Source organism: Myotis myotis, unplaced genomic scaffold (assembly GCF_014108235.1).
Source record: "Myotis myotis isolate mMyoMyo1 unplaced genomic scaffold, mMyoMyo1.p scaffold_m19_p_1, whole genome shotgun sequence".
Taxonomy (NCBI): Eukaryota; Metazoa; Chordata; class Mammalia; order Chiroptera; family Vespertilionidae; genus Myotis; species Myotis myotis.
In genome coordinates, this window is record NW_023416313.1 from 44804481 (window position 1) to 45957913 (window position 1153433).

A 1153433-nucleotide genomic window follows, 5' to 3' on the forward strand; every position below is an offset into this window, starting at 1 on the left:
GAAAATTGGACAGATATATGCAATAAAATGAAACTAGACCACCAACTTACACCATACACAAAAATAAACTCAAAATGGATAAAGGACTTAAATGTACGACAGGAAACCATAAAAATTCTAGAAGAATCCAAAGGCAACAAAATCTCAGACATATGCCGAAGCAATTTCTTCACTGATACAGCTCCTAGGGCACTTGAAACGAAAGAGAAAATAAACAAATGGGACTACATCAAAATAAAAAGCTTCTGCACAGCAAAAGAAACCATCAACAAAACAACGAGAAAACCCACTGTGTGGGAAAACATATTTGCCAATGTCATATCCGATAAGGGCCTAATCTCCAAAATTTATAGGGAACTCATACAACTTAACAAAAGGAAGATAAACAATCCAATCAAAAAATGGGCAAAGGACCTAAATAGACACCTTTCAAAAGAGGACATTCAGAAAGCCAAGAGACATATGAAAACATGCTCAAAGTCACTAATCATCCGAGAGATGCAAATCAAAACAACAATGAGGTACCATCTCACACCTGTCAGACTGGCTATCATCAACAAATCAACAAACGACAAGTGCTGGAGAGGATGTGGACAAAAGGAACACTTGTGCACTGCTGGTGGGAATGCAGACTGGTGCAGCCACTATGGAAGACACTATGGAGTTTCCTTAAAAAACTGAAAATGGAACTCCCATTTGACCCTGTGATCCCACTTCTAGGAATATATCCCAAGAAACCAGAAACACCAATCAGAAAGGATATATGCACCCCTATGTTCATAGCAGCACAATTCACCATAGCTAAGATCTGGAAACAGCCTAAGTGCCCATCAGTAGATGAATGGATTAGAAAGCTGTGGTACATCTACACGATGGAATACTATGCTGCTCTAAAAAGGAAGGAACTCTTACCATTTGCAACGTCATGGATGGAACTGGAGAGCATTATGCTAAGTGAAATAAGCCAGTCAATGAAGGAAAAATACCACATGATCTCACTCATTCATGGATAATAGAGACCATTATAAACTTTTGAAGAATAATAGATACAGAGGCAGAGCTGCCTCAAACAGATTGTCAAACTGCAGCAGGAAGGCCGGGGAGGGTTGCGGGGCAGGAGGTAGGGGGGTAAGAGATCAACTAAAGGACTTGTATGCATGCATAGAAGCATAACCAGTGGACATAAGACATTGTGGGATAGGGGAGGCTAGGGGACTGTCTAGGGCGGGGGGGATAAAATGGACACATATGTAATACCCTTTGTAATACTTTAAGCAATAAAAAAAATAAAAATAAAAAAATAAAATAAAATAAATAAATAAAATAAATAAAAAAATAAATAAAAATAAAAATAGACAATACCAAATGGTAAAATGGATTTTTTTTTTTAAGGTCCTCTAGTTAAAACCGGAAGCAGCAAACTTTTTCTGTAAAGGGCCAGATAGTAAATATTTTAGGCCTTTGTGGGTCCTTTCTGTTGTTTGTTTGTTTTTACAGTCTCTTAAAAATGTAAACACCATTATTCATTTACTTGGCACAAAGCCAAGCAACACGCCAAATTAGGTCCATATGCTATGGTTTATCACACTGTACTCTAGTAATAAATTGGTTACCATTTTCACTAAACCCAAATTATAATACACATTCCATTTTGTAATTTTTTCATAGTCTTAAATAGACCTCTCTTTATTATTTGGTTTCTTCACTCAGAGAACAAGTTTCTTCCTGAGACATATCAGAGTCCATTTTTCTATGTCTAGGGAGAAACAGCATTAAAATCATTGCAAGATGATTTTACCTTTGCGAGTATCTTTCCTTCTCTTTTTTAACTGTGCTCAGCTAATCAGAGAAAAGATTTCTGTGCATTCAGAACTCTTTTCTTGCTTCCTTTCCTATATGTGGCACAAAATAAATTTTAAAAATTATGGATTTCCAGTATTTCCATGCAACTGTATCTCTTTAATAAGATGTCTCCATTTTGTTTTGTTTTATTGAAAATAAATTCTGAATCTCTCCTTCTTTGTCATGTTCACCTAATCTGTATCTTAGATCAGATGGAATTTAAACACAATCTTTTTCTCAGCAATTGCTTAGACAAAGGATCATATTTTTTTAAAAATTTTATTACATAGAATTTGGAATTACAAACATCTTACTATATTCCATAACATTTCTTTTAGTATTTTTATCTCTTCCTGGGAAAAAAATAATTAAAATCTAAAGAGAAAAAATATTTTCATGTCAGTCTTTAGAAGACTATCCCACATTTTAAAACCTATTCTTTCTTTCTTTTTATTGTCATTTTTTATTTATTTTATTTTATTTTTTCCCCCGGTATTTTATTTTTTTAATTTTATTTTATTGTTTAAAGTATTACAAATAGTAGTACATATGTCTCCTTTTTTCCCCAATGACCTTTCCCCAGCCTCCCCTACCCGCCCTCACCCCCCTCCCCTCACCCCCAACGGCACATTTTCATCACAGACATGAATCAACCCTTCTCCTGTCTTTGGGAAGTAAGATTCTATCTTTTACAAAACTTTACTGGATTCCAGAATATGCCAGAAAAATCATTTCCTTTTCATCTACTGTCCTGTTTATTAAAATCTTCATTAAAATAATAAGTTAATGAATACAAATGCTGTTAATCCACTCCATAACTCAACCCTAGCAATTCTTTTATGGCGAGGACTAGCTATGGACAGAGAATGAATGCCCACTGGTACTTCTATATCCCCTGTAGAATGATATGTTTCTTTCTTTGCCCTTTTAGTCCAAGACCTTTTCATTCCATGTCTTTGTCTTCTATTTCAATACAAAATGCCATCTTTCCAGTAGGCCTAAAACTCCAGAGCTAGACATGGCAATTACAAAAATAATTGTAATTTCTTTCAATGAAGAAGAGCCTTACTCAAAGGAATGATTTAGCTGAGGTTTTGCTGAACCCAAACCAGAAAGAAATAATCAAAATAAAACCTCAAAATAATAAAAAGAAGAAGCAGAAGAAAGTGATCTCCAGGCTAACAAGGGTTAGTTTTATGAACCTGAAGCCAGAGGTACATAGCTGACACAAAAGGTCTAGTCATGACAAAGGAAGATTGATGAGCTAACTTATGTGGGGGAAATGGAAAATGCCAAATGAGGCATTTTACTGGGAAGTACAAACTATTTATCTAACCTTCCCCTAATAAACATACTTAGAGAAAGCAGTATTGAGAACATTTCAATGTCACCATTATCTATTGTTAGTCCACTGGCTTTGTTACATTAAGAAAAATGAGTGTCACCAACAGATTCCCAGAACACTATATTTGCTTCTAATGATTGTTCTAGATCATTGATAATTATGAACTATATGGAAGTACTTTGGAAAAAAAAGACTTGAGGCACATTTAAATATTAGGATTGATAGTAGCAGAAAATCAAAACGGAAGATGGTGCATATAATTCTCTCTCCTTTTTCTTGAATATACAGATATAAGTTAGATTATATGGTCCCTAACAAAGCTAGCCAAGGCTGAGACAGGGCTTTCCACCAGGTCAATTTTCCACTGTGCCATTGCCAAATTCTCATACTCTTAAATTCAGATTATTCATCTAAACTTGAAAGTGAATTCCATAGACTCTCCCATCCTGCAAAGGTCTTCTAAAAACTAAGTCAACTATCAAATTTAGTAAAAAAAAAAAAAAAAAAAAAGATTTTAAATTATAAAAACAAATTCTGAAATTTGTATTGATACAGATGTCTTAATGCATTGAGTGAAATCATTGATGTTCTCCATATTCTAATTAGTTTTTATAAAGGATTAAAAAGCATAAAATAATCTCAAAAATCTGTGGGGCTGGGGAACAGAGTAGAAAGAAGGTTGATAAAAACCTTCTACTATTAATTTTGCTTTAATGGACTTTTCAATTAACCAACATCTGGTCCTGATTGAATTAGATAAACTTTTTTCCCATCTATAAAGCATTTTGATGTGAAGGTAAGAGGGTAGTGAAGAGCAGAAAATCAGCTGTATCTTTTTTACTGCAGGAAAGCAGAATTCAGTGAGCAGTAGGTACACTTTGAGGTTATCATGTTATGCCCCGTGTCCCAACACCCAATGCTAAATTAAAATACTATAACATAATGGTGATTTATAGTCTGTATGTTAGTAATTTCCATAGGTTAGGGCTAAAATGTGTATAACTTACGTATGCTGCAGCATGCTCATGAGTTCCTAAAATGCCAACTGCAAGAACATTAAAAGGATAAGTGATACTCATTATTTATTGGAAAATAAGACCTTAAAGGCACTGGATCAAATTATAATATGTTCAGTTATTCTTATGCTTTCCCAATATTTAAAGAAAATTGAACCTGTTGCTTTCAGGAGTGAATCAAGACTGGAAATAATTAGAAATTTCTGAAAATCCTATTAATGTATTAGGTTATTATAATCAACTAAGTGAGCACTAACTTAAGGTGATTTGAGAATTGTTCTAATAAAGCCATGAACTCAGAAAAATTTGTTTTAAATCAATAAAAATTCTACTACACAATTTGACCATAACAAGCATATTGTAAATATATATCACAGGTTAGTAGCAAAAAAGAAAAAAGAGGGAAAGAAATTGATATTATGACCCATAGCTACTAAGTGCTATATCAAAACTACTTCCCACTGATAGCAAGTCAATAGCTGAGAGCCTATAATTTAGAAGCACAATATAAGACCCTTTAAATTATCTAATGTCATTATCACAGCAACTTTGTAAGGTAGATGCCAGCCCTATTTTTCAGATAGGAAAAGTGAGACATAGAGAAATTAGGTAACTTACCAAATATTACATTGCTACTAAGTGGAGAATCCAGGAATCAAACCCAAACAATATAATTGAACCTGCCCTCAGACACCATATGTGAAAAAGAACAAATTGACTGCCTAGAAGTGGAATCACATCTTTAACATTGTATTCCAGTTCAACAATTTTACACAGTAGAAATATTTAATTTTTGAAACCTTTAGAAAAATGTTTTAAAATTTATTTCTAAGGATAAGTATTTATAAGACAACTGCTCTGCACATTCAAGAGATCAATATCATTGGGGAAAAGAGAGAAGAATGTTCTAGAATAAAATAGAGACATAACAAGTAAATGTAATGTATGGTCTTTATTTGAGTCCTAGTTAAAACAAAACAAGTAAAAATACTTTTGGCAAAATTCAGGAAATTTTACTATAAACTGAGTTTTAGATTTATATGTGAATTATTAATGTTATTAGATGTTGCTTGTGTTATGTTATAAAAAAAGAAGTTTTAGAGGTAAATACTGAAATATTTACACATTAACTTTCATGATTTCTATAATTTACCTTAAAATATTTCAGCAAAACAATCATTATTAAGCATCTAAAGCAAAATTTTAACAACTGTGAAATCTAGGGAATGAGTGCATGGTTGTGCTCTGTACTACTCTCTTCACTTTTCTGTATGTTTGGATATTTTTCAAAATAAAAAATCAAATTTTTAAAAATTTTGCATATTAAAAAATTAAATGTTTATCTTTCAGCTCTAAAGCAATTGTTCTTCACCAGTATTTAGTATTTTGTTATTTTTTTAACCTGCCCTTTGCTACATCGTATTTCTTGGTGCTCTATCACAAGAACTGCCAGAGGGCACTCCCTGTACTGACTCCGAGAGGCCACCCGGAAAGGGTGGAAGATCTGTTCCTGCTTGGAAGACCTGGGCCACAGTCGTTCGAGTCTACTTAAGTGTCATTAATCACTATCACACTACTATCAATCAAGTAAATTATTCATTGAGAACCTCTTAATGACACTATGTTCATTAGGAAGAAACTGATGCACAAAGGGCTACTGTCATCCTCAACAAATTACAACTATCCTTTCTTTGTCTTTGAAATCAAATTCTTTGACAGAAGTAACCTTATCCTAAATCTAATAAATTTCCCATTTCCCAAAAAGAACTCAACTGGAAAACTATAAAACCTGAAAATCCTCCTGTGCTTTCTCCTCTTTTGCTTCCAGTTGCTACCCCAAAAGGATCAGCTGAAGGTAATCAATTGGACAGAACAACCTAAGAAGAAAGAGTCAAACCAGGCCAGGTATATGAATATTTTAGAGGTACTGGGGACTAATATATTTTAATGTAAACTAAGCAGCTTTCAAGTTATATATATATACATTAAGTAATAGCATTTGTTATGCTAATATTCTTTTCTCTTCTTGTGAGCTGTTAAACTACATCATAGCAGGCTCAACTCCTGTGTTTATTTGAAGAAAATGTTATCTGTGAGGAATACTGTTTAATCTTGACAACAAAAGAAGACAATCTGATAGTATGTTAGTAACCTGATAAAATAATAAGAATTTCTTTCTCCAATTGGACAAGACATTTTTCTTCTTGATATACTAGTACTATTCTCGTAACCACTACTGAGACTTTACCATGGACTGCACATTGTCCTCAGTACAATTTGGAATTTATATTATTCCAGTGGATCCTCATGGCAATCTTAACATGTAAAACTGCAACTCACTCAAAGTCACACCGTAAATAGCAGGGCTGGGATTTAAAACAAGTGTGATTGACTCTAATACCAGTTTGATAAACCACAAGGCTATATTATAAAGTGTATCTAATTTACTTGCCCTTATATATACTCTTTCTAGATAATAACCTTTATTTTGTTTTCTGAAATCAAACTGACATGTATATATTGTATACATGATTAAATAAGAAAAATAAAAGGCTATGTCTCTCTTTTATTCTCCCCTCCTACAATACATAGCCAAAAAGTAAAATTATATTTTGGAAGTAGTTATTTTTAAAAAATTTTATTAAATCTGTACTATATGCTAAGAATACTTATATAAAAATGAATAAAACATGATTCCTGTTCTTTAGAAATTTAGAAAAAAGGCATCAAATGGCGAGATCTTCAGTAGAATGAAGTTTCAGAACAAGTCAGTTTGACAGGTTTTTTGTCCTAAGTAACAGCCTCAGAACATAGAAACAAGAAGCATCTGTCTTATTTAAAAGAACATCATGAAAAAATAATAATAAAAGAATATTGTAAAACATTTACAAAACCATTGATGTTTAGTAAATATCAGGTAGTTTGTATAGTGGTTCACCTAACAAGAAACTTCTACAATTAAAATAGAAATAAGAATAAAATAATTTCCTTTCTTATTGCTAAACTTCCTAAGATGTTGCCCTTTCTAGACAATCTTTAGTATCAGTAGAAAATGTTCATTCAAGTTAATTACAATAAGACTTTCTTGACTTTGTTATACTGCTTTCTCCAAAAAAAAATGTATGTTAGCTTGAATTATGCCTCACTGCTATGGAGTAGACATATATAAACCATTTTCAGAAACAATTTCTCTCTTTTAAACTGTACTTTCTAACAAAAATTAGTCATTTACCAAAATGTGCCCCGGAGCCACAATAATATAACTAACAGTGATCCATTCTTCTGCTTTTCCTAGGAGCCAATAGGAAAAGATGAAAACTCTACCACTGCTAGTGTGCATCTGTGCACTCAGTGCTTGCTTCAAAGTAAGTGTCCACCCAAACAACTTTTATTCTTGTGTATCAATAACAAGCATCCAGTGTCTATACTTGAGACTTCAAAAGTACAACGTGCAATTTTCTATTTCCAAGAAGCTTGATATCTTTTGTTTTCTGTAGCACATGAGACAATGGATAATTAAACCAAAAGGAAATTATTTGTTTCACTTCATTGATATTGATGTAGCACCAACTTTATCATGGGTGTGATGAGATCAGATGGAGATGCAGAAAACAGATCTTGTAGGGCCTCATTAGTGTAAAACATGGAGTCTCAGTATATGAGACACCCTCAGGATGATGAGAGTGACATGACGCTGGGTCTGAAGAGAAAATGAATTGTAGGAGACAAAAGTTGAGGTAAAGCCCAGTCAAGAAACTATAGCAGTGGCCCACATAAGAGAAAATGGTGACTTGCACTAAATGTCAGCAATTAAAACAAACCATGAGGTTATATTTTGGTAATTACATCTACCATAACTCCTGCTGCAGTTGGTGTATAGTAAAAGAAAGAAATGAACAAAAGAGCTACGTTTCAGACATGTCACATGTGAAATGACTATTAGACTTCTACAAGGAGACGTTAAGAGGTAATCAGAAATACACTGTCTGGAGTTCAGAAAGAAGTCAAGGGGTAACGCCTGTATTTAGAACATATATGAAAACATGGGACCTTATGAGATCACCCAAAGAGATTGGGTATGGATAGAGAAAATGGAGGAACTACAAAAGGGAACAGGAAAGCATGGTTTCAAAAACAAAGAGATTACAAAATGGACTCTATCTTTAAGATATTTAGGGTTGGTTTAGAAAAGAAGATTAAAATTAATAATGATTCAAGGTGATACATAGTAGAATAAGTAACCATATTTGCCTCTAAGGCTATATACCTATATGAATTTGTTCACTTTTATTTTGACAAATTTGAAAGAAGGGTCAAGAAGTAGAATGCAGACTTGTTGCATGAAGCTGAATAGCCTCAGAATATTATGACTAAAAAAGTAGATACCTTATCGGTAGATAAAACTTATTCTTAGATACTCTCATATTTCCCCACTTACCACATAATATCCCCTCACAGAAAAAAAATCTTGGGTTTTTCCCTGGACCCTAGTGCTAATTTCTGTGATTCTAGGAAAGAGTGCACTGAAATTGGGCTCAGAAGATGTGAGTTTAAGTTTATCATCTGAACATCCAGATGAACCTGAATTACAACCTATCTATAGGGCCCCAATTGCCCAATGTGAAAATAGAATAACAGTATATGCTTCACTAGGCAGTTGAAAAGTAAGTGAGAACACATGCATTTATAAAATGTACAGCACTGCATAGATGTAAAAATTTTGACTATAAGATTGTTATAATTTCTATTTATATGCTAGTTGTTAAGAATTTCAAGTCGAATATGCCTGGTGGTATTAGCTTTTTAATAAGTCAAAATTTTACTTACTACTTTGGTTACTAAAAACCTCTAGGTGGAAAGAAATATTATTCCAATCAACACAAATCATTGTGCAGCTGTGGAATGACTAAAGCCCGGTCTTTATTTTAAGGAGGCCCTTCAAGGTACTTCCTATAAATCCATGCACTTAATGAACCACCCCTTCCACAGTTCAGGATAAATAAAACCGCCCAATTCGCCAATGCTTCCAGTGAGAGAAAGAATTTCCAAAGACCTTCAATATGGGGAGGTGGCTCAGGAATACCTTGACTTGGTCCTTAGAAAATGGATGTACCAGAGTGTGGACCAGCTCACAATCAGAGATCAGCCTGGAGTTCTAACAATAACATACTGTGCTATTATGGAATGAGTTTAGGGAGCAGATAGTCTGGTTGCTTTCTTTCAGATGCTGCCAAAAAGATTGAGGGGATGTATTCTGGAATCAGATAGGAGCTCTGTTAAACATTACTTAAATATACTGCTTCCTTCCTCTTTGGAAAAGGATTACAGGTTTTCAAATGATCATAAAAATAGGCTAGTAACCAAAAATGAAGACATTTAGTGTGCTTTCTAATTTCAAGTAAAAGCCATTTTGACCTTGTACTCTTCCAGTTCTCTTCCTTTCTATTTCTCTATTTCTTTTATGGCCTGATTTTTCCTCCTCCTTCAACTCCCAATTTTTTTTAAAATATATTTTATTGATTTTTTACAGAGAGGAAGAGAGAGAGATAGAGAGTTAGAAACATCAATGATTGAGAAACATCCATCAGCTGCCTCCTGCACATCTCCCACCGGGGATGTGCCCCGCAACCCAAGCATATGCCCTTGACCGGAATCGAACCTGGGACCCTTCAGTCCACAGGCCGACGCTCTATCCACTGAGCCAAACCGGTTTCGGCCCAAATTTTAGCATTCCTATAGTTATTTGGGGAATTTTCAGCTTCCTCCTACCCTTCCTTTCTTGTTCCAGGTGTCATGTGCCTCTCTACACCTCTCCTTCTCTACACCAGCCCACTCTCCCCTCACTCCTCACCTCTTCTTTCTCTCTTCCACCACTCTCCTGAAAAGTGTGGTTTACCTATGGACACACATTCTCCTAAAACTTACTTAATCTCTCTGGGATTCAGTTTTCTCATTTGTATATGAGGATAATAATAGTACTCACCTTCTGGTGTTGCTAAGGAATTAAATAAAGTCATATTTGTAGGGGAAAAAAAGGTTTTTACAAATATAAATAGCATGTGATCAGGCAAATGAGGATATCTTTAACACACTCTCCCTGGCTTATCCATATTTATTATCAGCACCTCCATACTTCAGTTATTAAGTTCAAACGTTTTGAAGGCATTTTCTACTCCTCCCCCTCTCAAGTTTGCCCAAACCGAATTCTAATCTAATCAACGATTATTCTAATCGTAATAATTAGTCAAACTGGCTATTTGAAACAAGTTCTATGCACCCTAGCTGGTTTTGCTCAGTGGATAGAGCGATGGCCTGTGGACAGAAGGATCCCGGGTTTGATTCTGGTCAAAGGCGTATATCAGGTACTGGTTCGGGCATGTGCAATGTATTTCTCTCACATCGATATTTCTCTCTGTCTTTCCTTCTCTTTTCCACTCTCTCTAGAAATCAATGGAAAAAATATCCTCAGATGAGAATTGAAAAAAAAATAAGTTCTACGCTAAGCTAGCATTAAAATAGAATTTTAATTATTTGCTTCACATTAAAACATCATAGATACTGTTAATAGCTGAAACTTTTTCACATCCTAATAAATACCTTTAAATATTAAGATTTTATTCAATAAAAAATTTCTTTATTATCAATTCATGCATTTATTCATTCCATAAATATCTAATGGTGCCTGTTATGTGTCAGGTATAAATTCTACATATTGGGCATACAGGGGTTAACGAAACAAAATCCCTGCCCCCTCATGAAGTTCATCATCTCATTAAGGGAATGAACAGCATGCCTATTTCAACGCACATTAGTCATGCAATAATAATTTTGGATCTCGAATTTAACCTAATCTGAATTATTTTCTAAATGAGTAAACTGAGATCCAGTGAAATTAGTGACTTGCCCAATGTCACTCAGTTATTTAATGGCAAATGCAGAACAGACCCAAACCCCCATTGGCTGCAGTGTGTTTCACACATGCTCCTGTAAGAGCTGGAAGCCCTTCTTAAATGAACTAAAAAAAACAGAAATAGGCTCATAGACTCATTGCCAGAGGGAGTTTAGGAGACTGTGCAAAAAGGTGAAGGGATTCAGAAGTACAAATCAGTAGTTATAAAATAGCCATGGGGGTGTCAGGTACAGCATAGAAAATAATATTATAATAACTAAGTATGGTGCCCGGTGGGTACTGGAAATATTGGGGGGTCACTTTTAAAGTATATGATTTTCTAACTGCTATGCTATACACCTGAAACTAATAAAAATAATAATAATAAATGTAAACTGAAATTTCAAAATAAAATATTTTTTAAAGATTTGGAATTTCTTCATACCATCCTCAGAGACCACCTCGGAAGGGAGGACTGAGCTGGTGGGATGCAAGGCACCCCATGCCACTTTAATCAGAGAGGTTTTGTGTTTATCTGGGTTGTATACTGAATCTCAGGAAAAGATTCACTTGATCAATTTGACCTGCAAATTTTATGTTCAGAAACCTACTGCCCTCTAATGGACGGAATCTCCTGAGAGGTTCAATAATCAGAGGAACATCCCAGATTCAGTTACAGATTCCGGAATTCTATGTTCTTCTATGAGAGATCTATGCAAAACCATCAAAATTATGTGGATAAGAACTCATTATTTTTTTAAATATATTTTTTTATTTTTTACAGAGAGGAAGGGAGAGGGATAGAGAGTTAGAAACATCGATGAGAGAGAAACATTGATCAGCTGCCTCCTGCACACCCTTCACTGGGGATGTGCCCACAACCAAGGTACATGCCCTTGACCAGAATCAAACCTGGGAACCTTCAGTCCGCAGGCCGATGCTCTATCCACTGAGCCAAACCAGTTAGGGCAAGAACTCATTATTTTAACTGTGGATGTTCTTGAATAGGAATTGAAATGTCTTGGATAATTTAAGTTTCTAAACAATGCTTTCTGAAGTCATTTTTTAGTCTGGGTGTGTTAGTCTCTGAGGAAGCTAACTTAGCTGAATGACTGCTAAGTCTCTCAGGGGTTGTCTTGTTGCTTGTGCTAAATTCTGTCTCTGGAGACAGCTTTACAGTGTGGGCCTGGAATGATTTATGTATTTGGTGGCCTAAAAAAAGGGTTCTTGTGGAAATCATCGAGAGGAAAAATGTGACCTCTTCTTGCTTAAAACTTTGGGAGGTGCCCCTTTATCTTTATGTTAAATTTCTTTTCCTGCTTTAAAGTAATATAATTGATCATTTAAAATTCTAATATGAATGGAATACAGAAAAAAAAATAGACAAATTGCAATATGTTTAGAGATAAGAAACTAAAACAGCCCAGCTGGTGTGGCTCAGTGGTTGAGTATCGACCTATGAAGCAGGAGGTCACGGTTAGATTCCTGGTCAGGGCACATGCCTGGGTTGTAGGCTCAATCCCCAGTGCAGGGTAAGCAGGAGGCAGCCAATTAATGATTCTCTGTCATCATTGATGCTTCTATCTCTCTCTCTCCCTCTCCCTCCCTCTCTGAAATCAATAAAAAAATTTTTTTTAAAGAAACTAAAACAGTGATGTACTCTAACTCGAATAATTTCAGCCATGGTTAACAGAGCTAAGAATGTTTATCTTGCAGAATATAGACCCAGATGGCATGGTAGGTATTTTTAAATTTTGGAGGGCTCCAGAATCTTCCATGTACTGCCAAAGCATAGAATTAGAACCAAGAATGGAAACCCGAAGAAATAAGTCTCTATTCAGTTAAAAATGGAAATCTCAAGAAACGACTTTTATTCCGGAGCAAGAACTCTCTAGCTGCTAGAGTAGGGGTCCTCAAACTTTTTAAACAGGGGGCCAGTTCACTGTCTCTCAGACCGTTGGAGGGCCGGATTATAGTTTAAAAAGAAACTATGAACAAATTCCTATGCACACTGCACATATCTTATTTTGAAGTAAAAAAAAACAAATGTTTTCGGCAGGCGGCATGTGGCCCACGGGCCGTAGTTTGAGGACCCCTGTGCTAGAGTCTAGCACGCCACCTTGGGAAATATAGTAGTGAGTTTCCAATCAGAAGAAGTTGTCAAGCATGGCCTAGAAAACCACTAAGGAGGTGTATTAGAAAAAGATCAAGTATCATATGTACAGTTGGGCAAGATCAGTATCCTTTTCAGATGTGAGACCTTTGAGAAATCATAAAAGCTGTAGGCCCTCTAGTTAGACAAAATGAATAAACAATAAAAATTTCTACAGTATCATAGGATTCATGGATCCCTGACTTTCTGTAATTCTAATTTTATAATGATAAAGTTAAAAGGTGATAGCTAAAGTTCTTTCTCCAATTTGAAAATGCTAAACACTAAGTTTCCTACACTATGGAGGCTATGAAGCTGAGTTGGGATATTTGTTAAGTTGATTGTTTGGGTTTTTGTCATTTTTTTGTTTTTTGATGACCATAGATATGAGGGTGTGATTAAGAAAGGACTCCTGGATCTCAGTTTAACGTCTTTGGCTGAAATTTCATGGACAAAGGATGGCAGCAGGAGAGCCCTTTTGCTCAGGCAGTAACTTGATCATTTTCTATCAGAAAGATGAGAAATACAAGCAAAAAAGGGAAGATATAGCTAGTTCTCTAGGTTGGAACCCACAGGAATACATCCATCTTAGTGAAGTAGGAATAAAACAACTGACAAAAAGCAACTCTCTAATAGCAAGGCATTATTGAGATTTGGTGAAATTAGAAGGATAATCACTCAACTCACTGCAAACTCACTTCTACTCCCAATACAACACAAATACTGCTCATCACACTTCATTAGTATCCCCTCGTTGATAAATCAATGCATTTTCTTTCTTTTCTTTAGGTCAGTGAAGGTCAGAGAAGGGAATGGAACATATATCACCAAAGGAATCATGGCCATCGCGGATATATATTAGACCACCAATCACCGTTTCATTCTCAGTTTCGACCTGACAGGGCACAAATCTTTCGCTTTATTCATCACCGCAGATACTACGGACCTTTACATTCAAAGTGGGAAAAATACAGAGGCCAAAAACATTACTGGCCACCTAAGTGTTTAGATAAAAATAACACCGTCATTGAGAATAATACTTCAGAGGCTACCACCCAAGTTCCACTTATAAGTCTCACATCTAATTCTGTCAAAACTACTCCCTCTCCAGATGTGAAACCTACTCAGATTTTTGTCACCATATCTGCAACAGAAAATACTGGCACCCCAGACTTGTTTGCTGTGAAATCAACACAACAACCCCCAAATACACAAACACCCCAACCTTCTTCTGTCTCACTAGAGAATACAATTTCCCCTGCTGCTGAAAAAGCAACTTTATCTCCTACTCAAAATACATATCTTCAATTCTTGCAATATATAGACAGCATAGTAAAGTACCTTTCTGGTCTTATACAGAGTTCATAGTACATCATACATTATGAAGTGCTCTGTCATTAGATAGGATTGATGAGTGCAGAACTACTACCTTTACTTTCATCACTCTTCTCAAAGTAAAATTATAATATTCCTTAAATTTACAGCACTATCACTAACCTTTGAATATATATACCTCACATGACCTATTAGCAAGAAAAACAAACTCTAGCTCACAAAATCATGTGCATGACCATGATTTAGCATCACTTTGTGAAAACTATAGAGATAGCACACTGAGGGAGGGAACGGCCATCAGATAAAAAGAGAAAATTGTATAAATCACCAACCATTATTATTCCCTAAATGTTGGAAATGATAAATTCACTACATTGTTCCCCTAAACCAAAACTCACCTAAGTTATCTAATCCACAAATAGAAAGAATAAAATGAAGTCTCTCTAAATGAAGAAAAATATTTCATTATCTATAGATAGACCTGTCATTGTATTACTGATTAGTGGCAAAAATCCTCTAAACAATTGTGTTAAACCTTAAAGCCATTGCACAAAATATGAACCAAGGACAGGGAAAGTTGATTCGAAGTGCAAGGGAAATCTGGCATCAAGCACAAATGAGGACTCCAACACTTGATTTCTGAGAGCATGTAATTATTTAGGCTTCACGATTGACATTGATTGTATTATATCTACGTTAATTTCAATCTAATGTGCTTGATTCTAGACTGTGTGAACCACTAAGAAGACTTTCTATGTTATGTTCACATGATGCTCATAATATTTTAAAATTAATTCAAGTAATTCAATTTACTACTAATGCAATTAATTTATATTAATTCACTGTGAAATGTATTCAACAGTGAAATATTCTCTAAACCTCTTAGCCATATGTTTAAATGTGTTTTAAGGCAAACCATGTCAAAGTACTGCCCCGGTGTCAATTTTGCAAAATTGTCTTTGAAAATAAACCCTAACTCTAGTCAGTAGAAGAATAAACACTATCCACTTGATATATAGAGATAATGTTCATCTGTGATGTGGAGGTATTTTCATTTTCTGTCACTACTTCTAAGAACTCTAATGATTATACTTAAATTTTTTGCCAACTAATAAAGACTTTATGCAGCAATCTATTTTCATTTTGTGTATTCGGAAGCTTCTTGTCTCACTTAGATTCTGAGATGGGTGAAAAGAGATCTAAATGAAGATTTGCATTTCATTAAAACTGCCACTAATTAGTCAGTGACCTGGTTAGGGCAATCAATATCTCTGAACATCAGTTACTTTCATTTTTCAAATAAAGTGGTTAATTTACTTAAATTAACTTAATATTTACTTAGTCTTACTTATTAATATGTTTCCAACCCAGATATTGTGTTTGCCCTATGCTTTTCACTTAACTCTCTTCCTTCTAGTCTCATCTTAGTGTCGATCTGTATTTATTTTAAAGGAAGAATAGTAATTTTCTCTAGGAATACTCCCCAGTTTTAGAATAGTCAAACTATAATACCCTAAGGCTGAAGACTTCACAAGTATCAGCATGTACTTCACTTATATGAACTGAAATTCTAGGTCAATATATAGGATGGAATGGAATGGAAGGAATGGAATGGAACAGAATGGAATAGAATAAAGAATCACATTATCCTCAGCAAGAACTGTGTACATTATAACAAACACTATACCAAATTTCCTTGAGCACTGTGAGAGACAAAGAAGAGGAAGTGATTAATATACAGATTAATCAGAGATGGGTTATGTAGTTTATGGCCTTTTAGTATTAGATTTCTGGTATCTGATTATGTGTTTTATCATTATAGAAAAAAGTTAATATTATACACTTTCTTTTTGTTAACATAATGTGATTAGTTAGGTAGCAAAATGAGGAAGAATTCAATCTCTTATTGGAAAAAATATCTAAAAACTTTGTAAAAGAAAATATACAGATCAACAATTTTAAAGTTTGTGACAATTGCACATTTTAATTGAATCTTTATAAATTGCCTTTAAAATAGCTCACCAATGTCCCATATACCAAGAGGTCACTGGTTCGATTCCTGGTCAGGGCACAAGCTGGGGTTGTGGGCTCAATCACCAGTAGGGAATGTGAAGGAGGAAGCCAATAGATGGTTCTCTCTCATCGATGTTTCTGTCTCTCTTCCCCACTCCCTTTCTCTCTTGTTCTAGAAATCAATAAAAACTGATGCTCTAATGCATTACTCATAATGATATTCTTGAAAATGAAAGCTTATAACCTCCAAATTTAAAAGACACTGAAACCAAGCAGCTTTACTTCTTAAAATCACCAAATATCCTCAAAGAATGAAAATTGTTAAGTTTAGGCAAAACTATTAATAATAAGTATATGGAAGAAAAAAATGGATTATTAAAATATTGAGAAATTTTTCCTTTTAGTGTGTGTAAATATAGTGGGGGTTTTTTAAAATAAATCAGCAAAATTAATTAAAAACTACTTCTCTTTATGATAATTCATGATTCCTTTCCTGTTGGTGCTATAGGAAAGAAAAACACAGTGGCTTAAAACAATATTTATTGTTCTATAATCTGAAAGCCGGAAGTCCTAAAATCAAGGTGTTTGCAAGACTGCATTCCTTTTGGAAGGCCTAGGGGACAAACTGTGTCCTTGTCAGCTTCTCAAGGACACCTTCATTCCTTGGCTTATGGCCCCATTCTTTCAAAGCCAGCTGGAAAGCATCTCCAAATCTCTCTCTCTCTCTCTCTCTCTCTCTCTCTCTCTCTCTCTCTCTCTCTCTCTCTCTCCCCCCCCCCCTTTTGTTTTAGCCTTCCTCTCTTCCTTATAAGAACATTTTTTATTATAGTTGGCCCATTTGGATGGTTCAGGATAATCTTCCCACCTCAAGGTTCTTAACTTAATAACATCTTCAAAGTCCCTTTTTCCATGTAAGACAACAGATTCACAAGTCTGGAGATTTGGACATGACAGCTTCAGGGGGCAATTATTCTGTCCCCCACAATATATCAGCTCATCAAACATGTTCTAAGAAGAGTATTTAGGAGCATTGTTTATTCTGCTGGCACAGCCTGGTATGTATTTTTGCCATGTAACTTAATGATAGCCTTGATAGAGGAAATTATATGACTCTTTTAATATATACCAGATAAGTAGTACATGGCAAGATGGCTTTATAAAGAAGTTGTTATGAGCCATGCTGTTTATCAGATCCATACACTGTCTGGTATATTAGTGCTGGTGTTCAAGATACCCTGATTTTACTTCGTAATGACCTCCAAGTGGGAGGAAAGTGCTGCCTGAGATTCGGAGGCGCCACGGAGTCGCCCTCAAGTGCTTCGTGTAAGTGAAAAGGTGAAAGTTCTCAACTTATTAAGGAAAGGAAAAGCTAGCATTCTGAGCTTGCTCAGATCTACAGTGAGAGCGGATCTTCTCTCCATGAAAGGGGAAAGCCAGGCTTGACCTTGGGCGGGGATGTGTTGGTCACACTGAAAGGTGGACCAGCACATGGCTGGGTCCTTCTACAGAGAGCCCCTGGGTTCTGGGGTGTCGGCAGGATGTAACTCGTGGCCTCACCATAGACAGTGTTTTGGGATTTGGCTGCTCTTAGGATCTTGTGCCTGGAAATAGCCTGAGGTGGCCCAGGAAGCAGAGCATTGGTGCCAGTAGTTCTCTAGCAGGGACCAGGGCCCAAGGCCCCAGGGTTGGAAGGAGACCAAAGAGGTAGCTTCCCTGGAGGAATACTAGAGCTTCCTCTGACCCAGCTCTTCCCCTGTGCTGTCCCTAAAGTGGCTGCCCCAGCTATGGATACCTGCTTCTTCCAGAGAAATAAAACTAGTTTCTATTTTATGTTAAAAAAAAAAAAAAAAAGATAAATTGGTGCTGTTTTGCAGTCACACCTCAGACTGCCAAAGTTCTGGCCAGATTGAGTTATAGGTGCTTAACGATGGAAAAGGCGTTAGAACCCTGGCTGGTTTGGCTCACTGAATAGAGCGTCCACCTGCTGACTGAAGGGTCCCGGGTTCAATCCCGGTCAAGGGCACGTACCTCGGTAGCAGATACCCCAGCCCTGGTCGGGTGAGTGCAAGAGGCAACAAATCGATGTTTCTGTTCCTCCCTCTCCTTTCCACTCTCTCTCTCTCTAAAAAAAAAATAGGGCTGGGGGGGGGGGGGGGAATATCCTCGGGTGAGGAATAACCAAAAAAAAAGAGGAAGGAAGGAAGAAAGAAAAATGGCATTAGATTTGTGGGTGGAAGACATGAACTGAAACTGTGTCCTGATGGAGGGCAGACATTGAGCCTTCAGCAAGGGCCCCCAGACATGAGGGACACCAAGCCATTGACTGCAAGTGAGGAACAGTATGACTATGTTTATGTCTCATTGATCAAGGCTAACCACATGGCCAAGGCCAGAGTCAATGAGGAAGGGAGCCTCACAAGGATGTGGACAGAGAGAGTATAATCCATCAGTGGCCATTACTCTAATATACACCAAGAAGTATTTCTGGACAGCCTGAGACTATGCTATAGTGCCTCAATTTCTCCTCTTTGAACCCAGAACTTCTCCTTTAAAACAATTAATTGATTGTATAATTTGATATTTAACTTCTGACTCCCTAGCAAAACATGCTCCTGGAGACAGAGATTATATCTTGTTCACTACTCTGTCTTTAGCACAAAGTGAATGTTTGTGCATGGTAAGCAAATAATAATAATAATAATAATAATAATAATTTATTGCATTGCTTAAATTTAACCTTACAAGTACATTAAATATATTTACAAAACTGACAAAAATGGTTAATATAATTAAATTGGGAGATGTATTTATATACCTAGAAATATAAGATGAACTTTGTATGTGATCTTGGATCAACAGACTTCACAAAATCCCAGGATGAAAGAATATTAAACACATATTTAAGATTATTAACATTTACTAGAGGCCTGATGCACAAAATTCGTGCACAGGATGGGGGAAGGGGGGGCAGGGACCTCAGCCCGGCCTGCAATGACACCAGCGTCCCTCACCCCAGTCTCCGGCCCGAGGCCCCTCCCCTTCCTTTGCACGTCCAGGGCCCCTCCCTTCCCCTCCCTCTGCGCAGCCAGGGTGTGGACGCTAGGCTCACATCGCCAGGAGCTCAGCATCCCTCACCCCAGCCTCCAGCCCAAGGTCCCTCCCCTCCCCTCCCTCCAGGCGGCTGGGGTTCGGACACTGGGCTTAAGTTGCCAAGGCGACACCACCAGCATCCCACCCTGGTCACTATGGGCCATCTTTGTCATGGAGTGACGGTTAATTTACATATTACTCTTTTATTAGATAGGATTATTGAATCTAGTTATCACATAAGTCATTGAGAGTATATGACCACCAGTTGACCCTCAAGCTGGATCTGGGCAATCAGAGGCTCCTGACCTTCACCCCTGTTCTACGTGCCTTCTCTGCACTAGAAGCTGCCTCAAGGATGCAGTCTAGAGAGTGTAATGTGTTTTTGACACCATGCATGACTGACCCCAGTTGAGGCCTCTATATTAATTTTTAAGATTTTGCACCCTAGTCAAGCCTCATATGAATGTTCCCTGGCTTATTAAATCTGCCACCTTCCAAACTGGAGTGGTCTGCCTCTTTCTTCTGTCTCTCCTTGCCCTCTGTGTAAGGGAATCAGTTTCAGCTTTCACCTGGAAGCTCTCAAAGCTCAATAGTGCATGTGGTATTTAAATTCACTTTACAATTAAGAATACTGTTGTAAAAGCAAGAAGAAATAATGCATTTAAAGATTTAATTAACAAACACTGTCTTTGACCTTCACCACATTATCCCAAGGAACCTACCATGAACAAATAAAACTCAGATCTTCTTTCCTGACACAAAAGAATATCATAAATGAGTCATTTACTATAAAGTACAGGGTGATTATTTAACCTTCTTATTAACATAGCCACAGAAAATGATTGAAATGCCAGCATTGTTTATTGTCAGTCCATTAGCTCTGCTTTGTTGGAAATTGGAGTTGATCTTGCTTTACACATAATGGAAATCAATATCCATATATATATATATATATATATATATATATATATATATATATACACACACTAATAAAAGAGAAACATGCAAATTGACCATCCCTCTGCTATGCCCACCAGCCAATCAGAGTGATATGCAAATTAATCCAACAAAGATGGCGGTTAATTTGCATACACAGGTGCGGAGCAAAGACTGAAGACAGTGTAGAAGGAAGCCAAACGCTGCAGAAGGGAGCAAAGCAGTGGAGAAGGGAACGAAGCTGATACAGCGGAGACAGGAGGGAGTGAGGCAGCAGAGAAGGGAGGGAGCGAGGCAGTGGAAAAGGGAGGGAGCAAGGCAGCAGAGACGGGAGAGAGCGAGGCAGCAGAGAAGGGAGCTTCGCTCCTGTCTCAGGAGGCCCTATTCTTGCAGGAATAGGCCCGAGGAAGCCCTATTCTTGCAAGAATCTTCCTGCAATGGGTCTCTAATATATATATATATAACATTTATATATATCTATCTATCTATATATATATATATATATCTATATATATATATATATATATATATATATATATATATATCTTTTCAGTTTTCAATTTCCATTATAATTTGGGAGATCTCTTCTATCCTTTTATTAAAAACTCTAAGAAGACATCAGATTACTGTGTTACATCAAATTATTAACTATAAATATAATTGACACAGGAATTACCAGCACACCATCTTAAACTTCTTAAATAAGCTATTTGTAATATGCATTGAAACAGAAAAGTCTAAAATTTTCAAAGACATTATTAAATCAGGATTTCATATTTTTAGTGAGGATGGGTTCTCTTCAATCCCAAAAGCTTTAACTGAGTGGAAGCAGTGTTACTAATAAAATCCATTCATATCTTATATTGTGGACCCTATTATCAACTGTGTTTTCCTCCCCACTGAAAGTCCAGGCAAAACATGGGAAATAACATGAGATTTTGCTGAGGGGAGAGGGAGGAAGAAGTGGAGGAGGATATGAGGGAATAAATGGAAATGGACAGAGCCTTGACTTGGGGTGGTGAAAAGACAATACAATGTACAGATGGTGTGTTGTGTTACCAGGAAACCCCCAGATGGGCTTGGGCTCCCTGTCGCTATGTCTAATAATGAAGGCAAGGTTGAATTATATTAGGCGTTTATTGAGAAGGCTAGCCAACCATGAAGACAGGGCACTTACAAGCATCAAATCCTGCCTTCCAGGTGCAGGGGACAGGATTATATAGGGGAAGGGGCTAGTGTGAGGCTAGAAAGGAATGCAGCTATGTGCAGGCCTGGGGTCCGCATACATCAGCTATTGTAATTAGTCATCAGGGGATGAGATGATGTTGATGAAATGCTGTTTTAACTCCTGGTAGGTCATTCTGATCATGCTTATCAGTTCGGCTTGCTGGATTCACAGCTGAGTCACCTCCTCAATCACTTCACACAGGCCTTGGAAAGGAAACTTAAGAAAAATGTAATCCCCTAATTCACATATATAAGAAACTTAAATACCTATTCATGTAAGTATATGTGTTCTAAGATTTAAAATAATATGATTACTTTTAGATTAATTCAGGTGCTCTATCTATCAGGTTATAGGTCCTCCTGGTCTCCCTATGCTCCTGAAACCTGTATAATTTTGTTAACCAGTGTCACCCCCATAAAAATAAAATAAAATAATTTTAAAGAGTCAGGCTTTATGTACTCAAATAAAAGTTGTCCAAGACCTTGTTAAGTGAAAAAACACAAGTTTAAAAATATGTGTACTATAATCTTATATTTTGTTAAAATGTTAACATTAATAATAAATACTATCAAAGAATTTTAAATGCATACAAATATCAAATCTTTAAAATATTACCCTAAAAAGTGGAGATGTTTATGAAGGACCTTAACTTTCTACAACATTATATACTTCTTCAATATCTAGGTTGTTTTAAAAATATTTACTATGAACAAATGCTATTTCTGTGATTGAAAAAATTAATAATAAAATGGATTTTTAAATAAAATCATCTCATGAGCACACAATGAAATACACAGATGATCTGTAACATAATTATACATTTAAAAAATTACATGTTATTAACCAATGTCACCCCAATAAATTTAATGTAAAATATAAAAATTGAATCATCTGAGATTTCATTTTTGCTCATTCATCTATTGTCAAAAGAAATCATACATAGACTCACAAAAGCCAAGTCTCAAGTTAAGCTTTATTTTTCCCAGAAAATCTATTCAAACTTGTACTTTCAATTTTATCCTTCCCACATGATTTTCTAAAAGATAGTAAGTTCACAGTTGAAGTTCAGTAAAATGCATTTGCTTTGGTTCAATAGCAAGTAACTTGAAAAATGTACTTGGACCAGCCCAGCTAGTATAGCTCAGTGATTGAGTGTTGACCTATAAACCAGGAGGTCATGGTTCAGTTCCTGGTCTGGGCATATGCCGGGTTACAAGCTTGATCCAGTCCTGCAGGAGACAGCTGATCAATGATTCTCTCTCATCATTGATGGTTTTTTTTTCCTCTCTCTACCTCTCCCTTCCTCTCTCTGAAATCAACAAAAAATATATTTTTTTAAAAATGAACTTAGACCAGCCTGTGGTAGTCTAAGGAGAATGAGGTAAATCTGAGTTTACTTACAACTGATGGTCTATGCATTGTATTTCAGCATTATATTATAGTCATGTTGAGTAGTATATAATTTAGAGTATGATGGAATGTACTGGGTCCAGGTAAGGCAGTCCCAACATATGTTCATGCTAGCTTCGTGGAGGAATAGTTTAACATTATGAATATGTGTTTAAATCTAGACCTAGAGAGATATGATTAAGCTTCCACAAGGTTTATATGATTCCACTCACCAATATACTGTATTTATTATCATCTGCACATTCTGCTCCTGCTATGAGATTCTGGGTGGCCTTAACGTTCCACTCAGTTTGACTTATTTTAGGCACTTTTTTCCTGACTATTGGCCCTTGACCTCACTTTCCTTGGAGCATTTTCTTTAAAAAACTTTAAATTGTGCCCTAGTCGGTTGGCTCAGTGGATAGAGCATCCGCCTTGGCCAATTCTGGTCAAGTGCCGGAGTCCAACCCCAGCAGGTCCAGGGGTTCCCAAAGGTGTGGATGGAGTCGGCGAAGAAGGAAGGACACGGAGACAGTGTTCAGTTGATCAGCAGCCTAGCCAGGATCTCCAGCCAGGATCTCCAGCCAAGTTCTGGTCTGGATCTCCAGCAAGGTTCTGCTCTTTATTGTCTTGTTACATCCGTATTTATCCCAGTTGATTTTAATCCTGTCAATTTCTATTACAAAGGTTAGGGCGTTTCTTATCTCCATTCCAGGGAGTAAAGATTATGTAGCTTAAGCATGATTGTTTGTAGTGATTAACTACCCGCCTGGCACTTAGTTAAGGAGTTTCATCCCCTCCCTAACTTCAGGGAAAAATCCCTATCTGGGGAAACAACCTTTCTCGGAGAGGTGACCTTGGTTAAAACACACAGCGCTAAGGGGAGCAAACATATTAAGAACAGTATGCTATATACACCAGGTCCCTTGAAACATATGCTGTGCAGATGTTTCTTTCCTGCAGCGACTGTGTCAAGCAGCAAGGATGGACCGGCTTCCGGCAGTCAAGGGCACATGCCCAGGTTGCAGACTCAATCCCCAGTAGCGGGTGTGCAGGAGGCAGCTGGACAATGATTCTCTCTCATCATTGATGTTTCTTCTCTTCCTCTCCCTTCCTCTCTGAAATCAATAAAAATGTATTTTTAAAAAACACAAAACTTTAAATTGCCAAGTCTTTTGCTGCCACTTTGAAAGTAGATAAAATATCTTGCATTTTCTTGCCAGTTTTACAACCCAGGGAATGCCTTTCTCTATGACTGGGGAACCTTCGCTTTGAAACATAATCAGAAGATGGCGGCATAGGTAAACACCGGACTTAGCTGCCTCAAACAAACACTTCACAAATACAACTAAAAGATGGAACGGACATCGCCCAGAACCACAGGAAGACTGGCTGAGGGGAAATTCTTCAACTAGAAGGAAAGAGAACAGCATACGAGACTCAGAGGAGGCGCAGTGCGGAAAATACAAAGGTGCGGAGGTACGCGCGGAGCGGGCTGGTAGCTGAGGGCGCAGTTGTCGTTTTCAATCAGGAGGGAGTCTCAGATTCTGAGCTCCAGTTCTGGGCGAGTCTCTAGGGACCCAAACTCAAACGGGAGAAGCGGGACTGTCTGGCATCGGTCGGAACGCAAGGGCAGCTTTCTCTCCGAGGTTTGCAGCGGTTGCTGGGACTCTGAGAGGCAGAGCCTCTGGGGACGGGACTGAGAGCAGCCATAACTGCTACCTCCACCTGCTCTGTTGATCCCTTGCAACCCACCCCGCCCAAGCCTTGCGCAGAGCCATTTGCCAGATAGCACCTCCCTAGAGGACAGAAGTTCTCCCACTGCAGACACAGATGATTCTCACAGCCAGTTGGCCTGGAGGTCAAATCCCCCCAGTATTAACTACAACATCAAGGCTTAACTACAAGAAGTCTGCGCACAAAGACCACTAGGGGGTGCACCAAGAAAGCATAAAAAATGCGGAGACAAAGAAACAGGACAAAACTGTCAATGGAGGATATTGAGTTCAGAACCACACTTTTAAGGTCTCTCAAGAACTGTCTAGAAGCCGCCGATAAAGTTATTGAGATCCTCAAGAAATCTAATGAGACCCTCGATGTTGTGATAAAGAACCAACTAGAAATTAAGCATACATGGACTGAAATAACGAATATTATACAGACTCCCAACAGCAGACCAGAGGAGCGCAAGAATCAAGGCAAAGATTTGAAATGCAAAGAAGCAAAAAACACCCAACCAGAAAAGCAAAATGAAAAAAGAATCCAAAAATATGAAGATAGTGTAAGGAGCCTCTGGGACAGCTTCAAGCGTACCAACATCAGAATTATAGGGGTGCCAGAAGACGAGAGAGACCAAGATATTGAATACCTATTTGAAGAAATAATGACAGAAAACTTCCCCTACCTGGTGAAAGAAATAGACTTACAAGTCCAGGAAGCGCAGAGAACCTCAAACAAAAGGAATCCAAAGAGGACCACACCAAGACACATCATAATTAAAATGCCAAGAGCAAAAGACAAAGAGAGAATCTTAAAAGCAGCAAGAGAAAGAAACTCAGTTACCTACAAGGGAATACCCATACGACTGTCAGCTGATTTCTCAACAGAAACTTTGCAGGCCAGAAGGGAGTGGCAAGAAATATTCAAAGTGATGAATGCCAAGAACCTACAACCAAGATTACTTTATCCAGCAAAGCTATCATTCAGAATTGAAGGTCAAATAAAGAGCTTCACAGATAAGGAAAAGCTAAAGGAGTTCATCACCACCAAACCAGTATTATATGAAATGCTGAAAGGTATCCTTTAAGAAGAGGAAGAAGAAGAAAAAGGTAAAGATATGCCGGAAGCCGGTCCATCTTTGCTGCTTGACACAGTCGCTGCAGGAAAGAAACATCTGCACAGCATATGTTTCAAGGGACCTGGTGTATATAGCATACTGTTCTTAATATGTTTGCTCCCCTTAGCGCTGTGTGTTTTAACCAAGGTCACCTCTCCAAGAAAGGTTGTTTCCCCAGGTAGGAATTTTTCCCTGAAGTCAGGGAGGGGATGCCTCTCCTAGAAAGGTTGTTTCCCCAGGTAGGAATTTTTCCCTGAAGTCAGGGAGGGGATGAAACTCCTTAACTAAGTGCCAGGCGGGTAGTTAATCACTACAAACAGTCATGCTTAAGCTACATAATCTTTACTCCCTGGAATGGAGATAAGAAACGCCCTAACCTTTGTAATAGAAATTGACAGGATTAAAATCAACTGGTAAAAATACGGATGTAACAAGACAATAAAGAGCAGAACCTCTCTGGAGATCCAGACCAGAACTTGGCTGGAGATCCTGGCTAGAGATCCTGGCTAGGCTGCTGATCAACTGAACACTGTCTCCGTGTCCTTCCTTCTTCGCCGACTCCGTCTACACCTTTGGGGACCCCTGGACCTGCTGGGGTTGGACTCCGGCATCTGGCGCCCGAACAGGGTTCCCTTAGGTAAGTCCCCCCGTATTTGGGACGGATAGGACTGCACCGTAGGGTGCTTCAGACCCCCCCTATAGAGGATAAGTAGGGTAAGTGGGTAGTTAGTACAGAACTTAGATTGACAAGATGGGTCATACTGAGTCTAAAGAAAAAAGACTCTGTATTAATCTTTTAACGCATATGCTTACTAGCAGAATTGGAGTTGAGGTTTTTCCCAGTGAGACAGAAAGTTTTATAGAAGAAGTATGTCAATGGCTTCCAGAGGATGGAATTGTTAATTTAAAAACTTGGGTTGAAGTAGGAAAGCAATTAAAGAAACACCATGAATCTGACAAGGTCCTGCCATGTTTCTTTTCCCTCTGGGATTCAATCTGTGACACCTTGGCACCAGAGGCAAAAACGGTTGAACTTTCTCAAAATTTAAATAGTCCCTCGGCTCCACCCAGAGAGGACACATCATCATTGTCTTCAGCTCAATCTAAAAGCAATTTAGCTATGCCTACTGATCGGGAGGAGAATAAATATCATAAACATGACCATTGTTCCTTTCCAGTCAGTAGAGAGGAGAATGGCCCTCCCATTCAAAACAGGCTCCCCAAATTAGAAAGGAAGCCTAAACCAGGTCCTGTGGCTCCTATGAGCTCCATGTCTAAATTTCAAAGGGCAATAAGAGAAGCTGAAGCTAATGGAGATCTTGAATTCTCACTCTGCTTCCCAGTTACATATGAGAATGAGTCTGGTGGGAATAGAAACCCCACCTTGGAGCCTATACCTTACAAAGTACTTAAAGAATTAAAATTGGCCTGCTCTGAATATGGACCTCTAGCTCCTTACACACAAACCTTGGTAGAAACCCTAGCCAGTAAATGGATGACTCCTTATGATTGGTCACAGGTTTGTAAATCCTGTCTCTCAGGAGGCGATTACTTATTATGGAAAACTGAATATGAAGATCTTGCTAAGAAAGCTGTAGCCACTAGCGAAAAAACCAGAAAAGGAATAACCCTAGACATGATATTAGGAGAAGGTGATTTTAACACGGCTGAGGAGCAAATGAATATGCCCACAGAGGCACTTACCAAAGTAACCAGTTGTGCAGTAAGTGCCTGGAAATCCCTACCTTATACAGCAGGAGAAACAACCACCCTTACAGAGGTTAAACAGAAGGTCGAGGAACCATATCAGGATTTCCTTTCTCGCCTCATACAGGCAGTCAAGAGAGTAATCAATAACAAAGAGGCAGCCGATATCCTAATCAAACAACTGGCTTTTGAAAATGCTAATAATACCTGTCAGGCTTTATTAAGGCCGATTCGCAGAACAGGAACTATAAATGATTTTATAAAACAGTGTGCTGATGTAAGTCCAGCATTTATACAGGGTGTAGCTATAGCTGCAGCTCTCAAAGGGGAGACATACCCTCAATATGTACAGGCTATAGGACAAGCCAGCAATACTACAGGTAATAAAAGAAATATGAACTGCTACTCTTGTGGCTTATCTGGGCACTTTAGCAGAGAATGCCCAAATAAAAATAATAATACTCAGGCCAGATGGCAAGCTCCTCGACAGCCTGGAAATACATTACGGAATAATATTAATCCTCCAAAAACCGTTTGTCCCCGATGTCAGAAAGGATTCCATTGGGCAAAGGAATGTAGATCAAAATACCATAAAAATGGTCGGCCTTTAAACTCTACAAATAGCTCCCAAGGAGGTTATATCCCATCACCTCAATCGGGAAACTTGAGAAGGGGCCAGCCCCAGGCCCCTGCAATAATAGGGGCATCAACCTTCAACCCCTTTGCAAATTTCGATCAGTCAGTGACCTCTTCAGGGCAACCCCAGGCAGTGCAGGATTGGACTTCCATTCAACCACCCACGCAATACTAACCCCAGACTCGCCAGTAGCAGCCATTCCTACAGGAGTGTCTGGGCCGCTGCCTGAGGGAACCGTAGGTTTAATATTAGGACGGAGCTCCACCTCATTACAGGGGATCTTAGTCATCCCAGGAGTTGTTGATGCAGACTACACAGGAGAAATACAGATTTTACTTTCCCCACCCACCACAACTATACAGATTCAGCCCAACCAGAGAATTGCCCAATTAATCCTGTTACCAATACATAAAATAGGGACAGCTGTTACCCAGGAAGCTAGAGGGGCCGGAGGCTTTGGATCTAGTGATGCAGCATTTTGGATACAAGAAATCCATGCTACTAGACCTACAAAAATTTTACAAATTCAGGGAAAACCAATTGAAGGTCTATTGGATACAGGAGCAGATGTTTCCTGCATAGCAGGGAAGGATTGGCCCTCTTCGTGGCCCACGCACACCACCTCCACTTCCCTAGTAGGACTAGGCAAGGCATCTAATGTAAAAAAGAGTTCTCAGATTCTAACTTGGGCTGATGAAGATCAACATTCAGGAACATTCTGTCCCTATGTAATTACGACTATCCCCTTTACATTATGGGGAAGAGATATCTTGTCTCAAATGGGAGTTGTATTATATAGCCCCAGTGATAGAGTAACATCACAGATGCTAGACACGAGATTTAATCCAGGAAAGGGATTAGGAAAGGAAAGTAATACCTCACACTCCTCGACAGGATCTGTAATTGGGGCCATTGCCCTTAGGACTACTGATCCCATAGTCTGGAAATCGTCACAACCAGTATGGGTTGAGCAATGGCCCTTAACATCTGAGAAAATATCAGCAGCCCGACAATTAATTGATCAGCAATTAGCAGAGGGACATATAGAGCCATCAAATAGTCCCTGGAACACACCCATATTTGTAATAAGAAAGAAATCAGGCAAGTGGAGACTTTTGCAAGATCTAAGAGCCATAAATGCCACCATGGAAGATATGGGCTCCTTACAACCTGGATTGCCCTCCCCTGTGGCAATTCCACAGGAGTATTGTGTTGTTGTTATTGACTTACAGGATTGTTTTTTCACTATACCTCTTCACCCAGCTGATTGTCAAAGATTCGCATTCAGCATACCATCAGAAAACTTTAAACAGCCTTATCAGAGATACCAATGGAAGGTTCTCCCACAAGGGATGAAAAATAGTCCTACATTATGTCAAAAGTTTGTAGATCAGGCATTGCAAGTTATTAGAAAGAAATTTTCAGATCTATATCTTATTCATTATATGGATGATATTTTACTAGCTCATAAAGATCGGGCTACTTTACAGGAAATTCTTACTCAGACCATCCTTGCTTTAGAAGAACATGGTCTAAAAATAGCCCCAGAAAAGATTCAGACTGAACCTTCTTTTTCATACTTAGGCAGAATATTACATACCTCTACTATCACCCATCAGCCTCTACAATTAAGAAAAGATCATTTAAACACATTGAATGATTATCAGAAACTATTAGGTGATATCAACTGGGTCAGGCCATATCTAAAAATAACCACTCTTGACTTAAAACCTCTATTTGACATTTTAAAGGGAGATTCTAACCCTAAGTCTCCCCGACAATTAACTGTAGAAGGAGAAAAGGCTATAGCAAAAATAGAACAGGCCATCAATAAACAGCAACTACAGTATCTAGATTATTCCAAATCTTGGGCCTTAATTATTCTAGCCACTAAATATACTCCTACAGGATGCTTGTGGCAGGAAGGACCATTAGAATGGATACATTTACCTGTCACTCCTAGGAAGATTGTACCACCCTATCCCTCCCTAGTGGCCACCCTCATTATCAAAGGTAGACGACGCAGTATCGAACTCTTTGGAAGAGAAGTTACTGAGATAATAATACCTTATAAAAGAGAACAATTAGACACACTATTACAATTTGAAGAAGAGTGGCAAATAGCTATAGGTAACTTCCCAGGACAAATTTTACATCATTTGCCAAGATCACCTATATTGCAATTTCTCTCCCTACATCCGTTTATATTTCCTATTAAATGTTCAAAAGAACCATTATCACCTCCTGCCTCCTTAGTATTCACAGATGGTTCCTCTAATGGTAGGGCAGTGACAATCATTGACTCAATAACCCATGTTCAACAAACTCTAGAGACGTCAGCTCAGAGAACAGAGCTTTTGGCAGTCATTTATGCTTTTGAACAATTGCAACAGGTTCCCTTTAACTTGTACACTGACTCTCAATATATAGTTAAATTATTTCCTCATATTGAGACCGCCTCTCTCCCACAAGGAAGAACAGCCATTTTCTCTTTGTTAACTCAGCTACAAACTTGCATTCACAAACGAGAAAAGGCTTTCTATATTGGACATATTAGAGCTCATTCCTGCCTACCAGGACCCTTAAGCGAAGGAAATTATCAGGCTGATTTACTAACTCGCCCAGTAGTTTGTACAGCTCTAGAAGAAGCCCGGCGGTCTCATGCCATTCACCATCAAAATGCTTCTGCTCTCCGTCTATATTATCGCATATCTAGAGAAGCTGCTCGAAGTATTGTGCGTGACTGCGGCCATTGTCCTACTCATTTTCCTAGCCCTGCTACTGGAGTTAATCCAAGAGGACTTAGACCCTGTGACTTATGGCAGATGGATATTACTCATGTCCCATCTTTTGGCAAACTTTGCTATGTGCATGTTTGTATTGATACCTTTTCTCATGTTATCCTTGCTTCTGCACGTACAGGAGAAGCCTTTAAAGATGTAAGTCAACATCTATTCCAATGCTTTTCCTACCTAGGAATACCAAGGGCACTTAAAACTGACAATGGGCCTGCCTATACCTCTAGAGCTTTTAAAAAGTTATGCTCTACATTCGGCATCGCACATACTACAGGAATACCCTACAATCCTCAAGGCCAAGCAATGGTAGAAAGGGCTCACCAAACTTTAAAAACACAAATTAAAAAATTACAAGAAAATGAGTTTAAATATTCCTCTCCTCATCATGTTCTACAACATGCTCAATTTGTAATTAATATACTAAATGTAGATTCTGAGGGAAATTCCCCGATGTACAGGCATTGGAACCCTGATCTAACTAAACCTAAAGCCCTCGTCAAATGGAGAGACTTGCTTACAGGAGCCTGGAAGGGACCTGATGTACTTTTAACCCAGGGGAGAGGATATGCTTGTATATTTCCACAGGACGCAGACTCACCTGTGTGGATTCCAGATCGTCTAGTCCGACCTTATGTCTCACCGCCCGCCATCTCTGCCTCATCATAGCACACCTGACCAGTGCTCGTCTGCAGCAGATGTGCAGCCCTGAGCTGGAACAATCTGTCCATTGGGAGGATCACATGTGCCTCCTTTTTGTCTTTCCACATATCCCAGCTTTGCCCCACATCTCCTTTCCTTTTTCCTTTTTTTTTAAAAAAAAAAAAATCTAACTACTTGTTTGCTGGTTCTTTGGCCTTTCTCCTTCTTTCCTGAACACAGTGTTTTCTAGAATCTCCCTACCCTACTGTTCCAGGAAGGGCATCTCCCTTTTATGCCGTGACTAGGGGTGTTTGGTATATGCCCCATACATGGAGTTGTCTTGGGCCACATTCTGGGCTGAGAAAGCCCTGTTCCAGGACTCTCCTTTGCCCTGTATTGGCGCCTCTTACCCTTGTGCCAAGAGGGACCCTCTTCTTATAATCCAATTGCCCATAGCTGTTGCCTGAACTCTCTGTTCATGCTGAGGTTGAATCCTCCTGGTGGCTGGTACCATGGATCTGTCTCTGGCCCAATGGCGTAAGCTGGGCCCTCTCTAGAGAAGAAACCTGAGTTACCTATGATCAATGCCAGAGCCCCGCCAGCAGGCGAGGGAATCCAAAGGCAGTTGCTGGGCATGGAGGCCAGAGGGACATAGGCTATCAAGGAGACAAAACTGAACCTCACATCACCCTACTTGGCCCAGAGATGGCTGGTAGTCAACGACGGGTAAGACTCCACAGGGTGGGGCAACCTAAGACAGGCACAGTCGGGGGCCGGTAGGAGAAAACTTGGGGTGCAACAAAGGTGGGGCACAGACCCCCCTCCCCAATGGTGCAGGGGCTTGAACACTCGCCCCTTCTGAGGAAGGTCTCCTGTCCCCATGGCTGCTTCCTGCTTCCCATGCCCAGCTCAGATCGGGACCCAGGTAAAGACAGAGACTGGCTGATAGCAGCTGCCCTCTCACTGCAACAGGACTTGTTTCCCATTTCTACCTGGGACCACAGGGAAAGGGGAAGCTGAAGGAAAGGGCTGTGTCAGGATGCTGCCTTCTTCCCTTTCTTCTCCCTCTTTTTTCTAAAACACTTCCATGCCTTGTAGTTCTTTTGCTTTCTCTTCTTTTTCTACTACCCTCCATTTTCCATATCAGCTGGATCCAGAGGGCACAGCTTACTCCTCCTCGGACATCGACACCACCATCAACCACGGCCCTGATGGACCCTTTGATGCAGCCCTTCAACTTGCTGACGCTTTGGGAAGCCTGTCGCCAGTGACGCCGCCTGCTAGCCAGACCAACAAAGACAACCAAACCAACAACTTGAGGACAGCTGAAATCCCTTGACTGAAGAGGCTGGCAACCTTCTACAGGAATGGGGCTCCTTCTGCGCTCCATCCACTATGTTTATAGCTATGCTCACTATCATTGCTTGCCACTCTTCTTCCGAGACTTAAATGGCCCAATCTGAGAGGTGGCCACTGATTTGCATGCGCTATCATTTAAAAAATAAAAAAGGGGGAATTTGCCGGAAGCCGGTCCATCTTTGCTGCTTGACACAGTCGCTGCAGGAAAGAAACATCTGCACAGCATATGTTTCAAGGGACCTGGCGTATATAGCATACTGTTCTTAATATGTTTGCTCCCCTTAGCGCTGTGTGTTTTAACCAAGGTCACCTCTCCAAGAAAGGTTGTTTCCCCAGGTAGGAATTTTTCCCTGAAGTCAGGGAGGGGATGCCTCTCCTAGAAAGGTTGTTTCCCCAGGTAGGAATTTTTCCCTGAAGTCAGGGAGGGGATGAAACTCCTTAACTAAGTGCCAGGCGGGTAGTTAATCACTACAAACAGTCATGCTTAAGCTACATAATCTTTACTCCCTGGAATGGAGATAAGAAACGCCCTAACCTTTGTAATAGAAATTGACAGGATTAAAATCAACTGGTAAAAATACGGATGTAACAAGACAATAAAGAGCAGAACCTCTCTGGAGATCCAGACCAGAACTTGGCTGGAGATCCTGGCTAGAGATCCTGGCTAGGCTGCTGATCAACTGAACACTGTCTCCGTGTCCTTCCTTCTTCGCCGACTCCGTCTACACCTTTGGGGACCCCTGGACCTGCTGGGGTTGGACTCCGGCAAAGATACAAATTATGAACAACAAATATGCATCTATCAACAAGTGAATCTAAGAATCAAGTGAATAAATAATCTGATGAACTGGTGATTATAATAGAATCAGGGACATAGAAAGGGAATGGACTCACTATTCTTGGTGGGGAAAGGTGTGTGGGAGATGCGGGAAGAGACTGGACAAAAATTGTGCACCTAGGGATGAGGACAGTGCGGGGGTAAGGGCAGAGGGTGGGGTGGGAACTGGGTGGAGGGGAGCTATGGGGGGAAAAAAGAGGAACAAATGTAATAATCTGAACAATAAAGATTTATAAAAAAAAAAAAAAAGAAAAAGAAAAAGAAATGGAAAAAAAATAAAGGGAGATTACTGTGGGGAAAAAAATAAAATAAAATAAAAACATAATCCTGCCCCTAAAAAAAAAAAAAAAAAAAAAAAAAAAAAAGACTCCTGATTCCCTAACACTTCCTGCACTTTTTGAGGTTATGGGTGTTAGGGATGTTCATGGAGTCCTTTACTCAGGGCTCCCCATCCAGCTTATCCCTGGCAGCCACAGCACATTTGACAAGACAGTGGGGAAAATTAGCACAGGCCATGTTCCCACTGTGGGAGAGAGAAAGCTACAGCTGAGGAATAAAAGAAGAGAGGTCATCACCTCAGGACACTGGGAGAACGTGGAGGTCTTACCTAGAGATGATACAAGTGCAAAAACTTCCAGCATCACATCGTAGTACAGAAGTCTCTGAGCCTCATCAAGGAGCCCCCACAAAAAAAAAGAAAAAAGAAAAAAAGAAACATAATCATCAAGAGAGTGCCCCTGCCTCCCAGGCTCTGTGGGTGGGTAGGAGCCAACTACCACTACCTAACAAGATTAACTAGCTAATGCCAATTAACAAATACAGATGGCCTAATCATATTGGCCACGCCTCCCCCGGTGTCATCCAATCCTTTCCCACCAGCTCAACCCAGGGCTTAAAAACCCTCCCACCTTTGTCTCAGTGGGTCTGAGTCCAATCTCTCTCCCTGTTGCAATGTCTTTAATGAAGTATTCCCTGCCTGCTTACTAGTAACTTCTCCGTGCAATCTTTCTTTGACAGTAGTCAGGAAGTTCACATCTCGCTTAGAGAATGCCATTGCTCTCTCTGCTGACTATCCTGATTGTGCTGACTTCCTCCTGTGAGAAAACACTGTTCGATTTACACAATGCCATGTTCTTCTGTCAACCCATCCTATGTGACATTTGTCAGTATTATTTTTAGGAAAATGTAACAGGGACAGCAATATTCAGGATAATTCCAGAATGTTTAAGTTACTTTCTATATTCTATATAATACATATAAAAGAGCTATAAATTTCATGATACTTAAAATGTGATTTATTAAAAATATGAAACTGATGTTTCAGTCATTTCTAAAACCTTGTAAAAACTCAATTTAAGACAAAAATGGGTCATATCTAGACACACCCACAAAGTAAGTTTCAAGTGATAATGTGCTTTGTGCTTCTCAACAAAAGAGTAGTTGCATGCAAATAAATTTTCCAAGGAAGTACGTTTGAGCTATGTGAGAGGAAGCACATTCATTTATTCTAGGGCTTCTGGGAGCTTTGAGGACACTCAGAAGATTATGAACCTCTGAGAAGCCTTACACTATGTAACTTCTCCCAGACTTACTTAATTATGGATCCCTTTTTTATGGAGCATCCTATGGAATGAGTAATTGACAGCTGAAAAGGAAAGATATTACAACTAGTTCATTGTACATTTTTCATGAAACTATCACAGTGATGGGTACCTACCCACAGGAGATTTGACTCCTTACTGAGGCATTTAAAAGTAAAATTAAGCAGCCTTCTTAATTTACTTCTTGTGGCTTTTGAGTTTTCAAAGCAAATCTCTAGTTGAATGTCACTAAACAAATCAAGAACCCCAGAATATGTGTGAGTAATCTATCCTTGCATTTTTTAAGTAAATAGTCCGATTGGGGCTTTAAGGGTCAATTCTATTCACTATTAGAATTAAAAATAATAGGGTAAGAGGCCAAAAATAATAGAGTAAATTTTTAATCAAGGAGTTCCAGAGAATTTGATTTGGAGTCAGAAACCATTACAGAATATCGGTTTAAAAAAAGGACCTAATTACATCTTAAAACACTATTGCTCTTCAGCATCCTTTTTATTTACAAACTAGTGACCCGGTGTATGGATTTGTGCACATTGAAAGGAAATTAATTAGAAGGTGGCTGCAGGGCGGGACTGGGCAAGATGAGCCGGACATGTCCTGGAGCCAACCTCCCACAGTCCCTCCCCTGCGTCTGTGGAGTGAATGGCGTCCCTCTGGCAGGTGGGGTCCCTCGGCCTGGCCTGCGGGGATCAGGCTGAAACCAGATCGCCGACATCCCCCAAGGGGTCCTGGAGTGCGAGAGGGCACTCTGCAAAGTTGTCATACAGCATATGAAACACAAATTCAAGTGTGCAGTAAACCAGATTCGGGGCCAACAGGGCCCCAGCAGCAACATAACCCACAGCAAAAGGTGGAATCATGAGGAAATGGTCTCCCTCCTCTCTGGTTTTAGGGTGCGTCACCCGAGAACAGCCACTGCCAAATCACTGCAGCTTGCCAGCTTCTGCGCTGACCATCTGCACCCTGGTGGTCAGTGCATGTCATAGTGATCAGTCGGACATTAGGAGGGACACTTCGCATATTAGACTTTTATATATACACTAGAGGCCCGCTGCACAAAAATTTGTGCACTCCAGAGTAGGGGGGTCCCTAAGCCCGGCCTGTACCCTCTCGCAGTCTGGGACCCCTCGGGAGATAACGACCTGCTGGCTTAGGCCTGCTTCCAGGTGGCAGAGGGCAGGCCCAATCCCTAGGTGCAGCCCCTGGTCAGGCTCAGAGCAGGGCCGATTGGGGAGTTGGGGCGCCGCCCCCTGTCATACACAGTGCCGGGAGCCGGTCCATCCTTGCTGTTTCAAAGGACCTGGCATATATGGCATACTGTTCTTAAAATGTTTGCTCACCTTCTTGGTACTATGTGTTTTAACCAAGGTCTCCTCTCTGAGAAAGGTTGTTTCCCCAGGTAGGGATTTTCCCCTGAAGTTAGGGAGGGAATAAAACCCCTCAACTAAGTTCCAGGCGGGTAATTAATCACTTGAACTACGAACAATCATGCTTAAGCTACATAATCTTTACTCCCTGGAATGGAGATAAGAAACGCCCTAATCTTTGGAATAGAGATTGATAGGATTGAATCAACTGGTATAAATACAGATGTAACAAGACAGAAACTGAAGACAGAACCAAGAGAGACAGAACCTAGGCACAGAACCTACACAGAACGTTCTCTAGAGACAAAAGAACTTCGCTGGAGAGAACATGGCAAAAGATCCTGGACAGAAACTGGCCTCAGAACCTAGAGACAGAACCTAGCAAGAGAACTTGGCAAAAGATCCTGGACTGAACCTGACTACAGAAATTGGCAAGAGAACCTGACTAGAACCTGGTGACTGAACCTGGCTGGAGAACCTGGACAGAACCTGGCTGGAGAACCTGGAGAACCTAGCAAGAGACAATAAACAGCAGAACCTCTCTGGAGATCCAGACCAGAACTTGGCTGGAGATCCTGGCTGGAGATCCTGGCTAGGCTGCTGATCAACTGAACACTGTCTCCGTGTCTTTCCTTCTTCACCGACTCCGTCTACGCCTTTGGGAACCCCTGGACCTGCTGGGGTTGGACCCCGGCAACACAGAGCAGGGCGATTGGGAGGTTGTGATTCCACCCTCAGTCACCCTCAGGGTAGGGCCGATTGGGGGGTTGGGGCACCATCCCCTGTCACACTCAAGGCAGGGTTGATGGGGAGGTTGCAGTGCCAACCCCTGTCACGCACAGAGCAGGGCCAATCAGGGGGTTGGGGCATTTCCCCCTGTCACGCATAGAGCAGGGCCCATCAGGGGGTTGGGGCGCCGCCACTCTCACACTCAGGGCACGGTCGATGGGGAGGTTATGGCTCTACCCCGTCACACACAGAGCAGGGCCCTTGGGGGGTGGGGGAGGGAGGGTTGGGGCACCGCACCCTGTCACACACAGAGCCACAGGGCGATCAGGGGGTTTGGGCGCTGCCCCCTGTCACACTGATCCCAGTGCTGGGAGGCAAATTACCCTTTTACTATATAGGGTAGAGGCCTGGTGCATGCGTGGGTGCCAGCTGGTTTGCCCTGAAGGGTGTCCTGGATCAGGGTGGGGGACCCCACTGGGGTGCCTGGCCAGCCTGGGTGAGGCGATGATGGCTGTTTGCAGATGGTCACACACCCTTCAGGGTGGGGGTCCCCACTGGGGTGCCTGGCCAGTCTGGGTGAGGAGCTGAGGGCTGTTTTCAGGCTGGGGTTGACTGGAGCTCCCAACCGCTCCTTTTTTTCTTTTTTCTTTTTTATTCTGGGCCAGCTTTAGCTTTGAGGGTTGGCTCCAGCTCTTAGGCCTCTGCTGCTGAAAGTAGGTTTCTGGCCTTTGCTTACAATGTTGCGATCCTGCTGGCTGAAGCCCGGCAGGTTTCTGGGGTTTTGTTTAGCTTCTATGTTTATTACATAGTTGCTTGCAGCTCAGAGGCCTGCAGGGGCAGGCGGGGAATGTTGGAGTCCTCTGTCACTGAAGCAAGCAAGCCTCATGTTAGTTTCAAGCTGCCTGGCTGCCGGCCGCCATCTTGGCTGACAGTTAATTTGCATATTGCCCTGATTAGCCAATGGGAAGGGTAGCGGTCGTATGCCAATTACCATGTTTCTCTTTTATTAGATAGGATATAAATATATATGTGTATATCTCCTATCTAATAATAGAGAAACCTGGTAATTAACCTTAACTTTGCTACCCTTCCCATTGGCTAATCAGTGAGATATGCAAATAACTGCCAACCAAGATGGCAGCCGGCAGCCAGGCAGCTGAAGCGAACAGGAGGCTTGCTTGCTCTAGTGATGAAGGAAGCTAAGGTTCCCCGCCTGTTGCCACCCAGCTCTGAGCTGCACTCTAAGCAACTATGTCGCAATTATAGAAGCTAAACAATCCCCAGAAACCTGCTTTCAGCCGGCTGGCCTCGGAGCTGGAGCTGAAACAGTGTTTCATTATAGAAGCCAAACAAACCCAGATAAGCAGCTGAGGTCTCAGAGCTGGAGCCGAGCCTCAGAGCCAAAGCCGGCTCTCAGCTCCAGTGACAGCCATAGAAGGTAAATAAATCCCAGAATAAAAAAAAAAAGAAAAAAAGGAGAGGTTGGGAGCTTCAGTCACCCGCCAGCCTGAAAACGGCCCTCAGCCCCTCTCCCAGACTAGCCAGGCACCCCAATGGGGACCCCCACCCTGAAGGGGGTGTGACCAGCTGCAAACAGCCATCATCCCCTCACCCAGGCTGGCCAGGCACCCAAGCGGGACCCCCACCCTGATCCGGGACACCTTTCAGGGCAAACCAGCCGGCCCACACCAGTGCACCAGGCCTCTATCCTATATAGTAAAAGGATAATATGCCTCCCAGCACCGGGATCAGCGGAGCCGTGAGGCCTCCTGAATCCAGGATCAGCGGAGCAGCAAGGTCTCCTAGCACCGGGATCAGCTGAGCAGCGAGGCCTCACTGCCCCAGTGTCAAGCGGAGCCGCGAGGCCTCCCAGCACTGGGATCAGCGGAGCCATGAGGCCTCCTGGCCCCTGCAGCAGCATGATGGGGGCAGCGCCCAAACCCCCGATCGCCCTGCCGCTCTGTGTGTGACAGGGGGTGGGGCCACAACCTCCCTATCTGCCCTGCTCTGTTCGTGACAGGGGAAGGCGCCCCAATCCCCTGATCGGCCCTGCTCTGTGCGTGACAGGGTATGGTGCCCCAACCTCCTGATCAGCCCTGCTCTGTGCGTGACATGGAGCAGCTCCCCAACCCCCTGATCGGCCCTGCTATGTGCGTGACAGGGTATGGAGCCCCAACCCCCCTGATGGGCCCTGCTCTGTGCATGACATGGGGTGGCGCCGCAACCTCCCCATCGACCCTGCCTTGAGTGTGACAGGGGGCGGTGTCCCAACCCCCCAATCGGCCCTACCCTGAGTGTGACTGGGGGTGGCATCACATCCTCCCGATCCGCCCTGCTCTGTGCGTGACAGGGGGTGGCGCCCCAACTCCCCAATCGGCCCTGCTCTGAGCCCAACCAGGGGCTGCACCTAGGGATTGGGCCTGCCCTCTGCCACCCGGGTCATTATCTCCTGAGGGGTCCCAGATTGTGAGAGGGCACAAGTGGGGCTGAGGGACACCCCCCTGCCAGTGCACAAATTTTTGTGCACCAGGCCTCTAGTCTATATATATATAGACTAGAGGCTTGGTGTACAAAATTCATGCACAGGTGCAGTCCTTAGGCCTGGCTGGCGATCAAAGCATGAGCATCTGGAGTGGAAGGTCAAGTCCCAGCTGACCTCTGGGCCCTGGAAAGCACCTGGGCCCCCAGTCCCCAGAGCACCCCTCAGCACCTGGGAGCTGGGTGGTGGCCCCACCCCCTGCCGGTGGTGGTTGCCCTCTGCGGGGTGATCAGCAGGGTGATCAGGCCCCACGTGCACTTGCCTTGGCCTGGCATCCGCCCGCTTATCTGCTCCACCATCCCTCCACAGTCCGACTCTCGTCAGGGCCCATCAGGGCTGGCAGCGCCTCCACTGCCGCCCGTTGCCAGCACCACATCAATAATGCCCATCATGTTCCGTGCTGCCCCCTGGTGGTCAGCACACGTCATAGCAAGTGTTTGCACTTCTGGTCGAAATCCTGGTCGAGAGGGCAATTTGCATATTGGGCTTTTATTATATAGGATAGGCTGGCCAATATTGTTTTTGTTTTTAGAAAAATTTACTTCTGACCATGGACAAGAAGGGAACAGATGTTCATGGCTTTAGAAAAACTATTCATTGCTTCTCAACCTTCTGGCTAAGATCCAGTGTAGAAAAATTCCTCACCCTAATTCTTACAGCATGGCTTTGAGAGATATGCCCTCTGGTGGCTGAGGTGCAGGTTCTGATCTTGGTGTTTGATTTCTTTGCTTGTTTCCTTGCTTGCTCACTTACTCGGTTATTTATTTATTTGTTTTATTCATTTGTTTGTTTATAGTAATGACTGAGTCTCTTTAAAAGGCACAATCTAAAAAAATCTAAAAATTCGGAGTTTATTAAAAGTGACAGCAAACAGCATACTGCATCATGTTTTAAGTTACTGTGGTGCAGGATGTACTTTATCTCATTCTATAACTTGTTAAGCATATTAGTAATTTACAGTAGCACATACAAAGATTATAGGAGAGTTTGGGTATGCTAAAGGGTGTGGATATCATAGCAAAAGGCTTAAACAAATTAAAAAGAAACTAAAGGATCAGGACATAACCAAAACTTCAACACCACAACCTTTTCAGAAGCCAAAGTTCAGTTGTCCAGGAAGATCCAAAGTTGATGCTTTTTTGCCTTAAATGGCCAAGTGCCAAAGCCCTTCAATTGAAATTTGTCCATGAGCTCTTCTGCATACATGCTCCCCCTAACCCGTTAAACACCCTTAACCTAGTCCAGCAAGTAAGATGGATTTAAGGCACCACTAGATCTCCCATCTTCTTGGTTGGTGCCTTCTCAATCAATAATCTTTCCTTACTCCAGACTCTGTCATTTTGAGTTTTGGCCTTTCAAAGTGTCAAGCATACAAACTTTGATTCGGTAACAACAGGACATGCCCAAAAGGTTAGAGTGTAAATCCTAGTTGTTTGACCTGGATAATTGGGTGGATGATGGTGCTATTTACCTAAATGGTGAAATTTTGAGGAAAAATTATTTGGGAAGGAAAATGAAGTGCATTCTGTGTAAATGTGTATATTTTCCCCCCACGTCCTGTGTGGTTCAGGGTTCAGGATCTGGAAGAGGGGCCGTGTGCTAGGGGCAGGGGCCTGACAAAGAAGAATTACAGAGTAGGCTGAGGGGCAGGGACCATGGGAGAGAAAAATTGCTAATTATCTCACTAGAAAAGCAATGTGTTATGATTAAACCCAGCCAGGTATGACCCTGCTCATAAATTTTCTGTAAACTTTTTACCCTGCCAGTACCAGGAATGGCTAATGAACCGCTTTGCAGTTTGTTTTTTCTTTTAAAAAAAAAAAATACTTTGTAGTGTTGCAGATAAAAGGCTTTGCTGTACTCTCGGTCGGGACTGCAAGCTGTGAGGCTCCTATGGGAGGGACGCAGCTGTTGTCAGCTGGCCAGCTTAATAAAGGCTCTTAAATTTAAATTTTGAGTCGGTGGTCTATCTCGCTGATTGAACCCATAATAGCCGCACACAAATGAAAGAGACGAGACAAGAGATAATTTGGAAATTGGGAGGCCAGGCAAGAGCCCATCCCAAGAGGATGGACTCCGCTTGTGCTCAGGCCTCGCCATCTTTTTATTCGGTTTGGGATCCACCCATGGCCCTTAAGCGGGCAAGTTCCAGTAACAAGCAGACTATCTTATCAGCAAGGATTTACATGATACTAGATGGGGAAGTTGCTTCAGCTACTATTGTCTGGGCTAAACAGTAGGTTCATAGCCCTGACCTTTGCCAGGGCTTCAAGGGTCACAAGCATTCCGGACTCCTTGTCCTTCTCTGCTAGAGAAGACAATAGGCGGTTTCCCACACATTCAAGTATTCAGCTTGAAATATGTTTAAGATGGTTATCAGGTGTTCAGATAGAGATCTTAAGTAGGTATAGAAGCTTGAATTCATAAAGAAAGCCTAGGCCCGTGGTCGGCAAACTGCGGCTCTCGAGCCACCTGCGGCTCTTTGGCCCCTTGAGTGTGGCTCTTCCTAAGCCTTAGGAGTACCCTAATTAAGTTAATAACAATGTACCTACCTATATAGTTTACGTTTAAAAAATTTGGCTCTCAAAAGAAATTTCAATCGTCGTACTGTTGATATTTGGCTCTGTTGACTAATGAGTTTGCCGACCACTGGCCTAGGCAAAGGTATAAAATTGAGAGTTAACAGCATTTGAATTCTATTTAAAGACATGGAATTGAGTGAGATCACATAGGGAGAGAGGTGGGAGGAGAGATTAAAAGGAAAGGGAAAGGAAGAGAATAAAAAAGAAGGCAAAAAAAGAAAGCTTAGAACTAATTCTAACTTTTCTAAAGATATAGAAAATTAGAAGGAAAAATTAGGGAGGGAAAAGAAAAACTGGGAGGGTGGTATCATGGAAGGCAAGAGAAGGAAGTATTTCAAGAAAGAGTCAGTGGTTAATGGTACAAATGCTACCCAAATGCTGAATGAGATGAAGACCAAATAGTGTCCCTTAGCGCTGACAACCGGGAGGTCCTTAGTAACCTTAAGCAAGAGCAGTTTGGTAGAGTGGCAGGAATGGAAACAATTGTGAAATGAGTACATGGGGGGGTGAAGCAAAAGAGAGAGAGAATGCAAACAATTCCTCTGAAAAGGAATTAAGAAATGGGCAGCTGTTGGATAAAGATGTAGAGTCAAAAGAGTTTTGTTTTGTTGTGGAGGATGTTGGGATGCCGATGGAAATGATCCAAGAAAAATAGGTGGGGAAATGCCTACTGGAAAAGTGAAGTCTTTTCGAAAGTGAGAAAGAATGGGATTCAGAACAAAAATAGAGGAGTTGTCCCTTAGTAGGAGTAAGAATATTTCTTCCACTGTAACAAGAAAACGATGAGTCCAGGCGCAGATAGTTTGAGAAGATAAGGGAGTTCCCCTAAAATAGCTTTTCTTCTCTCCATGTTGTTTCAGTTACGGAGGGTGTGGAAACGTACAATAAAACGAGCGACACCTGTATATCCTCCAGCCCAAAATCTGCCTCTTTCCCTTTTCCGCTCATTCTTAGTAAATAAACTTGCCTAATATTTCACAGAGTACACAGAAGCCATCAAATTGACTAGTTTGTTTACTGCCACCATATCTACAAATCTACCTGCATCTGTTCGCATCCTCTCCTTTATTCCTGTTAGAATGGCCCAGTCAAAGACCACTCCCATCATTTTGTTCTAGATACAAAAATATTCTGCCTTCCAGAGCCTTTGTGCCTACAGGGCCTTTCCAGGGCCTTTATTCTTTTATTCCTTTATCAATTCACAGCTGAATTTTTAAAAAGGCTGAGTTGTCGCCGAAACCAGTTTGGCTCAGTGGATGGAGCGTCGGCCTGCGGACTGAAGGGTCACAGGTTCGATTCTGGTCAAGGGCATGTACCTGGGTTGCGGGCACATCCCCGGTGGGGTATGTGCAGGGGGCGGCTGGCCGATGTTTCTCTCTCATCGATGTTTCTGACTCTCTATCTCTCTCCCTTCCTCTCTGTAAAAAAATCAATAAAATATATTTAAAAAAAAAAAAAAGGCTGAGTTGTCAACAGACATCATAACATCCAGTGTCCACTTCTTAACCTTTCATTCACTTCTCATTGTACTCTAATTCAGTTTTCACCCCCTTGACTATAATTCCTCAGTTCACCAATGACCTACTTATAACTAATTTAAATGGACATATTTCAATTATTATTGTATTTAACCTCTTAGCAACTCTCCACAATTTGATCATTTGATCATTCTTAAAATACTCTTACTTTGCCTGTGTAAAACCACCCTCTCTGAGTTTTCTTGGAGGTCCTGCTTCTCCTCAGTCTCTTGCACTAACTTCTCCACCTCCGTCCACACTTCAAGACACTGGCTTTCAGCATGACTGAATCTTAATCATCATCTATTTTCATTTTACATTAGAAATAGCAAATTGACAACCTATCAGTTAAATCCCCCACTGTCTAGCATAGTGTCTGAAAAATAATAAGTATTCCATAGATATTTGTTTGATTAATTAATTAGCCATAAGACTAGAATTCAGTTGGGCTTAGGATAAGGGGATGTGCAGAAAGCCATCGCTTGCCAATACTATCATGAGCGTGCACCAAGGAATGTGGGAGGCCGATGGACCTTGAGCATTAGCAGAGCTGATGCTAGGCACCAATTTTTCATGTTGAGATAGAGGTGGCTCGAAGCAATTTCCTGACCTGATAGCCTCCAAGTAAATGTTTACTGGACCTTACTGATCTTTACTGACCTTTGAGACTGTCTGCTATGTGTTTGCCATGCTTTACTGAGGGCAAGATGTGTATCTAAAACTGAATAAAAATCGGAGTAGGCGAGATCTCGTTGTGTCTCTTCAAGAAAGAGGCTCCACCTGGCCCCTAATGCCTTCTAAATTCATATTCTTGTACAGTGAGGCCTTGACTTATGAGTTTAATTCGTTCGGAGACCGAGCTCGTTAAGGAGCTCATTAACTCAAATTACTCTATCAACTCAATGCAAAAAATCGGCAGAGATACAGCTGGTATCTCAAAAAACTCGTTAGTCGGGACACTCTTAAGTCAAGGGCCCACTGTATAGCATTTTCATTTGTGCGTTGGCCCCTCCTTCAGATCCTGAACCTCGCCACAAAGGTCACGGCAGGGATGGAGACACATTGTGAAACTAGCCACTAAAACAAGCTCCAAGACAAGACTTCCTCCCCACCCAATTCAACAGGTTCCCACACCAACTACCATAAACTATTTAGACTTGACAGTTGATCAAGAAGTCAGCAGCTGTTGCTTCAGAAGCTCCTTGACATCTGGTGATTGAAAAAAACACAATTAGGAAGTTATTTGGAGTGCTTAACCCACAGTCTACAATCAAGAAACTCAGACCTCTAAATTATATAGGCAAATGAAGGCTAGCTTACCTCCTTTTGAGGGTCAAATTAAACACTACCATCATTTTACATACTTGCTCCTCTTCTAAAATTCAGTGATGGTTTTTTATCCTTAACATTCTTTCTAATCAATCCTGAGACAATCAGCGAAGAAAAACTAGAACCAAACAAAGAACAGAGTCTGATTCACCTGCTTTCAGGCCAACTTCATCTCAATAAAAGCCTGATCAAATTCAAATTCTTCTTAATTATGTGATGTGATAGGAGTGTTAGCTAACACTACACCATTGCAATCATATTACAATAAACATATCAAATCAAGGTTGTACACCTTAGGCTTACACAATGTTATATGTCAATTATATCTGAATTTTTTTAAAAATTAACTTCTCCCAAAACCAGCTGAGAACCCTCATAAACTCACCCAGAAATAATCAGTCAGCCAAGACTTGGCTTGACACAAATTCATCAAAGAACTTCCTCATCCCAAACACATCCCCGAACAGCTGTTCTTTCAAAATCTAGCGCTACACAAACTCATCTGAAATCAACTTGTGAGAGAAGAGTTTTCTTGTCCAAAGATCATCCAAAAGCACTGTTTGGCTAGAACTTGGCTCTACACAAATTCATCAAAGACAAGCTGATCCTCGAAGTACTCTCCTATCCAAACAAGCTCTTCAGCAAGGACCTACCACAAACACACTCCTCCGAAACAAGGCAATATACAAAGAGTTGCATCATCCAAAACTTTTCTAAAAACAGCTGCCTCACCCTGCTGGTTTGGCTCAGTGGATAGAGCATCAGCCTGCAGACTGAAGGGTCCCAGGTTTGATTCTGGTCAAGGGCACATGCCTGGGTTGTGGGCTCGATCCCAGTAGGGGGTGTGCAGGAGGCAGCCAATCAATGATTTTCTCTCATCACTGATGTTTCTCTCTCTCTCTTTCTCTCTCTCCCTTCCTCTCTGAAATCAATAAAAATATATTTTTTTAAAAAATAGCTGCCTCTATCGAACTAACATCAGGAAGACATTTCCCTGCCCAAAGCTGGTCCAAAAACAGGTGTTTAGTTAAGACCTGGATCTATACAAAACCACTTAAGAAGAACTAATAAGCAAAGAGCCAACCTGTCTAAAATGTATGCCCAAAAAAAACCTTGTTTCATCAGGTGTTGCCTTTCCATATAATCACCCAAGAGAAGCTATTAAGCCAAGAATTGTTCCATCCAAAGATCCCTGTAAAACAGCTATTCCATCAGGAGCTTGCTTTCCAAAAACTCATAAAAAACTCCATAGTCAAGCAAAATCTTATCTATCAAAATACTTTCTAAAAGCTGCTACTCATTAAAAAAAACTCATATATCTCAATCTTGTCCAAAGTCACATCAAAAAATGCCTCATCACACCAACTTCATCCAAATCCACTTATGAACAAGACTTGGACAAACAACCTAATGAAAATTAATTTTTCCTTTCTGTGCTTCTCTATCCAAAACCACATTGAGGGGTTTTTCAAGCTCTCACCCTCAAACAAAACAACTACTATAACTTTCACTGTTCCTGCTACCACTACTTCTAAAGCAACTTCTACCCCCACCACCATATCTGCTATAATCCCCACAGTAACATCTACTATACCCATTAGCACACCACTCCATGCTACAACAGCCAAGAAGCTGGCACCTACATCAATTACTTTGAAACAGGAGTATCTCCCTGTGATGGCACCAACCTTACACTAACTCTGAAACACATAATCTCCTCACCACAGAATCATATACTGACCTTTCATTTGACTTTGAAACAACCTATTTTCCTGCTAACTTCTACAAAACTGAAAGTAATTACCCAATTGGCAGTATTGTATTAACTCTGAAACTACACAAGTTTCCAACAGCATTCCAGAACCTTATGTAAACCATCATACCATCATACAAATACTGAAGTCATGATTACTCCTTTACACTAGTACTGCTTCTCTTATCCCTCCCATCAGCATCCTCATTTGTTGCCATTTGCAGGACATTCTTTCCCAATTTGAAAAATCACCTACAACCAAGCTTTTTTTTTTTAATTTTTGTATGTGTGTACTTCTAATAGTTGAAATTTTTCTAGATAAACAGAGTACAATGCTACTACAGTCTATGAAACCCCTAAGGTTGTCTAATACACATTGTGTTCATGGACATATGTGCATTTTTCTGAGGAAATGATGTATAGATTCAACCAGATTCTCAAAAGGATGCATAACCCAAAGAATCTTAAAACTAAAACCAATGTGAAAGATCAAGAAATGTCTAGACCTACAGGGCTAAGAGATGTCACCTATAGTCTATAAAACACTTTAATGAATCCTGATATCCTAAGGCATTTCAGAAAAATAAATTACTTCACTGCTTTTGCTGATGTCTTTTCCTTGTATAGTACATATTTCTTGACACCCAACTCCATAATTATATTATTGCAAGTTATCTGCTTTCAAACTTAAAATTTCTTGCTTAAGAAATTACTCAGCCTCTTAATTTTCCTTGTTTATTTTGGTCATATCCCACTGCCTGCTCAGTTTCCAAAGGGTGAGTCCCATTCCAGCTTGGGGTTGGAAGCGTGTCTACAACAGGCAATCCATGGGCAGTCAGTCTCTGAATCACCTGAAGCCCAGACAGTCACAAACAGTGACTCAGTTCAAATGAGCAGTTCACCAGCACTGTACTCTAGGCTGGCGATGAGACACAGGTCTCTTCACCTAAGCCCAGGAACAATAGTGGTCTAAAATTCAATTCTGCCTCCACAAAAAAAAAAAAAAAAGAAAGAAAGAAATTAAGGAAGCCCTCCACCTATACATGATTGGAAATAAGGCCTAGAAGAAAGTGGGCTCCCCAGAGTCATAAGTTCCCTTCCACACAATGAAGCTTGAATATTTAATGTTCTCCCTACCAAAGTGAAAGCTCCAGTAGGGATCTTTGTCCTTTCCATTCACCGTTTAATTCCCAGGGACCAAACCAAAACAATGCTAACAGTCCATAGAGTGAATATATGTTAAATTAGGGGTGAGAAGAATGAATTGATTGAATACAAAAATGAATGAATGTGCCTATGAAAGCTCGTTGCTTCCTTTCCACATTCTTCAGCATTTATGTTCTGTTGCTCCTCTCAATATTCACCCCTTTACCATGCAGTTCTCTGTACTGTCAATCATATTTAGTCTTCAAATCCACTTAAAGCCCCATCTCTTCTCTGAAGTCTTCCCTCACCACAACGCCCCTAGTGTATACCTCTACGATTTTATTCATCAACATGTAGACACCATCTGGTGCAAAGCAATGTTAATGTTATTAACATAAAAGACACAGAAGAAATATAAGACAAGGCCCTGAGAACTCCCCATCTAGTTCAAGAGAAACATACAATAGAAAAATAATGGAGCCATATAAAAGAATGTTTGATCAAGAGCTAAATGAGAAATAGAAACAAACAAAAATACTACAGGTGATTAGAATTAGGTGTCTCTCCAACCCTATCTTTCACTGATACTCTTACCCCATTTTGTTCCAGTAAGTAATATTGCTCTTTCATATCTAGGTGTTGGTCTGCCTGGATGGTCTCCTTGAATTCTTTTTTTTTTTAAATTTCAGAGAGGAAGAGAGAGGGAGAGAGAGATAGAAACATCAATGATGAGAGAGAATCATCTATTGGCTGCCTCCTGCATACCCCCAGAGGGATTGAGCCCCCAATCCGGACATATGCCCTGACCAAGAATCAAACCATGACCTGCAGGTTCATAGGTAGACACTCAATCTCTGAACCACACTGGCCAGGCCTCTCATTGAATTCTTAGTAAATTTCTTTTTATTCTTCAAAATCCAGCTCAACTGTCAACTCTTCCTCAAGCCTTCTCTACCCTTTAGCCCTCAACAAAATAACCACAATCCCCTCCATGCCTATGTAAACTCCTAATATTGCACTTACTGAGCATATAATTACTTTTTAACCTCATATTCATTGAATTTTAAAACATATGTATCCTTCAATACAATACTTCTATACAGAAATACTTCTGTACTTCAGTACAGAAATACTTCCACATGTGTAAAAAAAAAAGTATACAAATATCCATTGTACCACTTCTATAATTATAAAATAAAATGGAAATGGATTAAATATCCACCAAAATGAAATGTAATGTAATGTAACCATGAAATAAATCTCTATGTACTGACACATAAAGATGTTCATTATTGTTAAGTAAACAAAGTAACTTGCAGAGCAATATGCATAATATGCCTCATTTTTTAATGCACAGTTATATTTTGATGTTTGAGTTGCATGTTCATACATACCTGATAAAACAGGCACATCTGGAAAGTTATTTGGGAGGGAGATGGAGGCGAAGAAGGATTTTAATTTTTTTAATTGTCTATACTTTTGTTAATTACACAAGCCCTGTCTTCCTGAAATACCCTCTACTCAAATGGCAGACATTGAGTAATATGATGTCTGCAGCTAATAACTCACCTAATGAAGTGTTGGGAAATGAAAGAAACCAAATGATTTCACAGCTGAGTCCTGATTGGTCTCTCAGTTGCCAACCTCCTAGAGTTCAGTTTAAATTCCTTCTACAAACTCACAACTCATCAAAGGATAACATTTTTCACCCCAGGAACTGAAGAAATCAACTTCAGATTTTTTTCACCTGAACATTTTGCCTAGTGGAGAGAAAGGTAACATTAATTGACTGTGTTTCAAATCAGAGCATTCTGGGGTTTTTTCTTTTAAGTATCATCTTCTCTCAAAAGGAAAAAAAAAATGGAATGAAAGAGTAACACTATTCTGTTGTTATAGGTAGCAATTTGAAGCATGAAGACTGTGATTCTACTGTTTTATCTTCTGGGATCAACTCAGTCGTTACCAGTAAGTGCAATATGTTTATCTTATGTACAACCCACCTTAGCAGCATCTTAATTACACACCTAATTCTCTTCCTGCCCTCTGTTCTGTGACCCATTTCCTTAGTTTCTGAGTTTTATCCTCCAAGGTGAAAAATGGTAAACTAGTAAAGTGTTAGTGCAAATTTCAATATACTTAACATTCTTAAAGTGCATCGTAGTAGAACTTCTAAAGGTGTCCCAAAATTCACGCAAGAAGCAATTTTGATAGAAAACACGGGTTTATAATTAAAAATTGTAAATTTTTTATTGATTCATAAAATATACAGTATAAGGTTATGTATGGAATAGAATATCAGGTAAATGGCCTCCACAGATTTGCTGGCACATACACACTCTTTTGTTGAAATTTTCCATGACCGTTTTGCATAAATGTGGCTGAATTTTGATGAGGCTCATTTTCATCTTGATGGCTTGGTTAATCGACAAAATTGTCGCATTTGGGGTTCAGAAAGTCCATGAGTGATTGTTGAGAAACAAATGCAACCACAACGTGTCACTGTTTGGTGTGGATTTTGGGATGGAGGCATCCTCGGACCAGTCTTCGAAAATGCGGCTGCTCAGGCAATAACAAAAGAGTGTGTATGTGCCGGCAAAGCCGTGGAGGCCATTTACCCGATATGCTATTCCATACCTAACCTTATACTGTATACTTTATGAATCAATAAAAAAAATTACAATTTTTAATTATAAACCTGTGTTTTCTATCAAAATTACTTCTTGCGTGAATTTTGGGACACCCTTCATTAATTTGGCAGAGCAATAGGGTAGAAATTAGGAGAAAAAAAGAACCCCTTAGATTATATCTACTCAAAATGAATAATTATTTTAGTTTCTAAAAAGAATTTAAGATTTTTGTTGGTGACTATTTTCTCATGACTAAAGAGATAAACTGGATTTTCTGATTTTTCCAATTGGAAGCACAAAACATCTAGATTATCTAAACTCCAAAAAGACTACCAAACCATACAGTTGCAAGGGAATATTACAAAAATTTTTGTGACTTTTGACTTAGACCATTTCATCACAAAATGTATTTATACATAACAGGTTTTTTTAAGAAAATGAGCACTTGCATTTGAACACATACTCAAATTGTCCTCCAATATTTTACAGACATAGAGATGAGTGGTTTGGGCCTCTAAGTGGATTTCCCTTTGGCTCTTTGAAATGCTTATGTGTAGACATTAAAAAATAATTACAATATATGTATTTGCTATGAAATAGCAAAATGCAAAGAAACATTTTAGGGGAGCTTTGAGCCCACTTGACACTTCAGTAGTCATCCATATAATCAACAAAGATTTATTGGAAACTCTATAAACCAGATACTGTGCTAGCTACTAAAAAACAGTGGTGAGGGGGAGGAAGGGCATGACCCTTCATGTTATTCACTACACAATAGATGCTAACAAATAATTTTTTTAAAGAACTGTCAAATAAGTTGTAACTATGATTAGTCCTATGAAGGAGAAGAAGAGGGTAATCTTGTAGGAAGGGGATGGGACAGACATGAATAAACAACCTTCTTATTTCTTTCCAAATGATATATATGCCTTCTTGAAAGAGGTTATCTGCAAAAATTCAACTTCTAAACAAGGTAAATTAGGAAGTTAATTGTTTTGTAAACCACAGATTTCCCACTTTACTAAATAAATTTACCAAAAGTTTCCCCGAAATAGGGTATCTCTACTATATTTAAATTACCATACATTTTGTAAAAGCTCAAGATAAATAAAACCTTCACAGCTATCATTCAAGGTAAACTGAGGAGTAGCATGCAGGTCAATGCAGATTGCTAATAGCCAATAACACGAGAGCAGCTACAGTTAGTGGCTCAGGGGATGCAGGAGGTGACACCAAGATATCTATTAGGTATAATAGTGGTATCTGTCAACCAAAAAATCAGGACACATGGATGAGATTTTTTAAATTATTTGTGAGTTTATTGAATTATCATAAGCGCATAAAAATGAGTCAATTTGCAAATGTGGACACTTAAAACAGCCTAGCACTTGTTTTTAGTGGCTCAAGTTTGGGAATTGGAGATGGGGCAGGTCGCATTTTCAGGAGAATGGGCCTCAATAAGAAAGTGAACTCAAGCAAAGACTTGAAGCAGGTGAGGGAATGAGCCAATGTCCAGGGAGAGAACATTCCTGACAGAGGGGATGGGTAGAGGTGAGGCTCTGGGGCAGGAGTGGGCCTTACCTGTCACAGAGATAGCAAATAGCCAACAGCAGCAATAGAGTGAGCGAGGGAAATGAAATGAAATGGACAGTCAGGGAGGCACGGGGGCCCAGGGCATGAGGGGCGGGCGGGCCCCTGTAGAGTAGAGTCTCTGGCTTTTACTCTGAGTGAGAATGGAAGCCAATGCAGGAGCTGAGCAGAGGAGTGAAAGGACCGGACTGTTGTTTTCAAAGGACCACTCTGGCAGCCGTGCTAATAACAGTAGATGGTAAAGAATAAAAAGAAATGTGCAAAATTTGTATTTCCATATCTTAAAGCTTATAGGGACTTCTAAGAATAGATAATTCCAATCTTTCCTCTTAACACTGAGGGGAAATGTCCCAAAGTGAAACCAAAAGTTAATGGCAGCTCCAGAGTATATCCAAGTGGCCAAGGGCACATGCTGAAAGGCTACACCACATGGCCCTCTGAGATGCAGCCAGAAGCAAGGGTGACAGAGGGGTGGGCCTGGCCAGGGAGCTTCCACCTGAATGCAGAGGGAGTAGGGAGAGAAGCTAAGGGAAGGATTCATTTCTTCAAGGGCCAAGAACTCTTGGGGGACCCTGTACTGGCTCTCCCACTCACCCTGTACCTTGGGCAGGTCACTTTGTTTGTCTGGGCCTCGGTTTTCTTATCTTTAAAGAAAACCATACAAACATAGGGTATCCCCCAAAAATGTATACACACTTTAACAGCTGATAGCGCAATTTTGAAAAGTGTTTGTATACATTTTTGGGACACCCTGTACATCATACGGATCGCCAGCACATTTTCACCCCTTAAATTTAGTGCTTCTCAAATACACTAGGAAAATACTCTGGCCAGAAAAGGGAGTTCACTTCCATTACAGAAAGTGACTAGCCAGGCACAGGCAAAAGCAGAAAGCTTTGTTAAAATGCATAGGGAATTGTGGCAGAGTGCATTCAAGCATTAGGAAAAAGCAGATGTGAACGGAGCTAAGGGCCAGACTATGTATTTCATGCCCTGAGAAAAGAGGAAGGCAGTTACAGAAAAGAAATGGAACCTGGGAACTACCACCAGAAATTCATGTGCCCTGCCCCACGCTGTCTCCCACCACACACCTCCTGGACTAGCATTTTTCCACTCTATGGTTCTATCTCCTGCCATGCATGAAATGTTCCAGGAAATTAAAACTGCTCCAAAACACACAGAGCCTACAGATGGACATTTTTGCACTGGGACTACTAGTTACGTCCTGTAAATGAATGGATACAAAATCTCAAACACATCACCGCCTCGAAAATGTTTATCCCAGATGCAGCTCAAACCTGCTTTGGGACTTCCTCCAACGCAGCTGGTTCCAGATCAGACAACCCTACTCAACCGGCAGCAGCCACATCAGGTGAGTCCCCCAACAGGAGCACTGCAGCCAGCAAAGGGAACGTGGTAAGACCAGTGGGTTTTAAATCAAGATTTCCACGGAGTCTCATAACTAAACGAGAGTGAGGCTTTCCTTTTTGGAGAAAAGTAAAGCAAGAACAAATACACTTTTTTTGAAAATTTTGAGTCGGGAAAACAAAGCATCCTAATTCCTTTTCCTTTTGTCTGAACAATAATTTGTTTTAGTAACCAAATCTAGTAAAATTTGAAAAGCAATAGCTACGGCTGTTGACAAAGCTTGGTCATCTATGTGCCCTGTGATACTGTGACATGTCACATGGTATTTGCCAGTGCTAACAGGGAGGTAATCTTAATAGAGGTAATCTATAAAAATAACTGCAGATTTCCTCCAGTTCCATTGTTGTTGATGAGCTAATGCCTCACTATAAAGTCTGTTTCTTCAAAATATATTTAAATGCTTTGCCTTTATATAGACTTTATGAAACAACAGATAACACCAGAGTCTAAGGTTTTAATCTATGGTCATAAACCTATCTTTCTCCTTGCAGTGGTTCTCAACCTTCCTAATGCTGCAACCCTTTAATACAGTTCCTCATGTTGTAGTGACCCCCAACCATAAAATTATTTTTGTTGCTACTTCATAACTGTAATTTTGCTACTGTTATGAACCATAATGTAAATATCTGATATGCAGGATGTATTTTCAGGGGTCATGACCCACAGGTTGAGAACCGCTGCCTTAGGGAAACTGAAGCTTACGTAATTTAGAAAAAGAATACAAAGTTAGATATGTAAAATTAAGTACTAAAGTGAATAATTAATCATGAAATGAGCAGTAAGAAATACACATTTTTAAAGCTGATAAATACCATAAACTAGATAGACTGCTCAGGTGCCTCCCAGGGCCATGGAAGGGGGCAATACTAGTGAAGCTTCACCTTCATGGGAGCATAAGTTACTTAAGGATGTCCACCACTGGCAGGTTGGTGAAAACAGACAACCTCTCTCTCATACATCAATTTCAATGCCCTGCAGGTCTTCCCTTCTTTAAGTCTAGTACCATTGACACAGATGCTCACCATGGTGTCAGATATGCAACTGGTAAGTACCCTTTTATTTTATTTAATAGCCATTATTAAGTAAATATAATACTTAATGTTGAGTGTGTGTATATATGTGTGTACCCACAAACGTACACATACACACATATTCATTGTAGATCAATGAAAGAGAGAAGACAGAAAAGTCAGAGAGCTGAAAGCTATTCAGCACATCATGAACATTTTTTTTAGCAAAAGGGACTCTAAAGGAATTACAATTCTCAAGCCTTTACTCCTTTAGTTCTTCTTACCTCTTTTACAAGTTCCTCGCCCCATTTCTTCAGCAGGCTTTCCTCTCTTTTCCCCCACAACATGCACCCACCATTCAAACGCTATAACTGTTAGCTTCACCTCAACAACTAGAGAAAACCAGAAGGGGTAGAAGATTTTCATTTTTCATAAAATATCTGTATAGTTATTTAAACTATATATAGTTTAAGTTCCTTTGCTGATTAAAGTGGATTTTTACCTAGTAATCAGATTTATATAGTAATAGATCCTATGCGGACTAGATATTTTATTCTGACTCCTGAAATTTTCATGGGGATACATCCTATGAAGAATCATTTCTTCATGAGAAATCCATCAGAAAATTCCAGGAATCATTGCTGTTAGAGCCAAAAAGGGAAATGCAGGTTGGAATTACCTAAGTTGTTCTCAGAGAATGGTTAAATGCCAAAGAAAATTTTAATATGAAAAAAGTTAGTCAACCTATGGTTGTATTGGTAGACTACACAAATCTTGGAACTTCACCTCTATATCTAATTCTAAATGCAATATAGTATACATTTGCATAGTAACTTCTCCATGTAAACATATTTTACATTTGGTACATACATGTTAGCTTCCTGAATGTCAAACTGAAACAATACAATGACAACCTTCTTTGCCTTACAGTTAAATCCTCCTCCTGCAGGAATGGCACCTGCTGCCCATACCCTCCCACTGGCCCTGGGGGGATTAAATGTTCAACAGCAGCTGCAACCCCAAGTAAGTTCAACAACAGGACTTCAGTTAAAAATTGGGGAGCGCCTTCTCTTAGGTGGAAGCCTAAAGGGGAGGAAATAACTTTTTCAAGGTTCTTAAACATTTCCTCCAGATAATTTGTAGAGGGATGTTCTACAGGACATGGAACAGTCTTTGACAATTTGGGTCGTGCTGAAAATCCATGAGAACACTCCTAGAAAACTGAGCATTCTGTCCTGAGCATTCTGAACCTCTCTAGAATACATTTGTAATGGGTAATAGAAAAACGTGAAGAGTTGGGAAGATTGCGAAGTCAGAAGTATAAGGAGGTAAATGAGAAGTAGCAGGATTCTTCTCAAGCATGTTGTGTTTTCTATTGAAGACCTTCTGGGTGGCCAGAATCGTCCCAAATTAAAATTAAGAGGTGAATAAAATTTAAATTCTAATCTCCTTTTTGTACCTTTTTGTCAGGCCTGCTCAAAAGTCCCCAAGTACTTTCTAGTTCTTACCTACTTCCTACCATCATTGCTTTTATGGAAAACCCTCTCGATTCCTATATAATAAAAGCCTAATATGCAAATTGCCCCCTCGGGTGGCTCTACTAGGAGTTCGACATGCGCTGACCACCAGGGGGTGGTACGAAACATGGCGGGCATCGGCAACATGGTGCTGGCAGCGGTGGCAGTGGAGGCACTGCCGGCCCTTATGGGCCCAACGAGGGCAGGACTGCAGCGGGATAGTGGAGCAGCTGAGCATGCAACACCAGGCCAAGACGGGTACGAGCAGGAGCCTGATCACCCCACTGATCGCCCTGCAGATAGATGGCCACCAGTGGCAGCGGCGGCAGTGGAAGGTGGAGCTGCCACCTGGCTCCCAGGCGTTGAGGGAGCTGGGCAGGGGCCCAGCCCTGATCCATCACCCCACAGGCAGGATGGTGGAGCAGGTGAGGGGGCGGCACCAGGCCAAGGTGGAGTTCCAGGTGGGGCTGCAGGGCTGTAAGGCTGGGGGCACAAGCTGGGGCCCAATCCCCAGAGGCCACTCCAAGGGACCCCACCCATGCATCAGGCCTCTAGTTAAGATATAAAGGACATATTTAGGACATCAAACACTTAGGGATGTGTTTGAATTTTAACTATGGACAAAGCCCAAATATCTACCTTTCTGAAACTTCTTTAAATAGATTATTAGGCTTTAAGGAAAAATCCAGTAGGGCCTTGACTTATGAGTGTCCCGACTGAGTTTTTCGGATACTAGCCGTCTCTTGGCCGATTTTTTGCTTTGAGTTGAGAGCTAAAATTCAGGTTATGAGCCAGCTTCAGATACCCCACCGCTAGTTGGCGCAGCAAACGTCACAGTGAGCGCCACAACATCAGCCCAGCATCACGTGTCTCACTCGGTCACTTTTTGATTTGACATACGAGTAATTTGGGTTATGAGCTCCGTCACGGAACGAATTAAACTCGTAAGTCAAGGCCCCACTGTATAATGATCCCTTTATGACTGGACTAAGTCATTATGGATAACTTATTCTCCCTACCAGATTATTTTAGCCCCACATAATGGTCTAATTTTTTTTAGAAGCTTTATTATTTACTATATGCATCATATATAGTAATTATAGAGAACTTAGAAAATATAGATGAGCAAAATAACCTCATAAAATTCAGCTTAACATGGGGGAGGAGGCCACAACATAATCCTAATGGTCAGGATTAAACACTGTCAGCATTCTAGGGTATGTCTTTCCTGTCGTTTTTTTTCTATGATGTGTTAAGCACATATTTTAAGAAAATTGCCCTACTCTACCCTTGAAGTCAGACTTAGCACATATTTTAAGAAAATATGTTCTTACAATATCTAATGTTCTATCATTTGATTTTTTATTTAATAAATATTGAATAGTCTTTGTGTTTTGAGATATTCACTTATAACGTTGTTTTTAATGATTGCTTAGTTTTTGTTGTATTACAAAAGTTTGGTCTATTTTTTTTTTTTAATTTTGCTTCTATAAATTATGCTACAGTGAACATTTTTTTAACTAAGTCTTTGACCATATCATGATTATCTTCTTAGGAGTAGTTCTTAGGAAAAGAATTTGTAGGTGTGAAGACATAAAAATATAAGACTTTTAATACACATTCCCAAATTATGAAGCATGAATACAATAATGGACCAATATATCCTAACCATCTTCTTACTACTATGGACACCTCCAGGTTTTAGTAAGAGTAAGCTTGTATTAATTAGTAATTATAATCAAAGCTGAGTTTAATTGACAAAATAATTTTAAGCTGCTCAATTAAATTTTACATCATATGCGACTAATACTTTTTTTATACCTTTGTCCAAAATAACAACACAACACACTCTAAGCGGCTTCATTAATTCATAGTTGTGACATTCTGTAACATAACTAACTTTTACATTTCTTTTTTAATATTGAAATGTATACTTGTACTTATTTCCTACAGATATTTTAGAGACTTCACTCAACATATTTGCTGCTTATATACATCTCAATAATAAAAGCTATTCTCTGAAAAAGACTAGAGAAATGGGCATATAAAATGAACATCTCTTTAACACGTGATCCTGGCATGGTCCTTATGCCAACTGCCCCACTTCAGTTTCAATCTTTGCCCTGCTCTAACCTTGAAGCCAGACTTAGCACATCTTCACATTCACTCCAGTCAAATGCATTAGTGGTCACTGCAGATGTTACTAAAGGTTCAGTAGAGAGGATTTAACAATGCACATTCCCCAACATGCAATATCATAAATCAATCTCCATTCTCAGTGGAGATTCTTCACTCTCTTTAGGCTATACCACCACCAAGGATCCCCATACCTGCCCTTCTCCTGTGCACCCAGTCCTTCTGACCCTGCCTTTCCAGGGTCCTCTGCCAGAAACTTGGGCACCTGTCCAAAGCTCCCATTTTTCAAAGCAAGGCCAACATGGTGGAGTGAACTCTAGATTCACACAACGTCTGGTCAATCCTAGCTCTCCACTTATTACCTGCATGATGTTGACCAAGTTACTTAACCACCCATGGCTCACTCTCCTCATAATTTAAAATGGGAGTAAAATACAACCTACGTCTAGAGCTTTTATAAAGGTTAAATGAGTAATCATACATAAAACACTTAGAATACTTCTTACCACACAGTATACATTCACCAACTATTAGCTATTATTATTTCAAATAATTTCTCTAGCAAACACTAATAAAATAATTTATTTTTACATTGGTGAAATATTAAATTATCTGTAATTACTTAAACATCTCTAGTTTCCTATTTGTATCTTTTTGTTCCTTCCAACTCATCTTTTTTAAAAAAAATTCAATTTTGTTTTCTCCCAAATCTCATGCCCCTTCCTCCCAAACCCCTTCCCCGTTGCCACACTGAAATTAGTTGATTTTTGGTCAGTAGCCAGAGATGTAATGAAGAGGAAAGCTTTTCTTAAAAGTATGTACTTTTTACCTTTTGTTACTATGGCTATTACTGTCCTGGGAAATAGTAAAGTTAAGAGTCTATTTCATGAGACTTCCAAATCTTTGGGGTTAGTTGCTATTAAAAGTTCTATTTTGATTACTTTCCTGACACTGTGTGAATCTTTTTAGACATAAAAACAAATCCTAAAGCCCTAGTTCTCTTTGACAAACTCTAGGTTAGTTCTTAAAGAACCAGAGCACACCAACACCTCATCCAAATCTGCCTGACTATAAATTCGGGACATTTACAAAGTTACCAGTGACCTTTCAAAATATTTCTCAGTTCTAAGAGCTCTTTCAGTGCCAGGGATTATTGAACAATGTCATCCATCCTTTCCTTCCAGTGCTCTATTTTAACAGTGGGACTACCAGGCGACCATCGTGAGACTAACCATAAATGCTTCAAGAATTCATTGTATTTGAAAATACTCACTGTGTTTTCACATATCTTCTTAAGTGCTATACAAAATAAACACATGCTTTTTTATCTCGTTTTATATCATTATTTCTTGGGATAATTTTCAATTTGGAGGTAGATTAAGGCCAAAATTATTTTTTGATCATCCAATTTACTAACGTCTACCTTCTAGATGCGCTGCCTTGTACAGGTTTTAAAATCTCCCCGGGTCTAATCTTCTTTTTTACAAATTGGATGAGTTCTGATAGCCACCCAGCTCTATGAGTCTACATCTAGGATTATAGATGATACATTAGTAACAAATACTTGTTGAACAAATGTTGTGTTTTTTAAGAAAGTCTTGATATTGATATCATCCATCAGAACTTACCTTTGAATATGTTTTTTACTGAATTTATTATAATTTTTTTCCAGATGTTACCACTTATTGTAGCACAACTTGGAGCCCAGGTAAGGTTATTTCATATGGTGGCTTTTGTTTTAAATCATCTTAGTGTGAAATATTTAATCTTGCCTCGATTCACCAAATAGTTGCCAAGTTTACTATTTACTTTGCATTGTATGAACACTGATAATAGCAAGAACACTTATTGAGCACTTACTATGTACCAGGCACTGTTGTAAGTATTTTATTATTTATTATGTACTATCTCATTTCATCTTTGAAATAACCTTTTATAGACAATACTAGAGGCCTGGTGCACAAAATTCATGCACAGGGGGGAAGGAGTGGAGGGGGGGGGAGGTCCCTCAGCTTGACCTACACCCTCTCCAGTACGGGAGCTCTCAGGGGATGTGCTACTGACAGCTCGGGCCCACTCCCCGTGGTTCTCTGCTCTCTGCGGGGCCTGCCTGCTCCACACCACGGTGATGGGAAAGCAGGCCCTGCTGGGTGCTGCCTGCGGGCTGTTTGCCTGCTCACAGTTTGCCACCACCACCGCCTAGCAGGCCCTGCTGGGTCCTGTCTGCAGGTCCACTTGCCTGTTGCAGGTCGCCACAGCAACCGCCCAGCAGGCCCTGCTGGGTGCTGCCTACAGGTTGCTGCCGCCACTGCCCAGGAGGCCCTGCTGGGTGCTGCCTGTGCCCTGCTTGCCTGCTGGGCTCACGTTGCTGGGGTGATGCTGCCAGCGTCCTGCCCAGCCTCTATAGGTGCTGCCATCTTTTTGTCGTGGAGTGATGGTTAATTTGCATATTACTCTTTTATTAGATAGGATTTTTATTGCCAATTTGAAGGTGAGTAACTGGAGATACATTAATGCAGTTACAATCACAGAGATAGTAAATGTCACAGGTGACACAACCAGTCAATTCTTTAAATCACACTGTTAAGACAAAAATAAATTAATGGGATTGATCTGAGTTATAATTTGGGGGATTTATTTTTTAACTTCAAATTTATTTATTAATTATATATCATTTCCCTAAAAAAGTATACAAACATTGCCCCCTCTCTCTCTCTCGTGTGTGTGTGTGTGTGTGTGTGTGTGTGTGTGTGTGTGTGTGAAAGGTAATTCTTGAGATTACTGGTAAAATTACCAATGGTCAAGATCAAATATGAGCATCAGATGGCAGTTTTTACTTCTAAAGGCAGAATCAAATATAAAATTTAGATCAACTCTTGATTCCAGATCTGGTAACACATCTAAGGAAATAATCTGAAATATAGCAAAGGTTTATTTACAAATATGTTAATCTAAATAATATTTATAGTACAGAAGAATATTGGGTGCAACTTAAATTTTAAAGAAAGGAACATAAGTTAGCTGTGCAACATTAAAGCCAATATTTTGTGATCATTTGAAAGTCTTCTTATTAAAATAGGTCTGTAATGTGGTTGAATGGTCATCGTATAGTATTAAAAGAAAAAGTAAGACAGAAATTGTTTAAATGACATGATTTCTATTATATGAAAAACAAATGTGTGAAAAACATCTGGAAGAAAATATATCAAACTCTTCCAGATGAGATTATGTGATTTTTCTTCTTGCTTTCTGCACTTTCCTAGTTTCCTCCAATGTGCATCTATTACTTAATAATGGAGAAAATATATTTTTAAAATATGAAAGACTTCACATCACTCAAATAATGTTAGCTGTCTAATATCATGTGCTGACAAGAGTTTTGTACTGCAAGTCACAAAGCAGTTTAAAATTTTGTTGAAAATAAAGTCTATTTTTACAATTTTAAAAATTAATTTTTTTAAGTTATGTTATACACATCTTGCCATTAATATATTAAAATTTGTCTAACAATTTTTGTTATTATTTTTTAGGGTACTATCCTAAGCTCAGAGGAATTGGTAAAAACATTTTTTAATTGCTAATATTTAAAATTCTTTTCAGTGCTAATACAATGCTGTTTTCTGTCCTCATATTAATAGTCTCTTTGACCACAAACCCTAAACTCGTTGTCTTCTACAATAAATTGAAAATTTTTATAGGTCTTTCCATTAAGTTATTATCCTTTGCCTAGGTGGGCCTTTTATCTTCATTATCCAGTTACTTTTCCATTAATTTGACTTAGCTTTTGTTTTCTGTATATTGATGTCAGATTCAATTCTATCCAGGAAACCAATGCATATTTTTACTTTATACTTATTAAAATCCAGGATTGTAAATTACTGAAATGCAATAACAGAAGTTTTTAATTTATAAATATATATAAAATTTTTGCAGGAAAATTTAATTTCCTTGACTTAAATTTTTAATTTTTATAGGAAAATATATTTTTTAGTGTTTTGTAGTGATAGATGAACCTAAATAATACTAATATTATCATTACCAGGCTCTTCTATGCATTTTCTGCAAGTCATTTTTAGAGAAAAATGAATTAATATGGTATCTAAACATGACATTGAAATTAAGAGTTGAGACATTATCTGAGAAGACAGTTTTTTTTAAATTTTGTATTGTAGAAAAAGGTAGAGACTTGATAGATTGTCCATAAATAAAATAATGGGGCTGTTCTGTCAACATTAACACATTTACACCTACGTTTACCAGTTTTTGAGCCAATTCTATATAACAGGCACCTAATAGATTTTTTTTCTTTATTGATTAAGGTATTACATATTGCCTTTAATCCTCACCAAATTACAAAGCCAAAGTTTTGTTTTTTGTTTTTTTTAAATATATTTTATTGATTTTTTACAGAGAGGAAGGGAGAGGGATAGAGAGTTAGAAACATCGATGGAGAGAGAAACATCGACCAGCGCCTCCTGCACACTCCCTACTGGGGATGTGCCCTCAACCAAGGTACGTGCCCTTGACCGGAATCGAACCTGGGACCCTTGAGTCCGCAGGCCGACGCTCTATTCACTGAGCCAAACCGGTTTGGCAACAAAGCCAAAGTTTTTAACCCAACTCTATAGATAAAGAAACTGAGGCTCAGAGAGCTTAAGAAAATTAGGTTCCAAGCTCAAAAACAGATTGAAAGCCATTTTTCTATCTACTATGCCAATGGTTTTAAAACATTTTTTAGTAAAACCCACAGTAACAGCTATATTTTTCATTCAGCTAACACAGATAACACACATACTACACACACACACACACACACACACGTTTCATGAAACTATATTTACCCTTATTATATGGACTACAATAGGTAATTTATAGTCTACTAGAGGCTCAGTGCACGAAGTTTGTGCACAGGGGGTGGGGGGATGTCCCTCACCCCGGCCTGCACCCTCTCCAATCTGAGACCCCTCAGGGTATGTCCGACTGCTGGTTTAGGCCCGATCCCACAGGAATTAGGCCTAAACCGGCAGCCGGACATCCCTCTAGCAATTCAGGACCACTGGCTCTTAACCACTCACCTGCCTGCCTGCCTAATGCCTCCAACTTCCCTCCCCTGCTGGCCTGATCACCCCAAACTGCTCTCCCCTGCAGGCCTGATCGCCCCTAACCCCCTGTCAGCCTGATCTTGTCCCTAACTGCTCTCCCCTGCCAGCCTGATCTTGCCACTAACTGCCTCTGCCTCAGCCCCCACCATCATGGCTTTGTCTGGAAGGAAGTCAGACGTCCGGAAGATGGCCGGTTGACCTGGTCTAATTAGCATATTACCCTTTTATTAGTATAGATATAGACTATTCTTTTTATCTTGTTTTTAATGATGAGTGCAACCCACCTGCTTTATTTCAAACCTATGGATATCATGATCCCCATTTGAAAACTTCTGTGCTCTACTGCTGTCTCTCATGCGGCATACATTTAATTCTGGCTTTAATATCTCATAAATCTACAGTGGTGTTTCCCAAACTTCAGTCCTGGACCTCAAATCAGGACAACTTGGAAGGCTGGTTAGAATGCAGATTTCTAGGTCCTGCCCTCAACCTAGTCTATCGTAATCTAACAATGGAGCCTAGAAACTTACCTTTATAACAAATTCCTTGGGTGGTTCTTATGAAAACTAACAATCAAGAACCATGTTCAAGGAAATTGAACTGAATCTTAATTGTGAGCTCTTGGCCCTTTTTATACCATGAAAACACCTACAGAGCTAGGAGGTCCTAGAGAACTGGGCCCTGTCTGAACTCTCTCCAAAACCAGCCAATGTCAAAATATTCCTTCTTGCCCTCACCAGTTTGGCTCAGTGGATAGACTGTCGGCCTGCGGACTCAAGGGTCCCAGGTTTGATTCCGGTCAAGGGCATGTACCTCGGTTGCGGGCACATACCAGTGGGGAGTGTGCAGGAGGCAGCTGATCGATGTTTCTCTCTCATCGATGTTTCTGACTCTCTCTATCCCTCTCCCTTCCTCTCTGGAAAAAAATCAATAAAATATATTTTTTAAAATATTTCTTCTTAGGTGGAACTTCTCACAGTAATTTTTTCCCTGGGGGGAGGGGAGGCAGGGAAGGGAGAGGAAGAAGTGTGGCAGCAGCAGCATCCATTACCACTGTGCAGATCATTGACAGTTCAATAAAGAGTTCCACTGGGAAACCCCAAGGAATACACAAGTGGCTGAATTACTAAGAGAAATATTTATGACCAAATATTCCAATGCCTTTGAAAAACGCATCAAAAGACAAATGAAGGGATGCAAACCATGAGATGAGGATTGATTAATCTACTTGAATTAATTTTGCCCATTAATTTTTAGTCTCCTAGATTACCTTTTAAAAAATTAGGAGCACAGGAAAGACTATGATTTAGGTTAATAACAGAGACATAGCCCATCATAATTCTATGGATTTTCTGCCTGAAACCTACCTCCAAACACACCCGACTGGCTTGATTGTGGCTTTCCTTTTCTGAGGGAATTGCAGTACTGCAAGGAATCCCAGTAATGAAGCCAGCATGAGGCGTGGCTCAGGGAGAGAGACATTTCCTTTGAGGAGGACCCATCTTTATTATTTTCTCTGACTCTACCTTCTCCGTCCTGCCATTCCTACCCAAACTTGCCCTCAAAGAAGAAAGGCTGGTTGACTGGCCTTTAAAATGTATTCCTTTAACTTTGTTTTCTGTTTCCTTCCCTCATTCCAGCCAGTGGCCCCGCAAATCTTCACAGGCCTCATCTTCCACCCCTTGCTCTCCGGAGCCATCCTGCCCACCAGCCAGGCTAATCCAGACATCCAGAACACAATCCTTCCTGCGGGACAAGCAGGAGTAAATCCTGCCGTCCAGGGAGCCCCAGAAGGCCCCTCCCCGACCCCCAGTGGCACAGATGATGACTTTGAAGTGACTACTCCAGCAGGCATCCAAAGGGGCATGCACATCGCCGAGGAAACCACTACCGGGTTCCCCCATGGTACGTTCTCCCAGCCAGGAAAACGCCCTGGATCATGACAGTCATCTGCAGAGAGGGAGAGAGGAGTTCTTTGTCTTGTTGATAAATACAGATCTTAATAAAGTCAGGGAGCCCCTTTACTCACAGTAGTGCAACAATGGGAGGGAATATTTTCACTGGGCCACCAACCCTATTGGCTGGACCCAGAAAGAAGAGATTTAATTGCTGGCATACATACTTTCCACCTTAGGTTGGACCTGGAAATATTTTGAAACAGACTGACTCTCCTTTTCCCATCTCAGACACATACAGGCCCACAGAAGAGACAGTTCATCCATCATGATTATTTTTTCCACTCACTGATCATGGATGAGCCTCCAACTTCTCCCGAACTTAATGCTACAAGCAGCCGCTAGTAACACACTGCACTTAGCACACAGACGAACCCGTGTGCCATTCTCCTCAGGTGGGACTTGAGAAATGTTGCAAAAATAAGCTCTTCTAGTGGGAACAAGCAAAGATAATAGTTTAACAAGTGTGTATGTCTGGAACCAAATGTCCTTGGGGATAAAAGAACAATTTGATATTGATACTCTTGCTCCTAGAAAAGAAATTCTGATGGCAGGTAGAAATGTTTAAATTCAATATGCTTTGACCTCATTTTAAAAGTGTTTTCTTTTCTTCCAGGAATTCAGTAAGCTGTTGCGAATTTTTTCAACTAAACCACCTTAAGTGTGGTGATACATAGAAGTATTTGTCATTGAGCATATTATGAAAAAAATTGAGACACTGAAGAATACCAGAAGAAATTCTTAGTTAACTAAAAACTTTCTTGAAATTTCAGAAAACATGTTCTTCCTAGAGAATACAGACTTTTGAAAAAGAGTAATTAAATAGATGATTTGTCTTTGAAATGTAACATGACACTATCTTGGATATGCATGACACGTACATTAAAACATATTTTGAAAACTGATGTTTTCTTCTTTGAGGATGGAAGAAAGTTAGACCTTTTCAGGGATGACCCTCAGGTCTAGGACTATCTGTAGTCATGGGAATGGATACCCAGCAATGGAAGGAAATGCTCTGATTTCCTCACAACCACCTTAGGACTTACTCCCCAAATTTAATTTCAACATAGAAATTATTTTTGATTGTCTAAAACAGGGGTCCTCAAACTTTTAAAACAGGGGGCCAATTCACTGTCCCTCAGAATGTTGGAGGGCCGGACTATAGTTTAAAAAAAAACTATGAACAAATTCCTATGCACACTGCACATATCTTATTTTGAAGTAAAAAAAAACAAAACAGGAACACATACAATATTTGTATTTGCATGTGGCCCACGGGCCGTAGTTTGAGGACTCCTGGTCTAAAATATACAGTGGAAACAAAGAATTGTAAATCATATTGTTTCTCAAGCTACTTACATATAGAGCTAGTGATTATGGTGTTTAATGCTTAATTTTGGTATGTCTGAGAATGAGAAATGACAGTGCTAAAAGTTATTATTAAAGGTGATTCTCTTGCTTCTCACACCTAAAAGGTAGAATTTAATCTGATTTAAGTTTATAACCTAGACCGGTGATGGCGAACCTATGACACGCGAACTCTTTTTGGTTGATTTTTCTTTGTTAAATGGCATTTAAATATATAAAATAAATATCAAAAATATAAATCTTTGTTTTACTATGGTTTCAAATATCCAAAAATTTTTATATGTGACACAGCACCAGAGTTAAGTTAGGGTTTTTCAAAATGCTGACACGCCAAGCTCAAAAGGTTCGCCATCACTGACCTAGACCATTACAGTTCACTCAGAGTGAGAGAGGGTGAGAGAGATTAATACAAACTATACTACACTATGGCCCCCACAAACGACAGATATGGATAGATTTAATAATATACCTCAGTATATTTGAGTCAACCCCGTCAGTATAGAATAAACCCACCCTATTATACATATATATATGTATATACATATATATCTAATAAAAGACAAAAAGGGTAATTGACCGTACCTTTGCTATGCTTCCCATTGGCTAATCAGGGCGATATGAAAATTAACTGCCAACTAAGATGGCAGCTGGCAGCCAGGCAGCTGAAGCGAGCAGGAGGCTTGCTTGCTCCAGTGATGGAGGAAGCCAAGGTTCCCCACCTGCCGCGGCCTGGCTCTGAGCTCCGTAAGCAACAAAGTTTCAATTATAGAAGCTAAACAAACCCCAGATACCTGCTTTCAGCAGGCCATGGCCTCAGAGCTGGAAACGAGCAGGAGCCAGCTCTGAGCTCCAGTGATGGCAACAAAGTTTCAATCATAGAAGCTAAACAAACCCCAGAATAAAAAAAAAAAAAGAAAGAAAAAAAGGAGAGGCTGAGAGTTTCAGTTGCTGGCCAGCCTGAAAACGGCCCTCAGCCCCTCACCCAGACTGGCCAGGCAACCCAGTGGGGACCCCCACCCTGAAGGGGGTGTGACCAGCTGCAAACAGCCATCAGCCCCTCACCTAGGCTGGCCAGGCACCCAAGCGGGACCCCCACCCTGATCCGGGACACTATTCAGGGCAAACCAGACGGCCCCTACCTGTGCACCAGGCCTCTATCCTATATAGTAAAAGGGTAATATGCAAACTGACCTTAACAGCAGAAAGGCTGGGAATGACTGGTCACTATGACACACACTGACCACCAGGGGGCAGACGCTCAATGCAGGAGCTGCCCTCTGGTGGTCAGTGCACTCCCACATGGGGAAGCTCTGCTCAGCTACAGCCAGGCTGATGGCTGCCAGTACAGCGGTGGTGGCGGGAGCCTCTCCTGCCTCCTCAGCAGCGCTAAGGATGTCTGACTGCAGCTTAGGTCTTCTCCCCGCTGGCAAGTGGACATCTCCCGAGGGCTGCCAGGCTGCCAGAGGGATGTCTGATTGCCAGCTTAGGCCCAATCCTCCGGGGAACAGGCTTAAGCTTGCAATAAAGTTTCTGGACTTCTCACCTACCACCTTTTGCCCATGGCTTCATTCTTTGAATCCGTCTGGATAAGAACCTGGGAAATAAATCACCCTTGCACCCTGCTCACCGAAAACCCCCGAATCATAAATATGATGATCAAAGCAGATAATCTGTGAAAGTGTTTTGCAAACTCCAAACCACTGCAAAATTTCATTTTGTTTACTTTCAATATCCTTCAAACCAGCTGAAATTATCTGTCCTTCCAGCCCCACACTTTCTCTCTGTCCTTCCTCACTGTGCTTTCTTAGGTTAGGTGTATGGTTACTCTCAGACCAGGTACATCCATACAATGGAAAATTATTCAGCTATCAAGACACAAAAAGTCATGTTGTATCTACCTGAGGGAACCTGAAGACTTCCCAAAGGCTACAAGCACAGACGATTTTAAGGGTGCAATTTCCCTTACTAACTCCCACATATGTACTTTCCTAAGACAGATCCACCTGAGAACCTGTTCTTTTCTTCTTCTCCCTTCCTTGTCACTCTTCTCCCACCTTGCACAGAAAGACCTATTTCTCATCTATCCCTGACCTCACTGTGGAAAACTGCTCTGTCATAGAAAACCTCCAGGACACACAATAAAAGAAGAATGTCAAATATTAGTGCTGATATTAAGAATGAGAATGGCCTTTTGCAACTCAGATAGTTCCTTGTTCTTAGCTTTCAAAAAAAATTAAATGGGGACCTACTAGAATTATCAGATGATCATCACTGAAAACAATTTTGATCATAGAAATGAAAACTAATAAATTAAAAATGTTTAGTTATTAATTTATTTTAAAATCTCAATAATACATAAATTACATATTAATACAAAACCATGCTTTTAAATTAAATATAACTTTTTAAAATTTTGGTGAGCATGCTTGAATTTAATTAACAAAAATTAACTCAATATGGCTCATAGCCTACATGTAAAATGCAAAGTGATAAAATTCCTAGAATATAACAGGAGAAAATCTAGTGGCTTTGGATTTGGTGGTGACTTTTTAGATACAACACCAAAAGTAGTCTCCATGAAATGAATACATTTTTAAAATAAATTTAAAATTTCTGCTCTGCAAAAGGCAGTGCTAACAGAATGAAAAACCAAACCATAGATTGGGACGAAATCTTAGCACAACATGTCCTATCTAATAAACAGGGAATATGCAAATTGACCATCACACCATCACAAAGATGGCGGTGCCCATAGCCACAAGATGACAGCGCCCAGTCCCCTGAGCCCCGCTGGAGTCCCCCAGTCCTTTCAGCCCAGCCAGGGTTGGGGGGTGGGTGGCAGGCGCATGGTGTAGCCAGACCTGCCCTCAGCCCCCCAGCCACCCAGGGCCAGCCTGAGGCACAGGCAAGCCTTGGCTGTGACACCCGAAGCACAGGCAAGCCTCGGATGGTGGCTTCCCAGCTGCCCAGGGCCACCCGAGGCTCAGGTAACCAGGGCTAGCTGAGGCTTAAGCTGCCGGCAATGGCAGCAGCAGAGGTGTGATGGGGGCATTACCTTCCCTTGATCATTGGGTCACCTCCAACCCCTGAGGGCTCCAGGACTGTGAGAGGGGGCAGGCTGGCCTGAGGTAACCCCCCTCTAGTGCATGAATTTTCATGCACTGGGCCTCTAGTATCTGATAAAGGGCTGGTATTAAATATACACAAAGGATTTATAAAACTCAACAATAAGAAAACAAACAGCACAATTTTTTTAAATGGGCAGAAAATCTGCAGACACCTCACCAAAGAAGAAACAAAGATGGCAAATAAGCATATAAAGAAATGTTCAACATCATATGAAATTGCAAGTTCAAAAAACAATGAGATACCCTTGTACACATGTTGGAAATCTAAAACCCACAACACTGATATACCAAAAGCTGAGCGGATGTGAAGCAACAGGAACTCTCATTCATTGCTGGTAGGACGCAAAATAATACAACCACTTTGGAAGGCAGTTCGCACTTTCTTAGAAAACTTGACAAACTCCTCCTTATGATTCAGCAATCATGCTCCTTAGTATTTATCTAAATGAGTTGAAAATGTGTGTTTACATGAGAATCTGCATACAAATGTTTATAGCCATTCTACTCATAATTGCCAAACTTGGAAGCAACCAAGATGTCCTTCAATAGTTAAATGGATAAACAAACTTGGTACATCCATACAATAGAAAATTATTCTGCTATCAAGACATGAAAAGTCATATTGTTAAGTGAAATAAGTCAATCTGAAAGGATATATACTATATGATTCCAGCTATATGATTTTCATGACATTTTAGAAAAACTAAAACTATGGAGACAGTAAAATGGTAAGTGGTTTGCAGAGTTTTAAGGGAAGGGAAGGATGAATAGGAGGAGCACAGGAAATTTTTAGGGTAATAAAACTATCCTGGTATGATATTGAAATTGTAAATACACATCATCATACATTTGTCAAGACCCATAGAATATACAACATAATGTAAACTTGAAATTTGGTTATTAAAATTGTATCAGTATTAGATCATCATTTGTAACAAATGTACCAGACTAATGCAAGATGTTAACAATAGGATTAACTGTGGAGAGAGGGAGAGGGGGTAAAGAGGAATTCTGTACTTTCTGCTCAATTTTTCTGTAAGCCTAAAACTGATTTTTAAGAATATTAATGTTTAAAAAGATTTGAAAAATACTGCTTTGTATTTTAAAATATTAGCCCACAATGTTTGCAAATTGAAATGGTTTGCTAGAAATAATAGAGCTGAGATAGAAAATATTGCCCCCTAGTGGTTGTGAAACAGAAGAAACTAAAAGTGTAATGAAATGGCTGCAGCCATGGAAAGACAGCAATAACCCTTTTAGAGGGACAAGGTACTTCCAGAGGATGACTCAAATATGATAGTCATCCATAAATCTAAAAAAGAACTCAAGTAGACAGGAAGAAGGATTAAAGAGGACAACATTTAAGCAAAATCAGATATTGTATAAGCAAAATATATAAGTGATTGACACCTTATGATACCTTGGGAGTGACTCAGAAAGAAGGGAAGCAAATTCTATAACTCTTCCAACTGTTGAAGTCTCCTCTGGGTAGGAAGACCTCTGCAGGCCAGGAAAAGAGGCTATAAAAACGCAGGCTCACCCTCCCAAGAATATTGACAGACCTGATCAGTAGATGTCTAATCTAAGATGTTAGAAGCCACAGTCAAGCAACTCAATGGAACTAAACAAACACAGGTGATGATCTTTTATAGCATGCCCACAACTGTTTCTACACATTTTTTGTAGAAACAATTAGGGTTAGAGAATACTTTTTGCTTGTTTTTGCCGGGAGCTTATGGGAACAATCTGGACCATCCTAATCCAATTTTAGAATTTGATGTTTTTCTGGGTCACTCAGATAACAGGGCAAAAATGGCCTCAAATACTGGATCCTCCTCTCTAGAGTCTCATCCCCTCTTGGATCTTGGTCTAGCAACTTAGAGAGCGGCATTTGATGAGAAGGAAGGAGAGAGTTTTTAGGAATAACGTTTTGATGGTTTTAATTATATTTCTATTTGATTCAGCTTTTTAGTTGTCTTGAGCAGGGGGAATCAGTCCAAGCAATTTAATCTACCATTGACAAAACCAGAAGTCCCTTCCTGATCTTTATTTCTAGCCCATTCCACAGTATTTTTGGCAGAGGGAATATACAGTATATTAACAATCAAAACACGTACAGTGCTTAAGGAATTGGCTGGTTCCGATGCCTGATGGTTCCCTGTTGCTCTCAGCTGGGGCTTAGCTGCTGATTCTGATAAAGTAGGAACAATTCTACCTGGTGTCTCAACACCCTAGTCCAGTAAGAAGTGCTTTTCATCAGAAATACATCTAAAATCTCAAAAATTAAACATTAATAGTCCCCTATTGTCCTGAATAAAGAAAAAATTAACAAGACTGATAAGGAAGGTGAATGAGTATGTTTGTATATGTGGTTACTGGACTCGAAGCTATTACACTAGTTATTCTGCTTCCTTTGAATATGTATATGTGTTTTCATTTAAAAAGTAAAATAAATCCCCAGTATGATGGTGTCATGTTGTTGTAGTGTCTGAACTGTTTTTTTAATAAGTCCTTTTGTATAAAAAAAAAATTATTATACCAGAACTGTAAAAATATCTAAATATTGTTTGGAGTTGGTACAGTTTATCAAATAATGAAATGTTTAGTCAGTCATCCACTGATTTTTATGACTCTGGTTTTTGAAGAAGAAACATGTAGAAAAAATTTAATGCAGAAATTTATGAGAAAAGATTTTTTCCCCCAAATCCCACCATTCATATCAGATGTTACTATCATTAACACTTTGGTGAATATTTTAGTCACTTGTTTTTATGCATATCATATGTAATTTTTTCTACAAAGATGAATCTATGCTGGAGCAGTATATGTAACATACTTTTTCCACTTAATTATATATCGTAACTATTTATTCCTCTCATTTTGCTAAAATAGAATTTTAATGTCTAAATTACATTCTACTCTATTGATTAACCATAATTTATGCAGCCAATTCCTTAACTATCTTAAAGGGATTTCATACTGTAAGAAAATCTTTATTTCTGTTGACCTATCTACATCTAACATAAAGTTAGAAATTTCCTATCACTGTGAATATCTTTCCATCCTTCTCCCTACCTGAAAACTGGTATCAATAATTGGTATATTTTCTTTCATCTCTCCCTATAGCTGTGACATGATATGTACTGAGGGTAACAGAGAGTGGCATTTGATGAGAAGGAAGGAGAGTTTTTAGGAATAATATCAAATGGAAGATAGGCAAAAAGTGGTTGTGTGGGCAAAGTGAAAGATCTGACTGGCTCATAGACACCTGCCCAGAGAACAAGACCCGCACAGTTAGCCCCATCTGGTGGGGAATCAATGGAACTAACAACTTACTCTGGAAACCTGGGGCTCTAGATTAAAAGAATCTAGAGTCCATGGATAAGATTTAAGTCCAAAGGGAAAGTTTGTTTTTTCTCCTACAAAGTATAAAGCAATACAGAAACATAAGCTGTTATTTTCATGAGAGATGGAGGGAGCCTCGTATCTGTGAGTAACCAGTGGGGGTGATTGCACTCAAGGCCCCTGAGAAGTTGTGTGGGTTGACGGACTTGACTCAGACCTGCAGGGCTGTTTGGTACACTCTTGTGGGCACTGTGTGTGCAGGATCAGCTGGTGTAGATTGCTTAATAATGCACTGTCTCTCCCCACCCTCATCCACTCCGACAAATGTAGTTGTGGGGTTAAGGAGTAAGAAAACCCATATACTATAACTATAGACATGTTCTTTATCACTGCTCAAATCAGACTTTATGTCAGCAAGCTTCTTCTAGTTAATTACCAATCAGTTACCCCCTCCACGCCCCGTCTGCCCCACACACTGTAATTGTAGTCTGATTTGCTTTTCAAAGGAATGTCTCACCAAGCTAAGTGAAACTCTTTGTCCCAATGCAATCTTCAGAAACATGCTTAGGGAAGCTTTCACACATGTCCAGCAAATGACCACTAGATGAGTCTGCTGAAAGCTATGAGCTTACATTCTCATATCTGATCAAATCTCAGTCTCTGAACCATTACAATAGCATGCACATGTACTGTTTTTATCTTAAACTAGAGGCCCAATGCATGAAATTCATGCAACGGGCTCGGCCCTCGCAGCCCTGGCTTTGTCCGGAAGGTCATCCAGAAGGATGTCCTCTGGAAGGTCGTTTGGCTGTCCGGTATAATTAGCATATTACGCTTTTATTATTATAGATTGTTCTAAGTGTTTTAAATAAGTCAAATAGGGGGCATACTGTAGGGTTGAGAGTACACACATGACATATTCAAAAATGAAGTAACCTTTTCTCATATTCCTCTTTCCGTACCCTCTATTTTTGTTAATGGTCCCACCATATCCCATGTCACCAAAGTTATAACCATCATGACCCTCCTTCCCTCTTCTCCTGCCCACCACATTCAAACCGATGCCAATGCTTCAAGCCCCTTGTAAAATTGTAAAGGCGAGTAAATGAGATTCTCTACTTATAAAACACGTGGCAAATTCTCTAGAATATTGTAGGAATACAATAAAGTCTGGATATTATTATTGTTGTTATTATTATTATTACATAAATATTACCCTGTTTTCTGACCTATAAGAGCAAGAGAATTTTACTTTCCACTTTCACTTTCAAAAGTATAGGAACATTTCAGGGAAGTACAAAAGAGTACCAGCCAATAACAAACTTTGTGTTGTTACTTAGTAAGTATCCCAGAGCCTAGAGGATACAATGAGATATAAGTTGAACACTGCTTTGCAAAGTACAAAGTAATATATAAATATATTCTGTTATTTTCATCCTCTATTTTAACTATAAAATGAAAATAAACAAGCTGGATTGCATGATGCCCAAGATGAAACTCTATTGGTTGTGAGGAGTAGTTTCAGAAATGTCTATGATGAAAGATTCTGTAAACAATGTAATTTCCACCTCACAGGAGCAGTGCTTTGCAGAACTTCTGACAGTGAAGGCATGACTGTACTCAGCCAGCACTTCTGATTTTGTATTGAAATGATCATTCTTTACGAAAGGAAAGCCTAATTACATTTTTTAAATTCTTCTTTTCTATAAAGATGGTTAGGGTTACAGTCATATGTTGAGAACTAAATCAAGATAGAGAGGCATAAACTTTTGTAGCATTTTTTATGTTTTCACTGTTTTGGGAAATAATTTTATACATACAGAAGCATATGCTCTTCAATCCGTTTCCAATTGTGTTAACACCTTACATAACCACCGTACAATTATTGAAACTAAGAAAATAACATTAATACAATATCATTAACTAAACAACAGACTTTATTTGGGTTTTCCCAGTTTTTTCATTACTCTTCTTTTTTTGTTTGTTTGGTTGTGTTTGTGTGTGTGTGTTTTTTTTGTTTTTGTTTTCGTTTTTTGTTCCAGGATTCAATTCAGTTCCCACATTTCATTCAGTTGCCATGTTTCCTTAGCCTCTTCCAATTGGTTTCTATTTCTCAGTTTCTCTTTGTCTTTAATGACCTGACACTGTCTCTCAGTTTGTGTTTTCTGATGTTTTCTTGTGACTGACTGGATTGAGGTTGTGGTTTTGAGGAGCAGCTCCACAGAGGAGATGTGTCACAGTGCATCATTCAGAGGTAAAAGGTATCAATATGTCTCCTGTGTTGTTAAAGTGATGTCTGTTAGATCTCTCATCTATATGTTTACTATTTTTCTCTTAATAAATATTTGGAGGAGACAATTTAGACAAATATCATGTTTCTCCTGAAAATTTTGGCACTAATGTTGATATTTGTCTGTGGATCTTGCCTTGATTACTGTGGGATTCTAATGGTGATTTTCTAGTGTACTTATTCCTTCTACATTTATTCATTGGAATTCTTATGTTTAAAAAAAAAGTTGCCCATTTTCTCCCTCAAGAAAACTTTATTTTCTTGAAAACCAATAACAGTAACGCTTCACCTCTTTTGTGGTTGATGATCCAAATGTCCTGACTACCTTGTGCCGGAGACCAATTCCAGCATGTACAGCAGGGCTGCATCTGGGAATGGCTGGTGGCATTTCCCCAAACCTGAATAGGATACATTAAATTGATTTCTTGGCTGCCAGACAGCTAAAAGTCATCTTAATCTACATGTTATTGCCTCCTACTGGTCAAACACCTAAACAGCCGTAGGCTAATTCTCCCCATTCTGACAATGGACTCTGTACCAAACCCTGACCCTTTGAAGTGTGTAACTCTGCCTCGCCTCAGGACAAGTTGTGTTAATAAAAAGCATGGGGTCCTGGGGATGAGGAAAACCTAAGACAGTGATGGTGAACCTTTTGAGCTCGGCGTGTCAGCATTTTGAAAAACCCTAACTTAACTCTGGTGCCATGTCACATATAGAAATTTTTTGATATTTGCAACCATAGTAAAACAAAGATATATATATTTTTGATATTTATTTTAAATATTTAAATGCCATTTAACAAAGAAAAATCAACCAAAAAAGTGAGTTTGCGTGTCACCTCTGACACGCGTGTCATAGGTTCGCCATCACTGACCTAAGACCTTAGACTTAAGACCTTAGATTAGAACTTAGCTCCTTTAGCTAAGCTCCTCTGACACTCAATGCCTTTCAAAATTATATTTCGTCTCCGGACTCTTTATTAGTCTCTGGATTCCTATTTAACATCTACGCACAGCCTTCTCCAGATTTCCTGAACCCTTCTTGATGGTGGGACAAGAGCACCAACAACCTTGCAGTGTCATCATGAGAACTGAGTAAGATAGAGCATGTACTTGTAAGTACTCAATGGATGTGAGTTCCACTCTTGCATTACTCATTGCCTAATGCCCAGAAGACCCCAATATCTGAGCAAGCTGGTTAGCACTCAATCAATCATAATCAACAAAAATGTTTACCATTAGTTAACTTCACATACATGTAACCACACCAAATAGATTAAAGCCCCAAGATGAGCAAACAGATTTCCTTATGGCCACACAGACTCACAGCAGTCAAATGGTATACTAGAAAGAGAAATCAGAAAATGTATTAAATGAAAGGAAGACCAAGTGTTTGACAAATGTTAAGAAGAAAAATATAAAAGCTAAGAACCCCAATTAAGGACCAGATTAATTATTCTTCTTTTGTTCAAGATAGTGTCCCCTATCTCTCTTTTGTGTCATGTGCTTCCAGGTAGATTTAAACTTCAATGTTAATAGATCTATATTTCATAGTTCATGTCCCTTTTTAAACCCATCAGCATTTTTTTATATTCAAATGTCTGAGAAAACAGCCCTAATTTTAAAACAGGCAAAGGGTGGAAATGGGCAATATTTTTAAAAAGAGCTAGAAAATGGACAATAAACATATGGAAGGAAAAGTTTAACCTCCAAAGTTGAATTGCTGAAAGTTCAAATAAAAAAAAGATGTGGTTTTTGCCTTATCAAATTAAGAAAAGGTATTTTACAACAGTGCTTCTCAAACTTTAATGTGTGTTCAAATCGCCAGGGTCTCTTGTTCAAACTTAGATCCTGATTCTGGAGGCAGAGAACAAAACATTCTGCATTTTCTCATAGTCTCCTAATGATGCCCATGTTTCTAACCTGGGGCCACACCTTGAACACTCAGGTGATCTGTAACCATATGATGAATATTGGTGAAAATAGCTGTGTGTCACATGAGACTGCTGTAAATCAGTGCAACCTTTTAGGAAAGTATTCTGGCTGTGTGATTTAGAGCAGTGCTTCCCAGTCTGGCTGTACACTAAAGTTTCATGACAAACTTTATAAAATATCTATGCCCAGATCCCATTCCAGACTAATTAAATCAAAATCTCTGAGAGTGGGACCCAGTAGTGAGTATTTTGCTGGGGTTGTATGTGTGTGTGGTATTTTTAATTTAAAAACTGAGTATTTTATTGAATAGATAAAATTGTGATTGTATGGATAATGAATAAAATATAATGTAAATTTTAAAATATAACATGGGTGAATAATATTCCTTGTGTGTGCGTGCTTGGGTATCACATCTGCACTCATTCATCTGTTAATGGACAGTATAATGCTAAATAAAAATTACCAAGTATATTATAATATAATTTTAATTCTTGGTTAATTAATTCAATAATTTAATTATTTAGTATCTATATGTGCTATGTACTATATGTAATAATAGGTGCTTGGATTAATTCAATAAAAAATACAAAAATTCCTTTCCTTGAAGAGCTTACATTTTATATACAGTATTATGTGCCTAAAAAGTAAAAGTACACACAGTCAAATTTGAGTCAGAGTTAGTTCTGAGCAACCTTTATTTTCTCCTTTAAATTTTCTGGTTGTTTCCATGTTTCAAATCAAATAAAAATAGATGTTTTCCTCTGATATATTATCCACAAAGCATCATGATTAGTTGGAACTCCAAAAGTAATCTTTTATTGAAAGACTTAAGTTAAGTCCTCTCCGCGATTTCAGATTCATTTGTTTCCTTTTTCTGACAGTTGCTTTTCTATGGCTAGAAATTTTCTCCTTTCTGCGTTTTGTTCTGATCCTAACATAGACCTTGGGCTCCCTCTACTGGTCAGACAGCATTAGCCAGAGACGCCTCAACTGAGACTAAACGTAGAAAATTGCAAAGCACAGCAATCACCTTACACACTTCTCCCTCATTTGTTCAATCAAAAGACAGTTACTAAATGCCAACTATGTGCTAGACATCATGCTACGTGCCTGAAATACATAAGAAGTAAGATACAATCCCTGTTCTTGAAATTGTCCTATACTTTTCTCCTGGAAATTACCAAGTCCCAGAAGATTTCTTGATTCTGGGACTCAAGAAAAAGCACCCACTCTCTGTCAAGAAAGCATGATTGGTATGCGTTTATGCTGGGCTATGAAAATAACTATGTCTCCGTGAAAAGCTTGGATGCCCTTCTTCAATACCCTCTAGAACAGTGGTTCTCAACCTTCTGGCCCTTTAAATACAGTTCCTCATGTTTTGACCCAACCATAAAATTATTTTCGTTGCTACTTCATAACTGTAATGTTGCTACTGTTATGAATCATAATGTAAATATCGGATATGCAGGATGGTCTTAGGTGGCCCCTGTGAAAGGATCGTTTGACCACCAAAGGGGTCGCGACCCACAGGTTGAGAACCACTGCTCTAGAAGATACTGAAATTCTCTGAAGTATTTAAACTTCAAATTTCCCTAAACTATGGCACTCAGCATACAGTAAGAGACCTAGACACTAAAGGAGAAAAGTGACTCAAAACCATGAGAAGTCTGGGGTAAAAATATGGTCAGGTACATTTTTTTAAAATTCTTTCCTAACCTAGACATGATTTAAATATTTGCATTATCGCAAGACTATAAAATTTCACAAAACAAAAATTCTGGCAGACTCTCCATTCTTACACTGGTCATTACATAACTAGTAGTTATCTAGTGGGTGTGTGAGCAGACATGATATTCCAGGAATGACATCCCTAAAATGAATATTCCCTACAATTGATGTTTACCCACAAATGCTCATGCAGGTCGTTGGGATTTGAATTCTGCTGAAACATTCACTAGTGAGTTTTTGATACAACTTGCAAACTCAGATTTCTTTTGAAAGAGTTCGATCCTTTTGAACTGTGATAGTAGAAAAATTACAGAGACGTGAAAAAGTACAGAAGTGTAAATTTTAGATTAAGTTAGGACATTAGAACATTTTTATGATTTCTCAAGACTTTTTTAATAGAATCTGCAGCCTTGGATTTAGAAGTCTCTACCAGTTGGCTCTACCCAACAGAAGGCCTCCTCACTCTCCTTCAAATCCACCACAAGACATTACAGTACAACTCACCTTACTTAAGCTTTTTTTTTATTGCTTTAGGCAGTGGTTCTCAACCTTCTGGCCCTTTAAATACAGTTCCTCATGTTGTGACCCAACCATAAAATTATTTTCGTTGCTACTTCATAACTGTAATGTTGCTACTGTTATGAATTGTAATGTAAATATCTGATATGCAGGATGGTCTTAGGAGAGCCCTGTGAAAGGGTCATTCGACTGCCAAAGGGGTCGCGACCCACAGGTTGAAAACCACTGGTTTAGAGTAACAGGACCTTGGAATGGAAATGGGATGATCCTGGGAGAGAGGGGATTGGCCATTGTTGCTGACTTTTTTGCTGTCACGATTAAAGCTGCTGTTGACATAGGGTGTCAAGGGCCGATGCTGCTAAATGTCCTGCTGTGTATGGGGAAGTGCCAAACAAGATTTGGTTCACATCCTGCATGACTTTCAAATGTCCCACCACATTTTCATGGAGGTAAATAGGGCAATTTGCATATCTGAGCTTGGGATTCAACTTTTTAAATATATAACACACTGTATTTTTTGCACAATATTAATGTACATGGAATATTTCAGTCTGCACTTTCCTTTTCATCATGGGGAGAGAATGTTTTGTTTTTGCTGAAATGTTTCCAAGCGTTGCTAACCATTGTAAAAAATCAGGTCCTTAAAGGCAGGCACAACTTGGTGTTTGAGCCAATGTCCCACATCTGAATCATCTGAATTGATAGCTGATGTTTGCAAATATTTTACAGTGACAATTTGAGATGCCATTCATATTATTTGAGATACATGAAATGCAAAGACCTACAGATTTCTTAATAAATTGTATTTTATTGTAATTTTGTGGCAAAATGGTTACATATTGTATTCATTATGAACATTACAACTTGAAATTTCTTTGAAATTGCCTCCTGTTCTTCAATCTAATGTTCTTTTTAATCCTATAGTCCTCAGCAATCTGCCACAAACCTTGATTGTTCCTTGAGTTGCTTTTTCTTTTTTCAATAGATCTCTGATTTCCTGTTGGCTATCAAAGCATATGTCTCTGTGGTCGTTTTGGATATTCAAAGACAGAGTGTACACCTCAACGTGTGGTTTTAAGATAGAATTTGTTTAATGAAATATTCCGTCTCATCTCCCTCCCATGCCACACAGGGAATGATTTGGACACACACTTATAAATAAGGCAAGAATATCAGACTTCCTCATTTTCTCACTTCAACAATCTGTAATTTGTCCTGACATGTTATCTTTTCTGCAATTAAGGTTATTTCCCTGTTTTTCTTATCATACTAGTAGATAGGCAGGTCTAGTGTGATATTACTAATCCTAGCACTAGTTTTTATTCTCTGTCCACTTACCTCTGCTCTTTCATTCCCCTCTACTTCTTGTTCAGCATGGCTTTTAATTTTACTTCTAAATTCTGAGTCATCAGAAGAAGGTACTAACATCTGACTATTTCATTTTGGTTTCTTGGGTAGTCATGCTCAAGCATTATATATTAAAATGCACACTGCTTATTATACTTTTTCCTCACTTAAATTACAGTAAGCACAATATATTTAACGTAATTTAGTTTTTAAACTACGTGTGCAAGTAGGTTATGGAATTAATTTCACTTCAGAAAGAAAAACATTTACTCTATTAAGAGGGCTTCAGGTCTAAAGATAACAAAAGATACTATTTGCAACCCCCACCTTCAAACACCTTGTCTCTCTTCTCTGTCCTGTGGTCCTATCTCCTTTTCAAGGCTCGTTTAAGGCACTTTGAAATTAGGGCTTTGAAACTGCTCCTGCCTAGACAGGTCTCTTCTCTGAGATCCTATGGCTCTATTTTCTATAAGTAGTTGGAATTTAATCTCCTACGGCCTTCGGCTACCAGTGCTGATCGTGATGTGTGTGTGTGTGTGTGTGCATTGTTGTCTCCTCAACTGACTATAAGCTTCTAGGAGGCAAAATTATTCGCCATGTCCTACACTATACTTTGTGCAAGTTAGAAATCAGTAAATTTTGGTTGAGTAAATAAGCCAACATCTAAACTTTATATGGTAGCATAGTTCTTAGTTCCTGGCATATCCCTGTATTACAACATTTGTCAGACCAAATTTTTTTTTTAATCCTCACCTGAGGATATTTTTCCATTGATTTTTAGAGAGAGTGGAAGAGAGAGGGAAAGACAAAGCGAAACATCTGTGTGAAAGAAACACATCAAGTGGTTGCCTCCTGCACATGCACTGACCAGTGCCCGGGCCAGAGAGGAGCCTCAACCGAGGTACGTGCCCGTGTCCTTGACCAGAATAGAACCTGGGACCTTTTGGTCCACACGTCAACACTCTATCCACTGAACCAAACCGGCTAGGGCAGACCAAACTTTAATAAGTTCCTTATATGTCTGACTCTCTCACAGACTGTTAGCTCCTTGAGGAAAGAGACTGTGATTATTCACCTTTGTAATCTCAGCATCAGAGAACACCAACTCACATAAATCACCAGTGAGTACTTGTGAATGACCGTACGGATGCACTGAGTACATCCATGAGGAGTCATGTGGAAACAGTTTAATGGGAATAAATACAATTAATGTCACTGCAATAGAGGTTCCCAGAATTTTTACCTTTGAATTCACCTTACAATTTGTTGTGACTTCAGGTCTAATTTTCAATCCTCTCCTCTGCCAATATTTTCTCTAAAGAGAATTCTTAAAAGAGAGCTAAAGAAAAATAGAGTAAAAATAAAGAAGAAGAAGCCCATCCCAACATTAGAAAGCTTTTATCCTCCTTAAAAATGGGAGGAATTGTATTTTGTAGCATTGCATCAAGAAACTTATAACTGACAAGCCAAGAAAGGTATCTGACAGTGATAGACCCTTGTGGGAGCTTCAGAATGCCTGCTTGGCCCACATCCCCTTCTAAAAGGCTCTTTAATCATGCCTCATACTTTTCACTCTGCCTCCCTGGACACAAATGGTTGGACTAGGGATGGGTACTCTGGACAACAGCCTGTGGAGCGCCCTGCCTCAAAAGATCTGCCTAATGCAGACCTCCTGCAGAGAATGGTGACGAGTTGAATCAGTCAGGTCCTCTCTCTGGGGAAATTTATACTGGAAATTTAGGAAGAGGCAGTTAGCAATAGCTGGCTCATTCAAAGTGGCACGGGCAACAGTTGTGTCTCCATCATGGTGACTGTCACAACGTGAAAGGTAAGTGTCTGCTAAGACCTGAAGCTGCTGGCAGATACCAGAGCAATTACAAGGGGTTGGATGACATCTGTCTCCATGAGGCCTGAAAATGCATCTGTTCCTATTTTGCTTTCATTAATGAAGAAGCATATTTTGTTACTACAATGTGTAACAGCGTAAGCCACATGACATTGTATGCTCTGTGAGAGAATAGAAAGAATTTGGTCAGTTACCCTTCATGCTATTGTGGCAAGCACTTTAGATTTACAGCAGGCATCAAAAACCAAAATGCCTGCCCAGGCAAGGCAGGTAACATAGATGAGTGAAGCCAGTCAGGTACAAGAAAAATAAGGAGAATGCTTGTCCTGTTAAAGGGGAGCAGTTGCTCCCCAACTTTGATCATGGCTACCATTCAGAAGGACTGAACTTCCAAGTTTTTAAATGAGATAGTGTATGTCAAGTGCTTAATAGATGCCTAGCACATTGCAGGGGCTCATTAATATTCATTATTGTTGTTTCATATCATTTACAATCATCATTAGCAGTCACACATCCATAGAAATAATCTTGAGAAATGAAACTATTTGGCAAATTCACATTTTCTAATTCCTTCATATATATTTATCTCACAAAATTTTTGTTCATGAGCTTTAAAACGTTTCTCCAGTTTTAATTGGTCTCTTAATTGAATCATGAAAACCTAAAATTTTAGGCATGCTGACTCTCCTGGTTTACTTTCTGTTAATGGTAATTTCTTTGGTTTTTGGGGGGAAAGATAGTCTACCCATTTCTTGGTTTTTCTAGCCTATATTTTCCCTGAGTAATTACCCCCACAGACACCTTCAGACATTGCCTATCAGACAGAAATGTGGACTGAACAGAATGTGATTTTTCTCCAAGTTGGCTTAGGCCTGTAATCAGAGACCGCCAGTTCTGACCAGCTCTTCCAAAGAAAAAAAAATCAGTAAGTTTTCTTGCCTTTGCAGAATTGAAACAAATGCTAAAATTTAGCTAAGAAATGAGCAAAGAGACAGTGTCTAAAAAAGCCACAGGGTTAAAAACAAAAAGAAAAGGATACTTTTTTTTTTATGAAGAACACTTATACCATAACTTAACAATTCCAGACTTTAGAGTGGTAGAAATTGATTTTTTGTTTGTTTTTAAAAATATATAGAGGAGCCCATAATCAAATGAAAGTAATAAAGTCAATAGTCTGGGCTTTCTTCCATTTTAACGACTACTATGAATTAATCTTATGAATTAATCTTGTGAATTAATATTAAGAATTCATATACAACATATTCAAAGCATATCTAAGTCTCAAAGTAAATAATCTGTGTTAATATCATCTATCCAAATCCAGTTCCCTACTTAGAGACAGTGTGATATAGGGTGGACAGCATGTATGGATTTGGGAGTCAGTCTGACCTGAATTCAAATGTTGACATGCTTATGGGGTATGTGTCTTTGGCAAGTTCCTGAACTTCTTGGAGCCTGTGTCATTATCTCTAAAGATGTGGACAATAAGACTTACTTTATAAGGCTGATACAAAGATTACAGGAAATAGCATAGACAAAGTGCCTCTTTACCATCTATCATTTAACAGATATTGAATAAATGTACTGTCTTGCTTCCATCCCATTTTCCACCAAAGCGATGCGGGAATCAATCCAATTTCACACACATCTCAGAAGATTAAGGAGGGATGACTTGCGTGTCCTTAGGCAAGATACTGAAAGTGAAGGATCTTCCTCTCTCGCCCTGAATAAGCGCATGTCTGTGCTGCCCCTTCCTCTCAGGTAGACCCATCAGAAGTGGCCAGATGAGTTCATTTATTTGCTGAGTCACTTATTTAATAAACTAGAGGCCCGATGCACAAAATCTGTGCACTGGGGGAGGGGGTGTCCCTCAGCCTAGCCTGCACCCTCTCCAATCTGGGATCCCTCTCACAATCCAGGACTGCTGGATCCCAACCACTCGCCTGCCTGCCTGCCTGATTGCCCCTAACCACTTCTGCCTGCCTGCCTGATCACCCCCTAACCACCCCTGACAGCCTGATTGACACCTAACTGCTCCCCTGCCAGCCCCTGTTGCCCCTAACTGCCCTCCCCTGCTGGCCATCTTGTGGCAGCCATCTTGCACCCACATAGGGGGGCCATCTTGTGTGAGGGCATGATGGTCAATTTGCATATTATCTCTTTATTATATAGGATGCTGTGCCCTATAAATGTCAACAACTATACGTACCAGGCACTGGAGATACAGAAAGTAAATGACAGCCCCCATCCTCAAGGCTCACATTCCAGGCTGTGACAGACTTCACCTTCAGTAGCATCTCCTAAGGTATGTTTTACAGAACATCAGGTCCACAGGCTAACAAATTTTATAAGAAAACCAAGCGTGGGGAAAATTGGGGGAAAGTTTCTTTATTATGGAGTTTCCCTGAACCAATAACGTGCTTGAGGAAATAAAATGCAATGTTTCTACTTAGCCACATGGCCTTTGTTTCAAGGAGCATCTCAACAGGTTTCTCAGAACACACTTTGGAAAGAGCAGATCTATCATGTACCTTGGGACTCCTCCCTCCTGCTGCTCCTATAAGACTTTGAAGGAGGCCAAAGAGGCCAAATGGGAGGCAGGCATTCTCCCCCAGCGTCACTGAGCAGCCGCTATTTCAGCCCTGCATGTTGGGTTACATGTCTACGATGGGAGAGCTGTGTGCTTTGGACCCAGACTGGATTAGAACTTTGATCCTACAATTTACCTGTGTGGCTCTGAGGAAACTGTGAAAGCTCTTGATGCTCATTTCCATGTCTGAACAACAGGGATGTAATAACAGCTGCCCCCTGGGCTCCTGTGAGGAATAAATGTAATCACATAGGGAAAGCGCCAGAGGTAGAGTAAAAGTGGAAACCAATACATAGCCTTTCCCTTCCCTCCTGTTTTATGCTGCACTTTATGATATCCTGGAAGGCACAGCGCACCCAGGCAGTGGTAAATCCATTCTGCTGCTTTAAAGAGAAATACAGGGGCTTGATCATAGGTACTTTCTCTATTATTTTTGCTTGCAGGTTTGTACCTCTCTGCACTTCTGCATTTCAGCCAGAGATGCTGAGGCAGGATCTTCATCTTGCCTGAATAAGAAATCTGGCTTCTTTCTGGGAGAAGCTGTTCTTAAATGCTCAGGGTAATTAGAGCCCTACATTTCTACCATATCAGCTGAATGTTACCTTGCTCCATCTAAAATCCAGTAAAATCCTCCAAACTCCATTCCGGAGACTCCCATTGTCAGTAAATTTTTTTAAAAATTATGATGTTTAACCCTGCACAAGACAGTGTTTCAGTCACAATAAAATGTCTTACTGTACAATCATTACTGTAATCTATGTCTATTTACGAATAGTTGAAATTTACTTCTCAGTGATAAAATAAACCCAAGAGAAGTAATCTTGTGAAACATCAGCCTTCATTTACATTATGTTGCATGTATTACACTATATAACCCATAATACTCCATTCATTGGCCTTAGGAGAGAATGTGCTCTTCAACACAAGGGAATGTGCAGGTAAATGAAGTTTAAAGTTGACCCACTGCCTACTCCACTCACCCCTACTAACAGGAGTTCTAGAAAGCAGAAAAGAAAATGGAGGGACTTGAAGACGGGATCAAGGTCAACATCACAAATTCAGAGCAGTGTGGACCTTCTGACTAGAGATTAGGAGGAATGGGGGCCACAGCCCTACCCAAGGCAAGTGTTGCTGCTGGAGCCCTTCCCCCACCCCTCCATCCCGTGCAGGTGCAGCCCCCGCAGGACTGTGGGGCATGTCTGTCACAGCAGGGGCAGAGCTGCAGCTGGGCGGGCTGGAGAGGTCTGGAGAAAGAGGCTCTGAAACTAGAAGTATCTCGGATTAGACATGTTTGTGGCTTTGTAGCCTATAGTTATTGACCTAAGACTAAAAGATTTGGAGGCATTGGATCTCAGGAGTCTTTGAGGCTTAGTGTGAGCTTCGGGGCATCTGTAGGCTCTTTGAGGCTTAGTGTGAGCCTCAGAAAACACGAAAACAGGCAATTCCTTCAAGAGGCTTGTTCTAAGTCCCAATTTTAAAAGAAAGGGGAGTAAAAAGAGCCTCAATACTTTCTCCTGGCTTGTTAAGCCTGCTCTTCAGGGAAGGAAAGGAGGAGATCGGAATTCAGCACCCAAGCTCTGTGGATCTACCAGAATGCTGCCTGTGCTTGGCCTAGAAATTGATAAGGGTAAGGAATCCCAACACGTTCCATTATTTTAAAGGCAAAACATCTAGAATGGTACCTCTGTTTTCTTGACTTAATGATATAAAACATAATCTAACCTGATTTTAATGACACCATGACCATTACAAACACACATGCCTATTAAGGTAGTGGGAAAGAGGTTTTATATCCAGTGTCCCCAAGCTGTCTGGTTTTTGTTTGTCTTTTATCTTGTTTGTTTATCTTAGTTCTCGGACTGAGCTGTTAGTTCAGGTGACTAGAAGTGTTTCTAAAATTGGAAACCTTGGTCTTTCCTTTTGGAAGATGGATATGGCAATAACTGGGGAAACGGTGAGGCAAATAAGTTTCTCTTCTTTTTCTGTATGCAAGTTAGCTAAGTTCACGATGTTTGGCATCATGATTATAGCCCATCTACTAATTGGACATATTTTTCACTAGATTCCCTAATGTCATTCAGCCTTAGCCAATTTGCTTTACTCTCACTATCACACAATCAGCTTTCTTTTTACAGGTCATTCCATCAATATGAACCATCTTTCACCTTAAAACTATCTGTGTATATGCTTTATTTGCTGCAATCCTGGATTTAAAACTCATTTTTTTTGCAAGAATGCCTCTATGATTAAGTCTGTCCCATTCTAACAACCTCCTCGTTTGACACCCCTTTAATAATTATGTTAAATCAGTAATAATTTGCATTAATTGCAAACTTACAATGTACCAGGCACTGTTTTAGGAACCTCAGTGCACTATTTCATTCACTCCTTTGTCAAATCCTTTGTTTGTGCCCTTTTACAGATGAAGAAACTGAGGTACAGAATGGTGACATAACCTGTCCAAGACACACAGCTAGAGAGTCATGAATGTATCCCAACCTGACTAGTCTGACCCCAGAGCCCACATTCTTAGCAGCGAAGCAATTTGTACCCTATCTGCTTTTACATGGTGAGATATTTCATCATAAGACTCATGTCAGTTCATGTATCAGTGTCATATAACGTCAACTGATGTTTTTGAGGAAAAGAAGCCTGAGTGTCCCTCTTACATCATTAAATGTAATATGATGGTGTGTTCGTAGCAAGCCTTTAATAAGTGTTCTTTAGCAAACTCGGCAGGTATGTGACTAGCACCAAACATGTTTTCTGACTTGCTTACCAATTATCTACACCAGAGGCTTCCCCTAGGCAAGGTGGGACCCAAGTACCATCTCTGCTGTAAAAGTGACGCTGATGTCAGTGTGTAGAGTCACTGTGTGAAGAGCTGAAGTCATCCTTCCAAAAGTTCTTCTGAAGTGGGTTTATAACGGGCATCAACTGGCAGATGATAATAATCCTGGAAATAAAATGAATCACAATTTTAGCATACAAAGTATTGTATCTATTACACACAATTTGCCATAAATTTCCTTGTTGAAAGAATCAATGCCAATTTTGCTTACTGTCAGAATTATCAGGAATGTAGTCCACCCCTCATGCAAATAAAGGCATGAGGGGTGGAAAATGAGCTCCATCTGACTCCAATAAATATACGTGTAAGAAATTACTGTAAAATATCAAGTATTTACATGGAATGCATTTTAAGCTATTTTTAATATCTGTCAAAAATTACATCAAATATGAGATTAATTTGTATGCTATATAAAATGTTTTATATTATACTAGAGGCCCAGTGCATGAATTCGTGCATGGGTGGGGTCCAGCCAGCTGCCCCAATTGGGGCCAATTGGGCTGGGCCTGCTGCGGAGAGGGGATGTAGGAGGTTGGCCGGCCAACTCTGCCCCCGATCGGGGTGATGAACTCCTTTAGTTTTTTCTTGTCTGTGAAGCTCTTTATCTGGCCTTCAATTCTAAATGACCTTTGCTGGGTAGAGAAGGCCGTGGCAAGAAATATTCAAAGTGACGAAGAGCAAGGACCTGCAGCCAGGTGACCTTCCTCTTGAAAGGACGTGGCTGCTCTGGGTGTTGAGGGTTCAGTCTCCATGAAACCCAGGTCAGTCTTTGCATTGGGTGAGTGGAATCGCTGAGGACTATTTGAGAGTCGCCAAGACTGGGAGTGTGATCTCAGAACAGTTAAAAACACATTTGTGAAGAGATGTTACGGGTTCTCTCTCATCAAAAAGCCCACGTGTGTCTGTGCTACACCGATAGGGTTGCTTTAACCCTGAAGCCTCCATCTGCAAGCCCACCTGCCTCCAGGAGCTGGCGGGAGGTTGAACATGGCCACATAGATGAGGGTGGCACCCTCTCGCAATCTGGGACACCTTGGGGAATTTAGAGACCCAGTGCACGGATTCAGCCCAATCCCCACAGGCCAGGCTGAGGGACCCTACTGGTGCACAAATCTATGCACCAGGCCTCTAGTCTATATATATATATAGCTAATATGCTGTGTCCAACCATCCAACCAGTCGCTATGATGTGCACTGACCACGAGGGGGCAGATGCTCAACACAGGAGCTGCTGAGCTGTGGTGACTTGGCAGTGGTGGTTCTCGGGTAATGCACCCTGAAAACCAGAGAGGAGGGAGCCTGATTCCTCATGGGGCTGCGCAATTCTACCTTCAGATGTGGGTTATGTTGTTGCTGGGGCACTGTCAGCCCCAAATCTGATTTACTGCACACTTGTGTTTGCAGTCCACACCTTGTACAACCAACTTTGCAGAGTGCCCTCTCACACTCCAGGACTCCTCAGGGGCATGTCGGAGAGCCTGTTTCAGCCCAATCTCTGCAGGCCACGCTGAGGGACCCCACCTGCTGGAGGGACCCTGCTCACTCTGCAGACACCAGGGCAGGACCATGGAAGGTTGGCTCCAGGGCATATCAGCCCTGCCAGACACCTTCTAATTAATTTCCTTTGAATGTGCACAAATCCATGCACTGGGTCACTAGTAAACCATAAAAGACATACACAAACTCCATTTCCTGTTTAGCAGTCATTGGGAAGCTTAATTCCATGGGTTTAGTATCAACTTCCATGCAGAGGAAATGCCTTCCATCAGGTCCCGCTCTACCCTCCTTGGAGCTCATGGACCTAACTGCCAGTACTCCTCATCCTATCACACACACACACACACACACACACACACACACACACACACACACACTATCTTTATGGTCCCATGTTTCATGTAGTTTCTCCCACCAAAAAAGACAATCATCCATTTATTGAGCACCCATTGTATGACAGATGCTGCATCTTCACCAACTCACCAAATCCTCAAAACAAGCTTAACTGGCCCTAGCTGGTTTGGCTCAACGATAGAGCGTCGGCCTGTGGATTAAAGGGTCCCAGGTCCGATTCCAGCCAAGGGCACATGCCTGGGTTGCAGGCTCAATTCTCAATGTGGAGTGTGCAGGAGGCAGCCAGTCAATGATTCTCTCTCATCATTGATGTTCCTATCTCTCCCTTCCTCTCTGAAATCAATTAAAATAATAATAATAATAATAATAATAATAGTAATTAAACTGTGAAAAAAGATTTTTTAAAAAATAAGCCTAACTGTGTGCTAAGTGATTATTCTTCTATCACAAGAAGAAGAAACAGGATTAGAGAAATTAAGGAACTTGATCAAATACCAGAGCTGGAATAAAGAGAGAAAGAAAGAAGTCAAAAATAATACTTTTCATTTCAATAACATTTTGCTGTTTATGAAACATATTCCCATTCCTTATTTCTTTGCATCCTAAAAATTATTATTCTATCAATGGGAAATAATTTTTCAGGAGCAGCTTCTTGGGTAACATTATTTGAAGCTTTTAGGCCTACACTTAGGTATGAAGACATACTTCTCCCATAATGCCAGCTTCCTCCAAGTTCTCTATAATTAACAAGATCCCTACTTCCCTAAAGAGTGTACTGACTCATCCCTTTTTAAGAAACCAACCTTAAATTCTTATTCTTCTCACGTCAGAAATCACACTTTGGAAAGACAAGGAGGGTAAGAGAAATAACAAAAGCAGCTAAAGTTCAATTCACATCCAAGACATTCCTATTTGCTCAGGGTGGGGGGAAACCATCCATGTTGATGTTAGCCTCTTAAGCAATACCAGTGCCTGAACGTGGGTCTATCTAAAGAGCAAACTGAGAGTTGTGCCGTGGGCTTGATTGGGTCATGGAGAATGTTCTGATGTATTCCCCTCTCCCACCAAAGAACATGCGCCAAAGGTTTTCCTGAAGTGATTCTTAGCTATCTCTAGTCTAATACCTAGGAAATTCATAGGGGGGGAGGGGAAGAGGAAGAATCATAACATGATTTACCTAATATTTTCATCCTCTCTTTCAAGTCCAGGAAGTTATTTTAGTATTTCCTTCTAGACTGTGTATTTGTTGAGGGAATCGGGGGGAGTTACTTTTACTACAACAAACATGAGGGTGGAAATCTTGAAAATGTTGGCACTAGGTTTCCAATTTTATCTGCAGATAAAACCCTGCACAAAACAGATAATGGTTTATTTTGAACCTATTTTACATGCATTTCCCCCCTGGCTCACCAAAATGATTATCTTTAGAGTTTATGTCCATTATTCCTTCACTATCTTCCCTGCAATCAAGTTCTCTGAATAAATACAGGGGTTGAGTTACAATTAAAAATAATGAGACTCTACCAGGCCAATGTCCTTGCATGCAGTAAAAAGGTGTGGGCTAGAGTTTGGTATGTTTTTTTTTCCCCCATTTTGCTTCACTTTGATTGGTGGGTTGACACTTTAAATAAAGATTTCAGGTCTACTCTGATGAGAGATACAGAGCGAGTCCCAGACACACACAGTCCAGAAAAAAACAAAAAAAACTAATCTTCTTTTCTTAGAACTATCTTGGTTGGCATCACCAGGCCAGCATTGAAGGTAAAATGTGATTTTATGATTTCCTTGTGATTCCTGTAAGATCTTTCTTCCTATCTGCAGGCAGCTATTATAAGAGGATTTATCTTCATTTGTCACTAGAATAATAACTTATTGTAAATTATTAGCAAGTTTCAGAGAAGATATGTCTAATAACCTTCCAGCTAAAGAAAAAAGACTTGCATGTGCCAGGGAGTAAAGGAGGCTGGGGGTTTTGGGGGGGGGGGGGCGGTCAATGGGGAAAAAAAGGAGACATATGTACTACTATTTGTAATACTTTAAACAATAAAATAAAATTTTTAAAAAAAGAATTTTAGGGTGGGATTTTGATAGAACTGCATTTAATATGTATATCACTTTGGGTAGTATAGATATTTTAACAACATTAAATTTTAAAATCCACATGTAAAAAAATAAGTAAATAAATAAAAATAAATGTACTACCTCATAAAATGAATTTTGGTAAAATACATTTGCTAATTGTAATAATGTGCTAAGCTGGGTTATGGTGCATAAAATCTAAATGTATCTCTTATATTTAATAAACATTTTATAGTGAGGGGATAAAAAAGAAAAAAGACATCAATGAGGTGTTTTGGTGTGCTGTTGTTGTTTTTTACTATTTGTGATTATTAGTGACATTGCCTAATTTATAAAAGTATAAAAAGATGAAGAGATCTCTTGGCTAGACAGACTTTTGTTCATGTAAGGGTAAGAGCCTTTTGAACTTATAAAATCATTTTAAAGAGATAATTTATTTTAGAAAAAGGAAAACTTAATTTTTAGAAATATTTTCCACTAAACTTTTAGAAATTGAACTATTAAGTTCATTCTTATTTTAAAAATGTAAGTTTGGGTTATGTGGGCAACCTAAATATAGAATGATATGCCTTATAAATCTGCAAAAAAAAGGTCTGTTATGAATTACTATTGTCTGTATTACATTTTCATTGAATTCAAAATTTACTCTGGAAGGAAACAAAGTATAATTTCCCATGGACGATACTGAATAGACCAAAATTTCACATAGCAGAAGGGATTTTCCAATTCATGTTTTACAAAATGAAACACAGCAGTTAAAGAATATGCATGAAGGTTGTTCCTACATGTTCATTTAGGTTATAGCTCCATACACACAGAAAGTTCTTGGATATTTTCTAATTGCTTGTCAATTCTTTCCAAAAACTAGTAAATACAAATCAGTTGTTCAGCAACATTTAGTTTGTTGTTGCTTTTGTTTTTGTTTCAACCTGGTTGTTTTGGAAAATCAGTGATTCAGCTCATTGAGGTATTGTCTTTTAACCATTCTGGAATAAAAATTTATCTGATGTAATTCTACAACCTAACTCTGTTTCAGATCCCACTTTTCAAGATGAAGAACCTGATCCTGGTCTTGTGCCTCCTGGGAACGAGCTCTGCAGTGCCGGTAAGTCCGAGTCTTCTAGAGTGCGTCCCAGCAGAGACACTGTTGGGCCCCAAACAACACTGAAGGACATGGGCTAAGAGTCCAGGAATGGACTCATTTGAATTAATCCAGTGTTATAATTCCTACTGAGCCAAAAGTCGTAGCTGCTCAGACATGAGCCTTACCATCCAAAAGCAATAAGTCAAATAAATGATTTTTTCTATTCAAAAAGATATTTAAAATATTCCAAAGACAATGTCTAAGTCTCCCTTCACTCATTCAAAGATAAGAAACTTGTTGTCTCCACAATGCCATGGCACAATTTTCTTATCAGCTACTTGCTACTATTATGAAATTGAAATGGAAAGAAAATTTCTTCAAAAAAGTGAAGTCCATTTTCTTCACTTTGAAAAGAACAATATTAGCCAAGTTACTATGGCTACAAAACTCAACTAGTAATTCCATTTGAAGCTAGTAATTAAACCATAAATTTGCCTTATAGGGAAGATATTGTGTGATCAAGAGCTGAATTTCTTAAATCAAAACATGTCATGGCAATAGGGCTAATTGTATGATACAGTCATACACCTGGTCCACTCTGTCATATATTGAGGTGATCTCATAAGAATACAATTCTTTTGGGCACTGAACAATAGCCAATAGCATGTGATTCTGTTTTCACGAGGACTTTATTCAGCTGCTATCTGCTTTGGGCAAATGTTAACTAAACACCTGCCATGTACCCAGCAATGCGCTGGACATTGAGACACAAAGGTAAATATGGCATGGTCTCTTGGCTGGGGAGCTCATCATAGTCAGCCTTAGATGAAGTTTAAAATATTTCAGTTCCTTGAGAAAAAAGGTTAGCTATTTGGGTTTCTTAAAGTTAAACATTTTGGAGAAAGGGGATGAAAACTGATTACAAGGACTCAAACCTCAATTCTACAAATAAAAAGTTTCTATTCTATTACTCAACATGAATTTTAAATGAAAGAAAAATTGAAGCTGCCATTCTAATTCACCTTTGTCTGATACTGATGGTGAGGTCAGAATCCATCATCAGTCTAATACCTTGACACTATTGGAACCTATTCTACTCCACACCTATAACAGATCCACTTTGTCATAGGAGCAAGACAATTGTTTGGGATCACCAGCAGACTGCCTGCCAAATTACATGTTCTTCTCCTTTCACTGCCACATGGGAAATGTATCCCCTGTCTATTTACATTCATGTAATTACTATTTAATTCATGACTTAGAGCTAGAACTTTTTTATTTAAGAAAAAATACCTTTGATATGATCCCCCAAATATAAACACAGATCAACTGCTTTATACAAAAAGTAATCTTTCACTAAAGATGATGGAGGACTTGTTGAAGCTGTTTGAATAGGAGGCAAGTTGGGTTTGGGCAGGGTTTTGCTGAAAGTCATGATCACATGCCACATTCCATCAACCAGAAGCGTGTAGGTTTGTCAAACACACAAGAAAAATGACCTCGAGTTTTTCCCCTTTGCTCTTCTATATGATAACACTTAAGAATAGAAGTTACTTTTACAGTATTTTTCTTTGTTGCTTTAATGTACTGATTATACCACTTTCAAACAAATCAAATTTTGCTTTTAAAGCAACATAGCACTATGAAGCAGACAAAGGGTAGATGATTTCTGAAAATAATATGTTAATTCCCCAATAATTTAAATTATTCTTCTTTCTTCCCAAAAGTTCAAGTTATTTAGGTAATAAACTAAATGTTGGCCTCTTGACTGTACTTTCTATTTCCGGTGGTTAAGGAAGTTTCTCACTGAAGAACATTCAAAATTATTCTTATTTCCATGTAGGTGTTTCCTCGGCAGCCGGGGACACCAGGCATGGCTAGTTTGAGCCTGGAGGTATGTATTGTCAGAGCACTGATGTTTACTTTTTACGTTTGTTTGTTCCTGGGAGGGGAGAAAGGTGATGGGCTGTTTCCGGTCTTCCCAGTGTGTGGGACGGCAGTGGCCGTCCTCCTGTGTGGTTCTGGAGAAGGTTATGGCATCTCTGAGAGCCTTGTTTTATAATTTTACCTCATTTTCAATTCTCAGGTGCTTTACTCCTTATAACATCATCTGTATGTGAATCAAAGCAATATTTTAATACCCACCATATATACATTATTTAATACCTACTATATATACGTTAACATTCTTACTACATTAATGTAATTACTATACTAATTCAAACACATTGGTCTGAAGTCATAAATGGTTTATATTTAGTTCCTTCTCCTTCTAGTATCTTCTATTATAAAGTTCAGATGAAGAATATTTACCTTACAAAATTCAGTTATTTATAAGAACTCCTGTAAATAACACTAACATTGTACCTGCTGTGTAATCGTGGTAGTAGTCTCACTGCACTTCTCATAACTAATATATACTCTGCTTAGAAAATCCCAGCAAAATAGTACTGTTTGACCATATTAATAAAATATGTTGACAGTTACAAATAGAAGAATATTTATGAAATTATAAATGTATCACAAGAACCTTTCAATATTTTTTCATATTATAACAATCTGGGGGCAATAAGTACCTATATTGGCTGGATGCCCATTTCACATGCAAGCTACTTTCACTGAGTTATTTTTTTCTCACTTTCTAGCTTAAATGCAACCAAAGCACTCTAAACTTCTTCCTAATACATTGAAATTGACTTTCTATTGATTTGCTGGTATTTTTTTACAATCTCTCCAGATACCATTTTTCCCAACATCTTTTATATTTTTTATTTTTAGGGCTTTTTTGTTTGGGAAGGAGATGGAGGTGGTCTTATTTTGTTTTGTTCGTCTGTTTTTTTCAAATTCCTCTTCAAGTTGAATTTTAAAAAGGCAAAGTATGGTAAAAGAGTCAGCGAAGGAAAGTCCTGATAATTACATTTATATTTCAATTGAATGAGCTATTTTTCCATATTTCGCTGTGACCTCAATTAAGTGGTGCTTTTTCTCTACTAATAATAGAAAGCAAGCTAAATACTCTAATAGCAATAATAACAACAGTGAAAAAACACATTCAACGTTTCCATTTTTCAGCGATAATTAATGTCTGCTTCTATTTTATTCAAATTGACCCACGCCAAACTTTGTATTAATGGTATATGTTTCCAAATCTGTTGTGTCGTACAGAAAAGGAACATGTGTGGTAAACAGTAACCCACGTTTTTTTCTTAACAGACAATGAGACAATTGGGCACCTTGCAGGGATTAAACATGCTTTCTCAGGTAAACTTATTTTCAAATATTTCTTATTGCAAAGACTATATTAATGGTGATGGTAGTGATATTAGCAGCAACATTGTCACTTATAGAATATATTTGTGAACAGGAGATAGCCTAAATTTTGGAAGAACTAATGAATAACTGAGATAACCTAAAACACAATAAGATTCTAAGATGGGCTGGCAGGGGGAAATAAAAACAGTACTGAATTTTCTTTAGTAAAAAAAAAAAAAAAACAATTGCATTATCAATTTTATTATGAGTACTTACAAAGCTAAATCCAAGACAAGTATATGAGGATACTGCAGTCTGGCTTAGAATGTCTATAAGTCTGTTGCAAGAGAGTGTTTGCCTATCCATGTTAAGTTAAGTAATCTCACTCTTAATTTTGCTATCTCTACATTTTCTGTGGATCTTTTGGAAAATGAAAACCAAGTTTAAACCAATATTGAAATAGAATTAAATTTCTCTCTATCTATCTTTTCTCCCCATGACTTTAGTATTCAAGATTTGGCTTTGGGAAATCACTTAATTCTTTGTGGATGCACGGTCTCCTCCCACCACATTCCTCCTTCCCATGGATGAGACCAAGGGAACATGAAACTCAACAGGTAAGTTAGTTACATCAATTGTTTGAAACACCAAGCCTTAAAATCTTCCTCTACTTACATTCTCTAAGTTGTCATATAATACCCACAGAGTAATAAACAAACACACTATAGTAATTATCCAGACACCAAATACATCAAAACTAGTTTTAGTACTTTGGAATATTTAAAATAAAATGGTCAAAATTTTCAACCCATTTGAACATTTATTTCAAATAGGAAGATATAGACTCCCAAATTTGAGATCTATGTTAAAAATATCAGCAATAACAATAAACTATCCTCAAAATGGAAACAGGCTAAATCCTTGGCAATTCTCATTTTAATCAAGATTACCCAAATAATTCTTTAAAAAGCACATTTAAAACTGATGCCAAAGTCCTGGTTAAAACATCATGAACCTTACAGCAATCAATAAATATATCAGTTAACTTTAACTATTATTCATTGGGTGCCTAATACATAAATCAAATTGTAGATTGGGAGTGAAAGTGAAAATGTTTAAGAATGACTCCAAGGTTTATGGAATTTCAGATCTGATTGGGAAATAAGAGAAGACAACATATTACAAGCTGCTAAATTGTGAAACATAGGTAATGAAGGAGAAATAAGAAACAAAAGCTTTAAGAGTTTAGAGATGGGCAATGGTTGTTGTAAGATCCATGTCACTTTGAGGAGCTGGCAATCAATTTAAAAATAATAGGGAGCCATTTACCACAAATAATTTTTTAAAGATCAACAAAACATGGTTGTGTTAACAAGAACTTATAAGTCCAGATGGCTTCCCACAACAGGTAGCATTGCCCACCAAACTACAGTTAGTGGGACAGTCAGTTATGTTCATGGTGACTGTTTCTCCTCTCTATTGTTTCCAAAATGGACTCGGTAGTGCAGAAATTTAATTGGTGTTTTGTTTAATTACTCTTTCTCCTTTCATTAACTCAAAACTATATTAAGCATCTGTCATGTGTCAGGCACTTGTTAGGAGCTATGTTAAGTCCTGGGGCTAAAAAAATAAATAAGACATATCCTCCCTCAGTTGACTGGGGACAAAGATTGGTAACAAAAAAATTGTAATCCAGGGAGAAAGGGGTAAAATAGAGATGCACAGGGGCCACTGTGAGAACCTAGAGGAGGAAATGACTCATTCTACAAGGAAGTTCACATAGCTTCCTACCTTCATAAGCAGAAAATTCCCCAGCTCTTTTGCTTTAGAAATTCTAGCCACCACAGTTCAGTGAGCCATCGCATCCTGACACTCCTTTCAAATTTCTCTGCAGTATGAATATTCTTTGCCTGTGCATCCCCCACCTCTCCCATCGCAGCCATCCCTGCAGCCTCAGCAGCCGGGACAGAAACCTTTCCACCAGCCCAGCGTGATCGCCGCCATCCAGGACACAGTCCAGAAGGGAGGACCTCAGCCTCCGGTTTACCATGGACAGCCACCCTTGCAGCAGGCAGAGGGGCCAATGATTCAACAGCAGGTGGCACCATCAGAGAAGCCACCAAAGGCCGAGGTAAATCCTTCCCCTGAAGTTAGATCAGGGTCACCCACTAACTTAATGAAAGAGACCCTATTTGAGACACATTTAAATAGTCAGAGCTTCAGGGAATAACGCATGAAGATACAAATATGGTTTTGAGCAGTTGACATATCTGAGAGTAGAACACAAATATTCACTTCTGTCATTTGCCACCAGGGGTGGGGCATGGATTCTAAAAGAGTCTGTGCCTCTAAAATGTGGTTTCTTAGTTGAAGAAATGTAAGCTTTTAGCGAAAATAGGGAAGCCCAGAGAAGTCCAGGCTTCCCATCATCGGGGTCCTTTTCACTGTTGGAAGGACGGAAAAGAGTGATGGATCCCTCAGCGTGGCAAATAGTATGTTGCATTCTTATTTCTATACCTGGTAGTAGAGAAGACAGCCCTGGGAAAGTATCTCACAGTAATGTAGAGGAAAGAGTGATGGACAGAAAAGGAAGGCACCATGTAACTGACATGCTGCAGGCATTTAACATTCCCCATATCATCCTGATTACAGTCCTATAAAGAACAATATTACTATCTTTTTTAAAAGGAAAAGACAGACTTTCAGAGGTTATACAATTTTCCCAGCATAACATAAAATTTAAGTGGCAGAGTCAGGATTCAAACTAACCTGGCATGCTCCAATTCCTAAACTCATTGCTTTCTACTGTTCAAGACAAGGCAAACCCACTAGAGACACGCTGCACCTCTGCCCGTGCACTTGAGTCGTGTCAGTAAAAGGCAGTTGCAGTCTCTTGGTCTGTTGGCCCAAGCTAATGAAAGTAAAAAATCTGGACACTTCTTTGAGATTGTTTTATCATATTCATAAGTAAGAGTGTGTTCGGTTTGTCTATTTTGATAGTTTAGTAATCTTACTGTTTATCTGTGATGCAGCTACCAGGAATGGATTTTGCTGATCCACAAGGTCCATCCGTAAGTACACATCTCAGTGAGACTTTCTTGGGAAAAATATCTTTATCCTTTAAGAAAGAAGAGTAAATATTTTAAATTGCCCCATTTATTATGAATATGAAGTATAAGTTCCTTTGTTTTCTTAAATATGAAATACGTCCTTGTCATATAAATACATCTGCATCTCTGCTGTGCACTTGAGACATGTCAGTAAAAGGCAATTGCAGTCTCTTAGTCTGTAGCCCCTGAGATTGATGAAAGTAAAAATCGGGAAACTTATTTGAGATTGTTTTATCATATTTGTAAATAAGAGTGTGTTCGGTTTGTTTAGTAATTGGTAGTTTAGTAATTTTACTGTTTATCTGTGATGCAGCTACCAGGAATGGATTTTGCTGATCCCCAAGGTCCATCTGTAAGTACACATCTCAATGAGACTTTCTTGGGAAAATTATCTCTACCCTTTATTTAAGAAAGAAGAGTAAAAATTTTAAATTGCCCCATTTATTATGAATATGAAGTATGAGTTTCTTGTTTTCTTAATTACATACGCCGTTGTCACATAAATACATCTGCATCTCTACCCTTGCACTTGAGTCGTGTCAGTAAAAGGCAATTGCAGTCTCTTAGTCTGTAGCCCCTGAGATTGATGAAAGTAAAAATCGGGAAACTTCTTTGAAATTGTTTTATCGTATTCATAAGTAAAAGTGTGTTCGGTTTGTCTATTTTGATAGTTTAGTAATTTTACTGTTTATCTATGATGCAGCTACCAGGAATGGATTTTGCTGATCCACATGGTCCATCCGTAAGTACACATCTCAATGAGACTTTCTTGAAAAAAAAATATTTCTATCCTTTATTTAAGAAAGAAGAGCAAAAATTTTAAATTGCTCCATTTGTTATGAATATGAAGTATGAGATCCTTTGTTTCTTAAATATTAAATACTTTTTTGTCAGATGAATACATCTGAAAATGTGTTTCACAAAAGTGTTAGAAATTGCTGTAATGGGAGGTTTGCCCATGTTGTAGCAAATCTGAATCACTTATCCTGTTTTCTACCACTTAAAGATATTCTCAATAGCCCGCTTGATATCTCAGGGACCGCTGGCCCAAAATAAACCATCTTCAGTAAGTTTTTTTAAATACCACTTTTATTTCAAAGTTTTTCCCTGGGAAAATGCATTGTGTGATTATTATTGTATTTATATTTAGCTTTATCCAGGAATGTTTTACATGTCCTATGGAGCAAACCAATTGGTAAGTCTATATTTTATGAAAAGTATAATTTTTAATTAAATGTTACTTTAATGCCCTAGCCGGTGTGCTAAGTGGATAGAGCATGAGGCTGCAGACTAAAGGATCCCAGGTTCGATTCTGGTCAAGGACACATGCCCTCATTGCAGGCTCAATCCCAAGTAGGAGGCAACCAACCAATGATTCTCTCTCATCATTGATGTTTCTATCTCTCCCTCTCTCTTCTTCTCTGAAATCAATAAAAACACATATTAAATAAATTAATTCAGTAAGTAAAAATATTACCTTAAGAGCTAAAATTATAAAATCTTGTCCTCACACAATGGATTCCATATTCTCTGAACGCCTAAATTAGCAACTGAAATGGCAAAGAGACACATTTTCTATCTGGATAATTCTGGACACACACACACACACACACACACACACGCACAAAACACATTAAAGAAAAAGTAAATTTGCTATCTGAATTTTCCAAATTGGCTACATTTCTTCAATTATCCTCATCTCTCCACTGTACTCTGCCTCTGGACACAGCATTAATATTGAGATTTAAGGAAAAACTAAATGACCTTTAATTTAGTACTGAGTTGCTACAATAGGGGTCAGCAGTGTTTCTTTTTTAACAGAATGCTCCTACCAGACTTGGCATCATGAGCTCAGAAGAAATGGCGGTGAGTAATATCTTCAAACTCTTCTTAAAATAATATCCAGGGAGAACAGTCACAGGTGACTGGCTGCAAGAGGCATTGGCTGTGAATGCAGCCAAATAGACAGCATGTGACTCAGATTGGTCTGCTCCAAAACCAAAGCTTGATCCTGAAGCAGTGTGCAAAGATTTCATCATATTTCCCAAACAGACATTTCTGAGAGATGGCCTTTCTTGAGCATAGGGTTTTGCTCCATTTCTTGACAATGAGGAGAGGAGAAATCTCTCTTGAAAAGACTTTAATGAAGAGCAAATGCTTCCAACCAAAAACAATACCTACAGTTCACACAAAGTTCCTGTTTCTTCTCTGACCATTTAACCCCTCAAAACAAATTCAACAGCTCACAAATTATTTAGACCTCAAAACTGAGAGATCAAAAAGAAAAAAAGTAATCAAGTTTAAAATGTTATTATTATAAAATTGAAAGGACATTAATAAGTTAATTCAAGTATAGTCTTATTCTGTTATTATCCACTCATATTACAACATTAAAAAGTGAATTAATAGACACACAATTTGACTTTTTCCTTTGAAAATTTCATGTTGCATCTGTTAGAGCACAAAGCAAAACAGAACCATACTGAATTAACAAATCATCAGCATCTTGTCAAATTAATAAATACACCCATATGCTATCACTGAAAGAAAAATTGCATTTCAACATTGAGTGCCTTCTGTGGGTTAGAAACATTGAAAGATACCATAGAGGCAAAATAAGTAAGTGTCCTGTTCTCAAGGACTTTATATCCCTGCCCGTTTTTTGTGGTTTCTCAGTGAATCTGACCAGGTATAATAGTATGGAATAGTAATAATATGTGATAACGGTGTCTTTGGTAAATGGTTTTTTTCCAGGGAGGCAGAGGAGGCCCCATGGCCTATGGAGCCATTTTCCCAGGATTTGGAGGCATGAGGCCGAGCCTTGGAGGGATGCCTCCCAATCTAGGCAAGGGTGGGGACTTTACTCTGGAATTTGACTCCCCCGTCGCTGCAACCAAAGGCCCAGAGAAGGGAGAAGGAGTTGGGCAAGGCTCCCCCGTGCCAGAGGCCAACCTAGCCAATCCAGAAAACCCAGCTCTCCTTCCAGAGGTAGCAATGCCTAGTGCCCTTGGAGGGCTACTTGCTCTCCCGAAGGGCGATATTCCCAGCCTGGCCAGGGGCCCTGCAGGGCACAGCAAGGGATCCCCCAGGGTTACCCCAGCAGCCGCTGACCCACTGATGACCCCTGGATTGGCTGATGGTTACGAGCCCTACGTTGCTGATACGACCACACCCTTAGGAGAAACGACCTTGGATACCACAGTGACCCCAGACACAGAACAAACATCGATGCCAGGAAACAAGGTCCAGCAGCCCGATGTTATGCATAATGGGTGGCATTTCCAAGAGCCCTGAGAGCTTTGAGCTATCAGCTACTTTGTGTATGCATAAGCTCCCCAGCTTTGTACCATGGCCTATCTTTTTCCTAAAACATGTTTTACCCTTCTGCAGCAAACGCATATTAATAAATACAAGTGGCTAGAAATAGTGTAGGTTCCCTTCTTGCTTTCATTCTCTTGTTGAAATAAAAGGTGTCGACTGTCTCCGTGACTTAGAAATACTATTCTTCTCTGCATTTGAAAGTCACTGTTTCTTCGCTGTCTTAGGCATTATAGGATGTCTCTTACTAGTGTGACACTGTTGTATCCAGAAAATGTGACACTGCTTTAGATATCTTTCTCTAAGCAAAGGCACATATTCTTAGAATTGTAAGCTATTTCATTCAAATGTTATTAAATGGGGATCAGTGGACAATCCCTGACTGGTATTACTGGGGTTTGGTATGTTGGATTTTAAATTCTCATTTGTAGAGTATTTTATTTAATCTAGTAAAAACATCTAGCCTATTTTAAATAAAGAATTTAGTCACTGAAAAAATCAAGTATATGTTTATTATTTATATACTAGGGCCCCAGTTCATGAATCCATGCACCTTGAAAGGAACTGTGGGTCGCAAGGCTGCTGTAGGCACAGGGGCGGGTCTCGGTCCATCTGCGTCCACTCCCGGCCCCTCCCTCCACAGCCCCGGTCCATCTGCCAGCAGCCCCACTTCTGCCGCCGCCACCATTCCCACACGCAGAGCGACTGGGGCCAGCACCATCAGCTGGTGCAAGCGGCAGCTGCTGCCTCAATTGCTCCCCAGGAGCAAGGTAGAGAAGCCCTCAGGGGTGATCAGGGCTGCTGCTCACACCAGCGGATAGCACCAAGTGATCGGGACTGACGCCAGGCACCAGCAGCGGGGCGTCGGCAGCAGGTGTGAGCACCATGCAGAACCACGCGTGAGGGAGCAAAGAATTTTCAGTAACCACCAAAGGCTCACCCCGATGACAGTGACTGAAGCCCCCCCCTTGGTCTAGCGCCCCTTGGTCTTGGTCTGCTCCACCATCCTGCTGTGGCCAATGCCCATCATATTCCCCCTGGTGGTCAGCACACATCATAGCGACCGTTTGGTTGTTCCACCCTTTGGTCTATTTGCATATTAGCCTTTTATTATATAGGACATTTAAATGGTTAAGAAAAGCATACTCATCCCCTACCTTTGCTGTCTTTAACCCATTTTATTCAATTCATTCACTCTTTCATAGAAAGTGTTGAGTACCTATCCATGTCCTAGGTACTGTACTAAGCAACAGGAACACAGTCCCTTCCTCGAGAACTTACAATAGAGCAGTGGCTCTCAGCCTTCCTAATGCTGCGACCCTTTAATACAGTTCCTCATGTTGTGGTGACCCACAACCATAAAATTATTTTCGTTGCTACTTCATAACTGTAATTTTGCTACTGTTATGAATCATAATGTAAATATCTGATATGCAGGATGTATTTTCATTGTTACAAATTGAACATAATTAAAGCATAGTGATTAATCACAAAAACAATATGTAATTATATATGTGTTTTCTGATGGTCTTAGGCAACCCCTGTGAAAGGGTCGTTTTACCCCCAAAGGGGTCTCGACCCACAAGTTGAGAACCACTGCAATACAGATTTTTGACAAGTAGGCAGACAACCACAATAACAAAAACAGCCCCTCTGGGGCAAGCTCAAGTACTTTACATATATTATCTCACAACACCGTTGCAAAATAGATACATTTCCAAACCCACCACACATGTGAAAAGTGCTATGAAAAGGCCAAGTACCATGTGAGAATTGACTTAACCCTGTGAAATAAAACAAGGGAAAATAATCATTACTTGTCACCCAACTAGGTATGTATCAGTGAAGACTATTTGCCCAAATTAAGAGGTTCCAAAGCCAGATTTGGTCACCTCTGAAAAGTAGCCTCCTGCCCCATTCTGTCCACTTGCTCCCAAATTGCCCAGCCCAGATCACACTCCACAGAACTCAGACTCCCTTTCATCCCCTATGAAGATCCTGGGGCCGCAGGAAAAGAGCCCTGACCTGGGACATTTCAGGAGCCTCAGCAGAAGCATACAGCCACCACCTATTGTCTCCCTCTCTCAGGCAGAGCCCTGCTCACCCCATTCTTGGGCTAGAGCTTAAAGAGACATGCAGGAGTTTAAAATGCAGTTTGCATCTCACAGTGACTGGCAAAGGTGCAAGGGTAAGAGAATGACTTACACTGAGAGCCCACTGAGACCCACCTTAGCAATCCATGCACTCCCCTAGAAAGCAGTCTACAGACATATCTGGGTTGAAACCTTAACATCACATCTAACCCTCTATGTGTCTTTGGAAGTGAAAATTAACTTCTCTGCTCCTGTGTCTTCAATTTTATGGTGGAGCTACAACCCAACCCACCTCACAAGGTCATTGTGAGAACAAAATGAGATAAAGTACACAAATAAAATTGCTGAATTATAGTAGTTTTCCTTTTTTCCTAATGATCCTTTTCATAAAGACAACCCAGCAAAACAGCAGCAGTAACAATGGAAGAATGGAATTGTGCCCTTCATCAATAAATTTGTGCTTTCCTGTTCACATGCCACACACTGCCCTTCTGATCCTTCTTGGTAATTTGGAACATGCACTTGTGAGACCACGTATGCTGGTTTCATGATGAATGTTGTCATATCAAGGGCCCAAAATTGGCCTCAGCTACTGGCAGGCCTGGCATTTAATAGCATTACTAGTTAGATCAACTTTGACAAGGAGAGATACCATGTTGCTGAGTCCTTGAATAACCTCTGTCCCTGCTACCAATACACTTTAAATACTGACCCACAGAGTAAACACCAAAGTGGCCAGAGAAAGAGTCTAAATATCACCCAAAAAGTGGGGAGATCTTAATTATTGAGAATTTTCTCCACTGGGGCATCCGTGTACCAGGCATTTACATGAGAAACAAATATCTTCATATCATATCCCATTCAGAGAGGTCTATGCAAATAGCCTGCCTTTTGAACCTCCTTATTACTAATCTATCAATTTTATTCTTTCAAAGTCCCTGAATAGCTAAGCAATCTGGTACTGACTGAGTTAGTGTAAATATGCATCTCAAGCCATCTCTCCTTCCACACAAAATAGACAACCAGACATGTCATTTAAGGTTCTGCCATCGAGTGGAGTATGGTACATTAACTGTCCACTTCCAGCTAATGCCAGAATACCATACAGAAACCCATGAACCAGGCACACAGTCTTTCCTCTCCATTAAATGATCAAAGGTAGGGTAGCCATATAATTGATTCTCCGAAGTGGGACACTTTTGCCAAAGAAAAGTGGTATCGTGAATGAGGAGTGAATGTTGAACAGGTATAAACCAGTGATACCTAAGGAAAAGCTGGACATCTGATTATTCTAGTCATATGGAATTCCCCATGAAGCCAAAAGTGTAGAATGAGGGGAAGGTATCAAAGTTATAAAGAGGAGCTTTATAAAGAGGAGTTCAGTTTCTGAACCACTTGTTTGTGCAATTTACTAGAGCCTTCTAGACTGGTTTCATAGGGATCATTTTAACTTAAAATGCAATGCTGCTGTTTATATTCAATTTTATGGCTCAGTGAATCATCTATGACCTAGTTCAACATGGACAACTCAAAGAGTATAATCAGTAGACATCCCATAATCAGGTACATGGTCTGCATCAGGGTTCAATAGCAAGGCAAAAACTGCCTCTCACAAAGAAAACCTTAAGGTTCTGTAATGTTATTCTATCAGGGCTTGCCAGAGGTTCCATGCAGCTATAGATATTTCCAATATATTTTGGTCCCTGTGTCCTAATGCCCAAGTGACAGGGAAGCATATGCTACTGTGCAAACCCCTTTTTTTCCCTAAGTTCTACTCAAAACTGCCAGCCTTTCAAATTATACAGTATGTAGTATATGTTGCCTTCAAAACACAAAGAAGTCCAAAAAGCATACTGCCTTTCCCTTTAGCTATCCTGATGTGTCCGGAGTGCTAGACTTATAGAAATGTTAGCAGCCCAAGGAATTTTTGCAACATTTATCTTTCACCCTCTGGCTTGCTGTTTCAAAACCTACTGCATCTGTCTTCAGTGTAATGGGCCATTGTGGTGTCTTGTAGAATATAAAGATGATCAAGGATCCTTAGGACAATATGAAAAATCGCAGAAGAGGTTACACAATTCTGGGGCAAGATAGCTTAAGTTTGTGTTTGTGCTGATTTTTCTTACTGATTGGAACAGAAAAAAAGCATGTGCCAGTCCATAATCACATACTTGGTGCCAGGGGCTATGCTGATTTGCTCCAATAAATGTACCACATTTAGAACAGCTACAACTGGCATCACCACCTCACTGAGTTTGCAGTAATCCACTGCAATTCTCCATGACCCACCTAGCTTTTGTAACAGTTGAACAGTTGAGTTAAATGGGGACGTGGTAGTACAACGTCCTGGTATTTCTCAAATCTTCAAAGGTGCTACTGATCTCTGCAATTCTCCTTAAAGGAGTTACCATCTTGTTGGGGGTGGAAAAGAGTATAAAGTTTCAGGAGCTTCCTCCACTTGGTGCCTCCTACCATGATAGCTTTCATTTCGCTGGTGCAGGAATCAAGGTGGGATTCTGCCAGTTTTTAGATATATCTAGTCTCACTGTATGTCTGGAACTGAGGAAATACCCACAAGATAAATAGATGCATTGGGCCCATTGTTACATGCATGTGAACCAAGATTGCACCTCTCATCTGACTTCTGGAAGCTTTCATTGGTAAACAATGAAGGCTTTTCAAGTTCAAACCATGGTCTAATAACCTCCAGAAAGTCTGGGTATTTCCTTTCCCCACCCACCCTACATAGTCACTCTAGTAAACTGTTCCAGGTCCCTCTGGAGAAAGCTTGGGGAGATTCCCATGGTACATAGATGTGGTCAAATTCGGTCTTTTTGTCCCAGGGACCTGGTCTCCCCTGAGCTGAGGGGCTCTAGGTCTGGGAACTGGATAAGAAACTGTGAATCCCACTAACATGACTTGAGTGAGGCTCAGTAAACCTAGAATTTTTTGTCTTTTTATGTCAAGTAGTACCTTAACAAGATGCCCATCTATTTTTTTTCTAGAAACCATTGATTTACTTGTCACCACCATTTCATCTTTGGCTTACTATATCCTCCTTGTCTCTGAGAGCTAGGCCCCACAATCTGGCCTCTATTTCAGAACCTTACTTTTCCCACTAAAAGTCCAAAGCAGCAAATCCCATCACCCTATCTGTCCTCCAGAGGATAAAACCACAGAGCTCTTCATACTGCCTTATTGAAGCAAGTGCTTTCTGGGCCCTTCTGGATGGAGAAGGATGGGTGTGAATCTGGAGTGGTAAACATAATAGATCCAATATCCTGTGTGGCTCACGGTATATATTTTTATATAGTACTTGAATAATCTTATTTTTATTTCTATCAAGTGATGATGGTTTTCCATTTGCAGAGGCAAAAATGAGGTCCTTTTATTTTTTAATATATTTTTATTGATTTCAGAGAGGAAAGGAAAGGGAGAGAGAGATAGAAATATAAATTATGCCCAGGAGACATATGAAAACATGCTCAAAGTCACTAATCATCTAAGAGATGCAAATCAAAACGACAATGCAGTACCATCTCACACCTGTCAGAATGGCTATCATCAATAAATCAACAAATGACAAGTGCTGACAAGGATGTGGGGAAAAAGGAACCCTCGTGCACTGCTGGTGGGAATACAGACTGGTGCAGCCACTGTGGAGAATAGTATGGAGTTTCCTCAAAAAACTAAAAATGGAATTCCCATTTGACCTAATGATACCACTTCTAGGAATATATCCCAAGAAACCAGAAACACCAATCAGAAAGGATATATGCATCCCTATGTTCATAGCAGCACAATTTACAATAGCTAAGATTTGGAAGCAGCCTAAGTGCCCATCAGCAGATGAATGGATTAGAAAACTGTGGTACATCTACACAATGAAATACTACACTGCAGTAAAAAAAAAAAAAAAAAAAAAAAAAGGAATTCTTACCATTTGCAACAGCATGGATGGAACTGGAGAACATTACGCTAAGCTAAATAAGCCAATCAGAGAAAGATAAATATCACATGACCTCACTCATTGTGGAATATAATGAACAACATAAACTGATGAACAAAACAGATCCAGAGACAGAGAAGCATCGATCAGACCGTCAAACCTCAGAGGGAAGGTAGGGAAGGGTGGGGGTAAGGGGGAGAGATCAACCAAAGGACTTGTATGCATGCATATAAGCCTAGCCAATGGACACAGACACCAGGAGGGTGAGGGCATGACTGGGGGGGGTGGGGGGGGCAATGGGAGGATAAGGACATATGTAATACCTTAATCAACAAAAATAAATAAAGAAAAAAGAAAAAAATTAAAAAAGAAATATCAAGGTTGAGAGAGGATCATTGATTAGTGGCCTCCTGCATGACCCACACTGGGGATCAAGCCCGCAACCAGGTCATGTACTCTGACTGGGAAACAAACCATGACCTCTTTGTTCATAGGAAGATGCTCAACCACAGAGCCACGCCAGCCAGGCAAAAATGAGGTTCATTTAAACTGAATTGTTTCAAAAATATTAAGTGAATAGTACAGGTTATAGTGGGAAATGACAGCTATCATAAAGGCAGTACATAAATGATTCGGAACATGAACAAAGTTTGAGAAAATTTGATTTAATTCAATCTTTTCACTATGGGTAAGGAGGCTAATGCTCAGAAGAGTACTGTCTTTTTTCAAGTTCTGATTGTTATTAGAAGGTGAAAAACCTAGGCCTTTGGATTTCCTGTTCAGCATACTGCCCTACACAGAACCATCACAGCTGTCAAGCACTCTTTCAAGAGTTTAATTGAAGCTATGAATAATCTCTTTTTTAAAAGTAAATGGAAAGAACACGTGAAATTCTGCCAACAATATCAGTGTTTACTCAGAATCGCTGAAGTTTAATCATTCAAATACCCACCAGTATGTGGTATTGTACAAGTTGAAGCAAATATTCAAAGTGACCGAGACTCACAGTCTGAATTTTTTTAGAACTTGAAAACACTCTCTTTAGGAAAATAAGTCTCAAACATGTAAAAGCTTTGATTTTCTAAGTGTGTTCCTCTTTCATCCAAACTGTTCAGCATGAGTCCTGGCCAGGGTAGTTCAGTTGGTTAATGCATCCTCCCAATACTCCAAGGTTGAGGGTTTGATCCCCAGTCAGGGCACAAGTCAGGATACATACAAGAATCAACCAATGAATGCATAAGTAAATGGAACCACAAATATCTCTCTCTCTCTCCTTCTCTCTCTCTCTCTCTCAAAAATAAAAAATAAAAAATGCTCAGCAGGGACGGATTGACGCATATAGACAACATGTGACTAGCAAGCAACATCAACAGACAGACTGTGCTGCATTTTTCCAAAGAGGGAGATCAAACCAGCTGTTTAAATCATTCCTTTCTCCCATGAACATTAGAGACTAGGGGGAAGTCCACGTACCAACAACCACACTCCGCAGAGGCCAGACATTAGAAGCACAAGCCCTAACTTTGAGAAATGATCATTATGAAGCTGTTTGTCATAATACCTTTTGCTGATGCCTTCAGCTCTCTTCCTGCACTTTCATCTTTCCCCAGGGTTCAGCAGCTTTCTACCAAGAGACCCACTTAACAACCGGTTTGATAATGACTTAAAAATAAGCTGTAGTGAGCACAGTGAAGGAAATGACTGTGAGTTTTTCAGAGTGGATGGGGATTTACATTCTAATTTATTTACAAACTAGAACTGTCTAGGTGTTAAAGACATGCTTGAAAATCTGACATAGAAAAGGTCAACCTGAGGTTATGTGTCTAGCACATTTTGAACGTCATTTCTGTCTGACTGTCTGGGCTATGCTACCTCCATGAAACAAAGAGGACTGAGTCCCAGATGGCAGAAACTACAGCATTTCTGCAATCTTGTAAAAAAAAAAAAATGGAAGAAAAAACAAAAGAACTCAGCCCTGGCTGGGGAAACTCAGTTGGTTAGAGTGTCATCCCAATATGTCAAGTTTGCAGGCTCAATCTTTGGTCAGGGCACATACAAAAATCAACCAATGAATGCATAAATGAGTAAATAACAAATTGATGCTTCTCTCTCTCTCTTTCTCCTCTCTCTCTCTCTCTCTCTCTCTCTCTCTCTCTCTCTCTCTCTTCCCTCTCTCTAAAAGTTAATGAAAATTTAAAAATAAAGAAACCCTGTTAGAGATTGTCTCTCTGTTATGAATCTCTAAAGCTTTCTATCATATCCACCTAAAGCCCAAATATGCCAAGTCAGATCTCCTCAAACTATCTACTATTCAGAATTCTGGGGGGGGGGGGGGGGGAGGGAAACATCTTTGAAGTACACAACTCTTTCTTTAGGTCACATTCTGTACAAGTGGGTATCAGAATCCAAGGACACATTTGTTTAACATCCAAGGGTGGGCTTATGAGATCCATTACCTGTGAAGGGACAGATGAATTTGGGTGGTGACGGGTGGGAAAGGGAACACACACAACAGAGGGCTGCACTCCATGAGGATGGGCCGGTTTAGGAAGAGGAGCTTGAACAAAATGTGTGCGTCATTTCACCGTCGATGTGTCCGTGTAGATGTTAGCAATTCTGAAAAAAGTGATTAGACGGTGTCTGGTAAGAAGTGACGTGATAGACTCACCAAGCTTCAACTTACTCAATTATCTAGTCTGCTGTAACTGTTTATTTAAAGTTGATTCATCTTGCCCAGTGTGCACTCTATTCCCAATACCAAGAGAGCCTCTTGTTTTCAAGAGGAGGAAGACTTTTTCTTTAACTTTCCATTAAACTTTAAAAAATTATAACCTGTAATAGTATTTGGAGTTGAAGTTCCACAAAGCAATCTCCTTTAAGTTCACAACCCACTTAGTATTTACAGAGAAATCCTTTATAGAATCTTTGTCCTGGTGTCCTGACACCCCTGGCAAAAACATTTTGTATATGGCTACACTATTTAGAGTGAAATGGTTAACCACAGGCAGACCTAGTTTCAAATCCCCATTCTACTTTTTAGCCTTCAGCAAGTTATCTTCATTAAGATTCCGTGTTTTTTTTTCAAAGGTAAAATGTTGGTGAGGGGAATTATCACACCTACCTTATAGGTTTTTTGCGAATGTTAAATAAGGTAACTCGTCTAAAGCACATAGCACAGTGCCCAGCACATAGTAAATGAAGGTATTACTGTTACCCGTTTCAGGGTGCTATTACTACAAGAAAACAATAATGACAAGGCTTATTGTCACCATTTTATTTCATTAATTAAATATTTTATATCTATCTCTTTTCAAAAAAGTATTTTTAGACAGTTCACAGTAAGAAATAGTAGTAACACGGATAAAATCAGAAGGTAGGCACAGCAGAGAGGAAGTTCACAGACAGGCTCAATGTGGAGATCAAGGTAGAGTCACAATGAAACTAATGAAGCATAGGCCCCTTCCGCACCATCAGTGTTCACATGGCCATGAGGTTTGGTAAAATTTGCCCACAATTGGCTAAGACTGCTGTCTCTTACCACCCCCCTAGTCCCTCCATCCTGCTTCTCCTAAATGCCTATGGTGTTGAAATAGCCATGGGCATTTTGAGGAAGTTGAAATAGGGAGACATTTCATTTGGGAGTAGCGCAATATATTTATGTGATTCACAGTCAACTTCTGTGAATAGTTAAAATATTACTAGCCATTCTCTTGTAGGAATGGCTCCTAGAAATATTCCTACTTCCCATGCCTAGCTCTCAGTACCTACTCATTCTACAAGTGACCCAAAGATACAAGGCCAGAAATCATATTGTCTGGATTCCCCCACTAGCGATATGACTCCAGAAAAATAAATTAATAAGTGTCAAAGATAGCAAGGTCTTTTATAAAATAAAATTCTAGAAATAATTTCCTCTGTAGCATTTTATATGATGAATAGAATGCTGATATAGTGCAGTTTTCAACTTTATTTTATGGAAATGTCCTTCATTAGGCTTGAGATTCTGTTTGGCTCATCTCTTTTAGCCTCATCTTTCACTACTCTCAGTCATGAAGTGTTTTCCAGCCATTTAGACTTCTAGAGTTGTTCAAATTAACATTGCTCATTCTTCCTCCAGACTTCATCAATACTGTGTTGTGCCTTGAACACTTTCTATGCTCTTTTGGCCACCTTGAACTCAGACATAAGGTTATGTCTGATATCTCACTTCCTCTGGGATACCTTCTATAAAATCCCTCCTACAACCGATATTACCTGTAATATTACAATGTCTAGATCCACTATTGGATAAATGTCTCCATGAAGGCACAGACTCTATCTACAGTGTCCACCATAATTAACACCATTCATGCAAACTGTGCCTGGAACACACAGGGCACTAATAGGAGCAGGTTTCCTATGTCTATCACTCATTTGGGAGCTTTAGTAAATGTAACTTAGAGAAGGTGATTTCTTTTTCTTTTTTTTTCCCATTTTTTTTTTATTGCTTAAAGTATTACAAAGGGTATTACATATGTGTCCATTTTTTCCCCCCGCCCTTGACAGTCCCCTAGCCTCCCCTATCCCCCAGTGTCTTATGTCCATTGGTTATGCTTATATGCATGCATACAAGTCCTTTGGTTGATCTCTTACCCCCTTCCCTCCTGCCCCCCAACCCTCCCCGGCCTTCCTGCTGCAGTTTGACAATCTGTTTGAGGCAGCTCTGCCTCTGTATCTATTATTGTTCAAAAGTTTATAATGGTCTCTATCATCCATGAATGAGTGAGATCATGTGGTATTTTCCCTTCATTGACTGGCTTATTTCACTTAGCATAATGCTCTCCAGTTCCATCCATGTCATTGCAAATGGTAAAAGTTCAAGAAGGTGATTTTTTAAAGGAGCTAAATTAATCTAAATGTATGGGCTCCTGATAGTATGACTTAATCCATGGACAGATCTTGGAGTTCCTAGGGGAGTGGTTGAATAGCTTTTTTCCTAAAACCACTTCTCTCAATCTGGCATGTCATCAGAACTGAACTGTAGCTATTTTAAGGTTCTCTTAGACCAAAAGTCCAAAATATTAGTATTCTGCTCTGCTGATGGACAATATCATATGCTTTGGAAAACATAAAGACAGGTTCTTGTTAAGAAAGGGGAAACACAGTGAAGTCTAATGATTTTCCCAAAGTCCCAGGGCTGATGGGTGATCAAACAAGAACTAGAAACTAGACACTCTGACTCTGTGATTTTTTTTCTCCACAGTTAAAATCAAGACAATAGCAACCATTGTTATGAAACGAAAAGCTAGGTAAGCTGTGTGTTAACCTCTTTGCTTCAATGCAAGTCAAGGCAGCATGGAGTAGAGGAAGAACAGAATGGGGATTCTGGAGCCAAACAATCTGATGTTAGCCATTTATTGGCTGTGTAACCCTGAACAAGCTACTTATTTTTTTGTCTGGATTTTCTTATCATAAAATATAGATAATAATAGAATTTACCTCATGGGGTTGTTAAATCCATGATAAGTGGATGCTTAGAGCAGCATCCTTTTTGCAAATGGTCAATAAATATATTGTCTCCATGATAAAATGACATTACAACCAGCTTATATGAAGTATTAGAAGTTTAAAAACATCTAACCCATATGAAGCACCTGTATGCATTGGGTACTGTTCTAAGCACAGTAAACACCATTACTCACTATTTCAAACCTCAAGATCTGTGTTCTTAACCATTGGGTTACATTTTCTTCTGAGGATGAAGAGAGAAAATGGAGAACAAGACAGTCTTCTTCAATTCTAAATCATTTTAAAGATGATCTTGAGTACATATATGAGAGTGATTACTCAGAGCGCCAAGAAGTAAACACTACCTCAGAGGGTGGTCCAAATAAATTAGCACCCACCAGCTGTAACTCACCGACACCACAGAGTAACATTGCATTTGTAGACTGAAAACTGGGCTTAAACTAGAGAAGTCTGATACATTTCATGATTTAATTTTTTCTAGGTTCTAATTATGTATGTTTTATTGCTCCTTGGATGGTTTTTGTTTCTTATTTTTATTGTTTTGGTGTTTTTTTGTTTTGTTTTGTTTAATGAATATGCATAATAAGGTGAAACAGTCCTCAAGAATCTTTAGGAAATATATCACTGGTCAGTGTTAAAGCAACTATTAAGCAAGCCCTAATCATAATCACAGGTAAGTAACCTTTATATACCTATTTATTTATAATACTTATTTGCACTATGTGCTAAGAACTTTAAATATTATCCATTAAATTCTCAACAAACCAATGAAGAAAAGACTTTTCTTCTTTACAAGTGAAGAAACTGAGATTAATGGGATTAATTCACTTGACCAAGATTTGAAAACAAGTAAATCATTGTATGAAGCCAGAATTGAAGCCCAATTCTGAGTTCTGACTCCGAAAATTTCCTACCTTGTGCAGATTGGGTGGACACCTACGCTGGGGCTTTGCATGAGAGGCCACTCGGGAAATGTTTATGGAATAAAACATTATTAACCATTTAATATGTGAGAAATTAAATCACACCCCTCTCTCTTAGGCTGGAAGAGTTTCTCAAATTTAGGGCCTGAGGATATGCTATATGAATGGTTCCAGACAGAAGTCAAGTTTGTGAATTCTTAGACACTACTTGGTCACCAAAATTGAATTCCTAAGACAACTTTATCTCAATTGTCTCAAGTTCAGTCAGTCTGCAGTGTTGGAGTATTTTGCGAAAAATAATACAAAGACCTTCAGCTCGACATTAGTGCTTAGAAGAGAGGATTTATTTGCTCTAAGAATTATGACTGTTTTTATTACTCTTAGTCCTTAGTAAATCATTATAAGGTGTAATGTGGAACCATACAAGTAACCCATGTATTGATCCATTAGTCATCGATCATCACTCAGTGCCTGCTAGGTACCAGACACTTTATATACATTATTTCATTTCTTTCTTAGAATAAACTTATTACTCCCTAATTTACTGAACAGGAAATTGAATAGTTGGATAATCTGTGAAAAGTTTCAACTAGGGTCTGGCAATGCCAAAGTCTGGCCTCTTTCTACCACACCTAGAGTAAAAAAATCAGAAGACTGCTGCTCCCAGTGGTTTAAACTCTAGGGACAATGAGAAAAATCTCAATAATTGGAGGAAAAGAAAAGTGGGGAGGTCACAGATTCTTAGAGGATATGAGTTCTCTTTCAGGGAAAAATAAAAGTGATTTTACACACACACACACACACACACACACACACACACACACACACACACATACACACGAATACTTATATACAATGTCATGGATTACAGATCCCAGTTAGGAAGACTTGTTTTATGGACAAGATAACAAATAGAGAGAAGGGGCAGGGAACAGATACACAAACTTTTTAAAAAGCCAAATCATAAACATGTTCAAAAACAGTTGTAATGGTTTGGAGGGGAAAGAATTTATAAAATAAGTAGAGATAACTGGTGTAGAAAGGAAAAGGTTACAAAGGACTGGTTTCAAGATATTATATCAAGTTTTTAAAGAAAAAAGAGACTTGGTTGTTCTCTCAATCCAAGCTACCACTACTAAGAGTTTACCCATTCAATAGCTTGGCTAGATTTTTAAAACAGATTGTTTCATAACCACTAACCATCCTGTGGCAGAGAGAACAGGATAGATAGAGAAGAGGGTAAAAAGTGAGGTTTAGTGACATCTCCCAATAACCTACCTGGCTAAGGCCAAAATAAAAACTCCAGCTTCTGTGTGAAGGGTACAAGAGGCCAGGGTCAGCGGACATTTCACCTCCATGAATACACTGTACTCTGAGCATCCTGCCACTTGAAAATTCATCTTGCCCTGACTGGTTTGGCTGAGTGGATAGAGCGTTGGCCTGCGGACTGAAGGGTCCCGGGTTCGATTCCGGTCAAGGGCATGTACCTTGGTTGCTGGCACATACCCAGTAGGGAGTGTGCAGGAGGCAGCTGATCGACGTTTCTCTCCCATCGATGTTTCTAACTCTCTATCCCTCTCCCTTCCTCTCTGTAAAAAATCAATAAAATATATCTTAAAAAAAGAAAATTCATCTTAATGTACATACAGTATGTACAGTATCATAATTTCTATTCAGTTTCTACAAAATCCAACAAAAACAGCCAGGCACTTGGAGCAGATATACCTTTGCACATCTTGGAAACATACAGACTTAAAAGGTATTTAAAGCTTAATTTAAAGTCAAATACTCTCAGCTTTGCGCAGTGGCAGTATCATAGCCAATGAGGCTTACCAGAGGCAAGATTATTATTAATTGAAAAAATAATAATAAAAATAAAGTCAAATACTCTGGAGCAATTTTAATTTGTGGTACTAAATTCAGGGTGTGGGAGTGGGGCTAAGAAATGCAGTTTTAGCCTGGCCGGCATGGCTCAGTGCTTGAGCATCAAACTATGAACTAGGAGGTGGCCGTTTGCTTCCCGGTCAGGGCACGTACCCAGGTTGCTGGCTCGATTCCCAGTGTGGGGCGTGCAGAAGGCAGCGATCAATGATTCTCTCTCATCATTGATGTTTCTATCTCTCTCTCCCTTTCCCTTCCCCTCTGACATTAATAAAAATACATTTTTTAAAAGAAAGAAATACAGTTGTTAGTTGGCTCAAGAGAAAGGACATGGCACCTCCCGTGCCGTGGGAGAACAGTGGCCTGGGCGACCACTGGGTGAACTGATATGCACAATCATACAAAGTAGGAACCAGCTTTTGGCATCAAATTTCAACATTCTTAATTTTCAAATGCAAACATTATAATAAGCAAACATCACCACTGAGAATGTTTTCTCTTGTGGAGCCGTAAGGGAACAGCAGAATCCAAGTTCAGCAAAGACAGTAAAGCTTGTTCTTGTCAATGAAAAGTATCATTGTCCCATTTATTTAGAAATAAAATCTTTATTATGATAAGTCAGGTTTCCCAAAAAATCCATAACATAACCCCTTCAGTGAGTTTCTCAGCTCATAGTTTAAAGAAGTTGTATTGTCATGAAAAGCTGAGAGTCCATTTGCTGTTTTGCCCAGCGCCTCTAAAACTCTGAATCCCCACAGGCTGAACTATATTGGAGTTCAGAAAGAACACTGTGTAACCTTATGTAATTTGAATAAAATCAACCCACTGAGTTGTCCATGACATTCCAGTTCATTTTAATTATATATTAAATGTACATTAATTAAACATTAAATACATATATTGACCTGCCTTTTAATGATGTTCAGTGATATATGACCATAGCATATAGTCAATATTCATCTTTGTTTCCTAGATGTCTTTGTATAAACAAAGTTTCTATACCTGAAAATCCCCAAATTCATCAAGGAAAGCATCATCTAAAACTTACTGCTACAAGCTCATTTTCCTAGACTGTTATTATACATAATAAGAGACTTGATTTGACATCTCCTATAATAACACATTACAGATTTTACATTGGATGTGTTTTTTTACCTTAAACTCTTGTGGCGGCAAGACCATTTTCCTCAAAGCTGATTGGTTGTGCAGGTCTGCAGCAGTGCTTAAATGCGACCTTGCTATCCCAAGCTCTTCTGACAAGGAGGAGCCTTTTGGTACAGAACATGACATCTTCATGAAGAATTTGTTTTATTATTAAGAAATAAATGTGTCTTGCTTCTTGAAATCTCTCTGGCTTCAGCAATTTGTAGTCATTTCCACTGCAGACCATTAAGAATATATTTCAAAGACAGACTAGCAAAGTACAAGTTATTTCTTAAATATTGGAGCTTCTAATTGGGTGAGTATGTATTAGAGATTATCAACACAAATAATATAGAGCCAAAAAAGGAACTTAGGTCAGAGATATTGGTTGACTTCCTTATTGCATTCTTTGATATTCATTGTATAACCATGTTTTGCAGACTGATCTTCTGATAAAACTTGAAACTCGTTGGCTTATTGGGTGTATTTGTTTTTTTTTTATAAGTTTGCTTCCAACCTACTTAATCTCATTTAACACTGTGATTTTATACATTTTTCCAATAAAGCAGTAAAGTTTTGTCAACACTGCACTAGAAGTATCCCAAGTACAATGCCTGGGTCATTTTCTCTCTGATTTAGTTTTCACATTCCCTTAGAACAACACACTAAGCTTGATTTTTGAAGACCCCTAATGAGGACATGATTGGGCAAAATAATTAACATTTCATCTGAGCCTTAGAACTGAAGCTTTACTATTCATTTCATTTGCTTGTTTCATTTCTATATTGAGTTTTTCTCATGCCAAATGTGTATTTTTCTTAAAGGCTTATGAAAATTTTGGTGAAAAAATGTTGCTGCTTCAGTGCAGGCATGGAACCTCTTTTCCTAAGCTAGATAACCTGGTGAGTATTATCATTTATTTTTCCTTATACACACAGGTTTTATATCAAACTAAATCTTGTCATAAATATACTTGAGGGGATAAAACACTTTAAATATGTCAGAAGAAACAAAGGATTTTTTAGTTGACAGATGGGATGGAAGAAGTAAGAACTTATGCAGTCATTGTATTCCATAGCAATCATTATGAGTATTATTTTCAGCTCAAAAAATAACTAATCAGAGACTTTCACCTAATCATAAACTTTTTAGAGATGGAAAGAATCTTAAAAGTCATCCAACATAATATATTAATTTTACAAAAGAGAAAATGAGTGGCATTTTATATTTATAAAATATAATGCCACATACTCCTACATGAGTGTATAACATCAAAAATCTAAGTGACAGCTACTATAGAGATTGAATGGATGACTAAGCAAGCAAGAAATTAAACATCCTAAAGTTCCCCAAATCTTAGGCCATAATCTTAGAAAGTATGTTTAATGGGGAGAAAGCATTCACTAATATTCTCTTTATTAGCTTCCTATACTAAACTCACTAGTTTCAGTTGTAATTTTTAATTCTCCACAATGTTATGATTCTGAAAATCTTTAATTAGGAGAAAAGGTATTTGCATATTACTATTTCCTTTGTTTAATTACACTCTCCCAACTTCTCTGATATATAAAAGGTAATTGATTACACTTAAAATTTAGGAAAATGTTAAAGTGTCCTTTAATTATATTTTTGGGAAGCAAGAAGAAGGCTGAGCTTTGGCTCAAATCACTACTAGATGCATTTCATGCCTAGAAAGAAGCAGGCACAAAAGTAATAAAAATGGTGTCTTTATGCTGGTAACTATGCTAGGAATTGTGTTGTACCTGATATACCATGAAAATAAATCATTCTGACTAAATCCTTTATTTTCCTCTATTGTATTTGCAAATAGAATAGTGTGTTTTTTTAAGGAATTAGCTAAGGAAATGCTTCAGAATAAATCTTGTTCAAATATGTAAAATACAAATTCTAATTATGCATGACTTTCATAATTAATTAAAGTAAGATAAATAAAAACAATCTCCAAGCTTCATATATGTCTTCAATTTCAATATTTCCCTCCATATGTTTAATCAAAGTATCTAACAGAAATACATTTATGGTTTTGCCTATGTTTTTTCTATTTTCCTGACCAGTCCTTGAGCAGAAATGATTTTTTAAGATAAAATAATAATAATAAAGAAAAAATAATAGAAGAAAAGGATAGGATTCTGGGGTATTCCAGCTTCTTTAATTAGCCTCTATATATTGGAATGTTGTCTACAGCACCTTAGAAAGTAGTTTAAAGTACTGATTTTGGAGTGTGCCCTCATTGAAACTGAGATATTCTGGACAATGAATATAGTCAGACATGATGATGCCTTTCTAAACCAGCCTAGCAGCTAGACGTTCAAAACCAGCAGGAGTTTTCAGGAAAACTCCTAATTTCTTATTTCCACATTCCAGTGCTATGAGCCATCTTCTCTATGCTCAAGCATCAAGCATCAACTCTCTCTCTCTCTCTCTCTCTCTCTCTCTCTCTCTCTCTCTCTCTCTCTCTCATTTCTCTCCCTCCCTCCCTCCCCTCGCACACTTCCTCGCTCTCATCTCTCCTTTATACTGTGGCCCTTTGGGCAGCTTAGGACACTACCAGGTAATAACTACCTAATAGTTTCTTAATGTAAAATTAAAATGGCAGCAGAGGCCCCTCTCACTGTCCGTTTCTGCACTCTCCTTGACAGACAGGCGAGCTGGTGACTAAATACGTGCAGAGTACCCCAAGCACAATTATTTCATAGTCCAAAAATAAAAGCCAATTTTTTATTTCAGGTACCAAGTGGAAAAATGAGGATTCTCCTGGTCTTTCTGGGTCTGCTTGGTAATTCTATTGCTATGCCAGTGAGTATATTTTTAAAATTTAGGACTTTTTTGTGTGCTCTATTGTTACATAGCTTGAAGAAAATTATTGGGCTTATTTCAACTGACATTGGTATCCTTTCACTTTCAGATGCACATGCCCCGGATGCCTGGATTTAGCAGTAAAAGTGAGGAGGTATGTATGTTCAGTGTCTGGGGAGAAGTTTTCCACAGCCCTGTCCTGAGAGTTCATTTTAAAAAAAAAAAGGAAAATGTTGGAAAACTTTCTGGTATAAAATGTCTTAAGAAAGAGGTAGAAGGAGTGAGATTTGAAAGACTTAAACTCTCAAATGAAGGCAAAGTAATAATCTCTTCAGCACCATCCTACTTATGTATTTCAATATTCCTTCTCAAATTAAATGTATTACATTAGATAGCTTTTTTGCTAAGTTTTCAAGCCGCAAAGGTAGCCATTTTTACCAAGGGTTGTTAGACATCTAAGTATATAAATAACTTTTACATGACGTATACCCAGGATCATTAGCCAAACTCATTACTCATCAGAAAGGAGAATCATCTTTTTATAGAATTATCACACTCTCAGATCCTGAATTCCAAAAAAGTGGAATTGAACATTTAACAGCTTCAAAGTAGACAAGACTTTTATTCCCTATTATTCTTCTCAAAATAAAATTCTGAGTAAAAAATTAAAATGTCATAGAAGTTTTTATTGCATTTAACTTTATTAATAACCAGTAAAATATATTATGACTCTTGTACCTTAAAATCAGAAATTCAACTTATTATGATTTGTGGATTGATTGAATGACAATGTTTCACTTGTGCCACATTAATGGGTTCCTTTGGTCACAGATGATGCGGTATGGTCAATTCAACTTCATGAACTCCCCACATGTAAGTTATTATGTCTAATGATCTATGTTTTCTGATGATTTCTTGTTTACATAAAGATAATTACATTGTAACTATACACACATTTTAATTATAAGAGTTTCAAGGAGGGACGTGGGAGGCTGGCCAGGGCATGTCCGGCCCATCTCGCTCAGTCCAGATCAGCTGGACCCCAGCAGCAAGCTAACCCACCGGTCAAAGCGTCTGCCCTCTAGTGGTCAGTGCACGTCATAGTGAGTGGTTGAGCAGCCTTAGCATATCATTAATATATTATGCTTTGATTGGTTAAATGGCCAACCAGCCAACCAGACATTTAGCATATTAGGCCTTTATTATATAGGATATGCATAACCCATGACACAGACAATAGTGTGAAGGTCTGGGGTGTGGGAGATGGGTGCAGGGTAGAGGGGGTCAATGGGGGGGAAAGGAGGGATATCTGTAATACTTTCAGCAATACAGATACATTTTTTAAAAAACAAGTCATTCTCTTTTAAAGCCCCTCACTTAAAATTATCATCATTGTCAATTTTCCCACTTTTGACTATTGGTTGACCTAATTCTTTTAAACTCTCATTCTCGGTTTTAGTGACTTTGCCTGTAATTTGATGTGTTCACCAATTTAATTGTCATAAAATACTACATCTTAATGCAAGAGTTGCAATTTTATCTTCCATCAGTTCACATGGCATTTGCACTATGTGTGTGTACATCATCCAATAGACAGCAAGAGACTACTTAATGAAGACTGGAGATAGAAACTGGTGTGAAAACAGAGAAGGAGCATTTGAATGGGAACTGATGTTGTAAGAGGTCAATCTCTAGATTAGCATTTTCAGATTATTGCTACTCTTGCTTCCCCATCAACTTTGAAATTGTGGAGATTCTGATAATGAAAATGAAATTAATGAGGATTCACCTGCAATCAAGAAGCACAGGCACCATTAAGGGTGTTTACACAAACAGAATTTTTATTCTCTCTCTCTCTCTCTCTCTCTCTCTCTCTCTCTCTCTCTCTCTCTCTCTCTCTCTCTCCCTCTCATCATTTGCTTTTTTAACACTCTCACTTTATTCCTTTTGCTTTTTCTCCTCCTCTTCCAGCCTTTTAACACATCACAGGGGTTTTGAATTTGACATCAACTCCTCTATAACCTGACTTCTACAGTTCCTAACTGTAAGGGCTTTATTCTTAAACTGAAATTTCTCACCCGATTTGTCCTTTGCTTTGGTTGGTTGGTTGGTTGGTTGGTTGGTTGGTTGGTTGGTTTTCTAGAAGACTGAATGAAATTCATTTCTATAAGACGACATGCAAGGGAATGCTAGCTAAAGATCTTGACGCTTCCATTGTTAAGTTCTATGGGATTTTTAAGATTCCTGGCTGAGTGTAGAGACTGACAAAAGAGGGTGGGGAGAGCCGGAATCTCAGCCCTTGTGTGACCTTACTGCTATTTGCTCCCTTGCAGATGACACAATTGGGCCCCTCATATGGTTATGGTATGCAACCCCCTCAGCTCTTCCCACAGTACCAGATGCCCATGTGGCCCCAGCCACCACCCAACACCGGGCGCCCAAAGAAACCCTCATCTCCTCCAGCATCCAAACGCCAGGGCAAGACGGATCTAGCCCCAGAGACCCCGAAGCCCAACCAGCCTCAACCAAAAAAGTCCCCACCAAAGCGACCTTTAAAGCAGCCAACGCCTGCCCCAACTCCGCCCCAAGAGGAAGCCCAGCCACCTCAGGTGAGGCTTGCCCAGCAAAATTTCAAACCAAGTCATATGGCCTCAAAGTGATTCAGAGGGCCTTGCTGCCCACACATACACTCTTCCTTTGGTGCTGCTGCTCAGCACAGGCACTGCTATGAGCAAAACAGAATCTTTAGTTTTGACATTTTCTTCCAAGGTGATGTTGTCACCTCCTATTCAAAACTGTCTGGTGAGCCCATTTCAGTTCTTGTTTGAGTTAAAATTACTCAAAAACTCTCACCTTGAAAAGGTCCTTTTAAAATACAGAGGTAACATGAGATAGGAATCTGAGCACTAATGGAAGAGTCTGGACACAGAGATTCAAGTTCTACCTTCAGCAGTAGAACTGGATGGTAGTAGTATGAGCTTGAGCGAGTCACTGCACCCTTTTAGACTCCAAGTTCCCCATAAATAAACAAAATGATGTCCAAGCCCCTTCCAAGTTCTACCTTTTGATTTTCTAAAATGTTGCCCTGAAAGGCAGTACTGCTCCAGTACTTCAGGATGGTCCTGTCTTAAAGCACGAAAACTGATAAATGGTGTCTCAAGATCTCATCTTGTGTGGAGCTTCTACACGATTGTCTTTTAGTCAGTTAGCATTTATTATTAGACACTCTTACAGATGTAGAGAAAATTAAATGAAAAAACTCCCTTGGCTTCAATCACTTATCAGCTATGAGATTTGGGACGAGTGCATAACTTCTCTGAACCTCAGAATCTTAAGTGAAATGGGAATAATAATAGCACATATTTTCTTTGGTTATGTGAGGATTAAGTAAGCTTACCAATATAAAATACTCAGCACAATACCTAGGACATGTGTTCAATAATATTCATACTAATTGTTGTTATTATTATCATCTCTGCCCTACAATTAAAAAGCACAGTTTAGTGCAAAGGGAGATGAAAACTCCCAAGTTTCAAATAATTGTATTTACCAGCTTTGCTTTATTTTTCATATATTCTCACTTCCACATCATGATGATTCTTTCTTTCTCTCTAGGCATTCCCACCATTCGGCAATGGGATCTTTCCCTATCAACAGCCACCATGGCAAGTTCCACATGTGAGTTTTTCTTCTCAGTATTAGAAGTGAAAAATAATATTAGCATGTTATATCTCAAACTAATATAAGTTTATACACTCTAAAACAGGGGTCCTCAAACTTTTTAAACAGGGGACCAGTTCACTGTCCCTCAGACCGTTGGAGGGCCAGACTATAGTTTTAAAAAAAAAACTATGAACAAATTCCTATGCACACTGCACATATCTTATTTTGAAGTAAAAAAACAAAACGGAAGCAAATACAATATTTGTATTTGCATGTGGCCCGCGGGCCGTAGTTTGAGGACCCCTGCTCTAAAAGGAATGCTATGTGCCAATCCTAGAGAGTATGGAACAAAATCATTACATCAATGATCATGTAGGAAAAAAGAATTTTTAAGTGACCTTTTTACTCAAATTGGTGGCATGAACACAGCCCCTAAATCATCAAACAACTGCTAGTAACTTAGTTAATGAGTTAATTTTAAAAGGTTGTACTACTTCATTACCATTTTCTGCTTCCTCAAGAGATTTGACAACACAAAGATTATCCTCATTTAACATAATGGGGAAATTTGAACAAAATGGAATTTGAAAATCACAAGATAAGCTATGATTAGACAAAGATTTTTCCATCATATCTGATTCCTAGCCACAGCTATTTTATTATAAAAAACATACAAAATAATCTTTACAAGAATCCTTTAAAGTTTAAAGTCAATCAAATAAAATATAATATTGAAATTGCATCACAGGCATTAAAAAAATGAATTGCAAAATAAACTATTTAAACTAAAGAAATAGTAAAGACCAGTTGCTGTTAAAGTAACATAAATAAATATTTGATGACTTCATTCATTGTTTTTTCTTATTTATCACCCTTATAACCAAGAAAGTTTCTTGTTAACATGGAACAATTCAGTTCAATAAGAGTTCCTTAATTTTTTGCCTTAAGAAAGTTACTTCCTTTTACTGGGCATACTGAAGTAAGGAAACGAAGGGTGAATAGTTAAAAAGCAGATGAGCATGAGTCTCATGCTGAAGTAGCTATTAACCACAAAATTCCGGAAGATCTGTGGAAGTTGAACTGCTTTTCTTACCCTCCTCTGAGTAGAAACCCAGCCTCCAAATTTGAGTAGAAAAATAAACTTTGGTCAAATAAAAACATTATAGTAATAATCCAGGAAGGATTGTCAATTTGTCGCCCTAAATGTGAGGTAGATGATCTAAAAATAGCATCATTATTTAATCTTCATCATTACATGTTTGGACCCTAATGGCACTCAACCCACTTTCTTCCTCCCCCTCACCCCTCCCATCTGTGTGTGTGTATGTGTGTGTGTGTGTGTGTGTGTGTGTGTGTGTGTGTGTGTGTTGAGGTGACAGGGCCAGGTGAATGCTAGGAGATGATATTTTCAGTAGGGTGAGCTAGGATCCTTCTGAAGCAATTGTATTTACCAGTCTTCACTGTCAGATTATAATTATAGTTGTAAGTATTAATAGCTGGATTGTGAGAACTAATGACTCAGACGCTAAAAGCTAACAGTGCTGACACCCAATCACTGATACAAACTATTTTAAGACACCTCAAGTCTAACAAACAAATAGCATCATAGGAAGTGGTTTTCTCTTGTGTTCATTGTGTTTTTCACCTTTCAGAGGGTACCACCAGGTTATGGACGTCCACCAGTCAGCAATGAAGAAGGGGGGGTAAGTACAAGTAAAGCTACATTCCCCATTAGCAATTACAACCTTTCAGTCTCTACTTTTTTTATCCCTGCCTAATAAGAAAACTAAAATCCAACACATGAACCTATGGCTCAAGTGCCCATCATACAAGGAAGAAAAAGTGAAATAAATCAAGCCAGTAAATATACAATAAATGTGATACATCATTTCTCTTCTACATGTATTGGAATCTTCCTCCCACCCTCCCTCCCTCTCTCTTACTCTCCTCTCTGTCAAAGAGGGCTAACCTAATAACCTACGCTCCAGTGATGGAGCAACTAGTAAACAGAAAAAGAAGTAAAAGCATCTTAGAATCTTATCTCCACAAGAGAAGTAATCATCTAACTCCCTCATTGTACAAATATATCAAATCCCAGAGAAGATAAATTACTAATTAATTTCACCTACTGATTTAGTGGATAAACTGGACCCAGAATCTAGGTCTTCTGACACAAGTTCAATGAGCTTTTTATGACACCACACTAGGAGAAGAGCCAACTGCATGTCACAGAGGGATATGCAGTTAATGTATTCCAGCACTGTGTCATCAGAAAGTCCTTGCAGTGATGGTGGCACAGCATGCCACTTCTTTTTTCCTAGATATGTGCTATGTCCTCAGTGAAATGCAGAAACCTGATAGGTCTGGGAAGTGGGGAGTTAAAACAGTGACATTAAAAATTCTATGTTAGCCCTGGTCGATGTGGCTCAGTTGACTGAGTGTCATCCCATGCACTGAAAGGTTGGTGGTTGGTTTGATTCCCGGTCAGGGCACATACTCAGGTTTTGGGCTCCATCCTCAGTAGGGGGTGCACAGGAGGTAGCTGACCGATGTTTCTCTCTCTCTCTCTCTCTCTCTCTCTCTCTCTCTCTCTCTCTCTCTCTCTCCCCCCCCCCTTTCTCTCTAAAATCAATAAAAACATTTTTTTTAAAAAAACTACTATTAGTAATGGCATAAGGTGCTTTAAAAAAAAAATCATTGTGAAATAATCCCAAATAAAAATGAGTCAGATAATTGTATGCAGCCTAAAAACTAACACTTCAAATTTTCACAACTATAACATGAGAGAGTGAGGCTGAATGACCCAGGCAGTTGGCGTAGGTATTAAGAAATCTGTATTCCAACTCCGGAGACCTTGTCTGATTTCCTACATGTCAGAGACATCGCCACAGCCATTTGTCTCATCATCTCCATCCACAAATAGAGATTAAAAATACTTTTCCCCTGGAGTGTGTTTGTTTTTAAAAGAAAAACTAAATGACCTAAATGCCACACAAATGTCTAACAAACACACTAACAGAGCTCATGATGATTGCATCACTCATGAAAAGTTTATTAAACACTTCCCCTGTGCTAGGTACCTAGAAAACAAAGGTGGAAAGAATGTTTTCACTCAAAACATTCACATGGGAGAATCAAGTGGGAGAATCCCAGGAAAATGGGCAATTGCAGTTCAGTGGGTTAATGTTATAGCAGAAGTCTATGCTGCTGGGGGCACCCCGAGTAGAACTAATTCTGCCCATGGAAGTCAGGACAGCGAAGGGAGCACTCAGACTGAATCCTGAGAATGAGTCAAGTTTGCCAGGAGGTACAGATGTGTCAGTGAGAAGGTTTGCTATGAAGAAGCTACGTGCAGAGGCACTGAAAGACAGAGAGAATAGAGCATTCAGAGAACTAGTTGTAATTTTCTTTTTATTTTATGTATTGTGATAAGAACACTTCACATTTGTTACCCTCTTAACAAATTTTGAAGTATACACTAAGTATTGTTGACTATAGGTACAATGTTGGCAGATTTCTAGAGCTTATTCATCTTGCTTAACTGAAACTTTATGCCTATTAATTAGTAACTCCTCATTTCCCCCTCACCAAGCCCTGAGCAATCACCATTCCACTCTTTGGTTCTATGTATTTATTTCAATTACCTTATATAAATGGAATCATGCTGTATTTGTCTTTCTGTGACTGACTTATTTCACTTAATATATAATACCCTCAAAGTTAATTTATGTTGGCATATATTGCAATTTTCTAGGGCTGAATAATATATATATATATATATATATTACATTTTCCTCATCCATTCATCTGTTAATGGACATTTAGGTTGTTCCATGTCTTGGCTATTGTGAATAATGCTGCAAGTAGCAGCTGTGATTTACAACCACATAAAGTACAAGGAGGAGGAAATAAGGCTGAATGCAATAGTTATGGGCCAGGTGATTATTTAAAATTATTATTCATTATTATTCAATTATAACTCTTGTTAGGCCCTCACCAATATCAGGCACTGATCTTTACATATATTATTTCATTTGACTCTCATGAAAACCTATGAGGTAGATTGTTTTTATTATCTCCATTTTTCAAATAAGTGCATTGAGAGCCATACTACTAATTCTGGTGAACTGGGATTTTAATCCATATCTGTCTAGAGACCCACTCTTCAGCATGACACTGTACTGCTTTGTATGTTAGCCAAATGTTTAGATTTTATCCTGTAAGGCAAGGGCAACCTTAAGTTATATTTAGCCCAGCCAGTATGCCTCTGTGGTTACACATGGGCCCATGAACCAGGAGTCAGGGTTCAATTTCCAGTCATTGCACATGCCCAGGTTGCAGGCTTGATCCCCAGTAGGGGGTGTGCAGGAGGCAGCCAATCAATGGTTCTCTCTCATTGTTGATGTTCCTCTTTCTCCCTCTCCCTTCCTCTCTCAGAAATCAATAAAAATATTTTTAAATTAAAAAATAAACAGGAAAGTGACAGAACTTTCCCACACACCCAACCCCCAACCTCCACTACTCTGGTGGCAATGGAAAGGCAAGGTTAGAGGTAGGTAATATTACATCCAGAGTAACCAGTAAGAAAACTATTGCAATAGTTCAGGGGTTTGGGGGATAAAGGAAGAGGGAACAAACGAAGGAGATTAAAAATTTAGAGTTTATAGGATGTGGTCATTAACCACTAGGTGAGATAAAGGAGACAAACAGAAACAACTTGGGAAACTGAGTAAATCATGGTGAATACTACTTAGATATAGAATATTGGAGAAGGAGGTTTGGGGAAAGATGAGTCTAATCTGGGTACATTCTGTTGGAGGGACTCATGAGATCTTCAGTGAAGCTGTCTTACTGTCTTAACCTCAGGAGAGAATAGGATGGGCCAGAGTTGTGGCTTTGGGAGTCATTGGCATGTATTCATAGTAAAAGAATTCGGCTGCAATAGCTTGCTCAAGGCAAATGTGTAAAATGAGAACCGGAGAATGAGGATAGAGGATGGAAACCTTTAAAAAAAAAAATAGGTTTAGAATACAGGACAAGAAAAAGAAATCTGAGAAGTAATGGTCAGCAAGTACAAAAACCAGAAGGTAAAAGGGTCATAGAACCCAAGGAGGAATCAAATGTCAAGAAAGAAAGCTTAAGTCATTAGTGTTAAAAGAAGCATGTGGCTGATAAGATTTCCCTATTACATTAAAAAATTCTGAGCACCATCTGGTGGGAAGCAGAGAGTAATTATCAATGTCTATCTTCTTCCCTACAGAATCCTTACTTTGGATATTTCGGGTATCAGGGATTTGGGGGTCGTCCTCCCTATTATTCAGAAGAAATGTTTGAACAAGATTTTGAAAAACCCAAAGAAAAAGACCCTCCTAAAACGGAAAGTCCAGCCACCGAGCCCTCGTCTAATTCAACAGTTCCTGAGACTAATTCTACCCAACCAAATGCACCCAATCCTGGAGGGCGTCCGGGTGGAAATGACACCAGCCCAACAGGAAACAGTGGCCATGGGCCCAACACTGGGGGCAACCCTACAGCTCAAAATGGGGTCAATCCACACCCTGCAGTTAATGTTTCAGGCCAGGGGGCACCAAGAGGTCAAATCCCATGGGGCTCGGGTCAGCCAAATATTCGTGAAAATTACCCAAATCCCAACTTTCCAAGTTTTCCTGTGGGAAGACAATGGCGTCCCACTGGTACCGGCGTGGGACACAGACAGAATGGGCCTTTTTACCGAAATCCAGTCCAAAGGGGTCCTCGGTGGAACTCCTATGCTTGGGAAGGCAAGCAAGCTGTTCGTCCAGGATATCCAATTTATCGCAGACCGTATGCTTCCACTGCAAGAGGCAATTCTCCCAATCTTGCAGGAAATCCAGCAAATTTCAGAAGAAAACCTCAGGGGCCAAATAAACACCCTATGGGAACCAATGTTGCCCCTTTGGGTCCCAAACATGGTACTGTTGGTCGCAATGAAAAAATTCAAAATCCAAGAGAAAAGCCATTAGGTCAAAAAGAACGAGTCGTCATTCCTACAAGAGATCCAACTGGCCCCTGGAGAAACTCTCAAGATAATGGAGCTAATAAATCAAGCTATAAACTGCCTCCTCCTGAGGGTAACAAGCAACTCCCAAATTTTAATTCTATTGATCAGCGTGAAAATTCTTATTACCCAAGAGGAGATTCCAGAAGAGCCCCAAATGCTGATGGACAAGCCCAGAGCCAGAATTTGCCCAAAGGGATTATTTTAGAGCCAAGAAGGATCCCATATGAATCAGAAACTAATCAACCAGAATTGAAGCACAGTACGTATCAGCCTGCATACCCTGAGGACATCCCTTCCCCTGCAGGAGAACGTTTTCCTGCTGGAAGAAATACTTGGAACCACCAAGACATCTCTCCACCTTTTAAGGAAGACCCCAGCAGGCAGGAAGAACACTTACCTCATCCTTCTCATGGCTCTAGGGCAGATGTGTACTACCCTGACTATAACCCCTATGATCCCAGGGAAAACTCACCATACATTAGAAGCAATACATGGGATGAAAGAGATGATTCGCCCAATAATATGGGACTACCGGAAGATCCGCTATACCCCATGAATACTCCAGACCCAAAAGAGACAGTGCCTTATAATGAAGAGGACCCAATTGACCCAACTGGAGACGAACCTTTTCCAAGACAAAGTAGATGGGGTGTGGAGGAGTCGCGCTTTAAAGAAGGTGCCCCAGGTAGGCACTACAAAGATGAACAGTATACCTCAAATCGACCAAAGGACTACCTTCCCTATTCCTTAGATAATCCGTCGAAACCCAGGGAGGATTTTCCTTACGGTGAATTTTACCCCTGGAACGCAGATGAGAATCTCCCATCATATAATACAATTCCCACTGTACCACCGCCTGTGGAGAATAGGGGCTATTATGCCAACAGGCCTGTTGGACAAGAAGAAAGCTCTCTGTTTCCTTCTTGGAACTCCTGGGACCACAGGATAGAAACCCAAGGGCAGAAAGAAAGAAGACCATACTTTAACAGAAATTTCTGGGATCGGCCAACCAATTTACACAAAGCCCCTGCTAGTCCACCACACCAGAAAGAGAGCCCACGCTATTCCAGTAACTCCCCAGCTGGGCTTCAGAAAAGTCCAATATGGCATGAAGGTGAGAATTTGAATTATGGAATGCAGAATACTAGGTTAAATTCACCAGACAACGAACACTTGGCTTTCCAGGACTTAATTACTCCAAGTTATTCAGCAGGTCAAAAAGAAGCACATTTATTTCACCAACACCAAAGAAGCCCTTGCTGTGCTGGTGGTTCTGTTGGACACAAGGACAACCCACTCGCTCTACAAGACTACACTCCATCCTTTGGTCTTGCACCAGGGGAGAACCAAGACACCAGTCCCCTGTATACAAAAGATAGCCACACTAAGCATGCAAGACATACCATCTCCCCAACAAGCAGCATACCTAGCCAAAGAAACAGCTCAGAGAAAAGACAGCCTGGAGAAAGTCAAAACCCAAGTCCTTTTAGAGATGATGTGTCCACTTTGAGAAGGAACACACCGTGTTCTATAAAGAATCAACTGGGCCAAAGGGGAATTATGCCTTTTTCTGAAGCCAGTTCCCCTCAATCAAAGAATACACCTTGTCTCAAAAATGACCTTGGAGGAGATGGAAACAATGCTTTGGAACCAATATTTGAAGGCAACCAGCTTAATGAAAGGACTGTTGACCTTACTCCCGAGCAGCTTGTTATCAGCACACCTGATGAAGGCCCCAAGCCAGAAGAAATCCAAAGTGAAGTGCAAGGAAATGAGGGTGAAAGGCAGCAACAAAGACCATCTAGCATTCTACAGTTACCATGCTTTGGCTCCAAATTAGCAAAGTATCACCCCTCCAGCCCTGGAACTCCATCTAGCATTGGAAGGCAAAGCCCATTCAATGGAGATTCAATAATGCCTACTGAAATTCCTGACTCATTGGCTGGGTTAGCTACTGGCACCCAGTTTCAGAGTATAATTGTAGACCCATATAATGTAGATGAACACATTCCATTTGATTCCCTTCAAATAGGGACCAATCCACAAGACTGCTTACTACTTCAGGCCTAGGAATTACTGTATATCAACTGAGCATTCTTTGAAGAAGAAAAATACCTGATATTTTACAGTGGTTCTCAAAGTTTTCCCCTGAAGACTTGATTAAATATCTGTCCCGCTTGGTGATCCTTATGTTTCCCCCCATTCCAACAATAGGAGTAGTGACCCAGGTGGTGCTGATGAGGTTGGGTTTCTTGGAGTCACTACAACCAGTGCTACCACTAATAGTGCAGACCTTAAAAAACAAGCAAACAAAAAGGCAGGAAGATTATGACCACCACCACCTTGAAACTTGGAAGCCACTTGTCTGGGTTAGTTTCCCTTTGCTTGCTGATTCTTCTTTTTTCTCTCAAAGTCCCTTATTTGCAAAATGCTCTGGTTTTGCAAAACAGAAAAGCAGATGAACTTTCCATTTTGTGTATGGAGATCTGTGTCAGTATAATCCTGATGATTGTACATTTTATTCTTGTGTTGGTCTTTGTCCATTTTTGTTTTTGTTTTTCCCTACGTAATGTTCTCTTTTGGCACTTTTTTCTTCCACTACCTCTTTTTTTCTCTACCTTTATTATTTACTTTCTTATTTTCCTTCTTTTAATTCTATCTCAACTATTCCATATTTAGCTTTCTATTTCTTTCCTTTCCATCTTTATATCACTTCTTACATAGTAAGCTATCTTTAACCATCACTAATCTTTATATATACCTTTTTCATTTTTGTCTTCCTCTCTTCCCCCTTTGTTCTGTCTCCTAATATGTCACTTGTCAACCAATCCCTTTCTTCTCTGACTCTTTTCTTCCCTACTGTGCCATTTTCCTATCTTAAGACTGCATATCTCTCTCCCTTTATTATATCTTCTCTCTAAGCTCTATCCTACTTTTTTTTCTTGGCCTAGCCTAAACATTTTTGTAGAATATATTTCAGAAATAGTAGACACTGGTACCTACTTTCATTTTTGATATTCTTAGGGTCTTACCAAGTAAACACAACTCAGTCAAAGGAATACATTCAAGGAGAAGTATAGGAGGAAACAGGCTTGTTACCTAGAACAAGCAGCAGGGGAATAAGGCTTAGGAAAGTAGATAGGGACAGACTGCCACTCTGTGACTGAGCACTTAGACAAAAAAGACAAGGACTTGTTATATCCCATCACCAACTCATCATCTGGGAAACACTGTCCTCAATCAAATAAAGGAAACACTCAACAGTTAGTTTTCTTTAATAGTACAGTATAAGTGGTTCTAGCAATGTGTGCTACTAGAAACATAAAGACTTTTGTTGTTGTTGTTAATCCTCACATGAGGATATTTTTTCAGAGAGTGGAAGGGAGGGGGAGAAAGAGAGGGGGAGAGAGAGAGAGGGAGAGAGGAGAGAGAGAGAGAAACAGAGAGAGAGAGAGAAACAGAGAGAGAAACAGAGAGAGACAGAGAAGAAAGATCAATGTGAGAGAGGCCCTTGCTGTGCTGGTGACTCTGTTGGACTATTGATGATTGACACATCAATTTGTTGCTTCTCTCATGCACCCTGACTAGGGCCAGGGATCAAATCTGCAACCCAAATATGTGCCTTTGACCAGGATTCGAACCCATAACCTTTCAGTGTGTGGGCTGATGCTCTAACTGCTGAGCAGCATGGGCCAGGGAAACATAAAGATTTTCATTCTTCATGTCCTACTAGAATTATTTGCAGACACACTTTCTTCATATCTTGATTAAATAGTGTAAATTATTTTGTAAAGTAGACATTTTTATATCGCCTTGCTTAGAATACATCTAGGTATTTTGTTTTGTTTTTATTAATGGCATTTGGCCCACTATCTATATATTCTTTCCTAGAGAAAAATAATTCTCAGAATTACCTAGAAAGTTACCTTCTAACTCTAAGGAATTCTTAGGAGAAATTTCCTGGGACAGATTTCTTTGTATTTTTTTCTTCTTCTTCTTAGGTCATACTCCTTTTTTCTTTTCTTTTTTATTTTAATTTTTTATTATTGAAAGTATTACATATGTTTCCTTTTTCCTCCATTGACCTCTCCCAGCCTGCTCCCCAACCCCCACCACCCCCAGCACAGGCCCTCACCCCACTGTCTGTGTCCATTGGTTATGCTTATATGCATGCATACAAGTCTTTTGTTTGATCTCATACTGACCCTCTCTCACCCTCCCTTGTCCTGCTTCTGAGGTGTGACCATCAGGACAGATTTCATAAAACCTCTGAAATTTGAGAAAATAGAGTGTTGAAAACTTCCTGAGGAAACGAATCTTGTCCTTTGAGTCTTCTAATGTTCCTGGCTCTGTGTCTTTTGCACATAGTAGATATCTGATAAATATTTATTGGTTGACTGTTTTTTAAAACAGCTTTTAAAGCTCCCATGAAAATACCACAGAGTGCTTTTCCTGCCCGTTAAACCATTGGGGGTGCTGAATGAGCCACCACATTCTGTAGCTTAATGTACTCGGCAACATTTGCATTATAGAATCTCAGGGTAAGAAGGGATCTTAGAGGTAGACTGTCTAGGCCATTTATTAGTTCCTTAATAAATGCACCACCGGTTTTATATTTGAATCATTCATTGCGAAATTATTAACTTATTCTAAATAAACTGTCTCTTAAGAATTATCCTCATCAAAATAAAATTACATTGTGTTTCACTACTTTTTTCAAATGACTTTTTAATCTAGATATGAATGCCTTTCATTGTAAAAATACTCTTTCACTTCACTATTTCATCAAAATGTATGGATCAAACACTTGTCTTAGCAGATATGCTGACAATCTTCATCTATGAGTCACTGGAACTTAATTTATCATCTGAGACCTCTGTAATGTAAAATATAAACAATGGGGACAAAAATATCTATTAAATTTGAGACTATAGTGAGAAAATAAAAAGAGAAAATGTCCCTGTAGAAAATGACTCTTCATCAGCACAGGTATCCTTCTGCAAACCTGGATACCAGGCCTGAGTTCCTTGCAGTAAAGGAATTATTCTGTGTGCCCTTGTTAAGTTATTGATAAAGCTTTTAAAGTCAGCTCTAAAGTTAAGGTGCATGCAGTGGGATGGCAGGCTCCGAGGTGACCCCCTCTTGTCTCTAGCACTCCCAGCCCACTGCCATTTCTCCATTTCCATGGCAAGTTCCTACATCTTGTGGCTATCACTTGCTGATTTTTAAATGGCTGGATATATCCCAGCCATATATTTAGATGATAATGTAAATAAACGAGAAAGAAAATAACACCCGAGGATGGCAAATAGGAGATAATCCAGCAAGGCTAATACAACTGACTTATACGAGTTTCTGTCTCACAGCCTGAAATAGACTTCTTTAAAGGGTAGTTGGCCATTGATCCAGTTGGCTGGGGAAAACCTTGAACTTTTCCACTTGAAGCAGAAAGTGAAGTAGGATAATGAATGTAGGGTCCAGCCACCTCTGAACACTTAGTCTAGCAGCCATCATCATGAAGATTCTTCCTCTGGCTTTTTGAATGCCCTGAACATATTTCACTTTAATCATTCACATCAGAGTCTTAACTTAATACACCTTCAAAGGAAATTCACAAGACATGACCTTTGAGTTACTTTTATTGCTTGCTTTGACATATCCCAGGCTGCTTCAGTCATGACCCGAAGGACCCTAAAGAAGATTCAGCTCGCCCTCAGGAAGCCAAACTTCATTTCTAAAAGCCAAAAAGGGAACTAGAAATGTTGGATTCAAATCAACAACTGTCACCCTCCTTCACAAAACCTCAGAGGTTTCACTGTGACTCAGACCAACTGCCCCATTAAAACTCAGAAAACTGCACTTTTGGGAAATAGGTAATCACCATTTCACAACAGAATCAAAGCTTTTGGTTTGGTCCACCCATTCTTCCTTGCCTCTCACCCTTAGCCCTTAACATCAGCCACTGACTAGACCTTTATCTCTCATTTTGAAATCATGGCCAATAAGATTTAGAAACAGGATTTAGCGGGTAACAAACAAAATCCCATTTGGCAGAGCAGAATTCTTCAAATAAAGGAGAAAGCTGAGCTGTAATTGGGCACAGATATGATTGTGAAATAGATGAAGCGGCTCTCAAAGCCCATCACTTCCCCAATCGCGGTCCTCTGCACTCAGTGTCCATTTCATCTGCCTAAGACCCAGCACCTTCTTTTCTGTGCTTCATCAGAAAATGGACAGTCTTGGATTCAATTACCACTTCTCCATACACTATCTGTAAAACCTATGAATATTACTTCATCTCTTTGCATCTCAGTTTCATCATTTGTAAAATGAAGGTAGTACTTATTTCATAGGGCAGTTGAGGATTAAACGAAACATGTTAAAAATGAATATGCATTGTACTTCATAAATCAACCACCAGGAGGAGATGGAAGCTTATAATTCTAAAGCCGTGGTTCTCACAGGATTCCAAGCAGCTGCTGGAAATTTTTTGAAAAATGTACTTGCTCCTGCTGTATCCCAGAACTACTTAGTCATCATGGGGGTTGGGAGGGAGGAATCTGTTTCAATGAGTCCTCGGGGTGAATCTCATGCATGCTAAAAACTGAGAATCAGTGATCCTATACGATCACATTGTTTTCTGATTTGTTGCCTGGATAAAAAGAAGAGCCAGAAGTCAATTAACACACAATGACAACTGTAATTTACAGAGGGTTACTGAATGCTATAATAGCTGTAATGAGTGGTGTACATAAATGATTGCATGTATCCTTATTTTTACAAGCTATGAGAGAGTTGTTTTTACTCCTATTTTTAATCAGATTGAATGAACTTGCCTTAGTGATGTCATTTAGTCACTAAGTATAGAATCTAGGCCATGAATTTACCCACTAAGCTACACAGCCATCCAAAGCCAAGACCTGGAAAGATCATTAAAAATCATTCCTATCCATAGTCTTAAAGTGAATACTTGACTGTGTCTACTGGTTTTCAAGGGCCTGGCACAAAGGAACATTACTCTTATTGTTAATTAATGTAATTTTCTCTGGCTGGTGCTGAGTGTGCTCACTTACTAGTAAGTAATAGCTAAGCACTATGCAGAAGAAAAACATTCTCACCACTAATACCCACTTATACCTGTCCTTTAAAAACAGCATCCATTTAATTCACATTTTAAAAGGACAGAAAAGGACAGAAATAATTGACTTATAACAGATCAGTAAATTGGTCACATTAACCTCAAAATGTCACAGTAACTGTAAAAAATGTTATAGTGGGCAAAATGATTATCAGAGGGCTTCTATTGATATTTGTTGAGGCTATGGCAGTGATTGAGTTTTCATTGCCATTTAAGAGACCAGTGAACCAGACTATTAATTATGCACCGAGTTCATTTTCTCAATAACATAAAGGTAAGCCCAAGAGTCATTCTGAGGATAAAATTAAATAACATAGGTGAATCACATGGATGTGAATAATGTTCAATATCAACATCATCATCATTAAATCAGATACCTCATAATTGGCTACTATGTTCATTCAGGCCCCACAGAAGCAGAATCCAAGATGAAATTAAAGGTACAAGATATTTATTAGGAAAAACACCTGTGAAAGAAAATGGGGCAGGAGCCCAAGAAGGCTGGGAGAGCCATCAGACTCTGACTCAGGTCTGACCTGTGTGGAGGAAAGAAGGTGGTAAGGAAGATTGCATAAGTAATATATAATGAAGGTGTGGTGCTAAGAAATTTTCAGTGAAGCTGATGGGGAGTCCTCAAGTCAGTCACCCATCAGAGGAGTCCTGTGTGTCCCAGGCACTGGTCTGTATTAGAATCCTTACCCTCTCAGGCAGCCCATGTACCTCATACAAACACAGTGGTGGGTACCAGAGCCATGGGTCAAATGCGCTCCCTGCAAACAATCGAGAGGCTCTTTTCAGAGCTGCCTCCTCTGCGTTGCTTCCTTGGTGTTTCCTTGCTAATTGTTGACTAATACAAGCAAACATATGAGTAAAACTAACAGGACCGCTTTCATCTTTCTTCAGTAACTCTCACTTAAGAGCCACCAGCTACTTTGGATTTGTATTGAATGAGTTAATACTTAAACCACTGATTGATGCCTAGCTAATGGTAAGTACTAAACTGTTACTAATATGAGGATCTTCGAGTTTAACTGAACTTCTAAAAGAAGGAAGGCCCCAGGACTATAAGTCTGAGGTGCTCTTCTAGCTGGAATTTAATGAGGCAATGTGGTCACAAAACCTTTTCCTATTAGGTAGGCAAAAAAACCAAGGCAAAGATGAGGAGACAGAGAGGAGCCTCTCCAGAAACTATCTCCCCGCAAAAGTTCTTATCACAAGAAACAGAATTGCTTGTAATTGTATGAGGTGAGAGATGTTAACTATACTTAGGAACACTATGTTTGTCCTGAGGGACCTTGCCTTCTTGTTTAATTTTAGTTTTAAATCACAAGGCTATCTCAGATAAGTACATGTATGAATTCAGTGATTAATGCATAACCACATCATGCTTACAAACTATTCATAAGTAATCAATTATATTTAACTTACATACAACAAAGTTAACACAAACTTTTTTCCAATAAATTATTTCACACAGGTATATGCTTAAAAATCTATTTAATTGTTCAGACTGTGCAAGAGAATACATATTGTGGAATACATATTTCATTAGATTCAGTTACAACATTGATGATGTCCAATGGGAATTTCTTACATGACCCTGATTTTTTTTTAATTTTATCCAAAAAAAAGTATCATCTGCTACCAAATCTGTGTTATGTCAAAATAAATTTTATAATTCTGCATTTAATTATGTAACTTTCAGCTCACTGGTTTCACAAATATTACAGATCCAATTTTAATTATTTTTAAATATTTCTAAAACATATTTCTAATCACTTTTTTAGTGAAGATCTATAATTGACTTGTGTTTGCATATCACTTTTCTCTACACATCACATTTTACTTTTTGTCAAAGTGAATAGCATGGAATGTGCAAAAGCTCTGGCTCTCCAAGGCAAAGCAAAAAAAAAAGAAAAGAAAAGAAAAGTACAAAAAACACCCACAAAATTTAATTCTGTATCCTGATTTTTAAACTTAAGTTTTGTTCTCTCTCATTGTCTATTTTTTTAAATGTTAGAAATTATATTATTAACATAGACCCCTTCAGGCAAGGGCAGTAAGAGATTCAACACTTTAAATGTGAACATACAATACTTAAGAGTTGAGAAGTAATTACCTAATAAAAATAACAATGTTACTATTTTAATAACTTGGAGGATGCAGTTTTACATTATCAAAATATTGTGGCTTCAAATTCATTGGTAATAAATATATTAACTTTCTGGATCAAAATGGAGAGCCTTTCAAGATAAGCTGTGCAGTCAACAATGACTTAATTAGTCAGGATAGCAGGACTCCGGGGTCAAGGCAGTTTCCACCATTACGGTCTTACCACCATATGAAAATGGGACCTTATTTGTATAGCACTTATTTCTGTCATAGGTGTAGCAGGTTTCATTGTCTTCATCACAGATATTGCTCTGGGTGGCAGTAACCACTTGGTTTCCCAGTTCCACTTGTGTAGAATCACATTTTTTACACCTGAAAAACAAATCTATGCATTAGACAATCCCCATCAAATGTTGTATCCAAAATAAATTCATTCTTTGCAGTGCTCTACAATGTAGAATGGTTTATGGGATGTTTTTCAACCTTTAATATAAAAATTAATTGAAAGAAAGTAAGTAATATAAGTAGAAGTTGCTATATGGTGTAGGCAAAACAATATTGTTTTCCCTACATCATATAGCAACTTCTACTCTGTTAGATTAATTGCCAATTGTGTATTGGAATTAAGTAAGTTATTTATAGTGACAAAGAAGGAAGAATATTTTTAAAGAAATTGTTTGATGCTGAATTCTGTAGTTTCCAAAAAAACACCTACATGTTAATATGCCTGAAATCCAATTACAGAGCTATTAAGACAAATCAGCCCTTCCTGTACTAATGGCAAGTATTTCTTTGTTAGAATAAACTTATAGCTAACTTTTATCTGTGATTACATTTTATGAATTTATGGTACCTAATAATTAACATGAGAATTAATGTATTCAAAAGTTAAAATTATATTGATAAATGTTTAGACCCCAACATATTTTTCCAAAACATTCCTACTAACAAGTTAATTTTTTAAAGTTATTAACTTGCATATATATATATATATATATATATATATATATATATATATACTAGAGGCCCAGTGCACAAAAATTTGTGTACTCGGGGGGATCCCTCAGCCAGGCCTGTGCCCTCTCACAGTCTGGGTCCCCTCGGGGGATGACCACCTGCTGGCTTAGGCCCACTCCCCGGGGGAACAGGCCTAAGCTGGCAGTCAGACATCCCTCTGGCAGCCCGGGAGCCCTCGGGGGATGTCCAATTGCCAGCAGGGAGCAGGCCTAAGCTTCTGTCGGACATACTTAGTGCTGCTGCGGAGGCGGGAGAGGCTCCTGCCATCACTGCTGTGCTCGCAGCCATCAGCCTGGCTTGTGGCTAGCAGAGCTCCCCCTGTGGGAGCGCACTGACCATCAAGGAGCAGCTCCTGCATTGAGCATCTGCCCCCTGGTGGTCAGTGTGTGTCATAGTGAGCAGTCATTCCCAGTCATTCTGCTGTTAGGATCAATTTGCATAATATGCTTTTATTATATAGGATATATCTATATATATACACACATATACATATATATATATACTAGAGGCCCGGTGCACAAAAATTTATGCACTCGGGGGGGAGGGGGTACCTCAGCCCAGCCTGTGCCCTCTCGCAGTCTGGGACCCCTCGGGGGATAACGACCTGCTGGCTTAGGCCTGCTCCCGGGTGGCAGAGGGCAGGCCCAATCCCTAGGTGCAGCCCCTGGTCGGGCTCAGAGCAGGGCCAATTGGGGAGTTGGGGCACCGCCCCCTGTCATGCACAGAGCAGGACGGATTGGGAGGTTGCAATGCGACCCTTAGTCACGCTCAGGGTAGGGCCGATTGGGGGGTTTGGGCATCGCCCCCTGTCACACTCAAGGCAGGGTCGATGGGGAGGTTGTGGCGCCACCCCCTGTCACGCACAGAGCAGGGCCAATCAGGGGGTTGGGGAACTCCCCCCTGTCACTCACAGAGTAGGGCCGATAGGGGAGTTGGCGCACCGCCCCGTCACACACAGAGCAGGGCGGATCAGGGGGTTGAGGCGCCGCCACTGTCACACTCAGAGCAGGCCCAATGGGGAGGTTATGGCTCTACCCCATCACACACAGAGCAGGGCCCGTGGGGGGGGGGGGGGCGGTTGGGGCGCCGCCCTCTATCACCCACAGAGCAGGGCCCATCTGGGGGTTGGGGCGCCACCACTCTCACACTCAGGGCAGGGCCGATGGGAAGGTTATGGCTCTACCCTGTCACACACAGAGCAGGGCTGTGGGGTGGGGGGGTTGGGGCGCTGCTCCCTGTCACACACAGAGCTGCAGGGTGATCAGGGGGTTGGGGAGCTCCCCCCTATCAGGCACAGAGCAGGGCCGATCAGGGGGTTGGGGCGCCTTCCCCTGTCACGAACAGAGCAGGGCCAATAGGGAGGTTGTGGCCCTGCCCCCTGTCATACACAGAGCCACAGGGCGATCAGGGGGTTTGGGTGCTGCCCTCTGTCACGCTGATCCCGGTGCCAGGAGGCCTCTCAGCTCCGCTGATCCCGGTGCCGGGAGGCCTCTCGGCTCCGCTGATCCCGGTGCTGGGAGGCATATTACCCTTTTACTATATAGAATAGAGGCCTGGTGCATGGGTGGGGGCCAGCTGGTTTGCCCTGAAGGGTGTCCTGGATCAGGGTGGGGGTCCCCACTGGGGTGCCTGGCCAGCCTGGATGAGGGGATGATGGCTGTTTGCAGCTGGTCACACACCCTTCAGGGTGGAGGTCCCCACTGGGGTGCCTGGCCAGTCTGGGTAAGGGGCTGAGGGCTGTTTTCAGGCTGGGACTGAAGCTCCCAACTGCTCCTTTTTTTCTTTTTCTTTTTTTATTCTGGGCCAACTTTAGCTCTGAGGCTTGGCTCCAGTCTGAGGCCTCAGCTGCTGAAAACAGGTATCTGGTTTGTTTCGGTTCTATAATCGAAACTCTGTATCAACTCCAGCTCTGAGATCCCAGCTCTCTGAAAGCTGGTTTCTGGGGTTTTGTTTAGCTTCTATATTTGTTACAATGTTTTTTAAACTGCAAGCTCAGAGGCCGGCAAGGCAGGCGGGGAACATTGGTTTCCTCCATCACTGATGCAAGCAAGCCTCATGTTCAGTTTAAGCTGCCTGGCTGCCGGCCGCCATCTTGGCTGGCAGTTAATTTGCATATCGCCCTGATTAGCCAATGGGAAGGGTAGCGGTCGTACGCCAATTACCATGTTTCTCTTTTATTCGATAGGATATATGTGTGTGTGTGTGTGTGTGTGTGTGTGTGTGTGTATATATTAGTAGTAGTTGAAAGAAAATCTCTTACATGTCAGACAAATGGTACACAAATTTGGTTCTCATTGGCGAGGTGGGATCAGAGATATTCTCCCTGTTGTTAACAGGAACACTAAAAAAGAGAAAAACAAATCAAAATGATGAAATTAACAGAATATTGCTATTTTTTGGTAATAGGTATATTGCTAGGGCATTACTTTTTCATGAGGGCATTTAGTGAATTTAGCATTCTACTAGTAAAAGAATCTATGGTGATGCTCATACTCAGATTTCACAGTAATTTGCTATAATTTAAGCATTTCCCATTCAAAATAAACCTCACAACAGCTCCTCTGTCAGTGATGTTTGCTTACTTGGCAAATCCATTTTTCCCTTTAGCAATCAGCTCAAGTTTTACCCTCTCTATGGTCTCTATGATAACTTAGATCCCATCTCCGCCCCTCTATAAACTCCTTCCTCTATAGTCTTATTAAGCTCATCTATCTTTATTATAACAAACACCATATCATAGCTGCTTGAGGCATAACTTCCCTAGACTACATAGTTCCTTGAGGCAAAAACAGTTATGTATTCCCAGTGCCTCACTACTTGTGTAGTATGTGGAATATGTTCAATATTTGTGGAATGAATGGACAGTTATTAGTACCCACAATTTTAAAATGCATAAATTATAAATCAGAGAGGTTAGCAACCTATCCAACATCACAAAACTACTAAGTAGTAAAGCTGTAGCTGGAATCCAAATCTCTTGATTTGGTGATTTCCATGAAAAATTAGAAAAATTAGATAGTTCAGGTGATCTTATTAACTTGTACATTTTTTCATCTATGTCATTTTTCTCCTCATATGCACTCATCCCTACCAAAAGATACAAAGAAAAACTTGTGTTTCCTAACTCAGTGTTTAGCAATAATATTCATATAAATATCCAAGCAAAAACCTGGATACCATCCCTAAGCCTTCCCTTTCTATCATGACCTATATTTAATCCCATGTCACAGTTCAATTGATTCTAACTCTTTGCCTCTGTGAAATCCATCCACTTGGTTCAGGACACTGCCTCTTCTCTCCTAGCAATGCCTTCCTTCAGTCTTGACCCCTACAATGCATTGGCTACATTATTGCCAAACGGCCTTTCTAAAATACGAGCCTAATTTCCTTCTCTGCTTAAAACCTACAGTGTCTCTCCAGAAATACCAGGGTATCTTTAATGACATGCCTGTCACTCTCCAGCCTCATCTCTCACCATGCCACCCTCTTTACACTACATGCCAGCTCTAAACAACAGCTGACAATTCCACAAACTTACCAGGCTTTTCTCGTCTCCAAGTTTTAATAAAATAAAAAAACACAGTTCTAACATTTACTAAGCGCTTACAGTGTACCTGGTACTATGCTAAATATATTACATGATGATCTCATATAATCCTTATAGCAACCCTTATTCCTTTTCCTTTAGAATGATCTTCCTCACTTATCAACCCTGTCATTCCCCACACATTTACAAAATTAATTCCCATTCAGCCAGCTAACAGCCATCGTTCACTTCCACTACTTTCTCCGAACATTCTTCCTGCCTTCACTGCCACTCTGCGCCAGCCCACAAGGATTGGACTGGGTGCCCTCTAACATCCTATGCCTATTCCTGTCATCATAGCATCTACAATACTGTACTGTAATTGGCTTTTTAACTGTTTACAGTTCCCTATTCACCTGTAAATTCTCCAACAGTCCCCAACTCCAACCCTCAGTGGCATTCAGTAGCGCTTAATAAATGTTTGTTGAATGAATGAAAGGACCTATTCTTTATTAGCTTGAAAGGCTTTAGTACTATCAGAAAAGGCTTTAAATATTGATAGAGATAAGGGAATAAACATGTATGAATGTCTATTTTGGGTCAAACAGTGTTCTAGACACTTTTACACATTATCACACTTAATTCTCACAACCCTATAAAGTATATGTGTATATCTACATACATATATTGTATCCCTTTTTTATAGTTTAGGAAACAGGCTCAAATTAGTCAAGTAATTTACCCAAAGTCATATCGCTAGGAAGTGATGGAGTTGGGAATAATGCCATAATGACATGGCAATAATAATAGAACTCTTAGAAATGAAATCAGAGAACCATTAATACACATCAGGCAAAGTGGATGAAGTGACTGAATTATCTGAATTCAGAAAAAAATATATCATAAAAAGAATGGTCATAGGAAAAAAAAGATGAATTAGAGAATTATAGAGTGCCATTTAAAAATCTGAAGATTTAAACATAAAATGTTTAATGTCATGAATGCCATCCATCCCTTCCAGTCGCATGCTTCTCCAACTGTTCTCTAAAGGGAGCTCAGTGGTATAGAGTCTGAATGGTCCGAGAAAACCTGCCAGAGGAAGTGATGTCTAACCTAAGACATGCAGGTTGAGAAGAAGTTAGCCAGGCTAAGAGGAGTGGGAGAAAGGGTTCTTCAAGCAGAGGAACAACATGCAAAAATAGAAGAGGAAGAAAGCACTGTGAGTGGGGAAAAATAAGGGCACTACAATATTTCTGGATTTTCAAACATGAGGTGAAAAAAAGTGTCAATGGAAGAGCTTGAGCATTATGCTCAGTGTTGTAGGTTAGGCCGAGGCATTTGTAATTCATCGCAGTAACAATGTTGGGTAAACCAAGGTATTTTAAGAAGTATAGTAACAATCGGGGGAAAAGGAGACATATGTAAAGTTTTAGACAAAAAATAAATAAGTATAGTAACATAAAGATAATTGGCATGTAGATTAGGTGGATGAATAACAGCAAATACTTTTTTTAGTATTTTCTAAAAAGAATAGATCTCAATTTATCTTTATAGTAGCCCCATGAGATATATACTATTTCCCCCTATTTAAAGAAGAGCAAGTTGCCCTGACCAGTTAGACTCCATGGATAGAGCACTGGCCTGCAGGGTCCCAGGTTCGGCTCTTGGTCAGGGCACATGCCTGGGTTGTGGGCTCGATCCCCAGTTGAGGGTGTGCAGGAGGAAGCCGATCGATGACTCTCTCATCACTGATGTTTCTATCTCTCTCCCTCTCCCTTCCTATCTGAAATCAATAAAAATATTTTTTTAAAAAAAAGATAAGCAAGTTGAAGTTTATAGTTAAGTAACTTGCATACAAGAGCACAACCAGTGACCCAACCAGAACTTGAAACAAAATTTTAAAACATTATACTTCTTCCATTGATTAGGTGGAATTGAATGCTATGTTGTTTCAGAAAGAGGTACCCAATTGTTAGGAAACTATTCAAGGCAGAAGTGTTCACAAGGAAGGCTTTACTGATTGGATCCAATAGGAACCTCATTTCTTAAATATTATTAGCATTTTGGCAATTAAATATCAAGACTCATAACTTATAACTTGGACTACATGTGAAATTAAATGAATATCTGGAGTCCAATGGACGAGTGAAAACTAAACCAAATTAGTCAATTTGATTAGTCTGCCTTACCTCTTATGCCACCACTTGAGTACTATGTAAAATACTCTGTAGTTCAGATGTGGTACAAAATAAAGCTTTTAGTGTTATGTCAAGTTTCATTTTGAACTGATCAAGAGCGACTAAAAGTTCAGATTCAAACGGAAATAACTCCATACAAACAGGGCATGTTGATGACTAGATCTGAACCTTCAGTTATAATCATCTGACCTAGCTGACTGGTTTTAGGCTGTGTGGAAACCTTGTTCCTGCTCCCAGCTTGTGCATAACTGACTCAGGTCCATTAACTAGATTCAATCTCCTGTCAAGTGCTACATATCACAAAGAGGAGCAAGACATAGGTATTACCTTCAAACAATGACTGATTTGACAGAATATCTCTGCTTACAACATGAAGAAGTGAAATATAAAATACCACATACATAATCCTGATGTTCCTTTCCACAATGTCTTGAGTAGGATCATCGGGAGAAGGGATGACCCTAGAAGTAACCCGGGCACACTTGCATTTGTTGTCCACAAGAACAGTCCTTTCATCTTCGTCTTGGGCTGGAAAAATACAATGTATTAAGAAGAAATGGACTTGGGGTGGGGATGGGGTGGTAAGAGCTAGGAGGAGGAAGATAGAAGGGGGGGAAATGGGAGATATCTGTAATACTATCAACAATAAAATATATATATATTTTAAAAGAAGAAGAAATGGGGATGAAAATCTACTTATCAACTTTGTATTGAGTTAATCTTATTTTCTGCAGAAAAAAAATCAGTTTTATGGTTGATCAATTTCAGCTTTCTCCATTTGTTCTCCTTCCTAATCTAAAATAGCTGAGTAGAATCTCACAGTGTAGTGAAGGACATCCAAAAGGAATTTTCTTCTTCCCTTGGACCAGTCTAGGTGCACCTGAGCTGAAAGAATTCTGGTTTTAAGCCAATGCTTTTAATGGAGCACAGGTCTCTGAGTGATGTAGCCTTGTAAACGTGAGTACCAGATGCCAAAATAAGAGAGAAAACAAAAATCTAGATTGGATTTCTCTCAGACCAAAGCATTCCATTCAAAAGTGAACAAAAACTAACATTAGCCTTTGTAAACCCAGTGTGAAATGCCACGTCCTTCACTGGACTCCCCTTTATATACATAGTTTGTTACATTGCATTAGAGCTGAGCACAGATACACTTCCCCCAAAATAACCTTCCTTCCTACGATTTTAAATATTCTCCACTACAGTCCTCCTAAACTTAATTTCTTCTTCTTTTTTTGTAGTAAAAATCAGGTTATTATGATATAATGATCCAATCAAAATAACAGGTGCTATATTAATATTTCTCATAAGAATTATTTTTAAAGTTTCAGTATATATAGATATAAAATGTTACAAATTTGCAAAAACAATTCAGAAAATACTGAGTAAATGTATATTTAATTTAATATGCCCAAATGCAGAAAAAATTAATAAATGAATAAATTCACAGATGACCATTAAAGCCTTAATCTGAATATTAGACAAAGAGGTCTGGTAGATGTTGCAAAGAATAAAGAAAGAAAAGGTGTTAATATATGGACTTAGAACAGTTAACAGATGTTTGAAGAGTAAATAGCTTTATTTAATAGTGCTAATTAAGTAAAAATAATGTTAAATATATTTTGTTCCTATAATTTTAGCTAAGTAACCTTTAAAATTCCCTCACATCAAGCCTCAACTGAAAAAAGCAACAACACAAAAATTTAGCACATAAAGTTATAAAGGTTAATGACTGGGATAGATATCAATGTTACTGAAAGCCTAATTGTTCCAGAAATGGTCTCAGAGCTGAGAGGATCTAATTGCATATTTCAGTCTTTGTGATAATTATTACAAAAACATTTTAAGATCATTGTTATTGTACTTATAATTGTTAGAAGTATTTTATAATGTTATTATTCATAACTTCTTAATAAACCTTCAGGTAAAAGTCTACAGCACTGGAGAAGAAACAGTATGAAGTCAATTCAAGATCATCATATAACTTTCTTAACATTTTGAAGAGTAAGAGGAATTAAGCAGGTCCTTTCCCTGCTGCTGTATCCATGAATCTTAAATGCTTTCTCATTAAAGTACAAATGAGCTAGAAATACCTGACCAAAATAAAAATTGAATCAAATATGTGAGTTGACAATTAAGTCTTAAATAGAAAATGTCTATATTTTATTTATGGCATATAGTTTATTTTCTTACTTGAAATTTAGGAAAAAACTAACATTACAGTTGTTATATAAAAATATTAGGCAGCCTACATACCTGCTAGAAAATGTACAAATACTTTCAATTCACCAAGACTTATAGATTCAACATTCTCTCTCACTGACAGGCAGCATTTTCCCTAACAAATCTGTTATTAAGGATTGTGCCTTACTTTATTCAAAGCGCAACTGAGATATAGTAGGTGCTCAATAAAATTTGTTAAATTTAATTTAATTCAGTTCAAACAAATAAGAAAATAGACTTAACAACATATTCTACATAATAGCATAATTAATTTACTAAAAGGCGATTCTCTTATACAGGAAAAATAGGAAAGTAGGAGTATGGGTCAGAGGGTCAGAGGGCCTGGGTTCTACTACATGCTTGCTGTGTGAGCTTAGGTAAGATATTTGGCCTCTCTAAATCTCAATGGGCTCAACTATATGTAGAAATTATAATAGCACCTATCCTTCAAATGGTTGTGTGAGAATTAAATAGAATAGTATAGCCCTGACTGATTTGGCTCAGTGGATAAAGCGTCAGCCTGCGGACTGAAGGGTCCCAGGTTTGATTCTAGTCAAGGGCATGTACCTTGGTTGCAGGTACATCCGCAGTGCGGGGTGTGCAGGAGGCAACTGATCAATATTTCTCTCTCATCGGTGTTTCTAACTCTCTATCCCTCTCCCTTCCTCTCTGTAAAAAATCAATAAAATATATTTAAAAAAATAAATAAATAGAATCGTATATGTAAAGTAGTTAGCATAATGCCTAGAACCTAATATGTGCTCAATAAATGACAGCTCATATGTGTTATGTATGTGTGTATTTATACATATGTATAGATACATTACTGTACATGTTTTACTGCTATCTTTATATTGTAAATATAATTAGAAATTCATTATTTTAATGCTAAATTAGTATGAAATATATTTTAAAGGATTATTCTTAATTATATCATAGTCAGTCTTGAAATAAGAATAAACTCAGTTTTAGAAACAATCCAGCCAAGTTATATCACACTAATCATGTGCCCTTCTAGATGAAAATTATTAAAAACTGTACTTCTATATTTAGAATGTACTTTATTTTCTATAATACTTTGAAGGGTTAATAAATAAAATAGCCAAAGTTTGGTCATCAAGTTATAGGCCCTGTAGAACATTGAACATTATTAATAAATCTGTAGGCCCAGATCCAGAAAAGTTCTTAGAACTAATACTAGTCTGTTTCAGAAAATAAAATTCCAATGGAGTCTATGTTGTATTTAAAGTAATTATTACTTAATTTCCCTGAATACGAATTTAAGACACTCAAGAAGAGGACTACTGATTTTTAAGAATCAATATGGATATTCATATAAGTACAGCTATCAATACTTATTCAGAAATATATATTTTCTTATTCTCTAGTTTATAGTACTCAAACAGATAAGAGAAAAAGAATTATAATGAGTCTTGTCTGCATAAATATCACTGCCCATATAAAGATTAAGGCATATTAGAGAAAAGTAGCCAGCTAGCTGGCCAACTAAAGCACAAACATTAATGTTTAGATCTGAAGAACAGATTTGTGCTATATTTTTCCTTTCATCTGGGTTTATTTTCAAAATATTACATACCTGTCACAAGAACAGCCTTAACAAAAATGGCCAGGACTCCCCAGAAAAGCAAATGCTTCTTCATCTTGCCTTCACTTCTTTTGAAAACTGGACCTAAAACCAGTCAGGGTTAAGGTGTGTGTGCTATAAGGAGTGTGCAAATGATGTTGCTTCTGCTTTCTTAAAATAACGCTCCAGGCAGCTAACAAACTAAAACCAATCACAACTGTGGCTAAAGTCTGAAATTTTAATGCTGCACTGCGAAGAAATGTATGGCTTAGATTTACCTGTTTTCTCCCAAAGCATCCCCCAAAAGCCATTTTGATGTAATCACTTTTTATTTTACATTTACTCTATCTAATTAATGCAGAAGACTAATAATAATTTCAAGGCAAGAGTCCATTAAGAATGTTAAGTAGGGATGTTTAATGTTATTCCCTAAACAATAAAGTTTTCAAATATAGATGATATTTGTTGGGCTTGGAACAATAAATAAAGGAGGGTAAATGAGCATGTTGGTTACTTTTACATGCAACATCAAATCTATGTTACTTTGGGTTCTGAGTTCTCTCATTTTTTAAGAGTCTCCTAGAATTTTGAGAGGCACTAAAAAAATACTTCAGGGTCATAAGTAGGCAGATTTCATACCTGGCAGTAGAAAACAGCAGAATGAAAGCTATAAAGTCTAGCACATAATTGTTCTCCTTCAATCAATATGTATTGAAAGTCTAGCAAGAACAAAGTGTCATGCTCTAGAGCACACGATATTGCTATACTGTCAAACTTTACTTTCATTTCAATTTCCACTACCATAGCATTTAGAAACTATTTGGGGTTAAGAAAATATACTGGATTCACATGAACAATTATATCTAGTAGAAAAAGAAACATCTGAAAGCACATTTTAGTAATGTGGTCAGGGTGTCAAAACAAATATTAACCACTTAAGAGCTCCTCATCTCTAACTGTAGTTTCTAAATAACTGATTTATTCCATCACTCCAAAAAAGAGTAATTAGAAGTTAGCTTGATATTTTTTACAAATTATTATTTCCTTAAAAATAAACTCAAAACTAGACTAGCTCCCCAAAACAATTGGATAAATTCATGGGGATAAATTAAAGCTTCACAAAAGCTTTTTTTTTTTTTTTAAAGCAAAGATTACTTGATTCATTCATGGGCCATACAAAATTAACTTAAAAATTGGCCTGCTATATTTGGTCAAACATTTAATTAACTCACCCCTAATGCCTGGGCAGGGCCAGACCAAATGATTTCATGGGCCTTATATGGCTCTTAGACCAGATGTTCCCCACCCCTGGTTTAGACAATTTAGGAGAAAAAAGGAGAATGCCATCATAGGAGCTATTGAATTTGTGGAAATTGTAGTGCTTGTGGTAAGAGAAGTCCACCTCTTTACTCTTGGGAGAGGGAAGGACAGGGTGCCCTTCTCTCCTCAAAGTCAAGTGAGGCAGAGATTCAAGAAAATAACTCAAAGAGATCAGGGACCCTGCAAAAATGGGAAATTGAAAAGCAATCCTATATAATAAAAGTCTAATATGCTAAGTGTCTGGTTGTCCATTCAACCAATCAAAGCGTAATATGCTAATGATATGCTAAGGTCACTCAACCTCTTGCTATGATGTGCATTGACCACCCGGGGGTAGACAGTCGACTAGTCAACCAGTCGCTATGATGTGCACTGACCACCTGGGGGCAGATACTCCAACCAGTAGGTTAGCTTGCTGTTGGAGTCTATCTGATCAGGACTGAGCAAAACAGGCAAGACACTCCTTGGAGCATTCCCACAGTCCCTCCCCAGCTGGCCAACCTCCTGCGTCCCAATCCCAATAGTGCACTGTGCGGTCCCTCGGCCTGGCCTGCACCCTCTTGCAATCCAGGACCCCTTGGGGAATGTCAGGGAGATGGTTTTGGCTCAATCCCACTCAATGCGGGAGCTGCCTCCTGGTGGTCAGTGCACTCCCACAGGGGGAGCGTCGCTCAGCCAGAAGCCAGGCTCAGGGCTGGCAAGTGCAGTGGCGGTGGCGGGAGCCTCTCCTACCTCAACGGCAGTCAGACATCCCCTGAGGGCTCCTGGACTGCCAGAGGGCATAAGGCCGAGCTGAGGGACCCCACCCCCCAGGCAAGTGCGCAAATTTCGTGCACTGGGCCTCTAGTATAGCATAATAGTTAAGGGAAGGGATTCTGAGTTTGATTTCTTGGGTTTATCTCCCAATCCACCACTTACTAGCTGTGTGACATTGAGCAAGCCTTGGACAAACTAACCTCCATGTTTCAATTCCCATATCTGTAAAATGGGGACAATAACAATACATATTTCATAGGATTGGTGTGAGGCTTAACATGTATTACTGCATATAAAGAAGTTAGAGCAGATCTTGGCATATGGTAAATGCTATATAAGTACTAGTGATTATTAACCATTATAACTATCATTATCATCATCATTATGTTGGCCACTCCTTGTTGAGTTGCAGAAAATGCAAACACAACCTGAGTATATCAATTATAATGGAGCTTGAGGAAAGCATTCCTGGGAGAGCTTGACATTTTCCCTTGGGTTGCAGACATATAGGAACATAGAACTGATATGTGCTCATGCTACATGACCCTTATAAGGTATATATGACAATATTCAACAAAGCTAGAGTAGTAAAAGAAGCATATTACTGGCATTAAAAACAGACACATAGACCAATGGAGAGCCCAAAAATAAATCTATGCATATATGGTCAACTAGTATTTGATGAGGGCGAGAATACTCAATGGGGAAAAAATAGTCTGTTCAATAAAGAATGTTGAGAAAACTGGATATTCACATGCAAAAGAATAAAACTGGACCTCTATCCTACACCACTCACAAAAATTAATTTAAAATGGATTAAAGAGTTAAATGTAAGACCTGAAACCATAAAACTCCTACGGAGGAGTGCACAGGGAAAAGCTCCTTGACAGGGATATTGGCAATGATTTGGCAAGCAACCCACGTGTCCATCAAAGTGCTGCAATAAACATAAGGGTGCATGTATTCTTTTGCATTAGTGTTTTGGGTTTCTTCATATACACTAAGTGGCCAGATTATTATGACCACCTGACGTTTGTAGGCAAATTAGCTGTACACTGCATCGTATGGGATATGGACGCCGAAGGCCTGTTCCAACACCTTTGCTGTCTGCAGTTACCAAGATAAAACGTCTCCAATTCACACAGGAACACAGGATTGGACAGTCGAACATTGGAAAAAAGTCATGTGGTCTGATGAATCACGTTTCCAGTTGCATCATGCAGATGGCAGAATGAGAATTTGGCAGAAACAGCATGAAAGCATGCACCCCACATGCATGAGTACAACCTTCAAGCTGGTGGGGGCAGTGTTATGGTTTGGGGCATGTTTTCCTGGCATGATTTGGGCCCTTGAATTCGTGTGGAACAACGTCTGAATAGCACAACATACCTAAGTGTCATTGCTGATCAAGTTCACCCTATCATATTGATGGCGTATCCCAATGGAGATGGCTTCTTCCAACAAGACAATGCTCCATGCCATGGTGCTCGTATTGTGCAGGAGTGGTTTCAAGAACATGAGGGAGACTTTACCTTGCTTAGGTGACCCCCACAATCACCAGATCTCAATCCAATTGAGCATTTGTGGGACAAAGTTAAAAGAGCCATTGTCATAAGTGTTTCCCTCCATGTCCTGCGTGGTTCAGGGTTCGGGTCTGGAAGAGGAGCCGCACAACAAATGAAAAAGAAAAGACACAAGATAATTTGGGAATATTGGGGGACCAGGTGGGCGAGTCCAACACAAGAGGAAGGACTTCCACTGTGCTCAGGCCTCACCAAGCTTTTTATAGTGAGAGGTAAACAAGGTAGTGGTTACCAAAGTTACACTGTTCTTGTGAGTTTCACTTGTTTACACCATGGTTATACTTCCTGCACTTCCTCAGCCCATTAGCTTCCCAGATAAGATCTAGGGAGTGTTATAAGGTCAAGCCTAATTATGCTAAGAGGACTGTGCCCTCTAAGCTAGGATTTGTTTGTGACTTTGCCAGCAGGTCAGTCCGAGGCTTAACCCTGTATCAGTTTCCCACAAGCCATCAGGCAGCTGGTTCCACAACCATCAAATCTCACAGAACTGGACAATGCTATTCATCAGGCATGGTGTCAGATTCCTCACATCACCTTTCAACATCTCGTGGAGTCAATGCCAAGAAGAATCACCGCAGTATTGAAGGCAAAAGGTGGCCCAATGAAGTACTGATGAGGTGGTCATAATAATCTGGCCATTCAGTGTATATACCCAGAAGTGGAAAAGCATAAGTAACAAAAGCAAAAATCAATAGCTGGGACTAAATTAAACTAAAAAGCTTCTGCATAGCAAAAAAAAAAAAAAAAAAAAAAAATCAGAAAATGAAAATGCTACTACCGAATGGGAGAAAAAGTTGCAAACCATATATCTGATAAAATCTATAATAATAAAAGCATAATATACAAATCAACCGAATGGCCAAACAGTGGAACGACCGTCTGGACAACCTTCCGGATGAAACTGGGGCTGCGAAGGCTATCTTGCATGAATTTCGGCATCAGGACTCTAGTGATATACATAAAATATGAAGAAAATCATACACCTAAGTAGAAAAAAGAAATCTGATTTAAAAACCCACAGAGGACTTGAATAGGCATTTCTCCAAAGAAGGCATATAAATGACCAACAAGTAAATGAAAAGGTTCTCAACACCACTAATCATCTGGGAAATGTAAATCAAAACCCAAATGAGAAATCATCTCACACCTGTTAGACTGGCTATTATAAAAAAGATGAGATAACAAAGGCTGATAAGGACATAGAGAAAAGGGTAACCCACACATTGTTGGTGGAAATGTAAATTAGTACAGCCATAATGGAAAACAGTATAAAAGTTCTTCAAAAAATTAAAAATAGACCTACCATTTGATCCAACAATCCCACTTCTGGGTATATACTTAAAGGAAATTAAATCACTATCTCAAAAAGATATCTGTACTCCCACATTCACTGCAGCATTGTTCACATTAGCCAAGACATGGAAACAATCAAAATGTTATGGACAGATGAATGGATAAAAAAAATGTATGTGTGTGTGTGTGTGTGTGTGTGTGTGTGTGAGAGGGGGGGGGGGGGGGCGGGGAGGACACACACATGGAATATTTTTCGTCCATAAAAGGGAAGGGAAGATTTCATTCTTTTTTATGGCCGAGTAATAGTCCATTGTATATATGTACCAACACTTTTTTATCCACTTACCTAGTGATAGGCACTTGGGTTGCCTGCATATTTTGGCTATTGTAAATAGTGCTGCAATATACATAAGGGTGCATATATTCTTTTGAATTAGTGTTTTGGGTTTCTTCATATATATATACCCAGAAGTGCAATCTCTGAGTCATAAGGCAGATCCATTTTTAATTTTTTGAGGATCCTCCCACACTGTTTTCCATCATGGCTGCACTAATCTGCATTCCTAGAGGGTATTATGTCAAGTGAAGTAAGTCAGACAGAAAAACAAATACTGCATGATCTCACTTATATATGAAATCTAAAGAAAAAATAAACAAACAAACAAAATTGAAACAGCCACACAGACACAGAGATCAGACTGCTGGTTGCCAGAGGGGAAGGGGATTGGAGAACTAGGTGAAAAGGTGATGGGATTAAGAAGTACAAATTGATAGTTACAAAATAGTCACAGGGACGTACAGTACACATAGGGAATATAGTCAATAACATTATAATAAACAAGGGGCCCAGTGCACAAATTCATGCACCTTGAAAGGAACTGTGGGCCGCGAAGCTGCTGTGGGCACAGGAGCGGGTTCAGTCCATCCTCCGCACCCCCGCCTGGCCCCTCCCACTGTGGTCCCCTGTCCCATGTCTGCCAGCAGCCCCGCTCCCATGCACTGACACACGCTGACAGTGCCGGCCCCACTCCCACCTGCTCAAGGCGCAGAGCAATTGGGGCCGGTGCCAGTAGCGGGTGCAGCGCCATCAGTGGGTGCGAGCAGCAGCTGCTACTCCAATCGCCCCTCAGGATCAGGGGGAGGTGGAGCAGCCCTCAGGGGCAATCAGGGCTGGCAGCCGCCACTCGCACCCGCTGATGGCACCAAGTGATCGGGACCGGTGCCAGGCACTGGCAGCAGGTTGCGAGTGGCAGCTCTGGCGCCGGCTGCGGGTGCAAGTGGGGCCAGCACTGGCAGTGGGTGCGAGCAGAGGCTCCAGCACCGGCAGCAGGTGCGAGAGGCGGCTGCCGGCCCCAATCTAGGGGGAAGTGGAGAAGCCCTGAGGGGCGATCAGGGCCGGCAGCCACCATTCGCACCCACTGACAGTGCCAAGCGATCAGGACCAGCACCAGGCGCCAGCAGTGTGTGCAAGCACCAGATGGCACATGGGAGGAAAGAATTTTCAGTAACCACCTAAGGCTCAGTCTGATGATAGTGACTGGCACACCACCTTGGTCTGGTGTCCCACTCACCCGCTCCACCATCGCACTGCAGCCCACGCCTGCCATGTTCCGCACATGCCCCTGGCAGTCAGCACCCATCATAGCAACTGGTTATTCGGTTGTTCCGCCATTCAGTCTATTTGCATACTAGCTTTTTATTATATAGGATATGTATAGTACCAGGTGGGTACTGGAAATATCAGGGGGAACACTTTATAAAGTATATTATTATCTAACCACTATGCAATACACCTTAAACTAATATAATATTGAATATAAACAGTAATTTAAAATTAAACCAAATAAATGGATACAAAATAAATTTTAGAAAAATAAAGGAATCTTGTCATCTGTGACAATATGGATGAACCTTGAAGTTGATTTTGCTAAGTGATATAATTCAGACAGAGAAAGACAAATACTGTATAATCTCACTTATATGTGGAATCTAAAAATATTGCACTCATAGACACAAAAAGTGGAATGGTGATTGCTGGTGGGGGTGGGGATAATGGGGAGATGTTGGTCAAAGATTACAAACTTCCAGTTATAAGATGAATAAGTCCCAGAGTTCTAAGGTACAGCATGGTGATTTTGGTTAATACTGTATTATATATAGCCGTTCCCCTTTATCAGCAGTTTCACCTTCTGTGGTTTCAGCTACTCATGGTCAGTGGTGGTCTGAAAATATTAAATGGAAAATTCTAGAAATAAACAAGTCATAAGTTTTAAATTTTGCACTGTTCTGAGTAGCATGATGAAATCTCTCGCAGTCCTGCTCTATCCCACCTGGAATGTGAATCATGCCTTTATCCAGCATGTCCATGCTGTATACACTACTCCTCTGCTAGTCACAGTAGCAGTCTCGTTTATCAGATCTACTGTTATGGTATCACAGTGCTTGTGTTCAAGTCACCCTTATTTTACTTAATAATGGCCATAGAGTGAAAGAGTAGTGAGGCTGGCAATTCAAATATTATAAAGGGAAACCAAAGAGCTTCCTTTAAGTTAAAAGCTATGTTTGTACAGGGAAAAAACATATTATAGCCCTACCCTGTTTGACTCAATGGATAGAACATTAGCCTATGGGCTGAAGGGTCCCGGATTTGATGCTGATCAAGGGTGCATCAAGGGTTGCAGGCTCGATTCCCAGTAGGGGGCGTGCAGGAAGCAGCAGCCAACCAATGGTTCTCTCTCAGCATTGATGTTTCTATCTTTCTTTCCCTCTCTCTTCCTTTCTGAAATCAATAAAAGTATATTTTAAAAATATATTATATACATATATACACTATATACAAGGTTCAGTGCTATTCAAGGTTCCAGGCATTCATTAGGGGTCTTGGAACACATCCCTATAGGTAAGGGAGGACTACTAATCTTGAAAGTTGCTATGAGAGTAGAGTTTTCATGTTCTCACTGAAACGGGGAAATTAACACATTAAGCGCCATGTCAGTCACCAGTGACTGACATTATACTTTCTGTTTGGACCTCCTCAGTCTCTGGCCGCCAGCATATCGGTGAAATCGGATATCGCGGACTAAACAGAAAAAAAGACAAAACAGGCTTGGCACTTAATGTGTTCAACTGGAACACATGGTGTTTCCCTGGGCAGGATGCAAAGGTGGTTTCCAGGTTCTTGTCCAAGTAGATTCAAAGAACAAAGCCACAGGCAAAAGGTGGTATGGGAAAAGATGGAAATTTATTGGGAAACAAGCACAGACTCCCACGTGGGGAGTGGGAGAGAGAGACCCACCAAGTCCCTTTTTTCTAAGGTTTATAAAGGCTGCAGTTCTTTGTGTCCTGATATCCCCTCTGATTGGTCACTATGGTGGCTTCAGAGCTCAAACCCCAGGTAAGGTTCCCCTCTTCTTCTCCTTTCTGTTTTTCTATTCCCTCTGGCCTTTCTCTTCCCTCTCTGAATGAGTGGCTTCCTTTCCTTTATTCTGTAAATGTATACCTTCTGACAGCCCTCTTATTCTGTGAATGTATACCTTCTGCAGCTCCCAGCATTGCAGCCCTGTGGTTCTCCCCCATGTACCCTCTAATTCCTAAAACTTCTTAAACCTACCTATTTTACCCCTAAAAACTCCTTTCATCACCATAATAACAAAATGGTAATTATGTAAGGTGAAGGATATGGTAATTAACCTTATTGTAGTAACCATTTCACAATATATGTGTATCAAATTATCACATTGCACAACTTAAACAATATTATATGTCAATTAATTTTCAATAAATCTGGGGGAAAATAAAGAAAAAGAACATATCCAGAGTTTTTCTGACTTCATAAGGACATTCATAAGAAGTGTTAGCTTTACTTGTAACCAGAGGCCCAGTGCATGAAATGGGTGTACAGGGTGGGGGTGGTGGGGGGCGCCTTCAGCCCAGCCTGCGCCCTCTCACAGTCTGGGACTCCTTGGCAGACATCCCTCTCACAATCTGAGACCCCCTCACTCCTTTCTGCCTGCCTGCTTGCTGCTCCTTACTGCTCGGCTCACGGCTCCTTAGCGCTGCTGGAGAGGTGGGAGAGGCTCCCAACACAGCCACTGTGCTCACTAGCCATGAGCCCGGCTTCTGGCTGAGTAGCGCTCCCCCTGTGGGAGTGCACTGACCACCACGGGGCAGCTACTGCGTTGAGCCTCTGCCCCCTGGTGGTCAGTGCGCATCATAGTGACTGGTCGTTCTGGTTGTTTGGCCATAACAGTCACTTAGGCTTTTATTATATAGATAGCCTAAAACTGGAAGCAACCTAATGTCCATAAATAAATTGGAAAAACATATTGTGGTATATCCATTATTCAGCAATAAAAGTAAATGAACAACATGGATGAATCTCAAAATAATTATTCTGAGTAAAGGGAGCCAGACAAAATATTAAAAAGAGAATTCATAGTATTTGATTCCATATATTATATATAACTAGAGGCCCAGTGCACGAAATCCATGGACAGGTAGGATCTCTAGGCCTGGCCGGTGATCAGGGCCAATCGGGGCCTTCCAGCTGCTGGCCGGGGCCTCCCTTCCCTGGCTTCCAGCTGTCGGCCAGGGCCTTACTTTATTCCACGCTGCTACTGGTGGTCAGTGCATGTCATAGTGAGCAATCAAACTCCCAGTCTTCCAGTCAAACTACCAATGGGACACTTTGCATATTAGCCTTTTATATATAGACTAGTGGCCTGGTGCATGAAATTTGTGCACGGGGGGAGGGGGGGGAGGGTGTCCCTCAGCCTGGCCTGCACCCTCTCCAATCTGGGACTGCTGGCTCCTAACTGCTCACCTGCCTGCCTGCCCGATCGCCCCTAACCACTCTGCCTGCTGGACTGTTCACCCCAACTGCCCCCCCGCCTGCCTTCTCGCCAACTCCCCCCCCCCGCCGGCCTGATCGCCCCCAACTGCCCTCCCCTGCCACCCTCATAGCTGCCAACTGCCCTCCCTCCTGCTGGCCTCATGGCCCCCAACTGTCCTCCCCTGCCAGCTTCTATAGGGACAGAAACAGATCAGTCATGACAAGAAATGTAGGGAGAGGGAGAGGAGGAGGGGAGGGAATGATTACAAGGGTATATGAGGAAATTTTGGGTGAGGATGGATATGTTTATTACCTGGATGGTGCTTATAAATTCACAATTGAGCATATAAGTCAAAATTTATCATATTGTTTGGCTCAAATTGTCTAGTTTATTGCATATCAGTTACATATCAATTAAGCTATTAAAAATATCACATATTTAGACTTTAGTAGTTGAGTATTATGTTGGCTTTTCCTTTAATGTCCTTTATCAACCTGAAGGACTTCTGTTCCTAGTTTGCTGAGAGTATTTTTTAATCAAAAATGGATACTGCATTTTTTTCAATTGCTTTTTCTCTATTAAATGACCATATGATCTTACATATAATAATATTACATGCAATGAACATTAATATTTCAAGAATAAAAGGATTTTAAGTATAATAATATTACCAAAACTGTTCTAACATAGTATGATCACAAAAGTTGTAGGAAATGCTGGCTTGGTGGCGATTTAGTTGGCTATATGGTGAATTACATTAATTTTAAATGTTAAACTAACCTCGCATTCCTGGAATAAACCCCACTTAATCATGATGTAATATCCTTTTTATAAATTGATGGATTCAATTTACTAAAATTTTTACTTAGAATATCTCCTTTTCGGTTCATAAAGGATACTGGTCTGCAATGTTCTTTCCTTGTAATATTTTTGCCTGGTTTTGTTATCAGGATAATGCTGGCCCAATAGAATGAGTTAAGAAGTATTTCCTCTGCTCCAATTTTCTGGAGGAGTTTGTGTAGAATTAGTATTTTTCTGTAAATGTTTGGCACATTTCACCAGTGAAGTCATACTAGTAGCCTGGAAACTCTCTCAAGGCAGCAAGCTGGGGCAATTGTAGAGGTCTTCTCATTTGTTTTCTGTCCCTCAGAGATCACTAGCCTTCACTGCCTAATGTCCAATTCCTTAGAAATCTTTGTTTTATACATTTTGTCAGTTTTCTTTTTAGATGTTTCAAGGAAGGGGGGTAAATGTTGTCTGTTAATCCATCTAATTTTAATTTCAATTCACCGCTGCAAACTCTTCCCTACATTCAGTCTTACCCCCATAAGCCACTGTCCATTCAACAGACAGCAATCTTTTTAAACAGAAAGTCAGATCATATTTGACTTAAAATCTGGCTTCTCATTGCACTTGGAATAAAATCAAATTCATTATCTTGCCTGACTTCCCACAACTCTCTCTTTCACTCTCCAGCTACCTCTGCTCCAGGCCTCGTACTTTCTAGTCCCTCTGCATGAGCACTTCCCATATCCCTGCATGGCTAGCCCCTCACCATCATTCAAGTCTCAAGTCAAACGTCACTGCCTCAGAGAGAATCATTCTCCCCAGTTGCTAATCATTCTAAGCAAACGCCAGTCACTGCAATATTGCCCTATTTTATTTTCTTCATAGTATTTATCATTGTTGGAAATTCTCATTTACTATTTGTCTCTTTGAGAATGGCATTGTCTTGTTGCTCACTTCTTTTTCCAAGAACCAAGCACAGAAATGCCTAAAATATCTTGGTTGAATAAAAGATGGAGGACATTTTCACAAGGAGTTGAAAACTTCTCTAATTTTAAGTCCTCTCACAACATTAGTTTCTTTTTTGGACAGGCTTCATATTGTCTATGTCATCGTTTTAAAATATAGCATCCAGATGTATATAATAATCCAAGCGTTATCTGACCAAGTACAAAACACAGCAGAACTGTAACGTTTTTTCAATAAATGCGGCTTAAAATGATAATATCTCTTTTGGGCTATATTACACTACTGGCTTTTATTAAGTCAACTAAAATCCCCTTTTGAAAAAATATGTTTCTATAATGTAATAACTTCTCCACATTTATTATTTAAATAGTTGAGGTTTAGATTTGAGATTTAGCATTGGTCTCTAAGTTTTATCTTGCTAAACTCAAATCAACATTACAACCAATTAGATTCTTTTTAACTCCCGATTCTGAAACCTAGCAATTAGTTATTTCTCCCAATTTCACAGCATCTGCAAACTTGATATCATGCCATTAGAATCCTCATTTCAGTCATTAAGAAAAATGTTTAATGTGGAAGCGCTGAAGGGAGACTTCTCGAACATACATCTAAAGCCCCACCTCTAAGCTAACACCAATCCATTAACAAGCACATTTTGGGTATAGCAGTTCATTTCAGGTTAATTCATATACTATCATACTATCACACAGACTGTAATTCTCCATTTTGTCCATAAAGATAGCATGAATAATTATAAGGAATCAATCTCTCCTTAGCCTCTATCTTTACCGTCATATGATTTCCTCCATTAAAAGTCTTACATAATATAAAAGGCCCTTGATATCCTGGCATCTTGCCACTAAACACTTAAAAGAGATGATGATATTTTTAAAGAACTTCTTAGCTTTAAATCAAACTGAACTCTTGATTTTTCTTTTAATTGATTAAATTTTGCATTTAGTGTAACAATTCACTGTTCCGCCTTGTCCTTAAACTTTATATGAAAACTTTATATGAAAAACAGGATCATCAGGAACACAGCCTTTACATCTTCTCCATATACAACATATCTCTATCTTCTGTACCCTTGAGGCACTAAACAACTGAAAAATAACTTTTGAACTGAACTTTAAAAATAAACTGAGAGGAGGTACTATTAGCACTGGAGGAAAGATCTCTGCCAAGAAAAGCTAACAGCAAAAATGACCTCCAAGGGAAGTGAAGCAAGATTAAGCATTCAAAAGTGGAAAATACTTTATGTGTATATATACACAATGTAATGAATATGTAATTTTATCAGTTTAATTTTAAACATTCTAAAAGTCCCAAAACATCCTGTAGGCACTCAAAGTTCCACAAATTCATTGTACATAAAGTTACTCACAAAGGTTAAAGAAGGAGTTTTCTGTGACAAAAGTGAACTAAAGGCTGATCTGACTGGCAGTCTATTCCTCCCCACAGAGATCCTGGCTATGTTGCTCTGTACTTCCTCAGACTCTGAAAGAGCACTCTCTCTCCTACTCCAGAAAAGCATGCTTATCAAGAATCATTACCAACAAAAATGTAATAATGTTAAGAAGGATACAAATGCTTACAACTGTATTTGCCATGCTTTATTTCTTAAACCAAGGTGTAGTATATGGGTGTTTGTTATATTATCCTTTACAACTTGTATATTCATAATAAATTTTTTAAAATTGAGTTATTATCCAAAAAAGACCAATTATCACTCCAAACAATGAATGCCTATCTCTTCCCTTTCAGAATCTTAACTCTGGATCTATTTATTTGTTAAGAATTAAATAATGACCCACATTTTGAATATTATTATAGATTAAATGCTTAGTAGTAAATGTAGAATTAAGAATACTAAACTTTAGCCCTAACCGGTTTGGCTCAGTGGATAGAGCGTCGGCCTGCGGACTCAAGAGTCCCAGGTTCGATTCCGGTCAAGTGCATGTACCTTGGTTGCGGGCACATCCCCAGTGGGGAGTGTACAGGAGGCAGCTAATGGATGTTTCTCTCTCATCGATGTTTCTAGCTCTCTATCCCTCTCCCTTCCTCTCTGTAAAGAAAATCAATAAACTATATTAAAAAAAATGTTAAAAAAAGAATACTAACCTTTATTTCCAAAATTAACTTCTAATCTTTAAAAGCATATGTAAATACATTTTACATAATAGTACTTTTTCTGCAAACTATTTTGTGTTCCTTTTTGTCATATACATTTTACACACCAATTTCCAAAAACTGATATAGAAGCCCTGTTAACCTTTGAAGTAGTTACATAATATTCCATTACATTGATATACCATAGTCACCATAAAGTCTCTATTACTCCATTTGGCATTACCCCATTTACTATTAAATCAAAAACTATCTTTCAACAAATGTATGTTGTACTACTATGCATCTGATATGCTGAACTCTTGGTGCTAAGATATAAATAAATGACCATGACTAACCAGGCTCTGCTCTCCCAGAGATTATACTCTGATAGGAAAGACAGATAAGAAAAACAAATAAAATAATGAGTTTGTGATAAGTATAATGAAGGAAACAAAGTACTGTGAGAGAGCATCAGGGTTAGGGTTAACATAGTCTACTTTAGAAGACATACTCAGGAAAGGCCTTTCAGAAAAGGTACTATCTAGGCAGAAACAGGAGCAAATGAAAAGGAGCCTATACTAGCATAGGGAATATAGTCAACAGTATTAGAATAACTATGTGTGGTGCCAGGTGGGCATTGGAAATACCAGGGGAACACTTTATAAAGTATACTAGAGGCCCAGTGCACGAATTCGTGCACAGGTGGAGTCCCTCAGGGTGGCCTGCGGAGATCGGGCCCCAGCTTGCGCCCCAGACTCCCAGCCCCGCAGCCCCACCTGGCACCCCATCGTGGCCTGGTGCCACCCCCTCACCTGCTCCACCATCCCACCTGCGGGCCTATCGATCAGGGCCAGGCCCCCTGTCTGGCTCCCTCAGTGCCTGGGAGCCGGGCAGCGGCCCCACCCTCCACCTCCACCGCTGATCGCCATCTGCGGTGTGATCAGACCCCCCGCTCGCACCCACCTTGGCCTGACGCCACCCACTCACCTGCTCCACCATCCTGCCATGGTCCCACTTTCACTGGGGCCCATTGGGGCCAGCAGCGCCTGCACTGCTGCCTGCTGCCAGCTCCGCATTGCCAATGCCCGCCATGTTCCGCACCACCCCCTGGTGGTCAGCGCACATCATAGCGAGCGGTCGAGCCACCACCCAAGGGGACAATTTGCACATTAGGCTTTTATTATATAGGATGATTATCTAACCACTATGCTGTACACCTGAAACTAATACAAAATAATATTGAATATAATATATATATATATATATATATATATATATAGAGAGAGAGAGAGAGAGAGAGAGAGAGAGAGAGAGAGATTAAATAGAGGGAAAAGGAAAGGAGCCTGCATTAGTTACTATGCTTCCCTAAGAAATTACAGACTGAGTGACTTAAAACAACACAAATGTATTATTCTGTAAGTCAGAAGGCTGGGTAGGCTAAGCTAATTCCTCTTCTCCAACCACAATGTAGAAACCAAGGTGCCAACCAGCTTAGCTCTTATCCTGAGGCTCTGGGAGACAATCTACTTCCAAGCTCATTCAGGTTGTTGGCAGAATTCAGTCCGTTGTGATTTTAGGGCCAAGATCCCCATTCCCTTGCCCACTACCAGATGGACGTCGTCCTGGGCTTCTAGATGCTGACAGCATTCCCTGACTCATAGCCCCCTTGATCTCCAACACTAGAGCAGTAGACCAAGTCCTTCTCATGCTTCACACCTCTCTGACCTCTGCTTTTGCCTCATCTCGCCTGCTTCCAGCTAGAGAAAGTTCTCTGTGTGTAGGGGTTCATGTGATTACATTGGACCCCTTCAGATAACCAAGGATAATCTTCCCATTTTAAGGCCCATACCCTTGATCACAACTCCAAAAGTCTCTTTTGCTATGTAACAGGTAACATATTGACAAGTTCCAGGAATGAGGGCATGCACATATTTTGGAGGGATATTATTCTGCCTACTACAGAGTCAAACTTGTTTTCCAAGAAGAAAGGAAGCAGCAAGTAAAAGGCCCAAGATAGGAGAGAGCTTGGTCTGCACAGGACAGGTAGCAGCGAGGAAGGCCCTGAGTTGCAGCAGAGTGAAGGGGAGAGCTGTAGTACATGATGCCATGCACTTCTTTATAAAGTATGAATTATACAAGATTAGAGTCTATTTTGAACTTTGGAATCAATCTTAGTCATTCTAAAGCTAAAGGTGGAGCACAGGCCTCCTAACTTCCAATCCATTTCACCTCCCACAAAAGCAAAAGCCCATTATTATGTCTTTCACTTCTATATGGAGACATTTCTTCTAATTGGCATTTTTAACCCTAAACATTTTGGTTCCTGAATGCAGAATTTCTTCAAATATGTGTCTGTATCCAATCAATGTATGTAAAATTTATATTAAGACATCAGGAGGCAACAGCTAAATTCACAAAAAACCTTAAAACATGAGGAAGACACTGCATCCCCAGTTCTTTGAAAAATTAAAAAATTAAGACAAAAAACTGAATTCTGTTTTTTCCAATGGCTTTCCACATAGGCTTTCAGGGTAGTGTTTTGTGGTTAATTGTTTATAAGGAGAACGGCACCTGTGTTGTGGTCTGTTTTTAAATAAACTTGCACCTGCGGGGACTTTTCATAGAACAGCTGTTTGGGATATTGCATGGCAGCCATTTGAGCATTTTGCAGGGCCCTTTCCACTTACCACACTACCTTCTGGGCAGGTCTTAATTTGCAGATGGGCTATTTCCAAACATTCATTTGAAAAACAACAGTTTAGATTTCATGGTAATTTCTCTAGAGACACAATAGTAAACAAGGTTCCCGGGGAAACCTCTCAAACAGTATCTCTTCTGATTCATTAACCCCAGTGGTGTGGTCCCCCACTGCTCTAAGGAAATTCTCGTCTATTTTCAGGGGAGGCCGCTACTCTAGTCAAATATATCGGCTTTCCTTTTCCTGTATGTGATTAGCTAATTCCTGTTTCAGAATCTTTTTTTACTTGTCATTATCCTCACCACAAATATTTTTTCCTTCCTGCCAATCCTTATCAAAAATCGTTAAAACTAATTCTATTAAGGTTTTCCTGCTTACTATCCAACTCTGTTCCCCACATTACTCTCTGTTTCATCATTACTAATAAATTAATCAGATACGTTTTTATATAATTTTACACCAGTTGGCATATTACTTTGTTTTTATTTCTTTTCCTCATATGTGAATAAAATTATCTCTTATTCTAATGTTTCCTAGAGGCAAAGAGGGGTTCATAAAAAGCATTAGCAATTGGCACCAAAAAATAAAGGACATGGGGAAGCACCAAAAGAGAACTATAAAGACTCAGGAAAATGGGAGATAAAATATAATTTTTCTTATTCTAACTCTTCTATTCCGATTTTTACATCATATGAAGTGTCATACTATCTGTTTTCCCTAATAACAAGGAAAAAGCATAAATCCATAGTGGGGAATACCCAGTCAAATATTTTTTAAATGTTTGATGCCTTCTTTCAAGAGAATCATAATAAGTATTTTGTATCTTCCTCAAATTCCAAATAGCTTGCTTTAGCCCAAAATATGTGCAATAATTATGTCCCAACTAATTTTGCAACATTATAAACATACTGTATATTCTAATAATTAACAATATCTAAAACATAGTACTTAACATATAAACACTGTAAAGATATGTCTTAAGAGATGCATCTACTCCATCTACCATCCTGAACAAAGGGCAAAAGCCCTGAAATCGGACTATCTGGGTTCAAATGGAACCTTCGTAAGCTCTTTAACCTCTCTTTCCCTAAATTTCATCTATAAAATGAGCATAGAACACACTACATAGGATTGATGAGAATAAATGCAAAGCACTTAAAGCATAGCTATCCTATCTAATAAAAGAGAAACATGGTAATTGGCGTACGACCGCTACCCTTCCCATTGGCTAATCAGGGCAATATGCAAATTAACTGCCAGCCAAGATGGCGGCCAGCAGCCAGGCAGCTTGAAACTAACATGAGGCTTGCTTGCTTCAGTGACGGAGGACTCCAATGTTCCCCGCCTGCCACTGCAGGCTTCTGAGCTGCAACTCTAAGCAATTATGTAACAAATATAGAAGCTAAACAAAACCCCCGAAACCTGCTTTAGTCCGGGCTTCAGCCAGCAGGATCACAACATTGTAAGCAAAAGCCAGAAACCTACTTTCAGCAGTGGAGGCCTAAGAGCTGGAGCCAAGCCTCAAAGCTAAAGCTGGCCCAGAATAAAAAAAGATAAAAGAAAAAAAGGAGCAGTTGGGAGTTTCAGTCACCCCCAGCCTGAAAACAGCCCTCAGCCCCTCACCCAGACTGGCCAGGCACCCCAGTGGGGACCCCCACCCTGAAGGGTGTGTGACCAGCTGCAAACAGCCATCATCCCCTCACCCAGGCTGGCCAGGTGCCTCAGTGGGGACCCCCACCCTGATCCAGGACACCCTTCAGGGCAAACCAGCCAGCACCCACCCGTGCACCAGTCCTCTATTCTATATAGTAAAAGGGTAATATGCCTCCCAGCACCGGGATCAGCGGAGCCGTGAGGCCTCCCGGCACCGGGATCAGCGTGACAGGGGGCAGAGCCCAAACCCCCTGATCGCCCTGCGGCTCTGTGTGTGACAGGGGGCGGGGCCACAACCTCCCTATTCACCCTGCTCTGTTCGTGACAGGGGAAGGAGCCCCAACCCCCTGATCAGCCCTGCTCTGTGCCTGATACGGGGGAGCTCCCCAAACCCCTGACGCCCTGCGGCTCTGTGTGTGACAGGGTGCGGCGCCCCAACCCCACCACACCCCCACGGACCCTGCTCTGTATGTGACGGGGTAGAGCCATAACCTCCCCATCGGCCCTGACCTGAGTGTGAGAGTGGCGGCGCCCCAACCCCTTGATGGGCCCTGCTCTGTGCGTGACAGGGTACAGAGCCCCAACCCCCCTGATGGGCCCTGCTCTGTGAGTGACAGGGGGCAGTGCCCCAACCCCCTGATTGGCCCTGCTCTGTGCGTGACAGGGGGTGGCACCGCAACCTCCCCATCGACCCTGCCTTGAGTGTGACAGGGGACAGTGCCCCAACTCCCCAATTGGCCCTACCCTGAGCGTGACTGAGGGTGGCATCACAACCTCCCGATCGCCCTGCTCTGTGCATGACAGGGGGCAGTGCCCCAACTCCCCAATGGGCCCTGCTCTGAGCCCGACCAGAGGCTGCACCTAGGGATTGGGCCTGCCCTCTGCCACCCGGGAGCAGGCCTAAGCCAGCAGGTTGTTATCTCCCGAGGGGTCCCAGACTGAGAGAGGGCACAGGCCGGGCTGAGAGACCACCCCCCCCCCCGAGTGCACAAATTTTTGTGCACCGGGCCTCTAGTAAAATATAATAAAAGGCTAATATGCAAATCGACTGAATGGCGGAACGACTGGTCGCTATGACATACATTGACCGCCAGGGGGCAGATGCTCAATGCAGGAGCTGACCCCTTGTGGTAAGTGCACTCCCACAGGGGGAGTGAGGCTCAGCCAGAAGCCTGGCTCATGGCTGGCAAGCACAGCGGCAGTGGTGGGAGCCTTTCCCACCTCCGCAGCAGCACTAATGCTGTCCAACAGTCAGACATCCCCCAAGGGCTCCTGGGCTGCAAGAGGGCACAGGCCGGGCTGAGGGACCCATCCCCCAAGTGCACCAATTTCGTGTACCAGGCCTCTAGTAACATATAAACACCTGATTATTTTATCTATTTTTTTTTTTTTTTTGCGTTGAGAAAAAATGGCACCTTCTTTCAGACTAATGTAAATGCTAAGCTATTATGGTAGGCAGGAAAGTGGCCCATCAAAGATGTCCTTGTCTAATTCTCAGAAAGGGTGAATATGTTACTTTACGTGGAAAGAAGAATGTAGATGGAATTAGGTTGCTAATGAGCTGACCTTCAAACAGGGAGATTATCCTGAATTATCCAGGTGGGTCCAATGTAATCCTAAGGGTCCTTATAAGAGAAAGAGGGAAGCAAAAGAGTCAGTGAAAGAGTGAGAGAGAGCTTTGAAGATTCTGCACTCTGGCTTTGAAGTTGAAGGAAAAAGCCATAGCCATGGAATGCAAGCAGCATCGAGAAGCTAGAAAAGTCAAGGAAACAGAATCTCCCCACAGCCTCCAGAAAGAACACAGCCATGCTGACACTTTGATGGCCCATGTCATCAAAAAAAAGTGAAAAAAAGAAAGAAGTGTTAGCCCATGTCAGACTTCTTACCTACAGAACTGTCAGAATAATACCTTTGTTTTGTTATAAGCCACTACTAAGTTGGTGGTAATTTATTATTGCACCAATAGGAAATTAACGTAGCTATCTTTTGGCTCATAATTTCCTTGTATACGTGGGGCAAGGAAATATTTTTATTTAAAAGAATTTGTGGGGGGAGGGAACCTGTGGGTGGACAGGGTGCCAGAGGAATGGGGCCTGCAACTCCAGGAGGATATGGAAGAGGGAGAGAAGTGTATAAAGGACCAAACAAAAAAACCCTGATTTTTAGATATCTTGGCTTTCATTCCAGTTTGTTTTAGTCTTTTCTTGTTTAGATATCAATCTTTTGAATTCTTGCATTTTAGTAAGAAAGCTACATTTTTATGGATGTCAGCAGTTTATTGACATAATATTTGTAAATGGTCTGTTTGGGAAGGTAAAATTATATAATGCAGTGTTTTGAAATTCGAATATTTTTCCTTTTTAGTTCCCTTTTTAAAAAACTGTATCATGTCCCTCAAGTTATGGCAGTGTACCTTGTGTCAGTGAATTTCCAAAGTGTACCATTATTTTTACTGTGAGCCATATAAATAGATAGAAAAGGAATTTTTCTTTAAGACACTGAAATAAAGTTTCCATTACAGCAAATATGGTTTTGTGGCCTGTAAGGCTACTGGGCCCTTAACTCAAATGGTCATTCATTCGTTTATTCTTTCTTTCAACAATTATCTATTGGCATCTACTCTATGTGACAGGGATACAAGTGAATGAATAGGTATGACCTTTGATCAGATGGGTTTACAGTCTATTGGGAAATGCTAACATATATTTACTTGATAACAAATGTGCCATAGGAACACAGTTGTTGTGGGTAGGGGTATAGGCAGGGTCAAGGAAAACTTCCCAGAGGAACTAATGTCTATGATAAGACTGAAAGATGAATAGAAGTCAGGCAAAAAAAGTGACAAATATGGTGTAGAAGAGAATATAACATTGACAACTTAGAATTGAGAAGAAACATGACTACTCAAGGAAATGAATGTTCAATATCACAATATGAGTCCAGAGACCATATATTTTATATGTTTTAACATATCTACTCTTAATTAAGCACCTACTATGGTCCTGTGTGCTGTGAAAAATTAAAATATTTTACATGAATGTAAATTTGCCATTATTATATGATACGGTTGTAGAGTAGTGATTTTATATGGACAACTATAAAATTATACTTATTTGAGTAAAAATTCTATATTTTACTTCCAAATCACTTCTAGGATTTTTGTGTCTTTAAATAAAAACAGACCTTAGTTGCAAAAATAATCTACAACTTACTGGTTTCAGAGTAAGTGGTTTCTAACAGAAATGTGAGCAGATGGCAACAATACTTCATCTCTTCCATTTTCTTTCTTACACCTAAAAATAATCCTTCTTTCTTTTTTTGCACCCAAAAATAGTTCAAGGAATTTCTGTGATTACATTAAATCATCTAATAAGTTAATAAATATTACCACCAAGAATACATTTTCCAATGATTCCTACTTCTCTGAGCATAAAAAAAAAAAAGCTAGTTCTTCAATAACTTCAGTCATCAAAACCTAGTCTGTGACATTAGGATAAAAGGTAAATACATGAGTAACTATTAGCTTAAGTTCACAAAAGTTTTATTAAATATTTCATCTTTTAAATTAAAAAAAAAAAACTGTGCTGATGACTGGAGAAACACAAAAGACACTGCAATTCATTGTTAAAGTCTACTATTTTGATATGCTGACACTGACCTAGATTCTAGGATTTTTAAAAATGACTCCTTGGGTCCAGACTAATGGGGTTCATACACTTAGTGGAAGGAAAGCAGTAAGTATAAATAAAGATAAGTATGAAACATGGAATTGCAAAAGAGGAAGTTCTTGAAGGAACCAAGATGGCGGCGGCATAGGTAAACGCCGGAGTTTGCTGCCTTGAACAACTACTTCAAAAGTGAAACTAAAAAACGGAACGGACATCACCCAGAACCACAGGAACGCTGGCTGAGTGGAAGTCCTACAACGAGGAGGAAAGAGAAACGCATACGGACACTCAGAGGAGGCGCAGTGCTGAAGTCAAATTCTGAGGTGTGGAGTGCGCGGAGCGGGCTGGCGGCGGAGGGCACGGTTGGCGTTTTCAATCGGGAGGGAGTCGCAGACTCTGAGCTCCAGATACAGGTGGGTCTTTAGGGACCCAGACTCAAACGGGAGAAGCGGGACTGTCTGGCTTCGGTCAGAGCGAGTGCAGCTTTCTCTCCGAGCTTTGCAGCGGGTGCTGGGACTCAGAGAGGCAGAGCCCCTGGGGACAGGACTGAGAGCCGCCATAACTGCTCTCTCCGGCCCACCCTGTTAATCCTGTGCGACCCGCCCCGCCCAAGCCCTGCACACAGGCATTTGCCGGATAGCCTCAGGCAAACGCCAGATTAGCACCTCCCTAGAGGACAGAAGTTCGCTCACTGCAGACACAGCTGATTCTCATAGCCACTTGGCCTGGAGGTCAAACCCTTCCTGGTATTAGCTACAACAATCAAGGTTTAACTATAAGACTGCGCACAAAGACCACTAGGGGGTGCACCAAGGAAGCATAACAAAATGCAGAGACAAAGAAACAGGACAAAATTGTCAATGGAAGATATAGAGTTCAGAACCACACTTTTAAGGTCTCTCAAGAACTGTTTAGAAGCCGCCGATAAACTTAATGAGATCTACAAGAAAACTAATGAGACCCTCGATCTTATATTGGGGAACCAACTAGAAATTAAGCATACACGGACTGAAATAACGAATATTATACAGACTCCCGACAGCAGACCAGAGGAGCGGAAGAATCAAGTCAATGATTTGAAATGTGAGGAAGCAAAAAACACCCAACCGGAAAAGCAAAATGAAAAAAGAATCCAAAAATGCGAGGATAGTGTAAGGAGCCTCTGGGACAGCTTCAAGCGTACCAACATCAGAATTATAGGGGTGCCAGAAGATGAGAGAGAGCAAGATATTGAAAACCTATTTGAAGAAATAATGACAGAAAACTTCCCCCACCTGGTGAAAGAAATGGACTTACAGGTCCAAGAAGCGCGGAGAACCCCAAACAAAAGGAATCCAAAGAGGACCACACCAAGACACATCATAATTAAAATGCCAAGAGCAAAAGACAAAGAGAGAATCTTAAAAACAGCAAGAAAAAGAAAGTCAGTTACCTACAAGGGAATACCCATACGCCTGTCAGCTGATTTCTCAACAGAAACTTTGCAGGCCAGAAGGGAGTGGCAAGAAATATTCAAAGTGATGAATACCAAGAACCTACAACCAAGATTACTTTATCCAGCAAAGCTATCATTCAGAATTGAAGGTCAGATAAAGAGCTTCACAGATAAGAAAAAGCTAAAGGAGTTCATCACCACCAAACCAGGATTATATGAAATGCTGAAAGGTATCCTTTAAGAAGAGGAAGAGGAAGAAAAAGGTAAAGATACAAATTATGAACAACAAATATGCATCTATCAACAAGTGAATCTAAGAATCAAGTGAATAAATAATCTGATGATCAGAATGAACTGGTGATTATAATAGAATCAGGGACATAGAAAGGGAATGGACTGACTATTCTTGGGGGGGAAAGGGGTGTGGGAGATGCGGGAAGAGACTGGACAAAAATCGTGTACCTATGGATGAGGACAGTGGGTGGGGAGTGAGGGCGGAGGGTGGGACGGGAACTGGGAGGAGGGGAGTTATGGGGGGAAAAAAGAGGAACAAATGTAATAATCTGAACAATAAAGATTTAATTAAAAAAATAAAAAAAAAAAAAAAAAAAAAAAAAAAAAAGAGGAAGTTCTTCACCCTGAGGAGGTCAGGAAAGGCTTTTAAGGTGATATTTAAAATTAGTCTTAACGGATGAATAAGAATTCTCTAAAAAGTATAAAAGAAACATGTGCAAAGGCAAGGAGGCAAGAAAGAGCACAGTCTGCATAAGATTCATGAGGAATCTTACAGATATAATTATTTATATATTAACGATTGATTCAATGATAATTATAGCTTTGCTAGTGAAGGTCTTCTGAAACACAGCTCACATAAAACTTTTTTCTTTAGTCAGCCCTCATTCTCTAGAATAAAGGCTTTAGCTCTTAGTCTAATGTATTATATATACAGAGTGGGACAAAAGTAGGTTTACAGTTGTTCCTATGGAAAATAATAAAAATAACTAATAATGATTCAAGAATAAACTGTGCTTCATGTACTCACACCTATAAACCTACTTTTGCCCCACCTTGTAAATATAACATATGCATATGAAAAAAATATATGCAGTGCTATGCCCCACATGGTGGCAGTGAGAATGCAGTAAGATGTAACATTAATGATGTATGCAGGAGTCAGGTCATAAGGAATGTGAACTTGACCCTATAGATGTTGGAAAGCTTTTAAAGAACGTTAAGTTAGGGAGCTATATGGTCATTTTTTGTGTGCTTATTTATTTTAGTTGAACAGTTATTCTCAGTTCCTGATACTTTCTCATTATTGGTCCATAGAAAGTTTGTTTCCTATTCCTTCTAACCTCCAAGCCTCATTCCAGTCTTTGCCCCTCCATAAGCAACTGTCCTTTCTTTTTTTTTTTTTAATATATTTTTTATTGATTAAGATATTACATATGTGTCCTTGTCCCCACGTTACCCTCTACCCCCCACCCCCCACCCCCCGCTCATGCCCTCACCCCCCCGTTGTCCATGTCCATTGGTTAGGCCTATATGCTTGCATATAAGTCCTTTGGTTGATCTTTCCCCCTTACCCCCACCCTCCCCTACCTTCCCTCCAAGTCCCGACAGTCCAATCAATGCCTCTCCGTCTCTGGATCAGTCCTTGTTCATCAGCTTATGTTGTTCATTATATTCCACAAATGAGTGAGATCCTGTGGTATTTATCCGCTCTCAAGTTCCATCCATGCTGTGGCAAATGGTAAGAGTTCCTTTTTCTTCTTCCTCTTCTTAAAGAATACCTTTCAGCATTTCATATAATGCTGGTTTGGTGGTGATGAACTCCTTTAGCTTTTTCTTATCCGTGAAGCTCTTTATCTGACCTTCTATTCTGAATGATAGCTTTGCTGGATAAAGTAATCTTGGTTGCAGGTTCTTGCTATTCATCACTTTGAATATTTCTTGCCAGTCTCTTCTGGCCTGCATGGTTTCTGTTGAGAAATCAGCTGACAGTCGTATGGGTACTCCCTTGTAGGTAACTGACTGTCTTTCTCTTGCTGCTTTTAAGATTCTCTCTTTATCTTTTGCTCTTGGCATTTTAATTATGATGTGTCTTGGTGTGGTCCTCCTTGGATTCCTTTTGTTTGGGGTTCTCTGCGCTTCCTGGACTTGTAAGTCCATTTCTTTCACCAGGTAGGGGAAGTTTTCTGTCATTATTTCTTCAAGAAGGTTTTCAATATCTTGCCCTCTCTCTCCTTCTGGTACCCCTATAATTCTGATGTTGGTACGCTTGAAGTTGTCCCAGAGGTTCCTTACACTATCTTCATATTTTTGGAATCTCTTTTCTTTTTTCTTTTTCGGTTGGGTATTTTTTGTTTCTTTGTATTTCAAATCTTTGACTTGATTCTTGGGATCCTCTTTTCTGCTGCTGGATCTCTGTAAATTATTCTTTATTTCAGTCAGTGTATGCTTAATTTCTAGTTGGTCCTTTTTCATGTCCTCCATGGTCTCCCTATACTTATTGAGGGATTCATTAAATTTATCGGCGGTTTCCATAAAATTCTTGAAAAACCTTATAACCGTGGCCTTAAACTCTATATCCAATCGTTTGCTTTCCTCCATTTCTGCCATTTGTGACCTGTTTCTTTGTCTCCGCATTTTGGCAGCTTCCCTGTGTTGATAGAGTGGCCCTGTGCGCCAGGTGTCCTGTAGGGCCCAGTAGCTCAGCCTCCCCAGTTACCTGGGGTGGACACTCTTGGTGCACTCTTGGTGCCTTGGTTGTTGTAGAATCACTGGGAGGAATTGACCTCCAGGCCAATTGGCTGTGAGAATCAGCTGTGTCTAAAGTGGGAGAACTTCTGTGCTGAAGACACCCTTCTGGGGCAAGACTTGCTTCAGTGGGGCTTTGGTGCTCACTGAGTCTGCTCCCTGAGTGCGTCCCTTATGGATCTGAGGAGTTGCAGTCTGGATGGACCCCCTCTGACCACTGGGTACAGTGGCTCCTGGATCTAAGGAGGTGCTAATTCAGCCTCTGCCTGAGGCCACACAGCAGGAGCCACGAAGAGGCTCAGCTGTGAAGCAATGCAAGCCGCTGCGGGGCCTTGGGCCTTCTCTTGGAAGTTCCAGGTCTGCCTGGTTCGGCTGCAGTTAGGTACATTCACATGCAAAAGCCTCTGCGGCAGCCTGGGTGGGGCGGGGTCTCAGGGAGTCAGAGGGCGGAGAAAGTGGCCATGGCCGATTCTCCGCCAGGAGTCGCGCGTCTCAGTGTTCCGGTAACGGCTGCAAGCACCTCTGAGGGAAAGCCGCCCTCAAGTTCGCTCGCTGCTGGACAGACCAGCTTCTCCCCGTGTGAGACCTGGGTCCCCAGAGACTTCCCGGAACCGGAGTTCAGAGCCGTTGGGAGTTTGTGATTCAAAAAGACAGCCGCGTCCTCAGGCGCCACCCCCTTTCCTCGCGCGCGCGCGCCGCCGTACCTCTGCACTTCACCTCCGCAGCGCCTCTGGCTCTCAGCGTGCTTTTCTTTCCTTCTAGTTGTGGACTTTACACTCAGCCAGCCTTCCTGTTGTTCTGGATGATGTTTGCTCAGTCCTTTGGGGTAATTTTCAATTGTTGTGTGAGGCAATAATTTCCCGGTGTTTACCTATGCCGCCATCTTAGTTGCTCCTCCAGCAACTGTCCTTTCTTAAATATTTTTAATTTATTTTAGAGAGAGAGGGAGAGGGAGAAACAGAAACATCAATTGGCTACCTCCTGTACTCCCCCGACTGGGGATTGAGCCCACAACCTGGGCATGTGCCCTGACCTAGAGACCTCTTGGTACATGGGACTACGCTCAACCAACTGAGCAACATGGGCCAGGGATGTCTTTTCATATTTAATGTACATTATTTTGTATATATATATATATATATATATATAATCTTAAAAATTGTGTAGTGTTGTACTGTGCAAGCATTTCTAATGTATGTGAATGGTATTATATTACAATCCAGTATCTAATTTTTTACTCTTTTCCTTAAGCATATTGTTTTTAAGAACCATTCATGTTGCTATATGGATATGTAAGCCACTATTTCCAATTACTGTGTAGTTAAAATGGCCATATAATTTACCATCAAAATCATGCGAGTAAAGGGAGGTGCTATTAATAATTACACTGGAATAACAGGTTAATAGGGCTGTACTAGGCAAACCAAGATATATAGTCACTCTATGCTCCTAAATTCCATGCTATTCATCCATGACATTTTATTGATCTGCTCTTCCAAGGATGGGCATCCAGGTTATCTCCAACTCCCTGCTACTAATAAGAGCTTTTCAAATAGCCTCATACGAGTCCCATATGGACCCGTGTGAGAATTTGTTTCTTAGCCAAAAATATGTCTGTAATATTTATAAACTTCTTATAAGTAATATTGAGAAGATGAGCACAGAAACAGAAAAGGAAATTGCAAAGTAATGTTTGAGGAATAAAAAGTGGTAGAGCACTTCAGTTAGAATAAAGGGTATAGTTGGGGAGTAATAAAAGACATGGCTGGCTTCCCTCATTTCTGGAGTTGGGGCTGAGACTCTGCCACATCTCTTATGCTCTGCATCCATGCCTCTTTTGGACATTAAAGGTTGATTGATGCAAAAAAAAAAAAAAAAAAAAAAGACATGGCTGGCTTGAAAGTTTGCTTTGAGGCAAAACTGTGGGAGGGCCATGCCTGTTATGAACTTTATCTTGATAGTAACTGAGAGTCATTGAAAGATTTTGAACAAGGGTGTTGGATGATGGAAATAGTATTCTAGAAAGATATATCTGATGATACTGAATCAAATGTAAAACAGAGACTAGAAATAAGAAGACATTGAGTAAATATTTGAAAGTCAGTATAATACAATAGTTAGCTAAGTACAGCACAGATTCTGAAGCCAGCTATCTGGATTCAAATTGAATTCTACCAGTTCCTAGAATTATGACCTCATTTAAGTTCCATATTCAGTTTCCTAGGTTAGAGATCATTATAGTACCTTCTCATAAAGTTGAATATGAAGAGCGTATAACAGTACTTAGCACATAATAACTGCTCTCATTATTAGCAATTATTATTATTGCTGCATTATTCCAGAAAGAAAATGAGACTTAGCTAATCTGGTGGTAGAATACTTTCAACAACCAAAACTCATGGGTGGAAGAAAGTATGCTAATATCACCTAGTGTGTTATTGTGTGAAAGGCAAAAGCATTTTCATTAAAAACCTGTCAGACTCTCATTATGTATAGCTTGCTAACTTGTGAGCCAGGCATCATAATATAATAAAGATTTAGGTTGATGATAAATTATAGTTGCCACAAATATTAATGTCAAATGTTATTTAATAACTGTTCTTTTTCTTAGGGTCCCAGTGGTTTTCTTTTTAACTGGCATAAGTATATTGCTGGGGTCCAACCCCAGCAGGTCCAGGGGTCCCCAAAGGTGTGGACGGAGTCGGCGAAGAAGGAATGACACGGAGACAGCATTCAGTTGATCAGCAGCCTAGCCAGGGTCTCTAGCCAGGATCTCCAGCGAAGTTCTGGTTAGGATCTCCAGCCAGGTTCTGTGTCCATGTTCTCTTGCTAGGTTCTCCAGGTTCTCCAGCCAGGTTCTGTAGCCATGTTCCCTCAGTAGGTTCTCCAGCCAGGTTCTGTCCAGGTTTTCCAGCCAGGTTCAGTCACCAGGTTCTAGTCAGGTTCTCTTGTCATGTTCTATCCAGGTTCTGTAGCCAGGTTCTGTCTCTAGGTTCTTCAGCCAGGTTCTCTCGCTAGGTTCTGTCTCTAGGTTCTGTGGCCAGTTTCTGTCCAGGATCTTTTGCCGTGTTCTCGCCAGCGAAGTTCTTCTGTCTCTAGGTTCTGTGTAGGTTCTGTGTCTAGGTTCTGTGTCTAGCTTCTGTGTCTAGCTTCTGTGTCCTGTTGTCTTGTTGCATCTGTATTTATACTAGTTGATTCCAATCCTATCAATCTCTATTCCAAAGGTTAGGGCGTTTCTTATCTCCATTCCAGGGAGTAAAGATTATGTAGCTTAAGCATGATTGTTCATAGTTAAAGTGATTAATTACCCGTCTGGCACTTACTTAAGGGGTTTTATTCCCTCCCAAACTTCAGGGGAAAATCCCTACCTAAGGAAACAACCTTTCTCAGAGAGGTGACCTTGGTTAAAACACATAGTGCCAAGAAGGTGAGCAAACATATTAAGAACAGTATGCCATATACGCCAGGTCCCTTGAAACAGCAAGGATAGACCGGCTCCCGGCAGTATATGATAAAATAAAGCTATTAATGTCTTTTCAGCAATAAAAATTTTTAAGACCCGAAACCGGTTTGGCTCAGTGGATAGAGCGTCGGCCTGCGGACTGAGAGGTCCCGGGTTCGATTCCGGTCGAGGGCATGTATCTGGGTTGCGGGCACATCCCCAGTGGGAGATGTGCAGGAGGCAGCTGATTGATGTTTCTCTCTCATCGATGTTTCTAGCTCTCTATCTCTCTCCCTTCCTCTCTGTAAAAAATCAATAAAATATATTTTAAAAAAAAATTTTAAGAAAAAAAATTCCTCACCAAAGTGGAATCTATATATAAAAAAGCCTAAGTGACTGTTCGACAGCTTGACTGCTCAACCAGTTGACCGGTAGCTATGATGCACACTGACCACCAGGGGGCAGACGCTCAACACAGGAGCACTCCCACCCCCACCCCCAATGGTCAGTGTGCTTCCACAGTGGGCGCACCACTCAGCTGACCAATGGGGCCAGACACCAGGCTCATGGCTGGCGAGTGCAGCTGTCACAACCTGAGCCTCTCCCACGGACACTCCCCTGTTCGCCCCTCCCCCAGCTGGACCAGGACCGGATGGGGACTGACTGGGCACAAGCCCCACAGCTGCTTCTCAATCATGGGCACGCTGGTATCGCCCTAGGATGGATGCGCGCAGAGACCACAGTAGTGCGGGAGCCAGCCTACTGAGCAGTGGCGGCAGCGGGCGCAGCCAGCTGGGATAAGTGGGAGTGGCCCGGCACCCAGCCTGGGCTCCAGCTCCTCCCCAGCCACCTGCCGCTTCTCACACTACTACATCCCTCGGGAGATATAGGACTGCCCCTTTTGGCTGGTTTCGGCTGATCCCCACAGACCAGGCCAAGGGACCCCACCAGTGCACAAATCTGTGCACCAGGCCTCTAGTATAATTATAAGATTAAGCTATGAAAGACCACTGTGTGGGAGCCACTGGAATTAAAGAATTGACTTTAACTGTTCTTTATAAAAAAGACTTGAGAATGTTATACAAAATACACTCTGAATATGCATTGGTTTTTGCAACTCTATTCTAAAAAGGAAGTGGAATATGTAGTATAAACTAAATAATATTAGGGCCATGTGATCATTCCCATTAAAAATATCCAAAATAGCCCCGGCCAGATGGGTCAACTGGTTGGAGTGGTATCCTGTGCACCAAAAGGTTGTGGATTTGATTCCTGGTCAGGGCACATACGCAGGATTTGGGGCACATATGGGAGGCAACCAAACAATGTTTTTCACACCAATGTTTCTCTCTCTCCCACTTCCTCTCTCTCTCAAATCAATTTTTAAAAAAGATTAGATATAGATATAATATAGATATACCCAAAATATTTTTCTAACTTCTTTATAATAATATATGCGCATTGGTCCAGAATTTTCAAATAATCTGCAAAAAAATAAACAGAAAAATTGGGATTTGTTTTATCTGCCTGGATAAAACTTAATGTTTAGGTATAATGAATATTCAGTACTGCATTTAAACCAAGGACATAATCACATTTCCAGTTTAGATGAAACATTTTGTAAGGAATATTTCTAGAATGACAATCCAAAAGTTATCTCTCACAGCACAGTGTTTACAACACACACTGCCTTGCATTTTAGTAATCTGAATGCATGTCTTCTTTTCTACCTGATTATAAGCTACTTGAGGGAGGAGACTGTAACTAATTCAGCTTTGAATCTAGAGCATGTAGCATTCTGCTAGTTAGTAAACAGTTAATATCTGTTGAATGACAAAAATCTATTCTGCTCTTGCCATCAAAACATAAGATTTTTAATTCACATCTTTTTTTCATAAAATTGTATTTTCTAAAATCTTGTAAAGGTTTTCAAATGCATAAGTTACTTCAAAATATCACTTTTCTAAAAATGTGTATTACTTTTAACCTAATAACATACTTTCAGCAAAAAAAACTGTCACTACTAATTTTAGCAACATATCAAAAATTCAGCTTCCAACGATTTCCTTTGAAAGTATCAAAATACTAACTCTGAACCTAGCATATGTAATGTCTGAAAACTTAAAACCTGAATTATTCTAAGATTATCGGGTTGCCCTTTCAGACTTCTAGCCCTAGTAATACTTCTAAAGACAAGGTTGACTAATTCTGCCCTTATTACCACCCTTTTCCTCATATACTTTAATCTGTGCTCTAATTTTTTTTCATCCGCCCAGCAAAATATACCCGCTGGGGAGGTCTGAAACTCATGCACATTGAAGAGGCAAAGGACTGGCAACAGCTGAGTGTGGAAGCCTGGTGGGGAGCCCTGTCCCTGGTTTCTGCACCCGGTTTGCTAATGTAATCTCCCTAAGTCTCTGTGCCTCGTGTATAAAAGTACTCAGTTGGAATTAATGATTCCTAAAATCCATTCCAGCTCAGGTTATCTCCCATCGGGATGTCTGCAGCCTTAGGCTTTATTCATTCACTCCGTTTTATGTAGCACCTGAGACAGACAGCTAATCAAATACTGTAATTTCGCACTAGTTGATTTGGCTCAGTGGAGAGAGCATCGGTGGGCAGACTGGAGGGTCCTGGGTTTGATTCCCGATTGCAGGCTGGATCCCTATCCCGGTTGGGGTGCACTCGGGAGGCAACCAATCGATGTGACATTGATGTTTCTGTGTGTCCCTCCCTCTCCCTTCCACTCTCTCTAAAAAGTCAATGAGAAAATATCCTCGGGGGAGGGTTAACAACAACAAAATACTGTCATTTCAATATTTATTCATTAAACAAACCTTGATTGGACACTACTCTGTGCCAGACATTGCACGGGGCGCCTGCAATACAGTGTTTGTAGAGACCTACTGGGTGATGGAGCAGAGCCGAGGACACTAAAGCTGAGGGAGTGAGCTCAGAGGTGATGCGTAAGCATCTCCAATACGGCAGACATTTCCCAAGGTTGAGGGGTACTGAACCCTGTTTGAGGAGGGAGGGTGCATCTATACAAAGAGCGACACGAAAGGCACGGCGAGTGCTCCCGGCAGCGGAAGGCACTCACTCCAGCTGTGATTTGGCATCTCTCGCGTGACTGATGTACACCTCGGTGTACAGTCTGTCCCCACGAGCCCACAGGTCCCACGAGTGTGGGGACAGCGTGACTTTGCCCACCGTTGTCCTCCCAGGGCCTAAGTGCTGAAGAAATAATAAATAAAGGGGGTGCCACTGAGTCAAAATATCTCGTTTCCAAAGTACTGTATCCTGAAGAGGGGAAATCAGTGCCTTCTGCGGCCAACTTGAATTTCCCGGAAAGAGCCAAACCCTAGGCGGGGCCCTGCCGTCCCGTCGTCGCCCCTCCGGGGCACAAATCCCCGCGGAGTCACCGAGCGGGGGAGGCGGCTAATGTCCGCCGGAAGCCCGGCCTGCGCCCTCGCCGGGAACCCACGCCACGACCATCCAGTCCAACGGCGCCGGCGGGCCTCGGGCTACCGTGCCCGGAAATGTATTTGCACATTTCGGAGAGAAAAACAACCTGATTAACTCCAGACTAACACGCGAAGAAGATAAACAATTTCGGTAAGCCAGGGAACCCTGTACACCCGCACTCGGCTCCCGCTGGGAGACACCGGTACTTACAGGGCAGTACAATTCACTATTCCCGGCGTAGAGGCCGAGCGCCCTCTACTGGTCCGGGCGGCCTCGCCTCGCGGTCCCGTCACTAAACCCGCCCCTCCGCCCCGCCCCGCTCCGCCCAAGCTCGCGAGAGTAAGAACAGAAGTCTCCTGAAGGAGCTTTACGGAACTAAAGTTCCTACACATATTGTTCCTACACGGAAAGATTTTAACACCCGCATCTATTGGCATGAAAGAGCAGAACGGAAAGGGAGGTGCTCTTAAGGTGACGGGACCGAGCGGAAGTCCTGGTTCACACACCACAGGAGAGCATCCTGGGAGCCGGAAGTCGGGAGTAGCTCCTACAGTCGACCTGGGCGCCGGCAAACTCGCGTGGTAGGAGAGCGCGTGGCAGTTTCCAGAGGAGTGTTGCCGGAGCGCCTGACTCGTGCGCGGAGGTCAGAGGTGGCGGTAGTTCGACCTCGGTGTACAACCTGAGACCGCGAGCTATGGTGGGGAGATCCCGGCGGCGCGGAGCGGCCAAGTGGGCAGCGGTGAGAGCCATGGCAGGTCGCGGCGCGGAGGACGAAAAGGAAGACGATTTAGAATTGCCACCCTCGCCAGGGGACTCCAGCTACTACCAAGATAAGGTAGATGATTTTCATGAGGCCCGGTCTCGAGCCGCCTTGGCTAAGGGTTGGAGCGAAATAGAGAGTGGGGACGAGGAGGAGGATGGCGAGGAGGAGGAGGAGGTACTAGCCCTCGATATTGCCGATGAGGACGATGAAGAGGGAGACAGCGCGGAGGATGAGGAGGATGACGATGATGATGGTGGGAGCTCAGTGCAGAGTGAAGCTGAGGCCTCTGCGGATCCCAGTTTGTCGTGGGGTCAGAGGAAAAAACTTTACTACGATACGGACTATGGTTCCAAGTCCCGACGCCGGCGGAGTCAGCAAGAAGTAGAGGAGGAGGAAAGAGAGGAGGAGGAGGAGGCACAGCTCATCCAGAGGCGCCTAGCCCAAGCCTTGCAAGAGGATGATTTTGGGGTTACCTGGGTGGAGGCCTTTGCAAAACCTCAGGTCCCTCAGGTAGATGAGTCTGAGACACGGGTCGTGAAGGATTTGGCCAAAGTTTCAGTGAAAGAGAAGCTGAAGATGCTGAAGAAGGAATCACCAGAGCTCTTGGAGCTGATAGAGGACCTGAAAGTTAAGTTGACGGAGGTGAAAGATGAGCTGGAGCCATTGTTGCAGTTGGTGGAGCAAGGGATCATTCCCCGTGGAAAAGGAAGCCAATACCTGAGGACCAAGTACAACCTCTATTTGAACTACTGCTCCAACATCAGTTTTTATTTGATCCTGAAAGCTAGGCGAGTCCCTGCACACGGACATCCTGTTATTGAAAGGCTTGTGACCTACCGGACTTTAATCAACAAGCTGTCAGTTGTGGATCAGAAGCTGTCCTCAGAGATTCGTCATCTACTCACACTTAAGGATGGTGCTGGAAAGAAAGAACTAACTCCAAAAGCAAAGCCCACCAAGGCCAAACCAAAATCTGTTTCAGAGACTGCTGCTGCTGCCGCCGCCGCTGTTACAGATCTTTCTGATGATTCCAATTTTGATGAAGCTGCCCTGAAATACTATAAAGAAATGGAAGACAGGCAGAAGTTGAAGAGAAAGAAAGAAGAAAATAGTACCGAAGAACAGGATCTTGAAGATAAAAATGCAAAGAGAGCCATTACCTATCAGATTGCTAAAAACAGGGGACTTACACCAAGGAGAAAGAAGATTGATCGCAATCCCAGAGTGAAACACAGAGAGAAGTTCAGGAGAGCCAAAATTCGCAGAAGAGGCCAGGTTCGTGAAGTTCGCAGGGAAGAGCAACGTTATAGTGGCGAACTATCTGGAATTCGTGCGGGAGTTAAAAAGAGCATTAAGCTTAAGTAAAGTTTTGTTTTTGCAAGTTTTACATAAATAAATTTAATTTTAACTAGCAAAGTGATTGTTTTAATATGTAATTTCTAACCTTAACTTTAAAAAATTCTTGTCAACAGGGAAATTCATTTGGGTTATTGCTCAATTTATTTGTCCTTTATGTTAAGGTCATACAAGAACTGTGGGAGCTATATGCAGATGCTTGGGGAAAGAGATGGTTTTGAAAAAAAAGTTCTTCAGTATCCTGTCAAGAATTATCTAGGAAAATTTCACAGCTAGTTATGGAGCAACAGTCAAACTATAATTTTTCACAATAAATTGAAGAGAATGCACCTTGGCAATCATTTGTAAAATAACCTATGAAATAGTTCTGACATTGTTTCATTTACCTAAATATAATTCTTGAGCAGGATACTTGTTAATAGGTTTATAATGTGACGGTTTTGTACATTTTGTGTGGTAAAAACAGGAGTGAAGAGGAACTTTGGTTAAAAGTAGAAACAGATATTCCTTAATTACATTAATTGTGATATTTTCTAATAGTCCTTAATGTGGTAAATAAGGTAAAAATTCCATTTCCCCTTCTGTGCTGCTGACTTGCAGTGGTTGCTGTTTGTATATCCATTTGCTGAAAATTTGGTCTGATTACCACTAGGTAAGTGCCAACTTCAACTGGTAATAAAGTTACAGTTTTCTTTAGTTACTCTGGTGTTTACAGTAAGAGAGAGATTGAGATTGTGAACTTTTAGGATGATGTCAGGGAAGAAAAGGAGAGACTAGTAAAGAAAAGCACAAAAGATGCCTTAACTGTCGCTGTTTTCATTAAACATTGGGCTGCTAAAGATGCATAGTAGTTAATATTTACTAAATACTTGCCATGTACCAGATGTGTATCACCTCATTTAATCTTTGAAATAACTTTGTGAGGTAATACTGTTATATCAGAGATGAGGATCCTGAAATTCGTAAAGGTTAAGCTTCTAAAGGGCACATGCTTGGGATTTGGGCCCAAGCCAGCTTATTTTGAGCCTTCATTCTCTTAACCTCTGGCTTACATCTGCTTCCTTAGAGTAGCACAGATATCAAATTAGCTTATCTTTTGTTTTATAAATAAAAGAGGTAGGTTGAAAGTAAAATTAACACTTACTAGGTGCTAAGGTGCACTTTGTACTTATTTCCCTTTTCCTCACAACTACTCTTGTGTGGCAAATTCTATTATCCATATTATAAAAGTGAGGAAACTGTGACAAAGTAACTTTATCAAGGTCATATAGCTATTAAGTGGCAGAGCTTTATCCTGTTCTGACACCATATAAAAACTGCAGGGCTCTGGCGGGTTTGGCTTAGTGGATGGAACATTGGCCTGTGGACTGAAGGATTCTGGGTTCAATTCCTGCAGGGGTGCATGCCTGGGTTGCGGGCTCAATCCCCAGTGCAGGGTGTGCAGGAGGCGGCCAATTGATGGTTCTCTGTCATCATTGATGTTTCTATCTCTCCCTCTCCCTTCTCTGAAAACAAAACAAAAAACCCCTGCAGGTTTTGGAGTTAACTTACTAGGGTGGTTTTGAGTTAATTACTTGATCTCTGACTTATTTTCTTTATCTTTATAGTACAATTATTATATCTAACTTGATAAAGAGGTATAATAGTATTTAAGAGCTGTAAGATCATAGAAAATATATATTGGTTTCTGCCCCTGGATTTACCCTTGTAAATTCCTAAGTGATAAGAACATTCAAAAGCATCTTTTATTCTAATGAGGTGACTCTGGAGGGCTCCTGGGTGGTGGGGGACTGGTCACCAGAAACACCAAGCCATGATTAGAAGCTTGGAATTTTGATCTCCATTCTCCATAAAGGGGAGAGGAGCTGGAAATTGAGTTAATTTTTTATTATACCTACTACAGGCCCGGTGCACAAAAATTTGTGCACTTGGGGGGGCGGGGGGGTTCCCTCAGCCCGGCCTGTGCCCTCTCTCAGTCTGGGACCCCTCGGGAGATAACGACCTGCTGGCTTAGGCCTGCTCCCGGGTGGCAGAGGGCAGGCCTAATCCCTAGGTGCAGCCCCTGGTCGGGCTCAGAGCAGGGCCGATTGGGGAATTGGGGCGCCGCCCCCTGTCATGCACAGAGCAGGGCGGATTGGGAGGTTGCGATGCCACCCTCAGTCATGCGCAGGGTAGGGCCAATTGGGGGGTTGGGGCACCGCCCCCTGTCACACTCAAGGCAGGGTCGATGGGGAGGTTGCGGCGCTGCCCCGTGACGCACAGAGCAGGGCCGATCAGGGGGTTGGGGAGCTCCCCCTATCACACACAGAGCAGGGTCAATCAGGGGGTTGGGGAGCTCCCCCCTGTCACGCACAGAGCAGGGCCGATCAGGGGGTTGGGGCGCCTTCCCCTGTCAGGAACAGAGCAGGGCAGATAGGGAGGTTGTGGCCCCGCCCCCTGTCACACACAGTCACAGGGCGATCAGGGGGTTTGGGCCCTGCCCCCTGTCATGCTGATCCCCGTGCCGGGAGACCTTGCAGCTCCGCTGATCCCGGTGCTGGGAGGCATATTACCCTTTTACTATATAGAATAGAGGCCTGGTGCATGGTGGGGGCTGGCTGGTTTGCCCTGAAGGGTGTCCCGGATCAGGGTGGGGGTCCCCACTGGGGTGCCTGACCAGCCTGGATGAGGGGATGATGGCTGTTTGCAGCTGGTCACATACCCTTCAGGGTGGGGGTCCCCACTGGGGTGCCTGGCCAGTCTGGGTGAGGGGCTGAGGGCTGTTTTCAGGCTGGGACTGAAGCTCCCAACTGCTCCTTTTTTTCTTTTTTTTTCTTTTTATTCTGAGCCAACTTTAGCTCTGAGGCTCCAGCTCTTAGGCCTCCACTCCTGAAAGCAGGTATCTGGTTTGTTTAGGTTCTACAATCGAAACTCTGTATTAATTCCAGGTCTGAGATCCTGGCTTGCTGAAAGCTGGTTTCTGGGGTTTTGTTTAGCTTCTATTTTTGTAACTATGTTTCAAACTGCCAGCTCAGAGGCCTGCAGCGGCAGGCGGGGAACGTTGGAGTCCTCCGTCACTGAAGCAAGCAAGCCTCATGTTAGTTTCAAGCTGCCTGGCTGCCGGCCGCCATCTTGCTGATTAGCCAATGGGAAGGGTAGCAGTCGTACGCCAATTACCATGTTTCTCTTTTATTAGATAGGATGTGAAAAAGTCTTAAAAGCCCTTACTGGGAGGGTGATGCACCCCAGTTCCACCCTGGACAGAAGCTCCTGTGCTCAGGACCCTCCAGACCTCATCCTGTCAATCTCTTTATCTCACTGTTCATCTGTATCTCATATCCTTTTAATAATTTGGTAGATGTAAATAAGTGATTCCATAAGTTCTGTGAGCAAACTAATTGAACCCTAGGAGGGAGTCCTGGAGACCTCTGATTTATAGCTGACTTGCCAGAAGCACAGGTGACAACCTGGCTATCTTCAGGTAGGTAGATAGCTTCAGAATTAAGTTGTAAGACACCCAGCTACCATCAGAGAGAATTGTTTAGGGGGGGGAAACCTCAATACACCTGGTGTCAGAAAGTGTGAGTCTAGCGTGAGAGTAAAGGAGACACACATAGGTGAAAAACAGTTTTCCAATTTTAGGGCAGACTGTAGACTACCCAGGTTCCTAATCCAGCTCCATCACTTATTTCTTATAACTTGCTCAAGTTACTTGCTCTCTCTGTTCTTCATTTGTTTTTTTCATCAAATTAGGGATGTTAGTAGTAGTACCTATTTTGTAGAGCTATTATGAGGATTAAGTCAATATATATAAAGCACTTAGAACAATGTCTGTTATATGGTAATCACCTACTAAGCATTGGCTCTTACTACAGGGCTGTGAAAATTCTAGCACAGAGGTGCTCAATGAATTGTAACTAATAGTATAATGGTTCCTATTCATTATAGGAATGTAGAGAATAAAATGTAGTCATATATAGAAATCCTTGAGAAATTAATATAAGTTTGGAAGAAAAGGGGAGTTTTGGGTGAACACATGAAGGGATATAGAAAACGAACAGGGCAAAAAAACAAGGAAATGAAGTTAAAGGTTGAAAGTATTTGATGTTCTATGTCAAATCCCTGACATGTATAAGTTGCAGTGAGAAAAAAAAGTTTTAAAAGAAGAAAAACCTTCCATTTAAGAAAGTGGAAAAATTAAGCTTCATTATATATTGCTCTGAATATATCAAGTATTCCTTTAGAGACCTCTCAACACTAATTTACTAATTAACATTAATAAATATTAACACATTCTGGAATAGCTAGGATGTTGATGGTGCTATCCTATTTTATAAACATAAAAAGTGGCCTTGTCTGATGTGAATTAATAGCAAAAGATGTAACAAATTGCTGGATTTAATATTTACATCATCCAAATTTTGAATTTACTTAGACATTTAAAGAGCAGTGAGGGGGGTGGGTGGAGGTGGAAGAGGGCATAGAGGGGACAAATGGGTGATGGAAAATAAAATAAATTTAAAAAATAATAAAGAGCACTGATGGGTACTGTCCTAACACATGAAAAATAAATTATTAACTACTCAATGTTACAATTTTTCATAGACACTCACTGAATTCTGGAGAGTCTCATGGATAAGAGTTCCAATAAAGTAAATTACTAGTATCAGGCATCAATACAAAGTAACAACCTATTTTATGTCAGCATATTAGGCTATGGATAGCTATTGAAAATATAAAATATTCAAAATTTAAGTAGAAGAAAATTCCAAATTTCTTAGCTTTAGGCTAGTCCGTTTCTCTAGGCCACAGTTTCTTGCCTCTCTTCTTAACTGTAAGGAGTTAAGTGAGCATCTCTTTAATTTTTGTGTAGAAATAAATTTAATTGCTTATCAGATCCATATAACTTCCTTAATGGTCAAAGCTTTTGGTAAACTAGAATTTTTTGTGTGTGATCTTAAAGATAAAAGCTAGCTTAGATAACTTGATCATGTAGGATTCAACTACAGTTCCAAATCATTCAAACTGAATATTGCTTCAGGTAATAAATCAGAGTTTTTAAATGCTTTTAGTTATTGATTCTTTTATAAAATTTGTATTTTGAGATAGAAAAAATTTAAACACAGAAACTAGGAAATTTAACATCACATGTGCTTTAAATTTAACCTAGTGCAGCGGTCGGCAAACCGGCTCGCGAGCCACATGCGGCTCTTTGGCCCCTTGAGTGTGGCTCTTCCACAAAATACCACGTGCAGGCACGCACATACAGTGCAATTGAAACTTCGTGGCCCATGCGCATGAGTCGGTATTTTGTGGATGAGCCACACTCAAGGGGCCAAAAAGCCACATGTGGCTCGTGAGCCGCAGTTTGCCGGCCACTGACCTAGTGTATTTTCTCATTTGAAACTTTTTTTTAATCTATTGATTTGAGAGAGAGATAGACATTAATTTGTTGTTTCACTTATATATACATTCATTGGTTGATTCTTGTATGTGCCCTAGCGAAGGATCAAACCCGAAACCTTGGTGTATCCAGACAACGCTATAACCCAACTGAGGTACCCAGCCAGGGCTTGGACATATATTTCTAATATCACATCACGCTTGAACATACACAAAAACAGAAGTATGCCCTGGCTGGTGTGCCTAAGCGGTCAGAGTGTCCCTTCATACACCAAAGGGTTGTGGGTTTGACTCCCAGTCAGAGGCTCATACCTGGGTTGCAGGTTGAATCCCTGGCCTGGTCTCTCTGACACTGATGTTGCTCCCCCCCTCCCCCTCCCCCTCCCTTCCCCTTTCCGTATCCCCTTCTCTCTCCCTTCCTCTTGAAACTCTCCTGCATACCAGCTAGGAAAAAACACAGGCAAGAAAAGATGAAGATTTCAGTTAGAGCAAAGAGAACGAATTGAGAGGCAGATTTGAGAGAAATGTAGAAAATTTGAAAAAGAGCACATGAAAATTGGAACAAACTGTAGATAAACTTATAGAAAGTCAGCAAAAGCAATCAACCAGTTTCAGCAACACTATTAAGATATTAAAACTAGCCCGGGCAGTGTGGCTCAGGAGGTCACAGTTCAATTCCTGGCCAGGGCTTGATCCCCAGTGTGGAGTGCAGGAGGCAGCCGATCAATGATTCTCATCATTGATGCTTCTATTTCTCCCTCTCCCTTCCTCTTGGAACTCAACAAAAAAATACATATTTAAAAAATGAAAAGGTATTAAAACTCTAAATAGACACAAAGTATGATAAGTTCCTATAGGGTAGGAATTCTACTCCACAGTATACACAAGGAACACAAACTCTGCTATTAGCAGATCATAAAAAAAAAAATTATCAAACTGTTAATCAAAATAGTCTCTCAAGATGTTTTATTATTTTCTAATAAAGTTAACACTTTCATTATAGACTTGCAAATAGAGTAGAAAAATGGAAAAATACATCCATATTTCTACCACCCAGAGAAAACTGCCAGTGTTTGACCTAGACTAAACACATTGTTTAGGATGAAGGTATTTATTGAGAGTGCATTGTTGTATTAAGAATAGTGTATTTCTTAAGAGTATTATAGATACAATAAACATGGAAAGAAGGTATATATTGACTAAGTATTTTTGAAATTAATACTGGAAATAACCAAATAGTAATCAAAATAGCAATAACGGTAATCAAAACCTAGTAATTCAAAAGCAAAGAAGGATGGACTCTTAAGAGAGTTTTTCACAGAGGCTTTATATTAACTAAATAGAAGCCCAATGCACAAGAAATTCGTGCAAGAGTAGGCCTTCCTTCGGCCGCCTGCAGGCACCCGGACCTGGGCTTCCCTCACAGCCCCAGCTTTGTCCGGAAGGACATCCAGTCTAATTAGCATATTGTGCTTTTATTATTATCGATTAGTACAAATAAATTCCTGCATTTATTAAAATGAGAAGTTTAATATCAAGTCTTAAATTGCCTTGTTTTCAAATAAGACTTTTCCTAAATACCACACAATGAAAAATAAATGGCTCAAGAAAACCATTATTTTAGAATCATAATACATCTATGTACTAAACTGAAGAATATCAACTCTTCTCAAGTGTCATACTTTCTCTGATCACAGCTCTAAGAAGCTTATGCTAAATGTACATCCATTACATTGATCTCTCAAATGTTTTGTAATATATTCTAAGTGTCCGTCCTTAAGATCACCACAGGGTTTCAAAAAACCAAATGTGAATAAAAATAAAATGCAGATAAGTTGAAAAACATCCCTTGCTTTATATGACAAGAAAATAGAGCTTGATTTTTACCATGGCTTGGATTTTGTCACTTTAAAACTACAGGAAGATGCTCTGTGCATTTTCAAGATGGAGCAACATGTTCAGGCTTATTTTTATAATCTTGGCTTCCCTAAATGTGTGTGTAGCAGCTGAATCATCCCTTTGTCACCAGAGGTTATGCAGGGCTGTGATTACATCATTGGTCCAAAAGCTAAAAGCATAAGAAACTAGGAACTTGGAGTATCATCCACCTTTAAAGAAAGTGCTCATAAATAGCGTTCCCTATAAAATTTAGAGGACTCATATTTCAGCATTTTCTATATTCATTACACTGCCAATTAATGACATAAGGTATAAATAGAACTGTTTTTAATAACTGCAAGATTTCACAGCATGTCAAAGTTTCTAATACCTATAGGTATCTTAGCTAACTAGAAAGGAGAAAGTTAGCAATTTAGACTAGATAGCATTTCGTTCTTTAAACTGATGACTCCCTTGGCTGCTTATTGGCCTTTCTCAAGAGTGGTTTGTGAGGGCTCTGTTCTCTTTCCTTCCACCTACAATGGCATAGCTATATTCTTGTCAAATTCTTTACTGAAACAACGCAGAACATCTCTGAAGGAACCTGACAAGATTATAATGATACTTCAAAATTTCTGCATGAAAAAAAAAACAAGGGAAAATAATATCCACTTAAAGATGGGTGTTAAAAACATATAATACAGGACTAGGGGGCTGAGTGAAAAAAGTGAAGGAATTAAGAAGTATAAATTAGTAGTTGCAAAATAGGGGATGTAAAGTACAGCATAGAGAATATAGTTGGCACTATTGTAATAACTGTGGTGTCAGGTGGGCTCTAGACTTATGGGGAATCACCTTGCGAGTTATATAAACATCTAATCACTATGCTGTACACCTGAAACTAATACACTGAATATCAACTATAATTGAAAAAAATTTTTTTAAGTTTTTTTAAAGAGAAAATTGGTGCAGACAACACACTTTTAGAACTAATTGTGGATTTTGTGTCAGGTTGTAATAACTGAAACCCGCCTTTACCTGGGATCTTTTCATTTTTCTCTTCAGGGTATTATACAATTTGCACTTCTTAAAAGGCAAATGTGGTTGGGTTTTTTTTTTGTCTTGTTTTGTTTTTTATCAATACTCTCACCATCACCACAACTAAAATGAAAAGGTCCAACAAACTTCCAAAATTTTAAAGATATAATGAAAAGGCTTTTCTCAATCGAGTTTTTCTTATTTATATGTTGTTTTGCCAAAATAAAACGTAGCTAATGTTTTTTATTTTACCCTATGCCAGACCCTGTCTAAAAGCTTATATTTCTTATTGAACCCCCACAATATACCTATAAGTAATCTGATCATTTTTACAGAAGAGGAATGTAGGCTCAGACGGCAGCTTACTCAAGAAGGCGGTAGCGCTAGGTCCTTCAGGTCAGGGACATGCCAGAAAGTGAAAAGTTATTAAGAAAATTTCTGACTGCTTGAAGTTTTAGCGTCTTGTAAACATTTCCTTTTAAATAGTTCTTGCTTAAAAGATTTGGTGAAAGCCACATGGCAATCTCTTGTGGTGATTTCAAGAGTGGTTTTCAGAGAATAACAGTAAAAAGATGTGCTTTTCCTTTTAGAGAAGTGACTTCCTCTTCGGAGGTAAAAACAGACCCGAGTAAAAAGCAGGTGGGCACATGTTACACAACAGCGCCTTTAATTAAGAGTCAACATGGGTTCCACGGCGGCACTTTACAACCCGAACACAAAGCCCGTCCGCTGGGAACCCCCGGGGGACTCACGGGGAGTCCAGCGTGAGAACCGTGTCGGCGCCGGAAACGGTCTCCATCGGAGGTTTACTCGCGGGGATGACCGGGTCGGTAATCACCGGTGCAGATGCTCAAAGGAAACGGCAGGGGAGTGACAACTGCCGACCTGGAACGGCGCCTGTCCGACAAATGCTCAGCGGTTCGGCCTGAAATGCACTCGCGCCCGGGAAAGCCGGGAGCCAGGGAGTTAACGCCAAACCCAACCCCAGGTCTCCGCGCCGCGCACCTGCCAGGGAACAAAAGGCTGGAGAAAGGCGGCCGCCCCCTCCGCTCGCTCACCCGAAAAGCTCCCGATTCAACCCCGCGAACCAACGTTTAAAGTTCTAGTGTGTGAAAGGCAATGACACAGTCTAACACCGGGGCGGAGGGCGGGGGGGGTCCTTTAAAATTCGCTTAAATTGGCTTTCGCTTCTTCAACCCACACCTCGGTCCCTCCGCGCCCGGAGGACGCGGGGCGGTGACACCCAGCGCCTCTCGGTGCCTCGCCCCCTCCCCGGCCCCGGGCCGCGCGGGCGGGAGGCGGCGGACACCGCCCCCTGGGGGAGCCGGGAGGAGGCGGCGGCCGGGACGCAGGCCGCGCCGTCGGGCGGGGCGGTCCCTCCAGCTGGCTCGGGCCGGCGGGGCGGGCTTAGACCGAGCGGCGGAGCCCAGACGCCGGTCCGCGGCCCAGGAGGAAGGCGGAGGCGGCGGCGCGACGGGACGGGACGCGACGGGACGGGGCAGCGGCTCCCCCCGTGACCCCGCCCCCTGCCCAGGCCGGGCGCGATCGGAGGCGGCGGCGCGGGAGAGCAGGCATGGCCGAGCCCTCACCGCCGCCCGCCGCCGGCGCGGAAAGTTCCAGCGCGGAGCCGGCGAGGGGCGAGGAGCCGGCGAGGGGCGGGGAGCGGCCGGGCCGCGCTCCCACCGCGGGCGCGGACCCAGAGGGCGAGGCGGGGCCGCCGCCGGCCTCCCCCGGGGGGCAGTCGGAGCCCGGCTCGCCGGTGGCCGCCCCCTTCTTCCTGCTCTACCCGGGCGATGGGGGCACCGGCTTCGCAGCGCGCCCGCCGCCTCAGCAGCCGCGCGCCTGGAGGACCCCGCCGTCGCCGGGCTCCCCGCTGCCCTTCCTGCTGCTGAGCTACCCGAGCGGCGGCGGCGGCGGCAAGCACCGTGAGTGGCGGCGGGGACCGGGGGGAGGGGGCGGGGGGGCGGGGGCTCTGGGGAAGCACCTGTCCCGGGGCGAGAGGCCGCCGTGCTTCGGACGCCGACTGTTTACCTCCAAGTCTCCCCGGCCGCGGGCCCGGCCCGGCGCGGCCTCCCCCCTCTCCCGAGCCGGGCGCTCCTCCTCGCAGACGCTCACGTGCTCGCCGGTCCCAGACCCCGTCCCGGGCCGGAGCCTTCCCGGAGGAGGGGAGGAGGGGCGGCGCCGGGGCGCCTCCTGCGGGCTCCCCGCGCCCCCCGCGCCGCCGCAGCCGAGTAGGTGTGGCTGCCGCGCCGCCGCCGCCGCCGCCGCCCGGGGGCCTCCGCGGTGCCCGTACATGTTTCACGAGCTTTCGCTCCGCGCCGGTGAACGCCGCAGGCCCGGCCCCTGGGTGGGAGTGGGAAAAGCAGCCCGGACGGCGCGCGAGGAGACGGGGAGAGGCTGGCGGCTTCGGGGGGCACCTCCCAGGTCTGTCTTTCGGCTGCCAGAGGCCTCCGCCCCAAGAGCCGGGTCGCGGGAGCCCCTGGACCAGCCGACCCCACGCTGTGCTCTTTGAGTGGACACATGTTCTCTGCTGCTTGGGAGGAGCGGGCCTGGGGTAGGGTATTGTGTGTGCAGGACTCTTGGAGGAGGGTTAAATCTAATTTAAAAGATGAGATCTTACACGTGGAAATGTAGATACTGAAGACACAAGGCATGACATGTATATAAATGCGAAGTACTTTGCTGTATGAGCTCTGAAAGGAGAAAGAAACTTGCCTGGGGTAATAAGGGTCTCTCTCTCTCAGCTAGAAATTTTATTTTATTTTATTTTAGCACCAAGGCAAACCTTTTAATTGCTCTGCACTGCCAACAAATCCTGACTGCCTTTTCTGCCGCCTGAGCCATCAGCTGGGGAAAGATCAACATTAGTTGACTATTTCCTGTGTGTATGCATTGATCTCTGTGAGCCAAGTACCGTGCCACTTTTTCAGAGGTGGAAGCTGAGGATCAGTATGAAGTGATTTGTCCTAAGAAACAGTAAGAGAAGGAATGAAGTTGACCCAGATTCCTTGCCTACCAGTCTCATGCTCTTTAAGCAAATACCACACATCCAAAACTGTGGTGGGAGATCTCTCCTAAGTTATGGCCCATTAGAAGTAGTCCATTGTCACTTTTATTATTTTCTTTATGACTTACTCCTTATTTCTTTATTTCTTACCTACAAAATCTTCAGAAGGGCATATCTAATCAAGGAAGAAATGAGTCCTCTTATAAGCAGAGTTCGATAAGAGTATTCTCAACACTGCTTTTCAGTTACTAAGGACTCTGCTTTCTACTTTGTTCTTTCAGCACAGCCTCTATTTTTCTCCTTAAAATTTTTTTATTTCTTGCCCTAACCAGTTTGGCTCAAGTGGATAGAGCGTCAGCCTGCAGACTGAAGGGTCCCAGGTTAGATTCCGGTCAAGGGCATGTACCTTGGTTGCGGGCACATCCCCAGTAGGAGGTGTGCAGGAGGCAGCTGATCGATGTTTCTCTCTCATCGATGTTTCTAACTCTCTATCCCTCTCCCTTCCTCTCTGTAAAAAGTCAATAAAAATATATTTAAAAATAAATAAATAAAAAATAAAAAAAATTTATTTCTGTACTAGAGGCCTGGTGCATGAATTTGTGCACATTGAAAGGAAATTAATTAGAAGGTGGCTGGTGAGGCCAACACGTCCTGGAGCCAACCTCCTGTGGTCCCTCCCTGGCCAAGTGTGGCTCAGCACCAGGGCTCCAAGGGCCTTTGTGCAATGAACGGGGTCCCTCCAGCAGGTGGGGTCCCTCTGCCTGGCCTGCAGGGATCAGGCAGAAACCAGCAGTCTGACATCCCCCGATGGGTCTCAGAGTGTGAGAGGGCACTCTGCAAAGTTGCTGTCTCTTGGCAACTCCTGTGTTGAGCGTCTGCCCCCTGGTGGTCGTTGCGCATCATAGCTACTGGTCGGCTGGTCGGTTAGGCTTTTATATATTTATAGAATATATTTATAGATAGATAATTGTTTATTTTTAAAATATGTTTTTATTGATTTCAAAGAGGAAGGGAGAGAGATGTAGAAACATCAGTGATGAGAGAGAATCATTGGTCAGCTGTCTCGTATATGCCCCCCCCCCCCCCCCCAAGGAATCAAGCTCACAACCCTCGGCATGTGCCTGACCAGGAATCAAACCCTGATCTCCTGGTTCATGGGTCGAGGCTCAACCATTGAGCCATACCAGCTGGGACTATCAGTTCTTTATAACTCTGTATAACGGTTGTGGTACAGCGTTTGAAGTAGAAGAATTTTTCAACTGTTGGCCAGTATAACTAATGGATATTAATTTCAACTTCAGTTGATTTTATTTGATTCCTCCCTACAATAATAGTAAGTGTATGGCACAATTTGTTAGCATTAAAATTCTAATAGCTGTTCATGATCATTACTTCTGAAATAATTTATTGGTGTGTGTGTAAGTGCTCAGAAAAATTACTGGGAAAATGCCAGAGTCCCACTTACACTGTGTTTATTTACTTATTCTTTTTAATCCTCTCCCGAAGATATGCTTTTTCATTGATTTTAGAGAGAGGAAGGGAGAGAGAAAGAAACATGAATTGGTTGCCTCCCTCATGCGCCCTGACCTCAGGATCAAACCTGCATCCTGGGTATGTGACCGGATCAGAATCGAACCCACCACCTTTCAATGTACGGGACAACACTCCAACCAACTGAGCCACACCAGCCAGGGCCCACTTCCACTGTGTTTAAAGACCAGTCACTCACTAAGGACATTTCAAATTAGTAAAAGATAACTGTTGTATATTTTATTCAAATATAAAATTGACTTAAAGTAGTTCTTGTTTTACACTGAGTCTTTATTTTTACCTTTTATTTTTATGTGTACTTTAGAACTCACGCATACTTGGAAAAAGGGATACTCTATTTATTAATAAAAACACTTTCTTGTCGTTGCCCTGCAGAGTCAGTGCAATATTGCTTTCTGTGATGTACCTGTATACCAGAATGCTAGCTCTCTTGACTATCCATTTGAGCAACTAAGACCAAACAGTTTTTAAAAGACTTCTCATTTCCATTACCAGGACAATACTTGCACTCAACCTAAACATCCAATGAATTTTTGCCTACTCAACACTCAGTTTTTAACTCTGGCTAATGTATTTGTCAAAGGTGTATAATCTACACTAATAAAAGAGAAACATGGTAATTGGCATACAACCGCTACCCTTCCCATTGGCTAATCAGGGCAGTATGCAAATTAACTGTCAGCCAAGATGGCGGCCGGCAGCCAGGCAGCTTGAAACTAACATGAGGCTTGCTTGCTTCAGTGACGGAGGACTCCAACATTCCCCGCCTGCCGCTGCAGGCCTCTGAGCTGGCAATTTGAAACATAGTTACAAAAATAGAAGCTAAACAAAACCCCAGAAACCAGCTTTCAGCTAGCCAGGATCTCAGACCTGGAGTTGATACAGAGTTTCGATTGTAGAACCGAAACAAACCAGATACCTGCTTTCAGGAGCGGAGGCCTAAGAGCTGGAGCCTCAGAGCTAAAGCTGGCTCAGAATAAAAAGAAAAAAAAAGAAAAAAAGGAGCAGTTGGGAGCTTCAGTCCCAGCCTGAAAACAGCCCTCAGCCCCTCACCCAGACTGGCCAGGCACCCCAGTGGGAACCCCCACCCTGAAGGGTGTGTGACCAGCTGCAAACAGCCATCATCCCCTCATCCAGGCTGGCCAGGCACCCCAGTGGGGACCCCCACCCTGATCCAGGAGACCCTTCAGGGCAAACCAGCCGGCACCCACCCGTGCACCAGGCCTCTTTTCTATATAGTAAAAGGGTAGTATGCCTCCCAGCACTGGGATCCGCAGAGCCGCGAGGTCTCCCGGCACGGGGATCAGCATGACGGGGCAGCGCCCAAACCCCCTGATCGCCCTGTAGCTCTGTGTGTGACAGGGGGTGGGGCCACAACCTCCCTATCGGCCCTGCTCTGTTCGTGACAGGGGAAGGCGCCCCAGCCCCCTGATCGGCCCTGCTCTGTGCCTGATAGGGGGGAGCTCCCCAACCTCCTGATTGCCCTGTGGCTCTGTGTGTGACAGGGTGCGGCGCCCCAACCCCCCCACCCCACGGGCACTGCTCTGTGTGTGACGGGCTAGAGCCATAACCTCCCCATCGGCCCTGCCCTGAGTGTGAGAGTGGTGGCGCCCCAACCCCCTGATCCGCCCTGCTCTGTGTGTGACAGGCGGCGGTGCGCCAACTCCCCTATCGACCCTACTCTGTGAGTGACAGGGGGGAGCTCCCCAACCCCCTGATGGGCCCTGCTCTGTGCGTGACAGGGGGCAGCGCCCCAACCCCCTGATTGGCCCTGCTCTGTGCATGACAGGGGGTGGCACCACAACCTCACCATCGACCCTGCCTTGAGTGTGACAGGGGGCGGTGCCCCAACCCCCAATCGGCCCTGCTCTGAGCTCGACCAGGGGCTGCAGGGGCTGCACCTAGGGATTGGGCCTGCCCTCTGCCACCTAAGCCAGCAGGTCGTTATCTCCCAAGGGGTCCCAGACTGTGAGAGGGCACAGGCCGGGCTGAGGGACCGCCCCCCCCCCCCCCCGAGTCCACAAATTTTTGGGCACCGGGCCTCTAGTATATAATAACTTTGAGAGACTATACAGGGTGGAGCAAAAGTAGGTTTACAGTTGTTCATATGGAAAACAATACATTAATTAATAAATAATAATACAAGAATAAACTGTTTTGTGTACTCACAACTATAAACCTACTTTGCCCCACCCTATATTAAGGCATTCTATTTATTTTAGGAATCCTGACTATACTCAGATATTTTAAAGTTAACCTTTACTTTTGAGTTCAAAAGCTTTGTGTTTTGCTTGTTTGTTTTTTAAGATTTTTTATTGATTTTTAGATAAGAAGGAAGAGGGAGAGAGAAACATCGACATAAGAGTGCAGCATGTGAGAGAACCCAACATGTATGGAATGCCTCCTGCACACCCCTTACTGGGAATTGAGCTGCAACCCAGGCATGAGCCCTGACCGGGAATGGAACCCGCAAACTTTTGGTGCGCGTGACAACACCTAACCAACTGAGTCACACCCAACTTTGTCTTAAAAGACACTAATGAAGATAGCAAAAGTGCGTGCAAAAGAGTAGCCTAAAGTTTTCAGGGTTTAGGATATGTACTGTGTCTGTAAAATCTTACAGTATATCCTATATAATAAAAGCCTAATATGCTAAGTGTCCAATCATCTGGTAGGCCGTTCACCAATCCAAGTGTAATATGCTAATGATATGCTAAGGTAACTCAACTGCTCGCTATGACATGCACTGACCACCAGGGGGCAGACGCTCAACACAGGAGCTGCCCCCTGGTGGTCAGTGCGTTCCCACAGGAGGAGCACCACTCAGCCAGAAGCCCGGCTCACGGCTGGCGAGCACAGTGGCAGTGGCAGGAGCCTCCCCCACCTCCCTGGCAACACTACGGATGTGCAACTGACGGCTTAGGCCAGCCGTGGGCAAACTACGGCCCGCGGGCCGGATCTGGCCCGTTCAGCTGTTCTCTCTGGCCCATGGAGCTGAAAGAGCAGAGGGTTCTCTTGCTCTCCCCTCGCTCCTTCACCAGCAGCAGTGTTAACATGTATTAGTTCACACAAACACTCCATCCATGCTTTTGTTCCGGCCCTCCGGTCCAGTTTAAGAACCCATTGTGGCCCTCGAGTCAAAAAGTTTGCCCACCCCTGGCTTAGGCCCAGACTGCGAGAGGGCCATGCTGAGGGACCACCCCCCCTGAGTGCACGAATTTTGTTCCCCGGGCCTCTAGTAATGTTCATAAAGTATTCAGCATGCTTATAAGCAGTATGAAAGAAGGCTTCTGATGTGCCTTGTTTGGTTATGTCCCTTTCTGAGTTCTTGAGGGCTGGTAATCTCAATTTTTGAACTTCTAGCTTTAAAGTCTCATCAAAGTTTCCACCATGCCATTTTTTTGTTGATTTATAAAAATTGCAAGTAACAAACACATGGATCTATTCTCATTCTTGGATGTTTTATAATATACTAGAGGCCCAGCGTGTGATTGAAATCGCACGAGGAGGCACCCCGTTGGGAGGCCAGGCCCCGTGGGTGGGGGTGTGCTCCGAGCCACGCAGCGGCTGTTCAGAGCACTCCCCGGCCACCACGTTATGTCCACTGGGGTGGGGGCAGGTGCTCCTGTGTGTTGTGTCTCCTCTCTGGCCCGCCCCCAGCCCCAGCCTCCCCGCAGCCACTGGGGTAGAGGCGGCATGCAGTCCCCTCCCGCCCATCTGCGCCCGGAGCTCCTCCTGAGTGGTCGTGACGCTCAGCTAATTAGCATATTCCCTGTTTATATAGACTAGAGGCCCGGTGCACAAAATTTTGTGCACTCTGGGGCGGTAGGGGGGTCCCTCAGCTCGGCCTGTCCCCTCTCGCAGTCTGGGACCCCTCGGGAGATAACGACCTGCTGGCTTAGGCCTGCTCCCGGGTGGCAGAGGGCAGGCCCAATCCCTAGGTGCAGCCCCTGGTCGGGCTCAGAGCAGGGCCGATTGGGGAGTTGGGGAGCCACCCCATGTCACACTCAAGGCAGGGTCGATGGGGAGCTTGCGGCGCCATCCCCTGTCATGCACAGAGCAGGGCCAATCAGGGGGTTGGGGCGCCTTCCCCTGTCACGAACAGAGCAGGGCCGATAGGGAGGTTGTGGCCCCGTCCCCTATCATACACAGAGCCGCAGGGCGATCAGGGGGTTTGGGTGATGCCCCCTGTCACGCTGATCCCGGTGCCGGGAGGCCTCTCGGCTCCGCTGATCCCGGTGCTGGGAGGCATATTACCCTTTTACTATTTAGGATAGAGGCCTGGTGCACGGTGGGGGCTGGCTGGTTTGCCCTGAAGGGTGTCCTGGATCAGGGTGGGGGTCCCCACTGGGGTGCCTGGCCAGTCTGGGTGAGGGGATGATGTCTGTTTGCAACTGGTCACACACCCTTCAGGGTGGGGGTCCCCACTGAGGTGCCTGGCCAGTCTGGATGAGGGGCTGAGGGCTGAAGCTCCCAACTGCTCCTTTTTTTCTTTTTCTTTTTTTATTCTGGGCCAGCTTTAGCTCTGGCTCCAGCTCTGAGGCCTCTGCTGCTGAAAGCAGGTATCTGGTTTGTTTGGGTTCTATAATCGAAATAATCTATAACTCCAGCTCTGAGATCCCTGCTCGCTGAAAGCAGGTTTCTGGGGTTTTGTTTAGCTTCTATATTTGTTCCAATGTTTCAAACTGCAGGCTCAGAGGCCGGCAAGGCAGGCAGGGAACTTTGGTTTCCTCCGTCACTGAAGCAAGCAAGCCTCATGTTAGTTTCAAGCTGCCTGGCTGCCGGCCGCCATCTTGGCTGGCAGTTAATTTGCATATCGCCCTAATTAGCCAATCGGAAGGGTAGCGGTCGTACGCTAATTACCATGTTTCTCTTTCATTAGATAGGAGGATGAGTACATTGAGTGCAAAGTGAACTTCTTTTCTGTGGTCCCCAGTCCCCCTTCTCCACCACCTTTAAGTTTGGTGTTTTTCAGAACTTCTGCATACATTCACAAACATGTAGATGTTCATATTTAATTGGTGTTTTTCTCCTTATATATGACCTCCCACACTAATTTTCATCAACTATATAAGAAGGAGCTATTTGCATGCCATGGTCCAATATTTTTAGTGCCTTTCTTTTTCATTCTAACTTTAGAAGTCATCTTGGGGATGGATGGGATGGGCAAGATTTACCTTCTCCTTGGTGTTGGAGGGAAGAGGCACTCCTACCATCTGCACCATTACCAGCCTGTATTGACAGTTACTCTTCTTCCAACTCTGAGAGTTGCAGCAAACATTTATGTTTAAGGCAATGCCATGCAAATTGCCCACGTCTCTGCCCTTGTGTTTTATCTCCCAATTACAGCAGTTTACAAAAAAATTGTCCCACTCAGAAAACAGCCTTCTTTGTATTTATGCTGTTTTGAGACAGGAGGAGGGCTTAGAGAAGAATAGAAAGAAGGGAAGAAAACCTTGGAAAGGACCGGCATTGTTACTGTAACTACCCACTTCAACATCAGTATACCTAATAGTGAGTGTCTTGCTTGAGCCCTGGAAAGTGCAGAGAGTGAGGCTCCTAGAAGCATTGGACTGTTTTACACAGATGCGCTTTAAGAAGCTCTGATTTGGGGAAGGACCTTTCTTATATATAAACCCAGGATGAATATTTAAGGTGAGAAAATTACTTTTATGTTCACAGTTTCATACACAAACACATAAAATATAAAGATATATACCTATTATGAATGTATGCATATATATATATTATATACATATATATATGTATATATATATATATATTCATATATATGTATTCATTGATTTGGGGTTATCCTCCATAGACATTTCTATTAGTGTGTGTGTATCTGTCTGTCTTTTTTTGTTTAGTAGTATTCTAGAAAACATTACACCTGGTCAAGAGTTGAATACACACTAATCAGTTCATCTGTTATATGCTTTTTAAATTTTGATAAGACAGGCATAGTTTATTCTTTTTGTAAATATCGAGGCAGCTTTCCAAAACTGGGAGATATGGGGGGGAAGGGTTGAAACATCAGAACACAAAAGTTTTGAACATTCACCTTCATGATAGTAGCTTTTATAATAGCTTCATTTGTGACTTTTTTTAAGACAACATTTTGAAAAAAATGTAGAGAAGTGCTGCATTTACAATACTGTGTTTCACAAATCTGTTAGCCTTAATCTCTTTTCCAACTATGTTAAGAATGCAAAGAGTCAATTTGTGATCCATTAGCTGCTGTTTTGTCAAATGGCAGATATTATCAAGCACCCATTAAAAAAAAAAGGCCCTGGCCAGTGTGGGTCAGTTGGTTGGACATCGTCCTGTGAACCAAAGGGTGACAAGTTTGATTCGAAGTCAAGGCACATACCCAGGTTGCAGGTTCAATCCCCAGTCAGGGCAAGTTCAGGAGGTGGCTGATTGATCTCTCTCTGTCTCTTTCTCATACCAATAAAAACATATCCTCCGGTGAGGATTAAAAATAAAAACATCCTTCAGAAATGTAACGTCTTCAGATAGTGTGTAATTGTAAATTAGTGACTATCAGAGAACTGGAAGTGAGCCTTTCAGAATATTGACATGCAGGTGGGTCACTTTCTACACACAGCTGAAGTGTAACAAGTGTCATCCTGAGCTGAGGTACAGGGAGCTGGGTTATGCCCACATTTCCTGCCTCATGACTAAACAGCCTGTCTGCTGCTAGCCTTCCTGACTTGGCTTTTATCACCACTGGTGCCTAAACTATCAAAATTTGTCTTCCAGCCAATTTCTCCCTCCTGCCTCCTTTCTTTTGTTTTATCTACCCTTCAAGCTTGGCGTTATCAAAAAGTCCTATCACACTTCTGATTGACAAAACAACAGTTTCAAAATGTCAGGTGTAATCTCTGAGTCTTTGACTTTGTTTTGGCTGCTACCCTCTTAGTAACTATACATTCATTTTTTTAAAATATATTTTTACTGATTTCAGAGAGGAAGGGAGAGGATTGGAGAGAGAAACATCAATGATGAGAGAGAACCACCAATCAGCCACCCATATGTTCATTATTTATAGACAAGAGTTTTCTTATTTCTGATCTTCACTTCATTCTGGATACTAAAGGATCCTAAAAGGCTCTTCATTAGATAACAAAAGTGTTACTGTAGTTAGGCAACCCAAACAATTACGAATAAAGAATGTGACAAGTAAGATAATAATAGTACTTATGGCTACCATTTATAGAATATTTTTTATGCACTGGGCAGGGAGTTAAAAACTTTACATGTAACAATTTTTTTTTGTTATATTTATAAGAGGTAGTTCTTTAAATTCCCAATAAATAAAAGAGCCAATACATAAAAATACTTAGTTAACAATGAAAGCTGAGAAGAAAAAATGGGGAGGAGTCCATATAGACTTCATATAAGTAGATGGATATAACATGTTTTTCATAAGAATATTTGATTCAGTGTCTCTAGAGGGACTTATCTAAATTATTACAGAAATTCTGACAGAGTAACCTTGAATTTAAAAGATTATGTTCTAGAGATTCAGATTCTGTGGTTTTAAAGAAGGTTTTATCTCAAATGTTAGTGTACATCAGAGTCACCTGGAGGTCTTATGAACACAGATTTCTGGCCCTATCCCCAGAGGTGTGGTTTTTGTTTTGTATGGCAAATTTCTGACTCCAGAACTCATATTCTTAGTCACTGTGTGCTCCCTCACCAAGGCCTTAACGAAATGAATGCGGGTAGAGGGCAGTCAGCGTTGCTGGATAGGAGAGAGAGCAGAGGAAAGATGGCAAAAAAGGCAACTTTTTAGACTAAAAAACTAGTATTGGCCTCAAAACATACTCACCCGACTGTATTCTTTCTGTCTTGCATCTTTTCCCTTTTTGTTTGACTGTTAACATAAAACTGTGTTAAAGAGGTCCAGTTTTATCTAGAAGCTAAGAGAACATATTTTTCTAGTGTAGGTTATAGGTAGTAAAGAGTCTAGGTCAGTGATGGCGAACCTATGACACGCGTGTCAGAGGTGACACGCGAACTCATTTTTTTGGTTGATTTTTCTTTGTTAAATGGCATTTAAATATATAAAATAAATATCAAAAATGTAAGTCTTTGTTTTATTATGGTTGCAAATACCAAAAAATTTCTATATGTGACACGGCACCAGAGTTAAGTTAGGGTTTTTCAAAATGCTGACACGCTGAGCTCAAAAGGTTCGCCATTACTGGTCTAGGTAGATGATGATGAGAATATGGCAAAATGAACTGGATAATTTTGCAGGACATCTTACCTGTTATATTTCTACCCAAACCTTATTAACATAGAAACTTCTTTCTGTAGTGCAAAGTGGCTCATGTGTGAACTTTAAAATCCACTTTGGGAAGTCAGTAGTGCACCATAAGCATTAAAGAATCAGCTTGAAATTATGTGAAAAGAAATGCTTTTAGAGTTGCAAAACAGTAGGTATTTGAGAGGATCGGTATCAATATGGCTAGGCCCTGTACTGTAACCTTGTTTGAATAATTATGAAAAGTTCATAGTCTTCCCAAAATGTATCAAGAGTTGAGGACTGCTGGGCAATGAGGTATTCTTCACAGAGCCCATCTTAGTGATTATCTGGTTCTATATTTGTTTCATATCAATGAACATGACACTCAGCATGTGTCAGAGAGAGTGGCGTGAAGGGTGGATCAGAGGCGGAAAAGTTTGAAACCTCATAATCATAGGAAAGGAGAGATTGGCAGGCTGTGACAGCAAGAGGCATGCAGAAAGCAGGAGAAATTATTTCAGCATGCTGGCTTTCAGTTATGGTTCTTCCTCTAGAATTAGTTTAGGGAATTCCCACAGACTTTCATCTCCTTCCCTTGCCTTTTTATGAACTTAAGAAATCTGGTCACCTGATGTGAATGCTGGTAAAATTCTGACCCATCTCCTCTTCCTTCCTCAAAGCCCAGAAGAGACCCCAGTGTACCCTTTGCTCAGATCTCCTTTTTACTTTCCTCTGTCCCAGTCCCATGAACATTCATCCTTACTGACTTTTATTTCATGTGATATAAGGGTTTTTGCCGCCCCCCCCCAACTCTTGAAAATAGAAGCATTAATAATGATGCTAATGATGACATTTACTGACTACTTACTTACTTTGTGCCAAGCACCAGGCTAAGCATTTTACTTACATTGCTTCATTTAACTCTGAAGTTGTTAAGTTATTATCCCTATTTCATCAGTGAAGAAACAGGCCCAGAAACAAGTAAGTTGCCAAGGTTACTCAACTTCTCAGTGGTGGATCTAGGACTCACTGTGGGCATTCTGACTCCAGAGTCCACATGCTCTCTCAGCCTGCCTCCCCATAACTGGAATCGTGTCCTAAATTAGAGGCTCCTTTTCAGGCAGCAGCAACCCTCTAGTTCAGTGGTTCTCAACCTTGGCTGCACATTAGAATCACCTGGGAATCTTTTTAAAATCCTGATTTCTGGGCCTCATCCTCTGGAAATTCTGTTTCTTTGTTACTAATGTTGTGGCCTCACCCCATAACAAAGAAACAGAATTTCCGGAGGATGAGGCCCAGAAATCAGGATTTTAAAAAGATTTCCAGGTGATTCTAATGTGCAGCCAAGGTTGAGAACCACTGCTCTAGTTCCTTGTTCTGTTGAGTAAAGCCCTGTTTGCTAAAAATGAATGAATGAATGAATGAATGAATGAATGAATGAATGAATGAATGTGAAATTCACAAGTCACCAGTTTGATAGAGAAAATAGTTACATATGTAAACAACACTGAATAGCCATCTATGTGATAAGGACTTAGGAATTCCTAAAACACCTGTAATTGCCTTTTTCTACCCCAAAAGTCGCCTTGTTCTTTTTTCATATTCCTAGTGGCTATAGAAGTATATAGTAGGTGCCCTATTCATGTTCCATGAATGATTCTGTCAGGTACAAACAAATAAAGCCTGTGTTAGAATGACCTGGCATAAATATAGCTTACTTTTATAAAACTTGGTTTTCATGGTTGAAGTGAAACAGGAGGGTGGAAATACACCACTGCAAGAATATGGAGTACTTTAGAGTTACATACCAGTATCTATACCAACCAGTATCTATTGAGAGTCTGGTATTTGGTAGGACTATTTTAAGCTGATGTGTAATGGTGTGCAAAGCGGACAAAGTTCTCGTGGAGCCTGGGGTCTTTGTGCAGCTAGTTATTTAGTTTCATTTTATAGCTGAGTAAATTGAGACAAGAGGATAACTTTTCCAAGATTATCTACTAAGTTGTTGGTAGCTCAACATCTCTAAATCATTCCCTGCTGCCATTTAGCCATGAAATCAGGTTTAGTTATTAAGGTAGTTATTTCTGGTGTTATTCTGGTTAAATGTTTTTAATTAAAGGTTTTTTAATGATTTTTTAGAGAGAGAGGTAGAGGGAGAGAAACATTGATGTGAGAACAACACATTGATCAGCTGCCTCCTACACACCCCCGACTGAGGATTGAGTCTGTAACCCAGGCATGTGTCCTGACTGGGAATTGAATCAGTAACCTTTTGGTGCACAGGATGAAGCCCAACCAACTGAGACACACCAGCCAGGGCTTATTCTGGTTAATTTTAACTAGTAACAAAATTATGCATTATAACACTTCTGGTGGTGTTTGTTTCTAACAAAATAGTTACTCAGCTTCTCATTTGTAATTATTTTAAAGTACTTATTACCATCCTTGGTTAATATCCACTAAGTAGTACTGAGCCCGCCAAATGTATAAACCTAAAATTGTAGAAATATTAGCAGCATCAGAGGGAAGCATAATAGATTTTTGTCTGAAAGAGGGGGGGAGGATTAGAGCATGTGAATAAATCATGACCATCCCATTGAATAATCTTATAATTTAGCAAAACATCTGGGCTTTCCACCAATGTCATTATCACAATAATTTATCAAGGAAACGCTGTTGTGCTAATAGCAACTAGTAAAGGCAGGGGGGAGGTAGGGAAGATGAGGTTTTTCTTCTTAAGTTTTAAAATCATGATCCAAGAAGCCTTGGGCAGCATAACTTGTGATATTTACAGACTGATTTAGTTCCAAAGGGCAACAAATTTTAAGAAGCACCATTATGTACAGAATAGGAACTAGGTAATAGGAGATAACTAACCATAAAAGAAACCCTCAAACCTGTTCGGAGTAATTGGCATACCTGGAAGAAATCTATTTCTGAAAAGTATCTACATAATATTTCAAATGAAAAAAAATCATAAATAACCCAAATGCTCACTAGCATGGAAATGAATCAGAAAATTGTTTATACATACAATGGAATATTACCTTGTAATACAGTAGCCAAAAGGATAAACTACAGCCACCACACTACAGCATGGATAAATCTTAGAAAACACAACGTTGAGTGAAAGGCTTAGAAGGTTGTAAAGAACATGAAACCCTTTCTTAAAGTTAAAAAAAAGACAACTGAAGCTAAATCTATTGTTGAGGCATCTATCTACACTAATAAAAGACAAAGATGCTAATTGACCATACCTCCACTACGCCCATCAGCCAATCAGAAGAGTATGCAAATTAACCCAACAAAGATGGCCATTAAATTTGCATACTGCAGGCGGGGCGGGACAGCGCAATCTGCCGCCTGCCCCTCCGCCATCTGGGCCTGCCATCTGCCACCTGGGGAGGCAGGGCAGGCACCGCAGAATCGGGCCTGCCATCTGCCACCTGGGGAGCGGGCCTAAGCCAGCAGGTGGTTATCTCCCGAGGGGTCCCAGACTGTGAGAGGGCACAGGTCGGGCTGAGGGACACCCCCCCCCCTCACCCTTGCCAGTGCACACAAATTTTTGTGCACTGGGCCTCTAGTAAGTTATATTTGTAGTAATATTTTAATAATAAGATGATCTACACCATATTTAGAAATGACTGCACACAGCAGGAAAAGCCCATGCTGAGTTCTCAGTTTTTCAGAAAATGCCACTTATTAAAAACCTGAGCTAAATGTATAAGGGTGACTAAATGGAATATATGGTTTGTGAAGCATTAAGGTGTAGAGTGTGAAAGCTGATAGAAATGTCCTCTTTTTCAAATCTTAAATTTGTTGAAATTCATGTCTAGGAAATTTCATGAGGACCTTGCCTATGGTTTGTTTTATGTTTTGTTTTGTTTTTTGTTTGTTTGGTTGGTTTTTGCTTTGTTTCTTCTTATTTTCCCTACGTGAAAATGTAATCTTTGGGATGGAGTGCTGAAGTTGCAAAGCATAGAAGGTCACATGGACTTTGAGGTATCAACACAGAAGTGGTTTGAAACCCCAGATCTGCCCCTCACTAATCGTGTGATCTTGGGCCAGTCACTGGCTTACCTTCGGTTTCCTTGTATGTAAAATGGGCTTATCAATATCTACTTTGCAGGATTCTTGTGAGGATTTTTTTTACGGTATCTATAAAACCTCTTTCAGAAAGTAAAAATTCAATAAATGATGGTTACCTTAAGCAATAATTTTTCCACGTTGTATAACAGGGACATTGGGCATAACAAATCAGTCTTTATAATAGTAACTGAGTAAATATACTTTAAAAGGAATGTAACTTCCAAGTTTAAAATGTGAATCCTGTTTGCTTTGAATCAGTCATAATGTGGAAAAGATGAGCTATGTGAACAGCTAGAACATAGTATTAGTCAGATCATCATCTTGGGTTTGAATTTCACATAGGCCTATTAATTCTGTTTAGGGCCACAGGCTACCCCAGCCCTCCTCACAACTAGTTTACAAATATGTGCCTTTATTCACAAGTGGGATTAAATGAGAAAATAGTTCACTACATTTTGTAATTAGTATGTTTATGAGGAAAAATTAGAATATGAGAAAAAAGATCAAGGTTTATATGCCTTACTGATGACTTAATATTACCTTTATATTCAAAGCTAATGTATGTACTTGTAAAGACTCACATGTAAAAACTGACCAATATTTAGAATTATTTTATTAGTCTCCTACAAATAGTGCTTGTTTTGTAGTAAATTCATTGCTTACGGACAATGAGTGTCTGTTCATGCTGAACAGGTATAGCTAGATAGTGGAAGTATAGGTTTTCCCGCCCATCCACAGTTGTTCTGAAACGGCTGCTAATACCTCCTCAGACTCATCGGTCTGGGAAACTCAAGGAAAACCAGTGTGGGCAGGTTTTTCTCTCCTTGGCAAAATTTTAGTTGCTTTGGACTTCCCTCCGTGTGTCCTCTAGCTGACTCTCGAGAAGGACCTTTGGAAGGAAAGTTAACCAAGTTTCTCTGATTATTAACCTGGATGTTCTATTCCTGGTATGTTGTAATCAACCTGAATCTCCTATTCAGGGGTTAGTAGATTGGTTGGTTGGTAAAAGGATTGTTTGTCGTGGTTTGTGATAGGCTAAATTGGGGTATGGGTGGACCACAGGGAACCCCAAAGCATTCAGATTTACTTATGTATTCACTGTTCTATATTTTAAGACTGTATCAGTGACCTAGAATCTTCATGTCATGTATACAAATAGCCAGGCTTGTTTGGCATTGTGGTTCCAGGAACTATTCAGTATAAGACTTTACATGAGTGTTTACTATGTTTTGAAGTATTGCATGGCTTAAAGTGAAACTATATCTATCCCCTTTCAGCTTTAATATGTAAATGTATATAGCTAGAAAGAAATAAAACTGTAATTAAATGTGAATGTGTTAAATGAAGGCTTGTGTTCAGTATTTGGATATGCAAATTCTGTCTCCTCGAAAAGTGGTCTTTTCTTATTACTGCATGCCCAGTGTCTGGATTGCTGCCTGGCAACCTAGAGTACTCTCAGTGAATATTGAATGAATGAATGAGTGAATGAATGAATGGATGCATAGCCCTGGGTCCAGATGTAGGATAATGTTGAAAGAGATTTAAATAGAAATGAATAAACCTGGAATATTTTATTTTCCTTAATAACTTAAGGATTTTCTTCCTAATTTTAAATATGTATATACTTATATACATTTTTTACATTATACCAGTTTGCCTTCCTCTAACAATATAATGTTTGTTTACCTACAGAATCTGGTTCTTAACATTTTTTCATTGAGCTTAATTTTATTCATAAAGCATTTATGAAATTTTAATAATGTTCTAGGAGAATTTTTTTCTTTTAGTTTTCAAAAATTATTAAATCAAGATATCCTTCTGATAAATCTCTAAAATGGAATAAATCATCTTGGGATATATTTCTTTTTTTCTTTTTTTTTCTTTTTATTAGTTAAGGTATTACAAATGTGTCCTCATCTTGGGATATATTTCTTAAAGTTATATGTTCCTCTTTACAATCAGATCCTTAAATAGAAAGAAGAAGAAAAAAAAACAAACTTGTTTTCAATCATCCAGAACACTGTCAAAGAAAATCTTTATCACTCCTTATCTCCTTGTTATTTAAGTAGCCCAGAAAGCAATGTATAAACGTCTCCTTGGTTAATACAGATATGCATGTGGGTCGGTGGGTGAGTTGGTCGGCTGGTTTAAGAGAATATGAAAATGTGTCCTTAGGGTGTTTCCAGGATGGGAGAATTTTAAAAATATAATATAGTTTTATCTTCTGATTAGAAACACAGTACATGCTTAGTACAGAAACTTGGTAAATACAGCAATATTAATTGGAGGTGAAATTGGCATTAATCAGGAAGGATTTTACTTTTTAAATTCAAGGGTTTTTTTCTTGCATTTCTGTCAAATCTAAAATGTCAGGTTTTTGTGCTTTGGAGAAGGGAATTACAGATGCCTGAGAGTATAATATTTAAATTGAAAATCTGCTTTAGCTTTTCTTAAAACAGCACCTTTAGCAGTGTAAAGAATTTTAATATCTAGTCCTAGCTGGTTTGACTCAGTGGATAGAGCATCAGCCTGCAGACTCAAGGATCCTGGGTTTGATTCTAGTCAAGGGCACGTGCCCGGGTTGTGGGCTCGATCTCCAGTAGGGAGCATGCAGGAGGCAGCCAATCAGTGATTCTCTCTCATCATTGATGTTTCTATCTCTTTCTCTCCCTCTTCGTTCCTCTCTGAAATTAATAAAAATATATTAAAAATAAAATAAAAACAGATTATAAAAAAAGGATTTTAATATCTAGTTATATAAGGATAAAAGAGACGACTGTGTGCTTGTTAAATTAATCTAACTGCCTCTTATGTTAATTGTCCTCCTGTTATGCAGCCTTTATCCCAAAGTAAGGGGAATTGATGAGGATCTGTGCATTGTGTTATGTCTGATCACAGTTTGACTAGCACAGTCTGGAAGTGGGTTGTGCAGGATGAGAGCAAGCAGCCTAATTGCTCTCCCCGCATCAGCAGCATCTATAAAGCATCCTGGGAATTGCTCGCCCTGCGTTCAGAGCAGCTGGTCACATGAGCCTGGATTTTCAGTTCAGTTCATTAGTCAGCCATTTTGGTCAACACCCTGCTTACTGCGCACAACCAATCCTGTCAGAACTCAGCATCCCGGCTCATCTAAGCAGATCCTGGAAGTGATTCTGCAGTTCAGGATTTTGTTAAAGCTAAATTGAAAATTTTGTTCATTTTTTTTCCTTTTGTATTTTTTTTTTCTGCACAAAGGAGGAGGATTTTTCACTTACACATGCAGAGGCCAGTTTTTTAAAACCAGCTAAGGCGGCATCAGCTGTGCAGGATTTAAAGCCTATAGCTCAGCTGAAGACGAAGGGGTAGGGGAGAGAAGATAAAAGGAGTGAAGCTGAGAGAAGACAGCATCATTTTATTTTGTTATGTGGTAGAAACTGTCTATGGGAAAAGATAGTGTAGAATTGTTTATCTTGAACAGTTGGTTCTTAAACCATAAGATATTTTTCCTTGTTTGTGTTCTTTTTTAACCTCCTGCACCCCTTGAGAGCTTTGTTCCAGAGCTTTGGATTTGGGGGGTTTTGGGCGAGGAGGTTTTATTTTTGCCGGGTGTGTGTGTGTGTGTGTGAGTGTGTTGTGGTCCCAGCTGAGTCATCATGTCTGCTTTGACGCCTCCAACTGATATGCCAACCCCCACCACTGACAAGATCACACAGGCTGCCATGGAGACCATCTACCTTTGCAAATTCCGAGTGTCTATGGATGGAGAATGGCTCTGCCTGCGAGAGCTGGATGACATCTCACTTACGCCTGACCCAGAGCCTACCCATGAAGGTATGGTCAGACCCTGTCCATAGTATCTCACCAGCACCCTCATTGTTACAGCAGGCTGGGCGGGCCAGGGGCAGGTAGGAAGAAACCATACTCTAACTGTTAACCACCTTCTCTACTTTACTGGGAAATAAATATTTTCCCTGCCCCCTCAGGTATCCTTTCAAAAGATGCTGGTGCTTATTTAGAGTTCTTTGTCTTTAAGCCTCTAAAGAGAACATTTGAGGTCATTTATCACATCTGACCCTAATCGATAATGAAAAATCTATTAACTTTGATTATATACTGAACTATTAAAGAAATCGCAGTGACTCTAAATAGAATAAGTTAGGACAGCCTGATTATAATTGTACATGATACAGTTGAAACACTCAAAGAATATCATATCATCAGATATAATGTTAAACAGGCTATGATATCTAGAAAAATATTTGGTCAAACATTATCGTTTTTTAAATAATATGGATATTAGGTTAGATGAGAAAGCAGTTTTACATTCAGTGCTTATTTAATGAATATGGACTCTTAAAAAAAGCATAATGCCTGAAAAGGTTAACATGATTGCTAAGGTAATCCCTACCTATGGAGTCCTTTGGCCATTGCTTTTTGCAGGTTATTTGTGGTCACTATGATGACCCATTTGAAATTTCCATTGTCACTACCTTTGAGACTTTTGTGTAGTCTTGACTTGTCACTTTCTAAATTGTGAGAGGTTTTTAGCTTCTACCCCTTAATTCTCTTAATACCATAAGGAAGAGAATTAATTTGAGTCATAGCTCCAAGTTATTTTGTTTGTTTTTAAGCAGTAATGGCCTCCTAGCTAGTGTTTATTCTGTGCCCTTAAAATAATAAAGAGAGACATGCTCACAAATGAGAGAAATTCTTCATAAACCTTTTCCTGATGTTTAGACATATCATCTGCAAGACAGAGGGTAGAGGGGAAGTGCACATAGTAGATTGCATTAGGGAAAAGTGATTCCCTGCCCTTGACCTGGCCTTGCAATCTTTCCATGACTCAGATTTCACCCATTGTGTCTGCTAAGAATTTTATTTTCTCAGTTAGACTTAGCCTTGAGCAAGTGTTAGAGAGGGTTAACCTCACAGAACACAAAGCAGTCATTTGGGGTGTGTCTTTAAGGTCAGTATTTAAGTCGTTTTTAAGACCCTCTGCATCTTGGAACAATTGGTTTGTCAGTTGGCTGCTTCCTTTAGCTCTAAGTTACAGAATGCACAAGGTAGAAGACATCAGCTGAAATTCCACACAATGACAGTACTATTTAAAACAGCCTTTGGGGATGAAAAATACATTTTTAGCAGGCTACCAAGAAATCTTTTACCAAATATCTCAATTGGCATATTTTGTTTTAAAAAATATTCCCATGCATTTTGAAGTTGTGCAATGTGAAATATTCCCTTAATTGTAAAATCCAGTGTATCGCTGTCTCAAAAATAGTTCTGAACAATTTTAGTACTTTAAGTATGTATTTGTTTTGTGAGCAAGATTCCTATGACTGAGCAAAAGTGAGCTATTTGGTTTATGTTAGCATTTGTAAAGAAGAAATCTGTTACAGAAGAGAGCTGTAACCTAAACTATAAGTGGCACATCCTTTGATTAAGGAAACAGACAAATGAGAAGTTCCCAACCCCTTAGAATCAACAATAGAGGATGTGAAGGAAATAGAAAATGCTGACAATGAACTTTGGAATTTTGCCTTAAATTTGGCAAGAAAAGCAATAATTTCAAATGGTTGAAAATAGAAATAATAAAAGAAAGCCCAGGTACAGGAAAGCATCTGTAGGCGTGGTGATCTAGGCTAGGGAACCAGGTGGTACTTTTATTTCCTTGCTCCACTGGCTAATTCTGGATGTATAAACAGTCATTTAGTCCCAAGAAATGTCTGCTTTAACATTAATACAAGTGACAATTGTTAGGTTCAATTCAGCTATCAGCATTTAAGTGGTGGTCACCAGGCCAGTGATAATGTCAGTCTCACCTTGTTGACAAAATGGAGCACCTGGCGCCTGGACACACAGGAGTAGTCATAGAATGCTTCAGTGATCCACAGAGGGAAAGACATCTGACCACGCAGGTCCTACAGTGGGGCCCCCTGACTCTCACAAGAGAAAGTGGGCAAAAAGCATAATGTACCCTCTTAAAATGATAATATAGGCGGTGTAGCCTCAGCAATAGAAGCTTTGTGGTTTCCAACTTCTATTCTCTGAAAACAGTTCCTGCTCTTCACTGCAGCCCACAGTGTAGGCCCGAACCTAGTTTCTGCCTAGCTTAACCCTTAAAAACATGGAATAAAAATATTCACTCCATTATTTTCATGCTATTAGTGGTCAAGGAGGATATCTCTGTCTATTTTTAAATACACTTTTTTAAAAACCAGGAGCAAATCTACAAATCTTATTATGAGTACATTTTCCCTAAAGACAAAAGCCTAGGATTGTTTCCACAGGGGAGGCAGAGGGTTCAGGAAAGGCTTCATCCAGGAAATGAGACTTGGGCTGGACCTTGAGTGATAACTAGGTGATCACCAACCAGTGCATTTCAAATAGTGCCCAGTGAGCTAGCTCAGCTAGGGAATAGCAAGTAGTTGGGAGTGGTTCCTCCCTGATAATAAATTAAGAGGATTAAATGAGAGAGTTAATGTTTTTACAGTGTTAATCCTATATACATTAGTTTTTTGTGTAATAGTTATTCATTGACCAGAGGTTTGAATTGCAGCATTTGAAGCCAGATTGCTAAATATATTGCCATTTTAATGTTCTTGTTTTTATATCTAACATTCTGGAACAGTATTAAGGTGAACATTAGTAGTTTAAATTCATGTTTTAGCATTGTCCTTTCTCGGAGCTCCATAAACAAGAAAATAATTGGTTAAAAATAAAACTCAGTAAGAAATACTTGTTTTCCTATTAACCTTCTTTTAAAGATGGGAAATCTGATATTGATGTGATGCAGGATGATCAGTTTAATAAAGTAAAGCATACCATTTGGTTACAAAGACAACTATAAGCTTTGAAATTACTTTTTTGACTTAGAAAAGTTCCTTCTCAAATACAGATAATGAGAGAAGGACTATGAAGAAGTGATCTATTGGACAGACACATTGAGAACCTTAGCTCATGACTTTGGCTTTAGGTTTATTGTAGAGCACTGTACATGATGGCAGACTTCATATATGTTGTTATTTCATAACTCTGCAGTTTCTCCCTGGTAGTTTTAATGTTCATTTAAGATAGCTGGCATTTATACTGTAATGTATAAAGAGAGAACTTATATGAAGCATCTGTGAGTATAGTAATAAGACTGCACTACACACAAGGAATGTGTTTTGGTCTGTGAGTTGGTCAGAAATATGTGTTGGGCAACCCTTGATGAGTCCAGGTCTAGGGACTAAGAAAGACAGCCCTTGCCGTCTGAGTTCACCCTCAAGATAAAGAGATGAAACAAAGATGTCAGAAGCTGCTATAAAAGAAGTATGAACTACTTAGTTGCCAAAGGACAACCCTGTTTCTTAGGAACCAGGATGTGGAATTCAAAGCTATACAGCACTTAGTGATCACATTTCCCAAAGGAGTATGTGTGCAAGTTTGGCATCAGGCTTTTTCCATTCAATAGGGAATACTCAACCAATAGGACATACTAGTAAGCAAGGAGAAATACCCTGAAGGTGAAATGGAAAGTGTTTGTTAATCAACCACTGGCAAGTGTCTGGTGCTGAGGTAACTCCAATGACATTTACTAAGGTACTTTCACTCCTTGATGTCACTGCATGCTAGTATAACCCCTTCGGGCCTGGGAACTGCATGTGTTTCAATGAAAAAAAGTGCACATCCCAATAGGCATTTTGGTAGGTGAAGCCAGATGGCTGTTTACCAAGAAACTTCATAGTGTAACATGGGATTCCATGAGCAGACTCTCCTTGTGGGTTCTTGTCTCACGAAGTTTGAAGAGTAAAATTCAAGGACTAAAAGGACTTGTTAGTAAAAGTGTGGGAATCAATTGGAAGCAAATACAAACTCCCACATAGTGAGGGGTTCCCCAGGGGTTAACCAACCAAGCCACTTTATCTAAGACAGTGGTTCTCAACCTTCCTAATGCCGCGACCCTTTAATACAGTTCCTCATGTTGTGGTGACCCCCAATTTCATTGTTACAAATTGAACATAATTAAAGCATAGTGATTAATCACAAAAACAATATGTAATTATATATGTGTTTTCCAATGGTCTTAGGCGACCCCTGTGAAAGGGTCGTTCGACCGCCAAAGGGGTCGCGACCCACAGGTTGAGAACCGCTAGTCTAAGGTTTTTAAAGGCTTGGAGTTCTTTGTCAATGTAGCTTCCTTCTAATTGGACCCCTTCCCAATTTTATCATCCCGTGCTTTCCTAATTGGTGACTCTTTTGCAGGGTATCAGTTTCAAAGTCAAAGCCCATCCGGTGTTCCCCTTTTCCTCTTTCCCTAGTAGCATTTCTCTATCCCCTGTGAAAGTATGTTTCCCTCTTCCCTTATCTTGTGACATTTCCCTATCCCCTGTGAATGTATGCCTTCCCCTTCCCCTTATCTTGTCACATTTCTCTATCCTCTGTATAAGTAAGGTAAGCATTTTGTCAGCACCAAGCCCTCACCTATTATGCATTCCTCTCCCATGGACCCCTCTTATTCCCTAACTGCCTGTCCTGTCTTTAAAATTCCTTTCAATAGCATGAATTCACTACAGTCTGGTGCAGGGTTTTTAATCCTGGAATCCATGATCTTAAAATTATATGTAAAATCTTACATTTGTGCATTTTTTTTCTGGGAGAAAAATCCTTAGTGTTTATTAGAACCCCCAAAGAAAAAAGTAATGCTTGAAAAACATGCAATTTTTATCATAAGATTAGCCCTTCATTCCACATATTCATATTTTGTGCCCCACACTGTGCTAGGTCCTAAGGTACAGCATAGTGAGCAAGCTAGGCCCTCTGTGTGTGCCACTTATCGTTTATGTTGCAGCCCTCGTATATTTTCTGTCCCCTATTTCTCCAGGAACTCAAACAGCACCATTACAGATGCTTACATGAACCAAACACCTCACTCTTGCTCCAAAAACAAATATATACTCAAAGTACTAAAATTGTTCAGAATTATTTTTGAGACAGTGATACACTGGATTTTATAATTAAGGGAATATTGCATGACTTTAGGATGTGAATACTTTTTAAAGTAAAGTATGCAAATTGAAATATTTGCTAAGAGATTTCTTGGTAGGCTTCTAAAAATGTATTTTTTATCCCTTAAGGCTGTTTTAAACAGTACTGTCATTGTATAGAATTGATGTCTTCCAACTGATGTCTTCCAACACTTGTACACTTTCTGAAACTTAGAGTCAAAGGAAGAGTCCAACTGACAAACCAATTGTTCAAAGATGCAGAAGGTCTTAACTGATGAGTGAGGGGTGGGGTACTTCAAACAAGTACAGTTGTGATCCTTGCAGGGCAGTGCTATCAAGCCAAAAATCTTAGGGAGTTCCCGGGGAGATTTCCAGTTGAAGTAATATTTGAGCTCTGATCTAAAAGATATGCAGGAGTTATCTGGGCACTAACTGGAGGAAGTGGAGTGGGGAGGTGGGGAGACAGCACTTGCAGAGACACCTCAGTGTTACAACTGAAAGATTTTCAGTATATATTTTCTGCCTCTTTCCAGATTTCCTTTCCATTAAATTTTCACCTTTTTATCAGAAATATTAATAAAGCCACATTCTCTACTAGGCTCAAAATGTTAGGGGTAGTAGATTTTTTTTTTCTTCTAGGTATACACAATGTTAATTTTTTAACATTAAAATTTGAAGTGTTTTAACAATGAAGTAGAAAAATAAAACAACTAATACCCTTAATGAATATCAGTAACATACAATTTTGTGATTTGACTTCCTATTTTCACTTCAAAGAAAACAATAAGCATGTAATGGTCAAATTGACATTCGAGGATATATAGTAAGTGGTAGAGCCAGGATTCAAACACAGGTAGCTTTGGATCAACCTGTGAGACAGCACTCCTGTGCCAGAATCCAATGACCATAAGTCCCCAGTAGACTTGATGTACTGTATCTTGTTTAGAAAATAGCAGTTTAGTATAATCTAATTTGTTGTTTACAATATGGGGGCTCTGCTAGTAGAGCCTTTTTGGAAATAACTTCATCAATGTGAATCAGAACCTTAAAAAATTAATTCCCAGTGATTATACCAGACATTGATCCTAAGGAAGTAATCAGAGAGATAGGGGGAAAGTTTATGTATGTATATTTATCATAGCATTATGATGTATTGTAGCAAAATCTTAAAAGCAACTTAAATAGCCTAACAGGGAAATTGTTTAATAAGTTGTAGAACATCTATACAGTAATCACTAAATATGGTATTGAGAAAGAATATTTAATGGCACAGGATGTTGGTTAGAATATAATAAGTTTTAAAAGCTGTCTCCCAAGCCACATGTACACTGGGATCATAATTTGTTGTAAATGTAGTACATACACACAAGTGAAGGGAAATGTACCAAAAATGTAAAAAGTGATTATTTCTGGACAGGAACTACAGGTGATTTTTATTATATGTTTATACTTTTTTATGTCTTACAAATACTCTACAAGAGCATATATTAATATAATCAAGAAAATGTAATTTTTAAAAGAAGAAAGCTAATGGAAACTAGGTGTGCAATCATCCCTCCATCTGACTCACTAAGCAACTTCTGTGACAGAGTTTCACGCACCTGTGAACAGGAGCAGTCACTTAAAAGTGGAGCTACTGCTTTGGATCTGATTTCCAACATAATTTTTATATACTTTTAGCGGACAGTGGGTTTTTCTAGGTCCCGGGCCCGTGTTTACTTACTGCCATGCTTTGTTTTCGAAACTGTCCGAATGCTACATGCAGTGTCTACATTTAGGTGCAGCTGGCGCAGCCTTTATTTATTCCTTTTCTGAGAGTTCACAGTCATTAGGAATTTTTTATTTTATTCTTTGCTTTAAATAATGACACATCTCCTTTTGTCCTCTGCCCTTGGGAAAATAACTGGAACATTTGTTGCCACCGGCCCAGTTAGCCTCAGATTTACATTGTCAGGTTCTCCGAGTTAAGATTACCAGTACACAAGGCAGCCTTTGTGAATTTCCCAAAGCAAGAAGGTTGTAGCTTTTAATCCCATCTCAGATGCCTACGGGGCAAAGTTCTTTGGACAAGGTTCACCCCTTCTTTTCACTGTGCTCTGGGAATAGCCTAGCGAGACACCCTTTCAAGGTAAGTTTTTACCCACCTGCCTCCAAGATTTTATAAAATCCTAAAATTGGGGGTGGCATTTGATCTGTAGTTAATCTTTAAACCACAGGAGAGCTGCATGATGCCTCTGAACTGACCTCTGATAACGTGCTGTCCCTAATAGCAACTTTCTCCTTCCCATTTCAGGTCTGCTTTCTGTTTCTCTCCAACTCTATATACTTCTGCATTGGCGTCGCTTTAGCGCACTGTCATTCATCACAGTGACTTACTGTCTATTGGCGAGCCTTTTCTGGGCCTTCTTAGAATGGAGCTTTTACTTTAATCTTTAATTTGTGGCTTTTTTTATGGAGTTCACTTTAACTCTTCTTGGGTTATCAGCTTGCAACACTAGAAGGTCATTTGTCCTAAGCTAACTACGGACATATTTATCATTTTCCAGAGGTAAATGCTATCCCAGTTTAGATAACTGCTACTCAGTGATGGAGCTCAGATTGGGATGGAAGTTGTCGGATTCCCAGGCGAGGGTGCCTGAGAGACCTAGCAGGAGAGAGCAAATGCTGTCATTTGAGGGCACCCACAGTATTCTCTGCTCTTCAGTTGTGGCTCTGAATAGTTTTGGGGTTTTTGGTAGTGGCTCTTGTTTTAGAGGGAGTTGGAGAGTGTAATGGGCACAGTTTTCCGTTGTGGTTCCTCCAACCCCTACCTATCCACTGTGACTGCTAGGAAGTTGCATTTGAGTGCAGGGGAGTAAATACTAAAATCTGTCCTCTTGGAATTTTTGGTGTTTGACCTTTTCCAGGGAACACATAGAGGATTTGATGAGCTAGAAGCAACAGTAAGGAGAAACAGTGAAGCAAACTTATTGCCAAATGGCCCCTAGTAATCATTTATTTTTCATCATAATTAAATATTCCCAAAATTAAATGTATATGTCGGTGTGTTGACAATAATTGGGTTCTTTTAGAAAATATGTTTAGTATTGTTATGTGTGTATTTTAATTGAAAACAACTTATTTTTCTAGCTATAGGAAAAATTGTGTTACAGAATACAGAAAGTACAAAATAGTATAACTCATCTAAATTCTATCACCTATCTATAACCACAGTAAGATTTAGTAACCAGATTCTGACTTTTTAATATATACACACGGAGTTCCCTTACAAGCTCATATAATTGTATGCATGTTAAGTCATACCATACCTGTATTGTGTGACCTGCCTTTTTTCCTCTGCAGTATCTTTCCACATCAGTAAAAGGAAATCTGTGTCATCTTGCTTAATTTCAGTTATTTGGATGTGACATGATGTCTTTGGCTCCTTATTACAGACACTTAGTGGCTTCTAAATTTGGCTACCATCGGCAGTTTGGTATCATCCTTATATTTATAGTTTGAACACTTTACCAGTTTTCATTTTCAGAAGTAGAATTTCTGGATCAAATAATAATGTATTTTAATGTTTTAAACAATTTCCAAGCTGCCATAAACATTTTTAAAAAATTTAATAGCATGGTATGAACTTTCACATAGGTGGCTACTTTGCAACTCATTTTTGTCTTTTGCTGCTGTACTTGGTTGTGGTTTCTCACACCATGAAAATCCGAACTTTCCAAAGGAAACAGTTGTGGTTTCTAGGACAGTTGATTCAGCAACTGTAAACTGCATGATACTGTTACATCTGGGGTGTGTGGTTTTTTTCCTTTAAGCTAGTGACAATGTCAAAAGCAGAAGAGAATGAATTTTACTGTTAATATACAATGAGAAATTTCACACTTTTCTAAGATTGCTATAAATTGCTTCCTGGGATGAAAAGACTGCTGAAATTTCGTTTTCCTTTCTCCTAGAGCAGTGGTCGGCAAACTGCGGCTCGCGAGCCACATGCGGCTCTTTGGCCCCTTGAGTGTGGCCACGAAGTTTCAATCGCACTGTATGTGCGCACCCGGACGTGGTATTTTGTGAAAGCCACACTCAAGGGGCCGCAGTCTGCCGACCACTGTCCTAGAGCATTAAAACCTAGGGTGTGTATTTGAAACACTGCATTTCATCTGAGAATCCCGTAAGGCCTAGTTCTCTGGGCAGCAGCTTCCCTGTCGAGGTGTATCAGAGATGTTACCTCTGCCGCTGCAGCCATGCAGGCAAGAGGGCAAGGGTCTGCCGTTGGGAGGAGGCCCCTCTCCTTTTCCCCGTACTCCCCATCAGGCCCTGTCCTCCCAGGCCTCCCAGTGTCACCGCCTTGCTCACCTGACTTAGGAATCTATTTTATCTTCTCTCCTCTCTGTAATATTACTCCTGTCTGACCTTGTGTAATAGTTACTTAGTTCTCCTAAGAACAGTGTCTGTGGACATTTCATCTTGGTAACTTCTGCACAAACTAACTACTAACTGCCCTACTAAAGTCCTTTGCTCACCATACGTACTCAGTAAATATGAAATGGCTCAAGTATTGATAACTGCATTGAAAAGATCTACAGTTCTCTTGTGTCTTTCTCCTTTACTTTCACACAGAACACTTCATTTCTGACTCTAGTCACCAAATGTGTGTGTGTGGCAGGGGAAACAATTCTGCAGCACCAGCTGGGTGTCCTACAATTTAACTCAATTCTGACTCTACCCAGAGATAGCATCAGATCTCTCTGGTTAAGGGTTCAGTCCCATGAAACTGCCTCCCCATTTCAAATGCCAATCAAAAGTAGTAGGTCCCCAGGGTATTCACAACTTTTGTCCTACTTGGTTACAAGTCAGAGCTTCCCATGACATCTCCCCCCTTGAATTTGATTGTTTGCTAGAACAGCTCACAGGACTGAGGGAAACGTTAACATTTGCCAGTTTATTAAAGGATAGGCTAAAGAATGCAGATGAAGAGCCGGGTGAAGAGACACACAGGGTGAGAGGTCTAGGAAGATCTCAAGTGCCTGCTTCTGCCCCTGTGGAATTGGGATAGGTTTGGAACTCTGCACTGTTGAGATTTTATGGGAGCTTCCTCATGCAAGCATGATCAATTATACATTCATTTCCAGCTTCCCTGTCTAGCGAAGTGAGGGGCAGGGGTGAAAATTATAACCTAAATACAGCCCCATCCCAGGAAACATTTAGGAGCTCACCCAGATTTGAGTCATTCTAGCAAAAGGTGCTCCTTGTGTTCTTATCACGTAGGAATTTACAAGAGTTTCAGGAGCCCTTTCGTCAGGGACTGGGGACGAAAACCAAATACATATTTCTTACTATAAATCGTAAGTTCAGAATAACCTGCTGTTACTTTTTCCAGAACCATTTGTATTTCCTTGCTGATATTTTTGTTTTTACTGTGCTATGGGGAGAAGATAGACCTTGGACTATGTTACTGATTTATTAGAACAGGACCTCTAGGCATTTTTAAAAATTAGCTTGACAGTTCCTTTGTTAATCTTTATCATGTTACCAAGAGAATTACATTATTGTTAGTTTAACAGCACCTCAGCTGTTACATTTGTCATTTGGTCTACTTACATTGATTTATTTTTTCCCTGTGTTCCATACTTAGTTTAGTGTGTGTGTTTTTAATCCTATTCCCTCTGTTTTTTAAAAGTTATGGCAAATAAAGGAATCCAGTTTGTAGCCAAATCTGAATATCGGGCACACATTGGTGTCTTGTAAACGGTAAACTTGACATTGAGTATCTATGATGTGCTAAGTACTTTAAATTTGTTAGCTTTTATTTTCCCAAAGTCCTTGAAAGAGTTTTGTCATCTGTAATTGGGACTTCCGGAAGACTGCCTCAAGAAACTGTAATAAACTTTTAAAAAGTAGCACTCTAAATAAAAGACACCTAGCTTCAAAGCAAGAATGTAACTTGGTTACATTTGTCTCTAAACTTAACTGTAACTGTCTTCTGTAGTAATATTACTGTGGAAAGAATTTATCAAGAAAAGAGCGGTCTCACAACCATGTGTACATGAACAATGGAGAGGCGCCTGGAGCCCATTCAAGTGCTACCTCCCAGGAGGGAAGGTGCTTCAGCCAGTTCCCCCTCATCCACAGGAAAGAAGTGACGAGGCAGGGCCGGAGGCCTTGTTAGAGCAGTGGCCCCACTAACCCAGGTCTGTCTCGGTGTAAAAGCCAGGGCCCCTTCTACCAGACCACACTGCCGTCATTGCGTCACCATGTACTTACTGTAAGAACAATATTTGGCAGTATAACCCAATTAAATATTTCCAGAGCTACATGAATTATTCTGCTGATTTATTCACTCTTAGATCTGAAACAATGAATAGTCAAGAAAATAGTAGAGTGAACCTCAAATAAGCTATGCTTCCTAATTCAGGGTCCTTATATAGATCCAGTATTGTCTCATATCTTTTTTTTTAATTTATCTTTATTGATGAAAGTATTACAAATGCCCCCTTTTTTCCTTTATGACCCCCTCCATCCCATTCCTCCCCCACCCTCCAGAGCTTCACTGCAATAAAAAATCTCTTTGTTCTTATGCATCTTAAAAATAAGATTATAGTCTGTTAGGTACAGCGTTTTTGACCATTTAATCCAGGTGTGTGGAGAGGAGTGGTGGTGCTAATGTTTCGTTGCCAGTCTCATGGCACACACACAGTGACTCCTTTTCTTGTGAGTAGGTAATGTTCAGTGAGCACTGATGCACATTGGGCACAATTCTGATCAGTACAATTCTGAATTATGCATTATCTATAGCAAAATTTTAATCCAGTCCTTTCTTCTGTATCAGCTAGCAAACCTTTAGATTACTCCTCTCTGCAATTTGTGAATATGTATTGTAATGATACTAATTAAAGTTAATATAGTTTTTTTAGACTAGGCAAAACATGTTCAAGGCAATAAAGTATCATCCATAGAAAACTGGAATGTTCTGTGAAAGAGACGAGTTGTTGATGCTACCCATTCACCTTTTTGATTCATGATACTGTTGTTGTTATTGTTTTAATAATTTGAAGATACTCCAGAGGACAGATTTTTTTTTAATTTTTTATAAATCCTTCAGCATGGTGTCCATTCTTTTTATTTTTAAATATATTTTATTGATTTTCTACAGAGAGAAAGGGAGAGGGATAGAGAGTCAGAAACATCAATTAGCTGCCTCCTGCACACCCCCCATTGGGGATGTGCCCGCAACCAAGGTACATGCCCCTGACTGGAATCGAACCTGGGACCCTTCAGTCCCCAGGCTGACGCTCTATCCACTGAGCCAAACCGATCAAGGCAATGGTGTCCATTCTTTATTACAATAAAATCCTAAGCATGACAAGGTAAAGTGGAGAACAACGTCAAAAGGAGAAAACATACCTTTTACTAGTACCTTTTAGAGGAGGAGGGCTCTTTTAAATTGATTCCATTGCTCTGACACTTACAACTTTACATTTTGTTTTCAAAATGAAAACATCCAGTTGGAGCAGAAAAGTACTGTAGATGGGACATGCCAAGGGGAAAGTGGGGGAGACCCCTTGTACATACCACCCAGTCCTGTGCAGAAATTCACTTTCCTGATCTCTGCACAGATCTTGGAGGATTTTTTGTATTTTGCTTTAATAACATAGACTTTTATTTCTTTACTAGTGGCCTGGGTGCACGGATTCGTGCACATTAAAAGGAAATCAGGAGTTCGTGCCGCGTGCCCAGGGAATTTCCACATCCCCGTGAGCCACCGGGAGTTCACATGGGGAATCTGTCCTCCTCCCTGCAGCTTCCTGAAAAAATATTTCCAAATATCCCTTCTGCAGCCAAGGTCCCGCCTTGCCAAACTGGAGGTCCCTAGTGGATGCCTTGGGCCGTGCTGGACACTTTCCACTGCTCAGAGCCAGATAAGAGACACTCCAAGGTGAACAATACAAAATTGGGGATCTTGGTGGATGGGGGTGCTCTGTTGCCCACGCTCCCACCCTTCAGATCCATCTCTCCTTGACTTTTACCCCAGTTGTCAGTCACCACCTTTGTGGACACTGTTATATTGCTGCCCTCCTCTGTAGCTCTGGGGAAATTGTTAAAGGATGAGATTTGGTCTCAATGCCTAAGGCAGAGTTCCAGGAGCTGGTAGTGATATCAGGCTCGTCCTGGTTACTCTGAGTGTCCACGCTTCAACTGTTCTCTGGAGATTGTAACTGCAGGCTTATGGGGTACAAGGGATGTAACAGTGCGCTAAGCGGCAGGCAGCTGGGGAGGAGCCCGGCCGGGGCCAGGTGCCGCACTGCTCCCACTCACCCCAGCCCCGCTATGCCTGCCACTGCTTCCACTGCTTGGTAGCCTGCTGCGGAGGCGAGAGAGGCTCACGAAGCCACAGCTGCACTTGCCAGCCTGCGCTCACTCACCAGGCGTGAGCCCGGTTTCTGGCTGAGCGGTGCTTCTGCTGTGGGAGTACACTAACCACCAGAGGGTAGCTCCTGCCTTGAGCATCTGTCCCCTGGTGGTCAAGTGTGCATCATAGCAACTGGTCAACCAGTCGTTCCAGTCGTTCCAGTTGTTCGGTTGTAAGAGTTGCTTAGGCTTTTATATAGATAGATTTGACAAATACAGTTTCTAGTTCAAGAAAATAAAGAATAAGATAAGAATATTCACCTTACTGACTTTCACAAGGTCACCTAACAAGTCTGTAAATAAACTGATGTGATAGTTGATAGAGTACATTCTTGTGAATTTATAACCCTACATAGAAACTTAAATCTGTAGCATATTGTCCAAAGAATATACCTGAAAATCACAGATACAAATATATCTATATATAATGTATTTTAACACTAACTTACTATAAATAATAGTAGCTAGCCAAAACCGGTTTGGCTCAGTGGATAGAGCGTCAGCCTGCGGACTGAAAGGTCCCAGGCTCGATTCCGGTCAAGGGCATGTACCTTGGTTGCGGGCACATCCCCAGTAGGGAGTGTGCAGGAGGCAGCTGATCGATGTTTCTCATCGATGTTTCTAACTCTTTATCTCTCTCCCTTCCTCTCTATAGAAAATCAATAAAATATATTTTAAAAATAAATAAAAATAATAGTAGCTAACATATTGTGCTTTCTCTTTATGAGACACTTTCTAAGTGCTTTACACATACAGATCCACATTGCAGAATCCAAAAAAGTTCTGAAAACCAAAAGTGGTTTTCATAAATTTGCCGTAACTCATTTAGTACTAAAGCATGACCTGAATTTACTTGAAGCTATTTAGAATTTTTTATTTTTTATTTATTTATTAGTCCCACCCAAGGATATGTTTCTGTTGATTATTGATTTTTACAGAAAGAAGAAGGAGGGGAGAGAGAGAGAGAGAGAGAGAGAGAGAGAGAGAGAGAGAGAGAGAGAGAGAGAGAGAAAGAGAGAGAAACAGCAATGTGAGAAACCGATCAGTTGCTTCTGGTATGTGCCTGACCGGGGATCGAACTTGCAACCTAGACCCAGAATCAAGCTCACACTTTTTTGGTGTATGGGGCAATGCTCCAACCAACTGAGCCACCCAGCCAGGGTGAGGCTATTTATAGTTTTTATTGACTCTTTAATTTGAATATTCATTTATTGCCTGCAGAAATATTAATGTGCTTGATTGTGAAGTGCTGCCCCAGACCTACTAGTTCTACATGTTTGTGGGTCTCAGGTATATCATTTTACCTTTTAAAATAGATTTCAAAATAGATTTAGGCAGAAAATATTCAGATAAAGGATTTGGGCCCTATGTTTGCTCTTATACTCCTCACACCAGTGCTGTAAGATAGGTATGTTCTTTTCTCTGTTATATAAGTGAGGAAACTGGCTGAGAAAAAAGAGAAGAAGTACCTGGGCCAAGGTCATACAGCCAGTAAGGGGTGGAGCTGGGATGTGAGCCCAGGCGGCTGGCTCCTATGTCTGTGCTCTGAACCGTCATGCTCTCCTACCTCTGTTTATAAAATGACTTAACTTGGGATGTTGATGAAAGTTTAGGAATCTAACCCTGGTCCTCTGTGCTGTACTCCTATGCTTGGTTTTCTAAGGCATTAATTTCTAGACTTTTGAATTGGAAGACAAAACAAGTGTAGTAGGGTATAGACACTTGCATTCCTTTTATATTACTGCCCTCAGTGTCTGCCCTAACCAGTAGTCTATATATATCCAGTTTCCGAAAAGTTCTACTCTATTCACATCTCACATCACTTGATCCTCATCTGTTTCCCTGTTTTCTGAATTTAAATTTAAATTTTAACTTTTTATATATTGGTATCTTTTTTTGTACATCTTTGCAGAGTAATTGATTATATATTTAACACTGTACCCTTACAGCCCCCTTATTTAATAAACTAGTGAGAGAGTAGGACAAATGATATTCTTTTCCTAGGTGATGATTCCAAATTACTGCTTCAAACCAAATGCTGGCTTCTTACATTTTCAAGAAGGAAGGCTTATCATGGACAGTGTATTCTTTGCCCATTTTCTCATGTTTATTATGCTTCATCCTCTAAGAATTTCTCTTTACTTTCTGTGTATTTACACATGAAATTCACATGATTTAGTGAGTTTAAATATGAATATTGCAGTTGTGGTAATAATAGTTTCAGAGTTATTGAAGGATGAAGCTAAATCTATTTTTAAATTTTTCTATAGGTTCTCAAATTTTATTTCAGCATAGTGATCTTATATTATATTTGTAATCTTTATATTCTTTCCTGTCCTTTTGCCTCACATGGAATATTCCATGTATAAGAACATTGAATTTGTATAAGGGGAGAGAGTACTATACTTTTAAGCAAATAAACATCTGCCTTTATTGAATTATAAATGAGTTATTTAGTCTCAGTCTTAAAGCAGTATCCTTTTGTTTTGAGAAACGAGAACTGTGGGGGTGAAGGGCGTTGGGGAAGGCATTTAGATTTTTGTTGTTGTTTTTTTAAGAAGAGTCACTAGTTTGCAACATCATATTTGTCCTGCATGTAAAGAAATATTCCATATGTGTTTCAGCTTCATTGAAGTGATCAAAATAAATGTTGAATGAGGTCAACATTGTATATAATTACAATGCAAAAAGCTTCATCTTGATTTTCTGTGGGCAAAGAAAAATCTGCATTACTTTTTTATGGGCTATGAGTCTGTTTCCTTTTATTAGGAATTTTGAAATTATTAATCTTAGCTTGGAAACATATTTAATAGAATTGGTACCTGTGCTTAGTCCTCCAGGGGTGTATTCCCAGCCCTTTTCACTGTTAATCGCTGGTTTAAGTGGAAAGAGTTCTAGAAATCTGCCTTTCAGTTATCCTTTTTGAAACCTTGTTTTTGATACACTTTTCTTTCTTGGCTTGCATGACACTTTATCTTTCTTTTCCTTTCTTTTTGCCGTTTGCAAAGACTCTTGGGAGGATTTGACAGATTTGGTGGAGCAAATGCGTGATGATACAGAAGGTGCGTGCCACACCAACATCTTTCAGCTTTTTTTTCTTTCTTTTAAAAAAAATTTCTAACTACGGTTTGATTGTTTTTCATAAGAGGGGATATCATCTGTAGGTTTTATTTCCCATGGCAGTAACTGGAGCAGTAAGCATGTTTGCCAGATTTTTCATATCGATACTTCATACGGGATTAGAGTTTTCAGAGTCTTGCATTTAAAATCTTTATCCTTGTGGTTTCAACTAAAGTGGCATTAATCTATGTTTATACTGTTCCCTTTGAATATTTGTTGAATGACATGTTCAAAAGGGACTTTATTTCAAGATTACATCAAGTTTTTCTATGGTTTTTTTTTTTTTTTTCATTTATGTGTTGGGAAAATGTGAAACATTTTATCATTCATGAAAATACATATACATATTTATATGATGTATATATTTCTGTGAATCCCATAGTTGTCAAAACAAACATATCCCAGTAATCTCAGGTATTTGGCCTGGACGGCTGCTTTGATTTGTAGATTTCCGTGACATTGAGTACTTTCAGCTTGGTCATCATTCCTTGCTGGTGGAGTTACTTTGAAAAGTTGCACATATGTTGCAATGCATGAAGGTTCCCCAAACCAATCATTCTTCTGTAATTGGCACCTCGTTTTAGGGAGCTCAGGTGATTTACACATTTTTCAATAGAAATGGAAAAATTGAAGTTTGGCTCCTCTTCACTACGTCATTTTACATTCTCCCTTTGCCTGGGCAATTAAAGGTCGCCAGCTTCAGTGCACACACCCTCTGATCTGCCCAGACTGGCCTTTTTACTGAGTGAGCTGCCCTCAGCCTCCTCTCCTGACTTGCTCCTGTGACGTCCGGCCCAGAGCATTCACTCCCGTTCTCCCTTCCCCAGCCACCTGCACCACCCTTCAGGCCAGGTGAGAGCTCCAGGAGGGTCCCTGGCCGCTTTCGCCCACATTCATTTCTCCATTCACTCAGGTCCTACAGAACTTGGAGCTTAAGGCTCTTTCCTTATAATCTTGTATTTATCATCCTAAAGGATAAAATCCCTGAGAGCAGAGATTGTCTTAAACTTCTTGGTGTTCAAATCAGACCTGGGGTGGTACACCAGACAAAACTAAAGACAGTTTTCATTCTCCAGAGCTGCCCAGTAGTTTCTTCAGCACTTTACTTTGAATGAGTAAATTATCCTGAGTTTTATCTCATTTCCTATATTATCTTTTTATTATATTCTTGATTCTGCTTTTTAGTATAATTAGTTATATATATAGTTCAGTGAAAAAGAAAACAAATCAGTATTACTTGTTGACAATTCACAGACAAGAACAAAAAGAGGAGAGTATAGATTGATTCAGTGAGTAATTTTTACTATTATGTCAGCTGCTATTATTATTTTCCAGGCACCACATGGGTTTAAGGTTTTGATTTCTTTAGTAGACTAGGTACTAAAGAAAAATGCTATATAAAAGCCAACAAGTCTATGCCTTCTTAAGGAATCCTTCCCCTGGTAAAATCCTTCCCCTGGTAAAATTCTATTTACTCAACCCTGGTAAAATTCTATTTTTCTTAATACAAAGTACTACACTACTGCAAATATCAAGCCTACTATGAGAGTCAGCCTCCTTTTCCATTTTGTGTTGGCTGGAATTTTTGTAAATGATTATCATAGGTAAAGTTTAGAAGGGAATTAAGATTAGCTGTAACATTAGAGCCCATAAAAAGTCCTTAAGGCCGAAGCTGGTTTGGCTCAGTGGATAGAGCGTCGGCCTGTGGACTGAGGGGTCCGGGTTCGATTCCGGTCAAGGGCATGTACCTGGGTTGCGGGCATATCCCCGGTGGGAGATGTGCAGGAGGCAGCTGATCGATGTTTCTCTCTCATCGATGTTTCTAGCTCTCTATCTCTCTCCCTTCCTCTCTGTAAAAAATCAATAAAATATATTTAAAAAAAAAAAAAGTCCTTAAGATGTGAATTGTGTCAATACTTTGATGATCTTAGTAGATTATCAGTCAAGTGGAATATGGTAATGTTGGCCAAGAACTGTTTATAGAAAAACCTTTCTGGAATGTAGTTTTTAAAAAAATGTTTTTTCAGAATGGGTGGAGGGAAATGGCTTTACTTGTTAACTTTTGAGTCATGTCATCCTTGTCTTCCTTTATATCATTTTACATTTTTGTCTCATGTCAGTTATGTGAAATGCCAGAAATTTTACTGTCTTATATAACTTTGAGCTTTTTTAAATGAGTACTTATAGCAAAAATAAGTATGTTATAACACGCATAGCAGCTCAGGGTCTGGGGAGAATCCTGGTTTCAAACCCTGGGAAAGTATGTGGACCCAGATCTTTTCCAGAGACCTTCACTGCTGAGCTGTTTCACTTCTGTTTCTTACCTGTTCTATGGATGTGTCATAACGATTGGCTTTTTAATAGATTAAATGTTAACACTGACTTCCAGACTCCTGAAAAAATGCTTTTAAAAATAACAAACTCTAGGAAGTTGCAGATTTGAACTTTGTTTTTCAATTTTGGCAAGATCAAAGGTTTTTCTGGGGAACTGATTTCTCACAGTGATGGTTGGTTTTACATTCAGTGTGTCTGTAGCTCATGTCTAGTAGAACATGAAGTGTCTTCTCAAGGTGATCAGTTATCTCGCATCTCATCTCATTATTTGTAAATTCTTGTCTACATGTTTTGAAACTCACTAGAAAATAATGATTAAATGAATGAAAAATCGCATAATTTACATTTTTAGTTTTGCTATAAATATTGAATTCCTTTTTATACTTATTACAAGCCTTGTAAACAGATTCTGTGAATTTTCAGTTTCCCAGATTACTCTCCATCTCTCTGAGCATTGAAATGTTTGGGACATTACTTGAATTAGGGAAACAATACAGCCATGTGAAATGTCATCTGGTCAAGATTATATTCTGGTTCCTTGGACTACTTCCTTTTGGGTTAAGATCTGATGTCCATCTTCTTGAAAAATGGAAGAAACATATCTAAGAGATTTTCTCAGCATCTAGCACTGTGTCATGTAGTCATTCAATAAAGGCTTATTTTAAATTAACTAAAATTGTCATATTTAGGGAGGACCATAATACTTTTAATAGCTAACAATTTTTGTGCTTAGTGTGTCCCAAGCATTTCTAAATAGTTAACATATGTGAACTTGTTTAATCTTCAAAAGCCTATTATCATTTTATAGATGAGAACAGTGAGGCCTACAGAGTAAGAAACTTTCCATGTGGAATACTACTCAGTTATAAAAAAGAATGCTATTGGCATGCAACAACCTGAATGAATCTCTAAAGAACTATGCTGAGTGAGAAAAAAAAAGCCAATTTAAAAAATCTACATACTATATGATTCCATTTGTATAACATTCTTGAAATAAAACTTTAGAAATGGAGCCCTAACCGGTTTGGCTCAGTGGATTGAGCATCAGCCTGCAGACTCAAGGGTCCCAGGTTCGATTCTGGCCAAGGGCATGTACCTTGGTTGCGGGCACATCCCCAGTAGGGAGTGTGCAGGAGGCAGCTGATCGATGTTTCTGTCTCATTGATGTTTCTAACTCTATCCCTCTCCCTTCCTCTCTGTAAATAAATAAATAAATAAATAAATAAATAATAAAAAATAAATAAAAAACTTTAGAAATGGAGACTAGTGGTTGCCAAGGGTTAGGAGAAGGTGGGGGCTGGAGAGAAGTGGGTTTGGCTATGAAAGGGTGATATGAGAGATACTTATATGGATGGAACATTCTGTATCTTGACTGAAATTTAATGTCAGAATCCTAGTTATGATAACGTACTCTAGTTTTGCAAAGTGTTGCCTTTGGGGGAACTAGACTAAGGGTTTGTGGTATCTATGTATTACTTCTTTTTTAAAAAATATGTTTTTATTTATTTTTTTAAATATATTTTTATTGATTTCAGAGAGGAAGGAAGAGGGAGAGAGAAATCGAAACATCAATGATGAGAGGGAATCATTGATCAGCTGCCTCCTGCACGCCCCCTACTGGGGATCGAGCCCGCAACCCAGGCATGTGCCCTTAGCCGGGATCGAACCCAGGACCCTTCAGTCCACAGGCCGATGCTCTATCCACTGAGCAAAACTGTCTAGAGCAGGGGTGGGCAAACTTTTTGACTCGAGGGCCACAATGGGTTCTTAAACTGGACCGGAGGGCCGGAACAAAAGCATGGATGGAGTGTTTGTGTGAACTAATATAAATTCAAAGTAAACATCATTACATAAAAGGGTACGGTCTTTTTTTTTTTTTTTTAGTTTTATTCATTTCAAACGGGCCGGATCTGGCCCGCAGGCCGTAGTTTGACCACGGCTGCTCTAGAGCTATGTATTATTTCTTATAAATGTGTGTGAGTTTTCAATTATCTCAAAATAAAAAGCGTTAAAAAAAAAAAAAAAAAGAGGAGAAAAGAAACGTTCACAGAATCACATAGCTTGGGAGGAGTTCAAGTTGTGTTCAGGCTCCAGAGCTCAATGCTTTTAACCACTGCACCAAAGTTTTTAAAAAAAGTTTTTGATTAAAGATCCACTATAAAAGTATATTTTCATCAAAACTCAGTACACACATAATTTATTTGTATATATCTAGAGCAAAAGGTCCATGAAACGGTATGTAACCTTACTATGTGGAACATGCTAAATCGATTTTATACTGCACTGAGGGGTGTGACCTTTAGTTCAAGACATTCCAGAATCCTTTCTGCCTCTCTGGTATGTATCCATTTCATCCCTAGCTACTAAGTTATATGTCATTCCTGAAATGCCTGGGTTCTGTTCCCAGCCTATAATTGCTGGCATCTTTTAAAGGCTGGGCCACTAACCTTGTGTCCATCTATTTCCCTTTAAACCATCTCCTGGTGAGAGCATCTTTTCTAATAATTAATGCTTTTATTCTTATGCTAGTGATTATCCAACCCTGAATTTTAATTTGTATTTATAATGATCTGGTGAAAATTATGCTGAGAATGCTTTCACATAAATATCCTTTCCTATATTCAAAACCAAGCTGATTTTACCCCTTATCTCCAAAACAGTTACTCAGTCTTTTCATTTCTATTTCCAGCCTCACAGGGCAAAAACCTTGGGTTATTAGGAGAGGCAGAAGTTTCTCTTGAGCCTGCAGCTAAAATTGGCTTTAGCTCAAAACAATCAGCATAGTACAGAGGCACATCTTGGGCGACTCATTGTGGACCCTCACATATCAATACTATATTCTTTGTTATTGCTAAATAATATTCCATTGTACGTATCATTTTATGTATCATTTTATGTATCCGGTTGTTACCAGCAAGACTATGAGACCTCGGTTCTTACCTTCTTTAAGGAAAAAATTCAGTCAAGAGACAAAGTGCAGCAAAGCAAGCAAGAATTTATTGGCAGCAGCAGAAGCACATTCAGGACAGTAAAACAAGGAAGAGCATAGCATAAGAGAAGCAACTTAAGAGCATAGATGGGGCTGCTTTAGCTCATTGGGAAGCAGAGAAAAGGGGGCCTTGGAGACATGTTCAGGGGTTAGCACCAGATGAGCTGCCGCTGCCCATTGCTCCTCTGGTTGCAAGTCTCAGGGAGTCCATTAGAGTTTATATGATGGTGCCTGTTGGGCAAACCATGGGGATAGGCATGGCATGCTCCCCAGAGGGAGAGCCTGTGCTGGGACCTCCGTTCTAAGAACTTTTAAGGGTGGAGATTTCAGGGGTAGTCCCTGGAGAAGTTCTTAATAGAATATTCATCAGCTTTCCAGGTAGGTCTTTTCAGGGTCATGGTCTCCACTGATTGGTTGGAGCCAGGGCAGGGGGTTATTAGTCACTGCAGCTGGTCCTTGAATCACCTGCCTGGTTCTGCTGCTTTTCTGGGCCTGGAGCTGAAATGCAACTGAGGCCTAGATTCGTTTAGGGAGGTAAGGTTGGGGGGTCCAAACTCTATGACTAGCGATATGCAAGGGGAGGAAAGGTTATCCTTTGGGCAAAGTCCTTGTTTTCTCAGTGTTGTCCATTGGTGAGCACCTGGGGCTTTCCGCCCTGGTGATCTTCTGTACCTGGCCTATCGTCCTTGCTCTGCTCATGTGTAACTGCCTACCACACATTCATCAGTTGAGGGGCATTTGGGTTGTTTTCACTTTTTGGCTATTACGAATAGAGTTGCTATGAACATTCATGTCTGAGTTTTTTATAAATGTACATTTTCATTTCTCTTGGGTATATACCCAAAAGTGAAACTGTTAGATCATATGATACCTATGGTTTAACCTTTTAAGACAGTCTGGCAGTTTTCCAAAACAGTTGCATCATTTTATATTCCTACCAACAGGGTTTCAATTTCTCCACATTCTCATCAACACTTGTTATTTTCTGTTTTGATTTTTTTAAAATCCATTGTGAAGTGGTATCTCATTGTGGTTTTGATTTACTTTTCCCTAATGAGCATCTTCGCATGTACTTATTAGCTGTTTGTATATCTTCTCTGGAGAAATGTCTGTTCAAATCCTTTGCCATTCTCTTCTGGTTTGCAGAACAGTGTGACTCACTGTCACTCTTATCTATGACTTTGGCTTCACTTCTGTAATCACTATTAACTAAATGAGCCACATGACTATAAGAGTTATGACAATTTTTTCATGTGGAAATTAGCAGTTTTGAAGAGATATAATGAAGACCCTGGTTTTCAAATCCAAGTTCAAGAATATGTTTTCTCAGTGTTGTCCATTGGTGGGCACCTGGGGCTTTCCGCCCTGGTGATCTTCTGTACCTGGCCTATCGTCCTTGCTCTGCTCATGTGTAACTGCCTACCACACATTCATCAGTTGAGGGGCATTTGGGTTGTTTTCACTTTTTGGCTATTACGAATAGAGTTGCTATGAACATTCATGTCTGAGTTTTTTATAAATGTACATTTTCATTTCTCTTGGGTATATACCCAAAAGTGAAACTGTTAGATCATATGATACCTATGGTTTAACCTTTTAAAACAGTCTGGCCTATGGGATATAATGAAACTTTATTTAACTTCCTGTAGTTCTAAGCATAAAATATACATAAAAGATCACATAAGTGTTCAGTTCATTGAATTTTCACACACTCAATAATTTCACATAGTTAACATTCATATCAAAAAACAACTTTACCAGCTTCTCACAAGCCCCTTCATGCTCTCATCTTTTTAACAGCATATATTAGTTCCACAAAATCATGTTATACTTTGGTCAAGACAACAAATTAACTGAATCAAGAATTTCTTATTCTGTGACAAATCAAATTAATGATTTAGTATTCATAATTAGTAGCCAATATTATAAAATAAAAAATAATTAATTTTTAAGTACTAATTATTTTCAGTAGTTTAATTTAGTACTAACCAGAAAACATAATTAAAATTATTTGTAATGACCATTACTCTTATGTACTACGCAGCACAAAAATGTAGATAATACACATTAAATAATAATCAGTTTAATTTATGCTTTAAGCAATAATGAGCAGTGCATTCTTTTGAGTTCTTACGTATAATTGTCAAATTACCCTGATTTTTGTTTGACTTTTACAATTTTTTTAGAGCAGTAGTTCTCAATTGGGAGGGAACCTAACTTTGTCTCCCAGGCGACATTCTGCAATATCTGGAGGTCTAAAGACACTCTTGGTTGTCATTATTGGAAGGTGCTACTGACATCCAGAGGGTACAGGCCGGGTTGCTGCTAAACTTGATTCACACAACAACATTCTCACCCCCACCCTCACCCCCCAAAAAAATATGTGGCCTAAAATTATTGCTGAGGTCAAGAGTAATATTTTCTAAAGAATGAGATTGTTTGTGTTTGATTCAGTTTAATTCAGGTAGGGTCTAGCACCATACTAATGGAGTCCAAGGTATTAGAAATTTAATTTCTCTGGCACTAGTTCCATCTTTCTGCAGTTTATGTGCCTCAGACCCCAACCAGATGTCTTGAACATTTCTGCTATGATTACAAGAAGAATGAGATGAGGCAATGTAAAGGAGCTGATAGAAATCTATCACTCTTTCTGGGAAAAAAAGTCTTAAAGCATAGTGTTTTGTACATACTCCCAATCCAGCTCTTCCCATGTTGACTGGTTCTCACTAGGTTGGAATCAGAGTATATGCTTTGACTGGCAGCATTGTTTAATTTTGTTATTAGCTCTCTGACTGAATGGTCTACAGCTTGAGGCAGAGGAAATGGTTCCCTATGGCCAACTTCAACCCCATTTTCTTGCTGTCTGTTGGGAGGTATTGAATGGAGAATCCAGTAGCTGTCCACAACCATTCATGCATACCCACTCACCCCTGCTCTGTTTCATTCAGAACTAATTATGGGTCAGAAATGCTACCATAAATACTGTAAAAATGTTGAAAATTAACATCTAATGAATTTGTTCTTCACAGCTGTTTTTCAGGGGATAGTGTTTTTTTAATACTTTTGTGTCCCCTGTGAGCTTATTCTATTCTTGACAATTTGACCTACCCTAACAAAGAGAGTCACATTTGAGGCATGGCAATATATACCAATTCTGACTTTCATAATAAAGTATTCTCTAAAAGTATTACTGCCCAGCCAGCATGACTCAGTGGTCAAGTGTCAACCTGTGAACCAGGCGGTCACGGTTAGATTCTGGTGAGGGCATATGCCTGGGTTGCAGGCTTGATCCCCAATAAGAGACATGCAGGAGGCAGCCAGTCAATGATTGTTTCTCATCATTTTTCTATCTCTTTCTCCCTCCCCCTGCCTCTCTGAAATCAATTAAAAAATGAAAGTATTACCATAGAAAACACTACAGTAAACCACAGTTTGTATAGTTGGAATTGTAAACCTACAATAAGTCCTTAAACTTAATGGAGATTAGCTTAGAATTTGGCTATTTGATTCTGCTCATTTAACTGTGAAAGCAGATATAATTGAAAACATTGTGTGAAGAAAAAAAAACATTGTGTAAAGAAAATTGCTTGGGACAGTTTAAATAATGTCTGTTTTGTGTTGTGGCTTGTTTGTATAGATTTATCAGGATTTATCAGTACTTTTTGTCTTCCTTAGAAGAGTTAAAATATTTTATAGGTCTTTAAGCCTTTTATAGAAATTTGGTATATTTGCTATTTGGGGATATGTATACTGGAAAGAGTATTAACTTTCATATCAGATCCAGGTCCAAATTCTGCCACCTATGAACTTTGGCCTTGGACCACTTAACTGTTAAGGGCGTGCTTTACCACCTGAAAAGAAGGGATACTACTTAAATGACAGTCATAAGAATTAAATAAGATAATCATGTAAAAGAATGGTCAGCAGGAGAGAAGGATAAATATTGTTTGGAGTCATTGATTCATGGGTAAGTGGATAATAGTGGTCATGAGCACAGGGTTGGAGTTGGGGAAACGGGATCTACACTCTGGTTCTGTCATCTGTTACTAACTGTCCACAGGGTCAGCCCCTGTACTCCCTAGGCCTCATTTTCCTTCTTGAAAATTGGTGCTGTTGGTAACTGCTCTTGCCCTGTCCCTCTTATTCTCTACACAATTTGTGAAGTGCTTTAAAAAATAAAACCAATGAGAGAAAAGTAAAGTACTTAAAGTTTGTTCCAGATATACTATTTGCATTATTGTAAGCATGTTGTAAGGAAGAATTGAGACCAAAATTGTAAGAAGCAGTCCACAGTACCTGACACAGAATACACACCAGTGAATAAAGTCTGGATTGTTCTGGATTCTGTTGTTAAAATATGGTACTTAGTCCCTTTCCTCACATAGTTTATCTGTCTGGTTGATGAGAGCCACACACTCTATTCTGAGTCTTTAAAAATTTGCAGATTGATTAAGTTCTAATACTGCATTGCACTAATAATGTTAATTATTTTTAGTTTATTTAATAATGGTTAGTTTAAATAATGATGATAATTAGTATTAATACTAATAATGCAAATAGTATATTTGGAACAAACTTTAAATACTTTACTTTTTTCTCATTGGTTTTTTTTTTTTAAGCACTTCACAAATTGTGTAGAAAATCAGGGGGACAGGGCAAGAGCGGAAGCAGACCATGAAAGTTGTGGAATAGCGTGCTGCGATGGGCGCCCAGGTGAGGGTGGTGGCAAAGGCAGTAGGGAAAATATGAAAAGACTGTATTCAAAGTTCAAAATTTGATAAAATAATTTTTACTGTTTCATCAAGGATATTCCTAAGGGAAACTGACTTTTTTTTAACAACAAGTATATGACAGAGAAGACTACAACAACTAATAGTATAATTTGTTGCCACTGCCTTGATCCTTGCCAAGACAGTAACAGTTTTATCCACCATTTCTTTTGCACCATCAATGCAAAAATCAACACCGTGGAATTAAAGTGAATTTTAAAATGCACTATTTCCAGTAACCAGACATCATTTTCATCTCCTTTGCCTGCAGATCCGAATTATCTCATGGCTAATGAACGCATGAACCTGATGAACATGGCCAAGCTGAGTATTAAGGGTTTGATTGAATCAGCTCTGAACCTGGGGAGAACACTGGACTCTGACTACGCACCTCTCCAGCAGTTCTTCGTGGTGATGGAGCACTGCCTGAAACACGGCTTAAAAGGTAGGCATGGCCTCAGTGTGCCATGCAGTCAGCTGTTTCCTAACAATACACATTCAAGAAGAAAAGCATTCTTTGTGGAGTCAAAGAATAAGAGGCTTGAATTAATATTAATCCACTGGAATGCATTTTATGTGGATGCAGGCATATGGTTGACTTCAAGGACTTACAGGGCTTAGAAAACACAGATCATTAAATGCTAGAGCTGGAAGGGCCCTTACAAGTATCTAGTCCAGCCTGGCAGTTGTGTTTGACAGGTTGCAGAAGGGCCTGGAATGGGATGTGACCTTCCCATAGTCCCACAGTGAGTGGGGCAGAGCATGTGCTAGAACTAGGTCTTCTGACTCTGCTTCCATGCTTCTCCCACTTAACCACAAGCTTTTTAACACAGGACCTGGTCCTGTTCACATTGGCTTCTCATACCTCCCCAATATTTGATACCTGTTTCTGGAGTATATATTCTTCCCTATTGTACTGTTTTCTTCATTATATCGCACAGCTTTAAGTAATATTAAAGTATTAAATATAGTAATAATTCTTTAAGTATTAAAATGTCTTGTTTTATTATAGAGCTAGTCCACAAATTCTTCCTGAAAGAGGAAGGACTAAGTCTTGGAAAGTAGGGGATTTTGATTTTCATAAAATATTACAGATTCTGAAAGCATGAATAATTTCAGAAATATCTGGCGATCTAGGATTTGTTCCCAAAAGAGAGCATTGAATAGATGGGAAGTGTGTGTTTGTGTGTTGAGGGCATGTTTATGTTGTAAAGAATATTAAAATACTGCTATGATTTTATATCCTTATAGCTAAGAAAACTTTTCTTGGACAAAATAAATCCTTCTGGGGGCCTCTAGAACTGGTAGAAAAGCTTGTTCCGGAAGCTGCAGAGATAACAGCAAGTGTTAAAGATCTTCCTGGACTTAAGTAAGTGTAAGGTTGGATTCTGTTTGTCAGGGGAAACATTCTTACTAACTATCCCCTTGAAGAGTGGGACTAAGATAATGATGATCATGACAATTTATTTCATAACTATCTAAAATGCAAACTGTTGCTACAAATAAGCACTGTTTTGAGAGAACTGGAAATGTAAAATATTAAGAGAAGTATGTCTGAGGGGTAATTGTTATTATTAATCTGAGAGAGATTGTCTTCATGTTCAAATACCAAACATGTTCTTATTTATTTATTTATTTATTTATTTATTTATTTATTTATTTATTTATTTATAATATATTTTATTGATTTTTCCCAGAAAGGAAGGGAGAGGGATAGAGAGCCAGAAACATCGATGAGAGAGAAACATCGATCAGCTGCCTCCTGCACGCCCCCTACTGGGGATGTGCCCGCAACCAAGGTACATGCCCTTGACCGGAATCGAACCTGGGACCCTTCAGTCCGCAGGCCGATGCTCTATCCACTGAGCCAAACCAGTCAGGGCTATTTTTAATGCACTTGTTGAAATTAGTGAATTTCAAGAAATTAGATCAAGGGAGGTGGCATACTGGACTTGACTTAAGAAAAAGAATGTGTTTGATGGAGTTTAAAACCAAGATTAAAACAGTTGTCAAGTGAACCTTAGGAACTGACACCTGGAACCTACCTTAGAACTTGAAAAAGAGTATTAGGTTGGTTTAATTATAATCAGATGGAGGTCTAAGTGGCCTGTGTCCACATTATTATTATTGGGTACCGATATGATCCATACTAAATTTATGAGGCTCTACTAGTACTAATCTGATGGAACATTTTCAGTGGAGCCTCCCAGAGGTCTTGCCTTCAGATGGTGGTCTCACTCAGTAATTAATTCTTCACCAGAGCATTTGTCCCAAACACACCCTCTGGGTCCCTCTAACCCTCACATAGGATCTCATAGGAGAAGTTGTGAGAAGCACTTCAGTGTGCATGTTCTTCTGGGGGACCATTAGCAAGAGTAAGTGAATCTGTCCCACTGTGATCCCTATTTCTGCTACTTTTAGTTGTTTGGTTTCTGTATTATAGGACACCAGTAGGCAGAGGAAGAGCCTGGCTTCGATTGGCATTAATGCAAAAGAAACTTTCAGAATATATGAAAGCTTTGATCAATAAAAAGGAACTTCTCAGGTATGAACATCTTGTTGGATTTTGCTACATTCTTCATCATATAAGGTCAAATTATATAAAATTTATCATTTTTGTACATCAGAAACAAATGGTTCATAACAATTCCACATAGTTCAACTGATACCTTCTCCCACACCTCACACACACATACTCAGGAATAAGTGTTTTTACATACATGTATTGTCTGCCACTGTGGCATATATATGGCTTTGCAGGGCAGTCTAAAACTTAACACCTCCAGAAAACAGGAAGCGGTTTTGTTTTTTTTAAATATATTTTTATTGATTTCAGAGAAGAAGCGAGGGAGAGAGAGAGAGAAACATCAATGATGAGAGAGAATTATTTTTTTTAATATATATTTTATTGATTTTTTTACAGAGAGGAAGGGAGAGGGATAGAGAGTTAGAAACATAGATGAGAGAGAAACATCGATCAGCTGCCTCCTGCACACCCCCAACTGGGGATGTGCCTGCAACCAAGGTACATGCCCTTGACTGGAATCGAACCTGGGACCTTTAAGTCCGCAGGCCAACGCTCTGTCCACTGAGCCAAACCAGTTAGGGCGAGAGAGAATTATTGATCAGCTGCCTCCTACACATCCCCCATTGGGGATCAAGCCCACAACCCAGCCATATGCCCTTGACTGGAATCGAACCCAGGACCCTTCAGTCCGCTGGCCAACGCACGCTCTATCCACTGAGCCAAACCAGCTAGGGCCAGGCAGGGCTTTTGACACCTTGGCATGCACCTAGGTTCAATAAGACAGGAAATTGACATGTAATATTAAATCCAAATACAACACACATAAAAACGTTTCTCTAGATGGATCATAGATAAAATGAGAAAAAGAACAATAAAATTTTTGGAAGAAGACATAAGAAGATAAAAAGTTCTACATATAAAGGGGGAAAAATGGATAAACCGATCTATATTAAAATGAATTTCTGTTCACAAGTACAAATATGTGGGAAAAGCATGAATACTCATTTCAATGAAAATACCATTCTGATCACTTTTCTTTCAGCTGGACTATTTATTATCTAGAGTCTCCTCATGCATCTATCTTCTAAATAAAGTATCCAATCCATTTTTTCACTCTTTTGCTATTATCATAAATGACTACATTCAACCATGAGGCAAGTGTTTCCCTCCTTGTCTCATGATTACATCATTGGTTCTTGAGGTTTTATTACAATAGAACATTCCATGAATCTCTCTTACAGCGAATTCTATGAACCAAATGCGCTCATGATGGAAGAAGAAGGAGCCATAATTGCTGGTCTTTTGGTGGGTCTGAATGTCATTGATGCCAATTTCTGTATGAAAGGAGAAGATTTGGACTCTCAGGTATGAAAAAGTACCCAGTTACCAAGTGTGTCACTCTGAGTTCCCTTATCTCAGAATTTGGACAGATCAGATTATACCAACCAAATTAAGGGAAATTCTTTAAGTCATATATATGATTTCCTTTCATTTTGATGTGCATCTAAAAAATTAGTTTTTTAGGTGTGTGTGTGTGAGAGAGAGAGAGAGAGAGAATGAAATTAGTTTTTTACCTTCCAACTTGGCTCATTTATGCATTCTAAATGTTTTTAAAATTCTTATTTTGACTGTGATCCCTGTTGTTGAGTGTTTCCTTCCACGTCCCGCGTGGAGTAGGGTTCGGTATCTGGAAGAGGAGCCGCACAACAAATGAGAGAAAAAGACACGAGATAATTTTGCAATATTGGGGGACCAGGCGGCCAAGTCTCGAAGGACTTCCTCCGTGCTCAGGCCTCACCAAGCTTTTATTGATCTGGGATGCACCCATAGCATAGCCCTTAAGCAGGTGACCCCCTAGTAACAAGCAGACTAGCCCATCAGCAAGGATTTACATAATAATAAATGGGGGAGTAGTTTCAGCTACCACTGCCTGGACAAACAGAGGTGGCGCCTAGCTCCGAGCTTTGCTAGGGCTTCAAAGGCACCCAGCCTTCGGGGGGTTTCGGGGAGTTCTCTGTCTATGCTTATCAGATAGTGAAGGCAATAAACAGTTTCCCACACCTGTAAAAAATATTTTGCGCAGGCTAAAATATACATATACAGACTAAAGTATATACACAGGCTAAATACACAGGCTAAATACTAAAAGTAAGTTTAGCATGGTAGTTAAGAGTGAAGGCTCTGAACCCAAACTGTTTATGTTGAGATTCCAGCTTCATTTTCTAGCTGAATATATTTTGTAGTTACAAAGTTTCTTGGTGCTTCAGATTCCTTATCTGTAATATGGGGAAAAGAAATGCAGTCTCTGTTTCATAGTGATATTGAGAGGAATAAAGGAGTGAGTACATGTAATGTACTTACAGGGCCTGGCACAAATTCATTACCCAATAAGTAAACCTGCTGCTTTCACTATGACTATCTCTCTCACCCCTTCTGTATGAAATACTACAATGAATTTCTGTTACATTTTACACTGAGAAAATAGAGAACAGGAAGTACGATATTTTGATGTGGATTTTAAAAAAGAAATAAGCTGAATGATAAAATAGCGATCTTGAAAAATGTAGACATACACCAATGAAAATGTGGAAGAATAGATACCAGAATGTCACAGTGATCATCTTCAGTTGGTTGGGACTGTGGGTGTCTTGTATTATTACTTTTGCTTATCTGTATTTTCTAAAACTTCTAAAGGGGATACACATTATTATTGTAACTATAATTTTAAAAGATATTTCTAAAAGTGAACATAGTGGTTCTGTAGTAGAATCCTTGAAATAAACAAAAGAGAAACTTTAAACCTCAAATTCATATTAAGTATTCTGTTGACTTTCTTAGTCTTATCTGGGCTTCTAGTCCTATTGAATTAACCTGAGTCTTTACTTAGAGCCCTTATCAATTCTTGATTATAATAAAAGTAAACATTAAAATGTCATTTAAAATTTTTAGTAATTGTCATGACTATATAACTGTTTTGAGTATCTAGAATGAGATGTGTTATGCCTTGGAGAAAAAAATCTAATTTTATATTAAATTCTGAAAATTCTCTCTGTAGGTTGGAGTTATAGACTTTTCAATGTACCTCAAGGATGGGAACAGCAGTAAAGGTAGTGAAGGGTATGTACAAAGAAAATTAGGTTTCTTTCTTATTTAATGTTCTTTGATAATATTTAAAGTTTACAACAATACTACTTTTTATCAGACTTGCCGAAGAATTTCTAGTGGTTTAGCTTTAATAGCATCTTGCCAAAACTGTCTGTTGTGCCTGCTAAACCCTAAAAGGGGTTGTAATTAAAGTGATTTTCCTGCTATGTGGTTCAGGGGAAAACAGAATGAAAAATTTTATAAGATGAGCCCAATGCTCCATCTCTTCAGATAGTGTTTGAAAATATGGTCTTTCTTGATGAGAAGGATTACATTCTCGGTTTGCTTAAAATTTACAATATTAAATATGCATCGTGGGGTTATGTAAAATGTTAATATTAAGGGGGAGTATATGGGAACTGTGCTACTTTTACAACTCTTGTAAATCTGTAATTATTTCACAATAAAAAGTTTTTTAAAAGATTTATATTCTACTTAGAAATTGGAGATCAAAAGCACACCTTATGCCTTTTATAAATTTAGCAGTTGAAAGCATAATTATTTTGAAGTTTTCAACCTTGGACATTGAGCTAAGATTATATGGCTTGTTAAGTAGTTGTAGAGGTCTGTGGCCTTGATTTTACCTTCAGTTGAAAAGTCTAGCTGTTTAATTTTGCCTGTTATAGATTAGTTGGTTTGAAAAGTAAACCTCCCTTTTTCACAGTTTATTTTTTCATGTGATAATAAACCCTTGATCTTTATGAAAACCTTTTTATACCATTCATTTTGAAATTCAAATGACATTTAAAGGCAAATATATATCCTTTGAGAACAACTATTACACCAGAGGAAGCTTAATTCAATTCCTACAACAAATGGAAAATTGTTATAAAACTAGTGAAGCTAAAAAAGTCTGTCAGCTGGGAGAAGAAAATGTTTATTCTTTAAATACCTCTGACAGATTGTAATGTTATATCTATTACCTAAGTTATGATGTGTGTAAGCTATAATAAGGGCTTTATTAATATGAAGTTTTGCGTGTCTTTTATTTTTTTAACCTTCAAGTCTTTCTTGTTGATGTCGAGGGGATTATACATCAGGTCTGTCTTCTGATTGAGTATCTATGCCACAATTTCCTTTCTATGTTTTATGAAAAGACTGGGGGAATGGGGAACCTGATATTTCTAATATTATTTATTTTATTTCTTTTTTCTCTCTCTTTCCCCCTTTTCCTCCAGAGATGGCCAGATTACTGCAATTCTGGATCAGAAAAACTATGTAGAAGAACTCAACAGACATCTGAAGTAAAGAATGAATAAATATTATTACTTTACAGGGGTGTTTGTTACAAGGGAAGGGAAAGGTAAACTGGTGAGCAGTGAGGATAAATTGAGACAATACTGAACAAAAGTATGTAGAATTCCTGCTTGCCAGCCACTTAGCTAGACACTGGAGAAATGGCATTTAATTGTTTTGGTGACCTTTAGTGAAAGGCAGTAATAAGATTAGTATGTATTTTACTTCTAGTGATTAAATACATACATTGTTAAGATTCTTAAATATGTGATATACGGTAAGTCCTCATTTAATATCATTGATAGGTTCTGTGACTTTAAGCAAAACAATGTATAACAAAACCAATTTTACCATATGCTAATTGATATAAACAGGAGTTACGTTCCTACAGCATCAAAACAACGGTGAATGAAATTATGACTTCAGTACCTACCGTTTACAGTTGAAATTGGCCCTTTTGGTCCAACCACATATTTCAGGACTAATCTTGAGTAAACTACTCATTGCCTTAGTATCTTTAGATTAATCATATCTCATTGGTCCCTTGTATTTCTCACTTATATATAAAATTGATAGTATTAATTTACCCTGTCTTCACCATCACTACCATTAATTTACCAAGTACTCACTAAGTATTTTTCAGAACTCTCCAGAACTTGAAACAGTCTTCTCTCCACTGAGGAGATAAGACAAAAATTTTTTTGTTTTCTCAAATAGTACATTTATGTTCTAAAGCAGGGATGGGGAACATCTGGCTTGAGGGCTATATAAGGCCTGCGAGCCATATAAGGCCCGTGAAATCATTTGGTCTGGCCATGCCAAGGCATTAGGGGTGCGTTAATTACATGTTTGACCAAATATAGCAGACTAATTTTTAAGTTGGTAATTTTGGATGGCCCGTGAATGAAGTTATAAATATCTAAATGGCTCTTGGCAGAAAAAAGGTTTCCCATCCCTATTCTAAAAACTGTCAAGTAATTAAGGAGAATTAATATATCTATTACTATCTTATTTATAGTTTCCTTATGAAAGAATCATTTTAATTTAAATAAAGACCATAATATGATTATATCAATATCAATTTATATTGTCTTGATTCCAGCTAGAAGACTCAATTTAAGTGCAAACTCAATGTAAGAGCTAATAATGATTACAATGAACTATGGAGATGTTAGTTAAGCAAAGGTATGGTTATAATTGACAATGAAATATAAGCGTGACACTATTAATTTCCTCTTTTCATGCCTTAGTTTCTCTCTGTAATTGGGGATACCTAATGCATAGGGTAGTGGAAAGGAGTAAATGAAATGATGCAAGTAAAATCATTTGAAGAGTGGTGTGTGGTAAGCATTTAATTCATGCAGCCTATTATTATACAGGGTTTCCAAAAAATGTATACGCACTTTGAATAATTATTAATTCCTATGGGTTAAATCTAAAAAGAAAGAAACATTGAGCTATCAGCTAAAAGCGTGTATACATTTTTGGGGGTACCCTATACAGAAGTAAAACTTAAAGTCTACTGTATAGTGCATTTATTCTTTTATTTCATTCAACCAGTCCTTATTAAAAACAAACTTTAGTGCCAATGATGAAGCTGCTAAGACATAGCCCCCCGTGTAAGTTATCTTGGAGCTTGCAAGTCTATAAAAAATCATGGGCATTACAATGAAAAGTGTGATGGGTGTTTAAAAGGACGTACAGGATATTGTTCTATTTCTCAAAAATAACCATTATGTTTTTTCTTCTCTTGATAGTGCTACTGTAAACAACCTTCAGGCAAAAGTGGATGCACTAGAAAAATCGAACACTAAACTGACAGAGGAAGTAAGTGTTTTGGAAATTCTTTGATTGAGTTATAGAATTTAGTGATGTGCATTAGTGGCAAGTAATTTCCCTGGAGCCATGGAAATAAAGGACTTGACTTTTCAGATAATGTCTAATATAGGACATAACTCTTTGTTGTGGCTAAGAATGGCCAGCTGGCTTATGTCAGGGGTCTCAGTTGTACAGTTGGACTGCTGGCCTAGAACCTAGGCTGATCAAATATCTTGCTTTCTTTTGTTTTGTCTGAACTAGCCTAGAGTCATGTTTAGCATATAGCATGATATTCACCATTTATTCATTCAGCAAGCATTTTCGGTGCTAGAGGTAGACAAAGATTCATATGTGCCAGGCATTGCTTTATATGTGCCAGATTGGCAGCTCTCCACCTTCACAGGCCTGATCTTCTGCATGGGTGGTGAGTAGATAACACAAAGAGCACTGGTCAGAAGACCAGTGACCCCTGCTTACATGACGTGCCGCATGTCATGTGCTGCTGCACAAGTCAGTCACTTGACTTCCAAAGGCACAGTTCCCTCGCTAGCAGATGAGAGTATTTACACTTCCCCTTTCAGCCTCACAATTTCTCTAGAGATCAGATAAGAATACATAAAGTCCCTAAAATAAAAAGAGAAAAATAAGTTCATGTTTCACTTCTGATTAATATATTTTTCCCTAACCTACCAAAGTCTAAGCTACATTTCCCCCCCATCCCCACCCCCCAAGTGGCATTAGATGTTTCTTTTTAAAACCTTAAATAAAATTTTCCAGGTGGCAAAGACTTTTTTACCTTCTCTGTTTCTAACTATTCTGCAGTGGGGTAAATATGATTTCAATAAAACCAAGTTAAAATAGTAACTAGGAAATGCTGTTTAATCTTTTTTTTCCAGGACAAACATTTTCATTGTTACAACTTTAAAACACCTTTCTTATTCACGATGCAGTGTGCACATGATGTTTTGTTGAGTTGTACACATGAAACCTGTATGATTTCATGAACCAGTGTTATCCCAATAAATTTAATTTTTAAAAAAATAACACGTCCTTATTACTCAGCTCTGTGGGCTTCATTTTTTAGTATAGATTCTTAAATTATATTAAAACTCTAATTTATGGATATGACCTTTAGAATTTGATCCCACCTGGCTTTCAAAATATTCTGCACAGAAATTATGTACTATGATTCTACTGCTTTATATTGAGGCACTGTAGCATAACAACTAGGCATGCGCTCTAGAGCTAGACTACTTGAGTTCATGTCCCAGCTCTGGCTTTCTAATCCTGGGCAAATTACTTAAGCCTCTATTCCTTGGTTAGCTTATCTGTGAAATGGGGATGATAAGAACAATAAGATTTTTGTGCAAATTAAATGATTTAATACATAAGGGCCTAGGCCAGTGCCTGACACATCACAGGCACTTAGTATAAAACATACTTGTTAAATTTATTCCCTCAGTCACAAGATTGTCCTCCTGATCTAGGTTTATTTTACTAAATATAGTAATTTATTTATTCATTGACTTAGTTGTTTTACCAATAAGATTTATTTTCTTAAAACTTTGAACATTTACCATAGAGAGAGGTAAGCATTGTGTATACACTTAATAAAGAGCAGAGAAAGCTAATGAGGCTTGCCTTTTCTCATATCCATCTATTTTGGATTTAAGAGGACGAGTGTTAAAAGTAAAAATACAGACTTTTCACCTCCTGAGTTCTGAGCCAACATAACAAAATGAGAAGAATTAAACAGGTAACGGTATATAAACATGCACTCTGTTGTTGTGCAGCTGATTTAGAAAGCCCATTTGGATCTGCAGTCATCATCTCCTAACATTTTCTCTTGATGCTGAGACCTTGGCAGAAGCTATCTGAGGGTGCACTTGGTTCTAGACCAGAGTTACTTCTTCATGCCCCATCAGGTCATGGAGAGACGGAGAAATGGGCTTCCAGACTTGCTTCTAGAAAGCATGCCTGAGCCTAGCTCCCCTGTCCTCACGCGTTAGAACAGGAACCAAACAGAACCTGCCCCACTGCCAGTGCAGAGATAATAAAAAGCGGTCCAGGCCTGGCCAAGAGGAGTCTGCCCATTTCCGTTCCCAGCCTCATTTAGGCCCCTTCACTTTCTCTGTGGAGAATACAGGTCAGTAGGTACAGAGAAGTGTTCCCACTGGACTTTTCCCTCCTGCAGAATGAGGATAACAGTGTTTCCCCTTAGCTGCATTCTGCTCATCACATCACCTTATCTTTTTAGGTGCTGAAATGAAAACTCTCTTAAGTGCTTAATGGCACCTTCAAGAACTTAGGAGCTCATTTCTTTACTCTTGTAAAAAGTCTAATGGAGGATTCATAAGATGGATCCCAAGGCATGAGGTGACCTCTTAAATGCTTTAGAGATGGGTGTTGTAACTTGATATAAATTATCTATGGGGACACCCTTAAGGTAAATGATATTAACATTTTGGTACTGAAATAAAGTTTACACAAAGAGCAGCAAAAGGAGATATTTTAAATTTGAATCTAAGCTACTTTCAAAATATTTCTTCTAAGTTCCTTAATAAGGACATTTTAATGGGGTTATAAATAGCTTTCTTTTCTTCTAAGAATAGCTAATCCTGAAAAATCATGGCCTAGCAGATCATGAATTCTCCTATCCTGGTTAATAAAAGAAAGATAAAAGATTATTTTTTTCTAATTTTATCAACAGCTTGCAGTTGCAAACAATAGGATTATTACCTTGCAAGAAGAAATGGAGCGAGTTAAAGAGGAAAGCTCCTACATACTGGAATCCAATCGGAAGGTAATCTTACTAGATTTATAAAATATTCCTGGAGAGAGTGTCAGTGTTGGTGGGGGAGCCTCTAGAGGAGTGTTTGGAAGCAACAAGCATTCACAATATCAAACTGTTTTTACTGCGGCTTCACGCAAAACTGGGGAACAGTGAAGGTTAGGGGAGGGTGGTGCTCCTTTTACAGATGCTCCTTGGCTTCACCGCCGTCTACATCTGCAACAGTCTAATTCAGTTTCTTGTTTTTATGTACTAAAGATTTGTGCTGTGTTTAAGTGTTAGATTTGCTATATTAAATGTACCATTATTTTAGACCATTTTACTGTTTTGTAAGAAGTGTTTATATGATACCACTGGGAAAGAGTTTCTTTGTTAATGAACCTTCTAAATAACTTAATTTTGTAAAGGATCAAAGTTTTTATATATGTCTAAACAGATACATTGCAAGCCTTTTATATATTGTACAATTATAAGCCTTCTTAAGTAGAGGATGTAATGTAACAGGTTTAGCTCATTGATGACTGAAGATCAGAACTATCCACATTGGCAATTCTGCACTAAATTATAGTGGTGCTACTTTAGGGAGCTGTTGAGGTTGATAGAGCTTCTAGCTCCTGTACCTAAATATTCCCAGATGGCTGTGGGTATAATTTTCTGTCTTTCATGATTTTGTTGGCATTTCTTCATACTGCTGGTAGTATTGCTATCTCTAGAAAGATCTTCCTGTTCCCTTGTATCCTCATGCTTCTAACCTACTGTGACCTAGGAACCCAAACATCCAGTTATTAAAATGGTTCCTAAAAAGTAAGTAGGCTGAGTGAAGAACAAAGTCGTTTTCTAAGAGTAACTTTTGACTTTAATGCGTGGACTTTGTGAAAACAACTGTGACGGCTCAGAAGAATTTTCTGATGACTTCCTTATTTTTAGCTATGATCTCTCTGGATGGTTAGAGATACCAGATGTAAGATCTCTGGAAAAGGACTATATTCCCAATTGAACATTTGGCCCAATTCATAGTTGACAGTGAATACTATTTTGTTTTTAGAGGCTGATTTTTAAAACTTCTACTACTTGGTTTGGTAAACTATCTAAAGACTTTAAACAAAATAGAAAGAAATCCTCAATTCAGTTTAAGAATTTGTAAGTTACTAACCCTCTTCAATTTCTTTGTTGTCTTTATTCATTGTTGTATCTGCTTAGGTTTGATCATTTTCTCTTAATAAATAGGAGTGCTGGTGTTAGCTAACTGTATAAATTCTTTATCCTTAAAAATGTACTGTTTTATTTATCATTTCAAGGCTCCTAAGCAAGACAGAACTTCAGAAGGGCAAGCACTAAGTGAAGCAAGAAAGCATTTAAAGGAGGAGACACAATTGCGACTGGTAAACTTTATTTACATTCTGAGAATTCAGAAGAAGGCAGAATGTAACAGCTTGCTTAGGGGTTTGTCTTAGACCAAGGCCAGGAATAGCAGTAGTGTACTGGCACATTTTTATGCATCCTATAAACTGTTTCTCACTCTTGTTAACCCACATTCCCTATAATTCTTTCTCAGTCAATTTTCTGAGTACACGTATTCTCAACTGCAAATAAGATTTTGCAATCTTTATTTACTTGCTTTTATAGTTTGTATTGCAAAAACATTAGGTATATAGTAACTACTTTATAAACTCTGCACTCCCTCCTCCCCACCTCAGTCATCACTCCTGTGAAGATTCTGGTATGTCTCCTTGGAGGGGGCAGCTTCTCGCCTCATCACTAAGAGCCATTAATGTAGAGTTGTATTCTTTTATTTTTAGCTGTTACTTCTGAATTTATTCTTGTTCTTATACATAAATAGAAAGATGCGTCATCAGTGTTAGTCTTAAATATTTTGAGATTCATATGTATTATGAAAAAAATACATATGAGAATGTATAATAAGGAGTAATATTCTTTTTTTAATTATATTTTTTATTGATTAAGATACTACATACCTATCCTTATCCCCACGTTACCCCCTACCGCCCCCCCACCCCCGCTCATGCCCTCACCCCCCCGTTGTCCGTGTCCATTGGTTAGGCCTATATGCTTGCATATAAGTCCTTTGGTTGATCTTTCCCCCTTACCCCCACCCTCCCCTACCTTCCCTCCAAGGCCCAACAGTCCAATCAATGCCTCTCCGTCTCTGGATCAGTCCTTGTTCATCAGTTTATGTTGTTCATTATATTCCATAAATGAGTGAGATCATGTGGTACTTATCCTTCTCTGACTGGCTTATTTCACTTAGCATAATGCTCTCCAGTTCCATCCATGCTGTGGCAAATCGTAAGAGTTCCTTTTTCTTCTTCCTCTTCTTAAAGAATACCTTTCAGCATTTCATATAATGCTGGTTTGGTGGTGATGAACTCCTTTAGCTTTTCCTTATCTGTGAAGCTCTTTATCTGACCTTCAATTCTGAATGATAGCTTTGCTGGATAAAGTAATCTTGGTTGTAGGTTCTTGGTATTCATCACTTTGAATATTTCTTGCCATTCTCTTCTGGCCTGCATGGTTTCTGTTGAGAAATCAGCTGACAGTCGTATGGGTACTCCCTTGTAGGTAACTGACTTTTTTTCTCTTGCTGCTTTTAAGATTCTCTCTTTGTCTTTTGCTCTTGGCATTTTAATTATGATGTGTCTTGGTGTGGTCCTCTTTGGATTCCTTTTGTTTGGGGTTCTCTACACTTCCTGGACTTGTAAGTCTATTTCTTTCACCAGGTAGGGGAAGTTTTCTGTCATTATTTCTTCAAGTAGGTTTTCAATATCTTGCCCTCTCTCTTCTTCTGGCACCCCTATAATTCTGATGTTGGTATGCTTGAAGTTGTCCCAGAGGCTCCTTACACTATCTTCATATTTTTGGATTCTTTTTTCTTTTTGCTTTTTCAGTTGGGTATTTTTTGTTTCTTCGTATTTCAAATCTTTGACTTGATTCTTGGGATCCTGTTGTCTGCTGTTGGATCTCTGTATATTATTCTTTATTTCAGTCAGTGTATGCTTAATTTCTAGTTGGTCTTTTTTCATATCCTCCAGGGTCTCACTAAATTTATCGGCGGTTTCCAGAAAATTCTTGAAAAACCTTATAAACGTGGTTTTGAACTCTATATCCAGTCGTTTGCTTTCCTCCATTTCTGTCATTTGTGACCTGTTTCTTTGTCTCTGCATTTTTTATGCTTCCCTGTGTTGGTAGAGTGGTTTTGTGTGCTAGGTGTCCTATAGGGCCCAGTGGCTCAGCCTCCCCAGTTACCTGAGGTGGACACTCTTGGTGCACCCCCTTGTGGTCTTTGTGCACAGTCTTGTTGTAGTTAAGCCTTGATTGTTGTAGTTATCACTGGGAGGAATTGACCTCCAGGCCAATGGGCTTTGAGAATCAGCTGTGTCTGTAGTGGGAAGACTTCTGTGCTGGAGACACCCCTCCGGGGCAAGACTTGCTTCAATGGGGCTTGGGTGCTCACTGAGTCTGCCCCCTGATTATGTCCCTTTTGGATCTGAGGAGTTGTAATTGGATGGTCCCACTCTGACCACTTCGTACACTGGCTCTTGGATCTAAGGAGGTGCTAATTTAGACTCTGCCTGAGGTTACCCAGCAGGAGCTACGAAGAGATTTTCAGATTCCCCTTCCTTTTTTGGAGTTTGGAGGTGCCCAGATGAAGCCCAGCTGTGAAGCAATGCAAGCTGCTGTGGGGCCTTGGGCCTTCTCTTGGAAGTTCTGGGTCGGTCTGGCCCAGCTGCAATTTGTTAGGTAATTTTCAGGTTGCAAAGGGCCAGGGCATTCATATGCAAAAGCCTCTGCTGCAGCCTGGGTGGGGCGGGGTCTCAAAGAATCAACAGGGCGGAGCAAGCAGCTATGGCTGATCCTCAGCTGTCCCCTAAGGGGCCGCGCGTCTCAGTGTCCCGGTAATTGCTGCAAGCACCTCTGAGGGATAGCCGCCCTGAAGTTCCGAGTTCTGCCCACTGCCAGACAGTCCAGTTTCTCCCCGTATGAGTCCTGGGTCCCCAGAGACTTCCCGGAACCGGAGTTCAGAGCATTTGGGAGCTTGTGACTCCTTCCCGATTCAAAAAGACAGCCGTGCCCTCAGGTGCCAACCCCTTTCCGCGCATGCGCTCGAGCCTCCGTACATCTGCACTTTACTTCCGCAGCTCCTCTGAGTCTCAGTGTGCTTTTCTCTGCCCTTCTAGTTGTAGAACTCCACCCAGCCAGCCTTCCTGTAATTCTGGATGATGTCCGTTTTGTCTTTTCGTTATATTTTTGAAGTTGTTGTGGGAGGCAGCAATTTCCGGTGTTTACCTATGCCGCCATCTTGGTTTTAAGGAGTAATATTCTTGAACTGCATTTTATCCAAGTATTAGTGTACTAATACACCCCTGGTGTATTAGTATATTAATTCTTCCTGCAATTTAGATAGTATGACAAACAAAAGAATCCACCACCACCACCCCAGTAGGGTCTCTAACAATAGAAAAAAGGCTGAAAATAAGGAGTGAGCCTTATACACTAATAGTGTGTAAAACAGAATTTCAGGTTTTCTGAGAAAATAATACTGTTTTGACATCCTTGAAATAATTATCATTTTCTTTCTATGTGTTTGTGAATTGGATCTCAAAATACCTTCTACAAGGATGCTCCTACAAATAATATATGGCAACTTTATAAGAAGCAGTCTAATCCAATTTCTGTCATGCTAACCATGTTAGAGGAGTGCCTCAGTTAAGCGGCATGTGATAAAAATTTTACACAAAATTTTACACATCCTTATGTCACAATAAGATAAATGTTAAAAAAAGGAAAGAAGCCGTAACCGGTTTGGCTCAGTGAATAGAGCATCAGCCTGTGGACTGAAGGGTCCCAGGTTCGATTCCAGTCAAGGGTATGTACCTTGGTTGTGGGCACATCCCCAATAAGAGGTGTGCAGGAGGCAGCTGATTGATGTTTCTCTCTCATTGATGTTTCTAACTCTCTATCCCTCTTCCTTCCTCTCTGTAAAAAAATCAATAAAATATATTTAAGTAAATAAATAAATAAATGAATGAATAAGGAAAGAAACCAAGCAAGTAGGTGAGGTCCTAGCTGTGCCTTGGGATAGCCTGAATGCAGAAGAACCTCAGGAGTTTACAGCTTTGATCATCCAAATAATGTTACAGTAATAATGGTTGGAACAAAAAGAGGCTCATGTTAAGTGAATCTAAAAATTAAATTAGCCATATTGACTATTCACAGTAATTGAATGTTACCCTGGGAACCCACAGTATCTTTTTTATTTCTTGGGCTCTTGAATATGTCAACAATATCCAAATTGAAGAGAATTACAACTGCTTCATTTTGTACTGGCTACTATAACAGTATATAAATATATATGTTCACTAGTTTATATATATTTATATAATAAGACATGACACCAGTTGTCTATCTTAATATCTGATGAAGTACCTCAGGTATGTGTGTATTTTTTATTTTTTTATTTATTTATTTATTTATTTATTTATTTATTTATGTGTATGTGTGTGTGTGTGTGTGTATTTTAGACATATTAAATAGCACTACCTTTGGCCTACTAAGCCCTTCAGATTTGTAAATTACTGAGTAAATGTTATTGTAATTATCCTAATTATTCCTGTCATTAATGTCTCTGCATTGAATGAGAGCTTATAGCTATTTTGTCAGAATATTCAGACCTGAGAGTTTGGTGTACCTTTTCCTGTGGAATTTTTTGGTTTGTGCATAGATGAGAGAGAGTAAGCACTTCCATTTCCTTTGGGGCAGGATGTTGAGAAAGAACTGGAGATCCAGATCAGCATGAGGCAGGAGATGGAGCTGGCCATGAAGATGCTGGAGAAGGACGTCTGCGAGAAGCAGGATGCCCTGGTGTGTCTGCGGCAGCAGCTGGATGACCTCAGGGCCCTCAAACACGAACTTGCCTTTAAGCTGCAGGTGAAGGAAACAGGAGCCGACTCACTGCTCTCTAAAATCCCAGGGCTTCCCTTTGCCCCTCTTGTTTAGAATCACACTTTAAATACCAGAAGAAAGAGCCGCATCTCATTTTGAGGCTAGCTGCTCGTAAACCACTTTAGGAATCTGACCATCGCCATGGCCACTTTTCAGATTGTGAGATAATTTCTATTCTGCAGTCTAACCTACCAACTGAGTTATATATTCCATTAGCTTTTATACTGGAATATGCTAAATTGATGAACCTTCTGGTGTTGATTTTTGTGAGAAAGATGCATAAAACACTACTAATTTTAAACGTTGCTTTTTGTTTCTTCTACACTTGGGAACTAACTAGTTCTCAAATATATGAGCATTTCTATTTCTCTATTTCCCCACACACCATTAGGTTCAAAAGGCATGTGGATTGTTTTCAGGATTTTATATTGAATATACATCACTCATAATTCTTTTCCATAACAGAGTTCAGACTTAGGAGTAAAACAGAAAAGTGAACTAAACAGTCGCTTGGAAGAGAAGACCAATCAGATGGCTGCTACCATTAAACAGCTTGAACAAAGGTAAAGTTTCTTTAGAAACACTTTGGGCCTACAGTGCTGGAAGTGCAGAGAATGTACTATGCATTTGGCAAACAGAAAGTATGTTCAATTCTCCCAGCTTAACATCAGCATGCTCGCAGAGAGAAAGCTGATAAAAGTTTGTGTTGTCTAAGATGTTGCTGAAAACGTTTATAAAAAACATTAGTCTTTCATGACTGTTTTGAACAGCAGAACTCTAACCCTCTCACTTAATCCCATTTCAATGCCGTGTGTTAGGGGAGGGATACTTAACAAGGATGAAAGGGCTTTCAAATATGTTTGTGATTCTACTGTTTTATTGTTCATCACTAAAGTCATTAAATACTTTGGTGCCAGGTGATACAGGGGTACTGAGGGCCCTTCTAAAAAATTTAACCCCTTTCTCTCCTTTCTCCTGAACAGTCCTATAGCTTCCACTGTCACCTCATGCCCATGACTCTTAAATCTGTCCCCAGCTCTGTCCTTCAGTCTTGTATTCTCATTCTCTGACCAGCTATTTCCCTCCAGTACCCACCATTCATTAAGTACATCCTCTCCCTATGCTACTCTTTTGTTTCACTTTTGGTTTGAAAACACCGTTTTCTTCCTAGTGCCAAGAGAAGTGGCTAAGACTTCAAGCTCAAATGAGCAACAACACCCATGGTCATTCATTGTTGCCAGCCTGTGTTGCCACCTTAACCCCAACTGATCACCCTTGCACTTTGTGCAAAACTAAACTACCAACTGGTCCCTGGACATGCTTCCTATTTTTCTCATCCATATCTTTTCTAATAGTTCCACCAATTAGAAATGCCCTTCCTCTCCCCACTTCCTTGTTCTTCAAATACATTTTTTTTACATTCAGGTTCAAAGGTGACTTTTTTAAAGCTTCCTCTAATACTTCTTCCCAGATAAAAATAATCTGCCAAGTCTGCCCTTGGAACTCCCATGGCCTTATATCCATACCTCCCCAGACTGCTTGTAACACTTCTTATTTCTGCCTTACCTCATACCCTTGATATATGTATTGTATCTTCTAGTGAGAGTGTGAACTCCTTAAGGTTAGTTAACTAGTTGTTTAAATTCCCTCATTGGATCTGTCACAGTGCCTTGCCTTTACAAGGCATTTATTTAGTAGATGCATGAATGAATGGATGAATGCATGATGTCTTTTATTCAGATGATTCTTGACCGGTAGGGTCCTGAATGGCACTGAATATTAATGTTAACTCAAAGGTATTTGCAAATTAATAAAAAACTTGAAACCTCTGGTTTGGCTGATTTTAAATAAAAAGATATTTGTTTATCCAGGAAATTATCTAAGTTCTTACTCATAAGCAAGTATGTGTTTATGATTCAACAAATCAATTTTAGTGTTCATAGATTATGTGTTTGAAGTGTATAAAATTCGTTTTCAATGGTTTTTTGACTTGGTGTTTAAAGCAGACAATTAAAATAATGACATCTCTTCAAATATGCTGACTTATTATCTTGCTATTTTTCTCTTTCCTGTTTATTCATTTTCTCATTCCCCTTTCACTCCATTTTTATTTTTATTTTATTAATTTAGTGAAAAGGATTTGGTGAAACAGGCAAAGGCCTTAAATAGTGCAGCAAATAAATTGATCCCCAAACATCATTAGGCATTTTGCAGCATGTCACAACAGAATTGTAAAAGGAAGAAATCTGAAAGCTATTACATTTGGGCTCTGATTCATATAAAACATCACCAAAAATTGACTTTGAATTTATTGGACTTTTAAAAAAAAAAAAAAAATTTGATATATAGGCTGTGTTTTTTCTTCTTTACTTTCTCCCCAGAGTTAGAAAATTTAGTGTAAGTTCTCAATTAAATGCCAAATAAACTTCAAGAAATTACTTCTGAGTTGACCAATAAATAAATATTCCATTTAAAAAAGAAGCCTAGGGAATTGAAGCTTTGTACACATATTATTGATGCTTTGCAACCCAGTACCTGACAATATCAGATTCTAGATGCATTGTCTATATCAACGAGCCTGTTCTACCACTGCGATGTAATGAACTAGAGGTGACTATGGGCCTGAACTCTACTAAAGTAGTTCTGTGTCTCTTAGGCCATGACCCCTTTTCACTTTTGTTATGTAGATTTAATCCCCAAGCCAGGATAACTCTTAGTATTTTACTGCAGTTCTATTCTCTGTAACCAATATTGCTTGCAACTTTTTTGCCTTAGTGACTTCCTGGGGTGGGGAAAACAGCATCCTTACATTTCTATAAAGTACATAGAGATAAAATTAGTGATTAGGTAATTTATAATAACATAATAATGTGGAAGCTTGGAAAAACCCTCCTAATATTTGTCATCTTCTACCTCTGCCATTTTCTTGCAATTCCACTCCCTCTTTAGGTAGTTCAGAGAGAACAATTTTAATAAAAATACTCCCCTCCTATGAAAAAATACACTACACATATTTTAAATCCTGCTTTTCCTTTTGGAGTAAAGACAACCAGGTATTGACACGAGTGGTGGTTTCCTGCCTGTTATTCCATGCTAGAAACATTTTCCTAAGAGTTTCTGTTATTTTTTGTTTAGATGAGGATTTGCCAAAGTTTGTAGGAAACTAACAATCTAATTATTAGGAAATCATTCCAGAGTGGGAAATAGATAAATGATAAAAACAATCTTTATTATTTAGTCTAAAAATAAAGATTCCCAATAGGTGTCCACAAACAATAATAAGCAGGGCTTATTTCTCTAAGTGACCACAGATTTAACCCTTTCTGGATTCCACATTGTAAATAATCCAATAAATAATGTAATTTTTTAAAAAATGGCTTTTGAATTTTGGGGGACAGGCTAAATAAGCCTTTATCCCTTCAAAAAGTCATGGCAAATATTTTGTTTTGTTTTGTTTTGTTTTTTTCATTCTATTATTGCAGCATTTCAGCTGCTTAGGTTGGGACAAAAATAATCCCTTTGCTTCCTGCTCCTGAAATTCATACCTTCCTGGAAAAAAAAAAAACAGAATTAAGAGAGTAAGCTAGATTTCATTTATGCTTTTACAGGTCCTTGTAGACTTGAACCAAAGTCAAATCAAAGAGCACAGGAGCAACCCTCATGGAAGATCCTGTGCTCTTCAACTCACTTTATTTCTTATAATTTTGCACCTATTTTTATCTTCATCAAACTTTTGTGGTAAATTGCCTTTTCTATGAGCATTCAGGAGTGTTCAAACACCAAAATAAAACAATTGTAGAGACTACACATAGTATGCTTCCAAATTCTATTTTATAGGGCCCTGGATATTTCACCTCTTAGAACATGCTTCTTTATAGGTGCAAAGTTATAGAATATATGGAAGAAAACATTCATCAGAATCTCCCAGAGAATCTGGTCAGGAATTCTGTGCAGGCCCAGGGCTGAATTGCTTATCCAATTACACACCACTTGGCAGGAATAGAAAAGGAAAGAGATGGCCAAATTCTAACAAAGGCTTCTCCTTATATAATAACCCAAAGACTGGGTAAGGGTTGATATATAATGTCCAATGGTTTAATACAATTTGTGGGTTAGGGGAAGGACCAGGAAAATGTTCCAGTTCCATATATAAGAAGGTAGTTGCCCATTTGCAAGTTCCAGTTGTGTGTATAAAATAAATAAAAAGTACCAAACCAATTAGGAAATAAAAACAACCAAAAAAAAGTGGATTTAACTATTACTGTGTGCTTAAGGTTGGCTTTGGATATGGATTTTCTAAACAGTGGTGTTTTGTTGTTCATCATCTAATGGCTGTAAACTGTAGTACTAGAATAAAAAAAAAATGGAAAATCACTTTTCTTCTGCCTGGTTCACCTTCATCTTGCTTTTCTTGAGAATTTGTTTCTTCTCCATCTTTTTCCCCCATATTTTCTTCCCCTGTGTCCTACAGAATTTTTGTCTTCTCTCTGTCTCTCCATGCCTTCTTCCTTGGGTTGTTTTATGTTGTGCTGTGAACTTGGTCTTTCTCCCCACCGTGGCTTTTGTTTTTTATCACAAGTTCATGTGGCTCACATCCAGATTGCGCCAGGCCGAGCGAGGCCGCCAGTCTGCTGAACTGGACAACCGGCTCTTCAAGCAGGACTTCGGAGACAAGATCAACAGCCTGCAGCTAGAAGTGGAGGAGCTCACAAGGCAGCGGTGAAGAGAGGGCGCTGCAATCGACAGGGTGGTTGTGGTAATTCTAAGGCTGGACAGTGTGAGAAGGGGGTCTCCTGACCCAGCTATCTCCGTTCTGTCTCTGCAGTGCCTTTCTCTGATATTAGAACTCAGAAAGCTTCACATACCTCAGCATCCCCAAAATCTTGTCGACATCCTTTGTGTTCAAAGAATTAGGAAGTTACAACCCCAGGTCCAAGATACACAAAAAAGAGTAAGAGAATTAATAGCCAACATAACACTAATAATAGCATTTTCTGAATTCTTACTGTGTGCCAAATACTTCACTGAGCACTTCACATGCATTCTCTCTTAACATCTCCCCATCAAACCTATTAATAGGTGATCTTATTACCTCCACTTTCAGATGAAATTAAAGCTTAGAGGGGTTAAATTTGTCCAGATTCACACAATTAAGCTAATAAGTGCGACATTCTAATTTAAAAAGCCTGTCTCTCACTGACTCCAAGCCCTCAACTCACTTTTCCATATTATCTCTCAGAGGCTCGTTTCTGTGCTAAAATCACTGACTTCAAACAAATAGAACATGGGTGTTGAGTAGAAATGCACATAGCTGCTAAGGACACGTGGTTGAAGGTGTAGCTGGGACTCACTCCTAAACCTGTAGAAAGAGACAGTTCATTCATATGAAATGGGACTTCAGTGTCAGTGCTTTCATCCTGAATCTGCTGAAAATTTATAAATACTGTCTTTCTATTACAGTAAATCCTTCTAATTGCCATTCAGTTGACCACAACTCTTCAATAAGAGTTCATATTAAATATTGACATTCAGAGTGGTGAACCTCAGCCACTGGGAGATCCTAAACCTAGTTGTCCATATATAGGGCAACTTTTTATTAATCAACTATTAAAATTTTATTATTAAGCTTTAAGAAAAGGGTTTGGGATTCTTAGTCTAAGACTAAACATGTATGTATTTTAGTGTTACTGGCTTTATTTTATTGTATTTTAGTACTTTAAAACCTAGTTTTCCATATATAGGGTAACTTTTTATTAATCAAGTATTAAAATTTTATTATTAAGCTTTAAGAAAAGGGTTTGGGATTCTTTTTAGAATGATTTCAGAACTCCAAATGTTCATCCTTTTCCTCTCCAACCTATCCCAGGAACCAGCTTGAGTTAGAACTAAAACAGGAAAGAGAAAGAAGGTTAATGAACCGCAGGAGCATCCCAGGAAAGAGTTCCCAGAAGCCAGAACCCAAAATGGTAATAATTCTTTCTCCCTTGTTTGTTTGTTTAATACTTAGAGACTACCTTGATGGGCTGGACAGTTTCCTCTCATGGAACACGTGCTAATTGCTGTGGCTTTGAGCATGTAGCTAGCAGGCTAGAGCTGAGTGGACACATGAGAGCTTGATTCTGGATCTATCTCTGAGGCGCTCTCACTTGATTTCATTTGGTAAAGGGAATGAGTAACCATACTTTCCTGTGGCCCTGTCAACCTTTTTAATCTGTCAAGTAAGATTATTTTGGTATCTTAACAAAAATAAGTGTTTCTTGGACTTCTGCTAGCTAATCCTATATAATAAAAGGCAAATATGCAAATTGTCCCCAAGAGCGGGAGTTCGACTGACAGGAAGTTAGACATGCGCTGACCACCAGGGGGCAGTGTGGAACATGGCAGGCATTGGCAACACAGCGCTGGTAGTGGGCGGCAGTGGACGCACTGCCAGCCCCAGTGGGCCCTGACAAGAGTGAGACCGTGGCAGGATGGTGGAGCAGGTGAGCGGGCGGCATCAGGCCAAGGCAGGTGCAAAGGGAGGCCTCAGCCAGCAGCAGCTAGGGACCCTACCTGTGCACAAATTTTGTGCACTGGGCCTCTAGTCTAATCTAATAAAAGAGAAACATGCAAATTGACCATAACTTTGCTATGCCCCAAGCCATGCCCACCAGCCAATCAGAGCAACAATATGCAAATTAACCCAACCAAGATGGCGGCCAGCAGCCACAGAGGTGGAGCAAGCAGGAGGCTTGGTTGCCCCAGCAATGGAGGAAGCCAGGCTTCCCACCTGCCCTGGCCAGCTCTAAAGGCAACAAAGTTTCAATTATAGAAGATAAATAAATCCCAGATACCTGCTTCCAGCCAGCCTCCACTGGAAGCTTGGGTGGCTGGGGACCGTGGCCAGCCTGCAAACAGCCCTCAGCCCCTCACCCAGGCTGGCCAGGCACCTCAGCAGGACCCCCACCCTGATCTGGGAAACCCTTCAGGGCCAGCCAGCCAGCCCCCATGCACCAGGCATATAATAAAAGGGTAATATGCAAATTGACCCTAACAGCAGAACGACTAGGAATGACTAGTCACTATGACACACACTGACCACCAGGGGGCAGACGCTCAATGCAGGAGCTGCCCCCTGGTGGTCAGTGCACTCCCACAGGGGGAGCTCTTCTCAGCCACAAGCCAGGCTGACAGCCTGCCAGTACAGCGGTGGTGGTGGGAGCCTCTCCTGCCTCCTCAGCAGCGCTAAGGATGTCCAACTGCAGCTTAGGCCTGCTCCCCGCTGGCAAGTGGACATCCCCCGAGGGCTACTGGGCTGCCAGAGGGATGTCTGTCTGCCAGCTTAGGCCCAATCCCCCGAGGAGCAGATAGACATCCCCCAAGGGGTCCCAGACTGCGAGAGGACACAGGTTGGGCTGAGGGACCCTCCCGAGTGCACAAATTTTTGTGTACCGGGCCTCTAGTATTTTTAATAATATGGCATAGTAATCCCTCCCCACCCTGAGTTCTCCTTTAACAGAATTGTCTTAAATGTGGATTTGCTTCTATAGACATTTTCAAAATCATGAGGATTTCAGTTTTAGCATACTCAAGGTACTCACTTCTTTAGAGAAAATTAGAAAAAGGTGGAACTAGGCTTGGGGAAGGGACAACAATGTAAAGTGGTTTAAAGACCAGAAGTAGAAGTTTCTACAGAACAGTCTCAGGACAGAGACCTCCAGCTCCTGTGGTGGGGAGGGAGCTACAGTAGGATAAGATCGTCTCTGGGACCTGGAAAACAAGATCCAGCCTCTTCAAAAGATAAAATTAGAAAAGCATGAAATACCTTTTCTGTTAAAGACAGAGGGAACAAATTACCTTCTTTGTACATATATATATAACAAAGCAGGACAAATTTATAAGCTTATTTAAAATTTCTAGAGAGTGTGCTGCTAATTTCTGGAGAGTAGAAAAGAGTAAGTAGAAATTTATTACACAGTACTCATTAAAACTAATTTACAGTGTGCAAAGTACCACTGTGTAGCCTGCTGTCTTTATTATTTTAGTTTAGCAAACATCAAATATACTTATAAGGACTTACAGAGATTTACCAGAATCTTGGACTATCTTATCTGGTTTTGGGTTTCTTGATCATGAATTGCCCTGCAGTAGGGCGTCCTACAGGGTAAACTGCATTGACTTCCCTTCCTTGATACTTGAGTGGTCTCAGAACATGCATTGTACTTTTGGAGACTGATGGGCCTCAGCTGAGGCAGGCAGCAGAGAGTGTGTGCCACAGGAAGAATTTGTCTCTAAAACTGCAGGTAGTAAGTGGTCCTTCAAAGAAGAAAACTCCTTGACCTGTGCAGGCTGTAGAAATCATCATGGCATTGGGCCAGAGGGCCACACAGTCTGCTGGGTACAGCCATGCGTGGTGTGACCATTTTTCCAGAGCTCAGCCACCAGGGGGAATATATATGTGTGTATCTACTTCTCTCCTTTTTCTTCTAGTAGCTGATACCTTGAGCCCACTATGCAAGTAAATAGTATACATTCTGAATTTTCATTTGAATATCAAGAATTAAAGAAAAGATCTACTCTGAAAATCATTTGTTGCAAATTCTATCAGAATAATCAGTTAAGAAACTACTTGGAGCAAAGAATGAAAAAAAACATCTTGAAAGTTTAATTCCTTCCCTTTAAAAAGCTGCTTAGCTTTATACCCAAGCTAAGAAAAAATGACTGCAATATCATCATTGTTTAGCATTCTGAATCCTTAATAAATTAGGCTGTTTTCTTTTGGCAGGATGGGAAGCACAAAATTCAAGAGGAAAATGCTAAACTAAAACAACCCCTGGAAGAAAGCCACAGGTGTTTGTTAATAAAGTATTAACTAAGATATAAAGTGATTTTGGGGTGGTGGGAAAGAGGGAGCTTTGGATATACATTGGCAATGACAAGGCCGGACACTGACTTCTAATATGAATATTCTAGAAAGACATTTTGAAGGAGTTGTGAGTAAATAACAAACCAAATAAGTATTGTAACACAGTAAACCAAACCCATTTAGTCCATTTCAGAAACAAGAAGGGTGATCAAGCTGTCCTCTGACTTCCCTAAAGTTAATTCCCAAATTCAAATTATCACTTAGAAGATTATCTCTAATCTCTGCTGGATTGGTATCCCAAGAAAATGAAGCACATGTCATAGCATTTCTTAGGTTCTTACATGTACGTGAGTATGACTCACCTCTACCTGTGTGCTAAGAGAAAGGCAGCTATGTTTCAAAGAAATCCTCTAATTGCCCTTACTTCTGTTCTCTTAAGGGTCTCAAACAGTTTAATTTTATTCCTTTTTCTTAATTCTTCATCTGATTTGTTCACTACAATGAAGAGCATAATGCGTTTAAAGGAAATTGACTTTTAACAATAATTCTAGCAGGTAGACATATAACAAAATATTACATAATCCCACTGCATTAAAAAATGAAGGGGGTCCAACTATTTGACATCCTGGGAAAGGCAAAACCATGGAGACAGTTGCCAGGGTCTAGTGGGTGTAGATGGATGGATGAATAGGCGGAGCACAGAGGACTTTTTAGGACTGAAAATACTCAGTAAGATACTATGGTGATTATACCTGTTGTTATACATTTGTCCAGATCCATAGAATGTAGAAAACTAAGAGTGAATCCTAAGGTCAACTAAGGACTTTGAGTAATTATGATGTGTCAGTGTAGGTTAATTGATTATAACACCATGTACTACTCTGGTACAGTGTGTTGATATTGGGGAGAATGGATGGAATATATGAGATGCCGGGAGCCGGTCCATGCTTGCTGTTTCAAGGGACCTGGCATATATGGCATACTGTTCTTAATATGTTTGCTCACCTTCTTGGCACTATGTGTTTTAACCAAGGTCTCTGAGAAAGGTTGTTTCCCCAGGTAGGGATTTTCCCCTGAAGTTAGGGAGGGAATAAAACCTCTTAACTAAGTGCCAGGCGGGTAATTAATCACTTTAACTATGAACAATCATGCTTAAGCTACATAATCTTTACTCCCTGGAATGGAGATAAGAAACGCCCTAACCTTTGGAATAGAGATTGATAGGATTGGAATCAACTGGTATAAATACAGATGTAACAAGACAGCAAGAGACAGAACTTAGAACACAGAACTTAGACACAGAACCTACACACAGAACCTACACAGAACCTAGAGACAGAAGAACTTCGCTGGAGAGAACATGGCAAAAGATCCTGGACTGAACCTGACTACAGAAATTGGCAAGAGAACCTGACTAGAACCTGGTGACTGAACCTGGCTGGAGAACCTGGGCAGAACCTGGCTGGAGAACCTAGCGAAGGGACATGGCTACAGAACCTGGAGAACCTAGTGAGAGAACCGAAGCAGAACTTCGCTGGAGATCCAGACCAGAACTTGGCTGGAGATCCTGGCTAGAGATCCTGGCTAGGCTGCTGATCAACTGAACGCTGTCTCTGTGTCATTCCTTCTTTGCCGACTCCATCCACACCTTTGGGGACCCCTGGACCTGCTGGGGTTGGACCCCGGCAATGAGAAATCTCTGGACTTGCTGCTCAGTTAGTTCTGCAGTGAACCTAAAGCTGCTCTAAAAGTTAAGGTCTGTTGTAACAACAACAAAAGGTTAGTAACAAGGAAATATACCTGAGAAGGGTTCTGAAAGAACTATACAGTGTGTATTTTTGGTATCTGCCCGTCCAGGCTTTGATGCCTTAAGAATGAGGTTTTGTGTCATCAGGAGCAAAAGCAGTTGCTGGAGACGATAAATCGCCTAGTGCAACAGCAGGCTGATTATGCAGGTACTCAGCCTAAGTAGCCCTTCCTCACCATTAAGGCCAGAGTGATTCCAAAGACTTTAACTTTAATCCCAAAGAGCCTGGTCTGACCAGGACCTACCTTCGACAACAGCCCGATAACAACACATCAGATCGCCCTGAGCCATGGAAGGGAATAGGCCATGAACTTAACCAGGACTAAAAAATTCCTTTCAGGGTCAGCTCCTTCCAGACTAAAGTCAGTTTGTTACAGTTAGGAGTGTCTTACGCACCAGGTTCTGATTTAGGCCCTGGGAATGTAAGACAATACTCCCTTATATCCGTAATGTATTTCACATTCGCTATCTCCTTACAAATGTAATTCTTGCAAAATTTCAATCAATTCCTACCTTACAGATGAGAAAGTTTAAGGAGTACAAACAGGCTGGATGGCACACCCAAGCTGCCTCTATTTGCCTTGTCTTCTCTTTTTAAGTACCTTGTCTCTGCACTACATAATAGCTGCTTCCAGGGCTGTCCTAAAACACACCCAGGCTTCCTAGGGTTGTGGTCCAAGGAACAGCTGAAAACCGGGTCATACTGGGGGTCACACTGCCACTCAACCGAATGGAAGTGGAACCACTGTGGATCTTGGGACATTTTCTCTAGAGCCAAAGTGGACCTGGCTTTCCTTTTAAGTTCTATTTAAAGTTGGGAAAATCAGGATTAACTCAGCTTGGTCTCATGTGACAATCTCCTTCATAGCCCTGTCCCTGATTAGTAAAGTTCACATGTTAACATTATTAGGGAGAGGGGACTAATATATAACATAGTGAATAGATTTCTGTAATATTAGATAGAAAAAAGCTATTAAAACATGGTGTTGGCCATTTGGAGTTTTACATGTTTGGAAAAATAAACGTTTACTGGGTAGTAAAAAGGAAACATAAACTACAAATCTATTTTTAAACAGGAACCACAATGTAGACCAAGGATCAAATTCTAGTAATAAATGTAACAACCAAAATTTCCTCTCCTTGAAGGTCAAGATTAGTGATTATATTGGTTCCAACAACATAAAAGAACCATGGTATTGCTTTTTGTGTGCGTTTGAAATGATACAAGGGAAGACATAATAAGTTGCTGTATTTACTGTTTCTAATTTTCCATTCTAGGCTGCAGTCTCCCCCAGTGGATGAACAGGTAACTGAGTCTCCTGTCCTGAGAAACATCTTGTAGAAACTGTGTGGTTGGCTGTGCCATGCCGGGCTGTAAACAAAGCAGCGTGGAGGTAGATGAATGCGTACAGGCCTCTGTGTCCTCGCCTTTTAACAGTGTCCCAAACAGACATGCATTTGCCTGAAACTCACAGGGAGCAGCGCAGCTTTGAGCAATCTCCTAAGGAAACACTAGTCCTCACTTGTTTGAAATTCTGTCACCTAAGAAGTTGGTCCTAAGAGAGCTCACAGTACCTCCCTTTCCCTTAGATTTCCCAATATAAAATGGAGAGAAATATATTTCTCACTTAGAAATACTGTAATTGTAAAATACTTTGCAAATAAGTAGTATATGCCAACCCAAAGAGAAAGATGATAAATGCTTCTGTGTCCAAGTCACTCTGTTATTAGGATATAAAGCGAAGCTTACTGTTTTGCATTTTCTCATAGAGTAACTCAAGAAGGATGGGGCTTCCCCCACACACACACTTTTTACATTATACTTATATACTTTTCTTTTTATAAATAAAGTCATGTTAATTTATTATAAAAATTAAAGGAGCTCCAAGGCTAAAGATAGTAGTATCAGAGTTGTGTTAAGGTGGTGGGACTCTATGTAATTTTCTAGTTTCCAGGTAGTCTGTACTGTGCTTATATTAATTTTGTAACTAACAATGCATATTCTGAAAGTATTACTATTTCTGGGGTTAAGGGAAACTAACCGGCTTACTGTGTGGTTTAGGATCAGCTGCTGCTCTCTGAAGAGCCACAGGTGTGTCAGCTATGCCAGGAAGGAGGCAGCCTAACAAAGGTAACAGTAGTGAGCAATGAGCAGGTTCTCACAGGGATGTCCTTACACTACTAGCCCCTCCCAATAGCAGGGCCTTTGCTGTGGAGAGTGCAGAGTGGGAGGAAAGCAAAAGGAACATGCATTTATTTATTTTTTTAATATATTTAATTGATTTTTAGAGAGGAAGGAAGAAGGAGAGAGAGAGAGAGAAACATCAGTGATGAGAGAGAATCATTGATTGGCTGCCTCCTGCATGCCCCCTAATGGGGATCGAGCCCAGAGCCCAGGCATGTGCCCTTGGCCGGAATCGAACCTAGGACCCTTCAGTACACAGGCCGATGCTCTATCCATTGAGCCAAACCAGCTAGGGCGGAACATGCATTTATTGTGTACCTTTTTTTTTTTTTCAGTCATGTTGGTAAATCCCCATTAAAACAAATATAAACAACTAAAATAATTTAACACAAATAAACATAAACTTATAAATATTCCTTGAGTGCCTGCTGTATGGAATATGATGTTCCATGTGCTGGAGAAAACGATGAGCAAAGGGTAGACCAAGTCCCTGTTCTTGTGAAGTTAATGTCCTTTATGCCATCATTTTAATAAATGAAGAACCTCAGGCTCAGAGATGATAAATACATTTCCCAAAGTTACTCAGCTCATAAGTGCAGAGCCCAGAGGCAACGTGACTTTGATTCCAAAGTCTGCATTCCTCCCAGTAGTCCACCCTGCTTAGAACAGATAAGGAAGGTTTTGGGTAGGGGGGTTCTTTGAATTATTTGGGGAAATAGCCTCTGAGAGGGAAACGAGCTCTCTCCAATACCACTTGCTTTCCCCTGAGATCTTCAAGGGTCTCTACCTGAGCACCTTCCCGTTTGTTATGCTACTAGAGTAGGCAGAGGGAGAGAAATTCAGAAAAGAGTGTTGGCCATAGCTGTGCCTTGCTCACAGTAGGACCTCAGCATCTAATACCATGCCCTGTTCATAGTGGAGTCTCAAGAAATGTCATGGACAAGGAGTGTGAGAAACAAGTGCTTGGAAGAGACAAAACATGCCCACCTAGAGTACAACCTGCCTGCCACCATTTGTGATTATGCTGAATTTTAACCAATGACAAAAATATAGAAGAAACTGCTCTTCTAATTCTGGCTTCTCTCTTCTAAGCTATGCAAAATAACTCAGTGTGTCAGGAAAATTCCTCCCAGGCTTTCAAATAGAAGTGATCCCCTACCTCCACTGCACCTTCTGAGAGATGAGTTGTTAGAGAGAAAGTAGCATTATTTGTAGGGGAAATTATTCGTCACAGCCTCTGTATGTGGACTCTTGGAGCTGTGTGCACCACCTTACCACAGCCTGACCAGTGGCATGGTCGTGGTGACCCACCTGCTGCTCTGTCGCTTGGCCTCTGAAGATGCAAAGTGCTTAATAAAGAGACTAATGTTCCTATAAACAGGAAGAGGAAGTTGCACTGATATCCCAAAGGATTTGCGTGTAGAGCATCACAGGAAAGCATTGAGCACATCTGTGTATTAGGAATTATACTTTCAGTTCATGCCCAGCACATGCTTTAATCTTGGGCTGCTACCCAATCCATAGCAAAGGTGGCCTTACTTGGAGAATGCATAGGTGTTTGCAAAGTAATTTTAGAATTAGCCTACCTAACAGTGACTATAGCTAATGAAAGTATGTATCCTAAAGATAAAGAATGTGTGTATTCTGTCCTTTTTAATTCTCTTCATTTAAAATCTAAGAACTAGAGCAGTGATGGCGAACCTATGACACGCGTGTCAGGTGACACGCGAACTCATTTTTTTGGTTGATTTTTCTTTGTTAAATGGCATTTAAATATATAAAATAAATATCAAAAATATAAATCTCTGTTTTACTATGGTTGCAAATATCAAAAAATTTCTATATGTGACACAGCACCAGAGTTAAGTCAGGGTTTTTCAAAATGCTGACGCATCGAACTCAAAAGGTTCGCCATCACTGAACTAGACTGTAAGCTTCTCTGTAGGCAGAGATCATGCATAGCAAGCATTCAGGCAATGCTTGACTAGACGCTAGTGTTGATGGTATTTGGCCTTTTATATCCCATGCATCCTTGTCCCTTTTCTTCCCCACCTAACCTGCTCTTCTCCTTATAGAATGTATGTGAGAACTGCAGAGGAACCTTCTGTGATGCCTGTTCAACAAACGAACTGCCTCTTCCTTCAAGTATTAAGCCTGAGCGAGTTTGCAATCCCTGCCACGAGCAGCTGATGAAACAGTACTCCACCAGCCCAGCATAAGGCTGGAGGCCAAGACCTGGACCCACATGCCTCTACCTGTGTTAGACATCAGGATTCCCTAGAGGCCAGGCCTGAGAATCATCTTGAGTTGATAGAAATGGTTTAAATAAACCAGATCCAGGAAGAAAAGACAGTGGTTGGGGCGCTGGAACTTTTGCTCGTTTTCCCTAATGACTGTATAAATAAAGTTACTCAGTTGAACTTCTCTTCTAAATCTAAACAACCCCACTTTGAAGGGTTTATTTTACGGCATGTCTTTGAAAGCTATTCATTTTAGCAAATAGTGATAACACTGGTAGATATAGTAGGAGAGGGTCCTTAGCGGATAAGAATATAAAGAAAAATGATCATCTTCCTCTATTACATTTGCAGATTTGAGGAGGAAAGATAAATGTTATGTAGGATCAAAATGACAGATGTTACATATTTTCCCAGGTGCTGCTAAACATGAACATTATTTCCTCTTCAACCCCACTACCTACCTCTTTAAAGTATCTCTATCAAACTGTGAACACAAGCTCAGGGAAAAGAAATTAAAGAGTAATATAAATTCTGAATGTACTTAAAGCAATATTATATTATAGTTTCAGGACCAGAATTTTCTGGTCCTGGCCTGTAGGTATGTTCATTATCAGAACAAGGTGGAAGAACAGTTGCTGTTTTTCCACGTAATGACTTCAGAAGTAAATTCCTGCCCTGTTCAGTCTCCAACTACAAACAAGCCAGCTGCCTTCCCCAGTCTCCCCTCTCCAAGTCATAAAGCAAATTGTTAGTTTTTAAGATGGGGTTTAACTTTTTCAAATAGGAAATATTGAAAACAAAATTAACTCAGGTGTTAAGTAAAACAATTACGTCCATGGCAGAGAATAATGAGCTCAAAATATTCTTTCTTGACTAAGGGATCCTTTATTCTGAGCCAAGAATTAGAACTGGTAGACAGGTTTCTTGGAAAGTATGATACTCAAACATGTTTCAGTAACAAGCTTTGAGGGGGGAGGGGAGTGCGTTTAGCAAGGGAAGGAAAGAAATGGTATATGCTATATTCATTATGTTACATGTGCCTAGGTTGTAACTGGGTTAGAATTCTCAAGTGGAAACATCCTGGAACCGTTGTATTTTATAAATTCTGTCTCCTAAAAAGGGTTACAACTTGGGAAAGAGTTGTTATTTCAGAAGACTGGTGTGTTATTTGAAGCTGAATTTTAAGAGTACTAAGGAAAAATAAAATCTAATAAATCTAGCCTAGCTTATTGTCTTTTTTCCCCTTTAAATAATATTTGTTTTTGTGATTCTTCATTCTCCTTATTTTTGGCTACCTACATATGCCAGCATTGTTCTAGGTGCCACGGATAATTTAGAGAATTATCCTATATTAGCAAGTTATTTTATCATTAGTTTCAATTAAATTGGAAACAGGCAGCTCTGTACATAGACTGTAAGATGTAATAAGTAATTAGACATGAGATGTTATTTTTTGGAAGCTCCAAAGATCTATTAGTGCAGCAGCCCACAAGAGCAAGGAGACCAAGTCATGAAAACCTTGACTTAATGTTAAGCCTATTGTCCTTAAAATTTGCTTTCCACCATTTCCAACAGCATCAACAAGAATTAACCAAAGAGGCAAACAACTTTTACACTGAAAACTATAAAACATTGCCAAAAGAAATTAATGATACCAATAAATGGAAAGACACCCACCCATGTTCATGAATCGGAAGACTTAATATCCTTTAAGATAGCAATACTACCCAAAGCCATATAGAGGCTGTAATGTAATCTCTACCAAAAATCCCAATATAGTAGCGATGGTGGAAATAGAAGCATCCATGCTAAAATTCATATGACTCTTAAGGGGTACCCAAATAGCCAAAACGATCTTGAAAAAGAACAAAGTTGGAAGTCTCACATTTCCTGATTTGAAAACTTACTACAAAGCCACAGTGATCAAAACAGTGGTACTGTGATAAAGACAGAGACCAAAGGAACAGAATGGAGAGCCTAGAAATAAATTCACTTTATGAAAGGACTCCAGGTATGGCCTAGTGATTTCCAGGTAGTTCTAGGGGCCACTATCACAGCCTCATTTCAGCTCTGCTCAACAGAAAATGCCACCACTTTTTAAAGAACTATACTTCAAAAATAAGTGGCCATGCTTTTCTAGTAAAACATCTTTCAAATAATATATTCTCCCCCACCCCCAAATGTCATCCCAGGTCCCATCTTAACAGTTCTTAGGCATTTGTTTGCTTGGGGATTGTCCATTATTGAAGTCTTCCATTTTATTCTCAACATTCCTCAGGACAGTCGATTTTGTAAGCATGTCAGTCAATCTACCAAGTCAGAAGTCAAGTATCTGCCAAGCACAATTGCTATGCCTAGAATGACAAACTTTATTCAAAGACAGCCTGATGCCCTGGCTGCTATGGCTCGGTTGGACGTCTCCCCAAGCACCAAAAGATTACTGGTTCAATTCCAGTCAGGCACACATGGGTTGGGGCACATGCCCAGGTCTCAAGCTCGATCCCCAAGCTTGATCTGTTTTCTGCTGTCACATCCATGTTTTCCTTTCTCCTCCTCCTTAAAAATCAATAGAAATATATATTCTTTAAAGACAACCTATTATCTTGAAATATAAAACTGGTTAAAAGAACCATTGACCAGTTGTAAGCATGGCTGAGGATGTCACATTCCTAAGTTAATTAAGTTTGGTAAACAGATCACTCAGGCCTCCAGGAGGCAGGGAGATGGAAAACTATGAGTCTCCAGGCAGCAGTATTGCCTTGCCATTGTGGGGTGCTGCTTTCAGCACAATAGTATCACTCATATTCATTTACCACAATTAATTTACTCATTAGAGCAGGTTAAAAATCAGCATAATATTATCACCTGTATTTCATTTGCCTTCTTAAGGGGGCAGTAAATGGGATTTCAGCCAAACTATCAGAATTATGACTCAAGTTTCTCTTCTGCTTTTGGCCTTTATTCCCAAATGTCATTGCCAAATGGCAAAAAGAGAGGCGGTGAGCCTCTTGTATTTCAATTAGAACCAGGTATGTTTTGGGACAAGTCTTTGAATATACTTGTGCAGCGTCACCTGTGGGATTCAAATTATTCTGGATCACTTGAAAAGCTTATCTTAAATGTACCTTGGTGATCCTTTTTCACTGAATCCTCCCATATTCTAGTCTGCCTTGGCTACAGGCCTTCATGCCTTATCACCAGGTGCTTTCAAAATCCTCTCACTGGGATGTCCTAATTCTGACACAAAACCTAGAAGCCATAAAAGGGGAGATTAAAGCCCTAGCTGGTTTGGCTCAGTGGATAGAGGGTCGGCCTGTGGACTGAAGGGTCCCAGGTTCGATTCCGGTCAAGGGCACATGCCTGGGTTGCAGGCTCGATCCCCAGAAGAGGGCGTGCAGCAGTCAGCTAATCAATGATTCTCATCATTGATGTTTCTCTCTCTCTCCCTCTCCCTTCCTCTCTGAAACCAATATATATCTATATATGTATATATGTGTGTATATATATGTGTGTGTGTATATATATGTATGTGTGTGTATATATAGAGAGAGAGAGATTTAAGAATTCCACCACATAAAAATATCCTGCCATAATAAACAATGACAAAGTGTGTGGGGGTGCGGGGGGATGGGGGTTGTTAAAGTTAGTTCATAGCAAAAATAAGGGGCTTCTGCTAAGAAAAAGACCAAACAATAGAAAAGTGTCAATAATCACAGAAAAGCAATGAGCAAAACTCAGATTGTGGAAACGTCTACAGGTTAATCTTATCTTGTTCAAAAATAAAGGAAAAAGTAAATGGAAGAGTAAACATATAGATTAAAATAGGAAATAAGCACTTTACCTTCACTAAAGAAATCTGAATGGCCCAAAAGCTTATGAAAAAAAATGCTCATGATTATCAAGGAAGACAAATTGAAACCACAATGGGGTACCACTACACACAGAATGGTTGAAATTACAGGATGACACCATTAAATGTAGACCTAGTGGCTCTCATATTGTTTGTATGTACAATAGGATGACCACTTTGGAAAGAGGTATGTCAATTTCTAGTAAAACTTAAAATATACCAACATTACAACTCAGGATATTCTTCTAAGTACTTACTCAAAAGAAATTAAAACAGGTCCACAAAAAGGCTTGCACAAGAGGTTCATAGCAACTTTATTTATTATAGCCCAAATGGGAAACAGCCCATTGTCCACCAGCTGTTCATCTAACACATGAAAAGTTAAACTGTGGCATGTTCATACAATAGACTACTACTCGGCAATGAAAAGAAACCAAGTGGAAACATAGGGATGAAATCTCAAAACACGCTCAAGAGGAATTTGCACACAAACACATACTGTATGATTCCATTTATATGAAGCTCTAAAATGGCTAAACTAATCCATGGTGAAAATCCTAACAGGGAGAAGAGATGGGAGAGGTGCAGAAACTGGGTGAAGGAACTTCCTGATGTGATGATGTTCCGTAGCTTGCTGGGAATTTGGGTTACAAGTTGTGCATCAAAACTCATCTAATGGTACATTTAACATTTATTCACTTCACTGTAAATTTTACAAGTAAAAACTTAACAATATATATGCCCAAAAGCTTAAGAGTCAAATATAGATATTTACAACTTAGACACACATAAAGAAAATAGACCAATGGATGCACAGATGATAATGTATGGCAAAATAGTACCTTTTCGAGGTGATAGGTATAGGCATGCTTATAGTTGCCTTTATTGTATGCTTGAAATTTCATATTTAAAAATGTCACTTTATTGTTTGATTGAAATTTTGTATTTAAAAATGTCACAGGGGGAAAAAGAGGCAGAGTAACCGACTACAATATGTAGACTACTTAGATCCTGACTCAAGGTTTTTTTAAAAAAGACATTTCAAATAGATATTTTTAGTGATAAAAAGAATTAGTATTTTTAGGAATGATGGTATTTTTAAAGTCCTATTTAAAGAGATGCACACTGAAATACAAATGATAATATGGTTTGAATTTGCTTTAAAATTAATGAAGATGACTAATACATAGGGATTGTAAGAGAACAGAAAAGGAAATTCAAAAGCTCTAAACGTGAAATGCTACCTCATAGAATACTATTGCAAGTGTACATACACACACACACGCTTAACCTCTAAGAGTGGCAAAGAACAGTTGCTAATACACTGTGTCAGTGAGGCTATGGGGAAATGGGCACTTGCACTGCTAGTGCAAAGAAAAAATATACAGATATAAATTTAATTTGATATAAATTACAAGTGCACATATTCTGATCATTTATCCTACAGAGAGAAATTTATGTATATATAAAATGACAAATGTATACAAGGTAATTCATTTCAGCATTATAATAGCAGAAGATTGGAAACAATATATGTTCATTAGTAAGGGACAGGTTCAATTGCATACATCCATAGTGTACAATCACTTTTAAAAAATGAGGGAAGCCCTTACGGTAAGAGCTTCATCCCGTACATCAGGTGGCATGTTCTCTTGGTTGGGGTGCATGCAGGAGGCAACTGATCAGTGTCTCTCTTCTCTCTCTCTCTCTCTCTCTCTCTCTCTCTCTCTCTCTCTCCCTCCCTCCCTCCCTCCCTCCCTCCCTCCCTCCCTCTCTCTCATGCACGAGGCAACTGATCAGCGCTTCTCTCTTTCTCCTTTCCTCTAAGATTAATAAAAAATAAAAATATTAAAATCAAAAAAGAGGAAAGATTTTTGTGTAATGACATCAAATGATCTTTAGGATATACTAAATGAGAAAAGGGTTCAGAAAAGTATGTATAGTATGCTAAAAAGAAATGAAAATGTTTATTATATTTGCTTATCTATACAGTAAATATCACTGGAAGTTTACATCAGAAAGTGATGACAGGGCTGCCTAAGGGAAAGTAAGTGGCTGAAGTACAGGATCAGAGGAAGTACACCCCTTCAAATCTCTAGAATATTATTTCCTTCAAAAAATAAAATATATACAAATTTAAAAAGTATCTTATTTTTCATATCATCAAGGTCTAAACATCAAATAAAACCTTCTTATATCCCCTTCCTAAAATGAAGAAAACCACCCAACTAAAAAACTGGGCAAAAGATCTGAACAGACACTTCACTAAAGATAATATGCAGATTCAAATCTGTTAAAAGATTCTCAACATCTTATGAAACTATGGAATCACAAATTAAAACAAGATACGACACCCTTATTACAACAGCTCAAATTCAAACATTGAGAACACTGAATGCTGAAAGGATGAGTTGCTACAGGAACCGGCACTCACTGCTGGTCGGGATGTAAAATGGAACAGCCAGCCGCCTTGGAAGCTAGTTTAGCATTTCTTATTAAAACTAAACAGTCTTACCATATGATCCAGCAACCCCACTCCTTGGCACTTACCCAAATGAGTTGAAATATTATGTACACACGAAAACCTACACGACTGTTCATAGCAGCTTTATTCCCTTCGTACGAACTTCAGAGTATCTTCTAATCTGCAGAATCCGGAGGGAAAAGTCCATTCCTACCACATTAGGGCTATTTTTTTTGAAAGGCAATGGAACTTAGGCCTGCCTCTACTGCTGAAATACCATTCTGCTCTATAATGTGTCCTACCAATTGAATATAAACCCTTCCACATGATTTAGGGGAAACTGTGAAAACAAAAGAATGTTCTAAATTGTAAAATGAATAGGATGTAACCCAGAGAAAAATCCCCAAATGAGAATCTGCTGAGGGATGGTTTAGGGCGGAGGATGCCAATACGGATGTTGACTATACGCAAGGCCCTTGCCTCCAAATGTCATGTAGATGGAAGTGCTTTCCCCTGCTGCTTCCTCCCCACACTGCAGATGTGTCCAGGCTTCAGACTTCCGCTCCACAGCTCACCCCATCTCCCTCCCACCTGGCAGAAGCCGCCTTCACCCAGACACAGAGGGACAAATACTCTGGGTTCTGCTTCCTTCTCTGGCATCAGTGAGTATCTCAGATCAGATCACAATCTAGCCATTTCCTCCTCGGGATCTACACAAAAACCTACACTTTGATGAGGTTCCTTATCAGAGTCCTCCCTTACAGCTCCTTAAGAAGTAGCTAACTAAAGCAGTATATGGGTATCCCGGCCACAGCCCATCTGGCAATTTTGATAGCTTTCCCACAAAGGAGAATATAAAGACACAAATAGAAGAGAAAACCTCTGTCATTACTTATTTCAATAGCAACTGATGACAAACAACCCAGTTTTATCAAATTTGGGGAAAGAAGAAATAAGTCTTTTGATTGGATAGAAATAAAAGATCACTTTTATTCTATCACACTATCTTACACATGCTTTTTTACACCTGCCTTCTCAGCAAGTATTCATTTAGTAGCCTAAATTATGAGCAATAACTTGCTAAAGGGAGGCTAGGAAAAGTATATGAATCCATAAGACTTCCCAAGAACGGCCACCTTTTTAAAAAGAACTCAGCCACTAGTGTGGCAGAAGACACACCCTTTCCAGCTTACACACCACACAACACTTTAAGGCTTTTGCTTTCTTTTCCCAGGGATATGCAAATGAAATTCAGTATCTCCAAAATACAGTAATTGCAAATGAATTAGTTCCTCCCCATCCCCAATCCCCAAAAACCCTACAGATTTTTTCCACAGCAAATTGGATGCCTACTGCTAAAGGGAGAGAAAAGATCACATTCTAGCAGGTCATACAGCTACAGACACCAGTTTGCACAGCTCAGTACACATGTATGAAAACATATTTCCATTTAAGTAGGAACGCTGAAGCTGTTAAACTGGGTCAGTCATGTTCTTACTGGATGACAAACACAACTGAAAGTCAATCATGTCTCCTTATAATAATATACCAGGACTTGATGTAATAAAAATATATTTGGTTTATCCACACACTCCAAAATAAATACTCTTAGGTAATCTGCCTGAACCAAGCTTTCATTTATTAACTATTTACAGTACAGTGATTTTGTATCTTAGCTGGTAATCAAAGATGGTTATGTACTGAGTGAGAGAAGACATAATCTCTCTTCCAAATATCACCTCTCAAAAATCTGGACTAATTCGATTTTAAGATCTAGAATTGCATCTCTTGGTAACTACATAGCAGTAGTGACCCAGAGAACAGGAACAAGGCAAAGAAAGTATACAGGACTTTGATTCTCCTACACAGGTGCACATAAAATTAGTTTATTAATGACTACATTTTCAAGCCAGCCATTTTGATCCAATATTTAAATAACAAGCTATTTAATATGAAAGCAGAATGTACTGCCACAATGTGACATAAGTACAGCTTTATCCATAAACCCTTCACACAATTATACATTAAATGCTATTTTTATTTAAGCAAGGCACCCCTACTGTTCTAAAATATGGGATGTGCTACCCCACTGAAAAAGCAAATGAAGGGACTTAGGTTTTTTCCTATCTAGAGCTGGTTTAAATTCATGTGAAGCCATTAAGATCCTTACCAGTAGGAACTGTTTTGAGATGTCACTTCACAGTTTTGAGACTAACACCCCTAATGTTTACCCAAAACCAAAAAAGGGGGTCAGAGGATGGGGATGTGTTCAGACAACTTTTAAGTTGAGACTAGAATTCCCTCCAAAAGCACACAGGCACTATGTTAAATGCCAGTAGCACAAGCTTAGAAAGGCCAAACATTTCTAAAGATGTGACACTGCCGAACAGTTGTCCATTATACTAACCAGTGGTATTTATTTTTTTGTTTTGAATCTTTTTTTTTTTTTTACATTCCTACCCCTTAAGTCATCAATACACCTAAAATTATAACTACTCTACCAAATAATAATGATTCAAAGGTCTGAAACCTTTCTTTGCTTTGGTGAGTATTTGGTTAAAATAAATCAGTATTTTATTCCTTAGGAAGTTTTTTATCAGAGCTCTCAAAAAAATCATTTTTAAAATGGGAGGAAGATTTTAAATGACAGGGCTGAATAAAAATATGCAGTCTTTACATTGGATAACAATCTCTATGAAAACAAATTATTTAATCATAAAATAAAGACCAGATTTGTAAATCAGATCCTATCCTAGACAGTTTTAAACAAAATTTAAATTTGTGATTTATTTAATTCCAAACTGAATCTTTCCTTTTTCTTTCTAAACAGTCCACTATGGAATTTTTCTTAAGCAATTAACCCAAAACCCCCATATCCTTTCTCTAACAGTTGCTGCTAAAACACTGGAACTGTATATCCCATATCCAAGAAAGATGTGCAAATGAAATGCTTCTTGCTTCATCCTGAAAATAAAACAAAAAGTACAGCACATTTACTAAAAACGAAAAAGTGTTGAACATGTTCCCATATCATTTAAAATAACAAATTCAGTAATTTTTTTTTCTTTCCTATTTCATGCAACTTATCTGAAAAATCAATTAAGTTGAGGTAAAGAAAATTAGTTAGGCATCAGTATTTATAGCCTGGTATGAAGATAGGAAGGCTTTTAAAGTGAGGCACAGAATATATTTTACACAGATTTTAGCTAATGTAAATATGTAATATCAGGAGATTGTGGTATTTTACATCCAAAAACAGCCCATGACAACTATTATAAAGAAATGTCCCAGATGTTTTCAAGAACTCACTAAATATCTACCACTACATGTAGAAAAATGATTACAACGAAATATATTAAAAGATTTGCCCTGGACAGTGTGGGTCAGTTGGTTGGAGCATCATCTTATACACCAAAAGGTGGCATGTTTGAGTCCCAGTCAGGCACATACCTAGGTTGCGGGTTCAATCCCGGGTCGGGGAACTTAAGGGAGGCAACCAATCAATGTTTCTCTCTCATATTGATGTTTCTTTCTCTCAAATCAATAAAAACATATCCTTGGGTGAGGATTAAAATATACTGTGTGTGTGTGTGTGTGTGTGTGTGTGTGGATATATATATATATACTTTATAGGGGGAATAAAGAAAAATACCATATAGCATTTAGTCAAGAGAAAAGACATATTTAGATTTGTCACAGGTAAGTTAACCCTATGAAATCATAAGCTTCCTAGTACAACCATTTTCATAATACCACTTTACGAAAAGAAACAGTGGTGCATTAAGTGTACATATCACTGGTATACCCTGGTTTCAAATGTATCACTTTAAACATTTTAAAAATATCTTAGAACTGAGGAAATGTGTTCAAAATTTTTATAGAAAGAAAAACAAAAGAAAAAAGAAAAGAAAAAAAAAAGGAAAACAAATGCAAGCACATTGCCAGTGTATTATGATTTATAGCTACTAAAGGTGAAAAATTATTTTTCAGCTCACAGAATCATGAATGTTGAGAAAAAATGCAAAAAGACTGTATATGGGGAAAATACTCAAAACCACTATCTATATATATAAAAGCCTAAGCAATCATTTGATTGTTCAACCGGTCGCTATGATGCGCACTGACCACCAGGGGGTCAAATGCTGAACGCACAGGATCAGGCTCCCTCCTGTCTGGATCAGGCCTGCGGGGATTGGGCCAGAACTGGCTCTCCGACATCCCCCAAGGGGTCCCAGATTGCGAGAGGGTGCAGGCCAGGCCGAAGGACCCCACCAGTGCACAAATCTGTGCACCAGGCCTCTAGTCTATATATATATATAAAAGCCTAAGCGACTGAACAACCGGTCGCTATGACACACACTGACCATCAGGGGGCAGATGCAGGAGCTGCTCCCCCTGGTGGTCAGTGGGCTCCCACAGCCAACCTCCCGTGGTCCCTCCCCCTGGCCGGTCAACCACCCACAGTCCCTCCCCCGGGGCCAGCTGGCCCCAATGACCCCGATAGGAGCCTCCGGCCAACCTCTCGCGGTCCCTTCCCCACCCCTGCTGGCCAACCTCCCGCAGCCCCAATCGGCCCCTATCGCCGGCCAGGCTGAGGGACCCCACCCGTGCACAAATTGTGCACTGGGCCTCTAGTACAATCATAATGAATTCTGTTTCCCAGATCAGTTTCATCTTTATTAACACATTAAGTGCCATGTCAGTCACTGGTGACTGAAACGGAAAGGAAGACAAAACAGGCTTGGTGCTTAATGTGTTAAAGAGAACAGTTTCCACCATATTACAAATTAGTAAATTAATAATTAATTTATCAATTGAAAATAGTTTCCACAATTGGACCTCTTAAGTTTACCTTATTATCTGGAGTCTTATTTTCCCTTTGGACATGAATTCAGGAACAATTCAATATACCTATGCTCTGAGAATGACAAAAAAAGATTCATTTCAAAAAGTTGAAAATGCAGAAATAATATTATTTATGAGCCTTTTTTCTCATAATATGAGCCCTTTTTCTCATAGTTCAGACAGAAACTCAAACCTTTTGTCCATTGGCTTTCTTAAACTAAAATATAAAACAAAATTAAATCCTAACTAACTTTGGGTAAGAATATGCAGGGTCATTAGCAGATAAATGCTTTTCATTACAATATAATGTCTCATCCCTTTTCACATTTACTTTAGTGGTAATGACAGAGTACAATTTTCACACGGAAATATCCTAGGAAAATTCCAAAACAGAAAAAGGCATTTGTAAGCCAAGACATGTATGAAAATGACCATGAAAACCACGGCAGCACTTACGAACGTGGGACCGATCCTTGAGCATAGCTGCAACAGCATCCTCATGGGAATCGAAGTGCACATCAGCTTCTCCAGTGGCCTTCCCACTGGAACTGTATTCCATGGTGATTCTAACAGGCTTCAGTGGAGCAAAAAACTAAACAACAAACAAATGAAGCCAAAAGGAACATAATGGTACTAGGTCCAATTTCTAGAAGTCTAGTAGTTCTGCACTTTCCTTTCAGACTTTGATTCATACACTTCAATTTTTTTTTTTTTTTTTTTTTTCCTTTTTAGGAAATATCTTCTACCATCTCTTCTGGCTTTTCTGATCTTTTTAGAACTCAAAGTTCATTTCAAATATCTGATCATAGACAACTTATACTATAAATACCATACTATGCAAGAAATGGTTCTTGACATGCTTTTTATACCAACAAAGACCACTTTTATTATTCTTCCCACAAACATCCTTCCACTTCTAAGAACTATCTGTCGTCTATCACATATACTTTATTTCTTAGTAATTCAATTTTACCATTTTTTCATCAGGCATGTACCTGATAACCATTCTTATCAACACTACATAACAGAGCTACCACCCTGAATGGTTGTCATTCCAAACCAAAGCTACAAAATTTAATGCCTTAATGAGACTGCAACCTTCATTTAGGTGACAATTTGATACTTATTAGGCTTCTTGAAATAATAAAGACAACTCTAAGGCTCATTAACTGAAAACTCTAGGTTTGAATCTATCTTAAGTTTATGTCCTCAAGTTCATAAAGTCAGTAAGTACTTTGTTGTTTTAGTTTTCCATTTCATACAGTACCTACCATGAAATAAAAATATTCTTAAAATTATTTTTCTCAAAAAGTTAGGGAATCATAATGCCACATGGCTACATGGTCTAACGAAAGCTCCAAGCACTTAGGAGCACTGAATTCTTGTCTAGAACCGAACTGCTCTGTGACAAGTTCCTCTGGGTCTCAGCTCACTAAACTCAAAACTGAAGAGGTTGAACCAATTTAGAGAAAATCCACTTTCTTTGAATACTAAACCCACATCATACTATTGTGCATTTAAAAAATCGTCTTATCCACTATACTTGTCACCTTAAAATGCAAGAAAACCCATACTTCTCAGGTTAAGAGAATAAAACAAGCCTCCACAACCATGGAGAGGTAAATCGTACTGTCCAAAGATACTCCAGAAATACTGTATCTTCTTCTCTACCTTCCTGAAATTAATAGAAGCCCAATTTTACAACTTTTATTCTAACCCACTGAGATTAGAAATCTTACTACCACATACGTTTATAATGTCTTGGGCATTGGCTTGGAAAGGCAATCCTCTCATATGAACAAAGTGTAGTGAAGATGTAGTTCCAAAATCACCAGGCTCCGGAAGCTTTTCTGACATCTCCTTAGGCAATTCTGAAAAGTGGAACAAAACACCATCAAGAACATAAAAACTTCAAGAGTTATTAACAAATTACAATTAGGTATAACATTTATATCAAAATCCTTAATGCCTCTTGAACCAATAAGGAAGAAGGACTTGAATTTTAAAGGCCAAAATGATCTGAAATTTCTGCCATCTTACAAATAACACCTGAACACCCATAAGAATTTAGCGGCTAGGGCAACACTTTTTGGGACCCTTTTCACATGCCGAGAGCTCTACTCTTGCTGTAATAAACTTCGCTTCGTTTAAAAATTTAGTGCCTCAACCCATTACCAGATTCCAAAAAAAAAATCCTATATAATAAAAGCCTAGAGGAACCAAGATGGCGGCATAGGTTAACGCGGAAGTTTGCTGCTTTGAACAACTACTTCAAAAGTGAAACCAAAAAACGGAAGGGACATCACCCAGAACCACAGGAACGCTGGCTGAGTGGAAGTCCTACAACTAGGAGGAAAGAGAAACGCATACGGACACTCAGAGGAGGCGCAGTGCTGAAGTCAAATTCTGAGGTGCGGAGTGCGCGGAGCGGGCTGGCGGCGGAGGGCGCGGTTGGCGTTTTCAATCGGGAGGGAGTCACAGAATCTGAGCTCCAGATCCGGGCGAGTCTTTAGGGACCCAGACTCAAACGGGAGAAGCGGGACTGTCTGGCTTCGGTCAGAGCGAGTGCAGCTTTCTCTCTGAGCTTTGCAGCGGGTGCTGGGACTCAGAGAGGCAGAGCCCCTGGGGACAGGACTGAGAGCCGCCATAACTGCTCTCTCCGGCCCACCCTGTTGATCCTGTGCGACCCGCCCCGCCCAAGCCCTGCACTGAGGCATTTGCCGGATAGCCTCAGGCAAACGCAAGATTAGCACCTCCCTAGGGACAGAAGTTCTCTCACTGCTGACACAGCTGATTCTCATAGCCACTTGGCCTGGAGGTCAAACCCTCCCTGGTATTAGCTACAACAATCAAGGTTTAACTATAAGACTGCGAACAAAGACCACTAGGGGGTGCACCAAGGAAGCATAACAAAATGCGGAGACAAAGAAACAGAACAAAATTGTCAATGGAAGATATAGAGTTCAGAACCACACTTTTAAGGTCTCTCAAGAACTGTTTAGAAGCCGCCGATAAACTTAATGAGATCTACAAGAAAACTAATGAGACCCTTGATCTTATATTGGGGAACCAACTAGAAATTAAGCATACACGGACTGAAATAACAAATATTATACAGACTCCCGACAGCAGACCAGAGGAGCGCAAGAATCAAGTCAATGATTTGAAATGCGAGGAAGCAAAAAACACCCAACCGGAAAAGCAAAATGAAAAAAGAACCCAAAAATGCGAGGATAGTGTAAGGAGCCTCTGGGACAGCTTCAAGCGTACCAACATCAGAATTATAGGGGTGCCAGAAGATGAGAGAGAGCAAGATATTGAAAACCTATTTGAAGAAATAATGACAGAAAACTTCCCCCACCTGGTGAAAGAAATGGACTTACAGGTCCAAGAAGCGCGGAGAACCCCAAACAAAAGGAATCCAAAGAGGACCACACCAAGACACATCATCATTAAAATGCCAAGAGCAAAAGATAAAGAGAGAATCTTAAAAACAGCAAGAGAAAGAAACTCAGTTACCTACAAGGGAATACCCATACGACTGTCAGCTGATTTCTCAACAGAAACTTTGCAGGCCAGAAGGGAGTGGCAAGAAATATTCAAAGTGATGAATACCAAGAACCTACAACCAAGATTACTTTATCCAGCAAAGCTATCATTCAGAATTGAAGGTCAGATAAAGAGCTTCACAGATAAGGAAAAGCTAAAGGAGTTCATCACCACCAAACCAGGATTATATGAAATGCTGAAAGGTATCCTTTAAGAAGAGGAAGAGGAAGAAAAAGGTAAAGATACAAATTATGAACAACAAACATGCATCTATCAACAAGTGAATCTAAGAATCAAGTGAATAAATAATCTGGTGATCATAATAGAATCAGGGACATAGAAAGGGAATGGACTGACTATTCCTTGGGGGGAAAGGGGTGTGGGAGATGCGGGAAGAGACTGGACAAAAATCGTGCACCTATGGATGAGGACAGTGGGTGGGGAGTGAGGGCGGAGGGTGGGGCGGGAACTGGGAGGAGGGGAGTTATGGGGGGAAAAAAAAGAGGAACAAATGTAATAATCTGAACAATAAAGATTTAATTAAAAAAAAAAAATAAATAAATAAATAAATAAATAAAAGCCTAATATGCTAAGTGTCCAGTCGACAGTTCAAACCAATCAAAATGTAATATGCTAATGATATGCTAAGGCTGCTCAACTGCTCGCTGTGACATGCACTGACCACCAGGGGGCAGATGCTCCAACCAGTAGGTTAGCTTGCTGCTGGGGTCTGGCCGATTGGGACTGAGTGATATGGGCTGGACACGCCCTGGAGCCCTCCTGCGGTCCCTCCCTTGCTGGCCAACCTCCCGCGCCCCTCCCAGGCCCCGAATGTGCACCGGTGGGATCCCTTGGCCTGGCCTGCACCCTCTCACAACCCAGGACACCTCGGAGGATGTTGGAGAGATGGTTTCGGCCCAATCCCGCAGGCCAGGCCGAGGGACCCCACTAGTGCACGAATTCATGCACCAGGCCACTGGTCTTTCTATAACAAGAGAGAGTAGGAAAAATGATTATTAATGAAAAAATCGAGGAAAGAGTAATTTTCTGAGTTATAAGCATTAAAAAATAAATAAATAAATATGGTAACAGGATAATTCCCAGGGCACCAGTTTAAAAAGGATTTAGCAAACTTCAAAGATTCCAAATGTTGCCGAAACCGGTTTGGCTCAGTGGATAGAGCGTCGGCCTGCGGACTGAAGGGTCCCAGGTTCGATTCCGGTCAAGGGCATGTACCTGGGTTGCGGGCATATCCCCAGTGGGAGATGTGCAGGAGGCAGCTGATCGATGTTTCTCTCTCATTGATGTTTCTAACTCTCTATCTCTCTCCCTTCCTCTCTGTAAAAAATCAATAAAATATATTTAAAAAAAAAAAAAAGATTCCAAATGTTGCTTTGGGTTAGGAATAAAAAGAATAATTAAATACAGAGGCAAACAAAACTCCTTACTTCAGTCAACATTCCTGCTTTCTACCCATATCTTTTCCCACCTTAGTTTAAATATTGACATTTACTTTCTGGTTATATTTGTGCCGCCAGCTTATCTGATGTAGAATCTACAAAAGTTATTAAATTTTAAAAACTTATGCAATAAATTAAGCCTTTCTGAATATTCAAAGTACATACTACACTCAAAGATATATTAAATCTTTAAGTCAATTCCTTTCTCCGGGAGTCTTACAATTTCATACAAATGGTAAAATATATATATATATATATATATATATATATACACACACACAAATATCAAGACATACAAGATAGACCCAATGAGCAGATCCTTACCGATTTCCTTCTCACTTTCATAAGCTGTCATAGGTCGAATATCCTCATTTACTTCCTGTTCTTCAAAGACCACATCTGGCTCAGTTATATACTTAGCAGTAGGAGATGCCATTTTCTTTCCCTTATGAGAACCAACATGTGTTCGAACTTCATTCCTTCTGCTTGGAAATATCTCTATATATCTATGTCAAAGCAAAAGAGAACATCACAAATGGTGCAAAGTAATTTTACAATGAACTCATTTAAAATAAACATGCATATATAGTATTTCCAATAGCTTATGAAACACAAGTGTCCAAAGATAACAGGTGATAGCAAGAACAGATATTATTAGCCCATGTAAAAGTACTCTCAACAGAACAGATCACTGATTTAATCCTCCCCAAGGTAAGTTTTCTTCATATACATCTGAACAACATTTCTACCTTGTTTTGCTTCATGAGAACAACTATGCTATAGTTAATTGTGTGTATGCAAAGAATTGATCTGGTAAGAAGAGCTTTGTTTTCCACAGGTGGTTAACAATCTATTGAAGCTTTAAAATTCAATTCTGTGAAAATTAATCATATTCGCATAAGTGATTAAGTCACAGTATATGAGGAACTAACTTCCTCCAGAACTTCATTGTGTGTTTACTTAATGAGAATTCGTGAACTAAATGTCAATTCTGATCTGCTTGGCAGTGAAAGTATCTATTAAATCTAAGCTTCTGGATCCAATTTTCTTTTTCTCAACATTGCTTTTCCAAATCAGGTTATTAAAAGCTTGAACTGTAAAAATCATTTTATATAAAGACCTATAAAGATTAGGTGGGCACCACTTCTTAATATTATAGAGAGTTCTACATTGCCTTAACATCCCCACATTAAAGTTATTTTATGTGATAAAAAGTTATTTTATTTTAATGATACATTATAATATGAAGAGTGCTGAAAGAAAAAGGAGAGGGGTGTTGCTTTGTATCTACTTTTTTCACTTGAAACAAATTTAATAAAGACTTTTGAACCAATTCTATAAGTAATTCTGAAATACAATGGCTTTGGATTGGCTTGAGTACTCCTCCAAAATTAAAGTTAAAACACAAAAGAAGCCACAAATCACTCCATGCATCCTAAGGCAGTGATTCTCAACCTTCTGGCCCTTTAAATACAGCTCTTCATGTTGTGACCCAACCATAAAATTATTTTCATTGCTACTTCATAACTGTAATGTTGCTACTGTTATGAATCGCAATGTAAATATCTGATATGCAGGATGGTCTTAGGCGACCCTTGTGAAAGGGTCATTCGACCGCCAAAGGGGTCGCGACCCACAGGGTGAGAACCTCTGTGACCTAAGGTGATGTGATATACAGTCTACAGAATCATCTACAGAGCATCCACACCAAAATGTTAACTTGAACCAATTCAAGACTTTAGCTCTAGCTTCCAGTTTCCGGGGGTAATACAGGATACAAAGGAACAAGTTAAATGACACCATGAGGATGCAATAAGGTAAAAATAGAACATGAGACACTGTACAGGACAACTGTCCCAATTTCTTCAAAAGTCAATGACATTTATAAAGGGAGAGGGAATAAAAAAATAAAGAAGGGGATTTGCTCTACTTTAAGAACAATCAAGCCGAAACCAGTCTGGCTCAGTGGATAGAGCATCGGCCTGCGGACTGAAGGGCCCCGGGTTCGATTCTGGTCAAGGGCATGTACCAGGGTTGCGGGCACATCCCCAGTAGGAGATGTGCAGGAGGCGGCTGATCGATGTTTCTCTCCCATCGATGTTTCTAACTCTCTATCTCTCTCCCTTCCTCTCTGTAAAAAATCAATAAAATATATTAAAAAAAAAAAAAAAAAAAAGAACAATCAAATAAAGTGTGGGTCATGTCTAGATTTTGGTGCCAAAAAAAATCCAACTGCAACGATATATTAGGTATAATTAAGATAATGTGATTATGGATTCACATTAGATAAGTTGTTGGTAATTTTGTTAGATGTGCTAATATTGGGGTCATGTAAGAAAAGTATTTTTTAATTGATTTTAGAAAAGGAGGGAGGGAGAAGGGAGAGAGACAGAGAGAGGCATCTTATCAGTTGCCTCTCACACATGCCCCGACCAGGGATGGAACCCATAACCAGGGCATGTGCCCTGACTGGGAATCAAATCTGAGACCTTCTGGTACACGGAAGGATACTCCAAGCGAGCCACCCAGCCAAGGCAAAAAAATATATTTTATAGATGCATATTGAAATAACAGATACAGCAAATTACCACGTCAATGATTTGTTAACCTAAGTGCAAGGCATTTGAAAGCTCATCATACTACTCTACTTTTCTGTTTAGATCACCTGACACTCATATTACAGTTCATTCATCAAAATGACCCAACATATGATACTCCTGCAGCATTAGTATCTACCTTACTCACCGGTTACCGATTTCTTCCCTGTGTTTCAACAGGGCTTGGTTGGCCATTTCTGGTTCTTCAAACTGCACATAGGCTTCTCCTGTCTTTCTTCTCCCTCTATAGTCCATCACAAAAGTAATGTCTACTATATTCAGTCCTAGGGCACCAAAAAAATTATCACAAATTAGTGCTGCTAACAGGAACTTTTTATACTTAAAATTAACTCATTCATTCACATACTAATTTTTGTTACTTTATTAGTGAAATTGAGAGCTGTTTTGCCAGTCCAAAAACTAGATACCTAATTGAGAGAAAATTATTATGCAGCCAAAAACTAGTAACACCTACACATCTATATTTCCAGAATGTTTAGGGTACAAGCAGTTCATGTAAAATCCACTTCTCTTTCTATGTTTTTTTTGCCAAAATGTATTAGGAGAAATAGAGATTTAGACTAACATCACTACTAATGTAATGATGCATATTTTACAGCTAAGAATTCTAATTCATATAAATTGTTAGCCTTAATATGGACACTGCTATGAGAAACACTTACGTAATTCATAAATACTGGAAATCCAAATGAAGAGTTCTCCCCTAAAGAACCTAATATAACTGCATGCAGTTACTTAGGAAAAGGAGACAATGCGGGGAGAGGGAAGGGATAAGAGGCTCCAAATATGATAAAACTGAAAAGCACCTGCAAAGAAGTCTATAATGTCTTTCTCATTGCAACTATAAGGAAGTCCTCTCAAGCGAACCACACCATCATTTACCACAGGGGAAGATTTAACCTGCAGGCTCTTCATTAAGGCATCCACATCTTCATTGTTTATCTCATATACTACAAAGCAAATGCACAAAAGACACATCAAATTTACATAACAAAGGAAAAGGCCTTTTTAAAAAAATATCAAGAATTTTAAAACTAGTATTTTTTAAATCTTTATGTACTTCTTTGGAGAAAATAACATGACATTTATTGAATATTTATATGTGCCAGGCATCATTCATTTAAACATCACAATTTGTGAGATAAACTTGGTCAACATCTTCATTTTATAGATAAGAAACAGAGATGATCCCTGTGTTTCATGTTTGTACCCTAAAAAAGGGTATATTCATAATATCTAACTATTTCACTATTGCTAAGGAGCAAATGAAACTGCCTTGGAAAATATAAAGTCTTATGTAATGATCTGGAAAAGTCACACGGTGACTTCACGTACCTTCCACATACCGCTGCCCCATGTACAAGCGGTGCTTTTCTAAGGCTTTCTGCACATCCTGCTCTGACTCCATTTCAATTAAGGCATCACCTCTTCGTTTCCCATCTCTATTTAAGAGGAAGTGTATTCCATTCTCACCATTGCGGATTCTGCAGTCTAAAAGTATGTGAATAAAAATCAATTAAAACCAGAAACCAATTATTCAAGCCACTGGAATGCAATCTTCCCACACCAAAACAAGAATCAAAATGCCTGCCATATTCCTTACACAAGCCCCCATCTGAAGCTGTCCAAATGCCAAGGAGGTGGTAATCTCTAAAAAGTTCCACATTAAAAAGATAAGCAAACTATACTGCATACATAAGTTTATGATCTCCTGGTCATTAAATGGCACTTTAAACTAGGCTCAACAAAAAAATGTATTATGTCCTTCTCAATGCTTCTATGGTTATGTTTATGCATAAGTGTCTTCTTTTGTTATAATCACAACCAGAAAAACTCTAAAATATCTCCTATAAGAATAATTTTGCTACCATAACTTAACTTTTCTTTTTTATTACTATGAAAAGATATCCCCTTACTGCATACTTCTTATAATGGGAGCAAGTGGAAGATGTAAATGACTTTACAAAATGCTTGACCACACAATGCTATACACATTAAGGTACTTGGTATATGTTACATTGTTTTTACAACATTTAAGGTAGCATCTTCTAAAACTCTCTTAAAAGGAAAATTAAAAATCAGTCAGATGTAGAAACAAAAAAACTAACCACAGATATGTAACCCTCCAAACACGGTTTATTAAGGAAACTATGCCATTTGATACTACGTGATCTTGTATTTTAAATGTTTTGCATAAAAAGCTACTCTTAACCCATGTTCCCACTAACATATTTCCACTAACAGGTTTGGCTTTTTGATCTGTGCATATCAAAACTTCAGAGAAAACTGGCTTTATGTATTAAATTTTAGTCCTAGCATTTAATTTTTTGTTGTTTTAACATTAAATTTTTTGTTGCATTCAGTCTTTAAACCTGGTATATAAACCAAGAGTACACATGGTATCACTTGGTATGCACCAGTTGACACAATTCTCAACCATCAAATGAGATGTTTACAGCACAGTTTAACTTGGATTTTGTGGGACTCTTTTGCTCAGAAAAAATTACATATTTAAAGCATACATAAAATATACCTGAAAAAAAGCTAAGCACATCTTCGACAGTGCACGACCATGGTAATCCTTGAGCTCGAATCAGATAAACATCATCCACTTCCTCTCCTAACTTGGATGGAGGCAATTCATACTCAGGGGGAGGTGGAAGGTCTTCCAGGTAGGTAGCTTTAGACTCCTTCCAAGAGAAATGAAGAAATGTTAAGATTTCTTTGACAACCTACTTAGAAAAATGTTTACTTCTACAAACTAGTGCTCTTGATGTTATTTTTAGGGGACAGTTACTATTTCAGAGGCAATAAGTAAGATTCACAAACCTAACTCATCCTGTTTTGGCTTAAATTAAATATCCTAAAAGTAGCAAGCAGATCTATATCCTAATGGCTTGGCAGGACACAAATTTTACTCAGGCCTTGTTTTTAAATTCTTCGGTGCCAAATTACACCTAATAATAGTGTTTTTGTTAAGGTAGAACGAGAGGGGTCCTTTCAATTTGACAAATATGTGAGTGCCTCCTACTTACTGTGAACCATGTTATGCCCTCATCTAAAAAGTTTACCATCCGTCAAACCTCAGAGGGAAGGTAGGGATTATTGCAAAACAGCAATAATCCCATTTGACTAAACATTAGGACCCAATTATGGGCCAAGGAAGATGAGCTGGCAAAAGGAACTTGGCACCATTTAGCAGAAGGACCTGAGTGTGTCTCCTTAACCTGGTAGGCAAAGGGGGGGGGGGGGGGGGTGGAGGGGATTAATAAAAGACATTTAGAAGTGGATAAATCAACAAGACAGCAGGATGCTTGGAAAGATTAATCTGTCAACTGGTATGCCAGACCAACTGGAAAAGGAAAAGATCATAAAGGCAGTAACAGTTGTGTGAGGTAACAGGAGCCTGAGAAATATGTAAAAACCTCTACTGCATTTTTACACAGGGGGCAGGGGGTGGAAGAGGGTATGGGAGGGATAGATGGTGATGGACAGAGACTTGACTTGGGGTGATGAACAGTTACAGAATTGTGTACCTGAAAGCCTGTATAATTTTGTTAATCAGTGTCACCCCAATAAATTCAATTAAAAAACAAACTATTTTACAAAACTAAGCAAAAGTTGAAATTTAGTGAGATCCCAACAAGCACCATCACTGTAATAGGGAAGACAGCTCAAGTTTTTAAGATCTGCACTTTGCTGGGCTGAGGAAAGAGGTTCCTTTGTACTCAGGCGGGCTCCGCGAAGACGCGTGTCTAATTTTATGGAGTCGGGATAAGTGTAGCTTCAGCAGAGGTCAAGAAAGCAACTAGCACTACAATTAACGTGGGTAAACAACTCCAGTGGCTTGCACTCCACTGGGCTACGGGGAGATGCTTCACTCCTGCGTATGGGCCCATCATTTTCCCGAAGACTTACATACAATGTTAAGAAGTCAGTGACAAACGGAAGCGGTGTGTAACACTAGTCTAGAGAGAGGCTCAACAGATATCATTACAGATAACATGAGAGAGTAGCCAGCTCACAAGGGCTCATTACAGATAGTTTGTTTTTTAATAAAGGCAACATTCCCCAATTTCCCAGAATTCCGTAAGATCACAAGCTTTTACAGAAAAGGGCAGCAGAAAGCCTTGGGCCAGGATTCAAGTCCATTAGCTCAGCAGACAGCGGCCAAGCCGATAAGCCGCCCCGTCTCGCTGAGCCCGAGGAGAAGCACGAACTGATTTAAGACCAACATGACCCGCCGCCCCAGGAGCTGGATACTCCAGAAGTGTGGTGACATTTCCCAGATGCCACGTAACGAGCAGAAAGCAAGCTTCCTGCAAGGCACAAAATAGGTGCCATCTGAGTGCTCAAAGCGCACGCAGACTTTTAAAAAGAAAACACGGTCGGCCCATCCATGCCTAGATCCCCACATCGCGGCCTCGGCCCTGGACGCCTCCCTCCCCCAGGATCGGTCTCCAAACGGCCCTCCCGGCGGCGACCCGGGTCCTGAAGGTCCTGCTGTCAGCGGAGGTGGAGGAGCAGAGGTGACCTTCATGGCCGGGGCAGCCCGCCTTTCCCGGGGACACTGCCGAGGGGGCTGGGGACGAGCTCCTTCCCCCCGAGCCCAGCCCACGCAGCCGTGGCGCGCGGGCCTTCCCAGCAGCGGCCGCAAGGCGCCCCGGGCCGCCCGGGCCTAGCGCTCGGGCGGCGCGATGCCTCTCACCCTCCGCGGGGCCGGGCCCCCCAACTCACAACCAGCCGGCTGAGGGCGACGGGGGCGCGGGGTGGGGGCGTCGGCAGCCCCCCCAACCTACCATGGGCCGGCAGGAAGCAGGCCTCAACCTTCACCCCCAGCCACACTTACACTGCCCCACTGGCCGGAGGCTCCGGAGAACAAAACAGGGCGAAAACCCGGGGCCCGGGAGAGCGTCCCTTGTTCCGGGGCCCAATCGGAGGACGGGGCGGCCGGGGTGGGGGGGGGGGCGGCGAGCGCCGCGGGTCCCGGGCCGCGCGCGCGGAGGTCGCGGGGACGCGGGCGCGCGGCCGGGGAGGGGAAGGGTCCCGCGCGCGCCCCTCGCGGCGCCCACGCACCTGGCTGTAGCCCCGCGCCGGGCCGGCGGCCGCCGCCAGCGACTGCGGCAGCAGCGGGGCGCGCAGGGCCGGGTAGGAGGCGGCGGCCGCGGCGGCGGCGGAGGTGGCCGCGGGGGGAGGCCCCGCCAGCCTCCCGGCGGGCGCCGGCCCGGTCTGGAGGCCGCGCGTCTGGGAGGCGGCGGCCGCGGCGGCCCCGAGCAGCAGCAGCAGGCGGCGCCGGCCCGAGACGCCCGAAGGGAAGGAGCCGGCGGCCGAGTAGAAGGGCAGGCAGGCGGCGCCGGTGCGCCGGCAGCTGCTGCAGTTGCAGCCGCAGCCCCGGAGCAGCGCCCCGAGCACCCAGCGCGTCCCGGCCATGGACTCCGGAGGCGGCGCGGGGCCTGGAGGCGGCTGCGGCTGCAGCGCGAGCGGAGGGGAAGTGGAATCCAGGGCCGGGGAGGGGCGCGGGGCACATGCGCCGCCGGCTCCGGGCAGCGGCGAGGCGGAGGGGAGTGCGCGGCCCCGCCCCGGCTCCGCCCTCGGGGCGGGGCTGCCTGCGGCCGGGGGCGGGGTGGCGGCGGGGCCCGGGCCCGCAGCCACGCGCTCGTCCACCCGGTGGAACTGGGTCCCGCGTGGGCCAGGCGAGAGCCCCCCCCCTTGCCGAGTCCAGACGTGAACGCAGGTCCAGGGACACCTGGTCCTGTCTCCTCCGAACGCGTAACGTGAAGGGCACAGGCTGTTTCTGGAAGGAATTGTGATGCTCTGCGTATAGAAAGTGTCGGGGGACGTGCAGGAGGTTTAGGAGCCCCCACACTTGGGACACCTGCGGAGGCCAATTTCCGTTTGAAAGGAGATCGTTACCTATATGTTGACTATACGTGCATATAACAAAGGTAACGCCTCCCTTGGTGAATTGGTGTATGCACAAGTGAGCAGGCAGAAGCTCGAAAAAGAATTGGTTGTGCAGTTTTCCTCCCGTGGCCAGGAGCCAGCTCAGATTAATAGGCAAAGGGGAGTTCTGAGAGTTAAAAAAAAAAAAAAAAAAAACCTAAAATTTTGAACTTTTTTTACTGTAGAAAATCTCAAAGAAAAGTACAATGAAGTTACCGAATTTCAGAAAATATCAACATTTTTAAGATCTTGTGTCATCTGTCCCCACCACCACTACCCAAACATTTTTTTCTTTGCTGGGTCATGTCAATCAATCACCCTTTCAGTATCCATCTTAAACTGATAAGGACTTATAAAAAAAAACAACCCCAAACATGATATTCAGATTAATTTTTTGTTTTGTTTTGTTTTAAATATCTTTTATTGATTTTAGAGAGGAAAGGAGCAGGGGAGAGAGAAACATCAATGATGAGAAAGAATCATTGATTGGCTGCCTCCTGCACACCCCCCACTGGGGATCCAGCCCCCAACCCAGGCATGTGCTCTTGGCCGGAATCAACCCCGGGATCCCTCAGTCCACAGGCCAACACTATATCCATTGAGCCAAACCAGGTAGGGCCAGATTAATAGTTTTGAAGTATTCAGGATTATTGTACTTAAGTAATGGCCTGCTTTTAGGGAAAGGAAAGCTGGGTATTACACGCCCCCTCCCCCGAAAAAAAAAAAAAAAAACTTTTCCCACCAAAAAAAAGCTTGGCTCTGTGGACTTCCTCATCTGCAAAATTTAGAAATCCTAGAAAGTTTTTTTTCTTAAATCTCCCTTTCAAGAAGGAAAATGGGTATCCCTAACAGATTATCACTATAAATCACGATTTAGGGATTCTGCCCATACTTACCTTTGCTTTCATTTTCTTTTTAAAAATAAATCTTTTGCCCTGACCGGTTTGGCTCAGTGGACAGAGCGTAGGCCTCCGGACTCAAGGGTCCTGGGTTCGATTCCGGTCAAGGGCATCTACCTTGGTTGTGGGCACATCCCCAGTAGGGAGTGTGCAGGAGACAGCTGATTGATGTTTCTCTCTCATCGATGTTTCTAATTCTCTATCCCTCTTCCTTCCTCTCTGCAAAAAATCAATAAAATATATTAAAAAAATAAAAAATAAATAAATCTTTGTGAGTTCAGAGAGGAAGGGAGAGGGAGAGAAAGAAACATCAATGATGACAGAGATTGGCTGTCTCCTGCATGATGGGGGATCCAGACCAGGAACCAGGCATATGCTCTGACCAGGAGGAATAGAACCATGACCTCCTGGTTCATAGGTTGACACTCAACCACTGAGCCACACCAGCAGGGCAAGAGGGAAGATTTGAGAGAGGTTTTTTGTTGTTGTTGTTTTTAATTTACTTTTAAAGAGAAAGAAAGAGATTGAACCTGCAACCCGGGTATGTGCCCTGACAGGAATCGAACCCACCACCTTTCGGTGTATAGGAAGACACTAAACCAACTGAGCCACACCAGCAATGGGGAGAGATTTTTTTTTTTTTTTTTTTTTAATGAGCTAGAATCAACAGGATTTGAAGCCAGGTTAGAAAGGGGGGTGGTGTTTTCTGTTATTGTTACTTGGAGTTGGGAAGAGAGGATGGGGGTGACTTTTCATCCCTGGGAAAGTTTATATATATATACAGAGTAGCATTGATAGGTGTCAGCCTACTCCTCTGACAAGAATTTCTGAGGTTGAGCTAGTCAAAATTGGTGAAAAGAAACACCAATTCGAGGGAGGATAAGGAGAAAAACAATCATCTCCCTTCACTAGGAAAGAATGTTCAAATGAAGCCCTCTTAGATCTAAAGAGCACATTATTGTGACCTGGGAGAGGAGCTGGATGGGGATGTTTGTTCTGATATCTAATAAATAAATTAAGGAACTCACTTTATTGTCTGTGCCCCCAATTCTTAGAGGTGAGCATACTTTTCTTCTGATATGCAATGAGGCTAAGTTCATCTCAAAGGGTCCCATTCCACAGCCTTCTTTGCATTTGAAAGAAACCAAAAAAAAATCATGAACATGGATGTCAATACGCCTAGGGTGGCAAAAGGAAAAGGAATTGAAGTCAAGTACCATAAAGAAATGCTGCCCATTTGTGTAACCTGTGATTAAGGTGCTATTCATCATCCAAGATTAAAGGAAGAAGTTTCTTATGTTGAGTAGAGAGATACAAGAGAATACCAGTCACTTCCAAGGGAACACAAAGAGGCACGTTTTATCACCACTGTCACTACTTCATTCTTTTATCTGACAGCAAAAACTGATCCACTAGAGCCACACATTTGCAATGCTTCTTAGGTTAGCTCTATCAGTTGGCCTATATTCACTATTAACTAGTCCATGCTAGCCAATTGTTATGTCTCTCCCATAGGTTGCATTTGGAAAATCCTTCCATGAAGGAAAAAAAATATACCTGTTTACAATCAATGTGTGACAGACCAACAAACCTAAATACTGCAGCATCCTCACTTGTTAAAATTAAAATAGGTCTCTGGGAAAGAGAGTAGCTGATTCGTTATTTAAATGAAATAGAACTCTAAATACATAGACTGAAACCTTGCAGGTTACAATCAGAAGTCACACCTAAGTATTAAAACTGAAAGTTGTCTTTTAAATTAATGTGTAATTGAGAATTTTATATTAGTTTCAAGTGACTCAACATTTATATACAATACCTACCATGATAAAATCACCATGATAAAATCTAGTAACTGTCCCCATACAAAGTTAAAAAGTGGACAGCTTTGCCCTAGCCCGTTTGGTTCAGTGGAGTGAAAGGTCCCGGGTTCCATTCAGGTTAAGGGCACATGCCCTAGTTGTGGGCTCGATCCCCATTGGGGGGGGTGTGCAGGAGGCAGCCAATCAATGAGTCTCTCTCATCATTGATGTTTCTATACCTCTCTCTCCTCTCCTCTCTGAAATCAATTATATATATATATGCATATATATCTGCATATATATATAAAAGACTGCAGTTTAAAACAAAAAAAAGTGGACAGCTTTAATTTTTACTTTCAAGAAATAGTAATTTAAAAAAAATAAAAGGATTATTTTAAATTAATGCCTATTTTTCCCCCATGGCAAAAAAAAAAAAAAAATGGAACAAGACTGGAAATGTGAACTATATTCCTGAAGGAATTCTCAGAATACAATGTCAACACAATTATTATAAGGAACTGATTTACTCCAGATAGATGAGGCAGTCACAAAATTGAACTCTGTGGGTGTTGACTCAGGATTACTGTGTAAAGCTCACATTGAGACTATAAAGAAAGTGGAATGGTGGACCATGGCATCCTCAGGCATATTTACAAAATAAGGTGGTAGTGCTTTTTACTAGCCGAACACTGAGCTCTCCTCCCATCAACTAGCTTTTCCTCGGAGGGCCAAAGCTAGGGTGCAGCCAGAGACCAAGGCGCTGAGCATCACCTTACACACACAAGGTTCCAAAGACCAAGAAGTCTTTGTTAGTAAGCATCATTATTAACAATCATCTCTTTAAAATACATGAATGTAGTTTTATTAAAAAGCCATGAAAGATTACATACACATATACACATACATGTGCACAAACGCATAGAGTAAAGTTTGCCTCTACCCACTGTCCTCTAACCATCCATTTCTCAGTGATTGATAGTTACCAGTTTCTTGTGTATCCTTTAAGACAGTCTGTGTTTCATCATTTTTAAATTTGGTAATTCCCCTGTCCTTGGAATTTTGACAAGTTTTCCACCTGCTATCAAAGGATGTTCTGAAGCCAGCACGTTTACAAGTTGAGAGCAAAAGGAAAGGGAAGCATAATAGACAAATGAGATCCTGTGTCACTAGAAACAAAGGATACTGGAAGGAAAAGGTAAGTTTGCTATATTTGGAAGAATAATTTTCTATTTAACAACATAGCTTAAGTAGGAAAAACATAAGACTTCAGAGTCAGACACTGATAATTGGCTATGTCACTGTCTTTGCCACTTTGGTCATTAGGTAATCTCTCTGAGCTTTATTTCCTAAGTTATAAAAACAGAGATAATGTTAACTACCACATAGAGTTGTGAGGTATCTGGCATACAGAAAGAACCTTTTAAATGGTGACTATTATTATTTTCTTAAATATTGTTTAAAGGAAATGGTTATTGTTGTACTTTAATTCTGTTTCTTCCCTTCTCTCTGATTCTACCTCAGTATTTTTTTTCATTGAAATATAATTGACATGCAACCAACTCAATATTTATTTGTTAACAAGAGGCCCAGTGCACAAATTCGTAGACCAGTGGGGTCCCTCGGCCTGGGCTTTGGGGATCAGTGGACCTCTGTGCCACCGCAGCCCAGCCTTACCCACCAGCCTGTTGGGCTCCAGTCCACTGTCCATGTGGATCCCCCACAACACGAAGTAGTACAGGAAGCAGCAGGCAGCCAGGGAGGAGCCAGAGCCTAGGCTGGGCATCCCGGCTCCGCTGCTCCTGCCACCGCCGCCACTCGGGTGCGCAGCGGAGTGTCTCCACAGGAGAGGCTCGTACCTCCGCAGCTGCGCTCGCCAGCCGTGAGCCCAGCATCTGGCGCCCGTCTGTCAGCTGAGCGGCGCTCCTGCTGTGAGAACACACTGACCATCGGGGACGCTCCTGTGTTGAGCATCTGCCCCCTGGTGGTCAGTGTGCATCATAGCTACTGGCCGGTCATCTGGTTGTCTGGTTGTCCAGTTGTGGGGTCGCTTAGGCTTTTATATATATAGATAATGTATCTAAGGAGTTAAGCATCCTCCCCAGGAAAATAAATTTTTCTTAAAAACAAATTCGGTGATATTAGAAAATACCATGCTGAAGGTTAAGTTCCAAGAGGTCTGTTCAAGCATATTCTATGTTGTAGGGCAGATAAATACCCTACTGGTCTGAAGGACATCAGAGGAATGAGAATCATCACTGTAAAAAGATCTTGGAAGCACCTATTTAGTCTGTTTTCCCCCACTATATTTAAAACTAGAGGCCCAGTGCATGAATTCATGCATGGGTGGGGTCCCTCTGGGTGGCCTGCAGGGATCGAGCCAAAACCTTCAGTCCAACGCTGCTTGCAGCTCCTACCTGCAGCTCCTGCTCATCCTGGCCCCACTGTGCCTGCTGTGGGCTCACACCCAATCAGTCCCGATCGGGAGAGGCTCGCATTGCCGCAGCAGCACTCGCCAACCATGAACCCTGCATCTGGCACCTTCCCAAGGGGAGTGGCCGGCAGGATCAGGTTGAAACCAGCTCTCCGACATCCACCAAGGGGTCCCGGATTGCGAGAGGGCACAGGCCAGGGTGAGGGACCCCACTGGTGCATGATGGGGTCAGGGAGGGACTGCAGGAGGGTTCCAGGGCGTGTCCAGCCCATCTCACTCAGTCCTGATCGGCCAGACCCCAGCAGCAAGCTAACCTACCAGTTGAATCATCTGCCCCCTGGTGGTCAGTGCACGTCATAGCAAGCGATTGAGCAGCCTTAGCATATCATTAGCATATTACGCTTTGATTGTCCGGTTGTTCTGCCGTTTGGTCTATTTGCATATTATCCTTTTATTATATAGGATAATGTTCTGTGTCATAATAAAATCTTTACATCTATCTATATAATACATATATGCAAGTGTAAATATATCACATACATATGTATACTATATACCTCATACATGTACATATGGGCCTACAGTTTTTTGCTCATAATCAGTATTTAATAAATGATTATTGAATTTAAATCAGTAGACTATTTGATATATGTGTGGGGGGGATTTAGTGATATAATGCGTGTTTTAGAAATAACACTTTTATTTGGCCAAGAAGCAACAAAAATGAAAAAGCTAATGGTAAATTGGACACTGGATAAGACATTTTTTCAGTAAATATAGAAACTGTATTTTCTAATAATCTTCATATATATTTTTAATTTGCATTTGTAGGCTCCATTTATAACAAACATTTACTAGTGGCTGCTAAAAGTACTCATATGGCACCTAATTTATATTGAAGTCCCTTAAGCAAATACAATGTCATTTGTAGGGTGGCATGGGAAATGATTCACCTAGTATATAATTCCATTGTGATCACTTGTACTTCATTTAAACAAATTAATTATTCTACCTACTACTGTAATCACAAATTAATCCTCAAAATTAGAAGGGGAAAAAGATAAACAGTAATTTGTGGGACCTGCTTTCTAGGTTTTTTAATTCAAGAACATGGCATAGTTGGAGACTAAGCTATCACAAGAACTATCCCTTTTTAGAAAAACTCAAGAAAGTAATTGTATTTCCAACTCCACTCCCATTCCATACCACTTTTTACACCTTCGTGGATGTTTCTATGACCTTCTTTGTTTCCTTTCCATTCAGAATTTGTATGCTGCACTGTATCGCAATAGGGTTCCCTCCTTCAGTGTGGTCTGGCCCTTTGAGATACTCCCCCACAGTTTTGTTTGTTTGTTTTCACTCATTGCAATTTCTGCTGGTAACAATTTTCTTGAAGGCTGACCATGAATCTGACCGCATGCTTTTAGTAAGATCATGGAGTCAGGACTCATCTATTCTGAGAGTCATTACTTTCAGAAATATTTATCAATGCATTCCTTATACTAGACATTGAGAAATATATAAATGCAAGTAGTCCCCACTTCCAAGTCTCTCTCAGGTTATTAAAGGACACGGATAAAAAAAATCAATTGCAACACATTGCAATTACTGATATGAGGAGGTACATCAGGATACTATTGGACTTCAAAGGAGGGACACTTTCACACTCTTATGGATCAGAGACGATTTCAATAGACTTGAAACCAAAGTTGGATCTCGAAGGAATAAATAAAGATTAGCAAAATGAAGGAGGGAATGCTGTCATAGTTAGAGGGAAGAGTTTTTAGAAAACCCCAGAGGCATAAGAGGATCTAGAAAATTCAAGAAGTTGCAAATGGTTTGCAGCAGGAATGCTGACATAGTGGGAATTTTGAAAAGGCTAATAGAAGTCAGATCAATCAAAAGCCTTATTTCATGCATTGTAAGAAACTTGAACTTTATTTGGAAAATAATTGGGTGACAATTGAAATAGGAGAGTGATATAAGCAGATTTACATTTAGAAATTGGACTTTGGCAATAGTTTGGAGAAGGAATTATAGGACAAGAGACCTGTTATCCAGAGATAGTGAAGGGGCTGATGCTATAATTCACAGGAGAAAACAGGAGTGCCTAGACCAGTGGTTCTCAACCTTCTGGCCCTTTAAATACAGTTCCTCATGTTGTGACCCAACCATAAAATTATTTTCGCTGCTACTTCATAACTGTAATGTTGCTACTGTTATGAATTGTAATGTAAATATCTGATATGCAGGATGGTCTTAGGCGACCCCTGTGAAAGGGTCTTTCGGTCGCCAAAGGGGTCGCGACCCACAGGTTGAGAACCACTGGCCTAGACCATGAGAGCAATTTCAAGAACTATTTAGACTGACTATGGAAATCTTACTATCGTGAAAGTATCCTCTATAAGCCTTATGGAAATATCAGCCCCCCCCCCCAAAAAAAAAAAAATTTGTGTGTGTGTGTGTGCTATGTCAATTGATCAGAGGGATAGAAAAGAATTTAAAGGTTATTGAGAGATTCTAATCCAGTGATTAAATTCCTTTTATAACATCCGCCGAAACCGGTTTGGCTCAGTGGATAGAGCGTCGGCCTGAGGACTGAGGGGTCCCGGGTTCGATTCCGGTCAGGGGCATGTGCCTCGGTTGCGGGCGCATCCCCAGTGGGAGATGTGCAGGGGGCAGCTGATCGGTGTTTCTCTCCCATCGATGTTTCTGACTCTCTGTCTCTCTCCCTTCCTCTCTGTAAAAAATCAATAAAATATATATATAAAAAAATAAATAAATAAATTCCTTTTATAACATCCCTGCGAGGTGGGGATTTAGCCCATGTTAAATGACTCCTTTGAGAACAATCCACTCACTATTCCCTAAGAAAGATCTCAAACATTTCCTCTAACTTAAAAAAAGAAAAAAACAAACAGGAAGCTGTGTAGGGACTTGCAAGTCAAGATTCCAGGTGTTACCCAGATTTTCCATTGACTTCACTCCCACTCTCTTCCTGAAATTCATCTCTGTATAGTGATGCATAATTTATATGTAGGCCTGACTTTATGGGAAGGTACTAAAAAGAAGCTGTTCCCTAAGTAATGTCATTTTGGGGTCCAAGAAGCAAAGTTCTCCTTCCTCAGCAACCCCCACACCCAAGCTATCTTGGAGTCTCAGACACCACCATTAGCATTTCTGAAGAAATGGCACGTTGAACTAAATCACACTAGGGTGTTAATGAGGTATCAGATAGATTTCATCCTGACATTGGGGACCCTGGGAAGTACAGAACCACGAGTAAAGGAAAGAGCACTAAAAGTGGAGAAAAGCAGCACTTAGGCAAGATGAGCCGGAGGTTCCCGGTGGCCCACAGACAGAAATGCTTGGTTAATCACATAAGAAGGACCTGGAATTTGTTCAAAATACTGTGTCCAGGACTCCTCCTTGTATTATGTTTGTCTCAATAGATCTGGGGTAGATTCCGGGGGAATTCTGATACGCAGTTAAATTTCGGGACTGTTAGGTGTGAAGCTACATTGAAAAAAAAAAAGCGAAAACAACATGACCCCATTTCACAAGAACACACAGAGTCAATGTTCCTATTAAGCTCTTGTTCTAAATTCTCTAAGGTGAAGGTTATGGGGAGAGTCACTGGCACATTCGGTGTTTGCGAAATGTGTCACTGACTTTTTTTTTTTTTTTTAATATATTTTTTATTGATTAAGATATTACATATGTGTCCTTGTCCCCACGTTACCCTCTACCCCCCACCCCCCCCCACCCCCGCTCATGCCCTCACCCCCCCGTTGTCCATGTCCATTGGTTAGGCCTATATGCTTGCATATAAGTCCTTTGGTTGATCTTTCCCCCTTACCCCCACCCTCCCCTACCTTCCCTCCAAGTCCCGACAGTCCAATCAATGCCTCTCCGTCTCTGGATCAGTCCTTGTTCATCAGCTTATGTTGTTCATTATATTCCACAAATGAGTGAGATCCTGTGGTATTTATCCGCTCTCAAGTTCCATCCATGCTGTGGCAAATGGTAAGAGTTCCTTTTTCTTCTTCCTCTTCTTAAAGAATACCTTTCAGCATTTCATATAATGCTGGTTTGGTGGTGATGAACTCCTTTAGCTTTTTCTTATCCGTGAAGCTCTTTATCTGACCTTCTATTCTGAATGATAGCTTTGCTGGATAAAGTAATCTTGGTTGCAGGTTCTTGCTATTCATCACTTTGAATATTTCTTGCCAGTCTCTTCTGGCCTGCATGGTTTCTGTTGAGAAATCAGCTGACAGTCGTATGGGTACTCCCTTGTAGGTAACTGACTGTCTTTCTCTTGCTGCTTTTAAGATTCTCTCTTTATCTTTTGCTCTTGGCATTTTAATTATGATGTGTCTTGGTGTGGTCCTCCTTGGATTCCTTTTGTTTGGGGTTCTCTGCGCTTCCTGGACTTGTAAGTCCATTTCTTTCACCAGGTAGGGGAAGTTTTCTGTCATTATTTCTTCAAAAAGGTTTTCAATATCTTGCCCTCTCTCTCCTTCTGGTACCCCTATAATTCTGATGTTGGTACGCTTGAAGTTGTCCCAGAGGTTCCTTACACTATCTTCATATTTTTGGAATCTCTTTTCTTTTTTCTTTTTCGGTTGGGTATTTTTTGTTTCTTTGTATTTCAAATCTTTGACTTGATTCTTGGGATCCTCTTTTCTGCTGCTGGATCTCTGTAAATTATTCTTTATTTCAGTCAGTGTATGCTTAATTTCTAGTTGGTCCTTTTTCATGTCCTCCATGGTCTCCCTATACTTATTGAGGGATTCATTAAATTTATCGGCGGTTTCCATAAAATTCTTGAAAAACCTTATAACCGTGGCCTTAAACTCTATATCCAATCGTTTGCTTTCCTCCATTTCTGCCATTTGTGACCTGTTTCTTTGTCTCCGCATTTTGGCAGCTTCCCTGTGTTGATAGAGTGGCCCTGTGCGCCAGGTGTCCTGTAGGGCCCAGTAGCTCAGCCTCCCCAGTTACCTGGGGTGGACACTCTTGGTGCACTCTTGGTGCCTTGGTTGTTGTAGAATCACTGGGAGGAATTGACCTCCAGGCCAATTGGCTGTGAGAATCAGCTGTGTCTAAAGTGGGAGAACTTCTGTGCTGAAGACACCCTTCTGGGGCAAGACTTGCTTCAGTGGGGCTTTGGTGCTCACTGAGTCTGCTCCCTGAGTGCGTCCCTTATGGATCTGAGGAGTTGCAGTCTGGATGGTCCCCCTCTGACCACTGGGTACAGTGGCTCCTGGATCTAAGGAGGTGCTAATTCAGCCTCTGTCTGAGGCCACACAGCAGGAGCCACGAAGAGGCTCAGCTGTGAAGCAATGCAAGCCGCTGCGGGGCCTTGGGCCTTCTCTTGGAAGTTCCAGGTCTGCCTGGTTCGGCTGCAGTTAGGTACATTCACATGCAAAAGCCTCTGCCGCAGCCTGGGTGGAGCGGGGTCTCAGGGAGTCAGAGGGCGGAGAAAGCGGCCATGGCCGATTCTCCGCCCGGAGTCGCGCGTCTCAGTGTTCCGGTAACGGCTGCAGGCACCTCTGAGGGAAAGCCGCCCTCAAGTTCGCTCGCTGCCGGACAGACCAGCTTCTCCCCGTATGAGACCTGGGTCCCCAGAGACTTCCCGGAACCGGAGTTCAGAGCCGTCGGGAGTTTGTGATTCAAAAAGACAGCCGCGTCCTCAGGCGCCACCCCCTTTCCTCGCGCGCGCGCGCGCCGCCGTACCTCTGCACTTCACATCCGCAGTGCCTCTGGCTCTCAGCGTGCTTTTCTTTCCTTCTAGTTGTGGAATTTACACTCAGCCAGCCTTCCTGTTGTTCTGGATGATGTTTGCTCGGTCCTTTGCGGTAATTTTCAATTGTTGTGTGAGGCAATAATTTCCCGGTGTTTACCTATGCCGCCATCTTAGTTGCTCTCCCGTCACTGACTTTTTAAAAGCTGCTGAGACTTCTTCAACAGCAGGCTTTCAATGAGCAGGACTACTAGTATGTTGATGAGTACAGAATGATACAGGACACTTTGTTTTTAAAATTTCTTTTGGAGCAGAGAGAACCAAGATGGCGGCATAGGTTAACGCCGGAGTTTGCTGCTTTGAACAACTACTTCAAAAGTGAAACCAAAAAACGGAAGGGACATCACCCAGAACCACAGGAACGCTGGCTGAGTGGAAGCCCTACAACTAGGAGGAAAGAGAAACGCATACGGACACTCAGAGGAGGCGCAGTGCTGAAGTCAAATTCTGAGGTGCGGAGTGCGCGGAGCGGGCTGGCGGCGGAGGGCGCGGTTGGCGTTTTCAATCGGGAGGGAGTCGCAGACTCTGAGCTCCAGATCCGGGCGAGTCTTTAGGGACCCAGACTCAAACGGGAGAAGCGGGACTGTCTGGCTTCGGTCAGAGCGAGTGCAGCTTTCTCTCTGAGCTTTGCAGCGGGTGCTGGGACTCAGAGAGGCAGAGCCCCTGGGGACAGGACTGAGAGCCGCCATAACTGCTCTCTCCAGCCCACCCTGTTGATCCTGTGCGACCCGCCCCGCCCAAGCCCTGCACAGAGGCATTTGCCGGATAGCCTCAGGCAAAGGCTAGATTAGCACCTCCCTAGAGGACAGAAGTTCTCTCACTACTGACACAGCTGATTCTCATAGCCACTTGGCCTAGAGGTCAAACCCTCCCTGGAATTAGCTACAACAATCAAGATTTAACTATAAGACTGCAAACAAAGACCACTAGGAGGTGCACCAAGGAAGCATAACAAAATGCGGAGACAAAGAAACAGGACAAAATTGTCAATGGAAGATATAGAGTTCAGAACCACACTTTTAAGGTCTCTTAAGAACTGTCTAGAAGCCGCCGATAAATGTAGTGAGATCCTCAAGAAATCTAATGAGACCCTCGATCTTATATTGGGGAACCAACTAGAAATTAAGCATACACGGACTGAAATAACGAATATTATACAGACTCCCGACAGCAGACCAGAGGAGCGCAAGAATCAAGTCAATGATTTGAAATGCGAGGAAGCAAAAAACACCCAACCGGAAAAGCAAAATGAAAAAAGAACCCAAAAATGCGAGGATAGTGTAAGGAGCCTCTGGGACAGCTTCAAGCGTACCAACATCAGAATTATAGGGGTGCCAGAAGATGAGAGAGAGCAAGATATTGAAAACCTATTTGAAGAAATAATGACAGAAAACTTCCCCCACCTGGTGAAAGAAATGGACTTACAGGTCCAAGAAGCGCAGAGAACCCCAAACAAAAGGAATCCAAAGAGGACCACACCAAGACACATCATCATTAAAATGCCAAGAGCAAAAGATAAAGAGAGAATCTTAAAAACAGCAAGAGAAAGAAACTCAGTTACCTACAAGGGAATACCCATACGACTGTCAGCTGATTTCTCAACAGAAACTTTGCAGGCCAGAAGGGAGTGGCAAGAAATATTCAAAGTGATGAATACCAAGAACCTACAACCAAGATTACTTTATCCAGCAAAGCTATCATTCAGAATTGAAGGTCAGATAAAGAGCTTCACAGATAAGGAAAAGCTAAAGGAGTTCATCACCACCAAACCAGGATTATATGAAATGCTGAAAGGTATCCTTTAAGAAGAGGAAGAGGAAGAAAAAGGTAAAGATACAAATTATGAACAACAAATATGCATCTATCAACAAGTGAATCTAAGAATCAAGTGAATAAATAATCTGATGAACAGAATGAACTGTTGATTATAATAGAATCAGGGACATAGAAAGGGAATGGACTGACTATTCCTGGGGGGGAAAGGGGTGTGGGAGATGCGGGAAGAGACTGGACAAAAATCGTGCACCTATGGATGAGGACAGTGGGTGGGGAGTGAGGGCGGAGGGTGGGGCGGGAACTGGGAGGAGGGGAGTTATGGGGGGAAAAAAAGAGGAACAAATGTAATAATCTGAACAATAAAGATTTAATTAAAAAAAAAATAAATAAAATAAAATTTCTTTTGGCTGTTGTAATATCTAGTCGTATGTCTCTTAGGATGAGAGTTTTATGAATTTGTAACATTCGGTCTTTGATCCTCATAATAGGTTTGTGAAGTAAGTGTCAAGTTTTGGCTCTGATTTTTCTTTAGAAAATGGATAAGGAGGTAAAAATGCTTTGTTATAGTCATTCAGTGAGAAAAATGTCCCCACGTTATAGTTGAAGCACTCAGATCAAAGGTATAAAAACAGGCTCTGGCCACCTAGTTCAGTTGGTTAGAACATTGTCCTGATGGATACATAAGATTGTGCGTCTGACCCTCTGTCAGGGCACATACAAGAATCAACCACTGAATGCATAAGTGGAACAACAAATCCATGTTTTCCTCTCTCCCTTCCTGTCTCTCTAAAAGCAATCAATAAAATAATAAATTTTTAAAAAAGATATAAAAACCATAGTTAGCATTTCTTTAGCCCTATACAGTTTACAAAACTGATTTGCATATTTGATTCTTCTAGTTCTATACTATAGGTAGGATAGGTGCAAGGATACCAATTTTATAGATGAAAAGGCTCAAAGTTTGAGAATTTTCCCAAGATTTATGAGTATTCTAAGTGGGGTGTGTGGTATGTTTTTTTTAAATCCAGCTATGAAACAGAACCTTTTACATTGTTTTCTGTTTTCTAAATAATTCTAGTAAACTCAGTATATAAATTCATAAATTTTAATAATTTTTACAAAGATTTGTTTAGTTACTCCTGGGCACATGTAGTAAAATTGGATAATAATGAAAGCCACTCCCATCTCCACCACCTTAATTCCCAGCTCCATTGATCCTGGCTGTAGGCGAAAGAGCATCATCTATATTGTATTCTGAGAGTATACACAGCATCCTGAAAGCATTGCTTCAGCTGCACAAGGTATGCTATTGGCCACTTAGCTGGTGCCATAAATGAATCTTCAAACAGCCATTCCACCATTGTATCAGTCCAGTGGCTTTAGGATGAGGACAGGGTAAGACTGGTGAATTCCATGAGCATAGTTCCATTGCCTTATTTCATTTCTATACAAAGACTTCCTTCGGCAGAAGGGATGCTATGTGGATTACCAGGACAGAGGATAAGCCATTCTGTAAATCCATGGATGGTGGATTTGGCATAAATTTCATTTGCAGAGAAAGAAAATATATAGAGAAAGTGTCTATTTCAGTAAGAACAGAGTGCTGCCCCTCCCATGAAGGAAGTGATCCAACAGTAATAAATGGCCGACAGGTAGGAGACAGATTGCCTTAGGGAATGACTGCACTGGAGGCTTGGTTTTGTTTTGCCCTAGCAACAAAATCACATCCAGAGCACCGATTACAATTGGAATCACTAAATTTATAATAATCTGCTGTCATTCTCCAAGATCTGTCTTCTACAGGCCAAGTCAGGCAATTTGAACAGCGATGTGGTAGGAATCACCACCCCCGCATCTTTCAAGTCCTTGATGGTGACACAAATTGCTGCACTCTCTCCAGGAATGCAGTTTACTATATTCAGAAATAAAGGTGGTTTTCGTGGCTCCCAGTTGACCTTTTCTACCATAACAGTGAACCCCAGAAAATTATTATGAAACATATGATTGTCATTTCATTTCTGACAGATCCAAACTGGCCAATGATTCCATAGCATCACTCAAATTCTATTAGGTTAAGTGAGTCCGTCTTCTCAGTGTAAACTATACATTTATTTAGCTGCGATTCCTCTCTGCATCTTAATTTATATGTTTACTCTATTTTTGTACTTGTATTAAAATCAATTGTATGTTCGTTATTAAAATTATAATGTATTATCTTAATCCTTTACTCTGACTTCTCAGTGAGCCAAAGCAGTCCAACCCAGGCTTTTTCCTGTTGCTGCTTCTATGCCCTTCCTTGTTTCATTGTCCTAAGTTTATTTTTGCTCTCATCATGTGCCCAATACCCTTCAGCTCAGTGCTGTGTAGCCCTTCCCTTTGAATATCCCCACCTCCACCTCCTTTCCTTTAAATAAATTCAGTTTTTCTTTATTCACCCTCTGAGATGGCTATTTAGCCGGCCCATGCATCACCAACTTTAGCCTTTCATTTCTTTTAGTACTTCAATACTTGAAATAGCTGTGGTGCCACTAAAATGATCTTTAAGGGTATAAAGCCATAGCTAGAGAAGCAGTTTACCATTATTTTATAACTAGAGACCAGTGCACAGTAGGGTTCCTAGCGGCTGCTGGCTGCCTGCCAGGTACTCCCTCCCTTTTCCCGGCTGGCCCACCCCCTGGTCGAACTCCCGGAAGAACTCTGATCAAGGGGACAATTTGCATACTACACTTTTATTACATAGGATAAGCTGAATATAGAGCCATACTTTCTAATGCCATCCTAAAAAATGGGCTAGTATATCGTGTTCCAAGATTTTCTTTTAAATTCATCTTAAAACCTAATAAACACTGTAAAATAGGTAAATAAGGAGTTACCCTTTGCGGTCCATATGTCTGGGGGCAGGTTGGAGGCAGAGTTCCCACCGAACAGGTTCCTCCCCCAACAGTTTCTGCTGATCCCTAGAGCAACGTTTCTGAAAATCTGTTCTATAGATCCCATCAATCAGAATCGAACCTACGGAATCAGCCAATGTTAAGAAGACACTCACTGCATGTGTCATATGATGGGGTATTGGAGCTAATGCATAATAACAGTTTGCTGAAATTTTCCCCAATCCACTTCCATCATCTGCTGAGAAATTTTAGTTCACTTGAAATAGTGTTTGAACATCAACCAGACATACTTTGTTATCTCTGCTTATGTTTTAGGCAAAAAAATCAACAATCCAGCCATTTATCACTAAAAGGATAAAGTAAATGTTTTATTTCATAGCATAGAAAAGTGAATTTAAAATTGAATATCACCCCTGATGGTATAAAGAAATGGGTTAAATTAATAATAGAGATAACTAAATTAAATATGCAAATGTAAGTGGAAGGAGTATAAAATAGTAGTAAAGTTTATCTTATTTTAATAAAATTCATCATTACAGTTTTTTAAATTATAAATCATCTTCTTGGTGATCATCTGTTTAAAAATCCCCCATGTTTCCCCACTGCTGATCAGATGAAGCTCAGATTGCCCAGGCTACAAAATTGATCTTGGTTTGGTTCTAAACAGATCTGAATAGCTTCCATCCCTACTGATCTCTTCTTATGTTCCAGCTGCACAGAACTTTACACTGTTTCCTGAACAGACACTTCTTGATATATTTTTCTTCTTTTCATATTATAAAAGGAAAACACAATCCATCAGAAAAATGCTGAAAATAAAATAAAAAGAAAATCATGTCCATAGTCTCGACACAATTAACAAAGGGGTATTTTACTTTGAAAATAGATAAATGGCCTGGGGCAGGGGGAAGGTGTGGGCTAGAAGGGTCAATGGGGAAGAAGGGGGAACATCTGTAATACTTTTAACAATAAAGATTTTTTTAAAACAAAGAAAATAGACAAATGGAGCCACAAGCCAAATAATGTAGGCAGCCTCTAGAAGCTAGAAAATACAAGGAAATGGATTCTCCCCTAGAGACTCTAGAAGGATCTCAGCCCTGATAACACCTTGACTTTAATTCATGAGAACCATTTTGGACTTCTGACTTTCAGACTGTAAAATAAGAAATGTGTTCCTGGAAGCCACCAAGTTGGTGGCAATTTTTATAGCAGCAATAGGAAACTAACATAATAACTTATGAAATTTAAGGCACACCTGAAAAGCATAATATATGCCTAGTTTAAATTTTATTTCAGCACTAAAATCCAGTGATTATACTTGGCCTCATATTTTTTTGTGGGAGTATAATTGGGAAGTCTCAGATTGCTATAAAAATTTTATAGGCAGTATTTTTGATAATCTTGGATTATATTATATGAGGCTGCACACCAAGAGACATGACCTCAATGAGGATAGGAATTGTATTTATTTTGTTCAGTATTGTATATCTATTACTTATAGAGAACTGGGCACATGGTATGTGCTCAGTAAAATATGCTTGGAATAAGTGAAATCAGATTCTTAAGCATTCTTCTGAAAGAAAATACATGAATACCTCTGCACAGGTAATTACTGTGCTCTTTTTTTAATTTTAATTTTAATTTTAATTTTTTTAAAATATATTTTATTGATTTTTTACAGAGAGGAAAGGAGAGAGATAGAGAGTTAGAAACATCGATGAGAGAGAAACATCGATCAGCTGCCTCCTGCACACTCCCTACTGGGGATGTGCCCGCAACCCAGGTACATGCCCTTGACCGGAATCGAACCTGGGACCTTTCAGTCCGCAAGCCGACGCTCTATCCACTGAGCCAAACCGGTTTCGGCTACTGTGCTCTTTTGATTAGCACTCACCTTGGCTGACTGGGGGCCTGTGGGCTGGGGGTAGCTCCTGTGCTGAGCATCTGCCCCCTGGTGGTCAGTTCATATCATAGCGACCGGTCATTCTACCATTCGGTCAATTTGCATATTAGCCTCTTATTATATAGGATTATTATATAGGACTAGAGTGCCAAATGCTAAAGCAAACAGTAGTTAGCATATTAATGCAAAAAGACCCCTTGGAAGGTCAATGGACTTTGATATTCAGCAGGGCTGAAAATCAGCATAATACTGCCCTGTGTGGGCTTAATGGCTCAAGGCAATTTCCTAACCTGATAATCCTTATACTGTTTACCAAACTTTACTTTTGTTCTGCCTTTATGCATTGCTAAAGGGCAAATGTGTATTCAAGTAAATAAAAAGCAGACTGGCCAGAAGTCGGTGTGCCTCTTCAAGAAAGAGGTCTCCACCTGGCCCCCCATGCCTCCAAAATTCATATTTCTTGTATTAATGCCAGTGGTCTTGTTCCAGCATCTAGAAGGGTTCAGGAATCTGGAGAAGTACTGTGTAAATTAATCAAGAGTCTAGAGACAGCCCTGACCAGTTTGGCCCAGTGGATAGAGCGTCGGCCTGGGGACTGAAGGGTCCCAGATTCGATTCCGGCCAAGGACATGTGCCTTGGTTGTGGGTGCATCCCTGGTGGGGGGTGTGCAGGAGGCAGCTGATTGATGTTCCTCTCTCATCAATGTTTCTAACTATCTCTCTTCCTTCCTCTCTGTGAAAAATCAATAAAAATATATTACAAAAAAAAAAAAAAGAGTCCAGAGACAAAACATAATTTTGTAAGGCATTTGGGGGCCAGAGGAGCTTGGCTAAAAAAACTAAGTTCTCTTTATCTCAGGACCCCTTGCTATTTATTAACACAAATTGTCCTAAGGCAAGGTAGATATACACATCAAAGGGTATACAGAATCCGGGAGACAACCAAGATGGCAGCATAGGTAAACACCTGAACCTGCTGCTGCGCAAAACCACATTAAAAATACAACTAAAAGACAAAACGAATATCATCCAGAACCACAGAAAGGCTGGCTGAGTGGAAATTCTACAACTAGAAGGAAAGAGCAAAGTGCATTGAGTCCGGTAGGAGGTGCAGAGGTGTGGAAGTGTGGAGGTACAAAGGTGTGCGCGAAAGGGGCTGGCAGCTGGTACGTTGTTGTCTTTTTCAACGGGCAGGGAGATACAAGCTTCCAACTCCGCTGAACTCCAGCTCCCGGCAAGAATTTGGGGATCCAGATTCATACTGAGAGAAACTATACTGTTTGGCTTGGGGCAGAGCCTGAGGGTGGCTTTATTGCAGAGGTGCTTGCAGCGTTCATTGTTCCTGCCAAGGCTGCGGGGCACAGAGACCCAGGGACCTATCCAGGGGGAGGGCCATTGGGCAACCATTGCTGTTTGCACCGCCCTGTATTTTCCTGAGACCACACCCCACCCAATTTACAGCCCCACCCAAGCTATGCACAGAGGCTTTTGCATACTAATGGCCTGGCCTTTCTCCATTGAAAAACCTGTCAAACTGTAGCTGGGTCAGAGAACCACAGAGCTCCCAAAAGAAGGCCTAAGGCTAGTCACAGCTGCACCTCATCTGGGCATCTCCAAACCCCAAACAAAGAGGAGGAATCTGCAGAACTCTCTGTAGCTCCTGCTGGGTGGCCTCAGGCAGTGGCTGACTTTGCACCTCCTTGGAGATCCAAGAGCCAGTCTACCCAGTGGTCAGAGTGAGACCATCCATATTACAACTCTTCACATCCATAAGAGACACACTCAGGGGGCAGACTAAGTGAGCGCCAAAGCCCCACTGAAGCAAGTCCTGCCCCATAAGGGTGTCTCCAGCACAAAAGTTCTCCCATTATAGACACAACTGGTCCTCACAGGCAATTGACCTGGAGGTCAATTCCTCCCAGCGATACCAACAGCAATCAAGGCTTAACTACAACAAGACTGTGCACACAGCCCACAAAGGGGTGCACCAAGAGTGTCCACATCAGATAATTAGGGAGGCTGATCCACTGGGCCCTACAGGACACCTAGCACACAAAGCCACTCTATCAACACAAGGAAGCAGCCAAAATGCGGAGACAAAGAAACAGGTCACAAATGAAAGAAATGGAGGAAAGCAAACTACTTGATATAGAGTTCAAAACCATGGTTATAAGGTTACTCAAGAATCTTCTAGAAACCTCTGAGAAATATAGTGAGACCCTCAAGGATATGAAAAAGGACCAATTAGAAATTAAGCATACACTGACTGAAATAAAGAATAATATACAGAGATCCAACAGCAGACTAGAGGATCCCAAGAATCAAGTCAAAGATTTGAAATATGAAGAAGCAAAAAACACCCAACTGAAAAAGCAAAAGGAAAAAAGAATACAAAAATATGAAGATAGTGCAAGGAGCCTCTGGGACAACTTCAAGCGTACCAACATCTGAATTATGGGGGTGCCAGAAGAAGAGAGAGAGCAAGATATTGAAAACTGTTGTGCCCAGATTTCATGATTCCCAAGAACCCACAGGGAGCCAGCGAGTCCGATGCAAAAGCAAAGAGTCATTCATTTCAAACCTAGGTTTGGCTCCCCTGCCACACTCACCGATGCAACGGTAAGCTCCAGTGGCCGAGAGAGAGAAAACTCTGTGTGGAGAGAGCTTTTATAGGGGGTTGGGGTAAGGGGAGGAGAAAAGACTGTGGGCCCTGCCGATTGGCCAGGCGCGAGTCGGTGTCTCATTACACAGGATGTGGTCATAGTGATGGCGTGCACTTCCCTTGACTATCTTCCGGGAAGAAGCTTGCTGAGCACATGGCCAAGTTAAGATGGAGGGCATAGCCCTTACCCTGGGGCAAGGTGGAGGGCGTAGCCCTTATCCTGGGGCAAGGTGGAGGGCGTAGTCCTCGCCCTTTCAAAAACCTATTTGAAGAAATAATGACAGAAAGCTTCCCCTACCTGGTGAAAGAAATAAACTTACAAGTCCAGGAAGTGCAGAGAACCCTAAACAAAAGGAATCCAAAGAGGACCACACCAAGACACATCATAATTAAAATGCCAAGGGCAAAAGACAAAGAGAGAATCTTAAAAGCAGCAAGAGAAAAACAGTTACCTACAAGGGACTACCCATATGACTGTCAGCTGATTTCTCAACAGAAACTATGCAGGCCAGAGGGAGTGGCAAGAAATATTCAAAGTGATGAATAGCAAGAAGCCACAAGCAAGATTACTCTACCCAGCAAAGCTATCATTTAGAATTGAAGGTCAGATAAAGAGCTTCACAGATAAGAAAAAGCTAAAGGAGTTCATCACCGCCAAACCCATATTATATGAAATGCTGAAGGGTATTCTTTAAGAAGAGGAAGAAGAAGAAAAAGGTAAAGATAAAAATTATGAACAACAAAGTGACAACAAATACATATCTATCAACAAGTGAATCTAAAAATCAAGTGAATAAAAAATCTGATGAAGAGAATAAACTGGTGAATAGAATAGAATCAGAGGCATAGAAAGGGAATGGACTGACAATTCTCGGGGGGATGGGAGTGTGGGGGGTGCGGGAAGAGACTGGACAAAAATCATACACCTATGGACGAGGACATTGGGGGGGAGGTAAGGGCAGGTGATGGGGTGGAGGGGAGCTATGGGGAGAAAAAGAGGAACAACTGTAATAACATGAACAATAAAGATTTATTTTTTAAAAAAGGGTATACATGCCGAAACCGGTTTGGCTCAGTGGATAGAGCATCGGCCTGCAGACTGAAGGGTCCCAGGTTCGATTCCGGTCAAGGGCATGTACCTGGGTTGCGGGCACATCCCCAGTGGGAGATGTGCAGGAGGCAGCTGATCGATGTTTCTCTCTCATTGATGTTTCTAACTCTCTCTCTCTCTCTCTACCTTCTTCTCTGTAAAAAATTAATAAAATATATTTTTAAAAAAAGGGTATACAGAATTCATTGTCAGATTGGTGAAATTGCCTATGGCTGTTCAGGTGTTTGGCCAGTAGGAGGTAATGACATGTAGATTGAGATGCCCTCAGCTGTCTAGCAGCAAGCAATCATTTAATGCATCCTTTTCAGGTTTGGGGAAATGCCCTCAGCCATTTCCAGATGATTCAGCCCTGCTGACATGCTGGAACTGGCTTCATAGCATTTTCATTTATGCATCGGTCCTTCCTTCAGATCCTGAACCCTGCAGCGAAGGTCGCAGCACTAGAGGCCTGATGCATGAAATTTGTGCAAGAATAGGCCTTCCTGCCCTAGCTGGTTTGGCTCAGTGGATAGAGCATCAGCCTGTGGACTGAAGGATCCCAGGTACAATTCCAGTAAGGGCACATGAAGATAGTGCAAGGATCACTTCCTTCATTGATCCGGATCAATCAGTGATTCTCCCTCATCATTGATATGTCTATCTTTCTCTCCCTCTCTCTTCTTCTCTGAAATCAATTAAAAAAAAAAAAAGAGTAGGCCTTCCTTCCCCTGGCTGCTGGCACCAGCTTCCCTCTGACACCTGGGACCGGGGCTTCCCTCGCAGCCCTGGCTTCATCCGGAAGGTTGTCTGGAAGGACATCTGGAGGGATGTCTGGTCTAATTAGCATATTATGCTTTTATTATTAAAGATTACCATTTATAAATCATGTAATCTTAGGAAAGTTACTTTCTCTGAAACTCAGTGCCCTAGATTACCACTCATGCTTGTAACAAATTCAACTAAGGAAGTATATTATGTAAAACCTATCTTTAAGTTGCCAAATATTAATTCTATTTTTACAGGAACAAATTATCCTATTCCCTTTTGTTAATCCCAAAGAGCTGTAGTGAAATGGTAAAAAAAGGTGATGGTGGTTATAATAATCCTATATAATAAAGAGGTAATATGCAAATTAACCCTCACAGCCTCACAAGATGGCTGCATAAGACCAGGACAGTAGGGGAGTTAGTTAGTGAGGGACGACCAAATGACTGAAAAAGCAGACTGTGTGGGGCGACCAGGCCAGCAGGGGGGGCAGTTAGGGGCAACCAGGCCGGCAGAGGGGGGCAGTTGGGGGTGATCAGGCTGGCAGGGGGGGGGCAGTTGGGGGCAACCAGGCTGGTGGGGGGGACAGTTAGGAATGATCAGGCCGGCAGGGAGCGGGCAGTTGGGGGTGGCCAGGCAGTCAGGCAGGTGAGAGATTAGGAGCCAGTGGTCCAGGATTGTGAGAGGGATGTCTGATTGCCTGGGATAGGGCCTAAACAGGCAGTCAGACATCCCCCAAGGATGCAGTATGAGCTGAGGGTGCAGTATGAGCTGAGGGGACCCCCCCCACCACCACCTCGTGCACTAATTTCATGCACCGGGCCTCTAGTTTTGAATAATTAAAAATGCTTTTAACTAATTTTATTAATTTAGTCAACTAATATTTATAAAGGAGATCTGATCCTCCCTAGGACTTTGTAGTCTGATACAGAATAGCTCAAATACTTCAAATATAAATAATATAATAGACCATGGAAGTAGGAAAAAAAATACTTTGAGGGGATGAATCAGATAAATTATAATGAATTAAGTGGATATTAAAAGCTCAGAGGCATTCCTCAAATGGGGAAGAAAGCATTCTAGACACAAATGGAGGGAGTAATAGTCATATCATGTCTGTGAAACTATGAAAACTACAAGCATGTACTGGGAATTAAATGAATCAGAGAGAAGCCTACAAAGAAGAAGGAGAAGGAAGAAGAGGAGAAGGAGGAGGAGGAGGTGGGGGGGGAGGGGGAGAAAGAAGAAAGAAGAAGAAAAGGTGGGCCGGGCTAGTGGGTCAGTTGGTTGAGCATCTTCCCATGCACGAGGAGGTCATGGTTTGATTCCCAGTCAGGGCACATGCCCAGGTTGCAGGCTTGAATTCCAGTAGGAGGCATGCAGGAGGCAGCCGATCCATGTTTCTCATCAATATTTCTATCTCTCTCTACCTCTCCTTCCTCTGTCTGAAATAAAAAAAAAAACATTTTTAAAAAAAAAGAAAAAAAGTGGGACCCTGTGTGACTACGTAGTTTGATCAGTACTTGGAGTCAGGGATTTTTGTTGCAAAAAACACACATTATTATATAGTTTGTGGGACTCACAAAATCAGCAGGAGGCTGATTTGGAAAACAGAAAAATATCAAGGAGCCCCTGCAGGTCTAAAAACACAAGCAGAACAGCTGTTGTTTCATTAGAACAGAGTAGTTGGGAGGCCACCTCCGCCCCTGTGGGATGCTTCTGCAGGGTCCCCATGAGCAGATCAAAATGTCCATGGCTTTAGTGTAACTATCTCCAGAGTCAGTTCCCTGGGCAGGAGGATCCAATTTCTTCCCCCTTTAGTTTCCATAGTAAAAGATGGGGCACTGGGTCCTACTAAAACCAAACAAAATAGCAGATCCTCCCAATATAGGAAAAGGGAGTTGGATAACAGAGAGGGAAAAACCAAAAAGCAAAAACACACCACGAAAGCAATCTTTGTAAGCAGCAGCAGTAGCAACAACACCACAACCAAAATAAATAGGCAGTGACAGGCCAGATTCACATGTTCAACAGAAGATGGCTATAAAATGATCCAAAAGGGGACACATCACTTCTGAACCCCAGGTTGCTATTTTTAATCCCTAATGACATTTTAGCTATTTTTCTTGCAAATATATATTCCTATGTATTTTATCGTTTTGGTTACTAGGTAGATGGTATATTGCTTTTGATATATAAACTACTCTTACAAATTTTTTTATTGCTTATAATATTTTTCCTCTGATTCTCTTTGGCTGATCAATTTGCCTGGTGTGGTAGGCAGAATAATGGCTCTCCACATGGAACCTGTGGCTATTGACAAAGACTCCCTTTGGCCAAACTTTAGGCTCCTCTGAGCCATCTTCTCAACTAGGCCTTGACCTAAGGGCTTCCATGTTTGTCTTTGCATTGCCCAGTTTCAGCAAGAATCCTGCTAAGTCAGTGCAACCAGAAACCCCACCCTTGATATGTAATTACTCTTAATATCTGATCAAATTCCTCAACCCCCACTACTCCCCAGGTGATATCTGATCACCCTGGCCTGCCTTTGGCAAGAATCCTGTCAAGTCAGTTTAGCCAGAAATCCCCTCTTACACTTGATGTTTCTTTCTTTTTTTTTTTTTTTTTTTCTGTTCATCAGATTATTTATTCACTTGATTTTTAGATTCACTTGTTGATAGATGTGTATTTGTTGTTCATAATTTGTATCTTTACCTTTTTCTTCTTCCTCTTCTTAAAGGATACCTTTCAGCATTTCATATAATACTGGTTTGGTCTTGATGTTTCTTTCCTTTTAGTAATTTTCCATCCACTGGCCCCCACCCTGCTCCTTGGCGAAATCCCCACTTGTTCATGTTGTATTCAGAACTGAGCCCATTTCTATACTGAGTTCTCTTTTCCTCTATTGTAATAGTATTGAATAAAATCTGATTTACCTCTTACACACAGTTCTGGTTTTTCTTTGACACTATGTTGTCACTTTATCTGGCAAAAAGGATTTTGTAGATCTTAATAAATTAAGGATCTTGAGATGGAGAGGTTATCCTGGATTATCTGCGTAATCACAAAGGTCCTTCGAAGATGGAAGAGAGAGGTAGAAGAGTCAGAGAATGAGAGGTGATGATAGAAGCAAAGATTGGAGAGATACAGGGCATGAGCCAAGGATTGCGAGCAACCACTAAGCTAGAAAAGGCCAGGAAATAAATTCTCTCCTACAGCCTCAAAAAGAAATGCAGCCCTGGGACACCTTGATTTTAGCCCAGTGAAACCCATTTTGGATTCTGACCTCCAGAACTCTAAGATAATAAATGTGTGTGTTTTAGTTTATTAAACTTGTGGTGATTTGTTATAGCAACAAGAGAAAATTAGTAACCTGGCCTTTCCCTCTCCTCTTATTTTTTTTAACAAATGATATACTGTATTATTTTTCTGTATCTTTGCTTTTTTCTCTAATATATCTGAAAGAACATTTAAAATCCTTTCACACAGATCTGCTTTAACAGCTGTAGAAAATTCTGTTCATGTACATTTTTCCCTATTAAAAAAATTGTGCTGTGGTTTTATTGAATTACAAGAGCTGTTCATAAAGTGAAGAAATAAACACTACATCTGTAATATGTTCTAAAATTTTTCTTCAATTTGTCAATTTTTACATTTTATTAATATTTTTCATTATTGGCAATGTTTTAAATTTATCAATTTTATCAATATCTGCTGTGAATATCTGTGTGGATTTGGATTCTGGAGTTATGTCAAATCTGGAAGACTTTCTCCCTAATGAGATTATAAAAAATTCTTCAATGTTTTTTCCAGATTAGTTTTCATGTTTAGAACTTTGATCTATTTGGCATTTAATTTCCTATAAGAAATTAAGGTAGGGGTTCAAGATTTTTCAGATGGCTATTCGGTTGTTCCATCATCATTTTCTGAATAATCTATTTTTCTTGCATTAATTATATATATATATATATATATATGTCTATATCTATTCTTTCTGTTCTCTTCCATTGATCTAGCTTTCTTTTCAAGCTTTTAAACATTATAACTTTATAATGTTTTACTATCTAGTAATCTATTCTCCCCTCACTTCATTTCAGCTTTTCTGAAAAGCCTCCTTTTTTGAAATTTCCATCCTCTGAGTATTTTTAATGGATAGAGAATTACATTAAATTTCTAGTTTAATTAGGGGGCACTGATGTTTTCATACAGTAGTGGTATCTTACCATTTGTTTAAATTAACTTCTTTATTCTTGCAAGAAGACATTGTTTAGTGTGAAATGGCATTCATTTAGGCTTTGAAAGACTAGGAGGATTCTCCCCACACTGGCCAGGTGCATGGGTAAAGGTTTAGTCCAAAAATTGATGAGTTGTTGGCTCAGTCTATTGATGACTCTATCCAGGCAATCTGAATTATAAATGTGGAAATTATTTGCCAGTGGGGGCAGGACAGAAGAAAGTAGAAACATTTATAGTCAGGCCATATCTAGGCAGAGTAGAATGAAGTTTACTAATTCTGCTGCTGAGTACTCCAGAGTTGTCTTGAGTCTAGAATCACTCTCCAGGTTTCCTGGAGACTTATTTGGCTCTATTAAGGCACCTGTTTTGGGGGTCCTTTGACATTCACACCCCATTGTTAACCTATGAATGGTTGTACAATAGCTCCACTATGAACAATATACTTAAATATGTAGATTTATTACTCTTTGAAAAGAGAGCCTCCCAAGAAAAGGTAGCTTACAATTACCTATCAGTTTACAAAGTGCCATCACAAATATTCCCATTTAATCTATCAACAACCCAGTAAACTAATGAACATCAGAGATGAGTTCTTCAGGCATCTAATAATTAAAACCATTTAACTCACAAGGTTGAATAATCTGACGCTAAACTTTCATTAAAGGCATTGGATAACTTACAGAGACAAATTTCTTTCAATGTCCTCTGAACATGGTTGGGTGTGAATGTAAGTTCTAAACTGCTGTAGCCAATTCGCCAGCAAGCGGAGGGTGAAGATGGCACACACAGAAAGGGAACTGTAGAGAAATTGAGCTGGAGCCAATGAATTAACACCAACCTGACACCTTCCCCATCTCTGAACTTCATTTCTGTGAGCCATTAAATTTCCTCATTGTTTCAACCTGTTAAGACTGTAGTTTTTTTGCTGTCTGTTACTGAAAACATACAAACTGATAGAGTATCAATTACATTTTTAAATGCATTCAAAAAGCAGGGAAGTATACCCTTGATTGGGGAAAGAGGGGTCTGAGAAATCTGGCCAAAGGATTTCCGGCCTAGTCAGTTCATGGGTATGAGTGCAGAGGAGGGTATTAGATAGCTAACTGATTGGAAGAGAAGGCAGGAGGAGAAAAATATAGGTCAAAGTAAATTAAAGATAAATTACATGTACTTACAAGCTCAGCTCCTTCTGAGTTTGAATAGTTTTAGCTTTGATAGGAAACTTAGAGCGTACTCATAAACATGCAAATAAAAATAGTAATTTCTGCCCTAGCAGGTTTGGCTCAATGGATAGAGCATTGCTTGTGGACTGAAGCGTCCCAGGTTCGATGCCAGTCAAGGGCACATGCTCAGGTTGCGGGCTCGATCCCCAATAGGGAGCGCGCAGGAGGCAGCTGATCAATGATTCTCTCTCATCATTGATGTTTCCATCTTTCTCTCTCCCTTCCTCTCTAAAGTCATAAAAATGTTTTTTAAAAAAGTCATTTCTGACTTTTAGAATTACATTTCAAATAGGGCTGTCTTAGAGCAGTGTTTCCCAAGCTTTAGTTTCTCCCCATAACACATTTAGATGTTTGTCATATCTAAGCATGGTTTTTACCTAATGTTTTCCTTTAAATCAATGATTCTCAGCTAGGAGTGATTTTCCCCCAGGAGGACATTTGTCAATGTCTGGAGACATTTTCGTTTGTCATAACTGGGTGCTACTGGCATCTAGTGGAAAAAGGCAAGGATAATGGCAAGCATCATATAATACACAGCACAGCTTACCATGACAAAGTGCCAAATGTCAGCAGTGCCAAAGATGAGAAACCCTGATTTAAATCAGCTCATTTTCTTTTAAACTTCATAATAACTAACATCTACTGAGCAGCGATATGTTTTAAATATTGTTCTAAGTGCTTGGCATGCAATATCCCACTGAATCCACTCATCAACATTAACATTAAACCTGTTTTACAATGAGGGAATTGAGGGTTAACTTACTCATGGTCATACAACTAGTAAGTAGCTGCATCTGGATAGTATGATCTTTAGTTTAACAAATAGGCTCTACTTTATATCACTATTATAATGAAAACCAGTATCACACACCTTATGTAGTTGAACATTTAAAGTCAGTAAGAGCAAAATGATATTAAACTCTAGCTAAATATTGTTGCCTGCTGAAGTCTCTGAGTCTGAAGCCTGATATAATCAGAAGAAATGAAAGTGAATTGAAAAGGAAATAATTTTCCTAATATGTAATTCAGTATTATATAACTAGAGGCCTGGTGCATGGATTCATGCTTAGTGGGGGTCGGGGGAGGGAGGGAGAGGGGAAGGTTTCTCAGCCTGGCCTGCAGGGATCGGGCCTAAACCGGCAGTGGGACATCCCCAGAGGGACGTAGCAGTGTGCCAAGTGGCAGGTGGCCAGGGAGGAGCCCGAGCTGGGGCTGGGTGCCGCACCCCTCGTGCTCATCCCGGCCACCGCCACTCGGCACCACTGCCGCGAAGTCAGGAGAGGCTCCCGCCACTGTAGCTACACTTTCCAGCAGTGAGCCTGGCTTCTGGCTGAGCAGCGCTCCCCCTGCGGGAATGCACTGATCACCAGGACGCAGTTCCTGTGTTGAGCGTCTGCCCCCCTGGTGGTCAGTGAGCGTCATAGCAACTGGGCAACTGGTTGTTCCAGTCTTTCCAGTCGTTCGGTCATAATGGTTATTTAGGCTTTTATATATATAGATGCTGTGCTTGTGTACCACTTAAAATCCCAACTGTTTCATAATACACAGTCCTGGGATGTGTCTGACTCTACATGAATTAGATAGACCTGGGTTCAAATTCAGGATCTACTGGTGTTACACTAGGTGTGATTTAACAACCTCATCCATAGGACGGGGACAACCAGCATCCGCCTCATAGGGTTGTGGTGAGACTTGTATAAAGAGTTTTGCAAAATTACTGGCAGAAAATTACACAGCAGAAAATAAATATTTGTTCCCCTAATTTCCTGAAGATTCTGTGGTGTCTTTCCAGCTTTCATGATACAAGTGCTCTAAGAGCCATGGCAGCCACAGTTGGCTCCAGAGTATCAGAGAACAAAGAGCTGCTTTCAGTCCTATCCAAAGAAACCACTGGGGCCTCCTGGGAGGAACTGGCTTTTTGAGCCATGTTGTGTAGCCACCTCCCTCTCCCTTACTCCCAGTGAGGCTTTTTTTTATGATCCAGGGAAGGTTTATGGAAATTGCAAGCTAACAGCCCTGTGACAATGACACTGATAGATGCTGCAGGTCCTTGGAGGTTGCCAGAGGGAGGAAAAATGCAGGGGAGAAGGGAAAGCTTTCTTCCTAGGAACAGAGTTGTGGGTCTATCCTAACTTCTTTATACACACACATATACCTGCTCCAATTTTACACCTGCCATTTGGCCATGCAGTTATTGAGTTCATGGCTAAAGGCTGTACTTGAAATATTCACAGAATCTCCTATAGGACTGAATTTGTGATTCTGTGGTTATTAGCTGAAGCGGAGTTCAAATGAGCATTGGAACTATTGTCTGTCTGCTGGTCAGAAGACCTTTTATCTTTATAATGTGACTTCAGAATTTCTTTTCTACTTGATTCCTGATACTTCTATTCTTTTAAAATATTCAATAGGCATGAGATGTCATGCCATAATTAGGGATAATTAAAATGTAAATAAAACTAGAGAATTAATACACTGAGTTAAACTCAGAATATCTTCTCCCTACTAGAATGTAAACATCTTGGGGTCAGTGACTTTGTCTGTTTTGAACCTTATCGTATATCTCCAGTGCTTACATAAATAACTAACATATAGTTAGGGCTTAAGAAATATTTGTTGAATGAATGAATGAGAGTTCATGTTAAGATATCAATGGTTGTAAAAGTGAATATTTCCTTCCTCTATACATGTTTTTTCCCATGCCTCTAGGCTTTCACACATGCTTCATTATCTTCCTGCAATGCCTTCTCTGCCTCTTATTCCTCCATCCTCACTTCCTCACCTGGAGAAAATCTAATAACCCTTTAAGACTCACTTTTTTTTTTTTTTTAAATATATTTTATTGATTTTTTACAGAGAGGAAGGGAGAGAGATAGAGAGTTAGAAACATCGATCAGCTGCCTCCTGCACACCTCCCACTGGGGATGTGCCCGCAACCAAGGTACATGCCCTTGACCGGAATCGAACCTGGGACCCTCCAGTCCGCAGGCCGACGCTCTATTCACTGAGCCAAACCGGTTTCAGCTAAGACTCACTTTTGTGGTAAAATTCTCTTTCCCTTATTTTCTCCTCAAATTAAGTGACATTCCTTCACCAGCTGAGCTCCTGTAGCCTTTTCCATGTAATCTATTGTAAGAGGGATCATTTTGTACTGCAATTATTTATTTATTAGAGGCCCGGTGCACAAATTCATGCACCAGTGGGGTCCCTCAGCCTGGCCTGTGGGATCGGGCTGAAACCAGCTCTCCAACATCCCCCAAGGGATCCCGGATTGTGAGAGGGTGCAGGCCAGGCCAAGGGACCCCACCGGTGCACAATTGGGCCTGGGAGGGACTTGGGAGGTTGGCCAGCCGGGGAGGGACCATGGGAGGGCTCCAGGGCGTGTCCGACCCATCTCGCTCATTCCCGATCAGCCGGACCCCAGCAGCAAGCTAACCTACTGGTTGGAGCATCTGCCCCCTGGTGGTCAGTGCAAGTGGTTGAGCTACCTTAGCATAACATTAGCATATTACGCTTTGATTGGTTGAACGGGCGACTGGATGACTGGACACTTAGCATATTAGGCTTTTATTACATAGAATATGTCAGTCTCTGCCACTAAAAACAAACTCCTTGAGGGTTGCGATGTGTATTTCTTTTGTATCCTCACTCTTAGCACAATAACTGGCTTATGGTAGATCTTTAATAAATGTTACTGATGGAGTCTGAGCCCTTTATCCTGCAGGGTTCTAGGAAGGTCTCAGATAGGTCCCTTATAAGGAGTGCATTACAAGATCACTCCCTTTAGGGGATAAATGGTGATGGATGGAGGTGAATTGAGGTTGTGAATACACAATACAGTGTACAAATGATGTGGAATTGTGTACTTGAAACCTGTATAATTTTGTTAACCAGTGTCACCCAACAAATTCAATAAAAAGGGAAAAAAACAAAAGCAAAATAAGATCACTCCCTTTAAAAGCTCCATTTTGGATAGGAAATCTTCCTGCCCACAATGGCTTTATTTTACTACGTCCCTATATCCTGTACTCAAATGGAATGACCTGTGTGGAAATACAGAGTGCAACCTATAAATAAGGGATTTGGAACTACTTGGTCAAATTTCAAGGTAAGATTGATTACCTTGGTCTTCTCTGCAATGCTCCCTGGTTGCCCTGATGCCACTCAGACCTTAAGGACGGTGATATTTTGGGAGGATTTGGAATAATTCTCTGGAGGAAAAAAAAAATGGTTAGACTATCTGGAACCAGATTCCAGTTGGTGCAAGACTGGGGAATTATATTGTGCAAAGCTGTATCTCATGTCTCCAGCTCTAAGAGGATTGTGGCCTGCTCAGGTTGCTATGGTTGTGACTATGACAGCTATGGAAAACATGAGAGAGATGCCAAGAAGAGGGCGTGAGAGAATAAATGGCCAAGAGCAGGGACTGCCTAGAATCTCTGGAGTCCAGTGGTCATATAGGCAGGGATTCAAGACCATATTGGAAGATCTGCCTTCCACGTTTCATTATTTACTTTGACGCAAACCCTGAACTGCTCAAACCCAACCCCTTTCATGTGTCCATTCTGCTTTAGGTTACTCCGAAGAAGGGAATGGGGGAGCAGCATAAGTACTTAGGGCACAACCCAAGGGCTGCAGCTCTGGAGAACAGGCTCTACTTAATTATGCCAACTGTGAATTTGTGTGGGTGAAAGTAACAGCTGCTGATTCTTAGGATATTTTTAAGGTGCAGCCAGTTGGGATTCTCTTTATGTCTATATATGGTTCTTCATGCTAAAGGACCTCCTGGAGAGGGTTGGGCTAAAAACAGACATCCTCATTTCTTGGTTCTTGACAGCACATCAGTAGCCTGTGGGAAACTTCAGCAAGGTTAAAAGTTAAGCTGCTCATCTGACATACATAGTGGTGACTCCTCCACCCCCGCCACCCCACATTGTTGCTAGGCTTTTTTGAGATTAATGGAGAGACTTATTCATTTAGTCCCCATATACTCTCAAGCTGCTTTGTTACCACATCTTTATGTACAACATGCACTCCAGGCAAACAAACTTTTAAGAGCACAGCAGATTGAAGCAGCAAGCAAGCCTAGCAGATTAAGCCCCCTGAGCCCATGCGCTATATGAAGCAAAACAAAACACAGCTGGTGGAGTTAATTTTAGGCTTGCCGACCTTGGCAGTGTCCTATCATTTGAGAAAAGCAGCTTTGAATAGGTTCCAAAAGGACCCTGCCTCCTCCTTCTCCCCATGCAGCTGAGAAAGTGGCTGCATGGTTTAAGTTTATTGGGAAAAACAAATAATTATGAACAATGGTAAACTTGATAGATCAAGAAAGTCATTTATTGAGCAAGCCCATGCAAGAAATATTTTATAGTTTTTGTCCTTTGGACTAGGAGCCTCAAAATTATACTGCAAGTAGCACTTTCTGACAAGTTCTAAAATACTGGCTTCTCACAAACAACGTCGTGGCACTTTTATAAATATAGCAGAAATTTAAATGTATACTATTCACTTCTAAATGCATAGGATCCAATTCTCTAACCACCAAAAACGGTGAGGTTCCTGCAATATACACTCATGGACACTGGCACTGATACAGTTTCTAATTTTACTTTTATTTGTTTTATTGCCTATATTTCCCAATGACCTACAGGATTTTTGATGGCAGGACTCTATCTGTGTTTTCTGATCACAGAGGCTCAGAGTAGATAATACTTGTTGAATGAATAAATGAACAACTTGCACCTCATTGTTCCCTCAAATCTAGCATTCTATTACACCATCCTCGCCTTCAAAAGAACGAACAGCTTGAAGGGGAGGGTATTGGGTTAGGTTTGGGACCAATGGAAGAGTCCTTCCATTGTCACATGTTAAATAAGACTGCTTTGTGTTTTGATGCTTTATGGCTTTTAGTGATAAATGAATGCATTGAGAGACAAGCTTCATGAACCAATCTTTTGTATTTCCATTCCCTTCTATTGTGCCAAAACAATATGTCCTTGAGAAGCATTTAGAACCATACATAGGCTTGTCTTTAATGAAGTAAGATACAGAATTAAAATCTAAAGAGCATTGATGAGGGTTAGGTTGAATTGCTAGCTATGTTAAGTATGATTGTGTAGCATGCCGAAATTCATTCAGAATCTACTCTTTCTAACTTAGGATATTTTTAAGGTGCAGCCAGTTGGGATATATGGTCATCCTGGGAAAAGGAATTAGATTTTACTGAATTCAGATTGTATTGACTAATTATGTGATCTTGAACAAATTACATATATAACCTTTCAGTACTAATTTCCTTATCTATAAAAGGGGAAAAGTAACACAATATCAACACAATAGCAACCTCATGAGGCAGTGTAAGAATGAAATAGAATATATGAAAAGCTTAGCAGAGTGACTGGTCTATCAGAAATATTCAATATTTGGTAGCTATAAAATAATCTTATGTAATAAACTAATTGGATGCAATAGGTATATCAATCTAGACATTATATAACTCAAACACTCCTGCATAACAGAATTCATTTTATGAGGTTACTAAGGATTTATTGTCCTGGTATACTTTTTTCTAGCATCTGTTGTTCAGGTATCTATTCCTTCAGAGTCAGATCATATTTTTGAATTAGAATTGAATAGCCATTCAAGAAATACCAGAGTCGCCCTAACCGGTTTGACTCAGTGGATAGAGCATCAGCCTGCGGAATCAAGGGTCCCAGGTTCGATTCCGGTCAAGGGCATGTACCTTGCTTGTGGGCACATCCCCAGTGGGGAGTGTGCAGGAGGCAGCTGATTGATGTTTCTAGCTCTCTATCCCTCTCCCTTCCTCTCTGTAAAAAAATCAATAAAATATATTCTTTAAAAAAAAAAAAAAAGAAAGAAATACCAGAGTTAGCCACAGAGTGTGAATTCAGTATTTATCTCTCTGGCATTGATAGCAATTGTTTTAGTTTTATAGGTACAAGAGCATCTTTATATAATTAGGCAGAAACTCCTGGTTATTGTGAAGAACTCTGTAGTCCAAAAAATCATCAGCAAATTTTCCATTCCCATCATTAATAACACTTCTGCTAGGCCTCTTCAAAAGGAAACCTGGTATTTGTTTGCTTTTCTTTTTATTATGGAAAATTTGAAAACTATGCAAAAGTAGATAGCACAGTATAATGATCCTCATGCACTTATGAACTCATGGCCAGTCTCTTTTCATCTGTATTCCTACTCTCCCTTCTACATTATTCTGCAGCAAATTCCAGGCATATTATTTCATCTGCAAATAATTAATTTCATATTTAAAAAAAATAAAGGCTCTTTAACCACATCATCAGCACCATTAGTACACTGAATCATCAGATATCTGGTGTTTAAATTTTTCAGTTGTCTATAAATGACATAAACATTTGTTATTGTTCTTTTTCAGATTGCTCGTTTGAACCAGAATGCAAATAAGTGCACACATTATAATTTGTTGATACGCCTCTTATGTTTCTTTCAGCCTCTAGATTTCTTCTTCAGCTCTATTTTTCGCCTTGCAATTCATTTGTTGAAGAAATTGGGTCCTGCATAGTTCCCCACAGTTTGAATTTTGCTTATTGCATCCATGTGGGGTCATTTCACATGTTCTTTACCATATTCTTCTGTTCCCTGTATTTCCTGTAATTTGTAACTTCCATCTAGATGCTTGACCAAATTTAGGTTCTATTTTGTTGGCAAGATATCTTCACAGGTAATATATTCTTCCATTAGGATGCACAAAAAGTATGCTTGTCTCTCTTGTTATACTAGCAGCCAATGGTGTTCAATACCCAGATTCATTAATCTATTAGGAGTTGCAAAAATGGTGATATTATAATAATAATTCAATCATTTCTATTCCATTTTTTAACTCTGTAAGAAGAAATTTTCCCTCATCTATGATTTGGAAACCTGGCTTTAACTGGTGTTATTTTATCTAGGAAGGAAACATATTAACAGATTGGAAGTGATTAATTTATCTGATAAAAAGGCATGATGAATCATTTTCTTTAAGGTTCTAGAAACCCTCACCTTGAGGGAAAAGGAGAATATAAGTACAACTGAGGGAGAGGTAGAAAATGGTGATCAGAAACCTGAGATATCTGGGAAGAGAAGTAAAGAAAGAAGAAACACAGATGCATAAAGGTAACATTTTGCTAAGTCTATTCTTATTTGGGATAAAAATTCTGATTTGGAAGCCAAAATTATGGCTTCAAATACTTTTACTTACTGAGGACTTCTGCATTCCTACTCTAGTTCAAACCTCTCCTCAGGCTGTGCATAGTATCAAAACTCTACCTGACATCACTACTTTGATGTCTAAAAAAACGTCTTGCCCTAGCCCGTGGTTGGCAAACTGCGGCTTGTGAGCCATATGCGGCTCTTTGGCCCCTTGAGTATGGCTCTTCCTAAGCCTTAGGAGTACCCTAATTAAGTTAATAACAATGTACCTACCTATATAGTTTAAGTTTAAAAAATTTGGCTCTCAAAAGAAATTTCTATCGTTGTACTGTTGATATTTGGCTCTGTTGACTAATGAGTTTGCCGACTACTGCTAGCCGGTTTGGCTCAATGGCTAAAGCTCAGCCTGTGGACTGAAAGGTCCCAGGTTTGATTCTGGTTAAGGGCATATGCCCAGATTGCGGCTTGATCTTCAGTAGGGAGCCGCAGGAGACAGCCAGTCAATGATTCTCTTTCATCATTGATATTTCTATTTCTATTTCCCTCTCCCTTCCTCTCTGAAATCCATAAAAATATAAATTAAACTTAATAAAAATATTTTTAAAACTCTCAAAGTTAATATATCTAAAATGGAACTTTTTGTTTTATTGCTATTGATTTTACCTTGAGATTATTTTTTGTTGTTATTAATCCTCACTTGAGAACATGATTTTTAGAGAGAGTGGAAGGGAGGGAGGGGAGGGGAAGAGAGGGAGAGATTGAGAGAGAGAGAGAGAGAGAGAGAGAGAGAGAAACATCCATTGGTGATTGTCTTCCTTGGGGCCCCCTGACTAGAGCAGGGATTGAACCTGCAACCCAAGTAGGAGGCCTTGATGGGAATCTGACTGGAATCTAACTGAAGACCCTTAGGTACTCAGGCCAGCGCTCTCATTCTCCACAAAAAGGGAGAGGGAGCTTTCTAAAATGTTAATCAGGGATCATGAGCTGATAATTGTTAAAGCTGCATGATGGATTCATTAAAATAATTTCTTCCCCTTTGTATATGCTTGAAATTTTCCAAATTAAAATAAATGTTATTCAGATTATTTTATCTTATCCTCTTATTACTTTACTTCTCTGTTGACTTTTCAATGTTCTTAGAATAAAATTAAAATGTCTTGCCTAGACTAGTGAGCCCATGCTTATGCTCTGTTCATCAAAGCCCATTATTGCCTGATGCCTCTCTTCTTGCTCACTCTGCCCAGACCATAACCTGTCAGTTCTACAAACACTTTAAGCTCTTTCTTATCTTACAGCATGTGCACTTGCTCTTCCCTCTACCAGAAAATGTTCATCCCCTAGCACTCTGCAAAGCTGGCTCCTTCTCTTCCTTCAGGTCTCAGAAAAATGTCACCTCCTTAGAAAGGCCTTTCTTAATCACTCAATCTAAATTAGGTCCTATTCCGGGGGAACCAAGATGGCGGCATAGGTTAACGCCGGAGTTTGCTGCCTTGAACAACTACTTCAAAAGTGAAACTAGCCGAAACCGGTTTGGCTCAGTGGATAGAGCGTCGGCTTGCGGACTGAAGGGTCCCAGGTTCGATTCCGGTCAAGGGCATGTACCTGGGTTGCGGGCACATCCCCAGTAGGAGATGTGCAGGAGGCAGCTGATCGATGTTTCTCTCTCATTGATGTTTCTAACTCTCTATCTCTCTCCCTTCCTCTCTGTAAAAAATCAATAAAAAAATATATTTAAAAAAAAAAAAAAAAAAGTGAAACTAAAAAACGGAACGGACATCACCCAGAACCACAGGAATGCTGGCTGAGTGGAAGTCCTACAACTAGGAGGAAAGAGAAACGCATACGGACACTCAGAGGAGGCGCAGTGCTGAAGTCAAATTCTGAGGTGCGGAGTGCGCGGAGCGGGCTGGCGGCGGAGGGCGCGGTTGGCGTTTTCAATCGGGAGGGAGTCGCAGACTCTGAGCTCCAGATACAGGCGAGTCTTTAGGGACCCAGACTCAAGCAGGAGAAGCGGGACTGTCTGGCTTCGGTCATAGCGAGTGCAGCTTTCTCTCCGAGCTTTGCAGTGGGTGCTGGGACTCAGAGAGGCAGAGCCCCTGGGGACAGGACTGAGAGCCGCCATAACTGCTCTCTCCGGCCCACCCTGTTGATCCTGTGCGACCCGCCCCGCCCAAGCCCTGCACACAGGCACTTGCCGGATAGCCTCAGGCAAAGGCTAGATTAGCACCTCCCTAGAGGACAGAAGTTCTCTCACTGCAGACACAGCTGATTCTCATAGCCACTTGGCCTGGAGGTCAAACCCTCCCTGGTATTAGCTACAACAATCAAGGTTTAACTATAAGACTGCGCACAAAGACCACTAGGGGGTGCACCAAGGAAGCATAACAAAATGCGGAGACAAAGAAACAGGACAAAATTGTCAATGGAAGATATAGAGTTCAGAACCACACTTTTAAGGTCTCTCAAGAACTGTTTAGAAGCCGCCGATAAACTTAATGAGATCTACAAGAAAACTAATGAGACCCTCGATGTTATATTGGGGAACCAACTAGAAATTAAGCATACACAGACTGAAATAACGAATATTATACAGACTCCCGACAGCAGACCAGAGGAGCGCAAGAATCAAGTCAATGATTTGAAATGCGAGGAAGCAAAAAACACCCAACCGGAAAAGCAAAATGAAAAAAGAACCCAAAAATGCGAGGATAGTGTAAGGAGCCTCTGGGACAGCTTCAAGCGTACCAACATCAGAATTATAGGGGTGCCAGAAGATGAGAGAGAGCAAGATATTGAAAACCTATTTGAAGAAATAATGACAGAAAACTTCCCCCACCTGGTGAAAGAAATGGACTTACAGGTCCAAGAAGCGCGGAGAATCCCAAACAAAAGGAATCCAAAGAGGACCACACCAAGACACATCATAATTAAAATGCCAAGAGCAAAAGATAAAGAGAGAATCTTAAAAACAGCAAGAGAAAGAAACTCAGTTACCTACAAGGGAATACCCATACGACTGTCAGCTGATTTCTCAACAGAAACTTTGCAGGCCAGAGGGAGTGGCAAGAAATATTCAAAGTGATGAATGCCAAGAACCTACAACCAAGATTACTTTATCCAGCAAAGCTATCATTCAGAATTGAAGGTCAGATAAAGAGCTTCACAGATAAGAAAAAGCTAAAGGAGTTCATCACCACCAAACCAGGATTATATGAAATGCTGAAAGGTATCCTTTAAGAAGAGGAAGAGGAAGAAAAAGGTAAAGATACAAATTATGAACAACAAATATGCATCTATCAACAAGTGAATCTAAGAATCAAGTGAATAAATAATCTGATGAACAGAATGAACTGGTGATTATAATAGAATCAGGGACATAGAAAGGGAATGGACTGACCATTCTTGGGGGGGAAAGGGGTGTGGGAGATGCGGGAAGAGACTGGACAAAAATCGTGCACCTATGGATGAGGACAGTGGGTGGGGAGTGAGGGCGGAGGGTGGGGCGGGAACTGGGAGGAGGGGAGTTATGGGGGGGAAAAAAGAGGAACAAATGTAATAATCTGAACAATAAAGATTTAATTAAAAAAAAATAAATTAGGTCCTATTCCTTCACCATTATGCTCAATCACATTATTCTGTTTATTTCATATCTTACCACACTTTGTAATTACCTTGTTTGTTTATATTTACACAAATATACTTGTTATGACAAGTAACTCAAATGAATATTTAAAAGTATTTGAGGGCATAGACCTCCTCCTATTCATTTTTAAATTTCAAATCTTTGAAAAATTGGCAGGTAGAATATAAATTTTAAGAATCTTGCTTCATAAACCAAGACTTATAAACAAAATAAGATTTTGATTTGGAGAATAATTTCTTGAAATTGAAATTTTAGGGAGTGGTATGAAATACATAGTGGGGCAAAAGCAGGTTTATAGTTGTATGTGAAAAGAGTCTATTCTTGTATTATTATTGTATTATTTTCTAATGAAATAACGATAAACTTACATTTGCCACACTCTCTATGAATTGGTGAAGAAATTGGAATTAGAAATGTGTATTTAAAAATATACTCTCGCTTTGATTATAGATTTTTCAATGTTTTTGAAGTGTTAAATAATTTTAAGTGACAGCTATTATTTGACTTGAATGAATTATACTCTGTATTATTAACATGACAGCTCTCTCATTTTTAGGTCCAATATATTTAAGTTATATCAGCTATTAATTTTAGGCAACTCCCCTAATTGAAGAACTCATCGAGTATCTTTGCAGCTTCTTTCCTCTACCAATCATTGCCCTGATACAGTGTCACAAAATTCACCTAGATTGTGTTAAACCAAAAGCAAGGCTACATAAGCCACCTTACCAAATCAGAGCAGATAGGAACTGTCTGCCAAAAATCTGAAGGATGCCCCCAGCATGACAGACTTTTAGAACTGGACATTACTGGGTTAGAGATCATGTAATCATCCAAGGCCCTCATTTTAAAAGGGGTGACACTGCTGTTCTAATAGGTTAACTGGCTCTTCCCAAACATAATTTCCTAAAATGGTATCTTAGGTTTTATTTTCAGTAGAGTCTTAAGGAATTAAGTTAGTAGCATATCAAGATCTGGATATATATTTACATTATATTAAGATGAGTCCTCCTTTTGCCATCTTTCCTGTATCTTTTGAGTCTTTACTAGTAAGTCTTCTCAAATTATTCTAGGGACCTCTGCTGTTCCTGTGATAGTGTCAAGATTTCAATTATTCTATTTTAAAATGTAGTTTGATTTAGCAAAATACCAAGCTAATAGCGAATACACTCAATTGTACAAATTTCATATTGGCACCTCCATCGAGTCTATTAGCCTGTGGGTTAATAGCTGCACATAAGTTTTGCTCAGATTCTTTGAAAACTTCCTTGTGGATTTGTTGAATAGAGAAGATGACCACCGCTTATGTAAAGTAAATGGGTACCCACTGATAATGCTGTGGGAGGCTGGTCATCAGTGGCGATGGCGAGTAAGCATGTATGGGGCCCAAGTCTATTACAATCCCCGGGCATTCTGATGCACAAACCATTCTAGAATCTAGAAACGATTCAGTTCCTCTTATAGAGGGACCTGCATCTCACATAGTTAAAGGGGTCTCGGCAAGTCTTTACACTCTATTCAAGAATGCTCCACATGGTTCGCATATGTCACCACAGCAGGTTTCCCGTTTTCCCAGCTGCTGATGAAAGCCTCGCTTGCCTGTTGAGACAGTGATGGATCCTGGGACCAGGGTGTTAAAATACGCCCATGAATCAACAGGGAACCTTGAAACCCCAGTTAGATCCTTTCCTCTCTTCTGCCAGAACCACACGCAAACCATTCCACCCAGATGAAATTTCCTCCCGTTTTTATGTAGCAGTAGACAGGCTCCATAACCTTCCATCATCGTTTGCTGGCATTCACTGTGGGCAAAATTCTGATGGCGATTCCATCCCTCACAGCAGGCGCCCGACATCCCGGAGTTGAAGCCCCCGCCTTCCGCAAGGATGACACGCACCTGAGCGTCGCGGAACCCTCCGCCACCACCCACCACCCACCACCCACCACCCACCACCCACCACCCGGCGGTCGGGCCTCGATCCGCCCGCGCCGCCCGAGCGTCCTCGCGGGGCGTGGCACAGGCGTCCGGAACCGAAGCGCCCAGGGCCGCCGTCCGTGGGCCGGAGTGGGCGCGCGTCGCTCTCGCGAGACTTCGCGGGGTGGGGGCAGCTGGGGGCTGGCGAGGAGGAGACGAGGGGTGGCACTGCGGCGGCCGCGGTGGCTGTTGTCAGGGGCAGGCGAGCGCCCTTTCCCCGCCTCCCTTTCCTTCCCCTCCCATTGAGCGCCTCTGGCCGAGCGCTCCCCACTTCCGCCCCCTCTGCGTGCCACTGGGACTCGCGTAGCCGAGCGAGTTGCGGCCGCGGAACCGCCGGCGCCGCCCCGCACCGCCTCTCCTCGCCTTCCTCTCCTTGCCTCTTCCTCCCGGGCCGCCGCCGCCGCCGCCGCGCCCGAGGCCTCGCGACTACCGACCCGCAGCCCGCGCCGCGGCCGACATGAGCTTCTTGTTGTGAGTAGCTAGGCCCCGCGCGCCGGCTTTGTTCAGGCGACCTGGGCCGCCGCCCCCGCCCGCCTCGGCCCGCGGCCCCCACCCGCCTGGCCCCGCGCAGCCCGGCTCGGGCGCTCCCCCCGCGCTCGAGCGGCCCGGCCGCTGCCGCCTCCCCGGCTCCCCCGGACCCCGAGTCCCGACACACCCGGTGCCCGCGTTCGCATTTCTCCGTCACCCCGACCTCGCCCTCTGGGGTTTGTTTATTTGCACGCTCCGGAGAAATACCTCCCACTCTCCGCGTGACCCACATCCGACGCGTGCCGTCGCCCGTTTCAGTCTCCTCCTGCCCATGGCTTTTTTTCTGGGTCCCAAGCACGGAAGATAGCGAGAGCCGCACGCCTCACCTCCCCCACCCCCACCCCACCCCCCCCCCCCCGTCACCCCGGGACCCTTTAAACTTCCCTCTTAGGTTTTTAGGAAGTTGGGGCGTCAAGTCCTGTGGATGTGAACACACTTAACGAGGCTGTTTACAGGTCAGGACGCCCCGGTGACAGCCTCATGGATGGAGTCTTGGGGTCTGGAGCAGCTCCTTGCTTCAACTCACATGCTTTCCTGGAGAATATGGGCTTTATCTCTTCAGACAACCACCAGCTAGGGCTTGGGTGGCGTGCCCTAGGTTGATGAGGTCCCTGGGGACTTGTTTTGCAAGTCATTTGTAAATGACAGCTTAGTTTAGTACTGGCTGTCTTTTCCCTCATCTTACTACCAGACATGTTGGGGGCGGGGGATGGGTAGGAAGATGGGATGGCCAGAGAGGGACAAGCCTCACGTCCCCTGAAAACAGGACCTTGCACCCTGCAGAAGGCTTCCTTGTGATTCATCCATGTTTAATCTGTGGTTAGAAGGCTAATAAAAGCTCGGAGGTTGAAACCCACCCCATACACTCCTTCATTGTTGTGGAGAAAATATCATTTAATGAGAATTTTCTGTTCTGATGCTCTTTCCCCACCTTACATAATGTTTAGTCATCGCCTTGGCACTTGAGTCCTGAGAACTTAACCCTTATTTTCACATGCTCATATCTAGAATGTTAATTCTTTTTAGAGTGTTTAAGCAAAATTGAGAGATCGCAGAAGACAAACCTGCGGACATTCTAAATGCATAGGGGGCCTGGCTTTCAGTCATCTACCACATTTGAGGTTGTGAAGCCTTTTTCTAGTCTCATCCTAGAAGTTGAGTTTTTCAGATTCATGGTGATAGATGAGAGGACTGGGTGACCTAAGTCTTTGTTTTCTTTCTTTCTTTTTTTTAAATATATTTTTATTGATTTCTTACAGAGAGGAAAGGAGAGAGAGAGTTAGAAACATCCATCAGCTGCCTCCTGCACACCCCTTAATGGGGATGTGCCCGCAAGCAAGGTACATGCCCTTGACCGGAATCGAACCTGGGACCCTTCAGTCCACAGGCTGATGCTCTATCCACTGAGCCAAACCAGCTAGGGCCAGTCTTTGTTTTCTATTTTAGTTTGAGTCAACATATCCAGGCATCTCAGCTTGAAACTTCTCATCTTGAGTTTGTTTGCATTGCTGATGTTTTATTTCTTCAAGAACATTACTAGATGATGTCTAGTAATGTAGACATCATCTACATTATTATATCTTCCAAATAGTAATGGAGATGATGTCCATGACTGCTGCTGATGAGCTTGTGTTTCTTTGAACTCAGCTCAATTGGTTGAAGCAGGGAAGAACTATATTTAGCAGAAATTTGGGGATGGACAAGGTTTTGGTGGTATTTTGTGAATACAAATATAATATTTTTTACATGGTTCAGTATTTATTAGCTATAGAAACTCAGTGGATAAGTTCATTTCTCCTGAAGCATATTAGCTACCAAACAAAAATCTTGCCTATACACACACACACACACACACACACACACACGCACGCACGCACGCACATACATTAGAGGGTTTGTACTGTTTGGGGTACAATTTTTCAGTCAGGTCGCATGTAACAGTTAATAGATTCTCAACATCTTTAGCCTGTGTGCTTAGCAATTCAAAAGAGTAATCCAACCTTTTTGGTTTTGGTTTTTGTCCATCATGACTTTTAAACTCTGAAGAAAAGACGTGGTAGATAAAAATTATTAGAATGTAAAGAACAAAGTTTTGGTTATTTCATCTGTTTATTTGGTATGGTTTTCTGAATATTATTTCTATACCATTAGGTGAGCAAAGAAAATAAGAGTTGCAGTTTAGGTGTGGAATAACAAATATTTTCTTCCAGTTCTCGGAAGCTTCCTCGTAAGGCGACTATATATGGATGGAGCTCAGGAAATAAGGGCAATGTGAGATAGTGTTAGAAAGGCAATGACTCATAACTCATGAGGGCTTTTAGATAGAAGGAAAGAATTTTAGTTAAAAAAACATCATTTAGCGTGGCTGGTTTGGCTCTGGTTGAGCATCGACCTATGAACTAGAAGGTCGTAGTTCAATTCCTGGTCAGGGCATATGCCCAGGTTGCGGGCTTGATCCCCAGTAGGACTGGGTGTGCAGGAGACAGCCGAACAATGATTCTCTCTCATCATTGGTGTTTCTATCCCTCTCTCTTCCTCTCTGAAATTAATAAAAATATATTTTAAAAAACACATCATTCTTATGCCAGGCACTGATGTATAGCCAGTGGGTATCATTTGTGGGCAAAATGGATAAAATTCCTGCATTAGTGGAGCTCACATTAAGCAACTCTGTAGTATGGTAGGAGGTCTTAAATGCCATGGAACAAAGTAGAACAGGGTGAAGAGGTTTTTTTGGATAGGAAGGTGAGGTAGATTAGGTAATCCCCAGAGGGTGTCCAGATAATCAGCAGCAGTTACGCCTTTGTGTAGCTTTTGTACAAATGCTCAGAATAAATTTGCACTGCATATGTAGATCTGACTGGGACAAAGCTGTGGTTGTGCTGCAAATTGGCCTCCATGCACCTTCAGATTGAGCTAAATTCCCAGATGGTGCCCAGGGGACCTTCACAGCAACCTAATTTAACTTTGTAGACTCAAATTTTTAAACACAGCTTCAGGACCTGCTGTGAGCTGTAGGCATTGTGCAAGAAGTGGGACTTCAGAGCTGGTAGACAGTTTATAAATAGTCCTCTATAATAGATGTAATACAGTCAGAATATGGAGCAGTTTGATTTGGACTGAGGGAAGGTTTCATGAACCAAGTGATGGATATTTAATGGATGATATAACAAGTGTTCTCTAAAAGGGCAAGGGGAAACGGGAGATTTCAGTCAGAGGAAACATGGAGGCCTGAAATTGCCTGTGAATTCTCCATTTTCAGGTTTGTCCAAGAGGCTGTTGAATTTTGAAGCTAATTTTGGCCTAATTATTGTCCATGATAGAATTGAAACACAGTCTCTTGACTTAAGACTTTTTCCTCTTCTGACATTTTAAGCATATAAAATTCAGGGACATTTAGGATCAGAGTGAGCTCTTAACAGTCATTCAAAAAGAGTGTTGAGCCCTGGCCGGTTTGGCTCGGTGGATATGGATAGAGCATCGGCCTGCGGACTGAAAGGTCCCAGGTTTGATTCCGGCCAAGGGCATGCACCTTGCTTGCAGGCACATCCCCAGTAGGAGGTGTGCAAGAGGCAGCTGATCGATGTTTCGCTCTCATCGATGTTTCTAACTCTCTCTCTTCCTCTGTAAAAAATCAATAAAATATATTTTAAAAAAACACACACAACAAAAAAACAAAAAGGGTGTTGAGTGTTCTCTGTGTTTCTAGCATTTTTAAATTGCAAGTATCTTCTGACTGATGGAATTCCACAGAAACAATTGACTTGGAACAGAGTTAAAACTAATACAGCTAACTTTAAAATGCAAGTCTGTAGGAAAGGTGGTTTAGGGATGAGAAGGAATATAAACCAGGATTATTTCTGTATAAGAAGAAACAAAGAGATAGATTGAGAAAGGAAATATTTATTGAACATTATGCTACAGAGCTTCCATTTGTCTTTTCAAAAGAATAGCAATATAGTTAGTAAAGGAGATCTAGGATTTTGTTGTGTTTGTGTCTGTCTCTTGTTTTTCTGTCTACCTGTCTCTTTTCCTACCCTCCCTCCCCCAGCTTCTTTGTTTTATGGCAAATGATTTTAGTGCTTCAACATCTTTACCTGTGAAAAAAATGATAATAAAATAGCTAGCGAAGTACTATATGTCAGGAATAGCAGATGAAGAAACTGGCAAAGAGAGGTCAAATAATTTGCACAAAATTATGTGGCTAGTCAGTGGTATAGCTGCAACTTGAATCCTGGCAAACTAGATCCGGAGATCTTGCATCATACTGCCTTATCTGTAATTGATAAAATTATATAAAAAGGTGATATTCAGATAGATCTTGTTTTTAGGATAAATCTTATGTTACTAGGTATTAATATCTCAAATTGCTGGGATCACTTTATAAGGGTCACCAAGAATGTAATGGTGGAAGAGAAAATAGAAACCTTTAAATTTAAATAATACTTTTAAATTATTTTTTTTTACTTCCATTTGTAATGTAAAAATGATAAACATGTTGGAGAAATTATGAAATACTGATAAGAAAATGAAGAAAATAAAATCACTCATAATCACACCTTCAGGGATAACTGTTATTTGTGTTTTAGGTCAATAGTTATAATTCTGCAACATCATTTTGAATGGCTGTCAACTAAGTATTACCTTAATGGTTTTGTTATCTGACAGCCTGGTTTAATATGTTATGCTCTTTTGGTGGGAGGAGTGGAAGTAAGTATGGTCATCTTTTCAGAACTAAAGTTTGGAGAATTGCAGACAGTTGGCTGGTCTTAGTTTACTCCTCCCATCTGATAAAGGATTGCTTTTGTTTTACATTATTGAGTGCAAAACAATTGCTCTGTGATTACTTTCACCTTTATTGCCTTTTTTTTCTTGATGTGGTTGCAGAGTTTTTGTACCTTTGGAGTTTCTGATACATGAAAGAACATGTAGACCTTCTCTTCAATTGTATATTAGAATTGAAGCAGAATAGCTATGAATTATTGCATGAAAATGGTATCTGTTAATAATGTTAAATCTTCTATAGAAAACTTTTTTTTAACTCTCCTTCCCACATTTCTATATTTTTTCTGATATTCCTGTGTTTAGGACCATACCTCAGATGTTGGAGGATTAGAGATACTGAATGTAAAAGACCTCAGTAAATTGTAATTATGTGTGCAGCAATGAAGTCTAGTTCATTACCAGTACTCAACAGTGTGATGATTGCTAGTAGCTAGCTGTTACTATTTTTTATAAACATTCGTCATTTCTGATTACTTAAGTCATAGCCAATTTCTGTGGGTTTATTATCATATGTATCAGTGCTACTTTGATTTTCTGAGGATTTTGAAGGAAAAAAAAGACAAGCAGGAATTAGAAGATAAGCAAATATTATTTGGGTAATAGTTTAAGTACCTCATAGCCAATAGCCTTATTGTTACCATTATTTGTGATGAAAGATTGAATTTCTTACTGTTATTATTGTTTTTATCTTTCTGCCTAAGTCCTTTTGTTGTTTTCAAATTGAAAATTGATGAGAATAGTTCAATAGTTATATTGGGTATTAGAAAGAATATTTTTTGTGTGTTTTTTTGTAGAAAGAGATAATGGTATAACTTAAGTACTTTCTTCGTATTCAGTGTAAATACAGAATAATTAAATAGAAGCAGGAGACATGAAGTCCTTAATAGCAACTTTTTTTTGGTTATCTTGCTGCACAGATCATGTTTCAGACAGAGCCCCAGCGTGACCTTTCCACTCTAGAGAATTCTTCCTTTGCTAACACCCTGCAGCAAAGGAAGATTTAATTACTGAAATAGCTCTTTGTTTAAAAACTCGCTGTGAGTTTGATTTTTACTCCCAGATGCCCGATTTCAGTGTCCCTAATCTTACCCCACACTCTGCCAAAATATTCATCTGGCCTTCTTATTATCATTATTATTATTTTTAGTCTCACCCAAGGACACGTTTATTGATTTTAGAGAGAGAGGAGAGGGGAGAGAGACAAACATCAATCGGTTGCCTTCTGTATGCGCCCTGACTGGGGATTGAATTAGAAGCCTAGGTATGTGCCCTGTCCGGGAATCAAACCCTCAATTTTTTGGTGCATAGGACAATGCTCCAACCAACTGAGCCAATCTGCCAGTCTGGCTATCTTATTTTTAACTCTTAGGAATGGCACTTTTGAGTCAGTGAATAACAAACCAGTTTATCAAAACTGATGTTTAGAAACAAGTAAGTTGTGTTCTCTGCCTTCAAGAATCTTAAAATTGGAGACTAGCATGTGGCATGGATATGCTCCTCAATAATTGCTTTTAAATCAGTTTTAAGTCCACTGGCTAATGAAAATTCACTATTATTATTTTTTAAATACATTTTTAATTGATTTCAGAGAGGGAGAGAAAGATAGAAACATCAATGATGAGAGAGAATCATTGATTGGCTGCCTCCTACTGGGGATGAAGCCTGCAACCTGGGCATGTGCCCTGACCGGAATTGAACCCAGGACCCTTTAGTCTGCAGGCTAGAATAATGCTAGAATATAATTTAAAAATTATTTGTCGAGGTTTCATCCACTGAGCCAAACCAGCTAGGGCGGTTCAACATTATTGATGTCGCATTTCATACAAACTTCTTTCAGTGTAAGTGTAAAATAGTTGTATTTGGTATTTATAAAAGTTTAAGGTGTACCTAGTATATTCATGTATTCAAAACGGCAAGAGGTTTGCAAATGTTTGTCTCTGTGTTTTCGGCACGGGCCGCTTCTGTTGGATGGATTTTGGGGGCTGCACTGCTTGGTTTTGGCACTGCTGCCACTATCCACTCTAGCTCTGCATTTTTTAATAAGGTAAGGTAGTGGCTGGTATCCTTTGTCCCACAGGTAGAGATTAAAGTGGCCTGGAGTGGTGGGCAAATCCCAAGGTATAGGGAGTCTCCATATTATCATTCCAGCCTCATAGGTGTCCTCTTGCCTTGTCCTCCTCCACAGAGCTCAGCCATTTTATTTGCATTTCTTTCAACATGTATTTCTCCCACATCTGCCTGCCTTTGTGAATGCGGTTCCTTTTATTCTGGCTGGACTGCCCTTCTTTTCCCCACCCTCATTTCTTAAGTGTTGGAGCCAACTCTTTCCCTGATCTGTACCCCCTTCCCAATTTGTTAGATACCATTTCAGTGTCCTCTGTAGTCCTTATTATAGCCCTCATAAAAAAATATTGTTCTGGTCAGTTTTCAGGCCTTTCTTCTTCATCAGAGTGCATGACCTCTTTGAAGATGCACTAGTTTCAAAACTATTTTTAAGTTTCTTCCACCTAGTATAGTGCCTAGTGTATATTACACACAACTTTTAAAAAACCATATCAATGACATCTTCAAGTGTTTTCACAATGGTAGGTGGAGGTATGAGTGATTCTCTTCATTCTGCTCTAATTTCCCCCTTCCAAAGACTTCTGGGGAAATATGAATAGATGGTTCCTGTGCACAGAAAGGTTTGGGACACCTGTTTATTGGATTTCTATTTCACAGTTTTGTAGAGACCTTGTTTTACCCTTCTTTCAAGGATTGGCATATGCCTGGCACATGTAAATTGTGTTCCGGTAGCAGTGAATGAGAGTAACATTTCCCTCATCCCCACCACCGTTGCACTACTAAGAATAATAATCATGAGAGCTGCTTGGGCCTTTGTATTTATACCAAGTAAATCTTTTGGAAAATTCTCCCAAAGAATTTCTTTCCTTTGGCATAGAATGCTTGCTTCCATTGCCATCAACCTTTTTTTCTCTTTTATTTTAAAAGAAAAAAAAATAGTATCTTTTATGTTAAAATTTAGAATGGAGCTCTAATAAATGAAATTTAAAAATTAACAGTCGTGTGAAAAGTAATGCTAGAATATAATTTAAAAATTCTTTGTCAATAAATGTGTTTACAGTTACATACTAAGTTTTAAAATACTAATAACTTACTAGGAAAATATTACTTTCTCCAAGATGAGCACGGATTATAATCTGTAAAGGAGGACAAATTGAGATTTGTAACTCCAATCGAATTTCTTGTTTCTTAGTTATCTTTCTGATATTTTAATGCAGATATTAAACTGATAAATTAATGCAAATAATAAACATGTTTGGGAGGCATATGGCATACGTGGAGCTGTAAATATCCTATAGATTCCAGAGGTAGATTTAATTTTTACCTATTATTCTTACCAGATTTAGTGCTTTTCTCATGAAGTCTGTTAGAGAGCTATGCCAGGGGTTTTTCTTTCTGGATTATTTCAAGGTGGAGAATTTTTCCCAAAGAGTAAATAGTAGTATCCAACTGTTAGTGAATCTGAAGAATATGCCTTTATTATATTGTTATTATTTTTGAGCATTTATAGGTCAAACTATTATAAGCATAAGTTATATGTTACGACAACTTAGAACATTCTTTTTAAAAATTTTATTTATTTTGTTAATCCTCACCCAAGGATATTTTTTCCCATTGATTTTTTAAAAAATTTTATTTTATTGTTTAAAGTATTACAAAGAGTAGTACATACGTCTCCTTTTTTTCCCCATTGACCTTCCCCTGGCCTCCTTTACCCCTCCCCCCCCCCCCCCCCCATTGATTTTTAGAGAGAGTGCAAGGGAGGAGGGGAGAGAGAGAAAGAGAGAAAAAAATCTATGTGAGATAGACATCAATTGGTTGCTCCCTCATGGGTCCCCATTGGGGCGGTGGATGGAATCTGCAACCCAGGTATGTGCCCGTGACCGGGGATCAAACCTGAGACCCTTATATACACGAACCAATGCTCAAAACATTCTTTATCATTTTATCAGTAAACTAGAAGCCCATCGCACGAAGATTCGCACAATAGGCCTTCCTTCCCCTGGCTCCCGGCACCGGTTTTCCTCCGGCACCCGGGACCCAGGCCTTTGGTCTGGCCGCAGCAGAGAAGCCAAGCCTCGAGGCTAGGCTTCTCCCCTCTGGCCACAGCAGAGAAGCAAGACTCTTCAGCCTTCAGTCTTCACTCTGGCCAGAGCCACCTGTGTATGCAAATTAATCACCATCTTTATTGGGTTAATTTGCATAGTCACTCTGATTGGCTGGTGGGCATAGCAGAATGACACCAATTTGCATGTTTCTCTTCTATTAGTGTAGATACTCTGTATAATTGTATGTGTGAGAAGTCCTGCTAGCCTTAAAGAATTTGTTCCTTTTTTTAAATGGCAGTTTGGATATTTACGTTTCACTTAGTTAAACGAAGAAACTGGGGAGAAAATGGGAGGATTTTTGCAGTTAGTTATATGAATTTTTTCTTCTTTTTTCTCCTCTTTGATGCTTTTCACTCATTTGTGTTACTCTTTCTTAGTTTTAAATTTCAGGTATTGGGGTCACGGCATGTAACTCCTCCTTAAACGGACTGTGAAAATCTGGACTGTGAAAGTCTGGATGTTCTATCTTTCCTCCTACCACTCCTACTTCCACAGTATTCCTGAACCTTTTGTGAGATCTGTGGTGTAAATTGGCTTTCTTTAGGATTATGTTTCCTTAGTTATGTAAATTATTTATCTACTTTCTAATTTTAAAAATTTTGTTATTGTCTCCTTTCATTCTCTTTGTCCTTATGGGGTTATGATTTTTTTAAAAATTCACTTTATTGTCACCTTGAGTAGGGAGTGAAAGCTAATGTGTATTTTCAGCTTACCATCTTCAACCATCACTCTTCAAAATAGTGCTCTTATAAGTACTAATCTATTTTATTGCCTTTCTGTAAGCATCCACAATTGTCTCTGAGTGAAAAAAAAAAATTCTCACTTTGTTAAGCTGCTTTATGTTTTGAGTTGTCTTTGTTATTGTGATGTATTAGTTTGTAGTGAACCTAAAGGTCATTTTCAATGAGTAGTTCAATAACTTATTTTTTATAAGAAAACAGGTTAATCCAAATTTGAGCTAGAAGAAACTATCTTTTATTTATTATTATTATTGGTCTTCAGTGATATTCCAGATTATTCATGTTATGCTTCTGAAGTATGCTTTAGCAAATCTTACTTAAATCTTTAATGTCTTTGACCTTAATTAGTCATTGGTAAAATTTATCTCTAAATCAGGAGTTATTTATATTTTATTTTCAAGTAAACAAACTAGCTGCATTTGAAATTAGATTTAAAGGAGAAAATGATTAACTTTTACATTCATGTTTCTAATATTTTTCTCCAGTTTCAGTAAATAAAAGAAATAAGGGCTGTTCCCATTTTTCAGGACATTTTATCAGATTTTATCAGTATCAACATGAGCTTCTTTATTTTCTTAAGTATATTAATTTAATTCATCTAATTTCTTACAAATGCCATGGTTTTGAACTTTAAGGTAAATTATTCTACAAATATGATCAAACCTTTCTGTAGGAGTTATTATTTAATAGAAAAAGAATAAACCATAGACTGTAATCTATAGATTTTTTTTCATTGCGTAAAAGTCCAATACTTATTCATCCTGAATGTCTGTGTAGTTTTATACAGAAGAGTACATCTATAGGTTTAGAAAATAAATGTGGAGCTCAAAGATTTTAGAAATGAATGTTGTCGTGCTAGCCTGAGAGAAAGGAGTAGGGCAGGAGTTCTTTATCTGGGTTTATGAGCAGGTTTTAGCACCTCCCTGAATTTCTGTATGCAAAATATGTTTCTTATTTCTCTAGAGAGAAGGTTTATACTGTCTTTCAGATTATCAGAGGCTCAAAATAGATTAACAACTAGAGGCAAAAAGGTTAGTAAAGAAAAAATTATATAAATGTTTAAGAACAACATGGGAAGAAGTATTTCCATATTATGTAGCTCAGAGGTAAATCTTAGTAGGCTCAAGTTCATTGCTTTATTTTTATTTTATTATGATTTACAAACAGCGAATTGCTCAGATCTTAAGTATATTTTATTTAGTTTACACAGATGTATACACACTTGTATAACCCACACTCATTTCAAGACTCAGAACTTTTTCATCACCCCAGAAGGCACTATAGCTTTTTACAGTAAAACCAAAGGCCATTCTTTGTGGGTCTTTGATATAAGTACACACTTCCACTTCACGTAGTTCTAGAAATTTCATTAGCTATGAGTAGCTCAGCTTTTATGGAAGAGGAACAAATAGTCTGTTATTGCCTACTGTTTGCACTTGCTGCCAATTTTTACTCAGACAACACAACTTTTGTAACTATGATGATCCTTTACTGTAGGAATGACACTTAGAAGCTCAGCTTCAAGGCCCGTAAAGAAATTAGCTCATGTCAATTATTATAATTATTCCTGTTTCTCACTTATCCACAGTGATGAATCAACATCTGACATAAAATATGAGTAAAAGAGTTTAAACTTTCCTAAACATAGTAGTTCAAGGAATAACAACTTAAAGATCAACAGTTATCAGTTGCTGTATTACAGAGTAACTTCTGGAAAAATACCTCCGTGAATAAGACTTACAGTACCTGCTCCTAAATTGTGCATGGTAGTAGTGGGATCAGACAAGTTAACACAATTCGCATAGTTTGGTGAATACAGTAATAAAAGACTGCATAGAGCACTGCAGTACCTGGAAGAAGGCATGGTTAATTATTTAATGGATGGTCAAGAGCAGTTTTTCTGAGATGGTACCTAAATAGGTTTATGTGCAGATATTGAGAGACTCAGTTATATCAGGCTATAACTTCTAATTTTTCATTTTAGTACCTTTAATGAGCCTTCAAGTGGGTAGAGACTAATCCAGATTTGGGGGCCTTCCTTGATAAAATAAATAAAAAATTATGATTACAAAATTAGGTAGCAAAATAATATTGAGATTGAGAAAACACAATTTGAAAATTTAATAAAGCATACAAAAACAATGACTGCCACACAATATAGAAAAATAACATTATTATTAGTTAACTGCCTGATATGATATTCCTTAATATTTATTTACATTTTTTGGATGTATACTTTTGACAACTTATTATGTCAGTACTAGGGCCGGTGCATGGATTTGTGCACATTGAAAGGAAATTAATTAGAAAAAATATTTTAATATTGCTATTTGCCCTTTATAATAGAAGTGTCAATCAAATTCACTATCGACAATGACAGATCGAAACGCATGCCTGTGATTGGCGCCAGTGAGAGCTTTATATGTAAAGCACATGCGCAAGTCAACTTAGCCTTTTATATATATACTAGAGGCCCGGTGAACAAAAATTTGTGCACTCGGGGGGGAGGGGGGGTTCCTCAGCCCGGCCTGTGCCCTCTCGCAGTCTGGGACCCCTTGGGAGATAATGACCTGCTGGCTTAGGCCTGCTCCCGGGTGGCAGAGAGCAGGCCCAATCCCTAGGTGCAGCCCCTGGTCGGGCTCAGAGCAGGGCCGATTGGGGAGTTGGGGCGCCGCCCCTGTCATGCACAGAGCAGGGCGGATCGGGAGGTTGCAATGCCACCCTCAGTCACACTCAGGGTAGGGCCAATTGGGGGGTTGGGGCGCTGCCCCCTGTCACACTCAAGGCAGGGTCGATGGGGAGCTTGCGGCGCCACCCCCTGTCATGCACAGAGCAGGGCCAATCAGGGGGTTGGGGCGCTGCCCCCTGTCACGCACAGAGCAGGGTCGATCAGGGGGTTGTGGAGCTCCCCCCTGTCACGCACAGAGCAGGGCCCACCAGAGCGTTGGGGAGCTCCCCCCTGTCACTCACAGAGTAGGGCCGATAGGGGAGTTGGGGCGCCGCACCCTGTCACACTCAGGGCAGGGCTGATGGGGAGGTTATGGCTCTACCCCGTCACACACAGAGCAGGGCCTGTGGGGGGGGGAGGTTGGGGCGCCGCCCTCTATCACCCACAGAGCAGGGCCAATCATGGGGTTGGGGCGCCGCCACTGTCACACTCAGGGCAGGGCCGATGGGGTGGTTATGGCTCTACCCCGTCACACACAGAGCAGGGCCCGTGGGGGGGGGGGGGCGTTGGGGCGCCGCACCCTGTCACACAAAGAGCCGCAGGGCGTTCAGGGGGTTGGGGAGCTCCCCCCTATCAGGCACAGAGCAGGGCTGATCAGGGGGTTGGGGCGCCTTCCCCTGTCACGAACAGAGCAGGGCCGATAGGGAGGTTGTGGCCCCGCCCCCTGTCACACACACAGCCGCAGGGCGATCAGGAGGTTTGGGCGCTGCCCCCTTTTACGCTGATCCCGATGCTGGGAGGCCTCGCGGCTCCACTGATCCTGGTGCTGGGAGGCATATTACCCTTTTACTATATAGGATAGAGGCCTGGTGCACGGGTGGGGGCCGGCTGGTTTGCCCTGAAGGGTGTCCTGGATCAGGGTGGGGGTCCCCACTGGGGTGCCTGGCCAGGCTTGGTGAGGGGCTGAGGGCTCTTTTCAGGCTGGCGGGTGACTGAAGCTCCCAACCGCTCCTTTTTTTCTTTTATTCTGGGCCAGCTTTAGCTCTGAGGCTTTGCCCCAGCTCTTAGGCCTCGTCTGCTGAAAGCAGGTATCTGGTTTGTTTGGGTTCTATAATTGAAACACTGTTTTAACTCCAGCTCTGAGATCCCGGCTGGCTGAAAGCAGGTTTCTGGGGTTTTTGTTTAGCTTCTATATTTATAACAGTGTTTCAAACTGCAAGCTCAGAGGCTGGCAAGGCAGGCGGGGAACGTTGCATTCCTCCGTCACTGAAGCAAGCAAGCCTCATGTTCGCTTCAAGCTGCCTGGCTGCCAGCTGCCATCTTGGCTGGCAGTTACTTTGCATATCGCCCTGATTAGCCAATGGGAAGGGTAGCGGAGGTACGGCTAATTACCATGTTTCTCTTTTATTAGATAGGATAGGATAAACTTGCTTAATTAGACCTGCTTTGTGATGTAGCTAAACTTTTTCCAGCCCAGTGAAGCACCCCAACTTCTCTTTCAGGTAATTGTCAGCAACACAGCAGTAAATATCAACACGAAGCAGATTATTATTGTAGATCACGCAGGGAGCAAAGGGCAAAATATTTAACTGCAGCAGTGTTTGACTGTATTCTGTGCAGTGAGAAAATCAAGTCATTTTCAAGGCATTAAAGTCTTACATCTTTTAAGTCGGGGCAAGTTTCTAAACTTTCTAAATCCCCATTTTCCTGCTAATGAAAAGAAAATAAGATTCCACCAAGTCTGTCTACCTACTCCAGGACTTCTGTGAGGATCAAATGAGATGAGGCACAGGAAAGTGCTTCACAGACATTTGGTTAAAGTGTAAAACATTTGCACCTGGCTATAAAGCAAGTCATGTTCCTGGGCTGAAGAAACTGCAAGGAGGCTAGCTGTTAGCGAGAGGAAGCCGGGCATTGCTACGTGATGTCATTACCTGGCACCCACAGCCATTGTTTCCAGGCTGCGCTGGGCTGTGGGCTGTATTTTGCGTCATGAGGTCTCAGCAGTGTCAGCTGTGATTTGGTGGGCTGTCGCTCTGGGGTGGTGGCGGGGCCTGTGTCCCACTTGGGGGAAGCCAGGTGTTGCTTTGTTGGCGCTAGGTCTGCACTGCCGTTTCTCTGTTAATGGCCAGTGTGCATCATGGCAGCTCCTGCATTGAGTATCTGTCCCCTGGTGGTCAGTGCGCATCATAGCGACCCGTCGGACAGGCAGAGGGACACTTAGCATATTAGCCTTTTATATATATAGATTTGTAAAATTGGGTTACTGTTTTCTATAGAGATAATAGAAAAATGATTTGCTTTTTCCTCTAATATGGCTTATCAAAATGTGTTTATTATTGATAGCTTAGAAAGGTTTCTGATTCACAACTCATTTTATTGGTAATGTCATGTAATATTTCAAGATGGGTTCCCGATTTGGGGAAATCTCTACTAAGTCTCTTCCATACTGTGCTAATAGCCTGTGGAGGTCATATCTGTATGACTCTGGTTGTGCACATTAGTGTAAACGATACCAGATAAGGCAGTGCTTGGGTGGTGGGAACACTCTTGAAAGTCATTCCTGTATCGAGACTAACAATGATCTAATCATGCATGAAAGTGATTATAAATTACATATACCTATAAAATGTAAAGGAAATATATCCCCTCAACTTCCTTTTAGCCAGATACCCAAAATACCACATTAATGAAGGAGGAAGTGTGATGGTGGGGGGTCAGAGACAGCAGTCTTAACTAATTGCAGTTAGCTTACTTGTGCAGTTTTCATGAAAACATGACCATGGGAACACATTGTTAGGACTTCTGCAAACACTGTAGAAGGAACCCTACCATTGAAGGATCCCTGAAGTTTAAAATATTAGCATTATAAGTCCAATTCTGCAGTCTCATAATTTTTGTGCTTGGATAATTCCATTTGTTCAGTCGTACTACTAAACTGTTAGTTTAAAAATAAGATGTATACTACCATGCATGTATGTCCTATGCTCTTGTATCTGCTATAACTGGGCCTATTTTTATAAGCTGAGAATATAAATTTAGCAAATGTTGCCAGAATATTTGCTTTACCTACCAGTTTTGATCTGGAGTCCTTTATCAATTTAGCTCAACAAACATTGAAGATCTGCTCTGACCCAGGCCTTCTGTTAGGTTTAGGAGATGCAGTGATGACTTAGAAACAGCCCTTGTCTTTGAGAGACTTGTGGTGCTTGTAAAATAGAGACACATGATAGTGTCATATGTGAACACAGAGAAGGTGTCCTTAACCCAATTTAGGATATCAGGGAAGCTGTCTGAGGAAAATGATCCCTGAATTAATTCTCTAGGGATTATTAGACATCCAGTATAAAAAGAAAGTTCAGTTAAAAGTGTATGAGATAAAAAGGAATAGTCTGCCTCTGATTTTAACTTTGTGGTTTTTTTTTTTTCTAGTCAGGTTTTTTTTATTATAAGAATTTAACTTCAAAGCATTTAGAACACAAAACTGCTATGTCACTGATTTCATTGGATGCCTATGGTGTTACAGCTTCATATTTGCAGGCAGATATAGGAATCGTAGGCGAATCTTTGCCCTAGTGTTGGTATCTGTATCTGATGTAAAAATTGTTCCAGTTACTGCCAAAGCTGCAGGCTTTACCTTTTATTGCAGCCTTTATAATGGGCTGCGGTTTTGGATTAAAGGCCAGGGGAAAATTTTGCTCTTTTACTTTGAAAAAATAAAGTAATCCTATTATAACAAGGAAGTGCATATTAATTATTAAAAAAAATAAAAGCTAGCCCAACCAGTGTTGCTCAGTGGTTAAGCATCAATCCATCCAGTCAGGGCACTTGCCTGGGTTGCAGGCTCGATCCCCAGTGGGGGCAGGTAAGAGGCAGCCGATCAATGATTCTCTCTCATCATTGATGTTCTGTTTCTCTCCCTCTCCCTTCCTCTCTCTGAAATAATGGGGGGAAAAACCATATTAAAAAACAAACACTTCTAAAAAAAGAAAATAAAAGCTACCTCTTCTGATTCTCTTCCTTCCCAGGGAAGAGTAGGAGCAGGCTTGCTTAGAATTACTGAGATGTCTCACCTTGATTTTTTTTTTTTTTTTTTTTAGTGACTGTTTAAGTAGGGCAGGATTGTAAAGGATCTAAAATTTAAAATGAAATGTTGGTGTCAGGGTTAGGAAATATCCCCAATTCATCTGTTACTTCCCTTGCTGCAGTTAGAATCTTTTAGATTTGTTGCACCAAATAAAGATGATGGGTCAATTCCTTCCTTTAATATTAAGAACAACTACTCCTTGCAATAAGAACAAGAGTTTTCTCCTCTTTCAATATCATTATTTAAGATAGTAAACACTTACTAGGTATCTGTCCCAGGTTCTGTATTAGGGTAGGTACTGCAGATCAAGGATGACTAAGACATGATCTATGTTCTTGAGTAACTCACAATCTAGTGAGAGAGAATAAGTAAAATGCAAACAAACATGAGGATATAATGTTTTAAATTGACCTTTTTTTTTTTTTTTTTTTTTTTTTTGGTAAATCCTCACCCAAGGATATTTTTCCCATTAATTTTTCGAGAGAGTGGAAGTGAGGGTGGGAGAGAGAGCAAGAGAAACATGGACGTGAGAGAGATACATCTATTGTTGCCTGTTGCACACACCCTGACTGGGGCCAGGGATGGAACCTACAACTGTGGTACGTGCCCTTGACCAGGAATTGAACCCTCAACCCTGCAGTCCTTGGGCCAATGTTCTAAACACTGAGAAAATTGACCAAGGCTTAAGTTGACCTTTTATGGATTAATAGAAGTGTAGTAGGAGGATTGCTGTTGTCTCAGTGCATCCCCCCAAATTCATATGTTGAAATCCTAATGCTCAATGTGGTGCTATTAGGAGGTGAGGTCTTTGAGAAGTGATTGTGTCATGAAGGCTCCACCCTCATAATTGGGGTGAGTGTCCTTAAAAAACGGACCCCACAAAGTTTCATTAAAGTTTTGTGTTTGTTTGTTTGTTTAATTTGAGAGAGAGAGAGAAAAGGAGAGAGAAAGAGATTGATTTGTTCCACTTATTGATTCATTGGTTGATTTTTGTATGTGTCCTGACCAGAGATCAAACCCACAATCTTGGTATATCTGGGTGATGCTCTAACCAACTGAACTACTTGGCAGGGCAAGACCCCATAGGAGTTTCATATTTTCATAGCCCCTTCCATCATATGAAGATGTAGTGAGAAGAGGGCAATCGGTAACCTGGATGAGGAGGGCCTTCATTTAGTACCCAACAATGCTGGCAACCCTGATCTTAGATTTCTAGCCCCCAAACTGTCAGAAGTAAATTTCTGTTGTTTATAACTCACCCAGTCTGTCTGTGGTACTTTTGTTAAAGCAGCCTGAATGAACTAAGGGATAAAGTGCGTATTGGTGCTTTAGTAATACATATATATATAAGTACATATATATAAAAGTAATACATATATATAAAAGTACATATACATATATTCATTCATTGAACATATTAAAGCTATCATTTCATATAGTGCACATTTGCTGTGTGCTTTAAATTAAGGTGCTATAAATTTATTAATTGAATTGTCATAATGGTCCTGCAAAACTGGTGATATCTCCAATTTTTACATTGTAAGCTTAGAGAAGTCGTATGATTTGTCCAAGATTTCATAGCTAGTAAGATACAAAGACAGGATCTGAAAGTGGATCTTTACTCTAAGTCAGGGGTGGGCAAACTTTTTGACTCGAGGGCCACAATGGGTTCTTAAACTGGACCGGAGGGCCGGAACAAAAGCATGGATGGAGTGTTTGTGTGAACTAATATAAATTCAAAGTAAACATCATTACATAAAAGGGTACGGTCTTTTTTTTTTTAGTTTTATTCATTTCAAACGGGCCGGATCGGGCCCGCGGGCTGTAGTTTGCCCACGGCTGCTCTAAGTCCTGTGCCTTTTCTTCTGCATATGCCAGCCATCATATTAGGGAGTGGAGTTACTAAAATGAAGATGACAGACACAGCCATTCATTTTGAAGTGCTATCTAAAAGAGAAACACATAAATATACATATAAGGTGTTACAGGTGCTTTAAGTTACAGTGAGATATAAGAGAGGATGGAGAGTTTTTCATGGAAAGTTAAGAATTTTTATAAAACAAGTTATACTTAAGCTCTTTAGATGCTACTTGGTTGAAATATTGGTATGTTTGGAATTACTGCCAATTCAGTTGCTAGGTTCATACTTATTCTGAACTTTGCATATTCAAGTTTTGGTTTGCTCCTTTTAACAGTCCAGCACGATGATAAGATTTTGAAAACGGAGTTACTGTCGTTGCATGGAAATCACCCAGACCTTTGACTATGGGCACTTCCTAAAATCTCCTGTGGTTTCAGTACCAATTTACTGTCTGGAATAATGAATTTAGTGCACAACTCAAAAGCTCAGAGGGTGATTGGAGATGAGTGATTAAACTTTAGTGCCTTCATCTATAGCTGAGAAATGTCTTAGATAACTTCACAGATGTAGAAACTAACTGGCTTTTGTGTGTGAAGTGCTTTATTATTTTCTGGGGATTAGATTATAAAATTTTATGAGGCATTAAATAAATACAGAATTGGCCAACTCTCTACCTGTTCTTCTATGAGGTCACTGAGTTACACTTTATAAAATTGAAGTGTCATGAACATACTTTAAATTGAGAGGCAACCCAGTTAGCAGTTTGATGTACTAGAGCAGTTTTCCCTAATATGTGTTAAAGAGCAAGATATTAAAATGTGGAAGAAAAGTTTCCATGACTAAAGATTTTTGGGGAACTCTGGGCTAAACCATAAACAGTTTTCTTTACTGTAGGACTTCTCATAGCTTGTAAAATACTCAAATAATATGCTAGTGTATCTTTTAGCACTGTGCTAACCAGTGAGGGTACCAACATTATTAGTTTCCTTTAGTCTAACCTTTTCTCTGAGCCCAAGACTTGTATATACAACTGCCTACCTAACATATTTATTTGAATTTCGGAAGGTATCTCAAGTTAATATGTTAAAAAGTCATCTCCCCAAACCTATCTTAATTAAAGGGTCCACTTTCTACCTACTTGAGACTGAAAATTTATGAGTCATCCTTGATTCTGTCTTCTTCACCATTCTCTACAAATCATGAAACTCAATAGTGAGCCCTGCTGGTACTGCCTACAAATAAGTATTGGAATCTGCATTCATCCCCATGCATTCAAGCCATCATTCTATCTTCTTTGTAGTAGTTTCCTAACTGGCTTCTTGGTTGCCTCTTTTGCCATCCTCCCAGTCCATTCTCTGCATGGCAACTAGGATGATGTTTTTTAAAAATCACTGAATTATGTTATTACTTTTGGGTTTTTAAAAAAGTCTTCAACAGCTTCCCAGTTATTCTTAAAGTGATAATCTAAATTCCATACTTTGGCCTCTAAAATCTTAGCTAATATGGTTCTACTAGTCTTTCTGATTTCTTATGCCACTATTCCCATTGTTCATGATGCCCTAAGTTACAATTATCTTTTTACAACTACTTCTAAAAACTTGCTTTTGCACTGGTTTAGCCTATTAGCTTCCTCTACTCTAGTTCTTTCTTCTTGGCTTTCTGGCATTGGGGAAGCCTTCTCTCTTTTTAAAAGCAAACAATGTTTTTATTGATTTTAGATAGAGGAAGCTAGAAGGAGAGAACGAGAGAAAAGGAAACACTGAGAGGCTGCCTGATCGGCTGCCTCATCGGCTGCCTCCTGCACACCCCTTACTGAGGATCGAGCTCGCTACACGGGCATGTGCCCTGACCAGGAATCGAACCAAGGACCTCTTGGCACATGGGATGATGCCCAATCAATTGAGCCACACTGGTCAGGGTGGGGAGGCCTTCTCTAATCACCTAATCTAACATAGTGCCTTGTCACGTCACATTATTTGTCACATCATTCTGTTATTTTCATTGTAGCACTTACCTCTACTCAGTAGTTTTTTGTTGATTTTTATTATTTTATTTATTTATTTTGACTTTGAGAGTAAGTTTATTAAGGCTGGGGACAGCGAAACAAGGAAGTGCCTAGGATAGAAGAAGTCTAAGATAAGAGAGAGCATATGTGTGGCTGCTTTGGGTCTCTAGAAATGTTATGGGAAAGAAGTGAGCCAGGGTGGGGCTGCTGTCACCTCACTGGGAAGTCAGAGAAAAATGGGCCTTGCAAATAGGTTCAAGCGCTTAAGTGTGGGATGAGCTGCTGCTGCCCACTGCTCGCCTTGTTGGCAAGTCTCATGGGGACCCTTCAAGTTTGGTTGTTGGTTTACTTTTTTTTCTTTGCCTCCTCTACCTACATGACAGTAGAAATCTTATCCCTTGTTCAGTGCTGTGAATTGCCCAGGGCCTAGGACAGAACTATTTAGAATATAGAACAGTGATGGCGAACCTTTTGAGCTCGGTGTGTCAGCATTTTGAAAAACCCTAACTTAACTCTGGTGCCATGTCACATATAGAAATTTTTTGATATTTGCAACCATAGTAAAACAAAGACTTATATTTTTGATATTTATTTTATATATTTAAATGCCATTTAACAAAAATCAGCCAAAAAAAATGAGTTCTTGTGTCAACTCTGACATGCGTGTCATAGGTTTGCCATCACTGATATAGAAGGTTGTCAGAATATGCTAGTTGGATGAAAGAATGCAAGAGTAAATACATGAATGAAAGAAGCTGACTTATTGTGGTAAGAAGGATTATTGAGAAGCTACTGATTTTTTTAATAGTAAAGATAAAATTTTTTTTTAAATTGAGCTACACCATAAAAATTCATATGCCATAAAATTTATTTATCCTTTAAAGTGTAAAATTTAGTGGATTTTAGTATAGTCACATAGTTGTACCACCATAATGACTGCGGGCCAGGCCTAGGGACCCCACCCATGCACGAATTTGTGCACTGGGCCTCTGGTATATAGATAATATTCCATTTTAAGGATGTCCACAGTTTGGTTATCTATTCACCTATTGAAAGGCACGATTAAAGTTGATATAAACATTCACAGGTGGATTTTTTGTAGACATAGGTTTTCAAATCCATTAAATAAATACCTAGGAGTGGGTTTGCTGATTTGTATGGAATAATTGTTTTAGCTTTGTAACAAACTGCCGAACTGTCTTCCAGAATGGCTATACAATTTTTTATTTTTCATTCCTTTCAACAATGAATGGTTCTGCATCCTCATTAGCATTTGGTATTGTCAGTTTTATGAATTATAACTTTTAATAGTTGTGTAGTGGTATCTCATTGTTTTAATTTCAATTCCTTGACGACAGATGATGTTGAGATTCTTTTCATATGTTTATTTGCTATCTGTATGTCTTCTTTGATAGGGTTTGCTCATATCTTTTGCCCATTTCTTTTTAGAGTTATTTTCTTTCTGTTAAATTTGTAAGAACTTTTTGTGAATTTTGGATGCAAATTCTTTATCAGATATATGGTTTGCAAAGATTTTTCTCCCACTCTGTGGCTTACAATTCTTTCACAGATCAGAGTATTTAATTTTAATAAATTGTCTATAGAGGCATCCCCCTCCACCCCACACCCCAAAGTTCTGAGCCTTATCCTAAAGTTAAATATCTGCTGTCACTTGCCTACTTCCCAGAAAAGGCCATCAGAGGAGGGTATTGAAATTCGCTGGCTCAGAGATTCTGAATCAAGTTCCCATATGATTCCTAAAGAGTCTCTCAGGGTCCTTCTCCCTGCTGTCATCCAGATTCTGAGTTTGGAGAATGGTGGAAGTCACTCTTGCCTTTGTTGCCTTATCTTTTGGGCATATACTAGGCTAGGTTTATCAGACTTTCATTGTCACTGTGTCTCATCAACTTTTTAATCTTACCAGAGTTTCTCAATTTTTATCTGCTGATAGCTTGCTTTCTTGCTTTCCAAGAATGTTAAGGTTTTTTTACTCTCTTAACATTAACAATAACAGAAAAAAATTGTGGAAAAAACAATAACAGCAATAGCACCACCATCCTATCTAATAATAGACAAACATGGTAATTGACCGTACCTTTGCTACGCCTCCCATGGGCTAATCAGTGCGATATGCAAATTAACCACCAATAAAGATGGAGTCTAATTTGCATACTGCAGGCAGGGCGGGACACCGGGAGCCACCATCCAGGCCCCCGTGTGACCCCAGGAGCCACCAGAAAGCTGGGCGCAGGCAAGGCGTCCTCTTGGGACCCAGGAGCCGCCTTGCCTGCAGCCTTTGATCGTGATCGTGACTGGAAAGCCGGGCGCAGGCAAGGTGGCACCCCGGGACCCAGGAGCCGCCTTGCCTGTGGCCGGTGTTGATGATCATGATCTGAAAGCCGGGCCTCAGGCACGGCGGCCCCCCAGGACCCAGGAGCTGCCTTGCCTGTGGCCCATGATCCTGATCGCGATCGGAAAGCCGGGCCGCAGGCAAGGCGGCACCCCGGGACCCAGTAGCCGCCTTGCCTGCGGCCGGTGTTGGTGATCATGATCTGAAAGCCGGGCCACAGGCAAGGCGGCCCCCTGGGACCCAGGACCTCCTCGGCGAGGTCTGCAAGCGAAGCAGCGATGAAGCTATGAGGGGGAGGGTGGGGGGCGGAAGGAGCTACAGGAGCAGCTCTGGCCGAAGACTGAAGACTCCCGCTGGAGCGAGGAGCAAAGACTGAAGGCTCCAGCTGCAGTGAAGACTGTGTCCAGAGTGAAGATGGAAGGCGGTGGCCAGAGTGAAGGTCTGGGTCCCGGGTGCCAGAGGAAAACTGGTGCTGGCAGCTAGGGGAAAGAAGGCCTATTGCACGAATCTTAAAAATATTAAAAAATGAAAAATTAATAAAATATTCATTGAAATGAGTCTGCATTACATGAAAAATCTCCTAATTGCTTCTAGCATAATTTATTAAATTGTGCTAAAATTTACAAGGATTCAATTAAAAAATACCTTAATTCTAAATGATATAATAGAAAATATATAATAGTGCAGTTATAAGCACTTATCTGAAAATACAAATTTAAAGAAGTGAATTTAAAGAAGGGATTCGCCAAAGAAGATATATGCACAACCCATGGACACAGACAAGAGTATCGTGATGGCAAGAGAGAAGTGGGGGAACAAGAGCTGGGTAGAGGGGGCAAAGGGGGGGAAATAGGGACATCCTATATAAGAATAAAAGGCTAATATGCACATTGACTGAACGGCAAAATGGCCGGTTGTTATAATGCGCACTGGCCACCAGGGGGCAGATGCTCAATGCAGGACCTGCCCCCTGGTGGTCAGTGCACTTCCATATGGGGAGTGCCACTCAGCCAGAAGCTGGCTCATGGCTGGACAGCACAGTGGTGGTGGCAGGAGCCTCTCCCACTTCCGTGGCAGCACTAAGTCCAACAGTTTAGACCCGATCCCTTGGGGGCCTAAACCTTTAGTCGAACTTCCCCCGAGGGCTCCCTGGCTGCCAGAAGGATGTCTGACTGCAGGCTTAGGCCTGATCCCCCGGGGAGTGGGCCTAAGTCAACAGGTGGACATCCCCCAAGGGGTCCTGGACTGTGAATGGGCGCAGGCCAGGCTGAAGGACCCCTCCCCCCCCACGAGTGCACAAATTTTTGTGTGCCAGGCCTCTAGTCTATACTAATAAAAGGGTAATGTGCTAATTAGACTGGACATCTTCCAGACGTCCTTCAGGACAAAGCCACGGTGGTGGGGGCCGAGGCAGAGGTGGTTAGGGATAATCAGGCCAGCAGGGGAAAGCAGTGTAGGGGTTATTGGGCCGGAAGGGGAGGGCAGTTAGGGGGCAATCAGGCCAGCAGAGGACAGTTAGGGGCGATCAGACCGGCAGGGGAGGGCAGTTAGGGGCGATCAGGTCAGCAGGGGAGGGCAGTTAGGGGGCGATCAGGCCGGCAGGGGAGGGCAGTTAGGGGGCGATCAGGCTGGCAGGCAGAGGCAGTTAGGGGCAATAAGGCCAGCAGGCAGAGGTGGTTAGGAGCAATCTGGCAGGCAAGGGAGCAGTTAGGGGCATGAGGCTGGCAGGCAGAGGTGGTTAGGGGCGATCAGGCAGGCAAGCGGTTAGGAGCCACTGGTCCTGGATTGCAAGAGGGATGTCCGACTGACAGTTGGACATCCCCCGAGGGGTCCCAGATTGGAGAGCGTGCAGGCCCGGCTGAGGGACACCCCCACACACACACACTATTTTCGTGCACTGGGCCTCTAGTTAATAATCATGATTTAAAGGGGATGTTAGGTAGAAATGTAAGTAGATATGTTCGTTCAGATTGCTAATTTTCTTTCTCTTTTCTTTTTATTTTATTTTTTTAAAATATATTTTATTGATTTTTCACAGAGAGGAAGGGAGAGAGATAGAGAGCTAGAAACATCCATGAGAGAGAGACATTGATCAGCTGCCTCCTGCACATCCCCTACTGGGGATATGCCCGCAACCCAGGTACATGCCCTTGACCGGAATCGAACCTGGGACCTTTCAGTCCGCAGGCCGACGCTCTATCCACTGAGCCAAACCGGTTTCGGCTCTTTTCTTTTTAGATTGTTAATTTTCTTGAATCAAAATTATCTTTTTAACAACCTTATGGTGATTACCAGAGGGAAAGGGGAGTGGGGGCAGTTAAAAGAGGGTAAAGGGGGAATAAATGGTGATAGAAGGAAACTTGACTTTGGGTAATGAACACACAATACAATATGCCGATGATATACTTATTATACTAGGTGTACCAGTTAATAATGTGGATTTTTTTTCAATAGGTGGAGTTACACATATGTTGATACATATGCAATTTGATACGTATGCTATTTTGTTGTATTGACCACAAGGTTCAAACCTTCATATGTCAAATTTGCTGAAGGTGTTAACATCATAGATATTTTTACACTTAAACATGTTGAATTTCGTGCCAAAAAAAGAGCATTTGTGGGAAGTTTTAATTCATTATTTTTTTTTAAAATATATTTTATTGATTTTTTACAGAGAAGAAGGGAGAGAGATAGAGAGTTACAAACATCAATGAGAGAGAAACATCGATCAGCTGCCTCTTGCACATCTCCTACTGGGGATATGCCCGCAACCCAGGTACATGCCCTTGACCGGAATCGAACCTGGGAGCTTTCAGTCCGCAGGCCGACGCTCTATCCACTGAGCCAAACCAGTTTTGGCTAATTCATTATTTTGAAGAAAAAGTTATCGTATACTTCAGGAAGCTTATGGTGAACATGCTCCATCTCAAGATACTTGTGAATGCTGGTTTAAACACTTTAAAAGTGATGATTTCGATGTGAAAGACAAAGGACATCCAGGTCAACCAAAAAAGTTTGAAGACCAACAATTACAAGCATTATTGGATGAAGATGCATGTCAAACTCAAAAACAACTTGCAGAAAGATTAAACGTTGCTCAGCAAACAATTTCTGATCATTTACAAGCAATGGGAAAGATTTTAAAGGAAGGAAAATGGGTGCCACATCAACTGAACAAAAGACAAATGGAAAACCGAAAAGTTATCAGTAAAATGTTGCTTCAACGGCACGAAAGAAAGTCTTTTTTGCATCGAATTGTAACTGGCGATGAAAAGTGGATTTATTTTGAGAATCCCAAACACACAAAATCATGGGTTGATCCAGGTTAACCATCAACATCGACTGCAAGGCCAAATCACTTCTGAAAAAGACAATGCTCTGCGTTTGGTGGGATCAGGAAGGTGTGGTGTATTATGAGCTTCTAAAACCAGTAATACTGATCACTAATGACAATAAATAATCAATTTGAACCACGCTTTTATCGTGGAACGACCAAATGTGCCAGGAACGACCAAATGTGCCAGAAGACACGGCAAAGTAATTTTGCTTCATGATGACGCACCATCACACACTTCAAAACCAGTTAAAGACACATTAAAAGATCTTGCCTGGGAAGTATTAACCCACCTGCTGTATTCACCAGACCTTGCTCCTTCAGATTACCACTTGTTCTGATCAATGAAACACACACTTTCTGAGCAGCACTTCAAAACATATGAAGAAGTGAAAAATTGGGTCTCTGAATGGTTTGCCTCAAAACAAGAAAAGTTCTATTGGTACGGTATCCACAAACTGCCTGAAAGATGGGAGAAATGTGTAGCTAGCGATGGACATTACTTTGAATAAAGCACTTTTGATGTTTCTCTTGAAATTATCGTGTTTTCTTTGATTACAAAATCCGCCATTATTAACTGGTACACCTAGTAGCATTGTACACTTGAAACCTATATAATTTTATTAACCAATGTCACCTCAATAAATTCAATAAAATTTTTTAAAAATATTGTCTTTTTGGTACTCATAGTCTTTAACTTTATTATTTTTAGAACACATTCTACTTAATTTTGATAATTTCTAACATGTTTTGCTGGTACATAATTACCTTTCTAAAAGCGTAAGTGTGTTTGACAACCTTTGGGGGGAAACTGCTCTGTGGTGGAATTTTATTTTTTCTTAATGGCAGTAGTAAGTATTCATCTAAATTAGAGAGGAGAGGAAATGGAATTAGATAGTTTGAAGATTGTTTTAAAAATGTGCCCACTGTCCAGCCGGTGTGGCTCAATGAACCAGGAGGTCACGGTTCGATTCCCAGTCAGGCTCATTCCTGGGTTGCGGCTCAATCCCCAGTAGGGAGCCGATCATTGAGACTCTCTCATCATTGATGTTTCTTTCTATCCCTCTCCTTTCCTCTCTGAAATCAATAAAAATATATTTTTAAAAAATGTACCAGCTAATAACTCTTTCAGCATTAATTAGACTTGTGTTGCTTCATAAATGACTTGATTAAACTGGTGATATAAAAAGAAAATTATTAATTGGAGAGAAAATAAAGGTAAACACCATATAGTGTTGGGGAGTGGATAAAAGAGTGGGCTTTAAAGATTTAAATCCTAGATTTAAATTCTGGCTCCTCAATTTACCACTTTTCTAGTCTTGAGCAAATTATTAAAGTACTTAGAGCCTCATTTTTATTACTCATGAAGTAATAGTATGTACATCATAAAGTTATGAGTATTAAATAAGATAGTGCTTGTAAAATATTTCTGAGCACAAAACCTGCAGTAAATATTAGTTAATATTAATTATCATCATTACTATCCTGATAAGGAGTTTTCAGCCTGAAGTTGATTGTAACTGTCAACTAATAAATATTTATCAAGTACCTGATCGCTAATGTTAGACTTTAGAGTTTAGACCCATGGAAGGAGATACTGATGTAAATGACAGGTTGCTACCTAGAGGTGGAGCAAAGATAACTAATACTGAGTTCTTACCACAGGGTTCAATAGTAAGGTAGCTATTATTCCCATTTTATTGATGAGGAAGCTGAGGCTTGGTAATGTTAAGTAACTTGTTCAAGATAATAGACTGTTCTTGAATCCCATTTCTGCCATTTAACTAGCTGTGTGGTCAGAGTAATTGCCTTAATCTTGAAGGAATAGAGACTCAAATAAATTGATGTTAATTTGCTTGTAATTTTTAATATATTGACATGTTCCTTAGTATCAAAATATACAGATATCTATTCTAACTCTTACTAATGCCCTTTTTTAGTTCTCTACATCTCCTCCACCCCCAATTCCTTCAGCCTTAAGATTCTCTAGTGACTACATCCCTTATATGTAATATATCATTCACATTCTAATCAAAAAGCGGTTCTCAACCTGTGGGTCTCGAACAATGAAAATACATCCTGCATATCAGATATTTACGTTACGATTCATAGCAGTAGCATAATTACAGTTATGAAGTAGCAACGAAAATAATTTTATGGTTGGGGATCACTACAACATGAGGAACTGTATTAAAGGGTCACGGGATTAGGAAGGTGGAGAACCACTGCTCCAACTTAGAAAATACCAACTTCATTGATAGTTATCTATATATATAAAAGCGTAATATGCTAATTAGGCCAGATGTCCTTCTGGACAGCCTTCCCGACGAAACGGGCTGTGAGGGAAGCCCGGGTCCTGGGTGCCTGCTGGCGGCCAGAGGAAAGCCCGAGCCCTGGGTGCCAGAGGGAAGCTGGTGCTGGCAACCGGGGGAAGGAATGCCTATTCTTGCACGAATTTTGTGCATTGGGCCTCTAGTTAAAAATAAAGGGTTAAAAGTAAGGGTAATGATGGATGTGAGTGTTGAGATGGTTAGAACCAGTTTATGGGCGTTAACCTAGGTGTCACTATGGGGCCTAATCTATTCGTTAGTATCTCAAAGAGAAAATAAATGATGCTGTTGAAATTTATAAAAGTTAGATAAAACTGGCTAATTATAAGGGATATGTGCTCAGAGTTCTCCCTTTGGGCTCAGTTATTTACTTGTCAAACCACCCTGTCTTGCTGTAGAAATTGATTGGCCTTCAACTATGAATAAGAATACTGGGGAAAAAAATCTGAATTCTGGATGTTTATTTGGAAAGAAAATACTTCAGGTTAATGTTATGAATTATCAATACAACATCCCTTATACGTAATATATCATTCACATTCCAATCAAAAAGCTCTAAATTCTCAGTAGTTATGACACTGTTTTGGGAGCTGTCCAAGAGAAATTAGCATTGAATTGCTGTTCTCGAAGACCAAAAAAAGTATATAACTACTCTCATCATACATCATTAATGGGATTGTACAAGGATACAATTTATTTGGGGGGGGGGGAAATGGGCCTTATATAAAATTTAAAACTGTACATTCTGTGACTGGGAATCAAACCGTGACCTTGAGTTGTGGGCTCAGTCCCCAGTGGGGGGGCATGATGATTCTCATCTATCTCCCTCCCCCTCTCCCTTCATCTCTGAAATCAATAAAAATATATTTTAAAAAAATGTACATTCCCTTTTACATTACAGTTTTACTTCTAGGAATTTATCCTTTAAGTATGCTAAGACACAAGGATATTTATTATAGCATCATTTATAGTAACAAATGACTAGAAACAACCTAAATGTTTATCAATAAGTGACTGATTAAAATATATATCTATACTAAAATCCTTACAAAGAATGAAGTATATCTACTTCTACCTTAATGTAAACAATCTCCTGGATATATTAAGTGAAAAACAAGATTTAATATTTTTAGTATACAATAATTGTGTAAAGACAGAAACGGGCACAAGCATTCTTATGCTTGTATAGACATAAACTCTGGAAGGATACACAATATTTCTTCTGAGATTCTTCTGATACACCGATTTCTTCTTAGATGGGTGAGTGGAGGGCCAACATACTTTCTGTTACAAAAAATGTTTTTTAATATTTGTATCAAATACCTTAAAATACAATGTGATATATAAGCATTTGGCCATACATTGTTGCTGTAATAGCTTATATTTGGTGAGTTTTTTGTGTACATGCTTTGGTATTTGTGCTTTTGAATTTGATGGGTCTGTCAGTTGGCGTTTGGACCTAGGAATAAGTAAAGGAGCAGTATTGTACTTTTAGGGTAGAGTGGATACTGGTAGAAGTTTCAGGTAACAGTTGAAAAAGCTGAATATCGTTTTAAAAAAGAATATTAAAAAATATAGAGTATTAAGGGAGAACCAAGATGGCGGCATAGGTTAACGCCGGAGTTTGCTGCTTTGAACAACTACTTCAAAAGTGAAACCAAAAAACGGAAGGGACATCACCCAGAACCACAGGAACGCTGGCTGAGTGGGAGTCCTACAACTAGGAGGAAAGAGAAACGCATACGGACACTCAGAGGAGGCGCAGTGCTGAAGTCAAATTCTGAGGTGCGGAGCGGGCTGGCGGCGGAGGGCGTGGTTGGTGTTTTCAATCGGGAGGGAGTCGCAGAATCTGAGCTCCAGATCCGGGCGAGTCTTTAGGGACCCAGACTCAAACGGGAGAAGCGGGACTGTCTGGCTTCGGTCAGAGCGAGTGCAGCTTTCTCTCTGAGCTTTGCAGCGGGTGCTGGGACTCAGAGAGGCAGAGCCCCTGGGGACAGGACTGAGAGCCGCCATAACTGCTCTCTCTGGCCCACCCTGTTGATCCTGTGCGACCCGCCCCGCCCAAGCCCTGCACACAGGCATTTGCCGGATAGCCTCAGGCAAACGCCAGATTAGCACCTCCCTAGGGGACAGAAGTTCTCTCACTGCTGACACAGCTGATTCTCATAGCCACTTGGCCTGGAGGTCAAACCCTCCCTGGAATTAGCTACAACAATCAAGATTTAACTATAAGACTGCGAACAAAGACCACTAGGGGGTGCACCAAGGAAGCATAACAAAATGCGGAGACAAAGAAACAGGACAAAATTGTCAATGGAAGATATAGAGTTCAGAACCACACTTTTAAGGTCTCTCAAGAACTGTTTAGAAGCCGCCGATAAACTTAATGAGATCTACAAGAAAACTAATAAGACCCTCGATCTTATATTGGGGAACCAACTAGAAATTAAGCATACACGGACTGAAATAACGAATATTATACAGACTCCCGACAGCAGACCAGCGGAGCGCAAGAATCAAGTCAATGATTTGAAATGCGAGCAAGCAAAAAACACCCAACCGGAAAAGCAAAATGAAAAAAGAATCCAAAAATGCGAGGATAGTGTAAGGAGCCTCTGGGACAGCTTCAAGCGTACCAACATCAGAATTATAGGGGTGCCAGAAGATGAGAGAGAGCAAGATATTGAAAACCTATTTGAAGAAATAATGACAGAAAACTTCCCCCACCTGGTGAAAGAAATGGACTTACAGGTCCAAGAAGCGCGGAGAACCCCAAACAAAAGGAATCCAAAGAGGACCACACCAAGACACATCATAATTAAAATGCCAAGAGCAAAAGATAAAGAGAGAATCTTAAAAACAGCAAGAGAAAGAAACTCAGTTACCTACAAGGGAATACCCATACGACTGTCAGCTGATTTCTCAACAGAAACTTTGCAGGCCAGAAGGGAGTGGCAAGAAATATTCAAAGTGATGAATACCAAGAACCTACAACCAAGATTACTTTATCCAGCAAAGCTATCATTCAGAATTGAAGGTCAGATAAAGAGCTTCACAGATAAGGAAAAGCTAAAGGAGTTCATCACCACCAAACCAGGATTATATGAAAAGCTGAAAGGTATCCTTTAAGAAGAGGAAGAGGAAGAAAAAGGTAAAGATACAAATTATGAACAACAAATATGCATCTATCAACAAGTGAATCTAAGAATCAAGTGAATAAATAATCTGATGAACAGAATGAACTGTTGATTATAATAGAATCAGGGACATAGAAAGGGAATGGACTGACTATTCCTGGGGGGGAAAGGGGTGTGGGAGATGCGGGAAGAGACTGGACAAAAATCGTGCACCTATGGATGAGGACAGTGGGTGGGGAGTGAGGGCGGAGGGTGGGGCGGGAACTGGGAGGAGGGGAGTTATGGGGGGGGAAAAAGAGGAACAAATGTAATAATCTGAACAATAAAGATTTAATTAAAAATAAAAAATAAAAAAAGAAAAAAAAATATAGAGTATTAAAATGGTTAGTATTAAAATGGTTTATTCTGCCTCAAAAAAGCAGAAGATCCAGAAAAGGAAAATTAAATGGAAACTTGAAAGCATTTTGGAATTATGAATGTGCATGGAAATGGGAAACAGAGAAGGGAGATGAAAGTCCCCAGGGAACTAAAACCATTTTATAAACATGATCGCATCTCTAAACTATACCCTTTTGTAAAAAGTTATTTTCCAGACTTTCAAAAACAAAGAAATTGATGCCTATGTAACATAAGAAAATAGCAAAATGAGGAATAGATCAATTATTCTGAGATCATTGAACCTTGATACAAATATAGCAACAAAAAACAAAGCAAACTTAAAAAAAATATGTTTTGAACTTGATGTGTAAAAGCATTTGTTTCCAAAGTAAGGTTTTGTTTTTCTGCATCCAGTCTTAGGAGATGAAGGTGGGAATAGACATTGAAAGAAAGCTTTTGCACATTACACTACCATTTCTTTTTATTATGAGTCATTCTGGTTCAGGAAAAGGAAGGATAATGAAAAAATTAACATTTGCAAAGCCTTTTACAGTTTTAAAAGCTTTTTTCACATATTATTTTCTTATTTTACAGTTGTTCCATGATACAGGTTGTGGTGATGTTTTGTTATTTTTATTAGTCTTTCACTGTTAAAGAAAAAATACGCCCAAGGAAAGTTGGGTAATTTGCCTGAGATAACATAGCTGATAAGTGTCAAAGCTGACCTTCACAAAATCGAACTCAGATTTATTTTTTTCTTTCTACCCAAGCATAAGCTCTTATGAGGTAGATTTACTTAGCTTTGTGGAAACCAATTTTGGGTGGGACAACAATCAAGAAAACATTTGGAAGCCTAAAACTTCAGAGCAGAGTGGTTCAATAAGTAAATGGTATTGGGGACAGATGAGGCTCTGACCCTCCTGAGTGCAGGTCCAGCTGATGTCCTTCTGTTCCTTTTTATATGAAGAGAGAAGGGGAGTATTGAGAAAGGATGATGACTGGATATAATACAATTTGATAAGAACTTGCCAGCATTAACCAAAGAATCCATCTCTTAAAAATTCTTAAAATCATTTCGAAGACTAATTTCATTTGATCCATTTAAAAATACATATGAAATTTGAGCAAACCAATTATATTAATGTCTAGCTTCTTGTCTACATACCTAGAATTATGGATTAAGATTGCTGACGCCACCTATATATATATATATATATATATATATAATTGGGTAGAAGAACATGTAGCTTTTCTTTCTTGCTCTAGGATTTTTGTGTTCTATTCATGTAAAATTGTATCTTGCCCTGGCTGGTTTGGCTCAGTGGATAGAGCGTTGGCCTGTGGACTGAAGGGCCCCGGGTTCGATTCCGGTCAAGGGCACATGCCCGGGTTGTGGGTTTGATCCCCAGTACAGGGCATGCAGGAAGCAGCTGATCAGTGATTCTCTCTCATCATTGATATTTTTGTCTCTCTCTCCCTCTCCCTTCTTTTCTGGGGGAAAAAGAAATTTTTTTTTTAAAGAAAAAAAGAACCCTGATCTCTTGTTGGGGTCCAACCCCAACAGGTCCAGGGGTCCCCAAAGGTGTGGACGGAGTCGGCGAAGAAGGAATGACACAGAGACAGCGTTCAGTTGATCAGCTGCCTAGCCAGGATCTCTAGCCAAGTTCTGGTCAGGATCTCCAGCGAAGTTCTGGTTAGGATCTCCAGCCAGGTTCTGTGTCCATGTTCTCTTGCTAGGTTCTCCAGCCAGGTTCTCCAGCCAGGTTCAGTCACCAGGTTCTAGTCAGGTTCTCTTGCCATGTTCTATCCAGGTTCTGTAGCCAGGTTCTGTCTCTAGGTTCTGTGTCCAGTTTCTGTCCAGGATCTTTTTGCCATGTTCTCTCCAGCGAAGTTCTTCTGTCTCTAGGTTCTGTGTAGGTTCTGTGTCTAGGTTCTGTGTCCTGTTGTCTTGTTACATCTGTATTTATACCAGTTGATTCCAATCCTATCAATCTCTATTCCAAAGGTTAGGGCGTTTCTTATCTCCATTCCAGGGAGTAAAGATTATGTAGCTTAAGGATGATTGTTCGTAGTTAAAGTGATTAATTACCCGCTTTGCACTTAGTTAAGGGGTTTTATTCCCTCCCTAACTTCAGGGGAAAAGCCCTGCCTGGGGAAACAACCTTTCTCAGAGAGGTGACTTTGGTTAAAACACATAGTGCCAAGAAGGTGAGCAAACATATTAAGAACAGTATGCCATATATGCCAGGTCCCTTGAAACAGCAAGGATGGACCGGCTCCTGGCAATCTCTGGGTTCAGAGGCTACGCTCAACCACTGTGCCATGTTAGCTGGGCTACAACCTGTAATCTTGAATCATTAGTTTATTGTGAAGAGTTGGATAGTTGCAACTAAAAATTCTTTTTCTCCTAGGAAGTTGCAGTAGGGAATATAGAGAAGGTTTGTAGGAGTTTTGGGTCTCAAACACATTGGTTACAGCAACTATATTGCCAGGATTTAATGTAGCCAATACAACTTAGGGCTCTTTATTTGTGGACATTTAGGATTACCTCTGTGTTATTTTATCCAGTAATATAGTGTAGTTGACTCTGTTGAAAGTCATGCCTTAAATATTGAAGTGCCTTTTTTTTCTTGTGTATTTGTAGTGGTAGCCGCTCCTCTAAAACATTTAAACCAAAGAAGAACATACCAGAGGGTTCTCATCAGTATGAGCTCTTAAAGCATGCAGAAGCCACACTTGGCAGTGGCAATCTCCGGATGGCTGTCATGCTTCCTGAGGGAGAAGATCTCAATGAGTGGGTTGCAGTGAACAGTAAGTAGCCTTTCTGTTTCGAAGAAGACTCTAAATTAGATTAGTAGCCTCATTATAGGTGAGTGTTGGGGTGCTGTCTATTCTGGAACCTAGTTAGCAACCTAATATCACAGTATAGTGATAGCTCAATCCACTTTAGCCTTTATGTTACCAGTATTTTATTCTCAATATAGAGTTTTCTAAAATTCTTGTTTCTGTTATAATGACATACAAAGCATAGATTTACCATCTTTAGTGGAAAAAAAATAATCACAGCAATTAATATTTATGAAACACTAATTATGTGTCTGGCACTCTGCTATCCTGTCTACATGGATTATTTTATTCATATTTGGAACCTCTTGATGTAGGTACTATTATTATCCCAATTTAAGACAAGGAAGCTGAGACAGAAAGATTAGTAATCTGCTTAGGTAATGCAGCTATTAAGTGGCAGACCCTGAGCTCTAATATACAGCTATAGAATTTTAGAGTCTGCACTTTAAGCACTCTGCTAAATTGCCTCTTTCAGTAGCATACTCAGTTATCTAAGTTAATGCTATTTTTTTTAAAAACAAGTCACTAGTGATTTGTGAAATTAATAAAATATATTTATGAGAGTCTTAGCACCAAGGAAGAAAAACATGTAAGTAAAAAGTAAATGTATTCTTGGAAATTAAGCCAGAGAAAGTTGGGGAATAAAAGTGGTACTTTTAATATTCAGGGTTTTTCAGCATTAGTGAAGAAACTATCAGAATTTAATAATTGGAGTAATTTATGTGAATCTAGCAAATAAAATGAAATTTAATTGAAAATATACACTATATGTCAAGGCTTTGATTAAGAAAAAACAAAACAATATTTTTCTTGTAATATGTGATGTTATTATAATTTGAAATATATCATTGGATTTATAAATTGAGCAGCTACCCACTAATAACTTTTAGAAATCTAAAGGATTTTATTACTGAGGTGTCTAAAAATGTTACTGTGACAGCATTTGCATACAAGTAGTATTTATTATAATGTGGTTATCTTCCTGGACCCAGAGGGTTTAGTTACTAAAGAAGTAAAGTGATTTTTGCTTTACTGGTCATCTTACCTATAAGATGGTTCTGTGACACTTCAAAATAATACACAGAATAAATTTCCAATTGATTATGTGCATTCTTTTTTTGTACTTGTTTGTGCCCTTTTTGTATCATTTACTTGAGTATCATTTACTTGATAACTCGCTTATTTTAAAAATCTAAGGAAGGCAGCATAGAGCTTCTGTACTACATGAGATTCTTACTTGTAAGTATAAAAACAGATCATCAATTTCTGTCTGTATTCTCTATCTCAATTGCCAGAACAGAGTGTCTGTACTACTGAAATGTCTAGAACTTCAGGAACTTTTAAAATTTCACAGGCATTTTGCAATTATAGCTAGACAAAAATTAATTTGAACTGGAGCTTCAGAGTGTCCCCTTAGGACAGAAATTCTGCCTTGAAAATACAGCATTTGACTGAAGTATTGGGTTTTAAAATTTTCCTTAATTTTAGTAATCTTCCCAAATGACTCTGGATGAAGAAAAGAGGATTTGAGACTAGATATTTCCACTCACTGACAATGGTTAAATAAACATTTTGGGTACATAAGAGAGTGAAGGGAATGTATTGATAAGATTGGTATATTAATGGCTTTTTGGCTTCAGTTCACCTGCCAGGTGAAGATAAATGGTCGAAGATGGGAAATCTTTACAAATTCAACAACTGGTCTCACAGCCAGAAACCAAAGCCTGCTTTTAAACATTCTGGTGCTAGAAAGAGTGGTAGCTTAAAGAAGACAGAAGGTTCAGGGTTCTGGAAAAAGCTGGATGGATGGCTTATAAATAATTTATGTGACACCAAATTCTGAGGTCATATATTAATTTGTGGAAGGAAATGAATATTTATTAATGCCCACTTAATGTTGGCCATATATTTTTTTAACTAGAGTCCCAGTGCATGAGATTCATGCACTGGTGGTGGTGGTGGTGGTGGGGGTGGGGGGGGTGAGGTGTCCCTCAGCCCAGCCTGCACCCTCTCCTATCTGGGACATCCCTCTCACAATCCAGGATGTGGGCTCCCAACTGCTCGCCTGACTGCCTGCCTGATTGCCCCTAACAGTTTCTCCCTGCCAGCCTGGTCAACATCTAACTGCTCCCCTGCCGGCCCGATGGCCCCCAACTGCCCTCCCCTGCAGGCCTGTTCCCCCCCCAACTGCCCTCCCCTACAGGCCTGATTGCCCCCTACTGGCCTCCCTGTGGGCCTGGTCACTCTCAATTGCCCTGCCCTGCAGGCCTGGTCCTCCCCCAAATGCCGTCCCTTGCTGGCCTGGTCGCCCCTAACTGCCCTCCCCTGCTGGCCTGATCGCTCACAACTGCCCTCCCCTGCCAGCCATCTTGTGGCCACATGGGGGTGGCTATCTTGTGTGAGGGTGTGATGGTCAATTTGCATATTACTGCTTTATTATATAGGATGCTCCATAATAAACCCAATTTTAAAGGTAGGGAACTGAGGTTCAGGGAGATTAAGTAACCCAACTGGAGTTGGGATTCAGACTTATCTTATTTCAAAGCTAAAAGTTGCCCTCTGTTCTTGTGGAGGACAACTTAAGAATTATTAAGTTGCAGAGTCATTACTTAGTAAATCTTGGCTCTTTATGAGGTAAGAGGGAAGAGAAGAACTTGTACAATTAAATTTCGTGTAATGTTCATTAATGTTCTACTTTCATAAGCAATTATGACTCCTTTTGAAGTCAGTTTTTTTCTTTGCTATAGAAAGTCTGAAATTAAAAAAGCAAAGTGCTGGTCATGGGTAATTAATGGGATGAAAAAGGTGATTTTAGGATTCTAAATAAAGAGGGAACAGGGGTTAGTTCAAAGTTACCATATGTAATATTTATCCTTGAATAGTGGATGCGGCAAAAGTAGGTTGAAACTAAAAAGTTAAACACTAATCTAAAGAAAGCTGATACAGTCATATTAATATCAGACAAAGTAGACTTTAAGGCAAAAAAACCCACCCCAAAACAATAAAGAGGAAGAGTTTAAAATGATAAATGGTTCACTTCACAAAGAATATATGGTGTTCTGAATTTATGTCTCTAATTATGTCTATAAAATAAAACTGCTGACTGAACAGAAGAAATAGACAAATCCACAGCCATAATGGGAGATTTAAACACTTTTATTAATGGATAGAATGAGGAGGGAAAAAAAATCAAGAGGGAATTAGAAAAATGTAAGCCATTTTTAATAGACTTGATTAATAGACTTGACCTGAGGGACACGTGGCCTAAGCACTTCAGATTACACATAGGTGCATTTAAAAAATTGAAATGATTGAAATGATATAACACAGTTTTTGACCATAGTGGAATTTAGCTAAAAATCACTAACAAAAGCTAGGAAATCTGTATATGTTTAGAAAGAACACTGATAAATCTAGGTTCTGCTTAGTAAAATTAAATATTTTACTTATAACTGATATTTGCTTTGCAGCTGTGGATTTTTTCAATCAGATCAACATGCTTTATGGAACAATCACAGATTTCTGTACAGAGGAAAGTTGTCCGGTGATGTCAGCTGGCCCAAAGTAAGATGTGGTTCATGATCAGTTCTCATTTTTACTTTATTTTATAGTTCATAGATAAGAAGATAGTTAATTTCTGTACTTAGCATCCCCTTCGCTGGCTTACCAATGAGTAATATAGTAAGTTCAGATTCCTTAGCCAGAACTTTATGACCCTTCCTGTATTGTCCTCCATCCTGCCTTTCTTCTGTTAACTTACACATCTCTTCTGGTCTATCTAGGCAAGATTACAGAAAATGCCTTGCTTGCTATTCCCTCTATTAGTTATACTCTGAAAACTTGTTCATTCCGTTCTTCTCTTAGATATTTTGCTTCTCATGTCCCTCTTATCTTCTGCTCACATTTCCAAAAATCTTACCCATCTTCAAGGCCCACATCAGGTACTTCCTTCTCCATGAAACCTTCTGATTTCTTCATACTAAATGTGATCTTTCTATTTAACTTTTTGGTCGTTACAATTTTATTTCTTTGTTACATTATGATTATATAGTGGCCCAGTGCATGGATTCATACACATTAAAAGGAAATTAATTAGAAGAAATATTTTAATATCACTATTCGCCTTTCTCTATAACAGAAGTGTCAGAGTTGAAAGAAAATTAGTAAAATCTATATGAAAATAATATATAAATTGATTAATAAATAATAACATGCTATAATAACAAATGATATAAAAACATGATATAAAAACAACAAAAACATTGATAAAAACAAGGACTGATAAATTGATTAAACATCTTCTAATATTTCCCTGTATATCACATGAAGAGTAAAAACACTTTCAGAGTGCTTGACTAATTTTCCTTGTGATGAAGTATTTACAACTTTAACATCACACGCTCTTCGAACTCAAGAGAAAGCAACATGTAACTGACTATGTCTGAAAACGGGTTCAGGTAGGAAGATTCCTACTCTGTCTACAGTTTGTCCTTGTGATTTATTAATAGTCATTGCAAATGCTGGCATCATGGGAAACTATCTTGAAATTAATATAAATGGGAGGCCAGATGGGGAAAAATCAATTCTTGGGATCATAACAATCTGCTCCTTCCACAGATCCTGTTAATACTTCAGCTTTGATTATGTTAGGTTGCAATCTTTTGATAATAAATCTGGTACCATTACAAAGACCCCATTTACTATTAAGATTTCTCAGTAGCATGATGATTGCACCTACTTTCAATTTTAATTTATGACATGGCATTCCCGAAGGAGTAATACTATTAAAATTCGATGGGAGCTTTATATGTATCCCGTATGTGCAAGTCAACGTTTATTTTTAAATTGCCAGTGCGTGTCATATGTACCTGTCGGTCGGTTGGTCGGCAGTCAGACAGATGTATGGTCAGTCACTTAGTCTTTTATATGTATAGATTATTTATACATGTCTTATTTAACCTGTCAGATTGGTTCTTCTTTTAAATCTCTTTTGATCAAGAATAGTCAGTGCCTGCCATCTAGTTACCACTCAATAAATGTTGCTTTGATAACTTTTTGAAACTGGATTTTATTATGACTATAGCTGACAATAACAATGCCAGCTACCATTTATTCAGTAATACCTAAATGTAAGGCCTTTATACAGCAAACCAATAAAGTAAGAAAACTATTGTTATCCTCATTTTACAGGAAAATAAATTGAGTCTGAGAAAAGTTAAGTAACATGTGCAAGGGTCCTGTTATCCAAAAACAGAACCAGGTCTCTGTCATCCAGGACTCTTTGACTCTAGTGTGACTGTACTCTTAATTGCTACATTGTGTTATCTATATATATAAAAGCCTAAGCAACCGTTACAACTGAATGACCAGAATGACTGGTCGACCAGTCGCTATGACGCACACTGACCACCAGGGGGCAGACGCTCAATGCAGGAGCTGCACCCTGGTGGTCAGTGCGCTCCCACATCCATCCTCCTGCGGCCCTCCAGCCTCCTGTGGTCCCTCCCACTGGCTGGCTGGTCCTGATCGGCCCCAATTGGGACTGGGCAAGACGTCCCGATCGGCCCTGATCACCAGCCAAGCAGAAGGACCCCACCCTTGCACGAATTCGTGCACCGGGCCCCTAGTTTTCTAATAAGAATATGAATTGATATTTATAAACTATATATAGAGAGGTTTTATTTTTAGTGCTGACTTTTTATAAAATATGTTCTTTCCCCCCAATTATAAACAAAGCATAAATATCAAAACAAAACAAGCTGTCCAAACTTACTAGTGTATAGAAATATTATTAGTAGTAGTAACCTTAGATTGCTAATCACTTGTTGTGCTAATGTTTTCATTGCTCAGAATATTTTTGCTAACTTTTAAATTACAGTGTCAGATCACTAGCTACCCAAGAGATTCAATTTTATTACTGCATAGCAATAATTTATTTATTGACCAAATTCATATATTGAACAAAGTATTACCTAGAGTGGTCTGCTTTCTTCCTCAAATTGACTCTAAATGAGTTTAGATGTTTCTTAGAAGCTAGTCCTTTAAAAAAAATTGACAATTTTGTCATGGTCAAACATGTTCAAAATAATATGCTTTGAATATTTCCTGTGGTAATTTTTTTGAAAAATAACTTATTTTCAAACTATTTCAGACTTTGAAACTTCAAATAATTTCAAATGTATAGAAAAGTTTCTAGAACATCACAAAGAACTCCCATATCTCTTTTATCCAGATTCCTCAGTTACTAACTTGCATGCTTCATTACTCCTCTCTATGTGTATAGTCATTAACATTAATTTTTTTCTGAATCTTTTGACTAAATTATAGACATTACGCTAATCCCTTTATGCCTATATATTCAACTGTGTATTTTCTAAAAGCAGGAATACTCTTCTATACAGCCAGCATATAAATTCTCTAAACCACTTCTTCCAGTTCATAGACACCATTCACATTTCACCAGCTATCTCAATAATATCTCAGTTTTTCATTTCTGCTCCAGGATCCTGTCTATGAATATGTATTGCATTTATTTGATGTATCTCTTTAGGTGCCTTCAATCTGGAATAGTTCCTCAGTCTTTCCCTGTACTAGTCTTTGTGCATAAAAGAGTGAATATAGCAGGCCTGACTGTAATCTCTTAAAAGGCCTAATTATCCTAATTACCTTATCATGTTAGTGTCTGCAAGGTTTTTTTCACCTCAAATTAGTCATTTTCTTCCCCTTTGTAACTGACTAGCATTTTATTGGGAGGTTTTCTGATATTACACCAATATCCCATTCCTGTAAATTAGGGAGAATTACTGCCACTTAGATTACAGCTCTAATCATTTTCCCACAGAAATCTTATCTACATAGCTGGTATAGGAACAATGTACCTAATTATTTAAAAGTAAGAGGTGCCCACCTACCTGGTTTCGCTCAGTGGATAGAGCGTTGGCTTGTGGACTAAAAGATCCTGGATTCAATTCTGGTCAAGGGCACATGCCCGGGTTGCCGCTCAATCCCCAGTAGGGGGCGAGCAGGAGGCAGCTGACCAGTGATTCTCATCATTGATATTTCTATGGCTCTCTCCCTTCCTCTCTGAAATCAATATATTAAAAAAAAAAAAAAAGAGCCAAAGGATCTCTATAAAGATGCTACAGAAATGAAAAATGATCTCCTTCCTTCCCTTCCTCCCTTCCTCCCTCCCTTCTTCCCTCTTCCCTCTTTTCCTTCTATCCTTAACCCCAAGTTGTAAAGAATTGTACTGCATAAGGAGAAATATTTTTGAAGAAAATAGCCATAAAAACGTTAAGGATGATCATCAGAGAAGTGGGAAGGAAGTAAGCTAGGTTTTCTATGACAATGTATGATTCTAAAATTTAAATTCTATATATATGAAAGAAAGTTGTATAATCAAATTAAAACATGGGAGGAAAGCATTGAAACACAAAAAAATGAGTTTACTGAAATCTGCTTAGTTTGTGTCATAATAAATGCAAAAGAGTACAGTAACCATTTGAAATCATTAAATTGAAATGCAAAATGTGGCCCTTGTTAGGTGTTGTCCCTATATGCCAAGGTTGCAGGTTCGATCCCTGGTCAGGGCACATAAAAGAATTAACCAATGAGTGCATAAATAAGTGGAACTACAAATCGATATTTCTCTCTCTCCCCCTTCTCTCTCTAAAATCAGTAATAAATAAATAAATGAATAAATGAAAGCTAAATGCAAAAATCTTTATTTGGAGGAACATATTGTTTAAAACATGTCCTGTATTCATTCATAATGCACATACATGTATCATATAAAAATATACAAACTGTGTATGGGTATATACTAATATTCTGTGTGCTTTTTATCTTTCTAATACAGATATGAGTATCATTGGGCAGATGGAACAAACATAAAGAAGCCCATTAAGTGCTCTGCACCAAAGTATATTGATTACTTGATGACTTGGGTTCAGGACCAGTTGGATGATGAGACATTATTTCCTTCAAAAATAGGTATAATTGTTTTGTATAATTGGAATTGATCATGATTTATCTAATTTTATGTTTCTAGAATTTATTTTCTCTCTATTCCAGGAACCATACTAGATTACAATATTTATCAAAATATTTCTAATCTTATACATTTAAAAACATCCTATCTTTTCATACCAGTTTATCATTATCATTAAGATAAACCTTATATTTTAATCAATGAGAAATTAGTGTACCTCAAACAGTAAGAAAATCTGGCCCATGTTATGGAAAAAAAAAAAGACTGGTTATTGGGTTGGCAGCCAATATCTGCAACAGTCATATCCATTTTTTGTTTAGGGAAGGAGCTTGTATGGCTTATATAAAGTTTTACATTATATTTGTGGCAAAGAGGGAGTTTTAATTTATGACCAATGGTGTGAATTTTACAGACTGAAATCAAACTAGGTGAGAAGAAAACATGATTTGAAGGGTTGGCTGGTTAGTTACTAACTTTTGCTTTTTCATATTAAAAAAAAAAATGATTTGAGAGAGAGAGAAGAAGGGAGAAGAGAGAGAGAAACATTGATTTGGTGTTCCACTTATTTATGCATTTATTGGTTGTTTCTTATATGTACCCTTGTATGAGTTTGCTGAGATCTGCTTAGTTTGGGTGATAATAATTACAAGAGTCCAGTAACCAGGTTTGGAGTTTGAATTTGAAACCTTTGCTTATTGGGACAACGCTCTAAGCAACTGAGCACCCCGCCAGTGCCTTTCATATTTGTTCTTAAGAGTCAGCCTTTCAAGTGGAAATTTTTCACATTTAGACAGTTCACAAGATTTTACCTTTTCAAACTTCTTACAACTGTGTTTTCTTAAAAAACTACGAATTTTTTCTTCTAGCAATAAATAACTTTTTGTCTATATTTTATGCTCTTAATTTTTGGAGAATTGGTATGGTGGAGGAGAGACAGTAATATAAATAGTTGTTATTATGGATTGTTTTAAACACGTTTATTGAATGATTTTACTGCTTTGTAGCATTTGTAATTAAAGGTCTATTTTTTAAGGTGTTTTATTTGTATATCATAATGGTTTTGGATAAGTGCCTTCAACTTATCTTTTATCTGCTATATGTATAGGGTGGGACAAAAGTAGATATATAGTTGTGAGTATGTGAAACACAGAGTTTATTCTTGTATTATTACTTATTAACTAGTGGCCCAGTGCACGAAATTTGTGCACGGGGGGGGGGTGGTTCTCTCAGCCCAGCCTGCACCCTCTCCAATTGGGCACCCCTTGGGGGATGTCCGACTGCCGGTTTAGGCCTGATAACTGGCAGTCGGACATCCCTCTTGCAATCTGGGACTGCTCGCTCCTAACTGCTCACCTGCATGCCTGATTGCTGTGTGCCCCTAACCTCTCTGCCTGCCTGCCTGATCGCCCCTAACTGCCCTTTCCTGCTGGCCTGATCTTGCCTCCAACTGCCCTCCCCTACCATCCTGATCTCGCCCCCACTTGTCCTCCCCTGCCGGTCAGTTTGGTTATGATTGGTCGGTTTCTATGCCAGCCAGTGTCTCCAGGACTGATCAGAGAGACGGGGCTGATCAACAGCCCCTCTGTGGAGGCCCAGAGAGAAACAGAGGCGGGTGTTGAGTGTTTCCTTCCACATCCCGCGTGGAGTAGGGTTCAGTATCTGAAAGAGGAGCCGCACAACAAATGAGAGAAAAAGACACGAGATAATTTTGCAATATTGGGGGACCAGGCGGCAAGTCCCAAAGGACTTCCTCCGTGCTCAGGCCTCACCAAGCTTTTATTGATCTGGGATGCACCCATAGCATAGCCCTTAGGCAGGTGACCCCCTAGTAACAAGCAGACTAGCCCATCAGCAAGGATTTACATAATAATAAATGGGGGAGTAGTTTCAGCTACCACTGTCTGGACAAACAGAGGTGGCGCCTAGCTCCGAGCTTTGCTAGGGCTTCAAAGGCACCCAGCCTTCAGGGGGGTTTCGGGGAGTTCTCTGTCTATGCTTATCAGATAGTGAAGGCAATAAACAGTTTCCCACAGGCGGGGCTGCTGGGAAAGCCTGGAGAGAAAGAGAGAGGCAAGGGCTGATCAACAGCTGCCACGGAGGCTGTGGATCAGACCCTGCCTCTCTCTGTGGGCCTCTCTCTGGGCCTGATCCGCAGCCCCCTCGGGAGTCAGTGCTAGGTCGCCATGGCAACCTACCACTGACTGCAGGACTGACTTCCAGTGTTTGACCTCCAGTCGGTCGTTATGGGCCCTGTGTTTTTATATATTAGGATTACTGTATTATTTTCCATACGAAGAACTGTAAACCTACTTTTGCCCCACCCTGGATTTTTAATGTTTATTTTTGACTGAATTTTAAGACTTTTTTGAAAATTTTTAGAATGTTTCATATATGATGCCCCTTTATCCATTTGTGCTTCAATGTGTATTTCCTTAGAAAATCACAGCATAATTATCAAAGTCAGGAAATTAACACTGATACAATTGTTGTGTAATTTACAGATGTTATTTAGATTTTCCAAATTTTCCCAATAATATTCTTTACAATGAAAGAAAATTTTTAACAATTTTTCATGTGGTTGTCATGTTTCATTAGCCCTCTTTAATGTAGAGTATGTATACATCCGTCTTTTGTGGACTTTCATAACTGATCATTTTGAAGTGTGTAAGCATGCTATTTAGCATCCCTTTATTTTGGTTTGTGCTATGTTTCCTTGTGACTTATAATATCTATATATGTAAAAGCCTAAGAGACCAAATGACCAAACGACCAGTCGACCGGTCGCTATGATGCAGGAGCTGCCCCCTGGTGGTTAGTGCGTTCCCACAGCCCACCTCCCGTGGCCAGCTGGCCAACCTCCTGTGGTCCCTTCCCCCTGGACAGCCAATCTCCCGCGGGGATTTGCCAAAACCTGGCAGTCTGACATGCCCTGAGGGGTCCTGGATTGCCAGAGGGTGCAGGCCAGTGGACGAATCCATGCACTGGGCCTCTAGTATATAAATATATTTTAATCCTCACCTGAGAATGTTATTTTTTTGATTTTTAGAAAGGGAGAGAAACATCAGTGTCAGAGAGAAACTGATCGGTTGCTTCCCATATGCACCCCGACTGGGGATGGAACCTATGGCTTAGGTATGTGCTCTGACTAGGAATCGAACCCACAACCTTTTTGGTTTATGGGATGACGCTCCAACCAACTGAGCCACCCAGCCAGGGAATGACCAGTCATATTTTTATTTATTAAATATATTTTTATTGATTTTGAGAGAGAGAGAGAAGGGAGAGGCATAGAGATAGAAACATCGATGACAGAGAAACATCACTGATAGGCTACCTTCTGCACGCCCCCTACTGGGCATTGAGCCCACAAGGGACATGTGCCCTGACTGGGAATCGAACCAGTGACCTCTTGGTTCATGGTTCCACGCTCAATCACTGAGCCACACCGGCCAAGCCACTCTTATTTTTAAACTAGAGGCCCGGTGCGGGAATTCGTGCATGAGTGGGGTCCCTCTTGGTGGCCTTCAGGGATCTGGCCGAAACCCGCAGTCCAATGCTGCCTGCAGCCCCTGCCTGCCGCTTCCGCTCATCTTGGCCCCACTGTGCCTGCCACAGGCTCATGCCCAGTCAGTCCCGATCCATCAGGAGAGGCTCGTGCTGCAACAGCAGTGCTCGCCAGCCATGAGCCCTGTCTCTGTGCCCTCCCAAGGGGTGTGGCCTGCGGGATTGGGCTGAAACCAGCTCTCTGACATTCCCCAAGGGGTCCCGGATTGCAAGAGGGCACAGGCCAGGTTGAGGGACCCCACCGGTGCATGATTGGGCTGGGGAGGGACTTGTGAGGTTGGCCAGCCGGGGAGCGACCATGGGAGGGCTTATCCAGCCCATCTCCCTCAGTCCTGATCAGCTGAACCCCAGGAGCAAGCTAACCTACGGGTCAGAGCATCTGATTGCCAGTTTAGGCCTGCTCTTGAGGATCAGGCCTAAACCGGCAGTTGGACATCCCTCTCACAATCCGGGACTGTGGCTTCTAACTGCTCACCTGCCTTCCTGCCTGATCGCCTCTACTGGCCCCCCTGCCAGCTGATTACTCCTAACCGCCTCTGCCTGCTGGTCTGGTCGCCCCCAACTACTGCCCTGCCAGCTTGGTTGCCCCTTACTGCCCCCCTTTGCTGCCCTGGTCGCCCTTAACTGCACCCCCCTGCCGACCTGGTCACCTCCAACTGCCCCTCCCTCCGCCAGTCTGGTCACCCCTCAGTGCCCCCCTCTGCTGGCCTGGTTGCCCCTTTGCCACCCTCTTCTGGCCTGGTCGCCCCCAACTGCTCCCCCCCGGCCCCCCGGCCTGGTTGCCCCACACATCCTGTTGTTTGGTCGCCCCTCACTAAGCCCTCTGTCATCCTGGTCGCCCCCAACAGCACCACTCTGCCGGCCGGCTCGCTCCTAACTGCCCCCCCCGCCAGCCTGGTCAACCCTTACTGCCTCCCCTGCCGGCCTGGTCGCCCCATGCAGCCTGCTGCTCAGTTGTTTGGTCATCCCCCGGCTGCTGGCCTTGTCGTCCCATTCAGCCTGTTTGGTCATCCGTTCAGTCATCCGTTCGGTTGTCCGTTTGGTCATAATGGCCCTTGGCTCTTTATATGTATATAGAAGATATATAGGATGAGTTGTAGGTAAAATGATGACATTGAACCCAGTAGTACCAGTGTTTGGCTTGTGTTTTGCCAGTCTAGATTATTTAGCAAGAGTAACAAAGTATATGGAATTTTGTATTATTCTAGTTTTGTATTTGTTTAATGCTGCAAAAGTGCTTTAATTCATTGCAAGGAACCTAATTGAGCAGAGATTGCAGTTGTTTTTCAGGATAAATGTAGACCTAGAGTAGTAATGAAATAATTCCCATAGAAAAAATTTTAAAAATATATTGCAAGCATTTTAAACAAAAATGAACATGATTAATATATTATTTGTGTCTAGCATATATTTGTATAAAGAAATGATGTTACAAAATCTGAGGATCTCAGTGTGAGTTTTAGCTCCATTACCATCTTAGGCATTCATTTGTTTCATTTTAGTAAAGTGTTGGAGGCCTAAAGGGCTATACTGAAAATTAGTTCTTGTTCCATAGAAGCTTTGAAATTTATTTTCATTCATGATATGTTAAAGACTTCTGAAAAGTACAGTAGGTGTATTAAGTAGTAATTCATAAATCCTTCTTTTAAGCCTTGTTTTGGCAATTTATGTTGCCATTTGTTAACAAACTCATATTGCCTTGTTCCTGTCCCTTGTTAATAGATGGGGTTGTTTATTTATTAGGTGTCCCATTCCCGAAGAACTTCATGTCTGTGGCAAAAACTATACTCAAACGCCTCTTCAGGGTTTATGCTCACATTTATCATCAGCATTTTGACCCTGTGATCCAGCTTCAGGAGGAAGCGCATCTGAATACATCTTTCAAGCACTTTATCTTTTTTGTCCAGGTAAGTTGGATTAGGAGATCTTTTTTGTTTAGTAAATTAGTTATCTACAGAGTTCTTAGGTGAATATTGCATTCATACTGTAAGGATAAAAATTTGCCCTATTTCTCTAGTCTTCCTCTTCTGTACTTGCCATGATGATAAGAACTGGCCTTTTGTTTCTGAATTCCATTTATCTCTAAGCAGCCACATGCAAGTCATGCAAGTCTAAATAAAATGGCTCTGAGAATTCTTCCTTGGATTTGCTTCAGTTAATGGCCTAATCTGGAAGGGCCATGTAAGGAACCTGGCTAGTTTGGCAGATCTATTGATGAACTTGATCTCTTGAACTTTTTAGCATTCCTCCTACTCCTCTTAACCCTCAAATCCAGTCTACTTTGGAACTTTTTTAGCATCCTCTGTCCTAAAAATGAGCTTTGAATATCACACCTTTTTTCCTTTTTTATTTTTAAGTATTCTGAATAATTTTTAAGTTAGGTACTGTCCATTATGTCCAAAGGGAGAAATCTGTGTTACTATTCCAAAGAGGTCCATTAGTCTTTGATCTGACTCCTTTGTTGACCCCTTTTCCTTCTCTTTTTAGTTCTCAGAGAACTGGCCTTAGAGATGAGATTAAGAGGAGTGAAGATAGTCTCACCCTGCTATCACAGTTGGAGAACTAACAGCCAGGAGTGAAAAATAGATGGAAAACATAAGCTGACCAGCCTTTCTTTGGTGGAAATTGAGAGGGGTTTATGGTAGGCAGGAGAAGTCTAAGGCTTGGATCGGTGTTGTTTTTGTGTGTCTTTGGGTATATATACTTAAAATGCCTTCCCTGTGATCCGTCTCCACTAAAGAAAAATATGTCTGTTTTCCCCTCTATACACACTCTTCACACTGAAGGCACACATTTTGTGTCTCAGTTTTACCAAAACACATCTTAGGAGACAGTAACATACCTAAATGGTTGCTCTGAGCAATTACCTCACTCTGGTATTCCATCTACAGATACCCAGAGAAACAAAGAACATGTTATCTTAAAGTTTGCATCTGTGCTTTGGTTTAGAAAGACATGATTGCCAAAGTTCAGGTTTTAGTGGTTTAGGCAAGGATATTCCTCCACCAGAAGAGTTAGTTTTTACCTTACTGTATGATCTCAAAGTATACCATATCTCCCAACTCTTAGCAAATAGTAGGGGATAGATCATGGCATTTACTATATCTGAATCTGTTTACATCTTAGGACGCTGTGACCTGCTTAAAGGTGGGCCCATTATACAGTATCAGCCCTTGAAGGAGTAAGCCCCTGGCTTCACAATTTAGAAAATCCTACTCTGGCCCTTCTCCAGTTGTACTTCTCCCCACAGAGCGAGGAATCCACAGGGCAAGCAACATACCTACCCAGATTCCTTCTGGTGTGTACTTCTACCTCAGAATTTCCTGTCCAGATAGTCCCAAGTGTATTTCCAAGGTTTGCATAGATCTTTTCCTTGGGTCTGTTCTTTTGAGGAAAGGTCTTATCCCTGATTCGTATAGCTCTAGACCAGTGGTTCTCAACCTTCCTAATGACGCTACCCTTTAATACAGTTCCTCATGTTGTGGTGACCACCAACCATAAAATTATTTTCGTTGCTACTTCATAACTGTAATTTTGCTACTGTTATGAATCGTAATGTAAATATCTGGTATGCTGTATGTTTTCCGATGGTCGTGACCCACAGGTTGAGAACCACTGCTCTAGACCTAAGGGATAGCCAGTTGACAGCTGTTGATGAGGGTGTGTGGCATTGCTTGTGTAAGCAGACAGGGTGTCCACACTCATGCATGTGAAGCCCTTTGAAGAGCAGGATGGAGCTGGTGGTTGGGAGATCAGCAAGTTTTGCTGAGGGTCAGGGGCTGGCTCTACTTTCCAGTGCAGAATTCTGAGGAGTCTTGAGAATTCAAAATTTGAATCTGCTCTCCTGGTCACTATGAAGGTATATTTTGTCAAGGTGGAAGAACAGAACATGTTTTATTTAACAATATATTAGCTTAATGTAAAATGTATTTAGTCATGCAATATATATATATATCTATTTGTGTTCTTGGTTCAGACCCCACAGATCTTACTAGTAGTGATAGGCTTGCAGTTAAATGCCCCCTAATGCTTTTCCCCTGTATATACTGCAGTGCTTGGCACGTGATGGATGTTAATAAATAAATGAAATTAGGAGTGCAGAATGCCCCACCATGGCAGAAGATCAGAAGTATAGACAGCTTCTATTTAATATAGTTCAGGGGAAATCTATTCAGAGTTTTACTTCAGAATGACACATCTCATGATAGCTTATGGGTATGTTAGTTTATAACATAAACTATTTTAGTCTGAAACTTGCCGGAGATGTTAGATATTTTGGTCCCTACTTGGTTGACTACACTGAGTGGCCAGATTATTATGACCACCTGACGTTTATAGGCAAATTAGCTATAATTTCGCGCTGAAGTTGCTAGAGGGCCAGACCATTATAAATAGGGAAGCAGGTTGTTTACCACTACAGTAGATGTGACTTTTTTTCTGAAGATATGGGTAAACAATGAGATTTAACAGCCTTTGAATGTGGGATATATTTGAACGTGAGTGGCCAGATTATTATGACCACCTGACGTTTGTAGGCAAATTAGCCATACACTGCATCTTATGGGATATGGAAGCCGAAGGCCTGTTCCAACACCTTTGCTGTCTGCAGTTACCAAGATAAAACGTCTCCAATTCGCACAGGAACACAAGGATTGGACAGTCGAGCACTGGAAAAAAGTCATGTGGTCCGATGAATCACGTTTCCAGTTGCATCATGCAGATGGCAGAGTGAGAATTTGGCGGAAACAGCATGAAAGCATGCACCCCACATGCATGAGTACAACCTTTCAAGCTGGTAGGGGCAGTGTTATGGTTTGGGGCATGTTTTCCTGGCATGATTTGGGCCCTTTAATTCGCGTGGAACAACATCTGAATAGCACAACATACCTAAGTATCGTTGCTGATCAAGTTCATCCTATCATGTTGATGGCGTATCCAGTGGAGATGGCTTCTTCCAACAAGACAGTGTGCCATGCCATGGTGCTCGTATTGTGCAGGAGTGGTTTCAAGAACATGAGGGACACTTTACCTTGCTTAGGTGGCCCCCACAACCACCAGATCTCAATCCAATTGAGCATTTGTGGGACAAAGTTAAAAGAGCTATCAGGCAGCTGGTTCCACAACCATCAAATCTCACAGAGCTGGACAGTGCTATTCATCAGGCATGGTGTCAGATTCCTTGCATCATCTTTCAACATCTCGTGGAGTCAATGCCAAGAAGAATCATCGCAGTATTGAAGGCAAAAGGTGGCCCAACGAAGTACTGATGGGGTGGTCATAATAATCTGGCCACTCATAATAATATATATCCCATTTTCAAAGGCTGTTAAATCGCGTTGTTTACCCATATCTTAAGAAAAAAATCACTTCTACTGTTGAGGTAAACAAACTGCTTCCCTATTTATAATGGTCTGGCCCTCTAGCAACTTCAGCGCGAAATTATAGCTAATTTGCCTACAAACGTCAGGTGGTCATAATAATCTGGCCACTCAGTGTATATCTAAATGGTGCCTGGATTATACCTTTTAACAAAGAGCAGCAATTCCCAGTTATTGAGTGTTTACTTTGTGCCAAGGATTACTTGAAGTGGTAAACTTACAGTATCACATTTAGTCTCCACAATAATTTTATGAAGTAGGATTTATTTTATAATTATTACATATGTAAAACAATATCAGAAGTGGTTAAGTGATTCGTCTAAGACAGTGAGGGAATAGAAACTTAAAAAAAGAGATTTGACTTTTATTTACTTTAAAAGCTAATTTCCAATAAGTGTTAATGGAAAGCTGCTTCGGAGTGAAATGTAAATAATAAGTCTTTGCTATTTCTTCTGCCTTTATCGTGCATAGGAATTTAACCTGGTTGACAGAAGAGAACTTGCACCACTCCAAGAACTGATTGAGAAACTCACCTCAAAGGACAGATAAGGGATGTGAACTGTGCAAATTGTTCCCATGAAGTTCTGTGGAGTGTATTTGGATTTCGTTGTATTTTATTTTTGTCTCGGTTGTTTTTGTCTTAGGTTTGGGGGGCTTATTTGTGTTCTTTTTTCTTCTGAATAAATGAAACCATATTCAATTGCTATGTAAAGCCAACAACCATTCTCTATACATTTGATAGGCGTAAATTTTGTCTTAGTGGCTTTTTTTTTAACTTGGTTTTGGTTACTTGTGGAATTTTTTATAATGTTGTAGGTTGAAAGAGAATGCTTATTGATTGGGCTGCTCATGGATGGGATTCTATGTTGTGTAAATTGTGGCTGATTTTTTTAAGTCCCCAAAAGACTTATATTTTATAAGTGCCTTGGCAGGCTCACTTCTGAGGTGCAAAGCACATAGAACCAAACAGGGCTTGAAACAATAGGATTATTACCCAGAGCACTTACTGATGCATGTTTTAAAATATCTATGACAAAAGCCATAGTTTACCTGAATTGATGATCTCTAGCTTTTACTACATCGAAGAAACACAATTTGTAAAGGTGTGCATGTAGAGCATAAAAAAATTAGTATTTCTTAATTATTTTTCATATTGATGGTAATTCTGTTCAACAGATGCTTAAAGTTCCACAAGCAGGTCTTTTTCCATCTCTTTACTGTGATATTGAAACTTGAGGATGTTGAAATGCAATATCTGTTGCATTTTGGCTTCTTTCTACATGTTAACTGCACTGTAGGTGTGAATATTCAGGTTTATGTACAGGTTTGCCATCTTCAGAGGTGATGCTGAACTGTGAGGTTTCTTAGCAATTGCCAAATGAGCCATAAGTCTGCAGAATCTCCTCCTACTTTGAAGAAGCTTTGATAGGAGTGTGTGTTCTGTTATAGGGGATTAGCTTGTGTAGGGAGTTAAAGATGGAATTAACTGTGGAGAGTCAAGTTCAAGAAAGTCCTGTCTTAAAACCCTTGAATAGAATGGCATGAAGATTTTAATCAATTTCGTGTAAGCATAGTCTTAGAGACTTCTTTTTAGGAATCAACTTCCATAGAGAAGTTAAAAATAAGTTATTAATTTTAGGTATAGATATTAAATAAGGAATAAAGGACTATTTGGGAACATTGACCACTTTCCAGCACTTCCATTCAGTGAATGGAGCTGGTGTTTGCCTGTCATTTTAAATGATACAGTACATTCTTTGCTTATTATAGGCTCTATTTGAAGCATTCTGACAGCTGATTTTCCACTGTGAAAGGAAATAATTTTCTTTGCAGTGATATTTAACAATGAAAGTGCTAATTCAGAGATTATTAACTTTAACATTTTAGTTTCCTTGACTTTTTAGTGAATTATTCCCATAAGTTTTGAAAATTGATTTTTAAAATAAATATTAACATTTTCACTTTACTTTTATTCTTGAGATATATTCTTTTTAGACTTTGTTTTAATTTTCTCATTTCCAGTAAAGCTATCCCTTCAGTTTGAAATATATACTCTTTTTTTTTTAGTTAGAAATATATACCCTTTTCCTTGTAGAATAGAAATCTTGCTCTGAAATTGTATAGACTAAAAATACTAAGAATCTAAAATGAAATCAGTTAGGTTTTGCTCTTAACAAGTAGAGCCATGATACAGTTTAATTACATTATAATTACAATCACTAGGAACTGCCTTTTTTCCCATTTCATTTATAGCCATCATTCTCAAGTACCAACCATAGAAATAACAGGAGAGCCTGGCAGAGATATACTGGACATTCATTGGTAATACTTAGTTAAAAATTACAGTGAGAACTAGCTGATGTCCTTAAAACAACTCTTTTAATATCCAGATCTTTTAGCAGCCATTATGGGTAGATTCAGAAGTAAAATTCGGCATCAACTGATTTTGAGTTCTATCTATTTGGGAAAATGAAGCACATAATTACTCAAGTAGTCTTCCATACTGCATTTGTCTTCATATCAACCTAGTAACAAAGAGGTTGCAATAGCCAAATGTAGAGAGTATAGTAAAAAATTGTTTTTGTTCTTTTAAGCCTTATGCAGTAATATACTGTAAAAATGGAAAAATGTTTCCATCAATGAATGTTTAGTAGTAGGACCTGCTTTCCCATTGTATGTATATAAGAGTTTGTCGTCACTGTGCCAGAATCTCAGGTGCCTGCCTCTGAGTATTCCTGTAAACAGTTATTGGAAAGTATGGAATTATGTATGTGTGTATATGGTAACAAAGTAGTGAGGTTCTCCCAGAGGCCTGGCATTGTACATGGTGTTACATGGCTATGAGTAGGAAAACATTCACCAGAGCATGTGAGAAATAACTAATTTAATAAAAAATTGCTTTGATTCGGTTAGTTCCCATGAACCCTTTATAAAATAAGGATCACATCTTGGCTTTGCAGCAGAACTTGTTTATAAATGTCTATTGAATTCTTTCCAGATCTCTTTGTTAAATTTATAAATAACCAAGATAAAGATTTCCCCCCTTTTCTTTATATGGAAGTATAAAACAGAAGTTGGTTTTCCCATCTGCTAATAAAAGCATAAAATATAAAATAGTAAGTTAACATAGTATTGTTTTCACAATGCTTTGGTTAAATATTGATATGCAGCAAGTTTTAGGAATTACTTTAAATGGTGGCATGATGGTGGTGGAGAGAATAACAGAAAGTGTGAAAATCCTTTAGTTAGCAGTAGATGGTGCTACTGGCTTTCATTTGCTGACTTGATTATTCTGTTTCCCATAAAAACCCATTGTATTAAACTGCACTGAAACAGTAAACATTTTGTTAGTTAGCTGGTAGAAGCTTTGGAAGTCAGTTTACCTTAACTTGAGAGATTTTAGATTGCTATTGCTTTTTACCTTCGTTATCTGTAAATTCTAACTGATCAGCATAAAATGTATTTGGTAGGAGATGACCTGTTTAGTGGATAACATATCACAGACTGAGTTACTGCCTATTTTTATCAGCAGAGATAAAGCACTACAATCGCTTTTATTTAGAAAATACAGATGATGTGGATATTTATATTTTACATGTAATCACCAGACTCCATTTTATGTATTAGCATTTTCCTTGCTTATGGGAAAATAGCAAAATGACAGATTTATTTTATACCTTTGTCTACCCCTCTCTGAGAGAGGTTTTGATAACCACTGAAATGGTAAAATATGTGAGATGCAATTGCTACGTTGTAGGACTTTCTTTTAAAATAAACGTTATTCCTTAAACATCCAAATGAGAGTAGATCTTCAGGGTGGTTCCTTTGGGAGCACTGCTTATTCCAGCTATGCTGCAAAGGTGTAAAGTTTTTGGAATGCTTTCAAAGAAGCCTTGAGAATCAGTGTATGACTATGCAAGATAATCTATTTCATCATTTTAGTTGCACCAAAACCTCGTTTTGGCAACTTAATTATGACTATCTCATTCACCAAACCAACTCTGCTTTGCTGTTTTCTTGGAACTAAACCATGAAGGAAGTTCAATAGAATGTACCATAGGTTCTGAAATTTGCAGAAGAGTGTGTTTTGAGCATAGGTAGCATCATATAATAATGAATTGTTTCCTGATGTCACTTCTTTGAAGTACACAGTATCATTTGGATGTATAGGTTTTATTTTTTTTAATTTAGTTTAATTGTCTTATAGTTAAGTATAATAATAAAAAAAAGTCTTTATCTTGTTTTCTATTTTTTTCCTTTCCCTGATAACTCTTGAATTCAATCTTGACTACTGTAAAATAGTTTTAAGGGATAGTAAGAAAAACATGGATCCAATATTTAAGATAGAAGTAGCCTAAGGGAAACAATAGCCTTTACCTCCATCCCTTTTTTAAAAAACCATTTTCACTCAGATGAACAATTTGAATTTAAAGACTAGAGATCATTTTACAAAGAAATTGGAATAAGTTTTATATATTAATTAGGCTGACTTTTAAGCCTACATATCACAGATAAAATATTTAAAACTATATAACCATTTCATATGTCATTTATAAATTTAAAATTATGAATGTCTTTTTAAAAGATATGGGGCCAGAAGTCTATTTCTAATTTGAAAATGAGTCTGCATACCAAGAGAAAATGTTACTTATTTAGAAACTTATCTGGGATATTAAAGAGTATGTCAATTCTTAGAAATGCTATTCTACATCTACTTTTTAAGGATCATTCCTAAAGTAATTTCAATATTAGACTTTTGTCATAATGTTAAGAAGATTCACCATAGGAATTACTGTTGTTCAGCTGCCAGTTTAATGGTATATGAGATAAATGTTTAGAGAGAAAACTCTCAAGATTGAATGAAAAAGTTTAATTTTAAGATATAATAACAATTCTGACTGCAGACAGTTTGAATTTTTAGGGTTTTCCTAATGAGCTAATCATATGGAAGAATTCATTTTGAAGGTATAAAACTGTGCTCCATGTCTGCTACTTGTAGCTAAATTGATACAGAATTGTGACAAAAGATAGTACATATTGAGTATTCTCAGTTTTGCTAGTGTGAATTTCTTTTTCTACATATAATACTACACATAGATAACTTTGGATTACAGTTCTCCAAGACAGTGGAATCACTGGCCTTTTCCAGCTCACATCCCCTTCTCCTTGGAGGTAAATTACTTCCTTTACTGCTATTGACTTTCCATATCTCCTATCCCCCCAAAACGCACCACTTGGAAAACAAACAGGTCGATTGTGCAAGTCCTCATTGTTAGTGCTTCCGAGGTACTTGCTGTCAACATGTAGGCTTCAGCTGAAGTGTTGAAAAATGCACTTACATAGGCATTCTTCTTTTTTTTGGCTGACAGCTTTCTTTAAATATGTCACTGAAGCTGAGATCATTAGTGATAAAATTAAACATTTTTGTTAATATTTAATTTCTCACATATTATTTTTATGTGTGGGTGTTTCTTACTGGTTTGCACATCTTTTCCTTTTTACTTTGTTTCTGAAATACTTAATATTATGTAGGTTTTAAAATAGATTACATTTTCATTTTAAGAATACTTTTCTCCTTAAATTGTTTTGCTGAGATAACTATTTTTAGGGGAAATAGTTTTTTAAAGCAACTAAATTGTATTTGTTATTTTTGTACATGCATAACTAGGGTGCTGAGGGTACTAATGTGGGAGGACACTTAACTTTTGTTCTAGTTGAACTTTTCTTATACATTATTACTTAAAATTATCTAGAAACAGTGTCATGAAATCTAGGTTGAGAGAGAATACAGTGTACATGAGACAGTTAAAGTCTGAATAGAAATTATTTATGGGGACAAAAGCAGAATAATACTGTCAGTGCCATCTAATGGAAACATAGGGTCAGCATTCACATTGTACAAGTATTTCAGAGGATGTGTAAAGACAGGGATTCAGCTCTACTGGAGGCAGACAATTTCTCTATTAAAGTAGCTGGGAGGGGAAAAATGATCTAAAATATGAAATGTAACATCGACGCTATGTTGTAAACTGTGCCAAGATTACTCAAATTGTAGTTATTGGTCAAAGTTTAACTGCTTTGTCATTTTTATTTTAAAAGGATACTGAATGTCAGAAAATCTGTAATATGTTTTAGTTGAGAGATGTAAATAATGTATTTACAGATTTGTATGTGATGGGATGGGAAGAAATATTTAAATTCTAGGTTTTTTTAAAGGAAGATACTGAATGTTTATTACAAAAATAAATAGTTATGTTTGGCCATGAATCCTGAGTTTGTGTTAATGTTTATTTTTGCTATCGATATGCTCACGCTGAACACATTCCTACAGAAGTATTGAAGGTATTTGGAGTATGTTAACATTTAAAATTTGTTAGGCGTTATTTTTTATAATGTTTACAACAACCCTGGAAATTAGTATCTTAGTCTTACAGATTAGGAAACTAAAGCTCAGAAATTGTATAAGTCACTAACTAGGGTGTTAAAACCCAAATATTCATTGACCTTGAAACCAACACTTTTGTTTGCTTTTTTAAAAAAGTAGTCCTCTCTTATCTTGGGTTACCCATGGTCAACTGCAGTCTGAAAATATTAAATGGAAAATTTCAGAAAGGAATGATTCACAAGTTTTAAATTGCAACCATTTTGAGTAGAATGATGAAATCTTGTGCCATCCTGCTTCATCCTACCTGGTCCTGCCCAGGTTGTGAATCATCCTTGTCCAGCGTATCCATTCTGTATGTGTTGCCAGCCCATGAGTTGCTTATTAGCTTCGTCAGTTATCAAATCAACTGTGGAGGTATGCAGTGCTTTGTGTTCAAGTAATCCTTGCTTTGCTTCATAATGGCCCCAAAGCGCAAGAGTAGTGATGCAGTTCTGGAATGTCAAAGAGAAGCCGTAAAGTATATGTATGAATAGGAAAAATCATGGTATATATAAGGTTAGATATAATTTGAGGTTTCAGGCATCGACTGAGGGCTTTGCAACATATCCCCTGTGGATAAGGTGGGACTACTGAACTCTTACCATGAGAACAGTTAGCAAAATATTTATTTTTTACCTTCCCATCAAGCTAAGATTTCATCAAATTTTGTCTTTATTATAGACCATTAAAGAATTAACACTATGCCCTGACCTGTGTGGCTCAGTTGGAGCATCATCCAGCATACTGGAAGATTGCAGGTTCGATCCCTGGTTGGGTGTCTTTCTCCTTCTCTAAAATCTATGTTTTGTTTTGGTTTTTTTTTTTTAAAAATGAACAGTATTAGAGAACCATTTTATCCTGATTTCTAAGCTCCGAAAGGAAATGTGTATTTTAGAGTATTTTCCGAGTATCATTATTTTAGAGGTATTTAGAGGCATTGTGTTTGGACTGTCAGGTTGAAAATATCTTGATGGTAATAGCCACAGATGCCCAATGTCACTAATTGGTATTTGAACAAAAGCCTGGAAGTAGAAATGTTAGTCCACGCTGATGTGGACTGTCTCCAGGTTTTTTTGTTTTGTTTTTTGTCTCCAGGTTTTAATAAAAACATCTTGTTATTCTGCACATACAGTTTGTACAAAACTTCTGTGTATAAAGAAATACTTATAAAAATTAACTACACTTTGATAGGTTCATTTGTCTCTCTTGTAGTAAATTTAAATATTTAATTGTTAAATAATATTGTCTGGAATAATGCATTTTGGTAACACAAATGTTCTAAATAATTATTCCTTTAAAGTTTAACCATGTTTAATGTTTTACACTTTCTTGTTTTAAACTGCATAATGAATACAGTGTCACATTTTTTTGATTACCTAAAGATTAACTTTACAAGCATGTTGCAAAATATAGCTTCCTTTCCTGAGGAGCTGTATAGAGCTGATGGCTGGCTCCTACACCCTGCTGGTGTGTTATTTTGACATCGCACTTCAGATGTGCTGGAAGCACCCTGACTCTCCACCTTTACTTTTATGATGGCTTCTACATCCTTCTGTTTTCTAGTCAGTAATGAGGGAAGGTTGCAGGAGAAGTTTACAACCAAGCTCATTAAGTTGATAGACATTATTTTACAAAAGTTGGGTTGGTATACACAAATGTGTAACCAGTACTTACCAATGTTCAGGGCCCATTATTTTTTTCTACCTTTGTTTTCATTTTTTGAGTTCGTTTAGAGCAGGGGTGGGCAACCTTTTTGTGAGTGCGTGCCAAAACCAGCAAAATCTCTGACTCAAAATTCTGCGTGCCAACCCTAATTTTTTGAGAACATGTTACACCTACTTGGTATCTCTTAAGGTGGATGTATGTGAAGAACCTTGAAGAAATAATAAAATTCATTCAAGCGACAAAAACACAGTATATGATGATGAAAAATACATTTATTTTTTAATGTATACATGTACACTGATAGTCCGACAGAAAACTTTATGACTCCGTTTGATATTATCAGTGGGACTTTTGCTGCTGCATCACTGATGACAGAGATTTTACATCAGGTTTATATTTCGTGACCTTCAGAGATATGCATGAGCTACTACTTTCATCCGTCAGGCTACTCCTATTATGAGACTTAACAAAATTCATCACTGAGAACCAAGATTCACAAGCGTATGTGGATGAAACCAAAACACTGGTCGGATCTAGGAAAGCAGGGAGAGTTAAGGCAGAGGCATAGAAATTGTTCTTCCCCTCTCTCATATATCCATGTCTATGGTCTTTAAGATAACTTGTTATGTAAAATTATTTATTTATCTAAGATGCACCTACACTGAATTTATCTGAAAAATAAAAGTCGATATTAAGAAAAAAATTGTAAATGGAAGATTATAAGAGAGGGTTTCGCCTGCCAACAAAAGTTACTGGTGTGCCATGTTTGGCACGCCTGCCAAGGGTTGCCCACCCCTGGTTTAGAGTTTTCTTTGTTAAACTTGTATGTCATTAGTCAAGACCCTATCTCATTCACCAACATTTCCACAGGAGAAAAGGAATTCCCAAATTGAAGGACTAGTAAAATTTCTGGCAAGAAAGTGTTAAGGTAGTAGCATGCTCATGACTGGCTGGATGCTCCAATCTCTTGTCTTTTTTAAAAAAATATATATTTTTATTGATTTTAGAGAGGAAGGAAGAGGGAGAGAGAGAGAAACATCAATGATGAGAGAGAATCGTTGATTGGCTCTCTCCTATTGGGGATTGAGCCCAGAACCTGGGCATGTGCCCTTGACTGGAATCGAACCCTGGACCCTTCAGTCCGCAGGCTGATGCTCTATCCACCCAGCCAAACCAGCTAGGGCCAATCCTGTGTCTTTTATCTGCAATTCTAAAATCTGAAAAGCTCCGAAAACAGTATTTTATTGATTCAGTGCAAACTCAACCTGATCTTAGTGTCACTGCCAAATATTAGTGTATTTAATACTTGTGCCAGAGGGTTAGGGCGGGTGACATAATGTGTATAGTATATGACTATTTCTTTTCTAAAGTCCAAAAGTTTATGAATTCTGAAACAGATCTGGCTACATTGCTTTCAGATAAGGGGTTGTGGACAAAAAATCAGGAAGGCACTTTTAAAAGTGTGCTCTGGTCTCTTCCTTGTGTTATCCACAAATTATGTAGGAAAATGGAAAATTATGCTGAACTTGGTGCCAAGAGAGCTAGGTTCTCTGTTTCCCCCATTTACTTTGTATTTTCAAGGTACACTCTTAAGCTTGAAGGAGCTCAAATTCTCAGAGCCAGAAGCTGGCAAAGTTGGATTTGAAAGCAGTCTTTAATTTTTCCGTGCTTAAACGGTTACACTTCTTTTGTGTGTGTATGTGTGTTTTATGTGTGTGGAAACCACACTTGGGGATTCTTACTCCTCAACCCCAAACATCTTTAACGGATCTATATGGACTTCAGTTCCACTTTCCTCCTGTTTGAAGGTCTCAGAGATTCACCCTGCCTTACTCCTTTCTCAGTAGCTGCCAGTACCCTTTTCATTTCATGGTTTTTTTCCCAAGCTTAGGTGTGGAATAAAACACCTAGTAGCTTTCCTAGCTTCTTTGCCGTCCTTGATGACAAGCATCCAGGCCTTTTTCATTTCAAGGATCCTGCTGCTAATCACTATGGGATAAACAAAAGTAATGCATATAAAATAATAGCATCTACACCAGCAGTTCTCAACCTGTGGGTCGCGACCCCTTTGGGGGTCAAACGACCCTTTCACAGGGGTCACCTAAATACATCCTGCATATCAGATATTTACATTACGATTCATAACAGTAGCAAAATTACAGTTATGAAGTAGCAACGAAAATAATTTTATGGTTGGGGGTCACCACAACATGAGGAACTGTATTAAAGGGTCTTGGCATTAGGAAGGTTAAGAACCACTGATCTACACTAATAAAACAGAAAGATGCAAATTAACCATCACTGTCACTCAGCCACTCTGCCACACTCACCAGCCAATCAGGAGCGAGTATGCAAATTAACCCAACTAAGATGGCGGCGGCCACAGAGCTGGAGCGAGCAGGAGGCTTGGGTTGCCCCTGATGATGGAAGAAGCCAAGCTTCCCACCTGCCCTGGCCGGCTGTGGGCTTCGCTCAAGGCTACAAAGTTTCAATTATAGAAGATAAATAAATCCCAGATACCTGCTTCCAGCCAGCCAAAAAAAGAAAAAAAGGAGAGGCTGGGAGCTTGAGTCGCTGGGGGACGTGGCCAGCCTGCAAACAGCCATCAGCCCCTCACCCAGGCTGGACAGGCACCCCAACAGGGACACCCCCCCACCCTGAAGAGGCTGTGGCCAGTCTGAAAACAGCCCTTAGCCCCTCACCCAGGCTGGCCACACCCCCATGGGGTGAGGGGTCCCCGCTGGCGGGCTTGGCCAGCCTGCAAACAGCCATCAGCCCCTCACTCAGGCTGGCCAGGCACCCAAGCGGGACCCCCACCCTGATTCGGGACACCCTTCAGGGCAAACCAATTGGCCTCCACCCATGCACCAGGCCTCTATCCTATATAATAAAAGGGTAATATGCAAACTGACCCTAACAGCAAAACAACTGGGAATGACTGGTCACTATGACACACATTGACCACCAGGGGGCAGACGCCTAATGCAGGAGCTTCCCCCTCATGGTCAGTGCGCTCCTACAGGGGGAGCTCTGCTCAGCCACAAGCCAGGCTGATGGCTGCTAGCACAGCAGTGGTGGCGGGAGCCTCTCGTTTCCTCAGTAGCGCTAAGGATATCCAACTGCAGCTTAGGCCTGCTCCGCGCTGGCAAGTGGACATCCCCTGAGGGCTCCCAGGCTGCCAGAGGGATGTCTGACTGCCAGCTTAGGCCCATTCCCCCGGGGAGCGGGCCTAAGCCAGCAGGTGGACATTCCCCGAGGGGTCCCATACTGTGAGAGGGCACAGGCTGGACTGAGGGCCCCCCCCCCCCCCATGAGTGCACAAATTTTTGTGCACCAGGCCTCTAGTCTATATTTATAAAAGCCCGGTGACCAGAAAGGCAGAACAACCAGAACGACCGGGGACTGGGGGCTATGACATGCTCTGTGGCAGCCAACCAGCCTGATCCGAGCCCCAATTGCACCCCCCAATCCCCCCGGCCGACCTGGCCCCCAGTCAGGCCCCCAACACCCAGATCAGGGGCAGGCCAGCCACCAACCACCTGCGACCCCTCCCCCCCGAGGGCCTGGCTGGGTGGGCCCCCATCAGGTTGGGCTGGCCAGACCCCTCCCATGCACAAATTTGTGCACTGGGCCTCTAGTAACAAAATAATATAGGGAAATTACAAAGAATAATTTTTGCTGTTTTTATTCTGGAGTTCCCCATGAGATCACATTTTGATTTCTGCCCTTTATTTCTGAGAATGATTCACTGTTTACCCACCTTCTTCTGAACTCCACCTTTGGATGCATTTTAAATGTGATGATAGTTGCAAAGTAAAAAAGAATAACAGGGCCATTGGTTTCTGTAGGTAATTTGAACTCAATAACTTCTAGACAGTAGTGTCTAGTTTACTACTTTTTTTTTAGTTTTTGTTTTTTTTACCATAATCAAAAAATGAGTTCCTCTGGGCATTTTTTACTCTGTATTTGCCTCCAGCTAGCTGAATGTTCTAGCAGAGTACTGCAATTGCACATAAGCACTCTGTGTTGAATTAAAAAATTCAACGTTTATTTGTTAACTATGTACCACGTATAAGGGCAGGCAAAGTTAAATAAGTTCTAGTCATGCTGAACGGAAATAGACCCAATGTGTTAACTTCTACATAGCATTGTAGAGGTGAAAAATGTTTTCCTTATTCCCTTCTAGGTTCTTTAGCTGGTCTAATAAGTAAATTGACATAAGACAGATTAATAGGAGAAAAACTAATTTTATTTAGTTTGTACAGCAGCCCCATAAAAATATGAAACTCAAAAGCTTTTTAATCTTTTAGACAAATAAACAATAAATTTGTGAAGATTTGACAAGGCAAATGATTTGGGGTTGGGTTAGTGCATTGGTGAAGAAGTAACAAAGTTTGTTAATACAGCTTGCTCTGCTCTAAATTTCCACCCCAGTTCCACTTGCTGACTTTGAACAACAGCCTCTCAGTGCCTGTTTCCTCACTGATAAATGGGGCTAATTGTGGAATCTTCAGCACTGGATTGCTAGTTAATTCATGAAAAGAGCTGGAAACTGCCTGGCTGGGTTGCCCAGCAGAACTTAGCCTGATGCTGGTACTCCAGGCTGAGAACACAGGCCAGTGTCTGAATTTTCTATTACACATTGCTTCAGCCCGACAAGTTCAAAGGTTCAAGTCCAACCAATTCTGTTGAGACGCTGTATCTCCACCAGCCCCACTGCAGAGGCGAGGTCCCCGAGCCCAGCCCGGGTGACGACAGCAGGCAACACCCTCTGCCCTTGGGCGCCGTGCAACCTTCCGCGCTCCTAGGTCTTTGCCAGTGGTACCCTCCCCTCCGGAAGCACTCACTCCCCGCTCCCCCGCAGCGTCCCCGGAAGCGGCGCGCCTGCGTCATCGCGCGCGCGGCCCCGCCCTGTGCTCTCGCGGGATTCTCCTTGCAGGTCGCGCTCAGCGGCCCCGGCCTGGGCGGGCGGGCGGGCGGGCGGGCGGGCGAACGCGGAGGGACCCGAGCTTACCTTCCAAGCTGCGGCGGGGAGAGGCGTGGCCTCCCCTCTGGGCGGGCGGCCGCCTCCGCGCGCCAAAATCAAATCGGAGACCCGCCGGCGGGAGAGCCTGTGACGAGCCGGGGTCCAGCCTGCAGGGCGGCGGAGGCGCGAGCACCTGTGTCCACTTCCCAGCCACCTGCCCGACGCGCTCGACCGCCCCCTGTGGAGGCATGGCCACCCCACCCAAGAGGAGCTGCCCCTCTCCCGCGACCAGCTCGGAGGGAACCCGCATCAAGAAAATTTCCATCGAAGGGAACATCGGTAAGGAACCCCGCGCAATGTTGGGTCCATAGAAGGGGGGGTCTCGGCGGCGGCGAAATGCGCATTTGCGGCATCTCTGCTGCTCCTCAGTGAGGACCTTCCTCCCAGGCTGGCTGTGGGGCTGCGATCTGGAATTGCCCCTTCCTGCCTTCCTGCTCTCTGCCCTCCCAGTCCCCTCCCTGCCCCGGCGGCGGCGGCCTCCCGGGCATCTGGCAGCGCTTTGGGCCGGTTTCATCCTCTTTGTTGGGACCCCACAAAGGGAAAGTTTTTCTTTTTTTGGGGGGGGGGGTGCCAGTTCTTCCGGTGCAATGACATACGTTAAATGACCCCTTTTAGGTGTAGTCTTCAGTGAGGCCTGGCAAACATAATGTCCTTCTAGTACCACCAGGATCAGGATTGAGAGCATCTCCATCACCCTGTGCCCTTTGGCAAACACTGATCTCAGTACTTGCAGGTTTTGCCTTTTCCAGACTGTGATAGAGCGGGAATCATAGTGTGTGTAGCCTTGTGTTATACTTTAAATTAGCAGAATGATTTTATACTCATCCATGTTGCTTGTCTCGGTAGTTCTTTTCTGTTGCCTAGTACTATTCCATTGCATGGTTATACCACAGTTTGTCTCTTCCCTAGTTGTGGACATGTTTCCAATTTTCAGCGATTATGAATAAAACTCATAAACATTGGCGTACAAGGAAAGAGGTTTTTAATTATCTAACAGCATGGCTTTCCTCACTAACGACCCTACATCCAAGTAAACTTTGGGCTATGATTCCAAGACCATTATGTTTCTGTTCTTTACCCAGATGGGGACAGAACACACCATTCATGCATTTTGCAAGATGCATCTGAACTTCTGGTTTTTATATATTTCCTACCACAGGAAACCTATGCCTGACATTTCCTGTTTTGAGATAATTTATTTTTTGCCTCCAAGTTATGTACTAGTCATTCATGCATACAGTGAATGGTTTTAAATTCTTACCCCATTCAAAGCACTTGAATTTTGTTTCTTGTTTCTTTAATTTTTATAAAGCAGTCAGACTTTTAAAAAACAAGGCAAGCAGATGCTTTAGCAGCATTCCAAGGAATAGAAAAAAAGCTGGACATACCCTCAAACAGGACATTTTGTTTCATTGCTCTCGTATTAAGGCACCAGTGGAAAAGATCCATATACACTTGGACCCTTGAACAACATGCATTTGAACTGTGCAGGTGAAGTTATACATGGATTTCCCCTCCAATAAATATGGTACTGTTTCTGTGGTTGGGAGTCCGTGGATGCTGAGGGCAGGCTATATGCATTGATTTACGCCATTTTTCCCCCTTAAAATTAGTGTTTTTGTTTTATTTGGGCAGATACCCAGAAGTGAAATTGTTTGGCCATATAATTACTCTATTCTTAATTTTTTGAAGAACCTCCATGTTTCCCATAGTGGTTCTACCAATATTCAACCCCATCAACAGTGCATGAGAATTCCGTTTTCTCCATAATCTCTCCAAAACTTGTCATTTGTTGTCTTTTGATAATAGCTAATCTTACAGGTGTGAGGTAATTTCTCAGCATGGCTTTAATTTGTACTTTCCTGATGATTAGTGATGTTGAGCATTTGTCATATGCTTGTTGGCCATCTGCATGTCTTCTTTGGAAAATTTTTTACTCTTTCCACTTTTAAATTGGATTGTTAGATTTTTTTTATTTTGAATTGTACAGTTCTTTATATATTTTTTTATTAACTCCTTATCATATATGTCATTTGCAAATATCTTCTCCCATTCTGTAGGTTGCCTTTTCATTTTGTTTATTTTTTTCCCGTGCAGAAGCTTTTTAGTTTGATGTAGTCCCACTTTCTTTTGTTGCCTTTGCTTTTAGTATCAAACCTATAAAATCATTGCCAAGACTGATGTCAGAAAGGTTATGGCCTATATTTTCTTCTGAGAGTTTTGTGGTTTCAGTCTTACATTCAAGTCTTCAACCCATTTTAAATTTATTTTTGTGTATGGTGTAAGATAGTCGTCCAGTATCATTCTTTGGCACATGGCTGTCCAGTTTTTCCAGCACCACTTATTAAAGAGATTGTCCTTTCCCATTGTTTATTCTTGGCTCCTCTGTCGTAAGTTAATTGACCATATATGGATTAGTTTATTTCTGGGCTCTCAACTCTGTTCCATTGATCTATGTGTTTATTTTGGTGCCAGTATCATAATGTTATAATTGTTATAGCTTTGTAATATGGTGTGAATTTTTGCCATTTTATATAGGGGATTTGAGCATTCGCAGGTTATGGTGACCTTGAGGTCCTGGAACTAAAATCTGAATAATTGCTAACACTGAACCTGCATTTCCGTAAGACAACATTTTGCTATTTAGATGGGCTTTATTCCTCACCACTTAGTCTTTCCTGACACTGAAGCTTTGCCTGTTACTCTTATTGCTTTTGCACTGTTGCTCATGTCCCCTCCAATTTGTCAGACCCAAATAAGCTATAAATGTACAAGCTGTTAATCTGTGTAGTAGAAAATAATTTGTGATTCTTCTCTTATTCCTAGAATTTGAGACTTAACTGTTCATTTTATTTTATATTATATTCATACTAGAGGCCTGGTGCACAAAAATTAGTGCACTCGGGGCGGGGGATCCGTCAGCCCGGCCTGTGCCCTCTCACAGTCTGGGAGGATGACCCTCAGGGGATGACCATCTGCTGGCTGAGGCCTGCTCCCCAGGGGATTGGGCCTAAGGTGGCAATCAGACATTCCTCTGGCAGCCCGGCAGCCCTCGGGGGATGTCCACTTGCCAGCGGGGAGCATACCTAAGCTGCAGTCGGACATCCTTAGCGCTGCTGAGGACGCAGGAGAGACTCCCACCACCACTGCTGTACTGGCAGTCATCAGCCTGGCTTGTAGCTGAGCAGAGCTCCTCCATGTGGGAGTGCACTGACCACTAGGGGGCAGCTTCTGCATTGGTGGTCAGTGTGTGTCAGTGACCAGTCATTCCCAGTTGTTCTGCTGTTAGGGTCAGTTTGCATATTACCCTTTTACTATATAGGATAGAGGCCTGGTGCACAGGTGGGGGCCAGCTGGTTTGCCCTGAATGGTGTCCTGGATCAGGGTGGGGGTCCCACTTGGGTGCCTGTCCAGCCTGGATGAGGGGCTGAGGGCTGTTTTCAGGTGGGCCCAGCCTGCAACTGAAGCTGCCAGTCTCTCTTTTTTTTCTTTTTTTATTCTGGGATTTATTTACCTTCTGTAATTGAAACTTTGTTGCAGCTCCAGCTCAGATGCCGGCTGTCTGAAAGCAGGTCTCTGGGGTTTGTTTCGCTTCTATAATTGAAACATAGTTGCATTTCTGAGCTGTTGCTTTCAGGCTCAGAGCCGGGTGCAGTAGGTGGGGAACTTTGGCTGCCTTCGTCGCCGGGGCAACCAAGCCTCATGTTCGCTTCAGCTGCATGGCTGCTGGCCGCCATCTTGGTTGGCAGTTAATTTGCATATCATCCTGATTAGCCAGTGGGAAGCGTAGCAGAGGTATGGTTAATTACCATGTTTGTCTATTATTAGATAGGACTAGAGGCCCGGTGCACAAAAATTTGTGCACTCAGGGGGGAGGAGGGGTCCCTCAGCCCAGCCTGTGCCCTCTCGCAGTCTGGGACCCCTTGGGAGATAACGACCTGCTGGCTTAGGCCTGCTCCCGGGTGGCAGAGGGCAGGCCTAATCCCTAGGTGCAGCCCCTGGTTGGGCTCAGAGCAGGGCTGATTGGGGAGTTGGGGCGCCGCTCCTTGTCATGCACAGAGCAGGATGGATCCGGAGGTTGTGATGCCACCCCCAGTCATGCTCAGGGTAGGACCAATTGGGGGGTTGGGGCACCGCCCCTGTCACACTCAAGGCAGGGTCGATGGGGAGGTTGTGGCACCACCCCCTGTCACGCACAGAGCAGGGTCGATCAGGGGGTTGGGGAGCTCCTCCCTGTCACGCACAGAGCAGGGCCCATCAGGGGGTTGGGGATCTCCCCCCTGTCACTCACAGAGCAGGGCCCATCAGGGGGTTGGGGAGCTCCCCCCTGTCACTCACAGAGTAGGGCCGATAGGGGAGTTGGGGCATCGCCCCCTGTCACACACACAGCAGGGCCGATCAGGGGGTTGGGGCGCCGTCCTCTATCACCCACAGAGCAGGGCCGATCACGGGGTTGGGGCGCCGCCACTGTCACACTCAGGGCAGGGCCGATGGGGAGGTTATGGCTCTACCCCATCACAGACAGAGCAGGGCCTGTGGCGGGGGGGGAGGGGGGGGTGTTGGGGCACTGCCCTCTATCACCCACAGAGCAGGGCCGATCAGGGGGTTGGGGCGCCGCCACTGTCACACTCAGGGCAGGGCCGATGGGGAGGTTATGGCTCTACCCCGTCACACACAGAGCAGGGCCCGTGGGGGTGGGGGGTTGGGGTGCCGCACCCCGTCACACACAGAGCAGGGCCTGTGGGGTGGGGGGGTGGGGGCGCTGCACCCTGTCACACACAGAGCCGCAGGGCGATCAGGGGGTTGGGGAGCTCCCCCCTATCAGGCACAGAACAGGGCTGATCAGGTGGTTGGGGCGCCTTCCCCTGTCAGGAACAGAGCAGGGCGGATAGGGAGGTTGTGGCCCCGCCCCCTGTCACACACAGAGCCACAGGGCGATCAGGGGGTTTGGGCGCTGCCCCCTGTCACGCTGATCCCGGCGCCTGGAGGCCTCTCGGCTCCGCTGATCCCGGTGCTGGGAGGCATATTACCCTTTTACTATATAGAATAGAGGCCTGGTGCATGGGTGGGGACTGGCTGGTTTGCCCTGAAGGGTGTTCCGGATCAGGGTGGGGGTCCCCACTGGGGTGCCTGACCAGCCTGGATGAGGGGATGATGGCTGTTTGTAGCTGGTCACACCCCCTTCAGGGTGGGGGTGCCCACTGGGGTCCCTGGCCAGTCTGGGTGAGGGGCTGAGGGCTGTTTTCAGGCTGGGACTGAAGCTCCCAACTGCTCCTTTTTTTCTTTTTTTTTAAATTCTGGGCCAGCTTTAGCTCTGGCTCCAGCTCTGAGGCCTCTGCTGCTGAAAGAAGGTATCTGGTTTGTTTAGGTTCTATAATCGAAATAATGTATAACTCCAGCTCTGAGATCCCGGCTCGCTGAAAGCAGGTTTCTCGGGTTTTGTTTAGCTTCTATATTTGTTACAATGTTTCTTAAACTGCAGGCTCAGAGGCCGGCAAGGCAGGCGGGGAATGTTGGAGTCCTCCGTCATTGAAGCAAGCAAGCCTCATGTTAGTTTCAAGCTGCCTGGCTGCCGGCTGCCATCTTAGCTGGCAGTTAATTTGCATATCGCCCTGATTAGCCAATGGGAAGGGTAGCGGTCGTACACCAATTACCATGTTTCTCTTTTATTAGATAGGACTAGAGGCTCGGTGCATCAGATTTGTACACTGGGGTGGGGTGGGGTGCCCTCAGCCCAGCCTGTGCCCTCTGGCAGTCCGGGACCCGTTGTGGGGTGTCCGCCTGCAGGTTTAGGCCCGATCCCCAGGGAAATCGGGCCTAAGCTGGCAGGCAGACATCCATCTTGCAGTCTGGGGCTCTTGCATCTGGGACCCCTTGCTCCTCACTGAATGTCTGGTGATCATTTTATGTTTCACTTATTGTCCTTTTAAATACCGTACAGTCCCTATGCTTACCCTCTCCACACAAAATCTGTGGTTACCAGTGTTTTTCCCATTATTAAATCCAATAGTCATTTAATTTATCCTTAAAAGTTTTTCTCCTCAGCTGTTCTGTCTGTTACCTTATCGACGCTCCTCTTTTCCCCCCTCTATGTGTGATTTATTTATTTATTTGTATTGATTTCAGAGAGGAAGGGAGAGGGAGAGAGAAAGATAGAAACATCAGTGATGAGAGAGAATCATTGATTGGCTGCCTCCTGCATGCACCCTACTGGGTATTGATCCAGCAACCCAGGCATGTGCCCTAGACTGGAATCGAACCTGGGACCCTTCAGTCCACAGGCCGATGCTCTATCCACTGAGCCCAAACCAGCTAGGGCCCTGTGTGTGACCTTTTAAAGTTCTTCCAGTTTGTTCTTTTTTTCTATTGTCCTTTTAATGTCCTAGATTTGAATGTAGTTTTATAAGTCAAAGGTAAGTTCTTTTTGCCCTCTTTGGACCCAGTCTATAAGGAAGAGGAGGCTTTACTTATAAGCATACTAAAATTGCTTTTTATTTTTATCTGTGTGTGGGGGGGAGAGGGCAAGAGAGGGGGAGAAACGCATTATGCGTTGGAGATGTCTAATATAACCACATTTGGTGACTTAAGATAGAAAGGGTGTGATGGTCATTAGGAGTACTGTTGCACCCTATTAAATTTTATGTCAATTCTTTTCTTACTATTAAATTGAATGTATTCCTGGGTAATTTATAAATATAATGTGTTCTGATTATACCTGAATATCTCCCCCACCCAAGTATCTTCCCCACCCCAATTTCTAAGAAACTAGTGAATGATCAGATAACTTTTTTATTTTATTTTAAGGATTGGATAGAGTACACACTGCACAGAACCATGAAAATAAAGTAGAGAAAACATGGCTATGGCTTGTAGGAAGTACTTTGCAAAAAAGGTTTTATAAATTTACTAGTGGTCATTGTGCACATTGAAAGGAAATTAATTAGAAGAAATATTTTAATATCGCCATTCACCCTTTCTCTATAATAAAAATGTCAACCAAATTTACGATTCACAATGATAGATTGAAACACATGCCTGCGATTGGCGCCACCAAGAGCTTTATATGTATCACACATGCGCAAGTCAACTTAGCCTTTTATATGTATAGAATAAACTTGCTTAATTAGACCTGCTTTCTGATGTAGCCCAGTGAAGCACCCCAACTTCTCTTTCAGGTAATTACCAGCAACACAGCAGTAAATATCAACACAAAGCAGATTATTATTGTAGATCACACTGGGAGAACAAACGGTAAAATATTTAACTGCAGCAGTGTTTGACTATATTCTGCGCAGTGAGAAAACCTGAAGTCATTCTCAAGGTTCACCATTTCTTACTTCTTTTCAGGCAGGTCAAGTTTCTAAGTTTTTGAAATCTCCGTTTTCTGGCTAATGAAAAGAAAATAGGGTTCCACTGAGTCCCCCATCTACCTGCTCCAGGATTTCTGTGAGGATCAAATGAGATGAGGCACGGAAAGTGCCTCACAGACATTTGATTACAGTGTAAAATGTCTGCATCTGGCTTTGAAGCAAGTCATGTTCCTAGGCGGAAGAAACTGCAAGGAGGCTAGTTGCTACGGAGAGGAAGCCCAGTGAAGCTACATGACGTCATTACCTAAAGGGACACTTAGCATATTTGCCTTTTATATATTTAGATGATACTGTAGTGCCATATGGTAGCTACTGTCCTATAATAATATGCTACTTTCCATTCTAAAACTATAGGCATTTGATGCATCTTTACGTTGATTTTATAGTTCATTTGGTTGTTTTTAAATTAGTTTTAGGTAGGAAAGTCCTGAGTTGTTTAACAGAGAATGAAGCCAGTTTGAAAAGGAAAATTTTGAAAACGTGACAGCCTAGAAAGACTGTCACTGTAGTGATAGTTTACTTGCTTATCACAGCAGTTTCCGTGAGGAGGGTATTATTATTATCTCCGTTGTATTATGGGAAGCAGGCTCAGAGAGGCTGGTAGTTTTCCAAAATCACATACCTAATTAAGTGGAGGAAAAACCTTAACTACTTTCCACAAAGTTATCGCTCATTGCTTGGTTAAGGAAAATGAATCTAGAACTAGGATTTTTTATGTCATAACATCTTGCCTAAAATCTCACCAGGTTTTTAAATTTTCTTTTCCATGGTTTTGGTAAACAAAAAACGAATGTGTTTAATAAGAATGGACAAGGACCCTTTTAGTTTTCATTTAAAAAAAAATCTAGAGCGGAGGGGGAGCTTAAAAGGGGATAAATGGTGATAGTAGGAAATTTAACTTGGAGTGGTGAACACAATACAATATACAGATGATATATTACAGAATTGTATACCTGAAGCCTATATAATTTTATTAACCAATCTAACCCAATAAATTCAATAATTTTTAAAAAATCTAAAAAGTAAGTTTAGGAAATTAAATGTTTTTTAATGTATTTACTATTATAGTCATGTGCTGCTTCACGATGGGGATACATTATGAGAAATGTGTCGTTAGTTGAGTTTGTCTTGGTGAGAATATCATATAGTGCACTTACACAAACACAGATAGTATAGCCTAGTGCTCCTAGCCTACAAGCCTGTACAGCATATTACTGTACAAAACAACATGAGATTAAATTGATCACAAGAGAAAATGGCGCAATCAAAAGACTTAACCCTGAGATGCATGAGGCTGTTGCCAGTGTATCATAGCATATTGTTTTACAATGAAGTTTGTATTTATTCATTTATTTATGTATTTATGTATTTATTTATTTATTTATGTATTTAATCAATCAATCCTCACCTGAGGACATGCTTAGAAAAGGAAGAGGGCAAGAGAGAGAGAGAGAGAGAGAGAGAGAGAGAGAGAGAGAGAGAGAGAGAGAGACATCGATCAGCTGCTCTCTATACGTGCCCTGACCAGGAGTTGAACCGGTAACCCTTCAGTGCATAGGGTGACACTCAACCAACTGAGCCACTCCAGTGGACTGTTTTGTTTTTTTTAATAAACCAGAAGAGTAAACTCTAAAATAACTAAAAGTTATATATAGTAAATATATAAACCAGTAACATAGTTATTTGTTATCATTATCAAGTATTATGTACTTTACATAATTGTATATGCTATATTTTTATGAGTGGCAGTGCAGTAGATTTGTTTACACCAGCATGACCACAAATATATATATATATATATATAAATATAAATAAAGGGCTAATATACTAAGTGTCCGTCTGCATAATGATGTAATGTAGCAATGCCCATCTTCCTCTTCCTAGCAACTAGCCTCTTTGCAGTTTCTTCAGCCCAGGAACATGACTTGCTTCAAAGCCAGGTGCAGACATTTTACACTGTAACCAAATGTCTGAAGCGTTTCCCTGTGCCTCATCTCATTTGATCCTCACAGAAATCCTGGAGCAGGTAGATGGGGGACTCAGTGGAATCCTATTTTCTTTTTTTTAGCCGGAAAACGGAGATTTCGAAAGCTTAGAAACTTGACCTGCCTGAAAAGAAGAAATGGTGAACCTTGAGAATGACTTCAGGTTTTCTCACTGCGCAGAATATAGTCAAACACTGCTGCAGTTAAATATTTTACCGTTTGTTCTCCCAGTGTGATCTACAATAATAATCTGCTTTGTGTTGATATTTACTGCTGTGTTGCTGGTAATTACCTGAAAGAGAAGTTGGGGTGCTTCACTGGGCTACATCAGAAAGCAGGTCTAATTAAGCAAGTTTATTCTATACATATAAAAGGCTAAGTTGACTTGCGCATGTGTGATACATATAAAGCTCTTGGTGGCGCCAATCGCAGGCATGTGTTTCAATCTATCATTGTGAATTGTGAATTTGGTTGACATTTCTATTATAGAGAAAGGGTGAATGGCGATATTAAAATATTTCTTCTAATTTATTTCCTTTCACTGTGCGCAAATTTGTGCACTGGGCCATTAGTATGTGAATAATACCTTGTGCTAAAACGTTAGACATCTATGTGTCTCTAGGTGATAGGAATTTTTCAGCGTCATTATAGTCTTGAGGGAACCACCAAAATACATGTAGTTCAAATTGAGTGAAATGTTATGCTGTGCATGATTATACCTTTTGAAAAGCTGAAGACTATTTTGCCTTTTTTCCCCCCTGATAAGTTATTTTCCTCAGTTTTACTTTTCCTCTTCACAATAGCTGCAGGGAAGTCAACATTTGTGAATATCCTTAAACAAGTCTGCCAGGATTGTGAAGTGGTTCCTGAACCTATTGCCAGATGGTGCAATGTTCAAAGTACTCAAGATGAATTTCAGGTATGAAAATAAAATTTAACTAAGTAAAATAAAAACCGTTTGGCTTAGAGAAGCAATAGTATTTAATCTCTTGGGTGTTTGCTTGTTTTTCCTTTTTCCAATAAAACTTTGAAATCTAGCTTTAAGTCTTTATGTTCATTTGGGTAGTAGTACAAGGATGTTCATCTATGTAAACATTGGACAATATGCATCTAAGATTTATGTACTTGATTATATCTAAGTAAAATTTTTAAAGTTTTCAAAAATTAATTTAAATGTTTTAAAAAATCTAATTGCAAGTTAAATTCCTTGAGTTGCTTTTACTTTTTGTTTAAAAAAACATAAGCAAACAAGAAAAACAAAACTACCCAGTAACTGAATTTTATTAGTTTATTTTTTAAGCCTTTTGTCTTAGAATGAACTGTTTAGGCTCCCATTTCTGGGTACTGTCATTTTTGCCAGACTTTCATCCTGGACACAAGTTTCAATTTCTCAGCATTATTCATTCTATGTTGTGAATGAGAAAAAGGGAATAACAGTTATATTTATTTAAAAAAATACATTTATTTTTATTGACTTTAGAGAGAAAGGGAGAGGGAGAGAGAATCATTAATGGGCTGCCTCTTGAACGCCCCCCACTGGGATTGAGCCCACAACCCGGGCATGTGCCCTGACCAGTAATTGAACCCTGGAATGATGCTCAACCACTGAGCCATGATGGCTGGGCAAATCTCATTTTTTTATAGCACAATTTTTTATTGTATGTGTATGAAGGAGAGATATCTAATTGCTAATACTTTTATTTCTGGTGAAACGAGGGTTAAAACTGAAAGCTGCATAGCTGTATAGCAGAAACCTTCACAATGGGAATGTGTTCTTAAAGCTTTGTTAGAGCTGAAGTGGAAAGAAGATTGAAAAAAAGTCTATGTTTTAGAGTTTAGCTGTTGGTATAAGGAATCTGGAAATAACTGGGACCCTTTAGTCCACAGGCTGACACTCTATCCACTGAGCCAAACCGGTTAGGGCACAAGGAGAAATTATTATTAAAATAATCTGTTGCCTGACCAGGCATGGCTCAGTGGTTGAGCATCTACCTGTGAACCAGGAGGTCACTGTTCAATTCCTAGTCAGGGCACATGCCTGGGTTTTGGGCTAGATCCCCAGTAGGGGTATGTAGGAGACAACCAATCAATGATTCTCATCATTGATATTTCTATCTTCCTCTCCCTTCCTCTCTGAAATCAATCTATCTATCTATCTATCTATCTATCTATCTATCTATCTATCTATCTATCTATCTAAAATAATCTGTAAACTTTGAGGATGTTTAATTTTGAATAACTAAAGGTATTTTCTCACATACCTATTTGCCAGGTGTAGTTAACTAGGTCTAGAACCCATTCAGTACACCCAAATCCTTAGAATACTCAGGACTAAGGCTTGAAGGGACTTCATTTCTATATGGATCAATTTTCTTTTCTGCTGGGGAAAAGCATGGTTAGCCTTTAGCAGAATTTTAAAATGGGTAAATGTGTACACTTCTTTCGTTCAACATTTTTTTATTAACATATGATATAAATAAGAAAAGTATATAAAACCTATGTACAGTTTGAAGAACAATTTTAAGGCTGCTATCTTTGTAACCATCATCCAGGTCAAGAAAGAGGACATTACTATCATTATAGACATTCTTCTCAAGTTACAATAGTTCATTCCCTAGATGAACAACTCCACTGGGATAATCACTCATAAAATAATTTTTGTGGTAATAATTTTCCTGATTTCTGAAAATAATTTGACCATAAATGAACATGTTTCTAAGAAATACAACTTAATTTTGTCTGTTTTTGAATATTATAAACAAAATCAACCGTTTACATTCTTTTTCCTCTTGTATCTTTTGCTTGGTAAGTTGGTGAAAATTGTCCATATTGTTGCATGCAGCTATAGCTTGTTCATTTTCATTGCCATATAGTATTAAATTGTATTCATATGTCACTATTTGTCCATTCTACACCTGCAATCAAATTTTGAGTGATTTCTAGCTTAGTTGCTGGAAAAACAGCTCTGCTGTGAACATGAATCCTGGGGCACAAATGCAAGATTTTCTCTAGGAATAAAATAAAATTATTAGACAGTGGGGTGTACGTAAGATGCTTGTTTTCCAAAGTGTTTTTATTAGTTTACAGTTCCCACAGTGTACTCAAGCTATTACTACTCCATATCTTTGCCAGTATTTAGTATTGTTCAGCTTCCTAATTTTTGGCATTCTGCTAAATGTTTAATATATTTTGTTTTTAATTTGTATTTTCCTGATTACTAATGAGATTGTGCTCCTTTATTTAATTAATTAATTTGTCATTTTGTTTTTTTGGATTTCTTTTGTGAAGTCCCCGTTCAGATCCTTTTGCTCATTTTCTTTTTAAATCTTCTATCTTCTTCCACCCTGCATCTTTCTTCCTAAAGTATGTCTCAGGGCCTCTTTCACTAAAGTGCCCCACTCAAGTTTGCTTATCTTTAGAAATGAGACTTGTGTTCTAAAAATGCCTTTTTACTCCCATTTCTGGGATCAACTTCAGTGCAGTTATAATCAGGTGTTAGGTAGAAAGCCAAATTAAAACTAAATGTCAAAAATAGAGACGGGATTCTTTCATTGGGGCAGTGTTAGGCTAGATTGGATTAGGTGACCTCCAGTTAAGGTCCATTTTAGTTTTAATGTCATAAGCTTCTTTTTTTTAAAAAAAGTATATTTTATTGATTTTTTTACAGAGAGGAAGGGAGAGGGAGAGAGAGTTAGAAACATCGATGATGAGAGAGAAACACCGATCAGCTGCCTCCTGCACACTCCCTACTGGGGATGTGCCCGCAACCCAGGTACATGCCCTTGACCGGAATCGAACCCAGGACCCTTCAGTCCGCAGGCTGACGCTCTATCCAGTGAGCCACACTAGTCAGGGCGTCATAAGCTTCTAACTCATGAAATATATATGACTGTTTTGTTGACACATTAAATGTCTCTGCCTCTCAGTATACCTCACATTAATCAGTTTCTGTATAACAGAAACTGATATATAAAAACCAATATGCCAAAATTTTAAAGGCTTTTTAATTTTTATTTATTTATTTTTTTAAAAATAGACATTTATTATCAAGTGAAAAATACAGGCTGTTAAAGGCTTTTTTAAAAAAAAATATTTTTATTTCCGAGAGTAAGGGGTGGGGGGTGGGGGGGAGAGAGAGAGAGAGAGAGAAACGTCAATGATGAGAGAGAATTGCCTGCCATTGATTGATTGCCTGCTTGATCTACTGGGGATCGATCGAGCCTGCAACCGGGACATGTGCCCTTGACTGGAATCAAACTCGGGACCCTTTAGTTGCTTTATTCACTGAGCCAAGCCAGCTAGGGCCAAAATGCCAAAATTTTAATTTGCAGAGAGAAATGTAATTACCAAATTCATTGAATTAGGTCAATCCAGTCTCAAAGTAGGCCCATAATTCTCAACTATTAGAAGGAACTCTTAAAAAATCTCAGTGATTTGGGGTGCTTTTAAAAATAAGCAGTTCCTTATGGATGCCTCCTGGTTAAAAATGACTGCCCTGCCCTGGCTGGGTGGCTCAGGTTGGTTGTGGGTTCGATTTCTGGTTAGGGCACATACCTAGGTTGCTGGTTCAGTCCCCAGTCGGGGTGCGTATAGGAGGCAACTGATCAATGTTTCTCACATAAGTGTCTCTCTCGCCCTCAAAACAAACACACACACCAATAATAAAAAATGACTGCCCTAGTGAATCACTGTTAGTGTTGGGCGTGTTTTGAACTCTCTGGTTGATATTGGAGAGGAAATGTTGCAAACATTGCATTCATATGCATGGGAAGACAGTTTATATTAGGAAGGTTGTCTGTTTAGAATCAGAGTCAGGGAATTAGTTATATTATCTTAATGACTGATGTCATCATACTGTGACACATTGATGTATCTGTCATCATTTTGAAAATCTTTTGGCTTCATGGACCTGATACTTGTGTTTATGGACTTGGGTATTTCTTCACATGTACTAGAGTCAAATTTCCAAACTGACCTTTCTTTAAAACTACTGTGGAGATGCTGCTATTATTATTATTATTATTATTATTATTAACATATACTTTTATCAGACTACTGCAATCCAGTCATATGTTACGATTTGATTACCTCCATTGGATTTTGGTGCTCATTCTCTGAGGATAGTTTCCTTTGGGTGTGTATTGAGAGCTACTATGTTGTTAGTCCTTTGTACTTCTGGGTGGAGTTTCAGACAGTGTGTGGGATGTTAAGGGATACCTCAACTTGGTCCAGGTTTTTGTTAGGGAATAAGAAAGGAGTCAAGAGTGTGACAGGAGTTAAAGCACAATAAATTTATTAAAGTGATAGTCTGAACTAGAGAAGTGAGAGCAGGTGACCTCATACTGAATACCTCAGTGGGGTCTGGGTGGAAGGTTTTTATTAAACGTGGGCAAGGGGGGTGTGGAATTGGATGGTCCTCTGCTTGTGACACTGGTGGGTGACTGCTGTTGCCATTCATCCTTGTCTCTTCTCAGGGAACAGGTGGTCAGTGAACGTTGTGTGTGTGATGTTCCAGCCAAGTTGAAGGAGGGTTAGAGCTTGCGGCCTTTGTTCCCTATTCTAACTTTCCTGCCTCATGAGGATAGTATTTTGGGGTACAAGATTGTAGAGTGTGAGGGTGGTGGACGAGTGTATTCCCTGTATCTGTACACTTTAAAAAAAAAAAATCCTCATCCATGGATATTTTTCACTGATTTTAAAAAGAGGAGGGGGAGAGAGAGAAATATCAATGTGAGAGAGAAACATTGATCAGTTGCTTCCTGTATGTGCCTTGACTGGGGATGAAACGGCAACCTAGGTATGTGCCCTGACTGAGAATCGAACCCGCAACCTTTTTGGTGTACTGGACAGTGCTCAACCAACTGAGCCACCCAGCTGGGCTGGATACTTTATTTTTTCTGGACCTCCACTAAACTCAAGAAAGGGGATTTCCTTTTTTCATACTGAATACCTTTTTTTTATACCCATCCCTGATCTAATCCTTCAGGTTAGAGTGTGAATCACCCATTGTCCAAATCTCAGTTTTCTTAGAATATCATCAGTAGTGAAAAGTAGACTGTCTTCAGTTTCAACCCTTTCAAGGCCAGTCCTGATTTGGATGTTCTCCATTTAATCACACTCTGGGCAGTTGGTGTAGAGCTGGAAGAATTGGGCTGTTGATACTCTTAATCTGTTCTAGTCAGAATCTAAATTTTCACTTGTTAGCTTAGCTTGGGTTTTTCTTTTTTTAAGCTTTTTTTTTTTTTTTAACCTGCCACCTAGTGGCTGTAATGTTGCTATGTATTGACAAGCTGCCACAGATATTACCAAAATAATGAGACTAAGTGCCATATAAGATGTATCTCCCTTATCTTCTCTTCCCATGTTAAGATTATCTTTAAAATATGCCATCAATGCCCTAATTGGTTTGACTAAGTAGATAGAGCATCGGCCCGTGGACTGAATGGTCCTGGGTTCGATTCTGGTCAAGGGCATGTATCTTGGTTGTGGGCTCTATCCTCAGTACGGGGTGTGCAGGAGGCAGCTGATCGATGTTTCTCTCTCATTGATGTTTCTAACTCTATCCTTCTCCCTTCCTCTCTGTAAAAATCAATAAAGTAATATTTTAAAAATACGCTCCATCTCCTTTTGAAGAAATGAGGAAATGTGTCTTATAAAATCTGGTGTCAGTACTGAAATAAATTTAACATGACCTGGTTTTTCTGTTTCATTGGATTCTTTTTCACTACAGGTAAATGCAAATGTTTTTTGATCTACTCATAGACCTTCTTTGAAGGAGTATCTGACATCCAGGAAAGGTGAAGGAAGTTTTGTTAAGAAAAAATGCATGTTAATTACTTAAAAGTTTATGAAATTATTTTAGACCTGCCAAACTTTACTAAGTAACAGTACATGATGAAAATATTCTTTGAAAACACAGATTTAACTACCTTTTCTTTTGAAGGGGAATGCTTGCAATAGTTAAAAGTACAGGAAAAGGGACATGCAAATTAGTTGTCATTAATAATCGCTGAGAAAAGGAAGGAAACACATTACTTTTGCGGCCAAAATGGAGGTCACAAAAATTATGCATTAAGGTTCTTAGAGTATTTACTTATACTTTGGACACAATCTAATAAACTTATTTTCTGATTAGAAGGGGCTGTCAAGGAAGGGACTTTAAAGAGGTTGACCACCTGACATCCAAGGAGAAAATAGAAAAACTGAAAACAGACAGGAACTAAAAAGGAATACCAATTTTGACTCATTTACTACTATTATAAGATGAAATAACAACTTGAAAAATGTATGCCTGATATTTTTATGTGTAGAATGGAAGCTTGTGCTTGATTGCTAACTTCTCTTGTGTATCCAGCAGTCAGTATTCATAAAGTTGTGAGTCTCAACAGGGAATGGTGGGGCGTATAAACTAGAGAGCATGTGTCCTACCTAGTGAAGCACATGTGACTTTGCTCTAACTGTTTTTTACCAAGAGGAAATACAGGCACAGTATTACTTTGTTTTCCTATTTTTAAAAAGAAGATAAACATCCAGCTATATTATATGAAATTATTTAGCTTTTAGATATTGACAGCTAGTTTAAATGTCTTAAGAGTTCCATTTGGGCCAAACAAATAATTTCTGACATAGGCTGTTTGTGACCTCTTGTGAAAAAGATCTAAGGAATTGGTGGTTAAGCTAGCTTTTCAAATTCTTCCAGGCTTCAGGTAACCTAAAAATACAGCGGGAAAGAGAAGAAAGAAGAGGACTTACTCATTTTGGTTTTGCTAATCATGATGCATTTATTTATCCAACTTCTCTTTATGAGCTTTTTAAAAAAATTAAAATAGGCCTATTGATCATTAACTTTGCTTTTTGTTTCTTTTTTTCAAATTTGAAACAGGAACTGACCACATCTCAGAAAAGTGGTGGGAATGTTCTTCAGATGATGTATGAGAAACCTGAGCGATGGTCTTTTACCTTCCAGACATATGCCTGCCTCAGTCGCATACGAGCTCAGCTTGCCTCTCTCAACAGCAAGATCAAAGATGCGGAGAAACCTGTATTATTTTTTGAACGATCTGTGTATAGTGACAGGTATATATAAATTACTTGTACTTATTAGGTTGGATCCTTGGCTTAGAACTGGAATTTTTTTTTTCTTTTTCTGTATCTTTGGATTGAAAGTAATAAGAGAGGTTGAGTTGGGGATTTGAGATGGAGAATGACATTTAATACTTTTAGCAGTTTCAAACTAATGGCATTAGGGAAGTTATAGTATTTGCTAGAGGCCCGATGCACAAAATTAGTGCAGGAGTAGGCCTTCCTGCCCCTGGCTGCCAGCACCAGCTTCCCTTTGGTACCCAGGACCTGGGCTTCCCTCACAGCCCTGGCTTCGTCTGGAAGGTCGTCTGGAAGGACATCCAGTCTAATTAGCATAATATACTTATTATTATAGATAATTTCTAGATTCCATGGAAACTATAGGGAATATGTAGCCATCTCATTCAAATTTGTAGAGAAATTTTTTTCCTCCAACCCTCTTAAAATTCTCATCTGCTCTGGTTAAATCTGAACTATATTCTAGACTCACTTGGAGCAAGAAGGTAAAAAATCTTTAAGGGGGCCTTGGAATTACCCTGGGTATGCAAGGATTCTTTTAATCTCTAGAGTTAGCTCAGAACAGGGGTTCTCAAACTTTTGTTCTCAGGACCCCTTTCCATTCTTAATAATTATCGAGAAGTTCAAAGATCTTTGTGTCTTATTCATATTTCTGTTATTAGAAATTAAGATTGAGAAATGGAAAAATTTAAAGTTAGCTATAAAAACTCATTATATATAAACATAAATAACATACTAGTGAAAATTACATTTTTCAAAGCAAAAAGAAATAGTGAGACGAGCATTTTACATTTCTGTGAATCTCTTTAATGCCTGATTTAATGGAGGACAGCTGGGTTCTCATTTATGGTTCTGTATTTACTCTGTTGAATATATTTTTTTGGTTGAAGTATAAAGTTATCTGGCCTCTCACACAAAACCCCTGGAAAGGTCTTGGGGTGTATCAGGGGTCCTCACACCACATTTCTGAGAACCACTGGACAATACATAATTTTCTGTATTTGGAGATACTCTATTGGGTTTTTTTTTCTGTTATCCAAGGCATTATCTGCCACAGGTTTTAGGAGAAGTTTCCATGTCCATTTGGTAGATCCATCTTCTCTTTTCTATTTCTCTGTATTTTTTGGAAAGGATTTATGTAAACTCTCTTTCAGGTATATTTTTGCATCTAATTTGTATGAATCTGAATGTATGAATGAAACAGAGTGGACAATTTATCAGGACTGGCATGACTGGATGAATAACCAATTTGGCCAAATCCTTGAACTGGATGGAATCATTTATCTTCGAGCTAGTCCAGAGGTGAGACTTAATAAACATTTGCTTGTTCCTTTGAAAATTTAAAGTAATATTTAGAAAATTTTCAGTGTTATGCAGTGAAGGCAGAATAATAAACTTCACTCTCAACCCTCTAGATTCCTACCTCCAAATTAAAAACTGAGAACTGTGTAGACAGAAGCATTCTATTTTCTCAGCAAACTAGAAACCCAGATTTGGCAGGTTGCTCTTTTAGGTTCTTGTTTGTTCTACCTCAGTTCTATTCATTATTTCTTTTTTTTTTTCTTCCTGCGGCCGTGTTGCTCTCGGTTAAAAGGGCCCTCTGCAGAGAGCCATAGGCCCCAGTTATGCGCAAGCAGCTGCTCTGGCGCTGCAGCCTGACCCCCGGCGCCACACGCAGGCGCAGCGGAGGTTCATTATTTCTTAACTTTTGCAGAGTCTCTTATCACAGCTAGATTAAGAAACTTGCTTAAGCAACTTCTAGAATATGGGTTTCATGAGGTGAGACTTTGGATATTTTAATTACTGTTGAATTTTCACTGTCTAGAATAAGGCTTGGATACACAGTAAATATTTGCTGAATGAATGGCAAAATTGATAGAGGATATCTGTCGTGGTTTTGGTTTGGAATGGTGGGTAGCAGCAGCTATAGTTGAGAAGAGACTTAGTGGAACCTTGCCATTTTTAGTTAAGGGAGTTTACTTGAAATTGTGCCTTTCATCATAGGTTGTAACATAGCTATTGTTTACATATGAAATTATGTAATGAATGCAGGAAGACCAAGTGGGATGCCTTTCATAAAACTAACCTAAATGAGAGCTTACATTTATTAAATTTCTGGTTTTGGTGCTTGCAGTCCCATTTTTCTTTGATTTTTATTTCTACTTATTCCTTGAGTCACAAAGTAGGTTCTGATGAATGTAAATGTTACGACTCCTAGCCTGAAAGAATACTGTTATATTGAAGCTCAATTTTCAAAGGAACTATGTTTTTGATTGTAAGTGATGATTTTGTTCTTCTAATATCAAGTAAACCAGAATTTAATAATAATTTTGAAATTTACTTTTATTTCTGAAAATAATTTTTTAATTATGAAAATAAATGCAAATATAGAAGAAGGAATGATGATAATTTCATTGTTAGAAACAGATAATATCTTAAAGTCTAATATAAATCTATTATTTCATTAATATTGTTTATGACATCCTTTGATTAGAGGATCATTTAATTATTTGAAAAGAGAATTTATAATAGAATTAGCAGCACAGTTTTATTCTGAATTTTTTTGCTTTTTATCAAACTTATTTTAGACAATACATTTCAAATGTGGGTGCCAAAGGTTTATAGACTTATTTTTGAAAGTGCTATTTGGTTTAGAGCCACCAAATCGTTGAAAAGTATAGGGAGGGAAAAAGGAACTATTGTTTGTTCTTAGAAGGAATAGAGATTTTTGTTAGCATGACTGAAAAGACACTAAAGAAGAAAAATTTAATGGCATCAGACAAGAATAATTGTCCCCCCCACCCTCTCTTCTTTTTTATTTTTTAATATATTTTTGTTGATTTCAGAGAAGAAGAGAGAGGGAGAGAGAGATTGAAACCTCAGTGATGAGAATCATTGATCAGCTGCCTCCTGCATGCTCCCCACCCCCTACTGGGGATCAAGCCTGCAAACCAGGCATGTGCCCTTGACCGAATTGAACCCGGGACCCGTCAGTCCCCAGGCCGATGCTCTACCCACTGAGCAAAACCAGCCGGGGTTACCCTCTCTTCTTATTGCTTGCTTTTAGAAATGCTTGAGTAGAATATATTTACGAGGAAGAAATGAAGAACAAGGCATTCCTCTTGAATATTTAGAGAAGCTTCACTATAAGCATGATAGCTGGCTCCTGCACAGAACACTGAAGTAAGACTTCCTTATTCTTATTTACTACTCATTTTTAATACTTCTGTCAAATTTTAAGTAAAAATGTACAATATGTCCAGTTTTTTATTTTCAAATTAGGTGTGGATTTTGATTCTTTTTATTTCAGTGAGATCCATTTCCTTAAAGTTTTTATAGCTAATTTCCCCCAGTGGTATTGACAGCATAATATAAGGAATTTCACATTAAGTGATAAAGTAGGAAATATATCTGTGTATATTATTTAGGTACTCTCTTTCAGAGAATATTTTAAAATAAAATATTTCACATTTGTTTCTTAGATCAAGACTTGGGAGGTAGTATAGCATAATTTTTAAGAGTATGTACCTTGGACAATCTCTAAGTTTCAGAGTGGTCTCCTTGAATTTTAGTTTTACCTTTAAAATGCAGACATTCTTCCTACTATCCAGTATGTTTTTGGTTTTTGAGGACTATTACATATCACAATGCCTAGCTTTATATATTATACCTGAGATTTTTAGATATGTGTACGTAAATCTAGGTGAGAAAGAAGGGGCTGTCCGATGAAGTACTTACAGAATAACTTTAATAGAAAAATGACTGACATTTTGATTTTCTGTGTTATAATAATGAGTTTTTAGTTTTTCTCTTATTTATTGCTTTTCCTAACTGTTTTATTCATCACTCTTTAAATAGAACCAACTTTGATTATCTACAAGAAGTGCCTATCTTAATATTGGATGTTAATGAAGACTTTAAAGACAAACACGACAGTCTGGTTGAAAAGGTAGATTTATACAAAGAGTATAAACTAGTATTTGCTTGGTCTTGTCTAAAAAGGTATTCTAATTTGTGAGAAAACAATTTTCTAACAGAAATGACTACATAAAGTTACATTAAGGGGCAATTAAAAGCTTTAGAGGGATTTAGACTATTTAGATTGTAATCCTAACTTGAAATTCTAGCTTTGTGGCCTTACCTAAAATAAGGAGCTTTTTAATCCTTTAGTTCCTTATCTAAGATACAGGAATATTCACAAAAGTTCTTGTTTGCTTCTCTGCTTTTTCCTCTTTCCCTATACCACCAATCTTTAGCCATTTTAATAATAAACTATTTGTTTATTTTTTCAACTAAATTCAATATGAAGAATACTTGAAATTGTAAGATACAGATCTTATTCATTTTTATGTTAGCTGAAGTCTTGAGATGAAAGGAGTTTTAGTTTTGAAATTTATTTGGACTGGGGATCGAGCCCACAACCCTGGCATGGGCCCTGACCTAGAATTGAACCGTGACCTCTCCTAGTTCATAGATCGCTGCTCAACCACTGAGCCATGCTGGCCAGGCTATTTGGGATCTTGTCAATGATGAATTGTCATTGTCTAATCATTGAGTCATTGTCTTAATCAGAGTTAATCTAGGCCCCAGATGTTTGGTATATTCTATTTAAGTGAGTGGTGCCTCTATTGATAAAGGAACTGGGAGAGAACTTATTAATGAATGCTTGAGAGAGAATAGTCATGAGAATTATATAACAAATATTTATGTATTTGTGTTAATTAAATTAGTGATCTAAGGTCTAAAGAAACCACACTTTTGTGTTCGTTTAGTTTTGAGATAAATTTGACATTTCTTTTCTCCTGTCACAAAATGTTTGCTATTTCCTAATAGGTACTTGACATTCATTAAGGGATATATTTCAAGAATTTTTAAAACCTCAACATATTAGATAACTACTATTGCAGATACTTGTTTTTTCCATCATATAAATTAAAGCATATTTGGAAAATTCAAGTGACTTCTTATTAAAAATGATATTTAAAAATATAGGATGGAATTCACTTAAATGATAACTATTAAAATAAATTAAGTCAGTCATTGAAGCACTAACAGCCAACCATCATTTTAACGGAAATGAATCTGTAAAACCATTTTTTAAAATTTTATTGTAACATTTCTGTGAAGATTGACTAGGAATCATTTTGTATTATTTATTTTTTGTCTTCATTAATAATGTTAGCAGTTGGTTTTCTTTTTGAAAATATTTTTACATGGCAATAATTGTCTGTTCAGGAGAAGTAGTCTAGAACGTGAAGAGAATAGAATCTTGTTACTGTGCTGTTGGTTAGTTGGCTAGATTCAGTCACTGCTTATATTACCTTTCCTCATACTTTAACATTAGAGTATATACAAGATTCAAATTTGTGCTTCAGAGAAATTATAGAAAATTAACTGGGGGAGGGGGAAATATTGCAAGAAAAGAAAAATTACAGATATGTTACATGTCTGAACCTTCAGAATTGTTTAAACCATTGCAGTTATTAATGTTATCAATACTAAAGCTGCACATGGATCAGTGGTCTGAGGTATTATAAAGAGATAAAATTATGATTATAAAATTAAAGATTATAAAACCAGATTATGGCTGTTATAGAACTATATCAATCTTAGGCTAAATTGAATAACTCCTTTAATTACAGTTTATGTCATTCAGCTTTTACCACTAAAGTATTTATTAATACACTAGAGCAGTGATGGCGAATCTATGACATGCATGTCAGAGGTGACACGTGAACTCATTTTTTTGGTTGATTTTTCTTTGTTAAATGGCATTTAAATACATAAAATAAATATCAAAAATATAAGTCTTTGTTTTACTATGGTTGCCAATATCAAAAAATTTCTATATGTGACACGGCACCAGAGTTAAGTTAGGGTTTTTCAAAATGCTGACACGCCGAGCTCAAAAGGTTCGCCATCACTGCACTAGAGGCTCAGTGCACAAAATTTGTGCACTTGGTGGTGGTCCCTCAGCCTGGCCTGTGTCCTCTCGCAGTTCGGGAGTGGGCCTAAGCTGTCAGTCGGACATCCTTAGCATTGCCACGGAGGTGGAAGAGGCTCCCACCACTGCCACTGTGCTCGCCAGCCGTGAGCCCGGCTTCTGGCTGAGCGGCGCTCCCCTGTGGGAGCGCACGGACCACTATGGGGAAGCTCCTGTGTTGAGTGTCTGCCCCCGGTGGTCAGCGCGCATCATAGTGATCGGTCATTCCACCATTCGGTCATTTGCATATTAGTCTTTTATTACGTAGGATAGTAGATGAGGCCTCCTAGAACCATAAGAAATGCAAAAAAATTCACTGTTAACTCATTCTGGAATTGCTCCCACTTAAAATCAAATTGCCCCCCTGTGGGGCATGTGCTGCACCTTGGGAACCACTGGGCTTGACACTTTTCCTCTCTGAGCTTCATTTCTGAATACATACACATATTCCATGGGAATTGTAATCTCTTCTCCGCCTACCTCACTGGGTTGTCATGAGGAGGTTCTGAGCTAATAAACCTAGAAATGTTTCATCAAGTAAGTGATGTCTAAACGGGAAGGGATTATTTCTAAGCTCACGGGTACCCTCGCAGGTAGCAGGTGCTGATTAGGGGAGGAGGGCATGATTGTTTCCTGGGACTGTAGCTATGGAAGCTTTGCAGAGGGTTCCGCAGTTCTCGGAGGAGTGGGCTTTGGCCAGCAGCCCTGTAGCAGTGGTTGTCCCTGGAGGTGCTGGTGGGGGGCAGGGCTTTAGGGGGGCGCTAGGGGGGGTGGTGAGGTCGAAGGGGGAGTAGCTGTCAAACCTTCCCGCTTGGCACTATTCTTTAAATTGTACGTGGCTGTTTTGCATCTGTACCTGCTCAGGGTGGTGCTCCAGTCTCCTGGAGCGGGTTGGGAGCCAGGCCAGGGCAAGCCAGGCGGGCTAGGAGGGCGGGATTAGCCGCGCCCCCAGTGAGGTTCAGCGTACTTCGGAGAGGGAGATAGCGCTGCTGCTGTGGGGGTGGGAGGGCAGGAAGCGTCTGACCCTGTGGGGGCCCCTCAGGCCTGCCTCCACCCGGGTCTGGAGTTGTAGGGAGAAGAGGCGCGCCGGCCCCACCGGAGGGGGCCTGGCAGTGGCAGGCCGTGGGCCCGGGTGCCTCGGGGGCACTGACAGGTGGTCACCGGCATGCTATTGTGGGTGCCCCTGGCGAGGGTGGCTGGGGAAGAGATCTGGAGTCAGAGGTTTGGGCTGCAGCTACCCCCGAGGCTGGGTCTTCTCTCCATCCGGTCAGCTTCCCCGTCACCCTGGGGGTGCAGGGGCTGGGGTAGAGTGTCCTTCCCCCCCGGGGGTGCAGGGGGATTGGAAGAGCTCCCCGTGGCCGCTTCCTCTTCCATCTTTGTAGTCTGGGCTCCTGTCAGGCACTCTTCTCAGACCCCTAGGAACTTGGCTTGGGCCACCTGCCCCCTGCTGCACGCATAGCCTCCTGCTGGTCTGTCAGTATGCAAATTGGTAGTTACTGGGACACTGCAACGGACAATTAGCATATTACCTCTTTATATGTATAGATCTTTTAAAGTAAATGCTATGGCTTTGTGATAGAGTTATTTATACAGGTGGGTCCTCAATTGTTATATACTTTTAAATGAAGATGAATATTACTTATCTCAAATTAGTCAAATAATTATATTAATATGTTTTTCCTCCTCTCAGGTCAAAGAATTTTTGAGCACTTTGTGATCTTGCTGAAGACTTCAGGGAGAAAAATGATTCCAGGCACTTCAGCTTTGTGTATCTTTGTAGCTTATTATTTATACAAGTCTCTTTAGAAAACCCAAGTGTTTAACCATTTTTGTTCCAAAAAAAAAATGATTTTTTATGAGTCCTATATGAAAGTTTATGACCAGCTTCTTCCCTCCCTCCCTCCCTCCCTCCCTCCCTCCCCTCCCTCCCTCCCTCCTTCCTTCCTTCCTGCCTTCCTTCCTTCTTCCTTCCTTCTTTGTATAAAAACCAGACATTTAATTATCTCTCATGGCAAGAAGTCTGGAGGTAGATGGTTCCAGAATCACTATAGTGGCTAAAGGTTCTGTATCACAAAGGACCCAGGCTTCTCTGTCTTTCCCCTGTTATCCTCCTCAGCAGGTTGGCTTTTTCCTGGTGCTTCTCATCTCATTGTTGACTAGTTTCTTAACTGGATTTCTTAACTGGAAACTTTGTTTCATAGAAAATGGTAATGTGTCTGGTGTAAATTAGCACAAAAAGTTGAAAAGTGGAATTTAAGGAATCTCTAGAAAAAGAATTGTTTTATTTTAAGTACTTTGATCCATTGCCTTCCCTTCTATCTCAATTTATGTGGAAGATAAGATCAGATGTAATATTTAATCCATTGATATTTATTAGTGTGTCTATAATATATTCATAGAGGAGCAAGTTAGACTATGTTCCCAGTTTGTAATGGCATACATCTGTACTATGGGTGAGACTTCATCTTTTTGCATGGGGTTTTGGATGATTAAAGAGGAAATGTTTCTTAAAATATAACTCATAAGCGCCCTACCTGGTTTGGCTCAGTGGATAGAGCGTCCTGCAGACTGAAGGATCCCAGGTTCGATTAAGGTCAAGGGCACATGCCCAGGTTACAGGCTTGATCCCAAATAGGGGGCATGTAGGAGGCAGCCGATCAATGATTTTCTCTCATCATTGATGTTTTAATCTCTCCCTCTCCCTCTCCCTCTCCCTTGCCCTCGCCCTCGCCCTCTCCCTCTCTGAAATCAATAAAAATATATTTTAAAAATAATAACTTATAAGTGAAGGCCCGGTGAGGTGGCTAAGTTGATTGGATGATATCCTATGCCAGTTCAATTCCTGGTTAGGGCACATGCCTGGTTTGAGGGTTCAGTCCCCAGTTGGGGCATGTGCAGAGGGAAACCAATTGATGTTTCTCTCCTTTCCTCTCTCTAAGCATGTCCTCGGGTAAGGATTTAAAAAAAAAAATTAAAAACAATTACTGAAGGTTATTACATGAGTAAATGATTCTCAGACCATTCTTTTACAATGGAATATTACTATTATAGTTAAAAAATTGGTTTAAACTATGATTATCTTTAAATAATTTGAGGTGGGAGTATAGATTTCTTTACGTTTCTTCTCTTTTTTAAAAAAAAAATGTTTTTAATTGATTTTAGGGAGAGAGGAAGGGAGAAGGAGAGAGAGAAACATGGATATGTGAGAGAGAAACATCAATCGCTGCTTCCTGCATGACCCCTACTGGGGATCAAGCTAGCAACCTGGGCATGTGCCCTGACCAGGAATTGAACCAGAGACCTTTCCATACATGGGATGATGCTCAACTAACTGAGCCACACCAGCCAGAGCTCTTCTCATTTTATAAGTAAAACATTAGTGGAACATAGTGAGAGATACATTTTTCCATTTTATTTTTTATTGACTGCACTGGGAATGAGCAGTCTTTTATTACTTTCATATAGTTTGTAAGAAGTCAAAAGAAAGCCCTGACCAGTTTGGCTCAGTGGAAAGAGCGTTGGCCTGCGGACTGAAGGGTCCCGGGTTCGATTCCAGTCAAGGGCATGTACCTTGGTTGCGGGCACATCCCCAGTAGGGGGTGTGCAGGAGGCAGCTGATTGATGTTTCTGTCACATCGATGTTTCTAACTCTCTATCCCTCTCCCTTCTTCTCTGTAAAAAAATCAATAAAATATATATATATAAAAAAAAAGAAGTCAAAAGAAAAACTGAAGACAAGGTTGATAATCTTAGGAGTGTCATCTACTTAGTCCCCCCTATTATTTCCTGCCTCATCCTGGTTTTGCTCCTGTCAGAATTAAGTAGGCAGCCTGCTATTGTAAACACACTTTCTGCTTTGAGAACATTATGATTATTCTTCACTTCATGGTTGGCTTTGCTTCTCTGTCCCCGCTCTCCCTTTTTAAAGGAAATTACTGAAAATAAATGATCTTGCTTTGCTTTATATGTTACATATCTTGTAAGCATTATCATTTTTTTGAATATGTACTGGAAAATATATTAATAAAGAAGAAAAAGGATGAAATAAGTGTAATTTAAAAAAATCTGCTTGGATTCATTTTTATTCTGTATATAATTAAAGATTTTTTCAAGTTTGGTTAAATGTGAGGTGTTTTTTCTATGTATTTACCCTTTCTACTTGACATTTTAGAAAAATTTTGTTTTTGAAGTGAGGGGAAGAGTCACTTTTATTTTGAAATTATCGTTTTCCTTTTTAAAATGTCTTCTTTTGTTTTGTTTTTTTTGAGATAATTTAGTGGGTTAAACATTCTAGATGTCCTGATCTTTGAAAGGGAAACTGCATTTTAAATCTGTAATCATACCTGGCCGGTGTGACTCAGTGGTTGAGCATTGACCTATGAATCAGGAATTCACGGTTTGATTCCCAGTCAGGGCACATCCCCAGGTTGTGAGCTTGATTTCCAGTAGTGGGTGTGCAGGAGGCAGCCGATAGAAGATTCTCTCTCATTGATGTTTCTATCCCTCTCTTCTTCTCCCTTCTCTGAAATCAATTACAAAAACAAACATTAAAAAAATCTATAATCACCCTGAGTATTTAAACTATTTCATGATGTATGTGTGTTTTTTTATTTGATATACATGTTTGTTTACTAAATTAAACATTTGCTTAATAAATAAGTGTGAATTTCATGACCTGTAATGGAGCTACACTCATTGAATTAAAGTTTATTTTACTTTGGGAATATAACCTAAGAAAGCCAAAAACATCAATCAGAGAGAATGTATATACCCCTAATGTTCATAGCAGTACAATTTACAACAGCTAAGGTCTAGAAACAGCTCAAGTGCACAGCAGAAGATGAGTGGATAAAAAAAGCTGTGGTACATTTATGCCATGGAATACTATGTAGCAATAAAAAAAGAAGGATGTCTTGCCCTTTGAGATAGCATGGAGAGACCTGGAGAGTATCATGCTTAGTGAAATAGGTCAGAGAAAGATAAGTATCACATGATCTCACTCATATTTGGAATCTAAGTAACAAAATAAACCAGTGAATGGAGTGGATCCAGAGACATGGAAGTATGGAACAGAGTGCAGAATCTAGGGGGAAGATGGGGAGGATGGGTGGGTGGGATGTAATCAACCAAAAACCTTGTATGCATATATGCATAACCCATGGACACAGACAATAGGGTGCTGAAGTCCTGGGGCGGGGGGTGCAGGGGCAGGCTGGAGGGGGTCAGTGGTGGAAAAATGGGGACATGTAATACTTTATAAAGATTAAAAAATAAAATTTATTCTACTTTGAAGAAAAACATAACTATAAAAAGGTAATAATGGCTTATAAATTACATTGATTCTATTTTAAACAAAGAGTTCAGAGATTTTCAGTAACCTTTAAAAATGTTTAATGACTTTAAATCTGTAGAATTGAAAAGAAGCTAAATTTATTTGTCATGACAAAAGCTGTACCATTGGATAAGCACAAGAGTATTGAGCTTAGTGGTCTGCATTCTCTCGGTTTTCCCATATCAGATCATCTTCCATCAGAGTATATGTACTACTTTTTATAGTTTACTCTTCTAAGAAAATTGTATAAAACTTATTCCCTCATTCAGAATTTCTCATCGTTTATGCCCCAAACTGTATACTGAGCTTATAGAAATAAGGTTTGTCATTTTTTTTAGAACAAGGAGTATCAAAGTGTTTTTTACACAGAAATGTAAATCTTATTATCACCAAAAAAAGCTAGATTAGTCGCTTACGGTATTTACAAATCTTGATAAATAATAGCCTTCCACATTTGACAGATCTTATCTTTCCTCAAAAATCTTTTTAAACTTCAAAGTAGTTTTGATTCACAAAATGTTATGAAAGTAATGGAGTTCCATCACTGATTTCCCCCCAATGATAACATTTTACTTAACCATAGTAAAATTAGTCTTAGTATCAAGACTAAGAAATTGACTTTGGTATACCATTCCATAAACTGCAGGCCTTATGTGGATTTTACCAGTCTCATCTCTTTAAAAACTTAATAGACTTTATTTAGACTTATTGACAATATATTTTATGTTCCATCTATATTGTTTATTGCAGTTTTAAGTTGATGGCAAAATTAAGTGGAAATTACAATTTCTATATAGTCTCTGCTCCTGAACTTGTACAGCATCCCCTACTATCAACATCCCTACCAGGTGGTACATTTGTTACATTCAATGAACCTACATTGATACATTATTATCACTCAAAGTCCATAATGTACATTAGAGTTTATTCAGTGTTGTACATTCTATGGGTTTTGACAAATGAATAATGACATATATTCATCATACAAAATAGTTTCATTGCCCGAAAAATCTTCAGTGTTTTGTTCATTCCCCTACTCCCAATCTCAGGCAACCACTGACCTTTAATTGTCTCCAAAGTTGTCTTTTCCAGAATGTTAGACATTTAGATCGTTTAATATGTAAACTCTTCAGATTGGCCTTTTTTCACATAGGAATTTGCATTTGGTTTCCTCCCTTTCTTTGCATGGTTTGACAGCTTATTTCTTTTTAGTGCTGAATAACAACAGCCCATTGTCAGAATGTGCCCAGTTTATCTACTCAGCTACTGACTGACAAGTGAGTTGCTTCCCAATTTTGGCAGTTATGAATAAAGCTGCTTTATATACATTTGTGTGCAAGTTTTTCTATGAATATAAGTTTTCAATTCATTTGGGTACGTAAATACCAAATAGTGCAATTGCTGGATTATATGTTGAGTATGTTTAGGTTTCTTAGAAACTGTCTTCCAAAGTAGTTGTACCATTTTGCCTTCCTACCAGCAATAAGTGAGTTCCTGCTCTTCCACTTTTGGTGGTCTCAGTGGTTTGGATTTACTCCATTCTTAATAGGTATGTGGTTGTGCCTCATTTTAATTTGCAATTCCCTAATGACATTTAAAACCATCATTTTATATGCTTATTGCCATCTGTATATCTTTGGTGAGTTGCCTGAAGGTCTGTTGTCATTTTTAAATCGGATTCATTTTCTTATTATTGAGTTTTAAAAGTTCTTTGAATATTTTTAAACAATAGCCCTTTTTCAAATGGGTCTTTTGAAAATATTTTCTTCCAGTCTGTGGGTTGTCTTGTTCATCTGACATTGTGTTTTATAGAGCAGAAGTTTTTAATTTTAATAAAGTCCAGCTTATCAATTTCTTTTATAGATTGTACCTTGTGTTGTATGTAAGAAGTCATACCCAAGGTTATCTAGATTTTCTCCCAAGTTATCTCTAGGAGTTTGATAATTATGTGTTTTTCTTTAGGCCTGTGATTTTTTATAAAGGGTGTCTGTCATTTTATAAAGGGTGTAATGTCTTTCTAGATTCATTGTTTTGCATGTGGATGTCCAGTTGTTCCAGCACTACTTATTGAAAAGACGATCATTGCTTCATTGTATTGCCTTTGCTCCTTTGTTGAATACCAGTTGACTGTGTGGGTCTATTTCTAGGCTCTATTCTCTTCGGTTGATCTATTTGTCCATTCTTTTGTCAATACCATACTGTCTGGATTACTGTCTTGAAGTTGGGTCATTTTGTGTTTCCTAGAGGCATGAGCTACCTGGTTTCGTAATACAATTGGGGCCTTTTGAGGCTATCCTAATAAGGTTGTTTTTCTGTTTTTTTTTTAGAATATATGTGTAAAATGAAATTGTTTTTTCTCATCTTCAGTTAGATGAATATTAAAAAATGGAGGCAACTTTGATATAATTCATTTTTTCTCTTATTCTGTGTAGTGCTTTGGAATGTTGTCATTAAGTATAAAATGTATTAGTACTGAGGTCAGTAATGCCATATATTTTAAATACAGACTTGCTCCATAAAAACTGTCAGTTAATAATTTTTGCCATAACATTAAAAAATATTTTTATTGATTTCAGAGAGGAAGGGAGAGGGAGAGACAGAAACATCAATGATGAGAGAGACACATCAATTGGTTGCTTCTTGCATGCGCCCCAATCAGGGGCCAAGCCTGCAACCGAGATACGTGTGCCTGACCGGAATTGAAACCAGGACCCTTCAGTTCGCAGGTCAAGGCTCTATCCACTGAACCAAGCTGGCTAGGGCTTTGCCATAACAATTTTTAAAAAGTTATATCACTTTTCAGACAATCATTTTTTCTTCTTGAATCTAAAGACTTCTTACTCCAAAGTACACTAAGCAAGTATGCAATAAAAAATTACTTTCTTAGACAAAAACATAGTCGTTTACTTGACACTTTCTATGCAGTGTCATACACTTGAATTGTGCATCAGATTATTTTGCTTTCATAATTTTGTCAACTGAGAGGAATGAAGAGGTTGCATCTTCTGGGATTTCAGTGTTATGTACAGATGCCATTTCAATGTGTTTTGAAGTTCCCTAAAGGTGTTATAACTTAATTTTAAATGCAGTTTGAATGCAAGATAGCCATTACTACCCCAAAAGGTTGGAAAATTGGTGGGGGGGAAATGGTATAGAAAGCAGAATTTACCTTCCAAAGAATGATTCCTTTATTCCTCTCCTCCATCAAACCACCCCCCTCTATCAAGTTTTCCTCCTTGGCAAGTACAGTAAACCTTTACAATATATTTTATGGACAATATTGTTTATTGCCTGTAAACTTGTTCTTAGTCAATTGATCCTGTTTTGGAGATCTTGGGATATAACATATTATAATGCACCCTATTAAAATTAATGGAAAAGGTTTTCTTTTAAAGCCTTTTACTTAGTGACAGTGCTTTCAGGGATAAATTACAAACATTAATGAGGAACAGGTATGTACTTACTCCCTTTTCCCCACCTTTTTTTTTATATTGTGGCTGTCACTATAATTGTATGTTTAATGAATTGTAATTAATAAGATATGGATGTTCTCAGATTTTTTTTTTTTATCAATGAGGATTTGGATTTGGTTCAGGGATTTCACATAAAAATTAACATCCAGTTTTGTTTTGTCAGACTTAATCAATAAATATTGAAGTATTTTAAGAGTTAAGACTATTCCCCACCTGAAAATAATACAAAATAATATTGGATACAAACTGTAATTGAAGAAAAAAACTATCCTCAAAGAAGTTTATTAGCAATGTGGCTATACTTTGAATTAATTTAATCTTAGTTCTATGCCTAGAATAAAATAGGTGCTATACCAATCAATGTCCATTGCACTAGAATAAAAGGTGATAATTGGAAGTCAAACTAGGTAACAGTGCTTTAGTTTAAGGTTTCATTTTTATGATGAGCTTAAAAATGTTTTAGTTATAGAATTATAAATACCATAACTGGGATAAAAGTTTCAGATACAAGATATAAAATTCACATAACCATATTTTAGCCTTCAAAGTCTATGGTAGAAAAAAACTTACCAACATTTTATAGATGTGAGAGGCTAAGGGATTTTTTCAAGTTCCCAAAAAATTAATAAAAATGAAACAAGTACCCAAATATTTTGACTCTAGCATGGGGGCCCCTTTTATTTTAGTGAATAGATGACTATTTTTACCTCTGCTTTTTCTTTACATCTGAGGTCATTTTTCTCTTCTTCCTTCTAGGCAGTATTTAATGTCCATTTAAAAAAGCAATTTGAAAAAAAAAAGTTCTATAATGAAAGTTATTTAAGCCCATGATTTTTTCATAGTTAAATTAGTAGTTCTAGCCCTTTGCCACATGAGGTCATTATATACTTGATTATTTTCTCTGCTCTGGCTATAATCCAAGCATCATTATTTTGATGGTGAAATGGTTGGAAAAGAATCTGATGAGAGGTTTTTCACATTGCCAGAGCAAAAGCATTAATTGATTAATCAATTATTGACATTTCATGTGTGCAGATGTGGCAAGGGTAGGGGGACAGATAAAATGAGCTGTTAGGTTAAATATAGGCCATCAAAAAGGCAGTGTTTTTAGAGTTATTTTACTACTAGAGGCCCGGTGCATGAAATTTGCATGGGCAGTGGGGAGGAGGCCTTCAGCCCAGCCTGCACCCTCTCCAATCTGGGACCCTTTGGGGGATGTCTGACCGGCAGTCAGACATCCTCTCACAATCCTGGACTGCTGGCTCCTAATCACTCACCTGCCTGCCTGGTCGCCCCCAACTGCCCCCCCCCAACTGCCCCCACCCTGATGGCCTGGTCGCTCCAAATTGCCCCCCCTCCCACCGGCCTGGTCACCCCTTACTGCCCCTCCCTGCTGGCCTGGTTGCCCCAAACTGCCCCCTGCCAGCCTAATCGCCCCCAGCTGACCCCCTGCCAGCCTGGTCTCCCCCAACTGCAACCCCCGCCGGCCTGGTCACCCCCAACTGTCCCTCTGCCAGCCTGGTCAACCCGAACTTCCCCCCTCTGCTAGCCTGGTCACCCCCAACTACCCCCCCTCCCCCCACTGGCCTGGTCGCCCCACGCAGCCTCCTGTTCAGTTGTTTGGTCGTCCCTCACTAACCCCCTGCCAGCCTAGTCGTAGGCAGCCATCTTGTGAGGGTGGGTGTGAGGGTTAATTTGCATACTACCTCTTTATTATATACAGGATAAGAAAGTCTACTGCATAACTCCCAGCTGCTTCTCTAGCTATTAGATTGAATAATTCCAATTTTGTTTTAAGGGATAAGACTTGGTTAGATAATTATGCTTAACAGGTTTGACAGGAAATTTGTTTTTTGTTTTTTTTAAAGTGGAATGCTTCATGAATTTGCATATCATCCTTGCTCAGGAGCCATGCTAATCTCTGTGTCATTCCGATTTTTAGTATATATGCTGCCGAAGGAAGCACAAAATTTGATTTTATAATGTTTACTCAGCAGACTTTAAGGGCTGTCTTGTAAGACTTTGGCATTTACTTAGCAATTATATATACAAAGGAGCTTCCAGTTATTTTTACTATTCTGTGGAACTATGTGGAGCTCTGACAGATGATTATTTGTTCAAGAAGAAAGGTTTACTTAACAAAAACATGTGACTCAGTAACAGAGGTAGGTGGAACTTGATCTTCAATTGAACCATCTTCTGAAACATTCCACCTTTGGAATTATTTATTGGCATCACTTTAAAATGGTGGGGACGCTGGTGCTTTGGCGATGTTAAATATACTTAAATGTGTATGTGTTATCCCTTGTTTAAACTAATAAGATTTAGTCAAAGGTAAAGCAACCCCTCAAGCTGCCATTCTTGTCCCTGCTGTCAGCTAGAGCAGAATCACTTTATGTTAAAGAGTAAATTAGAAAAATTGGCTCATGTTGTAAAAACAATTTATGTTACAGTTGGCTCAGCAACACGATTTTGATACGTTATACAGTGCTTAGGATACTAGCTGTCCCCAGAAACCAAGATGGCGGCATAGGTTAACGCCGGAGATTGCTGCCTCGAACAACCACTTCAAAAAACAACTAAAAGACGGAACGGACATCATCCAGAACCACAGGAAGGCTGGCTGAGTGGAAATTCTACAACTAGGAGGAAAGAGAATATCATACCCAGAGTCAGAGAAGGCACAGTGCTGAAGTGAAATACTAAGGTGCGGAGTGCACGCGGAGCGGGCTGGAGGCGGAGGGTGCGGTTGTTGTTTTCAATCGGGAGGGAGTTTCAGACTCTGAGCTCCAGATCCGGGCGAGTCTCTAGGGACCCAGACTCAAACGGGAGAAACGGGACTGTCTGGCTTCGGTTGGAACTCGAAGGCAGCTTTCTCTCTGAGGTTTGCAGCGGTTGCTGGGACTCTGTGAGGCAGAGCCCCTAGGGATGGAACTGAGAGCAGCCATAACTGCTCACTCTGGCCCGCCCTGTAGATCCCCGGGGACCCGCCCCGTCCAAGCCCTGCGCAGAGCCATTTGCCGGATAGCCTCAGGCAAAGGCTAGATTAGCACCGCCCTAGAGATCCAGTACAGAAGCTCTCCCACTGCAGACACAGCGGACTCTCATAGCCAGTTAGCCTGGAGGTCAAATCACCCCCGGTATTGCAAGAACCAACTAGAAATTAAGCATAGACGGACTGAAATAACGAATACTATACAGACTCCCAACAGCAGACCAGAGGACCGCAAGAATCAAGGCAAAGATTTGAAATGCGAAGAAGCAAAAAACACCCAACCAGAAAAGCAAAATGAAAAAAGAATCCGGAAATACGAAGATAGTGTAAGGAGCCTCTGGGACAGCTTCAAGCGTACCAACATCAGAATTATAGGGGTGCCAGAAGATGAGAGAGACCAAGATATTGAATACCTATTTGAAGAAATAATGACAGAAAACTTCCCCCACCTGGTGAAAGAAATAGACTTACAGGTCCAGGAAGCGCAGAGAACCCCAAACAAAAGGAATCCAAAGAGGACCACACCAAGACACATCATCATTAAAATGCCAAGAGCAAAAGACAAAGAGAGAATCTTAAAAGCAGCAAGAGAAAGACAGTCAGTTACCTACAAGGGAATACCCATATGACTGTCAGCTGATTTCTCAACAGAAACTTTGCAGGCCAGAAGGGAATGGCAAGAAATATTCAAAGTGATGAATACCAAGAACCTACAACCAAGATTACTTTATCCAGCAAAGCTATCATTCAGAATTGAAGGTCAGATAAAGAGCTTCACAGATAAGGAAAAGCTAAAGGAGTTCATCACCACCAAACCAGGATTATATGAAATGCTGAAAGGTATCCTTTAAGAAGAGGAAGAAGAAGAAAAAGGTAAAGATACAAATTATGAACAACAAACATGCATCTATCAACAAGTGAATCTAAGAATCAAGTGAATAAATAATCTGGTGATCATAATAGAATCAGGGACATAGAAAGGGAATGGACTGACTATTCTTTGGGGGGAAAGGGGTGTGGGAGATGCAGGAAGAGACTGGACAAAAATCGTGCACCTATGGATGAGGACAGTGGGTGGGGAGTGAGGGCGGAGGGTGGGGCGGGAACTGGGAGGAGGGGAGTTATGGGGGGAAAAAAGAGGAACAAATGTAATAATCTGAACAATAAAGATTTAATTATAAAAAAATAAAATAAAAAAATAAAATATGGCCCAACATGGCCACTGATTAATTCCCTTCTAAACCATATTTCATTGTAAAGGTTATGAATATAAATCTAAAATCTTATAATTCAATTTCCTAAATAAAATTGTTTGCTTCCAAAAAAAAAAGGATACTAGCTGTCAACTCACTGGCTTGGTAACAGAAGAGTCAATATGGACATTTTGGGATGGCTGACATGAACCAGCTGCTGGATTAGTAACTGAAATAAACCTGTTAAATATGGTAACTGACTTTTAGCAGACTGACTTTAAACAGACAATTAAGGTTTATCCTTTTCAGAATAGTTACCTTGAGAGACTACACATTTATTCCAAAGATTTTGCAATTATTTAAAAAAACTCTTGCATCTGAGTTTAGAATCTGAGTCTATATTTTAAAAATGTGATTCAGGTTCTTTTCGTGTGTGTGACTGGTATAGTGTTTTTTGAATGACCATAAATCAATTGGTGACAAGTCTGATCAACAAAATGGATAGTAAAACTTGAAAAAAACTGCTTTTGGCCACAAAATAAGGTAACAGTACAGAACTTAGATTGCTTTTCCTGTTCAGCTTATGAAATATATATGAAGGAAATTCATGTGTGTGTTTTTTACTAATTCAAATACTTTTGCTTAATGATAGACTCTAAACTGAACGTAAAATCTCTTGATACGGTTTCTTTGAAAGCACTACTAAGAATACAAGGTTCTGGTATAGTTAAAAACACCAAAACATTGTGTTCTATTATGTTTACATCTGGTATATACAGTCACTCATTGTTAAGGAATAATTTATCTTTACTATTTTTAACATCACAGAGGCAGTAGTGAATCAGAACACAGGCTTAGAAGACAGACTGCTGGCTTCAAATTCTGTCCTTGCAACTTACTGTCTAACTTTGGGCAAGTCTTTATAACCTCGGGCAAGTAATATGTTTCAGTTTCTTTATCTGTAAGAAGGGCCATAAGTTATAGTACCTACCGATAAAGTTACACAATTTTAATGTGTAGTAAATAGATGAAGCATTTGGAACAATGCTCAATAAATGTTAGCCATTACTATTAGTACTATTATTTTCTCTCAGTCAATGTACTGGTTGCTGATAGCATCTGGAAAATTAAGTTAGTGCAGTTATTAACAAGAATGAATTATGCAGAACTATAGTAGGGTGTCCACTGTATTTTTAAAGTATAAATAGTTATAGTATGATCTCTCTCCTCTCTTTTTTCTCTATCTCTGTTGTATACAGAGAGATTCACCAAACTTCATTTGGTTACTTCTAGTGAGTGGGATTGAAGTGGTGATTAAGATTCTTGGGAGAAGGGGAGTTTTACCAAACAGTCAAGGAAGAACTAAAGCTTATCCTCCTCAGACTATTCCAAAAAATTCAAGAGGAAGGAACACTTCCAAGCTCATTCTTTGAAGTCAGCATCACCCTAATACCAAAACCAGATAAAGACAACACAATGGAAGAGAATTACAGGTCAATATCCCTCATGAACATAGATGCCAAAATCCTCAACAAAATTCTAACAAATCAGATCCAGCAGTACATCGGAATGATCATACACCATGACCAAGTAGCATTTATCCCAGGGATGCAAGGATGGTACAATATCCACAAATCAATAAATGTGATACATCACATAAACAAATTGAGAGATAAAAATCACATAGTCATATCAATTGACACAGAAAAAACATTTGACAAAATCCAACACTCTTTCTTGATAAAAACTCTCAGCAAGGTGGGAATAGAAGGATCATACCTCAACGTAATAAAAGCCATTTATGACAAACCCAAAGCCAACATCATACTCAATGGGCAAAAACTAAAACCATTTCCTCTAAGAACAGGAACAAGATAGGAATGCCCACTCACACCAGTCTTGCTTGACATAGTACTGGAAATACTAGTCATTGCGATCAGACAAGAAGAAATAAAAGGCATCCAAATTGGAAAAGAAGAAGTGAAACTGTCCTTATTCACAGATGATGTGATACTGTACATAGAAAACCTTAAAGACTCCATCAAAAAATTATTAGACTTAATGAATTCGGCAATGTAGCAGGATACAAAATTAACGCCAAGAAATCTATGGCATTTCTATACACGAATAATGAACTTACAGAAAGAGAGACTAAAAAAGCAATCCCATTTACCATCGCACCAAAAAAATTAAGATACCTAGGAATAAACTTAACTAAGGAGGTAAAAGACCTATACGGGGAAAACTACAGGACACTGAAAAAAGAGATAGAGGAAGACATAAACAGATGGAAGAACATACTGTGTTCATGGATTGGTAGAATCAACATCATCAAAATGTCCATAATACCCAAAGCAACCTATAGATTCAATGCACTCCCCATTAAAATACCAACAGCATACTTCACAGATCTAGAAAGAACTCCCCAAAACTTCACCTGGAATAAAAAAGACCCCGAATAGCTGCAGTGATCCTGAAAGGAGAACAAAGTCAGTGGGATCTCAATACCAGATATCAAGCTGTATTACAAAGGCACTGTTCTCAAAACAGCCTGGTACTGGCACCAGAATAGACATATAGATCAATGGAATAGAATAGAGAACCCAGATATCGACCCAAACCACTGTGCTCAATTAATATTACACACAGGAGGCATGAACATACAATGGAGTCAAGACAATCTCTTCAATAAATGGTGTTGGGAAAATTGGACAGATACATGCACAAAATGAAACTAGACCACCAAATTACACCATACACAAAAATAAACTCAAAATGGATAAAGGACTTAAACATAAGATGGGAAACCATAAAAATCTTAGAAGAATCCACAGGCAGCAAAATATCAGACATATGTCATAGCAATATGTTTACCAATACATTTCCTAGGACAATGGAAACTACAGATAAAATAAACATATGGGACTACATCAAAATAAAAAGCTTGTGCACAGCAAAAGAAACCATCAACAAAACAACAAGAAAGCCCACTGCATGGGAGAACGTATTTGCCAATGTTATCACTGATAAGGGTTTAATCTCCAACATATACAGGGAACTCATACAACTTAACATAAGGAACATAAACAACCCAATCAAAAAGTGGGCAATGGACCTAAATAAATCCTTTTTGAAAGAAGACAGAAAGAAGGCCAAGAGACATGAAAATATGCTCAAAGTCACTAATCATCTGAGAGATGCAAATAAAAACGACCATGCAGTACCATCTCACACCTGTCAGAATGGCTATCATCAATAAATCAACAAATGACAAGTGCTGGTGAGGATGCAGAGTAAAAGAAACCCTTGTGCACTGCTGGTGGGAATGCAGACTGGTGCAGCCACTGTGGAGAACAGTATGGAGTTTCCTCAAAAAACTAAAATTGGAACTCCCATTTGACCCAGTGATCCCACTTCTAGGAATATATCCCAAGAGACTAGAAACACCAATTAGAAAGGATATATGCACCCCTATGTTCATAGCAGCACAATTCACTATAGCTAAGATTTGGAAACAGCCTAAGTGCTCATCAGCAGATGAGTGGATTAAAAAACTGGTATGTCTATACAATGGAATACTATGCTGCAGTAAAAAAGAAGGAATTCTTACCATTTGCAACAGCATGGATGGAACTGGAGAGCATTATGCTAGGTGAAATAAGCCAGTCAGAGAAAGATAAATATCACATGATCTCACTCGTTTATGGAATATAATGAACAACATAATCTGGTGAACAAAAACAGACCCAGAGACAGAGAAGCATCAATCAGACCATCAAACCTCAAAGGGAAGGTAGGGGAGGGTGAGGGTAAGGGGGAAAGATCAACCAAAGGACTTGTATGCATGCATATAAGCTTAACCAATGGACACAGACACCAAGGAGGTGAGGGCATGAGGGGGGGGGGGTTGGGGGGGTAATGGGGGGATAAGGACACATATGTAATACCTTAATCAATAAAGAAATTAAAAAAAGGTTCTTGGGAGAATATCTTTGGCATAAAAATAAAATTTAGGCAATGTATTTAATGTTAAATTTAATCACTCGGCAAATATTTATTGATCTACTACATGCCAAGACTGGTCAAGGAACATCTAAGTTGTTAGAAATTATTCTTCCTCTTGAGAAAATTTGAAGCTACACATAAAGGAAATTAGATTCCTATCCAAGTTCTTAACATTTTCCTTTATTTTTTGTACTTTTATTTTTTGAGTGGTGCTGAATAGAAACATTTGTGTTATCTCCATTATTATTTCAGAAAATTGTAATTTTTCATTTGTGAATGTAAATGTTCTAATTTTAAAAATATAAGAGTAGCTTTATTGTTTTCTGATTATAAAGTAATAAATATTTGTTATGAAAAAGCCTCAGGAGAATTTCATGCTTGATACTCCTAACACCAAGAGACCTTCCTTCTCTTGGGAAGTAGATGTACACTCATTTTAACAGGCTATGGTTTTTATCTTTTGTTTTTAAGCAATACATAGAATCTTTGTACCCCTTCCTAGAAGATAGGTTACAACAAAGAATTCTCCGTGTCTGTAAATAATCTTTAAAGTCAATTTCTTTAGAAATTGCCCTTGCTCTTTCTGTTTTTGTAGAAGTTAGAGAGAAGCCTATTACTCCTCTCTTATTTGACAAAATTAGTGTTATAAACCCGATATTTCTGCCCTGGGGAAATGATATAAGTGGCAGGATGCCTTATTCCCCACCCCACTGAAACAGTTGCCCAGATGTTTCTGCAAAGGCATGGTTGTAGGCTGCAGGCAAAAATTCTGCAGTGGCTTCATGCCTGGTCAGGCCCTCAGACTGTCCAGACGGTTAAAGAATTCTGCCTTTTGTGTAGCAGTGCAAGTAATGCCTGGGTAATACTTGATATTATTTAATAGGGACTAAAAGGAAAGTGGGCGAAACCCTTGACTGGCATTTATCTCTTAGTGTTCTGCAATTTCTATTTTGTTACAAATGAAGAAGCAAGCTAAAGGAGGTAGGGGAGGCATTCCTAATCTTTTGCATACTAGAGCAATATTTAATATGGAGATTATTATAAAGAAAAAAGTATAATCTACTGGAAATCCCATCACATTCTTATATTTTACTGTGTATACATCCTCGTGTGTGTGCACCTCTTCACATACATAGACCTAGTTTCTACAATTATATATATTTGTGATCTTTAGAGGGCTTTTGTTTACATTCAGAAACCAAAATCCTGAATTCTATATTGAAAATGTAATACAGGGTTTTTAAAAACAGATTTGATTATCAGCAAAAATTATTGACCCTTATCTTCTTCCTTCCTTCCTTTCTTCCTTTCTTTTCTTCCTTCCCTCCCTCCCTCCCTCCCTTCCTTCCTTTCTTTCTTTCTTCCTTTCTTTTCTTTCCTCCCTCCCTCCCTCCCTCCCTCCCTCCCTCCCTCCCTCCCTTCCTCCCTTCCTCCCTTTCTCTCTCTCTTTTTTTTTTTTTTGCTGCAAAAAGCTTTATTGTTTCATTTGGTCCAATGCATGGGGGAGGGCTCCAGGGTGGTTAAAAGAATTACTAGTAGTTTTGGGAAGAGGCTTAGGTAAAAGTCAGAGACACCAGGGGATGCAGAGGGGCCTCTGAAAGGCCTCTGAGCTCCAAAGGCTCCTAGTCGTGCTTGAGGGTAAGCCAGCCTGCGGATGTTAGTCAGGTGGTCGCCCATCTTTTGATCAATTTTACCTCCTCATCCAGGAAGTGGTTCTCCAGGAAGTCACAGAGATGAGGGTTTGCATGTTGACCCTTATCTTTTATTAGAAGCCCGGTGCACAAATTCATGCATGGTGGGGTCCCTTGGCCTGGCCGGTGATTGAGGCCTATCAGGGGGCTGGCCAGCTGAGGGGAGAGGCCCCAAGAGGTTGGCTAGCCAGTCCCCTGATTGGGGCCGATGGGGGGCCCAGCCGGGGGAGGGGAGAGGGGTTGCAGGAGTTTGGTGGGGGAGGGGGGAGGAGGGGCCACGGGAGGTTGGCTGTGGGAGCGCACTGACCACCAGGAGGCAGCTCCTGCATTGAGTGTCTGCCCTCTGGTGGTCAGTGCACGTCAGAACAACTGGTCGACCAGTCGTTCTGGTTGTTCGGTCGTAATGGTCACTTAGGCTTTTATATATATATACTAGAGGCCCGGTGCACAAAAATTTGTGCACTCGGGGGGAAGGGGGGGATCCCCCAGCCCGGCCTGTGCCCTCTCACAGTCTGGGACCCCTCAAGAGATAACGACCTGCTGGCTTAGGCCTGCTCCCGGGTGGCAGTGGGCAGGCCCAATCCCTAGGTGCAGCCCCTGGTTGGCCTCAGAGTAGGGCCGATTGGGGGGTTGGGGCACCGCCACTGTCACACTCAAGGCAGGGTTGATGGGGAGGTTGTGGCGTCACCCACTGCCACACACAGAGCAGGGCCGATCAGGGGGTTGGGGCGCCACACCCTGTCACACACAGAGCCGCAGGGCGATCAGGGGGTTGGGGAGCTCCCCCCTATCAGGCACATAGCAGGGTTGATCAGGGGGTTGGGGCGCCTTCCCCTGTCAGGAACAGAGCAGGGCGGATAGGGAGGTTGTGGCCCCGCCCCCTGTCACACACAGAGCCGCAGGGCGATCAGGGGGTTTGGGTGCTGCCCCCTGTCACGCTGATCCCGGTGCCGGGAGGCATATTACCCTTTTACTATATAGGATAGAGGCCTGGTGCATGAGTGGGGGCCGGCTGGTTTGCCCTGAAGGGTGTCCTGGATCAGGGTGGGGGTCCTGCTTGGGTGCCTGGCCAGTCTGGGTGAGGAGCTGAGGGCTGTTTTCAGGCTGCCAGGTGACTGAAGCTCCAACCGCTCCTTTTTTTCTTTTTTTTTATTCTGGGCCAGCTTTAGCTCTGAGGCTTGGCTCCAGCTCTTAGGCCTCCGCTGCTGAAAGCAGGTATCTGGTTTGTTTGGGTTCTGTAATTGAAACACTGTTTCAACTCCAGCTCTGAGATCCTGGCTGGCTGATAGCAGGTTTCTGGGGTTGTGTTTAGCTTCTATATTTATAACAATGTTTCAAACTGCAAGCTCAGAGGCCAGCAGCAGCAGGTGGGGAACGTTGGAGTCCTCCATCACTGAAGCAAGCAAGCCTCATGTTCGCTTCAAGCTGCCTGGCTGCCGGCCACCATCTTGGCTGGAAGTTAATTTGCATATTGCCCTGATTAGCCAATGGGAAGGGTAGCGGAGGTATGGCTACTTACCATGTTTCTCTTTTATTAGATAGGATAGATGCTTAATAAGGAATACCTGTACCTAATTTATTGGACATGAAGATGAAAATTTTATAAATTAGAACTTGGGTATATTACTATTAATTATATGAGATGATTTTTTTTTACTTCCACTTGATCTCCAGTTGGCAATGACAATAAGCCTAACATATTTATTTCCTTCATAAAGTGAAGGAAACTATTTTAATGGACAATATGCCCATTAACACAATTTGGAGGTTGCAGAAATGTTCAAATAAGAAGATAATTTTCTGAATCCCATCATGCAGAAGTTAACCAATCCTATCAGGCTTTTGCCTTCCAGCTGTATGTACTTGCATCTACAAAGAAACATTTTTCTTTTTTACCAAGTTGAGGTAACACTATGGATTCAATTTCATGTTCTACTTTGTAAAAAAAAATATATATATATATATTTATTGATTTCAGAGAGGAAGAGAGAGGGACTGAGAAATAAGAACTTCAATGATGAGAGAGAATCATTGATTAGGTGCTTCCTGCACGTCCCCTATTGGGGATTTAGCCTGAAACCTGGGCATGTGCCTTAACTGGGAATTGAACCTTGACCTCCTGGTTTATAGGTCAGTGCTCAACCACTGAGCAACACTGGCCTGTCTTGTGTTCAGTTGGGTTTTTTTTGTTGTTGTTTATTATAAAAAAGTTTTAATGTCTGAGACATTTTTGAAAATGCAATTAAGCCAATATTTTCTTGATCCTACAAAGTTTGAAATGTACAGAAAATATGAGAAGGAAAAAAATCTGTAATCCTCCCACTGAGAAAGAACCACTTACATATTAGTATTCCCTTCCATGCTGTGCATTTCTTGGTTTCCATAGTCAAACAAATAAAACTTAAATGTCGATGATAACTCCTTATTTAATTTCTTCTCTTAAGTGAATAATATTTTGAAAAATGAATTTTAAAAGTAATTTGTCATTATGTAATTAATATGATTAGTAAATTCATATTTTCACATTTTGTAGAATTTTTGAATTTTTAAAGGACTTTTTAATCCAAGAAAATTTATTGTAACATTTTCCCCATAAAATTTATTTGTACATGTGTGAAAGTTTAAAAGTTAAATTCTTAACAGCCATTTTATGTTAGAGTTGTTAGGAAGATAGGTAGGTGTGTGTGTGTGTGTGTGTGTGTGTGTGTGTGTGTGTGAGTGTGTGTGAGTGTATGTGACAAATGTGGAATCTCAAGACAGATTGGTCTCTTTTTCATCTGGATGGTCTTGGGCAAGCTTCAACTTCTATGAACTTCAGTTTTTTCATTTTTTATATTATAATGCTAGTACAGGCTTGTTTTAAGGAGCCCACAACACAAAATCTGTGAAAGGACTTCTTAAATTATAAATATCAAATGTAAATAGTTATTATTCAAAGATCAACAGGAAAGAAAAATAAAAAGCAAAGACAGTTTTTTTCCTGTAAACCTCCCCTGAGAATATATATTTTTATTGGCTTTTAGAGAGAGAGGAAGGGAAAGAGGAGAAACATCAATGTAAGAGAGAAAGATCAATTGGTTGCCTCTGGCACATGCCCTGACTGGGGATCAAATCAGCAACCTATGTGTGTGCCCTGACTGGGAATTGAGCCCATAACCTTTTGGTGTATGGGACAATGCTCCTACCTACCAAGCCACACCAGCCAGGGCCAATGGCAGTTTTTGATTCCAGCAAGTTATGGTCAGATTTTCTTTTTTTTAGAATATGGAAATTGGGTATGGAAACCTTTCTGTAAGGTTTGCCTTGACTTTCATATCTTTGTTTTTTTACCAAATTTTCCTAACTGACCACCTGTCTAGATATTAGGGCAAGAGATAATATAATTCTTTTTGTACTGTTTTAATTTTGAACAAATCATTATTTTGGCACTTAGATATTAGGGGGGTGGGGAGGAAAAAGAGCAAGGAGCAATGGTATATCTGCCCACCACCTGCTATTTTTAGGTTGGCTAGGAACCGCTATTTGGCTGCCGTTGCCCATCTCATTTGGCAACTCTTAAGCCTGCATCATTTAGAAAATGTAAGAAGCTTAGAAGGTGGGAAACTGAATTTCTTTGATTTTTCAGATATCATTGATGAAAAAACACCATCACAAGCAACTTAAAGGGCATTGGCTGTAAGTAAACAGTAAGTATTTTTATTTAATGAGATGAGCTTATGAAACACAAATGATATGATGTATTATTTCCACCTTTCTACCTTAATATGGGGTGAGAAAGGGATGAACCTTCTGTCCTGGTTTGATTTTTACTCATTATCAAGAGAAATGCTGATTTTAGAAAAAGATACAGATACTGTGCATTTACACACATACAAATACATATATGCTTATATGTTTTTATGGCTTTTTAGAATAAATCCTTGGAAAAGAAAGGGAAACAATATGAATGTCAAGGAAAGAAGCACAAAAAAAATCCTGGAAATGACAGTTTTTAAAATTAATGTACTGCGATGAATTAAAAGCTAAAGAAATAGAAAGTAAATAGAGAAATCGAATTTTTCATTTATTTCGATAAAGGGACATAATATTATACCCATGGATCAGTTTTAAATGAGCATACATGTGGACATTCCACAGACAACAAAATTAACTTACTTTATCTATAGTTTCTATAAAGGGCTCTAAAACATTTATGTTGTTGGGTATTTATTGAAAGCTCTTTAAAAAATCAGGTTATGTATGCTATGTAGTTTTTCTTTGGCCTATATAATTTTATTAGCATCCTATACTAACTTTCCTTTAACTGTTAAACTTTTCTTTAATTGTTATTATTTTCCTATAACTGAAGAATTTTATTACATGAGTTAACAAATGTTAAGTGCTCAATAAATGTTTTCTATTATTATAATTGTATTGGTATTTTCAATATGTGTATAAATTTTAGTGAAATTATGTTAGAAAATTCACATAAGAGCAGTCCTATTGTAAGCCATTAATTGTTTTACATAACTGCACATTTAAGGTGAAATTCACTTTCTCATAGCTGTTCCAAAGTTGATATTTTCCTCCATGTTCAAAAGAGTTTGAGAAAAATTTACATTGTAAGCTTGGTCTTACGTCTAGTAGTAATGTAAAATAATTTTGTCTTCTAGGAAGAGCTGTGGATATATTGCTCGATATAAATTTGTGATTATGAAATAAGTAGTATATGAAAGAAAATCCATTTACAATTCAGAAATAAAAATATTTTAGAGTTCGAACTTACTTGTAAAGAAAGTTCAGGGAGCATTTGTAAAGTGCTTTATTGTTTGCCCTGGATCTTTGCATACTTAATCATTTGATCTTCACAATCACCCTGAGGTAAATAGTAGCATTCCTTTTTACAGATGAGAAAACTAAGGCCCACAGAGGTCGAAATTAGCCTGTGACAGAGCCAGACTTTCAACAAGAGACCTGACCACTGGATAGGATTCTAGAGAAAAGATGCCTACACAGGAAGGAATCATGTAAAGATCCCATGAGGTTCTTTTGAATCCCCATTTCTGTGATTTCTGTAGTTTTAGGTAGAAGCAGCATGGTGTAGTGGAAAACGCATGAGAAGACCTGGATTTACTACATCCTGGCCGTGAGCAAGTAATTCAGCCTTTCTGAACCTCATTTCCTCATCTGTGAAACAGGATAACATTTTAATAACTTGCAGTGTTATTGAAACGAAATGAGACAATTTAGAAAAGAGCCAGGCACTTAACTGTTCAACTGTAGAGGTAATATTAATGTGTATAAAATCCAAATACAATAATCCTCCCAACATAACACAGTTGCCGCATAACTCATAAGAACCCTATCTTTAAAGACGAGTATAGTGCTACTAATCAGTAACTTATTGTGAATGAGGAAAATGAATGAATTTGCTGAAGCTGTTAAAGCAGAGAAGGGAATTGCATAGAATGAAACCTGTAGATACATTTTGAAATGGAAACCAAAAATCACAATGAAAAATAATACAGATGAATGGAAGAACACAACAGGAGTAAGAAATAGCTCACACTATAGCTCAGTAGGAGAGATTGTGAGAATCACTTGGCTAAATGCTGGGCAACTGTTTCAGGACCAATAGCATATCAGAGAAGCTGGGTTCCGGGGAATGGAATGGCTCACATGGGACCCAGGCTTTATAACCTGATAGACCTAGGTTAAGCTTTTGGCTGTGCTAATTGCTAGCTGTTTGACCTTGGACAAGTTATTTAATGTCCCATGTCTACTTTGTAAAAGGAGGATGATAAATCCTAACTCGTGGAGTTATTTCAAAGATTAAATAAGATATATAGGTGAAGTGTTTACTTGTATTGCCTCCTCCCCTGCCAACAAAAATATAAGATCTGTGTGGGCAGGACCTTTGTTTATCTGTTATGTACATATAACAGTAGACAACTTAAATATTTGTTGAATAACAGAACAGATAAACTTGTCAAAGTGTGTATGTGTGTGTGTGTTTGTGTGTATTCCCATATGCCTCACTAAATGATGTGAGGAAACTACTCCAAAGCTGCAGTGGCATTTATAAGATTTTTATCATGGTCAATCCTTGTGTAAATTTCTATTACATTTATTGTTCAGCCACTAAAGTAATATTTAATCACATCCTGTTTTTAAATAATTTTTTAATTTTATTGTTGACAGTATTACAGATGTCTCCCCTTCTCCCCCTCACCCCTCCTTCTTCCCAGCCCCTACTCTATCCTCTCACCCCAGGTCTTCACTCTATTGTTCATGTCCATGGCTATGCACATCTATACTAATAAAAGGGTAATATGCAAATTGTCTTGATGCCATAACGACCGATCAGCAGGAGGCTGCATGCGCAGCAGGCGCAGGTGGGCAGGGCTGTGTGCACGGCGAGGCCGGGGGACATGAGGCTGCGTACCCCGTCTGGTGCCAGCCAGGGACGTGACACTGTTAATGTTTATTTATTAATAAATTTATATATTATTTTCATACACATTTTACTAATTTTCTTTCATCTCTGACACTTGTTTTATAGAGAAAGGGCAAATAGCAATATTAAAATATTTCCTCTAATTAATTCCCTTTTAATGTGCATGAATTTTGTGCACCAGGCCACTAGTAAGTATATAAGTTCTTTGGTTTATCTCTCCTTGTCCCCCCTTCTCCACATGGAGGTATGTCAGTCTGTTCTATGCCTCCATGCTTCAGGTCTTATTTTGTTTGTCAATTTGTTTTATTCATTAGATTCCACAGATAATGAGATCATGTGATATTTGTCTTTCTCAGATTGGCTTATTTCACTTAGCATAATAGTCTCCAGGTCCCATCCATGCTGCCCCAAAGCAAGAGAGCCCTCTTTTTTACAGATGTATAGTATTCCATCGTGTATATGTCCTGCAGCCTTTTTAAAAATCAATTCATCCACTAATGGGCACTTGGGCTGTTTCCAAATCTCAGTATTGTAAATAATGCTGCTATGAACATAAGGGTACATATATGTTTTCTGATTGTTTTTTTAAAGTATATATTCCCAGAAGTGGAATCACAGGGACAAACAGAAGTTCCATATTTAATTTTTTGAGGAAACTCCATAATGTTTTCCATAGTGGCTGCACCAATTTATATTCCTACTAGCAGTATACTAGGGTTTCTTTTCCCCCACATCCTCGCCAGCACTTGTTTGTTGATTTATTGATGATAACCATTCTGACAGTTGTAAGGTGATATCTCATTGTGGTTTCAATTTGCATTTCTCTGATGATTAGTGACTTTGAGCATTTTTTCATATGTCTCTTGGCCATTTGTATGTCCTCTTTGGAGAAATGTTTCTTCAGGTCCTCTGCCCATTTTTGAATTGGATTGTTTTCCTTTTGTTGAGTTGTATGAGTACTTCATATGTTTTGGAAATCAACCCCTCATCAGATGTATCATTGGCAAATATGTTTTCCCATACAGTGGGTTCCATTTTCATTTTAATGGTGGTTTCTTTTGCTGTGCAGAAGCTTTTTATTTGGATGTAGTCCCATGTGTTTAGTTTTTCCTTTGTTTCTCTGCTGCTATGAACATAGGGGTACATATATTTTTTCTGATTATTATTATTATTAAAAAAATATATTCCTAGAAGTGGAATTGCAGGGACAAACAGAAGTTTCATATTTAATATTTTGAGGAAACTCCATACTGTTTTCCACAGTGGCTTCACCAATCTACATTCCCACCAGTAGTATACTAGGAGCCACATCCTGTTTTATGTTATAATCTGTGTTTTATTTTCCTAATTGGACCGTTAAGCTCATGGAGAGAAGAGAGTGGTTTTTATCTATCATCATCCAGTCCATATGCTTACAGTATCACTAGATTGAATTAAGAATATACACTGTGAATTATTGGGAGTTTATACTTGATAATCATGATTGGAAATGGTAGGATTTTGGCTGAAGATGAAAATGTTTTCTTCAACGGTTTTGAATAGATGAAAGTCTCAAAGACATAATGTCAATGGCCAAGAAAAGGACAAAAAGATCTCTATGAGGGTGTTTATGTTCTAATCCCAGAACAGAGAATATGTATTGGTGGATATTTTGAGGTATTCTTTGACGAACATTATTTCTCTTGCTCCTGGGCCTTTGCATGTGTCTTTGCTTGGAATTTTTTCTTTATTCCCTCTTCTTCACTTGTTAATACTATTCATCTTTCAGTTTTCAGTTCAATGACATATCTCTAAGAGGCCTCTGTGATACTAACCTAAATTGGGTAAAGTATTTCTCATCTGGGTTCCCACACTACCCTATACTTTCCTTATTACACTACATACAAAATTATATTGTAACTAGAGGCCTAATGCACGAAGATTTGTGCAAGAATAGGCCTTCCTTCCCCTGGCTGCCGCCACTGGCTTCCCTCTGGCACCCAGGACCTGGGCTGCTTTGCTAGCTGCCGCCACCACCCACGGGACCCGGGATGCTTTGCTCCAGCCACCACCAGGCATCTGGGATGGGGCTGCTTCGCTCTGGCTGCTGCTGCCACCCACCATGGGCGTGCTCTGAGCTGCGCAGTGGCCGCTGGGAACACGTCCCCACTCCTGGTGTGTGTCCACTGGGGTGGGGGAGTGCTCCGAGCTGCACCGTGGCTGCTGGTGTGTGTCCGCTGGGTCTGGGGCTGCATGCAGTTCCCTCCCGCCCATCTGCGAGGGCAGCTCCGCCTGAGCAGTTGTGACGCCTGGCTAATTTGCATATTACCTGTTTATACATATAGGTATTCTGTTTATTTGTGTGTGTCTCCTACTACATGATAAGTCCATGATGGTAGTTTTATATGTCTTACCATCATACCCTAGCATTGTGCCTATTACTCAATAAATATATATATATATATTTTAATATATTTTATTGACTTTTTTACAGAGAGGAAGGGAGAGAGATAGAGAGTTAGAAACATCGATGAGAGAGAAACATCGATCAGCTGCCTCCTGCACATCTCCCACTGGGGATGTGCCCGCAACCCAGGTACATGCCCTTGACCGGAATCGAACCTGGGACCCTTCAGTCGGCAGGCCGACGCTCTATCCACTGAGCCAAACCGGTTTCAGCAATAAATATTTTTTGAATAAATGAATGAAAAATGACTAAAGGAAAGGAAAAAAATCTTCAATATAATAGCTGTTTTATTGAATGTCGGTTATTAACTTTACATAAGTTAATATTTAATCCTTGCAACAATCCAGATGGGGCAATTGAGTTCAGAGAACTTGACTTGGTCAAAGTGATACTGTTGAAACTTGAATCAGGATTTCTTGGTTCTTTCCACTTGGTAATGTTGCCCCTATCATAACTTACATGTGTATAAATTGTTATAAGCTATGAAACGTTTTTACTCCTTATGACAGCCATTGAAGCTAGGCATTATCTCCAGTAAGTGACAAGGCCATGATGTTCAAATTAGATAATCTGGATCCAAGTTCATTCCTTTTCCACGATAACACGGCGATCCCATTCTGGAGGATTAAAAGGTGTGCAGCCAAAACAAAAATTGTGAGACAATAAAAGTTTAAAAAGTGATAAGAAGTTTTTGATTCATTAATAATAGAAACAATTCCAGCTAGATGTATTTTAGCAGGCCTGGAATAAATTCTGTATTTTCTTTGCCATTTTTTCCAAGAAAAAAACAATTAATAATGTTGGGAATAATTGCTGTTAAAACCGTCGAGTTCTTCCTTCTCTTTGCTATCTGATCCTTTTCTGGCCTCATATTGCTATGAGCTCAGAATTCATAGGATCCCTACAGAGGAGACCATTGCTGAAGGGGGGATATGATGCAGCTCCTTCCTCCCATTAGCCTTCCTTCTGGAGCAGTTTGTTTTGCACTTACTCTTCACATCATGGCTCTGGTAGGAAGAAGCTTAGTGGGTTTGCCCAAGGTCATTGACTTTGGCCACTCTTGGTCTATGACTCTTCTGTGCTCTTTACCCTTCCACCAGGAATTACTTCTGTTGAGAAGTAAGGAGAGTGAGAATTGAATATTGAGGAGAGTCGTGTTTTTGACTGAAACATGCAGAGGCTCAGAACCAAGAGAAGCAGATCTCCACGACACCATCCCAAAACTCGAAAAGTTTCCCACACATGCAGAGAAAAAGAAAATTTAGTGTGAAAAGGAATTCAAGCTTATTGTTTTAGTCCTGCTTGAGTGTTTGGCAGCTGCTCTGGTACATTTAAGCCAATGGACTGTAGGGCAGTGTATATGCAAAATCTCAGAAGGGAAAGAATTTTTTTATAATCTCTTAACAGAATGTTAGATTTAAATGAGAGACTTTGAAACCAATTGCAAGTTTGAAAATAAATTGCTCTAAAACAATTATAATCCTAACATATATCTTGATTATCGGCTACTTTGTTCTGCCCTGTGCTGTTTGGTAAATGTTTGATGAAGCCACAGTTTGCTATTTACTTTTCTTTGATCTCTTCACCAGCTAAATATATTTGTGTTTCTGTTTTCCTTGTGACTTTGCTTTTGTACTATCTGGCGTTGGAATTTTGCTGAATAGGTGAGTTTGACTTTAAGGGGGAGAAAGAAAGGAATGTGGGTGGCCCAGTCTCAAGTAGGTTGTGGTGGAAAGGAAATCCCAGGCTAGTTTTTTTTAAAAATTGGGGTACAGTTTGTATAAAGTCTATAAATTATACACAAACATTAAAAAAATATGCATACATGCATTTAACCACCACTCATGAAAATACATTTTCAGTACCACAGAGGCTCTCTGATGGGCCCTCCCTGACATTACCTGCTCCCAAGAATAACCCTATTCTCATTTTCATCACCATAAGTTGATTTTGTCTGGATAGCTGTGTGCTTTTCACAGAAGACATCATGAACGGTAATGATTGATTGGGAGTAAATTCAAATTTCCTGGGATGACATATAAAACAGTTGTGGTGTGTCCATTGCTACCTAAGGACAAAAAAAATCCCAACAAGTTCCCTTCAGTTCTATACGGTCAGGGGGCAGGGTTTTCTTTTAGGTATCCGTCACCACATAGGAGGTCTAAGTACGCCACATTAAGTCCCACTCTCTTCAAGGGACATCTTAAGAGTGTCCAGGTTGTTCAGATGGTTACGGTCCACAGGCAAAGTACCTGTGGGGTCCACACATACAACTCATCACTGAGTCATTTTCTCTGTGTTCCTAGACCTAAAAAGTTCCCACTCCCACTTTGAAAGATCCCCCAGACCTGGACCCCATCTAGGTCTGTTCTCCATCTCTACTTGTCCCTATCTTAGGGCCAAGCATATTTACTCTTTGGGAACAAAAAAGGTGGAAGGATACATCTATACTTTTCCTGTCTCACACATTGGGTTTTTGTGTCTTTATTTCTGCTCCTGGGCCAGGGGAAGATAATAATGATCTTAGAGATAATTTCATATTAGTGCACATGGATTTGGCTTACTCTTGGACATTTCCATATGATTCCAATTATATAAATGTATCCCAATTGTTCCCATAGTTTAATATTTTGTTCCCATATTTTAATATTTTAAATAATGCTGCATAGATATCTTTGTACATGTCTTTTTTTCATATGTATCAAGAAATATATGGGATAAATTCCTAGAAGGAATTCTGAGTCGAAGATATATACACTTAAAATTTAGTTTTAATGGTGCCAAATTGCTGTCAATAGAGCTAATACCAATTTATACTCTCACCAGCAATGTATGGATATTCATTTTTATACTTGTTGAAAATGTGTTATTAAAATTTTTTGCTTATCGTATTTTTGCCATGCTGAAATTTTAATTGTTATTAATTTGACTTTACCAGTCTTTAATGATTTCCAGATTTTTCAATATATTTAATAAGGCCTACCCTACTCTAAGTCTATAAAAAAATTCTTTCTTGAACTCAGTAAAATAATTCTTTCTTGCTTCTAGTGCTCCATGTTTTTTTATTGTTGTTATTATTTAAAATTTAATGTAGCAAAATTTTATTTTGGTATAAAGGATACCATATAACTTTTTAAAATGGATGGCTAACCTAGTGGTTCCAAAATCATTTACTTAATAATTAAAATTTTCTCCCACTGATGTGTAAGGCCACCTTTATACTACATTACCTAATATATTTATGTCTATTTCTAGGCCTCCTATTCTGTTTCATTCATTGGCCTGTGACTCATACAATAGCAACACATTATTTTAATTGGTAAAGCTTCAAATAAAAATATTATAGTAGTCTTGTTCCCCTCTTATTATTAATTTTATATTTTTCCCAGTGATTTATTTGGCTTATTTTCTTTTTCTATATGCATTTTAGATACACCTTGCTATTTTTTCCAACAAAAATTGTATTTTTATTGGTATTGTACTAACTTTATAGATTTAAATTAGGGAGAATTGCTATCTTCATGTATTGAGTCTTTCTAGTCATGAACTTGGTATTTGTTTTCATATGTTCAGGGTGGTTTCTGTATTCCTTAGTAGTGTTTCAAAATTTTCTTCATATTTCTTGTCAATTTTATTCCCAAGAATTATGTCATGTTTTATTGTTATTGTAAATGGGTCTTCTCTTAATTTGTGTTTTAAAACTGGTTGTTCTTTGTATTAATACATATTAAGGCAATTAATGTTTGTATATTAGTTTTGTTCAAACATTAGTTTAGTTCACATTGCTGAAATCTTTTAGTTATAATTGTTCTGTTCCCTTTAGTTGGATCAATTGATAGGTGATCTATCAATAATAATGCTTACCTCCTCCTTTGCTATTTTCATACCTAATTTCTCCTATTAACTAATTTCTTTGGCTACTATCTCCTCCAGAATAACGTTAGATGATGATAATGGTGAGAGTGGTTATCTTTTGGCTAACATATTTAAATGTGTATAAAATGACCAAAAAGGCTATAAAATATGCTCCTTTAATACTATCACAGAGAATATATTTTTAGGAATGAAATGACAGGAAGTAAAAATGCTATCCTATATGTTTGAATCTTTCAGGTATTGGTTCAAATGAATCTTTTTTTAAAAAAAATATATTTTACTAGAGGCCCGGTGCATGAAAATTCATGCACTGAAGGCGGGGTCCCTCAGCCCAGTCCGGGAGCCCTCAGTGATCAGGGGAAGGTGACGCCCCTATCACACCTCTGCTGCTACCACTGCTGGCAGTGCAAGCCTCGGCCGGCCCTGGTTACCTGAGCCTTGGGTGGCTCTGGGTGGCTGGGCAGCCACCATCCGAGGCTTGCCTGTGCCTTGGGCCAGCCCTGGGTGGCTGGGGCACTGAGAAGACTGGGGGAGTGGGGAGGCAGGTGTGCGGAGCAGCTGGGCCCGCCTGGGGGCGGGCCTGGCTTTACTGCATGCCTGCCACCCCAGTGGGCCTAGGGGACTGGGCACTGCCATCTTGTGGTTGTGGGTGCCACCATCTTTGAGGGCATGGCAGTCAATTAGCATATTCCCTCCTTATTGGCTGCAGTGCTGCCATCTTTGCGATGGCATGAGGGTCAATTAGCATATTACCTCTTTATTAGATAGGATTGATTTTTTACAGAGAGGAAGGGAGAGGGATAGAGAGAAACATTGATGAGAGAGAAATATTGATCAGCTGCCTCCTGCACACCCTACTGGGGATGTGCCCACAACCAAGGTTCATGCCCTTGACCAGAATTGAACCTGGGACTCTTTAGTCTGCAGGCTGACACTCTATCCACTGAGCCAAGCCAGTTAGGGCCAAATGAATCTTTTCAGTGATATCTTTTCTGACCACCTGTTTAAAATTGTACCTCTCCTCCTACCTAGTCTTTCCTAGCCTCCTTCCCTGGCTTATTTTTCTCCATAGCATTAATCACAATTTTCCAAACTATTTCACTTACTTAATTTTATAATGTATGTTTCCCTCCACTGGAAACAATAACGGGAATATTTAAACCTTTTATTGTTAACTGCTATATCTCTGGCACCTAGAACAATGTCTGGCACATAATAAATGAGCAATAAATATTTGGATGGATGAAACTTCTTGCTGTTAATGACATAAATCATGAGGACAGCTGTAGAATTCCAGGACCTTATTATTTACTTTTCCATGACTTATCCCAATTTCAAAAACTTTTAGACTCCACACTTATAGGTTTTGGTTCATAAAGCATGTCAGGTTACATTTTCCCTCTATAGCGATGAATAATAAATAAGTCTTCAAATCCCATGGAACTGGGAAGCTAAGAACATAGTGGTGATAACTGTAAAGAGAATAGGTTGCGGAGAGAAACTAAGATGGCGGCATAGATAAACACCGGGAAATTGTCGCCTCCCACAACAATTGAAAAATACCGCAAAGGACAGAGCAGACATCATCCAGAACAACAGGAAGCCTGGCTGAGTGTAAATTCTACAACTAGAAGGAAAGAAAAGCACACTGAGAGCCAGAGGAGCTGCTGAGGTGAAGTGCAGAGGTACGGCGGCTCGTGCGCACGCGGAAAGGGGGTGGCACCTGAGGACGCGGCTGTTTTTTTTGAATCACAAGCTCCCGACTGCTCTGAACTCCGGTTCCGGGAAGTCTCTGGGGACCCAGGACTCATATGGGGAGAAGCTGGACTGTCGGGCAGCGGGTGAACTTGAGTGCGGCTTTCCCTCAGAGGTGCTTGCAGCAATTATCGGGTAACTGAGACGCGCGACTCCTTAGGAGAATCAGCCATAGCTGCTTTCTCCGCCCTTTGACTCCCTGAGACCCCGCCCCACCCAGGCTGCAGCAGAGGCTTTTGCATGTGAATGTACCTAACTGCAGCCGAGCCAGGCAGACCCGGAACTTCCAAGAGAAGGCCCAAGGCCCCGCAGCGGCTTGCATTGCTTCACAGCTGAGCCTCTTCGTGGCTCCTGCTGTGTGGCCTCAGGCAGAGGATGAATTAGCACCTCCTTAGATCCAGGAGCCACTGTACCCAGTGGTCAGAGGGGGACCATCCAGATTGCAACTCCTCAGATCCATAAGGGACACACTCAGGGAGCAGACTCAGTGAGCACCAAAGCCCCACTGAAGCAAGTCTTGCCCCAGAAGGGTGTCTTCAGCACAGAAGTTCTCCCACTTCAGACACAGCTGATTCTCACAGCCAATTGGCCTGAAGGTCAATTCCTCCCAGTGATCCTACAACAACCAAGGCACCAAGAGTGCACCAAGAGTGTCCACCGCAGGTAACTGGGGAGGCTGAGCCACTGGGCACTACAGGACACCTGGAGCGCAGGGCCACTCTATCAACACAGGGAAGCAGCCAAAATGCGGAGACAAAGAAACAGGTCACAAATGGCAGAAATGGAGGAAAGCAAACGACTGGATATAGAGTTCAAGGCCACGTTTATAAGGTTTTTCAAGAATTTTATGGAAACCGCCGATAAATTTAATGAATCCCTCAATAAGTATAGTGAGACCATGGAGGACATGAAAAAGGACCAACTAGAAATTAAGCATACACTGACTGAAATAAAGAATAATTTACAGAGATCCAGCAGCAGAAAAGAGGATCCCAAGAATCAAGTCAAAGATTTGAAATACAAAGAAACAAAAAATATCCAACTGAAAAAGAAAAAAGAAAAGAGATTCCAAAAATATGAAGATAGTGTAAGGAACCTCTGGGACAACTTCAAGCGTACCAACATCAGAATTATAGGGGTACCAGAAGAAGAGAGAGGGCAAGATATTGAAAACCTTTTTGAAGAAATAATGACAGAAAACTTCCCCTACCTGGTGAAAGAAATGGACTTACAAGTCCAGGAAGCGCAGAGAACCCCAAACAAAAGGAATCCAAAGAGGACCACACCAAGACACATCATAATTAAAATGCCAAGAGCAAAAGATAAAGAGAGAATCTTAAAAGCAGCAAGAGAAAGACAGTCAGTTACCTACAAGGGAGTACCCATACGACTGTCAGCTGATTTCTCAACAGAAACCATGCAGGCCAGAAGAGAGTGGCAAGAAATATTCAAAGTGATGAATAGCAAGAACCTGCAACCAAGATTACTTTATCCAGCAAAGCTATCATTCAGAATAGAAGGTCAGATAAAGAGCTTCACGGATAAGAAAAAGCTGAAGGAGTTCATCACCACCAAACCAGCATTATATGAAATGCTGAAAGGTATTCTTTAAGAAGAGGAAGAAGAAAAAGGAACTCTTACCATTTGCCACAGCATGGATGGAACTGGAGAGCGGATAAATACCACAGGATCTCACTCATGTGTGGAATATAATGAACAACATAAACTGATGAACAAGGACTGATCCAGAGACGGAGAGGCATTGATTGGACTGTCGGGCCTTGGAGGGAAGGTAGGGGAGGGTAGGGGTAAGGGGGAAAGATCAACCAAAGGACTTATATGCAAGCATATAGGCCTAACCAATGGACACGGGCAACGGGGGGGTGAGGGCATGAGCGGGGGGGGGGGGGGGTAGAGGGTAACGTGGGGACAAGGACACATATGTAATATCTTAATCAATAAAAAATATATTAAAAAAAAGAGAGAATAGGTTGCGATTTGAGGCAGCAGGAATCTACACTAATAAAAGAGAAACATGCAAATTGGTGTCACTCTGCTATGCCCACCAGCCAATCAGGATGAGTATGCAAATTAACCTAACAAAGATGGCGGTTAATTTGCATATGCAGGCGCAGAGCGAAGACTGAAGACAGCGTAGAAGGAAGCCAAGTGCTGCAGAAGGGAGCGAAGTGGCGGAGAAGGGAGGAAGCCGAGGTAGTGGAGACGGGAGCGGAGCCGAGGCAGCAGACATGGGAGTGGAGCTGAGGCAGCAGAGATGGGAGGGATCGAGTCAGCGGAGAAGGGAGTGAAGCCTGCCTTGGCTGGCTTCGCTCCAGCTACAGGAAGCCCTTTTCTTGCAGGAATAGGACCACGGAAACCCTATTCTTGCAGGAATCTTTCTGCAATGGGCCTCTAGTCTATATATATATATATATATATATATATATATATATATATATATATATATATATATGTATATATATATGCCAAGCGACTGGAACGACCAGAACGACCATTCGCTATGATGCACACTGTGGCCGACCAACCTCTCATGGCTCCTCCCCCTTGGCCTGCCGGCCCGACCACACCCATGCACCAATTTGTGCACCGAGCCTCTAGTTCCCATATAATTCCCTGACTGGCATCCATTTTGAAGAACAAAATATTTTTCATCTGTTTTGTAGCAAACCCCAAAGTATTTCACTAGAAAGAGACTTCACCAGGAAGATTTGAACACCACAGTACAATCTTAATATTGGTCCAAACAGATGTTCTTTCCTTTGTACCTAATTTACCATAAGAATTAAATACAGTAAAGGTCTTTCACTAAAACCATGAGAGACTTCATTTCTAAAGGAGATGATTTAGACTCAGGATATAACTAGTAAGAAAAAAAAAAGGAAGAAAAGGAGGAAGAGAGGGAGGGAGGGAAAGAGAAAGGTTATGGGATTCAAACAAATTAGCTGGTGAAATTTTGTGCAATTTCTGTTGGAAAATTGTTCTGTTAGCCTCAGTGTGGGAAAGAAAATGAGTTGCTCAGCAGCGACCTCTAAAAGTACAGCAACTAGAAGACGAATTACTGTGTGCTGGCACACTTGCCTGGCTGGTGCTTGGTGGTTGTTTCTTCTGAGTTTTAGTTGTATGTGGTACAGTGTCGATGCCTCTCTTTAATGTTTGCTCACCACAGAATGGGGATTAACCTGAACCTGAGGACATGTAACAAGGTTTAATTCAGAAGTGAAAATTGGGCATCTCTAGCTCAGAAGCTCTCATCACAATTGTGCTATTATTAGCTCCCTGATTAGGCTGAATTTAGACTAGCATTCGTATTTCACCTAATGGGGAAATAGGAGGTTACTGCATTCAGATGGAGGAAATCACGAATGTCAGCCTGCTATTTACAATGTTTTCAGATAAAAATGGCAAGAGTCACATGTTATAATCTTGAAGTGAATGCCAAAGCAGTCTGTTTCCTCCTTGGTATAGCGATTGCTGCTAATGTATTCCTTTCCTTCCTTTCACTCGATCCCAGATAGAAATAAGACAGACCTCTTCCTCTACAGTAAAGGAACTGTAATCTCATCTAGTGTCTCTCATTTCAGAGACAAGATGCCCTTACCATGTGCCCTAAGGTATTTCATAATTTCCAACCTCACTTCTTACTACTTTGCTCTTTATTCGCGTCATAGACTTGCCTCTACTAATCCTTGACTAGGCCAGGCACACTCTTTCTTTTTTTAAAATATGTTTTTATTGATTTGAGAGAGAGAGAAAGGGAGAGGGAGAGATAGAAACATTGATGAGAGACAAACATCAACATCCAGTGGCTGCCTCCTGCACGCCCCCTGGTGAAGATGGAGCCTGTAACCGTGATATGTGCCCTGATGGAACTGAACCAGTGACCTCACAATGCAGGTGTGGAATCTTGTCCCAGGGACTTTGCTCTTGCTAGTCAGTCCGCCTGGGAGGCTTTCCCCCAGACCTTTTCCTGGCTCACTCCAGCATCCTTCAAGTCTCTGCTCAAACATCATCTTATTAAACAGGCTTCATCTGACTACCCTGTCTGAGTAGCATCCCTTTCCTCTTACTTCTGTTTCTCACTATTCCCCTTATTCTGCTTTATGTTTGTTTATTGTTTTTTTAATCCCCACCTGACAAATTATACATTTTTTTATAGTCTGTGTTCCTTCAATAGAATGTAAATTCCACCAGGGCAGGGCCTTTTTTTTTTTTTTTTAAAAAAAAAATGCTGCTATGCTCTCAGTGCCTAGAATGGTATCTGGAAAATGAAGCAGATGCTTGATAAATATTAGTTGAATGAACAAATGAAACTGCTTTAATTTTTCCAGTTTTAATGTACAGGTTTGTTTTTATTTTCTGTAATATACTTAATTCTTCTGTGGCACATGGAGATCTATTTGTCATGTAGCATCAGTAGTCATTTATTTTTGCAAAATGTTTTATAGATATGAACTTTAAAAAAAGATAAATATAATAAGATATGTTTGGAGGTTGCATATAAAGTTGGTTAATGAAAAATGGTCCAGGGTTTCTCAGAGTTTATACTTTTAATTTCTGTTTCTATCTTTTTCTACCTAACTACACTCTATGTTAGGTAGACAAAGATAAAGACCAATAAAAGATGTATGTACCCAACTTTTCATTATCTATGCTAATGAACAAGCTACTTGCTGTAACTATTTTGCTGTGTTTGTTTTTATACTTTTTCTGAGTTAAAGAAGATCAATGTTTAGGTTGAGAGTTTGGTTATAGGACATGTAGGAGAAAAAAGTAAACAAGAAAAAAATGAGCATGGTAGCAGATGGTTTTATTATCTATTCTGCTTAATGATGCCTAAGAATTTGAGAGCGAGATTTGCCATGGATGATGCTCCTCTTATTTTCCCCTACTGCACTTCCTTAGTTGCTTCCAACAAAAATAGACAATTAGGAGTTTTATGTACATTAACAGACAAAAGAATTACTTTCCTGCAATTATACCTAATGACTAAACATATATTATTTAAAAAAATCAGCACATATGTATTTATGTGAATCATGTGTGTGTCTCAGGAAAATGCATGTTCAGATAAAATGTCTTATTTTCATTCCATTATCTGGAAAACCTTGATAAAAAATGGGATTCTAGAAGCTATAAGAAAAAAAAAGATGTATTTTATGTAGAAAAGACGACATGAGAAAAGATTTGGATATAGGAGTGCTATGGTCCCATGAAAGGGTTCTGGAAGTTACTCAACACATTGTGGGCCCTCAAAATGCATCAAACCATCTTTGAATGTACAACTAGTATACATTTATTCACTTATTCTTTATTTAATTACCAGACTTTACCTGAATGCCCACTAGGGGCCAGGAATTTTTCTTTGTTTTGCATTTTAAAATGCAAAGGTGAGTAAATAATAAGACTCTACCATTATGTTGCTCACCACCTACTTAGCAAAAGAGAAATATATTAATCAGTAAGTGTAATTGGATGCTTAGAAATCTATACAAGATATAGGGGAAGTGGTAGAGTTGGCCCCAGGAGGGAACGATCAATTCAAGTTGGGCAGAGTTTGGTGAGGGGAGCATGGAGTAGTGGAATCTAGGAAAGGCTTAAGGAATATATTTTGCATGTCAAGTATGAGTTGGAGTGATGCTTAAAATGTTAATTAGTGCAACAAAATAAAATTAGCTACATTGACATCATCAAAATTGAAAACGTGTACTTCCAAGGACTCTGTCAAGAAAGTAAAAATACAACCCACAGAATGGGAGAAAATTTTTGGCAAGTCATACATATGATAAGGGACCTGTATCTAGAATACATAAAAAACTCCTACAACTCAATAATCATAATAAAAAAATAACCAAACTTAGGAAATGTGCAAAACATCTGAGTAGACATTTCTTCAAAGAAAATATATAAATGGCTTATAAGCGAAATAATGCATATCATTTAGAATGAGGAAAATAAAAAACAAAACCACACTGAGATAATACTTTATACCTACTAAAATGCCTACAATCAGAAAGGCAGAGAATAACAAGTGTTGGTAGGAGTGGATAAATTGGCATCATAGTCACAAGTTCTACTCAAACTAAAGCGGGAATATTGGCATTTCACAAGTTTTATTCACACTATGTTTCTGCAGCATCTCTCCAAGGTTGTAACAAAATGGTGATTTCTGGACCTGCAGTACAGGGCCTGTATACCGGGGTGGGAATCTTGAGAACCATCTTGGACTTTGCCCACCACACGCAGTTTTACTCTGCTCAATTTTCTTTTTATCCATTTGTTCTACTTCCTGGGAGGTTTCATCAACTTTATAATTCCAAATCATGGGTTAAGTGTTTTAAAAATTTTGGCAATCATATTTAACTTCCATGAGTACTTTCATCTTTTATGAATGTTTAAAAATTTTTATTATCTAAGATAGCTTGTATGTAATAACCTCTCATCTCTCTGAGTTTAACTTGTAGTTACATTTTTTTTCATTTTTTTTGTAGTTACATTTTTTAAATTCTGTACCCTGCATTGACTATTTTACCAGAATTTTTTTCCTCCTATTTATCTTTTAGCATCTGACTTTCATGTTGGAGCTGGTCCTTAAATGTGGTGATTCTTGACTGTCCACTCATAATTAAAAATGAGTTACAAAGATGATTGGAAGCTCTGCAGGCTTGTATTTTGGTTGTTTTACTGTGCAGTGATTGGACAGGGACTGAGATGATTACCTCTGATAGTTTGTCCAGAGAAGAATTCTCCAACAGGGACAACTAACTGTCAGTATTCTGGGAGCTGAATGGAGGGAGGGGTTCTGAGTTTCATAATTCAGTGTGCATATTTTCATCTAATCCTCTTGCTTTCAGTATGGACCCTCATCTCTGCCTATAGCAGAGGCACAGCTGTTTTAATGTCAGGTGAGTAAAGCTTTCTTCAGCCAAGGAGTTCCTGCTTATATAGGTTGAGGAAGGGTATCTTGAGATTTAACTTTCTAATAAAAACTTTCAACTAATGTTTCTGTTTCAGCCACACTGAGAGACAAATACAAGATTAGTGGGGCATAAAGCTTATAATTTAGGGCTTCCCCTTAAAGAAAAATAATACAAAATTAATTATTGGACTTTGGCAGAGCCTGTGTAAGTGATTAAATTTGATTGATGTCACTTCTCTCTTTTATTTTCCTATGTACTAGTGCCTTCAGTTTTGCAGTGCTCTGGGTGGAGAATGGAATGCTTTCTGTGCAGCTACTTTAATATCTGCTCAGTTAAATCAGTTGCACTTGTCCATCCACTTTCTACCTTTAGTTATTTTGTTAACATTTCTTTATCTCCTATTATTATTTTTTTCAATGATCTCTGAATTTTTTATTGGCCTCTTGCCTAACAAGGGGTGCCCCACTTCTGCTGCCTCAATGTCTCAGAACTTTGGTGTCACTGACCTCAGTTTGCCACCCACAATCCTGCAAGGGTGGTCTTTTGCGTAGGTTGCATGGAGTTGCTGCATCATCAAGAGAAAAGTCGTCATCAAGAGAAAAGTCCTCCCTTTTCCCAGCAGGCAGAGGTAGGCGGCAATCTCTGACTCCAGCTGGACCTAGATGTTCAGCAGACCCTCTGCCTGGGTCTGGGCCAGCTAACTCTGGGTGCAGCAGGATCCCATTGAATTGTTCCATCTGCATGGCATAGCATGTCTCCACTTCCCTCAGGCTGTTCTCCAAACTTGCCTTCAGATTTTTTCAGAGTCTAGGTCAATCTCCAAGGACTGGATCAGATATCTCAACTCTGTATCATGTTAGCGGTCTGCGAGGTGACCACTGTGGTGCTCTCCCCAGTCTGTTGGGACCAATGCTTGTCTAGCTTTTCTCAGTTCTTCCAAGCCAGCTTGTCATATTGGACCTGGATGTGCGCCATGATCTTGCTCAGGTCCTGAGATTTGGGGCATTCAACTCCATGGTCACCCAGAGTTGGCAGTCTGGTTTGGTAGACCATTTACTTCTTCCTCATGGTTCTTCTACATGAGGAATAGCTCCTCCACGATAGCCTCGATCTCTGTCTCCAGCGGCAGCTGAGTGACATTGGTGTCATCAGTGACTTTTCAGAGCCCATTGATGTCACTCTCCACAGACTGGCACATAGTCAGCTATGTCTCATACTTGACTCTGAAATCATCAGCAGCAATTTGGGCATTGTCAAACTGCAGAATGATGCAAGCACTGTCCCTAGAACTTGCAAAGACCTTAGCCCTTAGTTCCTCAATGGTCTTGAAATAATGCCACAGTCTCTGACCGAGGTCCCTCTTTTTCCACGTGTTCCCGGAATTTGCTCTTCAGCTTCTGATTATCAGCCTCCAGGCTTCTTACCCTCTCCAGATAGGAGGCCAGGCTGTCATTCAGGCATTGCATAATCTCCTTCTCACTCTGGATGCTCCCTATCCCCTCCAGACTCCCCTGCCATTCCCACAGCCAGGCCCAGGACCTCCAGCTGCCCTGCACTCTGGTGGACTGAGACGTGGAAATCTGGGAGCCCAATCCCCTGCATAGACACTGTCTGCGCTGCTGGCTGGCTGGGCCTGGTCGCCAGGCATGGAGCCCAGGTTCTGGTAGTTTGTGGAGAAGCTGGAGCAGGTGCTGAAGCAGGGAGGAAGGCGAGAGGCCAAGACTCAGGTTTGAGCAGTAATGAGTGCCAGGTCCGTGACTCAAGTTATATGCCCATATTATTTTTGTCATTTTTCTTGTGAGTTTTTAGGAGGAAGCAAAGAAAAATCTATCAAATTTAACCAGAGCTTCTATAAACTATGTTTAGAGTTGGGAGAAATCATCCAGTTCAGGGATCCTTAGCCTGGATTTTAGGAGGTCTTTTCCCCAAATTATACTCAAAAGTTTGTATGGAAGTCTTGTGTCTATTTTCCTGGGAAGAAGATCTATAGCTCATCAGATTCTCAAAAGTTAACATCCCTGATATTCACAGTTGAGGACATTGTGATTAATAGAGACAAGGTCAGACATCTCCTTGATTCTATGTGCCTGACAATACAAAAGCCTTGGTTCCTAGTATAGAGGTCATCTAAGGGAAGAATTTTCTAAGCTAAGAGCTTTCTGACTCTGGTTGTCCTCAGCACACTCTAGAGTATATAAATATGGACATGGGCAGAATCTTTGCTCTTCCCCACTTGAAGGTCTTCTCCCTCATTTAATGATAGCTTTGTCTTCCATTGTGGGGAAATCATTTTCCTTGAGAGAATGATGTCCATGGTTGTAAATAAAGTAGGAGGATCTCAACTTGTACCTTACATGTGTTTATCCCACATTTAGCCATTCTGGGAGATTCAGGTCTCAGGCTTCACTAAATTTGCAAGACCTCCAGGAGTCTATCTACATAGCAGCCTGAGCAACCCACTAAAGCAGTGGTTCTCAACCTTCTGCCCCTTTAAATATAGTTCCTCATGTTGTGACCCAACCATATTATTTTCGTTGCTACTTCATAACTGTAATGTTGCTACTGTTATGAATCATAATGTAAATATCTGATATGCAGGATAGTGTTAGGCGACCCCTGTGAAAGGGTCGTTCGACCGCCAAAGGGGTCGCGGCCCACAGGTTGAGAACCGCTGCACTAAAGGAATAGAGGCAGCCTGAGGTTGGGTCAAGGCATTCTTCATTCCGCTCTTAAGAATTAAGACTGAAGGCATTAAAAGTTATTTCCTACTTTGGTGGAATGATGCCATACTGTTTGTTCTTTGACAGCTTCAGGATGCTTCTATAGCCAAGGAGAGAGTCTCAGAGGACTTGGCAGTCACCTTAGGGAGCCAGGAAAGCAGGAAAATGGTGTTTATTATTCGGTAGCTGGGAGAAATGTAATCACTGCTTGTGAGATACCTCCTAGGGAGGGGAGGAGATGTTTGGGGTCTTACAATTGTGAGGCATTCCTATTGCAAGCCTCTTATTTGGTTGAGGAAACATGGAACATATTTGCAATGTGTAAGGGCACCTGTGGCTACCGAAGGGGCATGTGCTTTTGGGCTTTGAATTTCAGGTATGCTACCTCATTAAACAGAATGATCTCCAAGCATCATCCAACCCTCAATCCTTTGATGATGAGATTTGAATTTCACCAACAGGAAATACAATGATTTACTTGTGGATCATTTTCCACAGGACAAGGCTACCAACAAGTCATCTTATGTTACTATCTGGAGACAGACTCCCTTGTGGGAAAAGTCTTCATTTTAATCAGTAAGGAGGTATGAAGTGTGAGGACTATGGGGCTCTGTCCCCCCACAACCTAGAAATGCTGATGAGCAGTTCTTTTGCATATATTATATGCTGCCAGCAACAGCCCTCTCTGGGGGATTAATATATTGATCAGCCTGCTGGAAGGGGTAGTGACCTCCCCAGTGGGAGAAGTCTGGCTAATGCCTTCGTTTCTCTGACAGCAAGTCCAGAAGGAATCTGTTGCCAGGAATCGAAGGTAGTTGTTGCCGTGACAGCAGAGTGCAGCATGCGTGTGTCTCTCCCAGTCCCCATGTGACCCTTTGCTGTGACGCTTGTGTGTTTAAACCTGCGTAAGACTCAGGAAGGTAGAGACAGCCCATGTGTGTCCCATGTGCCCTCTACAGGAGTCTGAGCTGGGCCCTCTAGGGTCAGTGTGCTCTTTCCCTTTGCTGCACTCTGAGAAGTCAACTGATGGGACCTCTTAAGCCAGAGGGGAACTCAGGGAAGACAGCATGATTCCTGAGATGGGCAAAGTGCTGGGTAAGTAAGGGCAGTTACACTTTCAACAAACCGGTTGTCTAAAATGCTTCTCAACATTGGGCACGTGTACGAAGATGACTATCTTCCCTTTCCAAGCAGCCATATATGTTGCTGACAAGTCTCAACATCTCATTTGAATTATCTCAGATGTTTCTATTCCTCCTGTCTTTCTCATTCACATTATTTGTTGTTTCTTCATATAATCAAACTAGCGGCCCAGTGCTCGAATTTGTGCATGGGTTGGGTCCCTCAGGGTGGCCATTGGGAATCGGGCCGAAACTCGCAGAGCAACGCCGCCTGCTGCTTCTGTCTACCGCTCCGCTCATCCCAGCTCCCCTGCACCTGCAGCAGGCTCATGCCCAATTAGTCCTGATCAGGAGAGCCCTGCATCTGGTGCCCGTCCTGAGGAGGGGGAGGTTGGGTCGTGATTGGCCTTCTAGGTGGGCTGTGGGACACCCTTGCTGGCCCAGGATCTGGATCCATCCCGCTGACGTTTGCGCTGGTTGTTGGGAGTCACCAGGCGGCCACTTATATGTTATTTCTTCCTTATGGAGTGTCTAGGGAGGGGAAGCGGCTATGGTGCCCAAGGCTGACTTCCAGGAGGCCAGAGGCACTGTTGGGGATCATGCCGGTGGTGCCGGTCTCTCAGTGCCTGGCCTGTTCTCTGGAGATTGGAACTGCAGGCCTACTGAGGGAGTGAGTGGCTGCTGCCAGGCTGGTGGGCCACTGGGACGGATGGGTCAGTCAGCTAAGCGGCGCTCCCATTGTAGGAGCACACTGACCACCAGGGGGCAGTTCCTGCATTGATCATCTCTCCCCTGGTGGTCAGTGCACATCATAGCAACTGGTCGACCAGTTGTGCGGTCGTTTGGTCGCTTAAGCTTTTATATATATAGATGCTTAGTAAGCTGAGGATTGCTTGTGTGATGGATTTCTAAGCGTTCAGGAATGAGTGGGGGGCATTCTTAGATTTGAGGTTGACTCTGTGGTCACTGTTGTTCAGCTCCTCTTTCCACCTGGATTTATACACATAGCCATCCTGCTGGAGGCGCTTTATCACCTCTCCTCTTATACCACCAAGCTTCAGGCTAAAATTTTACTTATTACACAAAGTTCCATTGAAAACAGGCTCCAGGATTAGGTTTCTCTTTGCTTATAATTGAAGAGATTGTTATTATGACATATTCATAAGTGGATATATTTGACCATTTGCAGATTCTTCCTCCCTCCGGTCCTTCTCCATTCTTTCTTTTCTTAATCAAAAATCCGTATCTCAGAGGGATGCAAAAACACTGGGAAGAAGCATCTAATTCAACTGTGTTTTATTTCATTATGTTTCCTCTGAAGCACAAATCTTTCATAGCCATGCTGTCTTTCACAGCAGCAAGTTATGGTGACTTGGACATAGCCTTCTCCCTCCCCTCCTGGGAGCCCCAAAACGTCTCAGTTACTCTGCACCCCACCTACCCATGACGGTTCTTGTAGAGTTCCCTTTCTCCACACAGTTGTGGAAATTCCCACACAAGATGCTTTTAATTTACCCACGCAGAGACCGGGCTAGAGTTCACTACGGGGGCTTCCAAGACTGGTTGCCAGAGCTGCCAGGCCTGGAGCTGTGCTGCTGCTACCGCAGTCTAGCTGCAGATCCCAGCCACGGCCCGGGTGCTGCTGCGGCATCGGTGCCAGCATGCCACAGAGGTGCGGTTCTCAGGCACCTCAGCCGCTGGCACTTTTGCAAAATGAGAAAAAGAGTGCTTTTTTGCAATAAGCGTTCTAGAACAGGCTTGGTTAGCCTGCAAGCACAGTAAGTTAGACATACCGTGCTTTCTTCCGAGTCGAACTGCATTGCTTCTGCTGCAGCTAGGACTTCCACCTGGAACTTAGTTGGAGCTCTGATCTTGCAGCTGCCTTGAGCCTGGTAAGCTGGGACTTCGCTGCCACCAATGCCTTGTCATTTGAGATCCCTGCTAATATTTTGGCCAATGTTTTTGAGGATTAAAAAAACCTAGAATGTTTCTTTCTTTAGTTTTGGAAATGGTGGGAAGGTCTGTACCCAGAATTTCCAAGTTGTGTGATAGCTGTTAATTCCCAGGCACAGGGCTCAGACAAGCTGCTGGGATGCTTTGGGTTCTGCTCTCAGCTACTAACATTCACTGCCTTCCAACCCTCAGGTCCTTTGTCTGAATTACTGCACCAGATACCTTGCTCCCTTTGGTAAATTTTCTGTTGTCTCTCATATATCTCATTTTATTTGAGGTACCCCCAACTAATCAGACATGGTTGTATAGGTATGAAACCTAGTTGAGGTCAGGATTCAGTTATTTTCCCAGGAGGACCTGCGGTCTCAAGGAATGCAGTTTATGCTAAGAGATCCTGTGTTTGTGGGAGGGATGAAGGCTGGCGGGGCTCCTCATTGTCCCTAAGTTGGATGTATTTGAGGCTCAGTTCTAGCCCAGATAGGCTGTGCATTTCAGCCAGTTATAGCTCAGGTCCCAAATATTTTATTTGCCTGTAGCTCTCCCACCCTCAGTACACAGTCCTCTCTTCTCCCTTTCTCCTCCCAGGCCTATCTAACCATCACTTTGACATCTCCTCCTCCCCAACAGGCCTGCTCAGAACAGCCACCAGACTGCTCCATGTTCTTTGCGTTTCTCAGTGATTGGTCCATCTCTTTCCCATGGCCTTCTTTCATTTTCCTCAGAAAGAGAGTGTAAATTATGTATAAATACATTTCATACTTCACAATACATATTACCTATTTCTCACAACGTTTCCCACCTCAGTTGTGCAGTTGAAATGATCATTTATTTCAAACATTCAGGAATCTATAGAAACTAATATAACTGGTGCCTACATTGAACAAATGTGTAAATATTTGGCCAACTTTGCTTCAGATATTTTAAAATAAATCCAACGTTACAAGGTCTAGTCGAAGTCCTCTACTTCTCCCCAGCTCATAATTCCTAAAGTCCCCCAGAAGTAATGATTCCTGAGATACATTTCATTCCTTCCCACCAATGTTTTATGCATTTTGTTTACATGTGTGTATCCATATCTATGCATAATATTACTTTATGGATTTAAAAAGAAAATGAGTGATATTAAGTATACAGCATATTCCAAGTTAATTTCTTCATTGAAACTTGTTTTTCATATTTTTTTTATGTTGATCCATTAGATGTAATTTATTTTAGCTGTTATAAAGATCACATTTGAGAATACACTACAATTGATATATCTATTTTCAATTGACATGTCAAATAGCTACTTTGGGCCCAGCTGGCATAGCTCAGTGGTTGAGCATTAACCTATGAACCAGGAAGTCACAGTTCAATTTCCGGTCAGGGCATATGCCCGGGTTGTGGGTTTGATCCCAAGTGTGGGATGTGCAGGAGGCATCTGATCAATGATTTCTTCTCATCATTGATATTTCTATGTCTCTCTTCCTCTCCTTTCTTCTCTGAAATCAATAAAATATATATATATTTAAAAATAGCTACTTTGAAAAAGAAACTTCCTTTTTCCCACTCTTCTAACTTTTGTCTTATTACTTCTGAAAAATGTAATTATTACTTCCTGATTCTGATTATTGGTTCAATTCTAGAAGCCTTCTTACCTTATTGGGCTTACTTCAATGTGGAAGGAAGTAAATTGATACATAAACTAAAAGACAAGCAGATTAAGGATGGGAAAGGGGTACAAAATTGTAACTCCGAAATGATGACTTGAAGGTGCTCGAAGGGCTTACATAAGATTCATAAAGATGCTGTGGCTGATTCAGCAAGAGCACAGGGCTCTGGAGTATGACAGCACAAGCTGAATTCTAGTGCCAATCTTTTCTAGCCTATGGATTTAGCAATTTTCTCTAACTCTCTAAAAACTTTCTTAATCTCAAGTCATGGAGTGTTTATAGAATTGTTTTTTTTTTAAAAAATATATTTTTACTGATTTCAGAGAGGAAGGGAGAGAAAGGGGAGGTAGAAACATCAATGATGAGAGGGAATCATTGATCGGCTGCCGCCTGCACGCCCCACACTGGGGATTGAGCCCAAAACCCAGGCATGTGCCATTGACTGGAATCAAATCTGGGACCTTTCAGTCTGCAGGCTGACACTCTATGTGCATTGAGTGCACATAGAGCCAAATCCATTTGTACTTTTTGTTTTGCATTGAGCCAAACCAGCTGGGGCTATAGAATTGTTTTGAGAATTAAATGAAGTAATTCATATAAGGCTTGTAGTACAGTGCCTGGCACAAGCTAAGTTTGCTGCTCATATTGGTTATGAGTAATAGTTATTACTTACTTCAATGCAGATATCTCTAATTTGGTAGTGTGATCCAAGTGAGGACCTACCTCTGCTTTTTGGCTGGAGTGCTCCCTCTCTTTATTATGTGGCTTAAGGAGGGATAGAGAGCGAATTACTGTAAGCTCTTATAAACTCAAGCTCATATAGAAGATCCGCTCCCCTCTTCTGTTTCAAAGGCAAGATAGATTTTTGGATGTCTTGAGAATTCAGTATTAATTCAAGGGAATTATTCAATATCCTAACATCTTCTAAGGACATTATCAATATTAGGATATAAAGATTATGTTGAAATATATTCTATAAAAATAACTTCAATAATTCCACTACATTTACTGTTGTTTAAGATGGTATTTTCAGATGTATGTTTTAACTTATCCAAGGTGTGCATGAACCTATTCAACTATTTGTTTAAACCCATCTCTGAATGAAAATCTTTATTAGAAATGAAACATGTTTATATGCAGATAAAGGTAGGAATATACTATCAGGTTCAGGGGAAACCTTATGGCTTGAGAGATTTCAGTAACTCCATTTTCATTCTCATAATACCTGTCTTGTACAACTGCTCCTTGAAGGCATTATTTAGCCAAATACATGTATGCTATTGAAAGAGATAAGCTTTGTCCTTTGCTGCGAAAAATGCTCAGGCTACAAGTAGAATGGGAACCTTTTCAGAGTGGCTTTGTCTTTCCAATTCTCAAATAATTCGTAGGTCTTACTCACAAATTGGTTATTTCAAATGGCTCTATCAAGACAAAAACAGTGGCTGTGATGCTTACAGCCAGAGAGACAGAAGGAAGTGGTGCCAAACTGGGGTGCTGAACACAAGGCAAATTCACACAGACGGCTGTTCATTGTGGAAATATTTTGAACAGTGATGCACTAATCCTGAGGATGAACGGAGGGGGTGTGTTGGTTAAGCCCCAAACTCTCAGGTAGCCAGCAGTGGGTCATGGCCCTCTCTCAGTCAGTCTGAGTTCTCGTTCTCTTTATTCTCTGGACATTCTGAAATTTTCATTTCTTTCACAGGGATAGGAAAGAAAGAGATAATGAGCTTTGGGAAATACTGCATATCTCTGTTAGGACGAGGCTCCTAATACTAGTTTTGTACCTGTTTTCCCAAACTGCTTTATGCAAAGACTTTCCCACATATAATAATGGCTATATAACAACTAAGATACATGCTTTTTATTCACTGCATTTGTACAAAAACTATTAAATCCTCAAGGACTACCTGTGGCTACATGTAGAACTACTCAGTAAGGAAATATAAAGGTGATCTTCATTAAGGGATACAAGATAATGTAAATGGGAACTGGCAGTGTGTAAATAAGGATAATACGGCCATGATTTCTACACTGAGACCAATTTTCAGTATGAGTTTTTCCTTAGATAATTCAGATAGTTATGGTTGATGGATTTAAAATAAATTTATATTTCAATGGGAATCTTTTTTCCTACATTTTCTTATAGAGACTTTTTCATTTTGACAAAATAAATATTTGTATTTATATATTTCAAATTGCAGCTAGAGGTTAGGAGTAGATAGCCTTATAAGAGTTCTTACAGAGATTTGCTGAGACAGATTTCCTACATGCTTTCTAAGGAGAAATCTTTGACTTTTGTTATTTTGCCAGTTAATGGAATAATAGTGTAGAAATCTAAAAATAGTATGCCAAGAATAGATCCTGAAAAGGGGGCAAGAAGAGAAGAAATGAAGAGATTCTCATATGAATTTAGATATCATGAGGTATCATACTCTCGATAAAAATTTTTATATTGTTTGAGACTCCCCAAGTAATTGTGATTTTTCTTCTTACAGATATCTCTACGTGTCTCATAACCTCCCTGGCTGTAACCCTGAGCACCGATGCTTGACCTACTGTAAGTCAAAAAGTCATATATGGGGAAGAAAATCAGCTTTGCATTTTAACCCCTTCCCTGAGCTTTAATTAAAAAAGATTTAAATCATAAACAGTTAGAAATGGAAAGACCTTTGTTTCTGTAAGCAAATGTCTGACCTTGTTCTAAATTGATAAACTGCATATGTCTAGCTTTATTAATTTAAAATCCAAACTAGTGATACTGGTTGGTACTTAATACATAATTGCTGTTGTTGATGATGAATATAGGCAAGAAAAGAGTGTGGAGATGCATTTTTTCCCTTTTGTGGCTTGCTAGTAAAAATTTCCTTTCCAAACCATTGTAGAGTGACTCTATTTGTAGGTCTTTTAAAAAAATGTATATTTTTATTGATTTTAGAGAGGAAGGGAGAGGGAGAGAGGGATAGAAACATCAGTGATGAGAGAGAATCATTGATCAGATGCCTCCTGCGTGCCCCCTGCTGGGTATGGAGCCCACAACTGGTGACCTCCTGGTTCATAGGTCAATATTCAACCACTGAGCCACACAGGCTGGGCTATTTGTAGGTCTTAGAACAGTGGGTCAATTATGCATCCCATTATAATTGGGTCTACACATAGTTTTTATCTTCACATGGAAACAAACTGAAGAGAAGTATGGGACACCATTCAGAATTGTTGGCAATTTTAATTGTTAAAAAAAAAAGAAGTCACAAAAGCAGGAGAACAAAGGCCTTATCCTGGCTGATTAGATGATTTAACTAGCAGTTGGTGTTGGCACAAAAAGTCAGCCAAACTGTTAAAAAATTCTCAGGGGCTGGAACTCTGTCCTCTGTGGGGAAAAAATCCAAAATGTATCCCTCATTATACCTTTTGGTACACAGATTTCCATTATTAATTTCTGATTTGAAGAAAAACATAAAGATATGGCACTGCAAGAAAAGTCAAGGTGGGACACACCAACATAAAAGGAAGTGGCTTTTCTGCAAGGGAGGCTTTCCTTTGAGTCTGGGAGGCAGAGTATCTAGTCTTGTATTATCGGAGTGTCTCCTGCTGCCTGCATCTAAGCAACCTTGGCTCACATATTGATGTTCCGAGGGAAAGATCCCAGGGAAAATGGATTGGAAAAGTACTTACTCTTATTGTGAGGAGCCTCTGCAGTGTGGAGTGACATGCACAAGATCCTTCTCCAAGAACTAAGCACTGTGTATCTATTTTTGGCATCACATTTATAAAGGGGGACCGTGCTTACTGGGATATAGGAAAAAAAAAAAACACTTTCAAGATTTACATTCAGCTCTACCATTTTATAATATTTTAGGCTGCAGTTTATAGATTATGCTAATTTGTTAGTGAGGTTTATTAGCTATGTGAGTCTCGGCTCTTAGTACAGGAAAGGCCAAATGGTCAGGGAAGCTCTAAGTGTTTTCTGACAAATCCCCCTGTGCTAATAGGAAGTATTCTCTGTTTTTTTTAAATGAACTTTTCGCTCTTTTTTGGATGATAAGAAGCTGGTGTTTTGTGCACATGTCCAGCTCATGTGACAGTCTTCATTCTTTCAGGAAAAGAAAGATCTCTTCCTTCTTCTGCAGTCTTCAGTGAAGACCCTAAGGCCAAGTTCTCCATTTTCCAGCTTGAATTTGTTGACTTTTGTTTTACATATACCCCGTAAGTTTTAGGCTAAAGTTAGTTAGGCCATTAATGTTTTTTTAACCTATGGAATCAGACCTGTTTCAAATTGTTGTCCAGTAAGACCATGAGTATTGTTTTCAAACACTTGAAATAAAATGAGCATCCAGTTTGGTCAGTATAATTTTCTCTGAAGAATATCAGGAACCTAACTATGTTAAGTAGGGGTTCACAACATCATGGTGAGCTTTTGGGATCTGGCAGATTTGAATCCTTCCCAACTGCTATGTGAAGCCAAACTCTGATGAGGTGCAATAGCCAGCAAACAAGTTGAAGCCTATATTCTGGAAAAGATAAATAGGCAGAGCATTTGATCACAGCAGAGCAGAGTGAGTTTCAGGAGGGATGCTAAAGGCCAGATGGCCCTGCAGAGGTCTGCCAAGATTTCTGAGGCCCCAGGTCACCCAAGCCAATAAATGGACTGTGCTCTGCCTATTATACAGATAGCATGAGGGCAAGGAGTTCTGGTTATTTAGCAAAAAGATAGGTTCCAGGTTAGAAAAATGTGGGGCTTCCTTTTTAGCTGCTTCCTAACAGTGGCTGGACTTTGTGATCTTTGCATTTGCTGTGTTTTGCTCGTTTGCTCAGTTGCTCGTTGATTGCACAGGTTCTGTTTGGGTGGTGTTTGATTCTCACTGACTGCCCTTGTTCCCTTACATAATTACTTATCGAGTGGCTGATGCATCCTGGGCTCTATGTTAGAGCTGGATATATAACTGTGAACAAGATGGACATGGCTTCTGCCTTCATGGAGCTTGTGGTCTACTGGGGAAGATAGACAATGGAACGAGTAGTTATAATAATGCATAATGAGGGATATGAAAGAGAAAGTACAGAGTCCTACATGTGCACATAACAGGGGAAGCAAAGATAATCTAGAGGTCAGAGATGGTCTACCTGGAAGGGACATGTAGGTTGAGACTTGAAGGATATGCAGGAATTTGCTAGTAAAAGTAAGGAAATACACCAGACATAAAGGACAGTGTGTATGAAGTTGTGAAATTGAGAGATTTTGGCATAGTTGAGTAACTGGAGCATAAAGTAGAAGGAGGAATAAAATGGAGGGCCCAGAGGGTTTCTGTTTCTTCTTCTCCCTTCCTATACCCTAAGGTATGAGGCAGGCATGAGGGAGGTGGGGAGAAGGTTTTGGTGGGTACAGAGATTTAAATTCTGGATGGAGGAAATATTTCATTGGAAGTGGGGAATTGGTCTCCAGAAATACATCATGGAAACAGGAATTGACTGACCCACAAAGGCAGATAATTGAGGTTAAATTAGGATTAAATTATCCATATAGTGTGGGTGCTAATGTGGCTGGAAGGTAAAGTGAAGAAGGAACAAGAGAATATATGAATAATTTGGGTGATATGTATAGAGAAAGGAGAGAAGACTTAAAAAGAACCTTGAAGGACATTGACATTTAGTTGGCAGAGGAAGAGTTGCAAAGAAGATTGAGAAGGAGAGACCAAAAAGAGGCCAGAAAAACTAGTGCTGTGGTTTGTCACAAAAGTGTCAGGAAGAGAGTCTTTTCAGGGTTGGACTCACCTCAGGACACAAAATTGAAGGGGGTGCCCAAAACCCCAGTAATTAAGATAAATAATATTTTAATGCAATGTTAAAAAACACCTGAGTTTATGCAAAAGATCCATATGATCAAAACATCAAACTTTTAAATAGAGACAAGATCAGAATTATTGATTTTTTTTTGCCTCAGGCTCCAATAAGGAGGCTCTGTACACTACTATGCTATTAGATTTAGAAATATTTTATATTTAGAAGTTTGTTATTTTGTTCATATAGAAAGAAGGAGTGATAAACTGTGTTAAATATGGCTAAGAAGTCAGTCAAGGGATAGGTTGAAATGAGTCCATTGAATATAGGGGCAAGCTATTGTTACTGGATATTTTTCTCTACCTTGTTTTAATAAAACCTAATAGAGATTATATTATTGTCTCTGCAAACATAATCATCACCTCCTAAAAAGCTGAGTCCTTTTCTGAAGTAGGAGATTATATAAACACGAAAACATGTTTTTCTCCCTTAAAACACTTTTTATTATGGGAAAATATATGTAGCAGAAACATTACCATCTTGACTGTCGTGGTGTACAGTTCAGTGATGTTAAGTACTTCATATTGCTGTGCAACCACGACCATCATCCATATTCAGAACTCTTTTCATCTTGCAAAACTGAAACTATGTTCAATGAAAAACTTTTTATATTTAAAGTTTATTTTGTCTTATATAGAATAGCCACTCCTGCTCTCTTTTGGCTACTATATGCATAGAATATTTTTCCATCTTTTCACTTCCAATTTATTAGTGCCTTTGGATCTAAAGCAAGTCTCTTATAGACAGTATATACTTGGATCATGTTTTGTTTTGTTTTTCCATTCTGTCAATTTCTGTCTTTTGATTGGAGAATTTAATCCATTTACATTTAAAATAATTATGGATAAGGAAGGACTTCCATCATTTTGTTTTTGTTTTCTATATGCCTTATAGTTTATTTTGTCTCTCATTTTCTGTGCTAAGAGCTGAAATTAACCACAATTTACTGTCCAAGCCTTCCCTTGGAAGTTGCAAGCCTTCAATAGATTCTAGAGTTCCAAAATAGTTACGTCGGACAGAATCTGCCAGTACAATTGTGATCTTGGGCAGGAAGACAATTCCCTATTCCACCATTTTTCCAGGATCCTCTCTCCCCAAACATATATTTTAAAATTCATGGTATCTTTCATAATAACTTTAAGGTGAAATAAAATAGTTCCTTATTTTTACGAATTACTCTTTAAACATTCTCTGGATGGAACCATGTTCTTGCATAAATCCATAGATCACGCATATCTGAGGGTCAGAAATATAGGCTGGGGAGCCAGGTAAATAGGTATAATTGCTAAGCAGGTTCATGTTTACCTCTGAGAGAAATCAACTGCTATTTTATTTGTACATTTAGTAACTATTTGGGAGGCACTAGATTCACTGGAAATAAATTGCTTCCTGATGGGCTCTTCAGTTGGAAGTGCTTTGTGTAAATCAGTTGCTATTTACCATACAATCCCCAGACCCCTTTCTTATAAAGATGTTTATCTATATTCCTTCTCAAGTGCTCTGTTGCTTTTTATTCAGATCGTACCTTAGGTGCTTTCATGCTATTTTTTTTTTGTTCTGGTTTGGATACTTTAGGTGATTGGAAATCACTTGTCATATCCCAGCCATCTGTCCAAAATCTAAAGAGCTCCAGCTTCACCTGTCAGTGTGTCAAAAACTTAATCATACTTATAAGGTAAAAAATTTGCATTTGTACCTCACGAACTCATCCTCTTGCTTTAGGATGACCAATCATGGTGCTTTGGCTGTGACTGTCCGGGCTTGAGCACTGAATGTCTTGTGTCTTAGTAAACCCCTTAGTGCTGAGGAAACCTGGACAATTGGTTACCTTATTTGGCCTAGAAATATATCCTGGATTCCTTTGTTAAAGCCACCTCCTTCTTTCTTTCAAGTCTAAGAGGAACAGGTGACTGCTAATTTTACGTGTTCGTGTTCTTGCTAAACTTCTGAGGAGTTCAAGGATTATGGCCATTCCTGGACTGCTGGCAGTTTAGAGTGAGAAGGGAGCTGAGAGATCTGCAGCACAACCATCTCAGTTTACAGATGAATAAAATCTCAATTGCATTGGAAAGTTTTGGCCATCTTCACCCACTCTTGCTGCCATGGTACCAGATTTCTGCAATGTCTTCAAACATCTCCTTTCCCACTAATTAAAAACAGACGGTTATGTTGGAACAACAGCTACAGTAACAGGAAAAAGTAGCATTCGGTTAGCTTTAAATTGTCCAATAATCTTTTTCTAATGCCTCTATTTGCGTCATAGGCATTTTAACTTCCCTTGTGTCTAAAGTTCAGTGTCTCTCATGGATTACTCATACTATCTGATGTGAAAATAAATATGGTCAGGTTAATTAGCATCAATTTTAATAAGATCCCAAAGTAATTCTATACAATGCTTCCTGGCAAGAAAGAAATTAAGCTTGATAACTGAGATGATAGGATCTAAAATAGAAGCAATGAAAGGGGCACAAATGAAAGAAAATAAGCATAGAAAAGGGAGAAAGAAATTGTGTGTGCTGTGTGTGATATACAGACAAAGTTTTCTTTACAGACTCACACAATGGGTCTTTGTTATTTTGCCTCCTAAGGAAGTCAGAGTCCAGTGGTTTATCAAAAAGCAGACTGATCTCACAGGCTCGTTGAAAGTTCAAATACCTGGTTCCCATCCTTGACTATTCTGAATCAGTAGCTCCAGAGTGGAACCTGGGGATCTCTATTTTTAATGAACTTCAAAAGTGATTCAAATGCAATTGGTCAGTGGAATGATGTCTGGGAACCACCAAATGAGGCTCTTTGAAGAAGCTTTCCTATTTTTCACTTTGGGAAAAATATTTAATGGTCATTCCTCAGACTTCACTTTTTTTGAGACGGCAGGTATTACTATGCTTCCTTTAAAGTGAGAGAAATTGAGGAAGTTAGAGTCACAGTTTAATGTAAGAATGTGAGAAAATGAGGATTCACCCCTGCCACAGTTTCACCCCGCAGAGCATATTAAGGTCCTGAAAATGAAACCTGCTCTAAAGAGCGAGGGTGAATTCCTCCAAAGGTTATGTGGGACCGTGTAAGGCAATTTGCACATTGTATGTTTGACCATAATGAAGAGATGGAGTGGGGGAGCCTAGAAACTGCCCAAGAGTCCAGCATTTCAACCCTCATCTGACTCGTGCTGTAGAAATTGTCCAACCCTAACTGCGTGGAGGAGAATGGCTGAAGTGTCTCTTGTTCACCAGCCACGCTAGAAGGATCTCTTGTTAAGTGTTTACGTGGGCATGTACGAATACCCACATAGCCTGAAAATCCTCTGGGAAACTAACACAAGGCCCCAAGTTCTTAATTAGCAGAGTGGATGCCCCAGCCCTGTCACTTAATGGTATTGCAAAAGATGTGTTTGGCAATTAATTGGATGATCTGTAAAACTGGAATCCTGACCACTTGTGGTCATTAAAGATCCCAGGACACTTTCCTTAGGCCGGTGGAGTCCTGGAATATTTCCAACCCTGATAATTAAATTAGATTCTTCCCAGCTTCCCTTTATATTTTCAATTTTACTCTGTTTCCTTTCTATCCTTAATTTAGGTGAACTTGTACATTAATAGAGAGCCAGTGGGTTCCATAGAGGACTACAGTGTAGTAACACTGTCTCCTGACGTATGGAGTGATATCCACTGGGTTAGTGGTTGACAGGCACACTTTGTACAAAAGGGAAGTTGTTGGATTGGTATCTGAAGAGATGTGGAACCACTCCTGAAAAATTAAGCCTGTTAAACATTTCAGCATATAATTAAAATTTTTGTCCAATTAGCTTTTAGAAAAGCTATTTTTTTTCTTTTCCTTTCATGGATATCTTTTTATAAACAAAGTAATTAATAGGCGTATTTTATTAGCAGAATGAATCCATGTGTTTAATTAAAAAAAAACACCAAAATATAAAAAGGCTGATCTCATTCACTAGGATAGAGGTAGAGACAAGAACAGTGAGACATAGTCGGAACCAATTTGATGGCTTGAAATCTACTGATGCAGAATTTTACCTCAATTTTCTTTATTATAAACAGTTAATCTGCTTCTGATCTTCTACTATATTTGTTCCAAAATGGGGTGGCTTTTAGGGCAGTATGTGCTCTCTTAATAGTTATATTCTTTTATTACCAGAAACTGTTTTATTAATACAAATGCTTTTTCAAGCAAATAAAAATTCAGTGAACTGTGTATTTACTGAAAATAGAGTTGTTACGCAAGGTGAGCAAACTCCTATATGTTATTATTTAGCAGGTTGTCTGTTTTAGGGAATTAAAATTCTCTCTGAAATATTTTTCAAGAACGAGTAAAATTTTATTTTTAAATTGTGGATAATAACTTTCCATTTTAAAAGTATTCAACTCTGTTAATAGACCATACAGCCCTTTCTTTGGTATGCAGATTAACTCATACATATTCAGGAAAGTAAAATGTACTCCCCAGTTTCTATGGTTTGTCAACATTTGAGACTCAGTTGGAGACTGTTTTTGTTTACTTTTATTATTGTTGTTAAACTAATTTTCTGTTTCAAATAATATATTTGATTCATAATTTCCTACTTTTAACACGGATGGGTCAACACACATACACACAATGTTTACAACCTGAGAATTCTGTTACCATTTTCTGTGCATCTCTTCTCTAACCCACAATAAATAGTGCTTTACTTCAATTGGACAAAGAAAGAAAAAAAAAAGATAGAAATCAGAAGATAGACACCAGCTGGTTTTATTATAAGAAAGCTGGTTTTATTATCAGGGTTAATGTGAGGAAGAATTTTTTAAGAGTGCATTAAAGGTTTTGTAAAAGTGTTTTAAGTATAAACATGGATTCCTGTAATGAAAATATAGGTAACCTCAACAACATAGATAATAGTAAAGTATAATAACATAATTAGAAAGTGTATTTTTGAGTGTTTATTATCTTTGTTTTGAATATACATTTTAACTATAAGTTTGTGTAATTTAATTTTTAATAATGGCTGTGTTTAACATTGACTTGTAAAATTTCTAAAACAATTGGTCCTTGCAATCAGGCATAAGTAGGTTCTAACATACCACCAGATACAATGCTGTTGGGTGGATTGGGGAAAACTAGGTTGGAAGTGGTATAAAACAGATCAATCTTCATTCCTTATAGCATAAAACAAAATACAATGACTACATAAAAAAATAAGTTTTTCCAAAGACTTTTCTATCATTACTAAATTATTTAAATATGATTATAGGGAGAAGGATGGGAGGCTAACGGGTCATAGAACAGGACAAAGCTTTTATTGGAAGCTTTTCAGTTAATATTTAACCCCGAGTATGTACAAATTTGGAAAAAAAAAACACCCCACAGAAACAAAATAACTAGTGAAAAAAATGGTTTAATACTATAGACATTTTGAAATAGTGTGAGTTGGTGTTATTCCTCATGTGTCCTGTCATGCTCACTGCTCTGGTCTTTCAACAAGGAAAATGATCTAGTTCGCTATTTGATGTTCTTTTGCATTAAATTATTCTAAGGATCTAAAATTTGATATAACTGTTAGATATTTCTGACTGAGCGCATTTTAGCTGGTGTTTGAAAATTGGCTAATTTTTTATTGAAACTGTCAATTGGGACAAATTTGAATATCTAATTTACTGCTTTCTTCTGGCAGTCACTAAACCCTTATAATTTAGGCCATTGTCAGTGCAGTAGGATTTTAATGAGGCAGCCGAATACCCTGTTTTTGTACACGGCTTTAACATCTCTAGTATGCTTATTTGTGTGGTGGTAGCACTTTAACAGTCTGCTTTCCCAGAGGACATATAAACAGTCTGGTAACTTGATATATGATGTAACCATAAGACACATACCAGTTAATCAAATGTCCTACATCCACCCACACCTTCAAGACCTGTCTGGTAAGTGAGTGCATTGTAAATTCTGTTCATTCCTCTCTGATCAGGTCAGGTGCTTTTGTTTCTTCTTTCTCATTTCTACACTACCAATTTCCATTCCTATCACCTCAGTTTAGTATTATTGCACTGACCTCCTAACACATCTTTCTACTTCCAAACTCTAGTGTTCAGTCCATTTTGGATCATATCACTAAACTCATTTTCCAAAAATATTGCTTTAATGTCCCTCCTATGCTCAAAAATCTTCAGTGGTTTCAACCCCCCCCTCCCCCCCGCCAAGATAAATTCACATAATCAGACCAGTAATCTGCAAAGAGAGGTGGGTAGAATAAGACACACTTATGTATTTCATTCTTTAATCATATTTTTGATCCGCAAAAATAATGTGAATTCTCAGGATTCTGAACAAAGTATATCAATTAGCAACATAAAAGGGGAATGTTAGCAATAACCTGGATATATCCAGGAGATGTGAAAGAAAATCCATTGGAATATAGAAGAATGTAGCAGAATTTTTAAATTCCTATTTCTACATTATATAAATAACTATGCATATTTTTAAGTAAGAAAAGAAAAATTAAACTTTACCTACAGGGGTAGGAAAAGGTAGGTTTGCATAATACAAATAAATGATGTAATAATAAATAATAATATAAGAATAAATTGTGTTTCATTGTAATCACAACTTTAACCTACTTTTGCCCATCACTGTACAGACTGATACAAGAACTGCCTTTCAGACTGTGTGTCAGATGATCATGTTACTCATGGCTTCTGCGTTATCTTGAAATAATAGTTGAAGTTTCAAAGTACTTAGAAGATACCCTAGTTTTTTGGGTTAGTTTCCAGCATATGGTGATGTTTTTCTGTTTAGATGTATTTAGTTATGGATTTATTGATTTGTAGTTACATGAATGGGCAAGTGGCTTAATTAAAAAGACTTCAGGAAAGAAATCACAGATTAAAGAGAATAGTAACTGCAAGTATAAGAGAACAATAACAAAAAGGCCAACTGTTACTTCTACTCTTAGTGTACACACTTTGTAAGCTACATTATGCAATAATAATATTACAAGTAATCAACTCGGACAAGAACTTGGTCCAAATGATTTAAATTACTGAAATGACTATTTGAAATAGGAATTCATGTCCTTATCTATACTAATAAAAGGGTAATATGCTAATTAGACCAGATGTCTTCCAGACATCCTTCTGGACAAAGTCATGGTGGCAGGGCCGAGGCAGAGGCAGCTAGGGGGATCAGGCCGGCAGGGGAGAGCAGTTAGGCAGTGAGGGGGATCAAGTCGGCAGGCAGAGGTGGTTAGGGGCAATCAGGCAGGCAGGGGAGCAGTTAGGGGCAATCATGCAGGCAGGCAGGTGAGCGGTTAGGAGCCAGTGGTCCCGGATTGCGAGAGGGATGTCCGACTGCTGGTTTAGGCCTGATCCCTGCCAGTTTAGGCCCCTAACTGCTCCTCTGCCAGCCATGATCCCCCTAACTGCTCTCCCCTCCTGGCCTGAGCCCCCTAACTGCCTAACTGCCACCTTCTCCCTTTTCCTTCAGTGCTGGCCTTCTCCCTTCTCCCTTCTCTCACGGTGTTGGCCTTTTCCCTTCTCCCACGGCACCGCCTTCTCTCTTCTGCCTTCTCCCTTCTGCCTTCTCCTGCTGCGCCTTCTTCCACAGCCTGTGCCAAAGGGACCACAGTGCTGGACCGGCCTTCGGCCCTTGCAGCCGCTGTGGCTTTGTCTGGAAGGACGTCCAATCTAATTAGCATATGACCTTTTTATTAGTATAGACTAGAGGCCCGGTGCACAAAAATTTGTGCACTCGGGGGAAGGGGGGGGGTCCCTCAGCCTGGCCTGTGCCCTCTCGCAGTCTGGGACCCCTCGGGAGATAACGATCTGCTGGCTTAGGCCTGCTCCCGGGTGGCAGAGGGCAGGCCCAATCCCTAGGTGCAGCCCCTGGTCGGGCTCAGAGCAGGGCCCATTGGGGAGTTGGGGTGCTGCCCCCCGTCATGCACAGAGCAGGGTGGATTGGGAGGTTGCGATGCCACCCCTCAGTCATGCTCAGGGTAGGGCTGATTGGGGGGTTGGGGCACCGCCCCCTGTCACACTCAAGGCAGGGTCGATGGGCAGATTGCAGCGCCACCCCCTGTCACGCACAGAGCAGGGCCAATTGGGGTTGGGGCGCTGCCCCCTGTCACTCACAGAGTAGGGCCGATGGGGAGGTTATGGCTCTACCCTGTCACACACAGAGCAGGGCCCATGGGGGGGGGGGTGTTGGGGCGCTGCACCCTGTCACACACAGAGCAGGGCCGATCAGGGGTTTGGGGAGCTCCCCCCAATCAGGCACAGAGCAGGGCTGATCAGGGGGTTGGGGCGCCTTCCCCTGTCACGAACAGAGCAGGGCGGATAGGGCGCTGCACCCTGTCACACACAGAGCCGCAGGGCGATCAGGGGGTTTGGGCGCTGCCCCCTGTCACGCTGATCCCAGTGCTGGGAGGCATATTACCCTTTTACTATATAGAATAGAGGCCTGGTGCACGGGTGGGGGCTGGCTGGTTTGCCCTGAAGGGTGTCCTGGATCAGGGTGTGGGTCCCCACTGGGGTGCCTGGCCAGCCTGGATGAGGGGATGATGGCTGTTTGCAGTTGGTCACACACCCTTCAGGGTGGGGGTCCCCACTGGGGTGCCTGGCCAGTCTGGGTGAGGGGCTGAGGGCTGTTTTCAGGCCGACTGAAGCTCCCAACCGCTCCTTTTTTTTTTTTTTTTTTTTTTTTTTTTATTCTGGGCCAGCTTTAGCTCTGAGGCTCCAGCTCTTAGGCCTCCGCTGCTGAGAACAGGTATCTGGTTTGTTTCGGTTCTATAATCGAAACAATGTATAACTCCAGCTCTGAGATCCCGGCTCGCTGAAAGCAGGTTTCTCGGGTTTTGTTTAGCTTCTATATTTGTTACAATGTTTCAAACTGCAGGCTCAGAGGCCAGCAAGGCAGGCGGGGAATGTTGGAGTCCTCCGTCACTGAAGCAAGCAAGCCTCATGTTAGTTTCAAGCTGCCTGGCTGCTGGCCGCCATCTTGGCTGGCAGTTAATTTGCATATTGCCCTGATTAGCCAATGGGAAGGGTAGTGGCCGTATGCCAATTACCATGTTTCTCTTTTATTAGATAGGATTTGTGATTACTGGAAGGATTTTTACAGACAAGCTTCTGGTTCCATAATTTCAAACCTTGCTTCTTTTCCACTTTCACAGTTTTGACCCTGCACCTCGATGTCACAACCACACGGGAGTCAGCAGAGTGGGCAGGAATATTCCTGGGAGGCATCTTCTGCTGGGATGGTTAGTGATAGCCAAAGTCCCATGGAGGAGCCCAGGAACCTTAGAAATATATTCCATTACACATCTCCTATATGTCCCATATAGAGAAAAGCCATATGAGTGTAGTGATTGTGGGAATTCTTTCAGCCAAAGCTCTAAGCTAACTGACCACTACAGTGGTCACACTGGTGAAAGGCCTTATCAGTGCAGTGAATCTGAGAAGTTTTTAGACGGAGCTCTCACCTTTTCTGACAGCAGAAAAGCACTGTGAGAAAGCGAATGTGGGAAAAACTTCAGACAGGCTTTTTCTTTTTTCCTTTTTTCGCATTAAGCTAAATGTACTCCCAAGTCTGCTTTCACTTTTTGGATTCCCAAACTGCTTGCAGCCACTTATGCCCTATCTAACTCAAAGGAAGAGTAACAGAAGGAAGTCGGAATGGAAAGAAACAACAGTCTTAATTGTGGTCAAGATATCTTACCTTTATCTCACCTCTGCAACCTCTCCTGACACATGATCATGTGGATACATTTCAGGGGAGAAGCTCCTGCAGGTGAAGGGTCCTGAACTTAATTTAAGCTTCATGGTAAACTGTTCTGTATCTTCAGAAAACAAAGCTATTTTAATGGCGTTTAAAGGCATTTAACACAATAAAATATAGACTGTTGTAGAACTAAAATGATAAATTCTCTCGAGAGTCCTTCCTTAGTTAAAAATGAAAAACACTCGTATTTTTTTTGCCAGGTATGTCAGCCAGTAAAATCAATTATCAAAATGAGATGAGGTCCCGGCCAGATGGCTTAAGCGTTGACCGGTACACCAAAAAGGTTGCAGGTTCAATTCCTGGTCAGGGCACATACCTAGTTTGTTGGTTCAGTCAGTTGGCGTGTGTATGGGAGGCAACTGATTGATGTTTCTTTTTTTTTTTTTAATATATTTTTTATTGATTTTTTACAGAGAGGAAGGGAGAGAGACAGAGAGTCAGAAACATCGATGAGAGAGAAATATCGATCAGCTGCCTCCTGCACATCTCCTACTGGGGATGTGCCCACAACCCAGGTACATGCCCTTAACCAGAATCGAACCTGGGACCCCCCAGTCCGCAGGCCGACGCTCTATCCACTGAGCCAAACCGGTTTTGGCAGATTGATGTTTCTTTCTCATATTGATGCTTCTCTCTTTCTCTCCCTTCTCCTCTATCTGGAATCAATAAATATATCTTTGAGTGAGGATTTTAAAAAATGAAATAAATATAGAGCCAGACTTTTGAATTGCCATGTTATTTAAAGACTAGTAAGAAGTATGTTAAATCACATTGTTGTCATTTAAAATATTGATGTTTTCCACAAATGACAAAAAGAATTTTTATACCATAAATACAAAAAATTAGTATTATTTCATCCTTTAAAAATATATTATATAAAGTGCATAATCATATATCAACTTGAAAAATGCACACAAACATGTTGGGAGGTATGCTCATAATCTAAGATGCACAATCCAAAATATTCGGATGTCATTGAATTAGGCACTAAGAACCTCAAAATTTGACCCCATAGGACCCCATCTCTTTTGCTAGCCAGAATATTCCCACACCCTAAAACAAGTCTTTATATCCCCATCTCAATGTCCTTATCCAAGTAAATCCTATCCCATTTTCCAACCTGGCATATCCTCTTTCCTTCTGGCACACTCTCTTATCTAGCTTCAAGGACCTGTTCTTTAAACACTCAGTTGGCTTCCTCAGTTTTTAGAGTTCTCTCATTTTGTTAAATAAATAGTATTTATTTTTAGCAGGCCCATAGCACCAAGTGATAGCATACTTTAAGGCACCTCTTTTATTGTATTACTTGTTTTACTGCATTTATATCTTATTTTGCAGGTTCTCAAAGGCAAGACCTCTCTCTTGCACTTTTGTATTCCCACAATACCTAACACAAGTCTAGGAAGCTAATAGATCCTCTATGAAGTTTTCTGAAATCAATACCTGTTTTGGAAAAATAATCAAGTTAAGGGGAGATATCTTCGGAGTTCACAAAACCCTCTGTTGGGAGAGTGTGTGTGTGAAGGCAGTCATAATGGCAGCCTTTGTCTTCCCAGTGACTCCGTGGGAGGAAGCTCTCCCCTTTGCACTCGTCTCTCACGCTGAGAATATAGTCCTTATGCTGGATAAGTAAGTGGTATACACTAGAATCTCAAACTGTGACACTAAAGGGAAAGAATGGCTTTATTTGGAGTCACAATGTGATTAATATATTCTTTCCCAAACTAGATGATTTTACCTCCTCAACAATATTTTTGTCTTATTCATCATAAGATCATGTTCACTAACAATGGTAAGATGGGAAGGGGCATCTGTCCATCACACACTAGTCTGGCATCTCTGTAGAAGGAAACAAATTGATAAAAAATAAATCCTGTTTCTTTGTTGAGTGTCCTTTGGAGCTTGGCTCTTTGGAAGTGCACTCTCACTGTCCCTCTGAAGATGTTGGTTCTTTTTAACAGCAGAGGTCCTCCTTGCTTAGCAGTCCTCTGGAGGAAATCTGCTAATCCAGGAACTACTCACTCTAAAAGCCTGAGATAGTTGGAACTGCATGACTTACATGGATGATTAAAAGCCACTGTTTGCTAAAACTGGGGTTAGGATGTCTTTTCATTGCAACACATGCCAACATCTCAAGGTTCTAATTAGCTGCCAATCAGGGTAAAAAGAGCAGAACAAGCAGCACTGAAGTACTATGTGGAAGTATATGCAAATCACTTGGGTTACAGCTAAGAAAGAATTTGTACTTTAGGGAATAAAAAGCTACATTAATCTAGAATTATCAAATGCTGGTAGATGTACTCTTGACCGTGTCATGAGGCCAGACAGAAGAATTCTGTGGTCTAGAGCCCACATTTCCTGAACTCTGCCAAAGCATGCGGGCTCTGGTGTGGCAGGTTCCATCTGAGTTACAGGGAGTGGAAAGAACCAAGCCTACACTAATCTGAGTGCATCTGGGGTCCCAAGCTCATGAGATTGGGACACGTTCTACCCTGTGCCACCCACCTTTTCCCATCTGTATCTACGTCCTACTGTGTTATCAGAAGCTGCAGATGGAGCTTCCTGTGTCATTGTTAATTATTATTATTATTATTTTTATCTCTTTACCCATAATGTCTCTAAATCTCCTGGCATTGGAACTGTTGTCTTTGTTGGAAAGAAATGATAGCCTCTGAGATGGTGATGGCGGCACTGCTTTGTGAGCAATGTGGCTACTATTTGAGTTTTAAAAAATAATAATTATGTCCTGACACTAAAAAAGTAAATTTCTTTGTAATTAGTTCTCGTGTGTAGAATTGCTTTGAAATTCACTAGGGTTTTCCCTTTAAACAAGGAGAAAAGACTCAGTTTGTTTCCCTTGTTTGGGGCCCTTTGGGATGAAAAGCTCTGTGGAACTGTAAGCTATTATTAATCTGCCCCTTCTCCAGAATATGCCGACGGGGGCTCTGAAATATATATCAGCTGAATGTCTGTCTTGGTCAAAGGAAACTGCAAAATTATTTTTCTGCATGTACTTTGAATTTGCCTAAAGCCTGTCTATTTCATAGAAATAGAAGTGACATTCTGTGCCTGAGGCATCTATTGGTTTTTTAAAAATATTTTTTTTATTGATTTCAGAGAGGAAGGAAGAGGGAGAGATAGAAACATCAATGATGAGAGAGAATCATTGATTGACTGCCTCCTGCACGCCCCACACTGGGGATTGAGCCTGCAACTGGATCGTGGGGATCCAACCATGACCTCTTGGTTTATAGGTCAACGCTCAACCACTGAGCCACGCCAGCTGGGCCACCTGCTGGTTTTAATAGCTACAATCAGGTTCAGTCAACCATATAGATGCTACCTCCTAGATAACACCCAGTGCTTTTCTCTAAGTGGTTTGTATAGCAAGGGTGGGGAGTGGTTTAGGTTCTGCCTGGATGCAAAAGGATAAGTCCTGCAGGTTTCCTCCAAAGCTTTGCATTCCATAACAGCACCGTGCTGACTGCTGAATCCTTTGTTGCTTGTCGGTATTGACTAGTAAGAGGAAGAGAAAGTCACCATGTCTTATCTCATGTAGCTTTACCAGCTGTGTGCTCAGTTGCCATTTTTGAGTAATACTTCCTTTTCCAATGCTATGGTACAGCTGGTGTGGACTGATCCCAAACTATCCAGAAATCATGGTCTCCACTCCCATTGCCCTCTGTGGGATATTAAGAACTTGCATGTGTGTGTCAGTGTGTTGGCCACTGCATAAGCAGGACAGAGTGACAGCTCAAGACGACCCCAATGCAGGTGGGCGTGTGGAAAGGGTGGTGGGAACTAGCAACCGTTGAGCACCACAGGAATGGACAAGGCTACAGATTTACATTGTGTATCAGTTAACGTAAGTGGATTTGGTGAATTTCCGTGTTTACCAGGGTGATATTTGTGGAAATTTGGGGTGCTTTCATTATAACTTGGAAAGGAGTGAAAGCCCTAGAGATCTTTCTAGTTCCCTGTCTCTGAACTCCGAGAGGATTTTAGGAGCCTCAGTAGCATGGAAAGCATCAGGACATCGTCCTGTCAAGGCCCCACTTGGTATTAGTCCTAAGTAGATCTGTGAAGCTAAATCTTACCATGTGTTTTAGTTGACTATTCTCACCAAAACCCCAGTGGTTTAAACAATGATTATTTATTTGTTTATAATTCCTTGGTCTTTGTTTTCTTTGCTTTTCAGTTTTCAATGATTCTACTGATATAGCCTCTACCTTAGAAATTCTCTCCTCAGCCATGTCTAGTTACTAATAAGCCCACTGAAGGCATTCTTCATGTTCTTTACATTGCCTTTGATCACTATCATTTCTTTTGGTTCTTTCTTAGGATTTCCATCTCTCTGCTTACACTGCCCCTCTATTCTTGCATGCTCTCTACTTTATCCATTAGAGCCCTTAGCATATTAAATCATAGTGTTTTAAAATTTATGGTCTAATAATTCCATGATCCCTGCCATGTCTGGTTCTGATGACTGCTCTGTCTCTTCAAATTGTGTTTGCTTTTTGGTATGCCTTGTAATTTTGTCTTGATAACTGGGCATGATGTACGGGTAAAAGGAACTGCTATAAACAGGCCTTTAGCAATGTGGGGGTGAGATGTGGGGGAGGGGAAGTGTTCTATAGTCTGTGAGGAGGTCTCAGTCTTTTAGTGAGCTTGTGCCTCGGGACTTTGCAAATGCTTCTTGGGGGCCCCCCGCCCCCCCAGGTCCCAGGTGGGTCACGATGGCTAGAGCAGGCTGGAGTTGGGATTTCCTTTCCTCCAAGAAAGTTAGGTTCTGATAACTATTTTCTCCTGAGGACAGGCCTTGTTAAGAACAAAATAGAAAAGACATATGTACCTCCATGTTCATTGCAGCATTATTTACAATAGCCAAGACATGAAAACAACTTAAGTGTTTACTGATAGATGAATGAATAAAGAAAATGTGGTATGTTATGTACAATGGAGTATTATGCAGGCGTAAAAAATAATGAAATCTTGCCATCTGTGACAACTCGGATGAAATGTGAAGGCATCATACTAAGTGAACTAATCAGATAGAGAAAGACAAATTTCATATGATATCACTTACATATGGAACAAAAACAAAACAAAATAAAACCACGCTCATAGATACAGAGAAAAGATTGGTGGTTGCCGCAAAGTAGGGGCGGGGGGTGGGTGGCGAAATGGATAAAGAGAGTCAAAAAGATACAAACTTGCAGTTATAAAGTAACTAAGTCACAGGGATATAATGCATGGCATGCTGACTATAGTTAATAATACTGTCCTGCATATTTGAAAGTTGCTAAGGAAGTAAATCTTAAAAGTTCTCATCACACAAAAAAAATAATTCTGTAACTATGTGTGCGGATGGATGTTAACTGGATTATTGTGGTGATCATTTCTCAGTGTACACAAATATCAAATCATTAAGTTGTATACCTAAATATACCTAATATACTGTTGACTATCAATTATCCCTCAATTTAAAAAAGAAGGAAAAAGAGCAGTGCTCTCTGGCTGTTTCCAAATGCTTCCTTTTCCTCTCGCCAGCTGTTTACTATGGGAATCTGGTTGAGCTCTTGGAGGCCAATCTCACAATATTGTGGGGCCCCCCATGACTGGATCCCTTTGGAATCTGTAGCTCAGAGTTGTCAGCAGCGAGTCTCCAGCTCAGGGGCAGCTCAGGTTTCCCCCCAACTGTGCCCGTTCCTGCTGCAGCTTCCTTGGCGTCTGGTGAATTGTTATGTTCTACCTTCTCCTGTTGGTCCCGCCAGTCTTGGGGCAGCCATTTGCCCCTCTCCTACAGACTCAAGAGGAGTTTGTGAGTCTGTTCAGCTTTTTCTTTGTTGTTCGGACAGAATGGGGATTTCCATGCCGCTGACATGCGGAACCTCTTTCTGGGGCCCAAATCCTGTTCTCAATTTTGCTCCCTGCCTTCTGTGGAGCGTTTGCCTCTCCCACTCCACGTGCTTTCCCAGCCACCCTCTCCATACCGCTGATGGAGAATTCTCAATCAATATGGACTGGATTGTGCTGTTTGAATGGAAGGGAGCCCAGAGGCCGAGGATCTCCCTCTCTGTCCTGTGGCCAGCATGGCCGAGCCCTCCGGGAGCGCTGCTGGGCACATCAGCGGCTCCTCATGTCTGATCCCGGTATTCTGCAAAGTCGTTGAAGGCTGCGCCGCCCCAAGGCTGAGTCAGTCCCTGGGGACCCAGTCCTATCTCCCCAGTGGAGAAGGGCTGGTGTGTAGAGAGCTTAGTGGTGACTTTTGGGCTGGCCTCAGGAAAGCCAGCAAGCTCTGTCTCCTCTGTGCGCACTGGCTGGGGCCTCCAGTTCTTACAGAGCCAGGACGATTGCGTTTCTCCTGCAGCGGTGACAGGAGGCTGGGGACCATGGTCAGTGTGTGTTGGGGATGACAAGTGCTGGGAGTCCATTGCTGAGCTCCAATAGGCCTGGAAGTAACTACAGAGGAATAAGGTTGCTCTTCCACATGGCGGCTCACGTCTTAGCCTGAGTCCCCTGGTATTTGAATCCTGTCTCATCTTCACTAGATCCCAGAGGTAAATACTCGACTTCTTTGTGTTGTTGAATTGTTGAAGCCCAGCCAGACTCCTGAAAGAACTTAGCATTTTGGACTCAACTGAGATGCTCAGCACTTTTTGTGTTGTTCTGATTACATTTTCAAACCCTCAGAGCTTCTCTCCTTGGGGTTCACAGTGCTGTGGAGACAGGCCCTAGGGGAACCATAAGGTCTTGCGCCCCCTTTTCTCACCTATCGTCCTGTCCCTTTTAGGGGTAGCTTTGGAGGCTAGCACAGCTAAGCTGCCTGTGGGCAAATCTCCTTTTAATGTTTCTGGACCCAACATTAATCTCATTTCAGCAGGGGCTTAAGCTGGGTGCTCTGGGGCTGGGAACGCAATACTGGGCATGTCCTCGATCACCCAGAGAGCAGCAGAACTGAATTCAAGCCCAATGCTGTTAGAGAGGACCCCTCACGCCTCGCTGGATGTGTTTTCTCACCAAGCTTACGTGGGAGTGTATGATTTTCGTTCTCTTGAGAGAGAACCAGAAGTCCACCTGCCACTTGGAACAGATTAGAGCAGAGCTAAGCATTGCTCCTTAGCAACCACTGCAGAGTTGGTGTTGGGGGTTGGGAGGGGGGTTGCTTGTAAACCCCGTATGTGATGTACACCATCCTCTTTGGGGCCCTCTGGGAGGGGCCATCTGAGATTCCAAAGTGGATTCAATTCAGTTACAGTTTCGTATTTTTAAGAATCAGTATATGGCAGGAGCAAAGGTTCTGCTCTTTGACACACCGGTTCCTCCATGTACCAATTGTGTAACCTTAGTTACATAATCTCTTGGGGGGTCTCAGTTTTCTCATTCTGAAATATGTGGTAACAATAGCACCTACCTCAAGGGATGCTGTGTGGGCTAAATGAGATGATGGTCTGGCATGTAGCAAACCCTCAGTAATCCCTGAAATAATGATAACTAAAATGCTAGCATGTGAGTGTGTGTGTGTGTGTGTGTGTGTGTGTGTGTGTGTGTGACTTAGTGTAAGTCTGGCACAGTCTTAAGCATATTTACATGCTTTATATACAAAAAGCCTATGTTACTATCAGCAGACTACTGTTGGGTAGTAGATGAGGAAGCTGAAACTTTTGTTTGAATCCAAAGCCTATCTTCTAGTCTTGGCCATTCTCTATGTCCTGGTAACTTCTTCCCATTAAACTGTAGGAACCCTGTAGAGGAAGATCACGTAATGACCAGTCTGGCTCCCTGACCAGTTCATGCACCAATTTCCAAGTTGCAGTTAGTCTCTGACTTAAGCTTAGATCTGGCCCCGACTCCAGTCTCATCAAGGAGAATATTAGCTCTAGGCCAAGAAGCAGTATACTGCTGCCTCTGCCCTGACTCTCCAGCATAACTGTGATAGAAGCCTCCAACTTGAACCCAAGTTCTGATAACTGGATCTCTGTCATATTTCTTTCTGTTCCCACCTATACTCCACCCTGAACCTTCATTCCTCAGCAGTAGTCATCCTCCACTGATTGCCAGTCCATGATCCTGATCCTGATCACTTATCTATCTAGACATCTGGAAAACAGTCTATTTTCTGGCCAGGATACCTGATTAGTCTGCTTAGTATTCCTCCTATGGCATAGAAAGGGTTGCTTCCTGGATTAGCCGCTTAGCCTGAATGGATCTTTTCATTCATTCGTTCACTCATTCAATAATATTTAACGAGCTTGATTGATTACAAGCCTCCTGATACCCACCCTCCCTTTTAGAGCCTCGCCTGAACAAACGCTCATTTCCCCTGAGAAATAGCTCCTGGTTCTGCAACAACTTCATTCTTATTTGCTTTCTGCATATTTTGTGGACATTCAACAATCTTAGAATAGAAAACTCTCAAGTGGTTGTTACCTGTCCCCTTTGGAAACTTGAGCTCTGAGGGCAATTCTAACCACTGAAAAAAGAAGTGGAGATAAATAAAGGTGCTGCAGTTGAGGTATGCAGAGAAAAACTCTCCTGTTTCAGGTTTGTTTTGCTCACAAACTTAAAGGCACAGGATCACTTTAATAGGACGTTTTATGAAATAGGCCCCAATACTTTGGTTGGCAAGGGTGGCTCCTAGCACACAGAGAAAATGGCCTAGGTATTTGCTCTTTTGCTGATATTAGACTCCAATAAAAAGATCTTGTTAGTTTTTTAATATAAGACTGTTACATGGAACATGGGGGGGGGATAGAAGAGGGTATAGAGGGATAAATGGAGATGGAAGGAGACTTAACTTGAGGTGGTGAACACACAATACAATATACAGATGATTTATTATGGGATTGTACACCTGAAACCTACATAATTTTACTAACCAATGTCACCCCAATAAAATTTTTTTAAAAAGAATGCTTTATGGATATATTTGCCAAATTCACTTCTATATTTAACAGGGTCATAGCAGGGCTCCAAAAGGCACACTTCATGCATTATGTCGGTGTGGCCTTGGAATGACAAACCAGGTAGTTAAGTTGATTAATGGAAGGTATGTTTAGTCACCACTTCAAATAAAAGGATGTCAGAGAGGTTGATAAATAAACTCTTTCGGGAGGCCAACGTTATCACCCTATTAAAATATTAACACTATCCATTCCCTGGCTGCCTCACTAATCAATTCATTTTTCATACTAATTTAGTTTCTAGGCCAGGCTGGTTCCCCAAGCTTGCTCAAGCAAACAAGATAAACCACAGGGGGCAATCACATCAAGCGATGGTCCTGGTTAGTGTCAACTCTCTTGCAAACTCCAAGTAGAGCTTATGGGACAGAATTTCCTTAGAAGAGAAATACAGGTGCAACCAAGGGTACACCGAGACTTTCCTTCTTTCCAGCTTGAGGAATCAAAGCATTATTAAATCTCACTCAATTCCTCTTATCTCCATGGATCTGTACAGTCAGTGGGCAAAGTTCTCCTGAACAAGCATATCGCAGGGTTCACAGATTATCCAAACACTATTTCTTCTCTGTACTGATTGTATCCTTCCCTTCCACCTTTGTCACAGTGATTCACACTTCCCTGCCAGGGAAGCTGGAGTTTTTATTTTTATTTTGGTGGGGTACATTGGGGGTCAGAGGAGAGCATACAGGTTAAAAAAATCAGTGAAACAATGATGGATCCATCTTCTTAATTTAACCACCAGGGGTCATCCAGTTGGGAGGGAAGCGGTGATTAATTCATCAAGCTAAACTGCTGCTTTTTGGGATAGTTGAGGTGCTTGATTTTTCCCTTTCCTTGGACTTCTAGTAAAACTATTTTTAAAATGGGTTGTTTTGGAACGCCTTGTAGCATCTAATGAGAATCAATAAAATCTCTGTTAATGACATCCAAGTTTATAACTCCAAGTTTGACTTCTCTTTGATGCCTGGACTTCTGTATTTAATTGTCTTGGATTTCCACTTGGATTTGTAATAGACATCATAAACACATTGCTTTGATTTTCCCTCCCAGGCTGCTCCTCCCTGCCCCTAACCGCCCCATCTCATTGAATGGCATCATCCACATTTCACTAAGTTTGCTCAGGCCCCAAACCTAGGACTAATTCTTGATTTCCTCTCTTTCTCACTTCCCCACAACTTGGCAATCCACTGGTTTACTTTGAAAATGTGTATCTAATATGACCACTTCTCCTCACCTCCTTTGCTATCAGGGTAGTTCAATGCACCATCAATCATCTCTCACCTGGACAATTGCAAAATGCCCAAACCTCCACTCTTGCACCCGTTAGTATTATCTATAGCCAAAGTAATCACACAACTTTTTTGCTCAAAATCCTTGAGTGGCCTCCTGTTATATTTAGAATAAAAGCTAAATCTCTTACCATTTCCGCAAGTCCCTTACGATCTTTGTAGGCTCATTTCCCTCATTCATACTGCTCTAGCCACATGGCCTCAAACATTTCAAGATCCTCCCATCTCAGAGCTTGTGTTCTTGCTGTGTTCTCCTTGGATGGTTCTTCCCTCGCACGTTCATCTGGCTTGTTCTCTCAGTTCATTTGGGTCTCACCTCAAATGTCTTCACCCCTTCAGAAATGTCTTCTTGACCACCTCGCCATAAATAAGTTTTAAAATGGTGTTTATATTTTGTGTTCCTTACTGGCAATCAGTTCCAAGATACCAGGGACCTTGTCTGCCTTCCTCATCAGTATCCTCAGCACCTAGACAAGAGCCTGAAACATATTAATGCTTAATAAATATTGAAAGAAAGGCTGTATCCATTTGTATACTAGTATATAGTGTACTGGGAACTCAACTGGAGAGAATTAGATGTATTAAAGATCAGCAAAGCTCTCAAGCCAGGGTTCAATGTTTGGAGAATAGAAGGAGAGTGAACAAGGAAGTTAGTACTGGTTGCTTAGGTAGCTACATTTTAACCTTTTCCATCTTTTTTTTTTTTTAATCCACATATGAGGATATTTTTTTTCAGAGAGAGTGGAAAGGAGGGAAGTGGAAAGGGAGAGAGAGAGGAAAAAACATCCACATTGACTGGTTGCCTCCCGCACCAGCCGCGGTTGGGGCGGGGAACAAATTGCAACTCAGGTACATGCCCTTGGCCAGGAATCAAACCTGAGATCCATTTAGCAACACTGGCCAGGGCTAACCTTTCCCATCTTTTAATCAAAAGGTTTAAATTAAACTAAAATAACACTTAGTTTTTATTTTTTAAATATATTTTCATTGATTTCAGAGAGGAAGGGAGAAGGAGAGAGAGAGAGAACATCAGTGATGAGAGAGTTTTGTTGATTGGCTGTCTCCTGCACACCCACTACTGGGCATTGAACCTGCAACCCAGGCATATGCCCTGACCGGGAATTGAACTGTGACCTTATGGTTCATAGGTCAACGCTCAACCATTTAGACACAGCAGCTGGGTTGAAATAACATTTATTGATAATTTGTTATGTCCTAAGCATGAGAGCAGGGAATACAAAAGTTGCATTTCAAATGGTCCCAAATACATATATCGTGTGTGTGTGTGTGTGTGTGTGTGTGTGTGTGTGTGTATGTGTATGTAAAAGGAATAGGACTTTATCAAAAAAGAGTAAAGAAACTTCTTCAACAAATTGCAGGCAGTCATTGCTTCAGAATCAGAACTAATGCATAGAAAAGGTATAAGATAGTATGTGGTTAGAGTAGCGATGTCAACTCGTGTGCTGCAAGAATTTTTCAAATATGCAATACCTATTTAGTCAAGGGTCCTGATCTCTTTTCCTGGGGATTATCAAATGAAAAAAATGACAGCAGCCAACACAATAGCCATCTGGTGTGAATTAATCAAAATTATACCATTTTTGTGTGAGATTAACCAAAAGTATAATATATTTTTTGGTGTGCCGCAGAATTTTAATAATTAGTTTATGTGTGCCATGAGATGAAAAAGGTTGAAATCGCTGGGTTAGAGTGTAGCTCTAGGACAGAGCTTCCCAGTGGACCCGCCAGTTACAAGTGTGCTTCATGAGCAGCCTCCTCCTTTTGCTAAATCCTGAACAAACCTATTAGGACTAAAATTAAACTCTATGCATAAGAAAGAGTGGAAAGCATTTAAGCAATATATTTAAAACAGAGGAGAAACTGATGTGTTTTGGAATCTGTTGAGGTAACCTTTCTGGGAACTTGTGGGGCCATTTCTGGGTACCCATGGCATTCAAACTCAACCATGGTTCTTGCTGCCCCTCTGTTTTATGAGGAAATTAGAGGCCTGGTGCATGAAATTCATGCACGGGTAGGGGCCCTAGGCCTGGATGGCAATCAGAGCCGATTGGGGCCTTCCGGCTGCCTGCCGAGGCCTTCTTTCTCTGGCTGCCAGCTGCTGGCTGGGGCCTTTCTTCATTCTGCGCTGCCCCCTGGTGGTCAGGGCACATCATAGCGAGCGAGCGAACTCCCGGTTTCCTGTTTGAACTTCCAAGGGGACACTTTGCATATTAGCCTTTTATATATATAGATAGTGCCTCAGAGATGTTACCAATGTCGGGTATCCACCTGTGACCCAGCACAGGCTGCATCCTGTTACAGGGAATCCCAGCCTGAGTCTCTTTGCAGCACCTCCTGTGTTTTCCTTGGAGATGATACCCTGCAGCCGGAAGGATAGCTGGAGTAAATGCAGCTCTTCCTAGTTATTCCAAAGGAGTGACCAACATTTTTTTGAGAGAGATTACATGGGGGATCGGGAATTGTGTGGGTGTCATTGTTTACAAGAAGCCTTTCTTTTCTTCTCCATTCAGATTTCTCCTCTAAGTTCTTTCTTCTCCTTTATGTTTGCTCTTTCTTTTCTCCCTCTGCTCTTCCTGTCCTCTTTTTAAAATTTTTATTATTATTAATTTCAGAGAGGAAGGGAGAGGGAGAGAAAGCTAGAAACATCAATGATGAGGGAGAATCATTGATTGGCTACCTTCTGCATGCCCCCTACTGAGGATTAAGCCGGCAACCCAGGCATGTGCCCTGACCGGGAATCAAACCGTGACCTCCTGGTTCATAGGTCAATGCTCAACCACTGAGTCACGCTGGCCGGGCCTTCCTGCCCTCTTTTCCTCCTCTTTACCTCTGTCTGACGCCTCCCCACATTCTCTGGAGCTGGTGGTTGATGACAATCAGTGAGTAACAAGCAGTCAGAGAGATGTGTTCCAAAGTCAACGGTGGGAAACCAAACCACAGGCCACAGTGATGCTTTTCCTTCCTCTCTCCTTGTGCTTCTCCCCTGCAGGAACTGAGGACTTGGGTTTTCTGCCAGGGCCTGACGAAGGATGCAGTGCAACAGGAGCCAGAGGAAATAGGAAACAAATGGGGCTTGACTTGCTCACACCCAGAGCTCATTTGTCAGAATACCAGGTTAATTTATAGCATCATGACACGGGACGTCATATTTGAAGACACGGAATGAAATCAAGTAGGATATCGTGGTTTTCCAGACAGGGTCTTGCTGAGCAGGGGGCCTGCGGAGACATTGCAGTCCCTCTCTGCATTACAGCCAGAAAAAGAACTGCTTTCCACATCACGAAGGCAGCGCTTGTGTTGGCTGCATTCTGTGCACCTAGGAAAGGACTGGTGTCTGCCTGGTTGTTCTGAGGGAGGTCGGAGCCCTTCCAATATGTGGTGACCCTAGAGGGGACCAGGCTCGTTTCAAGAAAGCCCTGGGCCTGACCAGTGAGAGCTTCACTTCTTTCTTCGATGCTCCTCCTCGCTCCCTACAGTCCAGGTAAATGGCTGGATTCAGAACCTTATTTCAAGAACGTTAGGACTGAAAAGGACTTTAGAGGTTGTCAACCTCACCGCTGACTAATGCTTCTTCCTTCCTCTCTCTACCTTTAATTAAACTAAGGTAGCATTTATTGATCACTTATTATGTCCAAAGCAGAGAGCAGAGAATACAGAGTTGCATACTACATGGCCCCAAATACTTGTGTGTGTGTGTGTGTGTGTGTGTGTGTGTGTGTGTGTGTGCGCGCGCATGTGGTGTGAACAGTTCCTTGAACAGTGACAGGGAACTTCCCACAGCCTGAGCTAGCACATCTGATATTTACAGTTTCACTGAGACTCTAATAATGAGAGAGTTCTTCTTCCTGTTGTCAGTATCTCTTCTGCCTACAGTTTTCCCACTGGCCCCTGTCAGCGCTCGCTGGGAACCTGTGAGGCAAGCCCTGGAGCCATCTAAAAGGACTCTGGACCCTCTACACTTCAGAACCTAAAGGAACGAGTCTCCTAGGGTCCTCGGGAGAAATAGTCTCAACCCACAAGGCTAGTTGGGTTGCAGCAAGACGTGCCATGAACTCAGTGATCTTAATCAGAAGGGCATAACTCTCTCTCCTGAGTTTTCTCATTCTTAATTCTTCAGAGGATAGCATGCAGGCACTCTTTACTTTAATTACTTGTTTAAAAGGAAAGGCCTAAAAATAGATTCAATGCTAAGAAAAAAATTCTATGCAGATTCTCTCCCACAAATGACACAGTCTTTTTCTAGCCTCTCTTCTGATATGCTTCAGGGGCATTGAAAGGACCTAGAAATAGGACACAGCTCTTTTAGCAGGGAACAGGAAGTCCTAAGTTTTGTATGTTAAAAGCACGGAGTGTGAGAGCATGAAGTGCCTTCAGCTACTGGGTCACACTAGAGAGGAGGCCTCTAACCTTTCTTAGGTGTGAGTCTGAAATTCTGCAACTACCCACGGGTATGGAAGGATTTTTCTACTCTCTTTCTCGTTGCTAATAGTTCAACAGTGTTTATTAAGCACCAATCACATGTCAGGCACTGTGCTCACAATGGATGGGGGTGGGACAGGGGCAATACTCCCGTTTACCTTCCCAGGATTAACTTGGAACTAGTTCTGTCAATTCTGCTGATAGGTTTGGATGAGATTCACTGTCCACTAATGGCTTTTCTTTTCCAATCAGTATAAAAATGCAGGAGGGGCCAGAGTTTTCCTGGCCTACTTTCAAAGATGGCATTATTTTTTGATTCATCAAATGCAGCCCCTAAATCCAATTAGCCATCTGGCTTCACGTAACCGTTCATAAATGTAAGTGTGAATTTTATTATATACTAATATCACCTGCTCATAAATACTTATCTATATATATGTTCATTAGGCCATTTTAATGAGTCAGTACTCCTTAAATTTTGTGGCTGGCAAGAAAATACATTGTTAATCTTGAGTATTGTTACAAAAATAAATGGTGTGCCCTGACAATCCTGAGTGTTCAAGCAGTTAGTTTCTATACACAGTGACGTTGCCCAGGGATACAGAGAGGATCTGGGAACAGAGAAACCAAACTGGGGTTTGGCTGAGGGGGAAGGTGAGGAGGGCACCACTAGGTTCTGGGGAGAAGCGAGAGCCATATGGTAGCATGTGGCTTGGAAAACAGATGCCCTTCTCATAAACAGAGATGGTCTGCACATCGCCTTCCTCTGGGAACCACGGTTTGGGTTCAGCCAGAAATAGTGGCATGTAAACACCCCGATTCCCTCAGGTGCTGGCAAAGAACTGAGCCAGTTAAATACATGGGACCTTTTAAGTCCCCAGAGGCAAATGACAGCTCAGTTAAGTGTGGTACCTAAATGGAAAGGTAAATTCAATTTGCAAAATGCTGTAAAGGTCCTGCCACTCAGCAGGACTAGTAGCAAAGATGATTTAAAAAAATGAAATCCTTTGCTTTATCCCATCAACTGCTTCCAATGAGCAACTCTTCAAATGAGTGTGTGGCGATGGGGATGGGAGAAGCAGAGGCAGGGGTGTTTTGGGGCTTGCCACCATACTCCCTTTTTGGCATTCTGGGACCACCCTCTCTCTGGCTTTGGTTGATTATGCCTTTTCCATCTTGTGTTTTTCTTCTATCCTATATAATAAAATGGTAATATGCAAATTAACCCTAACAGCAGAACAACCAGAATGACTGCTCGACCAGTCACTATGAGGCGCACAGACCACCTCTTGGTCCCTTTCCCTGGCCAGCAGACTCCCATTGCCCAGTGGCGAGTGGAGAACCAGGGGTGGGTGGCTGGGGATGCTGGCAGCACCAGGCAAAGGCCCCTGCCCCGCTGGTCACCCCATACACAGAGGTCAACCTGCAGTGGGGGCTGGGGCGGGGTCAGCAAGTGGGCGGGAGACTGAGGGTAGGTGGCGGTGGGGGAAGCAGGGCTGGCTATGGGCAGCTGGGGAAGATGGCCCTGATTGCAGGCCAGGCCTAGGGACTGTACCACGCATGAATTTTGTGCGCCGGGCCTCTAGTATCCTTATAAGTCTAAAGCAGTGGTTCTCAACCTTGGCTGCACATTAGAATAACCTGGGAATCTTTTTAAAATCCTGATTTCTGGGCCTCATCCTCCGGAAATTCTGTTTCTTTGTTACTAATGTTGTGGCCCCACCCCATAACAAAGAAACAGAATTTCTGGAGGATGAGGCCCAGAAATCAGGATTTTTAAAAGATTCCCAGGTAATTCTAATGTGCAGCCAAGGTTGGGAACCACTGGTCTAAAGGGATCTGGGCTGATGGTAGAAGAGTTATGGTGTGAAAGGGGAAATATTTTGCTCCTTGAGAGTCCATGCCTCACATCCTTCTCTGTGACTTAATTTCATCCCACATGGTGGGCAGATGAGGCTATCCTGTGCCATCCAATGCAATAGCCATGATGAATACTTGAAATGTGCTTAGTGTGACTGAAAAACCAGAATTTTTAATTTAATGATACATTTCAGAGAAATCAGGAGAGATGTTTGTACCTGGTCCCCCAGCGTACAATCCACAAGACACCTGGGTGAGTTAGTTAACAATTGGGGTTAATAGGATTGGAAAGTAATTTTGGAAATGTATATTGGCCTTGGTTACAAAGACAGGGAAAGATAATAATAAGCATTGTAAGCACTAGCAGTATGAGGATAAAGTAGAAATCCTAAAATGCATTAGTGACAAAGTCAGGAAGACAAAAGTCATAATGGTGCATATTGTAGATGGAGAAGAAGCTGGGGAAAAAAGCAAAGCTCTGACAATTAAAGGAAGAGTGGTTGTAAATAATTCATTTATTTCTTACATCTGTGAAGGAAAATGTGATGATCCATACTATGGAAAAGATTCATCTATAAGTCTGTTTTTGTATCACTTTTAACATAAAAAATTGGATTTCATCTATAAATCATTTCACTTTTATAAATTGCCAAGGATTGGATATGGCCTAAATTTTTAAACTGGGGGTCATAAAATCAACAGTGGATCACAAGAAGAATTTGAAAATAGAATAGAAACTATCAGAATGCATTTCATAAGGTAAGGGAAATTACTGTTTGTGACATTTGTTATTATTATTTTTATTTGTGTGTGTGCGCGCGCGCGCGTGTGTGTGCATGTGTGTGTGTAGTGAGTCTGTGTTTGAAAAAGTTAAAAAACCACCAGCCCAGATGACTTCTCTTCCATCCTTCTAATTCACAATTCTGTATTAAACAAGTTGAGTTCTGTAGATAGAAATTATTTTGTAGGATTTTCAGTAGTACTATCTGGGAATAGCACTAATTTCTGTTGAATGGAATTTGAAAGTTGCCTCCACTTTGGACTACCAAAATAAAAAAAAAAAGAGTAATTATTGAAGAACCATCAGTCTCATCTTTAAGACAGTCCCAAATATGGAGCTGATAGACATACTTAAGGGAAAGCTCCATCACATGACAATATTTCCTCTAGAGCTCTGCTCTATTTTTCTGTAAGAGTTATTTAGATTATCCAATTAATTGGTGGCATTTTCAGTGCATGAATTAGAATAAAAATCTGTATGGTTTTTAAAAGTCCATTTGATATTCCAAGTACCAGAAACATTGCTTGGTGATATTTGAATGCACAAACTTCACACCCATGATTCCTTGCAGAGCACTCAGTGCAGCATTTACAAGAATACCCACAATCTCTGCTGGCTTTTCACACAGAAATTTAATAGAAAGGAGCTCAGCCTATTTTTCCTTATTATGTTTCTTTCCATGAAAGCCTGGTTTTGAACTTGTGGGGATGATGATGCACTGTCTAAACTGGTCAGTCCTGTGGCTTATGATTCCATTGTGTGCTGCCAAAGGAGCGGTGGTGGTGGGAAGTGAGTTGGGTTTCCTAAAAGCCTGCACTGCTAACGGGCTGGTCGGAGATGTTGGTAAGCCTCATAAAGGATTCTTGACACCTGACCACAGTTGGATGAAGTGCATGTTTTTTCTATTTGTAGCTTTAGTAAACATTTCATTACTATGATGTATTTTCACTCCGTGCACAGCTATGTGTACGCCTCAGGTACACATGACCTATTTTTGGAATGTCCTCGTGGTCTTTGGCCATACTATGTTCACGTGATTTTACAAGGAAAAATTATAGGCTTTTCACCACAACTGCCTCTGATATAGTCAAACATACTAGTATAAAGACCATAGAATTATATCTTGAGAAAAGTTGGTTTATGTTCAAACAAGCACACACATTTGGATTCTGTAGGTGACTGATATAAAAAAACATTGTAGTAAAAGAGGAATAACAGCACTTGAAACAATGCGAGGCTTATTTTATAGTGAAGCCACCTTTGCTGCCACTAATATTCTCCTATGAGTTTCTTGCATTTCATCAGCAGGAGTTTTTGGCCTCGTCCTAGTAATGCTGAGGCGACATTTCCTTTTGGCTCCAAACCTTTAACAACTTTAATTAATAGTACTTATTCAGCTCACGCTTAGCAGTTTTATTTTTGCAAAGTGATTTATAATCATTTTTATTAGTTATTCTAAATTAAGATTTAGAATGACATGTCATAAAGAAAATCCTTCATATTTGAATGGAGACTATTCCTACCCAGCATTTGTCTAAACAGCATAATTATGGCTGCATTACTCATAAATTGTTAATTATTTATTTCTTAATCTGTAGATGTAAATACACCACTTCAACCTACAATTATAGAAGGTTTGCAAAACTGAGTTGTGAAGTTCAACTTATATGTGTAAGAATTCTTAAAGTAAAGTTGAATATATGTTGATAGCTAAAACATTATTAAAGAAAAATGAAGTTGAAATAATGATATAAATTATTAGACATTAATGACAATCCAAATTTAGTAATGTGTATAATGATACCACATTGTTAGAAATCAAACATATCAGAATCAAGATGGTTAAAAAAAAAATGTTGATTTTTTTCTTTATTGATTAAGTTATTACATATGTGTCCTTATCCCCCTATAGCCTCCCCCCCCCCCAACTCATGCCCTCACCCCCCTGGTGTCTGTGTCTATTGGTTAGGCTTATATGCTTGTATACAAGTCCTTTGGTTGATCTCTCCACCTTACCCCCACCCTCCCCTTCCTTCCCTCTGAGGTTTGACTGTCTGATCGATGCTTCTCTGTCTCTGGATCTGTTTTTGTTCATTAGTTTTTGTTGTTCATTATATTCCACAAATGAGTGAGATCATGTGATATTTATCTTGCTCTAACTGGCTTATTTCACTTAGCATAATGCTCTCCAGTTCCATCCATGCTGTTGCAAATGGTAAGAATGCCTTCTTTTTTACAGGAGCATAGTATTCTATTGTGTAGATGTGTCACAGTTTTCTTTTTCTTTTTTTTTAATCATTAGTAATTTTATTTTTCTTTATTTTTCTTTTTTTTCTTTTTTTTATTAGTTAAGGTATTACAAATGTGTCCTCATCCCCTCCCAATAACCCCAACCTCCTCCCCCTACCCCGTACACTCATGCTCCCATCCCCCTGTTGTCCATGTCCATTGGTTTGGCTTATATACATGTATACAAGTCCTTCGGTTGATCTCTTCCCCTTACCCCCGCCCTCCCCTACTTTCCTTCTGGGGATTGATAGCCTGATTGCTGTTTCTCAGTCTTTGGATCTGTCCCTTTTCATCAGTCTATGTTGTTCTCTATAATCCACAAATGAGTGAGATCATGTGGTATTTATCTTTCTCTGACTGGCTTATTTCACTTAGCATAATGCTCTCCAGTTCCATCCATGCTGTTGCAAAAGGCAAGAGTTCCTTTTTTTTTTTTTTTTTACCACAGCATAGTATTCCATTGTGTAGATGTACCACAGTTTTCTAATCCCCTCATCTGCTGATGGGCATTTAGGCTGTTTACAAATCTTAGCTATTGTAAATTGTGTTGCTATGAACATAGGGGTGCATATATCCTTTCTAGTTACTTGGGATATATTCCTAGAATTGGGGTCACTGGGTCAAATGGGAATTCAATTTTTAGTTTTTTAAGGAAACTCCATACTGTTCTCCACAGTGGCTGCACAAGTCTGCTTTCCCACCAGCAGTGCATGGGGGTTCCCTTTACTCCACATCCTCGCCAGCACTTGTTGTTTGTTGATTTGTTGATGACAGCGATTCTGACAGGTGTGAGATGGTACCTCATTGTCGTTTTGATTTGCATCTCTCGGATGATTAGTGACTTTGAGCATGTTTTCATATGTCTCTTGGCCTTCCTTATGTCCTCTTTCAAAAAGTATCTATTTAGGTATGTTGCCCATTTTTTGATTGGATTGTTTATCTTCCTTTTTTTAAAGTTGTATGAGTTCCCTGTAAATGTTGGAGATTAAACCCTTATTGGTGATAACATTGGCAAATATGTTCTCCCATGCAGTGGACTTTCTTGTTGTTTTGTTGATGGTTTCTTTTGCTGTGCAGAAGCTTTTTATTTTGATCTAGCCCCTAAATGTTGATTTTTTAAATAGAATTTTATAGATTTTGCATGTATCAAAAGGATAAAAAATTAGCATAAGCAAGAATACCCACGATCTCTGCTGGCTTTTTCATTGATTTTTAGAGAGAGTGGAAGGGAGAGGGAGAGGGAGAGGGAGAGGGAGAGGGAGAGGGAGAGGGAGAGGAGAGAAGGAGAGAAAGAGAGAGAGAGAGAGAGAGAGAGAGAGAGAGAGAGGCATCAATGTGAGAGAGACACATCAATTGGTTGCCTCCTGCATACACCCTGACCAGGGCCGGGGAACCTGCAACCAAGGTACATGTCCTTGACTGGAATCAAACCTGGGACCCTTCAGTCTGTGGCCGACGCTCTATCGACTGAGCCAAACTGGCTAGGGCCACACCTGCCTTTTGGATATTATACTACACATGTAAGAATCTGGATCAGAGCAGGCTCCATAAGGGAAAGTGTTGAAACAGAGACTAGCTTCCTTGCTTGCTGGGGAAGGCAGTGGTGAGGAGAGGGAAATAAGACCAACTAAGAAACCCTATAACCAGGAAAATGTGCACCCGCCTGATGCAAAGCCATTTTTCAGAATTAGGTCCAGTTTTCACATCATCAAATGATGAAAATGGATTTTACAAAAAGTTCTCTCCCCTGGTTACCATGGTGTTTACTATAAGAGAAAGAGACTATAAACAACAACCTAGGTTTACAAGGGAAAACCCAATTAAAACATGGGAATGGCAGGCAAGCACATCCTTGACTCAATGTGTCTCTTTTTTTTAGGAACGAGTAATATAAACATGTAGCCACACAGCATCTGCATAGATATTAAAGATGATAAAGAGATTTACGAACATACAACTGTGACCTGAATGAAAGGGCAAGTCTAAACACAATGAGTCCAATTCTCTGCTTACCCTGGCAAAGAAACCATCTACTGTGCCTACAAAAACAATTTAGTTTTATTAGCTAAGTAGACTAATCAACACCACTGCTCCCCTGCTCCCATTTACCCAAAGCTTTTTCAAAGCCTGTGATATCCCTCAAAGGCAAGGTATACATTTTAAATGTCGACTTCAGGTTTTAAATACACCAAAATTCAAGTAATGGTTTCCATGGTGACTTTCCGTCAGCCACTTAGTTGGAAGGGCAGAGTACCTCCCCTTCTAATATCAAGGCTGTAAGTCCTATTAGCCTTGGACAGTGTGCTGAAGAAGGAGTAGCTGGCTTTGAGGAGGGTATCTGGTGTTGGGAGGCGCTTCTCTTGTCAGTATAGATTCTGGTTCCTTCTCACTCTTGGTTTGGGGCATTCTGCTGGAATTCCATCCATTTTTGCCACCCATGGTGTTCTAAACCATGGCAGAGGAGAGTATGGGGAAAATGTGGGTGGGCCAGCGAGAGGAATTAGCACAGGGGAATCTGATGTGAACTGGAGAACAGAGTCCTGAAGTAACATGTTTCATTATTTGCACCTGGCAGATCTGAAAAGTCCAGTCTTTTTACCCAGGTGGATTTCATAGTACCTCAATTGTGGCTTATTAAAAATATGTACCTAGTAAAATAACAACAAAATAAATAAAAAGATATGACATTAATTATAAAAGAAAAACCTAGATGCAAAATGTGTGATATTTATATGTGTGAAAATGTGTATAGTTATGCATCTATCTCCATAATGAAAATATACAGACTCTTCTGTTTTTGCTAAGTGATGATCAACACACCTCTCTGAAAATCTGGGTGATTTTCCAATGCATTTGGCTTGCATTTTCTATAAAATTAGAGTTCAAAATAGAAAGACGTGGTTTTCTGTCATTTAGAATCTATCGTAATAATAGCTCCTATTTATTAAGGCTTCCTATGTACCAGACCTTCTAAGCACACTATATGCATTTAACTCATGTACTTTTCACAACAACTTGATGAAGTAGATACTTTTTACTAAGGTGGAAACTGAGCCTTAGAGAAGTTAGGTAACGTTGACCCAGGTCATGCAGGTAGTCAATGAATGTGCTAGGATTTAAACCAGCCGTGGGCAAACTACGGCCCTCGGGCCGGATTTGGCCCGTTTGAAATGAATAAAACTAAAAAAAAAAAAGACCGTACCCTTTTATGTAATGATGTTTACTTTGAATTTATATTAGTTCACACAAGCACTCCATCCATGCTTTTGTTCCGGCCCTCCAGTCCAGTTTAAGAACCCATTGTGGCCCTCGAGTCAAAAAGTTTGCCCACCCCTGATTTAAACCCATGTAGTTTGATTCTAGAGATGACAGTCTTAACCATGACCCAATACTCCCTCTTTCTTGATCTCTACCTGGAAGGAATTAAACATATTCCCTATTGTTTTATCTTATACACAGGTCTAGGTGTTAACTCTAGGCCTTTTGTTTTCCTTTAAGAACAAGGGGACAACCATTATAAATGTCAAATTTTGCTCAATGCTATTTGTTTGGATGCTTGATAAAACTATAATTCTTCTATTTATATAGCAATTTAATAGGAAGCAAAGGAACATTCAGAAACCAGCTTAAATAATGAGGAGCGGAAACCTGAAATGGCAAGAGGGTATGGGCAGAGGGAAGAGGAATGTATTATCATGGAGTTTAGGTGGGTATCATGAGATGGAAGATAGTGTAGATGAAAAATGAGGTAAAAGGTAGGAGCTTAGCATAAAGGAGGGAGCTATGAAAAAACATCCTTGGTCCAAAGAAAGTACAGCAATAAAGAAAATTTGACATAAATATCCACAGACTAGCAACACAGTGTTTGTGTCTAGGAATATATCTTTTTAAAAAATCACATTTGAAGAGTAAAAAAAACAACAACACACCAATATTTTTTTTTAAAAAAATGGCTTTGCACTAATTTTTTCTTGCTGGCACACACTCTTTTATATATGGGCTAGATGTTAAAAATGAAGCTTTCATGAACTCTGAATGAAGAGTTGAATTTATATTAGTTCACACAAGCACTCCATCCATGCTTTTGTTCCGGCCCTCCAGTCCAGTTTAAGAACCCGTTGTGGCCCTCGAGTCAAAAAGTTTGCCCACCCCTGATTTAAACCCATGTAGTTTGATTCTAGAGATGACAGTCTTAACCATGACCCAATACTCCCTCTTTCTTGATCTCTACCTGGAAGGAATTAAACATATTCCCTATTGTTTTATCTTATACACAAAATGAAGATCTTTTGGAGAAGTGGTTACCTTAAATAATAAATATTTACCCTCCAGATAAACATAAAATTCTTAAGAATGCATAAAATTGATAAGAAACCAAATTTCCTCAGTACTGATTAAAATTCTATGGCTGGCTAGAGCATCAATCTATGGACTGAAGGGTCCTACATTCGATTCCAGTCAAGGGCACATGCCTGGGTTGCAGGCTCGATCCTCAGTAGGGGCATGCAGGAGGTAGCCAATCAATGATTCTTTCTCATCATTGATGTTTCTATCTCTCTCTTCCTCTCTGAAATAAATAAAAATATATTTAAATAAATTCTATGCCTCCAGGGGGGAATGTGTCTATTAAGGGGCAGGAAGAGAGATTTTCAGTCTTGATTTTCTTCCCCTTGCAAAGATGAAATCATGAAGAAGCCATAGATTTTTGATAGAGACATCACCCTGAGCTCTTCTCCACAAAGCAAGTAAGTTTCTCAGTGTGCATTAAACAGTTTGTGTGACCACCCTAAAGGCAAGTACAATGTTACAGAGTGAGAAAAGGCAACATGTGACAATATGATTATTTCATTAACTTACTTTACAAGAACATTTATTGCTCCACCCAAGCGTCGTCATTCATGTCCCATTGTTGGGTGTTACTGAGGGGATGATGTCAATGGAAAGGAATGTGAAGATAGGAAAGTTGTCTACAGTTACATTAGATGTAGAGGTGAAGGCCCACCAGATTTCTCAAGGGCAGATCCCCATCTATTATTTAATTGTGACTGTTGTCTAATCTTATTTGTAATTCATATATTGCCTATGTGGTATATTTATTTAATGTTTATCTCCTATAAGAACTCTACAATAAGCTCCATGAGGACAGGGACTGTATCAGGTATTGTTAACTATTGTTTATTCTCACTACTGAGCATAGTGTTTGATACATAATAAACTTTATAAATTGTTGAATGAATGAATACTGCAAAATAGAGTAGGAGCATGACAGGTGATAATAGACAATTATAGGCTCTAGGTCTAACCTGTATGCTAGGAAAACTTTATCAAGACTTTTTAAGAGAGGAAGAAAGTGACATGATACGGTGGAAAAGAATGATGTCTACTTTCATGGATTATTTAATTCTGTTCTCAGAGTTTAAGAAAGGAATTAAAAGGTATAGATATGGATCTGTTCCTCTCTTGTAGAATTCTGACCATACTCCCACCCCAATCTCGTAATTGGTTGTAGGATTACGATGAGGTTTGCAGTTCCATAGGAAACAAGGAGATGAATTTAATAATGACTATTCCAATGCTTATTTCCATGCCAAGCTATTACATTAATTCAATCAACATCATTTGGAAGAGATAATATTATTACTCACCCAATTGAAGATAGAATATAGATTGAGGCATTCAATATGTTTGATGGCCTGAGAGTTATTTAAAATTATTTTGGTGTCTTTTCTTTGCATGGTTACTGAACTACTGTTAATACCTTCACTCTACCACCAGCAGCACTGACAGCCCATAGAATTAATAGTAGAACCAAGCTTCAAACCCAGAGTGGTCAAACTCCAAAACACTTGCTCTTTTCTGTTACACTCTTGTTACAAGATGTGATCTCAATAGGCAGATCCTCTTATAAGGATGAGGACAGTTATCTCCCATTTGATACCACTACTCTCAAGTACATGCTTGTTAATCAGATAATTCCAAGATTTTACTGGTTTCAGTTTAAGTCTAAACTGCAGAACACCTGAGTTTAGTCCTTGGTGACTTTGCCCTGATCCTTTCCCTTATCTTTTAAATGCAGTCTGTAGATCATGAAAGTAGAGTGTGAATCACTAATTAATGTAGAGCACAGGGTAAAGTGGATTAGTTTGTAAATATTATGAGAGGATATTTTACCATTATGTTTGATCTTGCATCAAAGTGCTTAAAACTTGAAAAGATAGTAGAAAAGAAAAATAATTCTTTAAGAGTATTATATATGGTTAAATTTTCTTTAAGATTGGGAAGACAAGATACTCAAGCACTCAACAAACACATTTATTTCATATTTCAATTTCATTTATTTTTTTCACCTACTTCATTGCTCCTGGTTTTGTTGTGCACTACTTTTGGTAACTTTCTTTTTCACCAGAACAATGTTCTTAAAATTGTACTATGTTTCCTTACCAGTAATGATCAATCTTTGGTGGAGACTAGGGGGTCAAGGAGCTAGATATCATAATTACATAGGAAAAGAGAGATTATTTTTTATATATTTCTATTGATTTCAGAGAGGAAGGGAGAGGGAGAGAGAGCGCTAGAAACATCCATGATGAGAGAGAATTATTGATTGGCTGCCTCCTGCATGCCTCCCCCGCCCCCCAACTGGGGATCTATCCTAAAACAGCAAATGCAATTTGGGCATGTACCCTGACCAGGAATCAAATCAGATTCTCAACACTGAGCCACACTGTAATGCCAACTAGGAAGAAAATAAAAATTTCAGGCCAGGTTGACCACATCAGATGCATTATTTGGCTATAGGAGTATGTAGGCCATTAAATAGTTAATTTTTAATTTCCTATTTTCCTTCACTTTCACTTAATGAGAATGGTTGGGGTCTGGGCTTTATTTTTGTCATGCCATTTTTATTAAGTTGACTAGATTATGTTAAACGAAGTGTTCACTGCATTGTGTGTGATATTAGTGTCTCTGAAGAGTGTACCCCACATCAGCAATGAGTTTTAATTTAGATGCATTCACACAAGGTAATAGAATGATTTGCTAAATATTATGAACTAATATTTTCACACTTCCCTCCAACTTTATAATACTAGATATAGTCTTTTGGTCTGTTTCTTCCTTAGTGGTTTCCTAGAGTAGTTTTGTAGCATTCCAATCATTGCTGTAATATAGTAATTGACCTATCTCAGTCTGACGCAACAGGGGAGGTTGGATGAGTAAGGAGGCATAGTATAGTCTACAATAAAACAAAACATGATTACATTCCTTTTTATTTATTAATGTAGTCTGCCTTTAGTTTCAACCAGGTTGTCCCCTTTGTGGACAAATATGACCACACCCATTCATTTGCATATTGCCTACAGCTCTTTCTCACAACAATGGCAGAATTGACTAATTTGGTGACCCCTGGTTTAAACTAATTTCTTATCCTATTTCATATTGAGTATACATTCATAAAACAACCAGCCCCTAAATTCAAACTCTTCAGAAAAAATTGTTTTGAAATTGTTATAGTACATCATGAAAATAATAACAGGACCCTGTAAGTCCCCAAATAAAAATTTCTACACAGCAGCCAGAGCATTCTAAGGCTAAATACTGAGTATGTTAGTTTATTTATTTGGAAATAAATGAAAATTTGTAAGCATATGTAGTTACTGTTTCTATTGGCTTCCAGAACTTGAACATTCCAAATAGAACACCAATATTGGTATTATTTATAGGGCATAATAGTGAAGGGAGAAATCGAGTCAAGAGCCTTGAGTTCAGTTTATTTTGCCAATATAAGACTTAAAAATTTATATTGATTATGGATCTGCAAGGGTAATCAAAACTTATTGGCTCACCAAGGAGTAAAATATGATCAAAGACCAGCAGTGTCAGAGACAGGAGGCAGTGGCTAAAATAACTCTCTCTCGGGAGATTTAATTTCTTATTAGCACTTGCTAAAGTCACTCATTTGGCCCTGACCAGTTTGGCTCAGTGGATAGAGCATCGGCCTGCGGACTGAAGGGTCCCAGGTTCGATTCTGTTCAAGGGCATGTACCTTGGCTGCGGGCACATCCCCAGTAGGGGGCGTGCAGGAGGCGGCTGATCGATGTTTCTCTCTCATCGATGTTTCTAACTCTCTATCCCTCTCCCTTCTTCTCTGTAAAATATCAATAAAGAATAAAAAATCTTAAAAAAAAAAAAGTCACTCATTTGAAGGAGTGATCATTTACTAAATACTTCTCCTGTAGTAGAGTAAAAAAAAATTGAATTTATTCACTCATAGGATAGCAGGTACTAATTCCTAGGAAAATAATTTATTTTCAAAATGTAGTAAATTGATTGGTGATAGGGGAGAACCAAGATGGCGGCATAGGTTAACGCCGGAGTTTGCTGCCTTGAACAACTACTTCAAAAGTGAAACTAAAAAACGGAAGGGACATCACCCAGAACCACTGGAACGCTGGCTGAGTGGTCCTATAACTAGGAGGAAAGAGAAACGCATACGGACACTCAGAGGAGGCACAGTGCTGAAGTCAAATTCTGAGGTGCGGAGTGCGCGGAGCGGGCTGGCGGCGGAGGGCACGGTTGGCGTTTTCAATCGGGAGGGAGTCGCAGACTCTGAGCTCCAGATACAGGCGAGTCTTTAGGGACCCAGACTCAAACGGGAGAAGCGGGACTGTCTGGCTTCGGTCAGAGCGAGTGCAGCTTTCTCTCCGAGCTTTGCAGCGGATGCTGGGACTCAGAGAGGCAGAGCCCCTGGGGACAGGACTGAGAGCCGCCATAACTGCTCTCTCCGGCCCACCCTGTTGATCCTGTGCGACCCGCCCCGCCCAAGCCCTGCACAGAGGCATTTGCCGGATAGCCTCAGGCAAAGGCTAGATTAGCACCTCCCTAGAGGACAGAAGCTCTCTCACTGCAGACACAGCTGATTCTCATAGCCACTTGGCCTGGAGGTCAAACCCTCCCTGGTATTAGCTACAACAATCAAGGTTTAAATATAAGACTGCGAACAAAGACCACTAGGGGGTGCACCAAGGAAGCATAACAAAATGCGGAGACAAAGAAACAGGACAAAATTGTCAATGGAAGATATAGAGTTCAGAACCACACTTTTAAGGTCTCTCAAGAACTGTTTAGAAGCCGCCGATAAACTTAATGAGATCTACAAGAAAACTAATGAGACCCTCGATGTTATATTGGGGAACCAACTAGAAATTAAGCATACACGGACTGAAATAACGAATATTATACAGACTCCTGACAGCAGACCAGAGGAGCACAAGAATCAAGTCAATGATTTGAAATGCGAGGAAGCAAAAACACCCAACCGGAAAAGCAAAATGAAAAAAGAATCCAAAAATGCGAGGATAGTGTAAGGAGCCTCTGGGACAGCTTCAAGCGTACCAACATCAGAATTATAGGGGTGCCAGAAGATGAGAGAGAGCAAGATATTGAAAACCTATTTGAAGAAATAATGACAGAAAACTTCCCCCACCTGGTGAAAGAAATGGACTTACAGGTCCAAGAAGCGCGGAGAACCCCAAACAAAAGGAATCCAAAGAGGACCACACTAAGACACATCATCATTAAAATGCCAAGAGCAAAAGATAAAGAGAGAATCTTAAAAACAGCAAGAGAAAGAAACTCAGTTACCTACAAGGGAATACCCATACGACTGTCAGCTGATTTCTCAACAGAAACTTTGCAGGCCAGAAGGGAGTGGCAAGAAATATTCAAAGTGATGAATACCAAGAACCTACAACCAAGATTACTTTATCCAGCAAAGCTATCATTCAGAATTGAAGGTCAGATAAAGAGCTTCACAGATAAGGAAAAGCTAAAGGAGTTCATCACCACCAAACCAGGATTATATGAAATGCTGAAAGGTATCCTTTAAGAAGAGGAAGAGGAAGAAAAAGGTAAAGATACAAATTATGAACAACAAATATGCATCTATCAACAAGTGAATCTAAGAATCAAGTGAATAAATAATCTGATGAACAGAATGAACTGGTGATTATAATAGAATCAGGGACATAGAAAGGGAATGGACTGACTATTCTTGGGGGGGAAAGGGGTGTGGGAGATGCGGGAAGAGACTGGACAAAAATCGTGCACCTATGGATGAGGACAGTGGGTGGGGAGTGAGGGCGGAGGGTGGGGCGGGAACTGGGAGGAGGGGAGTTATGGGGGGGGGGGAAAGAGGAACAAATGTAATAATCTGAACAATAAAGATTTAATTTAAAAAAAATGTAGTAAATTATGTTAACATTGTTTTCAAATCAAGGTATAGTTTTTTGAGAAATATCTTAATATCCAAGGCCAAATACTCCTAATTCACACTTCTTGAAAGAAAGGTGAAGAGAAAATATTGAGTGGTAAGAAAAGAAAAAATACAGAGAATTTTTTCTGAAAACAAAACAACTTTGTATTTCCGTTTCCTAACCATCAGCCATACCTAGGAATTTTATTCATAAGCGGTCTATTCTATTTGTAGCTCCACTCATGTGAATTTAGAGATAGCTGCAGGAAAACTGCTTATGGAATATGAGGGAAATAACAAAATTTGAAGTATCAGGGCTTTCAAATGTGGCTTCATTTGCTAGCTTTTATCAAACATGAATATGCTTTGCTATCAAACTTTATCAGAATTAAGTGCCAAATTTATATCAGAATTTTGGATTCCTTTTCCGTTCCACAGTTACCAGTAATATGATTATTTAACTTTCATTGGAGTAAATAAAATGATGTTTAGTTTAAGAATCTTGTTTGAGGATTGCATGTTCTTTTAGAATGTAGCATTGAACTGTACAGGCAACATATTTGTAGGATTACATCTTAAATGTATTTATTCCCTGACTGATTAACTGGATGATGTGGTTACTATTGCTGCTTAGTGAACTACCCCAACACACAGTAGCTTATAATAATCACTTCTTTATGCTCATGGATTCTGTGGGCCCCGACAGGCAAGATAGCTTGACTGCTCCACAGTGTCTAGGATCTCAGCTGAGAAGATTTAAGGGTGATTTGATGACTGGGGCTGAAATTATCTGAAAGCCCTTTCACTGATTTCTGGAGCCTGTTGGGAAGACCTGGAAAGTAGAACTGCCAACCAGTCTATAGGTGGCTTCTCCATGTGTCTGCTCCAGGTGGCTTGGCTTGGAGCCAAGCTTGGCAGCCTTAGGACAACTGGATTTCCTACATGGCAGCACAAGGCTCCAAGCATGATTGTTCAGCAAACAAAGTGATGGCGGCATCATCTTTTGTGACCCAGCCTTGGAAGCCACACAGCTCACTTTCTCTGTGTTCCACTGGCCAAAGCAGTCTTAAGCCCATACAGATTCAAGGGGAGGAGAGTTAGACTCTACCTCATTACTGGGGCGTGGCAAGGTCACATTGAAAACAGGATGTGGGAATGGGAGATGTTGGGACACCTTCTTTGGGAAATACAATCTGCTACCCTGGCCAAAGAAAAAGTGAGTTGAGAAAATGTAGGTGTTCAATGTAATGTTAACATTTTTGTGATGTTGGTTGTTTATTAGAATTGGATGTCTCAAACTTACTGTGTTCAAAGCTGTGTTCTGTGTCTTCCCCCCAAATAAAACCAGTGATTTTTATCTTCAAACTTGGTTCTCAGCAAGTATCTCCATCTTAGAAAATGACGCCTAGCCAAAACTTAGGAGCTATACTTGATTTTTTCTTGTTCTTTCAATTCTTACATCTAACGTCAAATTCATTGAGGTCTACCCCCTACAATGTCTCTCATATTCATTTACTTCTCTCTATCTTCAGTGCATTCCCCTTAATGCAAGCCAATAGTTCCTCTTCAATCCATTCTCCATTTAGTACTAAGAACGAACTCCCCAAACCATAAATTTGATTATGTGGCACCCTTGTTATAATTCTTTAGTAGCTTTGGTTGCTCTTAGAATATGAACTTAATTTTTTCTTGAACCTAAAAAACTCTGTGAGACCTACTCCTGCCTTCTTGTGCAAATCTCATCTCATACCACTCTCTCCTTTGCTTATTGCTACACCCTCACCAATAGCTTGCTTCTCAACCCTCAAGAGTCTTTGAAACTTGTTTTCACCTAAAGTTCAGTCTGTATGGCTGGCTCATTTAAAGTCTGCGATTACCTCTTCAAGCCTCCCCTAACCAGCCAATCTAAAGTATTCCATCTCATTATTCTCTTTTATTATCATGTTCATTTCTATATTTATTGATTATTGCCTCTCTTTCCAACTAGAATTTAAACTCTCTGAAGATAATGGCCTTGTCTGTCTTGCTCACCCCTATTTCTCCAATATTTTGCTGGATCTTGTGCATAATAGGCATTCCACAAATATATTTTGAATGAATAAGTAAAAGATTATTTAAAACAAGGAGAAAATTGTATTTTTAAGTCTAATTTACCATGAAAGCTTATCCATACATCCACATTTTACTGAAGCCCAGGACTAATATAAAAGAGATTTTTACATTAATAGCCACACAGCAGTAAAAACTTACAAGTGCTTTTTGAGTTCAATCTGACTTTTCAAGGAGGCTCTTACTATATTTGAAGTTGTGATTGTCACTAACTCAACCTAAGTTTCACTTATTCATTCTTTTATTTATTTACTCAGTTTTTTGGTGAGAGCCTACTATATGCATGGGATTGTATTAGAGGCGATGAAGAATGTAAAAATGTATAGAATACATTTCCTACTTTCATGGGGCCTACAATTTTGTGGGCAAAATGAAAAACATATACCAAAAACCTCATTACATTGAGTTGATTTAAGTGACATGTAAGTAACAGAACCTAAGTGGCAGAGCCTTCTCCTTCATACCTATTAGTATGGAGGAGAAGGAGGTCTTTTGTGCCAAACTAATAAGAGAAGATAATATGGATTAGGTAGCATTAAATTGGATTTTTTTTTTGAAAAAGACTTTCACTAGGTGGAAATGGAGGTGGATGAAAGAAAGACATGCTTAGGAAATGGTGAGAAGTCCAGGTTGCATGGAGTTTCAAGCCATGTATAGGATCAGTAGCAAAGACAGCTAATGGAAACTAGGTCATGAAAGGCCACTGACTCCAATCTAAGTAACCTGGACTTCATTCAATAGTTGATGAAGAACATTGAAAGTGTTTCTTTTCTCTTTCTTTTTTTCCTCTTTCTTTCTTTCTTTCTTTCTTTCTTTCTTTCTTTCTTTCTTTCTTTCTTTCTTTCTTTCTTTCTTTCTTTCATTCTTTCTCTCTCTCTCTCTCTCTCTCTCTCTCTCTCTCTCTCTCTCTCTCTCTCTCTCTCTCTCTCTTTCTCTCTAGAGGGCAGGTGATTCATCAAACAGTGCTTTAGGAAGATTAACCTGTTTTGTTTGCAGAATTGACTGAAAATGGGGGTGTGTGTGGGGAGGAAGGAGTGTGAAGGTAAAGGGCCCAAACTTATCCTTCAAAGACCACGTAATGTCAACTTTTTCCATGATTGTCCTAGGGGTAGCTTGAGGAAGCATAGTAAAGTGGAAAGAGCAGGGGCTTAGAACCCTGGTTCCACAACTTTGGTACTTGTATGACTTGAGGTGGGTCAGTTGGCATTTCTGACCCTCTGTTTCCTTAATTGTAAAATAGGGATCATTTTCATCCTATCGTTCAAGGTTTCCATGAGGATTAGGAAGTGCTTGACAGATAACTAACTGTTGTTAATTATTGAATACAGCATTGAATTTATTTGCTTAAAATCAGGGCTCCTCAAACTTTTTAAACAGGGGGCCAGTTCACTGTCCTTCAGACCGTTGGTGGGCCAGACTATAGTTTAAAAAAAAACTATGAACAAATTTCTATGCACACTGCACATATCTTATTTTGAAGTAAAAAAACAAAATGGGAACAAATATAATATTTGTATTTGCATGTGGCCCGCGGGCTGTAGTTTGAGGACCCCTGGCTTAAAATCCTTTAGCATTGTACTGGACTACTTCCATTTGCCTTAATTGGTGGTCTATGTTACAGCAAGATTATGAGAGCAGCTTGTTAGGACAGCACCACTACACCTAGAATGTAATATTTTCTTCTGCATTCTCTGAAAAATCACCTCCATCTACTTGATTACTCTGCTCTTTATTCCAAATCATAACTGCAGCATCAGCAGAAGCTTTTGAATAGTTTTCCTCTAAATGGAATGTCTCTCACTCTTGCCAGGATAGACAAAGTGTTAAATAAGTACTCAGTACTTATTGCATTTTAATTTAATCAAAGAAGCAGTAATAGAATTTGAGGGCTACTGGCTGGAGCAGAGACAGAGCTGTCTAGCACTTTCTTCTACTTTGTTCCATTTGCCTATTATTCTTTGTATCTCTTTAGGGTTTATTTTAATACCTTCCTTGAACTAGGATGCCAGGCTATTGGTTCCAAGAGATCACTAAACTCATGAAGAAATGTGAGTACTTAGAAGTAATTTGGGGCTACTTTATTTGCATCAACTTACCAAATTACTCAGGTAAAAACTTGAGAGAAAGAGAATTTACCTTTCCATAATTTGAAAATTTCTTCCTTCTTTCAGTGTCTGACTTACCATTATATATGCTAGCACAGATGTTTTCTGACAAAGTTTTGCTAAATACTAACCTGCAAGTTTAAGCAAGTAAGAATTACTGAAGATATTGGATTACAATGTCTGTGTAATGCTGGAGGAAATGTTAGTTTTTGGTAAACAGAGATAAAAGTTTCAAAAGTTAACTTAGGAATGAAAATGGCCAGGCCCAGGGTCTAGACACCAAAACAACAGTAACATGACCAGAACACCAAGAAAAAGATTTCCTTCACCCAATTATTGTAATCTAGAAAATCAAAACTTTTCCAGGAGGAACAGTATAAGCAAATACCTATTCATAGGAAGTTATTAATAGTCTTCAAACACATATATGTTGTATGGCTATTGTGTGCCTTATAGGGATGATTGTGGATGGAAAGCACAGTCATGTGATTGAAGTTCAAAGAAAATACCATTGAAAATCTCATTTAAATAACCACAATAAAACATTAGCCATGTTAAAAAAGAAAATAAAACCAAACTATAGTGTCTTCAACTTCCAAAATTCTGGTTTTGGATAGTCAGAAGTATATACAGGTGTCGATATAGTATATATGTGTTCTGTCAAATTCAGTTGACGTTGGAGCAATTCAGGTGTCATATCCTCAAACTCTCCTGAATCAGATGTTTAAGTTTATAGAGAAAAACCAACTCTCAACCCCAAACTTCCTTCAAATTTTGAGGAAATCTGAAACAGTTGATATGTATGAAAATATGTGGAATTCTGGTATTCATACTGCTTCTTCTCATGATGGGGGTGATACCACTACTACTAATAGGGTTGTATGAATATTAATTCAGTTAATTTATGTTAAGTAATTAGAATAGTCCCTGGAAAATGATAACGCCTATGTAGGTATTGGCTTTTATTGTAGTTGTTGTTAGTGGGACTATCAGTATTTTCATTGCTGGGTAGCAGAAACTGTCCATAGAGAATATGCCATATGAATTTTCATAGAGGTCGATTCTGGAATTGTGCTGAGATAATAGCACAATAGCTACCAACTAGGATTAGAAAGATGGCGTCTAATTTAGAGCTCCTCTGTTTTTTAGCCATATCTTTTTTTTGTGTGTGTGTGTTTTGACATGCTCATTTTCTTTAATTTTATTTTTCCATCAACATTTATCCCCTCTATGTCTAAGCCATATCTATAAAAATTTATGTTTTATGCCAAAAGAGATGGTCCTCACTTAAAATTAGCCTCAATGACCACACTATGTTTAAAAAATACAATGTGATTAATCAACTGTAAACCACAAATTTAAATTTTGCAAAGAAGAAAATATGCCGAGCATTAGCAGTCTTCTCTGAAAAAGGATATTTCTCACTGCCATTTCACTGATTTACCTCTATTGCATAACTTCCCCCCAATGAAATTACATTACTTTTATAATAGAAAAAAGCAATAGATTTTCATTTTTGAAAATCAAAAAGCTATAAATCATAGATACAGTAAGATTTCCAATAAAATGTTATTTTAAAAAATATTACTGTCTTTATTTGCCCAGGTGCAAGGAAAGTGGCAATATCCCTTTTAAGATCTCTTTGTCCTAGGACACTGATTTGAATGGAGCCCAGGTGGGCAGAGAGCAAATGCTATCAGCACCAAACAACATCCAATAACTAGGAAAGGGCTCAGACGTCATTGGCTTTGCTGTAGCCGCTGATTTTTAATTTGTAAAGATATTATTCTCACTGTCCTTCAGAGGGTTTCTGTTAATTACATATTATAACAATACTAGAGGCCTGGTGCATGAAATTTGTGCACTTGGGTGGGGGGAGTGGAGTCCCTCAGCCTGGCCTGTGCCCTCTCACAGTCTGGGAGCCCTTGGGGGATGTCCGACTAATGGCTTACGGCTTACGCCCGCTCCCCCTAAGCTGGCAGTAGGACATCCTTAGTGCTGCCGCAGAGGTGGAAGAGGCTCCTGCCACGGCCATTGTGCTCTCCAGTCATGAGCCCTGCTTCTGGCTGAGCTACGCTCCCGCTATGGGAGTGCATTGATAACCAGGGGGCAGCTCCTACATTAAGCATCGCCCTCTGGTGGTCAGTGTGCATCATAGTGACTGGTTGTTCTGCTGTTGGGCCGAAACCAGCTCTCCGACATCCCCTGAGGGGTCCTGGATTGTGAGAGGGCACAGGCCAGGCCGAGGGACCCCACAGGTGCACAATTGGGGCTGGGGAGGGACACAGGAGGGCTCCAGGGTGTGCCGCCCTAGCCCGTCTCATTCAGTCCCGATTGGCTGACCCCAGCAGCAAGCTAACCTACCAGTCAGAGTGTCTGCCTCTTGATGGTCAGTACATGTCATAGTGAGTGGTTGAGCAGCATATCATTAGCATATTACACTTTGATTGTATTAACAGCCAACCAGACAACTGGACATTTAGCATATTAGGCTTTTATTATACAGGATTATTCATATGAAAAAGAGCTCTAGGCATAGAGCTATTATGTATATATTTATATAACTATATTATTTATTTCTATTAATTCAAATTTAAGTAAAAAAATAAGCAATCTATTTGCATGAATCAATTTTTTTTTTTTTATAAAAAGGTCACAGTGAAAAGTCTTCCTCCCTATGCTGCCCCACTATTACCTAGTTTCCCTCCCTGGAGGTAAATAGCTGCTCATGTCCTTCTGGAGATGTTTTATGTACATGCAAATAGATACATAGAGGTATTTGAAAGTTATTGTTTAAGAAGAAGGAATCTTAAGGAATTTGTGGAGACTGAATCTGTTTTAATAGAAATAATTCTGGTTGAGTAACACTGTTTTTTAATGTCCCCAAAGGAGTGCACACAATCAATCATTCTATTCTATTAGTAATGATTGGGTTCCTACTATGTATAAAGGCACTGTGCCAGCTGCTATTTGTTCAACTTGCCTTTAAGATTCTTCCTAGTTTGCATCTTGTCATTCAGATCTCTGTGCTCAAAGGTCACCAAGTCTGAGAGGCCTTTCCTAAAATCCACTTGAAAATAGCTCTCTCTCTCTCTCTCTTCCTTCCTCCCTCCCTCCCCGTGTTTTATTTCTTCTACAGCTAAGGTGATACTATCATTTCTCATAAAATTTTCTTTTGAGAGTGAAAGGGGTGCTGATATGATCACACAGGGATAACTGGGATAAACTGGAACTGTAAACTGAATGGTTGGCTACCCTATTCAGAGCATTTTCTGCTTCATAGCAATTTGCAATCCAAGGAAATGGAAATTACCCTGTTTGTTTACTTGTAAGCAGAAACTTTGGCTTATTTTAGGAAGCCATCATCTACAGCGTCCTTAACATATACTAAGTAGGTTCTTTTTCTTTTTCTTTTTTTCTTTATTGATTAAGGTATACATACGTGTCCTTATCGCCCCATTGCCCCCCCCCCCCCCCATTGCCCTCACCTCCCTGGTGTCTGTGTCCATTTGTTAGGCTTATATTCATGCATACAAGTCCTTTAGTTGATCTTTCCCCCTTACCCCCACCCTCCCCTACCTTCCCTCTGAGGTTTGATGGTCTGATCAATGCTTCTCTGTCTCTGGATCTGTTTTTGTTCATCAGATTATGTTGTTCAAAGTGTGTTCCACAAATGAGTGAGATCATGTGATATTTATCTTTCTCTGACTGGCTTATTTTGCTTAGCATAATGCTCTCCAGTTCCATCCATGCTGTTGCAAATGGTAAGAATTCCTTCTTTTTTACTGCAGTGTAGTATTCCATTGTATAGACATACATACCAGTTTTTTAATCCACTCATCTGCTGATGGGCACTTAGGCTGTTTCCAAATCTTAGCTATGGTAAATTGTGCTGCTATGAACATAGATAGGGGTGCATATATCCTTTCTGATTGGTGTTTCAAGTTTCTTGGGATATAGTCCTAAAAGTGGGATCACTGGGTAAAAATGGGGGTTCCATTTTTAATTTTTTGAGTACTAAGTAGGTTCTTAAAAATATCTGTGGACTGAATGGATGACTCCATCATGCTTCATGATCTGTGTAGAACTGAGCATCTTTTGGTTAGTATTAGGATTCAAAAGCCATAAAGGGCAAATTTGCTTAGAATGTTTCCTCCCTCAAGGTAGCAGCCAACTTTTAATATTTAGATTTCACCCTTTCAGCACTGCTGTAAAGAAATCAGGTCCTTGAGCGTCAACTGTTTTGTCACTTGCAAGGAGACTGAGGTGCCGTAGGCCCCAGGATAGGCCTGGTCTGGGGAGCAGACCAGTGGGATGAAGGCGGTCATAGTCTAGTCCAGTGGTTCTCAACCTGTGGGTCTCAACCCCTGAAAATACATCCTGCATATCAGATATTTACATTACGATTCATAACAGCAGCAAAATTACAGTTATGAAGTAGCAATGAAAATAATTTTATGGTTGGAGGTCACCACAACATGAGGGTTACGGCATTAGGAAGGTTGAGAACCACTGGTCCATTCAGTGGTCAGTTAATCTGTAGAAAACCTGTCTCCACGCAGTGGAACAGGTGTGTGCATGTGACTCAGTCCACAGGAGACAAGGAAGAGCAACCTTAGAGCAGCCGGCCATCTGGGCTTATTCATCCCGCAGGGAGGCGGGGAGGCCAGCGGGACAAAAAGGAACAAGCACCGCTCTGTCTGGCAGGGACACACGCGCGCGCACACACATTGATTAGCAGAGACCGAGGGCCATGGAAGTCAGGTCTGGCAGAGAAGACGGATGCAATTCCCTGCTATCTCACCTAAAATCAGACCAATCTTTGGAATCAGGGGGTGTAGGTTTTAGTGGCCTTGGAGCTCACTTTAATTTTTCCTTTTCCTTTTCAAACAGAGAGGCCTGTGTCCTGGGCTGTGCTGATCCATGGGAGAATTCCTGTAGGAGGAAGAGGCTGAAACTCTGGCCTAGGGTTATTCAACAGAGCATTCATAATGAATGTGTCAATACCTTGTCTGAAAGATCTGTATGTTTCTCTATCACATTTCATTAGAGAAACATATGCCGGTATCCTGTCAGAATTCTTATTTTGTGTGTGTATAATTATCTTAAGCCCCTTGATTTTATTGCGGGAACGAAGGCCCGGAAAGGTTGAATAACTTGCCTTCCTCAGCACGAACAGAGATAGGCTCCTGTTTTTAGGAGTCAGAACCTCTCCTAACACTTGACTTTAGGTATGTGTTTAAAAGACAGTTATATGTGGCTGAGAGTTTAGTAGCTTAAGCTGTGAAGGAATTTATGGCCCATGTTTAACCAAATTAGATTATTTTCCCTAGCTCATGCCATGCTGACAGCTTGCAAAAACTGTGTTCACCTTTCTTCTCTCCTCATGAAAAGGGGCTACAGTTATTTTTATACCTGGGATTTGAAGGAGGAAATATAGATTATAAGTCTAGATCAGTTGAATTTATTCAGGAGTTTGTCAGGTTGAATATGAACTTTCTGGAGTATAAATGAAACAAAAATGAGGTCTTTAAGTGATCTCTGTCTCTCTTTTTACCTATTTATGTGTTTAGCTTCATCCCAGGCTAGTCCCAGGATGAGAAAAAGTAAACTTCTCTGTCCTTTCCATACTCTTACATCATGCAGTAGTTGACTAAAATAATTATAGAGTGGCAACTTTAATGATCACTCTGTTGCAAGATTGTTTAATAACAACTATAAGTCAAAACAAATACCAGCACAAAGAAAATCTCTATTCTGTGTAGCAAAATGTTTGTCAAACTTCCACCAAATGGACCACATATTTAAAAAGGAGCTGATATTAAGAAATATTTCTATCATTCTTTGAAGTTTTTAGTAACGAGATACAACATGTCTACTACCACCTTTTTGTTTAGGTCCCCAAATGAGACATGTATGAATGTTACAATTTTGCATAACTCCAGGATAAACATTCCATGATATCTTTCTTTTTTAATTTAAATTCTTTATTGTTTAAAGTATTACATAAGTCCCTCCCCCCCCACCTCCCCGCATTGACCTCTCCCCAGCCACTCCCACCCCCTAGCACATGCTCTCATCTCCCTACTGTCTGTATCCATTGGTTAGGCTTATATGCATGCATACAAGTTCTTTGGTTGATCTCTCTCCCATACCCCCACTCTCCCCTACCTTCCCTCTGAGGTTTGATGGTCTGATCGATGCTTCTCTGTCTCTGGATCTGTTTTCGTTCATTAGTTTATATTGTTCAAAGTGTGTTCCACAAATGAGTGAGATCATGTGATATTTATCTTTCTCTGACTGGCTTATTTTGCTTAGCATAATGCTCTCCAGTTCCATCCATGCTGTTGGAAATAGTAGGAATTCCTTCTTTTTTACCGCAGCGTAGTAGTCCATTGTGTAGATGTACCACAGTTTTTTAATCCACTCATCTACTGATGGGCACTTAGGCTGTTTCCAAATCTTAGCTATGGTAAATTGTGCTGCTATGAACATAGGGGTGCATATGTCCTTTCTGATGGGTGTTTCTGATTTCTTGGGATACATTCCTAGAAGTGGGATTACTGGGTCAAATGGGAGTTCCATTTTTAATGTTTTGAGGAAACTCCATACTGTTTCCACAGTGGCTGCACCAGTCTGTCAATGATATCTTTTACTTTTTTTCTTTTTCAATAAAATATAATAATGGGAAAAAACCATGTATAATAGTTGTATTTATGGGTTCTGCTATTTATTGAATAAAATGCTTTCTAGATAATTTCTGGTGACAAGTCATCACCCTCCTTATTTTATATAATTAGGAAACTTAAATACTGAGGCCCTTAACTTCAAAACTACAGAGGCCTTTATACAGAAAGGTGACGACAGAAAGTCACACAAAAATTGAGAAAACTCGTCATGGCAGTAACCCTACCTGCCGGTCAGATGTGTTCCCTACTTACTTTGTAAAATCAACACAGTGCTTATTAGTAGTATTATTTTACCACAGACAACTTTCCTGTTTCAGAATCAAAGAGTGCTATGTTTATGCAAGACCAGGACTGCCTGGACTGCCTATTCAAAAGCTTTCATCTTTCTTCTTGTTGGAGACAGGTTTCGTCCCCTGCTGCCACTAGATGGTGCTTGTCGTTGAAACAAAGGTCTTTCTTCCCATCTTTCTGTTTTCCTTAGGCACCTATTAGGACCTTGGATGTGAAAGAAACTTGATTGATAAGCTAAGTAGTGGGTGGGTTCTAGAAGGTCATTTAGCACAGTGTTATTGATTTAAAAAAATCATTATCAGTAAAGATTACTTACACTGTTTTTCTAATGCCATTAATTTTTTCTGTTCATTCATCTTGTCACCAAGTCGTGTGAACCCTAGACAAAAAGAACAAATAAATCTTTCTTTAGGCTCATGAGAATCAAGGGACATAACTCAGATTTTAGAATAGGTAAAAAATAGATCTCAGGATTTATTGTCCTCACCAGGAATGACATTAGCAAAGGGGAACACATGCAGCGTTAACAAGAAAAGTTAATCAATGACCTTTCAAAGGCAAAACACATGCATCTCAATTACTGGGCAATAATCAATAGGAAAGAAAATGGAACATGATCTTTTAATTGTGGGATAGCAAACATCAAGTAATGAGAATGATAACAGTGGTTGTTGGCTCTTTGCCAAAGATGGCGATTTTTCTCATTAACTTAAGGCACACATAAAACGTCACCCCACAGTGCTCTCATTCTCTCCCTCCTACCACTCCACACACCAACTTTATACCCCTTTCAGGATAAAATTTGCCAATCTTGATGGTGAAATGCCTCCAGGGATTACCTATTTATTTTATGGGAAGAACAGTTTGATATATTTTGCATCAGAGTACTGGAAAGCATAAGTTCCTTGGACTTTTCCTTTCTCAAACATTCTCCAATGCTGACCAGTCACGGCTGGTTCATGATTATAACGAGAAATTGCCAGCTATGTTGAAATACATAATCCACAGTGTGAAAAACTGCTGAACAGCAGCGGCAAACTCTTAATACAAAAGTAGCTTTTGCCTGCGAGCTTGCTTTGGGGTTGCTGATTCTTGCTAACTGTGTGCTCAGGGACTGAAAGTTAATTTTAGTCTAAAAACAAAACATAACTGTGTAGGCAAAACCTTTAAAGCTGCATTTAAAAACGTTTTCTGTTTTGAATTTCTCATATCACTGCAGTGAATCATGTAAAATGTGTGAACATACATGTTAGCCAGATGTAACAGCAAACAGCCAGATACATGACATTAATACATTTTAATCTCAGACACTAGACAGCTTCGGGTGGTTCCCAGTGCCTTCTGAGCATTAACCAAGGATTTTAAACATGCCAGCATTTTACAAAGACACAAGCTTATACCTGCTTCGAAAGCACTAGTGAGGTACAATGGATTTCTTCCAGTTTTAAAAACGGAAAGAAAGCCTCTGTCCCCAAATTATTTTCCTTCAGATTTTTTTTTTTTTTTTTTTTTGGTAGTTATCGCTTAGTGCTGAAGATTTGGAACCAGGAACAGGTAGTATGTGAAACTTATTTATCTTGGCCTTTATGTGTTTGGGTGGGTACTGTTGAAAGTGCTGTTTGGTCATTGACTTCTGCACTACATACATGCCATGCGGTTCAAATCCATTAAATGGCTACTCTCTAGCAGTGGTGCCCGCGTTGACAGTCTGTTCATAGGGTTTAATGGTTTACTTAACTGATGGTAATCGGGCTGGGTCATTGATATATTATTAGTATTATTTGCTTGACAAAGGGCGCTTAAGCCTCCTTAATTAGCCTGAGGAACAGAGTAAACGTAAATAATCCCTTTGTACGCTCAAGAAACTCCCTTGGATGACTAAAGATGTTTCCCAAACTGCTCAAGGGAGACAGAAGCCATCAGAGACATAAGCGAAGGGCAGGTTGAGAACCATGCTCATCCCAGACCTGCAAAGGGGAGCGAAGGCCATACTGTGTGCCAGCAGCCCTCCCTCTACCTACACGGCTCAAGTTTTACCAAGCAGCGTCGAGAGTGACTAGGGGCTGGGAAACGCGAGCAACTTCAGTTCTGCACGAGTTCCTAAGCTCTTCCCAGAGGGGAGCGCTTGTGAATTGGACAGAAAGCTAGACCTAGCAGCCCGCTCAGGGCGCGAGGGAGGAGGAACCGAGGGAGGCGAGGGCGCCGGGTCGGGAGCGGGGACCCCGCCAGCTCCAGGCGGGCGCTGCGCGCGGAGCCCGAGCCCCCGGCGGAGGCGGTGCGGCCCGAAGCCCCTCCCCGTCGCCGCGGATGCCCGGGCTGCTGACGCCCAGCGGCGGCCCAGAGCGGCGGGGGCCGGCCGGGCGGGCGCGAGCGAGGGCAGGGCAGGGGGCTGGCCGAGGCCGCTCGCGGCTTTAAATATGGATCGCGGGCTCGCGCTCGTGGCACAGCCTCCGCCACGGCCGCCTTCCCCGAGTCCCCGTCCCCTGGCTGGCTCCCGAGGGGCGCCCGGCCGCGCACCGCCGCTGCAGTGTTAGTTCCCGGCAGGAGCGGCGGAGAGCCCCATAGATATGCGGGAGCTGCACCCGGCGGACTAGAGTAGACGCTCTCCAGCGCTCGCCCGCCGCGCACCACGCGGGCCGTGGAGACATCTGCCCCCCGCGCCTCCCCCTGCCCCGTCCTCGCGGGCGGTTCAGGTGCCAGTCCCGCCGGCTCCGGAGACGCGCCGGCCCCAGCGCCCTCGCCCGGCTCTCGCCTCCCTCGGCCCGGAGCCCGCGCCCTCCCGTGCGGCAAAGTTGTGACTACTTGGACGCGGGAGGCTCGCTCCCCGCCCGCTCCGCGCCTCGCGCCGACAACTTCCCGCGGCTCGGCCCCGCCGCGCCCGGCCCCGCACCTCCCGGGATCCCCGCGGGCCCCCAGCCCCGGGCAGCGCTTCGGTGGCGACTACGGCCGGGGTAGCAGCGAAGGCGGCGGCGGCAGTGGCCGCTGCAGCCCCACACTCGGCAGCCAAACTGGAGGAGCGACGGAAGCCGGACCCCAGGAGGTGAGCGCACGGCTGGGTCGGCGGGGCCGGGCGGGCGCGCTCCCCGGAGGCTGGGAGAGGTCACTTGCGGGCTGGGCATCCCCTGGGCTGGGCGCCGGGGGAGTGCGAAAGCTGCTTCCGCAGAAAAGTACTTTTTCCCCTTCTTCTCAGCGGGTAGAGGAGGAGGTCGAGTGGTCCCGGCACTCCCCCTCGGCAGGGCCCCCTTCGCGGAGCCCCGCGTGGTGGCCGGGACCGTGGGGCCAGCGTACGCGCTGGCTGGGCCGGCGCCGTGACACGTGTGTTCCTGTGAGCCTGGGTGGTCCCGGCGCGACGGGGCACCTGCTGGAGGGGGAACCTGCCCCGGCCCACGAGCGAGGGAGGCTTGGGGCGCTGTGGGTGCCACCGAGACCTCGGCTCCCCCTTCCCTGCCGGCTCCGACACGGAGCCTCCACATCTCTCGCTGGCACGCCGCGAGTGGGGGTGAGTCAGGCAGATCCGCTGCTAGCGGCACAGCTATTTGCCGTGGGTTCGGAAGGGGGAGGCAGAGGTTAAACTGGGATTCCTCTTGGCCGGCGACAGCGCAGCTCTCGCTCAGGTACTGGGCAAGGCAGCATGTGCGTCTTGGCAAGGACAGGTGATTTCTTTTTTCTTAAGTGCATTTTACCCAGCCTTTGCCAGTCCGTTAATAAGAGTCACCCGAGGAAGGCCGGGGCCGAGAACTACATCAGCAAACTGCAGCAAACAGTTATTAAAGGAAGAAGTTATTAAAGAACAAAAGAACACACACACACACACACCCCAACCCTGAACTTGGCGTGAAAGATGAAGCAAGCCGTTCTACCTCTGGTCTACCATCCTAAAGCATAATTTTCCAGCTCCTTGTAAAACTTCTGTTTTTGCCACCCCTCCATCCTTCGAGGCCTAAGCTGCTCAGCATGATTGCCTGCAGCAAGCTCTCTCCGGTCTCGACAGTGAAGAGCAGTTACCTTTGGTTTACCGTCTCCAGTTCTTTCCCATTTCACTTCAGGGCAGGAGAAAGTTATTCCTGAGAAGAAATCATTACTCGTGGGCTGTACTAAACACATTGTCTTAAACCCTGGAGCACTTCCTTCCCTTACAGACCTGCATTGTACCGTACTTCCCTTTGTCCTGTACCTGGGACTTGGAGTTAGGGTATTACCTGTATTAAAGTGTTCACTGCCCGTTAGGGTTTTTTCATTTTGATGTGAATAGATTCTTCAGAGCTCTTAGAGCAGCATTCAGTAGCTTCTTGTAGACACTGTGATGTCTCTTGACAAAGTTTCTGGCTCAGAATCGCCCTCCTTGCATCTGTTACATTAACATTGAAATAATTTCCGTGGTTACGATAGCACTGAAGTTGAGGTGATTGGTAGAACTCCAATCAAAGGAAGCATGTCTGCTTATTTTTTCTATAGCTTTAACAATTGAGAAAAAAACCTTTTACTTTCATTTTAAAGTTAAATGTAGTGATAGCACATTTAACATTAAATCTCTTTACATTAAATCTTGAAAATGAATAGTTTCGATTTGATCCCAGAGTTTCTGATTACTCGAAACATAAGAGTTTATTCTTGTCTTACTATTTATTGTATTATTTCCCATATGAACAACTGTAAACCTACCTTTGCCCCACCCTATTTATGGAATGAGAGAGGAAAGTAGTACTCTTATGAACTGTTGAGGCTTAGGACATTTATAAGAGTTGGGGTGGGAGGGAGGGATAAGACGGGATGTTTTGATAATTCCAGGCATATCTACCTTTGAGAAAACAGAAAACCAGGACACCCCCAACATTTTGTATGAGAATGTTTTCAAAATGAGGCTTCAGTGTCATTTAATGCTGGGGTTCATTCTGGAGACTTAGTAACATATATAAGGCGCCCTAGCCAGTGAGATTGTCAGAATGGACTCTCAGTTTATAACGATGTGTCTCTTTTAGTTCATTTTGCCAACATAAGATAACTTTAAAAATTAAATTTATGGGGGTGACATTGGTTAATAGGATCATATAGGTTTTGTGCATACATTTCCATGATATAAAAATCTGTATATTGCACTGCGTGCCCACCACCCAAAGTCAAACCACTTTAAATGTTTGAATGTTAGTGTTATTAGTTTAGCCTTTTAAATGATTAGCTACATTTACAGCAATGTGTGAAAGCATACAAGGAATCATGTTTAGAGAAAAAAATGTGGTAGGAATCAGATAACCTTTGGGACAACTTCCAGCAGGCTCTGCTGGTAATTTCATTTTTTATTGAGCTCTGGCAAGTACAATTTTCAGGTTTTGATCCCTTGTTCTGATAACAAGAGAGATCGTCTGGACATAGCTTTGCAAAGAAAAACACAAGGAAAGGAAATCCACATTAGCTGGTGAATCATGTAGCTAACCAGGTTTCGTGGCCGCCTCTGAGGGCGCTGCAGGTTAGGGCTACTGTTGTCAGGGGAGAGAGCCCTCAGAGAACTCATTGCTACTTAAGTGTGGCAATAATACACGTCATCTCCTTGGTTTTTTTTTTTTTTTTGGAGTTTCTTTGTATTTATTTTTAATAACACGAATGCAATCTAAGACTGGAGTTGATGTTAAAAAACTGGAAGTGGAGCCCTGGATGGTGTGCTCAGTGGTTAGAGTGGTGGTCTACACACCAAAGGGTCTCTAGTTCTATTCCCAGTCCAGGCACCTGGGTTGCAGGTTTGATCCCCAGCCCCAGTTGGAGGCGTCGTGCCAGAGGCAACCAATCAATGTGTCTCTCTCACATTGATGTTTCTCTCTCTCCCTCTCTCTCTTCCCTTCCCTCTCTTTTACTCTCTCTCTCTCAAAAAATAAATCAATGGAAAAAATATCCTTGGGTGAGGATTAATAACAACAAAAGAAAGACTGGGAGTGGAAAGAACAAACTGAGAAGAGAAAAATCTAATGGGGACGAAAGTTTCTAAGTAGTTTCTCCTTGATGGCTAAGATGGAAGGAATCAGGAGACATGATTAGATGGGACCAGAGAAGCTGTAAGCAGAACACATGTCTCATTTCTCACTGTTAATGCCATTTCTGAGGCCAACATGTGATTTATGACATTTATGTATTTGGGGGGAGTCATGTAGCAAATGGATGGTTTAGGAGCATCTAGGAAAGTAATAAGACTTCACAAAACAAGATGTGGCTACTTTTAGGGTATTTTTGGCTTCGTGCAGTAATTTTAGGAAAGGGAAGAAGAATGTTTCTTTCATATAAAGTCAGGGCTAAGTTGTATTCCAAATACATTTTGCCTTTCTCCCAATGACTAAACATATGATATGTTTGTGTCGCAAAAGAGAAAATATGCCGGCCCTTGCTGGTTTTGCTCAGTGGTTAGAGCACCGGCCGACAGACTGAAGGGTCTCAGGTTTGATTCCAGGTCAAGGGCACCTACCTGGGTAGCAGGCTCCATTTGGCCTGGTCAGGGTGCCTGCGGGAAGCAACCAATCTCTCTCTCTCTCTCTCTCTCTCATCTTCCTCTCCTCCCTCCTCCTTCCCTCCACTCTCTCTAAAAATCAATGGGAAAGTATCCTCCTGTAGGATTAAAACAAATAAAGAAAATATGCTGGTGTCCTTCTCACAGGAAGATGATATTTTATATCCATTTTATATTCTTTGGAATTCATGCCGTTAGTTATTATTTCAGCAGTGGAATGGAATCTCCTAACCTACCTTTTACTCACTTTTTCCTCGGTGTGTGCGCACGTGGGCACACACACACTACTCATTTGCTCAGGCAGCTGACTTTATTTTACCTAAAGCCTCATTTATGACTGTCGTAATGACTTTGTGGCAATGACTTTTATCACGTTTCTCTAGTCTCAGGAGTGCAATGGCATTCCCGATGACGCATTGAAAAGAAGCTAGCCACGATGGTGATGGATTTATTTACCTGCCATAGCGAAGAGGAAAGAAAACTTTTACTTTTACTCTTCATGAAGTTTATCATTTTATTCCTCAGTGATAAGGTTTTACTAGCCTCTGAATTAAATTATGTGTTCGAAAAGGATGGTGGTAGAAATAGTAATGGTGAAACATTGCACACCTATACTTGTTTTCTTTCTTTTTTTTTTTTTATACTTGTTTTCATATAAGCGATAACCTCATCTTATTCTTCTTCCCTGCACGTTAAATAGATGTAAGGGGTTTTATGCATGTTGAAGAGACATGGACACACAGACACAGAAAACTTCATATGCTTTTCTTTTCTTTTTTTTTTTGTTAATCCTCACCTGAGGATATTTTTTCATTGACTTTTAGAGAGAGTAGAAGGGAGGGGGAGAGTCAGAGAGAGAAACATCAATGTAAGAGAGAGAGATACACACATCAATAAAGCTGCCTCTCATAGGTGCCTTGATTGGATGGGAGGATCGAGCCTACAACCGAGGTACATGTCCTTGACCAGCATCAAACCTGAGACCCTTCAGTCCACGAGCTGACACTCTAACCCAGTGATGGCGAACCTTTTGAGCTCGGCGTGTCAGCATTTTGAAAAACCCTAACTTAACTCTGGTGCCATGTCACATATAGAAATTTTTTGATATTTGCAACCATGGTAAAACAAAGACTTATATGTTTGATATTTATTTTATATATTGAAATGCCATTTAACAAAGAAAAATCAACCAAAAAATGAGTTCGCGTGTCACCTCTGACATGCGTGTCATGGGTTCGCCATCACTGCTCTAACCAGTGAGCAAAAATGGCTAGGCCCGGATGCTTTTCTTAAACAAAATGGAAAATTATCACTGGAGGTGAGAATGAAGATTTTAGCTTTGAACTAGTGATCCCTGTTTGAACTAGTGAGTGACTGTCCGCAAAGGAATGAGTGTTGTTCAGTCCCAGCTGAACTGAAGAACGTTCAGTTCGCGGGGACCGATTTCAGGGCTGGTCTTGAGATCAGGATGCTAAAGGAAATAAAAAACCACCAACTGATATTTCTCTCTTTTAAAAAAAATTTGTGGATTGTTTTGTGGAAAAAGGGTATTCTAAGTTCAACTTGAATTATTATATGCGAAGCCTTAAAAAGATTTTAAATAAAACTCATACTTTTTGGGAACTTTTAAAATCAAAATTAATAAAAATACAAAATGAGAAAGGAATATATTACTAGTATCTTTAAAACTGATATAATGTTCTATGAACACAATTAGAAAAGCTGTTTATAATGTCTTGCATAAGAAGTCAGCAATTTCTTTTTTGTAATTACTGTCACTGATTGATATTCTCTTTTATGCTATTTGCAAATAAAAAACTTGGGGATCTGGAATTTCATGTTAGTCAATTCTAGCTTTGGTCTGGAGATTAGTATTCACTGATAGGGCCCAGTACCAACTTCTGTTTAGAACTCCTATATTTGGCATATTCTCCAGCAAAAAAAGCCTCTGAGCAGGCAGAATAGAGGGTTAAAAAAATGCATTAAAGAGGATTCATTTCACTCAAAGGTGATCCTTCAGAATCTGTTTACTTAAAAAAAATTTTTAAAAATTGATTTCAGAGAGAGGAAGGGAGAAGGAGAGAGAGAGAAAAACATAAATGATGAGAGAGAATCATTTATCAGCTGCCTCCTACACACCCCCTTCAGGGGATCGAGCCCTGTGCCCTGACCAGGAATCAAACCGTGAACTCCTAGTTCATAGGTCGATGCTTAACCACTGAACCACACCAGCTGGGCCAGAATCTGTTTACTCTTAACTCACATACAATTTTAACATGACTGATAAGATTTCTAATCCCATAGCAAACATTAAATCTCAAATTAGAAGATAGAAATGGCCTGGTATTGGCAGCCACATGGCTTACATTGAAAAGTACCAGAGGACAGCTTGGTAGTAAGGGAAGAGAGATTAAGCGCCAACAGCAGAGGTAAGAATTAAAGCAAGCACAGCCATGGCCCACTATCTAGGTGTTTCCTAGGAGCATCACTTCATTCCATTCCCTTCTCCCTCCGCTCTTTTCCCTTTCTTCTTCTCCTGTTTCTCTCCTTCCTAGCAAAGTTTTTATTGAAATATAACATGTATATAGAAAAATACACACATTATTAAATCTTAAGTTAACAGCTCGGGGTGACTTACCAATGTGAACACATCCTTGTAACCAGCCCCAAGGCCAAGATGTAGACCATTGTCAGCAGCCAGAAGCCCCTCTTTCCTACCCCCTGGGTCATTACTTCGCTCCCAAAGATAACTTCTCTCCTGACTTCTGAGACTGTTTATCTATTATTGAACTTTCTGCCAGAACACGTTGTATGTCCTTGTGTCTGACTTCTTTCATTCATTATGCCTGTGATGTTCTTTTATGTTTTGTGTGAACAGTGTGTTTATTCTCATTGTTTTATGGTATTCTATTTTATGAGAATGCCACAATATATTTATCCATTTCGCTCTTGATGGACACTTGGGTTGTTTCCAGTTTTATGCTATTATGAATAGTGCTACTGTGAACTTCATTAGGTACATCTTTTGGTAAATGTGGGAATTTTGGTTGTGTGTTGTTGTGAGTTGAACTTCTGGGCCAGTTTTAGTAGATAGTGCCTTCAAAAGTGGTACTAATTCACTCTCCTGCCAGCCCTTATGAGAGTTCCATTTACTCCACATCCTCACAAACAGCTGGTATTATCTCCTTTTTACAAAGCAGAGCATCTCGTAACCTGCCATTGCCCAGTGACCAATGGAAATATGGATTTGGAGTATATGGGTTGGAGACCCAGTTTTCTCACTTGCTAGTTATTTGATTTGGGGAATTTAAAAAATCATCTCTGTCTGTCTGTCTGTCTGTCTGTCTGTCTCTCTCTCTCATTAAAATGATAGTGCAGCTCTAACCGGTTTGGCTCAGTGGATAGAGTGTTGGCCTGCAGACTGAAGGGTCCCAGGTTCGATTCTGGTCAAGGGCATGTACCTTGGTTGCGGGCACATCCCCAGTGGGGGGTGTGCAGAAGGCAGCTGATTGATGTTTCTCTCTCATGGATGTTTCTAACTCTGTCCCTCTCCCTTCCTCTCTGTAAAAAATCAATAAAATATATTTTAAAAAAATAAAAATAAAATAAAATGATAGTGCAACCTAATTCACAGAGGTATTATGTGGACAGATGAGGTGATATTTATGAAACTTTGTTCAGAACTCATATGCCAGTTGTTGTATTCTACAACATTCCTTATCCTTAAAAAATTTTTTTTAATCCTCATCTGAGGGTATGCTTTATTGATTTGGGGGTTGGGGGAGAGAGAGGGGGAGAGAGGGAGAGAGAGGGAGAGAGAGGGAGAGAGGGAGAGAGGGAGGGAGGGAAGGAGGGAGGGAGAGAGAGAGAGAGAGAAAGAAAGAAAGAAGAAAGAAAGAAAGAAAGAAAGAAAGAAAGAAAGAAAGAAAGAAAGAAAGAAAACATTGATCAGTTGCCTCCTGTATTGCACTCGCCCTGACAGGTAATCAAACCTGCAACCTAGGTATGTGCCCTGACCAGAATCGAACCCACAACCTTTTGGTGCACAGGACCACACTCCAACCAGCTGAGCCACCTGCCCAGGGCAACATTCCTTATTCTTGAGTTAAATTGTGCCAGCACTGAGAACAGTATTCCTGACATATTAATAATTGTTGGCTGAATGAATAAACACATTTAATCAAATTTCTTGATCTGTCACTCTGAGGCATTGAAACTGTGTTTTACATTTTTTTCTTCAGGACTATTACTTTTTCTTGGTAAAGCTGACTTGAGAACAGAGTTTATTAAACATCAGCTTGAAAAATTGAGCCTAATAGGCAGCAGTTTGAGAACACACATTTCACTATATAGCACATATTAAATTTATGTCCCCAAGTAGCACACAGAAGACCTGGAGAACCCTTGAAAATGATTACAGTGCTCTTCACTTCCTGGGTGATCCCCACAAGCTTACACACAGAATATGCTTCGCTTCCATAATTAGAATGCTGGCTAACAAACTTCCAGATTTAAAAGATTGCAGTGGGTCCTCCAGTGCTGATACTTTGGAAACCATGTTTTATGCAAAATTGAATATTTAAGGATGAATAATAGCTGGGGACTGGAGCTTGTTGAGTCTTTTCAGTTTAGTGTGGATAAGGTGGTTCTCAGATGAGTGGATTATAATATCAAAAGCAAACTTGCAGCATATGCCTTATAAACGTTTGTGTGAAAATTCTTTCTTTTTTTTTTAAATGAACATTTATTTAGAAAATCACAGAGGTAGAAGAAGTAATTTGTAGAAGAAATGGGCTTAGGAAGCAAGTCATAGAGGCAAAGGAAGGGCCCTCTGAGTTTAGCAGTGAGGAAGGTCAGGTGACTGGCCTGGGGGAAGGGGTGGGGAGAGGGGAGGGGCTAGGACGTGCTCCCTGAGGGAGAGCGCCTGGGTAAAAAGTCTTCATTCTTGAAAGGTTTGATTCCCAGCTGTTGGTATGACTTTGTCAACCTCATTTTTCTTCAACCGAGAAGAGGTTAGTGCCATCTACTTATTTTAAAATTAAATACAATGAACATTTGTATGATTTTTATTTTGGAGAATGACATGATAATTAGTAGGTATCTATTTGCAAAATCAGCTTGCAGCAGGAGGAACTTAGATTTTGATGTGGAAATCTAATTAGATTTTCTGACCCAAAGACTGACTTTATTTTCCTGTTTTCTTGTATTTGAATTTCTTTGAGAGCTGGTGGTAGTCTTGTCTTGGTTGGCTGGCTCTCATGATTACCATAACTGTTTTGTACTGAGCATGAACAGTTTTACTTCAGAATAATATAAGTCAATCTACATTTTTTTGAGGGCATTTGCATCTGAGGTAGCATCCTAGACCCAAATGTGGCTCTTTTAGGGGTGTTTTTGTGGACAATGGATTCACCAATAATTTTGTTTTCTGTTATACACATAATGCTGTGGAAAATTGAAAATAAACTAAAGGGATACTGGTTTAGATATTCCCATTGTCATGATCCTAGTTTTAAATAGTTGTCCTTCCCTAATCCATAGTGACAATTTTTAAAGACTTTCATGTGCGGAGAGGACACCCAAGGGAGGAGCCTTGCTTTCAGGGTTTAACACACCAATAACCAGCCAAGCCTGGATGCTTTGGTTTTAAAACACCCGGTTTACAGTAACTGCTCACGGGAATGAAATCCCCCAGAACAGAAGATGAGGTTTTCTAAAATTCATTACTTTTAAAACAGTTTAACAAGGCTCGCCATCATCACCCTTTAGTTTATTTTCAATTTTCCACAGCATTATGTGTATAACAGAAAACAAAATTATTGGTGAATCCATTGTCCACGAAAACACCCCTAAAAGAGGTGCTCTTCAGCTTGGCCTTCTGTCCGTGTGACTGGGTGCGGATATTCCTCATGTCTTTACCTCAGGCCAGGTTTTTGTAACTTCTATTCCGGAATGATCGTAAATGAAGTCCTGAAACTGTTACATGGTGAGACTTGTTTGTCCCGAGTGAGGACTCTGTGAGATTATCAGTCAGACCGAAAGTGTGAGTGCCTGTGAGTGTGGATGGCTGCACTCCTGAAACCCTCCCCTGGCGGGGTGCACATTGACTGCAGCTGTGGTGAGACCTCACTGTGGAACTGCTTCAAGAATTCCTCCATTCCTTTGGCCTCTGGAGACTGCATCCTCAGGAATGTGAGATGAGCACTCATGATGTTAGCAGCGTGGCCTCATGGCCAGAGATTGCCGAAGCACTGATTACTATCACCTTTAGAAAACTGCTGAGTGTTAACAGGTTAAGCAGAAACACACAGATCACACGTTTGTACTTTACGAGTTGAGCAACTCTGCCAGGGAAAAGAGAGAGGAGGACTGGAAATGTCTTAAGAGATTTAGATGAATGAGATAAGATAACTTCCCTTGAAAAATACATTAAGAAATGAAACAAAAACAGTGGTCCAAAAACATCAGGAGAAAAGACAGTTCAAGCACCCTCACTTGTTTTTGCTGACAAACTTAAGGCAGTGGGTTCTGCACTTTACTCAGTCATTTTAGTATTGCTTATTGCTCTGCACTGCCCGTGGTTTTCCTCTACACTGGCTGCATGCTCACTGTAGGAACTGGGTTAGAATAGCTCTGTGGTACTCCCCGTGGCTAGCAGATTCTATAGTGAAAATATTTACTTGGGGGAATGGTATTTAGGTACTTAAAAAACTAAGGTGCCCAGTCATTATACCCAACTTCATCTAAACTTGATAAAGTGCAATAATAGCTTTGGTCATTGCTGTTAGGTCTTTCAAATATTTCTTGTGAAATTTGTTGTCATGAAGTTTGGAATCCAGTCACTCTTGGGATGAGACTTTGTTACTAGGCTTTGTGATGTGTAATACAGTTCTTTGGAAAAATTACCCAAGCTTTCTATTTTGATATGGCTGTATTTTATCTGTCCTCTGAATTAGAAACAGTTATAGTTACTATTTTTTTTTTTGAGAGTAAGTATGAGTAGTTAGCACTTAATATGAACTTTTTATTTTAAAATAATTGTAGGCTCATAGGAAGTTGTGAAAATATAGTATAGTTTTTACATAATCTGTACCCAGCTTCCCCAAATGAGCAACACGTTTAAGATTTCTAAAAAGGCATTTACCTAAAAAGATTTATAAGGAATTGTAAGTTTTTTGCTTCTCTAAAGAATATATGTCAGAGGTATTATGAAAAAATGCAGAAGTAGGTGCATGTAGTATTTTCTGGCTTCAGTTGGGAAAGGTGTTCCTATTGAAGGCAAGGGGAGTCATTCATGTACTTATTCACATCTGTGAATTTGGTGCTTGCCTCATTCAAATCATTATTCTATTGATCATATTGTACTAGGAATATTAAATCCAGATGTTATTCTCATAAGATTTTTGGAAGATATAACACACATATCAGAATATCATTGTATTATATATATACTAGAGGCCCGGTGCACAAAAATTTGTGCACTCGGGGGTGGGGTGGGGTGGAGAGGGGGTCTCTCAGCCCGGCCTGTGCCCTCTCGCAGTCTGGGACCCCTCGGGAGATAACGACCTGCTGGCTTAGGCCTGCTCCCAGGTGGCAGAGGGCAGGCCCAATCCCTAGGTGCAGCCCCTGGTCGGGCTCAGAGCAGGGGCTGATCAGGGGGTTGGGGCGCCGCACCCTGTCACACACAGAGCCGCAGGGCGATCAGGGGGTTGGGGAGCTCCCCCCTGTCACTCACAGAGCAGGGCTGATCAGGGGGTTGGGGCGCCGCACCCTGTCACACACAGAGCCGCAGGGCAATCAGGGGGTTGAGGAGCTCCCCGCTGTCATGAACAGAACAGGGCGGATAGGGAGGTTGTGGACCCGCCCCCTGTCACACACAGAGCTGCAGGGCGATCAGGGGGTTTGGTCGCTGCCCCCTGTCATGCTGATCCCGGTGCCAGGAGGCCTCGCTGCTCTGCTGATCCTGGTGCTGGGAGGCATATTACCCTTTTACTATATAGGATAGAAGCCTAGTGCACAGGTGGGGGCTGGCTGGTTTGCCCTGAGGGTGTCCTGGATCAGGGTGGGGGTCCCGCTTGGGTGCCTGGCCAGCCTGGGTGAGGGGATGATGGCTGTTTGCATCTGGTCACACCCCCTTCAGGGTGGGGGTCCCACTGGGGTGCCTGGCCAGTCTGGGTGAGGGGATGATGGCTGTTTGCATCTGGTCACACCCCCTTTAGGGTGGGGGTCCCCACTGGGGTGCCTGGCCAGCCTGGGTGAGGGGCTGAGGGCCGTTTTCAGGCTAGTGGGTGACTGAAGCTCCCAACCGCTCCTTTTTTCCTTTTTGTTTTTATTCTGGGCCAGCTTTAGCTCTGAGGCTCGGCTCCAGCTATGAGACCTCCGCTGCTGAAAGCAGGTTTCTGGCCTTTGTTTACCTTCTGTATTTGAAACAATGTTGTGATCCTGCTGGCTGAAGTCCGGGGTTTTGTTTAGCTTCTATACTTGTTACAATGTTGCTTAGAGTGCAGCTGAGAGGCCGGCAAGGCAGGCGGGGAAGCTTGGCTTCCTCTGTCACTGAAGCAAGCAAGCCTCCCTGTTCGCTTCCAGCTGCCTGGCTGCTGGCCGCCATCTTGGCTGGCAGTTAATTTGCATATCACCCTGATTAGCCAATGGGAAGGGTAGTGGTCGTACACTAGTTACCATGTTTCTCTTTTATTAGATAGGATATCCATGTGTTAAGTTTATATTATTTGCCTTATATGCACCTTATATGTGAATGCACAATATGTTGAGACTTTTAGAATGAATGTTTTATTTATTATGTATGCATAATAACATTTCCAGTGAGATCTTAGTATGTTACACTATTCTTCAGTATACTGGTAACTATTACATTTCAACAGATAGTACTTGAGTTCAGTTATCACCTTTTAATAAGGGCCTGTTACCACCTTTTGTTTAAATTTTTAATCCTCAGCCGAGGATATTTTTTCCATTGATTTCTGGAGAGAGTAGAAGGGAGGAAGGAGGTGGGGAGAGAGAGAAAGAGAAACGTTGATCTGGGAGAGAGAGAAAGAGAAACGTTGATCTGAGAGAGACACATCAATTGGTTGCCTCCTGCAAACGCCCCTACTGGGCTGGGGAACCTGCAACTGAGGTATGTGCCCTTGACTGGGACCCTTTGGTCCGTAGGCCGATGCTCTAACCGTTGAGAAAACTGGCTAGGGCCTGTCATCACCTTTTAATAGGGATCTTTTAATACCGTATATCTGCGTTCATCCATGTGTCTGAACCTGGCATGCTTCCTTGAAGGTTTCGTCTTGAACCTCAAGACAGATGTAACTGGGAAAGGTGTAGAGAAATGGATTGCAAATCATGAGATTAATGGATTGTCTCTAAGAGAAAAGACAGAAGTGGATATTTTAGTCTTGAACAATAAAGTCTGAAAGGAGACCTCCCCTAGGCCTATAATGTCATGAATACTTTCCCCCAAATCTACATCATCAGACCTGGGAGGACCACTTACAAGTAGAGAAATAGGCTTAACATAAAAAACAGATTTCAAGTTTATGTAGTGGGTGTACATGTGAGCAACTTGTCACCCCAAAAGAGAAACTGGCTTCTTCCAAGAGGAGAAGATGCAGAACAAATCTTGGGGTAGAGTAAGTTTTCCTACAATTTAGAAAAGAACATGGGCATATTTGGTGAACTCACCTGGTGTTTTTGGATGATAGTCTCTGTTCACCCAGGGCTCTCTCACAGCACTTTGCTCAAGTCACTTACCATTTTGTGGAATTATGTTTTATTCTTTGCTGTCACTGTCAGATGCCACTGAATGTTGGTCTAGAACACTGTGGGTCTGACATCTCATGACAATTCTTGTAAAGTTTACCGGCCCCAGCATGTCTTATCTCAGCTCTTGACCTTGACCAGATGGCACTGGTATAACTGCATTTTTATACTTGTGGTTATAAAATGATCAGATCACTTGGCCTCCTGATAAAATGTCTCTGAGTCAAGTCCACGCCTTGCTGCTGATACAATGAAATTGGGTGTTACTGCTGAATTGAAACGCCTTTGGTTCGGGGCACATTTTGGATAATCTGAAATACTTTGCTTTCCCAAATAAATGAAATATATGTATATTGTTTTGTGTGCTGGTTTAAAAACCATTGTGTTGGATAACTTTCTTAGATGTAATATTATGTCCACAAATTAGAGAGTTTGGAAAGTCTAATGCCCTAATATCCCTGTTTGACCAATAGCTTTTAGCTTCTGTGATGGAAAGACTTTAGTGTATGGGCTTGAGTAACACAATATACTTTATATAATAACTAGAGCAGCAGAAAAAAACAGGCTAGAGCAGTTGTGGGCAAACTACGGCCCGCGGGCCGGATCCGGCCCGTTTGAAATGAATAAAACTAAAAAAAAAAAAAAGACCGTACCCTTTTATGTAATGATGTTTACTTTGAATTTATATTAGTTCACACAAACACTCCATCCATGCTTTTGATCCGGCCCTCCGGTCCAGTTTAAGAACCCATTGTGGCCCTCGAGTCAAAAAGTTTGCCCACCCCTGGGCTAGAGCATAAAGCCCAGGCGTTAAGCAGGTTGCTGCTTGAATCAGGAGCTGGTGGAATAACTTCTTAATTCTGTAGAGACTGGGGGATTCCAGTCTAAGGCGGGTATCCAAAGATAGAGGACCCAAAGGAACCTCGATGACTTGGGGAGCAGTGATGGGATGTTGTGAACACCTGAAGTATGGGCAGCAGATACTATGAGTTGCAGAGTCCATGGAATCAAGAAAGGGGCAATAATATTTTGAGGAGCCTGTTTCTGGGAAATTGTGAATCTCTCTGTTTGAGTAGCAGGAGTGGTCTAATTATCTACTGTCATTACATTATGAAGTATTCGCTGTAATTGAGTTTCCTGATAACCGAAACTTAAGTGTCCAAACTTAAATTACCTTAAAATATGTTTTGATGTACATTATCCCAAAATAAATTGCACAAACTTAACAACATACTGAAAACAATTTCCCCTGTGTACAGCTCTCATGGTTATCATTGTATAACTCAGCAATGCTCTTTGGACAGGAGATGTGTGGAACTATTACTTCCACACCAAGAGTTCCCATGTTGTGCTTTCTACATTCTTTGGCTTATCCTTTATGTTGTAAAGAGGATGTCTTAGCTGCGTTTAAATAGGGATGAAGGCTCTGACTATTTGCTTATATGATGGGCAGTGATCCCCGATGTATCTATTTTCATGAGTTGCATATGAGGAAATGCATTAAAATTTCTTTACATTTATTTATTGCTTTTGAGAGAGAGAGAGAGAGAGAGAGAGAGAGAGAGAGAGAAAGAAGAGAAAAGAGAGAAAGTGATTTGTTGTTCCACTTATTTCTGCATTCATTGGTTGACCCTTGTATGAGCTCTGTTGGGGGATCAAACCTTTGCAGCCTTAACATACTGGGATGACACTCTAACCAATTGAGCTACTGGGCCAGAAGGAAATGCGGATTTGATTAGAGGCTGGGATGAGAGGTGGGAAAGCTGGGGGAAATGGAGGGCACAATGCTGTTTACTCCCTTACTATGCCCCAGGGAGGAGGCCTTAGCCATGTTGAGAGAAAGAGGCTATAAGACAAAGCAGAAGGCCCACTTCATGAGATAGACTGAGAGGGATGGGCTATGAGAGGGCTTCTTCGGGATCTAGGTGGCAGAGTGTGGTTCTAGAGCAGGGGTGGGCAAACTTTTTGACTCGAGGGCCACAATGGGTTCTTAAACTGGACCGGAGGGCCGGAACAAAAGCATGGATGGAGTGTTTGTGTGAACTAATATAAATTCAAAGTAAACATCATTACATAAAAGGGTATGGTCTTTTTTTTCAATTGTTTTATTAATTTCAAACGGGCCGGATCCGGCCTGCGGGCCGTAGTTTGCCCACGGCTGTTCTAGAGTGATGTAGCCTGAGGTGGCTGGTTCTTCAGTGCCTTGGAGGTTTAGAGTACTAGGAGACCCAGGAGAGAGCATTCTGGGCGGGAAATTGGCATTCTCGAGTAGTCATTGGCCATCAATGAAGAGGCCCAAGTAGAAGGACATGAAAGGATTGGTGGTGAGCATGGCTGACAGGGCCCAGAAGAAAAAGAAGGATGGTGAGATCAGTAGTCATGGGGCAGATTTCAGTTGGTACCAAGATCTCTTTTTAACCTATGAGCTGTTGAGGCCAGTGAACTCCCATTGAGTTGTTTTCTGAATCTGCACTATCAGGATTTCACTGTGCTTGGGCTTGAATCCTGCCTCCACCCCTCTGTTAGGTGGGGTTCCCTGAAAAATAGTTTCTGATTGTGCAGGAAGTTTATTGGGGCTGGCGCTGTGGGGTAAAACCTATGAGGGAGTGAGGGAAGCTGGACTGGGCAGAGAGAGGAGTTGAAGTGCATTTCAGTGTCTTTAGTGAAGACCTCTACTGGCTGATCCCAGCAGGAGCTCCAGAGCTGAGGAGATGCTGCAGAGCTGCCCTACCTTGAAGTAAGGGAGCCAGGTCATTTTTATCCATCAACAATCCCGAGGCCCTGGCTGGGTATCACAGCTGATTACAGCATCTTCTGGATGCACTGAGGTTATAGGTTCGATCCCTGATCTGGGTACATAGAAAAATCAACCAGTGAACACATAAATAAGTAGAACAACAAATCAGTGTTTCTCTCTCTCTCTCTCTCTCTCTCTCTCTCTCTCTCTCTCTCTCTCTCTTTCTCTCTCTCTCTCTCTCTCCCCCCCTTCCCTCCCACATTCTCTCTCTTTAAAATAAATAAAACAAAAACAAACCCAGTCCAGAGAGGCAGGCTGTCCTTAGACAAGGGTCTGACCCTGTTTCAGATAGTTCTCTTTGGCTATGATGGTATCTGGACAGAACTGAGCTAAACATTGTCAGTCACCAACACACCCACCAGGTAGGGAAAGCACCTCCGTTTTGAAGGGAAGGTCTGGGCAGTGCAGCACAGCACCCACATACTTGGTGCGTCATGATTGGGCAACTCTCTGTTTTCAGTTCTTCATCCCACCTACCTCACTTACTAGTAATTCCTAGGGCTGAAGTAAGTTAATATGTGTGAAATGCTTAAAAAGTGGGAAGCACATCGTGAGTCTGGTAGAGGTGTTAGTTATTATCATACCTGACTTTACCAGCCCCACCTTTCCCTTATGATTCCTTTAATACTCTCTGAGCTTGAAGGCTCGTGCTCTCATCAACTTTTTTTCTGATTTTCTTTGCAAGGGAAAAAGCATCTGACAATATCTTAGTAAGAAATGATTTAATATCATATGTATTTTGCATTTTAAATTTTGCCAGAAGAAAGATGCAAAATAAGTCAATACTTCAGATGAGATTTGAAGGATTTGGACATAGGTTGAATGATGTTTTTAGGTGTGTGTTGGTTCTTCGCCTCCCTCAGAGTAACTTAGATAAGGGCCTTGTAAATTAAGGGTGGGCCCATCCCTGCTGTAGGGTTGGGAAGTGATGGGATGAGGGCAGTGCAGGACCAGGTGATAGTGTCCAGCTGAGAAGGTCCTCAGAGTCTGGGTCTTTGTCTTTCCTGTCACCCTGATTCTAGATCTAAACATTGCAACATACAATCAATAAATGTAACATTGCCACTTAATTAAATTGCTTCATTTCTTAAACATTTCGGAATCATTCTTTTCAATATTCCATAGTATAGAGCGGATCACCTGGAGTGTTTTAAAAATTTGGTTTTGATTCAAAGTAATGTTCTCATGGAGGCTCAGTCCCTGCCAATTGATTTCTCATTTACTTGGGGACATGGCTACATTTTTTATCTCCATATTTGTATGATGGGAAATATTTCATTTGAAATGACTTACTTGCTCCCTCTTCCCCCGGGATGGCAACTATATCATATTAAGTTGCTTATTTTGTAGAAACTCTCTGATTGTCCTGTTGACATTAACAGAGATAGTTAAGAATGTCTGCCACAGCCTTGGTTAGTGTGGTTCAGTTGGTTGGGCATCATTCCGGCCACCGGGAGGTTGCCAGTTAGGTTCAGTTCCTGGTCAGGGAACATTTCCTTGGTTGCAGGCTTGATCCTCGGTAGCGGACATGCAGGAGGCAGCCCATAGAAGTTGTGTTCTTGCATCAATGTTTCTCTCTCCCCCTCTTCCTTTAAAAATCAACAAACTATTAAAAAAGAAGAATGTATGCCACAAAACACTTCTTTAAAACATAAAGTGTGCTCGTTTCTTCTATTTGTACCAAGAACCCATTGTTGGCATAGCCTAATAAAGCCAGCACAGTAGGAGAGGAAATGCTGTGACCCCTCTTTTGAACGATTTTTTTCAAAGAAGCCTTTCTTGAAGCTATTTTTCTCCTAGTTTTAAATTGCTTATAGCTATTAGCAAGATCTTTTAAAGAAATGAGAATGCTGGAGTGAACCATGAGAAACTATTTGTCTACGTATTTGTTATACAGTGCTCTGTAACAGATGACGATTATATGGAATATATAGTCAGCATGAAGCTGAGCAATGGGAAATTTTGTCTCAGTTGTTTTGGCATTAACTTTGATTTTTGAGTTGAGCTCTCTGCTGTGGGTTCCACACAGAATTCTCATTACTTTTGTTATATGAGCAGCAACCTCATGAAGACTGTCTCACTTTAGCAACCAGCAGCAGTTTTTTTTTTTCTTCCTACTGAGATTAGGAATGTGGAGAACATTTAAGTTTTCACTTACACATTTTTTGGGGGGATATTCTGGAGGGGTGAAAATGAATAAAAGATTTAAAGTTTGGCTAATGGATGTGTAAATGGTAGTGTTTAAAGTGGCAAAAATTCATCTTATAACAAGCCCTTTCTAAAAGCAAGGCTGACTTTTAAAGCTGTGTATTTGGGGGATTAAAATACATAAACCCTCTGTGTTGAGCTTACTGTAATGGGAAACAAGTCCCATATCCAAGAAGATTATGTCAATACAGTTTTTAATTCTCAAAAACATGAAAATTTGACCTTTGTCTATATGATCTTTCACTTTGTAGGAGATCTGAAGTAAAAAATAATATTTTAGACACAACTATTTGTTTTCTTCCAAAATGGACAGAGGTGTGAGGGATTTATAATCTCGTATACTTAATCTCAAACCAGCCATGGTTTCTGTGTGATAGCTTTGCAGAGCATAGCCCCCCAGGGACTCTCCATTTAAACATCACTTAATGCTCTCCTCTTTTTTTTTTTTTTTAAGCTTGAGTGTAGGTGGGTTTTTATGTGGGTTTTAATTAAACTTTAAAAAACATTTGTATTGATTGTTTAGAGAGAGAGAAAGGTAGAGGGAGAGATAGAAACATCAGTGTGAGAGGGAAACGGATTGGCTGCCTCCTGCATGGCCCCTATCAGGAATCGAGCCTGCAATGTTTCTGTGTACAGGGTGATGCCCAACCGACGGAGCCACACTGTCTAGGGCTTAGTTAAACTTTTGTGCAGAAAATTTTTTCAATCTTGAGCCATTGTTTTGAGTTTTAAAGTGAATAAATTCTAACCACACTGTCTCATAGATAAGAAGAAAAAATTTGAGTAACCTAAATCCTTTTTATTCAAGTAGAATAGCTTATTACTTTCACTTAAAGTATTAATCAAAGTTAATCAATTCTTAGATTGTTAATCTAATTTTATACATGTAATGTAGTCATGAACACCTGAATAAATATGCTTGCTTATGTGATAAAAGAGTAGAAATATATTAAACTAGATTTATTTTATTCTCACAGTTTTACAAATGAGACCTGTAGTACATTTACTATTTATTTATATTACTTAAATAAAAGGCAGAAGAGAAAAGATAGCTAACAAACATACAACTGTACATTCCAGTGAAACCTCGTTGTTAGAATTTACATTTTCTCTAAAAATTAAGGACAAGTATTTTACTCACAGGAAACTCAAAAGTTGCCCAGAACGGAAGGAAGGTTCCATGTGGGTGTTGGCTGTTTGGCCTAATGGTCTAAATGAAATGGAAAAAGAGAGCATGGAGTGGTCCTAATGGCTCAGTTTCCAACAATAAACCTGGTGAGTTCACTTGAAGTGCGGTTTGCTGAAATTGATGATGATTTTTAGCACTTAGCTTCTTATCTCCAAAGCACTTTCCAAATGTTGAATAATTAATTGCCACAACCCCCATGTGGGGTAGAATATCAAGCATGTCTTTCTGTTTACCAGGAAACCATTATGGCCGAGTCTGGAAATGTTGATTTTTATTTTTAGAGGTTTCTGTGCTTTCCAAGGTGACCAGCTTTAAAAATGCTGTTCTGGTTTTTAATCACAGGGTCATGGGAAACGTAGCCAAGGATGTTGAAAACTTTTTCTTCTCACTGTTCCTATACAGATTTCACTTTTCTGCCAGCTCATCATTTTGCAATACAATTCTTTAAAAGTGGAGTGTTAAGTATCAGTAAGCTTAGTCTCTGCTATTAGTACAATTTCTTTTTGCTTGGTAATTCAGAATTTGGGAAACCTGGTGGAACTGTGAGAGCAAATCTCAGTGGCAAAAAATCACGTTCCAAAAAACAGTTTTTATAATTTAAAGAAGTGCATTTTTCAAACAATAGTTTTTGTAACTTTAACAACTGTGGAGCCTGGGAAATAATGAAGAATATATGTATACTTATATATAGAGGACAAACTTATATTAAAAAGTTAGGGAACATGAGAGAGGCTAATTTAGTATAAAGTGGACAGTTGCACCATGGAGTTGATAAATCTGAAAGGCCTTTGAGAAGAGAGAAGTCTTGAGCAAAGGTGTGACATGAGAGCCTTGAGCAAGGAGGGTGGCAGAATTCATGAGATGGGTTCTGGTACCTGCCTACCAGATAATACCTACATTAGCCAGACCAGTTCCTGGCTTGTTTGTGTTGCCAGCGGCAGGATGTCTACTGATTAACTCTCTGGAGAGATGCAGGATAAAGTCACCCTGGTGGACTCAGAAGGCTAAGCATCTATCCCTCAGGTTCTCAACCTTTGAAACAGAAAAGATCCAGGACCTTTCTTTGAGAATAGCTAATCCCTTTATGCTTTGAAAACCTCACCAGATAGCAAAGACAATGCTTTGGTGATTATTTCTGATGAATACTGATATTTCTTTGCATAAGATTAACACATTCCTTTCAAGGCCAGGAAGTTGTAGAAATCAGAGGTGACAGCTCACACTTCAGGGGTCTACTGAATATGTGGATGGGTTCTGAATCTTAAGTCCATGGCTGAGCTTTGGGGGAGAGGGGGTCGGGGTGGCTGATGAAACCCCTAGATTAGTGGTTCTCAACCTTCCTAATGCCGCGACCCTTTAATACAGTTCCTCATGTTGTGGTGACCCCCAATTTCATTGTTACAAATTGAACATAATTAAAGCATAGTGATTAATCACAAAAACAATATGTAATTACATATGTGTTTTCCGATGGTTTTAGGCTACCCCTGTGAAAGGGTCGTTCGACCCCCAGGTTGAGAACCGCTGCTCTAGAGTGTATGCAGAATTTTCATGTATATTTTTGTTTGTTTTATGTATTATATGTATGTTTTTAGAGAGTGAATCCCAAGTATTCATGATGTTGCTAAAGCTGTGACATACCCCTAACATTTAATATTTAATATGGACTAGTGTCCCTTACACATGTTTACTTAGTCCCCTCCAAATAACAAAACAAAATGAATCCAGCTTTTTATTCCCCTAAAATCTAGATGGAAAAGAGAGTACAGTTTTGGTACTATTATTACATTTAAAATTTTTTTCTTAAAATATTATTTTTTATTGCATGTAATATATTTAAAATAGTTTTCTTGAAATATTAATGTTTATTGCATGTAACATTATTATACTTAAAATCCTTTTTCTTGAAAGAAAAAAATGAAAAGAGATATGAGAGCCTATCAGCTTCAGGATATAACCTCTAAAAATCTAATGTTTTTACATAATCAGAAACATCAGTAAATGCAATGATGCAATCACAACCAGTGTACATGGCTATTTAACTACAATCCATAAAATTTGGAAAGGTAGTGATCAAGTCCATCTTACCTACAATCAGTCCTGAGGCTTTCCTACTCAGATCTGAAGAAGGTGTGCCCAAAAGAACAAGGCAGCTTTGTGCATTTGTAATTTATTAGTAGCTTACTTTCTAACATGAGGTGTGTTTGTTTTTTGTTAATCCTCATCTGAGGATATTTTTCCGTTGATTTTAGAGAGAGTGGAAGGGAGGGGAAGAGACAGAGAGAGAAACATCTATGTGAGGATGGGTTCTTAATGTTAACACATAGATTGGTTGCCTCCTGCCAGTAACCCAGGTATGTGCCCTTGACTAGAATCAAACCGGGACCCTTCAGTGGGCCTACCCTCTATTCACTGAGTGCCAAATATGAGATGTTTTGTGGGAAACTGCTCACTGAATATGTGATAGAACTCTTACAGGAAGTAGGGGTATTCTTTGCTTCTCTATATGGTTTCTTCTATAAGCAATGTAGCTGTTTTCCTGAATATTTGTAGATTAATTTAATTTTTGTAAATAGATTATGCTTATGTGAAATTTTACAAGTAAGATTTTGATTACAACTCATTAGGAGAAGCTTGATATTTATTTATTTATTTGAGGCTTAATATTTAAAGGAATACTGTAATATGAGAGGATCCACAAACACTAGTGCAAAGTAAGCCCCCCAAATTTTGGTTCTTGGGTTGATGGTGACCTTTTGGTAACGGGGGGTTCAACATTTCTTTATATATTTTATTTTGAGTTTGGAATCTACAGCTTTCATCAGATTTTCAAAAGGTCTATAGACCTCACCCCCCCAAAAAAGGTTAAGAATCATTAGCTTATAATGTCAGAATTTTATATATGCTTATCTAAAAAACCTTGTACAATTTTGAAGATTTTGCTCAATTTTAGAAACTTTGGTTAATGATAAGTCATAAACTGGCACAACAAAATGGAGTTTAAAAGTGTTTTCCAGTGGTTCTCAACCTTCTGGCCCTTTAAATACAGTTCCTCATGTTGTGACCCCCAACCATAAAATTATTTTCGTTGCTACTTCATAACTGTAATTGTGCTACTGTTATGAATCGTAATGTAAATATCTGATATGCAGGATGGTCTTAGGCGACCCCTGTGAAAGGGTTGTTCGACTGCCAAAGGGGTCGCAACCCACAGGTTGAGAGCCGCTGGTTTAGGCCCTAGCTGGTTTGGCTCAGTGGATAGAGTGTCAGCCTGCAGACTGAAGGGTCCTGGGTTTGATTCTGATCAAGGGCACATGCCCAGGTTGTGGGCTCGATCCCCAGTAGGGAGCGAGCAGGAGGCAGCCGATCAATGATTCTCTCTCATCATTGATGTTGCTATCTCTCCCTCTCCTTTCCCCTCTGAAATCAATCAATCTATCTATCTATCTATCTATCTATCTATCTATCTATCTATCTATCTATATAAACAAAATAAAACAAACAAAAAATAAGTGTTTAGGCCTGCCGGGCTCAGTGGATTGAGCATCATCCCATGCACCAAAAGGTCACTGGTTTGATTCCTAGTAGGGCACATACCCAGGCTCTAGGCTTCTCCCCCAGCAGGGGGCATGCAGGAGGCAGCCATTTGATGTTTCTCTCTCATGGATGTTTCTCTTTCTCCCTCTCTTCTCCTCTCTCTCTAAAATTAATAAAGACATATTAAAAAAGTATTTAGGGCTGCCATGGTCTATATGTTCATGTCCCCTCACCTAACTGCATATGTTGAAATCTTAATCCTCAAAAATGATAGTATTAGTAGGTGGGGTCTTTGGGAGGTGACTAGTTCATGATGGTGGAGCGCTTATGAATGGGCTAAGAGCAAGGTCAGCATCATGGCAGAGTGAGATGAATGGAATTAGTGCTCTTATAAGAGGTCCCCCAGAGCTCACTAGCCCCCTGTGCCGTGTGAGGATACAATCAGCCTGTGACCTGGGAAAGGGCCCTTACCTGGCCATGCTGGCTCCCTCATCTTGGCCTTCCGCCTCTAGAACTGTGAGCAATCAATTTCTGTTGCCTGTAAGCTCCTCGTCTGGATATTTTGTTACAGCAACCTGAAGGGACTAAGACAAGGGCTAAAAGTTCTGCAGATCTATTGCACACCATGTAAATATATTTAACACTACTGGACTGTACACTTAGAAATGGTTAAGATGGTAGATTTTAGTTATGTGGTTTTCTACCACAATTTAAAAGAAGTGTTTAGGGATGAGTGATAAATATGTATTAGATTTGATAAATGTATAAGAAGGAAAGCAAGAAAGATCAAATTAGAAACTTAATTAATTTGAGGGCCTGGGATTGAATATATGGGTTGAAATCTGTGGATAGGCCATGAACCTCATTATGACCAGTAGTTGGAACCATTTCACCCAGGAAATCCACATTCATTTTGATTATTTTTTTTTTTTAAAGAGAGAGGATGGTTTCTTACCCTAGTGATTGGATTGATTTTCATTTCCTCTACTATATTTATCTCCTGGAGGCAAATCACGCACTGGTTAAGTATTCAGGCTCTGGCATCAGACCAGATGGTCACATTGCTTTGCCATTTATGGCTGTGGTCTTGGGCAAGTAACTTGACATCCCTGTGCCCCTCATCTGTAAAAAAAAAAGCATAACAATAGCACTGATCTCATAGAGTAATTGTGAAAACTCAAATGCTTTGGTATATATTGACAACAGTGCCTGCCTCATGGTAAGGACTTAGTAATTGTTAGTTTATTACTACTTTTGGAGTGATGCCTGCCAATAAGATAGATAAGATACTGCAGGCTGAAAGGACAGTGAGAAGAAATGAGTTGTTGGCTGTATTCCAAACACTATAATCATCCCTTGAATAAATGAGAATTGACAGTTTATGTCATTGACACCAGTCAGAAGTCTCATGGAGATGTTTCATTTGATTTAATATGTCTAGACAAATGGGTCTTCCTTCCAAATAGAATATTTCTTAGCTTATTAATTCATAATTATAAAGATTAAGAAAAATCCGTATCTATGTGTGAGGATAAATTTACAGAATGTGCTTCTATATCTTTAAAGGAAAGTAGGCTTAAAGGTATAAATCTCTGTTGATTTTAAAAAATAAATATGATTTCTCATCATTTGGTGGATATTCAACTTTCTTCTTTCATACACACAAACACATACCAACTAAACATAGGTCACTGTCTATGAAATGCACTAAAAAATGTTGAAATCAGATCATTTAACAAATAAATTTGCTTTTTGTCTTTCTGCAGAGGTAAAGGAAGCTCTGGAAATGGGATAGTGATGCACAATTTGCTATTTCAAATTCTCCATGAGTCACTTCATGATCTCCTAACAACTTTGTATTTCTGAGGACTGCATGAAAGCCTTTTTTTCTTTCTCTTTTTTTTTTAAATTAAATTTTTATTGTTGAAAGGATTACATTTGTCCCCCTTTTCCCCTGAATTGACTCCTAGCCCACCCCCGAAGCCTTTTTCTTTATGTAGAAAATATTAGTGCTGAAGTTGTATTTTTCTCTTTTTTTTTCATTTACATTTGAGTTTAAAAAATTTTTGGACGGTTTCTTTCCTTTGAGAAATTAAAATAATATGACATATCAAGGTTATTATTATAGATATCTAGGTATATTATTGGCCAGTCATATCCAGAAAAAAAAAAGATTATTCGGAATGAGATCTGATATTAAACAGTTTATCACATTACATTAAAAGGGCCATATTGCATTGTATAGAAGCAAATGTGGTTCACTTTTTTTTTTGTGGGGGTGGGTAATAAAATCTTGTGATCTCACTTAATTATCAGTTATGATTCTCTTTCCTGTTGTGGTCTTTGCTTTTATTATTATCATCTGGACTCTTCTATTTGAAATCACCTTCCTGTTTTTGGTTCTGTGGAAAGCTAGTTAATCCAGTTAAGTTGGATTCTAGGATGTCTGGGTCAGTTTTCCAGATCTTTTGTACCACCTCTGGAGGATTCTCGATGGTACTCAGATAACCATCACTTGGATCTAGAGTAATTGTTGAGACATGACCAAAAAAGTTTCACACGAGATGAATATTTTTCAGCTTTTTCTTGAGTTTCTAGATTTGAAATTGAGTAGTAATAAGCAGCGACTTTAGTAACCCTGAAGCCTTGTGATCTTTTTAGAATGGTTCTATGATCTTTATTCAAACCTAAAACTCTTTAGAAAGTCTGTGTCAAGCATTTCCTGCCCTAGGGGTTTATTCTGCATGACCAGAAAAAGTTTAGTATGAAATGACTTAACATGACCAGGATACACATTTATTTTTCCATGCTCAGTATAGTATGCACAAGCAAAGGGTGCCTCATACTCTTTGTGCTGTTGGACACACTGTGTTACATTTTTACACCCAAAATGGTTTTCTTTGTAACTTATCTTGGGAACATTTATTCATTGACAGATCCATGTGGTTTTTAGTTTGCTTTCAAATAATATCTTTGTATACCAGGCTGGCTGCATCATATATTTTTTGCCATAAAACGCCTTCACAAATGGTTTATCTTTTCATAATTACCTCCTTTTCTCTTTGCTTACTCCTACAGATTTTGGGGTTTGGCTGGCTACTTAAAAAGGATTAATAGTTTATTTGCTTGTAATGATATGAAGACATAGTGATTCTCTTATGATTCTATACCGTGGTAAATTTAGATCTGTTATTACCATGCTTCATTTAAAATACATAAGTTTTTGTATTCCACCACTGAATCCCCAAACAATTTTCACAATTAAAAATCGAATGTTACCTGATAGCTTACACCGTTCCTAAGATTCTTTTATCAGGGAGATAGAAAGACATTTTGGGTCTATAACAGAAATCCTAACAACAAATTCTGTCCATATTATTGAGGCTATACCATCAAAATAGAGCAGTGACCTTAATGTTGCTGCATTCTGAAGTTTTAAAAACATGGATACGTTAAACATGGCTTCCTGATTGATAAATGTGAACTTGAACCAGAAGAAATGGAACCCTGCCAAAATTAAGCAGATAAACTTTTACAAATCTATTGCTATCAAGATGGACCATTTGGCAATGTTCCCCATAGTTCATACTTTATTCTTATTCTTTGGTTTGGAATCTTTTTGTCTCCCTACCCTCTCCATCCCTGTGATGTTTTATGTACTGAGCTTTGGTTTCTCACTTGGTTAGATTCAGGGTTAATGTAATCACAATTCTGAATTTTAGCCTTAGGATCAGGAACAGATTTAGGCAAAATGGCATTTGGCTGGGAAAGCAGCAAGGAAGAGGCTGAGTCCTCTGTGCTGGTTAGAGAAGGTGGGGTCGCCTTTGCTTGGAGCAGAGGGTGAATACCAGCGCTGATCTGAATTGGCCAAAGGGCTCACCAGAAATGGGAGAAGAGCCAAGAGGTCTGTCCTTCAGACCAAAATTGGGTCCACATAAGGGTAGGGAACTAAGGAATGTAAAAGTATGAGGCAGAGGTTGAGACTAGGTGAATGAGGAAGTGGTGAGCTATATTCCGAAATCTTAATGGTGTGTATGTGTGTGTGTGTGTGTGTGTGTGTGTGTGTAGGGCACTAGGGCAATTTTGGGCAGGCCAGGTCACATTAGGGAGACTGGGATAGGACGGATATTAGGAAGCCAAGCAGAGTGATTGCCATGAGCCCCAAACTCCTTAGTGTTGGGGAAAGTTATAGTCGGCCCTTTGTGTCCCGGGTTCCACATCGGTGAATTCAACCAACCTCAGATTAAAAATATTTGGGGGAAATAAAAGTTATGTTGTTGCTGATATGCAGAGATGATTTAAAGCACACGGAGGATGCATGTGGGCTGTATGCAAATACTACACTATATACATGGGACTTGAGCATCCTCCAATTTTGGCATCTGAGGGGGGTTCTGGAACTAATCCCCCTCTGGAAACAGAGGGATGACTGTATCTAAAAATGAGGGAACTAAGGATATGACCTGATGACATCTCAGAATTCCATGTTATGCTACACGTGCCGTGTGGCTGTCGTGCATGTCACTTGTACCTTTGTTGCTCTGATTACTAGTAGTTTGGAATTTTGCCTCATACAGTACTGGCCGGTGAGTGCAGCTCTTGACGTGTTACAGGAGCTCACAAAGCAGAATCGTGTTCTCATTTTGGGGTTGGAGACAGAAGAGAGCTCTGCTTCCAGGCTGGGGGCTGGAAGGCAGGACCTTCTTTGCCACCCCAGGCCCTTCCTGCCGTGGAGTACGGAGTCTTACTGCTCACCAGTTGCCCCTGATATAGTCATTTCTGTGGCCGTCCTTAGGATTGTGCACCTCACTGTGTATTGAAATGGTGAGAAGGGAGTCTCCCTCTTCGCTGCTCCCCACTCAGGGGAGCTGCTCCCTTGCAACATCTTTGTGACTGTTCACTTGACACTAATGCCTTCATCATTTTTCTTTATCTGCCCCCAGACCCCTGAAGTGCCCCAGTGCACATCGGGATTGGCCTGTGTGGAGACCTCAGTTGTGCGGGGCTCCCTCTTTGGCACAAACGGATCCTGTCCTGAGGGCTAGGAGTGCTTCAGCGGTGGCCTCCTTACGTGGCTTACACAACCTGTACACAGCACTTCAGAGAGTGTACCCTCTTAGCCTGGGATGACGCTGGCCGGCAGCTGTTAGAAAAACTATGGAGAGGGAAGAGCACTGGGAGGGAATGGTGGTTCAGGCCACCCCCGGTCCGCTGTGGATTTTCCAAGCGGTTAGTGTTTCCAGATCAAAAAGTTGATAAAATGATGGATTCGCTTACTAAAGCTTCTAAATCTATTTCATGCCACAGAACGCTTAGTGAGTCATAATGATTTGGGACACCCTGGGTCAACAACCTAGACACCTTGTGGCGGGAGGAGACTGGCCTGGGGCTCCGGCCCTGCTTGGCCCTGCTTGGTTGCTCCCAGGAGGGAGGGATGGACATCTCAGACCATCTGTAACTTATTCCCAGACACTGGTTGGGAGCCGTCAGGATTCACAGTTGACACAGTCGCAGCTTTATCTGGTGAAATCAAGTCTCTTCTAGGAACTTGGGTTATAATTTTGCTTCTGCTATATGACTTCTTTATGTGCTTAGAACCTCCTTTTGTCTGTATCGTCTTATTTAGACCCAGTATAATACCTGTCTCCTTCTTAGCTGTTGGGCATGTTGAGGAAATAAGGAGTATGAAGCTCTTTGAGTACCTTGAATGTAATACCCCATATATGTTTACAGTGGTATCATACAATTTTGAAAGTCATTTTGTCTGTCTTGTCCTCTACTCAGTCTTGTATAGAGTAGATTAAAACATCACAGATGGGCAGGTTTTTTTAAATGAATTAATTTGCTTTTGACTGCTTTTTTGGTTTACCGAGAACTTTGTATTCTGGTCCTGTCCAAGGTGCAGATGGTTATGCTTTCAGAACATCTTAATGTTTAATAGCTCCCATCTAAACTAATCAGTACACTGCTCTCAGTTTCACCATTTTAAACAACATCGCTTTGGTCCCTGAGAGGAAGGTGATGCATTTCCATTGATACTCGGAGTCTGATCCTCTAAGGAGCCTCCATCCACTGGTATGGTTCTCTGGTTACTAAGGAGGGAGGGCATTCAAATGAACCCTGTGCTGGGCACTTCCCTGGCCAGTAAGGAAAGTGGGTTTCTGAGTCAGACAGATCTGAGTGAGAATTTGCATCCTTCCCCTTTGAGGCTCAGCATGCACAGGCCATTCTCTCTATGGTCTGAGACTGGGTTTCTTCCTACTTACAAAATGGAGCTAGTAGTAGCTGTAGCACCTGTGTGTTGTTCTGAAGAGCATAAGCAAGCCCTCTATAGAGATTGGCAAATAGTGGGTGCACAACAAAGTATACATGTAATTATTGATAATTTTTTAGCGTCGTAGTTTTACCACACAAGAGAAATTGTTATCACTCATCTACCGAGTTTGTCATTTCGATTTTAGGAAGTCATTCATTTCAGAAAATTAGTTCTTGCAAGGCTATGTTAGTAAAGATGCTGGGATGCACTATTTTTGTCTTTCTTTTCTTGCCTCCATCCTTCTCAGTCACTTCTGTTTGTTATTTTTCTTTTATTCTGATTTAAAAAAATTGGCATTTGGAGTCATTGCCAACTTTTTTCCTGGTCAAAAAATTATGCAATTAGGTCTGTGTTTCCCAGGGTGACCACCTTTCAAAACTCCTCTGCTGGCTTGTTTCCAGTCCTCCCCACATTCCCAGTCAGTCCTCTGAGCATTATCAACACGTTGAGAAATTTGACCTCTGGTGTATCGAGAGGTACATGTTTGACAGCTTCTCTTCTTGATTCCTCTATACTTTACATAAACTATTAGAGGGAAACTTCTCTCCTCCTTTGCTCCTGGCTCCTACCCTGGGACATAAGCTTGGAAAAGACCTGGGAAGAACTACCTGGTAATCCTGTTTCACGTCAAGGAGGCAGCATGGAATGAGAGTGTTGGAATCGGGCAGAGCTGGCAGTTGCTGGCAGTGTGACCTTCATGAACTTGTGCCTCATTGGGAAAGTGAAGGGCCTTGCTGCATAATAATACCAGCTGCCCGTGTAGTCGGGAGCTCTATGCCAAGCACCTAACCACCAGCTTGCTTTTGTGTATATAGTCCCATAGCTTCCCCACAGTGGAACAGTGTTCTTATTACGAAGCCCATTTTTCAGATGAGCAAATTGAGACTTAGAGTGTGAATAACTTGAATTACATTCATTTTGTGAAAATTCTTTACTAATTTATTTTAGAGAAATTGTATGAGTGGGATAAAGTCAGGAGAATCAGAATTGGGCAAGAAATACCACTTTAGATTTGCCCAAACATCAAAGTTTCTTTTTTTTTTTTTTAAATATATTTTATTGATTTTTTACAGAGAGGAAGGGAGAGAGACAGAGAGCCAGAAACATCGATGAGAGAGAAACATCGATCAGCTGCCTCCTGCACATCCCCCCCTGGGGAAGTGCCCTCAACCCAGGTACATGCCCTTGACCGGAATCGAACCTGGGACCTTTCAGTCCGCAGGCCGACGCTCTATCCACTGAGCCAAACCGGTTTCGGCCAAAGTTTCTTTTTTTAAAAATAGACTAATATTGTTGAGATTGACTAATAAGAGGCTTCTGCTAATGAATGGACCATCAGTGCTAATGACAAAAAAGTGCAAATCAGTAGTATAATGAAGCAGTCCATGATTTGGCTACTAACAAAATGGCATTTATAGAGCGTAGCGTGGATAGTTTTTATCCATAGGTGCTTATTATATGCTCGCCTTTCAAAACCCAATGTAAACAAAAATGATACTATGAATGTTAACAGAAATGGGCAGCACTCAGCTGGTCATCACTTAGCTGGCCTTTCCCGGTGTGGACTTTGGTTTTACAGAACTGTAAGCATGGGCAGGAAGACTTACAAAACGGACTCGAGGTCTCCATCATGGCTGGACCGTGGTAGTGACAATCTGACTGCACTGTTTTCGACTTTTCCTTTTAGCTTGTCTGCAACTAGTAAGCTGGGAAGACTGTAGCGAAAACAAATGGAGATTGGAGGGAAAGTAATCTTAACGTCTCCTAAAACTATTCTCGGCAAAAGGAATTTTCTTGTGATATTTCTTTCTTTCTTTCTTTCTTTTTTTTAAAATATATTTTATTGATTTTTTACAGAGAGGAAGGGAGACAGAGAGTTAGAAACATCGATGAGAGAGAAACATCGATCAGCTGCCTCCCGCACATCTCCCACTGGAGATGTGCCCGCAACCAAGGTACATGCCCTTGACCGGAATCAAACCTGGGACCCTTCAGTCCGCAGGCCGACGCTCTATCCACCGAGCCAAACCAGTTTCAGCTATTTCTTTTAAAAATTAATTTTTTCTGTCTTTTTTCTCTTTTCCCCCCTTTGTGTGTGTGTGTGTTTTTCTGTTGCCCCCCCCCCCCCTTATTTTTCTTTCTTTTAATATTTAAATGAAGACATCATTCTTCCTTTGTAACTAGTGGCTTGTGTAATTGATTCAAGTTGGTAATAGTTCACAAGCCAGTCCCAGGTCTCCATAGAGTGAACGTTAGCACACTGAGCAGAGCTTTAAAACTGATTGATGTGTTCCTTTGGCCTTAGCTGCCATGTGTTTATCCAGATCATTGATTTTTGAAATGAGGAGAAAAGCAAGTGTGAAAAAGTGCCTTAGATAAAAAAAAAAAAAAAAAAAAAAAAGTGCCTTAGACAATAGTGTATGTAATTTTTTCTTGGAGTAGTTTTTCTCAACTGATTGTGGTTAATTTTATTTAACTGGTAATTATCTTCTGATTTCAGTGATTTGTCTGTTGACCTTTCTAACCAAATGCATGCTGCTTCTAACTTATTTCTGGAATGTCATCGTTATCTACAGTTGTTTGACACTCAAGATGTATTTCTCCATAGAGAACAACATTAGAATGATGGTTAGGGTTCCATTTGAGCCCACACAAGTCTAGTCACTCATTACGTACCTAAAACAATACTTTTAGCATTATACAGTTATTAGTAATTTTATTTATTTATTTTTAAATACATTTTTTTTTTTTTTATTTCAGAGAGAAAGGGAAAGGGAGAGAGAGAGATAGGAACATCCGTGATGCTCGCCCCACATTAGGGATCAAGCCTGCAACTGGGCATGTGCCCTGACCAGGAATCAAACCATGATCTCCTGGTTTATAGGTCAATGCTCAACAACTGAGCAACACTGGCTATGCAGTAATTTTATTTTTCAGAGAATTTTTTGAGCCAAACATGACATATGCCAGGGAGCAAGATCTCAAATGCTCCAAAGAATAACAGTTTTGCAGCTTCTTTTAAGCATTTGAAATTAAGGAGGTAGGAAAAAGTAAGACAGGGATTGGATTAGAGGATTAACAAGATTATATGCTCTCTTGAGGGTGGTTACAGTTTATTTATTCATTTTTATTGAATTTATTGGGGTGACATTGGTTAATAAGATTATACAGGTTTCATGAGTATAATTCTACAGCTCATCATCTATATATTGTATTGTGTGTTCACCATCCCAAGTCAAGTTTCCTTTCAGTTAATTTCAAAAGTGTGTTATCTAGATACACAGAATCAATGAACAAGGCTTACTTAAGGCAAATATAAAACTTTACTAAAGAAGTTATAGGCCTGGGGCATGACTCCCCTCTATGACCTGCCCAGTTAGGAATTTATGATTAGATCACCCTATGAGGTTACCCTCCCTTTTTTTTCCATTCAGTTCCCCTTTTGGTCATATGTTATTAGTAATTTTAATACTATTGACTAATAATCCATTACTGTATGACTTTGACAACTCGCTTACATTTTATTTTTTATAATATATTTTTATTGATTTCAGAGAGGAAGGGAGAGAGAGAGAGAGATAGAGATGGAAACATCAGTGATGGGAAAGAATCATTGATGGCCTCTTCCTGCATGCCCCCTACTGGGGATCAAGCCTGCAACCCGTGTATGTGCCCTGACTAGGAATTGAACCATGTCCTCCTGGTTCATAGTCTGATGTTCAACCACTGAACCACATCAGCTGGGCTCACTTACATCTTTAAAATGGTGGATATTATTAGCACTTATTTCATGGACTGGTAATAAGTTTTAAATAATTTATATAAAGCACTTATTATATTAGCTTTTATTATTATTGCTATGATTTGTCTACATTTGCAGTAAATAGATTTTTGTGAGTTGGCTTTGGAGCCTAACCAACAAATTAATGTTATTTCTTTGAGAAAAAATAGATGTCCTGTGTTTGGCAAGAAGGGAATCTGATGTCACCAGAGCATCTCTCTTCCCTTGTACCCTACCAATGTCCAGCAATAGAAAGGACTATGCTAGTTTTGGATACTTTTTGTTCTTCCAGGATCTTGAAGAAAGCTCACTGTCTTATGCATAGACATCATATATTCGTATGTTTAGTCATTCCTGATTTGTGTAGATTCAGCTTTCATACAAACTATGCTTTGATATATAAGAACCATAGCTCACCTTTCATATTCTGTTGTGTTCTTTCGCATGTCAGCTGAGGAGTGGAGGGACATCTGCAGCGAATTTACTGTGGTGTTGCACACCAGCCTGTGGTTCAGTTCTGTCCGCAACATGAAATTTATTTGTGCCTCAGTGTTTGTAGCTGCAAATATTTGAATGCTCTGCTGCATTTTACTACACAATTTCATAAAGATGGAGGGAAAGTAAAAATGCTGATGCTAATGCTAAGAAACATAGGACTCACAAACTTTGTTTTGTTTTGAGTAAGAGGGAAAGCATTAGGCATGCCAAAGTCAATCAAGTACTTGTTGGAGGAGAGCCTATGTATTAAGGTGTTAAGGAAGAGAAAAAAAGTGTTGAAATGCATCATACACGTTTTTATTTATTATGTCTAAAATGAGCCATATGAGTATGGGCTTTAGAGTTTTTGATTCTTTGGGTGTGGAGCCATATTTATAATGTATAAGTATATTTGTTATGGCTTTTATAGTAATACATGTTTTCTGGAATGAATTGGGTATAGAAGGGAGGCTTATATAAGATACTTTTTTAAAAAGCTTCTCATTTTGGAAAATTTCAAAAGAGGAGAGCATAGTACATTGAATTCCCACATAACCGTTACCCAGCTTCAATAATTACCAATATATTGCCAATCTTACTTCATACTCCTTTCTCTCCCCCATCACCCCCTTTTTTTTTGCTGGAGCCTTTTAAGATAAATCCTACATCATATTTCACCAATTATTACTTGTATTTATTTCTAAGAAATAAAGACATTGCCCTGGCTGGTTTGGCTCAGTGGATACAGTGTTGGCCTGTGGACTGAGGGTCCCCCAGTTCAATTGTGGTCAAGAGCACATGCCTGGGTTGCAGGCTCGATCCCCAGTCGGGGGGCGTGCAGGAGGCAGCCAATCAATGATTCTCTCTCATCACTGATGTTTCTATTTCTCTCTCTTTCTCCCTTCCTCTCTGAAATCAATAAAAATATATTTGGGAAAAAAAAGACATCGAAATATGTAATCCCAATGCCATTACCATACCTAATAGAATCAATAATAATTTGTAAGTATCTTTTAATACCCAATTAAGATTCAAGCTTCCATGATTGTCTCAGAAGAGTTTTAAAACCAGTTGGTTAGTTTGAATCAGGATCTCAGTTTGCATATTGCATTTGATGGTTATATGTTATAGGTGTTTTTAAGTTGAGGAGTACCATACTTCTGCTAGGTGGCCCCCTCCTTGACAACAAAGAAGCCATTAGAGCAGTGGTTCTCAACCTTCTGGCCCTTTAAATACAGTTCCTCATGTTGTGACCCAACCATAAAATTATTTTTGTTGCTACTTCATAACTGTAATGTTGCTACTGTTATGAATTGTAATGTAAATATCTGATATGCAGGATGGTCTTAGGCGACCCCTGTGAAAGGGTTGTTCGATGGCCAAAGGGGTCGCGACTCACAGGTTGAGAACCGCTGCATTAGAGCCAAGCAAGCATTTAGTCTGTTCTTAGGCAAGGGATGACAAGCTGAGGGCATTTTCCTCTAAAATACAATAGAGGTAACTGTGGAATTTGCAATCTTCCTGTGCCCTTCCTGTTCTCATAAAATTAACCGAGAAAATTTACAGTTAAAAACAACTTTAAACATATTCCTAGATTTAGGTCTTGGGTGTTAAAAAGCCACCAACAAATCAGTTCCATGCTATTCTCCTGATTATATACCTATTAATCATCTGTTTTGGCATCTTCTAATACTAAGTGTTGCCATCCCTGGGGCAAACTTAGGTAGGTGAGGATTCAGGTGGCAACTACTTGAATCATGAACTTCGAGGCTAGTTTGGCAGAAGTTAATAAAGATTATATAAGTTAATGAAGATTGGCCTTGATTCTGAGCACTGGCACATTGCTCAGCACCTTCGTAAGGCTCAAATCAATGTGCAGGGCTGAATACTGGGGATAAAGTCTTCCGAGGCGTGTCGGTCAACTCTTTGATCTGCAGACACAGGACCCGGTCAGGTTGTGGCTTGACTGCCCTAGGGCGCTGACTCAGCGGACCCCACCTCTGACTTCTATGCTACCCTAGCTGTGGTCCCTTGGAAGACCTTCTGAGTGGAAGTAGGTTCCAGGAAGGAACTCAATGGATTTGTTTATATAATGACAAAGAGTGAAAGGTAAAGAAGACTGTTGAAAGTTTGAGGAAATATCACTGCTGGTCAGAACCTGCAGTGATTTCTCATGGCTCAGAGTCAACACCAAAGCCCTGTGAGTGGCCTCCCAGGACCTGAGCCTGCCCCTCCTTTGCCTTTCCCTCTCTGACCTTAGTTATAGTTAGCTCCTGCTTTCCAAGTTCACTCTGCTTTACCTACTCAATTCCTCGAATCTGCCAGACTCTCTCTTGCTTCAGGGCCTTTGCATTCGCTGCTCCTCCCAGCATACTCACTAACTGATCTCCTTACGCCCTGACTTTCTTAAGTTCTCATCTCCTTCGGGTCTTTGTTCAGCTATCACTCAGTGAGGACTTCCCTACCTACCTGTTCAAAACTGCCCTCCCTGTACCCATACCCCTACCTCCTGTCCTCCTGCCCCATCCCATCAGCTCTCCCTAAATCTCTCCCTTGCTTATCTTTTTCCATAGCAGTACCTCTGTCTAAAATATTAGACAATTTACTTTTTAATTTGGTTTATTATATTTTTCCCACCATGAATTTATCCTTTGTGCCTAGAATAATGACTGATCATAGTAGACATTCAATAAATTGTTTAAAAGAGTGAGTAGATGAGTTAAACTCTGGAAAATTTGACCCCAAGAATACAGCACTAGCCTCAATACACTCAGTAGGTGAGTGTAAGTGATATAATTTGAAATAATAAGAAGGCATACTGAAGTTAAATAATATGAAAACTTCAACGTTGGGGAAAACGAAGGATGAACTTTGAACGACACTACGGTAAGAGACATTATAGTAAGGGAACAGGCGAAGTGTCGTCACTGTTCATGTATCAGTGAACTGTGCTCAGTAGTGTGGCCCATAGAGTGAGTGATGTGCTCTCTGGCTTTTGATACAGTAGATCCTTGGCTTGTGTGAATCTAACAGTTGGGTTTCAGATATTTGCTGGCAGCCTGGAAGGGTCACCGCATAGTTGTTTATACTTTGTAGAACAGACACCTGTGGGGACCGCTGTGCCAGCCGTGAGCCCAGATGGGGCCTGAGGTGGCCCATCTCCTAAGCCTTCTTTAACTTGAGAATGTAGAAACTCATATAGTTACACTTGACCACGTGTTATATCAGAAATTATGTGTCACAGTGATATTTGTGAATTTGGGCATTTGCAACCTGTAGTTGGCGGTGGGGGGGGACACATTTCATGAATATCACTGGTCAGTATGCTCTCTAGGTATTCTGGTGAGTCTGCTCTTCACCAAAGTGCTGTTTAATATTTGTGGTCCCAGGTTCCTAAAGAGTTTGGAATGGATCAAGCAAATACTAGTAAACTAAGGAGGGCCAGCATGCCATATAGTAGCTCAGAGCACAGGCTTGTGGAGCTGAACTGCATGGGTTTGAATCCTGACTTTAATAGCTACTAGCTGCGTGACAATCTCTTTGTGCCTCAGAAATGATGATGATACAAAGAGTACATATCTCATTGGATTATTGTGTAAATTAAATGAGTTAAAACTTGTAGAGCAGTTACAACAGTGGCTGGCACATAGTAAGCTAAACCTAAATGTTTGTTATGTAAAAATAAAGACATTTATTTGGGGGGCCTGTTAGAGTATAGTAGAGTGGTTAAACTGTGCACTGCTGAGTTAGACGCCCCCCCCCCCCCCCCCCCCCCGCCCTGGCCTGGTCTTCTGATCACAATTACTGTGTGATTTTTGGGTCAATGACTTAACCTCAGATCACAACTCTGAAATGTGTGTGTGTTAAGTACTTACCTTATGGGGCTGTCATGAGGATTCAATCAAGTAATCATTGTAAAGTGCTTAGGACAATACCTGGCATGTAGTAAATTTTTGCAAATGGAACATTTAAAAAATAATGGATGATGAGAGTCCCTAATCTCTGTCCCCACATTGTTATAGGTATTGAAATCCTTGAGCTAGAATCTTCAGCCTTGTCCTATTACTGAGCCAGTTGGACAAAATCTGACAGCACCAGGAACAAAATAATGCATGCATGATACTTAGCACAGTGCCTGGCAAGTAGGAAGAACTCAGTAAAATGCTGGGAGCCTTACCCATGCCACCAGGCATGATGGTTCAAAGTTAGCTGATAAGGAGAAAATCAGATAGTTAGTTATTATTTAAAAATCCCTTCTAGCCATTTCCCCATTCTAGATTTGGAACAAGTTACTGTTTCTTCAGTTGAATACATGACAAGTAAGTGGAAGTTTGCTTATGTATGGGATTCATGTTGTTTAAAAATATATCCAGAGCCTTTAAACTTAGAGATGCACTTAATATCAAATATGTGTGTACCCTCACTCTATGCCTCACTAGTTGATTCATTCATTCACCAGCGTTTTATGAGCACTCACTATGTGTAGTGACCATGCTTGACATTGAACTGGAGGTAGAAAGACTTTATGTAGACGATACCTGCTTTCTAATAGTTTATAATGTGGTGGGGACATCTGCCATGATATATCCATGTACAGTTGCATGGAGTTAAATGATTGTGACAAGGCAGTGCCATACATGCCAGATAAAAATGATATACATGCTGTGTATACCTTCAAGGAGCCAATGGAGAACAGATGAAGGATCATAGCTCTTCTTGGCCAAGGATGTGTCTGAGAATGTAGAGAGGGCTCTGGAGAGGTTTGAATTGGGTCTTGGAGAATGGGTTAATGTCATCTTATGACATGTTAATTAGAGGAAGCAGCTTATGTACAAAGGCATGGTAGCCTGATCGGGGAATGGCATGGCATGGGGGAAGGCAGGAGCTAAGTATAGAAAGTTCATGACAAGCTTTAAGTTCTATGTTGAGTAGTTTAGACTTCCTCTTCAATATAATGAAGAGCCATTGCATGACCTTTAAAAGGAGAATGATACCAAATTGTGTTTTATAAATGGATGGATTTAGGGGGACCTGGTTTCAGAGCCAGGGAGACCAGTTTGAAACCATTGGTGGGAGCCATCTCATACTCACTTCTAAGCCTGGACATGCTAGAGTATTGCTTGACTAATAGCTGCCTTGCAGGCTGGGTTCCCAGTTGTAGATAGTCCTTTACCCCACTGTTAACCTGTGGCTTGTCGGCCCTGTTCTGTGCTCTGCCTTCTTCATTCTGCTGCTGGTTTGTTCTGGCTCTTGGCTGAAGGCTGGCGGTGTGAGAAGGAAGGGAGACAGGATGGACCCGCCTCCTGCTGCCCTTCTGGCTTCTCACGTGGAGCCTCCTGCCCCCAACCTTTTCAGTTCTTGCGTCAACCCTTTCTTAGGACCTTTCTGATTTTCACGCAGAGCCTTTGAAGAAGGACAATCGACAGTGAAAAGAGTTTAGAAGGGATCCTCCTTTTCCTGTCCCTAACAGTAAAAACTCAGGGAAAACTTCCAATGGGTAAAGTGTTGAATTGACCTGGGAATGAAACTGCTGTGTTCTTCAGTGGACCTCTGGTCAGAAGCAGCACATGGTGGCCATAGAAGCACATGGATTGGCCCCTTAAAAAAATTAAAGTGTGTGTGACTGTGGGTGTTGGCTGTCGGGATTGTTCCGAGAGGGTCATGCAAGCCATTTCCTTTTCAGCACTTAACCCTCTCCAGCAATTTCTCCTTTCACCTGTCACCTCCCATGAGCCTCCACACCTTTCCTTGCTCCAGAGCCTCTGCCTCCATCCTGTACCAGTTCTCTCCTTGTCCTTTGTTGTTGAGCCTGTTGCAGCCTTTCAGAGCTCAGCCAGCAGACTGCGGATAGAGGGGAGGAGACCTTGCCCCAACGTGGAGAGGATGGGAGAGAGGGGTGGGGTCCTGTGGCCTTGAGGGCCAGTTGATCACTCCTCTCCCCAGCTGACTCTGCCATGCATTTGCTCATGGAGGCAAAATTGTGGCCTTCAGGTCTGTAGGACTTTTAATCTTTATTGTACTCTCTGGGCCCCTAGGGACCTTAGGTTTAGATTCAACTGAACTAAATTGAATTTATTTACTGAAGGAATTTATCCAATACCCTAAGTCACTTAGGAAGTGTTTCAGGCCCAGTTTAAAGGATACTGAATGAGAAGGTAGCTCACATTCCCAAGGTTGCACAGCTTCTAAAGGGCATACCTGGTACTGGCCCCCAGCCTCACCTGATTCTGCATATGTGGAGATGGGTGAGCTTCCCCACCTGACCATCATGTTAATGTTTCCAGGGGGAAATTCAAAGTCAGATTTGCAAATGGGCTGTTTTTTTAAATTGAAAATTTTATTGACATAATTGTAGACTCACATGCATGTTTGAGAGACAATAGAGTTTGCTTGTACACTGCCAGTTTTCCTCAGTGTTAATGTTTCCTAAACCTTTAGTGCAATATCATAACCAGGATATTGGTACCGATATAGCCATAAACCTACTCAGATTTCCTCAATTTTACTTGTACTCATTTCTGTGTTTAAGTTCTATACAATTTTATCACCTGTGTAGATTTATGTATCCATCACCAGAGGTAAGCTACTGAACAGAGCCAATTCTGCAAAGGCCTCTTTTGTTGCCCTGGTATAACCACGAATATTCCCCCGCCTGCCAGTTTCCACCCTGTGGCCAACACTAATCTATCTTTCATAGCTAGGGTGTTGTGATATGTTATATAAATGGAATCATATAGTGTATAACCTCTTGGCGTTTGCTTTTTCCATTCAGCACAATCCCCAGAGAGTCATTCAGTTGGTTTTGTATGTCATGGTTTGTTCCTTTTTGTTGCCAACTATGGTCTGGATGTACCATAGTTCGTTTAACCATTCACCTGTTGAAAGACACCTGGACTAATTCTGGGTTTAACTATTATAAGCCAAGCTGCTGTGAACATTCATGTACAGCTTTTTTAAAAAAAATATTTTTATTGATTTCAGAGAGGAAGGGAGACGGAGAGAGAGAAACATCAATGGTGAGAGAGAATCATTGATCGGCTGCCTCTTCCATGCCCCCTACTGGGGATTGAGCCTGCAACACAGGCATGTGCCCTTGACCAGAATTGAACCCGGGACCCTTCAGTCCACAGACTGACTCTCTATCCACTGAGCCAAACCAGCTAGGGCTCAGGTACAGCTTTTTGTTTAAACCTAAGTTTTCATTTCTCTGGGAGAAGCGCCCATGGGTGCAAATGAACTTCTAATGCAGTTCATAAACCCAGAATTATGTTTGGCGTGATCCTGCTCTGGATTATGTTCTCACCTTTTATCCAGTCGGCAGTTAGATTTCATGTGGGGCCGTCACCCAGTTCCCCTTGGCCCGGGGCCCGTGTAAATTTCCAGACCGATTAGGGCACTCCCAACCCCAAGTTGCTTTGTTGCCCGGCTGACCTCTGGGAGTCACCTCTGCCATTCATCATACTTGTTAGGTTTGTCTCCCTGATGTCTCTTTTCCTATCTATGTCCAGAGCTCCAGCAGCCTCGACGGTTCCACCAACAACCATGTTCTTTCCCCTTCTTTGCTGTGGAAGTATGGGCTCTCTTGCCTGTGAAGTTGGGAAGGGAATAGTTGTTGCTTTTCCTCTGTCCCTGCCCTCCGCTTTCCTGTAGTGAACACATGTTGCCAAAAGATGGCAGTGTGCTTTGCAGCCACTGAGCTCGCTCTGCTCTGTCGCCCGTGGTTTGGAGAACTGATACTATTCTTTCTGTGAGTGTTGAAAACGTGGACAGCAGATTTTCCAGAACAACAAAGGCACCAAGAAATTGCTGTGTGATTTAAAAATTTTGAAAGGAAACATCACATTTACAAATGATTTGTAAGGAAACTGGTTCCCCACTTCTTAGAAGTGATTTGAATAGAGAATAGAATTCAGAGATGTGTGTATAATTCTAGATGTCAGTGCGATTGTTGCATTCTATGTAGCTCTTGAAAAAGACCTGTGAAAATGCTGATTTTTGCCTTCCATCTGTTCTGAGAACAGCCAAGTAGCAGGGACAGCCAGCTTTTGAGCTCTGAGACCTGAGACGCACACCTCTTAGTCCTTCAGTGAAGGCCCTTATGCACATGGTAAATATAATTTTCAAGGCAGCAATGGTTAATGGTAATAAACTCTTCACTTCCTAGTATTGGTCCACTCTCTGGCGTGCGTCACTTCAGTGTGTGTGTGGGCATGTGTGTAAAGAACTGTTTAAACATTTGCTATGCACAGGAAAGCTGTTGTAAAGTGAGAGATTATGGGGTTTGCTGGATATCATAAACAGAGCAAGCTAGTGAGGATAAAGTGGGATGAGTTTAAATATGAGGTTAACTAATAAACATTAAGCTGTGTGCATGGAAAAACCCAGCAGTGTCCAGTCAGGTATGGACATGTTAAAAACTGGAGCTCTTCTGCTCCCTAGGGTGCCATCCTCTGGTGCCCTTTTTGGAAGCAGCCAGAAAGCCCTGCTGTTCATGTGACCCACGTGCAGCCTGGTTAAGTGGAGAATGAACAAGGTGTGGAGGAGAGGGGGCCAGCTCTGGGACTGGGGCTCTATGGGCCAGTGTGTGGAGGTTGCAGGGCCTGCTTTCTGCTTCCCCCGGGCTAGGAGCTGCCTCTGCAGCTCATAATATAGCTGCATGCCTGGGGTGACAAGGGAACGGGCTCCACCGTCAGCAGCAGCCTTTTTGCTATTGCATCCTTTGGCAAAGGCCTTCGATTAGCAAGATGATTGCTCTGTATAAAGTTATAACCCTGAAACCAGTTGCTGTTACTATAGAGATGAGGGAAATGCTGCCGTGGGAGGCCTAACAGAGGAGGGGTGGGAGAAGGGCGGGAGGAGGGCAAGTGAGGCGAATCCAGAGGCTCGCACACCCAAAGACTTTCACCCTTTGGCAGCTCTGTGCCGGGGTAGGCTTGCATCTGCAACTGTGTGCTGGCGGCCGGCCACTTGCTGACTGGCTGAGTGGCAGCTGCTAGCTCTGTGTGGACTAGCCGGTGAGCACGTTGGCAGTTGGCGAGGGCTCTGGGGGCGGGAACCCACAGGGGTGGAATGTCGATGGGTGCCCGAGGCTCCATGGCTGACAGCTTTGCACAAATGTTTCTTGGGTTAGGCTTAAGTCACTCTTCCAAGCCTGCTCAGTGCTTAGGACTGGCCGGTGAAAGCCTGTCCGTTTGGCAGCAGATTTGACATGTGTTAGGGTTAAATCATGTGAGTGTCCCAGAATAAGGGGGAATAAGAGAAACCCCACGTTGGCTGTGGACCTCGGAGGCAGGGCCCCCCTGCTCCTCGCAGGGCTCTGTGGAAGGAAGGCAGCCCCCGAATGGCTTTTGTCCTGCCTGGTCTGACCCTTATCCCCGTGATGCTGGTGAGAAGCTTCCAAATCTATTCTGAACTTTGCCTCATGCTGGCGATGCGAGCCACCGGGAGCCGTTTAGAAGCCGCTCTTTCCTTTCTTTGTTTTCAGCAAATGCAGCTTGTGTGAAAGGAACATTTTAAGAATGGATTTGAGGGCCTGATTAGGGACTAGATGAGTTAATTTCTTCCCACTGATAGAGGGGAAAACTGATTAGGTCAGATGGTCATTTTAAAAGATATCCCTGTTCTGCTAATAATAGCAAGCAACTGCTGAGAGGGCTTTCAGAGGGGTGGGGGTGGGGAGGGGAGTGTGACAGAAACCCAAATAACTGACATTTGTGCTGCAAAGATGAAGAAAGCCATCAATTCCATGTGCTCCGTGCAGAAGCCCAGATGTGCCGGGCTGGACCGGCTCTCGTGGAGGACAGGGCTGCTCTGGGAAAGGCTGCTGTGGGCGTGCAGATTTTATATTTTCAGTTTGCAGCTCTCATTCTCTTTCGCTCCCTACAGGGAGGAGGCTGCTCGCAGACGCTCTGCATTGTCCGTGAGGAAGGACTAGGTTTCTAATTACTTGCTATGTATAGTCTTGGAGGGAATGCGAAATATGCATCAGAGGGCCAAGGAATGCACCAACCATTATTCTCACTCTAACTCAGCTGGAGCTCAGGGACACAGTTTCCTTCGGCTGGATGGTCTCAGCCTGGGAACAGGGCTCTGGGCATGAACGTGTCTACAGTCATTACAGTGGCTACAGTGTCTCCTTCAGTGGCTACCGGTGCCCTTCCTTTACTTCTGCTCTGCTTGTTAGTTGCATGCGATTTTGGGAAGGGCTTGAGTGCAGAGGCTAAACATTTAGGGAATATGTAGGAAGTAAATAGGACCCGTTTGATTAATGGTGAGGCACAGAAATGATGTTCTGTAGGAAATGGCAGTGGAGTCTGTAGGTTGGTAGGACTGGAAAGGGTTAGTTCTGAGAAGAACTGTGGGCGAAGCTCTTGGTTTTCCAAAGGGGAAACAGTTCTATTAATGTCCATGCAGTAAGTAGTACAGGGCTCCGGGATTTATGGGACTTCTGAGGTCTTTTAAGAAAATTTCCCCATTAAGCTGTCATCCTTATCCATGTCGTCAAACGCTGTGTTACTGGTCGGGTCTTGCCCTTTGGACCGACTGCCCTGGGTCGCTAGGGGAGAAGGCAGATGTGATCACACTGGAGCCCTGTCTGTCTTGCTCCTCATTGTATCTCTAGTGCCTGTTCGTGTGCCTGGCACCTACCAGGTCCTCAGTAAATATTTACTGAATAGATGAGTGGAGGAGGGCAGGAAAGAGAAAAGGGAATGAGTGCTGTCTGTGTGTCTAGCACCGGGTATGGTATGTTTCAAGTGCTTAGGCCATTGTCACCAACAACCTCCATAGTGCCAAATCCCATGTTTCCTTCTCTGTCTCCACCTTTCTCAGCCTCCCAGTAGCATACTCTCCTCTCTGTCAACTTCCTTGACATCACTCTTTCCTGGTTTCCCTCTTACCTCACTCACTGCTTTTGTTCCTCTGCTCCGCTTGTAAATGCTGGCATGCTCGGCACTTGGTCTCAGGTCTACGCCTCTGTTTCCACATTTTCTTCCTGGATGATCTCATCTAGTAATGGCTTCAGAGACCAGCTTTCTTCATTGATTTTCCAGTTTTTATCTCCAGCCTCAGGCTCCCGTGCTACAGATTTAGACATCTAATTGTGTACCGGATAGTTCCTTTTTCATATATATAGTATGCATCTCAACCATAAACTGGACAGAAAAGGACTCTTGATTCCTTCCCCCAAACCCGTTCCTCCCACAGCCTTCCCTGGACTCCTGAGATAGTTTCCTAGTTTCTTCCGTCTCCTGATGATTTATATTTCACACAGGAGCCAGAGTGAGCCTTTAAAAACGATAAAACAGTTCCATCTTAAAACTCTTAGGTATAGTTAATAATACTGTATTGCATATTTGAAAATTGCCCAAAGAGTAGCTCCTTAAAGTTCTCATCCCAAGAAATAAAATTTTGTAACTCTATATGCTAACTAGACGTATCATGGTGTGATCATTTCACAGTACTGTGGTCTCCCCTTATCCAGGTTTCTACTTTCCATGGTTTCAGTTACCCATGGGGTTTGAAAATATTAAATGAAAAATTCCAGAAATCAATGATCTATAAGTTTTAAATTGGGTCCTGTTGTGAGTAGTGTGATCAGATCTCGTGCTGTCTTGCTCTGTCCCACTCTGGACGTGAGTCTTCTTCTGTCCAGCCTGTCCACGCTCTCCATGCATGAGTCACCTAGTAGCCATCTCAGCCATCAGGTAGCACGGAATCGCAGTGCTTGTGTTCAGGTTACCCTTATTTCACTTAATAATGGCCCCAAAGCACAAGGGTGGTGATGCTGGCAATTTGGATAGGCCAAAGAAAAGTGCTTCCTTTAAGTGAAAAAGTAAAAGTTCTTGGCTTAATGAGGAAAGGAAAAAATGTAGTAAGCTGAGCTCAGCCAGAGTGGCTCAGTGGTTGAATGTCACCCTATGAAGCAGGAGGTAATGGTTTGATTCCTGGTTAGGGCACATGCTCCCGGTGGGGGTTGGATGGTGGGGTGCAGGAGGCAGCTGATGGATGATTTTCTCTCATCATTGATGTTTCTATTTCTCTCTCCCTCTCCCTTCCTCTCTGAAATCAATAAAAATATATTTTAAAAAATGTAGTATGCTGAAGTTGCTAAGATCTACAGTAAGAATGAATTGTCTATCTGTGAAATGGCCTAAGTTATAAATTAAACTTTATCATAGGTATGTATGTCTAGGAAAAAACATATATATAGGATTCAGTAGCATCGGTTTCAGACATTCATCGGGGGTCTTGGAACACGTCCATCTCAGATAAGGAGTGGCTACAGTACATGCAAATATCAAATCACCTTGTACATCTAAAACTAATACTATATGTCAGTTATACCTCAGTAGATCAGAATAAAAAAACACACAACTCTTCAGTGGATCCCAGAACACCTCTGATGCTGACTGACCACCATGTGGCCTGCATGGCCCTGATTCCTCCTGTCTCTCTCCCCAGCTTCCCAGACCTCATTTCCATTCCTGGAACATGCTAAACTTGTTCCCACCTTAGGGACTTGCACTTGCTGTTCCCTTTGCTTGGAATGCTTTGCCCCCAGATCTTCAAATGCCTGGTTCCTTCGTATCATTTTCTTCTCTGCTCAAATGTCATGTCCTCAGAAGCCTCATCTGAACCACCTTATACCAGGCAGCCCACTGTCTCCTTGTATTTCTTACAAAGCACTTAATGCTGCCTAAGGTGACCTTGTTTATCTATTTATTACTCTGTTTCTCAGGAATTGTCTGTCTTATTCGCAGATGCATTCCCCTCCCTCTGGAGAGTGCCAGGACATAGCAATTGTTGGAGAGTAAATCAGTGCATCATCCATTCTTCATGGGAAAGGCTCAGAGAGGGCTGGCAAAAGACTTGGCTTCTCAAGTCTTCAAGGCATTGTTTTTCTACTATAATTCTGGTGGCTGATCCATATCCCATTTGAATTTAATTTTATATTTTTAGTTTTCATACAGAGAAGGAACTAGATATTTATCAGGATGAATTATTGCATGCATGTCCCCTATCCCTGAAAGAAAATATTCTGCAAGTGTCTGAAGGTAATGAGTTTCTTAATGGCATTGTCCGCCAACAAATGTTAGGGTAAAAAGGAATCAGGAAGGAAGATAGAATTAAACATGTACTAGGTGCGAGGCACAAAACTGAGTACTTTCACATTTGTTACCCAATTTGAATCTCAAAGCAGTCCTGCATGGTCGATATTAGTATCCCAGTTTTATAGATGGAAACATGGAGGCTCACAAAGTTAATACTTTGCTCCAGGTGATGCAAATATCAAGTGTTAGACTGAGATTTTTAAAGCCCAGGTCCACCTGGCACCAAACTTCTGACATTTTTTGCTAAGACGGTTGTTTGCAAGATGGATATGCTCCTAAAATAAAGAGGAGGAAAAATGCGAATTCAGTGCATATCCACAAATATTATAACAAGTATCTGAAGCACAAGAATAAGTCTTACAGGCAATATGGAAAACAGACCTACAGTATTCCATGCCCAGACATTGAATAGATGGATGAATAGAATGCAGCGTAAACATTTGGTCCTCTGGCGGTGCTCATGTATGGTGTGACATAGAGCAGCTGTCCCCAGAGAAAGTTCTTTGTTTCTAGACCAGGCCGACACAGCAGCATTTGAGCAATTGGGGATTTCTTTATGCTTTCACTATAAATAGAGTGCGTGGAATTCTGTACGTCAAAGTTAATGCAGTGAAAACGAGCCCCAGAAGAAGGAAGTAAACCGTAACTCATTCCGTAAACGAGAGACATGTTTGGCACCGAGAGGCCGTAAAAACACTGTCATTACTTGGATGGATCCTGAGGTCTTATTTAGCATGTGAAATTGCAGAGAGGATCCTATTATGTAAGGTGACAGGAGGACAGCATAATGTGGCTACAAAATGAAGAACTTTGTGCCCTTCATGGAAGAGTTAACAGGACAGATCCACAGAGAGAGGCGTGTGATAAGAATGTGGAGCATAAATGAATGGGTGGCATATATGTGTGACTGTTGCCGAAGCCGCGTTGCTGGATAATCCTCAGATGTCAGATTTCCGTAAGGCCAACATGTGACTCAAAGCTTGCCACTCCACAGAGCATACTGGGCTGTGCTGGTATTAAGAGGCTGGCTGGAAGCTAGGCTCTCACTGTGCACTAGCCTACCTCCCTGTCGCTATCTGTGTGTGGGTGGGTGTGCATGTGTGTGTGTGAGGGCATACATTTTTATGCAGTGGGTGTTTAAAGAGCTCAGCACTGAAGCTGGATTTCCACAAACGATCATCAACGAGCACTCCAGATATACCAAACTTCCTCTCTTGGTATTTTTTTCTTTCTTTTTTTTTTTTTTCCAAATGCAAATCCCGAAGGGGAGCACCCCCACCACCCAGCCTGCGGGATTGAGATGATTTTCTCTCACCTGTCCATGTGGGTGCCCTCTCAAGGTTAGAGCGGAAGCCATGTGGGACCGGAGTATTCTCTGCCACCAGAGGAGAGGAGCTGCGTGAAGAAGTGGCAGTCACCAGACGAAGAGTGACGGTGCCCCGCTAACATGAACAACAGCTTGCAGGCCAACCTGCCCAGAAGCTGGGCTGCTTCGAGTGGCTCCGTCCAGGAGAAGTCTGAGCATTCTTTTTTTCTTTTTTATTACTATAGGATGGAGGATGAAGCTGTCCTGGACAGAGGGGCTTCTTTCCTTAAGCATGTGTGTGATGAAGAAGAAGTAGAAGGTGAGCTCTATGGGTCCAGGGAAGTATATATGCATATACGTATGTCTTTGTAGAGAGTAGCATTTGTCCGTTCCGTGTATCTTATATTTTTGAAGGTAAAAACCTAAGCTTTTCTATGAGTTTCATTAATCTCCCCATTTTGCTTCGACACAGAAAATAATTTTAAGAACTTCATTGGACCATCAGAATCTGAGTCAGTGTAGTCCTGCATGGTTTAAAAAAAGGGGTGGGAGTGGGGGGTCTTACTTTGAAGCAGGTGCCTCTTTGTAAAAAAGAATTTTTTTTTGCCAGAACATATGAACCACCTTCCAGTGACTAATTTAAGGAAGCTGCTAGATTTATATAAATGTGTTTGGTTGAATCTTCTCCTGTTCTTTCATATAGCTTGCAGGGTAGAGAAACAGATGTTAGAGAAGGAGACTGATACCATTGTGGCCAGGAAGAGGGGTATAAGCTGAGGATGTAAAGAGTGGTAATCATGGATAAGTCTCAGTTAGGAAAAGATGGACAAGCATGTTTTACTTAAAAAAACCCCAGGACCTCTTTTGCTAATGTTCCCCAGTCCTGTTAAAAACCAAATAAAAGTTAAATTTTAGCTCATATTATGATGCTTTTAGTGTGTCTCTCGCTTGACTTTTCAATAATGTGGAATAATGCTATTGATTTGATAGCGAGAAAGCAGGACTTAATATTTGTTAAAGTAATTATGTGAAGGCATCATAGATATGCAAGGTGTCATGAATATTTATAATGAGGTTTAAAAAATAATCGGTACTCATAAAATTAAATGAAACTTGCAGGTGAACCATGTCATAAAATATGCCTGTTAAAATCACCCGAGAGACAACTTATATGTGTTTGGAAACTCTAGTGTGATTAGTGCCATTTGGTAAGCATTTAATATATACCAAAAAGTTGGACTGGAGCGGTGGTGGGGTTAGGAAAGAGAGGGTGGTGTTATGTGTTCTGGAGTGATTCTCTAATCAGACTCATCCCAGACAAGTGATGCTTCTGTGCCACCTGGAGTCGTTTGAAAAAAGTGACCATGGTGTTTTTTCTCACATTTCCTTAGTAAGTTTCTTCTGACCATGCAGTGTTGGAGGGTAGGTTTCCCCCTCCACCTTGCTACTTCCTGCAGTTATACTCTCGAGACTAGTAAGAATTTGATACCTAAGTTTCTTAGGAAAAAGGAAACTACAGTATTTTCTTTCATATTGTTTTATGGGTTCCTTGCACTTTTACAACATGACTGTGGGAAAATGTCAAGTTTGTGAAAGCAAAATAGTAAAACTTTTGTCTTAAGATTCTTACAAACCGTGATGTTAAGTCTCCATTGTCACTGTCCCAGGGTCAAAGAGGATATAAGAATATTAAACTTATAGCATTGTATGTAAGAAATATTGTAGGATTGAAAGAATATTCTATAGTCTCAGGTCAATTAAAGTAGAAAAATCGGTGAGGAAGCTTGGGAATGAGATGTGTGAGTGTATGTGTGTGTGTGTGTGTGTGTGTGTGTGTGCGTGTGTGTGCGTGTGTGCGTGCGTGTGAGTGTGTGTGTTTTCCTAGAGAATAATGTTCTAGCTAAGTTCACAGCAGATGTAAATCACTTTCTTGAGTGTGTTAGTTCTGTGGGATTGACAGCACCCTATTGCAATTGGGTATTGTACACGGGTTTCGTAAGGCTTTGACCAAGAAGCTTATTTCCTGAAGTATTTCCTTTGATTTTCAGGCACAAAATTAAGACAACAATTTAATGGGTAGCATACAAATCAGTAGCCAGGTTTCTCTAAGGAGAAACAAAAAAGACAACAAAAGCTGATAGAAACATCTATAAAATGGTTTGGCTTTGTGGTGATTAAACTTGCCACATGGGTTTTGTGTATTTTCCTGTTCTGAGACATCTATTTGAATGATTATCATTCATGTTGGTTGGAGCCTGAGTTGATTATATTTCTTTCAAGGCATGTTTAGCCAGTTGCCTGTGGTTGAGTCCTCAGGGCCTGCTGGATGGTTGTCAGTGGTATCATTATTTGGTGGCAAACACCCAACAGTACAGGCTCTGGTACAGTACACCTCTTAGAACTTCAATAGAAACGATTAGTTTCTAATTCCGTGCCCACCCAATGGACCCTCCCATTTTCCCACCTGGCTCCATCTGATGGGGGTGGGAGCACTTACGTTTTATAGTGACTCTAGGTGAAAGTATAAAGAAGTTGCAGTGGACATGGGTGTGATGGCTTATCTATGCGGTTGAGCATGAAGTGGTTGAGCATGAAGAAGCAGATGCCTTGACTGCCAAGACCTCTAATGAGAATTCTTTTGTATCTTGAGTGGGAATGTACTCCTCAAGGACATAAATCCGCCTCATATTTTTAATTGCACCAAGAAGGGTGTATTTGGAGGAAAGCAAGCTATTATCTCAGAACATAAGTAGCTGAGTTCTGGTACATTTATGGCAGAAGGAATCGCTCCAGTTTTAAGGATGAGAAATTCAAAGGTTAAAGGAATTGGAACACCTTACATTTCTATTATCAAACAAAAAATTTTTTTTTAATGCAAGCAGTTATTTCTCTTGCTTCTAGGGTACACATGACTGTTGCATGTTGCAGCACACTTGGCAAAAGTAAACAACATAAAACTTTGTCTTTTAAAGTAATTTGCACAAATAAGATGTACTTCCATTAAGTGATTATTAGGGTGACAGAGGTCCAGTAGCTCCAGTTACTTTGAAATGGTCATGCTTTTAAAATTCTTCTTAGACCCTCAAATTTGGGGGCATTGGATTGAGCTCAGTTTGATGCAGAAGAGCCCAGTGTGCTCTCGTACTTTCATCTACTGCTGTAGTTCTGAGTAGGGGAGGGAGACGGGGACCTCAGCCCCGCCCTCAGCTCACCTGGTTCAACTTTACTCTCCGTGGGTGGCATGACACTTAATCCACCATCTGAAAACTAACAGAATACCATCAACTGCAGAACTCACTCAGAACAGTGAGTCAGAAGAGGAGTCATCTTCTGTGTAAATAATGAATTCATCTGTGTGGGATATATTTTAAAGACCTAAACCTCATTTTCACATAATTTGCCTTGTGCTTTTGTGTTAGTAGTGTAAAGACATACTCTTTAAAAAGGTAACCAAGTGTCAATTTTTAATCTTTAAAATAAAGAGAAGCTTTGTTTTCACTCACTGATAAGTGAAATAAGTCACAGAAAAAGTTCAGAATCATATGATTTCACTCATATGTGGGATATAAAACTGAAAGCAACAAATGAACAGACAAGAAAAACCACCCAAAACTCATCAACACAGACGTCAGTATGGTGCCTACCAGAAGGAAGGGGGAATAGGGATGTGGTAAAGGGTAAGAGTGAAGTATATGGTGATGGAAGATTAGTTGACTTTGGGTGTTGGACACACAACGCAATATGAAGATTATATCATAGAAGTGTACACAGAAAACCTATGCAGTCTTATTAACCAATGTCACCCCAATAAATTTAATAAAAAGAAAAAATACAAAAAAATAAAGCGAAGCTTTAACATCTGTTCTTTCATTGGTTATGTTACACTGTGTATGGTTTTGTGGAGTTAACATTTTTGGCTCAGAGTGGCTGCTGTGGATAAACTCTTTTAAAAAGTTTAACGTTTAAGATAATCATATTTTTTTCTGTACCAAAAGGCTCCATCTCCAGTCCAGGTACTTTCATCAGAATTGGCCTGTAGATGACAAATTGATGACCCAGAAATGCCGACTGTGAGAACTGCACTGTTTTCATTTCAAACGCACACAGAGAGGGGGAATTGGCAGGTTTTGTGGAGTGAACCAAAGTTGAGATAGGAAGAAAGAGCCCCAGGTATCTGTTTCCAGAGGGATATCTTATACATGTTTTATCCCTAAGAAAGTCAGCCAGCATTTTGGATCTGTATGATGTAAACAGATTACTTAATAATCTCATATTTCGCAATAGGGGAAAAGAGCAAACTCCACCTTATCCTTTGAGATAAGGCCTTGGCCCTGCAGTGCTAGGTACCTTCCCAAGCAAGCTGTGGCACTCTGACGTTATGGGGAGGGTCCTTTTCTTAACCTCAAGTCTAACCAGCAACTCAGGAAGTGTAAAGTACAGCAAGACAATATTGGCTGAAATGTGTCTCCACTTCTGCAGTCCGATCGGTGCTCTCAAAGCTATTCTGATACATTGTGGTGGCTTTCCTCTCCCATTCAGAACTAAGGCCAGGAGGAAGTGAGCTCTCATCTCTCCAAAAGGAAGAAGAATTAATGCAGAGTCCCATGTCTGCGGATGGACATTAAGAGAATGTTGTTGGAAATGCATGGAATTTTACCGGAGAATTATTTTTAGGGAAGTAAAAGTAAAAAAAAGTAGGACACTGGAGCAGAATAAACATTTACCAAATATTTGTTAAAAGAAAGAGTGAATAAATGAATGCATAATATAAACTAAAGAAAAGCATATGTAGAATTACTTTACAGAGTACTCTACAATCTTTGTTTAGATTTTTAGTGAGAAATTTGGTTCTCAGTAGTCTTAGTCAAATAAGATGATATAGTTTCTAGTGAGCCTATCCTTGCTGTTACTCTCGTTTAATTTTGCAAAGATGATTGACATTTATGTCATTTATATACTTATTCTGATAAGGCGAAGAAGCCTCTAAAACACCTCTCTGCCTGATTTTTCTTTTCCTGCTTCAGCTCTGTCTTTTGAAGAGAGAGACAAAATGATGAAATGGTAGCTTTCGTCTTTTTGGAAGTCGGGATCTCAACATTTTACAGACATGAAATCATAATGACTTAAACCTATTTTTCACTAGAGGATATGAGGATGATGTATTTATGTGCATTGGAGGAGGTAGTATTCTGAAGAAAAAGTGGGGCCTGGCAGACATTTGTTAATAATTACAGTGGTAAAACATGGAACTGCTGAGCAGGGGTGAATGGAAGCCTATCGGATGGGAAGGGAGGGGCCGGTTGGGGCTGGGCTATTCTGAGCGCTGGATATAAGTGTCCGGTTGCGTTGTGCTGACCTCTTCGCTGCTGGCCACTCTCATTTCTCAGAAACAGTGTGTGCAAAGGAAACACTTGGGCAAATATTGCCGAAGGAAAAGCCTGCTTGAAAGAAACAATGTGCCCACACATTGGAGAACTTTAAAGAAATGTGGCGAGGTGCTTAAGGGTTGATACTTGAATCTGGGTTTCGCAGAGCAAGTTGAGTCCATACAGTGCCCTGTTTCTTTCTCTTGGTGGCCCCAGCTGAAAGCCCGTCAGCGGTCCTCAGGCAGGCAGCGCTGAGCTTGGAGCTGCCTGACACCTCCTGCTGCGTCAGGGAGATTAAACACTTGTCCACAGGTTTCTTAAGGTTCAAGGGAATCTGATGATAATGCCACGGTTTTTTGAAGCTGGAATCAGACACCCATTCCCAGGGTTTTCCAACTGCAGAGAATTCCCTGGGAGGACAGTATGGGCTAAGGACCTCTGGAAGCCACTTTCTGCCGTACATGTCCATGGCAATAGCCATAAAAAACTGAACTTGGCACTTGCGTTGTGTTTAGTAAGGATTTAGAAATTCTGAAATGATACACTTGCAGCAATTTTGCCTACAGACTTCATCTAAAATTTCATTTTAGAAGCTTTGTATCTGGTCATATTTCTGAAACATATTGTTTGATTTTTTTTGGGGGGGATGGTATCATTTGTTTTATTCATGTGTGTTAAAGCAGAGTGGCTAAGCAGCAGTTTGGGAATATAAGTTTAAAACTTCATTGCTGAATTGTTGTGTAAGTGAGGACAAGACTTACAGTTTGGAGTTGGGGTTCCTTGCTCTGTGAAATGGGAACAGTGGGGCATGCCATTCACCAGAGAACTGCTTGGGTTATTACCAGGAACAGTAAGGTTCCTCTACCATCTCTGTTCTCTTTTCTTTCTGATTAAAAACAACTTCACCAATAGTTTTCATTTTCATCAATAATTAATATGACTTATTATTATATTAAATCCAATATTTTTGACTGGCCTAAGTGATTTTTATTTGCTTAATTCTTTTTTATCAACATCTAACCTTTGCCTTCCTACCCATGCTTATCTAATGCTTCCTGTATTGGAAAAGGCAAGCTAGAATAATCCAGGTAAGGTTCCTAGGGCCTGCTGTCTATTTCTCTTTGAGCTCGTTCTGATTCCCTTTAACCTCTGGGTGTGAGATCTGATTTTCATGGTTAGACTGCTCTGATACATATTGCCTCTAATTTGCCTCCTTTTCCAAGATGAGGCATATTAACTCCAATCCTATATAATAAAGAAGTATTATGCAAATTGACCATCATGCCCTCACACAAAGATAGCTGCTCCCATGTGGTCAAAGATGGCCACCACAAGATGGCATGCAGGGGAGGGCAGTTGGGGGCAACCAGGCATGCAGGGGAGGGCAGTTGGGGTGACCAGGCCTGTAGGGGAGGGCAGTTAGGGGGGGACCAGGCCGGCAGGGGAGGGCAGTTGGGGGCGATCGGGCCAGCAGGGGAGCAGTTAGGCATCAATCAGATCGGCAGGGGAGCAGTTAGGGGGTGATCAGGCTGGCAGGCAGAAGTGGTTAGGGGCAATTAGGCAGGCAGTCAGGTGAGCAGTTGGGAGCCAGCAGTCCTGGATTATGAGAGGGATGTTCGACTGCTACAGGGATCGGGCCTAAACCAGCAATCGGACATCCCCGGAGGGTCCCAGATTGGAAAGGGTGCAGGCTGGGCTGAGGGACACCCCTCCCCCTGCCCAATGCACAAATTTCATGCAACAGGCTTCTAGTATAGGATAGAAAACAAATGCATGCCCATTGCCTAATAAAGCATGCAAATTTTCTTCATCCGGAGAACAGATTTAAGTGTATAGTATTTTTATACCAATAAAGAAGATTCAAAGATCTATTATATGAAATTAATATCAATCTATTTTAGATGATACACAAGCTATTATGTAATTTAGGTGCAATTAAATGAGAGTATGCAATAGTATAGTAATAATACTATCTATATGAACCTGAACAAATTCTTCTTCATTTTTATTATTACAAGGTTCAGAATCATTGGGGGAATTGAGAATTGGGACTTCTGAGGGAGAGTAGAGGAAGAATAGAATAAGGCTGCACCTAGTGCAGTTGAGTGTCTCTTGTTGTTGCGGTGAGCTTGCTGGTGGGACTTTGTTTTGCTATGTTTTACTTTATTTTTTTGGCTGATTGCATTTAGGGCACTGAGGTGAGAGCCTGTCATGACAGGAGTTCACAGAAGTTTCCAAACATTGTGTCCCTGAAGCTGCTGACTGCCAAGGGTGATGAAGGCGAAGGCAGGGAGGGTGGTGAGTGACACCCATTGAACCAGCAGTACATATAGATGGCTTAAATGGCTCCCTTCTCTGAACAGCTGCAAAGCCTTTCCATCTAGTTAATTGTTTTTCCTTTTCCAGTGAGTTAGAATTAGAAGCCAACTATTGTAAGTGCTTTATCCAATGTGTTCACCTTTCTTTATACTCTGTTGACTTTGAAAGGAGAACAGACTCTACTTAAACATCTTGAGATGTTTTGCTTTGCTGACCTTTCACGGTGGAATGCTCAATAACTTTTACCAGGCTAAAACTTTCAGAAGTAAAAATAGGTTTTGAATTTTAGTATTATTGGCCAACATATCAGCTTTAGAGTCAGAATTGCAAGTTTATAGATGGGTGAAATCACCATCCCAGCCTCAGTTGATTATTACATTTTCAACAAGTAATTCTATCCCTACTGAAAAATACAATATCTTGGATGCAGAGCAGCGATTATCAATCAGTGTGCGCAGGAATTTTTAAAACATGCAATAGCTGACAACTTAGTCAGGGGCACTGACCTCTTTTCCCTTAGATTGCCAAATAAAAAAATGACAGCAGCCAACACAATAGCCATCCAGTGTGAATGAATCAAAATTATGCCTATTGTTTTGGTCAAAATCTTAGTAATTAGTTTATGTGTGCCATGAGATGAGCAAGGTTGACAATTGCTGATGTGGAGTGAAAGCTCATATTTGAATCCAGTAGGTACACATATTTGGCAAATTACATCAGTATCTGATAGTTCTGGTACTTTTATTCAGTGTTGTGGGTTGGAAAATGTCGTGAGAACCAGAAGCCACAGGACCTGCTTCTGTTCCTGGCTCTGTCCTCCCTTTCGGGGTGACACAAGGCCAATCATGCTGTGTGGTTACATTTCCTCCAAGCAAAGTGCAGTTGACCTACTTCCTTACCCACCTACCAGCGATGCTCTAAGGCAGTGGTTCTCAACCTTCCTAATGCCGCGACCCTTTAATACAGCTCCTCATGTTGTGGTGACCCCCAATTTCATTGTTACAAATTGAACATAATTAAAGCATAGTGATGAATCACAAAAACAATATGTAATTATATATGTGTTTTCCGATGGTCTTAGGTGACCCCTGTGAAAGGGTCGTTTGACCGCCAAAGGGGTCGCGACCCACAGGTTGAGAACCGCTGCTCTAAGGATATTACCTGAAAAACATGTTGATATTTGCAGGAAGCAATTGACATATTGCTTAATTTCTGAATCTTGGTTTTTAGTACAAAGAAATAGCATTTGCACCTCCCTATTTCCTAGTTTTGCTGGAGGTAAACTAATTTGAAATCCCCAGGATGAAGCCTAAACATTTACGATATTATCTCCCTTGGATATAGTTCCTGTCGGTCATTTATGTTTAACACTTTCTCGCCAGTGGTTGCTGTGACTGCAGAATGCATCTAGACGAACACTGGTACTGATACCTGCTAATCAACGAATTAGTTGACTCGTATCTGTGTTCATTGCTCTTATTAACTTTAACTGATGGACAGTTCTTTTTTTCCCTTGAAGCTTGGGAAAGTGGTCAGAACAATTACAGATATAACCTCTAATATGTTGCTTTTCTAAGCTCCCATAGATCATTGAATGTGATAACATATTCTAGTTAGGGCCACAATTAACGTTCTGTCAAATCAACCAGTCATTACTTAAGGACACAAGATTGGTTATATGATAATTTAGAGAGTGTATCATGTATGGGAGACCAGGGTATATCTCTTCCATAGAGTGACACAAGTTGAGACTGAAAGAATGAAGAGGAATTAAAAAGGTCAGGAACGAGGGAAGCACTGCAGGCAGGCAGTGTAGAGGCTCAGAGGTGAGAAAGAAGTAGGCCTGTTTGAGAAATGGGACGAGGCCTATGTGGCTGGACCACGTGAATAGGGAGAGAGTGGCCTGAGGTGTGTGGAGGCTAAAAAAATTTTCCTCCCACCTTCTAAGTTCTTCCAGCTGGACTAACACTCAAATTAACAGAGTCAGATTAACAGGCTAAAATGCCCAAAATTTATTATACAAATGCATATTCAAGGTGCCATAAGAATGAGACCAGAAATGCATTGGGCAGTTGAGGCTTCTATGTCCTTATGGACAAAGGAGAAAGGGGGCAGGAGTCTGCAGTTTCAAAGGGGAGATAGCCAACTTACTGGTAGCCAATACAGAACTGACTGTGTGATGAAAAAATTCCTGCTTGGCCCTGGCTGGCGTGGCTCATCCCACCCATGGAAGGGCTGCTGATTCAGTTCGTGATCAAGGCGCATGTCAGGTTGCAGGCTCGATCCCCAGTAGGGAGCATTCAGGAGGCAGCCATTTGGTAGTTTCTCCCTCTCCCTTCCTCTCTCTAAAAATCAATGAAAAAAATCTTAAAAATAAAAATTCCTGCTGGTTAACCCAGAAACAGTGAGACACATGGGGGTGGGGATGGGGGGAGGATCTAGCTACTAGGACCCTTGGATCTTCCCTGTCTATGCTAAGGTGAATATGCTAAGATTCCTTTCCAGGGGCGGGCTTTCCGTCTGAATCTCCTAGGCAAGAAAGAGTGGGGGTGGGGGCGGGGGGAGCCAAAGGTTTTTTTGAGTCTCTTGTTTCTTAATAAGCAGCTTAAAACCAATATCCCAAAAGGCACATTTTGAGGAGGCAAACCTTTGGACCCAAATAATTCATGGCGTTTCTGCTATGATAGGATTTAAGATTTTGAATGTGCTCTGGGGAGCCATGGCAGAGGGTTTTAAGCAGGGAAGTGACAACACAAAATTGGCATGTAGAAAAGATCTCTGTGGCTGATGGAATAGAGTGAGAAGAGGACTGGACTGGACTGGGCTCTGTGAGTGCCAATATTTGGAGATTGAGAAGGAACAGTCCTAGAAGTTGGAGGAAAATCAGGAAGAAGGTGACTCTGAGGCCACAATAAGATCACTTTCAGTAAGAGGCAAGTGTGGACAGTGTCTGATTGCCTGGAGTCAGGTAGATGACGATCGAAAAGTAGCCAGTGGATTTGGTAGAAAGAAGGTGATTGGTGGCTTTTGTTAGCAATTTGGGTGGCATTGTTCAGAAAGAGTCAAATTGGAATAGGTTGGAGAGTGTCCAAAGAGAAAGTTATCATTCTAAGAAGTTGGGAAGAGACTTTGAGAAATGGACGAAATCTTAGCCTTTTCCTCTGTGTGCTCTGTTACACGTAAACAATGAAAATACTTATCTTTGTTATAGAATTTTTAGGGCTAGAAAGGATCTTAGAGATAATTTTAGCTCAACTTTCTCACCGTACTGATGGATTGATGAGCCCTGGAGGGGTTCAAGTAATTTGCTTGTAGTGATACTAATAGTAATGAAGTTGAAAGAAAAAAAAAGAAAAAGAAAGGGTGTTGGAAGAGCTTATGAAATAGTGAGAGAGAAGGAAGTCACAAGCCAGGCCGGCCTCGTCATTGACTGACTGCAGGTGATGAGTGGGAGGACAGTGTCATAGCCAGAACTTCTTCATATTGTGGGGCAGTTGATGCAGCTGAGGGTTGTGGATTCAGAGAATTATTATTTTTTATTGATTTGAGACAGAGAAGCATTGATTTATTATTCCATTTATCCGTGCATTCTTTGGTTGATTCTTCCAGGGTTGTGGTTTTATACATGTCATTCTGTGTAGAAAGAAATATTTTCAGAGATTTTCTGAACCCCTTTTTTTCTTCTAAGTAACTAGGTAATTACTAACTTGAAAGGACTTATTTATTTATTTATTTTTTGGCTTTGCTTTGGAGACCCTGGAAGATGGGAGGAGTGGTGATGGGCTGTTACCATGGTAGTAGGACAGTGGGAAAGGGTAACCATATATATCTAAGACCTCAAAGAGTCCCAGCCTCTACATCATTAACTCCGTATTTGGCTTTTGTTGGTTCCCTGGTAAATGAAGAGGTTGAATTCGGTGATGTTGAAAGTCATTTCAACTCTGAAAGTGTGACTAGGTGCTGGTGTGTCAGTGAATGCCATTCTTTTTTATATGGAAACCCATAGAAATGAAGATTCTATTGGAATAGGTTTAAGGAGGCTAATTTAAATCTCTCGTAGCACTCTTCCTAATTCATGGTCATTGTTTAGCCTTTGGACGTTATCCATGTCTTGCCTATATTACAGGTATGTGAGAGGAGGAAATGATGTGAGTAATATTAAGTGTCTGATACCTGATTAGCCGTGAATGCATTAATTGTGTGGTGGATTATCTGTTTATAGCCACTAAAGACTATTCTTCCTGTTGCCCAGCCACAGCTTAGGCCAGTGCTAAAGGGAAGCCATACAGCGTCAGAGATGGACATTGTGGTTAGAATGAGAGTGTGAATTTGTGCTTGTGTATTTAGGTGTCTCTCTAAGCTGCTTCTCTGGCAGCAATAGCAAATCCAGTTATCAATGACCATTGGATTAGCCCTACTTCCCATTTAGTTGTGCAAATAGTGACCACGAGAGAAATAATGGAAACTTCAGTTCTTTGTGTTTGGCTCACAGGTGGATTTTGTCTGACTGCATGTGTACTGTGCATTAAACTCTGCCAGTTCTTTTGGGGTTCTGGGGTGTCAGGGTGAGTGTCACTCTCCTGCTGTTGGGTGGTCCCTCTTTGCTCTTAGCACCACCCTGCCTGGCATTGGCCTTCCTAGACCTTTTGGCTCCACTCTGCAGTGTTCAGTCAAGTACAAGGACCAGCAGACCTGGTGCCTGGGAGTTGGCACTCACTGTGTGGAAACTCCAGGGGAGACCATACCCAGGGGCAGGTGGAGACTGCCAGGCCCTTGCTTCTGGGCCAGGTGAGGGAAGGCTGAGTTATGGAAGGTGTCGCTCTGTTGAACAGTTAGATTCTGTATAATGAGTGCAATTGCTGAGGGAGGGATGGGTTAGACTTGGCCTAATGTTGTCTGTTATGTCCTGCTCAGGGTGAATGCCACGGATTGCTTTTGCTAGAGAACAGAGGGAGTTCACAGCTAGTATTAGGGCTGGAGGAGGGTGGCAGTCAGGAGAAATGGTGCTTTGTTTTACCCCTTTAGAATGGGAAGGGAGAAATAGGATCAACACTTACAGGGCACCTTTGTGTATCAGACACAGTGGGAGACACTTTGTTGACATCATTTGATTTGGATTGTCTATAAAAATCTCTCTCTCTCCATATATATATATATATATATATATATATATATATATACATACATATATATATATCTGTTAAGGACATTATATAGATTGATCACTGAGCAGAATAAAGTTATATTTCTTTAAAGATATTCACCGATTCCTACTTTTTATAGTGCTGGTCAGTTTCGCCTCTATTATAAGCTATTAGTAATGGAAACTGTATTGAAACCTTAACTTTAGTGTGTAGTTTTAGGGTCCTCACTTTTACCTAAAGACTTTAGAACCATTTTACTTAAAAATGATCACTTAAAAGTCAGGTGCAGCCCTGACCAGTTTGGCTCGGTGGATAGAGCGTCGGCCTGTGGACTGAAGGGTCCCAGGTTCGATTCCGGTCAAGGGCATGTACCTCGGTTGCGGGCATATTCCCAGTGGGGGGTGTGCAGGAGGCAGCTGATTGATGTTTCTCTCTCATCGATGTCTCTAACTCTCTATCCCTCTCTCTTCCTCTCTGTAAAAAAATCAATAAAATATATTTTTAAAAAAAGTCAGGTGCAACTCTGGCCAGAGTGGTTAGAATGTCGGCCCATCACCAAAGGGTTGTGGGTTTGATTCCTGGTCAAGGGCATATACCTGGGTTGCGGGTGTGTTTCTTGCCTCTGGATGGGGCATGTGCTGGAGTCAACCAGTTGATCTCTTTCTCTCTCTCATCCACCCTCCCTCCCTCCCTTTCTTCCACTCTCTCTGAAAAGCAGTGGAAAAAAATCCTCTGGTGAGGAAAAAAAAAAGTCAGGTGTAGCTGTTTGTTTTTCTAGAGATTGTTATCATCATTATAATCATCATTACATATTAAATATTAAAAGTACTCTGCTCAGTAAACACCAGTAGCAAGTTGAGATTCCTTATCAGTCTTGCCTGGGGAACCTCAGGTCACCTTAAGGATTTCTGAGAGGCTTTCAGTGAATAAAATCCCCATGCAAGTCAGTGGGAAGAAAAGCATTTCCCTGTTCTTCATAGCTTTTACCATTGATTTCCTTGCATGCCTGAGCCTAAGGGGAATTGGTAGCATTAATATTAAAGTATTCAGCATTCAGAATGATCTGTAAATAAATTACATATGTAACTATCTGTTAATAAACATAAGCATTTTTTTCTATGTGAAAAGTTGTCTTTATCCAAAATATAAAAATAGAAATCATCTTTTGTCCTGAGGAGTGATGTATGTTTGGAGTGTGGACCCTCCTGCAAGCATTTCATCAGCTGACTTGCCCCTGTTAACTGCAGAATTACTGCATGCCTTTTGAAGGTTTTTTTTTTTCATGAGCTGGACTTAATGCCCAAGTAAATTAGCAGTGTTACTTTGACTATAGCCTCTTAGAGCTGCTTACGGATACTCTTATGGATTTGTGAATAAGTTAACAGATTATTTATATTTCATTTATTAAAATGTTTAGGATTATACATACTGATCTATTTCTTATTATATAAAGTGCCAAACACATAATCTCTGTGGCATCAGGACTTATACTGTTTAAGGATTTTTAGGCATGTACTTCTGCAAAATCTTTGAGATTTATTTGGCCCAAGAAGTAAAGTATTTATAACATCTCTTTTTATAACCTATCACTCATCCAGGGTTTTTGCCTCTTCTACATTTTTTATTTCATAATTAAAAAGAAATAATAAATACACTTAATATTGCTTCCCTTCCCTATATCCTTCCTTTTTAATTTTTATTTAATTTATTATTTTTTCTTTATTGATTAAGGTATTACATATGTGTCCTTACTCCCCCATTGCCCCTCCACCTCCCCACTCCATGCCCTCACCCCCCTGGTGTCTGTGTCCATTGGTTAGGCTTATATGCATGCATACAAATCCTTTGGTTGATCTCTCCCCCTAACCCCCGCCCTCCCCTACCTTCTCTCTCAGGTTTGACAGTCTGATCGATGCTTCTCTGTCTCTGGATCTGTTTTAGTTCATCATTTTATGTTCATTATATTCCAAAAATGAGTGAGATCATGAGATATTTATCTTTCTCTGACTGGCTTATTTCACTTAGCATAATGCTCTCCAGTTCCATCCATGCTGTTGGAAATAGTAGGAATTCCTTCTTTTTTACCGAACCATAGTAGTCCATTGTGTAGATGTACCAAAGTTTTTTAATCCACTCATCTGCTGATGGGCACTTAGGCTGTTTCCAAATTTTAGCTATGGTAAATTGTGTTGCTAAATATAGGGGTGCATATATCCTTTCTGATTGGTGTTTCTCGTTTCTTGGGATATATTCCTAGAAGTGGTATCACTGGGTCAAATGGGAGTTCCATTTTTAGTTTTTTTGAGGAAACTCCATACTGTTCTCTACAGTGGCTGCACCAGTCTGCATTCCCACCAGCAGTGCACGAGGGTTCCTTTTTCTCCGCATCCTCTCTAGCACTTGTCGTTTGTTGATTTGTTGATGATAGCCATTCTGACAGGTGTGAGATGATACCGCATTGTCGTTTTGATTTGCATCTCTTGGATAATTAGTGACGTTGAGCATGTTTTCATATGACTCTTGGCCTTCCTTATGTCCTCTCCGTTGCCCATTTTTTGATTGGGTTGTTTATCTTCCTTTTGTTAATTTGTATGAATTCCCTGTAAATGTTGGAGATTAAACCCTTATCGGTGATAACATTGGCAAATATGTTTTCCCATGCAATGGGCTTTCTTATTGTTTTGTTGATGGTTTCCTTTGCTGTACAGAAGGTTTTTATTTTGATGTAGTCCCATTTGTTTATTTTGTCTTTAGTTTCCTTTGCCCTAGGAGCTGTATTGGTGAAGATATTGCTTTCGCATGTGTCTGAAATTTTGCTGCCTGTGGATTCCTCTAATATGGTTTCCCATCTTATGTTTAAATCCTTTATAGATTTTGAATTTATTTCTGTATATGGTGTAAGTTGGTGGTCTACTTTCATTTTTTTTGCAAAATTTGTCCAATTTTCCCAGCACCATTTATTGAAGAGAGTGTCTTGACTCAATTGTATGTTCTTGCCTATATCTTTCTTGGCAATAGCCATACCAGACTTTAGGAATCTTGGAGTAAGACTAAGTTACTTTAGGTAAGCCAGGGAAGGCAGTACTTAAGTTATATTTTGGGAATATTGCTGATTAGGTCTAAAAATAATGATATAAAGTGCCAGGTGTTGTCAAATCTTTGCTTTAAACTAGAGAGAAAAAAATTCAGTTGATTATAGAAAGAGCAATACTGTGGATAAAAATCAAATTTGGAATATCTCTCTGTTTAGAGATGTATGTAGGATGCTGAGGGTATGGGTTTGCTGGGGTGATTGTGGGGGTCTAATCCATAGGCCAGAAATCCACTTCCCTCACAGTCACCTAGCCATCTCCATCCTCCTCCCCCAGGACTGTCATCTCAGGTTGTAAAAAGTATTTATATGCTGCTTTATTCCAAACAGGTTAATGTGAAGGGAAAATAATGATTGCAAGTTTAGAAGAGTGAGGTTAGTGTATAAGATGCCTGTCATGAAACTCTGCCTGCCCACTACAGTTTGGCCCGAGATTTGTCTCTATTTCTAGCAGTCAGCGTGACGAAGGACACATAATCAGTGGTAAGACTGATAGTGTAAATGTAGTATATATTACAACAAAACAAAACACCGCCACAGCAGTGACGAAGTGCTCCCTGGTCTTGATATTAACACCTGAGAGAGAGTTCTGTGGGGCTTTATGCCTTAACCGGTGACAATATCCTTGACTTCCCTGAACCTTGGATTCTTCACTTGTACAGTGTGGATAACAGCAGTATTTAATTCAGGCAGTTTTGAGGACTGCATGAAGTAATCGATATGAGACTTAGCCAGAAGCTGGCATGTTTGTAAGTACCCAATAAATGGTTTCTATCATCTTATGTACTGTAAACACAGCACCATGTTTCCTAAAGGCGCTAATAGATCTGTCTTGCAGGTAGAGGCATATGTTGTTAAGCACCCAGTCCTCCAGACTGGGGTTTGCCCCTGGTAAACCCCATTTCTGGTTTGATGGGTTTAATTTTACGAAGTCTTAAATCCTCCTTGGTAGCAAAGTAGGTGTCTGGGAAAGCCCACTGGGATGACTCCCGGGTGGTGAGGGGCAAGGGTGCTCTGGAGGCCTGCATGCACGACAGCAACTATCAGTGATGTCAGTTTAGAAGTATCTGAGGCATTCGGAGAACAGCACACGATAGCTTCACAGCACTTCATCTTGCAGCCGAGGTGGAGCAGGTGAAGATGGGGCGGGCCAAGGATCACCTGGCTAATTTCTGACATCCAGAGATAACCCTGAAAGCCATGTTTACTTCCCAGTAGTGCTGGATGTGGGATGGATTCTGAGATATTCCTGAGACATGTAGAGTTTCTGGGGGAATTTGTACCATCTGTCCGAGAAAGGCATGCGGGGTATGTATTTGAACACATGAAACCAAGGCCACTGCCAAGTCAAGGACTGGGTGCTCTTTGACTCACACCTAAATTCTAGTAATGTTACTTTACAAAATTTTGAGGAGCAAGAACGGAGCCTTTATTTTAATAACATTTTAAATAATCGCCTTTTCCATATGAGTTATTGTTATTTTAAAATGTTTCCTTCTTTTTACACTATCTTTGGAAACATTTTTAGAGAGAGGTGTTTGTGTGTGTGTGTGTGTGTGTGTGTGTGTGTGTGTGTGTGTGTGTGTGTTTAACCTAAAATTTCCTGCTAAGTTTAGCAGATAACTGTCCTTGATTCTTTGAGTGTCTTGCTGTTTTGTAGACCCTTGCTGGGTAGGAAAGCTTGTCTGTCATGTTTCTCATTTTCATTTTACATGTAAATTCTACACCTTCAACCTTTATGGCTTTTCTGAGAATTTGCTGCCTTTTTTTTTGTTTTGTTGTTGTTAATCCTTACCTGATGATGTTTTCCCATTGATTGTTAGAGAAAGTAGAAGGGAGAGAGACAGAGAAACATCGATGTGAGAGAGATACATGGATTGGTTGCCTCCTGCACGCACTCAGACCAGGGCCAGGAAACCTGCAACCAAGTACATGCCCTTGACAGGAACGGAACCTGGGACCCTTCAGTTTGCAGGCTGACACTCTATCCACGGAGCCTCACTGGCTAGGGCTTTGAGAGTTGTCATTTTGAAAATAGCCATCCATCTTCAGGATCTATCTCTGAGACAAGTACAGACATTCCAATGAAAATAACTACGGAGATCCACCTACAGTAATCTTATCAACAATAGCCTGTTTCCATCAGTGATGCTGCTCCTGTGGACCCCAAAGACAGGTATTCTGTGGGGGTGGTAAGAATGTTTATGTTCCAGCTCATTCTCCTTCTGGCATTTTTGTTACTGAGCACATCCAGCTTATGAAGTATGTGGTCCTCCCCTTGAGAAAGCATGCCTAGCCCTCCCCCTCCCCCCCCCCAGCCCCCCATCAAAGCGAGGCTGTCCTTACCCTCTTCTCAAAGAAGCTGAGGTCGAGGGAGGCCAGGAAGTAGTTGATGAAACACAGGCGCTGTCCCTGAGTTCCTAAAGGTTTGCCTCACCTCGGGACCATGCTCCTTTGCCTCTGTCTGAACACAAGTCAGAGCGGGAAGTTTCAGGTACCAGTAATGTGTGAGAGGAAAGGAAGATGCTTTGAGGTTTGGATCGCTCAGCTCAGGGCCATGACTTCCTCTGGCCACTCTTGGAAAGGCGGACCTTCCTCACTCAGGGGATAGGGGCTTTTACTGTGCTGTGCGGATCCCCACAAACAATTCATAGCCTCGCGGGTGCCAGAGCGCTGTAGCTTCCCAGAGGCCACCACTGAGACCACCAAACGTGCCTGAGTGGCCGTACGGGATGGAGTGACAGCCCAGAGTAACTGCAAATGGTCAGGAGGGGTCTTTTTTTTAGAATTGGTGGAAATGTTCTCAAATTGGATAATGGTGATGGCTGCACAACTCTGTAAACATACGAAAAATCACTGGATTGTACTCTTCCAACGTGTGAGTTTTATGACATGTACATTATACCTCAATAAAGTGGATAATAAAAATGCCTGAAATTTGGGCTGTCTTGAAAGGAACCATGTTTCAGAGCCAGTACACCTGTCTGAAAGTGTGTGACAGAGTGGGTGGGGGAGGCGTCTGAGGCAGGCGCTGGAGGAAATGGGACCAGCAGAATCTTACTCATGAGCCAGGGAGGAGGCCTGGGATCAAAATGGGAATAAAATGGCACCGTTTTTGCCCTGACCGGTTTGGCTCAGTGGATGGAGCGTCGGCCTGTGGAGGGTCCCAGGTTCGATTCCAGTCAAGGGCATGTGCCTTGGTTGCAGGCACATCCCTAGTGGGGGGTGTGCAGGAGGCAGCTGATTGATGTTTCTAACTCTCTATCCTTCTCTCTTCCTCTCTGTAAAAAATAAATAAAAATATATTTTAAAAAAATGGCACCGTTTTTGTGGTGATGACAACTCAAATTAGGTTCCAGAAGGTAAGTACATTGCTCTCTGCGAAAGCTCACTTTCTGAATAGCTCTAAATCTTTCATTTGGTGAACAACAGCAACACTTTATAGCCAGAAATCTTACCTTGAAGTCGTTATCAGCCCAAATAAGAGTGTCTTGTCAATGATTCATCAGGTGTACTATACAGATTTGTATAAATAGATTACCAAATGTTTCCGAACGGCATCAATATAACTAATGTAGCTTAACTGCCATTTTCTTCTTGCTTGTCATTATTTAGTAGGATGTAGATAATAGTTAATGTGACAGGTTTTAAAAAATTTTTCAACGTACTTTTTTTACGGTGTTTTCCGAATTCCGGAACGAAGGTGACTAAGCTTTCTTAAGTTTGCTTGACTCAAGAAATCGGTTGGCTTTGCTTACATATATTGTGTGAAACTTCAGATAAAGTTGCAGGACTCCCTCTGTTACTGGAGCGCAGGAAACAATTGACACTGTTACTTAATTCACATTGTTTCTGAGACATTTCCTACTTTCCCATGAGAACACTTTGCTTGCAGATGGTGAGACATGATACATTTCTCCTTGGTACCGGTTCTGTGAGGAGAATTTCATGGTGCTTTGTAGTAGTTGAGTTAGTATGTGTGTCTGTGTGTGTGTGTTGCTGGGGGCAGGTTCATGCTTCATACATGTAGATGCCTCCAACTTCATTCCACGTAGCAAATGTTTTCCTTTGAATGCTAGCCCATTCACTCCGGGTTCTACATTCCTTAGTTGGAACCTCTTTCTTGAAGGAGCATATAATTGTTTTAATCCTCCCAGTTTAAGGAAACACCCCTGTGAATTATGGTGTTTCAAGATATGCCGAATGAGTTACTGGGGAAAGTGGTTCACAGCAGTTTAAGTCAGCCCTACTGCATGTTCAGGTATTACATACATGTAGGTGTGTGTGATGTTGTCTGGGGCATGGCACAGTGGTCGTCAAGGAATGATTCCAGAATGGGAGAGCAAATCCATACATGAAATACTCTAATTAGAAGTTTAAAAAAACAGAGTTTTTGCATTACTTCCAAAAATAGTGGTTCCCGCATCCAGGAGTTATGTGGGATATAAAGTGAAAGTAAAAGTTTCCCAATTTAAAAAAAAAAAAGACGTGGAACGTTGAGTTCCCTTTCTTCTGTCTTATCAGATTTTGTTAAAATGATACCGCTTGTCAGTTTTGCAGCTCCATCCATCCAGGGAGCTGAAAGCGCTTCACAATCTTTTCTCCTCATGCCCTTCTCTTCAAGGCAGTTTTGGCTGGGCTGGGTTTATTTTTATCATTGCAACAGCCAGTTTTTAGAAACTTTTGGAAATGAAAAAAGAAAAATGAGAATGGCACTGTAGCTGACATTCATTTCAGCTGCTGCCTCGTGTGAACATTTGAGTATTTCTAAAATCTTCTCTCCAAGCATGTTGTATGTCTTATTTTTTTCTCAGTTTATCCCAGTTCTAAGTCTCTATTCTGCTGATTGGGTAAAAAAAAAATAATAATAAAAAAAGTTTTAGTGTAAAACCTTATCCCAGCAGAATGACTTCTTGAACTCTGCGTTAGATCTTTATTTTTTGTAGCCGCAAGAGCTCCATTTCAGCATCCTGTTGGGTATAATCACAGACTCAGGGGAGGTTAGCACTGGAAGGGCCTCTGGGGTTGCCCAAGGTAAGCCTGTCATTATACAAATGATGAGCTTGAGGCCCAGAATGGTTAAGGGACACAGTCAGGTCGTAGAGGTCATTGATGGCAGAGGTCTGCCTCGAATCAAGGATTTCCAGTGTGGGATTCCTTTGGCTCTCCTACATAAAAACTCACCTATCCAGATAGAAACTAGAGGATACCCTCACGGAATCTGAGGGCCCACCAGCAGGTTGAACGACGCTCTGCTAACTGAAAATTGGAAGGAGATTTCATTTTTCTAACTTGAACTTATTTGTCAAATATAGAATAGTAATGTTGCATTCATAGACTTTTTTTTTTGGAGGGGGGGGATCTGTGGATTTTGTGCAGTTGATATGCAGCACAGAATGTGGTTTCAAATGGTGATTTGTGTACCTTCCTTTAGGCCACCACACCATCTACATTGGGGTCCATGTGCCGAAGAGCTACAGGAGAAGGAGACGTCACAAGAGAAAGACGGGGCACAAAGAAAAGAAGGAAAAGGAAAGAGTCTCTGAGAACTACTCAGACAAGTCTGACGTGGAAAACGCCGATGAGTCCGGCAGTAGCATCCTCAAGCCGCTCAGTGAGTACTCTGTGGGGTGGCCGCCTCTCTGCCTCACTCCTGAGGCCTGGGAAAGGCACTTTTTAGGATCTTGTGGCTAATGCGAGGGGTGCAATCATAAGGAGATGGCCTCCTCTAACGGGCCATGTCTGTGGAGATGCTTTTCTTGTCCTAGCAGTTTGTTCTAGGAGGCGATCTGAGTTGGTTGGAGAATATTTGACTAAGGTTAGGCATGGTTGTGTATCTTACATTTTGACTAATGAAATAGGGCACAGTATTAAAGATGGCATTTGACTACAGTAATCAACAGGAACTGAAAGGTTCTTAAAGAAATTTTTTGATTGTTTCTGCTTAGAAATAGGTTCCATTGAGACAGTAGGTCAAGATGGAAATTATATACTTATAATATATATATATATATATATATATAATATATATATAATATATATATTATATATATATATGTTATATGTTACTTATAGGGTTCTAAGTGACATTTAACCAGGTCATGGGTTGGGCTGGTAATTTAAAAAGGAACAGTGGAAAAGCATCCTGTAAGTCATAGAAGAATGTAGAGTGGAGTGGCATAGCTCTTGAAATGTCGAACATATTAGATATCGTACTTTGGATAGAAGTGTTACTAAGAACAGAATAACAGGAGGTCAAAGAATACCCTTGGATTCAAGTCATGGGAAGACTGTGTGTTTAGGCGCATGTGTATGTTGCTTTTGTTTCTTTAGATGTGGGGAATACTTGGCTCTCTGGGGAGCTGTGTCTGAAGCGAGAATGAGTATGTGCAGTAGAAGCGAGAAGCAGTAGAAACACATGCCAATTTGGGGAGATTCCCCAACAGGAGTTCCGTAGTGACAGCTTTTCACATTGGCAGAGCTCGGTTCATTCTTCATCTCTTTGCTACAGTGGCAGAAATATGGAACCTGCAATAAAATGCATTAGGGTGGCATGGATGCAGATCCAGTTCTGTCACTGCAGGTGACGAGAAGCCAAATTGGAATGAACAGCTGAGGAGTGTTGAAAAGTGAGTTTATGGAGTTAAATTGAAGAGGGTGTGAAGTGCAGTGATGTGAATCTGTGAATTTGTTAGAGTCTCGCTATTGGAACTGAGCAGGTGGCTTGAAGCTATAGAGGCACCTGCTGAGAGGAGCAGTGCAGGTGGACTTCCTAAGCAAAGACAGATGTCCTGAGGAGAGTTTGGAGATGGACCACCACGTTACAACTTAACGTGCTGGAATAAATGTGAGACTTAGGCGGGACCAGAGGGCAGGAGACAAGAGTTATGCACTTTTCATTGGAATATTGGGAATCTGAATGGAATCCTTCATATATTGACTAAAAACAACTAAAAACGAAAAAACATGGGGACTGTTTCAAGTAAAGTCCTTGAAATGCTGATAAAAAAGGTCACAGTTAATAGTGTGGAGGAACAAAAGATAACATCTCTTTCCAAATAAATTACTGCTGTCTATCTGGATTTGCTATCTGTTTCGGCAAGGCCTGAGCCTGAATCACAGATACTCTCCCCAGTGTGTGTGTGTGTGTGTGTGTGTGTGTGTGTGTGTGTGTGTGTGATCTCTCTTTCTGTCTCTCTCCAAGTCATTTCCCATTCTGCAATTTAAGAACAAGAGTACATCACCCTATACATAATAAAAAGGGAGAGATCCTCTCTTAGGCAAATGGGCCAAGGAATTTCGAGATGATAATTATGTACCAGCTTTGTAAAGGAAAGGCAGTGGAACAATACCAGTAATACTCAAGTCAGTAATAGGGGATGAACTGATCAGAAAGGTAGTGAGTATCAGTATGTGTCTACCATGGACGTACTGTTGCTTTCTGTGGCATCTGGGGACTAGTTTTGAGTACAGCATGTACGATAAGCAAGGTGTTCATTCTCGTTAGCCTCAGGTCTCCTTTCTGGGGAGTATTACATTATGTTGTATGCCTGGTTTCTGAAGGGATCATATGGAGAGACCATTGCTAAGGACTGAATTGTTCAGAGATCATCATAAAATTATTTATAAATTTGCATTTTACAGTTAGTTATTTTCCTGCTAGTTTATAAGTTATGCACCATTCAATTCGGCATGAAGGTTCTCTTAGAAAGCATCGTATATTCCAGTGGTTCTCAACCTTCTGGCCCTTTAAATACAGTTCCTCATGTTGTGACCCAACCATAAAGTTATTTTCGTTGCTACTTCATAACTGTAATGTTGCTACTGTTATGAATCGTAATGTAAATATCTGATATGCAGGATGGTCTTAGGTAACCCCTGTGAAAGGGTCGTTCCACTGCCAAAGGGGTCGTGACCCACAGGTTGAGAACCGCTGCTATATTCTCTCAACTGCTTATTGTGGAGACTAGATGGACTGGTAGCTGGTTAATCTGGTGCAGTTCTATTTAAGATGTTACACTCATGCCCTGACCAGTTTGGCTTAGCAGATAGAGCGTCGGCCTGCGGACTCAAGGGTCCCAGGTTCGATTCCGGTCAAGGGCATGTACCTTGGTTGTGGGGACATCCCCAGTAGGGAGTGTACAGGAGGCAGCTGATCGATGTTTCTCTCTCATCGATGTTTCTAACTCTCTATCCCTCTCCCTTCCTCTCTGTAAAAAATCAATAAAATACATTTTTTTAAAAAAAGATGTTACACTCATGTATTGAACGACATTTAACCCTATGATTTGGGGAAGTGAAAGGGCACTGGCACCAATAGGACAATAACATTCTTTTATGGGAAAACTCATTTACTGCAATATCTGCCTAGCGGTATGCCATTATTGGTTCTCAAGAACAGCCACACACAGTGTCTGTTATTGTTAGGTCTAGGCTTTTGGAGATACTTATGTCAATAATGTACCACAGCCCATAGACAAGATTCTTTTATCGACCCCATTTAATATTTTTTTATTATTTATTGTCTAAAGTTTTACATATGTCTCCTTTTTCCCTGATTGACACCCCCACACCCCAGCCATTCCCACCCCGGGCAAGCCCCCACCACCCCAGTGTCTGTGTCCATTGGTTATGCTACTATGCATGCATACAAGTCCTTTGGTTGCTCTGTACCCCCCCCCCCCACCTCACCTACCATTTGTCTCTGGATCTATTTTTGTTCATCAAATCATGTTGATCATTATATCCCACACATGAGTGAGATCATGTGATATTTATCTTTCTCCAGCTGGCTTATTTTGCTTAGCATAATGCTCTCCAGTTCCACCATGCTGTTGTGAATGGTAAAAGTTCCTCCTTTTAAAAATTTTTTTATTTTTTACAGAGGAAGGGAGAGGGATAGAGAGTTAGAAACATCGATGAGAGAGAAATATCGATCAGCTGCTTCCTGCATACCCTCTACTGGGGATGTGCCTGCAACCAAGATACATGCCCTTGACCGGAATTGAACCTGGGACCCTTCAGTCCACAGGCCGATGCTCTATCCACTGAGCCAAACCAGTTAGGGCAAATTCCTTTTTTATAGCAGCATAGTATTCCATTGTGTAGATGTACCACAGTTTTTTTTATTTATTTATTTATTTATTTATTTATTTATTTATTTATTTTTTATTGCTTAAAGTATTACAAAGGGTATTACATATGTGTCCATTTTATCCCCCCGCCCTAGACAGTCCCCTAGCCTCCCCTATCCCCCAATGTCTTATGTCCACTGGTTATGCTTCTATGCATGCATACAAGTCCTTTAGTTGATCTCTTACCCCCCTACCTCCTGCCCCGCAACCCATCCCGGCCTTCCTGCTGCAGTTTGACAATCTGTTTGAGGCAGCTCTGCCTCTGTATCTATTATTGTTCAAAAGTTTATAATGATCTCTATTATCCATGAATGAGTGAGATCATGTGGTATTTTTCCTTCATTGACTGGCTTATTTCACTTAGCATAATGCTCTCCAGTTCTATCCATGACGTTGCAAATGGTAAGAGTTCCTTCCTTTTTAGAGCAGCATAGTATTCCATCGTGTAGATGTACCACAGTTTTCTAATCCATTCATCTACTGATGGGCACTTAGGCTGTTTCCAGATCTTAGCTATGGTGAATTGTGCTGCTATGAACATAGGGGTGCATATATCCTTTCTGATTGGTGTTTCTGGTTTCTTGGGATATATTCCTAGAAGTGGGATCACAGGGTCAAATGGGAGTTCCATTTTCAGTTTTTTAAGGAAACTCCATACTGTCTTCCATAGTGGCTGCACCAGTCTGCATTCCCACCAGCAGTGCACAAGTGTTCCTTTTTCTCCACATCCTCTCCAGCACTTGTCGTTTGTTGATTTGTTGATGACAGCCAGTTTTTAATCCACTCATCTGCTGATGGGCACTTAGGCTGTTTCCAAATCTTAGCTATGGTAAATTGTGCTGCTATGAACATAGACAAGATTCTTGCATGGGCCTGACACTGTGTCAGGCGAGGCTTCTATTATTGTAAGTATGCCACATGTAAGTAAGTAACTCGATGAGAATCATCTCTGATTCTTTCCTTGATGTCACCCACATATACAATCCAGCAATGACTGTTGTTGGCTCTACTTCTAAAATATGCCTGGATCTGTCTACCCCTGAACAGTGTGGCTGCCACATTTGGGGCCAGGGAATTGTCATCTCTTAGGTAAACAACTATAACAGGCTCCACTGTTCAAGTCTTCTTCCACCCAGAGGCAACAGGGATCACCGTAAAGTGTGAATCGAGCCATGCCATTCCTGCGCTGAAACCTCCTGTTGTCCTTAGAAGAAAATCTCGATTGGGCAGCACGGCCTATGGTGTCTCACCACGTGTGCTCCATGTCATTCTCTCCGTGCTCTCTGTTCTTCAGCCACACTCAATTTTCAGCTTCTTGGTGTCCAAACCTTTTCTGCTTCAGGGTCTGTGCACATGTAATCCTGTCTGTTTGGAATAGTCATCCCATTTCTGTCCTGGTTAGCTTTTCTCCTGCTTTATATTCCAGCTTGAAAATTTTGTGTCATCTGGGAGGCCTTTCCTTCCTACTCTACAGGGTCGGGTGAAAGTCGGCTTACAGCTGTGAGTCCTGAATATTGTTTATTACTTATTGCATTATTTTCCATACGAAAAACTGTCAACCTACTTTTGCCCCACCCTGTATAATGTGTGTTCTCCAGTGTTGTTCTTTCTCAGCTTTTTGTTTCCTTAATAATATATGTTTTAACTTTCAGTTTTTTGAGCCTATAGTTTTGTCTGGTGCTGATGCTAGGTTATGAGCTCCAGGAGCGCTAGGATCAGATTTGTCTTGTCATTGTTTTCTCTGGCACCTAGCACAGTGTCTGACATGTGGTATATGCTTCATAAATGCTGACTGAAGAGTAACTGAGTGGATGGATTACTACAGGTGAATACATAAGCATTGCTTTTATTTATCTAAATACTTTCTACATTATAGATAATGGGCCAGCTGATTTTCTTATTTTTAATTCTTGCAAATTATCTTCATATTTCCTTGCACTGTCTTTCTCCTTTGCCATGGAAATCTGCTCCAAACTTTTGATGATGCTACTTTGGGAAGTGCCTCATTATTTTATTTTATTTTTTTAAAATATTTTTTTATTGATTCTTTTACAGAGAGGAAGGGAGAGTGATAGAGGTTAGAAACATTGATGAGAGAGAAACATCGATCAGCTGCCTCCTGCACACTCCCTACATGCCCTTGACCGGAATCGAACCTGGGACCCTTGAGTCCGCAGGCTGACTCTCTCTCCACTGAGCCAAACCGGTTAGGGCTCATTATTTTAACTACTGCTAATGAGGTATTGTGGCCTGGGTAGGGGGCTCCTGAGTGTGCTGAGCTGCTTGTCACACACAGGTGATGGGAGAAACCGATCCACAGGGCACGTGGATTCATCACACACACTTGAAGATGCTCACTACTCCACACCAAACTTGGGCTGCTCAGCTTCAGAGGCCATTGTCCAGAGGCATGGACTCGGATAGTAACGGGCATCTAAAAGAAGAAATAAGCCAAATATTTAGGCACATTAGGAAGATGATATTAGCGGGTTCATTTAGCTGATGTCACAGGTGCTTTTGCTTTTCTCTGTGGCTTCGGTGTCCACACTGGGCTTCTGAAAAGCGAATGCATATTCTGACTCACATTTGGAGCTGTGACGAAGGAAGCTCGCTGGCTTTATTTCCCCCTTGGCGCTCAGCGGCAGCTCCGAGTCCATGCACAGCGGCTGTTCCTCCAGTGTGGTGTCTGAGCGGCTGGTGTCTGAGCCGGTGTCCCCGCTTGGGACACAGAGAGGGTGACACGTGTGAGAAGCGTGGTGCATGAGCAGGGGGAGCGAGGCTGGGAGGGAATGTGAAATGGAGGAGAAGCAGGAGGGAAGACAAGGGAATGAGGAGGTGGTGTGGAGTGGGTGCTGGAGAGAAAAGTTAGATTGTGCTCTTTCTTAAAAATAACCCTTTTGCCTCCTCCTCCGTACACTTTTTTTTTTTTTGTCAGTTAGCAGCTGCCATCCTCCGAGGGTTGCCCAGAAAATGGTGGGAAGGTGGTCCTCGGTGACATAGGCTCTGGAAACGCAGCACGACTTCTCACCATCGGTGGTTTTGATCTCTGAACGTCTCACTCTGTTAGTGTCCTGGGATATTTATGGGGGAATCATAGGCCTCTTTGTGACTGCAGAGACTGAAAATGTGTAAGGTGTTGGGAAAGAGAGCTGCAAACAGTACAGAACATCCTGTTCAGCCTGTCAGTGTGATGTGTAACATGTTTCTTGACAAGTCTGAGCAGGCATCAGTGCCTGGAGGCAGTTGCACACACATGTGTTGCCCTTGTGGAATCATCTTGCTAGGTGTGTGCACACAGACACCCTCAGTCTTGTGGTATTCTCTTTTTTTTCTTTTTTTGAGAGAGAGAGAGAGAGAGAGAGAGAGAGAGAGAGAGAGAGAGAGAGAAGGGGAGGGGAGGGGAGGGGAGGGGAGGGGAGGGGAGGGGAGGGGAGGAGAGGAGAGGAGAGAGGAGAGAGAGGAGAGAGAGAGAGAGAGAGAGAGAGAGAGAGAGAGAGAGAGAGAAATTTGTTGTTTTTTTTAAAAAAATATATTTTATTGATTTTTTTACAGAGAGGAAGGGAGAGGGGTAGAGAGTTAGAAACATTGATGAGAGAGAAACATCGATCAGCTGCCTCCTGCACACCTCCTACTGGGGATGTGCCCGCAACCGAGGTACATGCCCTTGACCGGAATCGAACCTGGGACCCTCAGTCCGCAGGCCGACGCTCCATCCCCCGAGCCAAACCGGTTTTGGCGAGAGAAGAACATTTGTTGCTCCGCTTGTTCATGCATTCGATGATTGATTCTTGTATGTGCCCTGACCAGGGATCGCACCCGTAGCCTTGGTGTATCAGGAAGATGCTCTAACCAGCTGAGCTACCTGGTCAGGGCCCTGTGTATTCTTCCTAAGCTCTTGGACCTGTCCCAGAATTGATGGATCGATCTGTGCTAGTGAGCATTGTTCCGTGTGCCTGGAACAATGGGTGCCAGTGGGTGCTCCTGTTATATTCAGGAAACTGAAACAGAGAAATGGGCAGCTGCTTTTGTTTAGTGCTTCCTGGTGAATGGACAGAGTAGCTGTGCATAACAGCCAAGATTATTGGGGGTTTTGTCACTTGACTTCCCCTTTTCCCAGTGCACACCCTGTGCCTTCCCCCAACTTGACCTTATTCTTCTTGGTGAATTTCTGTGTTTTCTTGGTTTTTAAATGTTCTCAGCTAAGGCCCTTAATTTTGATACCATAAGGTAAGATTTCTTATTCTGCGTGCCACTTGCATGTACCCAAAATGAATCCACCTGCAGGAGAGAAGGAGATCTTCGGAATGTGTGTGAAATGAGCTAGATTCTTTTCCTGTTAAGAAACAAAACACAAAAAACTATCCTGTCTCTTTCACCCTCCTTTCTGTTTTCTCTTCATCTTATGTAAGTAGGAGGTAATACTTTATCTTTAGGAAATACTTTAATATAAAAACAAAGGCTTTTTACATTAAATAACTGAAGAGTAAAACCTGCCTTTGCAGAAGGGGCACTTGGGATATAATTTCCTGGAGAGGCAGTCAGGGGCGCGTATTCCAGCCAGACCCAGTGTGAATCCCAGCTCCTACCAGCAGTGTAACCTTGGCAAGATATGTCACCTCCCTGTGCTTCAGTTTCTTCATCTGTAAAAAGGGATAATGATAGAACTTAAGTCATAGTGTTCCAAGTATTAAATGAGTGGTGCATCTAGTTAGCAATAATGATGAGCAGTTATTATTTTGGGTTTCTCTGAACACATTCTTCAAGCTCATCTTTTCTGTACAGGGTACACAGGTAATGCCAAAACTTTGGAGAGATGAAGTCCTTATGAATGCTAACCACTATTCTGTAAGCGCTGCTGGCCTTTTCCACTACAAGTACCCACTAGCTACCCTTTGCTTTAGCTGTCAGCTTGGCTCCTGGCTCCCAGTGGCATCTTTGGAAAAACTAACCTAAATCCAGTCTCTCAACTTGCTAATGGGTATCAGCCTGGATGCTGGTTGGCAGGAGTAAGGACCAAGGAAGTAAGAGACAGGCGATTCCTATTGTGCTTTGTGTGTGTAGGGGACTGCCATTAGCAAGTGGCTCTGCTTACCAAGAGTGTCCTTGGATTTAGTCAACAGTTGGGATTCCTAGTTCTGGGCCATGGAGAGCAAATGGGCCATTCAGTTTCTCATGAGAAGGATCTCTTTCTGGATCTTTGTGTGCGTGTTTCTCAGCGAAATTAATCTGATTAGAAGCGCTTTTGGGTGGGACAAGTCAGCAACTTGAAGGCAGTGCTGTGCAGAAAGGAAAAGCGTTTGGCATCCTTCTGTTTTTGGTGGCACTGGGGTGGCTCAACAATGTTGTGTTTTGTGTGCTGCAAGTAATTGTTCGTTCTTCTGCGACACTGATGGATGCAGGAGGACTGTGTCATGGTGCTTCAGTCTTCTTTCCCCAGTTAAATCAGGGAGCCTTGGATTTCTGGAATGCTGTTCTCTTGAAGTCACCAAGAAGTGCCCTCCAAGTAGACGTTCTTACACTATGAAAGGTTGCCTCTGACTGTTCTGTTACAATAGTGATTCCATTTTATCATGCCGTGCGATGTTATGAATAGTGTGTTTATGTGTGTCATGGGAGAGTTGATGTTGCTGCTATTTATAGTGACTCATGAGTTAAGGAGGCCTCACAGGGTTCTACCATCTCTAGGTGCTGGGGGACTTAAGGGCTCAAAAGAGATTGTGACTTGGGTGGAAAATGGGGAAAACAAAACAGAGCCATGTATAAAATCTGAAATGTGAAATATACTTTACTGAAGTGAATGGGGTGTAAATGACTGTCTGCCACAGGCATTACCACCTAAGTAGAGGCAGGACACATCCTGTTGTTTGGGTCTAAGTTTATGAGGCAGGAAACTAGAGCAGTGAGTGTAGTTGTGAGTATGTGTGTAAGTATGTGTGTGGCTGGAATGCACTGAAAGAATGGGAGATATTGGTAGGGATCTTAGGAAATTTCTCATAATGAAGTAAATGATTCTTAAAGGACTATATGGTTTCTTTTTTTTTGTTTTTGTTTTTTTGTTAATCCTCACCCCAGGATATTCCATTGATTTTTAGGGAGAGTGGAAGAGAGAGGGAAAGACAGAGAGAAACATTGATGTGAAAGAAACACATTGATTGGTTGCCTCCTGCACGAGCCCTGACCAGGGCCTGGGCTGGGGAGGAGCCTGCAACCAAGGTATGTGCTCTTGGCTGGAATCGAACCCAGGACCCTTTGGTTGGCAGGCCGACACTCTATCTACTGAGTCAAACTGGCTAGGGCTATATAGGTTCTTAATCCTGAGGTTTTAGATTCAGGGCTTTGTTAGTGTGAACTGTTGATACAGAAGTGGTTGAGATGAGGGACCATGTCAGAGTACAAAATGTTAGTTAAAATGGCATTTCTCTAAAGAACCGTATAGCATGTTGAGCTGAAATAAGCCTGCCTCTGCTGATGACTATTTATTTAGGGTTTGTATTTCACTGTGGTGAGGATTGTGTATATAATAGGCTACTTACGATAGTGAGATTTTTCATTGCTGAGTGTGTCACCAAGCTGTTTGTGGAGGGTCTTACATAGAGAATCTAAGAATTGTTTATGTAAGTGTATTATGGATACACAGATTAGTCCACGTTGCTGCAGGGATGAACTTAGATAACCTCTGTACACCCTTCTCAGAATTATGATTTCATGATTTTGAAACAAGCACATCCCTGAATTTTTTTATTCTTTTGCTGTTTGCCAATTAAGCAGAATTCCTTTTTTTTTTTTAAAGCAGGATGCACTCAATACCCTAGGAGCCACTTCTGGTAGTGGTGTTATTGTGGTCCAGCAATTTGTATTAAAATTATCCTTTGTCACCAGAACTTGGCCACGGAAATCAAAAGAGAAAGCAATTATATTTAGTTGATTCTCCTTCATTTATGAGGCTTTGGGAAGGACTAATGCAGGTGATATGGAAAATGTGACTTTTGAATGAAAATTTACAATAAACATGTGGACCATATAGCTAACTGTGTTTGTTCAAAACTAAAGTTGAAGCAGAAAATAAGGTGGATTTTGTTACCAAGGCAGGAGAATAGCACTTTCTATAATTGGAAATTTGCTGCCGATTCACCCAATATCCAGAACACATGCAGGAGCAACTATCAAGTCCTACGTCAATTCTTTGTCTAATTTTTCTTTGTTGCTTCTTGTGAAAATACTGCATGTCCCACGCAAATAAACACCAAGGAAACAAACAAGCAAAACATATTTCAGAAAGATTTATGGATTATTTTTTATTGATGTCCACACCCAGAAACAGCTAATCTTTCCCTTTCCTCCAGTTCTTAAAGATAGATTTTGAGCTCACTCAAGATACTCTGGTTAAGAAGGACCGAAGGCAGATCACTGGTATTTCACTGGCTACTTCATTTAGACCAAATACTAATCAAAGTTTTTGAAAGTATGTGTGAAAAGTTTGTTGAGGACACTTTTCTGAGTTATTATTTGCATGTTCAAACCAAACTTGGAACATATATAGGTCTCTTCCCTCTTCCTCGCCCCCCATGAAACTGACTGGAAATCTGTGCATGCTACATTCTCTTTAAGCTCCTTTTATTCTTCCTTACATTTGTATAAACATTTAAGAGATGAATATATTGAGATAAATTTGAGGATCTTTGCATATTTTTGTATGCAGAAATATTTTTCTGGTTTGGCAGGTGGGGAGAATGTACTGTCTTTAAGAGTGGGAATAGGGAGTCTTATTTATTTATTTATTTATTTATTTATTTATTTATTTAAATCCTCACCAGAAGATATGTTTTTATTGATTTTAGAGAGAAAGAGAGAGAGAGAGAGAGAGAGAGAGAGAGAGAGAGAGAGAGAGAGAGAGAGATGAGAGAGAAACATGGATCAGTTGCCTCATGTACGCATCCTAACGGGGAATCCAACCTGCAGCCTTTTGATGTATAGGACAACGCTCCAAATCAGGTCATGCAAATATAAGAATGTAAGGAATGTGTTAGTTATGTCTGCAAGATGATTCTCCGATGAGGAACTTGGACCTTGTCTTAGAGCTGTACTACTCCTTTTCTTAATACTTGGGGATTTATTTTTTGATGCCAGAACACCATAGGATGAATAACCTTAGCGTTCTAAAAAACCTTTTTCAGTGTTCTCTAGTCTTCTAGCAGATCATTGAACCTAACTGCAACTCACTTTATAACTCTTATAGCAGAGTACCTCCAGGATGTGTCCAGCCACAGGACAAAGCTGGAGGAAAGTACTTACTGTCTACAGAGGCTACCCTGAGTGTCCACACCAGATCCAAGCCGGGTCCCTTAGAAAGCTGCCTGATGACAGTGGAAATTTGGAGTGAGGCAATGGGATTTTTTAGGAAGACAGTTGGGGCTAGGGGAATTTTTGTAAGCAATGAGCCATTCTTTAATTGAAACCACTGGATGTGGTTAGTAGTTTATTTTAAAAACACCATATGTTAGTTCATTTCTATGTACTGTGACAATCATAGTTTAATCAAAAGCTGCTTGTGACATTTCTGTTCAGTGCTCATGAAAGAGTGGCTTGCTTCCTTGAAATCCTGAACTCCGTGCCAAATGCCGACACTTTCACAACTACAGCTTGGCTTTTAGGCAGTTGCACAGCTTTTTGAGTATGCGGTAGCGTTTTGTTTACTTTCATTAATTTGTCATATTCTTAAATGGAATAATGTCTTCTCAGCCTTTTGTTTGGTAAACAGCGACTTTTACTCCTTTTTCCATGGCTCTCCTGAGTGGAAATAAGTATAAGTTAATGTAATTGTTTTTTGTTTTTTATTCTCCTTTTTGGCCAGAAGGGCAGGCTAATGTATGATCTCTTTGAGACGTGACCAATTTTATGAACCATACACTTGTAAGCTTGTCATCATCCTTCACGGTATGGGCAGGCACCCTGTTCGCCACCTCGACAGGCTGAGAAAGATGCAGATGCAGCCAGATCCTTGAGCTTTCGGTGCAGTGCAAATCCACTCAGTTCATTTCAGTCCAATCCATTTTGATCCAACCCCAGAAATATTTCTGGAGCACTTCTTTTTTTCAGGCATAGTCCTGGGCACTGGGCCTGCAGAAATGGAAATTTCATTAAAAACGGACAGTTTAGCCCTGGCCAGTGTGGCTCAGTTGGTTGAGTGTCATCCCATGCATTGAAAGGTCTCTGGTTCAATTCCTGGTTGGGGTGCATACGGGAGGTAATCAGTCGATGTTTCTCTCACAGTGCTGTCCCTCTTTCCCTCCCTCCCTCCCTCTCTCTCTTCCTCCCTCCCTCCTTCCCTGTCTGCCTCTCACTCCCTTCCTCTCTCTCTAAAATCAGTAAAAGCATATTTAAAAAGAAATGTCCATTTTAGGACATTCTGCTTTGTAGTCTGCCTAAATCCATTCCCTCTTCTTTATCCTTAGAAGGCCAGTTCTGTTCAATGTGACAGCTAAAAAATCTTGATTTCCTAGCTTTCCTGGTGGCTAGGGATGGTCACGTGACTTATTCTGACCAATAGATTCAGGCGTGAGTGTACTGGATGGTACTTGGGAGAAGTGTGTTGTTTCCTGGTGGAAAGGCATAGGTTCTGATATGTATTTCAATGGGTATTAGTGAATAAATATTTTAGTTCCATTATTTACTCCATAAAGAGTAAACTATTGTCATGTATTTTTGCTTCCAGGAAGTAAGACCTGGCATCTCTTAACTTTGTCATTAGTGTTGGTGAGCCTGAGTTTCCCCTTACATGTTTTAGATTGGTCTGTTCATGTCTGTCCTCTTTCTCCTTACAAAAGAGGAGTATGAGAAGTAGTAAGAATGAATCTATGTATAAGGTGAGGTGAATTTCATTGATAATGAAATGATGATGATGATGATAATAATAAAATATTTATTGAACATAAAATGTGGTCAAGGTGCTCTGCAGGTATCTAAGAAATATAACCTCAGTTTTCCTCAGCAACGCCCTTAGAGGCTTTTTTGGGTTGAGGCCACTGAAGCTCACAGAAGTGAGTGCCTCACCTGATAGTGCATGGTTGGCAAGAGGCACTGCTGGGATACTGGGGTCTCTCTGACTCCAAGCAAAGCCTCCTGACTACTGCATAAGAGTGATTATGGAAAAGGCTGGATCAGGCTTTTTCACAGCTTCACACAGAGTGAATGATATTTGAAAGATGTATGCATCCAAATTCAATTTACATTGTCAAAACTGACTGCTTATATTACACGGAAGATAGAGAACATAAGCAAAATGGATGAAGCAGCTCTCCTCTTCTCCCTTGAAATCCTACATGTTTAATCCAGAAATCTTAGCTTAGAATCAGAAGTCATATTGTGTATCTTTTGTTGGTTATTTTCAAAGTAATTAGATTTATCATTTGAGAAGGGAAAAAAACAAATTAGAACTAAAGTAGCTAAAATGGACTAAAAGAAATGGGCACTGTGGCTAGATTTTGCTATGACAGAAGCTTTCCTTTCTGGATAAAGTATCAATAACCTGTTTATCTTATATTAAAACCTGCCATCTGTTGATTGATTCATTTATTAATCAATTGATCATTTGTTTGTTCTATCATTTATTTTTAGTTTAAAAAATTTTAAAATTTGGTCAATTATCTTGGTTGCATGCTTTGAAAATATTTAGTTTTCAAGTGAGTTTATTATAAAATGTCACTCAACTTCCCTGCTTCAGAAAGTCCTTAGCCCTCTAATCTGTTCCTTCTGAACAAATGTTGTCATTGAAAAGTTATGAGAGCTCTAGGGAGAATCTGTCAATAAACCCTAGGATTACATCAGTATCAGAAAGGATGAAATGCCTCATGCATCCATTTATCCCTTCATCCGGAATATTTATTCAAGGTCTACCATGTACCAAATAGGTGCTAGATACTGGGGATGTGGTAGTGAGCAAAACAAAAGACTTCTACCCTTAAGGGAGTTTATAGTCTATTGGATGAGCACTTACTAATCAAATATTCATACAAATAAATGTTAAATTGCGCCTATGGTGCTATAATGGAGTGTGGCCCATGGTGCTATAAAGTCTGGTAATAGTGAGATAGTCATAGTTGAGATCTGAAGGATGAGATAGAAAAAATTCGGTGAAGGTTGAGAAGAACACTGCCGGCAAAAAGAAGAGCAAGAAACAAGGAAGGCTCTTTGCTGGGATGGAGCATGCTGAGCATAAGCACTCTTGGTTAAGACACTCCATCAGCACTGCTGAGTGTGGGGAGGTCTCACTGAGAACAATTCCATCTCAAAAAGAATTCCATTTTCTTTGACTGATACTTGGGAAAACGAAAGGGACCGATTTCAGGTTAATAATTAGGCATGTAGGATGTTCAATGCACAGAGTAAGTTAAAGCATCAATTTCTTACCCGAGTTTAAATAGGACTTTTTACTTTCTGCCTTCATATCCACACCCTCCCCTCCCCCCAATGCTGTTTTACCTACAGAATCACTTCCAACTTTTGCTTACATGGCATCACCTTCCTTTCTGCAGTATTCTTTTTACTGTACCAGTGTGTCAAACAAAGGATTTGTTTTTGAGCCACTAATGAGTCTCAGCAAAAGCTTCTGGTCTTGGCAGGAGGGATGCATTCCTAACTTCTCTAGTGGCTCCGGGACCGTCTGTTTTGATGTAATACTCTACTGGCAGTCAAGATCGTCTCCTGAGGATAGCAGTTCTACAGTTTACATATGAGAGGGTGGAGGGGCAAAGCATTCTGGATGAATGCTGTAGGAGCATTGACTTTAAATCATGCACGTGCCTTTTCTATCTGTGACTCACATGATGTGAGGACGAAGAGGAGGATCAAGTGACAGGGTCAAGAGGGCAGACACTAAACCTTAGCCCTCCTTCTGGTTACTCCGAGATTTCCTTCCAGGATGACTTTGCGTGCATTGCCAGAGTGTGGAACGGTATCTTACCATGACGATTCTGTGGTTTGGGTTTGTTATCTTATCCTGTCACAGATAGGGCAAGAAGAGAAATTTTCTGATGCAAAGGGAGATTTTATTTGGACAGAGGAATTTTGAAACCTTTTCGTACTACGCAGTTCAGGGTATTTTTTTTTCCCACTGTACTTTTTGAAGTCTGTGATCAGAAAATGCGTGTTTTCTCTAAAAAGAAATAAAAAAGGCCCCAGGAGGGCCTCATTGATTGTAGTGAAATATATATATATACTTATAGCCCTTTTTATGTTTTCACATGTTGCTTGTTGCTCTTTGCCCCAGTTGCATGTTTTCATCCACATTATTTTGGATGGCATTGAAAGTTTTGCCTCGGCCCTTTGTGCTCAGTTCAAAGGACATTCAGAGGGTTGACTAAGCCCAGCTGAGATGACTATATATTGCAAAATATTTTATTTCTGTGTAGTGCTGTGTAACTGACAGAGGCCTTTATACACAGTATCCAATTGTTCCATAACCCTCGATGCAATTAGAGCAAGCATTATTCCTGTTTTAGGGATACATATCACACGTTCCCACAGGCTAACAACTTCCAGAATTCACACACCCTGTGTTGGCAGAATGAGGCTTAGGACAAGGTGTTTAGACTCCTGGTCTGGCTCTCTTTATACTGTATCATGAAGCTGTATTCCTGGAGAGGTTGGGCTGTAAATGCAGAGCATTTGGTGGGTGCATTCAAGTCCTGGAGGAGTCCATGACTCATTTCTCCAAAGCTTGGTGTATTCAAAATTAGAAAATTACAGCTATGAATAGTTGTTTTCCACTTGATTGGTCTAAAGTCAGTTGAATCCTATAGAAAACTCCTTTGACAGTGGGTTGCCTTGGCAATGGAGGAGCACAGCAGTACAATAGCTTTTACTGTATTTGAAATTCCAGCAGTTTACGTGACGGTTGTATCTTTCTGAAGGGTGTGGGCAGAGTCTGAACGGACTTTTCTCTTTGCTTATCAGCTTGGCCGTTGTCGTTCTTATTACAGCAGTCGCTCGTTTCCACAGACATCTTTTAAAAATCTCTCAGTGTTGTTTCCTTTCTGAGTTGAAAATATGTAGAAGTATAAGGTCTTCAAATGACACTGGCAAATAGTAAGGGTCAGTGTATATTAATAAGTGACTTGATCACATTCACACATTAGCAAGGAGTGGAGTTGGAACTTGAACCAGGGACTTTCTAATCCGCCTCTTACTTTCTCATCTTTTCCGCATACCATCCTACAGCAATGTCCTTCTTTCTCTCTGCCATGAACAGGCAGCTGCTGTACTAAGTTATTAGTGAGGGGGATGGGTTTTCAGAATAAAAGACTTAAGAGATGCTGCAGGAACATTTGAACTCCTGGAATAAAGTCAGCAAATTATTCTAAAAATGGAGAAACACCCACCCGCCCTATTATTAAGAGCTGTTTGGTTCTAACCTAAATTTAGCTTTTAAAAAATTCTTTGAATCCCATTAATAGTATATGAGGACCTGCGGATGTACCAGTTGATGTGACATGTCTGCTGTCATTGGCGGGGGTGGGGGAGGGGTGGGGTGTGGAGAGATGTGGCATTCCCACATTTTAAGCCCCCCGAAGCCCCCTGTCCCACAGCCTGACCCTGTGATCCGTCTGGTGAGAGTGAGGGCTGCAGCTGAAAGGCTCCTGGGGCACCAACCATGGTCTCATTTGCACGGTTCTCCAAGCAAACCAGTTTACATTGGTGGCCAAATAAACAGTTGGCTTGAGGTGTTACAGAATTGGGATGGTCCCTCGAGGTGTTTACGTTCACTTCCATCATACTGTCAGACTTCTCCCTTTTTTTCTGAGAGTCCTGCTCGACCTTTCTAGGGGCCTAGGTGGTGGCAGCAGTGGGTCCCCAGCACTACACATCATGCATGTTTGCCTGCAGGGGTCCCCAGTGCTGCACCGTAGTCTCGTGTACGTGCACACCTTCACTTGTGTGAGCCTCCGCTTCTTCTCTGACTCTAAAACCAGTAATACCTTACTTTATCTAGCACTTGGCAGGTTGCAAGCACACTCACATGTACAAGTGATTCTGATGGTGGCGTAGAGATTATTATTCCTACACGACACAAGAAACTGTAGATCTGAAAGGTTAGATGAATATTCCAAGGAGAGGGGATAAGTGTGAGAAATAGTTAGGACTTGAGCATCCCAAGTCTTTTTTTTTTTCATATTGATTTTCAAAATCGGTGCCTTCCTCTTAGCTGAATTCATTAGTTGGTTTGCTAATTAGCTTCTTAAAGTTTACAAAGATTTAGATGTTTTGAAATAATTAAATAGGAGTGAAAATAGATGTCAAAACCAGGGAGAACATATACTATGAAGAACTACCAGAACCAATATTGTTGTCAGAGGTGAATTTAATTTGTCTCTGAGCTTCCTGGCAGCCAAGATAAAAAGAAAGACACAATCAGTTACATGTTTCTGTAAAGGAAAAGCATGGTAAAGGGAAGTGAAGATTTTACCAAGATTATATTCTAAAAGGAATGTTTTGCTTGAAGCTTTAGATAATGGGCAGTAAGGATAAGTGAAGATAATTCTCTCAATCAAATTATATAGCTATAATTTGTTTGTGGGGAGTGTGTTCCAAGACTCTGGGTGGATTCCTGAAACTGTGGCGTGTACCAAATCCTGTACATCCTATGTTTTACCTATGCATACATACCTATGCTAAATTTAATTTATAAATTAGGCACAGTAAGAAATTAACAGTAAGAGTATAATAGAATAGGTATAACAACATACTGTAATAAAAGTTATGTGAATGTGGTCTCTCTCAAAATATCTTGTACTGTACTCATCCTTCTTGTGATGATGTCAGATGATACTACATAAAGTGATGAAGTGAGGTGAGTAATGCTGACATTGCACTGTAGCGTCAGGCTACTACAAAGGTTACTTGAACATAAGCACTGCCATACCACAGAGTTAATCTGATAACCTAGAAGACTAACAAGTAACTAAAGGGCACGGAGCATATACGGTGTGGACACGCTGGACAAAGGGATGACTCATGTCCTGGGCAGATGGAGCAGGACAGCATGAGATTTCATCATGCTACCCAGAATGGTGCACAATTTAAAACTTACAAATTATTTATTTCTGGAATTTTTCATTTAATATTTTTGGACTGTGGTTGACTGTAGGTAACTGAAACTGTGGAAAGCAAGTCATTACTATAACATAAAAATGCATTGCAAGGGAGCTAACATTTGTTGGGTGCTATTATGTATCAGGCATTATACTGGGGACTTAGCATGCCTCATTTTGTTCAACTTCCATAAACATGTAATTATTACACCTATCTTTTATTTGTTTTGTTTTTGTTAATCCTCACCTGAGGATATTTTTTCATTGATTTTTAGAGAGAGCAGAAGGGAGGGAAGGAAGGGGAGAGAGAGAAGGAGGGAGGGAGAGAGAGAGAAACATCGATGTAAGAGACATGGATTGGTTGCCTCCCCACATGCCCTTATAAGGTCCGGTATTGAATCTGCAACCCAGGTATATGTCCTTGACTGGGAATCAAACCCATCGCTCTCCAGTGCACAGGCCAATGCTCTAAACACCATGTCACATTGGCCAGGGCTACACCTACCTTTTAAACTTATCATTGTACCCACTTGCTGATAAGGGAACTCAGCCTCAAAGACTTTATATAACTTCTTCAAGATCTGTAGTAAGGAGTAAAGCTGTAAATGAGAACCTGACTTTGTCTCATTCTAAAGCTCATGCGCTCCCCACTCTAGTATGTTGTTATCATGCTTTAAGAAGGTCAGTTAACTGAAAGCAAGTGTATCAGATTCTAGGTCTTTTGTGCTTTCCAGGGATGATTTTTTAGAGGATCATCTCGTGTAAATGTCACTTCTCTCTCATCTAGGCCTTGGTAGGAGGTGGGAAATAGAAATCTTTTGTTCTGTTGCTGCTTGAGAGTGTTTATTATCCCTAAACTAGGAATAATAGTTGTTTATTGTTGTTGTTGAATACTACCTGCTCTATACATTATCTTCTTTAGTCCTCCCAGCAGCCCAGTGAGGAGGGTACCATTTTTATTCCCATTTTGCAGTTGAGGAAAGAGAGACTCACTGAGGTTAGATGAGTCACAAAGGGTCATAGAGTGGCACAGTGGCAACATTCAAACACAGGTCACTCTGGCTGTAATGGGCATGTTGTGCTATTAGGCCTCTGGTTAAGCAAGTGCAAAAGTGACTAATCTCTTGGTAAAACACACCAAGGTTCTAATCTAGACTCTTGTCTGGAAAAAATATTTCCTCATCTCAGCACTGAGATAGACCGCAGGGATAGCTACAGGCAAGTCTGAATTTTCCCCTGACAGGCATTGGGTCAGCTCAAGCTTTAGTGTACAGAGTTTAACATCCTTTATCATGAATGATACAACAGTGACATGCAGAAATTCCAAAGGTGTTCCTGATAATTTTCATAGCCATAGGAAAACCTTAAAGATGTTTCAGTGGATTTTATGTTTTGTGGGGTCTCTGAGGAAGCCCCAGGTGAATTAACCACTAGGTATGGGGTGTCAAGAATTGACATGGATAAGTAAAATTTTGGAGAATACAGCCAAATGTAATGATTTTAGTTTAGAATAGTTAATATAGAACTGTTTTTTTTAACCCTCACCTGAGGATATGTTTTTATTGATTTTTAGAGAGAGGAAGGGGAGAGAGAGAGAGGGAGAGAGAGAGAGGGAGTATGAGGAGGAGAAGGAGGTGGAGAAGGAGGAGGAGGAAAGAGAAACATCAATATAAGAGAGAACTATAGATCGGTTACTTCCTCTACATGCCCCGATTGGGGATCCAACCTGCAATCTTTTGGTGTACGGGACAATGCTCCACCCAACCGAGCCACCTGGCCAGGGCCAGAGCTGTACTTTTTGACAGTCCTTCAATACTATGGTCAATTATATAAGTCACTCCCATTTTGTGATTATTCTGATAGAGTGCTAATCACAACCGTTACCATCATTACAGTGAGAATAGGTAATGCTGTGAGGGAGGTATAATTGTTAACTCCATTTTATAGATGAAGAAATGTAGAGAAATGAGTAACTCACCCAAGGCACACAACTGATAAATGGTTTGCTCACTGTACTAGTCTGCTCATTATATGTGGTGGATCAAATAGAGATACATATGCCCCTCTTTGCAGGTTACAATGCAGGTTACAATGCAGCCAGTTCATATGCAAGTGCTTTTAAATCCCTAAAAACAGAAATTAAAAATAATGGGGGAGGGATGCCGAAAACAGCTTAAGATGACTAGATTCCTTAGGAAGAGATCATGCCTGTCCAGCTTAATTCTTGCACTGGGGCAAGTACCAAATGCCTGGAAATCTCTACTGAGCTCATGTGGTTTGGTTCATCATTGGTTTCAGTCCACAGAATCAAAAGCTGATTAGAAATCCAGAAAAACTTGATCTTAAGACATTGTTCTTTTTTTTTTTATTGCTTAAAGTATTACAAAGGGTATTACATATGTGTCCATTTTATCCCCCCGCCCTAGACAGTCCCCTAGCCTCCCCTATCCCCCAATGTCTTATGTCCACTGGTTATGCTTATATGCATGCATACAAGTCCTTTAGTTGATCTAAGACATTGTTCTTGACAGGTTCTCTCACAAGGTAATGTTTCAATCGTTGACAGTACATACTTTTGCCTAGGTCCACTTGCTCTACAAGCTGAATATTGCATTGAGAATTCTAGATGTATATATTGATAGCAAATTGGTACAAAATTCTGAAAGAACAGCTGAGTGATTAAGCAGTCTGTGGCTCTGGGCAGCAAATTGGTTACGACTAAAACCTGGGATAGGATACATGGCCTTGGGCCATTTTACTAACGTCTGAGTCTCAGTTTGGTTATTTGAAAAAATGGGGATACAACTACCAAACTCATAAAGTTGTTGTGATGATTACATGAGATAATCAACACAAAATGCTTAGTCTGGTGCCTGGCATAAGCTTTCAATAAATATGTATCATATCAGGTTGCCCATTAAAAATGGTTAACGATGCTCTGAGCATTCAGACAAAATTATACATGAAGAATTAGAGCAAACAGCTTGACAAAGATTGGGAGTCACCAAATGGAATATTCCTGAATAATTTAGGTGTCAGAATTTAAGTCTACACATGCAGTTGGTATTGTTAGAAGAGTTCGAAGCTCTAATGATCAATCTCTAGGATTTATTTTCCGACCTGAAAGGAATGATGATGGTGCTGTGGCAGAGCACAGAGAGCACCGAGCTGGGCTCAAGAGGCAGAGTTCCAGGCCAGCTGTGCATGTTTTTCTAGCCACTTGATGTTCGGTGCAATACTTGAATGTTTTGGGACTTCAATTTACTGAGCTGTAGAATGACAGATTGGTGTAGGTAATCTCTAAATTGCTCCTAGCTTTCATATTCTACTGTAAATTAGTTTAGGTTATATGAAGCTAGGTAAACTCATCAGTTATAAAAAAAAAAGGTGCCAGTAAGGGCTTTTTAAAGATATTTCCAAATAAAACAGAGAGGACATAACTGAAAATACAACAGAAATTCCAAAGTGGGTTGCTGAAGATTCTGTTTTTTGTTTTGTTTTTTTAAATTTCAAAAATTTCATTAGGGCCAAATGACCCTTTGCTGTCTTTCATTGATTTCTTTGAGAAATGTCCTCAGCTCATTCACAGGCTTCGGATCTTTTGCTTCCTTCCTTGATTGAAAAAAATTCCTTTCAGTTCTTTTCACTGCAGCAGCAGGAGTGGCCCCAGAGGATGCAGCCACAGGAAACGTCTCTGCTTTAATTGTTGCCCGTGGCAGCACAGCCCTTTTCGGAGTCGCCCTGAGCTGCCACCAGAGTGAATATATGAATGAATCAAATGAATAGGGAATATAAATCCAAACAGCAGAACAGTTTTCTTCTCCCAAATAACAGTTTTGTCTTGAGCAAAGGGTCATTTAGGCTGGAGATGTGGTTGGCATGGTGCCCTGGAAAGGCTTGTCACTTTCTTTCTACAAGGCAGTACTTCCTGAAAAGTTCCCCTTTCGTTTGGAACTTGTTCTGAGTGGCTGTCATAATTTTCCTTAAAATAATGGTGACAGGGAGTGATGATTAAGTGTAGAGTACATTATAGAACTGGTCTTTGCCTTTCAAAGTTTCAAGGTAATACGATTTTTCTCAGAAATCTAGCTCTTCTGTCTCTGATGGTGCTTTGCGATATATAGCGGGCTGACCACATCATATATTATTTAGTTAAACCTTCACATTTAATGTTGAATGTGAGACAACTGAAGAAAAGTCACTTGGCCAGGGTGGCCCAAAGAGGTAATTTAGGCCTCTAACACTCAGGCAAGTATTTTCTTTACCACGCCACAATTCCTTCCTCTGTTGGGCTGCGGCTTCCTCATCTTACAAAACCTGAATTTGTCACAGAAGTAACGATCTTTCCCCAACATGAGAACTTAAGTGGAGCCCTAGCTAATTTGGGTCAGTGGCCAGAACATCAGCCTGCAGACTGAAGGGTCCTGGGCATGTACCTCGGTTGCAGGCTCCTCCCCGGCCCGGGGCCCTGGCCAGGGCGTGTACAGGAGGCAACCAGTCAATGTGTTCTCTCACATTGATGTGTGGCTCTGTCTTTGCCTCTCTTTTCCACTCTCTAAAAATCAATGGAAAAATATCCTCAAGTGAGGATTAAAAAAAAAAAAAGAACTTAAGTGAAAAGATTTTCCTTCTTTGCAAAGCCATGCTTCTCAATGACTTTCTGCAAGTGATCTGAGCAGAACTCCAGTTTCCTCCTGTGAAACAATAGACCCTAGGTGAGCTCCAAAGTCTCTTCCGGATTTACAGTTCATGGTTCTCTGAAAAAAATTTTTTTTTAAATGAAAAGGACTGTGGTATGATCTTAAATTTTCTCTTTATTAGAATTTAAAGCCTTCATAGGAGAAATGATAATTGATATCTAACAATGAACTTGTTAAATAACATGTTTTGGAAATGTCCCCTTTGATATAAAATATGCACTTTGTTTACATGTATGTAATGCTACAGGGAGTTAATTGAATGACAGATTCACTTTCAAAGCTATTTGAGGGGTTATAATGCCACGTTAAATATTGTGTGTCCTCTTGGAATTGACAATCTATGAGCAATAGCTTAGTAATGCCAATGAAATATAAACTGTTAGTCTTGAACAATACACAACATCAGCGAGTGGCCAGGGACATGTAACTTACTTTCTCTCTTTTGTTTCTCTTTAATTTTCTGAGCGAGATAGCTGCATGATGCATGTTATTTCATTCTTATATTTCTTAGTTGCATGACCTCAGGTCTTGCTCACTGACTGGTACAAGTTCTGAAAAAGAGTGACTTTTTAATGAACGCTGTTAAAAAACCTTGTAAAGTTAAGTTTGGGATTGGAACAGAAAGGAAATGGAAAAATTATTGTCGTTCTTAGGAAAGAAAAAGCAGCATGGCTTGATAAAGTTCCCAGTGGGCTCTGTGGGAAGCCAGATAATAACCTGTTTGGCCAGTGCATTACAGTGTACGGCAAGCAGATGGGTAGGGTAGGGTAGCCGCCTCGGGGAGAAGGGTAGCCCTAACACTGATTTTAACTGGACAAGAACCATGTCAATCAGCATTAATGCGTGGAACACCCACGCGTGTGATGGGATTTTTCAAATGTGCAAAGAAACAGGGACCCTTACATGTAAAGTTGAGGTGTGACAATGCTACATAGACTTGGTTTGTAAATCTAAAGAGCAAAATTTTGTCAAGAAAATACCTATCACGTGTCCTCTCATGCATTTTGGAAAAAGCACGTCTGTCTTTGTCTTTTGTGATCACCTAGAACTGTTGATCTGCCTCAGAGCAGCAACCATGACCGTAGCTCTGCTGATGTGTTTTATGTTTCTTTCACATCATTATTCTCTTAACTCCTTTCTCCCCCCTCCCCTAATTTTAACTGGACAAGAACCACGTGAGTTAAAATAATTTCTCTTTCGTTGTCTTAGGAAGCCTTTCTGTGAAAACCCCATGTCCATCTTTGGTCTCTGTGTGCTCGTTCATGGTGCTGTCTCCTGGAACAAGAGGGCAGTTTTCGTGCGGAGTGTCTGCCATGGATGCAATCTGTGTGGCCTGGGCATCTGACTCAGAGAGAGAGCCGCTCCTGTCCTCAGTCAGTCACACAGGATCGAGCTCTTCTGCCTCAGTTGCATTGAATGTCTTGGCCTCTGTGTGTGGGAAGCCAGCAGAATCTTGGCAGGATCAGGCCTGAGGGCTACTCTTGTCTCATACGTGCAGCTCACAGCCTCATCACCTTAATTTCCAAGGAAGGAAATGGGAGGCTGTTGGGGGAGTGCCTTTTGAATCAGCATTATTGCTATATGGTCTCCCCTTCTTTCTCTAAGAGTCACAGTTGTAGATCACCAAATGGTACCCATTAAAAATGTATTGCTATTTAAAGAAATCGGATTAGTTATGAAACTTTGATTACCTTTTTTTTGCCCCCTGCAACATTTCCACTGGTTTTGCAGGCGTTCCAGGTCCTAGGGCACTTCCCTGCGGAGTTCAGTGTAAGCTGATCCCTGCTGGTCCCCATGTCATCCTCTCAGACCCAAGTGAGCTTTTTATAGTCTGGTGCTGCAGATCCCTTCTCCTTTTGCTTCTTTATGCTAAATGAGGAGAGCAAATGATCATCTTAGAGAATTTTCTCAGTAGTCAGCGTTCAGGAATAGATTTTTTTTTTTTTTTCTGTCTTGACTTGTAAAGTCTGTAAACTTCTGCTGGAAACTTAACCCATGGTGATAAGGGTAATTGGAGCAATGCTAGGAGTAGTATGATGTCATAGGTAAAAATAAGCCTCTATCAGTTATATTACCCAGAATGGCAATAAAAGGTTTCTCCTTGTCATTTAGACTGGGATCATTTTAGATATGATACTCTCTGCCAGATTCATTACTACTCCTTTAATGGTAGAAAAACTTGGTTTCTGCTCAAAGTATTTTTCAAAGAATTTGAGCACAAAGGGAATTTAAGGGCCAGCTGTTCTCTCTCTCACCAAAGTAAAAATCTTTACTATAATTTTTCTGACTGATCATAGTTCATACTCTTAGGGCCAGGGACTCATTGTTTGCACTGTGGTCCATTCCATTTGTGGATAGTTTTAATAATTAAAATGCTTTTCTTTACATGGGATCAAAATTGGACTTTCCATGATTTTGACCCTTTGGTCTTGGTAATACAATTGATCACCTCCCCCACCACCCCTCCACAACAGCCGTTGAAAATAAAAAGGAATTGTAACATCTCTCAGCTTTGTGTGACTTGCTGTTTTTATGTTATTTTAAAGCTATATTCTACTTATCTGTCTTCTTCCAAGTCACTGCTAACAATGTCAAATAGAACAGTGTGCTACTTTTCCAAGCTGATCTTGGTTCATCCGTCAGCTCTCTCTGTGCTTATGTCTTTCTGCACCTTTGCATGGGAACTAGAAGGATGACTCACTTGTGCTTCTTGGTCTTTGAACACTTTTGCTCCCACTAGTGATTTATTTCCCATTCTCTTGTATATTTCTGTATTCTTACACTTTGCGTTTTATGTCTTGTTTCCAGTTTTATATTGTCCCCTGGTCACGTCTGGTTTTCTGGGGTTTCCTACTTTAATCACTTTGGGTAACTACCTGACAACTTACCTCTTTCACTAATAGCTATAAGACTTGAAGGTCTGATTAAAAATTCAGATTTTTGGCCTTACTCCCAGAGACTTTGACTGAGTAAGTAAGGGTGTTGCTCAGGAATGTTTTATAAAAGCATGCCATGTGGATTCTCTTGCAAGTGGTCAGAGGACGAAACATTGAAAAACATTGAATGTAAAAGATGATGCTTTCCCATTTACCAGTCGGTGGGTGCTTTGTATTGTATTCTCAAAGGATCGTTTGCCTTGGAGACTTGTATCTCTCCCCTGGCACATGTCTCTTTCTTGTATTGTAGTGAAATACAGAAACACCTAACCAAATGGAATCATCACCAGCAGCTTCTATAACTTTATGCCAAGTCAGGTCAAACACTATATGTTGTCTTTGGTTATGATATGTAGAAAACACTCAACTTATTAAGACGGACAGAATGACATTACCTTAACATTTGTGTATAGTTATACTATTAAGCGGTATTTTCATGGACATTGTCTCAATTGATCTTTATAAAAAACTTTTGCAGTTGGTATTGTTAGTTTCATTTTATGACATGACGTAGAAAGTTTAAGGTTGTGAGTAAGTAGTAGAAGTGATACCCTAACCCCTATTGTTTATACTCCAAAATTAGGTGGGATTTATTATGTGCTAGGAACTATGATGTACATGCAGTTCATTCTCTTTCAATCTTAATAAGGACACTCTGAGGTAAGTATTATTATTATCTTTATTATCATCATGACTTTTTTTTTTAATTTGGCTCTTGATGAGGTTAAATAATAGTAACTTCTCAAGGTCACGCCTTTAGGAAATGTCAGAGCCAGGATTTGAGCTAGGCTTGTCTGACACCAGAGTTCATGCTCTTACCCTGGGTAGTGTGATGGCAGATTGCCTGGATTGATTATGGTGTTCTAATTAGACGTCTGTATTCCCAGAAGGATGGGTGGTAGTATTTCCAGGCAAGTTACCAGTACACATCGCAGCAAGTTGCCAATATACATTATACAAAGCCATGCTACAACTCTCTTTAGAAAGTAATAGAAAAGAAAGTAAAAGAAAAGAAAGTAATAGAAAGATCTAACCAGAAGGGAATTAGACAGTCATACTATGAAAGGAAATAAAACCAAATGAAAGGAAACAAAATTGTACATTTTTATTTTTTACATATGTATTTTTAATTTTAATTTTTAAATTAAATTTATTGGGTTGACACTGGTTACCAAAATTATCCAGATTTCAGGTGCACATAAAATTGTACATTTTTAGAAAACTTGATAAAAATAACATTTGCACTCCTTAATCACCAGGAGTACAATGGGTGGGCAAGGTGTTAAATTGTGGTCTACTTACATTCTGATAATGTTAGCTATTCTTTTTGAAGAAGTAATAAAGTTCTCTTGTGTTTTACAGGCTTTTGAGTGTTGTTCACTCTTTCATTTATGGGATCATACTTCCATTCCTAATACCAACTGGCATTTGACCTTTCATGCTTATATCCTTGGCGGTGATTGTCTCTATATCTCCAATGTACAGTATGGTCTTTGTGTTTTACTCAGAAGTTTGCTTTCATCTTGTGTTGTTGTGCTATACTCACCCCCCACCCCCATAGAAAAGTCTCACTGATGCTGTATTTATCCTAGTTTTCTTTATAAAAATTTTGGTTTCGCAAAGGACTTGTATGCATGCATATGAGCATAACCAATGGACCTGGGGCAGGGGGGTGTGGTGTGAGGACATGTGCTGGGGGGTGAGGGCGGCTGGGGAGAGGTCAATTGGGGATAAAGGAGACATATGTAATACTTTAAACAATAAAGAATTTAAATTAAAAAAAGAAAGTAAAAATAATTTTGGTTTCGGTTGTAATCCAATGATTACTTTTAACACATTGCAGACCAGTAGTTTTATTGCTAGCTTTACCCAGTGGCCAGATAAGTTTCTACTGAATGAGTACAAAAAATGGTTTACATAAATGTTAAAGGCATGCTTTAAAATTAAATGCCCATTGCATTTTGAAGTTATTACATATTCTTACAAGCTAATATCTTTTTAAAGTATGATACTTTGTAAAACACTGTGTAATATGAAGTGAGAATTCTCGTGATCCGTCCACAATGTGTTTTAATACAGAAGAGATAAGAAAAACGTTGAAATATTTTCCCTCCTGAATCCTACTCTGAACTATAGATCAAAACAAAGCGTGTGTGTGTGTGTGTGTGTGTGTGTGTGTGTGTGTGTATGTATATATATACACATACATATATAAAATTCAGCTATATCTATCTATCTATCTATCTATCTATCTATCTATCTATCTATTTCACCCACATTTAGGATAAGTAAATTATTTGAACCATTTTTTTGGGGGTCACAAGTCAAGCTTTACCATAACCTTGTATCATCTATTACTGTTGCTGATGAAAATTCCCAGGATCTAATATGTTGTCCTAACATCTGTTAATCTCTCTCTACCAATGTCCATTTAGCAACTGTTCATATTCATCTGACTTTTAATACTTACCAATTACTTATTAGTATCTTTCGGCTCCGATAGTCTAGGGGACTGTGCCAGAAAGGAGCAGCATTCAGGATGACGTCTTATTTGAATTGAGTCTGCCTTGCATGGTGGCCTACTTGAAAGCCATGAGAGGAAGATCTGGGATACATCAGTCAGAGCTATCTTTTCTAAATGCTTCTCCTTCAGGGGGAGGCTGAAAATGTCAGAGGCCCTGCTTTCTATGGAGACAGTGAGTCCATGCAGCTCTTGATGGTTTGGCTTGATAAAAAGGAGTCCGAGAGCAAATGCAGGGTAGGGCCTCTACAGGAGCTTTCAAGGGCATCCGGAGCCATCAGGCCAGTATCCTCACTCAAGAAATCTTGTGGAGTTCAATGTTTGTTCAATTAAAAACAACCCATGGAAATGCCAGGCAGAGCACCCTGCTTTTCCCCTCACTCCATCCTATGAATAAGAGAAACTCTGTGGTAATTCTCTTTTTTTCTCCTTTGTATGACTGGCATCAAAACATGAATGACCTTTGTATCTTTTAGTGCTGGAAGCTTCTAGACTTTTAGTGTGGCTGGAGGAATTACATTCTAGGTTCTCAGACTTCAGGGACTTATGCAGAGGAATAGGCTGACCTTGGGAATGTACTTTTTTATGCCTTTGAGAGTAGCACTGAGCAAAGCAGATTGGGGAGCCAGTATTGCAATACAGACAGGAGTGAGTAAGTAGGTTAGTTAAGAAATTATTCCTTATCCTTCCAGGAGGTGATAAGCTAAAGAGGAAAGCATGAGAAAGGGGATTAAGCTCATCTGAAGAGGGAAAGTGTTTATAATGGAATATTTTTAAGACCTTTTATTGAAGAAAATTATATCTCTATTGACTAAAATGTGTATTGGATGTATAACATTTCTTATTGGTATAGGATTTGGGTATAGGATTAATACATTGGCCAGCTATGACAACTACTTTAATGATTAATAACTAATTAGTGGATGCCTGGAGTCCCAAAATGTTCTAAATGTTTTTTTTTAATAAGAACTAAAATGTTATTATAAATGAGACATTCCCTACTTCCAAGGCATTTTATAATTTAGTAGGGATAAAGATAAAGTGTATATATGATACTAGTTGAGAGCACATGCCAAGTAACATATCAATAAGTGGGGAAAAAACCCCAGTGTAAATTGTATATCTAAATATTGAGTGATTAAGGGATGTAAATGGTAGGAGGCTAGTGAGGAAGGAGGTGGATTTTGAACTGGATAAGGAAACATAAATTTGCAGACAGAAGTAAGGTTGGCATTTTTTTTTTAATATATTTTATTGATTTTTTACAGAGAGGAAGAGAGAGAGATAGTTAGAAACATCGATGAGAGAGAAACATCAATCAGCTGCCTCCTGCACATCCCCCACTGGGGAAGTGCCCACAACCCAGGTACATGCCCTTGACCGGATTCGAACCCGGGACCTTTCAGTCCGCAGGCCGACGCTCTAGTCTCTGAGCCAAACCGGTTTCGGCAGGTTGGCATTTTGAGTGAGAAGAAAGGCATGTGAGAAGACACAGATTTGGGAATGACAACAAGTAAGTCCTGGGTGATGGTTCCTAAGCCCACTGGCTTGGTCCAGATCAGTGATGGCGATCCTTTTGAGCTCAGCGTGTCAGCATTTTGAAAAACCCTAACTTAACTCTGGTGCCGTGTCACATATAGAAATTTTTTGATATTTGCAACCATAGTAAAACAAAGACTTATATTTTTGATATTTATTTTATATATTTAAATGCCATTTAACAAAGAAAAATCAACCAAAAAAATGAGTTCGCGTGTCACCTCTGACATGCGTGTCATAGGTTCGCCATCACTGGTCCAGATGGAACTTCCATGGCCATGGATAATTTGTGATGAATTTGATTATTGATTTGATGTGATAGACAGTAGGAATGTGCCATAGGTTCTTGAAAACAGCAGGTCCTCGAATAACATCATTTTATTAAAGGTCGTTTTGTTATAACATTGATGAGATGCCAAAAAGAACTCTTATTTATATCAATATGTTTATGGTAAAGTTGGTTTGGTTATTTTTCACTTAAAGTTACAAAACCTATGGATGATGTTAAGTGAAGACTTACTATATATTCAATGTGCTAAAAATGATAGATATGATAATTATTTAGGCAGCAATATCTATGATGGATTGGAGTGGTAGAGCTAGAGATGGGGTGAGTGTCAGGGGGCTGTTTCATAATCCAGAGGTTAAATAAGGAAGATTTAACGTGGGGTGTTGGGAAAGTGTGCTGGCCTAGAAAAAAGTGAGCTCAATTTTGATGTTCCATTTCAGGTGTCAGGGGTCATAGCCTGAGATGGGATCCCAGTTTAGAGGTCAAGCCTTCATCATTGATTTTTGAGGCACCTGTGCAAGGCGGTAGTTCAGTAATGGATGTGGTATCTGCTTCGTGGTGGTGAATACTGAGGGAGAAATGCAGAAAGCTGAGTTCTGAACCTTAGGAGCTTTTGCCAGCCAAGGGGGTGGAGGCCAAAAAAAGAACAGTCAGCAAATGAGACACAGAGAACATCCAGAGAAACCATGCGAGGAGAGAATTTCAACAGTGCTAAATGAAGCATAGAGGTCAAGGGGATTGAAAACTGGAGCAAGGCCTATGGGATTTGTTAAGGGAAAGGTCTTTAGAGACTTAGAAAAATGTGTTCCCAGTGACGTCTCAGTGCAAAAGTGCATCAGGGATTTTCTAGGTGCTCTGCATGACAAGGGGTTTAATGTTTAATAAATAAATCCCTTCTGTAATTGCTTTAGCACATATGCCTGGGTAGCTGGGTCTTTAGTATTTCAAGGGAAACTGTGAGGTCACCTCAGGAAGGAATTGAGGTTAGGTATCTCATATTATGCAAATCAATGAGGTGATCTGGTGTGTTATGTGAGAGAGAAATTCTCAAAGCTAAACTATTGGGCTGAAACTATTAGATTCACAAGATCATTTTGGCTCCAGGGAAAATCCCTGGGAAAATGTAAAACCCAAGCAATTGCTTGAAAGCTCCTCATGGGTCCTGTTGTTTGGTATATGCTAATGGATGAGCCTGACATATTTGTCATAAATGTTGAGTTGTAGAAAATAATAAGAATCAGGTTTGTCTATGAAGATAATTAACATAAAAATGGAGGCACCAAAGAAATGTTGGTCAAGATTGAATCAAAGCTCTCAATTTAATGGCCTATTACTAACATGATGTCAAGAGAACGTAACATCAGTCTAATTGAATAAATGGAGTTGATAGGTTAGGTATGGTGAAGAACTCAAAATTTAAAAGTCAGCAGATATTTTTTCATGACTCAAGGAGAGAAATTTATAGAAAACCCCCCACAAACTTTTCAATTTATTTCTCATTCAACTAATTAGTGGTAGTTTCATTAATTATAAAATCTGAAACTATAACTATAACATGATCTAACTTAGATGTAAATAGGTGAAAATATGCTTTTCTGGTGAGTTCAATATGTGATTTTGGATTTATAATCACATCACAGCAAGTTAGTTGAGAAGGGATGAAGGTAAAAATGGGATTAACTTTTTCCTTTTGCCTTTAGCTTATTTTTCTTTAACGTTCAGGTGGTAGTTTTTTAGGACTCACTAAGGGCTAAATATAGTTTTGTTATAATTGAGAATGTGACCTTAATGTTTCTACAGATTTCCATGTCTTTTTTTAAAAAAATATTTTTATTGATTACAGAGAGGAAGGAGAGGGAGAGAGAAACATCAATGATGAGAGACAATCATTGATGGGCTGCCTCCCACACACCCCACACTGGGGATCTAGCCTGCAACCCAGGCATGTGCCCTGACCGGGAATCAAACCAGTGACCTCCTGGTTCATAGATTGACGCTCAACCACTGAGCCATGCTGGCCAGGCTAGATATCCATGTCTTTACAGTAGAACATGAATTTCTTGTGCTGTTTCTCTTACGTAAAACAAGAGAGTTTTCCATTGCTCTATGAAATGTAATTTACATGGGTGAACTTGAACTATGCTTAAACTTGGATTGCATGGACACTGAAATATTCCTAGTAATCTGTTTAAGTTGATACTTGGCTGTGATAGTGTTTCTTCTTGATTTTCCAGAGGCTGCTGTACAGTATAGGATGTACAGAGTGTGGCTAAAGTAGGTTTACAGTTGTGAGTATGCAAAACACAGAGTTTACTCTTATATTATTATTTATTCTTGTATTATTTTCCATATGAACAACTATAAACCTACTTTTGCCCCACCCTGTATATTGAATTAAGCCAATAATTTTCGAAAGGTCTCGAAACTTTATAAACTTACTTTCTCGAAGTCCACCTTATTACTGCAAAGTTCCAAGGTGACATATAGTTATTACAGAAACTAAAAGAACACAAAATAAATTATAGATACTTGAGAAAATGTAAGGGAAAAGAAGAGACTTAAATGGAGTCAAGAAACAAGTGTAAAACTTAGATAGTCACGGTTATGTGGTTTATGCGGACCTCACTTTTGTTTTAAGTTTTCCACCAGGCAGGGCAAAATATGAAACTTGATTACTTAATTTATAGGGACCACGAATTAAAAACAGGTTACTTGTTTAGGAGACGCACAAGTAATCCCCAATACAGAACCCAGAAAGAAAGAGAATGTGGTCTAATGCAACGAATGATGCCCTTAACATCTGGACTGGAGACCAGTCCAGGTCACCAGGTCCCATCCCCGGAGCTGGCTCCACGAGTCCACACACTACTGGTGTCACCCGCCAAGTCAGTTCAATGGTGAGTCTTCAGGGTCAGTCAGATAATTCTCTTAGCAACTACCATTGGAGTGACAATTTTTCTTTTCACCCCACGCGTTTTGAACTTTCAGGGCAGCCATTACATACCCGTGTCACTCTGAAGGTTAGGTAGTGGGATTGCAAACGTTCAGTGTGCCGGCTCGCCTCTTATGGGGATCAGGGAAGGGTGCACTTTCCTAACAGCAGTGAAGGGTGAGTAATTCTTACACAGTTGGTGTTGGAGCCCGTGATAAACTCCAAGGAACAGTTAGGGTCTTCAGTTCCCCAATGGAATACTGGAGAACTGAACCTGGCAAAAGTTTCCAGAAACCGTTTTCCTGTCCCCTTCACAACCAGAAGTATATTAGTAACTACTGCAATGTTTTTTTTTCTAGAATGAGGAGGAACATTCAGGAAAATAAACGAAATAAAATAGCAGTAAGAGTTCCAGGAGTTTAAGGGAGAAGCACATTCTTCCGTCAGGCAAGGTGCCCCTGTGCTGCCGTGGAGCCATTCCCTGACAGGTGTGAACCGCGCCTGCTCTCTCCGCGGCCTGCTCGTTGTATTGCCCTTGGCAGCTGGTTCAGGCTGCTGGAGACCTTGGTAAACTCATCACATTAGATCATGGGTTGATGTAAGTTCATGTTGGATGTTTTTAAAATTGGTTGGGGCTGGGCTCAGGGAAGAATGTATGTCCACAACTGCCCTGAAAGAGATTCAACAGGTTTGAAACGTTTTCCATGGCAGCAGCGTGGGGAGTCATGTTTCTTTTGCAGGGAGCTGCGAGAGTGCCTGTGAGGAGAGCATTCCCCACCTGCGAGGCTGGCTTGCTATAGGTTAGGTGAGGCCCGGGGAAGCTGTTTGTCAGGGAGATTTTGTCATTACTTATAGGAGATGCACATGCCACCAACTAAAGACGGGGACTAAAACCAAACCGATTTCTCTCTTGTGGCATGTTTTCTTTTCATTTATACTTTAGAGCTTGCTGCCTTCAAAGTAGTTGGTTTTCTCCAGCCAGTGATCTGTAAAGAATGGAGGTAACCAAAATTGTTACAAGTATTTCATTTAGAGTTATAGTTAATTTAATACACGGCAAGTCAGTAGTCAAAAAGACACTTTAGTTTTCCCAGACTATGTATTTAGCTTTCTGTGATTTTGAGCATTTGGGTGTGCCATCATTATACAGCATGCTTATTCAGACCTTAAGATTTTGGATACAGTTGGCTGGGGGAAATACAAATTCAGCAATAGAAATGGGGGACAGAACTCATTTGTGTAGGGAGTGATAATTGGAGACAAAGGACTAAAATATAGGAACATCACAGTTGTGATGTTGATTTAGGAGTTACCTATTGTACTTCAAATATATTTGTCTTACTGCAAAAGTACTATGTATGTATATGTATTAAAGAAAATATTATTAGTGTTGATAAGCAACAAGAAGAAAACAGTTATCTAGGGCCTGTAGATAGTCATTAATGTTTTGGATATATCCTCCCGCGTTTCTTTATTAAACAGACATATTTTTGGTAAAAATGTTATCGTACTATAAATACTGTTTTCATAACCCGCTATTTTCTCCTAACAGCAGGTCATTACATAGGTTCATAACTCAGTATAATTTTTAGTGGCTATTATATAAGTGTACCGTGGCTTCTTTAGTCATTCCCCTGTTTTGGGGTGTGAGGTTCTTCCTCATTTTAATTACCATAAGTAGCACTTTAATGAACATCCTTCCCTATAGGTAAACCCTTGAGCCCATCCATGGTTGTTTCCTCAGAATAAAATCCCAAAATGTGGATTTTTCTGGATGAAGGCGTAAGCAGAACTAAAAGCTTCCGCTGCACAGCATCACAATTATCCTCCACAAAGCCTGCATTAATTTACCATATGGTCAGTGGTAAATGGCAGGATGCATCGAGGTGGCATCCTCTCTGGATATAATAGCTGAAGTTTTGTTATCATAATGTAACTTGGGATGATTGACAGTTTGGTTTAGCATCTGGGCTGGGACCTCCTTCTTGGGGGTTGGAGCTTTCTTTAGCTCCTACACTATTGTGTCCGCTAATATTTTAGGCGACTCCTTTCTGAGCCAGGCTCCTCCTTATCATTTAAAACCACCTTGCAGGGTCGGTCATGGCCTGTGGCAAAGGGAAAACCTCCTCTTCTCCTCCTTACATCTGCCTTTCTTTGACTCAGAGCCATCCACAGATACTCACCACAGATACTCTTGTCCTGCTTATAGTTTGAGTCATTTGCCACTGAAACCTGCACTGAGAGATGGAGGGGGATTGTAGACCCCAGAGCTGCAAACTCTTGGCATTTATACAGCATCTCTGGGCTGCTTTACCTTTGGTTTGGAATAACACACATCGTTTTTTATACCCATGGAAGAGATTTTCAGGGGCTTTACCTTGGTTTTCTTAAGAGAGGAGGCAATCCTAGAACCAAATTCCTTTTTCTAACTCCTCAGCAGTGATTGGAGAACATATTTGTAGTCCCTCCTGCCTTTCACGTTGGGAAAGCCTTAATAATGTAACTTACTTTAAATCGGAGTGTGCTTATCCTTGGCAGCAGCTGCCCACCCTTCCATTTGTAAGGCTCTGCATCATTCAGCAGCTGTTTCCAGGTTTTTCGTGGCCCTGCCTTGAACCAAATCTTTAAAAATTGCTTTCCCCCACTTTTTTCTTGATCTCATACAAATAAAAATTTGAATGCATTTTTATTTCCGTAGTTCAAACAATGTGGAGTAAAAAGCAATGAAATACAGAATAAATGATGAAGCAGAAAATGAGCCTCTCGCCATCCCTCTGTGCTTGAGCCTTCTCCAGGGTGTTCTTTCTCTTTGGATTTATATGCATTTAAATGTACAGGAAGAAGGACATTAATCTGTGTTTTGCAATAGATAGGATTAGAAATTTACCTATTGCACGTGTAATGATTGATGAACTGTCAGGCTAAAAATCCAATTTGTACGTTTTAGTAGCATACAGCATTTCTATGTTATAAGAAATGTCCTGATAAATGGCAAAGCTCTAGGCTCATTGAGTTTATTTTTATTCAGAGTTGCATATATTTTCGGTTTCAGAGCCATTAGTGACTTTTAGATATATTGGACTAACTCATGATATTTTCAACATGAAAAAAGACTTTTGGGGGACTCATATATGATTTGATAATTTTCATTGAGTTATGTCCACTGCCTCTTTAATATTTTCCTAATTAAAAACCTTCCTACTTGAAAACCTATTTTCTTAGGTTAAAGGGGAGAAGTATTCTGTCCTTATAAAGGGTGTCCCCAAATTCACGCAAGATTTGAATTTTACAACACTTTACACCGTAAAGTGTTGCCAATGAAAAAAAAGGTAGCGTGACAGCTGACAGTTCAGGGTTATTAAAAATGGAGTGCTACACAAAAGAACAACACATTTTCATTGTTGAGCAATATTTTAAAAATAATGAAGGTTTGGCAGCTACAGTTTGCAATTTTTGTGCAAAATATGGTCGGAATAGTGATTTAATTCATCAGCTGTGAAGAGATTAATTAAAAAATTTAGGGAGACTGGATCAATTAGTGATCGTAAACACTCTGGCCGTCGTCCTTCAACAAGTTGCTCAACACAAAACATCGAAGCAGTTCGTGAGTGTTGCTGAGAGTCCAGGGACATCAATTCGGCACCGTGGTCAAGAATTGGACATTTTGAGAAGCTCTTGGAGGCCATTTACCCGATATGCTATTCCATACATAACCCTATACTGTATACTTTATGAATCAATAAAAATGTATAATTTTTAATTATAAACCTATGTTTTCTATCAAAATTACTTCTTGTGTGAATTTTGGGACACCCTTTAGCTATGCCATTTCACAGGCATATCAGTTTGTCTTATTGGCTGGGTGATAGAAAATCAAGGGCAGAAAATAAGAAATTATCCTCCATTGGGTAGTACCTTGTTCTCTCATATTATCTGGATTTGAAAGTATTATTGGAAAAAAATACACCCTAATCTTTCATTAAAGATAAAGCTCTTACAAAGTATAGATTGTTTGCAGGACTGAGAAATATTGGAAATATGTCTTGGCTCAACTAGCTGGCCACTCTTGAGAGCCAGTAATACTAAGTGGCTCAGCGTAGTTGCACTCAGTGGCAAGAGATGTTCTGAGGTTTCTCATGTATTGGGAGGGGGCCCAAGACAAAGAGGTCCTTTTAAGACTCTGCTGGAGACTTGGCCGTGGGACAGAGTCCTTGACGAATCTACATTAACTGTGCCCTGCCCAGTGACATATGCTGCCACTGCCCCTGTGCAGTGAACCATCAGCCTCATGGGATGAGCTTGCGTCTCTAGGTAGACACCCGAGCTTCTTCAGCTTCCTGACCTCATTATTGTCCCTGAACACTCCGGCTGCCCTTGGAGCATCACATGCCTTCTCTGCAAAATCATATCACACCTTCATTTTACTTATGCTTACATCTACCTTTCCGGTTTGCTGTGTGCGTGTATGTATGTGTGTGTACATAAGTGTATATATGTATGTATTTGTGACCATATATATTTACAAGTGTAAATATATAAGTATTTATATATATTCTAAGTCAAGTGTTTAAGTTCACCAATGCATTGGTTTCTTTTGCCACAATGTAAAGAGCAGAGTATTTGAAATCAGAAGACCTGAGCTCAGGTTCTGCCTCTGCCACCCAATAGCCCTGTGACCTCCTGAGGCTCTCTTTCCATCTCCCTTTCCCATCTTGGTTGGGACTTGTGAGCCTCCAATGAAGTAACCTATTTAAAAGCCTTTGTGAACTCTAAACTACCACATCAATATTAATTGTCATTATTTTAATTTACTCCCTTCAGGAAAATCACACATTAGTCATGAAAGCCTCAGGAGTGTCTTAATCCTGGAGAAGACACATAAACTTATATTCTTTTTTGACGGTCAAAAGGCATAGTCATATAAGGCTACTGGTAAGGAGTGAAGACCACAGGTGTGCTAATGTCATGCTGGGTGTTGAAAGGAGGAGGCAGACAACAAAGATCAATGAAAACTTAGTTTATACATAGCATGTTGAGACTGCATTTTGAAGGATTGAGTTTAATTGTTAAGGTTGACAGTGTTTTACACTTTGCATGGATGCCTAACAAGTAGCATTTACCAACTTCTAAAACAATGATTTTGTGAGTCACCAAATACACAAATAAGGTCAAAAGTGTGTAACTATTTTCAGAGAAGTTATCTAGCTGTCTGGGTAGTCAGAGTCCTTTGACTCCATAGGAAACAGCATAGGGAAGACGATTTAGTATTTTCTAAGGTGGATTTCACATCCTGGAAAAGGTGTTTTCTCAGTTAGATGCTGGGGCCATCTTCAGGTTAGAAAGTGTCAACAGGAAAAAGTTCAGGCTCAGGTATGGGCAGGTTCCCAGTTGCCAGTTTCACAAAGGGCATCTGGTGATCAATTGTGACTTGGTTTTCACCCACCCAGCTTCGCAGGTGAGTGGCCAGTTTCATTTCATTCTATGGCTTCATCTTCAATGTAGTAGCTTGTTCTTGCCTGGGAAACTTTTAACTTCCCTGATGAAACCTTTTTTTGTTTGTGCAACTTCAGTGAATTCTTAGAACATTTTATTAATTAGTCTAGCTATTATGTTGATTCTTATAACATTTCACACATAATGCTCATAATGTGAACATTTATATTGCCCTCCAAACAGTTTTATTCTGGGTTTGAGTGAACCGTTGAATTAGCTGAGTGACGAGATTCATTTTTGCTGCCTGTGAGGCTGAAAAGTGGCAGAAGGATATGTGACTTCAGCCAGCTGGCTGCTGACCAGCCTCCCTGTTGTCTGGGCCATAGGAAATAGGACATTTGGAGGCAGGTGCTGAGGAAACGAATAACACTTACTATGATAAGTCTGACACATTCCCAGTTTTGCTCTCTATATTTGGTGTTAGGTGCTTTTGTTGTCTTGCAAAGGATGGTATAGCTTAGTAAGATGTAATTTTACTTCAGTGTCCAGGTAGGAATGACGAGTGTTGTAGACCTGAGGAGGAGGCACCTGTTTGAATCTGGAGTTTTATTCAGTCTTGCGGGCTTGCAAGTAGTGATTTTTTTTCAGTCTTAGCAAAGGACATATTTTAAAATCTATGAAACAAGCAGGTTATTGATAGCCAGGTTATAGGAAGATAAATGTGCTGGGAGTAATGAATACAAAAAAAAAAAAAAACCTTGGCTCTGGTAATAGCTTGCTGAACATGAATGTTTCCCTTAATGTCTCTGAACCTTTGTTTTCTTGTTTATAAAATATTTCTATCTACTTTCAAATGTCCCTTTTACATCTAAAATTCTGTGGCTCTGATTTTCCTCTATGTCTTGTCTCAATGATTATTATTTTTAAAATGTTTTTATTTATTTTTAGAGAGAGAGGAAGGGAGAGGGAGAGAGATGTAGAAACAACAGCATGGATCGGTTGCCTCCGGCATGTTCCCTGCTGAGGACCGAACCCACAACCCAGGCATATGCCCTGACCAGGAATCGAACCAGTGACCTCTTGGTGCATGGGATGATGCTCAACCACTGAGCCACACTAGCAGGGTGATGATTGGTTAACTAACTGCACAGAGTATGAAGGTAACAGATACTTACTATTAACAAAATTTACCCTTAAAGATAGAAGGCAGCAAGTTTTGTTGCCAAGGACATATGTAGAAATGGTTCTGTGGGTCTTGAACCTAATGGGTTGCCTGCAGCTCACTCGCTTTGAAGTGTACTCCCTGCATTGTTGAGTCATGGCTGTTTGTTTCTCCACCTCCAGTTGCTGAGATTCTGGAAGGTCGGCGCTCTGTCTTGAGTGAGTAGTTTCAGCAACCCCTTTCTAGACAGGACATGTATATTTTAATGGTGACTTTCAGTGGCAGTGGTGCCCAGCCTTCATTGTAGGAACCATAGGTAATACTAACATTGGGACTTTGCAACCATATGGGGAAGGAGGATGGTGCCACGTTAGGATTAAAATGAATATTTTGGTGCTGGCCGGGGTGGCTCGGTAGTTAGAGTGTCGGCCCACACACTGAGGGGTCGAGGATTTAATTCCTGGTCAAGGGTACATACTGGGGTTGCAGGTTCATTCCTGGCTCTGGTTGGGGCACATGTGGGAGGCAACCAGTTAATGTATCTCTCTCACATAGGTATTTCTCTCTCTCTCCCCCCTCCCCCCTGCTACCCCCCTCCTACTTTGAAAAGCAATGGAAAAAATATCCTCAGGTGAGGATTAACAACAACAAAATTAAATAGAGCTTTTTGGAGATGCAAAATATCATAGTTTACCCAAGCATAGATTTTGGTAAATGGATTTTCAATCTCCATCATGTTTCCTTAGACATTTTTACTTATTGTAGTAATCATTTTTCTGTGTTTATAATACATTCTGTTATAAATGAGGTTTACCATCTGCCAAAAAGAAAGTATAAAAATCAGGCTGTGCCCATATTTTCCTCTCTCTAGAGTAATTTCCATCAGATCTCATTTTCCTCTTCTTTAATCTCTCCTGTGAATGTGGTCACGATCTTGAGTCAGGTACCTCATAAACTTGAGGCACGTTATAGATATAAATCTGAGGGTTTAGCAGGAAAAGGGAGGGCAAGATCAATGCTATGATGGGATGGGGGAGTAGATTGAATATTCATGTAACACTTGTTTGGGAGAAAGAACAGCAGATTGGTTGTTTACGATAAAATTTAGCCCAAATGGCATTTGCACCATAGTGAAGGTTCATTTCACAGCAATGCAATATGACTATTAGCGTTTCATACATCTCTCTGCTGCTCTTTCAGAATGTTTGCTGATGACTTTGCTGCTCATACTTAAAGCCACGTTTTGTGTCCTGGCATCTTTCCTATGGACCATTGCTTGATAAACAACTCTTTCTAGTGTACATGCATGAAACATCTATTTAAGACTCATCCCATTTCTTTGATTGTGAATCACAATTTCTGTGACTACTAGCAGAAAGAATAAAACATGAAGCGTTAGTTTAACATTGTAATCCAGGATCAAAATCACAAGACTGTGTGTGACTTTGAACCTTGCCTGTTCTTTCTCAGTGGAGTTGCAGCTATAACATTCTAGATATGTGTTTTTATCTCCTTTTCTTTCCTCTCCCTTCTTCTTCTCCTTCCCTTTCCTGTCCATCCTCTCTTTCTCCTTCCTCCTCCCTTCCTCTCCCCTTTCCTGCCTTCTTTTCTTCCTCACTATACTGACGTATTAGCAAGAAAAGGGGCACTACCCTGTGTGGCAGATTCTGATCCATCCTATCTAACAAGGGCCTGCTGTATTCTTGGCTCTATGCTGGCCCGTTCCTGTGCATGTCTCATTTAAACCCCATGGCAGTCCTTTGATAAAGCCGTTTCATTCCACTCTATCAATGAGGAAACTTTGGCCTGATTCACAGAGCTGCTATATGGCAGAGCCTGAAACTGAAATTAGGTCTTCAGAGTCCTTCCTCCACTGGGTAGAAACTCTGTGATTCAGTTTGGAAGTGCTTTTAGAAAGAGAGCCACACCTTAGTATTCGAGCAAGAAGGCTGTGATCAAATGAGAAAAACAGACCAGATTCTGGTTCCTGATTTCCCAATTAATGAGTTGGCCTTGGGCACGGTTTTAGCTTTGTATGTTCAAATCCCTCCTTATTAATTGGGAGAGTAAAACAGTGTCCTAGAATAATGTTAATCTGTAAGTGTCTCTATTCACTTTATGGTTTACCAAACCAGCTTAATTCATAACCTCACCCAGGGCATCTTTTAAAAATATGGATTCCTGGGAGAACCAAGATGGCGGCATAGGTTAACGCCGGAGTTTGCTGCTTTGAACAACCACTTCAAAAGTGAAACCAAAAAACGGAAGGGACATCACCCAGAACCACAGGAACGCTGGCTGAGTGGAAGTCCTACAACTGGGAGGAAAGAGAAACGCATACGGACACTCAGAGGAGGCGCGGTGCTGAAGTCAAATTCTGAGGTGCGGAGTGCGCGGAGCGGGCTGGTGGTGGAGGGCGCGGTTGGCGTTTTCAGTCGCAGACTCTGAGCTCCAGATCCGGGCGAGTCTTTAGGGACCCTGACTCAAACGGGAGAAGCGGGACTGTCTGGCTTCGGTCAGAGCGAGTGCAGCTTTCTCTCCGAGCTTTGCAGTGGGTGCTGGGACTCGGAGAGGCAGAGCCCCTGGGGACAGGACTGAGAGCCGCCATGGCTGCTCTCTCCGGCCCACCCTGTTGATCCTGTGCGACCCGCCCCGCCCAAGCCCTGCACACAGGCATTTGCCGGATAGCCTCAGGCAAAGGCTAGATTAGCACCTCCCTAGAGGACAGAAGTTCTCTCACTGCTGACACAGCTGATTCTCATAGCCACTTGACCTGGAGGTCAAACCCTCCCTGGAATTAGCTACAACAATCAAGATTTAACTATAAGACTGCGAACAAAGACCACTAGGGGGTGCACCAAGGAAGCATAACAAAATGCGGAGACAAAGAAACAGGACAAAATTGTCAATGGAAGATATAGAGTTCAGAACCACACTTTTAAGGTCTCTCAAGAACTGTTTAGAAGCCGCCGATAAACTTAATGAGATCTACAAGAAAACTAATGAGACCCTCGATCTTATATTGGGGAACCAACTAGAAATTAAGCATACACGGACTGAAATAACGAATATTATACAGACTCCCGACAGCAGACCAGAGGAGCGCAAGAATCAAGTCAATGATTTGAAATACGAGGAAGCAAAAAACACCCAACCGGAAAAACAAAATGAAAAAAGAATCCAAAAATGCGAGAATAGTGTAAGGAGCCTCTGGGACAGCTTCAAGCGTACCAACATCAGAATTATAGGGGTGCCAGAAGATGAGAGAGAGCAAGATATTGAAAACCTATTTGAAGAAATAATGACAGAAAACTTCCCCCACCTGGTGAAAGAAATGGACTTACAGGTCCAAGAAGCTCGGAGAACCCCAAACAAAAGGAATCCAAAGAGGACCACACCAAGACACATCATAATTAAAATGCCAAGAGCAAAAGATAAAGAGAGAATCTTAAAAACAGCAAGAGAAAGAAACTCAGTTACCTACAAGGGAATACCCATACGACTGTCAGCTGATTTCTCAACAGAAACTTTGCAGGCCAGAAGGGAGTGGCAAGAAATATTCAAAGTGATGAATACCAAGAACCTACAACCAAGATTACTTTATCCAGCAAAGCTATCATTCAGAATTGAAGGTCAGATAAAGAGCTTCACAGATAAGGAAAAGCTAAAGGAGTTCATCACCACCAAACCAGGATTATATGAAATGCTGAAAGGTATCCTTTAAGAAGAGGAAGAGGAAGAAAAAGGTAAAGATACAAATTATGAACAACAAATATGCATCTATCAACAAGTGAATCTAAGAATCAAGTGAATAAATAATCTGATGAACAGAATGAACTGGTGATTATAATAGAATCAGGGACATAGAAAGGGAATGGACTGACTATTCCTGGGGGGGAAAGGGGTGTGGGAGATGCGGGAAGAGACTGGACAAAAATCGTGCACCTATAGATGAGGACAGTGGGTGGGGAGTGAGGGCGGAGGGTGGGGCGGGAACTGGGAGGAGGGGAGTTATGGGGGGGGAAAAAAGAGGAACAAATGTAATAATCTGAACAATAAAGATTTAATTAAAAAAATAAAAAATAAATAAATAAAAAAAAATAAATAAAAATATGGATTCCTAACTTGCCCTACCCCACTCAGACCTACTGATATGGGAGACCTGATACCCTGTTTTTAATAACTCAGGTGAATCTGATGATCTGGTAACTCTCCTGTTTCGTCTAGCTAAAAGTCTGCTTTAGAGTTTGCTTTTAACAACTGGAAAAGAACACTTAAAGATACTAAAGTAGAACTGGTTATCAAGGGTTCATAGTGGTGTATATGGAATGAGAGTAGCTGAGAAAATGGAAGTTTGTGATGTTTGGATTGTCTTCCTAAACCGTCAACATCAGCAGCAACACCATTTATTGGGCTATGACGGGAAACACTATTGCTCGATCTGCTGCAAGTTGTTTTTTTTTAGATAGGTGAAGAGTGTGGATGTTGTCTGGTCAGTGGGAGTGGTACACTTGTGAAGAGAGCTGCAAAAGAAATGCTGAGTACACTTTTGAAGAAAGGTGGCTTAACCACCTATTATTGGAAACAAATAGAAGCAGGCAGCTACATTCTCAAGGTGTGTCCAGCCAAGAACATAGATGCTGAGATGCAAAGAACAGTCAGGTTGAGTAGGTGTCCATAGTAGGTGTCGCACCTTTACAGATGCATTCACTTTGGTAAGAACTGCTGAATACTTTCCATCCTCCACCCCACCCACGGTGGCACGGACCTAAACGGTTTTCTAAAACACACACCTGGTTTTGCCGCGTCCTGCTGGAAGCCCTCAATACTTCCCTATTGGTACTATAGGATTAAAGTCTAAGTGCTTTATCAAAGTATATAGGGCCATTCACCATTTATCTCATATCTGTTTTTATAGTTTTATCTTTCTTCTTTTATCACATTTTCATGCTCTGTGCTCCAGCCACACTGAACTGTAAGGCTTCCAAAATAAGTTAAGGAAAAAAACATTCTGTTATAGCCCTTAGAGCAGGTTGCCTAGTAGGGGTTCAGTACACAGTAGGTGCTTAATGAGTTTATTGGATAGATGACTACATTGTTGATGACTACATCAACAGTACTTAGCACAAGTACTGTAATGATCTGTTTACATGTGGGTTTTTCCCTTTTGGTATGTGCGCCAACTCAGAGCTCTAAAGAGTGTGCACAGTTTAAGGCACATTGAAGACACTCATTACAAATGTCTGACTGAATCAATAGTCTGATTGGATCACAGATTATAGGTACTTTCCACATTTATGGTCAGACCTTAGTTAACCATGCTGTTGAAGGGAGCTTGGATAAGCTAAACTTATTAAATAATAATGTGTTTGATTTTCTTGGAATTTGAGAAATTATCAAGCCAAACATGACTATCTGAATCTTGAAAGACTAGAAATTTGGCTGACATTCTAGGTACCTCCCTTCCCATGGAATTTTTTTACTTTGCTCTCTAGTCTATGTCTAACAGTATCAAACCTAAGGCTCACAAATATCATAGATTTAGGCTTCAAAATCACTCAACAGTTCACACCTCTCCAAGTGGGGAAGACAAGTCAGTGTTGTGAACTGTATAAGACTTTGGCTCGAGTGGGGTTTCCGAGGCGGACAAAAATAGGCAAGAGGTATTGAGTAGTCATTATATTATTTTATCACCGTCCGTTTAGTCATGATGAGGAGCTAAAAGGAATGGATGACAGCTGGCCATAGTCAGCTGGATGCACATTGAGCCATGCAAAGCCGTGGTGCAGACGTTGAGTTAGACTTTCTTTAACGGCGGCCAAGAAGACTTCAGGCTCAGACAAGACTCCAGATGCTCCCAGGGGCGGGGGCATGAGGCAGAGTATAAACATATTGACCCGAAGCATCACTTTTACTTGGATATTCGGAAAGAAGCATTTTTTAAATAATAAAATAAACATAGAACTGTGGTTTTGAAATTTAAAATCCATGAAAATCTTTAAAGTTTAAGAACAAACCTTGGAGATTTATAGAGATTATTTTGAGGCTCGGTGATGCCTCAACTATCCCCTCAGATTAAAAACGTGAATAATGTGCACATTAGCTAATGGATTGGTTTGTCACTTGGAAGATTTAATGACTGTGCCATAGACATTTTCAATTACAGCACATATTTATATATATTTTTTTACTTCATTCCTGTGGACTGTGAAATTCTCTCTCACCACTTCTTGGGCATAAAAGACGGTGGTACAATCGTCGTCTTCAGTTGTTGCATGGGAAACTGGTTAGGACCCAAAGCCTCTGAGAGAGAGAGGGATGCCTTCCTGCTTTTGAGACCAACTTAAATCAGGAACTGCTTTATCTAGAGTCAGTTGGAGGTAGCACACTGCTGGCAGCTCCAAACCATTTCAAAAAACAAAAGTTATGGTTATTAATTTTTGAAGCCACAAAAGCATGAATCAACATTATAGCCGTTGTCAGTATCTCAGTAGGAACTGGCTTCAACTGAACTGTGGCAGCAAAATAAACATTTGCAGATTGTTTTGACAGAATGTCTTCCACTGGGCTTCAATTTATTCACCAGCAGCCTTACTTTTGAAACATTGTTGTTGCACTCTAAGTAGAGAAGAAAATCCTCCTGCTGAACATTTCTGGACCTCAGCAAATAACTCTATTTGCAAGCATTTGAAATGCAGTTCTGCAAATGTTTTCAGAAAGAACTGAATGCAGTTGCTAAGGGATGCGCCTCTAAACATCTGCTTGACATATTTCACTGTTGTGCAGATTAGGAAAATGGATTCATAAAGCAAAGTGGCTAGCTGGTCACCATGGTGGTACTGGACATTTTAAGACACAGGTCACATCTCTTTTTAAACTCTCTAGACAGGTCTGTAAAATGGAGAGGTACTTTTTCAGCTAATGTACTGAATTATTGTAAGCACTTATTGACCCGTGACTGTTAGATAGTCTTAAATTAAAATTATAATAATGTAATAATGTTCCTTGGCTAATTTTTATGGGATATATATATATATATATATATATATATATATATTCTCTAAGATTTTATGTGTTGATGCACTGTTAGTTGATTTTATTCTTATTTTCCAATGTACACCCATCACTGAAGATTGGGTACATGCAAAATCCTAGATTATTCCCTGAAATGATGTCTTTTTTATGTTTTGGAAATTGTCTGATGAATCTGAAGAGAATAATTTTCTAAAGCATTTACAACCATTTTATACAAAACTCGGGTTGTGTGTTTGTATGCATTTCATCTGCCTCTTAAACAGATCTGCAGTCCCCAATGTTAAAACTGACAAGTTTATAGACTAAGTTGTTTGAGCTCTGGAATGAATTTAGACAGCTCTTAAAGCCATTTATAATCAGAGGAAAATAAACTTAAGGAATAGAATGGATGGCTTGTTGAAAAGTGAGGGAATAATGGCCGAGTCCCAAGCTTAGTGTAGAAACAGTTTAGCTCTCATTAGAGGGCACTTGGTAATATAGAGCTTTGGTTATTTAAAGAGAAAAATAAACATTATTATCAAGATTTCAACATGCCTCACTTTCAAAGAGTTCAAGTCAATGGCCAGATATGTTTTTGAGATAAGGAGCATGGGCTCTTGAAGGGTGCCCTTATTCAGAAATATGGTAGAAACAGAAACGAGGGGGAAGCGCACTAGAGTAAAAAGGATGGATGTCATGGTCAGCCAAGTCGGTATGACTGCATTCAAAGTCTGGAGCTCCTCATTACTAGATTTGTGATCTGGGTAATGTATGCGGCCTCCTTGAGCATGTTTCATTTGTGGATCTAGAGCTAATAATCCTTAGGTTATAGGAGTGTTTCCAATCAAGTGTCCTAACTAATGCAAATATTACAGTTTAAACTGCTTGGCTGGAGAAAATGAAAGCAAGCTGAAGACCATCTTCAATAAGCCCCATATTAGTAGTCATCTCTTGAAAAGGCATGCATGTGGTGAATGAGGAATGAAACCTTGTGATAGTGGGAAAGAGAAGTATACATTTTGGAAGAAAATAGTTTGCTTGTATGTGATTATATTCCCAAAGAGATTATAAGCCAAGTTATTGTACTCACAGTCTTTGAGCATTTTATTTATTTATTCCTTTAAAAAAATTATCTTTATTGTTGAAAGTATTACAGCTGCCCTTTTTTTTTCTCCCATTGACCCCCTTCATCCCATTTCTGCCTTTCCCAGGCCTTCTTTGAACATTTTAAATAGCAGTAAGTTGATAGAAGAGAAACTCACACCTGAAATAAGCTTGGTTTCAACATGTGAAAGAAGACATTTTTTGGGGAACTCAGTTTCAAATATACTAATTTCATAGGCAAATTAGCCAATTGTTATTCATGGAAGGACATACCATGCAAGCATTTCAGAAAACTTTTAATTGTAGTTGATGTTTCTGAAGTGAATTCTTGGATATAGCCATCTATATAATTTTGATGAATCACTCCATAGGAGAAAATTTAGTATCAACTGATTCAGTGTGAAAATAATAAAATTTTAATATTTAGGCATATTTTATATTAGTGGCCAAAAAAAACCACATTAGAAATTGACTTTTAGAATTTTGTTTAGGGGATTTATTTAGCTGAGATCACAAGGAACTATTAGATGTCATTTTTTGGTGTGTCTTAGATGAATATAATGTTATAAAAGCTGGGCATTGGTCAGTTTCTCTTTGAGTATACAAGGAAGAAGTTCAGAGTTTATTTAATAACTATAATTTCATGTAAAACAGTGATGAAATTTGTAAAAATATTTGAGCTCTTGTTTAGAAAATTTAAGACTTTCTTTTAGGAACACGGTTAAGAACTGATTTACACATTTTATTTTAACATGAGTTTTGTTCTGTAGTACAGAATCACACTTCCTGAAATCTCTACTCAACAAGAGTAGAAACGAGGTGGGGCTAACTTAGGGTATAACAATTTTAACATGTGTCTATTTTGGGTACAGCTCAGAGATAACCAATGTTGTTTAATATTCATTGAGTATCTCTTGGGTTGCTGATTGTATATTTCTTTTTAAGACAGATATTACTTGAGAAAAAGAGGTGATTGTCAGTAAAACCTGTAAATAAAAACTTGTGCTATACACAATTTTCATATTTATTTCAATAAGTCACCCTTGTGTGTAACTTAGTTCTTTCACCACATATTCTTTTTATCTGTGAACCATCATGCATACTTTTCCCGTTCTGTCTTTGGAAATTCTCATCCTTATTCACATGCTTTATTCTTCCAGTGAAGTCTCAGCTTTTTAATTACCTTAAATACTTAGTGCTTACTTAGGTCTCTGGAGTTGATTATGTGCCTTTACCTCGTAAGGTCACTTTGAGGGTTATTTTTGATGCCATAAATTGATAAATTCATTGAAAAAGGAAGAGTAAATATATTCATTCATTGTGCAACTTCTTTATATAGCTGGTGTCTAAACACTACTAGTTAGTGCTCACTACATATCTTTAACTAAAAAACAGTGTAAATAAAAGATGTGAATATTGCTAAGGATTAGTTTTCCCTCCAGGAATGCCTAGTTCAGTTGTTTCTGTCTTTGCATTTGAAAATCTGTTGGTATTGCTTCTCAAAGGAAAGATAAGAACAAAACTGACAGAACCAATAGTGCATTAGTTATCATCCTATCTAATAAAAGACAAAAAGGGTAATTAACCGTACCTCCGCTATGCTTCCCATTGGCTAATTAGCGAGATATGCAAATTAACTGCCAACAAAGATGGCGGCCGGCATCCACCAGCTGAAGCGAACATGAGGCTTGCTTGCTCCAGTGATGGAGGAAGCCAAGGTTCCCCACCTGCCGCGCCCGGCTCTGAGCCTGAAAGCAACAATGTTTCAATTATAGAAGCTAAACAAACCCCAGATACCTGCTTTCAGCTGGCCGCAGCCTCAGAGCTGGGAGCGCCAGTGACGGTAACAATGTTTCAATTATAGAAGTTAAATAAATCCCCCCCAAAAAAAGAAAAAAAAAGGAGAGGCTAGGAGCTTCAGTCGCCCACCAGCCTGAAAACGGCCCTCAGCCCCTCACCCAGACTGGCCAGCCACCCCAGTGGGGACCCCCACCCTAAAGGGGGTGTGGCCAGCCTGAAAACAGCCATCAGCCTTTCATCCAGGCTGGGCAGGCACCCCAGTGGGGACCCCCACCCTGAAGTGGGTGTGACCAGCTGCATACAGCCATCAGCCCCTCACCCAGGCTGGCCAGGCACCCAAGCGGGACCCCCACCCTGATCCGGTACACCCTTCAAGGCAAACCAGCCAGCCCCCACCCGTGCACCAGGCCTCTATCCTATGTAGTAAAAGGGTAATATGCAAACTGACCCTAACAGCAGAAAGACTGGGAATGACTGGTCACTATGACACACACTGACCACCAGGGGGTAGATGCTCAATGCAGGGCTGCCCTCTGGTGGTCAGTGCGCTCCCACATGGGAGAGCTCTGCACAGCCACAAGCCAGGCTGATGGCTGCCAGTTCAGCAGTGGTGGTGGGAGCTTTTCCTGCCTCCTCAGCAGTGCTAAGGATGTCCGACTGCAGCTTAGGGCTGCTCCCCGCTGGCAAGTGGACATCCCCGAGGGCTGCTGGGCTGCCAGAGGGATGTCTGATTGCCAGCTTAGGCCCAATCCCCTGGGGAACAGGCCTAAGCCAGCAAGTGGTCATCCCCTGAGGGGTCCCAGACTGCGAGAGGGCACAGGCTGGGCTGAGGGACACCCCTCCCCCCGAGTGCACAAATTTTTGTGCACCAGGCCTCTAGTCTATATAATAAAAGCCTAAGTGACTGGTATGGCAGAACGACCAGAATGACCAGTTGCAATGATATGCCCTAACTACCAGGGGGCAGACACTCAATGCAGGAGCTTCCCCCTGGTGGTCAGTGCACTCCTATAGGGGGAGTGCCACTCAGCCAGAAGCCGGGCTCATGGCTGGCGAGTGCAGCAGTGGTGGCAGGAGCCTCTCCCGCCTCCACAGCAGTGCTAAGGAGTAGCGAGCTGAGCAGTAAGGCGTGAGGTGTCCCGGATTGTGAGAGGGCGCAGGCCAGGCTGAGGGACACTCACCCCCCCCCCCAGTGCATGAATTTCATGCACCAGGCCTTTAGTTTAATATAATAGCACTGTCTTGTATTTATGAGTATACTAGAGGTCCGATGTATGAAATTCATGCATGGGTAGGGTCCCTAGGCGTGGCTAGCAATCAGAGCCAATTTGTGGGGTGACTGGTAGGGCAATTGGGGGGCCCCCACTGGCACCCACCTTGGCTGGCCTGGCGCTGCCCGCTCACCGGCCTCATCCCCTGCCATTGCCGCTGGTTGCCTCCCTCTGTGGGGCGATTGGCAGAGTGACTTGGGGCCCTGCTGGCACCCACCGTGGCTGGCCTGGGGCATGCAGGCTGGGGGCAGCTCCTGTTTTGAGCATCTGCCCCCTGGTGGTCAGTGCATGTCATAGTTACTGGTCATTCCACTGGTCGTTCGCCGTTTGGTTGATTTGCATATTAGGCTTTTATTATATAGGATTTTTGTAAGCCAGAAGATCAAAACTCAATTTCACCATCTATAGATGTGCCTTGTAATCTCTTCACTTCTTCACTTTTCATATTGTTACTATATGCAAACCAGATGCAGAAGCTGAGTCAGGGCTAAAGGAGCATTGACTCAGAGTTGAAGCTGAGCATGGGATATTGGTCTTATAATTCTGACTGCATCACTCTACCTATAACTACTGTTTACTCAGGGTTGTGTTGTCACTAAATAGGAGAGCATGTGCAGAACCGGAGGTGAACTCTACTTCTTAAGCTATAAAGATCCATTTCCCCTGAGGATGTGAGAACCAGCTGCACTGCACAAACACTACATTGGTCCCTTGCAGAAATTTTGCCGACATATCAGCCAGGTTTGGAGGATCTTTGGTATCTTATAGGAGTCCTTCCTAAAACTTTTTGAGAACCCCTTATCCATCACACCCCCAAACAACAGTACTTCCTTAATTCATTTTCACATTATTAGACAACTTGAATATTAATCTCTATATATAAAAGCCTAAGCGACTGAACGACCAGAATGACCAGAACGACTGGTCGCTTTGACACGCACTGACCACCAGGGGGCAGAGGCTCAACTCTGGAGCTTCCCCCTGGTGATCAGTGTGCTCCCATAGCAGGAGTGCTGCTCAGCTGACTGACCTGTCCCAGCAGCCCAACAGCCCAGTGGCAGCCACTCCCTCCCTCAGTAGTCCTGCAGGTTCAATCTCTGGAGACAGGCCAGGCACTGATGGCCCAGCGCCACCAGCACGATCCCTTCAGTGCTGCTGGCCTCCTGGAAGTCAGCCTCAGGCACCATGGCTGCTTTCCCTCCCTAGATGCTCTGCAAGGAAGAAACAATATAAAAGTGGCCACCAGGTGGCTCCCCGACAACCAGTGCAAATGTCAGCAGGGCGGATCTGGATCGATCCATGGCCAGCAAGGGTGTCCCACCACCTGCCCAGAAGGCCGATCTCGTCCTGGCCCCCCTCACTGCCCTCAGGACCCCACCCGTGCTTAAATTCGTACACCAGGCCTCTAATGTCTTATATTTACCTTGACCGTTATGTCCTATTGAGTCATCTACATGTCAACATTGGGTTGCTTTTATCTCAACTTACCCTAACTTCTCACTTGGTAACTTGATCTCGATTCTCCCTTTGGCCCCTTTAAGTTTGCTATTAATATTTTTTTGGCTTTGGCATTTGTACCTTGACTTTCTCCTGGATTTTGGCTTATCTAGTCTTTCAGACTCTGAGCATCTTCCATAGCCTTAGTAGGAGTTCCCTGTCTCATTTTTCATATTCCTCTGAATCTGAATCCCACCTATCCCACATAAGGAAGGTGTCAGAGGGATTCAAACAGTTTTCGAGTGAATGTCTTATGTTTACCTTATAAGATTTCTAAAGCATTTTATGAACACAGTTCTAGGAAAGACAGATCTGAGCTTATGTAGGTTTTAAAAATTGTGGTAAATAGATAAATGTGTTTCTAAACTAGTTTTAACTGCTACATGATGGATCTAAAGAAGGAGTTATTTGAGAAGGCAAAGGAACTCTTAAGTTTTATGATTGATATTTAATTAATTGGAAATTCTGAACCCAATTAAGGAACAGCCATGCATTACACATCAGCACAAGCCTTAGAAGTGAATACTACTTTCTCTTTTCATTCTTTCTGAACAGGAAGCTGTTAATAATGAATCCTGAAGTGGCACTCATTTACCTCCCCCCTGGTGAATGGAGGTTTTCTCCAGATGATTTGAAGTGTTATACATCAGCTTTTCATACCAGGGATTAGGAAATGTTGGCTAGAAAGAGTATAGTGAAGCATATTGTTTTGAAAAAGGTGATTACTTTTATTGGCATTGCTCTGTGAAATACATGGATTGTTTCAGCACACTTGAATAGGAAATTGAAATCCCTAACCAGCCCATACATACTCTCTGATCCCTGGTTTCCATCAGCTTTATGTGGTTTTGCTCTATGGATAATTTAGAAGGAAGTTTAATTTTGTCACAAATGATGCTCCTCTGCTCTAAATCATGGTTCTAAAAACTTAGCTGATCCCATTTTCTTACGAGAAGCCCAATGCATGAAATTGGTGCATGGGTAGGGTCCCTAGGCTTGGCCGGTGATCAGGGTTGATCTGTGGGGCCCCTGCTGGCACCCACCTTGGCTGGCCTGGGGCCTGTGGGCTGGGGGCAGCACCTGTGTTGAGCGTCTGTCCCCTGGTGGTCAGTGTGCGTCATATCAGCTGGTCATTCCACGAGTTGTTCAGATATTTGGTCGATTTCCATATTAGGCTTTTATTATATAGGATTGGAAATAATTTAGCAAGTTTCTGTTGATAATTTGGGAAGGTACTTAATGAAACAGAATCAAAACTTCACTTGTTTACTTTTTTCTCCCAAAGGCTTATGACCACCAACCAAACCTGGATTAAATGAAGTAGGGAAAATGATTACTCAGACTTGTAATCCAGATGCCATCTCTCAAGTAGTTGAACTGAGCCTTTACAAATGATCTTTCAGATTCTGGCCTGGTTTTGGGGTCTTGGACATGTCTTGCTGGTTGTTTACCCTAATGCAGAATTTTTTGGGTAGATAAAACAAGCAAATGGAGCTGTCTGCTGTCTGAGAACAGCCAAACTATAAATATCAAGTCGGTAGTGTTGGAGGAACTGTTATATATTCTTTTCTTTGCTAAGAATGTAATTTAGCATTAGAGAGGTTGGGTGATCACTGCCACAATTTTAGACCTTTAACTCAGGTAGAAAAGAAGAAAAATTTATTGTAGAATCTTAATGATGTTTTTGTATTATGTTGAGAGTTTTATAAAAATCTTTAAAGCAGTGATATATCTATGAGGAATATGGCTTTTTTTTTTTTTTTTTTTTTTAACAAAGAACCAGTCCTTGTAATGTTTTCTTGATACATGTGGTTCCTACTCTCCCCTTTTAATGGGATTATAATTTGAATCACGTTTTTCAATATTGCTATCTACAAAAAGATGGGTAGAACTTTTTGGCAATGTGGAGATGAAGTCGTCAGTAGTCCTAAAGGTTCTTTAACACTTGGTGCCTTTATATTCTTATGCATTTTGACAGAGAGTCTATAGGAAGAAGGCTGTCTTTTGTATGTGAAGGCATCTCACGGCAGCATTAGCATGGTGGTTTTGACACTAATATTGGAGCATTAAATTTAGCTACTTTGTATAGAAGATCATTGCACTTGAACAAAGGCTGGAGCCTTTATTTTTGGAGTCCTGAAGATTTCCTAATGTTGATGAGAATCGGGTCTGACTTTAGAAACCTCAGGGTATAAATTGTGCTGATAATTGTTCTGAATTGAACCTGGAGAAAATGCTGATGTGTTCACTCTTAAGCAGAGTGATTCATCATGGAAACCTTATCACGGACAGCTCTGGCAGAGCAAAGCGAAGTGGAGTTAGAAATGAAAGGAAAATGGAAATGGGAGTTCTGACATACATTAGGAACTTTTAGTCTTTTAGGAAGAGGCTGTTGGGTGGCCATATTCTTTTCCATCTTAATTAATGGGTGAGTTTCTGTTTGCAGAAAGCATCTTCCCTTTCCATGCCACATGCAAGCAGCCCCTCATCCCTGTTCCCATTGTTCTGTGCTCATGGGGTTATTTTTAGACCCGTGTGGCTGCCCAGTCTGCTAGCTTTCAAGTCATAGCCAGTCCTGTTACATGGTATCGTACTAGGGTCGTGACATTGCCATGCTGGGCCCTGGTGACAGTGGTTATAATGTGGTACCCTTTCCGGGTGGATTTTCAGACACGGCATCAACAATGGTATGGAGCCAAAAGGATGAGTAAGTGTGAAATGTCCATTAAAATACCTGGGAGGAAGATGAATTGGAGGGTAGGAGGGGTGCAGGTTTGTGATATGCAACTGGGGAAAGAATCAGTGAGATTCAGTTATTACTATTTCTGTGGGCCCATTTTTTTTTCTCCCAAAGGCTTATGACCACCAACCAATCCTGGATTAAATGAAATAGGGAAAATAATTAGTCAGCTCAGGCTGCTATAATAAAACATCATAGACTGGGTGGCTTAAACAACAGGAAATTATTTCTTACTGTTCTGGAGGCTAGGAAGGTGCAAGACCAAGGGGCCAGGTGATTTGGTTCCCTAGTGAGGGCTCATTTCTTGACTTGCAGATGGAAGCTTTCTCACTGTGTCCTCACACAGTAGAGAAAAAGAGGAAACAAGCTCTGGTATCTTTACTTAAAAAGGGCACCAATCCCGTCATGAGGGCCCCACCCTCATGAGTTCATCTAAACCTAAATACCCATCAAGGGCCCCATCTTTAAATGCTATCTCATTAGGGATTAGAGTTTTTCTATATGAATTTGGGGGAGGGGAGAGAATTCAGTCCATAATTGTTACTCATTAGGCCATCATTGAGATTGCTAAAACCCAAAATGACTGATTTGAATTTTATATCTCTCTGATAGAGATTCTTGAAATATTGAAATGATATTAACAAAATAATTAATATAATTAAATACTTAATAAAAGAATCAACAGGCCAAAAAAGACTTTGAGCCAATGTCTTCTCAATACAGCATGCCCTGGAATTTTATAGACAAAATTTATTTGACTGCTAGTCCATAACTAGGACTGCTTTTTTTGTGAAGGGCTTAGTAGCATTACAACCTCCCCAACCCCCCCTCCCCCCCACACACATTAATGTCACTGACAGCCTAGTTTTAATTTTTCCACCCCTTGGATTGACAGAGATTATGAAGGAGGAAGACAGAATTAATTGGGGGGAATTTAAGGGCTATCACCTTTTTATTCTAAAGAATCTGTATAGATTACCTGAGTTCTGATAACTTCTTTGTAATGTAAACACAGGTAAGATCCTTTTTCAACATTTTGAAGATGAAGGGCTAAGGCACAGATATTTCCCAAAAATGTCTCAGCAGGTTCCAGTTTTTATTACCTCTTGCTAGCTGAAATTGCACTTATTCTGCTCCTAAGTAAGATAGTTGGGTAGTGTTCTGAAATCCAGGATCTTAGTGTTGTTGACTCCTTATAGCTGAATAATAATGGCACGGTACATTAAGGATAATTGTGCTAATTGACAGCTTTTCATGTGTGGGAGTTTATTAATACATGGATGCCTAAGTATTTTTAAAATTACCTTATTTTAATGAATGCTGTTTTGCTTTCTTAGCTAATTTGAAAAGAAAAAGTAACCATCTAATTTACCTGTCTAGAATCTGCCAGCATGTAAATCAGTAATCATTTTCTGGATCTGTTGAGGTAGAGGTAGGTTAAAGCATGGAGAAAGGCTAGATGACTTGTACAGATCACGCCAAGAAAACTTGAGTTCCATATAAACACATTTTTTGATACAAATTACTTTGAAGATGCTAATATCTAACCTGTTAAAATGGAATCGTATCTGCATATATCAAAACTCTTTGGTTGAAAGTGACAAAAAAATCAAATCATCTCAGATTATTTTAAGCTAATCATCACATATGGTTGAAAAGTAACTGACTTCAGGTCTGGCTGAATCTAGGTGCTTAAATGATGGCATTAGGAACCTGTGTCTACCTGGTTCTGAGTTCTTTCATGCTTATTCTCAGGCAGGCTTTTCCCTTAGGTTGCAAGATGACCATCTGCACTCAAAGCTTTTGTTTTACTGTCTTAACACCTTAGCATAAAGTGAAAATGTATTTACTAGAAGTTGCACCAAAAGGTTGATACTTACTTCCTCTGATTGGCCTGGATTAGGTAAAGTATCCACTCAACAATGAATTGCCGTGGCCAAGAGTTATGATATCCTCATTGTTCAGACCTGTATTGCAGGGGCTGAAATCGGCCTCAGTGAACTCACAAGTATAAAGATGGTTCTGCAAAAGAAAATTGGAGGCTGTTGTCAGAAAAAGAGTTTAGGTTGCCGAGTGGGCAGGAGTAACAGATAGTTACTACAATGCGTTTGTGTTTAAAAGATTTATGTGTATGTGAAACTTTACTCAGCTATTTCTCATTTCTTATAGTTATGAATATGACAATGAAGTTTGAGGATTTCACATGTATATTTAAGTGTATTTCTAGAGTACTACAGTGGTCTAATAATTAGATAAATTGTGGAAGTTTTAACAACCATGATGTCAACCTACAAACTATATCTCAGAATGAAGAAGGGAAATGAACACTTAAAATTACAACTATGTAAATAAGTTGGTGATAGCGCATTAATACGTAAAGAGATAAAGTTATTTCTTTTTATACTTTTGTTTGAGAGCTCAGAGTTTACCAGATGGTGGACTTTGCCAGAACATACAAGATCCAGAAATCCTCATTTAACCCACAGGAGGAAATTTGCATATAAACTTGCCATGCTCAGTATGAATTGTTCATTATGATCATTATTTCTATTAAAAACAATTTTTCTTGGTAGCCTGCAGGGTGGCCACAGTGGGATGCTTCCAAGACCGAAAATAAAAGGGCACAGTCACAAGGTGCCTTTGTGTGGTTAATGAACCAAATGCTCAGTTATTACTTTAGGACTATTTCATATGCCATTGTGATTTCTGTCTCTTCTGAAATCTAGTACATTTATGTCTGTGCTGTTCATGTGGCAATCTGACCCTTTTTTTGTTTTTGTTTTTAAGTGAGATTATTCATTAAGTGTGATGGCTAAGAAATGGGCTTGGAAATAATATGGGTAGGTTTGAGGTCAAATCACTTGTGTGATCCCTTAACCTTTTAACACTCAGTTTCCCCATCTGTACTATAAGAATAATATCAGAGGAGTATAATAGTAGATATTTCATAGGCTTAACAATACCTGATACAGTGTAACCATTCAAAAATGTTAGTGATTGCACATTACATTTTTATTGATGCCATTTTTCCTATTGTCATTTGTTATCTTACCTTCTACGAGTTCCTCGAGGACAGAGAACTTAAAAATAGTTTATGTTCTTTCAACAAATACTGTAGTGTATTGCACACACTAAAAATTAGTAAATATTAAGTTGCGAAGTAAAAGTATAGAACTGTAGATACTTCAATTACTGCTAGGCCTCAGGGTTTCCATTTTGTCACACCATCTCGTTTTCCGACTACGTTTACAAAGAGGCAGAGGAAAGAAGCAGAGAAATATTTCTTGTGATAAACTGGGGCAGAATGTATATTATTTATTTTTTAACTCATTGTCTTACTCATTCTGTTATCCATTCTTTTTTGTGTAACTTCACTGTGCATTAAGTAGGCACCAAGAATAGTTGGAGTAAGGGATGAACCAGATGGTTGGCTTAGTCAAGGTGCAAAGACAAAGTACAGCAATGAATACCACACAAAGCAGTGGGTACTAAATGTTTTCATAGAAATGCAGATTACATGTTGTGGTCCCTGGGGGAGGTGCTTGCATCAAGCAGAGAAAATAGCTTGCCTGAAATTGTTTATTCTGTTATTTGTAACTTCCGCAGCATAGAATGGAGACTGCATTTTGGTCTTGGTAAAGCTAATGCAAAGATGGATTAAGGGGAAGGGTAGAATAAGGGCAGTTTTTAAAAGACATATTTCTCATTTCAGAGCTCTGTATGCTTCCTTGGGCAAATGGTTATGTTTTTATATACTTGGAAATGTCTAAGGTTTATTAAGCCATATCTAATTCATTATTATTCAAAGTGGCTATTAGGTGCATGGTACTAGGCCTGTCTTTGAGAGGAAAGTGCATAAAACACAGACCCTGTCTTCCAGGATCTTGGGGATCTAGTTGGAAAGTCATACCTACAGAAGTTAGGTAATCATGAGCAAACTGCATAAGTATTTGTTGGTGCTAAGTAAGTAGTTTAGACACAAAGTATTATTATGGTTTGACTGAAGGAGAGCCTCACCGTTCTGTGAATGGTTAATATAAGTTCTTGGAAAAGATAGAATTTTCAACTGGAGCTTAGCAATGGAGTCAGAGTTAGAGAGGAGAGGGAAGGATAATCTAGACAGGAAAAATGAAAACGATCTGAAAATGAGCAGGTATAGTCTGTCACAAGACACTTCGGGGTATGGGAGACAAGGTTGGACACACAAATTGGGGCCAGAGTGACATGAAAGGCAATCTGAGAGTAGACTGTCTTCTAGCCGGCATGGTGGAGAGGGTTCGGCTCATTACCCTCTCTGACTGAGGGGCAGTGGCTGCTCTGAGGCCAATCAAGTTCAGGCTCAGCAGGAAAGAGTGTGGTGATGTGTGAGTGATGTCTTCTGTAGGTGCTGGTGGTGGGAGTGGAGTGCTCCGCATTCCTGCCACATATCTGCCTTTCTTCTTGTCAGCAACAGGAATTTTGGAGCCCTAAGTCTTCCCAAACTTTTCAGACCATCACATTGTTAGCCTGCAGGTGGACACTGGTCAGGGGTAATCACATTGATGTAGGACCCTCCAGGAAATTCTACAGCTACTAAACAAGCAAATCCCCCAAAACAAAACATTTTAACAAGAGAACAGAATAAAAAAGAAAAAAGAAAAAAAATCAAGGCAGAGGCTTTATCCACAGGGCTTCTGTTCCGACAAATGCGATAGGATTAATTTGAAGTTTCTTTCTCTTCCCTCATTTCCCCCCTCCCTGTCACTCTCTGTCATTTTCCTCCAGGTTTTCTTTTAGGATGAAACTAGGTTAGTTATTACTTAGAATCAGAATCTTTTCATCTGTAATGCAAGTTGATTTTCTGATGTCCTCCTCACCCCTAGTTACTGAAGTGAAACTGTAAGGATTTCATTATTTTCCCCTGTTCTTTTATTGGCTGCTTCCCAGAATGTAGGTTATCTTTGTGTTCTCATTACTGAACCTACTTAATTCGCTGAAGTAAGTAACACATGCAGAACTGGTGACTTTTTTCTTCCCTACCTTACATATTTTCCACATGTAGGGGCTCTGAAGGCCAGTGTCTGTGAGAGCTTTCTTTCTTAGAAGCTAGGCAGATTTTACTAATAAGAACCAGCAACTTTTTAAATGAATTAAAGCCTTCTATTTAATGACTATGTAATGATGATCATCATCCCACTTTTCAGGTAGGGAACTTGAGACTCAGAAAGGTTAATTAGTTTGTCTTAAGTCACACAACAAATAAGTAACAGAGTTTGGATTCAAACTCTGGCAGTTTGGCTCCAGTATACTTTTAATCTCAATGAGATGCTGTGTCTTGTGCTTAGCCCATTTACCCATTTGATCAAAAGTTATGGGGCCCTATCCTGTTTGGCTCAATGGATAGAGCATCAGCCTGCAGATTAAAAGGTCCCAGGTTCGATTCAGGTAAAGGGCACATACCCGGGTTGCGGGATCAATCCCCGGTATGGGGCATACAGAAGGCAGCCAATCAATGATTCTCAATCTCTCTCTCCCTCTCCCTTCCTCTCTCTGAAATCAATAAAAATATATTTTAAAAAAGTTATGGGAACAAATGAATTCTTGATGCACTTCATTAGAGGGACTCTTGCTCTGCTTATCTTTGTGTTAAGAATAATACTAGGGACCTGGCTGGGGTAGCTCACTGATTGGACTGTGGGCCCTGGCACCAGTGGGTTTCTGGTTCATTCCCGTGCCCCTTTTGAGGCATGTGCAGAAGGCAACCAAATGATGTTTCTCTCTCACACGAATGTTTCTCCCCCCTCTTCCTTCTCTCTAAAAATCAGTGGAAAAAATATCCTTGGGTGAGGATTAACAACAACAAAAAAGATGTTAGAAATTGGGAAGGGTATTTTGCTGGCCACAGAGGATGCCCCTCCCATAGGTGGATATTTACAATACAATTGTTGTGGCTTCCTATGTGCTTCTAATTCCTAGGAAGCTTAGGAGAGCAACTGGGGAAAGGAATTTACTAGAATAGCAAGCTACTTTATGACACATGATTTTGGAACTTTATTCCAAAGGGGTTGTTATATTGGTTGCTTAAAGGCTGTATTTAATAAATAAGACAACTTAAGAAAGGTGCTTAGCCACATGCAAACGAATGAAACTGAATTAGTTTGTCCCCATGTGCAAAAACTAATTCGAAATGTATCAAAGACCTAAATATAAGACCCAAAACAGTAAGTTACATAGAATAAAATATAGGTACCAAACTTATGGACCTTGGTCATAGAGAACATTTTATGAACTTGACTCCAAAGTCAAGGGAAGTAAAGGCAAAAGTAAATGAATGGGACTATATCAAACTAAAAAGCTTCTACACAGCAAAAGAAACTGACAACAAAACAAAGAGGCAGCCAACAAGATGGGAGATGATATTTTCAAACAGTAGCTCCAACAAAGGTTTAATTTCCAAAATATATAAAGAACTCATAAAACTCAGCACCAAACAAACAGACCACCCAATCAAAAAGTGGGCAGAGGATCTGAAAATACACCTCTCCCAAGAAGATATATGAACAGCCAATAGATATATGAAAGGATGTTCAACCTCACTGGCAGTTAGAGAAATGCAAATCAAAACTACAGTGAGATACCCACTCACACCTGTTAGAATGGCCATTATCAACAAGACAAGAAACAACATGTATTGAAGAGGTTGTGGAAAAAAGGGAACCCTCATGCACTGCTGGTGGGAATGTAGACTGGTACAACCATTGTGGAAAGCAGCCTGGTGATTCCTCAGAAAATTATGAATGGAGCTACTATATGACCCAGCAATCCCTCTTCTGGGTATATACCAAAAAACTTGAAGTCATTTACTTGCAAAGATATATGAAAACTTGACGTCATTTACTTGAAAAGATATATGCACCCCTATGTTCCTTGCAGCATTATTCATGGTGGAAACAACCAAATGTACATATATGCAGTGGAATACTACTCAGCCATAAGAAAGGCTGAAATAGTGCCACTTGTAACAACATGGATGGATCTTGAGAACATTATGCTAGGCCAGTGGTTGGCAAACTGCGGCTCATGAGCCACATGCGGCTCTTTGCCCCTTGAGTGTGGCTCTTCCACAAAATACCGACTTCTGCGCATGGGCCATGAAGTTTCAATAGCATTGTATGTGTGCGCCCGCACGTGGTATTTTGTGGAAGAGCCACACTCAAGGGGCCAAAGAGCCGCATGTGGCTCGCGAGCCGCAGTTTGCCGACCACGGTGCTAGGTGAAACAAGTCAGACAGAAAAAGCTAAGAATATATGATTTCACTCATATGTGGGATATAAAACTGAAGCTCATGAACATAAGCAGCAGTGTGGTGGTCACCAGAGGGAAGAGAGTCGGGGAGAAGGGGGTCCTAATATACGGTGATGAGAAGATTTGACTTTGGGTGGTGGGCACGATGCAATATACAGATCTTCTAACATAGAAACCCACGTCTGAAACCTATATGTTCATGTTGGCCAATGTTACCCCAATAAATTTAATAAATACATTTTTAAAAAAGAAAGGGAAAGGTGCTTAGATACAGTGCCTAGAGAGGACGACCAGAGATATTGTTGCATCCTTCTTCCAGTCCACTTGGCAGAAGTCTCAGGTGAATTGCTGTCTGATAAGCAGTGAGTTGTGTTTTCCTGGCTGGAGAACACCAGACAACAGAGTAATGTCTGTGGATTCGAGCAGAGCAGATATGCGTGCTGTCTGTGCAGGAGCTTCTGTTCTTTAAGCAGGAGAAACATTGACTCTTCTGTTGGAGGTTGGGACAAACCCACATCACCTCTTTCAGAAATTCAGAAATTGACAAAAGTTGATTCTCTAAACATAGACTTGCCCCTTCTAAAAACTGGTTCTAACTCAGGGATCTTTGAAGTTGAATTTTGATGAAAATCAATCAAATTTGTCAGTCAGTTGTAGAACCACTGTGATCAATAACTACATTACCAGTAATGTGAACACTTCTCCTCAGAAGTATTGCCCAGATCCCAAATGCTGCCTGTCATGTTTAATCCTCCCCCCACCCCCATTTTTGTGCTGTCCCCAATCCTCCATAAAAATAATCACACATTCTTTTTCTTGACTGGAAAAGCATTGCAAATGTTTTTGCACAAGTTCTGGAGCTTTAGATATTTTTCTACCAGAGATGTTAAGAAATTTTAAAGCCCTTTTTTTTTCTAATTACAGAAGCAAAACATCTTGTCTCCTGTGTTAATATGTGTTCAATTACCTTATGTTTTAAAATTGATTTTTACAGAGAGAGGGAGAGAGAGAGAGAGAAACATTGATCGGTGGTCTCCCAACCTAGGTATGTGCCCTAACTGGGAATTGGTATATAGGACTATGTTTAATTCAACTGAGTCACCCAGCCATGGCTTAGTTACCTTATTTCAATGTTTTGGAAACACACTTCATAAATATTTTTTGTTTGCTGTTTAACTTAATTAATTGGCTAATTAATTAATGTTTGCTTCCCCTTCTACCATGTAACCTTGATAACAACAGGGATCTTTTTGTCAAGTTCTTCACTTAATTTAGAGCCTGAAGCAAGTCTATTAGAACATAGATAACATTCAGTAAATACTGATGAATGAATACATGAATGAATGTGCACATTCAGAATTAATAGACAAATAAAAGGAAGAAAATAAACATTTGAAAGATGTATATACAAGCATCCTTGCTTTTGCAGGACTGTAAAACTGACTATGCATGCTGAAGTTATTCAAAAACAATCCTAATAATCAATGAGAAAAGTTACTATTGTTCTTGACTTTTAAAAAATTTGCCAAATCATTAAGCTCTTCTTGCTTTTGGCTATAAAGGCATAGGGAAATAAAAAAAGTAGTAAAACTAATATTTATTTAATACATGCTAATTTTTAGAAAAATTAAGATGAAAGGGGGTGATTCCTTTGCAAAATCTCATCAGAAGTAGTTTGAATAGTACTTGCTTTCTTGATATTGTACAACTAATGAAATGGAATGAGCATCTTTTCTATGCCCAAATTGTCATAATCCTTCCTAATTTGAATCAGCTTCCAACATTTTATCCTCTGTGCTTTCCATGTCAAGAAATGTCTGTGAGAGTTTCTTTAATGTGAAGTGGTTTTTTGTTTGTTTGTTTTTTGCCAGCACCACTTCCTCTGGGACATTGTTATCATTTTGTTGCAACCACTTTCCTGTTTATGTTGACCAGTATGCCTTCACCGAGTTCCTCCACTAGAAAACTAGTCTCTCAAATGGTCAGTGGCAGCATTGTCTGTCTACGTGCCCATGACCAGCGAGATCTTCTATGCCTCCATTTACATTTGACTACAGATTTCACTTCCGGTGTTATCACCTTTTGTTTCTGTGCAGTTCTTTCATCTTTGTTGGCCAACTCTCTCTTTTGAGTATCCATGTTGTATGAATTTATCCCTGGGAGATAAGAAGGCAACACAACCACACAGTATGCTTTCGGTACACGAACTGGATAACAAATGTGTAGTAACCAATCACTGACAGACTTTGAAAGGTGCACTATGATTGGTCACTGATCAGGATGCACATATGTTATTTACATAGTCATTAATTGTGGACTAAAGAGGTAGCAGTGAAGTTTGTCCTTTATGTAATTGCTCACAGTTCATATACCATGCTAACTAAAATTTGTACTGTGTTGTTAGGGGAAATTTAACTAAACTGTGAAATTTCACACACATTGGAACCAAGCAAAGTGAGGACTCCCTTAATTCCAGGCTATTTTATGTACATATGTGTATTTTTTCTTCACTAAAGTGGAATCACTTTATGTATATGAATTGACAATTTTATTTGTTTATTTAATATTATGCATATACATAAAAAACCAATAATCTTAACTTCATGTTTTATGACTATATGGTATTTTATTTTATTTTTAAATATATTTTTATTGATTTCAGAGAGGAAGGAAGAGGGAGAGAGAGATAGAAACATCATTGATAAGAGACAATCATTGATAGCTGCCTCCTACATGCTCCCTACTGGGGATCGAACCCACAATCTGGGCATGTGCCCTGACCAGGAATCGAAACGTGACCTTCTGGTTCATAGTTCAATACTTAACCATTGAGCATCACTGGCTGGGCAACTACATGGTATTTTATTGAACGGTTGTGTTATAGTTTATTTAATCAATCTTCCTTTTTTGGACATTTTGGCTTTTTCTATTTTTCTTAATTATAAAATTGTGATGATCACCTGTAGCTAAGTCTTTGAGATAACGACTTCTATTTATTTGAAATGAATGTCTTTCTAATGATCGAATTGCTGGCTCACTGGACTCATATACTTAAAAAATTTTTTTTATTGATTTCAGAGAGAAAGGGAGAGGGAGAGAGAGAGATAGAAACATCAATGATGAGAGAGAATCATTGATCAGCCACCTCCTGCACACCCCCTACTGGGGATTGAGCCTGAAACCCAGGCATGTGCCCTGATCAGGAATGGAACCATGACCTCCCCATTCACAGGTCAGTGCTCACCTGCTGAGCCATACCAACAGGGCTCGACACATACACTTCTAAGACATTTCCATATCATTCCAAATTTCCCTTCAGAGAGTGATGCTTCCTGTTAGGCTCCTATCAGTGATATAAATTTTCTAAATCATTGCTGATATTAGACATTATCATTCCTGTTCATTTTTGCCATTTTTATTAGGTGAAACATTTTAATAATTAGTTTTGAATACTAGTTAGGTTGAATATTTTTTTTAAAAATATATTTTATTGATTTTTTACAGAGAGGAAGGGAGAGAGATAGAGAGTTAGAAACATCGATGAGAGAGAAGCATCGAATAGCTGCTTCCTGCACACCTCTTACTGGGAATGTGCCTGCAACCAAGGTACATGCCCTTGACCGGAATTGAACCTGAGACCTTTCAGTCCGCAGGCCGACGCTCTATCCACTGAGCCAAACCGGTTTCGGCTAGGTTGAATATTTTTATGAGTTTATTTGAGTAAGTACATTTTGAGCTATGAAATTTTATTCTTGTTCTCTTTATAATAGTTTTCAGATGGTATGGGTTTTTTTTTTTAGGTTATTTGAGTACACATTTTTACACACACATGCACACAAAACAACCACACACATATATATTGGTGTACCTGAACTACATTCATATGTACGTACCATTCTTGGGATTATAAAGAATATCTGTGGGCCTTAGGTTTGTAACATAGCCATCAGTTTCCAAATGCTATCCTTTAAAAAAAAAGAGAGAAGAAGAAGGGGAACATAACCCATGACCTGGAGGAGATGCTAGTTAATTTTTTATTATGTTATTTTCAGGAGATGGGGTCAAAAGGAGCTAGTAGGGCATTCAATTATGTGTTTGAGTGTGTTGGAAATCCCTCCCCCCTCAGGTGTACAATATTTTACTTGGGCTTGTTTTTCAAGTGCATTGAAGTGTGACTAAATATTTTTGGTGCTCCATTATGTAAAGAAGAGGCCCATCTTGTTAAATATTCCTTCATCAACTTTGTAGTTAGCCTGTAAGGACATGGGCGTTAGGCATCGGACAGAGGGAAGGTAGGTGGGAGGCGGGCACCTGGGTGAAACTGAGGATAGGGGTGCTCCGTTGTCTCCTCCCACTGTTGTAGAAAAGTGATTGGCTCAAGCTCGTTTCTGTCTAATCATTTTGGATGGCTCATAAATGGGGAAGGAGAGAAAGTCATGAGGTTGGACCTCAGCTCATCTGAGGGCTAAAGGTTCTTTGTCACACACCACACAGAACTGGAGCGCTGTCCTTCCGGAGAGTAGTGGAGAGCTGAGATACAGTTTAGAACCAAAGGAAGAGAGAAGGGCTTTGGTTTCTTTTTGTCTCGAGGTTGAGGATAAGCAAGGAAGATGTCCACTGAAGATGTGGAAGGGAAGCCCAGCAGCTTTGGGGACGGAGGAAGAGCTCGGAGCTACACGTTCCTCAAGGTGGTGCAGCCAGTGTTTAACCACAGTATTTTCACTTCTGCAGTCTCTCCCGCCGCAGAGCGAATCCGATTCATCTTGGGCGAGGAGGATGACAGCCCAGCACCCCCTCAGCTCTTCACCGAACTGGATGAGCTGCTGTCCGTGGATGGGCAGGAGATGGAATGGAAGGAGACAGCGAGGTAAGGCACGGTGGATGTTGCAGTACTGACCTGGGGGAACAAGGGGCAAGAGAGTTGAGTGTGAATGAGCACCTTTCTCTAACCTCAGCACTTTGAATAACCGATGAGCATGATGTTGGCTGGGTTAGGGAATTAAACAATTTTTCTCTTCTCTTTTACATTGAGGTGATGCTGGACACCCTTTATTGTACTGCTAGAGCATTGTTTCACTGATCCGTGATGCTATAATTTTAACCCTTATGAGGAATTAATAGTAAATCTCCATCCATATGCTACTTATTAGTGAAATATTTTAAGGATAAACTCAAGTACCCAAACATGATATGTGCCCTCACTCTCCGCATGTCAAAATATCTTGTGAGATGATGTTTGATTTATTACCCCTTCCCTGTTAGGGAGGGAGGTTGCAAAGGCAGTAACTGGTACCAACAAACTTGCTATTATTCCAAGTAAAAACCTCTCATCTTTTTAAATATCCAGTGAAAGTAAGTAGAAGGTTCACCCAAACTTAGAGTTTAGAGACCTGAGTTCTATTTCAAACTCTGTAGCCTGTTAGCTCAAAACAGTTTCTCAGAACTTTGATACCATTATCAATAGAGTAGATAATAATGCCTACTCCATATAACATGTATTCTATATAAGATATGTAACATATGTAAATATAATATTATACATTATATGTCTGATTATTTTATATAAACACACATGTATGCATATAATGAAATTCTTTGTAAATTGTTAAAGCACTGCATAAATATCCAAGTTTTTATTAATTTCATGATAGCAGAGCTTTTCTTTCTTTCTATATAAAGATTTAGTTATATATTCCACTCTAAATCTTTGATGACATATAACATTTACATAAGATAAAGACTGATATAATGCAGTTGTTTGTCTCTCATTGCCATCATTACATGGAGAGTCAGTATATTTCTCTTTCTTAAACAGAATTATGTTAAGATATGCCTTGTATAGTCTGTAATTTAATTAAAACCAATTAAATTGAACCAGTGTGTTTTGAATGCCCGGTATAGGTCAGGTGCTATTTTAGGTATTGGGAATGCAGAAGTAAATATTTTTATTATTTGCTCTTTTAGGGCCTCTTTTCATGATATAATCATTGTCTCTTATTTCCATTCTCAGTACCAATACCTGGATATATAAAGTCGTCCATAAGTGTACTTTTAGTTCATAACACATCCTGCAAAAGGAGGCTTTTGAAGCAAAAACTTTTCTTAGTACCTGCATTTCATTCTTTCTTTACCTTCTTTCTAACAAAATAGAATGAGAGTTGTACTGGTGCAATCTGAATTAACTGTTGGGGAGATTCTGGTTTAGCCTTGGCTCTGTGTTAACTAGCTGTTTAACTTCGGGCGATTCATGTAGTCATGTCATCTTCCTGAGTTTGAGTTTTCTATTCTATCAAATGAGGGTCATATTGTGTTACATCCTCTCTAACATCATGCATATTTTAGAGCTCTAAAATTCCATCCATGCTGTATATTGGTGTAGTCAACTGTGATTAGAAGACACATTTGACTCTTATTTTTACCTTAAAATTCTGTGAGAGTACTTTATATAGATTAGAATTCAGGTATAGCACCCTGTTTTTCTTTAAGTCAAGTGAAGACTACACTTTATTTTCTATGACCCCTGGTCCCAGAAATGTGGAGAGATCACAGTTTACTTATAGGTAATAAAATGTTGAGAGAGGTGGACGTCGTATTTTCCTTTAACACTAGATTGCCCAAGGAAGTCATTTTGACTGCTTTTTAATTTCAATTAGAAAAACAATTATGTATATAAGGACACAATGTCTTAGAATTTTGTGACTTTTTGTACAACATATAAATGCGTTTATTAATAATTGTAGTTACCTCCCCCTCCTTCATTTCCGGTATATATATGTGTTATACCTATATAGCCCAAAAGCAATAATTTTGACTGCTTGGGGAAATTTTAAATAATCAAATGACTCTTATTATTGAATTGCGTAATAACAGTTCGGCTCTGTATTGAAATAACAGTTTTCATTTTTTTTCGATTACCGTCACATGATAACATACAAGTACATGATAAATTGTCGATACTTGATAAGTTGCAGTTGCTCAATAAGCTAAACTAGTACTTGTTATTCGAATCTTTATGCAGTGATACTTGTTCTAATAAGTTGTTTATTTCTTTTGCGCCCTAAATTCATGAAAGAAATGTCGAAAAGAAGTGAGTTATTGGAAAAGCTAAGGAACATAAGTGAAGAGTGCTCCGATATTATTCTTTCACAATGCAGTCATTTTGACTGCTTTTGGGCAATATAGGTATATACTAAATTTCAGTCTTTCTAGTGTTAAGGTTATTAAAGATTAAGATGGACTTGATACTGTATTATCTATAAAGACTTTATTTCCTTGGGAGCATATGTGTCATTTTGATGATGCCCTTGGTTCCTGGGAGATTGGACTTTTGGAGAAGGGGTGGGAGTATGCCAGGTGTCAGAGGGAAGCTGTCCAGGAAGAAACATACTTACATGTAATCAACACCCTATGACTTCTCCTATATAGGACTTGTCACAGTTAGTGTTAACTATTAATTAATCATATATGTGATATTATTGTTTTGGTTTTATCTCCCTCATTACACTAATTCATATGAAGGCAGGGATCACCATGTCTGTGTTTTACTACTGTATTCCCCGTTCCTTGCTATACCTGGTACATAATAGGTCAGTAATATTTGTTGAGTGTGATTAGTTGAGAACTGATTGCTTTATAAACAACTCTTCTACATATACTTTCTTAGAAGTCTTTTTGGATCAAAATTGGAATTCTGTGATAATCCATCCCTGATTGATAGATAGCTGACTGATAGACCCAGGGTACTGAGCACATCATTGAGAAAGCCCAGAAGAGGACTTGTGTTTGATGTTTCAAACTAATTCATCAATATACTGATGCCATCTGCTTTTAGTTCTCTAGCCCATACTTCTTGACTCATTTGACTGAAAACAAATGGTTGGCCCAGCTGGTGTGGGTCAATGGTTGAGTGTCAATCTATGAACCAGTCATGGTTCTATTTCTGGTCAGGGCCCATTCCTGGGTTGTGGGCTTGATCCTCACTGTGGGGTGTGCGGAGGCAGCCGATCAATGATTCTTATCGTTGATGTTTTTATCTCTCTCTCCCTCTCCCTTCCTCTCTGAAATCAATAAAAATATATTTAAAAAAACAACAACATACAAATGTTTGGATGGCTAATGAGCATCTCAAAATAGCATATCTAGAATGAAGTTTCTGATTCATTTACTTCAGATAAGCTCCTCCTACAGAGTTCCTCACTACAATGAAAAACTCCATTTTTGTAGCTGCTCAAACCAGAAACATAGTAGTCTTCCTTGACTCCTGTCTTTCTCTACACCCCTTACTTAATCCTTTGGCAAATCCTATCTATTTATCCTCAAAGATATTCAGATATTCAGAATCTCACCATATCTTATATTCAGTATTGCCATAACCTGGTCCAAGCCACCATTATCTTGCAAATGCTTCTTAACTAGTCCACCTCCCTGCACTTGTCCCGCTTTACCTCCCTCATGAATCGTTCACCATGATCTCTTTGACCTCATCTGCTTCTTCTGTTCCTCTTGTTTGATCTGCTTGCACCTCACTGGCCAGTCATGCTTCTGTTTCAGGGATTTTGCATTTGCTGTTCCCTCTGTCTGAAATGCTCTCCCAGCCACATCCCCACGGTTATCTACATGGCTCATTTTCTCATCTCCTTCAGGTCACATTACAGTGGGGCCTTGACTTACAAGTTTAATTCATTCTGTGATGGAGCTCATAACTCAAATTACTCATATGTCAAATCAATTTTCACCGTTACAATGACACGTGATGCTGGGCTGATGTTGTGGCGTTCACTGTGACATTCGCTGCGCCAACTAGCGGTGGAGTATCTAAAGCTGGCTCGTAACCCGAATTTTAGCTCGCAACTCAAAGCAAAAAATCGGCCGAGAGACGGCTCGTATCTCGAAAAACTTGTTAGTCGGGACACTTGTAAGTCAAGGCCCCACTGTATTCAGATATGACCTTCTCAGTGACTGCCCTTTCTAAAGTGGTAACATCCCCCCAACTCTCTATCCCCCATGCTCCATAATTTTTATCTTTAGCGCTTACCAGCATTTAGCATTTTACATCTATTGTTATTTTCTCTTCCTAATAAAATTAAAGCCCCCTGAAGGTAGGAATTTTTGGTTGTTTTGTTCACCACTCTGCTTCCAGTGCCTACAACTACCTGGCACACAGTCTACAATCAAGACATCTGTGCTAAGAGAACAAGTGGAGAAATAGGACCTTGATTCTTAGTTTACTGCTCCACCTAAATCCTGTTGGGAAGTTTTGAGGTGATTGTGCCTCCAGAAATTATTCAGGTTTTCAGTAAGTTCTACTTCCTATATGTTTGCAATAATTTGACTGCCGTTTATGATGTCCAGTTTCCAGACATGATCGGGGTTCTTTTTCCCATGAAAAGCTCTCAAATCTACCAGACCAATAAAAGTGTTGTGCTTAGAGGGAATTCACTTTATATATGAAAGTGCAGTATGGGTATTTTTGTGGCTAACCTATAAAATTAAGAAACCCCAATTGACAGATTATTTATTCCATAGAGAACTAACCTACCAGACTTCTTCAGCTTAATATAGTTTCTACTGTTCATATCCCCTACCCATTTTAATACTCTCCCTTTTTAATATTCTACACTTTTTATTTGACTAATGATTTGATAGCACCAAGAATATCCTACATTGAATGTCAGAGTTACTGTAGTTTCAGGAAGTTCAAGTTAGCTCTGTCTCAAAAAGTAAGGAGGAGAATTTCAGTAGTAGGAAAAATATCCCCCTTTAAGTTGTGGGATTCATAGTAGTCATGTAAAACTATGAACAAGGGAAGCTTTTATTTATATGAGATTTGAAGTGTAGCCAGTTCTACCACCTTCATTTTTCACATCTTTCCCCTGCTCTTCCCTTTCCTAAAAGTTAGAATTTTAAATTTTTACTGGCTCTTCCAACAGAGTTCAAGTTAAAGATTGTGCAAAGTGTGGCATGATGAAACCTAAGAAGACTACATGGTCAGTGGAATGCAGAGAGCACTATGTGGTTTTTTTTTTCTTCTTTCAATACAAGGCTTTTATTGTATCTTTATAATATAGCAAACATCTTTATAATATCACAAACAAGTGTGACAAATCATTCGGCATCTTGGTGTTTCTATGGCTGGACAACTTAGATCTTATTCATCAGCCTACTGAACTGGCCCTTTTTCGGAATCATAGATACTATCCAAAAAATTTCTGATATCCTTGTTTTTAACTGTTGTGGCTTGCTGAATCAAAGCAGCTGAATTTGATACAAGTTCAATGTCATTTCCTTCAAGAATCAACTCATCTTTCTGGGCTTGAGATACTGAACAAGCAATGCCTAACTTCATCTGAACTCTGCGAATGTATTTTCACCCAAGAAATTTCTAATTTCAAGAAGAGAACCATCCTCCTTAATAACGGTGTCGATGGGGAAATGAGTTTACACAGACCTCATCTTGTAATGGAAGCCCAATTTAACACCCTTGATCATGTTCTGTACATGACTGCGGATAGTGTGAACTGTGGCCAATTCCTTTCTATTTCCCCACCATTTGTCAACCCAGAGTCTCTTCTTTTTCTTTCCTAGGAGACTGATATCTACATTGATGTAGTTGAAGTCCCTCTGCAGGGTGCCTCTGGGGCCCTTCACAATAACTGTGCATCCCTTCAGAGTGATGCCCACATTTTCTGGGATGTCCACAGTCTGATTGCTGACAATGCTATTCATCCTCACAGCAGATGTGCCAACAAGCGAGAGCACTGTGTTTTTAAGAGCACTCCTAAGTGTTAGGCCATTAGAATACTGACATTTAGTCATGTAGCAGTAATTGCAATGAAATATTTGATATTAGGGAACAAGCCCATGTTTCTCATTAAGAATTTCTAGGAGCTACGTTTTAGCTAATGGACTCATGAAGCAAACTGGTAAAGAATAAGTTATGGTCCAGCTTTGGTGACGGCCCCATCACCAAACTCTTTCTTTGAGTCAGTAATATCTCTGCAGAAATCGTTATTGGCTTTCACTTTTATTTCAGTGACTGCTCAAATGGGCAATGTTGTAAGTGGTGAATGTTACAAGAAACTGTGTTAAAGTTCACTCCCTCAGTGTCTCGGTGGGTAAAAAGGAAAGGCATCACAAGTTTCAGCAAATGAACAAGCCAACAAAGGGAAAGGGTGTTGGTGTTTCCCTTCTGTTGGGAGTGCACACAGGAGCTCCCGCTCGTTCCAGTTTGCCCTGCAGACTGACCTACGTACCTCTGGAGAATCTGATTTCAGGGCCTGACCATCAAACAGCCACGTGCACTGATCCTGGGGCTGTGGAGAGAAACCACTCCCTTCCCAATTGACATTGACTTCGCTTTGCAAAATTCCATTTGAGACCAAGTTTATTGTTTCTGTAAGAAAAAGGCTGAAGGAAAGGGAATTTAATCACTTTATAATTCAATGTAGTTACAGCATACAGATAATTTCATATAAATATGCATAAGTATAACTTTATATACCTTTTATACATACACGTAACTTTTATAACAACATGCATAGAACTTTTGCAATAACTTTCACAGTTGCTCTAGAAATTTAAGCACTCTCCTTAAAAACATCATTTATCCCAGATATACACTAGCACTGGCTTTTTTTATGTGATGAGGCAATTACTAGTTAGCAAGAAATTTTATTATTATTTTAATAGGTTTATGAAGTTGGACTATAATCTAAGGCAAAGATCATGTCAATTTTCCGCAGTAAAACTGGCATATTTTTAAGTTAGAGGTCTTGTCTTTTCTTAATTATATTCAATCATATGATTGGAAAATTGCAAAATTCAGTGATTCCCAGTGAGTTTTCTATTTCTTCACCAAATGAGTTGAGTTCTGTTGTTTGGCAGTCACTCAGAGTGTGTTAAACTGCAGTGTGCTTTATCATTGTTCTTCTAAGACCTTGGAATAAATAAACTTCACCTAATAAACTCCTCTTCCAAGGTTATAAGTTCTGTAATTGCAAGCATTTAAAAAGCCAACTTCTGAAAATAATTTTCCTATAACATGTCAAGTACTAGGCAGAAGAAAAAGTGAGAAACACATTGCAGATACATGATTATTCATAGCTACTATGAAGGGTAGATGGTGGCTTTCAGTACATTTAACAGGAAGAACATCTATTTTTTACCATTGTAATTACATGGTACTGAAGCACCTTTACAAATCCATTGGCTGAACTTTGGTACCTTGGCCTTAGTCTTTTCCTTAATGGGTTCTATTTGAGTTGAGTAGTTTGCAGTTTTTTTTTTTTTAATTTGTCCTTGATATGTGAGGAGGATGGACATAGCATGTGTAGTTTCTAGAATGAAACTCCCTGCCAATAATCTGTTTAAATGGTAAACTTAGTTGATGCCTGAAAGCATACGTTCGAAGTACCTTGAACAATCAATTCCTTGAACAATTAGAGCAATACATTTTAAAGGAATTTAATAGTCTTTATTTCAGAGTTTCCCTTATGCTGTTAGCTGTGCTAGGATATGACATTATCACAACATTCAATATTTACTGAACTCAAAATGAAATAGATGCTAAACTGAACTATGAGATAATACATATCCCCTGAGAATGTGGATTCTAAGGAGCTGGCTAGTTTGAGACTGCATTTCATTCCTCTACTAGAGGCCCGGTGCACGAAATTCGTGCACTATAGGGGCAGGGTCCCTCAGGCTGGCCTGTGCCCTCTTGCAATCCAGAACCCCTCAGGGGATGTCCAACTGCCGGTTTAGGCCTGATGCCCCCTGCGCTCACCAGCCGTGAGGATGGCTCCTGGATTAGCGGCACTCCCACAGGGAGCACACTGACCACCAGGGGACTGCTCCTGCATTGAGCATCTGCCCCCTGGTGGTCAGTGCATGTCATAGCAACTGGTTGTTCCACAATTCGGTCTATTTGCATATTAGGGTTTTATTATATAGAATTGTTATATCTTGACTTAAAGACCTGGTGTCCTCTAGGAAGGTGAGTAATGCTATTCCATAAATCCAAGCTAATTAAGATTTATGATTTTTAAATATACTTTAAAAACTTGTTCAAAGTCATATTGAAGTCCAGTGTGGTTGCCTATAATATACACTATGGAGAGGAATGAAATAAAAGATCAAACACAGAAGAATGCAGAGGTTTTACTCCTTTAAAATTTTTTTTTTTTTTTTTTTTTTTTTGCTTTGTCATAACAGAATCCACGATAATCGTCAAAATGTATTGTTCATTGACTAAGTCAGTATGTAGTCCCTTAATTATCTCTCACATTCTCCATGGCTGGGAAGGCTCCCAATATGGATCTTTCTTTGCCTCACAGCCTTTAAAATGAACATTGTCATCCTGCACTCCTGTGCGTTGTCAGCAGCATGCTGCTGGACCCTTCACCCCAGACAGCAAAAGGGCTCAGATGCAAGCATACCTGGGCCCAAGTCCCCACTGGACTGCGATTCCAAGCTGTGCTATCTTGGAGACCTTGTGTAACCATTGTATGCCGGGGTCCAACCCCAGCAGGTCCAGGGGTCCCCAAAGGTGTAGACGGAGTCGGCGAAGAAGGAATGACACGGAGACAGCGTTCAGTTGATCAGCAGCCTAGCCAGGATCTCTAGCCAGGATCTCCAGCCAAGTTCTGGTCTGGACCTCCAGAGAGGTTCTGCTCTGGATCTCCAGCCAGGTTCTGTGTCCATGTTCTCTTGCTAGGTTCTCCAGGTTCTCCAGCCAGGTTCTGTAGCCATGTTCCCTCACTAGGTTCTCCAGCCAGGTTCTGTCCAGGTTCTCCAGCCAGGTTCAGTCACCAAGTTCTAGTCAGGTTCTCTTGCCAATTTCTGTAGTCAGGTTCAGTCCAGGATCTTTTGCCATGTTCTCTCAAGCGAAGTTCTTCTGTCTCTAGAGAACGTTCTTTGTAGGTTCTGTGCCTAGGTTCTGTCTCTCTTGGTTCTGTCTTCTAAGTTCTGTCTTCTAAGTTCTGTGTTCTAAGTTCTGTGTCAAAAATTTTTAAAATTTAACTTATACTGTTTAAATAGTTGAGGATGATAGTAAAATAGAGCCATTGTCACATGCTGTATCTAAGTGAGGCTTAGTTTTCTCTCAAGAAATGGTTTTGGCAATATAAATTTATGGCAGATGGTAAAGAGGGAGACTCGTTTAGTAAAGATTAGCCGGAATTGAAGGCTGTATAAAACACTTCCCTTCACTGAGTTTCTAGCTGACTCATGTCATTCATCTTGGGGTTAAATTCTATGGCCAAAGATTCTATTCCTCAACTAATAATACTTTTAGGAATAAAAATAAGGAGTCACTACAGTCTTTAAAGATGACATAATTTTATGTAACCCTGTCTTGGTTTCATATACTATATAATCTTCTAACCTCTACAGTCTTATCTTGAGTAATAACTTATAACATCAAATGTAAATGTGACTCACATAGTAGTTGCCAACAAACATGGTTAGAGATTCTGTCAGCAAGCATGAAAAGATAATACACCTAAAGTTAACCAATGTTATATGCTCCATAAAATGATTACTTTCAAAATAACCCCAATTACCTTTTATTGTTTTGGCAAATTATATGAGTATGATGTAAAATTGTCATTATTCTCTTCTATTTCTGTGGTTCTAATACCAGCCAAAGTGAAGAACTAAATTACACACACACAGACACACACAAGAATATTAAGGGTCTTTGTTTCTTTCTTGGGATGTTTTGCAATTACTTTGTAGAGATAAACAAGGTCCAGTTTTGAAGGTTTAAAACTTTGGTGGTGCTGTTGGTTTTTTAACTTGCGAGGAAAGCCTGTAAAAAGTCTCCACTGCCTACATATTTTGGGATACAGGAGAAAGGAGGAGGGTCTTAGAATTAAGGGTGAGGTTAGGAATAAGGTTGCCATTGACAAGTGGAAGTTTATTGGGTGGGAGAGGCTTACTGAGAGGGGTAATGGAGGGAGACTTTTCAAATATGGCTAAAATACTTCTGAATCACATGAGTGTTACGCTTGCTTAAAATTCTAAATTTTCTATGACACTGTGGCTGATCTCTTGATCTCTTTTCCCTCCTGGTTCTGCTAATGTGTTTTTTCCTTCCTCTGGGGGTGGTGAGCGGTCTATAAATAATATCTTATGTAGAGCTTCCTCTGATCTCTGCCCTTTGTTCTCATGTTTAGTGAGCTAGGTGAGCGTTTAGCTTTTCTAGGTAAACATTTTTCAATCATTAAACCTTTGGGTGAAGAATGTAGAAAAACAATTTTTTATACCCCTCTGTTGATCTTCTTCAATATCTTTTAGAAGGTTGAAGTGAGAGAAAAAAAAGCATTTTTCTTTGGATCTTGCTGAATAGCAAAATGATAATGCTTTCCCTTTTTATTTAATGTGTATTTTTAACCAGTGTATGAAGAGTCTATATGTGTAATATGTGGGACATAAAAACTGTCAAGTGTGTTTTGCTTTCATTTCCATTAAGCTTTTTAAATATATATTACTAATCTATCAAAATGTCTAGGAGTCTCAGAAAGAAGAAGCTCTGAAAGAGGGTTGTTTGTTCCATTGCTAAGGTTAATAGACCTGTTATAAGAAGAAGATGTGTTGTTCGTTGAGCTTGTGTATCTTTAAACACATGTGAAGCCAGATTTTAAGGAGGAAAGAGAGATCAGCTGAGAAATATATATTAAAGTAAGACATAGCAACACATGCTCACCCTCTTTAGGCATTAAAGGGGAATTTTATATTCATGTGACCACTTTACACCATGTTTTTCAAATATTTAAGATAAATATTGGTTTATAACTGATATTTCGCCTTCTATAAATTTGCCTTGTGAATTCACAACAGAATTCACATAGCGGTGCCTATTTTTACCCATAGTAGGCTCTACCTACATGGATAAATCTGTAATGCATATTTTTCTACCTTATTTTAAAAAATTTAGTTAAATCATTCTTAAGGATTTTGTGGTTACTGATAGACAGATATAAAACCTTTGGTTCTGCCCTAACTCGTTTGGCTCAGTGGACACAGCATCAGCCTGCGGACTGAAAGGTCCCAGGTTCTATTCCAGTCAAGGGCATGTACCTTGGTTGCGGACACATCCCCAGTAGGAGGTGAGCAGGAGGCAGCTGATCGATGTTTCTCTCTCATCAATGTTTCTAGCTCTCTATCCCTCTCCCTTCCTCTCTGTAAAAAATCAATAAAATATATTAAAACACACACACACACAGACACACACACACACACACACACACTTTTGGTTCCTTTGGGTTTGTTTTCTTTCTCTCTAACATTAGCGAAAGGTGCAGACTCTATTTGGTGTATTTTTTTTTTAAAATTCATCTTTATTATTGAAAGTATTACAGATGTCCTCTTTGTTTTTCCCCCCATTGACTCCCTGTACCCCGCACCTGCCCCTCCCAGGCCTTCAACACACTATTGTCTATGTCAATGGGTTATGCATATAAGTTCCCTGGTTAACTCCCCGCCCGCCCCCCCCCCTCCCCCCGCAAAAAACACACACACAACAAAACAAAACCAAAACCAAAACTAATTAATGATATAATCAGGTTTTAAGACTCCAGGAAAGGAGACATTTTGGTAGTGCTGATGGGGGTGGAAACAGAGGGGTTGATGTTGCCATTTCCAAGGTAAGTTAGAACACTTTTAATTACTGTTCATGATTCTCATGTTCCTAGGTGGATTAAATTTGAAGAAAAAGTGGAAGAGGGTGGGGAGAGATGGAGCAAGCCCCACGTGGCCACATTATCCCTTCACAGCTTATTTGAGCTGAGGACGTGTATAGAGAAAGGATCCATCATGCTTGACAGGGAGGCTTCTTCTCTCCCACAGTTGGTGGGTAAGTATGTTGCTTTAAGTTCCTATCGTTTTTTTTCATTGTTTCCTACCTATTCATGAGTTTCCATCAATGCCGATGACTTCTAGTGTAAGCAGAGTTGAATATTCTAGAGCATTTATTCTCTCTCTTTTTATGTTATAAAACGAATAAGGTTTTTTGCAGAAAATTTGGAAAATACAGGCATATATTGAGAAGAAAATTTAAAAAGTCATTCATTGCACCTAACGTTTTGGTGTATTTTCATCCAGTTTTGTTTCTCAATCTTCTCTCTTATGCTTTTTATTTTTTAATATTACTTTATAAAAATTAATATTGTGATTATACTGTATGTATATGGATATGCATTTATTTCTAGGATTAATATTTTGAATGGAGTCCCCACCCAGTTTTTGGTTATATTGGACTGGATGTCTGGATACTAGATTTCTAGAACTCTGACCTTAGACATTGAACTGCTCTGGGCCTCAGTTTTGTTGTCTGTACAATAGGGTTTAAGTCCTCTGTAGGAAGGAAAACAGCCTAGTTCCTGGGTTGGGGATGATTTCGTAGATGGAAGTCAAAGTTCTTTAGCTGTAGGTAGAGAAAAGTTGTGTGGACAAGAAGCCAGCAGAACCCTATGGGTTAGTGACTGAGTCAGATCAGGTTAGTTCTGAGTGTCATTTGTACAACCACCCGCAAGTCGGTAAACCTAATGGTTCAGGGCAGCTTGGGCATTTTTTGCAATTAGAGTTGTGTAGTGAATGTTAACTGATCATGTAGAACACCTTGGGCACACATCACTACATTCCAGACAGTAGTAATTGTTTTTATTTTCTAGCAGAACCAGACGTATGGCCTAAGCGGCCTTAATTAAATTACCCTTCAGATCTGGGTGTACTGAATAGTAGCATAGATGTGTTGCTCATTGAGCAGACCTTCAAAAACAGGTGCAGGGGCTCTGCCTGTTATTCCTGGGAAAATTCCATAACCAGATGACCATTGGACCTGTTTGGATACTACGCTTTCCCAAGGGGTCTTCGGGATGCCTACTTTGGGATTATGGGGAAAAGGATGTGGATCGTGGCTCTACAGAAAGGGACTAGTGTAAAATTCCTGTGTAATTTCAGATTGCTGCAAAATTTCTTTGATTATCTTTAGACAAAAGGCTTGCCTATGACATCTGTGTCTTTATAGACACTGGGGAGGTTATAGCACTTATACTGGAAGAAAAGATTTGTTGTCAGATGAGGCATCTATCTAGCTGATGTATATGTATCCCATTCTTCTTCAGAGAGCTTGTTAGATTTGCAAAGAAACCCCATACTTTTCATGCATCTGACATATTGAAGGTGCATGAGAAAGGAGAAAGACCAATGTGAAGATGCTGGGTGCACAGAATTAATGAGTTCATGCATTTATTCAGCAATGATGTATAAGCTTCTGCAATGTGCCAGACACTGTTCCAGGCCCAGGAATTAGGTTTGCAAATCTACCACTTTGTAAACGGGATAAGTTACAAATCCATGTCTATATAGGTAGTTAGAAGATAATGTAGGAAATACAGCTCTGTGTAGAATTTTTCGTATTTGACAAAGCAGATGAGGCTGAAATGGACATTTGATATATGAGGGGAGAAATCTTGGATTATTTTACCAAGGGAAAGTAGGGCCCCTCTACAAAGACAGAAGCACATGGAAAGGATGGTTTTCTAGGCAATTGTTCCACTGGCTTTTTTTAAAAAGTAAATTGAAATGTTACTTTCATGTTGTTTGGGTTTATTAAAAAAAAAAAAGATTTTTATCATTGAAACTTTTGTGGCTTTCAAATTCCATAGCTGAATGATGGTTACTTTAGCCAAGTGATTCTTTGAGGTAGATAAATGTAAGGATTCTTCCTTCTTCTTCTGCATCTTGGCAACAAGAATGTAAAATCAGAAACATTAGGATTCTAAATTGAATAAAGGCATTCACATTGTATGTTCTTTACTTTTATAATGAGGGATACGTCAGCTTTTCTTATAAAGCATCTTATGAATAAATTAGGATAGAACAATAAGTGATCTCAGTGATACAAATACAACTCATGCTTCAGTAGAAACAGAAACATGGAGAACAAAAACGTGTCTCCTAACAGAATGATTTGCATATTGACGATTTAAGGTCTTATAATTGCATAAGCACCTTACAGAGCTGAAAGCATCCTAAGTTTCAGGCTGCCAGAATTGGTTCAAGTATCCTTCCTTAATGGCCTACTGGCACTACAATGCACTCTTAAACATACATGTGTATCACTTTTCACCCACTGACTTTTTCTCATTTAGTAAAGTCTGCATGAGAGAGTATCTAAAAAAGTGTTATGGTTAGCAAAAATCAATCCAATTTTTGAGTGAGAACTGCAATCTCTGTATTCTTAGACTTTAAGAACTAACTCACCTGGAGCAAAAATGTCTGGAGTCAGACAAGTTGCAAAAATACATCAGAAATGCATACATGCAGGGCAAAATGGACTTTAGTAGATTGTGTCCTGGCAATGCATAGGCAGTCTAAGGGGAGAAGATGTGTGTGGTTTAAAGGTCACCAGAAAGGTTCCTGTATTCAAAAGAAAAAGCCTCACCATAGGCTTTTGTCACTGCCTAAAAGGTCATCGTTTGGAGATTTATTTCACCGAGCCCAGAGAGTCCTATATTAAAATCTACTGCTGTCTGACAAAGGTCCTATATTAATTCCATGAGACCTAGAGTGGTGTTGTAGAAAGGATGGTGAGTTTACACTTGAAGAGGGTTTATAATGAGAGTCTGTGTCTACTAGCCGGATGACCGTGGGATGGACAGAGCAAGTTACTTACCTCCTTAGTGGTCTCAGTTTCCTCCTCTGTAAAAGGAGGATGAAGGTGGACTTCTCAGGGTTTTTGTGAGCAGCAAATGAGGGTATCAGGTGTGATTATTATGTTCTTGCGTAACTGTGTCAGCATACATGAGTTTATCCAAATCTTTCTCCCTGTCACCCAGCAGGGGGCTGAGTGTAGACTGAGTCAGGTAGATGTTCAGGGACTTCATGAGCAGGAGGGAAGATTCTGAAAGGTGTCGTGGATGGACCTGGAAATAATTAAGAGCTTCTGTGCTGTGCCTAGATGTGGTCAACAAAGGTGATGAAAGTTAAAGTGGAATTACATACTTGGACTTTCTGTAAGACTGTCTTTGGATATTCATCACCAGAAAGGGTTATCTGTTCTCCGCAACTAACCGACATTTTAGTTGAAGTAGAGCACAATCTCCCACATTATACTGGAGCCTTGTTAGCCAGTGACCAGAGAGGTTCTGGTATTTACTACATTTAAGGAAGGTTCTCCAAGCATTCTGTGTTCTCACTTTAATTTTCCATTACCTTTTGTTACCAGCTGTGAACTTTTTCTCTAACCTCCATGCATTTATTTTAAAAATGGTCATTAAATTTTAAAATTAGACACTACTAGGTCACCTTGTACGATCATCAGTTGGTAATAGGTTTGCTCTGCAGTCCCTGGGGCGAGCAGACAGAGAGGGCAGGGGTGCATTCTGGAGCTGAAAATACAGAGAAACAAGACAGAGGCAAATAAAGAGGCAAAAACAAAACAAAACAACAACAACAAAAAAAACAATTCACAAGCAAAAGAAAGAAAAGAAAGGACCAGATTTGCAGGAGTGCAAGGAAAAGAACATATTTGAGAGAGTGTAACTGACTGAAAAGAAATACTTAAACATCTTCTGAAACAATCTAAACCTTGCAGAAAGTTAAAGAATATGAAGGGGGGAAAACCCTTATTTAATTTTATTTCATATATTTCTTTAGTTCTCACCCAAGGATATGTTTATTGATGAGAGAGAGAGAGAGAGAGGGAGAGGAGAGGAGAGGAGGGGAGGGGAGGGGAGGGGAGGGGGGGGGGGGGGAGGGAGGGGAGGGGAGGGGAGGGGAGGAGAGGAGAGGAGAGGAGAGGAGAGAGGAGAGAGAGAAGAGAGAGAAGAGAGAGAAATATGGATCAGTTGCCTCCTGTGTGCATCCTGACTGAGAATTGGACCTGCAACCTTTGGTGCATGGGATGATGCTCCAACCAACTGAGCCACCCAGCCAAGGCCCTGATTTTATTTTAAATGACAGAAGATAGAATGGTAACTTGAAGAGTTATTGTTATTATTTGGTTATCAAAAAGTTATTCTCTTTTTAGCAGAGGGTGGAGTTGTTTTGTCCTGAATTGAGTTGAGAATTATATGCAGCTAAGTCTTAATTAAGATACATCTCCCCTCCACCCCATTTATCTCAACAAGTGAGAAGAAAAAGTAATAATAACAAGTGTGATTATATCAAGAAACAATAGCAAGATTTTTATCCTTTTTTGCAATCCACCTGCTACTCCTTCTTAGTGGCATCTGATGCTTCGAGTTTGCAGGCATGAAGAAATCTGGTCATGAGCAGAGGGAAACCGTTTAAGCAGTTGTTCCTTGTCACATGTGCATAAAAAGAAATTCAGCCCAATTCTGATTCTCCTCAGAGCCTCTTCTTTGTTTTTTTTTTTTTTTTTTTTTGGCAGAATCCCTTCTTTTTTTTTTAATATATTGATTTTTTTTTTTTTACAGAGAGGAAGGGAGAGGGATAGAGAGTTAGAAACATTGATGAGAGAGAAACATCGATCAGCTTCCTCCTGCACACTCCCTACTGGGGATGTGCCCGCAGCCAAGGTACATGCCCTTGACCAGACTCAAACCTGGGACCCTTGAGTCCGCAGGCTGATGCTCTATTCACTGAGCCAAACCGGTTAGGGCCAGAATCCCTTCTTAAAGCTAGTAGAAAATTTTGTCTTTAAAGTATTTATAGGATAAACATTGATTATTTTTTTAAAATATATTTTATGGATTTTTTACAGAGAGAAAGGGAGAAGGATAGAGAGTTAGAAACATCGATGAGAGAGAAACATTGATCAGCTGCCTCCTGCACACCTCCTACTGGGGATGTGCCCACAACCAAGGTACATGCCCTTGACCGGAATCAAACCTGGGACCTTTCAGTCCACAGGCTGACGCTCTAGCCACTGAGCCAAACCAGTTAGGACAGATTATTTTAGTAGCTTTATTATTACTATCATCATAATTCTACATTTAAAGTGTCATTCACATATGAAGCAAGTACATTGGTATTTTCCTCCCCTCCTAAGTTAAAAAAAACTATGTCATTTCAGTTATTTTATTATGATGGGACATGGATTAGGAAAATGTAGCTCTATTTTAGGAGTTCTCATTTTATATTTAAAGGCGTTCCTGAGCTATGGCTGTGGGCAGATGTGTTAGTCGTTTTTTTTCTTTTACATCTTTTATATTTTCAGAATAGTAATATATTTATGTTTTATCACAAATCTATGTTCATTTTTAAATAATCCAGAAAAATATAACACAAAAATCAAAATACCACAAATCTGATCCTGCAGAGCTGTCCTCCTGCATTTTTTCTGTACGTTTCCAGATAAGAAATTTATTTTACAAAACAGGATCATACTATTACACTATAATCTGCCTTTTTCTAAACTCAAAAACCTAATACAGATTTTCTTTCCATCTCATTAAATAGAAATATAAACATCATTTTAATAGCTGCAAAATACTTAAAAATCTATTATTGGGCATTGAAGTGCCTTTAAGATTTTACTGTAAAGAAAAGAAGTGACGCAGCTGGTATGGCTCAGTGGTTGAGGGTTGACCTATGATCCAGGAAGTCACAGTTTGATTCCCGGTCAGGGCACACATCTGGCTTGTGGGCTTGATCCCCAGTGTGGCAGCCAATTAATGATTCTCTCCATCATTGATGTTCCTATCTCTCTCTCCCTCTCTTTCCTCTCTGAAATCAATAAAAAGATATAAAAAAGAAATAAATAAAGGTCACTCAGGACTGGGTGCACAGACCTCAGCTTTAAAAAAAAAAAAAAGAAGTGAACATTTTTGTCCTCTTGTGAAATTGTTTCTTTAATATAGATTTCCAATGGTGACATATTCAAAGGGCTTGAACATTTTATTATTATTTATTTATTTTTATTTTTTATATTTTATTGATTTTTTTACAGAGAGGAAGGGAGAGGGATAGAGAGTTACAAACATCGATGAGAGAGAAACATCTATCAGCTTCCTCCTGCACACCTCCTACTGGGGATGTGCCCACAACCAAGGTACATGCCCTTGACCGGAATCGAACCTGGGACCCTTCAGTCCACAGGCCGATGCTCTATCCACTGAGCAAAACCAGCCAGGGTGGGCTTGAACATTTTAAAGGGTTTTGTCATGTGGCTGCGGGCGCCTTCAGGACAGGTTGTGCTAGTTACTACACTCATCAACCGCATATGGAATTGCCTGTTGCACACATCCTTCATGTCATCGGGAATTCGCCTTTTACATTTTGCCACGTTAGTAGATTAACAGATACCTTGTAATTGGTTGCATTGTAAAATTTGTTCAAATTGTCTGTTAGTTTTGGAGTTAACTAATGTCTTGGGTGTTTGTATTTCCTTTAAGAATGTCTCCTTTGGCTTTTTTTTTTTTTTCTGTTACATGGCCATCTTTCTGTTGGTTTGTAGAAGCTCTGCATGTATCAATATTCTTTTTGGTCTAGTGCAGTGATGGCGAACCTTTTGAGCTCGGTGTGTCAGCATTTTGAAAAACCCTAACTTAACTCTGGTGCCGTGTCACATATAGAAATTTTTTGATATTTGCAACCATAGTAAAACAAAGACTTATATTTTTGATATTTATTTTATATATTTAAATATACATTTAAAAAAGAAAAATCAACCAAAAAAATGAGTTCGCATGTCACCTCTGACATGCGTGTCATAGGTTCATCATCACTGGTTTAGAGCTTCCTTTTCAAATAAAGAGAAGTATTGTGTGATATGGAAGAAAATCTAAACTCTGAGTCAGAAAAACCTGGTTTTATTTTGGGGTATTTTGCCTGTAATTAGCTATGTCTGTGAACAAGCCTCTCTTGCCCAGTTTCTTCTCATCTGTGGAACAGGAGGTTGAACTGGACTCTCTCTGAGGTTCCTTGCAGCTCTGCTATCATGTAGGGTTGGCACATTCTTTCCCAATTGGTAACGTCTGTGGAGTTTTGACACTGAAGGCTTAATTTCAGTATAGCTATGAGATGTTACTGCCCCCACTTTCCTTGAAAGGTTTTGTAGTTTATGCTCAAAGAGTTCCCTGCATGGTGGGCCATTTTTATGGAAACTTAATGAAAGGCATAAGCCACACAGATGTTTTAACCTGTGCTAACTGGTGATTTCCAGGCATCAGTAACAGAGGGCTGGCTGTGCCGATGTAGGCTTGGTTTGAGATTACAAGGGAGGGCAAGAATAGAGGGAGGCCCTGCCAGGAAGGGTAGATCAGAAACCCTTTAATCCACAACCCTGGCATTAGAATAGGAGTTTGATAACACTTGCAGCAGATATGCTGGGGCTGTTTGTTTATTTTTGTGGTTCCGCTATAAACTGGACTTTCCACATTGAACAAGACTTAAAGGGAAAGTAGAGGAGTTGTGTATAGTAGCACCTAATTACTTTTGCTGTGGAGCAGAGGGTTCATTGCAATTACAGAATCAGTTCTGAGAGTTTGTTGAGCATGGTTTGCATACTTAAAAATGTTCAGCGCTAAAGGCCTTTGTCAAAGCAAAAATTCCGATGGGAGAGACTCTTCCTGCTTTACCCAGGCTCCCTACCAAGTGGTCCAGCGTGATGCGACACTTACGGCATCTGTGTAAGGCACATGATGGAAAATCTGGATTCTGCCTCTGTTTGGCTCCCAAATAGTTGATTGTACCCTGTGTAAATCATTAGTTTCTAGTCCTAGGCTGTGAGGCCAGGTCTGTGAGTGCTTGCTTTGTACAGGTGAGCTGCTGAGAGGTGCGGTCATGCCCCAGCCAACCCCCTTGAATATTCCTAACTTTACAAAAAGTTGGGAACGCTTGGTAGATGCTGTTATCCTAACAGCTCTGGCCAATTTTCTTTCATTCCCCTCCCCCCTTTATTTTATTTATTTTATTTTTTTCCCCATCACCATTTATCACTCCTAATACCCTCTTCCATCTCTTCCCTCACCCCCTGTCAACCACACTTGTCTGTGTCCATGAGTTCTTTCGGTTTTTTTTTTCTTTTTTGCTCAATTCCTCTCTCCCCTCCCCCACACCAGAGCCGTCTGCCTGCTCTCTATCTAGGAGTCTGTCTCTATTTTACTTGTTAGTTCAGTTTGTTCATTAGATTCCACATATGAGTGAAATCATATGGTGCTTGTCTTTCTCTGACTGGCTTAGTTCACTTAGCATAATGTTCTCTGGTTCTATGCATGCTGTCGCAAAGGGTACATTTTTCTTCCCTTTTTGCAGCCGAGTAGTATGGAGCTTTGTTTTCTTCTCCATTTTTGTAAACTGAGAACTTTGCCCAAGGAAAATATTGATATGTGCTAGCTGCACCCATGTACCTGAAAAGGTGGGCATGGGGTGCATTGTTCTGGTTCTCTCAGGGACCAAAACTCTACCATATGCTGAGGGAGCGTCTGCCATTGCATGTCTTGCACAGATTCGGTGATGCTCTGTCCTGAGTCCTACTTTGGACAGAGGAAATGTCGAATTGTGATGTGACATTAGGATGGGGTGCACCAGGGTACATTTGTGCTGACTTGTGAGAAAAAGGATTTCATATTTTTGAAAATTTTAAAATTTTTTATTTTTTTAAGTTACAGTTAATATTCACTGTTATTTTGTATTAGTTTCAGGTATACAGGATAGTGGTTAGACAATCATATTAACCAAGTGTTTCCTCTGATATTTCCAGTACCCATCTGGTATCATACAAAGTTATCACGATATTATTGACTATATTTCCCTTACCCTACTTTACATCCTAGTCACTATATTATTTATGATTAGAGTAAAACTTGTCCGTCAGCAGAGCCACCCATGGAGCAATTTCTATGAAACACAGTCATCTTTTCTAGTGAAAACCATTCTTAAAAAATGAATTAATAAAAAATTTAATTTTTTTGTAGTAAGAATAAGATATTAAAATTTCATAGAAAATTGTAGTCAGGTTATACCTTAAAATGACTAAAGGGTTATATTGGATCTAAACAAGAATAGGCATCCCTTCTTAGATAAGACTAAGGCATAATTTGTAGTTTAATTGTTTTTATTGGATTAATTGGTATTCAGATAACCTGATATGGGGAAAGGCTTTGTTTTCCTTTATTGGGTCCCATTATAAAGAGAGTAGAACATAAGAATTTGAGGAACTCTTTTAAAACATCAGTAATGTCACTACTTTAAATTTTGCATATTCTCTAAGTTTTTTATATCATTTATATTGCTGGCACACTTGCTATGATAGAGTACATGAACTTTTCTAATCTTATCTTTTTTTCTTAATTGAAAAATGTAAATTGCTGATTTATGGTGTTACTCATAGAAGAGTTGATTAATGTGAATTCACTATTAAGTGGGATTAAAAAAATGAACAAGAATTTTTCCTCTCCAAAAATAAAATTAATACTGGAATATTTATAGCTCTTATTATTGCCAATATTCCTGTACCTGTATCTTTACCCTTCTCCTAAGGTGGGAAGTTTGAAATTTGGAAAATAGTGTATTGATATTAAATTTGAGGATGACATCTCTAAAGTTAGGGTGAAAAAAAGGACTTCCTGGTCTTGTGACTGAGTTTTGTTTTTGTTTTGCTTTGTTTCTATATCAGATATGATTGTTGACCATCAGATTGAGACAGGCCTTTTGAAACCCGACCTTAAGGATAAGGTGACCTACACTTTGCTCCGGAAGCATCGGCATCAAACCAAGAAATCCAACCTTCGATCCCTGGCTGACATTGGGAAGACAGTCTCCAGTGCAAGTAGAATGTTTGCCAGCCCTGATAATGGTAATGCAGGGCCGACTGTCTGCTGCTCTCTTTACCAGTCTCACCTTTCCTCCATCGCTTGTCATCTTTTGTTTAAACCCCCTCTCCATATTTCTTCTTTGCTCAAGTTCATATGCCACAGCCATTTCATAATGACACTTTTTATCCAGTTGGGCAGGTTTGCAGTCCTGTTGGAAAGATTTCGGTGGCTGTTGCAGGCTACAAATGCCAAGATGCCTTGCTTGCTGCATATACATCTATTCTGATGGACTGGGATGGTTTGGTAATAATGTTGTGATGAAACACCTGAGATGAATCAGCGAATGTGTAGATTATTGAGGACATCAAGGAGTATGCTTTCGACATGGTAGTTTGTCAGAATTAGGACAGACTCACACATGAATGCTCTGAGATCTCTTATAGTGAAGTATTTGCTTAGAATGTGAGCTGGTATCCAGCCTGTAGATGATCATTCATCAAAATAAGGCTCACTATTATCTTTCTGCTGAAACACACAATCTGTTCTTTTGTTATATGATAATGATAACTAAGGAGAATAATGATTCCAGGTGGGACATTAACCTCATTATATAGCAATATGAAAGACTGTCTTATTCATATTCTGTTGCATTCACCAGAGTTTTCTGTAAGGGGTCTGTCTTCTGTGTCATTTTGTTTGTTTCACATGAATGTCATGATTGGATACAATCTGAGAAGGGAGAAGTTAATTTGTGTGGAGTACTGAAAAATGAAGGCATGGTGGAAAGAGTTGCTGAGCATTGAGCTGGTGGAAGTAGGTTTCTCCCATCCCACCCCCTGTCGTGTTTTAGTATTAAGAGAAATGAGTAGCTAAGGGAGCTTCTAATTCACTGCCCTTAGCTACATTTTCAGAATAATATAAAACATGCTGTCGTGGAAAAGGTGGGCTAAGTGAATTGTATAAACTGAATTCTAACTCAGCCACTCTGTTTCCGGAAATTTTAATATTTCTGATTGAATATTAAAATGAATGGTAGTCTGGAAGAAAGCTTTCCATTAGCAAACTTTTGAACCATTGCATTATTGTAAATATTAAAATGAATGGTAGTCTGGAAGAAAGCTTACTATTAGCTATATTTTTTAACCATTCTAACCTTGTAGTTTCTCATGAGTGTTTAGTTCTTAAACAGACCCAAATAAAAAGTTGTTTTATGAAATGGCTTATTTTGTCAAAAATAAAATCAGTTACAAATAAAATAATTTAAATAAAAATACTGCTTATAAAAAAACATTCACAAAAGAAATAAGATAATCTCGAACATTCCTACTACAATTTGATAGCCCTGCCATTACCTGGAATGTTACTGCTGACTGGAAATGTTTTGGTTTTTGTAGGTTTTTAAAAATTGTGTTTTTGGAGAGAGGCATTTTTAGTGGCTGGAAATGTTATGGGATGAAGAAATTAGTATAACTGATGTCACATATATTTCATTTTAAAAGCACCCCGTGTTTTTAAAATTGTGGCAATTAAAATAAATTCTGTCTTTCATATTTTATTATTCTTTCTCTGGCATAAAATGAAATTCCATGATTTGGAGATTTTTTTGTGTGTCATGAAGTGGGTGGTAGTATAAAGAAGCAAGACTATTGATATACTTGCAAAGAGAAGAGGAAAACGGGTATGACAGAGTGAGGGTGCCTTCTACCAGTGTGGTGTGATCTTCATTTTCATAGATGTGCAGGCAGCGTAGAGTTAGGAACAGATGGGTCTTGGAGGCCAGCATCTTGTGCTTTGGGAGAAAGTCTTTGGATGTGGAGTAACTAATAAGTTGATATCACTCATCACTCAGTCTTTTATCCTATCAGTAGGTCTTTGTACTTCAGAGGAAAGTTGAAATTGCTCTTGTCACTCACCTTTTCTCTGGTGAAGGGCCATATAGCTGGGCAGAAAGCAAATAGGAAGGGCAGGCAGTTCTCCTCCTTTCTGGCTCTCCACTTACCCTAAGCATGGGATTCAAGGAGGGCATTTTATTTATTTATTTATTTTTTATTATTTTATTTTTTTATTTTTTTAATTTTTTTAAAATATATTTTTATTAATTTCAGAGAGGAAGGGAGAGGGACAGAGAGATAGAAACATCAATGATGAGAGAGTATCATTGACTGGCTGCCTCTTGCATGCTCCACACTGGGGATTGAGCCCACAACCTGGGCATGTGCCCTTGATTGGAATCAAACCCAGGACCCCTCAATCCGCAGGCTACGCTCAATCCACTGAGCCAAACCAGCTAGGGCCAGATTCATTACTTTTAATATTGAGCAGGTTTATCTGTCTTTTTTTTTTTTTTTCTTTTATTTTTTTTTTATCCCCCCGCCCTAGACAGTCCCCTAGCCTCCCCTATCCCCCAATGTCTTATGTCCACTGGTTATGCTTATATGCATGCATACAAGTCCTTTAGTTGATCTCTTACCCCCCTACCTCCTGCCCCGCAACCCATCCCGGCCTTCCTGCTGCAGTTTGACAATCTGTTTGAGGCAGCTCTGCCTCTGTATCTATTATTGTTCAAAAGTTTATAATGGTCTCTATTATCCATGAATGAGTGAGATCATGTGGTATTTTTCCTTCATTGACTGGCTTATTTCACTTAGCATAATGCTCTCCAGTTCCATCCATGACGTTGCAAATGGTAAGAGTTCCTTCCTTTTTAGAGCAGCATAGTATTCCATCGTGTAGATGTACCAGAGTTTTCTGATCCAGTCATCTACTGATGGGCACTTAGGCTGTTTCCAGATCTTAGCTATGGTGAATTGTGCTGCTATGAACATAGGGGTGCATATATCCTTTCTGATTGGTGTTTCTGGTTTCTTGGGATATATTCCTAGAAGTGGGATCACAGGGTCAAATGGGAGTTCCATTTTCAGTTTTTTAAGGAAACTCCATACTGTCTTCCATAGTGGCTGCACCAGTCTGCATTCCCACCAGCAGTGCACAAGTGTTCCTTTTTCTCCACATCCTCTCCAGCACTTGTCGTTTGTTGATTTGTTGATGATAGCCAGTCTGACAGGTGTGAGATGGTACCTCATTGTTGTTTTGATTTGCATCTCTCGGATGATTAGTGACTTTGAGCATGTTTTCATATGTCTCTTGGCTTTCTGAATGTCCTCTTTTGAAAGGTGTCTATTTAGGTCCTTTGCCCATTTTTTGATTGGATTGTTTATCTTCCTTTTGTTAAGTTGTATGAGTTCCCTATAAATTTTGGAGATTAGGCCCTTATCAGATATGACATTGGCAAATATGTTTTCCCACACAGTGGGTTTTCTCGTTGTTTTGTTGATGGTTTCTTTTGCTGTGCAGAAGCTTTTTATTTTGATGTAGTCCCATTTGTTCATTTTCTCTTTCGTTTCAAGTGCCCTAGGAGCTGTATCAATGAAGAAATTGCTTCGGCATATGTCTGAGATTTTGTTGCCTTTGGATTCTTCTAGAATTTTTATGGTTTCCTGTCGTACATTTAAGTCCTTTATCCATTTTGAGTTTATTTTTGTGTATGGTGTAAGTTGGTGGTCTAGTTTCATTTTCTTGCATATATCTGTCCAATTTTCCCAGCACCATTTATTGAAGAGACTATCTTGGCTCCATTGTATGTTCTTGCCTCCTTTGTCAAATATTAATTGAGCATATTGGTTCGGGCCGATTTCTGGGCTCTCTATTCTATTCCATTGATCTATATGCCTATTCTTGTGCCAGTACCAGGCAGTTTTGAGAACAGTGGCTTTGTAATACATCTTGATATCTGGTATTGAGATCCCACCTACTTTGGTCTTTTTCAGGATTGCTGCAGCTATTCGGGGTCTTTTTTATTCCAGATGAATTTTTGGAGAGTTCGTTCTATATCTCTGAAGTATGCCGTTGGTATTTTAATGGGAAGTGCGTTGAATTTATAGATTGCTTTGGGTAGTATGGACATTTTAATGATGTTGATTCTACCAATCCATGAACACGGTATGTTCTTCCATCTGTTTATGTCTTCCTCTATATCTTTTTTCAACGTCCTGTAGTTTTCTGAGTAGAGGTCTTTTACCTCTTTAGTTAAGTTTATTCCTAGGTAGCTTAATTTTTTTGGTGCGATGGTAAACGGGATTGTTTTTATAATCTCTCTTTCTGAAAGTTCACTATTGGTGTATAGAAATGCCTCGGATTTCTTGGGGTTAATTTTGTATCCTGCTACATTGCCAAATTCATGTATTAAGTCCAGTAGCTTTTGGATGGAGTCTCTAGGGTTTTCTATGTATAATATCATGTCGTCTGCAAATAAGGACAGTTTTACTTCCTCTTTTCCAATTTGGATGCCTTTTATTTCTTCTTCTTGCCGAATTGCAATGGCTAACACTTCCAGTACTACGTTGAACAGGAGTGGTGAGAGGGGGCATCCCTGTCTTGTTCCTGTTCTTAGGGGAAATGGTGTTAGTTTTTGTCCATTGAGTATGATGTTGGCTGTGGGCCTGTCATATATGGCTTTTATTATGTTGAGGTATGATCCTTCTACTCCCACCTTGCTGAGAGCTTTTATCAAAAATGGGTGTTGAATTTTGTCAAATGCTTTTTCTGCATCAATTGATATGACCATGTGGTTTTTTTCTTTCAATTTGTTTATGTGATGTATCACGTTTATTGATTTGCGGATATTGTACCATCCTTGCATCCCTGGGATAAATCCTACTTGGTCATCGTGTATGATCTTTCTGATGTACTGCTGGATCCGATTTGCTAAGATTTTGTTGAGGATTTTGGCATCTATGTTCATGAGGGATATTGGCCTGTAATTCTCTTTCATTGTGTTGTCTTTACCTGGTTTTGGTATTAGGGTGATGCTGGCTTCATAGAATGAGCTTGGAAGTGTTCCTTCCTCTTGAATTTTTTGTAGTAGTCTGAGGAGGATAGGTTTTAGTTCTTCCTTGAATGTTTGGTAAAACTCCCCTGTGAAGCCGTCTGGTCCTGGGCTTTTGTTTGCTGGAAGCTTTTTGATGACTGCTTCAATTTCTTCCATAGTTATTGGCCTGTTGAGATTTTTAGATTCTTCCTGATTGAGTTTTGGAATGTTGTATTTTTCTAGGAATTTGTCCATTTCCTCCAGGTTGTCTAGTTTGTTGGAGTAGAGCTGTCCATAGTATTTTTTAACAATCATTTGTATTTCTGTGGGGTCTGTTGTTATTTCGCCTCTATCGTTTCTGATTTTGTTTATTTGGGTCCTCTCTCTTTGCTTCTTGGTGAGTCTGGCTAGAGGTTTGTCAATCTTGTTTATCCTTTCAAAGAACCAGCTCTTGGTTTCATTGATTTTCTGTATTGTTTTTTTGGTCTCTATGTCATTTATTTCTGCTCTAATCTTTATTATCTCCTTCCTTCTGCTCACTCTGGGGTTTTCTTGTTGCTCTCTTTCTAATTCTTTGAGTTGTAGAGTTAGATGATTTACTACCATTTTTTCTTGTTTGTTGAGATAGGCCTGTAGAGCTATAAACTTCCCTCTCAGGACTGCTTTCATTGTGTCCCATAGGTTTTGGATTGTTGTGTTTTCATTGTCATTAGTTTCCAGGATGTTTCGAATTTCTTCTTTGATTTCATTGGTAACCCAATCAATATTTAATAGCATGCTATTCAGCTTCCAGGTGTTTGAGTATTTTGGGTTGTTTTTATTGTAGTTTATTTCTAATATTATGCCATCGTGGTCTGCGAAGACGCTTTTTATGATTTCAATTTTCTTGAATTTGGGGATACTTTGCTTGTGACCCAATATATGGTCTATTTTTGAATATGTCCTATGAGCATTTGAGTAGAATGTATATTCCCTGGCTTTCGGGTGAAGTGTTCTGAAGATGTCTATTAAGTCCATCTGATCTAGTCAGTCATTTAGGATTGCTGTATCTTTGCTGATTATTTGTCTAGAGGACTTATCCAGTGCTGTCAGTGGTGTATTAAAGTCCCCTACTATGATTGTATTGTTGTCGATCTCTCCTTTGATATCTTCCAGGAGTTTTTTTATGAATTTGGGTGCTCCTGCATTGGGTGCATATATGTTTACCAGGGTTATATCTTCTTGTTGTATTGATCCCTTTAGTATTATGAAGTGGGAGGAGGGCATTTTAAACATGTTATTATTGACCGTTGTATGATGTCAATAATATTTAACTCCTTTTAAATATCCAGAGGCAAGATTTGGCTTTGAGAAATTCTGTAATAATGAATTTCATGTGCTTCCAGGGTGGTACACTCTTACAAATGAACAGATGGCTTCTTGTTGGTTTTCTAGAGGCCCTTAACTTACAAGTTTATACAGTTACCTTGGTATATTAGGGTTTAATTACGTAATATTTTTAATGTTATGAAATATTCCTAGGATAAATTTCTAAAAAACGAATGATGGAACTCTTGCTGCTATTTTAATAAAACAGAATCTTATATTTATTGTAGTTAGAACTAGATCTGATAGCTCTATTTAAAACCTAGATAAACTTGTCATAATCTAGAAGATAGACTCAGTGACACTGTCAACTTTAGTTATAAGAGCAACAATGTAATTAGTAGCTGAAATTTATGAAGATACTGAAGAATCAGAAATTTTTTATTTTGCAGTGGTATACTGGAGCGACCTCTTGTCTACTAAAAAGAGTCAGGAATTTTGTGACCTGATTGTTATATACAGTTGTTAGTAAAAATTAAATTATATAAACATATGCTTAAATAGTTATATTAAAAATGAAGGTAATAAAAACTCAAACTTTATTGCTTCCTACTTATTTTACTGCATTTTGCTATAGTCTGTGCTCTTGAGGATTTTTATATCTACTGTGCCTGGATGGTAGCAATACTATAAAATGATATGCTATTGTGCACCTCTTCCCAACTCTGTATTTAGTGACTGGTAGTATTCACACCAGATGAATCAGCAAAGGCTACAAATCAGGGCTAAGATTTATTTGTGATTGATTGTCTCTAGACTTAAAAAATGATGAAGAAAATGTTAATGCAGCGTCAACTTAAAAGTGTATGATGGCCATAGTTGCCTTAGTCACCTTGGCTGCTACAAGAAATCACCACAGACTGGGTGGCTTAACCAACTGCATTTATTTCTCACAGTTCTGGAGGCTTGGAAGGCTGAGATCAAAGTGCTGCAGATTTGGTATTTGCTGAGGGCCCTCTTCTTGGCTTGTAGATGGCTGCCTTCTCACTGCATTTTCACCTGACGGAGACAGATGACCTTTTTCCTGTCTTTCCTTATAAGGACACTAAATCCCATTCAAGATGGCTCTGCCCTCATGACTTGTTTACCTCCCAAAGGCCCTACCTCCTAATATCATGACATTGGGGGGTTAGGATTTCAACAGGTGAATTTGGGGAGGATACAAATATTCAGTCCATAACAGCTGTTAAAATGTGAATAGCACAAATAACTGAGGAAATATTCTGGTATTCAGAAACTATTATTATCCAAGTTAGCAAAGGAGTTACCAACATTATTGACAGGTGAGTGAAGTCTGACATGTGTCTTCATTGTTTTGCTTTCGTCTTGCTTGTTAGCATAAAAGATAATGGATGTTTATCATGGGACCTGGAACTATGCTTGTTTGCCAGTTGCCACTATAAGTTGGCTATAGATAAAAGAGTTTGGTGAAAATCAGCACAAGCATTCTATGAGAATCAACTGGCATAGGCAGGCAATTTACACAAGATTATTGTGTATTTTATTATTATTCATATGTGTGCTGCACATTCTTTATATCAGTAAAATTTACTACACACCACACACACACACACACACACACACACACACACACACACACACACACGTTTTTCTGCCCTGCTTGAGAGCTGTTTTCAAATATTTACCACTACACTCACTACCAGTCCAAACACTGTCTATCCATAGCTAAAGACTAACTCTCATGTTTAAGGTCCTAATGTGGCTTGGAGTTCAAGACAACTTGGTGTTTTTTTTAAAAAAAAGGTAAACGTTTTTATTTGTAATAAATTAGGGAAGAATCAGGCCAGCTTCCAAGATGTTAATTATTGTGAAATTGCTACTTGTCTGAGACATTTATGAGTTCTGATAGATGTGTCTGCCAGGTAAGAATGTTAGGCAAGTGCTATAATTCCTCAATATATTAATTGAGGCATTTCTATAGAGTTAGTATTTACTGAAGAAATTAATGAGGTTATCAATTTCTCTGATGGTGGGTTTTCCTTTACCTACTTTATTTCTCACTATTGTTTCAGGTTGAACTGTATGAAATTGCCATTTTTGTGAGTAAGATAGAGTTGACTGTTGGTAATTTCATATAGTTCTAATAATTTGGTCTGAGATACGTAGGTGATAGTTCTGTATTGTTATGGTTTACTAGGAAAGAATAACATTTAAGCCTAGGAACATTCCTTGGTAGTATTTAAAAATCAAGTAACCAATTGATGTGTTTCTCTCACATCGATGTTTCTCTCTGCCTTTCCTTCTCTCTTCCACTTTCCTAAAAATCAGTGGAAAAATGTCCGTGGGTGAGGATTAAAATAAATAAATAAATAAATAAATAAATAAATAAGTAATAAATAAATAAGATGGATTCAGTTTGCTTTTTATTAGAAAGTGGAAGTTCCTACTTTTGGTTTGGTATTCATTAATACATATTAAGGTGTTTATGACAAGGCTACCTGATAATTCTGTTTTAAAAAGCCATGGTTTATAGGATGATCTGATTTTTAAAAATACCACTTACCATTTACATGGATACTTCTGATATGTATGGTCTAAGCTCAGAAAAGATTAATGAGACCTGCCTTGAGGACCAGGGTCAACCAGAAACCAGGATCACTGCCTTTGTGGAAATTTGGGCAAAGCTGTCATCAATTTGTCCTAAACTATTATAAAAATCAGTTCCTTGTCCTTCATGGTTGGGGAGTACCATACACTTTACTGGAAAGTGACTTTGGTTATCCAATTGGACCTATACTTTGAATTTTATTTTTCCTGAATACAATTTCATGACCCGATTTCATTTGTTTTTTAAGCAAAAAATTCTAAAGTAATTTAGTACTCAGTTTTAATATCTATAAAACCGAGGTAATAAAAATTTAATGAGATAATATATGTAAAATGTCTGGAATGGTAATTGTCACATAGTAAACACTCAACCAATGATATTAAATTATATATATGTTAACACAATTAAGGAAGAAAATCTCACATTAAGTAAAAGTGATTTTTGGAATGAGATTTGCCCTGTAGCTTACTATTTGGGAAGACAGTTACGGATACAGTGCTGATTTATTTCCTCTGCCCTTTGGTAATGTCATCAGCAATGGGAGAGGCAGGAGTCTGTTTTCATCACAGTCCTCTTACAGAATACCTGCCCATGTCAATGCTTTTACATTTTGTTGGATGGCTATCAGGGAAATACTAAACCACACTAAGAATCTAAGACTTAGATGAGAAGTTAGGAAAGGTGGTAGCTCCAGGCAATCAGCTCCTAGACCTCACCCTGCTTCCGCCAGGCTTTCTCCTGGTGCCATGTGGCGTCTTCTAGCCAGTGGTTGGCAAACTGCGGCTCGGCAAACCGCAGCTCGTGAGCCACATGCGGCTCTTTGGCCCATTGAGTGTGGCTCTTCCACAAAATACCGGCTCTTCCACAAAATACCGACTTCTGCGCATGGGCCACGAAGTTTCAATTGCACTGTACCTGCGCGCCCGCACGTATTTTGTGGAAGAGCCACACTCAAGGGGCCAAAGAGCCGCATGTGGCTCGCGAGCTGCGGTTTGCCGACCACGGTTCTAGACTATTTATTGGGATATAGACTACTCCTGATTGACTTTATCTTCAGTCCACCACTATTTTTTTTCCTGTCAAGTTTGAGAAATTAGATCCACTTGCTCCCACCACTTATTTCTCTCTAGATTCCTCTTTTCAGTGTTATGTGCCAGGCATAATACTGGTTCCTTGCTGTCCACCACATGCTGTTTCTGACATAAGCACACAACATCATCAGGCGTTTTAAAAGTCTACTAAATTTCCTAAAGTGACATACGGTAGTGGTTAACAACATAGAACAAACAATGGAAAGAAATACATCCTTTTTGTTAATAGTAATTCTAGGCCCCATTGAAATGTCAGATTAGCTAGGCTGTTGTTGCTTTGGATCTGATTTGAGATTAGTGTCTTCAAGCTCTTTGGTTTGGATGACAGATCAAGCTGCCTCGATGCTGGCATGTGGTGGATCTGGCTGGGACCACTGCCAGGTTTGGCAGCTTTCTCAGTCTCTTTAGAAACTCTTAGCTTTTTGTCTGGGCTCTGGATTCCAGCTTATCTTGATTGTCTCTGGCTGGGTGGTTCTACTTGGTGCTCCCTCCTCCTTCCCCCGCCTCCCCCCACATATCCTTGAATTCAGACCTGGTCCCTGAATCAGTGGGTGAAGCAGGTATTTCCTTTACTTCCTTCCCTCAGATTCTGTTCCACTGAAGCAGGCCATCATGCTCCTCTAGCTCTGAGATGGATCCATTGACAGGCCCACATCACCTAAGAGGAGTCATCTTCCCAGGTGCCTTTCTGCATACAATCAGCTCTCTCCAAAAGCCAGAAGCACCCCTCCATCTGTTCTGTTCAGAACGCTAATTCTGCATTCATTTGCGCAGCACAAATGAATATCCTGGCCAGAAACCAATGATCAAGCTCTTCTCAGCCTTAGATTTACTAGCCAATCCATGGAAAGTTTCTAAAGTACCTGAATGAAAGTGTTTCCTAAAACAGTAGTTTTCATTATATTTCTAATTCATTTATCAGACCCCGTTCTTGTTGTATTTTTTTCCATCAGACCCCATTCTTATCTTCCTTTCATTTCCCCAGGTAGGTGACCTATCTTCCATATTTATAATGTTCAGATCTTTAAATAAACAATAATACATTTTCCTCCATGGGTCATTCCCTCCCTGTATGTGGTAGTCTGTTCTCTTTATGACAGAGAAGAGTCAGGCTTAACCAGTTAACTGTCATGCATCCAAAACGGAAACCATCCCCATTTCTTCCATATGTGCTGGAATATTTACAAGTTTAAGTTATCATAATTTCCTTTACAAACCCAGAGATGTCACTAACAAGTCTGATTTTAAAATTGGGTGACCAGAGTTGATATGCAAGGTTTTTGTCTATAGACACTTATGGCATACGGAGTTAAGAGATAATCACAAAAGTGAGGATTTAGATTTTGACATTAAAGACCTACTTTATAATCTTCTCGAAGACATGGTATTATCTTTTCCAAAGGCTACACTAATCCTGGGCTTATCCTTAGTAGTAGTGTGATTTTGAGCAATTTATTTTAATTTTTTATTGAATTAATTAGGGTGATATTAGTTAATAAAATTTTATAGGTTTCAGGCATACAATTCTATAATACATCATCTGTATATTGTGTTATGTGTTCACCACCCCTTGAGCAATTTTAATAACTTCTTGAGCCTCAGTTTTATATGTGTAAAATAAAGATAGCAATGTCTTATTCCGTGTATACAACCAGGAGTAAGCTATCTTTGTGAAAGTATTTAATTAGCACAATATGATGTACACTGTAGGGAACAGGTATTATCCAGAAAGATTTTAAGGGGCAAATTTAGTGCCTTTCAGATTTAAAACTGAGGACAGAACTTTAATTAGGCACCTTTATTTTGTATTCTATTATTTTCTGTATCTCTTAATTTTTTTATCTTCCACTGCAGTGGTCAGCAAACTGCGGCTCGTGAGCCACATGCTGTTCTTTGGCCCCTTGAGTGTGGCTCTTCCACAAAATACCACGTGCAGGTGCACATGTACAGTGCAATTGAAACTTCGTGGCCCATGTGCAGAAGTCGGTATTTTGTGGAAGAGCCACACTCAAGGGGCCAGAGAGCCACATGTGGCTCAGAAGCCGCAGTTTGCCGACCACTGCACTACTGCATATAGGAAAACCTTCTTGGAGTTTTACTTTTTAAACAGTGTTACTTTCATTATCAACTTTACAGATGCCAAATCTTACCTAATAATAGACAAACATGGTAATTGACCATACCTTTTGCTATACCTCCCATTGGCTAATCAGTGAGATAAGCAAATTAACCGCCAACCAAGATGGTGGCTGGCAGCCATGAGGAGGCTTGTTTTCTCTAGTGATGGAGGAAGCCAAGGTTCCCTGCCTGCCATGGCCAGCTCTAAGCTACACTGAAAGCAACAAAGTTTCAATTATATACGGTAAATAAACCCCAGATACCTGCTTTCAGCCGGCTGTGGCCACGGAGCTGGAGCCTTGGGTTGCCCCTGGTGATGGAGGAAGCCAAGCCCTGGCTGGCTCTGAGCTCCACTCCAGGTTACAAAATTTCAATTATAGAAGGTAAATAAATGCCAGGAAAAAAAAAAGCAAAAATGGAGAGCCTGGGAGCTTCCGTCACTGGGGAAGCTTGGCCAGCCTGAAAACGGCCCTCAGCCCCTCACCCAGGCTGGCCAAACCTCTGGGGGGTGGGCTTGACCAGCCTGAAAACAGCCATCAGCCCCTGACCCAGGCTGGCCAAACCTCCATGGAGTGAGGGTCCCCACTGGGGGAGGGGGTTTGACCAGCCTGCAAACAGCTATCAGCCCCTCACCCAGGCTGGCCAGGCACCCCAGTGGCACCCCAGTGGAGACCCCCACCCTAAAGGGCAAACCAGCCGGCCCCCACCCATGCACCTGGCCTCTATCCTATATAATAAAAGGGTAATATGCAAACTGACCCTAACAGCAGAAAGACTGGGAATGACTTGTCACTATGACACACACTGACCACCAGGGGGCAGACACTCAATCCAGGAGTGGGAGCTCTGCTCAGCCATAAGCCAGGCTGATGGCTGCCAGCACAGCGGTGGTGGTGGGAGCCTCTCCCGCCTCCTCAGCAGCACTAAGGATGTCAGACTGCAGCTTAGGCCTGCTCCCTACAGGCAAGTGGACATCTCCCGAGGGCTCCCGGGCTGCCAGAGGGATGTCTGATTGCCATCTTAGGCCCAATCCCCCAGGGAATGGGCCTAAGCCAGCAGGTGGTCATCCCCTGAGGGGTCCCAGACTGTGAGAGGGCACAGGCCACGCTGAGGGACCCCCCCCCCCCCCGAGTGCACAAATTTTTGTGCACCAGGCCTCTAGTAATACATAATGAGGTATCACACATGAGCTTTATAATATTTTTAATTTAGAGTTTGAAAATTGATCGGTATGTCTGAGCAATGACAGTTTTTAGCTCTCAATAAGTAATATATGTGTAACAGGATATTACCATGAAATGAACGTATTTTAAAGTGTTACTAATTGCTAGTCTGTTTTGCATAGCAAAGTCTGTGATGAAGTAAAGTAACTGGCTCTTCACTGATTTGCTGCTGTTAGCCCTGAATAAATTTTCTTTCAAGGCTTAAGGTCCTTGGTAGAGCTTCCCATATGAAGTCTTGTTTTCCCAAACCTTATCTTGTTCTAAGAGCAAATAGGAGTAAGAGTAGATCTGGGATCAAGTTCTAATCTCTATGAAAGAGAGTAGAGAGGAGTAGAGGAAAGATAGGCAAACACGAGAAAAGGAGGTAAGGCAAAATAAAGACATGAGATGTGAGCACTGTGGACTCTTTACTGTGTCTTCTCAAAAGAAAAAAAGGGGAAATAAAAGTCCTCCAAGATGATTAAGCATACCTTATTCTACTCAACCCCTGTTTCATTGCAAATACAAAGGACAAAAAGGAGATCTTATCAGGTTTGCGAACCTGATTTCTTAAGAATTACATTTTAATTTTAAAGTAGGTTGCAGTCTTTAGTGTTTTCCAACACCCTTTTGGATGTTGAACAAAAAAGACATTGTTCTGTCAATGATAATAGTACTGGTAGCAATGATAACAACACCTCCCATTAACTGAGCACCTATTATATACCAGGCATTGTTCTCTACGATGGTTCTAATGTATATATCATTATCTCCATCTGTAGATGAAAAGCCTGAAGCTCAGAAATGTAAGATAACATGTTCAAGCACACAAAATGGAGGAGCCCAGTTGCTTAATAACAATATGCTACTGCAACTACAGCAGGTCATGAGCTCCTTGTGGTGTAATTTATTTCCCACACATCAGTGAGTTGAAGTCTCGTTGTGTGATCCTATGATGTTGAAGGGCTCTGGTAGGAATACATACCAAACATGGCAATGGGATGTCTTTATTGATTTTTCCAAATGGAAATTTGTAGATAACCTGTCTCATGTGTTCACAGGTGAAATTGTGCTATGCTCTTGGGCTAAATTTTCTTGGCTAACTAACAGTATGAAATGCATAGTAGTTGCTCAATAACCATTTGATCATACAACATTGCAATCCTGAAGGAGTCCTAAAACATTAACCTAAGTAAAATTTATTTTCTTCTTATAAGACAAAAAAGAATTTTTATGGAGTAGATTCTTGGTCTACTTGAATAATTCAATGAGGGACACCCTCCTCACTTGAACAGATTTGGGATTGATGGTTTTAGATAAGTTGATTCTCCAGGGAAACATGAATCATCAAGAAAAAAGGCCTCTTCACAACATCTTTTTCTACAGTCTAGACCAGTGATGGTGAACCTTTTGAGCTTGGCGTGTCAGCATTTTGAAAAACCCTAACTTAACTCTGGTGCTGTGTCACATATAGAAATTTTTTGATATTTGAAACCATAGTAAAACAAAGACTTATATTTTTGATATTTATTTTATATATTTAAATGCCATTTAACAAAGAAAAATCAACCAAAAAAATGAGTTCGCGTGTCACCTCTGACACGCGTGTCATAGGTTCGCCATCACTGGTCTAGATATTGGAAACCATCATTCAAAAATCTTCATAGCTGTATATCTTTCCCTATCAATTCCCAAGCATATAAACCAATTTCTACCTTGTTCATGCATGAAGTCAGGCAAAGGTGATTTAAAACAGAACATGTAAGATAGAAGCAAAGCTAAATTGTTTATTTTGTAGCTTAAGTGTACAATAAAAACATGATTTGGAAAAGGTGTTTAATAACATATTACCATGGTATAGTCAGAAAGTTATGTTCCATCTTTGGGAACAACTTCCAGAATTTTATCTTTGGAATAAAATTGTGAAGAGAAAAGAAGCAACGTGAAAGGGTTATAGAGTTTGTGCCTCTTTCTGCCCAGAAGTACGCATAGGGTCCGACAAATCAAAATGTTGTAATTTGCCAACATAAGTAACGGATGCTGTGAGCCTCCCCGTTTTCATGATGGTAAGCAGCCAGAGGGCTCCAGTCAGCTTTGTTGAAACACAGGTGCCAAGTCTCTATGGGAAGTTTCATTTTCATGCAAGTCTTTGGAGCCAGGTTCTTTCCTGATGTGTGGCAGGCTCTATTCCACTGTCTTCTTGATGGTGAAGTTCAGTGTCATTGGAGATAGTCTATGCAGAAGGACTTTCCAGCTTTAGTTCCCAACAAATAACGCATTGATACATTCAGTGGAGGAGAGAGAAGCTACTGAGAAAAGTTCATTATTAGCATCTGAATTTTGGAGCGGCTGCTGACTTCTTTTACTTACTTTTGGAGCAAGCCATGGCATCAGTAAGCTACATGCTGATTAGAAGCTAACGAATGAGAGCGTTCTTTTGAGTTTACTTTGCATTACCAACCTCTGTTAGTTCTCACTGACCTGGAATTTCAGTAGGTTCTTGCTTGGGCCTACATCAATGGCTGCCAGTTGTCTAGCCTCTCTCATTGCCTTTAGCTAAGCCTGCAGGAATAATGGCTCTTGAAGCAGGTCACTCAGTTGTCCAAAGAAATAGGAGGTGAAACTTGGTCAGTATGAGAATATATGTTTCTGAATGCTTCTCTCTTGACAAAAGCAATTTTGGAATAATCTCAACTGGTTCATTTCCCTTTATCATGTTTCTTAGTGCAATAAAAACTTGCAAAGAAGTTCAGTTATGGGAAACAATTAAAATTTCAGATTGCAAAGAGAAGACATCAGGCTTGCCTCAAACAGGTGCTGGCACAGATGGCCCACTCACAAGTGCTGGCTTTATTTACAGCATTTAAACATAGACAGATAAATTGACAAAAATGTTTCTAGATTTTATAATGTGCCGAGTGCCCAAATTTGGCCATAAAATTACATTAACTTATGTAAATGATTCCATTTAAAACTTGACCTCCCTAGTCACCAATAAATAGCCTTAAGAAGACTACTTGTCTGCCCTGTCGTATATATACTTGTGTGAATAGATGATCTAATCTTTTATTTTAGTTGAATGTGCCTTGATCATTAAGTGACGGTCTTTCTTATTAAGGGGGGAAAACTCTCTCACGTTGAATTGTATGGAATGTGATGGTTAGATATTTCCAACCTCATTGTCCTTCCTGGAAGGGTAATGATGTTGCCTATTTGATGGCATGCCTTGGAATGAGGCGTTCGATAAGAATAGTAGAATAGATGACATGAAATCCAAATGAAACTATCTTCAGGCAGAAGTTGAGGAAAACTACCTGGAGGAACCATACTATATATTTAGCCTGCATCATTATTCTGTCTTGGATGCGGTCTAAGATTTGGCATGGGCGCACCAAATTGTAAAATTATATAAAGCAAATATTAAAATAGAAAAGGAGTACTAGTTTGCATTCCTAACTTGGTTTGTATTAAGGTATTGATTTAGCTATTCCTAGTCTTATGTTTTGGAAGGGCTGGAAAACACTAGGTAGAAGAAATTGCAAGCCAGTTCAGAATTGCAAACCACTCACCAGGGACAGTATTTCAGAAGTGGAAGTGTGAACTGTTGCTTTCTGCATTGGCGCACAGGAACCATAGAAGGGTCTGTTGGGCAGATCAGAAAAAGCTGCTTACTAATACAACACCCTGCTCCGGGCTTCACAGAACCGTGAGGACCTTCCCTGTGTGTGCGCTTAGGTGGTGCAAAATTATTAACAGTCTTGAACTTACATCTTGGATTAGTGTTCATTATGTGACTCTCTCCTCCGGATCCAATCCATGTTTTGTGTGTTAGCACTGCAGGGCGGATCATCCACTGGTACTGGGGGAACTGTCATGATTGAATGTAATGTTTTCCTTCTGTGTTGAAATTTGTTCCATCAAAGGATGCAGGGTCATGGGAGGGGGTGTGTGTCAATGTAATATGTCATTATTCTCCTTTAACCCGTTTGTGTGATTTGCTTTAGTATTTTTTCTTCTTAATTAACGCTCCATCCTCATCCTTGCTGTGGCTGCTTCATGTGTCCTCCTCCTCCTCCTGTCTTCTGCTTCTGACACTAAAGCCCGCAGCCCGCTTGAGAACTCAGTGCCCTGCCTAGCAACCCGCACCCTGGACGATGACCCTCGAGTGCGGCGTGCTCCCAGCGTGGGATGGCTGAGTAAGTCAATGACTGGGGCAAGGGCAAGGATGGTGGTGGTGGTGGTGGCGGTGGCAGTGGTGGGCAGTGGGAGGGCAGCCAGACTGGGTTGATGGTTACTGAGTGGAGGGCATCCTTAGGATGCCTGAAAAGATAAGGCTTGTAGATTCCTAAACTTACAGTTACTGATTTATTCCTGCTGCTACCAAATTGTACAGCAAAAATGTGTTCTCTGAATAATCTGCCATCCTAAGTTCAAGTTGAGTACCTTGTAAGGTAGCAGAAAGAGGTTTTTGGGTTTTTTGTGTGTCTTATTTTAGAGAGAGAGAGAGGAAAGGATAGAGGGAGGAAGGGAGGTAGAGAGAAATTGGTTGTTGTTTTACTTATTTATACATTCATTGGTTGATTCTTGTATGTGACCTGATCGGGGATTGAACCTGCAACCTTGGAAAATTGGTACAACACTCTAACCAACTGAGCTACCTGGCCAGGGGCAGTGGAAAGAGTTTGAGTCAAAGGTTAGGCCTGGCACTGGCAGCACCTCCTCCATGGAGCGCTTCTTAGCTTCCTTCAGAGGACTGTGAGGAAGATACTGGAGATGAGATCTCTGAGGGTGGTTTGAAAGCATTCAAGTCATAGGTAAGAGGAAGAACTTACTATTAAGTTAATGGTCTAAAAATAAATAAATCCAGATTCCTGTCACCTGCTAGAAAGGCAGTAGGTGTTATGGGCAGTGAAACAATAATATAATAGAATTTTTATTTTTAAAATAAAAAACTTTGTAGAAGAGACATGTTTACATACCTAAAGTCCAAAGATAAAAGAACATGCACAGAAAACTGCATGGACTTTCTCCTGGGATTTCCAGATTTGATTATGCATACTATAAATTTTAGTTGTCAAGAAACCCATCCATGGTGACATCATTCAGCCTTAACTATTTATTATTACCTAAACCTATTGATTTAAGCTTTTTACTGTTTTAGTGTGAGTAAATTTCACTTTCCTAGGAAGATGTCTTTCTCCATTGATGCCATGGGGACATTTTAGTTCATCCTAAAATGGTGTTTGGTGTGCTACACTATTCCACGGCTTTCAATGGAGTAAATTTAACATTTTTAGAAACTATTAGTAATCTTTATTTCCACTAAGGATATAGATGCACTGGGTATCTGTATATATAAAAAGCTAGTAACTGGAACGCTGTATGACCGCTGTGTCCAACAAACCGGCTGATCCGGGGGTGGAGCTGGCAGGCGAACCTCCCTCCGCCCCCCCCTCTTCCCCCCAGCTGCCCCACCCCTGATCGGCCTCTCCTGACCTGATCGAGCGCTGGGCGGCAGACCAAATCGCCCCACCCTGGCCATTCCCCCCCTCCCCTGGCCCTGCCCCCGATGGGCTGCCCCACCCCAATGGGCCCGTAGCCTCTCTTCCCAGCCAGCTCCATCCCCGATTGGCACCCCCACTCCAATCAGGGGTAGGGCTGGCTGGCCAACCATCCATGGCCTCTCCCCCAGGCTGCTGGTCCACAGCTCCCCCCACCCCATTCAGGGTTGGGGCTCGCCAGCCAATTGCCTGCAGCCCCTCCCCTCAGCCGGCCCTGCCCTGATTGGGCCTGATCGGGGTGGCCTGGCTGGCCAACCTCTCGCCATCTCCTCCTCCCGACAGGCCCACCCTGATCCACCAATTGGGGCCAGACTGGCCGGACTCTACCCATGCACAAATTCATGCACTGGGCCTCTAGTTTAGAGATAAGTACATGAGTCTTTGCCCTCAGGTTTTTTTTTTTTCCTAATGAGGGAGGCAGGACACAATACATAAAAATTGTACAAAATGCTACGTGAAATGACTGCAAAAACATGCACACACACTCGAATACATAAGATTATGGGAACATCTGATCTACTTGGCCTGGGAGTTGTGTTGGTAGAAGAGACTTTGGAATAGATGATTTTGGGGCTAAATCTTAAAGGAAGAGTTGGAATTTGGTGGTGGGAGAATTGGAGGAAGGGCCTCTTATTGAACTATTACCTTGGTAATGATTTCTGATATAAAGTAGGTCTAATTTTACTTGACTTATAATACAGGTTTCAAACATTAATTTATTACTTTTCAGATAAAAACCCTGAGCTAAGTACTTTGTGTAATACCATTTCATTTTTTGAGCAATCCTGTACAATGACTATTGTGAATATTCACATTTTGCAGATGAAGAAATTGTACTTAGAGAGCTTTAGCAACTTGTCCAAATCACACAGATACTGACTTGTATAGGGCAGAACTTGAACTTCACCATAAGGTAGTTTGATCTATACCGTTGATGGGCAATGTTGTTGAAATTAAAGTATAGGATATTGACATGGTCATATTGCCAAAAAAATCTTCTACTGACCCCACAATGAAGCTCTGACATTAATAGTATTTTCTCTGAAAGAATCATCCATTCCTTCTAAATAGTGCTCCCCGCCTGCCCCCAATGATGCCTCTGAGATAAAAAAATAAATTTAGGTAAGAAGTTTAGTCATTGGGGTTTGGAGTCAGGCAGGATTGGGTTTGAATCCTGCATCTGCCATTTGCTGGCCTCCAGACATTGGGCAAATTACTTCTCTACTGTACATTTGGGTTTCTCAACTATAAAATTGAATTAGTTTTACCAACATAGGATTGTAGTAAGAATTAAATTAGAAATATGTGAAATATTTAGCAAATTGCTCAGCACTCAGTAAATTCAGCAACACTGTTATTAGCAAAGTGCTTATAGGAATTGCTCAACAAATTGTAGTTGGTTTTATCCTATGAAAATTTTATTTATTCCATGTCAGACATTCAGACACTAAAATATTGTGGATAAAGCATCAAGAAAATTGACCAAAATATTTAGTTTGTTGATGATATGGAAATATGGTAACTACTTGGAAATCAACCTAAGACCACATCTGGGTCAGTCTTTCTAAGAAAACACATTTTAGTTATAAGAGAGGATCCTTCTCATAGTCTATTTATGTGATATATTCACTCCCTAAATAAACAACTTTGATGTATAATCTTAATCATCTTCTCCAGGACTTCTTATACCTACCACACCAATTCAGTAAATTTTGGATACATATATTAAACAATGAAGGTGTGAAAAGTGTTGTTACTAATCCTTGCTCTACCTACCTATCCAACCTAATTCTTATCTTTTTTCAGGATGAACCTATAGTCCAATCAACTTCTCTTTTTCTTTTGGCTTATGTTGTGTCAAGTCCAACTTCTGTGTCTTCATTGATTCCTCTGTCCTTCCAAGAGGGCCTTTTCAAGGTTGCCTATTCAAAACTATCCACCAGGGTCTGAATGCAGTGTCATCTCCCTCATAAAACAGTTCTAGTAAGCATGAAAGATCTCTCTCCAGGTCTTAACATTTCAGAGTTGCTGCTGCCTGTGCCCCACAATTGAAAATTTACCGTTATGTTGTCTTTGGGTGCTGCATTGTTTGTGTTTTTTGGTTTCAACTATATAAAAAATCTCCTTTAGGGCAGGTGCTATATCTCATGCTTTTGTGTGTTGGCCAGTGCAGTGTAGGTACTTGAAACATGGGCGTTGTATAGTAAACAATTATTGATTCTTGACACTTGGACATTTTATTAAAAGCAAACAGCAGCTCAGTATTTACTAGGGCCCATCTTGGCCACACTCAACTATTAACCAGAAATGAATATCGTTTACTACCTGGAAAACGATTTCCCCGTATATCTGCTCATCCTGGTCTGAGGAATTTGATTAGCAGTTTATTCTGATAGCTAACACGGAATTATTTTTCAAAAATGCTGCCAAAATATCAGCTGAAACACAGGCTTGTGAACAAGGTTCTAATAATTAAATCTTTTAGTATTCTTAGCAAGGCATCTTCAGGCTTGCTGTCACTTGAAGTAACTAACTACCTTTATAAAGTTCTATTTAAAGCTGCTTTTGGTGTAAGCGCTCATCATTTTTACATTGTATGCTTCTTATCTTAGTTGTCACCTGAGGCAGATATGAGCTTACAGCTCTTACCCATTTCAAATGCTGCCAAGGTATTGAATTAGAAGTTGGGACAAAACCAAAAATGATTTCCTCCTACAGATCTCACTGGCAGGTCTGAGACCAGCCCTGGCCACTGAGAGCAAAAGGAAAGTCTCCTTTTCAGGACAAACTAATACCCACTTAAATGCTTTGCCATTATTAGAGCACAGGAGCAGACCCTGCCTTGGGAGGTCCAGAATGGATTCACTCTAGCGCTTATCTGGGAAGTCAATTTCACATCTAGCACCGGCATCCTCGGAGCCCTGAGAAATCACTTGTGTCCTTTCGCAGTTATTGGAAGTTGAGATCAGCTGTTGGGACTCTTATGTCTGAACTTCAAAGAATAAAGTAAGGTTTAGGGTTTTTTTTCTTACCATCTTCTACACATTCTGGCATGTCTTCACCTTGCTCAACAAGGAGATTTTGGTATTTGCAAACATTCAAACTTGTGCTTGGTAAGATGGTGATATGTAGACTATGTTCATATTCACATTCTTTCTCTCATCACCAAAGCTGTTCCTTTTTCTGACCTTCCTGTTTCTTACCATTTTTCTTCCTTCTTTCAGACTTGGAAACGTATAGCCATCTTTGATTATATACTCTCTCTTCCCCTCTACCCTCATTGAATCTCTGCATCTGTTAATTGTTACCTCTGTACTATTGCTTACCTCTGTCTCCATTCTCATCTTACTGTCATTGCTTTGGTTCTGGTCCTTCTTTCCTCTTGTTTAGTCTAACTCAGTAGCCTGTTATTTGTGGTCACTGCTTGTAGTTGGGCATATGCAATCACATTTGACACTTTGCTTCCAGTTAATCTTACCATATCTGGCTGATAAGTTACCTCCTCATGTGGAAATGGTCAAGGGCAACTCAGTGCATCTCAAACAACATCCAAAACACTAGGCCTGGCATTCAAGTCTCATTGCACAGTGACTGAAAGTTGAGTAAGTAGCATTTCATGCTAATGTATTTCCCTTTATTTACACTACATTTCAGCAGCTTCTTACCATTACTTGAATTTGCTGAATGCTTCCCTCTGTTAGTGTCTTTGCCCAAGGCATTCTTTCCACTTGGAATACTCTCCTTTCTCCTGAGACTTTCTGTCAAAATTCTGCCCATTGTTCAAGGCCCACAATCTCCTTGAAACCATCCTAACTTGAGGTGCTCTTGACTGACTTTCTGAAAGCAACTGTTTTGATATTCCTCATATGACATTTTCTCATTTTTCTTTGTGTAGATACTGTGTGGGTATGCATCTTACTGCCTCTGCACATTTCTTAAGGGCAGGGCCCAGGTCTAATTCATGTAGATACCCTCTATCACAGGGATGGGCAAACTATGGCTCATGGACCAAATCTTACCTGCCTGGTTTGGTAAATAAAATTTTACTGGAGCACAGCCATACTCATTAGTTTATATATTGTCAATGGCTGCTTTCATGCTACAGTTGTAGACTTATGTACTTGCAACAGAGATCATATGGCCCACAAAATCTAAAATATTTACTAAAAAGTTTTCTGACCTTTGCACTAGAGTACTGTTTCTTAAAGTGAGGACTGGAGAGAGCCCTGGGTATCCCTGAGATAATTTCAGAGGGTTTGAAAGGTCTTAGGATTTATTTTTTAAATATCATTCAACCAAAACAACATACATATCTCAATAGATTGAGCACAGAGCAGACAGGAGAATCCAGTTGTGTTTCATTAAACCATACATTAAAGAGATTTGTAATAATGTGAATGCCGTTCTTTTTATCACATTTTTTTTTGTTTTGTGAAACAAGTTATTTTTCATAAAATACATTACTTATGCTAACATGTAATGGGTTTATTAATATTATTGAAATTTAATTGATAAATATTTTTAAAATCTTAGTTTTAGTTTCTAATATGATACACATTGAAAGATAAACAAACACTCTTACTTTTTAAGTGTGTAAAGGTGTCCTGGGACCAAAAGGTTTGACAGCTGCTCCATGTGTCTAGCAGAATGTTGAAAGAATGAGTAACAGAATCAAACGTAAAATTAAAGCACAGTGGTAATAATTGAAAGTATTGAAAGGGAAGTAGAAGAGTCATTAAGAAATGATGTCTACTATGTGTTTTGTAACTTTGATTCTTCCTTTGCCTCCCAGGGGACATTGATGAGAAATAGTACAGTGAGGATAGCTTGAGTGGGTAGGAAGAACAGCTGGTGATCCTGACCTTTTTCCTTTCATGACAACTCTAGTCAAGATGGGCTGGATTATGCTACAGTGACAACTAACCACAAACATCTCAGCTCATTACCATCACAGAAGTTTCTTACTCATATTACTATATGTTTACGTGGAACTTCAAGGAGCTATCTATGCTCACCATCATTGGTCAGAATCCAGGCTCACAGAAGGTTTCTCTCAATACATACTTCCACAATAATTGTCGCTGCCTCTTCAACTTCTGCCCAGCCATGACATATGTTACTTTCACTCACATTTCATCGCCATAGTGAGTCATATGTCTCCACCTAACTTTACAGAACTGTTATCCTCCCATTTTCTCAGAGGTGGAGATTCAGAACTATTTGGTAGACAGTACTAATGACGACCTCTCAGTCACAACAGAAATTGTAGCCTTGACTTTGGCATGTGTCCTTCTTGGCAATGCTGAGAGCAGTGTGAAGCTAGGTAAGGACAGTGTACAGAAAATACTCTCTTTCTGCATACTCTTGTAGATGGGGGATGAGGGCTTTTCTCATAGTGAGGGAAGGCTGGGGTTATCAGTTCAAGGGCTACCACTGGGACTGTGGTTTTATGGGAGACTTCTGAGATGGACTAGATTAATTTGAAACTGATGGGGGTCCTTTCATGTAGATATACAGTAAACCATTCTTATTAGACCAAACAACATCTGGATTTAATTCTTGGAGACAGCTTAAAATCTAACTACTTGAATTAGTACGTCCGTACATGTGAGTAAAGGACTGAAGGAAAAGCAAATGTAATATTCTAGCTGCAGATATCAATTTCAAAGTTAATAATGAAATTTCTTTTTGGCAGCTAGCAGTAGAGTTTTACTTTGATGAAGATTGTTGGCAGAATCTTCGGAAATTTGCCTGTTCTTTTTGTGGTAAACTGAATATTCATGGTGTTTACGTTTTGATATTTCAGGTCCCAAGTCTGTTCCTCTTAATGCATCCTCCATCTCAGTAGCTCCTCATCCATCTCCTGTCAGGGCACAATCCCCTGTCATCTCAGACTCCTGCTTGTCTTCCATTCTCCACTCTCTCCTGTTTTCTTCCTGCCCTTCACTGAATCTCCATTACAACTGCTCTATGTCAGTCCTCATAATCCTTTGTGAAAACAATGTCAATATCCTAGTTTCCTCAGCTTCCATTCTTACCCATTTATATCCATCCTCCACAACTGCTAGAAGGACCTAGGTCACAAAAGCAAACAAGTCACTCCTGCTCAAAAACCTTGCATGACAAGTCTTTGTCCTTTCTATGCTCAAGCCCATGCTCACAAGTCTGGCTTTCTAACCTGTGACTTGTGCCTTGACTTGGTCTCTCCTTAACTCAAATTAGAGTGGACATTACCACTCTAGCACTACAAGGTCCAGTGATAATTTGGATTCTCATGTACTTAGATTCCATGCCTTTCAATCTCTCTATATCTTGACCTGATTAAATTTAACCTATCCTTGAAGTTCTTATTTCTTCTAGTCGATTCTTTTTCATCTTTCTCCTTTCCTTCCATTCCACCAAAGTTCCTCTCCCTCATTTCTGCTCTCATACTTCCTGCCTTGTTTTATCATTGCACCATAGTACAAGCATGTTTTCTTCATTGTTGAAAAGTGCTCAAAGGGCCTGAACCATATCCCACTTATCTTTGAATCTCCATTGCCAAGCACAATGCCACACACTAAGTAGATACTCAGTAATAGTTGGACTGCACTAATTCATCCACCTGAATCTTGTCTGCCATGGGTAAATCATTTGCTAACTGGGGACTGTTGAGTCACACTTATATCTCATTTGTCCAAACTAGGTTGATAAGAATAAGGTATACTTTCATCATCTTTAAGAACTTTGTCAATCTGAAAACAAATAAGAGAGGAACGTAGCATCTACTTAACCAGAATGTGCAGCATCCATTTGCTTGAGACAAACCTTTGGAATAATAGGCAGTTCCAATTTTGTTTTTTACTATTGGGCACTCTTAGAAGGAATGATAACAAACTTCTCAAATTCATCTACATTTTATTTGGCTTAGTTTCCTTTTTATTTTTCTATATTTTTTGTGAGTGATGGTGGTAGTGTGGTTCATGAATTGTGATTCTTTGTGCACAGATTGGGGTTCTTTTGGAGAACTGTGATTTGTTTATCACTCAGGGCCTTTCAGGATCCATAGACACTTCATGAATATTTGTTGTTTAAATGAATACTTAAACTGAAAATGAGATAAAAGACTGAAAAGAGAGCAGAAATAATTTTTTTTCGAATTTGTTAGATCAGAATCTTCACATCACCCAAATTAACCAGCCTCAGCCCCAGTGGCATCAGGAAGCTCTGCTGCTTTTCTTTGGCTGCTGATATTTCTTCGGTAGCAGGATGTGAGAATTCCTGGGCCTGGGGCTCCATTTCTGGTTGACCAGACCATTATATCCATGGTTGAGATATCACTACCAAGGCAACTACCAGCTGTCATCTATTCAACCCGGCCCTGTCTCATTTAATCCTCACAAAATATTCTATGAAGCTTAAGCATCACTGACCCCTTATTATAGAGGAAGATGCTGAGGCTCACTGAGGTTAAGTACTCACAGTACTCATTAAGGCTATTCACAAATGTTACAACTCTCTCTCTTCTGGGTACATATGAGGATTCTACTTCCTCAACCATTTGAAGTCAGGTGCGACCACAGGACTTGTTTTGGCCAATGAAACATGAGCAGAATGATGGATGTCATTTCCAGGGAAACTATTCTCCTTTTCTTCATAGCGGCAGTGTTCTAGAGAGCAGTTACATGCATTTAATTCCTGGTCTAAAGACAAAGATGGAGGCCCAAACGCCCAGCCAGTCCACTGTGGACATTATCATGAGTGAGAAATAAGTCACTGTTGTTTTAAACCATGAGACTCTGAGGTTGCTATTTTACTGTAACCTTGCCTATGTGGCAGGGGAGTCCTTGAGGTTATCCAGTAAGTGGCCCACCAGGGTTTGAATTCAGGTGTGTAGACTCCAGATGACATGCTTCCTTTTCTCTTTTGCTTCTCATTCTCTCTGTCTTCGGGTCTTCCTACTTTCAGCCATAGAGAGTGCTCTTGTCTGCTAATAAGAGGTATGGACACTTATCATTCAGAGTTTTATCGTTTTAAGTCAGAAAATGAAATTCCTGGTATTTCTCAATGAGAGACAACAAGTCAGCATTCCAAAGTGTAATTTGCTGGGATGGTTCTGTTTTCTAAGGCCTGTTCTTAACGACCACAGGAAACAGCTGGAGCGCACAAACTATTACGGGCCATGATCAGCTTTTGCTTCAGAAAGAGCCATACGCTGTGATGGGTTCTGCAAGTAGTAACCATGGTTACCAGTCAAAGAACAGTATTGTTAGGTGAATGTGGCAGAGAGACTAATATCAGCATCTTTTTTTGAGGAGGAAGAATAGGGTAAATCCAATTGTAATGACAAGTTTTCCCCTCAATAAATGTGTTACTTTAAAAATCGATTCTCCTAGCACACACTTAGACTTTGGTCTGGATTTTAGGAATAGCTGTCAGTGTCAAGCTTGACTCATTTCTTCAATTTCTAAAGGACATCTTTGAATAATTTTTAACTGTCTTTTGAGGGAACTGCCTAGAGCCTGTAAGAAAGTGACATTTCCTTTGGACTAGCTAGTGGCTGAGCTGTGTAGGTTATTTTTATTTGTAATGATGTCAGTGGTGTTTGAGACTATTGTCTTCAGTAAGAATGATTATTATCCCCTTGAATTGGTAGTATCCCTTCTCCTTTAGTGATGATAAATTCACTATGTCCAGTTATAGTGATAGAGTTTTTGGGTGTTATATTAATTCATGTAAACTGTCAATTCATTCATTCATGTAAATATATTTTTAAAATATATTTTATTGATTTTTTTACAGAGAGGATGGGAGAGGGATAGAGAGTTAGAAACATCGATGAGAGAGAAACACCGATCAGCTGCCTCCTGCACACTCCCTACTGGGTATGTGCCCGCAACCAAGGTACATGCCCTTGACCGGAATCGAACCTGGGCCCCTTGAGTCCGCAGGCCGATGCCCTATCCACTGAGCCAAACCGGTTAGGGCTCATGTAAATATTTTTAACCAGCTCAGTGGCCAGTGCTCAGCTAGGTGCTGGGAAAATACAATGAATAAGGCAGACAAGTCTTCACCTTTAGAGACCTACTGCTTCAACCAATTGTTACCAAGGGGAGAGTGATATTTGTGATAAACTTATTCTCCTGAGCAAAGTGGGAGTGTGTGTAGAGAGAGTGAGTCACAACTGAAGGGGGAGAATGAGAACATAGAGACCATCTAGGCTAGGACAGTAGTCGTCAACCTTTCGGACCTCACAGACCACCATGGTCCGCTGACCACTGGTTGGTGACTGCTGATCTAGGAAGTGATCAGATAGCAAGAGATCTGACTCAGCCTAGGAATGTTGTTTTGAGGAATCGGAGAAAGGGAAACTCAGTTGGCGCAGGATGAGGGCTAGCTTAATACAAACATGTGGAGGAAAGTAGACTTTGCTGCTTCAGAGAAGAGAACCAGGCTCTATGGGTGAACATTTTAGGAGAGAAGATACTGACTCAAGACTCCTGATGTTTTAGATAGGGATCTGAATGTAATTTTTGTTTTCACAATTCACGAATTTCCGTGATTTTCCAGTTGGCAAGGAGATAGTTCCATCTCTTTTGTATGAGGATATAGACTTTTCCTATCAAGGTACCTTTGTTTAACAGGTTTTTTTTGGAGGGGGGAGGGAATGAGGGCTGCAGAGACCACCTCCCCAGGCCAGAGAATTGTAAAGGTAAAGCAAGGTCCTCTGTTTATGAAATCCATAGTCAGTCCTGGGAACATATGAGGATGTACGTTATTTCTAAGAAGTTATGTGTATTTAAATGAAAGTGAGCTCCTGCTATGCATATGTGTGCTTTGAAATGGCACATACAGCCTCTTGGTCCATCTACATGCTGCTACTTACCTGAGAAATTTGCCACAGCTAATCATGAGCTTTATTACAATGAAATTGGTTGCCTCATTATGTGGCAAGGTTCCTGTCATCCAAAATATATAAGCAGATATTAAGAGACTGGCTCTGTCTGATATTATAGAACTGTTTGGGAAAGAACTTGGTTATGATCTCCAGGTACTTTTTAATTCTGTGATTCTATGAGCCACATCTATAATAACATACACAACCTTCCAGTGTATATACCCCTTGGGGCATTTAAACTTATACCATCTGTATTATATTCCTCTAGAGATAACATGTAATTGTGAGAAAATTCCAGTCTACTGTACTAGGTGAATTTCCAAAGCTAAAGTTTTGATACTGATTCAGGTTATTACTGATATGAGGTTTCCCCCCCTCATTTTCTGCTTTTTCCCCTTCTTCATTTTAATTTAGCCAAAAATAGATTTTCTAGAAAAGGATCTTTGCACACTGATTTATGCAATAGTTAAACAGCATAACTAGACCCTGGTGAAGCATTCTTGGAGTCTCTGCATCTTTTTGGGGGGTTGTTGATTGAGGTTTCATGCGTTTTACCCTTTGCTCTTGTTCTACTCATTTCACCCTCTATTCCACTGTAGTAGTAAATATAGAAAGGCATATATTGCCCTCAAATCAGAGGGAGAGGTGCTAGAATGAACTGAGACCACAGTCTCCTCAGGTCACAGTAGCGATCACCTTAAGAACTTTCTGTCACCACGATATAACATATCAAAAGCATAGGTTTCTCAGGTAAATATTTATGAATGACCTCTGTGCTCAGCAAGACATCTGACACTTTTCCTAGAAATCCTCTACCTCTGGTTTGTCTGAAGTCCCTCTGTGTGATGAACACCCTCTGGTTTGTCTGAAGTCCCTGCATATCCTCTGTGTGATGAATAGCAGTTACTTTAGGCCTCAGTCCCCATTTCTTGATTTGGCTCAGACTATTTCAACCCCTCTGCAGCCTCTCAGTTCTCTGAACTGGTCTCCTTAGTCTGGAAAATTACACATGGTGGGATCCTACCATGGCGACTGGAGGACACAGTTTCCTGAGGACCTTGAGTTCTGAGGGGATTTATGCATGTGGTTGCAGGCCAAAGGGAAGAAGAAAACCATGAATGTTGACTGGACAACTGTGCAGGACTCTTGTTCACATGTTTTCCTGCTTAATCCTTTCAACAATCCTGTAAAAGCGCATTATACCCGTTTTACCACTTTTTCATACTCAACTTTGTCTTCTTTCCATGATACTATGCTGACAAGTTATCTCTGGGGTTCTTTTTGTATTTCTCCTTATGGACCATTAGGCTCATCTGAGAGAGGTGAGGTGTGAGCCACCACCCTGTACACCTCCACCCACCATCAGAAAAATGATGGCTGTGGCAGTTGGTGTCATGCCGATCTGTGTCATGGAGTTAAAGATCCTTACCCTCTGGATGATTTCAGAGAGGAAGGGAGAAGGAAAGAGAGAAACATCAGTGATGAGAGAAAATCATTGATCAGCTGCCTCCTGCATGCCCCACACTGGGGATCGAGCGATCCTGCAACCCAGGCATGTGCCTTGACCGGGAATTGAACCATGACCTCCTGGTTCATAGGTCGACATTCAACCACTGAGCCACACCAGCCGAGTCCCTTGGCATTTCCTAGAAGTAGATGACGACATGATTTCGGAGTAGGACAGGATCAGCTTGGAACTGCAAGCATCTCAGTTCAGCTCTGGTTTTTCATTAAGAGGGAAATCCTGGGTGCATCTTAATTCTGATCAGAATTCCCAACATGACCCTAGAATTCCCAACATGGCCTTAAAGCTGTCACACCACTTGGACTCTAGAGGTCACTTGGCTGATTTTCTCCAAGGGGGGAAAAGGAGGGTCTGAGTAAGTGCACACCAGGAAAGGGGCTGTCCCTTGCCTTTGCTGTCACCTGGATTTACGGTTCGTAAATGAGGACAGTCTTCAGGGCCACTTGGGGGATAGAGGCATTAGGGGCCCAGAGATGTTTGTGTCCTCCTTTTCTGGAGGCTGCTCTCTGAGTTGCGGGTGACCTGTGATTACTGATTGCTCAATGTGTATTAACTAATTGGATGTGCGTCAGCAAGGCCATGTGGAGTTACTGCCCAGGAAGCCAATTTGAATGACTTTTCCCAAATCCATGTTTGTGAGCCATGAATCAAGAGCCATGAGGAGGGGCTACATTTGTGACTGGAGGCCCAGAGACTGTGCCTATTACTCTTAAAGTTTTATTTATATCTATGCCTGTGTTTATCCTTATCTAATACTTACATATCTAATACTTAAAAACTTACAGTTTATGAGATATACTATAAGTTTATAAGTATATCTAATATATCCAATACTTATAAACTATGTCTGTATCGACATTGATATTGACATCCATATGTATGTATTTATTTGGCTGTTGATGCAGAACTATATTAAATGGCTTTTCTGTGCATAATTTTTTTTTTCCTGCATGTAATTTTCAGGTATAAGTGTTTTTGTTGACTAAAGCTATCGGTGTAAATCTTTGATAATTCAGACAGAACCTTCAGGAAACATTTCCCTTGCTGTGATTTTAAAAATAGTGTAAATATTTATTATTTCATGGAGCATGTTAAAACTATTTAAAACTTGATTTTAAATTTATTTAAATTTTGATCTTAATGTTTACATTGAAATTTGATCTAACTAAATCTTCCGAGGTTGTCTGCTAGTCAATAATGTTTCAACTTAATCTCAGGTACTTAGAAATAATAACAGTAGACCTACTTAACATTTATCATATGATAGATATGTATTGTATTTTTATTAAAGTATTATGTGCAAATCATTATGAAATTGAAGAGCACAGAAGGATTTCAGATGAAAAATGGACTGCTTGGCTTCAGATTCCTGGGCCTGTCCTTGTAACAACCATTTGTAATTCTTTAAATTGTTTCTATTAAAAAATTTTATTTTAGGAATCTCTATCTCTCTTTATAATTAGCTTACCTTGCTGTTTCTGGTTTATCAATCTTAGATATTGTCTGTTGATTTTTTCTTTTCTAGAAAACATTTTACCTATTTTATGCAACCATGTTTCTGTCCTCTAAATATGTTTGTATCTTCCTCTTAGTTCTGTTAATTACATTTGTAATGTTTAGGCAATAAACCTGTGCTTTTATTATTTATTTGTTTTGTATGTTTATTCATTTGTGGCAAGTATTGGTGGGATCTTTTGACTTCTTACTTGGGGAAAGGGATATTGACTTCCCTACCCCTCTCTTCACTATTCCCTTCCTTGCCCCTCTCCTTGCTATTTTCACTTCCAGGCTTCTGTCATAAGTACTTCTACTACTTATTGTAATTATTGTCTCTACAAATAAAATCTGTGTTTTTTTGTCAGTCAATTCTAAAGTCAGAGATGCATAATAACATTATTATGACTATGTGAATATTGTTTACTCTAAAGCTATAGAATGGACTCTGATCACATTTTATCTTTGTACATTTTTTTAAACCTGGAGTTTTAAATTACATTTTTTAGAATCAGCTAACATTCCCCTATTCCCAAACTTTTTCAGCATCTCAGGGATATAGTGAACCCTATAGATACCTCCTTCTTTTGCAGATCCATCATCCCGCTGTCCCCCGCTGCCCCACACCACCCTCTTGCTGCATAAGACACCTGGCCCTCGAGACCTGCTGCACAGCTGCTGTTCTTTTACTTTCACTGCTCTCCTGAGTTCAAGACTATGTATCTGTTTTTCTTAGTCTGTTCCTTCATTTTGGTAAATCACACTTCAAGTAATTTTGTATGAAAGGGCATATATAAAAGCTGACCTCTTTTTATTCCCTAAAAGTTTCATTGTGTTGTTTGTTGTTGTTGTTTTTCACATGTATTATTTGGATGAGTACAGGAATACAGGTTGAAATGATTTTTCTCCCAGAAATTTAAAATATGGTCCCATTCTCTTCTACCATTCTGGGTTGCTTAAGAGAATTCCAAAAGTCTTATTCTTATTTTCTTTCCTCTGTAGATAAAAAAAAAAAAATCTTAGAATATTTTCGTCATTCTTGGTATTGTGAATTTCACAATGATTCATCTACATACAGGATGTGTGTGTGTGTGTGTGTGTGTGTGTGTGTGTGTGTGTGTGTGTGTGGTTTGTTTATTTTTCTCTTGGGACCCTTTTGATTAGAAGAAACATGTCCTTTAGATCTGGTATATTTTCTTTAATACTGTTTTCTTTTTCAATGTCTTGTTCTGGGTCAGTAGGACTCCTAATAGTCGGCTGCTGGCCTTCCTGGAGTAGCCTCTGTTCCCCTGATCTTTTCTCTCAGGTTTTCGGGCTGTTTGTTCCAGTGGGAAACTGGCTGTTCCAGGGGATTCCCCAGAAAAGCATTGCAAGGACCCACTCACAGGAGATGGTGATGTGGCAGGGTGGTTCATTAGTGATGGCTGCCCCTGCCCCTGGGCTTCCAATGTCCCCTCTCCACCCAGCCATGGAGAAAGACCCACCATGGCTTCTGCAGGCCCAAATGAAAGCTAGTGCCCAGAGTTATGCTTCATAGTTCCTCAGAGACCACGAGTCTGCCAGCCTTAGGTGGCCAGCAGATCCCCATGCTCGACTGGTCCCTGGCAGGAGAGAGCAGAAAGTAACAGGGCAGGGGCAGCCATCACAGGAGGAGTGCAAATCCCAGAGAGAGAGAGAGAGAGAGAGAGAGAGAGAGAGAGAGAGAGAGAGAGAGAATGCTTTATCTCCAGGGATTTTAACCAGGAGCTTTTTCAAAATACTAAATTTCATAGGCTTGCATTGGCTTCCCCCCTAGCCAATGATCTTTTCTCCTAGGCTAGACTGACAGGCCTCTAGGGTCAAACACCTCCCCCTGCACCACTAGGCATGTCCTTGTCCCCCCCCCCCCCCTTTCCCCGCCCAGTACCAGCGGGAAGAAGGAAGGGGTGTTAATCCCCTTGGAGGGACAATGCTGATTTCTTGGGGTGTGAAGCTGTAGCTTCCTAGTGAAGCAAACAGGCCTCAGCTTCCCAACTGAATGTGCTCAACAATGTCTGGCTCCCTTTACTCTCTTCCTTTAGATAACCAGCTAAGGACTGTAACATCTCTACCCTTACATTTTTTGGAATATTTTCTAACCTTTATATTGTTTATTTTATTTGCAATGATATATGGTCTTTAAAAGTAATTATAATTCTAAAGTATTTTTTTTTGCTCTATTTTTATAACATCTTGTACATGTTTTATGAATATAATAGTTTCCTTCTTTCTTTCTTTTTTTTTTTTTGTTAATATGCACCCTAGGATTATTTTTACCTTCACTGATTTTTAGAGAGGGTGTAAGGGAGGGAAAGAAGAAGGGATGGGATGGAGAGAGAGAGAGAAAGAGAGAGAGAGAGAGAGAGAGAGAGAGAGAGAGAGAGAGACAGACATTGGTTGCCTCCCCCAGGCATCCCACCTGGGCAGGGGATCGAACCTACAACTAGGTATATGCCCTGAGAACCTTAGGTGTGCCGGCCGACACTCTAATCACTGAGCCACGCTGGTCAAGGCTATAATAGATTCTTAATCTCTCTGCAGACTAGTAAGAGTTTTTATTTACACTTTTAAAATTATATTTTTTTTTAAATTGAAATTGTGTGGGTTTCTTTTTTTTTGGTGTGTGTTTTAGTCTTGGGCTTTCTCAAATATTTGATCATCTTCAATTGTTCATTTGTATTTAAGAAAGAGTATTTGTTTTTGAATGAGTAGAAAATGTTATCCTGATATAGCCCCTAAATTCTAGAGTTCAGAAGACTTTGCTCTGAGGTACAAACACCTGCACTAATTACCCTGTGTTCTCTAGCACTTCTTTAGCAAACAGCCCTGTGGTGCAAAAGGCTTACCCTGTAGTGGTAAGCCTTGTGGTGTAAAAGGCTTACCCTGTAGTGGTAAGCCTTGTGCTGTAAAAGTTTACCCTGTAGTGATAAGCCTTGTGGTGTAAAAGTTTACTCTGTAGTGGTAAACTTTCTGTGCATAGAGTTTCCGTAAACTCATGTCTTTCAACCCCCATTATATTTGGCCTCTTCCAGTGTGGAGCGTTTTTGAAGTTTTGCAGGGAAGATCTTTTTGACATATACCTCTCTTGCACATATTTTACACTGCAATTTCTATACTCTGCAAAAAGTACCAGGTTCTAATACACCATCTGCTCTTCTTCTTCCAGAAAGTTTTGGAAGTCTGTTTCTGTTGGTCTTCCACCAGTTTTTTTTTTTTTTTAAATTGATGTGGTTTTATATTGTTTTTAGTATTTTCTTTTCTTTTTTAAGAAAATATATTTTTATTGATTTCAGAGAGGAAGGGGAAGAGGGAGAGAGAGAGAGAGAGAGAGAGAGAGAGAGAGAGAGAGAGAGAGAGAGAGAGAGAGAGAGAAACATCAGTGATGAGAGAGAATCATTGATCGGCCGCCTCCTGCACACCCCACACTGAGAATTGTGGCCGCGACCTGAGCATGTGCCCTGACGGGGAATCAAACCATGACCTCGTGGTTCTTAGGTAAAAGCTCAACCACTGAGCCACGCCAGCCAGGCAGAATAACTTTTTGTTCATATATATATATATATATATATATATATATATATATATATATATAATTTGTGTGTGTGTTGGTAGGGGGGGAGGCTGTGGGTGTGTGCGTGCATGCATGTGAGACACAGGGAAAGAATTAGGATCTTTAAGGGGCTTTTCTATTTAGTAAGTTTTTCAGTCCTTGTTTGCCTCTGAATGTTTATTCAACTGAGTAGAGGTTTTTTGTTAAACTATCTTTTTAAAAAAAATATATTCTTATTGATTTTTAGAGAGGAAGGAAGAGGGAGAGAAAGATAGAAACATCCATGATGAGAGAGAATCATGGATCGGCTGCCTCCTGCAAGTCCCCCACTGGGGATCAAGCCCACAACCTGGGCATGTGCCCTTGACAGGAATCGAACCTGGGACCTTTCAGTTCGCAGGCTGATGCTCTATCCTCTGAGCCAAAATGGCTAGGGCTAAACTGTCTTTTATATGTGTCTGTATGCAGAAAGAGAATGAAATGCTTTCTTAATAAAATCTATCTGTTTTAGAGCATAATAGAAATTAAATATCCAGTGTAATATTGTTAAAACTACAGGCCCAGTGCACAAAAATTTGTGCACTTGGTGGGGGGGTGGTTCCTCAGCCTGGCCTGTGTCCTCTCGCAGTCTGGGACCCCTTGGGGGATGACCACCTGCTGGTTTAGGCCCGCTCCCTGGGGAATTGGGCCTAAGCTGACAGCCAGACATCACTCTGGCAGTCCAGGAGCCCTCGGGGGATGTCCACTTGCCAGCGGGGAGCAGGCCTAAACTGCAGTCAGACATCCTTAGTGCTACTGAGGAGGCAGGAGAGGCTCCCACCACCACCGCTGTACTGGCAGCCATCAGCCTGGCTTGTGGCTGAGCAGAGCTCCCCTTATGGGAGCGCACTGACCACCAGGGGCAGCTCCTGCATTGAGCGTCTGCCCCCTGGTGGTCAGTGTGTGTCATAGTGACCAGTCATTCCCAGTTGTTCTGCTGTTAGGGTCAGTTTGCATATTACCCTTTTATTATATAGGATAGAGGCCTGGTGTATGGGTGGGGCCGGCTGGTTTTCCCTGAAGGGTATCCTGGATCAGGGTGGGGGTCCTGCTGGTGTGCCTGGCCACCCTGGGTGAGGGGCTGATGGGTGTTTTCAGGCTATTCAAGTCCCCCCCAGTGGGGACCCTCACTCCATGGAGGTTTGGCCAGCCTGGGTCAGGGGCTGATGGCTGTTTTCAGGCTGGCTGCACCCCCTTTAGGGTGGGGGGTCCTCACTGGGGTGCCTGGCCAGTCTGGGTGAGGGGCTGAGGGGCATTTTCAGGCTGGCCAAGCCCCCTGGCGACAGAAGCTCCCAGCCTCTTTTATTCTTTTTTCTTTTTATTCTGGGATTTATTTACCTTCTATAATTGAAACTTTGTTGCCTTCAGTGGAGCTCAGAGCTGGCTCCTGCTCACTCCAGCTCCAGGGCCACAGCCGGCTGAAAGCAGGTATCTGGGGTTTATTATCTTCTATTTGAAACTTTGTTGCTTCCAGTGGAGCTCAGAGCTGGCTGGGAAGCTTGGCTTCCTCCATCACTGGAGCAACCAAGCCTCCTGCTCGCTTCAGCTCTGTGGCTGCTGGGCACCATCTTGGTTGGGTTAATTTGCATATAGTGCTCTGATTGGCTGGTGGGCATGGCTTAAGGCATAGCGTAGGTATGGTCAATTTGCATGTTTGTCTTTTATTAGATTAGATGGGAGTATCCATGGTTAGAGCATTTTTCTTTTGTTGATAGAAATTTTAAAAGAATTAGAAGAGATGAACCTTGTCTATTTGACGTTCAAGTCTAAGACCTAACGTTGACTCTTGGGAAAAGCCCAAAGAGTAGCAGAAAACTCAAAAACGGGAGAGAATAGGGTGAAGGTAGTTGAAGTTGGAAAGATTATTAAGTGGCATCTGGACAGCTGAGATCTCAACAGGTAGAGAATGGTCTTTAAAAGTAGAGTAGTCTCTGTGAGGACTCATTGGCATAGGTGTTTATTATGTTGTGGTTTGGCCTCTGTGCACTTCTATTTCTCTCTAGGATGTCCCTTCCATTATCTTTGCCCCATACATTAGGGATGACTTTAGCTTTTGGCTAGAACTTGACTCACATACTTTGATAGTTATCTGGATCTTTTCAAGTCTTCTTCCTTCCTCCAAATTTGCTTAACTTTCAAAGCCAATTACAATATTTGAATTATTTCATTTCTCCTAGACTTTTCTACCCAAGGCTCTCCTTTCCTTCTGCTGAAGTGCCGACATGCTCCCTTATTTTCTCCTCTTACTCTCACCTCTTGATTCTTCCTTTACAGGGTGTTTTTTTTGTTTTGTTTTGTTTTTTATCTGTTCCACTGCTGACTGATGGCTTTAAGCTACTTTGGCAGAGTCCTTTCCTTCTGTTAGTTCTGGGCCAGCTACAAACTTCTTCCTTATTTACTCTAAGGCTTTTCAAGTCTGAAGGCTATTGAAGTGTGCACACAGCATCTCCCTCCATCGGAAATGGACTCTGAACAGTAGTGCTTATAGTAACTCGAATGGAGGTAAAACGATGCCCAGTTATTATTCACTCATTCACAAATACTTATTAAGTGCCACTAGAGTGCCAAGCTCAGAGGCTAGAACTGTGAACAAGATAAACTGAAGGCCTTGGCTCTGGACCCTTGGAGTTTACATTATATTAAATCATAAACAGACAGCAGTTCTCTAAATAAAACATAACAATTGCAATTGAAAGAAGCAAAAATATTCAAATTGATTTCCTCTTAGTTATGAAATTCCTTCAGAGAGCTCCTTCTGATGATATTTTTAACTTTCCTTAGTCTAATATTTACATTTTAAATATTTCTGTATTTTATTTGGAGTTAGGGAATGAGAAGGGGTTGGAATTTTTAATGACATGCTTATTTTAATATTGCTTTTGGTGGGGAGAGCTCTTAAAATTCTGTTGCCATGGAAGACTAGGAAACTGGTCTGATAAAATGTAAGCTTATCCATTAGCAATTCCTTCTAGACTTTCTCAGTTAAAATTATTGTGATTTATTCTCTGTCTCATTCTATTCCTGATTAGTGGTTGAAATGGGAATTGCAGTTGGAGTAACCTGAAATGCAGAACACCAACATGGAAATAATGAAGAAATGGCTGTATGATCATTGTGGGACCTTACAGACACCTAGCTGTGTCTGTGAATTAGCACATTCAGAAGCATGTGGCATTATTGCTTTTGTAATTACATTGCTATTGTTTTTAGCATATTTTCTATTTTTGTTACAGAGCAGTGGTTTGGAGTTACTATTTAATCTCAGTGCTAAACAGACTGAGTTGAATATCTGCCCCCTTCTCCCCCCCATTTTTTCCTTTATGAAAATGAAAACACAAAGAAATGTAAATTTCATTTTTGAGAACATCTAAAATTGGAAACCAAGAGCATTTTTATCTTAAACATTTTTAGTAATATTATATTGCACACAATTGGCATGGAAGTGGGATATATTCTTTGTAGTTATACTTTAAATTTTCTCTTCATTAGAAGTGAAGTTTATGTGTTTATTTATGTAAATTACATAGACCATTTTTTTTTTCTCAGAGGCAGTGGGATTGGTATTAAGAGATCCAGATTTAAATTATGTTTTTACCACTTGCTGTGTGACCATAAATTTAACTGCCTTGCAGTTCATGTTTATGTTAAAGTGGTAATAACAATACTAACCTCAAAGTGTTTATGTAAGGATTAAGATAATGGAAGTTAAAGTACCTACTACTAAAAAAGATTAGTTGGTCCTTAATCTTAGATACAGACATTTTCTAGTAGATTTGTTATAACAACAAGGGCAGGGGGAAACCATCAGTGAGTGATTGGGAGACAGAACATATTAGTATTCATTATTCTGAAACTACATATTGTTTTGTGGTCCCAAGCAGTTCAGATCATACCCATGGCTCTAAACTTTCTGACATTAATGCCCAGTTTCATTTAAATGTCCATTACATGTAAGTTACCTTAGTTATTTTTATGCTAACAATATTATTTAATGCCCAGCCGGCATGGCTCAGTGGTTGAGCGTCGACCTGTGAATCAGGAGGTCAGGGTTCAATTCCCAGTCAGGGCAAAATAATATAACAATATATTTTAGAAGTGTTATTTAATTATTAGAAAGAATAAAAACACAGTTTACCCCATAGCCCCTGTGATCTTTGTTTTACCTTGTTCCTAGGTTCTTTATTGGCTTATTATAAAGGTATGAGGTGTGCGTGTGGCAATATATGTGTCATTACATACATATTTGTATTTTTATCTAATATGTACACCATTTCATTAAAACATTTTAAATATGTTTTTATTGATTTCAGAGTGAGAAAGGGAGAGGAACAGAGAGATAAAAACATCAATTATGAGAGAGAATCATTGATTGGCTGCCTCCTGCACACCCACAATGGGGATCAAGCCTGCAACCCAGGGAATCAAACCATGACCTCCTGGTTCATGGGTTGACGCTCAACCACTGAGCCACAGCTGCCAGGCTAATATGTACACTTTTACACATCATCCTCTTCCTATGCTGTACATTCTCCTCACTCCTTTTTATTTTATCGAAGAGATATAATTGCAGAGGATTTTATGAATTGCTACATGTGTGCTAAAGAATAAAAATGATTTTCAAACTTAGTACAGAATGCAATTAGTTTTTATAGAAGACAGTATGTACCTGCCAAGTGGGTACTTTGAAAATGAAATTGTTTTTGATTGTGTGAAACTGCTTGAAAATGTGATTCTCCAAAGCTTTCTTTTTCTTATGGCAAGAAATCAGGGATACGCGAATTCATTATAATTAATGCCCAAGAAGGCTGGTCCTTCTTTTTCGTCTTTTTAAAATCCAACACTTAAAAACCCCAAGTTTCTTTGGACCAAGAACAGTTTTAAGTATGCCTTGGATTTCAGAGTGGAGGTGCCTGCTGGTGGAAGCTCCGAGTAAAGGAATCACCACCTGCACAAGTGGTAGCACGCTTCAGGTACCCTTGTAACACACCTTCCTGGCACAAGGAGACATTTTCCTCTGCTGCCTCCACTCACTCAGGACTGCAGTATCATGAGTTTACATTATACGATAAAACTCTAAATAGAAAGCACTGGTGTGTTCTGACAATGCGTCTTATTGAATGTCAGGTGCAAAATATCCACACTAGAACGTTGTTAGGGACCTGTTGTGTAACAGCTTTTGGGTTTGCTAAAATACCACACTCAGATTTCTGATTCCCAGATATAATTTGGTTTGTCATCTCTTTTGGCTCTTGTCCTTGCCTTTTTGAATTGGGTGGTATGTTTCTGGAAAAGGCTAATTAAACAGTGAGCTTCCAAAACAAAGTTAGTTATTTACTTGATAGCGTAGGTGATGATTTAGAGGAAAAGCCAGGTCTGATCATTTTTGTCTGTAGATGTGGCAAGGATGCTAATTTACTGATTTGCGTGAGATATGACAGTTTGAAGCAAGTAGCTTGGGGGAGAGCAAGGTTATCAGAACGGCCACTCTGGCTACTTCAGCTTATATAAACCCCTTTCAACTCTGATTCTGACTGAGACACCCTTCGGTTAAGATAACTGGTTTATTTCGAGCAGTAATTCCAAAACTTTAGCATGTTTCAGAATCACTTCCAAGGTTTGTTAGTGCCCACACTGCTAAGCCCCAGACCCAGAGTTTTGATATAGATTTGGGGTGAGTCCCAGGAGTTTGCATTTCTAACAAGTTCTTATGTGGTGCTGATGCTGTTGGCCTGGGGCCACAGGTTGGGAATTGGGAAGCATTTGTTTCTGGTTCAAGGTGTGAGGGTGTAGGGGTAAGGAGTTTGTTAGGGAGGGAGGTGGGAAAAGATTGAAGAATGCTGATCATCTTGCGTAGGGTTTACCTAAAAGTGTTGACTTTGGATTCTTCTAGTGTATTATAAAGTTAAACATTAGGGAATGTTCCTAATTTTACTTTCAAATAGTACTTTTATTAATGAGAAAAGTTAAGGGTAGGAGGGACAATAGAGTTGATTATTTCTTAACACTGGCCTTCTTTTCCCCATCTGGTTCCTTCCTCTTCCTTGGACCTGTGCCTCTTCTTTCCCCATATAACACAAATATAGATAGCTGTCTTTCAGAAATGAGAAATGATGAGACAGTATATGAGGTTTCTTGGAAAAGTGGTGACATCAATTCAGATTACCATCATAATAAAGACCTTATTCATTTGGCTTCTACATATTCAGATTTTGCAGCAGTTAGGGCAGTTCTTGGGTTGAAATGTACCTTTGCAGTATTTCCAAAGCAAATCAGTGAGTGAGTTTAGGATATTGCCCAGGAAATTTAAATTACTTAATGAAAGACTGCTTTCAATTTATTTCAGTACTTCCACTTAATACGATTGCTTTATAATTAGAAATTAGTCTTATCTAATCGCTTACCTAAGCTACTTTTAACTTATAATTAGTATTTCTAAGGCTTCATTGATGTAGGAGTATAGAGTTTAGATTTCTTTACTTTAAATAACTGGTTTTGTTTTTAAACATAAAGTGCAAAATTATATCTACTCCTTACCCGTGCGTTTCAAACCCAACATTATCTTGGGGCATTTGTGTTTGTACCTGGTATTGCTTGTATCCAGTGGTGTGCCTGCAGTTCAAAGAAGAAAATGTGGCCTTCAAAGAAGTTCTTTTGATATTGCCCGTAAAGCATTTTTTCAGCTCTTTCCTTTGAAAAATGCTCTGTGCTCAAATTTTCCTAGAATAAAATAACCCACCAGGTAAAGGCTCACAGAGACCTAGGACATGCTTACTCAATGAAATGCAACGGAGCGGAAAGCATCCTGTCTGTCAGCCCCAGAAAATTGTGATTTTCCTGATCTAGTAGTTAAAGACAATTATATAATTTAAAGGGCTGCTGGCATATACACATTACATTATTAGGAGTAGCTTGCAATCTTTTGTAAAATTCTGTGTTGAAGTTTTGACCGGAAGGAATTAAAGTCTGTAATAAATACTTTTTTGGAAGCAAATGTGAAGCTGTGTTGGAACTTCTGCTGCGCTTTTCTCCCCAACCCTTGTCCTCTTGGTGTGAAGACCAGCCTGAGTCAGACTATTGAGGATTAAGGATGAATGCATTACTCAGCACCCTGCAGGGGTGGGTCAAGCACCCTGGCTTTTGAAAAGTTCCTCTTTTGCTTAGTAAGCCTAGAGATTTCAGGCCAACTGCAGAATGAAAGTTCAGTATTATTAACATAGTCTACTTGAAAATGGTCTCTCACTCTTCCAGACATCCTTCCTCTCTGTGGTTGTATAACAGTGTCTAAAATCACTGACTGGGTTGCCAGTGGATATTACCTACAGCAGCTATGTTGCCTGAGAGCTTGGTCCCCCTGAAGCATTCCTGATGGAACCATCCTTTGACTTGAATATGGAGCTTGGCATGTTAAGTGGGAAGAAGGGACACACTTATTTTAGTTTGGCAAATGGGAATGCAGGAACTAAGGGGGGCCTGTGATAACACTATTTTGAGGCAAAGAATGGGGATTCTGGATCAGATGCCTACTAAGGAGAAATAATTCTTTTTTAAAAAATATATTTTTATTGATTTCAGAGAAGAAGGGAGTGGGAGAGAGAAATAGAAACATTAATGATGAGAGAGAATCATTGATTGGCTGCCTGCTGCACGCCCCCTACTAGGGATTGAGCCCACAACCCAGGCATGTGCCCTTGACTGGAATCGAACCTGGGACCCTTCAGTCTGCAAGCTAACACTCTATCCACTGAGCCAAACCATTTAGGGCAGGAGAGATATTTTGATTAAAATGTTAGCTAGAGAAAGGAACACAGATAGCTTTTTGTGTTGATTGGAATGAGGGATGTCCTAGAAAGGACTGCAGGGGCCTGGGAGAGAGGACAGTAGGCCTGAATCTGGGACCAGCTCTGCTGATAGGAGAAAGCCTGGCTGTGCAGGGGAGAGGAAAAGGAAAGGACACCTGGTAGGTTAGGACATGTGTGAAAGGGCGTGACAAAAACCAAACCAAACCAGGAGTACATTTGTTTTTATGCCTATTGTTTTTGATGTTTCTTTCAAAGTGTAACTTACCTTAAAATAGAGACTGGCAGTCAGGCTTTAACAAGTAATGGGAGATTTTTCATACTTTCCATTTAACCGTGTCTGCGCTCCAACCTTTATCGTAGCTAAAGCATCATCACCATGTCCATCATCATCTACTAGTGTTGATGAAATATACAGCCAGATTCTCTGTGCTTTTGAGAAGAACTCTTTAATTAGGATTTGCTTTTGTTTTTCCAGGTAGCCCAGCCCTGACCCATAGGAATCTGACTTCTGCCAGTCTGAATGACATTTCTGATAAACCTGAGAAGGACCAGGTAAGCAAAGAATTCTTGCTCCTTTGAAATGTAAGACTAAATGCATATCTAGATGATGCTAGGAAAAGATTAGAAATGATAGTTCCCTGACTGAAAAGAACCAATATGTGTAGATGAGGTTTTTGTACTTTTTCTGAGGGAAGGGGAGGCTGTATGTGAAAGGGATTTGGAGTTCAGAACCCAAGAATTAGAGTCTTGACTTCAGCCCAGCCTTTAATAGATATAGTCTCTTGGGCAATTTATTGTAACTATAGTTGTATTAGCTTTAAAATAGTAATAATAATCCCTACCTCAGGGTTATTGTGAGGATTAAATGAAAAACTTTATGAAAAAGTGCATTGGTAAAGAAAGAACTAAAATTCTGGCAATTGTTCACTCGGGTATATTTTTGGCAAAGGTAATGTAGTTTTGTTAGCTGAAGATTTGTCTGTTAAAATACATAGTAGGTAGGCTATTTGAAATGTAGAGCAATTAGGGTTTGAGTCTCAATTTTCTTTCTTTTAAAAAAAATATGGAAGAAACTGGACCATTTTCCAGTTGGGAGAATATCTGGGGATAATAGAAAATGGTGAGCAGATACAATTTTGCATTGTGCAATAAAACCCAAAACCAGTTGTGTGGACTGAATGGGTGAAATTTTTACCTGAATAAATAAATCTGAATTGTACATTTCTTCTTTATGAGGATGCTTCTCTTTAACAACATTTGTAAAAAGTACAGGGAAGATGAAATTCATGTTCTTTCTCATGAAATAACATTTGGATTCTTCCTTCTTCTCACCAGTAGCCCCCTAACAGGGCCATTATCACCTTAGACTGTGTTGCTAGAAAAGCCTTTGGAGCTAATTCCTTGTCTCCATTTTCTCACAGTTTAACACTTTGTAAAATATTGCCCTTCCATTTCTCCCTTGGATTAAAAGCTTGTAATGGCTTCCTATAAAGTTAAGTTCAGAATTGCCTGTATGACTTTTAAGATGCTCTGAAATCTGATGTTATCTTTCTCATCTTAATTTATTTTTGTTCCCTAGAAGAGGGATGTTTTGCTTTGGCCAGGCCTAATTTCCTCCCTCTTTACATTGAGATTAATTCTTTACTCCTAGTTCTACTCCCCCTTGAAATGCTAATGTGGATAGCCCTCCTCCCCTCCCTTTCCTGCCTCTTGAAATGATGGGGAGAAGATCATTAAATATGGAATACAGCAGCAGAAAAGGGAAAACTCAGTCCACTAGGACTTATTGAGAATTTCCCTCAACACTATTTCGCACATCTTGGTTCCATTCAGTATTTATCAAACAACATCTATATATATAAAAGCCTAACATGCTAAGTGTCTGACCATTTGGTAGACCACTCAACCAGTGGCTATGATGGGCACTGACCACCAGGGGTTAGATGCTTCGACTGGTAGGTTAGCTTGCTGCTAGGGTCCAGCTGATCAGGACTGGGCGAGACGGGCCAGACACGCCCTGGAGCCAACCTTCCATGGTCCCTACCCGGCCTCTAAAATATTTTTTCTAATTAATTTCTTCTCAGTGTGCACGAATTTGTGCACCAGGCCTCTAGTTTTTAAAATAATAGTTAACATTTATTGAGCATTTATTATTGGCCAGGCCCTAAGCTAAGAATTTATGCATGCCCATAACATGTGGTTGGTGCAAATGAGGAAATTTAGGCTTAAAAAGATTAAATACATTGTCCTAAATGGTGATTTTCACTAAAGAAGCAACAGGGAGTCTTAGAAAAGACCGCTTAAGGAATGCTCCCTAGAAAAGTACTTGGTTAAATAAAATATGGGTGTCAGGGGCTCAATAGCCATGGTTTACATTATAGATTTTTAAGGGCTATTAAGTTGAACAGAAAAAAAAAAATAGAACTATGGGGAACCAACATAGATCCACAGTTTTTACATGTTATATGTGATTGTTTTCTTTTTACAAGTATATCAGATATTAATTCAATAGCATCAACTTGTTCTGGCTCTTGATTTTGATTGTTCATACTGTATGGCAATAAAAGTGGAGAAGCCCTAAATCTATTTCTGATTCTGTGGGGAAACTGAGAGGAATAGTAGTAGATTAGCTACGTGATTGTGATCCAGGTATGAGATGGTGATTGATAAGAATCGTGGTACCTTAATTCATTCATTCCTTTAACTAATATTTGATTATACAATTATGCTATGCCAGCCTCTATGTCAGGTCTCAAGCAACATTAATTATGAGGTTTGCCGGGGGTCTTGATTCTAGATGAGGCAGAGTTAGGAATATCTGGCTGACATACTCTTTGAGGAAGGCTTCTTTTATTCGTGACAGTTCTTCTTTGGCCAGGAATTTGTCAATAAGCAGCTGATAAATGCTGAGAGAAATTTCTTACTTTCTTGGGTCTCTTCATATATGGGCATGTGCAGAAGAAATCCAACGGTTTCAGAGGTGTCCTGCACAAGATTTTGTATTAGAAGAAATAGGCATTATGTTCCCGGGTGTTGATTTTACTATAAAACCTGTGTGATGTTGTCCTTGAAACCAGAATCTTTGCTGACTATCACTAGCATCTTATATTTATGAAGATTCAGAGTAAGGTGAATCCAGGGAGATTAAATTCAGGGGTTTAGTTCTTTCTGTTTTCAAAGCCTGAAAATGAGGTTGATGAGGATATCTTTAAAAGAGCAACTATCCATCTCCATTTATCTAATATACTAGTAACAGCCAGACTTAATGCAATGAGCCCTTTATCCTCCCCCCAGAGAGGAAGAAGCTCTGTTCTTTGCTTCCCACGAAAGGATTTGAAGAGAAGCTTTGTGACCGACCCATGACCTGTCTATGACCCAAGGTAGAGTAGGAATTCAAGCTATAGTTCCAGTTTCTATTACCACTGTTTCAGTAACTTCAAATACAAAGGTGCTAAGAAGAAAATGGGCTTGCAAAGAAGACGAAGCTATGGCAAAAAAACACAACAGCACAACAATCCTGGGCTTTTATTATTTTGAACTTGCTTTTTTCGTCTCTCTTTGGGTAGGAAAAAAGGTTGCCAGGCTCAAATTTGTTTTGAAAAAGCTTTTATAATTAATTAGCCAGTGTCCTGGAAATGATCTTGGCAGTCAAGTCAAACTTGTTCTGTAGGCTTTTCCAAGTTGGCCCCAAAAACTTTCATCCCACTGGAACTAAAGTTTCTGATTGACTGATTGTTCTGCCTGGATACCATTTGAACAGTTGCGACGGTGCCTCCCGACTTCCTGGAGCTTTGTGACTTCTCAGTAGCACAAGAAATGGGTTTGACGGTCAGAGTTACGAACAGGAGCCGAATTTCTCATTCTGTCAGCTACATCGTGACAGAATTTGAGGGCATGTTTTTTATGAGATTCTGTTTTGGGAAAAACAGAAGAAACAAATCTGTGGACTGTACTTTTTCTCTCTGGCTCTGCCAAGCCTGTATGCTGATGATTTCAGTAGCACTGCCCTGCGGAGAAATAGCTTAAAATAGTGAACGGCAGAAGAAGACCATAGCCAGAATTTAGGTGATTCAATGCTTCAGCAATATTCCAACTTGGATGTTATATTTATTAAGCAGAAAAACACCTGGGAGAAGTAGATTTAAAAAATACATCTGGAACTCATCTACTTGTAAATCAACATAAATAATCTCTTCTATTTTGTTGCTATGGACAATTTTTTCTTCCATTATCCAATTATCTTCCCCAATTACCTTATATTGATTAGTTTTTCTTTCCCCTTATATTCGTTCTCTGTTCTTTTAAAAGCATACAAGTGCCTGGCTGGTGTGGCTCAGTGATTGAGTGTGGACCTATGAACCAGGCAGTCAGGGTTCAATTCTCAGTCAGGGCACATGCCTGGGTTACTGGCTTGATCCCCAGTAGGGGGCATGCAGGAGGCAGCCGATTAATGATTCTCATCACTGATATTTCTCTCTCTCTCTCTCCCTCATCCTTCCTCTCTGAAATCAATCAAAATATATTTAAAAAAATGTGCAAGTGTGGTGGGTGCTTATCAAACATAATGGGTTTCGTTCTCATTTTCATGTGGGTTTGGAATTAGCTGTGAAGATACGAAAATCCTTCTCACCATGTTACTGCTTAGCCTTAACTCTCTGGTGGAAGTGCTGTGCTCAGTGTACAGTGACTTTAAAAGGGCTTGACATTTCTTTTCCTGGGTTTATCAATAATGCAATAACACTTCACAATTACATGACCAACCTTAAGTGAAATTGCAGTCCACAGATTGCAGCAGATGAAGTAGTCGTAGAAATACCTCACAGATTCTCAGGGAGAGACTTGGGGCTCAGATCCTTGGAACTTCTTGTCTGGTTATCACTTCCATGATACTCATTACTTAGCTAGTTTTTCTGAGATCCTATCCATAGGTCTTCTGGTGGAATTTGGCCCAAGGTTAATTTCTAAAGTGTATTATAATCATTTTTAGCACTATCTATTGCCTGTTATCTTTAAATATACTTGGCTGTCTTGATTTCTATTTTTGAAGTCTTAGTCTTTTGCAGAAATAGAGCTGAATGTAAATATTTTGTCAGAGAGTAAGAGGATGAAACCATTAAGCCATGCATGAGATTTGAGACTGCTAAGCCACAACTGCCTTAAAATGAAAATTAGAAACATTTTGTGATTAAACAACCCTGAATCCTTTTCTGACACATACGTAATGTAGGAGCAAGTCAGCTACATTCAGCTGAGACGACTTTTCATCGTTTTGAAGATTCCCATCCTAAGGTTCACATAAAGCTTCCTTTAACATGAATAGCTATTTTATTTTTTTAAATGTATATTTATTGTTGAAAGTATTACAGATGTCTTCTTTTTTCCCATTGACCCCCTTCACCCTACACCCCACAACCACCCCAGCCTTCACCAGACTTGTCTGTGTCCATGGGTTATGCATATATGCATGTAAGTTCTTTGGTTAATCTCTCCCCACCCACCTACCCACCTCCTTTCACTCATATTCGTCAGTCTGTTCCATGCTTCCATGTCTCTGGATCTATTTTGTTCATCAGTTTGTTTTGTTCATTAAATTCCACATATACGTGAGATCATGTGATACTTGTCTTTCTCTGACTGCCTTGTTTGGTTAGCATAATACTCTCCAGGTCCCTCCCTGCTATCGCAAAGGGCAAGAGACACTTCTTTTTTATTAATAGCTATTTTGTTCACAGTGCTGGAAAAACGTAACAGCACCTCCTTTTCTTTTTCATGGCTCAGCCAGAAAACCTTCTAACTCACACTGAGCACTGGCGGTCTCTCTCCACTCCCCAGAGAAGGTGCAGTGGCTAAGAAAGGCTCGTGTTTTCCGAGGTTAGGATGCCTGTCGTTAGCATGTGTTCAGGGACCAGTGAAACACTGCTGTACCAGGAGGAATCACTTCTGTGAGGACAGAGGCATGTTGTGAGGAGGAGGCGGTTACAGTCGTCAGATGCCTCCAGTCCCTATAGTTTTCATAACTGCAACGCGCTTCCTTGTGGTTCAGTGGCTACAGCTTTCCTCCGCCAGGCGTCCTCGATGGGAACTGGTGTGGGCATTGCAATGATTATCTTTGGTGTCCCTTTCCAAGGGGATTGGCTTGTCACTTAGGTAATCAACAGAACTGATGGATGTCATCATCTTTTCTCTTTCTATAAGAAATTTGACTTTATATAACTTCTCTCCCACCTGATACTCTCTCCCATATTCTTAAAGAATTGGCAATCTGGTTATTTGTAGTGTTTGAGATGCACCAGTATACTGATTTCAAGAACCCAAGTTCTTGAACCTGTGTCCCAATTAAAATTGGGACAGTTGAATTTTCCCATTGTCATAATGCTATTCTTCCGGGAAAGCCATTTATCTGGATCAGAAGACTAGCATTTATTTAAAAACAGCTTGAAAATGAACCAGGTAAGCCTGTCTGAAGTCAACTAAGTTCTGTCTTGCATTTTCAGTAAGAAAAAGAGTAGTCTTTTGTAAACTTTAGCACAATGGTTTTAAGTAACTGTGATGGTGCAATAAATTGGAACTTCTAAATCACCCCATTTCTGAATGCTGCTTTGATTTAAACTTCTCCATTCATTCAAAAAATGTGTTCTGTGCGAGAATGGGTTCCAGAGGTGAATGAGACAGATAAATCTTTTGACTCATGGAGCTTTCCTTCTTTTGGGGGACAAACTGACAATAAACATCAAAACCATGTAAACAAATGAATAGGATACGTTTGCACAATGATAAGTGCTATCCTGAAAACACAGCAAGATAATGTGCAGAGGCACAGGAAAGCTGGTTTCGGGGTGTGTGTGTGTGTGTGTGTGTGTTGGGGTGGGGGGTGGCGAGGCAGAGAGGAGAAGACCAGGTGATGAGGTTTCTATGCTGAGCAGAAAGCAAGAGTAAAGCCATGAGGCAGGAATGGTGTAGTCAGGACATAAGGGGGAGGAGAACAAAGTCTCTGGAGCAGCTGCAGGAAGGTGGCAGGTGTGCAGAGGTAGTTTCTTAATGCATTTGCCATAGACGTCAAGACCTTGCTATCAAGCAAAGGAAGTCCTTCTGTTCCACAGAAGTATTGTAAGAAAGAAAGAGTTTCCTAGTTAAGATATTTTCCATGTATTATTGATTAGATTAAATTATTAATTGATATTAATAAAATATTTTAATGCACTAATGGTAGACATAGGCCAATGAGAGTAGTGAGCTTGAGCTTTTAAGTGATTGCATCTATACCTCCAGTTCTCTTTTTTTGTTCGTTTGTTTTGTTAATCCTCACCCAAGGATATTTTTTCCATTGATTTTCAGGAAGAGTGGAAGGGAAGGGGAGAGTCAGAGAGAGAGAGACACATCGACTGGTTGCCTTCTGCATGTGCCCCCACCAAGGCTGGGGATTGAGCCTGCAACCGAGGTACATGCCTCTGACTGGAATCAAACCTGGGAGCATGCAGTCTGCAAGCCAACACTCTACCCATTGAGCCGAACCGGCTAGGGATCTCCAGTTCTCTTGAGGTTGCTGTTGGCTGATGCCAGGCGTGATCTGGGTAAAACACATGACTCATGAAACCTTCATTACAGGCCTCTCTGAGGAGCAGTGACAAGCATCTTTGCCTTCATTGTTTAGGAAGGGGCATTGGGGGTGTAGGAGGAGGACAGAGCAGCTGAGGTGGGTCCTGACCACATTGTTACCAGTCCTGTGAAAGAATTGAACTCCAGGAGCACTGCAGGACATTCAATTCAACATTTTATTAAATGGCATGGCAGGTTTTAATAAAAGGAATGTCACTTTCTCCCCCTCTTTTCAATAGGTAACATTCTGCCATATTCCTATACCATGACTATACTTAGAATACAGGAAGGGGCAAAGGTAGGTTTTCAGTTATGAGAGTGTGAAACACAAAGTTTATTCTTACATTATTATTTATTAATTATTGTATTATTGTTCATACAAACCACTGTAAGCCTACTTTACCCCACCCTGTATAATGCAGAGAGTAGCAGAATGCCATCAACATTTATCTTTTTTAAAATTAAATTAATTTTTTATTGTTGACAGTATTACAGATGCCCCTGCCTTGCCCTTCTCCACCCAGCCCCCACCCCATCCCAGGCCTTCACCACATTACTGTGTCCATGGATTATGTATATATGTATCATCAATTTTATCGTTGATGGATGTCTACACTCAGATCATATGTTACCTACTCTGACCAAGAACTCATTAAAAAAACCAACTTTCTCCCCTTGTAAGTAGAAAATTGTTACACAACTAGAAAGTAGCAATATCTTATGATGAACATTCTAAGGGCATAGTTTAAAAATCTTTATAATAAGAGTTATAAATATAGACCTGGAATTGTTCTTTACCTACTATTGCAATGATTTTCAACTTTTTTCATTTTCTGGCATACATAAACTAATTACTAAAGTTCTGCGGCATACCAAAAACATTATATATATATATATATATATATATATATATATATATATATATATATAATTTTTTTGCTGATATGACAAAAATAGGTATAATTTTGATTCATTCACACTGGATGGCTATTGTTGTCTTTTTTTTTTTTTTAATTTTGACAAACTAAGAGAAAAGAGGTTAGTACCCCTGACTAAATAGTCAGGCAATGCATATTTTAAAAATTCTTGTGGCACACCAGTTGAAAATCATTGTAACATGTTAATATCTATGATATTTTTTAAAACTTTAGCTCTTTCTGATTCAAAAGTATACAAAATTGCTACAGAAATTCAAACAAAGCAAAAATGAATAACATAGAAGGTGAGATTCTCACCTTCAAAATAATCACTGTTAACAGTTTGATGTAGTTTTCTACACATAAATATTTGCATATTTATTTATATAAAATAAAAATAGCATAATATTGTTCTGCAAAAGAAACCAAACAGAATGTCATGAATATCTATATTCGTCTTCTTAAAGGCTATATAGTATATATGAATCATTTTACTTAAATGATCTATTAATAGATATTTGGTTACTTTCATTTCTTTGCTGTTACAAACTTTTAAGAAATATTCTTATTGTAATTTTTTTGCATTTCTTCATGAGTATTTTCTGGAGGAGAAATTTTTAAAACTTGTTTTTTAATTGAAATTATGGGGGTGACATTGGTTAATAAAATTATATAGGTTTCAGGCGTACCATTGTATAATACATCATCTGTATATTACACCGTGTTGCTGGGTCACTGAATTGCCAATTACTTTCCCAAAAGACCATACCAATTTATGTCCTAGATATTTTAAACACTTGAATAAATCCTCCGCTACTGTTTGCCAGTCAGATTTGAGTTTCTCCTTTATTTCACTCCACTGAAAGCTTAGCAACTCAAAGTGAAAAGAACCTCAGTCCCTAACATCTGCCTCCCAGCTTGCTCTGGGGGCTTTTTCAGCTTAAAATTTCGAGGTTGACACCTGGTTTACTCTCCTGGCCCAGCTGGATCGCTGAGCTGGCTGATCCGCCCATGTTCTGAGGCAAGGAGGTGAAAAGTGCAGGCAGTAGACTTGGCCACCTGTATGTTTCTTATTGCTTCTGCTGGAGGTGCTGCTATTCCCAACTCTGAGAGAAATCCTTCAGGCTTTGTGGGAATTTCCTTGGCAACCAAAAATGGCTTCATCTCAAGAGCCCTTCTTGGTGGTCAGAATTTGAAACAAAAGAAAAATTGTAAAAAGAGCTGGACAAGTGTTCTCTTTGAAGCACTACTCAGCACATTTGCAGCTTGGCTTTGCATCTCCTTCCTCCTGGCTCTCCCACCCCCAAGAGAATTTTGAGTGAACTTACCCGATTATGAAGTTCTTAAAAGGAAAAGTTTATACCTATGTGGAATGCTTTATTAGGAGCTTTGAAGGAGTGTTGTCATCTGGGATAACTGATAAGAAAGATCAGTGAACCATTCCTTGCAAGTGGGGTAGTATGTGCAGATTTTACTGCTTCCCTATTTCCCTCTCAACAGGGCATCTCAGCAGAGTAGCTTGATGAAAAGGCCATGCCATGGGAGGAAGCTTCTCTTGCTCTTCTTCAGAAAGGGAAGGGCTTCCCACTGTTCCCAGCTCACTTGTGTGATTGGTTTATTTGCCTCAGCAGAATCTTATGACCTTATCAATCACTAGCAGAGCTTCCTGGTTCTCTGCATGTCACCACCAATGGTCTGGTTTCACTCCCTAGAACTGAACTGAACAGAAAACAACCAGGCTTCCTTTTTCTCTGCTGCCATGTTAAAAGGGTAGCAGTAATTCTTTTTTACAATCTGAAAGCCATAGTTAAATCATACCAAGCTGACACTGCTACCTAATCAGTGTTCTATGCATGTACATATAGGAAGATAGAAAATAACTGAGCCACTGTATTAGGATTCATTGTAATAGCTTTGAACTTCAAATTTAGTTGCACTCTCGATCATTCAGTGGCTCCACCTGATAGTATTGAGTCTATTTGTCTATAAAGAATAAGATTGGACACTTATTCACACTAATGCTTTGGTTGTTATTGTCATCCCTATTTTACATATTGGTAAACTTAAGACAGAAAAAACAATTTCCCCAAAGCTTAGTAGCATCTAAGTGGTAGAGCTTCATATGACACGAGCCTATGAATTCTGCCTATTTGTATTATGGTCTTTTTCAGGTCCTAAGTCCTAGGTGTCCAGTTGATAGTTACTAGCCTTTGGTTTGTCTTTGAGGCACACATCATTCTGAATAGGCTAGTCACCAGAATTACTGTTAAATAAACCAACAATTTAATAACTTCTTAAGGGTCTTACGGTGATTGGATGTTTCTGCTGCCACAGTGATTAAGACTCCATGAATCAATTGTGTGTTGTGTGCCCATACACTGGGTGGTGGTGGTGGAGGTCAATGAGAAGAGGTTGATATATATAATATATATGATCTCAGATTGTGAGTTTATAGACCAAATAAACTGTATGATACAGTAAATTGCAGCAGTTCAATGAAAGACAAGCCAAATGTGTGCATGGAATCATCAATCAAAGAGAAATGAGGGCCCTGGATGGTGTGGCTCAGTTGGTTAGACAAGCATCATCCTGTGCACAAAAGGTGGCAGGTTAGATTCCCGTCAGGGCACATACCCAATTTCGGTTCGGTCCCCAGTCAGGGTGCCTACTGAGGGCAATCGATTGATGTTTCTCTCTCACATCAATGTTTCTCTTTCTCCCTCTCCCTTCCTCTCTCCTACAATCAATAAAAAACATATCCTATGATGAGGATTAAAAAAAAAAAAACTAGAGGGAAAAAAAGAGAAGTGAAGGACTTTAGAAGCATCTTTCTATTTTAGAGAACATAAGTAACAGAAGATAAGAGTTTTAACCAAGTATAACATTCTTCCTTGTAGAAAGAGTTAAGTAAGAATTGTGAAAAATAAATTGGAATGTAACTATCTATAGATTAACAATACACAATGTGAGTGATTTGGTTTATCCAATGAATAGAAAATACTGTGACTTTTAAAATTCTTTGAATAATGGGCCAAGGATCCCCCATATTTGATGAAAGACAACAAGGTTTCAATGTTAACTTATTTTTGTAGTTAGAGTTACCTGTAGAATTAGCAAAAGTGGATTAGATTAGTTAAAATGGTTGACCTGTCCATGGACCATGGCAGATACTTGATTTACAAGTTCTTACTTGTGCTTCACTGAAACATTTTATGGCTCCTAACTTTCAGGCTGTTCAGTATTTATTTTCAATATAAATATATATTCACGTCTAGATTATTATGTCTGATAGATGCACAACATTATAACCTTTATATTTTTTTCTGATAAGATGAAAAAGCAATTACTATTAAACTTTTTTCATTAAGCTGATCACAAGATAGCACTGAAGCTGTAAATGAGCATATTAAAGTTTAACTCCTCTGAACCTCAGTTTCCTGATTCATAATATAGCTTTATAATTCATTTAAAAATTTATCTTTATTGTTGACAAATAAATTACATATCTCCCCCCTTTTTTCTACCATTGACTCCCTCCACCCTGCTCCCATCCCCCTTACCCCAGGCCTTCACCACACTATTGTCTGTGGCCATGGGTTATGCATATAAGTTCTTTGGTTAGTCTCTTCCTGCTCACCTCCTTACCTTTGAGATTCGTTAGTCTGCTCCATGCTATGCCTTCTCCACAGGGTGGTTGTGTGAAAAGGAATGTGCTTAATATACTTTAAATTATTATACGAATTATCGTTCTCATTTTCATTATTTAAATGTGCCACTGCTTTTAATTTTTGGTTTTGTTTTGCTTGAAGATTAGGTAGGATGGAAGTCAATTCCATGTTAGATTTTATTCCTTAAGTATCCATTGTTAACTTGGCTCTTTGGGGTTTCATACTCTTAGCTTCTATATTCCACTGCTCTACCTGTGCTCCAGTGAAATATGTCTGACTGTCCTTCCATGAGTATTGTTACTGCATGTATATTTCCATTGGACCCCAGAGTCCCTTTTCCAAGGCCTCCCTTTCCTTCAAGACCTCTGTCAAGGGCTACTTTTTCCTTACTTGCATCCTTGAACATTCTGGCTCATGTTAATCACTCCTGCCTCAAATTTCTACCACCACCTAGCACTTACTATTTGTCACTTCACAGGGACTCACTTCTTTGCTATTGTTTTTTGGTGTTTCATCTTCTTTATTCGTTGGGGATGGAGAGACAGAGGAGGAGGAGGAAGAAGCAGGAGTCTCTTAAGTTAGTTTCTGAGAGTAACGATGATGAAGACTAATTGAGGAGAATCAGCTTGTACTTATTCTATCTCTCAGAACTTTGTTTTTACCAGTAAAGGCTAAGAAAATGACTATGACTGTGAGAGTTTCTCAGAGAAAGTTAATTTCACAAAGTATTGTAATTGTCTTATCTTTTCATTCTGGTAACTTCTTAGCATGATCACTGACAGAGTGTTTTGTAAGGTTAACCAGTTGGTTGAAGTACATCTCATACATTTAATTTTTTTCATCTAGAGCAATCATGTAAATGTTAACATTTCAAATATAGTTTGCTCTTTCACTTTTAAAATCCATTTGCACATTTTTTATTACAATGAAAGTTCAATGAACATTGTTAACTGGCTGACTGACATAGTTTAAACAAATACCAAATCTTTTTTTTCCCCTCCATTTAAAACAAAGTGTAGAGTGTCACAAGGACATATTGGAAAAGCCAACTGTCAGCACAGAAAGATGTTCTATTGCAAGATGACATGGTATTGCTAAGTTTTCCCAAGCATGGCACATTTCAAATCATGCACTACCCAACATTCTACTTTTAGACATGAGCCACTTCATTTTGTATGACATGAGATAGTGTGAAATTATGGTTAAGGCCGATCAAACCTGGGAAGGATTTATCATTGAACTAGAGGCCTGGTGTACAAAATTCATGCACTGGAAGGGGGGCATCCCTCAGTCTGGCTTGCTCCCTTTTGCAGTTCGGGACGTCTCAGGGGATGTCCGCCTGTGGGCTTAGGCTTGATCCCTCTCACTATCCAGGATCCCTCGCTCCTTACTGCCCGCCTGCTTGCTCCTTACCGCTCAGCTCACTGCTTCTTAGTGCTGCTGCTGAGGTGCAAGAGGCTCCCGCCACTGCGGCTGCACTCGCCAGCCTTGAGCCCGGCTTCTGGCTGAGCAGCGCTCCCCCGTGGGAGTGCACTGATCACGAGGGGGAAGCTCCTGCATTGAGCATCTGGCCCCTGGTGGTCTGTGTGCATCATAGTGATTGGTCATTCTGGCCATTCCACCTTAACAATCGCTTAGGTTTTTATTATATAGATGGGATACATTATAGAATTTACTAGTTCTATACATTATTGTAACCCTTTTCCATGTCACATTTTTCGTATAGTTTAGGTCTAAGGACTGCATTATGATAAAGATCCAAGTATGTTATTGAAAAGAAAAAAGAACAAGTCAAGTTGAAATCCAACTATGTTTCAGAAAAACCTTTTGGTCAGAGCTGAAAGAATTTTATCTCTTCTCATAGTGTCTTTGACTGCATTACTCATTGTTTCTCAAATGAAAGGTGTTTCAATATCAGCTTGTTTGTGATACTGAGAAATAAATGAGGGGAATTCCAGAAATTTCAATAAGTGACCTTTACATTGTATGAAGAAAAACTAAGTGCATGATTTATTACCTTGTTGAATTATGATCTCTAAGAAGGCATCCTCAGACACTACATTCTGGAAGGAAAGTCTTTGTTTAGAAAAATAACAATTGCCACAACTACTTAAAATAGTTGTGAAACTCTTTTTCAGAGAGAGGACTTCTCAAGGAGTAGTTTTTTCATCAGGACATTATGCAAACATCTGTAAAAATGTGTCATGGAGGGATTTTCTTGGGCTGATGGCCACGTTGTTTCTATGTCTACATGTCTTTGTGGAACTCTCTGAATGAAGTGCTAAGGGAATGAAGTGCAGTTAGTTGTTTTGAAAGACCTGGATTCATGTCACATTTAGGTTTCCAGTTATATTTGTAAACATTCTCTATAGTTTTACATTTTTAAAGGTGTGTTGATGTAGCACAACATGCAGGTTTTATTAAAATGAAAAACCAGAATAAATGAAAATAAAAAACTTTTAGTCTAATGCAAGGGTGGGGAATGTCCAGCTCACAGTCCTTATAAGGCTGGCAAAATCATTTGGTCTGGCCCTGGCAAGGCATTAGGGGTTAGTTAATTAAATGTTTGACCAAATATAGCAGGCTTATTTTTAAATTGATAATTTTGTATGGCACTTGAGTGATGTTATAAATATCCAAATGGCCCTTGGCAGAAAAATGGTTTCCCACCCTGCCTAATGCTATACTAGGGACTTCAGGCTTCTAAAGCTTATGTATTCTGTGCCTTCATGGTCTAAACTATGCTGTGGGATACATTGCCTTCCTTTTAGTTGTGCCTTCTTGATCTAAATTCTTACCTTGGAATACCTCAGTGTGGAAAGAATAAGATAGGAAATTTAAATAAAAGGAATAAAAATGTAGTGTCCTTTCAGAGTTTTCTGGATAATAGGAAATGTGTTTTGCTCAATGTAGAAGAAAAGCCTGGGTTTTTAACCCTAGAGATGTTGGTTCAAATCCTAGCTTCCTTCCCTACCAGCTGAGTTACCTTGTGCAGGTACTTAATGTCTTTGAGCCTTAAAAAAAGTGGGTAAAAACTTATATTTCATGTTCTTATGAAAAAAAAAAGAGATAATGTGTGTACAGCAAGCACAAATTAATTAGTGTTTTAAAAATATTACTTTTCTCTCTCCATCCTGTTCTCCTGCCTTCTTGTGAATAGAGGAAAAGGATAAACTATGAGACAAAATAGGGGAAAAAGAAGCAAGTAAAACAAGTGAGGCAATATCCTATCTAATAAAAGAGAAACATGGTAATTAGCCGTACCTCCCCTACCCTTCCCATTGGCTAATCAGGGAGATATGCAAATTAACTGCCAGCCAAGATGGCGGCCGGCAGCCAGGCAGCTTGAAGCGAACATGAGGCTTGCTTGCTTCAGTGATGGAGGACTCCAACGTTCCCCACCTGCCGCTGCCGGCCTTTGAGCTTGCAGTTTGAAACATTGTTACAAATATAGAATCTAAACAAACCCCAGAAACCTGCTTTCAGCCAGCCGGGATCTCAGAGCTGGAGTTGAAACAGTGTTTCGATTATAGAACCCAAACAAACCAGATACCTGCTTTCAGCAGCCAAGGCCTGAGAGCTGGAGCCAAGCCTCAGAGCTAAAGCTGGCCCAGAATAAAAAAGAAAAAGAAAAAAAGGAACGGTTGGGAGCTTCAGTCACCCACCAGCCTGAAAACAGCCCTCAGCCCCTCACCCAGACTGGCCAGGCACCCCAGTGGGGACCCCCACCCTGAAGGGGGTGTGACCAGCTAAAAACAGCCCTCAGCCCCTCACCCAGGCTGGCCAGGCACCCAAGCGGGACCCCCACCCTGATCCAGGACACCCTTCAGGGCAAACCAGCTGGCCCCCACCCATGCACCAGGCCTCTATCCTATATAGTAAAAGGGTAATATGCCTCCCAGCACTGGGATCAGCAGAGCTGTGAGGCCTTCTGGCACTGGGATCAGCATGACAGGGGGCAGCGCCCAAACACTCTGATGGCCCTGCAGCTCTGTGTGTGACAGGGGGCGGGGCCACAACCTGCCTATCCACCCTGCTCTGTTCGTGACAGGGGAAGGCGCCCCAACCCCCTGATCAGCCCTGCTCTGTGCCTGATAGGGGGAGCTCCCCAACCCCCTGATCATCCTGTGGCTCTGTGTGTGACAGGGTGCAGCGCCCCAACCCCCTGATCGGCCCTGCTCTGTGTGTGACAGGGTGTGGTGCCCCAACCACCCCCCCCCCCCACGGGCCCTGCTCTATGTGTGACGGGGTAGAGCCATAACCTCCCCATTGGCCTTGCCCTGAGTGTGACAGTGGCGGTGCCCCAACCCCCTGATCCGCCCTGCTCCTTGTGTGACAGGGGGCGGTGCCCCAACTCCCCTATCGGTCCTACTCTGTGCGTGACAGGGGGCAGCGCCCCAACCCCCTGATTGGCCCTGCTCTGTGCGTGACAGGGGGTGGCGCCACAACCTCCCCATCAACCCTGCCTTGAGTGTGACAGGGGGTGGTGCCCCAATCCCCCAATTGGCCCTACCCTGAGCGTGACTGGGGGCGGTGCCCCAACCCCCCAATTGGCCCTACCCTGAGCGTGACTGAGGGTGGCATTGCAACCTCCCGATCCGCCCTGCTCTGTGCATGACAGGGAGCAGTGCCCCAACTCCCCAATCAGCCCTGCTCTGAGCCCGACCAGGGGCTGCACCTAGGGATTGGGCCTGCCCTCTTCCACCCGGGAGCAGGCCTAAGACAGCAGGTCGTTATCTCCGGAGGGGTCCCAGACTGTGAAAGGGCACAGGCCGAGCTGAGGGACCTCCCCCTCCCCCCCGAGTGCACAAATTTTTGTGCACCGGACCTCTAGTATATATATAATTTTTGGAGTGGTTCAAGAAAAAGCAAATTAGAATACTGGGGTATTTTAAAATTTTTATCAGAATAGATCTTAATTTAGAATGATTTTATATTAAATTGTTTCCTAGGCATATACATGTAAAATTTTGTAGTGGTGTTTTCTCTTTCCCTTCCTCTTTTCTGAATGTAATAAGCCTCTAGCCAGTCTATAGTAGTACAGTAAGAATTACTTTTACCTTCATATAAACCATTATATTTGATATTTTATATATTTTTAAATTTAAAAAGGTTTTTTTTCATACAACTATGATTTTTAAACCTGAGAGTGTGGAAAGCCAATAAAGCACTGTGAGGGTACACAGATCATGTAAGACAGGCTCTGCACTGGATTGTAGAGAGGTTGTTGCTCACAGCTTAGCATTGTTTGGTGGTCACCACTGCCTTTGCAATGAGCCCAGAATCCTTAGTATGGCCCCCAGAGCCCTTTGTTATCCCGCCTCTCTCCCTTGCTGACTACTGTGATGACACAATGTTCTCTCAGGTACAGTAGTGTGGCAGTCTCCTCCACTACCTTGGGCCCTTTGCACATGCTGTTTCCTCTGACTGAAATTCTCTCTCTGCCCAGGCAACTGGAGTTCACCCATTATTTCTCAGTTAATGTCAATTCTTCAGGGAAGTTTCCTGTGACTCCTTGTTTAGGCTAAAGTCTGCTTTGATAGGCTCTCTTTGCACATTATGCTTTCCTATCATGGCACCTACTACAGCTATCTATATATATAAAAGCCAAGTGACTGAAACGATGGGATGACCAGAATGACTGTTCACTATGACTGTACACTGAAGTGGCCAACCGGCCTGATCGGGGCCCAGACTGGTCCCCCTCAAACTGCCTGCAGACAATCCCTCCCTCCCCCCCGCCTGCCAGCTCTGCCCCGGATCAGGCCCCTCCGATCAGGGGTGGGTCCAGCCAACCTCCCGTGGCCCTCCCCATCCTGGCCCTGCCCCAGTCAGGCCATGATGGGGGGTGGGGCTGGCGGCCAACCTCCTGCGGCCCCTTCTACCCCACTGGCCTGACCCTGATCTGCCCTGATCAGGGCGGGCTGGTTAGACCCCACCCATGCATGAATTTGTGTACCAGGCCTCTAGTCATCAAATAAGTGCCTATTTTTAATTTTTGGTAAACATGTTTGTCTTCACCAATGGACCATTTGCTTCAAAATTGAACAGATGATGTCTGGCAAACTGCTGCTCATGGATCATAGCCTGCCAGAAGCCTGCTTTTGTAAGGCTGGCAAGCTAAGAATGGTTACAGTTTTAAAGAGTTGTTAAAAAAAAAAAAAGAATATGTGACAGAAACTGTATGTTGCCTGTAAAGCCTAATTTAACCTTTCAAAAATAAAAAAGGTTGCCAACCTATGATCTAAGTCATTGCTATATGTGTTGAGTAAATGGACATAAGTGTATTTATATATCAATTTATTTGCATGAGCAGGACACTTGATTATAGTAAGGTATCCATGATGATGTTGTTGTAAGCACTTTGATGAACTGAGGGCTGTGTGACCATCACAAGGTTCTTAGCTAGAAAATAATCGTATTCAAAGTGTGTGGGTTAATGACCAATGTAAATGTGGAAGGAGTTTTTAATGTCACTTTTTAGCTTGTACTGCCCAGCTGAGCAGATTTATTAGCAATTTGGATTGAGCCACAATGCATGCTTATCAGATTCTCAGTGGACATAAATTGGACAAGGTTAGCATCTAAATTTTAAATGATAGAATCATGATGGAGAATGATCTTGACAGGCTGAAACCACACAGACTTTAACAAGAATAAATGTAAGCTATTTATGTTCAAACCATGATGTAAATAATGTGAATTTCCTACTTTATTTGGGCATAAAGCTTATGACTCATCAGATTTAGACTTTTGAAAGGTGCCCCTTATTCATAAACAGTTGAGAGCTTACCGTTATGGTAACTACAATGGTGAGATGGTTCCCTTTGGTGAAAGAATAGCTTCACTGTCTGTTGCTCTACAGTGAATAGCAGGTCATGTTTTATGGAGGCAGTTTTTATTCTAACATAAGGGTGAGTTATATAGGAAATAGAGCAGTATTGCTAGCTTACTTAAGAAGCATTGAATTCCTTTGCAGTAAACTTTATTAGGGATCAGCATACCGTTTCTGCCTTTCAGAGCTTCTGATGACAGACTGTGAGACAAATCAGTAAATAATGTAGGGTGGTGGGTGTCTTAGCCCAGAGAAGGGAGCATGAATCCTGCCAGGAGCTGGGTAGTGGACAGAAGTGACAGTGGATTAATTCTTGAATTAAATGCTTTTGTCTTTTTTAAAAAATAATTTAAAAATACGTTTTTATTGATTTTACTAGAGGCCTGGTGCCCGAAATTTGTGCACGGGTACAGTTTCTAAGCCTACTGGTGATCGAAGTGTGAGGATCTGGAGTGGAAGGGCAGGTCCCAACTGACTCATTGGTGGGGTATTGGATTAGACAGTCTTTGAGTTTTTTTAAGATGTTCTAATTTGATGAATATCAAATGAATGGCATATGGGGATTCAACAATTCAAAGTTCAAAAAAGAGGTAGAGCTTTGCACTGGGGTATACCACGCACAAAGGCGTGAACAGGCCCTCTGGCTCAATACTCATGTCAATAAAGTGATCATAACCTACTGGTGCCTAGCAGAGCCTACCAGGTAAAATGAAGACCCTCGCAGGGGAGTTTTGTATACTGTTGCCTACTCTTGGGTCAGAATTTTTGTTTCCCTTTGGTTTACTTTTTCTGCTTCTTCAGTGTTTTCTATTGTTCTAATTTCGTTCATGATCTCAGAGATCTCAGTGAAGGGTATGTTTCAAAAATCTGCTAAATAAATAGTAGCACGACTACTACAGATTTAATTACAGCCACACAGCTGCCTGTTTGCGGTGTTCTGCTGGGGCCATATGGTTCCTTGTACATCCCAGCCCTGAAAGGTCCTGGTTTCAGTTTCCCAATGGATAGTATTAAATTCTCAGAGAACAGCTAGCAGCCATTTGGAAGTCAATAGGTTGTGTGCTTTACCTCCCTTGCCTCTCTGTGGATGGAAATTTTATTGGCAATTTCTTATTAGAACCCAAGTAATCAGATATTAAAGCGTCCACCAGACAGGTCTTAAGAGTATGTCCACTTGTTAGTTTTACAGGCTGAGTTTGGCCACCACATTTGATGAGCTGAGTGGAAAGTACTTCTCCATTTCATCACTTTCACTCAATGGCTTTTAAAAAATATTATTTTCATGGGTGATTTTTTAAAAGTGGTTTCTGTCCCAGTGGTGTGGGAGAACAGAAGTAGAGAAGGGCTCTGAAGAGGGCCTCTGCCCTGCTGACACCAGTGCTGAAAGAGTGTTACCTTGAGGGAATATGTAGCTTCTCTGGGTCTCACGAGAGCCAGAACTGACCCCACTAGTTCCCTTTTAGTTCTAATATTCTGCAAGAATCATCTGGGGAACATGTTCTTCGGGTGATAAGCATCTAGAGCAAGCATGTCAAACTCAAAGGCTATCACGGGTCAAATAAGGTTTAAGTTTATGTGGGCTGCAAAAAAACAAAAGCCTCAATTTTCATAGAAACGTAGGTTTATTTTGATAGAGACATGCTGAATACAAAGGGCTGAAATAAACGAGTAATCATTAACATAAAATAATAGAACAGTTTAATAAAAATAAAATAAATCTTAATAAATTTTTTTCTTTAACATTAACTTACCAGACATTGAATAACTGCACAAATTAATAAGTGTAATGCAAATAAACCTATTTTTCTTGTTCTCCGAAAGTGAAATTATTTCCTGTTGCGCACACCAGACAAGTCAGTTCAAGACTAAAGACATGGCAGTCGGCTGCTAAAATATTAGCTGCTGGCATTAGTGGAGAGTAATGGTGCGCCTGCGCGTAAGGCACGTAAGGGAAATGAATGCAACACGATTATAGTAATCAGTCATTAGTGAACGTTGTAGTTCGTTATTAATAATTATGTATAACAGGATATTGTAAAAATGAAGTTACAAAATTTTTATTAAAACGTTTCTTACATACTATTATATTGGCTGGGCAGCAAAAGTTTGACATGCTTGATCTAGAGTAGAAGGGTGGTCTTTTCTTTCCCCATTGTAGTATTCTGTGTATCTCTTCCTTTAGTGCTTAGAATGTTCAAATTGCCCATTCCTTGGACTACAAAAAACTTCCAGTATGAAATCTGTGTAAAGATCTTAACCGTAGAGATCAGCAGTGTTGGCCTTCATTGCGTATTGTTTCAGTTCAAATGCAGTGATCTTAAGCTTTCTCCATGTCAAGGATCCATTTGAGTTTGGAATGAAACGATGGATGCTTTCGCCAGAGAAAAGCACAATAGTTGTTGCGCACACACACACAAAATGCTTGTAATTGCAAAACGCCCATGAAGCCGCTGGGTCACCAAGTTCAGAACTGCTGCTCTGTTCTTTGAAAAGAGCCCTGCTTTTTCTCTTTTGTTCCAAGGGGAGGGAACTGCAGGTGAGGTTGAGGACAGAAAAGTAGAAGGTGTGAAGCCTGAAGCACCAGCTCCAAGGGTCACATGGTGCCAAGGGCAGGGCTTTCCCCGGCTCGTGGGCTGATTGGGAGTGGAGCACATGGGCGGTGGGTAGTATTTTCTCAGTTCCTGCACGAGAAAAGCGTTCTGTATTGGTGTTTGTCAAGCCCTTACCTTTCAACTCCCTTGGTTGCCTCGATTGCCATAGATGATTCCACTCTCCCACCTCACTTCCCTTGAGCTTTTTGCTTTTATTTTTATGTACAGGGAGGAAGGGAGAGGGATAGAGAGTTAGAAACATCGATGAGAGAGAAACATCGGTCAGCTGCCTCCTGCACACCCCCCACTGGGGATGTGCCTGCAACCAAGGTACATGCCCTTGACCGGAATCGAACCTGGGGCCCTTAAGTCCGCAGGCTGATGCTCTATCCACTGAGCCAAACCGGTCAGGGCAAGCTTTTTGCTTTTAAAGAGTGGTCTTTGTACTTTATTAACAACCCTTTTGTGATGTGTGCAAAAGGGAATGCACACAAAACATTTCCCTTAAACTATAATTTTCTCTTTTAAGTCACTAACTCCGTGATGCTAATTTTTAGGGTTTTTATTCTTTGTTTTGTCTTCATGTGGTTGTTCCTTCCGCAGCCCCTTCTCCCAGTGGCAGCTGTAGAGTTTGGAGGAGAAAGAAGAAAGGAACCCTATGTTTAGGATCTTTCTTTTTGGGGTGGCAGGGGGAAGACTGTAAACAGATGCTGCTTTTTAGATATTAATAGGTAGGGTGAGGGTTAGAAGTAGAACATTTTCATCATGGTTTTTTTTTTTTTTTGCTGCTGAAAACAGTCATTCAGAGACATGGTATGTCATATGGGGGAATGCAGGTAAAATGGTGCCATTATTGCAAGGGATTATATTCATTTTACAGTATAGCTCCCCTGAGCTACCCATGCAGTCTATCTGAATATTTCTGTAACCATCTCAAGTTAAAACTCATGCATCTATATGCTTGGTAGAATTAACTTACCTAGAGAGATACTCTACTTGGATGAGTATACATTTGCAAGTCTGCTATAAACTGAGGAAAGAGATTCCTATCCGTAATTCAAAGAATTGTATATCTGAACTAAATGTGGTGCCAATGTAACTTTATTCCTTTGAGAGAGAAACATTTTATTTTGCCACATCATCTGTTTTCTGTATATTCTAGAATTATATTAAAACTCTAACATGATAACAATCATTGTTACTGTTTATTGAATATTTACCATGTTATGTCAGATACTATATTAGGAACTTTTTACATATTACCTGCAACATGTAAATGCACTATTATCTACTTGACTAGACTAAAGAGGCTAAATGCAGAAGGTAAGTAACTCTATGGTCTTCCTAGCAACTGTTGGTTAGGTTAAAATAGAGTGAAAACTCAGGGCACAGATATTTTTGGTGCTCAGCCAAATTAGCGCTGTCACATCTGTTATTCAGCAGTATCTGTGAAACATTTGCTTTTGGTGTCAGGGAACACTGGGCATTTGAAGAAATGCACTTTCAGTGTTGCTTGTATTTAGGCAGAGCGTAAGGATGCCATCGTACAGGTGTGGTCACACGGAAACCAGACATTTAGTAAGTGTTTAGTGAACACTTATCACAAGGTGGTGCCTTTATAAGGCACTGGGGAAACAAAGTTGAATGATACATGCTTCCCTTTTATAGGATACTTAAGTACTTATCCTAATATATAAAAGGTACTTATCCTAATATATAAAAACCCTGGGTTCGTCACATCCACAATGACAGGAGGCTCCGCATGCAGCAGGCTCTGGTGGGTCCCAGGACTTGTGGCAGCGGAGATGGGGATGGGGGAGGCGGGGCTGGCACTCACACTCACTCACAACTGCACACACACACACAGACACACACTGCACCCACCAGCTCACAGCCTTTTTTCCCTTTCTTTCCCTCCCTCCCAGCTCGTTCTTGGAGTCTCTCTCAGAATGAGGAAACAAAACAGACTGGGCCTGAAGAGGCCTGGATAGAAGGGAGGGCGGGCAGAGGGTGGAGCTGCCCCCACTGGCCCCACCCCCTCCCAGCCAGGAAAGAGGAAGAGGGAGACTGGGAGGCAGGGAAGCCTGGAGGACTGCTGAGAAAAATAAAGAGAGACAGAGACTGGGCGAGATCAGGCCATCAAGGGAGGTCAGTTGGGGGCGAGATCAGGTTGGCAGGGGAGAGCAATTAGGGGTGATCAGACAGGCAGAGGCAGTTGGGGGCAAGATTAGGCAGGCAGGGGAGAGCAGTTGGGGTTGCTATTAGGCTGGCAGGGGAGAGCAGTTGGGGGTGCTATTAGGCTGGCACGGGAGAGCAGTTAGGGGCGATCAGGCAGGCAGGCAGAGGCAGTTAGGGGCGATCAGGCAGGCAGGCAAAGAGGTTAGGGGTGATCAGGCAGGCAGGCAGAGGCAGTTAGGGATGATCAGGCAGGCAGGCAGGTGAGCAGTTAAGAGCCAGCGGTCCCAGATTGCGAAAGGGATGTCCCACCATCACAGGGATTCCCACAGGGATTCCCCCAAGGGGTCCCCGATTGGAGCGGGTGCAGGCTGGGCTGAGGGAATCTCCCCCCCCCCCCATGCATGAATTTGTGCATTGGGCCACTAGTAGTTTAATAAGAGTCATAGCCGAGTCAATCAATGAATGCATCATGATAACTATAAGCTCAGAGGGAAGGCTCAGGTGCTGTTGTAGCACAAAGTCAGGGTAATTAGGGGGAGTCAGGGTCAGGCATATTCTCCCAGTAATTCTTGGCTAAAGTTTGGAGGTATAATCTGTAATTAGTATTAAAGTGGAATCTAGGTAGGTGGCATTTCCCACCAAGTAATTAACATTAATAATTATTTCAAGTCTCTTTCCTTGATCCATAAAGCAGGTGACCCACCTTTACATATGAGTTCATGACACAATGGTGAAAGAGGAAAAAGAACTTAAAAAAAATTACCTAACTCACCTACCACTTAGAGTTTGCAGGTTCTTGATTTTCTTTAAATACTTTTTAAAGTGCTATCCTCTTTATTTTGGTTTTCTACTTTCCCTGTTTCTCTGATGTATTTTATTTTATACAATTAAATACTGTTAAGTGCTTTAAAATATGGTCATTAAAATTTTTTAAGGTTATTTGTAGAGCCCAAGCCAGTGTAGATGCTTAACAGTGGCTTGTAGAAAAGCTTCAGAGATTTCAGGACAATGTCTTCTATACTGTGTAGGTAGTAAAATATATTCACAGCAATATCAGAGTCTCACAGTATAGTGAGGTAGACAGAGCATGGAAGGTTAGAATTTCCATCCTGGCTTGGTTAGTTAGCTGTATGAGTTTCATGAAGTTCCTTAACTTTTTGAACTCTTATCCATAAGACGGTTTAATAATGTATTTGTCATAAACTTACTGTAAGAAATCAAATAAGATAGTAAATGTGAAAGTATTTTTAAAAACTGTAAATACTTGCCCTGGACGGGTTGCTCCATTGGTTTACGTGTCTTCCTGATACATCAAGGTTGTGGGTTTGATCCCAAGGTTATGTGTTCAATCCCCGGTGAGGGCACATACAAGAAACAACCGATGAATGCATAAATAAGTGGAACAACAAATCGATGTTTCTCTCTACCTCTCTCTCTCTCTCTCTCTCTCTCTCTCTCTCTCTCTCTCTCTCTTTCTCTCTCTGTCTCTCTCTATCTCCATCTCTATCTCCATCTCCACATCCATCTCTATCTCTATCTATCTTTCTTCTCTCCCTTCTCCTCTCCCTCCTTCTCTCCCTTTCTCTATCTCTACAACAAATAAATAAAATAAAATTTAAAAACTGTAAATAGCTATAAATAGTGACAGTATTATTTTTTAATGATATAAGACGTGAGAAAATGTGACTAGAGATTTTGACAAGTTGCATTTTAAACTAGGTCAGTACTTGAAATTTCATTTTATTTAGGAAATCAGAACTGATGGATTGTACTTAATGTTATATTTAGTTTAATAGCTATTTGTAAATGTGCTACTTTGTAGAATCATTTGCATTTATGGTGGTAAGATGTCTATATTTGGAAGGAAAAATTAGAAAATCAAATGTTCACCCTCAGGGGACTGTTTTCATTTTGAATTTATAGATGAAATATGTGAAAGTAGAGAAATTGAAAAATAAAAACATGTAACCACCAAGCCTTTTGGCCTCTTATCTTATGAAATGATTTTGTTTGCACACTTTCATATTTTATACACTCTGGAAATCTCAGAACTTATCATAAATGTTTGGTACTAATAGCATTATAAGTGATTGCCTAAATTTTGGATTCTGTAGGCAATCAAGCAATAGTTCCTCTTTTTAGGCCTCTTAGACATTGGGTTAATGGTTTTTAAATTTACCCATTGGAAATATTCTTCTAAATCACAACTTGGAGATAACCTACAATCAGAACTCCACTAAAAACAAAACAAAAAATGTTTATAGTCACACCAAAAAATGCCCTATCCCACAAATTAGCTGGAGGGATGAGTTGAGAATATCCTCGTTGCCCTGGTTGGTGTGGCTCAGTTGGTTGGGTGTTGTCCCATGCACCAAAAGATTGATGGTTGGATTTCCAGTCAGGGCCCTTGCCCAGGCTGCGGGCTCTGTCTCTGGTAGGGGGCATGCAGGAGGCAGCTGATCGATGTTCCACTCTCACATCATGTTTCTCTTTCTCCCTCTTCCTTCCTCCCTCTCTCTCTCTCAAAATCAATGAAAATATTTTAGACAAAGAATATCCTTATTTAATATAAAAGTTTTAAGATAATTCTTCTTACATGGTCTTGGAATAAAAGGCAATACTGGGTTAAGCTTATAAAACAGCAGTCCTTATCTTTTCCCTTCTGCCATTTCCTAGTTCAGCCATCATACAATTTACACTAAAGAAGTAAGATTTAGGGATAGAATGCGGGGGTGTGTTTATGATGGTGTTTGTCCAGGCTATTCAGGAACACCCAAACCCTATCCTCTGCCCAACACTCTCTCTCTGAAGATCATCAGGGGAAATGTATACACAGAGAATCAAAGGAAACCTGTATTATTGGCTAAAGTTTTGGCTGCAAACCCCAAAGCAGAATCCTGAGGAACTAGGCAGAAGATCTGTCTCATCTTGATAGCAATAAAGAGCCTAGAAGCAAAGCAGGCTTCCTTATACTTGGAACTCAATAGTGGGCTTCCTCTTTGTACAGTAAATCCCCTATTACAAAGCAAGACCAGAACAAAGCTTTCATTGAGAAGAACTATTTTCTCAGTACCTGGAGAAAAGGAGGTGTAGGCTAATTGACTTAGAATTTGATTAATAAAGATCAGTCCTTTTTTCCCTTAGCTGGGAACTACTGGAAAGTGGGGGGAGGATGGGAGATAGGGACAGTCTTTAATTAACCATAGAAGCCATTTGTAGGTAATGAACTGGTCTCCAACTATCATACTCCAGGATCCCCAGAGTTTGAGACTGTAGGTTTGCTCCAAATAGATTCACATAGTTCTTGGTAGGTCAAATCTATTTCAAAATGATCCCAGGGATTAGTTTTTACAAGGTCCCTCGTGATGGCCTGTATCTTTATCCCAGCCCTGTTGGAGGCTAATTTTAACCTGAGGAAAGTATACTTGATTAGGTTATATTATATTTATGTTGAGTAGTGGTGGGATATTAGGGTGTGTATACCATTGGAAGAAAAAGGCAGGAATACATCATTTCAGACAGAGCACATTCAGGTGGTATATGCTGACATGCACTGTAGGAAGAGAGAAGGCAGTAGGGAGGTTTACTGTCTATGTTGGAGAAACTAATAGGAAGGGAGGAGTGAGCCCACATTTTTAGGTATATTGCCTAGAATTTTACCTCTGATCTCTTCTAATCTTTACAAAAGTTTGTAAAGTATGAGTCATCGCCATGGAATATGGTTTTAGTTTTTCACTTTCCTTGATTTCTGTATGGGATTCTTGCCAAGGGAGTACTACATGTAAGCCAGATTTGCAATGAAATCATAGTTTATTTATTAAAAATATCATTGTACTATAATTATTTTATTGAAGTAAACCATACATGTGATTTACACACACACACACACACACACACACACACACACACACACATGTTTATATATATTATAAATCTACTTGATGGTTTTCCTCAATGTGAACACACCTGCATAATTGTCATTAAGATTAGAAATAGAACATGAGCAGCATAGTATATTTGTTTTCTATATCATGATTGGGATTCATAGACTTAAGAGATATGTGTTATGACTGAGAGATATAGTTGAGCCTATGAAACAGACTCTGAGTCAACATATCCAACCAGCCACACGGATGAAGATGTCAGATTTCTTGTTTCCATTCACTTGTCTTGCTGTAAGAGAAAGTAGTCAGCTTGCTTCTTGCTTTCAAGGCACTGTACCCTTCCATTAGAAAAAAGTCCCAATAAGTTTGCTAAACTTTAATCCATCAAATTGGTCACTTTTTCCAAGGTGTAGAGGAAGGGAGTAGGCAGAGGCAGAAATATCTTACTCATGGTGAGTGAAAGAACACTATTTTCTATCCTAATAACTAATATTGTTTGCATATAGTAAATGAATAAATTCATACTTCAGGGAAATACTTTACTCAGATACTATTTGAGCTAAGCTTATTTCCCTCATTCTTTCAAATTACTTGAATCTTAAGTTTTCACAGCATATTCAATGCCATGTCTTAGGTACTGCTCAAGAGTCAGCCTTTATGAGATTAATATGTAAGGTGACGGTATAATGGTTTTCATAGTCTAGGATACTTTCAGAATGAAAAAGGTAATATTAACAATTACACCAGGACAGTGAGGGTAAACTGGGACTGTCCAAAGCAAACTGGTAAGTATGGCGACTCTACTTTACTACTAACACAGGTATCTTTGCAATGGAAGGACATGGTACTAGGGCAGTGATGGTGAACCTTTTGAGCTCGGCGTGTCAGCATTTTGAAAAACCCTAACTTAACTCTGGTGCCGTGTCACATATAGAAATTTTTTGATATTTGAAACCATAGTAAAACAAAGACTTATATTTTTGATATTTATTTTATATATTTAAATGCCATTTAACAAAGAAAAATCAACCAAAAAAATGAGTTCGCATGTCACCTCTGACATGCGTGTCATAGGTTCGCCATCACTGAACTAGGGTGACCTGGAATGATTTTTGAGCCTACCAGATGAGTTTTGTTTTTTTTTTTTGGATAGAATAAGAGCTGGCAATTTCCAAAGAGAATGGAAGGGGACAAAGTCAGCAGGAAGAAGAGAAAATAAGATAGGAAGAAGATAAGCAGAGGGGAAAGGATACCAATACAAAAGCCAGGAATAAGCTCTTTGCTCTGGAAAACAGGTGAATGTTAGCTTATGAACATGAGGCATTAGTCAGGGTCAATTGAAAATGAATACAGATTGGAAGACTAGAGTTATTCTTCTGGAGAAAAAAATAATGCATGGAATGCAGTAACAGTAGGGGTAAGCTTTGTAAAAATAATGAGAAAGTATACTCAAATATAGATGATTTTAAAAATATTACTTGTACTAAGGACAGCCTGTATAATTGCCTTCTAATAAATCAGGTTCAAATGACAAACCATTAGTATTGGTTATAAATGAGACTGTATTACAGATATACTTATTATAACATGTGCTAATAACAGCAGAGAAAAAGGAGGTAGAGTTTAAATACCTGCCTACTGACTGATATGATATCCTGGACCTACTTACCAGGTGATGCTGTAGGTCTGAGGGTGATGGTAAGGAGGTTAGGAGGACATGGGGTTAATCAAATGGTTAGCCCAGGAAATGGTTATTAACATTAAATAGCAGTTATAGAAAACCTAAAATATGCAAACTGCTTTCATAGAAGAGGACAGGAGAACTAAGATTGGAGTGGAGAATGGAAGATTTCTCAATTAGCTACATATGATGCATATCACTTGTATATGTGTAACTTTTCCATCATCACACAGAGTTACCATCCCAAGTAAGCTATCTATTCAGTCCTTCTGCTTCATCCATTTATATTCTCTAGTTTCTTAGTATGTAAATATTGTGCTTACTGGGTTGTTAGATAACTACTCAGAAAGTAAGAAAGGTTATGCATTTATAAGGGTAAACATTTATGGCGGAGGGCAAGCCATTTACTTCTGGGTAATTATAGCAATATCTTACTGTGGAAGAAAGAATACAGGCTGGTCTAAAGTGTACACATCGTACACATCTGGATTCAGAGAGTTGGTAGTATTACCTGGTAAAGACAAAACAAGATACAGAATCACTGAACTAGTCTTAGTATCTCTTACCAATTGTAGCTGCACATGGCAGCCATTTGAAATCCATTTCTTTGAAATCAAGATTAGCTAAGGGATATTTTTTCTTTCACTGTGTGTGTTCTCATAGTTGACCCTGCATAAAATCCAGCCTGAGTATCCCTTGGAGAATCAACTAATGATCTATAAGAAAGGAATGTCAAACTTTATCTTTGAAATTCAATCCAGATGAGTTTATTGGGTGATTTTCAACCTGATTTGAAGGCCTTTAGAATCTGTTCTTGTTTTCATTATCTTTTATTGTTCTTTGTAATTCTTGGGTTATTCTTCATCTTTTTGTTTAGTGTTTATACTTTTTTCTTACTATTTTATTATTGTTTACGATTTACCGTGTAAGTGCAGAACTGGTTTTCATACTTCAATCATTACTTTTTTTTTTTTTCCGGATATTATTGGGGTATTTGGAAAAGGCAACATATGAATGAATCAGTATTTAATGAGCCCACCTTTACCAAAGAGATTCAGAGGAGAGCCTTTCTTGAACTGGTGTGACCTCACATTGAACAATATACCTTTCAAATGGTTTTTATGTTTTGTTTTTTTCTTTCATTGTAGCTACTTCTATATTTTCTTCTCTCCATTGCAATGTAACTTCAGAAGAGCAGTGCCCACTACTAGCCTTGAATATTGTGAGCACACATACAGTTTAAAGAGAATTAAATGGAGTTGAGAGAGGGATTAAATGGTAGATGAGTAAATTTCTGTCCAATTCAGCATTTTCTATTCTGTTTTCATATCATAGTGTGTTTTATTTAACTCCTAGTGGGAGAGAAAACACTCAGGCATATAGGCATATTCAAGACTCCGAGAAAGTCTGTAATATAGAAACTTATTCAATTTTATATAACCTGGAATTCCTAAAATTTATTTGACAAATGTACTTTCATGAAGGGTCTGGACTCTTTAGTAAACAGAAATCACCCCAAATTACTTAAAGTCCCAAGTGGAATTTTCTGACTTATGTAACTGGTAAGACTTCTTGATGAGTTTACAGAATGAAGGAACTGCAGGACCTCAGGGCCAGGGACTGGGGACTCAGCAATCTCTCGTCTCCTTTTTTCTCTCTCCTGCTTTTGTCTGTTTCATTTTGGGTGCTGACCTCATTCTCTCCTAATGTGCACAGTGCTGTGGCAGGCCCTTTAACATGGAGGGAGCAATACCAGGTGAAAGGGAGAGCGTTGATTTTTACATGCTCAAATATTGATTTTCCAAATGGTTTAGTCCCTACTTGGGTGGTGCACCCATCCTTTGGACCTATCACTTTTATCAGAGGCAGAGTTTATTAATATTGGCTATATCTAGGCCTTTTGTCCACTTAGGTAGCCTGGGTGATGGTGGCATGTCCAGAACCTATGACCTTAAGAGAGGAGTTAGGAAAGCTTATTGGGAAGAACAGAAATAATAATCATCATTCAACAAATATTTATTGAATCTTTCTCCTCAGGCATCTCCTAGGCATTAAGGATATAACATTGAACATAATAGATGGATACTCCTGCTTTCATGGAGCTAAGATTCTAGTGGAGAGGCAGAAAATAAGGAAGATAAGTAAAACATATAACATGTTTGGCTGTGATAAGTACAAAGAAGAAAAAAAGAAAGCATGAGCGAAGAAAGCATTAACCTCTTTTTATGGGGAGAAAGAGGTTAAAAGTTTAATGTGTCCAGGGAAAGACTCACTGATATGACGGTGACTTGTAAATAAAGATCTGAAGGAAAAGGAAGTTAGGGAGGGAGCTGTGCAGCAGGTGTAAAGGTCCTGAGGTAAGAGTATACCTGGTGTGTTTGAGGGAGGACATGGAGGCTAGAGTAGCAGGCGTAGGGAAGATGGAGTGAGTGGTAGGAAATAAGGTCAAGGAGCTGATGGTGACATTGCCTTCTCTCTTAGTGAAATGGGGACCAATAGAGAGAATTTTGAGCAGAAGAGAGACATGATCTGATTCCTGATTTGACGTCAGGCTACTTTGGTGAATAGACTGGGTGTAAGGGAAGAAGCAGATAATCCAGCCAGAAGGCCACTGCCATAATCCAGGAGAAGAATGAATGATTGTAATGTCCCTGAGGGTGGTGGCAGTGAGGTTGATGAGAAATGGTCAGGTTCTGGATATACTTTCAACATAGATCCAACAAGATTTGCTGATAGAATGGACAGAGGGTGTGAGAGGAAGAAAAATGTTGAAGATGACAGCAAGGTTTTGGCCTGAGTGATGGGAGAATGGAATTGCCATTAACCAGATGAGGGGCATTGGAGGAAGAGCTAGTTTGAAGGGACTATCAGAAGGACTCAGTTTTGCTTAAAATGCCTGTTAGACATCCAAGTAGAGATGTTTTTAGGTATGGGATTCAGGGAAGATGTCCTGGCTAAAGGAATAAATTTATGAGACATTATCATATAGATGGGACTTAAAGACATGAGACCTTGGTGATCACCCAGAGAGTGTGTAGAAAGAAAAGAGCCATCTGAGGACTGACTTCTGGGGCACCTCAGGTACCACACATTTTTATTTTAGAACAGCTACTAGTTTTTCTGAGAACGCATGTGTTCCGCTAACACAGTTTGAGATACACTGATATAAAAGAACGTATCTTGACAATTATCAGTTGCTTAGTGACAGAGTCAGACATAGTAGGTTCTAGAATAAGCCTTTAAAACCTCTCTAGCCCTGGCTTGTGTGGTTCAGTGGTTAGTGTTGGCCTGCGCGCTGAAGGATTGTGGGTTCAATTGCTGGTCAAGGACACGTACCTGAGTTGTAGGTTCGATCCCAGCCTGGTTTGGTGCATGCAGGAGACAACCAATCAATGTGTCTCTCTCACATTGGTGTTTCTCTCTTTCTCTTTCCCCCCTCCACCTCCCTCCTTTTCACTCTCTCTAAAAATCAGTGGAAAAAATAATCTTGGATGAGGATTAACAAAACAAACAAACAAACACATTCTTTCTAGTGTTCCTGGGCATTTGAAGTCCTTTTGGTCTGATTTTTAGTGCTATAGAGCTCATTTCTTTCATTCAAAATATTTAGTACAGCTGAATTATGTGAAAAGCAGGTAGGTGTTCAGTACAAGGAGGGATAAACTGTTCTAACCCTCAAGAGACCTGAAGTATGATTCAGAAATGAGCACTCCGGAGTTCCCAAGAAAGTGGGCAGAGATGGTAGCAAGACTGGGGCTGAGCATTGAAGGATGTTTAGAAAAGGTAGAAATGAGAGAGTGTTTGGTCATGATTGTGGGATAAGTACATAAAATAGAAATGGAAATGATTAGACTACCTGCCTAACTAGAGCAAAGAGAGAATGCTGGAGAGAAGGGGTAATAAAATCTGATTATCACAGAACTTCGTGCCCAGTGTTGGTAATGGGAACTCTGGAAAGAGTGTGAGGAAGGTTACTCTAGCAATGATATTGTGTTTTGTGCTTGGGCCACTTATCCATATCCCACACTCTACTCTGTGTTATAGAGAACAGTTCATTACTGGAACTTCTGTAGGCCATAATAATGTGTGTTTTGTTTTTTTTATAACAATTTGATGTTTATAAAGACTCTTCCCATGGCTTCTGTTTTCATATCTGTACAATGTAAACATAATTTATTTTTAATGTAAGCATTTCTTGGAGGATTAATGGTATAAGCTTTGGAAATATCCCTTACCGCTTAGAAGTAATCATGTTTCTAACATCTAAAAAATATATTTTGCTTTTGATTTTTTAATTTTGGTTTCCACTAAAGTATTAGCCCTAACTTTCTTGTTTTTGTTTGTTTGTTTGTTTGTGTTGGTGTTTTTTTTTTTTTTTTTGCCTCATAGCTTTCTTCTTATATAAAGTACCAAATTTAAGAAAAAAAATCCCATAAAAATACTACTGAGGGTAATGGAGTTTTAGGGATCAGTTTTCCTTACATTTATTTTCCCTAATTAAGAACTATTTAAACAGAAATAGAAAGTAAAGTCTTACTGCTACCTTTTTATTAATGAGGAGAATTGGGCCATGTCTGCCACTTCCTATCTCAGCAATAATCCAGGGCACAAAATACTAAGTGCACTAGTAACTTTAGACTTGAGAGGAGAGGCATTTATATTGATAATATATCACAAGTCTGCCTTTCATATGGTCCTGCAAAATTCTTATCTATATTCTTCCGTGATTGTTGAAATGTTTTCCTTGAGCTCTGGGAGGCATTTCCCACTCACTGAAGGATGCTTAAACAACCCTTTTCTAAGTGGGTGTTGGGAAGGGAAGGGAAGTAAGGAATAACACCTACAAGATGTAATTTCCTTAAAAAATTAAAAATGGCACTGCCATTTGACCCAGTGATCCCATTTCTAGGAATATATCCCAAGGATCCCAGAACACCAATCAGAAAGAATTTATGTTCATAACAGTGCTATTTGCAATAGCTAAGATCTGTAAACAGTCCAAATGCCCGTCAATGGATGCGTGGGTAACAAAGCTGTGGTACATTTACACAGTGGAATACTATGCAGCTGTAAAAATGGAGAATCTGTTAGCCTTTGAGACAGCATGGAGGGCCTGCACAGTGGAATACTGTGCAGCTGTAAAAATGAAGAATCTGTTAGCCTTTGAGACAGCTTGGAGGGCCTGAAGAGTATTATGCTAAGCAATATAAGCCAGTCAGAGAAAGACAAGTATCACATGATCTCACTTATATGTAGAATTCAATGAACAAAGTAGATCCAGAGACAATAAAGTATGCACCAGACTGACAATTTCAGAGGAAGGCAGGAAGAGATTAATGAAAGAACTTATATGCATGTATGCATAATCCATGGACACAGACAATAGTGCAGTGAAGGCCTGGGGAAGGGTTGGGAGTGGAATAGAAGCAGTAAAAGAGGGGCATCTGTAATACTTTCAACAATACAGATAAATTTTAAAAAGATAAGCTTTCAAAGTGACTGTTAAGCAACCTCCACTCTCCAAGAAAACCACATCTGTACCACTTTACTCAAACTCCCACATACTTTCCCCTCTTTCTCACCATCAGCTCACTTGTCTTTCACTGCAAAAATGTGAGTCTTCAGAAGCCTCATCTTCACCCACCAGATCCCCCTAATACCCCCCTCTGTACCCGTATACTAGTCTGCTTTCCCTAATGAGGATTGATAAACTCTCTGTGTTCCTTTCTGAAATAATCCCTCTACTTGTGATGTTGATGGTCTCTTCTCAAGAGTTCAGGGTTGCTTGAGTGGCTTTTGAAGTTATCCCCTATCTCCACAGCAATAATCTGTCTCTACTACATCATTCCCATGAACATTTACAAGTGTTATCATATTTCCCACTTAAAAAATCCCCCTGTTTTATGCCTTCTTTCTCCTGTCTGCCTATGATTTGGCTTTTCTTGGTAGCAACATTTCTCAAAGTAATGTGTACTCCAGGTCTCCATTTCTTCACCTCTCATTCTTTCCTGGGCTCCCTGATGTCCGCTGGAATAGCTCTTGTCAAGGTCACCCAGCACCTCCATCTGCCAAATTCATCGGGTCCATTCTTAGTTCTGAGCGTATTTGAGCTTTCAGCAGCCTTTGACTCAGCTTGATATGCTTTCCTTATTGAGCCCTTCCTTCACCTGACTGTTAAGCCCTGGCTTTCCTCCTGCCTCACTGGCAGCTCTTCTCCAGTGTCCTCTGCCAATAACTCCTCCCATTCCTATAAAAGGTAGGGTGGCCCAGGATTTAGATCTTTTCCTTCTTCTCTGTCTACACTCACACCCAAACTTGTGTGATCTTGCCATATGGTTGTAAGCATTGTTTATATGGTGATATCTCTGAAATGTAGTCTTTCTACTCTACCTTTTCAATTGGGCTTTTATTAGGCAAGTCCCACTTAAAACACCCAGAACTCCTGACTGTGGCCTTCAAGGTCCTTACCATCTGGTCCCTCCCCCACCCCCTTACCTATGCAACTCCATTTGTTGCTATTTTACCCCCATTATTTCTCCAGCTGCCATCACACTTGCCTTATTATTTTCTCTTTCCCATCTCAGAGGCTTTGCACTTGCTGTTCTCTTGCCTGGAATGTTCTTTGCCTAAATCCGTGATGGAGAACCTTTTGAGCTCGGCATGTCAGCATTTTGAAAAACCCTAACTTAACTCTGGTGCCGTGTCACATATAGAATTTTTTTGATATTTGCAATCATAGTAAAACAAAGATTTATATTTTTGATATTTATTTTATATATTTAAATGCCATTTAACAAAGAAAAATCAACCAAAATGAGTTCATGTGTGTCACCTCTGACACGCGTGTCATAGGTCCGCCATCACTGGCCTAGATCTTTGCATGGCTTGTCCCCTGACTCCAGCATCAAATGTATTTCTTCAGCAGCCTTTCCCGACCACCCTACTTAATGTACCCTTTTACTGGTTTTATGTCTTTTTTTCTTAGCACTTATCACAACTTCAAATCATATTTTATTTTTCCCCTGCTGGAATATGAATCCAAGCAGGACATGTGATTAGTTGATCCTTAACTGTATTCCTAGGGCTTAGATCGGTGCCTGGCCCCTTCTAGACTCTCAACACATGGTTATTGATTGAGTGAATCAATAAAGGAATTGTGTTATATATAAGTCATGTGATTATACCTTCAATATTTTTTAATCCAATGTACAGAGAAATGTTTAATAGAATGGTTAAACATAATACGAAAATGGCTGTAGCTAGGTCCTGTTGCATATAAAGGAATTCCCTCGAGTGATATGTGAACTGTTTCTTCTTGTCCCCTCTTCTGTGTTTTCTTGACTCTTCCCATGCAGCTGAAGAACAAGTTCATGAAAAAACTGCCCCGTGATGCAGAAGCCTCCAACGTGCTTGTCGGGGAGGTCGACTTCTTGGATGCGCCTTTCGTTGCCTTTGTTCGGCTGCAGCAGGCAGTCATGCTGGGTGCCCTGACTGAGGTCCCTGTGCCCACCAGGTAAGCTGATCCCTGACCTGCTGGGGCCTACAGTGTGGTTATAGGAAAACCTCCCCTTTCAGGCTAGAGAATCAATAGAATGAGGATACATCCAGAGAGAGCATATTGGGTAGATTTAATATGAAATGATGGTTTAATCTGACTTTTATACCATCATATGACTAGGCACTTATATAGTACTAATCATAATAACCAAACAATTTCTTGGACCATGTATTGGTTTTCTTCTTATGGATTAGTCTACTTAATCCTCACAATAATATTTTTTAAGTATAAACTGTAGGTGTACAGATTTAAAACGGAGCCTAAAAGTTTAAGTAACTTGTCCAAACTGATACAGATAATAATTGGTTCAGAGGTCAGAGTTGCTTTCATTTGTTCTATTTTTTATCAGAAAATTAATAGTGTGTGTATGTGTGTATATACATATACACAGACATATAAAAATTATAAAGTTGTACCCTTAAATTTGCACACTTTACTGTTATGAATTATGTTGCATAAATTTTTATTTTAAAAAGATGCATATTATTGTTATTATAATCATGTATTTAATATACTGCACGGTATCTTCAAACTCATCCTGTTTATTTCCCTCTGCAACTGTTCTAATAGAGTTAGGAAGCTTGACTTAAGGAATGCAATAGGTGAATAGGAATTAATGCTTCTCTTAAACTTGTGCTGATAAGAGTTTGAAGAGAAGCTTGTAATCTTCAAATTGATGTCTGAAAATTATCACATGAATAGCAACTTTTCAGTGTGTGTGTGTATGTGTGTGTGTGTGTGTGCACGCGTGTGTGTGTGCGCGCGCGCTTTTCCTGGGCCCCAGCGCAAGGACAGGTGACATGTCTCTTCTTTAGGTTTCCCAGGTGAGGAGGAAGGGCTATGGATCCTCCTCACTCATCTCAGATGGTCTGAGTATGATCCACGGACAATGACTAGGGTCTCAAGGTTGGTTTTGAACCAAGTTGACAGGAAAATTAGGAAAAACATTCCTTTTACAGCCTCCCAATGCATAGATTACAGGACATTCTTTCTCATCATACAGATATTTTTCTCATTTTTATATTTCTTAGACTCTTCAAATGGGAATAATACCAGATATTAGTAGGCAATCATTGGAAAAATAGCTGAGGAAAGGAGATGACCCTTGCTTATTCAATTAATGGGATTATCATGATTTATGCTTTCTGTAACTTAGCTTTTGGCTTGAAAACACACCAGCAGAGCCTTAAAGTTCTATCAGAGCAATCACCTGGCAAAAGCTGGCTGACTCAGACCATGGCTGAAGGCCAGCTCGCGTGTCCCTATGGTTTTATTTATGTATTTTTGGACAAACTTTACTGGAGCTCAAAAGAAAAAAAAAGCCAAGAAGTGTTAAGTTGCTCTTGCTTTTTCATTTCTGTTATTTTTCTTTAAAAGCTACAAATAAAAAATATTTCCAAAGGCTTTTTATTTAACAGTAGTATGAGTTTATGGAGCAGCAAATTGTGACCATTTTTGTGTTCTTCTTATCATCTGCTCCTGCCTGTCTCATTCTTTTCCTCTGTACTGGAGCGTGGCAGGAGTCTAGAGGTGAAATACAGCATCATTTGAATGAACAAAAGGAGCCCAGCAATTCAAGGGAATGTAATTCAATAATGTCATCAAACTATTTCAGGGCAATAATCTGAACAATCCTAGAATGTTAACATTTTCCCAGGAAATAGATTTATTCATTTGCTATCCCCTGAACCAGTGCAAGCTGGAATCACAGTGTAGGGAGTCTCATTCGCTTTTGGTGTGTATGAGTAATGTGGGGCCACTGACAATGGCTGCATCCTGTGAAACCCAATCAAGGTAATCCCACGAGGAATGTGGCTGTCATGTGTGGGACGGCCTCTGCACCAGCCACGTGCTCTCACATGCACGCCACCCTGTTGTACTGCAGGGAGACCCAGAAAGTCTGGTTTGGGGCACATCTTGTCATGATCATTTTCCCGTTTGAAGAAAAGTTATGCTCTTATGCTTATTATTTTTATTACTGTGCACCTTTTAGGAAGTGTAACTCTAAGAGTTTCCTTGTGTGGAGTTCACCAGTTATTTGGTTGATCTATTTTAGCTTTCTGTTTGTAGCTGGACTACTACCAGCTGAGTGATGTGATCTACTTAGGGGCCCTTCTTGCCATCCATGTGAAAGCAAACAATTTTTTTTTTTTTTTGGTTTTGGTCACTTGGTTGTATACGTTTACGATTTTCCTAGTATCTTGCACACACTTTGCTCACTGTCATCTTTATTCATAGAGGCTGCTCCTCACTCACATTCATGGGCTCTGTGGGGGATAACAATTATTATTCCCACTGTATAGTTGAAAGATAGAGGCAAAAGGAAGATCCACTGTCAATGCTAGAAATTGGACTGCAGATTTCTGACTCTAAGGCTAGGGTTTTAGGGAGAATCTAAGGAGATATCTAGAATGGACTGAAATAAAATACTTTAGGGTGTTCACCTGAAGAAGAATAAAAGCCCTTGAGCAGTTTGTCCTTTTATGACCTTGATTTTCATATCTAAGGCACATTCAGTGAGTTGTACCCCCTAAAATGTTTACCTCTTTAGTTTCACTGTAAGTCAATATATATTTTATGTTATAAATTATTAATTACCTAAAAAAAGTAGTTTACACTTAATTGTTAAAAACCATAAAATATCCTATTAGAGGTCTTGGGATGGAGGTCCCACTAGTTCAATTCTATCTAGTCCAACAACCCAATTGCTACTGCTGTTTACATGAGTCATGTGGTTGGTGAGGTTAGTTTGTGGTTAGGTTATATTGTGGAAGCTACAGTGCAGCCACATTTTCCAAAGCTGCTAAATATGAATAATGGGTTATTAGGTTCACTGTTGTTTTGAGAGAAGGGAGTAAAGGATTGGTAAAAGCTGAGTTTATTCTAGAAATAGCTCTGATATATCAGGAAGGAGGGGATGCACATCCTTTTTAAAAAGATTGAGTGGTTTAGGAAGGCTGGCTCTTTTTCTGATATTATGCTCTGTTTCTGGCTATAATTATTTTGTGAATGTGAGTGTAGTCCATTGGTTCCGGACACAGATCATCTGGCACTTGTTTTTATTGTGGAAAATGCTACAGGCATCCTCCTCCCCAGGCACAATGAGTTATAGGAAAACGCTCACAGGAGTAGAAGTGCCTCGTGAAGATCCAGAGACGACGAGGCACAGTTAAAAATGCGAACTATGACTTGTTTCTCGTTATGAGTGAATCAAAATAACTCAGTAACATAAATTAATCTTTCCCCCCAAGCTGTCAACGTGGTCTGTGCCCTTCCAGCCACACAAATGTGATGTTTACTTGAATTTGTTAATAAAGAAAAAAGCTTCTGGTTAAAAATAACATCTGTCCATTGACAAAAACCAGCTTGGGTCATGAAAGGAGTTTTCAGTACATTATAAAAGCTAAGCTTGGCAAGATGTGCTTCTATCATAAAAGTTGTAACAGCTTTCACTTCTTTGAGGTTAAAGGGGAGAGAACATGTTTCAAGCAGAAGGAACTTGAACTTGATGAGTGGTTCTGTTAGTTTTCTTTTTTTTAAAATCCTTCATCCCCATTTTGACAATACAGTCCAAATTAGACACTTCTGAAGGGTCTCATTCCTGCAGATGAAATTCTCAGCCTGAGGGGATATTTTCTGCTACTGATAGATGGCCAGATTTTCTCTTTTTCTCTATAGCATTTGAAGGGGATGGATTTACTGAATGATTCCTGACTGGAGTAATGTGAAAATGTAACTGATATATAACATGTTATTTCTATTTACTACTTGGTGGCTTTTCATACACTGAGTGGCCAGATTATTATGTCCACCTGATGTTTGTAGGCAAATTAGCTATAATTTCGCGCTGAAGTTGCTAGAGGGCCAGACCATTATAAGTAGGGAAGCAGCTTGTTTACCACGACAATAGAAGTGATTTTTTTCTGAAGATATGGGTAAACAATGCAATTTAATAGCCTTTGAATGTGGGATATATATTATTATGAGTGGCCAGATTATTATGACCACCCCATCAGTGCTTCGTGGGGCCACCTTTTGCCTTCAATACTGCGACGATTCTTCTTGGCATTGACTCCACGAGATTTTGAAAGGTGATGCGAGGAATCTGACACCATGCCCGATGAATAGCACTGTCCAGTTCTGTGAGATCTGATGGTTGTGGAACCAGCTGCCTGATGGCTCTTTTAACTTCGTCCCACTAATGCTCAATTGGATTGAGATCTGGTGACTGTGGGGACCACCTAAGCAAGGTAAAGTCTCCCTCATGTTCTTGAAACCACTCCTACACAATACGAGCACCGTGGCATGGCACATTGTCTTGTTGGAAGAAGCCATCTCCATTGGGATATGCCATCAACATGATAGGATGAACCTGATCAGCAACAATACTTAGGTATGTTGTACTATTCATACGTTGTTGCACATGAATTAAATGGCCTAAATCATGCCAGGAAAACATGGCCCAAACCATAACACTGCCCCCACCAGCTTGAAAGGTTGTACTCATGCATGTGGGGTGCATGCTTTCATGCTGTTTCTGCCAAATTCTCACTCTTCCATCTGCATGATGCAACTGGAAACGTGATTCATCGGACCACATGACTTTTTTCCAATGCTTGACTGTACAATCCTTGTATTCCTGTGTGAATTGGAGAAGTTTTACCTTGGTAACTGCAGACAGCAAAGGTATTCGAACAGGTCTTCGGATTCCATATCCCATACAATGCAGTGTACAGCTAATTTTCCTACAAACGTCAGGTGGTCATAATAATCTGGCCACTCATGTTCAAATATATCCCACATTCAAAGGCTGTTAAATCACGTTGTTTACCCATATCTTCAGAAAAAAACCACTTCTATTGTCATGGTAAACAACCTGCTTCCCTACTTATAATGGTCTGGCCCTCTAGCAACTTCAGCGCATAATTATAGCTAATTTGCCTACAAACGTCAGGTGGTCATAATAATCTGGCCACTCGGTGTATATATGTTATATATATATATATACACACACATATTTAAGTTATATAAAATATTGCCTAAGAAAGAGGAATTGTACCTTTATCTATAATTTACTGATTTTATTAAAACATTATAATACTCAGATATTGGGTTTTGCTATGGTACATATTATATTCACCTTTGGTCTGCTACTTCCATTTATTCTTTGGTGCTATTTAGCAGAGACTAGAGTAAATAATTATAAGAACCTGAAGCACTAAATTGAAAGAACATATGCACCCCTGTATTCATTGCAGCATTTACAACAGCCAAGGGTTGGAAGCAGCCCAAGTCCTCTCTCAGTAGATGAGTGGATTAAAAGGCTGTGGTATATCTACACAATGGAATACTACTCAGCCATAAAAAAGAAGGAAATCTTAACTTTTGTGACAGCATGGCTGGACCTGGAGAGTATATGCTAAATAAAATAGCCAGTCAGAAAAAAATAAATACTGTATGATTTCACTTATATGTAATGAACAAAATAAACTAACAAAATAGAAACCGATTCATAGATACAGAAAACATGTCAACAGCTGTCAGAGGGGAAGTGTGTTGGGGGCTGGGTGAAAAAGGGAAGGAATTAAGAAAAATGACAAACCTCATAGACACAGACAATAGTGTGGTGATTACCAGAGTGAATGGGGGCTAGGGGAGGTAGAAGAGGGTAAAAAAAGGGGGATAAATGGTGATGGAAGGAGAATTGACTGTGGGTGGTTAATACAATACAATATACAGATGATGTTGCCATATAGTCAACCTGAAAACTCCTGTGTCAGTTGATAAATGTGTATTTCCACAATGTGTATTTGTAAACTATAATCATAATGGAGATGCTAGGGAAAGGCAAAAAGAGGTTCAGAGTGGTTCTGGAAAAGTTAAAGATATTATGAATTACTGAAAAACTAATATTTAGATACATGGAAATAATAAAAAATGGCAAGGAAAAAGACATTATTTAAAAATATATTAAGTAGAAGATTCAGATGTCCATTTTTTCCTGTTACAGTGCACCTGTCCCCTTTTGCCTAAAACTATGCCCTGATGGTCCTGTCTGACAGCTAGCCATTGGTAGGGGAATACAGTTGGGAAATGTGACCAGTGCTATAGGTGTTTCTTAATTTGTATTTGTATTTTGCCTTAGTGGTTAAATATTTTCTGCATGCGTTGCACTCAAATTAGTGATCAGTCCCTTTAGAAAAATAAATTTCACTGTCATAAAGGAACACTGTATAATACTGTATGTAGGGGTATATAAGGTAAGCCCAGCTTCAAAGAAAGAAAAGTTCTAGTCTCAATTGAACTTCAGTGTTAGAAGAACTAAAATCCAATTCTAGTAACGGCTTCCTTCATACTTGCACAGACTTTTGTGCCTGCTGATTGCTGTGGCTTTTGCATCCACTATGATAACACTTGAAAGTGAGCATGTCACTCATCCACATCTACACAATGGAATATTACACCGCTAAAAAAAAGAGGGAACTCTTACCATTTGCAACAGCATGGATGGAACTGGAGAGCATTATGCTAAGCGAAATAAGCCAGTGGGAGAAAGATAAATATCACATGATCTCACTCATATGTGGGATATAATGATCAACATAATTTGATGAACAAGAATAGATCCAGAGACAAATGGTAGGGGTGAGGGGGGGTTAGAGAGCAACCAAAGGACTTGTATGCATGCATATTAGCATAACCAATGGACACAGACACTGGGGCGATGGAAGCTTGCCTGGGATGGGAATGGCTGTGAAGTGGGGGGGCGGGGGTCAATTGGGGAAAAAGGAGACATATGTAAAACTTTAGACAATAAACAAACAAAAAAATTAAAATAAATAAATAAATAAGAAAGTGAGCATGCCGCCTGAACTGGTTGCTAAGCACATAAGTGCTGAATGACTTTATGGTTATTCTGAGATAAACTCTGAATATTCATACTTACAGATACTTTCACATTCTTTATTTCTATTTTTTTTTCTTCTTTGGATTGAATTTTATAATGAAAAAGAGGAATTACCTCTTCAAGGACAGTTTGGAATAAACCCTAACACATTCAAGAGTACTTGCTGTCAATCCCTTTTTATTTAAAGTGAGGTATATAAATAAATAAGTAAAAAATAAAATTTAACTAAGCCAAATCCTCAGCCATTCCTGGTCCCCTAAAGTTTTACCTAAGATACCTTGCTCCCAGCTAAATATCCACAGCACCTTTCCCCAGAGTGATCTATGAGAGTCATTGTTGAATAGCCTTTCTCTACGGAATCATAAACCTGGTGTATAGGTTGGGCAGGTAATATTAGGCAGAATTGTGTGCTGAAAATAACAAAAGGTTGGACGGCCTGTCTGCTCTCTCTCATATACCAGGCACAGTCTTTGGGCTCATCCATTAACTTTCTTGAGCCTGGGTTTCTTCACCATTAAACAGGACTAGGATACCTGTTCTTATTGCAAAGGATTGTATGGAATTTAAATGAGGTGATGACTGTGAAGTGCTTTGCAAACTTTAAAAAGCTGTGCAAATATATGATGTGATCATTTTAATTGTCCTCATTATTTCTGTGTTGGGTAAGACATGATCATAAACAAGACAGAGATTTATCTGATGTTGCCTTTAGTATATATTTTTCATTCATTTACATATCAGGTTCCTCCTCCCTAGTCAAAACATACAGCTTTGCTCTTGTCCTCAATGAGGGATTTTTCCCACCATGACAAGAGGTGAACCTAAATGGGGATAAGCTTATTATTGCAAGTTTCAGTACCTACTCACTGTGGAGCAATGCTTGTGCATTATCAAGAAAAGAAGTTTGGAAAGGAAAATGAGGTTACCCACCAAAAAACACACAACACACCTCACACAAAATTTTAACTGTGAATGATGCTTTCTTTTTCTTTTTTTTCCATAGTTTTCTTTCTTTACTGTCAGCATGTGGCTTACTTGTAGAAGAATTGTCACTTCTGAGTAGAAACATTTCTTAAGCCTGGAGAAGGTCATATGTCATTGCCCAAATTGGGTAAGGGAAAGTCAGAGAAACCAGAAGATGTACTGAGTCTTTCTAGTTATTGTGTTTAATGGTTTTCACTAAAGATTCTGCAATTCAGTAGAACTGGAAAGAAAAGAAAGTTTAGAAAGGAAAGATTGAATGACTCAAAAAATGGAACCTTTCCTTGTCAACGAAGAAGCTTCTCAGGTTTCCATGCTAAATTCTCCATTGCCTCCAAAGAAACTAAACAGTGAGTTTTGTTTCACTGTAGTTGAAAGAGTATCTGTCATATGCCAAGAATATTACATTTGTTTAAAGATGAATTATAGACCTAACCTTTACATGAGCAAGGATAAACGTGTCTCAGTTTTATGTATTTTGAGTTTGATGATATGTGTGTTATAGCCTTTGCTTCTTTCCTCTTCCATTAGGTTCTTATTCATTCTCCTAGGTCCTAAGGGGAAAGGCAAGTCCTACCATGAGATTGGCAGAGCCATTGCCACCTTGATGTCTGACGAGGTAGGAAATCGGGAAGATGATGATCTGCGAAAGTCTTACTTGTGTGTTTTCATTCTGTGATTTGGCTGTCACTGTAAGTTAATACAGTGACTTGAACTTCTTAAAAAATACTTAACCTACACCAGTTTTAAGAATGGAAAATGTGCCCTGGACAGGTGGCTCAATTGGTTGGAGCATCATTCTGTACACCAAACCGTGGTGGGTTCACTTCCTGATCAGGGCACATACCCAGGTTGTGGGTTCGATCCCCAGTCAGACGGAGGCAACTGATTGATGTTTCTCTCTCACATTGATGTTTCTTTCTCTCCTCATTTCCTGCTCTAAAATCAGTACAAATAAATACAATACAATACACACACACAAATAATGAAAAATGTTTATAAAATAAAGGAAAATATATTTATCCCAATATGAAATTTACATTTTGAGAACTGTGGATGTCAGCTTATTTGCCATGAAGCTCATTATAAAGAAGGCTGACAACCTACATCCTTCTAATTAAATGATGTACATTCAGCAAGTTCTTTCTTTGGATATTTGCATAAAAGGCATGGAGCATTTGCTGCCTTGGATGTTTTAGTTGTTGCCTCAATAACTGAATAAGCATATAGACACTCTCTGCATTCCAGAATGTACATAATTCTTTTTGCCAGTTCCATTCTTCTCACCTAGCTGATGATCCTAAAGCCCCTTACACATATCCTAAGTCTTTCATAGCTAGACAGATGATCGCCTACACTTAAAACCCTTTGGTTTAGGTGTTGCCAATATAGCTCAGATTTTCTTTTTTTAAAAATAGCTAACATTATTTTTGTGTTTGAAAGCTGAAGTGTTTTGCTCTTAACCTGATCTTAATACTCAGTTTGATCTTTTCCTTCTTGAATTATCAGCAGTGGTTTGTCCCGGTAGTTTTTATTTCAGGGAATGACTCTTCAGTGTATTTCTCCAAATCATTTTCATTTGGTTTCCATAGCAACTATATCAATAATGGTACATACCAGTGGGAGAAAATAGGCAATGTTATTTTACAGTATTGATAGAAAAAAAAACATATAAAAGAAACAGCCATTTGTTTCTCATACCTCTCCCTATATTCTTTGGGTTTATTACTGAAATATTTGGGGGCAAGCTGAATAACAGGAAATGTGAGAGTGTGGTTATAGTAATATTAAAGTGGGTTATGGGTTATATTCTTTAGGCTGGGCATGTCAGGCATGTGGAGAGTTGTTGGATCAGCACACCTCTTCTTCTTCTTCAGGTGTTCCATGACATTGCTTATAAAGCAAAAGACAGGCAGGACCTGATCGCTGGCATTGATGAGTTCCTAGATGAAGTCATTGTCCTTCCCCCTGGGGAATGGGATCCAACGATCAGGATAGAGCCTCCTAAGACACTTCCATCATCCGACAAAAGGTAAATTATCAAGCAGTTGGGGATGTTAAACTTTGAGAAAGAGTTTATATTTGGCAAAGGAAATGGAGTCAGGGTACTGCCCTAATATTTTTAGGTCCCCATTTAACTTGATGTATTATGTCATTTCAAATGAATCCCGTATGTGCCTTGGTTTGACATTTCATTGACATTTTAAAATGAATGTTATATGTTGTGATGTTCTTTGGTGATTACAAAGTAGAACAGTATGGAGTTTCCTCAAAAAACTAAAAATGGAACTCCCATTTGACTCAGTGATCCCACTTCTAGGAATATATCCCTAGAAACACTAATTAGAAAGGCTATATGCACCCCTATGTTCATAGCAGCACAATTCACCATAGCTAAGATGTGGAAACAGCCTAAGTGCCCATCAGCAGATGAGTGGATTAAAAAACTGTGGTACATCTATACAATGGAATACGATGCTGTGGTAAAAAAGAAGGAGTTCTTACCATTTGCAACAGCATGGATGGAACTGGAGAGCATTATGCTAAGTGAAATAAGCCAGTCAGAGAAAGATAAATACCACATGATCTCACTCATTTATGGAATATAATGAACAACATAAACTGATGAACAAAAACATATCCAGAGACAGAGAAGCATCAATCAGACCGTCAAACCTCAGAGGGAAGGTAGGGGAGGGTGGGGGTCGGGGGAGAGATCAACCAAAGAACTTATATGTAAGCTTATAGGCCTAACCAATGGACACAGACAACAGGGGGGTGAGGGCATGAGTGGGGGGTTGGGGGGTAATTTGGGGATAAGGACACATATGTAATAACTTAATAAAAATTAAAACAAACAAACAAAAAACAAAACAAAGTAGAGATATATTATAATATTGGAATATATCACAGAGCCTCTTTGGGGATGTTCTGGGAACTCCTTTTGCATGTGGGAAGATTAGTTTACTCAAAATGACGTCCTACAGATATAAGAGGTTAAGAAATTGGGTGAGATGATTGAGGAGAAGCCATTTTCTGGAAACCTGTTACTTTCCAAGTGAAATGGTTTCCCTCTTATCCAATATACAATTTGTTCAACTTTTCTATTCCTCCAGTCATTTGTGTTGGCTCTAAATATAACACTTTCAGAACTGTCTGTGAGGATGGTAGAAGGAAATAAGGATCCTTCTCCCAAAGGGTTTTCAGCTCATCTCTTCATTAGCTGGTGCAGATAAGTACAAGAAACTAATATTCCCTCGGGCTCTGTTGTCTTAGAAAGAACATGTACTCGGGTGGAGAGAATGTTCAGATGAATGGGGACACTCCCCATGACGGCGGCCATGGAGGAGGAGGAGGACATGGGGACAGTGAAGAATTGCAGAAAACTGGACGGTAATTGAAGGGTTCTTTTGTCATTCACAATGAGGTTCTCCTTGGATCTAAATTTCCCTTCGTCTTTCTATCAGCATTTTATTCACTGTTTGCACATTCATTCAGCCAACAAATATTTATAGTTACCTAACAGTCACAGCCTCTGGGGATGCAGCAGTGAACTGAACAAAACTCCTTATCCTTATGGGTCTTACTTTGTAGTGGTGGAGACAGACAGTGAGCAAATCAAGGAATGTGGTGATGCTTTTATGTGGGGAATCAAAGGAGAAGTAGGGAGTTTGCCTTGTGAGAAAGGTGTTTTAGATAGGGTGGCCACCAAGGGCCTTAAAGAGAATTGTAGCGTTTGAGGAAAGTCCTGAGGGAGGTGGGAGATAGACCATGTAAACGTGGGGTTGGAAGAGGGGACAGCAGAGCATCTGGCATGTGTTAGGCTGGCGCTGTGGCTGGTGTGACTGGAGTGGAGTGAGGGAGGGGGTGTGAGAGACAAAAAAGAGAGGTTCTGGGTAGAGTGTATGGCAGGAAGAATGTGTAATGTGCCAATCTTACACATGTGGCTTTCATGATTCCATCTCTTTCCTGTACACTGACTCAAAAGGGGGTAACATGTTATAGAAATACATGAGTAACTCACAGGTCCTGTTTTCCAGAGAGGGCAGTTGGGGAATTGGGTTTCCCAGATCGCTTTGGCTAAATCTCTTTTCATGACAATTCTTCCTCCTCCACTGCTAGGTTCTCCATTTCATTTTGGGTTAAGTAAAATTTCAAGTTGGGTACTCATTTTATGAAAATATGTCTTTTAAAAAACACTACAGACTGAGATGTCATTCTTCCGTATTTCACCTTTGCTAAATGCACCGAGTGTCTGCAGTTTGCCTGGCCCTGTTCATACTAAGATGTGAGATTTGGCTGGGAAGGTGAGTTGACTGATGCATAAGTCAGCTGACCTGCTAACATTTGCTGTGGGAGTCAGCAGGCAATGCTATTCTACCACATACCATGCTGTTCTACCACATACCTGCATGGCTTCCTTGAATCTGAAACATCTTCAGATTCTTACCCCAAAGTCACCTGATCGGGAGACCCCTTCTGGTCACCATGATATTTCAACCACTGCTCCTCTCTCATCTAATAATCCTGTTCCCCACTTAACTTCTTTCTTGATTTTTAGTGCCATGCATTTTACATATTTTGTCTCCTCCATACAGAAAGTAAACTTTATGAGAGTGGGTATTTTCTTTTCTTTTCTGTATCATTCACTTTTATATTTCCAGCACCAGGATTAGTTCTGGGTATATCACAGATGCTCAATAAGCATTTGTGGAATGAGGAATAATGAATGAATGAATGAATGAATGAATGAATGAATGAGGCTGGAAAGGAAGCCATGGCAAGATTATAAAGGTCCTTGTATGATCTGCTCGCATGTTTGGATGATTTTCTTCGTATGGTGAGAAGTTTCAATTTAGCTCAACAATTCACTCTCATCTAAAGACCAACTGTCTGGTCTTTAGGGAATGTGACACCTAATTTGGTGACTGAAACAGGGGAAGATAGAAGAAAATTTATTCTTCCACAGTTTTCTGGTTTTATCTTAAGTGATTAAATAGTACCTTGTTCCTTCAAGCATGCGTCAAGTACACATTCTTTGTGGTTTAATAAGTTATCTCTTGCTTAATTTGATGGTAATTTATGTTACATCGTCACATGTTTGCTTTCTCCTCACCCAGGTTCTGTGGTGGACTAATTAAGGACATAAAGAGGAAAGCACCATTTTTTGCCAGTGATTTTTATGACGCTTTAAATATTCAGGCTCTATCAGCAATTCTCTTCATTTATCTGGCGACTGTAACTAATGCGATCACGTTTGGAGGACTGCTTGGGGATGCCACTGACAACATGCAGGTGGGTTGGGTTTGGGGGAAGACACAAATAGTACAGCCCAGATTGCCTTCCTCACCCTACAGCTCAGTTAGTAGCAGATGGCCTTTCAGTTACTCAGCGTGATTTTCCTTTTTTTGCTGGATGCTGCGTTTTACTTTGCTTCTGGCCTGCTGCTGTATTTCCAACATTTTAGTAATTATAAAAATAGCTTGATGAAATCTGGCTTGAGTCACAAGTGGAGAAAAGAAGGGAAGGAAATGAGGATATACAATTCTATTTGGGCAAAAGCATATCAGCTGCTTTAGTTTGATGCAGGGCACAAGGTTTACATCTTCTACTACCTTGAATGTTTGGACCATTTTGTTAAACTTGATGACCACACTCTTTCCAGAAATACATGGTCATTCTTCATTGTACACCTGAGCCAACAGAATCATTAACAGGGATTTACTCAAGGGTGGATTTGCTTATCTGTCAGTGGAACTCAGCATTAAGAAATACAAGATAAGATTTGTTTCTCTTATTCCTGAATCTTCTCGTTAAGCTGTAGAAACTCTGAATTGATTTATTTTGTCTGAACCACAATACTTTGGTGACTTAGCAGGTTGCATTTGCCTTCCTTTGGAATCAGTAATACCTAATGTTTTAGTGATAGGAAAGATACTTCAGATTCTCATAGTCAATCAGAAAAATATGAACAAACCTACTTTTATTTGATCCAGTCATTAAGAAAAAAAGTAGGCATTGTGGGAGATACTGGACACAGCGTAGTGAGTGAAGGTGATAGTCTTATGTAAAGAACCAGATTCAAGCCCTTTTCTAATTCTGTCCTTCTCTTTTACGACTTATTACTTTTTAACCTATGTGACATTCCTCAGTGCTGCCAGCCAACTTATTAAAAAAGATACAGCTGATTCCAAATGATGGCTTTTCTTCCACTTCTATTTTCTTCCCTGGGCACATTTATGTTTTAGATTTCTGCCTAAACACAAAAATAAGAAGGACACTATCTTCATTGCTCCAAGTAAAAAAGGAGAATCTATTTTAAACAAGTGTATTTAGTTTCTTGAGAGTATATTTTATCTCTCACTGCTCATTTATTGCTGCATAGCATGTTATCCCAAAGTGTAGGGGCTTGAAACAACCATGTAATCTCTCATAGTCTGGGTGGTTGATGGGCTCGAGTAGTTCTCTCGTTGGTCCTCATACACTTGCAAGATGGCAGCTGAGGTTGGAGTCATCGGGAGGCTTCTTGACTCACAGGCCCAGTGCCCAGGCTGGATGTCTGCAGGAGCTGGGACTGAGGACTCTCCACATGACCTCACCGCGTGGCTCGCATGGGCTTCTTCACAGCTGGGGCCATGACAACTCCTGAGACGTTCTGTTGGAAAGGGGCAGTTGCCACTCAGCTCTGCTTCTTTCCACATGAAAATATACTCAGTATGATTTCATTTTCTGATTTTCAAAGAGAGGTTGAAATTTAAAGTTCTTATGTGAAATCTGGTGATTTAAAAATACTGGTACCTGATTGACATTTTTAAAATATATTTTTATTGATTTCAGAGATGAGAGAGAGAGAGAGAGAGAGAGAGAGAGAGAGAGAGAGAGAGAGAGAGAGAGAGAGAATCATTGATTGACTGCCTCCTGCTGGAGATCAAGTCTGCAACCCCAGCATGTGCCCTGACTCAAACTGAACCACAACCTCCTGGTTCATAGTTTGATGCTCAACCACTGAGCCATGCCAGCCAGGCCTGATTGACATTTTAAAAATAACACTGTGCTGGCCAGAGAGCACTTGTCTGTGTGTTCCCAATGGTAGGCCTGCGGCATGAGGAGTAGACAGTGTGGCAGTAACAGAGGAAGTATATGAAGAAGGTGTGCTCCTCTTTTTTCCTTTCATAAGATAGAAATGAAAATTTGAAGTTAGAGCAGTGATGTCAGTAGGAGACTGTTTATAAAATTTGACTGTATTCAAATGGGATAGGTACTCTTCATCCAAATGAGAGCATTGTGATAACTAAAACATAAACTTCAAGGAAATAGGTAGAAAAAAAAGGAGATGTGATTTTGAGAGTAGCAAGAACAAAATCACCTTGTCTTTCAGAATATAGAGATTTTTTTGTGAAGATTTAAAAAATATTTTTCAATTACAGTTTACATTCAGGTTATTTTGTATTAGTTTCAGGTGTACAGCATAGTGTTTAGACAATTGTATACTTTACAAAGTGGTTCCCCAATATTTCAAGTACCCACCTGACACTGTACATAGTTATTATGAGATTATTGACTATCTTCCCTTATGCTGCACTATCTCTGTGACTATTTTGAAATTACCAATCTGTAGTTTTTAATCCCTTCACTCTTTTCACCCAGTCCCCCAGCCATGCTCCCCTCTGGCAATTATCAGTCTGATATCTCTGAGTCTGTTTCTATGTTGCTTGTTTATTTTTTGTGCAGATATTGTTTCAACACTTTTATATTCATGAATGTTCTTATTGACATCCTTTGTGTTATTTATTGCCTTAAATTAAAAAAAAATCATTTAAATTTTTTTTAAAATTACAGTTTAAACTATGTAATTACATTGGTTTTCAGTGTACAGCCCAGTGATTAGACATTGCATAACTTACTAAGTTATCATCCCGATAAATTTTGTACCCACCTAACACCATACATAGTTATTAGAATACTATTGACCATATTCCCTATGCTTATGGTTTTTAAAAAAATCAACTAAATTGAACTCTTTAGCTTTAGAACACTGTATCTGAGATGTGACATCTGTTAGTCTATTGTCCACCCCTCCTAGGTGAGTTAAGTTCTTGGGAAAATAAAGGATTCTGTTATATAACATGAAATGAGTGTTTTCCTCTGTGATAAATTACACAGGAAAAGCCTTGCTGGTGGTGTAAGCTGTTTTCTGGGTTCTGAAGACTTTAGGAGAAACATAAATACTTTCCATGGTCAGGATGTTAAAAATGACCATTTGCTGGGTGTTACTCCTGGGAGTTGACTTCATTCAAAGTATCTCATTAGCAAAAGAACTACAATTTGACACTTCTGGAAGTCACAGTGGGTGGCAGAAACACTGACAAAGTGGGCTAGAAAATTAATGATTGTTAATATATACTTGTTGAACTGAATAGTCTGTTATTAATTTCTTTAGGTTGAACTACTGCTATTAGTAAGTGAATACACAGATCTAAGCACTGGGTTTATAAACCTAAAACATCTGTGTAAATAGAAATTAAGTAGTACATGCACGCATATACCCAACTCAATGGTTATATAGTGATTTTACATATCCTAATATTTTAATATGAAAAAATTTACATGTAGTAATCATATTAGGTTTTCTTATAATGATAGATGATTATATATATACTAGAGGCCCGGCGCACAAAAATTTGTGCACTAGGGGGGGAGGGAGGGGGTCCCTCAGCCCAGCCTGTGCCTTCTTGCAGTCTGGGACCCCACAGGGGATGACCACCTGCTGGCTTAGGCCCACTCCCCGGGGGATTGGGCCTAAGATGGCAATCAGACATCCCTCTGGCAGCCCAGCAGCCCTCAGGGGATGTACAATTGCCAGCGGGGAGCAGGCCTAAACTGCAGTCAGACGTCCTTAGTGCTGCTGAGGAGGCAGGAGAGGCTCCCACCACCACCGCTGTACTGGCAGCCATCAGCCTGGCTTGTGGCTGAGCAGAGCTCCTCCCATGTGAGAGCACCCTGACCACCAGAGGGCAGCTCCTGCAATGAGAGTCTGCCCCCTGGTGGTCAGGGTGTGTTATAGTGACCAGTCATTCCCAGTCTTTCTGCTGTTAGGGTCAGTTTGCATATTACCCTTTTACTATATAGGATAGAGGCCTGGTCCACGGGTGGGGGCCGGCTGGTTTGCCCTGAAGCGTGTCCCGGATCAGGGTGGGGGTCCCACTTGGGTGCCTGGCCAGCCTGGATGAGGGGCTGAGAGCTGTTTTCAGGCTGGCAGGTGACTGAAGCTCCCAGCCTCTCCTTTTTTTCTTTTTTTTTTATTCTGGGATTTAATTACCATCTATGGCTGTCACTGGAACTGAGAGCCAGCTTTAGCTCTGCGGCTTGGCTACAGCTCTGAGACCTTGGCTGCTGAAAGCAGGTATCTGGGTTTGTTTGGCTTCTATAATTGAAACACTGTTGCAGCTCCAGCTCTGAGGCCTGGCTGGCTGAAAGCAGGTTTCTGGGGTTTGTTTAGCTTCTATAATTGCAACATTGTTTCTTAGAGTGCAGCTCAGAGGCGGCAGCAGCAGGCGGGGATCATTGGCTTCCTCCATCACTGGAGCAAGCAAGCCTCCTGTTTGCTTCAGCTTCCTGGCTGCCGGCCGCCATCTTGGTTGGCAGTTAATTTGCATATCGCCCTGATTAGCCAATGGGAAGCATGTCGGAGGTACAGTTAATTACCATGTTTGTCTATTATTAGATAGAATATATGTATGTGTGTGTGTGTATATGTGTATTTATATGTTTATATGTATATACACACATATATAATATCAACAGATATATGGATATCAGTAATTATCGATATATAGATCCATATAGATGTATGTATATACATATATATGTGTGTGTGTATATATGTGTGCACACACACGCATATGTATGTTGATTTGATCTCTCTTAAGGACCAAGGAGTGAGGTGACCTGAGATGCTGAGAGGACTCGGCACTGAGAGGGTATGAGCTATAACATGCAAAAGAGCTGATGCTCCGGCAGTGGAAGTCTTCTTGACTTGGCATCAGGACAACAAAGTGTTCTGTGGATTTGGTGCTAAGGCCCAGGTCATTTCACAAGTCTATGCCAGAGGTTGATTCATTCCTTTGAAAATATTTACTTAATGTCCACTGTGTGCCAGACACTATTTTAAGTGCTGGGGAAACAGATAAGTGACCAAAATAGATAAGACTCCTCTTCTGACAGCATTTACAGTCTGGGGTATTGATAGAACTATCTGTTTCTCTGCCCCCAGGAGATAACCATAGTGGTGTGTAGAGCTCTCATTTAGGGGGCGAGGTCCTCTGGCTCTATTTGACCCTCTAAACCAGCACTTCTCAACCTGTGGGTCGCGACCCCTTTGGCAGTCGAACGACCCTTTCACAGGGGTCGTCTAAGACCATCCTGCATATCAGATATTTACATTACGATTCATAATAGTAGCAACATTACAGTTATGAAGTAGCAACGAAAATAATTTTATGGTTGGGTCACAACATGAGGAACTGTATTTAAAGGGCCAGAAGGTTGAGAACCACTGCGAGTCTCAACAGTAGATCAATACTAAGCAGCAAAGCATTGGCACAGCCTGAAATAATCTTCAATTATATCACATGCCTTTATAAATGTGGCAGTGGGTTATTCTCAAATGTACAAGCAGCTTAAATGAGTCAACTGAAAACCGTGTCCTTGTTTTTAAAGGCAGACAGCTCAGAGATGGTTCACATAGGGCCTTTATTGTCAGGCTACAAATAGACACGGGCGCTGGGTAGAAACATGTTGTAAAAACACAGATGAGTCACTGCATTGCTGTTGTTTAAGCATACTCTTCCGCCAGCTTCAGTGCAGGAGGTCTTGCCTACTCAAAGATAGGAATTCACATCGAAGCATTTATTTCAGAGATGAAATATGTGTGTATATAATAATCTCATGTATATAATAAGGTATATATATATTTAATAATTCCATGTACATTTATATGATATATATGATAATGTCCCCACTTATTTGTATACACACACACACACACACACACACACACACACATACACAAACACACATACTTCACTAGAAGCAGGTCTGGGTAGTCTTATGGATCATTTCCCATGGACCTGTGTTCAAAATAAGACAGTTGAAGCTATGATGGCTCCCAGTATAACCAATTTATAATGGCCACTTAGATGACTGTACCATTTCCCCAACATGGCACTTTGTGAGGCCTCTGTGGCTTCCAGGGTGAGTATTCACAGCTTGCTTGTTAATAAGCATCGGCGAGGTTTAGCTTGGGCTTCCGGGACTTCTTCAAGAGTTGACCTTACATTCATCTAGGATCCAGCCCAGGCTGGTACTGTTTTCTGTTCTTAGAGTTTAATAAGAGCATGACGTTTCTGAGATCTATGAATTGTGCTGATACTTATTATATTCGTATGACTCTTACCTTTTTCAGTAAGTCCCACCATAATAACACTCAGGCCCCTGTCATGCCATGTGAATTAAACAAGGGCTTTTCAGCTTCACCATCCTGAAAATTTGTCCTTCCCACAGTTGAGTTCTGTGACCACCCATGTCAATTTGCTGCATTATATTTACATTCTTGGTTGCCAAGCAAGTATACGGTTCTATCCATTTAGATACTTTTAATTAAATTGTTAAACGTCGACTTAACAAATATTTATGGATAGTTTAGTCTTTGGGCAGGATACTGATATAGAGAACATTTTTTGATAATTCATGGCAAGTTTTTGTGTTATTTAAAAGTTGTTTAGCTTTATGAAACAAAGAAAATTATTTTAACTTAAATCTACATTGTTAATTGTGAATGACTGAGCATAGGTTAGAGTGAAGAAATGAAGAAAGCCATTTTAATTTTTTTTCAAGAGTAAATATAACCCTATATTCACAACCTTATAGCAAAAGAATACAGTAAGATTTTTAGAATTCTGTGAATTTTGTGATATTTATGGACCCCAACTGAGCACATTTTAAGGGAATTTGTTTCATAATAAGGAACATTTATAGCTGGCATCTCCAAATTTGAGGTTTTATTTTAATATACTGCTGTGCTAAGAATACTTAATCAATCTGTTTAAGTTGGAAATATATCATTTCTTATTCACATGACAGACCTCGATGAGATAGACATTTCTTTATGAAGCCGATCGTGTGCAATTTATAACAGCAAGGTTGTTGTGGTTCAGTGGTTAAGCGTTGACCTGTGAACCAGGAGGTCACAGTTTGATTCCCAGTCAGGGCACATGCCTGTGTTGTGGGCTCAATCCCCAGTGGGGTGTATGCAGGAAGCAGCCAATCAATGATTTTCTCTCATCATTGATGTTTCTATCTCTCTCCCCCTCTTCCTTCCTCTCTGAAATGTGTGTGTGTGTGTGTGTGTGTGTGTGTGTGTGTGTGTGTGTATATATATATATATATATATATATATATATATATATATATATATATATACACACCTACACACTAGAGGCCCGGTGCATGAAAATTTATGCATGGGAAGGGGGTTCCCTCAGCCCAGCCTGTCCCTCTCACAGTCCTGGAGCCCTCAGGGGCAGGAGGCGATCAGGGGAAGGCAACGCCCCATCACACCTCTGCTGCTGCCACTGCCGGCAGCGCAAGCCTCAGCCAGCCCTGATTACCTGAGCCTCGGGCTTGCCCTGGGTGGCTGGAGGGCTGAGGGGACTGGGGGACTCTGGAGGCAGGCACACGGAGCAGCTGGGCCTGGCCTTGCTTCATACCTGCCACCCTGGCAGGGCTGAGGGGACTGGGTGCCGCCATGTTTTGACGATGTGACTGTCAATTAGCATATTCCCTACTTATTGGCTGTAGGTGCTGCCATCTTTGAGGGCGGGGCAATCAATTAGCATATTTACTACTTATTGGCTGTGGGCACTGCCATCTTTGAGGACAAGGCAGTCAATTAGCATATTCCATCCTTATTGGCTGTGGGTGCCACCATCTTTGAGGGTGGGGCAGTCAATTAGCATATTCCCTCCTTATTGGCTGTGGGTGCTGCCATCTTTGCGACAGTGTGAGGGTCAATTAGCATATCCCCTCTTTATTAGATAGAATATTTAAAGTTATCATTTGTGACCAGATTTTACTTACCAGAATTTGTTACCTCTATTTTCTTTGTGATCAGAAAATGATAGTAATTAGGCTGGTTGGGGATGCCAAGTGTTGAAAATTTCTAGAATTATTTTGCGTTTGGCTTAAAATTAGTTTGAAATAACTTTATTTTTGTAAGATGTAATTATGCATTGTAGAAAATGCAAGCAATACAGTAAAACTAGGTAGAATTTAATTTTCCCCTTATACTTATCACCCAGAAATAACCATTAATTTTTTCATGAATACCTTTTTCATATGCCTGTACAAACAGACTAATATATAAGATTTTATATAAATGAGATAATACTATTTCAAAGCATGGTTTAATGGAAGTCTTTTCACTTCAATATGGATCTTCAGAATCATTTTTAATGACTACATCTATTTGTACACATAATACATGTGCTATAATTTACTAAATAAACCCCCTATTACTAGGCTTTCTGTTTTCCCCAATTTTCTCATCTGTAAACAAAGGTTATGCCAATTTATACTTCTACCAATAATGGACAAGAGTGCCCACTTGTCTACACCCTTGCATGAACAGGATTTCTCATTTTTGTTATTCTGAGGGTTAAAAACGATAGCTCATTCTTATTCCGTTCAAATTTATTTGAATTTTAGTGGGGGGTGAATATCCTTTCACATTTTTATTCACTACACTTTTCTTTTTATCCCAACTTGAGTATATGCTTGTTGATTTTAGAGAGGAGGGGGGTGGAGAGAGAAAGAGAGAAACATCGATGTGAGAGAACATTGATTGGTTGCCTTCCTTACATGCCCTGATGAGGGATGGAAACCACAACCTATGTATGTGCCCTGATTGGGAATAGAACCCGCAACCTTTTGGTGTATGGGGCAACCCTCCAACCCACTGAGCCACACTGGTCAGGGCAGGCTATCTATTCTTATTTATATCTGTGTCCTTGCTGTATTTTCCTTTTATCCACTTGGTTTTTTCCCATTGACGTGTTCAAAACTTATGTAATAAGGATATTTTCTTTTGCTTCTCAGAAATATCACAAATATATTTTTCCTAGATTTACTGTATGCCTTCTAACCTTATTTATGATTTCTTTTGCTGTATGGATTCCAACTTTTATGTAGTCAAAATATTCAGTGTTTTATAGTTTCTTATTTTCATGATATACTTAGAGAGGTTTCCCTACCCCAAGATCAGAAAAATATTTACCCACATATCTTAGGTCTTTAATGTTTTCCTTTGAATTTTTTATCCATCTGGAATTGATTTTTGTGTAAGGTTATACAGGCATTTGATGTTTGGGCACTTCAGACGATCTAGATACATACTCCCAGCTCTTCAAACAAAAAGACATTGTAAAGCCTCCCTGTCTTGCCCGTCCGTCCTGTTAGGCTTGGAGTTGAAGCTCTTTTGGCTCATGCTTTTCTTCAAGTGGGGAGCTAATTTGTCTTTCAAGTCTTCCCTCTTTTTTGGTTCCTGCTGGGCAGTGTGAAGAGAAATCCTGTGTATGACGACAAAGCATTTTTAGGCAGAGTAGGTGGCAGTAAGGATTTGGCAGCTGCGATCTGTCAGGACAGAACTCACTGATTTATAGGCTGTAGCTACTCAGGTGAAATAAAAAATGAGGGTTGGATATCCAATCTTCTTCCCCCTGTAGATGAATGGTTGGTGTAACTGAGCCTTAACTATGCTAGTGGTGGTTCATGTTTTGAAGAGGGGGAAAGGTTGCTTGAATGCGACTCAAAATTGGGCCACGCGCGAATCACCTGGGGAACTTTGAAAGCATGCTGATTCCCTAGGCCTGATCTTCTGAGGTTATGATTCAATTTTTCAAGGTAGAGATAAAAAAAACCCCCAAAACAGGCCTATTTTTTCTTAAAATTTTTTTTAAGTAATTCGCATGTGCCTAAAATTTGATTATATACTTGTATCATTTCTCCTCTCATTTTGATCATGTGGCTTGGCTTATGCTGGGAACCTGGTGTCAAAACTGCAGGTAACAGCACTCACTACTGATGTCCAACAGTGATGTTTAACTGGCATTAGGCTGCATCATTCTTCTTGGCTAAATTTCAGAATCAAAGATTTATCTAAAGGAAATTTGGTTTTATTATTCAACATGCTACACAGTTTGCATAAGTTACCATGGGCAGGGACTAGATTTTCTCTCTTTATCTTGGAAACATTTTAGCGTTGTTGATTTTAAAGCTTGACTGTAACAATAATGTTGGCGAATGCTTTATCATTTTCTGACACCAACGTATTTTATTTTCCAAGTTTCACTTGGTTGAAAGTTGTCAAAGAAACAGAAAATTCTTTGTTTTGGGGGGCAGTTGTGCCATTTTTCTCTTTCTGTTATTACGACTCGATAATCACGGGAACTAACATTTTGCTGTATCTATACTGTATTCTTAGCTCTTTATATATTACTAGAGGCTCAGCACATAAAATTCGTGAGCAGGTACGATCCCTAGGTGTGGTCTGCCATCAGGGCCATCTTCCCTGGCTGTCCACTGCCGGCCCTGAAACCCACCGCCACCCTTTCACCATTGGGTGATCAGTGCCTGATGGCCAGGGGAAGGGACTGAGAGGTCGGCTATTACTGTCCGCTCACCAGCCCCGCCCCACCATGGGCTGCCCTCTGTGTGTGGGGCGACCGGTGGGGCGGGGGCCTTGGCATGGCACCACCTGCATCCCCTACCACCCACCCCCGGTTTCTCATTTGTCATCAGACGATCAGAGCCTGCCAGCCAGGGAAAGGAACCGAGAGGTGGTCAGTGCGCCTCATAGTGACTGGTCCAGCAGTCGTTCTGATCGTTCTGCCTTTAGGGTCAATTTGCATATTATCCTTTTATTATATAGGATTCTCTTATTTAGTACAAATGATTATCCTGTAAATAGCCATCAATGTTCCAGAAGAGAGAATTAGGAGTTAGAGAGTCTGGTGACTAGTGGAGCAGATATTTAAACCCGAGATATTCCTGAATCCAAGACATGCTGTTTGTGCTGAGCCACCTGGAAGTGACCTTGGACATCATCTAGCCCAACTTCACCTTATATCTAAATAAATACAGTATGTCTATGTTACTATTCATCAAAAGTTATTACCTGCCAGAGGCTATGCTAAGCACTTTATATACATTATCTAACCTACTACATATATTAAGCCATAAGGAGATTAAGTCACTAGCTTAAAGTCACTGAGCTAGTTACTTCATGGTACAGTCTACAGGTAAACTTGAGATTGTCTGAAGCCTGAGTCCATGGTTATACTATATCAGCTCGATGTTTATCTGCAACATGAAAAAACTAAATTTGACAAAGGTTAAGTGACATTCCCAAGATCATCAGCTCTTTGGTGGCAGAATGAAGTCTTGACTCTAGATTTGCTGCCCGCCAGTTGTGTGTTCCTTCTACTGTTCTGCAGTGGGCAACACTTGATCAGAAATGACATATGATAAAACCTAACCAAAATGGAGTTGGAGGACTTTTTGGCTCTTGATTCTGCTACACATCAGAGCTCAGCCATCTGCATTCTCATGAGTTGCTATGGAGTTTGCTCATCTTTGGGAAATAAGGTATAGAAGTATCTTTCTGAGATATAGCTACTAAAAATATGCACATCCACCCATTATTTTCCTTTTTTATATCAGTGAACACTGAATATAGTAAATCAGAAAAGGGATTTCTGATAGTTCACTTTATAAATGGCTTTAAATTCTAGGTACAATTAAACTAAAGTTATTCAATGCATGAGGTATTTTTTTTTTTTAAATTTCTGTATTGTCAAGAGTAACATGTCAAAATATGGTGAAAATAGTTCTTTTCTGAGAAATGCTGGAAGCATCTCTAAGTTCAAGCAAGTTTCTTTCCAGTGCAGTGTATATAATTAATCACCTTTCTCTGTTTCAAAATTGTCAGCCACAGAATGGAAACTTTAGCACTTACCAAAGGATCAAGTACTGAAATAAAAATAATCTGCCTTTTAGTTGTCACAGGGCATCCATAAATCAAAGCCATTTTCTGGAAGAAAGTTGCTGTTATCTTTACTGAATGTGCAGCCATGGCTGTTGACCTTTGATAAGTGGAACGTAGGGTGTGATTTGGGCATTTCTTCTTGGATTCCTGTAGCGCTTCCCAGATGCCTGCAGAGCTCGTGAGGTATAGTGTATAGCATGATGGGAGGAAGACAAATATGAGGACCCTAGGAGGCCCTGTTCCTACCCTCACAATTACTAATGGTGATGTCAGACCAAGTAGAGATTCTTAATCTCATGTTCCTCCTTTCTTCCTTCATGTTCTCTTTTGCACCCAGGCCTTGCTGTATTTTGACCCTGCAGTAGTGATGAAAAATAGGCACCCCATGCTTGATAAAGAATGATGCAGGCCAAAAAACTTTGCCTATCACATGTACTCAGTGCAGCTTGTCCCACCACATGGAGCATTCCAGTCCTACCCTTTCATGTAACACACATTGAAGTAAGTCATGAAAAAGAAAGATAGATGATAACCCAATGTCAATGCACAAGGAGTAGAAAAACTGTATGTCCAAGAAAATCCGAGACACAGACACATCTTTTCTCCTTGCTAAGGGTGACGTAGTGGTTTGAAAGACTTGTTGTGCCTCATTGTTGTACCAAATGTGGATTTGTTCATTCATTTAACCTCCTGAAACTCAGTATCTTCACATGTAAGAGATGAAGACTGATACTAATTGGTTGGGCATAAATTAGTCTCTGCATAAATGCTGCCTGGTTCTGCTACCTTGCTTGTTATTCTGCTCCCTGTCCCTGTGAGTAAGAAAGGAGTGGACACTCTGATTACATATGGATTGGCTATAAAATAAGATGGCACCTTTCAACCATGCAGTAGATTTTACATCCTTGGAAACAGGGTCTCTTTCTGCCAGACTTCTTAGATAGAAGAAGAAATGGTTCTGAATTATTTCAGGATGTGTATACTCTTGGTGTGAGAAGCCAGTCTTATTGTCATCCCCATCCCCACCTCAGCTCCATTGTGACATGGTGCTACGCTAAAGGATTTGTGTCTGTTTTCTGAATTAAACTCTATCTATAGAAGAGAAGGTTGTCATTTTAAGGAGAATATTGCTGGCTCTGAAGCTGTACAAAAAATGTGCTCAGTAATCATTATAATAAGGGTCTTCTAGGATGGCTTTTGAATGAAGATAGCACTTAGTGTATTTCAATTTTATTAGTTGATTAAAAAACACACCAATTTATTTGCAGTCATTTTATGTATATTATATGAAAGTGAATGAAAAGTTGCAGGAGAATTTGGGGGGCAGTGGAACGAGGTGACTTAGGGAGGCTGATAGGTGGATACGTTAACTGGGGGGTTGGGGGGAAGACTGGGAACATCTCAGATTCCCAGAGAGCCAGTCTGCTCCACTCAGAGGGATGCTTAGATTTATGTAAACACTAGAGGCCCATTGCACAAAGAGATTCGTGCAATAGGCCTTGGAGAAGGCAAGCCTCGAGGCTTCTTTGCTCCAGCTGCAGCGGAGAAGCCAAGCCTCTTCAGTCTTCGGTTGTCTTCAGTCTTCAGTCTTCACTTGGGCCGGAGCCTTCAGTCTTCACTCCGTGCCTGCATATGCAAAATAACCCTCCATCTTTGTTGGGTTAATTTGCATACTCATCCTGATTGGCTGGTGGGTGTAGCAAAGTGATGACCAATTTGCATGTTTCTATTTTATTAGTGTAGATAAGTTATGCTTCTACAAACAAATAATTATTGTTCAGTTGAAGAGGGAAATCTTTCTAGTACCATTTTCTTAATATACACATAAAGTTACAGGGATCCCCTAATTCTCCCTACTATATAAATTTATTTACCACTAAATATATGTATGTCTTTTATTTTCTTTTATTTTTTTAAAAATATATTTTATTGATTTTTTACAGAGAGGAAGGGAGAGAGAGAGAGTCAGAAACATTGATGAGAAAGAAACATCAATTAGCTGCCTCCTGCACATCTCCTATTGGGGATGTGCCCGCAACCCAGGTACATGCCCTTGACCAGAATCGAACCTGGGACCTTTCAGTCCGCAGACCGACGCTCTATCCACTGAGCCAAACCGGTTTCGGCATATGTATGTCTTTTAAAGCTGTAGAATATCTTGACTCATTTAAAAACTATTTTATCTTACAGTTTTTGTGGTTCAGATTTACCATCTTAGATAAAGGGTCTCTGTCATATTTTTATATTTAAAAATCCTCTCTTGATAGAGTACTGTCTTACATTTACAAATGGACCTTTTTACAAATAAATGTGGGCTTCTCTAACTGAAGTTTGAAATGATGAAAAATATAGGAAACAGGCCAGTTTGCCACCATCTGAGGCATTGGTCCCAAATGATGCGATTAAGGTAGCATAATTTTGTAAGTCAGTGATGCTTTGTAGCTCATTTATCTTTGCTCTTGTTTTGTTAAAGGAAAATAATGGGTTGATTTCCAGAGATGTAACTCCAGGGAGATGTGGCCGCAAAGGTTTAGCTATGATGCCTCTGCAGATTCACTTCCTCTAAGATAAAGTAAACGGAAGCTCCTGTCTAAGTTGGCATTGGACAATGAATATGTAATAAGAATATTTTTGGAATTGATGTCTTAGAGACTGCAGGTTGGAGGGCAATCTACTTTGTGTGTCCCCTTTGCTCCCCTCTGCACTTAAAAGCTTTCCTCTAAAAAAACATAGCGTTTGTGCATAAAATGTCACTGCTTATAAGAACCAGCTATGTGCAAGGTGAAATCAGGCTAAAACAGCACTGAAGGTCACCACAAAGACTAAAACACCGTCCAAAGGGCTACATCACTTCTCCCCACTTGGCGGGATTGTATAATGTGATTTTATGTGCAAAAGCTTCAGGTATTATTTTCCGAATGGGTCGGAGTCATCTTCCGCCTTCTGTAGTCAACCACCTGTCATTTTAGTCACTTTGTTCTTTGAGCAATTCAGCCATTGGGGTAGGGAGGAATGACTAAATCGCACGCATGGTAAAATAAATGATACTTGTATTGGTAAGACTCTATTGTTCGTATCTGTTTGCTATGTTTGCATGGCCCTCGTAATAGCATATCAGGTGGCCTAACTTCCCTAGTGACACCAACACAAGAAGGGAAACGCCTTGCATTTTAACACCTGTGTTTTCTTCCTACTAGGGTGTGTTGGAGAGCTTCCTGGGCACAGCTGTCTCTGGAGCCATCTTCTGTCTCTTCGCTGGTCAGCCCCTCACTATTCTGAGCAGCACGGGGCCTGTTCTGGTTTTTGAGAGGCTTCTATTTAATTTCAGCAAGTATGTACAGACGCATCTAATTGTAAATTAGGACTGTGTCACTGTAGAACATCCGTAGTCTAGATGGAGCATAGGATAGTGGTTCAGAAGACCAGAATATGGGAGTTGTAAGCCATGGAGGGTGAATGGCCCTGAGAGGTTAGTCCAATAGTCATTTTACATCTGATTCCATGAGGCCCATGCCTCCCCCATCATTGCCCCTTACCTTCCTGCTTGAGCTCCTTTGCCCTCTGACTTCCCGATGGGTTTGGTGGAGTGGGGAGCACCCCCAGGACAGGAATGAAGAGAGGTCAGGATATGTGTCTGCCTCCCCCACCTCCCTGTCTCAGCTTAGCACCCTTGCCTGGCAGTGGCTGGTCCCTTGAGTGCAGCCCCTGTAGGGCGGCTCCTACACCTGTCTGTAGCCCTGAGTAGGGTCTATTCCTCCCTTGGCCTTTTCAAACCAGGAGGTAGGAATGGCTTCCTGATGTTGCTGGTCCCTGTAAATAGCCCATTTGTTAAGTTGTTCTCAAAAACCCATTTTGAAAATGACTTCTAGTTCTTGCCGTGACCCTGACTGACACACCAGATATAGGAAGTGTCTTGTTCAAGGTCACATGGCTCATTCATGAAAGAGACTGGCTGCTCCAGTGGTCCTCTGCTCCTAACCTCCACTACAGTGTTTTTAGCTACAGATATTGTAGCACTCAGTTGAGTAATAACTAATATTTGTTGAGTGCTGACCATGTCCCAAGCATTATCTTATGTGCATTACATATACTCCCTCATTTAATTCTTGTAGCAGTCCTGTGAGGTAGGGCCGTGTTCTGCTTGATCGATGAGAAAGCTGGCGTGGAGTGGGTAAGTGGATTGCTGATGGTTACATCACCAGTCGTTGGCAGGGCTGGGATATGAGTCCCTGCTTTCTAACTCCATAGCATCCAGCTCTTACAGAATCACTAGACATACTAATGGGCATGATAATTATGATATTAATATTTTCTTTTAGAAATTGATGGATCATTGTAAGAAGGAGAAAGTCAAGTTAAGCAAATTATCCAAGTGGCCACATTAGCACACAAATGGGTTTGAAATAAAATTGGGTATTCCAGCCTCTTTCTAATGAACTTAATACCTTTAAGAGAGAATTGCCTTTACTGGCAGATCTCAACCCTGAAACAGATTGAAGAATTTCATAAAACTTGCTAGTACTCCTTGTTGGAATTTCCATATTATATTACTATACATTTTTAGTATTTTAATGTTAGAAATGTCATTACTTGTATTATACCTCATGGACTTAACAACTCACATAATATCGAAATGGTGTCCCATCAGAAATTATCACAAGATAGAAGAGAGGATGAGGACTTAAAACTAGCGGTTTGAAAACTGGGTTGAGAATATCAGCAAGGGTCTTCTGAGAATTTGAAGTTCTACATTTTAAATAATGTTGTGAGTTTTCTCTAGCTCATTATTACACATCCCTCCTCTATTATAATTCTCAGAAAGACATTGGAAAGAATTCTGTTCATGTCAGTTTATAGAAAGAGTCAAACAGTTTTTATATGTTTAAGAAAACATTGTGTGAGACAAGAGAGCTTTTGTGGAAAGATTAAACAAGCATGTACTATAAACAGGAACAAACATGCACAACCTTTGCAGGAAGATTTATTGGATGCAATGTGATCAGAGCCTTAATCTACAGAAAATGTTTGCATCCCAGTTTACTTTAGATAATTGAAGGAGAGAGATTATTTCCTTTCACTAAGTAAGTTTCTTTCTCACTTTCCCTTCTGTTTCGTCATAATTGGTAACATAAACATAGTTCCAAGTAATTTATTTGAAAACAGTTGTAAAGCAGCAAGAAACCTTGTAAGTCAGTGATGGAGTTAAAGCGGGGTTTCTCAAATGTTTCTTGTTGTAGAAAACCTTATTTTATTTACAGTGCTGTATCATTTACTTAAATATTATAATGACAGTGCTAATATTTTGTCTAGATGCAGAGTATTTTGTGTAGATGGATAATTCCCACAGTGTGTTTCATCAATTAGTAGTCCCATGGATACTCTATGAAAAAAGGCTTCTGTGATCCTAATAAGTCTGGGAAATGCTGTATATTATATCTCCCTGTTGGCAGTTCACTTTATACTTTAGCTTACTAAGGGATCTGAGAAATCCTTCAGTAAAGAAACTGTTCTACTCTGTCTCTCCCAGACTTTCCCCAACATATTTTATAATTTTTTGAGAAATTGTTAAATTCTTGTTTTGTAGGTTCAGTAGGCTCAAACAGTAACTCTACATAATCCACAGATTTTCTCTGACATGGGATACAGGTTTTAATGCTTGCCCTGAAAACTGGAGAATCATAAAAAAAATGTGAACGATGTGTGCTGTCACCTTTTAAAATTAGGAACAGGATGAAGGAAAGAGCTCACAACTGTTTCCCAATTTCTGCTGTCTCTTTTGCATTATTTTTGTACATTGTATCCCAATAATACAGAAATAGATGATTGGACAAGGCCCACCCACGTTATGGAAAGAGAGATGGAAACATCTTTGAGAGAGAAACATCCATTGGCTGCTTCACACACGCCCCCTACTGGGGATCGAGCCCAAGACCCAGGCATGTGCCCTGACCAGAAATCTAACCATGACCTCCTGGTTTATAGGTCAGTGCTCAACCACTGAGCCATGCCGGCCAAGCAAGGAATTATTTCTTTATGGTGGCATAATAATATCACTAGACCAAATCCTTAAACTTGATGTTTTCTGGAAAACAAGAATGAGCTTTTCTCTAGTGGCTCAATGCGATCTTGCGATGTTAGCAGTCGTACTGCAGACATTCGGTAGTTGCATATTATTCTTTGTGGCCATTGGAGGCGGAGTCTAACCTTTGTTTCTCCTTTTCAGGGACCATGATTTTGACTACTTGGAGTTGCGCCTTTGGATTGGCCTGTGGTCAGCCTTCCTGTGCTTCATTTTGGTAGCCACTGATGCCAGCTTCCTGGTTCAGTACTTTACTCGCTTCACTGAAGAGGGCTTCTCTTCTCTGATTAGCTTCATCTTTATCTACGATGCTTTCAAGAAGATGATCAAGCTAGCCGATTACTACCCCATCAACTCTGACTTCAAAGTGGGCTACAATACTCTCTTTTCCTGTACCTGTATGCCGCCCGACCCAGGTGAGGACCTCGTGGGCAGCATTTGTGCCTGCCTTGTGGTTGGAGGAAGGTGCGGGCTTTATGTGTGCAAGCTTTCAACATGGGAACATGATCCTCAGGAAGGGGTTCATTTTATTTTCTCTGGGAGACCATCCTGCTGAATTTGAAGTGTCATTGCCTGAGGTATCTTAGTCATGCGATTCAATCCGGGAGTGGAATCAGGAGCTCTAGAATCTGACCATAACCAGCTCAATACTTTAAAATTAACTCAAACTGCATTAGTTGCAAGGAAACTGTGTGTGTGTTATTAGTAGTCTTATCTGATAGGTGAGGAAAGCAGGTACATACATTAACAGATACGAGAACCAGGCAAACCTAGACCTCTGAACATCTGTCCCGTATTTCACTGCTCCTTTATTGCTACAGGAACCTCTTCCTTTAAGGAAACGCTAACTAGATTGGTTTAAGTCTATAGAAGAAACAAAGGAGACACTAATCCACTTTGTATATCTGAAGCATGAAATTAAAAATAAATGCACACTGGAGGCACCTGGCAGTCAAGTAGAGCCTTAATGTTCATCTCTGTTAGACAACATAAATAAGAAATGGAAAGGAAAAGAAACAAAAGGAAAAAGAAAAGAGGAATGTTCTGTTCTCAGAAAAGATTTATACTCTAGAGTCAGGAAAGACATAAAAGTAAAATTAACTTCTGGATGAGAAATATGATTCTATATATCTTAGTACTTTAATATCCATCTTTCCAAACCTGAGACCTTTTTCACAAAAAAAGTGTTCAACTTGGTCTTTGAAAAATTTTCTTGCAGTAATTCACCATCATTTTATATTATAGAAAGGCGTTTGGAAAAAAGGATTCACTTAGAGAAAAGTTGCTTTGCCTCTGTCAGAGACAATTAAATGGTAATAGTGTTAGTGATCCCAAGTTATGCAATCAGCTACATGTTGATGCCCCTTAATGTGATATACAGTCCATGGTCTTTGGAGTATAGAACCAGAGTTACAGCAGTGTTCTGAGGGCTGTGCAAACATGGACATGAGTGTGGGGCATATTCAGAAAAAACCCTCTTAATATTTATAGGAAAACAAATATGGTTATATTATAGACTACAATGCAAATGCTTTTGAGTTTAAAGACTAAACGACATGCTACAGTGCTGGAATTTTGATGCGCGTGGCAGGCTGTGTCAGATTACTCCCAGGTGTTTGAGTTGTGTACCTTCATTCTTCTCTGTCACTTTGGGGAGAAGTCTTACAGGACTGATATCATCTTGAGTGGTGAGAGAAAAGAGAACAGTATCTCTCTAAAAATGTGTCCATCAGCAACGCTGATGAGAAGATAGGGCATTGTTGGGCTTTTGCACTCATTTGTTTTGTTTTGTTTAAGGAACATCAACACACATTAACACGTTAAGTGCCAAGCCTGTTTTGTCTTCCTTTCCGTTTAGCCCGTGATATCTGATTTCATCGATAGGCTGGCGGCCGGAGACTGACAAGGTCCAAACAGAAAATATAGTGTCAGTTGCCGGGGTCCAGCCCCAGCGGGTCCAGGGGTCCCCAAAGGTGTGGACGGAGTCGGCGAAGAAGGAATGACATGGAGGCAGTGTTCAGTTGATCAGCAGCCTAGCCAGGATCTCCAGCCAGGATCTCCAGCCAAGTTCTGGTCTGGATCTCCAGCGAAGTTCTGCTTAGGATCTCCAGCCAGGTTCTGTCCAGGTTCTCCAGCCAGGTTCAGTCACCAGGTTCTAGTCAGGTTCTCTTGCCATGTTCTATAGTCAGGTTCAGTCCAGGATCTTTTGCCATATTCTCTCGCTAGGTTCTGTCTCTAGGTTCTGAGGCCAGTTTCTGTCCAGGATCTTTTGCCATGTTCTCTCCAGCGAAGTTCTTCTGTCTCTAGAGAACGTTCTGTGTAGGTTCTGTGCCTAGGTTCTGTCTCTCTTGGTTCCGTATTCTAAGTTCTGTCTTGCTGTCTTATTACATCTGTATTTATACCAGTTGATTCAATCCTATCAATCTCTATTACAAAGGTTAGGGCGTTTCTTATCTCCATTCCAGGGAGTAAAGATTATGTAGCTTAAGCATGATTGTTCGTAGTTAAAGTGATTAATTACCCACCTGGCACTAGTTAAGAGGTTTTATTCCCTCCCTAACTTCAGGGGAAAATCCCTACCTGGGGAAACAACCTTTCTCAGAGAGGTGACCTTGGTTAAAACACATAGTGCCAAGAAGGTGAACAAACATATTAAGAACAGTATGCCATATATGCCAGGTCCCTTGAAACAGCAAGCATGGACCGGCTCCCGGCAGTCAGTCACTGGTGACTGACATGGCGCTTAAGAGAAAACCCAGGCTTAAAAGCAAAGCAGAGAGAGTATAAAGTGGAAATATGAAAATTCAGGAGAACATGAATCACATGTAATTATGAAGGCCTGTTATTGTTAAGATGTATACTGACTGGAAATATTTTATAACTTAAAAAGTGTTTAGAAAGAATAGGTACTCAATACATGATGGATATTAGAATCAATTAAATATGCTTCCTAGAGACACACAGATGTTACCATTACACAGCTGTGTAGAGCTCTTCCCAGGAGAGAAGGGGGTAAAACTCCCAGTCATCACCCATCCTGGACTTTCAGGGAAAGTCCGGAATGTAATGTTAAAATATTGGATCACAGACATACAGCAGGTACTCAAATAAAATCATTTTGTTCAATGTCATTTTGTTATAAATTAATGAGATGCTGTAAGAGCTTAACTCTTGTTTATATCAGTTAGCCTACAGTAAAATTGGTTTTGTTATACATCATTTTGTCTAAAGTCACAACCTATCAACAATGTTAAGTGAGGATGTACTGTATTTAATTGTGGGATTTCAAACTCTACTTTTCATTTTTTTATTTCTCTCTGTATGTATATATTTATGGAAGAGTCTATGAGCTGACTTCTTAGGCAAGTCTGAATAATCATACACCAAGATTTTCTAAAGGGCAAGCATACCACCCAGCAGTCGGGTGGTGAGAGGTGTTCATAAGGACAGATGAGGTCTTTGTCAGCACACCTGTCACAAGGAGAGCTCTGCCTGTTGTCAGCCAGGTACCCACCTGAGGGGAATGGAAACTTGCAGCCATTGTTTTAATTGGATGCTGGCAGAAAAGGTAACATGAAACCCAGGAAGGCATACCTGAATGTGTTTTTATTATGAAAGACACAAAAAGGTTTTACGTGTAATTTTCCTTCCAAGAAGGATCTTTGTTTTCTTGAAATAGTGATATTGAGGCTTAGACTGATCTGACCTTTGGCATGGCAAGTACTGGCTGAAGTGGTGATGGCTCTTCCTTTGATCCGTGTCTCCCAGGTTGTGTACAAGTCAGTCCTAAATAGCTAGACAGTCCTCCTACCTCTGGTGGTACCAGCAAAGCAGGGCTGCCGGGCTTCAGAGTCAGAAAATCACACATCCCAGTCCCAGCTAAGCAATGCCCAATGTGTGACTTTGGGGAAAGCTCATGCTCCTGAGGTAGCTTAGACTTGCCAGGTCACCTGACAAGTGGGGTTAAAAATAGAACCTACCTTATAGAATTGTTTTGAGGGGGGGAAAGGAGACATTATAGGGAAGGTACTTAGGACAGCCTCTAATATGTGATAAATAATTAAATGTTAACTGCCAGTATTGTTGCTGTTATTCATTAAAATTTAAGGCTCATGAGTAGCCTTTAAGTAGGATGATATAGAACAGCAGTTCTCAACCTGTGGGTCGCGACCCCTTTGTCGGTCGAACGACCCTTTCACAGGGGTCGCCTAAGACCATCCTGCACATTATGATTCATAACAGTAGCAACATTACAGTTATGAAGTACAACGAAAATAATTTTATGGTTGGGTCACAACATGAGGAACTGTATTTAAAGGGCCAGAAGGTTGAGAACCACTGATATAGAACAAAGAAATCAGTTTTCCTCATTCTCCCTTCTAAGCAAACATTCTTGGGCAGTTGGCCCATTCTACAATAGGACTGTTGGTGGCACTCTGTATTTTTAGTGTCATCCAGATGAGTGGCACTCATGGCAGACGTGCTCATGAATGTGAGAATTACATAAACCTATGGAGATGGAATATGTTTCTGGTTTGGAAAAAAAGCTAATGGCTCTTTGAATTTTCATGACAGTCCATGCTTTACAAAACCCCTTAAGATTAATGATAGGGTATTTCTCCAAAAGTCTTAATATGTATTTATAGCAAATTGCAAAAATCCACCATAAATTTAGTACTTCATGATAGCAAACTGAAAAACGATAGCAAGAGAATAATGCAGTTTCACATACAGCTAGAGTAAGTATTCTAAAAACAACAAAAGACTGGTCTTTCATCGCAACATGCCCTCCTACTAAAAGAATTCAATCAATGAGTCAATAATATTTAAACTGGCGGGTGACTTGTTTTCCAACATGGGGGCAATATGTAACAATGAACCAAGAGCTGCACAGATGTAGCTGTGATCCTGCAAACTGAGAAATGTTTTACTGGAGGAAAATAGGAGTCATTTAATCACTAAGAAAACTCTACTCATGGCCACAATAATAATGTGAGTTTGTGTGTGATCTTTCTTGTTCTCACTTGGCTTCCCTAAAACTTCATCACTTTCTGAATTTCTTTTTCTTTTTAAAATTTATTTCTTAAAGTCTCTATAATAATAAAAGCATAATATGCTAATTAGACTGGACATCCTTCTGGATGAAGCCAGGACTGCGAGGGAAGCCCAGGTCCCAGGTGCCAGAGGGAAGCTGGTGCCGGCAGCCGGGGGAAGAAAGGCCTACTCTTGCACGAATTTCGTGCATCAGGCCTCTAGTAGTTAGTATACAATCTTATGATGGCTATATTATGTTTCAAGTGTATCAGATAGTGATTCTGCTTCTTTATGCCTTACAATGTGACCATATCACTAATTCTAGTAATCATGTGTCACCTTGTAAACTTACCACAATATTATTCACTATATTCCCCTTTCCCTTTGACTATAGTCGCCCATCCCCCATCCCTCCCTCTGGTAATCATCCCTTTGGTCTCTGTTACTATGAGTCTGTTTTTGTTTTGTTTGATTGTTTTTAGATTCCACATGTAGGTGAAATCACACATATTTGTCTTTCTCTGCCTGACTTATTTCACTTAGCATAATACCCTCTAGATCTATCTGAGTTTCCTTTTCTTAATGTACCCTTTTCTCCCTTCCTCTGACTTCATCCATTGCTCAGTAACCCAGGTTGTTTACCCAGGTTCTCATTTACAGAAGAACTAAGGAAGCTCAGTTGCAAGTACTAAAAGGAAAATTGGCTGTGAAGTTTGACCTATCAGTCAGGTGGATGGTTTTTGTATTAAAATTTCCTTTTCTCAGACATGGGATAGCTATTAGTTAATATAGAGGCAATAGGTGTTCTGTTACCCATTTTTTCTTGATAGTTACATAGCAGAGGTGTATGGGAAAGAAGGCGATTTAGTTCAAAAGCCAACAGTGAAAACTGAAAATATCTAATTGAAGGACAAGGCACAATATCTTATTTCATCACTAACATCCCAATTTAGAAAATCGCTACTGTAAAAAAGTGTAAACAATATGTGCTTTGGTGTAAAAGAAACTGAGTTTGAATTTAAGCTGTGATGAGCAGTTTGACTTTGGGCTATGCCAATTACCTAATCTCTTTGTTTGATAATCTGTGAGCTGGGTTAGTAATTGTACTTTCTCTAGCAGTGGTTCTCAACCTTCCTAATGCCACGACCCTTTAATACAGTTCCTCATGTTGTGGTGATCCCCAACCATAAAATTATTTTCGTTGCTACTTCATAACTGTATGTTATGTTATGAATAACTGTATGCTACTGTTATGAATCGTAATGTAAATATCTGATATGCTATATGTGTTTTTCGATGGTCGTGACCCACAGGTTGAGAACCGCTGTTTAGAGGTTACTAAAAGGATTAAATGAAATGCCATATATAAAATTGTTTGACACCTAACAGGTACTGCATAAAAATTTGTGTGTGTGTTTTTTTTTTTAAATTTCTCATCACCCCACAAAAAATGCCCCAGACAATTTGTATTCATGTACAGGGGTTCAAACATTTTATTTTTCCTGAAAATTTCTTAGCAAAAAATACTAACTAAGCTTCAATGGGAAGCCTATAAAAAATTATCAACTAATATGCTGTGGTAGATAAATGTGAAACATTGAAGCCATATTTAAAGAAAAAATGTTAAGGCATTCAGTGCATCATAATTAGATAATTTAATACTATTCCACTGGATCTCAAGACTACGAAAGTGTTAGCAAGCATGCATACAGCATACAGTCATATAGAAGAAGGCTTTAAAGTCCTAGGGGTGAGATGGTCGGCTCTGCTAAGAGGAATCTAATTCATTCAAAAACATAAAAATCAGCCCTGGCCGGGTGGTTCAGTTGGTTGGAGCATCATCCCATATACCCAAACATCCCGGGTTTGCTTCCCGGTCAGGGCACATACCTAGGTACCTAAGTTGCTGGTTGATCCTCGGTTAGGGTGCCTACGAGAGGCAACAGATTGATGGTGAGGATTTTTTTTAAATTTTGTTTTATTGCTTAAAGTATTACAAAGAGTAGTACATATGTCTCCTTTTGTTTTGATGGTAAGGATTTTAAAAACAAACTATCCATTTTAAAACAACAACAATAACCAAAAAAACAAAAAAAAAAAAACAAAAATAAAAATAAAATAATAAAAAGCAAACAAATAAAACATAAATGTCGGAATTTTATGAACAGGACATGGACTTTCTTTACCCTTTTTCCTTTCCCTCTGTCATCAAAAAAAATTTACTGAGGGTCTATTTCATTGTTTTTTTTTTTTAAAGAATTGTGCTACTTGCAATGAAGTAGAATACATATCCTCCCCCCACATATATATGTACAAATATTGCTTTTTATAAAATGTGTTGTTTTAAAATAGTATTAATTACTATTGGATGAACAAGGTTGGATTTTCATTTGACCCAGACATTAGAAATAAATGTCACTCTAGTACCTATGTTCATTTACCTAATGGGCCAAGGTGTCTATACACTCACGGGCATGTTAATATTTTGGAAAGGATCGAAATAACTATTCTGACCAGGTGTTGGTTTTGTATCTGGAGGGGAAAGAAGCTTGGTAAAAATGATAAACCAATTAGAAAAGCAAGAAAGAATTGTCTCAAGGTAACAGACACTATGCTGTATTGTTAATAGAAGGGATATATTTTATTGATTCATTGTTGGCTGTACTGGGGAGAACATGCTTAATAATGGATGAATGAGATGAATAAAGCCTTTCTCGGGCACCCAGTGCACCATTGACCCTCGTATCTCTAGTAAATGATGGCCTTTTCCCTGGTGTGAACTGTAAGACAAGGTCAAGTGATTGCAACTAGCCATGGCTTTCATTTCCATACTTCTGTTTTATTCACAGCATGAGGAGGCTTCCAGATGCTCTATGATGGTTGTCACTGGAGTGGAATTTCATTACCATTTCTTTCTATATAATTTTTCTATTATCTTAATAAATGTTACCCATCAGTATGTTATAACCATTAAAAAGAACTGCTGGACCACGTCTCCTGGGGTCCCATATTATAGTCAATATGTATTTCATAATTAGAAAGCCCATTAAAAGAAAATTAGGAAATAAAAGATAATCCTAACTTATCTTCCATGACCTGCATCATATTCTATGTAATTTTTTTTTATTATGTGTCATTCCCTCTTTAGATTATAAAGTAGGTTTAAACCATAGACTGATGGGTAAAGGGGAAGCCCTAGGCCCTCTGGTGCAGCATTGCTCAGGCTTCTGTTTGCAAGGACGCTGCACCTGCACCAGTCTTTTAAGAAAAGCAAAGATATTTGAAGGACCCATTGTTTTAGCTTCCTTTTACTGTCCCAACCTATCTTTCAACACTTTCTGTACATGCTTGCAGCAGGAATCAGAAAAGGAAAAGCAATGAATTTGGATAATCACCAGACCTGGAATTTCTCTAGCTTAGGGTTGGTATAAAACACAGATGTTAAAAACATACTCCTGAATAATGTCTCTTCATATGCTAAAGGTAAGGTAAGTGAATATGAAAGAGAAGTTTTTGTGAAAATACTTCTATAAGTTTTGTGGCTAAACATATCCAGCTTCATACGGGTAGCAGCTCAGTTCTTTAACGTCCAGTGCAGGATCACAGTGAACATGGGAAAGCGTCCATGCCCCAAGCGGGTCATAACCTGAACTTGCCTGAATATAGTGAAAATCTCAAGCATCAGGCCTGGTAACGATACATAGGAAAACAAAAAGGATAATAACAAGAAAGAGTGAAGAAAAACTTTCTGTTAATTCTGTTTTAAGATTAAAGGCTGAAATACTGGCAGGTAATTTCCCAGAGAGCTACTTCTCTCAGAGTTTCCCTCATTTGCCTTGTCATCCCTACAAAAGCCACTTTGCTTTTTTATTGATCTAGAAACTGAAAGCATAAATATTTGACTTTCTCCAGAGGCACATGTGTGCTCCAATTTTCCAGGGCCCTTAAAGAAAGCTATTATGACCCGGTAGGCAAGGAGCTTATTCAGTTTTATTCTGTATCTATTTTCCAGTTACTGAATTTCCTAAAGATGTTGCTGAAATCGAATGGGCTAAAACATTAAAGTTTTATTGTCATGACGAATACTCTTAAATGTATTCTGATTCAGAGCAGGTTAGTCAGTTTCACATGATTGTAACCCCACAAGCTATGCGGAGGGTATAGTTTCAGATTTGGTTGACTTTTTTGAAGCACCCTCCCAATACCAGCCATTTTACTAGAGGATTTCCATAAACTACATTTTAATATATGTATTATAATACATATGCATTTAATTATCACACAAATTTGTGAGTTAGCTGACATTCTCTCCAGGGATATAATTCTGCTTTCTCCAGGTCATACTAGTAAAGCTAGTAATAATCTTAGCTACCATTTATTTAGCTCTTACCTGGTATTGGACCCTGTGCTAACACTTATGCCTACAATGTCTTATTTAATCCACACAGTAACCTTCTGAGGTAGATAGTTCTAAATCCAATTTCACAAATGAGGGATTTGTAGTCAAGAGGAGTGACGTAACTTCCTCAAGATTATGTGGCGAGGGAGTTTGGAGACCCTGTGCTTCTGAAGGCAGCGGGGCCAGAATTTCAGCCCAGTTCTCCCAGCGTCCCTTTCTCTCCATTGTGATGTGGTGGTACATCAGAGCAGACAGATCTGCCTCAGGGGCCAGTTGTTGCTCATACTTGACCTCGTGGTCTTAAGTGAGCTTTTGCGTGTGTTCCTGATGGTACAGTTCCTGCTGATGTGTAAAGCAGAGGAGTCATGGGGTGGTTCCTGGTGCCAGGTTACTAGAGGATAAAGAAGGACAGCATTAAGCAATGCAGTTGATAGTCCCTCTGCAGAAGGTATACTAGCAAGGACACATGGATGTGTCCACGGATAGCTCCTACAGCCCGTTCTTTCTCTAGATCTCTCACAAAACATAAAGAAAGGAAAGCCAGCTAAAGAGTGAAAACTCACAGACACGGGTTTAAATGTCTCTTACTGACCACGTTCATTCCCCTGTTCCAGAGGATCAGCTAGAATTTGATACATGGGAAGGAGGATCAGGAAGTGAAAATCCAAGTAACATAAAACGATCAACCTGCGGAAACTCCCTGAAACCAAGTATTGGGCACAGACTGTCCTGGTAACAAGTGGCTGATTCTAAATGAGCCAGGCTGTTAGGGCAAAGACTTCCTTTGCTTCATAAGCCCCGGTGCTCAGCAAATAGTGAGGACAGGCAGAGTGCAGTGTATTTTGGCTTTTTCATTTGACCTTTCCAGAATCCTAATTAAGGATATTGCAAATTCTACATAAACAGACCATGCTGCAGTTGGTTGCCAAAATATTTGCATCGTATGTGTATCATGTATCAAATTCTATATCCAAACGGTGACCAATGGCTCTTGTAGACCAAGCTCCCAATTGGAATTAGTCATTTTTTCTTCTATGAGCTTAAATAAATTAACTTTTAATCTTATTTATGGACTCTACCATATTCTGCCAATATATATTTGTGGAAGTGCTTGTTTACATATTTCTTTTAAAGTCTTTCTCTTGAAGCAGCTGCTTATTAAAATAACTATGAAGAGTTGATATTTTTTTACTGTCCTTTTGATACTGGTCTTTTGGTATTTTGAGAGCCTATGTACTTTATTTAGGAGCTTGACTCTGAGGAAAACTAAAAAGATAAAAGGGATTTTATGAACAACATTGATGTGTCCCCAAAACTTAAGAGCAGTTGCTAAACGTTCAGACTGGAATCCTATTTTAGTTTCCTCATGGTCTTCATTACCTGTCATTCATTTCACACACGGAAAGCATTGACTATCTTTCCCCCTCCCTCCCCGCTCCTTGTTTTTATGCAGAGAAGTGTGTTGCGAAAAGACCTTCACTGCTTTGTGCAGGAAGCTCATAAAATTGCATTAAAGAACCTGGCTCAGGACGAGCGGCTTCCCAGGCCCCATCTAAGTAGTGCCTGTGGTTGCACATATGCTGTTTTCTTCCCAACACTCAGATATTTCAGTTCCAGTCGAGATTCACATCACCTAACACTAGCAGCTGCTCTCCCACCTTGAATTCTGTGGCCACCTGCATCATCGTGATTTTGGTGGTTAGAAATGCTGGGTAAGAAAAGAAAGACTGCTGAGCAGGTTTGGGTACCAACTCTCCTTTGGGTTGGCCTGTAACCCCGGGCAAGAACCCTGGCAGAGGGTGTCCAGAGTCCACTCAACACAAAAAGGGTATAAACGTGTACCTGCTCGATGGGCTTGTGTGTTTTAAGTGAAAAAATGGAGTAATGTGAGAAATGTGCTTCAAGCCTTTAGAACAAAATGGTAATGAAAATCTAAGTTTTGTGAAAGATAATTTGCTAACATCGTTCTTTTGGGAGTGGATGCATGTTTGGTTGTATCGCTTGGGCGAAGCATCCTTTCACCAGTTTAGATTCTTTCTGTGACCTGTAATGAAACAGAACATTCTAGTAAGCAAACAGTTTGTATGCGTGCTTGTTTTACGGAGGAAATGGGAACGCTTGGCAGCAACCAGCTTGAGGTTAAAAATTTAACAGTTCCAGAGCCTTCAAAGATCAGAATGGACTCTCAAACTGAGAAGAACTAGGACTTAAGCTAAATATCTTCCCTCTTTTTATTTCTTTCCTTACTTCCTTGTGTTTGCCTTTATCTGCTCTCACTCATTTGTGACTACAAATTAAATGGCCCCTTTCCTAGCTTCTTTTATTGACCGTAAACAAATATTTTTCAGCCTTATTGAAGTATAATTGACAAAAACAATTTTAATATACTTAAAGTGAATAACAGGATGATTTCATTTACATATGAATTGTGAAAGGTTTCCCATCAAGTTAATTAACACATCCACAACCTCACATATTTATTTTATTTAATGAGAACACTTAAGTTCTACTCTCAGCAAATTTTAATGAAGTAATACAGTATTATTAATTATAGTCACCATGTGTTACATTAGATCCTTAGATCTTATTCATCTTATAGAGAAAGTTCGGACCCTTTTACCAGCCTCTCCCTATTTCCCCACCCCCAGGCCCTGGCCACCACCATATTACTCTTTGTTTTTTTTTGAGTTCGATCTATCTTTTCTTTTCTTAAGATTCTATCTATAAGTGATACCAGGCAGTATTAGTCTTTGTCTTTGGCTCATTTCATTTAACATTAAAGTGCTTCATGTTTATCCACGTTGCTGCAAATAGCAGGATTTCCTTCTTTTTAAAGATTGAATAATCAAACAAATATTTTGAGTTCCTGTTTGTTAAGTGCCAAACTGGGCAGATTCTGGGGAAATGCTGTAAACAAGACATGCCCCTTGTAGTCTTCCCTGATAGAGTTTACATTTGAAAGTTCAAAGTCAAATAAACCTGTTTGGTTCTCCTTAAAAGTTTATGTAGTGGAGACCTACACCATGGCAAACTAAAAGGACAGGCTAGGGCAGAGATGGCGAACCTTTTGAGCTTGGTGTGTCAGCATTTTGAAAAACCCTAACTTAACTCTGGTGCCGTGTCACATATAGAAATTTTTTGATATTTGCAACCATAGTAAAACAAAGACTTGTATTTTTGATATTTATTTTATATATTTAAATGCCATTTAACAAAGAAAAATCAACCAAAAAAATGAGTTCGAGTGTCACCTCTGACACGCGTGTCATAGGTTCGCCATCACTGGGCTAGGGGCTTGGAGAAGGGGTGGTGCTTGGGGACCAAACAATAATTAGCAATTTGGATTGTTAAATGGAATGTGCAACCCTCAAAGACAAAAACCTGGTAACTGTTAATTGACAGTATTTCCATACATTAGGGATATTCTGAATAGCAATGTATTTTGTAATACAAAAAGCTTCACATATTAAGAAAAAGGCTCATCTGATAAAGAAAACTGTTTTAATTATAGAATGCTTTTAAATACTAAATGAAATAGTCACAAGAGGAGGGTTGGTTTAATAAATAAATTTGGTTCTTTGCAGGCAACATCTACAAATGATGTCAAATTAGATGAAATAATTTTAAAAATTAGATTAAATATTCATCCCAATTATATGCACTAGTATATAATTTATTATTTATTTATTACTGTGTGGTTTTTTTTGTTTTGTTTTCACACATTTTGCAAAGACATACTTTCTCATATACAGTCCAGACTTCCAAAAATTCCCAAGAGGTTGACTCTTATATAGTGAAACTCCAGTTTGTGAGTTTGACTCTACGTGAAGGCAGTCATCAACTTGTTAACAGCCATGTCTTCCACCGAAGTATGAAACCCAAAACAAATTTTAGTGCCTTCTCATTCAATATTTGCCATGTTTCTTACCAGATTAGAGTATGACAGATGTGTCCAAATTTTTGATTATTTTATCTAGGTGAAAGGTAAATATCTATAATAATGAAAGTATAATATGCTAATTAGACTGGACATCCTTCCAGATGACCTTCCAGACAAAGCTGGGGCTGCAAGGGAAGCCCGGGTGCCGGGTGCCAGAGGGAAGCCAGTGCCAGCAGCCGGGGGAAGGAAGGACTACTCTTGCATGAATTTCGTGCATCAGGCCTCTAAGTAGTTTTAATAAAGAAAAATCAACTGTGCCCTTATATTGTTATTAAAGATATTTGTAATGCCTAGCCCTGCAGTTTTAGATGACCAGTTCTGTATTTTTTTTGTCATTTACATTTTACTTTCTTGGTAAAAATTATCTTTGTCTTACAGTTAATATCTCAATATCTAATGACACCACATTGGCTCCAGAGGAATTGCCAACTACTGACACGGTAAGTGACTTAATATTCCGAACCACTTGTACACTTGCACATTGTATACCCTAATTATTATATTCATAATGTGATATCTCCTTCCACTCAGCAAGCCTAGCCCAAGCACGTTTAACACTCAGTGATGGTAGAAGGACAGAAATAACACTTTCCTTGCTCTATTTAGCTTGCTTTTTCTTTTGTGTGTGTGTGTGTTTTTTGTTTTTAAACTGGAGTGAATATTTTCTTCTACCGCATGCTTTTTAAACCTGCTTAGGAATTTAACTGCTTAGCCAATTAACTGTCACCTTGAAATATTTTCACAAGGTAAAGTGAGGGGAGTCGAGAAATGAGAGCATGGTGTCCTCTCTCTGTTCCTAGTACAATTAGGAATTCTTCTGACTGTGTTCTCCTCACTAAAGAGTGATTGTAGTGGGACATTTCCCCTGTCACTTAGAAAAACACCAAGCCTCTGTCACATGATATCCTTTCCCATGGCAAGTAACCAAGGGTCTTTAAGAGACTTGAACTAAGTTTTCAAAATGAGCTGTTTTGCATGGAAGGTCACACACTGGAAGGAGACTTTTGTGCTTGAGAAAAAGAGGAAAGTGCTGTCTCACACTTCCCATTGTGTTCCTCCCACCCTGGACATGGACTCTGACCAAAGACTATCAATCTCTCACTTATAAAGACGGAAACCATAATACCTTGTATTGATAGAGTGCCCATCTCTCAGGAGACCAGAACACTTCTGCAGGTATTACACACAACATCCCTTTCAAAGATGATGTTTTGTATCTTTCCTGGATAACTCTCACTTGATCCTATTTCTCTCTTGTTTTCATAGTCTGTGGCTCTCTTAACTTTTTAAAACTTTTCTCTGACTTTCCCCAAACATAGCCTCTTTATTTCTTCCACATTTGAGTGTGTGTCTGTATGTGCATATACCTTTTAAAAGCCACATTGAGAAAAGAGTTCAGTTTTCAATCTTTGAGCCAGCCAGCCTATTGCCTGAAAGGATTTGATTTAAAATACAGAGAAAAATACTCTCTTCTAGACTTTAAAGAATTTTAATTAAAATCTAAAAATTTAAAAGTATATTTAATTAAAACCGTAAACAATAAAAATTAATAAAACACTCGTTTCCACTGACTTAAAAAGAGATTGTTCCTAACCTAATTATTTTTGTAACTAATCAAGGAAAGCCATAAAATTAATGAATTTTTAAGCCCTGTCTTTGGGCAAGACCTGGGGAGACTTCAGTAATTGATATATCATAATTATAGTCAGATGGCACTGTAAGATTCATGGAAAACAAATGGCAGTTTGTGACTATGATAGAGGATATAAAGGCACAATGATGATTATAATTTAACTGCCAATTATAGAGCATCTGCTACCAAGGTGTTGTACATGTCTTATAATCATTATAAACCTTAATATGTATTATAATCATTAACACAAACTACCAGGCATGAATATCTCCATTTGCTAGATGAAAGAAACTGAAGTTCCAGAAGGTAAGAAATCTTTCTTGCTCTAGGTCACATAGCCATAAATTTGTAGAACAGAGAATTGAAGTCTGGGTAGTTCCAAGACTTGTGATATTGGAAACACTGAAGCACCATGATGCTTCAGTGTTTGCAAATTGAAATGTTTACCCTCTCAGTTCCTATGAGTGCTGTATTTTTCAGGGCAGCAGCCCCTCCTGTGTGCACTAATTGCACACTTTAATTAAATTGTTAAGTGGCTATGTTCAGAGAAAAAATTAGGGAAAAATATGCATATGTGTATATATAATTATGAAAGATAATGTTTATTCTATTTTCATCTCTCCTTTTCTATCCATATCAATTCCTTTGTGTGTACTTTGCATAGACACACACATAGACAATATATAGGTAGATAATCTAGAAATGAGTATTGAAGAGGTAATATGATTATTATCATCAGCAATAACTACCATTTTTTAAGCACCTACTAGGGGACAGACGCTTTACATTAATTGTCTATAATCCTTACAATAACTTTGTGAGCTATTATGTAACCTGTAATTTATATATGAAACAGAGGCTTAGAAAGGTTAACTGACCTTCCAAAGGCCATATCACCAGTATATGATAAAACCAGTATTTGAACTTAGGGCTTTCCAACTCCAAAATTTGCTCATTTCCATTGTTTGGGTAATCACCACTGTTTCATGTAGAAGACTTGTAGATATTGAGTTCTTGTGTCAGACTGCCTAGCTTCAAATGCAAGGCTCCACTACTTACTAGCCTGTGGAAACCCAGTGATCCCACTTCTAGGAATATATCCCAAGAAACCAGAAACACCAATAAGAAAGGATATATGCATCCCTATGTTCATAGCAGCACAATTTACCATAGCTAAGATTTGGAAACAGCCTAAGTGCCCATCAACAGATGAATGGGTTAAAAAACTGTGATACATCTACACAATGGAATACTACGCTGCTGTAAAAAAGAAGGAATTCTTACCATTTGCCACAGCATGGATGGAACTGGAGAGCATTATGCTAAGTGAAATAAGCCAGTTAGAGAAGGATAAATACCACATGATCTCACTCATTTGTGGAATATAATAAACAACATAAACTGATGAACAAGGACAGATCCAGAGACGGAGAGTCTTCGACCGGACCATTGGGCCTCGGAGGGAAGGTAGGGGAGGCTGGGGGTAAGGGGGAGAGATCAACCAGAGGACTTAAATGCAAGCATATAGGCTTAACCAATGGACACGGACAACAGGGGGTTGAGGGCATGAGTGGGGAGGTAGGGGGTAACATGGGGATAAGGACACATATGTAATAAATTAATCAATAAAAAAATTTAAAAAAATATCCTGTGGAAACTTCTGTTTCCCATTTGTAAACTGGTGATGGTAATAATATTTACACCCAAGATACCAAAAGTAGGCTTACAGTTGTCAGTACACAAATCACAAAGTTTATTCTTGTTTTATTATTGACTAGAGGCCTGGTGCACAAAAATTTGTGCACTCGGCGGGGAGGGAGGGGGTCCCTCAGCCCAGCCTGTGCCCTCTCGCAGTCTGGGACCCCTCAGGGGATGACCACCTGCTGGTTTAGGCCCGCTCCCCGGGGAATTGGGCCTAAGATGGCAATCAGACATCCCTCTGGCAGCCTGGCAGCCCTCGGGGGATGTCTACTTGCCAGTGGGGAGCAGGCCTAAACTGCAGTCGGACATCCTTAGTGCTGCTGAGGAGGCAGGAGAGGCTCCCACCACCACCGCTGTACTGGCAGCCATCAGCCTGGCTTGTGGCTGAGCAGAGCTCCTCCCATGTGAGAGCACCCTGACCACCAGAGGGCAGCTCCTGCAATGAGAGTCTGCCCTCTGGTGGTCAGTGTTTCTCATAGTGACCAGTCATTCCCAGTCTTTCCGCTGTTAGGGTCAGTTTGCATATTACCCTTTTACTATATAGGATAGAGGCCTGGTGCATGGGTGGGGGCCGTCTGGTTTGCCCTGAAGGGTGTCCCGGATCAGGGTGGGGGTCCTGCTTGGGTGTCTGGCCAGCCTGGATGAGGGGATGATGGCTGTTTGCAGCTGGTCACACCCCCTTCAGGGTGGTGGTCCCCACTGGGGTGCCTGGCCAGTCTGGGTGAAGGGCTGAGGGCCATTTTCAGGCTGGCTGGTGACTGAAGCTCCCAACCTCTCCTTTTTTTCTTTTTTTTTTTTAATTCTGGGATTTATTTGCTTTCTATGGCTGTCACTGGAACTGAGAGCCAGCTTTAGCTCTGAGGCTTGGCTCCAGCTCTGAGACCTCGGCTGCTGAAAGTAGGTATCTGGGTTTGTTTGGGTTCTATAATTGTAACACTGTTGCGGTCCTGCTCGCTCCAGCTCTGACGGCTGAAAGCAAGTTTCTGGGGATTGTTTAGCTTCTATAATTGCAACATTGTTTCTTAGACTGCAGCTCAGAGGCCGGCAGCTGCAGGCGGGGAACCTTGGCTTCCTCCATCACTGGAGCAAGCAAGCCTCCTATTCGCTTCAGCTGCCTGACTGCCGGCCGCCATCTTGGTTGGCAGTTAATTTGCATATCTCACTGATTAGCCAATGGGAAGGGTAGCGAAGTTACGGTTAATTACCATGTTTCTCTATTATTGGGTAGGATTACCTTTTGCATTATTTTCCATACAAACACCTGTAAACCTACTTTTGCTCCTCTCGGTATAAGGGTCAAATAAATAAATAAATAAATAAATAAATTGTTTTTTAGTAAATTGAGGCCTGTTGTAAAATGTGCAGTTCTTATGTGTTCACGGCCATACATTTTGGCAGTTTTATACACTCATGTAACTGCCACCCCAAACAAGAACACCCCCCTCATCCCAGAATGCCCCATGGAATGTTCAGGTCTTGTTCTATGCCCCAGCTTTTGGGCTTTGAGAGATCTTTTTTCTTCCAACTGCTCTGCCTCAATATCTAGGGGTCAATGCCTTAGTCCTCGTTAGTCAAAAGTGCCTGAACGGCTCCGAGGGTTTTCTCCTGCCCTGCCTCCCATCTTAGGAAAGGGGCTTTCTTGCATTTGGTGGAGACTCTGGGTCTAAGGGGGGATTTCTTGCAGCAATCTTATCTAACCTCCGGCCTTCTCTATGCTACCCGGGCACATGGCAAAGACTGAGAAAGTTTTGTGGGTGGATACAGGCTCCATTTATGCCTGGGGCCCCTCAGAATCCTAACCGGCAGTGAGGCAGCTGTTAAAAATTCATTTAACGTTTGGTTTATTTCTCCTTACCTCCATCTGTAGTTGCTTTATCTTCCACCTGCTACTCTGCCAAGGGTGAGGCAGCTTTTGAAGGTTTTGTAACTTTTTGGAATTTATTTAGGTTTCTTTGCATCCTCATCTCTGGTGGATGTTTAAAAATTATGATTTTATAGCTTATCCAGCTGTGACGGTATCCTGCAATTTCCTGAATCTTAACTAATTAATTTTGATATTTTACAATAATGCATGTAATACAGACAAGTGAAGCTCAAATGCATCCTGTCCATCATAAAATAAGATTGTAGATTACTGCAAATCTGACTCACCCACTGCAGGGAAGAACCCTAAATGAGTACATGTTCTATTTAACCTTGAGACTTTTATTTATAGCATTACCATCATTTATATATATTTAAAAAGGCATATGTTTTACCAGTCTATACTCAAAGAGAGCAATGTAGAATTTTTAATTTTTCAATTTTTTCCCTTATTATATTACCCAGAAAAGCATATCATGTCTACATGAAGATGCTGTTAATCATGGGACTAAGAAGTATTATACTCTCATATATTCTGCTGGGCAGCCAGACATGAAAGCAAAAGTGCTTTGATTTGATATACCTTCTGGGCAATTTGAGGAGTGAACATTTATTTCAATAGGAAATGGAATGTCATGTTTATCTTCTTGTGCGTAGCATCCTTATGCTTTTCTCTCATTGAGAAAGATAAGTGCAGGAACCACTCTGTCCTTAAATCTCCTTGAAGATTACATGTGCCTAGTGCCTAGTTATTAAACTATTATGGAACATGTAAAACGTGCCCTAAAGTAGAGAGCATAGCACAGTGAAACCCACATACATATGACCTAGCTTCATTCTGCCCATCCTCTCTCATCTAGCCCCCACTTTTGTGATTGGAGAGGATGCTATAGTATTTTAAATTTTGAAATTAATTTTTTAGTATACATTCTACTTTTAAGAGTTAGAAACAAATCCACTTAATATAAACAGGGTCTCTAGAAGATGAGACCCAGATAAATAGACTAAAATCTTCTTCTATGAGCTTGACCTCAGTTAAGACCACCAGAAACTTGATCCCATTTCCTTTACTTTTTTTTCTCACTTTCCATTTACATGGACAATCTGCTTTGACCCACCTGGTCCACTCACTGTCAGTCCCTCCACATGGTGAGAACTCAGTAAGGTTTGAATAAAGGACTTAATGGATAGGTGAATGAAGCATTGTGTGTAAGCAAGAAAAGATCTTCATCGTTTCACGTACGTGTGTATAGTTTTCACTTCAATCTGAATCTCTGTAAGAAAATCAATAAAACTTCCTGTTGGTATTGTTTTAATGCAGCCTACCTCTTTGGGAACTCTAGTTATAAAAAAGCATTCTGGCCCTAGCTGGGTGGCTTAATTGGAGCCTCATCCCATACACCAAAAGGTTGTGGGTACATACCTAGGTTGCCAGTTCGATCCCAGGTTGGGCCCATATACGGGAAGCAACTAATGGATGTTTCTCACTCACGTTGATTTTTTTTTAAATTCTCTTTCTCTCTCTTTCTCCCTTCCTCTCTCTTTAAAATAAAAATCAATAAAAACATATCCTCAGGTGGCAATTGAAAAAAAAAAAGTCATCCTGCCGATATAAAAGACCCTACCTGAAATTATAGTAAATATTTGCTGATTTTAAAACAAAGAAATCTGTTACCTATCATGACCTCTAAACTTTAAATGTATTCTGCTGAAAACATCCATTTGCAGAAATTTGAAAAAACAAAATGAGACATGGTTAATCAACTCTCAGGAGCAGAATTTGATAAAGGAGTAATTATGCAATTCAGGTGTTTTTAAGTTAAGCTAATATAGAAAAAATATTTCAGGGAATGATTTAGAGTTTATTTTTGTTGTTGCTGTAAAAGAGAAGTGGGAGCACTTTACATGTTGAGTTCTATAAAAATATAGCACGTTTCCTGTCCAGAAAGTCTTCTTTTATATGTATGATCTTTTTTGACTAGATCACTCCTATTAACATATCAAGAGAATTCATTGTACAGTAAATGGTACTGAGGATGCATTTGGTTTGAGGTAGAATTCTTGCTTCCAAAAGACAGGAGAAATTTCCCTTTCCACACTTATTTGCAAGGTATCCTCAAATAGCTCTTCTGTTTACACATATACCTATTAGCCCTGTACCCAAGAGGAAGTCCAGTATCATGGTATTGGCAGATTCAGTATCTGGTGCGGATGTGCTGTCTACCTCATAGACAGCCTTCTCCTCACTATGTCCTCATATGGCAGAAGGGGCAAGGGAGCTCTCTGGAAGGACACTAATCCCATTCATGAAGGCTCCACCTCCATCACATAGGGAATTAGGTTTCAACATTGAGTTTTATTCAGTCAGTAGCACCCCATTAATGTGGTCAGTAATTGGCTTCAGGAGGGTATAACATTCCAGGTGAGGTAGCTCTGACTTAGGCTGAAGGTAGTTCTCTAGAGAAGGAGGGAGCTGTGAGCTGGTTGAGACTAAAACTCAGAGCAGCTGGGGGTGGGTGCACTGGCCTATTCATTACCTTAGCAAAAGGATTCTCCTGAATAGCAGAAACAGAAAATAGGAATAGGAGTGAGCTGTTCTTGAGAAGCACAACACTGACAACATGACAGCAACTTATGAGAAGGAAATTTGAAAATTGACCTTTTTTTTTTTTTTTTAAAAATATATTTTATTGATTTTTCACAGAGAGGAAGGGAGAGAGACAGAGAGAGTTAGAAACATCGATGAGAGAGAAACATCGATCAGCCGCCTCCTGCACATCCCCCACCGGGGATGCGCTCGCAACCCAGGTACATGCCCTCGACCGGAATCGAACCCGGGACCCTTCAGTCCGCAGGCCAACGCTCTATCCACTGAGCCAAACCGGTTTCGGCTGAAAATTGACCTTTGAGCTTGAGGCCATGTAATGTAGGGATGGATGGATATCCCATACACAACACCACAGCCCATTACCGCACTGCCGGGAGCTGGTCCATCCTTGCTGTTTCAAAGGACCTGGCATGTATGGCATACTGTTCTTAATATGTTTGCTCACCTTCTTGGCACTATGTGTTTTAACCAAGGTCTCCTCTCTGAGAAAGGTTGCTTCCCCAGGTAGGGATCTTCCCCTGAAGCTAGGGAGGAAATAAAACCCCTCAACTAAGTGCCAGGCGGGTAATTAATCACTTTAACTACGAACAATCATACTTAAGCTACATAATCTTTACTCCCTGGAATGGAGATAAGAAATGCCCTAACCTTTGTAATAGAGATTGATAGGATTGAATCAACTGGTATAAATACAGATGTAACAAGACAGCAAGACACAGAACTTAGAAGACAGAACCTACACAGAACCTAGAGACAGAAGAACTTCGCTGGAGAGAACATGGCAAAAGATCCTGGACAGAAACTGGCCACAGAACCTAGAGACAGAACCTGGCTACAGAACCTGGATAGAACATAGCAAGAGAACCAGACTAGAACCTGGTGACTGAACCTGGCTGGAGAACCTGGACAGAACCTGGCTGGAGAACCTAGTGAGGGAACATGGCTACAGAACCTGGCTGGAGAACCTAGCAAGAGAACATGGACACAGAACCTGGCTGGAGATCCTGACCAGAACTTCGCTGGAGATCCAGACCAGAACTTGGCTGGAGATCCTGGCTAGAGATCCTGGCTAGGCTTCTGATCAACTGAACGCTGTCTCAGTGTCATTTCTTCTTAGCCGACTCCATCCACACCTTTGGGGACCCCTGGACCTGCTGGGGTTGGACCCCAACACCGCACATTCCAATGAGGGATGCTCATGATGCAGACCTGGAGTCAACAAGAAAAAAAGCTATGTTTTATCAGGATGTACATTGAAAAAGCAGGGCCCATCAACATTTTATAGTTGTATTCCTTAATTTTCCAACTGTAGTTATTTAGAAAACAAATAGCTCACTTGTGAATATGTTAGGTAAATGAGTAGTTAACAATATATACTAACTTTTAGTACATTAAAAGCTTGAAGCATAAGGAGCTGCTCACTACAAAAGTAAGTACTTTTGAACAACCGTGTTTCAGACTCTCACATTTTGAGACAGGATATTGTGCCTCAGTTTACTCTCAGGAAGACTAATGGGAAAGAAGGTCTTGGTTTGTTTCGGTTGAACAAATAGGTGACTGTTAGGTTGTAGCTCAAAGTAGGTAACAGACTGTGACATTCTCATTGTATTTTCAATAACTGCCAGCCTCCTGGGCACCCGTACTTGTTATCCCATTAACATCTCACCCAGTTTCACCCTGCAAAGATGGCCTTCAGACTGTTGCACAGTGACTTTTAGCATAATCTCTATTGGCCCCTCAAGTAGAAAAGCTTTTGATATGTCAGTGTGCTCTAGAAAAATGTTAATGTTTTTCTTCTTCAGTACTACAATGCTACCTTTGACTGGGCACTTTTGTCGAAGAAGGAGTGTTTGAAACATGGAGGCCAGCTCGTGGGGAGCAACTGCGATTTTGTTCCTGATGTCACACTCATGTCTTTCATCCTCTTCTTGGGCACCTACACCACTTCCATGGCTCTGAAAAAGTTCAAAACCAGTCGTTATTTTCCAACCATGGTAAGTACTTGAGCTTTAAATAATTTTCATTGAATTTACACTGTATCAACAATGATATAATTTTATGTAAGGAAAAGGGCACCTGTAATTCAACCTTTCCAATGTAATTTTGTGCATTTAAAAATTTGCTTTCCAGTCTTTTTCCATATGCATATGTATTTTTAAAATAATTATAGTCCAGCTTTGAAAAACCTTCCATGGATTTTGCTCACATAATTCTGTCATAAATTCTGACTGTCATAATTCTGACTGTACTAAAATGAAAAAAAAATGGAGCATGTTGTACGTAAAAATTCACAAGTTAAAGAAAATATCTTTTAAATCCATAGTGTTTGAGTATGGAAGCAAAAACTCATTTCATATTAATCAGGAATTTTGATGTAGAATTTCTTGCTCATCAGATGTCCAATTGAGTATTTTAGTAGTTAAATTATGAGCCATGGGAGAAAACTTCAACTGGGTTGTTACACAAGTATTGGCATAAGATATGAGTGTTATCTTAGCCAAACTTTCCATCCCATAATAATGAATGTCATGGTATGGAAAAACAGATGATTGAGTTAAGTTGTGTAGACATCCTGTCTCCCATTAATATGCTTGGTTGAACATAAAGTCACAACTGTGATTCTTTGAGACAGTACAAGATAAGATCAACATTTAGATAATGGCATTGTGTGTGTGTGTGTGTGTGTGTGTGTGTGTGTGTGTGTGTGTTTCACCTGAAGAATAAAACTAAGATAATCCTTTGTTTCACAGTTCAGTTCTCAGTGTTTAGGATGTCAGTAATTCTTAGGTAATTTTGATAATACCTGATTTTTATCAGTGAACTGCTCTATACTGGAATTTCATGAAATCTTTTCTCTTGTGTTTTGTGTACAAGGAGTGGAAGAACTTAAAAGGCATGAGATGCATTTGAGGAAGTTCCTTTTTTCAATGCCTAGGAAATGAAACTTAAAATTAATACTTTGACTCTTTGATTCTTCTTATAAAATTGAAAATAAAGGGGTAGGTTGGTCATTGTCTTAGTCTATTTGAGGTACTGTAACAGAATGCTATAGAATGGGAGGCTTATAAACAACAGACATTTATTTCTTACAATTCTGGAGGCTGGGAAATCCAAGATTAGAAGCCATCATGGTTGGGTGAAGGCCCTGTTTCTGGCTCATAGCCATCGCTTTTTTGCTGTGTCCTCATGTGGTCAAAGGGCTAGGAATCAGTTTGGTGTCTCTTTAATAAAAATACTAATCTCATTCATAAAGGCTTCACCCTCATGACCTAAGCACAATCCAAGGCTCCACCTCCTAATACCATCTTCTTTGGGGGTTAGGATTTCAATATATGGACTTTGGGGGGGACACACATTCAGACCACTGCTATAAATGAAATGTTTTGAACTAGTTTACCCAAGGAATGAAAAATTTCCACAAAGTTGAAATGTAGAAAGAAGTATTCAACTTAGTCTGCCTAAAATTGACACCACAAACTGGTGGTCCACAGGCAGAATTTAGCCCCCAGCCATTCTTTATTTGTACACACACATACACACACTTCAGGCCTTAGGGGTCTGTACTTCCCAGGTAGTTATTATCCTCACAACTCTGTATTGTCTAAGACTTGACTACTTCACACATTCAGATTAATTGCCTGTCCCTGAAGATGTTTCAGCTTGTAACACCTTCACACACTGGGAAATATGCTTACTTGACCTACCTCTTCAATGGTGAAAGTTTCCTATAGAACAGATTCTTGAGGAAAGGTCTTTTAGGATGATTTCTTCTCTATTGAGGCTTTTTTCTTTATTAATTATTAATTCACTGAGCAACTTGGGAATCATCATCCACTTTCCAAAGTCTGATATTTAGACATAGCCGGTGGAAAAGTGAAAACTTTATGAAGCAATCGTAATTAACAGAATAAACTAATTTCAACCTTAAGATGAATGGAGATAATTTTAACTGTCTATATAGACATTACCTCTTTTCTTCCAGCAATAATTTCAAAATTGAAAATAGCTCTTCAGATTTAAAGAAATTTTTCCCTTAGGAGAATCCAAGCAGGTAATTTCTCAGCCATTGATAAATGCTCTTGAAAAAGTTGTGAATATGTAAAAATAGAATAATGATGCATTTGTAGTAACAGTTCCTGTTAAGAAGATTCCAACATAGTTGAGAATTGTATATACCAAATCATACAGTAAACAGGAGGAGAACACATGCTATTTCTAAGAAGCAATGTTCAAGTGTGTGGGCTTTCAGACTTTCCTCTTCTTACTTCACATGTGCAGCTACATAGTTGCAATACATACATAAATTCACATATATATACATGAATAATAAGTAAAAAAAATTGCTTGTTCATTTGCCAACATATGTTTTTAGTTAAGCCAGGGTGGGGAACGTCTGGCACTCAAGCCTTATAAGGCCCATGAAATCCTTTGGTCTGGCCATGCCAAGGCATTAGGGGTGAGTTAATTAATTGTTTGATCAAATATAGCAGGCTAATTTTTAAGTTGATAATTTTGTATGGCCCGAGAATGATGTTATAAATATCTAAATAGTCGGTGGCAGAAAAAAGGTTCCCACCCCTGATTTAAGCTGTCATTTAGAAGGATGGTCTCAATAGAGTAGGAGCAGATAGGTTTATAGATTCTTACACTTACATATTATATTCTACAATTAAAAATTATATGCTTAAACATGATAAATTAGATAGTCCTTGATTGTTGATACAATAATTAAGCCTGTTACTACTTTCTCACTCACACCGACAAGAAACCTCTGAAATCTCCAAATGTTAATACTAGATGGCAGTACCCTGGTCTTACAAAACACCTTATTTTTCTGTAGCCTTCACAGTCATGTCTCTTTCCTACTCATTTCAAAACATTTGTATGAATTATTAATCAGCTAAGACTGTAAACTGCTGGAAAGCTATTGTACTTCTATTTTATTCCTCACATATCCATTAGCAAAATGCTGGATGCAGATTAGGTACTTGACTCATGGAAACTAGTCAAGTAGATACATGCTGCATTCTAAGAAAAGAGCACAGATGTAGGAACACAAAAGCTGTAGAGTCCAGTTCCAGAACTGCCATTGGCTAACATGTACCCTTTCCTAGCAAACTGTGGACTTAGGTGAGGTTAAGTGTAGGGAAACCACAGGGAGAGTGTAGTGTCCAGTGCTCATAGCAGTGGGGTTGTTACTATCCCAGCCCAAAGGATGTGGAAAGGAAGTGGCTGCTGGAACCTGGAAGAAGAGAGAAGTGTAGAGAAAGCTGTCTTGAGAGGCACTGTGACCTTGGATAGAGAGATGTAGCCAGTGTGAGGCAGCCTCACTGGGATACAGTGAAGGGAATCAGTACTCTGATCTCTTGCTTTCCTCTGTTGGCCTGTCCAGATTGCCATGGACTAAATCCATCTGGAATCCATAGAGCAAGGGAGCTCATTGTAGACCACACAGGTCAGCCTCACAATGCAAAGAGCATGGTGGAAAGGCATAGAACATAGATCTGTTTTGACAAAAGATGGTGTCCATTGCATTTGCCTCTCCAAGTTTTTTTTTTAAGTCAAATTAACCTCATTACAGTCCTGTAAATTATCCCGCTATAATCTCTTTCCTTTACACTTATACTTCTGTTTCCCTAGTTCAGTTTCTCATTACTTTGCCTAGACCAGAGTCAGTTACCCATGCAATCCATCAGTATGAACACTTAAGATGAAAGAATTCTCCTTTGCTAGTCTGGCTCTCAGGAATTCAATTTGTATATCAGTCATTTCCAGAGAATCCGAATGCTCAGTAGATGTGGGTGGAATTTCAGTATTCCATCATGCCTCTGTTCTTGTTGGAGGGATGCATCAGTCTACTATCTCACACAGTTACTGGTCTGTTACATCAGCCTCAAGTCTTTAGTCAAAGTCTTTCAGTATCAAAACATCACAGCTTAATCTGCGATCTTCTGTGGCAGATGACTCAGGGAATTAAACCTAAAATACTCTTCCAGAATCCCATTCCAGCAAGTGACCATAAGCATGGAACAAAAATGCCATCACGGCACATCTGCTGGCAAAATGAAAGCAGAAGCTTAAAGACAGAGTAGAACTGTGATGAGTAGAATTTATAAAACTATAGAGCCCTCTGAATTAGGCAAAATTATTGGAACTTTTAATATGTCAAATTCAGTGTGGCCAGCTGATATATATAATTGACATGAAAATGCCGTTCTAAAGGAACTGTTTAATTTTCTTTTTTTCCTCTTAGACTAAGTAACAATTTAAACCCTCACATGAATTAATGTAGTGGTAAGATTTTTATAGATAATGCATCCTAGTTGTAATAGTTATTTAAATAAATAAAGTCAGTAGATTCCAGGTGAAATTTATGAAACCTACGTTTTATTTAGATGAAACTTGAGCAGAAAGTTCTTTGATGTCAGTATTTAGAAAACAAAACACTATTCTATATCATATAATATCATATAATACTTTCAATATGGAAAAAATATTGTAACTTCATGCTTGACACAATACTAGGACAAATTAATTCATGGACCTAACACATAGTTGGAACTTTATATTTGTTGAATAAGTTAGATTTTTGGATTTTGAAATGATAATGACTCATTTTGACCCTTTTGCCACATTCATGGTTATGATCTCCTATAGGGTCACACTTTGGTGCCTTCTTTGACTTAAGTAAGCTGATGGTGGTCGATGAGGACTGGCTTTATGGATGGGTTCAGAAATGTCAGTGAAAACATGAGCATTTTAGTTAGGTGATGCATTTGGTTTTTAGCCATATAATACACAGGAGAGACTAGAATTCCACAATTGACTTATATTTTTGGAAACATGTTTTTTGTTTGACATTTTGGCCTGTGACAATTCTATTAAAGTTTGATGTGTTTAGTTTATAAACAACTCTATAAAAATCAGGTGACACCTCTATTCTATTTCCTTTTTTCTCAGAAACTTTCTGATGAATGGTAAAAGCTGTCAAACAAAAATAAGTAATATATCAAGAAATAAGTAAAAAATAATGGGCATATATTGTATGTCTAGTGTTACTAATACTGGGTGACATTTGGCTGGTTTTTGAAACTCATTCAGAAAATAACTTTGCTGTTAGTGAAAGAGAAACAGATTTTCAAATTCTTGTGTTATTTTGTGCCAAGAAATGTAATTTTTAAAGTCAAGGACACTTGATTTTAATTCAAAATTCTTTTCTATAAATGATTTTCTTAACAGTGACAAAGGGATATTTAGGTGTAGATATAACATAATCCAGTAAACATTCGACAAAGATTACAACTACTTCAGTTCTTATGGACATTTGACAAAAAAAAAAAAAAAAAAATTTAAAATAGTCAACTTAAGTTGACCCCTAAGAAAAATAAGGTTGGGAGCACTGATTGGCCATATAACTTTGTGAGAGCTTTAATGGCAGCATAAAGGCAGTGTGTGGACAGAAGAAGTAATTTGACCATGGTAGCTTGATGGTTCTAAGAACTCTCAGCTTACTTGTCCAGCATGGAAAAGTCACCAGCATTGAAATCCATACCTTAACGCAAAATGCTCTCCTACTCCATTTCCAGATTGTCTAATTTATAGCCATGACTTACGAATTTTTTTTTAATTTTTATTTTTATTCCTTAATATAAAATATAAAACCATCTTTTATAGCCCAAGAACCCTTTATAGTAATGATTTGGGGGGATATACAAGACCCTATTAGAAGGTCAAGAAATTTTTATAATTAGGCCTAATCATTGAATTTTAGTGTTAGGACTTTGACTACCACATAATCCAACGTTGCCGCCTGATTCCTAACAAGTTTTCACTGGTGGGCTGCTTGAATCTTTTTGGGACAAGAACTTCAGGTCTCCGAAAGCATTCTTGATAGAAATATAGATCTGCCTTTCTACAGCCTCTATCTCCGGGGTCTGCTTCTCCCTCTGAAGCTACACAGAACATATTTAGTCTTTCCTAGGACACATTTCACATCTTTGAAGACCGTTTCTTCCCACAACTTCTTGAGGACTACAGTCATTTTTCATGTGATGTGTTTGCAGACTCCTGTTCCTCTGTTTATACTGTTCTGGTTCAACTCCAGATTTTCAGTTTCAGTTTAGAATAAAGTGACCAGACCGGGCCATCGTATTTCCCATGGGATTTGATCATTTGCTTCTGGCACACACTCATTTGGTTCCTTGTTCTACTGCTCAGTTTTAAGGCAGGATGGAGGAAGAGGCCTGTGGTTGCTGAGGTCTCCTTAGCATCCCTGCTGAACCACTTTATCAGGCCTAGTCCCCTCTGTCCATGCTTGGAAAAACTTTTCTTTTTTCTGGTAGATTTCCGTTGCCAAGTTCTAAGCCCCACCCAGATAAATTGTCCAAATGAATTCCCTTGTTTGTTCCCCCAAATCTTTCTGACTCTGGAACTTAAGGCATTAAAATCCTGGAGTCTAAATCAGACTTTCCTTTTATTGAATTCTAATTATAGTAGGTATTATTAATTCAAAGTACAGTGTATTATGATTGCTATACTGATGTCAGTGCTTATTTCTTTTACAGTGCTTTATAGCATTGGCTTCTAGGAGCTCAAATGTAAAAATTCTCATGGTATGGTGTGCCTTTTCATGATTGCCAAAAGGCACATATTTGTCTGGCTTACTTTTTGTTCATCTAGAATAAATGCTTTTTACACAGTTGTTTTTAGCATTTTCCAAGCACCACAATCATGAGAGGAGTTGACATCGCAAATTAATGTTTATTGAGGACCCACGGGGTGCCTGCTGCTCTAACAGCTCCATCCATGGGAACTGCTCTGCAGGCTCACAGCCTTTCCCCCAGTTAATGCAGGAGCAGCTGCAGGCCTCGCAAAGTGAAAACTGAATGTCCTCTGTGGCTTCAGAGGAAACAAATTCATTTTCCCCCTGTAAATCAACCAGCTTCTCACTGTGGCGTCTCGATGATCATGACTCTCTTAATAATTAATAAAGTATCCTCCTTCATGAAGAATATGTTTATAATAGATTTATTAGGTTGTTTTGCCCAAGAACAAGAGAACAGCTTATGGCTATTTGAATTTCTCTTCCAATCCACACTTAATTTCTTCTTTGCTTTGGTAGTTTATTTTAGCTGGTTGCTTCTTACTGGATTAATTGAGATATTTTGTAATTAATTCTGCAGAGTCAGAAGTATTTTTTCTTTTTCTTTTTATAATGAAAACGATGGTAAAAAATAAAGTAAAAAGTTCAAACCCAGGGTGATCTATCTATATATATATAAAAGGCTAATATGCTAAGTGTCCAACCATCCAACTGGTCACTATGACCTGCACTGACCACCAGGGGGAAGACACTCAATGCAGAAGCTGCCGAGCTGCAGTGACTTGGCAACAGCGGTTCTCAGGTGACACCAAATCCAGAGAGGAGGGAGCACGATTCCTTGCGGGGCCATGCGATTTGACCTTTGGCTATGGGTTATGTTGTTGCTGGGGCACTGTCGGTGCCGAATCTGGTTTACTGCACACTTGCATTTGCATTCCACACCCTGTATGACAGCAACTTTGCAGAGTGCCCTCTTGCACTTCGGGACCCCTTAGGGGATGTTGGAGAGCCAGTTTTGGCCTGATCCCCGCAAGCTGAGGGACCCCACCTGCCAGAGGGACCCTGCTCACTCTGCAGACTCGGGAGGGACCGTGGGAGGTTGGCTCCAGGGCATGTCTGGCCTTTCTCGCCCAGTCCTACCCTGCTGGCCACCTTCCAATTAATTTCCTTTCAATGTTCATGAATCCGTGCACCAGGTCACTAGTATAAAATAATCTTAGTTGAAACACACTTTCCTTTTCCTCCTTCATGCATGGAGGTGGAAATTATCATGTTGTAGCACCAAACTTTTTTTTATGGCAAGTCCTTGTAATATATCTTACCTTCTTTTTAAAATTTCTTTCATCTTTAATTTTTTCAGTTACAGTTGACATTTAATATTATATTAGTTTTAAATGTATAGCATAGTGGTTAAACATTTACATAACTTACCAAGTGACCCCCCTCCCCCATAAGTCTAGTACCCACCTGGCACCATAGAGTTATTACAATATTTATTTCCTATACTGTACTTTATATCCCAGTAACTATTTTGTAACTGCCAATTTCTACTTCTTAACCCCTTCACTGGTTTTTACCTAACCCCCCAACCCTTCTCCCCTCTGGCAACTATGAGTCTGTTCTCTATAAGTTAGTTTCTGTTTTGATTGTTCGCTTATTTTGTTTTTTAGATTCCACATATAGTTGAAATCATACGGTGTTTGTCTTTCTCTCTCTGACTTAATTCACTTAGCATAATACCCTCTAAGCTTATCTGTGTTGTTGCAAATGGTGAGATTTCAGTCCCTTTTAAGGCCAAGTAATATTTCATTGTATATATGTATCACATCATCTTTTTCCAATCATTTATCAATGGACACTTAGTTGGTCCCATATCTTGGCTATTGTATACGAAATGTCTTTTCTTTTGTCTCTTAGTATAGCCATTGTTTTAAAGTCTATTTTTCCTGATTTAAGTATTGCTATTCCAGCAAAATTTCCATTTGCATGAAATATCTCTTTTTATTCCTTCACTTTCAGTCTGTGTATGTCTTTTGATCTGAAATGAGTCTCTTAGACAGCATATGTATGGAGCTTGTTTTCTTCTCCATTCAGTCTCCCTGTGTCTTTTGTTTGAGCATTTAATACATTTACATTTAAAGTAATTATTGATAGGTATGCAGTTATTGCCATGTTATCATTCATATTTTTAATTTTTTTCTTCTCCTTAAAGAAGCCCCCTTAACATTTCTTGTAATACTGCTTTTGTAGTAATGAACAACTTTAGCTCTTTTGTGTCTGGAATGCATTATCTTAATATGTGTTTCACTTAGGTTGTAATAGTTGATATTCCTAGGCTATGGAAGCTTGAGCCTGGAAATACTTAGCATTTGATTAGATAGTCATCTATAAGAATGTTTGTCCACGTTAGGTTTAAGGCCTTTGAATTCACAGGATTGGGCATGAAATCTTGTGCAAACAGCTTTTCTCATGAAAACTTTGGCACGTGTAATCAATACCAGTAATAGCTAAATAGCTAGTACTGAATTAGGAAGTATTAGGAACTATACATTTGTAATTTAATATTTCTCTCTCTATATACATGGGTATATATATATATATATATATATATATATATATATATAGAGAGAGAGAGAGAGAGAGAGAGAGAGAGAGAGAGAGAGATACAGTGACACATAAAAGGGTGCTATTTTGTAGTGTTTGAAAGAGATTAAGTTTGATGAAAATGAAAGGTAAAATAAATTTAAAAATGGAAGGAAATTCACATATTTCTTTTCTAACTGTGTTTGCAAGTATGAGAAGGGCTCAAAGAAAGCAATCCTTATTTCCTTAAAGTCAGACTCAGAGCTCCTATTACGCAGGTCCTGGAGTGTATCTGATAAGCTATATGTACTCCGTGCTTGACAGTTTTAGGATGCTTTCTGGTTCTGCTGTCAGTTTTGCCTCTTTCAGATTAAACTTCCTTTTTAGAGTAGGGTAGGACCTGAATGGTCTGCTAAAACAGCACCCCTACCTGCATCCTCTAATTAGAGCATTTAGAGTTGAATACAAAAGTGGCCTGGGAAAAATCGATTTCCTTGACTATGAGTTTAAACTGGATCCAGTATCTTAGAAATGAATGTCTTACAATAAACACTCTGCAGGAGTGAATTCTGCTGTGACTGCCCTGAATTGTATAATTTAAGGGGGAGGAAAGGGAAATAGAAGTGTATTATACAGAACACATCATCCTGGCTGTGCTTTTTAATGAGGTTAAGCAACATTATTACCATTTATCGATGGACACTTAGCAAAACTGAGTATCTCTTCCCCCCCATAAATTGTAAGAAATGTAATCCTGAAGGTTATTAGCATTTGTTCTTTTAGCTGCTTTTATACTTAAAATTCAGTAACACCACACTTGGCCAGAATGCCTTTGCCGAGGGGCTATCTCAGGTTTCTATATCGATATATAAATTTGGGAAATAATAACTATACTAAAATAGATAAACTATTTATTTATATTAGTTATTAGTTTCCCATGGGAGCAATATCAGATTACTACAAACATGATGGCTGAAAACAACTCAAGTCTATTGTCTTAGGATCTGGAGGGTCAGAAGTGTGAAATGGGTCCACATGGGCTAACATCAAGGTGCTGGCAGGCCTGTGTTGTTTCTGAAAGCCCCAGTGGAAAATGTATTTCCTTGCCATTTCTGACTTCTAGCAACTGCCCACATTTCCAGGCTTGTGGCCCCTTTTCTCCATCTTCATAGCCAGCAATGGCCTGTCCAGTCTTTCCCACCTGGTATCCCTCTGACACGGACTCTCCTGCCTCCCTCTTCCACTTATGAGCACCCTTGTGATTTCACTGGACCCACCATAATAATACCAGATCCTTTTTCCAATCTCCAGGTCAGCCGATTAGCAACCTTAATTCTCCCTACTCATGTAATGTACGTACTCATAGGTTCCAGGAATTAGTGCATGGATATTCTTAGGGGGTGTTATTCTTGCCTACACATCATCTGACCTAAATTTTAATATGATTATGTTGGGTGATACCTTGGCAGTGTACTGAAGGAGGGTGGGGAGCGGTGGTGTAGAAGCAGGAAGATGAGTTAGGTGCAGTATTTGAAAGAGATCAAGTTAAGATAAAGTGGTGGCCTTAGACAAAGGTGGTCATAGCAACAGAGGTGGAAGTAACAGGAGCCTGGATATGTTTTGAAGGCAATTTGCTGGCCTGGTAAGTATAGGATGTGAGAGAAACAGAAGAGTCGTGTGGAATTTTTGGCCTAAGCATTAGGAAAAAATAAGTTGCCATTAATTCGGATGGAAAAAACAGCTGAAAGAGTAGGTTTAGGAGTTTAGTGTTCAGTTTATGGAAAGCTGATAATGCCTCCTTTAAAAAGAAAAGGAGCACTGTCTTTTTAATAAAACGTTTTGAGCATCTTCTGGTAGATCTGAGTTGTCAAGAAGTTGAATTTACTGGGTAAGGATTAGGAGGGTGATGAAGAAAAAAATCACTTTTTTTTTTTTTTTTTTGCCTTTGCAATGATTTCTGTTATTTCAGTGATTTATAACCTACAGGACCAGGGAGGTTCTTGTAACATCTTAATATATTCCTGAAACTTCTTCCCATGACCACATTTGCCAGATCATCCTGAACTGTGTCAACACTTGCACAAAACTTAAGAAATGGGTATTTCCAAACATAACACACTAATGCATGATGTTAATGATAGAGGGAATTATGACAGGAGGTGTATGGAACACTCTCAACTATCTTCTCTATTCTGTAAATCTAAAACTGTGCTAACAAATAAAGTTGATTGATTTAAAAAAGAGAGCAAAAGAAAGAAATGGGAGTTTTCTCCAGTATTGAGTCCCTAGAAAATAGCTCTGTAGAAATTAGCTCTGAGTGGCAGTTTCATGTTATTACTGGGTTTTTATTTCTTATTTCTTGTATTTGAAGATTCTTTTTAAAGACTTCCTGACAGTGGATTACTTAGTTATTCCAGTGGTTTTGGCAGCCACAGAGGCCTGTGGAACTTGAAAAAACAATAATATATATATATATATATATATACACACACATATATATAAAATTGATTTTTTACAGAGAGGAAGGGAGAGGGATAGAGAGTCAGAAACATCGATGAGAGAGAAACATTGATTCAGCTGCCTCCTGCACACCCCCCACTGGGGATGTGCCCGCAACCAAGGTACATGCCCTTGACCAGAATCGAAGCTGGGACCCCCCCCCCCCCCCCCCCCCACACACACACACACAGTCTGCAGGCCGATGCTATATCCACTGAGCAAAACCGGTCAGGGCTGGTTAACATATATTAGGAGAGGTTATTATATTCCAGGTGTTATGTTAAGCACTTTCAATGGCTTATCCTATTTAATTCTTAGAACAAACTGATGAAATCTTTAGGGATTATCTTGGCTACATTTTGCAGGTGGAGTAATTGACGCTAAGAAAGGATAGGAAATAATGGTGCTGGAGTTCCAGCCCAGGTAACCTGACTATACAAGCTGCTTCTCCCTGCTGTACCATATTTTCTGCCCAAATTGATCCATGCCATCTATCTGTGCTTGAGAGTATTGTGTGTGATTGGTATTAATTTGATACCAATAGGAGCTGGCTTTCTGCTCCTCTGTGTGTACTTCTCAAGAAAGCTAAACCTAGCAGCATCCAGCTCTCCAAGAGGGAAAGGAATTTCTGGCCAAAAGGGCCATCTGTGGCCCTGCTGCTAGTTCGTACCAAGCTTCTGACACCTGGTAATGGTCACAGATCAATCCCTGCCTCAGCCTTCAGCATACATCCCACATCATCAAGTAATTTCGTGCTTCCCTTCCGGTCCCATTGAACACCTGATGGCTTGTGGCCCCTCCATCTTCAAAGCCAACAATGGCCTGCCTGACACTGCATCCCTCCGACACTGACTCTCCTGCCTCCCTCCTTCCTGCTACTCTTTTACAAGACCCACTGCCCGGAGAACTGTGTAGCCACTCAGCCCATCAGTGATCTCTCTTCATCTGGCAGCACCAGAAAACTGACTGCTCACCCTGAGACAACTTGGTACCTGCTCAATCAGCCGTAGTTTTATCTAAAACTGGGAGCAGGCTTCCTTGTGAATGACTTGACTATAAGCTTCATGAGGCATGGGTTGTGTCTGTTGGGTTCACTGCGATATTTCTAGTGCCAAGCAAAGCATTAGGTACCAAGTTCTTGTAGAATGATCGTATTGTGCACTACTATGTGTAAGTACCTTATAGGGAAACTCAGGTGTCTTTGCTCTAGTAATGCTCTTAGGCTGTTGTCTGTGCCACTAAACACGACAGAGGAACAGCCAACCAACTAAATAACCCTACACTCCCCTGCTGACTTAGAAATGGCCATTCCGCACCTACTCCATAAGAAAGGTTTGGGTTTAATGTTACATCCCATAAAGCCCAGCCCTTGTCCTTACCAGGTACCTAGTTTAAAGGTGTTGATTAATGGTAATCACACTTAACAGTGGAGAACAGATATTTCACATATTGGAGATTTTAAGGACTAATCTAGAGTGAAAAGTATTTTCTTTGAAAAAGTTAGTGAAGCCATCAAATTTCCATCTGCCATCACACTACATTTCTCTGAGGTCTTGAGTCTACTCAATGGACTGGAACTCATCGATGTTTTTGTGCAGATTTTTATAATATGCCCTGAGATTTCATCCTTGTCCAGGTCTGCAAAACAAGAAAAGTGTTGATACAGTATTTCAGGGATATATTACCTTTGACTTCTCGCCCAATGCATGCACTCACACTGATCTGTTCTGTGGGGTTAGATTACTGTTGACCAGGTGACAGAGTGATGCAAAAACAATTTAAAATATAATCTCTCTGCAGTATAACTGCTCCTTTCACTTGTTGATGAAATTGTTCCTATAAACTGTTAGCAAATACAGACTTCTTCATTCAATGCAAACACGGGCAAATATGTGGATCCAGTGCTAAACAGTCCTGGTTTCTTTTTTATTTTCCCAGGCAAGAAAACTGATCAGTGATTTTGCCATCATCTTGTCCATTCTCATATTTTGTGTAACAGATGCCCTGGTAGGTGTGGATACTCCAAAACTAATTGTGCCAAGTGAGTTCAAGGTAGGTGAACCTCTGTCTTTTGGTCATTCCTAGGACTTTTTGGCTTTTTTTCCTTCCTCCTATTATTCTAGTTTGTCATATCTGTCCTTAGTTAGTTTTGTACAATTATCCATTTCTTTACATATTTTAAAAATGTTCTCTTGATAGGCACATGTATACATTTACCCATTTCTTTATTAAAATTAAGTGTCTGAATGATCATATGCAAAGTTAAGATTACATTGATTTTTATGAAAAATACCTTATGTCAACATTACAAACTCTGCTTTATACTTTTAGAGTATTTTAAAATATTCAGAGTATTTTCATACAACTCATCACTTTGACCCATATAATAATTCTAGGATGCAATGTAAGTATCGTCATCCTTATTTTATGAAGCTGATTTTTAAGCTCAAAAAATTAAGTAAAATACCCACAATTACATTACTGCTTCAGTGATCTTTTTCTGCTACCAAACTACCTGCCCTGTAAACACATATTTATGTGTAATGTGCATTTTAATTATTACAAAGAAGATACAGGAATTATTCATTTTATATTGTTGGTATTTGCAGACCCAATAGCTAAAATTTACATTTCAGTCATTCCTAATATTTCATACCTAAGTTTCCAGTATAAGTTTTTTACCTATTTTCTAGAACACTTAACCTTTTATTCCATCATGGAGACCATATACTTGCTAAGAAAAACTAAATTAACTATAGTTTTAGCTTAGTAACTACTCAGTGAGGAAGGGATATCTATGTTATAGCAAATAGAATATGTTTGCATTATCTCTCCCTTCACATATTCATTAGCAAAGAAAAGTTCTCATGCATTTAATCATTAGTTCATTTAAGCCAACATGTACAGGATGTGTGCTTTGAGTTAGGCTCTATATTGGATATTTGTAATGCATCGATGAGCAAGACAAAGTTGCTTTCCTTACAAGCTCACAACCTGGTAAAGGTAGTAAAATCTGGATAAATTCAGTGATTGAGTTATGAGCAAGTAAGAGGAAAAATAGAAATATCTTCAGAGGAGAAGTGAGACTTTTTTGATAGTAAATACAGAGAAAATAATTCATAGGTAGGATTTTATTTTAGTTTACTTACATTGTTTGTTTAAAGTCAGAATAAAGGATAAGACTTTTTTTTGTAGTAGAGATATATGATCTGCTGATAGATGATAGATTGGGAACTAGAAGAATAATTGTATTTTTTCATTTTCTGTGGTATTTCTGAGGATTTAACCAATTATCCTGGGTTATTTTTCATATATAAAATAAGAAATACCAGAGTGTTCAAATAAGTTTGAGTATAACATAAAAATATTTGTAGCTTTTTATATATTATATTATATTATAAAGTCATTATCATGTGGCAATATTAGAAACAACTTCAGTGTAATTGCTCAAGTCCATGGAGAAAGGTCATAGTAGTTTTGTAATTTCTTGCCTATCTCTTTACTGACTATCACATCTGGGTTTTTTCTTATGGCCGGCCCTTAAACTTAAATTCCTTTCTTCCATATTGAGTCCTTATCTTAGATCGTTTTTTTCCACCGGAACTGTTCTTAGTCTCCTTCATTTAAAATACTGCCTTAAAAATCAGCTCCTTTAGGAAACGTTTGGTGAATAATCTTTTTTGTCCAGTTTATCCATAAAACTCTTTCCATTTTTTTGTGTTGGCTCTCCAAAATTAAAAGTGTATCTCCCCTGTTGATTTTTCACAAAGTGGTATGTATTCATATTGGTTGTTTTCTCTCTTCTTCAAGCCAACAAGTCCGAACCGCGGTTGGTTTGTCCCACCGTTTGGAAAAAACCCCTGGTGGGTGTACCTGGCAGCTGTTATCCCCGCTTTGTTGGTCACCATTCTCATTTTCATGGACCAGCAAATCACAGCTGTGATTGTAAACAGGAAGGAGCATAAACTCAAGGTAAATGTTTGTAATAATGGTTATCATTGCCTTCTCCTTTCTTTGAAGTACTTGCAAACAAATATCAATTCAAATTAAGATGGTTTGATTGGGAGTTATATTATAACCACTGTTCCTGGCAGAGTCATAGGTCACGTTGTATTGACACATTTCCTCAATATAATACTTTAGGGAGATTTCATTTAAATCCAAAAAAGTTGTTTCATGTTGTATATCCTTAGCCGCTGAAGAGAGCAATTTCAGCACCAAACCCAGTTGTCTATTTATGGTTGGGAATATCTTTGGGGATTACTTTTTTTTTTTTCCTCTTATGAAATTACATCTCGTGGAAAGACCAAGAAAGGCATGTATTCCCATGGATAACATTACAAACTCTGCTTTATACTTTTAGGGTTTTTTGTTGTTGTTGACCAATTTAGTATGCTGTGTTTACAGATCTTTGTTTTATTTCCCCTGTATTCCTAGGATTGACCTCCTGTTCACAGAGTTCAGAAGGTCATTCTAATCCAGTCTTACACCCTTAAGGACTCCCATGATCTCTCCGGGCAGGCTTGGACTCCAGGGCTTGCTGACTGTAGATTTCCTCGTTCTTGTTGCCATTGTTTTTTTTATGTCTAGTTGTTTCTCTGACTTTCTGTCTGGTAGCCATGATTTGTATAAAATATTTTCTGTATCTGATGGAGCACTTTATGTTCTATACTGGGAGGGGTTCAGCATTGATTTAGTTTGAAAGACTGAAAATGGATGTTGACTAATATATGTTATTCTGAAAAAAATTTGCGGACATAATCTTCATTTTGATATATAGTTGGCCAGATTTTTATGTGTCTTTGGAGGTAAATAACTATTTTCATTTTGCTTAAGTTTTCTTATTAATAAAAATCAGAATTTTGAATTTAGAAAATTTAGGATTGAAAAAAACAGAATTTTTAATTCTCCCATTCCCTGTAGAAAACACTGGAAAATCAAGACGCATTAGGCTTTACCTCTTAGAAATAAGAGTTGAGTAGTAAATAAAAAGTAAGTTTTCGTCACTTTTGTAATTGCTTATTTGAAGTCATTCCTTTGCATGATAATGGTTATAGAGTAAGTGCCAGTCTTCTGACACAAATCTAATGATACTACTGGAGATTTCATCATGAATTAAAGGCTTTTCACTCTGGATATGGTTTTGTTCACATTTGTTAGTGAAGGAATGTGAAAATTGGAGATATTGTCTAAAATTATTAAGGTCCCTGACTACTATGAAATTGAGTCCAGAGAGAAACCTGAAATAGTGAGGGAGATGGAAGCATTGTGATATTAAAAGCAGCATGGTTTTGGGTGGCATTTGCTTTGGCTCTGGGTCAAGTGGCACTGGCTGGCTGGCGGCTCTGTTTGGGATGGGATCCACCTTTCCACTCTGCTGCACAGCTCTGTCTTGATGTAGGAATGCCAGGGCACTTGGCTTTTCTTTTTTGGCCATCATTTTGGTTAGTTTTCCCCACATTATCCTTGCAGAGCACTCCAAAGCAAACCAGGTTCAGCAAGGTCATGTCTTATCCAAGGTCATTCCCCGAATCATTGCAGAGACAAGAAGAGTGTCTGAACTTCAGATCACAAAGCAAGGGATACTTCTCACAAGGAAAGTGATTTTAAGTGTTATAGATAGGGTGTGGGAGAGAGAAATAGTTTTGGATAGATATATATTAGATGATTGTAGCAATAAATTTTGTCTGATATTCTCTATAATAAAACCCTAAATTTTAATGTGTTTTCTTGGATAACTAAAAAATCTGCTTTGCTTTCATTTTTTTCTTTTTATTCCTGCTATCAAAACTTAGACCCTTTTATTTCATGTCTAGAGTATTCTAATTGTTTAGTTAATAACCAGTCTCTTTTGCTTCATTCTAAAAGCAATAAATTTTCTTTTAAGTGTGTTTTTAAACCTGGCCAGTGTGGCTCAGTTGGTTGAGCATCAACCCAGGCACCAAGAGCTGTCTGGTTAGACTCCCAATCAAGGCTCATGCCTGAGTTGCAGGTTTGATTCCTGGTAGAGGGAACAAGGCAACTGACCAATATTTCTCTCTCACATCTATGTTCCTCTCTCTTTCTCCTTCTTCTTTCCTCTCTCTGTAAAAATTAATAAAAATATTTTGTAAAAAGTGTTGTTCTTATATGTCAGTCCTCTATTTCTAAACCTTTATACCTTGGCCTCTAAATCTTTGCCCCTTAAAGAAAATCAATTTGCCTTAGCCTGGGATTTACTAATAAGTCTCTTTGTGATATGTTCTCAACCTAAATTTAAAATGATTCTCTTCACATACTGTACAATAATGTGGCCAAATTAATTGCTGGTTTCTCTTCAAGGCTGGCAGTTTTTCTGCTAGTTATCCCACTCCTTAGTGATTACCAGTTATCATGTATCATCAAAATCCTCACCATCCTTTAAGATACTCCAAATATAAACATTTGTTAGTGTAACCTTCACTCCTAATGTAATTTCTATTGTTTTTGTTTTTGCTCTTAGTAATTTTGTATTATTCTGTGGCACTGGTCACACAGTGTCTCGCAAGGTAGATATTTTGTGTACTTACCTTATGTCCTTTTCTGGGCCAACACGTTTTTAAGCCAAAGACCACGTTTTAGTCCTGTTTTCCACTCTCACATGGCCCATCACAATGATCGCCATATGGCAGACTCAATAAATACGCATTGAAGAATTTTGTTATCTTGGGCCACATGGTTCTCAGAGGTGTTGCACTGTTTGAGGTGGGTGATAACTGGAAACTATGCCAGCCCATCTCCAGTCCTCATAGTGAGTGCTTATAGTATTCCATACCTGTTTAGATGTCATCACTGCAGGAATTTTTGTGGGTTCTTTCTAGACCTAGTTAAACACTTTATCCTCTGTTCTTTTGGGCATCTCTTTCGAACTTCTTTGAATGTGTATTTGGATTGCATGTAGTTTGTGTACAAATCTAAGTCCTCTCATCCTACTGTGAGCCCTTTGGTGGGAAGAACTATGTCATGGTTCTCAGTGTCCCTATAAACCTTTATTGTCTGGCTCATGGGGGCTCCTAGCGCGAATGCTTATTCTGTGTCTATGCATATGTGTGTGTTGCTCCTGACCCCTTTGTAATATTAACAGATGCAAACTTTCGATTGTTGGGCTACTCTTTTTCTCTCATAGTTTATTTCTGTATTTGCATTCCTAAATTACTTCTGCTTCCTGTAACAAGGCATGCGCAGCATCAAAAGGAGGTGACGCTTCACTTCCCAGCTCTTTACTTAAAATAATCTCCAGTTTCAGAAGGTAGAGCATCCTTTGGGTTTATGTTCTTGAAGACAAGGAAATATTTTTTAAACTTTAAAGGTTATACTTAACCTTTCAAGCATGTATTCATCCTTGCTATGTATGGAGCATTCATGTTAGATGTTGAAGATAAAAATCGTTCTAAGTTATGGTCTCAATGTGTTTATGTAAAGGAAGACTTTTTGAAGAGAGTGATGTTAAGAGGCACAGAGTAATTATCTATGTATTATTTTGCCCCAGAACTTTTATTTATTCTGGTGCTTTTGCTTTCTCAGGTTTGTATTCTGCTTTGTAAAATCCTCATATTACCTCTTTGGTATTATGTGGCCCCTTTTTGCTAGTCTCCAGGATATTTTACTCAAACTTCTTTTAGTCGAAAGAGTTTAAGAAAGCATCAAGATAGCTCATAGCATAGACTTTTCCGCAACAGCTAATTCTTTTGACCCATTGATCTGGCCAGTATCCACATCTTGAGGTTATTACAACTTTCTTGGAGACAAGATTTGGGGATCCTGCCTACTAACTACCCTGGTGGTACCTCTAATATAGTCTTGAGTGATTTAAGTTAAATAGGGCTTAAAACTATGTGATATTCCCAGCTGCTGTCAACCTCCATTCCTTCCCCCCAAAATGACTCATATTTCTACTAATTAACAAATAAAGTTTTAATTTTTTGAATGGCCAATAAATAAATTATAGTTGACATTCAGAAGAATGTATACATCCTATTTGTCATTCATTTTTTAAAAATATTTTTTATTGATTTTAGAGAGAGAAGAAGGGAGAGAGATAGATAGAAACATAGGTGAGAAAGAAACATAGATCAGCTGCCTCCCACACACCCTCACTGGGAATTGAGCCTGCAACCTGGTCATATGCCCTGACCAGTAATCTAACCAGAGAACTCTTAGTTCATGGGTCAGTGCTAAACCACTGAACCACACCATCTTGATTGTCATTCAGTTTTTAGTAAAGATTACTTGAGAATTGACTATATATCATGCACTCTGCTAAAGTATCCAGGATACAGTTGCAGTCCTATTGTTACTCATAGTCTAATGTCAAAGACAGATAAATAAATATACAACTTTAAAGCAGTGCGATGAGTGCTGTGATCGAGGAAAGCATGAGATAACAGATAGAAAAACATGAAAAAGGAGACCTAACCTGAAGGAACTCAGCCGTCTCACCTGACTGAGGCAGGAAAAACTACCAGAAAAGGTGAAAACTGATTTGTTTTAAGAATGAGCAGTACTGAGCCAATGGAAGAAGAAGGCAGAGTAGCCGTTATTCCAGGTATGGGGTGCTGTGTGGGCAAAGAGACAAAAGCATTAGTGAGTAAGATATATTCAAGGAAGTACATGTGGTTGAAAGTAGTTATGGCATAGGAATCAAGCCGGGGACAGGTGAACGGTGAGGTTACAGATGTGAACAGAAGCCATATCATGAGTGGCATATAGCAAGGTCATAAGACACATCCCCAGGCAGGAGTGAACACACTTTGTCAGTGCCACCTTAAGGTATAATCAGAATCCAAACAGTTCTTGCCATCTTTACTGCTGCCTCTCTCGTTCTATCATGAGCTCTCACATGGAACTTGTAAGTTAGGAGGTCTTATGTCCTTGACCCTCTTCAGGCTGTTCCTAACACAACAGCCATCGTGCTTAGAACATAAGCAAATCCTGCCATTCAGTGGCTTCCCATGTACTCAGCATACAAGCCCAAGTACTTCTAGTTCCCTCATGCTTATTACCCTTTAAGATACAGGGTAGTTTACTAATTTATGTTGTTTATTGTTATCTCTCTTAGTAGAATGGAAACTCCGTAAGTGCCGGAACCTTTGTCTATTTTATTCTCAAGTGTGTCATCAACACCTAGGACTATGCCTATTAATAAATTTTCAGTATTTGTTGAAAGAATGAATGACTGGGCCCCCAGATATATCATGATAATTATCTCATTTGTCACTGTTTAATGAGTTTATGTTGACCATCCCCATCTTTGTCCTCCTTTCCCCTACCTTACTCCACGCCTACTTCAAACCATTATGCTTTCAAACCACTGATGCTGAAATGAACTGGTTTTATGAATTGTATTAATCTCTTTGTCTCCCAAAGAGATTTTTGTTCTTAGTCAAACTTGGACTCAGTAAATTTATGCTTTTTTTTTTCTTGTGTCAGCTCCCCTTGCCTGTGATGAGTTCTGTGAGAACATGATTAGACCCATGTGTGTGAGCCAGGGGTGAAATCTTGGCCTTTCAGAGAGAGGAGAGCAGTGTTCTGACTAACTGTAACAGGATCTGAATCAAAACAGTCACTGGGTTCCTAGTGTAAAATCACATTCTCATTTTTTAAAGCCAATGTCTCCATTCCCTGGGATTGGTCATATTCTGGCTCTTGGTGCTGCTGCTTTCATGCTGTGAAAATGAACTGCTCTATTTTCTCAGGCTCCATAGGGGCATTAAGCATTTGATTTCTTCACAAATAGAACAGAGAAACAGAGCCATAGAATAACATTGTGGACACATTTGACAATATTTATTTAGTGAGTAAAAGAGTTAGACCTTTTGTTACGTTGTCTGCTCTCCCAGTCAATAAATGTTATTGTGACCATTGGGCAATGTTTGAAATCAGCCTATTCTGGTTATGGGGATATTCATTACCTTCATGATAATGTGCAGCAGATTATAAACAGTTATTTTCATCTACTATGAAAGGTGAGAAATGGTCTTCTACATAGCCTCTCAAGGTTGCTTTCAGATCTTTCGTCTTCATATGCTGAATGCTGTCTAGGTGAACAGCATACTGCTAAGCAGTTAAGCAGAGACAGCACAATGCCTGCTTTTAAGGTGCTTTTCTTGCTTATGTTAACACCAATCAATATCCCTATTGCTATTATTACCACTTATTGAGCTGCTACTATGCAGCAACCACTGCAAGATGCTTTGCTTCTGTTATTTCATTGAATGGTTCCAATACTCGTCAAGGTAGATGTGTATCTCTGTTGTTGATTACAAAATTGGATGCAGAGAAGATAAGTAACAATAAACAAATAATAAGTAAGCAGTCATACATCAAGCTAGAAGATGTGTAATGTGGCCACTTGGTGTTTAGTCGCTAGGGTGAATAACAGGGCAATGAAGGCACTTCACTCAAAGAGCTTACCTTTTAGTAGAAATTTTTATCCAGCAAAGCGAGTTGGTTTCTTTGACTAATCTTAATTCCCACCTGGGGCTATGACTTGATAGCAATATGAGTATTTTCTTCATGTGGTTTTGTTACCTTTTCCCACAGAAAGGAGCTGGATATCACCTGGATCTCTTTTGGGTGGCCATCCTCATGGTGGTGTGTTCCTTCATGGCTCTTCCATGGTACGTGGCTGCGACTGTCATCTCCATTGCTCACATCGACAGTCTGAAGATGGAGACAGAGACCTCTGCCCCTGGAGAACAGCCCAAGTTTCTTGGAGTGAGGTATGTGAAGTCAGAAGACAGTGACTCTACAGAACACTGCGTGCACACATCCATGTCAATCATAAGGAAATGGGAAAATATGGAGGAGAAAGGGCTAGTGATGATTAATTTATTCCCATACTTCCTTTTCTAGAAAGGACTAAATTTTTCATCAGAGAGTTCTCAATAATTTTTTTTTTGAGTTCGCTTCTTATGATAACTAAATTTTCTTTGATTTATGAAAGGCTAAGTGATACAATGTAAAAATGCAAACAGGTCACTCATTTCTTCAACATGCAGGTCCTTCTGATGCTGTGGTACTGACTCTAGCATATCATATATAAAGACCAAACCCTTTCATCTTTGGCCCTTTTGAGACTCCCTAAAACTCTCGAGTTGGCTTATGATTTTTAAGATTCTATGAAGGGAAAAGAATTCTTACTTTCCAGTTCATTTTTGATCCCCATAAGCCTGAGAAACTTTGACTTTTGGCTGTTAAACTTGAGTAGCCATGAAGGACTTTACAGGACCTTTATATGCTGTTGTCTACTTTTTACAGCAAACCCTGCCCCTCAGTGCTGGGGTGAATAGCTCACATGACAGAGCCACCGTTTCCCACGCCACAACAGTGGGTGATTCTTTCTTGGGGGCCGGGGGAGGGGGTGTTGTATGGGAATCATATTTGTTAAAAAGTACTTTTGTTGTTGTAGATTTGGAAATTAGACTGATGAGATTTTATTGCACTTATGAAATTTCCCTGAGCTGTTTATTAATTAGAATGTGGGACAATGTAATATCTGTCTCCTGTGAAAGAAGGTGTAATTACACAACAGTTCAAGTTGTTTAAAAAATAAGGGCTTCAAAGAGGCCCATAATTGTTGGGCCAAGAGCAAGTGATTTTTTTCTTTTCTTTCTTGATTCTAAAAGGAGCATCGGATTTAGCAGAATCAGTTTCCCCTTGATGAATTAAAATCACATATTGCAATAGTTTTAAGAGAATTTTATATTTATGTTGAGCGTATATGCTGTCCTTGAGGTATTAATTACATATGATATCAACACCTTTGCTATGTTAGCCAAACATTGATTTGGTCAATGTATAGTCTTTTTTGAAGGTGGAAAAACAAGAGGTAGATTGGTAATCTTTTGATTTGGTTTCAGGGAACAAAGAGTCACTGGAACCCTTGTGTTTATTCTGACTGGCCTGTCAGTCTTCATGGCTCCCATCTTGAAGGTAAATATGTGAAATATTTTGTCCTTTTCCAATACTGGCAGATCACTGGTATGTGAAGAGTAGAATTTCTTGTGAAACATCTGCAGGACTCTCATTAGTTCTGTAACGCACTGAAGCAGGGGTCAGATAGAATGAGGACTTTAAAAAACTTTCATCTTGGTTTTCTTCTCACTCCTATACTCTATCATTATTGTTATTATTATTGTTGCAATTAGTTGGTTTAAACTATATTAAATTACCAGTATTCCAACCTTTCACCTATGAAAATGGCAACTGCATATGATTCAACCTGATTTTCCTCCACCCCACATATTTTATCCCCTTAGTTTTCTTTCATCCTTTCTTCCCATCACTTTCCATTTACTTTCTCTAATTCCCGCCCCCTTTTCTCCCCATAATAGACCCCTGGATAACATGAGTGACTCAGGATAATCATTTTGCAATTTTTCTCCTATTCTTAATCATTACTGACTATTTCTATTTTCTTTGAATAAGAAGGCCTAATATTCACAAAGGGCGAATACAGTAAAATTATTGATTTATAATTAGAAAACTTAGAATTGAACTTTTTTTCAAATTATAAGAGAAAGTTTATTTAGAAAGTTACAGAGGTAGTCGAAGTGAGACAGCGGGGCTGTGCAGGCTCAGGGAACAAGTTATAGATGCAAAAGAAGGGGCCTTGGAGCTTAGAGGAAGGAAAGGCAAAGGTAACGTGCCTTGGGGGGAAGAAAGGGTGGTCAGGAAAGGGGAAAGGCTTGGACTTGCTTCCGAGAGAGAGAGAGAGAGAGAGAGAGAGAGAGAGAGAGAGAGAGAGAGAGAGCGCGCACATGCCTAGAATTAAATTTTTGAAGAAGGGAAATGATATAGTAGATTTTTTAGAAAGTTATGAGTCAATATAAAGGTTTGATTGATAGGGTGAATGTCTGCCTAAATAGATAAATATAAACTACATGTGAAAGCCTACTTAGAAACAGAAATAGGACTAACACAGGTTCAGATTAATACATACTTGTCATGAAACTTCCCGTTTTCTTTTGTAACACAAGCATTTTATTTTCTTGTGTATCATATAATCAGTACTAGCCAGTTATTGATAATTTGTATCTTATGCTTTGAACCACAATGCAAAGCACCACAGTCACCTATAAACCAATAGCCATAAACAACTGTTAGCAATATCCTTCCAAAGTTTTTTTCTGACAATTTTTTTATTTTTAAACAATTCTAATTTATAAGGTTTTTAAAATGCGTATTTAATTGCACAAGTAAAAACAATACAGGACAAATGGTGAAAGGCTAAAACCATCCATTTCTCTCAGGTTAGAACATTATATGTCAATCACCAATCAGATGAATTTGAGAACAATGAAATTATAAATTCTTAACATATAGATAAGATTGACTTTGCCTTTAGGATACTTAGATTAATGCATAAATTATGCACAAAATACCTGGTGAACAGTTAAAAGATTTAAATATTCATCTTTCATCCTTGGTTTCCACAATGTCAATTAACTGGTTTAATTCCTTTTTTGACTGCAATCAGGAGGGAATATGTATCTCATGCAACACATGGAGTAGTAAAATTAAAAACAACTTTACATAAGACATTTCTGATTATAGAGAGAGGACCTTAAAAGAGTATAGATCTTATGTTCTACAGCAGCAATTTTCAACCTTTTTCATCTCCCGGAGCACATAAACTAATTACTAAAATTCTGCCACACACCAAAAAAATATAACTTTTGCTGATTTTACAAAAAAACAGATAAAGTTTTGATTCACTATCAGTGAATGGCTATTGTGTTGGCTGTTGTCATTTTTTATTTGACACCGTAAAGGAAAATAAGTCAGTTCCCCTGACTAAATAATCAGGTATTGCATGTTTTAAAATTCCTCGCAGTACAGCCCCAGCAAGGTGGCTCAGTTGGTTGAGCATCTTCCCCCCAATACCAAAAGGGTTTCAGGTTCAGTTACTGGTTAGGGTGAGTGGTGGTGGTGGGGCAGCTGCTTGATGTTTCTCTGTCACACTGATATTTCTCTCTCTCTAAAATCAATTTTTAAAAAATTCTTGCGACAAAGATTGAAAATCCCCGTTCTACATGGACAGGGGGAAATCTACTGTTGCTCTTGCCAGTGCACAGCAAGTAGTGGGGTAGGGCTCCCCAGCATTAAATCCACTGCCAAAGTGCTTTCTGTTCCTGTGCTGTCCCAGAGACAGCAGCACATCAGCTGATGGGAAAATCTAGTGACAACTTTTTACCACATGGACACAGACCTCATCTGCAGAGATCAGTTATTAGAGAGGTCATTGCTGCAGTTCTGACCCCATGTGTGGGAAGCTGTATTGGGAATGAATCTGCTCCTGGGCTCCCTGGAGGTGGGCTTGCTTGGCACACTGCGAAGTTTCTTTTATGGGGTCTTTTATACTTGGCCATTATTAGACAAGGGATAATATACAAAGATCTTTCCACCAGTTCATATTTACTCATCTCCGCCACACACACACCCATTGTTTCTTTTATTTTTATACTAGAGGCCCAGTGCACGAATTCGTGCACCAGTGGGGCCCCTTGGCCCGGCCTGTGGGATCAGGCCAAAACCAGCTCTCTGACATCCCCCGCGGGGTCCCAGATTGCGAGAAGATGCAGGCCAGGCTGAGGGACCCCACCAGTGCACGGTCAGGGCCAGGGAGGGATGCGGGAGGTTGGCCAGCTGGGGAGGGACTGTGGGAGGGCTCCAGGATGTGTCCGGCCTGTCTCACTCAGTCCCCATTGGCTGGACCCCAGCAGCAAGCTAACCTACCGGTCGGAGTGTCTGCCCCCTGGTGTTCAGTGCACGTCATAGCGACTGGTTGACTGCCCCCTGGTGGTCAGTGCACATCATAGCAACTGGTCAGCCAGTCTACCGTCTGCCCCCTGGTGGTCAGTGCACATCATAGTGAGTGGCCTTAGCATATCATTAGCATATTATGCTTTGATTGGTTGAATGGATGACCAGACACTTAGCATATTAGGCTTTTATTATATAGGATTATTTATTTTCATTAGCACAAAGTCAGATGTGTTTAAAGTTCTTTAGTTGTTACAACAAATTGGCCTTCATCTTGGAGAGACTGTCAGCTGAGGAATCATGTGTGACTCCAAAAAGACACAGAGAATAGATACTGTATAAGTTGCTATTTTTCGGATGAGATGCAAAACTCACATTTTCAACAATACTTCCTGTTTTCTCACCATGCACCCAAATATGGCTGAAGAGGAATTAAAGCTGAAAACATTTTTGTTCTTTCTTTTCCAGTGATTCTTTTTGCCTCGGATATGCAAAGCACCTTAGTATCTGCAGGAACAAATTAGAATGCAGAGAAAGGAAAAGGAGAGATGTAAGGGATCAAAGGGATCAGTGAACATGAGCTCACTTTTCCTTTGACCTCCCTTAAGTGATCCAAGCTTTGCTCACCCTCATTAAGCTGCTAGAGTCCATAACTGTGGCTCTTTCCACCTCCTACTTTAGGTCAATGCAAAGAGTCATTGTAGGGATAAGGGAAAAAGGCAGTCCAGCAAACAGTTTTATTAGGCAAGACTTTGCCCAAAATGTGGGACATGAAATTGTTTTGTTAATATAGTTTCCAACATATTGTGGGAAACCTAGATTTAAAAACAAGAGTAAAATAGTAGTATAGCAATGACTACTGTGGTTGTTTCTTTAAGTAATTACAACTATTCTTTACTTTAACAATCATCGCTGATAAAGTCAGCTAATTTTATTTATTTACATTTATTTTTTTGTTTTTATAAATGAGTTTGTTTTCGTTGATTTTATAGAGAGAGGAAGGGAAAGGGAGAGAGAAAAAAAATCAATCGACTGCCTACTGCATGCCCTCTATTGGGGATCCAGCCGACAACCTGGGCATGTGCCCTGACCAGGAATAAAACCAGGTCCGTTTGGTGCATGAACCAACTGAGCCACACCAGCCAGGGCAAAGCAGCTAATTTTAGACCACATGTCCTTTTTATCATTAAAGTTTGATGTCATATGCATTCACCACAGAACTTTTGTAGCTCATTTGAAAAGTCAATGCAGGAAGAAGGAGATGTTAAGGGTAGAGTTAAACTAAAACCTAAGTTACCCGTGAATCAGAGTTACAATTAAAAGTCAAGATTAACAATTAACCTCAGAATTTACACAGAAAAGCATGATGGCGGTTACCTTGGAGGAGGGAAACTTCCCTCCCACCACCCTCACCATGTGACTGTGTGTGTTTTAAAGAAACAGGTGGCACCTTTAGAGAATGGTTTTGCTTAAGAGTTTGCCTTAAAAGGCAGATCAAATGAATGGGATCGAGAGAAATGTGTGACTTTTACTTTTTAAAATGAAATGGCTCAACTTGTAATCCCTCACAAGTTTAATGGCCTGAGATGATCCTAGTAATTTTCTCCCATGCATTAAGCTGTATAGGAAGTTGTTTCCTGCCCCTGCTTAGGCAGGCTTACTTTGAACATGAAGTTTATGACCTCTGTTTTGATCTCTTTGCCAAAATCTGTCTTTTTTACATGGAAGAATATAAGGAATCATAGTGTAGTAGCTTTATTAAGTTCACAAGGATACCCCTTGACCTTAGCCAGCTACGTCTTACATGCCTCAGATCTCACTACTGATTCAATGCAGAACTGTTGGGAAGCAGGCATAACTGGCTTCCCAGGCTGGTTAAACCTTTCAGATGTGTGTTTCTGTTTGGGAGACTAAAGAGCAGCAAAAGATGAAAGGTAGCTTACTTTTCTCATTCCTCTGGCAAGCCTAAAGAAATAAAGATCGTGTAAAGTTCACAGCTACCTCTGTTGCCTTTGCTTGAAGTAGTTTATCAGTAGGAGGAGTGGTGGCCAAAATTTATCTTTCAGATTGGTTTAGTGTTCTAAAATGTGAAGGGTAGCAAAGAATTAGTACTTGGCAAACATTGGTTGAACTCCGACAATATGCCACACACCCTGCTCATTAACAGGGGAATACAGATAAACAATAGTGATGATGATGATGATGATGATAGCTTCCATTTATTGAGCTTCCATTTATTGAGCTTGGTATTGGACTAAGGGCTCAGTACAGATTTTTAACATTTAGTTCTCCAATAACACTTACAAAACTATCTTAATAATTGCACTCATTTTTCAGATAAGAAAAATGATGAATAACCAGTCAGGTCACAACATTCTTCAATGGCAGAGCCAAGATTTGATCTTAGGCAGTCTGGCTCCAAAGGTTGATTTCATAACCATCAGAGTTTACCTCCTTTTAAAATAAAACAGGACTTACTGTCAAATAATTCATTCAGTTTCGTTTCCCATGAGGCAATCTTTTCCAGCCTCTTTGATCCATTTCCCAACTCTCCCACGTGGAGAGAAATGTGGCATTTTCACAAACTGATCGTACCTCACTCCACAGTTTCTTCAATGACGAGGCAGCAGTGTGCAAGTCAGCAACTTTCATATTAACCCAGACTTGTAAGGCTTCAGGGCACTGGGATGTTATTTTAATAACATGTTCCTAAGGGCAGCTGTTATAGTTGAAAGGGCAATACTGTAGAGCTTATATAGAACCCAGGCTTCAAGTCTGACCGTTGCAGCAATCCTTCTGGTCTATACTCCGGTCCGTGTCCTACCCACCCCCTCTCTCTGGCCCCCCCGGAGGGACCAAAGAGAGTTGTGCTTTGCAGCTGCAGGCTTTTGACTTGGCAGTGCCGGTCCTGATAATGACATCAATGCCACATTTATCAGTTATTGAAGATTATTAGGCAGACCTATGCTGTCTGATTTCTGTGCCCATGCTCTTAAATAGGACTTTGTTCAGAGTTTTATACCCCACCCCCTCACCCTCTACCACCCCCCCTCCCCCGCCACACACACACACATACATTATTTTGCTGGGAGGCCTCACTCCTGTACTGAAGTCTGTGCTGTGGATACCTACAATCTATCTTTGTTATTAGACTTACCCTTTGCATTTTTTTTCCTTATGGGAATAATCTAACACTATCAGAAAAATCAAAGGGAAGGAGAAGTGAAAGAAAGTGGAATGACAGTCACCAGAATTTGGTCATTTCAATTACCTAGCCTGAATCTGACCTAGTCTCAGTATGTTCGTCTTCATTGACTTCATCTCAGTTTCATTATTCTATCTGGTTGTAGGATCAAGCATGCAATTTTTTTTCATTTTTATGTTTATTAAAGGCATTATAATATTTTTTATAATTATACTTTTTGGCTTTCTGGGTATGATTGATTAAATAATTTTCTTTGCATAATTTTATCATTTGGCAATTCTTATTATGCCTATAAACCTAGTATACCTTGTGTTTTAATTTCTCCTGTCTTGCTTTGTAAAAATAGGTCTCTCCTCTTACTAGGTATATTATTTTAACTTAAAAGAGGATCCCATTTTTTAAAAACACATTCTTCTTTCCATCCTGGGGCAAAATTTTTGTTGTGATGAATGATTCCATTGTAATGAATTTTTAAAGATTGACCTTCTTGTGTGACTCATTAACCAAATCCAATAAGAAATATCCTCTAACTCAGTAATTCTGTTAAAATTTATCAAGATTTCCACACTGGAAGATTTTTATTGAGACACTTCATTACTGTACAGAAAATGGTGAATTTCACAAGGCATCTGTATCACAGTGAAGTTGGCCGAAAATCTAATTAATAGTCTCTCTTGTATGTACTGTTTCCTTTTCACCACTGGATCATTTTTTAAAACATCTTCATATTTGAAGCTGTTTTCCTACCCATATCCCATGCCGTTCTGAGTTATTGGTGAATTCTGAATTTTTTTGTGGTGGATTCAGTAACATTTGTCATCGTAAGTTCAGAAAGAATAGGCCTGGGCACAAGCACAGCTTGCCTCAACTTTGGCATTAGAACCACATTAGAGAAAATATGAGCGAAGCCAAGGTGAGGGGTGGACACAGGGCCACGATCACCTTTGTGATTATTTCCCTTCAAGCCAGGAGAGCACTTTATACAGATTAAAAAGTAACTCCTGCAGGGCTTCTAACCAGTTTCCCATGAACTGTATGTCTCTTTCCCCCCTCCCACCTTTCTTTTCTCCCCAAGAAATTAGAAATAAAATGACAAGAAGGAAATCATCCTGTATTAAGGAACCATGGCAGTGCCCCTACCTGTGGAATGTATTTTAAAAATTAAGAAAGGAGTCAAAGCGATAAAGTGGTGCCGTTGTTAGTTTCATTTCTTATTTTATTGTTGTCAATTTATACAGAGTAATGGCAAGGAATGGAACATTCGCATTCTAAAAGGAATAAAGGCACGTGTCAGAACTCCAGTGGCTGGAGCGTGATGTGCTCACCTCTTTGGGGGGACTAGTGGGTATTGCAGCACACAGGGCTCCCCCACCACTCACACCATCCCTCGCACCTCCTTCAACGTTCAATGTCATTTACTTTTCTTTGAGCTGAAGGTCAAATTACCTATGTTAAAATTCTTAGTCTTTTTTAGAAGCATGTGATGTTTTATGGACATAAGTGTATTTATTCCATATAAACTTAACAATCCCTCTAACAAACCAATAACAATTGGAGATCCCTGTGATATTTTGAAATTTGCTATTTCCCCAATAGTGACCAAAGGCTCTCATACTGATACTGAGGTAATCACAAAGAAAGACTGATAGAAATTGTGCATCACTTAACACATGCAATAGTTCTTTAAAAATGACTCTAAAGTCATTCTGTTTTCTTGCTACGATAGCCTACTTTATGTAGATGAGGTAAGACTGGGCTTAATTGATTGTGGTTTTAGCTTTGAAAACTCCTGAAGTTACTTGAGCTCCTTTTCAAACTGGAACCTTGGGAACCTTTGTTGGTGCAGATAGAAGACTTCCCAGAAGCTCATCCTTGACACGCTTCATCCTAGGAGTCCTAGGGAAGTGTCAAAGGTCTAGGAATAGATAAAACTTTCAAACAGCACAGTGGAACGTCCCAGTCCCATTGTTAAACTGCTTTGTATAATGTAAAAAGACTCCTGCTAATTAAAGCATGAAATGTATTAATTTAGTTCTGAAAGCTGTGTATTAATCCCTGTGTGGAATTAATTGCTTGCAGATGCTTGATGCTCCTTTCAAGCGGTGTTCTCATTAGTGAGTTCCCAGTATTCCTGAGGAGAAGAAAGGGGACAGTCGTTTGATGCTTTAGTTGAAAGAAGCATTTAAACACCAAGTAGATAGATCATTTGGTGAAAATTATTAAGGAAAAAAATCAATAGACTGTTGGGCAAAGAACTTGGCCTCAGGAGTGAGGTGACAGACCCTCTGCCCCTCTTTCTACCTCACAGCTCATGCAGACATCTGGCTTACATAGTCATTCCTTTTAAGGCGAAAAGCAAACAGACTTTTTCCCCATTAAAAACACTACTTATTACGGTCATGCATGCTCATTGTAAACAAATACAAACAGGCATCAAATGAAAATTCAGTGTCTCCTTCACCTGCATCTATTTCTAGTACAGAGGGTTGAAGTTTGTCAATGATTACTAAAGCACACTAATTAGAGATCATTATATTATCATGTTCTATCTTTTAGTTTCAGATTTAGCTTTTATTTAAACTACCCCTCTCCATTACTGTATTTGCTATTATTATTATTATTTTTAACTGGTCTCCAATTTTTTTCTTTCCTAGTTTATTCCCATGCCTGTACTCTATGGTGTGTTCCTGTATATGGGGGTAGCATCCCTTAATGGTGTCCAGGTAAGTTTTCCATAGCCACCTAAGCACAGTCAAGTTTTCCTAGTAGTGAGGCTAGTCCAGTAATCAATCTCTGAAAAGGAAAGTGCTAATTACTTGCTAAGTTTTTAAAGTGCATTTATTTTCTACTTTCTCTACCATTATCTACTTTTCATTTTCTGATTTAATTAACAAAGTTAGCTTGTGTTAACAAATGTTATCCTACATACCCATTCTTAAAATAGGCTGTTAAAGGTTATGTGATCAGGAAAGTAAGAGAGCTATGATCTACCTTCCTTTCTTCTTTCTTTCCTCCCCTTTTCTCTCTCCTCTTCCTTCCTCTTCTTTTTTTCTTTTCATCTCAAAAAGGAAATCAGCCCTTTCAGTGTACTCTTCAAGATACTATTTGCCATTTGCCTTTACCTATACTAAGAACAGGTTCTTCTTACGTGATGTACTTTTTACATGACTGGATTCAGTGATCAAAGTTTTGAACCAATAAAAGAATAAAGTCATTGTGGTTTATGTATTATTTTGTTGAAATCTTCAGCTATTCACAACTTTGGTAAACTGTCCCCCTTTAAAAAAAAGTCATTAGAGAAAACTTTGTCTTTCCATTGAGGTTTAATTTAATTGGCACTGGGAAACTGAAAGTCCTTCTGCTGATTTCTGGCATCTTGTTAGCTGAAGCCTTATTTAGCACTTAGTAACGTTTTAATGGGAAAAGACAGCATGTTCTGCGAACATCATAACAATTTATTTAAACCCGTTCATAATTGTCCTTGCTTTCATTTCATTTATTGAGTTTAGATTAATTTAGTATTATAGTCAGCTAGAGCTGGACAAGTGGCCAGACTCCCCAAAAGAGAAAAGGCTACTTTATTTTTCCTTATTTAGGCCCATTAAATAGAGTTCTTCACCATTTGGTTATTTGTTACAAAACACAAGGCGGTTTTCAGAGATTGGACTAGATGACGATGCATGCATGTTTATTTGTGCCTATGAAACTTTGGGACAGATAAATGTATCAAAATATTATATTTGTTCCTGGCATTGTATATATTGTTTACTCTCCTAAGTGGAAAGATGTGAAAATAATGTACCTCTAAACTAATAGTGCTTATTTTTGTTTAGCTTTGAAAGGTCAGTCTAGATAAGAAGTTTGATTGTATGCATTCTAAATGCTTGATTGATGGTTAGAGCTCAGTACATTGTTTATTAAATAGAGGAAAGACATCTATATCACAATGACGGGGAAACCCTTTGTGAAGGGAAAGATAGTCGCGTTCTAAAACTCGGCTGTTGTCCCTGTTGCCTTTTCTCTCTTTTCCTTACTTTCCTCTTGATTCTTCCTCTTTTAGAACTTTTGGCAAGATTTGATTTTAGCAGGAAATTTTGTAACCTGATCTTTATAAGCAGCAAGGCGCGCAGAGACTGTTGTCTGTGATAGTCTCGTTTTCTTTTACACTTCTCCCTTTCCTCCAGAGAGAAAGCAGGGATATTATTTCAGAGTTCTTGTTGCATAATAATTCACTTTAGCAGTTATGTACTGAGCATCTTTCATCGGAAAGATCGTATGATGGGTCTGGAGATATCATCCTTATAATCATCATCAGTGTAAATTCAACAGCTATTCCGTGAAGCACAGCACCTGGCACCCAGGTGCTCAGCAGTAGTTTCAATACCTGCTTATCCATGACAGTATGACAGCCTCTCCAGGATTCTGGTATCTGGTTGTGGACACTCTGAAACTCACTGTAATTAATAGTCACATGGCTTTTCTCTTTTAAAAATGGTAGTGCATTGCTGAATGTATTACTTATGCCATAGATAATGTGGAGTTTATGAAAATGCCAGTGCATCCCCACTTTCAAGTTGGATACTTCCTTTTTGTCTGTGAAACATCCCTGAAATGTACGTGACACATAGCTGCATCTCCTCCTCTTTCAGATAAGACAACAAAGGTAGTATAAGATGCATTAGTGTAGGATACATTAGTTATGTGTCTTGCTTCTGCATATCATTATTAAAGTAGTCACAAGATCCTCTGTCCCAAGACTCAGATAGTATAGATAGAAAGAGACGAACGTCTAGAATTTATATTGTGCTTTGGAACTTTATTCTTGGAGGCCACTTTATCTCATTTTGTCTGCATAACGTTCCTGCAAAGTAATGAAAATCGGAAGACTCCTACAATGTCTAATGGTGCTGGTTAGGCTAAATTTCTGCACTCCTTGACCACTGTCCTCTGGAAAAGATACTGCTTGCCCAAATTATAGGGTATGAGTCACTAGTGGAGGGTTGGGCATAATGGAAATGACCTCGTGCATCTGCTTTTGAAGTAATGCAGCTGTTCTCTCCTTCCCTCTGCTCCCCAGTTCATGGATCGCCTGAAGCTGCTCCTGATGCCTCTGAAGCATCAGCCTGACTTTATCTACCTGCGCCATGTCCCGCTGCGCAGAGTCCACCTGTTCACCTTCCTGCAGGTGTTGTGTCTAGCCCTGCTCTGGATCCTCAAGTCAACCGTGGCTGCTATCATTTTTCCAGTCATGGTAGGGATTTCTTTCATTGAACCTACCCATGAGGTCATACCAATATCATGTGGTTATGGTGATATGGGAGACACAGGTATCTTTTATGTGTGGTTCCAGTTTTTTCCAGCTTTGACTAAATCATTTAGATTGGCTCAGTTGTAATTTAAGGTTCCTCTGTCTGTGACTATCTACACTGGACCTCAGAGTCAGACTAAGCTGAGTTCAGATTCCGGCCCTGGTTCGTGCTGGATGGTGAAACTCCCTGAGCTGTCATTGACTTATCCATAAGCTGAGGAATGTTATTATTCTGAGCATCAATAATGAATATCAAGTATATAGCACAACGCCCGGCACATAGTAGACACCAGTACACATTGATTATTTTTAAAATACAATAGAATTATGTACAATAGAGTCAATGTAACAAAGTTATGGCAGATTTCAGTCCAAATAATAGCGGACAAATTGGGAAACTTATGAGAGGCTATCCAGTGAATTAGAAGAAAAGGAATGAGAAGTTTTGCTTTTGAAGGTCTCGCTAGTTTCATCATGCTAAATGGAAGCCTGGGCTCTCTATCCTTGCTGTGATATGGTGAGATGTACTGGGTGAAAAGGTGGAAGGATTAAGAAGTAGACTAGTAGTTACAAGACAGACACGGGGACGTAAATGACAGCATATGAAATGTAGTCATTAACATTGTAATAACCGTGAATAGTGCCAGGTGGGTACTGGAAATATCAGGGGGATCACTTGGAAAGTATATGATTATCTAACCACTATGCTGTACACCTGAAACTAATACAAAATAATATTGAATGTGAAAGATGGAAAAAGAAAATTCAAGCTCTGTATTTGGTTTCCTTATTGAATTTTATACTTTACCATAGCTTTCCATTTCTTGCAAGAAAATATATATACAAAGCCAGCCTCAAGTCTGCTCTGTCACCGCTAGGGCTTTGGAAACAATTTTCATACATAAACCATATTATATTTTTTATAAAAATTCTCTTAGTCAGGATTATTATTTTGTTTTATGGTTATTTATTATTTATAATTGTGTGGGGGTTTTTTTCTCCAAGGATGCAGGGATAATGATATAAAATACTAGTGATATTAGTAGTCATATTTTTTTCTTGATAATCCCCTATATCTCTTTTTATCTTTTTGTTTTTATGTTATTCTGTTTTATTTTTTAATTATTTAAATTATAATTTACATTCAATATTATTTTGTATTAGTTTCAGGTTTACAGCATTATGGTTAGACAATCACATACTTTACAAAGTGTTCCCCCTGATATGCCAGTACCCACCTGGCACCATACATAGTTATTATAATATTATTGACTAAATTCCCTATGCTGTACTTTGTATCCCCATGACTGTTTTGTAACTACCAATCTATACTTCTCAGTTCCTTCACCCAGTTCCCCAACTCCCTCTTCAACTCTGTTAACTTACTGAAAAACACACTGAGTGAGAGAAAAACTCCAATTTGCCTTTTGGTATAATGTACCTATCAATTAGTTTTGCTAAAGCCAAGAAAAAAACAAATTTAGACAGGTTAAATTTGAAATATATCTAGTAACTCACTTATTGCTTGTGCTAAATAATAAAACAAAGTTTTACCTTTATAAAGTATTTTCATCTTTTGAGAGCTTTTATTTGATCCCAAAACAATCACATAAGTTCAGTAGAGCAGATTTATTAACTTGTCTAGGAAATGAAGAAACTGAAACCCAGAGAGCATATAGATAAAGACCACTGTTTATTTGAAACAGAGTCATGACTGATATGCCAGCACGTACACATTTCACCATTGAGCAAGGACATCTTTAATGTCCCTTCAGAAGTTCATCTTCAAGGGCTATTTATAGAATCAAAGATACGGAGTTGAAGAATACTGATTTTAGAGGCAGGCAGCTGGGCCCCTCCGTACGCTTCCTTTTTCTGGCTTAGTGCTTGGATGATGTACGTATGTCTATAAGCTTTAGTTTCCTCAGCTGTAAGATAGAGATCATAATATCTACTCCTTAGGTTTGTTGTGAGAATAAGAAAATACTGCCTAAGAGTTTTAGCACAGCATCTGAAACATGGTAAGTATGCAGTTAATGGTAGTTTTTTAAGTCGCTCAGTAGATTAAATGGTCTGTGCATACCCAACTGCTACTCATTATTAATACTTTAAAGATGTCTGAGTGTACTGTATGTTGCACAGATTTTCTACAACTTGTATACTGTTTTAATTTTGAGTAATTAGAAATCATATGCAGGTCATTTTTTTTTTCTTTAACTTTTTAGTTATTTTATTGAAAAGCTAAAATATGGAAGAAAATAATTTAAAAACTAACCCTTTCACATTGAGATTCTAAGTGAAATTGATGACACATTTCATTGAGCAAAACAAAGTGAGTGTCAATTAACACTTTTATAAGCCAACTTTCTCCATGAAGAAAATGTTTATGGTCCACTTAATATAAGTTCATACAAGCAAGATGAGTTCCAGCATCCTTTAGCCTTATACAAAGTAGGTTTCAGCTGCCTTTGATAGGGAAGTATTTATACCATTATGACTTCATCTGACATGGTTCCTTTCATATTTTTTATATATATTCTTTCAGATCTTGGCACTGGTAGCCGTCAGAAAAGGCATGGACTACCTCTTCTCCCAGCACGACCTCAGCTTCCTCGATGATGTCATTCCAGAAAAGGAAAAGAAAAAGAAGGAAGATGAGAAGAGAAAGAAAAAGAAGAAAGGAAGTCTGGACAGTGACATTGATGATGTAAGGAATTTCCCAGAATTCCAAAGTAACGCTAGTTAAAGAAATATATGTGAAAAATCAATTTTTTTATCCCTTATGTGAGATGTATGTCTGAGTTTCGAAAATGTTTACTTGTCCATGTTACATGTCAGTCTTCAACTTCCTTTACCCTTTATTTTCTCTCTTTAGTTTTTTATATTTTCTGAAGCCTTTCTTTAACCATTAATACACTAAAAATGATAAAGTGACTTCTGAAAACCAAACCAAAAAGAGTCCACCACATCTAAAGAACTCCAATCTCATAAATAAGTAAAAAGTTCACTTAGTGCTGCTATAAAATGTATTTGCTGTTGACAATCCAGGATTTAAATTTGAGATGACTCCAGTTTATGTAATAATGTTAAGCCTAATGTCGACAAATACTGGTGCCCTCACCTCCCGTTGTCTATGTTGGAGTAGGCCCTCAACCAAAGTCCTCTGCTATTGTTTTTATCTTTGCATTGGGCTTTGACATGATTTTGGACTATTTCTCTGGAACCCTTCAATTAAAAGGAAAGGGAATTGTACTGTAGGGTCTTTTTACATAATTGTCATAGTCCTAGATGATCCTCCTTCAGTTGGGTGATTATGTTGAAAAATAAAATAATTGCCTATTTTTTTTCTGTAGGAGACCATTTCAGAGGAATGCAGGTGCTCTGACAGGAGTCTGTAATTAGTGCTAGGAGAAAATGTGGGATTTGTTTAACACACACACACACACAGAGCCTGTCCTAGTAGTCTTTGAAAGGACTGCCAAAATGAGATTTTCTGTGTGAAGATTTGTTCTGAATTTTTCAACACAGTGAAGTATCCCCATTCTAATGGGGTCCCTGGGATCCCATTCTAAAATAGGGGTGTAGTTAATTTTTGCTGTGTACTATATACTTGATCATTTTGATGGATCATGCATACTTGTCTTCAATTGCCCAAACAGCTGTTTCTAGTATATATTTTTGTTCCTACTTTACATATGAGGAACTTTAGACGGAGAAATGCTAAGTCATTTTTTAAGTGTATGATAACAAATTCATAAATATTTGCTGATGGAAAGCTTTCCAGTTGTTCCAATATGTAGTGCCTTTCTTTTGGTGCCGCGCTAGTTTTAATTGACTCCATCCCATTAACTCAGAAGGGAGAAAGACAAATGTGAGGGAGAAAGATGGGGTAGAATTTGAAAAGTTAGCCAAGCGGGAATGATTGTATCTAAGGCTTTTCTCCTTAGTGCAGTGTAAATGACAATATGGTAAGTTTAATCAATATTGGGAGGTAGGGAGGTCTGTATAGTAACACCTTTCTTAAAACGTACAAATTTCTTCCACAGTCTGACTGCCCATACTCAGAAACAGCCCCAAGTATTAAAATTCCAATGGACATCATGGAACAGCAGCCTTTCCTAAGTGATAGCAAACCTTCCGACAGTGAGTAGAACTAACCTCTTGCTTCCCTGCTTTAATATGATTTGCACTGGCAGAGAGAAAACGTTAGAACGATCATTTACATTAACTTTCCTTCCATTTTCTTTTTTTCTCTATGCGAAGATTTACACTTAATTATTGTTTTAAAACTTCATTTTTACATTCCCTGAGCTTCCCTTTCCTTCCTTTTATCTTAAGTTTTTGCTTGGCAGTCTTTTCTCTGACCCAAGTTATCACCAGTTTCTTTCAGTTGCTAAACTCATAACCATGTCTTTAACTGATTTTTCTTTTTCCTGCTGGTGTTTAGAATTGCGGCTCATAGGACTACATCACTGTCTGTTACTGTTTGTCTTCCTTAGGCTTCAGCCAATGACCAGATCAGCCCAAAAGAGAAATTGCAACACGGGCTCTCAGTGATTAATGAATCAATGATTAATATTGAGAATTTGGAGTAATTGATTATTTTAAATTTAATTGGCAATCATAAAATAATTAACAGAAATTTCTAGGTATGATTTACAAGATTTGTGCATTTTCTCCCTCATGTCTTCCTCCTCTGCTATTTCCAAATCACCTTGGTAACTGCACTGTTTTTTCCTTAGGTAACAGCCCGCTGGCTACGGTGTAGTGATTTCTGACATGTCGCCTTTTCTTTTGTAATCAATAGCCTCCTTTAAAAGGGGGGTGGGCGGGAACCTCTGTAGTAACATTGCTGAATATCTCACAAGCTTTTCCAATAGCAGTTGTCTCCAAACTACTTTCACTTTGCGTTCTCATTGGAAGAAAATGTATTTTTTAAGATCCAGATGCACTTCAAAGTCTACTGATCTGCTAAAGGCAAAAGACAGATGAGACCTTCTCTCTTCTGTTTGACAATACCACTTCAATAACAGCTTACCGAGAGAAGTTTGAAATGAATGACTGTTTATGAAAATAGATATATGAGTTATTGATTGCTGTGTAACAAATTACTATAAAGTTTAGCAGCCGGAAACAACAAACCTGTCTTCTAACACAGTTCCTGACATTCTGAAATTCAGGAGCAGCTGATTTGGATGGTTCTGGGTCCGGGTATCTCATGAGGTTGCAGTCAAGTTCTCGGCTGGGGCCGAGTCTTGATGGGAACTGGGATCTGCTTCCAAACTCAGTCACAAGGCAGTTGGCAGATGTCAGTCCCTTGGTCTGTGGGCGCCTCCATAGAGCTGCCCATGCATGAATTGGCTTCCGCCAGAGCCAGTGATAACAGAGTGTGGAACCAAAGCAGGAACTGCAGTCTTTTATAACTGAAGCTCAAAAGCGGTATATCATCCCTTCTGCCATATTATATTAATCATACAAACCAACCCTGGTACAGTATGGGAAGGAATTATACAAGGATATGAATACCAGGGGGCAGGGAGCATTGGAATCTGGCCAGCACACTAGGTTTAAAGAATGAGAACACTCTCACCTTTACTGTCTAATCTGAACGTAGGCTATAGGTTATAACTGAGGCCAATTTCTTCTCAATCCTGTCAGTGGGATTGAGTTAATTTTTCCTTTTTAAATTCAAGGTCCCCAAACCATGTTCTAGCTTCATTATTCATCTTCAGAACATCAATAGCAAATGAAGACTGAAAGAGAGCCCATTAGGTATGTTGTCCATTGACATTGTAAGCTAGTGGAGCCCTTTCAAGTACAGTTTAAAGGCTGCTTTAGAAAAAAAAAATCCGTTAGAATTTGAGGCTCCTGGAAAAAATGTATAGCAATTATATTATCTAGTGCTAGTATTCTTAATTCTCTCAAGAATCCTTTAAGAAGGATACTTTGAAAGCTGATATATTAGAAATTCACTTAAGCAAATCACCCATGATTATTCTAACTGACATTTTTTTTTTACATTTTTAAATTAATTTTTAGAAAGAGAGGAAGGGAGAGAGAGAAACATCAATATGAGAGTGAAACATTGATCGGCTGCCTCCTACACCCCCCTACCAGGGATCGAGCCCACATCCCAGGCATGTGCTCCGACCAGGAATAGAACCAGGGGACCTTCCAGGGCACGAGGTTATGCCCAAGCCACTGAGTCACACCCACCAGGGCTAAATGACATCTTTTCTAATGTCATATTTATCTTCTATAATCCATGAAAAAAAACAAAATCGATAGAGTTGCAGTATAAATAAGTTCCTCAAAATCTTTTTATTCCCCCACAAATCACAGGACAAAGTTGTGAATGCTGAAGATGTAAGGAAATCCAAGAGTAAGCATACTTTTTAAAAATGATTCACCTCAGCTGCCTCCTTAGCGCAGTAGGCAGCGCGTCAGTCTCATAAAAATGATTCACCTCTTGCCCCTCACTGAGAGGAACATTAGTGGTTATTCCTAGAAAAAAACCTGGAGTAAAGGAAGCAAAGTGATTTTGGCTTCGTCACACCAGTTAGATTCTTACCTTGATACAGTGTTTATTGACATTGTCTAAACTTGCCTTTCTTACTCTTCCCAATTGTGAAAGATGCATCAGTTTTTGTGGAGATTTTTATTTTCACTCTGGTTTTAAATATTACCCAAAACTACTCTTTATGGTTAACAAAGATATTTTTTTTCCAGGAGAAAGATCACCAACATTCCTTGAACACCACACATCATGCTGATAAAATTCCTTTTCTTCAGTCACTGGGTATGCTCAGGTAAAGGACTGCCCTGTTTCCCCTACGTTGTTCTGTGCCATGATTGCCCCACAGAAATGAAGTCAAAGGCGGGTTATTGGCAGAACACCTTGTTCTCCCTCCATTTCTCTTAAATAAATTTCCCAACCACCAAACCTTGCTCCAGTTTTCACTGGTAGAAAACCTTCTAAAAGACCTTTTCTATTTACTCTTAGAAATACTGAAATCTCTCAGTAGCATTAAAATAAAGCCCCCGATCAATCAACGTCACCTCTTATCCTTTCTGTATCATCTCTGACTTCAGGGGTAGCTGCATTTCCTGGCAGCTCTTCTCCAGGAGTTTCCTTCCCTCTTAACCTGGCTCTGCAGATTTCAGATCTTAGTTGGTTGCCCAAAAAGTATAATCCCTGAATATTTTCTTCATGAAAGTCTTTTTGTCCTTGAAGTTGACAGTATCACCCACCTTCTTGTTTGTTTTTGTGTTGTTGTTTTTTTCAAATCTAGGTATGAGGGCTTAAGACATTTTTACTTGAATATCTTGACTCTATTGGTACCTTCATCCCACTTAAAAATGTTTGTCTTATGAATACAGAAAGTGGAGATAAGAATTTACAGAAAACAAAGGACACATTTGGCTTCTGTCCAATATATAGACATTTGACAGATGAGAAAGGAAATCTGACTTACTTACCAGTTCGTTTCTTTTCTTTTTCTCTAGTCCTCCTAAAACTCCAGTACAAGGTGTGCCTCAGATCAGAATAGAACTTGAGCCGGATGACAATGATGATTACTGGAGGAGCAAGGGAACAGAAACTACATTGTAACTTGTTTGTCTTTCCTCAAACTAACAGATTTTGTTGTTCATGGTCTTGTTTTTTTTTTCATCTGGTTGTTTATTTTTAATTCTTGTTTTGTTTTGGGTTTTGGTCATTGGCCAAATAGTACAGTGCTCTCTCTGCTTCTCCCTAGCGTAAGGTAAAACTAAGACAGTAGTGCACCATTCCTGAAAAACAGCACCTGAAGAGTCCCCCTTTTCATTATATGTTCAGATGTATCCTCTGACAACCAAATTCCTCTGTCATGCAAGACACGCACAGACCCGGTTCTTTTCCTTTCTTAACCAGAGGTCAAAAGTATTAAGGATTTTATAACACCTTCTATTTAAATACTGAAGGAACTTACCACTTGAGCTTTGGAGCTGTGCTTACTGGCTTGTCTTTCTGTCTGGCAGAACAAACCTTGATCTGCAGACAGTTTCCTCTCGCTTACGGAGCTCTCCAGAACTGGAAAAGTGCTGCTATTCTAATTTGCTCTTGCTTAGGAACCCTAATCCTAGAATTCTCAAAAGAAGAACAACTAAAGGTACTTTATTCCCTGTAGCGAAACTATTGCCATCATTGTAGCAAGTGCTGGAATGTCCCTTTTTCCTATGCAACTTTTTTTAACCCTTTAATGAACTTATCTGTTGAGTACATTTGAAGAATATTTTTCTTCCTAGATTTTGTTGTTTAAATTATGGGGCCTAACCTGCAACTTATTTTTTTGTCAATTTTTTAAACTTTTTTTTAATTACTGTAAAATAATGAATTTTTTCCTGCAGCAGGAAACATAGTTTTGAGTAGTTCTACCTCTTATTTGTAGCTGCCAGGCTTTCTGTAAAAATTGTATTGTATATAATGTGATTTTTACACACATATACACACTCATACACACACACACACACACATACACACACAATCTTTAAGGTAAGCCAGAGGGCTAGATCAGAGGAAAAACACCATGTTTCTAAGCATCGATTTCCCCTTTCCTTAAAAGAAATTTATCTGTTCTGTGAAGGAGAATGGGGGAGAAGGGAGAAGCTCCTATGTTATGGGAATAACTGATGCTTTGATAACAGTACTATCCAGGCACAGATGCTAATTGTATTATCATGTCCATGTCCTATGCAGTATTGTTAGATTTTGTTTTTTCACTTTGAAATATTTGTGTGTTTGTGTATATACTCTGTGTGTGGCTGGTGCATATATGCAAAGTTATGGACAGAGTAATGGTAGGCAAAGGGCAAAGTTACCCAGCCTCTTGTGTCAGTTGTCATAAAACCCAAACCATATATGAAAAATCCATCGGAGGTCTAAGAGACTTACGGTCATGTAAATGAGGGTGGATATATTTTATTATTCAGATATTAGTAACCATCACTGATACAGTAGCCCATAATTACAATACAAAATTCATAGAAATATCAGTAGACCATTTGCACATTTATAAAGTGTTTATGGCATGACAAATAGATCTGCAGAGGTGTATGTGTATACATTGTAATAAGACTTACACATTTTTTAGGATGGAAAGGCAATTCCTTGTGATTGGGAAATTTAGAATATATAAATGTGTATGTGTGTACGTATGTGTGTATATATATATATATATATATATATATATATATATATATATTATATATATATATTACAAAGTACCATTTTGAAAATTAGAAAAAAGACAATATTAATTAAATTACCATGTTATTTTAATATAATGCTTTTAATAGGTTGAATTACGTATTATGAATCTGCATTAAAAATGTTAAAATGTTGAATCCCTATTTTGGGGTCATATGGTCACGTTTTGTGGTGCATCCTAAGTAAAATAGATTGTCAGAAGAGTTCAGAAACTGAACGAAGCCACCTATTTTGGTTTCATAATATATACATAGTGATTCCTACTTATTTTTATATTAATTAAATTATAATACTGCCCTCTTAAAATTCTGATTACAAAAAATTTATTCTGAATTAGCTGTTTCTTTTATAGTACCAGATAATCTTAAAACCTTCAATTTTATACAAATTAGATATAAATGACCTGCAGTTTTTTCATTCAAATGAAAGTGGCAAATTACTTGTTATTTATTAAAACCTCACATGCTAAATTTTGGCTTGTATTTACAACTATTCTTAAAATGATTACTCTCTATATTATATAGCTTTTTCATTAAACTAAGATAAAATTAGAAGCTTTCCCCCCTTTTTTTTAACTGATAGAAGCACCAGTAAAATGTTTGAAAGCCATGCATAATATATTCAGCCTAACCTAAAATCTTGTCAAATTAATGACATTTTTGTTCATTTTTATAAAATCTAGCTATAATAATTTATTTTTCTTATCATGAATCAAGTATTTGAGGATTCATGCCCCTCTCCATCCCTTTAAAAAAAACCTCCTAAAACAACTTAATTCAGCCTTTGAGTAGATCTAAAAGTTATCTGCACCTCTGTGTATGATGCATGTTCAATGACTGGTTGATACTTACAATATGAATGTGGAACAATACGTTATGTTTGCTAAAAGGATCATAGGTATCAAACCTTTTCAATATTTTGGGACCCAGGGACATATTTAAAAAATCATAACTTTCAGAGGAATAGAAATAGTTACCCAACAAACAAAACCTGAGGTCCACACAGAGCCACCAAATTATTTCTATCTCAATTGAATTTACTCATTATTTAAGAACTAACCAGATTGTGTGGTTTTGTTTCTTTGTAAACTGGACACACAGAATACACTGGTAAAATTTTACAAAGTGTTTCTCCCTGATGTGAATACGGACAAAAAAAGATGTAAGTTGTTAGAAGTAAAGAAGTAAGTAACTAAGTGTACACTCAGAATTGTTAACCGGAACGCTTGGCTGTACACACTTATTGTTGGAAGGAAAGATCACTAGGCCAAGAGTCTGCCTTATGGAAACAAAAGGTCTCTGGCTTTGCATTTGAAAGAAAATATCTTGGAGGCACCGTTTTCCTTGATGAAAGTCACTCTTCTCTACTATGTGAAACCAGGACTTGGAACCCTAATTATTTTGTGTGCCATCTGCAGTAGTGTTCCTGATTGTTCTTCCAGTCAAGCTGTGGAATGGGGGTAGGGAGGTGGACGCTTAAAGAAGTAGGGAAAAGGCCTACCTAATCAGCCCCCTAACCTCAAAGAATGGGGGTGGGGGTGAGGGGTCGGGGGGCGGGGGGAGTAATTGTCTGCCTCAGTAATTCAGGCGTGTAGTTCTATATATTTTATGCACATGCACCAGTACACACAGAGTAAATCTTTTATCAGCTCTATATCGATGTTTAACACAGAGAACGATTGTCTTCCGCGTTTTGGTTCTTCTTTGTTTGTTTGTTTTGTTTTTAACTGTGTTAAAGTACTTGAATTGTATTGACTGCTGACTATCTTTAAAAAACGAAACAAAACTATTTGAGTTGTATTACAGAGGTTGACATTGTTCAGGGATGGGACAAAGCTTCCTTCAATCCTTTTCATACCACTTAACGATTTTGGTGCAGGAACTTGAGATTTTCTTATTTATTTCTTATTTCACATCTGCTCTTCACAGCATGAGCATGCAGCCCAGTGGCACCAATGGGCTGAATACAATCAAATGATAGTTTGTGGCCCTTGACCATCTGAAGGGCTGTGGGAGTTTGGAGATGATGATTTCATTGAGCTTCACTGCAGCCTGAAATATGGTTTTGTGATATATACAAACACCAAGTTGTGTTTGGGCAAGATATTTGCATATGTCCTATTTTTGGCTCATTTCTTTGTGTTCTGTGGGTACATACAAAAAATTCTGAATTATATTTCCTAGGCAAATATTGCAACTCAGGGCTAATTTCATCCAGTAAAACTTTTAGAGCCAGAAGTAACTTTGTCCCATTCCTACAATGTGAAAAGCGTGAATAGTTGCCTCTTTTTAGCCATTTTCATGGCTGGTACATATTCATACACATTACTTTTCAGAATCAATATGCACTTTCAGATATTCTTATTTTTATTCTCTTAAGTCTTTATTAACTTTGGAGAAATGATGCATCTTTTTATTTCAAATGAAGTAGATCAACATGGTGGAACAAAATGATAAAGAACAGAAAACATTTCAATATATTACTAATAATTTTTTCCAATATAAAACCTAAAATTCCTATAACATTATAGTATTTTACAGTTTTATGAAGCTTTCTATTGTGACTTTTATGGAATTAAGAGATGAAGAAGATGAGATATTTTAGCATTTATATTTTTCAAAATTAAATGTATACTTAAAATAAAGTAACTTTATGCATTTGGGAGTGTTAAGTGCTTCTGTTCAACCCTTCAAATAATTATTGCATGCCTATTACGTTATTCCCAGAAAAGGGACCTGGCCTTAGTGTGGGTCTACGTTGGGCTGGTTGGTAGTGTGTGGGTACTTGACTTCTTGCAGGAAAGATTTCACAATACATGTCGCGGTGATTTTTAGAGGATGTTCATTAAGGCTGGGTACAGTAAAACAAGGAAGGGCTTTGGATAGTGGAAGCAACAGGAGAACCTAAGCAGGGCAGCCTTGCCTCTCTGGAAATGCTACAGGAAAGATGAGCCTAGTCCAGTGGTCGGCAAACTCATTAGTCAACAGAGCCAAATATCAACAGTACAACGACTGAAATTTCTTTTGAGAGCCAAATTTTTTAAACTTAAACTATATAGGTAGGTACATTGTTATTAACTTAATCAGGGTATTCCTAAGGTTTAGGAAGAGCCACACTCAAGGGGCCAAAGAGCCACATGTGGCTCGTGAGCCGCAATTTGCCGACCACAGGTAGGCTAGTCTGCTTTCGCTCACTAGGAAGTCAGAGAAAAGGGGGCTTTGGAGACAAGTTCACAGTTAGCCCTGGACGAATTGCCACAGCCCAGGGCTGCCCAGTTTGCAAGCTGGTGAGGTCCCTTAGAGCAGCGGTTCTCAACCTGTGGGTCGCGACCCCTTTGGGGGTCGAACGACCCTTTCACAGGGGTCGGGGAAGGGGCTCATTAGTTAATGCAGCTGGTCCTGCAGTCAGCCTAGGAGTCCCTTGTTTGGTTTTGCTGCTTTTCTGAGCCTGGAGCTCAGCGACTGAAGCCTAGATGTTATTTCTAGGGAGGAAAGGTCAGGGCGTCCACACCACTTGACCAGCAATATGACAGATCAGGGGAGGAAAGCTTGCTCTCCAGCTTTGGCCCCTGCCAGGCACTCAGGGCCTTGTATCTGGCTGTACATTGCATGGCCAGTGTTTTGTTTTTGTTTAGGTATATGTCTCAGTTTCCCTATTCCACTTGCCAAGGAATTTTCCTAGCCTCTTACTAACCTGCCTCAGTTTTACTCCTGGGGGCTGTGGGGAATACAGAGATGAGTAAATCAGAATCCTTGACCCCAGATTGCCTTTAACCACTCCAGGCAGGAGGATTAAACTGTTCAATTCCTCAAAGGATTGAGTTGCCAGCTAAATGATAGCATAGGTTGATTCACTTATCTGACTGCATTACCTTTCTTTAGTAAAACCTCTTATATAGTTTCAGTCACTCAAATCAAGGAGGCTAGCCATTATATTTCTTTGTATCAAGTTTTGAAAATGGTAGGTACCAATAGAACAGTTGTTATGATGAGAGCTCTCTAAAAAAAGTCCCAATTTGCAGGTTTTTCCAATTGAAAGCATCCATTGTCTGGCTGTTGACAGTAGGACCTATTAATCTCACTGGCAAGTCAAATCAATCAGCCTTTTATGGTTTCACCAAAGACAAAGATCAAGATGCAGAAAATTCACTCCCTGAGTACTTTAAGACAGTAAAAATCCTTCCTTGCTGGAGGCGGTAAAGCAACAAAGGTTAAGACCCCTCATGAACTCAGACCCCTCATGACCAACTTCCCTGGGAGCTGGCATGGTCTGGCAAAATGGCACAAAGATACCCGTGGACTGCTTACAGCAACCAGTCAGTCGCACACCTGAGAGCAATCCCTATGCTCCCCTTTCACGGGACCCAGCTGCCAGGAATCCTCAGGGTATTGGACTGCCCACCAGGTGCACCTGGGTAAGTGCACCTCCAGGTGGTGGAGACCAGAGAGAAATATTTTAGCCAAACTCTCCGGACGTAGAACCTGAAGAAAGGAAAAAGCGCATCTGGTTTTTACATAGACCCACAGCAAAGTGCCCACAAGCTCTTCAGTTTGCAGGGGGCTGGCCTGGGCAACAGGTTTATAGGATTGGTGCCTGTGAACTCCCCAGTGAACCGTCTTTCTAGGACAACAGAACAACAGAGACAAGGAAAGGAAGCAAAGGAAGGCACAACCAAACGAGCGTTCCCCCACCCAGGAAAAATCCCTGTGAGCTGCTGTCTCCAGGGGACTTCCCACAGCATGAAAAGCCCCTTCTGAGGGGAGAAGTATTCTTCCTCAGGCCGCTGCACGTTCAAGCCGCTCACTTCCAGGGCAGCCTTCCACAGGTGAAGAAGGTCTCCTCTCCAGGGCAGGAAATCCCTCCTATGGTAGCAAACTGAGTGCGTCACCTCCCGGGCAGCTTTGCCCAGTGTGTGTGTGGGGGGTTTCTTCCTGAGGAGAGCCCCTCCCACTGTGGCAACTCCATATAGGAGGCCAGTGGGACACCCCTTCTGAGGCTACTGTTCCCCCAGGGAAAATCCCTCCCAGTTTCAGGGAAAGGCTCCACCTTCAACCCAAAGGAGGGAGGTCTGAACCCAGGAAGGCTCCAGGGTCAAGAGGCGTGGTCTGCGGAAGCAGTGGATGCAAACACATCTCTGTAGATACCATCCCTGGTTCCAGGAGACGTCAGTCCATCAAGGTGAGTTCGCTTCAGGTTCCTAACTTCAAAATAAAAGGCCAAATGAGAGGCAACAAAAGTTCATTTGAGATCCAAATGAAGAACGACCCAGAAAGCACCGATTCAGGCAGAACCCAAACAGTGTTAAGTTAGGAGGTGAAGGCAAGAAGTATTTATGAGCAAGGGAAGGGGAACCATTACAGAAAGAGAAGAAAGGAATTGCTATAGGTACAGTTAAGCTAACATAGTGATGCTAATTTTAAAGAATGCCTAGAATTTTCAGCCTGATAATCAGAATGTCTGCTTTCCTGTTACCTTGGCAAGCAGTTGCTTGGAATACAGTGTTGCTTTAGGCCCAGAGCAAAGGTTATCTTGCCCAGTTTTAACATCCCAAAGGTTTGAGGAGCAAGACATGCAAGGCAGTTCCTCTGCGATAGCAGCTCAAACTCCACTTTGAAGTGGCTCCATTTATATTCTTTTTCCCAATACTGTATATGTTGATGTTTATATTGAATTACTTCTCAAAGCAAAAAAAAACAAACAAACAAAACTGCTAAGCAAAGCACTTATTAAAAAATAAGTATTCGCCCAGCTGGTGTAGCTTAGTTGGTTGAGCGTCTTCGCATCATCCCATGCACCAAAAGGATGCCTGTTCCCCTCCCAGTCAGGGCACATGCCTGGGATTGGGGCTCCATCCCCAGGGAGAGTTGTGCAGGAGGCATCAATCAATGTTTCTCTCTCATCTGTGTTTTCTATCTCTCCCTCTCCCTATTTCTGAAATCAATAAGACATATTATTTTTAAAAAGTATTCAGCCCTGGTCGGTGTTGCTCAGTGGTTAGAGTGTCAGTCCTAGGACCAAAGGGTTGCATGTTTGATTCCTGATCAAGGACACATAACCTGGGTTGCGGGTTCCTCCCTGCCCCTGGTCAGAGTATGTGTGGAAGGCAACCAATAGATATGGCTCTCTCACATTGATGTGTGTGTGTCTCCCTCTCTCCCCCATCCCTCCTTCCCTTCCACTCTCTCTTTGAAAAAGCAATCATATATAATAAAAGGCTAATATGCAAATAGACCAAACGGTGGAACAACCAAACAACTGAACTGGTCACCATGATGTGTGCTGACCACCAGGGGGCGTGCATAGAACATGGTGAGCATCAGCCACGGTGGGATGGTGGAGCAGGGGCACCAGACCAAGGTGAGGGACCAGTCACTATCATCGGGGCAAGCCTCTGGTGGTTACTGAAAATTCTTTGCTCTGGTGTGTTGCGGTCCCACCTGGTGCTCACATCCACTGCTGGTGCCTAGCACTGGCCCCAATTGCTCAGTGCCATCAGCGGGTGCGAGCGGCAGCTGCCAACCCCAATTGCCCCTCAGGTCTTCTCCACCTCCCCCTGCTCCTGAGGAGAGATTGAGGCTGGCAGCCACTGCTCGCACCTGCTGCCAATGACAGCCCCACTTGCACCCGTTGCTGGTGTTCGGCACCAGTCCCAATCACTTGGCGCCATCAGTGGGTGTGAGTGGTGACTGCCAGCCCTGATTGCCCCTAAGGGCTTCTCCACCTCCCCCTGCTCCTGAGGGGCAATTGGGGTAGCAGCCGCCGTTCACACCTGCTGACTGCACTAGCCCCATTCATACTCACTGCTGGCACTGGCCCCAATCGCTCTGCACCTTCAGTAGATGCAAGCGGAGCTGGTGCCATCAGCACATGGGAAAGGTGGCAGTAGGAGCGGGGCTGCCAGCAGACAGGGACCTGGGGGCCTGCAGGAGGAGGGCTGGATGGGGGCACAGAGGATGGGCCAAGACCTGCCCCTGTGCCTACCGCAGCCTCACAGCCCACAGTTCCTTTTAAGGTGCATGAATTTGTGCACTGAGCCCCTAGTAGAAAATATATCTTCAGGTGAGGATTAACAACAACAACAATCTATCCTATCTAATGAGAGAGAAACATGGTAATTAGCCGTACCTCCACTACCCTTCCCATTGGCTAATCAGGGCAATATGCAAATTAACTGCCAGCCAGATGGCGGCCGGCAGCCAGGCAGCTTGAAGTGAACTAGAGGCTTGCTTGCTTCAGTGACGGAGGACTCCAACGTTCCCCGCCTGCCGCTGCCAGCCTCTGAGCTTGCAGTTTGAAACATTGTTACAAATATAGAAGCTAAACAAAACCCAGAAACCTGCTTTCAGCCAGCAGAGATCTCAGAGCTGGAGCTGAAACAGTGTTTCGATTATAGAACCCAAACAAACCAGATACCTTCTTTCAGCAGCTGAGGCCTAAGAGCTGGAGCCAACCCTCAGAGCTAAAGCTGGCCTGGAATAAAAAAAAAAAGACAAAAAGGAGCAGTTGGGAGCTTCAGTTACCCGCCAGCCTGAAAACAGCCCTTAGCCCCTCACCCAGGCTGGCCAGGCACCCCAGTGGGGACCCCCACCCTGAAGGGTGTGTCACCAGCTGCAAACAGCCATCATCCCCTCACCCAGGCTGGCCAGGCACCCCAGTGGGGACCCCCACCCTGATCCAGGACACCCTTCAGGGCAAACCAGCCGGCCCCCACCCGTGCACCAGGCCTCTATCCTATATAGTAAAAGGGTAATATGCCTCCCAGAACTGGGATCAGCGTGACAGGGGGCAGCGCCCAAACCCCCTGATCGCCCTGCGGCTCTGTGTGTGACAGGGGCCGGGGCCACAACCTCCCTATCAGCCCTGCTCTCTTCCTGACAGGGGAAGGCGCCCCAACCCCCTGATTGGCCCTGCTCTGTGCGTGACGGGGTGGCGCCGCAACCTCCCCATCGACCCTGCCTTGAGTGTGACGGGGCGGTGCCCCAACCCCCCAATCGGTCCTACCCTGAGCATGACTGAGGGTGGCATTGCAACCTCTCCATCCGCCCTGCTCTGTGCATGACAGGGGGCAGCGCTCCAACTCCCCAATCAGCCCTGCTCTGAGCCCGACCAGGGGCTGCACCTAGGGATTGGGCTTGCCCTCTGCAACCCGGGAGCAGGCCTAAGCCAGCAGGTTGTTATCTCCCGAGGGGTCCCAGACTGCGAACGGGCATAGGCCAGGCTGAGGGATACCCCTCCCCGCTGAGTGCACAAATTTTTGTGCACCGGGCCTCTAGTATATATATAAAAGCCTAAGTGACCATTCGGCCGTCCAACCAGTACCTATGATGCACAATGAACACCAGGGGGCTGACAATGCAGGAGTTGCTGAGCAACAGCAACTTTGCTAAGTGCCCTCTTGCACTCGGAGACTCTTTGGGGGATGTTGGACTGCTGGTTTTGGCCTGATCCCCGCAGGCCAGGCTGAGGGACCCCACCTGCCAGAGGGATCCCGCTCACTCTGCAGACACCCTTCGAGCCCCAGCGCCAAACCAGATGCGGCCAGCCAGGGAGGGACTGCAGGAGGTTGGCTCCAGGGTATGTCTGGCTTATCTCACCCAGTCCCATCCTGCTAGCCAACTTCTAATTAATTTCCTTTCAATGTGCACAAATCCATGCACCGGGCCTCTAGTAATAATAAGTATTCAAATGAGCAAGATCCGGGAATGTACACGGCAGATGACACCTGACATAAGCTTCCTGTTGGACCTACCCAGGACTGCATGTGATATTTACAGCTCCAGGAAATTTCCATTCATCCCTAAGCTATAATTAGAGAGTGTGGATGTGAGGGGGGCAGCAAATAGAAGGGATGAGAAAGAACCACCGATAGCAATAAAAGGATACATTGAAGTGAAAAAAAAAAAGAGATAGTAAGGCAGGGACAATGGCCAAAATGATCTTTCAATCTGGAAATGTAAATAGAGGCAAGAACTCTGAGCATCATGATAGTGGTGCTGGTAGTGGATTTAATAAGGGGTAGGGGATGGTGTTTGATTCTATCACTGAACTGGAAGAAGTAGCAGAAGACAGTCAGAATTGATCATCACATGAGAGAATTTGATTAATTTTTCCACAGAGAATTCATCAAGTATTGCCATGAGCAACAATAACTGAGTTAAGAAATTCGGGTCTAATTCTCTATAGCATATTATAAAAAGGAAATGTGCACCTCAGCAATTCTTCATTATGCTATCTAACCTGCCAGAGAACACGGAAGTAAAACTCAGAAACCTTGAACTCCAAAACCAGCTGTCTCAAGGTCTAGACATCCCAGCTTGAGCACCATAGTTCAGGGAGAAGAACCCAAATTGTCACTCAGAATCCATTTTATTCAAAATGCTTGAATTTGTTAGTCTTGGCCATCTATAGATTTCTCAAAACATAGGAGATGAGAAACAACAAAGAAAATTGATAGGAAAGCTGAGTTAGTAAGACTAATAGTTTAGTCCTGATAGGAAGAGAGAAGATATGTGTGTGTGTGTGTGTGTGTGTATTGTATAAAACATACTTAAGAAGTTAAGAATAAGGCTATTTAGTATGGAAGCAAGGATAGCACAACAGGTCTTAAAAGTAAAATGTATTGATTTTATAGTAATTGAAATCTATTGATTAAATGTCTCAAAACTTAACAGTATTGAGGCTAATGCTCAAAATGGTAATATGGGGCCACCAGAAAATATTGCACTATGTTCTATTTTTGTTCATTCATCAATTTATAAGAGTTGAATGGGGTAGTTGCTAGAGAACCAAGAATGAGACCTGATTCCTAACTTCAAGTACCTGACAGTCAAGGGGGAAAGAAGTACATGCAGACAGAGCTGTGAAATAAAAACTTAGTGCTATGATACAAACATGTGGCAGGTACAGTGGAGGCCCACACGAGGAAGCTGTCCATTCCTCTTGAGTTTGAGAGGCCAAATTGTCAGGGAAAGCTTCTAAGGCTTTCTGTTTGGGTGAAAAGAAAAAAATGTTTGCCAGACAAATGGTGTCTGGAGAAGAATTAAGAAAATAGATAAAGACATTTAAAATCTGGGAGGGGTAAAATAGAACGGTGCAGGGCAGAGAATTGCCATACATCTGTTTCATCATTATTGGATCTACTATGTCCCTGACTCTTTTCTAGGTCAAAGCTAATAGATACAGCTTCTTAAATGGACGGTTGCCAGAGGGCGGGGGTGGCAGGATGGGTGAAAATGGTGAAGTGGAATAAGAGGCACAACATTTCAATTATAAAATAAGTCACAGGGATGACGGTATAAGCACAGGGAATACAGTCAGTTGTGTTGTAATAACTTTGTACAGTGACAGGCGGCTACTAGATTTCTCAGTGATCACTTTGTAAGGTGAGTAAGTGTTATGTAAGGGATAGCGGTTGGACTGGTTCAGAGCTGCGCATTGCCAAGTGGGTACATTGGGTGGACAACAGAGCGTCTGGACACTTCAGGCCCCTGGATTTTCTCACATATAGGGTGTCCCCACATGTTATACACACACTCTGAATAATTATAAAGGCAGTGTTCATTCAAATACATTTCATTTAGAAATTGAGCTATCACCTGTTAAAATGTGTATTCATTTTTGGGGAACACCTTGTATTTCTGCCTGACTCTTAGAATTTTTCATGCCTTTTCCCCCCTTCCTCAAACAATTAGATATCAGTGCTTCGTTAGTACTCCCTCTCTTTCTGTGCCTTCTCAGATGCTTCTGTGAGCTCTTCTTCCTCTTCTTCATATTAATGTTAGGATTACTGTTCTCCAGGATTCTGCCTGAGGCCTAATTCCTACCTTTTATGTTCTATCAGGGCAATCAGACCCAATCCCCTGGCAGCAAATAGCATTTGTAAGCTAATAACTACTAAATCTGCACATTCAGCCCAGAGCCCTGGCCTGAACTTATATATGCAACTGATTTCAGAATATTTGGCCTTAACACATGTTACATCCAAATTAAACTCATTCACCTATCCCATCAGAACACTATCTCGCCCTAACCGGTTTGGCTCGGTGGATAGAGCATCGGCCTTCGGACTGAAGGGTCCCAGGTTCGATTCCAGTCAAGGGCATGTACCTTGGTTGCAGGCACATCCCCAGTAGGGGGTGTGCAGGAGGCAGCTGATTGATGTTTCTCTCTCATCGATGTTTCTAACTCTCTATCCCGCTCCCTTCCTCTCTGTAAAAAAACAATAAAATGTGTTTAAAAAAAAAATTTAAAAAAAAAGAACACTATCTCATATTCCTTATGTCAACAAGCAATGCCATCAGTCACATAGTTGCTTAAGCCAGAGGCCTGAATGTCAGTCTTAATTCCCACCTCTTCTTCTTTCACTCATTCAATGAATCACTAGTTCGATACTATACTATCTCCTTAGTGGACATAAATAATTAACTTTTTATAAATATCTTAGTCTAGATGGCCTTCACCTTCATCCTGGATTACTCAAGTAGCCTCTGCCCCTAGGTTTGCCTGTTGAAATATATTCTCCCTCCCCCACCATCAAGACTATTTTTTTAAAGTAACTTCTGTACAAACTGTTAAATTAAGACTTGTTAATATGACTTCGTTAAAATGATTGTATAGGAATAAAAAAAGTATGGAATGTGACACAGGTGGACCAGAGACTCCCACAAAATCCTAATGATGACAGGTAAATGCAAGTTTGGATGATAAACTGCAGCCTGAACACATGTGAAGGAGGATGCAGTTAAGGCCATAGATCAAGTATGTCAAACTCAAAGGCTAACATGGGCCAAATAAACAAGGTTTAAGTTTATGAGGGCCACAAAAAAACAAAAGCTTCAATTTTCATAGAAACGTAGGTTTATTTCAATAGAGACATGCTGAATACAAAGGGCTGAAATAAATGAGTAATCGTTAACACAAAATAATAGAATATTTTAATAAAAATTAATCTTTTTTCTTGAACATTAACTTATCAGACACTGAATAATTGCACAAATTGATAAGTGTAACGCAAGTAAACCTATTTTTCTTGTTCTCCGAAAGTGAAATATTTCCTATTGCACACATCAAACAAGCCAGTACAAGACTAATGACATGACAATCGGCTGCTAAAATATTCGCTGCTAGTATTAGTGGAGAGAAATGGTGTGCCTGTGCATAAGGCATATAAGGGAAATGAATGCAACACGATTATAGTAATCAGTCATTATCGAATGTTGTAGTTATGAATAATTGTGTATAACAGAATATTGTAAAAATTAAGTTACAAAATTTTTATTAAAACGTTTCTTACATACCGTTATATTGGCTGGGCCACAAAAATATTTGTTGTGGGTTGCATGCAGCCCGTGGGCCGCGAGTTTGACATGCTTGCAGTGGCCAGGAGAATTTCAGTTATGTTCAGACTAAGACTTTGCAAGTAGCAGCAAGAATGGGAATGGGAAGTGGAGCTGGCTGAGAGTGGAGATTAATAGGATGTGTGTGTAGATAGAACCCACTCCCACCTCTACATGTCAGTTAGCCTAATGGCAAGACCTTATCCTTAAGTAAAAAAATTAGAGTTCTGGCCGGCCAGTGTGGCTCAATGGTTGAGCATCTACCTATCAACCAGGAGGTCATATTTGATTTCTGGTCAGGGCACATGTCCAGGTTGCAGGCTCAATCAGTAGGGGGCATGCAAGAGGCAGCCAGTCAATAATTCTCTCTCATTATTGATGTTTCTATCTCTCCCTCTCCCTTCTTCTCTCTGAAAACAATTAAAAAAACATATTTAGAATTCTTCTCTAAGATAATTGAAAAAATTGCCTTGGGGAAAATTTGGAACCCTATTTTTTTAAAAACAGTTAATATAACATAAATGAATAATTATCTTTCTGTACACTCAGGCCTTAAAGTCAACAACTCACTCACAGACGCAAAGCACCCTGTCGAATACTTTTCTCTCATTCTAAATGTGAAGATGTGTATGCAGAATAAGAATCACAAAACATTTGAAGAAATCTTTTAAGTACTACTGAGAAAGACTGACAGTAATAGAAGAAATCAACCTTCTGAAAATAAGTATTTCAAAGAGTAGAAGATAACTTTTTAAGAAATCATTCTAATTTGCTTTATACTTGGAAAAACACTACCTGTACAAAGTTGGAATAGGAGCATAGAGAACAGTCAAAGAATGAAAGAGAACACTGGATGTTAAAAATATTAGTTCCATTTTTAAAAATATAAGAATAATTGGAAGGTTATAAAATATCCCAAAATATAGGATCAAAAGAAAAGAGAAAAATACGTAAGAAAAGATAAAGGGTATCAATCTATAAAATAATAAAGAAATTTTTTTCAGAAATGAAGGCAGATACACATCTTCATATAAAAATCTGAATGCCTAGAACAGCAGACAATTTAAAAATATATATACATAGCATTGTGGAATTTCAGATAACCAAGAATAAAAATATCTGAAAGTGGTCCAGAAAAAGAGATCACATACAGAAAAATAAAAACCAAGATGGTGACAGCGAAATTGGATGTAGAGGATAGTGTAATGTCTTAAAAGTTTTAGGGGAACATTATTTTAAACCTAAAATTCTAGATCCAACTAACCTATAAATCAAGTGTAAGGCAAAACAAAGTATTTATAAATAATCAAATTCCAAACAGTGTATGTTATACTCACCTGTTTTTAGGAAATCACTCAAGAATATACCTCACTGAGAAATTACACTGAGACCAAGAGTCAACAAAAAAAACAGTTGACTCAATCTTGTTGAACAGTAAGTCCCAGAATGATAGGTGTGCATCAGGTCTAGAGGAAAACCAATCAAAACTAAAATAGAAGGACAAAGGGCTTTGGAAAAGCACATAGAAAAAGTAAACCATTAAATGGATAAAATAACCCCAAACTTGGAAAACTTGAGTATAAGATAAAGGTATTGAAAAAAAAAGCAATTAGAAAATTCTGGAAAAATAAAAGTTGCACAAGAAAGTCATAGTTCAAATATTAAGAAATCAGTTCAATTTGGAGAAGTTAGCCAACTTTAAGGAAAAGAATGTATTAGAATCCATGCCCTGGCCGGTTTGGCTCAGTGGATAGAGAGTCGGCCTACTGACTGAAAGGCCCCAGATTCGATTCCGGTCAAGGGCATGTGCCTTGGTTGTGGGCACATCCCCAATAAGGGGTGTGCAGGAGGCAGCCGATGGATGTTTCTCTCTCATCAATGTTTCTAACTCTCTATCCCTCTCCTTTCTTCTCTGTAAAAAATCAATAAAATATATATTTTTTAAAAAGAATGTATTAGACTCCAAAAAAGAACCTGGAATATATTGGGGATGCGGTGAAAAAGGCTTATGTTTATGTTTATGAGCACTAAATACTCCAAATATATAGTAGACGCATTTTTAACTATCTATGAAATATAAGGAAACAGAATTTGCTAATTTCCTTTAAGTGGCTTAGGCATAATTATTTTGGATTTGTAATTGTCGTCCAATTCTTGGTTCTACTAGAATATTAACACAGCCATCATAATGGAAACACTATTTATTGGTTTCAACATTCAGAAGCAACCCATAGACATAACACAGAACCTTAAAAATTGTTACGGAACCAAATACAAATGAGATTACGCTCGACAATGTAAAAGGCAGCTAACAGAATGTTGGGGCATAGAAGTGAGAGGGAGAGATGGAGCAAAGCGTGGGAGTTGTATCAGTCAGCATGTGTTTGGAAGAACTGAGTTTCAATTTTGGCTGAAATAGGCTGGGCTAGACAGCTTCTGGCTTTTGTTCAGTGTGTAGATGCTGTCAGAGCTGGCCTTTCTGAGATCCTGTTGGCTCTTCCATTCATGTTCACAAGATAGCAATTACACTTTCAGTAATATTAAAGCATGAAGAAGTGAGTAGACAGGCAAAGCGTTTCTTCTTAGCTAGGGTTGGCCTTTATATTTGGGATAGGAAGTCTGCCCAGTAGACTTCCCCTTATGTCTCATTGGGTAAGTCTGAATTACACACCTACACTTAGATCAATCACTGCCTGAAGAGAATTTGATTAGTTTTTGGGGAAGTTAGGCTGGGGGTGGGGTCTTATCTTTTCTATTTTTTAAATATATTTTTATTGATTTAAGAGAGGAAGGGAGAAGGAAAGAGAGGTAGGAACATCAATGATGAGAGAGAATCATTGATGGGCTGCCTTCTGCATGCCTCTCCACTGGGGATCAAGCCTACAACCCAGGCATATGCCTTGGAATCAAGCCCTGACCTCCTGGTTTATAGGTCGATCCTCACACACTAAGCCATACCAGTTAGGCAGGGATTTATTTTTTCTGAGCTTAAGGTATCTCAGTCTACTACCTGAACTAATCAGAGGTGGTGTGAGGGGGTGGGAAGATTGGAGTTTGGAAGGAAATTCCACAGTAATATGTTTTGTTTTGAAAACAACCACTCTCAAGTACCTGGAACACTGGTGATTTCTTTCATCCTATTTAACTTGACCTTATATGTCAGCCTGATCTGGTAAAAATTCAGCTTGGTCAGGGTATTTCAAACATTGACACTCAGTGGTAGAATTGTCAACAGGGTGCATCGGTTGAGCATTAGCAGTTGTGGAGCTTCAATTATCGATTAGGTTTCTCAACTGGCAGACACAATTGCTGACTTTGGGCAGAACTACAAGTAGCTATGAATTAGTGGATTAGTGACTATATATAAACTGTTTTTAAAGGATCAGCTTTTTTAAGGGTGAGACTGATTAGATACTATGATTGAAAACATGCTGAGTATAGATCAGTGATGACGAACCTTTTGAGCTCAGCGTGTCAGCATTTTGAAAAACCCTAACTTAACTCTGGTGCCGTGTCACATATAGAATTTTTTTGATATTTGCAACCATAGTAAAACAAAGACTTATAGTTTTGATATTTATTTTATATATTGAAATGCCACTTAACAAAGAAAAATCAACCAAAAAAATGAGTTCGAGTGTCACCTCTGACACGCGTGTCATAGGTTCGCCATCACTGGTATAGATGCTATGCTACATATCCTCATACTAAAAATGTAAATTAATACAAAATGTATCTTTTTATATAATGGTTCTAGAATAACATGCAAAGTGACAATCCTCATCATGAATACAAGTTAGGTTTAACATTTCAGTATCTTAATACTTATTATCTGAGACGAGAGGCTTGAGTCTTCTGTTAAGAAGCTGAAAAGAAAAAAACAAAATAAAAACGCTGCTGCAGAATGGTTATGTTGGGTTATTTAAGAATCTTTGTGAAGGATAGCACTAGCAGGCCACGTTTTCTTTGAGTGCAATGCTTAAGTAATAAAATATTTCAAACACTTGGAAGAGCTGGGGGTATGGGTTAGTTATATGGAAAAAAGGAGAGTGCAATGGTTAAGAGTAAGCCTTAGGAGTCAGTTTTGAATTCCAGTCTTGCAAAACCTTCTGAGTCTCAGGTTCCCTTCTGTACATAGAGGTAGTAACTGTATAGTATCTATCTCTCAGATTGGTTATAATGAGAAATGAGAAAATGCATATAAGATATTTATTGCAGCGCCTGTCAAAAATTATGTCTTTAATTCATATTTCAGCAATTCAAAATATATGCTAATTTGATTATAGTCTGAGATAAATTTTATATTTGCATGATTGTTAAAAAGCAGCCCCGAGCAAATGAATATTTTTCTTAGTACTTTCATGGAGAACTTCTAAGCTACTTGAGAATTAATTGTGTTCAAATATTTAAAAGTACTTCGGAGTGGCTATGTCCATAGAAACAATAACTAATTTTAAAAATCCTCTCTCTATTTGTTAAAGTATATTTGAAAATCTCTAGTGGACATTTTTTTTATTTAACAAATCACTTATATAATCTCACCGTGTGATAGGCAATGTTCCGAATTATCTTCATAACAACCCGCTGAGAGAGGTACTATTATTTCTCCTGTTTTATCAATGAAGAAACCAAGGGACAGGAAGGTTAAGTAACTTGTTTGTGGTAACTAGTGCTGTGGTGGCCTTCCCAGAAATTTTCTTTGGCCACAGAAAGTTGCTTCATCCAAGGTTATTCCCATCCTGTATTCAGTGTCACTTATGTCTATTCAGGACATCTCTGAAAGGCCACTGCAGCTCCACAGCTCCCCATGGGGATCAGCTAGGGCAGGGGTCCTCGAACTTTTTAAACAGGAGGCCAGTTCACTGTTCCTCAGACCGTTGGAGGGCTGGACTATAGTTTAAAAAAAAACTATGAACAAATTCCTATGCACAGTGCATATATCTTATTTTGAAGTAAAAAAATAAAACTTCAAAAAAAAGGCTCTCCTAACTTCAAAAAAAAAAGGCCCTACTAACTGCAAAATAAAAAAAAAAATAGACCTCCTAACTTCAAAAAAACAAAAAAAAATCCTAACTTGTTCTTACCTCGGTCCTCAGGCAGCAGCAGGCTCTGCACAGGCAAGTTGGTAACTCATCTCATCCGATCACACCTGAGACTGAGAGGTGGAGTCGAGAGACAGACAGAAGGAGGGGAGTCGAAGAGTGCGGTGCACATTTCACACATACGCACTGCGGGCCGGGGACGAGTCGGCTGCTAAGCAACAGGCAGCGGCAGCAAAAACACCCGGCGGGCTGGATAAATGTTTTCGGAGGGCCGCATGTGGCCCGCAGGCTGTAGTTTGAGGACCCCTGAGCTAGGGCCTCTGATGCAACTACCTAACAAGTCCAGTTATTCCTTTCACTCGGCCCTGCTCCCCTCACTCCCTCACAAGTGTTGATCCCCAGAGAACCTCCAATAAGCGTTGTTTGCCAGGAACCCACCTAAGACAACCATGCAGCTAATGAGAGCTGACCTGAGCTGTCTGGCTCCAGGATCTTACCTCTTAACCACTGAGCTACACCATATATACTAATAAAAGGGTAATATGCTAATTAGACTGGACATCTGGACATTTCCAGACATCCTTCTGGACAAAGCCACAGTGGCAGGGGCTGAGGCAGAGGCAGGGGAGGGCAGTTGGGGGTGACCAGACCTGCAGGGGAGGGCAGTTGGGGGCGATCGGGCCAGCAGGGGAGGGAGTTGGGGGCCATCGGGCTGGCAGGGGAGGACAGTTGGGGGGGACCAGGCCTGCAGCGGAGGGCCCCTCCCAGGCTGGCCAACCTCCTGCATCAACCCCCAGCTTTGATAGTGCATCGGTGGGGTGCCTCAGCCTGGCCTGCACCCTCTCACAATCCAGAAGCCCTCAGGGGATATTGGAGAGCTGGTTTCGCCCTATCCCGCAGGCCAGGCTGAGGAAACCCACTGATGCATGAATTCATGCCCCAGGCCTCTAGTATGCTATAACATTTCAATTTGATGACATGCTTTATAAAGCAAAAGTTTTCACATGGAAAATAGTCAACAATATTGCAATAACTATGAATGGTGCCAGCTGGGTACTTAAAATATGGGGGAAGGGGGATACTTTATAAAGTATATGATTATCTAACTGCTGGGCTCTACACCTGAAGCTAATACACAACTACAAACTGTACTTGGAAAATAAAATTTAAAAGAATTTATTTATCAAACTAGAGGCCTGGTGCATGAAAATTCATGCACTGGAGGGAGGGTCCCTCAGCCTGGCCTGCCCCCTCTCACAATCCAGGAGCCCTCAGGGGCAGGAGGCAACCTGGCGATCAGGGGAAGGCGATGCCCCCATCACACCTCTGCTGCTGCCACTGCCAGCAGCACAAGCCTCGGGCAGCCCTGGGTGGCTGGGGGGCTCAGGGGACTGGGGTTCTCCCAAGGCAGGCATGTGGAGCAGCTGGGCCCGCCCCCAGGCCTGCCACCCTGGTGGGGCTGAAGGGACTGTGCACCGCCATCTTGTGGCTGTGGGCACTGCCATCTTTGAGGGTGGGTCAGTTAATTAGCATATTCCCTCCTTATTGGCTGTGGGTGCTGCCATCTTTGAGGGTGAGGCAGTCAATGAGCATATTTCCTCCTTATTGGCTGTGGGCACTGCCATCTTTGAGGGCAGGGCAGTCAATTAGCATATTCCCTCTTTATTAGATAGGATGTTTCAGTAATCCAGCCATCTTCCCCATTCACCAGACAGGCAAGGTTGTTATTATTGTTCCTTTTCTGGATATTTTGAGCTCTTTTAGCTCTGTTTTCCCTAGGCCCCACTGCAGTGACAAGCTAGTGGACTCAACAAGTAGCTAGTGACAGTTTAGAAGCCAATAAATGGGGAACTAGCTCTACAGTAAAGGCTTCTTCCAGTTGTCTTAGGCACTCAAGCCTTTTGTTTCTGGGCTACCATAAGAGTATCTTCAAGAGATACTCAAGTAGTAGAGAAAGACAAGTATCACATGATCTCATTCCTATGTGTAACCTAATGAACAAAATAATGAACAAAATAGATCCAGAGACATAGAAGCATAGAACAGACAGCGGAATCTCAGCAGGAAGGCAGGGAAGGATAGGTGGGTGGAAAGTGATCAGCCAAAGAACTCGTATGCATATACATATATGTATAACCCATGGACACAGACAGTAAGGTGGTGGAGGCCTGGGGTGAGGGGTGGGGGCAGGCTAGAAGGGGAAATTGGGGGGAAAAGGGGGGACATATGTAATACTTTCAACAATAAATATTTAAAAAAAAGAATAACTTCAGTTTTCTAGTTTGAAATAAGCACAAGAATTATACCAAAAGTTCTCCTAATTTCTCAAAGTAGGGTTTTCATCTCTGTGTGCTTTCCTAGGAATACATTCTGATCCCTAGGTGAAGTGGAAACCTGATGAGCTAAGCTTCCACAGGTCTCTTCCCAACCTCATTGATGTCATGAGAACAGGAGAAAGCAACAGTGGCTTCAAAAACTCATAGGCTTATAACAACAAAGATTAATTTCTGACTTCTGCAGAGTCCATTACTGGTTGGCTGAAGCTCTGCTCCGTGTCATCTTTGCTGCGAGATCCAGGTTGATGGAGTACTCCCATTTGGATATAGCTGAGCTCACAGCACAGGGAAAATAGAGCACGAGAGAACCACTGATGGCTATTAAAGCATCTGTTCATATTTCATGGTCCCAAGCAAGTCACATGACCAAGCCTAGGTCAACAGGGAGGAATGTATAATTGCCCTCAGAGAAAGACTGGGAATGAAGAATAGTGTAAAACACAATCTAGAAGTCTCCAATCTCACTCACAAATATTTGCTTCCCTCTGTTCCGCACATAAAACATACTCATTTCTCTCCCAGATGAAAAAATCCCAAGTCCAGGAACAGCATCAAGATGAAAGTAAACAATTTTGTGTTTGTCCTTGCTACATCATGTCTGAGTAGTTTCTCTTCATCAAGAGACTCCACACATCCAAAATGTAATGATAGGAGAGAGAGGATAACTGCAGCAAATACCCTCTTTTAGAAAGAGAAATAAGGAGAGGCATGCAGCAATTATGAGATCATATTGGGTAAATGTTTCAAGCCTCCCCCACCCACTCCCCTCTCTGAGCATGAGGTCTACTCTTGATTAGATTCCTCTTCTATTCCCAGAGAATAAGCTCCTGGTCTGTTATCCTCTGTGGCTCTTGACTCTACCCTCCAGAAAATGTTTATTTCCCCCATATCCTTCTTGGCCATAGTTGAAGAGGACGTTGAAAAATATGTCCACCTTGGGGCTAAGCAGCTTTCTCAGCCTACATGGAATATTGAGGGCCCCCGGGGTCATTTTTAGTTAAGAACAGTCACAGTCAGATTTATTCCTAAGTGGTATAATACTTTCAGAATGAGGCTTTTTTTATTTATTTGATTCCAGCCTACTTTTATGTGTCTATAGCTTTATTCACAATTTTTTTAAATCCTCACCTGAGGATATGTTTTTATTCATTTTTTTTTAGAGAGAGAGAGAAACATAGATATGAGAGAGAAACATCAATCAGTTGCCTCCCACATGTGTCCCAACCAGGGATCAAACCTGCAACTTAGATAGGAATTGGATCAGAATCCTTTCTTGGTGTGTGGGATGATGCTCCAACCAACTGAGCCACTGGGCCAAGGGCTCTCACAATTCTTTTTTTAAGACATGCCTCTTCCTCTAAACTTAATTACAGGTGGCTTGAGCAAGTTTCTTGGAGATAGGGGTAGATTCATGCCTTTAGTCTCTTATCTATGAACTATTAACCCAACCAAAAGGATTTCAAGATCCATCTTAATGAATTTGAAAGCTTTAACAAAGGGTATGAGTCTCATATATTGGAGCAGGCTAAAAAGACCTGTCAACTAAATGCAATGGTGTATCTACCCTGAATTGAATTCTGGAACAGAAAAAAGGACATAAGTGAAAAAAAAGGTGAAATGTGAATGATGTCTGTTTTTTACTTAATAGTACCATACCAATGTTAACTTTAGTTTTTTTCTAAATATGTTTTATTGATTGTTGATTTTTTTTTTAAGAGGAAGAGAAAAGGAGAGGGAGAGAGAAACGTCAATGAGAGAGAAGCATCCATCATCCATTGACTGCCTCCTGCACACCCCCTACTGGGGATAGAAACAGCAACATGGGCATGTGCCCTGACCAGGAATCAATCCTGCACGTCTTGGTGCATGGGAGGAGGCTCAACCAACAGAGCCACACTGGCTAGGGCAACTTCTCAGTTTTGATAAATGTACCATGCTCAAGTAAGATAATAATATTAAGGGAAATTGTATTATCTTTGTAACTTTTTGTAAATCTATAAAATTACTCCAAAATAAAGAGCGCATTTAAAAATAAATCCCCAAAGAGGAGTTCCATGAGGGAACTGTGCTTTGCCAGGTTTAACTGGAAGTTCATAATCGTGGTCAAGTCCTACTTATATTTCAAGACTCAGCTAGATGGTGACTGCCTGTGGGCTGCCTCCTTTACCTTCCCCAGACATAGGGTTTCCATAGCACCGTGTACTTACCTCCTTTTAATAGCACGTATCTCAGTGTCTCCCCAGTGGATTTGGTAACCTGGAGGGCAAGGCACAGGATCTAGTCACTATTTTGTGTTCAGTGTCTGACAAAATGCCTCTGGAAGGCATATATGCATTTAATTAATACATGCGTATTTGAGACAATTGGTTATGAAGAAAGCATGGCCATTTTAATATGAGAAATACAGTGAAGAAAAACCACCAATTACTACTTCCTTAAAAATCAAATTTCTACTGAAATATTCCTTTCTGCTCACCGCCATTTGCTCTAAAGCACCCTATATTTCTTTGAAAATAAAACATAGCACAAGACCATTGCTTCAAATCACAGAGAACTGTAGCAACCAGAGCTAGACTGTGATGAAAAGCAAAGGTTTAATTAGCCTTGCTCCAGTGACATTTTTCCTAATAGTAAAGCATGCACCCTAGCAATCCCACTCCTAATTGCCAGGGGAATTATACCTTTAAAAGTAAACCCCAACCAGATGATGTTTAATGGGCTAGAGAGGCAGGAAATATTTGACATCGGTAGCCTCTTGGTGTGTTGTTTGTCTTTCATCTTTGTGGGGTTCTTTTCCATGAAATGATCAAGAGTTACCGTGCCTTTATTCCCATAGGCTGAAAATTAGCTGGCTAAGCCGGAGCCCAAATCAGATTCTGATGAGCAAGAATTAATCTATTTTAGCGGAAGCATGTCGAGCGGAAATCAGTGCAGCTCTTCTGTCCCAGCAGAGTGGTTGCTGCTGTCACTGTGACGGATGTGCAGTTAGCCACCTGTGGGGATCATTCAGGTCTGAATCCCTCTGTTCTCTGGCCATTATTACTCAAATTTCTCTTTTTCCAGAGTACATTTGTTCACATGCACAGCTTTCGCAAGGTTAACGAAACCTTCGTCTTGAAGGCTAAAAAGTAGTGTTTTAAAAGTATTTAAACCTTTTTGCATAACTACCTGTAGCAGTGATTTCTCATTGACTTTATGACCCTGGCTTATTCTAATTATTTTGAGAGATGGCAGAAAGTTGTTACTACTTTAAGTTCAAAGTTTAAAAACCTTTCCAATAAGTTTATAGTTTACTGTATCACAGAAAAAATTGCAAATGATATAACCGTATGATAAAAAAAACTGTAACACCAAGAAGCTATACATAGGGAATTTATTTATTCACAATATATTCGGCATTTATTTTTTGAGTGCGTACTATTGCTAGGTATTGAGGCATGGGTTTAATAAGAATTGGTGAACACAGTAGCTGCTGTCCTTGCCCTCATAGGGTTTTTAGTCAGGAGGGAAAGAAAGAAAAGATGTTCACATTATGTTCCCGGTGGCTTTCATTACTGTGTTTATGTACTGATTGAGGACACTCCCCTTGTTTCAGTCACACTAACTTTTAAATATAATTAAAAAGGTGAACAGATATTTTAGAGTTGGTCAATGTAGAAATTTGTCTAATTGGTCTGATTTGAGAGTTCTGTTGCTTTAAGATATCTCTTTGATCCAGGGGTAGCATTGGCTAATTTTCCAGTAATTCTTTTTAAAATGCAAATGCCCCTAGGGATATCATTAGCTGTTTCTTCTAATAGCTTCTCTCTCTAGTCACCTGTACCTTCTCCTCAGCCACGTGTTGTTCTAAGGGTTAACGTGGCCACCTCTGTGTCAGGGAGGGAGCAATGAACTCCAGTAAATGAAAGAGAATGTGAAAGCAGGTTAAAGCACCTGTACCCAAGTCTGAGGGCTACACCCTGGCTGGAACAGGACTTCGGAGGAAATATAAGAGATAACTCATTGAAAGATAAAAGATGAAATGAACCTGATAAGAGGTTAATGATCTATGTGTTCTGTGGGAGAAAACAGCGGCACTCACACTCCATGCGGGTGTGTTGGCAGTTGAGGGCATGGAATTTGGTGTTACATCAGGATATGATTCCTGGCAATGCCTTTCAATGACTATGTGACCTTGACAGAGCTATTTATCTTCTTTCTGCCTCGGTGTCCTCATATGTCAAATGTTTCATAGGGCTGTCCTGTGGATCAAATAAGATGATAAAAATATCTACTGGAATGTAGATAGTGTTCAAATTATACTTGTGAAATGAATGCTGTGGTAAAGCCTGTGGGTATTTGAAAAAGTGTTGATTGTATTTATCTAAATATGTCTGTATTTACTATGGGTGTATGCGTCAGGGCTGATACTTGCCTTGGCAAAGACAGACTCATCAATAAGGTTATTTTCCATAAATGACCTGAGGAAATTTACTCCAAGTGAAATGCTGTGGTACACAGGAAATGTTTTCACAGAGTTATCTGAATGCAGATAGTATTCTTTTTTTCTTGGAACATGTTAATATTATTTTCCTCTCTTTGACTACTGCTCAGGTAAGTAAATGCTATGTAGAAAACAATTCCCAAACTCTGCTGAGGGTAGTCTGAAAATAGGTAGAATTTTAAAAAGACCTCTTTAATCCCAGCATTCAGTTCAAAAAAATTCATTGTAAATGGTAATAATTTGCTGGTTTTATAAATACTACTTCTTGTTCCACTCAGAGGGCACAAATGGGTCTGCTCATAGCATACTGACGTCTCTACCCTGTACTCTTTGTCTTCCTTACCTCAGCCCTTTAGGGGAATGCTTTCATCCAGGAGTTTCTAGTAAATATTTAACAACTGTTCTCAGAAAGATAAAAAAAGTACTGGATTGCTGTGTATGCTGACTTCTGCTGTGCAAATATTCCCACCATGGCAGATCTCAGGCTACCCATCTGGAATTGAGAAGAGATGCCCACAGTCAATGCCAGAGAGCTAGAGCTGGCTCCAGCCCACCACCACTCCTATCCCTTAGCAACACTGGCTCTGGTGGGGCCGGCATTGACAACACTCCAAACAAAAGGGTGGACACCTGGACCAGACATGGCCGGTCCTCATGCCCAATTCCTTTGCCTTAGGTATTGGTCCAAGGCTGGACAGTTTGGGTTATTCAAGGTCTTTATAAGGAATTTGATATTGGAAAGCTAGAGAGAAGTTCTTTGCTCTTGAAGAATGATCTGTGATGTTATAAACTCAGAGCTTCTAGAGCCTTGTTCTCCATGTATATGTTGTAGGACAGAATGGGAGAGATGATGGATGGAATATGAGAGGGAGGAGGGGCGAGATTGAGATTGACATCATCATATTTTCAACATCTTTTATAGCTATATGAGCCAAAATATCCATTAGCTGCTTATATTAATTTGAATTATGTTTGTCTAACTTGTCATTTAGTATATATCTGGCATATTCAAACAGTAAAATAGTATAAAACTATTAAAACTATTTAGAAGCATAATAATTCACACTTGAAGATTTTCCTACAATTATCATGAATTTCATTTAAGATTTTGAAAAATGCATATGGTTTAAAGTCACATGTTTTCAATGGCCTATGGATTCCCACTTCCCCTTGAAAATGGGCATTTTAATGGACCACATGATCCAAATGTGCATATATCAATTTCCTATCAAAACAGAAACATACACAAAATAACCTTGGACCCTAATTCTGTTCAAGACACAAAGACCTAGAAAGACAAGTGATATATACAGATATTTTCCTTCAAAATACAAAAGCAAATCAAACCATTTTTCCCAATACTGTACACAATATCTTAGGACCCTCCATTTCCAAGGCTGTTCGGATAACTATCTGATCCTATGGTTGCAGAAGTTGGAATTTTGATTCTAAAAATGTCCACAAATGCATCTTGCACATTTTTATTTATTAAAGAAGCTGCCACAAAAATTGGAGTGTTATAGCTGCACCGTGGTTCAGAGCATTTCCCAGCCATATGACATGGTCTTGGGTAAATACCTGTATAAGAATCAGTTGCCTCATGTGCCAAATGAGAATATTTATATTCTAGGAAGTTCCTATTTTTGCCCTGCAACCCATGCCAGCACTTTTTCTGAAAATGTTCTCTTTTGAAAATGTTCTTTTTACCTTCTAATCTACATGATAGTCCTGAAAATTGCTAAGGTGGTGAAACATGGGTGAATTTATCTGTTCATCAGCCCACCCATATACCTGTCCTGGGCTTTTCTTTCCTACCACTGCTGTCATTGGGTGGCTCAAGTTTCCTATGCTCTATGTTGGGGTATTTATGAGTGTCCTGGACTGATGATAAAGATAGTGTCCACAAGAGGCTCTCCAAAGTTTTGGGCAAAGCTAGATGCTCAGCTGTATAATACATGGCTGAGGCAGAGGCAGCTGGGAATGGCAGCCATTCTCTGCCCAATAGTGATGACGGCCTGTGACATGGCTTTTCTGTAAGCACAAAGGTAGTTTATTATATTGGCTTCCACTCTGCTTCCCAGAGTCGGCCACTTTATCATAATGGGCCATATTTTCATGCTAACTGCTTCCTCGCACCCCTAACTCCTGTGATCTTTCTGGTCTGGAGATTCTGCCCTCTTCTGAGATCTTGGCTCCACCGTTTCCTTTCCTCTCTCTCTCAGCCCAAGTAACCCTCAACCATCTTCCTTCCAAGTCATTTTCTTCCCTCTTTTTTGCTTTTTAATCTTTGTTATATAAACTTTTTGACCCACTTCCTTTAGGGACTTCCTTTAGAGTCTCAAGAGACTAATTAGGAAGCATTAAAAGCAAAACAAAATCAAACAAGCCAACAACAACCAAACTAAACTTAGAAATGAACACAAATGTGTTTTTTCTTTTTAATTTCCTTATAAAAAATGCTAAATCTTCCAGATTTCTCTAACCAATTGAGGGGAGGGTGAACAAGCATGAAAAAAGTAAAATGAGAAAATATTGACATTTCAAGATCTTGTTACCTGATGTAACAGACATGACCTAATTAACCCTGTTGGCCTGGTGTTAGGCATTTGAATAAATAAATCTTGGCCAACTGTGGTCTTTTTCCAGGAATATTAGAATTACAACTCAGAAAGGATAGCCATTCTTTGGTGTTAAAAGTTTAAGATGTAAAACTTGAGAATTATTAGCGGTCATGTTTTTGGACATATAGACATGAGAACCAGAGGAAATTAATCCATAGAGCAAGAAAGAAGAGTCAGAATAAGAAACATGGCAACATTTCTTGTAAAACCTGACATTTCAGAGTTCTAACTACATTCTTTTAAAAAATATGTTTTATTAATTTTAGAGAGGGAGAAAGAGATAGAAACATTGATCATCTGCCTCCTGCACTCCCCCTACTGGGGATCCGGCCCCCAAACCAGGCATGTGTCCTGACTGGGAATTGAACCAATGACCTCTTTGTGCACAGGACAATGCTCAAACAACTGAGCCACACTGGCCAGTGTATAAATACATTCTTATTCCTGGATTCTGTGAGTTGGGTACTCGTGACCCAAAGTCATATTACAGATGTCTACTTCATAGGGTTTCTGTGCATTTGAGACCCAGAATGCTATACCAATTTCTTAGTAGAATATCTGGTAGTTAAGCATACAAATGCTGCTGTTATTATTTAAAACAATTAGCTTTTTGGTATCTTACTGACTTGTGTTTATCAAGATTTTGTAAATACTACCCATGCTGGTTTAAGACAAAATGATTTACTCATTTTCCATCCATTCTGTCCATGTTTAGGCTAAGAAATCATTCCTGTTCCTTTTCACCATTACATGCTCCCAAGTATCATTACTTACTTAGGGCAGTGTTGGACACCAAGGCAGCATTAAGTGATGACTTGTTCATTGAATGCATTTGATATATAATATAGTAATACTTGATTAATTTCTGTGATTTAAGAATGAACAAACCAAAATATTACTCCTAAATGTTGCCATATATATTGAAATAAAAGTAGTGCTAATGAAAAAAATTCTGACTTTTTCTTTAAAATGTCTGATAAAACTTCTATTGACAAAGGATACTTTGGTGTTGTATTAATTCTGAAAACTGATCTACTCTTGCCAGTTTGGGATTTCTTTAATAAAATTCCATATCAGGTTATCATGTTCTGAATTTACCTTAATTTATTGGTGGAAGAGCAGCTTTACTTGAGGCAAAGGTGCAGAATATCACCATATTATAAAATTTGTCACAATTTTTACTATATATTATGCGTTTATAATTCCTTATTTGCAGATTTTAAAATATTTTTCAAAAATGGACTCTTTTGTGCATTTGTTGTGTGATTTATGGTAGAGATGACCATTTTCTAGGAAAGCATGCTAATATTAACGTTTACTATTTGAGGGAAATGTTGACTTAACAAAGGTACTTACCGGATATCTTAGCTGCCTTGACATTCTATTGTGATTCTGTTTAGCACTATGAAAGTTACACATTATTTCTTAGCAAATTCTGTACTTTATTTTGCTCCAGAGTGGACAAAAAAATCTTTAAAAGGACTTTAACTTTGGCATTTTTCACTTCTATTAAGACCATTCCTCTTAACTATTTTTTTTCCCTCTAATGAATCCTTGCTTCTCTCAGTTTTAGAGAAGAGGATATGAGGGTGTTACCTAGTGAAAGTCTTCAGAAACAAATGTAGATATAAGGAAAAAACTGTGTTTGATCCTACCTGAAAATAGATGGATAAGATCCAGAGTTTAAATTATGGAAAGGACAAGGACTGGCTTTAAAACAGTGAAAATTCATTTTGTGATGTTTTGTTTGCAATGGTGCCTTCATTTCATTGCTTATAGCTGTGAATCCACCTCCTGGAGAAATCTGTATGTCAGTATAAACAAAATTTTTCATGACATTTCAAAGACCACAAGCATGCTGAAGCTCTTCTCTATAGTCTATGCTAAAAACACTTGTTCTGAAGGATAATTTTCCAACAATACAGACTGTTTAATACTTAAGTAAGTTGCTTTCCATGAAGATTTGTTCAAATGGGAACAAATCTTGTTTTACATCTGAACTGACTTAATATCTGTTTATTGAAATACTGAGGTACTAAAACCACTTTTAGCTCTGTGAATCCTTGAAAGATATGCTTTTTGCAAAAGGGGTGTGCATTCATATTACAAATATTGAAACCGAGGGAAGCACTGGCTCTGTTTGAGATAGTACCTGCTATAATGGGACATACATCAGAATTTGGGGAGCAGAATCAGTTTACAGAATTGACTATATAGGATTGGATAGAAAATTAAATTGTTTCATTAATCATAAGGAGTGAATGCACTAAAATGTTCTAAGTATTATCTTCTAATACTATAAATAAAATTGGGATGAGTTATAGTTTTATAAAAAGTAATAAATCAAGAACACAAAAATAGCCAGGGATATTTATTGCTATTTCCCCCCCATATATCTTAGCAGAAGGCTTCTGCTGGTGGTAATGAGTTTGCACCTGGTTTACCAGAGCGTTTCATCCACAGGGACAGCTCAACCCTTCTAACAATATATATTCTTAAAAATATGAATGGAAATCATGGTAGACAGAGGATATTTGATGCTTTCCTTCACTAGTGTATGTTTAGAGCAAAAAGCACATGATAGATATCCTATATAATAAAAGGGTCATATGCAAATTGACTGAAAGGCGGAACAACCAGTTGCTGGAACGACCGTTCTCTATGATGCGCACTAACCACCAGGGGGCAGATGCTCAATGCAGGAGCTGCCCCCTGGTGGTCAGTGCACTCCCACAGGGGGAACTCTGCTCAGCCACAAGCTGGGCTGATGGCTGGCGGGAACAGCGGCAGTGGCAGGAGCCTCTCCAGTCTCCACTGCAGAGCTAAGGATATCCTACTGCCGGACATCCCCTGAGGGCTCCCGAACTGCAAAAGGGCACAGGCTGGGCTGAGGGACCTCCCCCCAGTGCATGAAATTTCATACACTGGGCCTCTAGTGTGTGTGTACATAATATATTACATGCACTGTAAATTATATATGTGTGTGTGTGTGTGTGTGTGTGTGTATTACATGCAATTGTTTGCTTTTACCTCTCAGATAGACCAGAGAAGACTGATTTTTTCAGAGAATTTCTGAAGGATATGAAGTAAGAGTATACCTTTTGATCAGTGTTTTTGACTGTGTCCCAGCCCCTAACAGTTTTAGATACAATTTCTACACATGATATTAGTGATGGCTCTTCAGTATCTTCCAATGATCCCTCTATGCTGAATTTTAACTGTGTGATATGGGAGAAAGAATTAAAATAAGTATTTCCCCTTAGAGACTCTTTTGCCTTTCATTCATTTTGGCTTAGCTTGCAGCCCTCACCATATTGACTATATCCCCATCCTTTCCATCTCTCCTTTTTGATGGAGAGACAATTGCCTATCCATTTGAACAATTGGTTGGTAATGGATCAAAGAAAAAGTACAAAGAAAAGGAGAGTTTTTAGAAGAGTAGTCTGGGAACTCTTTATGGTCCAGAGAAGCAATGAGGCATTAAGTCATTACAGAAAAGAAGTGAATGTAATTCACCCTCACTCTTTATTCTACAGTCTGAAATAACTGCCACAATCTGTGAACACTGTCCAGGTTTTGTCAGTGTTTTGTATTATGTCCAGTCATACTTCTCTCTATGGAAACATGAGAAAAGCATGTTTTGCTTCCTCCAAACCTAAAAGTTAGAAAGGTCCGCCAAGGTAGAGGGATATTATTTACACAGCAATATATGACATGTGTTATTAGAATTGGCAGCCAGTTAGCAGCAGCTCTTTTTCCTCCTCTTTTTCTCCTCCTTTTCCCGTTCCACCTTCTCCTCCTCCTCCTCTTCCTCCTCCTCCCCCTTGTTATTATTATTTTAGTTCAATGTTTTCTTCTAATGTTTTGACTATTCCCTTAATAACAGGTTGTCAATGATTAAGTCTTCTGTTAACACTGTGTCTCCTTATAGTATTACTTATCTACCCCCCCTTTTTCTTTGTGAGAAAATAAAAAATGGCGCTGATGACAATCAGACCACAACATTCTCCATAGAAATAAACAATGCCAAGAACAGCCATCCTCAAGGTCCTACATGACAACAAAAATGACTAAACACTCCCCTCTTCTGCCTAACATGAATTATTGCTGCTTCTTTATCAATGGCCATTCTTAGGCTTGCTTTAATCTTCTACTTCTTAGACAAAATGTGTTAATATTCCCAGTCACTGAGTTTCCCCTGCTTCTTGAGAGCTTCCAATCCTTCACTCCTCCATGGAAGCATCCAGCATAAACTCAAATCCCATAAGAAGCCTTTCTCAACCCCCACCCCCTTACCGAGATGCTCCTGTGGTTCCCAGGGGTGTCGCTAACTGAATACATATACCCAACCTATTTTTTTTCAAGTATGTTCTGATAATCTTTGGTCTGTCAACCTCAACAGTGGTTATGTAGTAAGTAGCTGGCTGAGAAGATGGAAAACCAAGTTAAATTTTTTTATGAATTATTAATAAGAATGACTATGATTTTTAGTAAGTTGCTAATTAATGAAAACAGTATATTGCCAGGGGTTTGGAAGGACAAAGACCCACCTGTATTTTATTTCACTTCAAGCTGATTTCTGGAGACTTGAGCAGACATACCCTCAGACCACATGTAAATAATCTCCCTTATAGCTAAAGGATGCCGTTCGAAATTACATGCTGCAGTGCGCTGTCTTACCGCTTTAGTCTCCTCCAATCTGGGACAGCTCCTCAGTCTTTCCTTGACTAATGATTCTGACACTTTTGAAGACTATAGGCCAATTAGTTTTCAGAATGTCCTTCTATTTGTGTTTGTCTAACATTTCCTTATGCTTAGATTCGGGTTATGCATCTTTAGCAGGAATATTTCAAAAGTGATACTCCACTGTTTTCTTTGCATTTTATCAGGTGGAGCACAATTTCATGTGTTTTATGTGGTGTTCACTTTAATGCTTTGAACGAGGTGGTGTCTGCCAGGTTTTCCAATGTGAGGTTACTTTTTCCTTTCTCTGTTTTTTTCTTTTTCAGTAAAAGGTACATTTTTTCATGTGAAATACTCTTTCTCATAATGGTTTCAACTTGTTTGCTTATTTAAATATGGACCCATGATTTTCTATTTTATTTTACTTTTTTAATAAAAACTATTTTTAAGAACAGTTCTCGGTTTACAGAAAAATTGAGAGGAAGGTACAGAGATTTCCCATATACCCCCTGACTCCACACATGCATAGTCCCCCTCAGAAACACCTTCATCAGTGTGGTACATGTGGTACAATTCTATTGTATTTAATGGGTTGTCATCTGTTACTTTGCATTTATTCTGATCTTCAAATGATCCCTGACTTGGCCAGTGGAGCCCCCGCAGTCTGGCTTTTGACAAGTCCCCATCATTTTTAAAATATTTCTTCATTTTCAGATACAATAAGATATTACAGGCTCACCTTATACTTTTTCTTTCCCAGACTTGGAATCAGCTATTCCTTCAAAGATGCCCTGTTTCCAGTGGATAAAGGTCTTTAGACACCAAGGTGGCAGCTAGGTGTGCATATTGCTTTTGCCCTCATCGTACCCTCTCAGAGCTAGAGAGTATAGGGACACATGCACACACACATCTATACTTATTTCTCCATCTATCATACAGATAATTTTATAAAGTCCTGAGTTGACACTGAAGCCTTCCATTGCAGACAACACCATAGGGTTCCTTCCCATAATTATAAATCCATTCTCTGGCAGTGAAAAACCTGCACCATTACCCTCAATGTACTCAGTGATTAATCTGAATGTATGGAGCTCACTCCATCACTGTTCTTGCCCCTTCCCTCCCAGGTGTTTCCTCCTCACTCGACTCAGGTTTTAGGGCCTTGTGCTGGGCTGCTGCCACATGCCCTCCACTGTGGGCACCCTCTTTACTCCAAGGGGGCTCTTTACTCTCCCACACAGAAACCTTCTTCACCCCTCCTGGTTCTGCCGCCCTGCACTGAATCACCCTCCTCACCCAACCTGAGCTCCAGTTTCTGCCCCAGGCCACCGCCCCCACAGACACCCTCCTCCTGTTGCGGGCTTTGACACGTGCGCCAGGATCCTCCACTGGTGCCTTCCTTGTCCTCCTCAGCTTCCATACCCTGCACTGTGCTACGCTTCCGTGGAAATGTTCAGGCTCCAGTCCCTTAGGCTGGGCTGCCTGCCACAGAAAGCTTTTCTCCCCCTGATCTTGCTCCCAAATCCCACTCTCGGCCCTGGTGGCTCTCCCGTGCTGAGTCAGACACCCGCTGCACCTCCTTGTCTGGACTGACATGCCTGCAAAGTAAGTGAAGAAAAGAGGAGCAGTGTTGTTGGTTTATTTTAAATTACGCATTTCTAATTCGTTGTCTTTAATTATCCGTGTGGTTTCATAAGTCTGGCGCTTGTGTTTTTCTGGGGTAGAGTCTGTGGACCTAGCATTTAAGACAGAGGAAGTTACCTGGAATATTTATATTGTGTTAGACCAAACTTACCATGGGCTTTCCTTTGATCAGATTAGATTTAACCCAGGACTTTCTCAGGCTGCTTCCAGAGGCATAATTACTGAAATGGGCACCACAATTAGATAGCAACCAGGGGGTTCTGGACATACAAAGATCTGTGGCAATGGCTGATGAACCATGGTTTCTGAGGGACATTAGAGATGGGTAGCCAATGAAAATATTGCTTGAATTATATAACCAAATAATATTAAGAGCTTGCAAGTAGAGGCTTGAAGTCAACTGCTACAATAAAAAAATCACCCCTACATTTTATAGACCTGAGCCTATTGACTGAAAAGAGGAAGCCAGTCCCCATAAGGAAGGTCTATATATTACTACAACACATATTTCCAGAAACTGATGACCAATTTATTGCCAAAGGGCTCTATGGTCATTTACTAATACACTGTGCACTGGGGTTGGGGAAATACTCAGATCTTGTGAAGACTATTGGATATGAAGGCTGAGCCAGTACTGATACCAGAGGCTTCAAAATGCTGCCATGGCACCCTTGTTATACTTGCTAAATATGAGGGCCAAGAAACAAATGCAGTCCTGGCCCACATTCAACTCATAGTAAGCTCAACCCATAACCCATCTTGGATCATTTCTCCAGTCCCTGAGTGCATAATCACAGTGGCTACACTCAGCAACTGACAGAGCCATCACTTTGGTTCCCTCCCCTGTGAAAAGGCCAAGTGGACGCCTTTGAAATTGCCTGTCCTTCTCCACCCCCGCCTCACCCCAACTCCCACATTATATTCTGGTTAACGTAGTGAATCAGAGTAGTACCACAGTTCTTCATCCAAGGAGGAATTGCAGGAATTCCACCAAAGACTAATAAGATGTAAGGGAAGTAGTTTTCATCATATCAAAATTGAATTCATTTGTATAGCCTTTATGAAAAACCAGAAGGATTATGGCAGATACAGGCGAACAACAACAACAAAAACAAACAAACAAACAAAAAGGAACAGTTCTAGCTAGTGTTAGTCATTACTATTATTTTTATTCCTGGAAGCTAAATGAAGAAACTGTTTTTTCTAGGAAAAGGAAGTGATCATCTATGTAAGTGCTGCAGATATGTCAACTAAAATGAGAAATGAGACTTGACTATTGGATTGAACAGCATGAAGGTAATTCTTGACCTTGACTAGAGCTATTTTGGTAACATAGTAAAGGCAAAAGCCTGGTTGAGTAGGGTTAAGAAACAATGAAGGAAAATAGTTGGAGATAGGCAATATAGGCAACTCTTGTGAGGAATTTTTATATAAGAAGAGAAGCTACGGGGGATGTGAGGTAAAATGGCTTTATTTTTTTCATGGGAGAAATTATAGCACTTTTATGTAGATGGAAAATATTCATGAAAGAGGACACATATATGTGGGTTAGGGGAGAATTTCTGTAGCAATTTTCTTGAATAGGTGAAAAGAGTGGGAATCTAGTGAACAAGTGGCAAGATTTAATTTTTTGAAATTGCTTTTAAAATTGCTTTTGAATTGAAGGAACTCAAGTTTTTAAATATATTTTCTTGTATTGATTTTAGAGATAAAAGGAGAGAGAGGAGAGAGTGAGAGAGAGAGAGAGAGAGAGAGAGAGAGAGAGAGAGAGAGAGAGAGAGAGAGAGAGAGAGAGAGAGAGAGAGAAACTTTCTGCACCCTGCCTACTGGGAATGAAGCTCACAACCTGGGCATATGTTCTGACTAGGAATCAAGCCTATGACCTTTTGGTGCATGGGATGATGCTCAACCAACTGAGTCACACTGGCCAATACTGGAAATCCAATTTTTAAAAATTGCTTCTGAATACATGAGGCAATGTGTAAATGAATAAAATGAACAAAAGTGTTCTCTTAGATAGGCTGTGGTTGGGTAAGCAGCAGGTAAACATGGCTTCAGAGAATACTATCCTCAGGCGATTAAAAAAAATTTAAATGTCTCCAAGTATCTCATCATTTATCATGTTCAAGTTTTGAAAAGTGATACAGTACTGTATTATATCTACTGTCAACTTTGACAGCTGGCATAGCCTTTTCCTTTAAATGCAAAAATAAGTACTCTTACTCTTCAGATTCTTTTTAGTTCTCTTTAATGCATATCCTGAGAGAAACTGCTTCATCTCACCTATAGCCTAACAATACAGATGAGATGAGACTCATATTATTCCACATATATCTGAGCATTTGTGTAACCATGACTCTTACGCTTTCATATTCCCTTATTATTGAATTTCAGTCCATATCCAATTTTCAAGAGCAAATCTCTAGGAAATGGTAATGTCCTTGATAATTTTGTGTAAGTTCGAAATATGCAAGGAAGGAGAAAAATCTCAGGATGATTGAGCATCTATATAAGTGTTGAGAAACAGAGATTTTTCTGAATCACCAAGCTCAGCTCCCTGAGTTTGTAGATGAGATTAAGTGATTTACTCTAAATCCGTGGTCGGCAACCTGCGGCTTGCGAGCCACATGCGGCTCTTTGGCCCCTTGAGTGTGGCTCTTCCTAAGCCTTAGGAGTACCCTAATTAGTTTAATAACAATGTACCTACCTATATCATTTAAATTTAAAAAATTTGGCTCTCAAAAGAAATTTCAATCGTTGTACTGTTGATATTTGGCTCTGTTGACTAATGAGTGTGCCGACCACCGCCCTAAATGACATGATTGAATAATGGCAGAGCCAGAGTTAAAGGCAAGGTTTCCTGCCTCCCAATCTAGTACTCTTCCTACCGTACCTTCCCTTGTGATTGTAATAACTTTGTAGCAATGTTAATATGTCCAATTTTAGTTTGTACATAATTATTTTTCAGTATAATATATAATCACAAAGGAGTGATAAATATTTCTTTTCTATAGTCAAACAATTTTTTATTTTTAAAAATAATGTAGAAGTATTTTTGGAAAATGGTATAAATTAGTTGGTCAAAGAGTAAGTTAAAATCAAGAGATATTTTTCCTGTTTTGATACAAATAGGATTTTAGAGACTAGGAAACCATACTGTCTTAAAGTAGCAATTTTCGACCAGTGTGCCACAAGAAATTTTTAAAACATGCAATTCATGACTATTTAGTGAGGGGCACTGACCTCTTTTCCTTTAGATTATAAAATAAAAAACAACAACAGCCAATACAATGATAGCTGTCTGGCATAAATGAATCAAAATTATACCTATTTTTTTTCCAGAATTTTAATAATTAGTTATACATGCCATGAGATGAAAAAGGTTGAAAATCACCGTCTTAAAGAGAGGAAGGAAGAAAAAATGCTTTGCACAGTTAGATGGTTAGGAGATTAAGCAGCTTTATGAACAGGCATTATCTCCAATGTAATGTAGGGCAACCAGCTCACAGATATTAAGTGATGGTTCCAAGGTAACACATTCAGAAAATGAGGAGCTTGATGGTAATCCATGGAAGAGAAATTTGTGAAAGAAAAACATGAATGACCTCACAATTTTGTGCAGGTCTGGCTGTTCTATATGACTTTGTTTAAAGTTACCCTACTATGAGTAATGGCATAATGATGAGAACCAGAGGTACGAGAAATCAATGAAAAGCTGATTAATTGATTAATTAAGTAATTGGTTAATCACATCAGTTGTATTTTCTTTCACCAACTTCTTTGTTACTGTAAGAAAATCACTTAACCCCTCTCTGTCCTCTTCTAATTATTGAGATCAATTTCAAGTTCTAATATTTATGAGTCTATGGGCTCATAAATATCCTGAAAATGTAAAGATTTCATAGAATGAACACAATCTTTGCACCATTGAATAATTTTAGTGAGTATTCTGATTCCATTTCCATTGAGGAAATATATGGATATTATACAAGCTAGTCATTTGCCAGATGCATTGCCAGATTCATATGCTATTTAAAGAGACAGTGATAAGTAATTTAGAAATAAAATAGAGGTGTGTGTGTGTGTGTGTGTGTGTGTGTGTGTGTGTGTATGTATGTGAAAAGGAAGAGCAATATATATAAAATTATATAATATAGTAATTTTCCAAAAGCTTCTATTATGAGAAAATAGTACACACAGACCCAAGGAGCTGTACAAAATGAAATACTTTTACAGGGACAAGGGAGCAGGAATAAGAAAATTGTACTAGTGGAAAGCAGGTTGGCTATTGCAAAGTTACTTTCCTTATAGGGCATGGCATGGGTCTATCAAGCACATTACCTAACTAGTGCTGATCAGGTGATTCATGATTGACTGGTTTAAGATTCTATTTGTGGAAGAGCCAAAACTCCAATCAAATGAAGTGTCAATTTGGTGATGTGAAGCTTAGCATAAGTGACTCCATTTTGGGCCTGCTCTCTTGTTTTTAACAACTGTTACTTTTTTTTCCCCCTATAGCTTCTTGGTGAAGTCTGCCTGTGGTGAGGAGTGTCTGTGCTTTTTCTCACTTCTGGATGCAGCTCCACACTTAGCCCTGGGCAAAATGGCCCTGGCTCTGAGTCTTGCACTTGAAAGACCCCAACCTGGCCCTCCTCCAGCTGTGCTCATCCATGAGGTTTAGGAGTTTTTATGGTCAAGAGGATGGGCTGATCTGCATCTCTTGCCACCACTCCCTCCGTTGCCATCTACACTATGTTCTGGATGCTTTAGTCCCTGGAATCCCCCATCAAACATATGTGAGCCCTCTTCAAGGGCCTGATTATGACATTGCATTAGGAAGGCCATGTTGCTGACCTTGGCTCTTTGGGTGGTAGCTTGGGATGGAACTGGAAGTTTTTAGGCTGGGGACTGGGGCTAGGGCTGGAGGTAGAATCTCCCCCATCAGTTTTAGGTTTAAACTCCAAGAAGTCCAATCATTCTAAATTCGAACCTGCCTTTCTAATAATAGGGTCCTTTGAAGGAACTAAAAGGCTGATACCAACCTGGAAAGAGGGCTGGACACTGGGGAGAAATCGCCCAGCTTGGACTGGATGGAGTTGGGAGGAACCTCTGGGCATGTGGTAGTAGGGCCTCTGTACAGGGCAGACCTCTATCTTTATCATTTCTTGTTTTTGTTCTTACTAAAACTAACAAAAATATTTGCTTCCTCTAATTTGTTCTCTTAGAAGCAATACATAGCACAAATAACACATTTTTGATAATTTTTTGCAGCATCTAATTTATCCTTAAGACCATTGTTAAAATCACCTACTTTGATCAAAGAGCTCATCATATTTCACAAACTCCTTTTGATGATCTTTAAAATGTTTTAAAAATGCATTAAATTATGATTTTAAAATGTTTTATGGTCAGATAAGTTGCCTAACATGGATGTGCCACATCTGAAATGGACCACATGGAGCCCACATTCCCCTTCAAGACTCCCAGGTAACCTGTCTTTATATTAATGCTTATTGCCAAACTGCTCTGTATCTCTCTTAACTTGTTCCGCCATGCCACCCACCTGAACCTTCAGAACTTTCAACTGAGGCCTCCAGAACTCACCAACAAACTGCCCCCCGCCTGCATCATGTCTCCTCTATGAACATTCCTTTCACCTTCTTACTCTAACTGAAAACTGCTTTGAGATTAGCACTTGCCCTGTGATCCTCCCCCCTCCCAACATACACAAAGTATCTCAGACTCTGGAGTCGAGGCAGATACCCTCGGTAACTCACTTTGTTGTGAAGACCTTGTTCCTCACTATTTCTTAAATTCTTCCATTTCTCTTTATTTGCACAACTAACTTGAACTCATTAACTTCCTCTAGATCCTGCAGTAGCTCCCTAACTGCATTTCCTGTCCCCAGTGTGGCCTCCCTTCAATCTGTCCTCCACACCGCTGTGATATCGATCTGCTTAATCATGCCATTTCCTTGCTTAAAATCCTTCAATAGCTCCCCGAAGCTTTCAAGGATAAAGTTCAAACTCTTTCATTTAGAATCTATGGCCTTTCGTGACCCCATTTCTGTCCATATTTTCAGCTTTATTGTCTGCCACTCTTTCACATTCACCTTTGCTCCCGCCACACTGAGCAATGTGTAATTCTCTGTAGTTTCCCAGAGAACCAGACAACTTTTCAGAACAGCTCCCTCCCAGGCCGACTGAGGTGCTCTGTGCCTCTGCTCCTAGCACGCTGCCCATCTCCTTCCATCTATCACAGCTTATTGCACTGTGCCCTGGCCTTTGATTAGTAACTTCTTCAGGGCAAACATCTTGTCTCAGTCAGATCTGAATCCCTAGAACTGATAGGTGTTTGTTAAATAGGCAAGTAGAGCCATGGATAAGCAAAGCTTCTTGGCCAATATTAATGGTGCATAATTTTGAGGTTTGTTTTTTTCCCCCTGCTCAGAAGTGGACTAGTTTTTAAAATATTGGTTAGTTTATTTTCTTTCTCTTGGTTTCCATGAAGTTCAGTATTATATGTCTACTAGTGATTAGTGTACAGTATAAGGAAATTAATTAGAAGGTGGCCGGTGGGGCGGGACTGGGTGAGATGGGCCAGGCACACCCTGGAGCCAACCTCCTGCAGTCCCTCCCCAGAGTCTGAGGAGTGAGTGGGGTCCCTCCAGCAGGTGGGGCCCCTCGGCCTGGCCTGCGGGGGTCAGACTGAAACTGGCTCTCCGATATCCTCTAAGCAATCTGGAGTGCACAGGGTGTGGAACGCAAATGCAAGTGTGCAGTAAACCAGAGTCAGCACCAACAGTGCTCCAGCAACATCATAACCCATGACTGAAGGTGGACTCACACAGCCCCTCAAGGAATTGGGCTCCTTCCTCTCTGGTTTTGGGGTGTGTTATCTGAGAACTGCTGCTGCCAAATCACTGCACCTCTGCAGCTTCTGTGTTGAGTGTCTGCCCCCTGGTGGTCAGTGCAGGTCATAGTGACCAGTCAGAGAGTTGGACACTTAGCATATTAGCCTTTTATATACATACTAGAGGCCCGGTGCACAAAAATTTGTGCACTCGGGGGGGAGGGGGTGTCCCTCAGCCTGGCCTGTGCCCTCTCGCAGTCTGGGACCCCTCGGGAGATAACGACCTGCTGGCTTAGGTCTGGTCCCGGGTGGCAGAGGGCAGGCCCAATCCCTAGGTGCAGCCCCTGGTCGGGCTCAGAGCAGGGCTGATTGGGGAGTTGGGGCGCCGCCCCCTGTCATGCACAGAGCAGGGAGATTGGGAGGTTGTGATTCCACCCTCAGTCATGATCAGGGTAGGGCCGATTGGGGGGTTGGGGCACCGTCCCCTGTCAGACTCAAGGCAGGGTCGATGGGGAGGTTGCGGCACCACCCTCGGTCACTCACAGAGCAGGGCCCATCAGGGGGTTGGGGCACCACCCTCTATCACCCACAGAGCAGGGCCGATCAGGGGGTTGGGGCGCCACCACTCTCACACTCAGGGCAGGGCCGATGGGGAGGTTATGGCTCTACCACGTCACACACAGAGCAGGGCCCGTGTCGGGAGGGTGTTGGGGAGCTCCCCCCTATCACCCACAGAGCAGGGCCGATCAGGGGGTTGGGGCACCTTCCCCTGTCATGAACAGAGCAGGGCGGATAGGGAGGTTGTGGCCCCACCCCCTGTCACACACAGAGCCCCAGGGCGATCAGGGGGTTTGGGCGCTGCCCCCTGTCATGCTTATCCCGGTGCCCAGAGGCTTCATGGCTCTGTTGATCCCGGTGCTGGGAGGCATATTACCTTTTTACTATATAGAATAGAGGCCTGGTGCACAGTTGGGTGCCGGCTGGTTTGCCCTGAAGGGTGTCCTGGATCAGGGTGGGGGTCCCCACTGCTGTGCCTGGCCAGCCTGGGTGAGGGGATGATGGCTGTTTGCAGCTGGTGACACACCCTTCAGGGTGGGGGTCCCCACTGGGGTGCCTGGCCAGTCTGGGTGAGGGGCTGAGGGCTGTTTTCAGGCTGGGACTGAGGCTCCCAACTGCTCCTTTTTTCTTTTTTTTTTTTCTTTTTATTCTGGGCCAGCTTTAGCTTGAGGCTTGGCTCCAGCTCTTAGGCCTCCGCTGCTGAAAGTAGGTTTCTGGCCTTTGCCTACAATGTTGCGAATCTGCTGGCTGAAGTCTGGCGGTATTCGTTACAATGTTTCTTAAACTGCCCGCTCAGAAGCCTGCAGCCGCAGGCGGGGAACGTTGGTTTCCTCCAATGATCCTCCGTCACCGAGGCAACCAAGCCTCATGTTAGTTTCAAGCTGCCTGGCTGCCGGCCGCCATCTTGGCTGACAGTTAATTTGCGTATCTCGCTGATTAGCCAATGAAAAGGGTAGCAGTCGTATGCCAATTACCATGTTTCTCTTTTATTAGTGTAGATAGATATATAGATGTTTTGTGGTGTTGGTGGTGATGGAGAGAGTGTATGCTTGTGTGTGCTATGTGTGTTTGTGGATGGGAAGGCTGCAAGAAAAAAATTATTTTCCTAAATATACCCTCAAAAACCTGGCTCTCAGGAACAGTGGAGAACAACTTGTTTTGGAATGCCCTTATGGGCTAGGATTAAAGTCTTTTAGGGTTCTTCACCCTGGTTTCTCTGTGCACATTCTTTTGGCCATCCAATTGACAGGAGGTTCTCATTAACATCAAACTCTAATCAACCACATTTACTGTTCACATAAATAACCCTCCAAGATTTGCTATGGACTAACAAGTTAATGAGGGTAATATGCTTTAAAATCAGACTGGCTGAAAAATTAGGCAGTGAAGGTGTCTTTCATGTCCTTCCCTTTCCCTGGAATGTCCTCTCCTTGCTTTTCTGCTGGGAAAACTGATTTGTTCTTTAAGACTTCCCTGAGTTGCCCAGACTGACGTAAGCATTGTTTTGTGACTGACGTAAGCATCGTTTTGTGTTTCCCCACACCTGTGATACTTATAGCACTGACTGAACTACTGAACTATAAATTCTTTAAGAACAGAGATGAGTGTGTGTGTGTGTTTTTATCCATCCTTCCTAGTATTATGTCTAAAGCATAATATTGCTTACATTTCTGATCTCAAGAGACAACAAAATCTGATAATGGCTATATGGCTTGACCAGAGAAATTTCTTGCATATACAGTAACTATATATATTTTTTTATATACACACACTACTTATGGAAAATTTGGGATACATAGAATTGTTCAAAAAATAACATTTAAATTCCCTGTAATCTTTACACCTACCCAGGATTAATTATTGTCAACAACTTGAATACTTTACTTCTGTTTATGTACAAAACTAAGGATCTAATTTAAATATTTATGACATGTTTAAACATTTAGTTTAACTTCAAATTAAAATCAAGAATCATAAAATGTGACACACTCCTAAGAGATCAAATACTCCCTTGAGGCAAACCATTTTCAAGGACAGAAGGGACATGTGAGTTTTATAAAAGGAAGTTCAATTTAGGGAAGCATTTTGCCTTGAAGGAGCTATTTACCCAGCATGAGTGAGCATTTTAGTCTGAAACCAAATCTTATTTGTATAGGATTAGTCTTTTGACTTTTCCTTACTTTTTAAAACCTGTTTTATAAAGATTGAAGAACCAGTTATTTCAATTTCCAAGGATTTGTTTATCGAGCTTACTAGCTGCGGGGGAGCTGGCAGCAGGATGAAGAGAAATGATTTGAAACTGAGTGGATATTCCCAGGTGGCTCTTGGATGCCAGCCCTTCAGTGGGGCCCCGATTGCTCCTAATATTACTAGGTATGCTGCCTGCTCAATTTTGTCTGCAGAGCAATAGCAGTTACATCACCTGAGCATTTATTAGAAATGCAGGCTCCCTATCCCACCACAGATCTACTTACTCAGAATCTGCTCTATCACAATATTGCTAGGTGACCCTATGTTTGAGAAGCAGGGAATGGTACACAGTGACACCACAGCTTCCTGGAATCCTTTGAATTATGGTAGCAGATTACTGCTATTTGCTAGTTTTGACTTTTAAACCATCATCAGATCTGACTTTGGGGACGGGCCCCATTGGGGCCACACTGCTATCTGTAAAGGTTACTGGATGCTCAGCTTTTTCTTTTCTTCTGCACACAGTCTGATTGTTGTCTGACCCTTAGTCCATCACTGCAACACCTTTCATAAAACTCGGGTTCAGCTGGAATTCCTGGCTTTCATGCACTCCTAGAAACCTCACTAGATGCAATAGTCTTCTGCTGGTCTTCTACCGTCAGCAGCTGGCTTTGCCCTCAGTGTAGCAATGCTATTGTTCTTTTGTCTTGTTTATCCTTGTAGCTTATATGCTTGGAGTTCAGTCTATCTATCTGTATGAGATGAAGCAGGTACTATGTAAGTGTTGTTCTTAATCTATAGACAAGTGAAGTTTGGAGCAGATACAAAATTTCCCCTAAATTAACAAGGCAGAATTCAATGGACAGAACCAAAACGACCATTAACAAAGTGTCCTAAAAGCACTTTGAGGTAGCAGGTCTCCAAAATGGCTGCTATTGTCCTTGCTTCTGGTATTTACACTGCTGTGTAACTCCTTTCCACTTCGTACCAGGGTTGGTCTGTGTGACTGCTGGAATGTGGTGGGAGTGATGGTGTGTCACTCTGAGGTATGGTTATAAAAGACACTGTGGCTTCCATCTTAGCTTCTCTCTGATTTGCACCATGCACTTGTGGGTAGCCAGCTCTCCGGTTATGGGCAGCCCTATGGAGAGGTTCAAGCATTGAGTCACTGAAGCCTCCTGCCAATAGTTACGTGAGCAAATTTGGAAGCAGATCCTCCATCCCAGTCAAGGCTTCAAACAACCGCAGCTCCAGCTGACATCTTGACTGCAGCCTCCTGAGATACCCTGAGCCAGAAACACCCAGCTAAGCCCCTTCCTCAGAAACTATGCGAGACCACAAATGGTTAAGTAGCTAAGTATTGGAGTAACTTGTTATGCAGAAGCAGATAATCTAATACATAGTCAATATTTTCCTTTGTCTCTATCAAAATACAAATGTCCTGAAGACTTTAAACAGTGAACTATTTATAGGACTATAAATGATTATAGTGACCACATCACAACTGATCCTCAAGCATTATTTGAGAAAAAATAATATAAAAATTTCCATTCATTTCTTATTGATGTCTGAGGTTTTTACATTCACAATGGAGAAGCCTGATCTAGGGTAGGTAATGTACCACACAAAACAGGATTCAAGGCAGAGATAACTAGGATAGTTTCAACCAAGAAACAATTTCTTCTTTACATCTCAATTTCCTTTTAAGGCCCCCCCCCCCCTTTGCTCAGGAAATCTAATATTCCTCATCCCACAGTTAAGACCAAAATCAATAGAAACCTTAGGCAGTTATTTTTCATCTTATGAGTCCAATGTCATTAAGTTCACCTAGAACCTTAGCCAATTCAAGTAGATGGAGTTACCTAAGGGTAAGAGAATGATTCTATGAGTTTATAGGAAGAAAGCAATGTATAACACTAGCAATTATTCATTAATTAAACAATTCATTCAACACATATTTATCACTCCACATGCTAAGTAGTGAACAAAATTGACCCCCCCCCCCAAAAAAAAAATTTACATTCTCATTGTGCTTTCATTCTAGAGAGTGGAGAAAAACAATGAATAAGTAAAATACATAGGATATCCAATATTGGCATGCAGAAAAATAAAGCAAGGAGAAGACATAAAGAGTGGCAGGTGGTAAGAGTATTTGGGGTTTGCTATTTTAATTAGAGTGGTCAGGGAGAGCTCTGTGAGAAGCTGGCATGGAGCAGAGATCTAATAAAACTGAGGGATGGCATATGTGGATAAGTGTACCCCAATCAGAAGAAACCACAAGTGCAGAAGCCCTGAGATTGAAGAGGATTTAGCCTGCCTGAAACACAGCAGGAAGGCTTAGGTTGCAGAAGTAGAGGTGGTGAGGGAGGGCAAGGGGAGTTGGAGGTGCAGTTAGAGAAATGAGGTGGACCATGACCTTGGAGTAGGTCTGTGGTTTTTCCTGACAGTGAGATAGGTTTTGAGCAGAAGAAAGGCATCATCTGCTTTATGTTTTAAAATCATCACTTTTAATTGATGCTTTGAGAAGAGACTGGGGAAGATCTGGTGCTATCTAAATGCCAGTTGTGACCTATGAAGGCGTTCTGTCATCTTTGGCAGTTAAGGTCCTGCTGGGACTGCTCTTAGTGCTGGGGGCATCTATGGAGGGAGCTGCTGTCTCTGCTCCAGAGCAGATGGGAGATGGTTTCCATATCAGAAGGACTTGTGTTTAATTTCAGGTCCTTTCTTTACCCATTGAGTGATGTTTTCAAGTAATTTAATCTCAATGAGCCTTAGTTTCCTCATCTATAAAACAGAGCTTGGAGGGAGTCAAACAGGATAATTATGTGAGTTCTTAGTGAAGCATTGCCACATAGTGGGCACTCAATGAATATAAACTATTGTGATCCTAGTCTCCTGTTACACTAAGAGCCCTTGATGTCTCCTCATGCTTTAGTCTGGCCTCCCTCTTGTGCTTGGGTCATGCTCCCCCGCTGGGGCTTGCTATGGCAAGTAGTGCTGCATGGGTAGCCTCTCTCCTGATAGATCAGTCAGACTGTGACCTTGCACCACTGTGCTGAAACCCTAGCCCAAGAGAGGAAGAGCAACCTTGGTCTGTGCCTCTGAGATTTTTTTTCTAAATCTATAGTCTCTAACTGAGGGCACTGGGGAAAAAGAAAAGCTATCAGTTTGCAATATTCTCTATCTACCCCTTCCAATTAAATGTACTAAAAAGAAGTTGTCTAGACCAATGATTCATCAACTTTTTTACAGCATGGCACACATAGAAAATAATATTTACATAGGCCATTTGGGTAAATGCAGGAGACACCTTGTGACTGGAAGTTATGGATCCAGGAACGTCAGCTACACCAGGTTCTGCCCTCCTGCCTCTAGAGCTGAGGGCATCAATACCTTGACTCAATCATCTTTTCACAATAGGGCAAACTGTCTTCTTTGTTTACACAGAAGGGTCTAAGCTGTAGGATTTTCAGCGCTAAAACTGGGGACGTCCCAGGCAAACCAGACAAGTTGGTCACCCTCTGTACTAGTTGGGAGGCTCTGGACGAGACCACAGTCTGCTCCTTTTGCCAAGTCTAGGGAGGCAATAGGTAAATGGGGAGACAGGGAGAATCTAGAGAGGCCAGCCAGAGTCATGCTGCAAAGGGCAGAGCCACTGGGGGAAGAGGTCTGGAAGGGGAGAGGAAAGGAGCCAAGAATTTTAAGATGTCTTTAGGATGTATTTTAGAGAGATTACTTTGTGTGTGTGTGTGTGTGTGTGTGTGTGTGTGTGTGTGTGTGTGTGTGTGTAGAGCTTAGAGTGGAATAAAAGAAGTCCTTGAGAACAGATGTTTCCCAATTACTTTTTGGGTCCTAGCATCTGTTAAATGGACCAGGCCTTTGCACAGGTAACCCAGGGAATTGGAGTTGAGGCCATGAGGGCCTGATCAGGGGTTATCCGAGGATCAGGCTCTGTGAGCTTCTCAACGTCGCTTTTCTTTCTGACCTTGAAGCATTTTCTTTAAACCATGAGTGTTTAGTTTATTCTCACTCTCATGACCACAGAGCCTTCTTTCCAAAGATAGTCCTTAGTCTGAAAGCAAATGAACTCCTATAACATCTGCTTAATTCATCTGGTGTCTGAGTCCCAGCTGGGCACCTCAGGTATATCACATGACCAGCCACCTTTCCCACGCCTCTCTCTCCACCCAAGTTCAGCCTTTGTTTCACAAATCAAGATGCTGCTTTGGGGCTTTAAAAAGCCTTATTAACTTCCTTTAAATATTCTTTATATTTTCCCCATGTGCCTCACTTAACTTTCATACTCCTCACTTGACCAAAAGAGGGAATATCTGAACAGTCGCTTTTGTGATTCGAATTACATTCTGTTTGACTTCTCTTCACTTACCACTTTACTTACTCTAGGCCTAAGGCACCCTAGGAAGGTTGAGGTAACAAGTTTTCAGTAGCATTGATAGGCAGCCAAGCCATTTCTTGCCAGCAGTGCACCCTGTGGTATGGAGGAAAGAGCAATTACTAAATAGTAAATACACAGGCGGCTGCCTGGTTGATTTCTAAAACCTTAGGTCCTGGAAATTAGGTTGTACTTGCTATAGTTACCCTTGGAGTACTGTAAGACTGATTGAAAGCAGCTAACACAACTCCCTGTAGGAGTTGGTTGGTAGCATTAAGTTGGATGGGGAGGTAATAATTTAGGAAATCACAATAGGTTTTAAGGAACCTGGACAGGCCGAGGTGAAAAGACAAAGGGGAACATTTAAAACAGGGAGCAGGGAGCAAGAGAATGCTAACACAGGTAGGAAGGAAAAACATATCTCATATTCAGGAAGAAGGGATAGGAACCCCTTCCAATTATTTGGAAGTGTGACGAAAAAAGATCTTGGGGTATTGGAGATCCTATACTAACTCTGTGTTAGATGTGTTCGATTCTTTCAAATGTGTGAGTGTAAGTTGACAGGGCCTGGCTGCCTCTTCACTAGGACCCTTGATGGCTCCTTAGCCTTTTGCTAAAGTGGCCGGAGTACTGCCTTCCACATTGATTGAGATTATTTGCCCATCTACATTGAATTTTCCAGTTCCTCCATAGAGAAAGTGATGTCTGCTACAGCCTGTTCCCAAATCTGGTTTGTTCATTTTATAACAGTATTCCTCTTGGTTTAATCCAAAGTGGTGTTGGGAAGACCTTTGTCCTCTGATAAAAGGCAAACCCTGATTGAGACAACCAAGATGGAGGCATAGGTACACACCTGAACTTGCTGCCGTGCACAACCACATTAAAAATACAACTAAAAGACAAAACAAATATCATCCAGAACCACCGGAATGCTGGCTGAGTGGGAATTCTACAACTAGAAGGAAAGAGAAAATCACATTGAGTCCGGTAGGAGGTGCAGAAGTGTGGAAGTGTGGAGGTACGGAGACGTGTGCAAAAGGGGCTGGCAGCTGGGTATGCTGTTGTCTTTTTCAACCAACCGGTAGGGAGATACAAGCTCCCGACTGCTCTGAAATCCGGTTCCAGGCAAGAATTTGGGGACCCAGACTCATATGGAGAGAAACTGTACTGCCTGGCATTGGGCCCAAGCATGAGGGTGGCTTTCTCACAGAGGTGCTTGCAGCGTTCATTGTTCCTGCACAGGGGCCGCTGGACACAGAGACCCAAGGACATATCCGGGGGTGGGCCATCAGGCAACCATTGCTGTTTGCACTGCCCAGTGATTCCCTGAGACCATGCCACACCCAATTTACAGCCCTACCCAAGCTGTGAGCAGAGGCTTTTGCATAATACTGGCCTGGCCTATCTCCGCCTAAAAACCTGTCAAACTATAGCTGGGTCAGAGAACTACAGAGTTTCCAAAAGAAGGCCTAAGGCTCATCAGCAGCCTATATTACTTCACAGCTGCACCTCATCTGGGCATTTCCAAACCCCAAAGAGTAGAAATCTGCAGTTCTCTCTGTAGCTCCTGCTGGGTGGCCTCAGGCAGTGGCTGACTTTGCACCTCCTTGAAGATCCAAGAGCCAGTCTACCCAGTGGTCAGAGTGAGACCATCCAGATTACAACTCTTCACATCCATAAGAGACACACTCAGGGAGCAGACTCAGTGAGTGCCAAAGTCCCACTGAAGCAAGTCCTGCCCCATAAGGGTGTTTCTGGCACAGCAGTTCACCCATTGTAGAAACAACTGGTCCTCACAGATAATTGACTTGGAGGTCAATTCCTATCAGTGATACCAACAGCAATCAAGGCTTAACTACAACAAGACTGTGCACATAGCCCACAAAAAGGTGCACCAAGAGTATCCATCTCAGGTAATTGGGGAGGCTGATCCACCGGGCCCTATAGGACACCTAGCACAGAAAGCCACTCTATCAACACAGGGAAGCAGCAAAAATGCAGAGACAAAGAAATAGGTCATAAATGAAAGAAATGGAGGAAAGCAAACTACTGGATATAGAGTTCAAAACCACGGTTATAAGGCTACTCAAGAATCTTCTAGAAACCTCCAAGAAATATAGTGAGATCCTCAAGGATATGAAAAAGGACCAATTAGAAATTAAGCATACATTGACTGAAATAAAGAATAATATACAGAGATTCAGAGAACCAAGATGGCGGCATAGGTTAACGCCGGAGTTTGCTGCTTTGAACAACTACTTCAAAAGTGAAACCAAAAAACGGAAGGGACATCACCCAGAACCACAGGAATGCTGGCTGAGTGGAAGTCCTACAACTAGGAGGAAAGAGAAACGCATACGGACACTCAGAGGAGGCGCAGTGCTGAAGTCAAATTCTGAGGTGCGGAGTGCGCGGAGCGCTGAAGTCAAATTCTGAGGTGCGGAGTGCGCGGAGCGGGCTGGCGGCGGAGGGCGCGGTTGGCGTTTTCAATCGGGAGGGAGTCGCAGACTCTGAGCTCCAGATCCGGGCGAGTCTTTAGGGTCCCAGACTCAAACGGGAGAAGCGGGACTGTCTGGCTTCGGTCAGAGCGAGTGCAGCTTTCTCTCTGAGCTTTGCAGCGGGTGCTGGGACTCAGAGAGGCAGAGCCCCTGGGGACAGGACTGAGAGCCGCCATAACTGCTCTCTTTGGCCCACCCTGTTGATCCTGTGTGACCCGCCCTGCCTAAGCCCTGCACACAGGCATTTGCCGGATAGCCTCAGGCAAACGCCAGATTAGCACCTCCCTAGAGGACAGAAGTTCTCTCACTGCTGACACAGCTGATTCTCATAGCCACTTGGCCTGGAGGTCAAACCCTCCTTGGAATTAGCTACAACAATCAAGATTTAACTATAAGACTGCAAACAAAGACCACTAGGGGGTGCACCAAGGAAGCATAACAAAATGCGGAGACAAAGAAACAGGACAAAATTGTCAATGGAAGATATAGAGTTCAGAACCACACTTTTAAGGTCTCTCAAGAACTGTTTAGAAGCCGCCGATAAACTTAATGAGATCTACAAGAAAACTAATAAGACCCTCGATCTTATATTGGGGAACCAACTAGAAATTAAGCATACATGGACTGAAATAACGAATATTATACAGACTCCCGACAGCAGACCAGAGGAGCGCAAGAATCAAGTCAATGATTTGAAATGCGAGGAAGCAAAAAACACCCAACCGGAAAAGCAAAATGAAAAAAGAATCCAAAAATGCGAGGATAGTGTAAGGAGCCTCTGGGACAGCTTCAAGCGTACCAACATCAGAATTATAGGGGTGCCAGAAGATGAGAGAGAGCAAGATATTGAAAACCTATTTGAAGAAATAATGACAGAAAACTTCCCCCACCTGGTGAAAGAAATGGACTTACAGGTCCAAGAAGCGCGGAGAACCCCAAACAAAAGGAATCCAAAGAGGACCACACCAAGACACATCATAATTAAAATGCCAAGAGCAAAAGATAAAGAGAGAATCTTAAAAACAGCAAGAGAAAGAAACTCAGTTACCTACAAGGGAATACCCATACGACTGTCAGCTGATTTCTCAACAGAAACTTTGCAGGCCAGAAGGGAGTGGCAAGAAATATTCAAAGTGATGAATACCAAGAACCTACAACCAAGATTACTTTATCCAGCAAAGCTATCATTCAGAATTGAAGCTCAGATAAAGAGCTTCACAGATAAGGAAAAGCTAAAGGAGTTCATCACCACCAAACCAGGATTATATGAAATGCTGAAAGGTATCCTTTAAGAAGGGGAAGAGGAAGAAAAAGGTAAAGATACAAATTATGAACAACAAATATGCATCTATCAACAAGTGAATCTAAGAATCAAGTGAATAAATAATCTGATGAACAGAATGAACTGTAGATTATAATAGAATCAGGGACATAGAAAGGGAATGGACTGACTATTCCTGGGGGGGAAAGGGGTGTGGGAGATGCGGGAAGAGACTGGACAAAAATCGTGCACCTATGGATGAGGACAGTGGGTGGGGAGTGAGGGCGGAGGGTGGGGCGGGAACTGGGAGGAGGGGAGTTATGGGAGGAAAAAAAAGAGGAACAAATGTAATAATCTGAACAATAAAGATTTAATTAAAAAAAAAAAGAATAATATACAGAGATCCAACAGCAGACCAGAGGATCCCAAGAATCAAGTCAAAGATTTGAAATACGAAGAAGCAAAAAATACCCAACCAGAAAAGCAAAAGGAAAAAAGAATCCAAAAATATGAAGATAGTGTAAGGAGCCTCTGGAACAACTTCAAGCATACCAACATCCGAGTTATAAGGGTGCCAGAAAAAGAGAGAGAGCAAGATATTGAAAACCTATTTGAAGAAATAATGACAGAAAACTTTCCCTACCTGCTGAAAGAAATAGACTTACAAGTCCAGGAAGCGCAGAGAACCCCAAACAAAAGGAATCCAAAGAGGACCACACCAAGACACATCATAATTAAAATGCCAAGGGCAAAAGACAAAGAGAGACTATTAAAAGCAGCAAGAGAAAACCAGTTACCTACAAGGGAGTACCCATACGACTGTCAGCTGATTTCTCAACAGAAACTATGCAGGCCAGAAGGAAGTGGCAAGAAATATTCAAAGTGATGAATAGCAAGAACCTACAACCAAGATTACTCTACCCAGCAAAGCTATCATTTAGAATTGAAGGTCAGATAAAGAGCTTCACAGATAAGAACAAGCTAAAGGAGTTCATCACCGCCAAACCAGTATTATATGAAATGCTGAAGGGTATTCTTTAAGAAGAGAAAGAAGAAGAGAAAGGTAAAGATAAAAATTATGAACAACAAAGTGACAACAAATACATATCTGTCAACAAGTGAATCTAAAAATCAAGTGAATAAAAATCTGATGAACAGAATAACCTGGTGAATAGAATAGAATCAGGGGCATAGAAAGGGAATGGACTGACAATTCTCTGGGGGAAGGGAGTGTGGGGGTTGCGGGAAGAGACTGGACAAAAATCGTATACCTATGGAAGAGGACAGTGGCAGGGTGGGATAAAGGCAGGGGGTGGGGTGGGAACCAGGTGGAGGGGAGCTATGGGGGGCGGGAAAGAGGAACAACTGTAATAATCTGAACAATAAAGATTTATTTTTTTTAAAAAAAGGCAAACCCTGAAGAGAGAATTCATTACTTCTTATTACACATTTAGGTACACTTTTAGTATGAAGAAATAGGGGGTCATTTCCTGAAAGCAGTCTGAGAGGGCGGGAGAGAATAGGCAGCCTGAGAGAGGCACTAGGACTGGAAAGGAGGAGAAAGGCTATTCCAGAAGGCCAGCGTTGTCCCATGCCCATTCCCCAGCCTCCTTTATCTGCCCAGGTTGAAACAGGAACTTCTTGAATCCTCCCAAGTGCTTTCTTTCCCGATTCCATTTTAGCTTTGTCCTGTTGTCTGTGTAGCTCTCTATTGTTCGGACTTTGTTTCAAAACAGTAGTGTATTTTAAATAATTACATATTTAAAAGAATATAGCACAAATGTGTTTATCTCCAGATGCCAAAAGGGAAATAGTTTTCGTGAGGTCTCCAGACTCTTCCATCTAGGAGTTATGCCAATGGATTTCAGGGACCTGTGAAAACATTTGTACAGGAAAGTGCACACACCCCAACCTACAGGTTAAAGACAATGCAGGAGAATTGGGCTTTAGGAAGGGCAGCATTTAATTTCTGAGGTCTGGCAGGTGGGCATGCCATCAATACTCTGTGTGGACAGTGGAAAGGAAGCAGGCAAACTTTCCTGGGCCAGGACAACTTTCCGGTACGGCGTTCTTTATTGAGCTGCTGTAAATATCTTCATTCATCCCTGGGGAAATTTGTCTAGTGTGTAAGAGAGAGTAAAAAGGGAGGTGGGTTTGAAGATTGAGGTTTCTCTCTTGGATTTATTATGGGAAACGAGAAATTGTTTGTGGGACTTGTGGTCAAACACAATTTCCTCAGAGACACTTTAGATTAGAAGTAATGCCAGAATGAAAAGGGAGCCAGAATAAACTGTTTAATGATTCTTCCTGTTAAGAAATGCCCCTTTTCACATTTATTTTAGCCAACCTTAGAGAAGGTAGTTTATGCACTTCTAAAATTCAACCTGTTTGGGTCTCTCATCCTTGAAAGAACTCCTTAAGAACATCAACAGCAACAAGACTAGACTTGACCTTTCAGGATAGGACACATAAAAGAGTAAATCAAACCCACAGAACCATGTGTTAGCAATAGTCCCACAACAGAAGACATGGCACTGGCGTGCTTGGCCACTCCACACCAGGGGCAGGAAACACACCCATAGGAGCTGAGGGTACACAGACAGCCCTGGATGGAGCCTGGGGCTGTCCCTCCCAGTATTAGAAAGAATTAACTGAACACTTATGTTCACATTCTCTGGGAGGACAGTCAACTTGGGAGTTAATTCTTACTTTTCTATTTTCTGAAAAAGTATGTGTAAGATTGGTATTGTGTGTGTGTGCGCGCACGCATGTGTAAATGTTTAAAAGAATTCACTAGTGAAGTAACTGGGCCTTGAGTTTTGTATGTGGAAAGATTTCAAATTATATATTAAGTTCTTTAATAGACAGTGTTATTCAGATTTTCTATTGCTTCTTCAAGTGGTTTCTGTAATTTGTGTCTTTCAAAAAATGTGGCCATTTCACCTAAGTTGTCATTTTGGGAGGTAATATTTCCTCTTTACCCTTCAATGTCTACAGAATATATAGTGATGTCCTCTATTTCATTCTTGATAATTTTTCTCTATTTTCTCCCATAATAAGTCTAAACATAAGTTTATTGATGTCATTGATTTTTTTTAAAGCAACTTCCTTTTTGTTTCTTTGATTTTCACTATTTTCTCTTTTCTTTTTTCCTTGATTTCTGTTGTTTATTATTTTCTTCCCACTACTTGGGTTTAATTTGATCTTATTTTTCCAGTTTCTTAAGGATAATGCTTAGACCTTTGATTTGAGATATTTTCTCATGCAATCAATTAAACCTATAAATTTCTCTCTAAGCACTGTTTTTTTTTGTTTTGTTTTGTTTGTTTGTTTTTACATCCCACCAATTACAATATACTGGGTTTTAATTTTTTTTTTTTTTACTTTTAAAACATTTTCTAATTACTTTTGTGATTTCTTCTTTAATCAATATGTTATTTAAAAGTTCAATTTCCAGATATTTGGGGACTTTCTAGATGTTTATTCTGTTATATATTTTTAATTTAACTTGGTTATGGTAATATAATAAATGTGGTACGATTTTAATCCTTTTAAATTTGTTAAAACTGGTTTTTATGGCATGATATTTGGTCTACTGTGATGAATGTACCATGACCACTTTAAAAATGTATAACATTTCATAATAACATTATGATGTTTACTTTATCTGATATTAATATAGCTACTCCAGCTTTCTTATGATTAATGTTTGCATATTATATTTTTCTTTCATCTTTTAAATTTTAACCTTTGTCTTACCTGTAAAATAGGTTTCTTATAAATTATATAGCTGAGTCTTATTGTAAAATCAAGTCTGATAATCTTTGTCATTTAATTAAAATATTTACACTCTGGCCTCCCTACACTTCAATCTAGGTCTGCTTAATAGAGTGAGAGTTCTATACTCTCTTTGGGTTCTTCTTCCCTGTATCACTGATTGATGATGAGGTTCAACTAGTTCTTTCCCAACCTTCCCCTCCCCCCTGCCACACACACATCACCTCCATTTCTCCAGGATCAACATGATTGTGCTACCTATTATCCGATATCTGTAAATAGTTGTTTTCTGTATTTTGTACAGTTTTCTAGTGGCCTGGAGGATAATTCCAAATTGCCTTACTCTCTTATGGACAGAAATAAATATTTATTTTGCTTCTTTACCCTCAGCCTGTTTCCCATTATCATGCTCTTTTCCTCGCTACCTAAGCCCTCAGCATTTATTTTTATTTTACTTTTTGGGAAAAACTTAGATCTTCTGCACAAGTAAAGGGGGATAAGAAAAAGAGAGTAAAGCATCTACAAGGCAAGCAAATCTTTCTACTTCTAAGATTGCTTCCTCCATTAACAAGATTCCCAATCAAGATTTCTCTGTCCCCTTTTCAGCCTTACTTAATATTGCTAAGATTGTCCCCTTCTCATAAGTCTGGTATATTACCATGCTAACAGAATCTCTGATTTTTTCCCTCTGTTTTAAGAAAACTCTCTTGTTTTTATTAGTCTTATGGCTCAGTATCCCAAAAAGAGACTTCAGAAGGGGTTGAGGAGTGGAGAAAACACTGAGATGATGCAAGAGTGGGAGAAAAACTGGGTCTCAGGCACTATGGTTGTGAGGACATTCTTCATCAAGTTAATGTTTGCTTCTCATGAAAGCATAGTTTTAATATCTGCCCACAACCATTTATCATTCATATTTTTACCTGAGAGAGTATTTATTTAAGAGCTAGGGAGGACAGCACTAATATATACCTTGGGGAACAAACCCAGAAGATAAAGTAGATTTTCTCATCTCACCTGATTTTTGTTATTTTTTATTTTATGATTTTAATATAATTGGTTTTTCCTTTATTTTCTCAAAAGATACTAAAGTTATTTTTCATAGGCACTGTTTTCTTTAAGTAAAATGAAATTACCTTAATAAACTAGTTAGCACAATATTTATAAACATCTCTGCACCCTTTATTTTAAGAAAATGGTATTTAATATGGACATATCCTTTTTATACTAGCTCCACTGCCACCTGTCCTGTATGCTCTCCACTCCACCACCCCGTATTCACTCTCTAACTTTTTCTGCTTTGACCCTCAGGTTTACAAAATGCGTTGTCTTGTCCCCATAGCTGGCTCTCTTGCCTTGATGCGTAGGTCCAGAAAACTAAGTGTCACAGTAGAAGATTAGAGGGAGAAAGAGAGAGGAAGGGGTATTTATTTTGCCCCTTATTCCTTCTCACAGTTTGGTAGTGGCTCTTATGGAGTGATTTTCTTCTGTCATTTCAGCTCTGCAGGTTCTGGGGTAGTAATAGCTCTTCTCTGTTGCTAGTTCCTAGCCACTATCCCTTCCTGGCTGCCTCAATCCTACCCACGCTCTACATGTATTTCCTCCATTAAATTCTACTGTTATACCCTTTTGAGTGTGGCTCTTTTTCTTGCTAGGACCCTGGCTGATATAAATCCCTTTCCATATGTTGTCCATAGAGCTCTTTTTAAAACCTAAGTCAAATAAGGTCACTACCCTATTCCAAAGTCTTTAAAAATCTTACTTTAAAATTATAACAAAATCCAAACTCCTTGATAGAACCTTATAATCTTAACTCTCCAATTTCATCTTGTTCCAATCTCTCCCTCTCGTATCCTGTTCTAACCCCACTGCTATTCTTTCTTTCCCATGTTCGTGCCAAGCTCATTATTCATGTCTTGGAGTCTGTACACTTGCTGTTCTCGTACCTGGCAAAGCCTGGTCTTTACATAACTGACTCCTTATCGTTCATGTTTCTGCTCAATTTGCACCTCCTCTGAGAGACCTTCATTAATCAACTTAACTAAATCGATCCCCTCCTTCAATATCCTAAATCCTATTATGCAACCTATTTTCAAATAGCATTTATTACTCTTAGAAATAATTTAATGTACATCTCTAGTTGTTTGTTGTCTGTCTATCCTCACTGACATGTAAGCAGCTATTTCAGGATCTTTGTATGTCTGTTCACCATTGTATTGTCAATGCTAAGCCAGTGTGTGGACTCATCATCTGCCTTCAATAAGTATTTGTTGAATGAGTGAATGAAGGATTAATTTAATGAAGATTGAAATAATAAATGAAGATGAAGATGTCAAAGAACTCTAATCTTCTAGAAGGTGAACTGAGTATATAAATCCATTCTTACCAAATGAAACTCTTCTCTATATAATTCTGGTTGGAGGGACAGTACCCATTGGTAGCAGTGCAGGCAAGTCTGACTTGGAGGAAGAAAAGAGGCTTGAGCAGAATGGAGTTGAGACTGTGGCAATAACTGAGCAGGAGAATAATTATGGGCCAAGGCTTTCCTGGGCAAAATTGCCCTGTTTTAAAGGGGGAAATGCAGCTGAAAATAAACTCATCTTCGATGAGGAATGGGAAGTCTCAATGAAGGTCAAGAAGAGCAACTGGAGCCATAGAACCAAACTGATTTAAAATCAGCAGAATAACTCAAGTAGTGGGAGTATGAGAAAAGTACCCCCAAGAGACCAGACAAACATGCCCCTAGGATGCTCTAAGTGCGGTTCTGTGGTTCTCTGCATCTCCAGTCCAGTCTCTGTGCCTAAGTGATGTGCTCTCTCAATCAGTTGGTCACCCATACCTTTCTCTGGTCACCTAGATGTCAGCCCCAACGCCTTGGAGTTTCTCAGTTGGGTTCGTCAATGCCTGCCTCCCCGCGCTTACCCCCACCTCCGTTCCCCCCTCCGCCACCCAGCAGAGTCAACAATTCTAGCAGAAGGATTTCTTTCTCTTGAGATGCCAGCCTTCTGTGTAAAGCTCAGTAAGCCCTGAACACGTGGACTCTCTCAGGAGCAGAGCTATGGTGTCTCTGGAGATGAAGGTGTGTTACCTTTCCACTTTCCATTTGAAGCTCTATTTCTTCCCCTAGCTACAGGAGACTCCCAAACCCTGGCTCTTCTCAGAAACACTAACTATCATGCTGACTGCTATATCCATAGGTCAACAATAGGGTGGTGCATCCCTTCTTTAGGCCCATTGCTTATTTACCTGGAGGCTGAAGAGGCTACTCCATTGTCCTAAAACTTAATCCCATTAATCAAGAGATGAAAAAAAAATATCAAATTAACTAAAGATTGTATAATATTTTTGTTACTGATCCTCATATGAATGCATAAATGAAACAGCTCTGTAGCTCCTAAAAATTTCAATGGCCTGTAACAGCCTTTCAGCCTCTTTAGTAGATGTGAAGAGGAGCTGTGCTGGAAGAGTGACCTTACAGCACTCTCTTCCCATACCAAAGATCGGAGAATTACTTTAAAAAGTCAGGGAACTAAGTTTCCCCGAGGGACTTCCTCTAGTACATTACAGTTTAATGGAACCTTCTTCAATGATGAATGTTCTATATCTGTGCTGTCCAAGGCAAGAAGCACTAGTCACATATGGCTCTTGAACATTTGAAATGTGAATAGCACAGTGAAGAATTAAATTTTACATTTATTCAATATAAGTAATTTAATTTTCAATTTAAAAGGCTACATGTGTCTAATGGCTATGATATTAGACAACACAGCTCTAGAATCTATCTATAAATACACCACAGCCCAAGTGCAAAATTTTTCATTTCCAGTTGTTTATGAGGTATGATCCATTGGAGGGATTGGAAAGAGTCAGAATTATTTTGGAAGTGTACACACATAAATAAGAATATATATTGTCCAGGCACAAATTTGTAAAGAGTGTTGCTTCTTGGTCTATTCACTTTGGAAACCATACTGGATAGAGGCAGATAATGTATTTCCAGTATTAATCCCCAATTACTTCTTTATGTGGCGCTGATAACACTTGTGGTCAGTTTTAAGGATTTCTCTGATACTGCTCTTTCTTTGTTTTGAGTCTCCACTAACAGTTCATTCTCAACTGAACCCCACTGTGAATTCTTCTCTGATACTTATATTTGCTGAAAAGTCAGCATCAGTTCTGACAAACCCAAATGCTAGTACCTCTTTCTGGCAGTGCTCGCAATCCATCTTTTAAAGTACAGAGCCACTCTGCATTGGCAGGAAAGTTGCTTTAAATATATTCTAAAGCTTTAGCTAACTCTATTCTCCTCTTAGTTCAGTGGTCGGCAAACTGCAGCTCGCGAGCCACATGCGGCTCTTTGGCCCCTTGAGTGTGGCTCTTCCACAAAATACCACGTGCGGGCGCACATGTACAGTGCGATTGAAACTTTGTGGCCCATGTGCAGAAGTTGGTATTTTGTGGAAGAGCCACACTCAGTGGCAAACTGCAGCTCATGAGCCACATGTGGCTCTTTGGTTCCTTGAGTGTGGCTCTTCCACAAAATACCACGTGCGGGCGTGCACATACAGTGTGATTGAAACTTTGTGGCCCATGCACAGAAGTCAGTATTTTGTGGAAGAGCCACACTCAAGGGGCCAAAGAGCCACATGTGGCTCACGAGCCGCAGTTTGCCGACCACTGTCTTAGTTCATAACATTGTGTAAATCCTGGTCTCTAGTTCCTCTCCAATGTAAATGAACCCTACTTATCTGTAAAACATTCCTTCGGTGTCCTCCAAAAAATGGGATTAAACATGTATAAAAGGGTTCTACTAGGAAAATATATCATTGTGAAAGGAAGGTATCTCCCAGGGAAGGCTGGGAGAACCATCTGACCACTCTGCAAGTCTAACCTAGAGTGAAGGAGAGAGGGAGAGAAGGTTGGATGAAGTGCCACATAGTTTTGGCAAAGCCAACAGGGAATCCTCCAGACAAAGTTGGCCAACAAACATCTCATGTCTCTCTGGAATGGGATCTGCCTTACTATCACTGCTGTTCTCAGTCATTGGCTGGAACAGACCATGGGTGGGCTGCCTGGGTGCAAATACTGGTATGGATTTCCAAGCTGGTCCGTTGGTCAATTACACTGTCCGTAGTAGGAGGCGGGCAAAGCACATTGTCATGGCCCCCACACTATGTACAAGTCCTGCTTCAATTACAATGAATAGACAAGAAAATAAAAGATAGGATGGCTAAAAAGGAAATGCCTCAGCATTAAATAGAAAACGATCCATCACTATTCAGAATTATCCCCACTCATCCTCTAAGGTTAATTCCAATTCTACTCTATCAAATGTTTCTATTGGCTGCAAAACTTGGGTTAGTGGCCATCTTCTTGCCACATTTCTGGGCTTTTCAGTGACACTCTTAACATACCCATTTACAAATGGGTCACATTGGATCTAGCCAACCAAGGCTACATTAGTTATGCTTGGGGATGAAAAAATGGAACCAATATTATTTTTTAAAACCGTTTTTATCCAATTCTAGTCTTTTATTTCCAGAATATACCAAAAAGAAGCTTTTTTCTCTTTTTTTGTGTTTTGCTTGCAAGCTACTGTTATCAATTTATCTTTAGTTTTGGGGTCTTTGAAGGAACCTAGTAGGTTAGGATACTGCTTCCTCATTCAGTTTCCGAATAATTGAGAAGAAAAGAGTCAGTAGGTAGAGGACAAAATGCTCTTACTTACTGATAACACTGCTATTGGAGAAATTGACTTATATCTGTGGAGGAGTTGGCTTCTTAGGGCTGTATCTATTCTAGAATCAGGAGATTCATCTGTTTGTCTTTGTTTACACTAGAACAGAGCAGGCAGCCCCTCTCCAAGCACAGATTTTACCCAAGCTGTAGAAGAGAGCACATTTTCCCGAAAGCTTCAACAGTTTCTCTATCCCATTCGCCAATTAGGTGAAGTCACTCCTCTTCTAGGACTAAGTGATTGAGGGAGGCAGAGAGATGCCAGGTTTGCTAAATTAATGGAAGGAAAGATCAGGGTGGGGAAGATGCTTGCCCTCCTGAACATGAAAGACAAGTCCTAAAATGATACATGTCAGAGAATGCACAGGTGCTGTAAGAAGGCAGAGGCCAACTAATCTCTTGTTTTGGGTTAGCCCTAAAATTATTTCAAGAATTCTGAGTTCAGCTAGTAGTTACATCTCTATACCATCTTATCTCTGGACCCTTGAAAAATGTTTTTCTTTTCTGTTTTGGTTCAAAATTTGGGGTCAGAGTGTTTTTAGAGAAGCTCATGAACACTATGGCTTCTTCCCTAAAAAATGTATGCAAACTCAATTTCTGTCTTAGTGATTTGTTTATAAAACATTTCTTTTTTGACTAAATTCCAGGTCTCTTTTCTACACTATTTTTATTTTCCGTACACACACACACACACACACACACACACACACACACACACACACACCTATTGGACTTGAGGATCCAAAGGCCCTTTCTTTCATTTCTGCTTTCCTTTTTATAAAATAAATCTTTATTTATTTCAGAGAGGAAGGGAGAGGGAAAGAGAGATAGAAACACCAATGATGATAGAGAATCATTGATTGGCTGCCTCCTGCACATCTCCTACTGGGGATCAAGCCTGCAACCTAGGCATGTGCCCTTGACCAGAATCAAACCTGGGACCTTTCAGTCCCCAGGCTGACGTTCTATCCACTGAGCAAAACCAGCTAGGGCCATTTCTGCTTCTCTTGAGGTCACTTGAGAGGAGCCAAAATTACCATAATCCTGACTTTGGAAACTGGGGGGCTTATGTGAAATGGTCCATAAACTCATTCTAATGAAAATGTTACTAATGCCATTTCTGTATTACTGTGAAGTTAAATCCCCTTTCTCAAACTTACTTTTAAATATCTTTCTCAGCTCAGAAGTTCGCCCTGAATTTTATGGATTTTGGGGGGAAATTATAGTAATTGAGTCATTGTATGTTGTGAGTTAGTATAATGCATTGGGTAGGAACTTGGACATTGAAATCAGGCACAATTAGAAATAAATCCAAGCTCTTTGATCTTGTTCACACTACTAGATCCCTTTAGAATTTAAGTTCATAAAATGAGGACAATGATAGTCCCTACCTTACAGGGCTATGGTGATGATTAAAGGAGAAAAAAGTATTGAAAGCATTTAGTAGGGTGATTGGCATGTAATCAACACTCAATAAGAATAGCTATTCTTATTGTTACTATTATTTTTATTCAATTTTGTATTAACAGCATCTGCCACAATAGTTGACACAGAATAAATGCTCAAGAAATATTTACTGAAAGAATGACTAGGACAAGTCGAGTCACATTGTTCCTCCTGCGCCTAAGAGTAGTAGGCTTTACTACAGTTTATGTCATTACTAGTATATGATGGAATTCAAAACAGACTTGCCACCCTTTCTTTCTCTTGTGACCACAGAATCCATCTGAAGACATGATACTAATTCATGTGGTATCTCTAGCTATTATCTCATTAAGAGGCTGTCTTCTGAACTTACATTGACTCCGGAACATTTCTTTAGGATATATCAAAATGCTTCCACTTAGTGAACACCCTCACTAAGAGCTCATTACACTGGCTTCTGATCTATCTTATGAGTAGACTCTGTTCAAGGATTAGTGTAATTCTTTGGAGTCCAAAGTCAAATTAAGTTAGAATTGACCTGAGAGGGAGAAATATCCTACCTAGAACCATTTGCTCTTTCTTTTACCCTTTTACAAATATATCACTATATATATGTTTTGAGATTAACTTTCACTCTTCTATAGATTCTAGATAATTCTCACCAAACCTCTTACCTCAATACCTCACCAGAAATTTTTATACCAGGAAACACAGGTTAAACAAACATTTTGTTTTAGAAAGTTTTCCTTCAGTGTTCTCTCACACACAATTTCCTTCAACTGCCTTGCTGGACAGATAGAATCTTATGAGGATGTCAGCATGCCAAATAATTGAAATTCTTTTCAGTAATATAGGGCCCAAATTAAAAACATTCCTGGAGACTGGTACATTTACAAATGTTATTGCTTATACAGATGTGTGGTGGAATGAAATAAAATGTTAGGTATGACAACAATGAATTATAGAAATATGTGGCAGCCTTCAGGTGCATGAATATATACATGAGGATAGAAATATTTTGGTGGCAATTATTACTAAGGATGCAGAATCTTTGAAATAATATTTGGGAACAGAATATTCCAAGTGAAAATCAAGGGACCCAGTCAATAAATATTTCTCATGCATTGATTATGTGCCAGTCACAGAGGGATACAGTTATGAATGAAATCAACACAGTCTTAGCTGGGACTTATAGCCTGATGCAGACGACAGATATTAAGCAAAAAAAAAAAAATGCTTTAGGAGGGCACAGTGCTTTGAAGAAACTGAGGTTCTTGTTGAGTTTGTGGTAAATGCAGATCGAGGAAAAGAGGGAAGTTGCTCTCTTTAGGTGAAGGGAACAGCATGGGCAAAGGTCCATACAAAGAGTTGACATACCCAGTGTATTAGTTTCCTAGGGCTGTTGCAACAAAATTCCACATAGTGGTGGGTTAAACAACATACATTTATCTCATAGTTCAAAGTCTAAGTCAACATGTCAGTAGGGTTGGTTTCTTCAAAGGGCTATGAGGTTCCATGCTTCTCCCCTAGCTCCTGGCGGATTTCTGGCAGGCTCAGGTGTCCGTTAGCTTGTAGAAGCATTGTTCCCACTTCTCCCTACCTCTCTGTCTATGTGTAAATGTCCCCTTTTTATAAGAACACCAGTCATATGGGATGAGGTCCAAAATGAAGTCATCTACAGTGACCCTATTTCCAAAGATGGTCAGAGGTATTGGGAGTTAGATCTTCAACATATGACATTTTTGGGGTACACAAGTAAACCCACAATGCCCAGTATGCCTAGCCTGGAGAGAGGAGTAGGAATTATTGTTTGTTGTGATCTTAGAAAGATAATTAGGGTCCAGGCATATAAGCCATTTAAAAAATATATTTTTATTGATTTCAGAGAGGAAGAGAGAGGGAGAGAACGATAGAAACATCAATGATGAGAGAGAATCATTGATAGGCTGTCTCCTGCACACCCCCTACTGGGGATCGAGCCCACAACCGGGGCATATGCCCTGACTGGAAATAGAACCATGATCTCCGGTTCATAGGTCAGTGCTCCACCACTGAGCCACACTGGCCAGGCCAAGCCATTTTTAGGTCAAGTTAGGATATTGTATTTTTTTCTAAGGGCCATGGTAAACCATTTATAAATTTTAAACAGGACAATGAAAATGATTTAATTTGTGTATTTATTTTTTTATTATCATTTTAAAAATATTTTATTGATTTTTTACAGAGAGGAAGGGAGATAGATAGAAAGTTAGAAACATCGATGAGAGAGAAACATCAATCAGCTGCCTCCTGCACACCTCCTACTGGGGATGTGCCCGCAACCAAGGTACATGCCCTTGACTGGAATCGAACCTGGGAACTTTCAGTCCACCGGTCGACGCTCTATCCACTGAGCCAAACCAGTTAGGGCTGATTTGTGTTTTTAAATGATTAATCTGAATTCAGTGTGAGAGATAGATTAGTAGGTGGGTAAGACACTATATATGCCTCCACTTTTCTTTTTTAGAATTTCTTTAGTATTTCTCTAGATATACTTTTCCCAACTTGAAGGCCATGAATGCCATACAGGTGGTCTTTGGTTGCCCAAATCTCTCCCTTTTGTGAAATGCCCTTTTAGGAAACTGACTATGCTTCTGAATTCATCTATCACCCATAATGTGTTTTTCTTCTTTAGACATCAATAGATTACAAAGTTTAAATTTGCACAAAGAATTTAATTAAGTCAAATAACTCTTGATCTTTTCTGATCATTGAGACTTCTCATTAAAATGAAAACATTGCTAATAAAAATGTTTAACAATTAATAAAATGACAATTTGTGTGTGGATGTAAAAATTGTATAAAATCAAGTATTTAAGTCTAGGGTTTTGTGAAGCCACAAGAAATTTCTTGAAGTTCCTTTTTGGTCAATGACTTGCACAAGCCAAAGCAAGTCAGCTTTGGGTGACTTTCCCAGAGTTCCTTCTGATGCCCCCATGTAAGCTGCGGGATTTCAGGTTTCAAACCCCACATCATAGGCAAGCCCCCCTTGGTTGCTTTATGCTGATCCCACAAAACTGCTTTTAGTGATCTAATCTTCTCAGAGGATTATGCCTGGGGATAATAAAACATTACTAAATGCCCGTGGGAATTCAAAGATAGCCTTTGTAGTGAGGGTAATCTATTGTCATACTACATGGTAGTAAAATGGAAGGATATTGAAAATGATTAACAGAGTAATTAGACGGTAGAGTGAAGGGGCCTGTGAGGCTGAGTTGCTGAGAAAGAAGCAAAGACCATCATTTAAAAACTGATCTTAAGCCTCTCATGTGCTTCTGTGATCATCACTGGCAGGATAACAGGGCTTATTCTGTGTTTTGTTTTAGTCCAAAAGTGAAACTTTTCTATTTCTTCCATTATGTTTATTAACATTCAGAACTGGCACAAACTTCAGCTGAGACTGAAGATCTGCCAAATATTTTGAGGAAGATAACTTTAACTTGGGATATGTTGAGTTTGAGTGTCATTGGGAAGCTTAGAAGAGTGTGAACAGAAAATGCCGTCATACAGAACCTTTAAGAACACTGATGAACAAGGAATGGGCAACGGAGGAGGAGTCCACAAGGGATACTGAGGAAGAAAAACCAGAAACTTAGAATTCAGTGTCATTTAAGTCAGGGGAGGAGGTATTGAGAAGGACAATGTTACCAATATCATCAAATATTGATGAGAATTTATGAAATATTAGGACTAAAATATATTGAAAATAGGGTGGAGGTCTTGTCAAGAGCACTGATGATCTTGTCAAAAGCACTGCAGTGGAATAATAGGGGTGGGAACTAGGTTGCCATGTGCAGAGTTATCATTAAGAATTGAGGAAACAAGTTGAAAAGTTGCAATATATTTTTTTCTGTTAGAGAGAGAGACAAAAAAAGGATAATGACTAAAGCAGGACAGAGAATTGAGGAAGGACTTTTGTTTTTAGTTAGGAAAGACTGAAGAATATTTGAATGCTGATGGAAAGGAGCCAGTAGAGATATGTTGGGGAGACAGAGAGGAAATAACAGAGCAAGGCTGGACAGGTGAGATGAGATGGGTCCAGAGCAAAAGCAGAGGGATTTGCCATTGTGTGTGGTGAGGTGGAGGGGGGGGGGGAGGAGGCGTGACATTTGTGATCCCATAAATAAAGACTGATTTTCTCCTTCTTAGCTTCTCTTAATGATGGATTGGGAAATGCTCTCCACTCTCAGTACTGTTGTGCGTATACAAGGCTGGAGGGAGATGGGGGAGCTGGAGAACTGATCTAGATTCCTTGAAGTGTTTAAGGAAAAAAACCTGGATCTGCAGAACTTTCATTGGCACATGGTAAAGATGAATGCCCTGCCACTTTTGGGTTAGAAAGAGTTTGGGGTTTTGGAGTAAACACTTGCATGAATCTTATATATGCAAAGGTAAAAATAAAATCCTATTTTGAAATGCTGGATTTGAAATAAAAGAAATCTAACTGCTCCACAAAGCATGTAAACAACTGTGTTTTCTGTGGTCACAACAGCATTTCTGAAGATTATTATGGGGTCAACTGGTTTGACTTCTCCTGGGAAGCTAGAACAAAGTAAAGATGATTTTTTTTCTCAGTAGGAAAAGTTAATGGATCCTAGGAATTTAGTTGAGAGTTGAGGAATGACTGGTGGATTTAAGGATAGGATTTCCTACTATAATTACATACGTTTTCATAAGTTTTCCATTTATTCAACTAGCCTTACTGAGCATGTACTACATGCCAGGCAATATTGTAGGTGTTTGAGATACATCAGTGTCAAAACAAAGATACCCAACGGAGAGTAGCTTATATTAGAGCAGAATTCCTTTAGTGAAGTGTTTTGAAGAATAAAGTCTCATGTCAGCTATGTTTCAGAGAAAGGAAGGTGGTATCTAGTTTTGGAGTGAGGCAGAGCAGAGACAACGTCACCAGCATGGAGAGTAGTTATGAGATGGCAGGGATGGGAAAACATGGCAGGGAAACCTGTCATAGCCACAACCAACTTGTGAAGGAGTTTGGACTCTGTGTAATCACACATAGTAAAGACCTAGATGCTAATTATTTGGGCATGAAAAATAGGGAGAATCCAAGAAGCTAGTGGGCTCTTGTGTATGCCTATAAAAACATAAACTTAATTCTAAGAGTGTCAACTATGTTACCTGGAGTGGTAGAAAGAGAGGTAGCATCAGAAATACTATACATGGGATTGAAATAAAATTTTATTTATGTCCATTGCACATATAAATGCCATCATCTCTCATAAGTGCTCACTGTGGAGAAAGGTTGAGAGTCATTGGTGCCTCTGTTCTCCATGGATACACTTGTCAACATTGTTTATTGAAAAACAACAGACATCCTCCATCTAATAGAATCCTAAATAACATTTCTCTTGGGCTATCTCCAGATGGACAAGTTTTTATACAGGGTGGGGTAAAAGTAGATTTACAGCTGTTTGTATGGAAAATAACACAATAATTAATAAGTAATAATACAAAAATGAACTGTATTTTTCACAACTGGAAATCTATTTTTGCCCCACCCTGTATTTAATCCAAGGGTATTGTCCTTGTAAATATTTCTTCCTTCACCCAAATGGTCATATGATTATTCTTGGAAAACAAAAATTGTGTAAGAATAATTTAGGTTATTATATTTTTCCATCTATTATTCTATTTTCTTTTCAGAGTTTTTCTTCACTAATGAAATGATATTCATTTTATTCCAGGTCCATCAATATGTAATTGATGCCTTTTCTCTGATTACATTAATGATGGTAAGATGCACTTGTAAACTCAGTTTAGGCTTATATTTTATCGTATGTGATATACTCGCTTAGTTTTCTAACCACACAGAACACCAAATGGACTGCTAATTCAACCTCATGCTATGGAGCTATTGACCTAAAACAGTTATTGACCTTCTGGGTAATATTAGTAAGATTTGGAGAATTTATAAGAACAAAATAAAAACATTTGAGCTTTCAGACATATGTAAGTTTTCTTTGGCCTATGGGTGAAGTTCTTCCTAAGCTTCAGCTTTGTTTTAAATATCTCCATACATTTTCAATTCCATGTCAGATTCTTAAAATTCATCAGTTATAAGGTTTGCTATACTATGCACCATAATGCCACCCCCTCACCCAAAAAAGATCTCCACTTTCTAATCCCCAGAACCTGTGAATATGTTAAATTACATAGCAAAGGGAATTAAGGTTGCTAATCAGTTGTATTTAAAATACGGAGATTATCCTGAATTGTCTGGGTGAACCCAAATTGATCACAAGGGTCCTTAAAAATGGAAGGCGAGAAGGCAGAGGCATCAAGAAGGAAATGCAATTATATACAAAAGGTACAGGGATATGCAATGTTGCTAGCTTTGAAAATAGAGGAAGACAGTCATGGGCCAAGGAATGTGGGCAAGGGAAAGGATTCTTCTCTAGAGCTTTCAGAAGGGAAAGCAGACCTGACAACACTTTGATTTAGCTTCTGAGCTCCAGAATGTTGAGATAACACATTGAACCATTTTAAGCTACTACATTTTTGCTAATTTGTTAGAACAGCAATGGAAGACTAATATATCCACCATTTGCAAAATTGCCATATTCATATTTTGGATGCCTTATGTTTCTATTTGCACCCTCTCTGCTTCTTTAATGCTATGCTCCATGAGACTCATAGATAAGTCTGACTAGATCAATTTGGAAGAATTGAAATCTTTACTACATTGAGTCTTTCAGTTAATGAACATGGTATGTCTCTTCATTTTTTTAAGGTCTTCTTTGCTTTCTTTCACCTGCATTTGTAATTTTTAGCATATCTATCTATCTCTCTATCTCTATCTCTATCTCTATCTCTATCTCTATCTCTATCTCTATCTCTATCTATATATATTCTATATATCTTTTGTTAGACTTTTACCTAGTATTTTAATTTTAAATTATTATAAATAGTACTAGAGGCTTCGTGCAAGAATTTGTGCACCAGTGGGGTCCCTCGGCCTGGCCTGTAGGATCAGGCTGAAACTGGCTCTCCGATGTCTCCCAAGGGGTCCTGGATTGCGAGAAGGCGCAAGCCAGGCCAAGGGACCCCACTGGTGCAGGATCAGGGCTGGGAAGGGACATGGGAGGTTGGCCAGCTGGGGAGGGATTGTGGGAGGGACCGTGGGAGGGCTCCAGGGCTTGTCTGGCCCTTCTCGCTCAGTCCTGATCTGCCGTACCCCAGCAGCAACCTAACCTACCAGTTGGAGTGTTTGCCCCCGGTCAGTGCACATCATAGCTACTGGTTGATGGGTCAATTGCCTGCCCCCTGGTGGTCAGTGCCCATTATAGTGAGCAATTGAGCGGCCTTAGCACGTCATTAGTATACTACGCTTTGATTGGTTGAATGGCCAACCAGATGACCAGACACTTAGCATATTAGGCTTTTTATTATATAGGATAAGAATGATAATGAATAGTAGTGGTGAGAGTCATATTTTTGCCTTGTTCCCATCCTTGGGCCAACAGTCATTCTTTTAAAGTTAAGTATGATGCTAGTAGTATTACATTGAGAAAGTTGCTTTCTAGTTCTCATTTACTAAGGGGTTTCTTAAAATCATGAATGGTTATCAAATTTTATCAAATGATTTTTTGCATTAATTGATATAGTTTTGTGAGTTTTAAAAATTTTTATAAACTGTTAATATGGTGGATTATATTGGTTGAATTTTTGAATATTAAACCAGCCTTACATTCCTGCAATAAATGCCACTTGGCCCATGATGAGTTATTCTTTTTGACACTGCTAATATTTTATTGAGAATTTTGAAATCTATCTTCACAAGGGATATTGGTTGTAGTTTTTTGTATTATCTTTGTCTAGTTTTAGTTTGAAAATCATGCTAGCCTCAAAATCAGTTGAAAGTGTTCCCCTATCATCTAATTTTTGGGAGAAGTTATGTAGAATTTGTGTTTTTCTTTCAATGTTTTGGTAAAATTCACAAGTGAAGCTATCTGGACCTAAGGATTTCTTGTTTGGAATATTTATAACTATAAATTTAATTTTCTTAATAATTATGATAGAATTTCAGTTTTCTGTTTTATCTAGAGGAATTCAGATAGTTGTCAAATTTATATGCATAGACCTCTGCAGAGTATCCCCTAATTTTTCTTTCAGTGTCTGTAGAATCAGTTGTGGCATCACTTCTTTCATTCTTATTTTCAAAGTCTTTACAGTCCTATTTGGATCTGACCTGTGCCTGTATCATTCAGTGGCAAGTATGAGACAAGGGCAATGATCTAACTCTTTGTTTCATTCTCAGAGTCTTTTCTATGCTGGCTAGTGTGAGATCAATGTGTGCACAGCTTGCATGGGGGGGAGCCCAGAAGTTCACAGCCAACTTTATCTGGTTGCTTTGAGTTCCTCCCTCTCTGTGATTTTCCTATTACTTTCCAGGTCTCTGAGGCTCCCTTTTTCAGTCCTACTGCCTGAAAGCTAGAACTAGATGTATTCTGCTCTGTCAGACATGTCTTATGACTCCACCAGAGTTTGTAGCTTGGTGGTTGAAAGACAAGGAGAAAAACAGTGAGAACACTGCACTGTTGTAGGTCTTAGAACCACACTTGCATTTAGTTGGGAGAAAGTTGCTCCTCCCTCAGAGTTTTAGGTACCTGCAGGCCCTCATTCCTTGTGCTGTTAAGTAACCCCTTATCCACTCCTCTAGCTTAAACTAGAGAGCTTTCCTGGAACTTCTCTCTTTACTGATGCTTGCTTCTAGGTTTCAGCATGCTTGGAATTTAGGCCAGGGGATACCAGTGGTAAAGAAAGGTCAATACACTGCTCTTTCAGTGGTACTCCACGTCTTACCTTCTTTCCCAATCCGCTTGCTCTGAGTTATTAGTCTAGGTTTTGAGCTACATTCAGTGAGACAGGATATAATGTGTTTATCCAAACTTACTCCTACCTGGAACTGGATAGAAAATTTCTGTTAGATTGGGAGGTAATGCACTTTGAACTGATGAACCTTTGCAATTGTAAATTTGACGGAGGGCACCAGTGCCACGATGGGATGGTGGTGATAAGGGGTTTATGTGAAGATCAAAGTTAAACAGCTTCTTCTTCATAACTGCACTCTGAGCTGCCTCAGCTTCCAAACTGATTACTTCCTGCCCTTGCCCCTCCCGGGCCTCCTTGAAGGCCCCATTTTAAAAGATTGGAGCTCTTTTCTGCTCAAGGACACCATTTACCGTAAGTCTCAGTGTTGCAGGATTGCACTTACCATCACAGAATTCTACCTCCATAGCCTATTTTTCTAGTCAGTTATCTACTGATGATTTAATTTGTCAACATTTGCTAATTTTATCATGTGTATGACCTCTCTAGTAATCTTAAAGACCATTGCATATAAAATTTACTAGATAAAACATAGGAACCTTATATTTTTATAGCTTCACTTTAAGCTAGTTAAAGAACATTTTTTAGACTGTTAGTTAACCAATTCAGGAGTAGGTGAGAGTATGCACTGCTCTAAAGCACACAGAAAGATGATTATATGTAATTTGCTGGAATCCTCCTTGTGTAAATCTCCTGTAAGCAGTTTAGTTGTTCACACACTGAAAAGTATGTGGATTAGGGGGAGTAAAAGACTGTGTGGGAATTTACAAAGATCAGGAACATTGGCTAGCCCCGTTGAATCCAATTTTCTCTTCTTTACAATCAGCTTAGAATCAGAATATAATTGCTGAAATGGACTATTATTGCTGAAACTGTGCTGTTAGTCTACCTTATGAAAAAACAAAATTAAATGACTTGATCTAGGTTACACAGCTAGTAGATGCCAAGACCAGGCCGGACTTCCAGGCTATTGTACTGTGCCTATGAAGCAATTCTAAAGAACTCACCGCTAGTGAGAATGGTATACAGGGTGCCAGGGGTCACCAAATGTAATAGGCAAGCAGGAAGTTTATGTTCTTTTGGAGCCTATATCCTGGCTTTAGTTCTTGTTTGGGGTGGGTGAATTCTATTGTGTGCTTATATATGCATTCATCTTAAAGGTCAGGAGAGGGCCAAAGGTCAGGGGTTTATGACTCTGCACTGGGGTCACTCAACAGGACACTATCACAAGCTTTTGCTTTTGGATATGCTCAGCAGTGTCATCCACAGCAACTGCAATGAAGGCAAACATTCACTGAGAGCACATGTGTGCCAGGCAGCAGATTGGTCTCTGGTGATAAAAGGGCAGGCCAGGTTCAAGCTCTGTCCTCAATGAACTGGGTGTAGTGTGGTCTGCATCTACAGAATTTTTCCTGAGCTAAAGCATACATAACTGGAGGTCAACTTTTCTCTTTTTTCTAGTTTGTATTCATTATTCTTTCTTAAGTGTGGGATATTCCTTTAAGAAGTATTTTAATCTTATGTGCCTTTTTGAAGGCCCTGAGTCATCTTTAGTAAATAAGGAACCAATGGTGCGAGCAGATAGATTCTTAGTACTGCCTCATTAAAGGGGTACCCACGCATATTTTCTGGTTTCTTCATTACCCTTGGCAGCTTCTTATCTGGGGGTGCTCCTGAGTCTCTAGGTTCTTGTCCTCATCCCTGCTAACCGCAGCGGTTCTCAATCTGTGGGTTGCGTACAATGAAAATACATCCTGCATATAAGATATTTACATTACGATTCATAACAGTAGCAAAATTACAATTATGAAGTAGCAACAAAAATAATTTTATGGTTGGGGAACATGAGGAACTGTATTAAAGGGTTGCGGCATTAGGAAGGTTGAAAACCACTGAGAGTGCTGGATATTTCTAGACCCAGCCCATCCCTGGTTCTGCTTTCTCATCACCTGCTCTGATCTAGAGTGGCTGGGCTGCATCCTCACCGAATGTGACCTGGGCTGGGCCATGCTATCTGATTCACCACCCCTGTCAACACTGATATCTTCACTGGACTCACCCTGTTACATATACATCTGTAATACTGCTGGAGAAATTATATGCTACACACTGAAATTCCAATGAAAGTAAAATGAGGCTGCTGAGCACACACTACAACATGCACATGATGTATTATAAAATTATACACCTGAAACCTATGTAATTATAATAACCAATGTCATTCTAATAAATTCAATAAATAAATAAAAATGCCAGTTTTTTTGTATGTATTACACACACACACACACACACACGAGAGAGAGAGAGAGAGAGAGAGAGAGAGAGAGAGAGAGAGAGAGAGAGAGAGAGAGGAGAGAGGGGGTGGGTATTGTTTTAGAATGTATTGAATTTATAGATTGAATTGGAGAAAACCTGATATTTTGCCATATGAAATATTTACCTCAATGGTAGTAGCATTTGTCCTTCGTCTTCCTCTATGTTCTTTAGTAAAATATGTAGTTTTCTCTATAAAAGTTTTAAGTATTATTCTCAGGTACTTTATAATTTTTGTTACTCTCCTGAGTGGAATTTTTATTATATATTCATATTGGTTATTGATGGTTGGAAAGAAAGATGTGGAAACTCTCTTACACGTGGCTTTAACAAAAACATTACAGAGTGGTGGGGAGGCAGATTCAAGAACAAATATTTAGCTCTCACAGTTCTGGAGGCTGGGAAGTCCAAGATCAAGGCACAGGCAGACTCGGTATCAGGCGAGCATCTACTTCCTGGTTAATAGAAGGCAGCCGTCTCCTGGCCGTGTCCTCACATGGCAGGAAAAGGAAGAGCACCCTCTGGGGTCTCTTTTATGGGAGCATTTGTGCCACTCCTGAGGTATCCATCTTCATGGCCTAATCACCTCAAAGGACCTACCTGCAATGCTATCACTTTGGGCTTAGGATTTCCAAAAATGAATTTTGGGGGAACACACTTAGTCCATAACAGAAGCCTGTCATTATAAAGATTATATTTTAAAAAAGAAAAAAGAAAGAAAAATAAAAGAAAGGGAGGAAGGAAGGGAAGAAAGGGAGAGAAGGAGGTGGAAGAAGGGGGGGGGAGAGAGAGAGAGAGAGAGAGAGAGAGAGAGAGAGAGAGAGAGAGAGAGAGAGAAAGGACAAAACAGAAATCGGTTGCAGTGCAGTTCTTTGAAAAATAAAATGGGGTGATTAAAGAGATAGTTTCTGCTTTCACCTTAATTCTGCTAGGTTATAACATAAAATATTTTCAAAGTGATGACAGCTAATGAGGTCAAAGAAGCACAGTGGCTCCTAGGAATTTTATTTGTTAAATGACTTGATACCTTCGGCCTCTTCAGTATTTTATGTCTTTGAGGCTTTAAACCCCAAACCTAAGAGAACATGGCAACTCTTGTCATGCAATATGTAACACAATATTTTTATTTAGAAGTAATATAATTGATGATTGTGGTGAATAAACAGAGCCAGCTCAAGGAGGAACCAGACACATGAACTTCTGTAATCTTTGTTTTGTTTGTTTAAGATTGGAAGCCCACCATGTTTACCTGGAGGCCTTCAGGTTGACTCCCATTCCTTAGAGGGGGAATCCAAGAGACTACAGGACTCAACTACAGATTGGAAGGCCCTTGGGGGGCTCATTTAAGGAGTCTCAATGGGAACTGATTAAGGCAGGACACCTAGACTCCTTCAGGACTTGCAGGTCCAAGGCCTGGGAATTTTTGTAGCCACTTAGATGAGAGGATTTCATGAGGTGTTTCTGGACCATGTACTGTTCAGGGCAGATTCTGAACCTTTAAGTGAGAGTCAGCACAAAGGTACTGGCTTGTGCCTGGAAATATCAGGAAACTTGTTAGGAATAATGGTCTGAGGGAGTCTACACATCATGGAACAAAATCATAACAATTTACAAATAGTAATGGATAATTTTTATTAACCGCTTTACTTGTCATATCTATTTGCTCATTATAATACCCGTTGGTGAATTATTATTTTCCCACTTTTGCAAATGAGGAAATAAAAATGTTAATAGCTCATGGTCTCAATAGATAGAAAATGGAATTTTTCTTTATCACAAATGCAGACTATTGAAATGACTCAAGGTAGAAAAAGAAGACAATACTATTTAAATGTGTCTTATTCTTGCAATGGTTATAGTATTCAGTCATAGTTTTAGATCGGGAAGATGCCCTTTGACTTTATGGAAGGTAATCAGAAACTCCAAAGGCTCATTTGGCCAAGGTCACACAAATCTATATGTATAAAAACCTAAGCTACCAGCAGACCGTCTAGTACTGTAGCTACGACTCACACTGAACACCAGGGGGCAGACGCTCAATGCAGGAGCTGCTGAGCAAGAGCAACTTTGCGAAGTGCCCTCTTGCACTCTGGGACCCCTCGGGGGATGTTGGATTGCCGGTTTCAGCCTGATCCCCACAGGCCAGGCCGAGGGACCCCACCAGTGCATGAATCTGTGCACCATGCCTCTAGTAATAAATGTCAGAGTTGATAGTAAAACTCAAGTCTTTTGACAACTAAGGCAAAGTCCTTCTCTTAACTTTTGATGGTAGAAGTTAGAGATGTTCAGAAAGTTGAATTGCAGGCCTGCAATGATACAGTAACCAGGAATCTGCTACCATCTAGTGGGGCAATTGAGTAATTAATATTTATGAAAAGTTTCAGATACTGCACATGTATACTCTTGTCAGAGAAAATGGGTGAATAAAGAATTATAGAGGTTCTTTAGTCTATTTCCAATATTTTACAGATGGGAAAACAGGGAGATTGAATGAAATGTCTGAGGTCATACAATGTGATGGCAAAACTGGGATAAATCTCTGGTCTCTACACTTGCAGTTCAGTTCTCTTCTGGTATTCCACCAATGAGAAAGGAAAGGGCTTTTCAATTCACAGAATCCAGTTAAAGTATTTTCCTAAATACTTTGATTTGTGAAGATTTCAATTATTTTTTAATATATTTTTATTTATTTCAGAGAGGGAGAGAGAGATGAGAACATCAATGATGAGAGAGAATCATTGATCAGCTGCTTTCTGCATGCCTCCTTCTGAGGATCAAGCCCACAACCTGGCCATGTGCTCTGACCAGAAATTGAACTGTGACATCCTGGTTCATAGGTCAACGCTCAACCACTGAGGTACACTGGCCAGGTGGCAGTCAGTTCTTAGTTACATTAATGGAAAGGAAAACTGGTGTATGTAACATGGACATAAACCTATACTTATACCTCCATATCTATGTATTTTATGGCTATGTCTACCCCTCTATGTCTATAATCTTTTTTCTTAGGCCAGCACTAGGATAAATTTCCTTTTCTTGGGCACTTGATAACTTAGGATAGCCTAGAATTACACTGAATGGTATTAGATTGCTGATTAGTATTTTTTAAAAAGTTAATAAAATTTAAAAAGGTTAATAGAGTATATCGTGTACATTATATAAAATAAAACTTAAGCCATTATAGTCATAACAGCAGAGGAATTTTATAACAAGTTTCAAAGATGCTTATTTCAAAAACAGATTTTTATTTCTACTTTTGATAAATTTATTTTGTATATCAGGGTGCACACATGATCTATCACAATAAACTTATAAATATTCTTTAAGAACTGGTTTCTTGAATCTGTGCATGAAATTTGTATTTTCCCTTTCATTAATGTAACTTAAAATTGTAGAGCCTTCTGTCTTTGTCACATTTTCTAGTTCGTTTCTTCAATTCTTTTGCCTGAAACAATGTACTGAATATCTGGGGGAGTAAGAACAACTCATTTAAAAGAATTGTTTTTTTGAAAAAGTAACAGGGAGAGAAACACAGGCTTATCTTAGGAAAAAGCAATTCTTGACTTTTTTTGGATGATCTCATCCATATGGGAAATTTTGGAGATTTTCTTGATTTTTACCTCTTTTCTATACTTTCTGGATGTATTTCTCTCATAGGCAGAAGCTACTATCAAGTGTCTTATCATTTGTTATCATCTTTAAATTTTCAAGATGCTGGACACATTTAAACAATTCCACTGTATTTTCAGCAACCTACACTAATAAAAGAGAAGCATGCAAATTGATGTCACTCTGCTAAGCCCACCAGCCAATCAGAGTGACTATGCAAATTAACCCAACAAAGATGGTGGTTAAGTTGCATATGCAGGCACGGAGCGAAGACTGAAGACTGAAGAGGCTTGGTTTCTCCGCTGCGGCCAGACCAAAGGCCTGAGTCCCAGGTGCCGGAGGAAAACCAGTGCCAGCAGCCAGGGGAAGGAAGGCTTATTGCATGAATCTTCATGCAACAGGCTTCTAGTTTTATAACAATGCCTAAAAGAAAGAAAACTTTAAAACCCTTAAATCTAAACAAAAACATATGAAATGAGCCTAAGTATTAGAATATGTAGGTAGAAAATACCTTTCTGACCAAACCATGAAAAGTTTCTTTTATCATAATTTCAAGCATAATTTCGAGAAGCTGCTCTTCCTTAATTAAGCACCATGCCCTATAGGCAGAGAAGTGGGTGTCCAAGTTGAGTACCTGGGCTCTGAGGTCTGCCAAGCTTGAATCCCAGCTGCACCACAGTTTACTAATGGGTAGCCTGTAGCCAGTCACTTGATCTCCTTATGTGTCAGTTTTCTGATTTATAAAATTGGCATACTTATTATAGCTGTTTCATAGAGGTTTACTTGTCTGTGTGAATATGAGATAGTGAAGTTAAAGTATTTTGAACAATGCTTGACAAATAGTAAGCAATAATTTTCAGTTATTAAAATACTGTTGGGAGGCTCCAGTTAGAGATCTTGAAGTGAGCCAAATCTAGTCTTAGCTCAGTGGCACCGTGAATAAATCAGATAACATTTTTAAACCCTGTTCACATCCTCTACAAACTACTGCCTCTTGGCCCAGTGACAGTGTGGTCTGCCCAGAGAAGAGGCCTGTGAAGTTGTTGTTGGAAGTGTGCATGGGATTCTGGCATCCTGGATACTACGGTGAAGTCTGGAAGGAGGAAGAGAGTGGGTTCTTGTGTGGCATGTCCCTTTGGCCCCATGGATGCCTGGCCCAATGGGGAGGGTTTCTGGCTGGACAAAGTCTAGAACAGGGCACCCTGAAGTATGGTGCCCTAAAGTGTGCCAGGGTTTAAAGAAGATACTGATCAGTACTGTTGTTTCGTTTAAGCTTCAAGGGAAAATGTAATTCTTTCCACTGAAATTCTGAAGAGACATAGTTGTTGCCCAACATGGTGCAGGGGGTAAAATGCTTTGGGAGTAAAATGAGCTGTGAATTATGAGAAGAGAGACCTCTCCCTCTAAATCCCCTTTCTTTCTGTTCTACCTGCATAAGCCAGATCTGAATCACAAGTCCCTTTCTCAGCCTGGCTAGGAAGTGAGAATGTTGTGACTTAAAACAGAAGCTAGAAAGTGTGGATGGTGATTGGGGAAAGCAACCTCACCAAGTTTGGACAGTAGAGCTGTCTTAACGTTGTGTGTGATCGGGTGTAAAATCAAATAATGTGTTTACTTAACTTGTCTGGGTACTGAAGAAAGAGCCCAATCCTAAAATGCCCATATCATTGATGTGCTAAGCATTATATTCAATGAGCAAAATCGGTCTTTTATTAAGGAGGGGAAGGTGAAAAAGATATAAACTTTTTCCTATTTGGTAAATATTGTGCTTTGGATTGGCAGCTGCACATATCAATATCTGATTGGGAGGGCTTGGGAGTAATGCATTTAATATAAAGTAGCGGAAAAGGCTCAAATCTCAGAGATATGCAAGTCAAAAAATGGTGGCATTTCAATGGCCATTTATTGTCCTTTCTGTGCCTTAGATCCTTGTGACTAGAGGAATGATGAAGAGCGTTGGCTTCATTGCGCTTGGCACACAAAGGAAAGTATGGGGGATCTGGGTCTTGCAGTTAGTGTACTCTCATAGCCCGGGTCTCTGGGTAGAAGCTACCGGCCAACCGGCCAATCATTCGACCATCCGACCAGTAGCTATGATGTGCACTGACCACCAGGGGGCAGACACTAAATGCAGAAGCTGCCGAGCTGCGGTGACTTGGCAGCTGCGGTTCTCGGGTGACACTCCCGGAACCAGAGAGGAGGGAGCCTGATTCCGGGGTGCGTCACCCAAGAACCACCCTCTCAAAATCCAGGACCCCTCAGGGGATGTCGGAGAGCAGGTTTTGGCCGGATCCCCGCAGGCCAGGCTGAGGGACCCCACTGGTGCATGAATCTGTACACTGGGCCTCTAGCCCATTGGCTCCCCACTTCAGGTCTGGCTCCCCACAAGGCCACTAGCCCATTGCAGAGGTCATGGGTCTGGCCTTTATAGAAGCCTTTCAACTTGATTAGCTAAATGATGAGACATTCAGGACTCTGATGTCTGGTGCCCGCACTGGCCCATCCACTTAATATCAATTTCCAATGGAGGCAGCGAATTTTCCCACTACCACTCTCAGCTGGAAAATCAGCTGTGGCTTCCCTCCTTCCGGGTGGACAGTAGCACCAGCGGGCAACCTCCAGGGAGGGAAGGAGGTGAAGGAGCAGCTCAGGTGGGAAGGAGGTTCCCACTGCCACATGACTTCTCCTGGGCAGAAGGGCCTGGGCAGGAGCCTGACATTGAGCAGGGTCCTGCCCTAGGCTGACTAGATTCCAGGCTAAGTAAATCCTGTTTGCTAAATAATTGCATTTTGCAGCTAAATGCCCACAAGTCATCAGTTACCGCCAAACTTAGGGTAAAGTGAGATGAAAGAAGCAAGACAGATACAGAAAGAAAGTGACATAATATTGGGAGAAGAGAGGAAGGATCCTGATTCTGGGGTGCATCACCTGAGAACTGCCCTCTCACGATCCAGGACCCCTTAGGGGATGACGGAGAGACAGTTTCAGCCCAATCCCTGCAGGCCAGGCCAAGGGATCCCACCGGTGCATGAATCCATGCACCGGGCCTCTAGTATAATAATAAAAACACAAATCCATTGTTATTGAAACCTTGAGAAGATTTGAGTAAAAAAAGGGGCTTACGTAAAAAGCTCAAAGGTAGTGGTTCTCAACCTTCCTAATGCTGCGACCCTTTAATACAGTTCCTCATGTTGTGGTGACCCCCAATTTCATTGTTACAAATTGAACATAATTAAAGCATAATGATTAATCACAAAAACAATATGTAATTATATATGTGTTTTCCGATGGTCTTAGGTGACCCCTGTGAAAGGGTCATTCAACCCCCAAAGGGGCCGCGACCCACAGTTGAGAACCACTGCTCAACGGTCTAGAGCTGGTGGTTAGTTGAGGGCCTTTGAAGGCTTACTCTGTCTCCCCCCTAGTTGCCCAGGTAGGTGGTCCAGAGTCTGACTGGACAGGTGGCACCATGACTTATTTTAATTATTATTATTTGATGTGTCATCTTCCCACCTATCACTAAAGTAAACACAAGATATAAAAACAAACAACTTATGGTGACTTTTCAAGTGGAAGCTGATGACTGATGCATCATTCCACTTCAGTTCCTTCTGGACTTCAGTTCCCAGATGGAATTTCAGGAAAGCTGACTTGGCTGCTGGGCTGCAGGAAGCGAAATGGAAATGACAGACAGACGGTGTGCTCCTTGCATTGGGCAAGAAGCTTTACAAAGTAACCTCCACTGGAGTTGAGCTTAATGGCGGAGAGCAACCATTTACCTCAAGGAGCCTGTGTTGATATTCACGTTTTGCAACTTCGCACTGAGTTTTCTTCTCATCGTCACCTCAGGGGTTCCCTTCTTTCTGCCTGTGTCATTCACTCCCTGGTTCATTGGAGGTGAAGGTGACTGTCTTTCCCAGGAGAAAGGAGTTCCTCTGAGGATAGGGACTGTGCTTTGTAAATGCTGACTAGATGCCCAGTAACTGCACATTTAAAAGATAATGTATTCTGTAAAACAGAACCTAGCTAGATGTGATTTTCTTGTGGAAATGGGATAAAGGGAAATATAAATATAAGCTTTTCGATTTTTTTAACCTGATAATTAAGGATGATAGTGAAATATCCTTCGGAATTGTCCTGTATATCCAACTACCAATTTTAATGTCAATAGGGTATGCATAGATGTTACGTGTATATAGATAGCCTGGAGTCAAACTATGTGGATTTTAAAATCCTAACAGTCAAAACTAGTTTTTTACCTTGGGAGGACAATTTACCCACAGTGTGCCTCAACTTCCACATCTATATAATGTGGATAGTAGTAGTACTCACCTCACGGTGGTCAATGAAGCTAATGTAGAGATGGCGGTTTTAAAACACCCACAAATTATTTGATGCTCCATTCATGAAAAAATGCAGTTTATTTCCTCTCCATTTGAAAGTGGATGGGTGTTTGCACTGCCCCTTGAATAGAATGTGGTGGAAGTAATGCTGCCAGACTTCCAAGGGTTGATTAGAAAGGACAGCTCCTGCTGTTACAATAGTTCCGCCCTTACCCCTGGGGAATGTGTCCGAAGACCACCGGTGGATGCTTGAAACTGTGGATAGTACCAAACCCTATATGTACTTTTTTTTTTTCCTATGCATGCACAGCTATGGTAAAGTTAATTTCTAAATTAGGCAATTTCATGGGTAGAAGATTTTTTTTTATCATAGATCTTAGCATATATTTTTAGCATATCATATAACCTCAGCATATTTTTTTCTTTCCTTATTAAGTTGAGAACTTTTCCCTTTCCTCTTAAAGGAAGCACTTTATAGCTTCTCTTTGGCATATCTGAATTGTCAGCATCATTATTCTTGAGCTTTGAGACATTATTAAGTAAAAGTGACTTGAACACAAGCAGTTGATACTGGGACAGTAGATCTGATAACCTAGATGGCTACGAGGTGACTAAGGGGTGGGGAGCATAGACAGTGGGGATACACTGGACAAAGGAATGATTTCCGACACCAGGAAGGGACGGAGTTAATGGTGTGAGATTTCATCATGCTACTCAGAATGGTGCACAATTTAAAACTTAAGAATTATTTATTTCTGAAACTTTCCAGGTAATGTTTTACCTGGACGACAGATAGCTGAAACCATGGGAAGTAAAACTGTGGATGGGTGGGGGGAGGGAGGTTGAACTTCTGTGTGTCTTGGGAAACCCTCTGAAAACCTTCAGCTCCATGTGAAAAGTCTGGCTGTGCAGAGGCTGCTGTGTGGAGATCCCCTGAAGAGACCACCTAGAGAGGGATGCCCACGGAGCCCAGGGTTACAGACCCCAGCTGTTCCAGTCCTCTGGGGCCAGTCTAGCTCATGTGAAGGAAAAAGCATTCAAAGTGGCCGAGCCCCAGGCACTGCTCGACAGCAACTGCATGAGAAATCCTGGCCCAGGCCACCCCCAGATTCGGGAGCAAGTTTGTTTTAAGCTGCTTTAGCGTAGAGCTGCTAAGCAGTAGCTAAGTATGTTTGTATAGTTAGACTATTCTTTGCTGTTAGGTTGTTAATTCATTTGCTATCTCACTGAACCCATTTCGTCTGTAAATTAAATCGTGTGATGTGATGAAGATTAGATGAGATAATGTAGGAAAGTATTTTTAAAAGACAGTGTGTAAAAATTTCACTATTTTGCCCCGACCGGTTTGGCTCAGTGGATAGAGCGTCGGCCTGTGGACTAAAAGGTTCTAGGTTCGATTCTGGTGAAGGGCATGTACCTTGGTTGCGGGAACATCCCCAGTAGGAGGTGTGCAGGAGGCAGCTGATTGATGTTTCTCTCTCATCGATGTTTCTAACTCTCTATCCCTCTCCCTCCCTCTCTGTAAAAAAAATCAATAAAAATATATATTTTTTAAAAAAATTACTATTTTTTTTTTTTTTCTTTTTTTTTTTTTTTCTTTTTTTTTTTTTTTTTTTTTTTTAACAGTGTTCTTACCTAATCTTAGCAGAAGTTTAATGTGGAGAAGGTTTTTGTACTCCCATCACTAATGCAACCTGTTTAGAGGTAAAATGGGTTGAATATTTTCTCACATTTATTAAGTCTCAGGAACTAAATGAAAAAATTAGATGAATCATTTAGTCTGTGTGTACAAAGCAGCCAAATTGACACAAGTGTTAAAATCCCTGAGAATAAAGATAGAAAATTCTGTATCTTGCTAACTTGGCTTCAAGCTGTTCAGGTTGTAAATGGAGCTGTAGCAGAGTAAGCCTGCTCCACCTGACCATGTGCTGTCAATTCCATGAAGATCTGCTTTCAGGGTAGATTTCTGCACAGCCATCTGCATTTAGACCTGCTGTCCACAAGGTGGAGGCAAAGATTTTTACGTGAAACTGGCATGCCTTCCCGAGGCTTTTCATGGCGCAGCATACACTGATGCCAAGATTCCTACTTCTGATGTTGAAGAGTGAGGACACACATTTTTAGGAAATTTCTTCCTGGGGTAGACACAATACAGGAATCCCAAACTCCTGACCTATGGCTGGGTAAGAAGGTACTATCATTAACTACAAACTAGAATTTGCCCCAAAGCTTAAATTAATGAAAGTAGGAGCCGTGTGGTGGTGGGTGTGGTTGAAGGCACAATTAAGTACCCTCTTAGTTTAATGAAGAAAAGAGTATTTCAGAGCCTGGAAGAAATGGACAAGGATGAAGTAGCCACTGGGAGAGGCTATCTTTTACTTGAGTGTCTATGGCTGGGTTTTCTTTAATGGAAGACAACAATTTTATTTTATAATTGACACAATTCTCATAATGCAATGGCCGATTGAGATAAAGCCATATTAGAAATTTACACTTGTGTGATTTAATCAGTCACTGAGCCAACAGGTGCTTAATTAGTTTATCTCAGATGCTTTTATTTTTTTACTTTGGGTGAGGGTGCCAAGCTTCTAAAGCAGTTACAGTAGTTGCAGGCTGGTTTGCACAGCAGTTTCCAATTAAGAGTGATTAAATCCAAATTTCTGAGTGGGGGCAGGTTCTCAGCTCCATTCTGTTTTGTGTCCCTTCAAAACTCTTCAAGATGATTCTAATGTGCAGTTAAGGTTAAGAATCACTGGTGGAGAAGTTGGGTGGGGATGAGACTCATGTGGTGGGAAGAGGTGCACACATGGGAGACCAGAGGCATAAATAGACAACTTTCTGAGCCTTTATTGTTAGCTATTTATCTCCAAAATAGGTAAACTGTCAAGGTGAGTAAATTCTTGATTTAGTAGAGCATATGGCTGTTGAATTAAATGACAAAATAGAAGTGCTTTTCCCTTGTTGTGCTTTTGAATTAAAATCTCCATAAACAGGAGCTCTGCTTTTCCCAAGAATTTCATGGTGAAGCCTTAATTAATACACTAATCCTATGTAGACCTTTTAAGGGGATAGCTCCCAGGTGGTTGTTTAAAAATCGCCTGTGGGATGACTTAGGAATCCAGAAAAACACAAAAAGTTAGTAGTGAAACTTAAAAGACTTTAAACCTTGTAAAGGACAACAAAAATAACAGAAGTTGTGTGTGATGGTTAAGTTTTATGTGTCAGCTTGGCCAGGCTATGGTGCCTATTTGTTTAGCCAAGCATCAGTGTAGATGTTGCTCTGAAGATATTTTGTAGATGTGATTAACATCTATAACCAGCTGCCTTTAAGTAGCAGTTACTTTTGAGGATGCATGTGGGCTTCATTCAATTCGTTGAAGGCCCTAAAAACAAAAGCTGAGGGTTGGTATAGGACAGTGGTTCTCAACCTTGGCTGCACATTAGAATCACCTGGGAATCTTTAAAATCCTGATTTCTGGGCCTCATCCTCTGGAAATTCTGTTTCTTCGTTACTAATGTTGTGGCCCCATCCCATAACAAAGAAACAGAATTTCTGGAGGATGAGGCCCAGAAATCAGGATTTTAAAAAGATTCCCAGGTGATTCTAATGTGCAGCCAAGGTTGGGAACTACTGTTAAAGGAGCATTCTCCTTTGAGACTGTAACGTGAAAACCCTGCATGTTGGCCCGCCTTAGTGCCTTCACACTTGCGAGCTCCACAATTGAGTAAGCTGATTCCTTAAAATAAACTCTCCATCTCTCTGCCTCCTACTACTCTTATTTCTCGGAGAACCCTGACTGATGCAGTTTATAAATGTCATTCTTAGAAATGAAATAGACTTCTGTTTGTTTGTGTCTATCATAGTGAGGTGCCAGGTTTCTGAAAGAAGGTGGTATATAAGGTATAAAAAATTGAGGACTACTTATATAACTGACATTAGCCAGTCAAATCAGCTATGGGTGAGAGGATATGGGCATTCAATAACATTTCTTTAATGTTGGGAAGCACTTAGGAAGAAAGCCTAGATTTTGGCATTTTCTCAAAGGTCTCAACTGCCTACAAAATGGAATGGATGCAGGCATAATAATGCATGTAAGGTTTAAAATTAAAACTTCTGTACTAAGCTGATGAAGTATTTAGGTCAGTGATTCTTACTATTAAAAAAATCGTGAAAGGTGTTCAGAGCTCCTTGGGAAAGATAGCTAGGGCATCATGGGAACATTGCTTCAACCAGTCATACAATATTTAGTGAATACTTTGTGCCAAAATCTTCCAGTTCTACCTACTCAGCCATAATATACTTGACCAAAATGGACTAGTTTTTAGCAGTTATGGAACAATTCATAAATGTAATTTCTCAAAAACAAGAGACTTGATGAACAAGATGAATATGTTTCATCTCTACATGTAACTCTGTATCTACCATTAGATGAACTCGAATTCCTTGAGGCAATTAATTATAAATATAGGTTTTCCTTGATTTGTATTGGTTTCAGAGAGGTATATATTTTGGGGAAAAAAAGAATCTTTCTTTCAAAGCAAAATATGTTAAGTTAGAACACCTTCATTTTCTCTGGGCAAAGAAAGCACATAGAATATAATCTATAATCTATCTATCTATATAATTAAATCAAGCTGAAATTAATATGTCTTTAGAACTTTGACTCAATAAATTGCTCTTAGGAGTAATCTTTAGTAAAATTAAACATTTTCAGCCCACAAAGATTTTTTTATTTTTTTGCAAGGCAGGTACTACCTAACTAATGCCATACAATTTGCAGCTGGGAGCAAGAAGGCATTCTCAAGAGTTTTCTCCTCCTCCTCCTCCCCCCCTCCTCCTCCTCCTCCTCCTCCTCCTCCTCCTTTTAGAAGTGTGCTATCTTAGGCTATTTCTGGTGGAAGCTGGCTAACTTTTTCTTAATACCACCTAAGCCTAAGAAGCAATCAAGGAACGGAGCTGAGTGTGTTGGGAACTGTAAAGTGAATGCTTAAAGTGGTGAGTATTTTAGAGAGACCCAGCAGAGATCTAGAAAAAAGGGGCTGTGAGGTTGAGACTGTTTACTATAGTATCTTTGTGAAAATCACAGGCGTGGAGAGCGGCTACAATGTTTGGACAAGTTCAAGCCTCGGGCTAATGAGAGGGCATGGTCCTCTCATGGCAAAACCACATGCAAGTCTTAGCTTGGAGGGCAAAGCCAAAGGCTGTAGTTGTAAGCTTGACCTTATGGTCGGAACCTGTGGTCCCACGTGGCTGAGTGATATGGGCTACAGGAGGTACAGCAAGGAGACAAAGCTTGATCAGGTGCATGTAATTGAGTAGATTCAAAACCTGAGAGAACATTGTAAAAATCTTGACCACACCCTTACTTTGCCTCCTGGAATCTCAATAATGAGCCAGGGTGTAACACTTTTAGGACCAAAGCTTGACCAGATCAGAAGTCAGTGCTGAGTTGCCATGGCAACCCGTCACTGACTACTTCTGCTTTAGGTGAGGTGCCCCAGCACTGACTGCTGAAGGGACTGCAAATCGGGGCCAGAGAGAGGCCTGAAGAGAGAAGCAGGGACTGATCCGTTGCCTCTGGCAGCTTTTGACCAGACCTTGCCTTTCTCTTTCTCTCTGAGTCTGGCCAGCAGCTAGCTGTGCCTCCATTTTTCTCCAGGACTCCACAAGGGCTGCTGATCAGCCCTGCCTTTCTGATGTGGCCAGTTGATAGGCCCAGAGACACTGACTGGCATAGAAACTGACCAATCAGAACCAAATCTGGGGGGCTTAGAGGTGTTTCTGTCCAGGGAGAGTGGTAGATCACAAGGCCGGCTCCAGCAATGGCCTTTGCAAATCTACAGAAAGTGCTCATCAGTGACAGCCTGGACCCTTGCTGCCGGAAGATCCTGCAAGATGGAGGGCTTCAGGTGGTGGAGAAGCAGAACCTGAGCAAAGAGGAGCTGATAGCGGAGCTGCAGGACTGCAAAGGCCTTATTGTCTGCTCGGCCACCAAGGTGACTGGGGAAGTCATCAATGCAGCAGAGAAGCTCCAGGTGGTGGGCAGGGCCGGCACCGGCGTGGACAACATGCATTTGGAGGCCGCCACGAGGAAGGGCATCCTGGTCATGAACACACACTCCCAATGGGAACAGTCTTAGTGCTGCTGAGCTCACCCATGGGATGATCATGTGTCTGGCCAGGCAGATTCCCCAGGCGATGGCTTCGATGAAGGATGGCAAATGGGACTGAAAGAAGTTCATGGGAACCGAGTTGAATGGAAAGACCCTGGGAATTCTTGGCCTGTGGGGGATTGGAGAGAGGTGGCCATCCAGATGCAGTCCTCTGGGATGAAGACTGTAGGGTCTTCATCTCACCAGAGGTCTCGGCCTCCTTCAGCATTCAGCAGCTGCCCCTGGAGGAGATCTGGCCCCTTTGTGACTTCATCACTGTGCACACCCTTCTCTTGCCCTCCACAACAGGCCTGCTGAATGACAGCACCTTTGCCCCAGGCGCTTGGTGAACTGCGCCCGCGGAGGGATCGTGGACGAGGGCACCCTCCTCTGGGCCCTGCAGTTGGGGCAGTGCGGGATGCAGAGCTGGATGTGTTCACGGAGGAGCTGCCTCGGGACTTGCCTTGGTGGACCAGGAGAACGTCATCAGCTGCCCCAACCTGGGCGCCAGCACCAAGGAGGCCCGGAGCCGCAGCGGGAGGAGATTGCTGTCCAGTTCCCATGGACATGGTGAAGGGCAGAATCCTTGCGGGGGTCATGAATGCCCAGGCCCTTACCAGCGCTTTCTCTCCACACACCAAACCTTGGATCGGTCTGTCAGAAGCTCTGGGGACCCTGATGCGAGCCTGGGCAGAGTCCCCCAAAGGGACCATCCAGGTGGTAACACAGGGCTTATCCCTGAAGCATGCCGGGAACTGCCTGAGCCCCGAAGTCATTGTCGACCTCCTCAAAGACGCTTCTAATCATGCGGATGTGAACTTGGTAAATGCCAAGCTGCTGGTGAAGGAGGCCAGCCTCAATGTAACCACCTCCCATAACCCCACTGTGCTAGGAGAGCAAGGATGCAGGGAAGGCCCCCTGAGCGTGGCCCTGGCAGGTGGCCCCTACCACCCTGTGGGCTTTGTCCAGGGCACCACACCTGTGCTACAGGCACTCAACGGAGCTGTCTTCAAACCAGAAGTGCCTCTTCCAACCCTGCCATACTGCCTACCATGATTGGGCTCCTGGCAGAGGCAGGCATGCAGCTGCTGTCCTACCAGATCTCAGTGGTGTCCAATGGGGAGACCTGGCATGTCATGGGCATCTCCTCCCTGCTGCCCAGCCTGGGCGCCTGGAAGCAGCATGTGACCAAGGCCTTTCAGTTTCATTTCTGACCTTGGGGCTCACCAGGACCAGCCTTGGGGGCTTTGTGATCAACATTGAGAGGTCGCATTCCCGGGGCTGACACCACTTATGTGGTCTGACCCCTGTAATAACCACTTAATAAACAGCCGCCCTCCCACCCCCCAAAAGAACCAAATCTGGGTCAACTGTGAGGAGCCAATGGCTGCCTAGGAGGTGGAGCTTTTAACGCTGACTGGAGTATAAACCGACCAATCAGAACCAAATTGGCTGGCAGGGGAGGGCAGTTGGGGGCAACCAGACCTGCAGGGGAGGGCAATTGGGGGCAATCAGGCAGGCAGGCAGAGGCAGTTAGATGCAATCAGGCAGGTGAGCGGTTAGGAGCCAGCGGTCCCAGATTGTGAGAGGGATGTCCAACTGTCTGTGGGATTGGGCCTAAACTGGCAGTCAGACATCCCCCAAGGGGTCCCTGATTGGAGAGGGTGCAGGCTGGGCTGAGGGAGCCACCCCCTCCGTGCATGAATTTCGTGCACCAGGCCAATACTCTGGCTATAAAATAAAGACTCAGCTTGCAGACTGTGGCACTATCTCTCCATCAGAGAGGCCAGCGTCCCACCTAGCCCCAGCTTTATTCTCTTGTCTGTCTGCTCCATCCTTAACTGCCCCCTCTCAGGTTCACCCATGGCTGTGCCGGCATGGCACACACAGGAATACTGCTGGAGGTCTGCACTGTAACATCACCCCCAGAAACATTTATGGTTTGCATTGTATTCCAATTTATTTTGATGGCAAATCATATTTATTGTACAAAGATATTGGAGCTGATGAAAATTAGTGAGTACTGAGTTGTCTCCCTGAGAGCCCTGGTTTGGCCTAGGTTAGGCTTCAGATGGCATTTCCAGGAAGGTTCCAGCTCTAGATCTATGAGAATAATGGAAATGAATGTTAGAAACACAGAGCTAATGGGAAGCAATTATATAACACTGCTCAGCAGTCAAGTTATCTTTCTGTTTCAAGATAAACCTGTCTAGCATGACCCATGTATCCCCCATTGCCCACCTAAGGAGTCCAGAATAAAAAATGTAGGAAATTCCCAAGACCTGCATATAAAACCATCATGTACACTTAGGGACATTGTGCACTTTTTTTCTTTAAGGATGTGTGTAACTTACTGCTTTATGAGAGTGAATACTCAACTGCCAGAGCAGAAAGGGCAGCGACCAATGAATAGCACATGAGCCTCCCCTCCCCCGACTTCCAGTCCCAGGATTGAGATAATATTCAGTAGTTATATTTCAGTAAAACCCAGAATGGGAGTTGTTATCAAATCGCCTCCTTTGTAATAAGGCAAATGTGTCTTCTACCCCTTCTCCAAAACAGTACAGTGGAGTTGCATCACAATTCTATCTGCACAGTGCGAGAAATTCCATCTTCCTTTGTTCTCATGGAGTTTATGCCTTGGAGTGAGGTTTCTCCCATAGTGTGAGCACCTGGCTGTGCTGAGTGTGATTCTGGTACTTGGAGTATGTTTTCAGTCAACCATATTGTGCAGTGAGAACCGACTTCTTCCTCCATTGGCAACCCCGGGAACATTAATCCTCTCTAAAGCTGAAGAGAAAAGATAACTGGCTTTGTGGGACTTATTGCGAGACAGTAATTCTCTTGTCCAGTGGGTCAGCAAATGTGGTCACAATCAATTTAGGGAATTGAAGAAAAAATAAGAGGGTCAAGAACTGTCAGGACAACAACTCAAGTTTATAATAGTTTAGCTAAGAATGAAATAGCATTGAATTGTAGGTGAACCTAAGAATGCGAACACCTGCGACAAAGGCTTCTGCTTCTACAAACTGTTCAAAGCTCTGCAGAGGGCTGGGCATTCACTGAAAAGAAATACTTAGCCAGCCAGAGTCGGCTTACTGGTTTTAGGAACTGAGGAGAAGTGTTCCTCTTAGGATCGTGTGTGGCATTAGACCTCACACAAGCCAAAGTTCTCTCCTGAGAGCAGGATGGGGACAGAGGGCTGATAGTTGTCGAGTGCAGTGCATAAGCCTCGTTCTATATGTGGGTTGTATTTTTTTAACTCTGGTCTTTCTGACTAGCGGTCTGGATAGGAGTTTTGTGTCCAGAAACTTTTATATAACTTAATTTTTAAAAAAGAATCTATTGTGCATCTTTGTCAAATGGAAAACTAGCATTAGCTTGCCTAAAAATGGTTTTAGAAACTGCTTAACACTAAACACATACCACTTTTGCATTGGGGATCTTACTTGTTCTAGTCAGAGTAAAATCACAGAAGCAGCCGCAGGGAGAAAAACTTTGCTAGTGAAATAGGAATTTTAGAGGAATATAGGCAGGTTTAGGGAATGTTTTGAAGTGGGGTCCATGGAAAAAACACAGGGCTACAGACTGGGAGAAGATACATTTCCATAACACAAGGAAGCCAAGTGCAACTACATTTCATAAGACAAGGGAACTGGAAGTAGCCAAACAAGGTCTCTATTTACAAAATGAAGGAGGGGAATGGGAGGACAATGAGGGAGGAGGGCCTCAGGAATTACTACAGTAACCAATTCGAAATGGAATATTAACCAATCAGAGAGGATATCAGGACACAGGGACTGCAGCCTTTATAAACCATGTAAACAGGAAGTCAGTGGGACTCCTTTCCCCTCCCCACCTGGGAATCTGTACTTGTTCTTCAATAACTCTGCACCTTTGCTATACTACCCTCTGTCCCTGGATTCATTCTTCGACTCTGGCAGACAAAGAATCTGAGTTCCAGTCCAAAAATTCTGTTTTACTAGTATTACTGCTACTGTTTTCTAGGCATTTTATATGCAGCAACTCAATCATTAAAACAATTCTAAGAGGTAGATATTTACAAGTGTCAGGGAATTTAAATAACAAGCTTCAGGGAATTTAAATAACTTGCTCAGGTTCACAAAGATAGATAGTTGGAGTGGGGATTCTGATCCAGATTGGGCAATTCCAGAAGTGAGTTTCCTTGACCATCTCCATTGTACTGCCTCTCTGAGTGTTAATTTGCTTTTTCACTCTTTCAGGTAATTCAAATAGTTGAGAGTTGAAAACCTGAATATGATGGAATGATTTAATTTCACTAGTCAATAGCTTTTGCTTCTATATAATTTTGGAGAATGTTGTCAGTAAATCAGCAAAATAAAAGTATGCATCATTGAAAAGGCTCAGCTCACTTAAGATCTGAGATAAACCAAAACCATTAATTTTATAATTTTTTAAATCTCAGAAGTAATATATTTAAAATGAATACAGTGGAATTTGGAGAGAAAACATTTTTGTTGAAATGTGCAGAGTTGAGATAATCATCAGTTTAAGGTATGAGATTCTGTCTAAGCTACTTCATACTCTTAATATCTCCCGGTATTTTTAAATGAGTGAAATGTAATATGTGAAAAAAAGCAAGTGATAATATTTTAACAATATTGCTTTAATTTGAAGAATCTTCTTTCATCCTAAGAACTACTGTGCTATCTTTAACACTTGGTGGACTCTGTCTTTAAATTTATATATTTTTCTATTGAATGCATCAAAATGCCTGAAATGATCTCCATGCTGTCATTATCTTAGATGTGATGTTATGATGGACTAGAGACCCAGTGCATGAATTCGTGCCCAGTGGGGTTCCCTCAGCCTGGCCTGCGGGATTGGGCTGAAACTGGCTCTCTGACATTCCCTGAGGGGTCCTGGATTGCGAGAGGGTGCAGGCCAGGCCAAGGGACCCCACCGGTGCATGACTGGGGCAGGGGAAGGGATGCAGGAGGTAGGCCATCCAGGGAGGGACCATGGGAAGGCTCCAGGGCATGTCTGGCCCATCTCGCTCAGTCCTGATCTGCCATACCCCAGCAGAAAGCTAACCTACTGGTCAGAGTGTCTGCCCTTGTTGGTCAGTGCACATCATAGTGAGCGGTTGGGCGGCCTTAGCATATCATTAGCATATTATGCTTTGATTGGTTGAATGGACGACCAGATGACCGGATGACCAGACAGACACTTAGTATATTAGGCTTTTATTATATAGGATCTAGTACATTAGGTTTTTATTATATAGGATCTAGTACCAGACTGGGGACCCAGATTCTAGTCCTAAATCTGCCAGAAGTTGTTTGTGTATACTTGTGTAAGCTCCTTAACTTTTCCAGATGCTTAATATTCTCAGTGTAAAATGAGTTTGAATAGAGAATAGTTAGAATGGGAAGAACACTATTGGATTATTTATTCTATGATTTTTAAAATACATTGCACAAAGCTGGATAGTTTTTTGGGTTTTTTTGTGTGTTTTTTTCTGCCTTTACAAGCAATACTTACCTAAGATGATATATATTCATCAGCCCTGTAGGTTATTTTTCATTTCAGCATCAATCTGGAATGGAAAAAAAATGCTATCTAATTATTCATGAAACATTTTATTTGTAGACTACTAAATCATGAAGGTAAACACAATTTGAACCTTGATTAGAAAGAAGGATTCTTGTTAAAATGCAGTTTTATATTGAACTTTTTATTGGCCATCCTTCACTTTTAGTTTTACACTGTCTCTGTCCTTGAAGAATTTACAGTGTCCTGTGAAAAATAGACAAGAGAAAAATAAGTGCTAATTATTAGGTGTGAAAGAATGTTAAGGGGCAACAGAAGAATTTGAGTGCCAGGCAAGGATTCCCAGAGGAAAGATCTAGGTTGAATCCTGAATCTTGATGAAAGATAGCCAGGTTATAGAATGAAGATAGGGCAATACAGGATGAGTCTTCATGTGCAAAAGCCTTAGGTAAGAGCAAGTTTGATGTACTTAGGAAAACTGCAAGTGGTATAGGAAAACCAAAGCAGGAAGAATAGGAGCAGTGATAAATCAGGCTGGAGAGGAAAACACAGGACCAAACTCTCTTGATTTTTAAAAAAAGAATGGACTTCAATTTAGAAGTGATGTAGAGCAATTAGAGGAACATACTAACCGTTTTGTGTTTTACAAAGGTTATTTTGCCTTAGTATAGAGATGGGATTGGTGTGAGGCATCTGGAGGACTGGAGATAAGAGACCAATTGGGAAGAGATAATCCAGGTAAAAGTATCAGTAATGTAGAAGAAGTTGGGAGGTGGGACTGAGAGATAGAGTTAAAATTGGTAGGATTTGGAATATATTTGGGTTTACTAGTATATGGAAAAAGGAGAAATTAAGGATCACTATTTGTATCTTAATTTATTACAATAATGATAATGATAGTAATAAATTTAGGCAATACCAGAAGAGGTTTTTAAGGGGAATATTTGGGGCATATTGAGTTTGAATTTCTTGTGGGATAATAGAACCCTTAATCACTTGAATAAACAGCTTGGTACTGTGGGGAGAGATCCTGACTGAAGGTAGAGATTTGGAGATTAAAGGCATATTCATGGATGAGAACACGTGGAGAAAATGTAATGTCATGTATAGAGAAGGAGACCATGAAAAAAAAATTCTCTGGAAAACATATAAATTTAAGGTGTGGGTAGAAGAGGATAATATGGCACAGAATGAAAATCAAAGAATCATAGGATAAAATGTAGAATATGATAATGGAATTCAGTGATACTACCGACCTGGGTCATTTTTGATATTTTTAATAATAAAAAATAATTTTGCACTTTAACCAATAGTTAATAGGCTTTCGATATCAATATTATGCTTTTGTTATTAAATTAGGGCTGAAATCTGACAATGACATCGAGAGTAACAGACTCATGTGGAACACACTTATCATTTTTCAAACATATTGCAATCTTGTATATATCATTCAACCCATCTGTAAAAGGGGAATTAAAATGGTACCTAATATTTAGAATTGTTTTTTGATTATTCTATAAACATCATCTATATATATAAAGAGAGCCAGGGTCCATCACATCTGAAACAACTGAACGGACGACCAAACAGGTTGCGTGGGGCAACCAGGCTGGCAGGGGGGTTAGTGAGGGACAACCAAACGACTGAGCAGCAGGCTGTGTGAGGTGACCAGGCCGGCAGAGGGAGCAGTGAGGGGTGATCAGGCAGGCAGAGGGGGGCAGTGAGGGCTGACCAGGTTGGCAGAGGGGGGCAGTGAAAGGCAACCAAGCCGGTGGGAAGGGTAGTTAGGGGCAACCAGGCCGGCAGGGGGGAGCAGTTGGGGGCAACCAGGTTGGTGGTGGGGGGAAGTTAGGGGTGATCAGGTTGGCAAGGGGGCCAGTTAAGGGTGATCAGGTAGGCAGGCAGGTGAGCAGTTAGGAGCCAGCAGTCCTGGATTGTAAGAGGGATGTCCAACTGCTGGTTTAGGCCCGATCCCCAGGATCATGCCTAAACTGGCTGTCAGACATCCTCTGAGGGGTCCTGGATTTGAGAGGGTGTAGGCTGGCCTGAGGGGAATTTCATGCACTGGGTCTCTAGTAAATGTATAAGGCTATTAATATTCTGCCTAGGAAGGTTATTAATATTCTGCTTATCAAATAGTATTGACTTAATAAATGCTAACTATGACATTGAGTATCACAAAATCTAGTTATATACAGAGAGAGAAATTCTAGTGGATATGCCAGCTTTTCCTGAAATATGAGAGAGGAAGAAAGAGGGAGCGGGGGAGGGCATGAAAGGGGAAAAGATAGTGTCCTCTTTGCCCAGTGCCCACTTGGCTATTTGCATTTGTCTCTGTTTTCAAGATTTTAATGATCACCTCCAGCATGTAGCGTGGCTTTCTGTATGCTTTGGGAAATCATAGTTGATGCCTACTAGCACTCCTTGGAACATTTTAGTGGAAGCATAGTAATGAGTTCTCAGAAGCATCATAAGGATGCCCTGCCTGAATGATAGTGGAGAGAGAAAAAATAATTTCAAGTCTAATTTTGCAGCAGAAGATTTTTCTGCAGTCAGTGGACCTCAATGGCAACATAGAGTTCCATGGTGAAGGGAAACGAAAATTGCACTGGTTTTTCTATTTCCTGGTCATTTCAAGACCAGGGTGAGGGTAAGGCTAGATTATCATATAAGAAGCACACCTGTGGTTCAGATGCCCCTTTTGCCATGCTTTGAGTAACTGTGCCAAGTAAAGTTAGAATGGCAGATAGAGATGTATCCCTGAATATGACTTGGAGTGAATGGGCTTTACTTTTAAGGAAAAAAAAATTTAGTCAAGCAAATATAGGATAAGGACATTTAATAATAAATTACAATTCAAATGTTATAGGGTAAGTGGGACAAATGTACATACTAAGCATTGAGAATTTTAAAGTGAATGCTGTTCTACCAGATTTCACCAGAACATGAAGTCAGAAACCAGAGGTGGTCTTGCTTATCTAGCTATGAGATCAATGGAGAAAGACTGTCAAAAAGGTTAATGGAAACAGCGGAGGGCCAACCTCTGAGCGCTCTAAGTAATCATATGTGCACAAGTGTCTCCATTGCTCCATTCACCTCACCCTTCTTTAGCAGTTACTGAAAGACTGGCTACTCAGCAGTACCACTGGTTCCTCAAGCAAGAAAATAGAAAGTTAAACACTTGCCTTCTCATCATTGTAGTTGAAAATGGTTTTTAAATGACAATATGTTACAATGAAAAATACACTGAAAAGCAACTCAAAGAAATGAAAAACAAGATGCTTGAGGGAAGGAAGCACGCATTTGGTGCATAAAGCTGTTTGTCTTGTATGATGTCATAAAAGGAAACTGTATTTATTAGGGATCACAGGAACTGGGGAAGAGTTGCAAAAGTGATATATTTGACAGAATGTAAAAAAATATTCAGACTTTCCCCCATTTTAATAACTGAATTAGATCCTCAGAGCAAATTCTGCTGGTAAGATGATTTTATTTTTGGGGGATAAGGCAACCTAAATTTACCTGTTATATTACCAAAAGCAAACTGGTAGGAAAGGAAGGAACTGCTCAATTTGTTTAATGTTAAATGTTTTCATGTCAATAATGACAAAAATATCCCAACACTCTAGATCTTTCGGGTTTGTTTTATTTTGTTTGTTTAGAACTTTAGTTGGTGTGAATTTTAATAAAAGATAAATATATATTTATCAGCCAGATTTAAAGAATGGGCATGTATCCTACTGTACTCATTTCATCTGGAATTCTGACTTTATAAATATTTACAAATAAGATTAGCAATTAGATTTGGGACTAGAGAGTAAATGTAGAAATTGGAAGAGAAATCAGAGTCTCTAAGAGTATAAAAAAAATGAACAAGATGATATAACTCAATTTATCAAATAGATTAAGACTTTGTTAGACATTTTAAGACTTTATTAGACACTATCAGTGAAAAACAAAACATCACTAAATTATTAAGAGAATTGGTATGCATAGTTCAAGTTTTTATTTTATTATTATTTTTTAACCTTTATTGTTGAAAGTATTACATATGTCCTCCTCACCCCCCCCCCCACATTGTTCCCTTCTAGTCTGCCCCACCCCAGGCCTTCACCACAATATCATCTGTGTCCATATGCATACAAGTTGTTTGGCTGATTTCTTCCCACACCCGCCTCCACCTTCCAGACTTTATACAGCCCAATTTTTAAAAGTCACTTCAAATATTTTTAAAAAGCTGCTATTAAAAACAGAATAGACTTTTTCTGGTTGATAGAGAAAGCCAGACTGGACTCAGCAGAAATTGTGAGGGGAATATCATGGCTTAATTAGCAGAATAATATTCTCATAAGAGAAGCTATCTGGCAATGAAATAGGCTATCTCAAGGAGAAAATTGAGTGTAGATATTTAAATGGAGGTTGAACGATCTCCAGAAGGAATTACTGTGTGAAAAATTATAGGTGCTCTTATAGTCTTCTTCCCAGATTTATATGACTTTTAAAATTAGGTTCTTGGGTATTTTAAGTGTGCTCTAATACAACAATAAATAAGAGAAACAGAATTAAAAATAATAGAACAATAAAATGAAACCAAGCTTCATTGCTTTTATGTTTTAATAAATGAATAAAAATTCATATGGCTTCTTGGGGGGAAAACATTCTTTAACTTACAGGTAAAGCTTCTAATTGGCATTAATTAATTAGACTAAGTGGTATTTGCTTTTACATTGTAGGTAAATTATTTTATGTGCAAAAAGTGAGTAAAAAATGCACCATAAATGATACTTATCTAACACATGACAAGCAATAATAAAACCCACTCAAAAAAATCTCAGCCACCACCAGAGTGGGGGAGGGATGAAACTTAATATCATGAACTTCAGAAAGAAGTAGGCATGCCCTGGCCGGTTTGGCTTAATGGGTAGGGTGTTAGCCTGTGGACTGAAGGGTCCCAGGTTTGAATCTGGTTAAGGGCACATTCCTGGGTTGCAGGTTCAATCCCCAGTGGGGGGCTTGCAGGAGGCAGACAATCAATGATTCTGTCTCATCATTGATGTTTCTATCTCTCTTTTCCTTTCCTTTCCTCTCGGAAATTAATAAAAATATATTTAAAAAAAGAAGTAGGCAAAAGAGGAAAATATTTTGATATGGCATCTGGCATCGAGTTGATCTTAGCCTTGCATCTATACGCCAGAAATGGAATGGGTGAGACAACAGAATTCTTGGAATTGTCACTATGTCTCCAAGTTAGCAGTATAGTGAATGAAAGTGCTGTTCTTATCTTTCAATTCTTCTAGTAATTAAATTGACTGCTGGAGAGTTACAGGTCAAATGGATGATGCGAATAAATGGGCTTAATGCATATGAGAAAGGCTAACAGACATCTCCCCATGAAATAGGATAGAAACTGAGTTGGTGGAGGAAATCCTAGTGTAAAATATGTAACAAAACGTTAGAGTAATCAGAGATCAGGTCTACCAGCAATGGATCACACAGCCTGACTGGGCTCTCCTCTGTCCTCCACTCCTTCAGTCTACACAAAGCTAGAACACCAAGTACCAACCTCACGTTAGTTTTATAGGAGGAAACTAATAAGCTCAGGTTCGGTGACAGGAATTCAATAGTTCACCTCCAACAGAAAATGCCTCGCAAGATAAAAAATGAATGATCTGGCAATTATGCAGCTACATGTAAGGGAGAAAGAGAATTCAGAGACGGGGTGAGGGAAGGTGGGAGACAGGAACAGGAGGGATCTGGGGGCTAGAGGTAGGGAAATTATGTTTAAAGAAAGATGAACCCAAGAACTAACAAATTAGGAGGAGTGGGGAGGGAAACTAGAAAATATGAGTTCAAATTTCTTTATCTTTCAGAGTTGGAAACCAGTTGGTAGTGTCTAAAAGAAAAACTTGTAATAAAAAATGACTCCAGCATTTTAATATTAGTATATATTTTTTTAATTTTTAGAAAATAACTCTTATGGTAAAGAAATATTTGTGTAACCTTTAGAAATTAAATTGCATTTCTTTTCCTTGTGTTACATTGAAGCAAATTAAATTAAAGGGTAAAGGGTGCCAAATACATAGTGCGAGAAGATGGTGTGACTTTGGATGGTGAGGACACAATGAAATGTACAGAACATGTATCATAGTAATATACATGTGAAACCTATATGATCTTATTAACCAATGTCACCCCAATACATTTAATTGAAAATTAAATAATTAATAATTAAGATATAAGGTATGGTATGATCCATTTTTCCTGAAAGCATCTACTTTTCTTTTAAAATTCCTCATTTATTGCATTTAAAATTTTTTTATCTTTGTTGTTGAAAGTTTTACAGAGGTCTCCTTTTTCCCCCCATTGACCTTCTCCACCCCACACTTTCCCCTCAGGCCTTCACTACACTATTGTCTGTGTCCGTGGGCTATGCATATATGCATATAAGTTCTTTCCTTAATCTCTTCCTGGCCCCTCTGCCCCTTTCCCTCTGAGATTCATCAGTCTGCTCCATGCTTCTGTGTCTCTGGATCTATTTTGTTCATCAGTTTATTTTGATCATTATATTTCACATATCAGTGGGATCATGTATTACTTGTCTTTCTCTGGTTTATTTTTCTTAGCATAATACTCTCCAGGTCCCTCCATGCTGTCTCAGAGGGTAAGAGGTCCCTCTTTTTTTACTGCCGCATAGTATTCCACTGTGTAAATGTACCACATCTTTTTTATCCACTCATCTGTTAGGCTCTTGGGCTGTTTCCAGATCTTAGCTATTGTAAATAGTGCTGTGATGAACATAGGGGTCTGTATATTTTTTCTGATTGATGTTTTGGGATTCTTAGAATATATTCCTAGAAGTGGGATCATTGGGTCAAGTGGCAGTTCTGTGTCTTTTTAAAAAATCAATCTACCAATTGCTACCTATATACATACATGTGAACATACACACACACACACACACACACACACACACACACACACACACACACATATATATATATATATATGAAATAAAATTTTCACAAATATTTAACCACACTCTGTTAGATGGATTAATATTCCTACTGTCTTTTTTTCTTCTTTCATTTAAAAAAGCTGTTAATAGGTTATAATCTACAATTTGAAAAACACTGCACTTTGCTGTCTGTATTCTCACTTTTTTCCTTTAAAAGTATAAAATGTCCTAAGATTTGCAACTCCCTCAATTTGTTTTGAATTAGCGTAGCATGAAAACAGTCATTTTCTTTCATTGTAAATACAACGAAGTTATCACAGCACCAGGAAAAGACACAATGACATTTCAATCACAAAAATAAATGAGTAAATCTGAGTGCACGAGTCTTTAAAAACTGTGCAGGAATAATGGATTATCAAATTTTCTTACCTTAGCGTCACAGTAGAGGGGAGGGGAGTTGATGGAACAGCACTTGGAGGCAAAATCTGAGCGCTTCTCAACCAGTTCTTCCAGTTCCGTGTCTGGGGCATCTGGCAGTTTTGCTCTCAATCGTTCTGTCAGTCTGAAAGACCATTTTTTGGTAAGGTTTTACTAGATGTATTCTATAAAGGTTTCTAATGCAAAAGCTAGCCACTTAAGATCTGGTACAATAAAAAATGAGAATAGAAGTACTTGCTCCTCTCAAGAAAATTATGTTTCTATTTGGGGAACTATCTTTAATGACTCAATTTGAGATTAGAAAGTAAAATCTGTGCCTCTTTTAAGATCGAGAAAGTAAACACACAAATTGCTGCTGCCTTGAATTCCAACTTTCCCCCTTTTGTTCACTCAATTACATCATCGTGGATAACTTCATTGCTTTCCTTAACCTTTCATCTTCTCTCCACTTCTAAGTTTCAAGCTCCTTCAAGGACATTTCCCTTATAGAAATTCATGCCATGGTAATGCGTTTTTTCTTCTCTCCTATTTTGAACAATTTCCCCCTCAGTTTGCCTCACCAACTATACTGGAAAACGAGGTCAGGAATCTTTGGCTCTTGTTTTTAGTTCTGCTATTGGCCAGCTCTCCATCTCACTGCCAAGGAGGTATAGGACTTGAATTCACTTGATTCTTTCCCAGTTTGAACTGTCTATGATCTTGGTAACTCTACCCTCATGGTGGACACTCAGCCTGGTTTCATGACTTTCTCCAGGAATATTTGCCAGCCCAGTAGTAGGCAATGGGAGGTGGAAGAGACCCAAATTTATCTCCAGTTGGAGTTGGGCTTGGGCTTGGCAAGATGAATGCTGGGAAGGGATAAGAGGGTCAGGGGACTAGTTTGCTCCTGAAAGCATTATTGAAACGAGTCGGTTCCAGTTGTAAGGAAAGGCAAGCGAGACCAGAAGGAACTCAGAGGGTGAGAGAAAAAAGTAAGGATTTCAAATACTTAGATGGAATAGCCCCAATCTTCTCTAATTTCACAACCTTAAATTCAATTCTAGGACATGTTCATATGGAATTAAGATTATATAAATTATCACTCAATTGCCCCAGGTAAACCTGGTGCTCAAAACTGTTGGGAAAAACTTAATCTTGCACTATCTGTTTAACTTTATTCTATGCTATCTTCGTATTATTCTATTATACAATTTTCTGATAAAATGTTAAACAATTTTGCACCTAAGGCTTTCCCTGTTTTTATGTTTTCTATTACAGCTTTGCTAAGGTTGATTTCATGGGGGTCATTGAAGGAGGTGTCCAGCTCTGGGGATTCTTTCGGAAGGTCTTTTTGTGGAGTTTATTTGTGCTGACTTGAGGCCTGTGTTGTTCAAGATTCTGTGTAACAGATCTAAGGCATCTACTTAATGCAGTGGTTCTCAACCTTCTAGCCCTTTAAATACAGTTCCTCATGTTGTGACCCAACCATAAAATTATTTTCATTGCTACTTCATAACTGTAATGTTGCTACTGTTATGAGTCATAATGTAAATATCTGATATGCAGGATGGTCTTAGGCGACCCCTGTGAAAGGGTCATTCAACCGCCAATGGGGTCGTGACCCACAGGTTGAGAACCGCTGACTTAATGAAACAGAATGACAGTGCCTTCTCAACAGAGACATTTTCCAGGAACCCAGTAAAACTGCTTTTGTTATTATGGCTCTTTATTTTAACATAAAAAACCTACTTGTAAAGAAATGCCTTCTCCTCTTAATGGAGAAAAATGACTACTGTACATTATGAATGATTGATTAACAGGTATATTTACAATTTATAGAGACTACATACTGGTGATGGGTAATACTATACTTAATTGAAAATTTGGGTCCTCTTGTCAGACAAAATAGTTTTAAGTTAGATAACATTTTCCAGCAGTTTTATAGTTTCTTATATATAGGAAAATTTACAGATTGTTTTAGGGTAACAATGTTAACAAACTTAATTTTGTTTTCTTTTTTTTTTTTAATATGTTTTATTGATTTTTCACAGAGAGGAAGGGAGAGGAATAGAGAGTTAGAAACATCGATGAGAGAGAAATATCGATCAGCTGCCTCCCGCACACCTCCTACTGGGGATGTGCCTGCAACCAAGGTACATGCCCTTGACTGGAATCGAACCCGGTACCCCTCGGTCTGCAGGCCGATGCTCTATCCACTGAGCCAAACCAGTCAGGGCAATTTTGTTTTCTTAATCAAGTCATTACAGATCTTGTAATTTATTCATTTTTGGCTGTGTTCTAAGCTGATATATGTAACTTCCTCCCCCCCCCAAAAAATAGCTGTTTCTTACACAGATAATAGATTCTAACTACTTTTTAAAACAAACTATTTTAATTGAACCTCCTCTTTTTATTGCTCACTTAGCACATCTTAAGTGTTCAATATGCTTTCAAACTACAATACCAGGCCATATTGATCAATTTGGGGAACACAAGTAGAACTAGTCCCTTACTTTTTCTTGTACTCAGTAAATGTGTTTTCTGAATAATCAGCACATAGTTCGTGTCCCTTGTCAATGAAAGAAGATAGTTCCTCCTTCAGTTGTGGAACCTGTAAGAAAATAATAATTACACAAAAATGTTTATCTTAGCCCTGTTCCAGGAGGCGCAAAATCAGAATTCCATGTAACCTGTCAGTAAGAGTGTTTAATCTATACCAGACCATTGGCAAACATTTTCTGTATGAGGCCCAGTTGTAAAAATTTTAGGCTTTGTAGGCAATATATAGTTTCTGTTGTAACTATTCAACTCTGCTGTTATGGCACAAAACAGTCATAAACAATGCATAAACAGTGAGCATGTTTATGTATGAACATTGAAATTTGAATTCCATATAATTTTAATGTCATGAAATGCTAATCTTTTTTTAAAGCCATTAAAAATGTAAGGCCATTTTAGCTCACAGGCCGTACAAAAACAGGCAATAGTCTAACTGTGGCCCATGAGCTCCAGTTTGCGAACAGCTTGAATTAGGCCGGGTTGTTGGAGAAATTTAGCAAACTGCACCTTAGCATCAAAACAGACTGCAGGATCTTTAGAGTCACAGCATTCTCCCAGGCTTTTGAAGGTTGGCTCAAGTATTTTACTGAGAAATACTTCTGGGACGTCAGTTCTCCTAGATAGTTCAAATGTATACCTGGCATGAGAGAGAAAGAAGATGCACTTTAACATGCATGGGTATACTTGTGAATATGTATCATGTTTTGAAATTTGCATCTATAACAAAGGCAGAGCACCTGGTTTCTGCATCTTTAATTAAAAATAAAAGGTTTAGCTAAAACAGAATCCAAATCAACAAGTTTAGGATTCAAAACAATATTCTCATTGAAATACAAGTTATTAATAGTTGCTTTAAAGTTATTGTGACCAGTTAATACTGAACTAAAGCTTTGTCTGTACTATATCTATAGTCACATACTACATTATATATATCTACTTCAAATGCATAGGGAATTGTCCATGTGTAACTATAACACAATTCTATCTAAAGCATCAAATGCATATGGAACTGTCCTTTGTGTAACTATATCACAATTAATTCTATATAAAGCATCAAGTAGGTACTTTATGTGGCTATTCTGTGAAAATAGATTTCCATAAATTTCTTTGATTATCTTATCCCATTGCTGTCTATGCATTTATGAAAACAATGAGTATTTTGATAAGTATAGATTTTCAGTGCAGTCTAAATTCTGCTCTCTGATATTGATAAATGTTTTTCTGGCAATTTGACCTACTTGTGAAATTTATGCCATGAATGTGCATATACTATTCATATTTTAATTCTTTCCTTAGTGATGCCAGGTAAAGGTTAACCATTTCTCCCCCATCTAGTTTCTTTGTCATTTAATGCCAGTGAATATCCATACTGTCAAGGAGATAATTAGATCATCTCTACTTACCTGTCCATGGCTTTGGTGTTTCCCTTGCCACACACATCTTTACTTGTGGGCAACGCAACTTCTGGCAGCTCTGGCGGCTGAGTAGCTGGCGTGAAGTAGACACACATAAATATGTCCATGGGTGTTCTTTCTTGACAACAGTCCCTAAACTTATCATTCTTTGTGGATAAGTTGTCACAGATTTTTACTGTGTGTTCAGGCAGCTACAAAAGCAATTGTGATTTTTATATATTGTTAGTTTTCTGGTAGATCCAAAGTAAGGAAGGTTAACACAGCCTTACCAGCCTTGGCAGTGGGTATAAAAAAGTCAGTGGGAATGCTCTTAGAAAGTAAATTGGTATAATATTTTTGGAGGGAAATTTGTCACTATGTACTAAAAGCCTTAAAATGTAAAATTTAACTTCCAAGAATTTATCCTCAGAAAATAATTATGGTGAAGAGAAGATTTAGTTATAAGACTCTTAAGGACAGAGTCACTTAAAATATAAAAAAACCCAAACACCTAAACCCAATAATAGAGGACTAGTTAGATAAAAGTAAAGTATACCTAGAAGATCAATGTAGTATATTTTATATAGATATATTGAGAAGGAAGAAAGGAGAGAGAGAGAGAGAGAGAGAGAGAGAGAGAGAGAGAGAGAGAGAGAGAGAGAGAGAGACCTATTAATGACTTAGCCATTATAAGTCAGGTTATAGAAAAGACCCATTAACACAGACACATATTCTTAATGGGAAAAGACCAGGCAGCACAATATTGCTGCTCCTGAAGAGATCCATAGACTTTAGACAAATGAGAATGACTTTATTCAAAATAACTGTTCAAACTCATATCTACTTGAAAGTATTGTGCAAATGAAAAACGGTGGAAGAAACTGAACTGACCATCAAATTCTGACAGTTATAATAAGAACAATAATAATTTCTAATAGTGAAATGGTTGCAGTATTGTCTAATGGAACTTTACTATATGATGATGAAAATTATCTGTATCTGTACTAATACTAGTGAGCATTTGAAATGGGGGCTAGTGTGACTGCAGAACTAAAGTTTAAATGTCATTAGTTTAATAATAATTAACTTAAATAACTATATGTGGCTAGTGATGTGGTACCAGGCTCTGCAGGTGCACTAAGTTCTTGGGAATCAGATAACCTTGTCTTTGTGTGTGGACTTCGCTACTTACCAGCTGTGTGGCTTTAATTATTGACCCTTACTACTATTCTGTTTTCTCATCTGTAAAGTGGATTTAATGTATTTAAGTTTCATAGGATATATGTAGTTATCATTGAGATGATACGTATAAAAAGCAGCTTAGAGGAGTGCTTGCCACTTAGTGTGTGGCACATGATGATGATGACGACGACGACAACAACAACAATGACGATGGGGATTCTCTTACCTCCTTGGCCATGCAGTCCTCAGAGGTAGACCCACAGCACTTGGAGAGGATTGTGGTAACATCTTCAGCGAGTGGCAAAACATCCTCCAGATTAGCAGTAGGTGCTTTTTGGGCTAATTTAATGAGATGGCTAGACAGTTAAAAAAAAATCGGTTAGCTTTCTCCAAATCTCAGTTTCCTTGGTTTCATTATGAGTAAACACACTAGACAAATATTACCATAATTTCAACAATTCATCCTTAACAGCTGCACGGGGCACATCTGCTCTGCAATGGAGCCTATGTGCTGAAGCTACTACTCAAAATTCAGTCGTCCCCAATGATTTTTTCAAATTTTCAGTACTCACATTCTCTTTTGGCCAGATCTACATAGTTGAAGGGTGCCTTTAAACCCTGACCAGGTTGCTCAGTTGGTTGGAGCATTATCCCATAAACCAAAAGGTTGTGGGTTCAATTCCTGGGCAGGGCACATACCTAGCTTGTGGGTTTGATCTCCAGTTAGTCAGGGCTCATAGGGGAGGTAACTGATTGATGGCTCTCTCTCTCACATAGATGTTTCTCTTCCTCTCTCTGTCTCTCCGTTCCTCTCTCTCTAAAATCAATAAAAACATGTCATATCCTTGGGTGAGGATTAAAAAAAAATAAAATGGCAATAAAGAAGGCACTAATATCTCTCTATTTAAGACCAATGTGGTGTTTTGGGGGCCTCTCATAATCTTCTTAAATATTTTTATAAATCAACTTACAAACTACAGTAGAAATAAAGTAGTAAAGACCTATAGCCCTAAACCACAGTGTTAATACAGTTGATTTAGGGCATGGAATCCTTACATATTTTATAAGGTTTACAGGGAATTACGTATTTTATAAGGGATTATGCTATACTGCTGATAAATTTATCTTTTCACTTAATGTATCAGGAATATGTTCTATATAATTAAATATTCTTTATTGTGATAAAACATAATAATAAATTTATTATATTAATCATTTATACATATATAATAATAATATATATGTATTAAAATTGATTTCAGAGAGAGAAACATCAATGATGAGGGAGAATCATTGATCATTTGCCTCCCACACACACCCTACTGGGGACTGAACCCAAAACCTGGGCATGTGCCCTGACCAGGAATCTAACCTTGACCTCCTGGTTCATAGTTCAATGCTCAACCACTGAGCCACACCAGCTGGACTACCATCTCACTCATTTTTAAGTGTATAATTCAGTAATGTTAAGTAAATTCACATTGTTGTAACAGATTTCTAGAATTTTCTTATCTTATAAAACTGAAACTCTAGATCCATTAAATGCTGATTCTGGCACTCCTTACTTAGCAGCCATGTTTTTACTTTCTGTTTTTATGATTTTGACTACTTTAGGTACTCTATATGACTAGAATCATACAGTATTTGTATGTGACTGCTTATTTTCTTTGTATAATGTCCTCAAGGTTTATTCATGTAATAGCATGTGACGAGACTTTTTAAGGCAGCATAATATTCCATTGTATGTGTATATCACATTCTTTATCTATTCACCTGTCAATGGATATTGGATTGCTTTCGCCTCTTGGCAATTGTGAATAATGCTGCCATGAACATGGATGTGTAAATATCTCTTAAGATCCTGCTTTGGGTACCTAGGGATATATACAGGTTGGGGTAAAAGTAGGTTTACAGTTATGAGCACATGAAACAGAGTTTATTCTTGTATTAATTATTAATTATTGTATTTTCCATAATAAAAATGGCAAACCTACTTTTGGCCTAGTCTGTTTACAGAAGTGGGATTGCTGAGTCATATGGTAATTCTATTTTTTTTTTTTTGAGGAAACTGCATTGTTTTCCATCATGACTGCACCATTTTGCATTTCTGCTAACAGTGCACAAGGATTCCAATTTCTTCACATTCTCACGGATGCTTTTGGCAGTGGCAATCCTAATGGGTGTTAAATGGCAGGGTGGTTTTGATTTGTGATTAGTAGTGATGTTGAGCATCTTTTCATATGCTAGTTGGCCATTTTTATATCTCCTTTGGAGAAATCTCTAATTCCTTTTAATCAGGTTATTTGGTATTTTGTTGTTGAGTTGTATCAGTTTTTTAATGCACACTGGATATTAAACCCTTGTTAGGTATATGATTTGCAAATACTTTTTCCCATTCTGTAGGTTGCCTTTTCACTCTGTTGATTGTTTTCATTACTGCTCAGAAGTTTTAGGTTGATATAATCTCCTTTGTCTATTTTTGCTTTTGTTGCCTATGCTTTGAGTTAATTCCAAGAAATCACTGCCAAACCTGATGTCCTGAAGTTTTCCCCTATGCTTTCTCCTAGGAGTTTCACAGTTTTAGGTCTTATATTTAGGTTTTTAATTCATTTTAAGTTAATTTTAATATATGGTATAAGGTAAGGGTTCAACTTCATTCTTTTGCAGTTTCCCCAATACTATTTGAAGAGACTCCTTTTTCCCTGTGTAGTCTTGGCTCCCTTGTCAAAAATCATTTGTCTAAATACATAGGGTTTGTTCCTGAGCGCTCTATTTTGCTTCATTGGCCTATATATCTTTTTATACTAAGTGCTACTGCATCTTGACTATTGTAGCTTTGTAGTATGTTTTGAAACCAGAAAGTACAAGGCCTTCAACTTTGTTCTACATTTTCAAGATTGTTTTGGCTATATGGAGCCCCTTGAGATTCCATTTGAATTTAGGATGCATTCCCCCCCCCCCATTTTTGCCAAAAAATACTATTGGGATATTGGTAGGAATTGCCTTGACTCTGTAGATTGGGATATTGGTAGGAATTGCCTTGACTCTGTAGATTGCTTTGGAATAGTATGGACATTTTTAACAATATTAATTCTTCAATCTGCGGGCATGGAATGTCTTCCTCTTTATTTTGTTTCATCAATTTCTTTTAGTAATGTTTTATAATTGTTATTAATATTCTATTATAATACTAGAGACCTGATGCATGAAACTCGTGCAAGAGTAGGCCTTCCTTCCCCTGGCTTCCAACACTGGCTTCCCTCTGGCACCTGGGACCCAAGCTTCCCTTCAGCACCCAGGACCCAGCAGGGCTGCCAGCAGATAGGGGACCAGGGGCCACGGCAGGAGGGACCAGGTGGGGTCGCAGAGGATGGGCAGAGACCCGCCCCTATGCCCACTGCAGCCTTGCGCACAGCCCACAGTTCCTTTCAAGGTGCACGAATTTGTACACTGGGCCCCTAGTTATATTGTAAATTCCTATGTTCTACCTGCCAACTATACTATATTAATGTAAAAAGAAAACCAAATTGAAGGTCTAGAGAAAATGCCATTTAGTATTTGAGTAGTTCTAATGGAAAATTATTTTTAAATGACTAATGAAAGTAGTTTCTATTCCCACTAAGGAAGCTTAGGATCTGGTGCCAACACAAAATAAATTATTTTATTGCCATTAAAGGAAAGAAGTTTGTGGATCAGAGTAGAAGGAATTAAAGAGACTGTAAATGCTATAAAGATGAGATAAAGTTGGCAAATCTAGATGTCTGAGGAGATATGAAAGATGTGGAAAGTGACAAAATATAGAAAGTGACAAAATTAAAATATGGAGTTAATAGCAGCCATACAAAAATCAAAGGAGAGTTATAAATAGAGTAGCTAAGAAATAGGCATACATTCACAAAACTTAAGAGATACGTATTATACAGCACAAAGCTTCATATAACAAATAAGAATCCAAGAAGTTTCCTCCCAAGACAAAAATGGACAAAGCAAATAACAGGTGATTTTATTTTTGCCTTTATATTTGTAATTTATATTTCTTCTAGGTGCCTGGTGCACAAATTGGTGCACAGGTGGGGTCCCTCATCCAGGCCTGCAATCAGGGCCAATTGAGGCTGTCTCACTAGGTCCTGATTGGGGCCGATCGAGCTGGCTGGCAGAGGGGAGGGACCGCTGGAGGTAGGCCAGCCCCAGGAGGTTTGCTCTGGGAGTGCATTGACCACCAGGAAGCAGCTCCTGCATTAAGCATCTGCCCCCTGGTGGTCAGTGCACACCATAGTGACCAGTCGACCGGTCGACCCGTTGTTCAGTTGCTTAGACTTTTATATATGTAGATTTGTAATGCTAATATGAACACGGAGGAATAATTTCTAATGGTCACCTGGTTTTCCCTAATGAGTATATGGAAAATGTTGATTAAGAGCAAATCTCATGTTTTACAACATAGCCTTGTTTCTTACTGTTCATATTCTGTGTAGACAAAAAAGAACTGGGTATACATTTGAGAACTATTGGAGCATAAGACTATAATCAATATCTTCTAACACAAACACTTTCTTAGGGAACCCTAATATTGTGGATAGATAGTGCAGAATCAAACAGCTGCACATACTGATGCTTAATCCTTACCTGAGCCTTGATTTTTCCTTCTCATAAGCAGCATATTGTGAACAGATTCTATTTGACATAATGGTGAGAAGCGATAAATGTTTAATCTGGAGTCTCTAGAAAAGAAATGAGAGAATCCCTTTAGGCAGTTAAGATCCATTCACAGTAATGTGCAGGAATGAAAAAAGAGACTCTGAATATCATGACTTTTTTGATGACCACAAAACTGAATTCTGAGCAAAGAAACTTATTGAAGTGATGGTATGTCTTATTTTCTAATGAAAAAAATACAAAAGAGGCCTCTTAAGGGACTTTTATGATCCCAGAATCTGAATTTCTACCATCTTAAAAAGGAATAGAATTAATAGAAGAAATGAGAAAGAGCATAATTATGTAATAAATGGTACCTACCTCTTTCAAAAAGCATATGGTGGGGCTTGATGAGGTACAGCAGGACCCTACCATAGAGAGATAACTCTTGGTATAACTGACTAATAGTGGCAGAGGAGCTTGTCCATAATTAATGGAATATTCATACATAAATCTGTGGGGAGGGGAGGAGAAGGGGAAAGAGCATTGGTCAAACCATTTGTGGGAAACAAAATCTACTTTTTCATACGTATTTTCATGGAGAGAAAATACATGTTAAGTTATAGTTTTAATATCTAAAAAGCATTAAGGATGTACAGAAAGGGTTATAATACCAATCACTTTCAATCAATATTGTCATTAAATAAAAATATTACTGTCTAGATTTCCATGTAGATTGCTTGAGAGGAGGTCCATTTGTCCCTTTATTCACTTAGTATCTACAGGTGCATGGCCAATGGTAGATGTATATTGTTAGTTGAATTAATTAAATGCAATTTACCTTTCATGATCTATCTCTGTTTACTCTCCCAGAAAATTGCTATGTGTAGGTTTACTTATTTATTGAAATCTTTTTAACTTTTAGGAGCATAAGACCCTATGGTCCTGAAAGAGACTCTGAAAATTTACAGGAATGGGCAAGCCAGCCAATTTTTATAAAATTGTGACCTGAATTTCATGCCTTTAAATCCCATTTGAATGCCATTGCTTTTGATTTTTTTTTAGTAAATATATTTTTTTCATTATAATTAATTTTCACCATTTGTGTTCATTTTTATGATCTTCCAAGACGAATTTAAAGAATCTCCATATAATCTGGCTCCTTAGTAATGTTAAGCAATGAGAGAGTCAGAGTAATATGTTCTCTTATGTAGTGCAACATGCATTCTATTCACAACTGCTTCTTGGAATGTAAGGAATAAAGTTGTTTATTTCTTATGCTTTAGTGGAAATTAAGTATTAAAAATGTGCATAGCAATAAAATTTTATCAGAATGAGTATATAGCAATCACTAGTTTAAGGGGAAACACTATAGCTACTGTCAAATATTTGAAAATCTGTCATGAAGACAGGGGATCCAAGTAATTCTGCTTCAAGTACTAGATAGGACGAATTGGGTGGGAGCTGGGGAATGGTAGTTTTTCTCTCTGTCTACGAAAGACATTGACAGTAGTCAACAGTGACAGCAATGAGCTGTCTTGGATGAAAGTCAAGTTCTTGTTATTGGAATTTATCCAGGTTGCTGTAGAAGAGGTGTTTGTATATGGTAGGGGGTTAGGTTAACTATAGTTCTGAAATTTTATGCCTTAAAGTTTTACTTCTGATGAAAGCAACTTACTGGTTAGCAAATTCCTTGGGATCTTTCCTGAACGCCTCACAGATTTCATCATTACTTGGCTCTACATAGGTAGGAAATTCCTGTGGCTGGTGCTTCAGGGCAGCCATACAGAGTTTCCTTTCCAGGCCCTCTTGGGTACAGCACTCAGCAGTTCCTGGGTGCACTGGGAATGGGGAGTCACTATCACAGGACTTAGCAGACAATGCTGACGTCTAGAAAGAAAGAAGAGAAACCAGCAAACTCATATATACACGTTTCCAAGATTATAGTCCTACATTCAGTATAACATCTTTAGTTTAAAATTCTCATTAATAACACACTATCCAGGCCAAAGGCTCCATGAGATGATTTGGCAATGTGGCAATTTGCATAATCATAGTTACGGGCAAGTACAGGGTCTTATTTATGTTAATAAATGACTTTCCTCAAAGCAGGAGAAAACAGAACCATCATTAATAAATGGGCTGTGTTTGATTGCAGTCATTAAAAGCTTTATCCTCTAGGCCAGTGTTTCTCCACAAGGATATTAACATCACTGAGGATAAGGGAGGCCATTTCCAAAAGATCTCACATGACGTCCTACCTGATTTCTGCTGCAAATACCCCATCAAGAATCAGGGCCCTCCTGCCCTACTCTCCCTGCTTTATTACCTGAGCAGACTCTTGTTAAGTGCTTTAGTCTTCTGCATTGGTTTGCATTCTCTTAGCCAGTGGTTCTTGAGCCTGCTTTTGCATCAAAATCTCTCATAAAATATATAAAAATTAAATGCCTGAGCTTCCTATCACATAAATTCTGAAACAGTAGGTCAAAGATGAGGCCTTAGGATCTGTTTTCTCCCAAAGCTTGTTCTCATGTGTATCATGGGTTGAAAAATCACTGGTACAACTTAATCCACTGCTTCAACACATATACATTGATAACAGGTGTGCAGACTAAGCCCATCATGAGAGGACCAACAAAGCAATTATAGCCACAAAAATGATCTTTTTGGAAAGAATTTGAAATGAAAATGTAGAGCAGATATAGTTATCATGGAAAAAATTATTTTTGGATTTACTTGGGAAAAAGTACTTTCAAATCCCTATACTTATTTTACATGTTAGTCATCTTTTCAAGGGAAAATACCTAAAGATGTTTCCTATCAATGAAGGCAAGCAACATGATGAATCACTTATGTAGAAGTGAACATCTCTCATCCTCTCCCACATCTAACTTCCATCAGACTCTCAGAACTTAAGAACTCTTTTTTTAATTCTCCTCTCTCTCTCTCTCTCTCTCTCTCTCTCTCTCTCTCTCTCTCTCTCTCTCTCTCTCTCTCTCTCTTCAGTGAATATCTTCTTCCATTCCATTTCTTTGCTTGTCAACTTTCCCATGGTTTCTTTTTATTACCTCCTTTCAAATAAGACTTTTAAAAAGAAAAAAGCATCAACACATTTAAAAAAAAATACGTTGAATAAGCAGGAGAAAGAGGAAGGTGGTGTGCAAAAATGTCAGTGCCATCTCTGCTCTCTTATGATGTCTTTATAATTCAGCAGCTTCTCTCAAATTAGCAAATAAAAATGTTTTTTGTTGTTCTAATCATGGTCAGTAGTTTGATGCTTGCCTATTTTAAGATGGTTCAGAAGGTCAGGTTGAAATTTCGGTTGTTTATGGACTTAGTGATAGGAGAAAATGATTATGAAATTCTTAGAAAGTAGATAAGGGCCAGATAAGGCAATTAATGATAAGAATAATCATTGTGTAGACTCTAGTCCAATGATCTTTGGAACATTGTTTCCGCCCGCTAATTGCTGCAGGCTTACACAGGGAGACATTTGCCTGTAGAGGCCTTTATCAAGATACATTTAAATGCCGTCTGCGTTGGGCCTGATGACTACATTAGTAAATTGCTAGAAACACATGTGGGTTCACTTTTGTTCAGTCTGTATTTTGAACCCTGTCATGTCAGCATTATAATTTCTGCATGTATACTTCAGGGGAGAAATTCCCAAACCTGGTGGTTTATGTATACAGGGCAACTTTTGAACACCAAATTAATTTGAGGCCAACACTGAATTGCTCGGGTCAGTCAGTACCAGGCTTGGCATGGTAAAGGTATGTGTAGATTTTAGGATAAACAAAATCTATTAGAACACACAAAATCTATTAGAACTATTTCCTGAATCAGTATATGCCCCAGTTTTCTCATTTGAACCTGTAGGACTAATGGGCAGAGTTGATTTGTTTTGCTAGAATAAATCTGAGCTCTAGAGGAACAGGCTTCGTATTGCCTCCAAAATTGGAGTAGGTGGAGTCGCTGTCTAGAATTTCCCTAAGATATGGCATAAAGACCTGTGTTGGCTTCCTTCTGTGGGCCACACAGACCCGGCCAGGCCACGCAAACCTACCCTGTTGTCATAGCAGTCAGGGTCAGCCCCTTCAGCACAGCAGGCTTCTGTCAGGGAGACAACTTCCTTCACAAGATGACTGATCTGTTCAAAAGTTCCACTGGGAAATTTTCTGCTGTAGAGGACCATTGATCTGAGGGGAAAAGTAAACCCATACTTAATTCAAATTAATGTTTCCCACATTTGCACATATTAAAATATTCTTTTCAGTTTTTTTAAAGGAATGGTGCATGTATTTTCTTGATGAATGAAAAGAGTATAAAGTTGCCTTTCAGTTTTGCTCTAGGTAAACTGATCTTGTTAAGTGGCAGGAGTTGAACTTGAGAGTTCTATCAAAACAGCCTCATGTTCATTCTTCTCTCAATGAAGCTGCTCTGTACCCTGTTGCCTTTGTTTGCTAGTCCTAGCATGTACTGTTTGCATTTTAATTTACCTTAGAAAACTATTGCTTAATAAATTTTTAGACCACAGCAATGATAGTTCAACTGGAATCTTTGGATGTCCTCCATTTGCCTGCCTTCTCTGCCTCCTTTGACCCTGGGCTCTATCCTGTTAATCTTATCAGAAATCAGTTCAGCCCTTCATGCTGAGTTGAAATTAACCTTACATGCAGTTTCATTCAAGGTCAAGTAACCTAGAGGGTGAGTGAGTGCTTCATACTTACAAAGATGTGAAGTCATCTTTTCCAAAATTGGTTAATTCCTTGCAGACTTTATCCTTCTCATATTCTCGGCCTAGGAATCAAAAAAACAAACAAAACAAAAACAAAAAACATTTTCTTTCTATTCCCTTTTAATTAATGTTTCATTAAATGCGTATGTATAATGGGATCCTTTATGTGACTTATCTGTGGTGAAACTAGCATTTTTCTATATGCAATTCCATTTTTTGGTGCCTTTCTAGCTGTTTTATAAAAATAGATCAGAATTTTATGGCATGCTATAAATATTAATAGACAGCAGAAAAAAGTGATCTAATACTGAAAGTAAATAAGTCAAATGATTATCAGAGCCTATTGATGTGTCAATCATTCTCTTAGGTCCCATCTTTATAATAATGCTAAAATGGGACATTTTGTTCCTCTCTTCTTTATCTTTGTTTCACCTGAGCTCTCAAAAGGGGGGAGGGGGAAAGAGGACAAAAAAAAAAAATAAATCCAGAGAGTGTCTACATTCCTAAGTGAAGAGCTACCCCTCTGATGCAGGACCTTAAAAAGGAGTGTGAGAGAACTGCTCTATTACCCACCTCCAGACTGTATAACAGAAACCTAGGATTTCCGCTGGGGCAAAAGATGAAAATTAGGTAAAATGTTTTTTTGGATAAAGTTGTCAGTGTGGTGGGGTTGGGGGAGTGGAGGGGTGTGCTTCTCCTCATTTCAAGTATAGTAAAAGGGGCTTTGAGAAAAACAATCAGAGACCTTGATAGGTGACCCTTGGAGCATGGGGTACAATGGACAGGTGTCTGATTCAGACTAGAGAAAGCTAAAGGGTTGGGGGCTGATTCAGTGGCCTGGAGCAACAAAGGAGAGGGTTGTGAGTGGGAAGCTTTGTTAAGGCTGTGGACCTGATATGGATCACACAGGACAGCGAGTTTGCCTGGAGTTGTGTTGCCCCTCTCTCCCCCTCCCTCCCCCAAAGGGCTGACTAGAGGACAGTGGGCCACCAATGGTGGGATACCTCTGTGCAGAGGCAGGCAGTTTGAAATCAGAGGTCCGAAGGAAAGTTTTGAGGTGTTAGCTGGATGTGAGAGATCTCCAAGGATGATGAGAAAGATCCCCAAAGAAGCCACAAAGAAAATGCTGACATTGAATGTCTCCCATAACCAGAGGAAACAACACTAGCTCACTAAGCTGCCCAGTGAACTAGTGTTACTTTTTCCTGCTCTTACCTCTTCTGCTGGCTTCTTCCTTCCCTGTGTTTGAGGAACCAAAAGCAGCCTAGAGAGTGGGAGGAAAGTGTACCTGTCCCTCTTTGGCACCACAGGCAATGGGACTGACTGGGGCCTGATCTTGTGGAATAGCTTCACCTTTAAGCAAATTTGCACATTTTTGGCTATTAAACACAAACAGATATTCCCACAACTGTTATGAGGTAGTTATTTCTAGGTTCAAAGGGACCAGAAGACATTTTATTTGAGAGTGAACAGAAAAATCATGGAACTTACTCTTTAGTCCACTCAAGAGACTGGGAAGAGCTAGATTGCTCAGGTTAGGAGGAGATGAGTTTTCTACTGTTTGTGAGACTCACTTGTTCAACACACCTATTCCATATGCAGTGTGTGTGTATGTGTGTGTGTGTGTGTGTGTGTGTGTGTGTGTGTGTGTGTGTGTGTGGAGGGGGGGGGCATGGGAAGTAGTCAGTGTTCTTCCCTATGTCATTATGCAAATAAGTCTAGGACATTTTCCAACACTCTATGGTGCTTTTTCTTTAAAAAAAAAAAATTAAAAGTGACTCAGATTTAAATGACTCAGATTCTGTTCTGAGATAAGTGGTTTTAACTTTTAGTGACTTATCTTCCTGACTTTAAATAATAGGAAATCCATCTCAGGTGATGGCAATTGCTGTCATGCCTTTATCACCCAGATGTCCTCACCTCTCTAACAGTTATAGTCTGTGAGGGTAGAATTTTTTGTTTTATGGTTTAGAATGAAGGTGATTCGATACAGGCTAGAGAAGGTCTCTCCTCCTCCTCCTCCTCCTCCTCCTCCTCCTCCTCCTCCTCCTCCTCCTCCTCCTCCTCCTAAAAATGATTCTCTGTGGATTTGTTAGATTTACTGATGCAAACTACCCATAGAGGAATCTGTTGCACCTTGTATCTTTCAGGTGAATGACTCAAAGTATAGTACTGAGATGAGAAGAGTCAGAACTAAGAACAAAGACATCCTTAAGCAGCGCTTTGTAATAAGGGACCAACTAAAATTCCATGAAAATAACACAGAAGAACCCACATGTTCAAAACCTCTTATTTTGGAAACTAGGACAAACACAGTAGGATTGTTAACACTAATAGTCAGTGGACTACAGAAAGCCACTTGTATCTGAGAACCTTTAAATCTAGCACACTTCCCGGAATTTATTGACTGGTTTACAAAGTTGGATATTGTCACAGTTTCAAAAGGTCAAAATAAGGCAGAAAATGTCCATTAATCATTGATGATATTCTGTGGGACTGGAGAGCAGGCTATACAGGGAAGAATTGAAGGCACAGCTGTCCTGGAACGAAGAGCTGTCACCTCCTGATGCCTGCAGAGTGGTTTTAGGCTGCTCTGAAGGTAGAGCTGGGAGAAGGGGCTGGCAGGAGACTTTGGTTCAGTGGCAGACCTTGACTGTAGCCACGGCTAAATGCTAGCTGAAATGGCGAACAGCCTCTTGGAGAAGTGAGTGTGGTTTGTTACTGGAAATATTCAAATGGAGCTTAAATAACCATCTATATGACAGATTCCTGATTTTAGTACAAGATCGTATCCGCTTGATGACTAAAATCAAGGGATTATTACAAGATAATCCCTTTTAGAAGTAGTAAGAAATTATATGGAACCTTTTTACCCCAAAGCTATGCTTACAAAAAATAGCTCTTTCTCTGTTTAACGCAGAGGGGCTAACTTTGTTAATACAATCTCCCTGTAAAATTGCAGAGATTATTTTTGTTAATACTTTTTATCATGGCTACTCAATAACATTCACAGTGGGAGCCTGTATGCAAATGGAGCCTCTGATAAACCTTTTCGAAAAGCATTTGTTTCTAACCTGTCAGAGTTGGATTTCTCACTTCAGCAAAAAAGTAGTTTTTATTCAGTGTGTTACAGGAATGTGTGAGTAGATGTGAATGTAGAGTAAATGACCACTATAGATGATCTATCCCTTGTTAAATAGCTTTAATGAAATCAACTACTTGTGTTTGCACCAAAGTACATTGGAATCCACAGGTTTTATATAGTGCTTTCGCTAGAATACAAAATGATTAGAGGGGAACGGAAAACTAGATTGACTATATAAGATTTAAAATGGTTTTGAAGCCATTTTTATGGGCACATTCAGCTTTGGGCATGACAGAAGCAAGGAGGAAGCCCAAAAAGGAGGCATTGAGAAAATTCAGAATGTAATATATAAAAAGGTAACACTGCTCTTACAAAACCTACCTGCAGAGGGAGCTGTTGCGCCATGTGTCTTCCAGGTGGAAGACTCGAAATATATCTCTGACTTAAAAATTTTATTTATCCGAAGAGAACATATACTGTTTATAAGATTAGCAGGCAAATATGCTAATCATTTTCTCATCTTCCAAAAAACAACAAATACTGAAGTTAATTTGCAGTGTGATTATTACAAATTGATTTCTATTCCATGGAGTACTGCTTAATAAAATTGTTTTTCATTCCAGTTGAGCAGACGTTGATTCATATAATTAAATTCTATCTTGAACGAATTGTAAATGGCATCCTGTATTCTTTAATGTGCCACGTGGTTTTAAAGCGGGCAATCTGGACTTTGACGTGGCTCCAGTAAATATTGGCATAATCTCAGTGACACTGGTGAAATCTTTTTCACACAGTGACCTTTCGGCATTAAATGTTTACACATTTCATTAACAGAATTTTTGGTTTTTGCAATAACGTGTCTCATTTCTACCTGTATTGTGCAACATTCTGGTAAGCCAAGTCTCATTCTGGAATTTTGAAAAGAAGTTAGATTTACTTTCAGAAAATCTGTCGTGCTCCATGCAACTCACCTCTTCCAACACAGCTGACAATATTCATGAATGCATGCAACAGACATGCCTAAAAGATGTACTCTGTGCCAGACATGGGGTACAGTTTTGAATGTACAAATGAAGAGCAAAATAGACACATCTCTGCCCTCACGGAACTGCAAATCTATTGGGGATAGACAATAAGATACTGTCTTGGTACAAACTCCACTTTAAAAAGGTATTTTGAGTGCTTTAACTATTGCTGTTATAATCTTTCTCTGAAAGCAACTTGGTCCCCTAGAAAAGCTGTTTGTATACCAGGAGCGATCAGTGGACCCTAAATAACACTGAATTGAATACATGCTGATACAGAAAGCTGGGAATTGTCTTGTGTTGCTGTTTTCCAATTTTGTTCAGAAGAATCATGGGGTTTCAGAGCCCTGCTGGGCATTTTATATTTTTGCAATTTCATTTCTGTGGCATTTTTATTTCTATTCTACGCTGACAGGCTCGGCTATGTCAGCAAAGGTCAGTATATTTGCTTTTGCTTTTTAAATTTTATCAATAAGATTCTGGTTTGCAGTGCTTATTAAGCAGTTGGACTAGATATTGGTGATTTCAGAGTAATGATTTTATTTGAGAATTTCAACATTGCTGGCCTGGTTTAGGAAGCTGACCTGAATATTGGAGCTAAAGAAAATTATGAATGTATCACTAGAAACATTTTCTTCAATGAAGAACTAGCAATCAAGTTAACATTTATTTCCATTTCGGGCTATTTTCTGTTGGTTTTATCTTTATATGTAACATTACTCTGGTTTTTCATATTGATATTGATGTTTGCAGGCAGGTGTGCACTTTTCTGAGTTTGAATCCATGGGAAGGAATTCAATTCTTTTAATACTAAATCTAGAGGTCTATATGACATCTGCCTATTAACTACTCTAGAGGAAATTAAATGTACCTCTTAGTATTCCATCAGTGGAACAAATGGGGCCTTTTTTACAGATCTTGAAAATTTTAAAACAGTAGAATATATAGAATAAATGGGTTAGTTGCCCAGCTGCAATAGTGACTTGATAGCCACTCAAACTAATGTCTTTGGGTTCATCATGGGTAGTAGCCTGTATAGATGATATATTCGCCAAAGTCCTAAGGAGGCATTGTTTTTCCATGCATCTCATTCCACCTCCCATTCCCTTCATAAGTTGGGCACTTTTTCACCCCTGCAAACGCATTTGTGGATGACAATAAGGGAGTAAATTTGGGATGGGTGAGGCTGATGTCCCCTGCATCCTGACTTGGGAAACTTAGAATGCATTGCAGGGGTGCAGGGCTTAGTTTTTTAAAGCAATAGAAGAATAAATAATATCAGGGTAATGGTTCACATTTGGGTACCAACAATTAGTCAGGCAATGTTCCAAATATTTTACATATTATCTCACTCACAAAAATCCTATGAGATTCGTAGTTATCACAGTTCACTTCCAATATTTACTACACATTTTTTGTGTCAATTTAAGAACTTCAGCTCTGTGTATAAATTGTTTATATGGAAAATTGTGTTAACATCCAAATAAGCAACATTAACTTTTTGGAGCGTATTTTATCTGTGGGTTTGAGAATTACTATTAGAATTCAGTATTCTGTTTATGGTATTGAAAGATTCTTTATTATTCCTGCCCTTCTGAGGTCTTAATTTGTAATTACAAGTCCTGGAAAAGTTCATTCTTCCTCTTCATATTCCCTTTATTTATTTATGTTTTTAAAGATTTGTTATTGATTTTTGCAGAGAGAGAGGACGAGAGAGATGGGGGAGAGAGAGAGAGAGAGGAGAGAGAGAGAAACATTGATGTGAGAGTGAAACCTCAATCTGCTGCCTCCTGCATGTCCCCTATGAGGGATCTAGCCCACAACCCAAGCATGTGCCCTGACTGGGAATTGAGCCAGGAACCTTTCAGTGCACAGAATGATGCCCAGCCAACTGAGCCACACTGGCCAGGGGAATATTCCCCTTTTAAAGACAAGGTTGTAAGGATTTTTAAACCTTACAAATAGAAAGGTGAGCAGGATGGCTGAAAGCCTGTCTAGTGCTTTGGTTTTTGTGTAGACAGGGACATATAGTAATACTCACTAGGTACTTCCAGGGGTGGGCAAACTTTTTGACTCAAGGGCCACAATGGGTTCTTAAACTGGATCGGAGGGCCGGAACAAAAGCATAGATGGAGTGTTTGTGTGAACTAATATAAATTCAAAGTAAACATCATTACATAAAAGGGTACGGTCTTTTTTTTTAGTTTTATTCATTTCAAACGGGCCGGATCTGACCCGTGGGCCATAGTTTGCCCACGGCTGAAATAGACCTTAAAAAGCAGGCCAATACTAAAATTTTCTTTAAGCAAAATTATCTTACTTTCTATAGAAATTCACTTAGTGCAACAATCATATTTTTAAATCTTGTGTGCTTGGCATTATTCTGGACACACATGAATTTTGAAAAAGCTAATTAACTAAGCATTATGAAATCTGAAGAAAGTATCATTCAATAAGGAATGGCAAAGTCATATTTCCATATTATATACATTTGAGTTGATATAAACAGGAAGTACTGATAATTCTGCTTCATTGGCTAGTTATGGACTCTTTTTTTAAAAAAAAAATTTTTTTTTAAATGTATTGATTTATTTTAGAGAGAGGGAAGAAAGGGGAGAGAAAGAAGAAGGAGGGGAGAGACAGACATAGAAAGTGAAACAACAAGAGATACAGAGAGAAATGTTGATTTGTTGCTCCACATATTTATGCATTCATTGGCTAATTCTTGTGTGTGCCCTGACTGGGGATAGAACCTGCAATCTTAGTGTATCAGGACGATGCTCTAACCAGCTGAGCTACTCAGCCAGGGCCTGCACTCTATCCCTTGACTAAAATAATTTAGAAAATGTTGGACACAGATGATTTTTCTTTTCCTATCCATCCATACATTACAATGGCTATTAAAACTGTATGATTTCTATTTACTCAGTTAACCCAGTGTCAAGGCTATATTATATATACTTATCACTGTCTGTCTCCATTATCATACATGTTTTTTATCAAGAAGATACCTTGAACCATTTAAATGCATTTTTAAGTCCAACAGGTTACCATAAATGGCATTATTTTGTAAAGAGAAACTTCCTTTTTAAATGTTAGTAATCATCCTTTTCTATTATTAATAAAATTATTTCTATAAATGTTTTACAAGGCCCAAACAATTCTATAGTATGTAATTATTATGCTGAAGTACCAACAAACTTTTTTTCCTTAATGAAATACAATTGTCCAAAATCCAGTGAGAAATTGAAGACTCATTATCAGGCACTATCCATGCAAGAATGGCAAACTCAAAGGCCCTTAGGATCGAGGATCCAAGAGAAGAAAGGAAAATGCCCAATGTTGTTTCCATGGTTCTAGTAAAAAAGGGTCTAGACTTGGGGTGGATTTGTATTAGACAGCCTGATCCCTGTAATCTCACCAAAATAGTATCCTGATTTGTAAAAATATAATCAGTTCATTTATGGACTCCATTTATCACATTATGCCAAGTTTTTATTGTATTTTAATAATATGAATTGGGCCGAAACCGGTTTGGCTCAGTGGATAGAGCGTCGGCCTGCGGACTGAAAGGTCCCAGGTTCGATTCCGGTCAAGGGCATGTACCTGGGTTGCGGGCACATCCCCAGTAGGAGATGTGCAGGAGGCAGCTGATCGATGTTTCTCTCTCATCGATGTTTCTAACTCTCTATCCCTCTCCCTTCCTCTCTGTAAAAAATCAATAAAAAAATATATTTAAAAAAAAATAATATGAATTGGTTGGGCAAGGGATGGGAGGTAAGGGTTAGAGTAGGAAGCCATTACAATAGCCCAGTAAAGGGGAACGAGGGCCTGGATAAGGACAGCGTATGGAAACGTCAGTGGAAACACAGGTTTGAGTGGTGTGCTCACAGGCCTGGAGAGCCAGGCATATGCTGGAGGTAAAGGAGGAGGCAAAAAGGATGCTGAGGAGGTTTCTATGGTCGAATGCTTTGTACAAGTCTGAGCCACTTCAAGGCTGAAATGTACACAGTGTGGAAAGATTGAATAGGGCTAATAAAAATGAATTTAAAAATCCAAGAAGGCTGTACAGGACTGACCATAAATGATTCCGATAATGTGGTGTCAGGAAAAAAGGGAAGTTAGTAGACAGAGCCAGTTTTATGGGATAGCGATGAATGGGTTTTTGGACCAGCTGGATGATTCATAGTAGGCAGCATGAATTTCACTAAATTCCCTCTACGTTGGTGTTAGTGACTGGTTATTTCTCTTGGTTTTTAGTGAAAGATTTTGAGGTATCTCAAATAAGGGCAGCAGTGATAACATTGCCTTGTGAACCCAACTGATAAAATTCTGGTTCTGCCCAAATTCTACATTTTATATTCTACATTTTAATTTGTTACAATAAACACATGAACAGCTGGTGATAGGGTCAGATGATGAGTGCTAAAAAATAAATAAAGCATGGTACAAGGACAGAAGAAAACGGAGTGGTAGGTGCTATGTGAGATAGGTTACTCAGGGAAGCCATCTTTATACATGAACTTGGAGCAGACACCTGAAGGGAGTGAGGAGAGCCATGTGGATACTGGGGATCAGTGCTCTAAGGGGAGGGAGGAGCTAGTGCAAAGCCCTGAAGTACATAGAGAGGGGGATAGTGTGGGGGCCAGTGTGGCTAGAGCAGAGTGAACTGGGGGGAAATTGGAGAGAGAATTGGACAGCAGTGGGCAGAATAACGAAGTTAGGTGACCGTAGATTCTCGGGGAGAGGGTAATCAACTCTTTTTAAGGAGTTTTAAAATCTCCTTCCCCTAGAGATTAATCTTATGGCCTTTTAAAGAGGATGCACGCTTGTCCCTAATCTACACACATGATGGTGAGTGGAAACCTCGCATTGCACCTCACAACAGTGAAGTGTGACATTGCTATTGATTTCTGGGGAGGTTAACGTTGCCTTTGATGGTGAAGTTACCTATTTCTCTGGCTTCAGCTGTTTTCCTGTTCGCTCTTGGCTAAAGCCTCTTTTATGCCTTTACTCTGGACATGCTGGTTCCTAGCTCAGGACTTTTGCACCTGCATTCCTTCTGCTTGAAACTCACTTTTAGCTCTTTAAACAGCTGTGTCCTTTTTGTCACATAGTTCTCGCATTCTACATCAACTCCTTAATAACCATTATGTAGGTTTGGCAGAAAATTTATAAAGATATTTGGGAAAACAGAGAGGATATCTACTTATCCTAAATTATTTCTGTCCGGCATTCTGTACAGCTGTGTTCCTGAACCAAACTAAGGGCAACTTTAATTTTCAAGTGGTTACTGTTAAAGGGGCAGGCAACTTGTAGAAAAGAGAAGCGAGGTGATTCAGTGGTGGCTTGGGAGATTGGGAAAGCCCACACTGCCTAGGGCTGCTTTAAGAGGCAAATGGAAGAAGGGGAAATACAGCTCACCCACAACTTTCTTGCTATTTGGTATCATGGTTAATAAAAATATATATGCTAAGAATGAAGTGCTTGATGCAAAAATGAAAATATTCACAATAAATATCCTGTTCTTGCCAACAGCTCTTATGAACTGCAGTAACTTACTTCCAGTTAGCATTATCTCCTTTTAATTATATAGCTGAGTCAGCAGCCTTTGCTTGTATTTTGGGGAGAGGGGAAGGTACATTGTAGATTAGCACTACATTCATCTCAGTCCCAGGGAAAGAACCCAGGTGGAGGCAACTGGCAAACACTGTTGTTTTGTTTTCAAAGGGGTAGGTATATTGGGTGTTTTCTTATGACTCCATCCAGATTCTGTGCATCTCCCCGGAAGCACAGAAGGGTTTGTGGGCTGTATCCCCAGTGCTGTTGGGTAGGAGAGGACTGGCCTAACTGGAGCTGATGTTCATGCTGAGCCACAGCAGTATCCATTACAGACCTGAAATATCCAGAAATGCTCCCATAGGACATAGGCAATTTAGGGAAAAGCCAATACGTTTGGGAAACTCTGGGTTAAGTAAGGTTTCTTTCTTACAGGACTTCTCAGAACCTTTAGGAAAACAAACACAGTGATTGTGAACCAACCAAGAGGGACTAATGTATAGCTTGTTTCTTAAATGTGTTTGACCATAGAGACTTTTTTCCAAGACGAGTCTTGAGTGAAATACGTTTAGAAAAGGTGGTCTAGACAAATGCTGTGGGTGGTCGGTTAGCTATCTAGAACTGTAACAGGCAGAGAAAACTGCACCTCTAACAATCCTCCACCATCCAAAGTTCTCTCAACTCTTTTAATTCATATACTTTGCAGTTTTCCCCCAAGGGCACACTTCTAGCTTCCAGGTACATTGCTGACTTAGTATTTGGGGTTGGGGAACCTTTTTTCAGCCAATGGCCATTTTGATATTTAAAAGGTTATTTGGGGGCCATACAAAATTATCAACGTAAAAATTAGCCTGCTGTATTTGGTCAAACATTTAATTAATTCACCCCTAATGCCTTGGCAGGGCCAGATCAAATGATTTCATGGGCCTTATATGGACGGCGGGCTAGCCGTTCCCCACCCCTGGAATAGAGGACTGAAGGGTCAGGACCCCTATAGCCAAATATTAAACATTGGTTACTTGCAAATGTATTATGTATGTCTCAGGGAATATCGTCAAACCTATGGCACCTGCGTGACGTGAAGTTTAGACCTTCAAGCAAGCTGACTTTAGCATCCATTTCATCAGAGTCAGAGGATGTTGAAGGATGTCGAAATAGAGGCTGCAGAATTCTCTGTTATTCTTCAAAGGACACTATAACTCTTTTAGGCGAAGGCAATGTACACTTACTGAGTCAGCAGTCCGACATGGAGACTCATGTCCCACCTTATAACATCCACATATAATTCCAGGTCCTAGCCATCACTGAGCCTTCTGGTGTTTTGAACATCCTGATCAACACTGCTGCAGTAGGCATTTTCAGGTTCAGATCTACTCCAGGGAAGCCCTGGGGCAAAGGAATAAGCTTTCAGGGTTTCTTGGGTGTTGGCCTATTCAGAGGTCTCTTAGGGGACACAATTTATGTTACTTATTTATACCCCAGTACATCTCAGACTTTGTAGTCTTACATAAAGACCCATAGCTTACTTAAAAATCTGTTGGTGAATGAGACAAAATTTGTACAACAAAAGTAAGATCAAGGAAAAGTTAATGTAAATAGAATAAGTCAGGAGTAAGATTATTCATGTCACATTTAATACCAATAATTCCTAGACTATACACATTTTCTTCCACAGGTTAAATACATTACTAATACGAATATTAATGTATCACTTCGGTGAGACTGACAGTACTAAGTGAAAACTAATTCCTCAAAGCTGGATGAATGCAGATCCCTTACAGGTATTTAGGCATCATCCAGAAAAGTAAATTGAAACTGATTATGGAAATTTCCCAAGCTGAAAATTTTATAAAGTTGTATACTTCAGATAATTTCAACCTGTATCATTTAAAAAGATTTTAAACATTGCTAAAAGATGAAGATACTATTTGAAGAATAATCTTAGTAAAATATAGCTCAATTATCTTTTGATAATCATGTTTCATGGCCATTAAATTGTTTTATGTGGGATATTTTAGAAACTACAATGTATTTTCAAATATATGTATGGCGTTCCTTTAAGAGATTCAAATCTCAGTCGACCTCATTGATATGGTATATTATGCTCTCAGTGGCAATAAATATTTAAAATCTGAAAAAAAGTGCCCATGGATGGATAAAAGCCTCCATTTGCATTTCTTCTATTAACTAAATTTCTAATTTCTAATTCTAATTTTGCCCTGGCAGGGTAGCTCAGTGGTTAGAGCATCGTCCTGACACACCAAGGTTTCATGTTCAGTCTCAGGTCAGGGCACATACAAGAATCAACCAATGAATACATAAATAAGTGGAACAACACACTGAGGTTTCTGTATCTCAAATACATTTTAAAAAAATATTCCAACTTCAAAACATTCTCCGCAGGTCTTGGCTATCAGAAGAGCAGGGAAGGATAATTGACAAATTATATACTTTTCCTTCCTTTCATGAGATTATCTTGATGTCTCGGCTATTCCAGTTGAAAGCTCTAGGCCCCATTTCAGCTCAGATTAACCATGCTTTGATTCGTCTCTTCCTAACATCCTCGCCAATTACTCTGTTTTTCACCTTTGTATACTTTTGTAAAGTGGCGACAGACAGTTAGACTGGTGAGAGTTCTTGTAAATGGTCCCAGCACGGGAAGTCTCACCTCTTTCCAGAGCATGCACGGTGAGCAGGAGAAACAGGATCCTCTTCATTTCCCGGCTGGCAAGTCCTGCGGCACCCTGTTTCCTGCAGGTAACCCAGAAAAAAATGGCAGCTAAGCGTAACCAGTTCCCTTTTAGTAAGCTTCCCGACTATGAGCTAATCAATCATTAATCTCTATACAGAAGCCAGGGCATCCTTGGCCCGAAGAGATAAAATAATATCAATATCAAGGTAAATAGACACCCTGGGGAAAATGTGACACATGACAGCATTTTTAATCATTAACTTGGTCAAACTGCAGAAGAGTCAGTGTATACATAGCTTACTTTCCACTGCTGCTTTTTACTAAAAATTTCTAGTGCGTTATTGGGCACATTTCCCCTTCTTTATAGAGTTGCGTGCCTCTCTTGGACATCTCTACCCTTTTCCTGTGTGAATGGAACCTTGGAGGTTATTTCTCTCTTTCTATCTTTCCCTCTCTCCATTCCTCCCTCCTGCCCCTCCTTCTCTGTTTAAACCTACTACAAATAAGTATTACCTCAAAATATTTCACATTAGGTGTTTTAAATAATAAGAAAAAAGAGTGAGAAGCCAATTTATCATAATTACTCAAATCCATAATTTCAATGCTATAAAATTTATTTAAGATGTTGGGATAGTACTTTATGTGCAATATTACACTTTTTTGAAGCTACCAACATCTTAAAAAAACAACAACAAAAAAACCCCTGAAGTGAGGCAAATAACTGGAGAGGTTAAATGACTTGCCCCAACTCACAAAAGTTAATGGTGAATTTTGGACTTGTACGGCTAAGTTAAAGTTCTTTCTACTAACACTATACAACTGATATATTGTAGGGTACTGTAACCAGAGATCTCACAGTGGCTGTGTAGAACATGGGACTCAATATCTTCATTTTACAGAAGAGGGAACAAAGCCCCAGATAGATTCTGTGACTTGCCCAGAGAGCACAGGTGTATTCCAATCATTCACCATCCTTCATCAGAATCAGGTCAGCTCCTGTTCCTTGCAGGGGCCCTCTTTTCTGGAAACAGGGTCAGGTAGGGTTGGGATATACAGGCTCTAGAGTCAAATCCTCACCCAGCCCTAATTGACTGTGTAACCTTGGGAAATTATTTTCTCTTTCTAAGCCTCATTTTTCTCACAGGCCCAGTGGTGATAACTCAGTATTTTTTGGTCACAAGATTATTGTGAGTTTCAGACAATCCATGTGCAGATTTACCATAACATTGAACACATGATAACATGCATTGATGTCATCAGTAGTCTTTATTCTAGTTATTATCACTGTCTTCACTGACCTTCCAAATTGATATCTGAGAAGATCATTGGAACTAATGAAACTTAGAAATATCACAGATAAGTGACCTAGAAATCCATGAACAATTTAGTGGCCAAGGATTAACTATGTAGGCAGAGGCCATCCAAATCTCAATACACTGCACAAAGCAGTTACCGTTTTAGTGAGATCCTCCATCTACATTGAAGATACTTGGGTGTTAGGTTCAGAAAATAGAGCTCATTTAGTTGGTAGCTAAGCAAAGCAAAGGTATCCTGTAAGGTCAATGGCAGCCTGTAACGTAAAGGAGATCTTGCGAGAGGAAATAATGGGCAAATAGTTTTGTTGTTAGGATCATCTTCCTGCCTACAAATATAAACTTTTTCCTTTGCTAAACTTCTGGTTTACTGTGCAAATTAATTTAAAAATGTTTTAGTTTTACTATAAAGTATTTGGAAATAAACTCTGAACAAGTGTCAGAGTTTAAAAATAATCAAGAAATCCAGAACTCAGAGAATAACTGTTAATATCTTATAGTTTTTATTTTTATTTAAGATAATACAATATATGTTCTTCGTAGGTTTTTATTTAGCAGTTAAAATTTCAGTCATCTTCTGATGATTAATTCATTCAGATATACAGCTAACTGTTCCCTATGATTTTGCTAAAAAGTTTAAGTCCAGCCTGTTTTTTTTACTTTTAAAAAATTATGACTTTATCTCTGCTTTTGCAACAACATCTACCACTTTGGTTTAATGATAAGTTGCATGTAGCAAGAATTGCAACATCTCATTTAGGTGTACTCTTGAGAAATCTCTACACTAGCTGACAAGTGCATTCTTTTGGCTGAATTTATTTTTTTCTAACTGAAAATTGGCACTCACATGCTAGTAGCTAAATGGATGAACCTTTTCTCAGTCCTATTTATGTAATTCTCCTTAGTTTTTCAAATGTTGATTTCTTGTATTGATACTAAAACTGGGGAAAAAATTATAATTGGCCTAAGTGAAAAGTCTCATGTTGCAATGACTACTCTAGTAAATTAGATGAAAGGGGAAAAACAAATAAAAAAGACCAAGTCCAATATTCTGACACTATGTTACAAGCCGTATTTGCGGCAACTCAGAAATTTATTACAGAAATAGATTTTTAAAGAATTATTAAATATTTAAGCTGTGGGATTTTGTAGGAATTGTTTAGCACATGAAGAACTGATTTGAAGTGGTCTTCCTCTTCTATATCTTTCTTGCCACTGGCTTCAGAAGAAATTTAGGGTGTTTCCCTCCTAAACAAGGTGAGTTCTAGGCAAAATCATGAAACAAAGCCCATCTTTGGTTCTTTTCCTATCACATTTTTCTCTTCCTACCAAAGCTGCTTAGAAATTCTTGCATTATAGTATTGCTGCCCTGTATGTGGTGAGTCTTTTTTCTCTGATTTTATCCAAGATCATCACTTTACCTTTGGTTTTCAATAGTTATTCTCTGTATATAGAGTTCATTTTATATCTGTCTCGATAAGTATTCATTAAACTTGTATCTATTATGTCTGTGTTTTTCTCCAATGTTGTAAAATGTTCAGCTGTTATTTTTGAAGGACTTTTCCATGTCATTCTCACGCTTCTCTTTGGGACTTTAATCACACATGCTCCCAGTAGTTTATTAGACTATTTGACATTATCCCACATGTCTCTAAGATTCTATTCAGTTTCTTTAACTCTTGTCCTCTCTGTTATTCAGTTTGGATAATTCCTATTCATTAATCTGAGTTGATTCTTCTTCTAATATCATTCAATGAATTCAGCATTTTTCAGATTTAGAATTTCTACTTGATATTTTTCATAGTTCTGTGTTGCAGCTGAGATTTGGTTTATTCATTAAGACTATGATTGCTTTGAAATTTTCAAATATATTCTTTAGATCTCTTTACATAAAATCTTCTTTGTAGTCTTCATCAACTGTATACTATGTTTGGGTTATCTCAGAGTTGATTTTTATTGACTTATTTTTATCTGAATTATGGGTGACATTTTTATTTCTTTTCATCTTTGGTAATTTTTGTTTCTTTTCATATTTAGTAATACACTGGACAAGCAATGTGAAAACTTGACAGTTTTATATGTTTTAATTTTTTTAATTCCCTATAACATAACAAGTGGTTTCACATTGTTATTCTCATTCTTGATATTCCAGTTTAATTAGTATTATTCAGACAGCCTTTTGACTGAATTGATTGGAGAACAGTCAAATTGCTACCCAGTTCAGTCACAAATATGTGACTAAGAAAGGGATCTGATGGACACAGTTTTATGTTATACCTAAACTCAAATTTGATTGGGGAAAAAAAGAACTAGAAAAGTTGTTTTCTGGTAATAGAGAAACTTTTATTCTCATTCTTTTTCTGACCTACTTTCTTTAAAAAAATGGAATCTATGCTTATTAGAAAGTTCACTTATGATTTTCACTTCAAATGCAGAGATTTTAAACAGGAGGTTAATGCATAATTAATGGTAATAGATAACTTTACATATTCCTTTTTTGTTGTATTCAAGTTACTTCCATGTGAATGCTATACAAAGTTGCACTCTGAAAAAGGAGTCCAGTTAAATATAAAAGAATACAGTGCAATACAAATACTGGCAATGTATGTGTATATATATATATATATATATATATATATATATATATATATATAGTTTTACTTTGAATATCTGGGACTCTATTGCATTTCCACAAAGAAAATTTGGTGTAAATTTATAGCTCTTAGAAAAAAAGTTTTTTAAAATATATATTTTTATGAATTTCAGAGAGAAAGAGAGAGCGAGAGAAAGATATAGAAACATCGATGATGAGAGAGAATCATTGACTGGCTGCCTCCTGCATGCCCCCTTCTGGGGACTGAGCCAGCAACCCAGGCATGTGCCCTTGACTGGAATCGAACCTGGGACCGTTCAGTCTGCAGGCCAATGCTCTATCCACTGAGCCAAACCAGGTAGGGCGAAAAGAAGTTTTTATGACAATAAAAAGCATGGACTTTGGTTATAGGTAAATATGTGTATGCAAGCTTTACTAATTAACTCCGATGAATACAATGACAATGAGTTTAATAACAGTTCAAATGGAAAATTTGTTTAAAGCATCTAGCCAAACACAAACATTCAATTCAAAATACACATACATAATGTAACTACTTTTTTTTTTTTTTAGAATAAACTGTGGTGTTTTTTATTTCTCAATCATGGCAAATTCATGTGTAATGTGTTAAAGTTTTGATTCTACAAATTTGACTGATATAACAAGTCAGAAGAAGAAATAAAATAGCTTTTAAAAGGTAGGCATTTTATTTTATAACTTTATCAAATCTGTAGCCATGTGGCATAAGTATAGTAACATATTGTTCATATCTTATTTTCTGTTATAGTGCCAATTATAGTAATTAGACTAGCATTGATAACAGTATTTATTCATTCAACTATTTTTATTGATTTAGACACTGTTCTAAGTTTTGGGACAAAGTAATGAAAACACAGACAAAAACATTTGCCCTCATAGAGTGTAATTCTAATGAGATATAATAATAATAATGTTTTAATAAATGTTAAGTAGTTATATCTTAAGTAGTTATACGTTAAGTAGTAATAATTGCTTTCTGATGTGAACGTTTTTAGTGGGCCTCTGTGCGGATGATTTATGCCAGGTTCACTGGTAGAAACCTGCTAAGCCCATGTACTTTTAAATTGTGTAGGGCATATTTATTCAGATACAATTATATAATTTTTAATTTTAAGGATAATTGAGCCACTATTTACCCAAGGAAAATTGTTTCATAATGAGCAGTCCACCCCAATGCAATTTGTTTTTTTAAAGTTTTGCACTTCTTTTATTAAAAAAGTCACTGACTACCAAAGAGAATTAGACGTGTGATTCTGCTGTATTATTTTTTCTTTTCTAGTCCATAAAAATAGTTCTAAATCACAAAAGTAAAAAGTAGAACAGTAATTGCCGGGGTCCAACCCCAGCGGGTCCAGGGGTCCCCAAAGGTGTGGACGGAGTCGGCGAAGAAGGAAGGACACGGAGACAGCGTTCAGTTGATCAGCAGCCTAGCCAGGATCTCTAGCCAGGATCTCCAGCCAAGTTCTGGTCTGGATCTCCAGCGAAGTTCTGCTGTTTATTGTTTTCTTACATCCGTATTTATACCAGTTGATTTTAATCCTGTCAATTTCTATTACAAAGGTTAGGGCGTTTATTATCTCCATTCCAGGGAGTAAAGATTATTATGTAGCTTAAGCATGATTGTTTGTAGTGATTAACTACCCGCCTGGCACTTAGTTAAGGAGTTTTATCCCCTCCCTGACTTCAGGGAAAAATTCCTACCTGGGGAAACAACCTTTCTAGGAGAGGCATCCCCTCCCTGACTTCAGGGAAAAATTCCTACCTGGGGAAACAACCTTTCTCGGAGAGGTGACCTTGGTTAAAACACACAGCGCTAAGGGGAGCAAACATATTAAGAACAGTATGCTATATACGCCAGGTCCCTTGAAACATATGCTGTGCAGATGTTTCTATCCTGCAGCAACTGTGTCAAGCAGCAAGGATGGACCGGCTTCCGGCAAATTCCCCCTTTTTTATTTTTTAAATGATAGCACATGCAAATCAGTGGCCACCTCTCAGATTGGGCCATTTAAGTCTTGGAAGAAGAGTGGCAAGCAATGATAGTGAGCATAGCTATAAACATAGTGGATGGAGCGCAGAAGGAGCCCCATTCCTGTAGAAGGTTGCCAGCCTCTTCAGTCAAGGGATTTCAGCTGTCCTCAAGTTGTTGGTTTGGTTGTCTTTGTTGGTCTGGCTAGCGGGCGGCGTCACTGGCGACAGGCTTCCCGAAGCGTCAGCAAGTTGAAGGGCTGCATCAAAGGGTCCATCAGGGCCGTGGTTGATGGTGGTGTCGATGTCCGAGGAGGAGTAAGCTGTGCCCTCTGGGTCAGCAGATATGGAAGATGGAGGGTAGTAGAGAGAAAAAGAAGAGAAAGCAAAAGAACTACAAGGCATGGAAGTGTTTAGAAAAAAGAGGGAGAAGAAAGGGAAGAATGCAGCATCCTGACACAGCCCTTTCCTTCAGCTGCCCCTTTCCCTGTGGTCCAAGGTAGAAATGGGAAACAAGTCCTGTTGCAGTGAGAGGGCAGCTGCTGTCAGCCAGTCTCTGTCTTTACCTGGGTCCCGATCTGAGCTGGGCATGGGAAGCAGGAAGCAGCCATGGGGACAGGAGACCTTCCTCAGAAGGGGCGAGTGTTCAAGCCCCTGCACCCCAAGTTTTCTCCTACTGGCCCCCGACTGTGCCTGTCTTAGGTTGCCCCACCCTGTGGAGTCTTACCCGTCGTTGACTACCAGCCATCTCTGGGCCAAGTAGGGTGATGTGAGGTTCAGTTTTGTCTCCTTGGTAGCCTATGTCCCTCTGGCCTCCATGCCCAGCAACTGCCTTGGGATCCCCTTGCCTGCTGGCGGGGCCCCGGCATTGATCACATATCTTGGGGAACCCAGGTTTCTTCTCCAGGGAGAGCCCAGCTCACGCTATTGGGTGAGAGACAGATCCATGCTACCAGCCACCATGAGGCTTCAATCTCAGCATGAACAGAGAGCTCAGGCAACAGCTATGGGCAATTGGATTGTAAGAAGAGGGTCCCTCTTGGCACAAGGGTAAGAGGCGCCAATACAGGACAAAGGAGAGTCCTGGAACAGGGTTTTCTCAGCCCAGGATGTCAGGCTCTTGGCACAAGACAACTCCATGTATGGGGCATATACCAAACACCCATAGTCACGGCATAAAAGGGAGATGCCCTTCCTGGAACAGTAGGGTAGGGAGATTCTAGAAAAGGCTGTGTTCAGGAAAGAAGGAGAAAGGCCAAAGAACCAGCAAACAAGTAGTTAGATTTTAAAAAAAGGAAAAAGGAAAGGAGATGTGGGGCAAAGCTGGGACATGTGGAAAGACAAAACGGAGGCACATTTGATCCTCCCAATGGACAGATTGTTCCAGCTCAGGGCTGCACATCTGCTGCAGACGGACACTGGTCAGGTGTGCTATGATGAGGCAGAGATGGCGGGCGGTGAGACATAAGGTCAGACTAGACAGTCTGGAATCCACACAGGTGAGTCTGCGTCCTGTGGAAATATACAAGCATATCCTCTCCCCCAGGTTAAAAGTACATCAGGTCCCTTCCAGGCTCCTGTAAGCAAGTCTCTCCATTTGACGAGGGCTTTAGGTTTAGTTAGATCAGGATTCCAATGCCTGTACATCGGGGAATTTCCCTCAGAATCTACATTTAGTATATTAATTAAAAATTGAGCATGTTGTAGAACATGATGAGGAGAGGAATATTTAAACTCATTTTCTTGTAGTATTTTGTAACAGGAGTAAATCAAACACCGCTGGGGCTATATAATAGAACTCCCATTTGAGATAAGATATCTCTTCCCCATAATGTAAAGGGGATAGTCGTAATTACATAGGGACAGAATGTTCCTGAATGTTGACCTTCATCAGCCCAAGTTAAAATCTGAGAACTCTTTTTTACATTAGATGCCTTGCCTAGTCCTACTAGGGAAGTGGAGGTGGTGTGCGTGGGCCATGAAGAGGGCCAATCCTTCCCTTCTATGCAGGAAACATCTGCTCCTGTATCCAATAGACCTTCAATTGGTTTTCCCTGAATTTGTAAAATTTTTGTAGGTCTAGTAGCATGGATTTCTTGTATCCAAAATGCTGCATCACTAGATCCAAAGCCTCCGGCCCCTCTAGCTTCCTGGGTAACAGCTGTCCCTATTTTATGTATTGGTAACAGGATTAATTGGGCAATTCTCTGGTTGGGCTGAATCTGTATAGTTGTGGTGGGTGGGGAAAGTAAAATCTGTATTTCTCCTGTGTAGTCTGCATCAACAACTCCTGGGATGACTAAGAGCCCCTGTAATGAGGTGGAGCTCCGTCCTAATATTAAACCTACGGTTCCCTCAGGCAGCGGCCCAGACACTCCTGTAGGAATGGCTGCTACTGGCGAGTCTGGGGTTAGTACTGCATGGGTGGTTGAGTGGAGGTCCAATCCTGCACTGCCTGGGGTTGCCCTGAAGAGGTCACTGACTGATTGAAATTTGCAAAGGGGTTGAGGGTTGATGCCCCTATTATTGCAGGGGCCTGGGGCTGGCCCCTTCTCAAGTTTCCCAATTGAGGTGATGGGATATAACCTCCTTGGGAGCTATTTGTAGAGTTTAAAGGCCGACCATTTTTATAGTATTTTGATCTACATTCCTTTGCCCAATGGAATCCTTTCTGACATCGGGGACAAACGGTTTTTGGAGGATTAATATTATTCTCTAATGTATTTCCAGGCTGTCGAGGAGCTTGCCATCTGGCCTGAGTATTATTATTATTTTTATTTGGGCATTCTCTGCTAAAGTGCCCAGATAAGCCACAAGAGTAGCAGTTCATATTTCTTTTATTACCTGTATTATTGCTGGCTTGTCCTATAGCCTGTACATATTGAGGGTATGTCTCCCCTTTGAGAGCTGCAGCTATAGCTACACCCTGTATAAATGCTGGACTTACATCAGCACACTGTTTTATAAAATCATTTATAGTTCCTGTTCTGCGAATCGGCCTTAATAAAGCCTGACAGGTATTATTAGCATTTTCAAAAGCCAGTTGTTTGATTAGGATATCGGCTGCCTCTTTGTTATTGATTACTCTCTTGACTGCCTGCATGAGGCGAGAAAGGAAATCCTGATATGGTTCCTCGACCTTCTGTTTAACCTCTGTAAGGGTGGTGTTTTTTCCTGCTGTATAAGGTAGGGATTTCCAGGCACTTACTGCACAACTGGTTACTTTGGTAAGTGCCTCTGTGGGCATATTCATTTGCTCCTCAGCCGTGTTAAAATCACCTTCTCCTAATATCATGTCTAGGGTTATTCTTTTTCTGGTTTTTTCGCTAGTGGCTACAGCTTTCTTAGCAAGATCTTCATATTCAGTTTTCCATAATAAGTAATCGCCTCCTGAGAGACAGGATTTACAAACCTGTGACCAATCATAAGGAGTCATCCATTTACTGGCTAGGGTTTCTACCAAGGTTTGTGTGTAAGGAGCTAGAGGTCCATATTCAGAGCAGGCCAATTTTAATTCTTTAAGTACTTTGTAAGGTATAGGCTCCAAGGTGGGGTTTCTATTCCCACCAGACTCATTCTCATATGTAACTGGGAAGCAGAGTGAGAATTCAAGATCTCCATTAGCTTCAGCTTCTCTTATTGCCCTTTGAAATTTAGACATGGAGCTCATAGGAGCCACAGGACCTGGTTTAGGCTTCCTTTCTAATTTGGGGAGCCTGTTTTGAATGGGAGGGCCATTCTCCTCTCTACTGACTGGAAAGGAACAATGGTCATGTTTATGATATTTAGTCTCCTCCCGATCAGTAGGCATAGCTAAATTGCTTTTAGATTGAGCTGAAGACAATGATGATGTGTCCTCTCTGGGTGGAGCCAAGGGACTATTTAAATTTTGAGAAAGTTCGACCGTTTTTGCCTCTGGTGCCAAGGTGTCACAGATTGAATCCCAGAGGGAAAAGAAACATGGCAGGACCTTGTCAGATTCATGGTGTTTCTTTAATTGCTTTCCTACTTCAACCCAAGTTTTTAAATTAACAGTTCCATCCTCTGGAAGCCATTGACATACTTCTTCTATAAAACTTTCTGTCTCACTGGGAAAAACCTCAACTCCAATTCTGTTAGTAAGCATATGCGTTAAAAGATTAATACAGAGTCTTTTTTCTTTAGACTCAGTATGACCCATCTTGTCAATCTAAGTTCTGTACTAACTACCCGCTTACCCTACTTATTCTCTATTGGGGGGGGGGGGGCGGGTCTGCAGCACCCTACGGTGCAGTCCTATCCGTCCCAAGTACGGGGGGACTTACCTAAGGGAACCCTGTTCGGGCGCCAGATGCCGGGGTCCAACCCCAGCGGGTCCAGGGGTCCCCAAAGGTGTGGACGGAGTCGGCGAAGAAGGAAGGACACGGAGACAGCGTTCAGTTGATCAGCAGCCTAGCCAGGATCTCTAGCCAGGATCTCCAGCCAAGTTCTGGTCTGGATCTCCAGCGAAGTTCTGCTGTTTATTGTTTTCTTACATCCGTATTTATACCAGTTGATTTTAATCCTGTCAATTTCTATTACAAAGGTTAGGGCGTTTATTATCTCCATTCCAGGGAGTAAAGATTATTATGTAGCTTAAGCATGATTGTTTGTAGTGATTAACTACCCGCCTGGCACTTAGTTAAGGAGTTTTATCCCCTCCCTGACTTCAGGGAAAAATTCCTACCTGGGGAAACAACCTTTCTAGGAGAGGCATCCCCTCCCTGACTTCAGGGAAAAATTCCTACCTGGGGAAACAACCTTTCTCGGAGAGGTGACCTTGGTTAAAACACACAGCGCTAAGGGGAGCAAACATATTAAGAACAGTATGCTATATACGCCAGGTCCCTTGAAACATATGCTGTGCAGATGTTTCTATCCTGCAGCGACTGTGTCAAGCAGCAAGGATGGACCGGCTTCCGGCAAGTAATGGGCAGTAAAAAAAAAAAAAGGTAAATAAATACACACATGGATTTAGCAACAGGTAGAACAGGAATCTCCACATGAAAAGTGTATAAACATTAGATGATGAAGCTCTTTTTTTGGTGGTAGTAGTGGAGGAGGGGTTGGCTAACAATAAGGAAAAGAAAAGAATTGCCATTTTTCCTTGTTATCACCTTTTTTTCTCTTTCAACACATATTACCTCCATGATATATTACCTAAGATGTGTACAATGCTGAAGAATGTACATTAATTTTTCTCAGATTACCCAAAAGATGGGTTATTGTTGTTCTCACATATGCATTATAAAGTTTACAAATAAGGAATTTAGAATTCCTACTAAGAAGATTCCTGATTTATTGTTTAATCAGAGAAGTGGTGAAGATTATTTTCAAATATAATTTTTCTTTAACTATAGACTGGGTCTATAGTTAGACCCATGATTTGGGTCATTCTTAAATTTACTCCAAGGTTGTCAAATTCCAATGCAAACAGTTGGCATTTAACAATAATTCTCAATGAACTAGCCAAAAAAATGTCCAATACTGCATAGTCACATTAGTAATGGCTCTGTTCCTACACTATGGCTGTTGTGATCTAAACTTTCTTTGCTTAGCAACTTGGACTGTGTAGATTAATTAATACAACTATTTTTTTCCCATTTTTTGAGGGGGAGGGTTCAATGTCATACAAGTAGGCAATTGATCCATATGCAATGCAGCTAAAAAACATTAACTAGGTGTGAGAGCTTAATATTTGCTATGTACTAAGCTGGATGCTTTACATAAAATTCCTCATTTAATCTTTATAAGGGCATGTTAAGAATGTGATATCCCCTTTCTTGTAGGTGAGAAAACTGAGTTTTGGCTTTTTCTAATAGTCTACTAGTAAATTTTAAAATCAAGCATTTTAAGACAAGTGCTCTGCTATCAGCAAGTAAGCAATGACTGTAAAGGAGACATATTTTCCATATGACTATTTGCAATTATATTTAGCACTCTTCTGGCTATTAAAATGCAAGTTCATTAAAAAAGAACTGAATTAAGAATAGCTATCAAGAATGGGAGATTTTTGCCAGAACCAGTTTGGCTCAGTGGATAGAGCGTCGGCCTGCGGACTAAAGGGTCCCAGGTTCGATTCCGGTCAGGGGCATGTACCTGGGTTGTGGGCACATCCCCAGTAGGAGATGTGCAGGAGGCAGCTGATCGATGTTTCTCTCTCATTGATGTTTCTAACTCTCTATCTCTCTCCCTTCCTCTCTGTAAAAAGATCAATAAAATATATTAAAAAAAAAAGAATGGGAGATTTTGATACATTTTTTGATAGTAAAAAAGGGTTGCATACTTGAAAAAGACATAAAATTAGAAGTTGGCAATATTGATCTTGGGGTCATTGGCTTAGAGTTAAGCCAATTTAGCACTTTTCTCATAAAAAAAAACACACTTTATGGCTAAAGCCATAACTGGCCATGTTGGATATGCAAGCTTTTTGTCTTAAGAGGGATGAAAAAATTAGAGCACTATTGCCAACTCCTTTATCTCTACTTTATTTCAAATACATTCCAGGTTAACCTGTGCTAAAGAACAATCCCGGAGTCATTATTTAAATTTTCTATGTCTTCCGTAAATACAGGCTGGTTGAACCTATATTTGAGCCTTTCTTGGTCCCTAATGTCCGTCTGCTATTGAGACATCATGGAGATTGACAGCCTGGAAAATGTGTGCTTGATAAAGCAGGATGAAATGTTTCAGTTCACTGTTACTTGATAGTGAGGGGTCCTATGCCTACCTACTTAGTAGGTGAGATACATACTTTTTAATTTTATTCCATTCAGAATTCAACTGTGAGCAGCATTGCTCACTTATTAATCTGTTCTTTTACTCATGTTTCAATTTGTTTTTTACTCAGAGATTTGCTCAGCACTTGCTATGATTAAACATGCCCTGTCCTTGGCCTCCTGGAGTGTACAGATTGATCCTGTTATGTATTTAACGGGGTGGGTGGTGCCCGCAGCTAGTGTTTACCGGGCTCTTCAGACTTCCTTTCCTTTCAGGAACGTGACCTGCACTGGACACTGCTGGTGCCCTACGTCATCCTTTCAGTGCCCCTCCCTCCCCAAACCCTCTGCTGTAGAAACTTGGTGTGAATAGGGGTAACTTCACAGCACCCCATTTAGGCTGCATTGTGGGTCTCTCCCTTTCTACTTCAGCACTTCTCTGCCACACCTGCTTGGGACACCTGTTCTTCTGGATGAAGCTGGAGGGGTGAGAGAGTTATCGCCCCCTGAGATAAGCCTGGACAATGGGGTGAGAGTTGGTAGGTAAATACTACTCTTTTCCATCCCCGGACAGAGAATTTTGAGGTTCTAAGTGGTTCCTCTGAGGGAATCACTTTAGTGGGTGAGCACATCCCACAATAAAACACATGCATGCAAGCTCTGTTGGTCTCTGCTTCTAGGGAAACCCAGGCTGGAACAGTTGCTATAGTAGTATTTTTCTGGCAGAACTCATGCTGGGATTTTGGAAGCGGTGACTCACTGGCCACATAGTGATCAGACACCACTGCTGGAGGTAGGCTGGTATAATTTTTGGCATGCAGTACCAGCAGAGTAATTAAGAATTTGATGATGGGCTGAGAAGAGGTACAGGAGATAATAAGCCATTGGCTTATACCATCAATTTTCAGTCGGTGTGCTGCTGCACACTGGTGTGCTCAAGAATTTTTAAAACATGCAATACCTGACTACGAAGTCAGGGGCACTGACCTCTTTTCCTTTAGATTGTCAATAAAAAAATCCCAACAGCCAACACAACAATAGCCATCCAGCATTAATGAATCAAAATTATACCAATGTGGTTTTTTTTTGTTGTTGTTGTCAAACTGGCAAACAAATATATTTTTTGGTGTGCTGCAGAATTTTAGTAACTCGTTTATGTGTGCCATGAGGTGAAAAAGGTGGGAAAGTGCTGGTGTATACACTAACAGTAGCACTGAGTGATATTGTGGCAGTGATAATTGTGGAGTTGGCTAGTTTTGAACAGCTTTAGAAACCTTGAAAATGAGTGGTTCAGTTTTTCAGCCCCTGCTGCTTAGAGAGCCTTATCTCCTGTAGTCATTGCACAGTCACTGTCTTGTCCCAGGGTTATGTTAACTATCCTGTTCTTTGTAGCATTGTGGTCTGAAGACTCTGAGCTTCTCGACATTGTACACTATCATGCTTCACTCTGTTACCAACACCAGGCTGGTTGGACATGTTGAATGGGAATTAGGATGTTCTCTGATGTGTCAGCAGGATACAGGAGAAGCAGTGCATGAGGGATAAACTCGGAAGATTCAGGGTCCTGTCATATATGTGTAAAACGTTTAGAAGTCTATAAAAAAGAGACTCTGCACTGGGGATTCCTCTTTGGATTTTGGAGGTGGTATATAATGCTCTTGGGAATACATCTCTGACCCATTTATCAGTGATTTGATAGTTGGCTGGGTCTGCATGGGGTCAAGAGCAAGTGATGTCTTTGACAAGAAGCCAGCATACCAGCACGCAACTGGTTTGGGGTTGTCCTCCAGGGTGCAGTACATATACTGAAACAATGGTTTGTAGAGGGTGAAATATGGTGCTCTGTCCTCAATAACTAGAACACATGGGAATGAGAACCAAAGGGAGGATTCGCTCCGCTCACCAATATCCCAAGTAACCTCTTAGAATCTGTGCTTCCCAGTTCTTGGCTCTGCTGCAATAGAGGTCCTGGGCCCTATCAGGGAAGTACTTCTACCAGAGGTAAGGATTCGGATGGCCAAACACCCTCTACTACCTTATTCTTTTAACTCTTAATGCTGCTGAATCACCAGATACTATATGAAGTTCCTGTCTGGGTGGGAATGATTGATCCTGATCACCTAAGATAGAAATGTTACACGATAGGGACAAGAGCGGTATATCTGGTGTCCAGGAGAATATCTAGGTGCTTCTGTGCCTGGTCATCTATAGACAGGTTAAACCACAATGGAGTAACGGAGGGCTTTGATTTCTCATGAAGGTCTAATGATCTCCCTAGGCAAGAACTCTGGTGCACTGAACCGTTGCCCAAGGATTAGGGAAGTCTAAATGTGTGGTGGAGAGAAATGACAAATACCAGTGATAGCCTCGGGAGGAGCTGTGGCAGTGATTAGAACGTGTCTCCTGGACATGCTGGATGTGATGCTGAGCTCAGGTGGATCTGAGCAGTGCAGGCAACTGTATTGAATGACTCCTGTTCTCTGCTCCCCAGTCTCAGCCCAGCTTTCTATTCCAGCTACCACAGTGGCGGCCCGCTACTGAGAGGTGTAACTAGATAGCACCTTACCCCAGCTGCACTGCTTATCTCTTGCTTGTTGCCCTGGTGCTTTTCTGTGCATCAGTGTAGAACATCGGCAAGGACCAGCTTAGCCATTCTGACGCGTACACCCAGCAGGAAGGGTGAGAGTTATTACTACGGGGCAGTTCTTGGCTGATGAGGATGGAGGCAGGTGGATAAACACTTCTTTTTTTTAACACTCAGATGGGCAAGTCTGCGATACATTTTATCTAGCTTCTGAGCTGCTACCCAGCATGACTGAGCCTCACAGAGACCATCCGCCTGCTAACAGCCCCCAGAATTGTCTTTCCCTCCCTTCCACCTCCTGTTTCTAGGATTACTTTACAAAATAATGACATAACCGTGCACTTGACTCAGGTTCTGCTGCTTTGAGGGAGGGTAATGCAGGCTAAGACTGGAAGTGAGGGATGGCGGGGTGACGCCTGTGGCCAGGCTGGGAAGCACGGGAGATCCCTTGTGCGATTACTTATTCCTGCTCTGTTTGTTCGTCATGGTGGTTGTATAAACTTGGGTTCATATGGAGCCAAATGGAATGTGGAGCCACCACAAGGAAGCCAGCTGCTCTGCACGTGTAAAATTGAACTTCAATTATGCCCTGAACATTTGGGGTTTGTTAGTGAAGTGGATTTAATAACAAGGAGTGACACGGTACAATATGAAGAAGGAACATAGCACTAATATCTCCCCTCCCAACCCTTATTCTCATCTCCAGGAAAAAGAAGTCTAAATTGTGATTAATTTTCCTTTATTATGAGTTATTTCAAACACGCCGAGAGATACAGAAAATCACCTAATTAAAATCCATGTAGTTGTCACATAAAATATGTGAAGCGCTTTTCTCTGATCACATTCTCCCACCTCTGAGGCAACCAGCATCACTTTTGTTCATCCAATGAATATTTTCATACTTTATCCTAAATGAATGACTCATTAAACAAGAATTACTGTTGTGCATGCTTGTTTTCTTAAATGCCGTCAATACCTTAGGCTGCTTTCTGTGACATGCCTTTTCTTCCTTCAAAAACAAGGATTCTGCCCTGGCCGGTGTGGCTAGATGGTTACAGAGCTGGCCCATGGACCAAAGGTTCTGGGGTTTGATTCCTGGTCAAGGGCCTGTACCTGGATTGCAGGTTTGTTCCCCACCTCCGGTGGGGCTTGTGGGAGAGGCAACCAGTCCATGTGTGTCTCTCACATTCATTCTCTCTCTGCCACCCCCTCCCTCTCTGCCTCCTTCCTTCCCTCCCCTCTACTGTCTCTGAAAAGCAATGGAAAAAATAACCTCAGGAGAGGATTAACCCAAAAAAAAAAAAAATGCAAGGATTCTGAGACCTACTTAGGTCAAGACTAGTAACTCCTCTCCATTCATTTTCATAACTATGAAACAATTACATAGACATGCCATATTCTATTTACCCATTTTCCTGTCAGTAGACATTTATGTTTACAGAATTGAGCTAAAGGCCTGAGCTGCTCTCCTGCTCCCCTGGGAAAGTAAAGAGTTCTGTGTTTTGTGCCCATTTAGAAGGACTATACCATTTATGTTTGTGATAGCTGCATCTGTGAACTTCTGGGGCTGATGCCAAACCCTGTTGGAGTCTGAGTGAGCTGGAGATGAGGCGGAGAAGGGCCTGATAGAAGCAGTAAGGCTCTGAGTTGACTGGTTTGTGGGTTTGAAAATGGATGTATGTTTTAGAAGAATGCTTGGCCAAACATCAGAGATCCTCCCTTCTACTTATTGTTTTCATAAAGCACAGACTGTCTTTCTTAAAAGGTTCAGAACTCTAAGAGCTATCTGTTATAGGCATTTATAACAGGTTTTTTTTTCCCCCATTCAAGATAGCATTAAATAATCACCCAATACCACTCCCATTGGGTTCTCAGGGCTCTGTTGTAAGGGCTCATGGTTTGAATTGTTTCAATGACTTGAACATGAATGGACACTCCTATGCCCCTCCCCTCACTTTAGGATGAAAGACTAGAAATAAGAAGTTTGTATTATCAAGCTTTGTGGAGACAGCCAGGTCAGTGCTTCTCCATGAGAAGTGACCAGTCTTCATGTTTTATATGCACCTTGTTAGGAATGACTACTGTTACAACTTCTCTTTTTCTTACCTGGGACATTGATAGATGAATCTCATTTGTTTGATGATATGTTAGAAAATGGAGCAAGCATGGAAATATTCCCATGATAGAGTGCAAGATGTAAATCTGAAAACTATGGTACATGTTTCCCCCTTTCTTCCTGAAAACCACACATAAATGACCTCCTGGGAGTGAAAGAGCCCAACACTTGCTAGAACCATAACTCTGTTTACCCAGCCTATAAGTTTAGAGGTGAAGCTATTTGTCACACACTGAATGGTCATAAACGCCCACTTCCTGCCCCCACAGTATTGTTCCGAGTCCCTGGACACTTAGGAATTGGTTGCTCCTTTTACATCCAAACTAAATATAAGTAAAACAGAATAGTAACACTTGTGAACAGTAGGAGGATAAGGGGGAGGAAATAGATTGTAGTGCTTATAACAGGGGAACTAGAAAGGGTTGTCAGTAGATATTTTCCCCTCAAAAACTGAGAAAGGCTCTCAGATTATAAGGGACACCTGATGTGTGGGATTCAGCGATCTGTTTCCAGGCAGCACCCCAGGGAGGTAGCAGAACCTCAGATGGAGTCAAAAGCTGCTTACCAGGGGCCTGAGTCCCCTCACTGGCAAGGACCATGGTGCCCGAGAGGCCCAACTCTCCAGTGAAAAAGCAGTGCTCCCTGCTGTATAGTGACTAGAGGGATGATGTGGGACGATGAAAGGTCCTTGCTGAATGTTTTGGAACAAATAAGACCTTGAAGTTATGATATAGCTTTACAGAAGGTCCCTCCAAGCTATGAGAGTGACGTTCTCACTGGTCAAGAGTGTGGAGGTTCAGAATAGATTTAATTAGATTTAGAGAAATAAACAAAACATCCCTTTATCTCTGAGAGCTGCAATAAATTTCATAGCTGTTATAGTTGAAAAGGATAAATGTAATAAACATGTCATTAAAAAGTTGGATATATACTCTGAAACTAATGGGCATTATTCCACTAGACTCTGGCTAATTAATCAGATTGGCACAGCCTCTGATCACAGTGACCAGCACATAGTAGATCAGGTATTTTTAAAAAATTTATCACCGAGTCCTGACATTTCTACTTCCAAGATGATGATTATATAGTGATGGCAATAGATAAACTTCATTGAGGTCTTTCTCTGTGCCAGGGATGCATCTAATCACTTTACGTGCATTATTATCCCATTTAATCCTAACAGAAGTGTTATGAGGAAGAGTGTATTAATATCCCAATCTTCTAGATGAGAAAGGGCTCTGAGAGAAACTCTCCCATCTCTCATTCCTTCATTCATTCATTCCCCCTTTATATTCTTTGCTACCACCTACATCTGGGCCAAGTCATTTCTTTCTTTGATTACTGCTGCAGCCTCCTACTGGCTTCCTGTACTCTACTGTCTGCCTTCTCTTCATTTCCCACAAGACAACCAGAGCCGATTTCTAGAAAGTACATTGGGTTCTGTCCATTTCCTTATTTTTCATGAACTTCTCATTACTTTTCTGTTACCATGGTAGTCTGGACTCAGTATATATCCCCAGTGTATATCATCTGTGCATAGTCATCCTCTTGTATTTCTTACCTTGTTACTAAGTTTTAGCCAAACTAGTCTTTTGTTTCTGGAAACACTGCCTCAGAACCTTTGCACACACTATGGCTTCATTTTATCTTCCCATCTGGTTAATATTAGGTTCAGCAACAATTGACAGAAAATTCCAACTAGCAGTAGCTTAAACTACATAGGATTTTACTCATCTCACATGAATTTTCTGTAGATGGCCTGTGGCTCCACAGTGTCAGGGTCCAAGTTCCTTCTATCTTGTTACTCTGCTGTGTGTGGCCTTCCTTCATAATCCAAGTTGGCATCATCTGTATTCTTGGTATCAAGAGGAAAGAAGATGCCAGAGAAGAGGGTATAAAAAGCCCAGAAAATCTCTCCACAGAAGTAGAAGAGGAAGAAAACCATTTTATTATTAAATAAGCATTAAACCAGAATGTGATGCCATCATAGGCCATCTGCTGAAGAGTTGGCAAATATAGAAAGAAATCACACACCCTTATGTAGCCAACCAAATAAACCCACCATGTAGATGTTTTCAAGCTAAAGAATTAGCTCTCAAGCACCATTTGTCACAGGTACTTCATTCTAAATTCACTGGGTTTGGGTCTCTTCCAAGACTTCCCCTTTCCACCTCCACTCACTTCCCATTAAAATTACCCAGGTGAGTCTAATACATTGAGGTGAGTTGATAAACACTCAGCTATGGTGGAAACAGAAAATTTGTGTTTATGTAGAGTAGATATGAAGGAAGAAGAATAAATAGTTTCTGATAATAGACATAAATGGAAATGTTACTGTTTGAAAGTATTCAGGAGACCTCATAATTTGAAAAATTTATAAAAGATAGAGTAATAAGATGATTGGCTATATCAGGGAACAGTTAATGAAAAATCTCTTTCAATATTAAACTAAAGCCTCAGGGACTTTTGAGAGGACTCATTAAAATTGGGTAGAATGAAACAGTAACAGAACATACCATAAGTACTATGTGAAGAGTTAAATGAGACTAATTTTTTTTGGTTAATCCTCACCCAAGGATTTTTTTTCTGATTGGTTTTTAGAGAGTGAAAAGGAAGGAGGGGGGAAGGGAGAGAGAGAGAGAGAGAGAGAGAGAGAGAGAGAGAGAGAGATCAAATGGCTGCCTCCCGCACATGTCCCCATTGGGGATGGGGATCTTCAACCCAGGTATGTGCTCTTGACTGGCAATTTGAACCTGTGACCTTTGGTGCATGGGCCAATAACATAACCACTGAACAATAGCAGCTTAATTAGAATGTTTACTCTGTGTGCAGTGTAGAGATTGTGACCTCTTCAACTTCTATCTTAATCATTTATGTTCTGTTTCTTATAGACTCTTGAAATAGTAACTGTTACAGTAAGTTAATACACTCTGCTTAAAACAATAACTGAATTAAGGACCCAGGGAATCCAATTATTAAGTTTATGAAGGAAACACACACACACCAAGAATTTACTTACTATCTGCACTATGTTACTTTTCTGTGAGCTCTTCTGGGCAAATTTCAAGTAGGAAATATTAACTCTGGTTCTTAATAATACTATTGATAATGCTTCCTCCAGCCATCAACCTATTTCGCTGTGATAACTCCTGCTAGACAAAATTGCTGTTTTCCTGCCTTATCAGCTTCTAGTTGTCCCAATAAATTGACAACAGGTTTATTTTTTCCTCCCAAATTGTCCAAAAGGGAAAAACGGGAAGGAAAAGCCAGAAGTTCAATGATACACCACTATTTTGAGAAATCATTAGTTGATTCCATCTTGATAGTTCAAAACACCTTGTATAGTAGACAGTTTTCATTTTCTTACGGCTTCTGTTTCACCCCTCATTTATTGCACAACAACTATTAGGTTTAGGTGAGATTGGTCTCATGTCTGATAAACCTTATCTGGAAACAGCCTATGAGCATAATTAACCCCCCTTTGCCACAGTTTAACATAATCTGCTGTAGGGATTGTTTCAGGAAAAGGTATGTACGACCTTAATGAGATCTCCCTGGGAGGGTTTGTGGGTGACAGGTAAGGAAGTATTTCAGCCTTTGTTACCATGAAGCTTATATTTGGTGATGAGCAGAGTGAAGAAAATTGAATTGGAATCCTCAGATAAAAACAAAACATGCATAAGCCTGCTAATAACTCTTTTTAGCTATATGTGCTAATACATTACTCTTATTTAAACCAGTTTGAGTTCAGATTTTGGATAATTGCAACCAAAATTAAAATCCTCTCTGATCAAACAGCTACCATCTTTACTGTATAATAGCTACCACTCAGCAAGCTCGACATTGTGCAGAATATCACTTGCTGTCATTTAATTGACTTTGTAAAGGCTAATCTCCTTACTTGGATTCTATCTCTATCTATGCAGAATTTTCACAGAATTTTACATTTGTCCTTTCTTATAGATCCAGTCTCACTTCAGCGGTGTTTACCCCAATGGCGTTGTGTCTCCCATTAAAAATTAAAACACAACTTAAGTCAACATCTCATTGTTCATTAATTGTTTGTTACCTTTTCTCTTCCTCTCTTTTCCCCCCAGTCTTATTAAGATATAATTGACATATAATATTGTATTAGTTTTAGTTCTATAACATTATTTAATAGAGAAGCATCATCGTAGAATGATCACTATGCTTTTCATAGTGAAACTGAGTATAATAATCCAATAAAGTATGTATTTTTAAATGTTGAGATTTGTGAATCTACCAAGTACTTAATTTACATATGCTGGAGATGTGCCTCTCCAGTGCTTGCAATTAGGATGAAATTAAGCAAATGGGCTTTCCTTACGGACTGTTGAAAAGAGGATTATTATGGTTATTAAGTATGCATTATATGTTATGTAAAATAAATCCATTTTCAGAAAGTGTAGTTGCAAATATAGCTTGCAATTCGATGTGAAACATGAGTTAATTCACCACCAACAAGCCAGCAACCCAGCTGCCTTTTATCATGAGTTTATTTTTATTTATGTAGAGATAACCAAAATCAGGTGTTTCTTAAAAATTATTTGATTTCAACCAAAAAGGCACTTCTCAGATTTTCAAAATGACAGGTTATAAGTTTATAAGTATGGAGATTTTAATAAAATTAAAATGAGAAAAAACTATTGGGATAAGATACTATTCAGATTTCAAAAATGGGTCATTTGATTCTGAAAACATATTTTTATTGTGAAGATGGGAGGTATAGGGTACTTAACATATCCAAATAATTTTTAAAAAACATATTATTTTGTCCTCAGAATAACCTTATATAACCTGGAAGGTGAGTCAGGAAGATAAGGCATGTGAAAAAAAAGTTAAAATCTTTGAAAATATTGAAACAGGGTCATTTAGAAAATAATAGTTTGAGTTCAAAGAGTTAGATTTTAAGATATCCCTACCTCTTCTGAAGATTAACTTTTTACCTAGATGAGAAATGTCAGAATGGCAGAAGGGAAGTTCTCAAAAAGAAAATTAAAAACTTGAGCCAAGGATAGTTAAGTAGAAAGGTGATATTGAGTTGTCAATATTATGAAAAGTTATCTGATTAAATAAGCATAAAACTAATTCATTTTCTATCCTGTTAATTGCTACAGTACGTTGCTGTTTTCAGACTAATAGGAAATGTTGCAAATGTCTAATAATAAATAGCAGTTTACAATTTTTTTTCAAGTTTCTTTAAGTGACTATTAAGATAAGGTAATAGAAGGAAGATGGCCAACAGTCATTTCATTGAACATTCAGTTATTAAAATACTAAAGAGGAACCATGCCGGGGTTCTTGTCCCAGCATCAAGAAGGGTTCAGGAACCTGGAGAAGGCTGTGCATAGATGTTAAATAAGAGGAGTCCAGAGACGAAATATAAATTGAAAGGCATTTGGGGGTCAGAGGAGCTTAGCTAGAGGAGCTAAGTTCTAAGGTCTTAAGTCTAAGGCCTTAGGTGCTCCTCATCCCCAGGACCCCCTGCTTTTTATTAATAAAATTTGTCCTGAGGCGAGGCAGAGATATACACTTCAAAGGGTGACGGTTTGGTACAGAGTCCATTGTCAGAATGGGGGAATTAGCTTACAGCTGTTCAAGTGTTTGGCCAGTAGGAGGCAATAACATGTAGATTAAGATGCCTTTTAGCTGTCTGGCAACCAAGCAATAATCCCTTTTCAGGTTTGGGGAAATGCCTTCATCCAGGTGACTACATGTGTGACTCAACCCTGTTGAGTCCCCAAGTCTCATCAACCTTTTGATGAAACTCTTGAAATTCTGACATGCTGGAACTGGTCTCTGGCAGAACCAGTTGACCTTTAAAGGGCTATATACAAGACAGTTTCATGTTAATTAAGGTTGGTTAAGAGGAAGCCAATTTAATCCACTTAAGTGTTAACAGAAAACACTCTTTTTGTTTTGTTTCTATCTTTTTAAAAAATATTTTTTTATTGATTTCAGAGAGGAAGGGAGAGGGAGAGAGATATAGAAACATCAATGATGAAAGAGAATCACTGATTGGCTGCCTCATGCAGCCCCTTCCTGGGGATCTAGCCAGCAATCCAGGCATGTGCCCTTCCTTGACTGGAATTGAACCTGGGACTCTTCAGTCCTCAGGCTGATGCTCTATCCACTGAGCCAAACCGGATAGGTCTCTCTCTCTCTCTCTCTCTCTCTCTCTCTCTCTCTCTCTCTCTCTCTCTCTCTCTCTCTCTCTCTCTCTCTCTCTCTCTCCCCCTCCCTCAGTGTGTGTTTAATTTGCTTGTATTTCACACATTTCATGTAAGACTTGCTTATTTTTTATCTTAAATGAGGCATTATAGATAATTGAAGAGGATCTCTGACATATGAGCAGGAAATGTGATCTAGCAAATGGAGGCATTAACATTTTTAGCATCTCTCCCAAATTTTGTCCAAACTACTAGAGGAAAAGGTTTCTTTCACTACTTATACTGGAGCACTAGAGACTGAGTAAAATCCAGCAAAACTTTGTAAAAAAAAAGGGGGCTATCTAAAAGCCCAACAGAATGAAAGCATTCAGATATCAAGAAAAAAAGTAATGCTCTCAATTTTCTTTGTTTAAGCGACATTTAAGATTTATTGTTATAGCCCTGGCCGGTGTTGCTCAGTTGGTTGGAGCTTTGTCCCATGCACTGGAAGGTTGTGGGTCCAATTCCTAGTCAGGGCACATCCCTAGGTTTCAGGTTCGTTCTGTGGTTGGGGTGGGTTCAGGAGGCAACAGGTCAGTGTATCTCTCTCACATAGATGTTTTCTGTCTCTCCCCTTCTCTCCCTCTCGATTCCCCCCTCCCTAAAATTAATAATAATAACAATAAAAGTAAAAACTTCCAGTGCTCAGGTCATACCCCAGACCAATTATACAACATCTGTGGATGTAGTCTGGCCTCAGTACTTAAACAAAAGAAAAACAAAAAGATTTATTGTTGCATAAGTGCAGATTTGCCTCCATTTCCTATACCTTCCCAAATCTGTACCTGCTATAAAAATTCTTTTCATAATGATAATCTTAAAGTTGTAAAAGACAAAACACACTGTATAGTTAAGGGTATAGTTTTACTCAAGCAATTGCAATAAAGAGTATATTCATTAATGAGTGATGTTAAGGAGAAACTGTTAATGGAGAATTGCGTGGATAGAATTTCTGTTACTAGTGGGAGGGGGGTTCTTGGGGTGCCATTGGAATAAGAATTCTGGAGGGCCCCATGGAAGGCTGAGATGCAGTAGGAAGGTTTATTTGCATGGAATTATTTCCCTTGGTTTCCAAAGTCCAATTTCCTTAAGCCAGTCCTGGAAAAGGGACAGCTGGGGATTCAGCAGAGCTAAAAGCAAAGCCAGTGTCCAGAGTTTCCGTTCCATGGTGAAGCTGGGTCCCACACAGTAGTTCCCAGTCCATCAGTCCATTGTGTGTGGGGTCCACATGGCTGTGGGCCATGCGGGGGAGTGCAGAGTCTGAGTGCCCTCAAGCCAGGAGGCAGGTGCAAGCAGAAAGAAAAAAGTGGGGGCACCTTTGTTTAGGAGCTTATGTATGTTAGATTTAATGTCCTTCCATTTCATGACCTGCTCCCAGGTGTGACTGAAAGGTAATCATATTTCCTACATCATTCAGACCTTACTGGGCATGCATCTATTCTTTCTTTGTCCAGTCCCTTCCCCCAAGATTTGTGGGGGACAAGACCTGGAAAATGTTAAACTATAGCTTTCTGAAAGCTGTACGAATGGCATGCTTCTATTATCTGGCTTTCCCTTTGCTCCTTTCCTGTTAAATTAAGAATTGGGTTAATTATAACAGTATCAAAACTATACCAGATGGAATTAAAGAGGCAAGGAAGACTTTGTTCAGGACTACTGCAATAGGAGAGAGAGACTGTTGCAATAGGGCAGAGAGACTGAACTCAAGTTCACTGACACAAAAGGTGAGCCTTCGTAAGTGCTGGAGTAAGCTAGTGGAGGACCTTAGTGTGAGTTTGTCAGTTCTGTTTCAAATTGGCACTTGTCAACGTTAGACTTCTCCCCTCTCACAGAGACTGGGAGATCCAGGCGCTGTCTTGATGATTGCATTTCAAAGGAATGGCCCCAGGCATATGAGAAAGATAACTGAACTTATAAAACTGGAAAGAGTCTGGGAAAAGATGTACATCTTGAAGGGGCACAGAAGATTTTATAGTTGCAAGGTTTCAAAAGTAGACGCTGTAAGAAAAAGGAGGTCAGGAGCCAATGGTCAGGAGCAAACCAGTCTAACTTGAGTCAAGTTGAAGGAGAGGCTAAGGAAAGTCTGGGGGTTTATAAAACAAGAGCTCATTGAGGGAGAGTGTAGGTGGGTCTTCAATAATGGAGACCTATCTCAGAACATATGAGGGCTATTTCTCAGAACCAAAAGGATGGAGGAATTTTTTTTTAATCCTCAATTTCTAAACCATTTCATTCCTAGGGCAGAGTCACATTTAACATGGTCAAATCAAGATCCCCTTTCATTGAAGAATGATGCAGTTACCTTTACCATACGGTGCTTTCTAAGTAGGAGCCTTTCAGCATGGTTTCAAGCATAGTGGTAACCTCGTCGGTTAGTGCTGGTATGTACCAGAGTCAACCTACTTTTAATCTAGGCACAGTATTCTATTACCAAAGCATTCTGTTAATCAAAATAGCAGTTTTACTGTAAGGTACAAATAATTCTTCTGTTGTGGTATATTCTTTGCTTTTTATTTTTATAAATAAGTCTTTATTGTTCAGATTATTATAGTTGTTCCTCTTTTTTCTCCCCATAGCTCCCCTCCATCCGGTCCCCACCTCCCCAATACCCTTACCCACTCCCCCCCCCATTGTCCTTGACCATAGGTGTTTGATTTTTGTCCAGTCTCTTCCCGCACCCCCACACCCCCTTCCCCTGAGAAGTGTCAGTCCACTTCCTTTCTATGCCCCTGATTCTATTATATTCACCAGTTTATTCTGTTCATCAGATTTTTTATTCACTTGATTTTTAGATTCACTTGTTGATAGATATGTATTTGGTGTCACTTTGTTGTTCATAATTTTTATCTTTACCTTTTTCTTCTTCTTTCTCTTCTTAAAGAATATCCTTCAGCATTTCATATAATACTAGTTTGGTGGTGATGAACTCCTTTAGCTTTTTCTTATCTGTGAAGCTCTTTATCTGACCTTCAATTCTAAATGATAGCTTTGCTGGGTAGAGTAATATTGTTTGTAGGTTCTTGCTATTCATCACTTTGAATATTTCTTGCCACTCCCTTCTGGCCTGCATAGTTTCTGTTGAGAAATCAGCTGACAGTCGTATGGGTACTCCTTTGTAGGTAACTAACTGTTTTTCTCTTGCTGCTTTTAAGATTCTCTCTTTGTCTTTTACCCTTGGCATTTTAATTATGATGTGTCTTGGTATGGTCCTTTTTGGATTCCTCTTGTTTGGGGTTCTTAGTGCTTCCTGGACTTGTAAATCAATTCCTTTCACCAGGTAGGGGAAGTTTTCTGTCATTATTTAAATAGGTTTTCAATATCTTGCTCTCTCTCTTCTTCTGGCACCCCCATAATTCAGATGTTGGTATGCTTGAAGTTGTCCCAGAGGCTCCTTACACTATCTTCATATTTTTGTATTCTTTTTTCTTTTCTGGTTGGGTGTTTTTTGCTTCTTTGTATTTCAAATCTTTGACTTGATTCTTGTGATCCTCTAATCTGCTGTTGGATCTCTGTATATTATTCTTTATTTCAGTCAATTTATGCTTAATTTCTAATTGGTCCTTTTTCATATCCTTGAGGGTCTTATTAAATTTCTTGGAGGTTTCTGGAAGATTCTTGAGTAACCTTATAACTGTGGTTTTGAACTCTATATCCAGTAGTTTGCTTTCCTCCATTTCTGTCATTTGTGACATGTTTTTTGGCTCTGCATTTTGGCTGCTTTCCTGTGTTGATGAGTGGCTTTGTGTGCTAGGTGTCTTATAGGGCCCAGTGGCTCAGCGCCCCCTGTTACCTGAGGTGGACGCTCTTGGTGCACTCCTTTGTGGGTTATGTGCACAGTCATGTTGTAGTTAAGCCTTGATTGCTGTTGGTATCACTGGGAGGAATTGAGCTCCAGACCAATTGGCTGTGAGGACCAGTTGTGTCTACAATGGGTGAACTGCTGTGCTAGAAACACCATTATGGGGCAGGACTTTCTTCAGTGGGGCTTTGGTGCTCACTGAGTCTGCCCCCTGAGTGTGTCTCTTTTGGATCTGAAGAGTTGTAATCTGGTGTGGTCTCACTTTGACCCCTGGGTACACTGACTCTTGGATCTTCAAGGAGGTTCAAAGTCAGCCACTGCCTGAGGCCACCCAACAGGAGCTACAGAGAGGTCTGCAGATTCCTCCTCTTTGTGTGGGGTTTGGAGGTTCCCAAATGAGGTGCAGCTGTGAGGCATTGCAGGCTGCTGATGAGCCTTGGGCCTTCTTTTGGAAGCTCTGGAGTTCTTTGACCTAGCTGCCGTTTGTTAGGTTTTTAGATTGCAAAAGGCCAGGCCATTCCTATGCAAAAGCCTCTGCTTCACAGTTTGGATGGGGTTGTAAATTGGGTGGGGCGGAGTCTCAGAGAATCATGGGGCAGTGCAAACAGCAATAGTTGCCCGTTGGGCCTCCCCTGGATAGGTCCCTGGGTCTCTGTGTCCTGTGGTCCCATGCAGGAACAATGAACACTGTGAGCACCTCTGCGAGAAAGCTGCCCTTGTGTTCCGGCCTGGTGCCAGACAGTCCAGTTTCTCCCTGTATGAGTCTGGGTCCCCAGAGTCTCACCTAGAACTGGAGGTCAGAGCAGTTGGGAGTTTGTATCTCCCTCCGATTGAAAAAGACCACAGCGTACCCAGTTGCCAGCCCATTTAGCATGCCTCTGTACCTCCGCTCTTCCGCACCTCTGCACCTCCTACCAGTCTAGATGCGCTTTTCTCTTTCCCTCTAGTTATAGAACTTCCACTCAGTCAGCCTTCCCGTCGTTCTGGATGATATCCATTTTGTCTTATAGTTGTAGTTTTAATGAGGTTGTGCAAGGCAGTAAGTTCAGGTGTTTACCTATGCCACCATCTTGGTTCCTTCCCTATTCTTTGCTTTTTAAATGTTACTTCCTTTTGTTATTATTGGTTGGTTTTGTTGGTTATGATTCTATGATTATTCTTCAGAATATGAATCTTTCAAATTTGTATTGTGCTCTACATATTGCAATGCTTTTTTTTATATTATCACATTTGATAACTACATCAACACCATCTGTAAACTTTTCCTGTAAAGGAACAGATGATAGTAAATGTTTTGGGCTTTATTGTGCCATAAGGTCTCTGTGATAACTACTCAATTCTGATTTATAGCAAGGACACAGCCATAGGAAAATAAGTAAATGAATAAACATGAGTGCATTTCAATTAAATAGTGTTCAAGGACACTAAAATTTGAATTTCATATCTTCCCTGAGTCATGATATATTATTAAGATTTTTTTCAACTATCCCTCATTTGTGGGCTGTAGAAAAATAGGCAGCTGGCCAGATTTGGCCTCTGGATTATGGATTGCTGACTGTTGGCTTGGAAGGTGATAATGTGAAGGTTTGAATCTTATTTCTGCAAATTACAAATGCAGAAATCTGGGTTAAATAATTTTACCTTGATCTTCCCTTTTGCACAGTTTCATAGTAGAAGAAATAATGACTACTTCACAGTTCTACTGGGAAAATTAAATTGAATGAGAAAAAATATATAAAATATAAAGTTTCTGGCATTAGTAGGTTTTCAAGTACTTTTATCTTTCATATATGTTATGAGTGAGAAATCTAAGTCTTGGAAGTTAAGTGAACTGAACAGGACCATAGCGTTGTCAGTGGGAAGGCTGAGACCTTCAGTTCAATTCTTTTTAAAGTTTGGTGGACTCTAATCAGGCTGCCTTCTTGTGCCATGGCAATTGCACACAGTAGATCTCTTCTTTCGTCGTGGGTCTTTCTCAGATGTAATGTGTGCAGCTCACTTGCTTCCACTCCCTATCTTCTTCATCACTCAATATTCTGAGTGATGTATTATTGATTTATTTGTTTTTTAAATATAATTTATTGATTTTTTACAGAGAGGAAGGGAGAGGGATAGAGAGTTAGAAACATCGATGAGAGAGAAACATTGATCAGCTGCCTCCTGCACACCCCCTACTGAGGATGTGCCCGCAACTAAGGTACATGCCCTTGACCGGAATCGAACCTGGGACCCTTCAGTCCCCAGGCCAACGCTCTATCCGCTGAACCAAACTGGTTAGGGCTATTTGTTTGTTTTTAATCCAAGCTACTCACCACAAAACTCAGAAATGGGGCTGGCTAATTGAACTACGATCCCCCTAAGCTTCTACCCACTGGAGACCACCAGGTTTCTTAGAGTGAAAAGGCTCATTTGTATCACCTTTTAAGGTGCTTTTGGTTTCATATTACGAAAAGAGTCTCCTCTGGATTTTACAATAGACAGCTGGCAGTGGGAAATTTGAGTGTATTAAGATAATGGAGTATAAAATGGCACGTTGTATTTGAAAATGCTAGCTCAATCTTTCAGCGACTTTTCACGTTTTCACTAAAATGTGAAAACATAGTTGGTTACATTCACAATGCAACTAACTGTCAAATGGGGCATAAATGTGCAGTCTAGTGATGAATGTATTCTAGTTCCCGCATGTTCCAGTCAGATGATTTTAAATAGTATTATTGCTGAAATAGCTTTCCGATGAATAACTAAGCAGAGCTGAATAACATTTGGTAACTATAGCAAGAAACTGGAACTGGGTGCAGTTGAACTAGTCTTGCAAAATTGAAATGTTAGTAAGCATTCCATTGGCTTCTTTTCTAAAATTTCCTCCTTTTCCTCTCTCTTTGGTCCAGGTTATGCTACCTATTATTCTGGTTGACTTGATAATTTATTTTGGAGTCTTATTAATTTTTATGTAATTTGAAGCCCTATACAGTACACGTAATGTAATAATTATGTCTTCCTGGTAAAATGAAACCTTTATACACACTGAATATTTTACTTCTAAAAAAGTTATTGCTTAAAATTTCATTTACATGATATTAATATAGCATTAATGTTTTCCTGGTAGTATATATTTTTACATTAATCTACTTCTAATCTTTTGTGCTCTTTTATCACATATAGTGCATTGCTGTTTTTTCAGCTAATATTACTTTTATTTGCCAAGTTTAATCCATATGCAATTTACTGTGGCTTCTAATAATTTAAATTTACCTTAGTTGTGATTTCTATTTGATTTGCCTTTGGTTTATGATCTGCAATTTTATAGTAGCTTATTGAGGCATAATTGAAATACTATGAATCAAATATATTTAAAGTGTATAATTCAGTAAGTGTTAACTTACATACTAATGAAGCTATATCCAAAATAAAAATGATACATATATCTCTCCCAGAAGTTTCTACTAGTACTTTTGTAATCCTTTCCTCCTGCTCCTTCTCCACACACATGGAACCTACTGCTCTGATTTCTGCAACTATAGGTTAATAGGCATTTCCCAGATTTCTATATACATAGAATTATAGAATATGTTTTTTCTTTGGCTTTTTTTTTCACTCAGCATTACTAATTTGTGATACATCCATATTGCAACAGTTTATTCCATTTTAATCCTGATCAATATTTCATTGTATGGATATACTGGGATTTGTTCATTCATTTATCTTTTGATAGACATTTGGGTTTTTATTAAGTTTTAGACTATTACAAATAAGGTGTCTATAAATATTCTTGGTAGGGATGTATGCTTACTTTTTTCTTGGGCAAATCCCTAGAAGTATAATGGTTATGATATTTGGTAAGTGTATGTTTAACCTTTAAAAAAAAAAAAATCCTCACTTGAGGATATGTTTTCATTGATAGAGAGAGAGGGGGAAACATTATTGTGAGAAGAAACCATCAATCAGCTGACAGGGGATTGAAACTGCAGCCTAGGTATGTGCCCTGACTAAGAGTAGAACCCATAATCTTTTGGTTTCCTGGACAATACTCTAACCAACTGAGCCACTGACCAAGGCTGTATGCTTAACTTTTTAAGAAACTGCCAAACTGCTTTCCAAAGTGGTTGTGCCATTCTCCATTTCCACCAGCAGTGTATGAGAGAGTTCCTGTTATTCCATAGTCTCACCAACATTTGTATGACTAATCTTTTAAATTTTAGATGTTTGAATAGGTGTATGGTGATATCTCATTGTGGATTTAAATTGTATTCCCCTAAATATTGAGGTTACACATATTTTCATGTACTTATTTGACACCTATATCTTTTCTTTGGTGAAATCTCTGTTCATATCTTTTGCCTATTGTTGTAATGGATTTTAGTTATTTATTTTCTTTATCATATGTATTTTAATCTTTTCCCCTAGTTTGTGATTTTTTTTTTATTCCCTTAACAGTGTCTTTCAAAAGCAGCCATTTTAAATTTTGATGAGGTACCATTTATCAACGTGTTGTTTTTTTTCATGAATCATATTTTTGAAGTTGTAGCTAAGAAATTTTTGCCTAACCCAAGGTTTTCTATATTAAAAGTGACATAGTTTTAGTTTTTTAAAGTTTTACTTAGTTCTACTAGTATAATTAGAGTCATTTTTTGTATATAGGCTGTGACATAAGAATTGACTTTTTTTGCACATGGTTATCGAATGATTCCAGAACAATTTGTTGAAAACACTCTTTCCCCACTTAACTGCCTTTGCACCTTTGATAAAAATCAATTGACCATATATGTGTGGATCTATTTTGTCTTCTCTATCGTGTTCTGTTGATTGTGTTGATGGCAATGTTACACTGTCTCCACCCCTGGTTCTCCAAATTTCTTCTTTTTCAAAGTTGTTTTGGTGATTCTGGATCCTTTGGATTTCTGTTTTAATTTTAGAATTAGTTTGTTAATTGTCAAAACAATTCTACTGGGATTTTGATTGAGGTTGCATAGAATTTACAGACCATTTTGGAGGAATTGATATCCTTTTAGGTAAATGGCTTTTTATTATTGTTTTAGTCAGAGTTTTCACAAATTGTAGAGGTCAAAACTAAAATACATTATTTTGGCCACAGCGTGCAGGTATGGGGGTGGGGTGGGGCGTGCAATTGAAGAATTGGTAATTTTAACTATATTGGGTCTTTTAATGCATAAACATGAAATAGCTCTTGATTTAACTCTTCTTTAATTATCCTAATAATGTTTTGTCATTTTTTAGCATGTAATATATTCTGACTTCTCTGTACATATTATAGTGTTTATTTATGCTGGTTAATTTTACATTCAACTTGATTAGGCTAAGAGATTCCTAGAAAGCTGGCAAAACATTTTTAAGTGTCTATGAGGGCCTTTCTGAAAGAGATTAGCATTTGATTTAGTAAACTGAGTAAAGGTCCACTCGACCAATGTGGGTGGGGCCATTCAATCTGCTAAGGAAAGGAAAGGGCAAAGGAAGGGTGAATTCTCTCTTCTTGAGCTGAGAGTCCATTCATCCTGCCCTGGAACATTGAAGCTTCTGACGCTTGGGCCATCAGATGTATACTCAGTTATACCACTGCCAGCTTTCCTGCTTCCCAGCTTGCAGCTGGCACTTGTGGGGCTTCCCAGCCTATATAGCTGTGTGAGCCAATTCCTATTTTACTTATTTATGTATTTACATATATATGTATTAAACATATACATACATATATATATCCACATACAGACATGTATATACATACACACAGATATGCATGCATTTATATTCCTATAAGTTCTGTTTCTTTGGAGAACGTTGACTAACACATCACTAAAAGTATTTATTTTCTCTATGTTGTTCCTGTTTATTCCACATTTCCCCCCTCTTTGTGTGTGCTTTTCCAAATCATATTAGAGTCTTCTCCTAATGTCTCATGATCCATGGCTATTTATTTATATTTAAAAATCAGGATCTAAAAAGCTGTGTGGATGTCCTGGGCATGTGTGCAAGTCTACTTGTCTCATGGGCTTCGATATTCATAAGAACAGCAATATATCTACAGGGTATCTCTCTTGGGAGAATCGGTTTCTGCAGAGAGAAATTTTCTAATTTCTTATCTGGGTGGTATAAGCCTGGCTACCAGTATTCTAAGCGCTGAAAGGGGAAAGCATTGAATTGCATAGTATCTTCTTAATATCCCTGTTTGGCTGGTGACTGATTTCTGCCTCTGCGGTGTCTGATGGCCCTGATTCCCTGTTGCTGGAAAGGGAAGATCAGTTGCCTGTCTGCACAGGCTGGGGTGGGGATCCAGAGGTCCATCTGCTTCATATGCAAATATTCAGGCAATCCTATTCATAGTTATAATAATCTGGCTATTAGTGACAGGAAAGGAGTAAAGGGAAGACTAGATAATATAGGCATGCCATTTACACAGCTTTGCTAATTTAACACTCTGCAAGTCTGTTCCCCACTGATCCCTGGTCGATGGGGGAAGGGACTGGACAAAGGCAGTTTACATGCATGTCTGGGAACAAATTAGAACTGAGTGTTTTGGGAAGGTGCCCACCTGGGAACAAATTAGTGGCCAGGATGGGCATGGCCACTGCAAGTGCAGGACTCCTGAATATTTAAACTTATGAACAAAGGAGTCTCTCTCTCTCTGTCTCTCTCTCTTCCCCCACAACGCCTCCCCCCCCCCCCTCTCTCACACAGGCTGGCGCTGGGCTCCTGACTCCTGTTGCAGCAGGAGTGCTCCTGCACCCATGTGGTTCAAGGCCATGTGGGACCGCTGGGCTTTAATTAGCTTGGATGCTGAACGACACCCAGCTGCAATATGGATCGGAAGCTCTGGACACTGGTCTTGCTTTTGGCTCTACTGAAACCCCAGATGCACCTCTTTCAGGACTGGGTTAAGGGGTGGGGGACTTTGCAACCCAAGAAATATAACTCCAAGCAAATAAAGCCTTTTACCACATCCCATTCTTCCCAAAGTGGGGGCTTCTAAAAATTCTTATTTCAGTGGTATCCCAAGAACCTCAACCCCATTCCCATGAGCCAGAGAGGAATTTGATTCTCCGGAAACACTACTTTCAGCCAATCTTGCATCCTGTCTTCAGACATATGTAATGCTTTCAATTTCTGAGTCTCCAGAGATCTGCTTGCTGCTGCTGGTTTCCCCTCTGTAGGAAAGGAAATTCAGCTCTTTGTGCCTTGCAAAGTGAAGTTGGAAGTCACCCCTCTACTTTTCCATCTTGCATAAATTATTGCCATCTTTAGCTCATGTTACCTTCTCTCCTAGTATATTTATTCATTGGTATTTAAAACTTTTTATCCCTTTATTGGTGAATAAAGGATGAATCACCACCCATTAATGGTGATTCATGAGGTCAGTCTGTGTGTTCAACTTCTCATATAACTGGAAAATATTGTTGTTCAAACAGACCCGTGTTCCTTAGCAACTAGTGCTATTCAATAAAGCAAAAGGATAACTTCATCAAACTGCAACCTATTCTAGGGTAATTTTATAAAATATTTAAGGCTATAATTAGACTTGCCTAAATCTCATAATTGAGCTGCCAGTAATGAAGCCAAAGTGTTTTTTTAACTTTCTCTCCAATAACCCAAAACAATACAGTTTTATGCATTCTTATGGGTTTTGTCTTGATACAGAAGAAATGTGAAATTTTGTCTAGTTACGGGAAACTGTAAAATTATCTGTAACTGTAAAAAAATTAGTGGGCAAAACAAAAAATAATAATTGCCAGGTACTTTAGATTTATATATGTCTTGGGAAATAAAGTATAAAAATGAATTAATTATCTTAATACTGTTTAATATTTTAGAAGACTAGAATATTTTTATTACAGTACTAGAGGCCTGGTGCACAAAAATTTGTGCACTCGGGGGGGAGAGGGGGGTCCCTCAGCCGGCCTGTGCCCTCTCGCAGTCTGGGACCCCTCGGGAGATAACGACCTGCTGGCTTAGGCCTGCTCCCGGGTGGCAGAGGGCAGGCCCAATCCCTGGGTGCAGCCCCTGGTCAGGCCCAGAGCAGGGCCGATTGGGGAGTTGGGGCGCCGCCCCGTCATGCACAGAGCAGGGCGGATCGGGAGGTTGTGATGCCACCCTCAGTCACGCTCAGGGTAGGGCCGATTGGGGGGTTGGGGCACCGCCCCCTGTCACACTCAAGGCAGGGTCGATGGGCAGGTTGCAGTGCCACTCAGTGTCATGCACAGAGCAGGGCCCATCAAGGGGGTTGGGGCTCCGTACCCTGTCACACACAGAGCCGCAGGGCGATCAGGGGTTTGGGGAGCTCCCTCCTATCAGGCACAGAGCAGGGCTGATCAGGGGGTTGGGGCGCCTTCCCCTGTCACGAACAGAGCAGTATGGATAGAGAGGTTGTGGCCCCGCCCCCTGTCACACACAGAGCTGCAGGGCGATCAGGGGGTTTGGGCACTGCCCCCTGTCACACTGATCCCGGTGCCTGGAGGCCTTGTGGCTCCGCTGATCCTGGTGCTGGGAGGCATATTACCCTTTTACTATATAGGATAGAGGCCTGGTGCACAGGTGGGGGCCGGCTGGTTTGCCCTGAAGGGTGTCCTGGATCAGGGTGGGGGTCCCCACTGGGGTGCCTGGCCAGCCTGGGTGAGGGGATGATGGCTGTTTGCAGCTGGTCACACACCCTTCAGGGTGGGGGTCCCCACTGGGGTGCCTGGACAGTCTGGGTGAGGGGCTGAGGGCTGTTTTCAGGCTGGCGGGTGACTGAAGCTCCCAACTGCTCCTTTTTTTCTTTTTTTTTAATTCTGGACTAGCTTTAGCTCTGGCTCCAGCTCTGAGGCCTCTGCTGCTGAAGGCAGGTATCTGGTTTGTTTGGGTTCTATAATCGAAACTCTGTATCAACTCCAGCTCTGAGATCCCAGTGGGCTGAAAGCAGGTGTCTGGGATTTTGTTTAGCTTCTATATTTGTAACAATGTTTCAAACTGCAAGCTCAGAGGACGGCAAGGCAGGCGGGGAACGTTGGTTTCCTCTGTCACTGAAGCAAGCAAGCCTCATGTTAGTTTCAAGCTGCCTGGCTGCCGGCCGCCATCTTGGCTGGCAGTTAATTTGCATATCACCCTGATTAGCCAATGGGAAGGGTAGCAGACGTACACTAATTACCATGTTTCTCTTTTATTAGATAGGATTGGGAATATTACAATGATTTGCTAATATCAGAGAGAGGAATGTTCTCTTTTCAAGTTGAATCTTTGAAAGCCTTCTTTTAAAATTACCTTTGTTTTGACTAGGTGATATATTTCCATGATGAAAAAAATTGAAAAGATTAAAAGGGTTTAGAGTACAAAGCAAGATTGCACCTGTTCCTGACTCCCCAGTTAGCAGGCTTCCCTCTCCATAAGCAGTCAAGGTTACAGTTTGTTATTAATTGGTGTAATTTTTAATTGTATAATAAGCCAAGCTATTATAGCACAATTCTAATTTTTAAAATATGAAGTTAGCCAATGGAATGCAAAAAACATGATCACTCCATCTCTATTAGGGAATGCTTGGTAGAAGTAATGATGATCATTCAGCTAAAAATGCATAAGCCCTTATTACTTAGTGGTGAGTCCTCATTGCATTATTGATTATAGTTGTTAGTCATGTTTCCTTGATAAGATTTTCTCCTGGACTATATAACTATCAGTTAAAATAGTTAATATGGCTCCATATAAATTAAAACGGGCCTTCAAGGGTTAAATCCCTTATATAAGAACTATGGAGAAAAAGGGTAATTATCTCTAGTGCTTGCCTATCTAATAGTTCAATTTGGCCATAAATCTAATACCACTGAATGGCACCTCAGGCTAGACTATCACAACCTTCATGCTGTGGTTTCATCTACTTGGGCCCACATACCCAATATTTTTTAAAATTACTGATTGATCCAATGAGCAACTGACAAACCTTGCAGTCATCACTTTTGGCTAATATGATCTGCTCAGTGTCTATTTCAACAGCCTCTCAGCCAGCTGTATTTTACCTTCACAAGAACACAATACACCTTTACCTGGTTATCCATAAGGTATCTCAACAGCCTCACTATCACACACAATCTTTACAAGCAGGATTTTAACATCCTCCTCCAAGGACATTCATTTGTCACACTCATTCAGGACACACAAGCATTCAGAAAGGAGTTGGGAAGAAGGAATGGACCATTGCTGTACATAAAATACAAGGTCATGTCACCTCAGTAAAATTTCTTGGCATTACTTGCTTAGTCAAGGGGCAGTCCATTCCTGAGGCTGTCAAAAAACAGCTATTGACCCTCTCAGCACCATTAGCATTATAATAACCTCAGCATCTTTTAGGACTTTTGGTTTCTGGAGGGAACCTATTTCTTACTTATACATTTCACTTAAGCCCATTTATGTTGTGACTTGTAAATTAGCCGACCCTGAAAGGTGGTCCATACAAAAATAAAACTTTGGAATCTGATCAAATTGCAATACAACAGTGTCCTCTAGAGACACCAACAATGTGGAGATTTTAGCAACATCCTCTTATGCCTCTGGAACCTATGGATCACCCATGATTGCCAAAAGCTGACCCTGCGCTTCCAGTGCAAGAAACACTCTTCCTCACCATTAAGAGTTGAAATTGTTGTCTGCATCCTGGGCTTTCCTGGAAACAGCTCTCACAGGCTCTGCGTTCACAACCCACTGTACCCAGTTGCCTGTTATGCGCTGGGTCATGGAACAAGCATCTTGCAACTTATAATAGCCACTGAGGTCTCTAAGCTAAACCAGAACTGTTACCTGCAGGATAGAGCTAAACTAGGGCCCTCTGTTTGTCACACATACAAGAGGGGCGACCACCTTTGTCCTTAGTCCCTTGCCAGATGCCAGTGCTGGAGGAGATCACCCCTTTTCCAGATGACTTGACTACATGGGGAGCCTCTGGGAACAAGTTGAGTGAACTGCAGCAGAATTTGTAGGTTTTACAGGTGGCATAGCCCCCTTCACATGTGGAGGAGTTTGCCGGAGGACCGCCGCTTTTTATCCCTCAGCTGGGATGCCCCTCATAAAGAGTGGACACCAAGGATTAGCACAATGGTTGAACTTCATGCAGCCATCTTGGCATTGGATGCCCTGGCTATTGTCTAAAAGTTCATAACAATCATAGGATAATTTGTTTATAGAGAAGTATACTGGCTAATTCTTGTATAGTTCTTTCTTGGAAATGTCAGATTGTGGCTCAAAATGTCTTGATTATCTACTTCATCTTTTATGGATACAGTATGTTTTCCCACAAGGTAATCACAGGTGCTATTAAAATGAGAATATTATCCATGACAAATTAAATATAGGTTAGGTAAAAATTACATGAGGAAATGTGTTTTTAAAAAATTATTATACATAAAATTAATAATGTCATTGCTAATTTTACATAGAAAATGTCATTTTGTATAATGATAATTAGAGTGATTAAGAGTAAATGTGATGTTTGCTTAGGTGATTTTCCTGGAGTATAGTCTTATTGGAAAACTAAATTTAAGATATCCAATAATCACTGAAGAACAATGGAAATGAGACTTTCTGGCTTGTTTGTAGTTTAGCATTTGCCTTTTGCCAAATTAAAATAAATATAAACTCCAAAGTGAAAATAACTGCTTTATTCCTGGGGTTTGCTTTGAGAGTACAGTATGATACAGAAGCATTGCTTGGCCCTCATTATGTAGGCTCTAGCAGAGAACCAGATGAAAATTTTAGTGAGGCAATACCTGGGCTATTTCTGCCCAGGGGCACTTTGGCTCCTTCAGGGATGGTTCCCCTGGCACGCTGTAAACCACCAATAGAAAAAAATGGATGTGTTTCATAGTAGCAACTCTTTTCCTTTTTTGTCATATGTATGAAGTTGGACAGAAGGGATTCGTTGCTTTGTGTATTGTTACATGTTCAAATCCACGTGAATATATTAGAGTAAAAAGAGAAAACGGAACAGAAATCCTTAATCTCCTCCACCCGTGAAATAATTTCTTTTGCATTTAAGTAAAGTTTCCCTTTAAGTTCTACCAGAGCCTTCCATATGGATTTGTCTGGTTCTCTAATCAGACTTATCTGTTCCACTGCAGATCACTTTTGTGGCCATACTTGTTTTTTATCTAACTACAGCCATTCAGATGAGTCATCCTTCTTACATTTATGTATCTTCTTATTTTCTAAAGAACTCTAGGAGCTTCCATTTGCTATTGATTCTCTCATGGCTGATAAACTATTTTAAATTCCTAGCATAGACAGTCAGATCATCTTTCTCTTCAGGATTCATTATAACATAATAGAATTTGTTTTATTTTTTTATTTTTTTGCCCAAACACTCTTTTTCTAGCTTGAGGCTTATATAACTTTGGGTTGAACATTTTCATATTTCTTTTTCTTAGCTAAATTGATTTCCTTCGGTGACTCCATATAAGAGGCTTATGTTTTGCAAACTTGAAGCAAGGTTTAAGTGAAAAAAGGAAATTATGGTATTTCAGGCATCACTGATTTCTATTCTCCCAAGCAATTATAATTTTTAAACATAAGGAAGTTCTCATAAAGCACCAACTTAATTTTTTTTTAAGTTTTAAATAAGTTATTTTGTGATATGGAGTTTTAGATACATTTAGCGGGCAAAAGTGGGGTGGAGGGGGGAAGGAAGGACATCTGTAATACTTTCAGCACTAAAGATAAATAAAATTTAAAAATAAAAATAAAGTGGCATAGACACTTGGAAAAACAAAAAATATAACTGAAATAAAAATAAATTGTGTGATCTTTTGAAGATACATATAACTTTATATTTTAAAATCTTTTAAAAAATTCTAGATGGGTAAGTGTATGATTTGAGAATTTCTCTGGAATCTTATTTTATTTGAAAATCTCCCATACCATATAAAATAATTTAATATAATAATATGTCTGTCAAGCAGATTTATTTACTGCTTGACAGACATATTATTGTATTAACTAATACAAATTAGTTACTAATAACTAATAGTAATTTCTATGTCAGTGCTCAATTATTTGTAAGTAAAATATTTGAAATCTTTGGGTATCGAGAATGTTTTATAGCTTTTGGATATGAAGTCAGCAATATAAAAACCCTACATACATGTTCAAATAAATTGTAGAATGAAGCTAAAATTTTGTAGAAATGCAACCTTTCTGATCTATGTAGTATTTGTGGTTGTGATTAATGTGAAGTCAGCTCTGTCTCCAGAACACAGTCACTGACAAACCCACATGAACATATTAGGGATCATAGATGATAGTCCTTAAATCTCTGAAGATTTTCTTGCTCTGGTTTCTGAATTTTCAAGTCTGAGGTTATCACCCAATTTTCTGTGCTCCCTCTTCTTTTTAATTCAAAACATAGTGTCTTCTTTCCCTTATCTTTTCCTTTTGGCACATATTCTGTCTTTGAAAATGCCTATTATCTTTAATCCTATGTAAGGAGATACATGAGAATTATAGCTTACTAGCTGCCCTTGGGAATTTTCGCATGTAAGTAGAAGAAAAAACATTTATGAGATTGTGTACCAATGGGCACGATATAACTGTATATTGATTATAGGGGTAGAGATGAACTTAGTTTATATAGGAAAAGTGTTTCATAAGTGCTCTATTTTTTCTCTCTTTTTCTCTGACCTAACTATGGTTTTATTATTTTCTTCTTTATATATCTGAATGATGGTTGTGACTATCTAGGCTTTAAATCTAGGTTTTAATGTGTGTGTGTGTGCATGCACACATGTGTGTACACATATATACACATTTCAGGAAACTGAGTATTAATGGATCAAGTTTACTTATTTATATTATACCAAATTCAGAGATTTAAGAATAAATAGGTAAGTAGTTGGAATTTATCTTTTCTATGAGGAACTAATTTATTTTTGTAATATTATTGTCAGATCTATAGAAAATGGCACATATCAGCTTTCCTTCAAGTAATAATTATCAGTCACCTTGAAATCCCAGAGGGTACTTGTTACAATGCATATTCCTGGGCTCCCCCCAAGAGTCTACTTTAGACCATCAGAAGTTGGTGGGCTTGTTCAAAATATATCTTATTCAGAAATATTGCAGAAAATCTGAGCTGGTGGGGGTTAGGCTTTGAAAACATATTTGCTTCCCAAACCTTCATGTGAATACTGATCACTTAAATTGCAGATTTTATTGAGAAGATCTGGGGTGGAGCCTGCATTTGATTCTCATCCAAGGCATTTTGGGTAGCAAGCTCCTGGAGTAGCAGATTTAAAGGGTGATCCATTTTGAGTGACAGCAGTTCTGATAACCTTGTGCTGAGGGGATTAAGGAAACTGGCTTTACACACTGGCACCATGGTTATTACAATGTTATTGACTATTAGAGGAATGGTGCACAAAATTCGTGTGTAGGTATGGTCCCTAGGCCTGGCCTGCAATCAGGGCCATTTCCCCAACTGCCTGCAGCCAGCCCCGTCCCCTGCCACTACCCACCTCCAGTTCCCTGTTCTCCATCAGGTGATCAGAGCCTGCTGGTTGGGGGGAGGAGCTAAGATGTTGGCTGTTCTGCCTGCTCCCCAGCCCTGCCCCCACTGCAGGTTGTCCTCTCTGTGTGGGGTGACTAGTGTGGTGGGGGCCTTGGCCTGGCACCACCTGCATCCCCTGCCACCCACCCCCGGTTCCTTGTTCTCGCCATTGGACGATCAGAGCCTGCCAGCCGGGGAAAAAGACTGAGAGGTGGTCAGTGTGCTTCATAGTGATTGGTCGAGTGGTTGTTGGTCGTTCTGCCATTAGGGTCAATTTGCATAATACCCTTTTATTATATAGGATAGAGGCCTGGTGCATGAGTGGGGGCCAACCAGCCTGCCCTGATGGGTGTCCCAATCGGGGTGGGGGGTCCCCACTGGGGGGCAGGGCCGGCCAGGGTGAGGGGCTGCAGGTGGCTTTCAGGACAGCCACACCCCAATAGGGGTAAGGGTCCCTGCTGGGAGGCTGGCCGGCCAGGGCGAGGGGGTGGCAGTTGTTTTGCTCTCTAGTCATTCTGGCCGTTCCACCATTTCGGTCGCTGGGCTTTTATTATATAGGATATTCCCTATGTTGTGCTTAACATCCCTGTGACAGTTTTTGTAACTACCAATCTGCACTTCTCAACCCCTTAATCTTTTTCACCCAGTCCCCAAAGCCCCTCCCTATTGGCAACCATCAGTCTATTCTCTGCATCTATGAATCTGTGTTTTGTTTATATTGCTCTTTAGCATCCACATATAAGTGAAATCATATGGTATTTGTCTTCCTCTGACTGACTTATTTCCTTTAGCATAATACTTTCTAGGTCCATCCATGCTATGTCAAATGGTAAGATTTTATTCTTTCTTATGACCAAGTAATATTGCATTGTATATATGTACCACCACTCTTTTATCCACTCATCTATATGGGGTGCTTCCATATCTTGGCTATGGTAAGTAACACTACAATAAACATAGGGATGCATATATTCTTTGATAATGTTTGGGATTTCTTCGGATAAATCCCCAGAAGTGGAATCACTGGGTCATAAGGCAGATCCATTTTTCTTTTTCTTTTTTTTTTTTGAGGAAACTGCACATACTGTTTTCTACAGTGGCTGCACCAATCTGCATTCCCACCAACAGTGCATGAGGGTTCCCTTTTCTCCACATCCTCACCAACACTTGTTGTTTGTTGTTTTCTTGAGGATAGGCATTCTGACAGGTGTGCAGTGATATCTCATGGTGATTTTAATTGGCATTTCTCTGATGATAAAGATTCTCAGTTCTTTGATGAAGGAATCTAGCAGAATCATCAGATATATCATAGCTTTACTGATAAAGAGAGGAGAATGAAATCTTGCAGTTCTTTTGGCTTAAGAAAGAGACCCCCATTTTTTATTTAAGTTTCTGGAGAATAGAGATGTTATTTTAATATCACAACCATAGAAAATTAAAACAACAAGAAACAACTGTAGAGTTTTAGGTATTAAAGGTAATATTTCTCAGGACTATATGATAACCTCTTCAGCAATATGTTGATACTAGTAGCTCGGTGCACGAAATTCGTGCACATTAAAAGGGAATTAATTGCCCTGACTGGTTTGGCTCAGTGGATAGAGCATCGGCCTGCAGACTCAAGGGTCCCGGGTTCAATTCTGGTCAAGGGCATGTACCTTGGTTGCGGGCACATCCCCAGTGAGGAGTGTGCAGGAGGCAGCTGATCGATGTTTCTCTCTCATCAATGTTTCTAACTCTCTATCCCCCTCCCTTCCTCTCTGTAAAAAATTAATAAAATATATTTTTTTAAAAGAGGGAATTAATTAGCAGAGATATTTTACTATTGCTATTTTCCCTTTCTCTATAATAGAAGTGTGAGAGATGAAAGGAAATTAGTAAAATGTATATGAAAATAATATATAAATTTATTAATAAATAAACAGTAACAAAAGAATATAACAACAGAGGCATGATATAAAAATGACAAAACATGATATGAAAACAACAAAAACATGATATAAAAACAACAGTGATGCAAACAATGACTGATAAAGTGATTAAACTTATTCTAATATCTCCCTGTACACCACATTAAGAGTGAAAACACTTTCAGAGTGCTTGACTAATTTCCCTTGTGATGAAGTACTTAGAACTTTAACTGTAAAATCACATACTCTTCAAACTTGAGAGATAGCAACATATAACTGACCATGTGCAAAAACGGGTTCAGGTAGGAACATGCCTACTCTGTCTAGAGTTTGTCCTTGTGATTTATTAATAGTCATCACAACTGCTGGCATCACAGGAAACCGTTGTCAAATCAATTTAAATGGGAGGCCAGTGTCAGATGGGGACAAATCAATTCTTGGAATCAGAACAGCCTCTCCCTCTGCAGATCCTGTTAATACTTCAGCTTCGATAATGTTAGGTCATAATCTTTTGATAATAAATCTGGTACCATTACAAAGACCCCATTTACTATTAAGATTTCTCAATAGCATGATGATTGCACCCACTTTCAATTTTAATTTATGACACAGCATTCCCGAAGGAGTAATACTACTCAGAAATTCGATGGGGAAATTTTCCTTTGTTTCTTTGTTATGGGGTGGGGCCACAACATTAGTAACGAAGAAACAGAATTAAAACTTCATTGTGGGGAGCCGCTACAGTGTTTTGGACAGGTTCAAGCCTTGGACTGATGAGAGGGCACAGTCCTCTCATTGCCACGTGGAAGTCCCAGCTTGGAGGGCAGGGTCCTCCCAGCACAATTATAGCCAACAGGTGTAGTTGCAAGACTGAACCTATGGTCCGAACCTATGGCCCCACCTGCCTGAGTGATGTGGGCTTTATAGCGTTCAGGTGCAAGTAGTTGAGTAGGATTGAAACCCAGGAGAAACATCTTGGTCACGCCCTTACTTTGCCTCGTAGCATCTGCTATAAACTAAAGGCATGGCTGTGGGTGTGGTCGCTGTCTCTCAGAGAAGCAGGGTCCCACCAAGACCCAGCTTTCATTCTCTTGTCTGTCTTTTCTAAGCCTTTCAGCAGCCCCACTCAGGTTCACACTTTAGAAAGATCTGCCTCCAGGCTCCCAGGGCGGGTTCTTGCCTCAAACTCTGCCCTTACAGGAAACAGCTCTGGGAAACAGCTTGGGGGCGGGCGCAGCCATTGCCAAGACAACCCTTGTAGGAGTGACTTCCTTCTGGTCGGTCGCAGCTATTCATCCCTATGTGACGAACACCACCCATTGTTTTTATATAAGTAGATACTTACTATATACATTGTGTAAATAATACTTCAAGGACAGTTTTATAGTTTTAGAAAAGTCAAAAAGAATTATATATTCATACAAGACTTCACATAAGACAGGCAACAAAGATGACTCCTTTTGTGGTCGTTTTCAAGTTATTACCTTATAACTGGCTTTATGATGTAGAATGCTGTCTGCTTGCCTGCTGCTCTGGGGGAAGAGAAAACATTCTCTCCTTATGCATTTTGAGATTCTTTTCACCATCATTTCCGGGAACTGCAGTTTCAAGGGTAAGCACCACAATTAACATAGTGCGAGCCAAATGAAAAAGCAGGCCCAGGAACCTTTAAATGTATTGAAGAATAAAGGGCAAAAGAGAATTCTGAAAACCTGAACTAGAAGGCATGTACTATAGAGATTTGCTTTTACAGTCACTGATAAGCTTTAAATGTCAGCCTAAGGTCAATTGTCAGTCCTCTTCTGATCTCTCAGCAGCATTGGGCTCATATCATCATGCTTTCCTTGAAACCTATTAACTTCAGGACACACTCTCTTCCTCTTCTACTGAACATTCCTTGTTCATCTCCTTGGCAGTCAGGTCTGATTTTTATCTTCCTGACTTTTAAAGGTTGAAGTGCTTTGGAGCTGTGTACTATATCCAGACCTTCCTCCTATTCAATCTACCTGTACTCCCCAGGTGATCTCACCCAGTTCCATGGATTCAATACCAACCACTCTCTTGAGCATCAGATTCACTTTATCCTATTGCCTGTCAACCTCTCTTATGGGTGTCTAAAAGACTTGTCAAAATTGACAGATCTCAACATAAATTATTAATATCCTCCTCACTCTAAACCCGCTCTTCCTTTCATTAGTTCCCATTTTAGTAGGTGGCAACCCTATTCACCATTTTTGCTTGTTCCCTTTTTCTCACATCTAACCCATGAGGAAATTGTCAGTTCTACCATCTAAATATGTCTAGAAATATCCAGCTGGTGTGGCTCAGTGGTTGAGCATTGACCCATGCACCAAGAGGTCCTCAATTCCATTCCCACTCAGGGCACATGCCCAGGTTTTGGGCTCGATCCTAGCAGGGTGGGTGCAGGAGATAGCCAATCGATGTTGATGTTTCTCTCTCATTGATGTTTCTTTCTCTCTCTCAAATCTATAAAAATATATTAGAAATATATATCCAGAAACACATGGGGACACATAATCTCACCACTCCCATTAAAACTATCCTAACCAAAGACATCTTTATTTTTTAATGGACTTTGCCCATATAGAGATGAAACTGGTCTCAATGGAAAAATATCCGCAGGTGAAGATTAACAACAATAGATACTGTTAAGAGGAAAGAAATATCTGATAAGGTCACATTTTAGTGGGGACCTGAACGAAGTAAGCTAGTATATCTGCATTAATAGCATTCCAGGCAGAAAATGGCAAGTGAGAAGGATTTGAAGTATATCTGTATATGGCCTGTTTAAAAAAAAAGTGGGAGGTGAAGTGAGAACCAGTGTGGCTCAAGCAAAGCACAAATGAGTTGAAAATCAGAGAGAAGGGAGTAGATCCTCATCCTCTTGAGTCTACTATCAGATTGTCTCTTTACCAAGATAATAGTTAAGTTGACCCTTATAAAATACAGGGTGGGGCAAAAGTAGGTTTATAGTTGTGAGTTCACAAAACAGAGTTTATTCCTGTATTATTATTTATTAATTATTGTATTATATTTTATATGGACAACTATAAGCCTACTTTGCCCCACCCTGTATAAGTCAGATCCCATCACTCCTGTGCTCAAAGCCTTTTAGTGGCTTCCTATGTTACTCAGAGTAAAATTTTAATTTCTAACCATATAAGCCCTACATAAACTTTTCCCTTACCCCATTCTTCTGACTATCTGTCTACTCCCTTCTCTCTGATTTTCAACTAACTCATTTGTGCTTTGCTTGAGCCACACTGGTTCTCACTTCATCTCCCATTTTTTTTTTAAACAGGCCATATACAGATATACCTCAAATCCTTCTCACTTGCCATTTTCTGCCTGGAATGCTATTAATGCAGATATACTAGCTTACTTCGTTCAGGTCCCCACTAAAATGTGACCTTATCAGATATTTCTTTCCTCTTAACAGTATCTATTGTTGTTAATCTTCACCTGAGGATATTTTTCCATTGATTTTTAGAGAGAATGAAAGGGCGGGGGGGGCGGGGGGGGGGGGGAGAGAGAAATGTCAATGTGAAACAGACAAATTGATTGGTTGTCTCCCGCACATGCCCTAACTGGGGCCAGGGATGAACTTGCAAACCAGGTATCTGCCCTTGACTGGGAATCAAACCTGAGACCCTTTGGTCTTCAGGCCGAAGCTCTGTCACTGAGCCACACTGGCCAGGGCTTAACAGCATCTTTATAAATAGCGGCTTCTGCCCTTATTCTGCAGTATTTTTCTTCTTAGAATTTTTCATCACCTGACACATTACTTATGTACGTGTTTAGTTATTATTTCTCTTTAGAATAGAAATGTAAGCTTCATTAGAGCAAACATTTTGTTGTTTTATTCACTGCTATATTTCCAGCACCTTGAATAATAACTTCACCCATATCAAGTGCTCAAAAAAATGTTTATTGAATGAACGGATTTGAAGTCTTGCAAAAGCTCTTGGTGCTTTATTTATGAATGTTTTTATACATAGAACAAAATTGAAAGACTTTTGCCTTAAGCACTTATGTTTTCAGCAGCTGTGCTTATTTTCATCACATATCTATGTACCTATTTTTTCTTTATCCATCTACTAACCCATCTTATTTTTGGACATATTTCAATCCAAACTAATGACCTCTCTACACTTGCCCTTAATTCAGCATGAAGTTTGTTAATTCAAGTTGAATTTTTATTTACAGTTGTTTTTGTTTTGCTATAAAATTTATACAATTAAATATATAAATCTAAAGTATGCTTTGCCTACATTTTGGCCAGTGTGACCCAAACTTCTCGTTTCAGAAATTCTTTCATACCCTTCCCACAGTTTCCCATTCTCCACCCTGTGGCAACAATGGTTCTGATTTTTTCCACCATGGCTTTTAGAATTTTAAGTAAACTTAATCACACAGCTATAGTCTTTTCTGAAAGTCTTTTTCAGTGAGCATAATGCTATTGAGCTCATCCATGTTGTATGTGTTAGTAATGCTTACATTTGATTGCCATACATGTGAAGATCTGAGTTTGTTTACTTATTTTCACACTGATGAACAGCTGGGCTATTTCCGTATTTTGGCTATTACAAATAAAGCTCTATGCATATTATTCAAGTATTTTTATGAACTTATCTTTCTGTTTTTCAATAAACCTGATAGGAAATGCTTTAAAATTTATTTAAAAATATTTCAACATTGACAGTATGGCATGAGTTCTAGTTTATACCCTGAAAGAGGTCACCTTCTCTAATCAGGGATTCACATTTAATAGGTGGTTGGCTGGCTTTTAGGATAGAGTGTATACGCAAGGAGGCTACTAAAAATGTTTCAGCTATCTCTGTCCCCAATTCACACCAAGCTTTTTGTTATTAGCTTAGCAGTTGGTGGAAGTGGCTTTTGCTAGGCAGAATTTGTAATATTCATGATATACAGATTGGCCAGAAATAATGTAGAAGATAGTCCCATAGGTGGGATGTAAGAATCTTGTGAACTGGATGATTGATTCATAAATAATGCTGGTCTCAGCTGCTAATTCAGTTTTCTTGGACTCTCGCCTCTGCCTAGGTGATTCATCAGAGTCTGTGTCTAGATTATTGTCATCATAACTATGCATTTACCATTTAGACAATATTCTGCTGGAGCAACTAAAAGGACAGAGAGCTGAGCTTCATTATGTGATACCTATCCTATCTAATAATGGACAAACATGGTAATTGACCGTACCTTCACTACGCCTCCCATTGGCTAATCAGCACAATATGCAAATTAACCACCAACGAAGATGGCAGCTAATTTGCATACTTCAGGCAGGGCAGGCCAGCCCCAGAAGCTGCCTGATATGGTAGTAACTCTATCAGTAAGCACTCTGAAAGTCAGTGGCATAAATGCACCAATTAAAAGATAGATTATGAGGGTGAATCAAAAACAAAACCCGCTTTAAATATAAAGACACATAATAATTAAAAGTAAATGAATTAAGCTGCAGCCTGTTTTGCTCAGTGGATAGAGCATTAGCCCGTGGACTGAAGGGTCCCAGGTTCGAGTCCAATCAAGGGCATGTACCTCAGTTGCTGGCTTGATCCCCAGTCCCTATCAGAGCATGTGCAGGAGGCAACCAATCAATGTGTCTCTCCCTTTCCCTTCACTCTCTCTAAAATTCAATGGGAAAATATCCCTGGGTGTAGATTAACAAAAACAAAGTAAATGGATTAAGTAACATTAAAGAGATTATAAGAAAATATATTCCAAATTCTGTTAGTTGTATAATGGTTATGTTTAAATTATTAACACCTAAGAAATTGGGTGAAGGGTACATATAATATGCTGTAGTATTTTATAGTTTTTTTTACATGTATGAGATTATTTCAAATTAAAATATTAAAAAATTAAAAATTAATAAAATATTAATTGAAACGTATCTGCATTACATGAAAAACCTCCTAATTGCTTCTAACATAATTTATTAAATTGTGCTAAAATTTACAAGGGTTCAATTAAAAAATATCTTAATTCTAAATGATATAATAGAAAATATATAATAGTGCAGTTACAAGCACTTATCTGAAAATAAAAATTTAAAGAAGTGAATGTAAAGAAGGGATTAGCCAAAGAAAATATATGCACAACCCATGGACACAGACAACAGTATGGTGATGGCCAGAGAGAAGTGGGGGGCAAGAGCTGGGTAGAGGGGGCAAGAGGGGGGAAATAGGGACATCCTATATAATAATAATAAAAGGCTAATATGCACATTGATTAAATGTCAGAATGACCGGTTCTATGATGTGCACTGGCCACCAGGGGGCAGACACTCAATGCAGGAGCTGCCCCCTGGTGGTCAGTGCACTTCCATATGGGGAGTGCCACTCAGCCAGAAGCTGGCTCATGGCTGGCCAGCACAGAATTGGTGGCAGGAGCCTCTCCCACCTCTGTGGCAGCACTAAGAATGTCCAACTAACGGTTTAGGCCCGATCCCTTGGGGGCCTAAGCCTTTAGTCAAACATCCCCCGAGGGATCCGTGGCTGCCAGAAGGATGTCTGACTGCAAGCTTAGGCCTGATCCCCTGGGCAGTGGGCCTAAGTCGACAGATGGACATTCCCCAAGGGGTCCTGGACTGTGAATGGGCGCAGGCTGGGCTGAGGGACCAACTCCCCCCAACTGCACAATTTTTTGTGCACTGGGCCTCTAGTTGCTAATAAATCTCTGTACATGTGGTATAATTTTGTCTGAGACTTGCCTTCATTGTAACCTTGTAGGGAGGCTATGAAGAAGTGACCTATAGCTATCATTTACACCTAAATATGGATATTTACCAAAAACAAAACCCCCTAAGAAATATATGACTAAATTGACCATGGTCAGTTTTGCTATACTAATTCTTTGATACTGACTTTGATAATATAATCCTTTACTAGTATTTATCAAGTTGAGTATTTTAGTATAGATGTTAAAAGCACAGAAGGCCTGGGTTCAAATCCCTCCATTGTCATTTACTAACTGTTTAGCCTTAGATGAGTTATTTGACTTCTAATTGTTTCATTTCTTTTCTCAATGGTAGAATAAGTACCTACTAGAGTTGATATGGTGGTTAAATAAGTTAATATTTGAAGCCACTTCAAACAGTGCTATATAAGAATTTGTTAAATGCAAATATCTGCTATGATATTGGAAAGATTGAGTGAGACGCTATTTGTTCCAATGTATTCATTAAGAGATTTTTGGGGAAACATTAAAATAGCACAAATAGGATTCCTTTCTTAAAACTTTCACAGAATGGAATAGAATATATTACTTGACCTTAACTGAAGGTAGACAATGTATATATTTGAAATCATTGAAAGTGCTCAAGCTTCTATAGCCACAAGCTAGGATAGTGAAACAAAAACCTACAATAGCCTCAGAAAGCAGATTTCTTCTGCTTCTCTGACATGCAGTTGCTGTTTTCATCTCTGCTTACAAGCAGAGAGAGACAGCAAATGAAGAGCCTGAAAGCAAATGTTTCTAGCTTGTCAAACATCAACAGAAAGAAATGTACGGAATCTGAAAATTACATGAATTCACAATGAAATGTTGACATCAGCTCATAGATGAGAAAATATTTCATCATACATACAGTTTACTAAAGAACTAAGTTGAATATTTTTAAGGTTACAATATCTGTAATAGTTACATAGAAATTTCATATAACATCAGAATGATAAATGTCCATTCCCCTCTATCCTGGGAATCAAACATACATTTTTTGGGGGGAAATTATAGTATAACTAGTGGCCCAGTGCATGAAATTCATGGGGGGGGGCGGGGGGGGGCAGGGGGAGAGTGTCCCTCAGCCCAGCCCGCACCCTCTCCAATCTGGGACCCCTCAGGGTTTGTTTGACTGCCAGTTTAGGCCCGATCCCGCAGTCGGACATCCCTCTCACAATCTGGGACCGCTGACTCCTAACCACTCACCTGCCTGCCTGCCTGAATGCCCCCTAACTGCTCCCCTGCCAGCCTAATTGACACCTAACTGCTCCCCTGCTGGCCTGATTGCCCACAACTGCCCTCCCCTGCCACGACCCACCTCTTCCACATGAGGTGGCGGAGATGCTGGGACTGGCCTCCTCCTCACCATGCAGAGCCGCTGGGCCCTGCCTCTGCAGTGCGTGAGGCCATCTTGTGATGATGTCACGCGCGAGGGCCACCTATGCTTTTATTAGTACAGATGGGTAGGCTTATTTATATTGGTGAGAACTCATACGTCTATTCCTAGACTTAGAACTTTGAAAATATTTTGATGTTCAAAACTTAACCTGGAATATGAGGCTGCGAAGTGAAGATGTGATATGATTGTAAAGTCTTTAATTTTACATAGCACACGCTCACTTACATTTTTTTCTCCTAATCTTTTTGTTGTAATAACTGTTGCAGGTTTATGACCTATTTTCCAGGTGAGGAAAATGAGGTCATGGACATTTTATAGCTTATGCAGTATCATATGACTTTCAAGTAACGGAGTTGGGGACATTCTTTCTGTTATTGGATAATTATCCTGAGCTTTCAATGACGTTTCAGTGGTACTGAGAAATTATGAAGAATAAAATTAAGTTCCTCTCAGGGATGATCATATGAAGGCTGGCTCATTGGCCAGGACTTTGTAACAGTTTAAGGAATTCGTTAAGCAGATGTCTGCAGGGTGAGTCCATGTTCTTTAGGGAGAGGACAAAATCCATCCACAACTGTGAAAGTCACCCACTAACATCAGGTCATGGCCCTGCAGGAAATGCTCCTACCACATTTTTTGGGGGAAAATAATGTACATCAGCCTGTGAGACCCTGAATGACTTGGTCCTGTTCTTTTATTCCATCCTGTACTTTTCTCCCCGTTTCATTTCTCTTTAGCCAGGTAAGCCCTCCGACAGCTTAGAATGGGCCAGGCCTGTTCCTGACTTAGATTCCTTGCAGGCGCTGTTTTCTGTACCAAGAGCGCTCTTTCCTGATGCCTTGGTGTGGTGGGCTTCTTCTGTCACTCAGGTTTCATTCTGAATGTCACCCTTTAGAAAGGCCTTCACTTTCTAACCTTAGAAATGATCTCCTGACACAACCCAACCCCACTGTTTCCCTTCTTACACTCTCTTACATCATCCTATCTCACTGGCTGCATAGTACATATTAACAGTACTATCAAATCCTTGGTTTATTTGGTTGCTTATTGTTTTCTTTACTTCCCTTTTCTCAAGAAGGCAGAAGCTATTAGGGCAGAGAACTTGACTCTCTTTTTTGTCATTTCATGTCCACACTTAGAATAGCACTTGGTACAAAATAGACGTCTAATAAATATTTTTACTGAATAAACTTATATAGAAAATCATATTTATGGGAAGCAGGGAAGTGTGCTATTGATTTTTTCTAGCTCAACTCTATTAGTTGAATCTCGATCTTCAAGGCAGTGTTTCTTAAAAGAACTTTGTGATGATGGGTATGTTCTAAAATACCCACTGTCCAGAAAGTAGCCATTAACCACATGTGGCTATTCAGCACTAAACACATGGCTACTGTTACTGAAGAGCTGAATATTATATTTCACTTAATTTAAATGTTAATTTAAGTTTGCGTAGTCTCATGTGGCTACCATATTAGAGAATACAATCTAAAGAATGCACGCTTTGATATATTAAATGCATTGTCTTATTCTTCTTAACATTGATTTTATAGAGAGAGAGGAAGAGAGAAACATTGATTTGTTGTTCCATTTATTTATGCATTCATTGGTTGATTCTTGTATGTGCCCTGACCTGGGATCGAACCCACAACTTTAGGACAACACCCTAACCAACTGAGCTAACTGGCTAGGGCCTGTTTTATTCTTTAGTAATAGGCAAAAGAACAGCAGTAACCAAAATAAAACAATCCTTTCTATATTCACTTGGTCAAGGTTTTGAGTGAAACTTCAATTTTATGATTAAACTGCTTGATTGCCCACTCCAGCCATCAGAAGTGGAGTGTGATGTTGAGGTTTAATTATTTCTGATAAACACACCAAGTCACAGTGTATTTTCCAGCAGGGTTACTGATTGGTATACAGATTTCTCTCTTGTCATTCCTGATTTTTCATTGTTTCTGATTTTTCTTTATTTGCTGGAGAAGCAGATTGCTAATCTCTCTGCAAAGGCCAATCATTAATGTTTAATTGGTCCTGGGTTTTAGGCCCTTGAGAATATGAGGATAATCATTTTGCATATCTCTTACATTGGGTACTATTTTACTGCAGAGAATTCACAAAATGGTATCTATTTCCCATCAGAAACATAGAAAATTACCATTATGTTTTTAAAATCTTTGATAAAATAACTGTGTACAGTAAGACTTTTAACCATTATCTATTGTCTAGTTTTACCAGTTTAGGAAAAAGTTGGTAAGAATTCAGCTTTTCTTCTCACATGTAGGAATGAACCAATTCCTCCAGGGTAAAAAGTTTAAAATTATTTTGAATAAATCAGCATATAGAGTATTTGAAAAAAAATTACTTATTAAAACAAGAAACAAAAATAGGAATCATTTAAAAATAAAAGCATAGAACTGTACCTTTAATGTTCTCCAAGTTCTTTATATATTTTGAATATTAACCCTTTATCAGAGATATGGTTTGCAAATATTTTGTCCCATTCTGTAGGTTACTTTTTCATTTTGTTGATTGCCTCTTTGCTGGGCAGAAGCCTTTCAGTTTGATGTAGTACTAAAAATTGGTTTTTACTTTTGCTTATGTTTTTGGTGCCATAGCCAAAAAATCATTGCAAAGACCAATGATAAGGAGCTTTTTCCTTGTTTCCTCCTAGGAGTTTCAGGTTTCAGTTCATATGTTTAAATCTTTAACATATTTTGAGTTAATTTTTGTGAATGATGTGAGATGGGGTCCAATTTCACGTTTCTGCATGTGGTTATCCAGTTTTCCCAGCACCATTAATTGAAGATGCTATTCTTTCCCCATTGAGTGTTCTTGGGTCTCTTGACAAATATTAGTGGGCCATATTGAGGAGGTGTTTATTTCTGGGCTCTCTTCTCTGTTCCATTGTCTGTATCTGTTTTTATGCCATTAACATTCCGTTTTGATTATTATAGCTTTAAAAAAATCTTTATTGTTGAAAGTATCACATATGTTCCCTTCCTCCCCCCCTCATTGATCTCTTCCAGCCCACCCCTGTCCCCCACCCCAGGCCTTCACCACCCTATTGTCTGGGTCATGCATATATGCATACAAGTTCATTAGTTGCTCTCTTCCCACCCACCCACCCTCCCCTGCCTTCCCTCTGAGATTCAACAGTCTGTTCCATGCTTCCATATCTCTGGATCTATTTTTGATTACTATAGCTTTGTAGTATAATTTGAAATCAGGAAGTGTGATGCCTCCAGCTTTGTTCTTTTTCGTGACTGCTTTGGGTATTCAGGGTCTTTTGTGATTCCAAACAAAGTTTAGGATTGTTTTCTATCTCTTTGAAAAATTTTGATAGGGATTGCATTAAATGTGTAGGTTGCTTTGGGCAGTGTGGACATTTTAACAATATTAATTTTTCTAGTCCATGAACACAAACTTTTGGGTCCTCTTCACTTTCTTGTTTCAAAGTCTTGTGGTTTTCATTGTACAAACTTTTCCTTCCTTGGTTAAATTTATTCCTAAGAATTTTATTGGTTTTGATGTTGTTGTAAATAAGACTCTTTTTCTTATTTCTTGTTCAGGTAATTCATTGTTATTGTATAGAAGTACAACTGATTTCTGTACCTTTATTGTATATACTAGAGGCCCGGTGCACAAAAATTTGTGCACTTGGGGGGGAAGACGGGTTCCTCAGGCTGGCCTGTACCCTCTCGCAGTCTGGGACCCCTCGGGAGATAACGCCCTGCTGGTTTAGGCCTGCTCCCAGGTGGCAGAGGGCAGGCCCAATCCCTAGGTGCAGCCCCTGGTCGGGCTCAGAGCAGGGCCAATTGGGGAGTTGGGGCGCTGCCCCGTCATTCACAGAGCAGGGCGGATTGGGAGGTTGTGATGCCACCCTCAGTCACGCTCAGGGTAGGGCCGATTGGGGGGTTGGGGCACCGCCCCCTGTCACACTCAAGGCAGGGCCAATCAGGGGGTTGGGGCATTGCCCCTGTCACGCACACAGAAGGGTCGATTAGGGGGGTTGGGGAGCTCCCCCCGTCACGCACAGAACAGGGTCGATCAGGGGGTTGGGGAGCTCCCCCCTGTCACTCACAGAGTAGGGCCGATAGGGGAGTTGGGGCACCGCCCCCTGTCACACACAGAGCAGGGCAGATCAGGGGGGTTGGGGCGCCATACCCTGTCACACTCAGGGCAGGGCCAATGGGGAGGTTATGGCTCTACCCTGTCACACACAGAGCAGGGCCCGTGGGGGTGTGGGGGATTGGGGTTCCACACCCTGTCACACACAGAGAGCAGGGCCGATCAGGGGGTTGGGGCGCCGCACCCTGTCACACACAGAGCCTCAGGGTGATCAGGGGGTTGGGGAGCTCCCCCGTATCAGGCACAGAGCAGGGCTGATCAGGAGGGTGGGGCGCCTTCCCCTGTCACGAACAGAGCAGGGCAGATATGGAGGTTGTGGCCCCGCCCCCGTCACACACAGAGCCGCAGGGCAATCAGGGGGTTTGGGCGCTGCCCCCTGTCACGCTGATCCCGGTGCCGGGAGGCCTCCTGGCTCCGCTGATCCCGGTGCTGGGAGGCATATTACCCTTTTACTATATAGGATAGAGGCCTGGTGCATGGGAGGGGCTGGCTGGTTTGCCCTGAAGGGTGTCCTGGACCAGGGTGGGGGTCCCCACTGGGGTGCCTGGCCAATCTGCGTGAGGGGCTGAGGGCTGTTTTCAGGCTCGCAGGTGACTGAAGCTCCCAACTGCTCCTTTTTTTCTTTTTTATTCTGAGCCAGCTTTAGCTCTGGCTCCAGCTCTGAGGCCTCTACTGCTGAAAGCAGGTATCTACTTTCTTTGGGTTCTATAATCGAAACAATGTATAACTCCAGCTCTGAGATCCTGGCTCGCTGAAAGCAGGTTTCTGGGGTTTTGTTTAGCTTCTATATTTATTACAATGTTTCAAACTGCAGGCTCATAGGCCGGCAAGGCAGGCGGGGAACGTTGGAGTCCTCTGTCACTGAAGCAAGCAAGCCTCATGTTAGTTTCAAGCTGCCTGGCTGCCAGCCGCCATCTTGGCTGGCAGTTAATTTGCATATCTTGCTGATTAGCCAATGGGAAGGGTAGCGGTCGTACGCTAATTACCATGTTTCTCTTTTATTAGATAGGATATATTAGTGTTGCAATTAATATTTTGTTTTTTCATAGATTAAACTCTTGGAGATGTTCTATTATCTTCAGCATTAAGGTTGATTGTACACACTACATTTGAGATGAGCAATGGTGTATAAAGAAAATATAATTCCCTGACTGAATCTTTTGCATGAGGTCCTGTCCAACCATTTTGTTGGTTTCACTTCATTCCCTTTCTCAAGAATAGGGACTAAATAAAATGAATGGTAGTGAGTAGAGAAGGGAGTATCTTAAACTTTCCTATGAGGATATTTTGTCTGCTGACTTTAAAATTTATTTCAAAACATTGTCCTTTTGGTACTTTTATCATTTTTTTGTGTGTAAATTCTGAATCTTTCAGATTTGTCTACTTTTTTCCCCAAGATGTCAGTGTAACTGGACAACCAAGGGGTCTGGGCTGCCTGTTAATCAGAGACATGGTTGAATCATATATGAACGTTTATTCCAATAATGCCAGCAGTATGGGAGAGCAGTTGGTCACCCACAAAAATCTGCTCCGACCCCCTTGCCAGTTGCTGGTTATATACACAGGAGGGAGAAGATAGCTACATGCAGCTGTGAGTTACAAGTATAACATGAAAAGGGGAGGGTAGAGTCTGCAGTCTGGCCTCCAGCAGCTCAAAGTCTGATAACAAGGTGGCTAATCTTCTATGATGTTACAAACAGCTCAGCCTATTTCTGGGACCAGAGAATGTTCAGCATTTCTGAGAAAAACTCCCAGAGGGGGTCAGGGTCCAGGTGCAGCAACCAAATCAAAGCGTGACCTGTCCTTGGTCTGTTCTCAAAATGTATTTCTTTTCTGAGTAATGGACCCATTGAGCATCTTATCTTTTTACAGCCTTGTTTCATCCTCCAGTTTCCCAGGGTCTGTAAGAAAACTTATCTGTAGTTAGTGAGGTGAATTATTAGGCAACTGTGGGTCTATTCTCATACATGTCCTTCCCCACTCCCATCAGTACATGTATGTCACATCATGACAATGAGAATGACTTTTCAGATTTAAGACTTGAGCCATTCATACTTTATACTCTTAGAGAGTTTGGTGCATTGCAGTATTTGGCTGGTGTCTGATGTCCCCATAATGGGAGTTATCACTTCCCCACTTTCACTTTCAGTTTTCAATATCACTGAACAGCAGCAACATTGTATCTATTATTATTGATGTTATAATTATTGGCAATAAACAAAGTACCCCCTCAGTGAATTCCAAACATATTTAAGTAAAACAAATCAATTATTTTCCATAGCTATAAAATATTATTTCTTCATATCTCATTCATATCTACAGAAATATCTATGGCATAGAAATGAGATTGTGAAGAAGAAATGAGGTTTTATTAAAAAAATAATTTATTGAGAAACCTACTTAAAATGACACTTTCTAGGCAAGCCGTTAGCTGAAAAATGACTTAAAGGCTTACAGAAGCATATATTCATAGAAAATGTATTTGAAGACAAATTATGAATAAAATAGTTGATGAATCAGTGTCATATATAAAATTTATGTAACATAAAATGATTTATTTCTTATTCTTGTTATTAAATTCTGCAGTTGTGGAAAGCAGTAAAGCTGACAGATTGATCATTTAAAGTGAAGCGATAATTAATGGCTTTAAGTGACCTTTGGGGGTGGGAGATGCTGATTTTCTACAGTCTAATTGCTATGAAGTCTCAAAACTTCTCCACAGAGGCTAATCCTGAAACAGGGAGGGAAAAGATATTATGGAAACCGGCAGGCATGAAGACTATCCAATGAGACCCTTAATATTCAGTAATGTTGCATCTCTAAAGAGATCTTCAGCAAGAGTTGTTTACAGTTTTGGCTTTTACAAAAAAAAAAAAAAAATCAGCTGTACACATTTGTGTATAGCTTTTTGTATGAACCTGTTTTCCAAACTTTTTCCCAGAGTGGCTGTACCATTTTAAATTTCTACCGGAAATATGTGAGTGACTGAGTTTCTTATCTTTGGCTGCATTTAGTGTTGTCACCATTTTTAATTCTAGTCTGATGTGTATAGTGATATCTCACTGTAGTTTTAATTTGAATTTCTCTATTGGTTAATGATATGCAACATCTTGATGTGCTTGTTTGCCTTCTATATGCCCTCTTTAGTGAAATTTCTATTCATGTCTTTTTCCAACTTTCTAATTAGATTGTTTTTTTATGATGAATTTTGAGAGTTTATTTATACTTGAGAAGCTAGTCTTATGCCAGATATGTGGTGTGTAAATATTTTCTCCTAGTTTGTACTTTGTTTTCTTCATATTCATGTGAACTTTCTCAGAGCAAAGTCTTTAAATTTGATGAGGTTCAATTTATCAATTTTTCCTTTTTTGAATTACTCTTTTGGTGTCAGAACTAAATCTCTTTGCCTAGCACTAAATTCTGAATGTTTTCTCCTCTGTTGTTTTATAGTTTATATTTCACATTTAAGTCTATATCCATTTTGAATTAATTTATTGTATAAGTTGTGACACTTAGGTCAAGGTTTATGGTATTTCATCGCCTGTGGATATCCAATTGTTACAGCATCATTTGCTCAAACAGATAACTACATTTTAAAATAATTGTTTTATAAATCTGACTGTATTTTTTTTCCTACTCCCCTTGTTGTAATTCTTATTATAGTTAATATAATCCCTTTTATAGAAAATTTATTTTATTCATGCATTGCAATTTAAGTAAGAACTGTTGGGTACATAGAAGACTCCATTTTAATTTTTGGCTTCTACTTAAAAGACTCACTAATGCCCCTATTACTTTGTGTTAATTGCAAAACAAACATCCTCCATAAGACCACAAACTATTCTGGGACCCCTTCGAGATTTCCAGGAATTTCTAGTGCTTGGGCCTCATTTACACCTAAAGGTGGATTGACAGGAAACCTCCTCTGTGCCTTTGATGGCTAGAGATGGTGATAGTACCTGCATTCAGAAAGTTTTAGCCTGATAGCATCAAGAAGCTAACTCTTCTCAGTTTTCTAACAGTTATTCCTGTAATAATGAGGAATAGAACAAAACCACAGAAGCACGGTGACATAGATGGGGCTCACAAGGATTCTCCCCTTCCTTTCTGTAGGATGAGCTCTGTTCTAGAATTATAACTGTTTGTAGCAGGAATTGGGAGATTGTTTAGAGGATTGATTTCACTAACTTTTATTGAGTTATTGCCGTGTATGTGTCAGCTACTATTTAAAGTGAGTTACATGGTTGATCTCATCTTTACAAGAAAAAGGAAGGTTCAGGCACTGTCAATGACTAGTATAAATTAGGGGAGAAAAGCCTGATTGTATCATCTTAGCTTCAGTTTCTCTTTGACATAGAGCAGGGTCTTTGCATCTTCAGGGTAATGCAATGTGGGGAGTGTAGATGACATAGCGACCAGTCACACTTGACAGAGTAATGGGGTCATGATGTTCATATTACTCAACTTTTCTTTCTGGCCCAAAGTAGCCAAGATACGTTTTCCCCCGTGCTCATTTCTCTAGTTGCTGTTTTTTCTTCCAGTTCTTTTAGTAAATCTCTTCCCAAATACCTGGCAAGATGTGATTTTTCCGTGTTTGCTCTTAGCTTGGAGAATATTCTATACAGCAGTCAGTTTGCTCTAAGTATAGCACTTTCTTTCGTCTATTTTAAAGTATTACACTTCTCTTTAGACAGAAGTCATTTTGTATACTATTTCTATGATCATGAAGTTTCCAAGTAGCAGAAAATAAAGGGAAAGATCTATTTTCTAAGCTCTGAATAAGAAAATAACTCCCTAAATCTTATTTATGAATTCCCTACAGGATTGCTTGACTGACAGAGCCTTCCCCCATAAATCTGTTGGTTGAATTTTATTAGTAAAGGGATCAGTGAACTTTATTTGAAAGCATAAATGATTCAATTCATGCAAGTTAGGATGTAAAATTCTCCTGGCAATCCAGCAGATTTCAATGTCAGGAACTCTAATGTATGAGCCCTTTGCCTGTGGCACTATCAACATCATTAATTGCTAATGCCTTTGAATCACATTGCGAACTTGCCTCCATTAGAATGTTGGCCATGGGCCTTAATTAAAAGCACATTTGTCTTGTTCGTTTCTCCTGCCCAGATTACTAACAATCAGATTCGTTCATTACTTGTTGTTTTTATCTTTGTCTTGTCTTAGTAAAATGCAATCTCTGAAGCAGAAACAAACAGCCAGAAAATTAAAGGCCAAACATTGGAATTGGTGACTTGTCCCTTAGGCCTGGCAAAGGCCCAGGCAATAAACCTCAGGGCCCTGTACCATTCTCTGTATCTAATCTGCCTTAATTATCAGCCATTATTTTTCTACCTGACAGATGGGGGTTCTTTGTCCAGGAAGATTAGCCTGCATGGGGGTGCACCTCTCTTCAAAGTTATCCCTTGTATTGACAGTTTGTATAAGACCCTTTCATAGCCTCAGTTAGAAAGAAAATGCTTGTCTTCAGGAAACATGAAGGTCTCTTTGTGACAAGAAGAGAAATCTGCTTACTGCAGGGATCTGTGACAAATTCACAGTTTGCTTTGACTCAACCACTTTATTTGTTTAGTAGTCTCGTCAAGGTGGACTCAATTTTCACTTACTGTTGAACTCGGTATCATCTTACATTTCTCTCTGCCTTAAAAAAGAGAATGAATTTATAGATTTTGCACTATATTTGTCAGGATAGCTTGACAAGAATGTGTTGAGATGCTTTTTCTATTTATCATAACATAAAATCCTGATTCCACTTTTTATTTTTCTCAGCTTCACTATAGTCCAATTGCATCTTTTTTAGTTTTTAAAGGGTATCTTCCAACTGTAATCATGTTTAATAGGGTGCAATGTCAGCTGTTTAAGCTGTAATAGAATCTGCTATAAGAAACTGAATTTAGCAGCCTTTCAAAGGACACACAAATCCTAAAGATATTAAAAGCAAAACAGTAGCTTTATAAAGGAAGCCAAATAAAACATAACTATAATCAGGCATTGTACTTGTAAGCCCACTTTATTTTAAATATAATTTAGCAATAAGCAAAAATTAGGCAGAGGAAATACTGGTGGGGTGATTTTTATTTCAATAATCAGCATGGTGAAAAGGACTCACAATATTCAACTAAAAAGAATAGAGCCCCTAGCCTGTTAATAGACAAGAGAAGGGGATCAAAGAGAAGACAGGAAAGGAGATACAAAGCCAGCACTAGAATCCTGGTTTCTGGCTCTAGATCAGTTGTTCTTTCACACCATATATCTGATTAAACTGAATTTTAATTTTATCCAACTTAATAGTTACTCTATTGGTTGACTCTATGTTAAAATTATAGTGGCTATCCTAATCATTGCATGCTCATGGTTTATACATCCACCATGGTTTGCATGGCGAAAAAAGACATTCATTGCTTGGAAATTGCCAGAAAAGAAAGAGGAGGGGAGGGAAATATGAGTCTTCCATTTCTTTTACTACTCAGTTTTAGAATGAATTTTGCTATGCTATACACAAGGGCATAAGAATTTATGAGACAGTAAAATATAGCTCCGAAGAAGGAGAAACAGATGGCACTTACCCTATATTAAAGATTATCCTGCTTACTTGGTACCTAAAATGCTTCAGGAAGAGGCATTTTATTGTTAAAAATATTGGCGATTAGAAACAGACACAAAGAGTTAAGAATAGCTTTTCAACTTGTATTTGCTTCTTCTATCAAAAACGCAGGGCAGCCCTAGCTGGTTTGACTCAGTGGATAGAGCGCTGGCCTGTGGAATGAAGGGTCCCAGGTTCGAGTCTGGATAAGGGCACATCCCCAGTTGCAGGCTCAATCCCCAGTAGGGGGCAAGCAGAAGGCAGTCAATCAGTGATTCTCTTTCATCATTAATGTTTCTCTCTCTCTCTCTCTCTCTCCCTTCTTCTTTGTAATAAAATAGCAACAACAACAAAACATGCAGGATAACCTGGCCAGCATGAAATAAAAATCTATATATTTAGAGCCACTGTGCAAGTCAAACAGGAAAATTAATCTTATTACTTTATAGTTAAACTTTAAAACAGGACATTAAACACTGGCAAGCTAAGATAAAAAATATTAGATTTCTCCCACATAAGCTTTCCAAAGTTCATTATGGAAATGAAGCTATAAGAATATGATTATGTATGATTTTGGGTGGTTCATTCAAAGTCATTAATCTTAAAGCCCATTGACGAAGAAACACATATAATTTTAACAAAAATGTGTTTCTGATAAAGAAAACAGTGTAGAAGAGGTCAATGGAGAGTGATTTACAAATAAATTTTGTATATTTTTACTGGACATTACAAATTTACTGGACATTACAAATAAAAATTGTATATTTTTTCTTACCTCCAGGATACATTAAGATCTCAGTGTAACTGACATTGTGGAATTTCTGTGAACTGAATAAAAACAAATACAAATCTGCCTATTGGAATATTTCTCATAAATCGGGGCAATAGGATTCTCATATCCTCCAAAGATAAACAACAATAGAACATGAACTTTCAAATAGGAAATTAGATAAACTGTGTTCAGCAGACACACACATAATATATGAAAGTATTGTTCATTAGTTAGTTCAATGAGCATGTAAGAAATTAGAGTATCTGCAACCACTTGTTAGAAATTTTTTTCTTAAAATGACCTGAATATAAATCATTAAGTTTTAATTTAAATGGAGAATTTTGGTGCAGATAATCTATAGCATTGTGAAGATACCTTATCAGTAATTTTGAGTCCATTTGCATATTAAAATTTATGATATTATGAAATAAAAGAAGAAATATACCCACTTGCCAAAGGCTCAGGTGGGAGGGATTTAAGGGCTCTGCCCAAATTCAAAGAATTCATTGGGAATTAAATCACATCCCTGATGAAATCTAGCAAGTTTTGTCATTCATCAGAACTTTAATTTAGGTGAACCCATGTCCCAGAACCTAGACAACCTTTAGTGGGAATCATTAGAAAAAGAGGGTTGCAATTAGAGTTTTTCTTTCCAAAGCTATTCCAACCCTAAAATATCAGGCTGACAACTGCTATTTTATTTTTATTTTATTTTTTTTATTTTATTTTATTTTATTTTATTTTATTTTATTTTATTTTATTTTTATTTTATTGAGAAACCCATAAAATCTTTAGCAATAAAGATGATTTTCTAAAATTGTATGTAAATAGAATCTTACAGTATGCACTATTCTTGTTTGGCTTTTCTCTCTCAGCATATTTATTCCGAGATTCCAATATCAGTAGTTGTTTTTAAGGCTGAATTGTAAGTGTGTGGAAATAACATAAAATTGTTTATCCATTTACCTGTTGATGGATACTTGGGTTGTTTACAGTATGAGATGCTTTTATCATTTACATATAAATCTTTGTGTAGACAAATGTTTCATTTCTTTTAGAATATATGGTAGGTATATGTTTAAGCAACTGTCAAGTTGTTTTCCAACAGTTGCATCATATTACCTGACCATCATCTGTGTATAAGAATTCTACTTGCCCCACATCATCACCAGCACTTGGTATGGTCAGTCCTTTTAATAATAGACTTTGTAGTACGTGTGTAATGGTATCTCATTGTGGTTTTTGCAATTTCCTAATGACTAATGATGTTGAGCATTTTTCCATGAGCTTATTTGTCATCTGTATGTTTTTATTTTGGGTAACTGTGTTTAAAGTTGACCCACTTTTAAATTGGTTTGCTGCCTTTTTATTGAGTTGTAAAGGTTTTTTAAATTTATTATTTATGTAGTCCTTGGCCAGTTTTTTATTTTGAAACTATTGTCTCCCAGTGTGAATTGAATTTTAATTTTTTTCACAGTATTCTTTGAAGAGAAAAGTTTTCACTTTCAATGAAACTCAACTTGTTTTTCCTCTGAATAGCCTATACCTTTTATATCATAAGAAGAAATGTTTGTCAAATCTATCAAGATTTCTCCTACTTTTTCTTCTAAATATTTTAGAATTTTATTTCTTTCATTTAGGCCCATGATTCATTTTAGTTTTTAGTTTTTGGTGTGAGCCAAGAGTTGAGGTGTCATTTTTAGGTGTCTTTTTTTTTTTTTCGAGTGGCCTTGAATTGTTGCAGCATAATTTATTAAAGATTATTCTTTCCCCATTTTATTTCATTAGCAACTTAGTTGAAAATTACTTGCTCAGATGTGTGGGTCTATTTCTAGGCTCTCTATTTTGTATCATTGATCTATTTGCCTATCTTTTTGCCAGTACTATATACTGTGATGCTTACTATAATTTTATAAGTCTTTAAAATAGATAGTGTTAATTCTCCAATTTTGTTTTGTTTTTTTTTTTCAAAGTGGTTTTGGCTATTTCAGATGGTTTGTATTTCCATATGGATTTTAAAATCAGCTTGTCAATTTCTAAAAATATAGCCTCCTGGGATTTTCAATGGGATTGCATTGAATCTGTAGATTAATTTGTGGGAGTATTGACATCTTAACATTGTGTCTTTCAACCATTGCACAGCTTTGTCTATATCTCCATTGAGTTAGAAAGCTTGATAGTTGCACAATAATTGTGCTTTTAGATGACTTTATATTTATCTCTACTATCATATATTGTGGATTTTTGTTTTTCTTTTTTCTATTCTATTTTCTTTATTGTTTCTGTTTTTTCTTTTTTTCTTTTTTTCTAAATTGATTTATTCTCCTCCTCATTTTACTTTTTCTAATTTGAAAGTTTAACACACTATACATTTCTTTTGATAGTTGTCTGTGAAACTAATTTATAAAATACAGTCTTACCTGGTCCCATAAAATGTAAAGATTAAAATTTTAGAATACCTGGTCCTAATTGTCCTAATTGCTGCTTTAATGTTTTCACAGAATTTTATCTTTCTTTAAAAAGATTAACTCCACATATTATTACTTTTTAAACCATGAATTTCAAAAAGAATTTTACCAACATGTCCTCCTTTCTGTTTAACCCCCATTTCTTCCTGCATCTTTACTTTCATTCTTCAGTGGGTTGTCCCTGTGGTTTATGGGCACTTATCTATTAGAAGAAACTTTACTTTATTTTATTTTATTATTTTTTAATCCTCACCCTAGGTTATGTTTTTACTTGTTTTTAGAGAGAGAAAGGAAGGGAGAGAGAGGGAAACAATGATGTGAGAGAAAACATTGTTTGGTTGCCTGATTGCCTTCCATAGGTACCCCAATCAGGAATCAAGTTTTTAGGTGTATGGGAGGATGCTCCAATTAATTGAGCCCCATCTGAGGCTTGAGTTCTTTACTTCCAATCAAATCAGGGCTTGGGACTAGACACATATGTCAGTATAGCTAGGCAGTCTGTGATATGGACATATTATCATACAGATAACCTCTGATGGGATATTGCCTAATTTTGTATGTTATTGCATCAAAGTCTCAGGACTATTTTTTGTCACAGGAAGATCATGATTATAAAGAATCATTTAGCTCATATAGGTCAACCCCAGATAGGCTTTGTTAGAATTCCCTTTATAAGTGGTTGTACAGTGTAAACCACTTTTACTGTCAAGTTACTCAATGTTTTTAAAGTTAGCTTTTCTACATTCTTAATGTAACAATTGTAGGAGAGCAATTGTCTTTGGAGTCAGACAGTCATGGCTTAATTTATGGTTCTGACATTTACTATGTATATTAACTTGAGCATAATAAAATCCTACTAGGGGATGTCAGTTTCCCTATCAGTAAATATTCTAAATATGTCAGATTTAGGGATTTGTTGTTAGGACTAAATTGTGTTTGTACATGGTAGAGAACCTAAAAACAGTTGTTATTATTATAACTATAATTATTACAGTAATGATTTAGAGAGTTTTGATTTTTAGAAAAACCTGCTCTATATTTTTTAATTTTAAAAGTCTCCTTTAAATAGTTATTACTCTATTATTTTTTATAGTTGAATGTCAATTTAACCACTTAGAACAACCCTTTCTTACATTCTGTGAACTCTTTCCCGCAGGCTTTAAGAAGCTCGATTTTCCTCAGAGATCACTGAGAGATTTAATTGACCAAATCTGTCATGTCTTAAATTTTTAATATTAGAATTGAATTTATAATTCATATGCTACTCAATTCTTAATTAGTATATAAATTTATTCATCTACTCATAGACAAGTTCACCTTCTGGAGGGATATTCTTTTTGATAAGAAATTGCCTTTTCATCTTAGTCTTTTGATGAAATGCCACTTAAGATAGCCTCCCTTTTTATAAAATAAAAAATAAAGATATTCCTTCGTTATCCCAAGAATAATTTACATATTAACATCAGAAATATCTCTGACAACAGAAACTCAAAAAGCATTGGTAAATATTGCCTAGAAAAACAATGGGAAATGGAATGTTTTAAAAAGTAATACCAATGTGTTTTGGATAATTCAATTTTGTGTTTATATGAAGTCAGGGGTTATGATTGAAGAGTCTTTTGTAGTCACTTTGAGTATGTAGTCTATTGGAACCTACAATCCTATCCCCACCCACTCTCCCTCACTCCTGTCTTGTTCTCATTTCCTTACTTAGCTCAAATTCCATGGCTAAATATTGAAACTAGTCCTTTGTGTGTTCTTTATATTCCATGTTTGTTTCTCTTTTTGCCCTGCTTTTAAAATGTATTTTCCTGGACTTCAAATGTCATTACTAGTATATCTCACTCTCTGTTTCATGGCTGCACCTCAAAGAGGAAGTTATCTGAGGAAAAATACCAAGCCCTATTTTCTTTTATATTCAAATTCATGGCAGATAATATAGCAAGTTCATATTAATGCTTCCTGGCATTGTATTTTCCTAATCATTTTACCCTTCTGTTCCTCTGGATTACTTTTCCAAATCCAACACTCTGCCTCATATTCTTTCTTGGTGGATAAACTTATCACCTCTTTTATTGGGAATATAAGACCATCAAAAGTTAATTTCCACTTTCACATTTCCCACTCTTAGCCCCTGCCTATCCCTTTGTTACTGGAAGTGAACTGTCCCTGCTCCTCAGGCCTTCACTAATCCATCAGATCCAATATCCTCTTGGCCACACAAGGACATTGCTCCAGAAATATATCCTCTCTCTCCTGCATCATGGTTATTTTTCTATTTTACTGGCTATTTCCATCAATACACAAACATACATGCTATTTTCCCCTCTTGAAAAATATGTATTATACAATTTTACCCAGCTTTCCTTTACAATAGAATTCTACAAAAGGGCAGGTCATACGTATATATTCCTTCAATCCAACTCCTCTCCTCCCAGCAGAATGTTGACTCGGCCTCTTCTCCAAAACTATGCTCTCCAATGTCACCTGTGATTTCTTTTTTGTTGTAGCCAATAGGTATCTGTACTATTAATGAATTATAGTCTTACTTCTTTATCTAATTGTTTTTCTTTATCTAAATGCATGTTAACCAGATGTAGAAATAGTGGATATCCCAATTGTACTCTTGACTTTTGTGGGAAAGTTCTTAGTATTTACCTATTTAAAAGCTAAAGCTTTTCTGAAAACTTGAGTCATTTTACAATTGTAGTTGTTGTGCTTTGTCAAATGCCTTTTTTGCTTCTATGAAGATAATTATGTAATTTTTCTGTAGCTCTATACTGTAATGGAATATATATATATTATTTCCTTGCATTCTAGGAATAAACATTGTTTTAAAATATCACATTGAAATTTTTCTATTATGTTCATTACTATTTAATTGATATCTATATCTATATCTATCTATCTATCTATCATCTATCTATATATATCTATATATCTATATATCTATATATCTATATCTATATCTATATCTATATCTATATCTATATCTATATCTATATCTATATATATATATATATAAAAAGCCAGGGAGCCGAAACCGGTTTGGCTCAGTGGATAGAGCGTCGGCCTGCGGACTGAAAGGTCCCAGGTTCGATTCCAGTCAAGGGCATGTACCTGGGTTGCGCGCACATCCCCAGTAGGAGATGTGCAGGAGGCAGCTGATCGATGTTTCTCTCTCATCGATGTTTCTAACTCTCTATCTCTCTCTCCCTTCCTCTCTGTAAAAAATCAATAAAATATATTAAAAAAAAAAAAAAAAAAAAAAAAAAGCCAGGGAGACAAAATGGTGGCGGAATAGACGGACATGTCCTGAGCCTTGTCCTGGAGCAGATAGAATGAGCAACTAAATCAAATAACATACACCCTGAGTTGGTGAAGTAGACACAGCTGGTGAGACAATTCACAGCCTGGAAGGGCAGAGGACACCTGGAGAGCAGCAAAATCAGGGAACTGGGCTGGAGAGAACTGTGAGACCTCCAAGCCCAGAGGGTCAGAGGGAAACTGCACGGCACCAAGGTTGTGTCCCTTGGGAGAGGCATGATGTCTGTTGATAGGTCTGCAGGACTGCTGGGGGCAGGGGATTCTAGATCTGGGTCCACAGTCATAAGATACTGAGCCCAGAGGAGGCCTTCTGGATGGCTGCCCAGGCTGCACCGTGCTGGGAGGAGAGAGGGGCTCACAGTGGCACAGCTCTTTCCCCTCTTTTTGGTCTTTGCTTTTGTTCACTGAACCTAGTTCATAGAACCTTCAAATACAGACACTGACCTATGGCTGAGGTGCAGGTGGAGGTGTGGATTTGTGGAATCTGGGGAGAGGCTAGGGAAATGAGAGGGTCCGGGAGAGGTGGCCGTGAGTCTGGCACTGAGTCATACCTGACATGTGGGACCTGGGCAGCCATTTTCTCTTGAAGAGATAGCTCCACCCTGCAGTCTCCAGGCAACCAATACAGCCACACCCAGACTACACCCTGAGTGGCACAAAGGATACAAAAAATAAAAAATAAAGATCTGAATAGCCCTTGAGAATCCACAGAGACTGGCTTAAAGAGAGGCCTTCAGTCCCAGCAACAGGAAAATGAGAAGCTACAGACAGTACAGAAGAGTGGGATCTTATTTTTATTTTATTTTATTTTATTTTACTATTCTTTTGTTATCTCTTTTTTTCTTTTTTCTTTATTTTCCTTTTTTCATTTGTTTCTTTATTTTCTATTTCTTTTTGTATTATTTTTTCATCATTCTATTTTATTTTATTTTTTATCCTATTTTTAAATCAATTTTAAAAAATTTTTATTGCTATTATTTTTTTTCTTCTCTTTCTCTTTCTTATTATCCACTCATCCTCTTTCTCCTTCCTCTATACTTAACTGAGGTCCTCCCCATATTCATCCAATTCTTTTTTTTTTCATCTAATTCTTAACCTTACTTTTTGTACATAAGACTCTGCCCCCACCTTATTTATTGGGTATTTGGGGTTTGTATGTTTTGGTTTATCTGTTTGTTCTCTGGTGTTTTCTCCATACATATATATATATATCTTCTATATAATAAAGAGGTAATAAGCAAATTGACCATCACTCCAACACACAAGATGGCCGCCCCCATGTGGACACAAGATGGCCACCACAAGATGGCTGGCAGGGGTGGGCAGTTGGGAGGGACAAGGCCTGAAAGGGAGGGCAATTGGGGGAAACCAGGCCTGCAGGGGAGGACAGTTGGAGGCAATAAGGCCTGCAGGGAAGGGCAGTTGAGGGGAACCAGGCCAGCAGGGAAGGGTAGTTGGGGGTGACCAGGCCTGCAGGGGAGGGAAGTTGGGGGTGACCAGGTCAACAGGGGGGGACAGTTAGGGGTGTCCAGGCTGTCAGGGGAGGGCAGTTAGGGGCGACCAGGCTGGCAGAAAGAAGCAGTTAGGGACAATCAGGCAGAAGGTAGGCAGGCGAGTGGTTGGGAGCCAGCAGTCCTGGATTGTGAGAGGGATGTCCCAGATTGGAGAGGGTACAGGCTGGGCTGAGGAACATCCGACCTTCCCCTGTGCTGAATTTTGTGCACCAGATCTCTAATATGTATATATATATATATATATATATATATGTTTGTATGTTTTGATTTATCTGTTTGTTCTCTGGTGGTTTCTCCATAAAATAATACATATATAAATATATAAATATATATATATATATATATATATATTAAAGAGGTAATATGCAAATTGACCATCACTCCAACATACAAGATGGCCACCCCCATGTGGACACAAGATGGCCACCACAAGATGGCTGGCAGGGATGGGCAGCTGTGGGCGATAAGGCTGACAGGGAAGGGCAGTTGGGAATATATATATATTCCTTTTTATTCTTTTTCTTTTCTCTCATACCATTTTTTTCTCTCTTCAATATCATTTGTGCTCTATTTTCTCTCCCCTAATTCTCCTTTCTCTGGTGTTCACATATTGGGGTTATTAGTGTTGTGACTACATTTGTATTTTGTTCCCTTTGTGTCATGTCTTGTCGAGGTGAATTTTATGAATGGGTCAGTAACACTCCAGACCCAACTACAGAGGCAAGAAGAAGGCAGATGTGAGGGAGAGAAAGTGAATGAGTGAGGGAGCAAAAGAGGAGTGTGTGGTCATGTGGGGTGTGTGTGTATGTGTGAGTGAGACACAGTTAGATCCTGCAGGATTTTCAGGGGCTCACCTAACCAAGCAGTCTCTGCTACTCCAGCAAAAAGTCCCGGGGCGGCTGGCTCTTCTGCAGAGGCCTCGCCTTTTTGAAGGGGAGAGCTGCTGTGACTGGGAGCCCGGCCTCACCTCCATCTTAGTTGCTCTCAGATAACACCTGGGACTCTATAGCCACCCCCACCAGGGACCTGCTGCCTCAGCTATGGTCCTACAGTCACCAAGACTCCAGCCACCCTGGGAATTCTGAAGTGTACTCTCCTCTTACTGGCCCAAAGTTTTATCCCAGGGCGCTCATGTGAGCAGTAGCCATGTGAGCTTCCTGCCCCACACTGAGGAGTGGCAGGCTCACGCAGCCCACCTCCCATCCAAGGAGCAACAGCCTTGTGTGAGCCCACCCCCATCCGAGGAGCAGCAGATTTGCAAGCAGCCTTCCCCCACCCGAGGAGCAGCAGCTGTGTGAACAACCCGCCCCAGTCCGAGGAGCAGCAGCTGCATGAGCAGCCTTCCCCAGTATGAGGAGTAGCCCACCCCCACCTGAGGAGCAGTAGTCATGAGCAGCCTAGACCCATCTGAGGAGTGGCAGCCGCATGAGCAGCCCGCCCCCATCCGAGGAGCAGCAGCTTGCGGGCAGCCTGCCCCTGCCAGCCAGAGAAACCACCACTGCTGTGAACAGCGCCTACCAGAGGAGCCACCGCCAACTGAGGAGCAGCAGCTGCTGCAACTACCCGAGGAGCAGCCGCTGCCTGAGAAGCCACTGCCATCCAAGGATCAGCCCCTGCATGACTCAACACCTAGATCCTTCAGTGAGAGCAAAAATGGGTAGATAGAGAAACCCCCAAAGGGTGGTGGGGGAGAAAGGAGGAATTGTCAGAAAAGCAGCTAAGTGAATAGAGGCATGCAATATGTCAGAAAAGGAATTCAGAATATGGGTCATATAATTCATAAACCAGATGGATGAAAAAATCAGCAACTTATGTAAGAATCAAGAAGAAATGAAGAGTGATATAGATGCAATAAAAAACACCATGGAAAGTTTCAACAGTAGACTAGAAGCAGAGGACCGAATTAGTGAATTAGAAGACAGGGAAGCAAAACACACCCAAACTGAACTGCAATTAGAGAAAAAAATTCAAAGACAAAAGGAGAGCCTAAGGAAGCTTTGGGACAACATGAAATGAAGCAGCAAACAAATAATAAGAAGAGGAACAAGAGTTAGCAAACCTATTTGAAAAAATAATGTCAGAAAACTTCCCTGATGTGGGGAAGAAAAAGTCACACAAGTACAGAGAGACCCAAACAAGATGAACCTGAAAAAACCCACACCAAGACACCTCTTAATTACAATGGCAAATGTTTGAGACAGAAAGTCACATGCAAGAGATCTCCCATTAGATTATCAAAAGATTTCTCAACAGAAACACATCAGGTCAGAAAAAGAATGGAAGGAAATTTACAAAGTGATGCAAAGAAAGGGATTGAATCCAAGAATACTCTATCCAGCAAGGCTATCATTCAAAATTGAAGGGGAAATATGGAGTTTCACCAAAAAAAAGGAAAAAAAAAAAAAAGGCTAAGGGGGTTCATCACTACCAAGCCAGCAATGCAAGAAATGCTAAAGGGACTAATGTAAAAAGAAAGAAAAAGGTAAGAAGGAACACAGGCACAAAAAATAAACATGGTTAAAAACAAGCACCTATCAATAATAACTTTAAATGTAAATGGACTAAATGCTCCAATCAAAAGATATCGAGTGGCTGAATGGATAAAAAAACATGACCCATATATATGCTGTCTACAAGAGACCCAGCTCAGAACAATGAACTCACAAAGACTGAAAGTGAAGGGATGGAAAAATACACCATGACCAAGTAGGATTTATCCTGGGGATACAAGGATGGTGCAAGATAGGCAAATCAATAAATGTGATATATCACATAAACAAATTGAGAGATAAAAATCACATAGTCATATCAATTGATGCAGAAAAAGCATTTGACAAAATCTAACAATCTATACTGATAAAAATCTCAACGAAATGGGAATAGAGGGAACATACCTCAACATTCTAGTAATAAAAGCCTTATATGACAAACCCACAGCCAACAGCATAATCAATGGCCCAAACTAAAACCATTTCACCTAAGAACAGGAATGAGACAGGGATGCCCACTTTCACCACTCCTGTTCTACATAGTTCTGGAAGTGCTAGCCATAGCAATTAGACACGAAGAAGAAATGAAAGGTATTCAAATTGGAAAAGAAGACCTCAGACTGTCATTGTTAACAGATGGCATGATACTGTATGTAGAAAACCCTAAAAACTCCATAAAAAAATTATTAGATTTAAATGAATTCGGAAATGTAGCAGGATACAAAATTAACACCAAGAAATCTATAGCTCTTCTATACACCAATGGTGAATTTAACAGAAAGAGAGACTAAAAAAGAAATCCCATTTACCATCACACCAAAAAAGTTAAGATACCTAGGAATAAACTTAACTAAGGAGGTAAAAGACCTCTACTCAGAAAACTACAGGACATTGAAAAACAGATAGAGGAAGACATAAACAGATGGAAGAACATACCATGTTCATGGATTGATAGAATCAACATCATTAAAATGTCCATACTACCCAAAGCAATCTATAAATTCAATGTACTCCCCATTAAAATACCAATGGCATATTTCACAGAACTAGAAGGAACCCTCCAAAAATTCATCTGGAATAAAAAAAAGACCCTGAATAGCTACAGCAATCCTGAGAAAGAAGAACAAAATAGGTGGAATCTTAATACCAGATATCAAGCTGTATTACAAAGCCACTGTTGTCAAACTGCCTGGTATTGGCACAAGAACAGACATATAGACCAATGGAATAGAATAGAGAACCCAGAAATCCAACCAAGCCACTATGCTCAATTAATATTTGACAAAGGAAGCAAGAACATACAATGGATCAATACAGTCTCTTCAATAAATGGTATTGGGAAAATTGGACAGATACATGCAAAAAAATGAAACTAGACCACCAACTTACACCATACCCAAAAATAAACTCAAAATGGATAAAGGACTTAAACATAAGATGGGAAACCATAAAAATACTAGAAGAATCCACAGGCAGAAAAATCTCAGATATATGCCGAAGTAATTTCTTCAATGGTACAGGTCCTAGGGGAATGGAAACTAAGGAGAAAATAAACAAATGGGACTACATCAAAACAAAAAGCTTTTGCACAGCAAAAGAAACCATCAACAAAATAACAAGAAAGCCCACTGCATTGGGGAACATATTTGCCAATGTTATCACCAATAGGGTTTAATCTCCAACATGTACAGGGAACTCATATAACTTAACAAAAGGAAGATAAACAACCCAATCAAAAAATGGCAATGGACCTAAATAGATATTTTTCTAAAGAAGACATAAGGAAGGCCAAGAGACGTATGAAACATGCCCAAAGTCAGTAATCATCCAAGAGATGCAAATCAAAACGACAATGTGGTACCTTCTCATACCTGTCAGAAGGGCTATCATCAACAAATCAACAAATGACAAGTGCTGGTGAGGATGCAGAGAAAAAGGAACCCTCATGCACTCTGGTGAGAATGCAGACTGGTGCAGCCACTGTGGAGAACAGTATGGAGTTTCCTCAAAAAACTAAAAATGGAACTCTCATTTGACCCAGTGATCCCACTTCAAGAAATATATCCCAAGAAACTAGAAACACCAGTCAGAAAGGATATATGCACCCCTATGTTCATAGCAGCACAATTTACCATAGCTAAGATTTGGAAACAGCCTAAGTGCCCATCAGCTGATGAGTGGATTAAAAAACTTTGCTACATGTACACAATGGAATACTATGCTGTGGTAAAAAAGAAGGAATTCTTATCATTTGCAACTGCATGGATGGAACTGGAGAGCATTATGCTAAGTGAAATAAGCCAGTCATAGAAAGATAAATATCACATGACCTCACTCATACATGGGATATAATGATCAACATAAACTGATGAACAAAAAACAGATCCAGAGACAGAGAAGCATTGATCAGATGCTCAAAACACAGAGAATGTAGGAGAGGGTGGGGATAAGGGGAGAGATCAACCAAAGGACTTGTATGCATGCATATAAGCCTAACCAATGGACACAGACAGCAAGGGCTGAGGGCATAGGTTGGGGGTGCAGGGGCAATGGGGGGGGGGGAAAGGATCCATATATAATACCTTAATCAATAAAGAAAAATATTATTTAAAAAATGAAATAAAAATAAAAAATAAAAAGTCCGTGACCAGAACGCCATAATGACCAGAACGACTGGTCACTATGACGTCCACTGTGGCCATCAAACTGCCTGCTGGGGGGTGGGGCTGGCCAGCCAACCTCCTTCAACCCCTCCCCCTGGCCAGCCCTGCCTTCAATGGGCCCCCACCACCCTGATAGGCCTGCAGCTCCTCCCCCTAGCTAGCCCCACCCTAGATGGGCCCCCAACACCCTGATCAGGGGCTGGGACAAAAGCCAACTGCCAGCTTCCCCTCCCCCCCCCCCCGGCCAGCCCCACTCCCTATGGGCCCTCACCACCTTGATCAGCCCCCTGCCCCTCTCCCAGCCAGCTCTGTTCCCAATTGGCCCCCTACACACCAATCACGGGTGGGGCTATCCGGCCAACATCCCATGGCCTTTCCTCTGACCCCATTTGGGGGTAGGGCTGGCCATCCCACCACCCACAGCCCCTCCCCACAGCCAGCCCTGACCCCAGTCGGCCCTCCCACCCCAATTGGGATGGGGCTTGCCAGCCAATCATCCATGGCCCCTCCCCCTAGCCGGCCTGGCCCTGATTGGGCCCCAATCAAGGAGGGCCTGCCGGCCAACCTCCTGCCATCTCTTCCTCCCGACAGGCCAGGCTAGCTGGACCCCACCCATGTATGAATTTGTGCACTGGGCCTCTAGTTTATAAATGACATTGAACTCCAATGCTTGTAATATGTTATTCTTATATTCCAAAGTACCCATCAAAATCTTCATTGTTTTCAAATGGAGGGTTATTTCATATCACCTAGCTGACCGTTGCTAGAAGCAAATGTACTCTTATCCATATATTTTTTTGTTTTTGTATATTTTTAAGTTAAATTAGTTAAGGTATAAGTCACATGTAGTAAAGTACACAAATCTTAAGTGTGCCACTTGGATAATGTTTATATATGTGAACACAACTCTAATCAGAATCAACATTTCCATCACCAAAGGGCTCACTTGCTCATGTCCCTTTTGCACTCGTAGGATTTTAATACTATCCTATCTAATAAAAGAGAAACATGGTAATTAGCGTACGACTGCTACCCTTCCCATTGGCTAATCAGGGCAATAGGCAAATTAACTGCCAGCCAAGATGGTGGCCGGCAGCCAGGCAGCTTAAACTGAACATAAGGCTTGCTTGCTTCAGTGACAGAGGAAACCAACGTTCCCCGCCTGCCTTGCCGGCCTGTGAGCCTGCAGTTTGAACACTGTAACAAATATAGAAGCTAAACAAAACCACAGAAACCTGCTTTCAGCGAGCCGGGATCTCAGAGCTGGAGTTGATACAGAGTTTCGATTATAGAACCTAAACAAACCAGATACCTACTTTCAGCAGCTGAGGCCTCAAAGCTGTAGCCAAGCCTCAGAGCTAAAGCTGGCCTAGAATAAAAAAAGAAAAAGAAAAAAGGAGTGGTTGGGAGCTTCAGTCCCAGCCTGAAAACAGCCCTCAGCCCCTCACCCAGACTGGTCAGGCACCCCAGTGGGGACCCCCACCCTGAAGGGTGTGTGACCAGCTGCAAACAGCTATCATCCCCTCATCCAGGTGGCCAGGCACCCCAGTGGGGACCCCCACCCTGATCCAGGACACCCTTCAGGGCAAACCAGCCAGCCCCCACCCATGCACCAGGCCTCTATTCTATATAGTAAAAGGGTAATATGCCTCCCAGCACCGGGATCACCAGAGCCACGAGGCCTCCCGGCAACGGGATCAGCATGACAGGGGGCAGCGCCCAAACCCCCTGATTGTCCTGTGGCTCTGTGTGTGACAGGGGGCGGGGCCACAACTTCCCTATCAGCTCTGCTCTGTTCCTGACAGGGGAAAGCGCCCCAACCCTCTGATCGGCCCTGCTATGTGTGTGACAGGGTGTGGCGCCCAACCCCCCACCCCACGGGCTCTACTCTGTGTGTGACGGGGTAGAGCCATAACCTCCCCATCGGCCCTGCCCTGAGTGTGACAGTGGCGGCGTCCCAACCCCCTGATTGGCCCTGCTCTGTGCATGACAGGGGGGAGCTTCCCAACCCCCTGTTTGGCCCTGCTCTGTGCGTGACAGGGGGTGGTGCCGCAACCTCCCCATCGACCCTGCCTTGAGTGTGACAGGGGGCAGTGCCCCAACCCCCCAATCGGCCCTACCCTGAGCATGACTGAGGGTGGCATCACAACCTCCCAATCTGCCCTGCTCTGTGCATGACAGGGGACGGCACCCCAACTCCCCAATCAGCCCTGCTCTGAGCCCGACCAGGGATTAGGCCTGCCCTCTGCCACCCGGGAGCAGGCCTAAGCCAGCAGGTCGTTATCTCCCGAGGGGTCCCAGACTGCGAGAGGGCACAGGCCGGGCTGAGGGACTCCCCCCCCACCCCCCTGAGTGCACAAATTTTTGTGCACCGGGCCTCTAGTCATGTTACAAAGCACTTTAGAACTTATAACTTAATTAAACAGCTCACGAAGAAAAGGAAAAATTAATATGACACAAATACTCTTTGTGACTAACCTAGCTACTAAAAATATAGGTTATTAATCTTTACCCATCATTTTTAATAGTATTTCTTATATCTATTTGTCTATTTATAAATGTATGTTGTGTTTGATATAGTTGGAAACACATAATGTGAGATCTGTAATTGGTCATTTAGATCAGCATATTCATACAGTCCATTCTCCACATTTTACAGATGAAGCAGCTAACACTCAGTGTGTCTTGTGCAAGTTGATAGGGTTAGACAGTTAAAAAAACAGAGCAGAAACAGATCTCCTGTTTCTGATGTAAGCTTGTTCCATTTCACTGTATTAATATTTTTCTAACTCTGACAGCTAATAGAAGGTGATCAATTAATTAATTATTCAATTAATTACTTTGGGCAACATATATATGTCCTAGGACTGTGCACCATTCTGTGTATGCCATATAATTTAATTCTTAGCGGTGAAAAAGTAGGTGCTACTGTAATTTTTATTTTTACAAAAGAAACAATTTCAGAAAAACTTAATTAACTAGATCAAGTTCACTATAATTGCCAAATGAACTGTTCACAATAAAAAAAATTGGACATGTGGGATAAATAGTGATGGAAAAAATAAAGAAGGGAAAAGAAATTGGACAAATGAATTGATATGTGTATTCTACATGTATATTTCAAATTGCTATCAGGGAGAATCAGAAAAGTGATTTTTCTCCTTCTGTTAACTCTCTCTGCCTCAGAGTAGCCTCCTGCCTTTCAGATTTTGAGTTCCAGTTTCTGTAAGCTGGTTGAGATAGTAAGTGGGAAACAGGGATTTTTTAATTAAAAGGACTTACCATATATGCTGTTTTCACTATGTCTGTAGGTTACTGTGGTTTAGAATTTTTAGGGCATCTGTAGTTTTTAAAGTACCTCTTAAAAATATTCTAATTTACTCAGCATATCTCTCCATATCCTCTTGTAATCACTGACAAGCACTGTTTTGGCAAGAATATTGAGTATCTGGCATTTTTATCTTTTGGGGATTTTGTTTAAAAGTTTCATTTTCTTCTCATTTCTCAAAATTGAGCATGAAATTAATGTATTTTCTACTATTGTACTCATGTAGAAAGTATCCATTATAATGCAACATTTTGAATATCTTTCGCATTAATAAGATTTTTGCTGATAATCTTTGGTACTCAGGTGTTAACTATTGAAGAAAAAAGGCATTCATTTTTTTTCTGAGTAATTTTCTTTTCACTAAGTGGAGTCTTTTTGATTCTGCATGTATTTACATACAGTTCTTTCATGAATTTTTACCTAGTACATTTCATATGGCCTTATATTTTTTTTTGAGAAACTGCGAGATAAACACAAAGTATAGCAAAAAGAGACAAGCCTGACAGGTTTTTGAGATTTGAAGTAGGGTAAAACCAAAGAAAGGGGGAAAGAAGAAAGGTAAATATGATAAAAGATAAAATAGAAGAAAATTCTGGAGACAAATTTGGGAATAAACTAGATGACAAGGGACATCAACTTTCAGCTTGTTATAGGCATAGGTTACAATGAAACAAGCATGGACAGAGAGCTCTATGATCCATTTGGTCAAGGATAGATTTAGATAAAGGCATCTAGAGTCCTGTATATATGTATACAGAAAAGATGCTTTAAGGTACTTTGGTTTTCATTCTTAGAACCAAAGAACTCCTTGGTTGACTCTATCCTATCTAATAAAAGAGTAATATGCAAATTAACTGTCACTCTGTCACAAAGATGGCAGTGCCCAGTCCGCTCAGTCCCTCTGCTGAAGTGTCCAGGCCTGTTGGCCAAGCAGGTGGCAGGGGAGGCAGGGGTGGCCATCGCTGCTGGAGTGTCCAGGCCTGTCACCTGGCTGGGGGCCGCAGGGGCGAGCAGTGAGGCACAATCCGCCCACTCCGGTGGAAGAGCCAGCCTCGCCGCTGGAGTGTCCCGTGGCAGCGGACAGGGGAGCAGAGCTGAGGCCGCGGAGACAGGAGGGAGTGAGGCAGCAGAGAAGGGTGGGCTTCGCTCCCTTCTCTGCTTCGCTCTGGCCACAGGAAGCCCTATTCTTGCAGGAATCTTCCTGCAATGGGCCTCTGGTACCTGAATAGAGCTCTGATTTAAATTAAAATTCTCTAGCCCTTGGTATGGGAGAAGAATATCTTTAGGTACAACATGAAATAACATGAATGAGTCTCTATTTATTCTCAAGGGGACTTCAAAAGCTGTATTGCAACATTTGTCATGAGATAGGTGACATGATATTATGAGATGGATGGAAGATTCTGGAGTCTCGCTGATGCCTTAGTGAGACTTAGCCTTAAAAAAGGAAACAGAAGAGGCAGCGGGGAGGAAGGAGAAGAGTGCCTTCTGTCTGACATGTTTTTGTTTCCCAGCCCCTGTAATTCATTCCGTGCTTCCTCCTCTCCCTCTCCCTTTTTAAAAAATGGAAAAATATACAAAATGTGTCAAATACACACATAACATAATATTTACCATCTTAAACATTTTAGGTGTTTAAGTAGTTCAATGACATTAAATAATTCACATTGTTGTGCAACCATCACCACCTTCCAACCCATAACTCTTAATTTAATAGAATTCAAATTCTATGCCCATTAAACAATAAATCCCAAATTTCTTCTCCCCTCTACCCTGGCAACTACCATTATACTTTGTCTTTCTGACTTTGACTGCTCTCTCTACATCATATAAGTGGAATTATACAGCATTTGCCTTTTTGTAACTGGCTTATTTTGCTTAGCATAATGTTTACAAGGTTCATCCATGTTGTAGCATATTGCAAAATACTATTCCATTTTAGGTATAAACCACCTTTTGCTTATCCATTTATCCATTGATAGACCTTTAAGTTGCTTCCACATTTAACTATTATGAATAATGCTGCTATGAGCCTGGGTTTACACGTATCACTTTAAAACCCTGCTTTCAATACTTTTGGGTACATACCCAGAAGTGGAATTGCTGTATCACATGGTAATTCTGTTTATAATTTTTTGAGAAACTACCATACTGTTTTCCATAGCAGCTATACCATTTTTCATCCCCATTGAACATGCATGAAGCTTCCAGTTATTACACATTATTACCAGCACTTGTCTGTTCTTTGGTAGTGGCCATTCCAATGGCTGTGAGGTGACATTGCATTGTGCGATGGTTTGCATTTCTCTTACTGTTAGTGAGGTTGAGCATTTTTTTCTATGCTTATTGGCTATTCATATGTTTTCTTTTGACAAAGTTTATTCAGGTCCTTTTCCTATTTTAATATTTAAAAATTTATTTTGGAGCGAGTAGGGTGCGGGGAGAGAAAGGAACATTGAGGTGAGAAACATCAATAGGTTGCCTGCATGCCCTGACCTGGGATCGAACCCACCATGTTTTGGTGTACAGGATGATGCTCCAACCAACTGAGCTACACTGGTGGGGGTGGTCTTTGACTATTTTAAAATCAGGTTGTTTTTGGTTATTAAGTTTTAGGAATTCTATATAGTTATTCTGAATATTAATCTATTATCAGATACATAATTTGCAAGTCTTTTTTTGTGTGCTGCTCCTTTACTCTGTTAACAGTGTTTGTTGCACAAATTTTTTTAAATTTTCATGAAATTCAGCTTTTCTGTTTTTTCTTTTGTTACCTTTGCCTTTGGTGTCATGTCTAAGAAATCATTATCATATCTGATGTTGTGAAGCTTTTGTCCCATGTTTTAAGAGTTTTATTATTTTAGATCTTATGTTTAGGTTTTTTAATCTAGATTGAGTTATTTTTTGTATAAGGTGTTAATAAGGGTCCAACTTCATTCTTTTGCATGTGGATATCCAATTTTCATAACACTGTTTGTTTAAAATCCTGCCCTTTCACTATGGAATGATCTTGGCACCTTTGTCAAAATCATTTGACCATATATTTGAGGATTTATTCCTGGCTTCTCTATTCTGTTCCATTGGTCTGTATGTCTTTTTTAAATGCCAATTCCACACTATTTTATCGATTGTACTGGTTAATAATGCAGATTTTTTTCAATAGATGGAGGTACACATATGTTGATATATATGCGATTTGATATGTATGCTATATTGTTGTATTGACAACAAACTTCAAAACTTCTTATGTCAAATTTTCAAAGGTGTTAACATCATAGATATTCTTACACTTAAAAATGTCAAATTTTGTGCCAAAAAAAGAGTATTTGTGGGAAGTTTTAAATCATTACTTTATTTTGAAGAAAAGTGCGGCTGAAAGTTATTGTATACTTTGGGAAGCTTATGGTGAACATGCTCCATCTCAAGATACTTGTGAACGCTGGTTTAAACGCTTTAAAAGTGATGATTTCGATGTGAAAGACAAAGAAAGTCCAAGTCCACTGAAAAAGTTTGAAGACCAACAATTTCAAGCATTATTGGATGAAGATGTGTGTCAAACTCAAAAACAACTTGCAGAGATTAAACGTTGCTCAGCAAACAATTTCCGATCATTTACAAGCAATGGGAAAGATTTTAAAGGAAGGAAAATGGGTGCCACATCAACTGAACGCAAGACAAATGGAAAACCAAAAAGTCATCAGTAAAATGTTGCTTCAATGGCACAAAAGAAAGTCTTTTTTGCATTGAATTGTGACTGGCCATGAAAAGTGGATTTATTTTGAGAATCCCAAATGCACAAAATCATAAGTTGATCCAGGTCAACCATCAACATTGATTAAAAGGCCAAACCGCTTCAGAAAGAAGACAATGCTCTGCATTTGGTGGGGTCAGGAAGGTGTGGTGTATTATGAGTTTCTAAACCCAGGTGAAACAGTTAATACTGATCGCTACCGACAACAAATAATCAATTTGAACCATGCTTTCATTGTAAAATGACCAGAATGGGCCAGAAGACACAGCAAAGTGATTTTGCTTCATGATAACACACCATCACACAATTCAAAACCAGATAAAAGATCTTGCCAGGGAATATTAACCCAACCACTGTATTCAGATATATAATTTGCCTCTTCAGATTACCACTTGTTCTGATAGATGGCACACGCACTTTCTGAGCAGCACTTAAAAACGTACGAAGAAGTGGAAAATTGGGTCTCTGAATGATTTGCCTCAAGGCAAGAAAAGTTCTATTGGGACGGTATCCACAAATTACCTGAAAGATGGGGGAAATGTGTAGCTAGTGATGCACAATACTTTGAATAAAGCACTTTTGATGTTTCTCTTGAAATTGTTGTTTTCTTGGATTACAAAATCTGCATTATTAACCAGTACACCTGGTAGATTTGTACTAAAATTTGAAATCAGGAATTGTTATTCCTCCAACATTTTCAATATTGTTTTGGCTATTCAGTGTCCCTTGAGATTCCATATATATTTTAGGATTTTTTTTTATTATTCTGCAAAATAATAATAATAATGCCATTGGAATTCTGATAGGGATTATATGGAATCTGTAGATCACTTTGGGTAGTATTGACATTTTAACAATATTATGTATGATATTGTAAATAAAAGTATTTATGTAATGTCTTTTTTAGATTTTAATTTTTTGTGTATAGTAATGTGACCGATTTTTGAATGTTGATTTTGTATCCTACTTTACTGAATTCATTTATAGTTATAGTAGTTTTTTTTGTGGAATCTTAAGGGTTTTCTACTTACAAGATATTACGTGCTAACAGAGATAATTGTACTTCTTCCTTTCTAATTTGAATGCCTTTTATTTACTTTTCTTGCCTAATTGCTCTGGCTAGAACTGGCAGTACTATGTTGAACAGAAGTGGTCAAAGCAGGCATCTTCACCTTGTTCCTCATCTGAGAGCAAAATATTTGTCTTTCACCATTGAGAATGGTGTCTGCTGTGGGTTTCTCATATATGGTTTTTATGGTGTTGCCATGGTTTTCTGCTATCCCTAGTCGGTTGAGTGGTTTGTTTGTTGGGTTGTTTTATCATGAAAGGGTATGGAATTTTGCCAAATGGCTTTTTCTCTCAGTGTTTGTCTAATAGTGCCCTTTTTTAAACCATCATTTTGGAAGAATATTTCCTCTAGTTTTAGAATTCAAGTTGACAGTTATTTGCTTTCAACACTTTAATAATGTCATTTCATTGTCTCTGTCTTTGATCATTTCTTTTTTCAGTTTGACTATCAAACTCATTGATGCCTTTTTTAAGGTACCTTGTTTTCTTGATGTTTTTTAAGCTAATGGAAGAAGTATAGAAATATAAAAGGAATAGTAAGTTCAAGAAAGAGGCGAACATACCTAAGGAACAGAGAATAGGGTTGCTGAGTGAAGTGAGAAGAAAAGTGGCAGAGAGGAATGTGGAGCGGTAGGCAGGCACTGCCGCATGCACCTGGTAAGGAGCTTGAGTGTTATTTAAGTTCATTGATGGGAATCATATGACCAAAAGTATATTTCAAGAATATCATACTTGCTGTTGCATCGAGAATGGGGAGGGGAATGCAAGACAGCAAGGGGGAAAACAATTTAAGAATCTGAGAAATGTGCTGCTCCGATTTCAGAGAGTGTCAGTGGAGACAGAAATGTGGAAAAATTGGAGTATGTTTTAATATTAGAATTGACAGACCTTAGTGAAGTATTTGGATGTGGGGGTGTGAGAAAAAGATGGATCACGTTTGGCTTCTGGGATCTGACTTGAACAATCAGTGGATGTGGATGATGTTGCAATCTACTGGGATATGGAAGATTGGAGGAAGCAGGGTTATGGGCAAGGTGAAGATCATTGGTTCCCTCTGTAACATATTAAGGTTTACATGATTCTTCAGAAGTCAAGTGGAGATTAATCTTGTGCAAGTCAAGGGCAGAAATCAAGGGCAGAGTGAAAACTAACTTAAAATATAGCAAACCCGTTGCTATGCCTAGTGGAAGAAAGAGAAATAATATTCTTTTTTACTCATTGGAGAGCTGGTTACCATTTTTTAAATGTTGCACAAATAAAGTCTTTTTAAAGAATATTTTACAAGTGAAATAGTGAAGAAGATTAAGAGGTGCAAACTTCCAGTTATAAAATAAGTCATGGGGTTGTAAAGTACAGCATAGGGAAGATAGTCAATAATATTGTATTGACTTTATATGGCAATAGGTGGCAACTAGATTTATCATGGTGATCATTTCATTATGTAAAAAATATCAAATCGCTATGTTTCACCTAAAACTAATATAATATTTATGTACTAGAGGCCCAGTGCACAAAAATTTGTGCACTCGTTGGGGGGGGGGGACGGGGGTCCCTCATCTCGGCCTGTGCCCTCTCACAGTCTGGGACCCCTCGGGGGTGACCACTTGCTGGCTTAGGCCTGCTCCCTGGGGGATTGGGCCTAAGATGGCAATCAGACATCCCTCTGGCAGCCCGGAAGCCCTTAGGGGATGTCCATTTGTCAGCGGGGAGCAGACCTAAGCTGCAGTCAGACATCCTTAGTGCTGTTGAGGAGGCAGGAGAGGCTCCCCCCACCACTGCTGTACTGGCAGCCATCAGCCTGGCTTGTGGCTGAGCAGAGCTCACTCCTATGAGAGCACAGTGACCACCAGAGGGCAGCTCCTGCATTGAGCGTCTGCCCCCTTGTGGTCAGTGTCTGTCATAGTGACCAATCATTCCCAGTCTTTCTGCTATTAGGGTCAGTTTGCATATCACCTTTTTTACTATATAGGATAGAGGCCTGGTACAGGGGTGGGGGCCGGCTGGTTTGCCCTGAAGGGTGATCCGGATCAGGGTGGGGGTCCCGCTTGGGTGCCTGGCCAGCCTGGGTGAGGGGCTGATGGCTGTTTGCAGCTGGTCACACCACCTTCAGGGTGGGGGTCCCCACTGGGGTGCCTGGCCAGTCTAGGTGAGGGGCTGAGGGCTGTTTTCAGGTTTGCAGGCGACTGAAGCTCCCAGCCTCTTTTTTTTTTTTTTTTTTTGAATTCTAGGATTTATTTACCTTCTATAGCTGTCACTGGAGCTGAGAGCCGGCTCCAGCTCTGAGGCTCGGCTCCAGCTCTGAGGCCGTTGCTGGCTGAAAGCAGGTATCTGGGTTTGTTTAGCTTCTATAATTGAAACTCTGTTGCCATCACTGGCGCTCTAAGCTCTGAGGCCCTGGCTGGCAAAAAGCAGGTATCTGGGACTTGTTTAGCTTCTATAATTGAAACATTATTGCTTCTGGAGCTCAGAGCTGGGCCATGGCAGGCGGGGAACCTTAGCTTCCTCCATCACTGGAGCAAGCAAGCCTCATGTTCGCTTCAGCTGCGTGGCTGCCAGCCACCATCTTTGTTGGCAGTTAATTTGCATATCCTGCTGATTAGCCAATGGGAAGCATAGTGGAGGTATGGTTAATTACCATGTTTGTCTATTATTAGATAGGATATCTAATGATTCAATAAAAAAGGGAATTATTGTTTAATGTTTTCAATTTGAGGGTACTGAGTAGGCATTAAAGATTCAGCAAGTATTATTAGGAAAGTTAAAAATCTGAGAAGACTTTTAAACCACTATTTTATTAACTTATTCCCATCTTGATTCAATTTCCACTTGTTTCTGAAATGGTACATAGATAATTAGTCTTCTTTTATCCAGATATTGATATAAGTGAATGAGTAAACATTTTTTTTTTTGTGGTAGAAGAATAATTTTTAGTGGCAGAAGAGAAAAACTACATTTGAGAGACTTGTATTATTTAGGAAGGTTTATTAAATTTATGAATAATTTTAAATATTTGTGAAAATTATCAATCTAATGTTATGAGGGGAAAAACAATTACATTGTATGTATTTGGTGGAAAAATAGCCATAGTATGATCATGTGAAAAGGACATTAGTTAGCCCAACTAGCTATGCCCACATGGGTAATCCACTCATAAGATTTTGGTGATGACCAGTCAATAAATTCAACACCTGCTTTGTGATAGATTGGTTTTTATCACTTAGCTATTTGACAGATTTCATTCAATAATTCTTTTTCAGTAGAGACTTAATATAGGCCTATGGTTTGGTTACTTCCTTATTTGTCTTTAAAATATTATAGTATATTAAAATATAGAGTTTTAAAAATTGTTTCAGATATGGAAGTCATTCATAGTGATTCTTTCCTGTAGTAAGTTTTATGTGGTTGATGTTTTTATGAGTCAGAGGACAGAGTCCATTATCTCTTTAAATGTGATTTCTGGTTTATTTATAGCCATGACAAGTTATATGCTTCAGTTAGGATTTAAGACCAAATAGCATTTGCAATTGAACAGCAGAAGGAGAGATATATAGACAAAATTGCATACTGGTGTTGTCAGTGAAAGGTAATAAATTGATTAACATTTTTCATGCAACTCTGTTTTATAGGTCCTGTATTAATAAAAGTCAAATAATTTATTGGTAAAATCAAAATAGTTTCTTATAAAATAATTTGCAGTATGTTAAGTAATACTATGTAGAAGTACCCTTGGTTCTGGGACACAGCCTAGGATAGGATTGTTTTCCAATAAAGATTTCAATTCCAACACGCCGAGCTGTGCTTAAATACTTTCCTAGCCCTTTCCAAGCTGTGCAAAACTGGGAGTTAATTCACTCCTCTTAGGTTAACACAAGGACAGCAAATTCTCCCCAGATTGTTATGTTAGAAGCAAAATATGTAATGTATCAGGCACTAAAGTAGGCATATCCAATAAAAACATCTACTGTGTTCTCAAATAGATATTTTGGAATGAAGTTAATACTTAGAATTTATTTTTATTAAGAATTTTATTTTATGAGTAACAAAATCATTCAGTAAATATTGAATTTCAGGAGGGGCTTGCCACTTGCTACATAGGAGTTAGGGCAAACAAGTTATTTGAATAATCTCTTTAAAAAGGCTTCTTCAATTATTAATAAATGTACTAATTTATCCCATAGGACCAGTTCTGCTTACCAAAAGTGGCTCACTAGGCACTCATATTCCATTCTATATTTGTATCTTTGCAAAAGTACAATTATTAATTCCGTGCCCAAATCACTTCAAATCGCTTGTGGAAATAATATTTTTCTTATAAAATACTAGAGCAGCCGTGGGCAAACTAAGGCCCGCGGGCTGGATCCAGCCCGTTTGAAATGAATAAAACTAAAAAAAAAAAAGACCGTACCCTTTTATGTAATGATGTTTACTTTGAATTTATATTAGTTCACACAAACACTCCATCCATGCTTTTGTTCCGGCCCTCCGGTCCAGTTTAAGAACCCATTGTGGCCCTCGAGTCAAAAAGTTTGCCCACCCCTGTACTAGAGGCTTGGTGCACGAAATTCATGCACTAAGGGGGGAGGGTTCCCTGAGCCCAGCCTGCCCTCTCTCACAATCCAGGAGCCCTCAGGGGATGTCCTACTGACAGCTTAGGCCCACTCCTTCTGCAGGAAGCAACCGGGATGATCAGGGGAAAGTGCCACCCCATCACCCCACTGCTGCTGCCACTGCCAGCCGCCACAGCTGCCAAGGTGTTTTCATCAACATGGACTCCAGTCCCTTCACCACCAAAAAGTGACTACTTTATTTAGGAATTTTCAAGATGTCTCTTTCATAGGATATGACATTTCTTTCTTTTTTTTAATCCTCACATGAGGATATTTTTCCATTGATTTTTAGAGAGCGTGGAAGAGAGAGGGAAAGACAGAGAGAAACATCAATGTGAAAGGCACACTTCGATTGGTTGCCTCCTGCATGAGCCCTGACCTGGGCCCCGGCCAGGGAGGAGCCTGTAACCTAGGTACATGCCCTTGACCAGAATCAAACCCAGCCCCCCTGCGGGTTGTTCTCCACTCTGGCCCCAGCAGCCCAGCACCGTGGCTGTGGGGCTGGGGCTGGGGATAGGCCCCCCTGAGGGTTGTTCTCTCTAGCTCCAGGGCCAGGCTCAAGCCGCCCTGTTTGTTGTTCTCTCAGGCTCTGGGCCCACACCAGGCCCCTCCTCCTCAGCTGGTCGTGACCATTAGGGCATTCCAGCCTAATTTGCATATTACCTCTCTCTCTCTCTCTCTCTCTCTCTCTCTCTCTCTCTCTCTATATATATATATATATATATATATATATATATATATATATATACATATATATATATAAAATCAAAATAAATAGCCTGTAGGAATATTGAGCCTGTAAATATCATCTATTATGAGTGTTCTTTGTGTAAATAAAGAATGAAATGTGTTAACATAAATAACCCCTTACTACTATAACTCATTTTAAGGATGAATAAGTCTTTGCACATAAGACTACTTCATGATTGATAATCAGAACTCATCTACAGTCCTTTCAGAGAAAACAAAGCTATGACACTGAAATACTGGATTGATTTAAATGAAATCTTAAATTCATTATTATCCTATGTTAATAATGAGATAAATTGTGTGATTTTCTTCTTTATGGACACATTGTAATCAAGTCAAAAGGACTATTTGTAGAAGAGATGTCCCATATTGATATGCCGGGGTCTTTCTCAGCATCTACTAGGGTTCAGGAATCTGGAGAAGGGGCTGTGCATAAATGAATGGAGGAGAGGCTTGAGAAGAAATATGAATTTGGAAGGCATGGGGGGGAAGCCAGACGGAACTTAATTCTAGTGATTAAGCTCTCCGAATGTCTGGACCCCTAGCTTTTTATTAATGCATTTTTCCCTAAAGCAAAGCAGATATACATATCAAAGGTAAGGTTTGGTAAATAGTAAAATATTATCAGGTTGGGGGAATTGCCCTCAGCTGTCTGGCAGCAGGCAATACTATGCAGATATTCAGCCATGCTGAAGCCCCACGTTCCATCAACCTTTTGATGAACTTCTTACATTTATGACCTGTTGGAATTAGCCTACAGCATTCATATATCTTTAATGATGGTTACTATTTAATCTCAATTTAGGAATGTGTCTTAGAAGACCAACATAATTGAACTGCAAAATGCCCAAGGACAGAGCATAATGAGACTTTCTTAGGAAGTGTGCTACAGTGTTTTGAAGTGGTCAGCCCGAGCAGGAAACACTGGTTATTTTTTGTAATGTAGGAGGAATTATCGATTTTCCAGCATGTGCAGGACTTTTGGAAATGTCAGTTACGATCTCACAGCAAATGCTACTAGTTTATCTCCTGCATTGTCAAGATGACACTCAGGGATGATTTTGTAGGTTACTTATCTCTTCCTGATTGGCTTATATCTATCCTTTCCTGCTTTGAGACATGTGTTAGATGTACCATGTATTTAATTTACTGGAATGGTTTCTTTATATTTTAAAGGGTCCGAATGTCCGGACCCCTGAATTAAGAATTTAGTTAAATATTACTGATGTTACAGCCCCCTTACTACATGATGACTTTAGGAATTTAAATTGTATTGATTGGTGTTCTTTTGAGTAAATTTAAGATGGACTACAAGTTTAATATTAAAAAATATAATGATGGCCCTAGCTGGTTTAGCTCAGTGGATAGAACATCGGCTTCCAGACTGAAGGGTCCCAGGTTTGATTCCAGTCAAGGGCATATCCCTGGGTTGTGGGCTCAATCCCCAGTGTCGGGTGTGCAGGAGTCAGCTGATCAATGATTCTCTCATCATTGATGTTTCTATCTCTCCCTCTCCCTTCCTCTCTGAAATCAATAAAAATATTATATATATGTACATAAATAATGATGAATGTAAATGAAATTAAAGTACATCATTTAAATTAAAATTGAGATGGGTTGGATATTGTTTTGTATAAATACAGATTAGAATAGACCAATATTTGACAAAATTTCCAAGTGATTTCTAGTTGACTCTATGATTTTATGCTTGAGTATTTCCCATGACTCTCTGCATAGAACTGTGCCAGGTAAATAGTAATGTAAATATCATTATTAAAAGCATATTACTTACCAGATATGCACTCAGTGCCTTGCACGTGACATTTTATTTTGAAGTTGCTCCAGCAACTATTGCTATTGAACTTCATAATCACAGTGTTTGGGGCCTGAGGTCTATATGTTCTTTCTCAAGTTCTTAATTTCCTTTAGTGAGAAAAACTTTGCCCAGAATTAGCTTCAAGTTTTGACTTTCTTATTGGAAAGTTTTGTTTTTCTTTCTATTATAGATCACCACAGATGATTTTTACTCCCTGTATATTAGTTGCTGGTAGTTCTTTAGTCATTTCAGATGGAAGAGTACTTGATAAGCCAATTCTTGATTGGCTCTCATACTTCAATGTGCCTGAGTCACCTGGTGGGCTTGCTTAACACGTAGGTAAATGAGGGAGGGTTATGACATCCTTTAGCATTGTGAGTTTTTTGTAGCATAAAGTTATAATTATGCATAATTTAAAACAAATAGGGACTTAACTGTTAATAAGCATTCTATATGTATTAGCTCATCTATTCCTCATTATAACATGGAGCAAATATGAGTACATATGAGGAAAGTAGAACATAGAGAGGCTCAAGAACTTGTCCAAAATCACACTTATGATGGAGTCAGGAATCAAACTCAGGCAGTCTGACTCCAGAAACCATGTTCTGAACTGAACCACTATGCTACGCTATATCCCTACATGTGATCATAGGAATTATCACAGCATATGAGAACCCTTATGCTTCTTCATATCTGTTGTTAGCACAATGATTGGCAAAGAGTGGGTCCTGTCTGAACCTTCTCCTTGTTAATGGAACATTGGTATAACATATTCTATTAAATTCACATGCCAGGGGTCACTAGATACAAGTCTCCAGGCCCTTTATGCTCTTTATGGGGAAAGATCCAATTTTTAATCATCTGCTAGTCATCTAGAGTTGCCACATCAAAGGTTTTCAGATTTATTACTCTCTGAAAACCAGCAGCTGTGAAGCAGCATTAATTAAAAAGCTGACCTTGAAGAAACTGTGTACTATGTGATGTAACTCTTGGTCTGTTTCTGCCTTCTTGAGAAACAGTGCCTAAAAAATGGTTGCTGAGTTTTAAATAATAAATAGATAGGGTTTACTGAGTTAATTTAACAGATATTTTGACATTCACATTAATATAAGATGTATAGAATATATGCTAGACTTATTTCTTTATATTCAACTCTAAGATCCTTTGAAAAATATTAAGAAGAGTAATGAATTGAAAAATTGGGTGTTTTTTTGTTCTTGAAAAAAGTATAAATTGGAATAAAATTTGAATTTTTGATGAAATTCATGGATGAATAATAGTAAAGAAAAACTTCTTCCTCTGAAGTATAAAACACTCTGAGTATCTTAAGAAGGAACAGGGAAATAAATGCTAATATGTGGACAAAATTTAAGAAAAATCTTTGGATATTTAAAAGACAGAAGAATAATGTAGGCAATATTATCTAATTTCTATATATTCTCAAATAGCTTAATGAATAAAAAATTAAATATATGAAATACAAAAAGAAAATACATGTGATTAACTTAATTCTGGGGGATGAGAATGAAGGTACAATCTATACTAATAAAAGGGTAATAGGCTAATTAGACCGGATAGACTGGACATCCTTCCTGACAAAGCTGGGGGCCTGCAAACCACCCATGGCCCCTTGACCAGGCCAACCCAGCCCCCAGTGAAGACCCCCAAAACCAATGGGGGGGGGCGTGCATGGCCTGAAAACCAACTGCGGCCCCTTGCCCAGGCCTGTCCTGCCTCCAGCAGGGACCCCCCCCACCTCTATCCGTGGCCCCCTTCAGGGCAGGCCAGCCAGCCCCCACCTATGCACCAGGCCTCTATCCTATATAATAAAAGGGTAATATGCAAATTTACCCTAATGGCAGAGCAATGAGAACGATCAGAACGACCGCTGGACCAGTCACTCTGAGGCACACTGACCACCTCTTGGTCCCTTTCCCCATCTGGCAGGCTTTGATCACCTGATGGCCACCTGAGGTGGAGGTGGGGCCAGCGAGCAGGTGGGAACAGCCCACCTCTCAGTCCCTTCCCCCAGCCATCAGGCAAAGATCACCCAATGGCAAATGGGGAACCAGGGGTGGGTGGCAGCGGGGGGCAGATCTGGTGTGTGCAGCTGGGAAAGGTGGTCCTGATTGCAGGCTAGGCCTAGGAACCGTACCCATGCACTAATTTTGTGCACTGGGACTCTAGTATTTAAATAATGTGGAAAATCTTTATGTTTTTAATATTTAGTTATTGCCCATTTAAATGTAATGATTTGTTCTCCTGTTTCTCTTTCCTAAACTGGGATGACACTGAAATGTAATGAGCAACGATTTATTTTGAAGGCTTAAAGAAAATGTGAGACAGCTATGATTAAAAATTATGAGGAACAAGACATGGAATGCCCACTCTCACCACTCCTGTCTGACATAGTACTGGAAGTATTAGCCATTGCAATTAGATTAGAAGAAGAAATAAAAGGCATCCAAATTGGGAAAGAAGAAGTAAAACTGTCCTTATTCGCAGATGACATGATATTGTACATAAAAAACCCTAAAGACTCCATCAAAAAACTATTAGACTTGATAAATGAATTTGGCAATGTAGCAGGACACAAATTAACTCTAAGAAATCTATGGAATTTCTATATACCGATAGTGAACTTACAGAAAGAGAGACTAAAAAAGCAATCCCATTTACCATCACACCAAAAAAATTAAGATACCTAGGAATAAACTTAACTAAAGAGGTAAAAGACCTCTACTCAGAAAACTACAGGACGTTGAAAAAGAGATAGAGGAAGACATAAACAGATGGAAGAACATACCATGTTCATGGATTGGTAGAATCAACATCATTAAAATGTCCATACTACCCAAAGCAATCTATAAATTCAACGCACTTCCCATTAAAATACCAATGGCATATTTCATAAATCTAGAACAAAATCTCCAAAAATTCATCTGGAATAAAAAAAGACCCCGAACAGCTGCAGCAATCCTGAGAAAGAAGAACAAAATAGGACGAATATTAATACCAGATATCAAGCTGTATTATAAAGCCACTGTTCTCAAAACTGCCTGGTACTGGCACAAGAACAGACATATAGATCAATGGAATAGAATAGAGAACCCAGAAATCGAACCGAACCAATATGCTCAATTAATATTTGACAAAGGAGGCAAGAACATAAAATGGAGTCAAAACAGTCTCTTCAATAAATGGTGTTGGGAAAATTGGACAGATGCATGAAACATTAGGGTCAAAAAAATGAAACTAGACCACCAACTTACATCATACACAAAAATAAACTCAAAATGGATAAAGGACATAAATGTAAGATGGGAAACCATAAAAATACTAGAGGAATCCAAAGGCAACAAAATTTCAGACATATGCCGAACCAATTTCTTCCCTGATACTGCTCCTAGGGCAGTGATGGCGAACCTTTTGAGCTCGGCGTGTCAGCATTTTGAAAAACCCTAACTTAACTCTGGTGCCGTGTCACATATAGAAATTTTTTGATATTTGCAACCATAGTAAAACAAAGATTTATATTTATGATATTTATTTAATCTATTTATTTTACATTTAACAAAGAAAAATCAACCAAAAAAATGAGTTCACATATCACCTCTGACACACGTGTCATAGGTTTGCCATCGCTGCCCTAGGGCATTGGAAACTAAAGAGAAAATAAACAAATGGACTACATCAAAATAAAAAGCTTCTGCACAGTAAAAGAAACCATCAATAAAACAACAAGAAAGCCCACTGCATGGGAGAACATATTTGCCAATGTTATCACTGATAAGGGTTTAATCTCTAACATTTATAGGGAACTCATACAACTTAACAAAAGGAAGATAAACAATCCAATCAAAAAATGGGCAAAGGACCTAAATAGACACTTTTCAAAAGAGGACATTTAGAAAGCCAAGAGACGTATGAAAACATGCTCAAAGTCACTAATCATCTGAGAGATGCAAATCAAAACAACAATGAGATACCATGTCACACCTGTCAGAATGGCTATCATCAACAAATCAACAAATGACAAGTGCTGGAGAGGATGCCGATAAAAGGGAACACTCTTGCGCTGCTGGTGGGAATGCAGACTGGTGCAGCCCCTATGGAGAACAGTATGGAGTTTCCTCAAAAAGTTAAAAATGGAACTCCCATTTGACCCAGTGATCCCACTTCTAGGAATATATCCCAAGAAACCAGAAACACCAATCAGAAAGGATATATGCATCCCTATGTTCATAACAGCACAATTTACCATGGCGAAGATCTGGAAACAGCCTAAGTGCCCATCAGCAGATGAATGGATTAGAAAACTGTGGTACATCTACACAATGGAATACTATGCTGCTGTAAAAAAGAAGGAATTCTTACTATTTGCAACAGCATGGATGCAACTGGAGAGCATTATGCTAAGTGAAATAAGCCAGTCAATGAAATAAAAATACCACATGATCTCACGCATTTATGGGTAATAAAGACCATAATAAACTGATGAGCAAAAATAGATACAGAGGCAGAGCAGCATCGAACAGACTGTCAAACTACAGTGGGAAGCCGGGGATAGTTGGGGGGCAGATCGGGGGTTAAGAGATCAACTGAAGGACTTGTATGCATGCATATAAGCATAACCAATGTACACAAGACACTGGGGGGTAGGGGAGGCAGGGGGAATGTCAAAGGGGGAAAAAAAAGGAGACATATGTAATACTCTTTGTAACACTTTAAGCAATAAAAATAAATAAAAAAATAAGGTAAAAAATTATGAGATGTAAAACAAATTCACAGGTCATTTTGATGTTTGCTATTTTATTTCTATCTACTTAGAGTTTCTATTACAGGTGTTAGTTGAATTTTATTCAATGCCTTCTGGTACCTCTATTATACAAATCTTGTTTTCCTCCTTTAATATGATGATATAAATAAATTATAGTTGTTTCTTTCAAATCTTTAATAATTTGATTTTGTTTTCTTATTATTTAGTTATAACTGCTAATAAAATATTTATAGCAGTTACCTTCTATCATATTACATAATTTACTTTTTGATTTTAAAAGTTTAAACTGTATTGGGTAGAGATTTGTTTGTTTGTTTGTTTATTGCTGTATCCCTAGGCCCTAAAATAATGCTTGACGCACACTAGGCACATATTATGCATTTGAAATATAAGGAATTTTACTTTTTATGAAATTAAGCTAGAATAACATTTTTTTCTTCTGATTAGATAGAGAACTAAAGTACTTCTTAAAATTTATTTATGAGTACATACACTTCCTTAGACAATTTTTTCCCCTTAGACTTTCGACATTGATACACTTTCAGTAAAATTTAGACCTTGTCTTGGTATAGTAATTTATAGAGGTAGATTAGGCAAGTTTTAAAGCATATTATTTTAGGTATAGTGAAAAAATCATCCGTGAAATCTAAAGTCTTTGGCATTATGTATATATTGCAAATAACTTTTCTCGTGTGCCCTGGTTTGCCTGGGACCTTCCCACTGCCTGCCTATTTTCCTGTTCTAATCTATACTAATAAAAGGGCAATATGCTAATTAGACTGGAGAGACTGGTCATCCTTCCGGACAATGCCATGGTGGCAGGGGCTGAGGCAGAAGCAGTAAGGGGCAATTGAGCCAGCAGGGGAGAGCGGTTAGGGGAGATCAGGCCAGTAGGGGAGAGCGATTAAGGGCCATCAGGCAGGCAGGCAGAGTGGTTAGGGGTGATCAGGCAGGTGAGTGGTTAGAAGCCAATTGTCCCAGATAGTGAGAGGGATGTCTTAATGCCGGTTTAGGCCTGATCCCTGGGGGTTTGAGCCTAAACCAGCAGTCAGACATCCCCTGAGGGGCCCCAGATTGGAGAGGGTGCAGGCTGGGCTGAGGAACCCCCTCTCCATGCACAAATTTCATGCATTTGGCCTCTAGTCCTATATAATAAAAGGGTAATATGCAAATAGACCAAACGGCAAGAACAACTGAACAGCCAATCAAAGCATAATATGCTAATGATATGCTAAGGTTGCTCAATTGCTCACTATGACATGCACTGACCACCAGGGGGCAGATGCTCTGACAGGTAGGTTTGCTTGCTGCTGGGGTCCGGCTGATTGGGACTGAGCGAGATGGGTCAGACACACCCTGGAGCCCTTCCGTGGTTCCTTCCCAACCTGATTCTGCACCGGCAGGGTCCCTCAGCCTGGTCTGCACCTTCTTGCAATCTGGGAACCCCTTGGGGGATGTCGAAGAGCAGGTTTGAGCATGATCCCACAGGCCACTCCCCTTGGGGGGGTGCCAGACCCAGGGCTCATGGCTGGTGAGTGCTGCTGCAGCAGTGCTAGCCTCTCCCAATCACAAATAATTGGGCGCAAGCCCACAGCAGGCACAGTGGGGCTGGGATAAGTGGGAGCAGCAGGTAGGAGCTACAGGTGACATTGGACAGTTTTGGCCTGATCCTTGCAGGCCACCCAGAGGGACCCCACTTATGCACAAATTCGTGCACCGGGCCTCCAGTTAGTAATATAAGCTCCTTTAACTCTCAACGTCATGCTAGATCAGATGATAAATTATATAGTCACTCTAATTCTCTCTCAGTAGGGGAATAATTCAAAAGCCCCTAAATTCAAGTTATAAAATAAATATCAGTCATAATAGTAATGAGTGTGTGCTTTTGTGTCATTTTCTCTTCTCCATGTGGTAAGATAGTTAAGCAAGTCAAGAGTTTGGATTCATACTCTGTAGGTGAACAAACCTGAGTCTCCATAAAAACTCCACATTTTGAACCACCCAAACCCTGTAACATATATTTCCAACTCAACTGTTGCCCTTACTCTAAACTCCATGCATTTGCATTTGTTTATGGATATATGTTTTTATTATAATGCATACTCTTTCTAGAGTTTGGTGTCCTTAACTGTAGACTCATGAGTGCCTGCCGAGTGCCTGTGTAGTGTTGTTTACAGCTGAAGCCAGACTATTAATTTTTCTTTTAATTCAGCTGGATGACTTGTCTATTTTAATGTGAATTAAATGGCTTGAATACTTCCTCACTGACCTGATAACCTTTTTCTTTTGTTTCTCATTATCCTCCATACATCTTTTCTCTCCTAGCTGATTTATAGCTATATACTTAGGTCCCTGTTTAAATATGACTTCCTCTGGGAAACATTTTTTCCAACTTTTCAAAATTCCTCTAGTACTTTCACATGATCCTGTAATTTCCTGTTTAGTTATCTATATCCCTTAATAACCTGCCAGTGGGTCTAGTGCCAAGCACTGGACATGGCAGTATATTGAAGGGAGTGATGATTTATGTATGTTTCCATGTCAGATTTATAGTGCTGTTTTGACCTCAGCAGAGAGAAATCTTATTAAACTCACTTTGGATGGCAGTACAGGTTTTTATGGGAAAGACAGAGCAAGAGAGACTTGCAAGAGCAATGGTCCATCTGTTAGTTGATGCAGTGAAATGGTTCTCCAAGGTGGCTTGGAGGAGTAAGCCTCTAACCAGCACACTTGTCCATTGCCTGCGTGCCACTGCTGCTTCCACCCTGTGCAAATCAGGGAGGGGATAGCTGTATCTCTGTGGCTTTCCTTTGCTGTAAATCTCTTCTATTAAGGCTCAGAATGAGAAGAAAAAAATATCTAAGTCTCTTATATGTGAGGAATGGATAAGGCCTGCTCCCAAGGAAAGCCACCTGCTCAGAATGGCACAAAATCTCACCTTTTATGTCTCATGGATTTCTTCACCACACCTTTGTGCATTCCGATCCTTTTGCTTACATTATATTTTCCCTTTTTGGCTACCCATTATTCTCCTACTCATCCTTCAAGACCCAGGTGAACTTTTTTTCCTGTGGAGTCTCCCTAAGTCCTATATCAAGTTTGGAATTCTCATTTCTGTTTTCCTCTCTTTTGTTCACATACCTTATAGTATTCACTATATTGCAATTCATTTTTAAATTTTTTTGTGGTGGGGAGGGCGCTTGTATAACTACTTTGTGAACTTATTTAAGGCAGGAGAATGCATTTTTCTTGCTCTAGCTGTAGAAACAGTTCAACAAAATGTTCATTAACATGTTAATAAACTCAAAATTACCACTGGGAATAATAAAAAAGTAGAACTATAGAGGATTTTAGCGACATCTATTTAAATTCCATATTGAAAGCCTTGCTATGAGAACTTGTTCTTAAAGATTTGGATATAATTACTTTTACAATTCAAAAGGTACTGGGGAGAATTGGGAATGAAAAAATATACCGCTTCTCATTTAATCAGTAAAAATTTAAAGCTTTAACATCAGATTTTTAAAATATTGAATCTTTGAGGGAATTTGTAGCATGAATAATGACAGTTGCATTCAATAAATATAAAAATAACCAAATGAATTTGATTCTTGTTATATTTCAGCAACATACATTTCACTTCCTTTTACTAAGGAATTTGGAATGGCTTTGGTAGAATAGTATTGTGACCCCAGAACTGACCTTCTGAAACTGGCATCACTTTCCCTCAAGTGGTTGCTTTGAAATATCTATAGATGGCCTTATATAGGACAAATTCTTAACTGTTTCAAATATTATTCAGTAGCTATTGATTGAGCAAAATTCAAGGCAAAGCAATACAAAGATAACCATGACCGTGCCTTTGCTTTCGACGAGCTTATGATATAGTGAGAAAGAGAAATAGACTAGAAAGTTCAATTTAGTGATCTAGGTGCTGGTACAGAGGATGAGGTGACTCTTTGTGATTTGGGGGAATAGTTGGTGGCTTATTTCCACTCCCCCTCCATCCCCATTCACAGCTGCGGGAATTGTAACCTAATTTCTTCTCCCATTATTACACCATGCCTTCAGTTCAAGTTCTCAATCTGTCATTTACTATCATGATGTTGGGGAGCAACTTAATTCGCTGAGTCTTAGTTTCCTCATTTGTTATATAGGAAAGTCTCTTTATTTAATAAATAAGCATGATGATCTTCTTCTTGCAATGTTACCATTAGTATTAATTGAAATATTACATTTAAAATATTTAACATAGTTCTTAAAAAGCATATACCAATTCTCAACAATGTTAATTTTTTCTAACTCTATTTACTCTTTTTTTTTCCCCTGGGATTCAAGAGAAACTTTAGATTACTTATATGCTCACAGCGTGGTTTGCATCAGAAAACACTCTATGATCACTTTCCCTCTTGTTCAATCCGCCCCATGATGCCATGAGTAACTCCAGGGCAGGGATTGTGGCTTTACTCATTTTTCTTTTTTGCAATCACAGAGCCTAGTGCTGTGTCTAATGCAAATGCTCAATAATTTGTTAAGGAATTGGATTATCCTTGGATTCTATTTATTTTTAAAATAGGAATGAAAACAGAGCAAAGTTGTGAATATCATCATCTAAGCAATATAAAATCTGTATAACCTCAGTTTCTGACTCCTTCAATTATAGTTTACTGACAAATTATTGCAGAAAAATGCTACTATGTTAGTCAGTGTCAGCACACACTGGCAGGATAGGCTCTCATTTGATTTGATTTGATTTAATCAAAAATGAAATTACCTGAGAGGCTCTGCTCCTGGGAGCTTCCAAGTGGTGCAGTGATATAAAGCAAAATCAATTTCATTTCCAGAAACAAGGTCAAAGAGAACAAAAACATATTTCAGATTGGCAAGTGTGATAAGAGAGAATAATGGATTTATGATCAAAATCAATAATATACATTTATTTCTTCAGAAACTCTAAAACACTTTTGAATATTCTATTTTAGACCCAGTCTTCCCTGGTCAGTAGTGGATTTTCAGTTCTTTGTACATGCAACCAGGGGGGCAGCCATATGAAAAACTTGCTTGAGTGTGCCTTAAGAATGTCTTTATAAGCCATTTGTGCACTCACTTAATAAATGCGGTTTAAAATAGGATAATATTTGTGGGCATCATGGTTCACTACAGATGGATTGAAAAAAGGCAATCAAAACTTAATACTATTACTCCTCCCAACACCCCCCTCCCCAAGGCTCATGCCACACACTGGAAACCATTATTTCTGAAAAATAAATGGAAACTTCTAAGTTTTACTCTTTAATTAATTACTAATAGACTGAAAAAAAGTGTATCTTTAACAGAAGCTGCTGAGAATATTTTACAGTCTATTAATAAAAATGATCATTTTTGTTAGTGGTGTGCAGATAAAATTTATTGAGTACTTCGTCTATTCGAGGTACCACAATAACTATGTTATGTATTTCATCTTAATATTTTCAAATCAATGAGGCAGAGTAGCTATTTTCCCCCATTCAGGACTTCAGAAAGTTAAGTAACTTTTCCCAGCTTATAAGTTTTATGTTCAGAGGACTTAAATCTAAATCTGTTTGATATAGTTATGAGGATTGTAGGTAGGGAAATCCACTTCCAAACAGCAATAAAAATTCTACGCTCAGAAGTAAACTCAAATTCTCTTTCATTTCATACACAGACATATACACACACTCCACAAAATGAAAATTGCCCTACCGGTTTGGCTCAGTAGATAGAGCATCGGCTTGCGGACTGAAAGGTCCCAGGTTCGATTCTGGTCAAGGGCATGTGCCTTGATTTCGGGCACATCTCTAATAGGAGGTGTGCAGGAGGCAGCTGATTAATGTTTCTCTCTCATCGATGTTTCTAACTCTCTATCCCTCTCCTTTCCTCTCTGTGAAAAATCAATAAAATATATATTTTAAAAAAAGAAGAAAAGAAAATTAAAGGAACTTCAAGGCTAATATCTGTCTTATTGACTGACTCAACTGGCTTGAACTTGAGCTGGTTTTGACAGAAGGTTAGATCGGTATCATAAATCTTTGTCAGGGGTGCAGAATTCAGTGAAGTTGAATAAAACTAGATGAGTGTGGGAGGAACAAATTTATATTTTCCTGGAATTCTTATCATTTGCAACAGCATGGATGGAACTGAAGAGCATTATGCTAAGCAAAATAAGCCAGTCAGAGAAAGATAAATATCACATGATCTCACTCATTTGAGGAATATAATGAACAACATAAACTGATGAACAAAAACAGATACAGAGACAAAGAAGCATCAAACAGGCTGTCAAACTACAGCAGAAAGGCAGGGGAGGGTGGGGGGGGGGTGGTAAGAGATCAACCAAATGACTTGTATGCATGCATATAAGCATAACCAAAGGACACAGACACTAGGGAGGTGAGGGCATGTGCCAGGGGCGGGGGAGACCAGGGGAAGGTCAATAGGGAAAAAAAGGAGACATGTGTTCTACTATTTGTAATACTTTAAACAATTTTTAAAAATGCTTTTTCTGCAAAAAAATTTAAAAAGTACATAATTTTCTATGAAACTAATACTTACTGTTCTTATATTTCAGAATAAAACTATTCTTAGGCAGCTCAGCAATTTCAGTTGTCTCAGTTTCTGAAGTCATCTCTCTGAATGTGCATTTCAATCAGGGAAATACCTCCTCTTCATAGCTCAGTCAGTAATTAAAAAGCCAATTTGTAAATCTGAATTTTAATATGTCTACAACTACTCATTAAGCAGCAATTAGTAGATAACTTTCAATTTACTAAAAATGTGAAAACATTATCTCAATATGTTTTTAGTTGTTATTTACAATTTTTACTATAATTACATTTATAATGCTTGATGTTTCTCGAGCTCATACCAATGCAATCTATTTATATAAAAACCCTGGGTGTAACGCCCGTCACGACTGAAGCTCGACCAACCAGAAGTCAGTCCTGCAGCCAGCATGCCCTCCCTGAGCGGTTTCCAGCGAGGGCGAGGTTTGAGGGAAAAACCCGCCCTCAGAGCATGGAGGCATGTCTTTATAAAGTTTTAATACATTATATTAGAGGTCATGGTGGTACTGTTTAACCCACAGCGTCTACAGGAATTGCTGCAAATTTACTTCTCAGTGGAAGAACCTTTCATTCCCAATATAAATGACCAATTCCATTAAAGGAAACTTCAATTTCTAGATTCAATATAAAGAGTGAAGTTGCTAAAAAGGCCCAGCTTCTCATTATTGATGAATGTACCATGGCATCCAGTCATGCTATAAATGCCATAGACAGATTACTAAGAGGAATTATGAATTTGAATGTTGTAGTTGGTGGGAAAGTTCTCCTTCTTGGAGGGGATTTTCGACAATGTCTCAGTATTGTACCTCATGCTATGAGATCGGCCATAGTACAAATGAGTTTAAAGTACTGTAATGTTTGGGGATGTTTCAGAAAGTTGTCTCTTAAAACAAATATGAGGTCAGAGGATTCTGCTTATAGTGAATGGTTAGTAAAACTTGGAGATGGCAAACTTGATAGCAGTTTTCATTTAGGAATGGATGTTATTGAAATCCCCTGTGAAATGATTTGTAATGGATCTATTATTGAAGCTACCTTTGAAAATAGTATATCTATAGATAATCCTATCTAATAAAAGACAAACATGGCAATTAGCGTATGACCGCTACCCTTCCCATTGGCTAATCAGGGCGATATGCAAATTAACTGCCAGCCAAGATGGTGGCCGGCAGCCAGGCAGCTGGAAGCAAACATGAGGCTTGCTTGCTTCAGTGATGGAGGACTCCAGTGTTCCCCAACTGTCGCTGCCAGCCTCTGAGCTGCAACTCTAAGCAACTATGTTACATAGAAGCTAAACAAAACACCAGAAACCTGCTTTAGTTGCCGGGCTTCAGCCAGCAGGATTGCAACATTGTTTCAAATACAGAAGGTAAACAAAGGCCAGAAACCTGCTTTTAGCAGCAGAGGCCTAAGAGCTAGAGACTCAGAGCTAAAGCTGGCCCAGAATTAAAAAAGAAAAAAAGGAGTGCTTGGGAGCTTCAGTCACCCGCCAATCTGAAAACAGCCCTCAGCCCCTCACCCAGACTGGCCAGGCACTCCAGTGGGGACTCCCACCCTGATCCGGGACACCCTTCAGGGCAAACCAGCCAGCCCCCACCGTGCACCAGGCCTCTATTCTATATAGTAAAAGGGTAATATGCCTCCCAGCACCAGGATCAGTGTGACAGGGGGCAGCGCCCAAACCCCCTGATCGCCCTGCGGCTCTGTGTGTGACAGGGGGCGGGGCCACAACCTCCCTATCGGCCCTGCTCTGTTCCTGACAGGGGAAGGCGCCCCAACCCCCTGATCAGCCCTGCTCTGTGCCTGATAGGGGGGAGCTTCCCAACCCCCTGATTGCCCTGCAGCTCTGTGTGTGACAGGGTGCGGCACCCCAACCCCCACCCCCACACGGGCCCTGCTCTGTGTGTGACAGGGTAGAGCCATAACCTCCCCATTGGCCCTGCCCTGAGTGTGACAGGGGGCTGTGCCCCAACTCTCCTATTGGCCCTACTCTGTGAGTGACAGGGGGGAGCTCCCCAACCCCCTGATCGGCCCTGCTCTGTGCGTGACAGGGGGGAGCTCCCCAACCCTCTGATGGACCCTGCTCTGTGCTTGACAGGGGGGAGCTCCCCAATCCCCTGATCGACCCTGCTCTGTGCGTGACAGGGGGCAGTGCCCCAACCCCAAATGGCCCTGCTCTGTGCATGACAGGGGGTGGCGCCGCAACCTCCCCATAGACCCTGCCTTGAGTGTGACAGGGGGCGGTGCCCCAACCCCCCAATCGGCCCTACCCTGAGCATGACTGAGGGTGGCATCGCAACCACCCGATCCACCCTGCTCTGTGCATGACAGGGGCGGCGCCCCAACTCCCCAATCAGCCCTGCTCTGAGCCAGCCCGACCAGGGGCTGCACCTAGGGATTGGGCCTGCACTCTGCCACTCGGGAGCAGGCCTAAGCCAGCAGGTCGTTATCTCCAGAGGAGTCCCAGACTGCAAGAGGGCACAAGCCAGGCTGAGGAACCCCCTTTCCTCCCCGAGTGCACAAATTTTTGTGCACCGGGCCTCTAGTATTAAAAATATATCTAAATGTGCAATTCTTTGTCCAAAAAATGAGTACATTCAAAAATTAAATGAAACTTTGGATATATTCGATGGAGTTTTTCACACATATTTGATTGATGATTCCATTGATTCAACATATGATGCTGAAAATGAAAATTTTGCCATCAAATTTTTTAATAATATTATTCCTTCAGGAATGCCGTGTCATAAATTAAAAAGGAAAGTGGGTGCAATCATCATGCTATTGAGAAATCTTAATAATAAATGGGGTCTTTGTAATGGTACCAGATTTATCATCAATAGATTGCAACCTAACATTATCGAAGCTGAAGTATTAACAGGGTCTGCAGAGGGAGAGGTTGTTCTGATTCCAAGAATTGATTTGTCCCCATCTGACACTGGCCTTCCATTTAAATTAATCTGATGACAGTTTCCCATGATGCCAGCATTTGCAATGACTATTAATAAACCACAAGGACAAACTCTAGACCAGGGGTGGGCAAACTTTTTGACTCGAGGGCCATAATGGGTTCTTAAACTGGACTCAGAAGAAGGAGCTGCGGCCGTGTTTCCTGACATTGCCATGTTAACACTGCTGCTGGTGAAGGAGCGGAGGGGAGAGCAAGAGAACCCTCCGCTTTTCCGGCTCCATGGGCCGGATAGAACAGCCGAATGGGCCGGATCCGGCCAGCGGGCCGTAGTTTGCCTACGGCTGCTCTAGACAGAGTAGGAATATTCCTACCTGAACTCATTTTCGCACATGGTCAGTTATATGTTGCTTTCTCTTGAGTTCGAAGAGCATGTGACATTAAAGTTCTAAATACTTAATCACAAGGGAAATTAGTCAAGCACTCTGAAAGTGTTTTCACTCTTAATGTGGTGTACAGGAAGATATTAGAATAAGTTTAATCACTTTATCAGTCATTGTTTGCATCACTGTTGTTTCTATATCATGTTTTGGTTGTTTTTATGTCATGTTTTTATTGTTTTCGTATCATGTTTTTGTTGTTTTTATATCATGCCTCTGTTGTTATATCATTTTGTTATTGTTTATTAATAAATTTATATATTATTTTCATATATATTTTACTAATTTCATCTCTCATGCTTCTATTATAGAGAAAGGGCAAATAGCAATATTAAAATATTTCCTCTAATTAATTCCCTTTTAATGTGCACGAATTTTGTGACTGGGCCACTAGTTTTAAATATAAAGGTCTTGTTCCCTGAAATAGAGCAAAATACTCTTCTTGAGTATTCTTTATGTGTAATGGTGGATGAAATTTAACTGAAAGTGAATTTTTATTATCTACCTGAACCACTGATGCCTCTGGAATCTATGCCTGTAGGGCTTCTCCACAGAGCACCAGGATAGTTTGAATTGATTAAAGGTGAAGGAAAGGAGAAAAGGGGAAGTATACAGAAAAACTGAACACTTTGATTTCACTATCAATTTTTTTGTTTTATTTTTACATTTTAACTTTTTATTTGTAAAAGCTAACATATTAAAAAATTTTTGAAAAAAAATAAGCAAAGGTAAAAATATGTCAGTGATATCTCTATGACACAGAAATAATTATTGGTAACACAGTGCTTTTAAATTTTCACTTTTTTAAAAATCTCACATGTAGTTTATTTTTACAAATGTATTCATACACATAGATAATAGTTGGTGAGAATATTACTTTTTCTTATCTATTTTTCTGGATGAAACAAAAGTGTACTCTTTTGAACTAATAAATGCTGTCCACCAAGTAATTTTGTTTCTTCTCACTTCTTTTTTTAAATTTAAATTCTTTTTTTTTTTTTTAAATATATTTTATTGATTTTTTCACAGAGAGAAAGGGAGAGAGATAGAGAGTTAGAAACATCGATGAGAGAGAAACATCGATCAGCTGCCTCCTGCACATCTCCCACTGGGGAAGTGCCCGCAACCCAGGTACATGCCCTTGACCGGAATCGAACCTGGGACCTTTCAGTCCGCAGGCCAACACTCTATCCACTGAGCCAAACCGGTTCGGCTAAATTTAAATTCTTTATTGTTTAAAGTATTACATATGTCTCCTTTCCCACCATTGACCTTTCCTTGGCTGCTCCCACCCCCCAGCATATGGAAGTATTTCTCTTTCTGTTTATTTTAGTCATATGAGGTGATATGTGAAAGAATTCTGAACAATTAGTTATGATTAGAAGTGATGTATGTTATTATAGAGTCAAGTCATTTATTTGTACACTAGTGGCCCAGTGCACAAAATTCATGCACGGGGGTGGGTGTTGCTCAGCCCGGCCTGCACCCTCTCCAATCTGGGACTGCTGGCTCCTAACTGGTCACCTACCTGCCTGATTGTCCCTAACCACTCTGCCTGCTGGCATACTCACCCCCAACTGCCCCCCCCATCAGCCTGATCACCCACAACTGCCCTCCCCTCTTGGCCCCTAACCACCTCTACCTCAGCCCCACCACCATGGCTTTGTCCAGAAGAACGTCTAGAAGGTTTCCTGGAAGGTCTCCCAGTCTAATTAGCATATTACCCTTTTATTATATAGACTAGAGGCCCAGTGCACAAAAATTTGTACATTCAGGAGGGTCCCTCAGCCTGGCCTGTGCTCTCTCATAGTCTGGGAGCCCTCGGGGAATGACCACCTGCTGGATTAGGCCCACTCCCTGGGAAATTGGGCCTAAGCTGGCAGTCAGACATCCCTCTGGCAATCCGGGAGCCCTCAGGGGATGTCCACTTTCCAGCAGGGAGCAGGTCTAGCTGCAGTCGGACATCCTTAGCCCTGCTGAGGAGGCAGGAGAGGCTCTCACCACCACTGCTGTACTGGCAGCCATCAGCCTGGCTTGTGGCTGAGCAGAGCTCCCCCTGTGGGAGCCCACTGACCACCAGGGGGCAGCTCCTGCATTGAGCATCTGTCCTCTAGTGGTCAGTGTGTGTCATAGTGACCAGTGATTCCCAGTCACTCTGCTGTTAGGGTCAATTTGCATATTACCCTTTTATTATATAGGATAGAGGCCTGGTGCATGGGTGGGGGCTGGCTGGTTTTCCCTGAAGGGTGTCCCAGATCAGGGTGGGGGGTCCTGCTTGGGTGCCTGGCCAGCCTGGGTGAGGGGCTGATGGCTGTTTGTAGGCTGGCCAAGTCCCTTCATTGTGGGGGTCCCCACTGGGGTGCCTGGCCAGCCCAGATGATGGGTTGATGGCTGTTTCCAGGCTGGCCACAGCCCCTTCAGGGTGGGGGTCCCCACTGGGGTGCCTGGCCAGCCTGGGTGAGGGGCTGATGGTTGTTTGCAAGCTGGCCACAGTCCCTTCAGGGTAGGGGTCCCTGCTGGGGTGCCTGGCCAGCTTAGGTGAGGGGCCTAGGGCTGTTTTCAGGCTGGCCACACCCCCTTCAGGGTGGAGGGTCCTGCTGGGGTCCCTGGCCAGACTGGGTGAGGGGCTGATGGCTGTTTGCAGGCTGGCCACAGCCCCCAGCCACCCAAGCTCCTTGTGGAGGCTAGCTGGAAGCAGGTATCTGGGATTTATTTAGCTTCTATAATTGAAACTTTGTTACCTTTTGCAGAGGCCATAGCCAGCCAGGGCAGGCGGGAAGCTTGGCTTCCTCCATTGCTGGGGTAAACAAGCCTCCTGCTCGCTCCAGCTCCATGGCTGCTTGCTGCCATCTTGGTTGGGTTAATTTGCATATAGTTGCTCTGATTGGCTAGTGGGCATGGCTTGGGCATAGCGAAGGTATGGTCAATTAGCATCTTTGTCTTTTATTAGTGTAGAAAGAGGCCTGGTGAATGGGTGGGGGACTGGCTGGTTTACCTTGAATAGTGTCCCAGATAAAGCTGGGGATTCCCTTGAAGGGTGGGGTAGCCTGGGTGAGGGGCTTGTGGTGGTTTGCAGGCCATCCATGCTCCCATTGGGATGGGGGTCCCCACTGGGGGGGCATGGCCAACCTGGGTGAGTATCTGAGGGTTGTTTTTAGACTGGCCATACTCCGTTTAGATTGGGGGACCCCACTGGGGTCACAGGCCAGTCTTAGTAAGGGGCTAATGACTGTTTGCAGGCTGGCCACGCCCCCCAGTGGGAACCCTCACCCCATGGGGGTATAACCAGCCTGGGTAAGGAGCTGAGGGCCATTTGTAGGCCCCCCCTCGGAGGCCAGCCTAGGCAACCCAAGCCTCCTGTGTGCTCAGGCCGGCTCCTTGCCCACCACCCACAGGCACCTCCTTCAGTGGCTGGCCAGGGCGGGTGGGGAGTTTTGGTCTCTCTGGCCTGCTCTGTGGCTGCCCACCCACAGGCCCCTCCTTCAGCAGCCAGCCCAGACGGGTGGTAAGCTTGGCTTCCTCTGTTGCCGGGAGCAGCCCAAGCCTCCTGTCTGCTCTGGCTGGCTCCCTGACCACGCCATCTTTGTCCCACTAATTTGCATATTCCCTCCTGATTGGCTCTGGGGCTTCGCAGAGGTATGGCCAATTTACATATTTGTCTATTATTAGTGTAGATTGATGGCCTTCCAGAGTGTTCCTTTCCAAATCAACAAACAGTATCATTCTAAATGATGGCTGTTCCATTGGGTTGAGTCTGTGATTAAGATAAACAGAGCTCATTCCTGATCACCTAAGAATTTACACCATGACCAATATATAAACATGTTATTTTAAGCCGTTAGGATTTATAGGTTCATTACCATAGCAAAATTTAACATAACATGGCTAATATGCATCTCAATTCTCATTTGTCACCAATGACTCTAACCCAGGGGTGGGCAAACTTTTTGACTCGAGGGCCACAATGGGTTCTTAAACTGGACCGGAGGGCCGGAACAAAAGCATGGATGGAGTGTTTGTGTGAACTAATATAAATTCAAAGTAAACATCATTACATAAAAGGGTACGGTCTTTTTATTTTTTTTAGTTTTATTCATTTCAAATGGGCCGGATCCGGCCCGCGAGCCGTAGTTTGTCCACGGCTGCTCTAACCTATCCTCATGAAAGAAGGTAATCTGAGAAATCTCTTAAACAAAACAACAGGAGATGTTTGGGTCAAATCATGCAATTATTATGAAAAATTACTTTCATGACAGAATTCTCTATATAAATTAATAACAAATCAAAATTTCAGTAAGGAATTTTGCCTTATTTTATTAAATGTATAAATATAGTGATAATATCTCTATAGCAGTACAAATATAGAAGAAGGGCTATTCACATGTAAATGACAAAGTAATAATGTGTTCCTAAAAACAAGCAAAGTTGTAGTGATAGAGAAAATTAAAAAAAAACAACAAGAAATAACATTAGTAAACCATTCACAATTGTGGAATAAATGATGATGAAAAAAGACTAGACTTTGGATGGTGATCACACAAAGTATACAGATGATGTATTATGGAATTGTATATTTGAAAACTATATAATTTTATTAACTAATGTCACCCGAATAAATTCAATATTTTTTTAAAAGGCACCAATTGCAAATACTAGGAAGAAAAGAGAAGATAACTACAAAACCTATAGAATTAAAATTTATATGAACAGTTATTATAAATAATTTTGCCAATAAATTTAAATAAAATAGAAAATTCTGGATATATATTTATAAAGTTGTCAATATTTATAAAGTTATCAAAATTTACAAAAGAATAAGTAGAAAATAATCTCAATTATTTAGTAATTACTTAAAAAATGAACCCAAAGTTTAAAGCTTTCTCAAAAATATGATTCAAGGATCATGTTGAGAAGTAAATATTTAAGATAGAAATAATAATCATACATAAAGCTTTCCTTCAATAATGTGACAAGAATGTTTCCTATCACTCTTTTTATCAATAATGCACCAAAGATTTACCCAGTAAGATAAGTCAAGAATATAAAACAAATAATGTGTAAAAAGGAAGAAATAAAACTATTAGTATTTAAACAAGATGCAATTTATATATGAAAACAAGAATCTACACATAGATTCTATACAGGTATTATATATACACTAGATGCCCGGTGCACAAAATTCGTGCACGGAGGAGGGGGTGTCCCTCAGCCAGGCCTGCACCCTCTCCAATCTGGGACCCCACAGGGATTGGACCTAAACCGGTAGTTGGACATCCCTCTCACAATCTGGAACTGCTGGCTCCTAACCACTCGCCTGCCTGCCTGCCTGATTGCCCCTAACCACTTCTGTCTGCCAGTCTGATCAGCCCCTAACCACTCCCCAGCCAACCTGATTGATGCCTAACTGCACCCCTGCTGGCCTGATCATCCCAACTGCTCTCCCCTACTGGCCTGATCACCACCAACTGCCCTCCCCTGCTGTGACCTGCCTCCTCCACACAAGATGGTGGAGATGCTGGGACCAGCCTCCTCTGTGCCACAAGGAGCCACGAGACCCCAAGGCCTCACCACAGAGTAGCTGCTGGGCCCTGCCTCCGCTGTGTGTGTGGCCATCTTGTGGTGGCCATCTTGTGACGACATTGCATGCGAGGGTGTGAGGACCACCAAGGCTTTTATTAACACATTGTTTGCGGGTAGTTTTTATCATGCACTAACAGGTGGCGTGGGCCATTTTTGCTAATTTTTGCGCAAATGGCAACGTTCAGTAAAATTACGATAACTTTATGTATGTATACGTTACCCACTAGTCTATAAAAAACGTATTAATACGTGTCCCGCGCTCTACTACACTGGTAGAACGTATAAATACGTAAAACGTATAAATACGTTTCCCGCATACAATGTGTTAATATAGATTCTTTTAGCAAAGTTACTTGATACAAGGTCAATATGCAAAAAAAATCCACTGAACTTTGACATGACAGAAACAAATGTTTAGAAAACAAAAATCCTATATAATAAAGAGGTAATATGAAAATTGACCATCACACCCTCACAAGATGGCCCCCTTCGACCAGGCCAGCAGGGGAGTTAGTGAGGGATGACCAAACAACTGAACAAGCAGGCTGTGTGGGGTGACCAGCCTGGCAGGGGGGTTAGTGAGGGACGACCAAACAACTGAACAGCAGGCTGCGTGGGGTGACCAGGCCGGTGCAGGGAGGGGGTCTTGTTGGGGGTGACCAGGCTGGCAGGGGGGGCAGTAAGGTGTGACCAAGCTGACGGGGGAAGGCAGTTAGGAGCGACCAGGCGGGTGGGGGGTGGAGTTAGGGGTGATCAGGCCAGCATGAGGGGGCAGTTAGGGGAGAGCAGGCAGGCAGGCAGGTGAGTGATTAGGAGCCATAGGTCCAGGATTGTGAGAGGGATGTCTGACTGCCGGTTTATGCCTGATCTTGGGGATCAGCAGTCAGACATCCCCCGAGGGGTCCTGGATTGGAAAGGGTGCAGGCTGGGCTGAGGGCCGCTCCCCATGCACAAATTTAGTTCACCAGGCTTCTAGTGCTATTATAATATCCTAAAAATATCAATTTCCTACTAGTTGAGAGAAAGATGATATGTAAATTGAGGGTCACTTGTGGATTGGAGCATTCAATAGTCTAAGTCAGTGATTTTCAACCTTTTCATCTCATGGCACATATAAACTAATTGTTGAAATTCCACAGCACACCAAAAGATCTATCTTTTGCCAATTTGACCAAAAAAAAATAGGTATAATTTTGATTCATTCTCATTGAAAGCTATTGTTGTGTTGGCTGTTGTAATTTATTTTTTTTTTAATTTGACATTCTAAGGGAAAATAGGTCAGTGCCCCTGACTAAATAGTCAGGTATTGCATGATTTAAAAATTCTTGTGGCACACTGGTTGAAAATCAGTGGTCTAAATATGTTAATTTCCTGAAATTGGCCACTATGGTCCCAATCAGAATGCTAGTAGAAGACGCAGAATAATTGGAAAAGGGAACTGAACAAGAGGATTTATGTAGAATTAGAATGTGTGGAGTCAGTGAGTTCAATGAATATGGACAAGTTACCAAGACCTTATGGAAATATGCAAAATAAGAAGATGAAGATGCTGCAGATCATTTGCATTCTTACCACAAGGGTGGAACTAATAAGAAACATAGTTGGAATTTGATCTAATGAAGTAGAAGTTACAACTCAATGGCCTTGACCATAGAATTAATCTTCGTAATAAATATAGAATGTAAAAAGCATGTGAAAATGAAACAGTCAGTACAGATATTCAACAGTATTCCCCCTTGAACAAAGTTTTGAGGAAGTTTATGGAGTATCTGTTAACCTCTGTTAGACTTGCAAAAGAATTTTTGAACCTGTCCAAAATATATTTTATTTTCTCTTCTGATTTCTTCTTTGACTTGTGGGTTATTTAATTAAACTTGCCTAATTTCTAAATATTGTTGTATTTTCCAGGTACCAGTATTATTGATATCTAGTTTAATTCTGTTGTGCTTAAGAACATTATTTTAACATCAATACTTTGAAATTTATTTAGAATTATTTTATGGCTTAGAATATGGTTTATCTTAGTCAATGATTTGTGTATATATAGTTGAAAGTAACATCTGCTCTGCTATTCCTGAATAGAGTATTCTATAATTAACAATTAGTTCAAGCTAGTTGATAGTATTGTTCCAGAAAATAAGATGAGAATTCTGTTGTCATTCATATGTTCGTTTCTCTGTAAATATTAACTTTTCCCTCATTGGCTGCTTAAGATTTTAAAATTTTCACTGTTTTCCAGCAAATTGTGATGTGCTTCAATGTGATGTTTTAAATATTGATTCTGCTTATGTTTTGTTGACAATTTTTTGATCTGTGACTTTATTCTTTTCTTAAAGTTTGACATATTTGTAACAGTTATTTCTTTAAATATTTATCCTTTCCTACTTTCTCTCTTCCTGGGACTCCACTTGTATGTATATTGTGCTCTTTGATATTGTGAAACATGTCACGAAGCCCTGTTCATCTTCTTGTTTTTCTTGTTGTGGTGTATTTTAGATTGTTCCTATTGCTATGTGAACAAGTTCAGTGGTATTTTATTTTCTATTTTCTAATATATTGTTAATCTCATACAATATATTATTTCACATGTTTTTCATTTCTTGAAGTTCTATTTGTCTCTTTATTTTCCATTTTTTTTCTTATCATGTTCCTATTCCCTCACCTTCCTAAAAATATGGAGTATATTCATAAAATATTTTTTAAATTCCTTCTATTTTTATTACTTTATTGTATTCATTGTAAAGGATAAGTAACTCAAAGATTCAGATAGAAATAAGGGTCAAGTGTCCTACCAATGAGATCTCATTGTGATGTTGATTTGCATTTCTCTGCTGATTAGTGATGTAAGCATCTTTTCAGATACCTGTAAGCTATTTGTATGTCTTCTTTGTAGACATGTCAGTTTAAGCCCTTTGTCCATTTTTAATTGGGTTATCAGTCTTTTTTACTATTGAACTGTAGAATTCCCTTATATATTTGGATATTAACTCTTCATTAGATACGTGGTTTGAAGATATTTTCTCCCATTCTGCAGGCTGCTTTTTTACTCTGTCGTTTGTTTACTTTGATGTGCAGATTCCTTTGAATTTGATATAGTTCCGCTGTGTACTTTGGCTTTTGTTATGTGTGTTTTTGGTGTCATATTTAAGAAATCTTTGCCAAGATAAATGCCATGAATCTTTTTTCTTATGTGTTCTTCTGGAAGGTTTATAGTTTCAAGTCCCTTGAGTTGATTTTTGTATAGGGTCTGTGAAGGTCCAGTTTCATTCTTCTGCATGTGAATATTCAGTTTTCCCAGAACCATTTGTTGAAGAGACAAAGCTTTTCCCATGTGTCTTCTTGGCACCTTTATTAAAGATCAGTTGACCACATACACCTGTGTATGTTTCTGGACTCTCTCTTCTGTCCCATTGGTCTATATGTCTGTCTTTATGCCAATACCATAATGTTTGTAGTTTTGTAATGTTTTGAAATCAGAAAGTGTGAGGCCTCCATATCTTTCCTTCTTTCACGGATCATTTTGGCTATTCAGGGTCCTTTGTGGTTCCATTTTTTAATTTAAAGATTTTTTTTTCTATTTTGTAAAAAATGCCATTGGGATTTGGATTTGGATTGCATTGAATCTGTATATTGTTTTGGGAAGTATGGAGTTTTAATAGTATTCAGTCTTCCAGTGACTTTTGGATATCACTTCATTTATTTGTGTCTTCAATTTCTTTTATCAAAGCTTTAAAGTTTTCACTGTACAAATCTTTCACTTCTTTGGTAAAAGTTATTCTTAAGTATTTCATTCTTTCTGATGCTATTATAAATGAAATTGTGTTTTTTAATTTTCTTTTTGGACTGTTTGCATTAATCTATAGAAATGCAACAGATATTTCTATGTTGATTTCCTGTTCGGCCACTTTAGCATATTTGTTTACTAGTTCTAATAGTTGTTTTGCCTACAATCCTTAGGTTTTTCTACATATAAGATCATATCTCTATGAACAGATAATTTTTATTTTTTCTTTCCAAATTGGATGTATTTTGTAACTTTTTTGGCTAATTTGATATTGCTTTGACATACATGCATGTGATCATTTTTTTCTAGAAGTTTGTTTTTATATTTTACAAAGGTATCGATCTTGAGAGATTAAAATTTAAATGGAGAAACTGGTCTTTCACCATATATAATTTAAGATATACTTCCCTGTGCAAATTGATGTGGAACTAATAAACTTATTTTGAAATCAGTTACAAGTATTTTTACAACATATATTTTTTAAAAACTTGTATAGCTCTGTCATTACATCATATTCTTGAAATATTATCAAATCTCATTTTGAGAGAACACTTTATCAAAGTAATGTTCTTTTATCTACATAGATGTTTAGATTCTAGAAGTTCTGGTGATATGGTCAACATTTTATATTTAAATATTCTTATTTAACTTCACAATGGAAATTATAATATTGAAGATTTAAAGGACCTTGATTAAAGAAACTAAAATGAAGTTAACATCACAAAGTATCATTTTCATAAAAAACAATACTCAAATTGTTTAAAGTGCAAAAAAAAGTTCTAACATTGTTCTTTTTAAAAATGAATTGTTTCTCCAAAACTCTGAACAACAGAATTACATTGTCTCAACTTTATGGTGGATTTTTCTTTTCCATTTCTGCATTTCTGATATAAAGACACATATTTTGGTTCAAGCTAGTTGATAGCACTGTTCAAGAAAAATAAGATGAGAAATCTGTTGTCATTTGTATGTTTGTTTCTCCGTAAATAATACGTTTTCCAGACTCTTGGCAGAGGAGTTCATTGTGACTGATGAGTTGATATTGCCTATATAATATGAAGCAATTGTCATGTTAGTAATTAAATTTCTGTCATGTTTTTTAAAAAGTGAACCTGTAATTCTTGTTTGAAATGTTTTTAAAATTATTCTCAGATGCAGAGAACTGAAAAATTGTGTACAAGAAGATTACTTGTCACAGAAGTGTGATAGATAATAAAAACAGCATTTCAAAAGTTATTCAGAGGGATTGTTTGGAACTGGAAAGACTTTGGATTGTTATACAAAGTCTTTCTAGGTAGACTGAGAAAAAATTATAAAAGTCATAGAATTGTGAAGTTGTGTTGCATTGAGGCAACCATGTAGCATGGAGAGATACATTGAAAATAAGATTGAAGACGTGAAACCAGACAAGGTTATGTAGCAAGACTCGAGTACCAGTCTAATAGAGTTTGGGCTCTATTATTTAGACAAAAGGAATGAAACAGAGTCTAAAGAGATGCCACACTCCAAAGGAAAATTGAGAAGAATGTAATGAATGGACTACTTAAAAATTTGTAGACAGGGTTAAGGAAAACCTAAACAGGATAATGAAGTCAGAAATGCCCAGAGCTGGAACTGTGAAAGCCTGCTATCACCCTGAGTCTTAAAGGGCAGGGAAAGCGAATAGTTATTCAAACTCCAAGAGAAGTGTGACTGTAGCACTAGCTGTAGGAGATGGCCATCCTAAAGGCTGTATTTTCGCTAGAGCAACGTAGTAACTGACAACCCACAACCCAGCAGGAAGGGAGCCAGGGAACAAATGCCCGAGCCTCAATCTCCTTCTGCTCTCTGACACCTTGCCAAAACCCTCTGCGGGCTAATTTCAACAGGATACGCATTGTCTACAGTTCATACTCAGTCCCAGGGGTTTAGGTCAGGTGAAGAAGGCTGGACAGAAGATCTGGAGAATCAAAGAGACAATGTCTAGATCAGTGAGTAACTAAAGCCTCTTATAAAGGGGAGCAATGTGCTCTTACCTATAAGAAAGTGAGTGGCAGGGAATGAAAATCAGAGAACAATTAAGAAACTTTGCCCAAAGGCAGGCAAGAAAAGAAGACTATTCTGCAGTGACATTTTAATAGAACTTTGAAAAATTTCACTTTATTAGCAAAATAACTTGGCCAAAATTAAAATTTCTGGAAATTCATATGTCTAAAATGCTTTCATCCAGTTTTGTACTTCCCATGACTCCGATTTCTCAATCAGAAAATAGCATTCTCTCATAAATTTACTCCTTGCATGGCTTCAGTAAATTCTTTATACATTTAAAATATACTCAATGATAATTCTCCAGGTCTCTAGCAATGGATATGGAAATTTCATGTTAGGTTTTGCATATGAAGTAGAAAGTTTGTAGAATTATGCCAATACTTCCCAGGCATGCCTTTGGAAGTGAAATGGACTTATCCAAACAGACAGGTCATAGTAACTGATGATTCAGATCAGGCAGTTTTCTGTTGGAATGTAAGAAGTCACATAATGAAGAGGAGGGGCTGGCTGTACTCTCATGGGTCTTCTGAGGGTTTTTAGATCGCATCTCTCAAGATCACTTCCCCTACTATTCCATGACTGCTGAAGGTGTGAGCCGCTTAGAGGTCCCATTTACTCGCAGACACCCTGCCAGCTGTTAAGAATAATGGGATTTGAACGAGGTTATCATTTACTTGTGGGGAATGGAAAGGTCTCAGGAGCTCCTTGCTAATGTTCTGTACCAATGTGTTATTTGGTCTTTTTTTGATCTGGTCTATGACAGTCCATTTATTTCAGATGTCCAGGCCAACAGACTTCACTCTTTCCCTCATACATCCAATCTCTCAGAAAATCTTATGGATTCAATCTCTAAAATATCCAGAATCTGACCATTTCTCACCACTGATTCCAGCTATCATTCTATCTTTTAGGTGGAGGCTACCCCTTCAGCCTATTCCTAGCTCAGCAGTCAGAGTATAAAATGTGTCAAAGCATATCCAACTCAAAGCCTTTTAATGGCTCATTAGGTTCTATAGGCCTGGCCTCCACTCTGACTGTATCTTCCATCCTCCTCCTCTTGCTAATTCCATGAAAGCCTCATTGGCCTAGCTGTTCCCTCTTTACGATACTTAAACAGACCCAGAGTGCTTTTTTCATACTGATCCACCTGGCTGGCTCCATCTCTTGCAATTTTTGACTCATACATAGTGATCTTGGTGAGGTCTTCCTTTAACATCAATTCAGAATTGGAACTCCTTCCTCAATACTCCCTTTGCTTGTACTTTTCCCATAGCATTTATCACCATCTAAAATAATATATATTTTTTGTATGTATTTATCTATTTGGCACATTGTCTGTTTCCCTAATTAGAATGTAAGCCGTGAGAGCAAGGATTTCTTGTCAGTTTTGTTCACTCTTTTATCTCCCAGGACTTAAAACAGTTCCTGTAAAATGCTAGGCACTCAACACAAAACAAATGAGAAAAACACACACCCAAATGTTGTTGAATGCATTCAATGAACATAAGAATATAGTAAAGATGTACTTATTTTTGTGGCATTCTGAAATACTTTAAGTAAATGGAAAAATATTAAAAGCAAACACATGTATAGGTATGATATGCTCTCTATATACTTTTTTCTCTCCCTTCTTTCCTCTCACTCTTTATTCCTCCCTCCCTCCCTCCCCCTCCCTCCCTCCCTCCCTCCCTCCCTCCCTCCCTCCCTCCTTCCCTCCCTCCCTCCCTCCTTTCTTCCTTTACCTACCTACCTGCCTACAGACCTCCCTGAGGCCCATGGTGAAATTGGAGGTGGAGGAGACTGAAGAAACAAACTAGTCTCTGGTAGCACAGACCCTATACTCCTTTGACACTCTGGGTTACCAGGCCTCACACAGTGATAATTCAGCTTGGCAGAGTAGTGACTGTTTTTTAAATGTGTTTTTTTTAATGTGTCCTGCTCTTAACTGTGACTTTAAAACTGTGACTGTCACCATGGTTGGTGTGGCTCAGTTGGTTAGAGCTTCATCCCTCACACCAAAAAGTGGTGGGTTCATTTCCCTGTCCATTCACAGGGTGTGGGTTCAATCCAGGCTAGGGCCTGTGCCGGAGGCAACTGAGGTTGACTGTCTCTCTTTGGGCTGTGATTCATCTGATCTTTTTTTTTTTTTTAAAATATATTTTATTGATTTTTTTACAGAGAGGAAAGGAGAGGGATAGAGAGTTAGAAACATCGATGACAGAGAAACATCGATCAGCTGCCTCCTGCACACCCACTACTGGGGATGTGCCCGCAACCAAGGTACGTGCCCTTGACCGGAATCGAACCTGGGACCTTTCAGTCCGCAGGCCGACACTCTATCCACTGAGCCAAACCGGTTAGGGCTCATCTGATCTTTAATGAATGTCAATGCCTCTGGTAAATTACTCAAGTCCTTAACCTTTGATCTAATGAATCTGTTGCTACTATGACCCTTATGTATATTTTATAACTTATTAAGCTTTGAATATATAATCCTTGCTACCATTTTTATTGAATATTACAAATATAAATACTAACTATATTATTTCCCATAGTTTTACATGAAAAGTTTTCCCCCAGTCTATATAGATTTTGTTCCCATTGAAATATATGTCATAGGTATTTAGTAGTAAATACTGTAACCGTAAGCATAGTTTTGGGTTGAATTTGTCTTCTCTTAAAATACAGTTAGAAACAAGATTCAATTTTTTCCCAAGGAATATCTGACTACTGCCAGCACTTATTCATGTTACTTGTATTTTTAAAGTCACTGAAACTTTATTTACATTGATGGTTTTTGTTTCTTTGACCTTATAGTACTATAATTTGCTTTCAAATGTATTAGTATGCTTTCAATACCATGTAATTAATTTTTCTCCTAAACTTCTCTGGAACTCAATATGAAAGGAAAAATGTTCTGAATTTTTAAATAATACTTTTTGCTATGGATTTATCTCATAGGTCTATGAATGTATTGCATCTGTCTATCTGTCATCTATCTATCTATCTATCTATCTATCTATCTATCTATCTATCTATCTAATCTATTTATCTATCTATCATCTATCTATCTAACTATGCCTTTTCTCTTATAGTTTTCAATTTATAAGTATATTGCAAAGACACTATCACAAATGTTCGCATTTAGCCTACATCTGTTTCTCACTATTAGCATTTTTACATTAGGATGGTACATTTGTCATAGTAATCAACCAATATTGATACATTATTATTAACTAAAGTCCACAGTCTATCATATTTCCTTAGTTTTTACCATACTACTTTAATTACTATAGCTTAATAATCAGCCTTGATCTTCTTAAGATGGTCTTGTCTCCATCAGATCTTTTATGTTTCTATATAAATTTTAAAAATCAGCTGTTATAGGTCCATGTAAATCCTTGTTGGTATTTTTATGGAAATTGAATTAATTTTAGAGATTTATATAGAGATAATTTTTATAACATTGAATTTCTGATCCTTGAGCATGGTATATCTTTCCATTTATCAATATCTTTTTGTTATTCAGTAAAATTGGTAATATTTTTACAGATGTTTCAAACAACTTTGTGAGTTTATTCCAATATAATGAACAGTTTATTGCTATCTACAATGGGTACTTTTCATATTACATTTTATATGTGTGTTACTTGTATATAAAATGTTATTCCATTTCTGTATTATTGTATTTGAACTTCTTAAGAGATTCTCTTACTAGTTCTGACATTTAGTCCCTTGAGTATCTTTGATTTCATATGTAGATAATTGTACAAATTAGTTATAGACTCTGCTGCATGCTACAATAATTATACTATAGTGGTTAAGAAAACAAAAGGATGTATTTTCATTGATCAGCTACATCCTGCATGCCCGCTACTGGGGATGACTTATATGCATAGCCCATGGTCACAGGCAATAGGGGTAAAGATCTGGGGGGTGTATAGGAACTGGGAGGAAGAGGGTAAAAGGGAGAAAATTGGGAGACATCTGTAATACTATCAACAATAAAAATATTTAAAAAATAAAAAATAACATACAAAAATCAGTGTCAATTTATATATACCCATGTAATATTTTTGAAACTACATTAAAAAATAAATCATGCTAAAAATGGAATGGAGCCTTTGAGTTACTGAAGCATTTTAACAAATGTCTGAAGCTGAAAAACAAATGAAAATTTATTGTATAAATGAAATAACTGAATTGAGGAACCACAGATGTGAATACATATAGAACTGCTGCTTGGAACTTATATTCAATCTTTCTGAAAGAACCATTAAGGGACAGCTCAGGGTGGGTAGAGAGAGAATGAGAGAAAAAGTCCTATAATTTCAGGTATTAGGGGAAGATGTTACAGCAACCCTCCTTTTGTCTTCCTCAACCCAGGAATCTAGACCTATAGGCAGACTGATGTTGATCCTCAGATAAAGTAGATGTGTATTAGGGAACTAGAGAGGATTAGTGTCTAAAAGTTGCAGTTTTTAGAAAGATCTGGCTGTCTAACTACTATGAGATCTCCTCAATCCCTTCTGTAATGCAAGTCATTCTGCTCTATATTTTTGTGGGGTATGCACCCTAATCCTGTAGAATAATAGCAGGGCCTACATTGCATGAAGTCTGTGGAGAACAGATCTGGTGAAATTGAATAGAAGGCTTTGGCTCTCTAAGGGGGAGAGCCAAAACATCAACTCCACTCTTTTACTCTCATATGAGAGGCCTGTGGATCAGCTGGTAACTGGCCATACTGAGAGAATGCGTGTTCCCCTGATCTTGTCATCGGGTAGCAACAACAATCCAGACACAAGCTCTTTACAAAATAGGAAGGAATTTCCTTGACACAGGAGAACAAGGTTTATGAAATTATACATTTACAAGTCTTAGAGAAATTTTAAAAAGTTAAATTCTGCTTTGCTAGTAATCTTATTCTCTTCTAAGTAACTTTAATAAATAAATCTTATTTGTTATGAAATAACATTAATTTTAATAAATGAATCCAAATGACTGACTGTGACATGGTATTACATATATAATATTGATGGGATCCTGGAACAAGGAAGGACATTAGGGAAAAACTAGGGAAAACTAAATAAAATGTGGACTTTAGTTAAAAATAATGTATCAATATTGGTTCATTAACTATAACATAGTTACCATACAAACGTATTTCTGTGGGATATATTAGGACTTTCTATACTGTCTTCAATTTTTTTTTTCTGTGAATCTAAAACTATTCTAAAATATTGAGTTTATAAAAAAATTAAAATCTACCTTCCCATTCAGTTTACTCTTCTGTTTCTGCGTAAACCCAATCTTGTATGTATTATTTACTTTTGTCAATAGAGCTTTGCTTAGAACAGCCATATTTATTGTGCCGGGCCAGCACAGCCAAGGGTTTGGTGAGCCTGAGGGGGTGTGGCAAAGGATGTAGAAAAGACAAACAAAGAGAATAAGCTGGTCTAGGTGGATCTCCTGTGCCTGGCTGAGGCCACAGAGAGAGACCCAGATGGCAAGCTGAGCCTTTATTTTATAGCCAGAAGTAAACAAGGTAGTGGTCACCATAATTACAATGTTCTTTTGAGTTTCACTTCGTTTGTCAGCACTTGCTGCACCTCCCACAGCCCATTATATACCCAGATAGGATCTAGGGAGCATCATAAGGTCAAGCTTAATTATGCTAAGAGGGCTGTGCCCTCTAAGCTGGGACTTGTTTGTGGCTTTGCCAACAGGTCAGTCCGAGGCTTAAACCTATAGCCGCTCCCTACAATTTATGACTTGGAATGTCTAAAACAGTGATGGTGAACCTATGACATGCATGTCGGAGGTGACACACGAACTCATTTTTTTGGTTGATTTTTCTTTGTTAATTTAAATATCCTATCTAATAAAAGAGAAACATGGTAATTGGCATACGACCGCTACACTTCCCATTGGCTAATCAGGGCAATATGCAAATTAACTGCCAGCCAAGATGGCGGCCGGCAGCCAGGCAGCTTGAAACTAACATGAGGCTTGCTTGCATCAGTGACGGAGGACTCCAACGTTCCCTGCCTGCCGCTGCAGGCCTCTGAGCTGCAAACAACTATGTGACAAACATAGAAGCTAAACAAAACCCCAGAAACCTGCCAGGCTTCAGCCAGCAGGATTGCAACATTGTAAGCAAAGGCCAGAAACCTACTTTCAGCAGCGGAGGCCTAAGAGCTGGAGCCAAGCCTCAAAGCTAAAGCTGGCCCAGAATAAATAAAGAAAAAAGAAAAAAAGGAGCGGTTGGGAGCTTCAGTCACCCCCAGCCTGAAAACAGCCCTCAGCTCCTCACCCAGACTGGCCAGGCACCCCAGTGGGGACCCCCACCCTGATCCAGGACACCCTTCAGGGCAAACCAGCTGGCACCCACCCATGCACCAGGCCTCTACCCTATATAGTAAAAGGATAATATGCCTCCCAGCACTGGGATCAGCGGAGCCGCGAGGCCTCCCGGCACCGGGATCAGTGTGACAGGGGGCAGCGCCCAAACCCCTGATCGGCCCTGCTCTGTGTGTGACAGGGTACAGAGCCCCAACCCCCCTGATGGGCCCTGCTCTGTGAGTGACAGGGGGCAGCTCCCCAACCCCCTGATTGGCCCTGCTCTGTGCATGACAGGGGGTGGCGCCGCAACCTCCCCATCGACCCTGCCTTGAGTGTGACAGGGGACGGTGCCCCAACCCCCCAATCAGCCCTACCCTGAGCGTGACTGAGAGTGGAATCACAACCTCCTGATCGCCCTGCTCTGTGTATGACAGCGGGTGGCGTCCCAACTCCCCAATCGGCCCTGCTCTGAGCCCGACCAGAGGCTGCACCTAGGGATTGGGCCTGCCCTCTGCCACTCGGGAGCAGGCCTAAGCCAGCAGGTCGTTATCTCCCGAGGGGTCCCAGACTGCGAGAGGGCACAGGCCGGGCTGAGGGACGCCCCCTCCCCCCTGAGTGCACAAATTTTTGTGCACTGGGCCTCTAGTATAAAATAAATATCAAAAATATAAATATTTGTTTTTCTATGGTTGCAAATATCAAAAAATTTCTATATGTGACATGGCACCAGAGTTAAGTTAGGGTTTTTCAAAATGCTGACACGCCGAGCTAAAAGGTTCGCCATCACTGGTCTAACATAACCCAGCTCAAATGGACGATCTGGTCACATTATCCACCTTCAACAGAACCAATAGCATGCCAAGATTTCTTTCCCAAAAGGCAATTAATTCACTGCTGCAGATGGGGTAATCTTATTGCAGAACCCTTCAGAACTTCAAGGCCTGCGTTGTGATTCTCCTAATGGGACTTGCCATAAACGCAACACTTTATATCTTAACTCCACTGCCACATCTGACACCACAGATTCTGCCCTACTGTATGGTCCTAGTGAAAGGGCTGCTTCTAGTACACTTTGCATCTAACTCTGATAGAAGAGAATGTGTTTTCCAAATCAATGGTTGCATACCACATACTTGTAATCTATTATTCTGTTCTAGCAATGATACCATGACTAGACTACTAAGTTGACCTTGCAATAGTGTATAGTTATTTTCACCTTATTTTCTTCAGGGTCCATTTTCTGCAGATATCAGATTGTCAATTTAAGTGAAGATGGGAATATTTTATTGGGATTCATATACTTATCAGTTGAAGGAAGACCCACGTTTTGGTTCATGGCTTCTGGGATAAGCCACCATACTGGGAAATTGAAAGTGGAAGCCTCTGAAAATTCTCCTCTCCCAGCAAATATAGAAACCAAAAACAATATTGCATCCCAGGGGAGAAGACAGAGATTAAATATAGAGATGTAGGGGTGATGGTCCCTGTTGTATCTCACCCTGCTTAAAGGGATAAGTCTTGCAACCCATATTATCCAATGTTAAAAAACAGTTTTTTTATTTTGTCCAGTTGTCTGATTGGATATGGCTAGAGAGTAAGTTAGATCTCAGATATTCAATTATGGCCTGAAGTGGAATTGCTTTTGAACCCAGTCTGGTTCTCAGGAGCTGTTTTCAATGTGGAATTTGGTTCAATCACCTAAAAGGGGCTGAATTTGCTTGTAAAAATTATAGATTACTGAGATGTATTTAATGCCAGGCGAAACCAGAATGCAGCAATTTTAACAAGTTTATGAGCTGATTCTAAAACACTCACCTGGAAAAGCCTGCACCTCCTTAAAACAGTTTACCTGAATCTTTATTTTTCTTAAAAACGTCTTGGGGAGCTGTAAAATTCATGAGTACCTGAGTCCCACCTTGGAGTACAGAAAGCATTTAAAATATTTTTTAATAAAATAATATATAAATGCTTATAGCCATAAGAGAGGAAATTTTAATTACTTTTCAATTAACCCTCAGTAAACATATTCATATTTCGTGAGACAAATTCTTAAAGGACATTGTTATTATATTTTTCTATAAGAATACTTACTAAATGAAGACAAACATAATGTAACTTGAAAATTCTAAATATCCATCAGCTTACTGATATTGTTTAGCTGAATTGACTCAAGTTACATTTGAATTTCCAAGTTCACTTGTTTTCTATCAGAGTGTTGCTATGGTTAAGTGTGCTTTGGTTTACTCTCCAAATTTTTCTGAGAATTCTCTCTTCTCTAGTTTTGTCCAAATAAAGATTAATGATGTTCTTTGTTAATACAGGCCCTGCCATGAAGCCCTAACTACCACAACCCTCTGTGAGTTTCACCATTATCTGTATTCTTAGAGCAGTTATGATCTGAATCAAGTGATTTAGCACCAGGCTATGTGTTATGTTACAGTTTCTTTTTTACATCATTTATAAGACTTCGTTCATCCAAATCTGTAAACTCTTTGGAAGAGGGAATCATGGCTTTTTTTTTTTACTCTCTATAACCTCCTTCCCCCAAGCCCGGAAAAGTGCTCATCAGAATAGGTGTTCAAAAAACACTTGTCAAATAACTTTTTAAAAACTGCATAAAGAAGTCTGCAAGCCATTTTCTGGATGTCTCTTCTTAGGAATAATTATTTCCCCCTTGGCATATCTGGGAAATTAGAAAAGGTATTTCACCATCTGCAATATAAGCCTACTCTGTTACTGTGGAGGATAAAAATAATATTTTTGTTTTGTGTGGATATCAGGGTGAATTTCATATGGTAATATTCTTTCAAAATAATAACTCCAGTAGGATATTATTAGGTTAAATTAGAATAAAAATTTTCTGGTCTTCTTAGAAGCACATGGGATAATCATTATAATAAGCTTGAAAAATATCCACTTTATTTTAAGGTGACAGTGTTAATATATTTGGTTGTACTCTAGTAGTTCCCTTGGGCGAGAACATGTTGAACATTTTAAAACATTTTAACTTTTATAACTTATAAGCAAATAAAAAATGTTCAATCCCCTATGGAGACATTTTATTTATGAAGTTTCATGAACCTCTTTCTGTTTCCTCCTCAGGGCCAAGAACATTTAAGTGGCTAGTGTTATATAATCTATAATGTGGAGAAATTACTGGTTAAGGAGATTCAAATTGATTTTCCCCCAGTCATCTCTCTCTCTCTCTCTCTCTCTCTCTCTCTCTCCCTCTCTCCCTCTCTCCCTCTCTGCCACACACACACACACACACACACACACACACACTCAAAAGTGGACCTTGCTCTCTGGAAGCTTACAGTTTATAAGAGACTAGGGGCCCAATGCACAAAGATCTGTGCATGGGAGGGTGGGTTCCTCAGCCTGACCTGCACTCTCTCCAATCTGGAAGTTTCTGTCTGTCTTTGCGATCATATGAGAGAATTGTCTGAGACCCCTACCCATTTGGTCTGGTGTTCACAGAATAATAGAGGATTTTTTTTTTCTTTGCTCCATTGCTGAAAATTTCCTAGAAGTTGCAGGATATCTTCCCTTTAATTTTTCCTCAACACTGTGACTTTCCTTGTCTCTCACCTTTGCTTTCCCTCCATCCCCCACCTGCAACAGTAACTTGTTCCAGGCTCACTTTGCTCTAGTGTTTAGGAGATCCCGCAATGTGTCTACCACCAGAACTATGATTCCCAGAATTCCTGGTGCTTCCCGCACTCTTAGTTCCAGCTTCTAGTCTAGGGGCTGCACAAACCAAAAGGATTGCGAACTCCAGCCACCCCCAGGCCAGGCTGACAGGACACTCCAGTGGCGTCCCCAGGACCCTGGCCGCTTGGCACCTGCGTGCATAGACTCCGAGCAGCCTGCTCTGCCCCAGGCCACTCGGCGCCTGCATACCTCCGCAACGCCCACAGGCCTGCCATCTTTGTTGTGCTAATTTGCATACTTGCTCCCGATTGTCTGTGGGGGCATCGTGGAGGTACAGTCAATTTACATATTTGTCTATTATTAGTGTAGATGAGAGACATATCCTGAATAGGATCTAAAATAGGATTTAAATCACATGTAACTGCACAAAAATTCTAGTAATAAAGAGGCAGGGAGATGATTTCTAGCTTTATTTATCCCTGAAGATTTAACGGAAGAAGTGGCTGGCTCTCGGGAACTGGCAAAAATGTCCAAAATGCATAGAAAAAAGAAAACTCCTTGAGAGACTGTACTGAGCAACACAGGAGGTACTTTAATGGTATTTAATGGGCAACAAATTGTAAGTTGCAAACACATCTGTTATGTCAAATAACGAGATAGCAGCAGCAGTGTTAGAAACGATTGGGATTAGAATCCACAATTAGAATTAAAATTCACAACTTAGTGGATACAGCCATTGACAAGGTAGTTACTAGTATAGCACCACTTTCAATCTTAAGTATCTGAGGATATGGTACCTTCAACAAAAATACATAACCAGGGAAAGACCCATAACTAAGAAAGATGAGTCCAAATATAACAAATCCCTGCAGGGAGAACCTCTCAGGGACAGGAGTAAGAAAAAGCAGAGTGAGAGTTCTGAGGTGGAGATGAGGAAATGGAAAGGGGTTTAGATCAGATGAATTCAGTCTTGGTAACATTAGGGCAAGATAATCTGAGAGCAAGTGAAAAACAAAAGTTTTAACTATGGAGCAGTATATTACTGATTTTTCTTTTTGCCTCGGGCTTCAGTATAGCTTGGCATGGCAGTTTTACTGAGCTTTTCTTTATTTGGATTTTGACATTTTGTTTGTCATGAAATTTGTGTATTAATTTTAGTGCTTAAAATAATGCATTAATATATTATTTCTTTTAACTATGTTTTTTTTCATCTTCTTACATTTTGCATCTCATTAAAATTTGCACCGCCGGCATTTGCCTTGCCTTGGCCCCAGCCTGGATAAAAAGCAAGATTTTGGACAAAGGACTTAAATGTAAGATGGGAAACCATAAAAACCTTAGAAGAAGCCATAGGCAGCAAAATAGCAGACATTTGTCATAGCAATACCTTTAATGATACAGCTCCCAGTGCAATGGAGACTAAGGAGAAAATAAACAAATGAGACCACATCAAAATAAAAAGCTTCTGCACAGCAAAAGAAACCATCAATAAAACAACAAGAAACTGCATAGGAGAACATATTTGTCAATGTGATCTCCAATAAGGGTTTAGTCTCCAAATCTTACAGGGAACTCATACAACTTAACAAAAGGAAGATAAACAATCCAATCAAAAAATGGGCAAAGGACCTAAATAGATACTTTTCAAAAGAGGACATTCAGAAAGCCAAGAGACATATGAAAACATGCTCAAAGTCACTAATCATCTGAGAGATGCAAATCAAAACAATAATGAGGTACCACCTCACACCTGTCAGAATGGCTATCATCAACAAATCAACAAACGACAAGTGCTGGAGAGGATGTGGAGAAAAAGGAACACTTGTGCACTGCTGGTGGGAATGCAGACTGGGTGCAGTCACTGTGGAGAACAGTATGGAGTTTCCTCAAAAAATTAAAAATGGAACTGCCATTTAACCCAGTAATACCTCTTCTAGGAATATATCCCAAGAGACCAGAAACACCAATCAGAAAGGATATGTGAACCCCTATGTTCATAGCACAATTTACAATAGCTAAGATTTGGAAACAACCTAAATGCCTATTAGCAGATGAATAGATTAAAAACCTGTGGTACATCTACACACTGGAATACTACACTGCTATAAAAAAGAAGAAACTCTTACTATTTGCCACAGCATGGATGGAACTGGAGAGCATTTTGCTAAGTTAAATAAGCCAGTAAGTGAAAGAAAAATACCACATGATCTCACTCATTTATGGAATATAATGAACAACATAAACTGATGAACAAAAATAGATACAGAGGCAGAGAAGCATCGAACAGACTTTCAAACTACAGTGGGAAGGCTGGGGAGGGTTGTGTGGCAGGGGGGAGGGAAGAGATCAACCAAAGGACTTGTTTGCATGCATATAAGCATAACCAATGGACGCCAGACACTGGTCAGTGGGGTGGGGGTTGGGGGGAGGCCAGGGGAAGGTCAATAGGGAAAAAAAGGAGACATATGTACTACTATTTGTAATACTTAAAACAATAAAATAAAATTTTTAAAAAAGCAAGATTTCGGTATTGGAAAACTACACAGCAATTCATGAATAACAGACCAGCATATTATAATGAGCACTAGTTTCAAATGGAATAAAGGTGTAAGAGTTTTTAAATTGTGTTAAAAAACACACACACATATAACATAAAATTTATCATCTTCATAATTTTTAAGTTTCTACTTGAAAAGTGTTGAGTATAGTCACATTGTTGTGTAACAGATTTCCAGAGGTCTTGTCATCTTGCAAAACTGAGCATCTTAACTCATTAAATAATGACTCCCATTTCCTCCTTTCCCTGATACCTACCATCCTACTTTTTGTTTCTGTGAATTTGACTACTTTAGATACTTCATATAAGCGGATTCATACAGGATTTGTCTTCCTATGACTGATTAATTTCACTCAGCATAATGTCTCAAGGTTCATCTATGTTGTAGCATGTGAAAAATTTCCTTTCCTATTAAGACTAAATAATATTCCACTATTATGTATACTAGTGGCCTGGTGCATGGAATTCATGCACATTGAAAGGGAATTAATTGGAGGATGTGAGCGTGAGGCAGTCTGCATTTCTGAAATTCAATGATATGAATTTTAGCTATTACTTTGCCAAATAAATGGATTTTACAGATATCATTTACAAGAGCATTCAGCTTAATATTAAAAACTCTGGCTACCAAATCAGGTCTGTTTTCAACTTTTTGCCAGCATTATAAAATGTTTGCAATATCTGCCCATTTGGGGTTGCATGTCATGGTTATGAATAAATCAGGCTGGCCATACTTTGTTACAATTGCATAGCATCTTGATATCGCTGCTGCATATTTCTGGGACTACCCTCAAAAGATGATGGAAGTGTTATCATTTTACAAATTGGCACATTGTCATTTTCAGAACTAGATTTGAGATAATTCATTATACTACTATATTTTTCAACTCTCAACTTAGATTGGTTTGCTTTGATGAAATTTATCCGATTGGCCTCCATTTTTGAATATGAATCCACGATAAACTGTTGAGTTAATTTTCCTGCATTTAACATAGGATTGAACGTGTCCCACACAGAGAGATGAAATCCATAATATTTGCATTTGTGTAACTAGTGTCCTTACATTTTGTCTAGTATTATTGTCGATTACACTATTGTCTCTGAGTCTTAATGCAATATCTGTTCCCCAGCCTTGTTCACCATGTGGAAAAAGAATAAGATAGGTCATTGCATCTAATGTAGGAAACAGGATATTGATTTGTTTCATTTTAGTGGCATTTGGATTATTGGGATCTGGTTTGCAATGAATGAGCAAGTCCCTTTCAAAAGGAGGTTCTCCATCTTCGTTTCTGAATATGACAGCAACCTTGGTTACACGGGGAGAATTATATCTACCTGGGTCACTGTTACGATCGTATTTAATTGCCATTGTTACTTCTGTGGGAGCAATACCTTTTGCTGCTGCTTCAGATTTGGCTTCCTTTTCTACCTCATCTAGCATCTTGTACGATTTTGTTAATTCGTTTATTTCATGCATGAGGTTGTTGATGTTGATCATGAGTCTTTCTAAGCAGCCCTGGTTTTCTGGCATTGCTAATCTTTTACTTGTATCTTTGGCTGTATCCAAAATATAGAGTTGAGCAAACTTCCGAGAAACACCATCCGAAAGATGTAAAGTTCCAGTACGGTGATAAACTTGTCCGTGTATTCTAAAACTGTATGGCCCATATCCTGATGGCAATGCAATATTTGCACCCATGGAAGCAAAAGCAAAAGAACTATTTATGGAATGAATATTTTCAATGAAATTTTTACTCTCAGAATTTTCGTTTGTCATTAATCTTTTTAAATATGCCAGGTAATCTGGAAAATGTATATCGTTTGGACAGACTTTCCCTTTGCTACAACATCAAGTAAATTTCCCATCAGATGGTTTTTCATCAGAGAAATAGGCAAAATTCACATCTAACAGTCATTCCACCACAACCATGTTCAAGAATTGCACCCTCATGTACTCCATTTTTGCTGAGAAGGCAGTTCCTACCAGAATTGATAGTACTTGTTGATGACTGTTCTCTAGACATAGTCTGTCCTTGCCACCGCCTTCTTTCAACTTCAAAGGCACATTGGTCTTTAGACATTTTCTGTCAATGACGCCAGTGTTTTTCAGCATCAGAGTGACATTTTTCCAATAGCTGGTCTTCAGATGCATTCTGTCGCAGGTGCTGCCTTCTTTCAAGATCAGACACACGTTGCTCTTCAGACATTTTCTGTAGATAACACTGGCATCTTTCAGCTGCAGAGCTACGTTGTATCCACAGTTGTTCTTTAGACATAGTCCCACTTCTCTACTGTCACAGTCTGAGATGCAGGTGAGTGAGAGTCCTGGCTGTCAGGCCGCTGAGAGCTGTCTGACCAACGGCTGATTCTGGCTGATTCTATGGGGATGGGACTTCCTCCTTCCTGCTGTCAGTTTCCACAGCTGTGAAGAGGAAGCTAGGGTGACAGAGGGAGCCATGCCCTCCAAGATGCCCTCTCTCTTGCTCTGCTCTACGTCCAGCGGCCTCCTGCTCTGCCACGTCTTCCAAACCTCCAGCTCTTAGCCCACTCTCCCACTCTGCTCTCTGCCGAGGATGGTCCTGGGAGCCCAAGGGTGTGGCTAGGCACGGCTGGCCTTGCCTTCTGGGGCCAGCAAAGGTCCCTGATCCCACAGGTGTGGATAGGCACAGCTGGCCTCACCTCCCGGGATCTGCAATGGTCCCAGGAGCCTGTGGCTGCCGTTGCCTCCTAGAGCATTTGACACCTGCATATGCAAGTTAACCCTCCATCTTTGTTAGGTTAATTTGCATACGCACTCCTGATTGGCTGGTGGGTGTGGCTTGTGGGCATCACGGAAGGATGGTCAATTTGCACCTTTCTCTTTTATTAGTATAGATACCATATTTATTTATTTAGTTGTTAGACATTTGGGTTACTTCTACTTCTTGGTTATTGTAAATAATGCTGCTATGAACACAGTGTGCAATTATCTCTTTAAGATTCTACTTTCAATTCTTTTGGATTTATCTTTAGAAGTGGGATTGCTGGATCATATGGTAGTTCTATTTTTAATTTTTTGAGCAACTGCTATACTGTTTTCATAGCAGTTTCATCATTTTACAATGCCACTAAAGGTTTACATTAGTTCTAATTTTTTCACAGCCTCGCTATTACTTTTTATTTCTTCTTTGGGTGTCAGTGATACTATAATTTTGATATAGATTTATCTAATGTTAATAATGTTGAGCATCTTTTCATATGTATGTCATTTGGATATCATCTCTGAGAAAATGTGTATTTAAGTCCTTGGCCCATTTAAAATCATGTTATTTGCTGATTTGTAGGAGTTTTTTGTATATTCTGGATATTAACCCCTTATCAGATACATGATTTACAAATATTTTCTTTCACTTTTTAAGTTGCCTTTTCACTTCCTTGGTTGTGTCCTTTGATGCACGGCAGTTTTTAAATTTGATATAGTCCTTTTTCCTACTTTTGTTTTTTCTTTTGTGTTTTTGATTTTATATAAAAACTATCATTGCTAAATCCAATATTAAGAAGTTTTCCATTTATTTTTTCTTGGAATTTTATAGTTTTTGAGGTTTATGTTTAGGTCTTTAATCCATTTTGAGTTAATTTTAAGAGTCCAACTTTATTCTTTCCCAACACCATTTTTTGAAGAGACTGCCCTTTTCTTATTGATCTTGAAACATTTGTCAAAGGTCAGCTGAGGGTATATAATTGAGGGTTTATTTATAGTCTTTTTATTCCATTTCACTCTATATATATTTGTCTTTATGCCAGTACCATATTATTTTGATTACTGTAGCTTTGCATTTGTTTTGAAATCAGGAAGTGTGCATCCTCCAAATTTGTTCTCTTTTTTTTAGTTTGTTTTGGCTATTTGTGGTCTTTGAGATTCCATATAAATTTTAAAATGGATTTTTCTAGTTCTGCAAAAAATGTCATTGGGATTTTGATAGGAATTGAATTGAATCTGTAGGTCACTTGAGGTAATATTGACATTTTAATAATATTAAGTCTTCTATTCAGTGAACATGGTATATCTTTCAATTTATGTGTTTATTCTTTAATTTCTTTCATCAGTGTTTTGTAGTTTTCAGTTTATAAGTCTTTTACCTTCTTGGTTAGGTTTACACATAAGTATTTCATTATTTTTAATGTTTTTGTAAATGCACTGTTTTCTTAATTTTCTTTTGGGATTGTTCATTGTTAGTGTACAAAACTCAGATGATTTTTTGTATATTGATTTTGTATTCTAAAAATTTGCTGAATTCATTTATTGGCATAACTAAGAGTTTTTAAAATTTAATATTTTGATGCAGGAGCTGAGGAGAATATGTCTATTGAACTCTGTACTGTTTTGAATACATGTGAAGGGTTACATCTGGTCATGCTGACAACTTAAGAAGTCTGGCAAACTAAACAATGTCCTGGAATGCCAGGACATTTAATATCTATTACAACAGATTACAGGGGACATACCACTAGATGGATGTTTACCAGAAATTGATACTTAAGGAATTTTCTCTTATAAGAATTGTCAAAAATACAATGACCTGAATGGAAAAACTAGCAATTGTCTCATGTCCATAAGCTTTCAAACAGAGGTTATAAAATCACCTAATGTTAGAATATCATCAAGCTATTGGATTATTTTTATCAATAATTTGTCAATAATGCTATATATATAAATATATTAGTAAAATTTAATTAGATGTATCTGTTTTATTCTAGCATATATCAGATAAATCCATGTTTACTTTTGGGTGTCAGAATAATTCTCTAAGAGGTCATTTCTGAAATATATATATATATATATACACACACACATATATATACATGAAATAGAATATTAAGAAAATAGCAATATACAAATTAGGGTTAAATAAGAAAATGATGGTTCCTAATCTCTTACTAGCCAGTCTTAAGTTTTATTTATCCTTTAAACTAAGTTTTTAAAATGAGATTTTATTTGTTTCACTATTACATTGATTTTTAATCAGCTTTTAAATTATCAATTAAAATTTATTTAATCAAATAAATTATTTAGAGAATAATCTGTTTTCAAAATAGCAAAACCACATGTATAAAAGTAAAGGCAAGGAAAAATTTAACTCATGTGGCAATTGCCATGTGATGTCACTATGATAGTAGGCTATTAGTTTATCACAGTCACAATTTGGAATTGTCTTTTAAAATACAGATGTTCACTTTTGTGTGACAAATGAGTAATAATAGAGAATGAATTTCTGAGCCACTACATTTTGTATTCATCTTTCACTATTTCTGATTAAAGAATATAAGTTATGGCTTAGTGATTCTGCCTGAAATGTTCACATAAATGTTCTTCCCATCAACTCTATCCTCTGTTCCCTGGCACCATGGCAACCATGCTGCATTTACAGTGGGTGATTTTAAGTATGTGCTAATGAGGGGGACAAGGGAATAGATGAGAAAATCTTCTCTGTGCAGCCTTGGCAGATATCTAAGTCCATGCCCAATGAACTTATACGCAGCGTAGGGAAATACCACATCAAGAGCTAAGTTTGTATTAGAAATTTAACAGATCTAGAGGGGAAATCACCTATCTGATACTGTTCTGTAAAAGAATAGCATCTGCTTTGTTGATGTTTACACATGTCAGTGATGGACCTGAGTTACCAAATCTTATTTGAGGTGCCTTTTCCTCCCCATTTCTTTCCCACTGAGTTCCAAGCTTCTAACAATCTTTTGTGAGTGAGAGTGGCTCCCCTGACCAAAACGTCTTCATTGTCTCTTGTGACCATCTTGAGTCTTGACACAGTAGAACCTCCTGCTGTGCAATAACTTATTTAGACATGGGAAACCTACTCCCTTGAGAAGATTTCCTCTCCACTCCCACATTTCTCCTAGTTGCAGATCTTTGCGGACATCACCAGACTCCTGGACTATAGTTACATTGAGGAGTCTGAAGCCTTTGATACCGGTGAGGCCCAATAACTCTACCATGTTCTTCTGACACCACTGTATTCTTGGGGGGGAAGGAGTGGTTTTGTATTCCCGGTGTTGAACTGCAATTCTCTGTGGCATAAAAGCCAGGAATAGCAAAATAAGGCCATTATCATGACAAAATTATAAACTGATTCAATGACATAGTATCTTTTCAGGCAAAAAGAATCATTAATCTCCTACCTCTTTTTCTCCACAAAGATAATAAATATTTTAAAATAATAGTGATATTAAGCAATAGTTAGCAATTGTTTGCCTTGATTATATATTCTTTTATTTAAAAAGCAAAAGCAAATTTTCAAACATTATACTTTGGCTAGTCTCAGTAGTAGTACTTTAAAATGCTTTCCATTAATAGCCTTAAATTTTGCTAATTTCTCCTGATATGCATATGTCTAGCCACAGCCATCAAAACCACTGTTGCTATGAAGTTAATACTGAATGGCAAATCCAGACAAGTTGCTAATATCACAGCATGAAAACACACAAAATTTTCACATACCTGTGTGAAGAAATATGAGCCAGTGCGTGGAATTTAGTGGGTGCTCACTAGGGGTCAAGTACCAGGCTGTGCATCCTTTTTATTTTTTTCAACTTGGTGTTTCTAAAAATTATCTTTATAATTGACAGTATTACAAATGTCCTTGTTTTTCCCCATTGACCCCCTCCATCATGTCCTTGGCGCCCCTCCCCACCAGGCCTTCACTGTACTCTTGTATGTGACCACGGGTAGTGCGTATAAGTTCTTTCATTAATTTCTTCCCACCCTCACCACCTTCCCTCTGAGATTGGTCAGTCTGTTCCATGCTTCTATATCTCCGGATCCATTTTGTTCATTGGTTTATTTTATTCATTAGATTCCACATATGAGTGAGATGATGTGATGCTTGTCTTTCTCTGACCGCCTTATTTAGCTTAGCATAATACTCTTCAGGTCCCTCCATGCTGTCTCAAAGGATAAGAAATCCTTTTTTTTTTTTTTACAGGTGCTTAATATTCCATGGTATAAATGCACCATAGCTTTTTTATCTACTCATTTATTGATGAGTATTGGGCTGTTTCCAGATCTTAGCTATTGTAAATTGAGCTGCTATCAACATAGGGGTGCATATATTCATTCTGATTGGTGTTTCGAGATTCATAGGATACATTCATAGAAGTGCCATCACCGGGTGAAATGGCAGTTCCATTTTTAATTTTTTGAGGAAACTCCATACTATTTTCCACAGTGGCTACACCAGTCTGCATACCCCCCAGCAGGGTACTAGGGTTTCCTTTCTTCACATCCTTGGCAGCACTTACAGTTTGTTGATTTGTTGATGGTAGCCATTCTGGCAGATGTGAGGTAATGCTACCTCATTGTCGTTTTAATTTTTGTTTTTCTCATGATTAGTGACTTTGAGCATTTTTTCATACATCTCTTGTCCATCTATACATCCTTTTTTGGAGAAGTGTCTATTTAGGTCTTTTGCCCATTTTTCAATTGGATTGTTTGTCTTCCTTTTGTTAAGTTGCATGAGTTCTTTATATATTTTGGAAATTAACCCCTGTCCACACTACCCAAAGCAATCTATAGATTCAGTACAATCCCAATTAAAATACCAATGGCATATTTCACAGACCTAGTACAAATACTTCAAAAATTTACATGGAACCAGAAAAGACCCCGAATAGCCACAGCAATCTTAAGAAGAAAGTTGGAGGGATCACAATACCAGATATCATGTTATGCTACAAACCCACTGTAATCAAAACAGCTTGGTACTGGAATAAGAACAAGCATATAGATCAATGGAATAGAATAGGGAACTCAGAAATCAACCCAAGCCATTATGCTTTGTCACATTAGTATTTGACAAAGGAGGCAAGAGCATACAGTAGAATAAAGACAGACTCTTCAATAAATGCTATTGGGAAAATTGGGCAGGTACATGCAAAAAAAAAAAAAAAAGAAAGAAAGAAACTATCGCACTAACTTCCACCATACACAAGAATAAACTCAAAATGGATTTAAAAAAAAAAAACTTAAATGTAACTTGTGAAAACATAAAAATCCTAGGATAATCCATAAGCAGCAAAATCTCTCATATCTATGGTAGCAATGTGTTTGTCAATACATCACTAGGGCAAGGGAAACAAAGGAGAAAAATAAACAAATGAGAATACATCAAAATAAAAAGCTTTTGCACAGCAAAAGAAACCATTAACAATATGAAAAGGGAGCCCATTGTATGGGAGAACATATTTGGCAATGATACATCTGATAAGGAGATAATACCCAAAATATCTCTAAAGAACTTATGCTGTCTATTCTTATATGCCACCTAGGTTATCTTATTTAATTTGTAGACACTGTTTTGAACCTTAGCATAATTTGCCATCATTTTATAGATGAATAAACTGAGGTTCAGATAATTTAACTATCAGTGCCACTCACCAGACATTTGAAGCACACTCTTTTGATTTAAACATAATAAATATATGGATAATTTATTGCGCTGTGACTAGTTTAAAGATGTTAATTATTTTGTCAGAAATGACCCCTCTTTACCTTCACACAGTAAAGGCAACGGAAATATTATTAGAGAGTTAATCATTTTCTTCTTAAAGTCTTTATACTCACATTCATTTAATTTCTATAATGATTTAGGTTAGGGTATTTTTTGCAAGAAGAAAACTTTAGATCATTTTTACCCTGATGAAAAGTTGGCTTTATGCAGTTTTTAGGAAGGGATATATTGTGCTTGGGCCTGGAATATGCTTAGGTTTTCTAGTGTGCTTACTTTCCTTTGAAGTAGTATAATGTTATAGTTCTGCTAAAATAAAGTTTTGCTGCCGCAAGCAGAATTTTTTGAGATTTCTATAGCTGACAGATACTTTTGTCCTGTACTAACCCACAGAAAATGAAGAAAAGGATGAGAAGATATTCCCTGTGATGAAAACTCAAAGGCAACTACTAGAGAGAATATATCTTTAAGGATGCTACTCTTCTTTTTCTTTTCACAGCTAGAGATTTATTGTTAAATGAAGTTAGAGAGTTAACAGAAAACAGGCATTTACTAAAGGCTGTCCCAAAATTCACGCAAGAAGTAATTTTGATAGAAAGATAGGTTTATAATTAAAAATTGTAAATTTTTTGTTGATTCATAAAGTAAGCAGTATAGGGTTATGTATGGAATAGCATATCAGGGAAATAGCCTCCACGGCTTTGCTGGCACATACACACTCTTTTGTTGAAATTTTCCATGACCATTTTGCATAAATGTGGCTGAATTTCGTTGATACAGCGCTCAATTTCCTCCTTCAAGGCGTGGGTGGTCGTGGGCTTGTTGGCATAAACTTTAGACTTCAAAAAACCCCAAAGAAAAAAGTCCAACGGCATTAAATCGCATGATCTGGGCGGCCAATTTTGATCACCAAAACGGGAAATTACACGACCAGGAAATGACTCATGCAGTAATTGAATTGTTTCTCAGGCTGTATGGCATGTGACTCTGTCTTGTTGAAACCACAGGTCGTCCACATCCATATCTTGCAATATAGGCACAAAAGACTGGATTATCATGTCGCGATAGTGAGCACCATTAACTGTTATTGCCTGAGCAGCTGCATTTCGGTCATGGAAAATTTCACAAAAGAGTGTGTATGTGCCAGCAAAGCCGTGGAGGCCATTTACCCGATATGCTATTCCATACATAACCGTACACTGTATACTTTATGAATCAATAAAAAATTTACAATTTTTAATTATAAACCTGTGTTTATCAAAATTACTTCTTGCGTGAATTTTGGGACACCCTTTTATATGCTTAAATTAAATAATTAAAGCCTTTTATGGCCAACTTAAATCAATCAATTCAACTGGATGTTCATTTATTTCTTCTCCATTTTCTCCGAATGACTCTGAAATAGTGATTATTGGGATACTCTTGATAGACCATAAGCTGAGAAGAAGGTCTTAGAATAAAAAGGAATTGAATAGCTTTCCGAGTTAGTGAAATAGTTGGTATCCTCTCAAATGATTTCCTGGCCAGTTCGGACTGAGGTGCACCCTCTCTGATGGTATCCCTGTCTCCGCCTAAAAGACTGAAGATACGGTTTGGCCACCCGTGAACATGTTAGAAACTGGAGGAACACGAAGAACAATGTTTGCAGTGATTCAGAAGAAAGAGGTGTCAACTGCTTATCAGCTCACTTTGTGATAATGTGGCTCCCCAGGTAGTATGTGCCTTTGCCACCACTGTTCCCGCTTCCTGAAAGTTCAGTTTCTCAGTGATGGAATGAGTTTACACTTCCGTTCATGCACCTGCTTCCAGGAGCACTGTCAGCAGGAGTCAGGGTCCGTGAGACTGGTTAAGGTTAGGGCACTGGCTGTGTTGGTTTTATCAGCCTGTGAAGTTGAGAGGTATAATCTAGCCCTCAGTAAAGGGCTGCCTGCCTGGTAAACTCCTGCAGCATCAGTAGATGAACATTTCATTGCTCACTAGATGAGCACACTTTACTCAGGGAAGGTTTACACTCTGTGGTCTATAAAAGCAATATTGTTGATTTCTAAAATATTCTCTTGAAAGCCAATATTGTAAATCATCTGGGAGTCTGCTTTTCTTTGTCCTCAAGGCTAACTGCCGCGCTTGGCCCATAGTAAGTGCTGAACAAATATTTCTTCAATCAATAAGTGAATGAATGGATAAGAGACATAATTTAAACAATAGAAAATAACTAGATAGAAAAAGGAGAAAATTACTAATTCCAAAACCAACAATGTAGTAAAACAGAGCCACCTACTTGTTAGCTTTTAGCTAACAAAAAAGGAGTCAAGATAACTTTTGAAGAAAAAAAAAAGGATGAAAGAATGAAATCTTAGCATTTCCTATAGCATGGATGGACCTAGAGGGCATTATGCTAAGTGAAATAAGTCAGAGAAAGACAAATACCATCTGATTTCACTTGTATGCGAAATCTAAAGAATATAAGTGAACAAATGAAACAAATTCAAAAATACAGAAAATAGACTGATGGTTGCCAGATGGGAGAGGTGTTGGGGAACTGGGTGAAAAAGGTAAAAAGGATTAAGAAGTACAGATTGGTAGTTACAAAAGAGTCATGGATGTAAAGTGCAGCATAGGGAATACAGTCAGTAATATTGTAATAACTACCTATTGTGCCAAGTGGGTATTGGAAATATCAGGGGCAGGGGCATGTTTTTCTGTTTGTTTTCATCTTTATTATTGAAAGTATTACATAAATTCTCCTTTCCCCCCATTGATCTCTTCTCTTCCTTGCTCCCCCTCCCCCAGGCCTTCACCACCCTATTGTCCATGAGATATGCATATATGCATACAAGTTCTTTGGTTGAACTCCTCCCCCCAACCCACACTCCCCCACCTTCCCTCTGAATTTCAACAGTCTGTTCCATGCTTCTATGTTCTATGTCTCTGGATCTATTTTTTACATCATTTTATTTTATTCATTAGATTCTATATATGAGTGATACCATGTGATATTTATCTTTCTCTGACTGGCTTAAGTATGTATCATGATCTAACTACTACTTTGTACACCTGAAACTAATATTGAATGTAAACTCTAATCCTATATAATAAAAGGCTAACATGGGAATCAACTGAACAGTGGAACGACCAGTCACTATGATGTGCACTGACCACCAGGGGGCAGACGCTCAACCAGAAGCCGGGCTCAAGGTTGATGAGTGCAGCAGTACTAAGGATGTCTGACTGACGGCTTAGGCCCATTCCCATCATTAGTTGGGCATCCCCCGAGGGCTCCCGGACTGCGAGAGGGCGCAGGCCAGGCTTAGGGAACCCCCTGAGTGCATGAATCTTGTGCACTGGGCCTCTAGTTGAAAAATAAAATTTAAAAAATATACAATGTTATAAAGCATGTGAAGTCATAAAAATAAATGATAGTTCTCTATTTTAAAGATAGCTTATTGCTACAAAACTTTATCATTGTTAAATTTTCAAATCTATAAGGAAATTGAAAGATTAATACAAAGGATGTTGTTAAACAAAAATTTTAACTTCCATGGTTGAAAGTCTTTATTAGTTGAAAGGGTTAATTAGACCATTGATAGCAAAAAAGATTTTTCTTTTAAATAGACCAGTCTTGGGTCATAGTTTCTAAACCATCAGCAGCATGGCTAATTAGGAAAGACAAACATGCCTGTAGTCCTGGAGTTTGTAAGCATTTTTATGCTTTGAGTAGGAGGGAGGAAGGTCTCCGCAGTTCTGAGAGGATTTACCTTAGAGACAAAAGATAGAGAAGGCGAAGCTGGCTAGTTCTGGGATAGGAAGAAGTGTTCCTCGCTCCTGTGGATTAGCTGTGGGTGACAGATTGGAAAATTCATCTATATATAAAAGCCTAAGCAAATGAACGACCGAACGACCAGCGACCAGTTGCTGTGATGCACACTGACCACCGGGGGAAGCCTCTTAATGCAGGCCAGGCTGAGGGACTTTAGTAGAGGTCAGGCCTCTAGTATTTAAATATTCCCAATTGCATAAGACATACATTTTAAAACTTATTTAATCTCTTCTTCATCCATTTTTTTTGTTTGTTTATTCATGTGTTTTAGGTACTGGGGTCCATAAACTCTAACCACAGTTTCTGCACAGCTTTTAGGTATAATACATCTTTAGTCTCTTGTAATATTTAACAGTAGAAAACCCCCAGTCAGCTTCTGTTTTGTTTTTTGTTTTTCATGGTATTTAGTGTTTTAAAGGCTAGCTTCCTTTAAAATGTACCATATACTGGATTGGCCTGATAACTCCTCAATATTAGGTTAAGTCTAGACATTTCTAATGTAAAATACTACATTACTGGCGTGTACTTCTTATTGCATCACATAGGAAGTGTACAGTGTGAGGTTGCATACTATTAGCAATGCTAAGATTGCTTAAATGGAAGAAAATATAATTTATGAATTTCTAATGACTCATTTTGTACTGTGTAATCATACCAACTAAAGGCATTTCTAAATGAAAGATAAATATAGAATATATTATTTGGGTTCCCGATTTCATTGAGAAGCACATACATTTAGAACTAATTAATATTTTTAATCTGAATATTAGCTATTGTAGCTTTGCTACATTAAACTTATTTCTTTTTGATGCATAAGTCATACTAAAATCATAGAAAGGTGACTTTAATGAAAAAGATAAAGAATATGTATACTTAAAATAAATTTGCTTCCAAAATTACTTTAATGATAAAGTAAAAATTCCAATTATTCTGCTTTTAAGCATGAATAGGACAGTGTGCTTATCATTTATAGTTAGTCTCATAAAATGAATATTTATAGCATTTCATGTATCACCATTTTAAATGAGCCTGAATCACCAACCATCCTCATTATTTGATAACCAGGAAGAAATGACTATGCTAAAAAGCTTTTAATGAATAATCATAACTGGATTTGAAAGCAACATAATATTCTAGAAGTTTTGATAAGTTTCATGGAAACTTTGTATCAGTAATAGACTAACAAATTGAAATGCTGTTACCTACTTCTGTTTGCAAAACTACTTTTTCCAACCCTAACTGGTTTGGCTCAGTGGACAGAGCATCAGACTGCAGACTCAAGGGTTCCAGGTTTGATTCCAGTCCAGGGAATGTACTTTGGTTGCGGGCAAATCCCCAGTAGGAGGTGTGCAGGAGGCAGCTGATCGATGTTTCTAACTCTCTATCCCTCTCCCTTCCTCTCTGTAAAAATTAATAAAATATTTTTTAAAAACTACCTCTTTCCTCCTCTTAGCCAGAAATACAAGCATTTGCAACTAAATAAAGCACTCTATTGAAATTCAGTAGAGTTAGAAGAAGTGATTTTACATTATGAACCACTCCTGAGTAATGATTTGAAAAAAAAAAAATTCTCGGTTCTTTCTTCTATAGTTAATATAAAAATATTAATTGTCTATCTCTGAGGCATATATAAAAATAACTCTGTATCTTTTTCATTTGTGTTTACAGAGTGAAGAAAATATTCTGGAATATTTACTTTATCCATTCATTTATTCCACTTACCTAATAGCTGCCAAGTGCTGTGTTAGAGTTAAATGGGCATGAAGAAGACACCGTTTCCTATGGAGCTGACATTGTCATGAGACAACTGATAAACAGATATTTATTTAATAAAACCTCAAATAGCTACCGTTACATTAAAAATAAAGTCGGGCTGATTGAAAATGAAGGGTCAGTTTTTCCAGGGTGATCAGAGAAGACTTCTCTGCCAATGGCATTTTAGCAGAGACTCATGAAGTGAGAAAGTAAACCATGAGTTGATTTGGGGAGAGAGCAATTAAGGCAGATGGGAGAGCAAGTCAAAAGCTTTGAAGGAGAAAGAACGGTGCATTCACAGAAATGCAAGGAGGCCAGGGTTCTAGTGCAGAATGATCAAAGGTAGAACAAGGAGATATGTGATCAGGGAAGCTTAATCAAGAACTGGGATTTTAACCAGAGTGTAAAGGAAAAACCTTAGCAGTAGTTCTCAGCCAGATATAATTTAGCCCCCAGGGAACATGTGACACTATCCGGAGAAATTTTCAGGCTTGCTATCGTCATTAGTCGGTAGAAGCCAGGGATGCTGTCCAATATTCCACAATGCATAGGACACCCCCAGCAACAAAGAACCATCTAGTCTAGATGGCAATAGTGTGAGGCAGAGAAATCCTGAGGAGCAGAGGGCAAGAGGTCGCTCGGGTTGCTCTAGGAAATGGAGGTGCTCGTGGAACTAAATGAAAGCAGGGTGGCTGGTTAAGAGGTTATTACTGGATATCAGCTTGGGCCACAGGGAACAAGAGGCAAAGGAGAAAGCAACCAGACTTTTTTTTTATTGTCTAAAGTTTTACATATGTCTCCTTTTTCCCCAAATGACCCCCCCCCCCCCCCGCAATTCCCACCCCAGGCATTAAACACATGATCAACCAATTACAAATCAAAGAAATGGAAACCTTAATAATGAGATAGTATTTTTTCATTGATAATATTCAGACCTAAGGGTTCTTTTGTCCCAGGCTGTTTGTTCCCTGCAGTGTAGCTTTCCAGAAGTCAACCTCCACCTATTCCTGCAAAGTTCTATGGAAAAATGGGTATGGTCCAGTGTTAAGGCAACCAGTCCTGATCAAGCCCAGGAACTGGACCCCAGCCCTACATACTAAAGCAGGCGATGGCACTTGCCCAGCCATGGAGGCTAGTGTGGCCAATCCTGCCACCACTTTGCTCTGATAGCTACCTGTAAGCAAGACGTCACTCCAGATACGTGACTATGGCAGGGAGAGGCAGGAGAGGGCTAGAGCTAAGGTTCTGACGTATCCTATTGCTACTACATCCTGGTCCTTAATCCATCGGAGAAGGGGTTGGTACTTCCCCTGATCATGGGCTTAAAAGCCACATAGTCCTTGGGTCTGGGTGTCTCTCACTGAGATGATATTCTTTCTTGCCAAACTGCTGTCCACTGACTCATATTGCAATGAGGCCAAAGTGGGTAGGGGGCATGGAGGAATCCTATAATTACTATTCTGTATCAGCAAGTTTTTCCTGTGACAGCTTAACCAGCAGATTCAGATATATGTGCTAAGAGACCATTTTGCTTCATTTGTGTCCAAATACACATTAGTGAGTACTTACAAATATACCCACAAATCTTAGTGAGTATTTGAGGACATAAGCATTCCCATCCATGCCTGACTACATAATGGGACCTTTCTTGGGTGAAATCTGATAATAGTTTCCAAAATCTAAATCATGGAAATGCTTTGATCTAGCAATTCAACTTACAAAAAAATAATTAGACAAATATGAAAAGCTGTACACATAATCATTAAAATAGTATTGGTATAATGAAAATTGTCCAAAAGACCTCATTAAGCCTAATCAGTAAGGAACTGTGTTAGTAGCCAATAATATATCAACAAAACAGAATTTCATTGGGTGTGACATGTTTATGTGTAAAATGATATATATAGCAGTATGAATGGTGTGATTTGTTTTTATATTTGTAGGCATAAATGAATACATATGTGCATTACATATTATACAAAACATTAATAATGATTTTCTCTAAGGGATGGAAGTAATGAGGTTTTCATTTTCTAAACTATAATATTTCATAACTAGTTTGAATTTCTTATAATAATCATACCTTACTTTAATAAAAGACAATACATATTACATTTCAAACATAGGAAGTTATACTTTTTATATGTTCTACATTTTTACTTTGAAATGTGATTTCAGTAGATTCCAGAAAAGAACTGGAAATTAAGAGAATAAGTCTCAATCTTCCCGCTGCTATAATAGATTTTCTGAAAATTAATTTTCACACACAGTTGCCTCTTACATTTCAAAACAGTATTTTAAGATGAAAAATAAAATGAATGTCAAGAACAAAGATGTTGTCTTTGAGTAGCACTGTTGTTAAAAGAAAACTTACCTTTCTTGTAAGACCGTGGTTCTCAACCTTCCTAATGCTGCAACCTTTTAATACAGTTCCTCATGTTGTGGTGACCCCCAACCATAAAATTATTTTCATTGCTACTTCATAACTAATTTTGCTACTGTTATGAATCGTAATGTAAATATCTGATATGCAGGATGTATTTTCATTGTTACAAATTGGACATAATTAAAGCGTAGCGATTAATCACAAAAACAATATGTAATTATATATGTGTTTTCCCATGGTTTTAGGCGACCCCTATGAAAGGGTTGTTCGACCCCCCAAAGGGGTTTCAACCCACAGGTTGAGAACTGCTGTTGTAAGAAAAGGTGCATTCTTAGCTATATAATACCAGGGGAGTGTCATTCAGTTCCTCACTTTCATGTAAAAGGAATCTATGCAAAGACTGGGTAGAAAGCACATGCCATGGAGAAATTACTTACCTTGTCAATGCTAGAAATGGAAACTGTTCCTGAAGCCCAGTAGCTGGCCTGGCCCTCACAGCGAGGGTCCTGGTAGTCTGTTGGAATGTATGTACCATTTCCCAGAGCACTGACATCAGACAAGACAAAACGAGATCACTGTGTAGTCATGTTTGAACACAGACAAAAACACAATTATTACAAAAAAAACACAAAAATGACCAAACAACCCCCTAGGCCAGTGGTCGGCAAACTCATTAGTCAACAGAGCCAAATATTAACAGTACAACGATTGAAATTTCTTTTGAGAGCCAAATTTTTTAAACTATATAGGTAGGTACATTGTTATTAACTTAATTAGGGTACTCCTAAGGCTTAGGAAGAGCCACACTCAGGGGGCCAAAAAGCCGCATGTGGCTCGCGAGCTGCAGTTTGCTGTTGTGACCCCACCCCATAACAAAGAAACAGAATTTCCGGAGGATGAGGCCCAGAAATCAGGATTTTAAAAAGATTCCCAGGTGATTCTAATGTGCAGCCAAGGTTGAGAACCACTGCCCTAGGTGGTCTATTATAAGTGACTGTTTCTTCTTTTTCAGTTAAGTCTTTAGCTTCATTTCATTTTTCCTACCTTCTAGATAAGATTGATTAAAATATCTAATCATAGAATTATTCTTCACTTCTTCACAGCGTCCACGCCAGAACAAAACCTGAGTTAATGCACTCCCCATTAAAATACCAACGGCATATTTCACAGAGCTAGAACGAACTCTCCAAAAATTCATCTGGAATAAAAAAGATCCCAAATAGCTGCAGCAATCCTGAGAAAGAAAAACAAAGTAGAAGGGATCTCAATACCAGACATCAAGCTGTATTACAAAGCCACTGTTCTCAAAATTGCCTGGTACTGGCACAAGAACAGACATATAGACCAATGGAATAGAATAGAGAACCCAGAAATTGACCCAAGCCATTACACTCAATTAATATTTGACTAAGAAGGGAAGAACATAAAATAGAGTCAAGACAGTTTCTTCAATAAATGGTGTTGGAAAAATTGGACAGATACATGCAAAAAAATGAAACTAGACCAACTTACACCATACAAAAAATAAACTCAAAATGATTAAAGGACATAAACATAAGACGGGAAACCATAAAAATATTAGAGGGAAACCATAAAAATATTAGAGGAATGCACAGGCAGCAAAATCTCAGACATATGCCAAAGCAATTTCTTCACCAATACAGCTCCCAGGGCAAAGGAAACTAAAGAGAAAGTAAACTAATGGGACTACATCAAAATAAAAAGCTTTTGCACAGAAAAGGAAACCATCAACAAAACAACAAGAAAGCCCACTGCATGGGAGAACATATTTGCCAATGCTATCACCGATAACGGTTTAATCTCCTACATTTACAGGGAATTCATATAACTTAACAAAAGGAAGATAAACAACCCAATCAAAAATGGGCAATGGACCTAAATGGATACTTTTTGAAAGAGGACATAAGGAAGGCCAAGAGACATATGAAAACATTGGAGAGATGCAAATCAAAACGACCATGCGGTACCATCTCACACCTGTCAGAATGGCTATCATCAACAACTCAACAAATGACAAGTGCTGGAGAGGATGTGGAGAAAAAGGAACCCTCGTGCACTCCTGGTGGGAATGCAGACTGGTGCAGCCACTGTGGAGAATAGTATGGACTTTCATAAAAAAACTGAAAATGGAACTCCCATTTGACCCAGTGATCCCACTTCTAGGAATATATCCTAAGAAACTAGAAACACCAATCAGAAAGGATATATGCACCCCTATGTTCATAGCAGCAGAGTTTCCATAGCTAAGATTTGGAAACAGCCTAAGTGCCCATCAGCAGATGAGTGGATTAAAAAACTGGTACATCTATCTATACAATGGAATACTATGCTGCTGTAAAAAAGAATTCTTACCATTTGCGACAGCATGGATGGAACTGGAGAGCATTATGCTAAGCGAAATAAGCCAGTCAGAGAAAGATAAATATCACATGATCTCACTCATTTGTGGAATATAATGAACAACATAAACTGATAAACAAGAACAGATCCAGAGACAGAGAAGCATAAATCAGACCGTCAAACCTCAGAGGGAAGGTAGGGGAGGGTGGAGGTAAGGCGATGAGATCAACCAAAGGACTTGTATGCATGCATATAAGCCTAACCAATGGATACAGACACCAGGGGGTGAGGGCATGAGTGGAGGGCGTGGGGTGGCAATGAGGGGATAAGGACACATATGTAATACTTTAATCAATAAAAATAAACAAACAAACAAACAAACAAAACCTTCCCCCAAGTCACCTAACACAAAACCCAGAACCTAAAATAAGTCTTTCTCACACTCCTTCTCCGAGCTGCCCATGGTTCACCCTGGGTGGGTTTGTCCTCATTGCACCACAGTAAAAGTGTGTCCCTGGTGGTGTTTGGCTGGAGGGCATTGACAATCCCACTGGTTTTTTAATTCCACATATTTTCCTCTAGGGTCCTTCTGGCTCTACGTTTTCTATTCATCTAGTCATAATGAAGCTGTCAAATTGAACCATTCTTAAATAGCTGGTTGTGGTATTTTATAGTGTTTAGTATCTCCATGCCCTGGCATAAATAGCCTGTGTAATCTTGAACAAATTATTTAAACTCTTAAACTTTAATTCTTTTAACTGTAAAGTCTGAAAAATAATACTTATCTGGAGAATTTGGTAAGTATTAAATAAAATATTACATAAAAAGTATTTATCACTATCCCTGTTATGTAGTAATTGTTCACTAAGTGGTACTTGAATGGCTGTTATTATTGTTGGTTTCTTTTCCTATTATTGTAATTATATTTAGTTCTCTCTACAAAACCTTTTTTTTTTGATGGCTTATCTGAGTACATGATTTTATACTCTCTTATGTCTAAATTTCTGCTGTGTACATCAATATTTTAAAGAAATGAACCACTTTAACATTAAGGCTTAATATGCTTTATGTCTACTACATTTACCCTTTATACATATTATGTTAAATTATCTCAATTTCTGTAATTTTCATACCAATTATTATGTAAAAAATTTTTAGTTTCTGCATTTTTCTTTCATATTTAAAAAATGTAAAAATATTCAGAACATTCCAGAAAAGAATGGAACATTGAAATGGAGGGGTATTTTGAGCTGGACCCCTATTCTACATATGGTTTCTTCATTCATTTTTTCAGTTGCTTAGGCTGTAAACTCATGGATTATCCTAGTTTATTTCTTTCCCTCAGTAACAATAAACCCTTAGTCACTTTCAAACCCCTATTTCATAGCATCATTCACTCCCTGATAGTACATCATTTGTTTATTTGGCTATTTTCCCCCTTCTCACTAGAATGTAAAGTGCAGGGGGTGAAAAACAGTACCCAGAACAGTCGCTGTTGCATGGTTGGTACTTAATAAGAATATTCTAACTAAACAAGATATTTTTCCATATTTAAGGTTTTCTGATTATACTATTTTTCTTGTACAAAAGTACAAAATGTATTTTACTCATTTGTTTGAAAAACTTTCTCCATTTTGTTGATGTTATTTAGAGTTGGTTAGTGTTTCAAGTCCAAAAGCAAAATTTTAAAGACTCCTAAATGTAATATAAACTCATGCAATTTACCACTTGTTCTCAATGTGGTCATATTCTTAAACTATATAGATCCTATTTATAGCTGTTTGTCAAGTCTTACATATACAAAGAAGCATCAGTCACTCCACACTTTAATTAATGCATAAACAGCTGTAAAAACTAGGGAAACTTTCAGATGCCAAGTTAAAGCAATAAGTATTTAAGCAATAAATTAAATAAATTCATATTAACATATAAATCACAATACTTTTACTTGCTATCAATTTATCAATCTACTTGTTATTAGAGGAGATCCCATGAGTGGGACTGTTCTGCATCATTATGTTGAGTGCAGTCTTCATTCCTCACTTACGGACAGTGGAAACAATAACACATTTAAAAACATGTAGAATGTTCAGGAAGCCTGCTAGCAGGTTTACAATACCAACCAACCTCCTTGCCCTCCTCACCCCATCAAATCCCAGCAGATGATGGAAACAAGGGGAAAAAATCCTAGGTACTAGTATAAAAGTGGCCAGGATGATTAATGCTGAAGCTATTAATTTCCAACAGTGCAAAGTCTGAAGCAATTCCATCAGATAGGATGCAATTTATAGGAAATGCTAGAGCACCTTGGGGACGAGCTCCCTCCCACTCCTCTTCCCAAGAGGGCAGTTTGTTGATAGAGAAAGTGAGGGCAGTTCTGACAGCTCACCAATCTCCTTGGATGTAGAGGGACAGAGACAGGTATGGATGAGTGACCTACGAGTATTTTTCACCCAAGTCGAGCAGAGTTTTCCTCTCTTCACCACATCCGAAAACAACAAAAAGTTATTTTTTAAAATAAAACAGAAACAAACTCAGGATTAGTATGGTTTTTCAGTCAACTCTCTTTACTTTCTATCTGATAAGTAATAATTTGATATTACCTGCACTATTTTCTTTACAGTGAGGCTTCTCTCCTTAATGGTGACATATTTTGAATTTCTAGCAGAGATTCGAGACCTTCTCCAAACTCCTCGCCCCAGCCCAGTTTTAGGAGGGGCAGAGAAAAAGGTGCTCCTCTATTGAGAGTATCCTGGTTGTGGTCCTATCACTGCTGCTCCCTCTGCAAGTACACTGCTTCCCTCTGTATAAAGGTGATTGATTTGAAATTCAACTTGTTCTTTCTCATTTTGAGCAGAGAGAGGCTGGCTTTATCTATTCTCTAGCAGAGCTCTTATGAAATGACAAGCATGAAAAACAATGATCACAATGCAGGCCACAAAACCAAGGAATATGTTATGCTTTTATTCCATGCCCTTGTCAAAACTTACATAAATTGATCAAGAGGGAACAGAACAGTCTGGCATTGCTGATTCATGTTGTTCAAACAGCAGTTCAGCAGATCCATTGTGCGTTATCATGTAGAAGGATGCATTATCACCCAGAAATTGACCTGCCTAAGAGTCCATGCCCCATTAATTTACTAAAGTAGCGTACTTTGGCAAAGTGGATCCTGGGATTGAAGAGAATGCATACTTAGTAGAGTCACTCCCACATTTAGGGAGTGACTCTACTAAGCATTCATTAATTCTCTTCAATCCCAGGGCCATGAAAGGAAAATGTTAACTCTCCATTGTTTACCAGTAAGGTCTGTTAATAGTGGAATAGACTCACTTCAATGAGGGGGAACTGTCCCTATTTTGAGGGGGAAGTCTGAAGGTCAAACAAGCCTAAGGAAGAGAGGGCCTGAAGCACTTGAAGGCAATTTGCAGATATCGACCAGTAGTCAAAAGATGGATGCCTGGTGGTGTGCAGCACAAATAACCACTCTAACAGAAAGTAACAACTATTAGGACATTTCTCTAATTCAATTCCTTTATCCTATTTGAAAGCAGGGTACCTGAAACACAACCTGACAAGGAAGGAGTTTCATTCATCCACAAGGCAGGTTGAAAACATACAGCGACATTGTA

The 1153433-nt window shown here is 40.0% G+C and overlaps 11 protein-coding genes, 1 non-coding gene and 4 pseudogenes across 40 annotated transcripts; 10 read left to right on the forward strand and 6 right to left on the reverse strand.

Annotated features, from left to right (window-relative positions):
* The first annotated feature begins 50523 nt into the window (after positions 1-50523).
* Positions 50524-66604, forward strand: AMTN (amelotin). Its single transcript, XM_036333273.1, has 8 exons — positions 50524-50577; positions 54115-54201; positions 55236-55301; positions 56198-56290; positions 60593-60628; positions 62451-62477; positions 65663-65927; positions 66594-66604. The coding sequence occupies exons 1-8, from the start codon at positions 50524-50526 to the stop codon at positions 66602-66604; spliced, it is 639 nt and encodes a 212-aa protein (XP_036189166.1).
* Positions 66605-93895: 27291 nt separating this feature from the next.
* AMBN (ameloblastin) lies at positions 93896-103606 on the forward strand. The gene is made up of 10 exons (XM_036303210.1): positions 93896-93958; positions 95781-95831; positions 97151-97198; positions 97696-97806; positions 99084-99320; positions 100222-100260; positions 101306-101365; positions 101450-101494; positions 102121-102165; positions 103054-103606. Exons 1-10 carry the CDS (start codon positions 93905-93907, stop codon positions 103591-103593), a joined length of 1230 nt encoding a protein of 409 aa, XP_036159103.1. The 5' UTR covers positions 93896-93904; the 3' UTR covers positions 103594-103606.
* A 14277-nt stretch (positions 103607-117883) lies between these two features.
* Positions 117884-118013, forward strand: LOC118661068 (annotated as a pseudogene).
* A 1949-nt stretch (positions 118014-119962) lies between these two features.
* ENAM (enamelin) lies at positions 119963-133849 on the forward strand. Its single transcript, XM_036317431.1, has 8 exons — positions 119963-120016; positions 121863-121931; positions 122041-122085; positions 122763-122804; positions 124265-124540; positions 125547-125609; positions 127247-127297; positions 130855-133849. The coding sequence occupies exons 1-8, from the start codon at positions 119963-119965 to the stop codon at positions 133702-133704; spliced, it is 3450 nt and encodes a 1149-aa protein (XP_036173324.1). The 3' UTR covers positions 133705-133849.
* A 6403-nt stretch (positions 133850-140252) lies between these two features.
* On the reverse strand, positions 140253-196869 carry JCHAIN (joining chain of multimeric IgA and IgM). Of its 2 annotated transcripts, none has more exons than XM_036335732.1 (5): positions 196651-196869; positions 151446-151538; positions 148027-148153; positions 144162-144242; positions 140253-141256 (listed from the first exon to the last, which is right to left on the reverse strand). In XM_036335732.1, the coding sequence occupies exons 2-5, from the start codon at positions 151507-151509 to the stop codon at positions 141052-141054; spliced, it is 477 nt and encodes a 158-aa protein (XP_036191625.1). In that variant the 5' UTR covers positions 151510-151538; positions 196651-196869; the 3' UTR covers positions 140253-141051. The 2 variants fall into 2 exon arrangements, with proteins under 2 accessions (XP_036191625.1, XP_036191616.1); XM_036335723.1 differs by having other exon boundaries at positions 196604-196786.
* On the forward strand, positions 184660-186381 carry UTP3 (UTP3 small subunit processome component). The gene has a single exon (XM_036335713.1). It carries the CDS (start codon positions 184897-184899, stop codon positions 186328-186330), a length of 1434 nt encoding a protein of 477 aa, XP_036191606.1. The 5' UTR covers positions 184660-184896; the 3' UTR covers positions 186331-186381.
* On the forward strand, positions 195995-275877 carry RUFY3 (RUN and FYVE domain containing 3). 20 transcript variants are annotated; one of them, XM_036335588.1, is made up of 19 exons: positions 214566-215333; positions 231901-231954; positions 242376-242549; positions 243356-243473; positions 244548-244649; positions 245873-245996; positions 247687-247748; positions 248954-249019; positions 250769-250838; positions 253540-253632; positions 254919-255002; positions 259399-259566; positions 260047-260144; positions 264181-264300; positions 265448-265547; positions 268346-268410; positions 271512-271539; positions 272296-272364; positions 274494-275877. In XM_036335588.1, exons 1-19 carry the CDS (start codon positions 215156-215158, stop codon positions 274635-274637), a joined length of 1917 nt encoding a protein of 638 aa, XP_036191481.1. In that variant the 5' UTR covers positions 214566-215155; the 3' UTR covers positions 274638-275877. The 20 variants fall into 20 exon arrangements, 12 of the variants coding, with proteins under 12 accessions (XP_036191484.1, XP_036191561.1, XP_036191478.1 ...); XM_036335585.1 differs by lacking the exons at positions 214566-215333; positions 231901-231954 and adding an exon at positions 195997-196544; XR_004972068.1 differs by lacking the exons at positions 214566-215333; positions 231901-231954 and adding an exon at positions 195998-196544 and having other exon boundaries at positions 271512-271627; positions 274494-274565.
* Positions 275878-282588: 6711 nt separating this feature from the next.
* On the reverse strand, positions 282589-298959 carry GRSF1 (G-rich RNA sequence binding factor 1). 2 transcript variants are annotated; one of them, XM_036335745.1, is made up of 10 exons: positions 298521-298959; positions 295978-296134; positions 294780-294935; positions 294251-294394; positions 293572-293707; positions 291151-291332; positions 287567-287688; positions 286274-286409; positions 285825-285890; positions 282589-283936 (listed from the first exon to the last, which is right to left on the reverse strand). In XM_036335745.1, the coding sequence occupies exons 1-9, from the start codon at positions 298872-298874 to the stop codon at positions 285841-285843; spliced, it is 1437 nt and encodes a 478-aa protein (XP_036191638.1). In that variant the 5' UTR covers positions 298875-298959; the 3' UTR covers positions 282589-283936; positions 285825-285840. The 2 variants fall into 2 exon arrangements, with proteins under 2 accessions (XP_036191638.1, XP_036191647.1); XM_036335754.1 differs by lacking the exon at positions 298521-298959 and adding an exon at positions 298244-298263.
* Positions 298960-340831: 41872 nt separating this feature from the next.
* MOB1B (MOB kinase activator 1B) lies at positions 340832-400442 on the forward strand. 3 transcript variants are annotated; one of them, XM_036335767.1, is made up of 6 exons: positions 340832-341150; positions 375702-375868; positions 379375-379468; positions 383763-383896; positions 389202-389365; positions 399942-400442. In XM_036335767.1, the coding sequence occupies exons 1-6, from the start codon at positions 341137-341139 to the stop codon at positions 400053-400055; spliced, it is 687 nt and encodes a 228-aa protein (XP_036191660.1). In that variant the 5' UTR covers positions 340832-341136; the 3' UTR covers positions 400056-400442. The 3 variants fall into 3 exon arrangements, with proteins under 3 accessions (XP_036191660.1, XP_036191680.1, XP_036191670.1); XM_036335787.1 differs by lacking the exon at positions 399942-400442 and adding an exon at positions 389946-389981 and having other exon boundaries at positions 340835-341150; XM_036335777.1 differs by lacking the exon at positions 399942-400442 and adding an exon at positions 393308-399103 and having other exon boundaries at positions 340836-341150.
* Positions 400443-405996: 5554 nt separating this feature from the next.
* DCK (deoxycytidine kinase) lies at positions 405997-431199 on the forward strand. 4 transcript variants are annotated; one of them, XM_036335819.1, is made up of 7 exons: positions 406001-406230; positions 416086-416225; positions 423273-423382; positions 424561-424708; positions 426474-426589; positions 427265-427355; positions 431080-431199. In XM_036335819.1, exons 1-7 carry the CDS (start codon positions 406140-406142, stop codon positions 431104-431106), a joined length of 723 nt encoding a protein of 240 aa, XP_036191712.1. In that variant the 5' UTR covers positions 406001-406139; the 3' UTR covers positions 431107-431199. The 4 variants fall into 4 exon arrangements, with proteins under 4 accessions (XP_036191721.1, XP_036191712.1, XP_036191694.1 ...); XM_036335801.1 differs by having other exon boundaries at positions 406003-406230; positions 423189-423382; XM_036335810.1 differs by having other exon boundaries at positions 406004-406230; positions 416110-416225; positions 423189-423382.
* LOC118662239 lies at positions 424979-425101 on the reverse strand (annotated as a pseudogene).
* Positions 431200-434680: 3481 nt separating the features above from the next.
* Positions 434681-875562, forward strand: SLC4A4 (solute carrier family 4 member 4). Of its 3 annotated transcripts, XM_036335845.1 has the most exons (29): positions 434681-435998; positions 436202-436270; positions 451704-451764; positions 452965-453211; positions 479474-479535; positions 584870-584943; positions 605979-606158; positions 673718-673853; positions 685681-685841; positions 695574-695753; positions 739263-739339; positions 775493-775650; positions 784115-784202; positions 785461-785615; positions 786860-786976; positions 788704-788878; positions 803882-804015; positions 806908-807179; positions 820515-820576; positions 829744-829935; positions 843564-843677; positions 845436-845597; positions 852186-852364; positions 853505-853577; positions 862269-862337; positions 864692-864865; positions 867468-867629; positions 871652-871731; positions 872429-875562. In XM_036335845.1, exons 5-29 carry the CDS (start codon positions 479522-479524, stop codon positions 872532-872534), a joined length of 3294 nt encoding a protein of 1097 aa, XP_036191738.1. In that variant the 5' UTR covers positions 434681-435998; positions 436202-436270; positions 451704-451764; positions 452965-453211; positions 479474-479521; the 3' UTR covers positions 872535-875562. The 3 variants fall into 3 exon arrangements, with proteins under 3 accessions (XP_036191738.1, XP_036191746.1, XP_036191735.1); XM_036335853.1 differs by lacking the exons at positions 434681-435998; positions 436202-436270; positions 451704-451764; positions 452965-453211; positions 479474-479535 and adding an exon at positions 535997-536680; XM_036335842.1 differs by lacking the exons at positions 434681-435998; positions 436202-436270; positions 451704-451764; positions 452965-453211; positions 479474-479535 and adding an exon at positions 868969-869065 and having other exon boundaries at positions 584852-584943.
* On the reverse strand, positions 440056-440160 carry LOC118661438. The gene has a single exon (XR_004969345.1). It is a non-coding gene; the product is annotated as a U6 spliceosomal RNA (small nuclear RNA).
* Positions 679134-679711, reverse strand: LOC118669711 (annotated as a pseudogene).
* An 85409-nt stretch (positions 875563-960971) lies between the features above and the next one.
* Positions 960972-962521, forward strand: LOC118652968 (annotated as a pseudogene).
* A 724-nt stretch (positions 962522-963245) lies between these two features.
* On the reverse strand, positions 963246-1001191 carry GC (GC vitamin D binding protein). Its single transcript, XM_036335889.1, has 13 exons — positions 1001060-1001191; positions 988715-988784; positions 988051-988183; positions 985663-985874; positions 984366-984498; positions 983976-984070; positions 979576-979705; positions 978177-978379; positions 977281-977410; positions 976728-976825; positions 974227-974359; positions 966834-966888; positions 963246-963410 (listed from the first exon to the last, which is right to left on the reverse strand). Exons 1-12 carry the CDS (start codon positions 1001106-1001108, stop codon positions 966853-966855), a joined length of 1422 nt encoding a protein of 473 aa, XP_036191782.1. The 5' UTR covers positions 1001109-1001191; the 3' UTR covers positions 963246-963410; positions 966834-966852.
* Between the last annotated feature and the right edge of the window lie 152242 nt (positions 1001192-1153433).

Coding starts and splice junctions, on each gene's coding strand:
- AMTN (XM_036333273.1), top strand. CDS start 50,524: ATGAAGACTGTGATTCTACTGTTTTATCTTCTGGGATCAACTCAGTCG. Junction 54,202..55,235: donor ACCGGCAGCAGCCACATCAG/GTGAGTCCCCCA, acceptor AATGCCCTGCAG/GTCTTCCCTTCTTTAAGTCT. Junction 60,629..62,450: donor TAGCACAACTTGGAGCCCAG/GTAAGGTTATTT, acceptor ATTATTTTTTAG/GGTACTATCCTAAGCTCAGA.
- AMBN (XM_036303210.1), top strand. CDS start 93,905: ATGAAGAACCTGATCCTGGTCTTGTGCCTCCTGGGAACGAGCTCTGCA. Junction 97,807..99,083: donor GGGAACATGAAACTCAACAG/GTAAGTTAGTTA, acceptor ATTTCTCTGCAG/TATGAATATTCTTTGCCTGT. Junction 101,366..101,449: donor CCCAAAATAAACCATCTTCA/GTAAGTTTTTTT, acceptor ATTTATATTTAG/CTTTATCCAGGAATGTTTTA.
- ENAM (XM_036317431.1), top strand. CDS start 119,963: ATGTTGCTGCTTCAGTGCAGGCATGGAACCTCTTTTCCTAAGCTAGAT. Junction 120,017..121,862: donor TTCCTAAGCTAGATAACCTG/GTGAGTATTATC, acceptor TTTTTATTTCAG/GTACCAAGTGGAAAAATGAG. Junction 122,805..124,264: donor ACTTCATGAACTCCCCACAT/GTAAGTTATTAT, acceptor GCTCCCTTGCAG/ATGACACAATTGGGCCCCTC.
- JCHAIN (XM_036335732.1), bottom strand. CDS start 151,509: ATGAAGAAGCATTTGCTTTTCTGGGGAGTCCTGGCCATTTTTGTTAAG. Junction 148,154..151,445: donor TAAGGCTGTTCTTGTGACAG/GTATGTAATATT, acceptor GTATTTTTCCAG/CCCAAGACGAAGATGAAAGG. Junction 141,257..144,161: donor GTGTACCATTTGTCTGACAT/GTAAGAGATTTT, acceptor TTTGTTTTTCAG/GTGTAAAAAATGTGATTCTA.
- UTP3 (XM_036335713.1), top strand. CDS start 184,897: ATGGTGGGGAGATCCCGGCGGCGCGGAGCGGCCAAGTGGGCAGCGGTG.
- RUFY3 (XM_036335585.1), top strand. CDS start 196,193: ATGGCCGAGCCCTCACCGCCGCCCGCCGCCGGCGCGGAAAGTTCCAGC. Junction 196,545..242,375: donor CGGCGGCGGCGGCAAGCACC/GTGAGTGGCGGC, acceptor CTTTGCCTGCAG/ATCCGAATTATCTCATGGCT. Junction 265,548..268,345: donor AGAAGCCAGAACCCAAAATG/GTAATAATTCTT, acceptor TTCTTTTGGCAG/GATGGGAAGCACAAAATTCA.
- GRSF1 (XM_036335745.1), bottom strand. CDS start 298,874: ATGGCCGGGACGCGCTGGGTGCTCGGGGCGCTGCTCCGGGGCTGCGGC. Junction 294,936..295,977: donor TGTGCTTAGCTTTTTTTCAG/GTATATTTTATG, acceptor ACATACTTTTAG/ACTGCAGAATCCGCAATGGT. Junction 285,891..286,273: donor CAAGGATCGGTCCCACGTTC/GTAAGTGCTGCC, acceptor TGTCATTCTCAG/AGCATAGGTATATTGAATTG.
- MOB1B (XM_036335767.1), top strand. Junction 379,469..383,762: donor GTGATGTCAGCTGGCCCAAA/GTAAGATGTGGT, acceptor TTTCTAATACAG/ATATGAGTATCATTGGGCAG. Junction 389,366..399,941: donor ACTTTATCTTTTTTGTCCAG/GTAAGTTGGATT, acceptor TCTTTATTATAG/ACCATTAAAGAATTAACACT.
- DCK (XM_036335801.1), top strand. CDS start 406,140: ATGGCCACCCCACCCAAGAGGAGCTGCCCCTCTCCCGCGACCAGCTCG. Junction 416,226..423,188: donor GTACTCAAGATGAATTTCAG/GTATGAAAATAA, acceptor AATTTGAAACAG/GAACTGACCACATCTCAGAA. Junction 424,709..426,473: donor ATCTTCGAGCTAGTCCAGAG/GTGAGACTTAAT, acceptor GCTTGCTTTTAG/AAATGCTTGAGTAGAATATA.
- SLC4A4 (XM_036335845.1), top strand. Junction 788,879..803,881: donor ATGCCACTGACAACATGCAG/GTGGGTTGGGTT, acceptor TCTTCCTACTAG/GGTGTGTTGGAGAGCTTCCT. Junction 871,732..872,428: donor CAGTCACTGGGTATGCTCAG/GTAAAGGACTGC, acceptor CTTTTTCTCTAG/TCCTCCTAAAACTCCAGTAC.
- GC (XM_036335889.1), bottom strand. CDS start 1,001,108: ATGAAGAGGATCCTGTTTCTCCTGCTCACCGTGCATGCTCTGGAAAGA. Junction 985,875..988,050: donor CTGACTGCTATGACAACAGG/GTAGGTTTGCGT, acceptor CTTTCTTTCTAG/ACGTCAGCATTGTCTGCTAA. Junction 974,360..976,727: donor TTTACTGAGTACAAGAAAAA/GTAAGGGACTAG, acceptor ATGGTCTTTCAG/ACTGACAGAACGATTGAGAG.